This window comes from Vanessa atalanta, chromosome 20 (assembly GCF_905147765.1).
Source record: "Vanessa atalanta chromosome 20, ilVanAtal1.2, whole genome shotgun sequence".
Taxonomy (NCBI): Eukaryota; Metazoa; Arthropoda; class Insecta; order Lepidoptera; family Nymphalidae; genus Vanessa; species Vanessa atalanta.
In genome coordinates, this window is record NC_061890.1 from 256,181 (window position 1) to 1,409,613 (window position 1,153,433).

The 1,153,433-nt window shown below is 33.8% G+C and overlaps 55 protein-coding genes, 2 long non-coding RNA genes and 2 other non-coding genes across 87 annotated transcripts; 31 read left to right on the forward strand and 28 right to left on the reverse strand.

Annotated features, from left to right (window-relative positions):
• Positions 1-457: 457 nt before the first annotated feature.
• On the forward strand, positions 458-7,498 carry LOC125071664 (phenoloxidase subunit 1). 2 transcript variants are annotated; one of them, XM_047681980.1, is made up of 14 exons: positions 458-543; positions 1,309-1,426; positions 2,460-2,652; positions 3,121-3,223; positions 3,514-3,634; positions 3,933-4,138; positions 4,261-4,389; positions 4,528-4,651; positions 4,728-4,892; positions 5,129-5,257; positions 5,442-5,629; positions 5,906-6,051; positions 6,260-6,495; positions 6,671-7,498. In XM_047681980.1, exons 2-14 carry the CDS (start codon positions 1,316-1,318, stop codon positions 6,881-6,883), a joined length of 2,064 nt encoding a protein of 687 aa, XP_047537936.1. In that variant the 5' UTR covers positions 458-543; positions 1,309-1,315; the 3' UTR covers positions 6,884-7,498. The 2 variants fall into 2 exon arrangements, with proteins under 2 accessions (XP_047537936.1, XP_047537938.1); XM_047681982.1 differs by having other exon boundaries at positions 458-540; positions 1,307-1,426.
• Positions 7,499-10,195: 2,697 nt separating this feature from the next.
• LOC125072042 (protein ABHD11-like) lies at positions 10,196-13,019 on the reverse strand. The gene is made up of 3 exons (XM_047682519.1): positions 12,642-13,019; positions 12,023-12,390; positions 10,196-10,337 (listed from the first exon to the last, which is right to left on the reverse strand). Exons 1-3 carry the CDS (start codon positions 13,017-13,019, stop codon positions 10,196-10,198), a joined length of 888 nt encoding a protein of 295 aa, XP_047538475.1.
• Positions 13,020-13,561: 542 nt separating this feature from the next.
• On the forward strand, positions 13,562-29,916 carry LOC125071718 (elongation of very long chain fatty acids protein AAEL008004-like). 2 transcript variants are annotated; one of them, XM_047682068.1, is made up of 7 exons: positions 13,562-13,655; positions 18,897-18,971; positions 19,888-20,078; positions 21,997-22,137; positions 26,368-26,473; positions 29,067-29,200; positions 29,732-29,916. In XM_047682068.1, the coding sequence occupies exons 2-7, from the start codon at positions 18,911-18,913 to the stop codon at positions 29,894-29,896; spliced, it is 798 nt and encodes a 265-aa protein (XP_047538024.1). In that variant the 5' UTR covers positions 13,562-13,655; positions 18,897-18,910; the 3' UTR covers positions 29,897-29,916. The 2 variants fall into 2 exon arrangements, with proteins under 2 accessions (XP_047538024.1, XP_047538025.1); XM_047682069.1 differs by lacking the exon at positions 13,562-13,655 and adding an exon at positions 17,806-17,827.
• On the reverse strand, positions 21,475-55,890 carry LOC125071717. Of its 2 annotated transcripts, XR_007119936.1 has the most exons (7): positions 55,755-55,890; positions 52,753-52,873; positions 49,247-49,453; positions 48,129-48,365; positions 40,578-40,864; positions 36,016-36,988; positions 21,475-21,486 (listed from the first exon to the last, which is right to left on the reverse strand). XR_007119936.1 is itself a non-coding variant. In XM_047682067.1 (6 exons), the coding sequence occupies exons 1-6, from the start codon at positions 55,765-55,767 to the stop codon at positions 36,585-36,587; spliced, it is 1,269 nt and encodes a 422-aa protein (XP_047538023.1). In that variant the 5' UTR covers positions 55,768-55,890; the 3' UTR covers positions 35,971-36,584. The 2 variants fall into 2 exon arrangements, 1 of the variants encoding a protein (XP_047538023.1); XM_047682067.1 differs by lacking the exon at positions 21,475-21,486 and having other exon boundaries at positions 35,971-36,988.
• Positions 31,607-34,289, forward strand: LOC125071716 (splicing factor ESS-2 homolog). 2 transcript variants are annotated; one of them, XM_047682064.1, is made up of 8 exons: positions 31,607-31,882; positions 31,992-32,145; positions 32,245-32,385; positions 32,676-32,869; positions 33,082-33,252; positions 33,440-33,633; positions 33,733-33,852; positions 33,929-34,289. In XM_047682064.1, the coding sequence occupies exons 1-8, from the start codon at positions 31,724-31,726 to the stop codon at positions 34,251-34,253; spliced, it is 1,458 nt and encodes a 485-aa protein (XP_047538020.1). In that variant the 5' UTR covers positions 31,607-31,723; the 3' UTR covers positions 34,254-34,289. The 2 variants fall into 2 exon arrangements, with proteins under 2 accessions (XP_047538020.1, XP_047538021.1); XM_047682065.1 differs by lacking the exon at positions 33,733-33,852.
• A 2,692-nt stretch (positions 55,891-58,582) lies between the features above and the next one.
• LOC125072043 lies at positions 58,583-62,841 on the forward strand. The gene is made up of 6 exons (XM_047682520.1): positions 58,583-58,595; positions 59,221-59,347; positions 60,067-60,273; positions 60,853-61,089; positions 61,436-61,722; positions 62,336-62,841. The coding sequence occupies exons 1-6, from the start codon at positions 58,583-58,585 to the stop codon at positions 62,737-62,739; spliced, it is 1,275 nt and encodes a 424-aa protein (XP_047538476.1). The 3' UTR covers positions 62,740-62,841.
• Positions 62,842-69,142: 6,301 nt separating this feature from the next.
• Positions 69,143-89,736, reverse strand: LOC125071872. Its single transcript, XM_047682291.1, has 6 exons — positions 89,561-89,736; positions 73,099-73,219; positions 72,434-72,640; positions 71,640-71,876; positions 71,093-71,379; positions 69,143-69,701 (listed from the first exon to the last, which is right to left on the reverse strand). The coding sequence occupies exons 1-6, from the start codon at positions 89,571-89,573 to the stop codon at positions 69,298-69,300; spliced, it is 1,269 nt and encodes a 422-aa protein (XP_047538247.1). The 5' UTR covers positions 89,574-89,736; the 3' UTR covers positions 69,143-69,297.
• Positions 89,737-91,325: 1,589 nt separating this feature from the next.
• LOC125071873 (zinc finger protein 28-like) lies at positions 91,326-95,428 on the forward strand. 2 transcript variants are annotated; one of them, XM_047682292.1, is made up of 5 exons: positions 91,326-91,650; positions 91,731-91,877; positions 91,966-92,103; positions 92,776-92,877; positions 93,622-95,428. In XM_047682292.1, the coding sequence occupies exons 1-5, from the start codon at positions 91,522-91,524 to the stop codon at positions 93,853-93,855; spliced, it is 750 nt and encodes a 249-aa protein (XP_047538248.1). In that variant the 5' UTR covers positions 91,326-91,521; the 3' UTR covers positions 93,856-95,428. The 2 variants fall into 2 exon arrangements, with proteins under 2 accessions (XP_047538248.1, XP_047538249.1); XM_047682293.1 differs by lacking the exon at positions 91,966-92,103.
• Positions 95,429-99,198: 3,770 nt separating this feature from the next.
• On the reverse strand, positions 99,199-103,171 carry LOC125071696 (Golgi SNAP receptor complex member 1). The gene is made up of 6 exons (XM_047682035.1): positions 103,011-103,171; positions 102,624-102,799; positions 101,476-101,565; positions 100,677-100,822; positions 100,355-100,471; positions 99,199-99,568 (listed from the first exon to the last, which is right to left on the reverse strand). The coding sequence occupies exons 1-6, from the start codon at positions 103,039-103,041 to the stop codon at positions 99,448-99,450; spliced, it is 681 nt and encodes a 226-aa protein (XP_047537991.1). The 5' UTR covers positions 103,042-103,171; the 3' UTR covers positions 99,199-99,447.
• Positions 103,172-110,542: 7,371 nt separating this feature from the next.
• Positions 110,543-124,595, forward strand: LOC125071885 (armadillo repeat-containing protein 2). Its single transcript, XM_047682304.1, has 19 exons — positions 110,543-110,651; positions 113,806-113,950; positions 114,369-114,504; positions 114,789-114,912; positions 115,478-115,622; positions 115,707-115,914; positions 116,257-116,359; positions 116,476-116,648; positions 117,087-117,319; positions 117,578-117,746; positions 118,186-118,300; positions 118,814-118,863; positions 119,151-119,282; positions 119,434-119,587; positions 120,095-120,238; positions 120,545-120,772; positions 122,910-122,995; positions 123,700-123,839; positions 124,433-124,595. Exons 1-19 carry the CDS (start codon positions 110,543-110,545, stop codon positions 124,593-124,595), a joined length of 2,757 nt encoding a protein of 918 aa, XP_047538260.1.
• On the forward strand, positions 122,047-122,118 carry Trnaw-cca. Its single transcript has one exon. It is a non-coding gene; the product is annotated as a tRNA-Trp (tRNA).
• A 771-nt stretch (positions 124,596-125,366) lies between the features above and the next one.
• Positions 125,367-126,491, forward strand: LOC125072025. The gene is made up of 3 exons (XR_007119948.1): positions 125,367-125,589; positions 125,682-125,805; positions 126,230-126,491. It is a non-coding gene; the product is annotated as an uncharacterized LOC125072025 (long non-coding RNA).
• Positions 126,492-132,017: 5,526 nt separating this feature from the next.
• Trnaw-cca lies at positions 132,018-132,089 on the forward strand. The gene has a single exon. It is a non-coding gene; the product is annotated as a tRNA-Trp (tRNA).
• An 11,840-nt stretch (positions 132,090-143,929) lies between these two features.
• On the reverse strand, positions 143,930-152,965 carry LOC125071763 (farnesol dehydrogenase-like). The gene is made up of 7 exons (XM_047682126.1): positions 152,856-152,965; positions 148,195-148,328; positions 147,076-147,241; positions 146,463-146,604; positions 145,088-145,217; positions 144,552-144,677; positions 143,930-144,183 (listed from the first exon to the last, which is right to left on the reverse strand). Exons 2-7 carry the CDS (start codon positions 148,324-148,326, stop codon positions 144,139-144,141), a joined length of 741 nt encoding a protein of 246 aa, XP_047538082.1. The 5' UTR covers positions 148,327-148,328; positions 152,856-152,965; the 3' UTR covers positions 143,930-144,138.
• A 527-nt stretch (positions 152,966-153,492) lies between these two features.
• LOC125071649 (glutamate receptor ionotropic, kainate 2-like) lies at positions 153,493-184,901 on the forward strand. 2 transcript variants are annotated; one of them, XM_047681955.1, is made up of 18 exons: positions 153,493-153,508; positions 153,582-153,588; positions 174,754-174,794; positions 175,700-175,795; positions 176,259-176,402; positions 176,626-176,735; positions 177,654-177,810; positions 178,040-178,248; positions 178,983-179,168; positions 179,640-179,792; positions 180,071-180,508; positions 180,902-181,125; positions 181,220-181,357; positions 181,513-181,711; positions 182,335-182,566; positions 182,828-182,940; positions 183,695-183,853; positions 184,393-184,901. In XM_047681955.1, the coding sequence occupies exons 3-18, from the start codon at positions 174,788-174,790 to the stop codon at positions 184,573-184,575; spliced, it is 2,748 nt and encodes a 915-aa protein (XP_047537911.1). In that variant the 5' UTR covers positions 153,493-153,508; positions 153,582-153,588; positions 174,754-174,787; the 3' UTR covers positions 184,576-184,901. The 2 variants fall into 2 exon arrangements, with proteins under 2 accessions (XP_047537911.1, XP_047537910.1); XM_047681954.1 differs by lacking the exons at positions 153,493-153,508; positions 153,582-153,588 and having other exon boundaries at positions 174,612-174,794.
• Positions 161,104-170,862, forward strand: LOC125071651 (apolipoprotein D-like). The gene is made up of 6 exons (XM_047681956.1): positions 161,104-161,307; positions 165,307-165,461; positions 166,201-166,268; positions 166,984-167,135; positions 169,932-170,109; positions 170,570-170,862. Exons 1-6 carry the CDS (start codon positions 161,191-161,193, stop codon positions 170,701-170,703), a joined length of 804 nt encoding a protein of 267 aa, XP_047537912.1. The 5' UTR covers positions 161,104-161,190; the 3' UTR covers positions 170,704-170,862.
• A 335-nt stretch (positions 184,902-185,236) lies between the features above and the next one.
• Positions 185,237-194,118, reverse strand: LOC125071859 (lysosomal acid glucosylceramidase-like). Of its 2 annotated transcripts, XM_047682273.1 has the most exons (14): positions 194,033-194,118; positions 192,992-193,116; positions 192,330-192,393; positions 192,127-192,262; positions 191,421-191,577; positions 190,716-190,876; positions 190,023-190,143; positions 189,361-189,474; positions 188,726-188,870; positions 188,557-188,636; positions 188,024-188,256; positions 186,857-186,946; positions 185,753-185,880; positions 185,237-185,665 (listed from the first exon to the last, which is right to left on the reverse strand). In XM_047682273.1, exons 1-13 carry the CDS (start codon positions 194,091-194,093, stop codon positions 185,784-185,786), a joined length of 1,584 nt encoding a protein of 527 aa, XP_047538229.1. In that variant the 5' UTR covers positions 194,094-194,118; the 3' UTR covers positions 185,237-185,665; positions 185,753-185,783. The 2 variants fall into 2 exon arrangements, with proteins under 2 accessions (XP_047538229.1, XP_047538228.1); XM_047682272.1 differs by having other exon boundaries at positions 185,237-185,880.
• A 2,793-nt stretch (positions 194,119-196,911) lies between these two features.
• LOC125071937 (asparagine--tRNA ligase, cytoplasmic) lies at positions 196,912-202,074 on the reverse strand. Its single transcript, XM_047682381.1, has 10 exons — positions 201,937-202,074; positions 201,510-201,857; positions 200,655-200,875; positions 200,209-200,327; positions 199,655-199,828; positions 199,449-199,577; positions 199,068-199,212; positions 198,714-198,818; positions 197,986-198,196; positions 196,912-197,794 (listed from the first exon to the last, which is right to left on the reverse strand). The coding sequence occupies exons 1-10, from the start codon at positions 201,962-201,964 to the stop codon at positions 197,610-197,612; spliced, it is 1,665 nt and encodes a 554-aa protein (XP_047538337.1). The 5' UTR covers positions 201,965-202,074; the 3' UTR covers positions 196,912-197,609.
• Positions 202,075-204,566: 2,492 nt separating this feature from the next.
• Positions 204,567-213,133, reverse strand: LOC125071920 (luciferin 4-monooxygenase-like). The gene is made up of 12 exons (XM_047682351.1): positions 212,970-213,133; positions 212,424-212,575; positions 210,844-211,051; positions 209,915-210,116; positions 208,666-208,788; positions 207,899-208,073; positions 207,303-207,443; positions 206,420-206,545; positions 206,046-206,129; positions 205,503-205,649; positions 204,863-205,028; positions 204,567-204,736 (listed from the first exon to the last, which is right to left on the reverse strand). The coding sequence occupies exons 2-12, from the start codon at positions 212,571-212,573 to the stop codon at positions 204,609-204,611; spliced, it is 1,650 nt and encodes a 549-aa protein (XP_047538307.1). The 5' UTR covers positions 212,574-212,575; positions 212,970-213,133; the 3' UTR covers positions 204,567-204,608.
• Positions 213,134-215,496: 2,363 nt separating this feature from the next.
• Positions 215,497-225,983, reverse strand: LOC125071752 (luciferin 4-monooxygenase-like). 2 transcript variants are annotated; one of them, XM_047682113.1, is made up of 13 exons: positions 225,947-225,983; positions 224,959-225,138; positions 224,206-224,413; positions 221,374-221,572; positions 221,045-221,167; positions 220,612-220,786; positions 220,120-220,260; positions 219,740-219,865; positions 219,175-219,258; positions 218,699-218,845; positions 216,259-216,424; positions 215,582-215,756; positions 215,497-215,515 (listed from the first exon to the last, which is right to left on the reverse strand). In XM_047682113.1, exons 1-12 carry the CDS (start codon positions 225,950-225,952, stop codon positions 215,629-215,631), a joined length of 1,683 nt encoding a protein of 560 aa, XP_047538069.1. In that variant the 5' UTR covers positions 225,953-225,983; the 3' UTR covers positions 215,497-215,515; positions 215,582-215,628. The 2 variants fall into 2 exon arrangements, with proteins under 2 accessions (XP_047538069.1, XP_047538070.1); XM_047682114.1 differs by lacking the exons at positions 215,497-215,515; positions 216,259-216,424 and having other exon boundaries at positions 215,589-215,756.
• A 7,212-nt stretch (positions 225,984-233,195) lies between these two features.
• On the forward strand, positions 233,196-244,924 carry LOC125072044 (luciferin 4-monooxygenase-like). The gene is made up of 12 exons (XM_047682521.1): positions 233,196-233,222; positions 234,446-234,601; positions 234,692-234,899; positions 236,834-237,032; positions 237,462-237,584; positions 238,301-238,475; positions 238,981-239,118; positions 239,705-239,830; positions 242,229-242,312; positions 243,022-243,168; positions 243,750-243,915; positions 244,797-244,924. Exons 2-12 carry the CDS (start codon positions 234,446-234,448, stop codon positions 244,922-244,924), a joined length of 1,650 nt encoding a protein of 549 aa, XP_047538477.1. The 5' UTR covers positions 233,196-233,222.
• Positions 244,925-250,526: 5,602 nt separating this feature from the next.
• On the forward strand, positions 250,527-263,427 carry LOC125072008 (luciferin 4-monooxygenase-like). Its single transcript, XM_047682473.1, has 11 exons — positions 250,527-250,718; positions 252,094-252,301; positions 252,695-252,890; positions 253,319-253,465; positions 254,106-254,256; positions 254,787-254,921; positions 255,593-255,724; positions 258,222-258,302; positions 261,201-261,347; positions 262,050-262,215; positions 262,790-263,427. Exons 1-11 carry the CDS (start codon positions 250,641-250,643, stop codon positions 262,915-262,917), a joined length of 1,569 nt encoding a protein of 522 aa, XP_047538429.1. The 5' UTR covers positions 250,527-250,640; the 3' UTR covers positions 262,918-263,427.
• A 1,961-nt stretch (positions 263,428-265,388) lies between these two features.
• LOC125071723 (luciferin 4-monooxygenase-like) lies at positions 265,389-279,508 on the reverse strand. The gene is made up of 11 exons (XM_047682073.1): positions 279,200-279,508; positions 277,718-277,925; positions 276,840-277,032; positions 274,541-274,687; positions 273,731-273,881; positions 272,100-272,234; positions 271,317-271,451; positions 270,255-270,335; positions 269,482-269,628; positions 268,735-268,900; positions 265,389-265,742 (listed from the first exon to the last, which is right to left on the reverse strand). The coding sequence occupies exons 1-11, from the start codon at positions 279,293-279,295 to the stop codon at positions 265,615-265,617; spliced, it is 1,587 nt and encodes a 528-aa protein (XP_047538029.1). The 5' UTR covers positions 279,296-279,508; the 3' UTR covers positions 265,389-265,614.
• Positions 279,509-284,775: 5,267 nt separating this feature from the next.
• LOC125071913 lies at positions 284,776-285,553 on the reverse strand. Its single transcript, XM_047682342.1, has one exon. It carries the CDS (start codon positions 285,508-285,510, stop codon positions 284,776-284,778), a length of 735 nt encoding a protein of 244 aa, XP_047538298.1. The 5' UTR covers positions 285,511-285,553.
• An 8,076-nt stretch (positions 285,554-293,629) lies between these two features.
• On the reverse strand, positions 293,630-299,824 carry LOC125071816 (protein nessun dorma). The gene is made up of 10 exons (XM_047682209.1): positions 299,711-299,824; positions 299,085-299,265; positions 298,617-298,830; positions 298,086-298,315; positions 297,330-297,490; positions 295,894-296,104; positions 295,482-295,654; positions 295,291-295,398; positions 294,767-294,924; positions 293,630-294,210 (listed from the first exon to the last, which is right to left on the reverse strand). Exons 2-10 carry the CDS (start codon positions 299,263-299,265, stop codon positions 294,114-294,116), a joined length of 1,533 nt encoding a protein of 510 aa, XP_047538165.1. The 5' UTR covers positions 299,711-299,824; the 3' UTR covers positions 293,630-294,113.
• A 2,961-nt stretch (positions 299,825-302,785) lies between these two features.
• LOC125071691 (cytochrome P450 4V2-like) lies at positions 302,786-316,452 on the forward strand. Its single transcript, XM_047682030.1, has 11 exons — positions 302,786-302,881; positions 304,074-304,253; positions 307,536-307,642; positions 307,918-308,005; positions 308,371-308,556; positions 311,073-311,148; positions 311,602-311,863; positions 312,230-312,298; positions 313,265-313,439; positions 314,862-315,041; positions 316,229-316,452. Exons 2-11 carry the CDS (start codon positions 304,079-304,081, stop codon positions 316,417-316,419), a joined length of 1,509 nt encoding a protein of 502 aa, XP_047537986.1. The 5' UTR covers positions 302,786-302,881; positions 304,074-304,078; the 3' UTR covers positions 316,420-316,452.
• Positions 316,453-321,775: 5,323 nt separating this feature from the next.
• LOC125071692 (cytochrome P450 4C1-like) lies at positions 321,776-332,529 on the forward strand. The gene is made up of 11 exons (XM_047682031.1): positions 321,776-321,920; positions 325,336-325,496; positions 326,586-326,692; positions 327,613-327,703; positions 328,167-328,352; positions 329,355-329,430; positions 329,502-329,802; positions 330,403-330,471; positions 330,936-331,104; positions 331,211-331,390; positions 331,952-332,529. Exons 2-11 carry the CDS (start codon positions 325,340-325,342, stop codon positions 332,113-332,115), a joined length of 1,500 nt encoding a protein of 499 aa, XP_047537987.1. The 5' UTR covers positions 321,776-321,920; positions 325,336-325,339; the 3' UTR covers positions 332,116-332,529.
• A 323-nt stretch (positions 332,530-332,852) lies between these two features.
• LOC125071902 (serine/threonine-protein phosphatase Pgam5, mitochondrial) lies at positions 332,853-339,365 on the forward strand. Of its 2 annotated transcripts, none has more exons than XM_047682331.1 (6): positions 332,853-333,160; positions 333,433-333,611; positions 333,943-334,160; positions 335,254-335,387; positions 336,657-336,803; positions 338,940-339,365. In XM_047682331.1, the coding sequence occupies exons 1-6, from the start codon at positions 332,994-332,996 to the stop codon at positions 338,986-338,988; spliced, it is 894 nt and encodes a 297-aa protein (XP_047538287.1). In that variant the 5' UTR covers positions 332,853-332,993; the 3' UTR covers positions 338,989-339,365. The 2 variants fall into 2 exon arrangements, with proteins under 2 accessions (XP_047538287.1, XP_047538288.1); XM_047682332.1 differs by having other exon boundaries at positions 335,257-335,387.
• Positions 339,366-345,541: 6,176 nt separating this feature from the next.
• On the reverse strand, positions 345,542-346,291 carry LOC125072045. The gene has a single exon (XM_047682523.1). The coding sequence runs from the start codon at positions 346,289-346,291 to the stop codon at positions 345,542-345,544; it is 750 nt and encodes a 249-aa protein (XP_047538479.1).
• Positions 346,292-348,428: 2,137 nt separating this feature from the next.
• On the reverse strand, positions 348,429-363,691 carry LOC125071772 (neo-calmodulin). The gene is made up of 8 exons (XM_047682136.1): positions 363,601-363,691; positions 360,461-360,584; positions 359,594-359,691; positions 354,032-354,165; positions 352,103-352,246; positions 351,293-351,502; positions 350,621-350,677; positions 348,429-349,690 (listed from the first exon to the last, which is right to left on the reverse strand). Exons 2-8 carry the CDS (start codon positions 360,461-360,463, stop codon positions 349,581-349,583), a joined length of 756 nt encoding a protein of 251 aa, XP_047538092.1. The 5' UTR covers positions 360,464-360,584; positions 363,601-363,691; the 3' UTR covers positions 348,429-349,580.
• A 4,777-nt stretch (positions 363,692-368,468) lies between these two features.
• Positions 368,469-387,178, forward strand: LOC125071941 (sodium/calcium exchanger regulatory protein 1-like). The gene is made up of 4 exons (XM_047682384.1): positions 368,469-368,625; positions 382,892-383,058; positions 385,944-386,054; positions 386,863-387,178. The coding sequence occupies exons 1-4, from the start codon at positions 368,556-368,558 to the stop codon at positions 386,911-386,913; spliced, it is 399 nt and encodes a 132-aa protein (XP_047538340.1). The 5' UTR covers positions 368,469-368,555; the 3' UTR covers positions 386,914-387,178.
• Positions 387,179-389,375: 2,197 nt separating this feature from the next.
• On the reverse strand, positions 389,376-393,650 carry LOC125071938. Its single transcript, XM_047682382.1, has 2 exons — positions 393,276-393,650; positions 389,376-390,120 (listed from the first exon to the last, which is right to left on the reverse strand). The coding sequence occupies exons 1-2, from the start codon at positions 393,621-393,623 to the stop codon at positions 389,497-389,499; spliced, it is 972 nt and encodes a 323-aa protein (XP_047538338.1). The 5' UTR covers positions 393,624-393,650; the 3' UTR covers positions 389,376-389,496.
• Positions 393,651-394,852: 1,202 nt separating this feature from the next.
• On the forward strand, positions 394,853-614,420 carry LOC125071702 (unconventional myosin-XVIIIa). Of its 3 annotated transcripts, XM_047682047.1 has the most exons (38): positions 394,853-395,243; positions 417,231-417,410; positions 422,020-423,240; positions 424,042-424,179; positions 475,560-475,742; positions 476,887-477,066; positions 477,749-477,873; positions 480,925-481,062; positions 481,349-481,492; positions 482,168-482,397; positions 482,650-482,800; positions 483,123-483,233; positions 483,305-483,434; positions 483,634-483,730; positions 483,822-483,945; positions 484,190-484,337; positions 484,615-484,715; positions 484,997-485,100; positions 485,236-485,289; positions 485,927-486,096; positions 486,179-486,264; positions 486,947-487,085; positions 571,750-571,898; positions 572,267-572,390; positions 589,883-589,972; positions 606,484-606,627; positions 606,846-607,079; positions 609,283-609,399; positions 609,746-609,907; positions 610,236-610,412; positions 610,496-610,625; positions 610,824-610,971; positions 611,197-611,500; positions 611,668-611,877; positions 612,038-612,204; positions 612,294-612,503; positions 612,594-612,701; positions 612,778-614,420. In XM_047682047.1, the coding sequence occupies exons 2-38, from the start codon at positions 417,243-417,245 to the stop codon at positions 612,863-612,865; spliced, it is 6,504 nt and encodes a 2,167-aa protein (XP_047538003.1). In that variant the 5' UTR covers positions 394,853-395,243; positions 417,231-417,242; the 3' UTR covers positions 612,866-614,420. The 3 variants fall into 3 exon arrangements, with proteins under 3 accessions (XP_047538003.1, XP_047538004.1, XP_047538005.1); XM_047682048.1 differs by lacking the exon at positions 485,236-485,289 and having other exon boundaries at positions 394,854-395,243; XM_047682049.1 differs by lacking the exons at positions 394,853-395,243; positions 417,231-417,410; positions 422,020-423,240; positions 424,042-424,179; positions 485,236-485,289 and adding exons at positions 436,893-437,068; positions 452,607-453,648.
• Positions 431,015-434,659, reverse strand: LOC125071703. The gene is made up of 3 exons (XM_047682050.1): positions 434,426-434,659; positions 433,829-434,091; positions 431,015-433,689 (listed from the first exon to the last, which is right to left on the reverse strand). The coding sequence occupies exons 1-3, from the start codon at positions 434,586-434,588 to the stop codon at positions 433,234-433,236; spliced, it is 882 nt and encodes a 293-aa protein (XP_047538006.1). The 5' UTR covers positions 434,589-434,659; the 3' UTR covers positions 431,015-433,233.
• Positions 614,421-615,742: 1,322 nt separating the features above from the next.
• Positions 615,743-623,856, forward strand: LOC125072022 (AP-1 complex subunit beta-1). The gene is made up of 18 exons (XM_047682492.1): positions 615,743-615,860; positions 615,944-616,116; positions 616,202-616,372; positions 617,807-618,004; positions 618,090-618,207; positions 618,464-618,654; positions 618,758-618,940; positions 619,241-619,423; positions 619,782-619,976; positions 620,218-620,310; positions 620,737-620,858; positions 621,210-621,400; positions 621,639-621,730; positions 622,046-622,159; positions 622,428-622,569; positions 622,698-622,815; positions 622,893-623,019; positions 623,192-623,856. The coding sequence occupies exons 2-18, from the start codon at positions 616,009-616,011 to the stop codon at positions 623,591-623,593; spliced, it is 2,748 nt and encodes a 915-aa protein (XP_047538448.1). The 5' UTR covers positions 615,743-615,860; positions 615,944-616,008; the 3' UTR covers positions 623,594-623,856.
• LOC125072020 (PAX-interacting protein 1) lies at positions 616,137-640,369 on the reverse strand. 3 transcript variants are annotated; one of them, XM_047682489.1, is made up of 16 exons: positions 640,173-640,369; positions 637,583-640,084; positions 637,277-637,453; positions 636,661-636,765; positions 635,807-635,885; positions 633,762-633,889; positions 632,909-632,996; positions 632,443-632,566; positions 631,921-632,017; positions 631,445-631,573; positions 630,983-631,129; positions 630,700-630,912; positions 630,472-630,624; positions 626,011-626,089; positions 625,643-625,868; positions 624,649-625,546 (listed from the first exon to the last, which is right to left on the reverse strand). In XM_047682489.1, exons 1-16 carry the CDS (start codon positions 640,266-640,268, stop codon positions 624,982-624,984), a joined length of 4,908 nt encoding a protein of 1,635 aa, XP_047538445.1. In that variant the 5' UTR covers positions 640,269-640,369; the 3' UTR covers positions 624,649-624,981. The 3 variants fall into 3 exon arrangements, with proteins under 3 accessions (XP_047538447.1, XP_047538445.1, XP_047538446.1); XM_047682490.1 differs by having other exon boundaries at positions 624,650-625,546; positions 637,277-637,444; XM_047682491.1 differs by lacking the exons at positions 624,649-625,546; positions 625,643-625,868; positions 626,011-626,089 and adding an exon at positions 616,137-616,165 and having other exon boundaries at positions 630,564-630,624.
• An 8,681-nt stretch (positions 640,370-649,050) lies between these two features.
• On the forward strand, positions 649,051-673,744 carry LOC125071940 (serine protease gd-like). The gene is made up of 9 exons (XM_047682383.1): positions 649,051-649,353; positions 667,977-668,142; positions 668,545-668,748; positions 669,348-669,441; positions 670,280-670,497; positions 671,443-671,604; positions 672,358-672,473; positions 672,916-673,060; positions 673,489-673,744. Exons 1-9 carry the CDS (start codon positions 649,153-649,155, stop codon positions 673,701-673,703), a joined length of 1,521 nt encoding a protein of 506 aa, XP_047538339.1. The 5' UTR covers positions 649,051-649,152; the 3' UTR covers positions 673,704-673,744.
• A 989-nt stretch (positions 673,745-674,733) lies between these two features.
• On the forward strand, positions 674,734-679,653 carry LOC125071874 (N-glycosylase/DNA lyase). The gene is made up of 6 exons (XM_047682294.1): positions 674,734-674,951; positions 675,042-675,386; positions 675,460-675,571; positions 675,867-676,037; positions 677,303-677,497; positions 679,519-679,653. The coding sequence occupies exons 1-6, from the start codon at positions 674,875-674,877 to the stop codon at positions 679,606-679,608; spliced, it is 990 nt and encodes a 329-aa protein (XP_047538250.1). The 5' UTR covers positions 674,734-674,874; the 3' UTR covers positions 679,609-679,653.
• Positions 679,654-680,945: 1,292 nt separating this feature from the next.
• Positions 680,946-688,159, reverse strand: LOC125071854 (N-chimaerin). Its single transcript, XM_047682258.1, has 8 exons — positions 688,022-688,159; positions 687,751-687,952; positions 686,974-687,204; positions 686,243-686,478; positions 685,288-685,539; positions 683,234-683,365; positions 682,366-682,471; positions 680,946-681,218 (listed from the first exon to the last, which is right to left on the reverse strand). The coding sequence occupies exons 1-8, from the start codon at positions 688,053-688,055 to the stop codon at positions 681,050-681,052; spliced, it is 1,362 nt and encodes a 453-aa protein (XP_047538214.1). The 5' UTR covers positions 688,056-688,159; the 3' UTR covers positions 680,946-681,049.
• Positions 688,160-690,902: 2,743 nt separating this feature from the next.
• On the forward strand, positions 690,903-695,462 carry LOC125072060 (phospholipase A2-like). The gene is made up of 4 exons (XM_047682555.1): positions 690,903-691,089; positions 692,147-692,306; positions 694,700-694,852; positions 695,240-695,462. Exons 1-4 carry the CDS (start codon positions 690,903-690,905, stop codon positions 695,328-695,330), a joined length of 591 nt encoding a protein of 196 aa, XP_047538511.1. The 3' UTR covers positions 695,331-695,462.
• A 3,702-nt stretch (positions 695,463-699,164) lies between these two features.
• On the reverse strand, positions 699,165-726,588 carry LOC125071935 (RIMS-binding protein 2). Of its 6 annotated transcripts, none has more exons than XM_047682375.1 (20): positions 726,220-726,588; positions 711,497-711,697; positions 711,180-711,378; positions 710,210-711,106; positions 710,012-710,132; positions 709,766-709,943; positions 709,339-709,471; positions 708,596-708,786; positions 708,160-708,363; positions 707,878-708,072; positions 707,090-707,284; positions 706,663-706,914; positions 705,648-705,707; positions 703,679-703,891; positions 703,332-703,559; positions 703,004-703,234; positions 702,755-702,914; positions 702,368-702,532; positions 701,464-701,537; positions 699,165-700,402 (listed from the first exon to the last, which is right to left on the reverse strand). In XM_047682375.1, exons 2-20 carry the CDS (start codon positions 711,692-711,694, stop codon positions 700,058-700,060), a joined length of 4,239 nt encoding a protein of 1,412 aa, XP_047538331.1. In that variant the 5' UTR covers positions 711,695-711,697; positions 726,220-726,588; the 3' UTR covers positions 699,165-700,057. The 6 variants fall into 6 exon arrangements, with proteins under 6 accessions (XP_047538331.1, XP_047538330.1, XP_047538334.1 ...); XM_047682374.1 differs by having other exon boundaries at positions 703,679-703,894; XM_047682378.1 differs by lacking the exon at positions 707,090-707,284 and having other exon boundaries at positions 703,679-703,894.
• Positions 726,589-730,120: 3,532 nt separating this feature from the next.
• LOC125071825 lies at positions 730,121-748,887 on the reverse strand. The gene is made up of 5 exons (XM_047682219.1): positions 748,685-748,887; positions 735,503-735,614; positions 731,810-732,001; positions 731,005-731,257; positions 730,121-730,751 (listed from the first exon to the last, which is right to left on the reverse strand). The coding sequence occupies exons 2-5, from the start codon at positions 735,592-735,594 to the stop codon at positions 730,392-730,394; spliced, it is 897 nt and encodes a 298-aa protein (XP_047538175.1). The 5' UTR covers positions 735,595-735,614; positions 748,685-748,887; the 3' UTR covers positions 730,121-730,391.
• LOC125072093 lies at positions 748,861-759,023 on the forward strand. The gene is made up of 13 exons (XM_047682605.1): positions 748,861-748,895; positions 749,583-749,641; positions 749,965-750,242; positions 751,379-751,556; positions 753,696-753,892; positions 754,196-754,334; positions 754,399-754,526; positions 755,036-755,279; positions 755,800-756,216; positions 756,797-756,936; positions 757,128-757,269; positions 757,825-757,958; positions 758,865-759,023. The coding sequence occupies exons 1-13, from the start codon at positions 748,861-748,863 to the stop codon at positions 758,979-758,981; spliced, it is 2,208 nt and encodes a 735-aa protein (XP_047538561.1). The 3' UTR covers positions 758,982-759,023.
• Positions 759,024-760,755: 1,732 nt separating this feature from the next.
• On the forward strand, positions 760,756-762,077 carry LOC125071985 (endoplasmic reticulum resident protein 29). Its single transcript, XM_047682438.1, has 2 exons — positions 760,756-761,467; positions 761,584-762,077. Exons 1-2 carry the CDS (start codon positions 760,916-760,918, stop codon positions 761,788-761,790), a joined length of 759 nt encoding a protein of 252 aa, XP_047538394.1. The 5' UTR covers positions 760,756-760,915; the 3' UTR covers positions 761,791-762,077.
• Positions 762,078-762,083: 6 nt separating this feature from the next.
• On the reverse strand, positions 762,084-765,036 carry LOC125071986 (ran-specific GTPase-activating protein-like). Its single transcript, XM_047682439.1, has 4 exons — positions 764,885-765,036; positions 764,608-764,799; positions 764,012-764,246; positions 762,084-763,121 (listed from the first exon to the last, which is right to left on the reverse strand). The coding sequence occupies exons 1-4, from the start codon at positions 764,894-764,896 to the stop codon at positions 762,865-762,867; spliced, it is 696 nt and encodes a 231-aa protein (XP_047538395.1). The 5' UTR covers positions 764,897-765,036; the 3' UTR covers positions 762,084-762,864.
• A 1,136-nt stretch (positions 765,037-766,172) lies between these two features.
• LOC125071770 (leucine-zipper-like transcriptional regulator 1 homolog) lies at positions 766,173-779,841 on the forward strand. Its single transcript, XM_047682134.1, has 16 exons — positions 766,173-766,451; positions 766,596-766,794; positions 767,172-767,343; positions 767,788-767,924; positions 767,998-768,112; positions 768,436-768,599; positions 768,714-768,884; positions 769,369-769,510; positions 769,785-769,948; positions 770,343-770,515; positions 770,819-771,014; positions 771,430-771,581; positions 771,971-772,149; positions 772,231-772,357; positions 778,111-778,268; positions 778,928-779,841. Exons 2-16 carry the CDS (start codon positions 766,652-766,654, stop codon positions 779,111-779,113), a joined length of 2,379 nt encoding a protein of 792 aa, XP_047538090.1. The 5' UTR covers positions 766,173-766,451; positions 766,596-766,651; the 3' UTR covers positions 779,114-779,841.
• Positions 779,842-781,273: 1,432 nt separating this feature from the next.
• LOC125071781 (cytochrome b-c1 complex subunit 9) lies at positions 781,274-781,914 on the reverse strand. Its single transcript, XM_047682149.1, has 2 exons — positions 781,698-781,914; positions 781,274-781,387 (listed from the first exon to the last, which is right to left on the reverse strand). Exons 1-2 carry the CDS (start codon positions 781,836-781,838, stop codon positions 781,352-781,354), a joined length of 177 nt encoding a protein of 58 aa, XP_047538105.1. The 5' UTR covers positions 781,839-781,914; the 3' UTR covers positions 781,274-781,351.
• Positions 781,915-784,002: 2,088 nt separating this feature from the next.
• Positions 784,003-788,550, reverse strand: LOC125071919 (ras-related protein Rab-35). Its single transcript, XM_047682350.1, has 4 exons — positions 788,321-788,550; positions 787,938-788,237; positions 787,367-787,515; positions 784,003-785,917 (listed from the first exon to the last, which is right to left on the reverse strand). The coding sequence occupies exons 1-4, from the start codon at positions 788,370-788,372 to the stop codon at positions 785,816-785,818; spliced, it is 603 nt and encodes a 200-aa protein (XP_047538306.1). The 5' UTR covers positions 788,373-788,550; the 3' UTR covers positions 784,003-785,815.
• Positions 788,551-788,851: 301 nt separating this feature from the next.
• LOC125071953 (actin-related protein 2/3 complex subunit 4) lies at positions 788,852-789,749 on the forward strand. Its single transcript, XM_047682400.1, has one exon. The coding sequence runs from the start codon at positions 788,941-788,943 to the stop codon at positions 789,445-789,447; it is 507 nt and encodes a 168-aa protein (XP_047538356.1). The 5' UTR covers positions 788,852-788,940; the 3' UTR covers positions 789,448-789,749.
• A 395-nt stretch (positions 789,750-790,144) lies between these two features.
• On the reverse strand, positions 790,145-793,222 carry LOC125071952 (ubiquitin fusion degradation protein 1 homolog). The gene is made up of 7 exons (XM_047682398.1): positions 793,124-793,222; positions 792,933-793,053; positions 792,353-792,507; positions 792,011-792,140; positions 791,500-791,642; positions 790,796-791,014; positions 790,145-790,415 (listed from the first exon to the last, which is right to left on the reverse strand). Exons 1-7 carry the CDS (start codon positions 793,124-793,126, stop codon positions 790,254-790,256), a joined length of 933 nt encoding a protein of 310 aa, XP_047538354.1. The 5' UTR covers positions 793,127-793,222; the 3' UTR covers positions 790,145-790,253.
• A 739-nt stretch (positions 793,223-793,961) lies between these two features.
• Positions 793,962-817,423, forward strand: LOC125072014 (clathrin heavy chain). 2 transcript variants are annotated; one of them, XM_047682479.1, is made up of 29 exons: positions 793,962-794,086; positions 794,251-794,360; positions 796,099-796,324; positions 807,087-807,344; positions 807,726-807,914; positions 807,998-808,252; positions 808,370-808,566; positions 809,100-809,280; positions 809,492-809,685; positions 809,831-810,057; positions 810,175-810,346; positions 810,759-811,037; positions 811,276-811,494; positions 811,880-812,022; positions 812,170-812,304; positions 812,503-812,725; positions 812,981-813,155; positions 813,320-813,474; positions 813,585-813,809; positions 814,106-814,346; positions 814,580-814,737; positions 814,957-815,124; positions 815,233-815,382; positions 815,491-815,733; positions 816,000-816,114; positions 816,239-816,405; positions 816,677-816,763; positions 816,866-816,992; positions 817,220-817,423. In XM_047682479.1, exons 2-29 carry the CDS (start codon positions 794,319-794,321, stop codon positions 817,318-817,320), a joined length of 5,052 nt encoding a protein of 1,683 aa, XP_047538435.1. In that variant the 5' UTR covers positions 793,962-794,086; positions 794,251-794,318; the 3' UTR covers positions 817,321-817,423. The 2 variants fall into 2 exon arrangements, with proteins under 2 accessions (XP_047538435.1, XP_047538436.1); XM_047682480.1 differs by having other exon boundaries at positions 793,981-794,086; positions 807,090-807,344.
• A 3,415-nt stretch (positions 817,424-820,838) lies between these two features.
• LOC125071930 (zinc finger protein 593 homolog) lies at positions 820,839-821,402 on the forward strand. The gene is made up of 2 exons (XM_047682369.1): positions 820,839-820,994; positions 821,071-821,402. Exons 1-2 carry the CDS (start codon positions 820,883-820,885, stop codon positions 821,400-821,402), a joined length of 444 nt encoding a protein of 147 aa, XP_047538325.1. The 5' UTR covers positions 820,839-820,882.
• LOC125071928 (serine--tRNA synthetase-like protein Slimp) lies at positions 821,392-822,813 on the forward strand. Its single transcript, XM_047682367.1, has one exon. The coding sequence runs from the start codon at positions 821,392-821,394 to the stop codon at positions 822,736-822,738; it is 1,347 nt and encodes a 448-aa protein (XP_047538323.1). The 3' UTR covers positions 822,739-822,813.
• A 15-nt stretch (positions 822,814-822,828) lies between these two features.
• Positions 822,829-824,775, reverse strand: LOC125071929 (transport and Golgi organization protein 2). The gene is made up of 6 exons (XM_047682368.1): positions 824,541-824,775; positions 823,893-824,006; positions 823,684-823,804; positions 823,328-823,549; positions 823,122-823,220; positions 822,829-823,004 (listed from the first exon to the last, which is right to left on the reverse strand). Exons 1-6 carry the CDS (start codon positions 824,680-824,682, stop codon positions 822,881-822,883), a joined length of 822 nt encoding a protein of 273 aa, XP_047538324.1. The 5' UTR covers positions 824,683-824,775; the 3' UTR covers positions 822,829-822,880.
• A 550-nt stretch (positions 824,776-825,325) lies between these two features.
• On the forward strand, positions 825,326-832,096 carry LOC125071843 (zinc finger protein 624-like). Its single transcript, XM_047682242.1, has 11 exons — positions 825,326-825,484; positions 825,562-825,832; positions 826,091-826,253; positions 826,350-826,426; positions 826,539-826,669; positions 827,332-827,474; positions 827,650-828,593; positions 829,047-829,216; positions 829,761-829,870; positions 831,273-831,377; positions 832,034-832,096. The coding sequence occupies exons 1-11, from the start codon at positions 825,452-825,454 to the stop codon at positions 832,053-832,055; spliced, it is 2,169 nt and encodes a 722-aa protein (XP_047538198.1). The 5' UTR covers positions 825,326-825,451; the 3' UTR covers positions 832,056-832,096.
• Positions 832,097-832,120: 24 nt separating this feature from the next.
• Positions 832,121-908,582, reverse strand: LOC125071844 (Fanconi anemia group J protein homolog). Of its 3 annotated transcripts, none has more exons than XM_047682243.1 (19): positions 908,076-908,582; positions 907,318-907,429; positions 864,271-864,405; positions 850,360-850,446; positions 845,938-846,094; positions 842,780-843,029; positions 841,447-841,677; positions 840,639-840,758; positions 839,619-839,713; positions 838,806-838,933; positions 838,046-838,159; positions 837,484-837,596; positions 835,800-835,991; positions 835,129-835,295; positions 834,712-834,805; positions 833,396-833,506; positions 832,864-832,994; positions 832,484-832,610; positions 832,122-832,261 (listed from the first exon to the last, which is right to left on the reverse strand). In XM_047682243.1, exons 1-19 carry the CDS (start codon positions 908,391-908,393, stop codon positions 832,172-832,174), a joined length of 2,772 nt encoding a protein of 923 aa, XP_047538199.1. In that variant the 5' UTR covers positions 908,394-908,582; the 3' UTR covers positions 832,122-832,171. The 3 variants fall into 3 exon arrangements, with proteins under 3 accessions (XP_047538201.1, XP_047538199.1, XP_047538200.1); XM_047682244.1 differs by having other exon boundaries at positions 832,123-832,261; positions 842,780-842,969; XM_047682245.1 differs by lacking the exon at positions 850,360-850,446 and having other exon boundaries at positions 832,121-832,261.
• On the forward strand, positions 852,629-856,145 carry LOC125071846 (fatty acid-binding protein-like). The gene is made up of 4 exons (XM_047682246.1): positions 852,629-852,725; positions 853,614-853,783; positions 854,474-854,584; positions 855,997-856,145. The coding sequence occupies exons 1-4, from the start codon at positions 852,653-852,655 to the stop codon at positions 856,057-856,059; spliced, it is 417 nt and encodes a 138-aa protein (XP_047538202.1). The 5' UTR covers positions 852,629-852,652; the 3' UTR covers positions 856,060-856,145.
• A 536-nt stretch (positions 908,583-909,118) lies between the features above and the next one.
• LOC125071847 lies at positions 909,119-910,049 on the reverse strand. The gene is made up of 2 exons (XR_007119940.1): positions 909,855-910,049; positions 909,119-909,273 (listed from the first exon to the last, which is right to left on the reverse strand). It is a non-coding gene; the product is annotated as an uncharacterized LOC125071847 (long non-coding RNA).
• A 30,187-nt stretch (positions 910,050-940,236) lies between these two features.
• Positions 940,237-1,050,134, reverse strand: LOC125071998 (T-box transcription factor TBX3-like). Of its 8 annotated transcripts, none has more exons than XM_047682452.1 (8): positions 1,049,631-1,050,134; positions 1,014,028-1,014,141; positions 1,013,013-1,013,166; positions 972,834-972,929; positions 949,682-949,840; positions 948,901-948,977; positions 942,022-942,152; positions 940,237-941,851 (listed from the first exon to the last, which is right to left on the reverse strand). In XM_047682452.1, exons 1-8 carry the CDS (start codon positions 1,049,948-1,049,950, stop codon positions 941,277-941,279), a joined length of 1,626 nt encoding a protein of 541 aa, XP_047538408.1. In that variant the 5' UTR covers positions 1,049,951-1,050,134; the 3' UTR covers positions 940,237-941,276. The 8 variants fall into 8 exon arrangements, with proteins under 8 accessions (XP_047538408.1, XP_047538415.1, XP_047538410.1 ...); XM_047682454.1 differs by lacking the exon at positions 1,014,028-1,014,141 and adding an exon at positions 1,015,524-1,015,637 and having other exon boundaries at positions 940,238-941,851; positions 949,682-949,828; XM_047682455.1 differs by lacking the exon at positions 1,014,028-1,014,141 and adding an exon at positions 1,015,524-1,015,637 and having other exon boundaries at positions 940,238-941,851; positions 942,022-942,134.
• Between the last annotated feature and the right edge of the window lie 103,299 nt (positions 1,050,135-1,153,433).

The window sequence follows — 1,153,433 nt, forward strand, 5'->3', positions numbered from 1 at the left end:
TGATCCAATAAGATATTTTTATCGAGATTATCGAAATCTCTTTCGTTAATTTTACTTAAATATTTAATAATATCTCTCAAATTAAGTATTTGAGCAAATTGCTGATAAGTGTTCATTTTGTATGAAAAAAAAAATGGCCTGATGTTTCAGTTTATATATTTATTAATTGGTAGGGATTTGTGCAAGCCCGGTAGTAGCCATTAGGCAGGTACCGCACCGTGGGAACTCATCATAGAATATTTTGATCAAAATTTCTTCTTTATAAAGAATGGGAGCTGCTTTTGTAATGATAATTATCAGGTATGTATTTGCCTAACTTGTGTTATCAGTATAGCCGCGACCGAACATCCTCGTGATAAGCAACCACAGGTCAGTTGTTTACAGGATTGCACACGATCATAGCACAGAGTTTCGTGTGAAACTGTCATATATAAGGCATGAATCGCTTCAATTGGTCACAGTCAGCCGTGAGATTCACGGCTAACGGTATACCTATATTGACATTTAATTAGTTTGTTGTTTTTTTAATTCTATTAAAAAAAGGTAAGTGATTTTGAATTCTATTAAATTTGTATTTGCAAGCTTTTTGATTGCGTTCAGTGTCGTTTTCTCAACTGTTTGACAATCGATTTTCTCATCAAGAGTAGAAAAAAAGCCTTCAAAATATGCATGTACAAATGTTTTATCTTCAAATTTGCAATAGTTATCATGGTCGAATTTTGACGACTATGCGTACAGTAGGAGGAATGCTACACTAGTATTTTTATATTCTCCCTATAAATGATTTTTATACAGCATCATTATGTAATACAACACATAAAATAAAAATATTAACTAATGATTTCTTTTTATTATGAATAATTTATATTGTTTTTTATATTTATTGACACAATCAACCTGTACCCGGTAGCGTGCGAATACAATGTAATGTTTACAAATGACTATTTTCTGCGGTTTTCCTGAGTTAAGACAACATCGATCCACCGCGTACGCTGTACGTTAAATAAACACAAATATTTCGTGATATGTATTTAGTGTAAAACGAAGCTGCACAAGCACGCGTAATGCTCACCGGCACGGCTATAAGCTAATTTTTGTGTTCTTGTTTTAAATTACTTTGTTAAATATACCTATAATAAAATATATCTATTTGTTGTAGTATCGGTGGTAGCCTCACTTAATGTAGTTCGTAAAATGACTATTTAAAAGTGCTTGTAAAAGCCTATTCGAATAAAGTATATTTTGATTTGTACATCTATCATCAATCTTATACGCCATTGAGTTTAAATTAAATGTTGTTATTTTTAGTAACAAAATGTCGGACGCCAAGAAGAATCTCTTGCTGTTCTTCGACCGGCCGACGGAGCCCTGCTTCATGCAGAAGGGCGAAGAGAAGACATTCTTCCGGATGCCAACGAACTACTATGTAAGTATCAATTGTACGCGCAAGAGTTTATAAAAACAAGACTTCAAATTGAAACTGCCACCAATGAAAATGACAGCCAAATGTGTAAAAAAATAATATTTACTAGTTTTTTTTTTTATGGCATTTGTTGGCGGACGAGCATATGGGCCACCCGATGGCAAGTGGCCACCACCGCCCATAGACAAAGGCGCTGTAAGAAATATTAACCATTCCTTACACCACCTATGCGCCACCAACCTTGGGAACCAAGATGTTATGTCCCTTGTGCCTGTGATTACACTGGCTCACTCACCCTTCTAACCGGAACACAACAATACAGTGTACTGTTATTTGGCGGTAGAGTATCTGATGAGTGGGTGGTACCTACCCAGACGGGCTTGCACAAAACCCTACCACCATACCATCCTTATATTAAGAGTTTAGTCTCTATATATAGCCAGTAACTTATATATTGTGTCCATGTTTAATTTATTCATTAAAAATAGTAATAGAAGGAAAATTTAATAATATGAGGATAAAGTTACTCGCAGTTCTAGTTTTAATGTCTTATCCAATGTGTTTATTTGCCTTCGTTTCCTTTAGAAGTTCCATTTGTAAAAGTTCAATGACTACAGTCTTGCTGATGCCCACTCAGATGTTTATAAGGTTAACAATATTTTACTCTATTGTTATCGTCGTATATCGTCTATTATAAAAAACTTAATATTTTCTTATATAGAATAATAAGAATTAAAGTTTAAACAGAAAAAAATACGCTTTTGTCAGTGTAATATCCGATAGGTACGTCAGAAGCAGATTATAAAATATCATTGATAATTAAATAAATCAAAAGCGGACATAACAAGAAAATAGTTGCCAAGATTCGTGGCGCGTTAGCGATGTATGGGATGGTTTTTAAAATGCCAATATTTATGGGCGGTGGTGACTACCTAGATTTTATTCAGGCGATTTAAATTGTTTCCAGCTGTTTAATTAAAAACGCCTCGTGTGTGCGCAGTCCCGGTCCGTTTGTAATTTTTTGTCTCGTGCTCAGCCCGATAAGTACAAGGCGGCGAGCAATGTCCTCGAGAACAGATTCAGCGACGGCGCGTCTCGCACCATCGAAGTGCGGAACATCGCGCTGCCCAACCTGTCTCTCCCTATGGAGCTGCCCTACAACGACCAGTTCTCGCTGTTCGTGCCCAAGCACAGGCGGATGGCTGGCAAGCTGATCGACATTTTCATGAGTAATTATTATAACTTTCTTATTTACCAGATGCATTTTCAATATTATTCGCTCAGCGTCAGAAATGTTTTGCACCATAAGCTGATATAAAAGAAACATTTGAAAGATTTTGCTCTAGTTGTATTTATGTGTGCTCAAACATTTGGTTACTTTTATGATTCACATGTTGCGTTGAATGCAGACATTTCTGTAACAACGATGTTGCTCATTATTATAAGTCATCACTTATTATTACTACTTAAGTTACTACTTAAATTCGTAAAAAAACATAGTTTTTTACGAATTTTTCTCTCTGATCTCAGAGGTATTTATCAATTTTGTTTAACCTTTAATTAAGGTCATTGGGGCTTAAGGACTAAACTGTTACAGTTTGACATTTTGGTTAATTGATATAATAAAAAATGCCTTAACTTAAACCAAGTATATTTTTTCTGTTTTGCTCACGTATATTTGTCTTAATTTTTTAAAGATATGCGTGATTTGGAGGACCTGCAGTCCGTCTGCTCTTTCTGCCAGATGAGGATCAACCCGTACATGTTTAACTACTGTCTGTCCGTCGCTATATTACACAGGTGAGATCAACCGTTTTATAGATATAACTTACAGTATGCTCAAATTTTGTTAAATGTATTATTTTGTATGTGTAATGATTAATAATATACCCAAATGTGTCTGACACACGGTCAACACACAGTCTAATCTTAACAATATGTATCGTTTATTGATTCTGAGATGTACCGCTGCAGGAAAAAACCTTTCTTTCTAATAAATAAATCTTTCTTTCTTTTTAATAAATTGAATTTAAGTTCAATTTATTAAAAAGCGACTCATTGTGAATTAAAAAGTCATCGCTTAATTTCAGAGATGATACCAAGGGTCTGACCATCCCCACCTTCGCAGAGACCTTCCCCGACAAGTTCATGGACCCTAAGGTGTTCAGACGCGCTCGGGAAGTGAGCACTGTTCTGAATGCTGGAGATAGGGTACGTTGAGTGTTCATTATATACATAAATCCAGTGAGTGTGGGCTATTTTGTGAGAAATAGCTTTCAATACAAGTTAATTATTAGTATCGGAATATGATAGATATCATGCTGACCCCTTGTTATTATACTGTACCTGTTACGGTTTACACCATGGAGGCACTCGGATGTGATCATCTAAGATAGGAATACCTAGATAGAGCAGACGTTTGTTATTTTTAAAAAATCTGCAATGTTTTTGACATCTAGTGTAATATAGCACGTTCTCAAATAATTGTATATGACTCGTCCCCGCGCAGCTGCCGGTGCTGATCCCGCAGAACTACACGGCGGCGGAGTCGGAGCCCGAGCAGCGCGTGGCGTACTTCCGCGAGGACATCGGCATAAACCTGCACCACTGGCACTGGCATCTCGTCTACCCCTTCGACTCAGAGAACAGAGCCGTCGTCGACAAGGACCGGCGCGGAGAGCTCTTCTACTACATGCACCAGCAGATCATCGCCAGGTACTGTCGCCTCTGGTCGTGGCGGAGGATAGTACCCGCTTACTGTGCCTTACTTCTTTAAACACACGAAAATATTAAACTTTGTGAATCCAAATTAAATCAAGTTGTTATAATTGATACAGATACAGCGTAGAGCGAATGTGTAACGACTTGGGCCGCCCTCGTCGCTACAACGACTTCAGGCAGCCCATCGAGGAAGGATACTTCCCTAAACTGGACTCCCAAGTCGCCAGCAGAGCCTGGCCGCCCAGGTAATACATACATTGGATATTATTCTTCTTTTAAAAAAAGCACCATTTTATTTCGATGATATTTTCCTATTTAAATAAGTGTCTATTTAAATTTTGAAAAAGTTTTTAAGCAAAATGATGAACGATGAACCGTTTCAGGTTCGCGGGATCTACGATCCGTGACTTGGATCGACCTGTAGACGAGATTCGAAGTGATGTTTCCCAACTGGAGACCTGGAGGGACCGCTTTTTGGAGGCCATCGAGAACATGGCTATCATTCTGGTTGGTGCTTATTTTTGACATTCAATTCTTGTGATATCAGAACGAATCTTATATTTTCTCAATTTCCTCCCCTCAGCCGAACGGTCGCCAAATGCCGCTGACCGAAGAGACCGGCATCGACATACTCGGGAACTTGATGGAGTCGTCCATCATCAGTCGCAACCGCGGCCACTACGGAGACATGCACAACATGGGGCACGTCTTCATCTCCTACTCGCACGACCCCGACCACAGGAACTTGGTGAGTTTTCTGCCCAATTACTACGGACTTCCTGCTTCTTCTCGATAGGGAATTTCACATTTTACGAACAATAATGATTGTTTTTTAAAATTTTACTGTATGAAAATAAAGCGTCACGAAAATAAGCAAATAAAATTAGTACAAGAGTTAACAAAACTAATAATTATTTAAGAACATTACGGTGATAGACACCGGGACGAGAGGCAGAAAGTGAATTGTTGGAATCGATGTTGTAGGAACAATTCGGCGTCATGGGAGACTCCGCCACGGCCATGCGGGACCCGATCTTCTATCGCTGGCACGCCTACATCGACGACATATTCCAGCTCTACAAGGCCAAGTTGCCGCCCTACACACAGGAGAAGGTAGGATATTCTCGAAAATGATCTCGCCCGAAGCGTCTCAAACGATCGCGATGCTGCCCTTCGAAGAATCTCAATATAATTTCTATCGTGCTTCGAAAGTACGTAGACGTGTTTTCACAATGATCTCAGTCGACGTATCGGGTACCGGTCGTACATCGGTAATAGCGAGAGTCCCGCCCCGCAGCTGGACTTCCCCGGCATCCGCGTGTCGGGCGTGGGCGTGCAGGGCTCGGGCGGCGCGGGCGGCGCCAACGAGCTGCGCACGCAGTGGGAGCAGAGCACGGTGGAGCTCGGCCGCGGACTCGACTTCACGCCGCGCGGCAGCGTGCTCGCCACCTTCACGCATCTGCAGCACGACGACTTCACCTACGTGTGAGTGCCTTGTTATCGTATACGTAGCCGGGCGAGCAAATGAGTCACCTGATGGTAAGTGGTCATCACCACCCGTAGGAATAGAGTGCTTTTGCATTGTGCCACCAATACTATTGGTGTTTGGCGGTAGAATATATCGCCCAGACGGTCTCACGATGAGACCACCGATTCTCCTCGTGGCACGATGACGAAGGTGTCCGCTTACTTGTCGCATTAAAATCGAAGTAATATGTAAACATGTACGAATATGTCGTATAACGCGATGGTGTCGCGCAGCATCTCCGTGAACAACACGAGCGGCTCGGGCGTCATGGGCACGGTGCGGCTGTTCGTGGCGCCCGTGCTGGACGAGGGCGGCCGCCCGCTCGCCTTCGACGAGCAGCGCCGACTCATGATCGAGCTCGACAAGTTCACGCAAGCCAGTGAGTAACACGCCCCCTGTCTAAGCACAGCCACACGCGTTATAATTTGACTTACCGGAATTTAAACTTCGGGATAATGATCTTTCGATTCCGATTGAATATTTTTTAATACACAAATATACGTAACATAGATAATGTCCTCGAATATGACACCGTTAAATTAATACCAGACGGTGGTGCGTTAACTTGATCCGCTCCCATTTTACAGTCCCCGCTGGCACGAGCACTATCCGCCGCAATAGTTTGGACTCGTCGGTGACCATCCCCTACGAGAGAACCTTCCGCAACCAGAGCAACCGGCCCGGAGACCCGGGCTCCGCGGAGGCCGCTGAGTTCGACTTCTGCGGTTGCGGCTGGCCGCATCACATGCTCATACCTAAGGGCACGCAGCAGGGATACCCCATGGTGCTCTTCTGCATGATCTCCAACTGGAACGAAGATAGGGTATGTTTTGTCCATTTTGTTTCTCTAGCTCTAAGTACATCGGTGTTTTCGATTTTAATGGGTAAAGAAGTTTTTGTATTAACAGGGACATTGTAAGTAACGTCAGCTGGACTGGCAGTGCATTGACGAAAAAAACTGTTAATATTTTCTTTACAATATGGATTTTCGGGCGCAGGTGATGCAAGACCTGGTGGGCTCCTGCAACGACGCGGCGTCGTACTGCGGCATTCGCGACCGCAAGTACCCCGACCGCCGCCCCATGGGCTTCCCCTTCGACCGGCCCACCGCCGCCAACAGCCTGGCCGACTTCCTCACGTCCAACATGGCCGTCGCCGACTGCACCATCCGCTTCACCGACGCCACGCGCCAGCGCGCCGCGCGACGGTAAGCGCGCAGGGGTGGGGGAGATACTGGGGGGAGGACACTGAACTGACTGCGTTATAATCGAAGCTATGGAATTATTGATCTGTTTACTGTTCGTGTAATGAATCTGCATTGAACATCTTCTGCTTACGACCGAGTTCGACGATTAGTTTCGATTTGTTGATTTTAAAATATGAATCTCGTTTATAGTGTTATGCAAAGAATATTCTACGAGTCCCTCCCTAGTAGTCCCCTGTGTTTCCCAACAATAGTCCAGTAACGACAGTCAACAGCTGAGCTATTGAATTGTAGATCTAATGAAGGAAAGCGCGTCAAGCGATCCTGCGGGTGCTCGGACTATGGACCAGGAGACATTGATGCTCTCATTCGGAAACCATATTATTATATCAAATGCAATCACAAAAATCATATATTCTAGACCGAGCGGAACATTTGATAAGTCAAATAAACAGCTTATTCGTTTTGACAAATGTTTGTTGTTACTGGCAGACTTGGCAAGGAAAATGGATCTTGGATTGGTTTAGGTTTAAGTTTTGGGTCACTTATTATAGTTTGTTAGATCTAAGGTGTACAAATGTAAATACTTTTTAATTCATAAGACTGAATAAATTAGCCTTTCACCAACTTCTTTGTTTTATTTTTGAATATAAATGGTCAATTGAATTTGAATGAAAATATATATTCATACGAGTATATGATTTGAAGGATACAATGTCTATATAATATAGTTTAATTTGATTATAAAGCGACCATTTATTATTTTATATTTAAAAGAAAAAGGAAAAGGAAATCTTTTGTTTTCACGTTTAAATACATGATTACGTAATGGACAATGATAATTACAATTACTTAATTAGAAAACATAACGAATGAACCCAAGCATTAGTCATCTGTTAAGACAGAACTCAGTTATTACATTAGCTTGTGAAATACTGTAAATGTGTGGTCTAGTGATAGACACTGGCGTATCGCAAATACGCCACTGGTGATATCTTTTTTTATTATAGGTATATGTAGGCCAACGAGCAAATGGGTGACCTGATGGTAAGTGGTCACCCCAGCCCATAGACAATGGCGATGTAAGAAATACTACATTCCTTCCAATCCTTACATCGCCAATGCGCCACCAGCCTTGGGAACTAAGATGTTATGTCCCTTATGCCTGTAGTTACACTGGCTCACTCACCCATCAAACCAGAACAAAACAATACTGAGAACTACTGATTGGCGGTAGAATATCTGTTAGTGGTAACTACCCAGACGGGCTTGAACAAAGTACTCATATACTCACAAACAATTACATTGGAATAAGTTCCAAACCACCTCAAAGGGAGAGGAAGCCCTAGTCTAGCAGTGGGACACTCACGTGTATATTCACATCCACGCTCGTATCCAACATATACTTCCACTCAAACATACGCTTCATACAATCGTGCATATTTTTATGGACACTTGCACGTGGATATCTGTATAGTTCTATTATTGTCTAGACTTTAGTTACTAAATTGTAATTCACTTTTGGCCTTATTGACATGTCCGTCGGAAATCCAAATTAATTTGCCGTCTCAAGGCTAATAATTTTCAAATAAATAAAACGATGTAGTTTGTGTCTGCATCTTACTTCATATTGTAACAAAATTATTTTAAAAGAGAAGTTAATGGGATAATAATCTCGATTATTATTAACAAACGTTGTTTGAACCAAGTTTTTAATTAATAAACGTGGTATAAAGACAAATGTCATTTTATGGATAACTAGCCTACACTAAGACCCCCAGCTTCACACGGGAATAAGGATTCAGATGGAACTCTATGTTTATATCGAGGAATAAATATACGAAGAAAAACACCAGTGTTTTTGGACCAACCAAATTTTCATCATAATCGAATGAATGACTATGGAACGTCTAGAGGACAAACATACTGAGAAATATTTGTATTTATTAGGAAGAAGGTGGATAATTTAGCTATCAGCATCGCGTCGGAAGAAAGATCTGGGTAAGTGTGGCAGCGTGTACGCGGACTTTCCTCGAGGTTTTGCGCGTCAGCAATTACAGCCACTCAAATGATAACATTGATTTTCTGAGACATACTATTCTAGTTTTTACTTGATTCTATGAGACGAGGGCCGTGGTATGTCCAACAGTTCCGCGTATTGAGTGATGTCTCCGCTACTAAAATAATTTCGATATTTGATTGTTTAATGTATTTTTAGCACATTTTAATTAATCGTACGTTATCTAATGTTATTCGTAATCAACCAGATATTATAATGAAGGACCTATAACAAAAAACTGGTGAGTGTCTGACTTAACATTTATTATGTATAAGCAGTATACACACATGTATTTGAACTTCTCCAATACGAATTTATAATTCGAATATAGTTTTATTTCAACCGGACGAAGTCGAAATGGACACTGACATTATTCATGTAAATGTGTTTGGGCCCGAAGTATTTTTAAATTAGAAATAATAACATAACTATGAATTAATAGTACAAGTAACAAATAAAATCGTTACCTCTGTTACCCGACCACACGGAGTAAGTAATTAGTTTGTGGAACAATGTATAACAACAAGATTACACTTTTAAACAACAAGATCCCAAAAAAATTAAAGTTGCCATTAATTAAGTTTAAACCTTGCTGAACTTTATTATAAAAGTAATGACTACATAAACGATAACACGCCTTGGGAATCAAATAAACGCCTGCAGTCCGTTTGGTTTAATAAAAATAAATATTGTAACAAAAATCTAGCTAAAGAAATAAATAATACCACTGGATTATTTATTTCGCCAGTTCTTCTCAGGTCTGGGGTATTCATTTCCAAATAGGTGTTAGGTTTTAGGTAATCAATAAGAAAGTTATCTTATAAAAGCTTCTTTTTTCTCATAATTTTTAATTCACAATATAAAGCAGATTTGGGTCTATACCAGGCGACTCTGTAGTAATAATTCTTTGGTATATGGTGATAATAATTATACAAAACTATGAACGAGAAGAATATGAACGTTGCATATCAATCGGCTTCGTAGTTTTTTTAAGTCAGAGTTGTTTGTTTGATATAAATTAAACAAGAGGCGAGTTTACGTAAAGCACTTTATTAGTTTTCTGATAGATACACAATTAACAAAATAACATAATAATTATACCTATTTTATTTAATATACTAATCTAAATCAAGTTATCCAAGATCAATTCTGAGTCAAATCAAAGCTGCGGTTATTTCAAATTATACCTACACAGTACACATACAAAATACATCAGCGTTAAATTGCGACAGGCCTCCGACTCCTCGGAGATTCAACATTTTATTTATTGGTACGAAGAAACGATATTGTGAGTTCTAAGAAAGTTTTCGGATCTTCCACGTGTATATTGTGACCGACTTGTGGCACGTATGTGATGACGGCTCGCGGGAACATCTCGCGGATTCCGACCAGGTCGTCGGGGCTGAAAGAACACAGAAGGTCGCAATCTTAAAAGTATTCGAAACACAATAACGAGCACCAAGATTAGTTATATATTTATAGTTGAGTATATTGTTATCCATTTCACTTGTTGGTAGGGGGCACGTCTGGGTAGGTATTCGCTCATCATATGTTCTAATGCCAATAAGGAATATTTAGTTAGTTGTGTTCCAGTTTGATCAGTAAGAAAGTCGATCAAATGACTGGCATAAGTGACATAACATTTTAGTGCCCAAGGTTGGCGGCGCATTGACGATGTATGGGGTGATTAATATTTCTTGCAGCACCAATGTCTACAGGCCGTTGGTGACCAATTACAGATACTTGGTGATGGTTGGTGGCGGACTGGCTTAATTACTTTACAAAGAAAAGCCGATAAAGAAACGAGTCACATTGGCTCAGTGGTTAGAACGCGTGAATCTTAACCTATGATTCTGGAAGAAAAAGTGAAATCGTGCCAGCGTACTGCGGGTATTGAATAAAAGTATACCACGTGTATAACCACCGACCCACATTAGAACAGAATAGTGGAATAAGCGTCAGACGTCAGAAAAAAACAAATCATTTAAATAATTCTACAGGGTCACCACCACTGTATAAACATTAGTAATTAAATCAGAGTAAAACACTTGTACATACACAACAGAACCTATCACGGTTTTAAGAAGGCAGACCTTTACGCATGTACAATTGTGCATCCACACGAGTACGGCCACGCGCCAATTCAATCAAACAATTAATTAATCTATATTCTATACTAATATAATAAAGTTGAAGATTGTGTTTTTGTTCCAACGTGTTAGCCTCTGGAACGAAGAGCATTAAACTGGAACTAAGAAATAATCCTGTTCTATGAAACGGCGCCGTTTAATATGTCTAGAGCCTTCTGTTTTTGTCTTTGATATCGTGGTGTAATTTTTAATATTTATCATCATGCTAAGGCCCGCGGTGAACCGCGCGGAGCGGCTAGTGTTATATTAAAAAAAATATGCGAGAATTAGATTCAAACAAACGTAATTAATACGTAAAATATTTGTTAGCGCGTAACTGACCCCGTGACCTACGAACTAAAGAACAAGTTGAATGACTTTAACCACGTGAATTTCATCGTCAAAGTTACAATCTTTGAATTAATTACATTTATATTATAAAACTAACTGCATAACGTGGTTTGACTCGCGTTAAACGTTACTGCTACGATTCGAATGACAAGTAATGATGTTTTTCGGTAGAATTTGATGAGTGGGCTACCTATATACATGTGGTCTTACACAAAGCCTTACCTCCGAGTTAATATGTGCATAAGATATATTGGTGTGTATAAGTATCATAAACGTTCTTGAGTGATAATAAACAGTGGTCCGAGCGTGGTATAGGAGGATTATTTCAAAAAATCAAAGAAAGATTCCTCCTCAAGACCTTTAAATCCAGCTGTGGTAATATCAATATCTGTGTCAAAGCACATATTGTATGAAATATAAAGAAACTATTTGATGTGTATTTTTTACACGTATTCTAAAATACTAAATTATTTCTGGTATTATATGAGAGGGATTATGTACGATTCAATCAACTCGCAAGGTTGTAGCGAATTATTTGTAATTAGTATACTCACAACACCGTGATTACCGCGATACGAATTATTAAAAAATATAAATTATTCCTTACGGCAGATACTCCGACAACTGTCCACCCATAAAGAGAGTTGGGCCGTAATATCTTTTTTTCAACACGTTCTCCGGAAATGTGGTTATGTAGTTAAAGTGTTTGATTAATATGTCCACGTTGCAGGCCCAGCCGATCGTGTGGTCCGGTTTCATTTTGACGTTAGACAGCACGGCCCTCATCAAAATGTCGTCCTTGATGATATTTTCTAATTGTTTCTTAGCCTTTTGTTTAGCAGTACTGATTTTTTTCTGTTTCTTAAAATCCACTCCTCTCATCGCTTCTAGTACACGAGGATAGTAGTCTGTAAGCTGCGTCGAGTTCGATATCGGTGAGATGTCCACGACCAATAGACCAGCCACGGTCTCTGGCTGAAAATGTCAAGGAATATTTTGAAGCAAAAAAAAACAGTTACATTGGAATTCGAAAACAACGATTCGTTTAAACGGTTGAAGAAAATATGAGTGTAGAATATATGACGAGTGGATGGTGACTGGCTAGACGGAATTGTACAATGCTCTGGCACCAAGTAAACGTTAAAATTGTCTTTGGATAATCAGATCCATCGTTACAATACGGCACGTGGGTTGCAATATCCAGAGATACAACGTGACATACCTACCGCCATCAGCGAGACAGTCATTGCGGCTCTCCCACCCATACTGTGCCCTACGAAGCTTGCTCTGGTTATGGACAGCTTGTCCAATAGCTTCAATATATCTTCAGCTAGATCCTCATACTTGTGAGAGTTCGTGTGCGGGCTGTCGCCGTGGTTCCTCAAGTCCACAGAGACCACAGCCCTCTTTGTTACGTTTAATATTGTCTTTCCAATACTATCCCAATGTTTTTTAGAACTTAAAAGACCATGAAATAATAATACTGTCGGTTCGTCGGAATGCGCCTCTCCGTGTATCTTATATGATAAACTAGCAGCCGTTTTAAATGAAAATCTCGCAATCGTTTTAATATTTTCTTTTCGTCGGAGTTTCGTCGCGAACATTGATTCAATTTTAATAAATATAGCATTTTTGTAAAATTTATTTTTTAACATGTTTTGACATAATAGAACGTCATATTTTTTCAAAACGGTTGTCCGTAATATTATTTTATCTGTAATCAGTACATAAGTACAACATTCCAATTTATTACTGTGTCAGTAATAGTAACAATTATTCGCCCCCGATATGTTAATCTACCTAGAAATATTTTAATGACTTGGTACGAATCATTCCTGTCTACAGCTGCTAAATATAGCAACATGCAAGTTGCTTTAAATATCTAACAAATATATAAATATGACAAATAATATCATACGTAGGATTTTTTAATTTATTCCATTAAAGATTTATAAACGAATAAATACTATTTATTAAAACTCTTACGTAATATAATAAAAAAATATATGTATATCTAATTAATAGCATATTAGGTATATATTTTAAATAATTATGACTACAATTTAACAGATTCTCGTCTACTTTAAATATTCACCTCGTTTTTACGCTAATAACTTCAATATAAGGAGTGATGGATAAATTTGTTTACAATAAACACGGCGGTCTGCGGGTGCGCACGTAAAGAGCGCGAGTCGTTCAATCGTCAACGCTGAGCGGTCAACGACGAGTACGGGGTGCAGGTAATTTTTATTTTTTATTATCTTCATTTTATAAGTCTTAATATTTTATTTATATACATAATGTGATAGAAATGTAAATAGAAAACGGATCCGCGGTATATAAACAGCATTTAAATTTATTTCTTAGATTATCGTTTAGTTACTATTGATTACTAAAATTAATTTATATTCATACAAAAAAAAAATGAACTTTTGATCTGCGGTTGTAATTAAATTATTCAGATGTCCGGAAGTGAAGAAAAAATTAATTATAAAATTTCATTAAACTAATGCGTACGTAAACACAATAATTGTGTCGCGTCAATATTCAGCGTGTGAAAAGTTTTAAGTATATGAAAAAAAAAAAAAAAATTATAAATTATGTAAAACAATGTTTATATTTTTGTTCATTTGACACTATAATTTTAAATGTTATACGGGCTACGCATATTTTATTATTAATATAAAATAAATTATAACACTCACTGCACCCTTAAAACTTGATCAGTCGTCGTGAGATCGTGGTGCAAATACGAAAATTAAAAATACAAAATTAACGCCGCAACTCTTGCTGAAAGTAAATATGGGAATGCATTATTTATTTGATCATTTCTGATTTATCTCGCGTTCCTTCCTTCCGACTCACATGTGTCATTTACTTAATAAAATAGTAAATAAGTACTTTATTTTTAATCTGCGTAATTTTTTAATCATTTCTATTAATATTGAACTTTAATTATTATTTTATATTTATTTGATCTATACATATTATAATTATAATTTCATTTTAATTTATCTTACGCCGTTACCCACATATATTCACAATCTGTCACAGCTACAAAGGGCACCGTAAAAAACAGTTTTCACTTTTAGGAACAGAATTTAATTTAGAAATTGTTTAAAACTTATTTTTTTTAAAGTTACTTTTTTTCCCGCCTGCCTACCGATGCCATATAAAAAAAAGTGTTTAATAATATTAAAAAAAAAAACTTAGATAATTATGCAGCGTTAATTAATATATCGTTATATCTTATAAATAATTCACACACACATATATATATATATATATATATATATATATATATAATTTAATGAATTAAAATATATACGTATTAATCACCACGTAATCCATTATTTAAATTGTATATAGCAATTACTATTATTTAAATAAAAAATAGTCTTATGCTATCATTTCTAGACAAAGAGCTATTGTATTGTAATAAAAGATCAATTAAGAACAGGCTGTATGTAGCAATGCCTTTGCCTTTTCTACGAGGAATTAATTATTAAGAATAAAGTCATTGTCATAAATTTTAAATACATTAATAAATTAAAGACTCTAATCAATAGATGTATCGTGTAGGTCCGTTCTAAAGGGGACCAAACAAATAAAATGTGTTTTATTTTAAAAATATATTTTTAAATTTTCCGAATAAAAATTGCAATTTATCTCATCTGAGAAAATGATAATGACCTTATGAATCTATAGGACAAGTATTGTATAAATTGAAATAATCTTACGATTTACACAAGCACAGCTTATTATTATTATTAATTCTTTATCTACCAAATACATTTTATTAAAAAAAATGATTAAGGTAATAAATTATTTCGGGTGATATTCTATTGTCTCTACGTTGCTATTTCTTGACCCAAAAAGTTAGTTGAAATCGTGCGGTTCATTTAATTAAATATATATATTTAGTAGGGTGTTGGTTAGTGGTTAATCTTGCGACACTTTTGACGATGTAATGTAATTATTTTTTTCTTTCTATCTTTTTCTAACGGATTGAAAGTAAGAAGAAATAGATAAAATGATTATGTTAATTATTAATACAAATAAAATAAAAACTAAAGTAAAACTCCCACTGCCGGGCTAAGGTCTCCTCTCGTTTTTGAGATTTGAAGTTTATTTCGCCACACTGCTCTACGGCAGATTTGCATCCGACACATGCAGATTTCCTCACGAATTATTCCTTCACCGCCGAGCCTGAGATGGATTATATACACAAATTAAGCAAATGATAATTCAGTGGTACTCGTCCGGTTTTGAATTCGGAATCATCGGCTCAGATATTCCACCACGCTGTTCCATTGCGGGTTGGCGGAATACACATGTGGCAGAATTTCATTGAAATTAGACACATGCAGGTTTCCTCACGATGTTTTCCTTCACCGCCGATTGGTGCCTGCCTGGGTTTGAACCCGAAATCATCGGTTAAGATGCACGCGTTCTAACCACTGGGCCACCTCGTCTCGTTGTTGTTGATATGTTATAAAATATATTTATTTTATACTGGAATCAAAGTAATTTATAATAGAAAAAAGTATTTATTTAAATAAACTACATGTTAATTATAAAAACAACTTTGACCATGAATTACAATAGACATCGCTTCATGCAAATATCGTTTTGGATATCGGTGCAGTTGGAATTTAACAATTAACATTGAACTATATATATACAGTTACGTGTAATTTATTTATAATATGGTTAAATTCGTACATAATGTTTGTAATCAAATCAAATCAAATGAATATAATATAAAATTGTTATACAAAGTCATATTTAAAATAGTCTCTCCTGGTTCCCACCCGACGCAAAGCTGCCCATAATGCAGGCTGCATTTCCACGCTGTACGGCAATGGACAACCTCTGCGCCAGGTAGGACCCGGAGCGACTGTCAAATCCCCTCTCTCTAAGGCGATAGCCAATCTCCCTGATTAAAGCAAGGGCATCCGACCCCCAACATCCTGACGTCTCGAACGCTAGTGGCACAAATAAAAATCTTTTACACAAGGGGGCATATTTCTCCCGCTTTTTCGCTGCCGCACTCTCAGCAGCCGCCCCAGTCGTCCGTGTTGTATGAGCTAGGTGAGATACTGCAAAGGTATTGACACAGGTAGCATAGTAGTTACGTGTAATAGTTTTGTATGATGAAATATATGAACTTAAGGAGATTTCACTTAAAAATATACTAATTACATTAATTAGTTTATTATCTTGCGATAAATTATATTTACGCAGACGTATAAGCATGTATGTATTATTCTTAAAAAAACCGTCTACTACGATTGTCCTAAATGTTAGTTTCAATTAAAAACTTAACAATGCCCAACCTCAATGACATTAAGATAAAGCGTAAAGAATATTCAAAATGGGCTCATAAATAATAAATTACACATGGACCTAAACAAAAAAATATAAAGACGAATTCAGTGCTGCTTCCATTTTGTAGTCGAAATATAAAAAAGATAAAAAATAAATAGATAATTGTGTAGTTTTATAATCGTAAAGTCATCCATCGCAACACTCGGATGCGAGCGAATGTGAATATTGAATAGTTTAGAAACAAACTACGTTTAATGATTAAACTTTTGTAAAAATATTTAGTGGTTATTTTAGGAAAAAGGATGTAAAATAAATATTTGTCAACCCTGTAACAATATACCTAGAATATTACAAAATTAACTAACTATATGGGAAGGACGTCGTTCACAGGGTACAAGGCTTCCTAAGCTCTTAAGGGGAAATATTGTAGCTTATTCCACAAAGCAAGTTTTAACCCAAGGTAAAACAAGGACAAACGGTACTTTTTATACATACCTGTCACTGCATTCAATCTGGACGCAAAGTCACATAGAAACAAATGTTTTTTTTTTTTATGAGAACACAATGACGTATATATTCTAAAGCCATACAAATAAATTAAATTATGAATATTGAACGTATCAAAAATATTACATTTAAAAAAAAATCATACATATATTAAGACACATGTTCATTGTTATTGTAAAAACAAAGGACAATTAAGAAGAGAAAAAACTAATAATAGACAGATATAAATAAAACATTTACGAAACCGAATAAATAAAAATAAAAGAAACATGTTTCGTTACTAAATTAAATATATTTTTTAAATTCCTGCACGGAGCGGTGGCATGATGGCATACGAGATTATTATGCCGTTTGTCGTCACGGCATATGAGTTGGTCTTACCCCAGGACGCCCAGATACATGTATGCTATATATATAAGAGAAATAAATACTATGCGTTCCTAGTAAATTTCACATTTTACCTTCAAACTGTGTTCTGTGAATCCAATTAATTTGTAATACTTCCCTTTGTCGATATCGTGTTTGTGTTACACAACTGATTTCTATAACGCCGTCCATGCTACGCGATCAGCTGGCGTGTATTTGCCAATGTGAATGCTAAATACGTCCTCTAACAATAACACAACGAAGTCAAAACACGAAAATATCCATTTCTTTGAATTATTAAAAAAAATTAGACTGCCTTATTTCTAATTTTATGTGGAAAAAATGAAAAACGTAAAGAAAATTAAATTATATAAATAATTTTGGTCAAATTCCAATTCGAACGGAACTGATGTATTTGACATTACAAAATTCATTTAAATAAGTTTTCATAATTTTGGCGCCAAATGTAGATGAGCGACTTGCAGCTTAAAATGAAATGAAATCTGAATAAAACCAGTCATAGGTTTCGAAATTCCTAAAAAATCTTTTAAATAAACGCGAAGTTCCGCGGGAGACCCACTAGTTATTATTAATTAGAGCATCAACATTTTTTTTTTAATATTAGGATAGATAAAATAAGGGGAAGAACTTTCAATAATAATAAATTATTGCCAATTCCATACACAATATTCCCGTTTAAACAAAACCTGAGAGGAAAGGACAAAACAACGGACTGAAAAGGGAGAATTGGCTGAATTTGGAGCCCCCAAAGAAAGTGAAGACAAATCTATCTGTTCGTGGATCATGGCGCCAGTTTTTTGGGATGGGCGTGGGATCATTTTATTGATCTCCTTCAATAAGGAAACGATAAACGGCGAATATTATGCGAATTTATTGCAGTATTTAAGTTGTGTTGTTACACCAAGACAATGGATCAGGTCACACGTCTTTTATCGCGATGAGCAAAATCAATGAGATGAAGTTCGAATTTACTTAATGACCTAAGTTTCCATCGAATAAACATGAAAGGAGTTAACGACTCCATAATATTGTACTTCCACTATATATTTAAGATTGTATTGAAAAGAAAATGAGGTTTTGAGTATAAATCTAGAACAAAATTAAGTTGACGCTTAGTTTTATTGTCTAGTGGATAAATATTATCTATTTTTATGTTTAAAATTATTTCGAAACATCGAACATTATCGTTTTTAAACTTCACGTATACATTTAATATACTCTCTAAACAGACTAAATATAGTTTAGACTTTTTTCAGATAAAACAACCAATATGGGGACGATACTGAATAACGTGACACGTTACTACCACTACATAAATGATGACCTGGCCGGTAAGAATTCATTGAATAACAATAGTTTTAGCTCAACGATTACGTATTTCAGTTTTAATGTATTCAACACATATATGAATATGCGTTTTTCTCAGAGAAAAATAACGTTGAGAACATTTTTTTTATTTTTTAATAATTCCTAAAAAACTAATAATTATATTATGTATAATTTAAAAAATATATTATCTTCTGCTACTCAATGCGTGAGAACCTTTGGTGTTCGGACCTTGGGATCTGAAACTAATTTGATCGTCATGAATAAAATATTTTGTTTAGTATATTTATTTTGGCAATTGTGGCAATTAGAATATAAACGATAAAAAATACCTAATTAATTCTAAGATAGTTATCCTGTATGGTTTATGATATCCCTGAATACACCCATATACATGACACCAAAAAAGTTGACAATACTTGTGAGAAAAAAGGAATTTTTTTAATTACGTCTATACTCTATTCTCCGTGAGACTCACCAAGGGTTCCTTATTTTTTGAAAGGTTCTAATCACAAATATTGATCGCTCACGCTTGCATCACCTGCCATCGACCAATGACAATTTAGGTCGAAACCAGAGTTAAGCTGACTGTGATCAACGCTTGTGAATATGAAGACCAGATTTATACTATGTTTAAGAAAATTGAAAAATTAAAAAAAAGCAATGTGTGATAATAATCTTCTTAAATTGAGATTAGAAGATTCAAATAGAGAATTCGGTCTCCTGGTTGTAAACGCACTCCACCGCCGTTTTTACAGTATAAGAGTAACATAAGCCATGTATTAATTGATTTTTGACTTTTAAAGTTTTTATTCAAAGAATGCCTTCTTTTTTAAACTGTGTTTTTATTTTGAATACAAAATATTTTTTAATTTAAGTACCGCTTTTGTTGTTTGTTTTAATTTGATAATATGGTTCTAGATACACGAACGAACAGCTTCTGGTTGGTATCGAACCCGATACCAATATGTATAATAATGTTCCTGTACCACCGATTCGTTCACTCCTGGGGACCGCAGTTCATGGCGAATCGTCCGGCTTACAAGTTGAAAAATACAATCATAGTGTATAACATAGTCCAGATCTTCTTATCGGGACTCATAACCGTTAAGGTAAGTGATGAACATGTATCACTTATAATATGGGTATCACCAAAAAGCGTCAATAGTTTAACATTGTACGTGTAATGTGTAGCAATGTAAAAGTCGCAGAATCGATTCTGTTCATTGAAGACATTTGTAGGGTGCTTAAGAAACGGGGCCTTCGAGTTAACTGGAGAGAAAAGTGCTGAATCAGTATGGCTTTAAAACATATGTAACGTATAAATCAAAGTCATTGAGGCTATCACAAATCATACTAATTTCTCATTAAAATTTTCTTTTGAGTAAAGAATAAATAAAATTGACCCCCACCATACAATATAACATACAAATTAGTGCGTAGTAAAGAAAAGACCCCCAAATGTGAGACAGCAGATTTCATGGTATGGTGCTCGCAAATGTCACCATGCAGAATTCCATAAATTTGTCCCATGTTAAATGGGATGAAGCTCTATCTTTGTCATATAGTTCGGAGTGTGGGGTCCTTACCCAGGAGGTATGGCTGGCCTACACTCTTCAATCTTCATATTAACGAGCCCACTGATGTTCTCAGTAGCCCGCGTTTTGGAAGTCATGTTGATGAAGTTTGTTATTAATATCAGTTACCTCGATGATACGAATGTGCCTTAGTTTATGATCCTAAAAAATCTTAGGAATCTTTGTAAATGCCAAAGTATACGGAGTAGTAAACACTGTTAAAAAGCTGATCGTTTTGAGGTTGGTGTTAAATGCTTAACAACATAACTTTGGTAACAATTAATTATATATGTCTAACTCAAGTGTTTCAATTTAAATACCTTGGATAATTACTGACCACCAGCCCAAAGGTCGATGGTGACATTGAAAGAGAGGTAGGAGCTTTGTCTGCCCGCGGATTGGCGCGTTCGTTAAGGACTGCAAAGATCACATTATTCCGCGCTTTCTGAATGACGTTTTACTCATGTATGTAGTTTGTAGGTGGTTGGTATAATATTAATGTACAATATATTAAAATCCTACATAAATGAGTTCATCATCCTCCTGCCCTTATCCCAATTTTACTTGGGGTCGGCGCAGCATTTCTTCTTTACATAAATGAATTATTACACTAAATTATAAGTCTGGATGAATTTAACCCGTACGAAGTCGGGATGGACAACCAGTAATTAATATTCTCGATATGTTTGAAATTAAATGGTCACAGTAAGTAAATTAATTAAAATGTAATTCTTATTATACATTATATTTAAATATATAATTCGGAAACTATTTTAATTGTTATTTGATTGTACCTTGGCCTTTGATAAAAGCATCTTGAAACATTCCCTACCCACTGGATATGTATAGGGCTATCAATGGAATCTTAAATGAATGATATTACTAGTTTCCGCCCGTGGCTTACCTCGCATAAGAGGGGTGGAGTGTCAGATATGTAAAGTGACTTATCCGATAATCAAGGTCTAGTAAAAAGGCATACTTGAATTGGAATGACTCGCTGTGACTCGGGACGTTCGTGCAATGTTTACACGGAATTGTAAAAATGTACACTAGACGTATATATATTTTTAATATTTAATCTTGATATTAAATAAATATTTATATTTCAAAACATAATGCATTAATATTGTATAGTTTAAAATATGAGTCTTAATTATACAGATATTTCAACTAGGTTTTCTGATGTACCTAATCATTAGAGAAAATCTGCGAAAAATGGCGTAGGTAATATAACATACCTAACATTTAGATAAGTAATATACATGCTAGAGCTCATTGTTAACTATTTTTTTTCCCATTACACGTCATATGTAGTTGAAATATAAAAGGAGCGATATAACATTCTATTTTTCTTAATTTCATAGATTTTTATATGAAATCTTAATAATAAATTATATAAAAAAATTGTATTACATATTTTTGGAAGTAATTGATGTTATACTTTTGTCGACAGAGCATTACATGGCTGTACCTACCAGGCTACTACAATATTTGGTGTCAGAAAATAAACTACGAGGACAACGAAGTCGAGAGGATGGTCATTGATTACGTGTATCTGTACTACGTCATCAAGATCATCGACTTACTTGACACGGTGAGAATTACGCGAGACTTACTATTCGAATTAACAATAAAAACTTCGACGTTTGGTGGTCAGGTACGCATTAACAACGTCGGCGTCCCTTTCCTTTTTTCTAACATCCTTAATTATTGTAATTATTTCTACTTCAACGAAATTATATTCAGAATTACGACTATTAATATTTTTTACTATATAACGTATATAGGTTATCCAAGAAGGTTATCGGTTATGGTCAAATTTTGAAGAGCTCCGGTCGTAGATGCAGAAAAATAAATAGCAAAATATAAAGAGCGGTAAAAAATTACTGGCCGGGTAGAGAGCGGCGCCATGGCTGTATCAAAAAAGTAATATAAAACGTGCCAACAGACGTCGTCAGTTTAGAATGAAATTAAACGAAAATAAAACCTGACATAGTTCCCAGTTTCGAAATTCCTAAAAATCTGTTGAATAAACGCGAAGCGTCGCGGATGACCCACTTGTTCTAATAAGGTTTTAAAATCATCAATTTAATCAACAATGAATTACAATTTATGGGCTGTCTAGGGATCTATATTCGATGCAGCTCTAGTAGTCCATGGGAATGTTATATTGACTGAACATTTTCTAGAGGACGCAATTTTATTAATGGGGCATGTAGGGGGGTTCAATACAATACAATACATCATTTGTAGCAAATAGTGGCTACAATTATGTCAATGTGACTTTTTACCATAAACCCAAATCGCCAACTCCACTAATTTGGGGTTAAGGTTGTATTGACCCCCCTACATTTCCCACAAATAAAATCGCGTCCTCTAGAAAATGTTCAGTTTGGCCCTAAAATTGTAACGTTTCAATGGACTATAGGCCTATTAATGAATAATCCGACCCTGTCGTCTGTGGCTTTATCCGTGCGATTTATAAAACTTTATCGTTTCCTCTAAATCGGTTCAGCGGTTTAAGCGTGAAGAGGCAACAGACAGAGTTACTTTCGCAATTATAATAATAGTATAGCTTTATTAGCATGTATGAGTCACGTCATGTTATAAGTCACGCACACCCCCAGCGTTATTTTTCTTTCGAGAGATTGCTTTCTTACCGACACGACCGCCGCTTGTACAGTCAGAGTAAGAAAACCTTCGTCAGTTTTCAAATTAATTCCTTTATCAAGTCGTAAACTCTTAGTACATTTTGAAACTAAAGCATTAAACAGAAGACTACACATAAAATTAAACTAACATAGTATGGTAACTAGGTTCAAAATAGCGTACATTGCGACGCAATATGTCATACTCAATCGGTAAAGCAGATTATCACTCATACTGAGCACACGAAAATAGACCTTAAGGTGACGCACCTTTTCTTACCTCGACTGTACATCTATGTAAACTTCATTATTATAGTATTGTACGGTATTATATTTTGTATGGATTAAGTGGTAGTGGTCACACCGCACGGTTTTTTTTTCGAGGCTGCAAATTCGTCGCTGTGTTGTGGTTTGATGATAAGGACGTACTTTGAAATAACTCGAATTTATTTAAATAAATAATCACAGATAAAATTGTGTTTAATAAAATATATGCCTAAGTCTATATATAGAGAGCCGAGATGGCCCAGTGAGAGCCGAGATGGCCCAGTGGTTAGAACGCGTGCATCTTAACCGATGATTTCGGGTTCAAACCCAGGCAGGCACCACTGAAATTTCATGTGCTTAATTTGTGTTTATAATTCATCTCGTGCTCGGCGGTGAAGGAAAACATCGTGAGGAAACCTGCATGTGTCTAATTTCAACGAAATTCTGCCACATGTGTATTCCGCCAACCCGCATTGGAGCAGCGTGGTGGAATATGCTCCAAACCTTCTCCTCAAAGGGAGAGAAGGCCTTTATCCCAGCAGTGGGACATTTACGGGCTGCTAATGCTAATGCTAAGTCTATATTCTATTTTAAATGAAAGTATTTTCTTAATCTATTTATTTTAAACAATTAAGCAAACACACAGTTAAAATTTTCGGCGTTTTTAAAAATAGTTTTTTTTTTCATACAAATAATTAATTTCAATTAAATAATAATAATCTACTTATTCATGATCAAATAATAATAATTGTTATTATTTTGTCCCCACTACTATAATACTTACACATTTAAACCTTAATATAAACTTATAATAAAATTATTATTGTACAATAAGATAAGAGGTGAAGTTGTCTGTCTGTCTGTTTCGAGCGGCTTGACAGTTATTTGGCAGTAAGCGAGATACTTCATCGTGTAGTTTTAACGTCACAGAAGTATAACATCAAATGTATACTGACTAATACATACTATATGTTCCTAACCGCCTAATTAGTGGTAACACGTACATCTAGAATATGTGCCTTTGACATAATGTACCTTGCAATACTTCTTATATAAGCCAATTATTACCATTTGTACTATTTCCTCGCTTTGAAGATATTCCCGGCCAAACAGATAGACAGAGTCATTTTGGGTTTGGAATCTTTTAAATATGACATTATTAATGTTCCTTCACTTGGAAAAAAAGTTTGAAATCACAGACAGACATTTTAACATTATTTTACCTTCATAATTAATAATTTTTAAGTAGTAAATTATTTACCTAAAGGTGTTGAGGGCAATAGATTAATTTTCAAAATCTTGCAAGGAGCTAATAAAGGAAAATACCTAAACCTGCAAAAAATCTGCCACACATGTATCCACGAAACCGCATTTAAAATAATATTTAACATTAAACAACAGTCAGTGTGGGCCACGTCTTTGAAAAAGGACGACGAGCTCTAACTCCAGCGAAAATCTGCTGATATTTACTACCACGCACCTATCTAAAACTAAAAAGTTAAAAAGGATGTAACTTAAAAAAAACCCGCATCGGAATAGAGTGAAGGAATATGCTCTAAACCTTCTCGTCAATGGGCGAAGAGATCTTATAGGATATTTAAAGGTTAGGTTTCAGATACTTAAACGACTAAATGATTACGTTTTTGTTTCGAGAATTTTATTTAACAATTTGGTTATTAATAACAGTATTTAAAACAGGATATTTACCATGTTTTTTATTTTTATTTGGTGGAGCTCGATATTTCGACATTATCTACGAATGTCTTGTTCACGAGAACAAGACATCCGTAGATAATGTGATAATTCTGTTAGTAATCAAAATAAACATGTTAATTTAAAATTTGGTTATTTATTTGAAGTCTAAAGGGTATTTTAGATAGTGGCTTTTTGCTATTGTATCAGGTCATTATAGAATATTCAAAGGTTGTTGATGACATGACGTTACGGTAATGATGTCGTTTTAGTTAGGGCGGTTTCTCTTTTGTCCGTCTGTAACATATATTTTTTTCATTATTGGTTTTCAAATATCATCATGGTACATCTCTTTATAGACACATATTTTAATTCAACCCACAAATAAACACAGCGAGCCGTTGAACGAGCTCGGAAATGTTACTATGAAATATTCAATACCGGATATGGGTTCGAGGTTCACTTCATAGCTCATTAAAACCGTTGTAATATAATGTATTCAATGGTAATAAATCCAGTTGTTCTAAATATTTATTTGTTTTACAATAGCACATTTGTGACACCACTGGCCATTAACATAATGTATGATTATAATTTCATGCATAGAATTTATATTTAATTACTTATACTTTGAATTAAAAAAAGACATTGTCATTCGTACACATGTTAATATTTTTAGGTAAATTAATAATTTAATTAAAATTTTTGCTTAGGATAGAATGTGTCACGAGATTCGTGTCAAATATAAATGGTTATGGGTAGGAAGGCGATACAGCTGTAATTGTGTCATTGCTAGGTCTCCTCTTCTCTCGACGGTTAGGGTAGGTTAGGATAGAGTTACACTAGCATGAAGGAGCGTTTCCGTGACGTCCACTGAAGAGACGGCTGATTTTTAGTGGGCATTCCGGTGTTCACTAGGCCTAATAGGCAACGAGTCCCACGTACCTACGTTTCCCCCGCTCATGCAGGGAAAACGAGTAATCCGTTTTTCCAACTGGATAAAAAAAAATAGGATTGAGTTTCGAACCGTCCATATATACGTTTACACACATGATTACATTAAAATTTAATTAATGCATCAATAATATCAATGAACTTTTAATGACACCTTGTTAAAACTAAAAAAAGAATACGCAAATACATAGTAATTAATTATATAACTACATTATACTAAAAATCCATAAATGAATAGATCGATTTTTCTTGTATATTTGCAGGTATTTTTCGTGCTACGAAAGAAGTTTAATCAAGTAACGTTTCTCCACGTGTATCACCACTTGGGCATGTGTCTGCTGGGCTTCATTGGGACGAAATTTGTGCCGGGTGAGTATGGAAAACATAAACTTTTCTGAATTGAATTGTACCAAAACTCGACCCCTACAAACTTTCTTAGGGATGTACATAGTGGTCGGATGTAATGATGACATCTGATGGCAAGTGGCAATGGTAAGATCTAAGATGTTACATCCTCAACAATGCCTGTGGTTTCAACACTTTCTTACCCTGCAACCGGAACACAACACTTGCGGTACAATATGCGATGAGTGGGTGACACCTACCCAGACGGACTTGCACAAAGCCCTCCGTCAAGTAAAGGTTTAACCAAAAACAGAGTAGTTGTTGTGGCAGAATAAAACGCAATCATGAGCAACCAATTATTCGATTATTTGTTAATCAATCATCTGTAATCGTATATATACTTATAATTCAAAGTAATTGGTAATCGCATCAGGTTTCTCTGAAAGCCTTTCTGGGTGTTGGCCTCGAGATTTGCCTCTTTACCCGGTCACTTCCACAAAGGCAACGTGGGCCAGGTCACTCGATTTGATTCAAAGGTCAAGGTCAATAGGTTCAGTGATTGCGGTCATGGGCGGTTAAAGAGAGTTCAAAAACGGCGCCAGGCGTCCTTATAATTAATGAGGACCGATAACGTAAAAATTACGTTCATTTAATAAATAAAGTTTAACCTTGTTCCCAGATATATAAGGTCAAATAATAAATATACCGCAATAGTTGAACGCTTAAGGGCGCTTATAGGGATGTGAAATCGTAGGATTGAACCTGATTATCTTAGGGTTATTCAGGTACGCACTCTTGACTCGAGACTCACTCTGAACTGAAGGGGAAAAGACGGAACAAGGTACTATGTACACAATTTTTAAACGTTGACGAGTGGGTTCACCCAGGTTGTGAATGCTAAAAAATATATTTACAATCTAGGTATGCCTTTTAAGCCGCTTTAGGCCTCGACCTGTAAGGAAATCGGTCCTTGATATAACAGAAATAAAACTAGTAAGTCAAAGTTCGTAAACTTTTGCGAGTCATGGGCATTCCATAAATCGACCTTATACTTCATACGTTCTTGAACTCAGTTTAAATAATTATGACAATATTACCTTTTGCATAAAGTTTACCTAACAAGGAACGGATTATAGTTTTGCGATCATTGCCATACGTTATTTTAAAACTTCATTTGGTGGTAGGGTTTTGTGCACACCCGCCCGGGTTGCTCCGAACCACTCATTATATATTCTATCGTCAAAAAGCAATATTTAGTATTGTTGTGTTCCGGTGTTAAGGGTGAGTGAGCCAGTGTAACTACAGGCAAAAGGGGCATATGATCTTATTTCCACGCGTTGGCGGCGTATTGTTGATATTAGAAATGGTTAGTATTTCTTGTTGTCTGTGGGCAGTGATGATCACTTATTATCAGGTTTCACATTTGCCAGTCCGGCTGCCTAAACATGTTATAATATAAAAAAATCTGATTTTACAATTCGATAAATATATATTTAACTTAACTTTAAATTGAAGTCCCTTTAAATTTTGTATTTAAGAAAATTTACATTAGAAAGATTTTAAAAGCACGACAATTTTTTTTATTTTCAGTAAATACATATACCTAACTCCAGGATTACTGTCTGCTATTCCCGTTTAGAAGTTGTAATAGTTCAAGGATCAATGTTATATTTTTTTTATTATAATTTCGAGAAAAATATCCGATGAGTCAGGAGCTAAAGGCCAATAAATGAGACCTTTTGACCTGATCTTGTAACACGATCGTGCCCATGACACTTTGTTTTTATTGGGTTACTTTAAAATGATATGTCTATAACCATTTTTGGAAATGTTTTTTTTTTAAATACAGGTAGTATCTTAAACGACTTATCGATTACGTTTTTGTTTTGAGAATTTTCTTAAACAATTTGGTTTTTTACTATTAAGACAAGTTGGAAAGGAACTTTATTTATTTGGGAAACAAACAATTGTAATTACACTTAATAGTAAAAACCAAATACAAGAAAAACATAAATCAATCAAGTTTGTACTTAAAATTAATACAAACAAATGACTACTTACATTAAAAATATAAAAACAGAGAGTACAAAAAGCAATTAACAGTTAAAGTTTAATAATATGACGTAAATTAAATTTTAATTCAGTATTTTTTGAGTTAAATATCTCTAATCCTTTACAATGTACGTTATAATGTTTAGTAAATATGAGTTCAAATCCTCTTTATAGTTCATATCATGCTTTATAGTCATGTTTCCGATGACCCCCACGGATAAATCCAATAGGGTTCTTGTGACATCGTTCTTAACACAGTACAATATAAAATAAAATGTATATTTAATTAAATAAATTAAAAAAAATGAGTGATGCTCGTGCACAATATGTCTTAATGTGTAGATAACTAATGTAAGAATAAAAACAGTGAAAACAAAGTGGCAATAATGATCAACCTTACCTCCTTGCAATTTTAAAATAGTGAATGAAGCTTGCTCATGTTTCAATTTAAACAATAGTCATAAATGGAGCATCGCTGGAAAAATCTTTCTCATCATTGTCCTGAAAAAATCCTTACAGTATCACTTATGATTTAATTATTAATAATAATAATATTTATTTACAGGTGGTCACGGCATTATGCTGGGGTTCATTAATTCGATTGTTCATTCTGTAATGTATACCTACTACTTGATATCAATTGTCAGACGGGAATGGGTCAGGATATGGTGGAAGAAATACATAACTCAGCTGCAAATAGTAAGTTTTTGTAGAAGACTCTGGTCTAAATTTAAACAGAGAGAAAGACAATCAAAACCAAGTAACAAATCTCTATCGGGTTAAATTAATAATAATTAGTCAATCTAATCTTAAATCTGATGGATTGTTATTCCATGTTCACCATTGAAAATCTGTTTTCATACCATATTTAATGAATGTCGGATTGAAGAAGATTTTTTTTGTAAGAAATTTTAATATATATGTCTGTCAATTAATTACCTATCGTTCGATTTTGACTATAAATATAACTAATAAACTTAAAATATATCATAACATTATTTTAATGTAGACGATATGAGAATGGTGTTTATGTCATTTATTATAATCTTTTAATATTTACTGTCGCCATCTTGAATACTTGTATTGCGTAAATATTTAATGAACAAAGAATGCCAAGATGGCGCTTAGGCCATCTTTTGTCCCATTCAACTGCGATGAAGCTTCATTAATTAAATAAGTCAGGCATAGCATTATGTTTTTTAAGGTATATTTAAACGTTTTTTTTTACAGTTGCAATTCCTGCTGCTGATTCTGCACTTTGGCCATGTGATCTTCGAACCCTCCTGCGCGTACCCGAAGTGGGTGTCGTTTGTATTTTTACCCCACAATATATTTATATTGATTTTGTTCACGGACTTTTATATCAAAGAGTACATTTATAAAAAGAAAAAATAAGTGAATGTAATCATTAGTAATCCTATTTAGTTTGTAAAGCAATAAAGCAATTATTTATTACATTTTGTTATTATTACATTTTTTATTTACCTAATTAATCTAATGACGTTACTTAACCCACATGTCGAATTATAAATCGAATACTTTTCAAATTTTTGTCTCATGTTACGTTAATAAAGAAATTTAGAAAAAAAAGAAGTCTCATCCTAAAGAAAACTGAAAACGACAACGTGTTAACGCATTTATTAAACTTCTATGTAACATTTCAATATTTAAAAACAATAAATATTTTTCTATATAAACAAAATATATATTCAACCAAACAATTAAAATGAAGTTTATTTTTGTTGGGAATAGTTGAAGTTGGGTCGGTTACGTATCATTTAAAATCAGGAAGGTATATATGTATATATATGTAGGTATCATAACCCATATCCCTTATATGATAGTTGAATTGGCCCACCGAACGTCATAATTCTTTAAATTAGAGAACCTTAAACTGTCATATATATTTTACATTCTAATCTAAGCTAGTTTTTTTTTTAATAAAGGTAGTCACATATTGTCTTTTAATACATACGCCTGACATCTGTCATTATTCACTTTTTTTTAAATTGCCCTTAACGTTTGATCAAATGAGTCATCATTTTTCAACCTCCACTTAGGCTAAATTTACTCTCCTCCTTATGTTATATATTATTAAAGCAATTAGGCTCTTTTTGTACAAAATGTCATAGACCGTGTATTTAATTTTTAAAAAGGTATTTACTATAATTTTGACAATCGCCTTGAAGTTTATTGGAATCACCACTATTATCTCTATAGCAACCGAGCTAGAGGAGCAAGTGATAGCAAAGATATCTTTAAAAGTAAATGAGTAAATTTTGGTCTTATTTAACATATTGGTATTCATATTCATAATATTATGTTTCTTATGACTTTTTTTAAATTTTACAATTGTTTAAAAATACAGTTAGCTTAGCTTCACTTAATATATTTTGTTAAATGACGCTTTAAAAGTGCTTGTAAAAGCCTACTGGAATAAAGTATATTTTGATTATGATTCTTGCTACCATTCCTCGCGTTTAAGATTTATATAATAATTATTTTTAATTAATATTTGTTTATATTTAAGGACTTAATGTTAATAATTCATAATATAATAATAGATTGCATCCTATATTAATAATTTCGTGCAGTAAACTTATCCACGATTATTAATCGTTAAAAAATAATGTTTTTTAAACATATTTCCACAAAATTCGTATAATCGAGATAATTCGATATTAAACGGGCGGCCATGTTTGATGTTTACGGGTACATTCAGAAGGTGAGTTTTAAATAATATTTTCGTGCTTCTGTACGGTACTTAGTATATTTAATTATTTATATTTGTTTAGTTTTATTTATTTTAAACGAGCGAAGGTTGTTTTTCATCTAGTACAAAAAATATTGACCTTTAGTGCATCATTGTTAGTTTTTTTAGTATTTCCATGTTGTTGTTGTGGTAGATAAGTAACAGAAATCTTAACTATGTTAATTATAAACATTTGCAAAAAACACAAAATAATAAAACTTTAGAGCTGGCCTTATTCGAGAGACGCATTTGCGATGAGCAAGTGTCTATTACTATACAGCCTAACTAGCTGTAGTTTATAATCTGTATAAAATGACAACATTTAAACATGTCGATCTCATATGTGTCAATGTCATTATGTGTAGTAAAATACAGTGCATGTACCTTTGATTTGTTAAAAGTTATTATTATTACTACCTACTACTGTTATAATATTATGTGTAAGATCCATTAAATAGAATATAATAAAAATGACACAGGAAAATAGGACACCAAGACCGGGGGAAGCGGCGTTGCAAAATATGCAATTGCTTAAGAAAGAGAGTTCCGTTTTCAAAGTTCCCAAAGTGCCCCCCAAAAAGAAAACAACAAAACAGTCTAATATTTTAGACGAAGAAGTTTACGTTGAGGTAAATTAAATTCAGTGTATTTGTATTGACTTATTTTAGTAATACCAAAGTCTCGTAGACTTCGTTTTGTTTTATTATTTGTTATTGTGCAATGTGTGTTTTGTTTCAGGGCATAGCCAGGATAATTCAAAGAGACTTTTTCCCTGATTTAGAGAAATTAAAAGCACAGAATGATTATTTAGAGGCAACAGAAAATAAAGACTATGCCAGGCTCAGAGAAATAGCGCGCAAATACAGTGGAAGTAGACCTCCTACAGAACCATGTAAGCAGAATTGGAATACCAGTGACAAAATATTAAAGTTTTTAAATAAAGTATGCATGTCAAAATTTGTGTGTACAAATATTTTTTATTTATTTGTAGATAATACACCGGCAACATTTGACACACCAACTGTTGGCAGACCCTATTCACCGTCCAATACAGAGTCTCCAGCAGTTTCAACAAAGTCCACTGATAGTGATACAGAAAAACCAAAGGACTTATTAGAAAAATATTCTTTGGGTAAGACTACAACATTATACACAACAAACATAGACATTTACCAGTAGTCACATCAAAAAGTTTTTATTTGTATTCAAAAATGCTTATAAGAGCCTACTTAAATAAATATAATTTGAATTTTGACATTGAGTGGAATCCTTAATTTTTATCATTCCTCGGAGAAAGACAGCATTACAGTTAAGAGCAAGCTAATGATTGTTTTATTGCTAAATTTAATCCGTGGAATGCTTCTATTATACCATTTGTATGATATTTCAGGAACTGACAAATCAATTTTATTCTTCCTTTAGATTCATTTCTCGCAATGCACACCAGCGAAGACAATGCCAGCTACGATCGTGTAATTGCACTCGAAGATAAGAAACGCTCGTCAAAGTTCGCATCACAGATGGAGGCAGAAGTAACGTCAGCGGCTCTCGCAGACGCCGCGCTCACCCTGCCGTCTATAGAGCGGCAAGCCGACCAGAGCGAGCGGCCACAAGAGGTACTAGTGTGTTCATACGCTAACAATAACTAAAAATTTATATTCATACATTAGTTAAGTAATAATTTCCAAAGATACAATTATTATCTTAAATAAACAATCGTGCTCAATATGTACCATGGATCAAACTCAAAGAGAAAGTTTCCTGCAGACCCGTGCGGGCGGATGTCCCCTGTAGTAGCCATTCCACCGTTAATGAGTCGTGTGCGCAGCTGGACACGTGGCGGTACCGCGCCAAGAACTTCATAATGTACGTGCCGGACGGGCGCGCGGCGGGCGGGGCGCGCGCGGCCGCGCTGCAGCACCGCAACACGCGCCTGCACCGCCAGCCCTTCGACCCCGCGCGCGACAAGGAGGCCATCACCGCGCTGGCCAGGAGCCAGGTGAGCCCGCTCAACCTCGATCCTCGTGCATCCGCAAAATATGTATAGCAAAACAGGGAACGAAGGTGATAGTCCTGTGACAGCCCGACTACCTAATGCCACACGGAGTCAATTCACGAAAAATATAATTGCATTAATTTGTCTTTTTTTGCTTATAAAAGTGATCTATTAAATTTTTTGTTACCAGGATGCCACGGTCAAAGGGAAGATCGGAGTGGACGGCGTCAGCATAGTACAGGAGAAGCCCACGGCCGAGTACTCGTTCGTGGCGACCCCGTCGCCCCGCCCCGGCGACGGACCCGACCGGTCCCCCCTGATGACGTGGGGGGAGATCGAGGGGACCCCCTTCAGACTGGACGGCGGCGACACGCCTCTACCGGCGTGAGTGAATCAAATTTTTTTACTACATCTGACAGTCATGACGTATATATAAGAGAAAGCACTCTCCGATGTGGAGTAATAAAGAGGACGTCCCCGCAGAGCCGGCGCGGGCGCGGCGTACCGCATGCTGGAGTGCGGCGCGCGCGAGCGCCTGGCGCTGCAGCTGTCGGAGCGCGGCGCGCGCCGGCGCACGCCCTCGCCGCGCGCGCCGCCGCGCAGGTACGCGCCGCGACCTCACACGCCACACCCTCGCGACGTTCTGATTATTTCGGTCGTTAGAAACTGTTTTTTGTAGTTTCAGAAGCAACACCGAGAGACTGGCGAGCATGTCGCCGGCGGCCAGGAAGCTGGCCGCTAAACATTTGCTCTCCCCGCGTCTGAAGTTGACCCCCAATGATGTGGGGATTCTCTCGCACACCCCCAAGCGGAATCGGACCCCGAGGACGCCTCTCGTGACGACGCCGGGCGCATCGACTTCCTCTAAGAATGTCTCGGCCCCACCATCTACTTCCGGAAGTGACAGCACCGGCGTTACGACAGATAACAATATCACAGATAATCTTTTACAGATTAATGTAGCGAAGAGGACGAGATTAAAAGCTCAGGACTTCTTTAATTAAGTCTAGTTTACAAGAATTATAATAAGTGTGCATTAAGAGAGAGTTTTATTTCCCTGATTAGACGTCAATAATATGATATTACGATTATGTTTGAAAGATATACGGGCACAGATAATAACGAAATAATTATTATACTGGGAAATTAAATTGTTTAATTATTATTTATTAACTGCAGTGGTTGTAATATAATGGTTTTTTTTTATAGAGATTCATTTTAATTCGGTATTTACACATTGAAATAAAACTAGTTTTTAACGGATTTAATCGCGTATATTAATTATTTTAACATCCCGACGTTTCGAACACTTTGCAGTGTTCGTGGTCACGGGCAGACTGAATTTCGAAATATTCAGCATGGTGTGTCGTTGTCGGTCCCGTGTGTCTTTGTGTTTTTAAACAAATCAATTTTCTCCAAAACAAGTTTAATATCAAAGAAGCATCTTCATCACTTTTTGATATATTTAAACTTATTTTTCTTTTACCTTTAACGCCCTTATTACCCTATATAAAATTTAATTATATATATTACGACATATTCTTAACAAGTAATTTGTTAAGAATATGTCGAATTAAGTAATAAAAGTAGTTATTATCTATGGGATAATTTTACTATCTATGATTACATTTCTCTATATTCGACGGTACGCCAGGTGTGAGGGTGGTAGGGTCGATACCGAATGAATTTACATTAAAAACCTTTTATATAACACAGATAAACACTTAACCGAGACTTATGACAGTATAGAGTTTCAATTATTTACTTCCTGACGATTGCACTACTTTCAAACAATATCCTATCATCAGCCATATTGAAATTGACATTGATTTGTGACAGTTTGTTTTCAGGAATTTGTTAAAACAAATGAGTATTGTAATTTATCTTATTTTTTTTTTATAATATAAGCTTATTGTTTTATTTTATAAAATAAAAATGGTAAAAGGAGTAATTTAAAATTAAAACTTGATTATCTTTTTGTTTAAAATGTTTTATTTACATAAACTTTTATGCATTCTAAATACATACAACAATGTTCAATAATCATTTATAAAAAATATTTATTATTATTTTAACGTCATTGATTATTTTAGTAAACAATACAAAAAAGGTTTTTTTTTAAATATAAATCGACCAATAGTCTATTTAGCCATAGACTACATGCCATAGACTACTGCCTCACATTTAATGGGCTGATGAAATTCCAAATCCGATAGATTGTCCGTCAACTGTGATACAAAAAAAAACATTTAGATTGAACAATAATTCAAAAATATTTAATAATATTATATAAATTCAAGAAACGTTTCGTTGTGTCAGGTGGTAAATTTGCTTACTATTGTTATATATCAGACCAAGTTGAATATATAACAAGAAAAATATTATGTCCTCTTATCGAATTGTGCTTGGAAAGTCCTTGTCCTTTTCATTGCAAAATTTAACTTCAATTGACTTTTGACGTCGGAAACATACAATATTTGAACATCAAAATAATTGCTATTAACTACACACAATCGATGAGCATTTGGTAATTAAATGCAGCTCTAGTCGACATGAATGTTAGATTCAATATTATCCATATTGACATCGCACGTTATGTGACAATTTGAACAATGTACTTAAATAATTTATAAATAAAATCTGCCGCTGGCTTTTATTTAGAATTATTACAAGACAATTTTAGCTTATTACTATTATTATTATTTTATTTTAATTTTACCATTCGGGCGAATAAAGTGTGATGCGATTGTTAAGTTTTTTTCGCACGAATTGGATATTAGATATCGGATGTATATGGACGAATAAATGCACATTATTTGTGCTTATTGTCAATCTTGTAACATTACAATAATTAATTTCGTACGTTATATTGGTACACTGTCTGTATGAAGTAATAGACAAGATTATGAAGCCGATCAAACCTGCGTCTCTTAATCTATTACATATTGTCTAAGAATTTGTGTTATGTACTAATTTAATATATTATTGAATAAAAGTAATCGTCTCGGAGATAACGCTTACCGCACGCTATCGTGGTCAACATTCATCGTTAATCCGCACGTAATGCGTCAGACTGCTTGCTATCAGATTATATCTTGCATTTAAAAATATTCTTCACAATGTCATAATACATTTCGATTTAAATTAATATTTACAGTTTAAACTTACGCTAGTTATGTTAAAGCATTTTATATATCGTATTCGTTATATTATTGTATAAAAGTAACCTATTCATTTCTACCCGAAAATGGGAATGTTCGCGGTTAAAACCCGAATAAAATATATAAAGTGCAAATTTAATATGTAACAATAAATGCATTACATAAACATCGATATCACCAGAGCAACGACAACAGCTCTTTGTAGAGCGGTAGCGGCGGCCGCTCCTTGTAATATTCGGCATTGGGCTTGGGCTCCTCGTCGTCGGTCGGATCCTCGCTGAATATTCTGACATACGACGCCAGCACGCCGAATCTGAAGAAGGCCACGTACGGGAAATATTTCATCAGGAGCAAGCTGAATCTGAAGTTCAAGTTGAGGTAGAGGCGGCCGACGTACGAGCCGTAGAAGGCTGCGATGATGGCGTTGAGGGCCATCTTGTATCGGGCGGCGAGCGGCAGCTTTTTGTACTCGGGAATCGTGTCGATGCTGTCGTAGTCGCGCAGGTAGAGCAGGCGTGGTGGCGCTTTCGGTAGCTCGATCAGTGGCTCCGCTGTCATGAGTGACGTTGTTTCTACACCTGTGGAGTTGCCAGTCTAATTAATTTCACTTAATTTTATTTTCATTTACATATATAAAATATCAATATTTTTATATTGTAAAGTTAAGTTTTTTAATCTTTTTCGAAAAATGAATGACTGTCACTAAACTAATATAATCGTTAACTTAATTATTAACAATAATTCACACATTGCTTTGGCTTCGAAATATATATGTCCCAAAAGTCGACGTCAAGCCGAAATTTTCTGACAGGTAATGCCACACCAGTTATCAGAAAAATTAAAAAAAAAATTTAAGTCATGTATTTTTGAAGTTATGGAAATTTTACTTTTATTCCAGAAAATGTACACCATGTGACCGTTTTTTCATTCCTGTTGTTACAAATATTTACTTTTTGCCAATTTTTTTTCTCTTACGTCATCCTGAATAGTGCTTTATGTAACCTATGATCCTAAACCCTGTGCCGATCACTCCAACTTGTAGGAAAATGTCATTTTATACCGTACCAAGTTTTCAAAATTAATTTTTCGCTCTACTTCAACTGATCGTCCTGAAAAAAAAATGTACTACTGCAGTTTGGCAAGCAGCTTTAAAAGTTAGCGCATTTAATAAGGATTCTAACGTGGTATAACACTTACTCCTTTATTTCTTAGATCGGCCATAAAAATTTTTTTTGTTAAACAAAGTCTGTTTTCAACAATCTCTTTGAAATTACAAAAAACGATTCTAGTGCACTCAAAGCGTTCCTAATGACCACAGCGTGGTTTAAATAAGATGGAGAGAGGCATTCCATAAAGTGTGGGCGAGACAGATACACCATGCACTTGGTTTGGCAGTCGGCCCTCAGAGAACAGTAGACGGTGCACATTGGTAAAACTCTGTGATCCGGATAGCGATCTGCTAATAATTAACGAGGAATATCCAGACAGATGGATAGGGCGGGCTGGTACAATCTCATGGCCCGCCCACTCACCCGATTTAAATCCTCTAGTTTTTTTTTACTGGGGAGCAGTAAAGGAAAAAGTCTATTCCAAGTCGATTGAAAATGTAGAAGAGCTTAGACAGAGAATAGCGGAAGTAGTAGAATTTGTAATGGAAGATTTGCCCGCCTCATTTCACGATCTTTTTTAAGGAGATGTCGAGCTAGCATTGCTGCTGAAGGACGGCAATTTGAACATCTTTTATAAAAAAAAAAGTAATAAAAATCATAAAAAGAAACTGTCTATTTTACTCTAGTTTACTTATTTGCGTCCGTATGTCATAAGCGTCACTATCTATCTCGCTCACACTTTATGGAATGCCTCTCTCCATCTTATTTAAACCACGCTGTGGTCATTAGGAACGCTTTGAGTGCACTAGAATCGTTTTTTGTAATTTCAAAGAGATTGTTGAAAACAGACTTTGTTTAACAAAAAAAATTTTTATGGCCGATCTAAGAAATAAAGGAGTAAGTGTTATACAAAGTCAAAGTCAAAGTCAAAAATCTTTATTCAATATAGAAGTGTTTGCACTTGCTTATTGATTGTCAAAAATCTACCACCGGTTCGGAAATTAGCACCTCGGACCTGAGAAGAACCGGCGAAAGAAACTCAGCGGGATATATTTTTTTTCATTTTTTTTTAACCATTTTCCATGAAGGTACAATGATAAGTATATTTTAGTTGTTTGAAACAGCCTGGAGGCGATCATTTCATTCCCAAGGTGTGCAGTCAACTAAAAAGTCATTAGTGTTGTAATATCCTTTAGCACACAAACGCTCTTTAACGACTCTTTTGAATTTTATAATTGAATAATTTTGAACGTTTTCTGGGATCCTGTTGTAAAAACGTATACATTGCCCCAAAAAAGAGTTACTAACCCTGTGTAATCGGGTACTTGGAGTAACAAGTTTATTCTTGTTCCTAGTGATAATAGAATGTACGTCACAATTTCTGGGAAAATCATTTATGTTTTTGCGTACATACATAACATTATCAAAAACAAATTGAGAAGCAACAGTCATTATTTTAATTTCTTTAAATTTACCTCTTAACGAATCTTTTGGGACCAGGTTATAAATTGCACGAATAGCCCTCTTCTGCAGTACAAAAATAGTATTAATGTCAGCTGCATTACCCCAGAGTAGGATGCCATACGACATTATACTATGGAAATAACTGAAGTACACAAGGCGTGCCGTATCCACATCTGTCAAAAGTCTATTTTTTTTTACCGCATAGGCTGCAGAGCTAAGTCTATTCGCCAATTTATTTATATGGGGGCCCCATTGGAGCTTAGAGTCTATTGTCATACCAAGGAACTCTGTTGATTCTAAAACATCTAATGCTTCCCCGTTTAAACGTACACTCGTTTTGACACATCTTACATTGGGAGTAGTGAATTTAATACATTTAGTCTTTTTACTATTTAACATTAAATTATTAACACTAAACCAATTTACTATTTCAGAGAGAGTATTGTTCACATCGTCATATATTGAAAGACGTCTTTTCATTTTAAAAATTAAAGAAGTATCATCAGCAAACAATACTATCTCGAGTTTATCACCTAGGAGATGTGGCAGGTCATTTATATAAACAAGGAAGAGAAATGGTCCAAGAATTGATCCTCGAGGGACCCCCACAGTAACTGGAGAACCGGGAGATCTCTTTCCATTTACATCAACCCTCTGAATGCGATTGCTCAGATACGAAATCAGAAGACTGAGTGCAGTGTCCCTAATTCCATAATGACGTAGCTTCCTGACCAAAGTTTCGTGTTGCACACAATCAAAGGCCTTAGATAAATCACAAAATATCCCTAAGGCATCCTGTGACTCCTCCCAGGCCCTGTAAATATTTTTAACGAGCTCAACACCAGCGTCAGTTGTCGAGCGACCCCTTGTAAATCCAAATTGTTTCTTGTGTAGCAACTTGTTATTGTTAAAATGTACTAGCATTTGATTTAATAATAACTTTTAAATTTAATAATACCACGTTAGAATCCTTATTAAATGCGCTAACTTTTAAAGCTGCTTGCCAAACTGCAGTAGTACATTTTTTTTTCAGGACGATCAGTTGAAGTAGAGCGAAAAATTAATTTTGAAAACTTGGTACGGTATAAAATGACATTTTCCTACAAGTTGGAGTGATCGGCACAGGGTTTAGGATCATAGGTTACATAAAGCACTATTCAGGATGACGTAAGAGAAAAAAAATTGGCAAAAAGTAAATATTTGTAACAACAGGAATGAAAAAACGGTCACATGGTGTACATTTTCTGGAATAAAAGTAAAATTTCCATAACTTCAAAAATACATGACTTAAATTTTTTTTTTAATTTTTCTGATAACTGGTGTGGCATTACCTGTCAGGAAATTTCGGCTTGACGTCGACTTTTGGGACACCCTGTATATATAAGAGGGGCGTCAAGGGTATAAGGGGGTATGTCGATACTAATCAAAGAAGAATAGACAATGTTTGCCTTTTAAAATCGAAATACATATTATATCGACACGTATCGGGACGGTCACGGTACCATCACGCATCGCATCCTTCAACAATGCAAGCGAAACCGGGGTCGGGTAATGGGTTTCAGTATCCGTCCAGTACAATACCGACTCGACTCACCGATGTCGTCGGAGTTTCCGTTCAACTTCTCCCGGATTCTGCTCTGCAAGTGGATCCGGTCGGACTCCGTGTAGACGAAGCCCGGCACCTCGCACAGGTAGCGGGTCCAGTAGAGCATGGCGTCCACGTGCACGGTGGGGTTGACGCTCCACATGCCGTCCAGCATGACGCGCGCCATGTGCTCGAAGTACTCCGGCACGCGCTCCAGGCTCGGCGCGAACACGCGCTCCAGCAGCGCGCGGCACACGAGCCGCGTCTGCTCCGCGCGAGCGCGGCAGATGTTGTACCTGCGGAGATTCTTTGTTAAACGAGCAACATTCATTGTTTTTGTAGTTCTCATTGTAAATTAATTGTTTCATATTTTCTTATCGTAAATATTATTCTTCCTTTGAAATAAATAATTTAAATTCAAATAGTGTCGTAGTAATTAGGCATTTACTTTATTATTGTCTCGTGTAAATAATGGGAAATAAAAATAACAATAAGATTAAAAACCGTTCATATACATTATACGCCGAGCATATGAATGATATTAAGAGGTAAGAATATTTTACAAGTAAATATATATTTTTTTAATAAACTATAGATATTGGAAACGTCTATTAGAAAAGAATTCCATTAGTTCGCATAAAGTCAGGTTTTTCGATCCCTAATGAAACCCTTTCGATAGTGTTTGATAACAGTAAAGAAATCCATCGGATGCCAAGATTCGATCGTGCAGTATATTTTTTATTTAAAGTAGTCCATCCTCCTGCCCTTATCCCAATTTTACTTGGGGTCGGCGCAGCATGTCTTCTTCTTCCATTCTTCTCTGTCAGACGTCATCTCACAAGTAACATTCTTTCTAACTATATCGTCTTTCACACAATCCATCCATCGTTTCTTGGGTCGTCCGCTACCTCTATATCCATCCACATCCATTCTCAAAACCTTTCTCACAACATGGTCCTCATTCCTCCGCATAACATGCCCATACCAAGACAGCCGGTTTCCAGATAGCTTCTCGGTGCTGGTGCCACTTTCAAACTTCCTCTTATGTACTCATTCCTTACTCTGTCCATTCGCGTAACACCACACATTCCTCTCACCAATCTCATCTCCGCCTCATGCAATTATCTTTCAGTCATCCCTTTTATAGCCCAACACATTGATCTATGATTGTGAGCACGTCTGTACTTCTTGCACAATTGGCGGAGTGCAAAAATAGCGTCCACTGTCCCTCGACCTGACATAAACCCAAACTGATTTTGTGCAATTTCACTCTCTACTCGCAATCTTCTCTCTATTACCTTCTCCCATATTTTCATAGTATGTGACATGAGCTTTATCCCTCTATAGTTGTTGCAATCCTGTATATCCCCTTTATTTTTAAAGATGGGCACTAGCGAACTACTGCACCATTCTTGAGGGATGGTTTCTTCATGCAACAACTTATTGAAGAACAAAGTCAACCACATAGATCCGTCAGTCTTTAACACCTTCCATACTTCAACTGGTATGTCATCTGGACCCAAAGCCTTCCTATTTTTCATACTTTTGACTGCTGTCATTATCTCATCCATGCTTATTTCTCTTACTAATCCCTTATTTACTTGTGCCTCTTGGAGAATACCATTCCAGTCATTCTCTTCATTCATAAGCTTTTCAAAATAAATCTTCCATCGCTCTTTTATTTCCTCATCTCTACATAACACCTTACCAGCCTCATCTTTCATGCATTTGATATGTGTTATATCTCTCGATCGTTTTTCTCTCTCTTTCTTTTTATTTATTTATTTATTTATTTAATATGGAACTCTAACACAGGTACATATGTAATACAAAAAATACAAGTTTAGACAATAAAATATTAAATGTACCTCCAATTATAGGAGAACACAACATGCACTTATAAAGTATTGAACTCTAAAACAAAACTTAAGAAATAAAAATAAAAGAAAAAAAAGAAAAGCTAAAACTAATAATTACAAAACAATGAAATAAAATAATTTATCGAAAACTATTTAACAAATATAAACTAAACAAAATGAAAATAAGTTCAGGAACAAATTATAGAAACAAATTTACTTTGACTAACAATTTGCACAAAAGGCATAACATTTCTTTTTGAAAGTGCTAAAAGTGTCGAAACCCATGTCGATAGTTGGTATTGCGTTATATAAGCGTGTCATTCGGGCTAATGGTGAATTTTTCCCAAGATTGGTTCGATTCTTACTCATTTTGAACAGTGGACATGGGTTCCGAGGTGGTCTTCGTGGCACGTTTATATTAAGTTTTTCGAGCAAATAATTACTGTCCACTTTATTATGAAAAAGCTTATACAAAAAGGCTAAATCCAATAAGGATCTTCGCACACGAAGAGGTTGCATTTCGAAGTACTTAAGTCTATCGCTATAGCTTTTTACGTGTACCCTCATTTTGTAACACAAGTGTCTCAATAATCGTTTTTGCACCTTTTCAATACGATCATCATATACCTTATATAACGGTGACCATACTTGACAACAATACTCAAGTTTACTCCTAACATAACAATTATAAAGTCGAATCATGGTGGATGTCCTCCTGAAGTCTTTAGATTGTCTTATAATAAAACCCAGTGATTTCAATGCAGAAGTGACAATGACATCAACGTGAGCATCGAAGCGGAGATAACTGTCAAATATAACGCCTAAATCACGAACCGTTTTTGACTCCTTTAGATGTTTTTCGGAGATTGTATATGAACTAATTATTGGATTTCTTTTTCTTGTAAATCTAATGAAATAGCACTTCAGGGGATTCAAATACACTTTATTTTTCTGACACCAGATTACTAAATTATTTAGGTCCTCTTGAAGCTCCAAGACATCAGACTGTTGCTTAATAATCTTAGTGATTTTGAGATCGTCTGCAAACATATATACACGTGAGTGCTTCATTACCGTCATGAGATCATTTATGAACAATATAAAAAAGAGTGGACCCAAATTTGAGCCTTGAGGGACCCCGGAGTTGGCAATGTAGGGATATGATTCATAGCCATCGATGACGACTTTCGCTGGCCTATTACAAAGATAAGATTTACACCATGTCAATAAAGGATTGGAAATTCCGTGATGCGTCAGCTTAAGAAGCAATAGATCGTGGTCAACTTTGTCGAATGCCTTTGAAAAATCTGTATAGATAGAATCAATTTGCAAATTACTGTCCACTGCGTCTATAAGATCTGAAAGGTAGTTTAATAAATTTGTATTTGTGGACCGCATAGCAATGAATCCATGTTGATCGGGTGATAGAAGAGGTTTGACATGATGAAAAATAAACGGGTAAATAAGGGATTCAAAAACCTTCGACATTGCTGATAAGATCGATATTGGCCTGTAATTGCGTACACACTCCTTATTACCGTCCTTAAATATTGGTACTATTCTGGCCTCTTTCCACTTATCCGGGAATATTCCACTGTAAATAGAGGTATTATAGATAATTGCTAGTGGTAAAGATATAGAATCAGAACAGTTTTTCAAAAATATAGGTGGTATATTATCCGGTCCCGCAGTTTGATGCACATCAAGTCTTTTTAATTTAATTGCAACACTTTTTTGAGAAATAAATATATTTTCCATTTCGTTACAAGATGTCGATTTACTTAAGCTACAGCTCGAATGGCCAAGGTTTTCCTCAAATACGCTTGAGAAGTTAAGAGCAAAAAGATCGCATATGCCTTTTTTGTCTGTTGTTATACTTTCATTAAATGACATGATAGGTGGGTAGTTGGAACTATTCTTATGTTTATTCTTTATGTGTGTCCAGAAGTACCTTGGATTATTACTTATAGCGGACTCAATTGACATAATATAGTTATTATAACAGTGATGCATAAGTATTTCACAATCATCGCGAAGATATTGGAATTCAAGTAAATCTAGAGGATTTTTATATTTTTTATAACGAGTGTGATATTTATGTTTTTGCTTAATCAGATAAATTAAATTAGAATTAAACCAAGTTGGATACTTATTATTATATTTTTTACTTTTAGGAACATGCTGCTGGATTATTTCTCTTAATATACTATAGAATTTATCTATCATAAGATTGACATCGTCATAAATGAGGAGTTCCTCTAACCAAGATATTTTGTCCAAGGCTGATATAATTTTATCGTAATCTGCTTTACGAAAATTAAACCTTATACTCGTAGGATTCGCATTCGCATTTTCTTTACTCAATGGAAACGAAACAAATATCTCTAAAGGAGGGTGATGTGAGTCGACTTTACGTAGTGGTGGATCGCATTGTTTTATCTTAAGAAAATCCGAATCAAATAAAACTAAATCTAAAACTCGGTCATTCTCGTTAGTAATGCAGTTAAATTGCCGGATGTCGTTCAATTCCATAAAAGACATTATGTATGCCGCAACCAGAATTAAATTCAGGTACTAAGTTAAAACCAGATTCGCTTGAATTCCATGTAATATTATTGATATTAAAGTCACCTAGAATTAAGGTATATTTAGAAGAATTCTGCTCAAATAATTTGTTGGCTTCATCAAAAAAATTATTAAATGTTCTTAGGTTCATCGGAGGAGGAATATATACTATATTTATTTAAACTAGTATATATTAAATATATATGTCGGAGGAAGCTATGATTCGGGTCGATTGATATTTGCGTGCATAACACAGAATATTATTTGTTTAAATTTTAATATCTTTAAAATTAATGATTTAATTATATTTGATCTGTTACACTATTTTTAGAAGATAAAAACTATAATAATTTAATAATAGTTATGAATGCTGTATATCTTGTAACGGGCAATTAGAGCGTAACATTTGCCTCGAGCGGGGTCGACGCACCATCTGGTTGACAGAGATTCAGACAGTTTTGATGGATACATTTTGTTTGATAATTTTTTTTTGCATTTAGTACCAAATTATTTATTTCAAACCAACCAAGAACCCGCGACAGAGCACTGCTTACAACGTCATAGTTGTTTATTTATCTGTCGAGTTTAAAAACAAGGGATGTATCATCTGCAAACAGTACAATGTCGCAAGTCATTTTTACAAAATAAGGCAAATCATTTATATATATTAAGAACAGGAGAGGTCCTAAAATTGAACCCTGTGGTACATCCCTGTGTACCAGAGCGTCATTAGATTTTGCACCGTTAACAACAACCTTCAAAACTCTTTCATTAAGCTAGAAGGTAATGAATTTCAATGCATTCCCCTTGATTCCATAATATTTAAGTTTTTCTAGAATAATATTATGCCTAACGCAATCGATAGCTTTAGATAAGTCACAAAAAACTCCAATAGCATTTTGTTACTTCCACCACGCATCATAAATGTGCTCAATAAATGCCATACCCGCATCAGTAGTCGAGCGACCTCTAGTGAAACCGAACTGTTGGGAATGCAATAGCTTATTCGAGTTAAAGTATAACAACAATTGATTAAGCTGGATTTTTTCAAAAATGTTACTTAATACTGGCAAAATAGCGATTGGTCTATAACTGATTGGGTCATTTTATCACCGGCCTTGAATAATGGGATAACTTTACTTAATTTTAATAGATCTGGAAAAATACCAGACTATACACATTTATTAAAGATGACAGCTAAATAAGGAGCAAAGAAGTCGACAATTACGTTGTTAATAATTGTAACTAATAGATCCCATAGATCGCTGGTTTTTTTAAGATTTAATGTTTTAAAAATTTTTAATACAATGTACGGGGTGATACTCTCAAAAGAAAATTCTACCCCATTCTGGGAAACGTAACACTTAAGTAAGTCTAAGGCGTCATTGGGTGACGCATTAAGTCCTTTAGTAGTATTCACAGGAATATTAGAGAAATATTCTTCGAATTGATTGGCCACATCTAAATCTTCACCTACAATATTCCCTTTTATATTGAGGGATAATTGCCCTGCATCAAACTTCATTCTGCTCCGAACTTATAATATCCCAAGTAGTTTTCATTTTATTTTTAGTTTTTAAGATTCTATTTTTAATATGCAACGAACGTGCTGTTTGACAAATTTGTTTAAATAACTTGGATTTTTTTTAACAAAATTGAAAAATTTACAATTACGATTATATTTCTTAAGTTCATATAATTTATTTCGACTTATATAGCTACTGGTAGCGGCCCAGTCTGAGAACTGTATTTGATTGTTTTGATAAAAAGATTTGAACTTTGAATATTTAAAAAGTTGGGATCATTCGAGCTAAAATTCAATTTTGGAAGGTTACATTATAAAGCATTATTCAAGTTAATGAAGTTATTTATTCAAAACCTTAGTATTATACAATACGTCTGACGAAAATGTCATTATTGAAACATATAATGTTTCTTTTTATTAATCATCATCATCCTCCTGCCTTTATCCCAATTTTACTTGGAGTCGGTGCAGCATGTCTTCTTCTTCCATACTTCTCTGTCGGACGTCATCTCACAAGTAACATTCTTTCTAACCATATCGTCTTTCACACAATCCGTCCATCGTTTCTTGGGTCGTCCCCTACCTCTATATCCATCCACATCCATTCTCAATGTCTCTTTTTATTCATGAGGGAATAAAAATCTATTCATATAAATAAAATTGTGAGTTTGTTTCAATGACTTATCACTGAAAATAACTACCTCTTTATAAGTTAATAAGGCTATTTGCGAAATACCACGATCCAAATCAAAACTAACGACCTAATTTTTATTTAGGACTAAAAATGCTGCTACCTAAAAATTTGAATATGTACTTTACCTGCAATTAATAAAAAAAATATTTAAAAAATAACACAAAATTACGTCTGAAACCAATAAAATATATCGTTCCTTAGCATTCATTACCCATTCGAAACGATCTTCAGAAGAATTTCACAAAATAAAATCGTCGAATATCTGATCTACCACGGCTACTTCGAGCCGAGATGGCCCAGTGGTTAAAACGCGCGCATCTTAACCAATGATTTCGCTTTCAAACCCAGACAGGCACCACTGAATTATCATGTGCTTAATTTGTGTTTATAATTCATCTCGTGCTCGGCGGTGAAGGAAAACATCGTGAGAAAACCTGCATGTGTCTAATTTCAACGAAATTCTGCCACATGTGTATTCCGCCAACCCGCATTGGAGCAGCGTGGTGGAATATGCTTAAAACCTTCTCCTCAAAGGGAGAGGATGCCTTTAGCCCAACAGTGGGAAATTTACAGGCTGCTTATGTTACGGCTACTTCGAAGTAAATAAATTCTTCGTTACTTCTTAGATGACTGAATGATTATCTTGCTTCGTCGTCATCATCTCAAGAATGGTACAGATTGGTACAAAGAGGTAGGTGCTCGATAGAAGTGAATATGCGTATTAGTTCTCTTACGGTACCCACGTGTTGAGAACTTGAGATAAGGAGTCTTCTCTGCCGGGATCACGCGACACATAATTACGACGTTAGCATCGATTTTTAATAGTTTTTATATTTAATTACGATCAATAAATGATAATAATCCGATAACCACTACAGTAATCACATTCTAGAATCAGCAATGGCTCTACAACATACCTGTCTTCTATGCCGATGGCGTGTCCGATAACTCTCCAGAAATGATTGTAGGCTTCCCAGTCGCCATCCTCCATTTGTCTGATTCCAAATGAATCTGTTTTCAATAACGACAAGCCGATGAAACCGAACTGCGTAAGAGCCAAGTCGCGTTGAGAAACTATCCCCTGTCCTTTTACGTTGGCCGCTAAGCTGGCTCTTACGTGTCGGTTGCGGACTGCCAACAGTGACTTCCAGGAACTGAAAATAAATATTTCTATGAGAAATACATCCGTACTTAAGAAACGAATTTCTTCAGACATGAATGTTATAAATAGTAATAATAATAACGTCTCGCAAACATATTTTTAGACAGGGCTGTTATTTGAGTCAGAGATTTTATAGTAAAACATACTCCGATCGGCACTTTCTATCGCCTCCCTGTCGAAGTCCACTGAAACGGAAAATGCATTTGCAGAGTGAACAAGTCAACGGATTCACACGATTACCGACGAACGGGATCGTATTACTGTCAGTTTCCGGATCCATGATACTAGTGAGAATATCTTGACCAAAAACCCGATAACATATTTTGACTTATGAATTGCCTCAACTTTCATATAAGCACTGTTTTGACTATTGTCAATTTCAAAGACGGGGCGGTTCGATGGATTAATGTAACTACACTGTTTCAATAAATATTTCGTTTGTTTAGGAAATAAAACAATATAAAAGATATAAGATCCTTAACGGTTTCTGTTAAGTTATTTTATATATTAAGACAAGTTTATGTAATTATAATATATTATGAAAAATATTTTATAATATCATAAATGTATAATCTTAATTCCGAACATCTGTTAGTGAAAATAATTTTCTTTCTCTTCTATAATATGAGTTATTTCCGAGCCGATGGTAGATTTTTGATAATGAACATTTTTAATGCATTCGCATTAAATAAAGTTTTCAATTTGACTTTGACAATTGTATATAAAGTTATTTATGGACAGGATAAAGATTGTACAATCACTTTAAAATCCATTAACTAGATAAGATACTTAATATATGTTCTGAAAGTAGTCTTAAATGTCTGGAAAAAATGCAAGATAATAACAAATTTGTTGATAAATAATTATACTTACGTGCTGCCGGGTTTAAGTTCATTCTCGAACCAGGAGACTGTATGCAATAGGGTGGAGAGGTAGCGTTTGTACGCGGTGTAGGTGGAGGAGGACCGTCTGGAGCCGACGAGCACTCGCAATATTGAAGGTATCGCGAACACCGCGACGAGGCCCAAGAGCATCGATGCCGTGAATTGGAAGCAGTTGTCCCAGTAGAAGCGCCGTGCTCTAAAATGTTCATATTAAATTTATACATTAAAATGAATCTATTGAAGCGTTATATGGTTTTTTCTCATAGGCTGTTTGCAAGAGATTGCTGGACGCAATAAGACCGCCTATAAACACTTATTTTACTTTAAAATATTAAACTCATTTGATAGTAAGTATACCCCAATATTTTACAAGCTTTACAAGTTGCAATTTTAAGTGATTTCTTTAGGTTATACGTGAGGTATTAGAACTACTGTCACTTCCTACGGAGTCGAACATGCTGGGTCAGTTCCGATGACGATGAATTTTTTTGGTAACCATGATCCGACTACATCCAGGTTTGGTTTCAAACGAAAAAACTCCTCAACTGTCGACAGTATGGGCATGAAATTTTGTAAATAAAGGATTTTATTTAAAAGTCCTTATTAATTTAAAGTTATTCTATTCCAAAGTCAATATAGAAGAAAATCTGCGAAGTCTATTAAAACTTGGTTCCAACTCGATTCGACATCGAATAGGAACTCTGCGATTGAGATGACATAATAAAAATTCGGTAACGGTGTACATCAGACGGAGATAGTGGAACTCTTCGATGGTGACTATCCTTGCATTGGACTCTTCGATCTTCAACGGCTATAGTCTTGATTATAATTAGACATGACGTATATCTTAAAAATGATTAGAATATTTATTCTTCGAGAAATTGGTGAAATTTTAGGGATGGGTGATATTTCATAAAATGTCTGAGCCCATAAATCAGTCTGCGTGTAATTATGTACGCCACTGACTAGCTCTACTTTCTAGTCATAATTAAAATAGTTTTAATTTGCATTAATTAATTTATTTTGTCAATTTCTAATTTATTAATAATAAAATGATTATTATAACAAATGTAATTTAGTCTGTTCTCAACGCGACTGTAACGCACAAAATTAAACATTTTAAAACATGATGGTGTGAATATGTAACAATGTTCTTTCGATTTACTAACACTATTTAAATTAGTAGGAATATCCTGAGACTAATCTAATCTGCGTATGTGCATTTATTAATTACGTATTCATTTTAAAATATAATATATATATATATATATATATATATATATATATATGTGGGATTATTATGAGTGAAACGCTTTAAAAAATAATATTTCTTTAATAATTTTCGGTATTCAATTAACACGTCTTACATTCTCTTACATTCTCTGACAACTGTCCAGTATATCATCTTTATAAAAAATAAATCATCTAATAAGGAGATTTAACATTAAAATAATTAAATTAAATATCTTATTATACCACATATATGTATATTGGTCGTCATCCTTATTATATATTAAATCATGTTGAAAATAAAACAAGGCAATAGGTTGATATTCTATATTAAGTTTAAGGAAAAACCGGATAATATTTATAGAACCTTTATTGCTGTACCTGTTATGACAAAAATAATCATTTGAGATTATACAATACAATACAAGTCTACGAATATCGTCAGACAGACATCTTAAAACCAAAGGCTGCAGTAGATCTTTTTATTCATCTAAATATTACGTCCTCCGACTTCCTTCCTTATCAATACGCAATACGCTCTATTCTATCAACTCTCATCCGGTGGCAAGACCGACACGAGCGGAAAAAGTTTTGGCTTTTCGTGTTGAGAAGTATTTTTCAGTAGAATTTTTCAATAGAAAAAACCTAATATATTTTATTGGGCCGACCTGGAGTTTGACTCCAGGACGTCCGAGTCTAAGGCCTTTTATCTCGTCATAAGACCAACGAGGCAACTTTAATAAATATCTAAAACGTACGACGTCGTGTAGTCGCACATATCTTAGGATAAGAGAATACTCGTGTATGAATATGTTACATGTTTTAATAATAATGTTTAAAGTGTCAATAAAGTGTCAAGTCCTTCAAAATAGACTACTTGCACAGGGTATAACATATACTTTGTTTGTTTTTATTATTTTATTGTATGTTATGTATGTATTTTCATACAGTTAAAAAAATGTTTAATTACACAGAAGAAGTCGAACGTTTCACACGCGTACATAAAACAGTACATATTAATTATTTTTATAATACAGCCACTAGACCAAGGGACAAAAGAGCATGTGTTTAAACACATATACATTTCTTTTTTATTATATAGGTTGGCAGCCGCGCTAATGGGCCACCTGATGGTAAGTGGTCATTACCACCCATAGGCAAGGCGTCGTATGAAATATTAAGCATATTAGAACGCCAATGCGCCACTAACCTTGGGAACTAAGATGTGACCTTCGTGTCTGTAGTTACATTGGCTCACTTCGATAGTATCATCCAAATGTTGTTAAGATAGGCTCTTTTGGAATGGAGCACGGAAGCATCAGCAGAATTCAAAAGCCGGTAAGTACCGTTAGCAACGTTATCGAGGTTACGGTGATCGTTGAACGAAAATGTGTCTAGCAGTCGTGTTTGGGAAATGCTTATGAGACTAACATAATGTACCGTTACTATATAAAATAAAAACGTAATATTAAATCATAAAGTAAAAGAGCCTGTTGATGTCTCACCGATAGGCTTTCACTCCAATCTAAGTTTGGAGCTTACCAAGCAAGCACTAATGTATCTCCATGTGCCTTATTTGTGTTTATAATTTATCGTGCTCGATGGTAAAGAAAATCGAGACGAAACCTCGAATGGAAAATTGTCGCATACATAAAATCAACTCAAAATTTATTATTACATGTTAAATGTTTTGTTTATCTACAGATATAATAAAATTGAATATTAAAATAACCGTTTTTTACTAAATGCAAGTATACATGGAACATATACCAAAATGTGTTCTTTTTTTTAATTTATGTCGTCTCTCTGTTCCGGCTTATCTCTGGAGCGACTGGACCGATTTTAAGGGGATTTTCACTGGCAGATAGCTGATGTAATAACGAGGCTACAACAATTTTTTTTTTATTCAAACCGGTACGAAATTCCGGACTATTATGATAAAATTTTATGATATTAGCTCTTTGTTATACGAATCCATTGATCATCGCAAAGTAATAATCTGATTGTTGTTATCATATTCGGTGATTGTTTTAAATTGTGATAACAAATCAAAACAACATCCGTAATGTGTGTAAGAGTATTACACACATATACGTATGTTAGACAATATTTATATAAATAAATGACCATCGAAAGTGAAAAATAAAGTAGGGGAATGAAAGGCTCGTCGCAGATCGCACGAGAACAGTTATCGCAATAAAGTAAGCGGGTAAACGTAAGAGAATTTCGTGCGCAGACTGTAACAACTTGAATAAAAACACTCACTTATTAAACTGTTTTTCGTCAAACCACTCTGGTATTCTCATTTCCAGATCCTCGGGCTTCTTCGTGTCGGAGGGCTGCTCGAAAGCCTCCTTGGAGAACAGACCCTCGATGAAGTCGTCGACTGAAAGTAAAACATAACTAATAGTTTATATTCTTTATAATCATGGTGAAATTATAGTATTAAGTTTTTTTTGTTTGTCGTTTGTTTCGGGCGTAGACGGAAAATTGTCGGTTAGACTGACTAAAATTACTACATTAAATTCAATTACAGTATATTTATATCCAACCTTTACAGACGATGAGATTTATATTTAAAAAAAAGGGGAAAATATCGACCATTGTTGTTTTTACATAACAATACAAATAGACTACCCTACCAATAAAATTTACTTAGCTTTTATTTAATTGGATTGCGTCCCATTGTATTGTGAGTGATTTTGTTTTTGCAACACACCGTGAATAATAAAATCTTTAGCGCAGCTGTTGGCCATCTTTTGAATTAGCCCTGCGGCCGACTTAATCAAGTGTATGCGAACAATTTTGCACTTAGAAGTCTTAGAACTACGGTCCAATACAACTACGTTTGACATACAGTACCTACTACGTTTGACATATATGTCAAAATTAAATGAAAACGATGAGACACAACAATGATAATTTAGTCTACTCTTTTTATTTAAAATGTAAATTTCACAATGAACACAGGAACAATTATTTTTATTTATTTTCCGTCGAATTTAGAATAGATGTAATAAATAAATTCGGTTGAAATAAGTAATTTTTATTGCAAATATTCTCATAGTCAACGATCCTATAATATTTCAAGTATAATTGAATAAACTTTTTAATTGCTTAACTAATACAAGAAATGACAATTTAAATTACGTATAATATTTTACGGAGAGAATAGTCAGCTGAGTACAACTAATGAGAATGTGTTTTGACGCGCTCAATGAATATTAATGTAATTAGTAGTAAATAGCGGTAAATGATAATACATTGTATAATACCGTATAAGTATGTCTTGTTTTTTTTTTAAATTATAAGAAACTAAGTAAATCAATTTTTTTATTAAATTAAAAGTCAAAACAAATTTCCTTAAAATATTTGTGATTGTGGTTTCGGTATTATTTGCATGTAGCTTACCTTTAACAATAGGTCATTGACCCTTTCCCTTCCACTTTGAATGTTCGAGGTACTTGTTGACTTCCACGCAAGATATATTACATACATATATAATTGTATTTAACTAACATGACTTTTTATTTTTGTGAAATAATAAACTACCGAGTTTCTTGGCGATAGAATCGGCATTCCGAACCGGTGGTAGCTTCACTTAATATATTTTGTTAAATGACGATTCAAAAGTGCTCGTAAAAGCCTACTTGATTTGATACTCGACCAATATATTTTCATTATATACCATCAATTGATCTTGGTCTACTGTTGTACGTATTACCGTATTACTACAAGATTCCGATTCGATTTGTTCTCAAGTCCTGTCTCATTTACGAGAAAACTGGTAAGAATCAAGAGGATTTAAAGTTTTGTATACATGAGAGGAGTCTATTGAGATTCCCCTACGTACTTAGCATAGTGTTGTAAATTATTAGTTTATCTAATATTTCCTTCACAGCGAAATAAGATCTTATAAACAATTATAGACCCTTTTCTATTCTGTCGGTATCCAGCATACTTTTCGAATAACTTTTATGTCTAGAAGGCAATAGTAAAATGTCAGAAAGTGAAATGCAACGTTAAATATAATTATAATATTTAATGCAGACAAAATAGCGTATCACCGTGAATCGACTTACAACATTTCACGAGTGTTATACGAATTGAGTTCCAGAATAGCACTGCTGTCTGCTATTTCCGAATGCATATAAAACGGCTTCTGTTTCCGCAACAATATGCATCTGTAGCGGCCATAAAATCTTGATGGTTTTCAGTTATTTACATTAATAAAATCAGGTAGCAAGCTGTATAATATGTAATTGAATTTCGTTGCGTCGCAATTTTTAAACAGTATACAGCTTAACGATTAATTTAAGTCTTATTTAATGTGTGTTATGTAAGTGTATGTTTTGTGGTTTGTATTAAATAAATAAAGGATTAAATAACGGTTGAAAATTATAGGATTCGTCACTCGTTTCACTATGCCAACGGCAAGGCAGATCTAAGCATCACCGACTCCAAAAACTGGTTATCTATGTGTTATAATTATTAAAATAACAACAGTTAATTTAATAAATACTGTCTGTAGAAACTTATTCTCAGCGTAAATTATTATTTATGGTATTTTACTATTAATAATTAATAAAACTATGTATATATTATCTAGGTATTTTTTAACGTTATTTGTTTTCTTTCTCTTCTCTTTATTAGGAAAACGTGCTAAAATATTAAATATATATCGTGTCGTAGTGACGTATACTGTAAGTTTATTTATAATACCCTGCAATATCATTCAATAGTGTAGCTTTGACTTTAATAGCTTACTTTGTATATACGATGACCTTGTTACTCTATAGAATTTATATCTACTATTGGCCATAGATAACTTTAACATCAACACAATAGTATTCGTCTTCCAAAATTAAGTTTCTCTAAAGTTTATAACATAGTATTTCGTCTTATTATTAAGAAAACCTTCAGTACGGTTTATGTTAAAAAAAATATTTGAAACTAATGTTTCATTAATTTTCAAATAATATATATGCACTATATATTTTTTGTAAGTCTAATTTTATTCGAATTGTTCTAAATATAAATCGCAATGATTTAATTTGGCTATCTATATCTTTTAACATACCTACGCAGTGTGTAAAACAATATTCGTATAATTTAAAAACATCAACAACAAACGGTAAAAATGTTAACTAAGGTAGTTTAGGTACCGCAACCGCATTTTTGAGGACATGCGTTCGATTGCGAATAAAAAACAAATCGATATTCAAATTTCGAAGAAATAAAGTTATTTCAAACATGTATTAACTTACCGCTTAAATCCATATTAATTTGTTTTATTTACAACTGCATTGAATCTGATAATATATAGTAGATCGTAATTGGAACACTCAACGCAGTTCCGAGTACACCGTACGCGCGCTCGCTCGCACGTCGCGTTGATCTCACTATGCCATTTGGACAGTTCGCTACACACAGAAAATACAAGTTGTCGCACAGATAACAAAATCAGCGAATGTCAATGCTCTTTTTTATAACAGCTCATGGGCTTAGATTTTTTTATTCGTATTTATTTTTTGTATGATCTATATAATAAATAAATAGACATTATCATTTTAATTGTTTTAAAACACAAATCAATTCAGGAAACGTAATTATTGCGATGATCGATTATCGTTATTATATAATTTTGTCCATTTAAAAAAGCGTAACTTCTCAATTCTTCTGGTCGGTTCTTAAATAATGTGTTAAAGTAGTATTATCTATATTTCCCTGTCAAATAAACATTGTAAGGCTTAATTATACAATAGTTAAGCAATACTTTGTCTTTTCTTTCTCCTTCTAAAATCAACTTACTTTTATTTTATTAATTATTTATCGAAATACATAAAATATTAATAAATATAAAATATCACTATATTGAAATGAAACATTAACAATGTACTTATTACTTCGAATTATATACCAGTTATCGTACGAATTTTATATAAATTTATTCCTATATATGTTTACGCCATTATATTTCTTGGACTTACGCTAAAATGAATATAACATGTATTTATTTAGCTTTTCCAGCTGGTTCGGTTGGTGCAGGCCCTTAGTCGGAAATATTACATTATCATTCTAATGAATATTAACGTAACTTTAAATTAACGCTTGCAAAAGTCTCGCGGGTTTGTTAAAATAACCTGTTTATACCAGACTATCCCTTGGCTGACTGATAGACAAGATATAGACCTAATTTACATTACGTTTAGAGAGGTTGACATAACAGTGTTTGGATTTGTTGAATAGAGGCCCGTAATAAAGCGGTTGACGTCATTTATTTTTAAAAGCTTTTATTTAACTTGCAATGTATGTATATATGTATGTTCGGGTGGAATCTTGCTACTCAATATTGAAGTAGATATCTTTAACCGATTTGGCTGAAATTTTGTATACACGTTAAGTTTGGATGACAATAGACGATAAGCTGATAAGCTTGACGTCATTATAAGTCCAATATGGTGGAACATTCGAGATGGCAGAATAGTTATTTTTTTATGCATTTATGTATGGGTGTCAAATGAAAGAGGTTGTCAAGATTAAATTGAAAAATATTCTGACATCACTCTTAATCCAATATACCATCCGTCCGTATAGATTTCGGTAAAGACGGTGTTCACCTCATTCTGCCCAAGTCTGTGCAATTTCCAGCAATATAGTCACGGAACCGTGTAACGAAGAATGCTGCCACTTATATTATGCTGGGCTTGCACAGTACACAAAATGCAGGGTATTACTGTCGATTATGCCGTTGTTTATTTAGGCAAGAAGCTCTTTGCTTCTGGAAAAGCATACGTAGCCTTAAGTAGGGTAAAATCATTAGAAGGTCTTGTTATTGAAGATTTAGACTGTTCGAAATTAACCGGCAAACGACCTTGCAACAATGATGCATGAGATGAGATGAATAGACTCATTAACTTAGACAGTCATAACTAAAAAGAAAAAAATAAATTCAAAGTAAAAATATTAAAAAAAAAGCTTTTAAAAAGAATAAAATAAAATTTTCCTTTAAAATTTATAACCTCATTATACACAATTTCTTTAATAATAAAAGCTTGTTATTTACACATACATACAATATTATTATACACTTTTAACTTTTAGCGGCTACTGAAAACGAGCGTTATGGTATCCTCAATGTCTGAGTGGTAGTCAATTTGTTGAGTCACGTTGCATTGTATCGTTAAATCGTATTTAATTATTACTATCCACTTTTTGGTTTGGCAAACGTAATCGTTTTTGTACGCTTTTTCATGATCATAAATATTCCTATCTTCCTTTTTTAAATTACAATGTGATGTACAACGAAAAACCAATCCATTCAAAGTTTCTCATCCAACTTCTAAAACTTTGGTCAAATTCACTTTAACTCATATATTTTACCGCCTAATTGCATTACCTAGTAATATTGTGTTCTGGTTTGAATGTTAAGCGAGCTAGTGTAACTACAGTAACAAAGGACCGATCTTAGTTCCCTGTTGATTGAAGAGAATAGCGCATTAGTGTTGTAAGATATGGTTAATATCTCTTGAAAAAATGTAATGTCAATGTCAAATCTGAACGGTCATTGGTCACCTCTTGATTCGTCGGCTGACACCGACCAATAACCACTGAGATCAAAATCAAATCAGCTAATTGAACTTCGATTGAACAGAAACTGAAGGTCATTCTGTTTAACTCACCAAGAGCGAATTAATAAGAATGAATATATACACGAATATACATGTTTACATCTATATATAAAAGCGGAATACCACTCACTGATTAATCACGAAATCTCAGAAACTACACCTACAATCTTGAAATTTGGCAGGTAGGTAATAGGGTGTAGATATCCCCTAAGGGGGCAAACGGGAATTGGAATTTCTTAATAATAAATTTCCCGCGAGTATAATATATGACATTTTTTTTGTTTAAAAACGAATTACGGTAAAATACCTACCTGTCTGAAGTTACTCTATAAAAGTGACAGTCTGTTTTGCACTACCGCAAAGTTTACTATTATTCTAATCTAATCGAAAATATTATCTATTAAAAATTATTACTACAAGTCATTTGTAAAATTTATTTAATTGTACGATTTCAATAAAAAGATATGGACGTATCAGGTGAGTGAAGGTGATTTCAATTGTATATTAATAAAAATAAGTGTCCATTTATTAGGCGACTTCAAAAAGGAGGAGGTTATCAATTCTTCTGTATTTTTTTTTTATATTTCTTACCTCAGAACTTTTGACTGAGTGAACCGATTTTGGTGATTTTTTTTATTTTAAAGCTAGTGCTTCCCGTGTGGTCCCATTTTAATATATATATATTGTATTGAATATTTAAATCCCATTTAAATATTCTCGTATTATTTTCACTTAGTATATTGTAGTGTTTCCTGGGCTGTCACTGACTCCAAATCTAACAATAATTGTAACTACATTACATTATCGTAAATTAAGTTGTAGAAGAATTCGAAATTATTTTTTTACTTTTTAGTGCATATTAATTTGTTTTGGAATAGTCTTTAATTTGAAGTCGGTTTTTTATTTGCTAAAATGTATGTTTATTTAAAAGTGGTGACGAAGATTTTTGAAGAAAAAGATTCAGGAAGGTGGTTGAACATTGCCGTTTGGTAAAATGGCTAGGCTGTTATTAAAAAGACTAATTAAATTGGCCGATTGCGATATATATGATAGTGTTTTTATCGCAATTCTAGGCAACTAAATCCATAAAATCCGCTTCCAGTTGAGGAGTTCGTCGATAGACTACTAAGCGATGAAGCTTATCAGGAACCTTCAGATAGTGTTAAGGTCGAAGAGGTTGAAACGCAGATGAGATTGCCGGAATGGTTTGACGAAAAAAAGTACAATCAGTAAGTGAAACGGTATATTAAGAATTTATATTTAGGTTTGGCATCAGGAATTTCAGAGCAGAGACTCTCTCCGGTTTTATTTAGTAAAATAGGAATACTTACGGTAGTGCCGCGTTATATTTAACAACAACATTTCGTATATCCACAACAACATCAATGGTTTTAATAAAAACAGTATTTACGTTGTATAAACCGAGAAAAGTAAAGATAAACTCGTATCACTAAGCTTTCGACTTCGCAAAGTTAATATTTACTTCCCAGGTGTATTTGATTCTAAATACTGTAAAATATTTTACACTTGCCTATAAAGTAATTTTTAAATAATAAAAAAAAAACAAATAAGACTTTATAAACCTTTGATGGAAGAGCTTGGAGTTAGTATTCGTTGAGGTTCAAAGAGGATACTTAAATATAATTCTATATGATATTACAGGTACATTTTTTTTAAAAATAGGAACTGAGTTTTTTGCTTTTTCTTTTCGGCAGAATCAACATTCGGAGCCGGTGGTAGTTTTATTTTAAAATTATCTTTATTTAATGTAGATTCGAATGTGTTTGTGATTGCTTGAAAAAAATATATTTAGATTTTGATTTATTTGAGTAGCGCCTTCAGACGAATAGACAAACTCTTCACCTTTATAATCCTTATATCCTCGTAGATAATGTAATGTAATATTATCTATTGTTTTTAAACACAATTATAACGTTTGCACTTGCAGGGGAAGGCGTTTCTTTTGGGATTTTTGTTTTGGATTTTCGATGGTAAGTATGTTGGGTCTCATCGGGATCTACTCCGTTCCCACTATACTCGAGGTCCTAGTGGGCAGTCGCCGTTCCAACTCTCCGTACACGGCTTACAAAAGATATTCTTCAACGTTCATGCATTTTACCACTTGGCTAAAACACGAATTGAAACCTGGGACAGTGTAAGTATAAAAATATAATACATTCCATTTTTACCTTCAAAATATATTATTTCTACAGATTTTTCCCTAGACACGTGGTCTTTGCGAATGTACCGCAGAAAAGGAGGCCTTTGTATTTCTGTGATGTTTCATTCGCATTGGCAGTGAATGAAATAATTAATTATCCGTGACCACGAAACCTCAGTCTGATGAGTGGAAGGAAATATCTGTAATATGAGGACGTGTTTTTTTTATAAGCACATAATTGCGGTCGGATTTGAACTCTCAACAACCGCCAGGTCTTGGTCACCTGAGTGTGTTGAATGCTCGTCTGGGTTGTTACCAGCTATTCCACCACCTAATAACCACAAAAGCCACAAAATACTTAGCATAGGTGTGGTGTATTGTGTGTTGTAAATTTAATTGAAAGAGTGTACTTATGAGGACGCGGGTTGTTATTATTGATTTCGAGGTCGGTGGAACATTGACGGTTTAAGAAGTGGTTTATAATTATTGCAGTGTCAATGTGACTCCATACCATATAAACCATATGAATATCGGCATTTCTAAAAAATACATTTTGCATTGCTTCATTGGCAGAGCTTGGAAATCATTATACGCAGTCAGATGTCGCCATGTACAAGCTGGTCGAGCGGCCAGACTCAAGGGGAAAGGCACGGTTTCACAGAGGGATTTGGCCATCACGCTATTTACTAGTTTAGGATTTGCTGTTCTTAAACCCGACAAGTTCTCCATTCGCCAAATAGAAGAAGGTGATTGGGAAGCGGGTATTCACTTCTGGAGAGTCATTGGGTACATGATAGGCTTGCAAGATAGGTAATGGTTTTAAACATTTCCATCCTATAAGTTGATAAAGTTACACACCTTTGCTAGTTACAATTATTTTTTTTAAACTAAACAGACAAGAATTTTGGGATTTATTTTACTGTATTATTATTTATTATCTTAAAGTTAAATAAAATTAACCAAATATACTATAAATATATTTGGAACAAACCCTAAATATTAATCTCAAATAATAAATTACCGACTTTCTTTTCTAATTTCTCAAGATATTTGCAAATTTGCCTTTCTTTTTTCGAAGTCAAGTGAGCCTTTAATTTTAACCTCGGCTCTTTAATGTTAAAAGAAAACGCTCTATAATTTTTTTTAATATTTTCAGATACAACATTTGCCGGGAATCATTTGAGGAGACCCGTGGAATATTGCAAAGAATTGTAGATAGGGTATTCACCCCGTGTTTAGAGAACGTTCCAGAATATTTCGAGCATTTAAGTCACGTGACCGTCGATGGCTTGCAAGCCTTTAACAGTGGGTTAGAAAAAACTTCTCTTCTTTATTGGACGAGATATATAGCTGATGTTCCTGGGTACATTTACACGGAAAAAGAGCGGATTGCTTTACAAGATAAGTTGAGGTCCCATCTAAAGGGTCAGTCACCCGATACTGGTAAGATTTTTTAACCTCTTATTAATTGTTAGGTTAGTAAGGTTAATATAAGAATAAATCTATTCACTCATTAAGGCGCGCTCCTTCGCGTTAAATTATTATCGGCGTGCATTAGTGTGAGTAGGTGACGTTCGTGAGTAAAATATGTCTTAGTGTGCGTGAGACGACTAAGAGTAAAGACAGCAAAAAATACAAATTATATTACATTCGTTACTTTATTTTATTAAGAATTAATGGATTTAATGTGGATGGCGCCCCTTGGTGAGATAGATCTCACCAAGGGGCGCCATATTCGATTACATTAAGTGATTATAAATGTAAAATACCAAAAACACCAGTTAAGGATTTCGATGTTACTCAGTATGAGCAGGAATAAACTGACTAGAATTATATATATATATATATATAATTAAATCAATGAATATATGCACTACGGTTTTTGAATCGAGATTAAGATGATTCTGCAGATGGGAGCCCAATTTTTTGTTGGTTGTAGTAATTGTATTTAAGAACGAAGCAAAAAGTCTTTACTTAAGATAATGTATAGGAAGAGAAGAAAAAATTACAGATTTAATTGGCATTTCTGATTAATTATCAACATTTTCGATTTCAGGCGTGGAGTCAAGAGCGATTATAGAAAAAAGCGCTATAAATGGTCTGCCGGACATCCCCTCTCGAACTTTATATCTTCACGATTTCAACTCCTTGGAAACTGCGCCCGCGTACAAAGCACTTCCTTTAATCGGAAAATATAAACTGGCCATTATACACATCACGTTCGCCTTCTACTCAACGTGCATAGGACGAGTGTTACTAAACCTTCAGTACAGATGGACACTATTCATCGGTACATATTTACCATATGTTGCCATGTGGAGATACGGTGTGAAGAACGCTTTCATCAACATCTTTAAAGAAAGTCCGTTCGATAACACGACTCCTAAGCCTAATTCAGAATATTACAGAACACAACCTCCCGAGCCTTGGTACAAGTTTCTCCTTGCTCTATTCTGGTAACTGCAGTGGCTACCGTTTAAATCAAAAAATTATATATACAAATATACAAGAACTTTTCAATCGGCATTTTACAGAACTATTCTAAAAATATATATATAAAGGCGTACCGGCAAGGAATGTAGATTCTACCGAGAAGAATATAAAATATATCTTGCCTTAAAGTCAACAATTATTATTAGCTCCACGATTTTTTATCATCTATATCATCTTGTGTTGAACCTTTGCCTTATTTAATAATGTTTTTTTTAACAATCGATTTGAATTTATGAATCGACAAAGCAAACCGATATCATATTATAATGTGTAATATGGAACTATTGATTTGTCTGCAGTAGAGCTGTTCTGTAGGAACGAACTTGAACCTCACCGCGGAACACGATATTGAAATGTCATGTATTGCATTACATGCGACATTGACTGTTGTAATTATTACATTAAAGATACTACGTACTCGCGTCTAAATAGTGAGTCACGGTAAATCGGTTTTTATCGGTTATATTATAAGTTCTTTCAGAATAGCACTAATGACATTACATTACATGGAGAGCAAAGGCATTTTACTGCAAGCCTTTGACTGCATCTAACATTACCAAATAAAGAATTAACAGCTCTTTCGTATCTTTCGTGATATGTTCACTACCCTGTTTTCTTTAAACAAAGTAACTGGTAAATAAGATAGGGAAACGTTTGGAATGTTTTTTGAATACGTACATTCTGGCTGACATGACATCACTGAAGATTTTGTTTGTCCCGTTGGAAATCCAATGTCTCCCAAATTATTTTAAATTACGTTAGTTTTACTTATATAATCTAGGTCATTCGAATAATTATTATTAGGACAAAATATTTAATAATCGAAAGTCTATACTAATATTATAAATGCGAAAGTAACTCAGTCTGTCTGTACCTAACTTTTGACGACTAATCCCTGAAGGCGAGCGACGGCGCCGTCGCCAACTATTATACATAATATATCCAGTTCATTTGTGTGTAAACACAAGATTTTCGGCATTTCACATTTTGACCATCCATGTGGTGTATTAAGCTCCTTGCCTTTTTTATAATACGTAAAGGAACAGAGAATGTAGGCCCAGCCTTGGGACATACGATATATACTTTCTTCTTGTTACGCCTAACATCGGACCACCAACCCTTACAAAACCAGCGACACCGCTGGCGATTGGGACCGTAAGGCAGTAAGTTATAGACCGATCAAATATTTTTCTAAATTCGTTCCATGTCTTGGACCCAAAATTTGGCAGGTGGTAAAAAAAATAAAGACTTTCTTTTGTAAAATTAAAATAATACCACAGGACGTTTATGCAACGTATTATAAAGGTTTTACTGTTAGTAAGTATATAATGTCACTACGCAAGTAGCTTCGCTTTGCAAATTCGCATTTAAATTTTGATTTGACGGAACAAGCTTAAATGTTAAGTCTCTGTAGACTTGACTTGTGATAAACGTTTTTAATTTACTGTAATTATTAAAACTAAATAATATATAATAGACAAAAGATAATCACAACTTCGTGACATACAATCATTACTTTTATATTTTAATGCATATAGACAAGGTATTAATTGTATACTATTAAAAATCAAACTGGAGATAAACGTGAGAATAATTATTGTTATTTAAAAAGTACCATCGGAGTAACGAGATGTGTGAATGAAAGGTCTTTTTGTTTATACGTATTATGTAGTTTAATCTTATAAATATCTTGAAAACAATGGCTTAACTAAACTACTAGCATAAAAAGGTAATAAATATAACTACAATTTTAACTTATCTTACTATACATTATTAAAATTTTATCTTTATAATAAAAATATATAATAACATTAACATAACATAACAAAACGACAAAGAGACCAAAATGTTACATAAATACTTTTTTTTAAATATTTTACTTGTGCCAAGAGGACACAGATTATTTCGTGTAAAAACTATTTAATTATCTTAACCGACGAATGAAACCCGAGATCAATCAGAAAATAGAAACATCTGTCTGACCAAACACCGCGACGGTGTAATCTGAGTAAGGTAGCGTAGGCGGTAGGGTGCTATGTACACCGGTTTCCTAACAAATCGATACTTTATCGCAATCTATTTTTTTATTTTATGGTATTTATTGGCAGACATGCAAATGGGCCGCCTGATGATAAGTGGTCATCACCGTTCATAAAAAATGTGCCACCAACCTTGAGAACTAAGATGTTATGTCCTTTGTGTCTCTTACATTGGCTCATTCATCCTTCAAACCGGAACACAACAATATTGAGTACTGCTGTTTGGCGGTAGAATATCTGATGAGTGGGTCGTATCTAACTAGACGGGCTTGCATAAAGCCCTACCACCAAACATCAAATCGAAACGTAATCGTTGCCTTTTAGCCGTTTTCCTATTCTACTAAAGCAACGATCCAGTTGCGAAACTGCCAAAGTTAGATCGGAATATACTCGGTTATCACATAAGTAACTAGAATCGGTCCATAGTTACGATTGAGCTATTTCTAATTTTGTGAGGAATAGTCGAAGTTGAATCGAAATAGAATCGGAAACGTATAATTATCGTATTTAAGTAAGTAGAATTTGCCCCCATGTTGTGGTGATTGCAATTTACGGTCTATGTTAATATTATATTTTCAATCTGAATTGAAATTAATTTTTAATATCTGCCAATTGACCGGTCGATCTTCAATCTGCGTGCCAATAATGAACTGACACGTGACTAATCTATAGATATCTTTTAATCCTTTACACTTATCGTCTATAATTAATATTTTTAATTTTTATCAAATGATATTAACTGATCCTGATAACAATAAAAAAATAACAAAGATATTATTTAATTTAAATTTACAAATTAAAAAAGAGGTAGCATTCCTAAAACTTGATTTTAATAGTATATTTAAAATAAGATATTGAGATAGAAGACCGCCTCACTTACAAATATTTCTTTATACAGTCTATTCCAATCACGAAAGGACTAAAGTCAAATAAACAGCATTTGACAGCGAATTGACGCGATAACATTGGCCGAGAACTTTAATAATCTAATTTTCTGTTTCTATCTTTATTATTATACCCTGTTCAAGCTAGCATATATAACAGCCGATGGAACGATGTAATGCGTAATCCAAATTAGAATTCAAATATTTTTTCATTTATTTTTCTAAAAAGCGTTATACCAGCTAAAGAGACCCCATTCGAAAGGACCCCCCCCCCGTTCGTAACAATAACTGAACAATGATCTTTAATAAGGATTTTTGTAATGGACATTTGTAGCAGTTACTGCCTGTTATTCGCGTCCCTACCGTCCGACCGATGTAACATTGTACAAGCGTCTATTATTTTCAGTGTTTCTATTTAAATTTTACTTTGACGCAATAATATATAATAGAAAAAGTCTTAAATTTTTCGGATAACGCTTAAATCTTTAGGATATTTTGTATTATAATTATGTATTTTTTTTAAATATTTAAACAATTTTTAAAATAATTAAATTAAGAAAATAATATTATGTGCGTGCAATGTTTTTTTAACATTGCAAAGTTATGTCAGATCAGAAAAAAATACATCTGTCAAAGATGAAAAAAGATCAAGCCATCTTGTACAGGATGTAGTTCAACAATGCTGTCTTCATTCGTATGTCAAATCAACGATGACAGACAGAAAAAATGTGTTTAGCTAAACACCCACTAGACAACGACCATAAAGAATCGTTTATTAAGTAATTATAGTTGTTTTAACAACCTATACTTACATAATGAGATGTTGTCATTTAAGAATTGTATACCTGTATTATTTATAGCATGAGGTTAATTGCCTTGTTGAACTTGTAGTTAGCATGAATACTACTTAAAATCTCAGGTTAATAAAATTATTGGGTTAAGCCGTATAGCATTAACAGCCAGAATTTCCAAGTTGGCTGGGTTAACTCCCGTGTGTCATAATCCACTAAAGTCTGGATTGGCTCCTGAACTCCGTTGTCATCTGTACATCTGTACTTTTGAACTAAAGTTTTCAATATAATGTCTCAATATGTAATATAGTATCACAGTTCACTAGTCTTAGTTGAGAGTTAAGTGGTGTTAAAATGTTTAAATAAATCAATAAATATTTGTGTGTTAAGGAATGATGCGGATTTTGCGCTAGTTTTTATGTTCATATGGCCTTCGCTAAGGTTGTTTATAAATAAAATACAAAGATACGGAAAATTTATCGTTAATTGAACGATAAATAAATGTGATGTTTATCATAGAGTTTATCACAGATATAATATGAATCCACAACTCAGTCTGTTGTACCGATACCGGTAAACACATACCTCTCAAATATGTTATATGATTTCTTCCAAAAGTTTTACTGTCATATATAGTGACTCATTAAAAATGGGTGTTTTACTAAAAAAAATATGGAAAGGACAAGTAATTATTGCTTGGAGAATGGAACTTATTCCCAAGTAACAAATAATACTTCAAATTTTATTCTATTTCCTATAAACTTATGATGATTTCGTCCTCTCATGGGAGACCAGCCAACTAAGCAGCACGTGTAATAGTGCACGAGTGTGTCCGCAAACACAGGTGCACTCACTACCTTACTCTCGTAATCCGATGCGACGGCAAATCCGACCCGACCAGAAAGAGTTCAGTTACCAGACCAACGGCTTTCCGTGATTTCCGAGGCACGGGACTGTAGACGATTCCAGCTTCCAAGCTCCAGGCTGTTTCTGAGAATTTTTCGATGAAAAACCAAAATTTTTTTATCGGCCCGACATGGGATTCGAACTCAGAATTACGGGATATCGCCCTTATATCTAGCCATCAGACCAAAGAGGCAGTCAAATATAAATATATGAATTGGGAGAAGGGAAATGTAAATAAATGGTGTTATTACAGTGAGTTATTATATTTAATTGTTGAATATAATATTTATTTTTTCTTACATAAAGCAATCGCTACAGGAAAATACTTTTGGACATAAATAACTTGCTACGTACATTCGTATTTAATAAATTTAATTGGCCTTGAAAGCATAATTTTAATAATAGGACATTTTTACAAAATCATCTAATTATTGTGATTATACCTTTATTCATCTCTGTTCCATTCATCATTCCGTCATTCCATCCTTCCAAAAGGACACAAAAATTGAAATGAGGTATTTATATCTAGGATTAGCAAGCAGTTATAATTGAGTAGGAACAATTATAATATTTTAGTACGAAACTTTAAATTTGAAGATACCTTATGTATAATATATATTCTGCCACTTCATATAACATATCACAAAATGGCAGAATAGTTTATTGTTTACTTTTTAAATAGTTTCATAAATTTTATTTGTATTCTTATATTTATTATCGTGTAAAACCTACTAATACATTCAAAGGTACTGTTATAATATTGCATTATACGTCACGACCAATCAGAGTACAGGGAAGGTCTTCAGCGGGATCGAGGCGCCATCTTAACGTTTTGGCGGTAATAGGTTATTTGACTGGTTTTTAAAATCCATTTTATATTATTTAGTAGAGGTTAAGGAACTCAGTAAGAGTTGTGTTTTTTAAATCTATTACATATTTGCTGAAAAATATCAAATTAAAAATTCTATATTTAAATAGCGCGCGAAAACGCTGATTTGACAATATGGCGCTGCAATGGGGTCGGTGACGTCATTTGCCTTTATTGTAATCTGTGCCACATATAATCCAGATACAGTAGGCAAACGAGGTTGACAAGCAAGTGACGTCATCATAAACCCGAACAATCAGGAGCGTTTTATGTCACGTGACAAACGTTAAAAGAAAATAAAAATGCATTTTTATTAATTGGTTTTTGAATAAAATAATTATTATTTTCAACTTTCGTTAATAAATAACCATTTTTAAACTCATAATATATACTGATTACAATAATTTATACTTTATTTTTCGCATTGTCAATTAGCCTTTTACGGAGTGGTTATGTAGTCTGTGACGGGAATTGCAGGAATACGGAATTACGAATGGCGGACAACTGGATCGGGATGGATCATTGGAAGAGTTAAATAAATAATTATGACGTTGAGTGGAGTTAGATCGGTGTCGCGAACCCGATACTCGATTGGAACTCTTTGTGTTTTCTATTAATAACTGAAGTGATTAAACATTGAGAAACTTTAAAGAAATTATAAAAAAATAAACAGTTGATACGTTATTTTGTGCTCGCATTCAATCCTGATGTCGCCCACAAGGCCTGTAAGCAATTATGATTTCAAGGAGAATTATGTTGTTTTTCTACGACATATATATGTATAAGTTAAATGTAAATAAAAGTATGCTAAAAGAACTGGTTGTGCGTATCAGGTTACATAAAATAAAGACTTATTTTTATTTGTTTAATTTATTGAGTAATACAGGGTTACAATAACACACATAAGTATAAAAAACATTTCAAACGTTACATTATTCTGTTCACCATAATGATAACTACTTACGTCAATAGATTGATTTCATATTTACCTGACTACCGTCTACTTTATGTTTTGTGTATTCAAAGTTTGCAACGTATCACCAGATAAAATCAAATAGCACTTTGGTCCACGACTCTTGAGGCTTCGGTTTATAATACTCTGAATTAGGCTTGGGAATGGTGTCATCGACAGGGTCTTCCTTGAATATATTTATAAAAGCATTCTTAAAACCGAACTTTCGCATAGCGACATAAGGAAAGTATTTACAGATAAACATAACGATCTCGAAATAAAAGTTAAAAAACATTCGTCCGATATACGTCGAGTATAATGCGACGACAATAACATTAAATGCTAATTTGTACTTCGCTATAAGTGTAAGCGACCTGTAGGCCGGCGAGGTCTCTACGGTGTCGAAATCGTGAAAATACAATAGATTCGATGTCCTCTTCGGCAAACCGTCGACAGCGCATTTTTCCAACATATCAACTGCATCGACGCCTGCAATAATAAAATATGTTAATCAGAAATACAAATTATTCGCCTATTTTTATGTCATAGGTTAGCGGTCGAGCATATGGACCACTTGATGGTAAGTGGTCACCACTGCCCTTAGACAATGGCGCTGTAAGAAATATTAGCCATTCCTTACATCGCCAATGCGCCACGAACCTTGGGAACTAAGTTGTTATGTCCCTTGTGCTTGTAGTTACACTGGCTCACTCACCCTTCAAACCGGAACACGACAATACTGAGTACTGTTGTTTGGCGGTAGAATATCTGATGAGTGGGTGGTTCCAAGCCAGACGGACGAACTTGCACCAAGCCTTACCCTCAACTAATAGTTAATTTCACGACCTTAAAGATGTTTGAATACTTGCTACTGCTAGTTAAAATAGGTGTGAATCAATTGGATTTGTAATTACACTTAGAAAACTGTGCGAAAACATCGATTAAAGATTCCCAAGAAAAGTAGTCACGTTTATTGTAATTTATCAAAAAGGCTCTGACAGCTTAGTTGGACAATTTAAAAAAAAAAGTATTTCCGTAATAATTGTGTCTATTATAAAACACTTAATATTTAATAATAAGTAAATACTTCAAATAGAGACCACAACTGTAATCTTATATTATAAATACTTTTGATTACAAATAAATAATAACTTTTTTTTTAAATTAAAGAATTCTGAAAAAAACAATCAAAAGACAAAGTGGTTAAAAAAGTACACTTTTTATATAATGCAGTAAACAGTCTAACAATGCGTTATTGCGAATTGTCATTATGATTATACTGAAAGTATGAAGGTCTTTCCGTCTCTATGGTTTATGAGCTAACATCAAGCCATTAGTAATGTACTACTATTAGGTACAGGGGCACTTACTGACGGTTGTCTATTATTATTTATAAACGACGCGGTAACGACTAGCAATTTATTATCGTCATGATAAAATAGCCTCATCTGCCTAACGTAATTGAACCCTAACACACGTTAAGACGCTGACAGAGCCTAAATGGTGCCCCGTCCAAGTTTTATTTCATCCTAATATATTTCGCGACTCTTACTTAAGTGGTAGGTTTTGTGCAATCTATCTGAGCAGGTACTAACCCCTCATGTGATATCCTACCGCCAAACAGCAATATTTAGTATTGTGTTTCGGTTTGAAGGGTGACTGCAAGCGCAAGGGACATAACATCTTAGCTTGTAGCTATAATTATTAATATTTCTTACAGCGCCAATGTCTTTGCGCGATGGTTACCACTTACCATCAGGTTGGTAAATAAATAAATGAATATAATGCTTCTCTATTGAATATAGATTATGACTTAAACTCAAAGTAAATTTAACATCGAGTTTATTTCGTCGGAGACTTCGAAATAAATCAATACATACCTGTATCAGTTGATCGTCCTTTCAAGTGCTTTTTAATTGTTTCCTGTAGTTTCATTCTGTCATCTTCTGTGTACACGTATCCGGGCACGTCGGCTATATATTTGGTAGCGAAGAGCATGGACGTTGGCTCAATGGCCGATAACGCGGTGCTAGTACCCTGCGCCATGACATTCGCTGTGTGCTCGAAATATTCTGGAACATTCTCTAGGCAGGGCGTGAACACTCGTTTTAATATTACATGGCATATTTGGCGTGTTTCCTCAAAACTTTCTCGACATATATTGTATCTGTAACATATATATTTATTTATTTATTCTGTACTGTACTTCATCTGCGTTATGACAAAATAATTATTGCTGATTAAGTACAAAAATACTCTAAAAAACTTTGTTGTAATTTGTAGCCGTTATTCCACCACGCGGGTTGTTAGCAGAAATTTCTTCACTATTATTTCTTTCACGGGAGAGCATGGGATAAATTTTATAAATAAATGGAAACTTATCTCGCTTATCGCTACATTTCAATTATATCACTAACTGATAATTACCTGTCTTCCAATCCAATCATATATCCAATGGTTCTCCACGTGAAATTGTACGCCTCCCAATCTCCTCTCTGCAGTTGTGTGATAGCAAACTTTTCCGGTTTCAAGAACGAGAAACCAATGAAACCAAATAAGGTGAGTGCTACATCTCGTTGGGAAACTATTCCGTTGCCCTTCAACTCACTTGCACGACTAGCTTGGAGGTGCCTGCTTCTTACAGTGTAGAGTGATCGCCAGGACCTTGATCACAAAGTTACAAAGTGTTATCGCTATCAAATCGAGGAACATCGAGGAACGCTCGACATTTTTGGGGAAATTACGATTATGGCCTATCATCATGAACCTATCATATCACTTAGAAATCATTAGACGTCGTCACCGTGTGAACTGATTCTCTTTATTACATCTTTTATGCTATTTATTGGTAAGATACAATTGGAAATAAAAAAGAAAACATTTTATTTTAAAACTGTATGTATATTTTGGAATTGGAACTTTTCCTTTTTTGCTAAACTTATTCATAAATTGAGACTTAATAAGGTTTATAGACTCTTCAAGAAGGCTATTGGTGTTTTTATCTTGCTTGTAATCTCTTGATGAAAGTTGGTTGATAATATTTGTTTATTTTGTATTATATCATTGACCTAATAAAGCGAATATATCGAGTATTCCTCGAAAAGTAATGTATGAGAAATCAGCAGATTTTAAAATAACAATATTATGAACATACACGGTTCAATTTGTAGCAAAAGTATATTGATGTGCTTAACAGGATAAGTTAAGAAATATATTCTTACTCTGAGCCAGGCTTGAGTTCATTTCTAAACCACGACATTATATGCATGTAAGTTGATAAGTAACGCTTGTATGAGGTGTACACTGAATTTGATCGTCGAGTTCCAATGAGAACGTTCAGGATCGACGGAATCGCCAGCACTGCGACGAGACCGAGCAGCATCGTGGCTGTGAACATGAAGCAAAAGTCCGAGTAGAACCGTCGCCCTCTGGAAAGAAAGGATCTTTTGTCTTATCACGACAATGGAATACTATATTTATATATATGATAGTCATTACAGAAGGGAATCATGTAACAACTGCTAATTCCATGACATGAGTGGCTACGCCGCTTACATGCGGTGTTCATAAAATAATTCTCTTAATGGGTTCTTCTTACATCCCAGGTATAAAGAGGTGGTTGTATCTTAGTCTTCTTAATATAAAAATAAATGATCTTGATAATTTTATAATGATAAGCATCTGATAAATAAGATCTTCACCCGCAAACGCAGGAATAACAAGAAAACTATACAGTTCCATACGCGTTCAATACCTTGCTACCTCAGGTGCTAAGATGTCACCCGTGTGCCTATAACTGCAAGCCGAAACACAGAAATACGTAGTGTTGATGTTTTATAAAATAATGAGTGAGTTGTTGCTGTTACGAAAATGCATTAAAACTTACTGATTAAATTTCTCTTCGTCAAACCATTCTGGAAGTTTCATTTCTAGATCTTCGATGTTAACGTCATCGGAAGGTCGCTGATGTGCCTCATCGCTAAGCAACTCGTCCACGAACTTTTCAGCTGTAACAGATTGAATAATATAACAAACTCGATAACAATGATGTTCCTCTGACTGACTTCAGCCAAAGCTGCCAGTCTCAAACACTAGTTATTGGGAGTAACAACTTGTAAATATATTTTTTATGGACAAAAGCCTTTTTGGACATATTTTTTTTTACTGCTCTCGAAGAGAAGGAAGTCATAATATACTTAAAAGTGTATCAAAGTCAAAGTCAAAGTCAAAAATCTTTATTCAATATAGAAGTGTTTGCACTTGCTTATTGATTGTCAAAAATCTACCACCGGTTCGGAATTTAGCACCTCGGACCTGAGAAGAACCGGCGAAAGAAACTCAGCGGGATATATTTTTTTTAACCATTTTCCATGTAGGTACAATGATAAGTATATTTTAGTTGTTTGAAACAGCCCGGAGGCGATCATTTCATTCCCAAGGTGTGCAGTCAACTAACTATGTGCATACTCTTCGCTCCGATGTCCGACAGTCCGAGGGGTCAGCCGTCCGAAACTATCAGATAAATTAGTATAAAACGCAGGACCATCAGCTCTGCGTGTCCCTCACTTTACTCCTTATTTTCCTTTTTGTTACAAAACTCTGATAATAATAAGAATCGAATGCGTAATCAAAGTAAAGCTGATAGATAACTGCGTAAATATAATCTTAATTCCTTAACGACTCAGAATAATAATCGTTTTGTTACAAAAATTTGATACTTTTAGATTTGTACCAAATCAAATTTCAATTTTCAATCCAATTAAATTACTTTATTCAAGTATATGAGTGCGCACATACATACTATACTCACTTATTGATTGTAAAATTGAACTGATAATAACCGGTGAAATAAATCAATGAGCATTTTTTTTTCAATCTGGTATTGTTTACAAATAATAAACTAGCGATTCGTCCCGGCTTCGCACGGGTGCAAAACTGACACTACAGGATGTCTTACAACGTGTATGTCCTTGTTTTTTAAATCTATAATATCTTCGAAAATATTTATCTAGATTACATGCTGTAAAGAGCCATATTGATACCATCGCGGACTTTTTTGAAGATCTTTATGAGGTGTACAATACTGTAGATCTTTATTTTGATCTAGCTCGTAGGGTTCAGCCAGCGTTTGCACTGTAAGCGCAAAAATGTGTTTATTTACGACATCCTTTTTACAGAGGATCTGATTAGTTTTTTTGTCTATTCTTCTCTATATTCGAATATCAACTAAGGAAGTGCAACGCTTCAATAGAGAATAAGGATTTTTAAATTTGTAGAAATAATCATGATAATAGATATATATAATTAGTATCAATTTCTTTGATATTTCATTCCTATAATAAGACCGGATTTCTTAAACAAATTTATCAAAATCAACTTGAATATCTATAAACATTCCAAGGATAAGATTAATTAATTAGAAACAATGACAGAGCATTGTATGAACGGAAACAAAAAAAATGGAACGAGTTTTATAAGTGCCAATGACGTGTCACGTTTAACCTAATATTATTTATTAGACAGGGCACTGGGAAGAAAAATACCCAAAACACGTCGTGTCAGTTGCTTAAGAATGTGTACCTCTGAATTAACAAAAAAAAACAGCTGGTACAATCTAAAGCTGGTAGCCCTAAATACAACTCTAAAATAAAGATTAGTCATTATTGCATATTTTGATTTGATTTGTAAACATCATTAAATACCTTAATATATGTAGCCACTTTCAGTAGCTTGTGTGTTTATAAATCTTCATTAAAAAAAAATAGTAGTAGCGATGAGTCATGCATAGCATGATCGTCGATAAATCTGATAAACAAATAATCACAGATTAATTTTACTTTTTTATATTATATGTAAATGGTCATCTCTGCCCGTAGACATTGGTAATGTTAGAGATCATTAGATTTATATTGTACCCCATAGATCTATAATTACACTGGACTGATACTTAAGATTGAGAAACAGCAATACAGAGTAACGACAAAGTAAAAAATATAACGCCCCCTAGGCTTTCCATTTTGTTCTTTCCAGTGTAATAAAGATTCATCTCCATCGTGCCTTCTCCATCGCACGTGACATTGACGAAATAATCTGTGCCCTCTTGGCACAAATAAAAGCCAAAACAAAAGAAAAATTTAATAAAGATGTCAGATGCCTTAAATTAAAATATATATCATTCAAGTCGACTTTTACAAAGACATTTGGAACGTTATTTTTAGAAGATGATTTAGTACTTTTAAAAGAGGTACTAATGCCACTGTGAGTGTAGTAGCTTGGGACTTTAATTGTCTGAATTAAAACAATTTGTTGATCTTTACTGTTTATCGAAATGAAACACGGTCTAACAATATCGACATGCGTGCTAGCTTTGTTATTGTGTTAGATTGAACGTGTGCGCTCCTCCCCACTTCCTGCTAGAGTGGGTTTCATTTAATATTGCTGACAGTATCGAATGGTCACGTTGTCTATGTTTTCGCTTAATTTATAAATAAATATTATTTATTGTATTAAGTTATTTTTACTTATCTAAGTCCTAAGTTACCTATGTTTAAAGACTGAGAAGTACAAGGAATTCTATTATAAATACACCGCGAACCATGCGATCCAAAATATATTGTACCCCTTAGATCGATAATTACACTGGACTGATGCTTAAGTTTAAGAAGGGGTTTAAGAAGTTTATTTCCAAAAAGAACAAAGTTCGCTTACAAAGGAAATTTTAAAATTACAACTACAATTAATATATTACAAATAACAACAGTAGTGATATTAAACAAGATCAGTGAAATCCTCTAATATATGGGTTCTTAATCGTTTTTTAAATATATTTAGAGATTTCGAATTTACAACACTTAGAGGCAAAGAGTTATACAGCTGTGCTCCTTCAAATGAAATAGTTTTGATGCCGTACTTGGTTCGAGTTTTAGGTGTTTCTAGTTTATATCTGTTCCTTGTGTGGTAAGAATGGGTTTTGGGTTTAAAGATAATTTGAGAATGAGTAAGTTTTGTTAATATTTTTCGAATAAGTATACATAATTTATATTTATACATTTGTTTAATAGATAAAATTTTAGTTGTTTTATATAAATCTTTAGTAGGTGTATAATAATCCATATGAAATAAGACCTTGATAAGTTTATTTTGAGAAATCTGCAAATTTTTTATATGTGTTTTAGCCGCGTTGCCCCATATTTCTATAAGGTATTCTAATACTGGTTTTACTAAAGTATTGTTAATAATGTTTCGTACTCTTGGAGGAATACAACGTGCAGATTTACGTAAAGCTCCAGTAAGCGAAGTTATTTTGGAATGTATATAATCTATATGAGGTTTCCAAGTTAAATTTTTATCTAAAATTAGTCCCAAGTATTTTTCATTATTTGATTGTTTGATAGTTTGATTGTTAAGTATCAATTCATTATGGGAAGGAATAGATTTATTTTTGGCCGAAAAAATCATATATGAGGTTTTTGAGACGTTTAATGTAAGTAAATTGTACTGTAACCATTCGTTTAGGATATTTAAATCGTTTTGAGCTGTTTCAATAATACTGTGAATGGATTTTCCAAAATAAAATAAACAAGTATCGTCCGCGTACAACGATATTTCTCCACGCAGTGGCAATTGATCTATATCATTAATAAACATCAAAAAGAGTAAGGGCCCGAGTATGGAACCTTGTGGTATTCCACATGTGATTGGTGCTGGATTACTTTTGAAGTTGTCTATTTTTACAATTTGCTGACGATTGCTAAGATAAGATGAAATAGTTTCGTACGCGGTCCCAGCTATTCCAACTCTTCTAATTTTTTGCAATAATATAGAATGTGAAACCGTATCAAACGCTTTTTTTAAATCAATGAATACTCCTACTACAATATTTTTGCTATCAATGTTATTTTTCATTTTAGTGATGAGATCAATTGTAGCAGAAAGTGTTCCTGCTTTCGGACGAAAACCGTATTGCTTGTGATAGAAAAAGTTTATATCATTTAAATATTGACTTAAGCGATTATGAATGATTTTTTCAAATATTTTTGACAAAACGGGTAACACAGAAATAGGTCGATAGTTACCAGGGTCTGATTGTGTTCCCGATTTATATATTGGAGTTACTCGTGCAATTTTAAGATTATCTGGAAAAATTCCTTTACTTATGGATTTATTTATACAGTGACTTAAATTTTTACTTATTAGGTTTTTTATACATTTTATTGATTTTACTGTAACCCCATCAATCCCTGTACTTGTGTTAGAATCTAAACTATTAATTATATTTATTACCTCTTGTTCCGTACAAGGTTTGAGTAGCTCAAGTTTTTGTGTGTATTTATGTACAGATAAAGTTTCGCTATAAGTGTTGTAATTATGGTATTTAGTCGGGATTTGTTTCATTAACATCTTGCCTATAGATAAAAAGTAATGATTGAAACACTCACATATGTTAGTTCCTTCAGTAATAGTCTCATTATTTATAATTAATTTTGGAGGAGCACAGCTTTTATTTTTGATTTTATTTACTGCTATGGAGAAAGATTGAGAAACAGCAATACAGAGTAACGACAAAGTAAAACATATAACGCCCCCTAGGGTCTGGAATTACACTGGGTCACTCATCTTTAAGACTGAAAAATTGCAATACAGTGTAATTATAAATCTATATGTATAAAAGCAAAATACCTCTCACTGATTGATCACGAAATCAGAGAAACTATAATACCTACAAACTTGAAATTTGGTAGATATCCGCTAAGGGGGTCAACCGGGGGTTGAAAGTTTGTGCATTATAAATTTCGCGTGGGTAAAACCGCAGGTTCAGCTAGTTATCAATATTTAGGCAGTCGAAAAATGATAAGGGTCAGGACAAAATTGACACTTAAAATAATGAATCGTTAAACGAAAACTAAAAATATTAACGGTTACTAAAGCCACACACATTTGCTAGTTTAATTATTAAAAAAAGAATCTTTCTAATTCACTGAACAATAGTCTTTTATAACCACTTATCATCGATTTATAAACAAACGCCGAAATGCGCACTTCTTAATTCGCATTCGTAAACTCCGTTCGAGATCGCTGAACTGTTTCGTTAATCTGTGAAAAATGAATTCGTTTATTTTTCTATTAATGTTGGAAGTTGTCTACTGTGATTGGGTACGAAAACTATTTCAGATTATTTTCCTTACTCGTGTGCATTAATTGTACGACGCGTTTTTTGAACAATACGAGACTTAATACTTTATTGGTTTTGAGAATATGAATTTTGTGTATTTGATTCTGAGGCTGCATTTTCTCGAAAGGAAAATTGTTAATTTTTGTGTGGTCTAATGCGTTAATTTAATTTTTCAATAAATAAAACATACTTATACGTTTTATAGCTGTTGATGACTTTCTTTTGAAATTAAAAAAAAAATCAAACAAAGTAATTGCCAATTTGATATTAATATAAGCATAGTATCCGTATTAAACATACGCAATGGTTTCCAAAGAGCGTCCTTTTAATAGATAAAATATAAGTTTCTGACGTCAAATTACTAAACAATAATATGAAGGTATCTAGTTGGTCTGTATTCATTGCTACTCCTCGCCATGATATTCCCATTTGTGATCGCTTGAAAACAATTTGTTTAATAAAGCGGTCATTCCTCTTCCTTTATTGTTTCTTTGGGCTCTTCACTTTAGAAAGATAATTTATTTATTTAACTAACTAACAATTTATAACAATACATTTAATCTATCTCTAATATATAAATGTAGTTAATCAATATTAAAAAATAAAACATTAACAGTCTGTAAATCTCCCATTGCTGGGCTAAGGCCTCCTCTCCCTTTGGGGAGAATGTTTTGGAGCTTATTTCACAACGCTACTCCAATGCGGTTGGGTTGATACACATATTATGTGGCAGAAATTTATTGGAAATAGACACATGCTGGTTTCCTTGAGGTGTTTTCATTCACCGCCGAGAGTTAAAAACAAGAATTAAGTATATGAAAATTAAGTGGTATTTGCTTGGGTTTGAAGTTATTATCGGTTAAGAGGCATCGTTATAACCACTGGGCGATCTCGGCTCGATCAATATATATGATTAATAAATAAATATATCTTTATATATGATAAAATGTGGTTAATCTTATATATGATTAACGACATTTTAATGATAGTTAATTACAGCGCGCAATAAATACTAGCTAGTATTAGCGGCATTAAATAGTATAGACTTAAGTAAAGAAGATATTATTGATGGTAAAATAAATATAAAAACTAATGAAATCAATGAGTAAAATTCAATTAATATCAGAAACATCATTTGGTATAAAGCTCAAGCCTTACTTACTACATCGCAACCTTTTGATTAAAAATTCTCAATAATATTTTGAAGAATCACTGGCCCAGTGACTCGGACATGTAAATCTTGACCTCAAACTGCTGGTTCAACAACAAGCACCGCTGAGTTTTCGTGTGTTATATTTGTTTTTACAGTAATGCTATTTTCTCCTTTATATTTCTTCCTAAATATAGATTCGATTGTAATAAAACTATGGTGTGGCATTCAAAGTACACACTACTGTACTGATGAGTGCGCCCAAAAATAGTTAACAATGAACAATAGTTTGTTCTCCTACAATATAAACGTTGACGATTATTACACGTGCATATAACGGGAATTTGTTGTATTAGGAAATCGTTTTCTAATTTATTTATTTTTTTCACAAGGTATCCGATTGGCTGACTCCTGTTCAATATCAATAGTAAGTATATGTTGAGAGTCATTTAAGTTAAGAAATTGTTTCGTATATAAAATACTAGTTGTAGCCCGCGGCTTCGGACTCGTTTTAGGGGTTCGTCGTCAGGTTTTAGGAAAAGTAGCTTATGTCCTTCTTCGGAGTTAAAGCTTGCTTCAAATTTTTATAAAATACGATGAAAGAGCAACAGACAGACAGAGTATCTTTCGCAACTACAATGTTACTATTAATTTAATCTCTCAATGGTCGAGTAATTCTGGTGTAACTGTGATGATTATAGATCATGAGGTCCAAGATTCAAGTAGTCAGATAAAAGGCCAATGTTAAGTGTTTTTTTCATCGAGGCATTTTGAGAGTATTTTGGAAGTTATTTTACTATAATTCCTACGTAATTGGTTAGCCTCAGTTAATGTCTGCCGTGACCGAAACATACATTCATTATTATTCATTTCATAAAGGTAGTTGCAAAATAGCAAAAATATGTCAAATCTCTGTAGACTAGACCATAGCGTACACTAGAAATAAATTAAGGTAACCTATCTTGACGTAAATGTAGTTCAGTCTAGTCTATTTTAAGAGGCGTTCCTAAGGATATAAGAAGAGTAATTGCTCAAATGTTGCCATCAGACCTTAATGTTGGTTTAGAGACGAATGTTAAACGAAATGAATGTTAAAGAATGTTAAACGATTGACGAGTGTAAATTGATACATGTATGTGAATCACTCAATAAATGCTAGTGGTCAGGATGTTTCTTTCCACCATCGAAAACGATTTTATGAACACAAGTTAAACGCAGAAGAACTCTGTGTTACTTGAGCTTGGCCGATTAAAATAGTCAGTAAACTGTTCTTATGATATCTGTTCTATAAAATAAATTCCAGTAAAGAAATACAAGCTCAGAATAATACAAATGCAGAGACCAGGGAACTACCCATAGATTTAACGACAATATCAGACAAATATAAAGGCATCGAATTCCCTGCGACTAACGAAGCCAGCTCCCCCGTGTCGTTGAAGATGAAATTGGAAGAAATATTAAGAACAGCAACAGTATTGACGAACGCTTTAAAGGTGGAAATTAAGACTGTGGAGGACCAAGAGCGTGCCTTGAAGGATGCTATAGCGAACGGCAGGTATTTCACAGGAGTTTGTAAAATTGTTTATTGCATAATGTTTGTTATCATTCCAAGGACAAAGGATGACACGAGGTCAGCTTTAATAATTATAATATACTAGCTGCACGTCCCGACTTCGTCCAGATGACACAATCATTTAATTTGAAAAAAAAAACTCATTGAAATTGGTCCAACCTAGAAAGAATTAATTTACATGCATACCAAATGTAGATTTATATATAAATATATAAAGATATTGCCAAAAAACCTCCCCAAATAATATTTATTTGACATTTTTGACAAGTACATTTTCAAATAATTGCCTGAAATGTTCCACGTTTAAGCTCGTGTGGTGTTTATTGCACGAAGCTGTGCATTACGGTCGGTGAATCCACATGTGACCAATTTCCATTCGACACGTGCAAGTTTCCTCACGACATGTTTGCCTTGTAATAATTATGAATTATGTGGTGTAAATAATAATAAGCTTTTTGTCGGTTCTTCTTGATATAATATATAACTAAACGGCAACTTTGATTACTTACATGACGTTTTTAAATTGATGTTTTTAGGGGTCTATTTAAATAAAGTGCATTTTAATTGTTTCTTATAGTCAATCTGGCTTCCTGGTAAACTTTTTGTGAGCAAGCATTATAACACCAGGCGACATTAATTGTATGTGTATGTTTCTAGATCTGGTATCACGACCCTCACTGTGACTACGATCGATAGACCGCTTCGTACGTATTTCATTCGCAACGGAATCTGGACACTTTGCAACGGTGTAGTTCAGTATCCGGCTGTAAATCAACCCTACAATGTTTTTACCGAACTATTTTCGGTTCCGAGATGTATCGGACAAGAGGTGAGGACTATTAAATATCAGTAAATTGCAATAGGTATCTCTATATATATCATAAATTAATTGATTGCCTGCTGGTACAGTCGCTATTATAAGGCTGCAGATCCTGAAGCCTTGGATTTGAACCGCGGCTGGGAGCAATAAAAAGTTATACGGTTTGTCTGTCAAGAACTCAGTAAGAGGTTGGTTTGCGTCTGAACTCCTTCCCGGCGTGTCTGATTTGTTTCTCATCTAATTGTGAGGGAATAGAGGGTGCACATTTTTATATCATAGATGGCAAAGGAGCAGGAGGATCACCTGATGGAAAGTGACTACCACCGCCCATGGACATATGCAACACCGGGGGGCTTGCAGATGCGTTGCCGGCCTTTAAACCTGTGTTTTAATAATTTGTTTCCGCGATAAGTTTATATTAAGAATATCATGTTGCCAAAATCGGTCAGAATATTGTTTTCATCGTTATAAAGCTGCAGGTTTTTTCGCCGTCCAATTTGTAAGCACATTTTTTTAAGAGGCAAACATTGGCGTAGAACGTGATCGAGGCTACGCGGAGAAGCTGGTTGTTTTCGAACATGTCCTTACATAATAATAATATGTTATGTAATCATATACTTATATGTATGTACTTATATATATGTAATCATATACTTTATATATAATTTAATCTTAATATATTTTAAATATAAATTCTGCAACAATGTATAATAATGATATTGAATTATAAATGACGCACGACGCAAGTTTTTATTGATTAACTGATTATACATGATTATATTATTGTGATTAAAATTACGTTTTAATTATTAAATATTAAGCATTCTATGAAATGTTTAAATTACTTATATTCAAAATTAATACGATATTATTAACATAAGTCATTGCATATTATATATTTTAACCAGTGGCGTAGCTAGGTGGACAAGGGTGCGGTGCATAGAAAAAGAAACGGGCCCTCACCCCCTCTTTAACTAATATTGCGCTTCAAAATTATAGATAGGAATAAAAATAGCATAAAGGATACATTGAGACGAACATTAGTAGGCTAAAGCCATATGTCATATCTATTCAAAGCTTAGGTTAGAGGGCCCCCTGAGCTCCGGGGCCCTGGTGCATTGCATCACCTGGCCCTACGATAGCTACGCCACTGATTTTAACAATATTGGTTTTCCTGTTTTCTGGTTTTTGATTGGCCAAAATTATGAAATTAATTTTCCTCGTCGTCTGCTTTTCATGTGCGTGTGCGTATTAATAAAATTCAAATTTAATAAACTCAAACTCAAATTCCTTTATTCAATATAGAAGTATTACACTTTCTTATTGATTGTCAAGTTAAACACTACCACCGGTTCGGAAAAAGAAAACACCCTGACCTGAGAAGAACCGGCGAAAGAAACTCAGCGGGACTTTTTTTTTTTTTTTTACGTCAAATTAATTATATACATAATTATATATGAGTAGAAACAGCCAGGAGGCGATCGTTTCATTCCCAAGGTGTGCTATCAAACATAAACTCACTAATTGTATAGTAACCTTTCGCACACAAGCGTTCCTTAACAATTTTTTTAAATTTCGCAACAGAAGCATTTTGAACGCTTTCTGGGATCCTGTTGTAGAAGCGTATACATTGCCCCACAAAAGAGTTACTGACTCTATGCAGTCGAGTAACAGGAGTAACAAGATTGTGTTTGTTCCTTGTACCAACGTTATGAGAATCACATTTTCTCATAAAAACATTAATATTTTTCCGTACATACAAAACATTACAGAATATATATTGAGAAGCAACAGTCAATATCTTAATTTCTTTAAATTTATACCTCAAAGATTCCTTGTCTCCCAGGTTATAGATTGCGCGAATAGCCCCCTTCTGCAGCACAAATATAGTATGGATAGCGGCTGCGTTACCCCAAAGCATAATACCGTACGACATTATACTGTGAAAGTAACTGAAATAAACTAGGCGAGCCGTATCAACATCGGTAAATAATCTAATTTTTTTGACCGCAAATGCCGCAGAACTCAGTCTACCCGCCAATCCGTTTATATGGGGGAGCCACTGTAATTTGGCATCAAGAGTAAGGCCAAGAAATTCAGTTGTTTCAACTGGATCCATCGATTCCCCATTGATAAGTACATAGGGTTTTACATTTTGCACGTTTGGTGTGCTAAATTTTACAATTTTAGTTTTTTTATTATTCAGCCTAAGATTATTTACGCTAAACCAGTGTACTATATCAGACATAGCATTGTTTACATCGTCATACTGTACCTGTTTCCTATTAATTTTAAAAACCAAAGAGGTATCATCAGCAAACAATACTATATCATGTTTGTTCCCAACAAGAAAGGGCAAGTCATTAATATATATGAGGAATAGAAAAGGTCCAAGAATTATAAATATATTTTATTCTATCACAAATAACTTTGTTTTCGATTTGTTTTCTATTAAATGTACGCTCCGTTATGAATGAATTGGTTCGAACGTGTGAATCTTAATCTAAAATCGAGAGTTCAGCTGCGGTCAAGTGCAAATGAGTTTGCATAGTTTATCTCGAGCTTCGTGTTGTTGTTCGTATCGTTGGGAATCAAGTTTCGGTTGATATTCTGCCACTTGTGAATTCACCGACTCACATCGGAGCGGCGTGGTGAATAGGTTCCGATCTTCCTACTTAAGAGATAGCTTAAGTTGCCTTAGTCCTATTGGGCGTAACCGATAAATTCTCCCCCCGAAAACTACGGATTTAGAACATCCAGATAGAGAAAACGAATACAAATTATCGAAAGCGCAATACGACGTGTCTTTGTGTTAATACGTCAAAAGTGTTGTCACTTTTAATATTAATTAATGACTTATCAGCAAATTGTTAATTATTACGGACACTGCAGGCTTTAGAAGTTATATTCGCTTTTGTTGCTTCACTATAATGTTTCACGCGTTCCAACTGCCCCTTATTACGAGTATCGTATTTATCTAACAAGTTTTCCGTTCTAATCCGACAGGTGTCTTCAAAACGCGATCCATGTGTATTTAATTCAGTCATTAAATACGAAACTGTACCGGTTACACGAAGATCCTTTTACGTAGAAGACGACTACCTATGCCTTAAAACGACCTTCAACAATACCCTTCAAACGTACATGACTGTGCCGAGACGAGTAGTCGACGATACTTGCAAGAATGGTAAGGTAACTGATTATCAAATTGAGATTTATGTACGAATATCATGTAAATACATTCGTAAGAAGCCTCTTTTTTACGAACAGTCCTTGTAGTAGCGGTCATAGATCATGTGTCATTTGAATGCGCGTTTGTTTACTACATTCTTCGTGTGTTCCAAGTGCAGTCTAAGACAAGAAAATAAATTTACAAAATAGATACAAATAATAAATGAATAATGTCATATTAGTTTAGCTTCTTAAATTGGCGCCCTTGCTTTGGATGGCCCCAAAAATTATAATGGATTATGATCCCAGTGTCATTGTTTTTATTGTAAATAAATTATAGTACATTTTTTTTGGTTCAATAACGCGTTTGTATTATTCGAATAAATCATTAATAAGTCGACGGAGGCGTTGCATCACAAAAATCGTTAAAGAATATTATGAAAAAAATAAAGTAAAAGTAAGGCGAAGGTTCCCTTGGCGTTGTACTATTCAATCTACTGATGTTGATATAAACATTTTTCATTTTCATTTTTCATTTTTCAAACATCTCGTGGTGCATAGTTCGGGACCAATAAGCGAATCATTGCGTAAACAAACGACTTTACTTAATTTTTTCTTAAGAGGTAATGCTGTAAATGTTGTAAATTAACACATGTATGTTTTACAGATTCTTAGATAACCAATAATAATAACAGGCTGGTTATAAAAGTATAAATTTTTGTTTCAATACACAGCATAAAGTTTCACCTTTTGAATTATTTTTCGGCAAAAAAATTAATTTAAAGGTTATCCAAGTTAACGGCAAAGTCAACTTGCTTGCTTTGTGTAAAGGTCAATAAGATTATCAGTGATTACAATCTAACCCGAAATATAATACTTTATTCAAGTAGGTTCTTAACTTCTTACATTAAACCATTGACTTAGATATATACTCCAATAAGCCAATGTATTACATGGTTAAATTAAGTGTAATACGAACCAGCAAGAAATGGATTTTTCGTTGAAATTACACACATACAGGATTTCCTCGCGATGTGATCCTTCAACGTCGAGCACAAGATGAATTATAAACACGAAATAATCACATGAAAATACAGTGGTACTGGCCTGGGTTTGAGCCCGCAATCATTCTAACCACTGGGCCATCTCGGCACATAATAATAACACTCGCAGACTTGTAATTAGTTTTAGTTACTGTTTTACTAACCTTAACCGATGATTTCGGGTTCAAACCCAGGCAGGCACCACTGAAATTTCATGTGCTTAATTTGTGTTTATAATTCATCTTGTGCTCGGCGGTGAAGGAAAACATCGTGAGGAAACCTGCATGTGTCTAATTTCAACGAAATTCAGCCACATGTGTATTCCGCCAACCCGCATTGGAGCAGCGTGGTGGAATATGCTCCAAACCTTCTCCTCAAAGGGAGAGGAGGCCTTTATCCCAGCAGTGGGACATTTACGGGCTGCTTATGTTATGTTTTATGTATACCGTTATATGAGATGACTTTAACTTTGAAAATAATACACACACATCATTTAGTAAAAATATGTTATCAGTTTTTATACATTATTGTTAATAATAATATAAAAATAAATGTAAACTTTAATTTCGTACCGTATTATTGGACTGGAAATTATATTCACCATCGTGGTCACCACCGTTAGTAGGTATTAGCACTGTAATAAATACTAATCATCCTTTACGTCGCTAATGGGCTGACGACTTTGGAAGTTAAGATGCTTTGTCCTTTGTGATCGTTACACAGGCTCATTAAACCTCCAATCAAATGCATTTTATTTAACTAAAGCTCACAATGAAGCGTTTTTGAATCGTCAATATTTACACACGACCACCGTTTCGGAAACCAGCCTCTAACAAGAAGAAACTCGCACAGTTGTTCTTTTCAAAGAAACAGATTAACAATGCTGTGTTATTCACAATTATTGTTCAATCAGTCCTGTGATGGAACCGGAGCCTAAATCCAGGATCTTTTTTAAGTCTTAAGTTTTGTTCGAACATGAATTTCCACCAGCGTCCTTTGTGGTCATTTTATTCCTAGTTATTATACATTTTTGGAGAGCTAAGAAAACGGTTTTTAAAATGTTTCATAACGATTTTTATTGTTTATTTTTGTGGGAAAAAAATAAAAAAAAAATATTGAAATAATATCGTTTTCCGTCTCGCATTTTTACATTTGGACCGATAATTATTGTTTTAATATTGCCAAATAACCAGTGTTAGAAGAATAAAGTAGATTTTAATTGATAATTTTTTTTTTTAATTTTAGCTTATTTTACAAAAAAATCTAAAAAACGTGATAACTCAAAAATGGTTCACTTTTGCATCATGCATATGGGGGTTAATATTATTGTAAATAGTCACCCCTATCACCTCCTAATGGGAATACGACGAATTACTAATAACCCTGTATGCAATAAAATATTGAAATTGTAACAATAATACAATTTATTTATTTATTCTGAATGCCATCAACTTTAAAACACCAGAAGACAGGTTTACTAAAAAAACGCTTGGTTAATGTTAATGATTTAGGCTATTAACACAGAGGCCATTTGTGAATAAGTCCTAAGTGAAGCCAGAGCGCAACGCGCTCGTCGTGAATTCGTAGTGACGACACGCGCGGATTCACGACGTTCACCTGGCTAGCTATCCGCGTTTTGGAAATTAAATAACACAATGGATGCCAAAGAAGAAAAACTTCTATTAGAATTATTATTTCGAAGACACAAAAAACGAAAATAGAAATAATGACGAATTCGGGAGTAGCCGTTATTGACAAATAGACCGGGAGTAAGCTCCTACAATATATAGTTTTGCATACGAATAAAAGACAATACTAAAAAAAATCATATTATCATAAAAATGCATTGCATGAACTAATAAACACTGCGAAATAAGTAAATGTTTATGAAAATGTAAGCAAAACTAGTCAGGACACCAGCGCATGAAGGTGACCGAATGTGTCCCAACTTAACCGAAACCAGTGATCGGCGTGATGAAAGAATAGTCGGCCGATTACTTTAAAAAAAAAATCAAAATATACTTGATTCAAGTAGGCTTTTACAAGCACTTTCGAATCATCATTTAACTAACTATTTAAAGTAAAGCTACCACCGGTTCGGAATGTAGATTCTATTGAGAATAACTGGCAAGAAACTCAGTAGTTACTCTTTTTCAACATCCAAAAATACAGTCATGTTAGTTAAATACAATTAAATATGTATGTTATGTTACTTTAGTCGGCTATCTAATAAATATTAAATACTGTTTGGTTTGAGTTCCAAAGTCACGAATAAATTAATTGCCAGCTCTTCCCAAGCTTATTTTTTATATTACGACTACCGTATATTATATCTTCTACTCAATAGAAGCCCAAACGCCGATATCCATATTATGGGTCGAATTTCTATACAAACTTTCAACGGGAGGACTGTCGTACGCGTATGTGCAAAATAACATCGGTAGTGGTATTCGGGGTTAACTGTGCGTTCGCTGTGAACTTGCTAGAACGCTGCGATTATACTTCGCTTTGAACTCACTCGCAAATTGCCAGTGTGATAACCGCCTTGTTTGGTATGGCTCACCTTGAATGTGTATTCGTTGATTTCGCGAATTGAATATACAGGTTTGTATAATGCGCAATTTAAATTTAGTTAGTGTTTATAAATTTTTTTAGGTATAATAGGATAACTTGTTAATTATTTTGGGTTTGGCAATTTAATGTATCTGTTAAAAAACTGTGAATATGTATTTTTATATATATATTTTTTAAATATCGCCACCTACCAAACCTAGCACTTGATTTTAATTCGTTAAACATTTGCGATACGACGCAAATGCAAGTTAAGAATTATTCGGTATTTAATGTAACAAATGTTTGTCTAATATTCAGATATGTTTTTATTGTTCCAGGTACCGTAACGAGCTTAACAAATAATATATTGAGCTGTGGACTCAGGGTCTTATCCGAGTACTCATATTACCCCTATAAGAATGAAGTATCGTTCACAATGCCCTTAGAATATTGCACCGAAAAAGATGGCTCCTGCAAGCTTCTGGTCGGATGGCACATATCTAACAAGACCATAGAGAATTTTGAATTTTTTAATCACGATCCAAATTTTAGGAAGTTTTTTATAAAAACAAAAGATTTTCTTGAACCTTTTTTATAATTTTAAAGTTATTTTTTAAGTTTTAATAATATTCATTGAATACTAAAATATTTTAACACATTTTTATTCTTAAATCTTTTTAACCTAATTGCCTGATTACAGAAAATACTAGCTAATAACAGTCATGTTATGTTGTCTGTGGTGGAAATTAGTTTACTTTTTAGTATGCATTTCTGTTGCACCAGTATTTTTGTATAATTATTGTATTATTTTTCCAAGTTCATCATGTTAGAAAAAGAATCTTTGAATGTATAATTATTTTACTTACCTTTTAAATCCATATTTTTCCTCTAACTGAACCTCACTAATATTAACTATATCACATCAAAAATCAAAAATCACATAAGAAAATACGATAAAAACACAACACATACGTCAAAGATATAACCTCATTCTTTTTGAAGTCGGTTAAAGAGAACTGGCGGATAGCGCGACCTCACGCGCTCGGCCACCGTTTAGTACAGTTTGAGTTTAAAAAATACTTTCAAGCTGAAAGTTTATGTGTGGCGCACTTATCATTTTTGACGCAAAGTGATAAACGATATAAGACTAGAAATAATTACTAATGATAATTTTTATTAGTAAATTTTTCGAATCACGGCTCTACCTCGAAAGTAGTCCTAATCTTTTTCTATCGTTCTTTACCAGTAGTATGTATCCATATCCATCGCATGACTTTGTAAAACGTTGTCGTCGATTCTTTTAAAAACCAAAAAAAAAACCGGATGATATTCGATCCTGGCCAGTCGTTTTTGTACCGGGCGCCGAAATTGGAGTTTGTATTCCGTCGGGTATTCTTAAAACAGCCTCACCCGTTTAAGCTCAGTTTTGCTATCTGTGTTGATCCGTTCTAAGAATAAAGTAATTTTATAATAACATATTTCAAAATATCGGCGGAAGGTAGAAATATTCGGTTGCGGTTTATTTTTGATTGTGTTTCGGTCAATATGTATACAATGTATGATTGTATGTATGATCTCTCTCCAAACTGGTTGTCCGTTGTTTGTTTGTTGTTGTTATATCACATTATTTACAATTGTAAAGTTATTTTAATGTGCCTGCATTTTATTGGCAGGCAGTATCACCGTTTGAAGTAAACTAGTGTAAATATTTATCTCGCACTATCATACAAAAAGAAAATCGTTGCGCATGTGACAAGATATATTATTAGCACTAAGTAGGTAATGCAGATCGCTCCGCCTGATACCGATTACCGATTGATTGATTGCAATTATAGATTTTCGTTAATGTCTTTATCATTTAGTTGCAATGCAATACATTATCATAATCCTAACGACACTATGTCGTCGATATTAAATTACATTTTATTTATTATTCAATAATATCGACTCCATTGGTTTACATATTACTGAATTTGTTTTAATTACATATGGATAATAAAATAATAATAATACAATCAGTTCATGCTTCTTCCATATATATTTTACAGCTCCACGTTCTTCGCATCTTACAATATTTTGTAATATTGCAATATCGCTAAAACTACTGGTCCAAATTTCAAAGATAGAATAAGTAGGTAGACATGCGAATGGTCCACCTAATGGTAAGTGGTCACTAACGCCCATAAATTATAAATATTTGTTTTGTAAGAAATATTAACCATCCCTTACATCGCTAATACACCACGAACCTTGAAAAATAGGATGTTGTGTCCTATGTACTTGTTACACTGTCTCACTCACCCTTCAAATTGGAATACAGCAATATTGAGAATACCTACCCAGACGAGATTGCATAAAGCCCTACCACCAAGTGCAGTACCAAGGCGTAAACGCCTATTTCTATTAAAAGAAAATGTTTAAAATTATTGTATAAATTTAGTATTACGATATTTATTCTATTTACATAAGTATATTTAATTATTCCATATTTTAACATATTGTAACACTGTACAAAGATATTGCGGTTGCTTGTATCTATTATCAATGCTGACTAACTGACAGTGACAGCTGTCAACACCACGTCAACAATCATGTACATAAGTACATGTATTTTGTATTTTTTTACGAAAACAAAGTTTAGATAATAATTAAGTACTAAGATAAAACTATTTGAAACATAGATTTTCAATATTCAAAATAATCAGCATTCAAATTACTTTGTTTGAACATAGGATTTAAAAATTAGGTTATTCACATTTATTAACATTTAAAAACCATATAGAAAGGCTGTTTCGTCTTGTCACAAATAGTACTCAATACAAGAATTATGGAGCAACAAAAGACGAGTACAAAATTCTACGAAATATGTAGATTATGCTTGGATGAAAATGGCCACTGTGATATATTTGACAGAAACGAATTACAAGATAACATTTACCGATGTATCGGAGTAAAAGTATTTATTGATATGATTAGAATTATTTATAATCAGGCGATGCAATGCTTAGATTTTTACAATACATTTAATATTTTTAGGTGTCACTAGTTGATAGTTTGCCGCAGAAGATCTGTGCTAAGTGCTTAGAGATCATAGATAGAGCGACTGAATTACGTATCATAGCTAAAAAGAATGACATACATTTAAAATCACTTTTCTGTTGTGTAGAAGGTGATACTTCTAAGGTTTGTATTAACAAACTTTATTAAACTTGTCTTATAATTGTCTCATACATTTGATATTGGTTTAATGTTTTATAATTTATCCATCAAGGCTTGCCCAGAGGATTCGGTTAAAACTGTTGAAAGCACTCATTTCGAAAGAGACAAAAGTTTAAGCCCAGAGCGGAACCTTGTCATTGAGAAATTTATATCCGTTCGGAAAGATTTATTTGAATCTTCAGTCACTGAGGTATACTTTACACATGTATCATGTGAATGTCTTTTTTCCTATATTGTATTACAAGGTGGCAAATGGGCCATTTTTTATTTAATATAGGTAGTCACCACAGGCATTAGCAGCTTAAGAAATATCAATCATCCCTTACATTGTCAATGTTCCACCTATCTTGGAAACTAAGATGTTAGGTCCCTTGTGTCTGTAGTTACTGACAATCACCGTACAAAACAGAACACTACAATACAAAGTATTGTCTTTGAATGGCAGAGTATGTAGACAGCAATGAGTTACCTGATGGATAGGAGTCACTATTGCTCATACAATATAATATCAAATTACTGATTCCTTCTAGATTAATCAACAGAAAAGTACATAGATGTTTCATTAAATTTTTTATAGAAGAATTATCATATTTTACCAAAATATTTATATTATATTTATAAATATTATCTGAGAGACTATTTTTCTGATTGTTTTTTGTTTGTCTAATATCTAAGTAAATAAATTAGAAAACTAGGCCCATTTTCCATTTTTAATTGTTTTTTTTTAAAGCTATAAAGTATTATAGCTTTCTTACTTTTATCCAAACTTTTAATGTGCAAACCAAGGTACCTTAATGGACCTCACATGCGGATGAGGCTGCAAATACTAATTAATTTTTTTTTTCAATAATTATATTTTTAGGAATCAATAACGAAGACTGAACAACAGGCTGACAGCTCTCAGAATCGAGTTAGTATAAAGGATTTTAAATGTGAAGATGGCAACAGAGAGTATAAATGTAATGTAAGTTAATTGAATACTTTAATTTTTTTTTTCTTTCTGTAAGCACTGAATTAAATAAACGGTTAATTTTTTAAGGCCTTCATAACAATGTCGTAAATTTAATATACCTAAAATGTATAATCCTTAATATAACAGTTGTAGAACAATGACCATTGAAATAAAATAACATTTAATTGCGGGTAGTAAGTTGTATTTGTAAAGTCTGGTAGAAATATCTATCTACGACATTACGACGTAAAGGAAGGATCATTTACGCGTCGTACATTTATAAAAATTTTACCTATGTTTTTAAAATATGTAATGAAATATTTAATATTTAATATGAAATATTTATTTATTTATGCTTTATTGCACCAATACGTAATGCTAGGCCGGCCTTTTCGCTGAAACAGTGCTCTCTTCCAGGTAACCTTTGGACAGAGAACTGGTTGTAAAAAACTAATTTGGGAAGGGGTACAATAACTTTGTTAAATCATTTATTGCATATAAAATATAATAATACACATATAACTATAAAACAAGTAACACACATACAACTGAACATATAAATAAATAAATACATACCGATAAAATATAATATAAAAATTTACTAAAATTAAGAATAATAAGAATCTTCAGCTCGACATGAATAAACACGAAATTAGCATATTCATTTCCTTCGGAAATCGGAATTCATTGGCAGGCGGTGGAATCGGTTTTTTGGACCTGCACCCAAAATTAAAATAATTCGTTGTGTCTTTTCAGATATGTTCAAAAAAATTTAACAAATGGAAAAAGCTCTACTTACACAATCGCCTTCACAATAAAAATTACGCATGTCCTCTGAACTTGTGTACTAAAAAATTTGCTACGAAAGGTGACTTGGAGAAACATATTCGAACTCACACCGGAGAGAAGCCGTACCAGTGTGATAAGTGTGACAAGAGTTTTGCTCAGCGAGGAACGTTAAAAACTCATAAGGAAACTGTGCATACCTAATAATCCTTAGAGGGAAGTTTTTTGCTCTGTAGTCTATTTCAATGGCAGGAACAGTTGAGATAAATAAACATCTTTGACCTTGAATTGACACATGTTTTAATCTGTAGTATTTAATGGATGAAACATGGCGTTTTGTTGGCGAAGTTGCTATAGGAATTGGAAGTGAAATTAAGTGTGATAGTGTTGTAACGATAAATAAATATATGTATATTAATCAAGAACACTTTGAAAGTGAATAACATAGCACCGCTATTAGCGAATCGCATGGAATATATACATCCAAGGTTTGTTTATCTTCACTCCTCCTGCTGTTGGAATATAAATGACGTCTCATTAAAGTTAATTTAGGAACTATTGTTAAGTGAAATGTGTGACTGTTGATGTATCTAGCGTAATAAAACGGATCTCCTGCATGTTATTTTCAGGCTACATCTTTATTACGATTTGCCCAAACAATACGATATTCGTACTTTTGTAAAATATTTTCAATGAGTTATGTAACACACCTCGCACTATTCATCGGACTAACGCCGTGTTAAACGAATCGTTAGTTGTTATTTTTCGATTATAAATACTCCAATGTACACCAGAATTACTTAGTACAGAAATATGCTAGAAAAGAACCAGCGTAAGCTCCTAAAGCCGTCACCTTAAGGGGGTCTGATGAATCACTTGCTCCTTAATAGGTAAGCCACTGTTCAATTCATGTCAAGGAGTTCTTATACCTAACAAGGCATTCTTCAAAAATTATAATATAAAAACATATATTTGATTGCCAGAATATTTGTACGAACAAAATAGATCTCATTAAAAAATTAAATAGTGTGCGAAGATATGTCGATAATGATAAAACAAAATATTCTAATTCGAGTTACCATTTAATACGAAACTATGCGAAGTATTCTAGTTTCCACTGGTAGTGTATTGTATATGTATTATTGGTTTCTAAGGGCAGATGTATTCCTCTCCGAACCGGAGGTAACTGAATCAAGTATTATTTATAAAATAGGACTGTCGTTGGAGGCGCGAGGGCCGCGCGCGGTGCTGGACCTTAATTGGACATGACGACATGCAGCGTGACTTTATTGTTATATTGACGGACACAAAAATTGTAAAAAATGTTATTATGGTATACCATGTCATTTAGTCAAAAGCGGTTATTTATTACAAACATAAACTCCAATATTATTATATGTATAGATTTAACGTTCTTGCTGTCACTGTAAAATATTGTTATCTATTTTGAATATAAAATTAAAACTAAGATACGGATTTGACGGATGTATATAAGTTCACGCTGTAATTATTAATGGATGTCGCGCGTTAATTTTTTTTTTTTTTAATATTAAATAATGGCAGCATTATCTCTGTTTCTATGTGTTATTTTAAATAAGTATTTATTGTGTTACCACTTTTAATAAATCAAGGAATCGTTGCTTCATAAATATTTTTGTTTCAATTTGACTTCGTATCTGCAAAATGTCTTTGTTCTTTTATATTTTTAGTATTTATATAAAATACTCACTTCGACTGAATATTTATTATAATTTTCTTTTAATTTGTTTAAAGGCAACGCCACCCATGCATGTTTACGTAATTTTATGCGTATAATAAAAGGTGTTTTGTCGGTGCTCGGTACACGGAGGGAAAAAGCATATATATATATGTGTGTGTTTTTATATAACTGGCTTAATAAAATGCACAGCGAATTAAATATTTTTATTACCTTTCTCATTCTCACAGTTTTCGTAAGATCTACCTTTTTAAACTTCCATTATGCCAAATGTCCCTGCACTGTTACTTATAGGCATATACTCTGCTTGCTATTATTGTTAACTAAAAAGTTATTTGATGATGTTGATTTATTAACTTAAGCTTACAATTTTCATTGATTTTCTTTTCGATTCGAGAATATTATTGTCGTTTATTCAATACACGTTTCTACGCACGTGTTATCGCAGCGCTTTGGAACCGTTGGTTATATTGCCGACCGAGACGGGAGTATGTTCGGTGTACTACGTCCAATACTGTAGGTTCGCGTGTATGTCAAATTGCATAATTCACTAATTTATTTAGAATTTAGGGATAACTTATTTTTTATGATTTCGATAGGCGGACGATCAAATAGGTCACCTGATGGTAAGTGGTCACTATCGCCCATAGACAATGGCGCTGTAAGAAATATTAACCATTCCTTACATCACCAATGCGCCACCTTGGGAACTAAGATGTTACGTCCCTTATGCCTGTAGTTACACTGGCTCACTCACCCTTCAAACCGGAACACAACAATACCGAGTACGCGGTAGAATATCTGATGAGTGGGTGGTACCTACCCAGACGGGCTTGCACAAAGCCCTACCACTAAAAATCTCAATAAACTATGTAGGCACTGCTGGTGAGTGTATATGCATGTTTTTCTGCATCACCGAATTACAAACGAACATCGGAAACTCAATGGTATTTGCAATTAGCTACCTGGTTCAGGTCCACATGTTTTGCTTATAAGGCCATTTAAAAAGTCCACGAAGCGAGCTCCCAAAGAGAGCTTGTGCGTCCATTGGTTAACGCACGTGACATTCCTGCGCCCTCATTGGTTTACATTGCAGCTTTGTCTTATGCCTATGGGCGCATCGACCAATGAGGTGCGAGAATTTTGTTCGACTAGTGGAATGGTCTACAAAAAACAACAAAATAATGTAAAATAATTTATTTTTATACACGGGTAAAATAGTAATATTTACAATATTTCTTAAAACAACGCGTTACAGATAACTACTTATTGACTCCTGGATACTCAGATTATATAACAAAAGTTAATGGGAGCGCGGGGAACATTTTAGTGAAGTAACATAATCGGATACACAATCAAAGCGAAATTTCTGGTACTTCGAAACGAGTGATTTATGAATACGTTAAAAGTATTAATTTGTATTTGCTTTTATCGCTTCACTATAGTCAACCCTTTGGGTATAATCTGAGCCAAGAGACGATATTATTTATTATAAAATATGACAATTGAAATTGTTAAGCTACATGTACATTTAAAAGTCATAATTTTAAAATAAAACGCTTGCGTATGTTTGTTTTCCAAAAGATAATTTACTCTACAACAATTAACTTTACAATTAAATTAACATACCGCAAATAATCATACTGTAATCATTGTTATAAGACATTCCGGCCTCACTTAGATAACGTTTTTGATTTACATAAATTAACCCTTAACACATGAAATTTCCAAATGAAAATTACAATATATTAAATAATAAATAAACGATGAATTGATATTAATTCACAAGACTCTGAATTTGGCGTTTTATATTATTGCTCCATTTATATTTGTAGAAAACGGCAATAATTAATTTAAACTAAGAATTAATTGGGAGTACTCTTTAACTTCGATATGATTGTCTCGGAATTAGTAACAGCCTGGGTGTATCCCACTGCTTTGCAACGGCCTCGTCTGATTAGTTGTGTAGCATATTTCATTACGCTCCTCCAATGTCGGTGTATTTCCTTCACCGAGTATTTTTATTTATATTATATGATGTAAAGTGGTCAACACTGCTCAAAGACATAGATAACCAATCCTTACATCGACAATGCGCAACCAACCTTGGGCACTAAGATGTAATTTCCGTAGTTGTACTGGCTCACTTAGTCTTAAAATCGGATCACGACAAAATTATTGCTCATGCTAAGTCAGCAAGATAGAATATCTGATGAGTGGTTAATAGCCTGGGTAGGTACCGAGGTGTACGACGCACATACGATATTATAAATATGTACAACTTAAACGAATGAAAATTCAGCGGCACTTGTTTCCATTTGGCTCCAAGAACTGGTCTAGTTTAATTTCAAAATATACGTGGAAAAAATTCGCATTAAAAAAAAAAAAAACTAGTGAGCCAAGATGAGTGAAAACATCCGAAATAAATAAGGTAAACTCTAAAGGAAGACAACAATATTTTTCCATCTCGTTCAAAATCGAAAAGATTCTCGATGACTGTACTAACTAGATATACAGTCATCGGCAACGTTGTGTGAGTGTGCGCCCTTGTGAGTGTGTGCTGTGTTTTTGTCATAATTAAAAAAAAAGAGATTTATACGAGAAACGAGCAATGAATAAGGCCGTCTTATAGAAAGCTGACAGTGATCTTTGCTGCTATCACGGTTAGAGCGTAGCACGTTGTTATCAAATATTTGTTGCGGATTGATGAATGTTGCAGTATTATGCTACTGCATACGTCCATAATATGACTTTTTTTTATGGCATTGGTTGGCGGCCGAGCATATGGGCCACCTGATGGTAAGTGGTCACCACCGCCCATAGACAAAGGCGCTGTAAGAAATATTAACCATTCCTTACATCACCTATGCGCCACCAACCTTAGGAACTAAGATGTTATGTCCCTTGTGCCTGTGATTATACTGGCTCACTCACCCTTCTAACCGGAACACAACCATATTATACTGAGTACTGCTGTTTGGCGGTAGAATATCTGATGAGTGGGTGGTACCTACCCAGAGGGGTTTGCACAAAGCCCTACCACCAAGTGGTAGGTAGGTAGGGCTTTGTGTTTTCTTGTTTTGATATCAATCCGCAATAAATATGTGACAGCACCACTGTACAATCATACAAACTGTTTTTTTCCAACTTTATGATGGCAGTCAGATTATGAAACTAACATTGGAATCGTTAAAGTGTCAATTTATAAAGACAAATAGGTCAGGGAAGTTTAGTTCGTTGTTTCGATAGCGTCACATCTGCCATCGCGGTTCAAACCCGAATAAAATACACAAGGGATAATATTATATCGTGAAAATTTTATGAGTACAACGTGAGGATTTTAAAGACTTCAACAATATACAAAAATGTTTATCTTAGATTCAGTGAAAATATAAGTATGTTTCGAAACTATATATGTAGCAGCAGATAGGTTTGAAATCGAAATCCAAATCTATCATACGGGCATGGAACTAGATCTCAATTTTTCTACGAATCCATAATAAATACCATAGATAATTCACAATGATATTGCGTTAATGAAATGTCAAAGTAGCTTATTTCCATCTCGTATGGTTGGGCGCGCCTCCCCACGCGTGCGAGCGAGACGCCGCACGGCGCGCCGGCGCTCGTGTCGAGCCGTGACCTTGAAATACGTAAAACTCAACGTTTACGATATTTTACGTCATAATATATATCATACGCGACAGACATCCGGTTTACGCGAATACAATTGATCCGTGTTTTTCGTGTGTTTTTGGCATTTGGAAAGTAAGTTTTGCCTTTTTTATGGAACGTAAATTGTAAAAATGCAAATCATTAATTTATTTATAAATACAGTGCTGTGTTTAAAATAAAATAAATAGGTTGATGCAACGATCGAGATCACGATAGATATTTTCTTGCCGCCTCTGTTAAATACTAAACTCTGTGTCAGCAGGAGTACCGTAGTACGGACTTATTTCGGTCAGACGGGTCCATACAACATCCCTATCGAGTTCGGACTAGCGGGACTTGGGGATAGAAAACGTTAGAGAGTGATACTTATATTTCCACAAAATATGTTATGTGTGTATGTATATTCAATGGAATGCATACAGAAGTAGGAGGAAGGTACAAACGGCGACCACGATACCGATGATGAGCGAGTCTCGTCGCTTGCGGGCGTTTATTCTGTATATGAGGCTGTTCAACATCGGGAACCTGGAACACACGTGCGCTGTATTAACGACTTGTTTCTTATCATTTCATGTTGGACGATCATCATCCTCCTGCCCTTATCCCAATTTTACTTGGGGTTGCGCCGACCCGACATGTCTTCTTCTTCCATACTTCTCTGTCGGACGTCATCTCACAAACTGTAACATTATTTCTAACCATATCGTCTTTCACACAATCCATCCATCGTTTCTTGGGTCGTCCGCTACCTCTATATCCATCGACATCCATTCTCAAAGCCTTTCTCACAACATGGTCCTCATTCCTCCGCATAACATGCCCATACCAAGACAGCCGGTTTCCAGATAGCTTCTCGGTGCCGGTGCCACTTTCAAACTTCCTCTTATGTACTCATTCCTTACTCTGTCCATTCGCGTAACACCACACATTCCTCTCACCATTCTCATCTCCGCCTCATGCAATTGTCTTTCAGTCATCAACTCGACGATACTCGGCCAAATAGACCTGAATCATCCGCCTAAGGACATTCTTCCTATTCGCCACAAGCCCTGGAAACTAAAAAATGTTATGTCCCTTGTGCCAATAGATACACAGGCTTAGCTTTCAAATCGGAACACAATAATACTAAGTATTCCTGTGTAGTGGTAGATGAGTGGCTACCTACCAAAATATTTACACGAAGCCCTACCACCAATTAAATATCAATAATACAACACCACCGCCTACAATAAAAAGGAACACACATCCTATTAATATATATGTTTAAGTAACAATTCGGCGCCATTGGTGTTGAGATACAATATTACGTACCTATTTGTGATGTCGTTAAACCTCGTCTGCATCCTCTTGAACGCCTGTCGCTGCGACGTGAGGTGTTCGCGCGCCTCCATCGCTATGTTGATTTGCTCGTCCACCAGAATGTGCGAACTGAAAGGAACAAAGTCGGTACGTCATTCACCAGGCGAAATTATTTAAATCAGCCAATGAAATTATAGCTTCAGCAAGGAATACAGGTAAAGATTATCTTAAAAAAAAAACATTGATAAATACGGCTCGCTGCAAAATACATAAAATGAACGCGGAGCGTGGAGTTACATAGGGGACTCAATAGCGTGAGGAGTCCCGGGAGTACCTGTGCAGATGGGCGGCCTCCTTGGAGTACTGGTCGCGGCGGCTGAGGCCGTGGGCGGGCGGCGGGCTGGCGCCGCGCAGCAGCTCCTCGCGCTCGCGCCGCGCCGACACGCGCACCGACGTCTTCTCGAACTCTTGCTGGTAGTCCTGGCGTGGTGTTCAAGGACGTTTCAAATCGTTCGTCGGTGTCTTTCGAAGTCACAGGCCGAGGTAAAATGTTCACTCTTTGATGGGTCATGCTCTGATATGATCCCTTTTTTATACAAGTTTTGGAAAAGTCACAGAAATCTATTTTCGTATTTTGCTATTGGTCTAAAGCTAAACTCTAAAGCATCTGGTTGTGTAGAACAAGAAACATTATGATGTTAAAATGTTCCGCTGTTAAAGATAAAGTTTGTTCAAGACCAAACATAATGCTAGCACAGGTTACTAAGAATGGTACACAGAATACAAACACATTTAAAATTTAATACTGTGTTAAAATAGGAGCCGAGATGGCCCAGTGGTTAGAACGCGTGCATCTTAACGGATGATGTCGGGTTCAAGCCCAGGCAAGCACCACTGAATTTTCATATGCTAAATTTGTGTTTATAATTCATCTCGTGCTCGACGGTGAAGGAAAACATCGTAAGGAAACCTGCATGTATCTAATTTCAAAGAAATTCTGCCACATGTGTATTCCACCAAACCGCATTGGAGCAGCGTGGTGGATTATGCTCCAAACCTTTTCCTCAGAGGAAGACGAGGCCTTAGCCCAGCAGTGGGAAATTTACAGGCTGCTTATGTTACTGTGTTAATACCATAAGAATTTCTCTGTGTCTCTTGATAGTGTGTAATGTAGCTGTTCCACTCGGGGCCAAGTCTGCCATTCTGTCGTTTATACTTGATAACTGAAATTAAAAATATATGTAATGACAATATGGAGGTTGTTTTGATTCTAATGCTATTACTAGTTAAGACTATGGTTCCTGTCATCAAATATATCTTATTTTGTTCAAGACAATGTTTTGTGTTTTTAAACATTGTTAAACTTTTTCTGTATTGTGGTGTGCTAAATATTTTTTTATTTATTACATTGCTTGATAATCGCTTTGTGTTGATAAAAACCATCTTTTGAAACAAGCAAAGCTGATGGTATTGAGCTACCGTTACACTGCTAACGGTGCATTGGCCAAACCAACTTTGGCAACTAAGATATTATAGTTTTTGTGCCTGTAAATACACTGCGGGATCACTTGCCCTTCAAACAGAACACATACTATGTATTGCTGTCTGTATTATATTATGTTTTATGTGGGGAATAGTTATGTAGACCCAATAGAGGTACAATAAAAAATGAGGTAGGTCAGTTATTGTACCAGTAAGTAGATATTAAAGAGGAAAGAGCAAGACAGCTAATGTTAGATTATATGCTTTTTCTCACATTGATGGTGTAACAATGTCCACAGATGTAATATAATTTAATCAAACAAAAGTATAGAGCAAAAATTTTAAATCCTAATAAGAGTTTAGGATTTTAAAATATCATATAAAAATTAAGCACTTATAGATGATTATGCTAATAGCTCATTGCACAACTTTAAATCATCTGTGGCTAAAGAACTAAGTTGAAAAAAGTAATTTGAGTTTGTGCAGTGGAAGTGCACTTATATTTAAATAAGATATGTAATTTAATAATTGCACTTGCTTGTATCATTTAAATGTATGTTATATCAACACTTCTACTTTAGATTTTAGAAAAGGTAGCATTATTCTTTTCTAAAGACCAAAGATTGTATCACGATTTTTATCATTTTTTTCTTACAAGATTTATAACTAGAATTGTATTAAGATTCTATATTTTTTCTTTAAAAATTCCTTGACATATGTCATACACATAGATTTTGTCTCAGGTTCAACATAGGTGCCTAATCTTATAGTTATAATTTTTTTAACTATGCTATAATACCTTATTCAAAAGCTGCTGCAGTTCCATGGACATGGTATCGAACATATCATCACTGTTAATAAGCGGAGCAGTCTCAGGACTAAGGCTGGAAGATGTTGAACTCATTCCAAGTTTACTAAACGCCACTAACTTAACATCTATATCGTTTTCTAGCAAGCGAGCTTGTTTCCTCACATCTAAAACAAGAGTTAAGTTACTAATAACAAATAGAATCTTAAGATTTATAACTTATTTGTATTATTCATAGTATAAATATATTGTATTTTATTTATTGATATTACGACTTCTAGCATAATTGATAACAAGTTTATGGGATAAAATGCAACGTCACAAATTAGGTTTACAGATCGGACTTTCTAGCCGGCGTAAAATTAAGATATTAGTCACCTTCCCATGTCGAGCCTGCCATAGTAGCCATTTTTCAATGTAAATATATATTAAAACGATTATTTACTGTTGTTTTTGATTTAGCTAACGAGGTATTGATACCTTGTTTACAATTATTCACAAAGAACTAAATAGATAATAAGCGTAAGTCAAAGAACGGCTCAAAGTAATGTCCTGAAAGTACTTTGACATTGTCAAAGTGACGTTATCACATTAGAAAAGACAGTGACAACTAGTCAGAGTTGCCATTACGCTGATCTTTGCTAATTAACTGAATTATTAAACATTTCGATTAATAAAAAAACATCCTACGCGATAAGGTACACAAAATTATGCAGATTAATTCTATTTTTTATTAATTTAAAGTTATTTGTTTATCAATACTGCTATAGACATATTTAAAATGTTGAAAGCTGACTTTGTTAGATTTAGCAGTTAATAATTATCTTTAAAATAAATTTACGAGGGAAGCAACTATATACTAAAATTAAATTGTTATTGGATCAAATAAGTCACTGGATTGATAAATCATTTGTACAGCCATTTTGATAAATAACAAAATTAACTTATAATATTATGGCCAATCAAATAGCATTATGTGGAATAATCTTAACATTATAGTTAGAATAAGACCACCACACTTATATTCTGGAATCTAGGTTATCGTGAGGGTAACCGAATAATATAAATATCTGAGAAAACGGTTCAGTAATAGCAGCAAAGTCTCTTGATTAACAGCTTGAGAAAGATCTATATCCAGCAATGCAGGACGATTGGCCGACGACGACGACGACGCAAAAAAAACAGATAAATATGAAACTCTATTGATTTTTGTGAAATAATGCTAAAAAAGTAAGTTTTTGAAGGTACATCAAGCAAGATAAATTGAATATTAGAAGTCTATACGTTTAAGACGATGGAGATTTCAACGGAAGTCACTGTTGTTAGGTCAGTGTAGTAACTAACGAAATATCTGGTTATAACTTGATGATTATAAAGAAAATCTATCAACATACTCATTCCCAAGGGTTTCTAAAAGTTGAAAGCTTTTTCGAAGTGTAAAAAGCGGTGTATTTTGTTTGAGAAAGGTTTCATATTTTAGCATTAGAATTTATATTAATAATTCTTTAATTTGGTTTCATATTAAAGAATAATATTTTTTAACTAAATTTAGAAATTAACTGAGTTTGTTATCTACACACATTGAAATCTTCAATGTCGAAGCTGCGGGTTTGAATGTTTATTTACACATATTACGTTAACATCGACATGCTTGCAAAATAACGTTTTTTTTTTTTAAATCGATATTTATTAATGCTTGAGTCAATATAATTTATACTGTTTAATTAGTAATGCTTTGTTTAATTTTATAAATATTTTTTATTATTATTATGTTACTTAATCGATATTCTCACTATTCACTCTCACTAAATAGTATTATTTTAATAAAGATACTTACACTAAACTTAGAAAGTTTTTGGACTGTGTGGTGTGTTTTTTTGACGCGGGGAAAAGTAAACAACATAAATATAAGAAGTCTTTTTTATTTCTGACATACATAATACAAATTAATTATATCACTAAAATTAATATTAACCTTGTGGATGCTGCTGGATAGAATATGTTAATTAATACGTTAGAGGAAAATCGAGAGCTTAAAGCTATTGAAATATAAGTTTAGTTATCTGTATAGTTTGTCTTGTTCTCATCGGTGTAGGAAAACCTCACGAGGCGCGGAAACAGTGTGCCCCAAGTATTATCCTTTAAGATAAGAGAACTTTTTACAAACTGATTTTGAATAATATAATTTGTTAGACCAATATAAATATTGCATACATACCTCTCTAAGTAAAAGTTACGTAACAGTTTAAACGCCCGCATACTAAACTCGTATTTAAACATTATAACATATTTATAGTGAATAATTCGTTTAATTTATTTTTAGAAATGGTAGGCAACATTTAAATTATTTATTTATTTTAAAAAAATGTCTTTAATATAATTTCGTTTCTTGTTTGTATTAAATCAAATCAAAATATACTTTAAATTCATCATTTTACAACACAATATTAAGTGAAGTTGCCACCGGTTTGGAATGTAGATTCTACCGAGAAGAACCGGCAAGAAACTCAGTACTAGTACAGTTACTCTTTTCCAACATTTAAAAAATAGAAAATTATGTTTGTTACAGCTACTGTAAAGTCGTTCCCTGAACAAACAAACAAACCACAGTACAAAATCGTGCAATATTTAAATATATACGACATTGGTTTGACTTGAGTGACATTTTAACCCCGTCTGAGTAAATATTACCCATATTAAATATACTACCGAATGGCTTTATATACAACGTTCTCAACTTTTTCAGTCAGTTCAGGGCCATATTGATATATTGGATAAGGATTAATGCTGTATTGCTTAAAATGGCGTCGTAAATAAGCCTTTATTTCTCATAAAAAGTAAAGGATATGAAATGGTCATTGTGGACTATCCCTAAGAGATAGACATAAACCATCGCGGACTTTTTTGTAGATCTTTTTAAGTGTACAGTATTGTAGTACATTATTTTGATTATCTCCTAGAATTCAGCCAGTGTTTGGAAATGAGCGCAAAAAAGTGTGTTTACGACATCACATTAGAAACTTTTAAAATTATCAGTGTTTCTCTACTTTATTGTGCATGTATTATACATATAAACCTTCCCCTTGAATTTCTCTTATCAATTACAAATAAACGGCATCAAAATCCGTTTCGTAGTGTTAAAGATCTAAGTATACATAGAGACAGACAGACAGTGGGAAGCGACTTTGATGTAGTGATATCAACTGAAAAACCGCATTATGTATTAATGCTCTGTTTCGCTTAAAAGGGTGAGTCTGTAACTACGGGCACTTGGGATACAATATCTCAGTACCCATGGTTGATGGCGCGTTGAATATGTAAGGAGTGGTTAATATTTCTTACAGTGTCAGCTTATGTGGGGATGGTGACCACCATCAGGTGGCCCATTTGTGTGTCTGTATTCCTTTTTTATCAAATATACAAATAATAAATAACATCTAAAGGTTACATACAAAATAGCGTATTATTGTTATACTAACTTCCTACCTCCTTCATGAAAGCTCTGCTTGATAAGATTCTCAGTTTCAGGCACCGAAAGATAAACAATACTAGGTAATAAACTTAATGACTCACAGGAAAATAGTAAAACACAATACTCCAATTTTATATAAAAAAAGTAAACTAACCACCATATTTAGATGTTTTTTAACAATTTTTAAATATTTAATTTTATTAAAATTCCGAATGAATTAATAATAAAATTACTATTGCTATAATTTTTAATAATTATTTGAAAAAAAAAAATATAAAAACTTTTTAGTTGATTTAAAATAGTAAGTGCTCTTTTGTTACACTTAAACTTTTTAAATTATTATACATTTGTCAAGATGATGATTTCTTGTTATTGAACACGAGTACCTGCTTTACAACAATATAAAGCTTTACAGCGATATAACTATTAACAATTCGTAGAAGCGTTAGTAAGTTTCTTTTTAGTTATGAAAACGCACGTGTCAACGGTGAGTCGAAAAAATTAATTTATTCTTTCTTTTTCAAAATGTTTTTAAACGAATTTATAACGTGTAATGATTAAGGTATTTTCTGTTGGAGAATAATGATGATAATATTATAAAATTGTTAAGTGCACATCGTGAGTAGATTCTGTTATATATGTATATTAACGTAGTTTTGCCAGACACTGTGTTTAGGATTTTGTAGTCAAGGCGACAAATGCCAATCGATAAGTGGAAGGTACTCCGCAAATTATAATCGCCACATGCTGGGCCAGATTTAAGGATCCGAAGGCTCAGGGGCGACAAAGGAGGGGAGGGCCTTAATTAACGAGCAATTTGTTTCAGTCGCGAGTCTCAATAATTGAATTGGGGGCATTTTTGTTACAAATATAATTATATAGATATATTGGTATATATAATAATTCTGAAGTAAATACTCATTCGTCTCCTATACGCGTGTTGGTCGCGGCCCTCTCTAAAAACGTAGTCTTGGCCAAAGTATATGGTTAGCAGCCCGTAAATGTCCCACTGCTGGGATAAAGGCCTCCTCTCCCTTTGAGGAGAAAGTTTGGAGCATATTCCACCACGCTGCTCCAATGCGGGTTGGCGGAATACACATGTGGCAGAATTTCGTTGAAATTAGACACATGCAGGTTTCCTCACGATGTTTTCCTTCACCGCCGAGCACAAGATGAATTAGGAACACAAATTAAGCACATTAATTTTCAGTGGTGCCTGCCTGGGTTTGAACCCGAAATCATCGATTAAGATGCACGCGTTCTAACCACTGGGCCATCTCGGCTCAAATCTCGGCTCATCTCGGCTGGGCAAAGTATATGATTAAGATCATAAATTTTTAGAGCATATTCCATCACGCTACTCCAATGATTGATGGATACGCAGATGGTATATTTTGTGGTTTCGTTCAATGCTGGATACGAGATAAATTATTATAAATACAAATTAAGCACATGGAATTTTGTGATACTCTATTGTACGCTGAGAGATAATTATTAATTTTTTTTCTCGATATTTTTGGGGCACAAGTACAAAACCGCAGCATTTTAAAATATATTTTAGTAAAAAGGTAGACATCCAAATTAATGTTATATAAAGCGGCCATACCTAAACTTAGGCACTGAGGAATATCAACAATTATCTGCTTCGCTAAAGCGACGTCAGAATAGGGGTCTAAAATATCTCACTTTAACCTCCCTCACAAATTCTGAATTTTAGTGAGTCAGTCACAGTACATACAACGCTGTTTAACAGCAGAAAATCTAATAAGTTGGACCGTACCAAAAAATCTTGTATAGAATTCTACTATGAGCCTGACTTTAATTACAGTTCACCCTCGTGGAGTCACAATGTATCAATCAGTAACGGACCGCCCGAGCAGGTTAACGGCCGCCGCTACACGTAGCCGTAACAGAAAATTTTATTACGATACAAACGGTAAAAATATTAGATCCGATACAATATATTAATAACTATTTTAAATTATTATTCATTCAACTAATTTTAGTTTATAAATGTTTATTAAATAGTTTTATATATAATTTTTAGAAGTGATTTAATACTTAAATATTTGTTATCTATTTTTTATAATCTTAATTAGTGTAGTTTCGATTTCTCAAACAGTGTCAACCGTGATTCCGAAGTAAATTCCTTCGAATGCAAATACAGTTTAAAAATAAAAAAGTACATAATTCGAATTAATCGTAGATTACTGAATGTTGCCATCAATGCGATACGATTGATAGAATTCCGTGTAATACGATACCGATGCCTTATCTATGAATATTTTTAACAATATTAAGTACTCCAAGCTTTCTACCAAATTATAATATTGTACGTAAAAATATGCCTCAATTATTATTATTTTTTTAATATGAGCTTTAAATATATTTATTGGAACCGTAGTGGCCTTCAATGGCTATAATAATATTATCCAATTGTAATATATAATTATATACACATAATTATATCGAAGAGCGCTGTAAATTTCATATTTATTATAGTTTTGGCAGTATAGACTAGGCTGCCAAGTGTTTCGTGTGTTAAGTATTCGTGTATATCGACAGCCACTGCGTATAAGGCGATATGTTATCTAAAACTTGGAATTTAAGGTATAAATAAAGATAAATAAAATTCTGATCAACTTTATATTTATAATATATTTTTAATTCAATATTTAATTGCGAGAGCTTCTGAGGTGATTACTTTTTTTATTATTATTTTTTTCATAGATAAATCTTCGAGTTAATTCTGACACGACTGGTTGTACGAGATGTTAGATCTAATATGTATTTAGACGTAAATAGACCACGTTTTTTTATACATATTCGCATTGACGACACATATTTTCTAAATGTAAATATATTTATCATTTAAAATAATTGATACTTGATAAACGTATTGATTGAGTACAACAGCAGTGTATGTTTGATTTTATCTTGCTTATTTCGACGTGTCGCTTTATACGAAGGGTCGATGTATGTAGAAGTGAAGTAAACGCCTGAAAATGTAAATTGTAGGCGCTTCCCTTGATAAGAATATGTCATCACTCTCCTGTAATGCGGGTTGGTGGATGTCAATGGCAGAATTTCGTTTGAAACAAGCATACATAACGATGTTTTCCTTAGCGTTGCATATTAATAGTCCACTATTGATAGACTATCGATAGTTAAGGTGATAGCGATAGTATCGATAATACTATCGATATCCTGAATTGTTTTCGAGGTCAACTATCGATACTCAAACTATCGATAGTTCTGCAACGCTGGTTTTCCTCACCGGCGAGCACGAGACGCATTTACAAGGAAAACAAGAAAATGAAAACTTGTTGTGATTGGCTAGATTTAAAAACAAAAACATGAAAACACATTGTGATTGGCTAAATTTGTCATTCAAACACTAGCATCTCGGTTCGCCTATGTCGCAGATTGAATAGCTTTATTTTCCATTAAAATTAACAACCTAGCTAGTACTAGCACTAAACTTATTTGGAATCTCTTGTAAATAGATAGACATAAGTACTACAAATATATGTTAAAAACATAATTCAACCAAATAATGTTCTAAGTTTCTAAACTAAGAAATATATTTTTTTATTTTCACGAGAGTAATAAAATCAAATTCCTTATTGACTATTTTATGAACGGAAGATGTATTGGCTGTATGTTTTTCAGGCCGCTAGTTGAACGGCGTCGTTTAGTAAAATGACTAGGCTAAATAAACTAGTTGGCTGCTACATAAATATTAAACCAAAATGAATTTATTATTTGTCATAAAACAACTGGCTTAAAAAGTAGATTCTAACGAGATGAAACGGCAGGAAACTCATTTGTTACACATACTATATTTTAACACGAATGTATTGTAAACTTTTATATCTCTTATAAAATGTAGTGTTGTTATTATATCTGTATATCAGTCGATGATAGTTACATTATCTATATCGATTTAACATCGATTATAATAACGTAACGTAACTTGTGAAGTAGGTTGATGGTCCCATTCAAAGTATGTGACATAAATGTGTTATGAATTATAAATTCGATTGATAAGTGTGTTGTATTTTTTTAAAAACTAGATTTACTTTTATTTTATTTTTATTAACTTATTATTATCGACCTCCGTGGTCAGGTAGTGTGTACACTGGTTTTCATGGGTATGCCACTCCGAGGTCCCGGGTTCGATTCCCCAAAGCCGAGTCGATGTAGAAAAAGCTCATTAGTTTTCTATGTTGTCTCGGGTCTGAGTGTTTGTGGTACCGTCATTACTTCTGATTTTCCATAACACCAGTGCTTTAGCTAATTAATTTGGAATCAGAGTAATGTATGTGATATTGTCCAATATTTATTATTATTATATTTAATTAGATATTAGATATTTATGCTTACATATATGTATCATAATTTAAATTGTTTGTGTCTGTAGATATAAAAAGGATAAATGGGTGAGAAAGCCGCCCGGCGCGGCGCTGGCGCTCCGTTCTACGCGCCGCCTCGTCGTAAAACATCCGCGGAGATCATCAGCGAGGCTCGCGCTGCTATCACTGCAGGTCAGACCTAACCCTTAGCTTAGAATAGTCTAAGTGTGTAAGTCAATTTGGACAATTTGGACACTTGCATAAATGTAGCAAATAGCAATAAATGTGCACGATGTTTTCCTTTACCGCCGAGCACGAGATAAATTATAACCACAAATTAAGCACATGAAAATTCAGTGGTGCTTGCCTGGGTTTGAACCCGAAATCATCGGTTAAGATGCATGCGGTCTAACTACTGGGCCATCTCGGCTCACTCTCAATTAAAAGATTAATTAACTATTTCGTGTTTTCTTTATGTATACTTAGGAAATTATTACCCCACCATCGAAACTTGAAATATTACGATACAATTGATAATTTCATCTATCGGAACAATCAAACACACGAATAAATAGCAAGTTGCAAAGTAATGATTCGAAAAGCGACATAACCATCCTTTATATATTTGTCGCGATAAATTGTGAACGCTGGCACGTGGCTGTCACGCGATAAGAGCGAATTTCTTTGTTCTTTTCTAAATTACGTCATCATAACATAAACACGAAAGCAATCATAAGATTTTCGATAAAGTTCTATACATATGTATAGTATTGCCACTTAAAGTGAAGGCGGCACGTTTTACATTAAGTTAGGTACCCCCACTCATCACTATTCTATCACAGTAATGCTTTGTAAAGAGCCGAGATGGCCCAGTGGTTAGAATACGTGCATCTTAACCGATAATTTCGGGTTCAAACCCAGGCAAGCACCACTGAATTTCATGTGCTTAATTTGTGTTTATAATTCATCTCGTGCTCGGCGGTGAAGGAAAACATCGTGAGGAAACCTGCATGTGTCTAATTTCAACATAATTCTGCCACGTGTATTCCACCAACACGCATTGGAGCGGCATGGTGGACCTCCAAACTTTCTCCTCAAAGGGAGAGGAGCCCTTAGCCCAGCTGTGGGAAATTTACAGGCTGCTAATGTAATAATGCCTTGTATTGCTCAGTTCGGCTGAACGTAAATATCCGTCAAGATTTTCAACGTTAAACTAACAGTTAGTTCAAATAAACGGAATAATATAATCGAATAATTAAGATGAGCTTTGAAGATTGTGATGAACACTGACTGATTCATTGCCCATTATGAAATGCAATCTTTCAATGAAGGTACAATACATTTCCATAAGACTTCGTTTATTTTAAACCCCAAGTTATGAGAAATAAGATCTAAGATTCATTAATTGTATTCATACATTTCTTTACATTTATCGCCAAACTTATAAAATTGCTTTATGTTCTTTATTATTATAAAGTATCACTTCTTCACGTCAAAATCAAAATCAAAATAAACTTTATTTAAGTAGGCTTTTACAAGCACTTTTGAATCGTCATTCAACAAACTATTTCAAGTGAAGCTATCACCGGTTCGGAATATAGATTCTACCGAGAAGAACCGGCAAGAAACTCAGTAGTTACTCTTTTTCAATATCTAATAATTTTACTAGTCTAAAATACTGAACGATGATTGGTCGTTTATTCATTTATGTGTTATGTATATAATTACAAGTTAATCCGACTTTGAATTGAGTTTCAGAGAGTTAAATTGTTGGCATACACTACTCGACCCCGTTCAGTAATCACATAAGTTACAAAGACATATTTGAAGCGACATACCGATCAAGAAAAGTAGGGTATTAGGGTTAATTGAACTCGGCTAACCTTTGGTAGCTAAGTTGTTGGTTCTGTAGCTAAGGCGTTGCCATGGTTACCGTTGTAGTTTCACAACTGAAACTGATTTAACGTAGTTATAATTATATACATTCAATAGCTGTTTGAATAAAATCTTTGAAATATGAAGGTGTAAAGTAAACTAATGGCTTATCTATGTATAATTAATCAGATTGAGTTTTGATTTCGTACTGTTATTGACACTTGTGTGAAGGTGGAGTTTTTTATAGGTTTGGTTAGCGGACAGGCAAATGAGCCTCCTGATGGTAAGTGGTCACCACTGCTCATAGACATTGGCGACATAAGAAATTTTAACCAGTCCTTATATCGCGAATGATGGCTCAGTGGTTAGAACGCGTGCATCTTAACCGATTATTTCGGGTTCAAACCCAAGCACCACTAAATTTTCATGTGATTAACTTGTGTTTATAATTCATCTCGTGCTCGGCGGCGAAGGAAAACATCGTGAGGAAACCTGCATATGTCTAATTTCAACGAAATTCTGCCACATGTGTATTCCACCAACCCGCATTGGAGCAGCGTAAATTGGAATATGCTCCAAACTTTCTCCTCAAATGGAGAGGAGGCCTTAGCCCAGCAGTGGGAAATTTACAGGCTGCTAATGTAAAAATATCGCCAATGCATCACCAAGCATGGGTGTTATGCCTCGTACCTGTAGTTACACTGACGCAATGACCCTCCAAACTTGAACATAAAAATAATAAGTATGGCCGTTTAGTAAAATATATGATGAGTGGCCGGTACCTGCCCAGACGGGCTCGCATAAAGCCCAACTATGTATCCAGCAAATAGGATATATTTTTACAAATAATCAAAAGCGTATCTGTATCTGTAACTGAAGTACATCGTATACAAATAATTTTGCGTTAGTTAATTTTTTAGTCACTAGATGGAATTGTACTGATTATTTTTTTTAAGCTATTGATGATTGATGTTCATAAAAAAAATAATTATAACAAGTGCATTAATATGTTAACCTTGAATCATACTAATGTTGTTCTGTTTCGCGATTATTACACATTGAAATAAAACTAGTTTTTTAACGGATTTAATCGCGTATATTAATTATTTTATTTTAACATCCCGACGTTTCGAGCACTTTGCAGTGTTTGTCAGTCTGCCCGTGACCACGAACACTGTAAAGTGCTCGAAACGTCGGGAAGTTAAAATAAAATAATTAATATACGCGATTAAATCCGTTAAAAAACTAGTTTTATTTCTTGAATCATACTGTTTGAATGTATTGTAACTTTTGTAGGTGACTCAAAAAAATAAAATGCATTTATGAATCTTACTAATAACAATTGATTATTTTTTGTGATAAAGTTAAAATCGAAAAATTGCGGTACCATATTTTTGTGAGCGACTCATAAAAGAGAAGATTTTTCAAAATTATTTGGAAGGTTTTAATTATGCAATGTTTCGTTGCCTAGAAATGAACAATATTACGAGCGGGTCAGGGCTGAGCGCTCTCCGCCCGCTGCGTACGCGCCGCCCGTTCACACCGCGCGACCCGCAACGCACACTCTTCACTGAACGCACGCGCAAGAAGGACACCCGGCCCCCTAGCGCGTTTGAGTAACCAAATTTCTATAATACTAGTAAGATTAGATAAGAATATAATATACTTAAAAATCGCATTGATTTGATTTTTAGAATAAACTCTTCCGTTATGTATATGCAGCTTTAAATAATTTCTTATTCTGTCACTCATATATGCTTGTGCTACTCATGGTGCTATATTTTACCAATTGTCAATAAGGTAAAGCTTATACTCAAACTCAAACTCGAAATTCCTTTATTCAACATAGAAGCGTTACACTTACTTATTGATGGTCAAATTAAACACTATCGCCGGTTCGGAAAAAGGAACACCCTGCCTGAAAATATCATACGATAATATAGCCTTATTAAATAATTTCAAACTTAAATATAATATGTTAAAATAGCTTTGATGTTTAAATGATTTTCAATAGATATTTATCAATATTTATAGCCTCAAATACCTTACTCTGGATGAGAGCAACGAAGAAGCTTTCATTTCGTCCAGCGTACATCATGGTAGTCTAGATGAAGATGACGCTGGAGACGATCTTTTTGCTGAAAATCAACCGAGTGTTAAAAAGAAAGCAGTGAGTAACTACGAATATATCGAAACTTTTTGCTTAACGATAGATAATTGGAAATTGAAGAACTATGCTGCAAACTGCAATTGCTTATAGATTTCAAGATACCATAAATTCATGAATCATAGAGTAACTCTATAATTTTCTATTTAGTTAAAAAAAAGGAATGTTAATCTTTTTATCCAAGTTTGCTAGTAATTTAAATACTTAATATAAGCAAAAGTATTTAAATTAGTACTCGTAATTTAAAATCCATAGAATAAAGATAATAGAAAATAATTCAACATCAGGTACGAACTCGACCAACACAAGATCGATCAGGTGACGGATGGAGCGGATTTCCCAAGCTGCCTCACCTTAGCGGTAGAAGTAAACCCTTACATAGAAGAAACACAGCAGGACAATCAGGCGATGGTACGAACTCGATTTTTAGAATAATTATTACGTTAAATTACGACCTCATGATGTTGCTTGACCACTACTGTCAAAAAAGTAAAATCCGTACCACATTGAATGGATATACGAGCTAATTATTAGAAGGTATCATCAATTCTAGCTCCAATAAATCCTAATATGTTGGCGGATACTATCAAACACATTCTCAATGCGGAGTGACATCAGTCAGCCAATTTAAAATTTGCTGTTAATAGTTTATCTTACATTGTCGTTATATAATATGGAAAAGAAATAACTATGCTTTCGTACATTGAGTCTTGTTTATTTTATAACGCACAAGTGATCTTACATGGTTATGAAAATAATAAATATTTTCAGCCTCTAATGCAAACTTGGATTTAGCTCAATCAATTTGTGTATCGAGGCCATTAGAATCTCGTGATGTATTGATCGACGAAAAATCAAGCGTCGATTTGACAAAAATATGTAAGAAAATAATGTAAATTATAAGTACTTAGATATTAATAAAGCTATGGTAGATATTTGTTAGTGAATAACTTAGTTGAGCCGCTTTATGTTTCAGCATCCAGTCCTGATATTACTATTAAAAGAAGCCAAATTTTGTCTTCAAAATCATTGTCGTGTGATTTAGATACTGGTCTTGGAGAGGTCACTGTTAAGCATCTAGCAGTACAATTACCAAATCCTTCAAATGATGACTACGATAAGTAAGATTCGAAACCGTTAGATGTTTTTATATATCTTTCGAATATTAGATAAGCTTACGACATATACTGAAATGATTATTTCAGCATGACAGTGTTGGAGTTAGCTGAAGCGCTCTCGAGTAAAAGTCGGAATTCGGAACATATTCTAGTTCTGATGCAAGCTCTTCAGAGTAATATTGCAAAACATTCACCAGGCAACAGTCTTCGAGAACTAGTACTTCATTCTTTATATAAGCATATAGACAGCGAAGACGAAAGGGTATTGGTGGCTATAGCCAGGGCGATGCTTACGGTAAGTGTATTTTTGGAATAAAGTTTTTTTTATGCGATAGAGAACGTGCACAAATCTTTAATTAGTTAGTTTTCTAGTTTTTATAAAATTATTTCAACTTATATCTTGTTATTGTTTCATTCACGCGGGAATTTTAATGTCAATTTTGTCATTGTCATTAAATTATTCTCAGTTGTTAATTTGTTTTTTTTGTTTTTCAATCCATATGCCATGGTTAGTCATCCATAGGGTTTATGATGTTGTGTTGTTATCGTGATTCTATAAATTGTGACGTAAAATGATTATTAATAGCTATGATGATCAATTGTGTTTGTTTGTTTGTTTCGGTTCCAAATTATAAAGATGCGTGTTACTGGAGTACATTTGGCGGCAGCCTGCAAGTTGATATTTAAAATTTCAAGAAACGACAAGAACGATCATTTCTTCAGGAATAGTGATCTTCTCGGTAAGATATTTTTAATTTCAACTTTATATTCGTTGATTATTACGTCATTATTACATCATTTTCGCAACTTTGAAATTGTTTATGAGAGCTTATTTTAATATTTATTTTTCAAATAGACTTAGTAGTAGAAGGCTGCGGTCGAATAGATCCAGTTACTGAAAGCGAGTGCTGCGTGTACGCGGCGGGGGCGTTGCGTTTTCTGGCGCTGGAGCCGCGACTGTGTGCGTTAGCGCACCGCGCCGGGGCACTGCACCTAACTGCGCTACATCTTAAGATTCTAAACAATGCGGTAAGTTGTGAGGCTATTTTTTAACTTGGCTTATTAAATATTTTAAAAAAAGCATAGATACATGAGGCATGTTACTCAATACATGATTATATTAAAGATAAAAAGCGCAGACTTTGTATTTATTGACTTCTAGGCAGGATATATAAAAAGTAATTGTTCTTTTCTGAAATACTCTGTTAGTTAAAATGGTGGATAAGAGTTGTTTGCCGGTTCGTCTCGGTAGAATCTATTTTCCGGAATCAGTTGTAGCTTTAAATTGAATTCAACACTGTAACATGACGATTGTGACGAAAAGTGCTTTTAATGAGCCTACTTGAAAACTAACATTTTGCAAAATCATTTTTTTTTAAATTTTATGTGCATCAAGAGATGTTTTTATTTTATTTATGTACAGCTTAGATAAAATAATGTTTTGTTGTTTTTTTTCCTAAATCGTAGAAAGCGGAGAGACCCCGCCAAGTATCGGAGCAGGCAACTCACGCTCTGTATCAAGTGACGGGCGCGCTGCGTAACCTGGCGGGGAGCGGGGAGGGTGCGGACGGCGGGGCGGGCGGGGAGCGCGGGGAGTGGGGTCGCGCGTTCGCGGCGTGCGGCGCGCTCAGCGAGCTGCTCGCCGCGCTCACGCTGCACACTGACAGAGACGTCCTCACCAACGTTGCGAGGTGCCTTAGGTACGTGTAACCTGCAACTTTTTGTTTATATAATACCATGACATCTGTTATAATTAATTTTTCATTTTATAAAATCAATAATTCATTTGCGCATATTTTAATAAAATTTACTAATTTCTTTTTTTATATAATTATGAGATTGGTCGGTGGGGACAGTTCACTGTATATTCAGTCAAATAATAAAAAAAAAGACTTACGTTGAATGTACTTAAACTAGCATATGTACCTAAAATATTGATTCAAACTGTTTTGTTGTAGTGTCCTGTCAGCAGACGAAACATGCTGCGCGTGGTTGTGCGCCTCGCCCGCGAGCGCGCGCGCGCTGCTGACGGCGCTGGCGGCGTGCGCGTCGCGGGCGCCGCTCGCGGTGCGGCTGGCCTACACACTCGGGAACATGGCCGCCGCGGACGAACAGGCCAGGATCAATGTGAGAGCACACCAACTGTCGCTATGAAAAGTAGTTTTTATTTTATAAAACTAATGCGTTCTCCGTTCGTTGCTTTTCTTGTATTTCCTAAACGCAAACCACGAATATATAGTTCCTTAGGTATATTCGTGGAATGCCATTAAGATAAAGTTTTATGAAGTTTTTTGTTGCTAACTGTACAAGTTTGTTTAAATCTGGTGATGCCAAGAGAACTGTCTTCAATATAAGATAATTAAGGAATAAGTAATTAGTATTCTTTGGCTGTAGAATAGATGGTGCCTTTGCTTATTTCCAGGCTCCCCCCAGACTTACGAACCGAGGCCGAAATAACTATAAGACATTCTAATATTGTTACCATTACTATTTACAGCTGCAATTGGTGCAATATTTTTTTTTAAATTAGAACATTAATATCTTCTTATGTATCTGTCTTTATCAGATCTACAATGAAGAAGGCGGTGTAGATGTTCTTCTCACGATACTGGAGTCGTACACGCAGAGAAACGAAAATGAAACGAGAGAATCCGATTCTGATCCTGATCGACATTTAGTTGGTAAGTTATCAGATGCTTTTAGCAGATATTGTTTCTTTAAAGACATTTTAAATTAAACAAAAGATATTTTTTCTTAAGTCGAAAATAAAATAACAGAATGTCTTCCATGAGTCAGGCTTGTGTCACTATTTTAAGTGATTCTTTGTGGTTGAGCAGAGCAATGAGAAAGTATCATTACTTTTTCGTGGTCATACCACGGTACACCATCGTAATATTTTAAAAATGAAAATGAGGTCGGAAAATGAGTTAGCATGACTTAACCGCTCAACCGAACATAGTGAAAGCATACAAGATGTCAAAGGGACATAATGCATCTAGCTCTGCCTACTGTCACACGCGTTCAAAGGTGTAGGGGGTAGCTAGTTTGTTTATAAACGGTAGTTCAAAAGATGAAAGATATGAAAAAAAAAAAACATAAGGATATTTTTTAAAGTACCCTACTGACACTTCGTACATTCCGTTCGTAGTTGAGAATTCTTAAAACTGTTATTTATGAATAATTTTACTTTTAAGGCTCCGACCTCGGTGGATCCGACGGCTCTAATGAGGATGTTCTTATTAAAGTAAGCGTAGTTATAAGTTATTTTATTAATGTTGTGCGTGTACTGTTTGCCTTACCAAATGCAATATTTCAAGTTAACTTTAAACAATAGTGATCTTAATGTAACTGCTACTACTACATACTACAGTTCTAGGAATCACTTTAGTACCAAAATTTCTGGAATCCCCCATTAGTCGTCTGTAACAGGGAGAGAAAAGTTAGACAACTAAATGACGGTTACTTTATAGTACCTATTACGTCTTTTGCTTTGCTTCTTTTATATGTGTTGTTTTTTAAATTGTTCTGTAGACAGTACGGATAATGGCGAATTTGTGTCTCGCTGAACTCGCTGGAAGAGGCTTGGCAGCTAACCATGCTGAAAGAACAGTGCGGGCTCTTCTGTCATGTCTCGACTTAGCTGAGAAACCATCGGACAGTAAGGTGATCAGGCCGTCTTTCGGGTTGAGTGACCATTCATTAGTGCTTGTAAAAGTTGATTAGTAAGTTAAGATAATAACAGAGAAATGTCAATAGACCAATTGTTGTAAATTTCTTGTTTGATTTTCTAAAATTTATCAATTTGTTTCATCAGATAAACGATTTGTCAGAAAAAGAACGCAATGCTTGGTTAGAAAGACGTGAAGAACTAGCAATGGCAGTATTGGCGACGCTTAACAACATCACTTTCTATCTCGAACCTTCTGCTGCGAGTCAACAAAACCATACCCTAGAACTTATGTGTAAAGGTAGGCTAGATAATTTCCGTTTTGATATTGTAATGAGCGAAAGTGTCATGGTGGTTGTAGAGGGTACGTGTGATTCTTATCGGGAGATTTCTAGTTCAGACTCGGGCTAGCGTCAATAAATTTTCAGGTCACTAATTTGTGTTTATCATTAATTTCCTGCTCAGCGGTGAATGAAAACATTGTGAGAAAACTTCGGGTTGGATAAAATTCATGTGTATCAACTTGCTTTATAGCAGCGTGGTGAAATATGCTCTAGTAATTTGCAAGAGAAGAATATATTTTAGGCAACATGCTGTTAATAAGAAGCGATGTACCTACCTGACTGCTGACCCTGCACGTGTCTTACGTGTGATGGTTAATAGTAAAAGAATTAATCTCATTTTAAAATTATTTGGTACTTTAACAAAAATCTCACTAGTTTTCGATTTACAATACTTTTTTCCTTAGTATATAAATATTGTTAAAATGCTAAATTAACAGGCTTAGTAATTTGAGACCCTATTGCAGCAACGTGTCGTTGGATACGTGGCAGCGGAGCGGCCGCCTGCGAGGCGGTCCGCGCGCTCGGGAACCTCTCCCGCTCCGCGCACGCCGCGCAGCTCATCGTGCTAGAGGGCGCTCTCACTGCTCTCCCACCGTTCCAGCAACACGGTACGTGTATCTTGGATACTATGGTGATTAGGTTAGCTCAATAAAAACAAAGAGAGAAGGTTATTAACGATTCGGGTAAAGATTTTAATGTCAATTCGGCTTTATTAAAATTTCAGCACTACAGTTTAAGATCGACTTGGGAGAAATAGGGATGCAAAAGAATCATGATCGGATTATATATTAAAAATCGTCGTACAACGAAATAAATGTTCGTTAAAGCAGTCAACAATACTTTATCAAAAATATTATAAAAGTTAATAGTGTATAGTAAATAGTAATTATAACGACGGAATTTGTGACGCGCAGAGGATTCGAGCGTGCGGTGCGCGGCGGCGGGCGTGCTCGTGAACGTGTGCGGGGCGGGCGGCGCGGGCGGCGCGGGGGAGGCGGCGCGCGCGTTGTGCTCGGCGGCGCACGCGCGCGACGTGCCGGCCGCCGCGCTGCTCGCGCGCGCGCTGTGGAACGCGCACGCGCACCGCCCGCTCGAGCCGGGGCCCGCGCATCAGGTGGCCGCGGCTCTCGCCTTGTTTATTGGTGAGTTGCGACCGAGACTAATAATTGTATTCCGTAAGCTTTATGATGATAACGAATCCCTAAGCATCGGTAGTGAGTGTGCTCATTAGTACTCCACTTAAACAAAAAGTAACAATTGGATTAAAAACGTTTGTATACATATAAAAATAAACCCAGATAGCATTGTCAATAGAACGTGTACGGTTCAAGTGCTCAATTGTGTTAATGCTTCATATTGTTTTGAATGAGGAATTCAAACGTGGCACCTGATGAGCATAGACGTTTTTTTCTGCTTCGTTCTGTCCATTTTCCGAACAAAAATTAAACTTCTATCGAGAGATTCCAGTTCCTGAACTATGGATCTTATTTAGTTAAAAGAGCGCCTACGTCTTTACTATGCAGCAGAACAATACTATGGACGATTTGCATTGTTTAAAAATAAAAACAAATGATAATTAATGTATGTGTTTGCAACAAGCAACTCGTTTAGTTGTTTTTGAAAAGTGGAGAAACACACAGATATGCTTTTGTATTTATAATATTACCCATAGTATAAATAGTAGGTAGTACAAATTTCTGTGTACGCATGAGCGGGCTATCAATCGATCGGTCTTCCTAGCCCTTTGCTACCATTACCCTTGTAATTCCTCGTAGTAGATTTGATATATAAGTATAAACAATTTAATTTTGACATATCTCAATAAAAAGTTTCTTTGTTTCTTGTATTATTAAAAATTACATTCGTCCATCAAAAATCCATCATTCATTCCAATGTTGATGTTACGGAAAGAGATTTTTTACATGACTGCTCAATAAAATAGTGTAATGTTTTCAGGGTTCATGTATGTATTGTATGTCTTCTTCTGACTGGCATTATTAATTATTATTTACCAGCTTCTGCCAGGGTCTGCCATGTGTGTATTGTATGTGCGTTTTTATTCTTTAACAGATTTGACAAGGCCGTGTTTTTTAATAATATTTATGTCATTTTTTTTAGGATGAAATGTAATATATTAGATATATAGATATTAAAAAACATATAATTATTTTTATCTTTTAATAAGATTGCCTGATTGAGTGGTAAACCATTTAAGTACAGCTGTAATTAGCAACACTCTCGAAATGTTTAATTACGTCACTTTGATTTATAGTAATCTTTTAAAATTAATAAAATAATATGTTGTAACATATGTCTGACTATATTTCAGATAAAGAAAAATATACAATTAAAATGTTATTGCAATTAGATAACGTTTTTGCAATTGATAACAATAATTTCATACCCTGAATCGTATGACTCCGTGGCGCAACGGTAGCGCGTCTGACTCCAGATCAGAAGGTTGCGTGTTCAAATCACGTCGGGGTCAAACCTATTTTTATAGCTGAAAGCTATTTTTTTTCTTACTTAAAGATTATTGGAAGAAATCAATGTCTCGTATTAAGAATAAGGCATAGATTTAGTTTTTAACCATTTAATTTATGCTAATTCTGAGGTACGATATATTTATCTGGTTTTATTGACTAAGCTTTGGCATTTTAGTAATACACTTATTTTTATTGTACATGGAAATAAAATTTGCTCTTGACACTTCGATCATCTTAAGAGCGGTGGGGATATGGTGTATCGGATGGTAAATGTTCGCCACCGCCCATAGCCATCGACGCTTAATAAATACCGATGTAAGGATTAGCGATCTAATGCGCCACCAAAATGGGGAACTAGGATGTCATGTCCCTTGTGCCTGTAGTTACACTGCCTCACTCACCCTTTAACCGGGACACAACAATATTAAGTACTAATGTTTGGCGGTAGAATATCGGATGAGTTGGCGGTACCCAGTCAGGCTTGCACAAAGCTCTACCCCCAAGAGTTAAACTGCGACGCTCAGATTTTTCCTTCTGTTATAACATTGTTTTGCCATATTAGCCACCATTATGATTTTAGGATTAATAAATTGAGTCTATTGCATATTGTTGTTAATGGTTATTGATGTTTTTATTTTATATCTTTTCTGTTTGACTTGGAGTGGACTTACAGAGATTGACCTTTGCCAGTATCAAGACTCATGAATCTAACTTCGTATATAGTTTGATTATAAATAAATAAGTTGGAGTGTTTATATATTACTAAAGTATTTAAATTACGAATTAATTTCAGACGACGAATCAGTCTTCACAGCGTGTGAAGCGTCGAAACTCGGCGATAGACGCGCAAGCGATCCACAGATTTCGAAACACCATCAGGCAAGTTATCTCAAAAGAATTCCCATCGTTTTATAGCGTCGTGATTGCTTCTTTATTCCACGCTAGCACTAAAGCCTCATATCCGTTAGTTCTTGATTTAAATTCTGGGTCAGGCCGAACACTCACGTTCCAAAACGCGAAGTTATATCAGGAACCAAACGATACTTTGATTCGAAAAACAGTTTTTCCGTACATAAATTTGTTATATTGGTTTACGGTTTAAGACATGGCAAAAAATGTTAAACACTTCCGTCCCAAGAATAGGATGTTATGTCGTTCGATTTCGGATGTAGAGGTATTCTGTAAAAAGAAACTCGAAATGCAACGCAGAACAAGATCATTAAACTTGAGACATTGCAGCATTGACTATCATTAGAATTATACAATTTGTAGCATACACGTATCAAAATAATGTTGCTACAATTTCACGAGTGAGATACGAGGTGAATTCTTACAGAATCGCGGTGCAAATGTAGCTTTGGTCCGACTCGTAGATATAAAAACGAATAGAGACTCTACCTTTGTTCGTGCATCTCTACACAATTTTTAAGCAATCTATTGATTTTGTAGAGTCGGACACTTGGTGTGATAAGTTTGCCCTTATTTCTCGTGTTTAAACAATCTTTATCAGTGTTTCTATTGAAATATTAAGCATGTTTATGATGATAAAATATTATATTTCATAAATGTATTCAATGATACAGGTGAAGTTCGAGCTGGATAATAATAATCATCAATCAAACAAGCCTTTCGAGCTCGACGTGCCGAAGCCTCTAACAGCTAAAGCGTTCAGCGTTGAAGAGGATTTGCATTTGGATCAAGATTACGACGATGAAGGCGAACGGTATTATTCTTCAAACTTTAATACAATAAAGGGTTTTATGTTTTAAATATAGATCAAAATATGGGTATTTGATATTAATAGATATTGTAGGTGTATTCATTTTTTACTTTATTGAAGATTGATTAGCAAAGGTAAAGGCTTCTAAGACTTTTCTTTCCTGGACTGGGAAACTTTACTTGCAAATTAATTAAATTAATAACGTAGTATTCAACCAAACAATTTTTCGATCTTTATAATATAATGTTACGAGACTAGCCCTAGCCTCCAATACGGTGCTACGTCATAGGATATCATAATTAATAATATCATTAATAATGTCACATTATTATTATTATTACATATTATTACAATTATTATTGGAATTAATTGATCAATAATTTGTACAACTTTAGTTGATATTATTTTATAAAATTTAAAACTGGTATGTAAAACTATTTCTTATTTTAAAAGTGATTGAGCTGTCATAAGGAAAACAATTCGATGATTAGGGCATTGTAAAAATATAGAGAGAGATTGAAACATCATGGTACAACATAATTTTATTTTGCCATCCCGAACTACTGAAATTACAATAATAATATATTTTTTGGCAGACATTCAGGAGAAGATTTAGGTTTCGAAGAAGGGGAGATAGAAGAATGTGATTGTGGCCCATGTCGCAGACTGGCCGCGTGGGAAGAGCTAGTAGGGGTCGCTATACCGCTCTTAGAGAAACTGCGCCCCCCCAGAGCCGACGCGTCCGTAGGCACAGATTAAAACTTGAAATAAAGTTATGTACCTGAATTGTTGTTTTATTAATCTAAAAAATAGCAATTGAATTAGTGAAATAAAAAAAAAGAACAGCCTGTAAATATACCACTGCTGAGCTAAGGCCTCCTCCTTTTTTAAGGAAAAGGTTGTGATCTTCTCCCACCACGCTCCAATGCTAGTTGGTTACACTTGTGGCTGAATGTCATTGAAATTCATACATAGGTGAAAGTAGACGCAGGTTTCTTAACTGCCGTTTGGTTCACGGTTTCGGCCTCTCATGTTTTCCTTCGCTGTCAGGCACGAGATGAATTATAAAAATAAATTAAGGATATGAAAATTAAGAAATAAGAATAAGAAATAAGAAATGTTTATTTGGACACGGTACACAGTAAAAAGGATAAAAAAGTATAAAAATTTAAAACAAAAAATAATAAAAAAAAATGATATTAACTAATTATAACTACTAACTTAATTACAAAAAAAAAACAAAAACAATACAAAACAACACAATGATACTTAACGTGTCCTAAGGGTTACCATTCAGCTTCCAAGTTGGGTTCCAAGAACCCAACGCTGATTTTCAATGGTACCCTGTGTGGTTGTGACGGGCTGTGACAATATATTATAAAAATAATAAATAAAAAAAAAAAACTACAATATTAATATACACATAATAACAATATATAATTTTAAATATATAAATACATACATCATTTATGACCCCATAGGAAATGGCAATTTTGTACCATTAGCTAATAATTAATCGGTCGGGGGGAGACGGGGGAAGGAATGCAAGGTGTCGGTTAATGGTGTAAGTTTTATCAGTGAGGCGCGCGCGCCGGCAGTGGATCGACGCTGTCACGCAACCTTCAAATTTCGAATTACTTTCAACTATTTACTGTTTACCTTAATGAAATGTATACAGATACAAAATAAAACAAAAAACTATATAATATAAAAGTTAATAAGCTTAATCCGGAAGTTGTAAATTGTTAAGACGGTAAGTTGATTATCTAATCATTATACATCTAATCATTACGTAACTCAACTGTATGCTTTAATATATTATTACCTGTCATTCAAACCATACAGCACAATATGTACAATATGTACAACCACGAAGAAGTCGAACCAAAAGAGAAAACGAACAGCAGCCTTTGCAGCAGCGCATAGCTAGACCAATCTGAGCCATAAGCTACGGAGCCATACCATTAAGGTAAGAGATAAATAATAATTATAATAAATGTTAAATTAAATTATATATACACATGTACACACATATATAAATGTTAAATTACAAATGTTAATGTTTAGGCAAGTAGTACCAGTAGATAGATAAGTTGTTTATAAAGTATCTGTATATACCACTACTTGTATTGTAATAATAAAAAAAAAAATATACATATAACGAAAAAAAATTAAATAAAATAAAAAAAAATATTTATATATATACATATAAAACCAACTTGGTCTACACATATGTCATTTTGATATATGAATACTGCAATTATATGTAATATTTATTGTATACTAGTTAAACTAAATTAAATAAATAAATAATAAAAAACAAATTATGACTGAAGCTGTAGATTACGTAAATATGATTTGTATCTAAAGCGAAATATATTAATGGTTTCCAGGATCCGAAGGGGAGGCGGCAGGTTGTTCCAGCACTTCGTCGCTGCATAGCGGAAACTACCACGAAAGGCTGCTGATCGATGAAGAGGCACGCTAAGCATATAAGACGACGCTCTCGTGGGATATGTTTTGTTACTTTCTTTTGCCCAACTCAACTTACTATACAGATATAAAGGTGCTTTATTTTGAATAACACCAAATAGGAGGGTAGCAAGATGTAATTGCCTTCGGTATTCCATCTTAATCATCCGTGCGGTATTAAGGTATGGGGATAAATGTGCGCGAGGCGGGATTTGGAAGCAGTACCTGAGAGATGCATTTTGTACTCTTTGTATTAGGTTTTTTGAGCGAGCGTGCAGTCTAGGTCCTATAACCGCATCAGCATAATTAAGTTTAGACAATACCAGGCTATCACAAAGTTTAATTCGCATGTCTTTACTAAGAACGTCTCTTATCCTATACAATACTTTTAATCTGTAAAAACAATTACGAACTGTATTAATGGTGTGTTTTTCGAATCTCAATTCCTCATCAATCAACAAACCCAAGTTTCGCACTTCTTTAACGCGCTCGATATTCTTACCTTTAATTTGTATGATAGGGTTTAAGCTACCAATTAGGTTGATTTGTTTCTTCGTTCCTAATATGATATACTTAGTTTTGTCGGGATTTAGTACGAGATTATGAGATTCTGACCATTGCGTAATATAACTCAAATCATCATTCAATTTTTGAATAGCCACGCTAGCTTCAGATGGCTTAAACGAGATATAAATTTGTATATCATCAGCGTAAATGTGGTATTTGCAGTGCTTAATGCTGTTAACAATGTCGGCACAATATAGCGCAAAGATAATTGGTCCTAGTATAGAGCCTTGTGGAACGCCTGTATTAACCGTGCTACAGTCTGAAAGCACCCGGGAACCGTTTCCATTAACTACCTCAACCATTTGTTCACGATTACTCAAATAACTTGCAAACCATTTAATTGTTAGAAAACTGAATCCGTAATATTTTAGTTTGGACAAGAACAGAGCTCTATCAATGGTATCAAAAGCACGAGAAAAATCTAATAAAACAAGAATCGTTCCCTCGCCTACGTCCATACCGCATAGTACATTATCTGTAACATCCAGTAGCGCAGTTGTAGTGCTGTGATGTTTACGAAATCCAGATTGCATAAGTGGTAATACATTGTTATTCTCTAAGAATCGTGTCAATTGGTTACATACGATTCTTTCCAATATTTTGGATATGCATGGTAAAATGCTAATAGGTCGTAGATCCTTAAGTTCACAAACACTCTCCTTCTTGGGAATGGGTTTAACTATCGCGGTCTGCCAAAGATTCGGAAATGTGCCTGTTTCGATTGATGCATTTAAGATTTTAATTATAACTGGTAAAATACGTGGTAACGACAATAAAAGCATGTCTAACGATATTCCGTCCACACCTATGGCCTTAGACTTCAACGAGCGGAGTATTTGTAAAATTTCGACTTCGTTAGTCGGCAATAATGAAAAAACAGATGTGCCAAACTTGTTACATTCATAAAAATTCATTGTTTCTATTGAAACGTGATCCCTACTACTTGGCACATTAAGGAAGAAGTTATTTATCATTGTTGGGTCATTAAGATGTTCTGGTATATTTTGGTCGTGTTTCTGTTTTATATGTATAATTTTATTTAAGTGTTTCCAAAGTACAATTGAGTTTTTAATATTGGAATTAATATGAAAATTAAAATATGCAGATTTCTCCCTATGTATTGCCTGTACTACTTGTCGTTTTAGGTCTTTATAGTAATTTAAACGCAAATCTGTTTTAGACAACCTTGCCTGAGTTTGAGCTTCATCTCGACGTCTCATAAACAATTTAATGTTATATGTAATCCAAGGGTAGTGAGTCTCTTTGATGGTAACCATCTTAATAGGGGCGATAGCATCAAATACCCATAGCAAGTAACCAGTGAACTGGCTTACCATCTCATTAATGTCCTCAATTTTGCATATGTCCTGCCAATTAACTAAATTAAGTGTATCTGTGAGACATTCTGTGTTAATATCTTTTAGCGGTCTGAACATTATGATCTTTGATGGACTTTTATTTCTCTTAATATTTATTTCACATGATACAAATGCATGGCCGCTAAGCTCTGCAATATGTTCTACTACAATATTGTCAACTCTTGTATTAGAGCAAATGAGATCTATTAAAGTTTCACTGTTAGTCGTAAAATGTGTAGGATTCGTAACATGTTGTGTCAAACCGTGAGTCAATAAAAATGTGTCCAGGATTTGTTTCTGATATTCATGAGTTCTAAGATAATCGATGTTGAAATCTCCTAATAAATATAAGCAATCGTAATAAGGCAGTGCACTTATAGTTTCTGACAATGCATCAAAAAAAACAGAAGTATTCAACCAGGGGGGGCGATAAGCCGTTCCAACAACTATAGTCTTGCCGTTCAATTTTACGAGTATCCACATTTGTTCAACCAAATGAACAACAGGATGCACAAGTGTACGCGCAGATATACCACATTTTATATAAAAGCCAACACCACCACCTCTTGATCGTATCTCCATAGGTCGCGGTATATGACGTAATCGATAACCTGGGACATGAGGTGCTCTGCCGTCTTCTCCCGGACGCAACCAAGTTTCATTAATGGCTATCACATCGGCTTCATGACGCTCCATTAATACTATGAATTCCTCATGATGTGACCCAAGCGAGCCCGGGTTGAATAAACCAAATTTAAGATTGCTCATATTAACCATTTGATAATATATATAGATAAATGAGAATAAATAAAATGTATTATTACGAATATGAGTAAAATAATGAATTTTATAGTATTAATAATTAGAGAGTAATTATACAGCACAACCCCCGCTTCATACGCGTTAATAAAATGATAATTGTTATAAAAATAAATAAATAAAATAATACATAGCTTATCTATAATATATCTTAGTATACAGAACAAGGCCACGACACTGTTGCTATCATTGTACATACCACCACATCTCCCAAAACTTAATATTATTGTGAAATGATAAAATTGAAATAAAGTCTTGAAAACATCATTAATTACAGAGACATAAAAAATACAAATAATCATAATAAAATAAAAAAGTCGTTTACAATACATAAACAATAAGTCTACCAAAAGAAAACATAACAACGGAATGTACGAATTTAATTTTTGCCAAAAATTTTGCAGATATCGTTTTCTGAACGTACCCGTTGAACTGCTGCATCCGTCTCGCGCCGCATGAATATTCTCCCGTCGCGACTCCATATGTAACGCCAACCATGACGTTTTCCCTCTTCTCTGGCCTTATAAAAGAGGAGGCGGTTAGCTCGTGTAAGATGTTCGTTTATATAGACTCGGGAGGGGTTGCCGTCAATGATGCCAGACGTATCAATTCCGCGTCGCACCCGCGCCGACTTTATTAAATCGTCGCGCAAAGACCGCCGCGCAAATCGCACCACGACAAGTCGCGGTCGTCGATCTTCGTTTGGCGACAATTGGTGTCGAAGTCCGACACGTTCGGCACTGACGATGTCGCGAGGGTCGAGTGTCATGCCCAGTTTCCTGAAGATGGCTTGAGTTAGGTGCACCACATTTTCACCCTTCTGTTCTGGAACTCCTGATATTTGAACGTCATTCAGCAATGTACTCTGTTCTCTATCATTAATCTCTGCTTTCAATGACGCTATTGTTTCATTAATTTGTGAATTACTACCCTCTTCATTTATTTTAAGGCATTTTTCCTCTAAGGACGTCATACGGTCTTCAACCTTGTCCACCCTTTTGTTGAACTCAGCCATATTTTCGTTTAGCCTTCCTAACTCCAGCCTGAAAGAAGTCATCTCCCGCGTAACTGTGATGAGCTCTATTCTTAGCAGCCTGATTTCCTCGGCCAATGATCCTGCAGAGCTTTTATCTACCGCATTGGCGTCTATAAATAGCTCTTCAGTAGGCGATTCAGCAGAAGGCTTGTTTTTGGTATCAAGTCCACGGCAGAGACGACACATCCACCGCGCAGGGAGGCGAGAGTCGGGGCTTATATTGACACACGAACGATGGAATACCGAACTGCATTTATTGCATTTAGCGCCATCTGTTGTTGAGAGGAACTTGCCGCATTGATTACATTTGTTAGCCATTATTTAAATATATCGTAGTACTTTGAATATCCGATAGATGGCACAATGAGATGAGTAACAATTGTTAATCAATTAAGTGGTATTAATTTAATAAGATTCAATTAAAGTGTATGAGTGATGTGAATATATACGAATAATGCACGAATCGTTAGATGTATAAGTTGTGTTTTTGGCTTTGTTTGTTTGTTTTTTCTTTTTTGTGGGGGTACCTGCGCATTCGCTATTTGAACAGCTGATTGTTGTATCCGTTAAGAGACACTTAAGAGACACTTATATCACAAGCTATACACTTGTATCAGTCTTATAATATTTCACTCACTTTGTCAAACTCACGTAAATGTTTAAATAAACTTTTTAGAACAATATCCAACTCTTTTTATTTTATTTGTTTGAAAATATACAGAGAGACTATTGTCACCGCCAAACGTCAACGTCGATATTACGATACGAAACGAATAACAAGAACAATTACTATCTTATATATTGTTACGAGACTAGCCCTAGCCTCCAATACGGTGCTACGTCATAGGATATCATAATTAATTATACAATCAATAATATCACATTATTATTATTACATATTATAAAACTTTAGTTAATATTATTTTATATAGAATAACATTTAATACAATAATACAAACCTTAAACTATTGTCTATAGTTGTCTTCCGGTTTGAAAGGTGAGTGAACCATCGTTGACGTTTGTTGACGTTGATACATACGTCATTCTTTCTAAAGCTAACAATGAATCTCGCAGTTTATTTGCACCACGACCAAGGATGTTCGTAAAATGAACGATGAACGAACGAACTTTTAATATATTTGTATATTATATATTAAACAATTATATTTGTATATCATATCACATAGTAACGCTATTTTTTATTGTATTTTCTCATTAATTTGAAGTTTTATTTAATCCCAAAATAATAAGTAAATTAAAATGAATGGACATTCATACTGAAATTTTAATAATTTTGTAAGCAAAAGAAATATTTCAAAATGAGTTCATGTTACAATCAAATTAAATCGAAAAAGCCTTTATGTAATATAGAAGTTTTATACTTTTATTGATAGTAAAACCAAAACTATAAATGGTTAAAAAAAACTACTATCTGAAAGAACCGACGTAAGAAATTTAGCGTGTTTTCATTTTTTTTTAATTCAGATGTTATTATTCTTAAAATTTTCAGTATAATAAAGAAATAGTGGGCCTATTTCTAACTTAACTTAATGGCAAAATTATATATTTATCTTTTTACCTTCGATTGACATACACTTCACCGATTTTGTAGCAGATTATGACGAGAGATAAGCCAAAGCCATATGTTAAGTATTTTATCCGAATTAAAGCAAGAGACCGTGCAACCACAAAATACTTCACTACCAAGAGCTTACGGTAGGTCCACTTTTTTGGACTGCGAAAGAAATTTGCTTAATTGGTTATAGAGATGGGGCTACAATCTCCGGAGAAGCAAAAAACTGTTTTTGCTTCTCCGGAGATTGTAGCGGTTTCAGACTCACTGGAGTCTGAAATAAATCGTAGGAAAAAAAATCAGAAAAATTAAAGTGTCGATGGTTGAACACGTTGATTTCTATCGAGTGTTCATAGGACTCCGTGGCGCAACGGTAGCGCGTCTGACTCCAGATCAGAAGGTTGCGTGTTCAAATCACGTCGGGGTCAAATTTCCTTTTATACCTCACAATCGTTTTTTTATTTCTTATATAATATTATATTGTATCACATACTTTTAATATAAATAAAAAATAGATTCCGTTTTCGACAATAAGATTTCTGGAATTTCTCAGTTATCGTATCAGTTCGATGACAGATAAGAGGCCTTCGGTTTCGAACCGCTGGTCAGGTTAATAATAGGTATTTCGCAAATAGTACCATCTCTACCATAAGTGCACATATATATATAATGGCAAACAAAATAGGTATAGATAGGTATTCCTTAGAGCTCCATATTCTTCCAAATTGTGTGGGCGGCTAGGGCGGCACTATTTGCACATCAAATTACCCGTTCAGAGTAAAGTTAAGATAGCAAGAGATATAAATCACATATAAATCTATATGTTCGCCTGTTAGCTTTTATGTAGTCAATATTTAATTTACCCAAAAAAGGAAATCAGGAGAAGCTAGTTGAATTGATGTCGTTTACAAACGACAATTTACTGAAGAAGAACTTCTTTTATTTTGAAACCAACGTATAAAATAGTTATTAGTCTGCTGTGCACCTTGTCACATTATCTGTAAGTTGAAGGTAATTACATAATACAGGAAAAATCGTTTTGTTTTTTCATTAAATTAAATTCCTCCATTCCGTTGACTTTTGGACTTCACGTCGAATTTCCATGAGACGACCATTACATTTTAAGAATTTATTAATGTTTAAAAAGGTCGGTTTATTTAAGCATAACATTGCTCAATTAAAAAAAAAAAAAGAAATAGTGTAGTACGTACGCAGTAGTACGGTTTTCTAAATCCAAGTATATAATAAAGTAAAAAAGCAACTTCTCTCGCCACAAGAACGTAAATCAATTTGTACATACTTAATTAGTAGTAAGAGATAAAAAAAAAACTTTGGATAGCCGGGAACTAGGAAAACTGGAACCTCATAATCTGCCATCTTAAACTGTAAAGATTAACGAGACCCAAGAGCAATGATTAAATTAAACCTATTATAACTTCCGAATCCTTCGTCAAAACAATTTGTGAGTTATTTAAATTAGTTCCACCTTCGTAATACGCATTATAATTGCTTGAAATTAAAATAATAGTAATATATTACGTAAGATAAACTTCATTTAAACTCGCTCTGGACCTTGAGGTCCGAGTGACCGCAGTAAAGCCTCAATTACTTTCGTGTTATTCGTAAGTTTATACGGTCGTGGTGTTGCATAATATACAGGGCAAATATTTAATAAGTCATTTTTTAAACACGAATAATTTTTAAACAAGGAACTGTAAGTAGATATTTTTTGTTTTTTTTTTTTTTTTTTAAATCCTTATTACGCCATTCGAAGTGTTGTTCTCTTTGTGTATAAAAAATTAAAAAAGTATTTTAGTTCGTAATTATATGTTATAGAATATGTATATTTAAAACTGTTTTGTTTTTCGACCTCGATTCGATTTTAAGTGATTTAATAAATAATAATAGGCTTGTTTCCACTAATAATAAATCGGATGGCTTTGAGTTTCTAATGATTAACCATGATAATTAGTAAATAAAAAAACAACTTTTCTACAAAAATAATAAAAGATTAATTATATTTTTGGAAAATAAAATCGACAAAATGAGGCATTTAATCACGTGACATTAAACACCAATCAGAGTTGCGTGACGTCACACCTCGCGAAACAAGCGCGGAACGCTACGTTGTTGCTATCAATTATCATTATGGCAGATAAACTGGGGGTACTACTTGGTTCTGGATCTTTCAAACACTCTGCGATTATTGACAAACTTTGTTTTTTCAACATATATCTTCTTGGCATTCGAACTTCGTTGGTATACAACCTGGTTTCATGCGCACTTGTGTCTTTACCCATAATATGATACTCTGTATAATTAGTCATATCATTTGGCAACTAAAAACATAAGAAGAGTTTGAATTATTACATTTTATAAAACGAAAATAATATTTTAACTCAAACAAATTATAAAGTCCTATTCTAGTCCTAACATTTTATAGGTTATGTGTAATATATTATATTTGCTAAATTCATTTCTTTTACGATACATTTATAACTAGATATATAAAGTTGTATTTAATACTTAAATCGAAATGATCTTCACAGAAATAAATTGTGGAATTAGTTGACAAAATAAGAGCATCTTGCCTCCATGCCATTTTTAAGCACTTTATTCGTATTTATTTATTGTTTGGTACGTATATGAATAATTTGTCTGGCGTTTTTATCATTGTACTTTCACATTGGGGCACCATACAGTATTTATAATACGAGGAATTCATTATTTATTAAAAAACACAATTGACTGTCATACACAAACACGGCTGTTTCGCGAGGTGTGACGTCATTCAAGACGCCATGACAGTCTTGGCCTTTTTCGCGGTCAATTTCAAGTTCATTTCTAAAAACTCAAAATACTAACATAAAAAACCTATTTTTCTTAAAATAGTATATTTTTGGGGTGAAATAGATGCTAAGCTATAGTTTTAAACTAATTTCCAAATTTTGTCAACTAGCCTATTATGAGTTCCTATTTGTAACTGTTACCTTTTACAAGTTGTAGTAATGATTCTAAATTAAGAATAAATTAAAACAGCACTTGTACTATTTCAGATATCTAATCTGAGATTATTTTACTTTTAAGAAACTCATTTCGTTACCACGATTATTCAAGCCATCGCAAGTTTCTTATGATAGTGGATGCCTTTATAACTCGAAAAGGGAAGCATTTAAGGCTAGAAGGTATTTTATTTTAATAGTAAAAAAAATACATACCTTCCTGATTTTGGAAATCACTTGTTAAAGTTCAAGCACAGAACCGTAGGCAGTAGGGAGTGTAAAGTTTGCCAAACTTAGGGCTGAGTGCTACTGTCAATTGCTCAACGGATAAACCCGATCTCGTTTTATTGACTGTATGTTTTTTACGCGAGTCAGTAGCCGCTAACCAGGTAACATTGTCGAAACGTTAATCAATATGAAAATGTACGATCGTTCATACTTATTTACGAAATAAAAAATTGAATGATACACACACATCCCCAAAGTTTTTTGTTTCTTACTGAAATTTATTATAATATATATAGTTGTTCTAGCGTGATTATGTAACAAAATAAAAACACACAAACTTTAGGATTTGTAATATTGTTAAGATATAAGTGTCTACACATTCGACTGCTTCGTTTATTTGGTTTGGATGTCTCGTTTAATAATTCTACTTATATACAATCAATACGTCATAGGTCGGTAATCTATGTATCTTTATATTTATAATTCTAAAAGGCTGGATCGATTTTGATGATTTTCAATCTCAAAATCATTCACACATCATTCTTCTTTATTTTATATAGAAAGAATATTCGTTAAGGATGTGACGTAAGTATATTTTTATATAATAATAATAATAATGGTTGGGTAACAATAATGTTATATATGACTAATGACAATAACGCAATTATATATGCATTTATTTGATTTAAACAAGATTTTTCTCGTTTATTTATAATAATTTACCTCGTGCTCGGCTGCAAAAACAACAAAGAAAACATCGTGAGGAAACCTGGATGTTCAAATGTACTTAACAAGGCAGGTTTTTGCCCAGTAGTGGGACATTAGGCGGGCTGTTATTAATATTTGAACAATTTGCCTCTTTATTAATATTTGAACAATGATATCAAATTTTCGTAATACAAACAGAGGAACCGGATGGTCAATAAATAGGGATGTTCATTGATAATTTGTATGGTAACAAGCGACAAATGGTGAGTGGCAGGTCGTGGCGCAACACTTAACTTACGTGTGTCGATATTCCGGGACCTTCGTACGAAGCAACGCCTATATATACAGGCTGTTATAATATGTACAATTTGTTTTTTAATTAACAACCTTCGATCACCGAAGTTATGATTTATTAAAGAATCATGTATAGAATTATTATACGTTTAAGATAAAAGCGTAAGAACGCTTCTTGAATTTAAAAATAAACTGTATAGTGCGTCCCTGTAATAAGATTTTACCGATCGGTTTTCTGACTAATTTGACGACTTTTTATAATTATTATGTTATAATCCAGTCAATAGAAAAGGTTTTATTAACTTGCAATGCCTGGAGAACAAGACCAATAAGAAGGTACTAATTTTGTCCCCACTCACTTAAATTAAACTCCTCCATTCCATTGACTTTTGAAGTTCACGTCAAATATCCATGTGAGTGGTCATATTACGCTTCGTAATTTTAAAAGGTTCGCTTTATTTAAGCATAACATTATTTTATTAAAAAAATCATTGAAACAGTGTAGTACGTACGCAGTAGTACGGATGTCTAAATCCAAGTATATAATAAAGTAAAAAAAGCAACTTCTCTTACATAAATTGGTGCTGTGATAAATATGAACCATTTCTTATATCGCTGAAGCGCCATCAGCCATTGGGAACTAAAGTATTACGTCCCTTGTGTAGATTACGTGGAAGTGTGTGGTACCTACCCAGATGAGTTTACAAGCTCTAACACCAAGTAAACATTAAAAAGATCAGTCGATCAAGAACAAAAAAAAAAGTTAAATAACTTTTGCGATGACTTTTAAAACATGCTGTATACGTGACAGGAACCAAGTTTTATTATAAGAGAGTCCTTGCGATTTATAACGTACCAATATTCGTGTAGGATTTGTTACGTAAACATCTTTTAATGAAAATAATAATAATAATATATAAATATAAATAAAATTATTATTAAAATAACGAGTGGAGCACAGTAACGTTATATAACTAGTGACGATAACGCAATTATATATGCATTTATTTGGCAAACAAAACCAGTGACAATCACATAAAATAAATAGCAATTTTTTAATACATAGAGATCCGTTATACATAAAAGTTTTAAGGTAAGAAAATAATATATACTTTTAACTTATAAATCTTTTGTGTCGTATTTTATCCGTATAAACCGCAATTATATAACCTTTTTGATTATCAAGATCGTTTCGTTACACACGTAGTGGTCACAGCTGACGGTATAGAAAAAAAAACAAATAAGGATCGCTACTAGAATCCTATATGGGTTAATCTATCCTATATATATAGGTAAACGAAATATCACTAGTTGACTAATCTCGGAAACTATATGTCCAATTGGGCTGAAATTTAACGTGACTTTCTCAATGAGAAAGGGCTTTTCAAATATCAACGGATGTCCTACTTTTAACTTTATATATATTTACCCGTATAAAGTCGGAACGGACAACTAGTAACATAATATCAAATGTTAAAGATAATTTAAAATTAAAAAAAAAAGAAACATAAGGAATTTGTATTAGACAGAACGTACATACTCGCTTACTCTTGCCATATTTATTTGTGATCACCACATCGATGATCTCCAATCATATCCTCAGTATCCATCACACAAAAACCCGAAAGAGCTCCAGTGAGTTTCCATTGACTTTTTTTGATTGACATCGTGAGGAAACCTACACGAGTCGGCTGTAATTCTGCCATATGTGTATCCAATTCGCATATGAGCAGCGTAGTGGACTACGATTTAAACTCATCACTTACGGGCTGTTCATCTGTTTCATTGGAAATAACTTTAATTAATTAAATAATATATATTTAAAAGTATATGAGTACATGGGGTACTCCTATACCTAATACCTTATAATAGGATGTAATAAGGATACCTAATAATAGCAGACGTATTTAAAATTATAGGAATATCATGTCTATGTTACATCATTATAAAGATGATTAGCTATGATTAGATTAGTTAATTATTAATAAGAAGAATTATGTTAACAAGTGTAATGATTTAATGATTATTAACAAAACTGGAATCCATTAGAAAATTAATCATTAACCGTGTTATATATATTATATTCCAATTCGTTGATTTCAGCATTCAATGTTTGGGTAGTGACAATCATGGGTCGTAGACGCAGCTTGTGTATGTTCCTGGCTTTGTCCGTGTTGGCCAACGCATTTTGCCTGCCATCTAGTTTAACGCGGTCGAAGAGGCAGTCTTCTAGTCCACCGGTAAGTTATACATTTTATAATTAGATTTATAAAACATGCATACACTTAGAGTCTTTCCTATTGGTATGTATTTTTGGACATTTGGTTCAATTTGAAGTTTATTTATTGTGTATAGTATCTTTTATGACTATTCCATTGGCTTAGTAGTTATAAGGTCGTAGTTCTTAAGATAGTTCAAATTCTGAACCAGGATAATGAAATATAATCGCGTTTTATTGCCGAGAAAATATTGTAGCTTGAAAATTTGTGTGTGTTTTTACTCAGACAGCCAGTAAAGTCGTTAGTCCAGTGTCCAAACTCTTGACCGTCGATTCGGATTTGCCCGTTCCATCAGATTATGAGACATAAGTAAAGAGCGCATCTATATTTACGCTATTCAAACCACTTCACTGGCAACTTTGAAAAATTCAGACTTCGGGCCGCGACATTAAAAAAACCGTGATAGATATACTCAATATCATTCTACTGGTCCGACCCACGGCTTGAACCTAAAGCCTCTATGGTCTTAAGCTGGCCGTTACACCGAAGAGGCTGTAGTGCAATATTCAACGTGCAAATAAAACCAATTTATACCGTGAACACATTGAGAAATCAGAATAATGGATAATGAGGAAGTTAGACGCATCAAAATATGCTGCGCATGGCGGAATTCCTTATAATTACTAACTTTCATAAATTAAATTTATAAAGTAAACGAGTTAACATTATATTTATATTTTGATAAAAGTCCACGGAGTCCAAAACTTAGAAGATATAGAACGTATGTTACGAATATAGGATGCCAGTAACCGTCTTTTAGGCTTCGCTTAGTGGGGTAAAAATTTTGTGACGCTTTCAAGTCTTCGTTTCAGTTAGATTAGTATAATTTAATGATTAGTTAATCGACAACTAAATATACATACATGTACTTAATTTGGTGGATGGCCCTGTCAGTCTGTTTGTATAATAATTATCACAAAATCTACTAGTACTAGTATTATATCATATTGCTATGTTTCTGTCTGGAGGGCGAATGAATATTTATACGAGACATTGCCAGCCTTGTATGATTCTAATATGAGTTTTATGTATAGTGGTTTAGTTGTTTAATTAGTTAGGGAGCACAAAGAAAACGCCATCGTAATCATCTACTTAGATATTCTTAAATGGTTGTTGATCACACGCGGAACTAGCGAACTGAACAAGTGTCCTTCGTTTTAAATTTATTAACGAAAAATGACGATTCAAAATTACGTACTTTTAGTCTACTTGATAATGATTATAGTATGATTAACTTCTCATACGTCTCGTCGAACAGCTAACTCGCGTGGGACGTTGCAGCTCCGCCCACTTAGTTCGGAGTGTCATATTGTAGATTCAGAGTGAGTATGTCTGTTAGTGTACAATACGCGATAAAATGGTCGTAGGTACCCAAACTATTTATAACATCTTTACCAATAGACCGGCTATATAATGCAAATAAAAACAGTTCTAGTGGAGATTGGTATTTACAAGGAAACAATCTCCTCAAATCTAAAACATTAGCAAAGGTAAAAATTTAATATAATAATTATACAAAGGTGAATTTAATATTATTAAATACAAAAAAATATATGTACAATACAAACGGTGCTTAATATAATTTAAATATAGACGTTAGCCCAGCAGTGCGACATGTTCTAGTTGTGTGTACTTTACTATAAACACAAGAACATGACGCTTCAAAAGTCTAAATTTAAAGTGAGTGAAACTGGGAAGCGTTGCTACTAACATAATAATATGTGACACTAAAACCTTCTTCCCAACGAACTGCATCTTCTGATACAAGATTTATTGCTATCTGCTATATACATAGGCATTTCATAAACGTCTCGATATTTTGTATCATGGATTGTGTCATGAGAGGTAATATTGAAAAACCATTACTTAACCGCGATATAATATGAAAACGTTGTATGTTTGTCACTTCAATATTCTAGTTTTCACAATAATATCTGAAAACAATACATCATATCTCACTCTGAGTGATTTCATTGTGTCAGGCGTTTTCAAGGTGGTTTTGTGGTATTTGTCTCACGTGTAATGGCCGTGTTGTAATGTTTTTGTCTCTGTCTGCTATTTTTTAATACACTTGTTTAGTTTTAATGACCTGTGTTCTCGTACTTGATGGGCGTTGACTGTTGCAAAAGTGCTATTAATTCTCGCCGTGACTTATCGTGCATGTGCGTGCAAACAATTTTATATGGGGCCCCGCCAAGGCATGCCCTTAGGAAGGGTAAAGATATCGCGCAAAGTTAAAAAAAAATACTTATTTGTCATTATTATGGTAACTTTTTCCAAAATTTTGGGGACTTTTAAGAAATTGCTTTTCATGTCATTTAATAAAAAAAAAATGGGAAGTTTTTATTAATTTTTGCCTACGCATGTTGGGATCCATCGTGTCCCGGGGGCCCCGTATAATTGATACGGCAGATATGGCGGTAGCTACGACCCTGTTTACACGGCTCCCTGCTTAATAATAAACGTAATGCTTTATTTAATTTGTAGAAATAAAGTGCTCAATAGATACAAATACATTAAAATGGCGCTTCAATTAGTCCTTAACAGATCATTGCTAAAATTCTTACAAAAGTAATTTAATAATTTTTTAGTTTGAAAGTTAATAATTCACAATCAATAATAGGTATATCGTATTAGTTCACATTCAGAATTAATTAAATTGTTATTTATACAAACGAGAAAAATACACGGGCTTAGGTGATTCCTTGTGGGACTCAGGACTCAGTAAGAATGCCAACTCTGAATCTAAAACCTAAAATCGCATTTAACCTGACCGACCTTCAATTAGATCGTTCCGTCAAAGCGGTCTCGACTTCTTTTTTTTATTGCATTCACTACACAAAAACATAATAAAAAATATGGTTATTTTGACCATTCAACCTATATACCTACATATTATTTATACGTGAATGGATTTATCATTTTAAACAGACACCTGAAACTATTTTTGACATAGTATTGGTGTTGTTCGATTAAAATATTTTTACGAAAGACAAAGATTTGATAAGTTCAGTTCGGTTCATAGTGTTGATAATTATACACGCTCTTTGAAAACAATTTAAACTATTTCATAATATAGAGGCAAAGATTTGTCATCGTCCAAAGTTTTCGTTCATAAATCAAGATCGGGACATTTTCATCACATAAGTTAATAAAGTAATATTTATTTTCAGAACGAAATATCAACATCAGATAGCGAAACAACCATGCCTGATTCAAGTTTAAACACTGTTAATTACGATTTACCACCGTCCGTGCCTTATAATGACGACGACGATGACGATGATGATTTCGACACACCCACAACATATCCATCTGATGGCGGCGGCAGTAACATCTTCAGCTTACTCAAATTAGTAACCGCCTTTCTTCCTGGATCAAGTACTTCAAGCGTAAGTATTAACTTATGCACAGTCTACATACTTTCAACATTTTATTTAATTATTATATTTTCTTGATTGCACTGCAAAAGCTAAAACGTATGAGTACATATGGATTTACAAAAGTTGCATGAGATGCAACATTATATTGTTCACGGGCACTTCTAGTTTCTAGGATTTTTTATTATGCATGTGATTGTTTAAGGTTTTTAATAATATTAATTTTTTTACTTCAAAATATATTGGGCATAGAAGTAATTATGCTGCCTTGACGATTCTAAATTTGAATTATATATTTTGAAATTTAATCAAAGGTACATAATTATATACCCATGATATTTTTTATGTAATACACATACACTGAAACTAATAATAACAGATCTTATTATGTGCTATTTTTTATATTTTTATATATTATCTTTACACCATATATTTAAAGTATTTATGAAAACAATTTAGTTTTCTGTGTGTATATATCAAATGCACTGTTTAATCCTCTTAAACACGGTTTTCTCGCAATATAAAATACAACTCGTGTGAAATCTATCTGCACTTATCTGGAGTGGTCACGTTTTTTTGCACAATTGCTTCGTGAAAAGGTAAGTCACTTTTCAATATAAAATATTTGATTATTTAATAAATAAATACGATAATAAATGATCGTGACTAAACCTTACAGAACATATTGCTGAAGCTTGTCAAGGAAATCGTGAAACGTAATATGCCAAAAATCATTATCCGTAGACAAGGAGTGGCTGATAATGAGATCGACATTGATTACTTAGCTGATTTGAAACCCCCTACTTTCGAAAAGCAGGAATATGATAACAATGATTCTAATAGTGATTCTGAGCAAGAAAATGAAATTGATGAAGACGACGCAGCCGAACAGAGTTTAGAGGATGATAGAAATAATTCAGAACAAGATTCGGACTCAAATTTAGATGAAGGTGATGAAGGTGATGATGACGATGATTACGATGAACCACCAGGAGGTGGGGATGGTGAGGGAGGTGGGATTTTAGGTCTACTGGCGGGGCTCAGTGGAGGTGTAAGTATAATGTAGTCATATCAAAATAATAAATAATAATATGAGTTTTGTGACGTTTATTTTCTATATTTTTATTTATTTACAGGAGGATGGTCAGTCAGATTTAGGATCCCTTCTTGCGACTATCAGTGGAATTATAGCTAATTTAAGCGTAGGTTGTGTTGTATTAATTAAAAATATTAAATTAAGCTTGATTTAGATATACATTATGATTTACGTTTTAAATTTCACATTTTATTTATAGGGTGATGGTATCGACCTTAATGCTCTTATTGCATCTGGTATAGGACTGTTCGTTGGATTATTGGTACGTGTCTGATCGAGATTTTTAGTTATAAGGATTCAATACTTGGGTTTTAAATAATATTATTAATAAATATATCTTTCAGTCTGAAGGCGAAGAGAATCCAGGAGCTATAATAGCCAGTTATCTTCTTACGTCATTGGATACAATCACCGGCGGTGGAGCAGTACGAATTTTACGTTTTGTGATATTGTGTTATTTATCCAAATTCAGGAAATGTTTTAACAACTTGTTTTTCCACAGAAAAATAATGGAGCATTCTTTGGAAAATTCTTATCGAAATTGGTTAAAGGTACTAGCGCTGTAAGTAACATCACCTGTTTTGTTTATTAACAATTTCTTAATGAATTTGCTTTCATTTCAAACGCTTATATGAGCTTAACTTACTTTATTATTTATTTTTAATATATATATATATATATATTAGCTTTAAACATAAATATTTGATGTACTTAAAATATTTTAATAAAAGAGTTTCTTACAGGCAGGAGATCCAGATGCAAGTTCTGAAGAAGAAGACAATGGAAACAAAATGATTATGGCGGACTCTGCTGGATTTTTCCTAAGCTTCATAACGTCTCTCTTAGGAGATATGTCTAAGAGCAGCTCTAGCTCCCACCCATGGAGAAGATATTTTAAAGAAACCTGATTATTGAGACTGTTTTATTTTAGTGAATAAGTTAAAATACATGTTACTCATTTTTTCCGTTTTTCAGTTTACCTCGAAACCAGTTAGATATTTATTGTAAAATTTATTCCTATTTTAATTATTGCTACTGTGTATAGATTTTCAGCAACTGGAGTACTATTCAGTGACAAGTCATATCTCTTTGTAACTGTCTTATTGTGATATGATATTTGATACGTCATATATCACTTTGACATCACATCATTTGTTTGCCGAAACCATGCATTGTCATGATCATCGAGTTTGCTCTAACGGAAAAGCTCTACAGATCCTCTCCCATTTCCCTGAAACCTCCTTCGATAAACCTGTTTTAAAAATAAAAGTCATATTTTAAAATTAGTCATTTACTATTTTCATTGTTTATTTTTACAGAGTAGTCCAGATACTAATGATGAACATGCACCGTCACCACTGTGGACACTGAAGCTAGATATCTTACGGGCGATATTACAGTTCGGAACATCAATACTGGGAGTGGCATCATCTGCAGTTTTTTCCTCGTCTTCCGGTTAAATGTTAATTTTTATGCCGTACATTACAAATTCACAGTCTTCTTTCTAATGTTGGCTCAATCGTCAATTCCGTTATCTATAATGCAGACATTGACAAGATTTAATATTCGTAATATACCATACTATGTGTACATAATATATTAATGTAGTTAGAAATGAAATACTGTACATATTATTAATACATTAATAAAAAAAATTTAAATATTCATAATACTTTTTATTTAAACATTAGCAACGAATTACGTTTTTAAAAAGTCATGTAAATCTGGGAAAACTTCATTACGTATTCTTTAAAATTTGTATTGAAACAACTGAAAAATTCTGTGACGTCTGATTGACCAATTAGCACTGTGAAGACTTGTAGCAAAAGCTCCTAGAAAAGGATACCCCTGCTTGGAGAGACGTATGACAGTAGCTAGGCAGCTAAAGGTATATAATACTCACATTTACAGTGGGGGGTGTGGAGAGAATATAAAGTATAGCATCAGCCACAGCCTCGGGTTCCAGAATCGGCATGTCGTCTTTGAATTCGGTGACCATATCTGTTTTTACTAGTCCAGGTGATACACTCTGAAAAATAGAATCGTGGAATTTACATTCTGAACCGTTAAATAATTTAATCTCGTAAAATAAAATAAAACAAAGAGCTCAAGAGAGTATATTTCGATTTTAAATTCGATAGAATATTTTGTGTTCTATAAAACCAATAAAATGTAATTGAGTATAATTACTAATTTATACTATTTATTAATAATTATCTTTTTAGGCCCATTTTAGATTTTGTAAATACAATAAATAAATATTCACTAAAAAAAAATATACAAAATTTTAAAGACCGTGTCAAACAAGACAAAGCACAAAGTCAAAGGCTCACGGAGAGCTATCGATACTATCGATAGTATTATCGATATCCTGAATAGTTTTCGAGATCAATTATCGATAGCTCTGCAACGCTGTGTGTAATTGTTATGATTCCTTACCGCAACTTTGATTTGACAGTTGAACTCGGCCAGCTCCGTGTTAAGAGCTGTCGTGAACGCAGTGACAGCGTGCTTGGTGCTCGGGTACACGTTCAAGCTCGATTTGAACGGCACGTAGTGTCCCGCTATACTGAAATTTATAATAAAATGCTATTTCATAAAATATATAAAGCAATGTTGAGCCGAGACGGCCCAGTGGTTAGAGCGCGTGCATCTTAACCGATGATTTCGGGTTCCAACCCAGGCAAGCACCACCGAATTTCATGTGTTTATAATTCATCTCGTGCACGGCGATGAATAAAAACATCGTGAGGAAACCTTCATGTATCTAATTTCAACGAAATTCTGCCACATGTGTATTCCACCAACCCGCATTGGAGCAGTGTGGTGGAATATGCTCCAAACTTTCTCCTCAAAGGGAGAAGAGCCCTTAGCTCAGCAGTTAAAAATTACAGGCTGCTAATTTAATGTAATGTACCTAAATACCTGCAAGGGCAAATCACACAGTATTTTATAATTTTTTTTTTAAATAAGTGTTTTGTTTCTCTTTCATATAAATAAATAAATAATATAAACAAAATATGCCATGAAACGGAACTTTAAACTAAAATTAAACAAATGAATATCTAGTGCAGCTTGTTCCGTAGAACTCGTAATTCCGTAGATTCACATGTTTTAACCACAGGGTCAGCTCGCTAATGTATATAAAAAATATATTAAATTTTGAATAGTTTGCATTGAGTCTCGAAACGCTGATAAAAGTCAGAATTCGTTTATTTATATTACTGAAATAATAAACGCTCATTGGTTACCCATTGCGTCAATTGCAGCTATCGACCAATGAACATTTAGCTAACAGTCAAACTTGTTATTCTGAGATTAATCATCACTTCAAAAATTGCAGGTAGTAGTCTATTTGGTTTGTAGCCGTTACACAAGTGTGCACAATTTCAGTTCTATCGATCAAGTGGTGCTTATATAAATTTATATATTAACACAAATATGTAAACAGAAACACGATACGTTGTGTTACATAGATTTTTTTATTTTTTATTATTTCGTAATATATTGTTTTCATAAAGATATATTAGTACATAATTTAAGCTGAGAGTTTGAATTTTAAAAGTCATTAATAATACTAAAATTATTTAGTATTGATAATTGATAGACATTTGAAAAAAATTATTATCTAACTGTAATATACATCTTATATTGAAGGGACAATATAACGCGACTTAGTCTGAGAGTTGAAGATCATACCTCTATTACAGTCAATAAATAATTTTTCAAATAATATTTTTGGTGACTCTACCGACTGTTTCTGACGTCACAATGAAGTGTACTATTACGACTTATAAAAAAATCGTTGCGTTACCTGTTAACATTTACAATATGTCCGTTGAAATTTCTTTTCCTCATGGAGGAAACGGCCTTCCTCGTGCACATGATCATTCCTTTAAGGTTAACATCGAGTGTAGACAAAACGGCGTCGTCGCTCAGTGGATTGTCGCCAGCATCTGCAAAAATACATTTATAATTATTTGATGGATGTTTTCATAGCTGTCTATAGTGTTAAGTGATTCGAGTCCAGGTGAATCTGGAGAACCTGAGTTAAAATATCGGCTCGGGTCACCAGTCTTAGTATTAGGGTCTTGCCACAGAGCCTTGAAAGGCTGATATATTCGTATTTTCTATAGTCACCTTGTTACTGTACGTAGTTAATATTATACGATATTTTTGTCGTTATCAATTACTGTTTAAAAAATTCTTAAAATACTAAGCAAAAAAACACGGTCAAAAGTCTGTTTTTGGGCCTATATCCTCACTAGTGCACTAAGGCCCCAAATTGAGGTAAGACAGCCCTTTGGAACATTCAAAGGTTATTTTCAGTAGCAATCAAAGGTTATTTTCAGGCCACTGCCTGACATTGTTCACTCCGGAACCTCTGAAAGCACGTAAAACTGTTGATAGTGTATATATTCAAATACCTGTGATACTGCCTGTTTTTAAGAAACCAGCATTGTTAACGAGCACGTGCGGTCCTCCTATTTTCTGCTCCACCCATTGAAATGCCGCGTCTATATCCTCAGGCTTTGAAATGTCACAACTTTTTGCGACGATACGGCCGTCTCCCGTCACTTTAGAAGCAAGTTCCTAAAATAAATAAGGTGACATATTATACCTGTATTTTATCATAACGGGTCAATTGATAAGTTTAATTATTCGTGATAAGTTACTGAATATGTCCAACAATAAAATAAAAACGTATTAATGTCTACTAAAAACGTCAATAAAACTAACTACTCATAACAATTTGAGCTTTACATTTTGTTAGATATTAATTATTTCAGTGCTATTTCGTCTGGACATTGTTTTCATCTGTTGTTGAAAAATATCTATGGAATAGACAACACATTCGACTAGAGTAAATCATAAATACATGAAAATATTAGTATATTGAATTTATGTAACATTATTAAATTTAAATTTAAAGCTATTACCAAACCGATAATGAATTCAGTAATTAGTCTTTCACGGATTGATTTATATAGTTATGTATGTTAATTAAATACAAATAAACTGTTAATAATTCTACGCGTTCTTATATCGCTAATGTTATGTTAAATAACAAAAAAAATAAACCTCTTGAAATGCGTTGATCATTGCAACTTAGATCAATTGACAATAGGCGAACGCAATGTTTAATTTATTATAAATAGTTAAGGTCAAAGTTTTATTGCTACTGACCCGCATTGCGCATTGGAAAACGACATCTCGTAACGGATAGTTGACTATGAAAATGAACTTGTAATCCCAAAATTAAAGTCAATAAAACAGAAGCAGTACACTTACTTATTGATTGTTTAGTACAAAACTACCACTTCAGAAAAAAACACCTCAGACTAGAGAAGAACAGGCGAAAGAAACTCTGCGGGTCTTTGATTTTTTTTTTATAGATATTTTTTAACAATCGTTTTTACAATACAACTTTGTTTTTGGAGGTGGAGTCGATCGTTTCATTCCCAAAGTGTATTATCAGCTAAGAAGGCATAAGTTTTATAATATCCTTTAACAAACAAACGTTCCATAAAACTATATATACATACATCAATAAGATGAGTCCTGCGAGCTAATCCCACGACCGTCAGCCCATGGTTGGCGAGACGTAAGCTAAGGGCCGCACCGATGCCGGAGCTGGCGCCAGTGACAATCGCTACTTTGCCCGACCAACGCTCCATAACTGTAAAATTTATTTATAATACAACATATATTAGATACTTCGGATAAATCATTATTAGTATTAGAGCCGTGCTCAGTGGTTAGAAGATGTGAATCTTAACTTATGATTCTGAGTTTAAACCCGGGCAAACACTTTTTAAATACTTAATGCTCGACGTTGAAGGAAAATACCGTAAGGAAACCGGTATGTGGCGGATGAGATTCACGTGTACCTACCAACCTGCATTGGAGCAGCTTGGAGTAAGTTCCACCTACTCCATGAAAAGGAGAGGAGAGCTTAGCCCAGCAGTAAGACATACGTATATAGGCTTTTATTTCACTTTATTTTTAGATACTTTCGGTTTGGAGATATATGTTATGTTTTCCCAAACTGAAAAAAAACTACTATACCAATATACATAAAACTTATATAAAAAAATGGAACGTGTTACGGATAATGTTTTGGTATATAATAGACGCCAGAAAAAGGTTGGCGATGGTTTTGCATGTATTGTTAAAAGTGTTATTTAATTTTCGGGATTCATGAAAAAACGACTGAACTTTTTTGTTTGATATCAGAAATATATATTTTAATTGTGTAGTTCAGTGGATGGCCTAACGTGTCACCTGTTGACATGGTTACCACTGCCCGGAGATATTAGCACTGTAAAAAATACATAAAAATACACCTTGGGAGCAAAGTGTTTTGTAGATATAGTTTTAAAGAGCTGACATAACTCTCCAGTATACAACAATCGGATAGAGAGAGACAGATCGTCTAATTCTGTAATTAAGTATTTTAGTGTAGAAGATTTGTAGTAATACGTTTTTTTTTTAATGCGTGCGTCCTTGAAGTTTCAAAATAATTAGTATAGTCAAAGTCGCTTATGACTTTCTGACATTTAACGATCGTGTACACTCCATACAGAAAAACCTTTACTGATGTCCAATTTTCAGCAATCAGTCGTGAATCGTCATTTTAAAAGTTAATTTCTACTCACCGGAAATTACCTCTTGTCTTTCTTATAATAATGCAAAAATATATTATTTAGTTGTATATGATTAAGTATTAATAAGAAGAATTACATTGTTTTGTATTTAAGTAGTTATTAAATAAACTATTATCTTAAAGTGATTTTATAATTGGGCTGGAAAATTGTTTTGCTGGTTCCGGTTTGAGTGTGTGCGTAATCAGAGGCACATGGAAAATTACATGGTACGTAACATGACGTTGGCGACGTAAGGGATGGTTAATGTGTCTAACAGTACCAATGCCAGTTTAAGTCCTGGTTTTGCCAATTAAAGTTATTAGCATTTGTAAAGTCAAAGTCAAAAATCTTTATTAAATATAGAAGTGTTTACACTTGCTTGACTATCAAAGTCAAAAATCTACCACCGGTTCGGAATTTAACACCTCGGACCAGAGAAGAACCGGCGAAAGAAACTGAGCGGGATATTTTTTTTTATTTTTTCCATTTTACATGTACAATAATAATTATATTTTAGTTATTTGAAACAGCCTGGAAGCGATGATTTCATTCCCAAGGTGTGCAGTCAACTAAAAACTCATTAGTTATAATATCTATATAATAATATGTAAAGGGCGTAGAACCTCTAGGTTAGCACCAAATGCATTCCTGCCGCGACAGATTGGAATCACACCTGACTATCAAAGTCTGGCAATGATGAAGGCGTCTGTGATGGTCTACACGTTAATTGTTCATTAAATTTCCCGCGCAGATGGCTAATTAATTATTGATATTTTTTAATTATTATAATAACATTCATTGTCTTATATGAGCAAAACTCAAACGATTATATTTGTGTTAAAAAAAGACATTTACAACAACATACAGGTAAGCTATAAAATAAACACGTAACGAAAATATTTTGTTGAGATGCAATATAACTCGCTCTTGACTATTCAATGTCTGATTCACAAATGCGTGCCAATGGTCGGTATTGACGACCATTCATAGATTGTCAGTTTAACACATTCGCGTAATATTGACGACCTCCGTGGTCGAGTGGCGATGGGTACGCCACTCCGAGGTCCCGAGTTCGATTCCCGGTCGAGTCGATGTAGAAAAAATTCATTAGTTTTCTATGTTGTCTTGGGTCTGGGTATTTGTGGTACCGTCGTTACTTCTGATTTTCCATAACACAAGTGCTTTAGCTACTTAGATTGGGATCAGAGTAATGTATGTGATGTTGCCTAATATTCGTTTATATATTTAGCGAGGTATAATTTCGTATCCGTTAGAAAAGCATTTCCTTAGTCTATATAACTTTGAAATGCTGCATAAAAATGTGAAAGTGCCGCACGCCTATTATTACGATAATGCTCAGTTTCCGTTTCCGTTTACGAAGTAGAATTTACAATGGTCAAAATACCCAAAAGTTTTGGCGAACAAATCGCTTGTAAGAGACGTGACTGTTTCTTGTGATAAACATATTTTTGTTTATCTTTTGGCTCAATATTTAACTTACGTAATGAATTCAATTGACTTCCTCATTGGTGCAGTAGGTAAATATAAGGCCACCGATTCTGAGATTCACGGTTCAAGTCGGTAAAATGTTATTGGACTTTTCTGTCACAAAATTCTCATTAACAGATTGGTGTTTTGAATTTGGTGCAGAATTGTGTGCATTCCGATTCCTCAGGAAGTAAAGTTATTGGTCCTGTTCCTGAACCCTTTCTGGTCGTGTCGGAGTTTGAGACTGAAGGAATAAAGAGTGCACCTGTATTCGCGCAAACATTTATGTAAATCGGTCAGGTCGACATGATCATCAATGAGTTACATCCGTATTCGAGCAAATCCCAAGATCTTGGTGATATCAAGATGATTTCAAGAACTCGTCGTCTATGGTTTCAGCGCCTATTATTCAGTTGGGATTAGATTTTACATAACAAATACTGCTACTGCACGCCGCACAAATGTTTAATTCCTCATTCAAAATTAAATTCATGACGTAATGAGACATGGATCGTTTTGTATTTAAGGGTCAACTATTGTAAAATTAAGTTACTTTTAAGTTACTTGTGTACCAGTACAAATAAAGTTTGTTTTCTAAGTTATTCGACTGGTCTCTCACTTAAGTAATGTGATGTAAAATTAAATTACATTAGTAGCCTGTAAATTTCCCACTGCTGGGCTAAGGCATCCTCTCCCTTTGCGGGCAAGGTTTGGAGTATATTCCACCACGCTGCTCTAATGCGAGTTGGAGGAATACACATGTGGTAGAATTTCGTTGAAATTAGACACATGCAGATTTCCTCACGATGTTTTCCTTCCCGTCAAGTACGAGATGAATTATAAACACAAATTAGGCACATGAAAATTCGAACCCGAAATCATCGGTTAAGATGCACGCGTTCTAACCACTGGGCTAAATAATACAAATAAGTTATTACATATTTGCAGATAGTTTAGTACATCTTTTTTTTTTTTTTTTATGTCATAAGGTGGCAAACGAGCAGGAGGCTCACCTGATGGAAAGTGACTACCACCGCCCATGGACATCTGCAACACCGGGGGGCTTGCAGGTGCGTTGCCGGCCTTTCAGGAAAGAGTACGCTCTTTTCTTGAAGGTTCCCAAGTCAAATCTTGTTGAGTTCCAATCATAAGAATAGACTCGACACCCTTTACATAATAAATAATAGTCCAAGATACGGCATAGAATATTGAACCGGAATTATGCAGTTTTAAATGTTTCTCTTTTGCAACTGTTCGTTATGCGAATAATAATGTCGTTTAATTGAATTGTTAACACAATTATGATAATTTTTAATTCAAGGTTATTAATGGATTTATTAATAATTGTAATCAAGCTTGTCTTATATATAATGGTATTGTTTATTGACAACATTACAAATGAATACTGAAATAACAACATTCAACGCCCCAATGCTCATCTTCTAAGAAGATTTAGGGTTTATTCGAATAGGCGGTTCTAATACGGGTTGTCGTGAAGGTTTCCTCACTGTCAACATATTTATTTAATACATGAGATATAACATTTTCGTGAAGATAAAAGGAGAGTTTATACTTTACATAGGCAATGCGCCACCAACCTTGGGTACTAAGATTTTATGTACCTTGTACCTATAGTTACCCTAACATATTCTTCCTTTTAACTGGAACACCATAATAAGTATTGTAACTTGAATAATATAGAATAAATTATGATTGAGTGATACTTATCCAGATGGGCTTGAACGAAGACCATACCACCAATGTAGTTGTTATTTTTAAGTGACTTTTAGGAGTAGCTATGTTGTTATTAATTTCTTTGGATATCTGTTATCTCTTAGCTCGATGGATACGATATAGATAGCAAAATTTATTTTGCAAATTCATGTAATTTTCACCATTAGAATGGAAACCAACATTATTGAAATCATACTCTTCAATTAATCATGTTTTAATGTGTCGAGAATCACTCAACTGGAACGTTGCATTATATCACTGATTTATAAATGAAAAATTTTCTAAATTAATCTAAATTCTCTTTCACTTATATAAGTACGAATAGAAAAATTACTTACTTGCAATAATCACGTTCACTATCACTTCGGTTCGAACACGCGGAAACTCCGACACCAGCTGGTTCTAAAGACCGAGTGAGTTACGAAACTGCAAGTGCACTCATTTTATATTGCATCAAAAGCATAAACGCAAAGCGACGACTTATTATAGCTTAGGCTTTATTCAAACCTATTTCATGCAATGTAAGGTTCCCTGAAGTTTCAATTTAATTGACATTTATAATAGAGATAATTCCTGCTAATGTCTTAATAGACATGTCTCTTGTAATATAAAATTCAAAATGTTCTTGATATTGATATTTTACTTGGAAGGGCTTTGTGCTAGACTGGCTGCTTACCGCTCTCTTGCCAAATATTCTGGCACTAAACAACAATGCTTAGTATTTTTGTGTTCCGATTTGAAAGGCGAGTTTAGCAGGTCAGATGGTGCACTGACGGTGTACCTATATACATATTCTTAGTTCTAATATTTCTTGCCGGTTCTTCTCGGTCGAATCTACATTCCGAACCTAAATTATACGTATACTAATACTAATATTACGAATCTAAATTCCGGTGGTAGCTTTACTTGAAATAGTTTGTTAAATGACGATTCAAAAGTTTTTGTAAAAGCCTACTTGAATAAAGTATATTGTGATTTTGATTTTTAATGTCTCGTTGTATATACATATTCTTAGTTCTATCATGTCATATCTTTGGCTGGTGTGAACCAATTACAAGTAGATGTGATAAAAGAATATCTACTCTATCTACTAGTAAACTATTTCATAAAGCTATTATTAATATTTTCACTAAATTTCATACGTTAAACAATAGTAAGGAACATCTTCATACTGATCATGTTGCTGAGATGATGATATTCTGAAGAGTTTGTGGAGCGACTCAACTGTTAAATTTGCCATTCAATGAAACGCCTAGCCACAATGGCCTGTAAGTGTAAGCTATCCAATTTATATTCCAATGTTGAGGATGTTTCCAATTATTATCAATTCTCTTAATTCTCTTGATTGATACAGGCCACTGTGGCTAGGCGTTTCATTGAATGGCAAATTCAACAGTTGACTCCGACATACCACGTAATCTAAAAAAAATAGATAGTTACGCTCTGTGTATCTGAACCAATCAAATACATTTCAATATCGTAAATACAAATAAAACATAAGATACACAAAAGGCTCGGACGAAACGTCCGTAGACATCATTATTATATAAAGAAAAAGAAACACCCGCGCTTACAAAATGTAATGAACTATTTTATTCAACACTAGGCATTCAACCGGGCTTTGTGCGAGTAGGCAAACGTCTACAATGTTTGCCGTAACACCTTTAACTCTACTGGGTTACGCGGCGCCAGTTGTCGACTGGAATGATTATTTCCAGCATCTTCAAATTTTAAACAAGTTACACGTTACCGTAATGAATTATACAACTGAAATTTTCTTATGAATAAGTCCGTCCGTTGGTGAAAACCGTATGAAAATCCGTTCGGTAGTTTTTGAGTCTGACAGGCAAACAGACGCGGCGGGTTTACTGGTTTTTTATAATATTTCGTGAAAATTTTCTATAACAACTTTGCGCATATCTTAGGTGTTCAATCTTTGTTTTTTATCTAACTGTAAACTAATTAATATATAATTATAAATGTGAAAATAACTCTGTCTGTCTGTTAAATGTATTTTATTAAATTAAACTTCACAATGAAGCGTTTTTGAATCGTCGATATTTAAACACTACCACCGTTTCGGTAAGCAGCCACAGCAAGAAACGACAAGAAACTCGCATAGTTACTCTTAAAATAAACAATTAGAGTTCAACCAGTCCTGTGATGGAATCCGAGTTTAATTCCAGGCGTTGTTTTTGTTGTTGTAAAAAGTTTTCTTTTAATGAATAATAAGATTTATTGATTAATGTTGTCGTAGCTTTACTTAAAATTGTTTCTTAAATGACGATTCAAAAGTGCTTGTAAAAGCCTACTTAGATAAAATGTATTTTGATTGTATTGTAATTGATCATATAACATTGCATAACTCAATTTTATACTTTTTTTTTATTAATCTTTTTCGTTTCCAAAGTCTCAAACGTTTCTAATCATTCAATTTGTTTCAGTGAAAAGTAGTGTCGTATTCGCACGCAACATATTATGTACAAACCGTTAGTTTCCCCAGCGGCTTCGCTGCGTTGTTTATGAGCAATAGATAGACATCGTTTTTATTTTAGATGCCAATGTAAGTAGCTAAAGCACTTGTGTTATGGAAAGACGTAATGACGGTACCACAAACACCCAGACCCAAGACGACATAGAAAACTAAGGAACTTTTTCTACATCGACTTGGCCGGCCATCAAACCCGGGACCTCGGAGTGGCGTACCCATGAAAACCTGTGTACACACTACTCGGCCTCGGAGGTCGTCGTAATATACATAGTTACTTTCGCATTTATTATAATAATATTTATTTTTAAAGATTCTTGTTTCCTTTCATTTTAAGCAGGTAGGCAGACTGGCGAATAGGTCGTTAACATTCACTGCCACCGTCTTAGGAACTAACTAAGCAGTTATATCCCTTGTTCCCGTAGAGATACTGACTCAATTACCATTCAAACCGAAACATCAAGGATTCCTGTTCGGCATTTACGATGAGTAGACGTATCAACCATGATCGGCTTGCTTTAAGCCCACCACCAAATAAATTTTGTAGCTGAATAACTAGAGTTTAAAGTTTAATTAATCAGCGTAGAGTGATTATTGGTCCAATAAGATGATAGAGATACCCAATGCGGGTTCGAAAACCTGGGCACCTTTGAATTTCCAGATGCTTAAGTAATTTGTGTTATTTGGCGGCGGCGGTGGAGGAAATCATCGCGTAAGCCAGCAAGAGTCAAATAAAAAACTGCTATATGTCCTGTCGTGTAATTTCACTATCCATCAACCCGCATTGAAGCAATGTGGTGGCATGAGCTCGGAATCTTTTCTTTACAAGGAAAGTAGGTTTCAGGTTAGAAGTGAGACACTTACAGACTTAATACTTCTATTGCTATTATTTTTCCCTTTCCCTTAACCGACCGAATTAACTCCACTGTCATCATTTTAAAAAAAATATTATTTTATATTTCTATAAATTATTTTAGTATTTATAATAACTTTGTAAAAGCTACACGAAATTTAATAAATACACAAAAATAGATTTTATGTATATAGTAACGCCATCTATTAGGTAAGTGCAGAACTAAGAAGCCAAAAAGAGTGTTAACTTGTATTATTCTTTACCCTTTTGAGGTTCTAATAGTTTTAGATAGATGGCTTTAAAATATATTAAAGTATTGTTGTTTTTAACAAATTAAATATTTCTTTAAAATTGAATTGCATTGGATTGATACGATTAAACTAAAAAAGTAATTTCTGAATTATTTTTTGGATCGTAGTACCGTAGCCTTTTCGATAAAATCTATATTCAGAGCCGTTGGTAGTTTTACATTTTATATAATGAAGCATTTTATAAGTAAAATATTGTCTAACTACAATGTTATCGTATTTTTGTTTTCAGTAATTTATTCTAAACAGAGTTACGGTCAGTAGGGGTTACTGACTTTTATAAAGGTTCCAACTATACTTGTACTATTCTTTGTGGACTGGCTTCCTATACTACATATGGAATGTTGAAAACCGAGTCACTGCTACCATTAATAAGTACAATTTATTGTGTCTCCTTAAGATTTTATTATTATAGTCAACGTCACGGACCACTTTCTAATATTTAAAGAGCGTGTTCTGTGGTGAGGTTCGAGTTTATTTACAGATAGCTCTGCTAGATATTATTCTGTATCTACTCGAATAAGAATACTTAAAATATTTTTTAAATAGCAAATAGTATTGAGTCTATAATATTAGATTTAAAAAAATATCATCACGAAATGTGTCATTTATTCTGAAATGTAGCTAAATATTTAGTACCAATGCTTTAAATATTATAGAAAATATGTAGAAGTATAAATAAGGCTTTATTATTATTTTATACTGAATGATGGAATGTTGCTATTAAAATAAACATTTATTTTTTCGATACGTCAATGCGTCTCTATTGTCTATCGAATTAAATTTGACATAGTATGACGAATACGAAAACGATAACGTTTTTAAGATATGTTCAAAGGTCACAACTTGCTGTAAAGGTAAGGTCACACTGAAAGCAAATTCACTGAAGATGGAACTCAACGGCGACAAATGTAATTAAACTGCAATGGAACTTTAAATCTTTCCTCTGAGCACTTGGAATCTATCTTTGGTTGGAAATGACATGGATGTCATTTTTGATATACGTCTCATATTGATTTGGCTTTCCTTAAAATGTCCCATACGCTGTATGATGTCATACAGTGCATTTGTAAAAAAAGGACGGAAGTGTAACAAGAAGCCGGGGAAGCGCGCGATACTTGATTTGACCAATGAGCGCGCGCTGCTAGAGTTTATCGTCAGATGGTGCTAAACCGATTCCGAGAGGAGTCTTACTCGTGAACGAAAAATCTGAAGAATCTACAGAAGAAGAAGAATCTAAGAAGTTGCATGCTACTGGTGATCCCGTTGTCTCACCACTCGGTGGCGTGGTGGAAACCCGAGGATGGTTTTAGTGGGTAGGACAGGCCATTAGTGTGCCCTGGCACGGGGCACTAGGCCCCGGTTGAGTCCCACATACCCGACCCGGTACCCCGACCGCGTGGCATGCATAAATGCACTTCCTCCTCGTAATACAAAAAAAGGGCTGAAAGTGTAACTGCCTTTAGTAGGGCTCATTTGACTTTCGGTCTGAACGCTCGCTAACAGTAAGATGACTCGCTCCGCCGCAGTGTGGTCTTGTCTTTACCGTGTGAGTCATAGACTGCTGTTATTTTGTAGTCAGCGTTTTGTGTCATTGTGATTCACTTTCCTGGTACGTAACAAAATACTGTAAACTCATCAAAACATGTAAAACGCGTCTTAGTCAACCTGGTTTTTAACGCTAATTGTAAACAAGCTAATGTAATTCAGTTTACAGTATAATTTTTAACAAAAAAACATAATGTAACTGTCACAACAACATATTTGTTCGATTTTGTTTATTTAGGTACAGTCCTTTACACGTAATATTTTATAGTTCTAAGCTGAAAATAATTGAAAAGTAAACATTTCCAAATATCCTTTTTAGGTCAAAATTTCAACGAATAGTTTCAGAGATATCGCGATGAGCGATAAGCATTATAATGTAATACATGCATAAATAAAATTATTATTATATTAATACTTAATTATAGTGTAACATAATAATTACTTCGAAGTACTCCTCGTAAACAAATATAAATTAAATACTGAACAAGAGATGTATAAATATAAAATAATCACATAGTATTTAACAACTGAGAGCCGAGATGGCCCAGTGATTAGAACGCGTGCATCTTCAAACCCAGGCAAGCAATAATGAATTTCCATGTGTTAATTTTGTATTTTAATTCATTTCGCGATCGACGGTGATGGAATATATCTCGAAGAAACCAGTATGTTATCTATTTTAATGAAATGCTATCACGCGTGTATTCAACAACTCGCATTGGAGCAGCGTGGTGGAATGAGCCCCTAACTTTCTCCTCAAAGGGAGAGCAGGCCCAGCTATGGGACACTTTCAAACTGTTACTTTACTTCGTTCATTAAATTCAATGTTGCATTTTAAAATAATTACTCATATTTATTTATAGCCTTAAGATAAAACATACATTTAAATGTAGATATACAAACAGTTATATATATGTGGTCACAATATGAATCACGATTTAAGAAAGCATTCACTTACCTAAAGGAAGGAAATGTCAAGTTATCATAGCTGTATGAATCATCAAACTGTCTCGTACAACTACATATAGTTTATATACGGACTTCACAAGATTTCTGCATCTGCATTGCATTCCACATTTCCGATCACGTGAGCGTTTTTTGGGCCTGTTTTTTTAGATTCCTTTACTTGAACGATAATATTATTTTATTAGACGAATTTGTGGAATCAGTGAAACACAGCGGCATTTACTGTCGTTTTGCAATGGTTTACAAATATTCAATATAACAAAAAACAGGTATCATCCATACCCAGCCATCACTTATGGCATTAAAATCCATTATTAAGTCGACTGTCTCTTTGCCACAGGGCTGTGCCTCTAGACTATTAATTGCTACCCAGTTCATTTCAATGGATGTTCAACGAGAAACGACATTATAATTTAAAAATAAACTCTTTGAGTAGGTACCTCCCATTCCCTTATGTAACACAGATGCTACTAAATAAAGAGCCTAAAAGCCATGCTTATAAATAATAGATTTTACCGAGCACACCCAAAAGGTAATTATTTATTCAAGAAAGTTATTCTAGTACAAACAAGAAAATAATGCCAGTGAATTAAGAGGTTGTGTCAACATTCTACCGTTAAACAGTGACGTTCTTATTGTATATTGCCAGAAATGTAAGTACACCGACCACCGGGTACGCTATTGTGCCTTACTAAATATAATAATGTAAAGAATGATAATGAACTGAACGCTTACTGTGAAACTTAGGAGAATTCTATTATCAAATCTACGAAAACTAACATCACACTTATATGTATATATTATATACAGGGTGTCTCAGAAATATATATGTATATCTTTTAATGTATTAAGTAGGCGAACAGGCAAATGGGCCAACTGATGGTAGATGGTAACATGCCCATGAATACCATTCCTTTCATCACACCAATGTTCAACCAACTTTGGAAGCGTAAACGTTTATTATGTCCTTTGTGCCAAACCGGAACTCAACAATACTAAGTACTACTGTTTGACGGTAGAATATGTTTTGATGAAGATGGTACCCACCCAAACGGGCTCGCACAAATCCTACCACCAAGAAGTAAGCCTACATAATTATACAATAAGATGTTATTATATATATTGCAAAAACATTCAAGGTCAATTTATGTTAATTAATAAAAGATAATTAATTAATTATCATTTCATAAAAACACTAAATTGAATAAAAAAAACTACGAAACGCCGACACCGAAAACTAGTTTCGAGCTATTAACGAGGTCATTTCGTTGTTTGGTCTTTCTAAAGAGCATTCATTATAGTAATGAACAGTATCATTCTCAGAATCTTACTCATTTAAGCCTCGTTTGTATATAAAGCCTAACTTCCAGTGATATTGTTATGCGGTAAACCATTAATAGCTACGAGTGTAATGCTTCTGTGATTAATAAAACAAAAAGATAATGAGTCATTTTAAAAAAATGATCACTAAATAAGTCAAGTTATCTTTTATGACTAAGGAATTTAAGTAAATATTCATAGCATTACCGTTAGGTGTACCAAACGGTGCTGTGATAGGACTGAATACCTTTTTTCATTAAATGGGGGGTATGTGGGACTCGCCGGTGCCCAGAACGCCTAGTGCACCCTCGTACACCGGAATACCCACTAAAAAACTAGCGGTAACCTCTCCGTCTTCTCAGCCGGCGCCACAGGATCGCTTTCGAATACTACCATGACGCCCATGTGAGTGACTAGGTACTCACTAATCACTTTTACCACCCAAAAGCCACCTAATATGTCACTGTCTTGAGAATGTGGAATGAGCCTTTTTATTTGCAAGCACAAAAGGTTCCCGAGCTCCAGAGGTTAGGAGGACGGTGTTTGGAATGTTTAATATTTTCTTAGAAGTAATATCTATATCATATCTAATGTCATGATTAATTATATCCTATTTACCTCTTTTTGTTATAAAATAAAAAAACCGACGGGCCAATGGGCTACCTGATGTTAAGCGGTTATCACAGCCCAAAGACATTCCTACATTGCCAATGCGCCGTCAACCTTGGGAACTAAGATGTTATGTAGTGACTAGGTACATTAGCTAACTCACTCTTGAAACCGGAAAACAACAATAATGTTGATTGATTTGATTTGGCGGTGGTAAATGATGATTGGATGGTACCCAGGTGGGATTATAAGGCTCTACCACAAAGAGGGTCCTCTATTGCAATTAAAATAAAATCGTCATCTTCAAACCTCTGTTGGAACGTATACAATTATTAATTTAATTGAATTATTCATATAAATTCATATATCAAAACATATTCTACAGGAAAGTCAATTTATATCTGATATGTGTCTATTTTAGTCCATTTATAGTTATAATAGCGCACCATCGCCGGTGGTATCTCCGATCAAACGAATAAAATTGTCCTCAAGTCGTCCAACAGGTCAGTTCAGTCTGTTAAAGCGCCCGTGTCGCACGTCAGAGACGAAGTTTCCTTACTGAATAAGTTTATATAGTGAATATGTTTAAACTAACTGTTTTAGTGTTATTGGCGTTTAGTGATAATGTATTATCCCATACGTATCACTTGGGAGCCTGTCCAGCGGTTGAACCGATGCCTGGATTTGACATGAACCAGGTGATCTTGTTTTTTATCTCAGAATAGTACTGTACTGTAATAAGTAATTATTTACTATTAAGATAGTGTGGAGCTACTTTTTAATAGTTAAATTAATAATGTATAATTTGTATATAATTTTATGAATGTTATTAAATGATTACCACAAGTATTAGATTCAGATCATTGTTAAGTTCATATAATCTGGTAAATCTGTTCTTAGAACCAACTAGAATAACAGATTCCACAGCAACTTGCATAGATAACATATTTGCAACCCATATTCCACAAAATAAAATTATAATTAATAAACTAAATTCAGATCATTGTGGACAACAAGCTTTATTTAACTTCCATGTTAAAAAAATAAGCAATTCCGAAAAAATAATGTTTGTTCCTTTGACCACTAGTCGTATTGAGAAGTTTAGAAGTAATATTTTGGCTAATCTACCACACTTATCTTTTAGTGATAACCCCAATGCTTTGTATAATAATCTATTTAAATTAATTAGAAACAAGTTTGATGCAATATTCACTTCTAAAACAGTTAATACAAAAAACTTTTTAAAATTCAATGATTGGGCTACTATTGGAATTCATAAAAGTAGGCAACGAATGTACGAGCTTTACAATGAAAGGACGTACAATCACAGTGCCACTTTTGCCAACTATGTAAGTAACTATTCAAAATTATTTAGAAAAGTGTGCTTTTTGGCAAAGTCTTTAACTATAAAAAATAGAATTAAGAATGCACATGACAAAATAAAAATGACTTGGAAAATTATTAATTGTGAAACTGGTAGAGGTGGCAGTCGCAGCTCCGAATTGAACTTAAATTATAATAATAAAGTCATAAATAGTGAACGGGAAGTTGCTTCAGTTTTTGAACAATTTTTTGCTGACATACCAGTTTCTACAACTAAGTTACTTATTTCTTCTCCAGCAGTTGCCGAATCATTAATGAAAGAAAATGTACGTGAATGCAAATCAAAATTTAATTTTACCCCTGTAAACACCAATGACATAATTTGTACATTTAGGTCATTAGACATTAAGAAAACTGCTGATCTATGGGGTATTTCTGTAAAGGTGATTAATTCAATTATTGATCTAATTGCACCTTATCTTGCGATAATATTCAATGATTGTGTTCAACGTGGTGTATTTCCTGACCTGATGAAACATAGTAAAGTCATTCCAATATTTAAATCTGGTAGCTCTTCAGATCCTAACAATTATAGGCCAATCTCGATACTACCAACCCTCAGCAAAATATTTGAAAAAATTATTTTAAATCAATTATTAGCATATTTCAATAGATACAATCTGCTTCATAGAAAACAATTTGGATTTACGAGGGGTCGCTCGACTACCGACGCAGGTATCGAACTAATAAGAAATATCTATGAAGCCTGGGAGAGGTCGCAGGATGCCTTAGGGATTTTCTGCGACTTATCCAAAGCCTTTGATTGTGTTCAACATGAAACTCTGGTCAGGAAACTATATCACTATGGAATTAGAGAATGTGCACTCGACCTTCTGACTTCTTATCTTAACAATAGAATTCAGAGGGTTGACGTTAAAGGGACAAGGTCTCCTGGGGTCTTAGTTGGTATGGGGGTCCCACAAGGATCAATTCTTGGACCTTTTCTATTCCTCATATATATTAATGACTTGCCCTTTCTTGTTGGGAACAAACATGATATAGTATTGTTTGCTGATGATACCTCTTTGGTTTTTAAAATTAATAGGAAACAGGTACAGTATGACGATGTAAACAATGCTATGTCTGATATAGTACACTGGTTTAGCGTAAATAATCTTAGGCTGAATAATAAAAAAACTAAAATTGTAAAATTTAGCACACCAAACGTGCAAAATGTAAAACCCGATGTACTTATCAATGGGGAATCGATGGATCCAGTTGAAACAACTGAATTTCTTGGCCTTACTCTTGATGCCAAATTACAGTGGCTCCCCCATATAAACGGATTGGCGGGTAGACTGAGTTCTGCGGCATTTGCGGTCAAAAAAATTAGATTATTTACCGATGTTGATACGGCTCGCCTAGTTTATTTCAGTTACTTTCACAGTATAATGTCGTACGGTATTATGCTTTGGGGTAACGCAGCCGCTATCCATACTATATTTGTGCTGCAGAAGAGGGCTATTCGCGCAATCTATAACCTGGGAGCCAAGGAATCTTTGAGGTATAAATTTAAAGAAATTAAGATATTGACTGTTGCTTCTCAATATATATTCTGTAATGTTTTGTATGTACGGAAAAATATTAATGTTTTTATGAGAAAATGTGATTCTCATAACGTTGGTACAAGGAACAAACACAATCTTGTTACTCCTGTTACTCGACTGCATAGAGTCAGTAACTCTTTTGTGGGGCAATGTATACGCTTCTACAACAGGATCCCAGAAAGCGTTCAAAATGCTTCTGTTGCGAAATTTAAAAAAATTGTTAAGGAACGCTTGTGTGCGAAAGGTTACTATACAATTAGTGAGTTTATGTTTGATAGCACACCTTGGGAATGAAACGATCGCCTCCTGGCTGTTTCTACTCATATATAATTATGTATATAATTAATTTGACGTAAAAAAAAAAAAAAAGTCCCGCTGAGTTTCTTTCGCCGGTTCTTCTCAGGTCAGGGTGTTTTCTTTTCCGAACCGGTGGTAGTGTTTAACTTGACAATCAATAAGAAAGTGTAATACTTCTATATTGAATAAAGGAATTTGAGTTTGAGTTTGAGTTTGAGTTTGATTTATTAACTATTAAGGTACTTTGAACAATTAAAATACTATAGAAATTATATTGAGTATCGGTAGTTCTTTCGGACCTTGCACAAATATTTCGATGTAAATATTTTTGTACTTGGAAAGAATTAAAGTTCTTACAATCAAATCCAAGACGTTTTTAATATTTATAAAATAACATATATATTATTTAAATATTTTAAAACGTAGCAGTTTATCTAGATGATATTGAAATTTGTTATTTTGAGAAATAGGGAAAATAATTACACTTATTATCAAAGTACCTAATCGTAGTATGTTTATGAGTTATTATAGAACAATATTATTTCATCGTATAAAGAAGAAGCGATAAGAAAATTGTTTAACATACTTAACAACATATAAGTAACATATATATTTACAATAAAGGAACTCGACCCGCAGTGTCATGGCATTGATAAAAACAGTTTATTCGAATATGATCTTTATTACAATATTGTTTAAAAACAATCTTAGATGTCAATGGGAGCTTGGAATGTATATATACTCTATTCCAACCATAACAGGAAAAAAGCCAAATAAACAACATTTGACAGCAAATTAACGCTATATCATTGGTTGAGAGCTTGATTTATACATGATATTCACGATGGATTTGTGTAAAAATGGCGTTTTAAACGACGACGAAATTGTTATCGGAATTTTGGAAGTAAAATTAAAGTGGGAATAAGTGTTTAAGTGTTATAGTGTTGTATTATAATTAAAGATATATTAATCATAAACTCTTGGTAGTGCACAACATAGCGGAGTTATTAGTAAATGGCATGAAATGAAGGAAAACATCGTGAGGTAATCTTCACGTGTTGAATGAAAAGAGGACCACAAGAAGAAGCTCTAACCCAACAGTGGGCATAAACAGACCTTTACATTATTTTTTTGATGATGATGGTATGCCTGACCAATTGCCGCTACGGCAGCTGTTCTCGAAGGAAAAAAAACAGATCTTAATCTCTTAAACAAAGTATTTCAATCCTGATTCAAAAATTAATTGGAATCCTGACCTACTAACTAAGAAACCTACAAATGATTTCGTGAACGAGTGAACTCACTTTTAAATGCATATTTTTCTGGATCCGATGAAGAGCTTCGAAGGTAGACCATGGAAGCAGTTTAGTTAACTCGTTTTTTCGAAATGTTTATTAATAAATAAAGAAGGTAAATTATGTTAATTAGAAAATAAAGATACAATCTAGCTTCAATTTACTCGATTTACAGATGCTGGGTCTGTGGTATGTGATTCAAAAGACGTCGACAGCATCGCACTGCATCACCTACAACTTCACGAAGACCGACGAACCTGGAACTTATCAACTGGAACAGTTATCTCAGCACTTCATTTTGGGATTGACGCCTCTTAAGCATGATTACAGGTATTGTTAAAGATTGACAAAAGGTAGACAGTGAGCTTAACATTTAATTTAATTTTCGTATCATGACCATCCAAAAGAGCTTTTATGATGTTACTTGAATATTTTAATCACTTGAAATTTATTCTCGAATAATGATTTAATGCAATAAGCATTTCAATTAATTTTTTTCATAAATCACTAAAGCTCATCAAGGTTTTAAAAGACGTTAGATTGAGGGTTTCAAATGTTAACGAAGCAAGAAGAAAAAATTAACTCTGTCCGTCTGTATATTACGCACAAACAACTTAAACAATCAACAAAAAATTTGCAACACATATGAATCGAATACATGGTGGTACGGCTTTGTGCAAGTCCATTTGGGTAGGTACCACCCACTCATCAGATATTCTAACGCCAAACAGCAGTAATCAGTATTGTTGTGTTCCGGTTTGAAGGGTGAGTGAGCCAGAGTAACTACAGGCACAAGGGGCGTAACTTCTTAGTTCCCAAGGTTGGTGGCGCATTAGTAAGGAATTGTTAATATTTCTTCGTCCTGTCCATTTACCCTAGTAAAATACAATTAGACAACAGTCAGTACTGTTGTTTCAAGGAATAGAAAAAAACAATTAGTTAAGGACAAAATCTAATAAAAGTATTATTAAATAAGGAAGTATAAGCGTATGAAAGCGCTTTAGTGTGTGACCAGTTTAGTTGCAGCGGCTGTACTTTGCATTATTTATTGTTTAAATTTTGTCTGTAGGTATACCGGTATATTAACGGTCCCTGATAAAGCAGTGCCCGCACGAATGAAAGTACAATTTCCACTGAGTGAGTATTTGTTGTTTACTTAACATTCATATTCTTCATTATCATCATCCAAATGTACCAAAAATACTTTGGTTAAGGTACAGAGCTGTGTATTTAGGAGCAAGACAGATGCAAATGCAACCGTTAAAAGCCGAGATGGTCCTGTGGAGGAAACTTAGATCTCAGCTGATATCCGGTTCAAATATAGTTCGGTTCAGTAAGATTTCCACATGTCCCAAAATACTGAAACCATATTGGATACACCGTGACACCAAATGCTCCAAATTAGTCTCCATATCAGGTCCAGCAGTGGGTTATACGGCCTACGGATATGATACTTAATGAGTTGTTTAACTTAATTCCGCAGTACCATTCTTTAAGAATTCACTTCGTATCTCACTCATAAAATATTAGCACCAAGTATCGATACTTAACAATGGACGAGCAATAGAATTAAAAGTGTATTAGATAGGCCAGATCTACCACCACTACGAACCACGAGTAGTTGGATGTGTTATATTGGCACGAACCCGTAGCCTCTCCGGTCTGAGTTGAAGACTATCTTAGTGGTTTTAGTGGTAAGGAATCTCACATAACGTGACCCATCCGAGACCCGGGTACCTTCTGAAGGTTTCTACTGTGGAAAAAGTCAAAAGATATACTACCACTAATGATGAACTAATAACAGATACAGCTTATACAAATATTTATATATTTATATGATTGTGCGTGTCAGGTGTTGCGGGCTCCGCGAGCTACACTGTGATGGCGGCCGACTACACGACATACGCCGCAATATTCACCTGTCAGAAGCTAGCGTTCGCTAACCGTCATTCCGCGACGATTCTCTCACGAACTAAGGAACTGGATAAGATATTTGTTGACAAGGTGAGTGATTTATTCATATTTTGAGTCCCAGAGAAGGACATAAGCTACTTTTTTTATTTACTCCTCTAGGGGGTAAAAAGGGGCGTGATGGTTTGTGAGCAGTAAGTAAAGTTTTATAAATTTCTTCCGGATAAAGTCGCAGGACCAACTGGTCTTTTTTATATTATACTGGTTGGGTTGTCTGTAAATGCGTCTTGTTAGTGTTCCTGTAACTTTTAAACGGATTGACCTTATTAAGGTCATTCACATGATATATTTGTTTCATAGACAATCGTTCATATCTATGTTAGGATATGGTTGTAGTTAAATGATTAAGAACATTTTTGGACGAAAATTAATTCTATTTAGAATATATATATCATGTAAATGGCCTTCTTCATGTTCCCGGCGTGATTTTACCCCTCTTATTGGTTGTAGCCTGATAACTATTTAAATAAATAGACTATTTAACAAAAAAATATGTTTATAAATTTGACTTTTTGATAATAAACAAATTTTCAGCTTGATATAACACCAGCTGAACCTGGAGCTTTACCCACGCAAAATTTATAAAACACAAACTTCCGATCCCCGTTAACCCCTTAGGTGTGGACTTTTATAAAATCCGTCTTAGCTGTAGTCTCAGTGTAATCTTAGCGGATGTCTACACCCTATAAGATATCTGCCAAATTTTAAGTTTGTAGGTGTAATAATTTCTGAGATTTCGTGATTAATCAGAGTGGTATTTCGCTTATATAATAATAATATATATATATATATAGATTAGTTTATGTGATGCCTTCGTCACCGATTTTGGTGTTGGCCAAATCTCAAGGGCAGTCAATTAACAACTGTGTGCGCAAATACAGGTGCACTCTCTATTTCCTCACTCATAATCTGATGGGATAATAAATCCGAGACCGAAAAGTGTTTAGGCGACGGCTTTAAGTGGATTTCCGAGGTACAGAGTGTATACACTTCCAACTTCCAGATTCGGGTTGCGGTCGAACCCCGGAACCTGTGACTTTATATCTAGCCACTAGACCAACGAGGCAGTCGAGCATTTATAATGACTTATCAAAATAATGTAAAAGTTCAATTACCAATTTTTTATTTGTAATTAACGATAATTTGATTTATTTAAATGAGTCATATCGAACCTTTGATGTTGACGTCGTATCAGTAAGTAATATATATGTATATAGGTATATATAATAATGATAGGTATTTCACGATCGTGTTGGCAGCTATATTCTGTAAGAACATAATTGAAAGTCCAATTATGTTCTTACAGAATATAGCTCTACTGTAGGCAAAAAAATCATATCGAGTCCTTTGTTGAAGTGAAAAGGATAAACTTCCAAACACCCTATCCTTTTTAAATAGACCTAGTTAGGTCGTCTTAATAGTTTATTAATATTCCTATTTTATCCTTCAACAAATCAATGTTTTGATATTGGCGTTGTAAGAAATACTAACCATTTTACATCACTATGGCCTTTAACTTTGGGAAAATAAATTATGTCCCTTGTGCCTGTTATAAATTTGGTTTTGAATACAACAATTATAAGAAGAGCTGATTTCTGGTCGAATCAGTCAACACGTGATTGCACAAAGCCAACCAACTAAAACAACCATATACCTAAATAGTGTTTTAGACTTAAGAGCATACCATTCATGAGTCTATTTTATAATAACGGTCTTGGTCTCAAAAATTAGTTTGTTTAATAATACTTGTGTCTTTCTTACATCCGGCGCGATGTCTGTGGGTACAGCTCCCACTTTTATTAGATAAGAGGGTATATCCTGTAGTGACCAGTTAATCTTTATAACTAGTTCTGTCAGGGTTATACCAATTAAGCCTGTAATTGCTTTTTTTCTTATCCAATGTTTATCAATAATGACAATAAGAATAATGTAACTATTAAGCTTCTTGCCGGTTCTTCTCGTATCTATTTTCCGGACCGGTGGTAGCTTCGCTTAATATAGTTTTTAAAATGACGATTCAAAAGTTCTTGTAAAAGCCTTCTTGTATAAAGTATATTTTGATTATTTTATTGGATTTTCTTTGTCTATATCAGTCGGTTATCTTAATAGATCAAAGTGTTGACTGTAATGAAGCTTTGACGAGCTGTTCTTCGTACTCGAGAAGATTCCTGGCCCAATCAACAAGATTTAATCATTGCACTTGTCGTTTTATCTAGACTATTATTATACACCTGCAAAGATAACTTAAAAAATATATTTAATTACGTTATAATGAGACGTTAGTTTGAAAAACATTAGTGAAGTTAACAACATGACGGTTCAAAGTGCTTTTATGAGCCTACTTGAGTAAAGAATGTTTTGGTTAAAAAATTCATCAAAATACATTTTTTTGCTAAATGTTATTAGGTATAAAAGTAACGATTTTATAGATGGTTAGTTACCGCCCGTTACTATGCTCGTGTTTCAGGAGTTCGTTCGTGTAAGGCATAAAAAGTAGACAATAGCCTTTCATGAAGTACCAGCTCGCTTCATACCAAATCTTATTCATTTCAGTTGTTCAGTCTTGCAAGCGTAACAGACATATAGTCATATAGACACACATTTACAATAATAGTGGGAACTACAATACACTTTGGGAGTAAAAGGAGCGTCTCTAAGTAAATTTAAATTGCGTTGGTATTCTTAGTTCGGTGTTTCTTTCCGAATAGATTCAAAACATACAATAACCAAGCGTAATCGAATTTAGTTCAGACTCTCAGAGTTATTAGGGTTGCGTTCACTAACAGCACTTGACATGGTCTGTAATAACGTTTGTTTAATTTTTTGCAGACGCGTTCAAAGCTGGCATCTTTCGGCGTGGACCCGTACGACTTGTCCATCATATCGCAGACGGATTGCCCGAAGCACCCCGACGGTAGCACGGAGGGAGTCAACATAAACATCGACCCGAATACGTTTTCTTCCCACAATATCGGCGAAGCAGTTAGAAAAACTGGTGGAGTCATTGGTAATTATATAATTTATTTGCATGAAGAATTACAAATTATAACTAAATAATAGCTTTGTATGTATATAAAATTTCTCATGACTTAATGAAAAGGTAGCACGAAATGCAGCTGTGTTTCTTTCCTACAAAAATTATTGTCTCTTTTTTTTCTCTTTATTAATATGGAAATGAAATAGTGCCCATAGACATCCACTTTTTTTTGTTAAAGTATCGCCATAGACATCTTTTCCGTGCCTATGGTGCATCTTATCTTAATAATTAATTTTTATTTTATTTTAGTATGTTCGAATATTATAGATTTATAGATACGATACTAAGTCTTTACATGATTAACGCTTTGCAAATAATTTAGATAATAATTAACGTAATTCGTTTTGTAACAGAATAATAGCAAGTATTATAAACGAATATTTTACTGGTCGATTGCTCGTAAGTTTACTTGAGTTTATTTTGATTTCAGCTGACGGTGTCGAATATGTAGTGGAAGCTGGTAAAAAAGTCTACAAAAAAGTAGCCAGTAGCAAAGAGGACCTAACCGAGCCGCCGACTCAGCCCTTGCGCTCATTGGACGCAGACGCCGAATGGCTACCATAAAACTATCAATTCACAATTGTCATCAACATTTAAAACTTTTTTTTACGTTTGTGTGTGTTATGCATTCGTTGATGTCCTTGCATTTAAATACTCTGTTGTGCCAAATAAAATTAATTAAGATAATTTTAACTAACGAAGATTACTAAAATGTAATGTCATAACATATTAAAATCATTAAATAATTATTTCTTTTATTTATTAGTTCAACATACACTATATAATAAACACAAATAAAGTTCAAATTATTATTATTATATCTTAACAAATATCTACCAAATGCGATCTGAGTGTTCGTCTCAAGAGAATCGTGCACATTAATCAAATTAAACCTACATTACTACTTTATACTTTATTGTACACCACAAAGAGAAAATAAATAAATAAAACATGACAACAACAATAAAACATACAGCCTAAATAAAAGAAACTTACAATTTTGGCGACCAGGCAACCTACATCAGTCATGATATTCAAATTAAGGCCTTAATTATACAAAATCAAAATAGTTACTGTACAAATCATGATCGCGTGAAATGGCGGCAAGAATGCTACCAGCATTTCTCCGTTTAGTCGCAATTCCGATCCTCCTCTAGGCGAAAAGTGATCCAGCTTTGTCATCAGCTGAGGAAAATAAGGCGATGTGTTATACTTTTAATAAAGGTATTTGCACTACTACTCCAAGTGTTTCAACAGTAAACAGAACAAAGACATAATATGGAATTAGAGATGAATATCACCGACTGTTCGTTTTTAATTTTCCTGCGGCGTAACCGGCTCTTTGTACAAATTCGTTTATATAATAAGTACCTACCAATAAAACTTATTGGAAATGAATTTCTTGCGGGTTTTTCCAGAAAGCGTTTTTGGATTAGAACGTACATTTTACAATTCATTTATAGCTATTTATTAATATTTTATATGAAATTAATTTCTAACTATTATTGTCTGGCTATTCTCGAGTTATAGTTATAGTTTATAACGAACAGCATTTTATTTATAAGGATGTTATTTACTATTATTATTTGCTAAACTAGGTTCATGAGTTTGAGCTCTTTCTTAAATTTGTATGCAGGAAAAACAAATCAGGAATCTGAGGTAACTTCCCGTACATGTCCCACTGAACAATGTATTTTCAGACGAAGATTTTGAGCTTATTCCACCACGTTCTTCTGATGTGGCTTAGTGTATACAGATATGGAATCAATTCAGCCGGGACATGCATGTTTCCTTGACCTTTCCTTGTCGACCGCAAGATGAATTATATTACATTATATGTATACTCAAATTAATGAAATAGAAACTCATAGAAGCTCACTCGGACTCAAATCCGTAATCTGCGACTCTTGTTCGTCTGTCCGATACAAATTTTGAATACGATTTTAAATTAACTTCCGAATGAATTCAATTGTTACTAAGGAACTCTTGTTAAAAAAATCAAGTGTAACGACCGTAAAAAAAGGCGTATGTTTGTATCAGTATACAGAAGCTGATTGAAGGAACTCCCATCATAATATGCCATTTATTTCATAATGAAATTCTTAATGTTGATTTTTATAAACACCGTCGTTCCTAATTCTACGACAAATAAATTTTATAGGAATTTTATTAGTAAAACATTGCCTTCCTTTTGCACCACAAAAATATATAAACCACTTACCATTAGGTGGACTAATTGCCCGTCTGAATAACTATTTTACATAAAAAAATTAAGCTAGAAAACTCATTGGTGAAATCAATCCAAATTTCACCGTTTAGATTTAAACATCGACACAAAGAACATTAGGCTTGTCTTTTATAGCTTATTCTTCGGAGAGTGTAAACACAAGTCATTAAGTCGGTGGTAGGGTTTTGTGCAATCCCTGTCTGGGACTATCAACACCACCACCACCCACTCATCAGATATTCTGCCGCCAACCAGCAATACTTGGTATTATTGTGTTCCGGTTTGAAGGGTGAGTGAGCCAGTAACAACAGACACAAGGGACATAACATATTAGTTCCCGAGGTTAGTGGCGCATTACAGACACAAAAATATCGCAATATTTATCCAATAGTAGCATTAATGTTATATAAACCAGGGAAAGTTACTTGTAGCGTGTATGTTTAACTACTAATAATAACTGCACTTCTTGCACTTCTGGAGCGCGGCCAACTAGTCCAATGACCATGGCTCACTCGGCTCACCTGCTCGCTCTACTAAACTTTAATGACATCTTGTTTGGGTCTACATTAAGGGAATATTTATGAAAGGAAAGGACTTCGATTTTCGAATAAGTGTTTTTTTTAATCGCTAATCATTGATATGACTTTTATATATGGAATATAATACCTCAGTTAATATATGTCAGTAGAAATGCAAAATATAGTATTATTAGATATTTTTTTAAAGAGTAATCAACCTATCATAAAATTATCGGAAAAGGGCGACTACTGCAATTATTTTGCCGGTTCTTCTAAAGTATATTTTGATTTTTCCGTCCGATAAGGTTCAACTTCTGTGCCAAGCCATTTGATTATCAAAATCACATGATTTTTTACTCTTTTGGTTATTGCTATTTCCAGTACTCGAATTAGCTGAACGCTGAACTGGACGGCAAAATAGGAGTAATTCCTTGAAAATTGAATTGTTGGCATTAGATGTTGGTTTTGAAGCTGCTTTGTCTAAATGACTTTTAAATATACTTTCTTTTACACAGTATGCAGGCGAGTCATTTAGAATTGTTTTGTGTAAATTAAATTGTATGAATTGTATGACAAAGTTTTATATGAAATTTTGTACAATTATATGCCATGAAACCAGACCATAGCTGAATGTTAACTGATATACGTTGGCTTACGCTCGGACCAGAACTGCTGTTTTTATTTATATAATAGTTCATCCCGTGTTCGGTGGTGAAGGATATTATCGCCACAAAACCTGTCGGAACAGCATCTGCCACATATACCACGCATTGGAGGAGTGGAAAACATCTGAGTCCAGCAGTAAGACAATTACTGGCCATTACTTAGGACTATAACTTAAAGTATGTTTTTAACGTTTAAATATTTATTGATTTCGTTGATTGAATTCAAAAGAACTTCTCTAATTTTTAAGAAAAAATATTAGAAGATTTGTTTATTTGGAGAAAACAAAAGAGCTGTACGTATCACATACGATTAGTGAAATCCAGTAGAAGAACTGTCTGTTGTGTACCAATTATCATTGAACGGTATAGAAGTTGAAGGTCTCCAGAGCATCATTCAGTGTTACAGCAAAATGGACACTATAAAAACTTTCTCCATATATATATATATATATATATATATATACATAGGTGATGTGAGTGTAATAATAGTTGATATATATTAATCTCGAACATATATAGCTACACCACCAACTACCACATTTATGTACATACGTATGAAACGGAGTAGTGTGTACACCGGTTTTCATGGTACGCCACTCCGAGGTCCCGGGTTCGATTCCCGGCCTAGTCGATGTAGAAAAAGTTCATTAGTTTTCTATGTTGTCTTGGATCTGGGTGTTTATGGTAACGTCGTTAATTCTGATTTGCCATAACACAAGTGCTTTAGCTACTTACATTGGGATCAGAGTAATGTATGTGATGTTGTCCAATATTTATATTTATTTATTTATTCAATTTACAATAAAACACAAAACATTTCGACAGTTCTCTCGTAGATTAAATTAGTGTTAATAATTTAACTGAAATGGGCCTGTTATATTAAAAACAGTACGCACCGTCGTAATTTATTACAAACTGACGGCTGTTACAATTAGCCGGTAATATATTTGAGATATATATATATATATATATATGTATATATTTATAGTTCAATATTAATAGGTGATAAACCGTTGGCTAAGCGATAATGTGTGTGTCAAACGTATGAGACAGTTTGGCTAGGATCGCTGGCTGGGTGTCAGTTCTTTAGCCCAGTCGTTGTAACGATCAAGATCTAGTTTAAAATAAAAATTACAAATGGAAAACTTTATAAGTTTAATTATTATTAGTTATTAAGTTAACCTTGTGCTTATGTGAAGTGGTGATCTTTGATGTTGGTGTAGTTCAGGTTGAACATAATGCAGGGTAATGAGTATTTATGTTAGTTTTGATTAGATTTCAGATATGTTTTGTGTTATATCATCAGCTATGTATAATTTAGATTCGAGTTTTACGTGTTCGATTATTTAACTGTGTATCATGGAGTTTGACCAGATCAGATCCGGTTAGCTCATGACCACGATCCACGACTCAGATAAAACTGCTCGTAAAATAATATATGGAACCAAAATGGTTTTTATTTCATAAATATAATGTAAAAAATTACATAAAATTGGCTATTTTTGATGATTTGATGTAACTATGTTAGAAAATCCATATTTTTATTAATAAAATAATAAAACGAATTCTACATTTTAAATAATGTGTTTGAATTTAAATAATGGACTTTATATTTAAACTAACTTAAATAATATATAACCAAATTTAATAATATAAGAACCGAGATGGCCCATTGGTAAGAACGTGTGTATCTTAACCGATGACTTCGGGTTGAAACCCAAGCACCACAGAATTTTTATGTGCTTAATTTGTGTTTATAATTCATCTCATGCTCGGCGGTGAAGGAAAACATTATGCGGAAACCAGTACGTGTCTAATTTCAAGAAAATTCTGCTATGTGTATTCCACCAATCCGCATTGGACCAGCGTGGTGGAATATGCTCCAAACCTCCTCCTCAAAGGGAGAGGAGGCCTTAGCCTAGTAGTAGGAAATTTACAGGCTGCAAATGTAATAAAAAAATGTCATGTAACTTAAATAACTTTGATTTACATTAAAGTGGAAAGAGTTAATTATTATAGTAATAAGCTCCTACCCGTATTTTTTTTAAGGAGGATGCTCACTTGAACAATGCTAAGTAATTTTAATAAGTAAACATGTATAAATTTTATACGTTTAAACCATTTGACGGACCATTGAATGTATATTTCAGGTCTTCGTTTCATATTCGTGTTATTTCTCTTGGTGTTTGGGAAGATTAAATGTGCGTTCCGGAATTTCGAAACCCTAAAAACCACCATTAACATCGGTAAGAATGGATACAGATGTAATTTTATTATTTTATCTTTAACATATAATCATAAATTAATTCATTTTTAATCGACGTGAGGTTTAAATTGAGGAAAAAATATAAGTACTCTTTTTCTCAATTCAAATCATATACTTTATTCCAATGGCAGAAGGAGTAATGAACAATCCTAAGACTTACTTCTTTTTAAATATTAAGTTCTTTTAATTTTTTATTTCAGGCGTTTAACTATTAGCCTTCCTATAGCATGCACTAAAACATTAATATGCTTCTTATATCTTTACTTATAATACAACATCATTTCACTTACCTACTTTACTTTAAATTTACTTCCAAATTTCCGTAAACACTTGATGACATTTGCTGCTGACTGCTGTTCGCCCTTTTTTCAAGAATCCGTAAAGGAAACCATTGATTATTTAAATCTCATTTGGGTATTAATTAATTTTGTATTATTCCGTAGGTGTAATATTGCCACCAAATACTGTTACTGAAATTGCCTTTGCGTCTGCTCTCGCCCGAGCGTCGATAGAAAGTGAACATTACAATTTCGTTATGAAAATTATTTACACTCCCTTCGGTGACAGCTTTGCGGCATCGAAAGCCTGTAAGTAATCGAACCTTTGATCGAATATTATGGAAAGCGATTTAAATTCAGATTTAATTATTTGACCTTATTCTGAATGATCATTGGTCGATAACAGCAAAGGACGACCTAAGCGACCAATGAGCTTTCAGTATTGTTACCTTGGTAAGTGTTTCGGAAATTGGATTGGTCTCTGGTAATTCTAAATTAAATTAAGTTAATTTTGGTATCACTGTTTTGACAGCTTGTAAGCTGCTAGCGTCTGGTGTTGTTGCCATCTTCGGACCGACTGATCCCACATCCGCTGATGCTGTGGAAGCGCATTGTCGAGCAGCTAATGTACCTCATATTCAAGTGAGAATAATTTATCACGCTCGAAGAATATTTTTTATCTCTATATATAAAAAAAAATGTTTGTTTCTTTGTTTGCCTCGTGTAAAGATGCCTATACCAAAACGTTGTGAATACTTCTGTGAGTGGTTTTTTTATGCGTATCATTTTTCCTCTCGCTTTCGTGAAAACGGACGAAAGATGCCGGAGAAGCGCGCTTCTTGATTTGATTAATGAGCGCGCGCGAGTTCAAGAGTTAGCTGTCTGGTCTTGAAAATGGCTTGGTATCGTATCAACCCATTTTCCAAGAGGAAACAATGATTTACGATTGCGATTACTGTAGAGATTGCTCGTTTTGGTATCATTAACGTAGAATTATTATATAAATTACTTGGTGGTAGGGCTTTGTGCAAGCCCGTCTGGGCCTACCCAGGTGGTACCTATACCACCTAATCATCAGATATTCTACCTCCAAATAACATTACACTGTATTGCTGTGTTCCAGTTAGAAGGGTGAGTAAGGCAGTGTAATCACAGGTACCAGGGACATAACATCTTAGTACCCAAGCTTGGTGGCGCATAGGTGATGTAAGGAATGGTTAATATTTCTTACAGCGCCTTTGTCTTTGGGCGGTGGTGACCACTTACCATCAGGTTGCCCATTTGCTCAAAAAAAGAATTTGTTCAAAGATATAAAAACAGAGCGGTGATCTCTATCGTCTCTCGCTCTAGAATTATATTATTAACATTCATACAACATTTCGTTTGCTAAGGATTGATAAAATAGTGTAGACAGATTAAAGTTTTTCTGACTAACGTAGATAGCTAATTTCCCTTTGAAGAAATCCGCGCTGGCCAAAACCGGCATCGTAATGACTTGAGCTGTTGTATTTTTTAATAGTCACATCGAACACACTAAATAGACCGTTAAAAATATTCTAGGCAGTATGGCGGCCAACTCCGGTAAGGGGCTTGGAACGTCCTTCTCCACCAGGCATTAACTTGTATCCCGAGGCCGTCGCCCTGTCGAAAGCGGTCGCACTTTTTATAAAGGACAACGATTGGAAAAGATATACTCTACTGTACGATGATGATCAAGGTACTTAATCCATTTTTCATATCAGCTATTTTGTAACATACAAAAATCTAATATTATTTTCTACTGCCGTTAGAAAGCTATATCACGAATTGAAAAAATATTTACAAGAAATAAAGGCTTAAATATTTCTAAATAATTAAAAACGCTTCTCTACGGATAATATCTTGTTATAGTAGCAACAATATCAGTTACATATTCACGTTGAATCGCAGTCCAATATATTTTGCAGGACTCATGAGATTACAAGAAATTTTCAAACACGCTGAACCTGACCATAAGTGGTTGGTGCGTAGGTTAAAACCCGGTGAAGATAATCGCCAACTCTTGAAGTCCTTGAAGGCATATGGAGTGACCAGGGTAGTTATTGATTGCCCATCCGACAGGATCTTGGAATATTTGAGACAAGCATTCGAAGTTAAGTTCTTTGAAGATTACATGGTGAGATAATATTTAACTACAATATAACAGAAATGCGCCTGCGACGCATTGTTAGAAGTGAAACTTCTTAAAATCTGTCGCTCTCTTTCTCTTGCTCTCTATGGCATATCTTTCTTCTCTATCATGTTACGCCCAATAATTAACGTATCGCCGACTAAGAAGTTTCTGTTAAATCTAGAGGAGTTAAATGAGCTTTTGAACAAAGGACTTGAGGAACAACAGTTGTAGAGAATAATTTTACTAGATAATATATAGAGCTGAGTTGTTCACTGGTTAGAACCTGAATCTTAACCGATTGTTGCGGTTTCAAAAAGGGCAAGGTCCACTAAAATCCTGTGCTTTGTGTTAATAATTCATCCCGTGCTTGGTGGCGGAGCAAAACATCTTGAGGAAACATTCATTGTCAATTGATAATCTGCCAAATGTGTAACCAGCAAGCTGCATTGAAGCAGCATGGTGGGCTTAGAAGACTCTCAGCCTCTAGCCTCTATAGGGCATTCGTTACTTTTCAAGATTATTATTGATTCATTATTTTATGATTTTTTTTAAAATATTATTACTATATTTTTTTTATTTACTGATACGCCGCTGCTAGAGCCTACATAAATATTTAATTTACATTTAAAAAACAATGTATTAATTATCCTAAAGCGCAAAATTTCGTAAAAAATAACTAATCTTTGATTTTTTGTTTGTTTAAAAGTACTAATTATTAAAAAAATGTAATAATCCAGAGTTACATACTTATGTCACTGGATGCGCACACGTTAGATCTGCAAGAATTAAGACACGGACTGTCAAACGTCACTTGTTTGAGGATATTTGACCATTCAGATTCGAGGACAAGATCATATCTCGCTGATTGGAAGGCGAGGACATCTTCTGATGTTAAAATTCCGAGACAAACACATGAAATTACTGTAAGTTTCTTTTAAAACTGATTAATTGTCCAAGTATATTACAGTCTCGTTTCGTAGAATAAAACGTAAACAGTTATTATATTATATACAGTCGACATTGACCAAAGTTATAACGACAAATACGAGTAGAGTAGTTTATTGGTTGGTATTGCTTCCAGATAGCCCTTCCATGTACCTGTTACATATTCTGCCGCTAAATAGCAATACTAAATATTGTGGTGTTCCGGTCAAGAATGCAAGTGAGGCAATGTAACACAGGCACAAGTGTTAATGTCCCCTAGCTTGATAATGCACTGCCGATGTAAAGCATATTTTTTACAGTACCACTGTCGCTGGGAAACAGTGACCACTTACCACCAGGTGGCAAATTTTTTCAGTCTACCTACCTTCAAAATAATAAACTATAATATAAGTACGAGAGAAGTATTTTTACAAAATCGCAAGTTTTTCTGAAAAGCTACAAATTTTTAGGTCGAAGCAGCTTTGGCTAGTGATGCAGCAAGGCTTCTAACTGATGCTATAGAAAGTGCACCGGATGGATTCAAAATAGAGGCACAAGGGATTGAGTGCAACTCGGATACGAAGTGGGAAGTGGGAGAGGAATTCCATAACCACTTGCTTACGGTAATATAATCTATACAATATAAGCTTGTAACATACAGACAATCATTGCCTTGAAATTATGAGAAAAACTGCATTTCTATATACAATAGAGGCAGATTATACAAAATTTGTTAGTTAGTTTACACTAAAAATGAAATAGCTATATTTTTTTCAGTGCTAATAGTGTATTAATAGTCTAAATTATGTGAAATAGGTAGAAAAGAAACGGAATATAATATGTCGAAGAAGAGTTCTTGTTCTTTCCCTTAAATTTCAAATTTATTTTTATTTGATTTTAGAATCCAATAACAGGCATCACTGGTTTCATAACTATAGACAACACGACGGGCGAAAGAACCAATTTCAATGTTGAAATAATGGAACTATCCAATAGTGGTTTTAATAGTATTGCAAAATGGACGGCCGAGTCTGGGTTCGTTCCGTTTAGAACTGCAAACGAAGTGTCAGATCTTTTAGCTGAAAAATGGCAGAATAAAACATTCCGAGTTGTATCGCGTATTGGAGCTCCATATTTAGTTGAAAAGGTACCAGAGGAGGGAGAAGTTTTAACTGGAAATGATCGATACGAAGGATACTCAAAAGATCTCATACACGAAATTTTAAAAGAAACCTTGCATTTAAATTACGAATTTGAAATTGTACCGGGAAACTTGTACGGCTCGTATAATAAAGATACCAGAAAATGGGACGGTCTGATTGGTCATCTTTTGGAAAGGGTTTGTAATATTAATTTAAAAACACGCTAAACGCACGCACCACATCATATAGTGATGAACATTTACTTTTCATTATCATCTATTTGAATATCTCACGCCGATATTTGTTTTTGATTGACCAATCCACCACGTTCATCATGTTCATTGTCTCGCTCTTCAATTATTTGTTATAATTATGTGCTTCTTTATTTTTCCTTTCTTATTTTTGTTTTTCCTTCATCCTTACCTAACCGCCATTTTTTTTTCATTATTACCCATTTCATATTTAATCAACTCTCGTTCGAAATAGTCTCATCTCATATTAATGACAGAGTGGCCCAACACTGAATCACAGAAGTTAAGCACAAAAAACGTTTTATATTTTTCAATAGCTACATAAATTATTATTTCTAGAAAGCAGATTTAGCAATTTGTGATCTGACTATAACATATGAACGAAGAGCCGCAGTGGACTTTACAACACCGTTCATGACTCTGGGAATCAGTATCTTGTATTCGAAGCCCACGCCTCCAGAGCCGGAATTGTTTTCTTTTCTTAAGCCGTTTTCTGTCGATGTCTGGATTTACATGGCTGCAGCATACCTGATGGTGTCACTTTTATTACACATTTTAGCCAGGTATCAAGGTTATTTAATAAATTTTACTAATACTTATTTTGTTTTCAATATCATCTTTGATATATAAATGATAAGTTTGCCATTTAAATATCAGGCTTGCTCCAAATGATTGGGAGAATCCTCATCCATGCGACAAATCACCCGAGGAGTTGGAAAATATTTGGCATATCAAAAATTCCTGCTGGCTGACTGTTGGATCTATTATGACACAAGGCTCTGACATTTTGCCGAAGTAAGGGTAATCAGTTAATAAAATTTTTAATATTGATTAGTATAACTCTTAATGGAATATCATGAAAAAGTTTTTAAATAAAAAAAATAATAATAGTAATTTAATTGCACCTCAATATTGTATTTTTATAATTATTAATTTTTGATTGATCTTAGGGGTTATTCGACACGTTGGGTCTGTGGAATGTGGTGGTTTTTCGCTCTTATCATGTGTTCATCTTATACGGCCAACCTTGCTGCTTTCCTTACGAATGCAGCTATGGATGACTCCATCAAGAGCGCGGAGGACTTAGCGATGCAAACTAAGATCAAGTACGGGACCTTGAAAGGAGGTTCCACCTCTTCATTTTTTAAGGTATGTAGTTTAATTTCCATCGTCAGATAATATAAGACATTGGTGCCGTGGAAATATCAGACTCGTTTAATAAGCTTGAAGATATATCATGCTTTTAAATATAATTATAATATATAAGCTGTCTAGTTGCTTATATAGCACGTGTATTATCAAGGCCCGGCTCGATAAGCTATTGAGCTTACTATCTGGTACATCTCAGTAACGCCCTTGTTATGAATTTGACATTGTTACATTCATACACTACCATTAGATTTAGGTTATGCAAAGTACTTCTCTGTGTTTGCGCACATTTATGAAACCATAATAGCTGTCGAATAATATAGTTTGCTATCTTCAAAAAATACAGTTGTGATTTTAATTTAACATGATTATTTTTATTACTAACAGTATTTAAAACGGGATATTTACGGGTCTTGTTCACGAGACAATCTCAGTCTCGTGAACAAGACATTCGTAGATAATGTCGAAATATCGAACTCCAACAAATAAAAATAAAAAACATGGTAAATATCCCGTTTTAAATACTGTTAATAATACAGTTGTGGCCGATATTCGGTGAAGAAAATTTTTGTTATTTTTTTACTTTTTAAATTAGTATTGTTTATTTTTCATTATATTCGTAGCGTTCAAATGTCTCTATATACCAAAGAATGTGGGCGGCTATGGAGTCGGCACGACCATCGGTCTTCGTTAAAAATAATGATGAAGGAGTAGATAGGGTGTTGAAGAGTAAGCGATCGTACGCATACTTGATGGAGTCCACGGCCATTGAATACCAGCTGGAAAGACATTGCGACCTGATGCAAGTCGGAGGTCTGCTCGACTCTAAAGGATATGGCATCGCCATGCCATTCTGTAAGTTATTTTTAAATACATTTCCAATTACAAAGAATCTTTATTCGTAACTTAACTCCTTAATTCAAAACAAGCGTCTGATTGTTTCATTGTTTGATCCAACCAAAAGAAATTTAAAAATTATTGGCAAAAAGGGTATGTTTTTATTTCAATGTAAATTAATTGGAATCTTGAAGTAATCAATAAACAGGTATGTATTTTTTAATATTTTTATATGTCGGTTATGAGTAATTGAATAACATACTTTGTGTTATATTTTAGTCGCTTCATATCGTACAGCAGTGGACAATGCAGTGTTGAAACTGGCAGAGAGTGGGAAGTTAGTAGAACTGAAAAACCGTTGGTGGAAACTTACAGACGAAGAAGCTTGTGCTGTAAATATAAACAATGCAATATTTTTTATTGTACACGACATTATAAAAAAAAACTGTTATAACTAAAATAAGGAAAGATTTATAAGGTCTATAAAGCGATCTCTTCCAAACAATCTTTAGGTATAGGACTCGACGAAGTAACAGTGGTTTGGAAGTTTACGTCTATATAATCGAACCCGGGACCTCCGTGGTCGAGTAGTGTGTACACTGGTTTTCATGGGTACTCTCTCTGGTTTCCCGGATTCGATTCACGGTCGACTCGATGTAGAAAAAGTTCATTAGTTTTTTATGTTGTCTTAGGTCTGGGTGTTTGTGGTATCGTCGCTACGTCTGATTTTCCATAACACAATTGCTTTAGCTTCTTACATTGGAATCAGAGTAATGTGATGTTGTCCAATAATTATTTATTATATAATATATCTATGTAGATTAATAGGATAATGGACGTACATAAATACTATATAAATATATCATAGACCACGATTTGATATCGACTTATAAATCCATCGCATATCACGTTTCAAACTACAAGGTAGTTGTAAATATGGAATAGAATTTTCTTATTGTACAGCTACAAATAACAATGAAATTAAAGGCATCTTCATAGAAGTAAATCTATAATCTAAGAGATCGATCTCTTATCGGAATCTTATCTTTCCGATAAGAGATCGATCTCTTACAGACAAATTTGTAAAAGACATGATATTGATTAAGCAGCGAAGAAGGTAAATATAAATGAGTCTTTTTTTTTTAGTCTGAAGAAGCCAGTGAAGAGGGAACGAGTGCGGGCGAATTGGGAGTCGATAACGTTGGCGGAGTTTTCGTTGTCTTGGGAATAGGTTGCGGGATGGCAGCTGCAATGGGAGGTTTCGAATTCCTTTGGCATATCAGGGACGTCGCCGTGGAGCAGAAGGTTATGAGATCATCATTATGTTATTTTATGTTGTGAAACAAAAAATATTCCTTATGTTTTTGGACAGAAAAGATTCAATAACGTTACACTAAAGGATTTAATTTTATATTGTTTAATAAACTTCTTACTTTTGTCCTATTTGAAAGTATAAAAATCAAGTTAAATAAAAAGCAAAGTGTATGCGTGCTCCCCTGATTTATGATAAACTGCCGAAACACAGTCGAACTACATCGGAACTTGATACTTTCAAACGAAAACTTTAAGCCTTATTGATTGATAAATGATACTCATCCGTCAAGGAATTCCTGGATACCCCAGCATGAAAGTAATTGTAGTTTTTCTAGCTGATGGGTAGTCTGATAGTGGTTTGATTTATTCATTCAATAACATAGTACTACTAAACCATTAGTGCTATTACTATATATTTTACATACATTTACGCATTTGTAAAGTAGGCCATTAGCAATCTGTAAATTATACTGCCACCTTTTTGTAAGTTATGTCCTTAAAAAATCTTTGACCCTGACTTATCATTACAGATGACACCATCAGAAGCGTTCTGGGCGGAGTTAGCCTTCGCCTTAAGTTTTTGGGAGACGGAAAAGCCTGTCCAGCACTCTAGGTCATCGTCCACTGCCTCCGGCTCGAACATCGCTTCAAGAGCGTCATCAGTACTCCGTTCAGCTGTCGATTTGTTCCACCTCGAAGTGTTTAATAAATAGGATGCTAAATGTTTAAGCCAAAAACTAAATACTCCTAATTTAACATATTAACGTATATTGTGTAAGTATTTGAATTAGTTTTATTTTAACAATAAGGAGTTTATAACCAGATTGTAGTGTTTTGTGCAGTCTCGTCTGTTTGGGTATTTAACAATAATACAATGTTATCACGCGTTAGGGATATGGCCGGTTCGTATGCTGTGATCGCTGTCGTCACAATCTGTTTACTTGTACCGTTATCTGTTTCGTTATTACTATGTGTAATTGTGAGTGCAGCAAAATTGTATTTATTTCTTTAATTAAATTCTACGTTTTTATTTATTTTATCCCATTTTTTTTTCAGTTTATCTTTCAATTTACAAAAAGGTGTCACATTTTTATAACAAAATATTGTTATCATACTTGATATTTTAGTATTTACACTTTAACGCTCGTAACGTTTAAACCATCGACTTTATCAGTTATTATTATGGAACTTCTTTGACGATAAAATTTACCTTTAAGTTGTTATTCATTTTAGGCGTATATTTGGGTTATTATTTCAACCAATTCCAAAATTCAAATTTAATTGTTATTTAATTAATATAATTTTAAAAGGTAATTAATAACACATTACACTATACGCATAATATATATTTGTTAGAGGCAAAATAAATTATTATGTATGTTGGGGTACGTTTTACTACGGAAAGTCTATGCTGGACTCCAAGATCGAACGGGATACCTTAATCGAAGTCGTCTTAACTTTTTAAGCATGCGCTTGTTATTCATGAAAGCCAAGTCGAAGTTATGATTGGAGTTCCACTTTGGGCAATGGCTGCTTCAACGCGGATTGGATACAAATATATCTGCGTTTCAGACACATGCATTTACGCATTATATCTTCCTTTCGCGAGAAGATGACATCGTAGTGAATTATGGTGGTTAAGAGTCAGTGTTCTACTCACTTTAAAAATTCGGTTGAAAATTGGTATATTTTTGTAAAAGATAAAGTGCTTCCTTTAACAAGTTATTCTAATAAGCGGTGTCAGTTGTAATTTAGTAGAATTGTTCTCAATTCAAAATGGCGTTCTTGAATGTTGCCAGTAATCTAAAATATTAATAAGCTTAAGATTTCATTTAAATAAATCCTTGAACCCATATCTCCCCAACATACTATACATTAAAATATACATACAATTGATAACAATTTACAGAGATCAATCTAATTATGCAACTTCAATTGTTGTGACGGACTCAGCATCCAGCTTGACGAAGAATTCTTGCTGCCCAACGCGAATATTAGCTGATTTCGTTTTTGCTGCCCTGTGTAGAAAATAAATCTATGTTTAACAAAAACTACCAAATGTGTTAGGTAATAAAACGCTGCAATGGTATTTGCTGTTATTTTTTATGTCCTTTAGGTAGGCGAACTGGCAAGTGAGTCACCACGGCCTAGCAAACATTAGTGATGTAAGAAATCTAATAATTGTTCCAATAACCAACGTACCACCAACCTTGGGTATGCTATGTCCACTGTGCCTGTAGTTACTCAAGTTCACTTAACTTTCAAACTGGAACACAATAATACTAAGTATTACTGCTTGGCGGTAGAATTAATAATGAGTAACCTACCCCGACGGGCTTGCACAACGCCCAACCACGAATTTTCAGATTTAAGTCTAAAAATTGTACCATAGTGAGGTAATTGTGGAATGAACCATTACTTTTGACAAAAACGACGCTGTCAGTTACGCCTTTGAATTGTTTAGTTATCGTAAGAAAACCTTACTAATTAAAATCATATACAATACGAGTACCTATAATTTATTAATTTAATTATACATGGATTGTTACGGTTGTTTTATTGTATTTTTCTTTTAATCGGTTTTCTTTGATGTGTACAGGGCTAAGGGCTCGGTGTAAGATAAGGGCTTACTGAGACTTCGAATAACATCTGTACAATCTAGACACGCGGTAGCGTGTCAGCCAAGGACAAGTAACAGAAGGCGAGCAGCACCATGTGTAATATTACATAATACTAATAATCCATGACATCGCTCGAGGGTTAGACGAGTAAACGTCTTCGTTCGATCGTCAGATGACATCTGAAGAATCGTTTACAAATTGATTGACAGTCATACCTTTTTATAGACATATTAAAAAATTTTGAAAACGATATAACGTGGATTACATTACCCAATATTTTTTATTAGCCCCACTCGACTGAACCCTGAACCTTGGGGTCTGCAGGCTTATAAACTAACCACTAGATTAACTAGTCGCGCCTTATATAACTTACTCGTTGTGGATGACAACAACGATTGTGTTGGTTGGTGTCAGGAAGGCAACAGAATCGTAGTAGCTTTGTTCCAACGCTTGGAGTTCTTGCCTGTAAAATAATTATTATTTGAAAAGTCATTCTGTAAGATTAACCCCGAAAAGCAACTATGTTTCTATTTTTCACTGAGTGGATCTCCTTTTGGCTAAATTACACTGCTGCACACAATTTATTGTTTTATATTATTTTAATTATTAATTTTTTACTCTTAAAACTTGTTCTGTTGTAGTTGTATTTTTAGTTATTATTATTATTATTATTTTTTGTTTGATGTATTTTAGGATAAGTGATATTTTGTTATGTTTCGTTGTTTATGTTGTGTGAAAGTAGTGTAATTTGCTCAATAAATGTTCATTATTATTATTATTATTATTATTAAATTCAACATTGTGATTTGCGACACTGACTATAACGGAGTTCCAACCTAAGCTTTATCCAACCATCACAGGAATAAAGCGAAATAAAAAACATTTGATAGCAAATGGACATGATATCATTGGTCGAGAGCTTGATTAATCCGTGATATTCACTATGGATTTGCGAAAAATTGGCGTTTTGAACGTCGACGAACTGTTGTAGGAATTTTGGAAGTAAAATTCAAGTAAATATAGATAGTTAAGTGTAATAGTGTATTATAAATAAATATATACTCATTATAAACTCTCAGTAGTGCACAACATAGCTGAGTTATTAGCAAATCGCATAAAATACGTAAATCTAAAGTTTGTTTATCTTTTTTCCTACTTCCATTGGATTAGGCTGTTAAGATTATTTCCATGACAAAGTTAGGAACGCTTTGAAAAAGTAGTCAACAGTTGGCCAATAGGTACACGCACGCTAGTAAAATAGTGTGTCGCTTAAAGAGTTTCAAGCTCAGCTGTCAGGCCCATCAAGTTAGCGCGGTTGTTTTAAATATTTTGTAGTTCGACACTATCTAGATATAATATTAATAACAAATCAAAGAGGCAAGCAGGTGGGAAAAGTGCCACCTATCACCACCCCAAATAAGATCTTACATCCCTTGTACCCGTAGTACAAGTAGAGTAACACTCTCATTTTAACCGGAACACAAGCAAGTATTGCTGGTTGGCCGTACTATATTTGATAATACGAGTTAAATTTACTTACACGTCCAATTCCTCTGTCGGGATTATTTTCGAAACTTCTATTCTTCTAGAACCTCTCGGTATAAATTTGGAGAAATGACCCATCGCATAGAAGGTCGGCTGTTTAAGGAACTCCTCGTTCTGGGCGTCCACTATGATGGGGGAGTCGACGAAATTCTTCACCCACGTCGGGCCACCCTCCTTGTTGAGACACATATTCCAATCTATCCACCCTATTATATTGTAGTTCAGGTTCTGAAAAATAATTCCTAAGATATCATCATAACATGTACTGACTTATCCATGACTTTCAATTCGGTATAATTGAAAGTCAGAGCTGATGCAAACAAACTTTTGTTCCTCGAATATTACAACACATAACCTTTCTAAAATATATAAGATCCCGTTTTCTGTCTCGACTGATTTGAGGATTAAATGCCTCATTGATCCAGCGACCTTACAAAGGTTTAAAGATCTCACAAATGTATGACAGTAGCCATAACTTCTAGTCTGAAAGTAGTAAGAGTAAGGCAATTATTATAAATGCGTAATTACCTCAAGGATGTCCTTGATGTATACTTTGGCTCTTTTCCACGACCCCAAGTCTACTTTAGGAGTATCAGTCGGTTTGAATCCTAGAAATATTAGAGGTCCGTGTATTAAAAATATTGGATTCTTGCTTAAATTCGAGAAATGAAATGTAAAAAATATAAGATATCAATACCTACGCATGCTTCGGTGGATAGGATAAATTTGTCCGGATAATTCTTACTGATTCTTGCTAGTACAGCAGGAGGTGTACTTTCATCGAAATAGTAATGGACTGCTATCCCATCAATGTACTTCAGAATTTCGTCATCTTCTACTATCTGAAACATTTGTACAACAACGCACCAGGAATATAACACCTTAATTGCAGTGTGTGCAGCGTGCATTGTCATTGGCCAGTTTGACTCTCTTAATACCATCTATTTGATTATTTAAACTAGCTGTGATATTGGTCACCCTGGGGGTCATAGAGTGATTTTATAAAGACCTTATTCAATTAATAAACTATCTAAAGGCGGTTCCTTGTCGGGTCTATTCCATTGCGTAGTTCAGATTCGAGCATTACAAAAGTGTGTGACAGGAACTTATCATTACCGTCCGTAACCTGTCATGATATTGTCGCAACAAATGACTCGACTGCAGGCGACTGCTCAAAATCGAACCTTAGGCTGTTACATTGCAGGCAAATGTTTCCGGTAAGGGATCGCGCTAATGCAAAAAAAAATCATATTGATCCGGTACACTCTGGATTTAATTAGTTCAAACAAACTCTTCCGCTCTATATAATAGTATAGATATTGATGTACTTACAGATTCAAAAAAAGGGACTAGAGTGAATCTTTGATCATCTACAGCCATTATCCGGATGTCTTGCACTGAACAGTTTCTAATTGTAGGCCCTAAATTGTTTTTTAAAAATTTCGCCTGAAAAATCAACAGTTACAATTTAATCGTTTGATTCGTCAGCAAAATTATATACCCCAATAAGAAACATAAATCTTTATATAAGACTACAGATTAAAATCCGCACTACTGAATTTTATATGTTTTTATATTTAATTTCAAGCTCGGAAAAATATTACTTTGTAATAAGGGAAGTTACCGACCGACTCATGAGATATTCTTCTATAGACCAGCATTGTTGTGTACCAGTTTAAGGGTGAGTCCGTGTTACTACGAGCACAAGGGACATGACATATTAGTTATCAATGGTTCATTGGTGTTTTGAAGAATTTCTTTCGCCACCAATATATATGGAAGATGGTGACGACTTACCATCAGATGGCAGATTTTATTTTCTTTACAGAAGATATACACATGACAATGAATTCGCATTGGATTAGCGAAGCGGAATAAAGTCCAAATCTTTTCCTTAAGAGCGCAAGCGGTAAAATAATAATTACTTGATGCTACTTAAGTTTGTATATTTAAGTCTATCTATAACTTTTATTGAAATCGACAGACGTTGGTACCATTTGATTTTTAGTCCATATTTGGGTTTCTTTGACTTCGAATAAAAAGGGAAGCAGTGGTTCATTTGCAGCTGACAGTCCCCATATTTTTATACCTTGTTCGTTGTAAAGCTCGGCGAATCTAAAATAAAAATAGTGAAAATTCAAACATCTTCATTAATTATAATTATATACAATTTCGTCTTTATTGTCAATCGAAAAATACTATCAGGAAATAAAATAATCAGCTTATTAACTATTAACTGACTGATTGTATAATACACATTACGCAAAAACCTTAATTTTCATTTTTTAATATTTTGGCAACACTGATCTATAAAAATTGTCTACCTATCAATTATTTCCTTGGTAATTTAGTGACCTAATTGTGCCCGAATCTGATTGGAAATAAACGCGTTTTGTGACCTTGTGCCGAGAACTCGCCTTTATTTTCGTTAAAATAAACATCACTGTCTTGATATAATATTTAATAACTTAAGTTTTTCAATAAGTCTCTATGATAGGATGGTATCAATACGTTGAACTCTATACTAAACATCTCCAAGGCAAATATTAATTGCTTGAGGAAAACTTCGCGAAATAAATAAATAATCAATAGATTTTATTGAATTATATTTAATACTATAATATATAAAAAGAAGTTATACCAAAGCTTCGTCTACGTTATTACAAAAAAATCTTGTAAGTACTTACTTGCACTGGTAGTCAGCGTATGCCTGATAATAATCTTCATTAACATATTGGAACCCTGAATTCTGTTCCTTTATTACCATCCAACTAGGAGGTGACCAAGACGCTGTAACGACTTCCACATCGACTTTTGCTGCTTTCATACAAGCATGGATCATGGGGACCTTGAGGGAAATTTTCTGATGAATTTACCGTTACCAGCAGTACGGCAGACTTAATATCTGAATCTATTATACGTATCATATCAAAAGTCGCACTTATAATTATTAAAATGGGCACATTATTCTATGAAAGGTAGATAAAGAGATTTATTCATAGATGATGGAAAAGGGAAATAAAGGCGTTACTTTTAAGTTCTTCTAAACAAAACACAATTAAAAGTACATACCTCAGTATGGTAATAAAATACACTTTAATTTATCTAAAACCAATTCACTTTAACACCCGTTATTATAATCTTAAATAAAACTGATTTTCATCTACGGCTTCGCTTGCCTGATATGGTTGGGCCTTAGGTTTTAGGTATATATAATAGCCTATATCCTTTCTTGGGGTTCAGGTCAAATTCGGTTCAGTAGTTTGCCCGTGAAAGCGTAGCAGACAGAGCTTCTTTCGCACTTAAAATATTGGGATATATCCATATCTCTATATGGATTTTTAAGATAACATTTATATTTATTAATTGGAATTTTAAAATAATGTAATTACCTTGTATAAGACGTCTTCCGGGGCTAAAGTGAAGTTGGTTAATTTTGTGTCGTTAATTGGGTATTCATTGTAAGCGTATGGGCGCGTCGAAAAATCCGACGAAGTATTAGGGACGCGAATCATTGAATATTCCAGTCCGTCTTCACTGCAATACGAGCTTAGGGCAAAAAAATGGAAACATTTTGGCAATTATTTAAATAATTATATAAACATTGTATCTTTCTTGTCCCCCGGAGTCGTTCACGATATTATTGGTATACAAAATCCATGACTGTGCAGAGTGCACATTTCTATGTATAATCTCACAGTTTGTTGGGGTGGTTTAACTCTGGGTTCATGGGTGCCAGAAGTCTGGTGATGATGGTCAGTTCTTAGATAATCGATGAACGATCCAGTAGGTCTCTTAAAATTTTTTTTTGGGAGTAGAGTATATCGCCAGTACAATTGTCATTTAAGCTAACCAAGCTAACTACAGCAATTATTATTGGATATTTAAATGGTTAATTGTGATATGGTAACGGTAATTTTTACACACTAGTCGATTTGAATCGATCAACTGCAAAACGAAACGAGTTTTAATCGACTGAACAGATTCATCAAACAAAACATAACTGTAAATTTGATTGAACTTTTCTTAATTCATGATTTTTTCATAATGTTAGAGCAACAAATGTTGGTCAAACAAAATCGACCATGTTCCATTTACTTGATTAGATGCTCTTGTGCCGCAGGAGGTAAGCTTTTCCAATTTATTCCTGCAGAATCCGTCACCGCCCCGCCGAAACCTTCAATTGTCTGATACATTATTTCTGGTTGGATGTCCAGGACCAAATCGAAGGATTCTATAAAATTAATTTCACGATTACTGTAAGATCAATTAGAAATAAAATATTTCACAGTTATATTCACCATTGTCACTCGTATACGATTGTTCTTGCGTGAAACCATAGCTTTTACTGAACCTTTTACCCGACTGAAACAAAAGAGTAAACCTATTATTAGTTAAAATAAACCTAACCTTGTAATAATGTTCAGGATTACAGGAGTACAGGATACGTTTCTTTATGTTGAAAACGTCAAAAATATCGTGCACTTAGATCATCGATAACAAGTATTATCCACTGATAATAAAACATAACAGTAAAATTAATAATAAAAAAGGCTGACGGCACGATATTCAATGAATTAGTATTTATTAGAGAAAATGAGTTGTACACCTTTTAAAACGATATTCTCAAAATTTCAAACACCAAGACCAATAAATTGTGGATCGCAAATAAAAAAAGAAATCGAATTTATAGTTCTTCCATATGTGAAAATATGTTTAAAAAAATATCCTAAACGTGATTGATATTAAAAAAAAATATTTATTTTGTCTCACAAATATTTATATTGTTTTGATAAGTTATATGAATGTATTCAAATAATATTATGCATTTTAAAATAAACACTGTAATTACTCTTCTAATTAATTTTTGTATTAACTAATGATTATAAAATTATTTTTTTAATAGACGAGAAAATTGGCCTGATGATATGACCACCGCTAATACATAAATAAAAACGCTTACCTTAGATGACGTGTACATTATATAGTTTCCATCGTCCGGAATTTCTCTAGTGACTGTATCACAGTAGGTAGTGTTGCAGACGCATACTACTGACTCCTCGAATTGTCTGGGTGCGCAAGGAAGATCTATTCATATTATAATTAAAAAAATCAATATAGTTGTTAAAAAAAAAATATTTAGTTTTCTGTGACTCGATATTCAAGGACTTCGGGCTCTTAAGTCTTTGCAGGCACTTTGAAGTACTTGTATGGTCATTACAATCAAGGCCCCCATCCTGAGAGGGCCTTGAAGAACCAAAAATTTGTTTCACTCGTTTATACATTGAGTGCTATACATTATATTTTCGAAATTGTCATATTTGTAAGAAATAACTAACATATTTATCAATAGGCAAACATAGTTACGATAGTCGATATTAAAAGTTGAAAGCCATAGACGTGCTCTTCGTGATAGAAAGAGATATACTATAGCCATAAGATTGTACAACCAATCAGATTCCTACGAATTTACGAAAAGTACCTCATCATTTATTTGAAACTATACTTAAGGCCTGGCAATAAGCAAATTATGTGTACATGGAAGTAAATATCTACCAATAGGGCCCCAAATTCATGAGTGCCTAAGGGCCTCAGTATAGCTTGAGACGGCTCTGTGTATGGTCATATTAAATATCTGCGGAATCTTCTTAGTCAGAAACTTTCGTATAATAAGTTTACATTTATTCATTTTTATACACTGATGTCGCCGATTCTATTATAATTATCTATATAATCTATTTTATATACAGGGACTTTTTTCTATTTATATCTATAAAAAGATAGATGTTTTTTTGTATGCGAGCTCAAAATCCACTAAGAAATTTTGACATGAAATTCAAACCAAGAAGGTTTTTCACAAAACATTATCACACAACAATATTCTAGCTTTAAATATATTATTTCTTAATTAAAAAACAATAAACGTCTCAATAATAATTAATTATTAACGTTAATAATTCAGAACGTTAAAATTTTTTATTACTTAAGATAAAGTAATACTTACCAGCATGCACTGATAATACAAATAATGATAAAAGGATTTTTAACTTCCGGAAATGTTTCATCGTGGTCAACGATGATGAGCTACAATTCAACCGTGCCAATGTTAACTCAGAAGTAAATTATAGAAATTGTGTATGTTATAGATATACAGATGAATAAATACCTATAATTTTATGTACAGGGTGTATAAATGTATTATTTTTATTAAATTCGACTTTTAATATATTTACTTTTATTAATAGTGCTAGCTGTTCCCACTGTATCGAACCAAGTGATCTCTCCACCCGTAAAAGTAATGACCGTGAGACGTCCCAACACTGGGCAAACGGTACCATTTATTATTGAGGAGTTTCCATTTATGAAATGTCTCAGATTTCCCTTCAGAACCTTCAATAAAATATCTACTTTGAGAACGTTAAAAAGGTTTTATGCCGACCTTATATCGATCATGTCATATTCTTGGGGCGAAGCCATTAAATACAGATATAGATCGGGTTTGGCATAGACCTTCCAAAATTCTTTGATATAACAAATATTAATTTAAAAAAATGTATAAATATAAATTATTATTTTATCTTTTTAATCAAAACCCTAAGGTAGTAAGTATAGTGTAATTTTATATTTATTTAATATCCAATGCTAAACTTTTTATCAAATCAACTTCAAACGGAATTAATTTTGTTGTTGGTGAATGTCAGTCCGCTAGAGAATATTCCACCACGTTGCTCCAATGGTGGAATACACAAGTGGCAGAATTTCGTTGAAATTAGACACATGCAGTGTTCCTCACGATGTTTTCTTTCACCGCCGAGCACGAGATGAATTATAAACACAAATTAAGCACATGAAAGTTCAGTGGTGCTTGCCTGGGTTTGAACCCAAAATCATCGGTTAAGATGCACGTGTTCTAACCACTGGGCCATCTCGGCTCATCTATGCAGCCTGCGGATAATGACTGCGTCGTCGATGTTTGTGTCGGTGTCTGTGAATTAACCTGGGAATCATTTTGCTAACCGTGTCTTTCCTGGGTAGGCTTTTTGCAGCGGTAACCGATATCCAAGCAGTCGGAGCCGCGGGCGACCGCTATTAAACATATAAAAATATAATAAGCTTTGAATTTTCAAAAAATATTCAATGTACACCTACAGATTCGGTGAATTTACTCCTTAATTATATGTATAGAAAAAAATTGTAGGTAAATAAGTTTACAAAATCAAAAATCAAGTCATAATATAACTATTTACATCACACCCAATATCTGTATAGACGAAGTTTTCATAATTTTCGCAAAGTTTAAAAAAATCATTTTCTTACTCCTATTTATTTAAAAAATATATATTTTGTATCTTTATGGGTTATTTTGATTTCCGTTTGAGATACGCAATCCTGTCACAAATCCGAAATCTACGCGGACGAAGTCGCGGGCAGAAGCTAGTTTATATATATTAATTAAGAAAAACTCTTCAAAGTAGGATTTATATAATACGCAACAAATATGAAATAAATAAATTGTTTAATTCTATTGAGTTACACCTGTATCCACAGCATGGAAACTTCAAGGTCATGCAATATTTACAATTAGCATAATTATTTATGTTCAGGTAAAAATGAACATGAAAAATATTTAAATTTTTATATAAATATTTTATAAAAAAAAAAGTTGAGAGGTATCAAGGGACACCCGGATGGAACGAAGTTTATATTATTATAAGAAATTATTATTATTATTTTTTATTATTTATTATGTACAAAAAATCTGTATACACTCAACAAAAATAATCGTCGCGACACCACACTGTTCAATGCGAAATAGAAATGAAAATATCTGGCTTGCTTTCTATAAGAGAGAGAGAGAGAGAGACACGTCGCACAGACACGCCGCACAACTTACAGTAGCAAAAAGTGTCGTTACAACTTTTCGAGAGAATTATTTCCGTCTAGCCCCCTGTCACAACGCGCGATAAGGAACTTCGTTTCAATAACTAATATTTACGATTAAAAAACCAGCCACAACCAATCATTGAACAACTGTTAATATTTGATTAAATAATTATGACGTTTTAAATATGCTTCCACGAGAAATACTACCGCGGAGATATGCGTATCTATATAAATATGTGTTTGTATGTTGTTTCTCTATGGTTTTTCTACGACATTCATCCGATTCTGATAAAACTGTGACGATTTCACTCAAAACACAGGAGATTCGAACTTCAAAACGAGTAATTTATCAATTTTCCGAATTACAAAAATACAGTAATTTTAAAAATGGAAGACTTGTTCATTTATTTCATTGTTTCATTCAGTTATTCAATTGAGTTGAAACATCTTTGTTGACTCGGACAAGGTTGACATAACTTTCTGGTGAAATTTTACCAAAGTACAATTATAGTAATTTCATGAGCCGTAGCGGACACTTTATTACAAAATATGAAGGTTAAGCGTCGAATTGAGAACCTCCTTTGTTATTGTCGGTTCAAACATTAGCCAGTCTTCTTTTCCCTGCCCGTGACGCAATCTATTCGGGGTCGGCGGCGTGTGTTTTCCTTCCATTCTCCTCAATTCACATCAACCTCCTCATACACTCCATCCATGTCTTCTTCGGTAGTTTTATCCCCCTCCCTCTACGTTCATGCTTTACCAACTCAAACAATAACCTTTAAATTATTCTGTTATTGACGCTACTTTCAGACTTCCTCTTATGTACTCCATTTTTTTGTCACTCCGAACATCCTCATCTCTACTACATATAATTTCTTTTCATCCTTCTTTAGCACGGCCAGACATTCCTATCCATGCATGACGACGGGTCTAATAACGGACTTCTATTTGATCGAAAACATTAGCCAGTATAAAATAAAAAAAAAAACAACATTTTTCTCGAAGCTTTATTTTCACTTATTAACAAAACTTGCATTAACGATCAATCGCAAAACGATTACATTCTTATACAACTTGACATGTACGCTGCGTTTTATTTGAAAGCAGTATGGAAATGTTTGTAGAATTTAATTACTTTCAAAATACATGCATTTCTTTTAAAAGATATATACTTTAATAAAATATATATATGTACAAACTCAAAGTAAATGCAATCGTAAGACTAAAATATGAAACATTTCGATAACATTCACTGGAATAATAAAAAAATGCATTACAAATCAGTATAGAAAAAAAAAACTTCAAACTAAAATTTAACTCAATAAAACTTTGACTGTAAGATTCAACTCTCTCTACTCAATAGAAATATTTATATAACTTTTACCAGTAAGTGGAATTACAGTCCAATTTAATAAATATTATACATACTGTTCCCTAAGACTCATATATGCCCAGAATTTTTAGTGGCAACGATGACCACGGGCGAGGGTTATAGTATATTTTCCTATTTTGCATAATATGCATGGATAAATTATATCCTTAATCACTTCAATGGTTTAGTATTTATAATGTAACAGACAGGCAGGCAGATTTAAATTTTAACTAAGAGTTTGATGGTAAGATATATGGAATCAAGTTAATATTTAACAGAATTAAATGATAATTACTTATGATGGTTAACGAAAAAATGATGGCGTTTAAGGCGTGCATCTCTCCAAGAAACGTGGATAGAGGCACGTTTCTCGGATGTGGTATCTGTTGAGCAGCCAGCACAGGAAGCGCTCCAGGCCGAGCCCGTAGCCGCCGTGGGGGACGGAGCCGAATTTGCGCTGGTCGGTGTACCAGTAGTAGGGGGTCGGGTCGATACCTTCGCGCTTGTAACCTGAAACGTAATTTATATCAGAACATCATATTTATATTTTTAATGTGACAAAAATATGGCTGATACTATCAGCCATATTGCCATAGCCATGCAATAAATATCAAAATCAAAATACACATTATTCAAGTAAGTAGCCCCAATGAGTTCCCTACTAAATATTTCTTTGATAGTATTTAGTCCACACTACACACCTTCCATCAGTTCCTCGTGATCCCACATCCTCATGGACCCCCCGACTATTTCCCCAACACCCGGCATCAGAAGATCAACAGATTCAGTTAGACGCTTGTCATCTTCACAACGGAGCATGTAGAAAGATTTGATCTCTGCTGGAAACTTGCAGAGAAGTATGGGCTCCCCGATGGCATCAGTCATCTTCCGTTCAGGACCTTCTGGAATGTCCTGTGGAAATTAAATGATACTTTAGTTTATCAATGACAATTGTTGAGACTTTTTTTATTTGTGTAAGCTGAAATGTTGTAATAGGTTTAGGGTCTAGCTTATAAAGCTGCAGAGTTTATTTTTAATTCTTTGTCATGTATCGCCAGAGCTGTCTGTGCCTTTGCTATATCATGTCTAAAACTTGATTTGAGTTATTTTAATGTATCTGCAATCTGCATACTTTAATGACAGGTTGTTTATTGCAATTTGATGACAATATAGTACACATTCTAAAGTAATAATAATAATGTATGTATAAGTGTGTAATAAGCTCTAACACAAAGTATTCTTTGACAGACTGACTCGGTAGCTGATGGAAAGGTATCAAACCTCGGGATGCCTTGAATAAAAATCTAATAGTTTAATTATTTAAAACACTAAAGCATTTAACAATAAGAGAAAAAATCTTTTGTTGTATTGAAGATCACACATTAGGGATAAGCGCAGTTATGTATTATAACTGTATTCGCACACTTACTTCTCCAAATTCATAGAAAGTTTGGTCGTCTTTAGTAATGTTGTTGGCACGTAGATATTCGATAGCTTCCACATACGTCATACGTTTAAACGGCTTTTCGGGTTTCTGAAAATAAAGAAAAACATATTTATTATGATATCCAATGTATTGGTCGTTTTTCCCATTGTGACAGGGGGGGGGGGGAGACAAACCTTAGATTTACATATTCGATAGGATTTGCTAATAACTTTGCTATACTATCATACATTAAAAACAGTTCTGGATTACTATCTTTAAACGGTATTCGAACCACTTTAATTCTTTGACGAATCCATAATTAATACGACATATATATATTTGAATATCAGAAATTACCTTGAAATTGGGGTTAAGTTCGTACACCAAATGTCCTTCAGGCGATGCCAGAACTCTATCGACAACATCGACGACGAGATCCTCGATCCTATCCAGCAAATCGTTAAAGTTGATGAAGGGACATTCCGCTTCTACGTGACTGTACCTGTGATAAAAAGTGGAATATAATCAGTCAGTCGATCAATCTTGACGATACTCCAGCTGGTCTGCACGCATCCTCAGTTTGGTTTCTGATAATGATTTTCTGGGCCCGGGATAGAAAGTCACCGGAAACTCTGAGTCGTCATTTTCCAAGATTAAATGTCAAGTTACCACCGGTTTTTGGAGTAGATTCTACCGAGAACCGGGTCTGCGGTAGGGCGCACGTGTGGAGCGACTCACTCGGCCAGATGGCGCCTCGTGCGCGACAGCTCGGCGCGGTAGGACTGCGCCACGCAGTACACGTCGCCCAGCGCCGCCAGGCACGTCTCCAGGTACAGCTGCGAGCTCTGCGTCAGGTACGCCTGCTCGCTGCGGACCACACCGACACCGTTATCGAGCGCCCAGGCCGTCGGAGCGCAGTCGTCGGAGCGCAGTCGCGGCCGTACCCGAAGTAGTCGAACTTGAAGAGCGTGGAGCCGCCCTCGCACTGCGTCTGCACGAGCGTGGGCGGCGTGACCTCGGTGTAGAGGCGGCTGGCGAAGTGCTCGCGGAAGGCGCGCGTCACCTGCGCGCGCGCGCGCAGCACCTTCGTCGTGTTCTCGCCGCGGATCATTATGTGCCTGCGGGGACACCGAGCTCAGCGTTAGATTTATTGTATCTTTACTCAGTATAACCCATGAACGCTATGTTATATTTTTAAAGAATGTAATTTGAAGAACATAAAATAAATTTAATTATTCGACTTGTATCATACAAGTCCAATAATTATTAATTACAGATCTGTGCACTGTCTGATGCTCTCACATAAAATATATTGTAGTGTTTATTAGCTCACTATCTACACTAATCATAGTTATATGTATATAACATATACATAATTATACACATAAAAATATTACAAAATGTAATTTAATAACTTTGAGAATTGCTCAAATCATGATCAAGAAGACAAATTATAAAATTCAATTATAACAATTAAAACATTCACACAAATATTTACCTGTTATCGAGCTGGACGTCAGGCAGAGCATCTTCATTCAATATAGCATCAGCACCACCAGGTGGAGCCAGACCGATGAGCTCCCAGTAATCTACTGTCAGCTCATGACCTCCCGGTGCCTTGTGAAAGAATATTAAATACATAACTCAGATATCCATACCATACTCTAATGGTAGGAGAAAGCATGAGTTATATTATAGTCATATTATATTATGAAGACAGGTTTAGCGAGATTCAGAGGAAAAGCAAAATAAAGTGAAGTGTTTACACATTTCTCCTTACTAAGAGTAAAAAAACTTATAAATTTTCAATTATAATGAAAAACTTCTTGTTCCAGTTTTAGCCCACATAGAGAACGAAAGATGAGTTAATTTTGACCTAAACCTGAATGTAATAGTATTTTTTAAACTTAATAATTTAATAATTATGATCTTTCTTTCACTCACAGACTTTCCTTCAGGTACAACTTCTAGTTTCCCATACAGAATGACCGATGACTCAGTGGACAGAACTAAAGCATTATATGTCTGACAGAGATTGCCATGTAAGACACATTGCATGTATCCAGTGCCATCACGCAATGTAAGAAAAGCTAACGATTTGCCTTGACGACGTAGACGATGGACCCAACCACGTACACATATTCTTTCACCACGATGTTCAGCCGCTGAAAAGAGATAAAATATTTCAATGTATGGTAATTTTTTTTTAAGGAGGACACTACTGCGTAAATGCCTTGCTCGACATGTTTGTGAAAACCCATTTAGTAGAATTTCATGTTTGTTTGTCATGATGTAAGTTTTTTAACAATGTTTTCCTTCGGTAAGAAATCTTTGTGGTACTTTCCAGAAGTCTACTATCTTCATTAAAAATATACAACTGTTCAACCTACTATATACTTATTAGTATCTCTAGTCATTAAAGTCAATATTATACTTATGAAGCTAATTTTAAATTTTCCTTAGTCAAGCTGGCTTCATAGATAATTTAAAAAAAAAACAGTATTTAGGCTGTAAAAGCTAAACAGACAGACAGGCAGTTACTTCTGCATTTATAATATTAGTACAGACATCATGCTTTTGTATGAATTAATTTAATTAAAAATGTCATTTATAACATATTTCTTTACAAATATGTCAAGTATTAATATTACTGATACATAAAAAAATAAACATACTTCGCATCCAGCAGATGATGCAACATGGCAAGAATATTATATATGAGTACTATTTTTATTCAATAATTTTTATGCAGTATTTCATGACTTTATAAATCACAGATAATACAAAAATGCATATTACCATGAAGTATTTTCACAGTCGTGGCTTTTGGCAGCGAAGGATCCTCTTTCAAGATGATTTTCTTAGCTTCGTCCAAATTTTGCTGTCTCTTCTCAACATTATCATCTTCCGCCTTTGCTTTTTCAACAGCCTTGTAGCATTCCCGACTCCATATCTTAGTGATTTTCTTTAACTGCGATTTTGCAGCTACGTCGTACTGTTTTCCATCGTCTTTGGAGTCCACGTATATAGTCGGAAACGGTTCCTTGCCAGCGTGACGCATGGCTTGTAAGATTGTTTTAAATGGATTTTCAGCTGAACCATCTCCAGTACTATCGCTGCCAGTCTTCTCGGAAGTATAGATTTCTCCTATAAAACGTATTTTAATAGTATGTCACTAGCATATGTTATTGTTCTTAGGTTATTTCAAAGAAAATCATGTACTCACCGATCGTTAATTTTTCTATGTCTGCCATGATTTTAAACTTAAATTTACTAATTAATTTAAGCAAGAAGTAACTACTTGGTAGTAAATTTCAGAGAATATAAAATATGATAGCCATTAAATTAACCACTACGTTTTGAGTTTTGACTTTGACAGTTTGACATAAAACGCATTGCAGTGTTGTCGACACGAATGATAGTGTTGAACGATAATTCGATTAAACGATACTTAGTACACACTGAGTGCGAATCACGAAATCTTCGCGATACATCAGCTACTTTCGATGTTAGTCATCAGTCTTTTACTTTTTAAACACAAATAAAAACCACAAAAAGCTACATTATTCCTGAGTGCTGTAGGGTATAAATTATATTTATATCATACAATTTTCTTTATTAATAAACTGCAACCGTGACTCCGAAAGCCAAAAGCCAGAAAAGATCTTTGGATAATTCAACTATTACAAGTGTAATATTATTTTATAGGTATACTATAAGGAGTATATGAGAGGAATAACTTTGTATGTATGTTTTGCATTACCTATACAAAGTCGGAATGGAAACTAACTGTAGTTTAGTGTCATACACATCACATCATCAGCCCATATTTGTCCACGGCTGGACATAGGCCTCTCCAAATGCACGCCACTTTGGTCTTTTTTCGGCAACTCGCATCCAGCTCCTGGCAGCCGTCTTGCGCAAATCGTCACTCCGCCGTGTAGTTTAGTGTATAACTGCATTATATCAAGTTTTTAAGATCAATCTATGATATGCTTTATCTATAGAACGATTAGGATAATAACGCAGTGTTGCTTTACAAATTATTGTGAAAAAAATATCTTGAAAACGTCACGTTTATAACGTATAGAGAACAACATTAAAATGAATTCCTTTAATAATAATTCGCAGGTTCAACACAAAAGTATAAATAGGGACCTAATAAACGAAAATATATAGCACAAAGAAAAAACATTTAAAATAAATACTGAATCAATTATGAGGACAAGTTCTGTTTCTAAGAATTTGTTTTGACAGAGAAAATTAAGAGCCCAAAAGAAGAATATTTCGTTGATGGTACAATGGCGTCGATTTTACGAGTGTGGCGGCTATATGGTACCGTGCCACTTCGTTTTAAATCAAACTCTGAAGGTACCTACGTCAAGGTCAATTTACTACTTGAACATTACAAATCACAAATAAAATACTTTTTGAACTGTAGATTATGGGTCTTTTAAGTGATCTTTTTTGGCGTAAATCTTCTGGATATAGTATTTCATGGTCAAATTTAAGTAACGAAAATTACTGACACATGGCAATGTTTACAGTATTCAGTTGAATTTTTTCAAGCATCGTTAACATGCATGAGATGCATTCGTAAAAAATGGCTTATGATGAATTTAAATATGTGACTTGCAAAGTTGTCCGAAATTTAGAAATAAAATTAAAGTGTCATTCTGCGTTATAAATAAAGAAATAGGTGTCAATCTACAGCCGTTTGTAGTTAATAATAATATAGGAGAACTATTAGAAAATCGCCGATAGGTAAATTCAAGGTTTGCTTATCTATCTCTTCCTCCCATTGAAACATATTATAGCTATTCCATTTTAAAAAAGAACAACTACAAAGTTTCCGGTGGTAGTTTTAAAGTAAATTTAAACTAGTAGAATGGTGAGCACTTTTGTATTGTAAACGAGCACACTTGAATGAAGTACATTTTGATTTATATTGTTTACTGGATACTTGAAGTTTCTTATCTTGCATTGACTGAATGACCTTAGCATGCATCACGAGGGCATTCAATTCATTCAACAATAATTACTCTTTTTATCCCTACTAATATTATAAATGCGAAAGTAGCTCTTTGTTATCTCTTCACAAATAAACTCCTGAACTGATTTAGATGAAATTTCGTATGGAGATTTTGAGAGTTTGAGTCCCGGAAAAGGAAAGAGGCTACTTTTTTTATTTGTATCACTTGATGAGGTAAAATAGGGCTGAAGGTCTGAATTTCCCCATATGGGACTTTTTTGGATAAGTTTTTGACTAACTTGGCGAATAGAAATTAAAATCCGCTGCGATCTGTAGTACATTTAAATGTGGTGTTTGTTTAACTTGTGTGTAATTGTATTGTTATATAAAGGGACAAACATGCTAGCATGCGTAATTTTATCTACGTAATATTTCAGGTTACATTATTAAAATTTGAATAAAAATTATATATTATATAGAATCTTCTTATAATGCCAAAGCCTTTCTGCATGTGACATGTGTCTCCTCTATGTCTCGAAATAGTTCTAAGTTCGATCTTTACAACGATATTAGAACAAAATGACTCTGCAAGCTACCACCTGCTTATTAGATTCGATAACAATTAAAAAATAGTTTTTGACACATGAGGTCGATTTTAAGATATGAATCTGCACGAGTTAACTAAAGGTAATTTCTTAGACCTTATCTGATCTGTAATGATTTCTATGTCTAAAATAGACAACAGTTCCACACATATACTTAACTTTAAACTGTTCCTATAATTTAGTCACTAATATAAACTTATGTTATGACATGAGATCTTGTTTTGTAAGGAAAAATAAATAGATTTATTTCATTATTTATTTACTATAAAATGTATGTTAAACTATTAGAATTAAACTAATTTAGAATGATTAAAAGTCCATTCATTCTCTGTTGAAGCTGAGCGCCATTTTTTTCAATTTAGTCCGGTCAATTTTTGATGTTGACGTTGTCGGCATTTCGGGTAGAAAGATCACCCCTCCCCTTAGTTGCTTTGGATCTGATAGCGAAGCTGGAAGTTTAATCAAAATGTAGACAAATAAATAAAACTTGTATTCATTTTTATTTTACATTAAAGAACTCCTACCTAGGATACTTGAGTCCATTTAAATTTTTTGTAAATAGTATTTTTACAAACCTTTGACCAAATCTTTGATTTCCTGTGCTGTAACAGTGTACCCTTTAATAGGTACAACAAATGCGACTACCAGATCGCCGAGTTCATCATCAGGTATACCAGTGACCGCTACGTCCAGTACACCTGGATGTTCGATGATGACGCTTTCTATTTCAGTTGGGGACACCTAAAAATTACCAAGGAAATCTAATTATTATTAATAATTATTGAAGTATTTAGGGTTAGGGCACTTTCAATTTCGTTTGATTTTCCAGCTTATTCGAGACGGCGAGGACATTAAGGAGGATTAAAGGAATATAGATAACTTCTACATTGAATTGATGCAAGATAATTTGGTTGAGATTTTAAGTAATCAATGATACTAATTATGATTTAGTGAAAATTTGTCAATCCACTTCAGCTTGGCAATTCTTCAGGCTATATCGGTTATTTAAGTTAGCCAGTGGATTTCGACATCGCGGGGAATCTCCGCATATAGCCCCCTCCCTTTGAGTGACTTTGAGTCTTCTTATGAGGCGCTTAGTAAACGACCACGTCTCTATTCCATAAGTCATCACTTGAGGGCAGTGATGCCCCCTTAGTCCCTTTGCCAGTCCACCTACTAATGTCATAAAAACGCCTTTGCTAATTTTGTACGTACCTGGTAACTTTTGTATTTTAATAGTAATTTGTGGCGATCAACGAAATAGTAATTGAAATTTTCATCTCTGTAGTGAATGTCTCCTGTCTTTAACCATCCGTCTTCGTCGAAGGCTGCAGCGGTCATTTGCGCGTCATTATAATAACCCTGTTTATTTGAAAAACTAGAAATCGTGTTGAGTGTTATATTTTATTTTTACTAGCAAAGTAATTTTCTTCGGTGGTAGGGCTTTGTGAGCGCCCGTCTGGGTATTTAATACTCAGGACATAATCTAGCAAGAGGGCGAGTGAAAATATTTTTGGTAGCTGTGTACCGATTTGCGAGTGTAATTTCAGAAAAAAACTGACATAACTTAATTAATCCCATAGTTTGTAGTACATCGACAATATTAGAAGTTGTTTTTAACTGATATCGTGCCTGACCATTGTCTACGGCTGAATGTGACTGATTTCTATTTCAATATGTTTTTTTTTAAATGAAGCGGTATTTGGAAGACTGTCCGTCTAACCTAACCCTTCTTAGCTTAGTTAGCTGTGAAATTACCATGAAAACTGCGGGTCCTTTTATTCTTAATTCTCCCGACACATTTGGCTCATTGATTACTTCATCAGTGTTCACGTCTACTAGCTGTAACAAATTAGTTAAATAAATCGCATATTTTTAGAAAAAAATAACGTTTCTGGCGGGAGTTTTAAATTTTTTCATTGTATAGATTTTTTTAAAGGAATCTAGCAATACCCCAAATACAAAAACACACACATATATATATATAACACACATACACACACACATATATATATATAAACAGTAATTTATTTAATAAAACCCAGATTTGAATTTTTCATATATAAAGTATATAAATAATTTTCAAATATTTTTTATTTATATTTAAATATTTAAAAAATAAAAATACTTACTTTAAACTGCACACTGCTTAGCGGTGTACCTATTGAACCAAAGGGTGAGTACGATGGATTACACACCAAGCCCGAAGACTCTGTCAATCCGTAGCCAATTTGTAAATGACAATTTGGTATCACTTCCTGAAATCACAAATTTAATTTTTAAACGAACCATTATTTTCTGTTAACTGATTATTAAAATATACATAGATATTCCCTGCTTCCTCTCTTTACGGCTTTATTCAACATAAAGTCCTCTTCCCAAAGGAGTGTGTCAAATCAAAAAAACTAGTATTTTTTTTATTTGTAAATCTTAGTGTTTTTAATTGGTAATCTATAAGTATCTATAATATTCAAAACTACGCCAGAAGGCTATATTTGAGGACAAAAGATTGATCTATAAAAAAAAATATAATTATTAATCTACGATAAGACTCATCAAAATCTAAATACGGTATAAGAATGGTGGAATATTTCGATGTCAGGTATAATTCGAGGAATTTTGTTACGTCTTGCACGAATCAATCAAATAGAGTTTGATAACCAAAACGCGTTTTACATTTATACACGTATTTGATTATATTCTCTCATATAAAATATATCCATATTTCAATTGTATTGTACTGTATAAGGTTCTGTAGTGTAAAGTTCATTTTAAAGTTTGATGATTTTTACAGTAAAAGTCCGTGTCCGGCTGCAGGGTGGTAGAAGTTTGTTATCGTCACTACAACTGCATCTTAGTTCCCAAGATCATTGGTATAACAATTCTGGTCAGTGCCAATGTCTATGAGAATAGTTGATCACTTACCATCAGGTAGACTTCCTGATCTTACTACTGAAAATTAGTTTAATGGGAACCAAAATTATTCCTTAAAACCTCAAAGGAAAATATTCTTACCTTGACTTCTTCGAGCAGTTGTTTAGAAACGGCGCTACCACCGACTAGTATAAACTTAAGGGAGCTGAAATCGCATCTATCCCTGTCACCCCCTTTAAATACAGTCGTCATAAACGTTGGGCTCATAATGGTAAACTCAGGCTGTAATATTAATAAATCACATTAATTTGCATAGACACACACACAGACTCTGTAGCTAATTGTTCAATTTTCTTGGTATTCCTCTTATCCCGTTAAAATTCTGTAACGCTGTTAATTATAAGTAAATCGTAAAACATTGCATATATGCATAATTTATCCTGTTTATTGAATAAAATTTGAGCAAAGGTTATCAGGAAGTCGGCATTTCTACGAAAGTAAGTACAAATACAGCGATTTTGATAAAATATTACGTGATTTTGCTCAAATTTATTTTAATATAAAGCTAAAATACCTATTCGGTTGTTGTCTTAAAAATCGGTTGTTGTCACGTTACAAAGATCAAACAAAATCCATACAAAGTATAGAAATGCTTTTTTCCGATCTTCTGTAAAACTCTAACTTCGTTAAACATCACTTAAAAGTTTGTAATGAAAATCTGATTCGCTGAATCTAACCTTGTATTTGTTTATAAGTGAGTAGACGTGGTCGGCCGTTAGCGTCGAAGATGTTTGCAGTCGAGTGTATCGCACAATAGGTGACATAATAAATTGTAATGTCGCTGAAATCCACTGAATTGGTGACAGAACCATAACTTTGTCAAACGGTGATGGAAATTCAGTATTGAAAACCCTGTAAGAAAATTAGATATTTTGTGTGGCAATTTTGAATTGAAGAGCCAAGATGGCCCAGTGGTTAGAACACGTGAATCTTAACCGACGTTTGCGGGTTCAAACCCAGGCAAATACCACTGAATTTCCATGTGCTTAATTTGTGTTTATAATTCATCTCGTGCTCGGCGATGAAGGAAAACATACGTAAGGAAACCTGCATGTGTCTAATTTCAACGAAATTCTGCCACATGTGTATTCCACCAATCCGCGTTGAAGCAGCGTGGTGGAATATGGCCTTAAACCCAGCAGTGCGAACTTTACAGGCTGCTTATGTGTGTGGCCAACAACTTTATATGTATGGACAACATGGAGCCAAAATGCATGATATTTCAGGTAACAATAGAAAAAACACACATACTTCACCGTAAACATAAACTAGTGCCTTTCATTATATTTGCTCTGAACCAGAATATTTAGTGTGAAAAAAACTGAGAAATAGGTGGTATCAACCAAGACAGGCTTGCAAAAAGCATTTCCACCATTAATGTAAGGTTTTGGATGAAGTTAGGTCACAAATTTAAGTATATACGAATTAAAAAAAAAAAAGTTACAGGATACAGGGAAATCCATAGAAAACATTCTTATGTGTTAGTGCAGCGGTTTTTGGTGTTCCCGTCGATCCACTTGTTGCGACTAATATAGCGATCGTCAGCGTTGGGTCGAAGTCAGCGGGCCTGGGATAAAAACAAAGTTAAAGATAGTATCTAACGCTCTGAAATTATAAACTGTACCAAGTTCGCTTTTCCAAAAATATATCACAAACAAATATTGACAAGACAAGAAAATCCTGTTCCACGAGTTAAAGCCCTACTCATTAGTAGTACGAAATCACGAGAATTGAAATTCACTTTAAAAAAAATACTTTAATTAAAAGTAAATTAATTAATGGATTACACACATTGAAATAAAAGTAGGACAACCGCTATTTTCAAGATATGAAATTAGATAGACAGGAGGGATATGCTTTATGTTTATGCAGTATTTACCCCTAGTATGCTAACAGCAGGAAGAGTGACAAATATATTATTTAAAATGCATGATGATACTTATAACGTCTTTGGATCATTGGCTGTTGAAACAATTGGACAAAAAAATACATAACAGGAAGACTGTTATGTTTTTCATCCATAAACTGCTGATAACTTTCTATTAACACTACCTTCGTTTATGATTTGTATAACGTTCACCTGACGGAAAGTGGTTACTAATCCTCATAGAAATTAGTCCTATGAAAAAAATTAATCATACCTCTCATCACCAATGCCCATAACAGCCTTGGGAACTGAGACGATATGTCCCTTTTGCCTGAAGTCATACTGGCTCATTAATTTTTCGAACCACGATAAAAAAAAACTAAATTTTGCTGTTTCGCGGTAGAATATTTGTAATAATAAAGTGATTTTAAACCGTAATATTTGGTCAGTACATGGTATTTACCCAAACGGGGTAAACCTACCAACAAATGATTTAGACCAGTAGTTTTATATTGATCTTTAGATATTTAAGAAGTCCATATTTGATAGATATAATTAATAATAAATGTATATACATGACAAGCGATTGTTTGTTCAGTGTTATCAATCAATTACACGTATTATCATTACACGTAACATCATCATACACGTAGTTTACTAATAAAATCATAGCAAAATATACTTTATTCAATTAGGCTTTTATGACCACTTTTGAATAAATTACGAAATCAAATCAAATTTAAAGTTACCACCAGTTTGGAATGTAGATTCTATATAGTATAAGCGTCAAGAAAATACATTGGTAAAAATAATTAGTAACACATACTTGAATTGTTCAACTGTAGTGTCGCCAGCATATCTGTCCAGTATTTCTATAAAGGACAGATTGTCGTCCTGTTTTTTACCAAATGTCACAATTCGAGTCGTTATGTTTAACGCTTTCAACGCTTCTTTAATGGTTGGGACGTTTGAGTTCTCGCAAAATATTATTTTTGGTTTAGTACATTTTAGTGTATCTCGGAGCTCGTCTGTAATCGAGAAACCGTCTAAGTACATCATATAAATTGTTTAAGTTATAGCTTCTTATGGGAGGATAAACCGCGCCAATCTGACTTCCCTTTCTCTTACGAATACGGCAACAGTAGGCAGGCTCCGCCTCTCTCACTGTAACCCCAGGCACCAGGTCTAAATTTACATGAAAGCTTTAAAATAGAAAGTCTTTATATGGAATTTGAAGAGTTTTTTAAATGACATCTCAATAATTAATTAATTACCTACCAGAAAACAAAAGTGCGCTCCTTATTTCTTTACGATCCCGGAGAATTCTGGTGCTTGTGTTATGTGTCAATACTTATTCAATAAAAATTAAAATATTCACTGAATAAAAAAATATCCGAGCCGAGATGGCCCAGTGGTTAGAACTTGTGCATCTTAACCGATGATTTCGGGTTCAAACCTAGGCAGGCACCACTGAAATTTCATGTGCTTAATTTTTTGTTTATAATTCATCTCGTGCTCGGCGGTGAAGGAAAACATCGCGAGGAAACCTGCATGTGTCTAATTTCAACGAAATTCTGCCACATGTGTATTCCGCCAACCCGCATTGGAGCAGCGTGGTGGAATATGCTCCAAACCTTCTCCTCAAAGGGAGAGGAGGCCTTTATCCCAGCAGTGGGACATTTACGGGCTGCTAATGCTTAGTTTTGTACGCGATTTTAATACTATTTGAAAACCAGAAGGTAACTGTTTACTTACTCACTCCTAAGCCCACGTCAACCCCTGCAACAATGATGCCAAGATAGAGGGCAGCGTACATCGGTATAACCAAGTCAAGATGGTTCGGCGCCATGATAATTATGACGTCCTGATATTGGAGACCGATATTCTTGAATGCAGAAGCACATCTCACTGAGCGCTCTAAGGCAGATTTACTCGTCTCTTTATCATCCGTGGATCCATCTATCTGTTGTAACGATCATCAAATGATAGCAATTATGTTTTTAAACTTTTGTTGTGAATGTTGTTGTTGTTTGATAACCTTTTAATTAATCTGAGCTTTAAATAGACACTAGTTTGTCACCCGCGAAACTTCGATTTTTTAGGACTTTTGTACCTTTTTTCCTCTCCATAAATTTACTTCTTTGTTAATTTGTAATTATTGAGTTAATTACAATCGAGAATCTTCTTTAATTTTCTGAACATCTGCGGCTGAAGCTTATCACAATTAGACCATAACCGATTTTTTATGTGCAGCTATCGTCCCATGTGCTCCTATGTTCAGAAGCAGTTTTAGGGGTTGGTCTACAGATTAGGTATTAAAAAGTTGCCATGACCTTAGTTGGGGTTCAAGCATGTTTTATAACAAATTTGATCAATGGTTTCGCCGTGAATGCGTGCCAGTCAGAGCTACTTTCAAAATTATAGTATTCAAAATTATTGGAATGTCATTTTAAATGGGCTGTTAGCCCATAATCTAACAGTAAAGCTTTGGAGCTGCTTTTATTATGACAATGGCGATCCAAACTCAATGGTGCTTGCCGGGGTTTAAACCCTCCACCGTTTACCAAGATATATGTGTCATCAACTGCGCTATCTCTAACACGACGACCGTTATAAAAAAAATCCATTACCCGACGTGCACAAATGTAACTTACTTGTTGGTATTTATTCATGCAATATGCACAATAGTTGCATACCTTGACATGCATTTATGAGGTTAGGTCATGTACTTAACTAAAGATTTTTTCAAGCTTATAAATGTTTTATATATTTTTGTAACCACAAACATGGTTCAAATATATTTTTAGAATCATTCAGAAAACTAAATAAATTGGTGCTTGGTGGAAGAATATTTGATCAGTGAATAGTGGCTAGACGGATAAAGCCCTACCACCAAGTAAATTAAAATGCTTTTTAACACACGCAACGCCACCATATTTTGAACATGGGACTATTCTGTTTGACGTTAGAATATGTGATGAGTGGGTGGTACCAGACGTACCAAAACAGACGCTTTACCCCAGTGGCGTAGCTAGGTGGGTAAGGGCCCCCGTGCATAGAAAAAGAATCGGGCTTTCGCCCCCTCTTTAACGTATATTGGCATTCAAAATTATAGATAGTAATAAGAATGGGATACAGGATACAGTGAGTTGAACGTATCATTAGTAAGTTAAATCCATGCTTCATCTCTATTCAAAGCTCTTTTCATAGCTTAGGTTAGAGGGCCCCCAGAGCTCAGGGGCCCTGGTGCACTGCACCATCTGGCCCTACGATAGTTACGCCACTGCTTTACCCCCACTTCAATGATCTAAATTGATTGATTATTTGTGTTATACCTGCAATATATATTCCGGAGAATTCTTTAAGCTGTGCAGTATAATTTTACCAACATGAAATCTGTCAATAGCTATGCCAGACTCGGCGACCACCTGCGATCCTAGTTCGTGAAGGTACCACCAAATCGCATCGGATGTTTGTTTATACATATCTGTAAAAACAAAAACTAAATTACTAAAAATAGAATCTTGAATACTATTTAAGAGAGTACGAGCATATGGACCCCCTGATGATAAGTGGTCACCACCGCACATAGACAATGGCGCAGTGAGAAATATTAATCATTCCTCACATCGCCAATGCGCTACCAACCATGAGAGCTAAGATGTATGTCCTTAGCCTGTAGTGACACTGGTTCACTCACCCTTCAACACACACCGGAACACAGTAATACTAAGTACGGTTGTTTAGCGGTAATACTATATACGATTCGTATAATGTCTTCCTATAATACCGATCATGAGATAAATTATTAACACATATTATAAACACAGTTAATCTCAGTAGAATATGAAAATTCAAGTACATTATATGCAAATACTTGCCTTTATTTAAAACTGTATATTATCAGCTTGGAAATCTATTTTGTAAATACAAATCACAAAATAACACTATTTTTAGGAGAGTGTACTTTCTAATTAAAATAATGCAAATATTACAGTTATTTACTGAACCTTTGAGTGCGTCTTAAACAAACCAATGTCGTATAAGTACTGACTTCTACGCAGATAAAATGACGAACTTAATTATGTTTACAAAAGCCCTTGATCAACTATATTTGTTTTACAAATAATTACATTGCTATGGAGGCGTTAATAAATATAAGATTAGTTTTAGTATATTCTCAATTACATACCTCTGATCTCAAACCTCTTTCTCATTTCGGTTTGATTTTTTTTTATTAATGAAATGTTAATGGTATTAATAATTCAATTACTAATACCCATAATAAAGATTTTTAAGGGAAAGGCGAAGGTAGGCGTACCAAATATCGCTCTTATATATATCTTTTTTTATTCAAGATGAACTGCTACACAATAATCGACCTTATCTTGAAATAATGAGAAGTAACCATTTTTTTAAAAAAAGGAAACCTGGCAATGCCCCAAATTAATTAAGAAATTACTAATATTCCAATATTCCTATTTACCATTCCTTTTAAGCTTATCACTTGTGTTAGGAGTGGGTACGACAATAGCCCAAGGGGTGGGGATCGATCCTGCGACTTTTACATCGGTAGGCGGCCCGTAAATCATTGCGCTATTGACGCTTAGAAATGAAATAAAAACTTTGATGAAAATTTTAATGTAACCCTCTCAAACCAAATGTATTTTATTCAAGTAAACTTTACAATAAATCGTATTTGAATCTTCTACATTTCAACTCTATTACCGCTTACGAAAGTAGACTCCAAAAAGAAACGGCAACGGACTCGTAAAGCTTATCTTTTCAAATAACCAGATTTACAATATGTTAGTGTTCCCAATCACTGTCCAATCAGTCCTGTGAAGTATTCCATTAATTTATAATAAGATGTTTTTGATTAATATAGTATCTTAATCTTGGTATCTTAATATACAACATATGCGTATACAATTGCCAAAAACGTTCTCAACATTTGCAAGCGAAAAGCTATGTTTCCTGTATTAATAGTATGTATCTCACCTTTTGTGGAATATTTGTATATTTTTTCCGAATAAATATTACATTTTCATAAATATGTTATCAAGCAGTCGTTGATACATACATCCTAAAACTAATATTATTAATAATTCCTTTTTATAGCAACAACTGTTGAAATTGCAAAATTGCTTGGTAGCTCCAATCACAAATCAGGGCTGTTAATTTTAAGAAACATGTTTTCGTCACGTTCGTTTGCTGAAAAATCAATCTTTTTCGTCATTTATTTTGTTTTATATCAGATAGGAGCCCCTTCAAATGTGTTGCAGTTGTTCGTGCTGGTTTTGTACAGATAAGTTTTCAATCTCATTATGTGCACTTTAAAGTTGTATTTGAAGTTATTGTATCGTATTTTTTAATTCTATGAACTCGTCCAAATGTATTGTAGAGCTGTCGGGCAGGTTGTGTTCTGATATATCATTATCAAAAAAGCCATTTTTACTACTTACTGTAGGAAGATCTATATGAGGTATTACTTTTGTTCAGAATCTTATATTATAACCTCCATAGTAATTAAATAAACACAGAGAAAGTCAGAGCCGCAAATGATATTAAGAATAGAACGGAAAATAAATAATAAATAAAAGCGGTGGGTAGTACCATTGAGCTTCGCTCGGCTTATCTTTGTGGGGGCTAGTGCCCCCAGGTCACTTGTAGCGTCAAATAAATCATTTAATAATGAATGTATAAAATGTTATTTAGTTAAAGTAATAAGTTCCCGAACGCTATTTTGACATCTACACTAGAAATCTCTGATGGCACGTTATTACGTTTCAGCCAGTTGATACGACGCCAAGGGTGGGACAATTAAAATTTTCTCCTCTACCAACTGTATTAAGTGAAACTACCACAGGTTCGGAATGTAGAGTCTTCCGAGAAGAACTGGCAAGAAACTCAGTAGTTACTCTTTTTCAACAACACAAAATACAAAGTTATGTTAGCCAAATACAATTATATATCCTGCCTTGAAGTCAACAAGCTCCACGCATTTCTATCATATACAGGGTTATTCATTTTTGACTTATTTTTAAAAAATCTAAAATACGTGATAACTCAAAAATGGTTCACTTTTGCATTATGCATAAGGAAGTTAAAATTATCGCAAATTATCGCAAAGTCACCCTAGTAGCCCTTACCTAATGGAAGTCCGTCGAATTAGCAATAACCCTGTATTAATCCTCTATTGAATAATATGGTTTTTTATTAAATTTTGTTTACAGCGGTCTTATACTCAAAACGACATTGAACATTATAATATATGTATACTGCGTACCTCATTAAATTAACCCGATCTGTCTACTCAACATCAGATGAAGACTTTTATTTATCGAGGCACACTAATGAACTGAACGAATTTTATACACAAAAAAGTGAAACAACAAACGATTATCAATAAACATCACGTATAATTTTGGATTCAAATATAATATAACAACACTATAAGTAAATTAATTAAAATTTATTTGAGATAAAAAATTGCACAATCATATCTTAAATTATATCTAAAAAAATACAAAAAGAAAATTATTCTCTTTCCATAGACCGAGCTAAAACGGCAAGTTTTGGTCGATCAATTTTCGAAGTTGAAGTCAGTGGTAACTCTTTCAGGAACAAAACTCCTCCTCTCAATTGCTTCGAGTCACTGAGTGAGTCTGAAATGAAAATTGAGAAGATAATTAGACTTTTCGATGTATTTATTTAACACGTCAGTTATCGTTTATCTAAAGTAAGTATCGATTATCTATTTTTGTTCTTAAATGTCTATTGGCGCCTCTTGGAAGTAAGACCGTGACGGCAAACGGCATGACTCTCTCTTCTGTCGCCATGATCTCTTTCCACTCTCTTATGTAAGCCCTGTACATAAATACTATATACTTCGTTACTAATACTAAGTTATATATAAATTTAATTTTAGTGACAAAACTCCTTTTTAATTATTTTACTCCATATCTATATTGCAATTCTTTAACTATTCTTTACGGTACTTAACATCTGCCGGGTCACTTGTGATGGGCCACATTGTCTCTAAAATATATGAGCATTAATTTTTTAGAGATAATAGAGAACAATGTCCTGTCTAAACAGTAGACCATAGTTAAACAATATGTTCCAGAGTCGTATTTGATTCCAAGAGAACTAAATCATTACTGTTACCTTTTACTAAGTCTTTGATTTCTTGAGCAGTTATTTTGTATCCTTCATGAGGTACGATACAGGCAGCTGGCAGATCTCCGTATTCTTCGTGAGGAATACCAGTAACGGCTACTTCAAATACTCCTGGATGTTTGGCAATTACATTTTCTATTTCTAGGGGAGATATCTGTGCCAAACAAACATAAAATTTTTTTGGTTGTGTGTGCGTGAAATTTTATAGTAAACAAGTGCACCCTCTGTTCCCTCAGTTGTAATGGCCATCCCATTACAAGTACAATACAAAATGATCGGAACTTTTTAATGAAAAATTCTTGACAGAAATACTGGACTCGGTGTTAGAAACATGGACCCACAAATTCTGTAGTACTACAGTATTCCAAGCTATAGCCGTTATATAAAGTCATTTCATCATCCTCCTGCCCTTATCCCAATTTTACTTGGGGTCGGCGCAGCATGTCTTCCATACTTCTCTATCAGACGTCATCTCACAAGTAACATTCTTTCTAACTGTATCGTTTTTCACACAATCCATCCATCGTTTCTTGGGTCGTCCCCTACCTCTATATCCATCCACATCCATTCTCAAAATCTTTCTCACAACATAGTCCTCATTCCTCCGCATAACATGCCCATACCAAGATAGCCGGTTTCCAGATAGCTTCTCGGTTACCGGTGCCATTTTCAAACTTCCTCTTATGTACTCATTCCTTACTACATCCATTCACGTAACACCACACATTCCTCTCAGCATTCTCATCTCCGCCACATGCACTCTGGTTCATATAGAACAGCAGGTCTGACCATCGTCTTATAGATCTTCCCCTTAAGTCTAAGGGGAATAAGGGGGTCACAAATTGTTCCCGTAACCTACCGCCATTTCATCCACCCTGTGTTAATCCTGTGCTTCACCGTTCGATCTATTTCACCATCGCCTTGAATGAGTGAACCGAGATACCGGAAGTCGGAGCAGACTGGAAGGGCCACGCCATCAAGCGCTAGCTTCAGGACCGGAGAGACCGCCGAAATCGCAGAACATGTATTCAGTCTTCGTTCTACTGATTTTCAAGTCAACATTCTCCAGTTTCTGTTGCTAATCCTCCAATCTGCTCTGGATCTCAGGTCCATCTTCACCAGCCAGTGTTTGGCTGTTTTTGGGGGAGACACTTAATTTAACCTCTTTTACACTTTACAGTTTTTGACTCAGCATAGACTCCTCCGCCTCACTAAGAAGTAGTATATCTGTGTCGCGTGGTGGCCACTCCTGTTGGTTATTAGCCAGGTCGAAGGCACAGGCAGCTTGTAAAAGTGCCTCGCCGTCAGCGTTCCGATTTCCTAATCCCCACCCACCATGCACTCTCTCATATCTATCACCCTCTCTTCCTACATGGCCATTAAAGTCACCACCCACGTAGACTTCCTCGCCATCCTGTAAATTCATCAGCAAGCAATCAAAGTCCTCCCAAAACTTTTCTTTCATGCTCTCCCCACATTCTGACTGTGGTGCATACACACTTATTAAATTCAGTGTCATGCCGTCCACAATCAGCTTAATCGCTATCAGTCTATCATTCATTCTTTTTATATCCACCACACATTCTTTCAACCTACTATCTAAAACAATATCCACACCATTTCTCTTGCCACTTCTACATTAGAATAATTTTTATCCTTTTCCGATTTCCCTAGCCCTTGCACCCTTCCACTTTGTCTCTGGCAGGCTCGCTGCATTTATCCGTCACCTTTTCAAAACATCTGCTAGCTCTCTACCTCTTCCAGATATCGTTCCTACATTCCAACTTGTACACCTCAATCTTAACTCGCACACTTCGAGCTCGCTTCTTACGTCCCACCCGCCCGTTTCGGTGCAACAACCCTTGTCCATTTCCCACAGGAGCCGGGTGCTGCCCCTGCGCGTCGCCTGTGGGGTACGTTCTAGCCCTATTACCCGTATGGTTTTTACTGTCCATGCTGCTAAGGGTTTTGGCTTAAATTTTATGGTCGGCCGCCTGCCTGACACCAACCCTCCTTGGGAATGCTGTCGTGGTGGTTTACCCGCCATCGTGCAGGTGCAGCCCAAAGTGCAGGTAGAGTTGGGGTGGTCCTATTCTAATCCAGACCATCACGGATAAAATATCAACTAGAATATATGTGTAAACGTCTACCTAGTGCATACTTAAGACAAGTTGAAGCTAAAAGCTTACCAGGTTTTTTTTGAAGATTTTCTGACTGCACGTTTTTGCGATTATTGCGAATATAATGCATACACAGCTGTTAGTACGAAGTATTTATCCATTGTTTTACTTATTATCGCATAAACATGACAGGAAATTTCTGCCTTTACGGCTAAAATTTGTAGCCCGTGTAAATTCGGCCGATCTCATCCCAACGAGATATCTTTATTGATACTGAGTATTGTATGAGGTTTATACGAAATTTTTACCTGGTGAGTTCGATACTTTAATAAAAGTTTCATTCGCTCTACGAAGTAGAAGTTCGACTTGTCGTCTCTGTACATAATGTCTCCAGTTCTCAACCAGCCTCCTTTCATTATTACTTGCGATGTTATTTCTGGGTTGTTGTAGTATCCCTAGAAAATATAATAAGTACATTTTTGGCGTCGAGGTCTTTACAAAACGGCTCTGAAGCTTTTTACATGAAAATTATAGTTAAATAAATATATATCTGTTTTTATTGATAAGAATAAGTCTTATGGATCAACTAACTTTTACTAAATATTTATGAAGGTAAGGGGTAGTTCAGGTGTTAGTTATGTTTTTAAGGGAAAATGTAACCTATGTTACCATTCCTATATCTATCTTTGTGCTAAACTGGCGTGATTGAGTAACAAACATACACCATAAGTTTAACATTTATAATATTAGTAGTTGTAACCTACAATCGCAAATATGCTCTTACCTTGAATACCCCTGGTCCTTTCACCCACAGTTCTCCGGGGGCATTGGGTTCCGTTATGTCTTTTTCTGTTACAGGGTTTACTAACTGAAATAGTAACAAAAATATTAATTATGATGATTTGAATTATTGGTATGACATGATTGGTATGATATGAATTTATGGTATTTACTGGCCCGACACCATCTCAAACTTAGAGCTGTTGGAGAAATGCCATGAGAGACCAATCGACAGTCAAATCAAGCGTCGTAAGTGGAGATGGATTGGACACACGCTCCGAAGGGACCCGACCATATTCCCAAGCAAGCTTTGGACTGGAATCCCCAAGGGAAAAGAAAGCGTGGCCGTCCCCGTCAAACCTGGCGACGCTCCGTTTTGGCAGAGGCGGCGAGCATCGTAATGACGTGGCCTTCACCTCACGGTGAAGGCTGAAGCCCAAGACCGATCTCGATGGAGGACATCTGTGGACGCCCTCTGCCCCATCTAGGGGACATAGGACATTCATCATCATCATCATGATGATTTGAATGTAAACTTTTGATTTTTTTTTAAACCACGGGATACTTACTCTATGTTCTAAGTTCTGCATGGGCTTTCCGAGTGAATTTGGTATTGTTTCATCGAAGTTGAATGCTATTCCTGACATTTCGCTCATGCCGTATACAACAATCACATTTGTGTTCGGAGAAACTGTCTGAAGCATTGAAAAAATTAGTCAAACCATTTTAATATTTCTCATTGGAAGTTAAACTTTTATTGGAATTAATTCAAGCAAATATTGGAAATCGATTTCACTGTTATTGGATAAAAATATATTTCCGTATTGACTGACTGTATACAGAGTTTTATATTAATTAAAATTCTCTTTTAAATATAGAAATTCCAAGATTCCGTATTTGAAAGAGAGTTGAAGATGATTGATTAAAGTAAAAGGTTCTTTGTCCTAACCTTTATATCCTCAATGAGACTGGTATGAACTGAGCTCCCTCCGATTTGAATAGTTTCAAAGCACGTGAAATCACATTTGTTACGATCGCCGATTTTCAAAAATAACGCCAACATAGTTGGGCTCGTCATTGTAAAACTTGGCTGTAAAAAAGTCAATGTTCGATGTTATTACAAACAAAATATTTTTAGTTTTGGTGGATTTTTCATTTTAAACAGGCAGGTGGACTGATAAATAAATGAGCATCATGGTAATTGGTGGTGACCACGGCACATATACATTGGCACTGTAAGAAATCAATCTGACGATGTCATGTCTGTTGTGCCTGCTATTACAATGGCTCATTCTCTCATTAAGTCAGAATACAAGAGTACTAACGATTGCTACTTAATAGCAGAATATGTAATGATGTCTGTGACACAGGACACATAAGATCTTACTCAAGGACCAAGCAAACCAATCAGTTGTGCATCAAGTAAATGAAATATACGTACTCTGTATTTATTAATGAGATAGTAAGCGTGTTCTTGTGTCATCTGTGCCGATGATTGTAACCTTGTATGCCTTATGATTGGTGAGAAGATAAATTGGAATAAAGCTGAATACCACTGTATTGGGGAAAACACCACTGTCAGACGCGTAGGCGCGGGGAACTTGGAATATGTTAACCTGCAAAAAAATATCTAGAAGTTTATTATTTTTCAAGTTTATGATTGTAACGGTTTAAAATGAAGAAGGAGGAATTTTAAGAACATTAAGAAGATGCATGTACGTGTCGGATGAAAGACTACTACATTGTACCCCAACCCACATTCAGCGTATCGGAACTTTAAATCTTCTCAAGAATAGAGAAGCATAATAATTTGGTAGAAATACTAGTAATATCGTAGTGTAATAAAATGTCTAAGAGTCTTTTGAACTAGTTACCACATATACGGGACGTTAACTGCCATATTTTTGTGGGTAATAGCGGCCGATTTCGGTAGACCAGTTGTTCCGCTGGTCGCTATTAACAATGATATTGTGTTGGCTGTATCAAAATCTGCGACCCTGAAATTTATAAATTTATAATAATGTATATAAATAACGTTGCATTTGCGGATTAAAATCCAAAAGTATATGCCATTGTTATAGGCACAAATTCTTTAAAAGTTTGGAAATTCCTAAAAATATTTTGAATAAACTGAGATAATATATTGAGGACCTCTTCCAGATTTTTTAAGTCATTTAAAAATGTTTTACATACGACAACTTACTTAAAATCCTTAACAGATACATCACTTGCATGCTTCTCCAGAAGTTCAGAGAAGTTCCCACATTGTTCAGCTTTATCAAAAGTAATGATATGTGTATCGAATTTTAATTCTTTTATGACAGAGCGGACGTCATTCACTTTCTCGCTCTGACAAATTATCATCTTTGGTTCATTACATTTAAATGTATCTCGGAGTTCATCTAAAACAAAGAGATAATGTAATATTTACACGCGCATAATTTTTAAACCAAAACCCTACCCCCAAGTAAACGTGTTTACTTGGGGGTAGGGTTTTGTGGAAGCCCATCCGAGCAGGTAACACCCACTCATCATTTATTCGACCCCCAAGCAGCATATTTAGTATTGTTGTGTTCTAGAGCCCAGATGGCCCAGTGGTTAGAAAGTGTGCATCTTAACCGATGATTGCGGGTTCAAACCCAGGCAGGCACGACTGAATTTTTATGTGCTTAATTTGTGTTTATAATTCATCTCGTGCTAACGTCATATCATATCATATCTCATATTTCTCGGGAAAACGTCGAAGAAAACTGGAACAAACTTGTGTCTGAAATCGAGTCTTCGTTAAACGAAGTCTCGAACTGGGGCCGGCTAAACCTAGTCCATTTCAACCCCAAAAAGACGCAAGTTTGCGCGTTAACCGCCAAAAAATCACTATTCGTCGTATCTCCACGATTCGAGAACATTCCGTTAGCCGCCACAGCTAGTATCGGAATACTTGGCGTTGATATTTCGAGCCTCGTTCAGTTCCGCGGTCAACTGGAAGGCAAAGCCAATTGTATGCAATACAGTATTTCACGTCGGCCCATCGCCTAAGACTATACAAGGCGCAAATTCGGCCTCACATGGAGTACTGCTCTCACCTCTGGGCGGGTGCTCCCCAGTACCAGCTCCTTCCATTTGACCGTATCCAACGTAGAGCAGCTCGAATTATCGACGATCAAGCCCTTTCTGATCTGCTCGATCCTTTGGCTTTGCGTAGAGATGTTGGATCACTCTGCATCTTCTACCGAATTTTCCACGGGGAGTGTTCCGAGGAATTGTTTGGATTAATCCCGGCAGCTGAATTTCACCTTCGGACATCTCGTCAAAATTCTAAATTTCACCCGCACCACTCAGATGTCCGTAAATCCACAACAGCGCGATTTTTAAGGCATTTTCTGTCTCGCACAACCACTCTGTGGAACCAGCCGGAGGTTTTTCTGAACCGATACGACTTGGGAACCTTCAAGAAAAGAGCGTACTTATTTCTTAAAGGCCGGCAACGCACTTGTAACCCCCCTGGTGTTGCAGATGTCCATGGGCGGTGGTAATCACTTTCCATCAGGTGAGCCTCCTGCTCGTTTGCCCCCTAAAACATAAAAAACGTGAGGAAGCCTGCATGTGTCTAAATTAATCGATAAATATACAACATGTTCATATGACACTAATTGATTAACAAGTTTTATTTTATAATAAGAAAACTTAACTAAAATAAACTCTTATAGAGTTGTAAAGAATATTGCCTTGGTCTATCTTTCTTGTTATTCATTTTATCTGATGCAAATAACATATTATTATCTAGTTACTTTGAACTAACTAATATAGCTAAGTAAACATTTATTCGGTTTTCCCCGGATTTAATATTGATTTATTTATATTTTTATATATATTTTTACTGCCGTACCTTCCCACCATCATATAGAAATAATTACTACAATGAACATCATATCCCCGAGTTCGTCCACAGCTGAACAAAGGGATTGCCATTTAGCCCCATATTCGTTTTAATTTTATCCATTCCAGGATTCCCACATCCAAGATTTAAGGTAAAAAATTGGTTATTCTGATGTACTAAATTGTTTACTGATTTTACAATTGTAAAACTATTTTATTAATAGTATTTTGAATGTTTTATTTAGTGCCCTATTCATAAAGGAATAAATCTCTATGAAATCTCTTTAATATACTCGTATCTATTAATCTCAAGAATAAATTAAAAGGGAACATAAATGATGGAAAATGCCTAATCCTACGATTTTAGATATTACATTAACTATGTTTTAAATGTATCTTGTACGATACGATCCATTGTAGGGAGTTGTGGGAAATATTAATAATAAAAATATATGAACATATTTATTTTAAGATAAAACCGACATATCTAAGACTTATGGATTGTTTTGAATTTAAAAGATAATGGAAATGCCGGATGCGATATAAATAAAGATCTGCATAAACAAATAATATAAAAAGTGACTTTGGCGAAATAATCTTTGCCTTATTGGCAACAAATAAAAGCAAAAAAAAGAAATATTTTTTTATTAAGAGCAATAATGACTTCATTAGTTCGTCGCTAATTATCTTAATTAGTAACGTAAAAAAATCATTCGATAACATATGATGCAATTTCTGTATTCGTATCCAAACGAACGACATTTTAGGGGGCTTGAATATATTTTATTTCTATCTCTTTATGTGATATATATATCATACACAGTACTTTCCATAGTATTAACTGCATACACATACCGATTATATTTTAGCGTAATCAGGGCTTTGAACAGGTGTTAGTGGGATCTTAGTGGAATCCTCTGAATTACAGTTTAAAGTACTTCCAAATAGCAATAATTTGCACGATATTTCGGTTTATAGGATGAAAGCCAGTGTAATTCCAACAACAGAAAAATAATATCTCGACAGTGCATCGATTGGTTTTAATTTCTTACGTTATCGGTGTTTTATGGTGGTGGAAAGTGACCACCATATTGTCGGTCCAATTTTTATTTATATATTTGTTCTATACGTTCTCTATTATTTAACAATAAATACTCACTGACTTTTAACGTCATATCAATTCCGGCGACACTTATCCCGAGATAAAATGCAGCATACATGGGTATACTGAGATGGATGTGGTTCGGTGCCATCAAAACGACGACATCTCCTTGTTTAAGACCTAAATTCCTGAACATTGTCGCACATTGAACTGATCGCTTTAAGACAGACCCGAATGTTTCTGTTTCGCCTGTAGCACCGTCTATCTGAAATGAAAAAAGCAAGGAGTTAATCCTTGTTGACTTCCAGGCAGGAGACATAACATACATATATAATTGCATTTAACTAACATGACGGTATTTTTAGATGTTTTAAAAGTGTAACTACTGAGTTTCTTGCCGGCTCTTCTCGGTAGAATCTACATTCCGAACCGGTGGTAGCTTTACTTTAAATACCTAGTTTGTTAAATTACGATTCAAAAGTGCTTGTAAAAGCCTACTTGAATAAAGTATATTTTGGTTTGATTTGATTTGAACGAGTATATTTATGGATGATGATGATGGCCTCCAAACCAGTGGTCGCCACGGCGTCTATTCTATTATCGATTGGCCAACTTTGCTCTACATACGCATTTTCCAACTTCCTATCTTTAGATTGTTTCTAAAAGAAACTCCTACTAGAAAACACACAACAACTCGGCCCTCAAAATCTGCAGCCTTACAAACTATTTCAATGTCAACGAGGTAAATGACGTCAATTATTTCATCAAAGACACTTAAATTGCTTGATGTATATTATGCGGTCGGGATACCTGTAAAACATAGTCCGGAGCATCCTTGAGACCCTGGAGAGTCAGTTTTCCTAAATGGTGCCGATCGCTTGGTATACCACTCTCCGCCACCACACGCGAGCTCAGCTCCTGTATGTACCAGTGTATTGCATCGCTTCTGTGTTGCCACTGCGCCATTTTGATAGTCCTCGTCAGTGGTACCTGAAATAAGGCGTTATATTAGTCAACTAAATTTTTATTAGAATTTTAGTGATATCAACAGCAAGTACTTTGTACTCGAATTTCTTTGTAAAATTATGAAGCATTAGGTATTCTACTAAAACCTATAATATAATATTATTTATATTTCTAGTAACAGCCGAAACGGACCGTTCTACGCGTGAATCGTAAGTGAAAACTTAGGGTTCAAGCCCGGGCAGAATGAACGAAAGATACATATGTCGACAGAATTTAATTTAAGCCCCTGGTTGAACGGCGCCTTCTTGTCGTAGAATGGCTTAGCTGGTAATTAAAAGGGTGATGGAACTAGTTGGCTGCGACATTCATCTCGTATTTGAAGGTGAAGGAAAATGTCGTGAGGAAATCTACATATGTACCAAATCTTCTCTCAAGTGGATAAGAAGTTTGTACCCAGCAGCAGGACTATGTGCAATCTGTCTGGATGTATATCATGTACTTATTAGACATTTTTCCATCAAATAAATACTAAGTATTGCACTTAGTATTTTCCTGTTCCAGTTTTCCAGTATTGTTATTTACTCATTTCCGCCCGGGGCTGTCACGTGAGTCGAAGGGATCAGTTGTTAGATACCGTTTTTCCTTTTATGTAGCCCTGACAACGCATTTGCTAAATTTCATATTGACCGAACCCAGGCAAGCACGACTGAATTTTCATGTGCTTAATTTGTGTTTATAATTCATCTCGTGCTCAGCGGTGAAGGAAAACATCTTGAGGAAACCTGCATGTGTCTAATTTCAACGAGGTTTTGCCACGTGTGTATCCACCAACCCGCATTGGAGCAGCGTGGTCCACCACTATGCACCGAACCTTCTCCTCAAAGGGGAGGAGGCCTAAGCCCAGCAGTTGGAAATTTACAGGCTGTTATTTTCGTTGTTGTTGTATGATTAATACTGATAAACTTCAGTTCATTAATTAAATTGATTAAGACGTTAACCTCTGACCACTGATACTTTACTAAAATGACACAAATATTTATTTTTACGTCATAACGTGCGTGCTACGTACGTCATTTGCGAGATCAAGCCTCGTCGTTCCGCAAGTCTCGTCGACATTATTATATAATGCAGATAAACAAAATTAGGAATAAACAGATGATTATATGATACTAGCAACCAGTTCCGACTTCACGCGCGTAGAATAAGGATCTAAATAAACTCTATTGATCGGCATATTCACTTCAACAATCTTTATCGTAATATTTCAACCAATTTACACGAAATATTAATGAATTATACACCTATACCTTCTTAACGAATAACTTTGTCACCACCGCACATGAACAATGGCGCTGCAAGAAATATAAATCAAATTAATCATATTATCGCCAATGCGCCACAAACCTTGAGAACTAAGATGTCCTTAGCCTGTAGTGACACTGGTTCACTCACCCTTCAACACACACCGGAACACAGTAATACTAGTACGGTTGTTTAGCGGTAATACTATGTACGATTCGTATAGTCTTCCTATAATACCGATCACAAGATAAATTATTAACACATATTATAAACACAGTTAATCTCAGTAGAATATGAAAATCCAAGTACTGTCTTATATGCAAATACTTGCCTTTATTTAAAACTGTATATTATCAGCTTGGAAATCTATTTTGTAAATACAAATTACAAAATAACACTAATTTTAGGAGAGTGTACTTTCTAATTAAAATAATGCAAATATTTCAGTTATTTACTGAACCTTTGAGTGCGTCTTAAACAAACCAATGTCGTATAAGTACTGACTTCTCGCAGATAAAATGACGAACTTAATAATGTTTACAACAGCCCTTGAACCATTTTATTTGTTTTACATATCATCACATTGCTATGGAGGCGTTAATAAATAAAAGATAAGTTTTAGTATATTCTCAATTTCATACCTCTGATCTCATACCTCTTTCTCAATTCGGCTTGAATTTTTTTTATTAATGAATGGTAATGCTATTAATAATTCAATTACTAATACCCATAATAAAGATTTTTAAGGGAAAGGCTAAGGTAGGCGTACGAAATATCGCTCTTATAGACTTGTTTTTTCTAAGTCTCTCTTCTTTTAAGTCTTTTTTTTATTTCAGAAGAACTGCTACACAATAATCGACCCTATTTTGAAACAATGAGATGTGTTAGGGGTGGGTACGACAATAACCCAAGGGGTCGATTCTGCTACTTTTACATCGATAGGCGTAAAACCCTCTTAAACCAAATGTATTTTATTCAAGTAAACTTTACAATAAATCGTATTTGAATCTTTTACATTTCAACTCTATTACCGCTTACGAAAGTAGACTCCAAAAAGAAACGGCAACGGACTCGTAAAGCTTATCTTTTCAAATAACCAGATTTACAATATGTTAGTGTTCCTAATTATTGTCCAATCAGTCCTGTGAAGTATTCCATTAATGTATAATAAGATGTTTTTGATTAATATAGTATCTTAATCTTGGTATCTTAATATACAACATATGCGTATACAATTGCCAAAAACGTTCTCAACATTTGCAAGCGAAAAGCTGTGTTTCCTGTATTAATAGTATGTATCTCACCTTTTGTGGAATATTTGTATATTTTTTCCGAATAAATATTACATTTTCATAAATATGTTATCAAGCAGTCGTTGATACATATGTCCTAAAACTAATATTATTAATAATTCCTTTTTATAGCAACAACTGTTGAAATTGCAAAATTGCTTGGTAGCTCCAATCACAAATCAGGGCTGTTAATTTTAAGAAACATGTTTTCGTCACGTTCGTTTGCTGAAAAATCAATCTTTTTCGTCATTTATTTTGTTTTATATCAGATAGGAGCCCCTTCAAATGTGTTGCAGTTGTTCGTGCTGGTTTTGTACAGATAAGTTTTCAATCTCATTATGTGCACTTTAAGTTGTATTTGAAGTTATTGTATCGTATTTTTAAATTCTATGAACTCGTCCAAATGTATTGTAGAGCTGTCGGGCAGGTTGTGTTCTGATATATCATTATCAAAAAAGCCATTTTTACTACTTACTGTAAGAAGATCTATATGAGGTGTTACTTTTGTTCAGAATCTTATATTATAACCTCCATAGTAATTATATAAACACAGAGAAAGTCAGAGCCGCAACAGGTATTAAGAATAGAACGGAAACTAAATAATAAACAAAAGCGGTAGGTACTGCCATTGCGCTTCGCTTGGCTTATCTTTGTGAGGGCTAGTGCCCCCAGACCACTTGTAGCGTCAAATATTATCAAGTAGCGTTAAAGTAATAAGTTCCCGAACGCCTTGTTTGACATCTACACTAGAAATCTGCGATGGCACGTTTTTACGTTTACTGCCTAGAAGAACCGGCAAGAAACTCAGTAGTTACTCTTCTTTAACGTTTAAAATACAGAGTTATGTTAGCCAAATACAATTATATATGTATACAGATGACTGGTGAAATACTATCAATATTTAAGGAGAATACTCGGTACATGATTCTCATTCGAATCTCATTCGAATTCGTGCTTCATTTTTGATCAAATTTCCAAAAAAATTCATTTAAATAAATGAAGTGTGAACATTGACAGCGGCGCGTGAGGCGTGGTGTTGTACTGTGCCGCTTGCGGATAGTAAAACCGAAACGCCTTTTTTATTCATGTAGTTTAAAGGATTTTTTACAACGGTCTTATACTTAAAACGACATTAAATATTATAATATACATATAGGTATATACTGTGTACATCTAACTTGTTTAATGCGGTCTGTGTGCTCTACTCAACATCGGATGAAGACTGTTATTTAATCGAGGCACACTATTGAACTAAACGAATTTTATTACACAAAAAATTTATATTTTTGAACTGTATTTATATTATTGAACTCTAAAACAAAACTTAAAAAATAAAAATAAAAGAAAAAAAGAAAAGCTAAAACTAATAATTACAAAACAATGAAATAAAATAATTTATCGAAAACTATTTAACAAATCTAAACTAAAAAAAATGAAAATAAGTTCAGGAACAAATTATAGAAACAAATTTACTTTGACTAACAATTTGCACAAAAGGCATAACATTTCTTTTTGAAAGTGCTAAAAGTGTCGAAACCCATGTCGATAGTTGGTATTGCGTTATATAAGCGTGTCATTCGGGCTAATGGTGAATTTTTCCCAAGATTGGTTCGATTCTTACTCATTTTGAACAGTGGACATGGGTTCCGAGGTGGTCTTCGTGGCACGTTTATATTAAGTTTTTCGAGCAAATAATTACTGTCCACTTTATTATGAAAAAGCTTATACAAAAAGGCTAAATCCAATAAGGAACTTCGCACACGAAGAGGTTGCATTTCGAAGTACTTAAGTCTATCGCTATAGCTTTTTACGTGTACCCTCATTTTGTAACACAAGTGTCTCAATAATCGTTTTTGCACCTTTTCAATACGATCATCATATACCTTATATAACGGTGACCATACTTGACAACAATACTCAAGTTTACTCCTAACATATCAATTATAAAGTCGAATCATGGTGGATGTCCTCTTGAAGTCTTTAGATTGTCTTATAATAAAACCCAGTGATTTCAACGCAGAAGTGACAATGACATCAACGTGAGCATCGAAGCGGAGATTACTGTCAAATATAACGCCTAAATCACGAACCGTTTTTGACTCCTTTAGATGTTTTTCGGAGATTGTATATGAACTAATTATTGGATTTCTTTTTCGTTTGAAATTAGACACATGCAGGTTTCCTCACGATGTTTTCTTCACCGCCGAGCACGAGATGAATTATAAACACAAATTAAGCACATGAAATTTCAGTGGTGCCTGCCTGGGTTTGAACCCGAAATCATCGGTTAAGATGCACGCGTTCTAACCACTGGGCCATCTTGGCTCTCTGGGTTTTTTTTCTAATTGGATATATTCATAAAAAATAAGGTGTTCTTGAAAATAAGATCTTGGTGGTAGGGTTTTATGCAAGCAATGGGTAGGTCAACTCATTCATCAGATATATTACCGCCAAGCAGCAATACTTAGAATTACTGAATCCCGGTTTGAAGGGTGAGTGAGCCAGTGTAACTACAGACACAGTGGACCTGTCAAGCTATATTAAAAAAAAAAAACAACATTTATTACAATTTTTTAAACAAGCAGAAGATCCACTTGATGGTACGAGTTCGCCGTCGCACATGGACTCCTGCAAAATAAGTTAAGTAAGTAAGTGAGTGAGTGAGTGAGTAACTGATAGGTTGCTCGCCTTGAAGGAACCTATACTCTTGAAGTTATAAAAATATCATATTATAAATATGCACTGCATAATTCTCCCTTACATTTGTAATATTTTTTTGCCAGAAAAGTACATCGATGATAAAGCAAAAGTAACTCGATTTGTTAAATATATCTGAGTCTAAATAACAGAGCGATTTTAAGGTTATTGTCAGCTTACTTACCGCAAAACTTAACGCCAACCTTATTATAACTTAGTATGAGTTTTCTTAGTGTTCTAGTAATTCGTATAATTAGTTAATAAGATTTAGAAAGGCGTTCTTATATTTGTCTAGATCGTAAACATGACAAAATGTGTTAGTAAGTTCTTCGCTGACGTTCAATAACCTTGATTAAATGGCGTGCAGGTTATCTATACGATGTTTGTTTGTTATTTCCGTGGTTTGTCTTTTTTATTTTATCTAGAATGCTGATAAGATGTTATTATTTTAATTTATTGCGTTCAGGATCGTATACGTCGTTGACCTTGCTCGATTGGGCGTTACCGATAAGTAAGCCGGAGAAACGGAGACCTCACACAGACTGTGTGGCCCGTATTTGCGGAGAAAAATGTTGAAAGTCCATCCCGCGCGGAGGGCTTGCTTCGTGGTTGGTAAAAAAATACATATAAATATATATATACAATATATAATCTGTAGGTTCTCTTGGTATTGTGTTACTTAATATTACAATGTAATAAAATATGCTTGGTAATAAAAACTAATAATAACATATTCAAAGGATACTTTGGCCACATGACATTTGGGACTCATGGCCGAGCGTCAAACAGCTTAAACTAAGGTTTAAAGGTAAAGTTTAAAATCAGGCTCATAATATTTTTTTTAAATACTTTATTGACCACCATAAAGTAAATGGAACAAAACGCAGACTTAATGCCTAAAGGCATTCTCTGCCAGTCAACCTTTAGGCCAAACAGAAAACCATGAAGGCGGTATTCAATAATTGACAATACATAACAATATACATACTTATATATAAAACATCTTTGTTTCCAAGGTTGGTGGTGCACAAATAAAAATTAAGAAAACATATTCTAAATTCCAAGGGATCCCCTGATCCCTCCCAGGGGATCGTTAAACCCTAAGCTGTAATAGCCCGGCTTGTCTGTTCAGGGTTCCTCTGCCGTAAGTTTGGCACAATGCCAAGTGCCTTAGCCCTCACTTGATTTATTGATATGCCTAGGAAAATATATATCTCTCGTCAATCGATGATTTCACCCGTGCTCATTAGTGTTCATAAGAGTACTCCTAAAAGCCTACTTGAAAGTTCATTTTCATTTGACTTGGCTATTTGTGTCACCACTGTGCAGAGTATTAATGTTGCCATTTGCAGCCACAGCTTTGTTTTAGTTAACTTATGAATGGACACATAGACAGAATATGATTCGTATTTCTTTATAAATACACAATTTCGACGATGAACTTTGCTATCCATCTGCCGTCGATATAAATTTATGTAATATAATGTCATAGTATGTGAAGTTATAAGTCACATAAATAAATAATTCAGATCAGTTCGTCTAAGGTCACTTAATGTAGGGTTCCCTTGACATTCAAATTATTTTAATCAAGTGTTTAATAAGTTTTCATCTTAAACAGTTGTCCTTTAAATTGTTAGACTTCAAATATAAGTTGGATGCAATCACAGTTCATGAATCTTCCATTTTCGAGGTTGATTTTCGATAGTTTTTACATAGGTTTAGACCTATTCACTTACGAAGGTGCACTTTAAACTTTTTTTTTTTTAAAACAGCTTTCAAGAGTTAACCTATCAATTAGATACTAAACTATGTCATTTAAAGCTTACCGAGTAAATTGAATAAATAACAAATAACTAAAATATAATTATTATTGTACATGCAAAATGAAAAAAAAAATACAAAAAAAAATTATATATATCCCGCTGAGTTTCTTTCGCCGGTTATTCTCAGGTCCGAGGTGTTAAATTCCGAACCGGTGGTAGATTTTTGACAATCAATAAGCAAGTGTAAACACTTCTATATTGAGTAATGATTTTTGACTTTGAAGTTTTCATTATTATCTATTATCCAGTTTTTCAAAACAATTCATGACGTATGACGTATGTAAATCTTAAAAAAGAATCATTATACATAGTAGTTGATAAATCTTCCGCAACATGAACTTGCTGTTTAACAGTAATTACTTCATGGTAAGTTTATTTGAAATAAAATTAGATATAGAACTTATAACAATTGTCTGGAGTTTTTGTTGACAATCCAAATTGCCGTCGTTTTTTTTTTATGACGGAAGCTGTCATTTTGTGACACAACAATGTATAAGGCACCACCTCGAATGAACACACAAATAAAATCATCAAAATTGTTTCATTAGTATATACTTCAAAGTCGTATATTTAAAAACTTTAGCTAAAAAAAGGCCAGTTAAAAAAAAAACACTAATTTTCAGCCAGTGATAGTTTAAAACTTTGACTATCAATAAAAATAATTGTTTATTTTGAGTAAATAAATATTTAAATAGGAATAAATTTGGATTTGCTTATTGTGTAATCCAAATAATCACAACTTGAGGTACTTCATTATTTTTTAGAGATATATTGAAATTTTAAGGTGACGGTTAGGTTACGAGTAGGTTAGTAAGCCATTTGGTACAATTGTACAAATGGCTTGTATTAAAGAGTCCGTTTTCAAAACCATGTATCCGTTTGCAGAAACTCAAAATGGCTTGGACGGTGAAGAGCCACAGTGGAGAAAATGGGACTGGACTGGGCCTGAACGAGGATATGGATATACAAACGCCTGTAATAATTAAAAAATAAGGTTTGTTTATAGAAAGCAAGCAGCCAATTACATATTATCTCGAAAATTTTCAATTCATTTACCTACGGAACCAATTGTGATTGGAAACCTAAACGACGCATAAATTATTGAAGTACACATTACCTTTTCACGAAACACTGTTATTTCCTTGGCTTTGAAGACGTAGTCCTTGGACGAGGTAGTAATTTGTGTGCAGAGTATAGCGATGATTAACGTTAATAATGTAGTATATCATTACTCGCCAAACGACATACAATCGCAATTTACGTTAAGACGTCTGTACACTTAACAATATCCAGGACCTATGAATAATCTATAATAATGGGAATTCATCACGTTGAAGTAGCTTGTGTGAACCCCAAGGAAGAACATAGGATACTTTTTATACCTACGACCAACCACTGCCGGCGAAAACGAGTACTAGTATTTTTGGCGGGGATTGGAAATTTTTGAGTTGAGCGTTATATTATTTTAAGCTCTAAGTTAACACAATTTACAAGCGCTCCCTCGAGTAGTAGTTAAAATTGTCTCGAAATGTTTTTAGTTTGCATTTATAACAAATAAAACTGTTTTTTTTTTTATTTATTTTGGACTAGGCAACACTTTTGCTATTAAGACTAAAAATCAATCGCATATAAAAGAATGCATCCCGTGCAAAACACTTTTACAAACTCATATAACATTGATAAAATATCAAGAATTAAGTATTTTTAAAATAAACTACTTGATCTTCAAGCGATAAGTTACAAGAAATTTAACGCAGTCACCGAAATTACACGAGCAACTAGTATGATATGCTAACTTAATAATTATCGTTGTTATAAATAAAAAAGTACTATGTTGAAATAATACAATTATCATTCTTAATAGATACGATGATAAGCGTCTTGCATTTGTATTTCAAGATGCAACATTCGATAGATAAAGCATATGAATCGACGTCTTTATACGCCGTTGGACGGCATAATTTGTACTGTCCATTGTCACAAGGGTACAGATCTCCATAAGAATAACACGATACAATACATATGGCAAGTATATATTCTTAACTAGAAATATTGAAATGTTATTAATAACACCCCAATTAAATAGATTTTGTCGTTATAATTATATATTATATAAATTATATTTACCATGTTGTATTATAACATATGACGTTTCGCCTGACGTTTTTTTAGTCAACCAGACAACGGCTGACTGATTTAATTTATTCATTGCTTCAGATGACGACAGAAAAGCGAGTGAACGATGCTGTTCATTGGTTTATGGCAGAACTAACTTCACGAGTTGTCGCCGAAACTGGTATACCGAGCGATAGATTCCATCTCGGTAAAATTATCCTACGTAGTCTCAAGGATTATCCTGACGCTGTGATGCAGGTCTTGTTGCATTTGTTTATAAGCACTTGGAGTATTTAGTAGAAGATCAACTGGAACAGAAACGTAATTTTAGACAAATTTTTGTCGTAGATTGATGGATCGACTGGTGAATCTGATACCAACGCCAATATATTAGGGAAATCAGTTAAATGCGCTAAATGCTTTCGTAATTTTGGACTGGAACCGGGAGATGTCATAGTGCTAATGGCTCCGAACCACGGAAGTCTATGTGTACCGTTCTATGCAGCTCTGTACACGGGAGTTATTATCGCGGCTGTTGATATGACGTTAGGAGTCAGTGAGTATTTAATATTTCAGAGCGTTGAATCGATGTGTATAGTCGATTCTGGTTTTATTCAAGTAAGTAGGTCAAATTTTGTTTTATCGAATGAACATTGGAATCGATTAATCTATTTATTGGTATCTGTCGTGAACTTTACAATAAGAATAACGTAAAAAACACTATTAATGATTTTAATCATACTATGGTGGAGAAGTGGTAATATTAAAATCGCTAAGATGTCTTCGAGATAATGTTAAGGGCAAAGGACAGATTAAATATAAACGTAAAAATAATACTTTAAGTATCAGTGGAATCTCCATTAGCTTCGGTAGCTTCACGTTTCATACAATTGAATGCTAGTAAGAATATTTGAATTAAATTCATTTTCATTCCAAATCGCTTAAGTTAAGCAATAATTTATTAATACATTCATAATACATACATATATATATTCATAAAAAAGCATATTATTCAATAGGGGATATTATATACAGGGTTATTGGTAATTCGACTTATTCCCGTTAGGAGGTGATAGGGGTGACTACTTGCGATAATTTTAACCCCCATATGCATGATGCAAAAGTGAACCATTTTTGAGCTATCGTTTTTTGTTAACTATTACTAACGGTTTAAAAAAAAAATGCTAATTACTAACGTTTTTTAGATTTTTTTCAAAATAAGTCATATGATAAGAGTAGATAGATATATATATATATCTAGACGATAACTAGACGCTAGCGTTAGTAATTATTAATATAATAATAATTATTAAGATAGTAATTATATATTTGATAATTACCTCTCTGCCGAGGAAGACGTAAAGTTAATCGTGCAAATAGCAAGGGAGAGAGAGAATCGTGATAATGATACGTAGACACTAAGATTACTTTCAGAACACGTGTACGTGTGAGTACTACACACCCACCTACATAAAGTACGTCTTAATTTTGTACAATGCAACTTATATATCGATAAAGTCACAACGACGCGTGACTAAGTCGGAGAGTTCAATGACGTTAAGTCTCTGTTGCCAGTAACAATAATATTAATAAAATAATTTGATATTGATATATGACTTGATAGGTTTCTGACAACACGCGATATGCTTAACGACTGATAATGAACTAACTTATACAATCTAATTATTTTTTTAAATATTGGAATAATTGTAGACGAGGTTCATAAATTTGCAATGTGTGATTGTACCAATACGTATCGCTACATTCAAAATCAAAATATACTTTATTCAAGTAAGCTTTTACAAGCACTTTTGAATCGTCATTTAACAAACTATTTAAAGTAAAGTTACCACCTGTACGGAATGTAGATTCTACCGAGAAGAACCGGCAAGAAACTCAGTAGTTACTCTTTTTCAATATCTAAAAATACAGTCATGTTAGTTAAATACAATTATATAAGTACATTACATTATAACACAAATTTCTCCCCCGTGTCTGTCTGCCTGTCCCTTTATGTAACTAACTTGCTTGCTAACTAACCGAGTGGATTTTCACACGGTTTTCTCCAACGGACAGTAGTTTATTTATTGTATTATTGGGAAAAAGAGCCGAGATGGCCCAGTGGTTAGAACGCGTGCATCTTAACCGATGATTTCGGGTTCAAACCCAAGCAGGCACCACTCAATTTTCATGTGCTTAATTTGTGTTTATAATTCATCTCGTGCTCGGCGGTGAAGGAAAACATCGTGAGGAAACCTTTTTTTTTTTCAAGCAACATGGTGGAATATGCTCCAAATCTTCTCCTCAAAGGCAGAGGAGGCCTTAGCCCAGCAATGGGAAATTTACAGGCTGCTAATGTAATGTAATATTAGGAAATTTTTACGGTCTTGAATAAATTGCCCATAGTAGGCCCATGTATACACGGGCGAAGTTAGGGCGAGAAGCTAAGTAAACAAAAAGAGTAAATAAAAAAATGTGTTTTCATTTTAGAGGAACTACAAGGCACTTTCAGTGTTAATCAACCAAAACTAATATTTTGTCAAAGCGAAAAGGCTCCAGACATACAAGTGGCTCTCAACGAAATTGACCTAAACGCTACTATTGTTACTTTCGACAAAGGAGATTATCTTTGCAGCCTGAAGGAATTCGTAGATAGATATGCAGATGACGCACCTATTGAAGAATTTAAGTAAGTTTTTTAAATCTTTTGACCAAATTTTTCCTACTGAACTTTTTTTACTCAAACAAAAGAATTAGTTTTTATGACATTTGTGCAATTCTGTGAAAAGAGCACTGTTTTGCTTACTTTCAGTAGACTTTACATTTTAAGTGTTAATAGCACAAAATAGCTTACAGGCCGCCTAGCAATGAAAAATGGGGCAGGTTCGATCCTGACCTCTTGGACTGTTGTAATCCGCAAGTTTAAATTCAGGAAATTAAGACACTAATATTACTCTGCTGGTAAGATTCATTAGGAAACCTAAAGCGACAGCCTTATTTGCAGTAAGTAGTTCGTTTATGGTCTAGTGCTACCCTTAGGTAGGTTTTCGAGGATGTTGTTTTATTATTAACAATAGATATGGATAGTTATTTTCAACCTTATTGCTATGTGTTTTAGAGCGACGGATTTCGATGCGGAAAATGCAGCTGCTTTCCTGATATCCACCAGCGGTACAACTGGCTTGCCCAAAGCTGCTGAAGTTTTGCATAAAAATTTCATTATATCTGTATCGACGATATGGTAATGTGAAGCCTATGAATATCTTACTGTTGGACTAAGATTTCCTATTTTTTTGTGTAGAATTTTTGGCGCTTATCCCACTATCTGTTGCCCGCAGCATTGCTTGCGTGGATTTTGAATATATTTACAGATTAACTTAAAATATTACGTTAAGACCTCTTTGTATACCACATTGGTGTGTATTTCAACCTTTAGAGGTAGAATATCCAAAAACGCGTAAATAGGTATCTACTCATCTTTGATCAGTAGCCCAAAAATAAAGTTACATGCTTCGAACTTCAAAAATGACGGACTTCCATACAAACATACAACACTTATTTCACAAACCCTTAGGGGTAGAATATCCAGAATTCCTTAGTGGGTGTCTACTCAATAAAACGAACCTACTCACAAAATTTTACGGACCTAATTTTATTAGTTTACGCTCGGCGATGATGAATAGATTAGGTATATAAATATATAAAATATAAGAACTAAATAAGCGGCGAATAAATATACATATATCATATCATAAAACATATTAAATTATTTTGTTCTTAAGTTAAATTTATTTGTTTCGGAAAATTGTATGATCAATACAGAGTTAGAACATTTGGGAATGTAACTGATTCCAATGGTCCATGTTTTAAGATACCTCTCTGAGCTACACATCTGACAGGTCAACGTTTTGTATATTTATTTTGAAAATTTATTCAATAGTATTGGCATCTTACCAGGTCTCGCTTCGATAAATTTCCACGTCCAACGGAAATGGCTCTGGTCGGATCTCCTCTACAATGGCTGACGGCAATTATACACTTTCTAGGATCTCCGATATTCAACTATACGAGGTTGCAATCGTCGATGCCTCTTACGCAAGAACACGCACACTATCTTATTAATACTTACAAGGTCAGTCTTTAACATTAAATCTTTTTCAAGATTTAATTTAAAAAGTCTTTGAGAAGGAATTTCAGGGCGACAATCTATCTCCATAACATGTTATTGAGAGATTATTTGTTCTTAGGATCGAATTTCGAGGAAGGTACCTATTAGAGGGCGATAATCTCTATACTATTGTTGCTACATATTATATCATTAAACTTTTTTATTTATTTTCATAAGAATAATGTAAGTCATAAGTAAGACAAATAATAACGGTAGCACGGTACTGTACCCGTTCTTTTTGACATAGGAAAAGAGATCAACTCTTTTCCTCACTATCCCTCCCACTCCCCCTTACCAGCAAAATGATACGTGAAACATTGGTTACACCTTCTTCTTTTCTAAATAGTAGCATAAACAAAATAAACGTCTTAGTAGCGATCGGTGCTACGAAATTCTGTCAGGCGGATATTATAGTAATTATTTACTTATGTAAAACCTATGTATAAATACATATATCAATATGTTTCAGCCAACATATACTATAATGAGTCCAACGTTGATTACGACGTTAATAAAAGAAGTGAATGGAAAATGTGACTTTTCCTGCTTCGAGACAATATTTTTGGGAGGCAGTGCAGTTCCTTTAGCACTCATAGATGATATTAAGGTACAGTTATGCTGAAGAGTATGTTTGCATGCGCTAATATCAAGAACAAGTCCACTACGGTTATTATTCCATTAAATAACCTGTTTATCAATATAGTTATCTAAAGAATAGACAACCCATACCTTTACTATACTACGCTAAGCTACGGTTTACTTAATATAATAGCAAAATATGCAACACTAAGAGGTTTCCTTACTATATATATTATCTTATATATTTTTACCACGGACACATATTGTGAATTACAAACGCAAACTCTGCATGAATACTGTAAATGATTTACCGTAAGCCACCGTGTTAAAAGGTCCAAGGGTCCATGTTAGGTTTGACTTATTTCTACTGTGACAAAATGGACTCGAAAATTCATAAATTACGTGTCTAACTAATTAAATCGAATCGAAATAAAGATATTTTATTTATTCAACAAAGCTCATTTAATCACGTTGGGATCGTTTTACAGGATTTCTTAAATCATTGAATCTCAGTATTTAATTTATATAATGCTGAATTTTAAAATTCTCGAAATGTAGCACTTATATATACTCGCATTCAAATGATAATTTGCCTTATTTTTATGTAATTGTAGAAAATTTCGCCCAACACTGAGGTACTGAACATTTTTGGCATGAGCGAAATAGCAGGCGCAGCGTTTCATGGGGATCCAGCATACCCAGCCGCCTGCGGGAAACCTATGACGTGCTTCCAATACCGTGTAAGTTGCTCAATAAAATTGTATATTATAGTCTTCAATAGTATATGCCTGGACTTCTGTTAGTCTAGCTCTTGGGTTCAAGTAAATAAGCCAGAAATTCTCACTAACATCCCAGAGTTTGAAGGTTGCCAGTGTTTGGCACTCTTATGCTCTGAAAAATATGTGAAGTAGTTCTTGCTCTCTTGAACTCTTTCCGGTCAAGTCAGATTTGTCGACTCATCGGATCGCACCGGCTCCTACACTTTGCACGCAGTTTGCTAGTCTTCCTTGAAAAACTGCGTTTACTAAATTGGTCGTTTTCATCATGATAAATATTGACAATTTAAATAAATCGATCAAATAAGTTGTCAATAGTTGGTAAACGGTGCTGGGAGAATGGTACTGTACGAAATATTAACTTTTTCTCATATTGCCAATACGCTACCAGCCTTAGAAACTAAGATGTATCTTGTGCCTGTAGTTACACTGGCTCACACACCCTTTAAATCAGAATCGCTGGTAACTACCCAAACGGGCTTGCACAAATCTCTACTACCTGTCAAGTCATTTCGATTCTATAAAACACCATTTATAAATATTACGGCTGTAAACTGGTAGAAAAATCGCAATGCAGATAAAATTTTTGAGTTGCGTTATGCAAGCGATGGTTGGTAAGGCAGAAGAAATTAAAACTTAAATACAATTCCTACTTTTAGAAAAAAAAAATCTTTAAAATTTTGGTTATTAATAGGACTTTAGTTAAATAAATCCAAATTATATTTAAACAAATTAAAATGATAAATATCTTCAAAGCCATTGTTGCCTTTCTTCCAGTATAATGTTAGTTTTTGGTGAGATGGCCCAGTGGCTAGAACGCGTGCATCTTAACCGATGATTTCGGGTTCAAACCCAGGCAGGCACCACTGAAATTTCATGTGCTTAATTTGTGTTTATAATTCATCTCGTGCTCGGCGGTGAAGGAAAACATCGTGAGGAAACCTGCATGTGTCTAATTTCAACGAAATTCTGCCACATGTGTATTCCGCCAACCCGCATTGGAGCAGCGTGGTGGAATATGCTCCAAAACCTTCTCCTCAATGGGAGAGGAGGCCTTTATCCCAGCAGTGGGACATTTACGGGCTGCTAATGTAAAAAAAAAAAAAATTATATTTATAGAACTCTAATAATGATATCAACTTCCTTGTTATTATGCTATCTGCATTTTGCAGTTAAACATAATCAAAGAATACATTTTTATCATGCTAAATTACAAATTTAACAAGATTAAAACTATTGAAATGCTTATGAAATCGAACTGATATTTATTTATTTAAAATTTCACACAGCGAATCGAAATTTTAAATATTTCATGTTTATATAACAAAGGGCCCTTCCCGATTTTGCGCTAGTTAAAAAAGTTAAATTATAAATGGATTCCATGATGCTTTTAAGTAAGCAGGTAAAAACATTAAATTCAATAATACTGTTTGAATAAACACGCCTGCGTTAAGGCTCGGGTTCCAACACAGGACTCATTAAACAATACTTGTGAATTCTAACATCGATGCAAATCTGGTTGTTTACATTTATTTTTATTTTATTTACAAAACAAACAGTACAAAGCGACATATTTAAACAAAATACAAAGACAAAACATTGACCAATACAGTTTCCAAGAGTAAACAACACATAATAATGCGAGCAAATGGAAAAAGGCGTATTAATTACAAATCTAAATAAAAAAATGAGTGACACTTAAACTACAATACCAACAGCGAGTAGAAAAATTATATATTTGGGCGTAGATTAGTAGGGACGGCAACGAAATTACGAAGCGTCAGTAGCGCATTGGTTTACGGGCCTAGCCTAGCGATGTAAAAAGACGCAGGATCGATCCCTTGGGCTATTGTTGTCCCCACTCCTAACACAAGTGATAAGCTTAAAAGGAGGGGTAAATAGGTATATCAGTAATTCGTTAATTAATTTGGGACATTGCTATTATTCATTTAAAAAAATAAGTATATAAGTTCAAATTTTTAGATGAAGTAAAAGCAAGCCAACCAAGCACGAGCAAACCTTTGCCCAGCTGTGGGAAATTTTCATACAGGCTGTTACTACTTACTAGACGGAGCTACTTTTGCATTTATGATATTAGTATAGACTACATAAATTTATTTATTTATTGGAAAAGTTACACCATCAACTTATCACTAAGCACTTTAAATTAATATCTGACTTGGGTAACATACAAAGTGATACGTCTTTAAAGGTGTAAACAACATTGATACATCATTAAATAAACTATCTCGTAAACGTTTGTTTTAAATCAAATAGGGCATTACATAGGGCCCATAATTATGGCAACCAGTAATGGTGAAAACAAGGTTAGTAACTATTTAAAAGTTCATTCATATTTCAGCTAATTGATATTACTACGCAAGACGATATCTACGAGCCCAATGTCCCAGGAGAACTCTGGATTAAAGGACCAAGCATTTTTAAGGTACGTTTTTTTTACATTACATTAACAGCCTGTAAATTTTCTACTGCTGGGCTAAGGCCTCTTCTCCCTTTGAGGAGAAGGTTTGGAGCATATTCCTCCACGCTGCTCCAATGCGGGTTGGTGGTGTGTGTGGCAGAATTAGCCACATGCAGCACGAGATGAATTAGAAACACAAATTAAGCACATGAAAACTCAGTGGTGCTTGCCTGGGTTTGAACCCGCAATCACTGGTTAAGATGCACTTGTTCTAACCACTGGGCCATCTCGGCTCATTTAATGTACGTAAATTTAAGAAATTGAAAACCAATATGCGATGGTAATAACAACCCCAACTGATTACACCATGGTGTTCTAATGTGGTAGAATTTCATTATACATATGCAGACGTTTTTACGATATTTTCTTCCAAATCTTTTAGCACTAATGACTGCTTTCGGCTTCGCATGGGTGCTTTTTATTAATAAAGATAATAATGTGATATATACATACATACAATTTATACCTTATCGTACTCAGGAATAAGGTAGATTTCTAACAATTTTCATTTTGCTAAAATAGATCATTAGTTCCGAACATTCCGGACATATTCCGGCAGGGGACATACAAACAAACAAACTTTACCTCTTTATATATTCATAATATTAGATGAAAATTAATCGGTGCTTGCCCTTTAAAGTAAACCCTTTTCAATATTTTATTTTAATTCCAGGGTTATTACCACAACAGTGCAGCAACAGAAGAGGCGTTCGCTGAAGGTGGATGGCTTAGAACAGGCGATTTGTTCTATAGAGATGAAAACTGGAACTTCTATTTCTTAGAACGGATAAAATTGCTTTTAAAATATAAGAGCTATCAGGTAATTGGGTCCTGGCATTTATTCAAAACATATGGCTAATTGTCTTTCAACAATTATTGTCAAATTTATGGTACAAACTCTTAGTGTCAATTTTCAATAAACTGCTGATTCGTAAAATAATTCATTTTTTAAATATTTGCAACAAGACAATTTCTCATCACCTTTTATGAAATATAATTTTACAAACACTTGATACTACACAATTGATTTAATTACTATTTTGCTTAGGTCAGCTTATACATAAAAAATAAAGCTTTAATGAATATTGTCAAAAAAAAAAACATTGCGATTGACGTTCTTCAAGAGATGTTTCGAAATATGATTAAGTTCACAGAATATTTTTGTTATCTGAATAATTTCTGTAATGATGGTGATTTCTGAAGTAAAACTTAAGAAGAAATTTAAATTTACAAATAAGCAACAATAATTGTAGTAAAATTGTGTGCCTGTGACCATTTTTTTATTCTCTCTTTTATTTCCCTTAACGATCTGTTTCCACTTCACAATTATTACTTCTGCCTCGACACTCATCTCAAACTAAATATGTACAATTTAAATTAGTCTCCAGTTTTTCACCACAGATATCACCAGTAGAAGTTGAGAACGTAATTAGACAACACCCAGGGATCCTGGACGTCGCCGTGACCGGCATCCCGGACCCTGAATGTGGGGATTTACCCGTTGCTTGTATCGTTCCAAGAGAAGGCTTCGACGTTACAGCAGAAGAGATTAAGGAATTAGTCAAAGGTACACTTCCTATATTACATTTATTTTATTTTCTTAAGGTAAACGCTTAAATAAGCCTCTGATGGTAAGTGTTCACCATGGCTAATAGGCATTGGAGCTCTAAGAAATATTATCTATCAACCAACCACCAAAGAGCCACCAACCAACTTAGGGAACTAAATTGTTATGTTCCTTGTGCCTATAGTTAATTTCGCTCACTCACCCTTCAAACTGAAATCAGAGTGGGCGGTCCCAAACGGACTTGCACAAAGCCAATCAAGTGAATTAAGAGTTCCTTATGTACTTAAAGAATTTCAGAACCCATGTCAAATATGATATGACAACTCAAATTATGGTAGAGAGCACGAAACAGTGACCATTGATAAAAACTTTGTAGGCAAGTGACAAGACAATGAACTTACTCGAATAAACAAATAATAATGAGGAAAGAAATAATTAAAAAAAAAGTATATCTTAATAATATCGATTCGTAAACAACAAAGTAATAAGCAATGGTCACGACTCTATCGTCTATTGTCATTGACCGGCGAGAGCTTCTCACGGACCAGTCTGTTTGGGTAACACCTTGGGTAACCCAACATGGACATCGATTATTATAATGTCAGAGAAAAGACTATAAAAGCTCAAGTAGTTTTTTTAAGCTGTGGTAGTTCTTTGTAATTCTATGATCAAAGTTCAGAGAGTCTAACTAAGCTGTTCCACGTTTTCTTTCACAGCCGACGAGATGATATGAACACAAATTGAGCATATAGTAATTATGCGAGTCTTTTTAGATTTTAAACCGCAGGTCTTCGGCTAAGATTTTAACTATTTTACCAACTCCGCTCTTGTTATGTTTTCCAAATTATATATAATGAAAAACTATGGCTTTTAATTTCCAGATTCCCTCTCCGATTCTAAGCAGCTTCGAGGTGGAGTTATCTTCATGAGCAGCATCCCAATGACAGCCTCGACTAAGGTCCATCGAAGAAAATTAAAAGAAATAGTTCAAAATTTAGAAAGACATTAATATAGTTTTAACTAAATTAAATATTAATTGTCTCATTGATTAAATTATTTTTATTGAAATCTTTGTATATAATTTTATTGATATATTTACATGTAATTAATATTGATTCTTTATATATAATTATTTATTTAAAATAATCAATATTGGTAACATCAATGTAACAATAAATCACAATACAAGATTATATATACATAGGTGATAAAATCAAGGTTAATAAATAATTATTCTTTTATTTTCATAGAAGGCTTTTAATTAATTGTATGTACCTTTGTATTCTTAATAGGTAATAAGAAAAATAATGATTGCCTACTGGATTTTATATGCTTCTGATTCGATATATTCCGAGCTGATGGTTTTATATATTTATTTTAATATAAATATGTACATATATAAAAGGGAAATGCCGCTCACTGATTAATCTTGAAATCTCTAAAACTATAACGCCTACAAACTTGAAATTTGGCACGTAGGTTCCTTATAGGGCTTAGACATCCACTAAGAAATTAAGGGGGTAAACCGGGGGTTGGTAGTTTGTATGAAAGTATGTTTTTTGGATATACTATACTATACTCTATAGATGGTGTGGAGGTGTAATAGATATATATCTGTTAATAAGATATAGATACATATAGGTTTATAATAGATAGTTCCCAAGTCGTATCGGTTTTTCCGAACCTATACGACTTGGGAACCTTCCAGAAAAGAGCGTACTCTTTCCTGAAAGGCCGGCAACGCACCTGCAAGCCCCCCGGTGTTGCAGATGTCCATGGGCGGTGGTAGTCACTTTCCATCAGGTGAGCCTCCTGCTCGTTTGCCACCTTTTGACATAAAAAAAAAAAAGATAAAATCTGAATTTGTTGAACCGACTATCCAGCAATAACATTCTATTTTATTTTAAGCTGAAATAACTAACCGCGGGCACAGCTAGTCTTGTATTTTGTCTTCTCAACAGTGTTTGTGAGCACTTTTTTTTAATGATTTATTTTCATTTATAAAATATAAATACATATTATGTAAAGTTAATTACAATCATTAGTTGTATATGTAAGTTATATACAAAAAAAAAACTTCTGTACGTTGCATTTCAGGCATTTTAAAAAAGGTGGTAGAGAAATGGAAAGAAGAAGTTTCCGCCACGGTTTTCTTAATGATACAATACAAAGGGCTCTTAGCATTGACATTCCTGCTGCTATAGCCCTGTGGAATTAGGCGTGATGATGGGAGACCTGATGGACTGAATTGATTCATGCTCATAGACCTTGGAATAAGTGCAAAAAGCTTCATTAAAAGTATAATACTTCGCCTTATTGCCTCTACTGGTGACAGAAGGGATAGTTTTTTGCCCAGAGAAATGCCGCTCACATTCTTGCCACCATTACGCGTGGTCATGATTTATAAAGTAACTATTTTTAATTAATATTTGTAAAAAAATTTTTTTTTTTTTATGGCATTGGTTGGTGGACGAGCATATGGGCCACCTGATGTTAAGTGATCACCACCGCCCATAGACAATGGCGCTGTAAGAAATATTAACCATTCCTTACATCACCAATGCGCCACCAACCTTGGGAACTTAGATGTTATGTCTGTTGTGCCTTTAGTTACACTGGCTCACTCACCCTTCAAACCGGAACACAACAATACTGAGTACTGCTGTTTGGCGATAGAATATCTGATGAGTGGGTGGTACCTAGCCAGACGGGCTTGCACAAAACCCTGCCACCGAGTAAAATTAATAACTTAATGTCAATAATTCTTATGTAAATAAAGGTTTCTATTACATATAAAAATTAATAAATAAATTAAATATAAGCATCAATCTTCGTGTTTGTATTATAAATCACAATGATAATTAAATAAGGTTTTTATTCATTAAACTTTGATTAATTATGTTATAAAGTGATTAGGATTAAAAATAGAATTATATTATGTTTACTCATAGCAATCTTTTTTCTGAACGCCGTAATTCCTGGCAACATTATATGTGTATATAAAAAAATAGAGCGCGCGATCTCCTGTCACTGAAGCTTGGGTTCAATTTTAACACGATGTTTGCTTCGGACATTTCGTTTTAGTTCATTTATGTTATTAGTTATTATTGATTTAAATTATTTAATTTTATTGTTATTTGTTTATTTCAAAATCGAAAATCTTTTTTTAAAAGAACTTTTCCTTTAAATATTTAAAGTGGTTATGCAATGTTACGTGAACATAAGGAAAATGTTTACAGATAGCCCTTGGGTTTAATATCCGGTCTGTACGTGTCATCAGAACAACTAATGTGTGTCAAGTTTCAACAGAACCGGTTCATAGGCAAAAAATCAATTATTTCTCTCTGAGTTTTCTTTTTCTTCTTTATTTTAACTACGACTTTTGATGAGTAGTAATTTAAATAAAAAAATCCACGTGTAGTGTATAAAATCAATAATTCCTTATTTTCTTACCTTATACATTATATATATAGTTTTTTTTTATGATATAGTTAGGCAGACGTACAAATGTGCCACCTGATGGTAAGTGGTCACCACCATCCATAGATAATGGTACTGTAAGAAACGTTAAACATTCCTTACATCGCCAATGTGCCACTAACCTTGGAAACTAAGATGTTAAGTCTCTTGTGCCTGTTGTTACACGGGCTTACTCACCCTTCAATCTAACGATAATGGGTAGTGCTGTTTGGCGGTAGAACATCTGATGAGTGGATGGTACTTAACCCTACCACTAAATAAAGTATTTAAAGTGGTTTTACAATTTTATCCAAAATTGGTGGACTTCGACGATTAAAACATGTTCAGCTCCTGAGATTAGCTCTAAAAATAGATATACAGGTGGAAAATTTCCTTAAGTCCCTTTATAGGTAGGTAACCTATACGATGACCAGCATATTACAGTAGATTATAATACCGCGAAAATAGATGAGTTCTCATTATGACGCACGAATTTCATTACAAATAATGCATATCATTACACATAATTACATTACATTCTTAATTGTGAATTACATTGATTATATTTTTTTTCACACAGAGTTAGACGCGGAAAATATAAACGACCTGTGTTTATTGATACCTTCGCTTGCATTATTACTGAAGTGAAAAACTAGTTGCAGACTGATGAATAATGACTGAGGATCATTGGAAAGATAATGAATGATAAAGCTGTTGATAGTAATGAATTATCCTTGCATTAGCAGCCCGTAAATGTCCCACTGCTGGGATAAAGGCCTCCTCTCCCTTTGAGGAGAAGGTTTGGAGCATATTCCACCATGCTGCTCCAATGCGGGTTGGCGGAATTCACATGTGGGAGAATTTCGTTGAAATTAGACACATGCAGGTTTCCTCACGATGTTTTCCTCACCGCCGAGCACGAGATGAATTATAAACACAAATTAAGCACATGAAAATTCAGTGGTGCCTGCCTGGGTTTGAACACGAAATCATCGGTTAAGATGCACGCGTTCTAATCACGGGGCCATCTCGGCTCCTTTAATTATCCTTGATCTGCACAATAAATGGGCGCTCCACGAGAGTAACATTTCAACGAAGTGAAGGCGAGTTAAAAATATGTAGGTTTGCATATTTTTCCCTTTAAAATTTTAACGATTAGAGAAAAAAGGTATCAAATTAACGGAATATGTTCCATGATTCCACGATGTTTTTTACGAGATGATTCATAAACGTAAATCATTCTAGATACCCGAAAAACCACAACAGCGCGGTTTTAAGGCATTTTCTCTGTAGGACCAGCATTCGCCCGCGGTTTCTCGGAACCGATACGAATTGGAAACAAATTCAAGAAAAGATATACATAAGTGCATATACATTTCTTAAGGATCGGAAACGGACCTGCAAGCCCGCCGGTATTACAGATGTCCAGGGGTGGCGGCAGTCGCTTTCTGTCAGATGAGCCTTTGGCTAGTTTGCCAAATATATAATTATATTTTTTATTTTTTTTTAATTCTTATGACATTTCAGTATGATTTCACAGGGTCTAAACTCCCAAACTTAATTTAGGTTAGCCACCAACCAAATTATTATTCGTAATTTTTAATGGACTGGGTGATATCGGATTTAAATTGTGTTATTTTAATAATGTTTGAGTGTACTCACACGTAGTTGAAGTTGAAATAATAGCTAAATTTTAGAGTTCCGTACCCAAAGGGCAAAAACGGGACCCTATTACTAAGACTTCGGTGTCTGTACAAATGATGTGTGCCTGTTACCGCTATAACAACAAATATTAAAAACAAAAAAAATATATAATTTTTTTTTTTTTTCTACTATACAACAAACGTGATTTTTTGCTAGCTTGGTAGGCCCTTGAATAATTTCACAAAATACTTAGTTGTATTTTTACTTTAATAGAAAATAATAAAATTATTTTCTTTTTTTCTAAGAATGCAATAAATATTTAAAAGGGCCTCCGATACAAAAAACGCCATTTTCTGCCTATTTTTCTAACAATAAATGATAACAGGTGCCTACCTGTTATCTTTACTTGAAATATTCACAAAACTTTTACCTTCTGCTGTTTACCTAGTCAATGGTACAGAACCCTTCGTGCGCTAGTCCGACTCGCACTTCCCGTTTTTTATTAATTGCTCTGCGTGTAATGAAAAGTAATTATATGATTTGATTCTCGGAATTCAAATTTAAACTCTCTATATAAAAAGGTATACACTCCACATATATTGTAAAAAATGTTTAAGAGAAACATCTTCTAAAGAGCGTATGACCATTTGAAGTCGGTATTCAATATTGAACAGTAATATTCATAGACGCGAAAAGAATTGCACTGCAGGTACACTTAGTAGTAATATACGTTATAATTTGAAATATGTTTTGATTACATTGCTATTTGGTTTAAAATAGTATGCGAGTACACTTATTAAAAATAAAGAAATAGTTAAACTTGAACTTAATATATACGCTTTATGTGTTGAGTGTTCTCTCTCTTTCTGTGTGAGTGTTTGTGTATGTGCGTGTAAGAATTTTACTCGGTGGCAGGGTTTTGTGCAAGCCCGTCTGGGTAGGTACCACCCACACATCAGATATTGTATCGCCAAACAGCAGTACTGAGTATTGTTGTGTTCCGGTTTGAAGTGTGAGTGAGCCAGTGTAACTAAAGGCACAAGGGACATAACATCTAAGTTCCCAAGATTGGTAGCGCATTGGTGATGTAAGGAATCGTTAATATTACTTACAGCGCCTTTGTCTATGGGCGGTGGTGACCACTGACCATCAGGTGGCCCATTTGCTTGTCCGCCTACCGATAACATAAAAAAAAACCTAGAAAAACTAGTTTAATGACATCATTAGCAAATTATAATTAATAATAGAGTACAATGAGGGATTGGACTCTTAATTCAATTTATGAGTTAATTATGACGGACGTAATGTCTGTATAAGCCTATCCAGCGTTACAACCAGCTTAAAGGTGATAGTCATTTCCGGAGATATAATAAACTGTTTCGGGATTTTACGTGGTTGTAGAAACTTAGTAGCTTAACGTGTATCAAAGGATATTTTTCCTTAAGTGCAAAATTTACCTACATATTTATTACCCGTATACATCGTATTCTTCACAAACACGAGTCGACTTCTTCGCAGGGAAGTTGTTCCGTTCTTTTAACAGTATTGTTATTATTCGCGGTAATTAAGAATAGTGTAACGAGTTTTATGAACACGAGTACTTGCTTCAAATAAATATCAAAATGGATTCCAATACCGATACGAGTATCGGTCAATTGTTGTTCGAGAAGATGAAGACACACGACAATGTTATATGCCAGGTATGTATTTAAAAGTATTTACGTCGCGTTAAAGTTTTCATAATTTAATCGATATTCACTTTGATAAGTCATAATGTACGGAAAAATTATGCGTTAAATTTTAAGCATTATATTACAGGTAACTAAATTCTTTGGTAAAATATACACTTTATTAGATCTTATTATAAAAACAAATAAACAAAATACAGCTGTGTTTCTGTCTAGTCATATTAAAGAACTTTAAACGAGCAATATCTTGATTTTATATTTTGTGTATTTACAGAAAATGCACAAAATATAACTACATTTTGGAAGTCTTTTTTTTCTAGTTTATAATGAATGAGAACGTTAGACAATCTTGTTACACTATCAAAATTATTGTTAGATATAAGTTAGCTTATTAATTAATTTTATATACATAAAAAAAACAAACACAATATACTTTTTTCAATTAAGTTTAAACTACCTTTCGCCACCCGTTCAGAATGTAAATCCTACCGAGAAGAACCGGCAAGAAATTCAGTAGTTACTCTTTTCCATCTGAGATACAAAGATTTGTTGGCAAGAGAAATTATACAGCTGTTTGTTATTTAGAACCGAGTATGGTCTATTCTTTACAGTGTACTAAACTCTTTAGAGGACCACGTGTTTTCGTCTACGTTTTTAGTAAAACGCCTTGTAATATTATTAATATAAAGACTTATACACAAATATGAATATATTAATGTATAATCAGCTTCAATCAAACAGGCGATTTTATTTATCGTACGCCTCACGTCTTGTCATGTCACGTCACGTCATGTAAACATCTCAAATATATTCGTAAGTACCTACTAGTCTATATTGTAAATTGAATCGATATATTTTCTAAGCAATACTTTTTTATAAGTCAATAGATAATATTTTACTTACTTTGATAAAGTTAACAGAGAGTCTGCTACTATTATGCCTTCAAAATTAAATTAAGCCTGTAATCTCGACCGTACCGTTCAATCTCCACCGCGTCTTCTCCATCGTACGAAAATTCCTTTGATAAGGATTAATAGAGTGGCAACTATGTTTAATTAAAAAACTAAGAGTCGATATCAATTAATAAACAAATGTCGCGTTTAAGGGGATGGTCGTCAGGTATTCGGTTTAAAAAAGTACCTTATGCTTCTCCTTGAGATTCAAGCTTGCTTTCAATTGGTTTAGTATAACTAGACAGACCGACAAAGTTACATTCGCATTCATAATATTAGTATAGATTTAACAAATAATATGATTCAAAGGATTTTTAAAAGTATATTTAATTTCGCTTGGATACGTTTTAGTATTTATTTCTTGTAACGAATATAAGTCCATTCGAATGTAGAATGTTTTAAATTGTAATTGAATAAAACATTTGATTTCATAGATTGACGCCGCAACAGGAGAGGAGGAATCCTATGCATCGGTTTTATCTCGATCTATTAAGATGGCCAGGGCTTTGAGAGCGTTCGGTCTGAAGCCTGGTGACGTACTTGCCCTAGGAGGCAGGAACCATGTGAATCTACATATTCCGTTTTACGCAGCTCTCTTCAACGGTTTGCCGATCGTCGGTATTGATCCGTTTTTTAAATATGGTAAGTTTTCTATCTGAACTATAAGAACGCGCTTCAAATCAATCGTGAAAGGTTGGAAATCGATATATGGTGATACGCTATTTTGGTACTCGTGAGCCGAGATGGCCCCGTGGTTAGATCTAATACAACCTTATTGCACTTAACTAGTTAGTTTTAATTTTACATTAAAATTCTAAAAACCTTCATCGTTATTAAAACTTTCCGTAAATGAAATGAGTACCATAGTGTTGTAGATCTCGGCCAATGATTACGCGTCAAAATGTTTGTTTGTCCTTACAGATCCTTTGATTAGAATAGGATTTCGATTCCATCATTAGGCCCAGAAAAACTGTTGCCGGTGCAAAGCCAGCGACGTTTGCCAACTGTAATTTTAATAAGTAACATTTATTTCAGACGAAGTTCGCACACTCTTCAAGCTGACTGAACCTAAAATAGCATTTTGCCAAAGTGAGTCCTACAATACATACTCCGAAGTGGCTAAGGACCTGGGGCTGAATACGAAGATAGTAAGCTTCGATGAAGGGGAACACTGTTCATTCACGGAATTCATTGATACTTTTGATAACAATGAACCCGAGGAAAAATTTAAGTAAGTTTCTCATTCCTGTATCTAACAATTCGAAAGACGACCAAGACATTTACTTGTTTAATTAAATTCCTTTTAGTGAGATGAAAGTTAAAATTTCAAGGTCAAATTTGAGTGCAACGTTAATATGTGTTGTGTCTGGGGAACGTTTCTGACAAATTTTTTTCAAAATTTCTAAAAAAATTCAATTTTTTTAACTACCCAGTGTTCGAAGTTGTTTTGTAGAATATTCGTTCATATTTGTGTTTACGTAAACTTGTTTAAGTTAATCTATGTAAATTGATCTGCCCAAATTCTTAAATTCTTCTATAGAGCTTTCTCTCCATAAACAAAATGGCCGCCTCGCTTCCATAGACAGAATGCTTCGCTAGATTACTACTAACGACACGCTTTTCAAAGATATGCCTACAAAATGTGATATTTAATCGTAGGATTGCAGACTTCGATGTTGACAAAATATACGCGTTCTTGGTCAGTACGAGCGGCACCACCGGAAAGGTAAAGATAGTCGCATTCAACCACAAGCCCTTCCTGTTGAAAATAGTGTGGCTGCTGCGTCAGTACAACTACGACAAACAGTAAGTATGACAAATTACTATTATTAATTGAACGTATGTATATATTCTATGTATATTTTCCTTAATTAACGTAATATTGATTTTATAAAGTCACAAGATCAAAGCCTCTTAACTTTTATAATGTTATCTTGCAATCCGTATCGAGCTTTGAAGTCAGACAAAAAACCCCCATTAAACACTACGAAAAGTTTCCATTTCATTGAGAAAGAAATTATATCTAATTTAATAATTATCAAGACGAGATGTCCCAGTGGTTAGGATACGTTGAATTTAACAGAAGATTCAAGAAGTTCAAGTGTATTGTGTTAATATTTCATTTCGTGCTCGACGATGAAGGAAAACAGAGAAAAGAAACTTAAAATATGTTAGATGACATTACATGTGTTTCGATGAAGACACGTTGGAGCCGCGTTGTGGATTAAGCCACAAGCCTCATAATCAGAAGGCCTTTTACGTATTAAGTCATTTACAAACTGTTACCTTAATGTTACCAATATTTTTTAAACTTCTTGCTTGAGATTAAGTTCCATTTAAAGGTCAAATTTGAGAGCAACAGTTTGTAGGACAAGATTCTGATCCGATTCTGTTAGCTAATACTGTTAATAAAATGTAGTACATTTGTGTTTTTTTTTCTAAATAGCCCGAAAAAAATTGTCCTGAATCTATCACCCGTGAATTGGATATCGAATTATTTTATGTCCGTGGGCAACGTGATTATTGGGGACACAAAGCTACAGACCTCAATACCCGATAGCTATGAGCACATTATTGATATCATCAACAAATATAGGGTAAGTAATATATTATACTTTAACCTAAGCCGCGTAAAATATTTTATGATGAGGAAAAAAGTTTATTACTCCCATCTTGATGTTCTATCATTGTAAATGTCTTTCATAGTAACATCTTTGTATAGTTTTGTTATCAGTGTGGATTTATTGTGATAATCTGCGTAAATATGTCTGACTTAGTATGATCCCTCAAACGTCAACCGGTATTTACGTATTAACGCCACCGTAACAAAAATTCTGCGAATGCACCAAAATGAGTTAGGGTACTACCTACCTTTTTTACAAAATAGGTTAGGGTTATGGTTAAATTCGCCGTTCCTGAGTTATTAGCTAAAATAAATATTGTAATTCTAACCTTAAAATTATATATAACTATTAATATAAACATAAGAGATAGTATGTTTGTGGTATACCACAAGGAACGTGTATACGTCAAGAATGATCTCCTTAAGAAATAAGATAATCATGAAATGTTGATAAAAACATTTATTTTATTTACTAATTATTTAAAACCTTTAATAATATTACAGCCTGTCCAAGGATTGTTCAGTCCACCGTTCGTTACGTACCTCGTTAGCCAGAAAGACAAAGTCGATCTCACCTGCTTCAAAAATATTGGCATAGCTGGCTCGAAAATTTACCCAGGAATTATGGTCCAGTTCAAGGTAATTTATATAATAATAAACAATACAAAACAAAAATAGCCTGTATGTCTGTCTGGGCTAAGGGCTGAGGCTGGCCTTCACCAATTTTAATTGTCTTTGGAGAAGGTTTGACCCTTATTTCACCACGCTGCTCCAATGAGTATCTTAGTAGTTCAAACGTTCAAGACACTGGGCTCTCGGCTCTAAAATGATTCACTGAGGATAAAGTTACAGTCATTATGTACAATCAGATTATTCAAACCGCATATCAAGGTTAATTTTACAAGCCCATTAGCTTTACTTGTATTACAAAGCCGGTAAACAAACGGCAAATTGTTCAATCGATGTCAATTTTAAATTACATCTTCCATGCTTGCATTTAGACCATCACGTTTTTCAAATCGGGGCATTTTGTCCGCTGCATCCTGCTCGCAATTCATTGCTATTCTGTAAGATTTCTTCTGTAATGTAATGAGTTAATATTAAATATAACACTTCCAATGATATTATCATTTCACGATCGTGCTCTGCGGTGAGATTCAAGTTTGATTTTAGTAAATATCTCCGCAGATCTGGACGGATAGGAAGAAATCTTTTTAATACATTTATAACATATTTAAAAAATACCAAGATACATTAATAGAGCAAGTATTAGTTGATAAGAAAATTTTGTAAATGATTAATGATTCCAGGAATTGCTAGCCAAAGATGCAATTTGCTTGGAGGCTTACGGTCAGACAGAAATGATGGGATCCGTCTTAGCCCCCAATCCTACAGGACCAAGTGAGAGCTGCGGAAGACCCCTACCGATATACGCAATCAAGGTAATTAGGTCATATTAAAAGTAATAATATGAGGATCAAGGTAGCTTGGTAATTAAAATAGATATCGAGTGCTTTAAAGGAAAATAATGAAGAAATCATGAAGGCACATGTACAAATGGGTTGCTGGATAATGAGATCTTATGATCTTCCCCCAAAGATAATAACACCAGTCGGTGCTACAAGAACTATAATGACTCGAATGATGTTGATAACTGAAATGTCATATCCCCCGTAATCACAATCAATTATGGTCGACGGTCCGAGGTGCCGGGCTCGATTCCCGGCCGAGTCGATGTAGAAAAAGTTCATTCGTTTTCTATGTTGTCTTGGATCTGGGTGTTTGTGGTACCGTCGTTAGTTCTGATTTTCCATAACATAGTGCTTTAGCTACTTACATTTACAGAGTATGATGTTGTCCAATATTTATTTATTCATTTATTATAGTCAATTTAAAAACTACCAAATGATGATCTAGGCGGGTCTCATCGAAGCTTGCCAGTATTTTGTGTTTCTAATTCACCATTCCATTCACAAACATAAGTGCAATCTCTTATCTCCTCTTCATAATCCGATGGGATGGAAATTCTCGACAAAAAAACCGCAATAACATTTAATTTGTCCGAGTTTTAAACCTCGGACCTTGATAACCCTGTAAAAGCCACTAGACTAAGGGGGAACGTAATTATAACGATAAAACGAATCACAGGAAGTATTACCGAGACACGTGGCACATAATAACATCCCACCTGAGCGCAAATCGAGTTACATATAAACAAGACGAGGAAAACCTCAAAATGATTCATCACAATAAAATGTGATCTGACAAAATATCGGCCCGGTGTGACTTGCACTTTAGCAGGAATTCCGTGTGAAAATATTTAAGTCATTAAACGTATCCGTCATTATAGTCAATTAATAGGAATTAGTGATCGGTCATTGGTCAAAATTAGACCGCTATAAATTGTTTCGAAAGGTAGGAAAAATGAAGTTAATGGACCTTCTTATTGTTGCAATAAAAAACCCGAGAATCAATTAAATTCTTAGTTAAATGGCTCTTAGCTATGCCGACAGGGCACAGATTATTTCACCAATGTCACGTAGGATGGAGAAAACACGAAAGAGATTGATCGGTACGGTGGAGGAAATAAACTCAATTAAATTTTGAAGACTAGCATAGTAGTGGCATTTTCCTTGTTAATCCTTAACCTACAACAACACAGACATTAAGGGTTGATAATAAGGTAAATTAAAAATAATTGTTAGTACTTTAAACTATATAAACTAAATTATAACACTAAATTGGACTATTCAAAACTTAATTTTATTATTTAATATATTTACATAAAAAAAGAACAAAATGGACTAAACACAAACATCAAGAAACATTCAACATTTATAGGGCGAGGGACTTTAGGAGGGAGAATGTCGTAAATGGGATGAAGAAGTTTAGGGCAAAGGAAAAAAGAGAATCATTGCTTTTAACTCTTACGTGACGTGTGTTGCCATCGGCAGTATAAACTAATACTTTAAAAATGTTTCAAATTCTTATATAATTCTGTTTGTTGTTGTTGTTGTGGGTCAAATGTATAACGAATATTATAAAAAAAAATAAAAATCTGCACTCCATACCTAAAAACTAAGTGTACTAAATTTCACAATCCTCCTTCCGCATAATTAAAATAAAATGTTTTGCTTGTATATATTAAGATAAATCATTGAGGTAAAGGTCTCTTTGGTAATTCGAACGAATATTTTTGTTTTTCCTTAACGTTTAGAACATTATTTTATACTCATATTATTAAAAAATCAAAAGGCAGATCGCATTAAACGTTATTGTGAAACAAGAAAAGCAAATTCAAATTACCGGTAGTGCGAAATGACGCATCGTTGTGTTAACGCGTTTAAATTGCTGCCACTTTTATTGGAAACATAAAAAAAAATACTGCACGCTACCGGGAATTTGCATTCTTTTTTCATTTTGTATACGATTTAGTGAAAAAGAGTAATTCGAGCTTTTGTCCGGTTCTTACCGTTAGAATCAAAACGTGCTTATATGAGCCAACTTAAATAAAGAATATTTATTCAAGCAGGCACTTTACACATAAAAGCACTTTTTAACAGTCATGTTACAGTGTGTTGAAACGCAGTAACTATTCTTTTCCACTATTTACTTACAGAGTATACCATTAAAGTACAATTAAATCTTAATAGCGAATTAAGTTAGTTTTGTTTCACTGAGCACACTCATTATAGATAATCCAAATTAATTTAATAGTGTCAACCCTAATGTGTTGTGTCACGCGTTTCATTGGTCTATTATTTGACAGTGAATGTAATTAGTTCAGTTTTAAGTGACATATGTCAAAATGACAGTACCCGATGATATTATGGAATAATCAAATACTACCTTAATCGTATTCACGAGTCAAGGCTACGCTACGCAAACTGAAACTAATTAAATAAATTAATAATTATTATTGATTTGTTGCATTTTTAGCTGATCGACCCAAAGACTGGCTTGGAAGTGAAAGAGCCGTACATTACAGCTGAATTATGGGCAAAAGGACCGAGATTTACGGTATGTTAATTTAAAAAATCAAATAAAGCTTGTTAAATTACTTACTTAAAATATATAAATTCAAATTTCTTTATTCATCATAGATGCATGACATTTTTTTTTTTGATTGGAAGAAACAGACTTAGGTTGAAATTCAGCGGTTTTGTCAGAAACGTGTGTTTTTTAACGTCCTGTTCGTTTCGATCTATCGTTTCATTCCAAAAAAGTGCTATCATCTAAGAAGTCCTTAATCTTATAATAAACTTTAGCGCACGAACGTTCTTTAAAAGATTTTTTTAACCAACATTTTTACAATAGAAACATTTTAAACTTGGTACTGTTTAAAGGGATATGTTGTAAATCCGTGTATATTTCCCCACTAAAGAATTACGAACCCTGTGTATTCGGGTCACAGGAGTAACAAGATTATGTCTGTCTCTTGTATTGAAAACATGCACAACACAATTTCTAGAAAATATATATTTTTCGAACACTTAAATACAGATACATATTATATTTGATTGCGTTTACGTAATTGTTTTAATAACATAATAATGTATATTATATAAAATACTAGCGACCCGACCCGGCTTCGCACGGTATCAATGCTCATATTAAACATACTACAGAATGTCTTTATGTACAGCGTTCACAGTTTTTTTGTCATTAGACAATACAAAACAGCTATGTCCCTTTATTTTAAAACTGTAATATCTTCGAAAATATTCTTGTTAATTACCTGCTGTAAAGGGCCGTATTGATATATATTAAATGGACAATGTATTTAAGGTACTTAATTGGATACGGATTAATGCTGTTTTGGTTAAAATCGCTCCGTAAAAAGTAAAGGATAAAAAATGGTTATTGTGGGTTGTTTCTAAGAGACATATTATACCATCCCGGACTTTTTTGTAGACTGTTTTAAGGTGTATAATACGGTAGTATATTATTTTGATCTATTTCGTAGGGTTTAGCAAGCGTTTGCAGCGAAAGCGCAAAAAATGTGTTTATTTACGACATCACATTAGAAATCTCTAAAATTATCCGTGTGGTTCTACTATATTATGCATGTATTATACATATAATCATTCCATCTATTAAAAACCGCATCCAAATCCGTTGCGTAGTTTTAAAGATCTAAGCATACATAGGGACCGACGGACAGTGGGAAGCGTTTTTGTTATACTATGTAATGATTTTCAATTAAAGTACATTTTAATTGACACTATAATTTAGCACGAGCATTATCTCCTTTTCCTTATAACATATAAATGACCTATTATCTTTTATCCCGCTATATGTGATATTCACGATATCTTCTATATAATCTTGTTCGCTTATATAAGTGATTTTTGGTCTGTATTTTCCTGTAATGAGGACTGGAGTGTGTCACACAACGTGTGTTGTTCTTAAATTCTTGTTTGCTGAGATTGTACTGCTAATAATCACAAAAAGTTATTCCCATGTATGATATACTAGTTGCCATCTGCGGCTTCGCTTGTTTTAGGAGTTAGTCGTCAGGTTTTAGGCGTAAAAAGTATATCTTTTTTTTGAGCTTTCTTCATGTCGAATTACAATAAATTCGGTTCAGTGGTTCGGTTGTGAAAAAGCAACAAACAGACCGACCCACTGACACACAAAATTAGTTTCGAATTTATAATACTTGTCTAAGTGATGAGTAGGTACCTACTTATAACATATTTTATATACATTTACATGAACTAAACCACGCTACCCGAGTGCGGGTTGGTGGATTAGTATTATTGGACTTAGTATTATTGTGGTCCAGTTCGAAGCGCGAATGAACCAGTGTGGCGCAATGGAAATTACATATTAGCTAAGGTTAATGGCGAATGAATAATATTTCTTACAGTAAAAATTATATGGGCTGTTGTCTATTTTCTCGTCCGCCCACCATTATTATAATAACTTTTTACAACAAGTCTTGTCCTATCTACCGTCATCACAGATTTTCATCAGGAAACGGAGCGTACACTCTTATACGATATAATAATAATAATAGCGTCATTGGTTAAGAGGACATCATCTCGTACTGCGGTACTTGTTGTTCTCACTTGTTCAATCTCTCCTAGACCATCCTAGACTAGACGGCATTAACAAAATCTAATTATGGGTGTTTATAGACAGATTAATTTCTCTTCCATAATATTTTCCATTTCTTATGCATATATTTATTAACTGTCTGAATATATTCTGTAATGTTGTTTTTACGGAAAAATGTTAATGATTTTGTGAGAGACTGATCACCATACTCGTACCATTCGTACAAGGAACAAACATAAACTGTGCATATAGTCAGTTACCCCTTTTTTGGGGCAATATATACGGTTTTCAAAATATCCCAGAAAAGGTTCAAAATGGCTCTGTTTCCAAATGTAAAAAAATATGTTTAAGAACGTTTGTGTGCAAAGGGTTATTATACAATTAGTCAATTAGTGAGTTAATAGTTGATACCACTTTGTAAATGCAACGATCGCCTCCTGGCTATTTCTCTGTGATGTTGGAGATACGGAAATTATCACAAATTGACGAAAAATAACTGCTGACTTTTTTTTCGCGGGTTCTTCTCAGGTCGGAGTACTTTCTGCTCCAAAAGGAGTAAGTGTGATGCTTCTATATTGGATAAAGGAATTTTATATGATTTCTTTTGACATAAAAATTATTATCATGCTTCCACCTAGTTTCTTAAATATGTACATATATCCATATATTGTATTCCTTCTTTGCTTAAAGAAAAAGGCAGACAATCGGGCCTGACAATCAAATACCGTGAAGTTAGGAATGGAATATTTGTGTGTATAAATTAACATTGTAATTAAAAGATTAAAACTATAATTCAGTAAAATTATCAGTTAAATTAAATCAAAACAGTGACTGACGTGACCATTTTACTTTTAGGAATATTACAATGATCCCGAGGAAACTGCGAAGGCGTTCACGGAAGACGGCTATTTCAAAACGGGCGATTTATTATACAAAGATGAAAATGACAATTACTTCTACGTGGACCGGCTTAAAGCGCTTATTAAATACAGGAACTCTCATGTGAGTAACTATTTAATTTCTAGTATGTACCAATAAAGAGAGAGGACGTTATACGGTATATATCACGGCCATTGGTTTGGATATATTATGTACGTGACATAACAAAATTTTAGTATCGTTGCTTCCTTTTTTCACAGTAAGCGTCACAAGAAAAAAATTATAAATCTTATATGTTAAACTACCTAACAATGCTCTTCGTTTCAAAATAAATAAAAGATACCGTTTAATTTTTTATTTTTTTATGTCGAAATATTAAATGACGCAATACTTATCTTAATATATTTTTGAATATTTTTTATCGACATTTTTACGTAATTGATACGCAAATCACGAACGCCTTGGTCGCCTTATAAATTAGTCCAGGACGAGACTTTGTGCTGAACGAACCTGTGAACTGAACTGAAACTTTTCTCCGCAATAGACACGGGTAGGTTTCCGCGCAGCATATTCATATTCATTCACTCCCTTTCGAACAAGGTCAATGACACAGATCTACCTCTTTCTATAATAATATGGGTGACCTTTTGATAAGTAGCGACCACCGCCCGTAGTTATACTGACTCGCTTACCTTACAAACCGGAACTTGCTGTTTGACATCTGTGACCTTTTAAGGGTCTACCTTTGGAAGTGTAAACCCTTAAAAGGGAAAATAGGAATATTAGTAATTCGCTAAAAATCTATAAAATGTATTTTGTGTACAGGTAATACCGATAGAACTGGAAGAACTAATAAGTACGCATCCTGGAGTGAAGCACGTCTGCGTAATTGGTATTAGCGATCCCCTCGACGGCGAGAGACCAGTCGCTTGTGTGGTGAAAGAAAATGGTAACAAAGTCAGCGCTCAGGAAATAAAGGATCTTGTTGCAAGTGAGCGACCTTACTACCCGCTTATAACTTACTACCCGCTCTGAGGAAAGTCTACTGCCTCCTGAGTCAGTCCAAAAGCGATTGAGGTCTGTCACATGTCACCATAAGATATTAACAACGCAATAAACCTTTAACAAAATTGTAATTATAGAAATTTATTTAATTGGTTTTCCAATTGAATAAGTTAGAATAATTTATGAATTAATAACATCAATGACAACTCTGATAGTTCTTTTACCTGTAAAAGTCAGACAGAGTCAGATAATATAACTATATATATATATATATTACCTTTGTACCCAAAGGAGTCACAAATCTAATTTTCCTGAAACGCTTGTCAAAGTCAGATTTACTAATGTTACTAAACTCTGAACGCTCATTGGTCGTCTTTCGCGTCATCGGCCGCCATCGACCAATTAGAATTGAGAGTAAAGTTAATCTGACATTGAGCTACGGTTCAAAAATTGAAGGTGCATAAATAATATTCAAGCATATGGACACGTTGCTTCTGTATATTAAGCCTTCACAAAAATTTCTTTTCCTTCTTAGTAATTATTATTTTTTATTTTTTCAGGTAAGCTGTCAAAAAATAAACAATTGCGCGGCGGAGTTGTTTTCCTCGAGAGTTTACCATTTACGTCATCACAAAAAGTTGCCAGAAACAAACTACAGCAGATGGTTAAAAATATGACAAGAGAATAATAATCCTCGTGGAACAGCAGGAGGCAGGAGTGTATTAAATTTTAAGAATCTAAATATAGTGGCCGCTATCTTGATATCGTATATCAACTAAGTAAAATGTAAGCCACCTTCGAATCATGTTAGGTAACATGTCATAGCTTAACGGCCGAAATAATAAAATCTAACTGAGGTTTGCAGTGCGATTCAGAACCCTTTTATAGTGGTACGCGTATCCTAAATAAATTTCATAATTATTGTGGTCAGTCGTACATCACAATCTGACATTTAAAACCCGCGTTTGTTCGTGAGTTGCGAGTTTCTTGTTACAGAATAGCCTTTCTGCAGAATTCGCTTCGTATCTCACTCGTGAAATATACCATACCATATTCTGAAGTATCTCGCTCATGTTCTGTAATATATGTTCGTATTACGATTCATAGCTTCTCACCCCCAGACTAGACTCTAATTATGTTCTTGTTAAATACGATTAAGTAAGTAATTACATTTATGTCGTTGTTTTTTTGTTTAATTTAATATTTTGTTTAATAAAAACAACTTTTAATTTCAATTAAGTATTTTTTTTCCATATTAATTGAAAATGTTTTTTTTACCAAGTTCCCCTAACATATTATATATAATACAAAGAAGGATAAATGTTGATATATATAAATAATTAGTCTTATTAATAAATATAACAATATAACGTATTTTCCCCTATATATAAGGAAGTTTCCAATTACATTCAAATGATATCTATATTATATGATATTGAGAGAGATGGCCCAGTGGTTAGAACGCGTGCATCTCAACCGATGATTTCGGGTTCAAACCCAGGCAAGCACCACTGAATTTCATGTGCTGAATTTGTGTTTTTAATTCGTCTCGTGCTCGGCGGTGAAGGAAAACATCGTGAGGAAACCTGCATGTGTCTAATTTCAACGAAATTCTGCCACATGTTATTCCACCAACCCGCATTGGAGCAGCGTAGTGGAATATGCTCCAAATCCTTCTCCTCAAAGGGAGAGGAGGGCTTAGCCCAGCAGGGGGAAATTTACAGGCTGTTAATGATATCTATATATAACAAAGGAGTATTTATATCATAAAGGAAAACCTTACATTTGTAACATACACCTTATTTGAAAAAATAAAAGATCTGGTTTTATTTGTTATACCTACTTATCAGTTACTCTGTACTGTTGTGTTCCGCGGACTGGTGGACCACCTGATGGTAAGTGGTTAATACGACATTAGCGATGTAAGAATGATTTTAGCCATTCATTACATCGCAATGCGCCGACTGACGGTGATACGTGTATATTATAAACTAGCTGTGTTCGCGACTTCGTGCGCGTTTGAATTTAATAAAAAATCGTGACTTTATTATTATTTTACATATAATTCTAAAATAAAGTAGCCTAAGTTACTCCTTATTGCATCTCCAGTGAGTCCCGTCAAAATCGGTCCAGCCGTTCCAGAGATTGGCCGGAACAAACAGACAGACAGACAGACAAAAATTGTAAAATATGTTTATTAGGTATATGTACCGTGTATACATATGCATTTAGTAAAACACGGTTATTTTAATATTACAAACAGACACTCCAATTGTATTACAGTCATCGTCGCATATTTCATTCTGTAATTTCACGCTCGTGATATGCGGTAAGTTTCGAGTTTATTCGGTGAGAACATTCTAGTGATATAATAATTATTATTCCAACGCTATAAACCTCCAAAAGAACTTCCTTAAGTAGAACGGGTACGAACGACTATTGATAAAGGATCTTCAAGGGCAGGAGACGCTGGAAACAAGGAGAAACTAGAGAACGTACGAGGTCCATCGTCCGTTTAATTAATTCATTATCATTTTTAAAGTTATGTTTCCGTTTGTAGAGTTAGTGAGCCAGTGTAACTGCACGCACGAGGGACATGGCATCTTAGCTCCCAAGGTTGTTGGCATTGGTGTGATGTAAGGAATGGAAATATTTTCTTATAGCACCAATGTCTATTTGCGGTTGTGACTTACTAGAAGGTGGTTTATTTGATCGTAAGTCAAACATAAAAAAAAAACAAATAAGATTGGAGTCTTTATTTTAGATAATAAATATCACAAACAACATGTAATAACAATATTATATAAATAAAAAAATATATTATGTAATTCTTAAATTTATCTTATTTATTAATAGGTGTGTATACTGTATATCGTATATAAAAGTATAGACGAAAAAAATTTTTTTTTACATAAATAATAAATATATTAGATAACATCACATACATTACTCTGATCCCAATGTAAGTAGCCAAAGCACTTGTGTTATGGAAAATCAGAAGTAACGACGGTACCACAAATACCCAGACCCGAGACAACATAGAAAACTACTGAACTTTTTCTACGTCGACTCGGGAGGGAATCGAATTCGGGACCTCGGAGTAGCGTACCTATGAAAACCGGTGTACACACTACTCGACCACGGAGGTCGTCATAAAATTAGAATTGAAAATACAAGCGTAAGCAAAAATAATATTTTAACTCATTATATCTTAAAATACAAAACTGTAACTCGTTTATCAAACACGATTAAGAGTTAAGACTTTTCCTGCTTAAATGATACAGAACAGAAGAATATGAATCCTCACAATTATATAATAAAGAAAATCAAGCTGAAATGATAAATTTTCTTTTTAAACTCGGCTCATAATATTGAACCTTTTTGGTTATTTTCCGTTGCGATTTTCGATCAGCTGTTTGAGTTTCCCTCTAGCGATCTTCGCGGTGGACGTGTACGGCAAACTTTCTAAAAAAACGACGCCACCTCGTAACTCTTTGTTTTTCGATAATTTATCTGAAAAAAAAAAAATCATTTCCAAATATAAATTTAATTACGACAGATTAAAATATTTTTGCTTAAATAAACCTTTTATGGTACAACATTTTAAATTGTAAAATGTTAGAAGCCCTAAAAGAAAAAGTAGATTTTAAAACTGCTCCACTTTTTCATTACTCAAAGGACCTTTATCATAATAGCATTAGCAGCCCGTAAATGTCCCACTGCTGAAATAAAGGCCTCCTCTCCCTTTGAGGAGAAGGTTTGGAGCATATTCCACCACCTTGCTCCAATGCGGGTTGGCGGAATACACATGTGGCAGAATTTCGTTGAAATTAGACACATGCAGGTTTCCTCAAGATGTTTTCCTTCACCGCCGAGCACGAGATGAATTATAAACACAAATTAAGCACATGAAAATTCAGTGGTGCCTGCCTGGGTTTGAACCTGAAATCATCGGTTAAGATGCACGCGTTCTAACCACTGGGCCATCTCGGCTCTATCATAATATTTATATCATAATATATAATTAAATTAATATATCCTACATGGAGGTCAACGAACATTAATTACACGATTTTTTATCATCTAAGCAGCTCTGCGCAGTTTCTCGTGAATTGTAGACATTATGCAGTCTAGAGCTTTACTCAATAATCTAACGCATATTTTTTTCTAATAGGACTGATCAAATAGGAATCCCGATATAATATTAATTTAGAGATATCATCTCATCTCATATCTCAGCCTAAGGAATGAAAAGGAAACTGCTGAACAAAGGTCTCCCCCAAAAATCGCCACAATGACCGGTCTTGTGCAGCCCGCAACCAGCGTCTTCCCGCGACCTTCACCAGGTCGGCGGACCGCTTTGTGGGGGCTTACCCACGCTGCGTCTCCCGGTCCATGGTCACCACTGGAGAACTCGTCGGCTCCATCGGCCAACGGTTCTTCGAGCAATGTGCTCCGCCCACTGCCACTTAAGTGTGGCAATTCTTCGAGCTATGTCTATATGTACATAGACATAATCTATCGGTACAAGGGACAACATAGTTCCTACGATTGGTGGCGCATTGAAGATGTCAGGTAATGCTAACATTTCCTACGGCACCATTGGAGTAAAATAAAATCATTTAAAAAACAATTACTATGGCGAGTGGTAGAGCGGCAAATAGCTCGTCATGAGAAATGACATACGCGTCCATGACAATCGGTAAATCATTGAAATAAAACTAGTTTTTTTAACGGATTTAATCGCGTATATTAATTATTATATTTTAACATCCCGACGTTTCGAGCACTTTGCAGTGTTCGTGGTCACGGGCAGACTAAGGTGACATTTGTCTATTCGAATTAAAAAGAAATATTATTTACAACTACCGCCAACGATTTCTTAATTGGTATCTTGAGTAGCGTTCCGGTTGCACGCAGAAGGCACTAACTGTATCTTTAGGTCTTGCAGTCTGTTGGATTTGGGATTTTAAATTTTTAATAAGTGGATCCCAAGTGTTAGAAAGTCTCCAACCATCTTCTCTATTGAAGTTCGGATGTTTTTGAATTTCAATAGCCTCGCGTATCATTCTAGGAATGAATCTGTGTTCTCTAGCGAGGATCTGTGGTTTATCAAATCGAATAAAATGGTTGGGTTTATCCAGAGCATGTTCACAGACTGCAGACTTTGAAGAACGCCTATTTTTGACATCTCCTATATGTTCCTTGACCCTAGTACCGATGCTTCTCTTTGTTTGACCTATGTAAGATAAACCACACTCACATTCGAGTTTATATACTCCCGCAGTTTGTAAAGGGATATTACTCTTGATAGGTCTCAAGAACTGGCTCACTTTCTTATGAGGCTTGTAAATGGTTTTAATCGAAGCTCGCTTCAAGATATTGCCAATCCTGTCTGTAACTCCCTTCACATATGGTAGAAATGCAGGTTGTCGCTCAACTGTGGGTGGCTTGATACGGCTTCTGCGATGCTGGCGAGGCACGGGCAGCTTGTTCTGGTGGAGTGCAAGCTTGACCTGAAGTAGCTCGTCCTCTAGGTGTTCAGCATCGCAGAGATGGTGGGCTCTCTGAAACAAAGATTTGCCAACGGTAGCTAACTGACTAGGGTGGTGGTGCGAGTCACCATTGAGGTATTTATTGGTGTGTACACACCAATAAATGCCAGTTCTTGAGACCTATCAAGAGTAATATCCCTTTACAAACTGCGGGAGTATATAAACTCGAATGTGAGTGTGGTTTATCTTACATAGGTCAAACAAAGAGAAGCATCGGTACTAGGGTCAAGGAACATATAGGAGATGTCAAAAATAGGCGTTCTTCAAAGTCTGCAGTCTGTGAACATGCTCTGGATAAACCCAACCATTTTATTCGATTTGATAAACCACAGATCCTCGCTAGAGAACACAGATTCATTCCTAGAATGATACGCGAGGCTATTGAAATTCAAAAACATCCGAACTTCAATAGAGAAGATGGTTGGAGACTTTCTAACACTTGGGATCCACTTATTAAAAATTTAAAATCCCAAATCCAACAGACTGCAAGACCTAAAGATACAGTTAGTGCCTTCTGCGTGCAACCGGAACGCTACTCAAGATACCAATTAAGAAATCGTTGGCGGTAGTTGTAAATAATATTTCTTTTTAATTCGAATAGACAAATGTCACCTTAGTCTGCCCGTGACCACGAACACTGCAAAGTGCTCGAAACGTCGGGATGTTAAAATATAATAATTAATATACGCGATTAAATCCGTTAAAAAAACTAGTTTTATTTCAATGTGTAATAATCGCGAAAATCTAAGACAACATTATCGGTAAATCAGTGTCGCGACCTTTTAATTTCAAACAGATAGACCAACGGATTTATTGGTCAGGCGCCTGCCCTCATAAATATTAATGCTCATAGTTTTTTCGTAATGCGTCAAAAGGAGTACAACTTCAAAAAGATTATACATATATTGACGTCGAGTGCGAACAGATACCATAGCACGGAGAGAGCTTACCGGTCACGAGGTCGCAGATCTCCTGCGCGGTGACGGCGCTGCCCGGCGCGCGCACCACGCCCGCGGCCGCGTGCTCGCCGTCCGTCACGTCGCGCAGCCCGACCACGCAAACGTCTGCCACTCCCGGATGTGAGCGTATCACTTGCTCTATCTCCGACGGCAACACCTGCGACTCCCGCTTATTAGTTGAGGGTATATACTCCAACAATCGTATAAGCATATTTGAATAAGATTTGTGCGTAAAAAAAGTCAGTAAAATATCCGTCAAAGTAAATTTTGTATAATGTAATATCTTTAGAAAATGATGTTTAGTTCTGTTTACAAATTTACGTTATGAAACTTTTGTTAATATGATTAAAGTGAAGATTTTAACGTTCACTTTAAAAAAAACAATAGCGCAGTAACTCCATCATGAAAGAACAATGTCGAAACTCACCACAGACGCTTGTGAAATATCAGAAAGGCATATGCGACATTGACAGGCATCAAAACATCGTACCCTTCGGTTTTCACGATTGAGTTACGAAATTAATTCTTACATAAATAATTTTCACTTGAACCTTGGAGTAATAGTGCAAAACCTGTATTGAAAGTATAAACCTCGTCTTATTGCCTCGATGGGTGACAGGACTGTTTAATTTTATGCCCATAGGATCAGAATTGCGAATCAACGGGGAAAAGCTTCTAGCATTCTTGCCGCCGCAAACTATTTTCAATTATTTTTTTTGTATAATAATTACGGCTTACGTGATAATTCCTATACTTGATCAGGCTTTTAATACGTTCAACGAAGAAGTAGTTATCATTCGCATCTCGGTACAACAGGTCCCCAGTTTTGAAATATCCGTCCTCCGTAAAGGCCAGCGCAGTTTCCTCAGGGTCATTGTAATATTCCTGAAAAATAATGAAATAAAACGTTACCGCATCAGAAATAAGTCTGATGCTTCATAAAAGCTAAACCCATTTTGCACCAAACAGCAACACTAGGGTGAGTAAGTCTTTAACTACAGGCATAAGGTACATAACCACCACCAACCTTGGGAACTAATATGTAATATCCCTTGTGCCTGTAGTTATACTGGCTCACTCACCCTTCAAACCGGAACACAACAATACTGAGTACTGCTGATACCTACCCAGACGGAATTGCATAAAGCCCTACCTCCAAGTGAATCAGAAACAGATTCTCTGGGAGAACAGTGAGCCTACATAACGTTAGCTAACTATTGACGACCTCCGTGGTGGACGGGCTCCATTCCCGGCCGAGTCGATGTAGAAAAAGTTCATTAGTTTTCTATGTTGTCTTGAGTATGGGTGTTTTGTGATACCGTCGTGACTTCTGATTTTCCATAACACAAGTGCATTTTACATTACTACTTACATTGGGATCAGAGTAAACTATGTGATGTTGTCCAATATTACTTTATTTATATTTATTTATTTATTGAATTCCAAGTTAATAAAAACAAAATAACATCTCACCACAGAGCCCCAATAAATGTCTGTACGAAAACACTCACCGTAAATCTTAATCCCTTGGCCAACAATTCACCCGTCACGTTCGGCTCTTTTATTTCTTCTCGACTATCGACATCGACTAACTATAAAAAAAAAATAACGACACTCATTACTAACTCTATAACTTGTAAAAAGAATCACGTCAACATAAATTTTATGACATACTAATGCTTTTATAATCGAGTGCACAAGGACTTCGATATTATCTTATAACATTTCAAAATAACTAAATTATTAATCTTAGTCACCTTAATAAGCGATTAGGACCATTTACTATTGTAAATGGCCCTAACTACACGCTCCTGCTTCGCTCGGTTGAAAAAAATAAAAATAAACAAAAACGGTTTATACTTTACTATTTATATAATATATAACTTTTTCTTAATATATAATTTATTGCAGGTAAGTTTCCATCGAGTCTACCATATTCCTGTACGTAATTCTTATTATACCCTGTTGAAGTTAGCTTGATCTTTTTGACAAACGGGCTAGTGATGAAGCAGAAATTATAACATACATAACAGTCGATGGGACGATGTAATGCGTAATTCAAATTAGAGTTCTATTTTTTTTAACTTATTTTTCTAAAAAGAGCTATACCAGCCAAAGAGACCCCAACCGAAAGGACCCCCGTTCGTAAAAATAACTTAACAATGATCTTTAATAAGGATTTTTCTAATCGAATTCGCGTCCCTACCGTCCAACCGATGTAACATTGTACAAGCGTCTATTATTTTCAGTGTTTTTATTTAAATTTTACTTAAAAGCCTTAAATTTTTCGGATAACGCTTAGGATCTTTGTATTATATGTATTTTTTTAAAATATTTTTACAATTTTTTAAATCATTAAAATAAGAAAATAATATGTTCGTTATTGCAAGGTTATGTCGATAAAAAAAAATTACATCTGTCAAAAAGATCAAGCTATCTTGTACAAGGTATAACACACTTTCTAAACACGCCCGTAAACGTCAAACATGGCCGCTCGTTGGAATTAAAATGTCCTCACTAGAGGCTACTTGTATAAGGTAGTTTCTGATTCGATATAGATTTTTATAAATTACCTTAACACTGTAGCCTGGTATGGGTCCAGTTCCACAATTTCCATTCGGTCCCGCAGGGTTTGGTAGGAGAACAGGCCCTATCATCTCAGTCTGCCCATACGCCTCTACAGCAACCATATCGTTGGATAAAAGTTTCTAAAAATATTTCCTTTGGTCAGTACATAAATAGAAATGATTAAACATTTATACTTTTGATAAATAAAATACGAAAAAAACTTAAATTAAGACAAAACTATATCCGGACGGAACGAAGTTGCATTCGTTGTAATAAATTTACATTTACATAAATTAATAGTTTGAGAATAATTGAACGACAAGAAATAAAATTTATTTCAAAACTCCTGTGTGTATTAAAAATAATGTATTATTACGTTATACGTTTTAATAATAATAAAAACGTATATAACAGAAAGAGACAGAGATAAAGAATAAGAGAGGACAAGATACTATTGCCAGTAGTGCTGGCCTATGAATGACATTTTCATGCAGATATAATCTATATGATATCATATAATCTATAGTTTGCACATAAAAATTTTACTTATGGATTTATCGTTTGTGTCTTATATAATAATAAATAAATAGAAATTGTGTTTTTAGCAATTACAGTATCATCTTAAAGAACCAAAATGGCGCTGTGCACAAATAAAATGATTTAAACTTCAGGTTGAATATTGATGGCGGAATAGCCTTGCACAAAGCCCTTAGAACCGGATCAAATGAATGCAAAGAATCTTTCTATTTCTAATAAATTTGAACACTTTCGCCAGTTAAAATAATTACCTTAAAACTCAAAAGAACATCTGGATAGATTTTGGATCCAGTGAGACTAATACTTCGAAAGCACGTCAGATCCACATCATCCTTTCGACTCACCAAATATGACATATGGGTTGGGCTGAACAGAGCTGATTCAGGCTAAAAAAAATATATTTAAAAATGGAACGTAATTCGATATTTTAACACGTGTATATTTAGAATAGAATATTAAAGACCGAACTTAGATTTGTAAACATATCAAAAATACAGGAAAAACAAAAATAATAATATTAACTAGCGACTCGCCCGGCTTCGCAGGCTTTATTGATACAGAAAATGGAAATCTGCTTTACAAGAAGATATGAGTTAAGTGTGTGTACCTATTTATTTATATAATTAATATGAATTGGAATGAAATAAATTGAAGGAGTCATTTTTTGACATCTTATCAAGACTTAAGAATTTATCAGGTTAACTCGTCAAGGTAGCCCACGAAAGCGATAGGATCGGAGAGGGTACCGCTGGGGTTTAAGTGGGTATTCCGTTGTCCTAGGGCGCTAGAAGTCTACCAGGCGATACCACTTCATCTGGGGGTAACATAAATGTAACGTGTTTTTCGAGGGAGAAAATAAGGGTAAAGTTAGGTGATATCTTCTAGATCATTCAAACGTTTATGTGTAAAATTAAACTTGAATCTATATTAAATGCCCAATGTAACTAACATGTTTATCTGAATAAGGATTAATAGTGTATTGGAGTAAATTGCTTCGCAAATAAGTTACTGGGTTTGAATGTTAAGCTACCACCGGTTCGGTGATAAGTATGTCAGCTTTGACAGTCTATCTAGGGATTTAAATAATCAAAGACTAAAACCTACTCTGAAACGTGCTGCATCATGTTGTATAAGTTGTTTATATATTGGGTTAGTAGTTTATTTCAGTTGGATATTACAAAAAAAAGTCTTCTTATTAATTAGTATAAATGTGTCCAATTAATCTTATGGCCCAGTGGTTAGAACGCGTGCATCTTAACCGATGATTTCGGGTTCAAGCCCAGACAGGCACCACAGAATTTTCATGTGCTTAATTTGTGTTAATAATTCATCTCGTGCTCGACGGTGAAGGAAAACATCGTGAGGAAAGCTGCATGTGTCTAATTTTAAAGAAATTCTGCCACATGTGTATTCTACCAACCCGCATTGGAGCAGCGTGGTGGAATATGCTCCAAAACTTCTCCTCAAAGGGAGAGGAGGCCTTAGCCTAGCCGTGGGAAATTTACAGGTTATTAATGTAAAATGTAATGTAATTTCAGTAGTTTAAGATGACAAAATAAAATCACGTTTTATAATAATTCTCCAATAAAATTTTTTTTTCAATAACTTCCAATCATCCCATTATTTCCCGTGTCAGTTCTTTTTAAAAAAAGAAGTACGTACGAGTATATGTATTTGTGCCAGTGTTCAATATTGTGCCAAATAAAATAGTATTAATTAAAGTTTAACAAATTATTAAACAACTAATTACAACAATCATTTTATAAGTAAATAATAATGTAAAATAATTTCGATTATAATAATTATAATCTGATATAATTAATTTTGACACCCTATGACGTAACGCCGTATTGGAGGCTAAGAGTTACTCGCTAACACTTACTTTGTATTTGTTGATAATATCAACCAGGTGGTCAGCGTTATCCGGCTTCGACGTTTGAACCATCGTGCTGCCCGTAAGAGGCGTGAAGCTAGTCGAAAAGAATCTTGACACCCAATGCACAGGAGACAAGTATAATGACCGTTCACCTTTCCTATAAAATACAAATTATTTGCAATCTTGTTAGCCCAAGGAAATTATTGTTCGGACTGCGAGGACTGTGCCTTGGGAGTGTTATTTGATCTTATTATTTAAATGTGCCTGGATCGTAGATTATTAAACAGAACAGTGAACAGTAGACAGTAACGAACAATTTGAAAATACGTCAATAATTAATAATTAATTAATGTCCCAGAAATTTTGCGATATGATCAAGAAGAGGCGTATTTTCTTACTACCGGGATATTATATTCGCTTCTACAAGACAGCAATACGATCAAAATATCAGAATTCAAATATATATATAAAAATATATATGTTTTAACATGAAACCTGTGAAAAAAACAGGAAAAAAGCCTTTCTCTACGTCCATTAGAATAGGCAATATATATATATATATATATATTATACACTTACAAACTAATATATAAGAAAAGCAAAAACGACGGCCTTGCAAGCCATACTAAGATATTTTTAATAAAATTTCCAAGCTATTAAAAAATCAGCTCGAGCCAAATGACAAAATAAAACGACAACTATCACACAGACAACACAATCACGATTATTATCTATCAAATTGATAAAAATAACGACAATTCTTTCTTTCTTTATTTCTTTCAATTTTATTTTAACATTGCGTAATTTGCTACTCACAGATTTTTTTGATTGTGTACTCTCAAAATTGCCAATATTTTTGTCATGTAGGGCTTGTGTTTGAACGCTGCTGCCTTGACATTGCCCGTGGTACCACTTGTAGTGACCAAAAATACATATATTTTGTCAATATCGAACTCCGCTACTCTGAAAACAAAGACTTTTATTTATTTCTTGGTAAGGGCACACTTTAATTTACATATTTTACACTGAGTCGAGATGTCCCAGTGGTTAGAACGAGTGAATTATTACCGATGATTGCGGGATCAAGCCCAGAAGAACACCACTGAATTTTCGTTTGCTTAACTTGTGTTTCAAATTTATCTATTATTTATCTTGTTTGTCGTTGAAGAAGAATATCACGAATATCACAACAATTGTCCACCAATCCGCATTGGAGCAGCGTGGTGGAATAAGCAAAAAGCAGTAGCGTTACTCCAAATAATCATAAAGCAGTAGCGTTTTTACTCGTTACTATTACACCTCTTAGGGGGAGAATATCCAGAAATGCTTTAATACGTATCTTCTCATTTTCAATCAGTATTCCAAAAATAAAGTTTCATGTTTCTAACTTAAAAAATGACGGACTTTCATACTTTCAACCCCTATTTCACCCCCTTAGGGGTAGAATTTTCCAAAATTTCTTTCTTAGTGGGTGTTTACTCAATAAAACGATCCTACCCACCAAATTGCATGGCCCTAACTTTAATATTTTACGCTCGGCGATGATGAATCAGTCAGTCAGCAAATTCTATTTTTTATATTTAAACAAAGTTCAATAACACTTGCGATGAAGACATTTCAAAGACTCATGATGACATTAAGTACTCGTATATATACGTTAGTTAGTTCAACTGTTTACACCTCTCGCTTAACCTAATAAAACGCAAGGACAATACCAAGGTGACAATATAGGCGAATACTTGGAAATTTTCGCACCAAAAGTCAGTTGTAAGATCATATTGGGCTTATCCAAGTAGGTTTCCAAGACTTTTCGATGACAGGAGCCCGCAGAACGTTCAAAAATATCCATTACTTATATTTAAAAGGATCGTGAAGGAACGCATATGTTTAAAGTAAAGGATTTTACATTAAATAAGCAAAGAACCGGATTCGGAGGTCTGGAGGCCCTGGGGCCACAAAGGAGTTGAGGCCTGAATAACAGACGATTGGAAGCCACTGAATATTATTTTATAAATTAATTTGAACAATTTAATTTATATCAGTGGCTTTTAAAACAGTTATTAGTGATATTATTGTAGTTTGACTATATCCAGATATCTAAAAATATATTTAATTAAAATTCTTAACTCGTCAGAACATCTATTGCCCAAAGACAGTTGTTCCGGTTCCCCCAAATCCGGCCCTGAATTAACTAGGTTACCGATTCTATTATGAACAAACACTGACTTTGAATAGTAATATCAGTCTTATCAATGGTATTATTATTTACTTCGTACAATGCTTGATAGTATCAATAGATACCGGCAATAATCGAATAATATTCGCTTATCAATTGCAGGCTAATGCACTTATCAACAACCGCATTACTAATATGCGGTTACTAGGTAAAAAGATAGGTTCTTAATCTTTATTTACGGATACATTTTGACGATGCTATTGATAATGCCTGTATTAACATTATAGCTTATTATCTTCTTCTAGAAGAACTATTCTATGTCTTGTGGATCTCATAGCTTGATTACTTGATTCAGATTCGGATGCATAAAATTCATTTAAATTTTTAGTTACATACACTTCTTTAAACTTCCAGTCATTTAGTAACGTCAAAACCAACTAAAATATTTGCCTTGTTTATTTTTGGAACATTTTATGCAAAACCAAAGTAAATTCAACTTTATAATTATACGTAAGTTAATTAATTAATCTTGAATTCATTGTCATCAAGAAGAGGAAAGAATAATTAATCAATAAAGGAATAATCGACTGTATAGAATAAGTACCTGTTTAAAGAGGCAATATACGGCTTAACAACTTACAAAAGGTTCCAAACAGAGCTATCAAATTGCCTCTGTTGATAAATTTAATGATACTAAGGAACGTTTGTTTGCATAAAACATTATAAAACTAGTGAGATCATTGCACGCCTTGGGAATGAAACGATAACCTTCGATTTCTTTGTCATATTGAAAATAGTGTCCGAACGTGTAGAGTTTCTTTCGCAGGTCCTTTTCAAGCGTATTTTCTGTTCTGAACCGGAGGTAGGGTTTACTTTTATTATCGAATAAGTAAAGTCTACATTGAATTTGAGTTTTTAGTCAATACTTGTTTTACTTACTGAAAGTCTTGTTCCGGATGCCCAGTGTCATATTTCTGCACAAACTCTGTTAACGTAGACTCCTCCCCATCGAATGCAATCAATTTTATGTCCAATCCAAGAGCGTTTGCAGCTTTTGCGTATATGTCGATGGATTCAGCCTGGCAAAATGCTATTGTCGGCTTCACCCTTTTGAACAGTGTATAGATTTCCTCTAAAATCAATAATTTTACAAATTAAAACAGTCGTCATGATTTTATAAGTAATATTACCATTGCTGGGCAAAGTTCTTTCCTCTTGAGAAATATTCGAGCCTTAATACCATTTTTGTATTTAATTTGATTTAATTAACTTTATCCAGCAGTATATTCATCATAATTATTATTAAGAGTGAGGCATCAGATATCTTTGATTCAGTCCAATTTATTTTACTTTTGTGTTGTTAAATTGTATTGTAAACGTTATAAATAAGCCTACATTTTTGGATGTATATTTGGCCATTTTTTTTTATAATATAGGTAGACGCATGAGCAAATGAGTCACCTAGTGGTAATTGATCGCCTCGGCCCATAGTCATTGCCGTTGTAAGAAATATTAACCATTCCTTACATCGCCAATGCGCTCCTAACCTTGGGAGCTAAAGTGTTATCTCTCTTGAGCCTATAGTTACCCCAACTTATTCATCCTTCAAACCGGAACACAACAATACTAAGAATTGCTGTTCGACGGTTGAATATGTGATGAGTACCCCTAGTAGATACCTCTACCCAGACGGGCTGCACAAAGCCCTAACCTGTATATCTACCAACCCACAGCGTCCCCTTAAACGAAGATTACACTTAGCCAACAACGGTACCATTACAGTCTGTGATGTAACCAGAATTTATTTCTCCACTTACCGTATTTGAAATACGGATCGACGCCCACAATCGGTAAGCCATTAAAGAGAGCCGCGTAAAACGGAATATGAATATTTAAGTGGTTTCTTCCGCCAATAGCTAATACGTTTCCCGGTTTCAAACCAATAGATCTGAGAGATCTCGCGAGACGAATAGATCTAGATAATACTGACGCATATGTTTCCTCTCCGCCAGTTGCAGCATCTATCTGAGAACAGAAAATTAAAAACAACGTGAAAACATTGTATATAACTATGGTAGGCACTTTTACTTTTTTACGAGGATTTATGACTTTGACCTTCGCCATAAACAATGTATAGTATTTATCTGTGCTTAAATAAAATGTCGTTAGCATATAAGATTTTAGTTGGATTGTATTTTTTTTTAATTAAGTGAATATTGTCTCTCTAGATAAGATAACGTGATTTTAAAAAAAAACTAACCTGTCTTATCATCAGAGCTATTTAATTGTGTAATTTATTAGATGTCATAAAAATAAAAAAAACTAATACTATAAAAATATATAAAAAACGGCTCGCTTATCCAACAACAACATTGAGTTTTTTTTTTATTCTGTGCATATTTTATCACGTTATGTATCCTGTTAAAACAAAACTCTTTGCTTAAGTCCGTAATTTAAAAAGTATATAAATATTTGACATTACTTCCCGCAACATTCTCAAGCTAACATTGTCAAATATAGGTCTTCAAAAATGTTTGCGCTAGAGACACTTCCAAAGTGGTAAAATGTGTCTCCCCCCTTCCCTGTACCTTCTAAAGTAAGAGAATGATAAAACTAAAAAAAAAGATTTGGTACCATGCAAATTTCCACCCAAAATTTGTTTAAACGAGATCTAGTAAGTAGTTTTTTTAATATGTTATAAATCGAAAACCGCAATTTACCCTTCATTCAATCAACTCAAATATAAAAAAAACATTAAATTTCATAAACATAAACCTTATTACTTGCTGCTTCGGAACCCTTCCTGAATTTTGAATATAGGTCCTACACTGAAAGACCTATCCGTACAAATATCACCTACCTAGCTATCTCTTCTCTATACATAAGCAGCCCGTAAATGTCCCACTGCTGGGATAAAGGCCTCCTCTCCCTTTGAGGAGAAGGTTTGGAGCATATTCCACCACGCTGCTCCAATGCGGGTTGGCGGAATACACATGTGGCTGAATTTCGTTGAAATTAGACACATGCAGGTTTCCTCACGATGTTTTCCTTCACCGCCGAGCACGAGATGAATTATAAACACAAATTAAGCACATGAAATTTCAGTGGTGCCTGCCTGGGTTTGAACCCGAAATCATCGGTTAAGATGCACGCGTTCTAGCCACTGGGCCATCTCTTCTCTATAGTGATCGTGATTATCTGATGAATTGCAAACATAAAAACAAAATATTTACCAACGGTTTCTGAGGTCGCTCACCTCAGACTCAATCTTAATTTAGATAGGTATAAATATAACTAACCTGAAGAACGACGTCCGGGTGTCGTTTCAAATGTTCAAAAACCAAATGACCGATATGATAGTCCGGTCCGATATGATAGTCCGGACCGATATCCATGGTGACACCGAACTATATAAATAACACAGAAAAATATCACGACGTACAATTGCAGGATTTTATTTATTTTTAATATTTTCGTTGCGTGCAATTATTTCCAACTCGATTTTAAATTTTTGTCAAATTTCCAAGGTAAATATATCTTAGAGCGACTTGTGGTTCGTCTCAACTACGAGTGACTTTAATTGACGGATAACACGTCTGCTCGTCATCGCAGAGATGCAAACAGTAAACACATATAATACGTGCAATATTATATATATGTAGATATATTTGTATATCAAAGATAATTCATTGTAGTGGAAATATATGATAAACAGATTATTCATACGGTTTGTCTGTGCCTTCGCATTTATTACGATTTTAAATGGTATTTGTTTATAATTTTAAAAATTACTAGTGTTCGCCCGCGGCTTAGTCCTTGGTGGGAAAGGGGTCGTAGGTTATCCTGTATAAAAACGTAGCCGATGTTCTTTTTTGGGGTTCAAGCTTGCTTCATAAAAAATGTTATCAAAATTAGTTTAATGGTTTAACCGTGAACTCGTCACAGACAAACAGAATATATTTTGTATTAGAATACTTACATACTTTTTGTTGAGTTATGATGTTATGTGAGAGAAATATGTCGTGTAGTATTTGCGTGTATTCATTACCGTCTTAACCATACACGGGACTCGTGCCCAGGGCCCCAAACCTGAGAGGGCCCCGAAGAACCAACAATTTGTTTTACACGTTTATGCTCACGTCGACTGCTATTCATTATATTTTCGAAATTATCATATTTGTAAGAAATAACTAACATATTCGAATACATACATAGTCGATATTTAAAGTAGAAAGCTATAGACGTGCTCTTCATGATAGAAATATCGCACGTTTAATTAAATACCGTCACTATCATAAAAAAGCAAATTTTACAGGAGAGCTATTTAAAGATTTTAAGAAAACTGTATCTGATATAAAAAATTTAATATTTACTTTATTCGAACAAAAATATTTTTAATTTGTAACGACTATTATTCTTAATGAAGGGGGGTACAAATATTTTTTGTATTTTTATTTAATCGTTAGTTATTAATTTTTTTAAATTATAGTGACACTTTACTGTTTTAAAATTAATTCTATATTAATTAAAGTGTCATTTTATTCTCATAAGTGTATGGAAATACATAAATAATAATCATTCATATTTTTCACCTAGCCGATCAATCATTCTTTGGTTTAGTTGAATTGCGAAAATAAAGTAGCGAAAACGAAAAATAAACGAAAACAACAATACTTCTAGTGGCAAGTGGTCACCGATAATATCTGCTTGGTTTACTACTTACAAAATACATATAAATTATTCAGAATTCAAACTGTAAATATATAAATATAATTATAAATTTTGTAAATTATAATAAAATTGTTTTAGTGCACTTACAAAACTCGTTACCATAAAAGAATGGGATTAAAGATAAATAAGATAAGATAAATATACTTTATTGTACACCGAAACAAAAAAATACAAGAAGCAACACAACAAAATAGAAAACACTGTACAAAAGGCGGTCTTATCGCTAAAAGAGCGATCTCTTCCAGACAACCTTTGGATAGAGGACATTGAATACTGTAAGAAAGGGGTTCGGAGGTGTACACCTTTTAAATCATATATACACAAACATAAAGTATCTACATAACATACATACATACGATTAATACATGTTATATATAATATATAAATACGTGTATAAACAAAATAATACATATGTTTTATAAATAAATTCAAATACATAAAAATACAATATATATATATAAAGTATTATTATATTTCATAAATAAAAGTACAACGATTTACAATGACAAATAATAGCGTTTTACAAGCCTCTTAAAAGCAGCAACGGATTGTGCACGTCTTGTATTTATGGGCAAGGAGTTCCACAAGCGTACTGCTTGGACAGAGAAGGATTTAGTAAAAAAGGAAGAAGTATGGGAAGGAGTTTTAAGAGTAAGGTTTTGTTCGGAGCGAAGACTGCGGAAATGGGAATCACTAAGGAATTGGAAGGACTGTTTTAGATAAATAGGGGCATTGGGGTTGAAAAGTATACAGTAGAGAAGAGAGAGAATGTGTGTATTCCTGCGAAGGCGGATCGGGAGCCACTCGAGCTTTTTGCGAAAATCGGAAATGTGGTCATACTTGCGAAGCCCAAATATGAACCTGATGCAAAGATTTTGAATGCGCTCAAGTTTGTTCAATTGATCTTCTCTAAGATCAAGATAACAGCAATCTGCATAATCAAGAATTGGTAAAAGGATAGATTGTGCTAACGCAATTTTGGTGGGAATCGGTAAAAGGTTACGTAATCTACGTAGGGAACCAACAGCAACAAACATTTTTCTGCTTACCTCACTCATTTGTGGATTCCAAGAAAGGGTTTTATCGAATATTATACCCAGATTTTTAATTTTATCACTGTATGGAATTATGGCATTGTCAAATAATATAGGGGATAAAAGAGAAAAATCTATTCGTGAGATTAATATTGGACTGCCAATAATAATAGATTGACACTTAAGTGGATTTATTTTGAGACCGAATGAATTGCTCCAACTTAAGATCTTTTTTAAGTCTGAGTTAATTGTCTGTATTGTCAGTGGTAAATCTATTAACTTAGAGTGACAGTAAATCTGAAAATCGTCGGCATACAGGTGGTAGAGAGAAGATATATTGTGAGTTATGGAATTAATAAAAATCGAAAATAGCAGAGGTGAAAGCACTCCGCCTTGGGGCACACCGGCATTTAAAATTGACCAATCAGAATAAGAGTCCTGAACTCGGATTCTTTGTCTGCGGCCATGTAGATAACAACGAAACCAGTCAATTACAGTAGGACATATATTAAGAGAACTTAAAATAGCCAGTAATATGTCAAAATCAACAGTATTGAAGGCATTACTGAAATCCAGTAATGTCAAAACTGTAACTTCCTGGTTATCCATAGCTAATCTGATGTCATCGGTGATCTTAACTAAAGCAGTAGCCGTACTATGACAAGTTCGGAAACCCGACTGAAGTGGGTTAAATAGGTTATTTTTGGTTAGGAATAAATTAAGTTGTTGGTAAACAAGGCGCTCCAGGACTTTTGAGAGAAAAGGAAGTATGGATATAGGGCGGAAATCACTATAGGACGATGGATTAACTTTTTTCGGTAATGGGACAATTTGAGCGTCTTTCCAGGAGGAAGGATAAATACCAGTATTAATGGAATTATTAAGGATACATGTGATGACAGGAATAAGGTAATCAATGATAGGAATTATCATTTTACGGCTAATGCAGTCAGAGCCGACAGCATCAGAATTTATAGCTAAAATATTCTTCTTAATATCACTTTCCGTTAATTGACTAAAACTAAAAGATGGGAATGCTGGAGTGGATGAAGCAGAAAGATTATTTATTGTTTTTGATTTGACAGTGCCATCGATAGCAACTGCTGACGCGAAATGATTATTGAGCTGATTAAGATCGACATTATTGAAGTTTGTATCCGACTGAGCTTTCCCAACTCCAAGAGATTTCAGAAATTTCCAAACTTTAGAGGTATCGCCCTCCTCAACTACAGCTTTGTGAATATGCCGTCGATGTGTGTCTCTACACAGCCTGTTGCAACGATTTCGATACTTTATATATTTTTCTTTATTTGTGTCTGTCGGATTCGATTTATATTTGGCTTTAGCTAAATTTTTCTTTTCTTGGAGACGTTTTATATCTGAGGTAAGCCATGGTGCCGGTAAATGTTTGATACGAATACGCCGAACAGGTGCATGTGTATCATAAAGTTTAGTTAAAAGCGAATTGAATACACCAACCTGTTCATTAACAGTATTTCCATTTAACGCCACCGACCAATCAATCTTAGCAGCATCAGCTTGCAGACGCTCTAAATCCATCCCAGCAAAATTGCGTTGCAGAAGAATTCTTGATTTTGCCTTCGGGGGTTTGATTTTGTAGGATAGATATAAAAGATCATGGTAAGAAAAGGCATGCGCATCACATTGACCATGTTTTTCAACATGGTCAATAGATGACACAATGATTAAATCAAGAAGAGAAGGAACAGAATGAGGAAAACAGTGCGTAGCAGAAAGTGGCAAGACTGTCATGTTCACCCCGTTGACAAGCGATGTCAGACGAGATGACCGACAATCATTTTTAAGCAGACATGTATTGAAGTCACCCATGACCACCGTATGACTGTACGAAGGTACGAATGACTCCAACAGATTTTCAAAACTTAAAAAATAATCCACATTCTGCGACGGACTATAATAGACACCTAAAAGAAGTTTAGTGTGTGAAAGTGTAACATCAATGAAAAGGTGTTCTGCCTCTCCACTGGTGTGAGACTGAGAGTAACTAACAATCGAGTATGCAATATGAGATCTGAGATATATGGCAACACCCCCGCCCGTTCGCCCTAAACGATCATTTCGGATCAGATGGAAACCAGGGAGTGAATACGTTGTAGACGGCAAACAGGGTTTAAGCCATGACTCAGATATCAATATTGCATGAAGATTTTTATTCTGGAAAGAGGATAATAAGTCTGGATAATGTGCAGGAATACTTTGCGCATTAATATGAACTATATTAAAATTTTTTTCAACATCAGAGAAATAAGTATCAAGGGACTCGTTGACGGAATGTATACTATGGAAACTACTGTCACTGTTCGAACCATTTGAGGATAAAGAAAAAAAAGATTCACTATCAGAGCTGTCATTAAAAGCCATTGTAACTACAACTGTAAGTAAAGTATAAATAATAATAAATATGTATATAAATTATTTTAAATATATAATTATATATATTTCAATATTATAAAATGTCTATAGCTGCTAAAAAAATATAATAAATTTAGTATAATGTCCATTTATCCGCCAGCTGTAAGGAAAACAAAGCACATTTATTACACTCAAAAACAAAAATCAATATAAGATTAACAAAGCAGGATTCATGCATCATACATGTAACCCAAAAACATAAACAAAAAAAAAAAAAAAAAAAATCATAGTAATAAAAAAACCAAATAATGTAATAAAAAAGCAAATAATAATAATAAAAGAAAAACCAAAATAACTAAAAAAAAAAAAAAAAAAATAAAATAAAAGAACCATAACAACACTGACAATAAAATAAAAAAAAAAAAAAAAAAAAATAAAAGACATCCATAACACCAAGATCCCAATGCCAAGTCCATATTTAAATATCTATGTACATAATACGAAAATTAATCCTGCATTCTGTGACAGAATATTTTAGTCTGTGACAGATGATAGATAATTATTAAATAAGACATTGACACTTCGGACATTTGACAGTTTGACATACACAATGATAAAATAATTAGAGTAGGTAACCGTAAGAGAAATTATTAGATGTAAATAAAGTTAACAAGTGGGTACTAAGCTAGTAAAGTCGAGAAAGTAAACATTAGAAATTACTTTTTTATCAGTCTCTTAGTACGTGTAACAATTACCTTGTCAACACCTTTGGAGTCACAAGACTTTGTTTGAACCGGCGACTTCGTAGTAGACGCAGTGGGTATGCTGTTGAGGTCCGACAGGCTTTCAACTCGATGACGAGCACCATCCGACGCTATTACGTATATGAAACCGTCCCGCGTCCAGCACTTATTTATGCCAAAGCGTCTTCTGGCTTCGAGGAAAACATCGTGCCTGCTTTTCGTCAAGAACTCCGACTCTGTTAAGCCCGTGCCTTTAAATTTGGTTTTTGCGAACCAAACTTTATCGCGGATGCTAACATCAGTGAATTTTACCACAATAGGCCTGGGTTTCTTATCTGACCGTTGGCCTAAGCGGTATGAGTGCTTAATGCTGGCGCTTGAAAAGTTTGGAAGCAAGAGATGATCCGCTACAAGGCCCGTGACGCGAGCCGACGTGTCTTCAGTCTTCTCCTCTGGGACACCATGAAGAAGAAGCATCTTCCGTCTATGCCGCATCTCCTGACGGTCAAGCTCTCTCCCAAGAAATTCTACTTGGCACTGAAGAGTGTTTAAAGCAGATATTACAAAGGATTTAAATGTAATAAAATCTGATGCCAAAGAAGTTGTAGATCCGGGAGAGGAGGTTTTATTTAGATCGTGCTGGAACTCTTGCATCCTGTTATTAAACAACTCTGTCATGGCTGCCAGTGATTGCTTGATAGAGTCCATATTGAGTGTTTAAGTTGGTGGTAATTGTTTAGAGTGAACTTTATTAAAGGAAAACACTTGCTGACGGTAAATGTAAGCTACATATATTAATTTTTCATAACACTGTATATAAAATATGAATATGTATATTTAATTTAAATAAAAAGTTCAAGAGCAAAATTTTGTGCTGTGCATTAATTCACTCCTACCCGCCGAATTATTATTAGGATTGAATTATTATCAATGAGAGATTTTAAATATCTTTTCTTCCGAGCATTCAACTAAACTCTAGACCTTATATAACTTTTGAAGGTTAAAATTATGCCTGCTTCTGGAACGCCCGTAGGCGTGATGATCATTCTGGACAAAACAGCTAATAATCGTTTATAACATAAGAGTTTTTGTAATAGACGTTAAGTTCGTCGTCAAGTTCTTTGTCAAAGTTTATTGTCTTTATGTCAGATAATCAAACTGTGCACTTTCTTTATTTTTATTCAATTTACCACTGCTACTAGACTCTGGCCAAACCTCGCAGTTTGTATAAGGGTCATGTATTATTCAGGTATAGATCGGCGAGGTCTTCGAGAATTTTTAAACTTATTTTATGACCGAGTTGTCATTATAGTTTTAATTTTGAGGATGCCCATTTATTAAAAACTAATGAGTTTTACTCTTAATATGAATGTCACTGACAGTATGCATAGACTCGTACATCAAAAATATGTATTGATTTTTCTGCTGACCAAAACAGTTGTCAGAATAAACTACTACTTCTAGGTTTTGTACATCGTGTATAGATTTCGATTTATTTTCCAAATACAATTTAATATATGAGCCTATATAATTCGCTCCTCGAAGTCCGTCGATTTCACTCCAAACGAAACATTAACAATGATCTCTTGCGCGATTACAAGCTGTGAAGAAGTACACATTCAACTTGGCCTTGTAATAGATTACTACATAAGTTTCGCACATAGGGAGAGGCAAAACCAAAGTTAAAGAAATCAAAGTTAATTATAAATTTCATAATTTGGGAAAAATCATAACGTCATTAAACATAATGAAACATTCATTGCAGATAATTTTATAACACAAAATGTTTGTAATAATTTGAAAAACGTCATAAAACAAACAGTGACACTTTTGGAATCGCTGTATACAAACAATATTTAACTAATGGTAACAGAAAAGACTGACCTTAAACAAAAAATGTCGTTTTATTAATTATGTCGATCCTAAGATTCCCGAAGCATGAGAGTCGAAAGCTGACAGTAAACATAAAATGACGGTTTAACTCTCAAAATAAGTGTATTTTATAAACAACGACACGTACTTATCCGTTTACAGTCGTTGTAGGAATAGGCGGAGGAGAGGAGTTCGTTTAGTGTCGATCCGCAACTACTGCTTTCTTGATCAACGGCTGCGAATTAAGACACAAGAATCGAAGCAAAGTGTAAATTCCGCTCTCAGCAATATAATATAAATATAAATTTTCTTAAATTTCGTTTAGTGACGGTATATATAATATATATATATATAGCCTTAAGACTCTACAACTAATCAGATTTCTACCGACCCGTTTATTTGAAATTATACTTAAGGTCTGGCTATAAGCAAATTATTTGTACATGGTAGTAAATATCTACCAAAAGGGCCCCAAATTCATGGGATGACCAAGGGCCCCAGCTTGAGACGGCACTGCGTGTGTTGTATATACCGCTGATACGCAAAGAGCTCCTGTCGTTATTAGCATAGTGTTGGACCTTATGTCAATATGGTAACTCAGTGCCGATTGGTCGATAAAAATAAGTTAGAATTATATAACCGACACATGTAAGGTGTATATTTTGTATAAACTACTAGCGATCCAACGCGGCTTCACGCTGCAATTTATTATTACAGAAACTACTATGGTATAAATTTATAGTCACCCTAATTATAGCATTCAATAATAATGTCGCTCTCGATAGTTGAAAACTTTTTAGAATAGGCTATTTGACAATGCTAAAAATAAAGTGTATATTATTGTAATCAGTATATATTATGAGTTTAAAAATGATTATTTAGTAACGAAAGTTGAAAATAATAATTAATTTATTCAAAAATACATAAATAAAAATGCATTTTTTTAAACATTTGTCACGTGCCACGAAACGCTCCTGATTGGTCGGATTTATGATGACGTAACTTGTTTGTGAACCTCGTTTGCCTACTGTATGTGGATTATATGTGCCACAGATTACAATACAGGCAAATGACGTCACCGACCTCATTGCAGCGCCATATTGTCAAAGTACCGTTTTCGCGCGCTATTTAAATATGATAATGAATTAATTGTTAATTTGATATTTTTTAGCAAATATGTACTAGAATTAAAAAAACAACTTTCACTGGATTCCTTAACCTCTACTAAATAATATAAAATGGATTTTAAAAACCAGTCAAATAGCCTATTGAATAGCTAAAAATAGCTCCTAACTTATACTTCTTAATCTACATTATTCCTAATCTATAATTATTAGCACAGCTGATAGTGGTAAACGCACTTGCACAATTCAATTTTCTTACACGAGTAACCTTGGTTTTATTCATAAACAATATCCATTTTTTGTAATTTTTAAATTTGTCATTTATTTTTCATTGTTATTCTAATTTTTAAATTTGTCATTTTGAAAAGAAAGACGTTTCTTTTGGAGTATTTATTATTTTAAGTCGTACCTACTATTGTTGACTACTACTACGACGTACTACTATTGTTATATTGAGAACTAGCATTACTAGCATTTGACGGATGCGCAATTACTTTAAACCGTCCGACATCTGGCAATCGCTATCCTCGTCTGACTAGTGGTGTTACGAACTAGCTCTCTTTCACTCTACATTTAATATTTTCTAACTTTAACAACCAGCAACCCTTATTTGCGGCCAGATTCAATTAGGCAACCATATATCATAATGTATATTCTGAATGTACGTTGTGACTGTTTTTGTTGTTTGTTTTTCACTTTTCGACCCGTGTTTCTTTGGGAAAGTTGTTTACTTTTATGGTCTGAACCACATATTCAAATTTGGCGGGAGGTCCTAAAATAACCCTGTAATATTAAATGGGTACTTATTATGAATATTGACCTACCGTCGCTTATCTATCTAACATTTTATAGGTCTAGTGCTATAAAGAATTTCACACATAATATACCCACACCATCTCGTCACAGTTATAAGTATTTTAAAACGTTATTTTTTGGACTACTAGATATTTTCTGTTTCCCATCACTAGCCAGTCTGTAAAAAGATCAAGCTAACTTTTACAGGGTATAATGTTATTTTGTCTGTTGCTCTTTCTCAACCAAACCACTGAACATAATTTAATGAATTATGGTATGAAGAAAGATTGAAGTCCTACTTCTACTATTTAAAATTATTTGATGATATTTATTTATGTTATTCTGAATCAGAGATGGTAACACTGTTGCATCGTGATTGGCTGGTTAAAAAAGCGGCCAATCACGATCGAGTTCGACTGACATTTGGGATGAGCGGTCCGCTTATGCAATAGGTTATTTTGATGTGACGGGAGGTAGTTGGTAAAAAGGGGGGTAGACTGGTGTCAAAATCGGAGCTAAACGGGGTTATCTTGTGCCGATTAAATATAGTGTTAAAATAAAAGTATTTTAATCTAATTGAAATGTGTTTGAATTTATTAAACTTATACCCCTAATACCTAAAGACCAAACCCTAAAACGCGAGCGTAACCGCGGGCGACAACTCCCAAGATCTGAACAAGCAAAGACAAAGTAGATCAAAGACCTTTTTTCCCTCTGCTCGTCAACCTATTTGCTTTTGTTTTGTGATTATCTATTGATAAGCTTCAATAAAAAAAATTAAATAAGAAAATAAAATGTGTGTTTATTGATAATTATAATGTTTTAATCAAATATTCAACAAGTACGCGACCACTGGGCAAACAGAGTTCTCTCAATATTTTTAAAATAGTGATAACTGTATGAGAGTTAACTGGCTCACTGATCTAATCAAATCAAATCTCATCCTTATTACATCAGCTATCTCCTAGTAGAGCCGAGATGGCCCAGTGGTTAGAACGCGTGCATCTTAACCGATGATTTCGGGTTCAAGCCCAGGCAGGCACCACTGAAATTTCATGTGCTTAATTTGTGTTTATAATTCATCTCGTGTTCGGCGGTGAAGGAAAACATCGTGAGGAAACCTGCATGTGTCTAATTTCAACGAAATTCAGCCACATGTGTATTCCGCCAACCCGCATTGGAGCAGCGTGGTGGAATATGCTCCAAACCTTCTCCTCAAAGGGAGAGGAGGCCTTTATCCCAGCAGTGGGACATTTACGGGCTGTTTATGTATGTATGTTATCTCCTAGTGAAAGTCCTGTCGAAATCGGTCCAGCAGTTCGAGAGATTAGCTGGAACAGGCAGACAGACAGAGAGACAGACAAAAATTGTTAAATATATTTATGTATATACATAATTACATTTAGCAAAAAGCTGTTTTTTTAATAGTACAAACAGACACTCCAATTTTATTATATGTATAGATATAAAAAATATTTTTCAATGCCATGTCGGGGCCGCAAGGTCAAGCACGTCTTGGGGCCATTTCTATATTTCTATATATATATTTTTTTTCTTTACGTAATTTTATTAATAATAACAATTAATTTTACTACATTAGTTAGGTATGTCGTCACCATATTTAAATAAAGTTGTTTTTTTTTGGTTTGAAGGGTGAGTGAGCCAGTGTAACTACAGGCACAAGGGATATAACATCTTAGTTCCCAAGGCTGGTGACGCATTGGAGATGTAAGGAATGGTTCATATTTCTTACAGCGCCATTGTGTATGGGCGGTGGTGACCACTTATCATGAGGTGGCCCTTTTGCTTGTCCGCCTACCGATACCATAAAAAAAGTATTTTAACGTTGTAATTTAAAGTACTCATACTTACTACCTGTTTTGCTTATTTAAATATTTCATATACTGAATATTTATGATAGAATAATTATATTATGGAAAGTAAATATTACTGTGAACTATGTGTCTTTTGCATCAGTTCTTATGAGGTACTAACTGTGACCGCGACGTCGTGCGCATTTGAATTTAAAAAAAAAAGTTATTGTTGTAGCCTGAGACACTCCTTATTACATCAGCTATCATCGCTATCCATTTTTAAAACTTTATTTCCTAATTTATGGCCTCTATATCCCTTCCCTTCCGCCAAAGATCCTATCTCGAACGTAGCCGTCAAATATTATATACCTAGCTAGTCAAAGAAACTGAGACTTAGACATAGAAAAATTTACTACGTTGATAATCTTTCGTCGAACACAGAAAGACAACAATATTTATTGGTATATCTCCCATAGATACACTATTACTATATTTATATTGATACAAAAATAGTTAACTTGTGTCAATATTTGATATTTAATCATATTTGGATAATTAATCAATAAATATAAATATTTTTTTATGTTGCTGCCAGCTGTACAAATTTTTCCATTCAATGAAACGCCCGGTCAATTACGAAACGACGCCCTTTAACCAACCGATTAAATGTCAATCTATTGTACCTATAATACATCCTACGTTCATTTACTTTGTTCACAATGTATATATAAAAAGAAATAAATAAGATAATATGAAAATAATAAATTTTCATTTCTGGCCCGTCTGGTAGGTAGTAGGTAGGACGTAGAGCCTCCAGTCTCATCCGACATGCTGGTCGAAGACCTTGTCAATCTGTATGGAGAACACATATTAATCAAATTTATCAACTGCAGCTAAGATTGTTAAAAACAATTGTACCAAAAAAAATTAAAGACTTATATAAAACTAATTATCACAACTTATTTATTTATTGCAAGGTAATGCCAGTTAATATTAAAATTGAGTTCATGCTACTAACAGACCAATATTTTAATTTTAATGTAAATCAAACAATAAATACTAATAATTATAACATGCAATTAAGAAATGTCAGTAATCAAAAATTAAATATTCCTAAATACAATAATAACTACGGCAAGCGAGTATTGGAATATGTTATTCCTACTTTAATTAATAAAATCCCTAATGATATAAAAAAACAATTAAACATAAAAAATTATAAAAACAAATTAAAAAAATTCTATGTGGAACATGCTGTATAGTGTAGCTATTCAAATTGTAAAATCCTGGAACTAGTTCAGTGCGCGAGCGTCGACCATTATTACAAAGCTATTATTTTAGTTCTACCCTCAATTTTGTATTTCTGTTACACTTATTATTTTTACTCATACTCATTGTTAATTCGTTATCATTTTAATATGTTGTTATCGTCTTTTGAATCCGCGGTGCGCAGGAAAACCGTCTGTGGTTTTTGTTGTACCGTTTTGTGTATTATTAATGTATTGTTCTTTTGGTTTTTTTTATCAGTTTTTAGTATATATGTATATTTATACCATCTTCAACTTTTGCTGCTATTGAGTTTATTTGTTTTTTTTTTTGTTAGGTACTTACTGTACCTACTACAGTATTCCAAAAATTTATTTCTTTTCGTTTATTCTTTAATTATGTTACTGATTGTATGCGTGTTTATTATAGTATTTATCTGTCTTTCTGTGTCGTATCTTGATATTTTATATTTTGGGCATTCTGTTAATAAGTGCAGTAACGACTCTGGAGTTTTGTCATCACATGTGTAGGTCGGGCTGTCTTTGCATTTAAAACGATGGAGATATTGTCCATATCCACCGTGACCTGTCATAACATTACAAATTATACTTTATTCCAATCGAAGAAGGAATAAAGATAAACAAACATTAGATTTACGTATGTCATGAGATTGGCTAATAGCTCAACTATATTGTACACTAGGTACTGACAGTTGTCTTTATTTATTCCTCTTAACTACTTTAATTTTACTAGCAAAGTAACACCTTTATAACATAATAACTCGATACAGGAAGGTACTTGATACACTCGAGGTTGAAAAACCCATAGTGAATATCATAAATTATTCAAGCTCTCGACCATTGATATCCCTCCAATCCGATACCAAATGTTGTTTATTTGGATTTGGATCAGATATATCCTACGCCAAAGGTTTAAGACCACCTTTTTTAAAGCAGGAAAATAAAGTAATACTCCAATAAAATATTAAATGTTTAATTAACCTCTTTAACTATCTAATAAAACACTAATTGACAAACGATATACTTTAAAAGCATAAATAAATATCAAAAGAACATGCTAAAGAAGGCTACAGTTAGCTAAACCGATTTTTAATCAAAAAATCCCTCTTTACATTGTATGACTTTTTTCACAAGTCTCTGTATACGAGCAATCGATTTGTTGATGGTGTCTTTTGATACATTGCTCCAACTTTCGCATAAAGCATTCCACATTTTTGCTTCCGAGGTTGGGCCACGATTACGGACGTTCCTGTCAAGCGCTTTTCACAAAAGTCATATCATCATTTCACAAACATCATTATCATGATGATGAAATAAAACGCAATCATATTAAATTAATTTAGTTTTAATTCCTGAAACTATAAATACAAAAAGAACATCTCGAATCAGACTTAGCTCTAACAACATAAAAATAATATCATATTTCAATTAATAAAATGGCTTTCATACAGCAGCGAACTAAAATAAATTAAAGCTCTCAAATAAAATGGTAAAATGGACATTATATTCTATTCTATAAAGTCAGAAATCCCTTGAATTAAAACACTAAATATATTTTACATGTAAAATTATTCTTAAGCTTTGTGGTCTGAATTTAGTCATCTCACGCACACTGAGGCGTCTTGTACACACGAGTGTCACTCATACTGATACACGCCGATATTTAAACTAGTGTTGCATATCGATAGTCCACTATCGATAGACTATCGATAGTTAAGGTGTAAGCGATACTATCTATAGTCTATCGATAGTATTGTCACGTGTCAATACTATCGATAGTATCGATAGTTTCCCATGAGCAATACTATTGATACTATCGATATCGATAGTATCGATAGTATTGGCACTATCGATAGTATTGCTCACGGAGAGCTATCGATACTATCGATAGTATTGATCAATACGATACTATCGATAGTACTATCGATATCCTGCAGTTTTCGAGGTCAACTATCGATAGTTCTGCAACGCTGATTTAAACGTTAAAACACTAAGTGAGCCAGTGTAATTACAGGTACAAGAGTCATACTCCCGTTGCTCAGTTGGCTGACGGCGCATGTCACCAACTAGTTTGTACTCATTACAGTTCCGATATCTGTGTTACCAGTTAACATTAGGTACAGCTATGAAAAAAAAATTGGTTCCCTAGAAATAATAATAAAGAAATGAACACGCATATTCTGCGTTTAGATTTACGTATATCGATTATCGTGTGTCTGACTTCAGACCGGCAAACTTATAGTGCTCCTATAGTAAAACTTGAAAAACAAATTAATATTAAACATTTTTATTTATTTAAAATATAATTAACGCCCAGCGAAACAAGCGCTAGTTAGAACATTGCCTTGTTTAATATAACGAATAACTAAACAACATACTTTAATAACAAATTTTCTACGCAATAATAATGAGAAATATATCTAAGCTAAGTTTACATCTTGCTGTACGATCAGAACCTCCTCCTCCAAGTTACCGGATCCAATTTTGCAATTTGATGTTATTTGCAGACCATCCATACTGAAAACAAAGATATATTAACACATTAATAATAAATTTATATGTTGAATTGAAGACATATATCATATGAATCCGCAGAGATGAGAGAGCCGGGATTGCCCAGTGGTTAGTAAGCGTGCATCTTAACCGACGATTTCGGGTTCAAGCCCGGGCAGGCACCACTGAATTTTCATGTGCTTAATTTGTATTTATAATTCATCTCGTGCTCGGCGGTGAAGGAAAACATCGTGAGGAAACCTGCATGTGTCTAATTTCAACGAAATTCTGCCACATGTGTATTCCACCAACCCAAATTGGAGCAGCGTGGTGGAATACACTCCAAACCTCCTCGAAGGGAAAGGAGGCCTTAGCTTAGCAGTGGGAAATTTACAGGCTGCTAAGGTAATGTAATATATGAATCTTATTCAAAGTTAAACTTTACAAATTTCGAGACTTCCCTTCTTAGCGAATGCTCATGTGGTGTAATGAATATTTTATAAGTAAAGATATCGACAAGTCCGAGACTCTCTCTCTCTGTGTGTCTCCCCCTAGCCCCGAGCACAGGCGACACACTCACAGCGCGCCCCCCCCGGCGGTCGCGGTCGCGTCGCGCTCGCAGCGCACGCAGCGCTCGGCGCAGTCGCGCAGCGCGGTGCCGTCGAGGCGCACGCGCGCGCCGGAGTACATCTGGATGCCGACGCCGCACTTCCTTATCAAGCAGTTGCGGAGCTCCACCTGCGGGATGAAAAACTCCATTCACTTTCTCACCCAAACGAGTCAACGGAATATAGTGCGTATGCACGCAAACTCAGGTGCTTTCTTTCTTTTATGAGATGAGGTTACACTGGCTCACTCGGCTCTCAAATAACACAACAATACAAGGTATTGCCGTTTGACGATAGAACATAATACGATGAGTGGGTGATAGCTACCCGGACAGACTCGCACGAGGAGTAGGGTAGCAGGATCAGATCCGATCAGACGCCAAATCAGACAAGACCGGTAATAGTTGAGATTTGGGACAGCTTTACGTGCTTTTTGAGGCACGGGAGTGTATACATTGCCAGACAGTTTGCAAAGATGACTTAAAAATAAACAAACCTTAGCTCCTTTATGTACAACGATTCCAGAATAGAAATTTTCAAATGTACAATCTTCTAAAACTATATCAGCTCCGGACATTGCAACGATGCCCTGCGCAAAATCGCTCTGAAAAGAAAATAAAATTTATAAAATACCAGTCATTTGTCACATGCGGGCTATTAGTATAGCATTTGAAATATATAAATTACCTGAAAACTCTTCGAATCGTCGATTAACATGCAATTCTTGACATGCAGCGTCCCAGATCTCATGACTATAACAGTGTTGACAAGTGCACAGTGTAACGTTAAGTCTCGTATCCTACAATCTTCGCTTAACATGAGTAAACAGGATCGCATGTCCGTTGCTTTGAGTGTTGCTCCTGGAACATATTAAATAAAACATCAAAACAAATGTATTTAATCAATTAAACTAAACAACAAAATAAAAAAATTATCGACTATATTTCAATTCAACTTATTTGATTTATGTAATGAACAGATTTATCATTATTCAAAGACTTTCTCAAGTATGTAATTTTAATTGTGTATAAACATTGAACACAAATGAATATAATTGATAAATAACCATGGGAACTACGTCCCATGTGCCTGTACGTACCATTAAAGCTACAAAATGATATTTGAGACAATGGCATTTCTGGGATTTCATATTCTTTATCACATATTACAACTTCTTCTGGTTCCAGCGACAATCCTTCCTCCGCAGACACCATTATAGAGAGGGTGTGGTCGTTTGTAAGTTGAGAGTAAAGAAATTTTGATATGTTTTCAAAGTCTGCTTTATTACCTCCGTGCCATAAAGCTACAACCTGTATAAATATTTAACACTGAAATTTACTATATAACTCCATAATTACTTATATTATCAAAGAGGTTGTTTGATTAGTTTATTTTAAAGTCTAATAATAAGGCAGATTGGCAAATGTGCCACCTGATGGTGAGTGGTCACCACAGCCCAGATAAAGGCAATGTAAGAAAAAATAACCATTTCAAATATCACAAAGGCACCACCTCCCTCAGGAACGAATATGAAATGTTCCTTGTACCTTTAGTTGCGCTGGCACACCGAAACATAACAGTACTAAGTATTTCTATGTGGCGATAAATTTATAATTTGTGGGTGGTACATACCCTGACTGGGCTTGCACAAAACCCTACCACTAAATAACTACCTATCAGATACTAGCTAAAATTACTATTCCAATTTGTCTGGAAATTTCATATCATAATAGTTTGTAGTTTCTAGGTGGACAAAGTTGTACAATATTTGTTGATTACATGATTACATACCTCAAATTTCTCACATATACATTTATATTAACAAAGCAAAGGTCGGAGGTATAATTATATTCCAGACACTTTTTTTAAATATTGCAAATTGTTAATTTATTTTGTCTGCAATGAGGTTTTTACTGCAGGAAACATATCATACTTCAGAACAGACTTTATAAAGACTAAATGGTATTCATAATATTTAGCTAGTTTGATAACATTCCTGTGAAAACTGACAAAAATTAAGGCTAATTTTGTTTCGGTACCTCGTCACAGGCAGATATTGTGAAATGACAATGAATGAATGATGAATTCAAAAACGCTTCGTTGTGAAGTTTACTTGAATAAAATTGATTTGATTTGACACAGATACCTTTATCTATTTATTTATCCACATAGATAACTGTTCGACCAAATAACGTGGGATAATAATAATAATAAAATATTCTTTATTGTACACCAAGATAAGTATAACACACAGGAAATAAATATAACAAAATAAAGCATGGCACAAAAGGCGGCCTTATCGCTGAAGAGCGATCTCTTCCAGGCAACCTTGGGGCAGAGGAAATGGTCTATTAACGGCATAGGTATACAATTTTTTTAAATGGAATATTCAATATACATACATACGAGTATATTTGTGCATACAAATATACATATCTAATAAATAAATATATAAATAATATATAAACTAATCGATAAATACATATAAAGAAATATTTATATATTACAAAGTTACAGTATATATAAGTTACTTACATTCCTTTTACTCTTGTGTTTTTGCCATTTACTTCTTGCTTTTGCAAGATACTGTTCCCTTATTAATGGATTCTCATACAGAGTCCATTTAGACATAAGTCCATCTAATCTTGCATTCATCTCTGCACACAGAGAAATGTAATTTGGTGGCAGAAGGGAGTCTGAAAATTTAATAAAATTTTCAAATCAGATACACAACCAACAAGTACAGTTTATACATACCTATATGTTGATATATAGGTATACATACTATACACACTACTGTCCATATATAAATTTCGAGTAGTTGTATATTCTAGTAGCTATATATTTCAGACTATTGATTTGACTGCCTCATTGGTATTATTGGCTAGGTATAAGGGCACAAATCCTGGGGTAAAAACCTCAGGTTCAACTCATAGAAGGTTTTTACAGACCAGAGTCTGGGGGTTGGACGTGTGTTCACTACCATGCTTCGGATTTAGGTTCCGTATTCCATACCATCAGATCATGAGAGTCAGGGATTAGAGAGTGCACCTGTGTCAACACACACACCTGTCCACTATAATCTCTCATGGTTGATTAACCAACATAGTTACGTAGTCTCTGGGAAGATTGGCTACCAAGCTGACACTGTTATATTAAGTCTCTCTAACTTGATTGAATCCCTCAATTTTAATGAATTCTATTAAAAATTACCAATCGCCAATTTTATTGTTCTATATACCAGTATAAATCTTTAATAAGATAACGTAAGTAATTAATATGTCAATTTACCATCTTCATCAGCAATATCTCCATCACATAATGAAGAATCCAGTTCTCTTAATTTCTCATGAGCGTTGATAGCACTATTACGTAACAGCGTTATTGAACGAGATATACAGTTTGGTATAGACCCATTGTGCAGTTCCATCCATAGATTCATCCTGTCTTCTATTGTATTTGGAAGTAGGACTTTATCATCCTGATCGTCCCATGGCATCCAAATGTTTTGATAATAAAATCTGAAACATTGGAATTTTATTTTTATTTAAAAAAAAATTATATATCATTTTTTTTATAAGTTAGTTGCAGTAGCACTAGAAGCAGAAGTCCAGTAGAACAAACACCAGTCTCAACAGTTGGTATAGGCTGATACCGAGGCATGTCACACTGAAGAATATGGTATAATGATATTAAAAATACTATCATATTAGTAATTAATGTTAAAACTTGGTATACCTATTTATTATAAGCAACAAATCAAACGTAGATTCCATGCTTATCTAAGAAATCTTGTATATATTTTACTGTGATTTAACCTACCTCATCAAATCTATAAATTCAGCTGTGCTAGAAGCATTCACACATTGCTCACGCTGTTTCACAGTTGGCCAGAGTTCTGTGAGGGGGACGTCCACAATGTTTTCGGGTAAAGACACTGCCTCATGCTGGACACTCAACACATCCACTTGAGCAGAGAGCTCCTCAAAGTCAACCGAAGTTACCGTAACACATGCTATGCATGGAAATCTTACCTCTAAAAATAAAATTATAAATTTTCTTAAATTTTTATTCATATAAATATATATATTTATATTTATAATGAATAGTAAATTAAATATAAAGTATTTACACTGTATTTAAAAAAATACAGCTAAAAAATTGTTAATCTCACATTCATACATATAAATTGAATTATTTTCTGTATTTAAGAATTTATAGTGCAAATAAATATCAGTCCATGGCTAAAATTTATCTTTAAAATAAAATAAACACACTATTTTAACTTACCAAATTTTTTGCAAAATTCTTTAGACAATTTCCACAAAGCATCCCAGCCAACAGGTTCCACAAGAACTTCCGCTTGTAAAGTCCATTGTTCCTTTGCAGTACCTCTTCCTGAACTGAACACTCGAAGGAGTTCCTGTAGGATATCATTATCACTGCGGCTGAAGGTATATACTGTCGGCATCTGAAGTAAAAGTTTACATGTTATATGATTTCCAAACGATTTTTATGAAATGTTTAACAGTGCAACGAGATATAATTTTGAAGAATAATTTATAAATTTAAAATTCTTTATTTAAAATATTGATAAAACCCTACCATAACTGAGTTTCTGATATCAAAGAGTACTTAAAATTTTATTATTATAATAAACAAAATAGCTCCTCACTAGGACGTATACCGTTCTAGAGTAATGTGCAACATAATGAAAACTATATAGTCTGATAAATAGCTTAATAATTGCATCCTTATTACATATTTAGGTTACATTTACGAATGCTTTAGAAAACGGCCGGTAATAAAACGATGAGCGTTAAATATGAGTCATTAGCACAAACTTTAAGCAAGTATGTTTTATTTAATTTTATTGCTATTTGTATTGTTTGTTTTGGTTTTATTAGGAAACTTACTTTTAAAAGAATATTACTTGCGTTAACTTTATACTTTTATAAAATAAGAAAATATTAATTATCAAAAACAAATAACGCCGTTCGTTTGAACTTGAAGTTTAAACTTGAATTTTTGTTGTTATGACGTATAACTTCAGAGTTGCCACTTTTATGTATTATAAACATTTTATAAAATTAAATCTAATCTTTAAAAAATGAACATACAAAAGAGTATTACTATCTTTAGTGACTATATACTCATACTATAAAGAGAGAGTGAATTTTGTGATTTTGTACTATGTTAAATAATTTTGATTAAAAATTAATTTCGTACACTGGCTCACTCAACCTTCAAACCGAAATACGAGAATACTGAGTCTTGCTGCTTGGCGGTGAATCTAAAGTATAAAAATAAGTTTAAGAATATCTGCTACATGGTCAGAAAACAGAAAGTTTCATATAAGATTCTTAGTAGTCAAGAACCGTGATTTTCTTAAGACTAAAACCATCAATTATTTCTATTGAGTTCTTAGTCTTGTTTGGTTATTATTAGGAGTATTACATCAGAGTCCTCCGGCATTAAACTTACTGTTACATAGCGTAGCTTTCTGGGATGAAACTGAGAGAAAACATTTTGAGGAATTCTGCATGTGTCAAATTTAATTTCGTCAATAATGCTCAAACCTTCTCATCAAAAAGTTGGAGGAGGAGGAGGCTTTTACTTTGATTACGTTACATAATCTATCTCTATTCAATATAAACATTTTAAAATATGAAGTATGACTTCCATTAACAACGAATAAGACGAGACTTGTAGAATTAAAATATGTAAATAACGTTATCGGCCATTTAATTTGCGTAGGAAAATGAATAAAGCTCGAGTGAAATCATTATTGTTTTTATTCTTAAGATAATATGCAACAATGAAGTGCTTTAAAGCGAACGCGCCGCGAAGCACAAGAGTTGAAGCGGTGGCGGATATAGAATACGACGACTATGATCAGGTGCTCCACACAGGCCCCCAAAATATTTTTCCAATCAATAAATAATGTCGAATTGTCTTATAACGTACAATTTGTTATTAAAAACGTGTTTATAAAAACTAGATCAAATAAATATGTTTAACATTGCATTTAATGATAGCCCAAGTCTTGACTATTCCACAATACGTAATTACGTAAATATAGTATTAAAACACAGCTGAAGCAAGTAACCTAGAAAATTTACTTAAGCCACGTAACTGGTCCGAGGACATCTTGTAAATAACAATGACAATCATAATATCTACAAAAAACGTTAAGAGACTACCAAATGAAATTTATAATATCCATCTGTTACACCATATGACAAAAATCGCCCAGAAAGATATCGAATTAAATTTTTTTTTTTTACGTAATGTACTCGTATACATTTTCTGACCGTATTCAGGTAGGTACTGACGTGGAGAGTTCCCTAGGGGTTCAAGCTTGGTTCATACCAAATGTCTTTAAATTCAGTTCAGTGTTTTAGCCATGAAAGCATATCAGAAAGGTTTATAATATTAGTATAGACTGGTAGGTATATCTACCCTACGTGCAGGTAGAATAAGGGTCTAAATAAAACATTTATATCGCATTTTATATTTAATTTTACGCACCGCGCTTGCAAAACCAGTCGGCATGATTTTTTTCAACATCTTCAGCAAACATTGTCATATTTCAGTCAATTTACAGAAAACATTAATAAATTATACACCTAAACTTTGCTTATAAATGAAAATAGATTCAGCAGGCTATGAATTTGTCACGTTCTTACCCACAGATGCGGCGTCATGTAAAGATTATCTTTAACACACTTTATGTTAGATATTAATTACTACAAAGCAGGGCCGGATCTACCATATGGCTTTTTGGGCTTCAGCCCAGGGCCTCGTGGATTTAAGGGGGCCCCAGCTAAGTCAAGTCAAACTTAAAAATAGAAATAATGCGAAAGATTCCATAACTTAATTCAATTAAACAGATCATATGGTTTGCAGTCGAGCAATTAAAGTATTGTTGTTAATTTGTTATGTAGTGTTACTAGAACCCTAATTATTTCGTTTATTATATAAAATCGTCATTACTGAATATCAACACATAGTCTAAACTAAACTAAAATTTATTTTATTATGCTTCGGTTTTCCTGAGAAAGGACTTTTATTCATTTTAACTTTAAAGGAGGAAAATGAGTTAATTTTATCCACACGAAGCCGAAGTCGAAACAAGCGCTAATTGTGTGTAAAATCAATAAATATCAGACGAACTTCTTAGCACAAAACAAACATAAAAATATAAATATTTTTAATGTTTCAAAATGACCTGCCAACTAATTAAAATAGTAATTTATAAATATCCAGTTGTCAGTTAGAATCCCAGATCTGATAATTTTTTTTTTCTTTTTTCTTCATGTAATCGATTTTTCAGTGGAAGACCGGAGCTCCTGCCAAGATGTCGGATTGTCGTCCTATCCGAGTCCAAAAGTAAAGGAATAAAGAGTGATCCAATATCTTCTGCGCAGATGAAACTAACCTCTTCTATATGCTGCTGTTGAATTTCGGTCAGGAGATATTTAAATCACTCTCCTTCCGTACTATATATCCGTCCTTGAAGCTGATTATAAATATTGTATAATAATAAATAGCGTTATCTTTGTTAGCTTTATTGCACACACAGATCGACATACATGAAGCAGTGGAAGCCCGTTAATGTCCTTCTGGTTCTGCTGGAATAGCTTTATTGAAGAGAAGATTAGGACCTCATTCCACTGGGACCGCTCAGTGGAATGAGGTCCTAATCGGTGTATGATGGGTAAGGTGCGGATTACTTGATAAATATTTGGCTGACTTTTATTCAACTATTATCCCGATGAACGAGCACAAATTAAGCATAGAAAACAGTTTTGTATAATCATTTATATTTGTCTAGATTTTAACCCGCGATCTTTGTTTAAGATGTTCTTTCCACCGCACTCTCTCGGCTCGTTTGTATTTACGTAGCCTCTAAAATATATCATTTGAATGGTAACTAAACCATTACCTACCTCGTCTAACAGTTACTTCTTACCTCTCTCATTGTAAAACGGACGCGGTGACTGACGCACAGATTCTGTTTATTCAAGTTTAAAAATAAAGTGCCGGTTCAAGATTTACGAAACAACGTCATCTTTAAGTATAAGGTAGGAACTATATGTAGTAGTTACATTAACTAAGTTTAATACATTTTTTAATTTAAGTCATGTATTAACCAAATTGTCTAACAGACGATATATTCTTTAAGTTAAATATTTAGAAATTGGATTTTTTTTTCATACGGATTAAGTTGCTTTTTTTATATACCTATTTGTTTACTTTTTATTGTTAAAAAAGCGTGGACTTGGCATTTATTGATTTTTAGGCAGAATAAATAAAAATTTAGTCGATCTTTACATACTTCTTTCATTCTTCACGGTAGAAATTATTTTCCGAACCAGTGGTAGCTTGGTAGTAGTAACTTGATGATTTTTAATTTACGATTTGGCAACTGCACTTTAAGGATATTTTCGTTTTTTTTTTTTAATTATCGAATCCATTTAATCCTGTTATTCTATACCAACAAAATTGGTGAAATACCAAAAATCGAAGTCGTAATGGTCCAGTGTGTTTATAAAGTACTACGAAGTATTTAATTGATATAATTTAAATTAATTATACAATCTATATCATATGAATATTATAATATTATTAAAAACGTAAACAATAATCATATAGTTATCCTCGTAATAATATAATACGCTTAGTCTTGTAATAATATAATATGGGTACACCAAGTGTTAAGTTAGTTTATGTAGGTCAGTAAATTATTAAAGACGTATACAATATAATATGTATATATGTATATGTTGTAAATAGATTATTATAATAGGATGTAAATTCATATATCAAAAGGTACATAATTTTTTTTTAAATTGGTCTGTCTCCATACATATATATGTGGTACACGTATGGTATATCACCCAAACATCTCATCTGAGAGCAACATTGAGACATGTTCCATTTTTTGTATTTGCACATGGAGATTTCAATAGGGGGTTTTCCAATAAGTCAATAAGTAAACGGAATAGAAAATATCCTGGTGTAACACTCCATTGACTTTTCATTATATTTCTGTTAAACACTGGGATATCTGAGTTATGCGTGTTTTGGAGATGTCCACCTGTTGCTCTGAGGTAACGATATGATATGAAGGTGATATGTGGTGATTTGGCCATAGACCCATGGAATATACCCCATAAAATCTCTATTCCCTTGTAGCAATCAAGTTAAACTTGGAGATGTATTTGCCGATTCGAAGATTATGTTTGAAATAATAATAAAACTAACTTCTTTTAGTGAACATGGAAATGTTTGAAGTTTTGAAGCTCAGTGCGACTGTGTCGTTACCGATATTATTGTACTGGATTTATTGGAGGTGGAGACATCGTCGGATGCTGGAACTAGCGGCGTTAGTGCCTGGACCGCCCGCGTTACCTATTTTAGGTAACGCTTTAATGTTCATGGCACATCCAGAAGGTAAGACAATCAATCGACTAAACATAATAAATAGCCTATTACAGGTATACGCTGGATTTCCTCTTTTAAATTGTTTGAATTTGAATTGTCGGTAAAGATGTTCATGCACTGGTGGCATTTTACGGTGAGTTATATATACGTACGTTTATTAAACGAAAACCAAAGAAAACCTTCTGCTTAAAAATGTCCCATACTTAATACGATTTTAGTATTAATTAGTTAATTTCCATTTCCATTGCAACATCTGTAGAGATATTCTGTAAGAAAAATCTCGAAGCATAAGAAATTATGATAATTACAAAGCTTAAAAGATACACGTAACGAAATGTATCAACATTTCATGACTGCGAAGTGAATTCTTACAGAATCACACTACTGCACACGAAGGAATGAGAACTTTACAAATAAAAGAGTAACGATTTTCAATGTAAATACAGTTGACAGAATCCGTCTTTTATTTTAAAAAAGATGATGGAAGTGACGCTTGTCATGTCAATATTCGCAATTTGAAAGGGGTGCAACTGCTATTAGAGCGGCTACACTATTTACCTTAGTTATAGTACCTAACACCTTGGGAATGAGATGATCCCCTCCAGACTGTTACAAATGTTGAAAATTTATTTATTATGATTTATTATTATGACAGGTAGTACATGAAATCAACAGCTGTAAAAAATGACATTTAAAAAAAAATCTCGCTTAGTTTCTTTCGCCGTATCTTCTCAGGTCCGAGACATTAATTTCCGAACCGGTAGTAGATTTTTGACTATCAATAAGCAAGTGTAACCTTCTATTTAATTCAATTCAGTTCTTAGTTAAATGGCTTTTAGTTGTGCCGACAGGGCACAGATTATTCCGCCAATGTCACGTAGGATGGAGAAGACGAATGAGATTGATCGGTACGGTTGAGATAACAAACTCAATCAAATTTTGAAGACAAGTATAGTAGTAGCAATTTCCTTGTGAATCCTTAACCTTGGACAACACAAACATTAAGGTAACCCTTCTATATTGAATAAAGATTTTTGAATTTGACTTTGACTAAAACCACGCATCTTCAGGTATGAGAGTGATGAGCATTGGCTTGCGATTAGTCGATAGAGTCTCCTCATTTAGTTATCTAAGTATATAGAATGTAATCAACAGAGATCGGGTAAAATATTATTTTTAGGTGGGTAATATTTTAGTAGGTACGTCTACCGTTTCTCTGAGTTTACGCAAAATAATTGTCATAATCTATATTTTTTAGTGAGTTCAAGAATCTGGATCTATCTATCGGTCACGTTCGAAAAAAATCTTTGCTTGAGCTATTTCATTTATTAAAAACATTTATAGGCTGTTTAATTTATGCAATTACACATAGTAACCAAGCAGTAACGTTTAACGCGAGTGTAAACTCAGCATTAGCTAGTATTGATATAATTATATTGTGTTTAAGGAAACTAAGACATAACATTTGAATAAAACACCTTTGCTTAATTCATTTCACGTATCCAGCTATATGCAAGGACATTTGAAAGTTGAAGGTTTGTTGTGTATATATTGGCGGATTTTCCCATTTTCCAAGTATAATGGTTATAATTTTTGCCACCATTATATCTACAAATATCAGTGCTTGAGTGCCTATTTTTGTAATTCCCTATTATAAAAATAGGCACTCATCAAAAGCACAAATTGTATGGATCTTCTTAAAACAAAAAGGATTTAGGAAAAATCAACGAAATACGTCTTAATGAATTATTTCTGCAATACATCAAATAGATCTTATATATTTTTTTATACTTATGCTGTCTTAGTAACTAAAAACCTAATATATAATATAATAATAATATTTGTAGCAGAACTTTGTGGAAGTTCGCCTGGGTAGGTACCACCCATTCATTCGACTCGCGCCAAGCACCAGTACTCAGTACTATTGTGTTCCGGTTTGAAGGGTGAGTGAGCCAGTATAATAGGCACAAGGGACATAACATCTCAGTTCCCAAGGTTGGTGGTGCATTGGCGATGTAACGCATGGTTAATATTTCTTATTGTCATTTGTCTATTGGCTGTGGTGACCATTTACCATCAGGTATCCCATTTGCTCGTTTGCCTGTGTATATCATAAAAAAATCATACTATATGTATATTTTGTAAGAAACAATTTTCTTATCCTGGTGTTAGTAGAATAAATAAGATTCATTTTATATAAGGAAACTTTATTTACAATCACTGTTGCGTCACTCCGTTAGATATTGCAAAATATAATTTACAGTGATTGATATACAATAAGTCAATTCAATAAAAATAGCGTGGTGGTAGATCTGCCACTGATTATATACTAGTCGTATTATGTACAAAAATCTTCTACAAAACCCTTCTAGTATGTTTTATGAATATGGCTTAGTAGTTATTCCGTTTGAAATTTTAAAAAAACTTGTTCTTATTTATTGGTATAGATTTAAAATTCCACGAGACTAATTATATATATTTATATTAAAATTTTATTTACTCAAATAAATATTCTATAGTATTATAGCAAAGTTCAAAAATATTTTGAAGATTTTTTGAAAGGTTAGTATACAAATAAAGACACATTATAGGCTTTACCGTCTTTACGATAGGGCACACGGGGCACGTGCCCGGGGCTCCTTTCCCCATCCTGAGAGGGCCCCGAACACACAGATAATACATTATATTTTCGAAATTGTCATATTTGTAAGAAATAACTAACATATTTATCAAAAGGCTAGTGACGATAGTCGATATTAAAAGTTGAAAGCTATAGACGTGCTCTTCATGATAGAAAGAGATATACTATAGCCATAAGATTGTACAACCGATCAGATTCCTACGAATTAACGAAAAGTACCGCATAGTTTAATTACAATTATATTTAAGGCCTGGCTCTAAGCGAATTATTTGTACATGGTAGCAAATATCTACCAAAATTCATGGGTACCCAAGGGCCCCAGCATAGCTTGAGACGGCTCTGATTATAGGACACCTTAGAAATAAAGCGAAGTCTTCCAGGCCTGAATTCCGAGGTCTGATGACTCTCAGGCATTTTTTTCCCAACTGTGTAGAATTTTTACGGTAACAAGTTAATCGTTAACATTGGATTTTTGAAAAAACGGCTCTAATTTTTACTGTCTCCAATGGTGACAGGCTGTTTACTTTATTCGTCCAAAGAATCTGAATCGATTTAGCGCGGAAATGTCTATTCTGTCGGATAACATGTTAAAGTCTTCAATTGAATACATTATAATATATACGGTAAATTAATTATTTTTTAATTTTTAGAACAACTGCTTAAAATAGAAGAATTATTAAACAATTATGGGCAGTATGTGAAGTTTTGGCTGGGCTCAGATTTGAATATATGTGTGAAAAACCCGGCAGATATAAAGGTATGTATGAGTTGACAAAATGAGTTTATTTCACGTAAAACAAATAAGTATAACAAAAACGCCAAACTTTTAAACGTTGCGCAGCTGTACTGTCCAACTGTATTTTTTTTTGCAAATGGAAAAGGTAGAATCGTTAGCTGGTGTTATTTTTTTTTTTCTCTAATTAGAATCGGAAATAAAACTCCTTGATTTTATTTTGTGTGATTTCGCACACATACACATAAACATGTAATTTATTTTATAATCTCAAAAGTGAAATTTAATTCTTCCTTTAGTATCTGCTGACAAGCAATAAAGTAAATCAGAAGGGGCCCCTTTACGACTTCATGACAACTTTTATTGGACGTGGAATTCTGACAGGAGGTGAGGATTGTGTATAGTATTTAAAGTTCAAACTAGGTACCCACCCTGCTTCATACGGGTTCGGAAAATAACAATACTACTCTACCCTATAGCACTAAGAAATAACATAGCTTTATATCGATGAAAACATTTTTCGAATTGGATCATTAGTTCCTGAGATTACACCCTACACACAAACAAATAAATTTTACCTCTTTATAATATTATACACTTTAAAATGTTATTTTGGTATATGTACCTTGTATACATACATATGCATTTAGTAAAAAGCGGTTATATATAATAATATCATCTAAATAGTATTTATATCATGGAGTAGAAAATTTCAAATTTCAAATTCATTAATTCAGACATTTACACCGTAGGACCGACATGGCGCTTATACAGAAAAATAGCCACCCCATCATACAACAAGAAATCCGTTAAAGTATTCAGTGAAATATTCAATCAAGAAGCGGCTTGTCTATCTAAAGTCTTAAGTAACAAGGACCCAGAGATGACGTTTGATGTTTACTACGATGTAGTCGTTTGCACCACTCAATGTGTATGCCGTGAGTATAATAATATAAGTTTTATCGTATCAGAAAATTACCTAAGATTACATGCATTTCAATGCAATTTGTTACATTTGCTGCAAAAGATAATGTATAATTTTATAATTAAATATAATACATTGCCATCACGCATTCGTTTATTAACATAAAAATTGTGATATTCGGTACTAACATCTCGTTTCATATCTCACTTGCAAAATGTTGAAAATCATCTTACGGTGATAGGTAATTTTGATATGTGTAGCCCAAAAATGTTATGATTACCATAGTCTTAATTTATAAGTCTAAATAAAGTGACGCACTGATTTCGTCTTGATATCGATCTCGTCTGTCACGGCGGCGGATCTCAAAGGAGACCGGCCAACTTCTTAGTATACAAAAATGTGTACGTATACCTAACTCTCATAATCGCAAAACCGATACGACCGGAAAGTTCAGGCGCAGGAACAACGGCTTTACTTGCTGCTTTCCGGGACACGGGCGTTTCCGAGCCACATAATTCCAACTTCCAGCTTCGGTCTGTTACTGAGATTTTTTGACAAAAAACCCAATATTTTCTGGACCTAGGATCTGTCCTAGACTTAGAACTAGGCCTTATATTTTCCACAATTACCACTCGCGAAATTTCATTCTCCTTAGTGTGCGTGATTAGTGTCTAAGAGTCGGCCACTATTATTTTCGACGCATTCACAGTTACGACAGTCTCTCTAGACATATTATTAATAAGCTTGAAGAATTTTTTATTTAAATTTTAAATAAGATTATAGTCAATGTCCTATATCACTTTCTGACATATCACATGTTTTGGTTTACTGCGACTGAAAACCAAATGTTTCGTCTTAACTATTTAAACACGCAGTTCATTTAGCAAAACAGAATATAGTTATTTTTATGAATGCAGCTTAGATGCCAGTTCAATACAAGAATATGTAGATGATAAAAAAGCGTGGAACTACTTGTTGACTTCCAGGCGGGATATGTAAATGTATATTTAAATAACATAAATTTGTATTTTAAATTTTAGGAAAGAGTAACGACCGAGTTTCTTTCCGGTTCTTCTCGGTAGAATCCACATTCTGAACCGGTAGTTGTTTGATACAGTTTTGTAAAATGAGGAATCAAAAGTTCGAAATCAAACTTGTTGTAGAGCTTGTAAAAGCCTTGATTTTGATTTAACATTAAAACGGTATCCGTATAGAAACTTCCCACTTCGCTCGCGTCGTAAATCTAATAATATTATAATATTTCATTATAATTTATCATCATTGCATCACCCAATCATAAAAAGACAAAATACATTACATCAACACAAATATTAAAAATTCCAAAGTATGCCCGACCCTTGAACCGAATTTGATGAAACTTGGTATTTACCAAGGTAACTCCAAACTCCAACTCCAAAGAAGACCATAGGCTTAACATTTATTACGCCTAACACCTGACGGCTGAGATGGCCCAGTGGTTAGAACGCATGCATCATAGCCGATGATTTCCGGTTCAAACCCAGGCAAGCATCACTGAATTTTATGTGCTTAATTGCCTCGTGCTCAGCGGTAAAGGAAAACATCTTGAGGAAACCTGCATGTGTATTATTTTAACGAAATTCTGCCACATCTGTATTCCACTGACCCGCATTGGAGCAGAGTGGTGGAATGTGCTCCAAAACTTCTCCTCAAAGGGAGAAGAGGCCTTTGCCCAGCAGTGGAAAAGTTACAGGCTGTTAATGTAAAAAAAATAAAAAACACCCGACGGCTAGCCCAAACGCGAGCGAAATCGCAGGTTCATATAATTACATTCGACATCAAAAATAGCTGAGCTACTTGCAAATTTCTTGGAATACCTGGAATACGTAAAGTATTGGTCGTTTATATGAATTCCTTTTCCGATTGGAATACACTATATATATAATTTTATCACAAATACAAAGATCAACACATAGAAAAGTATAAATTGGACATACAACCCCTAATTATAAGTTTACACTCCATCTATGAAATAATGGACAAATATATTGCAAGAAATAAATTTAAATTATTGTATTTATTATTTTATTTAACATGAAGCATGTTGTTGTTTTAAATATCTCGTGTTGGTTTGCATTATTTCTGCTCATGTTAATTATAATATATATTAAGCCGAACAGATTGTTTGTTTGCTTGGACGGTAAACAAAACTATTTTTTCATTAAATAGATTTTATATTGAGAATCTTCTTCTTTTTCTTCTTCATGCTGAGATCCTCAGGGTCTCACGAGGAGCGTTTCACAAGTTTCAAAGTTGGCAACCGTTTAATCTCCTTTTTTTTTATTATTAAACATGACATTGGCAGATTAAAACACATACTATGTGATTATGCCATTCAATAGTGTCACTAATAAGAATTCTTAGAAGTAATCACATAGCTAAGTGTGGCCATTTTAAGGAAAATATATGTATGTGATATTAATGTAAACATACATACATGGATTTTGCTAATTTATTATGTCTTGTGTCACAAAAGAATGTTGTTTTCAGAAACGCTGATGGGTCTGTCGAAGGAAGAATCAGAAAACATTAAAAATCTTGATGAAGTCATCGCTAAAACGCAAAGGTGAACACATTAGAAATTAATAAGATTTTTACCATATTATATGTTGATGTACATTTCGGTGAATAATTAATGTTGTACGTCACACTAGCTTTACTTAAATCTAACAGACAGTGTTAACACACTGTGAACTCCACACGGGCATACTCCATTACACACTGCTGTAATCCGAAGGGACGGACCGACGAATTTATGTGATTTACTTTTTATATTACTTTTAATAAGTGTTATTTTATCGCTGTATTAGTCTGTTCATTATTCAATTCTGTCTGTAAAATATCCATCCATACGGACTATTAACAGGTAGAGTGTGCTACTCCGTATTTGCAGTAATTATGTCCGCTGAAGTGGATTAGCCTTTGAAAAAAGCTGATCAATTTACATGCATTTCCATTTTCAAAAAGGTGTAATGGGGTATTTTAACTATTGAAATAGTTTTATAATTTTTGTTTGCAGTATGTATTCGTTAATATTTTCAAAAATGACCCATTGGTGGCTACAAATACCACTAATTTACTGGCTCACGGGGAACAAGACAAAGGAGAAATACTTTGTGAAGATTGTCGATGAAATGACGTCGGATATCTTGCAAAAGAGACGTAGTGCTTTGCAACGCGAGACGGACACAGACGACGCTCTGGGAGTCGTTGATAGATTTATCTTAAATGGACTTCCTGACGAAGAAATAAAGTTGGAAACTTTCAGCTTATTTACGACGGTCTGTATACAGTGTTCATTGATTGAGAAGCTTCAATCAAAATTAAAACAAATTTTATCCATTTAGGGCCTTCAGAAGTACTTCAGAAATGACATTTTAAGAGATTCACTTACCATTTTTCATCGATTAGAAAACATTAAAAAATTTAAAAAGGGAAATTAGGAATGTAGCTATAATATTAGTAGCCGCAAGGCGGTTTTAATTTTTGTTGTGACCGGATAATTTTGTTTGAGTTTGACCAACATAAAGTTGTGTCGGGGAAAAGTAGTACCACAAACAAATATATTTTTTTTTTAATTCCAACCACATAATATATTATTACGCTTACAATTTTCTATTGATTATTTTGTTCCTCTTATATTTCAGAGTCAAGAAGCATCGGCGAAAATAGCTTCCGCAGTTCTATTATTTTTGGCTTATTTACCAGAATGGCAGGTGAATATCATGTTTTATTCATTTTAAAGACACGAGAAAAAGTGTTTCTATCACACTTATAAGAGAAGACGGCTACAGACTTAGACACTGTAAGAAATCTAAGCCACTTACTGACCATCAATGTGCCACCAAACATTGGATCCAAGATTGGTCCCTTTGACCTAAATATACTAGTGCACTCACCATCACCAAAACGGGACACTACCAAGTATTGTTGGTTGGTCGTAGGGTTGTAAGTGATGAATGATTGATGCCATCGGGCCTGCAAAACCGTTCAGCTTTTAATAATTACAATTCTTATAAGATTAATTATAATATAAAGTATAAGTATAGATAAGCTTAATACTTGTTTTTAGTATCTTCTCTATATAGTATAAAACAAATTCAATTCCTGTCTGTCTGTACGCTCAAATCTTTTGAACTACGAAACGAATTTCAATAGTCAGAATAAACAAGAATATTTCTTTTTATGTTTCTCATTCAATGTAAAAGTTGTATATTATAGAACGCGTGCAGCCGGGACAGAGACGGGTTGCCAACTAACATATTGTACCTTAATTTTAATGATCAGAAATATAAAAAAACTACTTTTCGCGGAAGTACTATAAATGTAGAAATATGTCCATGTTAGATATTTAATAGTTATCAATTTCATAAGCAAAATAACGGTCGATTGGAGATAAATACAATAGGCAAATAGTCGTTAAATACTGATATTAAGCTCTTTATTGAACTATTAAATGCATTGAATAATTCTAGCCTTATTATCCTTTAAGCATAATCTATTAAAGCGATTAAACAAAAGGCAATCCTTGCCGTCCACTAAAAGCGGTCGCCTGCTTTATTATTGTGTTATTATCACTAATGAATCTAAATTCATTCAGAAGAATGACTGAAATTATTCTTTAAATTAAAATTTCATGGAGTACTTCCAAACGACACATGCATTTTATTTAAAAATTCCAGGGAAAAGTACACAAGGAAATCATTGAAGTCGTCGGTCCCCATGACGAGCACATCACAGAAGAACAATTGAAGAAGCTCAATAATTTAGACATGGTTTACAAAGAAGTGCTGCGGTATATGTCCATTGGGGCTATGATACAGCGGACGGTTGAAGAGGAGATCACCATTAATGATGGTAATATGTTAATATAATACTATTAGTACAAAAGCTCTTCTATTCTAATTAATTAAGTCAGAAATTGCAACGCGATTCGGAGGAGGTTTTAGTATATCATTTATAATAATTTGAGTTTGAGTTTATAGTAATAATTTCGTGCAGGTCTATAATTATAGATTTGTTTTTTCCTAAATTCCGGGGAAATTTTGCAATTAGATCACCAGCTATTTGGCAGATCGGAGCATCAAGGTCGTATATGACGGTGCATGCTCTGACTTAAAATTCTTTAATTCTAGTGTTCCACAAGGCTGCGTACTATTACCCACTCTGTTTCTTCTGCATATTAATGACTTATTGCATGTCAGGAACATTCACTTCCTTATAGACGACAGTGCCGTACAAGTTTGCTTGTAAACCGCTACAAATCACCATTTGTCGTATATCCACGACAAATGGTGATTCCCCATTGCCGCCTCAGCTAACAGCAGATATTATCGGAATACTTGGCGTTGATGTTTCGAGCCACGTTCAGTTCCGCAGTTAATTGGAAGGCAAAGCTAAATTGGCATCAAAAAAGCTCGATGTGCTCAGCAAAGCAAGACGGTATATCACGTCAGCCCATCGCCTAAAAATATAAAAGCTCTCTATATGTATGTATAAGTATTGTCCACCTTAAAAAAGTTTACAAAAAAGTCGCGATGATTCTTAGGGATGATCTCTTAGGGACAACCCACGATAATCTATTGTTGTCCTTTACTTTTTCGAGAAATAATGGCTTATTTACGAAACGATTCTAAGCAATAAAGCATTAATACTTATCCAATTGAAATACCTTAAATAGCTTGTGCATTTAATATATGACTCTGAACAGATTAAAAAAGGTGTGAACGTTGTATATAAAGACAGTTTTTTTTATAAAGAAGCTGACAATGCATTCGCAATCCTTCTTCTTCTTTATATCTTCTTCTTTCTTATGTTGCAAACATATCTTTGTTTTATTTTTATATTACCTGTTAGGAGGCAAATCACCGGAACCATTGATGTGTTCCGGTTTTAAGGGTGTGTGAACTACAGGCACAAGGGACATTTAGTTCCCAAAGTTGTTGGTGCATTGGTGGTGTAAAGAATGTTTAATATTTCTTACAGCGGTGGCTCATTTGTCCGTCCGCCTAACTATATCATAGAAAAAACTGCATGCGGTTGCAAGCGCTCATTGAGTCTCATTCGTAGTCTAGTAGTTTTATTTACCTATATAACAGAAACAACATTATTTGCGTTGCTGATTAATTTGTGTAGTATATGATTAATAACTTCGTCTATGTATTTGAATGTTTTAAAGCTTATTTTGTAATCTCTACGGAAAATACCAACTATTGTGATAGATTTCTTACGAATTTTACTAATTTCGTAAAAACTAATCATTTTTACCTTATATTACAGGTAAAATTACTTTACCGGCTGGCACCTCTCTTGTCATTCCAATCCATGAATTACATCGTGACGCTCGGTATTGGGATGAGCCTTATAAAGTCAAACCAGAAAGATTCCTGCCTGAAAACATCAAGAACCGAGATCCTAATGCCTTCATTCCATTTAGTTTAGGGGCTATGGATTGCTTAGGTTTGTATTTATATATTAAATTCTGGGCAGAAAGATGGATTATTGATTTCAATTATGTATATAGAATATGAATATATTAACAAATTAACTTAAAATATTACATTAATTAAAAGACCTCTTTGTGAACCACATTGGTGTGTATTACAGCCCTTAGGGTAGAATATTCAAAATCGTTTAAATAGGTATCAATTCATTTTTAATCGGTAGCCCAAAAACAAAGTTTCATGTTTTTAACTTAAAAAATTACGGACTTTCAAAAATTTTTCAACCCTTATTTCATCCACGTAGTAGTAGAATATCAAAAAACACTAAAATTCATATTAACTCGTTTTTAATCAGTATCCCAAAAATAACGTTTCGTGTTTTAACTTAAAAAATGACTGACTCCGATAAAATCTTTCAAACCTTATTTCACCCCCTCAGTGATAGATTATCTAGAAATGCTTAAATATGTATTTAGTCATTTTTAATTAGTATCCCAAAAATAAAGTTTCATGTTTCTAACTTAAAAATGACGGACTTTTAAACAAACTTTCTACCCTTCTTTCACCCCCGTAGGGGTAGAATATACAGAAATACTTAAATAAGTATCTACTCCTTTAATCAGTATCCCAAAAATAAAGTTTTATCTTTCTAACTTAAAAAACAATTTACTTCCATACCAGTTCAACCCCTATTTCACCCCTTTAGGGGTAGAATTTCCAAAATTCGCTCCTTAGTGGGTGTCGTGATATGTTAGTTTATAAGTGTACATATAAGTTTTATGCTTCTTATTCTAAAAATAACAATACTAGTATATTAGATGCAGGAGAGATTTAATCGTACTATTCTATTCTTTATATATCGAAAAACTTACTTCATATATAACTAGTTGAATATTGGAAAACAACTAAAGGTGATACGTTATTTTGATGCGTGCCCCTAAAATGTTATCATGATCGTGTTCTGTACGAGATCCACGTTTGTTCTTACAGAATAGCTGAACAGATTTGTCTTAAAGACGGTAATTTCAAACACCTTCATGGTGCCTCATGATACGTATTAAAATTGTGAAAATATGAAGCAGTTCATTAAAAGTTAGTTTGGTGTATGCCCTTGTTAGAACCTTGTTAAGTAATATGCAATATTACAAGATAACTTCGCTCAAAAATCCTGTAATAATAACTAACATTTCTATATTTTAACAGGGCGAATATATGCAACAACATTAATCAAAACACTGATTGTGAAGGTGATAAGAAGAGTGCAACTAGAAGCAGATGGACGTTTAGAAGATCTGGAACTACACATAGCTATATCTGTGAAATTTGCAAACGGGTACAACTTGAGGGCCAGAAAACGAAGACCGATTAATGGAATCACGTTACAACATGGCTAAAATGATTAACACTGTAAAATGTTTTGAAAATATTGAGCGTTTTTTACTGAAATATTCCTTTTTAATTTACTTTATACAATAACTAGTACTATACTATTGTAATAAGGAAAAATTTTAAGCGTAGACTATAATACTACTAATACTAATTTGGCCGTGATTCCAGTTTAGGGGTTTATAACAAAAAAACTAATTTTATGTTAATTGTTATGTTAAACAAATAATATATCTAACTATAATTCCTAGTAGTAGTAGTAGAGAACATGTTGACACATGTTGACATGTTCCGACTTGTATTGATAATGGACTCACTTCACATAGCTTTTGTAGACACCAACTTCTGGATTGAGAAGCTTTCTAATTATGAAATAATTATTGCAAACAGTTCATTAGTTACAGAATCAATAGATACAAAAAAAATATATCTATCATTTCCATACTATTTTTTTTTTATTTACTTAAGATTTGATAACTTTAAGTGCTTAAATATATATACAAATACGAATTAATAAATTAATAATAGTTACTGTATAAATCTTGACCGCGTGGATTGGTGGCAAGAATGCTAGCAGAATTTCCCCGTTGAATCGCAATTCCGATCCTCTGGGCTAAAAACGAACCAGCCCTCCTGTCACCAGTGGAGGCAATAAGGCGAGGTGTTATACGTTTGATGAAGCTTTTTGCACGATTACATCAAGGGCCAAGTGTTTCGACATCAAATGGGACAAAAAGTAATTTGACATTAGATCTTTTTTTTGCTTCAGCTTCTTCCGCAGCGGCACCGGCTCTTAACATTATGTCTCGGATATGAGACGGGGCCAACGTGTCAACGCATGTAGCGTCCTACACAAGAGCCCGTCCTCGTTCCCAGGGTACTAATTATTGGTACAAATCTATTCATTTGTACAAATTGTAATTTCATTTATTAATTATTAATGTTAAATTATAGCATTTCACTAAAGTAGATAATTATTTTTCAACATACGGGAATTGTTTAACAGCAGGTAACATTATTTTACATAACTGTCATGGCAACTACCAAACGGAACTACAGGACCTTTACTAGCTTTTTCCTTTTCACAAAATTCACACACAGCTAGCACGATCTTTCTTCCATTACTTCGAATTATTTTTGGCATGATTAAATGTAATTAATCGCTGAATTTATCATATAACTCGAGGAGCTCTCAACAATTAGACAGTCAGTATTGCCAACCTAACGCGCAGCCGTTTGATAAACGTCAGAGGTAAAATAACTGTGAACGGACTGTAGATTTATTATATATTTTAACTAGCTGTTGCCCGCAGCTTTGCTCGCGTGGAAATTGATTATATTACTAAATAATAAAAAAAAACTACGTTAATTTAAGATCTCTTTGTATACCACATTTGTGATTTGACTTTTGGGGGTTAGATCCACCAGACTACTCGAAGAGGTCACTCATGAACAAGCTATTTAGAACTGCCCATGTGAAAAACAGTCTTCTCCTAGGCCATTTTAAAGATTTTACGTTGTGCTTTATTAATTGTCATGGCGAAGAAGACTTTAAGCGCGAACTGTACTCTCTTGTACGTGAAGGGGTATTCTGATGGTATCAAAGACATTCGTGGAATATACACTGTTTCCCCTTTAGCACATGCAGTGATAACTGTTGCCTCTATGAAATTCCGATGAGTGGCCGTTACTATTAGTCTGGTGCGTGGCATAATTTTGCATGTCGTAAATTCCTCAGTAACAATATTGGCTTTTAACTTAAAAAATGACGAACGACTAACCTATATATGAAATTTCAACCCCTATTTCACCCCTAAGGGCTAAAATATCCAGAAACGCTTAAATACGTATCCACTCATTTTTAACCAGTATCCCAAAAATAAAGTTTGATGTTTCTAACATAAAAAATGACGGACTTCCATACAAACTTTCAACCATTATTTCACTTCTTAAGGGGTAGAATTTCCAATATTCCTTCATTAGTGGCTGTCCACTCAATAAAACGACGACGCATTGATGATCGTAGAACATCTTGATGAAATTGAATTGATATTCGTAGAAAATCTTTGTTAACTCCAGGTCTCACGCATGTATCACCTTGAAGGACTAAGTGTTTGCAAGCTTGTTTCCGTATAACAAAGATAACGAATCTTAATCATGTTTCTGAAGTGAATACAGAAAGCCTCATTAACACGTTGGCAGCGGAACTATTTTTTTATTTTTTCCATATCTGCGGCACGAGATGTTTAAGATCTCGTATGAAAACTATCATAATGCCGGTACGGGGCTTATTAGACCCCATAACGTCTTAGAAACTATAACTTTTGTTATTGGCTAAATCTAAAAAAATATATATTTTTTTGGTATTATTAACTATTTTTAACTATGAATTTTTTGACCTAAGCCTTAAAGCGTACATACATCCTAGGGTTGGTGTATTCAGAATCTGTAGGTAAAAGAAAATTAGGGGTCCTATGAACCTTGTACCGCACTCAATAAGGGGTTTTTTACATAGATTTAATTGATAGGAAACAAAAATATCGGTAGTTGTTTTTTTGTTTATTTTAATTTTACTTATTACTAATGTTCCTCTTTAAAACAATTTAAATATAAAAATGTTTGACATAACTTTTTTCCGCCTCACGGCTAGACAATTCGTTACGCAATTTGGCGTAACATACAGCACATTCTGCCCTCTTCGAACATCTTCTGAGATGACATTATCATATAGTTTTCATCAAAAGATGGGGTGATTCGAGGGTTCACATTGGGTACTGACGCAGTTTGCGGTACGAGGTCGGCGGGGTACGAGATCTTCTAGAAAACCTATATTTAAGTAGCCTTCTGGTTTCATGGCATAATTATCTCTTTCCTACAATATATCAAACAGATGTTACGGTTATGTTTTTCTTACCCGAACCGCAAGGGAGACACATATGCCCAAAACAGGAGTGTAATAATTCAGGCTTCATATATATGATCCTCTTTATTCCACGATAGCTTACATATCTGAACAGATTTTTAGAGTAGGAATCCTTAACTCAACCATAATGACATTGGTTATAAATTAATTCATGCTTTTGCGTTTTTTTTTTTAATTATAAAAAATATATATTGTAAAGAACAGGTCTTAGACAAAGCTAGAAAGAATAGTAAGCATCTACCAATTACCCACTGCCCTTTCGACCTGCCTACCCGTGTAATACATAAATTATATCCATTACAATTGTCTTTACGAACCGCGTAACAAAAATTACCCGTAATCTTATTCCTAACTCATGTACGTGTAATGTGTGCCCTCTAATTAAGGCTAAGTCTTACTTTGCACTGCTGTATAATTAAAGTTAATATTATCACAAAGATATCGCCTCGTGTACATTTAAATGTATAGAAGTCATGAATTAATTTACTGCATTCTTGAAGATTTTATTCTCGCTTCCACTATTTTCCCTCATTCCTTAAATAATTATTTTCTTGGTGGTAAGGCTTTGTGCTGGCCAGCCTGGGTAGATACCACCCACATATATTTTACGACCAAACCTCTCAGTATTGTTATGCTCCGGCTTGAAGGGTAAATGAGCCAGGGTCACTGTAGGCACAAGGGACATAATATATCAGGAATGACCGCTCACCACTAGTTGACTCATTTGCTCGAGGGCCTAAATTTATCATTAAAAAAAACACTGTAGAAGAAGATGAAATAATAATTATGATGATCTTCCATCAGACACACACACACATTACAACCTCATATATATTATATATATTTTTGACATTTAGATTCACATAAATAAAATAAAAAACGAAGTCACAAGTTCATGTCTGTATAGTTGTTACCTACCTCTCGTTGACTAAAAATATTTAGTTCTGATGCACGAGACACAAATCCATAGAATAAGACTTAAGAAGAAGAATTATATTTAAGAATCGGAATTTTCATAATACATCCAAAAACATTTTCACAATATATATGTATTTGAATGTCGACTGTATGCCTTATGCCAATGTGTACTAGCTCTATAATTTATGACGATGATCTCCATCCCAGATTTCACCGACCGACCGACCGACCGAAAAGAGATTAATTTAACATTGCTTACTTCAACACTTAGTCTTAACCAAAACCAAAAAAAAAAGACAAGTCCAACTAAGTAGTTTGAATCTAGGATTTCCAAGTCTACGGCCTAATAAACTTGCCACTTAACTAAAGAGGCAGTCAGCAAAAATAAAATGGTTCGTGCTTTTGTGAATAGGAAAAGAGAAGAGTAAGCGACTGGTTAACAATGCTGCTCAACCAATGTTAATAGCTGGCAACATTGTGTTACAACACAACTATTAAAATGAATCTCACGTTTTAACCTCTCATGTTCGCGGAGTCAACGAAATTATATCTAAAACAAATGCCACTGACGTCCGTTGACAAACAAATCTTTTATTTTTTTTATCTCATTATTACCTACTATGTAAGATATTCTATAGAAATGAAAATTTAGTTTTTAATATTTGTGGACTTTTTTATTGAAGCGTCTGTTTGTAACAACGTAATGCTTGCAGGTGTATTTCTAGCTTTTAGGAAATTCTAAGTCCTTTTCTTGAAGGTTTCTAAGTTGTATCGGTTTAAGTAGTTCAAGTATAAGCCGAGATGGCGTTTAGGTTAGAACGCGTGTATCTTAACCGATGATTTCGGGTTCAAAACCAGGCAGGCACCACTGAATTTTCATGTGCTTAATTAGTGTTTATAATTCATCTCGTGCTCGGCGGTGAAGGAAAACATCATGAGGAAACCTGTATGTGTCTAATTTCAGCGTAATTCTGTCACATGTGTATCCACCAACCCGCATAGCAGCAGCGTGGTGAAATATGCTACAAACCTTCTCCTCAAGGGAGAGGAAGCCTTAACCCAGCAGTGGGAAATTTACAGGCTGCTAAAAAGTAGTTCAAGACAGTGATGGAATGTTGTATACTAACCCATGTCAAATACCTAGAGAAATTCAGCGTATACAATCCAGTCATTAGACTAGAGAATTCTGATTGCTACGACGTTACGCTTCAAAAATCCAATATGATAAAAGGTTAATTGAGTTAGCGTTAAAACATAATAATACTGAAACAAAAAAACACCAAAAATGCATCCTATGTATGCAGCCAGAACACAATTATACTAATTTTTGATGTTTTGACGTATGTACATACCCAGAAAAGCATGCAAAAAATCTATCACCAAGCGTAATAAATAAATAAACAAATAAGCCAGTTTGCTTACAGATTGTTTTGACGGACGTCATGTTGCTATCCTCGGAATAGTACTTAAGCGATCGTCACAAAAATAAAAAGTTAGTTTCGTAAAATTATATAAACCTTGGCTGTGGCAATATACAGTCCACATTCCTTGTGACGCTCTAAACTTATGAATCAGAAGGCTCCGTTTATTTCACATACGACTAACGATTTAAATATAGTACGCCGTGACAGTGACAAGTGAATTGTTATAAAACAAACGTATTCTAAGGTGAGTCCACTTCTCTTATTTAATGCTAATATCTCAAAATTGTTGCAAATAATCGTAGCGGTTACATTTTAAATAAATTATAGTTGAAATATGTTCTGGTTTATTTCCAATAATATTTTAAATATTTTATAAATATTTAGGAGCTTATTAAGATTTTTTTTTAATTTTGAATTAAGTTTTTTTTTTTTCTATAATAATTGAAAAATATTTCATATTTCGTATCATTGCTAAAATATTATTTACATAACATACAAATTCGAAAAGTCTACAATTTACATTCACATAATATTGATTAAAAATTGTCGGTATAATATTCTAAAGCTGAAGATTCTGTTAATCTTTTTATTTGAACGCGCTAATCTCTGGAACAAAGAGTTGAATTAGAAAAAATATTTTCGCATTTAATAGCCCAATTCCCTAGAAGCAAAAGCTGTATAACATCACGCCACTGCCCAAAAGGGCGGATCAGATAAATTAATCTATGAAAACTGAAATCACCATCATTCCTAATATAGCTTCGGCCGTTTATCTGTCCTTACAACATCGGTAGACCAACTACAAAAGCAATATCACGTTAATATACCAATACTGTACAAATTCCTAGTCACGCTTAAATGTTATGGAGCTTATTATTGTTGACGAAATACACACGTGAAAAAAATTATCCAACAGGCAGGCAACTACACGCACGCATGAGATGAATTTTAAATGCAAATTAAATGTTTAAAACCCAAATTTGACAATGTGCTTTAGCATTCTGAAGATAGTTCCTCCAAAGATGTTACTTTTACAGAATTACATCATTGCTTTTAATTTCATTCTATTTATCATAAAATAATTTTAGGAACTGCGTCTGATATAGGTGATCATAACATAAATAGTTTAGCTGGCCTGCTAGCTGACATTTCTATCCTAGATATATTTTTTTTTTATGTATAAAGAATTGATTCTAGTTTATCATGCTATTGCTGATATAATATATTATGTATCAGCTATCACATCCACCTAGAGACGTATAAACCCCACCTTTATAAATATCCGCTTCGTGAAAACCACCTGTCTTAATTACGTAGCTAACAGCATAAAGACAGACAGTCCAAAACGTTCACAAAACCTACTGCAATAATACATTTATTACAAGATATTAAATTTCGTAATAGACGTAGGACGACAAAATTTAGATGACAAATCTGGGTCAAAATCTTAAAAAAAAATACCAATTTAATTATTATAGATAAAAAATGTCATGAAAATTTTCATGCTCTACAGGGGGTAGAAAACGGCAATCTTTCATCGGGATATTTATTGTATTAAATCCGGTCCTGCAACTTATTCTAAATTAATAATTTACTTATTTAATAATGATGTTGGGGCTGCCCCGAACTAACGTCAACATTATTAATAATATACTTCTTATGTCTATAAATATATCGTAAATCTTAAAAGTAAAGGCAACAATATATAATAGAATAAAACAACTAATATCTAATTACACAAACATAAATTACATACAACCATAAAATAACAAGACTGTTTATTTCTTCCTGTTAACAGATCATTTAAATCTTATAGTATACAGTGTACCTAATTATCTGGAAAATTAATAATTACATTTTAGTTGACTGACTTTGTACTGTTATTATTATTTTGCGTGAAAACACCAACTCTTTTAATGTTATTATTATTAATTTTAGTGTGTAACAGCGCCTTGACCTAATTGTTATCAGGTACGTCTTCGGGTGTGATGGGTAACACCTGTAAAGCTTTATATTAACTTAAATACTTCATTAAATAATAGTGGCATGCGAAACTTCTCGTACATTCAACAGATTTTTACAAATTTCGAAAACTATGACAGGTTTTATTTTGATTTAATTTCATTCTAAGTTGACTTTGTCTGTTTGCACGTTATTTTTATACAGCCATAACGCCGCTCTCTAAAATTAATTATTTGTTAATTTACTAAATTGCAATCAAGAATCTTTTTTAATTTTCGGCACATCTAAGGCTGGAGTTCTTCAAAATAAGACCATAACCGATCTTTTATGAGCAGCTATCGTCCCATAGTCATTGGAACAACACGCCCTACGCTATTAATGTATAAGATTTGATACTTTGATTAACATCTTCGAAACAAACGAAAATATATATTAAGTTGATTTTTTTGTAGTAGCAATACAGAATTGATCTCAGATTAATGAATGTTTTTTTTAAGAGATTATTTTCAAATAAAGATAGAAGACTTAACTTCGGGTATTTTATATATCTCATTCATTATTGTTTCATAATATAGTTATGTAATTACTCAGAACATCCAACAGAAGCAACAATCTTATCATATATAAAAAAAACATGACAAATTTATTTTGTCTTGTTTTTTATACAAGTATTATAAGATTGTTACACAAGTTAATTGCACTTCTAATTGCTATTATATGAGGGCTTCATAAAAATAATTTGCTACGGTAGCCAGAAGAATGTCGGTTTATTAAATGTTAAAATAAAAAAGTTTAAATAAAATTTATTGTTATATATGTCGGAGGAGCAGGATGCCGAACAGTTGGGTTCGGGGACATTTGGAAGACAATGGAGATATTCACAAAATAAAACGTATTTAATATCGTCTAATCACTGTATTAATTGATTCAATAATCGTACACCACAATAATATCAAAGGATTACAACAATTCATCTCGATTAAGAGCAAAATGGATTTGCAAGCAACCATCGCATTCGAATCGCTTGTCAAAACATAACGACTCGCGTTGGCATGACACTTACAACTCTATTCGGGGTGACCCGCTCTTAAAAGTAAATAAGCCATAAAACATTATTGCCAACTACTCGATTACTTAATTATCCAAATCAACAACCAAACTAACCACTCTCCGTTATATATAATAAATAAATTTGGATAATTAATAATATTAATAATAAATTTGGATAATTAATAAAAGCGTAATATATATTTATTTATTGAATTATGAGCGATTTCTAAATTTTTGATTTTATAATTACATTGTAGGCTCGAGCTAATCTGTTTAATGACGCATATTTTCCTAAGTTCGTTCTAATTTTTTTTTGTTTTTAAAAAATAAAGCTATATTGTTTTTATTCCGAAAGCTAAATACCTATATATATAATAGTTCTGAATTGATGTAGTTTCTAAAAAAAAAATCAACCAATATGGTACAATAAATGCAAACAAAGTCAATTGTTTCTTTTAAATAAGTTAGCGGTCTCCAAGGCATCTTAAAGTTAAGTAGGCACCGCAGAACTTTTCCTTACACCGCCAATGCGCTGGTGGCCTTTGACAAGCACAACTTTTAACAAGATATGAATTGAAGATGTTTCGTTAAAATTATCAGAGAGTATACTGTGACCATTATTTAAAGACTTATATTATCTGTTACAGGAAAATGTGGCGAGTATTATTATTCATAGGTTTGCTCTTAGGGATTTGGTTGCGATGGAGGTACAAGAATCGGCGAATTCTGAAGATGACCAAGAAAATACCCGGTCCACCAACAATTCCCTTATTCGGAAACGCTTTGACATTTATGTGCCAGCCAGAAGGTAAATAAATTAAGTAGCATTCAATTAATATTTTAGAAAACATATAGGTATTAATTTTTTAATTTATTATGTTTTACTATAACTAAATTATATATCCTAAGCTTGTAAGTGGCTATCCCGTCCTTGTAGATTAGTTTTTTTTAGATCCCTTTGATTGCATACTACTAAAAACAATCATAAACTTGTGGAGTGTGTTTTGGAGGAACTTTAAATGGAAATAAAACACATTCAGCCACACGCCCGAAAGCATATTCAAACATACATGAAATAAAATAAATATCGATTCAAATCAAAATACTCATTGTGTACACCAATAAACAGATATATGTATCAAATTTAAGAAAGACGCTTGAGACGGCCTCAGAACATTAGTATCTCCCAGGCAATTTATTATTCCATTACAATTTTCTTCTCGGTGTGTAATGGGCCGGATAGCTTGTTAAATAATTATTTACTCAACCTTAACAAATAAGCTTAACGTTATTCAAAATCTATTTCAATTTAATTGCAATGCCGTAATTATCATGCAAATCATTGGATTATTAAATGCCTGACCCGTAATAGGTCAAAAGTATATCAAGTATTCTAAATTACAGGATAAAATAAAGAAAATAAAATTATGTAAATAAAATTATCATTCATTTGTAATTTCAACCGTTTTATTACTTTGTAATAATAAAACTTAAGGAAATATAAAATAATAAATTATAGTACTGTAGGTACTCAAGCTCTACCTAGATTATATAAAATCATTGTTTATTTTTATATCGGCAAAGATAATGAATTTAAAAAGAACTTTCTTGTCCTATCGTACGTTTTGTAAGGGGTGCGATCAATTTTCGCTCTCTACGGAGACCTCCGACAACCCTCGGTCTGGTCGCTAAGGTTTTATATCGAAATGATCCCGATGCCTTTCAGATCCGAAAGTCCCACATGACTTAGTTTCCGACTACAATTCAGATAGACCAGCGTAAAAAGGAATTACTTTATAATTGACCTTTCCTATAGGAACCACACAGATAATGTAATCTGTTAAGGAATTAATATTTATTAATGAAATATTATATTATTTTTTTTGTTTTATTACAGAATTCATAAAAATTATAAAAGATCTTATGATCGAATACGGTGGCGTTTTCAAATTGTGGATCGGACCAGACTTGAATATCGTTGTTAGTAATCCGGACGATATAAAGGTTAGTGAATGACTTGTACATCCATTTTTACATTTCTACATCTAATTCAAACTTGGACCCTGTGCTACTCTTCCAAGAATCTGTAGAATATAATACACTTTCCAAACAATACACAGAATTATTTTTAAATATATATATACATATATAACTCAGAATCCAAAAAATTACTTTAGTAGACTTTCCGGATAACTCTCCGAAGGTAAGACTTGACAATCACCGGCGAGCTTATAAGTCGATTTTCCATATTTCGTGAGATACGATGTGAGATCGTAAATACTACTGTATATAGTTATTATTTTTGTAGTCAAGTAATGTATTGTGACACATTTAGAAATATAAAATAAAAGTAATAAATTAGTAGGACTTATTTTAATAGACATTTCGTTTTGAAACTGGCCCCAGAGACATTCCCTCTCTTTTATATAATATAAGTAGGCGGACAGGCAAATGGGGTGGCTGATGGTAGGTGATCACCACCGCACGTAGACTTGGCAAGAAGACTATAAGAAATATTAACTATTCCTTATATCACCAATGCGTCACCAACCTTGCAAGCTGAAAATGTTAAGTATTTATTGCTCCTTGGCGAAAGAATATCTTAGATACCAAGGTCAGTGGCGCATTGGTAATGTAAGGAATGATTTAATTTTTTTTACGCCGCCAATGTCTATGGGCAGTCTTCCGTCTTCCTATGCCATAAAAAAAATATATGTTCAGTGGATGGTACCAAGACGAGCTTTCACAAAGCTCCACTAGCAAGATAATAGATTACTTTCTAACCTAGCTAAAATACAGTAGTGCAGTAGCCTCGACCCGATAGTGTTTCAGTACTATTTAGGTACCATGAATGTTAGTGGAATTTAAGTTCAGAATATTTTATGAAATAAAGTGATTATTACAATTTTAATATGAAATTTCAGCTTCTCCTAACAAATAATAAGACAAGTATTAAGGGACCGCAATATAAATACATGGCGGATGTACTCGGCGGTGGAATTCTAAGTGGATCAGGTAGAGTAGATCAAACAAACAAAAATAATATGAATATAGACTAACATTTAGTCTTCGTATTTTCTTCTCGTCTCTTCTTCGTCTTAATAATTCTGACTCAATATGGTCTTGTCGGTCTTACCCCTAGAGTGTTTTTAATCAACCGAATCTTCGAAGGATTTGCCGCACATCCCATAGCGCCGAAGGTTAGAATTATAATATTTATTTTTGCTAATATCTTAGGAAAGGAAAATTTTTGGTTAGCGGTCAGATCGAGAAGACCAAATAGAGTTAGAGTTTTAAACAATTTTAAGAAGAGTAGAGTCTACAACAAGTTACCCTATTCTCTGAAATAAAGATGAATTGGCTGAGTGTAATTCAGGCCGCTGATTAAACTGCACCATTTAGTAAAGTGTCTAGGCTAGCGGATGGCTGATTAAGACTATTTCCCTGCGATATATATATAGTTATAGGGACATTTCAGGTATTCATTGGCGGAAACATCGTAAAATCGCTACACCAAACTACGGTAAGCGAGCAATTGTAAGTTACACCGATGTTTTCAATCAAGAAGTGGACTTGCTGCTGAATAGATTTAAAAGTTTACCCAAAGGGCAAGAAACAGATATATACAAATATATAGTGCAATGTACCAGTTACACTGTGTGCCGTGAGTACCTTTATAATTAAATAGCTTTTACCCGCGGCTTAGCTCGCGTAGAATATGAATATATTAACAAATTAACTTAAAATATTACGTTAATGTAAGACCTCTTTGTGAACCACATTGGTGTGTATTACAGCCCTTAGGGTAGAATAATCAGAATCGTTTAAATAGGTATCAACTCATTTTTAATCGGTAGCCCAAAAACAAAGTTTCATGTTTTTAACTTAAAAAATTACGGACTACCATAAAATTTTTCAACCCTTATTTCATCCACTTAGTGGTAGAATATCAAAAAACACTAAAATTCGTATTTACTCGTTTTTAATCAGTATCCCAAAAATAAAGTTTCGTGTTTTTAACTTAAAAAATGACTGACTCCGATAAAATCTTTCAACCCTTATTGTGTACCAAATTTCATTAAAATCGGTCCTGTAGTTTTGGCGTGAAAGCGAGACAGACAGACAGACAGACAGACAGAGTTACTTTGGCATTTATAATATTAAATAATATGGATTAACGTGAAACTGAATTGTTGCGTTGATTTTTCTTATCATCAGTCCCCAAAATTTATCCGTATTTTTTTAACTACGTCCTCTATTTAAGACATTTTAGTATGATTATGACAAAAACCTTACTAAACTTACCAAAATAGCGTTAGTCCTACCCATATTTTACAAAGTATGGTGGTATCCTTTAAAGCATATAATTAAAAGTTACATGCTCATTTGTCCTTTTCAACTTTAAAACTTACCTTTAATGTCAATAATATCGTAGGATTAATCTAATTAAAGATACGTCTGAGTAACTTCGAGTACTACTTTTCAGGGTTACTCCGTACCAAATTTCATCAAAATCCTTCCAGTAGTTGAGCTGTGCTAAGCGTAACCGACAGACGGATTTACATTATAGTATTAATTAGAATTAATAATTAATACTAATATTATGGATGAATTATGGATTACCCTTAAAACTATATTTTATCGATTTTGTTTTGCTTTATTTCAGAAACTCTTATGGGACTGTCGAAAGAAGAGACGATGGAACTTCCACATTTGCAGTACCTGATAGACATGAGTCCGAAGTAACATAAAAAATACATAATTAAATTACATAATTATTAATTGCATTTAACATAAATGGTAATTTTTTCAGACTTTACGACATCGTATTCGATAGAATGACGAAATGGTACCTCCAAATAGATCCAGTTTTCTGGTTAACAGAATCATACACACAACAGAAACAATTCAAAGAAAAGCTTCGTGAATTAAGCTCCGCCATAATTAAACATCGATTAAAAGTATTATCTAACTCAGACGATATATTATACCTATTGAATTCAGAAGAAGACTCTTCAAAGAATACACAGTTAAGTGTAATAGATAGATTCATATTATCAGATGAATTCAATTCAAAGGATCTGATGGAAGAAACGTTTACAATTTTTACATCCGTAAGTTTGTTTTTGTATAAGCTTGAAATAATGCTTGTAGTTTTTTTTTTAGTTCAGGGCTTTTATAATTTTATTTTAAGAATTAACGAATGTCACCTTTGTCTATAGAGAATGGCATTAGTGATATTAATAATTCCTTAATACCGTCAAAGTACTGTGAGAAGAGACACACAAACTAAGATACTATACTTCGTTCCCTTGATTTGAAATTCTGCCACATGTGTATTCCACCAAACCGCATTGGAGCGGCGTAGTGGAATATGCTCCAAACCTTTTCCTCAAAAGGAGAGGAGGCCTTTAGCCCAGAAGTGGGAAATTTACAGGCTGCTAATGTAATGTAATAATTGATAAGTATATACCTAGATGTTATCCACCCGGTTGTCCGTGCACACAGACTTACAACCATAAAAATATTATTGTTTCTTGGTCAGGATATATAACAACTTAACAGCTTGTTGGATTATGAATTATATTAGAACTGCTTTAAAACTTCTATCAAAATTGTATTATGAATAAGCCCCAAACTATTGTTAAAATATTATGTCATATTATTATTGTTTGTTACATTGTTAAAAGTAATATCATCCGATATATCTGCAGAGTCAAGAAGCGTCAGCTAAAATTGCGTCCTTTTTTCTGATGATGATGGCATTTCATCCAGCGTGTCAAGTAAGTTCTTTACTAATATTATAAATGCGATGGTAACTCTCTTAATAGACTAAACCACTGAATCAAATTTAATGAAATTAGATTCTTCCTTCCTTGGCTTGGCATATTCTACTTCTTTTACCTAAAACTCCTCTTCCTCTAAGGCAAATTAGTCTGAGTAGGAAAACTAGTCTGAGTATAGATTGGTGAAGACAGTTAAAAGTTTTAAGTAGGTGCCTTTTCCTCCTCTGTTTATCATGTCACCCCATTTCGTCTTTTTCGTTTTTATATGTTAGGTATAGACTAGCTTTACAATTAAAATGTTGAAATAATATTGGAAAGAAAAAAATGAAAATTTAAAAAAAAAATTTTCGATTTTTTAATAATGATCAGGGTTAAATTTCAACAATTGGACAAACACTGGTAAACATAAAAATACCCACAAATTGTTAAATACCGATTGCTTTCAAATTTTTTTTTTCCAGGAAAAGCTTTATACCGAAATAATTAACGTCACCGGAAAAGACGACAAACCAGTTACAGACGATGATCTAAAGAAAATGCCGTATCTTGAAATGGCGTTTAAAGAAGTTCTCAGGTTATTTCCAATAGGAGGAATGTTGCAGAGAACTATTAATGAGGATATTTCTATCAGTGAGCTTGAATATTGTACTATTACTACTTAAGACTGCACATTCTATTAAGATATTTTAGTTTTTATTGAATAATTATGAATAACAAAAGGAACTTTCATTTCCAGGTTCATATACACTTCCAGCTGGATCTGCACTGGTCATTCCCATATATCACATTCAACGTGATCCTAAACTATGGAGTGATCCAGAATCATTTGAACCTGAAAGATTTACCCCCAAAAATACTAAAGGGCGTCCCCCATATTGTTACATTCCCTTTAGTTTGGGTAATATGGATTGCTTAGGTAAATCACATACTTGGCATCTTAAAACAGTGATTTAATAGTATAAATAAGTACAAGAATAAATAGATGATAATAGTGAAGGTCAATGAGATTGGTTTCAGGCTATCCTAAACCTAAGTAATATTTTCCATGCCCTGTGACAACAAAAATGAATATCCCATTAGATTTGGGCAATCAAATGAAGTATAGCAGTGGTAATGTCGTCCTGATCGATCGATCAAGGCCGCCGCCAATCTCATGGGACTCCAGGCGCACAAAAATATTTTCGAGCAGAAGTGTGGGCAAACACAGGTGTACTCTCTATTACCCTTACTCTCATAATCCGATAGGATGGCAAATCCGACATAACTGAATATGGTTCAGGCGCAGTGTACACACTTCCAACCGAAGTCTGGAACTCCGGGCTGTTACTGAGAATTTTTCGACAGCTGCAGAAGTTTTAATCGGTTCGGTTCGGTTGAACACAAAACCTCTGTATGTGTGACCTAATATCTACACTAGACGTCCTAGTCTAGCAGTATAAAACATAGATAAACTTAAATGGTAATGTTTGGTTTACAGGAAGATACTTCGGAGCCAAATTGATAAAGACAATCGTCATCAGAGTCTTGCGAAAATTTAAATTAAATTCATTAAATAATTTTAAAAATCTCCGGACTATTATTGCGATATCGACAACTTCATTAGACGGATTTAAAGTCGTTTTAGGTTCAAGGGAGGAATAATCGTATTATAAATTGATTTATTCATTGCCCCATTTTGTTTATTAAAATACAAATCCTATAGCTTCTTAATGATTGATTGTACCAAATTTATTATACATGCTTTGCTAACTCATTATGATCAGAATCGTGTCATGTAAAATTCGTTCTTTATTCATAAGAGTTGGTTATTAGATAAGTGTTTAAAAAATTAAATATCACAGTTACGTGTCGTCACAGCGTATTATAAAGTACGTAACCCGCCGCGTCTATCTGTCTGTCTACCTGAACGCGGTAAATACAAAAACTACCAAAATGATTTTCATATAGTTTTCACCAATAGACCTGTTCATTCGCAAAGAAGTATATAATTTATTAAGGTTTTTTTTGTAAATTGATGGTATTATAAGGATGATTGTTGATCAATAAAAAGGTACTCGTAAATTAATTGTCTATTTATTTTTCATTATATTTGTACCGTCCAATTTATTAATAACATAATTTCCACTTGATACTGTTTTAATCGATTATTTCAAACAGTTGTACTATTTTTTACTCATGCATGTTATATTTACCTATAAATGAGAAAAATATTTATTAAACTTAAAACGCTATTAGTGTAAGAGTTCATGTATGCGTTGGACATTCTAAATTAATTTATAAACAATTCATGACTACATCACTATAATATCTTTATTTTTGCTGTCAAGCCACAAATGTCAAATAATTATCAATTGAAAGTTGTCAGACTGTCAGTTTGAACTATCATCGTTTGTTGTATTTTTAGGTTAAGCCTACTTACTTGGCCTAGTTTCACCGTTAATAACAATTTTAAATATAAATTAAAGCATATCGTCCACTTTGATGAGTTTCAAGTGCTAATCAGATCAACTGATTTTTAAATGGCATCGTTTTCTAGACTGAATAAAATTGCTTTGTTAGGCTTAGGCGCTGTAGGTGGTACCTTAGCTTATTATCAAATCGGTAAATCTGAGAAAAAATTCCACGTTCAAAATTCATGGACGACGAATTTCACGCCAAGTGTGAAATGGGAAAAAAATTGGGACCAGTAAGTGATAATTCGAATGTCTTCTTATAAATTTTCATACAAGAAATTATTTTTAAAAATTTGAACTATGTTGTACGTTCATAGTTTTAGCAGAAGCTGTAGACATATGTATACAATAATTATAATTATATTAACTAATTAAATATGTCTCAATCTTTATTTATTTAACAAACATATAGATATAAATAATGTTATTTAATCAAACGAATAATTTAAATAAAATTATCGTATTTACACTTAATTCAAGCTTAGTAATATCATTGTTTTTTTAGTCGCGAACCTGAATCAATAGTCAAACCAGTCCAATCAAATAAGCCAGAAGATGAAAACCGATACAATGAGCAGATTGAAAAGTCTAAAAGCAAAGCTGTGAGGCATTTGTTTTTAATACGTCACGGACAGTATAACATAGATGGAGCAACTGACAAGGAGAGAATCTTAACAGAATTGGGTATGATTTTCTCAAATATATTGAACATGAAAATTCTGAACAATACAGTACATCTCTCCATATGAACCTCTTTTTTTATGTAATAATATGGACAAACCTCATGACAATATAAAAATATATATAATTATGAGCTGCCTATCAACTTCCTCTGGATGTAATAAACACTTTATTTACTTTCTTATTGCAGTGCCATCTATTGGGCCAATTCTAAACTCAATTATCAAAAAAAAATTATCCAATTGTTCGAAATAGGCTCAACTGTTCGGTTACATAGAGTTATTGTTGTATCATAACAACAATACATATGAAATATTTCCTTTATAATTTTTAGGCAGACAACAAGCAGATCTAACTGGTAAACGGCTAGCCGATTTAGATATAAAATGGGATCTACTGGTTCGATCAACAATGACCAGAGCTCAAGAGACAGCTACCATTATAGCAAAACATCTACCCAAAGATCTAGAAGTTAAAGACTGCCAACTGATCGAGGAAGGTGCTCCCATTCCACCAGAGCCCCCTGTGGGGCACTGGAGACCAGAACCCAAAGTAAGCTTAATAAATATAGATATTATTATTATATATAATATTAGATAATTAAGAAATATTCATCGATCATTCATTTACATTAAATCATCAAATATATAAAAAACTTAATTATTACCATCATTGAAATTTAATTCTTTATTTACTTATTCATTTTTTATTAATACATTTATTTAGATTGGTGCATTATGATGAAAGAAAATGAGATTGTTAGACTAATGACCTTCGTGGTGCTAACTTTCCCAGGGAATGATTTTACTGGTGGTTTGGTTTCTCACAACTACATGGTTGTTGTAATTGCTAGTGGTATTAATTGATGTGCTTTAGACATAAAAACATACTCAAGTATGTTTTTATGTTTTTAAAATTACCCCTGGGAAAGTTAGCACCATGAAGGTCATAAGTCTAACAATGTAATTTTCTTTCATCATTATGCACCAATCTAAAAAGTCAACTTTTACAATAGACACTGGTTGAAATGAGTAACCACACCAGACTAATACAATAATTACAGTATATCCATGATCATTATAATTAATCTGCTCGCGATCAGAATGGCATGAGATCTTTTGGAATCAAGAACCTCTTGGTTGGTCCGTCATAGTACCGTCGGCAAACGCACGTCGAAGCTCATGAGACATTACTTGTTCATTATTGTAGATTTTCTTGATTTGTATTGTTTTAGAGTTTTATGATTGTATAAGATTATTTAAGTAACAATTTAATATTGATTAGAAGTCAAATAATTATTATTGTTGAGATTTTTTTTGCCAACGCTCTCTTGTTCTAAAACTGTAATTTTCGATATACTTTAATTCCATCCCATTCTGGTGGTTTAAGCATGTAATAGTTTCAAATGTCTAAATATCATTATTGTTTAATCATTAGTAATGTTTGAATGATCGGTGTAAAGTAGTCTAGTGGTTTGTTTACTGACCAGTTTTGCTGTCGCTCCTCACTAACTCTAGTTTCACTCCGCGTCCCACTATCATGAGAATACTCCGACGAAGTCTCACACCACCATTAGAATAGTCGGCAATAACTTATCGTCGGCGGCAAGCGGTCGGTATACTAACGCAGCGCGGTGCACGTGTAGCAGTTCTTCCAGGACGGCGCGCGCATCGAGGCGGCGTTCCGGCGCTACTTCCACCGCGCGCCGCCCGAGCAGCCGCGGGACTCCTACACGCTGCTCGTGTGCCACGCCAACGTCATCCGCTTCTTCGTCTGCAAGTGAGTGCCCGCCCCCCTCCCGCCGCCCTCCCGCCGCCCTCCCGCCGCCCTGCTGGTATCTTTTGGGCGGGGGTTTTTTACGCTAATTTTATACCGATATTTATACTAATATAATAAAGAGCTAAATTTTTGTCCTGTATATGCACAGAAAGCTTTTGGAGTATTCTGTGATTTGTCTAAAGCATTCGATTGTGTAGAACACGAAATGCTTCTTTATAAGTTCAAATACTAAAAGGTAAAGCTCTTGATCTCATTGCTTAATATTTAAGTCAAAGAGTCCAGCAAGTTTTCATTAATGGCATAAAGTCTTCTGGATCTACGTCAAAAATGGGTGTTCCACAAGGATCAATTTTGGGTTCCTTTCTTTCTAGTATATATAAATGATTTTCATTTGTATGTTAAAGGTATTTGTGATATAGTGTTGTTTGCTGATGATAGTTCACTGATTTTTAAATTCGACAGGAAAAAAACTGACTATGACGATGTGAACGGTGTATCAAGAATACACGATTGGTTTACAGTTAATAATTTAGTTTTGAATGGTCAAAAAACAAAATGTGTAGTTTTTACCCTACCCAATGCTTGAAAGCAAAATTATTATATATCTTTAAACGGTGGCCGTCTTGATGTAGCCGATACTACGGTGATTTTAGGAATAGCATTGGATTCTAAGCTTCAGTGGAGTCCTCATTTATCATCCCTGACAGGAAGACTCAGCTTCGCAGCATACGCGGTTAGAAAAGTTAGACAACTAACTGATATTGATGACTGAGAGAAGGCAAATTATTCGATACAAGATTATATAGATGATAAAATCATACATATATAATTAAAAACATACATGTATATTGAACTAATATAATGTATATCAAATGTTGGAAAAGAGCAACTACTGAGCTTCCTGTCGGTTCTTCTCGGTAGAATCTACATTCCGAACCGGTGGTAGCTTGACTTAATAAAGTTGGTTAAATGACGATTCAAAAGTGTTTGTAAAACCCTAATTGAATAAAGTATATTTTGATTTGGTTTGATTTGATATGGCTGTGTAAGATGTAACCTCTGAAACTACAAATGCAATTCTATAGAGTAGTGCAGTGCTATAGAGCTTAAATTACATTTATATCATCACTTTATTAATTAAATGTACCCATGCGAAGCCGAGCCGAGTCACTAGTGTTATATTTTCTTTACTATGTCATAAATTCATATGTTCGCATGTAACTGAAATGTTCGAACTATTGACTCCATCGTACTGCATAACACCTCCAGGGCGCTGCAGTTCCCGCCGGAGGGCTGGCTGCGGATATCGCTGAACCACGGCTCCATAACGTGGCTGTCCATCCTGCCCAACGGCAACGTGGTGCTGCGCGCCCTCAGCGACACGGGACACATGCAGCCGCACTGCATCACCAGCCGGTAAATAGCAGCTGCTCTGCTGGATACTACTGTATTCCTGTATCGCATCGCGTATGACGTCCGACTGTTGTCTGTAGTTTTAGCTCCACTAGGAAAATATTGTTAAATGTATTCGAGTCCAATAAGAAACGTTGTATCGTAAGGCTGCGGTCACACAATGCGAATGTTTCCGTGCGACCTTGACGCGTCCGTTAACGGCACGCGTACGTTCAGTGTATTTTATTTATATCGTAGCTGGATGGTCTACGGTATCTTTAACTGTAATCTTTAAATACGAGTCTATATCGTTTTCCAATCGAATATGGAGTAAAGATAAACAAACATTAAATTGTCATACTCCATGCGATTTGCTAAGAGCAGTTCTTGATAATTATATCATAATTTATAATAAAACACTATTCCATTCAACAGAGTATATCTATTTTAAATTTCCTTCCAAAGTCCCGATATCAACTTCGCCGAAATTAAAAACTCCTTTTGCGGAACCATAATGAATAGGTACCATAGATTATTCAAGATCTCGACCAATGAGGTCGCGTCAATCGAATACCAATTTTGTTTGTCTTTGCTCCTGAAGTTAGAATAGACTACGTTTAATATTGTCACATATCACTACTACTAACTAATGGTTGTCTATATTGAATCGTTAGCGATTAAAACTAAGTCAATTTGTGTGCCACTAATTTATAATAAAATATTTCCCTATCCTTCAATCGTATAAAATTCAAAGTTATAATTTAAATATCGTGTTATTTGAGGAAACTGTTAAAACAGTTGAAGTAAATCTATGTTACCGTCTACGAGATACTCGGCAGTTATATGTGCCTCATTGTTGTAATGGTTAGCTTATAAGGATGCGAATTCCGAGGCCCAAATATATTATCAGAAACTATTTACCCCCTCCCCCTTTCAGTCCGTATTTAGTAAGTTTAGGTTCTTGTTCTTGATGTCTTGTTCTTGATCAATTTCCGAGAGCTGCTTGCCGTCCCGTCCCGTCCCATGGAGACATGTTTGCTACACCACACCACAAACATACTACAGGACTGAGAATAATGAGAGGGAACAGTCTGTTTTTCAACACACATGGCTTCGGCTCCTTCGCAGATCTAAAATTAGCTTTCATATACATGTCTCTTTCATGCATATTATTAATTCCGTAATAGCAGTTAATATATCTGTCTCGTTCTCGCATAATAAATGAACAAAATATAATAATGCCACCTTTGATGTAGGATATAGAAAATTAATTGTATTATTTTTTAAATATTTAATTGCAGCTCTTTAAAATTTAAGTAATGTTTTATTTATCTGACGATATTTCGGAATGTTTATATCGAAATAAATTTTGACTTAATTTGTTATTATGACAGGTCTACTTATATGCATTTATTTAAAAAAAAACTACGACATTTCAATTTTTTTTTATATTCAATATTATTAACAATGCATTTATATAATAAACTTTTGTTTACGTCATTTTGATTAATGTGAATTTTAAATATAATGTTAATCTCGGTTAATCTAGTGTTGCACTTTTATCTACATGTCGACAAAGTAGTAATGGTATATCGTGAGTATTATCGCAAAGTGAAGTTTTCTTTATAAAACATGATCATATACCATATATTTTATTCATAGCAATAGCTCAGTGCTCAAATATACTATAGTAATATTAATTAAAAATTATTTCTTATCCAAAGTGATTTAAATTTACTATTTTAATGTCTAATGACTTTTGTATGGATGAAGAGACATCCCTATATCCCAAGATAGCCAAAACTCCGAATATTGGGTATAGTTAAGCTAGAGAAGAACTTGGGACCTTTACGGGTTACACTTCGGTGCCTCAAAGAGTACAAAAAATCTTTGTTGAACTTTCCGGTCGCGTCGGACCATACCACTTTTTTACGTACGTTAGACGATAAGTGTCAATAAAATAAAATCATTAAAAGTAACTCCTAAATTCCTCGTGTTAATCATTGACTGCAGTGGTCGAAATTCGGTCTGTAAGATTTAATTAATTTTGTAAGCTGGTAACATTATACGAAGACCAATTAGCACGGCAACACTAGATTAACCTATGTTCATAAATTTCAGTTTCGAACGTTTAATTTTGTTATAAACGATGTTTAACAGGAATACCAACGGCCAAAGAAATGAAAATGTCAAAGAGAGCTGTCGATAATGGAAGACTTTATAAATCAAAAATCATAAACAAAAGTAGACTGATTTCGTTTGTAAGAGCAATTGGATTACGGTAATTTTGTTTTCAATTACGTATTGCGAGACTTCGAATTTGATCGATGACGTAACTGAATATTAAATACGTATTTTTTAAATTTAACTATGATTTAATTTTAACTTATTTTGTCTATGGTCCAATTCGAAAAGTTTTTGTGCATCTTTCAGACAAGTTTAATTCTTCTCAAATTACTTAAATATAATAAATACTACAAAAAGTACGCCACACTTTAGAATATCGCTAAGAATTTAATGATAATTAAAAAATTGAGTAACATTTCTTTTTTCAAATATCACTATTAAAAAAAGAAACATTTAAAAAAGAAATTTCAAAACTGAACTAGAGAATGCATTTAATTTATATTATCTGTGACGAAATATCAGATGATCTGCATAATACGGCTTGCGTTAATCTCAGCAGAGAGTATATACGTGTATAGTAATTCAGAATAGATATTGTGCATCAGTCGTATTCTACGTAAAATCGGTCGAAGAAATTATTTGTTCCTAAAAACTGTTGCAATTTTAACTGCATCGCAAACAAATAAGTTTCAATGACGTTTTTAAGAACGGCAATAGTTGTAAGAATGGTCAGCGGGGCAGCAAATGGCACTAGGTTTCTGGTTCTGAAATTGTCCAGAGCTGATATAACCCATATTCAAGATTAAAATATATTATTATTTCGAATCAGTCCTAAATGTGGTAATAACAACTCTATATTATAAGGCGTATCGATGATCGGTCATGTTCATAAATTATATGTATGTAGTCGATGCAAAATATTCATTTTGAATTGCTGAAGCTTCAACGACCACTCATACACTTCTGCCTCCAATTCTAAACCTCTCACATTCAAATGTCATTTGTTTTTAATTCCAGCTTTTATTTGTGCCAAGAGGGCACAGATTATTTCGCCAACGTCACGTGCTAATGTCAATTTGTAACTCACCAACTATTTTGACGTTTCTACACTGACGTCTGTCAATCGACAATGCTCTATGGCTAGCCGAAGAAGTAAAGATAAATACACCTTAAATTTACATATTTCATACGAATAGCTCTGCTGTATTGCTTACAAACATGTCTTGATTAATTTATCATTATTTATGATACAACTTTAATTCTCTTAACAACTAATGTATACTTTATCCAAAGTTCCGATAACATCGTCGACATTTAAAAGGAATTTTTTTTTAGCAAATCCGTAATGAATGGATTATTCAAGATGTAGATCCATTATAGCACGTCAAACAATGTTAGAGTTTTTTATTAACTTTACTCCTTCGATAGAAATCGGCTATACGTACATATTCTCCTCCAATTCCATCCGAGTGTAACCCTTCTGTTATCTGCAACAAGTTTGTAAGAATCTAGGGAATTATTAATTAATGACCAATATCCTCTCAAACTGCCAATATTTGTCAATAATTTACATTACATATGTAATATAGGATATATGATAATATTCTTCCGATTTGTTATCTGTATTTTAAACAATAAAAAAAAAGTTATGTTATGAAATATTTTAGTTTTACATTTGGATATTTAAAAATTAATAAGTTGCAAAAACAATAATATTAATATCAAAAATGTGTTACTATGTCTGGTACTAAAGGTTAGTATTTTAAGAAACTGTTCGTTTTGCTTACGGATAGTACAATTGCCTACGAGGCGTAATTTAAACGTTATTGGAGGACATGTAATGATGAAATATGTAAACGTCTCGTAGACAAATGAATTATCAGTAAGCAGAACGGATTGTTTTTTGCGTATAGTTACCAAGCTTAACAGTTTTGTTCCCAAACGTATTACGAGTTAAGTCGAGCGCATCCCGATATCAAATATTAGTAAATAAAATTGTTAAAAGATGTTTACCAATGTATCCTCAGCTATGTATATATATATATATATAAGTGTAAATATTTTGATATGTTAATAAAAATATTTCTAATAAGGTATTTTATTTTACTTGAACAGTATTTTTTTTATGTACTAAGTGATTCTTGCAATAAATAAATAATTATTTATTGCACACCAATACTAAATTTAACATTTGGAGCCGAGATGGCCCAGTGGTTAGAACGCGTGCATCTTAACCGATGATTTCGGGTTCAAACCCAGGCAGGCACCACTGAAATTTCATGTGCTTAATTTGTGTTTATAATTCATCTCGTGCTCGGCGGTGAAGGAAAACATCGTGAGGAAACTGAAAATGAAAATGTGTATTCCGCCAACCCGCATTGGAGCAGCGTGGTGGAATATGCTCCAAACCTTCTCCTCAAAAAGGAGAGGAGGCCTTTATCCCAGCAGTTGGACATTTACGGGCTGCTAATGTAATGTAATGTTATTATACAAAAGTTGTATGAGTTGCAACAGGCGGCCAGCGAACAGCGATCTCTTCCAGACAACCTTTCGGCAGAGATCTGATTGTAAAATAATAATATATCTCCACTTGGTGGTAGGGCTTTGTTCCGTCTGGGGGGGTAGATAGATAGATAGATAAAAACTTTATTGCACTCAATATCATAAAAAAAAAAAAAAATAACAGTACATGGTAAAATGGTTAATTAAGGAAAGTTGAAGGCAAGGGCGGCCTTATCACTAAAAGCGATCTCTTACAGGCAACCCAACAGATGAGGACAATATATAACGTAAAGAGGGTAGTGCATATTATATTATGATGCATACATATACAATGGATTTAATATAAAATTACATATAGAGAAAACGTAAAATAAACATACATGCAAATACCTGTACATACATACACGTATATATATACATATATACACACATACATATATATCTACATAAATACATATATACATACATACCTACCTACATGCACACATATAAATATAAAAAAGGAGTAGTTACGAAGACATATAATGATGTTTGACTCGACTTTTAAATATATTTAAGGACTGTGACATCCTAATGTCATGTGGGAGCGCATTCCATAATTTAATCGATTTGACAGTAAAAGAATCATTATAACAGTGTGAGTGGCTAAGAGGCAGCTGTAGTTTGTTGTCCGATAGAGAACGAAGATTGAGATGAAGAGAAGAATTAGAGCCAAGAAAGGAAAAGCGTTCTTTGAGGTAAGTTGGAGTTTGGGGAAAGAAAAGAATAGTGTAAAGGAGAGAAAGGGCGTGCAAATTACGTCTTTGTCTGACTGTAAGCCATCCAAGTCGGGTACGATATTCGGAGATGTGGTCGAACTTTTTCAATCCAAAAATGAACCGTATGCACATGTTTTGCAACCTTTCAAGCTTGTCAAGTAGCTCCTCGGATAGACCTAAGTAGCATACATCTGCGTAGTCTAGGATGGGAAGAAGAAGTGCATTCGAAAGAGAAATTTTAGTTTTGATTGGCAACAACTTCTTCCACCTTCTTAACGAGCCGAAAACTGCAAACATTTTCCGACTTAGATTTGACACTTGCGCTGCCCAAGAAAATTTATCATCTATTATAAGACCTAAGTTAGTAACAATGTTATTGTTGATCAAAGTTGTACCGTCAAACACTACGGGAGGAACATTAACTTGATTAAGTTTCGCAAGCTGTTTTGGATTGCCAACTATAGCTAACTGTGATTTACTGGCATTTAACAATAATCCATATGACTTGCTCCACTCACTAATCGATTTAAGGTTATTATTCATAAGATCGATAGCATTAGCGATGTTCTCAACGGGAGTCGTTAAATAAACCTGCAAATCATCAGCATAGAGGTGAAAAGAAACAGAAAGATGTTTAGTGACAGAATTTATAAAGATAGAGAAAAGGAGAGGGGACAGAACACCACCTTGAGGGACACCCGCTTTAAGATAGCAACAGGAGGAAAACTTACCGTCAACAATAACACGCTGTTGACGATTTGAAAGATAAGACTGAAACCAAGAAACAGCACTGGAAGAGAAATTTAAAGAATCAAGAATAGCTAAGAGAATGTCATGGTCAACAGTATTAAAGGCATTGGAAAAATCAAGAAGAGCTATAATAGTAATTTCTTTCTTATCAATCCCAAAGCGAATGTCATCACAGACTTTGATCAAAGCTGTTGTGGTGCTATGCCCCGGGCGAAATCCCGATTGAAATGGGCTTAAAATATTATTTAGTGAGAGAAAGTTGGAAAGCTGTCCATGGACAATGCGTTCGAGAACCTTAGAAAGGAAAGGAAGGATAGATATAGGACGGTAGTGAGCTAACAAAGTAGGATTAGAGATTTTGGGAATGGGTAGGATATGAGCTATTTGCCAACTATAGGGAAAAATACCTGAATTTAAAGAGAAATTATATAGGTGGCATAGAACAGGAAGAATGGTATCTAAAGACAGGAGTATCATTTTGCGACTGATACCGTCACATCCAGCGGCGTCTGATTGAATACCAAGAATACTCTTTCTGATATCCTCAGAAGTCACTAGAGTAAAAGAGAAAGGAGAAAAATTAGGCTTAGGACGTGTGGTTATGGAATTCAAGGTGTGGCATTTATTCGCATTGTCCATGGTAGCCGCCGTGAAGTGCTTATTTAGCGCTTCAGCGTCAACATTTCTTACATCTAGTGACTGACGGCCAATACCCATCGCAAACAAAAAACGCCATACCTTGCCGGTGTTCTTGATGCTAACAGAATTGTGTATATAATTTCGTTGAGCGTCCCTACAGACTTTGCTGCAATGATTACGCAGCCGTTTATATTTAAGGAGATTGTTGTCTGTCGGTCTCCGTTTATATCTCGACTTAGCAGCATTACGTCTTGCCATGATAACTTTGATATCTGGTGTTAACCATGGTGCTGGAAGGTGCTTTAACTTAATCGGTCTTAATGGAGCATGAATATCAAAAAGATCTGAGAGGAGAGAGTTAAATAATTCAAGTTTATCATCCATAGATGGAGCATTGAATACAGCATCCCAATCAATCCGATCAAGGTCACACAAAAATTTATTGTTGTCAAAGTTCTTGAAGCTTCGTCTCATGACAATGGTAGGTTTTGATTTAGGCGGACGGACTTTATATGACAGATACAAAAGGTCATGGTATGAAAACGCTTCAGCGGGGTATTGGCCATACAGCATAGCATGATCAGATGAGGAAACAATTATTAAATCTAATAAAGAAGGAGAGCAGTTTGGGAAAAAGTGAGTAGAATTAGAAGGAAGTATATTTAAATTAGAGCTATTCACAATATTACGAAGGCGTTGAGCACGTGAGTCATTTTTATTTAAGCACGTGTTAAAATCACCCATAATAATGGTGTGATCAACAGCAGTAACATATTTCTCAAGTAACTGCTCAAAACATTGAAAATAATTAATGTGAAGAGAAGGGCTATAAAATACCCCTAAGAGGACTTTTAAAGGACCAAATAAGAGTTCAAGAATAATGTGCTCGGAAGATTCGGAATATTGCGATGGGGATTTATCTAAAATGGAAAAAGGAATATGACTACGTAGGTAAATTGCCACACCGCCACCGCCTTTTCCCGTCCTGTCATTTCGTATTAGATGAAATCCTGGCAAGGAGAAAGAGGTAGAAGGAAGGCAAGGCTTAAGGAATGTTTCAGATATCAAGATAGCATGCACATTTTTAAGATCAAGTGATGTTAACAAATCCGTATAATGCGCGGGAATGCTTTGTGCGTTGAGATGGACAACGTTAAAATTTTTAGGAACCGTATGAAAAGTAGAATCCAAATGAGTATGTAATGACAAAGGTATACTATGAAAGCTATCGCTTGATGAGACAGGTATAAAGTCATCGTCAGAACAAATATAATCATCAGAGTCACTCATATTGTAAGTAAATAATAAATATAAATAATAATAAAAAATAAAATAATTGCTAATAAATACAAAATATACAAATAAATATATAAAATATTTATATATAAATAATAATAATAATAATAATATAAATAATATCTAATAGTATCTAGTAACAATAAAATAATTATTAAATTTATAGCATTCAATAAATCTATCAGCTGTTACTGCTGTAAGTTATCGCTTAGATATAAACAGTATCCAGAATACTATTTTTTAAAAACACAACATGAAATTAGGAAAACAAAAAATTAACGAAACAAAAAAAAAAAGAAATATATATATATATATGTCTATAAAAAAAAAAAAAAATCTAGATTAACACATGAAACGAAACGTCAGCAGCGGAATGTAACATCAATTTAATTGACAGCTATCACTCACATTGACAGTGTCTTGTACACACATTGCATTTGACGTTTACATATTATTTAAATAATATTAGCAAATAGTAGGTAAACTATAACATTACAAGTGAATAACAGTGTACCCAAATAAAGAGTTATAAATAACTACCTACAAAGAGAAGAAAAAAAAAAAAACACAAATAGTTATTAATGTACTGAAAAACATTGATTACCTGAAGGACCCGTATGAGAGACAACAAACAAGACACAGTTTTTAATGAAACACCGGTTATAATAAATAGAAAAATATAAGAAATAGTTACTTCTTTAAGTTCCTTTTCGGCCGGACTCCCTGCGAATTTTTGTTCTCTTGGGTATTGATGTTGGATGAGGTTGCAGTCCTAGCTGAAACTTGTTGAGGCACCGTAGCAGTGGAATACGTATTCAGCTCCGCCATAGACGTAATTTGGTGACGCTTACCATCTGGACCAATAATAACTATGTTGCCATCTCTAGTCCAACATTTGTTGATACCAAGACGCTGTCTGGCAGCCACGAAGACGTCATGACGTTCCTTTGTTAGGAACTCAGACAGTGTAACCCCAGTGTTCCTCAGACTGGTTTTCGCATACCACACTTTGTTACGCATGATTGGATCTTGGAACTTAATAAGGATGACCCTTGGTTTCTCAGTAACCGAAGAACCCAAACGATGGCAGCGACTGATAGAATCCGCTGATAACTCTGGCAACTTGAGATGTTTAGACAGCAGCTGACTGACAGTAGCCGATAAATTTTCTTTGCTGGCTTCCGGAACCCCATGCACCAGGAGCATTTTCCGTCTACTTCTCATTTCAATTTGGTCACACTTTTTCGAAAGGAGCTCGACTTGCAGCTGAAGTCCTTCCAGAGCAGTTAAGACAAAACTCCGGAAAGCATTAAACTGGGAGACTATGTTGGAAGTTGGACTGGCGGCTGGCATATTAGAATTCAAATTTTGCTGGAATTCAGCCATTTTAGAGTTGAAATGTTCTGTTAGTTGTGCAATCGAGTGTTTAATAGAGTCCATTATTAATCTGATCTTCGGTAAAGACAATAGTGATTGTGGGAGTTAATTGAACTTTAGTTGTCTGTTGTTTAATATGTGTTTTTTACTTGGATTAGATAAAGGAGTCACAGCTGATAGGTATGATGAATGCTTAGCACATTTTACCAGGTGTTAATTATTTATTTATTAAATATTTGCAGAGAGCAAAAGAAAACACGTCTACTTAATTATGCACCTACCGCCCAAAAAAAAAAAAAACCACACCTGTGGTTTTTTTTTTTTTTGGGCGGTACCACCTACTCATCAGATTATATTATACAGGTATTCCCACAGCAGTACCCAGTATTGTTGTGTTCCGGTTTGAAGAGTGAGTGAGCCAGTAAAGCATCTGAGTTCCTCGGCTGCATCTAGGCTGTTGGCGCATTGGCGATATGAGTGATGTTCATTAGTCTGGGCGGCAGTGACCACACATTATCAAGTCTCATTTGCCACACAAAAACAAATATAAATAAGGCATATTAATTAATACAAGATTATATTAAAGATAAAAAAGCGTGGACTTTGTATTTATTGATTTCTATCCAGGATATATAAAAAAAAAATTGTTCTTTACCGATATAATCTGTAATTAAAATGGTGGAAAAGAGTAGGTAACTACTGAGTTTCTTGCCAGTTCTCGGTAGAATCTACTTTCCAAACCGGCGGTAGCTTTACATTTAATTCAACACTCTAACACGACAATTCAAAATTGTTTTTATGAGTCTACATGAATAAATAATACTTCGGGTTTGATAAATAATACACATTAGTTACGATATTCATAAAGCTGTATTTTTATTGGTCTTTTTGCTAATAGGTTGAAATAGATATAAGAATGTCAAAAACTACACGTAATATTTTTTTAATTTAAATGTTCGTTACAGAATTTTAAATTATTATGTTACGTTCCAAATACTGTTACCATAGAAATGACGATTTGATAGAATGGATCTCTGTATCGCGTCATAGTAGCGGTACCGTTAGCAACGCTATACGCATTATTATTTTTTTCATGTTTATATGAAATGATGTCCAATTAGTGCTGGAAGACGATTATTAATTGTGGAATTAAGTGGGTATTATATATATATGGTGGGTTATATAAGCTAGAAAATCGTATTTATATTGTAGTACTTATACCTAAAAAATAGGTTTACAGGTGATTTTATTAAATTGATATGTTATTCTGACGCTACACAAAATACAAACACTGTTATCGTTGTAACAAATGGTTTTATCGTAACAGCTTTTGAAACATACTTTAATAATAAAAATATTTTAAATATATTATTAAATTGGTGTTGTAGAGATATTTTTTTAGTAAACCAATTTACATTAAACGTTCAATAAGATACGTGATATAGCAAGAGCCATACATTGTTTTATCACCAGCCATTAAATTCTATACACGCAAAATATTTTATTTACGGAAACAACTAACTTTAAGTTTTTATTAAAATGACATCGAACCAAATCAGTGCATTCGTTCCGTCCTTAAAATTATTGTTATTTTGGCATGGCAACACTTTGGTGTTATTTTCCACTTAATAGATTTTATCTGTGTCATTGGCACCATATATATGGCACAACGTCGCAAGGGGTGGATTTAAACTATGACACGTTGAGCTACTACCCAAGGTGTCAAAATTAGGACAAGAAAAAAATGTCTTCGCGTTATCGAAAATGCTTGTCTTATCTTCCGATATATAATTAATTTTCTACTGTGAGTCATTTTATTTACTTAATTAATTGTGTATCGATACTTTATCATTTTTTGCAAGATATCGATAATGAGGCGACATAGCTGAGCGTCGCAGACGAAACCTGCATAATGCCTCGTTACGTATAACATTGTCTCCGGGCGCTTGCTACATCACGACCTTATGTAATGTTTTGAACATTAAGCTATAATTATAAATAAGAAAGAATGATATAATGATGATTAGTTCGATGCAAGCTTAATGAGGTACTTATCAAAAGTTATTTCATGAAAAAGGATATGTTCGAATTTATTTAATTATTAAGTGAGTGAGAATATTTAGAAAATATTTAGAAAATACATAAATATAGATAATAGAGTAAGATTTTATTATATTTTATATTATTAGAGAGCATCAATTTATAGTGAAATTTTAAATTACAAGAAATGATTCTCATCTATCAATAATTAGTTTGTCACACATTTGACATTTGTTGATTCATTCCTGCCATAATTCTTCGAAGTGTATTCGCCTGCTCCTGTGGTCATAATAGTTACTTTTTTAAATAGTCACTACTGAACCAGTGGTTAGAACGAGTGAATCTTAACCTATGATTGCTGGTAAAAACCCAGGCAAGAACCTCTGACTTTTGTGCGTGAAGTAAAACATCGTGAAACCGGTATGTCTAATTTCAATGATATTCTGCCACACTAGTATCCAAACTTCCAACGGGCATTGGAGCAGCGTGGTGGAAACTCCAAGCCTTTTCCTCAAAAGAAGAGACGTTAGCCCAGCAATGGAACATTTAGAAGCTGTTAATTTACCTGTTACTTACTTTAGTCATTACTGTCAATTACATTGCTAGTGATGCACATAAAAAAGAAACCAGAACTAGTTCATATTAAGCCGGGCCGAGACATCTGTCGTATTGACAAAAATAGCGAATTATTGTTCTCTTCACTATTCTTAATTGTAGTACCCGATTAATACGCTGATGTTTAATTGCTTACATAATACAATGTAACCTCATTAGTGGAATCCGACAAAAATATCCACCAAGACACATTTAGCGAACGTTCTACTGTGATTTTAAATTAAAGGATCGGATATTATTTGGATAGAGATGACAACAGCTCTGTAACGAACCACCCTGGAACGTTTAGATACAATACAGAGAATTATAGCATACACAGTAGGATAATTCTACTAAAATATTTGGTTATGATACGATTCCGAACCAACTTCGACCGAACCGCGAACGGCTCGTTGTGTTAGGAGAATAGGAAAACTGAACTGAAACTGATCGGCAACGATTATGTTTCGATTCGATTGCGATAAAGCTATAACTTGTTTGTAGAATTGAGAACAGACCAGAAGATTGGCGTTCAGTTTATATATGTAAAAAAGTTTAAGTTTTAAAACAAATGTATTCCATAGCAGACATGTTGTTCGTTCGCGGCCTAAGGTTGTTGTCACAACCATGTCACAACTAACGTTGCCATTATTTTCGTATTAATACCAACAGTTGTTAATTAATCTAATCATAAGCTTAGGACAAAATAGGATATGAATTAATTAGCAGCCACCGGTCTCGCGAGGAGTATGTCCGTTCCTTCGTTGAGATCCTCGTCATCTTCGTCATCACATGCGTCTTCTGGCTCACCGAGTGCTCGAACGAATTCTGTAATTAATACAATGATATTATATTTTCGAATATTCCAAAATCTCAATGAAAATAATTTCTAAAACATTCTTTGTATGATTCTTATTATAAGTGTATTTAAACCAAAATAATGTCGACGTATCTTTGTAGCTCCATTACAAAAGATAGTATGCAATTGAGAACAATCATGTTTTAGCCAAATATTAGGTCCTTACGAATGAATTTGGCATTTTGTCGTGCTGACCACTTGATCTAAAATATCTGCTCTTTGGTTAAGAATTCCAAATTCAAATTTAAAAATTCATTTAGCTGGTACATATGAGTTTTGAAAACAGTCATTCATTTGTTTTTTCCTCATTATTTTTTTTTTGGCGTCGCTTATTATAGCACAATGGAAAACATGAATTATATTGTTATATTTACGAGTACGAGTTCTATCATATCGTATCGAAGGATTAATGATGTGTACGGCGCTAGTGTCGTAAAAGAAAACACGGTACATTTTTGGTTTCAACATTTTCGTTCTGGAAATTTCAACCTTCAGAACCTATTAGTGTGCCCTCAATTATACGGGCATATTCTTAACAATAAGGAAATAACACAAGATTTCGTATTTACTTGTAGAAAAACTAATAAATGTTTGGTAGTCATCTAGAATTCGATTAATTAGACCAAGTATTGCTGTTAGGAAGTAAAAAACTGTTAGGAGATTTCGTATTACAACCAGTACCGTCTTAAAGATAACAAGCGCCTGGGTGCTGGCAGTGTTATAGCGATCTCCTCTCCCCCAAAAATATTTTTAAGGAACTTTCTGAAGCGCCTCACCGCCAGTCAAGAATTGACCATATCGGCGAGACGCTCCAACACGCACCAATCCCTGCACCCTGGGTTAAGACGGGCCTGATTACAACAGACATACCTACCGTTTGATTATTCTTTTTAACATACCCAAAAAATCAATGCGCCCGTCACCATCAGAATCTACTTCCTTTATCATATCTTCAACTGAAAGATAAAAGTAATTTAAGCACTTTGTCAAATTACTGATGACTTTTGTGATGATTTTATCTTAAGTACGTGTAAAAGATACATGAATATTGTTGTAAATTTCTGATAATCAATAATAACTATTAATAGGTCACCTTCGCCCGCGGATATTTTACTAAAAATAAAGTAAATATAACTCCGTATAACCCGCATGTACCGTCAACAATAACCGAAGATGTTATGTTCATTTTGTGTTTACCTCCATCAAAATTCGAACACAACAGTGTTTAGATATTTCATTTTCGAAAACTATTAAAAGAGTGACGGTTTCAGAGAGAGCGCTTAACTAATACAATCTACTAAAACACATAAATGAAAGAAATGATAGTAGGCGTTAGAAAAAAACACTGAAATTTTACAATGACAATTCAAGTCATATTATAATGTAGTTATTTTATTCGAAGGATATGTGGTATTTCTCTCACGATTTAATTTAAGTTTGTATTGTTTTATATGATTCTTTGACTAAATGAGCTTAATATAATATATTTAAAAAAACGTATGGATGGAACACTGATAAGGGTTAGAAATCTATCAATTAATAAATATATCTAAATGAATAGAACTTCTTACTTTCTTCCTCTGACAGGTCTTCTCCGAGACATTGCAACACAGCTCTAAGATCGGAAGCACAAATGTACCCTCGGTTATGTTTATCGAATACCCTGAAGGCGTCTCGCAGCTCCCTCTCCTCCTGCTCAGCAGAGCTGCTCCCTCCACCGGCTCCAGACATTGACTTAGAGAGGATATTGACGAATTCCTCGAAACTTACATTTCCATCACCTGATCAATAAATGTTTTGATTTATGTATTACATACATAAAAGCTAAGCAAATATTTCTGCCAACAATTGGCATCTGAATATACTTTGTTCAAGTAGGCTTTGTGCGTGTTACTTGGTGGTAGGGCTATGTGCGAGCCCGTCTGGGTAGGTACCACCCACTCATCAGATATTCTACCGCCAAATAACAGTACACTGTATTGTTGTGTTCCGGTTAGAAGGGTGAGTGAGCCAGTGTAATCACAGGCACAAGGGACATAACATCTTAGTTCCCAAGGTTGGTGGCGCATAGGTGATGTAAGGAATGGTTAATAATTCTTACAGCGCCTTTGTCTATGGGCGATGGTGACCACTTACCATCAGGTGGCCCATATGCTCGTCCGCCAACCAATGCCATAAAAAAGGCTCTTTCTCGAATGAACTTAGATATAAAATAAAACATGTACTATTCACATCGTCCGCGCTTCTTTAAAATAAACTTGTGTATTATTTAAAAGTTAGAAGCGTGGAACAATATGCTTCATCTGGTTGTGATAAATAATTTCTCAACAATCAGTAAATTAACACCAAACGTTTGACTAATAAAGTTTCTTTGCCCTCACCATCGCTATCGACTTCTTGCAGCATGTCATGTAACTCCTCAACCCTCGCGAACTGACCGAGACTGCGCATAACGCGCCCCAGTTCTTCCTTAGTGATGGTACCGTCACCATCTTTATCGAAGAGACGGAATGCTTCACGGAATTCTGGCAATAAATTACAAATAAATTTTATATTTCAATTTACATAAAAAATATAACTAAAACTTAAAAATAAAACTTATGACTAAAACGCGTTGTATACGCTAACTATACACGTGAGCAAAATGCACGAATTAGCGAACTTCGTCAACTCGGATACAACACGTTAACGCTAAGAATAGAAACAAAAACGAGCAATTATTTTTATATATTAGGATAATATTATAATTAGCGTAACAATAATTTATCTTAGAGAATGTTACCTTGTCGAATATATTGTCATATACCTAAATACCACCTAGACGGGTGGTTCAGTGAGCGGATACTCCGTTTTCTGCCACCAAACAACAATACTTTATAATAACGTTTTCCAGTTTGAACGTTGACCGAGCCAATGTTAATAATGTCGTAAGGGACGTAACCTCTTAGGTCTTGGTGGTTTTTGATGATGATTTGAAATTATATATATATTTTTTATCTGTGGCTTTAATTGTTGCCAAGAGGGCACAGATTATTTCACCATTGTCACGTGCTATGGAGAAGACACGGTGGAGATTGAAGATTCTTATAAGTTTCAGTCCATCGGCAAAGTTGGACACTGTCAGGTAGTCTATTCAACGTCTGACTTAAATAAATAATATACAAACGTATATATTAATTAAATATAAGCTTACTTTAGAAAATTGTTTCAGTGTATTTTTGATGCGTCCTTCGCAAACGTAACAACGGCTCGAAGTGATATTTTTTATAGAAATAATTTATTTAATTTGTTGGCGGGGTGGTCAATCCTCACCGAATAAAGATTAGTGTTAATTTATAATTACATTTAAGTAATATCAACAGCATTTATTTGATGAGAGAACTTTCTGGGAGGTACCATATGCCAGTCATTAATTAAAAATTAAATACGCAAATGCTTCTTCTTGCAAAAAATATTTTACGAGAGTATTTAAAAATTAAAAATGTTGCGTAATTTAAAGCGCGCAGAAGTTAAATAGCAATTTATTTCAGTAAAATAAGTTAGTGTAAACTTGGTTGTAGGGCTTTACCATCCCCTCCTAATAGCAAAGCATTTCAAATTAATATATAACATATAGCCTAGATTAATAAATGTAATGGTAAATCTCCGAACACGCAATCCAGCTAATGGACGTCACGCTTCGCATAGGATTCGTATTAAGCATTTATAATGCTTTGCGGTAATTGAAGCGGTGTGCAATAAAAAAAGATCTATTTTACCGTAAAATTTAACAGATAACCAACAGATAGCTAGCAACTGTAATTTTTATTTCCGGTTAAGATTTTCTCAATAAAATGTATATGTGAAAATATCCTTTATTAATAACTGTTTTCAATCGAAATAATAATACCAATATGGTAATAGGTGCGGTACCGATATTGAGAGCGGCATCTCCGCCTTGGTTATTGTTCATGGTTTCTGCTGTACATGAAAAGCTATCAATAGGACATTAAATTATTCAATAGTGGTTAACAGTAACAACAGTACACTGAAAGTCTAAAGATAATTTCATATCAACGTAGGTAGTATCTTACGTCGTTTATAAATATGTCTGATGTCGTATCGGAGCTACAGTCAAACAATCATTGATTTGAATATTTGTATCTTTATAAGGAACAAATAAAAGTATGTTATATAGTAAGTATGTTAATATATAGTACATTAAGTGTATCAGTATTTATGTAAATTAAAATAATTTAAGAGTCGTAATAGTATAGTCGGGTAATTATGTTATTTAAACTTTTATCGTTCTAAGATTTAACCAATGTTACCTTTCATTTGCGTGCGAGTGATGCCGGTATTCTCATCGACTAACGAAGCCTTCCTGTCGAGCGCGGTGTTGGCAGCCGGCTTCAGGAAGGCGACCTGTCGCTGTGTCGGGGTGATGGAACGCTCAGATAACTGGCTGGAATTAAATTAACTGAAATTCAAGCTAAAACTTTATCAACGCAATCTAAATGTGCTAAAGTTGCCTTTAAATAAGCATGCTACTACTCTTGTATAATCGAGTAATTGTTACTTAGGAAAAATGTTAAACAATAGAATATTTTAGCAAGGAATTTAATACTAATTATGATAAAGATAAAATCAATAAAGCTTCTTTTAAATCATTAGTCTTTAAGAAAACGACCGATGTGATTGATATACTCAATTAGTACAAAGGACTAGCATAAACCATCTGTTACCTGATTCACCCGATTCAGTAACTCTTGTATTGGGATGTCAGAAAATTAAAATTACAAAATTTTAAAAAATAACGACTTTTTAAATGACGACACACCTTGGGTAAAACATTTTCCACACTTCGTCATTTCATATTCAAAAATATATAAATATAATTATTGTAAGGCTTAAGGTTCGATTTAATAATAATCGCTAAAGGTCGCGCATAAGGGAAATTCAAACGTCATATCAAGAAAAATGATAAGTACATATTCGAAGGGTAGTTAAAATGAGGCTCAGCTGATAGCTTGTTATCATTACAATAAAAAATCCAAATGCCGTAAAAGCGTAATCGATTATTCTCTGACATGGCGTGTTTTGACATTGGCAGTGTGAACGTAAACTGTGAATGTTTCTTATGAGATATGTATAGTCTGTGAATGCAAATGGGGAATAAAGATAAACAAAGCTTAGATTTACGTATTTCATGCGATTTGCTATTAACGCATCTATATCTTCTACTACTAACAGTTCTTGATTAATCTGCTTGTTTCACTTAACTACCGACCTCGACGTTTAATATGGTATTTTTTCGTAAAATCATAATGAATGTCATGGATTATTCAAGCTCGACCAATGATAGAAATATTATGAATGGAATAGGCTAATTGTTTAAATGTCGTGTTAAGCGCATGATACTAGGTTTAATCATTTCTTTTAATTATTTTAATCTAATTGCAATGCAGTTTATTTTAAAATATTAACTTTCTGCACTCCTTATAATATTCTCCGTATAAATGAAACTGTGCCAAACTTCATACACCTCCATCCGGTTAATTTTTGCAAAAAAGTTTTCTCTTCACATATTAATATATATATACATCAAAGCGAATTATAACAAAATGTAAAATATATGAAAGAAAAATTATCTATGCAGTACTTTAAACGTAACCCAACGAACTGTGAAATTTACTCATTTCCGCGCTACAGGCGTTCAATCAACGACCGAGTAGGTGCTGCTTAGAAGCCGGAGATAGTCTGGATTATTTCAATCTTCTATAAAGACTGAGCCGAGACGGATCAGCGATTACAACGTGTAAATCCTTAGCGAAGATAGCGGATTAAATGAGCTTACAATCATCTTTACTTCTAAATATACTGCCACATAATGAACCACGCAATAATTTGTACTTATAAAATCGTTGGTCCTGATATTTTCAAATTAAAGCGAAAACTACTGAGCCTGGAAAGCTGGAATGTGGAGCATAGGTTCATTTTATAAAGCAAGCATCATCTCACTACTTGGTGGTAGGGCTCTGGGCAAACCCATCAGCAGCAGTGCTTAGTATTGCTGTGTTCCAGTTTGAAGGATTAATGAACCAGTATAGCTACAGAGACAATAGACGTAACATATCAGTCTTCAACGTTGATGGCTCCTTGGTTATGTAAGGAATTGTTGAATTTTCATACGGTGCTAATGTTTATGGGTTATGACGACCTCTTGGTTCTTAATATCAGGTGGTGTATTTGTCAGTCCACATAACGACACAATAAAAAATAAAGAAAAGGAGAGAAGGATCATAAGATCGGTCTAAATTCTTTAATGTTATTTTTGTTAACAAACATTTTCATTACTAAATAGTATTTACTGTTTTCAGTTTCGACAAATATTAACTCAAGGAAATATGATGCGAAACCTCTAAAGTTAACATTTATACTTCAAACCCTTGGTTATACTTAGATTACATTCGGAACGGAAAACTGAAAAATAATTAATTAATCTCTAAACCAGCTGAATTTGATTTATGTATGAATTTATTTATTTAATTTTATTTTAAATATTGAACTGGCAAATAATGAATGGGCTGGTCATTATTAGACCGACTAATTAGTAAGAATTATTAAACATCCTCTATATCGTCAATGAGGCACCCATCTTGTGTCTTGGGATCTAAGATGTTATGTCCGTTGTGTCTGTAGTAACAAGGTGCTCTTAAAATATACGGCAATGGCCACAGCTAACTGTATTTATGCACTATATATATTCGTTTGTATTTTTATTTTTTGCATTTATTAAAAGTTTATTTACAAGACAAGGTCTGCAAAACTTATGAAGTTGTTCAAAGTAAAATGTTTAACCGTTTGAAAAAGAAAGATTAACTTATGTTTTGTACTCTCATTATATACAATAATTAAATAAACGATTAATAAACCCTTTGCAATTCAAGTAGTTTAACTGTATCATCGTATCTTGGACAATTGTATTTTTCCAGCGCTTTAAGCAAACATTGTCAGCGCCATTTGAAGAGTCATTTGTCTAATAGAGCGTGAAGTTAATTGCGATTTACCGGCACCGTTTATTTACAGATTAGAAAGATAACATACTCCAAATAACCAGAGAGTTCAGAAACGCCGGTGTTACACGTACCGTGGCCAACAGAGACCAAGAATAATCATGTAAGATATACTTTAAAAAGCAATGACGGTTTTCTATGTACTTTATTTTTCGTGTTAATTAGTAACAAACAATTTTCTTATGGAAAAGCAAGCAAGCATTAAATACCCGTATTCAACGATAATGTATCTGTCTATCCGAAAAATAAACAATTGATAATCCCGATACATTATTAAAGAAGGAATATAGTTGCCGTATTTGAACATATGGTCTTAGTTTAACGTGGCTTTTATCACAGGAGCATATCGGCTAAAGAGTACAAATCACCCACCCCATAAATCCTTTTATTGTCAAAACACGAACGAACAAACACTGGCATAAGGACATAGAATCACTTTAATTTTTACTTTATCGCAGTAAAAGGTTTAAGCAAATTAGAATTCCGTCGTCGCACGACTAACGGTATGTGTATCCCCCGATCCAATTTCTTTTATGGCACAAACTTCGCATAAATAAAATGTCACAAACATCAAAGAGGATTTCTCTCGTGTGTCACTGGGGTATCGTTTTTTTTATTTGACGACAGAATAAATTGTCTATAGTAGTTACGCAACATTATAAAATGAACTAGAACCTATTTCTTTTAATAAATGGTATGTAGCACCCTATATATCCCACTGCGAGGCTAAGAACTCCTTTCTTGACGCAGATTTGAGTTTTATTCGTCGCTGCTCCAATTCGTTTCACAATTCACACACTAGACAGATTTTCTTCCCGAACGTGCATGTTTCCTCACTATGTTTTCCTTTACCGCGCCAAGCGACATTATAAACATAAAAAATAAAATAGATATGTTAAAAATTGTTAAGTGTCATACATATAATAAAATTGGAGTGTCTGTTTGTTCCGGCTAATCTCTAGAACGGCTGAACCGATTTCGACGGGACTTTCACTGGCAGATAGCGGATGTAATAAGGAGTAACTTAGTCTACTTTTATTTTAGAATTATATATAGAATAAAAATAAAATCAAATCCAAATATCCAAATAACTTAAATTCAAACAACGCGCAAGAAGTCGCGGGCACAGCTAGTTTTAAATATATCTACACAATTGTTAAAAAACAAATCCGTTGTTTTTATCCCCTTTATCTAGAAGCATCTTGGTAGTAAGGAAGGTAATATTATAAATGTGATAACACGTCTGTTTGTTACCACTTACCACTTCACTATTAAACCTCTAAAAGGATTTAGAAGAAATTTTATATGTTTATTTTATATGTATATGACCCATATAGTTTATACCAACAGTTCTACTTTTTATCTTTCGCGATGTATATGATCCATTTTACACAATCTAGGGTTTAACCTGTCTTGCGATAATACAGGTTAAACGCGAATTTTTGTTTTACCTGACACACTTTTTTTTCAAGCGTTGTAACGCGACGACTCTAAATCAACGGAATAAAGACAAGCGAATGATGACGATGATGAGTTCCATCTGTGTTGAACTAATTATATTGGCAGTAATAATTTTCTAACACCAATCGCATATAAGCCAACCGATGTTATTTAAATTGTAAGTTAATATAATTTATACAAAAGGCACAACGCTTTCCTACAAGCACTTCTGAACCGTAATGACGATTTCAAATGTTACAGGATTATATTAAATGTAGAGCTACCGACTACCTCCCATTCTCGATGTGTATGTTCTATTAAAAATAAACGGCAGGTATCTTAATAGTTACTCTTTCTTAGTATCGATTGGCAAATTGCATGCTTTTTCGATTTAAATAGATTATACTAGGTTTTTATTAACGATTCTTACGTCAGTCTCGATAGAATTGCATGCATGTTGCATAACGCAATCCTTGCGAGCGCTGTGTGCTTTGTTAGAACACATCCGTTCGCGACGGGGATACAATAATCCCCTCTTGGGGATTTTATTATGCGTGATCGCGAAGCAAGCCTCTGTTCCGGTGGGTATTGATCGTCATTCATTCAGTTTTATATAAAAATATATGCATGGATTTATTATTAACCAACTTCAAAAAAAAAGGAGGTTATCAGTCCGACATGTATGTATGTAATACTGTTAAAACTGAATTATATTTGAGTATGATGATCTATATAGGCTTCCAAGCACTTATGCTTAATTTTGTAAGTGTAAAGTTTGTATAAATGTACGTTTGCCCACGAATTTTTCAAAAACTAAAAGTCGTATTGATATGATCATATTTAATTTAAGTTAGGTACACTTCAACTTAGGGAAAAGTGTAAGTTTATTTTTTTTATGTACGTGTAGGATTTGTGATTATGAACCAATTTAGATTATTAATTTTGGATTAATTTCAGGTAATCTCCAAACTGGTCCCACCCAAAATTTATCGGTATTAGAAATTGCTTAGAATTAAAAGGGTACGTTTAGACATGCAATTTTTTTGTATTATTTTTGTGTTATTTTTTTATAGCTTCACGTAATATAATTTTTTAAATGACGATTCATAAATACGTGTGCAAATAAAATTGAATAAACTATATGTAGATTTTGCATTTATGTATTTTTTAAATTCCTTATTTCGTATTATTATTCTTTGTGGTTTGTGATTTTATTATTGTCTAATTTGTTCATAAAACGATGTCATACCTTTCATGTACTACTTACTTACATACTTAAATAAACCTGTTTGGTTTCTATTTTGTATTGATAATCAGTTATTATTAGCATCAAATTAATAATAAAACGTGTTGTAAGGTTTTTCAAAGATGACTTACCTCTCAGAAGGGCTAAGAGCGAAGTTGACTGATGGGGTCCCCCTATTGTCTGCCCGGCTTTCGTCCGGCGGGCCGGGCTCGTTGCTCGTTTGTCGAGTCTACGAGCATAACACACAATATAAAAAGAATCTTTTGTATTGTTATAAAGGAGGCCATTTTCTTTGAAATATTTTATAATAAACTTGAATGTTGCAATACACTTTAAAATATTAAAATAATAAATTTAATTAAATTAAGTAGTAAATAATAAATATTTTTTATTTTTTTTACGGCTGTGTTGGAATCATTTGGAATCAGTCATTTATTGCATAACCTAACTATTTTATATAATTTTCATACAGGTATACTTTGAATTCTTTAAACTATGTTTTTAATTAAGAGATCTGTAACTGCTTTAATTGTCAGTGGGACAAAAACGAAACCGAAATGAAGAAGGATTCAGAAAATATAATTTAACTTTACAGTCTGTGCACCTTACAATACAGGCCCCAGTGCTGCCAAGGTTAATAGCGATTTTTATGATATTTACAGTCAAACAACCTGTATAAACATCAGAATTCTTAATTGAAATTATTTTTCTAATGTAAATATATCAAACTCTTAATTAAATTTATCAAAGGATCCTACAAACGTTTTCGTGGCTCGACTTAAGGGGTTTTTATCTCAGGATTATAAGCTAGCCACCAGTGACGTAGCCATACCAATGAAACCAATGCAGTTTAAACTATATTATTTTTTGGAGGACAACCAGAAATATGATCGTAAGTATGTTCTAATAGACATTAGGGCCCGATAAGGCTTGTCACGCCACTGTTAGCCAGTAGACCAACGACAAAGTCAGCTAAACAAAATACATAAGACTCTTACCATGATGCCCTTCAACTGATTCACCAATGGTGAATCAGCAAAGAAGTTGTTCACCGCGGAGAATATTTTTGTGTGTTGACGTGCCGTGTTGCAGCAGGCGTCTCGACGCCCGCGTAACAGTTACCTGAGCCGGAGTTAAACCATTAAATTCATCGATACATATTTCAAAATATAACAGATTTTTTATTAAACTACGACGATAGATAAAATTTTACATAACTTAACTAAATTTAAATGATTAATCAAATTTGTTTGAAACATATAGCAGTAATAATTATTTCTATTAGACAATATTTTATGAACCCCCACTGGAATGAATACGTTAGCGCTTAATGTGCTCTGTATAGGCTCTCCCACGCTTATTACGCTAGACTTTAACAACTCTCGCGCAACAATAGAATAACCGATACATTAGTATTATAATTGACGGTATAGGGGCGTATTCATCAACTGAATAAGCCGAGATTTTGCGTTCCGTGATTAAGTCATTTGACACAATTGAATGGAACAATTTCATGTTGGAAGTTTATATGGGTACGGGCCGAGAGCACCAAGTAGAAAGAGCACGGGTATCCGACCGACGATTGCGAGTCCGGCCCGGCCAAGAACCACGGAGATTTTATGTGTTTCTATGTGTTTTGCGAAACGAAGGCGTCTTTCATTTGTTCTATGTATGAATTATTCTCGAAGCTTAAGTCGTGAGTTTCTAAGCTGTACTAAATTTTATGTTATCTCCTCTTAATAATAAAATTAATAATCGATGTAATTTATATTACTGTAATTTTTTTATGATAAATAAATAACGTTTTTAGATATATTATTTAAAATTGCAAATGCTGAAGCGAAACTACACATCTAAACTATGTAAAAAAACAAATTCGGTAAATGTCTCGGACACATGTCTGGAGATACAATCTATACCAATATTATTAATGCAAAAGTAACTTTGTCCGTCTGTCTGTCTGTCCGTACGCTTGCCAAACCACTGAACCGAATTTGATAAAATTTGGTTTGACACGAGCTTAAACCTCAAATAAGGACATAGACTTTTTACACCTAACACCTAGCGACCAACACAAAAAAACGCAAGCAAAGCAAGGCACGACACTAGTAATAAAAAATATTTAAATTAATAGTAACTCAATATTGAGCCTACAGTAACTTTTTCTTTTATATCCTTACGAATTAACTTTACTGTCACTGGGAAAAACCATCCTCCCCTAATATAGACTACACATGACTATATACCTTTACATTATATAATAAAATATATAATATTGTGAAAAAATAACATATAACGGAATGCTTTATCGTCGTATCTTTTGTCGTATATATATACATATATGTCACTTTACGATAAAGACTAGCATTTCCTCACGATGTTTTCCTTCACCGCCGAGCACGAGATGAATTATAAACACAAATTAAGCACATGAAAATTCAGTGGTGCCTGCCTGGGTTTGAACCCGAACTCATCGGTTAAGATGCACGCGTTCTAACCACTGGGCAATCTCGGCCATCCATAAAGACTAAGTATAAACCATTTTATAGATGATACCTTTATAAATTGATCGCGTAAATAATAAAATAAAATGTATAATTTTATTTAATGTAATTATCAAAATGATCACTCACTTTTTAAAATGTTTCTGAATAATTTTAATCCGAACGAAATATTACATTGTTAATTCTATAAAGACGTTTACCACGAGTTATTATTAAACTTCGCTTTTCAACGTGTGGCTTGCAAGTTGCAATATAATTTGAAACCAGCTTCACATAAAGGATTAACTTGCAAATTTTACACATATTTTGTCGGTTCATATATAATGTATCAGTGGAAGAGGTAGAGGGGGATTAAGGGGGTCAAGGTTCAAATATTGAAGTGAACTTGATAATAATTAGTAATATTCTAATTAATTATGTGAGCTTTTTTAGCGTTTCCTTTGCTCAAACCGACCCCCCAGAGGGGTCAAGCCCCCAAACAACAATCCTGAATCTACTGCAATTAGCTATATTAAATTTAATTCGCTATTAAACGTAATTATATTAACGTAAATTAAATAAAAGTATATTATTGACGTAAAATATCGCTTATGGTCGGAACTGGGGGAAACACTCGTATGTCGGCTCGCAAACAGCATGACGCTGTCTTAAGCCTAATATTCTCCCTCCGCCTCTCTCTCTTTATCCTTTGTGCCGTGTCGAGTATAGTATGTACTCCGTTTTTGATATTATTTAATGTAAATTATTTTAATAACTATTAATTTCAATCTTCCACACCTGGCGGACGTCAATTTTTTTTTTCTAATAAATTATTACATAACCTCTTCTATTTAGTTAGTTAACTTCCGGTCACAAAGGTTGACTAGGAAGATCGCTATAGCGATAAGGCCGCCTGTACACGCTTCAACTTGTACTATAATAAATTATTGTATGATGCTGTATGTGCAATAAAGTTTTTAAATAAATAGTAATATATTTTAAAGATACTCAACAAAAAATAATATTCCGATTTGTTTTTTAATTCAGTTAAAAATCGTTTACTTTTTTTTAACACATTTTGTTAAAGGAATGCTTTTTATTAATCTTATTATTGCATCTCACAGATGTGCCTTACTTGTCGTTGTTTTATCTTATTTATAGTTTTTAATAATGTTATTTTAATGTGCTTCCATGTTTCAACCATTAGAAATCAAACAGTAACTAAAAACTTTAACCTAAATAAAGTACATTTCGATAAGGGGAAATATAATTAATATTGGCACATGAAACAGCAGGACTCAGCTAGTTCAATTATTTAAATAATTATGCATTGTCCTACATATAAGTATTATTTATTTGCCTTTTATTGTTTAATTTCTTTGTTATTGGAATTAAACTAAGTACAAATGTTTACAAATTATATATTATTGTACTTTTATGAGAAGACGTAAAAAACATTTAAGAAAAATAAATTCGATTTTCCATCTTGAGACGCTTCAGTCTTTATCAAGTGCAATAAATTTTAATGAACAATTAGGTACACTGGCTCCGTATTAATATAAATCCCTACCATACACATACGAAGTGTGTATATAATCTCGCTTAACGGAAACAAAACGTAATACAATTAACAACTTAGCTTACTTTTTATTTACCTTAATGTTATTGTATTAGAGCACTATGTTGATTAACCAGTTACGGAGATAACGCACGCACAGGTGATTAATCGAAAGCTACAAAGGGACTGAAAGAAGCTGGGTCCAGAACACGATGTCAAAATATTCGCGCATGCGTATTTAAATGGGTGGCTTAAAGCGGTATTTCGTTGTGGCGTTTTCTTTGACTTAAAATATATAGTAATATAACTTACGCGATAGGTGGGACCGAGCGCTATCCGTGTAAGTCGAATTCGCGTAAGTCGGGGTACAATTTCGGGACCAGTGACTAAATAAAACAATAATTTAGGAAATAAATGTAGTAAATAATTGTAGATAATATGACAAATTATATTATTATAAACTGTATAAACACAATACGGACTTATTTTAAATTCCAAGTTTCACCCGCACCACTTAGATGTCTGAAAATCCAAAACAGCGCGATTTTTAAGACATTTTCTGCCACGTAACCTTCGTGAAAAGAGCGTACTCCTCCCTTAAAGGCTGGCGACGCACCTGCAAGCCCCCCGTCTTGCAGATATCCAACTTTCTATCAAGTTAGCCTCCTGCTCGTTTGCCAACTATCATTAAAAAAATAGATGTTTCATAAAATCTAACACAGTCATTTGACGAGTCAATGATTATTTCTTCTCCCGTAATATCTCCTCGTAGCTAGTAATTTTTTATTACTTGTTTTGTAACAGAAATGCGATCTTCGTTGGAGTCGATGCTTTCCAAAATTGTTAAAACTTTTTCAATTGAACTGAGGGCTTCTGTCAAGTTTCCAACTGTCATTTGAACTGGGTCTAAGGAATCAAGATTCTCAATGTCTTCCTCTTGTTCACGCATTTTTATGAGATCATCAATTGTAAGCTCCCGATTGTGTGAATCCAGCAGTTCTTGAAAGTCATCACTGAGCACTTTTAAATTTATTTGTCTACCAAGTTCGACAACGTTTTTGATCACATTACCAATTTTATCAGGCCCTGGCACTGATTCCGCCTGAGTCTCAGCGGACAAAAAAAGTGGATAAGAAGTGGATTTTTTTCCGTAAGACATATAACTAGAAAATATAAATAAAATTTTATTTTAGTAGAATAAGGAATCATAAATTTGGTGGTCGGACTATCTGCAAGCCGATATGGGTAGGTACTCATAATATTCTACCGCCAAACAGCAATAATCAGTATTTCTGTGTTCTAATTGAGTATAAGTGAGCCACCGTAACTACAGGCACAAGGGTATAACATCTTAGTCCCCAAGGTTGTTGACGAATTTGCGATGAATGGTTACATTTCTTATCACGACTCAGCTCAACTCAGCGGCTCGTTGGCACGTCAGCCAACCTATATTATAAAGTAGAGATATACTATGTATGTGGGGTCCTATAAGTGGTTTGGAATCGTAATCATACAATGATTAAATAAATAATATCCCATAAGCTATGGACAACAGCCGACAAGTAACTATGGATTTACGTTATTTTTCTTAGTCTTTAAGAGACGCATTAACGAAATCGAACCTTAAAAAAATCTAACAAAACAGTGTAAGTATAGCTAATGGAAGGGTTATTCAGTCAAGAGGCCATTCCTGCTTCGATTTGTACAACTTTATTTCATTTCAATTTCTGGGCCAAAAGAAAAAAAAACATTTTAAAGTTTTCACTTTGATAACGCTTCAATATAACCACTTGGTGGAATCCACTCGCCGCACTGGTGGCTTTACATTTAATTCGATACTGTAACTCGTCGATTCGAAGATCTAAAGATTTAGTAATGATTTTCATGAAAATTTAGGTAGCCTTTTTTCTTTCATCGGTAGGTGGACGAACAATTGAGCCACCTGATGGCAAGTGGTCACCACTGCCCACAGACATTGTACCGTAAGAAATTTAACTATTTCTAGCATAACCAATGCGCCTGGCACCTCGAGGAATGAAATGTTCCTTGTGCCTGTCCATACACTGGCTCATTCACCCATCAAACTGGAACACAACAATACTAAGTATGCTTCTTGGCAGTAGAATATATGAAAAACCTGCATCCATCATTCACTAATCTTCATCTCTTTCTCCTTTGACATTATGTTTGGTGGTATATCTTTACATTTAACATAATAATAACAACATATAATAAATAAATATTCAGAGTTTGAATAACACCTATATGGTAAAGATCTCTCTCTCTCTCGCTTTCTCTCTCTCTCTTTCTCTCTCTTTTCTTGATCTAACTTAATCCGTGGATATCGTTTGAGATATTTTGCGTTCGGCACACGACACACCCATCGCTACCCATACGTGGTTCAAACGAATGGGTTTAAAGGCGATGAATGACAGCGAGGATACGCACACGAACGAATGTTATGCATATCCTTTGTAACTGTTACTTGGCGTCTGAGCACACTGACTAACTGACTCCATTAAAACCAGAATACAGCAATATAGTACTTTGTAATGTCTGAATTCGAGTCAGACAATCTTGCATCCTTATGTTATGCTCACACTCAAACCCTTCCTTTTGACAGATTCTAATTAGTTAATTTTAAATGCAATCATAAATATATTTATACATAAAATAATTATTCGTCATTATTACCTAAATATAATTATTTTATGCATGGACTTTGTTTGTCTTTGATAAATATTTTACTGTTATTATTATTATTCTCACAGGTTACTGTCGCAAGGCCCACGTGGAATTTAGTTTAACATCTACAATATAACGCCCTTTGAAGGGTAAACCAGTACAGTAAAGTTCAAGCCTACTACAAACATACAGAGCTACTTTCTTATTTATAATATTAGTAGAGATTCGATTAAACCAAAAAAAAAGGAATAATAAATGGTGACAGAAATTGGGTTTTAGCAATAAATCTATCTTTTTGTACAGCTCTAGAGATTGCGTATTTTATTGTATTTGGTGTAGCCATTACTTTTATTATTAAGTCTATCTGGTACCCCTTCACGGCCAAACCACTTAAAATTGGTATGAAACATGCTTGAACCCCAAGGACATAGGCTATATTTTTAGGGCAACACCTGACGACGAATCCCTTAAACGCGAGCAAAGCTGCGGATGCGACTAGTACTCTATAAGACCTACTTAATTATTCAAGGAGATTGTCTCTTCTTCGACATTATTATAAAGATCCCATTTTAAATTATTAACGGCCCGTTTTTGTATTTATTTTATAATTTAAATATAGAAGTAACGTTATGTATAATTATTCTATTAATAACCAATAGATTATATTTTTTATACGCTATAATATAATTGTACTTACAATCTTTTGCACTAACAGTATTGAATGTCAAACACAGATAAAGAAAATAAAAATACATAACCTTGTAATTCCGGTATGGCTATCGTCGTGCTGGAAGAAAAGTCCTTTTGATTTTTGCAACGTTTAACCGCTTGTAACCACGCTTATCTTAAGCCCTAATCAATGGATGCCCATAGCGCACTGAAGATAACGAGATGTACCTACCGGTGTGCATGACATCAGACATTTGACAGGCTGGCAACTAAATATGACATTTATAACAACAACAAAAAATAGCCGTCAATTTTACCCGCGTATTTTTAACGCAACTCATTGCGAAATTAAATTTTCTTACGCTCTTAGATGTTAAATGCTTGTATAAATTAAAACAGAATATTTTTTATGTTTTAAAAGTAAATATAATTGAAAAATCCATTATAATATTTTATATATATAAAAGCGAAATACCACTCACTGACTAATCACGAAATCCCAGAAACTGTAACACCTACAAACTTGAAATTTAGCAGGTAGGTTCCTTATAGGGCGTAGACATCCGCTTAGAACGGATTTAACGGAAGTATGAGTTTTATAAATTTCGTGCGGGTTAAGCCGCACGTTCAGCTAGTCAATAATAAATACATTTGAAATTGAAGGTCAGAAATCACATTTAATATGCTTACCTACTTATAGTTTCTTTATAAAAAGAAGATTTGAATATAATGAAAACTTATTATTACTAATAAATGATTTATTAATAGGTTAGTGTTTATAATATTATTGTTGTATATTCGGGTTTGATCGTGTCTTCATAAATCCGACGACAGTAATTTTCACGAAGAACATTTAATAATAATAAAGATACAAACATAGGCTGGGTTCACTTCACTTTGGACAGCAATGATAATGGTTTCATTACCATTGCCAAAAGGAACCCTTTCATTTACTCCGATAAGAACAATTTCATAAAAATGTCGACTGAAAATGTACCTAACAAGCCACGAATAAACGTTTGATAAAAATTCTTTCGGTAGTAACACAAACATATTTAATTATAGAATGCTAATCCGTCCATCCATCAATTTTATTACATATATATCTAAGTATGTATAATTAAAAAAAGAACATGCAATTTTTGTTTTTTTTTTATTGTCTTCGAAATACACTAAACTTGTTTCGGCGTATTTTAATTCCTTTATGTATAAATTATGATTACTATCACGGCTTTATTATTTAGTATCTAAGTCAAATATAAATGACATTCATTCGCATTTTGACTTTCATGATAATTATTTTATACGTATTAAACGAAATGATAGAACGACCTCATAGTGACAGGTACAAATCATGTACGAACTACCTAGCTACTTGTTGAATTTTTCGCATTCGCCAAACGAAATGATAAGATGATATAATCATTAAGTTCGCGTTCACGAAACCTGTATTATGTATACATAACTATTATCGCAGACGCCGTCTTTATCTCACTTGAGCTATCTTTTATTAGTTCATTCGCCTCGTTCGGTCGTTCGGTCGGTCGGTCGTTCGATCGCGTTCCATTCGTTCAATACGCATGCTCATGAAACGAATCCAACCGACCGACGCTGAGAGTATTCGACATTCTAGTTTTAGCCGGTAAAGCGTGAGCACGTTCGTTTTCTCTCTACAAATTAAATTAACACTTTAAAAAAATGGAGTTCGTTGGCAAGAAATACAAAATGGTCTCCTCGGAGAACTTCGACGAGTTCATGAAGGCTATCGGTGAGTTTTATTCTGTAACTAAGTGTATATTACGAAAATATTTCTTAGCAGAAATCGATGCCGGCCGGCTTTCGCTCGTCGGCCACACCAGTTATTTTTTTGCGGTCTCTTCGGTATACCCCCACACTTGAATAGTTCTTCTTACCTTCTTTAATTACTCATTTATATTGTATTATAATGTTTGCATTCTGTAATCAGGTCAAGTAGTATCACCTTTTCACCTAGAATTAATGGGTGGTACCCACTGATCGATAGTTTGCAAAATTTATGAATTTTAAACCACAAGTTGGTTCAAATTTACTTTAATAAAAGTAAACAACCCTATTTTTTAGCATTTGAGGTAAAAATATAAAATAATAGGAAACTTGAATAGGAACAATATGGAAGGGATTTTTTCTAACATATCTCTGTTATCGACTGTATTTTGCAGTGTGTTTTTATTAACGAATAAAAACAGGAACGTATTTATTAAATACGATCACGATATTACTAATATAGTTATTGAACAGGTGCACGAACTACGATATAATATTTGAATTACCTACTTTTATTTGTAGAATATTATTTTCAAGTACCAACATCGTCGTTGCAAGAAATATTTGTGACAAATTATCTGCAAGATACAATATGCATTTTGCACTGCACTTTTATTGCTAATAAATTACTAAATAAAAAAAAATCGATAACAATAACTTGAGTAGTTCCTAATTTTAAAGATGGTGTTGTGTGAAACACAAACTACCTTTTACAACACTTGTAGAAATTCTGCAATTTAGATGTTTTCCGGACAATCTGGGCGTTTTTTTTTTCTTCCAATGTGATATTGTTCACGTTGATGATATTAATAAAAAGGCAACTATCTAAAGTTATTAATATAGATTAATACTAATCCAAGTGGAGTTATGACTTTCTGTTTTCAATTCGAATTAGTTATATGAAGTCGCTTATCAATGGAATTATAATATTTTAAATTAGAAGAAATCTGTTCCTATTTTTCTGATTTCTTTGAAGGTTTTTGGAAACATGGAAAAAAAAAATTATTTCTCTGTGGTATTGCTTTGTGAAATCTCGTATGGGTAGGTACCACCCACTTAGTATATATTCAACTGCCTAGCAGCAATACTTAGTATTATTAGAAGGGTGAGTGAATGAACTAGTTTATAGGACAGGAACACTACTACAGGCACTAAGGATAAGAAGGTTGGCGGTGCAATTTTGATGTTTGGAATGATTACTATTTCCTATAGCATAATGTCTATGGGCGGTGGTGCCCACTTACCATCACGTGACTCATTTTCCCGCTTACTTATTATGTAGATTGAAATGAAATGTAGATTGTAGGCACACGTAGTTCGGGCGTTGAAAAAAAAGAATTCAATATACTTAACATAATTTGTACATGTGTTTGTAGGACGCGTTGGTTGTATAGTCAAATAGCTTTCCTTATCATTAGCATAATGTTAGTTATCGTAGTTTAACACATGCATTGTAATATACTTGATCACTGTTATAGCGACTCATTGCTTAGAACCTACGATAATCTACTGATTTTTGTTCAATTTTAAATTCAAAATTTATGTTGAGAATTTTAAAGACTTGTCAAATCGAGCATAAATTTTAACTTTAAATTACCCACCATATTAGTTATGAAATAAAAATACATCTTTGAAAACCTTAAGCCTTAAGTTAACTTTAAATAAATACAAGTTTGTAAAAAGAATTTCAAATGTGTAGTTCTGTATGGACTTTAGTAAGGTCTTTGAACTCGCGACACCAAATTATGTAAACATGGAAATTGTAACACATTGACAAAATAATGTACAATTGTTACATAACATATTTGTCAAGCTGATCTTGATATCTTTACCTTGTATATTTTCCCACGCGTATGGTTTTGTTTTTTTCAATTTTATTGGCAGGGTGACAAGCTTATCGTTTACTATTAACACGCAGCAAGCATGAGATCGAAGATGTGATAATCTCGTGTAATAATTTCACTGGCACCCTCATCTCAAAATACGAAACAAGGTAGATGGTGATACAAAGCTAAGTCTAAGCACCGGTCGATACTCATTGCTCGTTGCGTGTCACTGACGAGTAAGTCAAAGGTTATTGTTATATAAAAATACTAGGCTTGAAACATTGTAAGGTTTGAAGGTGATTGATCGATTACTATAGATCAAAGATAAGAAACATTGCTATAATTCCCGTTTGGCTACCACTAAAGTCACGTGATATAGGAAGACTTCTCATAAATGCAACTATTTTAACATTCATTTCATGGTAAATTCTTTGGGTAATAAAAAACTTGTCATAGTAATAAACATATGTCTAAATTTATTTCATCTAAAAAAAACTTTTTAACAGTCGATACGTTCAACTATATAAATCATCACTTACGAAAAATAAATAAGTTATTATTAGGAAAAAAGTGGAAAAGTATTAACAACAATTTCGATTAGCTACATTTTAATTGTATGTAATTTATGTAAGAAATAATAAAAAGCCATTGATACAGTACAAAGGTTAGTTTGTGATGTTGATGAATCATAAATACGTATCTTTATCGGTAATAGTCTTGCATGGACCGATCTATAGGCGTCTTTGTCTTATTTCGTATGAATAATTCAATAATAATTCAACGATTACAGGTAAAAAATGATGTAATTATTTTTTTAATTATAATTGATTAAAAATATCTTTCAATTTAAACACTATCTTATGAATCGTAGTATATTCTAAAAGCTTAACATTTTAAATTGAAGATAATCAGCAAATAAATCACGTCATTTTTAACTAGGTCTTGACTAGATTTTTCCATCTTTACATGTGACGTTTAACTTGCACCTTCAAGCTAGAATTCCATTTCCTTGTTACTTTAATGCTGAAGTTTAAAAAATCTACTGAATCAAATTGTCGAATCAATTACATAAAGTACCTACTCCTTTAACTATTACAATGAATTTTTTTGAAGTTGGTATCCTCATTTTTGAATGTAAAAAGAAACGCGTACACGAAAAAGTCGAACAAAAGTCCTTTGAATGTTAGGAACTTTAAACTGCAAACACTGTCATCAAAATGTGAAATTAAAAAGCAACTTAACAGCATAGGATATGTACATAAAACTTACTTAATAAATTGTATTGCGTGAATTGGAAAGTACGAATACATTGTCCTTAAAAAATAAAAATCCTGGTCCACGTACATACATAAACGTTGGATCTTGTTTTTTTTTCCCTAAAACTGATGTAATTTTGTTCATACCGACATTGTGATTGAAGTAACAAAATATGTACAAGAAGTGTATTCACACGAGTGTGACGGATACAAAAAAAGCTATTTCATGGAGATCGTTAGCTTCCTCTCAGACACTACAAAAAGTTAATTTTTTGTCTACAATTATCATGACTCATATATCATTACGTTACAAAGCGTTGGGTGTCTGTCTATTTGTTTTATTTTACTTTTTTGTAGTTATTTCATTAAATAAAAAACTATTAACACTCAACCTAAGCTTCTTTCGAGGTTCAAATAAATAATAAAGAGGGAATTATTTTTTGTTTTAGGGGGTAATATAAATAACTAATTATCAAATTCAGAAAAAAAAAATGTCACTAGCAGAAAGCTACATTATTCCTGAGTGCTCTCACTCCTAAATTGCACCCATGCGAAGCTGGGATGTGTGGCTAGTGTAATATTTTTTGTGTTTAGAACTTAAAGTAAAAAAAAAATTACGGAAATGACAGGGAAATATGTAGTCCGCTGAGACTTCAGAATCGATTATATAATAATATATTTGTAAAATGATTGAATATATAAAGCTACAACTGAATTTTTCGTGGTTAAATTCTTCTATTTTACAAAATATCGGATTCTCCCAATTCCAGCCTTTTTTACTTATTGTGTGTGACCTAAAAACAGAAATACCGACTGTCCCAGGGGATATAGAATACATGGTAACCCTGAGTCAATGTAGACACTAAAAATAATAAACTCGTTTCTGCTCTTAAGCCGGATGAAAAGTTATTTGAATAATTATGTCCATAAGAAATATTGAATTTACTAAATTATTAACAATTTATTATTAAAATACTTATTATTAATGTATTGTGGTTTCCGGCGAAATAAAATAGTGGCACGCCATCCGCTTGAATCGACTTAGGGCTTTGAATAAATCGCGTTCAATACCATCAGTAGTTTATTTTTACAATGGCATTAGTGACCCCGACCCGTAAATAAATAAAAAGTATTTCCAGGGTCCGTCAGCTTGCTTTTTTATTTTCAGTAATAAACTTACCTGTTCCCAACAAAACGGGTTAAGATTAATGATAATCATTTAGATTTCGTAAATATTAATCCACGTTTGCTTGTGAAATGCTAACAAATACCGAATATCTAATCAGTTTCACCTTGGGGGCATCGTGCGGTGTGCAATATGATACGAGCGAATATCTCTAAACTTGATCTAGATAATATCAAATACATCTCGCATGCAGATTATAGATTAAACTGCATAGCCGTAATTCGACCTTCTTCGTGTGACAACAATGAATCACGAGTGACGCTGGCTTGTTAGGTTTTTTTTTTTTTAAAAACATATCTATTGGGCGCGATTCTAGCAAAATTTTCTAATGTGAAATTTATTATTTTCTGTACGCGTCTCCTTTTTTTGTATTCAGTTTCTTTTTTATTTTATCAGTACGATGATATTTTAAATTGTTTAATTTAATATGTACGCGTTGAAATGTATAATTCGGAAAATTATTATCAGTTTTAAATTTTTCACGTTAACCGTACCTACAGTTACAGTTCCACGAATAGAACTTAATCACCTCAATAATCGCAATTTTACTTCACGATATAACACTTATATTAATCACTATTATTCTGTTTGGAAATCATTCTGTACAAAATATTAGACTTTTTTTTATAAAATTTAGATAGGCGGATGGGCAAATGAGCTACACGATGGTAAGTGGTCACCACCATTGACATTGACATGATGGTAAGTGGTCACCAGCATAGACATTGGAGCTGTAAGAAATATTACATCGCCAATGCACCACCAAGTAAAAACTAAAATGTAACTTATAGTTACACCGGCTCACTCACCGTTCACTCCAGAACACAACAATATAAAGTATGCTGTTTAGCGGTAGATTATATAATGATTGTGTGGTACCTACCTAAACGGGCCTTAACAAAGCCCTACCACCAAGTAAAAGAACTAAAAGATTAATAAACGATACCGTGCTGAACTATTAATTTAAATTAAAATTTAAAATACATGTAATACGCAATTATGCAATGTTAATACTTTGGACTATAGACTTGGAATTTCGTTATTTATAGTTTAACAGCGAGGCGACGCATCACGTTTTCAAATAACGTCAAATAAATAACAATTCGAAATATAACCTGTAAAACTATTTGTTTTCGGATCATTTATAATTTATTATAATTGAAGTTTATAAGTATTTTTTAATCGATTTTATTTTCTTTTGTAGTTATGACTGCAATGTCATGCCAACAGTCTTTAATTATCTGTATATGTTCCACTATTCTGCTGATTGTTTCACCACGCTGCTCCAAAGTGAGTCAGTGGGTACACCTGACACATAATGTCAACTAACAAACGCAGCCAAGTTTAAGATGTGTTAATTATTTACAATAATTATGTTTTTTTTTTTATATGAAAATATTTGTGTGGGAATGGGCCACCTGATGGTAAGTGGTCACCACCGCCACGGAACTTAGATGTTAAGACTCATGCCTTCAAACCCAGACAATCTTGCACAAGACCTACCACCAAGTGAACCATAAGAGTATTCAGTGGCTAATAACTTCTCGTATATACCATGAGGTCTACAGAAGGTGAACTGTTTAAGGCATGATATGTGTTTGAGAGTAAATTTATATAATACAAAATAGATGTCTGATGACACACTACGTTGCCTACAAAAAAATTGGATATAATTACGACAAGATTAGCAAGCAAAAGATAAATAACCTAATTACCATTTAACTGTATCGGTAAAGGATTACATATGGCTATACAAAAAATCCGAGCCGAGATGGCCCAGTGGAGCCGAGATGGCCCAGTGGTTAGAACTCGTGCATCTTAACCGATGATTTCGGGTTCAAACCCAGGCAGGCACCACTGAATTTTCATGTGCTTAATTTGTGTTTATAATTCATCTCGTGCTCGGCGGTAAAGGAAAACATCGTGAGGAAACCTGCATGTGTCTAATTTCAACGAAATTCTGCCACATGTGTATTCCGCCAACCCGCATTGGAGCAGCGTGGTGGAATATGCTCCAAAACCTTCTCCTCAAAGGGAGAGGAGGCCTTTATCCCAGCAGTGGGACATTTACGGGCTGCTAATGCAAAAATACAAAAAATATCCTAATCTGTCCAAGTCAGACCGGAATTACATAAAACAAGAAAAACCTGATAACATTTTTAAAAAAAATGTGGAATACAATAAACTGTGAAAAAATGGCTAAAAATTACTATATATATAAATATAGTTATATAACTCTAAGTAGTGCAAATAAAAAAGTTTTTGGGGTTTTCTATTAAAAAATTGTCATTCTGTATTCACGTTAAAAATCGATTCTTACAATAGTCCATAAGCGTAAAATGTCATGTCTGGATACTCGTGATTTGCAGCTTTAACTATAATAATTATACAATGGATAGGATACATATACACGTATCAAAATAGCGTAATATCGTAAGTCGGTTGCCAACATTTCACGGGTGAGAAACGAACTGAATTCTTACAGAAACCCACCGCTGCGCCTGAACTCATATCGGTCGTACGTACTTTGTACCTTTAAATTTTAAAATTCACATAGCAACGTAATTTTTTCATATAATAAACCGATGCATATTATGAAAGTTATCGCTTAACATATTATTTTTAAATGTCCATCCATGTCCATAAAGGTATACGCCAGTGCTGATAAGGGTATCATTTTTAGGTACTGATAAGATCAATTATATAGCTGCTGATAATGAAAGCTTAGCACCGTGACATACGAAACCGATATAATTTGTTGATATATTATATGATATAGCAATATTGGAAACTTCAAATCCAAACACACACATTCAAACTTTACCGAAACATGCGCGCGTTTCGGAGTTTCTTGTATACAATATATGGCAGACTTCTGCCGATGGTTTTGATTGTAAAACAATATATTATGGTTAATTTCCGAAGTATTGTTTAAAAAGTCTAAGTCGTAGTTAGAACACGTCAATCAAATTGAAAATTACTGTTTCAATTCCGGGCAAACAACACTGAACTTTCATGTGCTTAATTTGGGTTCATCATTCGACTCGTGCTCGGCCGTGAAGGAAAACATCGTGAGGAAACAAAACTCATTAGAGTGTCAAGCTCTACGCCCAGCAGTTGTTTGAGGCTGCTATTTATACCTGCAATGCATTGATCCAGAGTCGTCAACTGTTAGCATATTTAGAATGTTATAAATATGAAATTGAATAAAATCAACCTCTTTTTTGACATACCTTAAATTATTAATAGAATAAAAAAAATGTTGTCATCAGTTGTCTCCAGCGTTTTAAATATAACCCATGAAAGAATTACGCCTAAAATAGTTACTTTTCAATCTAAATGACATATTGAATGTTAAAAATTATAATTTTATTGCATGCTGTTGCATTGGTATATATTTTATTGTTTATGATAAAGTGGCTTTTTTGTTAAATTTAGTAACGTTGGAAAGGTAAATTTGTTCCTGGTAAAAACATACCATATTAAAGTTTAACCATATGATACCCAGCGACAGTTTATTAAGTTTACAGAGTAGTTCTCGGTGGTCACATTGCGTCTGCTGGTTAGAGGTATTAATCGAATTAACTACCGCCTTACTAAGATACACGGTATGTATTATAAGTAATAAAAATACAGGATGATTTTTAATGATCTTGTATTAATTATTTTTAATTTATTGTTTTTCTCTAATTTTAATGAGCTTAGAATTCATTTACTTTTTATTATTTTGATTGACAATTTGTAATTGCTAATCATTTTCAAGATTCGAACAGTGGCTATCTCAGAGATTAGCCATCTGCGCAGAATATATTGTGGTGCACTCTACATTATTTCCTCTCGTAGTTACATGGAACTGCCATCTGATATCACCGGAATGACATTAGACGCGAGATATATAGGAAAGAGTATGTATATGCTTTCCGACACATCGAAAACATTAATTCCTTGACAAAAATAACTATTTTTTGTCCAACCCGGGGATTTGAAACTGGGATCTTCAGCTTTAACTAACTCACTAGACCAAAGATGGTTTAACTGGGCATACCTAGATAAGGTGACCTTTGCTTTCAAATGCGTCAATCTTAAATCGGCCGCGACTTGTAACTGCTCCGTCAATAACCAACGAGAATATAATAAGTTAATTCGCGAATAATAGCGAATCATTAGAATAGCTTTATCGGAAGCTTTAAATAGTTAACAAAACCAATACGTCGTACGATCCTATCAAGCAATTATGTTCGCATGAGAATATCCCGGCATACTTGTGTGATTTCCTCCTATTGGTTCACGACAATTGCCGGCAAATGGACAGCAATCAACTTCAATTCAGTCAATAAGATCCGAGACGGTCCAGATGACCCCTTGTCCGGTGTCTGACTCACTTGCATACGAAAATGTATGCGGTTCTAATCATTAATTTTATCCATTTGTGATCGCTACTAGTTTTGTATGCATACATAAACATTTATAAATTTAATTTGTTTGTGATTTTTTAAATTTGCAACAGCTTTAAGGACCGTTATCATGAAGAATTAACTTTATAGAAATGTTTAATTTATTTCATTAAAAAAATATATAAGTTTTCTTATGCTCTGTTGATGGTTCTTAGAGCAAAAAAGTAAAATGCATAGAAAATTGAAACTTAAGAGAGTTATATATATATATATATAAGACATTATTTCTTATTATTTTTGTATTACCAATTTATACGGGTTTCTAATAGGACCTGCGAGCTAACTATTTATCAATGACAATAACTTATTAATAGGAGCTAATAAAAAAAAATCATATATATTTTTTAATATTCATAGTTGAGACATTACATTTATCGGTTCATTAGTATTCGTATAGAATCAATATATTGTAAAATTTGACGCAAATTTTACACATTAAGTAATTCTTCAATCTTCTATCTGAAAAAAAACACAAATTTTTTTAAGTACTTATTTATTTTTGGAAAGCTAAGCCAAGAATTTGATTTATTTTTCTTTATTACACTTTTTCTTACTAATTTTATCACAGAAGTAATTCGACGTTCTCATAATAAATTGTCATTTCAAATATAGAACATGGACCATCGATAGACAAACAATCATTAAATTTAAGCTGTTATGTCCCTTTTCCTTGCTGAATTATACTGAGTCACTACTAACCAACCTTTTAAACCGGAACCAAGCTGTACAAAGTACTGATGTTTAGCGATAGGATTAATTATAAATGGGTGGTAACAACAGACTGAATTCTAGAAGGCCTTACCTGGTAATTTGGCTACACATTTAGATCAAGTATAATATTATACAGCCTTTATATTTAGATTGAAATTCAAGAAGGTTTTAGTGGTTTTCCATGTGGCTTACTCTGGATGAGACGTGGTATAATGAAAGTGTCATATTGTTTAATGCGTGGACTAAAACATGGTTATAACACTAAGATAACCCAGTAGTTGGATTATGTGGATCTTAATCGAGGATTGCCTGAATTTGTATGGGCTTCATTTATGTTTTTAATTCATCTCTTGGTTGAAATTCTGCCGGTGTATTGAAAGGCTAACTCGCCAATTACAACACCGTCAAATAAGCTCCAAGCCTGTTCCTCAAAAGGAAAGCAGGTATTAGCTGGACTGTGGGACACGGGCTGTTGTTCTTTATTACCATACCTATGTAGAAGCTGGCCTACCCACGCAAATTATTCAAGAAAATTGATGTTATTTACAATAATAGCTACAATTTCCCTATTAAAATTACAGTGGATAATATATCAATACTCATATATTTCTAGAAATAAACTCATAAAAATGACGTTTATTTTAAACGTTTCAATAAATGTTATTTATTGGAAACATAAAATAAAACTACTGTTATTACTCGTACAGAAGCTTTAGGTACATAAAATACGTGATAAATTAATAATATTTTGATTATGTAATAAATATATTTATAAATAAGTGAGTAATTTGTTAGCGTACATGTATTTATAAATAAATGGGTAATAAATAATATAGATTATAAATATAACAATGTGATAAGCGACGAACGTTCGTGTAAATACTTTTTTTTTTTTTGATTTACCTACCTTTTCCTTATCATACAGCCAGTTTTAGCGTAAAACCGATATTATAAAAAGAAACTTAGAAGTAGGTTATTGAAACATTTAAAAAAATAAATTACTTTATAAAAGTAATGTAATGTTTTAGTATTACTAAATGAATGATTCTTAAATAAGATGTAGGATCAATGTCCACTGTACTTTGTCAACTGTGTGATGTGTCGTTGGTGAACGCGCCAGCAAGTATAAATAGACTTCATAATATGATTTATTTACCTTATTATTAATACCGGTAATATGTACTAATTATATGTAAAATAATCTGGTTTCTTTGATAAATATAATAGCAAATAAATTTCAGTATTTTTTTAATTATAAGTCTCTTATTATTTGTGTTCAGTGCATTTTTTTTTATTTACGTAATGACATGATTTTGTCTTCTTAAACGTTAAAAATTAGTTTTTTTTCTATATTGTATTATTAAATGAAAGTTATCTTTGAACGTAGTTATCTTAAACTATCTTGTTTAACAATCTTATCAATGGAAAGATTAATCATGGTTTGCAGTTTGCACCTAACCTATAACTACAAACTTTCCGTGAAACTGAACTATTGTAATTGAAATTTTCTTAGTATAGTTTTGTGTGGAGATACCATGAAGATAAAAAAATAATAATATACTTCATCCATTTCGTAAATTAATAAATAAAGAAGAGACTCTGAACAATTCAGACTTTAACAAAATTAACATACATACTAAAAAGCAGTCTTATAATATCGTAAATAAATAAATGAAACATGAAACGGCATATAGAAACCGATATTTTTAGACACTCGATCTCTATAGATATAACTCGTGAATCATGACAAAAACTTCAAAATAAATGGATTTTCAATTGACAAATTACTCCAATTTAAAGGTCGTTGTCCTTGACGTTATATGGGGCCATGTCGTAACAGCCAATCAGAGCGCACCGCGCCCACTAACCGACCACTGAAATACGGGCGTATCATATCGATTCATCTATGCGCTGTTGTGATAAGTGATTACAATACAGTCAACAATTCTGTCTAATGCTTGATGCGTTGAATTGTCACCGACCATTATGAATCTAATTTTCTGCTGTAGCAACTAATGTTATGCAAATTAACTTGGACTAAGCCGTGGTTTATTTAAACAACTTGTAACATTTGCTTATAAATAATACTGTGATACAACGGATGTTATTGCTCGAAATATTATCTAACCAACGGTACAGGAAAACGTTGTAAAAAATATAAATACGTATATGTACATCCAAAATATTATGTAGCTTATACAAATATACACATTATTTCAGATTATATATTTTTAACTTATTTATCACTAGTTAAAATATTGATTTGAAAAAAGGGTTGTTTAACATTGTCGATTTTTAGTTATGGCAGTGTTCAACTGGTTGCAAGCCACAAGTATTTGTTTTTGTCGTGACGGGAATGACTTCCAAAAATTTTCAGCCAATCAAAGAAAGAAGCTGTATGTCAATGAATAATAATACCTTTGTTGGAAAGGTAATATGATTTTTATTTAACGTATTTAAATAAAAATCAATAAAATTTTGATCGTGGTTGAAAATATTCATCTAAACACTAAATTTGTAAGCGATATTGGTTAAAATACATTTGAAATATAGATGTCTGTTAACATTATCTGGGTAGTTTTATTTGTACAACGCGTAAACTATCAGACCCTAAATACTGGTTTTCTTATTAGGTGCCGAGGTTTTAAGCATTATTTTTTTTAATGTAACCGTACATATGACCTAATTTCGGCATTTTTAATTTCAACCCGATCACATTTAAGACATTTTTTTACGGAACCCGGAGTGCGCAAATCTGACTCACAGGAAATTATATCTATTATCATGTGTAGGTGAGATTTATGTATGCGATTGTGTAAAAGTCTATTGTTATGCTTCTACGAAAATTATAATATTATCCTTCGCATTCTTAGTAATTTATAACGTAAATAGTTTATTACACCACATAGTTCTAAGCTATATCGCAGCTGTCTTAGTAGACACCCTTTTTTACAATTTTTGGCAAAAATCGATTCTGGCTAATTATTTAGAAAAAACCGGTAAAAATATCTAAAATTTAATACGACTTAAACATTAAACTAGAAATAGAATTTCTAAATTTGAACTCCCTAATCTAGTAGCTTAAGTTGTGCGGTGATAATCCTGACTGATTATAGTCTTCTCAGGATGCTAAGCTAGACTGGATAATAATAATCCAACATGCCTGTAAATTTTCCACTGCTGGGCTAAGGCCTCTTCTGCTTTTGAAGAGAAAGTTTGGAGCATATTCCACCATGCTGCTCCAATGCGGGTTGGTGAAATACACATGTGACACAATTTCGTTGAAATTAGACACATGCAGGTTTCCTCACGTAGTTTTCCTACACCGCCGAGCACGAAATGAATTATAAACACTAATTAAGCACATGCAATTTCAGTGTTCATTGCCTAGGTTTGAACCCGAAATCATCGGTTAAGATGCTTGCGGTCTAACCACTGGGTCATCTCGGCGCTAATAATCCGTTAACCTTCTATACTCGTATGTGTAGATAAATGAAGGATGTGTGTGAATATATTATTAGGTATATCTCTATAAAACATAAAACTAGTACTAGTACTACTAATCTCTTCACATAAAACCATGTATAATTAAGATATTTCTCTTTGGAGATATCTCCAAAGATTTATTTTTAAAAATATACGTGACCGCTTTCCTTTTCCATAATTGAAAAGTTGCATTTTGTATTATTTATGTTCTAACACACATATATTTAAAAAATATATATATTAATTGCATACGAGGCTGTAATAAAACCTTTTTTGTGTGGTTCTCTTTATATTCCCGATATAATCCGACACATAGCAAAAGAATGCGGTAGTGCGGATAAGCCACTTGGGACTCGTTAGTGGTTATTTACTTCTAAGAAATATCAATGATGGATGGATACATTATTTCATTGAGATGCACTTCGTAGGAAGCTGTGTTGCATTGCAACCTATTTAGATTATTATTTATATGCGTTTAGATCGTATTATTCAGATAAAATAAGAACTATCAACTTTAGAACGTCAAAATAAATACTTCAAAATAATAATTAGTAACATAGTAAAGTTTAAAAAAAAGTGTTGTAAATGCCGTCGTCTCGCTCTTTTATAATTATTAAAATTAGGTGTAATTTTACAAAGCTGTATGTTATCATTGCTAGTTATGTAGTTGTGCGTATAAACTTGCGTTTTTTTTTTCTTGGAAAATTACTACCTTTTACAGTAGGTGTTCCTTTATTGATAAATTATCAGATGTGACTGAACGTTATTAAATCTTTTTGCACAAACCTCTTTTATACGGACGTTATTAATTGTCTACTATCCTTTTTCTAGTCTCTTAATTAGAATTTATAATCTGTAGTATATCTAGCTCTATGATACATTCTTGTGATCATTGTTATGTCTCTGAAGTGATGATCGCATCAAAACCTGTAATAAAAACAGGAAAGATTCTCATTATTGAGTAAAATGTTCAATTATAACGGGAAAAAGTACAAGCTTGTTTATTCTAAGAACTTCGATGAATTTATGAAACAAATTGGTACATAAAGTAATTGTTGCAAAATTTATATAAGAATGACAATAAAAAGATTTGTTTAAATAGATATATTTTGTTCGGGTTTTAAAAGCATTTTTATTTTGTCGGATGTTTCGACCTGGCGTTACCGAGAATGACTCAAGTCAAAAACATCGCGAAGGTTTACAGCTCAAAAGGCTGTTTCGATTAAATTACAATATTGTACTTTTAAAATAGTTTATATTGTAAATATTGGTTTTAAATGTATGTATTTTCAAATAAAAATAATGTTTTCAGGCGTCGGCCTCATCACCCGTAAGGCCGCTAACGCTGTAACACCAACAGTGGAGCTGCGTCAAGATGGCGATACCTTCGTCCTGGTTACGTCATCCACCTTCAAGACCACCGAGATGAAGTTCAAGCCCGGCGAAGAGTTCGATGAGGAGCGTGCTGATGGCGCTAAGGTGAACTTTTTACCCTTTATAACGCATAGTTTTAATTTTTATGTTTATTTGACCAAAGTACTTCTATGCAAACTTATCTGTCTAAGCCACTTTGATACTGAATACTGGATTCGACATTATTGTTATAAAAATCTAAAGTCGAGTTCTAGTTTAGTACATTACTTTTTAGTGTGTTTACTTAGTGGTAGGGCTTTGTGCGAACTCGTCTGGGTAGATACCACCCACTCATCAAATATTCTACCTGTATAATAATATATAGCAGTACTCAGTATTGTTGTATTCGGGTTTGAAGGGTGAGTGAGCCATGTACCTATGGGCACAAGGGGCATAACATCTTAGTTCCTAAGGTTGGTGGCGCATAGGTGATGTAAGGAATGGTTAATATTTCTTACAACGCCATTGTCTATGGGCGATGGTGACCTCTGACTATCAGGTGGCCCATTTGCTAGTCCGGCAACGTATATCATAAAATAAACAAAATAAAATACATAGCGAGTGTTACCGGCTAGGTACACCACTCAGATTATTTCCCCATTGACTCTGCTTTTAAATACTAACTAAGCAGATTATACTAGATTTTAAATGTCATTTTATCTTAAAATTGAGATAGGTGTTGTTTCCGCTCTGTCATTTCAGTTGTCTGTCTTTAACTGTCAGCGCTTAAGAAATGCAAGTCATCGCTATCTTTAGCGATTTCAATTATCCCATTTATATTATCTTTCGGATAAACAGTACTTATACGGCTGCAGAAGTCGAATACATAATATGATTAACATAAGAATGTCTTATCTCTTATATTTGTATTATTCATAGACTACCTGGGTACCGCGGTTTCATCTGTTTTAAATATACATACCGATACATAAATTTGCAGACGCTAATGGTTACTGCTACACTCCTTAGGGTCATATCGAGAAAGTTATTTAAACTACAATATATTTCATTAGAGTTGTTATTTAAAGCAACTTTTTTTTTTCAAATCGGACGGTAGTATCTCTAATTCTCCAGCTTTTTAATATTAACCAGCTGCTCCGCAGTTTTACCCTGGTGGAACGTAAACGTAACGTAACTCGTCGCGTGATTTTATAAGTTTCCCATGATGACGTAATTGACTACCTAAAGTAATAAATTTATTCACATCGGTCTGTTAGGTCCTGGGATGAGCGCATTCAAACAAACAAACTCGACGAATTTAAATAGTAGTATCGATACATAGGTATCAAGCAGCGAGTCGGTTAACAATTTCGTAATAAGTATAAAAGGGTTATAAACGAACGAAGGCTATATTCTTAATGTTTTTTTTTGTAAACCGGTAGGATCTTCGTGGAATGTTATTACCTGACCGAAGTCCTAATGAAAAAGGAAAAAGTTTAGGAACGCCAAAACTTTTATAAACGTAATTTTATTTCAGTTGCTACAGTATTTTATTTTCTTGAACATTTACTGTCAATTATACATGATATTAGTTGAAAAAATATAATGAAATCTAATAATGAACTTCAATTGCCACACACTGAAGAAATACTAACAATTTCAGTTTCACATATAATGCTGTGAGGCATAGGATGCCAGCTCAGTATAGCTCATTCGAAACTAAGTTTTCCAGCTGGTCGAAGCTGGGCACCCATGAATTTGGGGCCCTTTTGGTAGATATTTACTACCATGTACAAATAATTTGCTTATAGGCCTTAAGTATAGTTTCAAATAAACGGTGAAGTACTTTTCGTAAATCCGTAAGAATTTCATTGGTTGTACAATCTTATGGCTATAGTATATCTCTTTCTATCATGAAGAGCACGGCTATAGCTTTCAACTTTTAATATCGACTAGCGTCACTAAATAATTTTTTGATAAATATGTTAGTTATTTCTTACAAATATGACAATTTCGAAAATATAAGGTATAGCAGTCAACGTGAGCATAAACGTGTGAATCAAATTGGGCCCTCTAAGGATGGGGCCACGTGCCCCGTGTGCCATTTGGTAAATACGGTAATGAGTACCATCATTCGATGTCTAACGGTTTGCTATTGACGAATGTCACATTGTCAAAATCAGACGATGCGCGTATCTTTAGACATTTCAATTGAATCCGTGACGTAACTATAGTTTCGATTCTGGTAAATTGCCAGAATGTGATAAGAACACTTGCGTTCGAGTATTACTACCGCCTTATCTATACAGCGTCCAAATACGAGGAACTACCGGTACGATTTGAAAAGTAGAATGGTTATGTTACCGATTGTTATTAAGGAAGGTTATGTATAGGGCCGTATAATTTCATGCAAATACGATTAAGAACTTTAACCGTATAAGCAATTCACATATTATTTTTCGAAAAATTACGATGCGCAAACTATTACAAGAAATGAACTATAACGTGAAATAAACAAACTGAAGACGTCTTCTACCGAGAAGGTTTATTTGTTAGTAATGAACTTCTCGTTTTTCCTAATAACTTGACGATTGTAGTTTATTTATACAGTAGTACAATCATTAGTACAAGTATATAAAACGGGATATTTACCATGTTTTTTTTTTATTTTTATTTAGTGGAGCTCGATATTTCGACATTAGCTACGAATGTCTTGTTCACGAGACTGAACCAAAAATAAAAATAACCATGTTAATTTAACATCTTATACAATAAGGATTATAATATAAATTTAATGCAGTGAAACTTAATACCATTATATAGGCCTCCAAAAGTGTGCCCGCATCTAGTCGGATTACATCTTCTTCAGATTATCGTTCCACCTGGCTAAGCTAAGCTAGCCTGACTAAAAAACACTCAAATGCTGTGTCTGTTCCATATTCTTTGCCAACTAACCCTCGTTTGAAGTACAATCACTTTCGTCTAAGACAATGTTAATTGTACAATTACAGGTGAAGTCAGTGTGCACTTTCGAAGGCTCCAGCTTGAAGCACGTGCAAACGGGAAGCGACGGTGTTATAGTCACCCTCATCAGGGAGTTCGGCCCCGAAGAAATGAAGGCCGTAAGTATATCTGCACATATAAGAAAGAATAAAGCGACAATAGATAGTTACAAGTTACTTGTAGGTAGGCCTTTGTGCAAGGCTTAATGAGGGAGAGAGTCAGTGTGATTATACGCAGAGGGACATCCTATAGGTGCATTGGCGATGTAAGGAATGGTTAATATCTCTTAAAGCACCAATATCTATGGACAGTGACGGTTCATAGGCCCGTCCGCCAGCCTATAAAATAAAACCACAGCCTCATGTGCAGCCAAGCCAATAGTTCCGAGTTTAAGTATCAGACCGCAAGTATCATTACAGCCTCAAGGATATTGACATATTATTCCCATGTATAATGTGAAAATTTAGTTTATATTTTTATGGCCGCGACTTGGACAATGATATATCGTAGCGATTCGAGCTTGCAGAATTATCAATGTTTTCCACACGCTTCTTATATCTGCGTTGATCCTCATTCACTGCCAAAACTCGTGCGAGAAATTTGTGATCGTAAAAAACTGAAGATGACGAATTCATTCAAAACCTCGTGAGGCGAATGTTTGGACATTGTGGTGGAGACCACACTGCTTCAATGCTGGATGGTGGCCATATGCAAGTTCACTCAAGATGGTTTCCTTTACCACCAGGATGAATTATTATGGACACAAATTAAAAACATGCAAATTCAGTGGTGCTTACCCGGGTTGAACTCAGCACCATCGGTTAATCGATTCACGTGATCTAACCACTGTGGCATCACGGCCTAATATTCAATTAAGACAAAATATTATATTAGGACCATCATATTTAATTAATTGTTTGTTTTCAGACTATGACCGCAAAGGACGTCACCTGCACCAGAGTGTACAAAGTACAATAAAAAAAAATCACTTCAAAAGACTGCGGGGCAGCGCCCTCTAGCTATTTCCTATATTATTTTATATATACCCATTAGCACAACTATTTTCATATTATAATTTAGGTTTATCGAAACGATTGTGGACTGTAAGCTAACAACGTAAGGATCGCTACGAGCTGCTCGTATGTTGCCAAAGTTAAGATAGAAGTGGGTTCTCTAAAGATACAGCTGTTGTATAAGTTTTTCAGTGCATGTTTAAATAAAGATTTTTTTTTAATATTACAAATTATTGTTTTATTTTATAACCACTAATCATGTTTTAGTAACTTTAAATTTAATATTAGGTGTGCATAAAGTTCATTTGTTTGATTTTATTTGTGTACAAGTTTTGTTACAAGTAGGTACTTTTGAATTGCCAATTTAAAAGATTTAATTGAATGTAAATCTGTCACTAGTTCGGTTTTGAATTCCTGTACATTAGAACCTTTATTTCTGTTAATTGCAAAGGTTTTCCAAATTATTGCTAAAATACTATCTTTGTATAAACTTTAATGTTGCAATCATTATTGCAAGAAAGTGTTTATAATAATATTTATATTTATTTGAAATAATATTAGGTAAAGTTAAGAATTAATCAGGTTTAACAAATAAAAAACAAATAACGGTTAAGGATATTCTTACTCTAAAATATAATACATATTTCCGATGTTATCTATTTCATCCGTTGTTATGGTTTAGCGCTGGAGATGCTCGTCTACCTGACGCGGAAGTCTACATCAATATTATAAATGCGAAAGTAACCTCTTCACGCTTAAACCGCTGAACTGATTTGAACGAAATTTGGTATGTAAATATTTTGAGTCCCGAGGAGAGGGTATAGGCTATTTAATTTACCTCCCAAGGGGGTAAATTAAATAGCGACTGTCTGTGTGCTGGAGGTAAAGCTTTACAAATTTCGCGTGAGTAAAGTCGCCGGTTCAGCTAGTCTATCGTATTAGTAAAGAGTAGTAAAATTGTCTATGTCTCGATCTCATTGTCGTTGATATACCTACTTATAATATCATGTCGAAGGGCTCAGAAGTAATAATCAGTATAGTGAACCTAAACAGTAATCCAACAATTACTAAGACTGACTAAGAATTCAATAGTGATATACTATAATAATTTATTAATAATAAATACTTATCCAATGAATGAATCCGAACAAAATCGAAATCTACTTTATTCAAGTAGGTTTTTATAAGCAATGAATCGTCATTTTTACAGAACTGTACCTAACATACGTACCACCAGTTCGGAATGTATTTTACTAAGAAGAACCGGCAAGAAATCAGTGGTTACTCTTTTCCAATACATATTTGAAATACAAAATTATGTCAGTTGCGTAATATAATGTTGTATATCCTGCCTGAATTTGAGTTTATGAATCGACAAAGTTAAACATATTTACGGAGTTTTATTATAGAGTATTCAATTTTGGATTGAAGGATTAATTGATATCTCGTGTTCGTACAATGGTTATTACTGATTCTATGATGAGAGATCAACGTTACAGAGAATATACGTAACATTTTTGTAGATATATTGACGCATCTGTAAGTATTTCTACTTTGTTAAAATCATCTCTAGCTCCAAGATTATAAATGGACCGTACAACTCTATTTTGCAATCTCTAATATCCTCTCCTGGCGTCCTATTTATAAGGAAACACGAAACAAAAGAAATAAGAAAAGGCAGTACTATATAAAAAAGGAGTGTAGTAAATGAAATTAGTTGATATCGATTTGAAATAATTACTGCTAAAATGACTAGACGGTAGGGCTATGTACAAGGCCGTCTGGGTAGGTAGCATTCATTGATGTAAATTCTACCGCCAAACAGTAATACTTACTATTTTTATAGAGTTGGAAGGGAACTATTGTTACAACACGGCAAGGGACAACAACTTCCCAAGGTTGACGGCGAATTGGGGAATTAAAAAGGGTGAATTTTTTTAAGCGCAATGTCAATGTGCTTACTCCACTTACAACTTAGCCGTTGCCCTAATTTAATAAAAAAAAATTCAAATTATAAGAAATAGAATTCATTATTTAAGTCGAAATTTGATCTAATGAGTAGTTTAAGGGCTGGATATCTGATATTCTGGATTCAACCCGGATTGTCTCGATGAAAAGTTATTGGATCAAATAATTTTCAGTAGTGCACCGAGTTTGATAGTTGAGACTTACGTCGTACAATGGAAAGCCCGTAAAAGTTGTTTCCGTGCTTGAACTCTTTCGGGTCATACCGGACTTGCCGTCCCAACAGATTAAAAGATGGAGGGAAAAGAACTTGCATTTATGTTAGTTTTTTGCGAAGTTGGCCCGTCTCAATTCAGTAGGGCTGTTATGACTGCCAATCGTTTAGCAGAACAGTCATCATCGTCAAATTTATTTTTAAAAAGGGAAGTTGAAATAAAATATATGTTGTTTATAGTAATTTGTTTCATTTGTTTATTTAATAGTTAGATTTTTACCCTAAATACAAATATAATTAAATAACAAATTCAGATTTTCCGAAGTTAAACAACACTTACGGTTACTAGTTAAATAATTCCATTAATTCTTAAAGCTGTTCGAGTGGCATAACATTTTCTTCTATTTTTATAAAAGAAACAATTTCCGTCGTGTCTTGAGTCTTTAGCGAATGAGCTGATTGATCATAAATCGGAGTGTTGCAGTTGGAAGACGACGGTGATGGTGTGTTGGACCCCATTAACGATAGTCGAGCTGCGGATAAAGTATTCTGTATGTTGCTTTGGGTCTCTATTGCTATCGGCAAAGGCAGATTCCTTAATTGTGCTGCAACGCTTAGAGCGAAGAAATAAAATTCGTCTTGCGTATGTGATGCCAGTTGTTGTTGTGTTGTATTTAAACCTTTAGATATATTTTCTAAGCGCTGTAGAGTAGAAGAAATGTAATCGTTCTCTCGTTTTGTTTTCTGACGAAGACTTTCTTTTGTAGAAATGGGAGTGTGTTTTAAACTTTTATGTGTTGATCGTGAATGCAAAGGCTTCCTTTGTAATGTTTCTTCGCTTGTACTTTGTGTTTGTACGTTTAAGCCATTGTATGTTGATGCTGAATTGTTAAGTCTTGATCGTGGATCTAACGGCTGTTGTGTCAATGTTTTTTCCTTCGTTACGTTGACCGACTGTTCAAATTTGCTATCACCTGATGATACTTGTAGTACCTGTAAATAAATTATTGTCGTATTAAATTAAATATTGCGTTTGGATGCGATTGGAAATTAATTGAAAAGGAATTTCGAACGAAAATAACTTCTTCAAGTTATTTCAGGCTCTGATGAAAAATCAAAATAACAACTTTTGATTACGTCAGACTATATTAGTTTTATAGGAAACTTTAGTGTTGGTTGTACTTAAACAATGGGCCATAACTTGTAAAATGAAAAGGCTAATAATGATATAGGCACGAAATAAAATTACGACTAATAAATCAATACAAAAAATATCTGTGAATGGCCAGATAACTTCATTTTGTCCATATTGTACAACTGAAAGTACTTTAACCAAATGAGAAGGTGATAATATATTAACAATAACTTAAATATTTAGTCCAAAAATATGAACGCAAGACAATTAATAGTCTTGAAGGTATATATAATTGACATTCTCAATACTTTAATATTTCAGTTGAACAGAATAAACTAAGAGAACAAGGTCTTCATCATCAGCATCAAGAACTGTGGGTCTGCCCTACCCTTAGTGTGCCTATTTACTTCTCCCCGCATTTTTATTATCAATCCTTAGTTTTAACAAAAAACTATTTATTTTATCAAAACATATATATATTTCGTTGCTATCATAATTTAAAACGTATGCAAAGTTCGTTCGTTAACCAGCAAACCTGATCATCAAACCGATCTCTTTATAGATATATACACCATTAAAACAAATAAAAAAAAAATCTCAAGTTTACAAGCTTGTATAATAAATAAAAAAATAAAACAAAAAAGGTTTTGGTATGAAAAAAAAACAGAAGTTTTATATACTGTAAAGAAAAGAAAGGTTGAATATTCCGGCCACATAATGTGAAACTGTAAATACCAGCTACTACAACTCCTCATACAGGGCAAGATACATGGAAGACGTGTGTGGGTCGAAGAAGAACATCTTGGTTAGATAAACCTACACCAGTGGTATGGAAAAAGCACCCATTCATTATTCAAAGCACAAGATGACACTTTTAAAAAACATCTCTCGCAAATGTGTAATTAAAATGAATATTATGCCACATGTCATACATATTTATTTAAAAGACAATGAAAAATTAATCAGTTTAGTTTTATCTTCAGCTAATCACGCTAATAATCGAAGTGAAATCTCGCGATGACGTCCAAGCGAACATAAACCAATTTCTCGCCCATTTCGGTACAAATGATTTTTTCATAACGAGCAATTCGGTTTTACGAGAATGGACAACTTATGTGAGATTGGCACTTATCAAACATATTTCCAATACATGGGAAATATCGCAGATTTCTATTGGAGTATTCTGCGATTTGTCTACAGCATTTGATTGTGAACAACACGTTCTCTCACTCAAAAACGTTCTCTGTACCGTATGCAAACGAAAACTAGGGGCTTTTATGGAATATTTATGTATCTTCTTCTGTATAAACATTATATTATCATAAATATAATACACTAGTTTCCCTGCTAGGGCATACAAATGCTCTACTAAAGTTTTGAGTCAAGTCCCAGAAAGACCGTCGACTCAACAAACTAAAGTTATTCAAATTTGAAGAGTGTAATATAAGCTTCAAATTAAATTCTGTAAGTGTAAAGGATATTTTATTTTATTTTTAGTAAGACAACCAACAGAAGACACAATATCACATAAAAAAAAATTACAGTTCAAAATGATCTAGGCTAATGTTCTACTATTTACAAGAAGTCTCACCATGCACTATCACATTACACAATATGTATTAAAATATAAATTAAACATAATCAATGATTAGAGATGAGAATGAGAATTATAATACATTTTTAACTGTTACATATATTAAATTATTAATATTATTAAATTATAATCAATAAAACCTTACTACTACAATTTTTTTTTATGTCAGAGGTGGTATACGAGCAGGAGGCTCACCTGATGGAAAGTGACTACCACCGCCCATGGACATCTGCAACAACGGGGGGCTTGCAGGTGCGTTGCCGGCCTTTCAGGAAAGAGTACGCTCTTTTCTTGAAGGTTCCCAAGTCGTATCGGTTCGGAAAAACCGCCGGCGAAAGTTCCACAGAGTGTTTGTGCGAGGCAGAAAATGTCTTAAAAATCGCGCTGTTGTGGATTTTCGGACATCTAGGTGGTGCGGGTGATATTTGGTCAAAATTAGAAATCAGCAAACATAAAATTCTTTATTTTTCGATAGAAGGGGGATTGAAGTGGGGGCTATCGTGACATACTCGTATGTCGATAATATTTTACTTGATTACTAAAGGTAATACGATTACATAATACGTTCTTACAAATCATTAGATATTAAGAAAACAGACAATCTGTGGGAGATCTCTATTAAGGTAGCTAATGAGCTACGCCATTGCGAGATTAGAGACACTGCTCTCAGCTTCCGATTTCGTATCTGAGCAATCGGATTCAGAGGGTTGATGTTAACGGTAAGAGATCTCGGGGGGCTCCAGGTACTGTGAGGGAGCATTAATTCTTGGTCCATTTCTCTTCTTCGTTTATATAAATGGCTAATGTTGACAAGGCTCGCCTGGTGTATTTTTGTTATTCCCAAAGTATAATATCTTTTGGCATACTACTATGGGGATATTAATCAGCCGATATTAATAACTTTTTTGTATTACAGAAGAGGGCTATTCGTGATATCTGTAACCTGGGGCCAAAAGATTCGTTAATATGTACCTGTTCTTTGTCAAAAAGTATAGTATCCGTTGATGTCTCACCGGCCGCAAGTAATTCTAGCGACTTCGAAGTCGAGGAACCAAGAGCGAATCCTTAAAAATTATATATTAAAACAGCTGAAATCCTCGAGAAATGAGTCAAAAATATCTTTTTAAACTTTGTATATTTTAAATTATTTTCAAGATAAATTATGTTAGGTCTTAATAACAACATTTAATAATAATAGACTATTAACTTTCGGGATTATAATAGTGTCAACACAAAAGTCAAAATTGTGGGTAGTATTTTGAGACATTAAAACATGAATATGTTATAAAAAAAACATTGCGTCTTGTAAAGCGATTTGCTAATATGATCTCAAAATGTAATAAATAGCAAGTATGATGATAATGATATTTAGTTAAGTTAATCAATAAAAGAAAGAGTTAAGTTTAATTAAGTACTTACTTTTTCATTGCTTATGGTCTCACGATATTCTGCGGAGTCTCTAAGAAAGGAATGTATTTCGTCAAACCAAGATAAACTAGGCTTATAAACTAAACCGTCGCCCTCAAAACGTTCGGAATATTTCACTTTTTTAAGTTCGGTGTGATAAATGGATCTTAAGTTTTTAATTTTTGTTTTAACACTTTTCAAGCTCAAATTATCGTCGTTCAACGATTCTAATAAACTTCGGTACGCGTTTTCCCTCGAAATTTTATTTTTATAATATGGTGAACGAACATTCCACAAACACTCGTGATTGCGGTATTGATGTATAAAATTTAAAGTTTTTTCATCGCCCCATCGAGCCATCGTAGTATCAAAACATATGTTGAATAAGCATGCTCACAAATAAAATAACACGCTCATACTAATAAGACTTGCTTGCGTTTGAGGTTTGAGCACTCCCTTCCCCTCAACCCGCCCCTCAAGCAGTATGCTAGCCGCTAGGTAGCAGACAGTATAGCCAAATATCAAGGTTTGCCTGAATTAGGTGTACGAAATAGTTATGGGACTATTTTTGGAAAACACATTGTTTAAGCACGCATTGCAAAATGCACTCGTTTAAATTTATTTTTTTTGCCTTCTTAATTTTTTATTGTACGATTTATCGTGATGCATTTTTACAATTGTTAGAAATAACTTGCTTATTGTACCCTATACTTTTATAAGTCTAAATGCTTTATTTCTATTTACGTCTATAAACGCTCAAACGTTACATAGATCTTCGACTTTGTTTGTTTCTTATAAACAATTAGTTTGATAAATAATGTTGAATTGTAAACCAGTTCAACTTAACCATTTGATTTTAAGTTTAGAATAGTTTGTGCTTTTAGCAATACCATTTACCTATTAAACTACAATTAGAACTCGTTAAATGAAATTTTCTGTAATAAATATTGTAAAAACACTTTACTGTGCATAAAAATATCAAGTGTAGGCAACACTGAGTACAAAAAATAGACCTTCTACGTCACCGGAATGCAATGAAACTTAAAGTAGCGTGCTTTTTTTCACTAGCACACTCTTTTCTTTATAGAATTCTCTTTTCTTCATTTGTATGCTGCTATGTACAAATTAGTCTAGTATAAATTAGCCTACTTTTGTTGGTATATTCTTTGTTTCAATTGAAAATAGGTATAACATTTTCATTGATAACATCAATTTATTACACAAAACTACCATAAAATAATAACATTTCTATAATATTGACATCTGTTTGTAAATAATTGAACTACTTCGCAAAGTCAATTTATCTTTTATGACACATATTCAACAATCAATTTTAGTTAGTACTACTCGCCGCTAGATGGCAATGTTAAAAAAATATATATTATTCTATCTTATATGTATTTAATTTTAAGCACTATATTTATTGATATTAAACTTTATAATTTTAGTAAAATTTATTTTGACTTACAGTAGTAACAAAAAAAAAATCATAAAAATTATTCTGAACGCAGCGAGAGATATCAAATTTGTAGCTATGGTACAAAAACGAAAATACTTCCTACTACTGAAACTTGGTCAGCGATGCCTGGCTTTTACATTATGTTGGGTTAAAGAGCTGTTTTACTTTACGTTTGCGGCGGTCTATCGCGTCGTTGAGCTTAGTTTATTCGATGCGTGTCAATACTGAGAACGTTTTGACTACGCCTTCGGAACGCGATTTACGACATCTGTCAAAGTAAACTAGTGATCTTAGTAGTTGAAATTCCAGATTTTAGTGTAAACTTCTGTAGTGCGGTTTGTGACGAATGATATAATTTATGATGCCAGTGGGTACTTGTATTCAGTTTTTCATGTGATGTTAAACGAACATTGTGTATAATGACAGGAATTTGTAGTGTTATTATGTTTTGTGAATAAGTGGTTGCTGTGCCTGGTACTCGACTAGGTACACTCGCCTCTGTGGATTAAAAATAAGTATAAGTAAGTAAATATTTACATTAGTCTTTGGTCGTGTTTAAAATAAATATACTCTTCGTATTTATAGCAATCTTTCTAACATATATTTTTCGTGGTGAATGTTATGTTTGTTAACGATGTTTTCATAAAATATCCTAATAAACACAAATCACATAACACGATTCTTTAATATTTATTTTTATGGTTAGAATATATTTATTTGAAATAACAGTTAATCTGTATGCTGTAGCAATGTAATACAGTCCAAAATGATATAATATTATGATAATAAAATTATTTATTACTTAAATTATACTTTATTTAAAATAACTTTATTTTAAATAAACCTTTAACTCCAAGTTTAATATATTAATTTTCACAAAAAACATTGATTTATAAATTCAAAGAATAATTTTAATAGAAAGAAATTGAGAATTTTTACATATTCTATTTATTTATATATGTAATTAAATTGTATGTAGAAATATATCAGCATAGCATCTTTTATAAAACATATATATATCTTTCTTTTTTCTAGAAGGAGAGACAAACAATTAATTATATTTACACTGAAAATACAATTCATTACTTAAGATTCATTGTTGCTTCCAGACTAATTAGTTTTTTAAGTAGTTTATTATATTTATGTAGTATTAATACAGTAATAATGTGTCATAGACTTTAAATATTTGGATATATGATACAAAATTAATAATAGAATTATTTTCTGTGTATGTTTTTAATAACATACAAGGCAAAAGTTTGATTGTTTGCTAATAAAATATTTTTCGAACTTGATATGGGATTTTTCTTAATTTAATTTATATATTTTGAAAAATTCACTTCTAATATAGGACCAACAAATACCATTAGATTTATAAGATAAAAAAATTATAAAAAAATGTTTTGCAAGTACAGTTTACTAGTAATATTGTCTCATGTTTGAAATTGTCTCAGATACAAATCAAAATTTAAATATATCTATAATATATCTAAAAGTCTAATATAAAATAAATAAAAAAACTTAAATGAGTTAAAAAATTTAGTAGACAATACATAAGTGGCAAGCTTACCTTCCTCTCTTGATAAAATATATCATTCATAAAAATTATACAAGCTTTTATAGTTAAATCTGTGTAAAAAAAAAAGTTTCTTTGTCGATGTTGATGGTTGTTTGTGGAAAATTTGAATAGGGCTTTCAATGCATGCCAGGCTTTATTAATTAGTATATAAAATTGTGTATTAGTGATTATTGTTTTATATGCCACAATATATTACCAAAATGTACCGAATTTGTCCATTGTCAGTCATTACTGATCTGTCATTACCAGTATTTGTATCCTGTGGATTTTTCCGGGATTATGTGTAATACTACTAATACTTTACGTCTGAATGCTAATAAAATATGTGTTGTAATTAAAGACAAAAGTAACTATTTCTCTTATAAAGTCTATCAGTGCTTACCATATTTTCTTTAGATAAACCAATAAGTATGCTGATAACACCGTTTTGGCTTGTAGTGTTTGTTGTTACTTTATGTATATACCAACATACTGCCGTGGTATAACAAAAATGCCGTTAACTGACATCTGATCGAATTTCAACTTTTGATGGCATATTAATAAGAAAAAAATTCTCTATCGACATATATATGCGGTTTTTAGATATCTTGATTAGTTTTGAAAATAATTTTAATAACAACGCCGTTACATGCCTTTTTTCTCGTGTGTTATTAAGCATAAAAGTCGTTAAGTAACTTTTGGAGTCAATATAGCTGCTAAAGTTCCTTAACTTATATTTTGTTATAATTTTTTCCTATGATTGCTTAACTAGATGGCCGTTATATGGTCTTTCGCACATTATAAAGTGGTTAAAAGACATTAACTGTTTTATTGTTATTCTTTTTTAATACAGAGGATTACGTTTGTTCACCTATAACGCCGTCAACTGAAATTGTTAGACTTAAATGTGGTTAACAAAACTTAACGGCATTATAGATTAACATTTGTTATAAGTATATATTGAGTTAAGGAACGTAATGAGCCAGTAACGGTATTTCTAAAATAAATCGAAAAAATAATAGTCCTTAAATATTAGATTAAGTGTCGTTATCTCACAATAATACGCTATAGTGCCGTTAAATAATCTCGCCGGCCGGGAGCGGCGAGGTAACGATCCTAGTGTCGCGGTCAGGAGTCAGGGCTCGCCGTGAAGGACGTGTCACTCCATGTCTGTTACCGCAATTTTGCAACTATGGAGGATCGAAACTACAGGTAAGTTGTTTTTATTCAACTTTTCCTGTTTCTTGTCGTTTTTATTTGGGTGAAATTTTCTAACAGAAATTTGAAGTTGTTAATGCTTCTTTTGCATACTATTATATCACATAATTATTTACTACATTATTATATTATATAGCTGGATGACGAAGTCAGGAGTTATTTAAAGTAATGCTTATGCTTTTTCCTACGTAAACTGAAATTCACGCGAGCGAAGCGGTGGGTAGAAACTAGTAAATATATCTATTTTCTGTATAAAATAATAAATAATACCCTGCTGAGGATGAAAACTTTTTTATGGCATTTGTAATTGCTAAAAAACAGGATTGATATAATTTTGATCACGTAATACTTTATTATTTTTGTTTGTTTATTGCATACATTTTTTTTTTAGTTACAGAAGGTCTGATTACAGAAACCAAGCTAGAGCTGTTAGAGCTAAAACTATTTTCAGTATGATTAAAGACAAACCAGAGAGTCCCGTGACAATATTAACGCCAAACCAAAATATAAAGAAGAAAAATAATAGTATTCCTGCTTATATTGACTATATATACAAGACATTATTTGATGATCAGCAGTATCTTTGACACATTTTGTGAGACAAAATCAACCTACAACTCGTATCATTTGGCAAATTTACATACAAATAAGTTGAAAGAAGCTTTATTGACTAAAAGTACCGTCCATCGTTTTGTTACCAAGCCTCATTATATTGTGAACCCACGCATCGAAGTAAGTTTAACGTGCAACGAATTAATGCCTCCAGATTCTCCTCTTGATTTAGAAGTCGAACTAAATACAAAATAATGTAGCTTTTGAAAATAGCCCACATGATTTTGATTCAGATGATTCTGTTCTTGACAAATATTACTGTCCATCTAATTCCTCAGGAAGCAACATGTCAGATGAATCTGAGAAGATAATTCAAAAAAATATAGACCACAAACTAATTTGTCAAGTGATTTTATCAAGAGTTTTACTTTTGACAATAAACAAATTTTGAAGCGAGAACGTAAACACTCGGTTGATACTGCTTGTTGCGAGAATTCTATGCCTGAGCGACTATTCCTCCATAAGCGTAGCCAAACCGTTGATCGTAATTACTGTTACATATTACCCTTAGATTATGAAGTTAAGAATCATGTTAATTTTAGCAAAAAAAATGCTTGGAACAACTTCGTAGAAATTCAATTGGATCTATTAGTAAAGCGAAAACTTCGCTTGAGGGATGATTCCTGCGAAAGCGTTGCACTTCTGTTGATGGCAATTATTGTTCTACATTACCTGAATCCACGTTCAATGAAATTTGAATTCAGAACTTAACCAAAATGTATCGAACCTCGAAAAAAAGCTGATACACTTGAAAAACTATCAAGCATAATTCCCCCTCACAAATTGTTATTCTGGAAAAAGATGCCAATTAAAGAAAATGAACATGCCGGGACAAGTTGTTAAAGTTATTTTGATAAAGGTTTTTTTTTTGGATTAATTAATGTTAATTATAATACTGTGTTAAGTTTTTATATATATACCTAAGTATTAAGAATATTTTGAAAAAAGTTTTGTTTGTGAAAAAAATATTTTTTTTTATTGAATACTTTATGAGCCGAGATGGCCCAGTGGTTAGAACGCGCGCATCTTAACCGATGATTTCGGGTTCAAACCCAGGCAGGCACCACTGAATTTTCATGTGCTTAATTTGTGTTTATAATTCATCTCGTGCTCGGCGGTGAAGGAAAACATCGTGAGGAAACCTGCATGTGTCTAATTTAAACGAGATTCTGCCACATGTGTATTTCGCCAACCCGCATTGGAGCAGCGTGGTGGAATATGCTCCAAACCTTCTCCTCAAAGGGAGAGGAGGCCTTTAGCCCAGCAGTGGGAAAATTTACAGGCTGCTAATGCGAATACTTTATTATTTAAAATATATATATTTTTTAATAAATAATTTTAAGTTCATAAAATGTGATTTTGTAATATTTTAGTTTTATATACATACAAAGACTTTTATTGATCTCTCTTGGTTAATTAATAATTGTTATCGTCATTAAAACCATAAGTGCCTATTACCTACTTAGTTAATGTGATATTTGTATTAGTAAAGAACTGAAAGTTCCTAACAAATCTAGTTATAAGTGATGTTTTGTCAAACAAAATACGATGCTTAATAATATAACTTACTCATATATTCAATAAATATTCTTATTTGCGAAATAATGGTATATAATTATTTAATAATTATCTTTATTTAGTTTCACTGGTTGAATAAATTTATTCAAATATTTTTGCAATTGTTTCGCTATGATGCCGTTAACGTAAAGGGTTCCCGTTTTAACTACGTTTTAGAGTAACAATGAATCAAATTATTTATCGAAACTAATTAAAATTTGTAATTTACCGGACTTAAAAGCGGTAAAATACCAATAATGCCACTAAAGTCTAACATGATTCAGTTCTGTGTCTCCCAATGTTAAGCTAAAACAGGGTTATGTGCTATAACATCGTTTTAGCTAAATATCTATAAGATTATTTTTAGTTCTTTAAAAGTCTATACTATTATTTTAAATAGAAACACTAAAAGGCCGTTAAGGTATACTTAAAGGCATTTTAGTGAATTCTTCACGAGACATTAGAAACATCGATAATTAACAAGAACGAAAAAAGCGTTTTTCATTATAATTAAGTCATATTTATAATATGACAGAAGAGTAATTGGAAAGTATATTACTTGACGATTTTTTTGGTGCTTTTAGGTTTCAAATTGGTGTTATAATCGATAAGTTACATAGATTTAAATTTTTACCGCGTTTTTTGCTCATAACTCAAAATTAAGTTTAGGTAGATAACGGCATTATAGATATACCACGGCAGCATAATACTATGCCTACTCGTAATATCTAGGTATTATATAAAAACAAAGATGTGCATCTAATAATCAAATGTCTAATAAAAACGTCACAAGTTAAATTTGATCCAAACAAAAAATATAGTGGATTTTCTATAGTAAAATTCAATTGCTCTTGCAAATTCTTGAATCAAGGCAGCCTGAACTTACAATGGAATCTTTTTTTTTTGATAAAAATTCAAGACAGGATTTATACTATGTGTAAAATCAATTTTAAAAGAATGTTTGATTTTTTTTTAATTGTGTCAAATATATTGGTAATGTCATACACAAATAATGGTTCAAGGAAGACAATTTTAATAATGAAAACGTACAGGGTTTGTTTAATATACCATGAACACTTAATTAACATGCCATACTCGTTTTAAATTTTTAATTTCGCGTCTGGAACTCTACTACTTTCGGTACTCTGTATGTAGTCTCGCGGGCTGAGGCGAGCGGCGTCGGAATCGATATTACGCTCGGGCCTCGGGCTGGCTCCGTCAGCTGAGATCCTCTTACTACGTTATGTTACAAGTAACCTAAGTTTTACCCAATTTACTTCTATTTCTAACTAATAAAATTAGCTTTTTTTTTCTTATACAATTAAAAATAAGATCTGTTCTGAATTCTAAGAGTTGCCAGTAATTTCGGCTACGTTGTAAAAAGTTGTAGATTTCACGTTTTTGTTTGTTATAGCTTGTTGTTTTTCTATAATAGTAAGGTGTACACCAATCTGAAAAATATAATTATAAAAAATGTTTTATGTTTGTTGCAGCTAGCAAAACACCGAAGGTTTTTTTCTGTTATAAGTCATCATAATATATAAACCTACCTATAAATTACGACTAGTAATCGATGTGTTTGCTCGAAATGTCTCGATCGATAGGTTGCTAACACTGCTAGATTTTAAGTACCATAAACAGTAATTTAATCATTAAGTAACGTTATATATAAAGATAATTTTTTATTTATATATATGTATATATTACAAGAAGTGAATGAATATGAATATATGGGCATATATATATACATCTAATAACAGGAGGGATAAAGGATGAAAAAATATACCCAACGGCCCCAAACAAATGGGGTAAGGTAGACAATAAGAGTAATCTTACAATATACATATACGACATAACAGAAACACGTATGTTTGAATTTTGAACGCCATACAACATTTATTTATTCTAAAATGTTTAAGTTGTAAATATTATTGAAAAACTATTTAAAAAAAAAACATTTTAAAACTATCTATGTTATATATTTTTACAAATTAAAGTATGTTTTTAATGATTACTAGTTGATTATTTTTCTAATTGGGTGTAAATTAAAAAATCATTTATAACTACCTACTTAAAAAATGTTGTCATGATTTCATTATTAGGTAGTTTTTGTGTAACGTATAGCAAATTGAATTTCCCTTATTCTACATAGATTGTATACTTAACTGACTATAGTCCGAGAAAAAACTACCAACTGGTTCGGAAAAGAAAACATCTAGATTCTAGACCTAAAAGAAACTCAGCGGGTATTTTTTAATTTTTTTTTGTAGTAGGGAATTTAAATGTACGTCTTTCTACATTTATTTATTGATAATTTTCATCGATTATATCATAACTAGAGCCGGGACCAGTGGTTATAACGCGTGCAACTTAACCGATGACTGCGGGTTCAAACCCAGACAAGCACCACTGATTTTCATGTGCTTAATTTGTGCTTATAATTCATCTCGTGCTCGGCGGTGAAGGAAAACATCGCGAGGAAACCTGCATGTGTCTAATTTCAACGAAATTCTGCCACATGTGTATCCACCAACCCGCATTAGAGCAGCGTGGTGGAATATGCTCCAAACCTTCCCCTCAAAAAGGAGAGGAGGCCTTAGCTATAACTTGCAATTCTTGGCATTCGTTTTCGAATAATATTTGAAGTAAGAAAAAATATATTATCTATTTTAGTTACTTTGGTATGAAATTATTTTTGAGAATTTAATTGTTATCTTAATTATTGTAGCGATTAAAATGTTAATGTTAATTAAAATTTTCACGAACGATGTCGTGTTGTAACTCGTATATTATTCTAAATTATAATCGACAACATAAAATATTTTATGACTTATTTTTAATTATGTTCATAAAATTAGTAATTTAATAAGTCATTTCTTAATATTGTGGGTCTGTCGGGTCACATAGAAACTGGGTTAGAATAGCTTATAAATAATCATCATTCTATAAAATTAAAGATTCTGTAGAGAACAGTTATCGACACGGGTTGTTTATTAAATTTTTAATATAGTAATATTATACGACCAAATCATTGAATCGAATTAGATGTAATTTAGTTTGAAGCAAGCTTGAAGTCCAAGGAACGACATAAGATTTTTTGATGCCTAACTCCTGTCAATTATCGCCTAAAACACGAGCGAAGTCTCGGAAGCCAACTAGTTAATTTATAATCAAGGATAATATTTAACGGAAACATTTTTTATCTATATTCTATGTATTATAATAATTAATGATACATACATATTTAATGGCTGATTAAGTCACGGTCTTTGTGCACTTTCTAACAATGTTCTTGAGATTGTTGTAAAATATTAAAGTGCAGTGCATTCATTCCGACCCCTTTTGCTTAAGGCTATATAAAAGTCCGCTCCAACATGTTTTATTGGGAGACTGCAATTCGTGACGACATCTTAACATATGGCTTGCATTAAAATTTATCGATTTATTATATATACGTGATTTTAGTAAATTGTTATGGAATAAAATGTAATGATTGTTGTAATTTATGACTGCACGTGATGTTCATTTTAAATTGATATTAATTCGAACGTTTTGCAGGGCAGTGTTGGACTATCGAAACTTTCGGGTTATAGAGTACCCTACTGCCTAAGAGTAAGAGCCCCACAGTACGAATTTGTTTACAAAAGTCTACATTGTAAATGACATGACAAATTACATATCCAATGATAAGATTCTATATGGTATACTTTAAAGTATAAAGGAGTGATAGCTTTCATATCACATGTAGTAAAATTGAAAACAAAACACGCGTCGAGCACAATAGTGGTGGCGCACAGGTTGTATACTGCTCAATCATGTGTATCTACATAAGCGAAGATTATCGAAAAAAATATTCAATAATAATAGACATGTCGGATTACAGGGAGTGCCGGATTAGCCAAGGGCCGGATTACCGGGAGTCGACTGTCATTTATTTTACAGATGTAGTGACGAAGGTAGTGTGATATAACAAATACATATTAAAGCAATATCCTAAGCAATATTATAAATACGAAAGTGTGTTTGTTTGTTACGCTTTCACGTGTTAACTACTCGACTGACCATCATGAAATTTTGCATACACGTTACCAGAGTTGCCGTATAAAACATCGAATTATACCGTTATCTATTTTTTTATTTTATGAAGTTTTAGTGCAACGTTTGAGCATAATATTTCTGACAACTGACGGGGCTTAATATTATTAGTATTCCGTCTAATTATACGAATTCAACTGCGGTATTAATTTATATAACAAAAGTTTTAAACCCCTTAATTACTAACTAAAGTCTAAAGCTACAACACGTGCCCCGCACTTGCACACCAAATTGACGTCATACATGCGCAATGCAGCATTTCATTCAATGTGAACACATCTTTAAAAATCCCTTTATTTATAAAACGTTTCCGGTTTTACAAAGGTTGTTAAGCGGATGTTACTTTGAATAATTATTACTTACTGTCACCATTGACTGGACTTTCGAAAAAAAAAGTTACCAACTCAGTTAAAAACTCAGTTACCTAACAAATCACAGCGTGTACTTATTATACGTAAAGTTGTTAAAGTATTAACCTGTGTTAGATGAAAAGCCATTAGGTCACTGTTAATGTTCGGATGGCTTAATCTGACCAGTTACTGTAGTGTAGTAATTGCAATATAATTGTAAAACACCAAAATTTAAACCTTACAAAAAAATTTATAGTAATTTTTCGACTTGACCAGACTGAGTCTCTTGAAACCTCTTTTTGCATCGGCTCATTAGTCATCGATAGTCATAAAGCTAGCTAGCTTGAGATTTGTGGCATAAAATTTAGACAAAAGCCTTCGTTTCGTAATGTACATTTATTACTATTTTATTTATTTTAAGTATAATTCTATAAGTCAACAGTTATCAAATTCTCTACATTGACTCAATTTAAATAATTTCATTTGTTTTCTTGAGCTAAATGTAATGAATTTTGGATAATAATAGTTGCACTGAAAAGCGGACGAAGTTGCGATGGCAAGTGCTTTTACTTCATCGAAAGCTTTCTAATGGTATGATAATATTATATATATATATATATTATGTATCTAAGTACATACATTAAAACTGGAGCACTGCAGATAGGTGTACAGGAAATCAGATAGTGTAGGCTAGCGATAGAACCAGGCTTCGCTTGAGTGTTTTATAATGGTTAGTTCGTGTTTAGTTGCTTTAACACAAATAATAAATATGGGTAGTTAATACTTCTTCAAATATACCTATTACATCAATACTGTCAACAATATCTTATGAAATAAGTTTTGTTATCCCTTTTCTTTTGTATGACTTAGAAAAGGATGGTACTAACCATTCTATTTCTTTAAGTAACATCTACCATACAATATAGTTACAACATAATCAATAGTATCGTAATTATATATCATAGTTTCCAACTCTGCAATTTCAATACATCCTTCCTATGTCATGATATTAGTCTGTTTCGTGTCTATTATGAAAAAAAAACGTATATTAACATCGTTGCCTACTAATAAATTTAAATCTGATATTACATAAAGCCATAAGCTCCATAGAAGCCGTGGATTTAGTATTCGTTGATTTTAATGCGGGATAAATAAACGCGTAATTAGTATTTATTTAAAATGTCGAAGAATTTTTAATTTGGAGAAAATAATACCTTTGTTTTTAGCCGTTTCTATTTCGTTCAATATATATTCTGAAACATTTTAATCTTGACAATGATCAAGTTATCTTACTAAATTTACTTAGTGATAAGGCTTTGTGCAAGCGCGTCTACCCAGACCAGGGTATAATCTATCACCAAACAGCAATTTTATGTATTGCCCTGTTAAGGTTTGAAGGGTGAATGAGCCAGCGTAACTGCAGGTATATTAATGTAGCATTGGCGAAGCAAATAATGCTTCATATATCTTACAGCGGTAAATGTCGAAGATTGTGGTCACTTACTATGGTGGCCTAATGGCCACACCTTACTACAACAACAAAAAAAAAAAATTTATAAGTTATTATAAGTGTTAGGGCCTATTTTAATATTTAGGTTAAGTACTTTTTTTTTAATGACTTTACAAATTTTATTTAATGATATCGTTCTCAACTAGATGTTTTATAAATGTTGGTCACGATACGTTGGTGAAACTCGGTCGAAATATAAAGGTGAATAAAAATAGGTATGATCGTGGTTATAACCCTTAATAAACATAGCATGATTTAAAAGAGTACGTTCAACAAATGTTACATAATACTAACTCGCGCTCCGCGTATTCTTCGTTGGTGGTACTATGCCAGAAGCCTCCACGCATGTGCCAACAACTGTCCGAAGCATGAACTCAATAGGATGAGTATGAGTAATACGCTATATGTATTTATATATGTTTTTAACATATAAAACAAAAGAAAATGAAATTCACAATTGTCTCGTCGATAATATATTAAAAGAAGATGCGAAGTGCAATTACTTATATATTAACTAATTTTTGTTATGGGGGAAGGGGGGGGGGGTAGTCGTAGGTTTTAGGCCTACGTGCTAGAAATGTAGCCTACGTGCTACATCCTTGAGGTTCGGGCTTGTTTCATACCAAGTTACATCAATATCGGTTCAGCGGTTTAACGTGACAGCGTAACAGATAGACAGAGTTACTTTCACATTTATAATATTAGTATAGATTAAACCGTCTGCGAAGCGCTATACCTTGTGGTATAAATTTTACGTATATTGATTTAGTTCTTCATCTCAAAGATTGTATAAATGCTGAAATTAATGATGGTGACTGATAATTGCTTTGTTGTTTTGAAAACGTTATGTGAAAAACATACGTGCTATAAATAAGACTCAGGATCTGCTTTGTACTAACATTTATCTGCAGGAGCGAGAAGATGATGTAACGTTTATTCAGACACTTACATTGTCTTGTGATGACAACACTATCGAAAGTAACCGTTGTTTGATGAAACTTTCAATCTGATTATTTCAATCTGTGACTGCGGCCGTGTGCTTAATATATTTTTTTAATTTGATCGCAGTAATTATGATGTGTGTAGTAGGAACCTAATAGCTATTGAGGATATATAAAGCGAATGAACAGACATTTTATTGACATATATTTAAAGTTTTGAGACATTGAAAACAAAAGCAAAACTAGCTGATATGAAAATAAAAGTATTCTCTTTGGGCCAGTGATTCTCGCATAGTTAAAATCTTTATAGAAATACATTTTGAGGATTTTTATTATAATAATATTATTTTAACATTTATGACTGTCGTCTGGACAGCAGTATGCGGGCATCAACGTCCGGGGAAAACAAACTGTAAACGCCTGAAACGAAATCACTTCTAGTCTCTGAAGTGCTAATCGATGTCAGTTTTACTAATCTGATTAAATGCTGGTCGCTCATTGGTCGTTTCATCAGTTGCCATCGACTAATGATCAATCGGATTTGAGTAAAAATTATTAATTTTAATTTGAAGGTTTAGGAACGAGAGTTTGTTTTATTTTATAAATTACGTTCATGTAAGATGTTAAAGTTTGCTTACTGATCAAGTGCCGCAAGTAACTTGCGTCTTAATTTACAGAGCGTTTGAATATAACATATCGTTCCCGATCTAATGTACTCGTAATACAATATTATGTTAGAGAAAATATAGTAGTCAATATCATATGGAATTTATTTTTACTTTTCCAAGATTAGCATTGTTATAATAATGAACACGTGATTCACGAGAGCTAGTTTGTGAACGGGGCCGTCATGTTTACGATCACAATTAAATCGAGCATATGTGTGGCCGTCAACCGCAGACATTGACCTTCTAGACTCTAAATAGAATCGCCAACTTTCGCATTGCGTTCGTTTTGTTTGTTTATGGAATTCGGTCGGCTTTTGTCAGTTACAGAGATTTTCACAGGTGATAAGAATTAGGATTATGTACTCGGTACCGAAATTGTATGGCTTTAAATACAATTTCACTTTTAAAATTAACGACTTCAACGATGTAGTTAAGAACTATGTAGCCTTTATTAATACTGTGAAATGGGTCAGTGGTTCTGATTTCCCTCGTGTGACTCGCAATGAGAAAGGATTTATGGACTTCGTAAAGAATTTTAATGAAATTATTTCTGATTATGAACGTTCATAAATTATTTTAAGATTTACGAGAAATTTCATTTGAGTTGTGTCTCATCTCACTATAAATATTTCTCCAATGCTGTGATGCTAATTTTATAAATGTTTACGTCACTGTTATACAATAAAAAGTTATTTTATTCGAGCCTTCGTGTTCTACTAAACAGTAACACACCAATTTCCTTTCTTCCGCAACGCACAGTACATTGACCCGTACTCCGGATGCGCAGATATCTAACGGGGCTGGTCCGACGGCCAGCGAGTACGGAGCATCCTCAACAAATTTAGTCGTCATTTCGAACATGGAATATAAACGCCGTTCTTAATGGTAAAACATTTTATGCAAAACGTGTATCTGATGACGAATAGCGTGATTGTTAAATCACAGGAAGCTTTAAATTGTAAAGCTTACAATAAGTTAGAGATAGCAAAAAATCGCTACGAAGAATCAATACAGATAGCTAATCATGTCTATTGTATATATCTAATAAATTAAATGATTTGACTCCATGTGTAATGACTAATATTCTGTACGTTTAAAAATAATAATAAATAAATATTGGACAACATCACATACATTACTCTGATTCCAATCTAAGTAGCTAAAACACTTGTGTTATGGAATATCAGAATTGACGACGGTACCACAAACACCCAGACCCAAGGCAACATAGAAAACTAATGAACTTTTTCTATATCGACACGTTTAAAAATATTTTAAAGATTGTCGTGTTTTTCTAAGCATATGCGCAATGTTGGATTTAAATATTTCTTAAATGTGACGTCATATAGATAATGACAAGCCTCCCTCAACGACGAGTATAATAAAACGAATTTGTCAAATATGCTAATTATCTTATGTATGTTTGGTTGATAGGACACTTTGGTTATGAAACAATCGCCGCGTGGCTATTCCTTTTTTGATATTGAATTTAAGTAATAATGACAAATTGTCAAAAAATACCCGCTGAGTTTCTTTCGTCGGTTCTTCGTAGGCATTTTCTTTTCCGAACTGGTAGTGTTTAATTTGAAATAAAACTAGTTTTTAACGGATTTAATCGCGTATATTACGTATACGCGATTAAATCATACGCGTGGTCATGGGCAGACCACGAACACTGCAAAGTGCTCGAAACGTCGGGATGTTAAAATAATTAATATACGCGATTAAATCCGTTAAAAACTAGTTTTATTTCAATGTGTAATAATCGCGAAAATCTAAGACAACATAGTGTTTAATTTGTCAATCAGTAAGTAAGCGTAATTATTCGATTTTGAATAAGGGAATTTGTTTTGATTTGTATTGACTTAACTGTTAAAATCATAACCGTCGGCTTTGAATTTAGTACGATGCAATTTCTGATAAAAAGTGCATCGTACTAAAAAACTTTCTATTGTCTTATGTTTAAATCATCAAAAAGTCGCCATTCGATGAGCTGAAAGCACTCGAGAGTGAAGAGCCACTTGATTCAAACTAAGTGATATTGTTAGACCATTCAATGATCGAGTTGAGCGATATGCCTCCCATATTTATTTACACTTTTATCTTTTGGACATATTTCGCCTTAAAATTATCAAATAGGTCCTTCTCTAATACTATATATTTATGTCAAGATGGACCAATTATTATATTATGAAAAAAAGCGTCTCGGTTTTCATGATATATGCTATTTGTATAAATATTGTAATCTAGAATAGGTATTATATTTTATCACACGATAGTTTTATAATGTATGAAGAAGAAGAAAACGAGTCCGACTTTTTCCTAACAATACATTTTATAATTATACATTAGTTTCGTATGTTTATAATCTAGCATCGCTTTTGGTCCAAATTGAGATATTTTCGATCAACTTCGACCTTTTTTGGCACGTCTAATAGGTACATATATAAATATTAATCCACTATTTCGATAACATTTATAAAAATGTAACAATACGAATTTAATATTTATATACTTATATATTAATATAATGAACCGACAGGTAGCGACTGACACGGAAGAAATTCTTAGATAATGTTAGGTATACTTCCTGCTTAGAACGTCGTTATAGAATTATTGATAAGGTGATCTTGCTTTGATCTTTCATGCTACGTGATGTTTTTATCATTAGCTATAACAGCGTTAAGGTCAATAGAAGGTAGTACAATATATCTACTCTTTATAAATACTTACAAGATAGTTAGAAGCGAGCCCAATCAAGAACCATGCAGCATACATAAAAATATAATACTATTATATTTAATGTTCATGAAGTGTGAAACGTAAAACAATGTACTGCTACTAGCAACGAATAATTTAAACAGCGGTAAATTTAATTTATTCCATATTAAATTATCTTAAGAAAAAATATCTCGGTAATTTTTTTCTTAAGATAATTTACGTCATTTTAGAATTCGTGTATAAGAAAATAATTCGTCACCCTAACTCGAGATATGTACATTTTGTTATTGTATGAATTGACCCAGAAAAAAGGCATATCCAGCGATATATATGAACAATGACGAAAACGTGTGCGATATAGACAATAAAAAAATTCAATGAACTGTTTGATTGTTTCAATATGATACTTTCAGGCTTTACATTAAGTAATTTGCGTGTGTTAACTATCAATTACGGTGCTCTCATTATTCTGCAGTAGGCCAATAGTGGATGAAAGCTCGGCTCAGAGGTATTGCGTAATCAGGTGATTGAACTCGGCACGTTGCGTATTCATAGTACAGTTTGCGTGCGAATCGAATTGTTGTTGCTTTATAGCTAACGCTTCGGACTGTTTTATCGTGGGGCCTATGTTGCCTATTTAGAGCACAATGTTTGAGTATGTGAGTGGGATCCCGTTTCCGTATATTATTTCCAAATATCGGTCGAAATTGATGTTGAATATTCAAAATATTTTTGACTCAAGTAGGCTTAATGTAACGATACCACCGGTCCGGAATATAGATTTATTTCCACAGTAAAAAATGTTACATAGTATTAACGCCACTCAATTAAAATAAATCTTTTAAAGTACAAAGTTTTTTGTATTCTATGATAATTCCTTAAAATGATTCCGAATTCCGCGCGATCAACATTTAATCGTAAATTTTAGTTAATTTGTTATGCAATAAATTTAAACAGTCATAAATGATTACAATAAAAGCTTAAACAAATAAATTGAACGGATATAAAGTGGATACAAATGATAACGCTTAAGAAGCAAGAAACGAAGAAGATAATAAACTGTCGAACACAAACTATGATGACTTGGAATATGAGCACGCGCCGTCGAATGCAACAATAGCGTGGAATGCGGCGCGACGACATGAGCCGTCTTAATTACTGTGCTTGATGCGTGCTGTGAGTAATGTTACGAGCAGCTTCGGCTATGACGATAACAACCTCAATAAGGGCAATAACATATAAGGCGTCATCTATCATAAACCGGTCGCAGTCACCGGCGTCGTGCGCATCAATCATAATTATAAACATTTCTTTATTTTTCATTGAGTTGTCTTCGGCTAATAGCGATTCGTTCGTCAGTCATGGTGAAACAGATTTTTTTTTTTTATATATTTCTCAGGATTATTTATCTATTTATTAATATAATAAAGTATGTACTGACAGTTCTTATCACGTAGGTCTGTGCTAAGGACCTTTTTTGGAATGGATATAAATAATTGCTATATATTTAAAAAAAAAGTTTATTTTGAGATGAAAAAATATATATAATAGTTAACAAATATATAAAAAAAAATGTCCTAATATTTAAAAAAAACCTGGACTAAAGCTAGGATAATTAAGATTACTTATTTAAGTCATTTTAGTCGTAAAATGTTTTCTATATTAGGGTGACTATGACTCCATGAGATGTAGGTTAAGTTCCGAGGTTAAGGTCTGATTAAATATAAACACCCGATAAATGTAATTGGTATGAAACTTCACATAACGATAGGATTTTAATTGCATAGTAAATTAAACTAATTGAAGTTACATTTAAACGATATCTCTAGTGGAGAATAACACATTGTAAATAAGGAAATTAAGTTTTATATTTAAAGCAATTAATGATTAATCATAAGTTTAGAAACAAGCACCATATATATATACAATAATATAACGATTCAACGGGGAAATGGTGCTAGCATTTATGATACTTGTCACCCACCTTATATATTTTTGATCTTAATGTATTTAGTTTAGATAATATTCAAATTATGTTGTTATAATTGTAACATATCTGAATTTCTTTGGTGGTTCGGTACGCTAATTCGTTTCACTGAGGCCCTCGCAAGGTGAACAAAGGTAAATTTTATTTGAGGGTCATTCAAATCACGTTTTTTCCATGGATTGCAGTTCAGCCAGTCTATTACAGTACTATGCTAAATGTTATTGTTGTTAATGATTAATGCCGTACATCATTTATAATATGTTGTTACTTTTTTTATATTAACATGACAAACGAATTAATGGACCAATAATTAGTAAGTTCGTTGCTTTTGTTTTCTTTTTCTAATAAACTGAAGGCCCATTTTGGCAATCTTCCGTCAACTGTGTCTTATTTCATGTATCACTAACAATGTCTTTTAAAAAAGAAATACAAACTTATTCCTTTACCTTAACTTCAAAATGTCGCGATGGGTTCTTTGATCGATCTGACGATGAAAACGACGGTGACTTCAGTAATAAATAATTGAATTTAATAGTGTCTGTGAATTGTTGTCGAAAATCCGTCGTCAAATACAAATGCGAATAGAAATTTGATTAAAAATACATGAAACAACTACTAATTATACAACTGTTACTAAAACAATCTTACCCAGCAGAAACTTTTAAATTTATCACGCTAACGAATCCTAGTGAAAGTGAGGAGCGGTGAATTAGTCCTACGCAAATATGATGTTCACAGTTTTCTTCCAGTGAATCTTATTATCATGTAGATGAATTGAATGCCACACGACTAAGATGTCACAGTCCAGTGACCCTGGACAAAAATGTTGCTAGACAGTTGAATTTAATTAATTGAATTTGATGTTTTTCTATAACAATATCATTATCATTCGTTTTGATTTTTCACAATCAGTTTAAAAATCAATTCAAAACAGAACTAGTCTGATGCTTTTAAATTTAAACGCAGATGTGTAATTAAAAACTCTTTACATGTGTAACAGCGTCTTATTTTTATCGACGGAGCTATTAGTTACGTTTGTAACGTAAACAATATTTGAAACCGTTACTCGTACTATTTTTAACAAACATCATGCAAAGTAAAGTCTTTTTGTATACCGTTTGTGAATAATTATGTGTTCACAAAATCTTTACTGTTTGTATGTATGTCATTTTTGTTTACTACGAGGATTTCAATTTGGAAAATACATTTTATTTTTGTGCTCAAGTATTCATTTATTGAATCTCCGCTGGAATAAGTGTGTGTGACTTGTTAGTTTAAGAGCTATTTATTTAAAATAAATTTACTTTATTGCTCAAAACTATCCATCTATATTGCAAGCATTAATTACTATTTTACTTGGTTCTAGTCAATTTAGGTATGTACCATTCCCACATCAGATATTCTACTGCCAAACAGCAATACTTAGTATTTTTTTGCAGCGCCAAAAATCCAATAAATTTCGCTGCTCAAATTCGGTCTTTCGCTGATGTATTTTACGATTATAAGATTTAAAACGATGTTTCCGTTGGGGTGTTTGATAGAAAAAATTTTTGCTTTGAGAGGGTTTGTTCGTGTATATTGGTATATATATAGGCGTATTTATCATGAAACTGCTTTATCTTTAGAATTTGATTTTCGATATAAAAAGTAACAACCTCTAAAGCATTGATATCAAGGTCGTTCGTTTAATCGGTTAATTTGAACAGTTGGAAGGTTTGGCCATGAATATACCGATCAGTGTTGCTTTTGCTTTGGCAATTGCCAGCTCATAATTCGGACAGAAATAATAAAAATCATCGACCTGAATACAGTAGTAAATTCAACAGCCAGCTTAGTTATCTGTAAATAGGATACTTAAGTAACTGTTCAAGTATACCTTTCGAAAAATATTTGTATTTATTTGGTGAAGTGGTTTTTTTAAATTTAAATTTTTTTTCTATAACACGGGCTTTCGAAAAGTATGATAACAAAGATCATTATAACTAAAATAACTGAAATAACACTTTTGTAATTTAGTTAGATTGCTCATACAAAATCATTACAAGGGTGCATATTGATGTTTCCGGAAGGTTGTTGTCAAATGTTTGGTTACAGATCATAGTTGTTGAGGCTGATAGTCACTGCAGCATAAGTTCTTCTTTTAAAAACTAAAGAATAAAAAGTATTTGAGTTAATCGTTATAAATCGATCATTATTTAAAATTATTTTCTGAAGACTCTCAATATATTCTGTAACTCATTTGGTATTTCACTCGTGAAGGGATAACGTTCATAGTTTTTCGATACTTTTATGAATGTAAAAAAAATGTTTGATAATTCTAAAGATCATCAATACGCCAACCAAACGAAAAAATAAAAAAGTCGCTTGACTCACAGGGGAGAAAATGGCTTAATTATTATAGTCAATATAGTTTATCTCTTTCTCACATTTCACGATCGTGCACTGCAGACTGCAGTGAGTTTTGAGTTTTCTTACGGAATAGCTTTCCACGTGCATATGTATAAAGAATAATCTTATTATTTTATTGATTGTTTGAATAACTTGTTAACGTCTGCTTCATTTGTGTAAATACATCGCTGAATGACTTTGTCACGAAAGTGTCAAATAGCCATATGAGAGACTTCACGATTTATGTATTTATGATTATGACTAATTAGTAGGTAAATTACAATAATATAATGAACTAGTCATTACTAGTAGTTTCCTATAATTTACTTGTTAATATTGTTTTGTAAAATAAAAGACTATCCCAATAAAAATACGGACGTGTGGTCACTCCTATATCATATATGGGTCGACTCAAAATGTAATTGACCATTTAGTTAATCGACAGACTTGTAAACTGATACGATACATCTATGTTGAACTATGATATGGCCGAGTTTCAATAATCAAATCAAAATAAACTTTCGAGAGATTCAGAAGTGTTATTAAGAGGGACCCGTCATGCTTACGAACAAGCTTGAAATCATCAGTTCGTAAAACTACCGAGATGAATTTGCAATCAACTCAAGTTACTGTTATTTCAATTAAACTAAATTATTTGAGTATCTGTGTCAGTAAACTGGGAATCACTCGGCAATTTCTAGGAAGTTGGGCGTCAGTGAGGCAGAAAAGTCAGTCGAATTTATTTTTCGATGCATTGCACACTCAACCCTAGCTCCAAATATATGTGACTAACGACACTTCTCACGGACTAATAAAGAAAATTAAATGATGTACATATAATTTACACCCAGGAATAATACAGCTTTATAGTGTTTTTTTTTTTAAATTTGTTCATTAGTTAGAGATTACTATATTTATAACAAAATATATATTATCAGTATAGAAGTATAGATAAGATCAAGATGACTCTTGTGATTGTAAATAATTCTTAAAGATGAAATTTATCTTCTCCATTACAAATGTCTTAATGACTTCTGTAACGAAGGAGTTTATATTCCCTACGAGTGATTAGAATCAAGGTCCTCGTGTATCGTGGCTCATCAAATGCGTTCGGCGTCGTAGAGTCTGGAACGTGCGCTATCCAGGTCGATGCCCACTGACCGTAATATGCCACACGATTATCATACAAGACACGTACATTTATGAAACTATTTATCCACTTCCTTTAAAGGTATTTTAAAGATCTATTACGTCCTCTAAAGAACATATTTCTTATCAGCTGCTGGTAAGTCGTTATGTCGTTTTAAAATTAACTTAATTGATATGTAGATTATTATATACGTATTCATCATATAACCGAGATGGCCCAATGGTTTGAAAACCTTAATTTTTAATCGTTGATTACGGTTTGAAACTTTGACAAGTACTACTGATTTTTCATGTGTTTAGTTTGAGATTAAAATTAAATTTTTTGTTCGAAAGGAAACATCGTTAGGAAACCTGTAGGATGTAGGATTTAAAAATTGCCAAATGTATATTCAGAAATTCGAATTAGAGTAACGTCGTGGAACAAGCTCCTAAACATTCTCCACTAAAACAGAAATGGGACATTTGTGTCCTACAAATTTACTTCTTATATTCATCACTCCAAAAATTTACTCACAAGCGTATGTACATGTTTTAAACTGCAGAAGAAACAATAAGTTTGAAAGCCTGCCAATACCAGAAACCCACAGCTCGTCAAGCCATTCATCTACGGAAAATATGCACTTGCGTCAGAAGAAAGGATTACAAAAAAAGGAACACTCGACATAGGGAACTACTAAACATTCTTTTGTTTGCAATAATATATTTTAAGGACGAGCTGTACATGTTATATTTGCTTGCATGTACTCCGTCGATGATGTCAAATGTTACGCGGACTTATATGATTGTAATGCTACGTATTGGTCATTTGCATTCAAGTTTGTTCGTTCAATTCAAAGCACATTGCTTTGTAGAATGTGAGGACAGTTAGTTAAGTTGGAATTGAATATCGTTTCCAAGTAATAACGGTAACATCTATTGTGACAGATTTTAAACGCGGATTATTTATACATTTATTTTTTTAAAAGCTCTGTTAGTTTTTATTAGTCTGTGGTTTTATTTGCGTTATTTTTTTATTGTTATAAATTAAGTAAATATATATAAATGTATATAATTTTTAAGTAATATATCTATATAGATAGACAAATTCTATTTTTGATCCTTGAAATCAATTTAATAAGCAAAATTTCCATTATTATTATTATCCATAAAATTAAAAGTATATTATACTTAAAGAAAACCAAATTCCATCGTGTATGAATTGTCGTGCATATTATCTTTCTGTACCTGTATGTTTTTGATCGATATTTCACGAACAGATAATTAAAATCGAAACCATAAAAATACACCGGAGTCTTACAAAGGGTACATTGTTATTCTAGAGCGAGAGTAAAAAATATTTCGGTAAAATAAAGGCAATTGCATAAATTGTTCAGACTGCAATGATTTTAGACCACTGAACATTTCAACTTGTCGTTGTTTCTTAATATTATTAGTTGTTCAACATTGCACACCGTTGCTTTCCTCGCTTCACAATATGTTCACGAAACCAAATCAACTGCACATTTGCAAACAAAATTAATCAGTAATGTTTCAAATAGCTGATCACCTTGAACTTTTTGATACAGGTTTAAAGCGATTGCCATTTGGTCTTCGACATTCTTGTCCCGTTTTATAGCACATCTAAGACTTAGAACGTGACTCAGTGTTCTAGTAATTAATATTAATTGAATTTCTTCTATCTCGATTTAAACGAGAATACGACTGAACAGTTTGAATTGTTTTAATTTTTATTTTAAACTATATTTTTGTTTCAGTTCGAAACCACCATGTTTAACTTCATGAAAAAATCTACCGTCCTGACGGGCGATTCAGGTGGTTATGAAGAAAGAGATGGAGAAAAGGAGAGGAGGAAAAAAGAGAAGAAGGAGAGGAAAGAGAGAGAGAAAAGGGAACGCATAGCGGCTGGTCTCGAGGAACCACTGAGACTAGAAGAGGTAAATGTAGCAATATTATTAAACAAACCCAATCAATTGTAACGAAGGGCAAATGTTTTAAATAAACAATGTTTAACAACAATTGTTTCGTCCACTGTAATGCAATGACGAATCTATATTATGACTTAAATATTAACAATAGGAACACGAGCCATTACTTTATAAGAACATCCTTATTTATGGTAACCCTTTTACTCCCGTATATTTTTATCCCGGACCTATTTGAAAAGTTGCAGTGTTGAATATTTTGATGTAATTCGTCTTCGTCCAGTTCCAAAGTTCACACTCATTTATTCGCGTACATAAGTTGTAATTTGCCATTGACTTTGTCGATGAAGCCCTTTCTTACTACGCGCTGTCTTTATTGCTTTGGGATTAACAATACCGAAACCTTATAAGATACGTTCCTTCATTAGAACGGTCCAAAGAATTCGCATAAATCTATTAGTTTTAAATTTTTGTGACTGTAAATATAGTTAAATACGTCGATATGGCGAGATAAATCATTTATATATAATAACACGTTTAGATTTAATGAGATAAATTGATGTTTTAAATTATGTCGCGACTCTAATAACTGGAATTTAAGATACTTTGCAATTTTACAGTTACCAGTGGTTATGGGCAAACCAGTTTTCTAATTATTTTCCAAGGTGTTCCACGACTATTTTTTTGCGGTTACACGATAACTGTATTTTATAAAAATCCACAACAGTCACAGATAGACTTTCAAGGTTTTACGGAAAAATGTACCGGCGTGGTGCTATGTGATGCGACGTATTCTGTGTTTGGAAGTAGATAACTATGTAGGGTTAACATATATTATATTATGATAAAAGCGATTGTAATATGAGGATGATAAGACATCTAGTCATACTTCAGTTGAAATGCAGCTATAGAATGCACGCACTTTTATCTTTGCTCGACAAACATCTCGTAGACAAGTATAATCGTTCTTATCTTCGTAAATCTTCGTCACTTTGTCTTAACATATCGTTTAGCCTAATGACCATCTTTTAAAATCATTTGGTACACTCGATTCTTTTTAAATTTATTTTCAAAACAGGAGCACGTTCTCTATTTGGATGTTTATATATACAGAGATACATATCTATGTATCTCTGTATATAAATATCTCTATATATAAAGATATTTTATGTATGTATAACACAACTCCGTCATATATGGATTTGCAAAATTATTATTTGCAAAAAATTTTGGGAACAAAATTCCTAAAAGGTTTATTCAGAAATGCTCTCATTTAAATTTGGTAACGACCTAAATCTAAAGAAAATTTCCCGCGGAAGCCTTTTTGTCTTTATTAACTTTGACTATCAAATATATTTAATAAATAAATTTGAACTTATCATTAATATTCTTAATTATATGTCCTTTACATAATATTGGTTTTATTAATATATCATCACAGATAAAAACAAACTTAAACAAAACAATAAATGCAGATAATATCAAACTTAGTATCGTAGCGTTGCAACACGCATAGGTCATTTCATACGGTTGCAAAATACCATCTACTGGCATTCAAATGTTTGTTTAAGAATGTTGATTCAAGAATCGTATTGTTCTTGTAAAGCTTTTTAGGCTATTACCAAATAACGTTTTAACTTATTTATCTTACACACATTGGGAATATAGATAATATAACTTATTTTTCTTAAAATAATGATTTTTTTGTTGCTTTCGTAGTCAAGTGTTGGTTGTTGTAAACTTTTTACAAACTTGACCATTAATAGGATCCCCCTTTCCTTTTTTTCTACAGATTTTGTAACTTCAATATTATAATTATGTGATGCATAAAACCTTAATGCATTTTATTCAAGTAGGCTTATAAAAGCACCATTGAATAGTCAAAGTTACAGTGGTGAATTAAATGTAAACCTTCCACCGGAAGAACCGGCGGGAAATTCAGTAGTTACTATTTTCCAACATTTTAATAACAGAGTATGTCACTAAAGCACAATTTTATTACCGTTAATATAATCTTTTATTTAGTAATATGCCTCATTTATCAATGTTTTTTTTTACATGAGCTTTAAACTTTTTAATAGGCCAAGGTAAAAATAACCGTGGAATTTTATTCTAGAAACCAATACCGTGCCTAAGGAAGGATGTATTAACTTTGCGAAATTGGAATCTAGGTGTTATTAGTTTACCTTTCCTCCTCGTGATCTATATTTTTACATAAGAACACTCTCTGTATTAAACGATTTCCATAAAATATTATGTATAATTCTTCCGCATAGTTAGACTCGAATTGCGAAATTGTTTGTTGATTTTACTGAGAAGTCAAATTTAGATTTAAATTTTCAACATATTGATTTGTATTAAATATAGATATTATCACTGCGATTTATTTACATTCGTTATCTGTATTGCCAATCGATAAATAATAATCGAGTGATAAATTTAATTGATCGTTGATGCAAGGACAGATTACTTTTGAGATAAGCTTTCAAATTTAGTCGTCAAATTGAAAGCTTTGAATTTGATAAAATAATTACATAAATGTTTTTGCAGTTTTTTTATTTTTAAAGTGGCTATTGGGGTCAACTGACTCATGAATATTTTAAGAGGGCCTGTGGCAGGAACCTACCTCTATATTTATATTTCTCTCTTTTTCGTTTATTGTTATTTTTAATTTTCTTTATTTGGTCACAATGAGTATTACTTTATTTAATACGTTAGTTTCACTCCGTGGGTTCGCCCATGTCTGAGAGAAGACTAGGGTTTCGATGTTGACAGATTTAAGGTATAGGTTTGAGTAGTTAAAACATATTTATAATATTATTAAGGATGCCTATGTGATATGTTTCCGATAAGAAACTCACGTTTACAGATACCATACGTATATTTTTACTTCTAACTTCGATCCTCGTAATAAATGAGCCTTATTATTGGGACTGGTTGAACTGCAACGTGCGAAAGCATGTTTATTTTTGATGCAGCGCCGTCACTTCCTGCCTTTTAATTATTCTAGCTCATTGATACAGTGTACGGTTTCACCGGATGTGTTGTGAACTCATCAACATTTGGGTCGGCTAGGACCTAGGTGAAATGTTTTAATACAAAGGATAGAATTGGTCATGTAAGTTTTCTTTGTCATTCGTTAAATACCAAAGCGACGTGCGTTTGTAATATCTAGATCATTTCCACCCTGTCTACTAATCTTGTTTGTTGTGTTAGAGGATTTGATTTATTTGATTATGATAGTTGAGACCTGTTTTATTTAACCTGACGAAATTTATAACTTAATTTTGTTTTAATGTTTCAATAATTTTAGTTCTTACTATTAATATTACTAGATTAGGGAAAATTCCATTGAAATTGTTCATACGTGTTATTATACGTTTGGTTGCTCAGTGGATAGAGTTAATTATCGTTAATTACTATTGGTAATTAACACTTATATGTCGTATTGGCTAAATATATAACACGTATCTTCGATAAGTATGTTAAATCCTACATATATAAACATATGTATATGATTTTAGATCTTACGAAAGTATCAGACCTTCACAAGACATAAACTCAACGAAGTGATCCTATATTGAAATTAAACGGTTATTCTTTATCCGTTTCATTGTTTGTTCTTTTAGTAAATATATCGAGAAAATGTTTCAAGCCAAACGACATGAACTGGAATCAATTACTGGTAATTTTTAATGAGTTTTGAGCTTTTGTAATAAAATTTCGTCTCCACCTGCACTAAATGAATTGATTCTATAAAATAGGTAATCAAAAGATAATGTGATGCGCAATGAAAGTAAGTAAACACGTGTGTTGATGACACTATGTCGCTAATATATTATTTATACATGTAAATTGTGAGATGGCCAACAGTTAATCAAAACGTTTCAGTATGATCAGAGAAACCGGTTCGAAATTGTTTTATATACACTTTCATTACCAATGAATTTGCTGTTAGTTTGCACATCTTTTGGAATGTCGCTTTTTGCAACGATGGCAGCTTGACGAGTTTCATCACGTTTCTTATAGCGTTATCTACCTCGACGGAATATCTGAGATCGAGAGTAAAAAAGACACTAAAATATATTTGAAATGGTCTAAGTTACATATATATATATATATACGAGTGTATATATATATTAATCGTTATAAGTAAACTATATTTTGAATTTTGCCTCTGCCTCTTTGAACTAGATAGCTTACAAAACTACAGATCCTACGGTCCTGGGCGCGTAAACAACAAATAGTAAGGACTTTTTGGCAAATTAACAGTAGCAGCCTGAAGGTAGTATTTAAAATCTCGTGCCTCTGAAAAAATGAACAATCGTTGATCGTCCGCCATAACTATGATCTCGCCAGATAGCAATGTTCGGATTATGAGAATGAGAGTAGAGATTACGTCTAGTGTGTTCAAAAATTAGCATTATATTAGCGCAATTCTCCTATGAGAATGGACGCTTTGTCCGAAATCAGTCAGGAGCACATCATCATATAATACATGCGGACAAATGCAAGCATATATTGGATGTGTTAGAGCATGGCAGTCGAATTTGTAAATGTTAATTTATTGTTATAGTCAATTTGTATTTATACTTAATCTAATTAGAGATTTTTTCCACAGGTTCGAAGATCTCTAAAGTTGCGAGGGAGACGCAAAGAAAAAGAAAAGCTGCCCTCGGGTATCACAGCAGACTATACCGCTTCACTTTTCGCTCATCTTGAACAGGATTCCAATTATTCCAACTATCCACTTATATCTACCTCGGGATCTAATTCTAATCTTAGCGATGAAAATAACCATTTATCGCCAGGATATCCATCTCACGGTTGGACTAAGAAAGAGGGTGTATTACAATCTGACAGCTCGGAGACATCTCTCAACTCTTTAAACAATCCGAACAATATAAATAGTAGTCCTCGCCAAGCACCAAATCTACCTCCTATACCACCGCGTCCACCAAAACGTGGAATCCTTAAAGGTACTCGTTTAAGTAATACTAGCTCTAATTCCCAAGAAAGCAATGTCCAAAGTTCTGATACTGTCGATTTTGTCAATGGTCAAGACCCAAATTTACTAGCTCGTAATACTCAGCAAAACGAAGTCATTTCTTATGGAATCCCACCTTCGAAGAGTACTTCATCGAGTGATGATATGCAGCACGTACAAAACTTTACCAAAAAAGTTATTCATAGCCCCGTGGAAAATCAGTACAAAAATTATAAAAATAACACAAATTCTTCGATTAAAACACAAGACATTGACGAGACACCAAAGACGAATGGCAATAGTTACTTGGGCGTGACCTCGACGTCGCCTAGTGCCGATTCTTTAACAGATACTACCACTAATTCTTCATTCGCTACGCCTCCGTTTTCCACGTCGCCTGTCGGAGAGTCTCAAGGTTTCCATAGATGGTCTAGAACTAGCACTTTTGACGACGTGTACTTACCGTTACCTTCCTTAATGCCTCTTCATCTTCCGAAGCCCAGAGTCTTAACCATTCAGCGTCAAAAAGCTCCTAGAAATGACTTTGGATTTAGTCTCCGCAGAGCTATGATACAAGAAAGAGTTTTCATTGGTGATATGAAGGAATTGACTGGATACGAAGAAAATGGAATTACAAATGGTGATAACAAATACGTTGGCAACAATGTTATTATTAGTAAATTGACACACAAAGCTGTGATACTAGCTGAGCCCGGCTCGTACCCTGGTGCTAGTGAGACTGGTCTGTTACCAGGAGATAGACTTCTTGAAGTCAATGGAGTTAATGTGGAAGGGAAAAGTAGAGAAGAAGTTATCGATCTCATCAAGAGTAGTCAGGACTATGTGACTGTTAAGGTCAGTATTTTAATATCGCATATACAAATATAATGATGTCATACACGAATACTTTTAAAATACATTAAAAATATTATATTTGAGTTGATTTTGCTTTGTGTAAGCCAGTCTTAATAAGAACAACAACAAATTAATCCGCCAAGCATCAATAGTAGTAGTAAAGTATTGTTGTGTTCCGGGTAGAATGGTTAGTGAGCCAGTATAATTACAGGCTACAACAAGGTCGGCGGTGCATTGGCCATGTAAGGGATACTTAATTCATAGTTACAGTGCCAATGTCTAAGGGTGTGCCAATATCTATACATAGTAGAAAACAAAGTAGCTTTCCGTCGTCTGTACGCTTAGATCTTTTAAACTACTTAACGGATTTAAATGCAGTTTTCATAAATAAACAAATTGTTTCAAGATGAAGGTTTATATGTATACATATACATACATATATATTATATCAAAGAAAAGCCGAAAGTATCAACTTTCCAAGTCGGAAATAGAAATAAGATTTAAACTATTGTATATATATTATATTATATATTTGAACATTAATCTATAAGTTGTACACTTATTATACCTGTGTGAAGTGGGGTCAGGTAAGCACAGGGGTAGATAGCTTATTAAAAATAAAGAAAAAAACATTTAAACACACATTTAGTATACGATAAAAATTGGATGATCTTTGTACACAAAATTTTATGACGTGTGAAATAGAACTATTTCCTCAGAAGCCGGAAACAGTTGTGATGAAGATTGTCAAACACGTTGAATAAGCTTAATGATAGACATTGTTTTTTATATTACTGACAGGTGCAACCAATAGCTGAGCTGTGCGAATTGTCACGGCGACGTGCCGCGGACGGAGGAGTCGAAGTGGAACTATCGGATAGTAACGTGAGAGGGGGGACGCTGAGCCGGTCGGGGAGCAGGCGATTCACTAATACCCAGGTATGTAACTATGATTAACATCTTCTGCTCTATAGTTGTAGCAACGGCAGCTGTGTTATTGATTCTGTCAGTAATGTTGAATATGTTTTACTTGTAATGATAAACAAGCGTGGTAGGTATTTAATTTCATAAAAAGTACTGTGTTTCTTATCGGTTCTTCTCGGTAGAATCTTTTTCGAATCGGTGGTAGGCTTTATCATGCAAAATGGCGATTCAAAAGTGTTCGCTTACTGGAATAAAAAATTTTTATTTTTTAATATATTTCTATGATTATGTGGGAGAAGATAATGATGCGACCGTGATGTTCAAATTTATGTACCAGCCTACAGCTTTATTCGTGTATGATGAATTCGGGAATGTTAGGTAGTCTAGTAATTTCATCCAAATCCTTTCAGTCGTTTTTGTATGACTGAATAGCAAACATATTTCATTTCTAATTAGTCAGATAGTATCCTAATATAATTATTGTTTTTTATGTTATGTTTTAATTATTATTATTTAATAATAAGTAATGAATAATTTAATTAATAATAATATAAATAAACACAATGCACTTGAACTTGTAAGCATACTTAAGAAATGTTGTTTGTAATTAACCGAGTAAAGTGATCAAAACTGCCAAAGCAGTTGGAGAAAGCTTTCTCTTTCATTGTCTTTTATTATATGTCTTAGTGCTGCTGTTTGGTGGTAGAATCGGTGGTAGAATATCTGATGAGTGGATTGTACCTACCCAGACCCCTACCACCAAGTAACCCGACTCTTTTCCTATGCAAAATGGACTATTCCTCAGCTTAATCGTAATTGAGGACTAATTCTTCTTATTTGTATCGGATGCGATACGATCCCGAGAATATTTCGATCTAACTCCGATCGAATCGCAGCAGGATTTTTGTTTTAGTGGAATAGGAAAACGGCTCAACGAGAACGTTTACGTTTTAATTGCCATAAAGTGAATCAGAAATAGATTCTGCTATATGTGAATACAGACCCGTGTCTCCACAAAGATAGAAGAGCGCTTAGCCCAGCTGTGGGATGTTAACAGGCTGTAACATTAAACATCAATCACGTCCGATCTATGATCTCATGAGTCAGTAATAAATCGTTATAAAATACGCCCACTTATCGAATTGCATCGTTATGCCTAACACATATTGTTCTGCACTAACATTAAGGTAATTATTATGTTTTTGCATATTAACAATTATGACTGAACATTATTATGTATTACGTTTTATATTGCTTGTTATTTTACTCATGTATTTTTGGTAAATAGTTTAAAATAAAACCTTCAGCGTATGTTATTTTCTTATGAAGAATAATTATTCTACAATTTTATTTATTTAACTTTTTTAACTTTAAAAGTTTCGTCACAAAATGTTGGATAGGAATGCTTTTGCAGAGGTTTTTTCGCCGATTATTTTCAGGTCTGAAGTGTTTCCAAACCGGTGGTAGGATTTTGACGATCAATATGAAAGTAACGCTTCTAAGTTGTATAAAAACATTAGAATTTGAATGATTAGAGGACACCTTTTTTTAAAAATATCATAGGATTTTTTTTTTGTATTTAGAAGAAGTACACTACTCTATAACGTTAAAAAGAATTGAGATAGTCCAGTGGACAGACTACGTTAACCAAAATAGTGTCTTCAAATTCGAGCATTTCTTTTCATGTAGGTATTTGATTTGATTGTCCATTCGGTTCATAGTCAGAGGTAAAGCTAAACTAACACTGGATTAAAGTCTGCCACGACTTCTTCAAACTTACTCCTTACACAATAAACAATAATAAAGTTTTTCTTATAAGAACAAGAAAAACATTATTGTTTTTACAATTTACTTCGGTATGCCACTGCCGGCGATACAACGCGTAACTGCTATACTTACTGACCAGTATCGGTTATCGCGTTGCATCAATTACGTCAAAACAATTGCGGATAACGTCGCTTGATGTCTACCGCAAGAACACGGCTGACCGGTATAATGCGAATGGCAGAACTATCCGAGTTTCCGTTCGATAATGTTCGTAACAGCGGTGCACCGCATACCGTTGCATTACGAACACTAAGTTTTTTTGGGGTCGAGTAACTGGCCCGACTGCATACTATCATGCGTTAAAATGTTAAATAAAAACTGGACAACTTCATTCTCATAAACAGATTAATGTATGACGTTCTGTCAACACTTATGATTCCATCTGTCTATTATAATGCTTATAGTGTTTTCCTGGCAGACTTCTTCTCATGCTTACTTGGTGGCAGGGCTTTGTGCGAGCCCATCTGGGTTGGTACCACCAGATATTCTACCACCAAACAGTAGTATTAAGTATTGTTGTGTTCCAATTTGAAGGGTGAGTGAGCCAGTGTAATTACAGGCATAAAGGACATAACATCTTAGTTCCCAAGGTTGGTGGCGCATTGGTGATGTAAGGAATGGTTAATATTTCTTACAGCGCCATTGTCTATGGCGGTGGTGACCACTTAACCAGCTGTTAGTCCGCCTACCGATAACATTAAAAATATGCTAGCCATTACCAAGACTAGAAAACTATGTAGGGTGTATGATAATGCACAGTTGTGCACTAGATACACTATCTATTCCCTCACTTTCTCAATCCAATGACCGGACCGCAAATACGACACAATCAGAAAAAAATTAGGAACAGGACCAACGGCTTCACGTGCTCTCCGAGGGAGTTTAAACATTGTCCATTTTTGGAATAAATATCTTAATGGTTTTAAATCGAGACCGCGGAATCTTTATATCTTTAATCTTACAAACTAGTTACAAGTCCAACGATGCAATCAATCTATATCTATACTTTATGTCGTAGGTAAAATGATTGAAGAATTAACATATAAAAGTGATCAAAGATGCAAGTATCAGTTATTATTCGTCCCATATAACTGGAAATGTAACCGCATGCCCTGTAAGTTAATCTATTCTCAGGCCGTCGTGTGTGACGATATGATTAAATATCAGATTCATGTTTACATTTTGTCATATTGATTACAAGCACTGACTATTTTATAATTAAAAAAAAAGGATTCAACGAAAAATTTGTCAACGTACTCTTGGACGTTTTCTGATGGACGAAATTAAGTTGGGTGGAGCGTTTATCGAATTTTGAAAAAGATTTGATTGTCTTGAGCTGTAAGTTGGTTTCAAAGTTTGACCTCTGTCTCGAATATCTAATTTGTACTTGCTTATAGTCAGTCATTACTAGATATGTGTTAGTTAAAAAAACTCGAAACAGATTCAAAATGTGGAATAAGAGGCAAATTCCCATAATAGAAGTAAAGTAATCTATGCTCGCATGATATTTAAGGGCTACTAGCAGCGGGACATTAATGGTCTTTGGTAGGTACAGAATACCAATCATATAAGACAATTGAACCTTGAGTCATAATTGTGATCTCGACTGCGATATAACTGCCAGATAGATATAATCTTCTTGTATATTAAAATCTTCTTAAACAGTTTTTCGTCTGCTGTTAATTTCAAGAGTTTACTCAGTTTTATTCTTAGATATTATTGAATGTCTTGTGTTCAAATATAATATTTGCTTTATGATGAAGCAAGGCGAAGCGTTAATCTGAGATAACATTGTGACAATGTTATTCTTGGGTACTATTTATTTATGTATGTACATTGTACATATGAATATATTGTATAAAATACTTTTGTAGATAAAAATATTTAATTTCGCCAAGATTATACTGCGTCTGAATAAGATATGTTTCATTCATCTTTTCTGATATCTGTATTATTTTTTGTTTGGGCAAAATATTTTTGTTTAAAGACAAATATTTACATGTATGACAGACGGCGTTCTTTAGACCTATTTCGGTAAAGCGAAAGAAACCAGTCAACTGCGCGTGTCGTGTTGTCGGTCTCTCCTATACGATGGCAGGCACAGGACCAATGATTTTACGAACTTTCTGAAACATGGGAGTACAAACACCTGCCTGCTGCTAAGAAAAACCCGATTGTATTAAATACAGGACCTCGGGACGTACAGCCTTTTACGCTAGTCACTAGACCGACGCAGTTAAACTTTAGGCATACTTTTATATAGATAACGTCTCCATAAAATCTTTGTATTCTCTACATGTATCCCGGCAAAATTCTCTGTTCCACCGCCGAGTGCCTTGTTAGCTACGACACTAGAAATTCTGCATGCGTAAGGTTCTATTCAATCCCGCCATTCGGTAGGGTTGGAACACTCAATACCCTCGTGTATTGTGAATCATAAGCCTTACACACAACCTGCGATACAGCCGAGTTGGGTTTAGGCTGTTTTAAACCAATGCTCGCATCATTTAAAGTCGCTTATTCATTGTGCAGTTCCGACGCGGTTTCAAGGCGGTTATTCTTCAGGGTTTCTTTTGAAGCAGTTCTTAGTTTATCGTTTGGGTTGTTGTGTTGTTAAATATTTTTTCGTTTACCAATGAATGACTTTAAAGCCCAAAAACATTAATAAATATATTTTATAGTCTCCAAGATTGTATAGACAATTGAAGAACTTGCTAATCGTCTTTCTCATACGAGATACATACATGAATATAACTGTATATGATTATTACATGTAATTGAAGAAAAGGAAGTAACCATTGAGATTTTTTGCCGGTCCTCTCGGTAGAATCTTCGTTACCGGTGGACTCTTTACATTTTTAATTATAAGTAATAATATTGCTTTGATTAAATCATAACCTAAATGTTTTAAATATTTAGGCGTAAATGTGAAGAAACTCATAAACTAGGTAATATTAAAATGCCTAAAAAATAGTCTCTTTATTGAAATTAAACCGGTTCGTTAGTCAAAGCAATGCGGCCGACCCGTTAGGTTCTTTTTTTGCCGTGAAATGCTAAAAATATTTTTTCTAACTCGTATAGCAAATATGTATCTAGTTATATCTTATTATACTTATAAAATTATTTATTTTTATTTTATTTTAAATACTTTATTGCACAACACATTAAATTAATTGTATTCGATAAAGGTTCTCTTTTAAGTATAGTGAAAATTGAGACCTTGATATATTTTAATTTATTTTTAATATTGAATTACATCAATCTATATTGAAAATTATGTAATAATAAAATATTTAATTATTTATTACTAGTCGAGCTTCCGGCAATATCTCCGCGAAGTTAAACTAAAACATTAAACAGCACACAAACCGTTACCCCAAGAAGTGAATTAAAAAATGTCTTGCCACCGGACTCAAACTATCCCCACGGCGAATTTCATCTAAATCGGTTCAGCGGTTTAACCTTGAGCAGACAACAGTTTGTTTCGCATTTATAATATTAGTATAGATTAAGGAACACCGACAGAAGTATGCACTTTTATGTAGGAAAAATATACGAGCCTAATAGATATTTTAAATGTATTACTGGAGAGTATATTATTATTAAATTTAAATTATACTTACGATATCCTGGATTAAATGAAGCTCTTGCGAACACTGTGATTTGAATTTTAAATATTTCTCGCTGGTTCTTCTCGGTAGAATCTACATTCCGAACCGGTGGTTGCCTTAAATTTAATATGATGTACAATGACGGTTTCAATTTTTTAAATATACATTGAAATATAAAGTAATATCTAAATCCGTAAATCTCATTGGTGGCAATCTACATTATATCAGATATTAATTTTTCAGCCAAGAAAGCAAAATGAAGTAACTGACTACTCATTAAAATCTAAGACTAAAAAAAATGTTGAAAATCGACTTATGCTATTTTGGTGATTTAAACATTATCACTTTCCGATACTCACGATCGTGTTCCGCGTTTAGTCCTAAGTAAATTCTTACAGAATAGCTCTACAGGATATTATTATTACTTTATTGATTGTTTGAATAACTCGTTAGCGTCTGCATCATTTGTGTAAATACACCGTTGAATGATTTTGTCACGAAAGTGTCACATAGCTATATGAAAGACTTCAAATGTATCCATTTATGATTACGACTAATTAGTAGGAGTTATGTAGATGCACGAGTAACTATCTTTATAAGTGTATATAGAAAACTCATAGCAAAAATAAATGTTATATCCAATATTCCCTAATATATAATAGCACAGAGTGAAATTAGGTTAGGGCAATTAATTGTAATAGAAATCAAAAATATTTTCAAATTAGCGATTCGAAGGTCGTCCAATATCTATCCAAGGTAAATTGCAGGCAATCGGCCATCGAACCTTACGTGGGAGCTGATAGGCTGTCTAGACGCCACGCCTCCTAAATGAACATCCCTATTGACCTATGCTATTTCGGTGCATTTACGTCGGGAACGTAATTTTTTCGCCAAATACATGGCGTATTTGGCGAAAAAATTACGTTGCAGTCCTATTGCTTGACCATTGAATTAGGATGTCATCACCGAACAATAGGTATTTCGAAGTAACTTATTAACTAATTAGTTTCCTTTTGTCTCTTAGCTCTATTCAAACAGATTTTTACGAATATGAATTCTTAGTTAATAAGATTACATAAATTCCAAAGGAAGATTCTTCGAGAAAATATTGGCAAGACACTCATTTTAATAACTGAACTCATTATTTTAATGCCTGAATAAATTGTTCTATTTAACAGTATTTTTAGTAGGTAGGGGTTCCATATAATGTAAGGTTTGCCGCAATATTGAAAAAAATAATAATCTATCGAATGTAGTGTGTTGATAGACTTAATTACTTGCATTAGAAAAAGTCAATTTGTTAAAAAACTGGGAGATATTAATCCACATTCATTTATTTTTATTGTCTCAAGATTTCTGTATATTATGTTAGTTGTGTAATAAAGTATATAAACAATAAAATATACAATTTTGAACCAAGAAAACAAAGACAGTTTTAAATTTTCTTTATTAACAGTTCTTCAGTTTAATTGTGAATCGAATTTTACGCTGCATTGTCCCCTTGAAGTCGTGTCACATTCAATGTGCCCTGTAATATAGCAAAAGTTCATTCCTGAGGGGTGACCAATGGAATCTTAATTAATATTGATGTTTGCTCCCCCAAGGCCACGATAAATTCTTATTTTCTATACAGTTTCTACAGTTGTCTACATTGAACTAAAGTATGTTTGTTATCTGTATTTTTGAACCATAGGAATACCTACGAAATACATAAACAACTTTGACATTGAATTGCCGCGATCTCATTGGTCGAGAGCTTGTATAGTCTATTTCAATCGAAGGAATGAAGATAAACGAACCTTAGATTTACGTATTTCATGCGATTCGCTAATAAGTCGGCTATATTGTGCACTTAATGGTCCTCCATAAGTATCTTCTATATTTATTTAAGATCTATTATCTTTATTTATAATACCACTATTAATCCTCTTAACTTATGTACACTTTAATTTTACTTCCAAAGTTCAGCTTCGTCGTTAACAACGCCATATTTGTCTTCTTGTGGTTGGAAAATCCTCTAAGGGATATATGGATATCAAATAATGCTAACTCTTTGTGAAGACCCTATGCCTTATTTATTATGTTTTTTAACAAAAGCTATAAATTAATTAATATTAATAATTTAATTTTAGAATCGAATAGTTTATAGGCCATTCCAACTGCAAGTGGAATAAAGGCAAATAATCGAAAATCGACGGCTTATTGAGCTTGAATAATGTATGATATTAATTATTCGCAAAACAATGCCATTTCGAATTATTGGTGAATTCGATATCGGAAATTTGGAAGTAAAATTAAAGTGGATATACGTATTCGAGTGGAATAGTGTTGTGCTATAAATAAAGATATATTAATGAAGAACTAAATCGCATGAGATATCCAAATCTAAAGTTTGTTCGACTTACTTTCATACTGATTCTTACAACTGTTACTTTAAATAAATATTCTATTATTGTTGCAAAAGGGATTTATATTTAAACGATAACTGTTACAAAAACATATATATTATTCTAATTGCTCTATTTCATGACCAGCTTTATTATACAAAATAATACATTTAATTTGTCTTCCTTCCTTGTTTTGTGAATCATGGCTTAAACATTTAGAGTAAGTATGAAGCGTCAATAGCGCAATGGTTTACGGGCCGCCTAGCGATGTAAAATGTAGCAGGATCGATCCTGAAACCTTGGGCTATTGTCGTCCCCACTCCTAACACAAGTGATAAGCTTAAAATGAGCGGTAAACAGGAATATTAGTAAAGTAATTCCTTAATTAAATTGGGTCATCGCTATTCTTTCTTTATTTAAAAAAGTAAATGGTGCCACACTGCTGATTGCGTAGTGGTTCTCAATTTAGCTTTTATAATACATATTGACTCTCTTTTCGTAATTAATAGCATTAACGGTTGCTATTAATAGCTGTAAAGATCTATCCAATCAAGAAGGCATACCCTTTACGTTAAATTAATTATTTTTTAACAAAATTGTGTCTGAGTCGTCTCGGGCACCTTAAGAAATTTTATAAGCACGAATTTAACATAGACGCGCGCGTCTGTTAGTGAACAGATCAACATACATATATAAATAATATTAAAGTAAAATAAAATTATAACTTACTGGTAAACTTTAAATTTTTATTACTTTTCAAGCTTACGAACATTTAAATGAAAATATATGTAATGGTAGCTACACATTCTTTGATCAGTTTGTGTGTCAACTGCTTAAGGCTGAAGAATATGTATCATACAATTATTCAAATTTAGAATGTGTTATTAACAACTTTGTATCAACATTATTAAAAAAAAAAAACAACTGGAATTCTTTATAAAATCTTCTGTTTAAATTTAGAATGACTACAATTTAGTATTTGTTATAAATGTATAATATGTACTATATACCGAAACATCAAATCGCAGTAACAAGTCACATCAATTGTAACTTTTAAAAATGGCAGTGCATAATAATTTCTTTTATCTTTGGTTGATATTTTAATCAATAAAGAATATCATTTATTACTATAGATATAATCAATAATCTATTTTATTTACATACTTTGTATGATAAACATATCACATAATAACTAAATGACAAAATTTTATTTTTTTTTAATTAATATACTAGAAGTTTAGATTTTAAAGATTTTGTACGTTCTTGTCGAAGCTTTGCATTTCATATTTAGCAATTACATTGCATACTTCCATTTTTACCTTAGGAATTAAATTAGGTTGTAATTTTTTAACACTAGCGGCCATACTCCGAAAGAATACATCAATCTCATTAGTGTTTTCTTTTAATACTTTTTCGATTAACTTGTCTATGATTTGCGATCTCTGCTCTGAAGTCTTTGTATCGTCTATGCATTTTATAATTCTAGGTTCGCTCATTACTATAGGTTTAGGTAATATTTTTATGGGTGGTATATTCCTCGGCATTGGTACAGATTTTTTTCTTCCTGCATTCTTTCTGCCAATTTTTTTCGGAGGAGCTTCTTCTAATTGACTGCTTTCGAGTTTAATCTTCTTTGGTACAATTTTTATTATTTGTGGTTTCATATCAGTCTCTTGGTGCGGGCCATCAACAAGAGTAATCTGAAATTGATCCATGTAAATTTTAGTTAAGAAATTCTATTATAAATGAGTTTATTATAATATCAGATATGGAAAATAATTTTCATATATACCTATAATAAATTAATTTTAATAATATGAATACATTGTGTATACATACTTCATAATACTCCTGGTTATCGGTTATAACATTATTCTGTTCAGTGATAACCTGTTCCTCAAGTATTTGATCTTCCGTCTCAAGCATGTCATTTTTGTCTTGTCCTGTACAGTCCACTTCTAGTGGTATAGTGTCCAATGGCATGCTGTCCAGAAATTGCAGTTTTTCAAATATCGGCACCTTGGATTTGTGTATAGCACCCATCCTTTTATTTCTTGTGTACCCATCTCGAAGACCTCGCCATCGTTTCTTACATTCTTCAACTGGAATCGATAGTAAAAGTGATTTTAATTTTATTTAAAGTATTATATTACTGAATATTTTTTATCTTGTTGCTGATTAGCAGTAATTATGTCAGCAAACAAATCAGCTGATTTATAAGCCTTAAACAGATTATGTTATACATTTTTCCTAGATTTGACACGTCTTAATAACTTGCAAAGTTCTTTAGATTTTTTATAAAAAATATATTATATTTTTGAAGATTTCCATAATATAATTTTACTATAATGTCTCTTTTTGTTTTGTGTCTAATCTGAAACTCTGCAGTGGCGTTGTGCAGCACAATGTTAACCAATACACAAGCGCAAACCTTACCTGGTTTAAATAATTCTTTCGCTATTTCTTGCCAGGTTCTTTCTCTTGTTAAGATATTCTTCCGTGATGGATCCAGCCAACAATATAAATGTCCATGTGGTTGCACTAATTCAATAAGTTTTTCATCCTCTTCGGTTGTCCACCCTGCAGCGTTTAATGGCATTTTCAAGTTTCAATTACAGCTTGCGTCACAAAATCAAAACAAAATGTCGACTGCCTATCACGAACGAAAATAGTCGCGCTGCGCAGCACGACGTCATAAACTACGGCAGGTTATTGCTATGGTTTCTTACGTTTTAGCGTACCGTTCTCTGATTGGGTGATAGTCATATTGATGCAGTGAATGCTTGCGATACTAAGGCCATCTACAGGAATATCTGTATAGTTGCGGATAATTCTGCCATCTAGGAGCGAGTGGGTGTAACAATTTACTCGTGTAACTTTAATTTTTTTTCAATGTAGTGACACTACTTGACGCTAGGTGTCGCTGTTCTCTTTTTTTAAATGCGTGCGTTCTATTTAAAAACTTTTATTTTTGTTTATCGGTCGTAAAAAGAAAATAAAATAAACTTATTTATCTAAAATAACTAACATAATATAATATAAGAAGAAAAGTGCCATGTATTTTGAACGACAAGATTGATGTATCGGAATTTATCTTTGAAGATCAAAGGTAGTTTTAATAGATGCAATAAATATTTAATCTTAAACAATGATTATGCCTTGTTTGGATGGCTGTTGTATTTATTTTGGACTTCAAAGATAAAGATGTATAAAGTACATTAATTTTGAACCATGCTATGGTTCTTCATTAATCTTAATGTGAATCTAATTGTAACGGTTTTGTTATTAGAGTTAAAAAAAAATAGAAACGATTATTTGTATTTTTTTTGAGTATATTTTGATTTTTTTTATTATATCTGAGGCGGTAGTACAAATGTGTAACCTTATGGTAAGTTCTCATCATCGCCCATAGACATTGGCACTGTTAGTTATATTAACCATTCCTTCACCAATGCGCCATCAACCTTGGGAACTTGTCATGTGTCTGTAGTTACACTGGCTCACTCTCCTTTTGAACCGGAAATCAGTAACACTGAGTATTGCTGTTTGGCGGTAGAACATCCGTGACATTCAATTTTGAGTGGAGTTCCGTGATATATATCTAGCACCTAACTAGGTAGTTTCTATTGTAGCGCCGTAAATATTATTATGGATACTATTTGAATGATTGCATGGTTATTATCATGAATATTTGAGGTACCTTTGACATAAGGAGGAAAATATTTTAGATCGCGTGGTTGATGGTGTAAGAAGTGATATTTACGTCTCTTGCAGTCCCATAATTACAATTATAAACGGTAATTTGTAGATATATGTTTTTTTTTTATAATTATAATAATTTACTTGCCAATAAATCATAATGACTAACAAAAAATATATGAATTCATATGTCGAAGTAGAATGGTACTTGGTAGTGATGTTTTGTCTATGACCAGAACCAAAAAACGAGATCTGCAAAACGTTTTTTTTGCTTATGGTCAAAGATTAAAGAGGTCCTTCCAATGAAAAATCCTGTCAATTTTTATTCGTTTTTGTTATATTTTGAAATAATGTTTGGTATCATAATTGTAATCTTGGTATCGGGTTGCCTTTAAAATATAGTTTGAATAGTTTAGATAAAAATATTTTTTAACGAAACCTTCTTGGTCGGTTTGATTGGGCTTATGACTTGTTTTACTTGTAAAAATGTACTGTCTACTATAAAAGTTATTTAAACGATCATAGATTAAAATAAATTTTATACATATAATGTTGCAAGATCGAAAATTCTTTGCAAGCTTTAATATGTATTTAAACCAGCAACACAAATATTTGCATAGAATTAACAGTATTCTCAAGCGCAAATTCTAAATCGACAAAGCAATTTATATCGGCTGTACCGACATGGGAGCTGACAGATTAATCGGCGTTACCGTCGCTACTACAATTGTTTCAATTTGACCACCATTATTTTACAAGCAGTTTGACTTCTTGATATATTTATGTATTTACAATGCAACTATAATGTGAATGCCCGGCTGTTTAACTGTATTCGAATCCCTAACCATTATATATTTATACACTTATATATCTATGTATTTTGTTATATAAAAATAATGATAATAATCGTGAAATTTATACGTAAAATATACTAGCTAATTAGGTTACGTTTGTTAATTCGAGTTTATGAAATGATAGAAGTTTGTTTATGTTTTCTAATAATATCACATTAAGGATTTTCAAATAACGAATCGATTGATTGATTTATTTAATTATGCACTAACATAAATTACCATCTATTAAATACATAAGGAAGTACCGTTGTAAGGTACTGGATACTTAATAAATCTAAGATCAAACGAAAACAGAATAAAATCTCAGACGCAGTAAACACAAGACTGTGCAGTTCAAAATCGTACCGCGTTCTGTGCGCACGCGCTCGCTCACGTCTCGTTCCCGCGCTATATCGAATTAAGAATATCAACTTCGAATCGAAAATCGAACAAAGTGTCTGTGAAGTGTTGTACGAATATTGTGTATGTTATTTGGAATTTTTGTGCAAATCGATGTGGAAACTGTTTTGACAGTGTCTATTCATGTGTTAGTTATGTTAGTTGCTATGAGTTTTCAATTGTAACGGTAAAAAAAAAGCAATATTTATTTATATGTCAACTTGTGTATACTTATTTGTAGATCAATAGTATTGATTTTGTTTTACAAAACCTTTAAAGTAATTTCGAAGGACTAAAGGATTAACTATTATTTTCAACCCTATAAACTAAACTAAGTTTATTATTGTCAATTTATTGAAGGATGGTGTGCAATAGCCTTTGGACTTAAGTGTATTATTCTATTATCTTAGTTTAATAAAAAACCTAGTAAAAAAAATTTACCCCTTTAAAAAAAGGTAACAAATTGTCAGTATAGTAGTTAGCCTGTAATAGAAAAATTATGTAATTCAAACAAAGATAAGTTATCGGTTTTCGTGAATGTCAAGACGTTTCGGTCGCAGTATTTTCACGTCACAAACAAACAAAAGCCAATTAATCCATTGGAACATTCAATGTTAGAATGTTCAGGACGTAACTTTGTTTCTATATAAGGCACTGAAGTTATCCGCCGCGACTTGTGACTATTTTAGTATCGCTTGTGGGGTAGAGATGGGACGCTTCGTGTTCCGGTGCAAGTCGATTTGCGGAATGATCGATATTCGATTTCAAATTCGAATAGAGTTCGAATCTAGTAGTTCAGAAAATGTCAACTCGAGTCATCGCAATAATTATATATAATATGTAAGGATGACAAAGTATTGAGGACTTTCGATTTATACCTATTTTTTAACTTCAGCGGTCACGTGGTCAAAAGCTATGATCACTGTTAAATCGTGACTAAACTATATGAAATTAATATAATAACTTCACGAAAGTTTTAGCTATAAGTAGAGTTCTCTTATTAAAATTTTATCAATTTTATAAAACATATCCAGATTTATTTCAGTAATTAACATTCTGTAACTATGTCTATGAAAAAAATATTAATGATTTTGAAATGGTATTCTAGTCGTCCGCAAATAAGTTTATCTCCATTAAATGTAGTCGATTACTCACAGTAGGGCCTTATCGACTTTACCTCGACCGTTACGTTAAAATCGCCCATCTCTAACGAACGGTAGGCAAATGTGACGTGTCTGGATGAACGCGCTACATTAATGATGGAATTATCGAGTGTCCTGCATTCCGTTTTAATTTAGTCTGACTTTACGTTCCGTATTTAAATAATTTACGTTGATTTGAAACTAAGATAACCATATAGTGACTTCTGCCATGTTCTTCACGGTAGAATTTACATTCTGAAACGGAATACTTTTTGCCATTAAACCTTCTAAAAGTTACACTTTTATATATATATTTTTTTTTAGGCTAGTCATGCAATCTGTTGTCATATGTGCATCATTTACTGTTATGTATCTTTCTATTTCGTAGTAACTTAAATGATATGTGGTGATAAAAGAAGCAACAACATAACGTAGGTACCACTGCTAGAGAAAGACTTTTCTGAATTTGGCTTGAAAGTGTTTCACAGCGCTCTTCAAATGAGGGTTGGTAGATGTTTTGTTTTTAAACCTACATTTACCACCATATTGAATTATAACACAAAACCTGATTAAATTTCAATAAATTCAAATCACTATTAATCAAAATCATTAACACCTCAGTACCGACATAATATTGCCTATCAAAAATATTTTTTTTTATGTGAGGTGGTTCTCTACTAAAGCTATATACGTATTATCGAGTATTTAAAAGTGACTTTAGTCATATATTGTCAAAGGTCAGAGGTAGTTGAATGTTTTATATGAGAAATAGTTACGATGTCGATTTTATGTTTGTTTAAAATTTCACCGCACTCGAGCGCCGCCCACGCCGCCGCGGACTCGTATTGCGTGCGTAACTTATTTTAACTGAGCTGTCTTTGTTATTGATTTGTTGCCGATTATAATATACTGTTGAAAATAACTACTTTCTATAATTAATATTTAAATGTCGCTCGTTCGGTTTAATTAAACGTCATTTGTTTTAGTTAAATTAACATAAAGGCGATATAGTAACGTATGTATTTAGTAAATGCCTGTTCTTTCGCGGCTCGATGTTCTTGTATCTCGTTAAAGATAACTTTGGGAGGATATACTAAACTAAGATGTAATGTTCCTTGTGCCTAGAAAATGCCTCACTTACCTTCCAAACTGAAATAGCAGTACAATGTATAGTTTTTTGTAGTATTTATGAGTTTTTACTTTCCCTTACAGATCTATGTAAGAAATATATGGGTTAAAGGTGACCCATTTCTGGTTTTAGAATTTTGTATACGGCATATGTATTTTTACTCACGATTTATGTTTGTCTAGGTTCGAACACGTGTCTCTCGAGTTAATATCCAATTTCTCTAACCACTGCACATTCTCGTTTTATACATATATTGTGTCTCATCACCAAACTCTAGATTTTATGCAAAACAATTGAATGGTCAATGAACCCGCAATTTTGGGCTGGAGATTCAGCATAGTAGTTACCTAGGGAGATACAACTGTATCTGCACTGTACTCCACTCGTGGCTCGACGTAGCTCTCCTACGTGCCTGTGTATGGACCAATAGTTAAAATTCCAAACCTCATCAAGAGCCTTGCAATACCTTAAACCAGAAATCCGACTTGCACAATTATAAAATAGACATAAAAAAATAACGTGATTTGGTATTATTAAACGAATAGTTTGCAAATAGCTTGTCTAATCCGTAAATATATAAGTGAAATCGTCAGTCGACACTGGAGTGTAAACGTCGCCGTATCAATGAAATAACCGCGTATCGTGTAATTTAGGCACCGCCGAGGCGAGTGGGAGAGGAGACGACTTTGTTTTCACTTTCCTTAGTTTGATGTGTTCATTTCATTGATAAAAAATGTACTTCCGGCTGTTTATTGAATTTACACGAGATTGGTTTAGTTTGATATAAACTACTGCGTGTTTGTTTTATATCGAGAATTTAAACCACGTAATATGTCTTCTCATATATTAAAAGTGTTTAGCCGAGTTTTGTCCCAGTGTATATGGGACGGTGGGTGCGTATAAAAAAATATGTTATGGCCTCATTTTGAAGAGCTGCAGCCGTAGATGTGTACCTAATTAAAGAGGGTTCCTAATTGCATTTTACTAAATTGTTACGATTTCACAAATAATTTTAGAGAGAGGAAAGTTCCCGCACAGATTTGCGGGAGCACTAGTGTCAATAAATAAACAGACGTGATATTGTAATACCCAACTGATATAACTACTACAACGATACAATATTATTAGGTATATAAGTAGTCACGCTCCGCAGTTTCAGCCGCTTTTGACGCGACAAGCGTGAATTTAATGTTCTTGTTTTGAATAATTTATTTAATCAGTATATAATAAATAACCTCCAACACTGTGGAGTACGTGACAAGAGCTCTAAACGTACCTAAAATTGGAGAAGACGCATTTGTCCAGCAGTGAGATATTTTAAGGAATTTTCTTTACCGCCATCTCCAAGATTAATATATATATATATATATTTAAACATTTTACGATCTTAACATTTATGTTTTTTAATGATATACATAGCTAAGCGGATGAGCAAAAGAGGCACCTGATGGTAAGTAGTCACCACCGCCCATAGACAATGGCGCTGTAAGAAATATTAACCATTCCTTACATCGCCAATGCGCCACCAACCTTGGGAGCTAAGATGTTATGTCCCTTGTGCCTGTAGTTACACTGGCTAGCAAAACTGAGTACTGCTGTATGGCGATAGATTATTATCTGATGAGTGGGTGGTAGCACAAAGCCGTACCACCAAGGAAAGTCAAGTTATGTCATGCTGATATTTAATTACAACATCAAATTGACGATAGTAAAGATATTTAAGCATTCATAATAAAATTAATAATTACTTTAAATGTCCTTATGTAATTGTATGTGTAAAAGCTAGTTTCTGTTTATCTTAAAACATTAAAGTGTTTTAATAAGCAATTAATCGATCGTAAAAAATCAAATGAAAAAGTTAAGAAATATGGCAGCACTGTATTTTATTGACATTATGAAGTTTATTAAAATATTTGTATTAAGGTTCGATTACACCAATCAATGTGTGTCTTTCGTGTCTTCTCCGTCCTACGTGACATTGGCGGAATAATCTGTGCCCTGTCGGCACAACTAAAAGCCATTAAACTAAGAATTTAATTGAATTAAGCTTCGATTAGTAGTAGTACGATGTGTTGTTAAAATAAATGCCGTGACACACAGACGTATATATATTAATTGGTTGGGAAGACTTTATGTTCGTCACATATTGTACCAAACAGTATTGTTTTGTTTCGGTTTGTAGGATGAGCGCGCCAGCCAGTTCAAGGTTGGTCGCAATGGCAATGTATTATTTTTAGTGTTATCAGAATTAATCACACATAGAACAGCTCATTTGCTCTTCTAAACTAGAATACAAAGGAGAGAGATGGAGAAGTAGGAAGTTTAGTGTAAGCAGATCCTCGCGAATTATGTATTGTCATTTTTGTCGAGCTCCGTGGTCGAGTGTGTACACCGGTTTTCATGGGTACGCCAATCTGAGGTCCCGGGTTCGTTTCCCGGCCGAGTCGACGTAGGAAAAGTTCATTAGTTTTCTATGTTGCCTTGGGTCTGGGTGTTTGTGGTACCGTCGTTACTTTTTGATATTCCATAACCCAAGTGCTTTAGCTACTTACATTGGGATCAGAGAATGTTGTCCAATTAAATAAAAAAAATTAAAATTAAAATTTCTGATTTCATTGTACCAAAAAAAATGTAACGTTATCGATTTCCTTGGTATTGATTTAATTCTAATGTATAGTGTAGCTGTGCACGAAGTGGATCAGTTATGATGTAAATCGTTGGTAACATTGAGAACTATTATCCGCGTCTCGTGGAGGTGTTCTCATATTGTCCGCGGTATCACGAGCCCGTGACTAGTTGGAATACTAATTGGCGCCATTTATCTGTCGCTCTTAACCGGTGACTATTGTTTCTGAGAAACGTACACGTGAATGTATGTATGTATGTATCTATGTGATTTTGTTTTCCTTTCTAAAGTATTATAATTCTTTTGAAATAAAAAAGATCTTGTGGTTTTAATAGCTTATTATGAGCTAGATGTACATTATTTATGGCAAATAAGTAAACGGACTTGCAAATTGGCCACCTGATGGAAAGATATTGTAAGAAATATTTTCTCATATATAACCAAAGTGCCATCAACTGGGAACTATGATGTTATGCCCCTCGTGACTGTAGTTACACTGGCTCATCCTTCAAACCGCAACATAAATATACTGTCATCATCATCATCCTCCTGCCCTTATCCCAATTTTACTTGGGGTCGGCGCAGCATGTCTTCTTCTTCCATACTTCTCTGTCAGACGTCATCTCACAAGTAACATTCTTTCTAACCATATCGTCTTTCACACAATCCATTCATCGTTTCTTGGGTCGTCCCCTTCCTCTATATCTATTCACATCCATACTCAAAACCTTTCTCACAACATGGTCCTCATTCCTCCGCATAACATGCCCATACCAAGACAGCCGGTTTCCAGATAGCTTCTCGTGAACATAAATATACTGATCATTACTATTTGGCGGTAGAATGTGATGGGATCTATCGGGATGCAACTCAGCCTCCCAAACGAAATTAAATAAATTCAGATCCTTTTTTTTTTTTAAAGTCGGTTGTAAATAATTGATGATGTAGGGGGAACTGGAGAGGGCTCCAGTAATCAAAAGTTGTACAAAATTTTATAATGATACGTAATTAATACTTACGAAGTTTCATAATTGTACAGCACGGTGCATTCGACACGCATTGCTAACGAGTCGTTCATTACATATGCAAATATATCGAATATATCTGCAAACATATACTATGCGAACTTGAACAGCTGTCACGGTTTAAATTAGCGTGTTTTGAATACAAAACGAACGAACAGAATGAATTGTGTCATTTAGACGATTGTAATGGACTAATTGAGTTTGGAATTATATATTATTATCAAAGATTTTATATGTTTAATTTATGTAAAGATATACAATCGTTATAGATTTTATTTAAATTAATTTGAATATATATTTTTTTTATATAAGTATTAACGAGGCTAAAATCAATCTGAATGAGATTAAATAATGAATAATTTGTTTAAATTAAAAATAGTCTCTAATGGGCTAAGATTTTTCCCTTTTGTGAAGAGAGTTATTGGGAAGTTTATCCCACTACGCTGCTCTCATGCGGGCTGGTGGAACTTGTGGAAGATTTTCATCCGATTTCTTCAAGATAGTTCTTTTCGTCTCCGTATTTATTCGTTCGTTTTAATGTAATTTTTATTTTTTATTTCATCATTGTAACTGTCAGATTATTAAGACGGCGTGTGTTCACTAATAAACTTGGAAAACAGAGTGTGTTTAAATCAAGGGTTAGTCGGTAGAATGTCTTTGTATAAATCCGTCTAAGTAGGTAGCATCAACGTCACGTATTCAATTAATTAGGTTGTGATATTTTTACAATTATATTTAGTATACGGTGATTTTCATAAAGGGTATTTAAATTGAAAAATTCCAAAGAATTATTAACGATATCTTGTAGATATTTCTCGAACATTTCTTCATTGTGAACCGGTGTTTAAATTTAAATTTATCTTTTAAGCTGATCTAACCTTATTAAAGTATATTTTTGATTTTGTATAGCTGGATCATGTCTTTTCGTAAATTAATTTAGTCGGATAAAACGTTATGCTCTATCAGCAATATCCACTTCATTCGATATTAAAACACTTTTATAGTGTGAACGGGTATTAAAACCGATGCTCGCAATACTGTTGAGTGCTAACAAGTTAATATTGGACTGAGTGCATTCGTTTCGGGGTTCAGTTTTATGAGTGTTCGTAATGTATTAATGGTTTCAGCTGTACGACGCGCGATTGAATGATTTTCATAGTGGCTCTTAAGTCTTATGTGCGTGGTTGTACCGTCAATATGAGACACAGAATCGTTAAGATATTGGGATCTTGCTTTAGAATTGATCACTAAGCTTTCTCATCTCAACCCTTATTAAATAAATATCAAAATATACTTTATTCAAGTAGGTTTACAAGGAATTTTGAATCGTCGTTTTATAGAACTTAAGTTAAGTAGAGCTACCACCGGTTCGGAATGTAGGTTCTACCGAGAAGAACCGACAAGAAACTCAAAAGTTACTCACTAGTTACTTTCCAACATTTGATATACATTATGTTAGTTCAATACAATTATGTATATAATATTAAGATGAATGAATGTAATAATGATGGTTAAACGAAAGAAAAAAGGATATAATAAAGATTGTCTCGCATATTAAATGACGTTTGTGGAGTAAGTTTCGACGTAATATCCACTTGTCGGCTGTCATTTAAAATTGTTTAAAAAATATCGCACTTTCAAAGCAAAACCGTTACTAAACAAAATTATAAAATTTGAGAGGTGAACCGATATTAGAAAAAAGTCCCTGTTTTTTATTATTATGTTTGATTACAAGGTTTAATGTGATGCTATGATAGATCTCTGTTTACGTTATGGCATGCGACTTAAAAAAGTTATATTTTTTTATTTATTTCTATGTGTTTTAGATAGATGGCATTGATAACTCAATTTATGAAAGTTTTCGTTTAGGTTTTACTTTGAAGGTGCGAAATGAATTAATGTTTTTACCGTTTGAATTTGATTTTAGTTAAATGTACACTCTTACACTGCAATGGCAAACGCCATTCTTAAAATAGTTGTTTTTTTCCTAAAGTGTTCAAATATCTTGTTCGTATTACTATATGCTTAATTTATCTACAGTTCTTAAAATATCTTTTTTATTGTATTTATTATACAATAAAAAAGATAAAAGTCAAACACAAACGTCCAGAAAATTTCGATCGTATCACACGTAGCCATCAATAATTTCATAACAAACGTCCGCCCCAGAGGAAGACTCTCTTAAGAATGATTTACAACATACGGACATTCGTCCCTGGTTTCCGAGTATCCTACAAAGTGACATCGTGCCTTATAAATCGCGTCGACAAGTTATTTATTATGACTCCCTGCTTGACTCGTTAATTGAGTCGTGTTTGCTTATTTTTGAGCTATTTATATCGCGACGTGACGACTACGACGCGAGACCACGTGATACGTTTAGTCGTTACGTGAATTAATTTGTGTTAATAATAAATTAATTATTTACGTGACGAGTGAATAAAGTGAAATAATAGCATTTAAAAAAAATTATCCTCGCTTTTATTATTTATGTAAAATAAACACAATTACGTAGCCTGTAAAGTGTAAATCAAAACACGTAATATCGTGCACTCTCCGTAGTAAGGAGGGTCCAAGTTGTAAATGGGACCTTCGCAGTATAACTTATTCTAAAAAGGAATCAAAATATATTCACAATCGCGCAGAAAAAAATCAACAAGCCGATTTGATTGCCTCTTTCTTAGTCGGTAAGAAAAGGCAACGTGTACGGAGAATTAAAGGATATCGTTTTGCGTTTGGGGTTTTACGCCACGTATGAAACTAATAAATAGTTTGCCTACAATCTTTGTGAATAATTTAGTTCCTTATTTTGCACAAACTGCTCACCCGTAAGTCTTAGTGTAATGTTTTATCGTATAAAATATAAAACCTATCTCAATAATGCATTTTTTTTTATCCAATAATACTAAGTATTTCTGTTTGGCGGTAAAATATATGATCATTGGCTGGTACATACTCAGACGGGCTTAAAAATAAAAATAAACTCTAATTATTCTTACAAGCACTTTAACAAGATTTTGTAATCGATGCCGCGGTTTTGTTGCAGTTCCCGAAATAAATAACAATGTGTGTTATTACTAGTCAATTACAGCCAGCGCGAGGTTGGCGGCGCACTGGCAAAGTAAGGAATGGTTAATATTTCTTACAGCGCCATTGTCTTTGGGCGGTGGTCACTAACCATGACGTGACCCATCTGTCCGCCTACAAATACACGCAGTTGAGTAGGTTTGTTAAATACTTTCTCTGGTAAATCAGTTTTATAGTTATACAGAGGAAGGAAGTGTCCTGTGACACCAGATACACTTTTACCAGAATATTTTGAAGTTTTATTATAAAAGATAAACTACACCGGCGAAAGATCAAAGTAAAATAAAATGTGCTTTATGTTTCGATAATGTTTCCTACTTAAATTTTACACATAGAGAAGATATAAATACTAGTTATCGCTCACGACCTCGCTCGCAATAAGTAGCCTATGTCCTACCTTGGAGATCAATCATGCTTCATACTAACTTTCATCAAATTGGTTTCAGTGTTTTGGTCATGAAAGAGCTACAGACAGACAGACCGAGTTACTTTCGCATTTATAATATTAGTACATATAAATATAACTAGATATCCCAAGTTGTAGAGCAATTGTTTTGTATATGAAATAAATATTGTATAGATATATTGATTATCTGTTGTAAGTACTGTCCGATTATGGTCTGGTCATTAATCAAAGTTGCTACAAAATTACTCTCAGAGAAGGTCACCTTGTTCTTGTAGACTTAGTAAACAAGATAAGTTCAAAAGTAAAAAAAGACGAACGAGCCCATATGTTTCTAAATTGATTTCATCTCAGATAGTATTTACGATTTTATAATATGAGATCTAACATATGAACCGAGCCTTAAACCTGACATAAAAAAATTGAGGCCTTAGTCCTGCAGTTATCTACAGGCCTTTTTAAACTTTTATAATGATAATACAATATTTAGCAACAAAATTGTTACAGCAAATAATGTATTTGGAAAACAATAAAATCTGCCAATTGAATTTTTATGCGTATTATATTTTTTACCCTAAGTAAAATTGGGATAAGGGCAGGATGATGATGATGATGGTGATGATGGTGATGATGATGATATGGTGATGATGGTGATGATGATGATGGTGATGATGGTGATGGTGATGATATGGTGATGATGGTGATGATGATGATGGTGATGATGGTGATGATGATGATATGGTGATGATGGTGATGATGATGGTGATGATGGTGATGGTGATGATGGTGATGATGGTGATGATGATAATGGTGATGGTGATGATATGGTGATGATGATGATGGTGATGATGGTGATGGTGATGATATGGTGATGATGGTGATGATGATGATGGTGATGATGGTGATGGTGATGATGGTGATGATGGTGATGATGGTGATGGTGATGATGGTGATGATGATGGTGATGGTGATGATGATGATTTAAAATGAGGAAAAGAAGTGTGGACTAAAAAACGAAAAAGTGTTGGTTAGTTTCCACAATACTGTCTCAAAATTATCTAATTAAAAATAAAATTGCTCAATGAATGGGGGACTACATTGTAATAATAAGTACTCAAATTGTAATTAATTTTGATTTCCCAGTATCTTATATTAACGTATATTCTTAAAAGAAAAAGATCCTTCCGATTCAGCGCGCACTTAAAAATTACAATGATAATGATAATAATTGAGATTTAGTTAAGAAAAATTTAATACAAATATTTAGTGGCATCCTAATCACTAAGGTGCCGATGAAATTAATTTAGATACTCACGCAGACGTCCACGTGTGCGCACTCCCACACACAAACAGACACAGAGGCAGATTCTTCCAAATAATGAAACCACCTGGAAAATTCAAAGTTAATTGGCCCTTCAAAAGTTTAAATGGAAATTTTAAAAAATGTTATACAAACATCGAACTGTTACATTTGAATCAATTATGTATTCGTAAGTGATGAACCGTTTACAAAATTTTAAACCCGTTCCGATTAACTACGAAGTGACGCAAAGTAAACAGGTTGAAATATTGTTAAGACTCGGTATACTAATGGGAAGAATTAAAAAAAATTCATAACACGAACTGACCTTCGTTTTTAAATAATTTGTGGATAAAGTGGAAACTTTAATCTTGTAACAAGTCAATTGTCTATTGACCAATTAATCTGTGGTCAAGAGTCATGAGAGTTCTTACTCGTTTTGATCAGAATCGTTGTCCTATTACAGCATTGCTTAAGTTTTAAATCGACATTCAACATAGTTGTCAGAATTAACATTATATTTAAAATTAGCTGTGCCCGCGACTTCGTGCGCGTTTGAATTTAATAAAAAAGCGTGACTTTATTATTATTTTACGTATAATTCTAAAATAAAAGTAGCCTACGTTACTCTTTATTACATCAGCTATCTGCCAGTGATTTATGTATATGTACCGTGTATACATAAATATGCATTTAGTAAAACGCAGTTATTTTAATATTACAAACAGAAAATTTTATATGTATAGATATTTGAAACTATTTTTATGTATAACAACTTCGATTGCGTTTTAGGTTGGTCGTCATTTGATAGACTTTTTAAACAAACACCCAAAGACTGGGTCTTGTTTTAGAGTTCTAAAATTCAAATTATATTCACTGGTTTGGCTGTGAAAGAGCAACAGAGAGAGAGAGAGACAGACAGACAGTTACTTTCGCATTTATAATATTAGTATAGAAAGTGAGTAAGGTGGTAAAAGCCTACAAATAAAAGCCTTCCCAGTTAAATATTATGATTATGTCCAGGCTTTAAATGTCTTGCCCGTAAAATCCAATAACCTGTATTAAATTGGCTCGGTATTTGAACCTAAGACTGGCGAACTGCAGCCTTGAAAGTTTAAAGTTCGACCGAAAGAAGATTTAACTATTTACATACATAAATAGTAAATATATCTTAGTAGTAGTCGCAGTGCCATTCAGTCGAGAATTAATTTAAAAATTATGTCATTGTGTCGTTGATAGTCATAATTCTACCACCGGACCTGAATTAATCAAAAGCGTTATCAAGTTCTTTGTTATTTCGAAACAGTGGACAGGATAATATCGGAAGATTAGTGCACGTCAAACTCGAGTCACGAATGATTAGTACCAACAGTGGATAGACTAGTGACGGTAGGACCGTTTCTTGCAAAACACTTAAATATCATTTCGAATCGATCTAACTTTAGTTTAGTTGAAACAATCACGATGTGGGGATATTATTCAGAATAGTGTTCGCCCCGTGGTCGAAATTCGATTCATAATTTGAGGAAAAAAATATATTTAACTAGAATGTTGCGTAATTTTTTCCTGTTTCTTTTTTTACTAACGCTCGTCAATAGTATCTTCTAAACGTTAAAACGGTAACGCATTATATATAACCAGACAAATTAACAACGTTCACAAATTTTTATTTATTAATTGATACTAAGTTATTTTGGAATAAAGTAAGTTTTTCTAAATTACGACCTATAATTTGGAATTTTGAACCTTTTTTATCTGTTTTAATGTGTGTATTACCTTTTAATCCATATTTAGGATCTGTAAACACATTAGCTATTAGTGAAGTGAAGACACGACAAGATACTGTGAAATTTGAAAAAAAGCATTTAATAGATTTTGGTCACACACCTACAGTAATGTCAATTGCAATCAGATAAGATCTGTGATTTATAAATCCAGTCACAATTTCTTATGAAAACGAAAGGTACATTGGAGATGGATTACGCAACGACAATTTCAATATTATCGAATAGGTGGGATCTGTGTCGCTAGACCAATTTGCATGCGATGTTGACCAATGTTCGTGTATTTAGGCTATATTTACACATACGTACTCTAGCTTCAATACCCGAAGAGTCTGATCGATTGAATTTTAACCGTATTACGTCACATGAAAGTACATTTTGAATTGACAATTAAAAACGTGGTGAAGCATTTCATGATGATTATCTTCTATTGCTTTTCTTATACTTAAAAAGTTTATTGCTGCGACAGAAAAAAAAAGGCGTTCGATGTTAACGATTCTTTGTTGTTGACTTTTGGGTGTGTTTAAATATTTGATTTTTCTAATGCTAGATTAAGTTACAGTGCGTATTTAGTTTCGATAATTGAAATATTCTCGTAACTAATTTCTATTTTGGTAGAAACTTGTATTAGTATAGATTTGTTTACGGATAAAGGCGCACTCCAACACGATGAATGAGTGAATAGTATTTAGTTTGTATTTTTTTGCCGTCTTTATTCTTACATTAGTCATCTTACGCACACAATGTCTTGTAAGCACAATTCTCGTACAGATGCACGGCGATTAATTTGAGTGGAGGGGCGCGCATTCGTGAGTGAATAGATCTTAAATGTACAATAGTGATAAGGTTATTTTAGCCAAAGGCCAAAACTCACTACTGCAGTTTTTCGATTCGAAATCGACTGCTCTGAAATTCTTGTATACACTTTTGATAATTGTGATAGTTTTAAGTATATTTACATTTGATTCATAGTAGTTTATACAATAAACAAAAATGAAAAAATCATGTAAATATTTTTTAACGAATTTTGATTTTGCTATCGCAGCACTTAAAATATTATAATTTGAGATGTTTTTTGTTAAATCTAAACTACAAACCATCTTAGAGATAGTAGAGCCTCATTCCCACGATCAGGTGTGAGTGAGTGCTGATAACGATAGTCTAAATATTTATACAGTGATAACTGAATTAACAGAGACTTGGCTACGTAGGCGTGCACATTTAGAAAGTATATTAGTAGCAATGGAATTAAAAGTTATATGTATGTGTATGTATTTCGTCATTATAATACCATTTTTGGCTATCTTCGAACAAACGATGATCAATCCAATGTAGAAAAAGAGATAATGGTCCAAGATTTTTTAATTTTAAACCGAATTTGATTGTCGGCTCAAATCTTATGCAATGTCCTACGGTACTTTACGATACAAAACTAAACGCAGGACGGTTTGACTGCGGAGGTAGACGCTTTGTCACCGTAATCCGACGTTGACACAATTTATACCATGAATATTTAATTTCGATTTGATATCAGCGTGCCTAGACAGAGTCACGGCGATTGTCGACTTCGTTTCGAGAAAACGCCGAAATGTATGGAAATGATATATGTATTCGATTTATTACGTAGATAACCAACAATTCTGTTATTGATATTATAGACGAAAAAAAAATTAAAATCACTTGGACCATTTTCATTCTTTGGTGTTTAAACCACAAAAAGCGTTTCCAATAAAGTCAACACGGATAAATAAAAGGTTTCACAAATTTATATGAAAAACAAGAAGAGATAAACAATAATAGGTTAATCCAAATAATCCACTTGGTGGTAGGGCTTTGTGAAAGCCCGTCTGGGTAGGTACCACCCACTCATCAGATATTCTACCGCCAAATAACAGTACACTGTATTGTTGTGTTCCGGTTAGAAGGGTGAGTGAGCCAGTGCAATCACAGCCACAAGGGACATAACATCTTAGTTCTCAAGGTTGGTGGCGCATAGGTGATTTAAGGAATGGTTAATATTTCTTACAGCGCCTTTGTCTATGGGTGGTGGTGACCACTTGCCATAAAAAAAATGACAATAAAACGAAGTTAAATTGTTGTTGACGTTACGATATTACATTCGTTTAGGTATATACCTAATAATATTTACGTCAGTGTTCCCAATCTACCTACTTTTGAAATGATATCTACCTCCGAGGCTAAGTTCGGATAGGTAACACGGATTTGCGTTATAAAGTGTCTTCACATCTGTAACCTGAAGAGAGATGATGACGTCAAACACGTAAGATTAGAAAAACGATTACATTTAGTTTGCTCAAAATTGTTTGATGACGTGATAATTTTCATAATATTCATGTATATATTCAAATGAGTGATATTCATTTTAGGTAAATTATACGGATTTTTCGGTACTTATGTCGTTACTGAATTCTCTCTATGTTTTCACGAAAACTCTCATAAACTCCCTCTTGTTTATCTCGTATGAGTTTCAATAAAGTTAAATCAGTCCACATGCCTAATTTTCTCAAATAGTACACTCAGAAAAAAATACGTTTTTTTACTACTATGCCGTTGACGGAATAAGACATGTCATATAAAAAATATTTAAAAAAAAACCATTACAGTCTATAACTGCTGCCGGCTTAGTATGTTTATTATTGTTAAATGTAAGTTATTTTAACTGGCCCTTGACTGTGTCATTAACTACACTGATAGATAGAAAACATTGATGTTCATAAAGAGCGTCAAATATAACAATAGAGCATAAAATTTAATTACACTTTATAAATTAACAACATATAACTACATAATAAATAAACAACAAAAGTATTGCAACGGGTTGACATATATACAATGTACAGTCAGAGTAAGAAAACCTTCGTCAGTTTTCAAATTCATTCCTTTATCAAGTCGTAAACTCTTAGTACATTTTGAAACTAAAGAATTAAACAGACAACTGCACGTAAAATTAAACTAACATAGTATGGTAACTAGGTTCAAAATAGTGTACATTGCTACAGCTAAAGCAGATTATCGCGCATACTGAGCACACGAAAATAGACCTTTAGGTGACGAACCTTTTCTTACCCCGACTGTACATACCGTACGAATGGTTTATTTTTTTAAGAATGCTATTGGCTATGATATAATTAGTCATTTAATCGATTTGTACAAATTTATTTTTCTAAAGTTGCAGTGAATCATAAAAACTGAACATGTGAGTGCTTCTAACCGATTTAATGATATGATAATATATTAGTGTTAAAAAGTGTAAAATGTTTCACATCCAAGGACCGTTCGAACAGTCTCTCAGATGTGGGGACGAATTGTCACCCAGTGGTACCAAAACTCTAGCGGCTCTCGCTAAGATCCACAAACATTGTACCGGTAAAGCGCACGCGCATGGCTGTGTTGACTCCAAACATAATCCCTTAGATAAATCTGACTCCAACACGAGCTTGCAATCGAAAAAGTACTTTCGAAGCGATTGCTTCATAGAGATAAAGGAAGACGTTAAAAATGACGGTCAATTCACGAAAAATAACGGATCTATCGCAAAGAGTTTTAGTAACAGCACCAGCTCGTATGAAGGACACAGTGACACCGATTCCGAAACATTTAAATGCCGTACAGACCTAAAGCTGACAGATCCTTGTGAAAGATTGTTCTCTCAGAATACTAAAGCTTCGTTAATGAAAACAGCACGCATGCGATACGCTGACGAAAGCATTCTATCCAATCAAGACGAAGTAGACGGTGACCGGTTCAAGAATACGTTTTCGAGAACATCTTCGAGAGGCAGCTTTAGAGACAGAAAGTCAAGTGTTGTGACGATTGAAGAAGTAAAATCCGAGGGGATCAAGAATACCGATGACTTGAATAACTCTGATCTGATAGAGGACAAGAAAAAGTCTCAGGTACAAAATAAAAATACAATATTGCGCAAGGGTGTAACGGTGAACGTCTATGGTAAAAATGGCACTAACGGTACGAAGCCCCCCTGGCGCGGTGCTAGCAAAAACGGAACATTAAATGAGCCGTTCGTTCGATCGCCATCGCTGCGAGGGAGTATTAGGAAAAAGAAGAACGATGGTGTACCGTGGCGAAGATTGTATGAACTTTCACTTTGGAGAAAATGTGGAGTTAATTTCGCCTCAAATGGTTCGGATTCGGAACGTGCCCTCCTAAGGCCCTGGAGCGAGCTGTCTTCTCAATCGCTGCCACCGTACGAGGTAAGTCTGTCATCAATTAGGCGAACCCGCGAGCGATATTCGCGATTCGATATTATTGTGTACGTATTTGGTAACATTTGATTAGCCTTCCTATCGACACAGGGCGCACGATTTTGTATATCATTGCGGGGAGAGGCAGTCACGCTGTCGATACAGACTTCATAAAGTTAATTGTATTTTATTGTTACTCTGTACGGACATTAGAAGATAAAAGCTCTTGATTACGTTCAAAGAGACGGTTTTGAAATAGTTCTTCTAATCTTATCTCACCACCCATAGCGATAACACACCTCTATTTGCTTCGGCTATCTGTAGATAATCAGAAGTAACCTTTACTATAATTTGTCCTAACTAACAGAATACGTAAATGTTAAACATAGGAAATATTTACTATAGTGTTTCGGATTAAAATAGTTACTCTTCTATTTTATGACTTTAATGCTAATATAATCGATTTTCATTATTCATTACAGCCGATTGTTCGCACAACAATATCTTAGATCTTAGGCTTTTAACGTGACTAGTTTAGAACTAGACTAGACAGGTGTAAATTATTAAAGATTTTTTTTTTAATTTTATGCTACTTGTCTCAGTAGTATTAAGTATGACCTAAACCAATGTTCCTGCACTCAGGAATTCTTACTACTCTCAAAACTTATTGAGATAAGAGAGCCAAAGAATAAGGTTTTGAGTCATAAACAAAGTAGAAAGAAAGCGTAAGATTATATTAATTTCCTGTTACCAGTATATGACTAAAATAGTAGGTTTAAAGAAAATAGTGTTATATTTTGAAACTTGAAGTAACAAGTACGAAAAAATAATCTATTTAAACATTGATCAAAACTTTATTCTTCGTGTATTTCTTTTTTTTTAAGTATAGTTTTTGTGAATTCAATTACCATTTAAAATAACTCGTAGTCATTATAGATAGCTTTATTGTTGTATATTTTCAAGAGACATGTCATCTTGGTTGCCATGGTTGGTGGCACGTTAGCGAAGTAAGGAATTTTTAAAATATCTTACGACACCTACCAAAGCTTAAAAAAAAATGTCCTGAATAATGGCTCGCCAAGATGTGATCATAATATTATTGCTAGCGATTGTTACATTATGATACACAATCTCACTAAAAGTAAATAATCAAATTACCAGAATATACATAAGTTAAGGCTAAATTTGAATACCGAGACGTGAAATTAATATATAGTACTTACCTAAGTTACAAGATGAAGGTAACTAGAACCATAACACATTAAATATGTAAATTGTTTTGAGTAAACGCCAACACGACACACGACACAAGAGAAGCAGATCTTAACTAGAAGTACCTAAAATAAAACAAATATGAGAAAATCACACTTACCCACTTGATACAAAAAATTGCCCGATACAATCGAAATGACTAAACTTTATTTCAGTTTCGAAAAAATATTTTAATAAAAATACAATATTTGGTGCCACTAGTGTACAAGATTACCTTGTTAGTTTGTGTACTTGAGATTTGTGCAAGCCAGTCTGGGTAGGTACCACCTACTCATCGTATGTTCTGCCGCCAATCAGCAATATTTAGTATTGTTGTGTTCCGGTTTGGAGGGCGAGTAAGCTATGTATATGCACTACCAAAGTTGGTGGCGCATTGGTAGAATGGTTAAAAAATTTTAGCCAATGTCTATGGGCGTCCACTAACCATCAGGTGGCCCATTCGCTCGTACGCCTTTTTGCTATTACATACATATGTATAAAAAAATAAAAAGATACTTAATTTGTTTTAGATATTGTACCAATATATATTACCGAAAATCCTACATTTCTTACTCACACAGTCACCTGTTTATTTGAATGTCTTGTAATATCGCGAAAACTCCCGTGCAAAGCGCCGATTGCGATAAAATGATTTTAATTTTGTATGAAACGCGACAAATTTTATTGTTATAAATATATTTTGACGAGGAATAATTTTGTGTGACAAAGAATCTCAATTCAATTCTTAGTAATGGGCTTTACAAAGAATCTCAATTTAAGTTTTAGATTTTCTGTCTTAATTTAAAATTAAACTCATGAAGTTCTACAATATAAAAATTCTATATCGATCCAATGAACTTTTATATCTGTGAATCCAGAATGACCTGAAGATTAAAATGTTAGTTTAACAGAGGATTCTAAAACTGAAGTTGACACGTCTAGCGTCTGTCGTGTAAATGTATTAGAATCGTGTACATTAGTAAATCGCGCCAATGTCACAGCTCTGTAACAAGGCGTTCTTACATAACCGGTGTTGGAGACACGAATACAAATGAACTGCAGACGAAACACGCTCCTGGCGATGAGAAAACTATGCGTGGGCTCGCGACTCGATTGTGAGCTTGACTCACGCAGGGAATTTGTAGCCATTAGCCATTTAGCTATTCCGAATTACCGTATACGGTCGTCGAATGGTTTTTGAGTTTGATTTCTTAGATTTTTTTTTGTATGTTTCATGTATTGTAGTCTCTATTTATATACGCTGAAAGAACAAAATTGAAACACATCGAGAAAACGATCGTGTAATTAATAGAATATTGTTACAATACAATATTGTTTGTAATAATAACATTTATAGTATACGCGCAACAATAGCGTATAACAACAGTACAACAGTAACGGCCTGTAAATTTCCCACTGCTGGGCTAAGGCCACCTTTCCTGTGAAGTGAAGTGTGACGTGTTAGTAGAATATTCCACCACGCTGCTCCAATGCGGGTTGGTGGATTCACATGTGGCAGAATTTTGTTGAAATTAGACACATGCAGGTTTCCTCAAGTTTTCCTTCACCGCCCAGCACGAGATGGAATATAAACACAAATTAAGCACATGAAATCCATTGGTGTTTGCTTGGCTTTAAACCTGCAATCATTCATCAATCATTGCCAGCCAGAGTCGACTTATATATATGTATATATAATATTCAATAATTTTCAATAGTAATCGGGTGAGATCACGGCACATTCCAGTGCCCTAGGGCACACGAGTACATTGGGCTCTGAACAGTATAGAAATCGTGGATAACATTTTTTCCGAGTCCCATTTCTTTTAAAACAGCACTTAATCTAAAATATAAATAAAATTTACAATATAACCGAATATATTGGCCTTTCGGATCTCACTACTTGAATGGGAGCGCTTTCCGCAGGCTTCGTGTGCTCGATAAAGACAGTACTGGGTGAGATACGAAATGAGTTCCTACACAATATCACTGCAGTACTGATTATATTCTACGCAATTTCTAAACTAAACTATACTTATAGGACTAAATACTACACTAGATTAAACCCACAGATAAGAAAAAGGAAGCAATGTTTTATGATATTCTTAATTTATAGATTCATAAAAAAATTAAATATAGATAAATGTTTATGGTGATCTAATTGAATTGTATCAATTACGATCTAGTTAATAGAATATGCATGATGTTCAATCACAAGATGAATATGTGAGGTAGAGGTCCGCGCGGTGGCAGTGTCTTGTAATTGAATTGCTTAGCGACATCAGCAAACAATGCTATGTCGTAACGTCACCGCTATGCTAATCTTGCGTATAATATGTCTCCTACACCGAATACTATTGCGAAATTTAAGATATTTACATTGGTGCTTTGAGTGTTTGTAAGCGTATACCTAATTCTATATTAATAATTTTCGTTTGTTTCGAGGATGATGTTCCACTGAGAGATTTTGTTGACATTCTCTAATGTGAATAGATTCACTTTAATCTTTACTTAGTTGGGGATCCGTTTAACGCATTTTTTTTTTAATTTTAAATTTATAACCTTTAGTTATGTCATGGTACTAACCGTTCCCGAATTCGATGATTGATTTCGGCCACGACGTCTCATCTCAAGGGAAAATATCTGTAAATGTGTGCCCAAACGCAGATATTATTAATATGTATGGCAATCTGACACGAGAACAATACGGAAAGGTTCAGACGAACGTCGTCGTTCAGCTTGACGTGCCTTGTGTGACACTGGAATGTTATGCCAGCATATGGAGATCCCTATAGTGCTAATCTGCTAGCCGCTAGGCCGACGAGATAGTCAAGGTCGTTTTGATAACAACAAATGTTACATCGCTATGATAATTTACATTGACACAGTAACATATTATGACATAATGTAACATTATTATTTTTATATCAATGAAACTTTTTATAGCAGATATTAATTTGCAATACACGCATTTTGTTTAAAACAACTAGTATCGGCCTACGACTTTGTCTGTGATTTGGGAAAGGGTGCCAGTGGCCGTTTCTGTACCTTTTTAATAACGTGTATGAAAAAATTACGATGAACGGTGATTGGTTTAAAACGTGAAAGCGTAACAAATAATAAAATTTTCGCATTTAATTAAACTTATCTGTACGGTGTTTATGTACTGAACTCCTACTAATTTGATTTACTGATTTTGAGGAAATTTTTGAGTGCGTCCATCGCTGGCTTAGATTGTACATGGTAGGCGGCGCTGGGATCTGGTCCAGATGTTTAGGAAATTATATTATTAAATGTATTTCTTATTTTACCCATACGAATTTCGCCAACTAGAATTCTATATAATCTTGTATTTAGTATTATTCTTGATTTGTTAACTAGTTACCGCCCGCGGCGAACCCCTTGTGTAAAGAGGTTGCAGGTATTAAAGTAACCTACGTGCTATTCCAGACATTACCATGTCTGTGCCAAATAAATAATATTAGTAAGATTTTTTAATTATTTATTTTATATCAAACTACTTAGAGTATTACGTACAGTGGAATGTAATTATGTGTATTTATGAGAAGATTCTTTGAGTTCAACAGATGTCGAGAATAATTAGAAGGGCGTCATTTACTCTATTCTAAGGTCAGAATTAATGTCATGAATAATTTATCTCCTACACGTTAAATACATTTGTTGTTGCCAAACAAATATATTATTTTGTAGTTTAATTTCTGACATAATTGTACATGTTTTGCATTATTGATGTTGAATAAAAAAAATCTTATTTATATATTATTTGTTACAGGTAATCTTCTGATGTTTATTTACGATCAATCAAATCAAAAGCAACGTCGGTAAGTAAGCATGTAATGCGATCCTGCTGTGATCATTATCATGAATGCTTAATAGACTTCGATATCGTTTGTCCGAAAAGTTGCCAGATACGTGTATGTAATTTTTCAAGGAAGAAGGTTTTAATATTATTGATTTAGACAGCGGCGTAGCGAGGCGGATTAAGACAAAGGTACGGTATTGCATTAAAAAAAAGGACGTAATATTTTTATATTATTTGCGTTTTATGATATGTCGTTAAGAGTTGCGGCTCAACAGTGTAGAAATTAAAGATGGTTTTAGAGCTGAGATATGATTGGGACGGATGCATCTATACCGATGATTGCGGGTTCAAATCCAGGCAGGCACCGTTGAATTTTCACGTGCTTAATGTGTGTTAATAATTCACCTCGGCAAGTGAAGTGAAGGAGAACATCGCGGGGAGATCTGCATGAGTCTAATTTCAATCCTGTTCCTCTAAGCGAGAGGAAGCCTTAGCCCAGTTTTGAGACATTTACATGCTTTGTTTCTTACTTGTATTTTGCTGCTACTGCAGCATCGCGCCGCAATGCACATGCACTTAGTTAAATCGCCGTTAAGAAAATAAATCACAAACATATAAAGTGAACTTAAAGATGTCGATATATGTATGTACTTATTTGACTTCAACCGATCGCCACGACTGTTGATGTTCACACAGGCATGAGAATGTCTGCGAATTTATAGTCTTTTTTGTATTATAAATATTAGAGGTAATTTTTATCCGTATTCCGTACATTTACCTGTCGTTTTAAGTTTTAACCAAATTTGATACGGAGAAGGACTGTTGTCTAATGTATTATATTGTACGCGCGAGAGAAAAGTGGACTGTATTTTTGGTATAAAAGGGGTTGTTACCTATAAACTCTGGGTTTTGAATTGTGAAGACACGTTCTTCTTGGGAGTGCTCCCTTGGTCTTCATACACTCGAAGAACGCAGCCAAAGGGATGGGTGAACACAAGCTAATTTTTAAAAGCGCGGCGCACTCACACAAACACACGTTACCGCGGCTCACACCAGAAGGGAAGAGAAAAGGAAGTACGTCATACGTCAAATCATTCCATAGACAAAACATAGACGTTTCAACGTACGCATACACCTAAATACGCTACATATATATTGTCTATGGCAGAATAAAGCACATTTTGATTTCGTATAGATTTGTATAGTAATAGTTCTGTTCAGCTGATACATGAGACGAAGACTGAACTGGTTTAGCTTTAGCTGTGATTACATCACGTGTCGATAAATATGCCACAAGTGCAGTGCATCTCGGACACTATCTAATCAGTTCAGCATCATCTGAAACTAACGTCTAATTAAAATCAATGAATTCGTAATCATTCCGCCTTACAATTAGAGCTGCAGTCGCATCCGAACGATCCCGTTGCATTCCTGTCAAGGTGTTTATAACTGGTTGTAATGATAGGGATCAGTTGGAACCATTGAGTAACGCTAAATACCGCTCGATGTACGGGAAAAAACTACGCAGATGTCCCGCGTAATTGGATGTTCGCTAGTTTAGAATGAGAGACAGGATTGGTAGCGACTGGGACTAGGATATGTGACTTTAAAAAACTAATTCCTTTATTCAAAATAAAAGCATTAGACTTACTTATTTATTTTCAAACGAAACACTACGACGCGTTCGGAAAAGAATATACCTTGACCTGAGAAGAACTGGCGAAAGAACTGGCGATTTTTTTTCTCAATTGGCGCTATTTAAAACATAATTTATTCAAGAATCAATGGTGTAACGCTTTTTCAAGGTCAGAGTTGTTCGTTCATATTTAATCCTCTTGCCATTGAAATCAGCTTTACAGACAGATACGCAACAATTGATTCGATCGTTCGATCGAGTTGGAACTTCGTACGGTTTTCCTTTTTTTTCGTAAAGGTTTTAGATATTATACCAGATATTATTATAGAAACAAATTTCGAGACATTGCTTGATACGCATGTTAGTTATAATAAATTTTAAAATTATATATATTAAATATTTAGTAGCAAGGTATTAGTAATCCATCGACACGCCTACACAATGACTTTTGAAATTGCAACTCGCTCCTAATGTAGCAATCAAATAGTCGATACCCTTACATCTATTGTGTTATATTATGTATTTAATTTTAAAGATGTCTGCATTTAGAACTGGTTTTGACCAGAAATACCGTTGAAAGTACTTTTTAAAAATATAATTTATATTTTGACGACCTCCGTGGTCGAGTAGTGTGTACACCGGTTTTTATGGGTAAGCCACTCTGAGGTCCCGGGTTTGATTCCCGGCCGAGTCGATGTAGAAAAATTTCATTAGTTTTCTACGTTGTCTTGGGTCTGGGTGTTTGTGGTACCGTCGTTACTTCTGATTTCCATACCACAAGTGCTTTAGCTACTTACATTGGGATCAGAGTAATGTATGTGATGTTGTCCAATATAACGATAGGGATATTTTACTGATTTCGTCGGTTACCAAAGTAAATCAGTAAAGGAGTTTTGACGGAACAATTTATTTATATGAAAGTTTTCTTCAAATCCTGCCGCATATGTGAACGAAGTCGTGGTCGCAATCTAGTGATTTATAAATTCTACATGACATTTTGCTATTTATGAGATCTATTGTCCTTCAATGTCACAATTCGCTTCGCAGTTCTTCGTGGAAGTATCGTCCATTGTTGACGTGTTTTGTTTTCAATATAACGCTTGATTTTGAATCCTTGAACGTTAACATAAGCGACGGGTACGTGGACGATTTAATATGTTTCTGACGTAATTACAGGTAAATCTAAATAAAAGATAAATTGTTCTTAAGTAACAAATTTGAATAATTAGTCTATTTAATATAAATGTATAGTTGCAACTAAACATACATTTCAATCTTAAAAGGTATTAAAAGCTGTTTGGTTTGTAATAGGACTTTGTACTCTGTCGATCACTCATCACTTGTTCTACCTTCGAAAAGCAGGCTCTTCTTCGAATTAAAAAGTAAGCAAATAGTTTCATGACGAAAAAAAGGTCACCTTCAAATTGTCTTTACATGGCTTATTATTTAAGGTGTGCTTTGATGAGTCACTAATGATAACCTATTTTGAATCATAATGAATACCAAAAAATAGTTTAGATATCGATAAATTATCACATATCAATTCAAGGTCAAAGTGTTTTATTTGTCCTTACGCCTCCTGCCATTGAAATCGACTCTAGGCACTTATTACCAGCAAATATTTAGTGTCGAAAGACAGATTTGCCTTTCATTATTTCGTGCACTTTGGTGACCGAACAAGACACCCCCCTCAAGTCAACATACAAAATGTTACATGTTATATCACTTATCATATCATTAATTGTAGACCTAATCCCAAATCAATCTTATTTTCCAAGATTTCGCTTTGGTCATGGGAGACTATGGATCTATGGGAGAAGTTGACCATTGAACATCAGGTGGCCCATTTGCCGGTCGGTCTACCTATTACATCAAAAATAATACTAAAAAGGTCGATCCATATTCTCGTGTTCCTTGGAAATGAAATAACCCTGCCTACTCCTCATGTAATGTAGGTACTATCTTCGTCTATCTCATTATATAAATAATGGAAATGTATTAAGCATTCAATCTGCGAGTTAAATCGATCGCAATGAACGAGATTGATACCGTGAGATGAGTGGCTAAGATTTGAGTGAGTCAGTCTATTAGCTTCAGTGTATTTTGAGTGTTCGTATTGCATTATCTAGACGCTTCCTTAGAATGCAATATTGATGGGCTTCTGTTTATTTTGGATTCGAGTGGTTGTTGTTGTTTCGTAGATGTTTATTGAAATTAAACACGTCTTGATTGTTTTGTTTGATGTTGAAAATGTATTTAATTTTTTCTTATCTATTTTGTACTATATTGATTTTTAACATATAAATGTGACTTAATCCTATTTAATGTTTGGTTGTTTAAACTATCGGCGGTGACCATAAATGGGCGAGGAATTATATCATTTGAAACGAAATTATTGTTTTAGCATTTAGTAATTTCCATGTTGCAACTCGCGATAGTTCAAATTAAGTCATAAAATTACTTGCGCCGAAAACCAGTTGCACTGGCTCGTGAGTGAGGTGTCGAGTAATGAGGTATTGTCAATATGTCAGCAGTTCCGCGTCAGTTGACACATAACTTTGCAGAGTCCGTTTCGAATTAGAACTCGCGAGATCATATTAGATATGACCTTAAGCTTATCGGGCAGTTCTTACTTAGCGTCAGTAACGCTTTATTTTAATCGTTTACATTCATTCATTGCACCTAAATGAATTTTATTTTTATAATTAGATATATTTTGAACTAAAACGTCTCTGATTTCTACGAAGCGTATTTAAATGTTTCTTTGTCGATCTGTGCACCGCTGCGGGTCACCAGCTCGTTTACGGAAGATGCACGGAACGGATAGAGGAAATGAGGGTTGCATACTGCGATGCAGAATACAAATCCATGCGGTTATAACGTTACCGAACGCACCGTGGGCACGTAGCGGATCGCTTCCTATTATATAAAAAAGTTCATTAATGATTCACTTCACATGGTCGATTTGAAATCTCTATCAGGATTAGGTAAATATATACCTTTTTTTATTTATTTCATTTGTGTGTTTTACCTCAAAATCTTAACGAATTAAAATCTATTTTTATATTTTCATCAGATATTGTAAAATTTTTAGTACGGGAAATAAAAGTACTGAAAATAGATAACAGGAACTGAGGGTTACTTTTATACGTTTGTATAGCAAAAATTTTTGTTATGTTGTAAAATGTTATGTGACGATAAAGTTTTAACGGGATGCGGTTATTCAATAAAACAAGTGATATAAGACAGTCGTTTATGATGTTAGTTAAACTATTTAATATGTATTTAATAGTCAGGCAAAAAGTACTTAAATTCATGTAACATATACTCATCTAACCAATTTATGGGTAGTGAACAACAATCAAAACATTTGATTAAAACCCAAGAGAGTAAAATGGTCTGTCTAATATTTAAGACTAAATTTAAAGTAATCTCGACAGTTTAAAAACATCAGACAAAAATAAATGTTAATTTTAAATGTGTGTGATTCTAAAAACGGCCGCGCCATAGTTTATTGCGTTGGAATGCTCACGCGTCCCCGCTTCCTGCCTTAAACTAATAAGTATTCTATAGGCGATAAGTCCGTGCCGGGATTAGCTATGCACAAATAATAATGAACAGTTTATGTACTCTGCGTTTGAAACGACCTGTAGGTGTCAAAGTTAAACGATTATAATAACATTTGGTTACTCAATTAACTTAAATTAAACGACGAAGAGTGCAACTCGGTACTTATGATGTACTAACCGATTCAGGTTTCGGCGGCCAATCTCAAGGGAGACAAGCCAGCAGGACAAAAGCACCTTCTATTCCCTTACTCTCATGGAAAGATTTCAGGCGCAGGACCGACCGCTATAAGTGCTTGCTGAGGCACTAACTTCCCACTTTCAGACGCCGTGCCGTTAATGAGATTATTTGACAGAAAAACGCAATAACTTTTTAACGGCCCTATTCAGGGTTTGAACCAAGATCCTCGTGATCTTTTGCCTATCCACTAAACTGACGAGGCAATCAGTGCTTAAAAAATAAATCGTGCACAGCGTATTTACAAGCTTGCAATGTTTTAAAGTTTGTTTTTCATATGAAGGAACTCCTCAATAGATTTATTTTATAAATAAAACATTTAAAACTTAAATAATAACATAAATAAAATTATAAAAGTAACGCAAATTATATATTGTACGTCTTTCTCGAAAGAAACTTTATCGTGTTTTCTTTGATACTATCTACCGAAAACCGCTTCATAACTTAAGTTACAACTATTGCCTTTTTTATGAACTTAAAAACCACCTCAACCTTATTTTGCATAAGAATCACCAACGAGAGATCCGTATCGAGTTATTAAATATCAAAAGTAATGGTTCGGAGATGTGTAATAAATACAAACTGTTGGTTTCTAAGATGCCCGCGGTTTCGCGTGTTAGGGGGGAGGGGGGAGGGGGGAATTTTATGATGATCGGTTAAATAATTAACTCGTGAAAGTTAAACAGTCTTTCGCATTTATTATATTCGTTAGGATAGTTAAACAGACTGTTCTATATCAAAGAGAATAATCTCGGTATGTGGATGCGGTTCGAAGAGACCATGCAATTATATTTTTTATAAATCTTCGTATTAATTGTACAGTCTTAGTATTTCGTTTGAATGTTTGATTTTTTTTTTATGATATAGGTAGGCGGACGAGCAAATGGGCCACATAAAATGGGCCCATAGACAATGGCGCTGTGAGAAATATTATCCATTCCTTACATCATCAATGCGCCACCAACCTTGGGAACTACGATTTTATGTGCCTGTAGGCTGTAGTTACCCTGGCTCACTCACCCTTCAAATCGGAGACCAATAATATTAAATACTGCTGTTTGGCGGTGGAATATCTGATAAGTGGGTGGTACCTACCTAGACAGGCTTGCGCAAAGCCTACCACTAGGTTAGACATTAAGGACACTCTCAAATTAGACGGCTTATGGCGGACTGCTAATTGTGTTTGCTGTCCAGGGGCAGCAATATGAATAATCCGTACCTCGATTAAGAATCTGAAGGCGAGTGTAAGTGAAAATCACTAAAATACAGTCGGACTGCACCCGTATAGCCATACAAGTTAGAGTTAGACGGTTTATGCCTTCGTTCTACCCTCCTGCTGCAGTACGATGCTCGCGCATAAATCAAGTGGCTCGACCGTTCCGCAAATTAGAAAACGTCCTAATGTAAAAGAGTGTGCAATTGTGTTTGCTCATTCTAATACCCGCTACGCTGGTGGCTAGCCCTTGAAATAAGCTTCCTCTCTGAATCTTGGTTCGTTGGATGTGGTTGTCAGGGTTTTTCGCAAGCCCTTCTGGGTAGGTACCGATCAATCGTCATATATCCTAGATCAAATATAAATATATATTACAATGTGATGTTACCCAGACGGGCTTGCACAAAGTAAATAAGAAATATTTTTTCCCACAACGTCTCGTATCGTCCAATGTCAAGACATCTCTACGCGGTGGTTTAATCACACCTTTCATCTCGATTTAGAACAATTAAGTCATAATTGAATACTGGTCGAGTTAATGATTGCCATAGCGGGTAACTAGTGGCCATATTTATATGGTCACCATGCGTCTGATTTCTAATGTCTTAACGACCTTGCCGTGACAAGAGAAATTTTATATTCCCTCTATATAACAAAAAGTTACATGTAATAAGGATATGTTTTTATACATGTTATTTTTTTTAAATGTCTGATTATAATTGTTCTGTATAAATACATAAATTGTAGCATTTGAAAAAACTAGGTATTTTTTTATTAGTTTAAGAACTGGTTGCCTAGATTATATCAATTTAGTTAAGTAATAGCTTGAATGTTCAGCTAGTGAATTGAAAAGACAATAGCTGGAGTTTATTTCGCTACGGTGCTTCAAAGTGAGCTGTGTATATGCTAATATTGTAACTGTGAGTGTTACTCTGTCTGTCTGTGTATCTTTCACAGTCAAACCTCTGAACCGAATTTGATGAAATTTGGTGCGAAGCAATCTTGTACTCCTAGGAAATCCATATATTATTTTATGCATAACGCCTTACGAAACCCTACAACGCGAGACGACAACCAGTATCATTTAAAATAAAGAATCATAAATTTAAAGTGCCATATCGGACAGTTCCGAAGTTTTAATGTTAATCCAGAACAAATAAAATAAGCTAGTTTTAATATTAGTACGATTAGGTGAGTCCGTGTCAACAATTACCCAGATTAGTGACGTCACGGAGGCGGCCGGGACGTCAGTAGATTCTACGTTTAATTTCAAGTGTTCACACCCCACCGACTACGTTCTGAGCCGAGGTGCGATCTCATAGGAGACACCCTCAGGACGAATGTCACTCTCGAGCCCAAACGGGTTCACCTTAAGGCAGAGTTTTAACACTCGCCCCAACGTTCGGTGACGCTGTAAAGGCCAGTACATGATACAATCCTTGTCAACAGTTACGATGAGGCAACCGACATGAGGCCGCACTGAGCGCCGCCAGAGGACTTGGCACCTTTCTCCTAATGATACATCTCGTAAAGAATATCAATAACGTCACATATCGCCTCTCCGTTTACAATTGTCGAAGTGAAATAAAAATAACTTCAAATTCACATTTTAGTGCTAATTTATTTAATTCTCTCTGTGAATTGAATACGTTTTGTAATATCTATGGCACAGTAAACGTATATTCAATGATTGTATTATGATATTGCTTCTGTAGGAGGAGCTGTTATGTGATTAGCGTTGTATTAAATTTGTGATGGTATCGTTTCTTCTCGATATTTCTGTCACTCTCTGTTCCAATGCCGGTCAGAGGGCTCTCGATGTTTTGAAATTGCGTAGGTACTCGTATAATACTTTAGACCTTCTCGTCTTTCATAGTTCACGTGGATTTTATAATTATAACGAACTTTTGTTTGGTATTGCTTTTTAAATAGTGTCTTGATAAGGATACGTAATGACATTTTTTGTGACAATTATATTTGATTTGGTATCGTGTAATACAAAATAATGTTGCTATCGTTGTTGATAAATAATTAACTACTGTATTATATCTGTCCAATTTAGTGTTGCCACGAAGATAATATCTTTTGACGTTATGTCTGTCTACCTTTGTATAATTTGCGCAAATAAATATATAAAGTTGTTTATTTTAATTTTATTTGTTAGACTTGTTACTTGGTGGTAGGGCTGTGTGTCTGGGTAGGTACCACCCACTCATGAGCCAATGTAACTACAGCCTATGCACAAGGGACATAACATCGTAGTTTCCAAGGTTGGTGGCGCATTGGTGATGTAAGGAATAGTTAATATTTCTTAAAGCGCCATTGTCTATGGGCGGTGGTGACCACTTACCATCAGGTGGCCTATTTGCTCGTCCGCCTACCGATAACTTAAAATAAAAAATGCTTGGACATATAAATGTGAGGTAGTGCTTAAGTTACATGCGTCACTAGATTCATCGCATGTTACCATATATATATTATGTATATATATGTTTGATCATTGCGTGGTATGTACATTCATATGGACGAACGAACCCACTCACTCGTGTATCGATTAAAGATATTGACCTTTCTATTGGGTTTTGCTGCAGTTATGTAAAACGGTCAACGAAACGAGATGTTTAGTAATAGTTTCAGATTTACTTTTTTATTTGTTTATGATTTTAAGAACGGAGATCGACTGAGGCCATTTTATGGTATAGGTGAGCGGATGAACAACTGGGCCACCGATGGTAAGTGGTAACCACCATATACAGAAAAGAACGCTGTAAGAAATATTAACCAACCAAACCAACATCCTCAATGCGTCACCAACGTTGCCTATAGTTACACTGGCTCTGCTATTTGTCGGTACCGAAGAGCTAGCACAAAGCCGTACCACCAAGACAACTGGCTGTTTGTTGAGGTTAATCTGACTTTATGATTCATATCTTGCTTTATTCTTTAGAAAAACATCGTTAAGAAACCAGCTAGCTAGCCACCTATACCAACTGGCATTTCGAAACCTACATATAAGGATAGGACTCTTTGCCCAACATTGGGATATTAACGGTACACATTACAATTGTAAATAAATAATACAAAATTCTATTTAGACCATTGAAAGCGTTGATAGTGTTCCGATAACGTTGTACGTGCTTAAATATTCTCCTAACCTTAATAAATAAGGCCCGTTTCAGTGTCCAGATTCCTGATAGGTGCAAGAACAGAAATCCGGTTGTTATTTAGTACTTGTGTCAACGTTGTTGACTGTCAGCGTTTTGTATCCATTGTTGAAATGTTAAACTGGGCCACAAGTTGACAACGCCGTAATAAATGTAGTATTCGATAAATGCTGAAACACGCCTGTGAAATGTCTCGTACTAGGGCGATATCTTATTTAGTTATTGTTACGTTTGTATTTAAAACAATTCATTATGGTTTAGACAATACGGCTAAAGACAATTGCGTGTTGATTGGATTTGATTTTGATATATTTGTGAAGATATCTTGGAATTTCGTTATTGTGGTTTGATTCATAAATTCAAATCATTTGTAAAAAATACATCGGTAAAGAAGGCATATTATTCAAAACAAGATTATATAGATGATAAAAAAGCGTGGAGCTAATACTTGTTGACTTCCAGGCAGGTTATATTACGTAGATATATTATTGTATTTAACTAACATTTCACTTTGTATTTTTAAATGTTGAAAAAGAGTAACTACTGATTTTCTTGCCGGTTCTTCTCGGTAGAATCTGCATTCCGAGCCGGTGGTAGCTTCACTTAATATAGTTTGTTAAATGACGATTCAAAAGTGCTTGTAAAAGCCAACTTGAATAAAGTATATTTTGATTCAAAATCAAAATTAGACGAGAAATCCTATTCGACCGGAAAGAGGTCGGTGTACATTACCTTCCAAACTGTTAGTTAGAATTTGTCGGCAGAAAAACCTTATACTAATGATAAGTATGACACTGGATTTGCGGTCTGATAAGCTAGTTACCATACCAACGATACAGTCAGTATTATAGACATATATTTCTGTATACATCATTATTGTTAGGTCAGTTTTTTATCACGGCAAGAAATAGGATCTGGTTGAACTATTGGGTAGACTTTTAAGTACCGTTTTGGGTCCTGCCAACACGCTTTGATCGAAACGATAGTGCTTATTGTACTATTGAGTGCGATTAACACGATAAAACTCGGTTATTACGACACCTTCGGGTCACAATGGGGTGGTTGTATTGTGCCGGAAACAACATATAATGTACGTTATTGTGTGTGTTTATTCATATATGAATTTTACGAGCTTATTATGTAAATTTTGATTGAAAGTGACATCTTGGGCAGGCAGAGGTCGGGGTTAGACGAGAACCGTTGTATTCGACACAGTTCGTTTGATATGTACCTTTTTCGTCGTAACGCCGACATGACACGGCCTGGTTAGGTCGTAGCTCATGAACTTTGTATGGAAAGAACATAGCGAAAGAAAGTTAATTAACTATAAAATTTAACGAATGCGTGCTGCGTTGGTGCAGTGGATTTTAATCGTTAATAAATAAGACCACAGATCTTCTTCGTGCTGTATACGAAGGCAGACTGGCAAGGCCGTCTGATGGTAAGTGGTCACCACTGTCTATATACATCGGAAAGAAATAATAGTCATTCCTCATATCACCAATGCCTGTAATTACACTGATTCTCTTACCCTTTAAACTGTAACTGTAGAATATATGACGAATGGGTGGTAATTAACTAGACGAACCTGCATATAAACCTACCACCAATTGAAGCTCGATCTCTACCAGGCAAACTTTGGCCAGTATTTATATAGAGCCATCAAAAACATTATCATTTGAAACTGAATACAAGTCAACTACAATATTATTGTCACGTATAAAAACATTTAATGTCAATGAGTTAAGCATTCCTGTAACAATGTTAACAGTTTAAAGAGAATACATTTTAGGGCGAGAAGATTAACGACTTCGTTTAACTACACTTAGCAGGTGTTTTAGACCAACGGCTGTGAATATTTGACCTACTAAACACACTTGTTGAGTCTTATCGTAAAGGGACAACGTTAGTTTCATATTTAAAAATTGAGCAACAATCGAGTTTCAAATGAAATACATTTTTAAACATACATTAGCAGTCTGTAAATTTCCCGCTGCTTGCCTAAGGCTCCTCCAGGCTCCAAATCTTCTCCTCTCCTTTTGAGGAGAAGATTTGGAGCATATTCCACCACGCTGCTCCAATCCAGAATTTCGTTGAAATTAGACACACGGAGGTTTCCTCACGATGTTTTCCTTCACCGCCGAGCACGAGATGAATTATAAACACAAATTAAGCACATGAAAATTCAGTGGTGCTTGCCTGGGCTTGAACCCGAAATCATCGGCTAAGATGCACGCGTTCTAACCACTATGCCATCTAAAAAATATCTAAAAAAATTATGGTATAAAAATAAATCTAGACGAACGTCCTGCGCGAGTAACTGTTAAAGGTTGTCCAGGTGTTGCAAACTGTTCACATTACTCCAAATAATATATGTCTTACTTTTGACTTAGTACTATGTATTATAGTTACACTGACAATAGCGTCTTGTAAAACCCAGTTTTATTTATTTATTATTATATTTTATTATATTTATATTAGGTTATAATAAATATATAGTTAAGTGTATTTAATATTAAAGAGTATCAAGATCAATGAAAGACTACCGTCCTGAGTCAGCTCGCACGCTTGTCTAGTGAAATTAAATTAATAATTAAAATATATGCCGAGATTAAAACGACAGATTAAAAAAAACTCGAAGAAAAAAATAACGAGAGTACATAACGTGTCATCTACTGTCGGATAAATAGTATTATACCGTAAACATATAATTGAGTTTAATGAGATTTACTCCATGTAGGTACGCGTAGGTTTTCAATAGGCGATATGTTAAAAACGTTTCCTGGTGCGCATGCGCGGCCCGTGTGGGTGATATATACCAGTTACAAGCACTGCGCAACGAATACAAGTAATAATAAATATTGTTTGAATAAATAATGTCTATAATCGCAATATTAACGAGAATCCTTGGTTGGCTGAAGATGCTGTACCTGAGATTAATATGGAGAATTGTCGTTTACGTGACGGCTTCCAATGGAGTGCCAATTGAACCAAAGATTCGAGAACATTCCATGGGCGGAAATGATTCGCGCCAAAATGTATTGTTCTCTGTACAAAAGACTTTTGAAGGAAAATCCTTGGTGAAAAAGGCAGGTATGCTTTAGGATTTCTTTAATTTTATTATCTGTGAGATGCAAGTTGATGTAAGAGATGGAATACACTGATCGGTATTTGAATATTTAATTTCCGAACAAGCGTATTTTTTTTATTGGTTAAATATTTACTTGACGGTATTGGGAAGGTTATTCCGAATCTCTAAACTATAGCTATTTAGCAATGAGTATGATAATTTACTGTAGACCAGCGGTTCTTAAATTGAATTCTGAGGAACTCGAGTTTCATGTTGATCGCGATAGTTTTTATAAATAACAGAATTTAATTTTATTGATTATGGTATAAATTTCTATTAAAACTTTTTACATACATACATAAGCAGCCTGTAAATTTCCCACTGCTGGGCTAAGGCCTCCTCTCCCTCTGAGGAGAAGGTTTTTAACAGGTTAATAGTTAAATTAATTAATATAGTATTCAAAAATACATTCATTATCTCATGATCCTAATAACTAAGGAACCGCTGTTATAGAGATGAATAGATTTAAAGCAAACATCGTAATATTGAATTTTTAATAGATTAGATTGGTTGGCTAAGCCGTGTGCTTCTGGCAGTGTGGAATAGAGCCACCGCATTTCAACCCGAGCCGAGATGGCCCAGTGGCTAGAACGCGTGCATCAAAACCGACGATTGCGGGTTCAATCCCAGGCAAGCACCACTGAATTTTCATGTGCTTAATTTGTGTTATAATTCATCTCGTGCTCGGCGGTGAAGGAAAACATCGTGAGGAAACCTGCATGTGTCTAATTTCAACGAAATTCTGCCGCATCTGTATTCCACCAGCCCGCATTGGAACAGCGTGGTGGAATATGCTCCAAACCTTCTCCTCAAAGGGAGAAGTGGCCTTAGCCCAGCAGTGGGAAATTTACAGGCTGGTAATGTATGTTTACGTATTTCAACCCGTGTTGTGAGGTCCTACTTTGTAATTGTTCTTTAATTCATCAATCGGACTCCTTTGCCGTATGAAGTGTATACGTGTTAATTGTTGTCGGCGCCAAATACATGGGATACGGACAAGCGATTGGTGATATTTACGAATAAATTTATGTTTTTAGATTCAATAAACGATATTTTTATAATAGAACCGGAACATGTTACTAAGAATCAAGGATTTACTTTTAAAGGTCATTGTCAAACCCTCATAGGTCGACTATAATAAATAGTCAACAAAAAAATGTACAACACTATGATCAAAGTTGAAACTACTTTTGAATATATGATAAATGAATGAAGAGTATCTGTAAATTTAGCCGCAACCAAGATATTTTCAATTAAAACCTACACCTACATACATAAACGTTCAATTTCAAAGAAGTATACATAAACGTATGTATATAATTGTTTCGTTGCTCTGGTTGCGGACTGCAATTCGGTTGGTGGTAAGTGGTCACCACCACTAAATAGGCATGTTATTGGCATTGTAAGAAATATTAAGCAATCCTCACATCGCCAATGCGCCCCTAACATTACTTTAGAAGTTAATAAGTACGTTAACTCTTGTGCCTGTAATCACACTGACTCACTCGAACTTCAAAGCTGAACATAATAGTATCAAGTACTTCATACGCTATGTTTTCCACTGCCGCGATTCGTGTACATTATCTACAATTAAAAAACCTTTTACATATATCATACTAATTAAGTAATTATATTTCCTCATTACTCAAAACTCATTTAAATATCCTGATTTACTCGCTATGGTATAATTTATATGATATTAAATGTCACCATTAATGGTTGTGTTGTTTCGCTACACGTATTGCCTTCTTTTTTTTTAATTAATGGTGAATTTATGTTTGTAAACCTACGAATATATTTATACCTGCGGCTTCGGGAGTTTGGAATTCAGTTGGTGAATTAATGGCTTTAAGAATAGTATAATATAACCCTTTATCTCCAACGTGATGCGAGAAGGTGAAAAAGTGGCTAATGTCCTTATGGTTAAACATTGCTTTGTACAAAATTTCGATCGATCGATTAGTTGTTTAGCCGCGAAAGCGTAACAACCAGACAGTTAGTTTTATATTAGTATAGATTGTTTCTTAAGAAATATTGAATTTTTTAAATTTAAATTAAATGTTCATTTTAATGTTGTTTGCATATTATCAATTTATCAATAATAAGGTATGAGACCTCACAGGTTGTATTAGTAACAGTACCCATGTCTATGGACAATGACGGTCACCATTTACCACTTAAACATAATTTCGTTGTTTTAAAGTTGGAATACAACCAGTGACCTAATTACCGTTAGCCAGTAATGTATCGAGTATACGACTCAGAATTTCGATTTTTTATAACGTTTATTGGTCGTAGGGCTTCCAGCATGTCCGCCTGGGTAGTTACCATCAACTCATCAGTTGTTCTTTCGACAAACAGCAATATTTACTATTTCTGTGTTCCGGATTGCACAAGGGACATAACTCTCAGTTCCCAAGGTCGGTGATGAATTTAAAAGTCCTCTGATCTTGGGTAGTATCATGGGGTAGATCGTGGGGTTGGAGCTTCGGTTAAAGATCACGTGTTTTGATCACATTTTCTATATTTAAAATTTTGCTCTCTACAAAACCACGTGTGTACTGAAGCGGTCTCGTGTCTGTTTTATTGACGGACTAACATGATTAGTTATTGTTTACATTCCATAAAAAAAATATAAGTAAATTTGTAGCTATCTTTAGTTTATTTTAAAACATTTCTTTGCACTGTTGTGGTCTGGTTGAAAGAATGAATAAGCCAGTTACAGGCACAAGAGATAGCACCTTCAATGTTACCGTTGTTGGCAGCGCAATGACCGTTAGGATTGATTTATACTCCTTACGATGCCAGTGACTCTGGGCGAAGCTCCGGGTTCGGGGCATCAGGATCTTTATCATCAAACTGATCTGTCCGCCAAATACTTTTTTTTTGTAGAATATAATTTAAATATAGTGACTGTAACGAGCGCAAGTTAGATTACATAATATATTGTTAATTTTTATTTAATAGTTCGCGTTAAAATTTTTGACATACCTCCATAAATTATACATAAATTCGCGCATATTGAACAAGGTCGTCGAAACCAGTATGTCGCACGCAGACGCATACTACTTCAACGCGTCTGTACTGTTGTAAATCAATGTGAAATCAAATAAGGCTTATAAATGTAACCGAATGAAATATAAAGAGATTTCTCATTCATTTTTGCTTATAGCTTAGTATTTTTATCTCAGATTTGCAAAACAAAATGTAGATTTAGCGCGCCGAATATTATAATGAAGCAACAAAAGCGAATACAGAATCGTGCTCCATCTGCCTTTTGTTTATTAGCTGAGATTTTTGGAAAGAAGATCTGTTACGCAACTTACAGTAGAGTGATCTAGCAGAATATCGTAAGGAATTCTTCCTTACGATTATGGTCCAAGTGACCTATCTCTTTCTCCGTGTCTCTGTCTTTTGTTTTCGTTTTAATTCATATGGAACTGTTATTGTTTTTTTATAGTATCGGTAGGCAGACGAGCATATGGACCACCTGATGGTAAGTGGTCACCACCGCCCATAGACGATGGAGCTGTAAGAAATATTAACCATTCCTTACATCACCAATGCGCCACCAACCTTGGGAACTAAGATGTCCCTTGTGCCTGTAGTTACACGTGTTATTTACTGATAAATAACTTTTTCATAATATGCTTTATCCTTTATTAAAAACATTAATAAACTTAAGTTTTTTTTATAGCGTTTCCTTTGGAATTCGCAGAGATTCATCTATTTACCTTAGACACGAGGTCCTAAATTCAGTAAATAATACACCTAAAATCGACATGAGAGCCTGTCCCTATTTAATTTGAACTTTTTAATGCTCACATCTTTTACTGAGATAAATTAATATTGAAAATAGATAATAATTGTTTATTAACTTCCAATGTTTTTCTTTCCAGGCAAAGTCAGAGGAGCTACTAGCATGCGAAAAGGAATGGCTGCAAGCCGGTCATATGTGGTTAGCTCATCGTGGTGGTTTCACTGCGGTGGTCAGAGAAGGCGACGCGGACGCGGGCAGGGCCAAGGTCAGGGTTCTGCAGACTGGGGAAGTGATCACCGTTGATGAGGATGACCTTGAAAAGGTAATTCGAGTAATTAAAGATATATAGACATAAAAATGTAAATATGTATTTTATCCAATATATATGTTTTATTAAATAATATTGTTAGTATTAGAATCATTAATGATTGAGAAAAAAAAATATGATGCCTTAAATAGTTCGGCATAAATGTACATATTGGCCCTCTTAGTACCAGGCCACAGATTTTATAATCTATATTTTACATCAAACATTTATGAAAAAAACCGTCATTGTTAGTACAAAAAAAAAACAACTAAAAAGGTTGGACGCAAAAGTTTGTTGAAAATGAAAGAAATATAAAAAAATATCACACATGCGTATACGGACTGAAGACGGTTAACTGTTGCCTATTAATATGTTAAATATTATTTTTATATTTTTATAACTTTAAAGAACATGCAGGTAACTACTGAGGTTCTCATCGATTCGTATCGTATTCGTAAAAAATCTGCTTATTTTAGGCGAGTATTGTAAAATGACGATTCAAATGTGCTCGTAAAAGCCTACGTGAATCAATTTTATTTTTTATTTAAATATTAATACATTTTATTATTTAAATATGGATGGGACAGAAATTCTCTTTGCCTAGAAATTATTAACTTATAAATGATTTAAAATTTTATAATGACCTTCGAGGTCGTATTAAAACTAGTAACGTAAAAATAATTTTAGCTAAATATTGAATTGTTAAATACGACCTCACTATCATTATATGTCAAAGTAAATCAATTATTTTATGCTCTTTATGTTTTTTGTTTATGGGTGTATTTGATGTACATTCCAAATAAAAAAATATAATGTGTTAGTGGTATACGTGGACTTGATACTTGCTGTTTAGCGGCAGAGTAGCTGATGATAAAATCAATTCTTAGCGGGTGTCTACACCCTACAGTACTATAAGGAACTATAAAGTTACATAGGAAACCGACCTGCAAAATTTCAAGTTTGCTGATGTTACAGTTTCTAAGATTTCGTGATTATTCAGTATTTCGCTTTTATTTATATAGACTCAAGTTAGTTATTTATATATACAGTTATTTTTATTCTTAACACACACTTATGTTGATGGAGTTTTGGAATTAACCCCTTAAGAGCTGTCGCGATGCTTAGAATAATATCTATTTGCAAATTTTCATTTCCAAAGGCTAACCCTCCTCAACTAGAACGATGTGAAGATATCGCCTCATTGCGCTGTTTAAACGAGTGCGGCGCTCTTCACGTACTGAGGTCGCGTTACGCCGCCGCCTTACCTCACGTCCGCGCTGGTCATGCTCTCCTGGTACTTGGACCGCCGAGGCGTACCACGCCAGTCTATACGGAGAAGGTAAGTTATGTTATGTTAATGAACTTTTTATTTCGATTGTATCAGTTCGTATCCCACGTGATGGCTCGCGAGTAATTGGGCCAAAAAATTTCCGGAAAGCCAGCCAACAACAATTTGGTTCATTATACTCGTAAATGATCCATTTAGATGGAGGTACACTGACTTCATTGTTTTTTAACTGGTTCATAAACCTAGTAACAATCTTTAAGGATAAAAAACTATTTACGAATGTCGTATATAGATCTGTTCGCTCTCGAAGGCGCGCGTCTCCACGTTAAATTATAGGCGTGTATTAGTATGAGTGAGTGATACTCGTGCGTACAAGATTTCTTAGTGTGTGTGTGACTCAGAGTAAAGACAGCAAAAAAATACAATTTATATTATATTTGTGATTAGCGCGCTCAAATACATTGTTGAGTTTAGTAATATGAGTATAAATTACCCGTGCCCTGAAGCCTCGTTAAGTTTTTATTGAATTTTATGAATCTCAGTAGGAAATATACAATGTAACTAAATGACAAAGTACCAGTAAAATTCGCCAGATTGGTTGGCATCCATGATTATCGTTCCTCAGAGCGTGAAATGATCACCTGAGATGGACTTGCTAGAATATACATTAAATATATGTCCAGAATTGATAGCCATTCATGGTCAGATATAATTTAAGCATTTTATATTTCAGGTGGCGGCCATGTTCCGAGGTTGTCGCATGGATGACATGCCGCCGCACGTGTTCGCCGCGGCCCAATCAGCTCACCGATCCATGCTGGCCTCCAGACGTGATCGCGCTGTTGTGTTCCTAGGGAGGTGAGTGTGGTTTTCGTGAGATTTCAATAAAGAGAGTCACTGAACTCCATTGCGTCTTACCTCTAAAATAATCTCGTTGTCCAAGCTGTGGTGATGGACATAGTCAAAGGCAAGAGGTCCTGGAAGGGATTGCGCAGTGTTTAAATTCTCAGGCAGGATAAGTAGGAATGATGTAAAAGCTGGGCTGATTCGCCGTAAGCGACAATTGTAGAGGCGCGATTTTATTAGCTGTCAAATAAGGGTTCATTTTAGAGAACTCTCAAGCTTTTATAGCGACTTTTAGACTAGTTAAATGGTCATTTTTTGTTAGTAGTTTTAAGTATAGCAGACGAGGATTTTTACATAGAGGCCACGCGTTATCACTGGCGAATGTGTAAGGGTATTTGGTGGTAGGGCTTGTCCCTGTATGGGTTGGTAAACACTCAACCACTCATCAGATGTTCTACTGCTAATCTTTGTAACGTCGTGTTCCGGCTTGAAGAGTGTGCCAGCAACCTACAGGCACAAGGGATATGACATCTTAGTTCTCAAGTTTGGTGGCGCATGTCTATAGGCGATGGTGACCACCACCATTAGGTGGCCCATTCCACCGTCCGCTTACTTACATCATAAAAAAAGTTAATCAAAAATTAAGAACCTCAACAATAAAACAATTTATTTAAAAAAATACATATATAATTTGAAGACAAAGACAAGTACTTAGAGTACTTACGGTATAACAAGTGTACTTATTTAATAGTAACATTCTATCACCTAAGCGTTTTGCAATTCAAGGCGCCTCGCGTAATCAAGGAGAATAAGGAATTGTTTAATTATAAATAGATTAAGACGCGATTTATACAAGTTGTAATGCTCTATAAATAACTTCCAACCTTTCGAATCGATTGTAAAACAAACAAAGTTACTCTGTTAATTTGAATAGCATGCAACCAGTGTTGCAATATGATAAAAAATATTCGTTTTTATGATCCAAATCTAATGACAAATACTGTCAGGAATTATATAACCAATTGTCAATCAGGGGCTGAGAGTTTTTGGTTTGTTTACTTTTTGGCGCGAATTTTGGGTGCTCGTTTTCTTTTTGTATTTAATTTAAATTATGAAAACGAATATAATATAATCTATAAATGAATTCATACGAATAAGCCGTTTGCTATGGAAGTAAAAACTTTTTCACAAGCGATCTTTATGAGTAATATGATGACTTTTTAAACATTACTACTCGCTCACCCTTCACGGAGAAGTCAGCATGAAATACATTAATCTTTTATATTTTAACGGTAAATTACAATTCATATTTTTTTTATTAATTAAACCTTATTTTTATTTTAATATTATTTTATGAAGTAAGTTTTTTTTCTCTTTATATTTCGGTGTAAGTGATTGTTAGTAAACCAAAATAAATATAAAATAAACTTTGGTTTTAAAATCTATATTATACATGCCGACTGACTAATGTAATTAATTTAATAGACTCAATTACTATGTCAGTTGTATGGGATATACAGGATGTATATTGATAAAATGAATGTTCAAAATATTGCCAATTGGTGCGTATATAATAAAATTAAAATAAAATAAAGTAGCCTTTAATGCTGCTTCTTCTTACAATAAATTGATACATGCCTACTTGTTAAAAGCTAAATATATATTCTAATTCTAATTTGTATTAAAGTGATCGGCAACTGGTTGCTTTAGTTGAACAGCTTGTTTGTCGACAAAAGCCTCCTCTAAAGAGTTCCACGTATTCCTGTCTCTTACTAATCGGCTTCATATTGGGCCAGTTATTTTCTCAAGTCATCTTCCCATCTTTTGTTTTGTCTGCCTCTACATCTTTTTCCATCCCTTGGATACCATTCTGTTACTATCCTACTCCATTTTTCTATATTTTCTCTCGACACATGCCCCGTCCAACGCCATTTGAGTTGTCTGTAGGCTGTTTTAAATTTGGCATTTTTAAATTTGGTCTTTTCCTTAATTATTTGTAGTTTTACTCTATCCCTCCTTTTTACCCAAGATGCTTCTTTCCATCGAATTTTGGCAGACTTTTAATTTATTTTCTTGTAAGTCTGTTAATAATGCGTGCGTATATAATAATATGTTAATGTCTTGTAACAAACTAGATTTTTTTTTTATGTTTATTGTTAACAAAATAGAATGTGAATACGAATTCATGAATAAATTATAAGTTTATTACTATTGTCTGGCTAACTAGTTTCTTCAAAACGCAATAAAGGTTAATTGTATAAAACTTTTTGATGTTTTCAAGGATGTGTCGTTGAGTTCAATTCCAAATTCAAAAAATATGATATTAAAAATTCGATATTGGTATTTCTGCTTCGATTGCTTTAAATTAGATTTTTTAAATAGATGAGGCATACGTCCTAAATAAACATCTCAGTTAGTACGGTGTAAGATAAGATTATACTCTGCATCGCGAATTCTTATGCTAAGGAGCACAGTTGGCTCCAATTCTATGCCGCCCCATACGAGCGTATCGCGATATGAACTTTGCGCCTTCAAATATAGATTTAAATTTATTTTTTTAAATATTATTTATATACTTTAATTTCCTTTACAGTATCTAAATGCGATTTGATGCGGCGCGTTTGATGACAATTGTAATTTATTTGTACTGTGGCTGGCATATTGTACTCTCTACTTTCTTGAAATAAATAAAGATGAACTATTAAAGTTTTCAAAACAATATGCCATTTAAAATAAATTACTAATAACCCCTTTTTCCGCTAGACTGTACGAAAACGTTCCAAGAAATGACGATACGATGATACGATCTCTTTGTATCACTAGGCGGAACATATACTCGAAAGTTGAACTCGAGTCGTCAATTACAATGATCTGATAATTTATAATAGTTGACCAACCAAAGAGACCGTTTTAAAAAGTTAGCCATCGATTCGTCATTGACAAATGCTTAATTGGGCGTGGGCGAATCGTAATTGCCCTCAGGAAGATAACATTTTTTTAATTGGTTCGAGTTTGTTTAATGTCTTGTCAACCGTACACTAATCGTAATAATTGTTGTCTCAGGTCTGGCTCCGGTAAAACCTCGGCTATGCGGCACTGCGTGTGGTACTTGGCGAGTGCGTACCCGGCTCAAGGCTCCAAGTTGACTCCTGAACGTTTAGACGCAGCGTTCGACGTGTTGCACGCTTTTGGATCAAGTCGGTGAGTATATGTGCGGTAGATAATTGAAAATTATTAAAAAAAAATACTCTTTCCTAATAATGTCGTTATGTTAAAAAATATATTTTTAATTGTGACGATACAAATATAAAGTTATATTTAATAATCACAAAAATGAATTCGGCCTTTACAATATAACAATTTTTTGGTTATAGTAAGAAAAAAAACATTCAGTATTATAATGCTATTAAAATAATATTATAAACTCTAATGAAATAATACTTTGAAATTTCTGACTAATACTTAATATATTTCTTTGGTTTTTCAGGACGGGTTCGAACCCGCACGCGTCTCGCTTCGTGTCGCTGACGTCGCTGGACTTCGACGGCGGCGGCGCGCTGGTGTCGGCGTCGGTGCAGGTGCTGCTGCCCGACCTCAAGCCCGACCAGGCCGCGCTCAGAGCGCTGCACACGTAAGGGCCTCACTCGTACTAAATACTACTTTGAATTATAATGTTATTGTGCTTTATTGTCTTATGTATCTATACGATTCATTGAAGTTGATTAAGCGACGAGCAAAGCTATAGTAAAAATTCTTCTCCACAAAAAGGGGAAAAGAACGTGCAGTTGGACATCTACTACATAGCATTAAGGTCACGTGTCTGCTTTGTTAGCTAAAAACCTACAATTGGATGAAAACGTTCAATATAAACTAATACGTCCTCTACGTATTGTTAGATTACATTACATTAACAGCCTGTAAATTTCCTACTGCTGCGCTAAAGCTTCCTCTCCCTTTGAGGAGACGGTTTGGATCATATTCTACCACACTGTTCCAATTCGGGTTGGTAATACAGACGTGGCAGAATTTTGTTGAAATTAGCACATGCATGCCTGGGCTTGAACCCGAAATCATCTATTCAGACGCGTTCTAACCACTGGGCCATCTCGGCTCTTTACTATTCATTTGATAAGCGCGAATTTCACGTTCTTGTGTTCTATGTACATTTTTGGTTGGGTCATATTATTTCAGGTATTTTTCATCCGGCAAAATTTTCTGTTGCTTGTTATTGAATATAATAATGTAATCGGTATTAAACATTTTTATTAATTTATAATAAATTAATCATCAATATTTATCCGTCTAGTCTCTTCCACGGATGCGATGGTCGCCTGCGTCGAGAGCTACTCCTGGACCAGGCCCCCGTTAGCGCCCCCAACCCTTACGTCAGCTCCAACGAGAAAGCGGACGCGCCGGCCGAGTTCTCGGCTCTGAAGGAGGCCATGCAATTCTTGGGTCTCACCGAACAGGAACAGATGGCCATATGGAAGATCCTGGCGGCCGTCTGTCATTTGGGATGGGCTGGAGTCGTGCGAGGTAGCGCGGCGGTTTCGTCTTATAATTTCCATGTACCTTATCATTCGAAGTTCGCTTTAAGAATTGCCTATTTATTTTTAAATTATATTAATTGTTTATTGTTAAATTTTTTTGGATATTGCGTTGAACGTGAACGAAGAGAGAGAGGTTTCGATTCGAATGTCGATGATGTCGAAAAATGAAGCAACCGTTGATAATCGTCGATGCGATTATCGATGGCATATATATTTTTTCCATTACGCTTGCGTGCAGCGAACGCGGGCTCGGGGCTGAAGTACCAGTTCGCGAGCACCGGCGCCGCCAGCCGCGCCGCGCGCCTGCTGGCCGTCGACAAGGACGAGCTGGCGCGCGCCGTGCTGGGAGCCGCGCACGCCGCGCTCGACGCGCCGCCCGCCGCGCTCAGGTGAGTGTCCGCCGCCCCGCGCGCCGCGCCCTCCGCCCGCCGCGCTCAGGTGAGTGTCCGCCGCCCCGCGCCCCGCGCCCGCCGCCCGCCGCCCGCCGCGCTCAGGTGAGTGTCCGCCGCCCCGCGCCCGCCGCTCGCCGCCCGCCGCCCGCCGCGCTCAGGTCAGCTCAGGACTCTCCGAGGCACGGAAGAGTGACACTACTGACTTTCGAACTAAATAAAAAGTATGAGGTGTTAACCTCGTGTATGTAATCAGACCCTGAAACTAGATATTTAAATAATTTACTTCAACGAGTACTCTAATGTGTCTCCTCCCCGCCAGAACTCCGTCGCCGTCGAACGAGAAGGAGGCGCCGGGGTCGGACGCGCTGGACGCCTTCGTCGCGGGGCTGTACGGCGAGGCGTTCAACGTCGTGTGCGGGCTCGTGAACAGGTAGGTGTGTCCGGCGCCGCCGGCCGGCCGGCCGGTCCGGGCGGCGGCGCTGACCGGCCGCGTGTCCGCAGGGCGCTGGCGACGAGCGCGCGCGTGGCGGCGTCGCTGCTGCTGCTGGACTCCCCGGGCGCCGACAACCCCATGTGCGCCGGCCAGCAGAGCGGCGCCCCGCTGTCCAAGCTGCTGTCCAACTATCTGCAGGCGAGTCGATGCCGTCCCTCCTGTCCCCAGTAGTATTGCTGATGCGATTCTTTACTACTTTTTTAGCAATGGAGTTTAGACGATTTTTATTTTATATGTATTTATAAATTATAAAAAAAAAATAGCAGTACAACATTTATCTTGCTTTATTTGTAATTATATAATATAAAAGTTATCTAAATAAACCTGTTCCCTGAAGGAGCGCCTCCAAGCCGTGTTCCACGAAGCCATGCTGGTGGCTCCCCGGGAGCGATACGCTCAGGAGGGTATCACGCTCGACGACGGTTCCGAAGAAGGTGATTTAATTATTCTAAATATATTACTCGTTTTGTCAAATCATAATAAAAAAAGTAGACAGAATGATTACTAGTTATAACTTGTTTACAGACTGGCTATCAGAGACAGTCAATCCGGGGCCAATGGTAGACCTGCTAGACAAGTCGCCGCAGAATACGATCGTGCGCAGTTCGCAGGCCGACTTACGTGATTGCGATCGCCGAGGTCTCTTATGGTAATAAGCTATTATTACTATTGACAAAATTAATTAATTTTATAATATTCTCTTTTCTTTGCAGTTTTCTACCTGATATAAGTTACGTCAATTTATATTTATTGATTTTGTTAATGACCGTAATTCGACTTATTAATATATTAATAAATCCCTTAGCTAATAAAAGAGGAAGTGTTAAAAAAAGAATAGAAATACCTATAAAATGGCACAGACTAAATTTAATGATGTACGTTTGGTTGCGAAGGCTCCTGGACGAGGAGTCCATGTACCCCGGCTCGTCGGACGACACGTTCCTGGAGCGCGTGATGGCGCACTACGGCGCTCCGCACCAAACGCACTACCTCATCAAGAAAGCTCCGCACAACCGACAGTTTATTCTCCAACATTTACAGGTATGAAACGGGTACACTTTGTTTTATTTAAATATTTTGTTTTATGTTTGCTTGGATCATTTTAGTGGATATCGACCGTTGTCGCTTATTTTGGGGTTTACTGTCAACCCGTTTACAAGTATTATTAAATGTAGATAACATTTAATGTATAAGACTTATTTACCAAAAACCTATATATAAATAATATGCTTCGATTAGTTCTGAGAATGGGCGGCTTGGTCTCATTTACTATTAGGTGATCAATTGGGTACCGTTTTCAACACTGTGCTTCTTGCAGGGAACGAATCCTGTACTATACGATGTCACCGGGTGGGTGAAGGCGAGTCGGGAAAATCCCGTTATAAAGAAAGCTCACACGCTCCTCCAGGAAAGTCAGAAGTATGTGCTTTTAATCTTCCAATGACACTTAGTCATATATACATATATGAACCTATAATATGTTAGAGATATAAAATAATTGGGAATTTTAACGAATGATCATGATTTTGTATTGCCACCGGCCGTAAAAGTGTCGCTATGAAAATTTCGCACTTTGGGAATTTTTGAGACTATGTAGTTAAGAAGCCGTCTCTAAGGCAAGGACAAAATATTATTTCTTGGTGAGCTAGAAAAGTTACCGTCTCGATCTGTTGTCAATTCATAACGCCCCCCCCCCCCAGCGAGGAGCTGTGCCGCGCGTGCGCGTGGGCGCGCGGCGGCGCGGGCGCGGCCGAGGGCGCCACGCTGCGCCGCGCCTCCTCCATCCGCCGCACGCTCACCTCGGGTAACTATCGCAGCCCCCTTAGTGCCTTAGGCGCGATAGTCGAGTCCCAGGGCCATCACTGAAACGATCGACTACGAGAATCGTCCTCACATTCGTTCGAGAGGAATATAGAGTTTATGTTATTTTTAATTATAGGCGAGATCTCACCATTCTGTCGGCAGTCAGTAATCCGGCGGTCCCTCAACTCCGGTAAGAGAGTCTGACCCACTGAAGAGTTCGATACTCTTATATAGCACCCGTGTATGTTCGAATCATTCATCATCGGTCACTGTTTCATTAATTTTTAAGCTACTTCGATTCGAACCGCACTAAACAACTTAAAACAGTTAAGTAGCAACACATTTTCAATGACACGTTGTAATTTGGTGCTAGTTTTATGTACAATTTTGTAGTATTCAGTAGGAATATGGAAAGATATATGACGTAGTTTAAATTCTATTTGTGAAGCGAAGTAGAGTTCATTGTTTGTGATGTTAGCGAGTGTATATTTAGAAGGAGTTTGTAGTTTCAACGACCGTAATTATTTTAGAAATTTTGTCTTAAACCGTGCTTAGTTTCTTGTCGGTTCTTCTGGGTAGAAACTACACCCCTACTACTTAAAAGCCTACTTTCATAAAGTATATTTTGATTGTAATTATTTATATTTAAATGTATTTTCGGATGTGTTAAATGATCAGCACATTACTAGCAGGTAACCGTTGCATTGATCAATCAAAATTTTGATTTGGGATCCTGGGATCAGCTTTTATAGATTGTAAGATTTTTTCTGTTAAAGCACGGAACTCGAAAGTAAACTTGGAACTATCAGTCGTGTGCTCGTCCGCAGGCACGGCGGGCATGAAGCGGCGCTCGACGGCGCTGCAGGCCAAGTTCGTGGCGGACGGGCTGGTGGACTCGCTGCGGCGCTGCGGCGCGGGCGGCGTGCAGTTCGTGTGCTGCGTGCTGGCCGCGCCGCCCGACGCCGACGACGTCAACGTGCCGCTGCTGCGCTCGCAGGTCGGCCTCTCGTCCCGGGTGTCGGTTGTAGTATTTATTCGGTGGTTAGCCGACACCTAAGTAAATAATCTTTTGTTTTCAGTTCCGTGGGTTCCAGTTGCTCGACTCGGCGAGATTGTATAAACAAGGATTCCCCGAACATATGCCACTTTCGGAATTCGCTAGAAGGTAAAGTTTATTGTTCTGTTTTTTTTAAAAAATATTAAATAATTATTGAAAAATCTTAAATATATATATAATTATTTAACAAAAAATGCTAGCTATTTATTATAATATACATATTTCACTCGAGTGAGTGCTAAGTTAATGCTATATAGAAGTTCAAGAAGTCAGAACCATAGCACCTACTTTCACATTGCTAGCCGGCCTTTAATCTTTACGACACGGCGTTTAGCTAGTCTGCGGACATTTTAACGTTTAAATATACATTAAACTAGAAGATGATATAGATAATAAACAAGCGTTAGTATTTGTTGATTTCAATTTGGCTTTAGTATGTCTTACGTCTCAAAATTGGTGACGCATTGATGATGTAAGGGTAACATTTCGTTATATCTTGCCTTACCTTGTGGTGTGGTGGTCGATTTGTCGGTCCACAAACCAATACCTTCTCGGCACTATATTTCGATTAGATGGTAGTTTTATATGTATTATAATATTGTAAACTGATTCAAAAGCCTTATGAGAGCTAACTGAACATAGTATGATTTGAAGATTGTACCTGTTTGTACTGAAATGTGTCCTTTAATAAAACAATAAAACATTCCTATATAACAAAAACACGAATGAGTGAATTTTATTAAAGTTGGTCCTTCGAGCCTGATCTTTTACAATATGTACGTTTAAACAGATATCGCTTGTTGGCGACATCGGAAAGTGATAACGCGGACACCCAACAAACAGCGGCTCTGTCGGACCGCCAGGTCGTGGACGACATGCTCCTCGCGCTGGACCTGGACGTCACGAGCTACCGGCTCGGCCTGACTCAAGTAAGTAGAACTTTTCAGGTTACGAGTATTGCTGTTTTGAAGAGACTATTTTTACTGAAAATGAAATTTGAAGCCAGACAGACAGGCGCCGTAACGCGTTACGTAACGAAGCGGTTTACCCTCCCATAAGAAGTTATCACTTTAAAAACAAAACCAAAAAATATTTACGATATAAATACTATATATATAACCATTGGTTCTACGCTCGAATCCCGTCGGACTGAGTGTTTGGGCCTACGAGTATGCGGGAATAGTCACTGTCTCGGTACTTAAGCGAAGACTAGTTAGTTAGCTAGTCTAACTTGCCTCTAATAAGGCCACTGTCGCCGTAATTGTGTAATTATATTAATTAACACGTTTTAATTGTACATTTTATTAATGTGAATTAAGGCTCGTCCATACGACCTCCTTACATTAATCACAGCTTAAATACTTGTCTTTATTATTTCTGAGATAAAAGGAATTAAATTTCACGAAAGATTTACGACGCCATTAAGCTCGGGATAGTAAAACTTGTCATTAAAATTATTGCGAACTACCGAATGAAGGAGTTGTTTATACATCGTTTATCAAAGAATATTCATAAATATAATATTTCGTATAATTGGGGTTGAGTGTTCCTTTATTAAAGGTATAATTATTTTCGTTTTAATTAACGTGAAAATTAATAGCAAAATCGTTGTTTTACTTCAATAATCACGTATATTTACGTAGATTTATGAAGCTGGAAGAGAAGTTTGAAGTAACGATTTTGTTATTGTTTTTCTACCTTTCTGCCCTCAGCCAAATCTAAACTTTTCCTTATGAATATATGAAAATAATGAAATATATGAAAAAGATATCTATGAAAATAAAATAATGTCTATCGTAGACATTATTTTATTTTTGTAGAAAGTTCTAGTGAACTAAGTACATATAATTACTTGGTGGTAGGGCTTTGTGCAAGCTCTTCTGGGTAGGTATTGTACCACTCATCAGATATTCTACCGCCAAACAGCAGCACTCAGTATTGTTGTGTTTCTGTTTGAAGGGCGAGGGAGCCAGTGTAACTACAGGCAGAATAGACATAACATCTTAGTTCCCAAGGTTGATGGCGCATTGGTCATGTAAGGAATGGCTAATATTTCTAACAGCGCCATTGTCTGTGGGCTGTGGTGGCCACCACTTACCATCAGACGGCCCATTTTCTCTTCCGCCGACCGATAACATAAAAAAGCATAAAAAATAATCTATGCTACATTATATCTGAAAGTAACTCTGTCTGTCTGTCTGCCTGTTGCACTTTCACGGGCAAATTACTGAACCAGATATGATAAAATTTGTCATGAAACAAGCTTGAACTCTTTTAATTTTACGCCCAACACCTGACGCCGAATCCCTAAAAAGCGATCGAAGCCGCGGGCGACAACTAGTCACGAATAAACACTTCGTAATGAATTTATAAGTAATGTAATAAAAACTTAAGTTGATAGTTGAAGCTATTCAACATGAATGGTTATTTTCCTTGATGTGTGACACGATTGCGTCGGAAAAAGTTCCAAAAGTAATTTTGATACTTACATATGAAATTACTCCTATTATATCGTTACGGCTGTTTAATGAAAATTGTGGTTCAATTTTGTATAACTTTCTCGACCCATGGACGCGGTAGCTCTGTTTCGCTGCTATGATTTGTTATGAGCGTTGTTTTTTTGGGGGCACTTCGCTCGGCGTAGCGTGTTTGCGAATGTCTATCAATTATCCGAACACAACAATACTTATTTGTTTATATTGGACGTTGCCATCCAATTGTAGGTTTTTAGCTATCAAAGCAGACATGTGACAAAAATGTCCAGTAGATGTCCAAATGAACGGTATTTTCTCCTCTATGTGGAGAAGATTATAGATTATTTCCCAATGTTGGTCCAATTCGGTTCGGTAGACTTGAGACACACTTTCATCGCCTAAGTTGTACCAGTAACAAAAAGGTTTATGAGTCGATAATAGAACCTCCTTTCTAGAATTCGATGAAAATTGACAATCTAATTGTATGACTGGTAATCGTTTTATGCACTAGATGTTTATAGTTTAAGAAAAACGAATAGTTTGGTTAGAAAGTGGTCGTGATGCAACGGTGTGATGTATGTGCTTACGCGACCGGCTAAAATTACATATTATATTTTAGAATGGTGTCTTACGGAAACGTGCTAATAACGATCTTATTATCAATTGGTAAATAGAAAATATATTATATTTACATTGAATCTCGACCTGTGAAAATATTATATAGTAAAACACACGCACACACACACAACCATTTAACACATTTAATGTAGTATGTATGTGGATATAGTAAAACGCAAGTATAGTTCTTGTTTTTTTTTATCATGGTATGTGCATGTTATGCGGAGGAATGAGGACCGTGTTGTGAGAAAGGCTTTGAGAACGGATGTGGATGGATATAGAGGTCGGGGACTACTAAAGAAACGATGGATGGATTGTGTAAAAGACGATATGGTTAGAAAGAATGCTACTTGTGAGATGACGTCCGACAGAGAAGTATGGAAGATGAAGACATGCTGCGCCGACCCCAAGTAAAATTGGGATAAGGGCAGGAAGATGATGATGATTTCTTGTTTTTTAATATATTTATGTGTATTTATTAAAATGTTTTATTTAAAAATAATAATAATATTATAGTGAAGCAAAAAAAGCGGATACGAATCCCGTTAAAACATCAATAATAAGAGTGACAGCACTTTTGTCGTATTAACGAAAAGACGCGTCGCGACGCGTCGCTACTACCAGTAATTTGTATTCGCTTTTGTTGCTTCCGTTCGTCGCGCACCATCGGCCTTTTGCTTAACATCTGCGATTGTATCATTTCAAACAATCGTCCAGCGGTCGATATTCCAACGTAATCAATAATATTTTTTTAGGTAAACGTATAAAATATTCGTATAATATATGTATATAATAATAAACGTATACGTAAAAAAAAGATAAATTCGCTTGGTAAACAGTGTTATAAAATAATGAACTATTATGTCCATATATATATATAAACATACAAAGATACTGTTAATGAAATCTCTATTATTATAATAATGATGTATTTTACGTATAATTGGTAGAGAAAATACACTTTTGTACATTTAAAATGTCCAGAGAGCATCCTTTTGTTAAAATCGAATTTATGTTAAATGAAAGTACCTATGGATTCGTTTTATTTCATATGGATTACGTAAAAACTACGTTTTACTGCTAGTATCTAATCAAAACAGCGCGGCTAACCGACTCGTAATAGCGCAGCCTCACGCGGCGCGGGAGACGGCTTACGTAACTGTTACGTCACTGTAGTACTTACTACGTCCGAACACGACGACTGCCTTTTATTTTTCTGTTATAGTTTGTATTTAAACTAGTTGTTACCTACGACTGCATCCGTGACATATTTATTTTAAAATCTAAATATTTCTTTGATCTCTATTGAACCGTAACGATATAGTTTATTATGTCATCTCATATTCCCGTCAATTGCGACTGTTTAGTAGTGATGAGGTAACAAATAAACGAACATACTTACTAATAATAAAGCAGTATAGAGATGGTTTATAATATAAATAGTAGCGACTTTTCTCTCTATGCAAGGTTACATATAACTAAATATTTAAATATAGGTACATGTGTTACATAAAGTTTGTTAGGTGACTCAGAGAGTCGCCGTTGGTGATGAAGATATGGAAATTATTAAGTTACTGGCAACCACGGAAATCAAACAGCGGAAGTCGGTGTATTCTTTTAAATTAAAATAATATATGTTTAAAATTATTCGTTTTGTTAGATGTTGTTTTGATGAGCTGTTATTTATACTTTTATAGCTTTTTAATACCAATAATGCAAAGTTGTGCGACATATTGAACTTAAATATTATGATAGAACATATCAAAGGGCGAATATAGACTATGTTGTATGTGTAAATCTAGTCGCAGATTTCGAGTCGGGGTCGTGACTTTGTATGAATGTTACCCGTACGAAATCGGGAGGTGCATTTTTTTTAAATATATTGTAGGTCAAAGGTAAACGATTTGTAGGTCGTCGTTTGTTTTTAATACCACTCATCTCAATTCGGCACGCGTTGACGTAACGCATTATGTCACAGCGTCATTTCCGAACCTGCTTTCACGTTCTTAACAATGTGAAGTTATCGAATCTTGACCTCTTTTTTTGAAGTGTTATTACATGTGCATGAAAACGTTATTTTGTTTAATGGACCACCTTATGGTAAGTGGTCACCATGCATCGCTAATGCACCACCAACCCTGGGGACTATGGTGTTATGTCCCTTGTGTCTCTACACGGGCTCACTCACCATTCAATCCGCAGTAAAACAATATTATGTACTGCTGTCCCTTCAAGAGTCCCTTCCATTCCGAGTCAAAGAAGACGTCGCCAGGAACCAATACCAGAAGAAAAAAAACTATTTAAACGTATATTGGTATGATGCATCTTAATATAAACACACACACACACACACAATAACCAACACAAATCAAAGAGAAAATGCATCAAAGGCATGGATATGCCTCTAGAGATGTATAGCTGTTTGCCGGTAGTGTGTCTGATAAGTAACCTGTGCTGCTGTAACGGTTATATGCTATAAACAAATATAAAATATTTGTTGTGGATTGATGTCGAATCAAATCAAATCAAATAAAATTATGAATCATATTATGCTCTGACCGCAATAGCCCCCCCCCCTCATTTATTTTTGTGACGTCACAGCGTCCGATTTTACTTTTGCGTTTCACATGAATTTCAGAAATGTGGACATATTCAAAATTTAAAAAGTTTATTAAGACTAAATTAATAAATAAATCTTATTATTCATTAAACGGATACTTTTTAGAACAAAACTCCTGGATAGGTTCGGGTTCCGTCACAGGACTGTAATTATTGTAAAAAACAGCATTGTAAATCTGTTTATTTGAAAAGAACAACTATGCGAGTTTCTTGCCGTTTCGACTCGCTGGAAGCTCCTTTCCGAAACGGTGTAACGAAATATCGACGATTCAAAAACGCTTCATTGTGAAGTTTACTTAAATAAAATTGATTTGATTTCATTTGATTTTAATATAATATCATGACTTCTCCTTGCAATCACAGCTAACGAATCAAAATATATGTACATTATTCAAGTAGGCTCTTACAAGCAACTTCGTGTGGTCATATCACAAGTTAAACGTCCTGCGTGATTTAATGGAATACACCGAGCGCACATCGAATACCTCAGGAGTAATAAAATTTTAAGTGTTAAAAGATAATATTTATATTGATATAAGCGAATAAGGACTTCTTGACCGAATTTTGGCGTCGTCGGACAATCTAAACTGCACTGTTTGCGCAGGAAATATTACAGTGTACGAGTATGTTTGCGTGAGTGTGTATGAGACGGTAATACGCGACTGAAGAGATCAGACTCCGAGCTTTTAAGTGTTTTTAGAGACGTAAGATTAAATCTAGAGAGAGGTCTAGGTTTATAGTGCCATTATAAATTCTATCGAGTCAAGACTTCAACTCCCATGGTCGGCAGCTAGCAACTAAGCCAACGAGGAAACCAGTTAGGCTTTTACCAGTATAATCGTGGTGTCTGTATTATTTAGTGTGCCTAATAACATTGATAGGATTTACGTATCGAAATGTCGTATCAACGTAAGTCACTTCAACATTTCACGAGTGCGATACGAAGTTAATTCTTACAGAATCGCAGTACACTTCTCAGCTACTCGGTGTACTGAATCATAGTTTGACATGACGACTTACAAGTGCTTGTAAGCCTCCTTAAATAAAGTATATTTTGATTTTGAATCTGTGGTTTTGTATTTTTTGTGCTGTGGTAATAGATCACTCCTTATTTTACATTAGCAGTATATATTTATCCACTAGCTTATAACAGTAAATAGAATACAACTTATTATTGTAACATTATATATCGAGTCAAGCGGTTCACGTGGATATGTGAAAGTCGCAGGTTCGATTCTTACCACTTATTTAATGGGCTATTGTCATTTCCTTCCAACACGAGGTTTACGCTTAACTGGAGGGGAAAATCATAAAATTAGTAATTCTTTGAAATCAAGAATTGGTGGTAGCAGTCTTGATTCAATTCTGTAAACGTACTATATTAGTTCGGCTTATTTTTTTGTACTTGTTTTGTTTTTGTTTTCGCGAATGTGTTTTATTGTAAAACAAATTTATTGATTATTCTGTCATTAGAGTAATTATATTATAGCCCCGCTAGCCCTCCCTAATTATGAGCATGTAATTATGTAACTTTAAATTTAATAGTATGATGGTAGTAGTGACAATGGTAAGGGTTTTCATCCCTTGTTGTGTGTATATTAATCGATTGGAAGAAAACTCGTTTCTATAATTTAAATTACATTAACTATGTTCTTTTAAATCTCACTTAAACGTTTTTGCATCAATACATGAATTAGTACATATATCTTTGTGATAAGTTATAATACAAGCCATTTTTATTTTTCTCCAATTTCATCTGTATAAATAAAATTATTATTGTTTTGAAATATAAATTTATTACTAATTAATAATCAAAATCATAATATTATCATTTGCTTACACGATATTTGGCTTCTGATAAATTTATTTTATGAATATATATTTATTGAATAAATTTATCTTTCAGGGTAATCCCATGAATTAAAGAACATCGGTACACCCTAAGCTTGTGAAACTAAATGATTCATCACTCATCCCTGTAACCTTTCCTTTGACTTCCAAACTTCGTAACAAATTCGGCGCTATTGAAGACTTCTTTTGATACGCTCGTACGATAAAAAGTTATGTGCATTTTATAATTAATCATTTAACAGTTAACAAAGCTCACAACACACACATTTAAAACTATGCCTACAGTTTTAGAACACTAAAATCAGTCTTAACCAAGTGGAAATAAAGGTTACTTTTTATATTGCGTCACTTAGGTCATTTAATATGTCTCACTTTTATGTACTCTATGTGAGACGTAAGACATTAATGATCTACAGTGTTATATAAAATTAAACAAATAACTAATTGGTAATGATAATGGTTTATCTATTTATCAAAACATTCAATGATTTTATCTTCACGAGTTAAATATCTAATGTTAGCTTAATACAATGTCGAACATAACATACATAAGCAGCCCGTAAATGTCCCACTGCTGGGATAAAGGCCTCCTCTCCCTTTGAGGAGAAGGTTTGGAGCATATTCCACCACGCTGCTCCAATGCGGGTTGGCGGAATACACATGTGGCTGAATTTCGTTGAAATTAGACACATGCAGGTTTCCTCACGATGTTTTCCTTCACCGCCGAGCACGAGATGAATTATAAACACAAATTAAGCACATGAAATTTCAGTGGTGCCTGCCTGGGTTTGAACCCGAAATCATCGGTTAAGATGCACGCGTTCTAACCACTGGGCCATCTCGGCTCTCTTTCTCTTCATAAGAAATCATCTTCGACAATGTCGAAGATGATTTCTTATGTTTTATTTTTCGATTATGGACGCTTTTAAATTAATAATTCCGCGCTGCGCAAAGAGATGCTTGCAATTTATATGATGGGATCACTATCATAGTCCGGTGATAACGAAGCACTCATGAAGGTAAATAATGTGCAGGTGTAGGATCACTCCTGTAGGCACAAGAGACTAAACAGTCCTAGCTTGGGACACCAGTGTCTTAGTAGCGTCCCAGGATGCTACTAAGAATGTCTCGATTGAAAAACTACTATTTACTGACTCGGTTCAGAATTTAAGAGCAAGCCTTTTAAATCCAACAGAATTAGCGAGAGGGTAAACATTTTTTAATATATAATCATGTTAGTCATAATCTTTATAGTCTATTTTTTCATGCTTATGGTATATACTTGCATAAAAATGTTGAGAGAAAATCAACAAGATATAGTAGACAGATCGCCAAAGGTATGAAAATCTCAAGCAAAACCGAGAGCGAAAACTCACAAGGACTGGATTAACTGGTAGAGATTAGAAATTTTACGAAGACCGTGAGAACTTGAGACGTACTTGTTATCAAGCGATTTAGTGGATTTTATAAGCTAAGCGGCTAAGGATAACTTTCCACTTGCAGTACATATATGATTCAAAATAATTTGTATTGTTGTAGGATTCAAATTATAGTGCTATTTTTTTTTTATGAAAGATTAAGGAAATATTCAAAAATCTGCCTAAAATCGATGAACTCTGGGTTAGAGATCTTCTGAAAAAGAGTGGAGACTTTTGTTCAGGAGTAGGGAATCACACGGGGTTAGGCTGTTACTTCTATATGAGATGCTGTACAGTCATTCAACTTTAATCTAAACTGCTTGAAGTATATAACGTAAAACACGCGTATTACATAACAAACTTGTTAGTAGGGCTTTACGCAGGCCTGTCCACCCATTAAACATCATCAGTATCACGTATACTACCGCCAAATAACAATACCTTACCATTACCTTACCAGGCAAGGGGGGGATGACTCAGTTCTGAAGATTAGTGGCACATTGGCATACCTTACAGGTATAGTTGATATTTCTCACAGCGCCAATGTCCAAGGGCAATCGTGACTTGCTGTCTGCCCGTTTAGATGTTCGCCTACATATCTAAAAAAGGTAGCATTTCTTTCATGTGTTCTGGTGGACACGGACCTCATATCCTATTGATGGAGCTTGACTAATTCCTGCAGAATTGTATCAAATACATGCAGCATGTTATCTCGGCTTGAACCCGTAAAACCCCCCGTTAAAATTCACGCGGTCCAAGTTCTAGCCGCTGGGCTTTTTTTTGCTCTCTCGGTGTTATTGTATTGCTATCAATGAAAAACGTATTCCGTCGGCCGACACAAATGCATATTACATTAATTTAAACGTACTAATAATTGACATTCGCTCATCGACGACGCCTCCGTGTTTTGATTACACTTTGATTAGTGTACTCGTTGTAAGTACTTATCTTTTGTATCAACTATGGTATTCCGTTGAATGTAATCATTCGTTCGTTGAATAAATTTCGTTCAGTGAAAGCGATCATGTTACGTTTCGATTGTTGTGTACCTTTAATTAAAAAACGTTTTCGTTCGAATGTAATCTTTTTCGATTTATTCACTTAATCTTTTTCTGATTTAGGTTACGGTGTGTTTTCTGTTTTTTTTTTTTTTAATGAAATCATGGTTTCTAAAGAAGTCATTGCTTTTGAAAATATCTGTGTTGTTATGTTGTTGTTGCTTATTACAACTTTAATTAGCGATGTTATATTTTGCGATTTTCTTTTTTTTTTTACTTTCTAATATGGTTTTATTTTAAGTTTGAATTTGACCGTGTGTGAATGTACTAACCCTCTGATACACTAATATATATATATACAATATATGTAGGTGTACGCGCGAGAGATGAGTAAACTGTATTATGATGAGAAAAAAGGGGAGTTGTTACCTCGAAGTCCGGCCTCTTACTTTAGAAGACACTTTGTTCTTGGGAGCGCTCCCTTGGTCTTCACACACTCGAAGAACACAGCCACGGTTTGGGTGATGTTATAGGAGAAGGATAATAGTCCGTTACACTAGCTAACTTTGAAGTGCGGCGCACTTACGATGCACACGTTAACGCGGCCCACACAAGAAGAAAGTACGTCATACGTCAAAATCATACCATGGACAAAATTATTGACGTTTCAATATATGCATAAAACCTAAATACGCTACAGTAGGTTATTTTCAAGACATTAAGTTGAATTAGTGGGTTACAGTCACTAACAGTAGGTCACAATATTCTTTATTCAAGAAGGCTTACAAGCACTTTTTAATCTTCATGTTATAAATCTAATTTTAATATTATGCTTCCACTGGTTTACATACGTATTGATTTCTCTCACCGAAGAAACTCAGTAGTTACCCTTTTTCAATAAAATCAATTTACATGTAATAATCATATACAATTATTTACGTATCCTCTACGAGTTTCAACGAACATTAACACCAAGATGTTGTATCATATATATAGTTTGTTCAGTATGACATGCCTTAAGTAAAGAAAATCTAAATCTTTAGACTAAAGCTAAATGTAAAGAGTATACAACTCTTCAATTCTGTAGTATTTCTATGAGCTAGAACATTTCTGAACTGTGTATTGTAAAATCCCTCACCGGATGTTGTCCCGAGCGGCAGCCAAACTCAAAGGAGATTAGACAAATACGCAGGACAGGTTATAGTGCACAGGCGTGTATGCAAACCCAAGTGCTCTCTCTATTCCCTCACTCTCGTAATCCGATGGAAAGGCAACGCCACTACCGAAAACACCAACGACTCCAACTTTTATAATCCTGAGATTTTTCGATGGAAAACCCCAATAACTTATTATCAGCTCGACCTGGGGCTCGAAACCCTTGTTCTGTGGCCTTATGTCTACCCACTACATTCGACTATACCTACCAGTACTATAAAGCTAGTTTCACTGAACGCGATAGTCAAAAGATATGCAAATCTGAATTTAATAATTACCTTTGTGTTAAACAACCCGTTTATTGAGAAAGGTAATAAGCTATGTAACTTTTCGTTACGTTACGACCTATGGAGCCTGATCAGTAATCATAAACGATATGGCTAAGTCTATGGAACGTGTTTGTATAATCACAAATAAACGTCGGGCTGAGCTAATCCTAACTTATATTATTGTATAGGCGAAAGTTCGTATGCGTAAGATTTTTTGCTTTTACCTTTTAACTTTTTTTATGATTTAGGTAGGTAGACTGGAGAATGAGTCACCACATGGTTATTGGTCGCAACCGCCCGTAAACATTGGCTGTAAATAGTAAGCATTCCTTACATCGCCAATGCACGACCAACCTTGGAACCTAAGATGTTATGTCCCTTGTACCTGTAGTTACACCGACTCACTCACCCTTTGAAGCGGAACACGACAATACTAAGTACTAAGAGCGCTAAGCCGTATCAACAAAATACGCAATCAATTATCATGAAATTTCGCATACAAGTTGTCAGGGGAAAAGCATATAGAGTACCTAACCCATGCTTCTCCATCACCTCACACCCGGTCGAAAACTACTTACTAAATATAACAGCAATTACAAACATTATTTCGATTATATCAAATATATAATACCTTTATAGCTTCCTGCCGTACTCAATTTTATGACCATTATATACCTGGTAATTAAGACAACCTTAGTCAATAAATTAACTTTCACGATGACAACGAATATAAATATTATGAGGAAAATGTGCTATGGTAAAAATACTACTGGTACTGGTACTTATTCTATATTGGGGAGTTAACGAATGTGAGTTTTCTATTAAATCACGTTAAAGAGTTTAATTTTAATATTCTCTCATTTTTGAGAATTTGCTCATTAACTGCATTAACATTCAAAAATAAATTGGGAAATTATGATTTTCTTCTCGTTTTTCGTATCGTTGTTTTAAGGTTGTAAGAAGCCATTCCGAATAGGTATTTTCTAGTTAACGTCCAGACGTGTCTATCTGTAAATATTGTTGTGTCGCACGATATTTCGTGTTATCGACGTAGATCTGTTTAGATTTTGGTTCAATCGATAGTGTCGCTCCGAAAATATTCGATTCGAATATTCTCACTAAACATTTTCTTTACGTTGCGCCGGAAAACTATAGAAATCATTTCCACATTAAAAAAAAAGTATCGTTTATTAGTATTTATAATAATACCTTAGGAAAGAAAAATAAAATATATATATGGATTTTTTTTTTATTATTTTAATAAGTGTTGTCATAGCAATCTAAAGAAGGGCAAGTGTAAATTAAATTACAAAGGAAACGGTCTTTAAAAATGATATTTAATTATCTTCCGAGGTAATGTTTTCTTTTTGAAACGAAAAAAATGACCGTAATATCCAAGGAGGAGGAGAATGTGAATAAAAATGTTAAAATGAAAGTTTAGTATTCGTGGATACAGTTACCGGCGTGCTTAGGGTTTTTTTTTTTTTAATATTCGCTTTAATATCATCGCTAGCGTTGAAATGGTTTTAATTAGCGCAAATATCATTCTTTAACGACGGCTTAATGTGATTTTTTTTTATCATTATTTACATGTTGCATATTGCAATTATGCAAATGTTTGTAGGATTTATTTAATTTATAATTTATTTTATTATTAATATACATATATGAATAATTTTATCGTTCAAAATAAAATTTTGTGAATTACTTAGATGTAAATAAATAAACGATAAACAAATAAGCCTTTTTATTTTCTCATTTTCCATGTAATTACCATAATTTAAATTTAATTTCAGATCTATATAATATAGTATAGTTTGTTTTGTTTTTTTTTTTTACAATATTTGTTTGTATGTTTTATTTTAATTGTTGCGTTTCGAATAAATATATACGGTTATTGGTAATTCGACGTATTCCCGTTAGGAGGTAATAGGGATGACTATTTGCGGTAATTTTACCCCCCATATGCATGATGCAAAAGTGAACCATTTTTGAGTTATCACGTTTTTTAGATTTTTTCAAAATAAGTCAAATGTGCAACTTCAAAATTTTATTTCAAAAAAAAAGAGTTCAATTAAAAACTTTATATTTGTCAATAAAAACAATAATTGTCGGTCTAAATTTAAAAATGCGACACGGAAAACGATATTATTTAAAAAAAAAATCGTTATGAAACTGTCCTGCGGATTTTTTTAAAAACATAACCGTAGCTTGGCTTAGCTCTCCATGTCTAACAACTAGTTCAAAACAACCGAAATAAAATAACCACAAAGGACGCTGCCACATATATATATATCGATCTGCCTTATTGCTAAAATTAAAAAAAACTTAAAATTAAGTCAGTATCTGCGTAATTTCTTTTCACATGTAGAGCTATTCTGAAACAATGAACTAGATATATAACGCGGATTACGATCGTGTAATATCAGAAAGTTAAAAAAATACAACTGTAATATCATAACATTAAAAAACACGCATCGTTAACTATTCTGATCGTAAGTCGATTTTTTAACATTTCGCGAGAGCGAGATAAGAATCATTCGTTCAGGTAATTAGTTATTTAATTGTTTTCCTTTAACGTTTACAGTTTAATCATCTTTCCCACGTTTTGAGGTCGAATTTTCGATTCTGGATTATTTTAAAACGATGTCTCCGAGTAATCTTCGTACGTATATATATTCATTCATGTTTTTTTTTGGTATTGTTTGTCTTTGTAAATCTGATAATGAACTTCGTCTGAAACGTAATCCAGTTTTACCTCTCTTTAATATAACGAGTTAAAAATTGTTTGTTTGTGTGTAGGGGGTAATATCCGGAACTAATGGTCAAATTCTAAAAACACTTTAACTGTTCGAAAGCTACATTATTTCTGAGTGTTATAGGTCCTAAGTTTTATTTATATCATATCATTTTCGTTATTAATTAATTGCACCCGCGCGACGTTGGGGCGAGTCGCTAGTAATCAAATAAATACTGGATTCAGTTGGCTTCGATTAATCTCTTAAGTACGGTTTTGTTCTATGTAGTAGACATAGAACAAAAACCGACCGTGAACAAAACCGATAAAGTTTAAACACTAAATAAACTTTAGATTCTTGATAGATGCATATAATTTCGTCGTCAAAGGGACGACAGATTTAGATATAATCTGGAGACCCATGTAGTAGAAGGCCCATTATAAATAAAACACTTAAATAAGGTTAAATTTTGAGCGAATTAAATTGTAGTAGTAGAGAGTTGAGGCCAAAATACCTTAAATTTTTATAAATTGACGCTTTATAAATTTAAGGTATTTCTGGCCTCAACTCTCTACTACTACAATTCTAAAAATCTCCTTTCATTTAATTTGATGCTTAGGCTGCGTCTACACAAAAGAAAATTATAACTTTTATGTTTGCTTAATGGCACTGGTACATTAGTATAAACTACTCCTTAAGTGGTCTATGGCTGCCTCGGTATCTAAGATGCAATGTTCCCCGTGTTTGTAATTAACTCAATACTTTTGGTGTTTTTGTATTTTCAACATTGCAAATACTAATACCTAACACGCAAATTGCTGTAACAATCGCTGTTTATATTCAAATATATATTTACTTAGATCATGAAAAACGCGTGGAAGCTATTTATAATGAAACATAACATTTTAATTTAATTTATTTTTTTGTTATATAAAGGGAGGAATTTCTCTGCAAATCCGAATTAACATTACTAAATTTTCTGGTACATTAACATCGTGTTAAAACCTGAACTTATGGGATGAATTTCTACCAAATTTATCCATACCCACCCACTAGCAGTAACGCGCATGGTAGAACGAACTTTGACACATTTGCTTCAAAGAAAAGCAGAAGCACTATCGTATCAAACAGATTTGTGTAACTGTTCCATTGTGTTGTACAACTCGATTTCCAAAGATTTTCTTCCACGAATCAATTATTAAGACAAAATCGTAAAGGTCGAAGTTCGGGGATTTTTCCGAGAAGATGTGTCAAAGTCTAAATGTCGAATTAAATATCCGAGAGCGTGTTTCGGCTGCTCTCATCCAGCATAACTTCTTCATTAAATATTAACGATTAAACCTTATAAGATACCGAGTAGACATTTTAACGATATATCGGATTCGTTTATGAGCAGAAATGAATGCTAATGAGTTAATATTAAGCGTTCTTAGAAATATTTAAATATACTATAAGGGTTGAATGTTATGCTACTAAATAAAAGAGTCGATCTTGGTGAGGATTTATATGTAAAGATAAAATCGTGTCGTCGCGATTACGTGTCTGTGATTTTTTGGGTCAATTTTATTTGATAAATCTTGATGTCAGCGTTATTTACGTATATGTGTATGACTCTTATGTATGATTCCTTTGGGCCGTTGATTTTACAAAACTCTATGATATTCTAGATGTTTAATGTATTTGTTATTTTTACTATTTTTAACTCAAAAGCAATAAAATTACTAAATATATAAAAAATACCTAAGTGTTCTTAACAATCTCAAAAAGAGACAACGCACGCACACAAACCAAACCTATTACCGGTTTACCTGTTATTGTATATTTTTTTATTTTTACCAAAATCGTGTAATCTTTGGCAATATTTGAATTGTTAATCCCTACTGTGTACGTGTAATTGTAAATGTTATCGATAAAAAATAAATTAATGAATAAAATAAAGTATTTGTTTAAATCTTTATCTAATAAAACACTGAAACGAACACATCAAAGTGCAGGATCCTCAAGCGGGTTAAAATCGTATAGAATTTTTATTTCTGACGGAAGTGTAATTATATGTGTTAAAAATAGATTTAAACGAATTAAAGTAACAAAATATTTTAACAAATAATACAAGTTGTTTAATTTAGCGTAAAAATAATTAATTTAAAGCATGCTTTTATTTCTTCTATATACAAAGCGAATTAAATCTGGTTAAGTATTATATATTATTTAATATAAATACTTATATTAAACTCTACATTTATGAATAAGCTTTAAACGGTGGCGCTCCGGCCGAAAACTCGATTTTAATCAAACGCTGTCTTTCTAATATTCGAGTGATAGTTTCAAAGAAATAAGCGCATTAAAAAACACACAAAGTAACTCTTCTGTTTTATTATATTATTGTACATAAGAATAGCCGAGCCGAGATGGCAAAGTGGTTAGAACGCGTGCATCTTAACCGATGATTTCGGGTTCAAACCCAGGCATGCACCACTGAATTTTCATGTGCTTAATTTGTGTTTCTAATTCATCTCGTGCTCGGCGGTGAAGGAAAACATCGTGGAATGTGCTCCAAACCCTCTCCTCAAAGAGAGAGGAGGCCCAGCAGTGGGAAATTTACAGGCTGCTGATGATGATGATGACATAAATATAAGGAGCGACAACGATATCGACTAACGAGACTTATGATTTATTTAAATATATATTATTAAAGGGGTTTTGTAACATGGCTTTCGAAACAACTGACCAAAACCTTTGTTTTGTGTTCCATATACAATAACATGTAAAATTATTTGTCAAGAACATCGGCGCTCTTGAGGTCCGAATGCTTAATATATTACGAATTTCGTCATCGGGTCATTAGTATGCATATGTTTACCACGGGCCCTATAGTGTCACACATAAAGAAAGCTATTTGCATTTAAATGTGAATATTGGATAATAATTATGTATTATATATTTGGAGGTCAGTGCGATTTATCTATACGCTAATTGAATAACTTAGTTACGTGATCGAGTTGCCTGCGCCTGCGCCGACGACGCCAGTCTCCGACCGTATCGCGACTCGCGCGCACTTTCGCTATCAAACACCGCGTACTTCCGCTCTTCCTTTGTAGCGATCTTTCTTACGTGAACAATCGAAAAATTATAATATTTTTTTTATATATTGTTTTATAGAAAATTATTTTTGTGACTTGAAATATATATAGAATTTTGTTATTTCTATTTTAATGCAATGAAAGGAAAATTATAAATTATTATTTTTTTTTATATCTGAAAGGTTTTTGACTGTATTTTTTAAAAAAAACTTTTTTTTATTAATTATCATAGAATGATTAATTTAAACTATTAGTTATTAAATATAAATAACGATATTAATACAATAGCGTATCGAAACAAAATATAGATACGTATTGACCGTAAACTCGAGTGACACATTTTAAATAAATTATACGTGTTGTCAAATAGTTGAAGGTTTTATTCTGAACAAAAAACAAACATATATCGTGCAATTGTATAGTGGTGAAGTGAAAAGTGACATAGGATTATGTTGGTGATCCTTGCGTTCATCGGCGTACGATTCGCCCTCCATGTGTCAAGGCAGAGCGGGCGCGCACTGGCCGATGAGTGCTACACACGGAAGTAAATATAACCTTAAACTAATCCTTTAATACTTGATTACATTTATAATGTAATAAGAAATGATCAGTTCTCAATGAATTTTGAACCTAATGTTATATCAATTAGAGTTTTTTTTTTCTATGCTCTATATTTGTTTGTGTGATTTTTGTTTCGATGTAGGCGTTTCTAATGTTGCAATTGAATTGTGTCATTTCGCCTCTCGGTGTTCTTTTACGAGTGCTACAAATCAATATGGTTTTTACTGGTATTTTGTAAAGCGTTACATGTCGCTGTTGCACGTTGCGTAACCATTTTTTTTTACGAATATTGAAATGAAAGGATATACTTTTGTATCAGTCTTGAGTCGTAGCGACCGGTAACAAAAAATATACACGTACAAACGAAAGATATTGTATTTTAAATAGTTGTCGTAATCTCTATGTATATGAGAATATATCTTTTAAATCAGTTGAAAATTCAAATACATTAAATATACAATCGGAACGGTAATATTATTATTAAAAATTTACTTAATTTGTATATGGAAATTGCTTGTATAATTCTGAGTAGTTATTCGGTCAAAATTAAGTTGAACAGAGTATGTAACGATAATAATATCAAACAAAATTAATAATAATTTCATCTTCAAATGAAATAATTAACAATTGACATTCTACACAGAGTCTAATATAATTACGGCTTATGTGATTACGAATTTGTTACAACTAGCGGAAAAATTGTCTATACACGCCACGCTCCTCGATCACCTCTATGTCTGGAATCAACAACAGCGCGATTTTTAAGCCATTTTCTACCACAGACAAAAGCTTTCGCCGGCGGTTTTTTCGAACCGATACGACTTGGGAACCTTCAAGTAAAGTGCTTACTCATTTCTTAATGGCTGACACCGACAAGTCCTTCGGTGTTATAGATGTTGGTGCTATCACCAACGCTACGCTCATCTGATGTTAAGTAACTATTCACTTAACATCAGATGGCGTACTATGCGTTTGCCGCCTAAGACGTAAAAAGACAAACAAAACAAATTAATTTCGAAAATGTTCGAAATTCGAAAATATAATTAAACGAGGAAATAAATTATATACACAGAGATCGTTTAATTCACGAGCGTGAGAAAAAATATTAAAAACTTGTACCTACTCACTTAAATTACTTTTAAGTGACAGTTTTGTGCGTCGATGGATAGTCTTCCATTAAATATAATAAATTTAATTTTAAATTATACCTAAACTTATGACCTCCATGGTCGAGTAGTGTGTACACCGGTTTTCATGAATACGCCACTCCCGAGGTCCCGGTTTCGATTCCCGGCCAAGTCGATGTAGAAAAATTTCATTTGTTTTCTTTATTGTCTTGGGTCTGGGTGTTTGAGGTACCGTCGTTACTTCTGATTTTCCATAACACAAGTGCTTTAGCTACTTGCATTCGGATCCGAGTAATGTATGTGATGTTGTCCAATATTTATTTATTATTATTCTAAATATTCATCGTGCGTATCTGTTCAAAATCATAATATTCTTTATTGAAATAGACTCATAAAAGAACTTTTGAATCGTCATGTTAGAGTGTTAAATTAATGTAAAGCTACCACCGGTTCGGAAAGTAGATGCTACCGAGAAGAACCAGCAAGAAACTCATTAGTTACTCTTTTCCACGATTACTTTTCATTACAGAGTATGTCATCATAGTACAAATAAATTGATATATAAAAATTTAATATGCCTATAAATCAATAAATACAAAGGCCACCCCTTTTTATATTTAATATAAACTTGTTTTAAGTAATATGCCTTATTAGGTTTTAGATGTTAACTGTCAGAGGCTTTAAGGCTGTATGAAATATGAGTTTAATGTTTTCGAGGTTCATGCTATCGTAGATGTTTGTGAGTTATTTTATTCCAACGACTATTAAATGCTCGAAACACGTTTTATGTATGGGGTATCTATACAATTATTAAAACGTACGTTTATTTATCTATACATATAATAAAATTGGAGTGTCTGTTTGTAATATTAAAATAACCCATTTATACTAAATGCATATGTATGTATACACGGTACATATACCGAAATAACATTTTTACAATTTTTGTCTTTCTCTCTGTCTGTCTGTTTGTTCCGGGTAATCTCTGGAACGGCTGAACCGATTTCGACGGGACTTTCACTGGCAGATAGGGGATGTAATAAGGAGTAACTTAGGCTACTTTTATTTTAGAATTATATATAGAATAAAAATAAAATCAAGCTACAATATACAAATAACTTAAATTCAAACAACGCGCACGAAGTCGCGGGCACAGGTAGTTTGAAATACAAAGCGTTGCGACAGTATGTCTTCATTTTTTCTTATATACATGTTTATGTGCCACGCAATTTCAGTAAATAAAGTTTGCATACACGAATGAAATGGAAAGATTTGATAAGAATTATTCCGATAATGACGAGACAATAACATCGTTGGTGTGGCGTGCGCTGTCGGCCTTCGCACCCCGGCTAATGCCATATTCGTGATAACACTCATCGTTAAAATCATGGCACAAATCGTAGCTTAATAGTTTTATTGTTCTCCAGTTATTTAATTACGCAAATTCGAAGCAAAATAATATTAAATTAAACTTCGTAGTTCATTTATCTGAAATAATAAATCTCGAACGTGCTATATACATATGTAAGGAGGCTGCATTTAAAACGCAATAATAAAATATTGCTAGTTTAAAAAAACATATTCTTTTTTTTTTAACATAAATAAAACAGAAAATATTAGACATATACCAATATATATTATTTAATATACATATATTTATGATGCAATTATGTACTAGAATATTTAAGCAGCATTTCCCCGTTGAATCCGAATTCCGTCATCTTGGCAAAAAATGAACCAGCACTCCTCTCAATTAAAGCAATAAGGTGTTATACTTTAAAAAATAACTTCACGTATTAACAATTGCTTCAGTTATTTCAGACTTGTATTTTAAATATTGATGATGAGCTTGTATTATAAATATATAAAGATAAACAAATACCACCAATATGATTGAATTTTTTATTCAAAATCGAAAATCAAAATATACTTTATTCAAGTAGGCTTTTGCAAGCACTTTTGAATCGTCATTTAACAAACTACATTAAGTAAAGATACCGCTTCGGAATGTAGATTCTACCGAGAAGAACCGGCAAGAAACTCAGTAGTTACTCTTTTTGAACATCTGAAAATAATATATGTTAATTAAATACAATTATATATGTATATTATGTCTCTTGCCTGGAAGTCAACAAGCATTAACTCCACGCATTTATATCATCAATATAATCTTGTATCGAATAAGATGCCTTCTTTACCAACGTATTTTTTACAAATGACTTGAATCTATGAAACGGCAAAATAACGCCCCGATAATAAGGAACCGTTGACCAATATGTAAATTGTATGAAAAAGCTCGTATAATAGCTGCGAACATAAGGCGGGCGAAACTGCGGGTCACAGGTAGAGATGAAACAGCGCTCGTACTTTTTTATGGTATCGTCAAATGGGCTTGCTAATGGGCCATCTGATTGTAAGTGGTCACAGCCCGTAGACCAATGCGCCATCCACCTCGATATCTGAGATGTTATGTTCTTGTGCCTGTGGTAATACCAGCTGACTTACCCTTCAAACCGGAACAAAACAAAACTAAAAATTACTGCTTGGCAGGAGCATATATCAGAAGTGGTGTGAAGTACACTGGAGATACACAGTTAATATGTATTAAAAAAAAACTTTTTAACAAGCTTTCATTTCATCTCTGTTTTGGAATTATAAATTCCGATTCATAAATATGTGCACAAAAATTTGGTCGACGAGATACGATGTTTTTATTTTAATTAGGGCTGTATTATTCGATACTCATACTTAGTCGCAGTAAAAGTAAACCGTTTTGTATGTAAACCTGAATTGTAAATAAATAATTTTAAGTGAAGTGAAAGTAATAACAATGATTCGAATTAAATGAGATGTGGATTTTAAACGAAGCATACAGATTAAATATATCAGACTTCTTGGTAGGGCTTTGTGTAGCACGTCTAGGTATAACTACAGGCACATGATATAACATTTTAGATGCCAAGGTTGGTAGTACATTGGCGCGATGTTGGTCATTATTTCCTACAGTACCAATGACTATGGGCAGTGGTTACCACTTATCCTCAGATGACCCATTTGACAATACGCCAAGTGTTTAACCAAAAAAAAAAATGCCTATCAATAAGCTTTTATACTGTTAGTTTGTTTATATTTAATTTCGCACTCGGCTATAAACTTTTATAAGTGCTTTAAATGGAATAATATCGTAAACCGATCTCAATGTTTCGAATGAAATTCCAGTAAATGTGTCCGATACTCCAACGTGCTGTGAAGTCGCGTGGGGGAATTATATCCAAACTGTTTTATTTAGAGGTAGTCTGAAGTTTCCGACTGTAACTTCGCAACGGATTTTAATGCGGTTTTCATCAATAAATAATTCGAGAGGAAGGTTTGTTTGTATAATACATGCATATTATAGAGAAAAGCCGAGAGTTCAACTTTCTTAGTCGGACAAAACGAGAATTTTTATTTTTAAGAATGATTTACAATCGAAAAGTTAAGTATAGTATATGTATAGTATATGAGCCGAGATGGCCCAGTGGTTAGAACGCGTACATCTTAACCGATGATTTCGGGTTCAAACCCAGGCAGGCACCACTGAATTTTCATGTGCTTAATTTGTGTTTCTAATTCATCTCGTGCTCGGCGGTAAAGAAAACATCGTGATGAAACCTGCATGTGTCTAATTTCAACAAAATTCTGACACATCTGTATTCCGCGAACCCGCATTGGAGCAGCGTGCTGGAATATGCTCCAAACCTTCTCCTCAAAGGGAGAGGAGGCCTTTAGTCCAGCAGTGGGAAATTTACAGGCTGCAAATGATAAAAAAAAAATATGTACATAGATACAAGTTTAAAATTAAAGAACTTTAATTGCACACATTAGAAGCAGGGACTAAACCAAGCTATTCGATACATGAATTAAACAAAAATATATAAAAAAATTCTAATGATAAATAATAGAACCATAATAACTACAGTAATAACATAATGACAATAATAATTAAGCATGTTTTTGCTACGTTTTCCGTCTGCTAAATAAATAGTTCTCTTGTTGTAATGTTCGAGACGTTAAATACGATCAGTCAAATTATATACTAGTTTAGCTTGTTCTTATAAATTACCAAAAACGCCATAAAGAGAACGTTGAAGTTTTGCAATCTGCTACCAGTAGGTCAAGGTAAGTACATACATAGATGTAAATACGTTTAATAATATATGCGTTTAATTAATTAATAGTTCTTTATAATTGAGAGTTCTTTGACATTACGTCGGATTGGCCGTTTAGTCGTGTCTTTATGGTCACAGTATATGTTTTGCCTATATATATATCGGAGCGTGGTTACTTTGGTTGTTGATTTGGATAATTAATGAATCGAGTAGTTGGCAATAATGTTTGATGGCTGATTTACTTTTAAGAGCGGGTCACCCCGAATGGAGTTGTAAGTGTCATGGCTACGCGAGTCGTTATGTTTTGACAGGCGATTCGAATGCGATGGTTGCTTGCAAACCCATTTGCTCTTAATCGAGATGAATTATTGTAATCCTTTGATATTATTGTGGTGTACGATTATTGAATCAATTAATACAGTGATTAGACGATATCAAATACGTTTTATTTTGTGAATATCTCCATTGCACGCCCACATAGTCTTACAAATGTCGGATCAATCCCCGAACCCAACTGTTCGGCATCCTGCTCCTCCGACATAAACAAATATATTCGTATATCAAGTTCACAATATTAGACTGTATGATAATAACATCGCAAAGATAAATTGTGCAATCAAGTGAACGTCAAAATCTTTATGGAATAGCTTTATAGATTGTTAAAAATCTACCACCGACTTTGAATGAAATATCTCAGAACCGGCGAAATAAACTCATCAAGATTTATCTTAGGCTTAATGATAAAATCTGGTAACTCTGTCCGTCGTAGTCGATGGTTTTAAATAATTAAAATACATACCTTTTAAAAATATGTCGAGCCGATATAATATGAACCGACTCTTATATGAATTAGCTAAGAGTTCAGCCGTATTCAATATAACTGTTATGTAATTATAGTCTGACGGGTTACAGTCTTACAGTTGAAACAATTTATTCGTCAGTACAGGTGAAAAATGAAGATATAAACTATCGATTCTTATACGGAAAGAATAATATAATTGAAGTTCTGTAACACATTATATATTATTTATTTTTTAAACGGCATGATTAGTACAGCGTAATAATGTAGCAAACGATTACGTTTTTGTGAAAATAAGGAACCATTTCGGCTGGAGTAATCATCTGAATTGTCAATATTAGCAAAAAAAACCTTTTTGTACAAAAACAATCGTCTGACCTTGACTATTGTTTTGTTGTTGCTACCGGATACATACTGTATGAAAAACATAAAATGATTGACGGCCAAATTTCTTGATTTTGAATTGTATGCATCAGTTTGAATTTAAGACAGACTGAGACAATCGAATTCCATAATTCAAATCAATTATAGTTAACAGTGATATATTTATTAATCGATTTTTGATTGGACATTCGTGTAGATAGTTCGCTTGCGTTTGACAAAATCGCCTGATGTGAACGCAGTATTAGATTAAGAAAGGTCAAGCTTTACTCCGTGATCAATCAAATGAAACTTTTTTTGCAAACAACCGAACTACAAAGATCGATGTTTCCTTTCAATACATGTTTCTTGTTAAGTCAGCCTTGATGTAAATACCTAACTTGGACTAACGTCTAAAAAACGGTCGGCAATCACACCGTACTATTATTAAAAGTAACTAAAAGTTTAAGTCGCAGGATCGATCCTGACCCCTTAGTCTATTGTCGACGCTTTGAACTTAAATGGAGAGGTAAATAGGTAAATTAGTAATTCTTTATAATTGTGCATTTATACTATTCTTTAGAAAAAAAAGGTTTCATGTTATTTAATTTTAAAGCACAAACTCAACAATTTGGACCAATTTTTATAAATAGAAATAATTTAAGATGTTTTTTAAACGTCTGAGACAAAATTATATAGGATAAACGAGTAATGTAGTGTTTGTTGCTATATATACATATAAATATAATTGTCTGTCTGTGTTTTTAAAATATATAAATACCTTTTTTTAAAGTTGATGTGGCTATTTGCAAATTGTTGAAAAAGAGCATCATTTTTATTTCTGTTTTTAAGTGTAAAGTTTTTAAGTAAATTTCTTGCTGATAAACAACCTAAGCTAATTCAAATAATATCAGGATATAAAACCTTAACTTTACGCGTGCGAAGCATATACATATATATACATATCCTGCTAGTCTTTAATAATCTAATCGATATCAAAGAGACGACAAGAATCGCAAGCGTTCAATGAAATATGCGATGATATTTTCACGCATGACGGGAAGTCAGAAACGCTTCGCAGTCCTCTCAGCGTCGAATGATTTAAACGTGTATTTTAAGTCGCACGGACGCACGATCATGCGCGTGATCTCGGCGTTAAACGTATCAGATAGTTATGTTAATATCAAATATACTTTATTTATAAAGTAATATCTTTGTAGCCACTAACTACATATACATTACAAGGGGAAATTTCTACTGACAATTTGTCGCTTTATAGTCGTTTTCCTATTCGACTAACACAACGATTCGGTCTATCAAAATTTGTTTGGAATATTATCGGGTTGACCGATATAAATCGGGAATTAGTTTTTCAGTTCGATGTTGGATCGGAATAGACTTGAAAATGTATTGTAGCCGTTACTTGATAGTATAATTGACCCTGGTCCCCCTCTCGAGACTGGCTTGAATATCCGGATTTTAGTATAAAACTTATTGATATTGTCAAGAATCATATTACATTGTTGGTCAAGCGCTTGGTCTCCTTCAGGATCAGATCGGATTGGCTTCATATGCGATTATTGGGAATTTATCACACATGTTTGTGCATTTTTATTTTTATAGAATACAATAATATCCTCTCCGCTCTATCTCTGAAGTATGATCGAGGATTATACAACATATACAAGCAAACTAGTTTTATTTATCTATATCATAAAGATTATAGGTATTTTTACCTTGTAGTATTTTTTTAAGGAATTAAGGAGGTATTTTATGGTTTTATCAAATTGTGCCAACGATTCCTAAGTTGGAGCCCGCCCCGAGTTTACTTAAGCTCTATTGTTAAATTTAAATTTTAAATTTGAAACAGACAAAAATAGTATTGCTTTGGAATTTTAATAAAGTCATGTTGCCAACTTAATATGATTAGATATTAACAAACAAATATTCAGCCGGTCACAGCGAAAGCTGAAATGTGTATGCAAAATAATAAACTTTATTAGGGCGTCGAAGTGTTATATAGGAATAATTATATAATAATAATAATAAATGATTGTCAGTATAGAATATAACTTTTTAAGTGCCAATATGGCAAAAAAGGGCTTGTTTTTTTTATGAAAACTATTTTTAATTTTAGTTTGATTTTGTTTGTGTTATGTAATTTTATACAAATCAAATTAATGTATTTTTCATTTAACGGTTTTCAATTTAAACAACAAAATCGCAGTAAATCTATTTGTTTTTAAACAACAACAAATTAAAACTGAAAGAAAGCAATACAGTACGAATTTACAGAGAGTATTGTTGACTAATGATTTCTTGGAATTCGTAGACAGTTACATCTATGTTGTGGTGAAACCGGACGGTTTTTTTTTCATTGAATACTTTTCACGTCGTCGGAATCTTGACCGAACAAACGACGCGCTTCGAACGTTTTTGTTTCATAAGTAGTATAGCATTGATGTTCTTTTTTTTTGTTATTGGCTCTAAGGCTAAGGCCGCACAAGTTAATTCTGTGTGATTTTAGATTTCACGGTTTAAACCACAGATTCATTTCACGCGCACATTTGAGTATAAGGCCTTATATGTACGTCTAGCTGATCAATAATACATAAAAAAAGAATCGCTTCAAATTTGTGTAAGAAATACTATAATTAACAAATCCTACAGCCATGAAATAAGACGCGGGTTGGTCGAACGTGAAGTTAAAGCCTAAGGAAGGAAACACGCCACTAATAACAAAAATTGGTGTAATTTCGGTTCCGTAAACTGCGATTCGGTCCGAGGACTTTAGTCGACATAATAGTGGGTTCATTGAAGCCGCACAATGGCTCATAAATAAAAAAATCTTATGAAAAACGAGTTAATTCGTCTTCGTTCAGTCAATTTGCGCAAAATCTTAAACAATTAATGAATTATAATTGTTAACTTAAGCGTTTCAAAATTAAAATCAATATATACTTTATTCAAGTAGCACTTTCGAATTTTAGCCATTTAACAGAACCGTATTAAAAGTTAAGCTACCACCGGTTTGGTAGATTCTACCGAGATGAACCGGCCAGGAATGCTTCATGGATCTCCGCTCATTGAAGACCGTATGTAAATGCGTTCAGTAGTGTTTGAGTTTATCGCGTTCAGACAAAACGCAGAGCAGAAAATTGTTTTATAATACGTAGTGATATTAAAACACTTAAAAAGTTAAAAAATACTAACTGTAAAATAATTATGGACTCTATTGTCGGCTTTATTTACGTAAACTTTGAACGTGCATAAAACAATCAGATAAAACAATACAATTTTCCGAGATAAAATACTTTTGTTGAACGTATATTTAAATAAAACATATCCGAGCTTTATCAATTATGCACGGACAGACTGTTCTGATATGTTTAAAGATTATACTTTTTAGGGTTCATGAACCGTGTTAGTTTGACAGTTGAAATGTTTACATTAATGTATTTCTGTTGCTGTTATAACAACAAATTCTAAAAAACAGAATAAAATAATATTTGATATAAAACTATTTGTCCCATACAACAGATATGTTTTTTTGCCGTTTTTATACATAATGGTATAGAGCCCTTCGTTTGTGAGTCCGACTCGCACCTGGCCGGTTGTATTATGCCAGTTTATCTTTAATTATTCCTTTTGTTAAAAGATTTGTCGTTTTTGAGGTTGATTTTTTATTGTCATTACTGATATAAATACGACTATACCTTCTTGAAACTATTTTGTTTGTCTATAGTATCTTATAACAAAACAACTACCCAGATGCGACGTTCAAACCAGGCCGAGAAAGGTACGGGAGTTTATCTTGTCAATAAATTTTCAGTAGTCTGCACTCTGCAGTTAGAAAGTAGGCAGTCTCGGTGCGCATGTAAATTCACTAGAATTATCAAACTCCGGTCGTTCCCTATTCACCTGTACAGTTATCTAGTAAATGATACATAGTCCTGCGTTAAGTGCGTGTGTAAGTTTTATTATATGATTGTACAACTTCTCGAATGAATACTACGAATGTCCTCCATATCGGTGGTACTCTCCACTGACTAAAAAAAACCGAAATCATGATATTATCCTGCTCGCCGTATGCGTTATTGCGACCTTCGCCGAAGCCATCACATTTTCTGTATACCATGCTTATATGTTTATTTAGACATTATGTCATAACAATCCCAGGAAACGCGCAAGAAACAGTTATATTTCGTAAATAAACTTATAAATTAAGATGTTCATGAACGGATATTATATAAAAACAAAGACTCGTTCGAGGAACTGTATAGACCGAGCGAGGCAACTTTTAACACTATCTCCCTTTACGCAACCGTCGTTGATCAACCCATGTCGGTGCCACAAAGATGGAAACGTTTATTACTAACTACCTGAACCTGCGGCTTTTCAACCCCCGTTTTACCCTCTTAGAGGTGGAATTTCGCAAACCGTCCGTTCTTAGCGGATGTCTACACCCTATAAGGAATCTACCTGCCAAATTTCAATCAGCTGAGCTGTTCCAGTGGTTGAATCACATATTAACCGAAAATATCCTAGAGGCGTAGTAAATTTTTGTTTATTATTATCTCATGTTGTACGGTATAGGAAACTATCGTAAGGATACCGACGCGTGTCGGACTATATTCCCACAAGAGTAATCAACCCGCATTGCAGCAACGCGGTGAAATTAGCTCCAATTCTTCTGCGTGAGAGAAAAGAAATCAAACGTACAATGAAAAAAGTTAAAAAAATGAAAGCAACGTGACAGTCGCAAGAGATTACAAAAACATACATTACACGGACACACTGAACTCGAATATGAAAGACGTTTTAAAATTTTGACATCTTGATAAACGGACCAGTTTGAAATTCTTTCGACTTGGATCACGTCTAAGGAACGATCTTTATCGTCCAAGAGAAACTCATATTAAGTGCGTGTCTAAATATGTACTTAAAAAGAATATGGAATTTTATGTAGGATATCAATTGTACACTTATCTTAAGATTCGTGATCCTGACAAGAATCTTTAAGATTTCATATGCGTAATTTCTGTTTAAAATTCGTATAAAAATTGAACATTTTGTTCCTTTGTATTGTGACTTTGAAGGAATTGAGTATTGTTATAATAAAAGGAAACTGCGTGTTAATAAATACGTTAAAGGGTTTTATTAATAACGATAAATAAACATGAAATAATAAATATATTATGTCTTAAGAAATTTTAATTATCTGTGACGATATATTTTCAAAGAATCAGTTAATAAAGTTCTCTTCGGAATAATTAATACTCTCATAAAATAAATGTTTGATTCAAGTGTAATTTCTGATGTTGTTGTTAACGAACAAAATACAAGCGAATATCTCATAGGCTATTCCTAACCCGACTATTGTTTCATTGGTGACGGTTGACTTGGTTAGTTAGTTTAGTTTTGTATACAATATACAAAACTATTTGTCGCTCGCGGCTTTGTTCGTGTTTAAGGGGTTTATCGTCAGGTGCCATGATAGGTGATTTCAAGTTTGCTACATACAAAATTTAGTTAAATTTCGTTCATTGGTTTGACCGTGAAAGGGCAACAGACAGACAAACAGACAAGAGTTACTTTCGCATATATAATATTGGTATTGATAATGGCATATTGTCCGATAGCCGTGAATGGTTTGAAACAAGAAAGGAATAAAACGTCATAAACACAGGGCATAGAAATAAATGTACGTGCTGTAAAAGCAGACGTTTCGTGAATATAAAACTTAATACAGTTATAAACGTGAAAGCTCGTGCTGCGGCACTGACACATCCCATTACCCGAAGAGGAGGAAAGACCGATAGGTCATAAGTTGCTGCTGGCTCGGTCGTGGAGCTAATTCAATCAAAATATACTTTATTCAAGTAGGCCTTTACAAGCACTTTTGAATAGTCCTTTAACAAACTATTTAAAATAAAGCTACCACCGGTTCGTAATGAAGATTCTACCGAGAAGAACCGGCAAGATACTCATTAGTTCTCTTTTTCAACATCTGAAAATACAGCCATGTTAGTTAAATACAATTATATATGTATGTTATATATCCTGTTTGGAAGTCAACAAGCATTAACTCCACGCTGATTATCATCTATTTAATCTTCTATCGAATTGTTCTGCCCATTCTATTTAACGTTCTTCTTCTGTCATCACTTATCATATAGTTCGGATTTGGAAAGCTACCACCCACACACCATATATTCTACCACCAAATAGGAATACTTAATTCCGTCATGGTCTGATTTGAATGGTCAGTTAATGGAGGCTTAACTTGTGGCGTATTGGCGATTTAAGGAATAGTTAAAATCTTACGGCCGTAATGTCGATGGGCTGTGTTGACCACTTTCATCAGGTAGCCCATTACATCCGCCTACCAATACCATAAAAAATAATACCCAATCTACGATACGTATATATTAATAACAATGTATTGTATCAAGTGTATCATAACTTGTAGTGATAAAAAAGAATCATGTTAATTATGTTTACAACAATAGAACCAATTAAAAGTCAATGATAGGACAACTTTTACGCATACAATTACTCAGCGTTTGTTGATAAGATTATTGTTGTAATAGTATGTTGTTGTGTTCTTATTGTTGTTTAATGATACTTTAAATTTAAATGATAAAAAATATGAATGCAGAGCATGTCAAACGTTCAGAGTTAATAAAAATAAATAAGGAGGACTTGTACATTGCGTTCTTTTATAGTTCTATGTGTAATGATCTAATTAGTCTACTTTAATGTTTATTTAATACGGCCTAGTGATTAGGATGCGTGGATTTTACAAAAGGTTGCGACTTCATCTGCGGGTGTAAGTTTTCATTTGTTTATGTATGGGTACGTACCCCACACACGTTCTTTGTACCACCGCCAAGCATCTGCTGTTGTGTTCTGGTTTGAAGGTTTAGTCAGTTAACTCCAGGCACAAGTGTGATAACGTGTTAATCGATGGTGATATTTTAACGGTGGTGACCACTTATATCAGGTAAGATATTACACAGCCTGCCTTCCTAAATAAGTAAATTGTATTCGTTTTTTAGTTATTTCATTTAAATTGTTGCTCCGCGTGGTTTCGTTTCGAGTCTCAGTTCCACTCTCGTAAGTCGTGTTATGGTACAAGTTATTCAATATTTCTCAATAAATGGAGATTGGCGTGACAATATAAACAAGCTCTTAGGTTTTATATAATCTTACACATATCTTATATATTAATAGCGTAAACCGATTTTTGTCCCAAAGATCATGGCACGATAGCTGCATATGAAAAATCGGCTATGGTCTCATTTTGAAGAGCTCCAGCCGTAGGTGTGCAGAAAAAAAGAGGATTCTTGATTGCAATTGACTAAATTGTTCCGATTTAACAAAGAATTATTTTTAGAGAGCGGAAAAAAGTTACTAACCGGTAGAGAGCAGAACTGTGTATACGTATATGACAGTATAAGAAAACAACTTAAAGAAAATTAACGTAAATAGTTTTCAACAAACTCCAATTCTATCTAAACTAATTTTTACTATTTGATGTTAAAAATTCCATTTAAAAGAGGTTTCATCCTTTTGGCGCTAAATATAGATAAGTGACTTGCAGTTTACAATCAAAACAAAACCAAAGATTCCGAAATTCCTATAAAATCTTTTGAATAAACGCGAAGTTTCGAGGGAGATCCACTAGTTGCACTTTATAGACATACTCTGCATGTCTGTGGAAAAAATTAAAGACGAATTGTTACTAGTTTCTCTCGATAGTATCTAATTGGTGCTAGCTCTACATTTGATTACAACAACACTGTATCATAACGATCCAAAATTGCTTTTATGAGCCTTCTTGAAAATTAAAATATTCTTTATTTTGATTTTTATAAAAACATGTATAATTTTCGCAGCAAACGAACGGTTATAAGAACCTACACCCGACTGCGTATTCATGACAACCGACAGCGCAACAATGAGTGATAATATGTATATCGTTAAAGCGAAGTAACCACTTGATGGTCATTATTTATTAACAATAGTCGGTAGCGGTTCGTTTTATTTTTGCTAACTTTCCTATGCTCGCGCTCAAAGTTCGCAGACAGAATGAAAAATATATAATTTGAAAAATCCAATACTCCACACAAAAAAATATAATATATACTCAGTGCAGCTCAAATTAAAACCAATGTATATACAATACAAGTGCTCTGGTTTTTATTAAATACTAGACTAACACTGAGTAAGCCTACAATTTCTGAAAATTGGTACAAGGTTTTACACTCGGTTGCGCAAAGTCCCTCGCCGCGTCTGTTTGAACTGAAAGACTAGTAATCGGATTTTCATACGCTCTTTACCAATGGTCAGAGTGATTCTTTAGGAAGGTTCAGGTGTTTAGTTCATTAAGGTTTGGTCTGAAATACCTAAAATATGAAGGCGATTGTTACTCATCCTCTCCTTCATTATACATGCCGACTGGGCGCTTTAATGGCCAGATACAGTTATAATATTCTTTACAGAATACTTGTTTAGTGCAGCCCCGTTTTTTACTGGAGCCGGAACGAGCTAGTTAGAAATAAAATCTGAATCGTTCATAATCAAAACATAATGAGGTGTTCGTTGCATAATTATGAAATTTATAAGTTTTAGAATTCGTATACGTTATAGTTTTTTCATGAATAAATTACTTTACGAACACTCAAAATTTATATTGTTTGCGTTGAATGATAGATGATATATGTAATATCTTAACATAAAACATTAACTTAACTTAAAATTGTATTGGAAAAAAACAAGTTTTCTAAATATTCAACGATCAATTTTATACAAATGTCAGTCATCGTCTTAGACCGTCATCCGTCAGTCATACCAGTATGCGTGTCTTTTGACAGCGAAACCTTTCGTCTATTTGACGCCTAATTTTCTGCTAATTTTGTCTTATAATTTTAAAGATTGCTTTCTAGATTTAAATTTATGAGTTATAACTTTCGTCGTGTGAGTGAGCGGTTATTACAATAGAGTGCCTCGAGGAAGTCCATTCAATGAAGCCTTTTAGTATTATGAAGATGGAAGAACGCTTTATGTATATTTTTGACAATGATTTAAAATATAAAATTGCATGTTGGAAAAAAGCTTATAGATCCTTTTATTATGTTTTGAATTGTAAGTTCGACGCGCAATAGATGCTGCAAGAAATTCTGTCGTGATTTTTTTCACCAAAGTACATGTAATTAAAGACATGTATTTAGTGTATAATATCAAGAGATCTCCGTAACTATAGGTCCGCTTGACGATTTAAATTTAGTTTAGTTACTTATTTCTCGATGTGGACGCTAACTGAGAAAGGTTTTGTACATGGAATGGAATTTAAACTTCAAGGGGATAAATGGGGAAGTCGGGATAGACCGCTAGTATAGTCGTATCACCATCGTACAGTAACCCGTATCACCTCGTGTGAAATTTTCACGTTTAACGCTTCCCTTGGCGTCATTAGCACCTAGCTTACGATGGCGGCGGAAAATAAACTACCAGTAACAAAAGCATTCCCAAAGAAGTTAAGTTGCCTTTATATACAATATGCATATATGTATAAATATACATATAATTTAACTAATATGACTGTATTTTTAGATGTTGTGAGATGTAGAGTTACTACTGAGTTTCATGCCGGTTCTTCTCGGTAGAATCTACATTCCGAACCGGTGGTAGCTCTACTTAATATAGTTTGTTAAATGACGATTCAAAAGGGATTGTAATATCCTACTTGAAGTATATATTGATTGTATATAAAGGCGAATTTAGGAGCTCCTCTACTTTTAAAGTAGTTAAATAAATTCTATCGATTCTAATAGGCCTTTTGTTTTTGACACTCGCCGAATATAATTTTAATTACAGCATCGCTTTCGCTGAATTAAGCTTTCCGTTCCCCCGAGAGGCTGTAGCGAATTCTTTCAATTAGCCAATTTTTATCGATTAACTTTTATTGTTAAAAAAAAAAATTGTTTTTTCCGCTCACGTTTATTGGTCGTGGAAAATATGTTTTATTGAGTTTTGGTACATTAATGCGTGATTTGATTTCTATTTTGATGGTTGATGATTTGTGTATGGCTATGTCACGTGAGGGTGTTTTTTAACATTTAACATTCATTGATTATATTTAATTGGTCGAAATTACAGATTATTCGCGGAAAAATAAGCGCTTGTCGGCGTAATTTTCTAATAGTGAACTATTGGGTACGTTGGTTAATTGAGAAATCATACGCATGTCCTTATAATAAATTTAATTCGAAAAGACATACATATGAAATCTTTAATCGCTATAGGGATTTTGTTTGTGACCGTTGTTTTTGTATGTCGGGGACATACGAACATAGAGCGACTATCACCTCAATAGCTATTGCGATCGTTCTATATATTTATAATGTAGAAAATAAATGGGTCTTCAGATATATGTAAAATAAAACAGGTCATGTTTTGTTAATATAAATAAATTATATGAATTAGTTATTAACACAATGGTCGTGCTATAAATACAAAATGGGGACAGTTCATTGTTCTAATGTAGGTGCGAGAATGTAAGCAGGGCGAGTCGAATACATTTCAAGTAAATAATGCCAATGGTCAAAGAAGTGTATAAATTTTGAATAAAATGTACGCAAGGGTCCTATATACAACATAATATAGTCATGTATAATGTATATATGAAAAAATGCTTAATCTTTCATTTAAATATTAAATCCACATATTTTGGTCATTGGACTATCGCTTGCTTAACACGACGACCTCCGTGGTCGAGTAATGTGTACACCGATTTTCATGGGAACGCTACTCTGAAAACGCGTTCGATTCCCGGCCGAGTCGATGTAGAAAAAGTTCATTAGTTTTCTATGTTGTTTTGAGTCTAGGTGTTTGTGGTACCTTCGGTACTTCTGATTTTTCATAACACACATGCTTTAGCTACTCACATTGAGATCAGAGTAATATATGTGATGTTGTCCAATATTTATTTATTATTTATTATTATTAAACAGTCAGATTTTATCTTAAACCTAAATTAATTACAGATTCCAATTAGCTACCGCAGCTTTCTTAATCAATTATTTTAAACAATCACGACAGTTATGTTTAACTACTAAAACTAAATTACTAACGAACAAATTACACTTTAACTCTGCGTGGTGTTTAGTACTCATTTCATTGATATAATATGTATAGAATATCAACTATAATTAGTATATATCTTATTATTTTCCACGGTTATTTTTCTTGATATAGACAGGCGGACGATCAAATGGGACAATTAAATTAATTAAAATTAAATAGGACAACATCACATACATTACTCTGATCCCAATGTAAGTAGCTAAAGCAGTTGTGTTATGGAAATCAGAAATAACGACGGTACCACAAACACCCAGACCCAAGAAAACATAGAAAACTAATGAACTTTTTCTACATCGACTCGGCCGGGAATCGAACCCGGGACCTCGGAGTGGCGTACCCATGAAAACCGGTGTACACACTACTCGACCACGGAGGTCGTCAATGGCGCAGAAATATTACCATTTCTTACATTACCAATGCGCCCCCAAACTTGGTAACTAACGATGTTATGTCCCTTGTGCCTGTAGTTAAACTAACTCATTCACCTTGAACCGGAACACAAAAATACTGAGTACGGCCGTTTGGCGGTAGAGTATCTGATGAGTGGATCGTACCTACCCAGACGAGCTAGCACAAAGTCCTACCACCAAGTGTTAGGTGAGGTTGGATTGTAAAAATATTTCAATAGAGAGCGGTGGATCGAGGAATTTTATCTTCACAAAACGTAATAAACGCATCCGGATAAAATACTTGAAAGCAAGGTTGTGAATTTGTCATTGAAGTATTCTGTTTATTTTATAATGTGTATAGTTTTCAATGTTTTTTTTATATAGACATGTTGAGAATCAATTATCGGTCACGAGGCACTGACTGAACTGCACGATAGCGTATCCTACAAAGTTGTAAAGGCGAAATGTTTGCCTGTTTCTATGTAGATTAGTAATCTCCGGAACTGACGAAATCTTTAATATAAAGCTACATAATATATATTTATATCATGTAATTTTTTATTCAAGTAATACTTTTACTCTAGTTTTACTTGGTGGTAGGGCTTTGTGCATGCCCGTCTGGGTAAGTACCACCCACTCATCAGTTATTCTACCGCCAAATAGCAGTACTCAGTACTGTTGTGTGCCAGATTGAAGGGTGAGTGAGCCAGTGTAACTACAGGCACATGGGACGTAACATCTTGGTTCCCAAGATTGGTGGCGCATTGGTGATGTAAGGAATGGTTAATATTTCTTATAACGCCATTGTCTATGGGCAGTGATGATCACTAACCATCAGGTGGCCCATTTTCTCGTCCGCCTACCGATATCATAAAAAAAAAGATAATGGTTCATAATATCAAAATGACACTAGAGCAACAGAGATAGAAATTATTGAACTGAGTGAACACAAGGGTAGCTTTGTTTAATTAATCTTACTTCGCGTAAATCTGACGAATATAATGAATAATGAAAGGTAAAAAAGTATTCAATGTATATTAATATTCGTAGACTGTGCATTTTCATACACATCATATATTAGATTAAAAAACTTAATTTACGGAGCGAAACGACCGTCGAAGAATGCCACGGACGCACAAGTCTGTGTAGATACAGTTATTAATAATAAAAAATATGTTTTATTGTTACGTTGTTGGTGTATGTGCATACGAGTATATATGACGTGTTTTTTCGCTTATAGCTAACTGAGTCGTTTAATCTGTGTTAATAAACAAATTACATTAATTGATGACACATACATTTGCTTTTATTTTAGCTGTGAAAGAGCAACAGACAGACTGATAGAGTTATTTTCGCGTTTATAATATTAGTATATATATATATATATGATAATAAGATAGTATAGATAAACAATCAATCTTGTGAAACCCGCGTTTTGACAATAAACAAATTGCTAACTATTTTGAACTTTATGGGTTTAAATAAGAAGGAAAATACTCAATGTCGCGCGGTATCTTGAATGCTGTAAGATAAAAAAATGTTGCCTGATGAAAAAAAAATGCCTGTAGAATGTATTGTATAGGAGTGTTAGACTCAAGTTCAATTAATATATGTGTGTTCATCGTTTGCCACGCAAGCAATGCGTTAAAACTATGTTATAAAATAAAAGTATACTTACTTAACCTTAAGGTTCACCAGCCGTAGGTCACAGAGTGTAGCAATAGCGACCTTCATATAAGAATTTTTATTGATTGCCTAATAGACATATGATCACGTCACATCATTAATAAATTTAACATATGGAGTTTTATAAAAAAATATAATTCGAGTAATGCGAAGACGAACAGAGTAAAAGTGCGGTTATATTTTTGTGTACTATGTGACTAGAGTTTGAGAGACAAGAGACACTCTACGAGTCGAAGTCGCAAATCTTCCTGGGATTATGACTCGTAGACATGAACACAACTTCACAGGATGCTAAAGGAAACCTGCATGTATCGGATGTGTAACCACAAAGCCGCATGGGAACAGCGTTGTGGAAAGAGCTCCAATCTTCATCTCAAAAGTACTAAAGGTCTTAGTCCAGCCGTGCGATATTACCCATTTGTTAATTCTTTTTTAATTAAAGCCTATTCCATACTGTTATTTCTCAGATACATGTATATAATCAAATTATTAAACATTAAAACCTCTACAAGATGATCAATTCACGTGTAAATATCATTTGAATCTTGAATGTACAAGGAAAAGTATACAATTAATAAATAACATATTTAATATGTGGTTTATATGTTACAACCACTTATTATATTATATATGTGTATGATATAACCTTCGTGAATACACATAATTATTATCTAGAAGATTATTATGTTTATACAAATTATTTGTAAGTCGACAAAGTTTATTATTTAATTTTACAGATTATAAATAATAAATTCACTTGGCGGTAGGGCTAGCCCATCAGGGTAGGTAAGTCAATGAGTGCATCGATCATGTATTCTGCCAAGTAGCAATACTTGGTATTGTTATGTTGCGGTGTAAGGGTGAGGGAACTAGTGTAACTACAGGCACCAGGGACATCTTAGCCTCCTGTGATGGTTGCGAACTGATATTGTGAGGATTGATGACTAATTATTGTAAAAAACATTATTGTAAATCTGTTTGAAAAGAACAACTATGCAAGTTGCTTGCCGTTTCTTCTCGCTGGAAGCTGCTTTCCGAAATGGTAGTATTTAAATATGGACGATTCAAAAACGCTTCACTGTGAAGTTTACTTGAATAAAATTGATCTGATTTGATTGATTATATTTTTAACAGTTATATTGTCTGTGGGTAGTGGAGACCTCTTACCGTCAGATGGCCTATTTGTCACTGCCTAGCTATGACATAGAAAAATATAATGAGAAGCGACGCATGAACCGTAGATTCGTCACGACTATCAGTTTGAATTGGATATTCGATTTGTACGTATAACAAAACTTATACGAAATCATTGAAACAAAACCTAAACGGTTCTTCGTAATTCATAAGGTTTCGTATATAATTAAGTATCTAACTGATACATTTTAATTAAAAGTCTGGTCTTAAGTTCAAGCTAAGTTTTATTTTCGTTAAATCACGAATCGATTGCATGTGTGCTAGGGCTTTGTGTAAGTCCGTCTGTGATTCCTACATCAAGCAATAATATTTTACATTACTGTGTTACAATGAAAAGTGAGTGAGCCGGTGTAATTACAGACACGAGAAATATTAATGCTATAGCTTGTAGGTCTTTGTCCGTACAAAATTCGTTAGTACTTTTGGTCGCATGCATTCTTTTTTCAAATAATCAGTTGGAAAGTCGCTGTCTGATACGTTAAGTAGGCACAATTACCCTTACAAATTGGCAAGAAATTTTAACTATCCCTTATATAGCCAATGACTTAAAACCTTGGAAACTAATGTGGTATGTATCTGGCTCATTGGTACTAATCCTCGAATCGAAATACAACAATAGTAGAATGAAAGAAAAATTGCCTGTAATTAGCCTACTTAAATAGACGAGTATATTTTTATGACGTGTGTACACTCAGATAAAGCATCGTTGTGTCGTTCGCTCGGATCGTTCATATTAAATAGAACTTACAATATATAACGCTCATTTTGTATTATTAATGTCTGTATGTCAAACCATTACAAAATATTCGTCAATTAAGAACCATTAATTAAACATCATATTAAATAGATGTTACCATTTAAAAAGAAGGGAACAGTGATAAATTAATCTTTTTTCAAGCATAACAGTTCAACTCACGCATCATTAATATTGACTACGAGTACATGGAACAAACATTCGTCTTTTTCCATAGAAAAGGGACTTCATACAGTTTTCTTTTATTCGGAACAAGTAACTTGAATCGAAAAAAACTCCACGACCTCTTCCGCTCGTTTTATTTTTAAATTACTTAGTGTTAATAAGTATCCTAATAAATCATACCTAGTATTATAAAAGAGATATTCTGTTTTGACAAGTACAGTTAAGGTCCCTTCAAAGCGGGACCTTAATTGTACCTTTTAGGAATGAAGTCCCACCTGTGCCATAAACTTATCCGAGCTATATTAGAGTTTGAAAATTTAAAGATTACCCGGATTGAACCCGCAACATTTAAGATTTACGTGTTGTAACCACTGGGCAACTGGAAACAAACAAAAACAAATTGGAATTTGAATTAGCATTTCTGCAAAAATACACCATTAATACTTGGTGTCGTATTTTAACTATGTAATTTAATATGCAAATTTATTTTTTTAAGTTTAAGACGTATACTGTTTCCCCAAATTCGCTAAACTTATGACGGCTTATATACTTGTCACGTGTTTTTCTAAATCAACATCTCATAGATTATCATTATGGAGACAGTCGCGCCCAATCGTAATTTGAAATCTTTGACAAATTATTTTATTATTAAACGACTTCGAGAAAGGAAGGAGGTGTTCAATTAGGCTTCGGTTCATTTAATATAGCTACTTACCGCTCAGTCCCATGTAATAAAGAAAAAATACCACCCGTGAAAAAATACGGGTGACATTTTTTATGGGCACGAATTTTATTTATCATTTATTTTCTGTGAGTTATTGTTTGAAGTCAGTTTTTTTTAGAAAAAAATTCTAAGCTGTGTAATTTATATTTTGAATTCGAAATTCTAAACCACCATCGTTCAATTCTAAACCACCAAATTACAAAGAAATATTTTTAAAGGTTTCTTCTGTATAGAAGAAGTCTTAGAGCTTATTCCACAACGCTGCTCCAGTGCCTTTTGATCGATACGCATACACAGTACTAATTGAGCTTATGGAATTTCAGCAGTGTTTGCCGGAATAGATCTCGCGATCATCAATAAAGGTCCACGTTAGACCACTGTGCTGACTCGTCTCCTGTGTAACATAACATCTGAACTGACAAAAAAAGTAAGTTCATTTTTCCTCTCTCAAAGGAAAAGTCCATACGAGGTCTCGTCCCGCCACGTTTAATTTTTATTAACTTAATAAAGCCACTTTCTACACGTTAGGCGTCTCTCAATGATGTGAACTTATTTTTTTTTCATTGTCGACATTTTACCATTGTAAATAGCCGACAATGTCAAGTTTATATACGATGAACATACTCGGACCTGACGTTATACAAAGATAAATTCCATTTTTTTTTTTTTTGGATTAATGTCTTTGCATTGCAAAGGTAAGCCATACCTAGAACACTTCGCCAGAGCGTCGTCATAATCGGATGAATAGTTTACAGACGCATAGAGGACCGACATATACATACATTTTTGTTTACCTAAGTCTAACACGAGAATAAATAGGTATTCGTGATTGGTGTTTGTGGTTTTCGATAGCGAACCGTCACGTGATTGGCTCTTGTCGGTAAGTGGTTGTCTGACAGATGTCAGGTTAAACCGTTGAATTAACTTTCTTTTAACTTGTATACATTGTTCCTGAGCCGTATTCAATTCAGCTAATATAAGCATTTTAATCGAAATTTAAATGATTTAATTAAATATTAAGGAAACGGGTACGAAATTCCGATTTACCAGCGAAAAACTTGTATCTCAAATGTTGAAAAAGAGTAACTACCGAGTTTCGTGCGGTTCTTCTTGAGTCTTCATTCCGAACCGGTAATAGCTCCATGTTTAGCACAATTCTGTAAAATGATGAATCAAAAGTCTACTTGAATAAAGTATATTTTGATTTTGACTTAAATTTAAATACATAAATTTAAATTAAAAAATAGAAATAAACGAACTATTAATGTTTTTATCAACATCATGTTTAAGTTAATTACAAATAAAAAACTTACTAAATATAAAATTATGTGGAATTGGTTGGTTTTCTTTTATGAACACGAAAACGAGTGAGAATCACGAAGAATATTCAAAGTACAATGAAATATAAGAAAGCGGTTCACATTCATTTGCGTATATCGTCTGGTTGCCATTGCAGCGGTAGGTTTTTATCAAGCAAATGGCAATTAATGAACTTTCAACCTAAGACACCAAGAATTAGGGTTTCCTTCGTTGGATATAAAAAATTCTGCACTACTAGAAAAGCAAGAACAGACGAGGAATATGTATATTTTATAGTTAAAAGAAAACAGGGAAATATAAATAAATTATATATAAAAATGTTAATTTAAAAGTTTAATTATTTAAATTATCCCCGCTTTCTTGATTTCAACTGCGAAAGAATTCTTGGAAAAAGTTAAGCAAACACCCTGTATGCTAATTCATAAATCTTTGTTGACTTAATTTCAAGTCGGATAACCAAAATGAACATATTTACTTGGAAAATAGAATCCATTCATACATACTTTATTTGAACGACTAAGTATTTGAAATTCTACACTTGACCCTAATAAGTGAATTTTAAAAATACATTTTATTATGAGTTTAAACCTTATGCTTTCAGTAATAGATATGTTTATTGCAATAACGAAATATCTATGTGTTTTGAAAATGTGTTTGAATATTTAAATTAATTTCTATCACAAATATGTACCTATATAAGTGTACTAAATATACATATATTTATGATTTTAGAATATGTTTTGTTTGTTGTAAGGCTTATGTCGAATTTTTATAAATATAATAAATATATATATTTTTTAAATTAAGTTATTGACCCTTTGTTTTTTATGGTAAATTACGCCCTACGTACGTATAGATAGTGTCCGATAACTGCAGTTTTTGTTACAATAATTTACCTATGTGCCGAAAACATAATGAATATTATAAATACTAGACTTTAATCACGTTTGTTAGTTTGTGTTATAAATATAATCTCGTGCTAAGGAAAATCAGATCGCCTGCATTCAATTTCATGTGCCTCTACAAAATTCAGGTCTTATTTCCTCTTAATGTTTCTTTGACTTTCCCTAAAGCGAAATGAAACAGGGAAATAAAAGATCTTCACATTTTATTAGTTTTTAAATAAAAGTGACGTTCATAATAAAAACCCACTCAAAAGTTGGTCTGAACGTAGGCATGACCTGTCCAACATCCATGATTGGCTCCAAACGAAGGAACTCCTCAAGGGCCAAGAACCGATTACGCAGAGGCGTTTCTAGATTAAGTTTCTAGAAGAAGAAGCCAATTCATGGATATTAAAAGTTCCGCTGATCACGTGTAACAACCGTAGTACTGTAGTGGAGCAGCGTTGTGGAACAAACACCATAAGCCGGTGTTTGCCCAACAGTGGAACATCTATTGGTTGATTTTCACTTTACTGTTACTTCTAGAATATTATTTTCTTTGCTCGCGTCGATAACTAAACTGGTTCTATAATATAATTAATTATCTAACACATAAACGCAAAGTTATGTTTTTGGTTCGACAAATATTTGAACGTGATCGACTGAAGTCGTTCGTAGGCTCGTTGACCTCATTCGATTTTCTTTCTAAGGTTCATATTAAATACAGTTAGTTCAATAACAAATCGACTACTAAATATATATATATAAAGAAGGGAACGTGGGGGAATGTGGGCGATCTTCGTCCCTCAGCTCGTCGTCCATCGTATTTTCAGGAAATAAGACTCGGAATACAATCGATAGGTTTTAATCGAATTAATGGTTTTACTTTACCATCTAATATGCACGTCCGCTTATATTAACATTAATTACATTGACTGTCAGCTGTCAACCCCAGTGCTGCCCACCATCGTATCCGAATACGCCCAAATTAATTAGGATTTGACGTTCCGCTTTCCAATATCCGACATATATATATATATATATATATATATCTATATATTAAATAGGAAATATCGTATCGTGGGTATTATATGCGTTCTCGTGTTATTCGTCCGATTAAATTGGATTTTATTTACGGTTCTGGCTACATGCGAAGATTATTGATACGGTACCATTAGTCGTAAAACAGGTTGTACTTGGTGGTAGGGCTTTGTGTAATCCTGTCTGGGTAGGTACAACTCAGTCACCAGATACTCTACTGCCAAACATCAATACTTAGTATTGCTGTGTGAAGGGTGAGTGAGCCAGTATAACTGCAGGCACATCTCAGTTCCCGAGGTTGGCAGCGTATTGAGGATTAAGGAAAAAATAATCTTTCAATCAATCAATCAATCAATGTCTATAGGCGGCGGTGATCAATTACCATCAGGCTGTGTCTGAAGTAAATAAATATATATCTGTAATTTAGGCAATTCAAATAATTAATAATAATAATGTATTAAACATGTTGGTTCATTCGGTGGTATAAGTATATTTTAAATATTTAGATGTATCTCGACGTAGTGTATAACAAAGTCGCTTCCCGCCGTCTTTACGGTTAGATCTTTTAAGCTACGAGTACGCAACGGATTTTAATGCGGCTTTCATCAATATACAATTGATGAATGTGTGTATGACTGATCCGAGGGGAAAAAATAAGTTTTTTTCTTCGATCTAAAGGTTGTATATCATTGTACCCGTGTGAAGCTTTGACAGTTAGATAGAATAAAAAAAAAAAAATACATTTCAAAGTTTATTATCATATTTTCAAACTTTCTTAAATCTGAATTTATACCTTACACTTGACCCCTTTGTTAGTTCCCGTTGATCGATCCATGAAATTTCAAAAACATTTTTTAAATACTATGTCGTTTCAATATACTCGATTACCAATATAATTTGGTTGCGCTTAATACTCCGTTTGCGTTCTAACGCAGCTCAACATATATTTTACTTTTACATATTAATGATTACTCGATCCAACATAATCAATTATGTTTTGCGGTTTGACGACTGACATGTTGAACTGACCTATCGTAATAATAGTTATGAGTTATGTGTGGCAGCACATTGTTACTAAAAAACTTTCATAAAAACCTTTGTGGAAGTCAATTTATAAATCGAACCCTTTCCAAAACTTCGTACTTCATCATTATTCGCTTGCTATTGGTCCGTGTATTTGGGGCCCTTGGAGGCATTCGCTGGTTGGTTAACTTCTCGGAACAATACGATTTAGGCTCATGAGTGTCATTATGATCGGTGCTTAAAATTATTTGCATAATTGACCGTTACAATACCTACATATTCCTCTCTATCGAAGCTACCAACACTTTATATTTATAACAAATAAAGTAAAGTTAACATTTTAGGCTTTAAGTAGTCAATTCTCTCTTTTTAATTATTTTCGGGGGAATTAGGCCGGGACATATATCGAACATTTTTTCCTTTACAATCGGAATACGGAACCCGATTTATCCGTAATTATTCGGTTTTTATTATTTCCGCTTGATATACAGTGATATTCAGTGATAGTTTAAAAACATGACTCTCGTCAAACCGTAAATAATATGATATTATGTTGCGTTACCTTTTATATGCTTGAGATTATATGGTAAATGATTATATAGAGAGTTCCGTCGTGAATTAATAATCGTGAGAGATTTTTTTATCTCATATATGTATGTCAAGAGCTCCACTAGATCGTAAATTGTCATCACTGACTGAAATATTAATCATTCCTCAACCAAAAAAAAAAAAAAATTCTGTTATTTAGGCTTAGTCTAATTTAAATTTTATCTTATTTATTTTTTATTTCAATTGTATGTTTTTTATATTTTCTTAAGTTTATTTTAGTGTGATTAGTTAGCTGTAATTTTCGTTAGAATTTGTGTTTAATTTATGTTTGTTTTCATTTTTGTCAAAATATTGTCTCACATTTTTTTTTTTTTTTATTTGATATTATTATTGTAGCAAGTGCCGTACACGCCTGTAATGGTGTACCACACAGAATAAGTCTGATGTTCTTTTATTAACTACTATTTTATTGTGTATATGCCGATGGTGTGTCTTTTAAATAAATAAATAAATAATAAATAAATAAACAACCTTTCCTTTGTGGCTTTAATTACACTGGTTAACACCGGTTCGAACCAGAATACAGCAGTACTAAGTATTACTGTTTGGTCTTAGAAAATATTATGACATAAAGTTATATAGGACAAGAGAACCATTTCAATAATAAATGAAAATACACGAAGCGTTCATAATTGTAGTTAGAATATCATAACTAACACCGATGTGTTAATAACTTTTACTTCGAGAGGGACTATTGTGGTCGGAACTTCATGACTTACCTACTTGGATATTAACAACTACTATGTTCAATGTTCTTGCAAGTTTATTTTTTAGCATTAGCAGCCTGTAATTTTTCCCACTGCTGGGCTAAAGGCCTCCTCTCCCTTTGAGGAGAAGGATTGGAGCATATTCCACCACGCTGCTCCAATGCGGGTTGGCGGAATACACATTTGGCAGAATTTCGTTGAAATTAGACACATGCAGGTTTCCTCACGATGTTTTCTTTCACCGCCGAGCATGAGATGAATTAGAAACACAAATTAAGCACATGAAAATTCAGTGGTGCCTGCCTGGGTTTGAACCCGAAATCATCGGTTAAGATGCACGCGTTCTTACCACTGAGCCATCTGGGCTCTTATCCTGCAAGTACTCTTAAGTTATCATACAACTCAGCCATCATACAAGACTAACTAAACGTAAAATCACCTGTGATTGTGACAATTATGTTGTTAAACGATAAAATAATTACCCCACTTTATGGTACGGCGTATGGTTAGATACCACCCACTCATTAGATACTACGAACAGTATTGTTGTGTTCCAGTTTGAAGGGTGAGCCGGTGTAAATACAGGGACTTAACATCTGAGCTCCCCGGTTTGGGGCATACAGCGCCATTGTATATGGACGATTGAGACTACTTACCATCAGGTAGCCAATTTGCTCATCCGCCTTTCCATATCATCAGAAAAATTGATGGAAGACCTACGACTTGTATGGATAAGAAAAATCTCTAATCTTTTATCAGAAGAATTAGTTAATTAAGTAATTAGTTTTTCATGTTAATTGATTTATTGTTGTGATAGAATCTAAAAAGCAATTAAAAATGGCCCTAAATTAATTTGATAGCAATGACGTAATGTTCTCCTTATTATATGTTATTTAAAATATAAAGTTATAAAATATTATAGCACTTTCAAACAGTCATGCGTAATTTATCATATGAAATATGTGTATGATTTAAATATTGTTTAAAAAATATGAATAAATGAGGAATATTACTCAATACAAGATTACTTACATGATTAATTACCGCCTGCGGCGTTTGGGGGGGGGGCGTTGTTTTGACGGGTTAGATGGTAGGAAACCTTTGCGCTTTTCTTTCTAGTTCGGCTTTTATAATATTAGTTAGACTATGTGGTTAAATAGAAAACTACTGATTCATAAAGATTTTATTTCATTTAGCTTTATCTTTTATTATTATTATTCCAACACAATTAACTTCAACCGTGATGCCTTTGAGCTTACATTAACTGTAACAAATGAATATCTTTACTTACGCAATAAACTAAACGGTTCTTTATGCAAACGCGAAAAAAGCTAACAGTGCAACCAAAAAAAACAATATAGCATCAACAATATAGCATAACATCTGAGAGCGAACCGAATACAGTCCGATTCATTACTCTGTTATAAAAAATAATAATATTGCGTTAAATTTTTTACGTAATCCTTAACAAGTTAGGAACCTAAACCTAGTAAGTGACTAGTAAGGACTAGCACTTGTATCAGGTGGATATAACGTTCAAATAGATCTCGTTCAGTCGGTCAAAATTTTTCTCGAATCACGGAGATAATTGATTTCGTTATCGTCTCTGTAACGACCGCTTGCGTAACAATTACGTTCGATGAAAGTGAACGTTCTATTTTTAAATTTCGGATTCGTTATGAAATCGTGAAAAGTCGTCGTAATTTTGACGTTTGTATTATTTTTGGAATGTTTTTTTTTACGCGGTTTTCAATAGAGTGTACTGGAAGCGATCTACATGTAAAGAAAAAACGTTATGTCCCATCCAGTTGTCTTTTTCTCTATATCTTTGTTTCTTTCTATTATATGCGGTTTAATATGATATTTTTAACAAGAATTTTATTTACAAATATATAGCGATAGCAACTTCGTTGCAACCGACACATTTGCTTTTTTTATAGTTAGTAACCCAATTACTGCCACATGATAAGTGATCGAGATGCCGGTCTTGCCGGTCGAGTATCTTTCTCTCATCCCTAGTGTCCATGCCGTTGTCAATCCGTTACCGTGAACTACATATTTAAATTTTCTCTTTGCATCTCTTTAATGCGATGGGCAATTTAAAGTTAAACACTGTAAATAAATTAGCCATTCCTTACCAATGTCATAAAATAAACTCATTAATTTTTTATTTTTGTACGAATAATAAATGAATAATAAACTTAACCTTAATTTGACGAGTTTATAAAGCTCTGAGTATCAATCTTTTCAATTATTAACAACGGCTACCAACATTTTCTTGGTCGGCCTGTAAACTTTACGAGAGATGGTGCGGCGCCTGCCTTATGCCAGCATCTTACGGGTGCTAAATTCTTAGCCTCGCCCCTAATATACTTTGCTGTGACATGTGGTTCTAGCAGTATCTGACTATATGAGTATATGACATTGCTATGTTAAGTTACCATCATTCGGTCAAAATAAACACGACTTTAAAAATTTCCAATCAAACAAACGTCTAAAGAAAACTAATCGTAAAATTGAATCATCGTGCTCAAGCGATCATTACGGAAATATTGATTTTTGGCGTCAAACAAAAAAATATTTCGTAAAATATCGTCTGTTCCTATTCACGTGCTGGAAACCGCTCTTAATGCTCTCGAAATAGAATCTATTTTCAAATAACATACACTGGTACTTAAAATAAATAAAAACATTAGTAAGAAAGCGCCGTATTTCGATGTTTGGAGAGAACATTGAATTTCAAGGTGTTTAATTGTGACGAAATATTTCACGTGCAAATAAAAGCACGTGTATGAATCTATTAAAATGGTAATCATTGTTTGTATTAATATTTTGTATCCGCTTGTTGATGGTCTTTAACGTAAGTAAGTCGTTGATTTAATTTTATCTTATTTTAATACATACGAGTCCAGATGGCCCAGTGGTTAGAACGAGTGCATCTTAACCGTTGATTTCGGCTTCAAACCTAGGCAAGCACCACTGAATTTTCATGTGTTTATAATTCATCTCGTGCTGGGCGTTGAAGGAAAACATCGTGAGGAAATCTGCACGTGTCTAATTTCAACGAAATTCTGCCACATGTGTATTCCACCAATCCGCATTGGAGAGCGTGATGGGGTATGCTCCAAATCTTCTCCTCAAATGGAGAGGAGGCCTTAGCCCAGCAGTGGGAAATTCACAGGTTGTTAATGTAATGTAATATAAAGTTTAAGCGTCAATAGCGCGATGGCTTAAAGGCCGCCTAGGGATGTAAAGACTCGCAGGACTGATCCTGACCCTTTGAGCTGTGGTCGCTCTATCTCCTAACACAAGGTTTAAGCTTAAATGGAGGGGTAAATAGGAATATGAGGAACTATCCTTATAATGTGGCATTACTAAAAATAAAGTCCGTCTAAATCAGTGGGTTCTCATTAATCACCGAACTAAAAGGTATTTATTTAATTTAAAGATATAAAATGCTACAAAACTACAATTTAAAAACATACTTGAATAAAGTATATTTTGATTTTGGAAGCAGTGGTTATATAAATATATATATATGTTACTTTCCTTTGCCTGATTAAATTAATTTAAAAAAAAAAACAAGCATACTCTCATTGCTTGTTGTTTTAATGCCAAAATGAACAAGGAACGTAACATAAATGTATATAATGAGTAATAAATATTATTTATCTAACTATGTATCGCGTTCTTGTTTTATTAGAGAAAGGAAACAATGTCATAAAACTATGCGCTCACTTGTATAGAACCTTATCTGCGTATATAGCCCCCTCATACAACCGACTACTTTGTATACAATATAAGTACATAGTATCGTTCCAGTAGCTAGTTTATATGGCCGGAGCGAAATTCCGTTTTCGATTCTAATCGGGTTAATTTCCTTGTTAGGACTTTCTGCAGGCCCGTCTATGTAGGTACTTACTACCTACTCATAGTATGTATGTTCTACAGTCAAACGTCGATACTTTGTATTGTTGTGTTGCGGCTTGAAGCGTGAGTACGCGAAAAATTAGAAGAAATTGATGTATTAACTTCTGCTGAATAATATATTTATGATAATGTAATGTTTATACAGAAGAATATACAAAAATATTACATAAAAGATGATATACATACAAGAAATAAGAATAAACTTGTAACGCCTACTTTCCGTTTGCATACGGTACAGAGAACGTTTTTGGGTTTTTGGGCAGCGGTATACGCATATATAATAAGATACCGGGAAATATAATCAATCATTTACTAAATTAAAAAAAACTACTGGATTTAGGCTCGTGTTCCATCACAGAACACTAATTATTGTGAAAAAAAGCTACTCTGTGCTGCAGGTCATCTCGGATTGACGTCCAACATATTTGTGCAATATATACCCTGTGCTTTTGGTTTGTCTTTGTATTTGGCCGTGATGGCCGTATGACAATTCATTCTGTAAAGATATTCTGTAAGAACGAACTCGAGACTCACTTTGGAACATTTTCGTGTTATGTCATAAAGTGATATGCGACATTGAGTATTATAATTATAATATTTAAAGGATACTACTGGGTGGCCCGCGAAACATCGCGTTTATTTAAAAGATTTTTTAGGAATTTCGAAATCTATGACAGGTTTTGTTTTGATTTTATTTCATTGTAAACTGCAAGGCACTCATTTACATTTGGCGCCAAAACGAAATGTTATTTAAGTGAAATTTTTAATGTCAAATAGTAGATATACATTCGTTCAGGTAGAATTGGTGTTTGTCGATAAAAAATTACTTAAATTTTGTTTAAGTTTTTAATATTTTTTTCGCATACGGTCAGGTACTTTTTGCGCTCTCTAAAATTAATTCTTTATTACATTGAAACAATTTAGTAAATTGCAATTTTCTGCACATCTACTGGAGCTTTTTGAAATGAGACCATGACCGATTTTATATGTGCAGCTATCGTCCCATAACTACTGGGACAAAAATCGACTTATTAATATATAATATAAGCATAAAAAAAAACGAATCAACGCGAGTGTTCAACAATTCAAGAGTTGTATACGAAGTCAGTTTTTACAGGAAGATTTTATCTAGAAAAAAATGCACTGGTCTTAAGTACGAGTTAAATGATTCGCATGGCAAAACCTGCTTGTGTTTACTAACAGGTGCTGAAGATCGACACTAATGATTCGAAATATTGACAACCGACCGAAGATGATACGTCGTTTTGATACGTGTTTCCTATAATTTTTATAATTATTATAGTCGATAGTATTTCTCATTCTGAGATTACACGTTCGAGATCAGCCGCGAGCTTCGTTTTCGTTTCTCCTTAAATAATACCTGTGTTGACGACGTTTTCAAGTTAAACTTTTTAGGTACATACGGGACATTTTCAGGGTCGAAAATATATACAGCTTTTATAGATTTAACGTTTTTAAACGTTATTGACGCAAAATACTTTTATATATTTTAATTTTTCATATTTTCCTGTTACATATGAAATGAGTTCATCAAGATCGCAGATTATAAAAACTACAAAAGTGACGATGCAGTTAGACGTGAATAGGAAATAATAAACATGACCGCCTTTACCGGAAGGAGTTATGTAACAGTAGCAATCATTGCATCGGAGAATGTATCTCCCCACTTCTAGAGCTGTATACAGGCTGATGTTTTAAGAACCGCTTTCGGTGATACGCGACTAAGTTTGGAAGACCATATAATTTTTTACACTTTTAATATTGAATAAAAATAAAAATCGGTTAATTTTATTTTCTAATTGAAAGTAAAGATATTTTCGCCGATTAGAATCCAGTAAACATTTATAAACAGATCAGTATTAAATTATACCGCTGGTTTTCTTACCGGTTCTTTTTAAGTTTAAAGAATTTCCTTTTCGAACCGAGAGTATATTAAAAAAAATGAATTGTAGTAAGTACTCTAATATTATATTCAACTTGACTTTCATTTTGATATTTCTAAATATAACGCAAAAATGCAACAACGACATGCAAGGCAATAGTAGCACTCGTCGACGAACACGCCGCCAATGAACACCAATTACACAGATGCACAACTGCGGCCGTGGAGCTCGCGGTACCGGAGTGGATGCACTACCTCGCCGCCGTACTGTTCCTGCTTTGGATCGTACTCGGTCGCCGAAGAAGCCACGTCGATACTTCTCTGTCAACATGATGATGTATGTAGTTAAGGCACATTAATTATTTCTTTTTAACTCTAAACCCTGACTCTTTTAAATAACATTTACGTACAATAAAATTATTTATACGTCAAGTAAAAGACAAAATGTAAGACAGTCTCGTGATTGATTCTCATAATTTAACTAAGTGTATTATACGTCGCGTTGCTTGTTAATCGTTAATTGAAAGTCGCCTATATTGTAAATAAAATCTCACGCTATTTACTAAAAGAATAATCGTGAGAAAGCATCTTAATATGAATCAATCATAAATTATATTAAAAAAAAACGATGTTAATAGTTATAAGCGACTTACTATAGCAAAGACTTAATCTACATTCAACAAGTTGTATATTAATATAAACTTTTTATAAAGATGATTTACAAAATAAATAATGGTATGCCAATATTAAGTAAAAGAGATTTTTTTATACTTAAGATGTTTAAACATATAACACAATTTTATCTCGCATTAGGGCAATGAATTATAACCTAAAAAATGTGGTAACCTCCTTAACATAGTCGGATTACACAAACTGTACAAGATTTTCGAACGCGCTGTATAAACGTTGATTGACAAGCGGGCGACCGCGAGTCTCTGCATAGAGAGGTTATTTAAATTTTAACTCAGTCGCATCACGACCGCCCGCGCGGTATGACTTACCTAGAGAATAAAATGATTTATATTTCTGCATGCTTCAGTATAACGTATTATTAATTATTTATAAAAAAAAATACCTTGGATTTTTAATAGCAATTTGATATTTTTCGCGATAAAATTCCACGAAATGTGACAAAAAAATTAAAATATAATTTAGTATTAAAATAATATTTTATAAGAGATTAAAAATTGTAATTATATTTAAGCATAATTTTTAAGAGTCATTCCTAACTATAACTTACTTAGTTGTTGAAAGAAAACCAATAGGTTATACATTTTGTAAAAAACAAAGTTTGTGGCTGAAATACTGCCAGTATATTCAAAAATATTTTTATTTAACAACTTTGTCATTGAAATTAGATGTAAATTGAATTAAATTTATTGTGATAGCTAATATATCTATCAAACATAAACTAAGATAAAACAAACGAAAACATGTACCTTACGGTTTATAGCAGGCAAATAAATATAACTGTACATTTCTTATCGAACGTACCTTATACATAAGTAATGTTATGCACGAGCCGGTACAAATTTATTAATGCTTAACAGGTATTCTAAGAGGAATTCGTATAATCTATTACCTTACAATGAACATCAATTCATGCCTTATACAGCTTTTTAAAGTTTACATGATAATATTTAAACTTGGAACTCCATAGCGCCATCTAGTTTTGGGTGCTGAAATTAAAATTTTGTATAGTGTGTCGTGTTTTTGATAGATGGCGCTAGCAGTACGACTTGAAGATCGATAATGTTTATCTGTACTAATATCATATAATTTGTTTGTATGTAGGGTCTAACTGTGGAACTAATAATCCAATTAAAAAAAAAAAAACACTGTTGGAAATATACAATATTCCTGTGTGCAATAAATAAAAAAATATACTTAGTATGTACTTTCTTTACATAAAAATTACACTCGTGCGAAGCCGGGGCGGGTTGCTAGTTTCTATATATATGGCTGTGGTTTTAGTCAATAGATGTTTCGCTAGTTACAAATTCAAGTATTAAGCACAAAAAGTATAAAGTCTGATATAGTTCATATATAAATTAATATCATGCAGGCACTAGATCTACTAATTTTGAGATATATGTACAATGTACAATGTACATATATCTCAAAATTAATAGTGAATTTTTAAATCGGGCGTTTAGCCTTTTTTTTTAAACCACGTTTATACTTTTATTGTACACCACACAGAGAAAATAAATAAATACAACATAGATCCAGCCTTAATAAATGAGGCGGACAATTTTGGCGACCTTATCGCTACGCTACATAGATAGAGATCTCTTCCAGGCAACCGACGGTGTGGGTTAGGTTAGCTCATAGGATACGAGCTGGGTGGTGCTGTAATAATGATAAAATAACATTAATCTATTACTTAAACTAATAAATAGATGTAAATATATAATAAAAAATTATATATCAATAAATAAATTCTATTATCAATACGTATAAAATACAGCTACAGCAAGCCGAGATGGCCCAGTGGTTAGCACGCGTGCATCTTAACCGATGATTTCGGGTTCAACCCAGGCAGGCACCACTGAATTTTCATGTGCTTAATTTGTATTAATAATTCATCTCGTGCTCGGCGGTAAAGGAAAACATCGTGAAGAAACCTGCATGTCTCTAATTTCAACGAAATTCTGCCACATGTGTATTCCGCCAACTCGCATTGGAGCAGCGTGGTGGAATATGCTCCAAACCTTCTCCTCAAAGGGAGAGGAGGCCTTTAGCCCAGCAGTGGGAATATTTTTTTTTTTAGCATTAGCAGCCCGTAAATGCCCGTAGTGGGAATATTTACAGGCTGCTAATACTAAAAAAAAATGCTAATAAAATACATATATGCTTAGGTACCTACAACTTTTGGAGTAGCTTATTAAGTAAATAAATACTCGATCAATTATATCGAATAGTTGCGAGTAAAACTTTGATTGATATTAATTTAATTCCAAGTCTATATCCTTATTAAATTAAATTAATAATTCATCAACGCTCTTCGCAGTATTTATGCTTTCTTAAAACATATATAAACGATAACATAGGACCGCGGTTATGTTTTTTACATATTGTCGTGCGATATACAAGCAACCTAATGTTTCCCGTACCGCATACATATCACGTAGAAAGCAATCACCGATGAGACTTCCGTTTTTATATATTACGACTAGCTGTGCCCGCGACTTCGTGCACGTTTAAATTTAATAAAAATGTTATCGCTGTAGCTAAGTTACTCCGTATTACATCGGCTATCTGCCAGCCGACCAAATCGGTCCTGCCGTTCCAGAGATTAGCCGGAACAAACAGACCGACAAAAATTGAAAAAAATGGTGCGTGTATACATACATTTACATTTAGTAAAAAGCGGTTATTTTAGTATTACAAATAGAAACTCCAATTTTATCATATGTGCATAGATAGAAATTAGTAGTTCCTTCTATAACACCGTCTTCAGCGCGTCATGGTTTCAAATCTGCCGTGAAAGGCTATGAATAATCGGGATGGTATTTCCTTTCGGCACACACAAATTATACACAGATACGAGTGTGAGTCTTATGTGTTACGATATAAAGACCGTTTCCCTTTATAGTACCTACTCATCTCTGGTCACAGGGAGCGGCCCTCGTATCTCGTACATCTATTTACAAGCTCTTAGAAAGTTTCTTTATGGAAATTTTGCGGTTGTGATGTGACCAGGTGTTTGTTAGGATTTGCAAAATGTATGGAAATATTTCAATTTATCTCTCCGTTACTCTTGAATTGTTGAAATCAACTTTTAATTATGAAGTTATAATGGACGATGGTAGTAAAATTTACGTTTTAGAAATCGAAGCGATTTGTTTTTCGTTAATTTTTTCTTTTGTGTTTTTATTTATTCACGCTTCAATTAAATAACTGCTTATGCCTAATATAAGACAGCAATCGTTGTACATAAACATACAGAGCGCATGAATATTACCGTAATAATCACACGGGAAAAGCGAGACGCCGTTACGGTGAAAACGAGTGTGCAATTCCGCGCGATTCACGAATGCTCTCACCGGGAATCGAATCCCGCATAAATCATACCGCCTGTCAACTAACTCGCTTACAAATTGGCCTCGCACTCCCAAGAGTTGAACACATTAAAATGAAATACGTAGCTAGAAACTGTCGGTGTACTGTCTTTGTGTATCAATAAATATCTAATAGAAAACGCCGGTGAACAGAAGGACCGCACGTTTAGCTACCTATATTAGGACTCGATCAAACATTTATTAATAAAGTTTAACTAAAAACTGAGTATTTTATTTTAGTAATTAATAATAGTAGTTTACACAAGTTTGGGCAATGTCATCTCACATTTTTAAATGTAAGTTTACTCAAATTCGTCATAAGTATAAACTAATTTTGGGAATACATTTATCGGATCTCGTTCTGGTACTATTAAAAAAAAAAAAAAAAACTTCCCGCCAAGTTTTCTTCAACGGTTCATATTAGTCAGTACTTAGTATGTTATTTAAACTATTCTACATTTGTTTTATGAATAAATTTAATGAAGCTAATTTTTTAAATGCAAAACTTATTCTGTGTGTCTGTTTTATTACATAATTACGACTGTCTAACTAAACCGTCGTAATATTGTTTTATATATGGCATATAAATTTGTCGCAACAAATGTCAGTAAAATATAAGATTTTTATTTATAATCTGTTAAAATCGTTACAATAATTACGAATTATCGATTGTTATTTAAAAACAACATAGAAATCGTCGATATAAATAATTCAACGCGATAATAAAACAATAATCAAACTGAACATGGAATGTTTACGAATACAAGTTTTCGCATAGCGAGGCGTGTAACAGCCGAGACCGTATGCGCCAAAGCAATTGTGACAGATGACAGCGTCAAGTCTGAATGTTAATAACTTGGCCAAGATCGTTGAACTGTCCGCTTCGTGCATGATTATACATCAACTGATCCGAGATGATACTCGTTAACGCTAGTCACTAATGCTATTACGTCAGTTACAGTTGCTTTCTCATTATGACATAAATATTTGTTTTTTTTTTTCGTATTGAACGCTAGCGCTTTTTTTATCAGCGAATATTCTATTTTCGAAAATTTCGAAAAAAGAAAGAGTTTGTATGTTGCGTTTTTATATATGAATACTTCAGTCGAAAACGGCTTGATTGATTTAGAGTATTTAACTAGTGGTTGATTTTTCAAATTAGTTTTTATCCATTGCACTCTAGCTCGTCCAAAGCTACCGGACAAAAAAACGAAAATCGATTTACAAACGGAACAATAAGTAACAAAACTATTTTGTTTTTGATTATTCATACATAGATTATATCAAGGTAGGCCCCAAGAATACCTTCTTTTTTCTCGCTGGGAAAACGTATTACGCGTTTCCCCATAGTATGTGGGACTCACCGATGCCCAAGACGCCTAGTGCGTCCTAGTACATCGGAATACCCACTAAAAACTAGCGCTAACCTCTCCGTCTTTTCGGCGGGCGCCACAGGACCGCTTTCGCATGTTACCGTGACGTCCCAACAATACCTACGAAATCAATCATCCGATACGACTTTAATGGTAATCCAATAAAACTTTACGCGAGTTTATATCAATAGGGTCAATATATTATTATTAAAGTTATGGTATTAATATCACGAAGGTCTAAAATCTCAGTGTGCACACAACCTTAGCTTCTACTTGCAACAATTAGGAGCGTTGAATATGAAACGTCCGCGTGTAAATGTTACTTAAAATACCTACTGGAGTATTCCAAATATGCGCATAAGTAATTTATTATTGTTTCTCGTTACTGTTTCGTGTCATTTTGTAATGTTCATAAATAATCTATTGATACGAGCATGTCGCGTTTGAATACATAACGGTTGTTCGAGATAATACGTAAAGAATTATAAAACTTACGATGACTGTAGTAAACTTCTTTGGTTTCAAATTTAGATTATATTCAGAAGAACCGGCATGACTCAGTAATCATTCTTTTTACAAATGAAATTATATGATTTTTTTTTTATAAACATATAATATAAACGGATGTTGGTTACGTACGTTTATCTGTAACTTAATCATATTTTTCGGTCGATCACTATAAAAGGTAGAATTCGTTGTTTCATGGAGAATACTAACAGTATTTAAAACGGGATATTTACCATGTTTTTTATTTTTATTTGTTGGAGCTCGATATTTCGACATTATCTACGAATGTTTTGTTCTCGTGAACTTAACTTAAATACTGTTAGTAATAAAAATAACCATGTTAATTTAAAATTCATGGAGAATATTTTTATATTTGACAGATTCGCAGGTCATCATCTATGCCGTGTTGACATATCGCCTTAACAATAGTTATAAACACAGACTAGCGACGGTGTAGAGATATCATGGGTTCGGAAAGTCGATTCAACCGAAAAAAACCGACAAGAAACTCAGTACGCTTTTTAAAAGATAAAAGAAATAAATATACAATAAAATCTACAAACAGAAGAGATTAAGGTACCGTTTTGCCTTTGCCCACATATATATATATATACATATATATTATAGAAACTATATGCAATAATTATATAACTACTATTCCAAGCGACTCAACTCATCGGTGCGGCGCGTGCGTCGCATAAATCTTCGTCAGACGCATCACTCTTCCTGTTTCACTACAAAATTAGTGGACGTTTTGAAATGCAAACTTTTGAATCTATTATGGACGAGGCGTAGTTATATTTAGGGTTCCGTACCTTTAAAGGACAAAAGTAACTCTTATAGGATCACTTCGATGTCTGTATCTCCGGCGAGACCCTTTTTCTCAGGAACGCGTGGAGGTATAAATTTAAAGTACGAAATATTGACGTCTACATTCTTTCGGAGCCGAAATAAAATCAAACATGAATGTCTACGCAATTAAAAGATATAACCGTTTCCGTCGAATCCAAACCTTGCGTATTGAAAATAGTGTACTTCCCGTTGACCTGCAATTATGAAATTGGACAAGAATCAATATTTTTTAGCAAGTATTGTGTGGCGGTACAGAACCCTCAGTACGCGAGGCTGACTCGCAGTTGCCCGGCTTTTACAATATACTAGTTGCCGGTCGCGACTTCGTATGGGCAAAATTCATTTAAAGTTACCGTCTCTTATCTCCCTCTTAAACTTACCATTACTTACCATTTGAAAGTTTATGATCGTTGTTATCCCATTTATTGAACACGAAAAATATTATGAGCCAACTTAACTAAACAAGAATCTTAAAGTGTAATTAAACTTATCCCATCAACATCTTCCAGATAAGCTTTGCGGTACTGAGTGAAGATTATTTGTAAACAAACTAAGCAAACATATCCTTATTCGAAGACCGAATTCGAAGAAGCTTTTCTAGGGTTATAACTTATTTTACCCGGACGTAGTCGAATGAGCACCTAGTATACTTTTGTTTGTGTTAACTATCCGCCAGCCAACACTATTGAGTGTAGAAAGCTGAAATTTGGTACATAGGAATTTAATGACTTAAGAATATAAATGGCGATGGCCCAGTGGTTAGAACACGTGCATCTTAACCGATGATTTCGGGTTCAAACCCAGGAGAGCACCACTGAATTTTCATGTGCTTAATTTGTGTTTATAATTCATCTCGTGCTCAGCGGTGACAAAAACATCGTGAGGAAACTTGCATGTGTCTAATTTCAACGAAATTCTGCCACATAAATATTCTTATTATGAAATATTCCACCAATCCGCATTGGAGCAGCGTGGTTGAATATGCTCCATACCTTCTCCTCGTAGGGAGAGGAGGCCTTAGCCCAGCAGTGGGAAATTTACAGGCTGCTAATGTAATGTAAGAATATAAAATTTCAAATTCATACATATGTTAATTTTACCCGAACAAATACGGAACGAGCAACTAGTATTATATAAAAATGATAAACCATCTTTAATTAAATTATAATTTATATTACAATATAGAGCAGAGGAATTAATTTGTTTGATTGAACGCTCTAATCTCAGAATCAATCTTATTATTTAAACGAAGCGGGAGTTACGCGGTTTAAAAAAAATAAATCCCATCGTACAATTACGCATCAAACGAATCTGATTTGAAACGTATAATATTATTATAATCACAATTATTTCTCAAGTTATGAGAGGTGAACGAAATGTTCCCATATACATACATGACTAGTGTTACTTTATCAAATCAATTGTATTTAATTCAAAAAAAAAATTAACAATAGACCTTTTTTTAATCGTCAATATTTAAACACTACCACCGTTTCGGTAAACAGCCTCTAGAGAAGAAACTCGAATAGTTGCTCTTTATAAAGAAACAGATTCACAATGCTGTGTTATTCACAATTATTGTTCAATCAGTTCTGTGATGGACCCCAACCTAAATCCAGGCGTTGTTTTTAAATATTATTCTTTTAATTAATAATAAGATTTATTGATTAATTTAATTGTCTAATTATTATCTTAACAAATATTGTCTACGATTCTAATATAATGATAGGAAATTAAAATGGTTCGGTTTTAATAAGTTTTGAAATTGAAAAACTATCGTTAAAATCTTTATCTATTAATAATACAGCATCAATTCGTAAGTGGGCGTTTGGAAACAATCGCTTTCGCTTGTGAATCTTAAACTACAGATTGCCGGATGTAGAATAATCTGGAGCAATCCTAATTGGGAAATACGTGCCTGTTAGACGCCCACGAGTACATTCAAAGCGACATTACGATAAATAATCTGCTATTCGATACTTTTTACATTTTAGATAATACTACTAATATACTTATTTTTTTTATAGAATACTTACCTACTGCTCGTCTTGACTTCGTCTGAAATAATATATTTTTTTACTTCATGATCGTAGCGCCATCTACCGGGTTCAATCTAAACCATCAAGATACTTAATTACATCCAAAAAAATCATCAAAATCGGTTCAACCGTTTCAAATTCAGTCGTAATCAAAGTCAACACATAAAATATTTATTTAAGTTGGCCATTTAGCACTTTGGAGTCTTGTTACACGATTAAATGGTATGTTAAGCTACCACACCACCACCGCAGTGGCTGCTCTTAGAGATTTCCATTCATTAAATTCGGGTCCGTCACCGCCGCGCCGTCGAGCACATCTTTAATTCAAACGATACAATATGAGGCTTAGCACGGAATTTATTAATGAATAAAAAAGTATTCTTATATAAAAATAATTTATATTTTAGCGTTCAGAAGACAGAAACATAGCTTTGGACCATGCGTTTTTGTTTAGTAAAGGATCATTAGTTTCGGAGATCACCTACTACAAACAAACAAACAAACACATTTGACCCTTTTATAATATGAATATAGATATATTATAAATGTGAAACTGAAGAGGTATTCTTTAAGCAGAAACGAGCGTGTAATTTTAAAATGTGATACGCGATATTGACTAAAATAGTTAAAAAAATAAATAAATGATACGCCTATCAAAATGGCGTATCACTAGCTAGTCAACGTTTCACGAAGTGATATCTTACTGAATCCCTGCAGGCCGTAAAGCGGAATGTCTTTATAAACGTGCAGTCGTTTATGTCAAACGGGATAATTTAATCCATGAAGTTGTATGTTTAAGCTCTGGGAACGCCATTGTTAACATCATTACAGACGAACGTGAACTACATAGTCGACTAGCTATTCTGAATGTTTCGTTCCACGCAGAAAGGGTTGATATACTCGTACATAGATATAACGAACTTTAAATAAACATTCGTACAGTTTGTATATAAGAACCGTTGATATATTGTAGAGTAATAAGAGTTAAAATTTCTTTAAAAATATATCTGGAATGCATTGTGTATTTAATAAGAGTAGTAATATAGTTCGCATGTGTGTGTGCAAACACAGGTTAAGTCTCTATTTCCTCACTCTCATAACCCCCTGGGAAGACAAATCCGACACGAGCGATAACAGCTCAGGCGCAGGACCAAGGCCTTACGTATTTTTTACACACTCCTAACTGTTTCCGGTACTCTGATTGCTACTGAGAATATTTCCTGAGGCTTGAACCTAGGACCTCGGGATCTAAAGCTAAAGCTATATCTAAGCTCTAGACCAAAAAGGCATGGGCTATAAAGCAAAGGAATAGCCTATAAGCAAGTACAGGATAGTCTTGGAATTTGTAATTTATTTCAGTTATTGTTTATATTAAAGAGACCGGATCGCCTAAAAATGTATAAAGTTAATTTATATTCAAAATGTCATCATCGTCCATTAATGCAACGTGCACTGACTTACAAACGAAACTTTCTGCGGCATTCACATTCGTTGAACTGTCATTTTATACATAATGGTCGTCATTCATTTGTAAACCACAAATGCCATAGAGCTCTTTTTTCTGCAATAAAATCACATCACATAATTTTTTTAATTCAATTTTTTGATTATCACAGTTTCTCTGGCCAGAAGCCTGCCTGATGCTTGTTGATGATGTCTATTTAGGAACCCTTATGGTGGTGAATTAGCCTCTGATAATTAAATCGCTTATATGATCGATCGGTAGAATTTATGCCATTGTACTCAAATAATCGACTTTTTAATTTCGTAATGGTCAGATACAGCATTAAATACAGGTAAACTAAGAAACTCAATTTAAAACCAGAAAAAAACGTTCGAACAGAAAACAGTCGCTAGAGCGAAAAAAATATGACACGTATCCGACTTGCGTGCTTTAACATTGACAGGTTTTAATATAAGTAATCTTCTATGTAACGTATTCTATAGATGTCTCGAATATTCTCGAACGTTCTCGAAGATTCCAGAAGTAACATGTTAATTGTTTGGCAACGATTGAAAAGGTCTTCCATGGAATATCAACGCGTGATCACTTTCGTTGAGAGAAATGCGTGAGAACTCTTTGTTCAAACTAATAAAAAGCCTCGCAATGATACCTCACATCAACCTAACAGTAATTGCTACTTGATAACTACGACAAATTACTAACTAACTAATGAACGGCTGCCAGTTCCTATGTAATGAGCGGAGAGGTCTACTAAAGACGTGTAATATGTTAAACATACAAGGATATATGGTTCGACTTATTACGTATGATCAATTAATATACTTTTTTAAATAATATATATATATATTTTTAATGAATGTGTAATATAATCTATTTTAATACAAAATAATAATACGTATATATAAATGCGAAAGTAACTGTGTCTGTATGTTGGTTTCATGGTTTAACCAATGAACAATACAAATTGACATAGCTTCTTTTTTACTTTTTTAACTTGAAGTTGTAGACTATGGGTTGTATAGAAGTTCTTGAAGGATATTCGTAAAAGCTTAAAATATACAGTACTTAATTATATAATAAAAAAGATAAAATACTAAACATGTATCTATGAATAAAAAAATCCGTTCAAAAGATTTTTGTCCGGCATTGTACTAAGGACTCGGGTGTTATATTTTCAGAAATGTGAAATGTGAACTCGCTCGTCGATTATTCTAGAACTTAGAAAAATACGGTTGTATCTTTACAATGGTACCATTGATTTAAAAATAAAAAATGGTGTAATAAAGTCAATTAACACAAAATATATTTTAAACGTTTTTTGCAAAACAGTGTGCGAACGACGTGCCTTTTACAAGTTATCTTTTGATCGATGTTTGATCGTATCCAAACATTATTTAATGCAATTTAAACTTTATTGTTATAGCAATAAAGATCTCTCGACCATTGCTAACCGTCTTACGCCTATTGTCCCGATTACGCAGTTGTTCAATTTGTTGAAACGAATTCGCCACGCGCGAGTTTGATTCGAATTTATCCAATTAAGTCATCAGACGAGCAATTTATCTTATTACTGCAAAGGTCATTGGACACTGGTTTGTTTTTAATTATTTTATTAGTAACAGATTTTTTTTTAAATCGTAGTAGACTTACTGGCATATGGACCATCTGATGATAAGTCACCGCCGAATATTGGTGCTGTGAGATATAATAACCGTTCCTTATCAACCCGGAATAAAACTACTAAGTATTGTTGTCTGACGGCAGAATATGTGATGATCGGGTGGTACCTCAGCAGATGATATTGCATAGAGCCCTACCACCAAATCAATATATTGTTAAAGATGTCTCTTACCTTTACTTTGCAAATTTATGTTATAATATTTTATATCGAATAGAACTGGTTCGAAATTCAAAATTTTCTATTTTATACGTGAGCCATATTGTATTATTTATTTACAAATAAAATAAAATCTTGCGTATATTAACGTCTCACGTGCTACTTTTTATTATCTGTATAATATTTTATTGGCTATTTCTTGTTTAATAAAAATATTCTTTATTAGATTTATACGGAATAAGTGGCAATAAAGAATAAGTATATAGTAGGAGTCTGGCTGATTACAATTCACTTATGTAAATTCATAATTTAAAAATGTGTTATTTAAATATAAGTGTACTAGCTGTCGCTAGTGGTTTCGCTCGCATTTAAGGTCTATGTTCAGTGGCTTGGCCGCGAAAGAGCAACAGACAGACAGAGTTACTTTCGCATTTACAATATTAGTACAGATATATTTTTAAATTATATCTGTAACGTTTAATAATAATACGTTTAAGGCGCTTGTAGGAGTTTTAGCTGTCTTACGTGTACTGATTTCCATGCGATTTAAAAAGAGAGAACCTTAAAGAAAAGATCACACACATTCCTTAAAGTAATGGACTGGCAAGAACTTCGGTGCTGAAGATGTCAATGGGCAATGGAATCACTTTCCATCAGGTGAACCTCCTGCTAGTTTGACAACTATTCTAACGAGGGGTGAAGGTGACTCGCCTGCCTTTCAACAACGTCTGCTTTTCACAATGTGTTTCATCAGTGAAACATAAATAAAATAAACATTCCTCAATTAAGTGCAGCTCGTAATGATTCAATTGGCACGGTTTCACGCCTAATTTAGTTGATATGCTCAGACGGACTTTATGTAATTAGTTGTCACGAAGGATCGCGCAATTGGCGGTCTGCGGACGATTATTTTCTCGAACACGCTGATAAATAAGGTGGAGTTGAGTTTTATGTACACAGATTATATGTATTGTTGTGCTGACTGTATTATGTTTGTACGAGTTTTGCTGTCTGTACCTATTATATCTGAAGTGTCAAATTGATGTGTCATTTTATTTCACGTTGTGAGGATTTTCCCTCGAGATACAAAATTTGGATCTTGTACCGAGTTCGATTTTAATTGAACAAGATTTATTCCTCAAATTGAAATAGTCATGTTAAATATGTTTTAGTTGACGGTTTAATTAAACTTGATTCAGTTTTGGTGAGCGAGATGATGGAAAGTAAAAAATTCGTAATGGCATCAGTCCACTTTCTTTTTTCTGTAATGTAATACACACAACAATAACACATCAATCAAACGTTCGCTGATCACGTGTTTGCTGGCGCAGGCTTTGATAAATAACTGAATTGGAATATCTTCGAAACTTTTCTCGCTTTAAATTCGTTGAAAATCGTTATAACCAATTGAAATTGCTTTCGATTTTGCAGTTGATCTACAATGATACAGATAGAGTTTACTGAAGAAATATGATAAACAAAAGTTAAAGATATAATATTTAAAACACACGTCGTTTTAATTCATACTCTTATTGTAACACATTGACATAGAAAATCATCGAAGCATATTGGATATTATTCAAAGTGAGTTTTGAAAATTTCTCAACACTAACATTACGCTGAGCAGTTAGTGTTTAATCTTTAGTGTAACCGCGTCGGGTTTTATGAACAGGCTTGGCGATATGTGTGTGTTTTTGTTATGAAGAAGTCAGTGTAATAGTCGTGCTCGAGAACTATCTTAATAAAGGTAGGTAAAGTTTTTTAAAATGCGTAATTATCGATCGATTCTAATCAAAGTGTTGACTATGATCTGATTATGTATGTCGTTTTTCAAACTAAAGTAAACTAAGATAGTATAAAGTATTTTTTACGATGTAGCTTATTTATTATTTTTACTTTAACTTCTATAAGAGCTGGTATTTAAAAGATGTATGTATTTTTGACATATACGTATATGTTTCGTTAAATAATATTGTTATTGAATTAGCTGTACTGCTTCTTGAAGGGGTAAAATTAAAGGATTAGAGGTCTCTATTTTAAATAACTAGTGATATAAGAATCATAATATCGACCCAAAAAAAAAAAAATTATCAATTAACTACAACTTGAACTTCATTTAAGAATAATATGTACTTATTCTCTAATATAATAATAATATATTATACTCGTTGATAAAACCTGTGTAAAAAAACAAACCAATCAAAATTGACCATTAATGTTATCTCAACTTATTAATTTATGTTAACAATTTTTGCGTCAACGCCCTGTTGATTAAACTTTAAACCCTTTCGCTAAAAGAAAAAAGGCCTTTCCCTCGCCCAAAGAAGGTTTGAAGCTCTGCTCAGTGCCTGATAGTGGTTATAATTTAATTCAAAACATGCAGGTCACTTTACGACATTTTCCTTCACCGCCGAGCACGAGATGAATTATAAATACCGAGCATATGAAATCTCAGTGGTGCTTACTCGAATATAATCTCGTGATAATCGGTTAAAATCCACGCTCTATACCACGCACCATGTTTTACATGTATGACATGACAAAATTACATACATGCGTCTTATAAATTAATTACAAGTGAAAAAATAAGTATCATATTACAAATGTCCTAAACGAACGACGGCCGCGTCACCCGTCAGTCTGTAACAGGATAACCGGGATTTTAAAACGATTTAAAAATTAGGTTGCAATGGCATTTAAATTCTCGGTAACGTTCTGAATGTTTATTTAACCCTATTCCTACTTTACGATACAACTGACACGGTTCGGTTCCGATGGTTTAATCGATCGACTTTATTTCGATTCGTTAATAGATTGTACGCGACGGGTTCTTAAACAACTTTATTACATCACATAAAAGTTAACCGCAACTTTCCACCATGATGTCGTTTTGACAGCGATTATGTCAGATCCGTACACCGCAGGGGAACCTGCCGCATTTACAGGTTACGGACTGCTCGTCGCGTATAGTTAACCGCCTAAGGTGACATTGACTTTCTTATTGACGCGGGGCTGATAGCGCAGCGGCGGACGGTTGCGCCCGCGCACATGCACGCCGTACGCCGTCACGCGCGCGCGCATCCGAGCTCCGCGATCGCGACCGCCCGCGCGTCGGGCCCGCGACATGCCCGCAGTGAAAGTATTCAATATATTCGGTGGGCAGAAGCCGACCGAGAAGCAACCGACGTCGCCCCCCGCTCATGGGGCTACTCAAAAGTTCTACAGGACTTTTTCAGTCGCTCCCGAAAACTCAACGGAGCTCAAAGGCGGCAAGGTGACCGCGATTGCCGCTTGTCTCGAGAAAAGGATCAGTGAACCTGCAAAACTCGGTGATAACGTGCAGAAGTTTTGTAATAAAGTAAACACTATCGAGACTGTGAATATTACGCCGGAAAACTTAAACGGACAAAATCACGTTTACGAAAACGTTAAAATTGTGTGCGCAGATAGACCGCTTAAAAATAATTTATTAGAAGAGACTAAAGGATATTCGTCTATTTATGAAAACGTTGCGATTGTCGGTAAACTGAACAACAGTGAAAAAAACACAGACCACGCGAATTCTGAATCGAAATTAAACAAGGCATTAGAATCATTTGACAAAATTTTAACTGAATTTTCTGCGAACGTTTCGCTAAATTCTAATATAAACGCAAGTAAAAATAATTTTATTATTCCTAAATTGCAAAAATCAAAAACTTGTAGCATAATAGAGTCACGGTGTATATTAAAAAAGACTATATCGGATCCAGAGACTGATCGGAGATCGCGTAACAAAGTCGTTCGTAACAATTCCATTGACAAAACTACGAGTTTATGGAATCTGGACGATATGAAAGGAAAGGAACTAACTAGCCCACTCAAGCCACTGGCTCCTATACCCAACGACAAGATGAATCCCGACAAGTATGCTACATATAAAATATCTTCAAAGAATTCATCGCGCACTACTTGTATCAAAACGGACGAATTAAAAAAGTTAGACGTCAAAACACGAATATTAAAAAAGACATTGTCAAATCCTCCGTCAACACCCGTCCCGGTCGTGTCTAAGACGAAACCCTTGACGAAAAAGTTTGATAAAAAAGTCATTGATATTAAAAAAACCAAACCGAGAGTGAATTCGGATGCGAGGAGTGTTTTCGAAAATGTTCCTAAGTCACAGATGCAAAAAGCGAAGAGCGTTTGGGAAATTGGCAACGAAGCTATGATAACACCCAGCCTAGAGAGAACAAAATCGAGTACTTCTATCGCGGGCTCTCCTAGCAAGATCCCGGTGATCAGGAGTCAAATGTCACAGAATAAGTTCAGCAGTACACGAGCACTTTTTTCTCCCACTCCGGTTGATCTAAATAATATAGACCAGGCCAGAGAGTGTGCTCAGAAAAAGAAGCCCACTGCGTCACGAAAAATTGGAGAGAAATCGGATCAAACGAAACAAATAAAACAAAAGTCTCAACTTAATTTAAAGTCCGATTCGAAGCGACAAATTGACAAAGCCAAGAAAGACGCCGCCGATAAAAAGCTATTGTCATCTTCTAAAACGACACTACGAGATTATTCCGACGAAATTAACGCAGTACGCGCTAAACTCCAACAGAGGAAACTCAATAATAAAAAAGATGTCGGTGTGGTAACACCCGAGCCTCCACAAAACGAGATAGACCCGGAAGCAATCGATTCCGTGCTGTCACCCGTCAAGTACATCGTAAAAAAGTTGGAATTTAAAACTGCCATGGAGTCGAAAGCGGAGCCCGCTCAATTCGTTAATTGTAAAGTAATACCACCCGTCTACAAAGAGCTATGTGTGGCGAACACCACGTACCACAATCACCTGAGCACACTCGTAGGCCGCCAAATCAAATACACCGAACCGAGAGACGACACCAAAACATGTTCTCAAGCTGAGAAGCTCGATTTACTCAAACATTCCGACGAGAAGATATCGGACGCGCACTCGGATTGCAGCGACGACTCTGGTCACGTCTCGAACGACGCGGCCATCGATAACGATGCCGTATTCGACAACGTGCACGACCATAGCTCGACACACAGCAGCGTGGACGAGATCGATTGTAAAGTGTTCAATGGACCGAAACAGTTCAGGATGGACTTGCCCGGGAATGCGAAAAGCGTATGTCCAGTGCGGCCGGCCCGCCGCGGCGAGCGCGCCAACGAGGTCGCTAGCGGTACCCGCGCCGCCGGCACCGACGCTCCGAAAGTGGACGGGCAGGTACGACGCTTAACATATTGATAACAACAAATTACAGGTGCCATTAACTTGGCATGGTCTAAGTGCTCGCGATTATGATTACAAACGTTTAGATCGTAGTATAAGTATCCAATCACGGGATGGCGAATGGTTAAGTGTACTGACACATCGTTATCTACTCGATTTATAAAATCGATACTTGAATTGTTTGTTTACTTTTGGTCCGACTTTTAAACCGTATCTAATACTATTATGACAGTCGATTGCTTGAGCGCACATTTTAACATTTTTCTTTTAATTATCGTCTACAAAGGATATGCAAATTATAAGTTGTTTTAAACAATCGCGTGCTTCCTTGCCGTTCTTCGAAACATAACGATGCAATTTGCATAATTCAAATTCCGAATATCTTATCGTTGATCGTTTATCAAAATTAAAGAAATTCCAATAACGTTATATAATATCCTATCGACATTCCTCTGTCTTAATTGTTTGATTTGTAAGAAAGTCTCTATTACGTAAAGATGTTTAAGAATGCGCTTGTATTTATCTCGAGCCCGCACGTAATACTTGTGTAATACATGAGATCTACTTGTCCGAAAAACGCTTGGCGTTTCATGAAGTATTCTAAAGCGAATTTAAAGAAAGAGAGAGAAGTAATCTTTCGTTAAGAGTTACAACAACGATTACAAACAAACAATACACATTAAAGGAAGTATAAAATGTTAAAGCGCTTAAAATAACTTCACGACTATTCGAGATTTGATCCTTTAAATATGTTTACTCAGTATATGTCGCGTCTTCATAATATATTACGGAAGGGTGTTCTTTTAATATAAAACTAAGAAAGTCCATACACAAAAATTTCCATCAATAATTATATTAATTTCTTATTTTTATATTATAATGAAAACCGCTATCAACGCCAGAGTGTTAATTAATTTACTCGTCAAATTACATTGATTATAACGCAACACATATGACTATAAAGCAACAAATTATCAGCGTTTGAAAATTGAATAATTATGTTTGTAATATACGACTAAGTAAAGGGCTTAAAATATTTTACATTTATTAAGGATTAGTAGTCGCCGTAAGGTTCGCTTACGTTTTAGGAGCCTTTGTATATGTAGCCTATACCTACCTTGGGGATAAAGTTTGATTCATACCAAATGTCATTTAATTTGTTTCATTGGTTTGGCTGAGAAATCGTAATAGACAGACAGAGTTACGTAGGCATTAATAGTATTACTATGATTAAAAAACGTAGCGTTGTCAAAAAAAAAATAACAATTATATTAAAAACAAATACGGTTTTTATTCGTAAAAAAGTTATTCAGTACATGTGACAATCGAAAATATCAAATACGTCGTGTAGTTTTAATTTTAATAATAAATTCGATTAGTAATAGAAAATTTACAACTTGAAAGCTTTCATTCGCTATTATTGTAATGAATTACTGTTCAAGTAAGGGTGCGGTTGCAGCAGCCTTAACGCTTTTAAAATCGATAAAGCCGTGTCCATATTGCTTTCAGTGTAATTATATTCACGACAAGTGCACTGTGGGGGTCAGCAATGAAAAGTGATTTATATACGCTTTTACTTTCACTGAGCCGCGAGACGCCGAATAATTGTTCTCCTCTTGCGTACTGTGACGTAAGACCAGCCCATAATAAGTGTTATATTTGCCATAGAAATTTTCACAAATCGTTTAGAAATTAGTCATGCGTTGATGAAATTCTTATTGCGAAATGTTTTCGCATTTGAAATGCAGATCAACCCTCCAAATGCGTTTTCGCAAGCGCTCGCCGCTTTCTTCGGTTGCTTTCTTTAATACTACGTGCTCCAAATAAATATAATCCTATATATATATATATGTGTATTTTGATCGTCCGGATAGTAAGTCAGTCCTCATATATATTGGCACTGTAACATATACTTATTCTTAATATGCCCTCAATGCGCCCAAGTAACCACAAATCCATGACTGTACAGAGTATTGATGTCTAGTAATGTAATAAATAATTAATAGGTTAGTTCTATTACTACCCCCTAAAGTAACTTCATTGCGTTGTTCAAAATACTCTGTAAAAGTACCACCGTTGGGCTGAGGCCTCTCCCTTTTTGGTAGAGTTTTTGTAGATACACACATGAGAGAATTTCATTTGGCAAATGCGAGTAATCTCACGATGTTTTCCTTCAATGCCGAGCACGATATCTATACTAATAATATAAATGCGTAAGTAACGTTATCGGTCTGTCTGCTGCTCTTTCGCGATAAAACCACTGAAACTAAGCTCGAATCACAGGCTACTTTTTATTCATACTACCAGGGACGAACCCCTAAAACGCAAAGCCGCGTGCTACAACTAGTATGTTATAAACGGAATTTAATCATATCAAAATTCAGTGATTCTTGCCCGGATACGATCCTGAAATATCCGATTAGTTTTCACGTGTTTCAACATATCGCACTGAAACAGTTCCCGGTCATAAAGTAACAAGAAAGTTAATAATTTTTATTAAAAATGGTAACACGACTTTCTACTCGGAACCGTTGCACTCGTCAGACGAATAATAAATACGTAATAATTTAAACGTCACTCTTAAACAATTAAGATTCAATTAATCATAATTCGAAAAACAAAGATACGAACTGATTTAATTTTTCTAAAACAATTATATATAATAATCGTTTAGCGGTTATGTAAACGTTAAAATGTACGCAAGAGATATGGTTCAGTGATTAAGAATACGTGGATGTTTACCCTTTATCGTGGGTTGAAATCTAGGTAATCACTTAGTCTATGTGTACTTGGATATTGGTACTGACATTGTTACGTATATATGTATGTGTTTATGTGTTTATCTTTCTAAGAAAATCCAAACCTTATACCCTAAAGACATTTAGAACTTATAACTGTGTGACGAAGACAATCAAAATAATTCTCCGATTATATTCCATCTTAATATTACGGTAACAATTGTTCCACAGATAGATAATTGAAATTCTCTATCCTAAGTTCGTTCAATTTGCTCAGTCACGTGTTTCGGTATTGAATTGCTTTCGTACATTGTAATCCGTTCTCAGCGTCTAGCACATGCTCATCACGTCCAGCTTTCCCCGCGCACGCGCAGAAAGCAATGTCCTTTCTTTTGCCAACGTAACATTACTATGAATTCCTTTTCGTTCATTCATCACATTCCATTCGATTATCACGTCTGTGTAAAAATATTATACTGCTGATTGGAAGATGAACGTTACATTTTTAAGATAGCGAGATGTTAGGACTTGTTCAAATCTAACTAATATTAAAAATTAGTATGCTAGTTTTATTTACATTTTGCATATATTATATTGGGTGTACAAAAACTACAGGGCATCTAACCTTGGGAATGAAACGATCGCCTCCTGGCTATTTCTATTTTGATATTGAATTTATATATAAATGATCGCAAATTGAGCCGAGATGGCCCAGTGGTTAGAACGCGTGCATCTTAACCGATGATTTCGGGTTCAAACCCAGGCAGGCACCACTGAATTTTCATGTGCTTAATTTGTGTTTATAATTCATCTCGTGCTCGGCGGTGAAGGAAAACATCGTGAGGAAACCTGCATGTGTCTAATTTCAACGAAATTCTGCCACATGTGTATTCCACCAATCCGCATTGGAGCAGCGTGGTGGAATATGCTCCAAACCTTCTCCTCAAGGGAGAGGAGGCCTTAACCCAGCAGTGTGAAATTTACAGGCTGCTAATGTAATGTAATGTATGATCACGAATTGATAAAAAGCTATGTTTATTTCGCTGGATATTTTATTTCCGAACCGGTGGTAGTGTTTCATTTGACAATCAATAAGTAAGTGTAATGCTTCTATATTGAATAAAGGATTTGATTCAATTTAAAATCTCCTCACCCCTCACTCGTGGGCGAAGCCGCGAGCGGAAAGTTGTATATTAACGAGTTGTAATAAATAAGCGTAAAACTGTAATCGCCGTTATAATTATATAATACGATATTTAAATTGTTTGTAAACAATGACGACTCGTAGATGGTAGTTTTTGAGGTAATCGTGTTGACAGACAGACAGACAGACAGACGCGGTGGACGTAGTTATTAGTACAGATGTTTATATATTAGTATAGATAGTATGCATGCATGTTTATACGAGTGACAAGAAGTGTGTTAATCTTTTTATTAATGTATTTTAAATAAATTATTTCACGAAAAAAATCTTAATTACAACTCATACATACTCGATGTCAGAGTAGGTCAGTAATATGAAACGGATAGTTTCTATTATAAATCAGGTTCGGACTTCTCGTTGAATCGTTAAATAATGTTTGGTTTGAAAAAAGAACAAAGACAGCATTTTGACAGTGGTAGTTTTTTTTTTCTAACTCGCAATCGTGACCTACACAACAACATGGAATGCCTTATCGTTGTTTTTTTTATTCTTCTTTATCATCGTGTACCTATTAATAATGTTGAATGAAATAATGAAAAAAAACTCTGCTTTATACGGGCCTTTGTAATCGACACCGTTTCACTTTTCCGTACGAAGTAATTATGAAAATAAAAAACGTAAAACATGCCAATCCATATTCGGTTTGATGTTTTTCTTTTTATCCGTAACAGTGCGAGGGATTTTATTCGTTATGTCTTGACCATAGAGGTTATACTGCTTTTATTTTTATCGTCCGTGTGTCCACTACGATACAAGTAATTAATCGGATATAATAACAAAATATACATATTGTTGAATTGTCTGTCCGCCTGTAGAGCGAAAGTCGTGTACAATAGCCGTGGTAGTAACGACTGACCCGTTTAATATATTATTTGTATAGACTAGCAAAATTACTAACATAAAACTTTTAAGAGTACACAATAATTTTGCGTAAGTGCGTGCGTTTCACTGTAATACTTTAGCGTAAAGGTCCGTGAGCTTGCGTATGTAGACGTTTTATACACGTACCAACGGTTATTATGTATCAACGGACAATGCTTTTTTAGTTAACCTTTTCGAACCTTTGCACTCACCAGTCCTTTGTGGGTGGGTCCAGGTATTATAGCTCCAAAAATAATAATATACTGGTGTGATTCTAGACACAAGACTTATAACACCTTAAATCTTGCTTATGACACCACATTGAATGAAAAAATTGTCAAATTGCTCGTTTATAATAAAATTTGAGTATTTTAAAATTAGCTCTCATCAATGAGGGTTTAATTATTCTTTATTAATTATAAAAAACAACATGAAAATCACGTGAACATGTGTAATAACTAACTGAACTCGCCCGATTTGCTGGGCTGAACGGACCCCTACTTTTGAAGGATCAACGGGAATTAAAAAACTAATATCTATGGATGATTTCCCATAGTCTCATACAGATACGTTCAATAGTTTTGAAGTAATTGACGCATAAATAAAATTTTATATGATAAAACGTTCTCCAAAATACGCTGCATATTTTGGGTAGAAGTTTATGTATATTAGTTTAGTCGTTTTTTTTTCAGTTGAGTAATACATTTAACTTATTTATCAGTAAGTATAGATACTCAATCGATTATACAAATTTATTTAAAAACAAAACAATTATGAACGCTGTGAAAATAAATGACTCGGATAATTTGCGACTGGGCGCGAATGTCGGCGTAAAGAACACGGAAAGGGTTGGCACCTCGCTCATTTGCTTTATTTTTTTTCTGTAATATATATATTTAAATGTTCGGAAAGTTAAATGTTGCCGCGTTTTATCGTTTTTTCATAATATATCTTTAGTCGGCTAAATATAGTTCTAAACGTTAATATATATTTATATATTTTGTACGTCTATTGAAGTCACGTTCATTAATATATTAACAGACAAAAGTAAAACAGTTCAGATTTTTTTTTCTTTTTATTTGTCAATAATTTTCCTATTGTTTATTATCGATGAAAAATAGTATCAAAAATAATAGCGAAACATGAAAATTCATATAAAGGTTAACTCAAATTTTCAATTATGGTTTTGATCGACCACTGGGCGAACACTACTTAATGGAACTATATCAACTTTCATCAATATCAATTAATAATAAAATTAACACAGAAAATCTCCTATATATATTGTTTGACTTATATTTTTTCCTTAAAACTATTTGTACAAGTATCAAAACTAATCGTTTTAACTAAAAAACGACTAGAATAATAGCTTGGATTGTAATAAGGAAAAATATGAAGTGTATACTTACGGTATTTCTTTGAGAGCTGATGAGTATTATTTTTAAATATCATAGTCCGTTAACCTACTTGGAATAAATGTATTTATCTTACGATAGTGACAACCATGATATTGTCTTCTCGCGCTGAGGCGCAGGTGTACGGCGACTGACCCACAATCTCGCATCGCTCGCAATAACCGATAGATAATGAACTATCATGATACCGAAGCTTTCCCTACTTATGAGGCGAATTCTTGTTGCCGTTTTAAATTCTCTGAGAGAACGGGCCGTTTCTTGTACGATTTCTCATAGTCGATTGATTAACGGACTACTCACTTGGTGGTAAGGCTTTGTTCAGACCCGTCTGGGTAGGTATTCTACCGCCAAACAACAGTACTCAGTATTGTTGTGTTCCGGTTTGAAGGGTGAGTGAGCCAGTGTGACTACACGCACAAGGAACATAAAATCTCATTTCCCAAGGTTAGTGGCGCATTGACGATCTAAGGAATGTTCAATATTTCTAACAGTGCTATTGTCTACGGGTGGTTGTGACCACTTACCATCAGGTAATCCATATGCACGTCCGCCAAACTATACTATAAAAAATGACCATGTGTTTATTGAACAGAGACGTCTTCTTGTGGTAGAGAATGCGGAGTACAACGGAACATATTCCACTGCGCTACGCAACTGCAGGTTGATGACTATATATTCATATTCTCAGAATTTTATATAACGTATTACCTATATAGGCTTTTAATTTATTTAGGGAGAAGAAGTTCTGTATGGGTATTAAATACATAATCAAAGTCAAAACATTCTTTATTCGTGCTCTTAAGAGCACTTAGAATCGACAATTTACAGTGTTGAATTAAATGTAAAGCAACCGATTCGGAAAGTACGTTCTGCCGAGAAGAACCGGTAAGACACTTAATAGTTTCTCATTTCAACTGATTTAATTGTAGAGTATGTCATTATAAACATATCTTGAAATGAACAAATAATGAGCCCACGTCTTTTCGTCATTAATATATATGTAGGTACATATCACACAAATATTAATACTAATTTGGCCGTGATTCCATTAGAGGGTTATTTTACCAAAAAACTAACTTTATGTTAATTGTTATATTAAACAAAGAGTATATTCAAATATAATTCCAACGTCAGAAACTCAACATCCTCGGTAACGAAGTAAGTTAAACTTGTTTTGGTAAATACACATTTATTTCCCTCGAAAATACAATGAAAATTACCATATTTAGAATCTGCAGTACACGCCCGATGGCGATGACCCTGAATGTATGTCCACGTGTGAAACTGTTACTGGAATATATGTGTAGGATTAGTAAGAACTGTTGTTCATATTAATACGTAATAGGCGTCTCCAGTCGAGTATTAAGGGGAATTAATGTGGCGGTCTACTGTTACGAGAATTAAACGGGATTTACGGCTTGTGGAAAATAATAAGAGTTTGGAAGAGTATTATTATACGTTTTTTTACCACAACATACCAACACTTCATATTATTGTCATCGAAAGGGCTGGTAAGTTGGGTGGTGCATACAAGATCTCGTGCTTAATGGCGTCTATGAGAGGCGGTGACCACCTACCATCGGATAGCTCATTTGATTGTATGACTTCCTATAATAAAACTTTAATTGAACAGTTTTTATTTTTAAGTCGCACCAACGTATTGTCTTTTTTGCTATAATTATTTAAAATTGTTTATCCACCTTAACTACGAGCAGCAAAAACATGTAATAATATATAATGTATCTCTTATTCGCAGAAATTGTCCTTTCAAGCTATTCTGTAAAAACACTCAAAACTCAAAGCAAAACTCGATCGTGTGATGTCGGAAAATGATATGCGAAATTAGCTTTAATATTTAATAGATACAAGTATCAAATTGAGTTGTTACTATCGCTCCGGTTCATAATACTCTTGTAAAATCAAATATCTTAGCTCCTTAAACACTCGGATGTCTCAAATATCAGAAAATTGCTTTGGTTCGTGTCGTGTTTTTTTGTCGGCTATCAAATGAATACGACCATTGTTTCAGCAACGGGAGAACATGTTGACATGGGGATACGTTCGCAAAGCGGATGTTCCGACTTGTATTGATAATGGACTCACATCACATAGCTTTTGTAAACACCATCTTCTGGATTGAGTAGCTTTCTAATGATGAAATAATTATTGCAAACCGTTCATTAGTTACAGAACCAAACAGATATAACTATCATCTTTATACTATTAGAATAGATATATGTATAACACTCGCTAGTCCTTCTGAAGGTATAAACTGTTTTATACCTTCAGAAGGACTAGCGAAATTAACTCAGTATAGCGGCCGACGGATATACGGATACGGGAACCTTGAAGAAAAGAGCCTAAATTTCTTATATGCCAACACTGCACCTACAAGTCCCTCGGTGTTGCTCTTGTGATATGTCCGTGGGAGGAGGTAGACACTTTACATCTGGTGAGCCTCCTGCTCGTTTGCCATCTATACATAAAAAAAATCAAAATAAGTCACAAGTTGAGATAGATAGATGCGATTTTAAATAATCAATCGACATCGAAAGGATTGACGAACCTAAATGATATTTAGCACAGAAATAGATTACAGTTTAGAATTGCACATAGGGTACTTTTTTTAACAACAAATAAATCAAACGATTAATTTATTTGTTGAATTAATTTACAATTTATTTATTTTATACATGTGCTGGGCAAAATCCTCTTTTCCCAATTGAACCATGATAATGATACGGTGACACATGACATCGAACTATATGTAAGGCGCTATTTAACATTTCACGATCGAAATACAAAGTGTAATCTTACAGAATAGCACTACAGATAATATTAAAATTAAAAAGTCTAGTCTACATTATAAGTATGAAGCGGTACTCGCAGTGCGGTCGGAAGGTAATATTTGAAGCAACTGGAGCGCGCTGCAACGCAGTTCTGTACTAGATTATATCTAAAGCTAAGCGGAGTTCACATTAGCGGAATGCAACAATAAATACATGCTTTCGAAACGTCTATAATAATATTTTATATGCGAAATTAATTACGCTTGTCTGTTACTTTATAACGACTAAACATGACGTTCATTCATTAAATTCACATTATTTTATATAGAGTCGCGAACGGGGTCGTGGGGGACACCTAGTATATTTATAGTTTTATTTATTTATTTATTTATTTATTAAGATACACCATCGACTTATCATAATAACTTACACAATATTATAATGCACTAAATTTACAATCCAGTATGATTTGCCTTTACAGGTGTATACAACATTGTTGGCATTTGTTTGTGTGCGATTGCATGATGCTATTAAATATCGACTAAACAGTATAAAACTAAAACAAAACAAAATAAAAGCTAGGTGTAAATAGAGTTAAAATTTTGAATTAAACTAATAACAATATTAATCTACTTGATCTAGGTAAGATAGAGAAATAAAGTGCTACAAATAATTATTAGCTATTACTACAAACATTCTTCGTCATAATAACATCTAAACACTTTCCAACAAATTTGGCACAATCTTGAGGGTGAAAGATATCGATATCACCCTTAGACGAAAATTCGTTATATGTTGCCATGAGTCTGTTCAAAGGTGAATATTTCCCTACGTTGGTCCTGGAACTTTTCAGATTAAAAATAGTTCTTAACAGTAGTAACATAAACTTATTGCAGGTAATTTTTATCAAGATTACGTTTTTGTTATTTTACTTTAGAAAAGTAGATCAACTAAATGTTTAATGTAAATCACTGTATGAAAACTCTTCCTACAACGTCGATGCACCACGAACAAGAAGATCAAAAACGTCATGTATGTTTTGCCTCTTACTCTACTGGCATATTCGCTATTCTAATATACGAAGTTTTACTGTGTGTGTAAAATAACACTAACAACATAAAACAATATCCGGTATTGTCTACACACAGACGATTTCCAATACTGAGCTGATCAACCAGACACCCAGACAGATACAGCCAGTCAACCGACAGCTCTATCAATAGTAATCAAAATTAATTTTTTTCATTAATGTCCCGAGTTATTTATTAATTTATTTTGAAAAATTTACATTGAATAAAATAAAAGTTAATCAAAAATACTTGCCGATGAAGCATCAATGTAAATCATAAAGTAAAGAATACTCAACAAAGTGAAGTTATATTCAAAGTCAAATAAAAGAAAGACAAAGAGGATATTAAATTATAATAAATTTACTAAAAATATTTTGTATAAAAGTAGTTGTCGCACACAACTTCGCTTGCTTTGACGGGGTTTATAGTAGTTTTTTTTTTTTTTGTATAAAAAATAGCCTTGTGTCAGGTTCAAGCTTGTTTTGTATCAAATTTCATCAAATTAGGTTAAGTAAGGCAGAGTTACTTTCGCTTACTACTTTTCGCTTCTTACTAGAGTTGAGTAAAAAAATGAAAAATAAAATCAATCAAGTATCTTATCTTCCTCCTTTCAAATCGATTCGATTGTTTAATTTGCGTTTTAATTGCGACGCGAGTGTACGTATTACGCATACATTCGCGAATGTCACGTAAACTTCAGATGACACGAAAGAGATTAGACGCGTCGGTACAGATTTACTATAAATTCTAATGTATCAGAAATGTAAGAATTTCATGTAATTATAACATTCTTTATCAACTTATTTTTATTATTAATAATCAAACTTTGGATAGAATTAATCTTTTAGACATAATTATCATCATCATCCTCCTTGCCTTTATACCAATTTTACTTGGGGTCGGCGCAGCATGTCTTCTTCCATACTTCCTTGTCGGACGTCATCTCACAAGCAACATTCTTTCTAACCATATCGTCTTTCACAGAATCCATCCACCGTTTTTTGGTCATCCCCTACCTCTTAGACATAAATAATGATTTGTCAATTTTTTTTTAGTTTATATTAAATAGTATGCGAACTTTTTATACATACAACATAAAAAGATTGATTGATTCTTCGTACACCCTTAATAATCTAAGTGTAAATGCAGTTCTGTCAAATTTGTAACCCGCACATGCACACACATAATCACTAGCCAGTATGCCTGTATAAACTGCTGTAAAAAACTCCACCTTTTTAACAAAAGGAACACACCACAGCCGAGTAAAAACCCCTCGTCTATACCCAGTGGTGATTTACTTTATGTTACAATTCAAAGACATAAATACAAATAAGTCATCAGTTAACTAATATAACAATATTTAAATACCTAATAAACATTTCGATTACAAGTATACATATCACCTTAATTTTTCAATAAGAACAATCTTACAAATTAAAAAAATAAAGATAATTCTAAATTAATGTTTTTTTTTATAATAGAAATCAGAAATAAGACTATTCACTCATTTTATAATAATTGAATAACTTATTTCTAAAAATTCAGCGATAAAAATGTCAATGCCAGAAATAGATTTAAGGTTGTTGTTATATCTACATATGTTTAAATAGTAAAATAACAGCCTCTGTCAAATAAATGTCCCACTACTGGGATATGACCACCTCTCCCTTTGAGTATAAGGTTTGGACCCTATTCCACTATTCATGTGGCAAAATTTCATTGAAATTAGACACATGCAAGTTTCCTTAACCGCCGAGCACGAGATTAATAATAAACACAAATTCAGCACAAGAAAATTCAGTGGTGCTTCCCTGGATTTGAATCAATGATTAATATGTACGCTTATAACCGCTGGGCCATGTCGGACCGGATGTGGTATATCTAGTCTATTTTACAATATGCTATAATTTCTAAATATTTTACTATGACATCGTACACTTTCGCGTTGTATATTATTAATTTTTTTTCGTTCGAACTTCAATCGTGATCATGTTTCGTTTATTTTCGCTTGTCGTTTCGACAATAGCATCTACTGTGGTCACCGTGTGATCTGCCGTATAATGGAACGGATTGACCGAGTCGTTGTTATTATACAAGTCGCTTATGAAACAACCTAAGTAAATAAGAAATATCAGAGTGATAGGATTAAAATGATGAGGTAAAGGTACCTTCTTAAACGGGCTGCATGTTCTTATATCAAGCAAAATAATTTATTTGTTTATTTATCATATTTCGGAGGAACAATATCTGCAATCATACCACCAGTTTCTGAAACGCTGATCAAAGTCAAATCAATAAAGCTATCAATAGTTTATATATTATAATGTATAAAAATCTGTTCCCTGTTTTGTTCTTTGTTCGTCCAGTATGCGATCATGTACATATGTCCAGTGTACCATGAATATTCGATAGAAGGCGCGCTTGTCGTATCAGATAATTGGACTTCGATCACAGAAATATTTTTGTATACATATATATCTTCAGCACGTCTTTGTAACTGAACTCTTAAACGGTTGGACAAATTTGTTTAATTATTTGTGTGTATTTTAGTCATGGAGAGTTCACTCTATTGGAAAGTAACTGTTATTCTTATTTCACCCGGACGAAGTCGCGAGAGGCAATTTGTATAATACCAATATCGATTTTTTTTTTTAATATAAAATCTGTTTAATATTGAAGTTTATGAATTTTGTGTCGTAATTACGCAGTTAAAATAAAAAAGTGTCTACTAGTCAAATCACGCGTGTTCGATATTTCGTTATATAATGTAATAACATTATTTCTAATTGAACTATCGCCGCGCAATGCGCCTCCAGACGTGCGCTTATCAACTGTCATTGTTTCATGTACTTTGTTTGATGTTAATATGTTTATTACTATATATTAATTATGATAATTATTTACGAAGGAATTTTAACCAACAAATGGTATTTCCATAATATTATTATCAAACGTTCCTTTTTTTAATTAATTGATATAGACCTTTTTTTTTTTGTTCTTGGGTTCGCTTTTGTTGCTTCACTATAATGTTCCGCACACTCCATCTGCCTGCGCCCTCTACCTTGCAAAAATGATGTTATGTCCCTAGTCCAAAAAAAAAAAACAAACAAAAAAACAGTCCTAGCTCATTCTACAAGGCAAACTTACTATTATATATTATCATCTATCTATATATATAAGCGAAATATCACTCAAAGATAAATCACGAAATCTCAAGAACTATAACACCTACAAACTTGAAATTTGGCAGGTAGCTTCCTTATCGGGTGTAGACATTATACGAAACTCTATCCCTGAGGGGCTAAAACGGGGCTTGGAAGTTTGTATGAAAGTACTATGTTTTTGAAGTAGGAAGCGGATAAATCCGCGGGCACAGATATGTATAAGAGTATATTTCAATTTCTCGATACTTCCATTGCACTAATGTACCGGGAGACTTATGTAAAATATTAGTTAATGCTTAGGACATATTCCTAGTGATTCATATACACGAGTATGTATTAATCAAAACCGACAACGTGTTGTTAAGGCGACGCGCTGTCACGTCCTATTAGAGACGCGGTCGAGCCGTTCTAATGGAAATAATAAACAATCATCGAGGTATCTGCTCGCCAGTCAGGTGTCATTATATTCCTACCGCTAACTAGACAAACTAGGTCAGCTGTTAACTGAAAGTCGGTTTTTGTAACCGTGAAACCGCTGTTTCCGTATAGTGTTATTATATCACTTCAAGACTTATTTTTATCCGTCTCTTGATTCGTTCGCCCACCCTCCTCCAAAGTTTCTTTTAAAAATTCCTTGTTTTTTTCCGCCTTTATAATATATATTTATAAAATAGAATAATTAAACATTCTTTATGTTTGAGTCGTGATTTATTAGAATAAAAATTACCGGAACTGAGCAATAAAGGTTTGGGAAACACTGGTCTTTCCTATTCGTACGGTGAGTCCCGGCCCAATCGTAATAGCTACACGGTAAGATTAAAATGATTATGAGTGACAAAATATTAATAGATTTCAATGCAACCTTCGCGTTGAAATGTAAACGAGATCTCGCAACAAAAGTAGAGATGTCGTTTGTTGTGAAAATGGAGTGGGTCACTGTCGTTAATGTTTACACTGCGCGTGACAACAGTTAAACTCTAAAGTAACGAGCCTCCTTCAAACAACTACATTTTTCTATTAGGCCGTTTACATAAATGCTAGGCATTACTATTTCGACAACTTTCATATTCTTTGTTTTCTTTTAGTTTTGTCATAGTATCCGTAGAGAGATATTTAACGTTTGAATAAGTTTATCTTAATCTTAATATTCTTTATTCGAGTAGGCTCATAACAGCAATTATGTATCTTGTATCATCTATGTTACAGGGTTGGATTAAATGTAAAGATACCGCTGGTTCGGAAAGTAGTTTCTACCGAAAAGAACCGTCAAGCAACTCGGTAGTTATTATTTTCCACCATTTTAATTAAATTTATATATATACATATATCCCGCCTAGATATACCTAGATATTATATTTCTATCTAGTTCATAAGTATCGTTTGATAAACTTCATTATTAAAGCTGAAAAGACGTATCGAATGAGTAAATAAAACAAATCGCGTTTAAAGTCGCAATTAAAAAACATTAACAGGCTTAATTTATATAAAAAGAAATTTCTATTTACCATTTCCATTTAAGCTAATTACTTGTGTTAGGAGTGGGGACGACAATAGCCCAAGGGCACAGGATAGCCTGTGACTTTTTACATCTCTAGGCGGCCCGTAAAAGTATTGCGCTATTGACTCTTCTACAAAATAATATACTAAAAAAAAATCTAAAATTTAAATATACTTTATTCAAATAGGCTATTCGAGCACATTTGATCGTCATTTCATAGAAATGTATTAAGTAAAGCAACTAATGAAAAGAACCGGCAAGAAACTCAATTGTTATAAACGATTACTTATGTTAAAGTTGAGTAATACTTTTTTATTAAAAAGTTTTCTATTCCATTTTTAATAATTTTCAAAATATTTCTGAATTAGTGGTCCATTATAGCTGATCATCGTCTTCAAAATATTGGAGTCGAAAATCGAAACTAAGTAGTGATCTACCTCTCTCTTTGCTGATATAACGTTATTGATATTCAATTACCGCAACCGACCATTACGCAATTTGTGATAATACATTTTAATTAAAGTAAAAGTTACAGTCTGTAAAATCTAAGGCCATCTCTCGATTTGAGGAGGTTAGGAGCGTATCCACCATGTTTGTCCAATGCGGAATCGTGGACACACATATTTTTATCAGGTATATACAGGTAGACTAAAGATGTTTTCCTTCACAACCAAGAATGAATTACCTAAACATAAATTAAGCATATGAAAATTACAATATATAATAATAATAAATATTGGACAACATCACATCCATTACTCTGATCCCAATGTAAGTAAGTGAAGTAGCTAAAGCACTTGAGATATGGAAAATCAGAAGTAACGACGGCACCACAAACACCTAGACCCAAGACAATATAGAAAAAGAATGAACTTTTTCTATATCTATTCGGCCAGGAATCGAATCCGGGAAAACCCGAAACTTGAGAGTAGCGTACCCATGAAAACCGGTGTACACGCTACTCGACCACGGAGGTCATCATAAATTCTGTGTTGTTGTGTTGTGATCTGAATGAATCCACAATCGAAAGTTAAGATTCAGGTGTTTTAACGACTTGTACATCGTAGCTTTAGGATAATTTTAAATCGAGAATAATTTCATCGAAATGAAAGTCAACGACCGCACGATACGAAGAATTCGTTAACTTATATACGGCAATTGTATGTTACAAAATAAATACATAAGTTGTAATCGCGTTTCGTTGTATAATTGTTTATTTTAAGGTTGTGCGTGTCTGAGAAGAAATTATAAAAAATCGTGTTACGTTCGCTATGGTTACGTTGAGGTAATACGGTTGTGCGTTTCTATTGAGTAATTTGATGATAACCAACATTACAAATAATAAAAATATATACACAACATTCATTTCGTTTAAAACAAGATTGTCTCTTAAGTTAAAATTATTTACCTATACTTTTAATTAGGAAATGATATGACTGGAGGTGAATTGTTTATGCTTTAGTTCAGATAAACTCTAATGTCTGCTACATATAAGACCATTCCCTCACCACAGACGCTGTGTCTAACGCCCAAAGGTTGTCTGGAAAAGATCAGTTTTTAGCGATGAGACTGCCTTTGTAAATTTTCTACTTAAGTTTTGCTCTATAATTAATGAACTGACTTTTTGCCTCTGTGTCCGATCTCAAGGATGCACATGAGATGTTTTCTCATTCATAAAATGTTTATATATGATCATATATTTATAGTTTCTCTATTGTTCTAGATCATGTTTCGAGGTGGGGTGGTGGGCGAGCTGGATGCGCGTCGGGACGCCGCGCTTGCTCGCGTGCTCGTGCGTCTCCAAGCGAGAGCGCGTGGTCTCCTCGCCCGTCGGCGCGCGCAGAGATTGCGCACACAACATACAGCTGCCAGGTATGCGAACACAAGACATCAAACACCAAATTTAAACTTATATCTAAAGTCCAAACATAAAATTATCCTAAAACCACATCGGTTCATTTTTTTATATAAGCTCATTTTAAGTGAGAATGATAGTAGCCTAAACGAGTACTGTTGAACCTGCAGCTTTTATAGACGGCCCATTGATCACGAAGCTTTTGTGGTATCAAAGACGACAACGACGATAAGAAGGTATAAGACCCTAAGGGTATCAGACAGTAAGCTAACATGTGATTATAAGATACAGACCTTCGATGTTTATCTATTATAGTTATTTAATGCTATCACCCCATCTATTGGGTAACGCTTTATCAGTCTATATCGTGAGGTGTGTAACGCAGATGCGTGCAACGCAACGTGCGTGCGTTTCTCGCGGTGCGTGATTGGCCGTGGTGGCGTCTGCTCGTTCGTGTCACGCCGCTTCTCGCCGTGCATCGCACTGAGCACCGTCTTAAGCAAGCACAGGTAAAATATTCAATTACACATTATTTCAAACTTAGCTACGTGATTTTCGATACTGGATTTATTTACTACATCTCAACACTGATGTCGTAAGATCCAACTAAGGGGTTTTTATGTATTATAGTTTAAAACAAACCTAACCAAAATAAGCATACCCAAAGTTGGCTCCAAGTTTGTGGGCGTAAGTCTATTCGTTCCGTTTTTGCAGTGTTATAGATAACACACGCAGCGCTTTCCAAATAGGTAGGATATTAGCAAGCCAATAATTAAACATCCTTATTATTATTTTATATATCGTAAATTTACAACCCCTAAATTTCCAAAATAAGTAAAAATCAAATTTGAGGTCACGTTTAAATTAAAATAAATTTAAGTAACTATTTTAAATTACAAAATGTATGATGTAACTAAAAACTAATTCGTATAACAATGGTTCTTACTAGGATCAGGAATAAAAACTAATTCCATTTACTTATATATACTCAAACCAACCTACCACAAACTGACCATGTGACTTTAGGAACTGTATAAACATTAAATAATCTCGTGAGAGTCGCACCGATCTAGACACGTCATTTTGATCTACCACAGACAATGATATTTTTTGTTTGTTCTTTCGTATTCCATATGTGATGCCGGCAATGTTTGATTCAAATTTCCTTGATCGGCAGCTCAAACTTCAACATAAGAATTGTGGCAGTTTACCTGAGTTGCGACAAAAAGTGACTATAATTTTTGTGCAATCGAAAAACGTTTGGGCAAAATATGTACACCTATAAATTGCACTCAAGATCGACGTAGAAATTTAACCAAATAAGTTTAACTTCAAAAATAATATCATTAAAAGTAAAATATTAGTAAAATGTAATTCAAATTTAAATAATTCATCAACTGGTACTGAAGAAGCGTGGGGGAAAATTCCCTTCTCGAGAGAAGAGGAACTCTTTGCTTTGCAGATTGACGTTATAGTGATATACAGTGATAGTGACCAACAGTTAACCACTGAGTACATGCAAATTTTTGCGAGTGTCAAACGTAACTACGCACACCAACATAATTCGGAGATCAGAGATTCGGCTCGTTTGTTTTAGTACTTTTGTAGTTCAACACTCTATATCTAGATATATATATATATAAATAATATAAGTTACGAGGCAATTAATATGACAAAAAAAGACCCGCTGAGTTTCTTTTGCCGGTTCTTCTCAGGCCAGGGTGTTTCCTTTTTCGAACCGGCGATAGTGTTTGATTTGACTATGAATAAATAAGTGTAATGCTTCTATATTGAATAAAGGAATTTGAGTTTGAGTTTAGTTACGATTATATACGACCTTTGCATTTTTGCAGTTACAATAATCATAATCACAATTTTAAGTTTAAGTAAAATCTTAGTAGCATCGAAACAAGCCGCGCAGTCAACACGAAACCAGCAACGCCCCAAGCACTCAATGCAACGTACCAAGTATAAAACCCAAAATGTATTCATAAATAAAGATACGATGAATCAGATGTTTTTTTGCGGAATTTTTAATTTTTAATGTCACTTCGGCTTGCTCGCTTGATTGGTTTTAATATAAGCGTTCCCCGCTGAGTCGTTGCAACGGTCGCGCACCTTGTAATGTTAACTTAAATCAAATCAAGATATCTTTACTCGCTGATGTCCGGTACGCGTTGCAATGACTCTTAATTTGCTTGAAAAGTGTGACACGACTTGCGCTTAAATATTCTAAGCATTCAAAGTATATGTCATGGCGAAGGCTTGAAAACGAGATAATTATTTTTAGGCTATATTTCGAAGAGTATAATTCCAAAGTACATCTTGTAACATCTTAAAAACTAATTTATAATGACCAATTGCTTCGGGAAATCGTTTTTGAGATATCGAAAGATAAACATTCCTTAAATGGAATATACAATACGATGTTTGTTGGAAAATGTCAATCCACGTGAGCCATATTTAATGTAGAGTTTTCATGATATCAGATGTATCAAGAGGTGTTTACATATCCGAGTGTAAGTGTGAGTACTTAACATACGACAAATCTTCATTATCCATCATTTAAAAAATGTGTTTAAAAATTTCAAGCATTTTTGAATCGTCATTATATAAATATCAAAACTAAATGATTTTTATGTAACTTGTCCAAATGTCCGAATTATTACATCATTGTATTTACAGTCTTGTAATTAATAAATTTTATGCTGTCTGGTTATCACGAAAATCGCTCTTGCATAAGAAACTAATAAACCCCCTTTAAATGCACCTGTAATGAGCTTACACGTTCGATAGACTCTGTTACGTAATTATGTAAAATAATTTAAAAACCGTTTCTCAAACTTTTACCGGCGACCTCCTCATTACTATTTGATTATTTTTTATTACTACACCTTGATATGGGAAGTAATCATAACTGGTAATTGGGATCGTTGGAAATATCGATATTATATTTTCTTGTTTGTAGGAGTTTCCAGAATTCTAATCATTTAAAACTTCATCAGAATTGGTATATTAAAACCGTTACAAACTCAATATATTTGATGCTCGTCATAGTACCTGACATTTAAAAGAAATCACAAAGCTTTATTAAAAGTCAGAATCTTTATTTAATATAATAAATACCTATTGACTGGAAAAGATTCTGAGAAGAAACGGCAAAAAGAACTCTCCATCAGTAGGACTTTATTTTTTATCAATTGATTGTATAATATTTATAAGATTTATTTATATTTGAAACGGTCTGGAAGCAATCGCTTTATTCCCATATAGATTGCATACATTGTAACACTTCATCACGTTTTTCCATAGTCTTTATAAATATTTACAAGACTAACTGAAACGAAAATTCCTTGTATTGAGGGATATTATTCAATGCGTTCACGCATCGTTCCTCGGATTGAGCTCAAGCTTTGTATTGAAGTAGTGTTTCTGGTAGATTCTAAGGATTTGTGGTATAGACCTCAAATAATTTCGTGCGAGATGTTAATTTTTGTTTATTTGTTCTTTATAAAAAAGGCTGTGTTCAAAACATTTTTTAGTCATATAGGAATTTTGGCGGACTGGCAAATGGGCCACCTGATAGTAAATGGTCACAACAGACATTATTAATAAAAAAATATTAATTATTCCTTATATAACTTATGCGCCACCAACATTGGAACTAATATGTTAAGTCCCTTGTGCCTGAAATTACACCGTCTCACTCCTCTTGTAAACCAGAACTACCAATACTAAGTATTATTGCTGGTAAAATATAGGATGACTAAGTGGTACCTTCCCAGACGGGCTTGCACAGAGCCCCGCTATTAACTCCACATTAGTTATTACAAACAGAATCAAATAAATAAATGAATAAAAATAAATACATATTAACAAGAATTGAAAAGTTTTATCGACCCACCGTATGCGTATAAAATCGAGTGTCTATTGACTATTTAAACAAAATATACGTTATGAAAATAACAATTATAAGTCATACTTTCATAAAACTCTAATTAATGTAAAGCTGCTACTACCTACTGACTAGGAATGTTAATTCCGTCGTAAATGTCAGCCAATAAAAACTAAGTGATCTTTTTTGCTAAAGTAATAAATGTGTAAATATTTACAATTAAATATTTTATAACGTATGTATTTATAATCACATTTATATTTGGAACATATTTTTTGTGTCATAAAAATTTTACAGATTCAATCATAGTATTAACTCCATCGGAATTTTAATAGCGAAAGTTGGACATGTTATAAATTGCCAAAAATAACTGGGTCATCGATCTTATTCGTAAAAAAATGACATACTTTTATGAATTAGTTATTTAATTACGTAACATTATTTACTCTCTAAGTTTTATTATGTATTTAATTAATTAGCTGGGCGGGAAAACTGTCCCTCCAGTTTGAGGAGCTGTGACCTAATTTCATCATTGCTCCACCGCGTATTAGTGGAATATTTATTGGTAGAATTTCTTAGTAGTATTCGTAAAGCATTCGCTTAATTTATAAACTTTCTTTTTTATTTATATTTAATTTTTTTATGGCATATGTTGGCTGACGAGTATATGGGCCACCTGATGGTAAGTGGCCACCACCGTCCAGAGACAATGGGGCTGTTAGAAATATTAACCATTCCTTACATCGCCAATGCGCCAACAACTTTGGGAACTAAGATTGATATCCCTTGTGCCTGTAGTTACACTGACTCACCCTTCAAACCGGAACACAATAATAGTACTTTTGTTTGGCGGTAGAATAGCTGATGAGTGGGTGGTACCTACCCAGACGGGCTTGCACAAAGCCCTACCACTAAAATATATTCTGTATTCGCGTAATTTAAATATAATAAATTAATGGAATATATCATTTTTTCATTTTACAATTATGAGGCCGGAATAAATCGAATTCACAAAAATCTGATATTAATAACAGTGACAGCAATCCAATTTCTAATTAAACGCGGGAATATGTGTTTTTTTTTAATTCCAAAGAAATACGATTAACTTTCTGAAATCGATTATAAAGATTTTTAATAAATTGGATACAATAACAAAATATATTATTAGAATATATTTTTAATATTAATGTAATTATAGTTTTCTCAAGTAATATAACAAAATGGCACCTCTCAATGATAATAAAAACCGGAAAGCGTCAACTGTAATAAGATATTTGATCCTTTAATTATTTATATGAGTCAAATCTGAGAACGCAACGAAAAAATAGTGCGTCATACGGTATACTAAGCACACGCACACTAGTAAAACAGTATGACGTTTGGCGAGTATCGAGCGTGACGCACACAAACATAATTAATTTGGATTGTTTGTTTTAGTTATATTTGAGTGGGATACTCTATCTAGATATATAGAGAATAATCCTTATTCAGTAACAATTAATGTATGTCACACTATATATCGGTGTGCGTTAAACACACGCACGTGTGAACGTATCCCGTTTCCATTCAAAAAGCGAACCGAAGTTTTCTTCGAATGTAATTGTAAACGAAATCGCTAGTACCTACACAACAACACTTAAGTTACAACACGCACCTATAGCTTATAATCCTGTACTCACAAAAACGAAACACGTGGGTTGAGATCTGCGTAGCTCACGGTACCGATACCCAATAATGATTACGCTAATACTTTCTCCACGAGTTTTTTTTTTTTCTTTAGCAAGCGAACCAGTCGGCGCGGGTAGACGGAATGTTACTCGTTACGCGGACGTAGTCTTAAATCAACAACGTAAAATTACATAATGTACTTCACTACCGTAATGGATAGACGGGTAGTCTATTACGGTACTTGTCGCCGCTTCGTCCTCGGAAAATAAGAAATGAAATATGGACCTAGTGGGTGTTTAGAGCGATGCCATAAGTAATCCTTTTTTCTTATTCGAACCGATTCGTCTATTTGTCTTGTTGTGCTTGAAACAAGTCAATAAATAAATCATATAATATATGTTTAAAATTCAATTGTTTTTAAAAATGAGTACATTTAGTATGGCTTTTATAATAATTATTATTTTCACGTATAAACTTTATTTTATATGTATGTGGAAAAAGGATAAATAATATATTAAAGCCTGATTGAAATTCTGAGAAAACTATAAGAATTAAAAAACAGCACAAGCAAAGCACAGCAAAAAAATTTTTAGATTTTTTTAAATTATAGTAAAGAAGACTGTTAATGACCGATCCCACGTTCATCAAATATTTTCTCTTTACTTTAAACGTAACGCCCTTATTAATAGAATGATGTTAGAAATTCATATTGATTATAGATGTCGAAATGAATACGCTCCCAAGTTCCATACTTATCCGGAGGTTATCTCATGACCGAGTTTCATTCATACAACATGTTTACTTCCTGCATCTAGAAAAGATTTCAACAACAGGTCGATGACCTTTGATCAAAGCGCAATCGACATGATCAAGTCTGTTATAGAGGAAGAGACGATTTGAATGCAGCCTCCGTAATGAGTCATTGTCTTCAAATCCTAAGAAGCGAGTTAAAATAAAAACTCGTAAAATGATTAACGTCATCCGAAGTTATTATAAGTGATGATAAATACTTTAATTGTATGCCGTGGGAACGCTTCGAATAACGTCTTTTAAAAAACTGTTAATTGTTAAACTTATATAATTAAATTTGATTAATTAAAGCTGCTATTAGACACTAGCAAAACGTCGCACGTCTACTTTAAATATTTTATAGTAGATGAAACATCGACTTCGCTCGGGTAAAATAAATAAAACTAACTACCGTACCCTGCAGGAAATTATTATTTGGAACACACTTTCTGAACGCACCCTATAACGTCAAACATGGCCGCCCGTTGAACTGTCACGTCATTGAATTTCATGGATTTTATTCAACTAAAACTTATTTTTTAACGATCTATGATTGAGGATAGTTTTCAATCGGATCTATCGTAGACCTGCAGGAAATTATAAGTATGGATACCTGTCTCATAATCTTCGTGAGTCAAAGGAAAACCAACAGATGGTTCGGAAAAGAAAATACTTCGATTGGAAGAGAACCGATGTCATTGGCGCTGTAAATATTAACCATTCCTTAAACCGCCAATGCGCCACCTAGGAAGCTAAGATGTTAAGTAATTTGCCTTTAGTAACACTGGCTCACTCGCCCTTCACACACAGACACACACAACAGTACTAAGTATTTTTTTGTCGGTAGAGTATATGATGTTGAGGAGATACCTACACGGGCGGGTTTGTTTTTGCTCAAAGCCCTACCAAGTCATGTAAAATTATCGAAGTATTATTGTAATGAAATATAATCAATTATAAGTTGACAGTTGCCCACGGTAAGCGGTGAGGTCTAACTGCAACTAATAAACAGGTAGACATCAGCGGCTCACAGCTCGTTTCCTGCTTAACGAGCTTATAAGAACAAATCGAACGTCGAATTGATTACGGAATGCATTACTTACTTTGATGTTCGTTTTTTTTTTTTTTTTTTTTCAAAAATACCATTTGTTACCATTACTTTAGCATTGGCAGGTTATATATTTTTTTTATTTAGAATAGAATTTCAAAAAAGGTTTTTTTTTAAACTGAAATTATTCATAGCTGTGAAACTTAATAAATAATAGTTTTCATTTTCTTACTTTTTTAATTGTAAACATTGACGACAGACTAAAAATATTGAATTTATATTTGAAAATTAAAAAAAATCCTCCTCAACCTCAACACATTAAGTAATAATAAAACAGTTGTCAATCACTAATAACAACGTATGTGTTGCATTGTTTGAGCGTATCACACACACACACACACACCCAACAATCATTATACCATCGATGTAACACAATACAGACATACTTAATATTATTGTGTTCCAGTTTGAATTGTGGATGAGCCAGTGTAATTACAAGCACAATGAATAAAGCATATTGAAGGAGTTGTTTTTCCTGCAGTAGTATGTCTGGGCGAATGTCTGTACTCAACTTTTGAAAACAAAACAACATAATTCCTAAGTTCCTAGACTTGTTACAAATGAATAATTTTACTCGTAGCGAACAATGACTACTTTTTATCCCAATGGAACAAGTAGGTTGAATGGTATGCGATCGAAATTATTTTATTGATTTATGTATTTGAAAAAAACATAGGTTACAATTGAATTTAAGCCCCTGGGACCTGAGCTTGGTATAGCTTGCGTTTATGAAAACATGCTTATCAACTAACGACTCGCCCCGGCTTCCCCGGCAATTCTGATACTAAATATACTACAGAATGTCTTACAACGTTCAAAGTTTTCAGTCATTAGACAATACAAACCGCTATGTACCTACGTTTTAAATCTGTAATATCTTCGAGAATATTCATTTGCTCTTCGGTGAAGAAAATCATCGTGATGAAACCTGTATGTGTCTAATTTCAACGAAATTCTGCAACATGTGTATTCCACCAACCCGCATTGCGGCAGCGTGATGGAATATGCTTCAAACCTTCTCCTCAAAGGGAGAGGAGGCCTAAGCCCAGCAGTGGCAAATTTACAGGCTGCTAATGTCTATGGGCAGGGGAGCACTTGCCAATCTACCTAGATATGTCAATTAAAAGTACATATATATGTTACATATTATTTAACAATAATAATAAACTGGTGAAGTAGAGTAATATATTAATACGACTATTAATATTTCGTTTATAAGCTGACAGGTTGTAACTCACACATGCTTGTTTATGAGATAACCGTTACAAGAACTTACATAACGTAATTCTGTTATGACACGTTATGTTCTATGTAAAAAATATTCTTGGAGTATCACGCTTGATTTGTACGTTTAAAATATCAATGCATATTAATTAGTAAGATTTCTCGTTGGCCTAGTGGGTAATGTGTCAGTCGGGCTGCAGTACTGAGTTCGAATCTAGAGTTGTATTAATGAAAATGGGTCCGTGAAGATAATTTCTCAAATTTCCTTATTACCACAAATGCAATTAGACACTCAAATGAAAAAAATAGAAGATACGTGATAGATAAAACTTTTAGATAGAAGAATAAACGTAAAAATTAAAATTCTTGATTTTTTTTGTCGGCTGGGAACGTTGAAATTCTCCGCTTTTCTCTTCTTTAAAAACGTTTGTATTATACATGTAAACCTTCTTCTTGAATCACTCTGTTGATGAAAACCGCATTTAAATCCGTTGCGTGGTTCTAATGATCTGAGCGGGAGGACAGCGCGGATCGAACTTCTTTCATAGTATGTAGAAATTAACATTATAGCTAACAATGATTTAATCGCAATAAGCTTAGTAAACTGTTGTCGGCGTTTCATAGACTTACAGCTTATTTCTGCTCTCTATGTGAGATAAACAGATTACGCGGTCTTCCTTTGCGAGTTTTTTTTTAAATTGAATTAGAAAGCTCATGGTAATTGGTCACTTCCACCCTTAGGTATTGACACTGTTAGACTATTACACTGGCTCACTTACCACTCAGCCGCCATATATCAAATTATTATTGACGTTTAAAGGTAGGAATTGGGTTGCATTCCAGTAAAATGTATGTTTTAAACAAAAATAATTCACTATATGTGATGATAGCTCAAACGATCTTGACGGGTGTGAGAATAGACGTATTATAAGCGATACATAGATTATTTAATAAATTAATAATATTAATAAATAAATATTGTCTTGATTGTTAATTAATTATTTAATAGCTTAATAATAATAACAATAAATAATAATAATATTTTTTATTTATAACATACACTAATTGCACATAAAATAAATTTAAGCTTGAGACGCCTCAATAAGTGTGAAAGGTTTTTTATCAGAGGCTTTAATAATAGGTACAGTGAGGCCAAACTTTTTGTGAATTTTCACTCGCCTATGTTTACTACACCGATTAAACTCCATTCAGTCAGTCAGTCGCTTATCAGTGATCATTTTACAAGTTAAGCTACCGGTTCGAAATAAATATTTTTTCCAAGAATCGACGAAAATATTAGTACATTTTCATCTCCAACAATTAAATTACGAAAAGCGAAAATAAACGAATTCTATCTTCAAGCTTTCTTCATTGTATTTATTGTTAATACTCTTCGTTCAATTACAAATCACCTAGGAGCTGGTGTAGGTCGTTATGCCGCGCTTCTTACACTCGCGATCACATAATGGTTTGAAAATTTCATATCATCGTAATTGATGCGGCGTCACGTACAATTACGGTGAAATCATCGGTGTATTGTGACTACTGTTTTTATTGCCGGTTATTTTTAGTAGAATCTACATTCTGAACCGGCGGTAGTTTTGCGTTAAGTGCAATTCGATAAAATGACTATTCAGAATATAATAAATATAGATATACAATGAGCCGAGATGGCCCAGTGGTTAGAACGCGTGCATCTTAACCGATGATTTCGGGTTCAAACCCAGGCAGGCACCACTGAATTTTCATGTGCTTAATTTGTGTTTATAATTCATCTCGTGCTCGGCGGTGAAGGAAAACATCGTGAGGAAACCTGCATGTGTCAAATTTCAACGAAATTCTGCCACATGTGTATTCCGCCAACCCGCATTGGAGCAGCGTGGTGGAATATGCTCCAAACCTTCTCCTCAAAGGGAGAGGAGGCCTTTATCCCAGCAGTGGGAAAATTTACAGTCTGCTAATGATATACAATAAATAGTTCCCGATTCTAATCTATACACAACTATTGTAGATTCGATTTCGATAAAGTTAAAGACGATTAGAGAAAAGAAACGCCAATCTGATCTGAAATTGATGTTATTAACAAAATTATCGAATTCGCTTGAAGAAATTGTGAATGCTTAAAATGTTTAAATGGCCGTCGGTCAAGTTTCATATTAACACTGAAGATATATTCGTCTCTTCCCTCTCTTAGCGAAAAGTTAATCCGTTGAAAGTTGATTGTCTAATTAACGGACGCTCGTCAGGCGACGTTGTCGATTGTCACACGTCACACTGATGACGACAAAAAACGTTTGAGCCGCGAGACGTAGGACGTGTTTCTTGTGAGATTTTTCAAGCCGTATATTAATTATCGAACTTCTCTGCCCAGCTGTGGGAAACTAACTTTGATTATCATGAAACACTTTTTTATTATTTTATTCTCGTTGCTATTTCGATTACCTTGCTATATAAATAGAAATGTATGTTTGTTTGTTCGTCCGCTGTACGTTTCTGAAACATTGGCCCGTGATTATCTCGTCAACAGTTTGTGAAACTGAGAAGCACAGCTTCTTATATAACGAATAAGATAAACCGAAACGCGATGCATGTTCTGGTACAAGTTTTATCTATATAATATTATTTCATATACAATTTACAAATAATTTATTAGTATGGATATATTTTTAAATTCGAGTGATATAATCCAAATTCCAATTTTGAAAAACTAACAAGGATTTCTTGTTCATATAATGTTTTCTAAATTAATTAATATATCATCATATCATATAATCTGTTTTAAATAATTTCCAAATGTCAATTCGAATTTAGAATGTTATTAAAAATAAGAATTTGCAGAAAAATAGAGTCTATGCAAATGCAAGCCACAGATTAAACTATGTTTATTACTTAAATGTCAAAATAAGTGATGCAGATAATAAACTAATTAATTTATGGGCAGTGAAACCGCAGCTACTATCGTTTCACTTTTGTGTAAATATCTAGAGATATTTGAATAATTAAGGATCGACTAAGTTTATTCAATTTCTTACTTGAAATGTTTTTAAAGATGGCACAAACATCGTGCAAAATTTGCTACAATGCGTTTTTTTTAAATGTATCTAAAGTATTTATATATTTAAAGACCTCCGTGGTCGAGTAGATTGTACACCGGTTTTCATGGATACGTCACTCCGAGGTCCCGGGTTCGATTCCCGGCCGAGTCGATGTAGAAAGAGTTCATTAATTTTCTATATAGTCTTGGGACCTTGTTTGTGGTACCGTCGTTACTTTTGATTTTCCATAACACAAGTGCTTTAGATACTTACATCGGGATCAGAGTGTGATGTTGTCCAATATATATATTTATTTATCATTTAGTATTTCGCCATCCTTTAATCGCAGCATCAAATAAGAGAGATTCAACATCCGCTCAATAAACCATAGCTAAAAAAAACCACACATCGATCTGTTGCTGTTCCGGTCATTAAACTATCTCAAAATAAAAACATACATCGGTCTGTTGCCGCGAGAAAGAAACACAAACTATCAAGATAAGAAAAAAAAAATACATTTAAATTATCATTAATTAAAATGTATTATTTTTATACAGGCCGTAATAACATACAGCTTACAAAAAAAAAAACAAAGAGTTTAAACATTGCTAAACCACTAACCTACCCACGCTCCGACTACCTTGCCATAGTTAGAAATAGTCAAGTCCTTATAAACTCGAATGCAAGGCAACCTGTTATAATAACAATTAACATTGTAGCCAGTCGACTGTGAACAACGTAAGAAACATACCGTTCGCCTTCTCCATAATGAGAGAGAATCGAATCAGTTAATTAGATCGGGGTTGGAAATAACTGTTTACGGTATAAAAAACGACGACGCATCAATGCAATCGATAATATAAAATACGTAACGGACGCGTTCCCACGTCGAAGAGCTTCGCGGAATAAGGACGCAGCGCAAAAAACTATTGTATTACAAATATGGATGAACACAAACTAGTATTGTCGTTTATACTCTTCTTTGATTTTTATGTTGGTTCTAATTTAATAACTACGTCTCGACTTGTTAGAGGGCCTATTCTAAAGCACAATCTCGAAACTCACCTAGAACTCTGCTTGATATGACTATTATATTGATAACAATTATTAGCGTATTACTAGTAAGTCGAATTTCTAAATTTCACGTGTGATATTCGAATTACAGAATATTGATATGAATATTGATGTCCGTATCGAGTTGAACACGTCGTTTGACGAAATTTTGTTTGTAGGAAACAATCAGAAATATAATATTCGCGAACTTATTGATTACACAATTATTCAAATAATATCCTAAGCTAAAGCCCCACGTACATATCATAACACAAACATAGATGTATGTGTGTATATACAGATAAACAACAATGAGGCTTAAATAATTTATTTCTCATAGAAACATAAAGTTCACTTACAATGAGATACAATCAATATTCTATAATGGGACGTGACAATATTTATACCTCTCGAACGCTTAATGTAGACATCTGTCAACAACGCTTCATTAAAACTTTGATTAAATTGTATATACGTATACTTTTACGTTTTGATTTAAAAACATTCATGCTGTCCGCACCTTTAATATGATTAGGTAAGTTATTATACGGCTGCACTCCCTCAAACAGTATGGTTTTTTTTACCCGACTCTGTACGTACACCAGTTAGCCTTAATTTATCCCTATTTCTTAAATTGTGTTTAGTTATTATTTTATCAATTTTGGTGTTAGAGTTATTATTAGATAATACTACCACACCATAGAAATCAATTTATCTTGTGAGAAAAACAAACTGGTGGTGGGGTTTAGGGGGCCGCCAGAAGGTATTCTACCGCCAAACGGTATCAATTGAATCAAGTAGATGTAATATCGTATGTCGTACTGCTGGTATTGTATTTCTTAAATCGTCTTTGAGGGGGGGTGGGGGTGACCATTTACTATCAGGTAGACTATTTTCTCGTCTGCCTTCCACACATAAATTAATAAAAAAAATACATATTCATAAGCGTTTAAATAATGTGAAACTAAACTTGACTAAATTGTCATTAAATAATATTTATGGTATACGTGTAGTGCTAAATGGCAAAACTAGTTCTTCGACACAGTGGGGGGTGCCATAAGTTAGGCAAACATGTAAGGCCAAGACAATGATTATTCTAAAAATCAGGCAATATTGAAATTTAGACAATATTCGTTCACGAACACAATAATTATGAATTAGAGTGCCTGCTGTCCGGAAAATCGGATTCCGGACGAGATTAAAATTAGTATTAGTTCAAATATAGTTTCGTACTGTTGGTCCCATCCTAAATCGTATGTATATTATGTGATCCGGTCGTATTCAGTTCGGTTTAACAGGACTCTACTATACTTTTGACCATTTTGTAAAAGCTGACTGACTATAACGAAAATAATAACAAAACAATTTATACATGATTAAATCTATTGGTTATACAGATCTGTATTGTTCGTAATGCATCCGATTATGATATTTAACGTTCACGTGATAAGGACTATTTTAAAGCAAACGAAAGGTATAGGAAGGCGCGTAATAAGTGCCTCGTTGTGGGCAGGTAACCGCAATACCATCATTTATATAACGCCGCGTACGATGGTAGTGTCATGTTACAAAGTGGGCATCGAAAAGGAAATAGTTCTTGTTCAGGTTTTCTCTTTAATGGCTACTATTAAGTTTAGAATTTAAACGCGCTTTCCACTCGATTTTCTCTTCCCGGAAAAGTCTTAGTACAATGTTTAGTCCATATGTTACGAGCGTTTCTTGTCACGACTGACATGCCTTGACGTTATACAATAATAAACTTTTATATTTATATGCTTAATTTTTTTTAAATGTGTTTGTTAAAGTTCGATTTAAGGTTTTTTTAAAACGAACCTTTTTAACCTACTACTACAAATCGTAGAGATTTTTTATTTACTAGCTGTGGTCTGTAAAACATGTTACTATAGTTCGTTGTTTGGCAGTAACACAAAGCCCTACCCAAATGTGGTTTGTTAAAATATATTTATTTATTTTCGGGACACAAACAGTACAATAGAACAGTAATATGAAAAAACAATAAAATAATGCATAAACCAATCAAGTTTCTAATGAAATCTATTACAAATTAGAAGCAGGAAGTATAAGGATAAGGACTAGAATAGTTATTTAAAGAATTAAAAAAAAAAATTACAAAAACAAAAATCAATTAATATTAGTAATAAAAAAATTAAAACATTAAAAAAATAAATAAACATTAATTACATAACATTAATTAATACAAGACAAAATTAACATTCATATATATATATATATATTAGATGTACATATATATATGTACATTTAATACTTTATAACACTAACAAATACATGTTTATTTTTCTCTATTTATAATCACGATTATTATGAATATTATCAACAGTGTCATTGTTCATGGGTTATAATGTTTGAGTGATTTCGTCATGTCTGTAGTTCGCCTTATGCTGTTGTATGTTATTGTCAACACAGAGACGTACGTGATCGCTGCGTACTGTCGCGTCGCGGTCTATTTCCCTGCAGTTTCACTAATTTGCATTAAATAACCGATTCAACGAGATGCGTGTGATTTAGAGATCATTATTACATTAATACATCATACCGACTGACAAGTTTATCGACTAACACTTGTTATAATAAGTCGAAATGTTTTTATATTATTGTTATATATGTACTTTTATATTCTTATTAGGCTTTGTCGTTCTTGTGTCGGTCTCTTCGTTTCGTTCGTTTAATTAAATATATTATATAAATTTGACTTCGAAACTAACGAAACAAACCACTCCGAACGTAATCAATTCTCCTAGTAAGGACTATTTATTTTTTTGACGTTTGGTTGTTGCTCAATTTATTGACTCAATACTATTAAATTTTATATAAATCTATATTAGATTTATTTATATAAATAATAAATCAGTGCTTTCTAAACTTGAATATATTATAACATTATAAACAAACATTTTCTATTAATCTCGAGACGTAGAGATAAACTCAAACGTAGACACAGTTACAGATGATATCCTATTCGTTTAATTACATTGACTGGCAAGCAATATAAATAACAGTCTCCCTTATAAATAACGCTGCGATCTAGGAAATAATCAATATTTATTTACATAAGGATTGTAAGACTGCTTTTGCCCAGCACTGGGATGTTTACGTATACTTCTTTACTCTCCATAGAGTAGTTCAAGTACCGTTCCTATAGTAAAAAGATCATTCTTGTAATTTGTTTATAGTGTAGTAGGACTTTATTTACCTTAGAATTATTTATATAGGCTTTAAATCTATACTGATATTATAAGTATCAAAGTAACTCTTGTTTGTTACCCTTTCACGACCAAACCACTGAGCAGATTTACTGTAGTAAGCTTGAGACCCAATGAAGGACATAGGCTACATACCTACTACCCGATAACCGACCTCTAAAACGAGCAAAGCTACGGGCGAAAAATAGTTATTACATATCAAAATATACTTTATTCAAGTAGGCTTTTACAAGCACTTTTGAATCGTCATTTAACATACTATTTAAAGTAAAGCTACCACCTGTTCGGAATGTAGATTCTACCGAGAAGAACCGACGAGAAACTCAGTAGTTACTCTTTTTCAATATCTAAAAATACAGTCATGTTTGTTAAATACAATTATATATGTATGTTATGTCTCCTGCCTGGAAGTCAACAAGCATTAACTCCACGCTTTTTTATCATCGATATAATCTTGTAACGCCTTCTTTACCAATGTATTTACATATTGACACAAATCATGACCACTTAACGTAGAAATGGTAACATCAATTACTCGTTAAATTGCCTCTGGGCGAAAAATGAGCCCGCCTATATATCTATATAAATATTACTTATCCATACATCGATTTATTGCGTTGGTTATAATTATATCGTTATATTACATGCACCATTATTTGTATATATGATACGTAATATAGTTCTAATTTTTAATGATTTATTATGAAAATTAATCAGTATCGGAAATAATGTCCATTTGAATTTTGCATTTGAATTTAAATATTGTATATATCTTTTATGTTTGACGTAATATGTCCAATGAACTCGCGATCAGGTTGAATCATGTTCGAATATCCGGAAATGCAAATGAGTGTGCGGTAATGTGGAAATGTTAAGTGATGTATCGGAGCCTTAAGTGTAAGTTCGGCTTTTTTTAGCAGTTGTCAAGATTATGTTCGAAATATGAGTTTTTTTTTTTTTTTTTGGAACAAATGTAATTAACAGAATGATGGATGTTTAACAAAAAGGTTTTAGTTCAAATAAATAACATATGTGTCTCAATAAAAGCATGAGTGTCCATAAAGTACTTTAAAAGTCAAAATGTTGCAATCTAAATTAATCAAAATAAATGTATTATTTTATAATGTAACGGGTAAGAATAAGTGCATTTGACCTGGAAATACAAGGACTCGAGCGGAACAAAGATATATTTTTTAAAATTTGCATAACGTCATATGTACCAGTCATTTCATTTTTTGCGTTTATGTAATATTACTAATGTTCCGTCTTTTGGACTCTGTGACAAACTACATCCTCTGCTTGTATGATGTACTTTTGAATAACTGATTGTATGAGCCAAAATGTCTTGGTGATGGGATAAAGACTCGGACGAGGACAATTTTCGATTGCTCCAAACCTCTATCATCAGATCGGAGACAGGTACAGCTTGTCCCAATTACGATTTTTTTTAAACGGCAAAGGTAAATTAAATGAGATACCGTATATTATTCCGTATATTAGTACTTGTTGTCGTTGCAATGTTCTCTAAATGATGAGAGATCTTACATAGCAGTGGACTGATGCGGATAGCACGCGATTGGTTTCATCGACCGCCGCCATTTAAAGAATCACCAACATCACAGGCTGAACATTTTCATAATAAATCACTTCTGTTGGTACAAAAGTTCGAAATCAAAACAATTTTTTTTCAAGTGATATCTTACAAATAAATTCTCCAATAAATACTCCTTGTGTGATTCTTTTCGAATTCAATTTCATCATTGTCATCATTCATAGCCTTTTATGCTTTTTTTTTCGGTTTTGTAACACCGTTTGCCCGAGTAGTCTTCCTTGGGAATGCTTAGCCTGGTTATTTTTTGCGACTACAGCACGTACGGATTATTGAGCCGCAACGCGCCCCCGGTACAGATGAATGACTTATTATGTTACTTAACATAGTATTTACTTATTTGAGTTTAAAATAAAAACGTGTCGCTTATGTTTACAGGAGGAGTTGGAGACACTGCGGGCTAAACTAGAAAAAGTTGAAAGCGAACGGACGCATTACAAGAACGAGACGGAAAAATTCGAAAATAAGGTAAGATTAGTGATATCCGTATTTTTAAAAGGTCTTATACGAGTTAACGGGTACTGTGGATAGTGCTAATTTGAACTGCATGAGACTAGACCTCGTCTCGATAAGAATGTCATATAATTTTTCCTCATTAATGTACCTTTTCCATTTTACTACGTAATAATGTTGTAAATCTCATTATAACACACAATTGATCTTACAAGGAGATATGTCTTAACTAAATGAAGAAATGTACAAGTCGGGCTTATCCCAAGAGAGTTCTTTGAGGTACTTAGAGTAGATTAAAGTCGGTGAATAGTATTAAACCTCCAAAAATATCCTCCACTCCTCTAGAGAAGGTTTGGAGATTAGTTCGCTTTGCCAAAGCCAATGGCTGCATATACATGTGACATAATTTCATAATTTTCATACACATGCATGTTTTCTTCACCACCGAGCATGAAATTATATTATAAACACATATTAGGCAAAAAATTCAGAGTTTGAACACATTATCTTCAGTTGACATTCACGTGCTATAACCACTGAGCTATATCGGCTATTTACTTTCATCCAACTAGACTCACCACGTAGGTGATCAACGAGGGACAGATAACAGATAAGGCACGCCAGATATGCGTTTTATACGATTACCGGTTAAACGTAACCAAGGAAATTAATTAATATTTACCGTTGCTGAATAGCTATTACTTGGACTTATCTTATGGTGCGTTTCCACTGAAATCATTTGCAATTTCCGTATTTGCAGTTCCTAAAAAAGTCAGTGACGATTACGTAACCATTATGTTGTAGTTTAAAATTATCACAGTAACTTTTGTGATCATTGCGTGTTGAATACATAAATATTGACAATTTTATTTTTGTAATGCAGCTATGTATATGGTTCTTTATCTAGATACCTATATAATATGCTCAATTTTATGATGCATATCGAAAACAAAGTAATATTCGTAATTAAATACCTACTTGAATATTTAAAACAGAACCGGTAAACCTTGACTCAGGTCAATAACTTCGTTATCAAAAATATTATGTGAATTCCTTTAAATATATAAGCACAATCGAAATTTGTAACTTGTCAAAATTTGCCAAATTTAAAGAGATATTTTGCCAGTGATTGCCACGTCTACCGGAGATGTGAAACACCTAAATGTATTATTAATAATCTATTAAATAAAAACATAAGATTATATTTTACTAATAAATTTTGTAGCATACAAAAGATTACGTAACATCTGCAACAGAATGTGCAGGGACGCAAAACGTCGCTACATTCACTCAACAATCAAAAATCTCTGTCAAACCCAAGTTTGGAGTTTTTTAAGGTCAATGGGTGTGGACAAAACTCCTGTAGCCTGCCACAGTTCCGTTGACCTTAAAGCACTAAATTCTTTCTTCACTAGCCCTCCCACTACTGTAGATCCTATAACGAAATCAGATACTCTTTCTTATTTATCTTCTCTTGAACCACCAAACTGTCCCTCTTTCTTTTTCCAGTTGGTTTCTGAAGATGTTATCAAGAAGTGTGTCCGTTCTATTTCCACCAAAGCCATTGGTAGCGATAGCCTCAGCCTTAATATGATACTACCAGTGTTGGATGACATTGCACCAGTGATCACCCACATTATAAATTATTCACTTTCATGCAATGTCTTCCCAACACTCTGGAAGAAGGCTATCGTTATACCTCTTCCCAAAACCAGCAATCCTACTTCTATGTCCCAATATCGTCCTATATCTATCCTCCCTATCCTCTCTAAGGTAATTGAGTCCATTGTACACGAACAACTTTATTCCTTTCTTACAACTTACAACCTGTTATGTCCTTTCCAATCTGGCTTTCGTCCATCCCACAGCACTGTTGGTGCCTTGCTGAAGATAACGGAGGATGTGCGGTGGGCTATGGATAACACCAAGCTCACTGCAATTGCTCTGTTGGATTTTAGCAGCGCCTTCAACTCCGTTGACTTTGACATACTTCTTGGTTCTCTTCGTGCAGTCAACGTCTCTCCTCTTGTTATTAACTGGTTTCATTCATACCTCTTCGGACGCCAGCAATGTGTAAAAACCGACGATTCCTCGTCAGATTGGTTAGAGCTCACGGCTGGTGTCCCTCAAGGCGGCGTACTTTCACCATTACTGTTTTCTGTTTTTATTAATAACATTTCCCGATTTATTACTTCTCCCTTCCATCTGTATGCAGATGATCTACAGCTTTATCGACATTTTAGTTTGGCTGAGCTACCCAGGGCTGTTGATTTACTGAATATGGACCTGTCTGCTATTCAGTCGTGGGCTATATCTTTTGGCCTTCTTGTGAATCCCAAAAAATCACAAGCTATAATTGTAGGCAGTAGCAGGCTTAGAAGCAAGCTAGACTGGGGGCTAGTCCCCAAACTACTTTATGACGGGATTCCAATTTCTTACTGCGATTCAGTAAGGAACTTGGGTCTTATTATTGACTGCAATATGTCCTGGGTAGCCCAAGTCAATGATGTTAGCAAGCGGATACACTACACTTACCACTCTCTTAAACGTCTCCAATACTTTCTCCCTTTCAGCACAAAAATTATGCTAGCGCAATCTCTTCTTCTACCAATCCTCGACTACGCTGATGTGTGCTATTTGGATGTGACTGAGGAGCTACTTAATAAATTAGAGCGTCTTCAAAACCTGGCTATTCGGTTCATTTACGGTCTACGTAAATATGACCATATATCTGCATTTCGTAATCAACTTAAATGGCTCCCTATCCGCCTTCGCCGTGATATGCACATCCTGTCAGTCCTTTTTAATATTCTTAATGATCCAAATTCTCCTGCTTACCTTCGCTCCCGTTTCAACCTTCTTCCTCCTCCAACACGTTCCAGACGTTCCTGTATTACTTCAGAGTTAGTAGTGCCTAGAGGTAATACAAAGTTTCTGCTTAACTCCTTCACGGTACGTGCAGCAAATCTCTGGAACAGTCTCCCAAAACACATTCAAAAGAGTCCAAACATCAACCTCTTTAAAAAAAGAGTAAAAGAGCACTTTCTCTCACTACTTTCATAAATTTTGACAAATTTACTATTATCTTTTAGTTTATTTTTTATTTTTACAGTAGATATATTTATAATATTTGTGTATTTAGATGTAGTATAAGTATAATAATTTAGTATATATGTATTTATTATATTATAGATATTTATATAAACGTAATACATATTATATTAAAATTATTTTATATTATATATATTATATTATATTAAAATTGTTTCTTTTATATATTATTAGTAAGAGTATCTAATGTTGCACTACTTATACCTGCTACATAACACTATCTCTTACAGCTGTGGGTTGGCTGGAAGAAATTTCTTTTAGAAATAAGCCCGCCATTGTGAACAATAATCTCATGAGTAAAATTACCATGTAAAAAATTTCTCAGTGCAATAAAGAGTATTATATATAAATATCAACAGTCCTAATTACGTTTGCATCCGTGTAGATCTTAATTTTTTTTTTGCACTTACTCGCACAGGAATGTCGCGTTACGTTAAATACATATAAAGATACTTTACTACGTAAATCGAATCCTCCAAAACCTCAATCCAAAAACATGTTACTGGTAGTCTTGAAGAAGTATTCTTACAACAGCATAATGTCTGCGGAATGTAAAAATACTTTTAACTACATTAGTTATTGAATAATCATTGTGGAATTTTTAAATTACGATCCACAATTAAACTATATTTAATTAGTGTCATGAGATCAAGAATGGATTTCATATTGTAATAATTTGTTCACGTAATGTTTATATTGTATGACTTAATTTAGTATGTATGTAAAGAAATATTAAAAACTGCGTCTCTACAAGTCATGAGCTCGTGGAAAATGCTAGCCACGTTGAATTTTCAACTGTAAAGATCCCATTTTAATGTTCGGCCACCTCCACCGATTTAAACTGAGAAGAACCGGCAAAGTTATTACTTATTAATATATTTAATAAAACAGTTTGAATAATTAATTTTAACACTATTTTTTGCGTAGGGTTATAGACCAGAATATCTAGTAATTGTATACGGTACCGGTTCTGATATATATATATATCCGGTCCGGTATATATATATATATATGTATATATTTTAATAACTTGTCCAAGACAAGCTCTGGTCGTCCAAGGTGTCATTACAGTAATGACCTAAGCAATGCGGGACAAGTGGTTTGATCTTGGTAATACGTGTTTTTTGGTTGGTTAACTTCACTTCACTAGTTATTGCATTTTACTCCTTAATGGCTCGTGATATTCAATAAAAACTTTAATTGCATTAATGAACTCAAGATTTAATTTAACCTTTTTTTTATTTTCAACGTTTAGTTTAGTTAATTATATTAAAATTATAACATATTAAATTAAACGCTAAAACTGTATCGACCCCACATGAATCGAGCGATAATAAATAAATACTTAAACAGGCAAAATTCAGTATCTCTTTATCCTGTTTCTCGAGGACCTGCAAACCTCCTCAAAAATTAGTGAAATCCTTAGCCCAACAGTGGGACGTTAAAGGGCTGTACTTTTATTAAGTAATTATATTGGAATGTAATTTAAATACTGTAGTACTTAAAATACTATACCATAATAAATTTTGAACGTTTATTATCAACAACGCCATCTATCGGATAGATCTTGTACTATCTATAAAGATATAATTACAACGTATTTACTGCAATAACCGCACACGACTTCAAGTACTATATATAAACCTTTCAGCATACCTATTATCCATCTGTAACACTAGATGATGTTGATAAATAAATTAAAACATAATTATGTTTAGAATAATATGTATATGTATTTTTATGTAGAACCTTTCACGAATTGATTTTTGAATTATTTAATACATAAAAATAAATTTATAATTTGGTCCTTTGCCTCTCGAAAAAAAAAGTTTTATAAATATATATTGAAAATAAAAAAGAAAAAAAAAACATTTAAAAACTACAAAGAATTTAATGTTCCTATTACGGAGTTTGTCAGAATCCGTACCTTCAACCTTCGATTAAGACGTCCGCTCTGCTGGACCATTTCGTCTCGGGTTTAAAATCTAGGATTCAATTGGGCATAAATATAGAAATGTACAGCTAGCGACCGTCGCAATTGAAAACAATAGGATTTGATTATTATTAACCTGCGTTCAGTGATGCGAAACGCTTTAACAAGTACAATCAGATACAAAATTATTTCATACATTAAATGAGGCTTACTAACCTAACTTTAAAGTTTAAACCTCATTTACCAAAAGAACCTTTGGTGTTTAAGACTTTATTCCTTCCCGATGACGAAGTGTATGTGTATGTATGTAATGTGTGTAATTTTTTGGAAAGTCTTCAATCCATTTATATATTTTACGTTTATTATTATTTATATTTTTTATTGTTACTGAACCGATTTTGATGATATTTTTTTCGTTGGGTTGAGTAATTTATTATTTATAGTGTTTCATCGGTGCTGACATTGTTCAGTTTAATGAAGCGAATTTCCGCAATCGTTTTGATTTACACTATTTACGTGCGTGTTTTGCTTAATAAAATTCTAATTTATTATTATATATAACAATACTATCGGCACTAATAAATTCGTATCGCTATCGAACATCCTAGTGAAACTTGTCAAACTATACGGTCCAGTTTTTTTTTTTTAATATACAATACCCTCCATATGGAATCTTCATTTACGGGTTTCGCAGGTGACTGTACGAAGCCGCTCTCCTTGGTGGAATTAAGTCTCATGTCAACATCTTAGTTACTATTATATTTTGTGTTCGTGTTTTCAAAGCGAACGCTAAATCGACAGTTGTATCGAACGCGATAAAATTCGTTAAAATATTATCGATTTGATTTGAAATTCTTTGAAAATTTCGTAATAATATTTTAAACGAGTTTTGAAGACAATCGGGTCATAATAATAATTAATCATTAATTTTAAATTAAAATCGTATTAAATCGATAATCGTTTTAAAACCACATCGTTTAAGTGTAGTTAGTTTAAGTTAAGTATTAATTAAAGCGAGTCGTTCATTGATTCGTTATTGCTTCATGGATCAACATCACAAATGCATGTAAGTAGTATCTTAATAATATTTAAAAAAGTAAGTCGAAAGTGATTTCGCGGGTTCCTATTTTGTAGTTCATAATTTGATTTGATGTTTGGAGTTCGTTTTGTGATCGTTAGAGCAAAGACGGTGTGTCTTGTTGTCGAGTGATTTTTCTTTTACCTTTATGACGAACACATTGTAACCGATATGCCTGTGAGTAACTTTTTATATAGTTTAATTTATAAATTATTCGTAAGCTATTTTGAAGAGTCCTATTTCGTAGTTCATATTTTTGATTTTGCGTTTGGAGTTTTTTTATTAATTTCTATTGAGGAAAGTCTGTGGTTTTTGATGTAATCGTAAAAGTATAGTTTATTAAGTGTAGCTAATTTCCATGGGAGGTGCGATACGTATCAATTTGATTAAAAAAAGCTGATTCGACGCAATCAGTCCTGGTGTCCGTTGACAGTACCATGCCAGAACTAAACATAAGTGCAAACAAGTTCACCTATGGGTAACCATATACAGTATAAACTCAATACGATGAACAATACGTATAATGTTAGTAAGTATTGATTGATTGTTTTTTTTTTTTTAAATTAAGACAATCCTTCATATATCAGACTTAACTGCAGTTTATATAAAATTGCGCACATATTTTTAACTTTGCCGATTCATAAATTTAAATCATTTGTAATAAATACATTAATAAAAAAAAGCATTTGATTCTAAACAAGATTACAAAGATGATAATAAAGCGTGGAGCTAATAATCGTTGACTTCCAAGCGGGATATATAATATACATATATAATTAATTGTATTTAACTAAAATAGTTTTGTATTTTAAATGTTGAAAAAGTGTCACTACTTAGTTTCTTGTCGGTTCTTTTCAGTATAATCTACATTACGAGCGGGTGTAGCATCATTTACAGTTTTCGTAAAAGCCTTCTTGAATAAAGTATATTTTGCTCTTAAGAAAACATAATATCCTGTCGAAAGTTTTAATTCGCGCTCTGTCGTGCCAACGATTACAAATGAAAAACACCTACCTCTACCTTGACTCACGAATTCTTGTGGAAAGTTTATAGAATTAGTTTCATACGTCGATGTTTTTTTTTTTTTCTAATTGTATTTATATCGTCTCGGTCAAGGAAACGTGTATACATACATTGGCTATGATGTTTATTTGTGTATTTTTATTTTGAGAATAATTGTGTTGGAGCGTGGGTGACGGTGTTGGTATGCCACTTAAAAAAATTGTAATGAAATATTTTTTTTTTAAATTGGTATGATAATTTAATCAGAGAATTGAGCATGTGGATTTCAACCGACTATCTAGAAGATCTAGATTCAAATCCGGGAAGTTTTCGTGCCCCAAATTTGTGTTTGTATTTGATCTCGTGATCGGATGCGAAGGAAATCTGCATGTGGCGGATGGACTTCTATACCATAAATATAATATTGGAGCATGAGTAACATATATATAAAATGATCGAGTATATATTAGTTTTCGGCCGAAGCTTCCCACACGTGTGAGGGTGGAGGTGAAGAATATAAATTTTGAAGGTGTAAAGTAAATTATTCCGGGATATAAAGTGCCAAATTTTATTTGTATTGGTAATGAACACAAAATAGGCACAGAGTGGTGCTTGCCCGGTTTTGAACCCGGAATCATCGGTTCAGATTCACGTGCTCTAACCACTGAGCCGTGATGGCTCTACCTATACGCGCGATGCGTCGCGAAACTAAATCGTATACCTATATATATGCAAGTCGTCGAACTCACAGAATTATAACATAATTAGATTGTTTCAATATTCCAGACTGAAATAAAAATGTTTAAAATTCAGGTCAAACGAGTCATGCATAAAATTACTTCGTAAAAACATTTTTTTAAAGCGTACCGTGCTAGCTTGCAGCCTCTGTCAAAATTTGCTGTAAAACAAACGAACGCAATTCGTTTATTATACCTAATAGTTGTATGACGTACGTGCGTCAATATATACGGATTGCCTTACTAATATCGGTAAGCCGATCGTTACGTAAGTGAATACGTAAGGATGGACAGGGCGATGCACACAGACGTAATGTTCCAACTTCGAAAACTGTAGTATTGAGTACGGACAGATCTCGTCTGCTGATCTTTCGATTGCTCATATTTTTATGTAATTTATGTAGACGGACTAATGCTTTACTGCCGGCCGCAGATCCGGACGTCCTAAGTTCACACTGAGCTCATATAATTCGTCTGCCCATGAACTTTTTCTATTGGTTAGCAGAGCAACTATACGCGTTTCTTGCCGTATTTTCTCGCTAGAAGCTGCTTCCCGAAACGGTGGTAGTGTTTAAAATTGACGTTTCAAAAACGTTGTATTGTAAAGTTTACTTGTATAAAATATATTCGATTTGGTATGTTTACAAGTAGTAACATTATACGATAATGTCATGGCGAGTGAGAGACCCCTGTCTGTTACGTTTGTATGAGCTTAGCATTAGGTTGAAACTTGTCCAATTCCCGATGATTTATTTTACTGAAAATAACCCAACGTTAGAGAAAATTATAAATTTAATGCTGTTTATTGCTAATTATTATCAAGAAATGGCAAATAAAATTTTACTTCTGGAAATTTCGGTTGCCTCGATATAAATATATGAGATGTGTCTCGTTGGCGTATTTTCGGTTGATCTCATAGCTTTTGTTAAAATAACTCAAGGATTTAAGATACGAAACTCAACATCAACCATACATCTTGTGTCACAATTGTGACTTTCTGACAACTTCATTTTGATTTTGTGAAAACGAATAATTTATTCATAAATTGTTATTTATTTAGCAATAAACCCGTGCAGTATAACTCTATTTATTGTTATTATATTTATTTTTATTACTAACAAATGTTCGGGATCGTTGACAAATCAAATCAAAATATACATTCTTCAAGTAGGCTTTTGAATCGTCATTTAACAAACTGTTTAAAGTACCACCGGTTCGGAATGTAGATTCTACCGAGAAGAACCGGCAAGAAACTCAGTAGTTACTCTTTTTCAACATCTAAAAATACAGTCATGTTAGTTAAATACAATTATATATGTATGTTATGTCTCCTGCCTGGAAGTAAACAAGCATTAACTCCACGCTTTTTATCATAATAATATATAAACATGTAGGTGTACACATTGATATATCTCTATTTTTAACAAGCCTCAGAGCTTATTCCACCACGCTGTACAATGCCGATCGCTCAGCTCCACAAATAATAATTAATCAAAATTAAAATATTTTCTAATTAAATAATTACATAATTCTTATAAGCTTTGATTAATCGCTTTTTATAACTTATGTAATTTTAGTAAATTATTAATCACAGTGAAATGTTTCATTGAAATGAATTTAATAATTTTGATTACGACTAATGGTAGTGATTATAGTGTTACATAAAACAACATATAATTACATATTATATAAGTTCATTAAACGGTTATAAAATGTTTATAAACAAATCACATAACTATGATGTTTTGGCATTGAATGGAACGACTGAATCCTATCCTTACTCGCAAATGTGTGTGTGTGTGTGTGCTTAGTACCGAATAAAAGCAGAAACACATTATCCCTAAACACCAAACTTTATTCAAATAACGTCTCCAAGTTTTAAAACCAACGGTTCGGAATGTAGACCTTTATTATCATTCGTTAAACTTTATATTAGGTTTAAGAGTGTATAACTTTTGCTTTTGTTTTTTTATTATTTTTATTAGTCGTCTCTATAATATCGTTTCAATCAACAAGACATTCGATTTACATAAACCATTTTAAACTAATATTATATACACAAACAAGAGAATTTCTGTAACTATATAACGCGAAGGCATCTGAGATATATCAATGTTCATTTATATCGAAACGTCCTTAAGCGTAACCTAAAGTCATATATTATATGTACTTTAAAATTAAACTATCTATCTGACGCAAATTCATTCATTTCCATTCATTCGGATCGAATCGGAGTAAGAACTGGGACTGACTGACTGACTGACTTCATAACATAAATATTGATCTAGATTGAATTACATTATGTATTGCATACATAACACGTAGACTTGGGTCTGACTTCAATTAATACAATTAAATATAATAATAGTTTGACTATATAGAGTTTGAAACAAATTGTCTTATTAGGGTATTTGCTAATACCTGTTTAGTTTGATAAGGTACTTGTAGGTTTAAAATTTGAACACTTTTATAAATATTCTCTACATCAAAAAAGTTTAAAGAATGAAGTTCATACTATTGTAATTCTTTCGTATTCGCAAAGTGGTGATATGCGTAGCATAGAATATTTTTCCGACTAATTAACGTTGTCGAAGCTCAACGACTTAGTTACATGCGTAGGATTGCGTAATTATTTCAAATATATGACGGATGTCGAAGCATTGGCGTGCATCGGGTTTTGGCGAGTGTTGTTATTCTATCATTCAACCCGCCATAGCCAGCCCACGAGCTCTACAAATCTATATCGACACGCTTTTATCAAAGTTTAACTCATATACAACTATACAAAGTTTATTTTTGTTTTAATTAATAATAAATACAAAAAAGGAACCATAACAGTTGGTTGTTAAGCCACTGAACCCAATTTAATGAGAATCTGGTATAGAGAATCAACTGTAACAAAAGTAATTAAATTAATTCGGCGCGATATAATTAATTACAGTGTTATGTGATTAGGTTTTAAATGAGCTTCGTCCAAATATATAGAATTCGCAAAATAATAACAAGAATATGTCCAATTCCAACGAACCCGTTTGCGATACGAATTACTCGAAATTCTTATTTACGTGTAAAATATCTAAATTTATACTAAATTAGTATTCTATTAAAACTTTACGAAACCAGTCACATTTTTTGGTTTACTATCGTTACAACGAATTCTTGGCAAAACCAAAATTGTTATTTGCCAAAAATAGAATATTTTTATAAAATTTCTTGCGCGTAAATATATTGTTATTGCGTATTTTCATTTTGCCAAGAGATTATTGAGATTTAAAAAGCGAACCAAAACAACTCTATACTGTAAACAAACGACTGTCGTCGTGTCGTCACAGGACATTCCAATATGGATCATAAATGCAAAATGCTTGAAATCTATTAATTAAATAAATATTTAACTGAAATGTTTTTGCATGTACAAAACACTGGTTTTATAAAAGTAACTAAAACAGTACCATATGTACGGATCGTTTGGATGGCCTGCAAGTAGTAACGCTGCAAGAAAAATAATTCCGATAGACTTGACCCCGGACTTGGAGGCCGGGCGACAACCACCCTGGGAAAACTTTTACTGGTGGCTCGATCCTCGTTGCAACTGTGGGTACGAATCCCCATCTAGACTCCCATTCATCACCATCTACAATGACATCAATTATCAACGTTCATACTTGAAATAAACTTAATTTTAACAATAAATATATGATGAGAGTAATTAAATTATATTAATAGACCAATATTTAAAATAAACTGTGTTTAGACTTTCTAGTATAATTATAGTTAAATATCTAAAATTTGTTTAGTAAATGCGCTTGCGCAGTCGATACGCAAGGTCGGATTCGTGCGTAAGTAAACACTTCTATGAAGGACTAGTATATTTTGAAGGTTTAACGGGCGTCATTCTGAGTTGCACTTCGACATCTACATAAACTAAAATAGTCGAGCGGCCACGACTGCCCGGCGACCGAGTTAGCCGGCGCAGTGCGTTCGCGAAGCCCTCTCGCGACGGTTCTATTTCCAACCGATGTCCCGACGCACATCGCGCCGTTCGCGACACTAATACTGCACGGTGAAATGGCACTGGACTTTCACCACGGGAAACACTTCCGCTTATGTAGGAAACGAAAATAATACGCGTGAACCAAGATGCCTAACGTAAGCTCGGATATTAAAACTCCGAAAGGAATGAATACCAAACCGCTCAGTATCCAGATACCGGAAACAAAGATAAATGGCACATCAGCTTCGACCAATGGGATACTGTCGCCGAATTCCGAAGGGCTCCTATCGCCTCCCATATTGGATTCGACTCCTAAGAAACCGCCTAAGGCGCCGTTCGCAAGAGCTATTCTGCCTGTAAAGAAATCTAAAACTTTACCAATACAATTCGAAGAGAAAGTTCCATCTCAATTTTGTACCGGTCTCCTAAATGGTAAAAAATTATTTGTCACTAAGCCTTTGAAAGAGGTCCGTACGATCCCTCAGTCAGCACCTGAGAATGGAAATTATTTAACAACTCGTTCGCCTAGTCCATCATACAAAAGGACTATGTCGCTTTCGGTAGAAACAGGTTCCATAGCGGAACTCGCTAAGCGACACGGTTCAAACAGCAACCTACTCATCTCACGGTCACCAAGTCCTTTGTCATATAGCAGTGTGAGAAGTTCTGCTAGCCAATACTCAACGTGCAGTAGCAATGGCACATATGTACCGTTATCTCGCTCCTCCAGCATGAATTCGACACTTTACAATAGAAGTCCAACTCCTCGTCGGATGTTTCCACAGACCTGCGACCGTTCAGAAGCAGTTGACCTAAAGGAATTGAAATCCAAGGAACAGGCTCCCGTTGTTTTTGACGCAAATCTATCATTTGTTCTTGGTTGTAAAAAACAACCTGTGAGACAGAGGTTTAAACCAATCGCAGCTCATTTGGAGGAGGGGACATCGTCAAACTATTTGAGCTCAAAGATCGACAACTTTCTGAAAAGAACCGATCATGTTATGGATGAATGGAGAAGATTAGGTCACAAAGGTGAACCTGATCTGGACGTGTATTATGACGGCAAAAGAAGGAAAATTGGAAGATCTAAATCGGCCACCAATATCATGATCAAGGGTTTTACTCTATTCAGTCGCAGCGGAAGTAGAGCTAGTAGCGTCTGTCGATCTTCCAGAGGAATCTCTGAGGATAGGACAACCGTTTCTGAAATGGACGAGGTCAGTAAATAACGTAGTTAACATTATTAATGCTATTAATATCGCACTCGTGAGATGTGTAAATGTAAAGAAAATTGTTAATATGTGTTAATGAATAATAATCGTTGGCTATTAGACAGCTTCACGCGCTGGTGATGGCGCTTAAGAATCGGCCGCTATTACCGCACGGACGCGACGTTTGCCAAAAGCTTTATTTTTTCATTGTTGACTTCATACGCTAGCTTTTACAAATGCGTAAGATTTTTGGCTGCCAATCATCTCGAGTGTGCGTTGTCAGTTATAGAAACGGGAAGTTTATATTATCTATTATAATTTTGAAATTCAATAATAATGATTTGATGGGTGTACGGATTTAAACCGATGGGAAATTCCGAATGCGCTTGGCAAGCGACGATGCGTTGTGGCAAATGCAGATCCATCAAATAGTTGTTACAGTTAGACCTCCCACTCTCTGCTAACGTGTTCCAATTTTAAACTGTTCTCTGAATTATCACCGAGTCGTTAGTGTCCATTCATCATTATAATATACGTAATCATTTTGTTGTATAAACAATCAAAATGAAATTGTATAAATAACTATTTTTTTTTATCCCACACATTAAAAATCTATGGACAAGACCAATATATATTCGATAATTTTATAATTAATTTTTGTCTTTGTTTTCTTCAGCGATTGCGACACATCGACACTCGATCGAACGAATTGGTACAAAGATTTCTCATTGGTCTAAATAGTTTCTGTATAGACAAATTCACTCACGAAAGCTTCTATTCATAACAAACGTAATTAAACATAAATGATGAGTAATATATAAATTATATATATTGTTTTTAATCACGTCAATGTTAGCCTTAAACTGCGGTTTCAAACCGGGGACTGAAGCACCGATTTTTCATGTGCCTACATTGTATTAAAGTATACTTTTAATCTCTAACTATATCACATAAATATACATTATTAGTCTGATAAAATAAAATTCCACCCTATTCTTCCACCCAGACCCTATTCTACCAACCCGCATTGGATTGCTGATACACACCAAAATGTCATCCTTAAGAGGAGATGTTGCTATTGTTTAATGTGCCTTTTCTCATTGTAATATTTGTAACAGAATGTTGCAATAATAACATACCGTAACGAACCCTGAATCAAAATTATTGACAGCTTACCTCGCTCTAGATTATATATGCGATGTTTAATGTCTTTCCTACGCTACGAAATGTAATAAACGACTTTAATACTTGTAACAGTGTCGACACAATTTGTTTAAAACGATTACAGAATCATTATACACTATTCCAAGTGTTATTAGATATTTGTTTACACTAGTATAAATACAATGTTACTTTAGGTAATAAATTACTGCTATTCAAGTTAGTTAGGCCTTTTTTATAATTAACTGGTGTGTAGGTACCACCATAATGATGTGTTCTGTGTGATCGTCCGTCTGAACGGGACGCCAATACAAACATAAAGGTCCCTCTTGGCAAGTCTTAATTCTCGTAGTCAGCAGCGAATTGACAGTGTAAGGAATGATTAATAATTATTCCAAGGTCTGTATGGTAAGGTGTTGATCACTTACCATGAGGTGGTCCAATACATTAATAATAATAGATGAGCCAGTTTAGCTAAGACACAAGGGACGTAACATCTTAGTTCCCAATGTCAGTACGAATGGTTACCATTTCGCAGTGCCAATGACATTGACGGTAACAACGTACCATCAGAGAGCCCATTTGCCCGTATAACTATTCATAAAAAATATATCGACTTCAAAATCAATTCAATAAAATTAATATCGAATAATATCCATGCCACTAGTGAAGTCTACTTTTTGAAATTATTACTGGACTACCCTCTAATTTAAAGTAATGAGAATTGTAAAATCAGTGTACAATAGACGAAGTTATCGAACAATAAGTGACGATTAGTTTTCCACTCTTAATCTTCTTTAAGAGGTGGATTATTTAATTAAGGAGATATAACCGATCGAAGAAAAATCTGTTAACAATTGGCGCAAGAATAGAAGGAAATTCTTAAAAAATAGTAATTTATGAGCTTATTATAAAAACGGTTATTAAAAGAGCCATGTCTGGTAAGAGTCCAAATGTCTGGTCTATTAGTTTTTCTTGAAAAATATTTTCGTTATCGATATTATATGTACACGTAGATACAACAGAGTGCATGTTCGTTCTCGAAATATAACTATATACCATTCAAGCAAATGACGTCTTTGAAAGGCAATTCGTCAGTAAACAGCGTGACTGTGATTTATACCTAATTACAAAGAGGATAGACCCGGTGTAGTATAGAGTAGTCGAGCCCAGCTAATGCAACATTTAATTTACGTTTATGTTCAGCTTAGGTTGCAGTTTAAATTCAGCTAGTGAAACCTCATTCAATTTTTGTGTACTCAATTTGTGCCTATAATTAATTCATCGCGAGCTCGACTGACTTAGGAAACATATCTTGGCCCAGTTGTGGGAAATTTATTGGCTGTTACTTCTCACTATTTTATTTTTTTAAAAGTTTGAATATATTATTGACTAGTAGTTGCCCGCGGCTTTTAAGGAGTTGGTCGTCAAGTGTGAGGCATAAATAATAGAATTTGAACTCGCTTTACAAAAAAAAACCATCAAATTCGTGATTTGAAAGATAGACAACGGACAGACAGAGTTACTTTTTAGCATTTATTAGTATAGATTAATTACAACCGATGTATTCGAGGATTCACTAGACAGAAACAACGAAAACATCGTCGTCGCACTAAATAAATAACTTGTATAAATTCTTAACCAAGTACCCACTGAACCTGCGCCAAAATATTTCATCGCTAATGATTAATTTAGTATCGAACTGAAAGATCGTCGAATAGCATTTGTTTAAATATTTGTAAATACGCCAAAGATATAACGAAGCGTTACTTTTTAAACGCTCCCGTCAAAATATATGTTAAAGTTATCTATTTATGTTTAGTTATCATTATTATATAACAATTTAACCAGTCCCCGTATATTTGCAGTGAGATTTTCTAAATTTGGTTCTGAGTTTTTTGAATACTTATATATGTATATACAGCGCTGGAGAAAAAATATTTTCTTCACATTAACAAAAATTATTGTCATCCAAAAAATGTATAATATAGTCATTCTTTTAAATTGTGTTTCGAAATTTTCCACAAAGTTTTGATATAAAATGGGGTATCATTTTTTTACACTGCACAGGGATAGTGCTAAGGTTGAATCCGTGACACATGTGTATCGAATATACGGAGCTTGCGATGTTTAAAATTTAATAAACTCCGTGTAAAATAATCTGCTTTCGTTGGAAAACATTCACGTCACGTCAAAGTCATGCGGTTCACTATTTCAATTTGTTTAAATTTAAATTGCAAAAAATACGAAGGCCATTGTTGACGTTGTATTAAGTCATATGTTTTCTTATTGTTCTCAGCTATCAGAAGTCGGTGGTGAATTAGGGGAGGAAAGGGCAGCAGCGGCTTTGGCCACGGAGAGGGCGGACGCTGAAGCTGCAGAGAGACTGCGCGTCGAGAGGGACAATAGAGAACTGCTGGCCAACAATCAGAGACTCCAACAGGTTTGTGACATTGGGCAGATTGGCCAAAAGAATAGTTATTTAAAAAAAAAAAAACAAGTTATAAACATATATATATATATATATATATATATATATATAATATAAGGTTCCTTTATTTAAAATCTTGTCATGAGCTCATTGCATATCATTAAAAGATAATATTTAATGTATTTAAATTCAAAATTAACATCGTTTCTGATGAATTTGATGACTTCTAGGCATCAGAACGCTTGGAGTTGGAGCTGTTGCACTGGCGTTCCGCTGAGAACGGTGGTGCAGAACCTTCAGACTCTGAAGGATCAGAGGCCGAAGTGGGGGGCAACAGCGACAAGTACAAGAGGCGGTTTGAGCGAGCGCACCGCGAATTGCAACTGTTGCGCGCGCAGCTACGTCGACAACACGAGGATGACCTTGAACAACTGGTCACCGTCAAGAAGCAACTTGAGAAGAAGGTAAGCGAAACTTAACTCAATGCAGAAACATTTTCGAACTCATATCCTTAAAAAGTGGCTGTGGTAGTAAATCTACCTTCGTAAATTTACCTGATGTCTAGTCTAATACGATCTAGTTTAAAAGGACTTTAATAAAATAAAGAGTCCGAATGACGTAGATTATACCCAAGCAAGGAAAACTAACGTTCTATGTGGAGTAGCAATGAAGGAAGACAATAGTGATTGAATACGATCCAAGCCTTCTCCTTGAGAGGACAGGATGATTTTTGCCCAACAGATCTGAAAGTTTTATCTTATAGGTAACGACTATGTACTACGAATCGGTACCAATAATGAGAGCAGTTAACCTAAAATTAAAACCGATATATCTATACTATGTCGAGACTGACGCATGTTCAATTGTAGATTTAACCCAACTCCGAAAACTAAAAACTAGATCCAGATCTAAATCATGTCAGCTACGTAAAAGATAAAATAAATCTTCATAAACGCGATTTTTCCATGCAATGACTAAAACTAGGACACATTAAAATATTACTTTTTCCCAAAAAAACAAAACGCACAATCAATTTAAATAAAGATATTTAATCAACGTCTGATTTAAATGTGAGCGAAATTGAAACTTAAAATTTAGGCCGCGATACGATTTGTTATTTTATCTCGATCCGCCGCCCCAGTTATCTCCGATCATCCTTGATGGCGCACTGATGCTGATAGTGCCATAAACGCCGATAGTACAAGAATTTTAGACTGCCGTCGTACCGTCCGAGAATTAAATGTTATTAAAAACAGTGTAAATGTTCGCGTAATGGAAGACGGGAACGATGAGGTCAGTGCCCTTACCAAAGGACAATTCTTGGTTTTTTTTTTTATATATAAATTGTGAAACGCATCAATAAAACGATTTGGCGATGTTCCAAATCAAGCGGTCCGACCGATGGCGAGCCTTTTTATACTAGTACTAATCCACGCGGTTTCGTAATCGTAAATATAATTGCTATTGTGTAACGTGACATTATCTTTCTAATGTGATATTAGTATAAATTGTGTATTCTTAATGTTTATTGTAAACCACATACATGTGTTCTAATGTTTTGTCAAATAGTTTTTTTATTTTAATATCATTTAAGAGATAGTTAGTGTTTCTTTTGCGTGTCGTCGTTATCAATATAATGGCAACTACTACAATAATCAAAATATTCTTTCAAGTAGGCTCATAAAAGCACGTTTGAATCATTATGTTACATCGGTACGGAAAGTAGATTCTAAGAAGAACCGGCAAGAATTTACCATATTAACTCAATACTTGTTAGACCTATACACTGTGATTCTTTTAATTAATGATTACTGTTATACTTTATATTTAGGACTACCAACATGACAAAATGATTGTACTATTTGTAATGTTGTTAATTAAATAAATATTGATAAACTTATGTACGTGGTTTACTATGGACGTATATTACTACCAAAAAGGAGGATTACATTAATATTAGAGCAGGTGTTTGATTAAATAGAAGAATCTAGAACAGACTGATCAGATACTATTCGTTTGGCACTTCTTACGTCGATTTCCTCATGCCTGAGGGTCGTGACCTACACTTAGCTTGACGTTGGTTTGCCATCTGGACCTATCTTTGGCTACATCCAGGACATCGTAGACATAGTCCCAATTACTAATAACGTATTTGCTCTCAAAGAATTCAACCAGATTGCAACCAACCCGACACGGCTTATTTCAAAATTCAAGGGCATTAATAAACACTTAATATCTTAATACCTGAGTCCGTGTATTTCAAAAATACTTTTTACAATTTGGAGTTCAATAATTCTCTATGAATTCAACAAATATCATCCTTACACTGTACTTAGTTAAATATTTTAATTAATTTTGTAACAAGGTAACGCTCGTATCTAACGGAAAACTGGTGTATGTTTATGATAAGACAAACTCAGTCACCGTTTACTTTTATCGTTTTAATACAATAAACACTGTCGCTCATAGTTGACCAAAGGATACTAGTTATCAGACCACAGTTCTGCTCGAAAGGGAGCCAAACATTGTTGACGAAACGAGTTCTCATTTTGTAATTTTATCCAACGAATTTTAAAACGGCAAATATATATCATATTATTTTAGTTGGTTTTTGTGAATAGATCGATACAGTTTATTAATAATATATTCATGTTTTATCCTGAAAAGGTTCAAGATGCCTACGAGGAAGTGGAGGAACAGCGTGCGGTCGCTGCGCAGTGGAAACGGAAACTGCAGAAGCTCACAAACGACATGGCAGACCTACGCTCGCTCCTCGACGAACAAGTCAGTATTTCTTTACGAGTTTTTAAAGCCATAGAAATCCATTTGTTAATAGCTTGTATAACAAAAAAAAGAGGTGCTGTGGGTTACCCAGTTGAAATGAAGACTTTTCTTTTTTTAATTATATATCCCATGTGAATTAAAACAAAAAATTAATAACCGTATATCATAGATAGAGAGAGGATAGGATGTCCCTAAGTGACTATATCTGCTTGTTCACTCTACAACTATTTGATCTGACTGTGTCTGTATTGTAAAATTTTTGTATAACGTTATTATTATGGAACATTTTACAATTGATTTCGTAATGCGAACTTGTAATGGTTTAATAATGAACCCTATCCCGCAGACATGCCGTAACAATCTGTTGGAGAAACGACAACGTAAGTTCGACGCGGAGCTGCACAGTGCGCAGGAAGAGCTGAAGAGGGAACGCACGGCCAAGGAAAGGCTCTCGCGCGAGCGGGACCAGGCGCACGCTGAGAAATATGCGCTGGAGCAGAGCCTCTCTGTGAGTGTTGCACCTTAAACATTATTGATAAATGTACGATAAATACACGATTCTACATCTCAGCGACTTTTATATAGGGATACCGTTCTGTCTCGAACAAAAGTACAAATTTTACAACTATTAGTAAAAAATATTGGAGATTGTAGCGGAGTATTTGCATGACTCTTCGGACCATAAAAACTGCCTCTACACATACATTCATATCCATCTTTCAAGAAAATGTAATTTATATTCACAATTTAAATTATTAATAACGACCGAGGAACTTAATTGTCTGTCGGGGACGAACGCATCGTTCAAAGTGTCTCATATAGAGAGTGACCCACAGGAAGCTCGCATGGAGCTCGAGCTGAAGGAGGAGCGGCTGTCGGCGGCGGCGCGCGAGCTGGAGGAGCGCGGCGGCGGCGGCGACGAGCTGGCCGCGCTGCGCCGCGCGCGCGCCGAGCTGGAGCGCCGACTGCGCGACCAGGAGGAGGAGCTGGACGAGCTGGCCGGCCAGATACAGGTGAGCGCAGCGCCGCCCGCACGGGCCCCGCACGGCCCCCGCCCGCCCGCAGCGCCCCCTCTGACCGTGCGTGTCTCCCGCAGCTGCTGGAGAGTTCGAAGCTCCGGCTCGAGATGCTGCTCGAGCAGCAGCGTAAGGAGGCGCGTCTGGAGGCGGCCGCTCGGGATGACGAGATGGAGGAGACGCGCGCAAACGCCTCCAAAAAACTCAAGAGTGAGTACCATTATTTCACTACTGACCTACCTCGATAGTCTACTGGCTTGTAGCTGGCTGTCGAGCTGATTAAAGTTGTTGACGTTTGACGCCATCGGTCCTACGTGAAATCTTACTGGTTGTGTACAATACTACTACAATAATGTGATAAAATTGCACAGTAATCATATATTACTGAGTCTCTCGCTTGGCCCTTAGTGCTGGAGAGTCAGTTGGAGAGCGAGCACGCCGAGCGCAGTCTGCTGCTGCGCGAGAGACACGAGCTGGAGCGAAGACTCGCCTCGCTAGAGGAGACCGCGCGAGCAGAGAACATGGAGCAGGCGCAGCTCGTGCAGCGACTTAAGCGGTGAGGCGATTGCATTCATTAATTGACAGCTCCAGACCTGTAAAAACACATGGTAACATAGCGAAACTCATGTGAAACTTATCAAATTATCTATTTTAATAATTCTTAAATAAATGAAGGTTGTAAACGTATCGGTAGTAATTCGTGAAAAACTAATAATAATTTTAGGCACTCACTCGGCATGGTACTCCAACGTATACTCACTAGCTAATCGTCACTCCGCAGAGATCTCAAGAGATACCGCGCCCTGCTGCGCGACGCGCAAACGATGCTCGAGCAGAAGGAAAAGGAGGGCGGCGGCAAAGCGCAGATCCGCCAACTCAAGAACCAGGTGGAGGACCTCGAGCTGGCCCTCCGCGCCGCCAACAAGGCGCGCACCACGGCGGAGGCCGAGGCCGCCGAGGCCGTGGCGGCGCTGGACGAGGCCTCGCGCGCCAAGACCGAGGCCGCCGAGCGCGCGCACGGCGCCGCGCGGGACGCCGCCGCCGCGCGCGCCGCCCTCGACGACGCCGAGGAGGAGGCCGCCGAGGTTAGTCCCCCCCACTTCGTTACTAGGTAGCCAAGTAGTCGATCTATGCAAACTCGATCCATACGGTGATGTGTCAAGGACGAGATGCGTTCGAGTGATTGAACATTTGCTATTCAGCGTCGATTGTAGTGATGTGAATTTAATGAAGAAACATATAATGATTTCAGCTTCTGAAAAAGTACCGCGCGAGCACCAGCTCGCTCTGCGCGGCGCAGGCGGAGGCGCGCGAGGCGGACAGTCGCGCAGAGGCCGCGGCGGAGGAGGCCCGGCAGGCTCGCGAGCGCCTCGCCGAGATCAGCGCCCGCCTCGCTCACGCGGAAGCCGGTCACTCGCACGAGCACCACGAGGCCGAGCGCCGTCTCGAGCTACGCAATAAGGTAACGACATTATAGACTCATAATAATATAATTTCTTGCGTGACTCGGGGCGACGTATGAATAACGTTGAAGATTTTGTAAAATTTTAAAGTTGAAATATTCGAATCAAATCTCGTCACGGTCAAATCGAACGTCATTCAATAAGAACATCATAATACAGGAATTAGAGTCCAGTCTCGAGCTGGAGGCGACCTCGCGCGCCAGGCTGGAGGGCCAGCTGGCGCGCCTGCGGGACGCGCACGAGCAGCTCGCCGGCGAGCTCGCCACCGCCCGCGCCAAGGAGCACCACGCCGCCGAGGAGATGCGCAAGCTCGCCAGGCAACTCAGGTACCGCCGGGCTTCCGTTCGCGCGAAACTCGAATCGCGAACCCACCGACCGCGGCCGCCGCACTACACGCTACGACGTCCGCCCGCAGGGAGCTGAAGGAGGAGAACTCGTCGCTGAACGCGAAGCTGAGCGAGGCGTGCCGCGCGCGCAGCACGGCCGAGGCGGGCGCCGCCGCCGCCGCCGCCGACGCCGCCGCCGCGCGGGACGAGGCGCGCCTCGCCGCGCGCCGCGCCGCCGCGCTGCAGGAGGCCATCGCCGGGGACCTGTCCAGCCCCGCCGACTCGCGCGACACCGACAGGTGCGCCCCCCCCCCCCCCCACTCCGCACTCCCGCCGCCCGCCAGCCCGCCCGGCGCCTCGCGTCTGATCGATTGTGTTCTTCCTTGCAGTGAAAACGACAGCTACAGCTCGGACGAATCCATCGGGACGTTCCTGGCGAACCACAAGCTGAGTCCGTCGGCGCCATCGCGCGGCAGCATGCAGCAGGAGTCCCAGAAGTGAGCGCCTCGATTTTCGAGATGATCCTCGGTGACTGCGGGATCTATATTAATGATGTCTTTCCTCCGTGAGCAGATCTCACAGCCCCGAGGGTCGGCAGAGCCGCACGAGCGTCGGCTCCAACTCGAAGCCGCTGAGCCCGACCAAGGAGTCGTTCGCATAACAGCCGGCCACGGCGGGCGGGCTGCTCGCGAGCGCCCTGCCGCTGCTCTGCACGGCGCTCTGCTCTCGACCGCGCACGCACTCCACGCACCTCGTCATCGAGTGACCGAGCGGGCCCGTGTGACGTCACGCAGAGTGACGAGTGTCGTGCTATGTTGACTAATTACGTGTATAGTGTATGTTGTGACTGACTAATTTTAAAATGCTGTTCAAGAATGTTGATTCCGTATTCAATCTCCATGTCTACAGTTGATTGTCAGTGTTATTGGGTCAAAGTTGATTAACAACTCGCAGAGATCCGACGTCCCGTATTCAAACAAAGAGATACTAAATCCACTGATGTGCCAACCCTACGTGATACAGTTCACAACCATGTAATAATGATCAGTAACGAGCAATGAATTACAAAAATAAATGTATTCGCCTCACAATATTAAAATATAATTATGTATAGAAGAAAATTTAATCTGAAGTAGGATGCTTTAAACTATTTAAAAAAAAAACACTTTTATACACTTTTTAACACAACATAATCAAGTATAAACATACATAAAAAACTATGTAATTTTTGTCACAGTTCTTAAATATGTACCGGCGATATTGTACTGCTCAATATTAGAATATCAATATCTACGAGGCTAAATAGAATACCATTAAGGTGACACGTGCTTATAATATTTCGATAAATGTATTTTACACGTTCGCTTAAACGGTAATTCCCCGATAATAACTCGGCCGCGGCTCATAACGAGCTAATTTAGTGAAAAATAACATATGCATTCCAGATTATAATTTCTCATTCGATTCATACGATCTGTTCTCATACAACTATGCATATTACATGGCTTGACGTAATTTATTTATATTAGATTTTCGTAGGAAATAATAAATCGATTTTTAGGTATAATTGCGCTGTGTTTTTTAACCAGCCAGTCAGTATTTAGATTATATAGATGGAACAGTTTAAAGTTAAGTTGATTGTTATTTAGTTAATTAATAATTGTAAATAACTAGATTGCAAATACATTTTTTATTATTTAATTTGTAATATTCGTGTGATCAGACTGTTATTATATGATTTATTTGTTACAAATGATTTGTTGCTTTATAGTAGACGAACAAACATATCTGTTAAATAATAGATTTTTTATAATTCCCACATTGACTGGTTTGTTCTTAATATCGTAAAGAATTAGCGTGCATAGACAATTTTCACTTTTTTATTGACATCGACAATGGTATGAATTGAAATGCCGGGGAAGTGAGTTGAATTTAATAATTTTATAGAAGTAATTTATTAACCAAAAACACTAACTTTTTTGTGTATATTCGTAATTGTTAGTAAAAAAGTGATCTTGTATTAGTCTGCTTGTAGTGTACCGTTCTATTAACAATGTATTTACTTCTAAATCATTCTATGTATACCATTTAGATATGTGTCTGTAACCGCAAGTATATTATCTATAATGTATGAGTAATGTATGATATGTGATGAAATGTTACTGCGTTCATATTGGTTGTAAAATGAAATATTTAATAAAGTAACTTACAATCTTTTTTGAGTTTTTTTTTTAATATTTAAAGATGAAGATTTATAGAAGAAAAAATTATAAAAATGTGACTTCAAACATTGTTTCTCTGATATGAGACGGGGCCAGCGTGTCAACATTGTATAATTAAGAGAACTCTAGCGTAAAAGCCTAACTGAACTCCTTGAACCAGAAACACCATGTAAACGAGTCCGCCTTATTTCCACTCGAACATCTGTGCTCAAAGCACAACTGTATTCTTAGTCGGAGACCTATTGGTATGCGGAAACATTCATTGTCTAAAAGCGTCCCAAAATTTTTAGAGGGTAATGTATGCAACCGGAGAACTGACTCTTTAGTTGATAAAGCTAGAAGCCTGGCACAGTTTTTGGCACTGTTTCTGGGGAAAATAGCGAACCTCAAGGTTTTCTTATGGTATAGGTGGCAAATGAGGATGAGGCTTATCTGATGGAAAGCGACTAACACCGACCATGAACATCTGCAAAAACGGAGGCTTGCTGGTTATCACTTCAAAATACATTCCTTTAGGTTGGAAGCTTCAAAAGAAGCTAGAAGCTGTCGATATTGTCCACAAAAAAATATTATATTTTTTTCATTTGCAATGCTTTCATCAAAACGTGGTGCACCAAGGAGGCAAAGTGTATCTTTATGAATAATTTTAATGCTAAGTGCAATTTTACCGAACTATTATCTGTTATAATAATATACCTGAAGAAAATAATACTTTTGCGTCTCGGGACATCTGAAAGAAGTGATAACTTAAAATAATCAAAGTTGAACAATAAAATCTTTTATTGATTATAAAATTTATTTTATTGTTAGTTACAATTCTTCTAGCGTACCGCTGCCGTATGCGTAAGAGAAAGGGAAGCCAAACAGCTGGCGCCGTAACGCGTTACGTAACGAAGCTGTTTACAGACCCATAAGAAGTTATCACTTCAAAATACATTTTGAAAATTCAATTTAAGGTCAAAATTTTCAAATCGTTCTTTAATTTTAGTCAAATCTTCCATACATCATCTTTTTTATCTCCTATTGTTCCGTCATCTAGGTACCATACGTTTAACTTAGACTTTAAATTTGAATTTGAGAAAAACTATACTATTATATTTAAATTAGCTTAAATCGATAAGTGTTAACATAATTTATGTACATAATTACTATTTAAAATACTTTAATATATTTTATATCAACATGCATGCAAATGGTCCACATTTAAAGAAAGTTCGATTAAAGCAACTCTAAGGGAACACGTCAACTACATATTATTTGTATCTGTTAATTCCAACTGTACTTGCACAGAATAAAAATAACAACATTCAATAATACGATTACGCCCCTTCAAGTCTGTCAAAATTTGCTTGTATAGCATATTAATTTTACTGATCGATGGGTTAAAACTTACTGCATTTCTAGAGAAAATTCCTACGTTAAGTTACTTCTTGTGTTAGTTATCTAATTTTAATATCACTGAACATAATATTTATAAATCAATAGGTACAATTGCTCTAGGTATTGATTTTTCATAGGTCACGGTAAATAATATTGAGAAAACGAAAAAAGTTACATATATTAATCGTTATAAAACTACAAAATGACTGATTCAAAGTATTTTACAACAACAAAGAAGGGTGAGATATTTGAGCTTAAATCTGAGCTGAATAGTGATAAAAAAGAAAAGAAAAAGGAGGCGGTCAAAAAGGTAACTTATGCAGCATTCCGTCCGATCTAGATTTTCACATTGAAGATTTGTGTTTAATTGCAAAAACATACTCTTAATTTTTTAGGTGATAGCTTCTATGACTGTAGGCAAAGATGTCTCAGCTTTATTCCCAGATGTTGTAAACTGTATGCAAACCGACAATTTAGAACTCAAGAAATTAGTTTACTTGTACCTCATGAACTACGCCAAGTCCCAGCCGGATATGGCCATTATGGCTGTTAATACATTCGTCAAGGTATGTACTACTTTTATATAAAATTAAAAAAATAAATAAGTCTAATTCTATGTAAGGGTTTGGTTTTTTGCTTTTTTATTAGCAGTATGCATGCTGTGAAAGTTGATAGAATAAAATACAGCATCTTATGATTTATGGAAATTATGATAATAAAATTTAATATAATGCAAACAGGAGCAAGCAAGTAGGACTCGTCTTAATATATTTCAATGATACAATCTATCAAACTTTATAGGATAACTCTATTTATTAAATACGAAAATGTGCTTCATTCTGAACATTTGCCTTCGTAACTTTATAAAAAAAAACAACATAGCTAAACATGTAAAATGCTTCTTTATGATTTAATTTCCTATGATGCAAACTTTTGGATATAGTTATTTGGTAACAATTATATAACTGATGTAAAGTATTTATTTTTTATGACAACTGATGTTTAAAAAATTAAGAACTGATTATATTTTATTGAAACAATCCTAAATATCAGTCATTAGATACCTAAGATATCAGATATAATTAATAAAGAAGTAGTTTAGCTATCTGTGTGTGTGTGACGTGTCTTTTTTATCGTTTTAATGTCTACTGTACCATATTATGATGGGTGGAAGGATCTACCAACATACCAGCTTGTTAAGGTAAACAAATGATCCAAAGAAATCAACTCATCTCTCTGTAGATTTACACATTTAATAAATAGTCATTAGATATAAATTAGACTGTATGTACCCTATTATTTTGAGATATTTTTGAATGCATGCAATTAACCCAGTGTGCATGGCATATGATAGCGAGCACAGATGTGTAAATCTACATTTTATACTAGAAAACGATAATGGAACAGAAAGATGTCTTAAAATTATCCATGCCTCATCAATAGAAGCACATTGGCTATTGTTTATGTCATATTTTTTGTATCGTAGAACCTTGCTAATCATTTATGCGGTTAAGTTCAGATCATTGTTGTTTCAGGCTTTTGTACTATCATTGCTAATTATATCATCAATAGCTCTTATACTTATCTTATTTTGCTTAGTAATAGATTTATAGTATGTAATTCATCAGCTTAATAGTCAATACTTTTCATGTTATATTGATTTAAGTGTTCATGGCAATGTGTTAACATTTCATCCATACTTATATTACACAAGTATATAATTAGGCACCATGCCAAACCTTGAACATAGTTGCTCTGAAGATTTTAATCATGATATTACATAATCCATGGTAAAAATTGTATCGCTTAAATAATTCACCATAATGTTGAAAATGTAGATATTTGCATCATTTTTTTTGTCTAGATTTTTCCACAAATGCTGCAAAATGAATAGCAAGTTTCTACAGTTTTTGCTTATAGTCAAATTGCTTCAGTAACATTGATGTTGCTTATGATTCTGCTGCATTGTACTGAGTAATAGTCAACATATATTTCTACAGGATTGTGAAGATTCCAACCCTTTGATTCGGGCGCTGGCTGTACGGACCATGGGTTGCATTCGAGTAGACAAGATAACGGAGTATTTATGTGAACCCCTCCGCAAGTGTCTGAAGGATGAGGATCCATATGTTCGCAAGACGGCAGCCGTATGTGTTGCTAAGCTTTATGATATATCACCCAGTATGGTCGAGGATCAGGTAAAATAATATATCATAAACGTTAAAGCTTAATGAGATTTTAATGACAAATATTTAATTTTTAATTAATTTATTAATTCAACAGGGCTTTCTCGATCAGCTGAAGGACTTATTAAGTGATTCCAACCCTATGGTAGTCGCGAATGCTGTAGCAGCTCTCTCGGAGATCAACGAAGCGAGTGTTTCTGGACATCCACTAGTTGGTATGAATTTCAAAGCCCTTGTAAAAAGTAGATAAAACAGATCACAAGGCTAACAAAATAAGCATTTCTATCAAAAACATTGAAGGTCTGGTTAGCTGATTGAGTAAAAGTAATATACTAGCATAGTACACATTGTTACATCTGAATAAATAGAACGGGTAACGATAATATCATCAATAAAGATGGTAATAGTACTGGTCCGAGGTACCAGGGGATACCCAGAATCAGCCAAATAACATTTGAGCATGTTCCACAGAGATGAACGCGCCCACCATCAACAAGCTGCTGACGGCGCTGAACGAGTGCACGGAGTGGGGGCAGGTGTTCATCCTGGACGCGCTGTCCAACTACTCCCCGCGGGACTCCCGCGAGGCGCACTCCATCTGCGAGCGCATCACGCCGCGCCTCGCGCACGCCAACGCCGCCGTCGTGCTCTCCGCCGTCAAGGTATGCACAGCCTGCCAGACGCCCAACCCCCCCCCCCACACACCCCCCCGGCCCGGCGAGCCGTTAGGCGGAGGCTATATAATATAATACTGTTTCATATCAGGTCCTCATGAAGCTGATGGAGATGCTCTCCGACGAGACGGAGCTGGTGGGGACGCTGTCCCGGAAGCTGGCTCCGCCGCTGGTCACGTTGCTCAGTGCGGAGCCGGAGGTGCAGTATGTAGCTCTCAGGAACATCAACCTCGTAGTGCAGAAGCGACCGGATATCCTGAAACATGAAATGAAGGTGACCATTTCACTAAATTGTTCATAGTCAGAAATAAAACCTATTTGTTTCAATTTGTTGAAGTTCGATTTTACCAAACTGAATTATTTTTCGAACTGGACATTATGGAATATATTTTATGTGGTTTTTATAAATAAATGTCAAATGTTTAAGTATTTTTTTTGAATCCTTTAAAAAACTGGCCCTTTAACTTTCGTACAAATTTTCATCCAGTGCTTCGGAAGGAGGGAAGTTCGACAAAACGTGGAAGTACCGCTGTATTTTTGGTCTATATTTGAATATATGTTTTTTGGTTTACAGGTATTCTTTGTGAAATACAACGACCCAATTTACGTAAAGCTTGAGAAGTTGGACATCATGATCAGATTGGCATCGCAAGCGAACATCGCGCAAGTCTTGGGCGAGTTGAAGGAGTACGCGACCGAGGTCGACGTGGACTTCGTGAGGAAGGCCGTGAGGGCCATCGGAAGATGCGCTATCAAGGCATGTAACTACAATTAATTATTTCATTTTATCAGTTTCGGTTGGTGTCGAATGAACATAATTTCTCTATTTCACCCCATGGATGTCGTGGACCTACTTAGAGAATTGTTGTTAATATCATTAAATCAAATACATAAATAAACTTTGATATTTTCAAAATTTTGGCTATGGTGAACCAAACCACTAGAAAAGCATTCTCAGAGGTGACCGACCATAGGATTTGAAGGAATCATGTCTTTTACTTGTTCAAAACAAAACTAGAAAATATTTTAGTAGGCAAATTAAAAATGAGTCTAAGTTTTAGATAAGATTAAACACTTTAAACTATGAAATATAAAATAAATATACTCATTGTCAGGTGGAGCCGTCAGCCGAGCGCTGTGTGTCAACGCTGCTGGAGCTCATACAAACGAAAGTAAACTACGTCGTTCAAGAAGCGATTGTTGTCATCAAAGATATATTCCGCAAATACCCCAACAAGTATGAGAGCATCATCAGTACACTGTGTGAGAATTTGGACACGCTGGATGAACCTGAAGCCAGGGCTTCTATGGTCAGTATAAACAAACTTGACTCGTAAGTCTCGTAGCTAGCTTATATGACTATACATCCTGGGTTTGACCATACCATAAGTAAATACTTCCATCATACGCGCATACAGCTCTTGGTCCAATGCCTTTTAATAGATACAAAAATATGCTAGATTTCTAACGAGACTTTACTCATAAACATAAAAATATATTTATAGAATAAATGTCATAATATAAATGATTATAAATTACACTTTCCAACAGGTATGGATTGTCGGCGAATATGCAGAACGTATAGACAATGCAGACGAACTGCTAGACTCGTTCTTAGAAGGCTTTCACGATGAGAACGCACAGGTACAGGCTTTAGTCTAATAATTATATATTTTTAAATGTCACAGTTCAGCGAAATGAATTGCTCCTGTCAATTAAAACCTATTTATTTTGCTGCTCAGCGATAATGAAACTAATTATTTTATAATATTATTAAATAAAGTTCTCATTTATTTAGCCTCTAACGAGCATTTGAATATTTGAATAAAAAAAATAATGTAAAGCTTCTAGTTGAGAACGGAAAGATTATCAATAAGAACCAACACAAGACATAATAGTATTGCATGAATTAATATAAATCACTATATATAATAAATTTAATATTTTAATATGAAAAATAAATGTAAAAATATTAGAATAAGAAGATTTATAAAAAGTTATAGTTAGGAAATCAGGTTTTATATGAAGATATTCCAGTATTGAGACTAATGTTATTGTAAATATTTCCAGGTTCAGTTGCAGCTGTTGACGGCGGTGGTTAAGCTGTTCCTGAAGCGGCCGGCTGACACGCAGGAGCTGGTGCAGCACGTACTCAGTCTAGCCACGCAGGACTCGGACAATCCCGACTTGCGGTAATACTACCATTACATTTCCATTATATATTTTTCGACGATGATATATATATATATATATATATATATATATATAGTATTGTAGTCAATATTTATATACTTGGTGAAAAGGTTTTATGCAAACCCATCTGTGTTAGTATCACCAACTCATATACAGTCAACCGCCAAATGGCAACACTGAGTTTTGTTTCGATCCAGTTTGAAGGTTGAGTGAGCCAGTGTAATTACAGGCACATGTGACATAACATCTTTTTCCCAAGTACTTCGAGATCAGCAGCTAGGCCAATCTAATGGCTAGCTATGCAGAGGCAATTATAATATTAATTATTAGTAATATAATAATGTAATTAGTGACCGAGGCTTCATCTACTGGCGGCTGCTGTCGACGGACCCTGCCGCGGCCAAGGAGGTGGTACTGGCCGACAAGCCCCTCATCAGCGAAGAGACGGACCTGCTAGAGCCCACGCTGCTGGACGAGCTCATCTGCCACATCAGCTCGCTCGCCTCCGTCTACCACAAGCCGCCTACCGCCTTCGTCGAAGGTGATCATACCAATTATTTAATCACCAAAGGGTCATTAAGGTCTTACGCGCTTTACTTGAATTGCAACTAACAAAGCCAAGACTAGTAATCGATTTTAAAGAAGTTCTAATTGTCGTATTGATTTGTTTGTGATCGTTAGGCATTTGTACACCACGACTGCGTGTGTTTATTCGTTAAAATGTATATTATAAATAAATTATTTTACTTCAATATTAATTGTAACGTATTAATTTCCAGGTCGTGGTGCCGGGGTGCGCAAGTCTCTCCCTGCCCGGGGTACTGTTTCTGAAGACACGCAGCCTCAATTACAAACAGTCATACCCAATCAGGTTGTTTATCAGTTCGATTTTAATATTCGATTATTCTATAATAATATATTCGTTTGTTTATTTTATGATATAGTCATTACACGTCAGAAGTTTTTCACTCGGATAATTACTATGCATTTCCATGGCGGGAGTAAAAATAAACAAACCTTATATAATATTCGATATGTTTCACTTTGTTATATTAGCATACAAAATAATTTATTAACCTTAACAGCTCCTACTTAACCATTTTAATCGCCTATATACTAATACCAAGCTCTAGTTTTATTTTACGAGTACAATTGTAAAATGTAATGTACGGTGAATGTTTCTCAGGAATCTCTCATCGGCGACTTGTTGTCGATGGATATCGGCGGGCCCCCCGCGCCCGCCGCCCCCGCCGCGCCCGCCTCCAACCTCGACCTGCTCGCGGGGGGACTCGACGTGCTCGTATGTAGTTCGATAAAAGCTATAATATCTGTTTGTAAATCTAGGATAAATCATTTAAGTAATACGTATCTATTTCTATCTCTCTCTCCCTGTCTCAGTAATTTGACATTCAAAAGAAGAAGACTAAATATAACGTAAATAAGGGGATAATAAAATATGTTGTAAACTTATACTACAATTTAGAAATAATATTATTTCGTCCGATTATTACAACAATCTTATTTTTTTGGTTGTTTCATCGTATAATTCTAAAATATAATTGTTCCAGCTGGGCGGACCTGAACCAGCAGCGACCGCGGCTACGGCTACCGGCAGCGCGACCGGATTACTCGGAGATATCTTCGGTGCAGTTCCACCAGCCTCCTACGTACCTCCCAAACAGTGTTGGCTTCCGGCAGACAAAGGAAAAGGTAAAAAACTAACACATTCGTCACATGCTCTTCCTCGAGCAAAATATAATATCTAATAAACAATTGCCATTTCTGTCGATACGACTCGCTGTCACTTTTATCAGTTTAATGTATTTCTGTCCGCTAAGGTTTGGAGATTTGGGGAACTTTTACCCGACAAAACGGCCAGATGCGGATGGAGATGACGTTCACCAACAAAGCCATGCAGGCCATGAGCGGGTTCGCCATACAGCTCAACAAGAACAGGTGAGTGGCGGCATTTCGTGCTGCAGGTGTGTGTGTGGCCCGACCCGCAGTGACCGTGCGTGTCCGCCTGTCCGCAGCTTCGGCGTGTTCCCGGGCGGCGCGCTGGCGGTGGGCGCGCTGGCGCCGGGCGCCTCCGCCGACGCGCCGCTGGCGCTGGCCGCCGCCGGGCCCGTGCAGCGCATGGACCCGCTCAACAACCTGCAGGTGAACGACCCCCCGCTTCCCGAATTTGATAATTGTGTCGCATCTGTATTGGAAATATTAAAACACTAAAATTTACATATTTATTTTTATAAAACATATTTACATTCATAAAATTGATTTGTTTCCATGAAGTTCCAGCTTATATAATATAAATTCATTTTCAATGTTTCAGGTTGCGGTGAAAAACAATATCGACGTGTTCTATTTCGCCTGTCTCATTCCGGCTCACATACTCTTCACCGAGGACGGTCAGCTCGATAAGCGCGTCTTCCTGACCACGTGGAAGGAGATCCCCGCGGCTAATGAAGTCCAGCATACGATTTCCAACGTGCTCGGCACCGCGGACTCTATCGCTCAGAAGATGACACTCAACAACATCTTCACAATCGCAAAGAGGAACGTCGAGGGACAGGATATGTTGTATCAGTCGCTTAAACTCACGAACAACATATGGGTTCTTCTAGAGTTGAAATTGCAACCCGGCAACCCAGAAGCCACTCTCAGCCTCAAGTCCCGCACGGTAGAGGTCGCCACATGCATATTCCAAGCGTACGAAGCTATCATTAAATCGTAATCTCTCTTGTGTAGCGCTGCTTTTATATGTATATGTTGGTCGAAGATCATGTTACTACTGATTAAGAAGTTACTCATCATGAAGTATTCTTTTGTAAGGTATTATGAAAGACTTTATATGACTGTAAATTCCGCTAGTTGTATAAATGTTTATTTAAAACTTAGATATGTATCGTAGATCCTTGGAGTTTTATTTGATAGCTCCGGACTTTAAACACTATTATTAAGAATTAAAATATTTTAAATAAATTTATGTTAATATTCCCCTGGTTTTTCATTAATTTTATCCTTTAAATATTGTGAAAACGTTTACCGCATCGGATGACTCTGGTGCTTATCGATGATATGATATGTGAAATTAAATATTATGAGTTCCATATAAGTACCTTAACGCTATATGATTGCACCGTTACATCAAAATAATTTTCAGTAATCGCAAAAATGTGACAAGTGATTATATTCGACAAGTCAGTATCTGTCAGAGAAGTATTCGTATTTTATACCTGATATTTATTTATCAGCCTCGTAGTGTTTAGGGACTAGCTTGTATAATATTTTATAATATATCGGAGATGCTTTTGAGAAGTTAGGATTTTGCTTTATTATTTAACGTAAAGTAGTTATTTTTATAACATTTAATACACTCGTGAAAGCTAAGAGAATGTAGTAGCGTTATCTCCACCTTCCGTACAGTACAGTTTCGTGTTGTATATAGATAAATAAGGCATGTCACCTCGTTAGATTGTTATCGTCATGCATGTATGAGTGAGTGACGCTCATCCTAACAACAAGTCTTGGTGCGCAAAACGTCTAACAGTAAAGACAGCAAAACATACAACTTAGATATTTGTTAAGTTTATTTTATTAAGACGTTTATTTTTTTAATAGATCAATAATTGCTAAAATTGACAGATGAGGCTTTTATCATAAAAACAACAAATGTTTAATATAAATTCATTTATTACTTTTTACAATAGGTTAAAACCAGTCTTAGGTTCTACTTCATTTTGTCTATAGAATAATATAAAAATTCGAATTTGTTTTACATAAAAATATATCTTTGTCCTTATCCTATTCAATAATTATACAAAAAACATTTATGAATGTAATAAATATTTATTTATTATGAAAGAAATCTAGAGATTCCAAATAAAAGAAATAAATGTAAGGCACAATAAATTCTTACAATACTTTAGAAATGCATCAAATATTTATAATAATTACACGCTAACACATCTATTGCCACAGATACTGGTAAAATATATTACACGACATTCAAACTACACACCAGACTTTGCATTTCATATAATATTCAATAACATATTTACTGAGAGATTTATCTTTGATACCGAAACATGAAAACATCGAATAAATGTTACGAATGAACATTTAGTCTATTTTGACGAGAAACTGTTCTATTTCTAACTTCTGTCGCATGATCGCGGACAGAACGACTTCCGTGCTGCACACCACATTCAACGTCTTCTCCGATTGCAGAAGATAGTAAACTAAATGCAAATCATTGGGCACTGTCAGCACTAAGTAACTGTACGGCTTCTGATTATGCATCTCCTGAATGGAGACATACGATCTACGGTTCTTCTCGACTTTTCCACCACACAACTCTATCATTTCAGTCAATCCCGCTTTGGAAGGCTTAACGCAGGGCGTCAAGAAGAACGTCATACCCTCGAATAACTTTTTCCTCTGCTCGCCGCATAGCAATACTTCGTCGATGTCGCAGTTGAACGTCTCGTTGAACGCCTCGTCTCGCAAGCCGTGCTCGGCCTCGTCGGCGAACTTGTTCAGGCGCTGGCTCTCCAGCACCCACTCCGGGGCGAGCAAGTGCTTGACAGTGATGAGGCAGCTCACCAGCTTGCACGTCCGAACGAGCTTCTCCATTACGAGATGGGTCGCCTCCGAGGCCGACGTGACGACTAGACCGCCGAGTTGGCTGCAAAAGATCCAAATCATCATATATATATATATATATGAGTAGAAAACTTTAAACGCGTCACAGTCGAGCGAGGGCGGGGTGGCGTCGACTCACCGGACGACGGCCGCGAGGCGCGCGAGGTCGGCGGGCGGCAGCGCGGAGAACAGCACGCGCGGCGCGAGGTGCAGCGGCGGCGGCGCGTGCGGCGGCAGCGCGGGCGGCGGCGGCGGCGCGGGCTCCAGGCGCGGCCGCTTGGCGCGCCGCCCGCTGGCCGCCGCCGCGCTGCGCTTGGCGCGCTCGTGCGACTCCTGCGTGATGTTGATGGGCATCTTCCACGCGTCTGGGGGCCGGACGTTACTATTGAGAGCTCGAAAACTTGGAGTGTGCTCGGAACATTTATTTCACAATATCAGTTTAGACGGAGAGCAGCTAATTTACGATGTTAATAATTTTAGGCTGTGCCCGAGGGGCATTCGACTCACTCATCAGATGTGAAACCAAGCTGTAGTCCATGCGGAAGGGACTGGCCAGGTTGAATTGCTGATATTTAGCATTTTCGATCTGAAATTAGAGTAAAATAGTGCTTAAAATACAGAGACTATAGAGATACTAATAATCATAATATATATCAGTGTTCGGCGCGCGCGCTCGGCGTACGGTCACGTGAAATATTTTTTATATTTTTAATTGGAATATTGGAGTGTGCGTAATAAAAGTAAACGAAAATGGTTCAATGTAAAAAATGTAAACTCTTTGTGTCTGTGTCTAAAGACGATACAGTAAAATGTAAAGGTGCTTGTGAGGCGGTTTATCATAAAAAATGTGTAAATAAGCAATTTTTGCAAAATCAATATTGTGATGGATGCCAGCAAAGTGGGTCGCTATCTCCGGAAGAGAACCTCAGGATAAAAGTAAATGAAGTATCAGGCGAAAAAGTTTTACAAGAAATAAACAAGAAACTGGAGGTACTTTATAAAGTTGAAAAAAAAATAGAAGATATGACAAATACTATCGAATTTTACGCTGATATGTACCAAACATTGATACAATTTAAAGAGGAATCACAAAAGAAAATAAAAACGCTGGAAGAAAAGAACATATACTTAAATAAATGTAACAAGGCATTAGAAGAGAGGGTGCAGGAGCTGGAGATGGCAGAAAAAGAAAAAAATATTGAAATACATGGATTGGAGATGCGTAGTAATAATGAAAGTACATTAGCTGTAGTGCAAGAATTGGCAAAAAAGCTGGACTTAAATCCAAATGATATTGAAGATGCTAGGAGGGTAGGACAAGATAAACCAGACGTTACAAAACCGAAAACCATATTAGTTACACTTCGGACCAAAACTGCTCGTAAAGACTGGATGGCAGCAAAGAAGGGTAACATGATTACTAATAATAAAGTATACGGCAATGGTAATGATAAAAAAGTGTACATAAATGAAGATCTACCGAAATACAAGCGCCAACTCCTGTGGACTGTGAGAAACAAACTAAAACCAAAAGGATTTCAATATATTTGGGTTCAAAATTGTAATATTCTTGTTAAAAAAAACAATGAAGATAAAAAAATATATAACATACGGTCGGAAGAAGATTTAAAAAACTTCGACGACAACAAATAAATTCCGCAAATAAGGCAAGGGGTACACACTAGATGACTTATTAATATTAACATTCGATAATACGGATAACTTGTATAATGATTATAAGTTTAAAAGATATTATAGTATAGTTGAATTGGGTACTGATTTAAATAAAAATATTGGTTATACGAACATTTTTCACTTAAATATAAGATCACTTAGAAAACACTTCAACGAGTTACTAGTGTTATTAAATAAAAACGTGGATAAAATAGACATATTGATATTAACTGAAATAAATATTACAAAAGATGAAATGCAGTTTTACAAAATACCAGAATATAAGACATTTATACATACAAGAGAAATAACTAGAGGAGGAGGAATATTGATATACTCGAAGGAAAAAATAAATTTCGATGCCCAAAAACTTAATACTAAAACTGTAGAAACGATACATGGTCGACTCAGTGTCGAAAATAGTATGACACATATAATTGCCATATACAGACCACCTAGCACTAATACATTATTGTTTATTCAACAATTGGAAACTATCATAAGATCGATACCGTCACGCGACAACGTCGTCGTAATTGGCGACACGAATATAAACATCTTAAATAATGCGGTAAACCCAACAATCAACAAATACAAAAACAATATGTGTGCACTCGGCCTACAGTGTATAATACCGAGTACGGAAACAACGCGCGAAGCGATCGTGGACGGTCGGCTAGAGACGTCGTGCCTGGATCACGTGTGGGTGCGAGCGGGACAGGGCGAGAGCGGCTCGGCGGCGTTCGTCCTTGAGACACACATTTCCGATCACCATGCAGTAGGGCTATCCTTGAACTTACGTGCGAATAAAAAAGACACAAAAATTATTAAATGCAATAGTGTACGTATAAGTGAAAAAAGTGTAAAACAGAAATTAGATGAATATGAATGGATTCAACTACTTAAAATTAAATGTCCTTTAGTTTTATATCAAACACTGTGTGCGGTGTTTGATGGGATCTATAAAGATAGTACTATAACTGTTACACTACATGACAAAAGAACAAAACAACCATGGATAGATGTACATTTATATTCACTGATAATGCGTAAGGATCATTTATTCAGAATTTGGAAAGCGGAGCCAAAAAATATGTGTAAGAGATTAGAATATACAAAATTTAGAAATAGGTTAACTAAATTGTTAAATATTGCTAAAAATAGATATCGACAGACGGAAATTAAAAAATGTAACGGTGATTTCAGAAAGATATGGGAAAATATTAATTTATGGTTGGGGCGGAATAAAGTTAGTCTAGATGATATTATACTAAAATACTTAGGTAAAAAAGATAGTATTAACCAAATTTGTACAAATTTCTCTAATATATTTACAAAAGAAATACAGGCTATTAAACATGTATGTAATGTAAACTTTTTAGATAGGAAGCAATATGTGAATCCATGTGATATTAGTTTTAAATTTATTAAAGTAAGTGCAGTGGACGTAGAAAAAATAATTAATATGTTGTCGTGTGACAAATCGCCCGGTGTAGATGGAATACGGGTGCAGGACGTTAAGTATTTATGTAAACAGTTAAGTCCTATTATAGCTAATTTTATAAATATGTCTATGTCCGAGAGTATATATCCACATAAGTTAAAATGTGCAATAATACGTCCTATATATAAGTCTGGTAGTCACTCTGATTACATTAATTATAGGCCTATAGCAATACTGTCTGTTATTGATAAAATTGTCGAAAAAATTATTATCGGGCAGGTTAGTAAATTCCTAGAACGCTATAACGTGTTGTCTAATAATCAACACGGATTTAGGAAAGGGCGCAACACTGTATCTGCCTTAACAGAATTTGCAGAATACACCAACGAATCCTTAGACTCGGGTAAACAATTAATAGCACTCTTTATTGATTATAAAAAGGCGTTTGACACTCTGGACCATGACATGCTGTTGAAGTCGATGGAAGAGTGTGGTATTCGTGGGCCGACTAATGACTGGCTCAAAAACTACTTAACCGATAGGAAAATTCGCACGGTAATCGCGGGATTCTCGGGTGAGGAAGCATCTGTTGAACTAGGCGTTCCAACCGGCTCGGTGTTCGGGCCGGTTGGCTATATCATGCATGTTAACAGTGTGTCGAATGTAGTCGGTAAATGTCGGATGTTTATATATGCAGACGATATGTGTTTAATTTATGCGTCAAAAGAAATAACGGAGGTACAAAAATATATACAAGAAGATTTCGAAAATATTTGTAAATGGGCGCATGACAATGGGATTATATTGAACATAGAAAAAACAAAATGTATGCATATATACTCGCCATATAACCAGAAAGCTAAGCACGTTGAAACACAACATCTCGATATAATAGGGCACACCTATGAATGCTTGCATAATAATAAATCAAACTGCAACTGTCTTAAAATAGAATATGTACATAAATTTAAGTATTTAGGCCTAAATATCGATAAACATTTAAACTGGAAGATACATGTAAATTATATTTGTAATAGTTTAAGAGCAGTGTTAAGTAAATTTTATCATTTAAAACCAATACTAAATAAACACATGTTAAGAATAGTGTACTTCGCACTCGCCGATTCGCTTATAAATTACGGACTTATAGTATACGGACGAACGTTTAAAACATATTTAAAATATATAAGAAAAATACAAATAAGACTGATCAAGTTCCTAGTTAGTAAAAATGTTAAGAAAAGATGTAATAGAGACTATGATAGGCTATTTCATATATGCAAAATATTACCAGTTGACAAAAAGGTAGAATATTTATTAGGATTAGAATATTATTACAAGGACAAATATAAAATATTATTAAATAATAAATATAATACGAGAAGAGTTACCGACAAAAAGTTATATCAGCCAAAAATAAATAATTACTATGGGGAAAGAACAAATAAATATATGGTACCAAAATTATTCAATAGAAATGTTATGCTAAGACAAAAAAATGAAATAAGCAGAAAACTGTTAAAGATTAAGTTAAGGGATTTGTTTCTCGATGAAGAAAAAATGTCGCCATTGTGATATTTAAACAAATGTATATGGGAAGTGAATACTGTATTATTATTATTTTTTTTCTGTAATAACGAACGAACGAAAAAAAAAAAATATAGATATTAGGGCAGTGAAATACTCTAAAAGATTAATTTGGTCGACTTTTACAGTCCTGGAGTTTATTTCTTACTAGCATAAAAAATTCATCGATCATATAGTGATCGTTTTTAGCGTGTCATTTTATTGATATAATGAATCGCGAATGTACAAGTAACTAGCGACGACTGTCGCCGTCGACGGCGCACCTGAGCGAGCGCGGTCATGTTCCCGAGCAGCAGGTCGGTGAGCCAGGCGGCGCTGACGACGGGGATGCCCCAGTCGCGCGCGCGGCGGTACTTGTTGCCCTCGGCGCGCTTGCATATCAACACCGTGTTGTCCCGGCTCATGTACGGCGTGAGCTGCAAACGCAAGGGCGGCTGAGTGAACGGCTCGAGGCGAGCGGGGGGCGGCGGCGGCGACGGCGCGGGGCTCACCTTGGCGCCCACCTGGCGCAGGCAGCAGGCGAGGCGGCGGCGCTCGTCGCGGCGCCAGCCCGCCAGCGCGGCGCGGTGGTGCGCGGCGGGGCGCTCGGCGCGCGCGTGCAGCGCCGGCAGATGCAGCGCGTGCCACGGCGGCGCCACGCAGCGCCGCTCCAGCGTGTCGGCCACCCAGTACGCCGTCACGCAGCGCTTGGCGTCCCGCAGCGCCTGCCGGGAGGGATCGGATGTACTCCGCGCGGTCTCCTGCGGCCCGGGGCTCGGTCGGCCGGTGCCGTACCTGCATGACGACGCCGTGCCGCTGCGTCTCGCACAGCACGTGCGTGACGCGCGCGCAGTACCCCCCCTCGACCTCGCCCCCCCGCCGCGCCAGCGCCTCGGCCCAGCGCGCCACGCGGTCCGCGCCCGCAGACTGCTGGTACTCCACCTGGCGGCGATCGTATGTTAATCCATGCGTTCGGAAACGAATAGTTTAATCATCAAAAGTGACCGAATAGAAACTACACGAATCTACTAAATATTTTTTACCATTATTTTTTTTATACAATTTTATTTTTATTAAATCTCCATTAGTCTATGTAGCTTTATAAAATGCATATCAACGTATTATCACTGTATACTTTTTGCATAATATTTGATAGGCAAGTGGACCACCAGCTGTGGAATCCCAAAATTTTTTTTTACCCGTACGGGTTCACAAACAAAGAAAAGTAACAGTAGGCGTAGAAACGAGCAGGCTCACGATGTGGAAGACGCAGCCCAGCAGGAAGAGGTCCGGCGGCAGCTTGAGGTTGGGGTTGTGTCCGTAGAACTGCGCGCGGGGGGGCGCGGCGCGCACGGCGCCCGCGTACACCTTGCTGCCCGCCGCGCTCTGCGGACACGGGGAAGGAGTTCTTGGGTTTCCCAATCGAAAAATCTCAAGCCCGGAGTCTAGGAGCCGTTGGTCCTGCGCCTGAACTCTTCTCGGTCGTGTGGGATTTGCCGTCTCATCGGATTACAAAAGTCAGGGATATGAATAGAGAGTAAACTTGAGATTGGCCGTCGTCACAAATCGGTCAGATCGACAAATTATTATGCAGTAAAACTACGCCACCATTGGCCGAGACTTTAATATGCCTGGGGACAATCGTGAACCACTCTTAAGACAATTAAAAATAGTTATTCCCTGACATAGCGTTATCGCGTTATCTACGACAGGTGAATATGTGGTAATCTTACCGGCGCAGGCCCCTGGTGTGGATGGTGTGCGGGGCCCAAAAGTAGGCGTGCGGGGGCCCTCACCGCCCCACCTGCCGCATGTGCGGCCGTCATTAGCCTGCGGGACAGACGCATGGTATTAACATATAGTACAATACATAACTATCCCTCTTGAACAGAACTGGTCTTAAAAGGCTGATTATGGGATTAAAAAACCATTCCCGAGAAAGTATCACCTGCAATAAACTTTGTCAACCTTTATGAGACCAAGGCAAGCTATTGATAATGGAGCGTCAATGATCATCAGGTGTGAGTTATAAAAAATGTTTTATACCCTTTTATATTGCCTACCTTGCCTGCCCTATAGCTACCAAATCTCATCAAATTCGGTTCAGCAGTTTGACCGTGAAAGAGCGACAGACAGACAGACATAGTTACTTTCGCATTAATAATATTACTAAAGATGAGGCGTAGAAGTTTTCAAATGTTCAAGTAGAGGGATCGCTCATGCAAGCTGTAGTATGGGACACACGCGCTACTCACCGCAGCGTGCCGGCGGCGGAGGGCTCGTGCTCGGGCGGCGGCGCGGCGCCCTGCAGGCGGATGGACAGCATGTTGGCGAGCGCCGTCTTGGTCTTCGGGTTCACGAGCAGCGCGCCCGCGCCGCCTGCACGCGGGACGGTAAGTGAGCAAAGGGTAAGGGGAACGTTATTTAAGCAACCGTGTGACGTCACGGTGTGCGTCACGCATCACGTTACTTTTAAGTCGCGACATGATCACGTAATATATTGTCATTTTTAGAGATTTCTTAATTAGTTACAGACTATAATTTCAAAAAATGTGTGAATTGTAGTTTAGAGGATGACATTTACGACTGCCGCTCGTGAGGACCTAGGTTCGAATCCCAAATAGAGCTGCGAGTTCGGAAGTTGTGAGTGTAGTAAGGTGAGATCGAATTGTCTATCCATTGTACTGCATGCGAGGGAGAAAATAGAGGATGAGCCTTTACCTTGCTGTTCAGGCGTGGTCGGTGTCAACAGCGCGTCCACTTGCTGTTCTTGCAAGGGGGTTACTACATGTTGTGTGACAGGAGCGACCTTAATAGGGAATACGGTAAAAACATTATACCTACTAATTTTTTTTGCTATATAGTATGACTGAAAAAGCGTTCACACTAACGTAAAGTCAGTCGCCGACTATCCGTTTATTGCTTTTCAATAGATATTAAGCTTTTCTTTCACGCCGAACGGAAAACACAATATAACGCCTTACGTAGTCCTTGACGGTCGGTGGCGCTGATTAGCCAATCAGTAACCACTCGTCAGTCAGCCTCTCAGCTTACGTAACTCTCGACCAATGAAGTCTCAGCAGTTTGCTTTAAAATATTGTTTATTTGGCTTTTCTTCTCTAATGATTGGAATAGAGTATACCTTCACAATTCAGTCGAAAGTGAGCCTACTTAACGTCGGCTAACTTTACGTCAGTGTGAACGCTCGCTAAGGGAGACTACGACAACATGACGAAAATCTCCTTGCTTTCTTTGTTCCAGAAGTAATCTTTGTTCTAATTGTTACGATTATAACTTGACCAATATGAATTTTGGCAAAATATACAAGTAATTTTAGATTTAAATTTCGATAACAGGAATTTAGTTTACTGAATTTAAAAGTCAAATTACGAAGCGTGTCGCGATGCCGTAACTATTTTCTATATTTAAAAATCTAATTAAAATTTATAACAGTAATTTTAATTCGATTTTTAAATTTGCCACGTGTCATAAAGCGATTTTTTTTTTTTTTTGTTATACTGGACGACCAGCGATGAAACCAGCAACGCGTGGCAACGGCCAGCGAGCGAGTCACCTGCTTGGCGGCGGCGTGGTGGTGCGCGGCGTGGTCCCGCTGCGCCTGCAGCTGCTGCAAGCGCTGGTACTGCTGCTGGCGCTGCAGCTGCTGCAGGGACGACTCCACCGCGCCCGCCCCCGCGCCCGCTGCACACACCGACACTCCCTACACTCCACGTTCACACACGCATCGACAGAATACAGATCGCTAAGCGGTGCCGAAAGTCACGAGTTCGGTTCCGACCGACAGATTGGATGCTGACGTAGGTTTAAGAAGTAGGCATATCCCATACCTCAAAAACTAATTTTTTTAAAGCAGAGTCCTCGAAACTTTCGAAATTCAAATTTTGTCGTTGAAATTAATCTCATCAGCCAGTACCAGCAAATACATATAAGGAGAATCTTATTCAGAAAGTTATTAAAATTACTAAACATATTAATCAAGATTATTATGTTAATCCTGTCACATACTCCTGCGTTTATATACTATGTCAACAATTTAAAAGTATTAATTTCAAAAGTAGTTACTTACATTCTGATTCGGGTGAATCCATCAGAATTCAAACTTTGATATAAACTATAGATATACAAATAATGAAAAACTAACTACAAGAAATCCACTTTCAACATTAAAGTTTTTATTAATAAATTAAATACTGAATCACTTTTACACAAAACGGTTTGAAAGCTTCGCTTGAATATGAAATATTTTATATGGCGATTGTATTTAACGAGATCGCAACGGATTCAACGACAACCCTCGACAAACTACAATATATTCATCGAGGTATTAGAACATGAGGTATCGTTTGATATTAGAATTTCCGATCGGCAGTCGGCCATCACTATGTATGAACCATTATTTGAATACCAAAACTTCTAACCCGACGCATTCTTCCACACATTTGCTTGGATGTTCTTTCACATACCTAAAAATATATCTATGAGTAAGTGCGAGCGAGACAACAACACCAACGAGCTTGTACGTGCCCCTCGTCATATTCTATCACACTTTTTAAATATCGAATAACATTTTAAATTTAAACGTACTTTTTTGTTTGCTTTTTTTTTTTTTTTTTAATATTTGGCTACAACAGCGTTAAGGAATTCCAACCGATCGTATTCGTGCGTTTCAAAGAGAAACTTGAGAATATTATTATTATTAAATGATTCGGTTTCACTTAAAGCCTCTGATGCACAACGAGCGTCCCGGTGTAAACTTTCGTCCCCAAAAAGATTCAAGACATGACCTACCTCACCGATGGTCCATGACTTGACCATCATCAGCGAGACGATCGAGTACTGCTCAACGTGTTTTGGGAATACTTCGGATCATAAAGTCGAACCACCATAGATAAATGATTAACTGATTGATTTAGGCCCCGGCAGCGACTATCAAGACTGATCAGCACGTATTATAGTGCACGATTGTATGACGTCAGTGCACAACACGAGTGCACTCTTGTTTAGCACGCTTTAAACGCTCCATTAGTAAGAGTTCAGGTGGAGAAACCATGGCTAAACATGCTATCCTAAGCATGGGATTGGAAAGGCTACCAACTTCCAGAGTCCTGATCTGGATCTCTTATCGTGGGTAGGTAATCCGATATGACCTTTGATTTTCTTTTTATACTAGTGTGCTGGGTGTACTGTGTGAAATAAATAGATTTAGAAAAACATCAAGAGCCACACTCCGGGTTGCTACTAAAAAAATATTTAATAAGGCCTGTAGCAGGTTTGTGGCCTCATCGATGAGCCAACTGCTCCCACCTCGATAAATATTATAAATGAAACCAGAATATTTAATAATTATAATATTCTGTCAAACTACTGCAAAGTAAAGTAAAATTTCTTGTTAATAAAGCAGTTTTAGCAAGAAAAAAGTGTGAAAGAAGATAGTGTGATATTGAATCAAAAATGATTTTTTTATTCGTTGCATGATATTTAATTATTATAAGCATGAGAAATAAAATTAATATTAAGAATAAATAATACAATAGTTAAAATGAGCAAGCAGATAAGAAACAAAAGAATCAAACGGGAATTAATGAATGAATGACTGACCAGGTGACGGTGGCGGCTGAGCTGGTTGCGCTGCCGGTATGGTGGCCGTCCTGGCGCCTTGCTGCTGCAGCCATTGCACCTGAACAATTATATAAAGATAAATAATTTTACATGTGTATTTAGTACGGAGGTTTTATTGTATCATAAGTTTTGTGTGTGTGTTGTACTTTAATTCAAGATATTGTATAACTTTCTCTGTCTGCAGGTTGAATCTTGCAATTGAATTTTAAATCAGCTTCACTAAGCCGATTGTGCTGAAATGTTGTACACAGTTTGGATGCTCGGGACAATTCAGAGTAGTGTACTGAATATATCCTCCCATTTAAGTATGGATTAAAAAAAAAAAATTTTTTTGAAGCACTTGTTTGAACATAAAAGTTGATGCCCTTCACTTTAACCGTCAGTATGTACAGAAATCCAGTACATTAAATTTTACTTATTAATAGTCATATAAATTTCAAACTTTGCAAGTATATGTTATCTCTGTATGTTCGTTTATCACAGGTCTATCTCAAAAGAGGTAATATTACAAATGTAAACGTTACTAGAGACAATATTCCAAGATAACTTTGTTCTATTATAAAATAGATTATTTTTCGAAAATTATATAAACTTAATGCTTAGTAACTTCAGACACAAGGCACGTAACAACATGTAATGGTTAACCACTGGTGGATGAGTGGTGTTGACCACTAACCATCACGTGACCCATTTGCCAGTCCACCGACCTACTTCATACAAGAAAAAAAGGGACAAGAAAAGCCACATCGCACAGCTAGGTTTTTACTAAGAAAATTAAATATGATAATTAATTTAAAATAAATTAGCATTCTATAAAACTTTTTTATGTGTACCTGTTGCTGTTGAGATAGTCCGGGTGGTAATTGGCTTCTTATGAAAGTAACGCTCTGTGGTGCAGGCGAGGGAGCACCCGGGGAACCAGTCACTACACCCGTTTGCTATAATATAATTACAATAATTAATAATAAGCTAATTCTTAACATAATCTGTATTTCAGAAACATTGCATTTATAAATCAAAGCCGAGATGACCCAGTGGATAGAACACGTGCATCTTGACCGATGATTGCGGGTTCAAACCCCGGGCAAGCACCACTAGAATTTTCATGTGCTTAATTTGTGTTTATAATTCATCTCGTGCTCGGGGGTGAAGGAAAACATTGGAAGAAACCTGCATGTGTCTAATTTCAAGGAAATTCTGTCGCATGTGTATCCACCAAACCGCATTGGAGCAGCTTGGTGGAATATTTGCTACAAAAACTTTCTCGTCAAAGGGAGAGAAGGCCTTAGTCCAACAGTGAGAAATTTACAGGCTGTTAATGTTTAGTTAATGTAGAAAGTCATAAAGTAACATTCCACAGAATAATTAGTTCAGGTAATTACTGTGAATTTTAATATATATATTTTTTGTATATATGTATGTAGTAATTGATGAATATATAGCGCTCACCTGCTGCTGAGCCAAGGCCGCCGTCCGCTGTATGTGCAGCTGCCGGCGCTTCTGCAGCTGCGCGACGAACATGGCGCGCTGCTGCGGGTCCATCTGCTGCAGCTGCGCGTGCGTCTGCGCGTCCAGGTGGATGAGCTGCCGGCCGCCGCCGCCCGCCGTCCACGACACCTGTAAAACCTTGACATTGAGGAAGAGTAAAGATATAGAATGAGTTTTGGTTAGGTGTCAGTATTTTATATGTATTAGATATATATATTATAACAGTAAGTTCATTGAAATATTTGACTAGGTTACAAATATGCTTACCCGCGGTCCGACGGCTCCGGGTTGGCCGATCTGTTGTCTCTGTTGCAAATACTGCTGCTGTTGCCAGGCGACGTTCTGTCCGCCTTGTACTATTTGCTGGCCCCCTGGTGATACGATCTGTTGATTGCCGCTGTGGGTGATTATCTGCTGAATGCCACCACCCGGTTGCGGGGACTGAGGCACTTGTGTTAGCACTTGCTGCGCCTGGCCTACGGCCTGTCCGATTATCTGCTGGCCGGACTGTGTAACTATTTGTTGAGAGGACTGCGCAATAACCACTTGATGCTGCTGACCTTGCTGAGTGATCACATGCTGACCACCTTGGGATAAAACTTGCTGTCCACCCTGGGTAATTATTTGTTGACCCCCTTGATTCACTATCTGGCCTCCTTGGTGGACGATTTGACTTTGTGAGACTAATTGTTGACCACCTTGTAGAGTAACTTGCTGGTTCCCGTGGACCAAAATCTGTTGTTGTCCTGTGTGCTGATTAATTAAGACCTGCTGTGGGCCTTGGACTATCTGTTGCTGTCCAGATCCATTCAGTAATTGTTGCTTTTGCACCAAAATCTGATGATGAGTCTGGCTCATAGCCTGCCCTTGATTACCGATTGACTGTTGAAGAATTTGTTGTGGAGATTGTTGAATCGTATGCTGAGGGCTGAGTTGAGACTGTTGATTATTGATTAATGCTTGTTGTTGTGTTTGCATAATTTGTTGTTGCAAAATAACTTGGTTTTGAGGGTTACGGGATTGAACTAGAGGACTTCGGATTATTTGGTGCTGTCCTTGGATCATCTGAATGTTCTGTTGCCTCCAAGGTCCTTGCACTGTGTTCCCTTGCTGGTTTTGTATATTTTGCTGGACACTTTGAATTTGTTGGTTTGTGTTATTGACAAGTTGATTGAGTTGACCACCCTGCCCCGTTTGAGCTTGAGATGATGTGACCATCCCTTGTTGATTAACAACACCCATATTCATGTTCTGTTGTTGATTTGTTAGCGACTGCACCGTTTGCTGCTGAATTATACCCTGATTCTGTGCAGACATTTGCTGTCCAGAGTTTATAAGCTGCTGTTGATTTAACACCTGTCCTTGACCTAAATTTTGGTTCAGTTTCGCGTTTTGCAGACTCTGTTGCAGATTTTGAGTAGACTGTGCTAGCTGCTGGGCAATATTTTGCACAGCACTCTGCTGGCTTAATGTTAAACCTGGTTTCATGACCATATTCTGTTGGCTGAGTTGTGCTTGCTGTAAATTATTAGCACTTTGGCTCAACATTTGACTGATATTCTCAATCTGTTGCTGTGCAGAGCTCATTGAGTTATTAGAATTTTGGTTTATGTTCTGAGTTTGTTGTAAATGATGTTGTTGATTTTGATTTTGAATATGTTGTTGTAACTGATTGGATATATTTTGAGTAATTTGAGATGCTGAAACATTAGATTGAGTGAATCCTTGTTGGTTCTGTTGATTACCAATTTTATGTTGCAACATTTGCATCCGTAATTGGTGTTGTTGCAACAACTTTTGTTGTTGAATCTGTATAGCTGAAAGTCCATGAGGCTGTTGCGAAGTCTGTTGAGCTTGATTATAACTCTGTTGCTGTAAATTGACCTGCTGACTTTGGACATTCATTCCTGGCTGAGACACTACAGAGTTTTGTGCCATTTTCTGAATGAACTGAGTATTTGCTTGACTTCCTTGTATTTGTACATTCTGCGTGACAATTCCCTGAGGTATAGATTTGTTAATAATGTTTGATGTGGACATGGCCGTTGTGTAGCCCATTGAGTTTACATTTGATGTTATAGTCCCAGATGAGTTTGCAGTCGATGGCGGGTGATTCCAAGGCATCCTTTGCTTAAGTTTATCTAGTAACGCTTGTGTACTTTCATCTTTATTCTCTGCCATGTTTTGAGTCGGTACCTCATTCTTTGCAATCCCTTCCTCAAAATCGAATCCTGTAATGGCACTGATTCGATCCATTGGCTTCGATGGTGGCTGTGGTACTACCAGTAGTTTAGGATGAAACACCTCAGTCACTGCTTGTATCCTTGCCCGTACACTTTCTAATACCCAATCAGGAGTAACAATCTTAACTTTGGACGAAAGTGTGAGTGCAGCACTGTACTTCTTGCCCAAGGCAAAACCACAAATTAAATGAGTGCACTGAGAATCGAGATTCAATTTCACTTTTCCACCATGATATGTGATAATAGCGAATAACAATTTCGCATCAGCGGGAGTCACTTTAGACACACATGCCGTGACGTTTGAGAATATCTTGTTCTTGCTAGGAAAGTAAGGCTTCGGATTGGCAAGTTTCTTCAATCGTGCACACGCAAGAACCCAATTTTCAGTCACTGCGGGTATCTGATAGATATCCTGGGCGTCATCGAGGTCCGTATCAGCGGCATTGTTACCACAAATTAAATGAGTGACATAATCAGAAAAATATTTAGTGTTTTCCGCTCCTCCTGACTGAAGCAACTGCATAATCTGCAATTACAATAAAACAAGGGACCAGTTATACTACAATTCGAAGCGTAAATAAAAATAAAAACAAGTATACATGTCAAAAACAAACCCTTTCCGAGACATCGCCAGAGAGGTAGTACTTGACATCCTTGAAAACTGGCTCTTGCAAAGTTAATGAATCTAAATCGTCAACAATCGTTACCATTTTCTATTTCAGCAAAATAATAAAAACTTTATTTTAAACAAACATTGTAAGTAAACTTTTGTTCGAGCGCCGAAAAGTAAAAACTCAAGCAAGAACGTCCATCATGAAAAAATGTTACCATTAGAGAAAAATCGTTTTATCTAAAATACAGCGAAACCTAATCGATAATTTTGTAAGTTAATTTTCATAGGATTAAGATATGAAAAGGAAAGAATTATAGTTTTATATGTATAAAAAAATATTTTTTTCATATTAATATGCCCTTATACTAAAAATAATCTTTAGAGGTATTTTGTAATAATATATTATCGACGAACAATGATGTTCTAGTAAATATCATTGCCGACGACGTTGTTATATAGTGTTGTTGCAATCTTATAAGGAGCTTATTTAATATTTTATTATTATGATTTAAGTCGTTCCTTCCCTTGATTATAGAATATATAATTATATGTAATAATATATATTAATATCCAGCTTAAATTGTTGTGTCATAGTTCATATCAAACGTGTAATGACAGTTCCTACCTTTAAGAGCGCGATTTTTAAAACTTAACCTCTTCTTCGTTCTGACGTTCTCCATTAATGGCTCTAATAGTATAGTCCTAAAATATTATTTAAATTTATATTTTTTAATTTCAATAGTGCTACATGGATATTAAGATCGGTAGAAACATTTAAGAGGGAATAAAATAAAAATAAATGTAAATGACTTTTAAGTTGTAAACAAAAGTGTTTTATAGTGTCTGAGTAAATCAAATTTTTAAATAATTAATACTTTGGTGAATTTATAACGTTTACATTTTTTAAGTCATAATATTAATCTATAGAACAAATCTTTTAAATGTTATTAATTTATAATATAAACTTCAATAGGTTATATTTTTCTCCTGGTTTGCTGTAGGTTTTTTTTTATTTTTTTATTTATTTTAAACGTTAGGTCGGTGGTCGTTGGATATAAAAAACCAAATTTATCAAAAAAATCTCTTTACGTAACTGGTCCACACTTTTGATGACCTAAAAATTAAAAGCTAATCTTCACTTCTTTAATTAAGAGTCACAGTGTAACAGTTCAAAGCGGAAACAGCGCCGGCGTACAATTCCACAGGGAAATCTTTTGGACGGCGTGTATATGACGATGTATATCTGAGTAGCTGTGTTTTTTTTGTTCAACCTTTTTTTTTGTTGTATAATTATAATCCACTTTTTATGTTTTCCTCATTTTTAACCTATTATTTAATTTATAATAATTATATAGTAAAAATAAAGGTATATACCTATATTTTTTGTAATATTTCTTTAGCGTGGTCTGCTTATTTGGAAACTTTTTGGAACGAAGTTCTTTTACGCTGCTTACAGTTTAGTGGACTGGCAGAAATCGTCACGTTAGAAAAAAGCGTTATGCCTTTCCCTCTCTATTTCTTTTCTGTCTATTGTAGGTATATATAATATTTAAATAAAATTATTAATTATTAAATAAAATTATATTTGTTGTTGTTGTATAATAATCAATTGTAATCAACACGGGATGATTAATAAGAATATTGTCATTTTCATTTATCGAATTATTTTCAAACATTGTTAGCTTATTTTATTTTATTTGTCTGTTATTTAATACAGATTATATAGCGAAAGCAACTGCGTTCCAACCGAGTGTCCCTTGACACATCAGATTTTTTTTTATGGTATTTTTTAACTGAATATTATTCCATTATTTATTGACACATACAGAGCCGGACCGTAAGCTTAGGTGGCCCTGGGCTAAAACTACTTAGAGGCCCACCTAAGACATATCTGAAGCACTCGGAATTAAATTGAATTAAATTAATTGAATGGGTTTGATTAATTGCAGGATTCGCAGGGCTGCAAACCATGCGATCAGTTTAATTTTATACAGTTGGCTGGCTGGCAGCTGGATTCTTTCGCATTATTGTCTATTTTTGACTTTTACTTGACTTAGTTGAGGCCCTCTTGAATCCACGGGACCTTGGGCTGAAACCCAATAAGCCGTATGGTCGATCCGGCCCTGGACACATACAAAGGCAAAGATGTAACAGTTCTCTTCCTTCATCGGATTTTCTTATGCTAGTAAGCTTAAGTGTTATAGTGAAACAAAAAATGTATATAACAGTAGAAAAAAATAAGTTTTAGTTGTCTAGTCTAAGGAAAACTTTAATTTTTCAAATTTTTTTTACACCCCTTCAAGGACTGAATCCGAGTCAATAAATATGTCGTTAGGATTAAAAATATTATTGCTAAATCTTAAATGATGATGATGTCTTGTAATAATAATAAAGTAGGAATAAGTTAATATATATAATGTTATAAATATCCTACAGTAACATTGATCACTGATAAAATCAGTGATAATCACTGTATGAACACTTGACGTAAGTTTATAACGCCAAGTTTCCAACTCTGTAAAGCCAATAAATCCTTCTTGGGGCTGGTGTTCGTTCCTATAACAAACATCCACGTATATTTTTAACTTTGAAATGAAATTTATAAATTAATAAATAAATTATTACAATAATTTATGTTTAATTTATAAATTCAAATAATTTATTTAAAAAAAATAAAAATAAATAAAGCATATGATTATTCAATACAAGATTATATACATGAATAAAAAGCGTGGGGCAAATATTAGTTGATTTTTAGGCAGGATATATTATGTATATATATAACTACGTTTATTTAACATAATGTATCATTAATTTTGGAAAAAAGAAACTAGGTACTGAGATTGTCGGTTCTTCTCGGTATACCGAGATACTTGAATAAGTAGATTGAGATTTAGATTTTATATAAATATATGAAATAAAATAAATCATTCGTAGTTCACGTTAATATTCATATTGCCAATAACAACGCACGTCCTGTCAAACTTATACATATAAATCAAGGCGTTTTTTGTGTCGTAGTAATGATAAGGTATCGTCCATCTGAGCCTCATTTTGCCCAACCGGATCCGGATTGCCGGATCAATGTATTTTATTAACAATGAATTACGGTCGAATTTAGAGCAACGGGCAGCCGCTAGTCATATTGATAAAAACCGTTTTTAATTATATTTTGATTAATGATTAATGAAAAGCAAATATGAAATCTTAACAAAAAATAAGAGTAAGTACCTACATTTAATTTATTACGCTCCCGCGAACGAACGTCTTTGAAAAAACTGGTATGCCGGAACATGTTTAGTTTTCCTGTTATTTATAAAGTTAATAATACTATAATGTCGTGGCTGAATGAGATATAGTCATCGTGTATTTTACAATAACGTAATTTAAAAAATATATCAATATTAAGAATGGTGGATTGATGGAATTAGTTCGTCATTTGCCTAGAGAATCAAAATTGCTTTTTTACGGGGTTGTACTCATAGACACTTGTTAACTTGCCATTATTTGTATAGTACCTACTTTTACATTTCATTTATATATTGTTTTTTGTAAAATCTCAATATAATAAAAAATATATGTGTAATTAATGTAATTATCTTAAAGAAAGAAAGAAAATATTCTATCATACGGACTATAATTTTTGTTTTACAGGTTTATTAAGATTAGTGTATCTATATATACAACCAACCGGTTAGGAATGTCAATCTTTCGAGAAAGCTTATTCAGCCCCAAGCTGTTAAAATAAGCGTGTAACTGTCTCTCATACGTCACATAAACGAGATATGTTATTAAAAAAACCAGACGTTCCCATAAGAATTACATTAATATAAATATATTAGTTAATTTTAATATATTGAAGCTAGGTTTAAACATAGAACTATAATGCCAATTTATAAATATGAAAGTTTAGATAAAATTAAATAATTGATATCCAATTAAAAACAACATTTTATCTATAATGAATCAAGCGTGAATCGTATCAAAGCACAGGTAGGGTGTGTCTGTGCTTGGTTACAGCAGGATGCAGCACATCCTTCGCGCCTTCTGTTTCTTAAAAAACACTCTAGGGGTAAGACCAAAAAGACCATATTGAGTCAGAATGAACAGAGTCGATTTTGAGCTAACTTTGCACAATCTGAATCTGAGTCTTTTAGCAAAATGATCAAAATAAACCGCAAAAAACATATTCCTGTAATTAGGGACCGAATCCTAAGCCCAATCCTTTTTTGGTGCGGTGGCGTTAATACGTTAATACGTAAATACCAAGAGCACATAGTTATTATGTCAAAATCTTTTTAAAAAATCTGTCTCAATATAGGATATATATTTTAAATTTTTTGAATTTAACCAAATAAATATGTCCTAACCTAAATATTTTTATCAATATAAATATTTTTATTTACATGAGAGTCCCTATGAATGGAAGATGTATTGGCTGGTGGCATTCTGTTAGTTAAGGCTGTTAATTAAATGGTTAATTTAAAAGTTGTTTATTGTGATTCAATCAATGACGCAGAGTAACTACTCAAATTTATTGCAAGTTCTTCTCAGTAGAATCTATGCTCGGAACTGGTTGCTTTATTTATTATGCTATTGTAAATAAAGTCTAATAAGGTCCAACTAGAAAAATATTTTTATTTTTTATGGAATAGGTGACAAACGTCCAGGAAGCTAACCTGATGGAAAGTGACTACCACTGCTCATCGATATTTGCAGCACGGTGGGCTTGCAGGTACGTTGCCGGTCATTAACAAATGTGTACGCTCTTTTCTTGAAGGTTCCATAGTCGTATTTCGGAAAAACTGCCGTTAAAAGTTGGTTCCACAGTGGTTGTACGAGGCATAAAATACTTCCAAAATAGCGCTGTTTTGGATTTTCGGCACTGTAGTTGGTGCGGATGAAACTTAGAATTCTGATGCTATGTCCGAAGGTGAAATTAAGTGGCCGGGATAAATTCAAACAATTCCTCGGACGTTCCTCGTGGAAATTCCGATAGAAAATTGATCATTACAAAGTAATCAAACATCTCTATGCAAAGATGATCGTCTATAATAATTCGAGCCACTCTGCTTTGAACCCGGACAAATGTAAGAAGCAGATACTGGGGAGCTCTCGCCCAAAGGCTGTATTTGCGCCATCGATAGTTTGAAGTGATAGGACGACGTGAATGATCTTGCCTTACTGAGCACACCAAGCTTTTTATATGCCAATTTGGCATTACCTTCCAACTGACCGGGGAATTGAACAAGGCTCAAACAACAACGCCAAGTATTTCCAGCTGTGATAATAATGGGAATATTCTCAAATTGTTGCCTGGAAGATACGACAAATAGTGACTTTTTAGCGGTAAATGCGTACTTCTATCTTTTTGGGGTTGAATTGGACTAGTCCGAGTTTTAGTTTAACAAAGATTCGATATCATGTAGTAGTCTTTGTTATTTTGGGTTTATTAAATATAATAACTATTAAAAAGTTTTGCTGTGTTTTTAGAATATAATAATTATTCAAAATTTACGTTCATTTTATCGTTTCCATTTTTTTTTTCATTTTTATTTGATTCTTGATTAAATCGTTGAAATAATTACAAGATTATATAAGTATTTATTAATTATTTTAATGTAGTAACAGCTTGTGTCGTTTAATATCCAATATAGTCCTGATCTCGATTTCTGCTAAAACAGTCACCGCAGTAAGACAACATATTAAAGTAATTGATAGTTTAAAGCTCAGACTGAAACAGGATGACAAAAAAAGCTTAAGAAATCTTTAAAGTTACCAAAATCATGGTGCGATATAAAGGTTCTACTTAAATTATACGTATCTAAATTTGTTTATGTAAAAGATAGTCACTAAATAACAAGAGTATAAAAATAGAGCTGACTGAAGTTAATGGAATAAGGAAAAATGAACGATGATGATGACCTACCCATTATCAATAATTATTACTAAATATTTATAATTGATTATATAGGCATCACAAAAGCAATATCTTTTATTTTTAAGCTTTTATTTCACCTGTAACGTTTGTTACTTGGTTAGTTCTTCCTGACCTATACAATTGAAATTTTAAATTTCACTTCGATTTTAATGACAATGTATTTTTATAGTAACATGATATGATTCTACACCAAGGAATGTCTCTAAACGAAGGATCTCATCATACCTCAACCTTCAACGACATAGGCACAAAATTATGTATACAAAAACTTGTTTAATTACTTACAAAATCTTCGTTAGGTAAATCGTTTCCATCTTCATGGTTTATAAGATTTTCTGGTTGTGATATCCGGTTTTTAATCAAGTTAATTGCTTACGTCTTGCGAATCATCGCTATCAATTAATTTCAATAATTTTTGAGCGTGTTTATTTAAACAAAATATTGGTTTCGTGTATTTTATTACTATCAAACGGTTTAAGGGTTTCGTAAATGTAAGTTTGAACTAATAAACAGTAGCATGCGCAAGCGATTCCGTCGTCCCAATGATAAAAAAAAAAATTATGTTTTTTAAATACCAATGCCAAGATATCTGCCATTCAGCCACTCTGACAGAAGGTCCATATCCTCTCGCTAATGTTTAATGGTGTAGTTGGAAAATATTTTACACTGTACAACTATACAGTTTAAAAAGTTAATTTATACAACATTACCAAATTAGGCTTTTTAGTTTTTATTCGTAAGTATTTTTAGTTATCGACACAGCATCTAATTGTGTGACGGAGGCGTAGTTAAGATTTACTAGTAACTTTTGGGAGCATTATTGGTTATTAATTTTGGTACAAAAAATCGTACTTAAGATACTTTTTATTCATATTTTTTTTTGTTTATTACATTTAGACTTTAATGTAGCAACTAAATTAAAGCCGTCAATTAGAGCGTCAATAATACGCAGCAAAGTTTTCAATGATATTGAATAAAGTGTTCGATATGCAGTAAATATTTTCACGATTTATCAATATTGATTTTATGATCTTGTACCAATTAATTAAACACATATATTTCACAGTAGTAATAACAGAACAATTGAATGATCAACCCAGGTTAAAGGTGAATCATATCGTACGTGGCAAGTAACTCCACTAATTCTTGAATGAATTGCAGATTGCAATAAGTTTTGACACGACGGCTTTAAGCGAACTTACATCTGTCATTATATTTATTTTTTATGTTGTATGACCGTATCCAATACATTCACATTGGTTACGCATCACGGAATAAGTTCGTTTCTCGTATCAAGGCCCACGACCGGTCTTGTCCCTTGTGGGAACGCGAATAAGAGTATGACTTTCGGCTTTTATTGTTATCTTCGTATAATGTTATTTTAGTATTACGTGGTATCACTTCATTTAAAGTTTAATGTAAGGCTCGCGTTCCACCATCAAGCCAATAAAGAAAGAAATATTAACGTCACAGTTATAACTGTACAAAGTTACAACTTAAACGTATGGACGATGGCATATAATATAATATAGAATCAAGTACTATTTTATAACGATCGGTTAAGCAATCCGGTAAAATCCACAATTAATATACTTCCACATTAGTCATAGAATACATCAAATAAGGATGATACTCGTAAAGTGACGTAGAATGACGTATGAGAGGAGACTGAATTCAACTCCAATGATATAGTATAGTTCGCTTTGGGGTTGTGAATGAAAGCTGAAAGATTTATTGTGTTGAAAATATGTAGGCAGACTAACAAAAGGGTCACCTGATGGTATGTGATCACTACTGTGCATACACATTCTACCTACTCTAAGAAATAATCATAAATATTCTTCATATCACCAATGCGCCACCAAATTTGGTAACTGAGATGTTATGCCCCTTGTGACAAGTAGTTCACTTGTTCTTCAAACACCTCCTCACAGACTTTTAAAATCGGAACCAATACAGTACACCAATAATTCATTCATTCATTCACAAAAAAGTGTGTGAGGGCTATTTACAATCTCAGACTTGGAGACTTCCTTCGGGACGTTTTTCACAAATTTGGTATACTAATACATAAATAATAAATCTTACCTGAGGCAAGGTATTCGTTTCTATAATAAAATTCCGCAGACTTTGCCGATTCATAAATTGAAATCGTTTGTTAGCAAAAAATAAAACATTTATTAAAAAGGGACAAAAATCAACAAAAGGGTGGCGCTGATAGGTACTAATTGACTTTCAGGCAGGATTTATTATATAAATTTATTTGTATTTCAATGATATAACTCTGTATTTTAATTATTGGAAAAGCGAAACTACGTACTAAGTTTCTTGACGGTTTTTCTCTGTATAATTTACATTCCGAACCGGTAGCTGTACGTTTAATATTCTGTAAGATGACTATTCAAAAGTGCTTATAAAAGCCTTATGTAACAAAGTATATTTTGATTTTTGAATTTCTAAACTGCCATGATATATCGACACCGATCGAAGTCCTATGCAGTGTTGCAATCGGGAAACCTCAGGTATGATCCTCCTAACTCCTCGCTGGTTGATACGTTAGCGTGCTTTTCATTTGTTGTCCTCCTCATGAACGTTATTAACGTCATCAAATCGTTAGTAACGTCTTTTTTTTTAAATTGCAAATGTAATTTTCGCACTAACATGGACCAGTTCGCTTCCGCAATGTGTATTAACATATTAAAATCAATTCATACGTTGTCTACGTTGTAGTAAAAAACCTCTACGTAGACATTAAATTATATCTTGTCATATTAATATGAATACAAGTATGTAATAAAAAAATACATAAAATAACCAAACTGGTTCTTTTTGGTATTTCGGAAAGGTCATATTTAAGATGGTTACGTTTGGATCGGTGTCCATTAGCTGGTAGTATACCACTCACAGGTCTGAAGGATGCGAGGTCGGACAAAGACACTTTGTTAGTATATCTCGTACTCTTGACTTGAGAACACGTTTATGTTCTGTATTAAAATGCGTCGTATTTTATATTTAATCGGCGAAAAATAATAAAAGAACTATGTATCGTGTCTTCTTTAGTTTCGTGTGTGTTGGATTTTTGAGTGTGTGTGGGCAGAATGTAAAATCACCCTGTCCACAGTATTTTGAGTATAGAAGTGATGGTACAGGATTGCATGGGGTGATTAATTTGCAATCACTCGGCTTTGTGCCCTCTTTGTTGGTCAGAGCTAATTTCACAATAGCCGCAAGATTGCCATCAGTAAGTATTTATCTTTTTTTTTTTTAATGGACGTTTGTCTTAGAATTTTATGCATAAAAAATATTCTGCCACAAAATATATTATATTTCAAAAACTTATTTAAATGAGGAATAAAACTTATTGTAATAATCATGCATATGTATATATATATATATATATATATATAGCATTATCACTTAGATCGATAAACAAATAGTTGATCATTATTAATACTTATAAGTTATAACGCACGCGTTATAAGTATTAATAATATATTATTTGGTTGTTTTGATAAACAAGTTACATGTTTAATAAATTAGTTGATCGTATGTTTAATATTTCTATTGTAACTTAAAAATGGTTTTATTTTTTAATATTTGTTTCTTATGAACATATTTATAAATGATCGCTGAATGCTTGGAGTTGTGGACTTAATTACTCCTTTTTTTTTCAAGATTTTAAAATGTGCGGAATATATCTTGAAACAGAATTTCATTTTCAATGTGAAATTGAACTCAATTCTAATTAACTATTTGAGTTGAATATTTTCCTGTTTGATCATATTATGTAATAAATTTATTCTTGTCTTTTAATTATTGCAGAGATTGAATTAAAACTCGTTTTTTTAATGTATTTTGACAGTGTAGTTGATAGCTGTTAATCATTTTACTTTATTAATATATATATATTTTTTAATCGGGATGATGTTATTCTGGGTTTCTTCACACCGCGTCAGAATAGTCCTTAAAGTCTCACAATATGTAATATTTATTATCATATTTGTATAAATATAAGAATTATTATTAGAAATTTATTTATAACATAGGTATTATTAATTCTAATAATAACTTATGAAATAATAATAAGAAATTTAAAAAAAAAACTAATACAGCAGACTGACACAAGTCGCACTGTTCAATGCCGGATTATTTAAATGAAAACAAATCAAAATATACTTTATTCAAGTAGGCTTTTACAAGCACTTTTGAATCGTCATTTAACAATGAAAAGTTTTCGATAATAATTCATTTCACTGATACAGAAACAACAAAGAGTTCATATTATTATTTATATAATTATAATATGTATAAATAATAATAATTTACATTATTAATTCTTTAACTCTTCTTCAATATTTCGGTTTTTTGTTTATGTTAACACGTGATTAGCTTTTAATTGGTTATTATTAACTTTAGTACAAAAACTTGTATTGCGTGTTGAAATACAATTTGACTGGGAATTTATATAAAAAAAAATCCGTGTACAGTTTTTTCCTTCCTCTAAAAAATATTAAATCATAAAAAAAGTTAACAATTTAAACGATACAACATAATTACATCATTTCATGTAATTAAGTAACGGCTAATTAGAATATATATTGACATTTTCCTTATTTATACTAACATCCAAAAGAAGTAGTACATGTCTGATAATTTACTAGAGTTTTCCCTGTTATGTTTGTGATAACCCCAAACTGAGCTTAGAAATTATATTTTTAATCTGTGTTAATATTCAAAATGTCTGAGTAACTGTATTAGTCTGTTTTTTACTTCACGTTCACGTCTAAAGCACGATCGCAATTATAAAGAGGATAATAGTTGGTGACTAAGGTCGTGTGTAAGCCCGTCTGGGTTGATATCTGGGTGATATCTCTCATCATATATTCTACTCCCATGCAATACTTATAGTATATTTCAACCATAACAAAGTAAAGCCAGATAAACAACATTTAACATAGAATTGACGCAATATCATTCGATCGACAGCTTGAATAGTCTATGATATTAATTAATGATTTATGGATTTTCGAAAACATGGCTTTTTAAACGTTGACGAAACTTCTAACGGAACTGGAAGTAAAATTATAGTGAATATAAGTAGTTTAGTGGAATAGTGTGGTAATGCAGATAAAGATATATTAGTTCGGAACTGTTAATAGGGCACGATATAGAACCGCTATTAACGAATCGCCCGGCATACGTAAATGATTTTTTTTTTTTTTATCTTTATTCCTTATTCGATTGGAATACAGTATAGTCTTACATTTATTGTTAAGCGCACCAGTGTGACAAGGGACAGACCAGCTCAGTTCTGATACACCGTCTAATAAAATAGAAAAAAAAAATTTTAGTTCTCAAAACCGCATGGGCGATATAAGGGCTGGTTTATGTTTGTTACAGTACTAATGTCTTAGGGCGGTGAAGACTACTTATCGTCGGATGCTTATTAAAAAACAAAAATATTTGTCATAAATAAATAGATGAAGATTAAAAGATTAATTATGAAGATAAAGTAAAATTGTCTTCGAATTTTTCGAAAATTTATAAGAAAAAATAATGACAGACAATTTATGTAACTAAACGATATTTCTACACAACGCGAATAATAATTTGCGTTTTATAAATAAGCCGAGATGGCCCAGTGGTTAGAACGCGTGCATCTTGACCGATGATTTCGGGTTCAAACCCAGCCAGGCACCACTGAAATTTCATGTGCTTAATTTGTGTTTATAATTCATCTCGTGCTCGGCGGTGAAGGAAAACATCGTGAGGAAACCTGCATGTGTCTAATTTCAACGAAATTCTGCCACATGTGTATTCCGCCAACCCGCATTGGAGCAGCGTGGTGGAATATGCTCCAAACCTTCTCCTCAGAGGGAGAGGAGGCCTTTATCTCAGCAGTGGGACATTTACGGGCTGCTAATGTTTTATAAATAAACTGGAACGCGAAAGGACAAGACGCTGGTAGTCTGTTGACTTAAGTTTTTTTTTTTAATTCCAGTTTATCGCCAATATTGTTTGTTATAAAATGAAACTTTTTCTGACAATATTAGAAGACTTCATACAAACTATGATTAATATGTTCCACCATTGCAAATTAACTACGTTTTAATAACTATGAATCTATGAATTATACGACGCACCTAATTGAACTTCAATTACATACATAGTTCTTAGGAAGTGAGCGATAAATACACAAGTTTATATTGCATCTAAATATAATATTATTATACAAGTGACGTAGCTCTAAGTAGATAAACAAAGCGTCTCAAAATTTTCCTTGGAATTGTTGAGAGGAAGTTCAATTCAACAAGTCATTTCATATAAAATTTCACGATTTACTCGGATTTATTTATTATTATTTATTAACTCAAATATTCAAAATACTCATCAATTATTTGGGACTAGCTGCCACTCCTGAGTTGTTCCGGGTTTTATTTTCTTTTCGATCGCAACGTCAGCTACTGGGTCTCTAATCTAGCTATCCAGAGACGCTCTATAATACACGAAGAAACCGGTACCACAATTGAGGACTCAACGGTATCAAACCAGCGGTACCCAATCCGTTTTTTCGGAAAGCGTTACAGGTTCGCTGTTACTGGCGACTTTACTTGTGAATGTGCACAGCCCCGGTATTCTAAAAAAGGAATAGTTCCGGTGAATTTCTTAGACTTCACTTCTTTATCGCTACCGAAATGTAATTGTTGTCGTTTAACCGTTTTCTTAGTGTAAATGGCATTGGAATAGAATCGCGAACGTATCGCAACTTTTATAAATAAATAGATTTTAAGGTGTACAGAAAGTATTTAGTTGAAAATAGATTTCACTTTTTCTCTTCTCTGATTTGATACTCGCAAAAAGTAACAATGTTCATTAAACTTTTAATAAACAACATTTGTAGAGGTAAAGTCGTTATAGTCTGTTGAGCCATGGTGACTACAAAAAGTTGTTGGATTAAATAACGTCATATGTGTGTAAGTATGAAATATTTTTTGTTATTTTTATTTTTAAGACCGGAATGTGGAATTTGTGACGTAAAAACTGAGTATTTAAATTTAGGTAATCAACTTGGAAAACACATTAATTTTTCTGTGTAAACTTGATTTCTGCTGGCATTTAAAGGTAACTCATCTTCAAATTTTTATGACTGTTCGATGTAAATGAACAAAATTCTCGAATACATAATCTGCATGCGTTTTAAATCTGTAATATCTTCGAAAATATTCATTTAAATTACTTGATGTAAAGGGCCATATTGATCTATATTAAATTCACAATGTAATTAAGGTACTTAATTGGGTAGGGATTAATGCTGTATTGCTTAAAATCGCTTTTTATATTTCTCGTAAAAAGTAAAGGATAAAAATGGTTATCGCCGGTTATTCCTAAGAGATAAACACATACTATCGCGGACTTTTTTGAAGACCCTTATAAGGTGGTGTGTGTAAGGTGGCAGCGTTTGCAATGTTAACCCAAAAAATATATTTATTTACGACATCCCTTCAGAAACCTTTAAAATTATCAGTGTTTCTCTACTATATTGTGCATGTATTATACATATAAACCTTCCTCTTGAATCAATCTACCTATTCTATTAAAAAAACCGCATCAAAATCCGTTGTGTAATTTTAAAGATCTAAGCATACATAGGGACAGACAGCGGTAAGCGACTTTGTCTTATACTATGTAATGATAATTAAATACAAGCATAATACACATTATAAATAAGCAAATGATATTATAAATTATATATAAGCAAAAAATGTGAGAAAAACAACTTTCTCAGTTCAAAAAACAAGTTTTTTTTTTCTAAAAGTTCTTTATTTACCCTTGTTGTACCCGTGTGAAGCCGAGACGCGTTGCTATGGTATAAAGAGGTACTGAACTGTTTTGTTTTTCCCTATATATACTCATCTTAATTACAAACGATATAAACTGTAAAGCTTACTATATATGTTATTAGCTGATAAAGGGTTATTATTTCTTTCTCGGTAAAGTTTACATTCGGAACTGTAGATGTACTTGTGTATGTACAGTCAAATCAATCATGTAGCATGTCCACTGGAATAAGGATTATTTGGAATCAATTTAACAATAAAACAGAAATAAAATAGTTGTATCAGAATTACATTTTGTAACAAATCATTTTAAAGCAAATACTCATCTGAGTTATACAAAATTAATTTAACTTTGATCTTGAAATATATTTGACGAACATTTCAAGACCACTTGTTGGCGCGTCGTTTGCACCCAAGTTATGGTTCAGTGATTTCTTGTTGTATACAAAAAAATATAAGAGTCAAAACCGGCGTGTGTTTTTATTGTAATTTGTTCAATTTAGGGCAGTGCAAATTATGAGATACCTTTACTTTTCGAGATACTTTTTATCTGATAAATATCATTGATTTTTAAAAGACGACAAAAGTTTTCAGTCAATTTTATGTTCTCTATTTCCCTTTTTTTGGCAATAATATTCGGTTGAATTAATCATAAATATATACGTAAAAATATATTAAATTTAATATTACTAAATCACTGTCGGTATTTTTTATTGGGTATTTTCAACTTTCTACTTTGGACGTAGAGAAACCGGGCAAAACCCAACTATAGCTATATATAATACGTCAGAATCTAAGTAAATTAATGGGTTGATTAAAACAATTGGGTTTCTCTACCTCGTTGGTCTATTTGCATCTAGCAAATCAGATAGCTGATACCGAGATCGTTGGTTATATTCCTAGCCGATTCGATAAAAAGTTGTTTTTCTGACGAAAGATTCTCAGTAGCAGCCCAAAGTCTAGAATTTGGAGTGCGTATAGGTACTCCCGTGTCTCAGAAAGTTTGTAAAAGCTATTGGTCGTGTCGGATTTGATATCCGATCGGATTATGAGGGCGAGGGATTGGAGAGTGCACCTATTTTTGTGTATACACTTGTACACTATAATCTCCTGCGCTTTGCTGACTGAAATCGGTCAAGAGGACATCATCAATATCTTGTCAATTTTAAATTAGATTGACAAAAAAAAATGACCCGCTGAGTTTCTTTTGCGGGTTCTTTTCAGGTCAAGGTGTTTCCTTTTCCGAACCGGTGGTAGTGTTTAATTTGACTATCAATAAGTAAGTATAATGCTTCTGTATTGAATTAAGGAATTTTAGTTTGAGTTTGAAAAAATACGGGATGATAGGACGCGTGCAATTTAAACATAAATAACTTAAATTTAAACACGGAAGTTAAACGAGAATTATATCAATGCCAAGGTGGCCCAATAGATGTAATAATATAAAATATAATCGAGATCGCGTGACTAAAACAATCGGGAAAGCGCCTTTTAGTTATAAGTGTTTAATTGGTGCGTATAATTTGTCTCGTGCTAGGAGGAAAATGTCGTGACAAGTAATGCTATTGATTAGTTTTAAAATGTTAAAACAGAATATGTACATGTATTAAGTTAGGTTATGTTAGGATTTTTTAATTTTATTTTCTCTATACACATCTTATAAGGGCATCCGGCATAGCATACTCACATTGTAGCACTCTGACGTTTAGACATTTCAAACTGGGGAACGGATTTTAAGGTTTTCATCAATGAACAGTGATTCAACAGTTTATATGTACAATACATGCATATTATAGTAAGGAAAAGCAGAGAATTTAAACTTTCCTAGTCGGAAAAAACAAGATTTTTTAAAATGTTTGTTATTCAATCTAAAGGTTTAATATAGACCCTTATTGTGGCCGTGTGAAGAAGACGGGTAGCTAGTATTAAGTTAAATAAATTATATGTATTAAATATTATTATTTAAGTATTATGTATTAAATCTTATAGATAATCAATATGTTTATTAATTGGTGACAGTAGTTACTTCTATAATAAAATTCTTTAAAGCCTTTTTTATAAATAAATTTCATGAAATTGTTATAAATATATGTAGAATCATATTAAGCAATAAATAAAGAAAGTATTCATATTGAACTTCACTATATCAACGGTAAATGGGTTGTAAAAGTAGAAGTTACATCCTGAACTAATCCGCTAATATCCTAACACAAGATTAAACAATGAAACAGACACGTCAACTGTTAGTGTTCTTTAAAAAAATATGCATCTAAAACCTCTGGGGAAACTGGCAAAATGAAATTTTGTTAACCCTTTTCCTGTCCTGCCTGTTCCGTGTATTACGTATGATTCATTATTATTGTTTAAATATTGTTTCGGCTGTTTGGACAGTGAACCAGGGTAATTCTACTAACAAATTGTCACTCTATCACAATCCAATCGAAACGTAATTGTACGTCGCATTCGTTATCCTTTTTTATTTCCTATTCTACTAACACAAATTTGCGGTTCGGTCGAAGTTGATCAGAATAATCAGTATCGTATTATAGACAATATAAGTTATTATTAAATAAGTACAATTATCCTCGGTTACGATTAAGCTGAGGTTTATTGTTGTGAGGAATCTTCAAATCAAATCAAATCAATTTTATTCAAGTAAACATCATTGAATTGAATCGTATATATAATAATAATTCAATAGGACACGATATTTCCCATTTAGTTTTTTTTTTTTTATTTTTCTCTACCGCTGAGCTAGAAATGAATTATAATATTGATTGAAAGTCAAGCGTTTGTGGAGTGAATAAGCAATTTAAAATGTAACTGTTTATTATAGGTATTTAAAATATATTTTCCTCAATCGGTATATCAATGTATGTGTGTTAGCTACCTGTGGTAAGTATACTACAAGTAAAAATCACACACATAAAGAATATCGTATCAACGAATATTAATGATCGTAAAACTTCGTTTTATACAAGCTCGTATTTAACTTTATACGTTAGTAGGTATAAAAACTCTCAAGTTAAACACGTTCCTGAGAAACGATATACGTATCTATACTAAGATTCCACATTTTCATCTTTACGTATTAATAAATTTATATCTCATGTAAAAAAAAAACAATGATTAATTAATATGTTAATGATAAAAAAGCGTGTAAGCGATATTTAAAAATCGTATTTGATTGACATAAACTCTGAAATCAAAATGGTGGAAAAGAGTAACTATTGCGTTTCTTGCCGGAATCTACGTTTCGATCCGGTGGTAGTTTTCCATTTAATTAAATATTGTAAGATGTTGATTTAAAAGTGTTTTATGAGTCTACTTGAATAAATAATGTTTTGATCTTTATTTAATATATTATATGTAAAAATATAAATATACAGTGAACATAAGAAGGGAGGTGGTCACCGCATACCTTTAAAAAAAATACGGTACATTATTCGACTGGGTTGCTAGTGATAATCATGGATACGTACGTATATGTAACGTAACTATGATATTTTTTTTTAAATAATGACATTTGGTTTCTTATTTGTAGAATTGTTTTTATATCTTTGTAGAAAAGCGTTTTCAGAAAAGGTTTTATACCTCGTTTTTGTACATCGTATATCTTAATCAAAATATACTTTATTAGAGTTGGCTCTTCGTTTTTTTTTTAATCGTTGTTTTAAATTTATATTATTATTTATTAATGATCCCTGAATGATCTGAATTACGGTATATCATTCCTTACTTCCTGAGCGATTCCTACCCAGGACAGATTGTAATGTACGCATGTGTTCAAGCACAAATAGCTCCTAATCCATGAGACAACAGATTTGTTGCCTGTTGGATGTTGGATTCAACATGAACGCAAAAGACCTAGGCGCTGGATCTGTTTTTGCTTTTTTAGGACTCTTAGTGTTTGGAAGTTGACAGTTAGAATTCTGTTTGTCTGTTAGATTTCTGTCTACTACTTAAAATTCCTGATTTTTTTTCAATAAAATAATGCAATAATTGTAAGCTGTTTTTAACTGGCCCCTAAAATGTTTAGAAGTGTATATTACACTTTAAAAGTGAATTATGTTGGGAAAGAAGTGAGCAAATATGATCCAAATGAACAAATTGTTTAAGAGACACGACCCTTACTCGATATAAATAAGTAACAATCATTTTACTGTCATCATCTCATCTCAACTCTCAGCCGAAGGAAGTCTACTGCTGGACAAAGGCCTCCCCCAAAGATCGGCACGCTGCGCTGCTGCCATGGTCGCTACTCGAGAACTCGTCGGCCCTAACGGCCATCAGTATTTTGCTGTAAACAATTACGAACCCCGTGTAACAGGAGTAACATGTTTATGTTTGTTCCATGTATAAATAGCGCGCACATCACAATCTCTAGTAAATTCATTCATATTTTTTCGAAAACACATTACATTATCAAGTCTGTATTGAGAAGCGACAGTCAACACTTTTTTTATTTTAATTTACTGCTTAGTAAATGCTGCTTTAAAGTGTAAATTATAAATTGCGGGACTAGCCCTTTTCTGCAGGACAAAGTTTGTATCTATATCGGCTGCATTGCTCAAAAGTAAAAAGCTATAAGGCATTACACTGTGAAAAATACCAGTCGCGCTACATCCACACCTGTTAAATTAAATTGTAACCTATATTTGTTTCGTTAACTCCATAGAATACTTCGCTGCTATCGTAGTATCATATCCTTTTGTATTCTGGAAAGAACCATTAAAATTTTTTGAACAAAAACGATAAATGTTTTAATGAAAATATTAGTCGAAAAATTGGTTTTAGTTGGTTTATTGAAAAAAATGTTTTTACAATAAAAAGTCCAAGCACAGATTTTTTTCTTTTAAGAGGGGTTTCGCCTTCACGTAACCTTATTACAGATTCTAATCAGTTCCGCATACATCTCAATAGGGTTATTAATTGGTCTTGCGGAATATTAGTCCATTCTTGTGAAGTCGCTGTTCTTAATACTGCTGTTACACTGTTGTGGGCACAGGACTTTTCACATATACAGCTTTTTTTAAACTGTCCCAAACACGTTTAATGGGATTAAGATCCGGGCTGCGTGAAAGTAGAAGAAGAAGTATCCCAATGTCTTCGCAATATTGTCGAACTTGTGCAGCAGAGCGGTATCAAGTATGCATCTTGCATTACAGTAAATTTTACGCCTGTTAATCCCATGTAAGATATCACGTGAGCTTCAAAGCCTCTTTTATATAAAGTTATGCCGTCAAACCACCTCTACCACCATTTTGACGAACCATGTCGATGAATACAAGTTACGATCGCCCCTATATCATCATCATATGTATCATCGAAATGAAACCCCGCACATCAATACAGCTTTAAGCATATATCTATATATAGCAATACAATCTCATGTTTGTCTCTGAACAGACATGGCAAATCATTAATGTAAAAGAGGAAGAGAACAGGACCAACAACGGATCCCTGAAGGACCCCTGAAGTACATTGACTGGAACCTCGGGAGAAGATATGTTACTATTTACATCAAACATTATATATATCGGTAACTTTTAACTGTAGTATAGTTTATAATAAGTCTATCGTAACGAATTTATGCAGATTTTGTGTAAATTATAAAACAAGAACAATAATTTTATGCGCGGGTTTCGTTAATGTTGTGTTTTTTTACACATGTATCAACTAAAATTATTTTACTGTATAAGTATTTCACGATAATCGGCCGGTTTAATAATATAATTTTTAAGTTGTCACGGAGACATCTAATCAGTCTTATAAGGAAATCGTGCTAAATAAATTATGATTCAAAACATTGTTGTCGTATGTAGTCAGTTATATATATGTCTTTGGCTATAAAAATAAATTCCTGATTACGCAATAGTATTTGCCATATATTCATGGCCAAAAAAAAAAGATTTATTATTTTTAAACAAAATACATTTTTGTTATTTGTGATATGTCAATTTGTACTCACAAGTTAAACAAAGACCTGTAGAAGGATATTGTGATTCAAAATTAGTAGAAGCCATAGGAATTAAATCATATAAATCATATGTAAGTAAATCAGAATAAATTATTACATTTTGTTTGAAGAAATATGCCTATATTTTATCTTATTAAGAAAATTAAACCTCTTTATTGAAAACCCAAATCAATTTAAATATTCTTCAGCATATGTAATCGGATGCGTTAAATTAATTACGAAATGATGATGGCTTATTAATGAGATTGATTTTGTTTGAATTTTTGCGAAATAATTTAGTTTTAAGACTCACTTGTCACGTGTCTAGCTCTAAGATATTTACACACTGACGCGCCGGCGCCGTGACGGTGACAAATTCAGTAGGGCTGTCACTGTTGGAACTCGCAAGTAATAATAATTTCAAAAAGTTACGTAATCCGGTTCTGTTTTTTACGATATATGTCGGACGAATGGGCCGCCTAATGGTTAGTGGTCAGCCCTGCCCTGTCCTTCCAAAGGGCTGTCAAAGACATTGGCGCCGTGGCTTTCTTTGCATCGTCCATGCGCTACTAACATGATACCTGATATGTTATATTCCTCGTACCTACTACCTATAGTTACACTGACTGACTCGCCCTTCAAACTGGATTACAGCAGTACTAAGTATTGCTTGACCGTAGTATATATTGTCCCACCGAGCAACTTTGGGTCTGACAGATGAATGGACTATATAGTTTATCGAGTTATTGAGATCATACTAATATTAAATTTATACAACAATTGCTAAGTATGTTTTCAATGCAACAATTTTCCTCGTCATATTAATCATCCGATGATTAATATACGAGTTCGTTTGTTGTTAATATAAAGAAATTAATTGGTAAAGTAATTAGAATGGGTAATTTTCTCGTGATAGCTGGCAACGATGTACAGAAGCAGAAACGGAAATACCTTCGTATGGTTGGATTGAAGCAGTCTTAGAAAAGCAAATCATATCACAGGAATACCATATTACGATATCGATTTTATATAATGTAAAAAAAAAAAATACACAGTATCTATATAATTAAAAAATATCTGAATGACAATTGAAAAATTTGAAAAAGGAATAATACTTTTCTTATACTTTACACAAATTTAAGAAATTACTATTAATTCATGTCATGTCATTTATTTTATTTTAATTGGTGATACTATGATTTATGTACTTTTGTTCTTTTCTTTTCAATTGAACAGTTAGGGTTCTGTAACTGTTTACATTTATAATTCATCTCGCTCGGAGTTGTAGGATAGTTGAATATGAAACTGCTAAATGTCCACTTACTCGTACTGAAGCAGCTTTGAGGAATAAACTCCAAGCGCCCCTGAAGAAGAGATGGAGAAATGAGGCTTTTGCTCACAATTATTAATTATTGCTTTATAACTCTTTGCCTCTAAGTGTTGTAAATTCAAAATCTCTAAATATATTTAAAAAACGAAACCCATATATTAGAGGATTTCACTGATCTTGTTTAATATCACTACTGTTTATTATTTGTAATATCCTAATTGTAGTTATAATTTTAAAATTTCCTTTGTAAGCGAACTTTGTTCTTTTTGGAAATAAACTTCTTTAAACCTAAACCTAATTATAGTACGCATGGATAAAATTTAAATAGTTATTATAAGTGCGATTGAAATGAATAGCCTTTAAAGTATATTATTAATATGTAAATATATCTTTAGCGACAAAGGAGAAACGGTAAAGCGCCATAACTGCACTTTTGGGAAATGAGGTTGACTAACATACGTTTTAACCTCATTTCCCAAAGGCATAATTTTGGCACTTTAGCTTTTCTTCCTTTCAACTGATGATAAGTTTATTTATGTTTTAAAATGTATACAAAATCATATTGTATAAAGTAGAAAGTAACAGTCAGCATGTATATCGTTGCTGGAAAAATACCTTAAAAATCCTTTGATTGATATTTGGAGTTAACTCCACCACGTTACTCCAACGCGTGTTGGTTACACATAAAGGGATCTTAGAACAGTTGAATTAAACACTGTAATTACTTTCAATAATTGTAATATATTATTTCACTTTGGAGCTATGTCTTTGATGATCGCTCAAAGCCAGAGCGCCCGTCGTTATCCCGCCGTGCTCAACGATGATTCAGTAGTCGATGTGATTGGCCAACGCTTCTGATTGGCTATCGCAGATTTAGTCAAATTAACATCCAATAATCGAAACATTAATTGATAGGGTAAAAATTAACTTAATTTATTGATAAGCATTTCTAAATATTTTAATAATCTGCAACGTTTTATACGTTATGCGGAATATAAAGTAATTTTAACAAATACATCTATTAAAACCTTAAACACATTTGACAGATTTTTATACAACTAATGGAGATTCTATATTTGAAACACCGAAATTAATGATTATTATTGTTAGTATTTATCATTAAAGAAAATCAATAAATTAAAACGAAGTACGTACTTAAAATAAAGAGAAATATAGAGTCAATGTTAATAACATGAATTAAACAAATATGTTTATACGCCACGTACCTACATACCAGGATTGCAATTCTATAAGATTTCACCGAAGTGAAAACATATTTCCCGAGTAAGATATTCGAATCTTACTCGGGAAATGTGGACAGCTCACGAATTACAGTGATACGCCATTTTAATACATGCATCCTGATCAATATCATTCTTTGACATTCACGCGAATGTCATTTGTTTCGAGTTTTTTCTTACAGAACGTCTTATAATCTATTGTTTATTCCAACCACAAGAGAACAAAACACAAATCAACATTTCACGCGACATCATTGGTCGAAAATATCGAGATTTCTAGAAGAATCTACGAATTTATATAATCGACAAGCGAACTTACCCGGCTTCGCACGAGTGAAATTTTGAAAATTAAAATAAAACAGATTATCTTTATATACAACGTTCATAGATTTGCATTTTAAATCTGTAATATCTTCGAAAATATTCATTTAAATTACATGCCGTAAAAGGCCTTATTGATCTATATTAAATGCACAATGTATTTAATTGGATTAGGATTAATTCTGTATTACTTAAAATCGCTTCGTAAATAAGCCATTTATTGTGAGTTATGCCTAAGAGATACAAATATACTATTGCGGACTTTTTGTAGACCTTTTTAAGGCGTACGATACTGTAGTACTATATTTTGATCTATCCCGTAAGGTTCAGCCAGCATTTGCAATGTACGCGCAAAAACTGAGTTTATTTACGAAATCACATCAGAAGAAACATCTAAATTTATCAGTGTTTCTCTACCATATTATACATATATTACACATAAATCTTACTATTGAATCGCACCATCTATTAAAGAAAACGGCTTCAAAATCCATTGCGTAGTTTTAAAGATCTAAGCTTACATAGAGACAGACAGACAGCGGGAAGCGACTTTGGTTTATACTATGTAGTGATTTGCGAAAAACTAGCGTTTTGGACGTCGACGAAGCTGTTATCGTAACTTTGGAAGTAAATAAACCAATTCGAATTCGCTTAGTACCTAAAAATTCATTGGTGAATTTGGTGTTGCCAACTTCATGTACCTTTTAAATACAATTAAAAGTAGGTTTACATTAAATTTGATCCGGTAACATGACGATAAAGAGTAATTATTTAAGACAGCTACTAGAATAAAGAGTATTAATAGTCATATCATTTTCAAGTTGTTGTTGTACCTACTCAAAACATGTGTTAGCGATATATATAGTACTACTTATATTAATAATATGATTATATTATGAATATGGTAATATCATTGTCTGTTAAACCTTAAACTAATACTCTTGTCGTTTTGCAAAACCGGTTTAAGCCCTATATCACAGTAAACTTTAGCGAGTATTTCGTTCGGCGATTTGTATTAGAGTCATGAACCCTGCATCTTGGTTGTATCTTTATCTCTATATGTAAAAAATCGTAAGATAATGTATCACCTTAGTAATATCCGCCGAAAACCTTGTGAGCCTCAAAATATACATATAAAGTTTTATTATTCGCTAAAAACTAAACTTGCGCCGCGTGACATAGCTCGATAGTTTATTTGTGCTGTACCTCAAAGCTGGTAAGTTTTATTTTGTTATTTAAGTTAGAGGGCCATTAGCCAATGGGCTATCTGGTGATAAATGGTCATCACAGCTCATAGACATTGGCACTATAAAATAATGTTAACAAGCCCTTACAACACCAACGCGCCACCAAGGTGTAATCTGTAGTTACACTGACGCACCCATGCAACTGGAACACAGCAATAAAATTATTGCTGTTTGGCGTTACAATATGTGATGAGTGAGCTCGTACAAGACAAGAAGCCGAATGTAAATAAAGTTTGCGGTTACTTGAACCGGTTATAAGTATTCTTGACATATAAACACAATATAATTATCACTGTTTCATATATTCAAACAGAACTTAATGTTTTTCTAAAGACTTATATTAGTTTTATAATTCCACATTCTAAAGTTTTGGTGTATCAATAATACATCATTGATGTGCGTTATAGTTTTAGCCGAAGCGTATCCTTCTCTCGGAATATCTTGATGTCATTAGTTTTATAAAATATGAATTGGCCAATGTTCGCTACGAAATTTAGGCAAAATTTGCCTCAAAGTATGTTAATTTATTTAAGTTATGTTTTTTTCCAGTTTTATCCTCAAATGCACCCGGATCTGTGTGTGATATTATTATACATATATGTATATATATATCAAATATTTTAAATACTTTTAGTTTATCAATGGAACCTTTAAATCAATAATTAATAAAGGATATTGACTGTGTACTTATACCATGATATTCTTGTACTTTTTCGTTTAATTATAATTACCTATATATTTTTGTAAAATACGATATTTAAAAAAAGACTAAGTATAACTGGGGATATCATTCGCGTAGTTTAACTTGTTAATGGCGTTAAGTGTTCGCATCAGTATGCAAAACATATAATCAGTGAATAACTTGATTACAGTTCGTATTTTCCTCGTAGGGACTGGCCCGCTGTGTTAAACGCGACAGACTCAGAGACGTGACGTATCTGATAAATTACTACCTCTGTACCTATGTTTATTTACTTCATGGGTTATTGCACTTATTTAAAATGAAAGTATGTTATCGTTGAATAGATGCTTGGCTAATAATATATCTTATTACTCTAAATCACAGACTTCCTCCGCAGCATACGCGGTTAGAAAAGTTTGACAAGTTTTTTTTTATTAGCAGCCCGTAAATGTCCCACTGCTGGGATAAATGCCTCCTCTCCCTTTGAGAAGAAGGTTTTGGAGCATATTCCACCACACTGCTCCAATGCGGGTTGGCGGAATACACATGTGGCAGAATTTCGTTGAAATTAGACACATGCAGGTTTCCTCACGATGTTTTCCTTCACCGCCGAGCACGAGATGAATTATAAACACAAATTAAGCACATGAAATTTCAGTGGTGCCTGCCTGGCTTTGAACCCGAAATCATCGGTTAAGATGCACGCGTTCTAGCAAAGTTTGACAAGTAACTGATGTTAAAACTGATCGATCAGTATAGTTTGGTTACGTTCGTAATATTATGTCTTACGGCGCTTTGCTTTGGGGTAATGCTGCGGATATTGCAACTGTTTTCGAACAGCAAAAAAGAGCTGTTAGGTCTATTTATAATCTTGGAACTCGAGACTTCCTTCTGGATGTTTTTCTTAACATGTGTTTTTGTAAGAACAATAAATGTACAGCCAAGAGGAAAAGTAAACCAATAAAACCTAGTTTCCGACTTAGCAATGTTAATACATCCTTCCTGGGACACAGTAATCGTTTCTATAATAAGATTCCATGGTTATTATTAACTTGATCTAAAGAAAATTAAGCTTATAACAAAATAAAACATTGATAAAGCGTATTACTCACTACAAGATTAAATTAAAGATAAAATAAAGCGTAGATTTAGTATTTGTTGATATATTACAGCCAAAGTAATAATTCCGAATATTCTTTATATTATCTAGCCATTATTTATAATTTCTACTCAATTCAGATAAATTGATAATTGACACAGAATTTATCACATTAACTAGTAATTTTATATAATATCTTCGAATACTTGGATGGATGGATGTAATAAAACAACTAGGTATCGGTAAAGACTATAAAATATTATATCAATTTGCCTTAAACATACCTAGATATATGTGTAGTAATATTATACTGCTATTTGAAAAGTAACAATTATAATTTTTATTTTAATAATTAAAATTACATTGTCATAAATGTTAATTAACATTGTTATAAAGTTATTTAAGTTAATTAATTTATAAAGTAAATTAGACCATATTTATTACTTTGGCTAAGGTGGACCCGCTATTATGAATTATATCCGGATAAAGTGATTAATTTATCACATTGTCTAGTCAATTTTGATATTATGTATAATTACCAGTCATTATGTATAATAGCTATTTAATCACTATGACTGTAAAATACATACTCTGTAATTGGAGATTGACGGTTTTTGTCGATATATCTATATCCTAACTAGTTTTCCATTTAATTCAACACTGTAATACGACGATTCAAAAGTATTTTCATGAGCCTACTTGAATAAAGATTATTTTGAATTTAATTTTATTACATACCTAAATACAAAATAATCATTAACAGCTAACCTTAATCGATTTTCTTATAAACGCTGTATAGTACCGAATGCGTCTACGACCTACCAGTCGCCATGTGTGGATGATGCCTAACCAGGGGGCTAATTCTACTTATTTTTATCGGTTACGATAAGATCGCGATTTTATTCCGATTCAAAAAACGAAAGGTAATAGGATCGTTGTGTTAGTAGAATAGGAAAAAGGCTGAATGACAACGATTCTATTGCGATTCAGTGATCATTTGTCAGTAGAATTCGAGCCCAGTGTAGCGTAGCCGTAACAATAAACGCTACCTCATTAGATGAGTAATAGAAAATACTGCAGATTTGCAGAAACTAAGCAAATAATAGAGGAGTAATAACGTACTCAGAATAAACAATTATAAACATAATGTAATTGACACTAATATTTATTATTCTTTAAAAACAACTTGAAGAATTTTAGTAATATTATAAATACGAAAGTTTGGACGAATGAATGTTTGTTACTCAATCACGCCAGAACGGCTGAACGGATCTGAATGAAATTTGTCATAGAGATAGATTATAGACTTGAATAGCACATAGCTTAACAATTAAAACCATCCACTCAAACACTGCCGAAGACGCGCGTGGAAACTAGTCACGTGGTGTATGTAGGTCTTGTTTAACTATTAATTCACTATATATAAATAAAGAATAATCATTATAGAGGTGTCCGACATAGCTTTCTTGGTGGTAGGGCTTTGTGCAAGCCCGTCTGGGTATGTACCACCCATCAAATATTCTACAGCCAAACAACAGTACTATTGTTATGTTCTGGATTGGAAGGTGAATAAGCCAGTGTAACTACAGGCACATAACATCTTAGTTTCCAAGGTGTTGGCGCATTGGCGATATAAGGAGTGTTTAATATTTCTTATAGCGCCATTGTCTGTGCGCGGTGGTGACCACTTAATATCAGGTGACCCATATGCTCGTCCGCCAACCTATACCATAAAAAAATCTTACTCATACATGGCTTTCTGGCACCATAGATTTAAATACTGATTAAGATTTTCCCACCGAAAATTTACTAGCTACTACCACTTTGCTGGTTTGACATATAGTCTAGTGGGATATGACAAGTGATGCTAGGCATCAGGGTCTTACCTGCGAGTTTCACATCGTAAAGCGACACATGTATCGTTGAACTGTTGAGGCTTTATAAGTTTTTATCAACAAGATTAACGATTGGTTAGATTAATATGGCCGCTTGCCTAAAGAGTACCCCTCTCTCCTTTGATATAAATTGAAAAACGTTTTTAATACGAGCAAAACATCTCGAGACTCTTTTGAATTTAATGGAAATCAGTCAAGCTATGTTTATAAATCCCTTTTGTTTTTATTAATTATATTTCTTGCGTTTTACAGACATTTCCTGGTAGCGTACAGCCAATAGGCTCCGAGATCACCCTACTTCAAGATTTCAACCGAGGAGTGCCCTTGCAGTACAGAGTCAATTTCCCCGTCACTTCTCCCCTGCCAAAGCTGACTGCACTCACAGTTAATGAGAATGTAGTGTGTTACGCAACTGGAGGTAAAACAAACATACCAAAATATGAAATCTTTAGACTGTATTGGTACAATTTCCAAAAGCGCAAAGATCCGTCGTGAGTTCACGCGGCAAAATGTCATTTGAAACATTTATGCAAATTTCTTAACAATATTTTACCCCCAAGCACAAGATTAAGCCAGCAATCAGACACGACCTTATAGACTTCAAATTCTGATAGGACCAATGGCCAATGGCTTTACGTGCTATTTAAGTCGCAGAAATGTAAAATCTACTCATCTCCAAGCTTAGTCACTGACCATTCGGCCGACCCTTGATACCAATTATCGAACCTTAGACAGCGTTTATAATTTAGTCTTTTAGCTTACATTAGACAGTCAAGTTCATTCAGAAAAAATAGTTAATTATTTTAATGTATAATTACAGATACTCCAGGGGGTGCAGCTTACGTCACAACGATAAGTCTACAGCACATGTTGTTCTTTAAATCGGGAACTAATGGACTGTATGCAATGATTAATCCTCCTACACAAGCACCGCCTCCTGAAATACAGTACGTGCAAAGTCCACCATCACAGACAATAAATAATAACGTTAATAATCAATCCCCATTGCGACCAAACGAGGAGGGTGAGTTTTGTTTTAAATATGTAAAGCTTGTTATACCTACCGCCTAAAGCTTCAATACCTTGTAGCGTAATATATTTAAAAAAAGAACGCGCGCTTGTCACCGAGGCTTGGGTTTATTTTTTGGCGGGAAGTTTGGGTTCTTCGAGCATATTATTTCTGAGACATAGACAATTTGTCATTTTAGTAGTTTTATGTTTTAATTAAGTAATTTATGTTTTTTTATTGTTATTTGTTATTATAATCAGATAGTAATAAGTCGGTACTTTTTAAAAACTATTTTGTTTTTGCCTCCGTTCTACAAAACTTGATTATTCGTTTGCCCTTAAATAATTTAAGTTAAGGATTTTCAAACGTGTGATTTTATTGTTATTTCTATCTACCTTACATTTATTTCAGACGACTGTAGTGCTATTTATTTATTGTATAGTAAATTCTGTAACGTAATCGTATATGTTTATTATCTTGCTTTGCTTTGCTTACTTGTTTTTTGAGTTTTTATTATTATATGCAATATAAATGTCAGTCTATAATAAATAAATAAAAAAAGTAACGAAAAAAAAAATGGTAGCTATTATAAGTCGTTTTGTTTTCTATTTTAGAAGATCCAACGCGAACCACAGAAAGATTCCATGCGACCACGCGTAAACCAACAAGGCTGACTACTAAAAGAACTTGGCCAATAAAACAATCTGAGTAAGAATAAAAATCTTTATCGTTTTAGAATACTAGTTTTATACATGCTTCGGTTTAAATTAAAAGTAAAACAAGCAGGAAATATAACTGTTATATTATTATATCATTCATTTTCTATCCTACCAAAACGTCTCTCAGTGGCAAAAATGTGAAATGACACATGTTTATATTTTAATTGGACTCATTTTGTCACACCTTGGTGGCTACAACCCTACCCGTGTCTTATAGTCTTGGGGGCAATTCTACTAACGTATAAAGGTAATGATACGATCCCGATTCTATTCGATTTTAATCGTAATTATTTATATCGGTTACGATACGATCCCATCCAATTATATTAATATTATCCGATCCAACTGTAAGCGAATCGCAACAGGATCGTTGCGATTGAACGGCAACGATTATATTTCGATTCGATTGCGATAAACTGTCAATTTTTTAGAATTGAGGCTCCGGTTATCCTAGTTACTATTAAGAATGCGAAAGTTTGTTTGTTCACTTGTTTTTTAAGCTATCTCGTCTTTATAATAGATCTATTCACTCATGGAGGTACGCCCATGAGTGAATAGATCCACTCCACTTAAAAATTAATTAAACTTAATAAAATAAACTTTACAAATTTAATCTAATTTGTATTTTTTGACGTCTATACTCTTAATCGTGTCACGCATAAGACATCTTTTAAGCCCGATCAGCACTCAAGACCCTGCCCCTCCTTTCCTAAAAACGTGGTTGAAGCCGCGGGAATAGACTAGCTTACAATTAATAACGAATGTTGTGTTTTATATACTTGAACAATTACAAAGTATTGTATGTGTATTGATTTTATTTCTCACAGAAAAGGACAAAACTCTCAACAACCTGGTGGCTCATTAAATGCCTTAGAATGCGGGATTAGCGGAGATGGCGCTCGTGATTATGTTCCATTGGTTTATAATGGATTAAGTTACGACAGAGGAGAATGGCCATGGCTGGTTGCGCTTTATAAACGAAAGTTTAGCAGTTTGAGTTATATCTGTGCAGGAACGTTAATATCTGAAAAGCACGTGGTCACAGGTTGGTGGAACTGATCGTATATATTTTTTTGCTTATCGTTGAAGTCTTAGAAAGTTTAGGCCACTGGTCTGGAAGTCCTGGATTCAAACCCCAGATCGAGCCGATGAAACTTCATCGAGTTTTTCTGTTGGTAAATTTTCATTCACAATCCGGAGTGAGGAAGTTGGAAGTATGTACACTTCCGTGTCTTGGAAAGCCCTAAAACTATTGGCCTTATGCCTGAATCTGAATTCTTTACGGTCATCCCATCACCCCATCGGTTATGAGCTTAAACACAAACTCAAACCCAAATTCCTTTATTCAATATAGAAGCATTACACTTATTGATAGTCAACTGAAACACTACCACCGGTTCGGAAAAGAAAATACTCTGACCTGAGAAGAACCGGCGAAAGAAACTCAGCGGGTCTTTTTTTTGTAAATTTTATTTTTTACATATAAAGAATATGAATAGAAATAGTCTGCTTGATGAGAGCGAGGAAGTCTTCCTTAGTTGCCTGGTCTTACTTGAGATTGGTCACTATGGACGTAATCGGTCAGGATGACGTCATCGTTTATTAAAAAACTGGATTTGAGAATTTAAAAGTATTATTTTCATATATCAATCCAATTGTCTAGAATCTTAATGTAAAGTAACATCATCTAAATATCCTACGATGTTCTAACGCCCCCTCTTTTTTCTGGGAGTAACTATTTAGTTGAGCGTATTTCACCTACTGCTTTAATACAACCTGTGTTAGAGCAGTAGTAATAGAAGGGTTTACTTACGGATTCTCTCTACCGCTGAACACGAGAATTTCAAACACAAGTTTAGAACATCAAAACTTAATTTTCATGGTACCTTTGGTTAAAGGTTCAGGGTACCTCTGGTTAAACCGTCTAGCTGTACCATTTATACTTCCACGTGATAAAATGACGGTATCATTAAAGACATTTCTTCGACAGCCGCCCACTGCATGCAACGGAAGAGCTCTTACACGTCCATAAAGAACATAGTCGTCAAGGCTGGCGTGTACAACTTAGAGGACTGGAGCGATGACATCACCGTCACCCGCACGCTGACGGGCGCCTCCATACACAACGCCTACAACGCCTCCACCCTCGCAAGTAAGCTCCATGTGCTAGTCTCACCTCTCGCTTTGATGAGCAGGTTTGAGTTGTTTTCACCATACAGACAAAACTCTGACGTTTATTTCTAACCTCACACCACCCAGAATTTAACAATGGTAAGTATTGAAAAAACGTCCTACTGCTGAGAAAAGGCCTCGCTCTGTTGGCTCAAAGCGGGTGGGTTAGGATACTGCGTGCAGTTTTTCTCGCAATGTTTTACTTCAATGCCGATTACTAGATGAAATATAAACACAAATCAGGCATGTCAAATTTTCGAGATTTTTCCAAAGAGAACGCTTGCTCGGAATGCAGTTTAGCTCATAATATTCCGCTAGTATTAATATATTGATGCTTTTTCTCTTAATATTCCGTTATGATTAAATTGAGTGAATGGAACATCATCAAAATAAAATACGATTATGCATCTGGGACGCGATAAAATAATTATCGAATATCAAGAATAACATTGTGTAATAATCAATTAATATTCAATCGTAATTATAAATTTTTAAACTGGAGTTACACGTTTCGGAACTATATTTTAAAAATCATTATTTTTCTAAATTCGAAATTAACTCTGCCTGTCTGTCTATCGTGGCCGAACTAAAGAACAGAATTTGATAAAATTATGATAACCTAAGCTAACACAACCAACAACACGCAAGCGGAGCTATATTATTAGCAAGCGACGCCTAGTTAAATTTCCTCTTGCTTATACAATTACTTAATGGGAAATCAAATCTTTTTCAGACGATTTACTGGTGTTGACGCTTGATAAGGATATTCCCCTGAGTAACTTCATCAAGCCGGCTTGTCTGTGGAGCGGCAGTACAGATCTCAACCGAATTGTCGGAAAATCGGGAGTGGTAAGTTACTTTTTGCATATCTATATACTTTAATTAACAGCCTACTCTATGCAACATATGTCTTGAATGATATATTAATAAAAAAATGGCGTAGTAAAAATAGCTTCATTAAACATTGATTGTTGATATAAAATAAATTTAAAACAAAAACTACATTTGATAGTGTAACTGTCTGTTTCTATCTTTGTAATTATTACATAAGAAAATGCATATAATTTGCCTTTTTTTAAATAATACTAGTAATGCCCCAAATGAATTAAGGAATTACTAATATTATTTATTATTTAATAATAATTCCTATTTACCCCCTACTTTTAAGCTGATCACTTGTCTTAGGACTCTGAACAAAAATAGGCCAAGGGATCAGGACCGATCCTGCGACTTTTTACATTACATTGCGCTATTGAAGCTATTTAAATACTAATAATTGTTTATTTTTCAGGTGGCAGGGTGGGGAGCGAACGAGATGGGCCCCGGAGGCAAGGGCGAGCCGCGCATGGTCCAGATGCCCATCGTCAGCACCGCCACGTGTAGGGCCAGCAAGCCCGAGTTCCACAAGCTGACCTCCACGAAGACCCTGTGCGCGGGTCAGTTGTATTTGGTGTATAATCGCCAATTTATGTAACAACATTTAGTGTCGTAATAAACCACGTACAGGCCCCTAGGCCTCGAGGCCTCGCTATCCTTATACTGGCTGGTGGGTCTTTCGATAGCTCCGAGTAGTATTTAATGATATAAAAAGTACGAAGTTGTTTATCCTTTAAAGAAACCTAAACCATTTGTCAGACTAAAACCAAAATATTGGTAGCTTTGTCATGCCTGGATTATAAAGGATTTATACTAAGGACACGTTATCTTTAACACTATGAACAATATATTTAACCAAGCGATGCACATGTGTACGAACTATATTTTCGAGACTATAGATTCGAGAAGTTTTTTTTTTTAAATATATCCAATAACTCTGCCCACTGGGATATTTTTGTATGCCTAATACATATTGTTTTAATTGCAGGAGATCACAGCGGGTCCGGGCCGTGTTTAGGTGACTCTGGAGGTGGTCTCTACATCCTGGACAATGGCCGATGGAGACTCCGGGGCGTAGTTTCGCTGTCGCTGTGGACGGAAAATGGTGAAAGCACCTGTAATCTCGACGATTACGTCGTCTTCACAGACACCGCCCAATATTTACCATGGATTAATGAAGTCATGTCTAATTCCGTCCTTTAATTATAGAACAATAGTTTTAATAAAATTTAAAGTACTATTTATTTAACTGTGTTGTTAATTTACCTTATCCATTTACGCCACTTATTAAGTAATTTAATTGTAACATTGATTATATGTAATCAACTGATGGAGTCCAGAACGAATGCATCCACTTAAATACCTTTTACTAATTTCTTCAATAAGCCGAAACAGCAGCCGAAATTTTATTTGGACTGATGCCTTACAATTTTGTTTTAAGTGTAGACATCATAGACATTGATTCTCAAAAGTAAATTAAAAAACTCAAGAAATTGTTATTTAAAAAAAATATTTTTTTTTTAATTTATTTTATGTGGTTTAGAGTGTGTTAGAAATTGGATAAGAATACACTAAAACAACTACAAATCAGGTCTAAAAATCTATGGATCCGGCTGATATTCGTTCAAATTTAGGTCGCCAATTTCTCATTGGAAAAGGAAAATCTACATGGGGAACCGACGTATCTTTGGATTTAAAATAATCATTGTTAGTTTACTAAAAAAATTAATAGATCATTTATAGACAATCTTTAATAACCAATAAATTGAGTATAATATTTTAGCTGCGAAATGGAAAAATATAAATTATCACAGGATTCTAAATCGTCCTTTCATAGTACAAATACGGAAACCATCATTTGCGGATAAAAAAAAATAAATGAGCGGTGACTTTTAATCATATTTTAATAAAAATCTCCACATATAAACATTTTTATAAAATCTATAATAAAAAAAATGAAATGTATACATTTTGAAGTGCACTGAGATTTAATATATTTTGTTATATCATTACCAAAATAAAACGATGTCGATTATCTGTACAGATTTTTACAGAATAAACTAATTTACAAAGGAACTGTATAAATATACTATAACCTTATAAACAGCAGATATATCTTTGTTATATTTATTATTATTGATAGAAGTTTTGTAGTATTACAAACCGAAAATAAAGCTTTCAAAGTCAATATGACATTTGCTATTGCTAGTGTCTCTTGAACTTTGAAGTTTGAAGTACTAGGTGACAGCCGACAGGTGTAAACAATTTCCCGGCAAACAATATTATATACGGTATTAAAAATAAACAAAAGTTTTAACTTAGATATCTTTAATCTATAAAAGTTTGTTCTTCATCATTGAAAAAAATTGGAAAAATGACTTGGAATAAAATAAAATGTAACCGAAGAGAACTCCAATTGGTAGGCACATTAAACGGAGGTCAAAGTTTTAGGTAAAATACGAATTTGTATGCATCTAAATGAATTAAACTTCGTGTGCTTATTTTTAATAAATACATAGTAATAATGTTCAACAATTACAGGTGGGAATATAATAAAGAAATAGACGAATGGATAGGGGTGTTCTCCAAAACAGTTTGGAAATTGCGCCAAGACGATGAACATTTACAGTACAAAGTTATTGGAACATTACTAAATAAAACTTCTAAAACGACAAAACAAAGTTGCGATGGTGAAATCTTCAAGAATTTACTAGAAAAATATTTCCGATTGAACTTTAAATTGAGTGATTATTATAAAGAGTGGTCCGAGAAAGATAGTTTGTTTCAATCAGCTTGTAAACAATTTTACGGTATAAGAATGCTTGATCAAGAGCCGGTGGAGAATCTATTTTCATTTATTTGTAGTCAGAATAATCACATCTCTAGGTAAGAAATTTATTTAAAAAAATAATTTAAAAATATGTGATTTTAATAGTGTGTACAATCCTTATATTTCCAGGATATCAACTATGGTTGAGAAAATGTGTAAACATTATGGAGACAAGATATGTGATCATGAAGGTAGAACATATTATGCTTTTCCAGATGTTGAAAAATTATCAAGTCCACAGGTAAACTTTATGTACCTAAATATTCTTTAGATAAACCTGAAAACATTTCTTTTTGTCATCAAGGAATTAAGCCTATAAATCAAATGATAACAAAGTCATAATAATATTTATTTGTATGCTTTTAAACTTTTCAATTGCCAAGTCTTCTATTGAAAAGGGCTTGATACACTGTGCACCAAACTATTTCAGTGGTACAAACCAATGCAGAATTTGACTATGTCTAGATGGTTTGACCTTTAAAATAATGTCTGAAATTGTTTACTAAGTGTTTAATAAAAATGTAATAATGTTTTAGATTGAAGCGGAATTAAGAGATTTAGGTTTTGGCTATAGAGCTAAGTTCATTCAAAAATCAGCATCACAGATAGTAGAGTGGGGAGGCGAACAGTGGTTTAAGAGTTTACAAGAAATGAAATATAAAGATGCTAGGCTGGAACTGATGAAACTCTGCGGGATAGGACCAAAGGTATGAATAAATAAATACTTAAAGGCCGATTTATTACTAAACTAGCTACCCATCCTAGCTTTATATGGATACAGTATCTGTGTGATCAAAGGTGTCATCCATTCTTTTTTTTCAGCTAGGAAACCTGAAATTCTAGGCTTTTCTCTACTATAACATGCATTTATTATACATATAAACCTTCTTATTGACAAAATCCTCATTGAAGTATTAAGGCATTCGAGGCATGAAGCATATTTGTGTTATACTATATAGAGAAATGATAATTTCTACAAATTAAATTACTAATGATTCATTTGATTGGCTGTTGGCATTTGTTTTATTCTCACTATACAGTTACTGTCTTGTTTAACTTGTAATAACACTATATAGTATTCATTGTAACAGTCCTCAGGTATAGACAGTAATCAAAATAATATCTATAAATATATATATTTATTCCTAAAAGTATTATGTGGGGAAAGTATTGGTCAGAGGCTAAGTATGTTTCTCTGGATGTCCATCTTAAATTGTTAAATACAAATTATGATGTAAAAAGCTATAAATGTCACATGTAATATGTAATATGTGAGTGTTCAGAGCCGAATAAATAAATATTTTAGACTAAGTGATTTTTGTGTTAGCATTTTGAATTCTCTCTCTTATTATGAAGTCTCATCAATATCTGAAACTTATTTATATAACTATACTAAATGTATGTCTGTCTTGCTATAACAGCTAAACCATTGTACCAATTTTGATAAAATTTGATATGAAGAAGACTTGAATTTCAAGGACAGGGCAGAAAGGACATAAGTCACTTTTTCTTAATTCAATCAGTTAAGTTGTGATTGATTTCTTGTATTTGCAAATTTAAATTGAATATGTATGAGTGGGGTATGTAGACCACATACAATAGTCTAATTTATTTTTTACCAGGCCCAGTGGTTAGAATGTGTGCTTCTTAAACATTGACTGTGGGTCCAAACCCAGGCAAGCACCACTGAATTTTCATGTGCTTAATTTGTATTTATAATTCATCTCGTGCGTGAAGGAAAACATTGTGAACTTGCATGTGTTTAATTTCAACGAAATTCTGCCACATGTGTATCCACCAACCCCCTTTGCAGCAGCGTGGTGGAATATGCTCCAAAACTTCTCCTCAAAAAAAAAGGAGAGGAGGCCTTAGCCCAGCAGTGGGAAATTTACAGGCTGTTAGTGCAAAAAAATGAATACAAAATTACTCTTATTAACACAATACATTAACACATACCAACGATTATTTATAGGTGTCAGATTGTATATGTTTGATGTCTCTAAACCACCTGGAGGCGCTGCCAGTTGATACACACGTGTACCAGATAGCAGCTCAGAACTACCTGCCACACTTGAAGGGAAAGAAGAGTGTTAGCGAGAAGATGTACTCGGAAATAGGAGATCATTTCAGAATGTTGTACGGTGACATGGCGGGATGGGCTCACACTGTAAGTTGATTCATTTTACTAGTTGGTTTCTAGAAACAATTTAAAAATGGGCGTAGACTTACAGAATTATATTAAAATCAGGACTATTGCAGTGATACTTAGCATTGTTGTATTCTGGTTGAAAATGTTTGAAGGCAGTAGGCATGGGCGATATTCGATTTTTGTGACGTCGGTTGTGTAACGGATATTTGGATTAAATATCGGTGTTGGTATCCGATTTCAGATGTCGCCCTGTCTTTGTTTAACTTAACATTGTACGATATGTGGGAAAGAGATGAAACTATAGTGATATCGAAATCGGCTTAACATTCGCTTCATCTCTTTCTCACAGATGAGTTATTGTAAAGTTAAAGAGAGATAGGGCGAATATTTCATGAGTTTCATGTTATCGTACTTTGAATGCTTTGACGTACCAAAACGACATCCATACTTTTTTAGATGAAAACGGTGAAAACGGTTACTAGTCATCATCAAATCGATGATATCTGATGTTCCGACGACATCCGATTTTAGATAAGTTTCGATATATAGGAAGGCAAGTGTAATTACAGGCACACGGGACATAACATCTCTGTTCCCAAGGTTGTTGGCGTATTGGCGATGCAAGGAGTTGATAAAGATTCATTGGTCAATCCAATGGGCGGTTATGACCACTTACCATCAGGTGCTTCAGTTGCCCGTGCGTGCGATAAAAAAGAATGTGAAGCTAAATGTTGGTAGAGCTCATTTCTTGAATGTGTCATTTTAGCGCGTCAGCTTTGCTTCCTTTCGTTTGCCGGTACACTTTTTTTACCTCTTGTCTTAGTCTCCTGTAATCACGAGTTTACCAAACAAACGCGTGACCATTACAAATGCAATTCTGTTGACAACTGCAAGTTCATCGTCTCAAATATGAATGTAAAACACATAAACAAATAAAACACATCACGCGACAGAATTAACCCATTTTTTTTACTTTGTCATTTGTTTTTTTAAATATTTAAAAAAAACCTTACAGACTGTTTTCCTAACTAGTTGATCCGAGTCATGTAACTTTACCGCTCTGAAGTTGGCAATAACAGTCAATTTTACGATCCAACAACCACAGTGCATGCGCGGGGATTTATACTATGTATAGTTCTCATTATACATTGTATGTATCCATTGTCCTCACGATTTCGGCGGGTGAGCGTATGTACCAAAACAGGAACACTCTTTTCTCTATCACTGTCATAATACGATGGGACTGAAATCCCGTACGGAAAGAGCTTTATCAAGTCAGCTCCCTACTTCTTCTCATATCATGACCGTATTATGAACATATCAGGTCAGCACCGATATTCCCTTCGACCCACGATGTTGTCGGTCGGAACAATCCATTGGACGGGTTACTTCTCAGTTGAAAGAATACTTTTCCCCTGACACGTACCTAGCGCGGTCATGGCATGAGACAGTGTGGTGCCCACCACAGGCTGCCCAGCCTTAATACGTACTTTCCTAATCAGATGAGTTTTGGAGTATCTCCTGAAAATTTCTTGACAGAAGGACCCAATAGCTTGTTATCCGTACGAACCTATAACCTCGATATTTGCAACCTCTTCTTTTGTTTAATAATATTGATAGGCGCACTAATATATGGACCACCTGATGGTAAGTAGATATTCTACCGCCAAATAACAGTACACTGTATTGTTGTGTTCCGGTTAGAAGGGTGAGTGAGCCAGTGTAATCACAGGCACAAGGGACATAACATCTTAGTTCCCAAGGTTGGTGGTGCATAGGTGATGTAAGGAATGGTTAATATTTCTTACAGCGCCTTTGTCTATGGGCGGTGGTGACCACTTACCATCAATGCCATAAAAAAAAAAGTGGGCACCACAAAATATATATTGATGCCGTTAGATATATTAAGCATTCTATCTGTTTTCATCGTCCTTTGACGATCACGTTTTTAAAAGTTTTAAATGTATGTTTAGTTATATAAAAACATTTATAAAAAAATTGTCTTTTAATCTAATATATTTTTAATATTTATTTTATAGGTATTATTCTGTGCCGATCTAAAGAAATTCCAGCAAGACGAGAATTCGGTACCCACCGAAGAAAAACCTAGGAAAAGAAAGAAGAAATGATTTATACATAGAGAGAGAACTTGTAAATAAAAGTTTTGAAAATTTTCAAATAATTTATTTCTAATATCTTACACGAAAGTACGAATACAATATAAAATCGGGATACAAAACACAACCTGGAATGGTCTATACGAATCTTTTACAAAGATAATATTCAATCAATCCAATATCACAATACTAAATAATAATTTACTATATATATATATTGCACTAATACATTATAATTATTATGTTTACGGTTATAACTATGTTTATATGATAATACAATAACATACATCCACAAAATAATTTAGTTATAGTACATAGGTGAGCGACATTTTTTTTTCATTTTATAATAAAGGAAGGCACCTAATAAAGGTTATTGGTTACCAGTTAGACACTATATCAACCGTTCCTTACATTGCGCCAACGACCTTGGAAACTAAATTGTTGTCTCTGTAGTCCTATTCTGTAACAAGAAACTCGAATCGCACTGCTGGTGTATTTTACACTGGCTAACTCACACTCCAAAGTTCAAACCGGTACATACTAAGTATTGCTGTTTGGCGTTAGATTACAAGATGAGTAGGTTGACCCTTTTAAATAGTATAAGTATTAGCAAAATACCAATTCTCTCCTGTTAAATAGATATAGAAAAGTGTAAGTAATCATCCCATAAACACCATAGGTAACACCATTAATCACCACCTTTTGTTTATTTTTAATTGACAGTATGTGTGGATCAACTCTTTTAACTGAATTTTAAACAAATTCCACACAATCGATAGAACCTTATTGCACACTTAAGGTATTCTAAATTGTATGTGTTTTATTTACTTAGATTAAATATAAATATTTTTTAATTATTACACAATAATCAGTACATTATGGTTAAATTATTTTCTTAGAGATTCTATAAAACATAGTTTACAATTTGAAAAAATAAGTGTCATTGGACACTCTTTTTTATATAGCGGTATATATTATACATATACAATAAATTAACAATGTTTGCAGATAATGAAATGAAAAGAAATAAAACTGTTATTAACAATCCAATGTGAATTATAATAATAACAAAAAAAAAGCTTAATTAATAATGTTATATTAAATAAATGTATATAGTAATGGTGTATTAAACCGTATATAATAGAAATCGTAAAGATTTTTTTCTCACGTGACGATTTCACCCATTTCACCGTTAGCCGCACAAAAGTTAAAAAAAAAAATTAAAATAAATATATATTTTGTTACGATATGGTAACACAAACAGATGAGATCTTACACTATCGGTGTTGCTAGTTGTTCTTATTTTGACGGTTAATAAAACGAACGTAAAAGTGCATTCAAAAATATGATTTCATGATATTCAGTATTTACGCCATCGTCATCAAAGCCGCCGTTCTCGGCCTGAATACAAAATGATGTCGAGTACAAGCGGAGGACGAACAAGGAGCAAGGTTCAGTGGCGGGCGTAGTATACGAGCGGGCAGTGGTCGACGAGCGCCTGCAGCGCGCGGATCTCGGGCGCGAGGTCCGTGAGCGCGGCGGGCGTGGCCACGAGCGTCGGCGCGAACACCGTGCTCAGGTTGTGGGCCGACATTTTGTTTACGGCCGCGTGTTGGGCGACCCTGAAAAATATACGTTTGCGTCGAGAATTTTCTATTGCGTACATATTTTTAAGTCTATATATTTTGTGTGAATTTACTTATTGCTTTTCACTTCATGCCGCTAAGGTTTCGGCCTGAGTTATGCGCTCCTTGGGAATAAAGCGTGACGGTTGACCATGGACGTGGGTGGATATAGAGGAAGGGGACGACCAACGGATGGATGGATTGTGTGAGGGACGATATGGCTGGAATGAATGTAACTTGGGAGATGACGTCAGACAGTGAAGTATATGAAATTGGGATAAGGGCAGGAGGATGATGATTGCTCATTGCTTTTGTTTTACTTATATTTCCTGTTCGATTACAAGCTTGGCTGGAAGATAATCTCTGGTGACATAACATTTCATAAATTACGTAAACAAAAATAAAATGTACATAAACCCTTTTTTTATTTTTTGTATATAAAATATTTGAAAATACTAGACAGCTATACTTATAGCTTTAGGCAACATAGGCACTAGAAGAAGTGTAATCCATATAAAGAAAGAAAGAAGGAAAGAAAGAACACTTTTATTTGGGACCGTACAAAAATTATAAAAAAAGTTACTTCAAAATTTCAAAAAAAAAAGTTAACCAAAGAAAAAAAAGCGACTTAAATTACTATTAACATTTACACAAAAGACCATAAAAAAAAACCTATATTACAATAAACATATATGACGTGTCCCAAATAGGTGTACTATTCAGCAATTAATAGGCGTGGACACCTAATGCTGGTTTTCAATGGTACCCTCTTTGATAACTACTGACGGGCGGTGACCAAGTTATAATACGAATACTTAGATTAATATAAATATATATAGAATAGACAATAGACATTAAATATATAATATATTCATTAAATAAATCTGCACACATTAAATAGTAATTTTTCAATATAGGTATCTATTATTTTGTAAAAAAAAAACAAAACCAGTTACAAAAAACAAAAACAGTTATGCCGTCAAAGCGAAGATAACCATGGTATCTATGACGTCACCCGTGATGTTAATTACACCGGCTAACTCATCGTTTGGTGGTAGAATAATGAGCTCGCTGTTTGCTTTAGATATTATCCTTTTTTCATGTTAATAGATTTGTAAGAACATTTCTGTGTCTTCACACAAACCTGTGCAAGTGCTGCACCATATACTGCAGGCAGTTGAAGTGCGCCGGCGGCAGCGAGTCGAGCGCCTCTCGCAGCATCGTCACCTGGAGCGCTGTGGTTTTCGTCTCTAAAAACAAGTCATGTTTACAATAGCAACCGTTTTTTATATGAAATAGGTAGGCGGACCCGAAAAAAGGCCGCGCGGTGGTATGTGGTCACCTCTGGTCGGTCGTACCCTCGCCGGGTGGGAACTTAGACGATGCGTCCCCTATGTGCTGGAGTTACAATGGCTCACTCTTCGAAACAGAATATTGCTGTTTGGTGATAGAATGTGAGGAGTGTGTGATATCTACGCAGACGGTATCGCACAAAGGCCTACCACCACGTAAATATAAATAGGTACTATAGGTGAGTACTTTATGAGCACTTTGTATAAAAAATATAACACTTTTTTATATAAAGTATTTCTCTCGTGCTCCTTTACGTATTCATACTCACCTATACTACCCACTAGTAGGTAGTATAGAAAATTTAAGTTTAGAACAATTAAAATATTTTTATGTGTTTTCTAAATATCTATCTAGCTAATGTCCCGCATAAGTAAATGAATAACGGCTTGTAAATATCCCACAGCTGGGCTTAGGCTACCTCTACTTCGTGGAGAGGGTTTGGAAACTATTCCACGACGCTTCCCCAATACGGGCCGATGGAAACAAACATAATTATAAACACAACTTAAGCACAAGAAAATTCAAGTGGACTTTGTAATTGCTTCATACCCGGATTTGAACCCACATTCCTGGGTTGGGTTAAGATTCACATGTTCTAACCACTGGGGCATTTCGGCTTAAATATAAATAAATAATAGGTATAATATTAATGTACTTACGGATAGCGTTCACTAGTTTAGGATGCACCTCGTAAGTGATCAGCGGCACCGGCAGGAGTCGCAGGTAAAGCTTAAGTGTTCCGGCGATTACGTTAATATTGCTGTAGACGCTAAGATCTGTGGCTTCACCGTCTATGAAAAGAGCAAGAGTTTATATCAATTATATATAATACTAGTTGTCGGCTTCGAATTCGCCCGAGTTTTAGGGGTTGGGCGTCTAGGTCCTTCCTTGGGATTCAAACTAGCTTTATAGCAAATTTAATGAAATTTGTTTCTGTGATTTGGCCGCGAAAGCACAACAGATAAACAAATAAGAGTTACTTTCGCATATATCATATTAGTATAGATGTCAAATAACCGTGTCTGATAGATAGGTTACTGGCGTCGCTGCGATCGAGGAATACCCAGACGATGAAGATGACGACAGTCTCGTGTGCGTATCACACGTGTATTGGAACCCTAGTCCAACAATCTTATTCATACATTGTTTTATATTTCTTGTAAAATCCTTTTATTTATGGGAAATACATATATTATGTTTTTTGCATTAGCAGCCTGTAAATTTTCCCACTGCTGGGCTAAAGGCCTCCTCTCCCTTGGAGGAGAAGGTTTGGAGCATATTCCAGCACGCTGCTCCAATGCGGGTTGGCGGAATACACATGTGGCAGAATTTCGTTGAAATTAGACACATGCAGGTTTCCTCACGATGTTTTCCTTCACCGCCGAGTACGAGATGTATTATAAACACAAATTAAGCACATGAAAATTCAGTGGTGCCTGCCTAGGTTTGAACCCGAAATCAGGGCTCTAGCCCAGCGAGCCCTGATCGCCCGATGGCAGGAGGATCTGGGGTCACCCACGGCGGGCCTGGCGACAGTGGAGGCGATCCGGCCCCACTTGAGTCGCTGGGTCGAGAGGAAGAAGGGCACACTCACCTTCAGGATGACGCAGGTACTTACCGGGCACGGATGCTTCGGTAAGTACCTGCACGGGATAGCGCGGCGGGAGGTGTCACCCTCCTGCCACGAGTGTGGTGCGCCAGTCGACACGGCGCACCACACCCTGAGTGAGTGTGCTGCGTGGGGGCCCCAGAGGCACACCCTTGCGGCGACTATGGGCGGAGACCTCTCGCTGCCGAGCATCGTCAACGCAATGCTCGGTAGTGAGACGTGTTGGTCGGAGATGCGCTCCTTCTGCGAAAACGTGATGTCGCAGAAGGAAGCCGCGGAGCGGGAGCGGGAAGAGGATGCCGCTGCAGACCCGCTCCGCCGAAGACGACCGGGGAGGAGGAAGAAGCGCTACGCGCACCTTCTCCCCCCGCCTCAATAGGCGTCGCGGGGACTAGGGGGGGTCTCAGTACCCAGAGAACCCCCCCTAGGTGTTGGAGGCCCGCATAGGCGGGCCGACCGTCAGGGCGTCACGGTAGCATGCGCAAGCGATCCCGTGGCGCCCGCCGAAAGACGGAGAGGGTACCGCTGGTTTTTTAGTGGGTAAACCCGGCGTACCTGGGCGCACTCGGCGTCCAGGGCTCCGGGGAGTCCCACACCCCCCCCCACCTTCCATCACGTGGGGGAAGCGCGTAACGCGTTTTTCCAGCGAGAAAAAAAAAAAAAAAAGGTTTGAACCCGAAATCATCGGTTAAGATGCACGCGTTCAAACCACTGGGCCATCACGGCTCTTATATTATATATAGCGATAATATAAGTTTTGTATGATGTATCGATAGCAACTCCATCTGGATAGATTCAACAGTGCAGTCACTCCCTGCTATTGGATGGAATTACACTTGCTAAACATGTATGTATAACCGTAAGGAATATAGAGTTCAAATGTAACAGTTTTTTATACATAAGTATATAGTTTCATCTATTTTCAATTGAAGTTTTCTGTATTTGCAAATTTAAATTTATCAATACAAAAAACATGGCAACACTTTCACAATTATAAAATCAAGAAAAAATCTTTATGATAAATAATAAAATTGTTTCCAATGTTATATATTAGTAAAAAGGAAAAAGGTCTAAAACCTATCTAGGTCTTTGATTAGTACTTACCTTTATCAAAAGCCATTTTTAAAGCCTCAATTTCATCAGCAAATCCCGACACCCTGTATATACCCTCCGAGTCCAGGCCTCTGGTTTCTATTTCGTTGACGCACTTCCTCACCACAAAGGGTAGGGTACTGGAATGGGCATTGAGCAAGGTCGTCAGGTCGATACCGAACACGCCCCTCAGTTTTTTCAAATCAGGCACACAGTGGTTTGGTACGCGTTCGGAACATTTTGAATGAGCAATGAAGCCACAGTCTGGAATATTGATAACATTAGATTTATTTTTCAAAGACAAACCATTTTTTTAATTGCTTATGTTGAAAGAAAATATCGTAACCTTTGGGTATATGCACCATACCTCCTTATCAAAACGGTTAGGAGGTTCTAGCCTAGAAGTAGGGCACACATATAGTTACTATTAGAACTAGCCCTTTCACAAATATGTTTTGTTTTATAAAATAGCATTTATATTGAGAGAGGTACATTATTATCAAAACTACTAGGGATACGCTTCGGCCTCGCAGTCAATTTATTAATAAAGAAAATGAAATAAATTAAACGTAATTTACCCCCATAGCACTCAGGAATAATGTATCTTTGTACCAGTTTTTTTAGGATGGAATTCACATTTTATTACAATTAGGTAATTGGATACACACTGACTAACACATCAAAACATTTCCGAAACCCCGATTGACATGAAATGTATAACTTTTTCATGGCTAATTTGAAATTTGTTCTTTTATTAAATGCACGAATTTTAAGCGTACTAAGTTCGAATTGGAATTTTAATATGTATATAAAGAAATATAGTATGACAATAAGAAGAATGTAATGGAGCCATACAAGACAAATGTGTGATACAAAAGTGAAACTCAAAACAGCCGATCCCCGGAACTGAGGAAAAAGTACTAAGTATATAAAAAAAACAGATATAGAAAATAAATACAAATATTACCTTCGCATTTAACACCTTGAGCGGTGAAACCCCACAAGAAGTTAGCACACAGTTCACACCAGTTTAATCCCTTAAATGTATGAACTTTGAATGAATGATATTTTGTATATTTGTACAAAAGGGGACTATCTTCTATAGTGGGTGTTATATCAAAATTAATTTTTTGTATATCAGATTCAATTTCTATTATTTTCCCCTCTTTTTTGTTAGTGATTGGACTCGATCTGTTCGAAGCCCTGATGAATGAAATGAATGGTTAGTCAAAGAATGTTATATTTATCTTAAAGATATATTGACAGAATTTAGGAACGAAGAATATAAATATTTAATATGCTATCCTTTACAAATAAATGATGTTTAGTGTGTGATTAGTAGATCAATGATAAAGGAAAAAAAAATCAGTGATTCACTAACCACCTACTAAGCAAAGTTTATGAGTAAGGCCAGACTTATTGATAGGGTAGGTACCACCGAGTCATCATTGTTGTGTTCCACTGTAACTACAGGCACAAGGGACATAACATCTTAGTTTTCTACGATCAGGGGCACATTTGCAGTGTATGGTAAGATAAATTTCTTTGGTTTGAATGTCTATGGGCAGTGATGATGACTCACCATTAAGTGGCCCATTTAAATGTCCATCCACCTATGTTTTAACAACAATTTAGGCAAAATTTTAGAAATGTTATGTTTGAATAACTGTTGCAGTAAAGTAGAATAACTATACTCACTGATGTATTTTGGTAAGCGTGTTTATCTTCCTTCGATTGAGTGTAACATATGGGCTGTCTGTATAATTTGCCCGTGAATTAATCATTTCCATTATATGGCTAGCCTTGAGCTCCATGTGGCATGTTATTAGACCGTCTGCTACTAGGTCATATATACTATCGTATCTTTTGTCTTTAATGTAATGAGTGCCGTCGTAATATAATTTATAGTGATGTACTTTGTTATTGAACCTGAATTAAAGCATTATAATCATTAAATGTTTTATATGATTGTAAACTGACATTAACATGTCTTATTAAACAAATTACTGCATTGGAAGCTAATTTACAGCCATGGGTTTACATGCTCAATGAGGCGAAGATTTATAACACTTCCGAATTACTAACTATGGTCTGCTAACATCGAATGGAAGTATTAATACTTTTAATATATGAAAAAATAAATTGATGTGCACTTGTAATTATAGGACTTTACAATGTGATAAAAGTAGTTTGCTAAAGATAGAAAAAATCCAGTTGATATAAATCTAAAAGAACTTTAAAATAATTTCTTATGTTAACAAAAAGACCTTATAACTATTTGATGAACCAATTCAAGGTTTTAATCTTTATTCTTTAGACATTGGAATCGACTTAATAATTGACCATTGAGGCAGTTCAATATGAAATTTTTTAGTATAATTAAAAATTATTTCGCTAATCCGAGTGACATTATGGTATCAGAGTTAAGGTCATATTAAACTACGATAAACCGTTAATTAAAAAGAAGGGCAATACCTCCAAGTTAATGTGTAGAAATCATTGTACTCATTTCCTTTCCTTATCAGAAACGCACCATTGGGTTCGTCCTCTAACAACAAACTAGCTTCCTTATGCCCCATGATTCCATGGTATTCCTTTCCATAGAACAGAGGCCTATCTTGGCAGTCCTCACATGTTAAACGCTTTGGTACAGGAGCCTCTAGCTGAATACGATAAACTAAAAAAAGATTCTAGTTACTCAAAAAAGATATAAAAACAAATTGAATAATATATTTTAGTAACTAACGTTCTGGTTTCCAAATATTTTTAATATTCTCCATTTTTGTAATGGTTTATTTACGTTTTGTGCTAATCTAAAATACGGAAACGAATAACTATTAGAAAATAAATAACGAAATCGAAACGTAAACAAAACAAATGTCAAGATGACCGTAAAGATACAGATAAAATGCCTGTATCATAGTTACATAGATAATAAATTGTTGAATAGTTCAAACATTATGTGGGTAATTTTAATTTTCATTGTCATTGAATTTTTCTATTACAATAATTTTATAAGATTCGTATCAAATTTGTTAAGAAGTATTTGATATTGTTCAACATATTTTGTGGTTTGAACTTTTTAAATTGTTGTATCTTAGCTACAATATAAATACACCTACACCATGTATGTTAAATAATCAAAATCTTCACATATATTCTTACAGCTAAAGATGAGAAATTCCTGAACTCGAATTTAAAAATCTATTACTGGTTATTTTTAAATAAAAATATTCACATTTTATCGTGCATGATGACGGATGATTTATTACACACGCGTCACGATCCGTTATTATCAGTATGACAAATTATCCATGTCGCCTCACTTAATGAAGTCATTGAGGAGTCGAGGTTTGTATGCGCACGCGAGAAATGATAGTCGAGGATATATAGACAAGGCAAAAACTTAGATCCAAAGCGAATCGCTTAACATCATCGCTATATTGCCAAATTCCAATTTTGGAATTATTTGTTCGTAAAGGAGTTCCTGTTCCTAATACGAACTACTCAAATACGTTGCAGCTACAAAACCACCCCAAGTAGTTGTCAATAAGTAAATTAATTAAGGGATTGTATAGACGGATGAATTTACTGTAGACAAATACCTAAATTTGGGAATACGTATTAGATATTACAAGATAAGAAGATAGAACACTAACTTGAAATATTTCTATGGTATAAGTAAAGTAAAAACTAAAGTAACATCCTGTTAATGTCCCATTGCCAGGCTAAGGCCTCCTCTCCCTTTGAGGAGTAGATTTCTATCATATTAAATATAAAATAATTGTTTTTCTAAATATATTTGATTGCTCCTAAATAAAGATACATGAAGAACAATGATAAAAATCAAAACATTTCCAAATGAGGATCAATTGGTACAAATATTGGTATAGGTTGAATTATGAATAGCCCAGTTTTAGGCGCAACAAGCGCAGGGCATAAGCAGGAGAAAAGGCATCCGATATATATACCCAAAAATATATATTCTAAGAGACCTTCCGGGACCGATGATCCAAAACTTGGCCATCATCGGCAAAGCGCTCCTAAAGCCCGGGCTTTTTGCACTCCCGCGACCTGGATTAAGACGGACCAGGTAATCGCAGCAAAATAACTACCAAATAATCGCTTATTTCATCCTAGCTTATAGTATAAATGCCGAAGTGAATTGATTCATTTCAATCATTCACTCATTTCATTCAATCATCATGAAATTTTGCATACACGTTGTGCAAAAAAGGACATAGGTTACCTGACTCATGCTCTCCCCCTCCACTCACAAGTTCGGAAAGCAACGACCGAAAACTAGTTAAAAAACGGTCAATTGAATGAGTAACACAGCGGGATATTCAAGATATGCTTTCTTTACTTATTGACATACTGTAACAATTGATAAAAAAACACAAACTTTTTGGAATACCCGTCGCTTTGAAATGTGTTTTGTGTACTGCATTTGCTTATCGAAGAACCCCCTCTGGGTAGATTTTATTAACGTACTTATCTACATTTGTTTACTGTTAATTTATCTAATATATTATATTCAATATTAATCAAGAATAATTATATCTTAGATTAAATTGCTAGTTTTAAAATAATTATATTCAGTTTTGCTAGTCGAACCAAAAAAAACTTATGCATACAATACAATATAAAGTGTCTTTCAGATTTCGTAAGTCCTGGTTAAAATGCTTAGAAAATATTATCACATATATGACAAACATATTTAACTCAAATATTTTACAAGCCAATACAATTATTATCAGCAGAGAAACACAATGCAATAACACCTGTTCGTATTCGAGTAAACTATTAGAAAAAAAATATATATATACAAAATGTAGTTTATACCGTTGAGTGTTGACTGTTGAGTCGAGCCTTCATATGGATTGGTTGTAAAATCAAGTCATAATTATAAAATACCATAAAAAAATAGTTCCCATAGGAACCAACAAATATCGCAAGTTAAAACAATGCTTGTAAGTTGTGAATTTGGTAATAATTATCACAATATGATAAATCTTTCAAAAATACAATTATGATTCATTTATTATAATTAGTCATTTAATATCTATATCTATAAAAATATTATGAAGCAAGAGTTTGTTTGCATGAACACGATAGTCTATAGCCTATCAATCTAGATATAAATCAATTTGAGCAAGTATTTTTGCGCTAGATAGCCCGTTTATTGAGGAAGGTTATAGGCTAAAGAACCAATCAGTAACATTTCAATTTTAACCCTTTTCGGCCCAGTGTCCAGTATAGCTCAAATATAAGGGGATGAAACCACGGGCTAAAACTAGTTAATTCATTATAATATATAACGAATTATTTAACACCTAAAATAAATATCCTAGACATTAAAGATAATAGTTATTAAAGCTGTTAATTTCCGCTTCGAGAACATTTACAATATTAATATACCGAAAAGAATTGAGGTCGTATGGATTTACGTGTTTACTAAAAACAACGTGAATAGATAATATAAGAATAAGAATTTAGATAAAAACGCTTCATCGTCCGCTCCATAAAGGGCACAACCTTAAAGGACGAACAACGCGTATATAAAGAAAGTATCACGCCTGAAAAACATAGTTCACATTGTTAGGAAACTCGATTCAACATTTAAAATGGTAATGAAGCCCGCTCTTTTGTTTTTCGCTCTCAATTTAATTGACAATAGTCACAGCTGGATATTTAATAATATTGATTACAAATTGTTGGAAAATAATATCCTTGAAGATAAACATCGAGATATTGGTAATGAATTGTCTGCGGAGGATTTAATGAACCTAAGGTTCAATCTTATATATCCAGGTTCGTAAGTTTTTTTTTTTTATCTGTATATATTTCGGCCGTTGTTAGACCGCATTATTTATAATTGTTATGTTATTTTAATATGTCTTTATTTTATTGCCAGACAGCATCACAATCTGAATTGCAATTAATATTTTATATATTCAACGGTTTAGTATAGGTTTTCGAAAATACTTACAAGACATGTTTTCAGATATTATAATACAATTTAATTATTTTTAACACCATACGATAATTGAAAATATGTTATGTTGAATATGTTTTTTTGTTTTGTTTGATAAGATTAGTAGCCGGTTTATAATTGTGTAGACGACAGTTTCGACAGTAAGGGCTTAAAAAATTGCATAAATGATTCCGGTTGAATAATGACAATAATCATTAGTATAATTTTTTATGTACGTTTGAAGTAGGTTACAAAAAAAAACGTCATTTAACATGTAAAGTTGTGTAGAGTAGAGCTACGTTCTGAACCGGTGGTTCCCCGTTAGACGTAGGGAACCGTAGAGTCTACCGAGAATAGGGGGAAAGGAACTGAGTACTTTCTAATTGAAATTAAAATGACCACTAATTTAAAAACAATATTTTTTTACTCAATTATTATTATTTATAGGACTCGTTGAGCTTAATCGAGCATTACGCTGGCACTTATTTAAAATCTTAATAAGGTGCGGATCAATCGAGAGCTCTTAAAAAATATGCGTAAGGAATCTCAGAAGAAATTATTAGACATCTATAATTGTTCTATTACACGCAACGACTTACTTGCGTATGTTACTCGAGCCGTAATTTGAAACAGTTAAGATGATACGTAGCGGTATCTCCACGATTTGCTCACATTGCATACCGACTGGGGCTAAAGTTCAGATCAATGCGAATCGATTTGGTTCCGTCAATTATAATAATTATTAATTCGACATCATTTCGTTTGTGCGTTAAAGGAATTCAAATTTGTTGTAAAACGTTTCATATCTCCAAACTATAATAATATATATTTTAACGCATTTATGATTAAATCAAAGACGCAACGAACGAACTCGTTTAATTTCTACTTCATCAGGTACGAAGTGGTGCGGACCTGGAAACATAGCAGATGATTACGACGATCTGGGAACATCCCAGGAGACCGATATCTGCTGCAGGGACCACGATAATTGCCCCGACACCATACCAGCGGGGGAGACTAAACATAACTTGACCAACGAAGCGTATTATACAAAGTTAGTACATATCTGGTCGTATTTCTTTATGAAGCAATATTTGACCCAACTTATTCTATGTCCAATCCTATATATTATTTGTCCCAGTGATTATGGGACGATAGCTGCTGATAAAAAATTGGTTATGGTCTCATTTTGAAGAGCTCCAGCCGTAGATGTGTATGTGATTACTGGCCGGGTAGAGAGCGGCGCTATGGCTTTATATAATATATATATATATATATATATAATGTAAAACGTGTGAACAGACGTCGTCAGAATGAAATTGATTCAAATCAAAACCTGTCATAGGTTTCGAAAATTCGTAAAAATCTGTTGAATAAACGCGAAGTTTTTTCTATAGTTCACTAGTGTTTTGTTTAATATTTTTAACTTGATTTATGGGATATTTCTTACAAAGTCTTCAGTGTAATTTCTCCACAATGTCTTCAATCTACATTACAAATAAAAAAAAACTGCACTATAATTTAACCATAACTTATCGTTGTACGTAGTTCGGTTGCCAACGAATTTGTTTGTTTCACGTTAATTAATTTCAATAATATTTTCTATTAAGTTCTAATTAATTCATAAAATGAATCATTAACATCTACTACAGTTTCTATTATTTAATTGTTTTTTTTTTTATAATTGTGTTAGAATTGATTGTTGAATTAAATGCGGGTTAATAAATAAGAATTAAAAGTACACCATGCTGATAGATTTGATATTTAACCAAGGTTTTTTTACGTAACACTATTAGGCTGCGTTTACACAAAATGTGATATTTTATTCAAATTTCGAATATTTCAGCGGAAATGCACTATAAGAATGTAATACTACAGTCACATTTAAACCATTGAACCACAGATAATAAAGCTCATTAAGAGGTTCCAATAAATACCGGCCAACTGCGAATCGGACCAGCGCATGAAGGGCTCCGTACCATTATCTATAAAAACGGCAAAATAAGATTACGTTTGTTGTATGGGAGCCCCCTTAAATGTTTAGGTATTATATTCTGTTTGTTATTAATTGTTGTTATAGTGGCCACAGAAATACATCATCTATGAAAATGTCAACTGTTTAACACGGATCATTCATTAGATACAACCTATTGACGAACGGATAGCGGAGTGTTAGTAATAGGGTCTGGATTTACCCTAAAAAGTTGTTCTCTAAGCGACCCGTCGACCGACTCGAAAACTACTAATTTTTAAATTATAGTCGTTTATTTCTCCACAGAATTATGCATATGCACCTTTTTGAGTTTCTTTTTTCTATTATACTAACTAATCATCCCGGTATCGCACGGGTAGATAAGAGTATACTTACGATGAACATTTTTATCGCAATACAAGTAACTGTCGGTTCTTCGCGGCGATTGCCAGTAAAACTTCAGTTGACATGATTTTTTTTTTTCATGATTTCATCTTTACGAATAATATTCATATTTCAGGCAACTCACATAGTAACTTATTGTAGCTTGTAGTAATTATTTAAATTTATTGCATTCAGACAGACGCGGCGGATAGACTTTGTTTTATAATATGTAGTGATACATATTTATCTTGAATGGTTTCGTTAAGTATTTTTTATTAATGAAATTAATTACACATATAATTAATTTTATAAAATATCTTACTTTGACAGTACAGGTTATTTGAGCTTACTTAGTAATGGTACAATTATGGGTGTGACTGTTTTGAACCTATATAAAAGTCAACATTATCATAGATTTCGGAGTCGAGCACGGTCAACTGAATTTTCACTTGCTTAATTAATATTTTCAACACGTCACGTCACGTGTAAGGATACTTATATATTGTATCGGATTAAATTGAAAGCCTTCGCAACTACAAGCTCATATTGGAGCAGCATTAGGTGTATTATTATCAATATTAAGTTACTCCTCTCTTTAACTATTTATTAATTACTAGCGGAACCCGCGGCTTTAGCCAGGCGAATTTTTAAACTACCCTATGTCTTCTTAAACTATCTCCATACCATTTAATTTAAATCGGTTCGGCGCATTATACATGAAAAGGTAACAGACAGGGTAACTTTCGCAATTTTTAATATTAGTATAGATTTAAGTAATTATTATAACAGAGTTATTCGGTACATACCCAACTTCAGTTGCTCTGGCATATCTACTGTCAAATATAATAGATATCAACTAATCAACGACAATAAGATTTAGATATATGACAATTTTACTACTTTTTTGTTGGTTTGACACATTCCTAACATGAGATTAAAAGGTTCTCCTCTGATGGAGAGTATATCTCAACCCAGCTATGGGACATTTGGCCGTTTTTCGATTTTGCTGAAACTTTTTTAAGCAGATGAAAATACAATATAAAAAATTGCCGCCAAAAACCGCAGGGTCTATATATTTTTTTAATTCACAGATTGAGCTGCGATTGTGACGAGAAATTCCGACAATGTTTACGAAGTGGTAACACGAAATCAACGACTACAGTCGGCTTGATGTACTTCAACATTATCGGGACTCAATGCTTTAGAAGCGATTATCTTGTTACGGGATGCGTTAAGCAAGGAGGGTAAGATATTTTAAAGTAATTTCCTTAAACATATATTTTCATTAAACTGTAATATTTTAAACGAAATCGAATGATGTTATTTAAAAAATATATAGGTAAGTGGATTTACGTAAACCGAAGCACTAAGACGTTTAAGCCTTATAAACAATAAAAAAAAAGTATCGCAACATCAACAAAATCAAATTATTTGTTTATATTAAGTCACTAAAATATAGTCGCGTCTTTTTGAATAGATTCTATTCTATGGTACTCCAAATTACGACATTAAGATTTATTAATATATAAATTTAAATTGTTGTCGCTCATCTAGCGGTAAATTATGAAAAAAAAAATACATTAATGATTTTCCTTCAACGTAATAATACTTTCATGTAAAACTTTTTTCAGGTGGCTAAACACGAAGTGCGTTGAATATTCATACGACACGACCAGTGAGATGACGTACCAGTGGTTTGACGTGCCCAACTATGAGTACTAAGCACATTTTGAACATATGTCTAGAGCTCAAAAAACAATAGAAATACGGCTATGTTTTTGGAACACCAGTTTAACTTGACACGTAAACAGCGTGCCACCGCATCCTCTTGTATTAAATGTATTTTAATCTGTGTAAGCACACGTATTACGTTTGTAGTTTTTAAATATTGATGTCGTCTTATTATTATGTGAACTGTAAGCATTTATTATATAATTAATTATAGTTATAGCATACAATATCATAGAAACCAGTCTTTCTGAAAAAAGTATAGAATTTATCGATAACGTTAATACCAAAGTACATAATAAAGAGGTGTCTTCTTCTTATATTAGTTCAAAAACTTTGTCCATCTTTGTTATTTACGTTATCAACTCGAGTTCGAAGCACTAATGAGTAATGCAAGGTATTAAGTAGTTGTTTCTATCAAGGAATTGTCACTAGTAGTGTAGTTAGAAAGTTGATAGTGTGTAACTCCCTTATTTTGACAAGCACGTTAATCCTTCCTGAGCTGGATCTCTCTCCAGTCTCCAAAACAGTCTGGTCTCGTCACGCATTCCATAGATCTTCTTTTTTTAAATATATACATTTTTTTTTAATTTTTCGCAGTTATTTTTGATTTACTACTAAGACAATCCATTCGGCAAATCATTACTACATTATAAAAAAAAAACAAGACTGAATATAATTACCAAATATTTTTTTAAATTTAAGTGATTTCCTTTATTAATTATTGTCAATCGTTACATTGTCATCTTGTTAAAACTTCCAATATGGTCGATAATTACCCGCCACAGTATCTATTGTTGTGTTATATTATTTTGTTATGTTAGTATTACAACCGTTTAAATTAAAACAATTTAAAAGTATGATTAAGATGAGTTTTATTTATGTTTGTCTATTCAGTTAAATATTTACATATAAGAAATATCATAAAAAAAGTCAAATAAGAAAAGACCTTTTTAAAGAATTTGGTTATTTAAAAAAAATTGAAATAGCTATCGAACCTTCGACACTTGCGATATTCAATAGTTCGACCTTTATAAAATTATCGAATATAAGTTTTTTAAAGAATATAAAGTGCCCTAAAGGTAAACCAGACAAAACAGGTCTATTAGTGTTTTTATTTGTATATGTTTATTTGTTAGGTAAATGTTGGGTATTTTTCACACCACCCGCAAATTACCTCAGTGTACAGACGTTTCAAATCTCTCGGAATATTTTCGACATCATATTGAATTCATTCATAACAAGATAGACAATCCGAATAAAAAAAAAACATTTTTTTTAATAACCTCTTACAAGTACTTTCGAAAAAATTAAAGGAATTTTACAAAAAAAGAAAAAATATAAAAGCTAAAATTCTTTCGTTACTCTTTTTTCTCTTGTTGTTTCTGTGTTGTTAACACGTCATTTGACTTTTTTTTTTATTATTTCACATTTAATTGTGAAAGACCAATTTTTATATCCATTATAAAATAGTAATGAAAAAAAAAACGTCTAAACGAATAGTTAGATTTTTTTTCTCTGTGTTTTATAATGATAAACAATTAATAAAAGACTTTCATTGATATCAATTAATAGTCTTTTTTATTATAACGTGAGATACGCAACGTGGATGTTTTTATGAATTATTTTTTATTGTCGAAGTACCCAAAAGTTTTTTATTGCCGATGAAGGTATAATATAAATAAATACAATAAATAAAGAAGCGGCATTTGTATCATTTAATATGTCGCAGCGTATTTGGTACATTGTTTAGAGTTTTATTTATTATAGATTGTCATAATTCATCATTAATTATAATTAATATACAACTTTTCATAATCAATTATGCTTTTCATGATTTCACGATTAATATACAATAATTATATTATATTATATCGTATAAATAACCATACACGTAGGTACATGGAATATAGATATGGGTACAGTATTATAACAATGTATAAACAAGTGAACAACTTTGAACGCTGTTAGACGTAACACTAGAATAATTATAAATAGAAAAACCTCAAGTAACATCAGGTCATACATTTATAGGTAGATATGTAGCCTGGAGGCTGGAGCTTAGCTAATGTATTTGTCACTCGCACGATTATTTACAACCGTCGTAACATACACGAATGCGGCGGTTTCGATATGCAACGATTTAAATATCGAACTACAATTTTATTATTATTATTATTATCATAGTATTTTATAAACGAATATAAACGTTTTAATAAGAATAATCAAAGTTTCCATTAAAAGAGAGATACTTACGTCATTCAACTAGGTTTTTTTTTTTTTAAATTCTATATTCGAAAATTAAGAACAATTATAAAATGTTCTGAAATGTAAAATTTATTATCTGTTATTTTATAGAAAATTGTCGCATTCCGTGACATTTACATAATGCACAGCGAAACCGCCTTTATAATATTGTGGAGTAAACAGCACGGCTTAAACATGTTAATATAATATAAATGGTTAATCTAAGAATCGCAAGCTAACTCTGGATTTATACGTGAAAAGATTTAAGTACTCGATAATGTCATTGGTTAAATACAAAGCGATTATAAGGACTTAATAGAGAATCCCTTGTACGAAGTGAGCATCGAAATAGCCTACAGTTCAAGCAACCTTATCGAACAATATGTACAACAACGATTTATATAGATTTGTCTTTAATGATCGTGATTTGAGACATGTGAAGGATTAAAAAAAAGTACTTTGTCACAAACATCCATTGTGAAAAAAATTTAAAGTCCATAGACACTGAAACTGTTTGTTTGGTGTAAAATAGATTGTTGCATTTCTACAAACCTTTACTCAATAGGAAAAAAATTAGATATATAACATGTTCAACCATCAACAAGAACCGATCATATAATATAAGTTTATATAATGAGCATATTAAAAAAAATGTCGAGTCATAAATTTCTTGTATCGAAAAAAAGTATTTATTTCAATGGCAATCAATCATTGTTGATTGTTATAAATAAATGTAAGTATTTATACGAGACATAACTGATTTGTTATTGATTATTCCGTAATTTAAATTACATTTACAAAATTAAAACCATCATAAAAGTATACAATACAGTGGCTCGATATACGAGTATTAGACCTTTGTCTATGTATAATCGATGTGAAAATTAAAAAAAAAAACATCTAAATCTAAGCTAATTCATTCAAAAACATTTGAATGTGGTTTGCTATTACATGAATATTATTATTTTTAGACACAATTTGAATTTTAAATGGTTTCAAAAAAATAAAAGAATTTTATTTTGATAATTATTAGATAATTTAGATAGTCTTTTTTTTTGTATTCATCATTAATTGGCTTTATAAAACCATTTCGATAACAGAAATGTAAAAACCCTAATTAAAAAAAAAAAAAGTGGTGAATTTGTATTATTTATTTCCATCATTTTGCAAATATGTGTGTTTTTCCACTCCACCTAAGCTTTCTTTCTTCCTGTTTGGCAAACTCCGATCAACAGATCAAAGTGAAAAACATTGAAAACAGGCTTCGAAATTCGAATGTGATAAAATGACGCAATTATTTTAATTACATATTAATGGAAAGATGGTATCACGTCTACTATCACAGAATATTAATTTTTTGGAGTGGGAATTTGAATGTAGCGTTTTATTTTAATTATTGAACTTACAGAAAAATCTTATTATTAATTAAACGGCTGTTGAACTGTAAATTTTAACATACCTATATTATATTCAAATGTACATACAATGACAATTATTTTAAGTAACACAACTTACAGTATGTGAACATTGAATATAGAGTAATATTAATGTTATTTTAAATTTTAAAATATATTTAAAATTTGTGATTCAATATATAACATTATCATAAACATTTGGAACAGTTAATATTATTCACGTGCGCGTGTCCATTATTCCCAAGTCACAACTGATGATCGGTTTCATCGATTCTGCAAGGACGGTTGCAGCTTCGAATTCGTACCACAAGATACGGTTTTATCGACATTTATTACCTTGGTATAAATGTCGTTTATTAAGTTACTGACGTGTGCTTACGCAAATGTGTAAGGCAAAGAATTGTTTAATTTAGTTAATAAGACAACTCTAGCGATTGGTAACTTAATACAGAAGGAAATATTTGCAGTCTAACCAATTTGAAGTAAGGAATATCAGTTAGACAACATTTCGTTAAACAAGATATATCGTATTTGAATGCGAAATAAAATACTGTTATGTGGAGGATCATTTTAGGAATATGAGCAGCGGCGACACTTAACACCTTGTTATATGCTAGTAACATCTTGGTGTTACTTAATTTTATAGAAAAGGTACATTGTATGCCATGCCTGAATAAAATGTATCCTCCACAACATACTAAATATACCTAAAACTAAGCTAACAGACGGGAACAGATCAGATAGATAGAAAACATTACATGTAACTATAATTCCAGGTGTTTAATTTTCAACCGTGCGTACTATCGAGACCACTAAATATTTGAACATTCACTAAACTGTGCGTTTATTGAATTTTAATTTTTAATTATTTACAACATTCCTTATATTAGATCGGGTTAGGGGAAAACCGAATGGCCTAAAGTAGAAAAATTCGATATACAATGCGGCCTTGATAAATTTTAGCCGGGCAGACAGCAGTAGAACCCCCTTTAGAGGTGATACATAAATAAAAGAGTCGAATTCACGTACAAGAAGGCCCTAGAGGCCGTAACGCCGACATTATTTGCCGCCGAGACCGAACTTCATGAAGATGAGTTCCTTCCCCTTACTGAGGATATCCCCGCCGGGTGCGGTCATCTCCGAAAACTTCTGCATGAGGTTGGGTTGAGATGTTGGTGGTTGAGCTTGAGAAGTGGGTTGCGCGGTCGGTGCCGGGACTACAGCCGGGCCGCCGCGGCGCGCAGGCGAAGTGCTGACCGCCGTGGTGGTGCCTATAGGGGGCATGGCCGTTAAAGCGCCCGTGGACCCCGGGGATTGAGCGGTCGGCGTGCTCACGTTACCAGCGCTCGTTCGCGCGATCGTGGTCGCCTGCGGAGCGCTCACCACGCCTCTCCCCCTCGCCTGCTGCACTCACACATATAAAAGTTCATGAAAAAAAAAATGTCATCGCGAGAGCCAAACTCTCCTCGTTAGGCTCGGAATAGTTGTTAATGAAACTAGCATCGTAAAGTTAATTGTAATTAATGCATTTTTATGATATCTAGCGAATATGAACTATTCGCTTCTATTTAACTACTGATTAATGTGAATGCAAATGTCTGATAAATTATCAAGTCTGTTGTTTAGAAACTGGATATCTATTCTAAGGAAGATATTTTTTGGTAAATTTTGAATATTATTGAAAGTAATTTTCATTGGGTAAATATTTATTAAAAAAATCATGCATTAAACTATAATACTGACAAAGTACGATGTACAAATATTAATGCATGCAAACACGAAAGCGAATTATTAAATAATAATATAAAAATAATTTGCTCAAATTTTAAAACTTTAATAATACAAAACCTTTTTGATTCTATAGCGTATAGCGAAGTGAAATCATATGCAAGTTTATAAAACACCATGCATTGGATAAATAATAGAAAGAAAAATAGATTGATTCGCCAGACGATTACTTTCACGACATTCCTTGTCTTTCCTCGTATTTATATTAAACAACAAATATGGTTCCAGTTATATTTGAAGATCAACATTTGGCATCATAAGTGTAGTCGTCTAGTCGTGGACCACATTCACAGGCTTTCGAGAATCAGTCAACATTAAGGTAAATGGGTAATGGTATATATATGATGTACGTGAAGTATACGCCAGTGTAGTATTGTTCCAGTTCTGTATGATATGGTCCAGTATGAGGTGATATAAAGTGTACATAAACCTCAACGATTAGTCCATAAGTTTTGATCAATATTATCTCCGGACGGTTCGCCCTTTAAGCTATACACTGGGCGTAGGTGAAACGCAACAAAATAATAAAATAGAAGAAAATAACATAATTAAATGAAAACAGTGAAAATCTAAAAGTATGAAGTGGTAGTCGAACTAAAGAAAATGACTAGCATCATTGCGTTATCTGAAAGTATTGTTGTGGGGTCAATAAACTGTATAAACGGTAATATTTTTACCTGAGAATTCGCCTGTTCTGGATTACTGGCGCATGTGTTGTGGTCTAACTGAGAAGGGGGGAGAGGGCAGGCATCTAGCGAACAGACAATACACACAACATATAAGTGACCACAGACAACCACTCGAATCTTGGATCACACATCACGCACATCGTGGGCTCTGTGCAATACTATGTTGCGTGTATTTGACCAGCCTACCTTGCGTGAGCTAACGTGACAGCTATTTTGATAAAACAACAGGGAAGTTGTGATAAAATAAAAACAGAATAGATAGTTAGAAAGAGAATGCGAAATAAAATTAAGTTGCCCTGAAGGTATTGCTGAAAATATAAACGAAGTTTAGTTTTCTATATTTCGTGTTTCGCTGTATCTTCAGGTTTTCGCGTGTATAACTTCGATGTCTGTGACTGTGTAATCCAAGATAGTGTTTTTCAGCAAAGTGTACACCAAGAGTCTTTGTGCTCCGTGGATTGCAACCGGACTCGCGTTAGAGATATTTATTTGCACTTGACGCTGTAAAAGTGTTAGATTATTTCACAGAGTAAGTTTTCATTTACTTTTTCAAATTCCATAGTGTTATTTATAGATTAGGAATATATTTATTTCGGCAAGCAACAACTCGCAATGCGAGTCCTGTGGCAATCGTTAAACCGTGTACAGAGAAGATGATAGAAGTTTCCAGAGCGAAATAGCGAGCGTCTTTCAGTAGTCACACAGCAAGTCCAAGGTGCAAACATGAAACACTCAAAGCTCTTAGTGATCAGAATTAACCCTGATCATCAGCTGGACTTACCTAATCGATCTTATTTTTTTATCTAACAGGGAGAGTAACTATAACAGCGAATATTGAAAAGCCGTTCGCGGCTCTACACAATACATTACGCAAAAGTGTGGTAAACCATACCTGTTCTTCGCTGATGGTTCCTTTGTGCAGGGGCAACGTTTTCCCGTGGTGGAGGGGGAGGGCCTCGTGCTCCGGGACCCGTCGGGACACCACGCCCACGTCCTTGACCTCCCCCAGGAACACTTGATCCTGCGACTGCTGTTCTACCACCAGCCGCTCCAGCACCTATATTATGTTTAAATATTGTGGTAAAGGTTCCTTTTCATTAAGAGATTTTCGTCGCCGACCAGGAGATGATTTTTAACATAAATTTGGTGTGAAAACTCAATCTAGAGATAAGTCTTGTTTCGGAACCATGAACCCTGATATATATTCTTTTTTTATCAATTGTTATTCGCATGTATACATACGATGTATACATATACCGTACATAAAAAAAAATCAAACCTTGACCGGCCTGTCCCTGTCCATATTGGTCTGTGGCTTCCGTCAAGAAGTTACTGGGCACTAAGCCTCTCAAGCCATCGATCTCTGCCATAAAGAAACCATCGTCGTCCATTTCGCCATATACGAGAATGATCTGACCCGTTTGAAAGCTCAATTCCGCCTTAAATATTAAACACAAACAATTATACAACGGAATATGTATTTAAAAAGGGATTTATTAAAACATATATAATAAAAACAAGTACTCACATCAGCATCGACATTTGGACTTAGTTCCTGAGGATCGTAGTCGTAAAGGGCAACCATCCGTCGGACGGGTTGTTGGGTGTACGCATCCGACCATCTGTCCCGAGGCTTTGCGGCAGCTTGTCCAGTGGCTTCCTGTTCTGAGACTTCCACGACCATATTATGGGGAACATAACCACGACGACCGCGGCACTCTCCCCAATAGAAGCCATCAGCATCTTTATCACCCCAAACCTGTTATAAACAAACATTATGAAGACATATTAAATATTTGAGAGGGAGTTCTGATTTTAGACGGTTATTATTACATATTTTCCATAAAAAAAAATACCTTTATTGTGTCTCCATCGCTGAAAGGTAACTCTTCATCACAACTTTCTGGATTAGGACTCATAGTCACTGGATCGTAGTCAAACAAAGCAACGAAGTAACGACATCTCTTTGATTGTTGGTGACTTTGAGGTTGACGCTGCCCCGGCGGTGGACCTCTAGGGCCTATTGGTGGACCAGGACGTGGGCCATATTGCTGTACTTGGCCTTGTTGGGTTTGTTGAACTTGCTGTGGTGCAAACAAATCATTATTATAGTAACAATATTGGAAAGTTTGTCATAATGTATTGTTATATACATAATGTACATTTTGTAATAGAATTGATAGCAATGATACAAAAGATTAACCTGGTGAGGATTGGGAGGACGCCCTCGTTCGTGGTGATTCCTGGGCGGAGGGTTCTGATACTGCTGTGGCTGCCCAGTGAATTGGTTCTGTTGGTTACTTTGAAACTGGCCGCCCTGTTGATAGGGGGGTTGCTGCGTGCCATGGTAGGCTTGTGTATTCTGGTACTGCTGACCCGAAGGCTGCTGCGACGCTTGTGCAGGTTGGGACGGCTGCTGCTGACGTCCGTACGTACCAAGACATTAATAAGGTTAGATTTTCCATATCAAAGCCCACAGCAATTTATCAAGCTTTACAGCCATATAAATTTGGCGTATGCGATCAAAAGCAACAAATACTTTACCTTTCGTTTACATAACATTCCGCTGAAACTCTATTGAATCCCCATGCACAACGAAAGCTAGCGTGCAGCACTTACATTTGAAACCATATATCATCCACAGCACAAAATTTCCGAAAGTATACAGTAGTAATGCACGTAAACAAAATTTGATATATTTTTCAATTCAAGATGTTTATTTACGAGTATATTGTTCTTAATCCTTGTTTCAACTGAGTAAAGTAAAGAGTCGATGAAAGGAGTACTGAGAACGAGTCGAAGCCAAGACAGCATGCAGGAACAGTCATACATACACGCTGCGCATGCTCAGATGGTATGATTCTGTATCGAGTGCTCTGTGGGGAATCTGTCTTCTACCTATCTGGGCGGTAAAATTACGTGTAACAAGACCTGGATAGTGTCGGCCGTGAACCTGTGTAGTGTGTAGAACATCGAGGACGTGAAGATAACAACACAGAACAAGGAAAAGTGAAAACATGTGTCTCGGAAGTTCCGCATAAAATTGAAAGAGAAGAGAGCAAAGTGAATAGTGCTAGCACATGGAGAGCACATCGATGACAGCTAGGAGAGATCGCAGACCTGCGGGCGGCGACGCGACGCCTCCTCGTCCTCGCTACCGGCCTCCACTGCTCCCTCTTTAGTGATTTCGATGGCCGGTATCCCCGATTGCTAATAGGTACCACACGGTCATTCAACATATCATTGATAACAATAAATGATCATGATTATGGTTGTGATCGAGAGTGATCGGATGATTATATTAATTCTGTAACATTAACCGCTGAAGCAAGAACTAATCAGTTAAGCGGGCGAGGATATAAGAATAAGTAAGAAGGATATACAAACACAGTTCAGTATATGAAGGCGATATAAATAGAGCAAGTGAGGCCGCGTTTTGAAGCCGAAGTGAAAATAAAAGGCAGAAGTGAAAGCGTGCCCTTGCTTTCAATCTGTCATAATACAGGCGCATGAATATTGAATTTCGTATCTTCATATGTAACGTATGATCTATAAATGATGTGTAAATGGTTTTATTAGACTTATACCTAATGATAATCGTATCTGAGTTGTGTTATGTTAACGATATAACTATCTGGTATGTTTTTCAGTACGATGTTGCTTTCCCTCGTTCATATTTAATGTCTATAGAAAAAAATAATAAAAAATATTATAAATATTTATTTCAAAGACCAATTCCATAAGGTTTTAGACTATTTAGTTTTTTTAATCTCTAATCAGTTTCCAAATCTAATTAGCTATGATATATTTAAACGACTAAACGTATGAACCTTTTAAATTTATTCAATAAATGAATATGCATATAGTTAGCTAACGAGTACTCTTCCTCTACGGTTATATATTGTATTTGTCTACTTTGATATGTACAAAAGCATACTTAAAAAATATTGTCATATGTATGGATTATAAATTGTCTACGTAAGTAAATACGCATATTACGATGCTATTAAAATACGAGCACACTGTGTAAAAATAATAATAAATAAAACTAATAAATGAAATAAAAAACACTCCCAAAATGAAAAAAAAAATCGTAAAATTCTAAACAAAACGTGTCAAGATTTCGAAATAAATAAAAATATATATATAAAAGACGTGTTAAAATTCCTTACCGAAGGGGTTATTTTGTCGAATATACTCTTTAGGAGGCCTGTGCCGAATCCGCTCGTGGGCTACGGAAAGGTGTATAATAGTTATGTGAGAGAATGAGGTAATTACTCTGCACGTTAATTTAATGAGCTCGATGAGAGAAACTGTGTCACAAAGTACAAGCTCTTTATTTGTCTAAGTATATAGGTATCTGTAGGGTGTCGTGCGCTGTTAGGTATCGGCCAATAGCACTAGAGTCTACAGATCTAGTCGCAAGCAAGAAACATTTAATTTTGAACGCTCCAGCCGAGTGCATAGCTATAGGTAATCGATGACGCGCGTGGTTGTGTTTGTATCGTTTGGCAAAGAACTACTCGACATTTAGAAGATGCCAGCGACAGAACCACAGGAGAGAGTATGTATAAAGAGTGCAGTTTGCAACACCGATATTACGCGAAAGGCTATTCATTAATGTATCATTAGACAAATACTTTTTAATTCTGATTAAACGGTTTTTAGTTCTAGTTCAGTGGACTGTACATGACACTTTTACAAATAGCTTTTCCCGTACGTAGAGAGCATATGACATTGATTTTCATAAAACAACTAAGAAGACACAAATGGAAAGACCGGAAATGAAAATAAATAAAATACGAAGCTCCTTATACACATTATAAATACATTAAATAATGTATAAATACTGGCCAAATGATTATCGAATTTACACACAATATATTATACGACACTGATTTGCGAACTAAATATACACAAAGTGCTGTGCCAACATTATACAATTCAATGATAAAATAGTACGTAACATAAAAATCACCATTCTGTTAATAAAATTAAAAAAAAAATCGATAAACAAAGCGTTATAATTTATTAAGGAAATATATTATTAAAAGCTGAAACTTTAATTTAATTAAAATGTTAGGATATTACTTTGTTATACATTTATTTATTATAAAATTCAAATATTCCAAAAAATGTATGTACATAGTAACATTAAACGAATAAAAAATTTAGATTAATTTTCACCTGAGTCGTTTGCGGATCGTGACGATTGGTCGTTGGGAATATTTCTTTATCCGATAGATTTTCATCGTGTTCTATCACTTGCTGGTGTTGTTGGTAAGGCTGTGGGCGTTGGCCTCGATAACCAGGCGTCGGCTGCGTGACGCCAGGTCCCGGTCCACGGGGGACTCTTGAGGCGACCCCTCGGAGTACAGCAGGTGGTATAGGAGTTGGGGCACTATCACTCGACTGGCTGTCCCGTGATTTGGTTCGCACCTGTAACCCATAACAGCTAAATACCTAAGTCTTTCCCTTTGCACACTTTGTTCGTGAAATAAAAACATAATTTTATATATTAGCACACAACGCCTTGTGCCGTTGACGAAAATAATATGTGCGTATATCAACAACACAGCGCTCAAGTAGCCAGTCTAAGCCTTACAGTACTCACAGTGACGCATTTCGGATTGAGGCCGATCAATTTGCCAATGTCGATGAGAGCATGATCACCAGTCGGCGAATCGACATCAGTCACCTTCTTCCCGTCGGCATACACCGCGTATCCCGTAACAGGCCCAGAAGCGGGAGGCCGAAGCACCGGCTGCCACGTCACAAGCAGTGTGCCATCCTGAGGTCCAGCTTCCACCTGCGACACCGCACCAATCACCACCAACAATCCAGCTATTTTCGTAAGGCCAATTGGTTTATGACAATGTATTCATATATACTATTAAGCCACATCGAGGGAGGATCGACAAAACAAAGGGAATACTAAGCTACCAACAACGTGAGCGAAGTCAATAAAAATTTGTCCTGGCGCTGGATTAATGGTTGCGATTGACGCGACTTCCTCGAAATTTTCCATTGTGCCGCGTGCTTTGAGGTCGTGATATAGTACTCGAAAGGGGCGGGGTTGTGTATGACTTGTGGAATCGTTAATGTTAGGACTTAACCACACACTTGGTGAGCGTTGGAAAGCATTCTTTAAGTGCGTGTGCTAAAACGCGGTTCGGTTATATTTTGAGAAGCAGTTTTGTAATTTATTATTATTTACATAACTGTTTCCTTTTAAGGTATTAAAATCCAGATTATAAAAAATAAATATGAGCTAAATAGTCATAATAGGTAAGGTAATATTTTCATATAATGGCGAGCAGGATGTGAGTGTGAAGTGTAAAAAATTGACGAAAGCATGCTTAAGTCATTTCATGCTGAATTGATAAAATAATATTTATGTACCATTATTTCATTAGGTGGATCAGGTAGGCCTTTGGGTAAGGTTCTGAAGTCAGTATAAGCGCCAGGGGCCTCTTCAATAGGAACCCCAGGAAGGCCCGCCCTTAAATGCTTAGCTCTGACTGTCACTCGATACTGTGTACTTGGTGAGAGGCCTGTTATCGTGTGCCGGTAAACACCTGGCTTTACAGTTCGAACCTAAAAGATATGCCTCGGTTAAATCTTTTAAACTATAAATCGAAATTCTAGAACCCTAAGTTTATTTTTAGAATATAATTATCTTACTTCGACATTATTAACACAGACGACGTGTTGATGGTTAGAATTTGCTGGCAACCATGATATTACAGCTTGAGAGCAGGTAACTCCACTAGCCCTTACGCAGGTAGGGCCCATGTTCCCCGTGTCTCTTCCTATTACCATGGTGCAGGCAGCGTCCCTTGATGTACGCCGTGTAGCTGTTACTGAACGGACGCTAATTCGATGTGGCTTTGGAAACATAAAACATTCAGTCAATGTAGTAATAAATACGTATAAATAAAATAGTAAAACAATTTTCGTCAATTTCGAAAAAGTAATTAAGAAAAATATGAAATAAAAATTTGATGAAACTAAATATGATTTTACTAAATAAATAAAAGTAAAAAATATAAACAATACCTATTATATCAAGAATAATTACATAAATTAATAATCAATTATTCTAAAAATAATGACTCACTCGATTAGCGTCTACGCCTTCGACCAAAGCACGTGTGCGCTCCGTTGCCTTGACAGTAGTTTTCAGGACGCCATCGACGTATACGTGGTAGCTTTCGATATTCGCTTGCTGGACTCCTTCAGGCGCCGTCCAACCAATCAGCACAGACTTGTTGAGTTGTCTCTCGAGGGTGAGCTGGCGTGGTGCAGGCACTAGCGACGAGAAAAACAGCTTGGCTGTTCAGGTCCGAGGGTTGATCGCGAGTAGGAGTTAGCCAAGCAGGCGAAGTGCGAGTGATATGCCAAGAAGCGTGCAGCGAAATCCGATGTAATAGGATGAGGCAATTAGGAAAGGATAAAGGTTTAACTATAGATTTCTATGGCTACATTATAAATAATAATTTAAATTGATTTAAAATCCTGCTATACATTGCTTGCTATCTTTCGTTCGGCATTCACTATCGCTAAAGTTTAACTTCATTAGTCATCAAACAATCTTGTGAGTGCATTTTATAATGTGTGTGAATTATCATGCGATTGGATTATATTGAGAGTTAACTAATATAAATAAATAAATAATGAAAAATAAATACTACCAAAAATTTGAGTAGGATTTTACTGTAAATACCTAAAATGTCTAGGTACTTACTACTGTGGAATTTAGTGGTGTCTGTGTGTTAGGAAACTAAACTTATTTAACATACTCTAAAAATTTAATTAATGAAAAATCAAATGCTCGTTGATTTAATGGAAACACTATCTTACCATTATCATCGTCTTCAGGCCCTTCGCTAATGTCTGCCATCTCACTAAGGCGTGCCACATCTCTACTAAGGGATAAATCACTTATAGCTGTGGTTGCAGTCTCATCAGCATCACGTAAAGTAGCTACGACGGCCTAATGATGCAATAAATATGAAATAAGATCTCGTATCTTACAATTTCGAAATTGAACTCTGCATGTATAAATTACGGATTGAAGTCGAAATAAGACAGCACTAATCTTATCGAAATTAAATGCAAATCCAAATTTGATATGGAAAATTCAATGTTACATTAGAGTGAATCTTTTTGCTAATTTTTAATAGGATATTTTATTTTCCTGAAAATTCATTCGTAGATTTGTTTTTGTTTTCTTCGACTTTTAGCCGTAATTATACATGTAATATGTCATGTATGTATGTTTTATTACCTGATGAAATTCCAATAAATCATCACCGACCAAACGTTGAACAAAATTTGCAGGAACTAGACCACGTCGTCCGTCTAACAATTCAGCATCAAGCATAGTTGCGTTTGGATCAGGCGGACCCCAAACAAGCAAATAATCTCCAGCGCAGATAGATAATTCTCCTTCGGTATTTTCGACACTAAAAAAATTACTGTCATTTATATGAATATTAATCTTATATTTATCTCAAATGGACAAATAACCTACTCAGGTGGTTCGTATGAAAACCTCGCGATGTAAACGCAGCAACGGCCTTTCCCTGGTATGTCCAACATATCAACTTGTGGTTCAGATGACGCACCACCGTTCATATAATGGGTATTTCGTACTGAAATTTAGGAATAATAATTATTATTTAGGAATAATAATAACTTTGTATTTCCATATCATTCGGAAGCGACATACCATCTACGTCCAATATATTATTTGGTAAAAGTCTTATAGCTCTCGGACCTCGGTCATGAAGAAATGTGTCTAAATTTCCTATTCTATCAGTTCCAAATTGGCTATCTAATCCTAAATTCCAAGTCGGTTGGTGCGGTGTAACAGGCGTAGCAGCTCTAACTATTGGTGGATTGTTTGCCCCGTATCTGCTTAAGCCAAGATCAATTTCGTCTATAGGTTTAAGTTTAATATTCATAGTATTTGTTCCCAAGCCACTCGATAAGAGAGGATTCGTATATGTTCCAGGTCCAGTTCCATATGCATTGGTTCCTGTTAAACTCGTATTGAGACCTCCAATTTGTGTTCCTCCCGTTAAATTAGATAGAGCATTTCCAAGGGCACTAGGTAAATGACTTTGTATTCCAGCAAGCGTACTCGTTAGACCTCCAGATAAACTTGTTGGTGGATTATTTAAACAGCTCGAAAGTCCGGTTCCAGCCATAGTTCCGGTCATAGAAGGGCCACCTAACGTTGATCCCAAACTCATAGCGGAAACATTTCCTGTTATATTTTGAAGATTTGACTGTAAACCAGCCAGAGTACTGGAAATTTGACTGATATTATTTACGAGTGGAGCAGTAACAGGGTTTGTAAAAGTAACTTGGTGGGTATTGGACAAACCAAAAGAGGCAGATACGGGGTTTGAGTAGGAAGGGTTGTGCGCACTCATAGAGTAGGCTACAGAGTTGGAGCTAGGGGCAGTGAACTGTGAGGTGGCATGGAGTGAAGACAAAGTTGGCATTGTGTTGCTCTGACATAGAACTACATGTCCTGAGCTCGTATACGAATGAGGCAATGGTGACGGCGTTGGTGAATGAAACTCTCCCAGCGCCTGATTAGATCCACTTTGTTGAATACCTATACAAAAAACATATATAATAATATATCTTTATTTAATAATTAAAAACACAACAAACAACAAAGTAATTACCGTGTGTCGTTGATCTAGAATGTTCTAATTCAGCTAAGATGCGGTTGTCTTGTTCGATCTTTGCCATGATACGTTCTATCTCAGAAGCGGGCTGAGCCACTGACGTCGTCCAAGTGGCAGTCGTTGAAGTGCCACGAGCCCGCATCGCCGATGACAATTCTAACTGTAGCTCCTCACAACGAACTGTTTCCAATGCAGCCTTTCATACAAAAATATAAATGTATTATGTGCGAATGATATATAGTAGGCTCTACATTGTAAAAAGTTGGCACCATTTATACCCTTTTAAATGTATATCTTTAAATCTTTATAAATACCTTTTTCTCTAGCTCGCGTACTCTCGATTGCAATTGCTCGACGTTATGCGAGTCGTGCGGCGATCGCTGCGCATTTCGGAGTTGGGCGAGCGCATCCGCGTGTGCGCGCTCCGCGTCAGTGCGAGCTCTTTCAGCTTCGCGAAGCCGCCGCGATAGGACGTCCGTTTCGCCACCACTTGACATGTTGTAACTGCTCATTGTCTGTATTCACAAAGTAGGATTATCAGATAGAATTAGTTGAACTATGTACACAACCTAACAAACAACATATGAAACTTGGTATTGCAAATTGCTCATGAGATATTTCGCTCATCAACCATTATAACTCCATTATGGTTGTTAGATATTTACGTTTATGTTTTGTTTTTTTTTTTTTAATGTTTAAGCTACTGTCCAAATCACGAACGCGTGGGACTGTGACAAAAATTCTATCAGCTTTGTCAGCGGTCATCTGTACTCGAAGGAAAACTATGTTCTTAATCGTTTAGAGGTTTAATTTTAATCTTTTATTTGGAAGGTGATTCGTTATGTATTGCATCTTCCTCTTTCGATCGTCAAATCTATGGTGAACGAAAGGGAGACAGCTCTTTTTATCTAAACATCCGCTTAACAACATTTATGGGTAAAGACTGTATACTTCGTTACTTACTCATCGCTCGTTTGGTTCTATTTAAATTACCATTCCTAAGTTAGCTTGAAGTTTATTTATAACTTTTTTTTCAGTGTTATTGGTGTTAATCAGTTTTTTTGACACAAGGATTCTAGCTTAGTGGAAAATATTAGCACGTCTCTATAAGAAAGTTTAATGTCCTTTATTAATTTAATATGTATTTTTTGAATTGAGAACTATTTAAATTTTATTGTCTTCTTCTAAGGAGTATGTCTATCAGGCATGTGCTATGTTCAAAACTTTATATTATATCGTTGAAAATATTATACAAATAAGTAAACAAATGAAATTTATTTAAAAAAATCCATTGATTTTCATTCCCATGCCCATTAACATCATAAAAAAAACAACAAATATTTTAAATAATGATGATAATGAAAAGTTATGTTAAGCCCTTGTTACAGTCAAGTGTGCTAAACGAGGCCGCGTTACTGGTGTATGAATAATTTATCGATTTTCTGTTAAAATTTACTCGAACAGGTACATATTTGTCCTTCAACGGTTGACGTCATCGATAAAACCGATATGAACTAAGTAACCCATAAAACATCATGGAACCATGGGGAGTTGAGAGGTTAACACCGTACTAATGGCCATTACTTGCAGTTTGAGAATTCGACGACAATTTCAAAACGATAGATTGTTTGACACCTATTCTAACATCTACTCATTTATTTAGGATTACCAACATGACAAACAGTTATTTGTTTAAGAATACCAACTTAAAAAACAAATATTTAAAAATTGGGTAACACTTGACAAACTCATAGCGCACTTATAGTAACCATTACTTGTAAAATAGTCACTAAACATCTGAAAAATATTGTAATACAGTAAATTTAAATCGTTTACAATAATAATTAAGAAAATATAATAGTCCGACAATATAAAATACGTAGAATTTTATGAAATAATTGCAAAATTTAAATTAATTTAGTCATAACGAATTTACTTAATAACAAATAATAATCATTCTAATCAGTCCATCATTGAATTATTAAAATATCATAACGCATAATGTATATGATGGTACATACAAACATACAATTTTTATTAGCTATCTTCTTAACAGAGAAGGCGTTTTTCCACTATTGGAACATTAACATTAAATATTAAATAAAAAAAATCATAATAATAAATTCAAATCGATAGAAAGCGTACAACGAACTCAACGCAGCCAAATATCGCTATTATCCGCCGCCGTCTCGTCTCGACTCGAGCTAAGAAAAAGTGCGGTGACCTGCTCCCTCGGAGCTCCTTACAAAGGAGGGGAGGCCCCACAAAGCTTGGCAGACACTCCGGCGGCGGGAATTGGGAAAGCAGCCAGCGACTACGCAATATGGCGCGCCTGAACAAATGTCTTTCATGCTTAAAGAAAGATATATTACGTCCCGTTTGGGCAGTACGGCAAAGAAACATTTGAAGCCAGCATAATTATACCCACATGCAAATTTAATTAGAATCATGAATGGGTGTTTATTAAGGTTATAAAATAACGTTTAAGCGCTTAATGTATTTTCGTTTTGCATAAGTTTTATATTTGAGTATAGGCTTTTCTTGTAACTTTTATATAATTTTCTTTTATTGATAATAACTTGTTTTTTTTTATGGTAAACCTTCCTATACCTACCTAAGACGGACGAACAATTAGACCAATTTAAAAATTATGTTTATTAAACTGTAATTCATTTAGTACCATTAGGTTTTTTTTTAATATGTTTATTGCTAATGTGGAAGTAATTCTGTCTGTCTGTTACCTCATCACAACTTAAACAGTGAATCGTAAACTAATTTGCCAACTTTGCTACGAGTATATATGCTTCCTGCATACGGTATTTACGGGAAAACAAATTGGCATAGATAGAATCATGAGAATCAAATGGTAATATTATAATTTATAAAAATAGCCGACTGACGTGTGAACCAATTGTCATTATATATTTTTTTATTTATTTTTTAGTCGATTTAGCTCATCGCCGAGCGTAAACTATTAAAGTTAGGACCATGAAATTTGGTGAGGATCCACTAAGGCAGGAATTTTGGATATTCTACCCCTAAGGGAGCGTAATAAAGGTTAAAAGTTTGAAAATGAAAGTCCGTCATTTTTTAAGTTAGAAGCATGAAACTTTATTTTTGTGCTACGGATAAAAAATGAGTAGATACTTATTATTATTTACATCTAAGGGGGGATACATACACCAATGTGGAATACAAAGAGGTCTTAAATTAACGTAATATTTTAAGTTAATCTGTAAATATATTCAACTTCCATACAAGCAAAGTCGCGGGCAACAGCGTATATAACAATGTGTATATAATATATCTTGTCTGGAAGTTAACAGTACTGAGCTTTATTAAGTGTAATAAAATGGCTTTCGACGGTACACTGAAAGTGTTTTGGGTAGTAAATACGACCACCCTAGTATAGAGACTTAATGTAAACGAAGTATTAGATGTCACGGTTAACATTGACTAGCCGTATGACCATTGCGTAACTGAATAATTAAACACGCATTACTCTTAACCCAGACCGCGTTCCATATAGTTCAGGTCAGGTTCCAGGGTTGGTTCTTATTGTATATGATAAAATAAACCCGATGAGTTTATTTCGCCGGTTCTTCTCAGGTCAGGGCATTTTCTTTTCGAACCGGTGGTAGTGTTTCATTTGACAATCAATAAGTATGTGTAATGCTTCTATATTAGATATAGGAATTGGATTTGTTTTGATGTTGGGAAAGAAAATAAAAACTGAGTGCAAGTTGGACTCACGTACGAAGGGTTATTATTTAAAGATAATGGTGAGACCATTATCTTTAAATAATATATCGGTAAAAATGTCAAGTGTCTAACTATCACGGCGATTCATGAGATACAGCCTGGAGACAGACAGACAGACAAACGGACGGACGAACAAACAGTAGAGTCTTAGTAATAGGGTCCGCTTTACTCTTTGGGTACCGAACCCTAAAAAGACAGATGGTGTGAGAAAAATATTGAAAGAATGGTCGTACATGTGGTGACGGCTGACTTAGAAGAATTGGAAGATGTCATACTTCGGATGATGCAATGGAATGATGATGGTATTTAAGTAATTAGACATGTACTAAGTAATTATCTATAAACGATATCACAACCCCCCCCCCCCCCCTATGTCAATAGTTTAAAAAAGCGTAACATTGAAAATATTAACTCACAATTACAATTATAATAACTAACCATCGCAAGATAACATACTAACAGTCGTTCTTTAAACTGAACTGGTGTTGAATAATAAATAAATATTATAAGACACAATTCTTTTAAATACATGTTGAGGCGAGTGACTTTAATTACATCAGAAAATGCCCTAAATAGATACACAACCATTTTTTATAAATCTTTTAACATAATTTAAAGCACATATTCGAGGCTAAGGAATGAAAGCAAGTCTTCCAAACTTCAAATTGGAACATTTTAAACTACAATTAAAAGTAAAAACATAAAACTTGATACAATAAAGGATTTCAATTTCGTCCTAACAGTGGAGTTGCGCCACAAGAAACGCGCGGGATTTCGCAATCCGTTTACCGTTTATTTCGGTAGAAAAGTCCGCAATACTCCTCAAACTTTTCCTGGTTGCGACCCTCGGTACAGTCAAAGCCAAAGAACAAACTCATTCGAAACACTATGTTGCTTCAGGTTAGTTAAAGTATGTATTTTTTAATTCAAATATATCAACATTGAAAAGTCATTTACATCCATACATAAATATATATAAAGGAATGTCATCGCTGAATTTTTGTCCTGATAAAGTTTTGGGGCGACCAAACAATGTTTTCACCGACCCATAAAAAATACGTACATTATTTTGTCGCTTATTCTGAACGTTTGTAGTTTTTATTCATGTTAAAGAAATAAAGCACTGTTTATGCTTTAGGGTGCAGTGCTCAAACAACGCTCGAATAATTGCAACGAGGGAAACCTATTATTGTGAACCCATTAAAAAGTACGGTGTGCCACATTTGTTCAATATATGCAATCTAAACTAGTCCTTATTCCAGAAGCCGGAAGAAAGAGTTTGTTATCCAACGCAACCTCTTTCATTTATCGGACAAAAGCCATAGCACTTTAGCGTTGTTAATTTGAAGAGCCCCATACTTACTAGTCAAGTTGAAAATTTATGGTATGGTTCAAATCAAACCGCCAGTTGTATATTGAAAAATTATGTTAATAACGTTACGTATTAAACTTAGTTAATTACCTGAATAAACTTTTGATAGTTAGATAATTCTTGTTAAAAGCAATTAATATATACTATACTACCAACTCCACCCGGCTTCACATGGGCGCAATGCTGATACACCTTTTTAAGGTGTACAATAGTGTAGTACATTATTTTGTTCAGGGTTCAGCCAGCGTTTGCAAAGGAAGTGCAAAATAATTTGTTTATTTACGACATCACATTAGAAACCTCTAAAATTATCAGTATTTTTATACTATATTATATATATAAACCTTCCTCTTATATCACTCAATCCATTTAAAAAAACCGCATCAAAATCAGTTGCGTAGTTTTAAAGATCTAAGCATACTTAGGGACAGACAGCGGGGAACGACTTTGTTTTATACTATGAATTATATTATAATAATAAATAGAAAAATATGTTTAGTTAATTAACGAAACTCAATGTTCTTATTAGTTTTACTTCAATTTTTATTGATCGGCATTCCTCTTCTTGGTTTCATATGCCGGTCCATGTTGACTACATTATTTTTATGAATTTCCTTAATTCTTGATAGATAATAAAAACACCAAAAAGTCTAAAGACCTTCGAAGCGGAAACGACTTAATTACTAAGTTACCAAGCTCCGAACTACGTTTTAATCGTCTTACATTATATGATACGAAGTATTAAAACATCAATTTCGTTAAGCTGGTAAGTTTTTACAGGCAGACGATACGAGCGAGTGCGGTAAGTTTGGTAATATAAGTTCAACTGGGTGGCATATGTTGTTCACTTATTACCGATTTTCGTTTCTTGCACACTTTGTCCATACATTGAGATCATTCTAGAATAATTTCCTATCATATATAAGAAGAATTTTCAAATATTTTAAAGAATTAGAAAATGTACAACTATACAACAATACAATAAGTATTCTCAGAACAATATAAAAGATCTGCTTCCATGGTTCTATTTTATTTTAATATGTTTAATTAGCTTTAGTAATGTTGTTCTTTAATCATACAGGTTACATATAACCAGTACCCAATATTACCAACCAGTACGCCAGCATTCGCGTTTAGGTTGACGCATTGAGATTTTAATGAATTTTGTAAATTTTATGAAGGGTGAGTTAAGTGTAACTACAAGCACAGGACAAAAGATCTTAGCTCCCAAAGCTCGTGATACATTGAAGATGTTTAATATTTTTTTATGATCAATATTCATGGGCAGTAGTGACCAATTATCAAGTAACCCATTTACAAGTCTACCAACAAATTTTAAATTTACACAAAGTATTGAATGCGTTTAGAAGTTCTCATCGACACAGACGATACTTTGACAATGGTTTGTAACTTAATCCTCGATTCACAGTTATGTCACTAATGAAATTAAAATATTTATGAATCTAAACTTAAAAAGAACCTTGTATGATATATATTATGAACCTCAATAATATACATCAAACAAACTTTTTTAAATACAACTTGCAAAAAAAATCTTCTGATTTAAAAACCTATAACGATCTATTTCATGGACAAATGTTATCATTTGAATGCTAAACTCTAGTATTGAAAACGAGAAGTGTTCTTTTAATATTCCTAACGCTTACTTTTGTCGTTGATGTGAATCAATCATCCTTTCAATTGGAATGGAAAGCCTTTGATGTATTCTTAAATATTAAAGGTCATTTATACGACCGTTGAACGTCCACAGACTTAATCTTTTTTATAACTGTAATTTGGTTGTGAAGTGGTGAAGTGGGTAGAACACGTGGATTTTAAACAAATCCGCGTTCAGAAACTGGTAACTCTTCATGTTTTTTTTTTTCTTTTTATCTTATTTATTTAGGTACGACTGGGATACCTGATCAGTGATCACTACCCATAATTGGCACATACTGGCAATATTATTAATGTGCCACCTACATTGAGAACGCTCATTATTCAAAACAGAACACAACATCATTACAATATAAAAAAGAAAAAAGAGGGATAAGTTCCAAGTCTTCTCTTCTAAGGGCAGAAGAATCCTTTGCCAGCAGTAGGACTTCTATGCTCCGTTTTTATCACTATTTATTATTATTTATTATTATTTAATACAATCTATATTGTATTTATAAACAAAACAGTTTTATACAAATATTTGATTTGTATCTTCTGTTAATCCTTGATTGGATTATATTACTCCTTGATATAAGGATTATAGTTTATAAGATACACTAGTACTTCCTTTGTATAAACCTATGTAGGTATGAAGTCCCAAGATATTAGAATGTAAAGCGACAAGAAAAGCCGGGATGGGCCAGTGATTATAAGACGTGAATCGTAGCCGATGATTCTAATTTCAAACCCGGGGTAAACACTACTGAATTTATGTGTTTTTTTGAATTTATAATTCATCTCATGCTCGGTGATATACGTAAACATTGTAAGGAAACCTGCACGTGGTGGATGATAGTCTGCCACGTGTATCCACCAAGCCGCATTGGAGCAGTTAGAGTAAGCACCATTACAGAAGCTATGGAGCTCAATAGGAGGCCTTTGCCTAACAGTGTAACATTATCAAACTATTACTTTACTATTTAGTTTTAATGTGACAATACTTACCATTGTTGCTTTCTGGGTTTTAAAATAATTCAATTAGTATTTATTTAGTTAGTAATAACTTACAGTAGTATCCCCGTGATTGACGCACAAAAAAAATGCTCTACATATGAGCTGTATTGCTTAAAAACTACATTTTGGATACAGTTATTTTAAAATCACAATACATTTGCATAGATAGAACAAAAATACAGATTAACAAAACTGAGTACATGAAAACTCAAAAGTACTTGTCCGTATTTGAGGCCACGATCTTTCGTTAAGATTGACGTGTTCTGTCTACTGGGTCACTCGTCTCTTAAAGAAAATGTCTTTAAAATGCAAAATAAAATGATTCAATTAATTTATTCATTATGTTCTCGCTATTCTACGATAAAATCTAAAATTACACTTTACTGTCCATGAAATTCGTCTACCAACATTTCTGAGTAATATAATATCTTCAGTACGCCCCCTCTTTATTTCTAGAATAGATTTAAGTAGTTCTAGTAAATATATTATTTATATAACAAACTAGTTGCTCCGGCTTAACCCACGTTAACCTTTACTGCTCCGCGTCCGTGGGCCGTAGCTTTTTTACACAATACGGTGGTCGAGCAAAAGCGCTATCTGATGGTAAGCGGTCACACCATTGCCCATAGCCATTGAGGCTGTAAGAGACATAACTCTTCCTTACATCGCAACAATACTATTGCTGTTTGGAGGTAGAAAATGTCGTGAATAGATTTTATTAACCTAACCTACCCAGACAGGCTTGCACTAAGCCCTACCACGAAAAATAAATGGGGTTTCTTACGCAAAAAGATATTTTTCAAGTTTTACTCTATATCATGGGACAGACGATGAAAGAAAAAAGCTTTGTCTATACAAATTTTATTTGATAATCTACCTAATAATAGACCTGTCCCTATTACGTCCCTTTTTAATTTTGCCACAAATACTGGATTAAAGTTGAAACATTCACATTTAATGGCGACCTGTATGTTAATCAGTGTTTCTACAAATAGAGCGTTACATAACAATAATTTTAACTAACCACAAGTGAAAATATTAGTTTACTTATACAAGAAGAAAAATAATCTCCTGAACTAAATCCACTGCGCGTGCCTTGTTTGAAGCAGAACTTGAACTATGGTATTTCCGATAAATAATAATTCACCGATGTTCATCTATTGATGTTTCTCAATCCTAATTTGAGTTCTGCATAGCAACATAATTTTCAACTTCAAGTGATATTTTTGGGTTATTCTGTCAAGAATCTTCAGTGGAGCTTCATACCCTTGATGGCACGTAAACCCGTTCTTCGTCCGATCACATTCTGAGCGATTTCATCTTAATTCTCTATGAAAGCAATGAAGTAGAGACCGCACTTCTACTTTCGAGCATAGATATACATTACAATATCTCCAACGTTGTTAGGCAACCCTTGACATTTGCTGCCAATATTCAATTAGAAAGTTCAAACACGTGATTCAAATTCGAAAAAATCATCCATTCAATGAAACTCTTGGATAGTCTTGAACAGTAAGAAAAATCTACAACCCTGAACAAACTTTGATGTATTTTTAGAACTTGCCAAAGGGATGGTCGCAGAGAATAATAATATTAAAACTTATTTAGCATTTTAAGAAAAATAAAATCGGTATTCTGATACTCGCCATTGTCATAATCATCACTATGATGTTTTGTTTAGATCAGAACACAATCATATTCACATTATATAGCGTTTTGAGATACGATAGCAACATTCGTCTTCTTTCAATAATTTACTGACATATATACTCCTCGGAGTAACCTCGCGTTCCCTCTTACCGGATGGTTCATCTCTGAGTGAAGGATCATCGTTACATTACATCAATCATATCAGACGCGAACGAGTTAAAAGCGATAACATTTTACCGAGCTTTCAGAGCTATATTTATAGACTTCCTATAAATACAATCGATTACATAACAAGTTCGGTGCTTACTTCAAACGATATCATATGAAATTTTACTATTATATTTTTAATAATATTATTTAATCACAATTACTAGTAGCAAAACAAATACAGATTAAACAAGATGTTTATGAGATCCTCTACTTATTTATTGCTTCTGTTTCAATCTTTTTAAAACTTTAATCGTATTTGGAAGACTAATGGTAAATGATCTCTTAATATATCGTCTTCTGTTTATTATTGAATTATTTTAGGAAGACAGGCGAGCCTATAGATCACTAGATGCTACGTGGTTTCACCCCAATGACAATGCAAGAAGTATCAACCACTTCTCACACTCACTCTTGTGCAAAACAGCACTGCCATCATTATATAAAATAAAGAGCCGCAGCAATTGAATCATTTAAGCAAATGGACCTATTGTTGGGAGATGTATTCATGAAAACTCAACAACTAGCTGTCTATTATGTAAATACAGTACTCAAAATTTACTGTTAACTATCCAAAGCCCCACTGCGGTCGAGTTTGGCAGCGACATCGCGTGCGTGCAACTGTATTGAATATTTCACTACCGAGCTAAGAGTACAACGACCGTTTTTATTTGTCTAGTTTTTGTGTAGCCAATACATACAACTTTTTTTGTTATTCTGCTTGCTCTATTGCTGTGAAAATTGCGCCTTTTTTTCAATGTTCTCGTTGAAACAAATGAAATATTTCTTGATTGCAATGCGTAAGCTGACAGCGCAAATGTTCACAAAATATTTGTAGACTAGAATTATTGTCTTTTGATTTAGAATAATTGTATTTATTCATTACATTTTTATATTTGATGATATTAGTTGTCTCAGTAACATAAATGTATTTTAATAGATTTTAATAATTGCTTATTAGTTAAGAGATGTTGCCTAGTGGACACGACGTGTGGATTGCAGAAGTTTTCATATGCAGATTTGGATTAAAAAAAGATCTTTAGAGAACCTGCATAATTTTATCAGATTAAATTCTTTCATTTACTAATTAGAGGCGCGTGGGTTTTTTTATAGTATAGGTAGGCGGATGGGCTAATGGGCCACCTGACCGCAAGTAACCACCGCCCATAGCCATTGACGCAGTAGGAAATATTAACCATTCTCTACATTGCCAATGCACCACCAACCTTTGGAGCTAAGATGTTATGTTATGTACCTTGTGCGCTTAGTTACTCACTTCCCTATAAGCCGAGACACATAAATACTAAGTATCGTTATTTGGCGATAGAACATCTGATGAGTGGGAGGGAGGCTATCACCTCAGACGGGCTTGCACAAAGTCATACAAATAAATGTATATGATATAATATTTATTAATAATTTACTGGTGATTAAAATTCTCAACAGTTGCGTAATTATAGTAATAAAAATGCCTAAGAAATGTAAAGGAAACTTAAAAGAGACAATATAGGTACAATACAAAAAAAAAAGAAACTATAAAAGGCACAGACGCAGAAAATAAAATTAATAAAAAAACAAAAACGAATCAGCGTCCAGTCTGAGATTAAGTTGTAAATAACTGATGGCGTTGAATGCTTTTGGGTCGTCGTTTTAAACTATAGCAATTTGAAATAAAAAAAAAACTACAACATGGTTGTGCTTTATAAAACAAATTATTTCGACCATAATTTAATCCACTCGTCTATTTAGCGGTTACGTGGCAGGGTTTTATAAGCAGTTTCGTGAACCGTTTCAATTTAATAGGTATAATATGATGAACAATTTTATTCAAATTCTAGTATTGGATATATTAAGTGACGTTAAATAATCCCGCTCAAATCAATCATTATTAACTGGAACTACACTATAATCATGTATTTCACAATGATCCTTTGACAATAATGCGAATCTTTGATATTATGATGATAGAGGTGAAAGTGTCCTCCTGACATATTTCGACTCATTCTCAAGAGGGTACAGAAGATATTAAGGTCCACAAATTTGTACTACAACTTCTCTTACCCTCTCAACAGAGTATACAGATACTTTTACATGTTTTCCGAGTCGCGAAAAAGCTGCTGAAAATATCTTGAGACTGTTAACTTCCGATCCGAGGCTTGTGTTGTGGACCTCAAGAGAGACCATACGGTGAATGCAACCAACCTACTGTATACCACAAAACACAACCAATCAACAGTACGATTCACAGACAATGTACGAATATGTTCCAAAGGAATAGCAGACATAATAAATGAGGTCGGATCATTTTTCTGACAAAAAACGTTATCATGCACATTACCCGTTTCCGAGTATATCGACTAAGTTATAAGTAGATCAGATTATATAGATACCAACGTCAGCCGGTACGTGAACCAATTATTAAATGTACGACCGCTTTCATGACGGCAAATCAGATAGGAGTTTTTCCAAGTGGTTATTCATATTTTAATAAAAAAAGTAATATTTCAACATTTATATTATTTGAAAGAGGTATTCGGTAACATTTATATATATATCGGTAAGTTCGCAATCAAGCAAAGTCTGGAAATGTCCTGGCTATGGTTAGTCTCTTCCATTACACCAATCCAATGTAGATTGGTAGAGAGTCATGTGGTGGATACACATTTCCATGGTGGTAGAACGTTGTGCAGGCCCGTCTAATTAGATACCACCTACTTATCAGAAATTCTAATGACAAACAGCAGTACTCATTATTGTTGTGTGTCCTATTTAAAAGGTGAGTGAGCCAGTGTAAATACAGGCATAAGGGAAATAACATCTTAGTCCCCAAGATTGCACTGTCGATGTAAGGTATGGTTAATATTTCTTACAGCGCCTTTGTCTATGGACGGTGGTGACCAATTACCATGAGTTTGCCCATTTGCTCGGCTAACTATATCAGAAAAAAAATTACGACACATGCTGGATTTGAGATAATTACAATCACCGCTGAGGCACACGATCATAAATACAAATTAATTATATAAAATTTTGGCTTGCAATCTTGGTTAAGATACCAATTTCCAGCTACAAAGCCATCTCTCCTCGTAAAGCTAATTGTGATATTTTAAGAGTCATCTCTAAATATAATTTCGATATAATTTTTACTCTTCTCGAGGTTTCTTTAAGAAATACTTAATCCGCGCTCTTAAAGACAGACTCTGTGATAAAGTACTAAAGACAGTTCCTTTATAATTAGGTAGACACTTGGATTGGAAAAAAAACGTCGTATCAGGCACGCATATCTGTGTTCAGCTTACTTCAGTGTACACAAATAATTATAAGTAATTATATCGCTTGTGTCCATCTTATTCAGTAATAAAATATCGGTTAGAAATCGCACAAGTTTTTTTGCACCAAACTTCATTGCGCACCTCTATGGCAGAAAGTTACAATGCAATGTTTTATTTAGTTTTCCTCTCCCTATATAAAAAAATCTTGGTATAAAATTATAAATGTAAATTCGTATATGTATGTTTGGATGATTGTTACGATTATGCAATAACGGACAGACGGATCTAGATGATATTTGGAACAGAGATAGTATATCCGACTCAGCATATAGGCTATCACCTGACCCCCCCCCCCTTACAAACGGATGATTCCGCGGATGAATACTAGTGCTAAAATAAACAAATAAATTATTAATATTAGATATTCAGGTTTTTCATACATAGACATAAACAATATAATGAAAAGCATTTAAACATTTAAATATGAACATAATATCCAATATGGCGACCGATAAAGTTAAGCCCTACACTTAATTTTTAATTAATATTATTTCAGTGTGGAATAACGCGGAATAATAAAATGTACATTACGCAATAAATGTATATTGATATTGGTTTTAATTTGGGTATATAATTAAATTAAGATAATACAATAAATCTATAATAGTTTTTTTTTGTTTCAAATTAAAATCTAGTCTCCTAAAGGTTACTGTTATTCAACATTAATAATTTATATTCTTAAAACAACAGTGAAAAATAATACTTTATAAACTAAATTAATTTTATCGTTGTTCATTGATACGTTTTTCAAATCAAAAGGTTAACATTTTAGCAATAATTAGTTCTATTATTAAGACGCCTACTCAAACTTGATGTTTATCATGACTCGATCTTTTCTTTTTTTTTTTAAACAAAAGGCAACGATCCTATTTTGAAAATACGTCAGTAATTGAGTTTCTTGTGTCAGTAATTACTCAACTTACCCTGCACGCTAAAAGGTATTTAAAATAACCCCTTCGTATATGTTATGTAGTGAACATAAAGTTAACTCTATCGACAAATGCAATAACTGACGTAAGTAGGTACTTAAAGTCGCCACGAAAAAAATGTTAAGTCCCGCTTATGAGTAATAAGAACTTAGTACAATGAAAGTATAAAATATATCAATACTTATTAATCTTATTACTTTAACATTCGAGTCTTATGAAGATTGTGATGTTGTGAGACGTTTATCGTCATACTTAGAAGGAGTCAAGTTATGCATACTAAAAATTAACTTAAGTTAGTATTTGATAGGGTTTATATAATTTGTTATTTTTAATTGAGTATATGACGGAATCATTTGAGCAAATAGATACATGTCACCAATGTTAAATAAATAAATTCGGTAATGTACTTTTTTATATTATTGCGTGCAAATAAAAACGCATTGCGCTATTAATATTTCATTTTATTTTAAGTAAACGTTGGACATGTTTTAATAGAACTTTAATTCCTAAAAACTCCGGAGTAATATGAGTGTAAAATATCTACTGAATTATTTTTTTCGATTTGCAGGTATTATAGTAAAAAAATAACTACTACACTTTTTGCTATTAGCACTAAGCGTTTTCTTAGAACTGAACCAGTATAAAATAGGTCATGAATCAATGTAAGTGGGGTAAGAAGAGAGAAAGTAACCGTTTAAATTAAATCAATATTTAATATTGAATATGACAAACATAACGACGACCTTCACTTGTGTAAGACACAAATGTCAAACCCATTAAATATTTAGGAGACTTTCTAAAACAATAAGCTGCGTGATCAATAAGCCTTGCTCACATGGAAAGGCTCAAACGGGACCAACAGCTCACTGTTGATAGGCGCGAAGCTACTCATTATTCGCCATATTTTGTTAAAATAGCCCAAACACACCCCTCAACTTCATTACAATGATACTCAATAAAAGCGCTTAATTTCAGAAGCTACAGATAACGATTCGATCGATAAAACCTAACTCGTATGCATTTCGAACGTTTTTATTCCATGTCGAGAAGGTGGAATATCGAGAAACAATTGATTTTACGCCCCCACAGTGGGTGCGTATAAACGTACTCACGTTAGCGGCAGTCCTCGAGTGCGTTACATGGGCTCCAAGGTTCACTGCACCGACGACGTTACTGGTCGTAACGGATGCACCTTCTCGCAGCCACCGTCCCGAACTTGCGTAACATTTATATAACGAGGCACATAGCGACCGTGATCAAAACCGTTCGGTCAGAGGCGGGCTCGCGCACAGCTCAGAAGACCGCTCTGTCCTGCCATTTTGGATTCGACAGAAGCGTCTGGAGCGTGTCGCGCGGCAGGGACTCCTCGCGCGCGGGTTTCGACTTTGGCGTTGAATTTCGAGCGTGCTTTTCTGTTAAAATCGGGATGTCACGGAGCTACGTTCGGAGGGAAAATAAAAAAGTGTGTATCGGTCGGGCGGAGCGGTCGGCCGGCTGCGAGTGGCACATGCCGCTCGATACACGGGCGCGTGCGCGAGGCGCGGCGCCGCGTGACGTCACGCGTCGCGCGCCGCCGCGCTGTCGCCGTCGTCTCCTCAATGGACCACCGCTACCGCTCTACCACTCCACGCTTGACGCGCACACCATTATTATTTAACTGACACTACTACTCTACCATATCGCACTAGTTAACGACCCTGTAAAGTGGCCGTTTGTTGAGATTAATCAAATATACCTTAAGAAAACCAATATTTTTAGTATCTTGTAACGAGTATTTGTAATTTAATTATTAAACGGTATCTATTTCATAACTTAATAAATACCCATTATATAGGTTAACGCTTTCCGCTTACATTGAAAATGGGTAGGTACGTGAAACGATTTTGCAGCAACGTAAAATCTCAGTACGCAAATGCATGCTCTTCTAATAAGAGAGGTTGGAGCCCCCATTGCTGTACCACTTGACATCGCTAGAGTTCACCAACCTATACAGATCGGAGAAAATTCTACATACTCTACAAAATTCTATCTTGATAGTATCGAAAAAATATCATAAGAATTTTAAAGTCCATTCATTGAATTATCAAAGTTAAAAGATATTTTCGAAACGCCAATAAGAAAAAATCGTTCAAAACAAAAATATTTTAGATAAATATTTAAGTCGATCTAAAATTTCCAAAAAACCGTTAAAAGAACTTCAATAACTCTTAATTAGTTTCGTGCCTTATAATCATCGTTCTTTGATTCGTTTAAAACTGATTTTAAATAAAAAAATTACCTTACCTCATCATCGTGAATATAACGATCACATTGTTCCTCGTCGCCATTGATGGTACCACTCTCAACATCATTAGAACAATTTTCAACATAATTTTCCACAGCATCCGGTGCTTTTAAATTGTTATCAACATTATTTAAGTCCTCTGTTTGAACGGAAACATTTTTGGTAAGAAATTCGGTTTTCACTTTTTCAGTTTTTACATCGATAATTGTATTCGTAACATTTTTACAATTATAGATCTTTCCAGAAATAAAACAGGGTATATATTGTGTCATTAAATCTGCACACGTTTTTCGATTGATGCAACAAAATAATTTCATTGCTATTATATTTGGGATTAGTACAGGGTTGGCGGTTGATGAAGTAAATTACGTGACAAGTGACAGTTTCAATTTTGGTTTATCAATTGCCCTAAATCATATCCAATGATAAAAAATCCAATAAACTAGTAAATATTACTATTTGGTAGATATTGATAAATTATTAATAAGAATCATTTTCATTGATTTTAGGGTTCCGTAATTAAAATTAAAATAGTAAACATCATAATTGATTACTAAAAGTAAATTTTATTTAAAGACAAGCAATAAGTAAATACAGTTTTTTTTAATAAAATAAATAAACCAGTGATTCGAATTTCGGTCACCCCGGCGCTAACTAATCATTTATTTAAAATATTCAATTAGATTAAAAGTACCCATTGTATTTTATTTGAAGGTTTTTAAACAAAAACACGATACTATAATTATATGTTTATTATATATTTACAAAAATACATGTAATTTATATTTATGGTTATAAAATTTTCAAAATTGTGTCAAAATATTAACAAAAAAAAAAAAAAACAAGAAAACGCTTTTAAATACTAAGCAGTCACAGTAGAAAATTAAAAATCTTCTTTAAATGTGGTAACATTACATAAAATAAATATATTTTTAAAAACCAATAGGTACCCTGGACACCATTAAACAATGTAGGTAATATATTATTAAATCTAAAATTAAATGTCTATGTCTATACTTGCTAAATTTCAAGCGATGTAAATTTTATTAAAGCTATATATTTAGTTAACCTTTCTCATAAAAGTTAAAAAAACAATCATATTATTTAAAAAAAATATATAAGGCAAGTATGTGATTATCGGTCTGTAACACTGTAAAATAATTTAAGCCGTTGCCTAAAGTTGTATGTAAAAAAAAAAGACTTATTTTTATTGTCAAGGATTCCAACAAAATAAATACTAGCGAATTTATTACATATAACTTTGTCGTATGTATTTCAAAGACATCGCTTGCCAAATTTCTCTTCGACCCTGCCAAATTGCCTGCAGGCCTAATACACACGTACAACACTTAAATTTTTCGTTAACTTTGATATTCGATAAGAATTTAATATAAGAAAAATATTTTGAATTTTTATGGTTTCGTCTAAAACAACAAATTACACAAAATAGTTGAAAGAAGGTCATAATATTTTAATATGTTTTTTATTTTATTAAAAATATTTAGAAATCCAAGAAAATTCCAAAATTTACACCAACACCGATACTGGAATAACACATCTTAAAAATATCTAAGCTCAATATCAAATTTTACACAAGTTACTTGCTGAAAAATTCGTCAATAGAAATCGAAGCGGATGCCTTATTACACCGTGCCAGCGTTTAACCACGCGTTGTTCACCCGACTCTATTAAACTTCGAGTTCTAATTGGGAAAATCTACTCAATTTTTTTACACAAATTTCAAATTTAAATCCCTACGCGTGAATTGACAAAACAGTTATATATGTACAAAGCCATCTTGACGTATTTTATTGCCAATTTCTTGGAAAGTTTAAAGTTATTATTTTATTTTAATACGAAGTGCGCACAACTTATTGACTAATATTTTAGGTCGATAAAAATATTCGTATACTGTTTGGCTACGGCTGATAGTCCACAAAACAAGGTCTGTCTATTTGTGGGAGGATTGCTTAAAAACCGCATCACACCATGTCAACCGCACAACGATTACGAAACGCCCAAGCGATTCGATTATCGAAACATCCCTGCGGTTTACGTTCGAGACGTAAGTTAGATCAAAGTATTTAAATCTTACAAGCAAATCTAAGCCCTAAATTTAAAAGATATAGTACATATTTGGTTGTATACATATCATGGAACACGCAAAAAACCTTTTTTTCCTTCTCCTTAACATACGAGGCCAATGGCCAGCAGTGGCACATTTTAGCGCTTTTCCGTAAGATTTTTAGGAACACTTTTAGGGCATTTACGAGCAGATGTTCCATGTTATGGTAACTTAACAGCTTTACATACTTACACATTGGTACTACCGGTAGTATTCTGCTTTAAGCGAGTCTCTACATTCATCAAAAGTAAAAAAACTAAAGATTCCAAATCAGAAGCTTCACTTTCTAAGGAAGCGCGGTGTCAAGATAAAGTACACGTCAATTAACAGACTGTTATTAAAGAAAAACATCGACGTTAGTATCACTCCTCTATCTAGTTGAGTTTACGAGATATCGTCGTTTGAAAACAAAACAAAAATCACTTAAGAAAATTTATTTCTTGACATTTTTATTACTTTTAATGTATTGGCCATTTTTGTTTTCCTATCCTTAAAAAAGATAATGATTGAATATTAAAAAAAAAAACAACAACAATCACAAGAACACTCGTTACAAGAGTAACCAGTCTAAATAATAATATTTACAGATATATTATTTACATCATCATATATTAATTGAGCAAGTGCATTTACTAAAATCTATAATTGAATAACAATTGGCACTTAACGAAAGCAAAATAAACACTATTATTATGAATAAATCCTCTATATCAGTGGAATATCAAACTCAAAAATCCGAAACATTTAAAATAAATTCACAAACAGTTTATGGTGATATAATTCCTCCTTAAATAAAAACTCTTTAAATGAACCTGAAGCATGAAACAAGGCATGACCATGCAATAGAGATGTGTAAAATAGGATTTATTATTGGATCAGTCGATGTCGAGGCTCTTAAAACTACTGGTAAAGCTCGCAAACATACCTTTACTTGGCTTTTTAATACGCTTTTTTTCATCAACCTTGAATATCTCCGATTCAATCAGCCAGTCCCTGTAATTAGACTCCATATTCTTCCGTTGTTCATCGTGTAGTTGTTTAACGCATGTTTGTGGACCGCCGTAGTCTTCTGGGAGGTATTCAACATCGACCACAGATTCTGGACCTTCTGATGAAAAGTTGAGAAGATTCAGCAGGTTCGAATGTATGAGCGGTTTTACGAGGCACATGACCTGGTTGATGAATGAGACGGTGTGTACTACGTGGATCTTCTTTAGACGACACGGGTGGGCGTTCTGAAAACAATTTTGGTCATATATATTTTTTAAATCCATTGTTTTGGATTCATTATTAGATTTATAGCAAAAAAAAATATGAATCCGTATAGTAAGCACCTCGGGAATACATGATATTTTAAATTTGAAACGTGTAATTTAAGTACGAAAAACTAACTATTAATAAACTACTTTATTATAACGATATACAAAACATTTTCTCTTAGTTTCGGGTCTAATTTTATTAAATATCATCAAATCAATCAAAACAAACCTGTATATAATGCATGAACGCCCTCAACGCGGGCAAAGTCACCCTGGTCAAATGTCCGAGGCTGCATCCTTTCATATCGAAGATGACAATATAGCCCTCAGACAGGCGATCTTCGGAGAGTTTGATATCATTAAACATGCAGAACACGCGCACTGCATCCGCAAAGTTTAGTTTGCTGTAGTCGGTGTCTGCGAGGCGGTAAAGTAGAATGTGGTAGCCCTCCGGCGATAGCTTGGGGAAGGCTATCATATGCCTGGAACGTAAAATAGGACTTCTTTGTTGATGGAAACTTTATTTTGCTCGCGTAAGGCACGGAGTTTTAAGAAATATATAGGAGGCGCATGCTTTCTTTAGTTTATTTTCAGTACGACGTAAAAACTTCAAGCATAAATTACGTGAAAGTTTTGTAATTGGACGAATAATTATTACTAGTATCGCGTGTGTTTGAAATTCGTTCATTTGTTTTATTACAACGAAATTCAATCATGTTTTTTTGTGAACTATATAATATGTTACTTTGACACAGTTCGGTGGGTGGGGGAGACAGATGGTAGGTACCCAATGTTCTTTACTGAAATTCTGATAACAAGACATTTGTCAAGACGTGTTAGCGTTACAAACAAACAAACTCACTTACAAATTTATTATATTAGTTACAATGTATATCGTCTTAATTAAGGCATACTTTATAAATAAAATATTTATGTCTTCTAGCCTTATACGTATGAGAATTGAATAAGTAAGCTTATTTAAATGAGGAAATTATTCCTATAAAAGTAATAAAATTAAGACCAAATGTACTCACGTGATGTCCAATATGGTTTTGTTCTTCGGCAACAGTGGATCACGATTAGTGAATAGATCAGGGGAGTTGTTCCTCAAGGTGAAATAGCATTCTATGGTATCTTTTGTCTCTTTCACCTTATAGTAATTTGAATGTAAGAACAGAAACACGTACTCATCGGATATGTACGGCAAATGAGGTTGACTTTTCATCCTGTAAAAAAAAAAATCAAATGAAAATATACTTCATTCCGATTGGCCTTTCGTATGGCACGTTTAAGAATAAAATTAAACGTAAATAAGCAACAAGTTACTTTTTTTTCAAATGAAATTTAATTAACGTGTACATTTTTATATGAATTACAATAATTTACATAAACAGCGAATACTAAGTACTTTTTTATCGTCTACATAATCTTATATTTGGTAATATGCTTTATATCTTGATGTTTTCTTTTTTTTTAATATGATTTAATTTTATTAAATGGCAAAGATAGAATTACGTCTATCGTTTTATCACAGAAACAAATGAATCAAATCGGGAATGATTTACAGACTATCCTCAGTCGGATACTTAGTTGTTGTATACTTAGATGTACTAAATAAGTACATAGTTTATCTTGTCATCTTGTGTTTATGTATGTCTGTCGCTGATTCTATGTTATATAAAAACTATCTTTATTTTATTTTATTTCTGATTTATAGTGAAATGGATGAGTAAATAGGCCACGTATACGTAACGATTGTATTTTACTCTGCCAAAAATCTATAAACCGTAAAACCTAATTTTCTACCTATTGGTGCGATATGTACCAAATTCTTATGTTTATATATAATAATTCCGTCTTCATATTGCACACAATACATGAAGTCTGTTGAATAACGGTGTCTGGGCGCCAATAACGGTATATTATATCGTGAAATGAGATCTTAATTAGCCTCCAATTAAATTTTTAACTGATAAGTTAATTTTTTTTCTAATTAACAACAATAATCCTTAAATAAATTACAATGTCAAGGGTATGTACTTGACCCGTCGACTTGAAATTTAAAAACATCAAACGAAATAACCTTAAAGAACCAAGTCGTCAGATTTAACCGTGGGTGTATTAAAATACAAGTACCAAATAAAACTAGCAATTTAAATTGTGGTTCGTCCATTCAAAGAACCTCTATACTCCAGAAAAATGGGCATATTCGCTGTAAAGAAGCTGTAGAAAATCATGCTCCGATTCATTTTAAAATCTCTTCATATTTTTTTTAATAATATCTTCATTGACTAAGTTTAATGCCAGACCCATCCAATTAAACTATTGCGTTTTATATCAACACAATATATGTACATACAAAATAATTTGACCCGTAGACATCACACTCCCTTTGAGGTCACACACTCACCACACTGGTGCAAATTTGCACTTCGACTTTTCAAACCTCTGTATTTCTTCAATGAATACATGAAATTAATCTTGGAACCATACTTTTTAGGGGTAACATATCCTAAGTAATCGATTGCAATAATTTTGGAAATTCAAAATTAAAATTTTACTGTCGAAAAATGACCAAATTGAAGAAAGGAATTTTGAAAACCATTTTTTTTTTTTGATTAAATGCTGTTTGAACTTTAATTAATAAACTTAATATAAACAAAAAATTAAATAAAAAATGTATCCGAATTTTTTTCAGAGTTATAGGTCCAAAAAACTGTTACAGTAGACTCGTTTTATCTGGAAGTAGTCGCGAAGTACGAGTGGTTCAAATTGTCAAGCTTCGTTGGAAACTGAGATTTGGTAGTAAAATTACAATATAACAATAGGCATGTTCTAAATATAAAAATAAATTTTACGACTCATTACAATTATTTCTCGATTATGTGGCGATAAATTATTCTCACATGTATTAACGTTTGGTGCGAAGCCTTATTTAATGTCATATAGGTATAGCGGGCTCCCAATTGAGCCACCTATGGCAATTGGTCACCACTAGCCACAGATTTGTACTTTAAGAAATAATAAACATTTCTCAATAAAATAAGTTACACCAGTTTAAGAACTTTATTCTCATTACGACAATGATTACCATTCAAACCGGAATAAAACAACACTAAGCGTTTCTGTTTGGCGGATTTACATTATCCAGATTTTCTCAAAGCCCTACCTCCAAGTGATTTAACACTTTTGTATTTATATATGTTTGGCGTATATATAATTAAACATATTATACCATCGATATTGGACTGTTGGTAATTGAAACAATGTACAAAAGAGTAACAAAAAACATTTCTAACAGACTCACTCACTGCGCCTCGGATTATAAAACAATAGGAAGGGACGGAATATTAAAGTGTACTAACTAAAGCGAATACAATTTTGCTGTAGTGCGAAACTTTTTGATAAAACGTCAAAAGTGCTGCCACTTTATAATTAATAATGTTTATAAGTAAATAATTAAAGTTGCTTAACTTTAATGTTCCGTGGGTACTTTTCGTTTAATAATCTAAATACGCGTGGTAAACTTAAAAATAAGTGCCTTCTCGGATAGAACACAATTATCTTTATAACAGGAAACATCGCGAGGACATCTACATGCTTCGTTTGATATTTTGGCATTTACAAAAACTCGCATTTAAGCAGGTTGCTGGACTAGCTCCGTCTTGAAAATAACAAACACCTGAGTGCAGATAGTTCATAGACATACGATTTCCCCCCTCAAAAAAGTATCTCCAATGGTTTAAGACTTGACGACCAAGGCATCGGATATTTTGCACCCCCTGCGCCAAGAATTAAAATGGATAAACGAGAGGAAAACCCAAATGTGGGATGCACAAAAAGTTATTTTATATACTATGTACTTATAAATACTTGTAACTAATGATTATATAAAATATGCTTATGTTGTAAACCATTGTGTAATATCTGGCTTTCCAACTTCTAAGTCCATTTTAAGCGGAGAAAGTAACTGTTCGTATGAATTTACACAATTTCGACGATTATTTACACAACGTACAGTACAAACAATCATAAAATAATAAAACAGTTAAGTGTTCTATTTTTAAAAAGACCAGATAAATGTCTATGAAATCACAGATGACCAGATAAATCTATGTATAGCCAATGTATATTCCAATGGAATTAGACAAGAAGTTAAACAAAACATATTACGTATTTACGTATTTCATGCGATTTGCTAATAACTCAGCTTTATTGTGCACTCCTGAGCGTTTATGATTAATATATATTTATTTATAATACAGTGTTATATTACACTTAACTACTTATTTCGACTTTAACTTTACTCCCCGATAATAGTTTCGTCGACATTCTAAACGCTATTTTTTTACAATTTGCTGTCAAATGTTGTTTATTTGGCCTTTTTTCCTCTAGTGGTTGGAAAAGAGAATAGGGATATGGGGTCTTCCCCTTATGAATCTCATATGAATTTCGACCCGAAAAAGTGTTTACCGAAATTTTAAAAATTATTGCGAATATGTACCAAAGATATTTTCTAACATTAATATTATTGCGTTTCTGAATTGAGATTTATAAATTTAATAAACAGTATATTTTGAAAATAGCGCATTGTAAAAATAGATGTGTAGCTCTAAATTTCATCAAATTTTAGGGTCATTTTTTTTACACGAAGATCGTAACTCTTACACTATGGAGTGCCAATGAATTGATGCACAGAAAAAAAATTCTAAATACTTCTAACTGACCATTCTCTTATTTGCTGTAATTCTTCATCATAGCCTTCTGGAAGCGGCTTTAAACCGTTCAGGAATGGGTGGGAATACTTCGTCGCTGACATGACGCCGGTAACTTCTCTACCTGAAAATAAAACAAAAATGTAATTTATAATCTGTTAGTTTATATAATGTGAGGTTCTTTTACTCGTATTATCCACTGCTACGTTGTTTTAGCAGCTAGTACATTCAGGTTCAATTCCCGGGTCGGGCTAGTAAAATTATGTTGGGTTTTTTCTTAAGCAAATTACCCTATTTTATGAACCAGGCCATAGTTGAACGACGTCGCGTATTAAAAAGGCTAGGCTGTTAATTGAATAGCAAATTAAGCTAGTCACCTGTGACAAAGTTACGAGTAAAACCTTTTGTATAGGTGCTAAAACAGTTTACAAGCGAAAGCATCAGTAGCTAGAAAGTCATATTAATAACGCAGTTGGTACTACACATAACCTAATTCATTGATTACTATAATACGAAATTAATCTGTCAGTTGCGTTTAAAAATTGCTTGAAGTTTAAAAAAAAAATTTACAGCGTATATTATTTTTAGTTTAACTTTTTTTATTGAATAGATTAGGGCTGAATGGTAAATGAACCCGTAATGATAAGTGGTATGTGATTAGTAGTTGTAATAAACTACATACGAAATCTAAAAGATTATTATACAGTATCGAAATTGTATGCGTTTTGTTCTCAATAGAATAAATACTATGTTCAATATAAAGTAATTCCACACTGTTACATGACGATTCAAAAGTTCTTTCATGACCCTACACGAATAAAGAATATTTTGATCGATTGACTGTCTAAGCGAAGCAGAGCCGAGATGGCCCAGTGGTTAGAACGCGTGCATCTTAACCGATGATTTCGTGTTCAAACCCAGGCAGGCACCACTGAATTTTCATGTGCTTAATTTGTGTTTTTAATTCATCTCGTGCTCGGCGGTAAAGGAAAACATCGTGAGGAAACCTGCATGTGTCTAATTTCAACGAAATTCTGCCACATGTGTATTCCACCAACCCGCATTCGAGCAGCGTTGTGGAATATGCTCCAAACCTTCTCCTCAATGGTAGAGGAGGCCTATAGCCCAACACTAAAATGCTAATGACTGTCTAAGCATAAACTACAAAAGTAAATAAGGTAAGTAATCTTAATATTAAACCAAAAACCTAACCACCATTTTCTATGCTTTCAAATGTTTGACCTAATGCTAAGTGGTCATAGACATCTGTACTGTAAGAAATATTCAGCTATACATCGCAAATGCGCCACCAACCTTGGGAGCTAACAATAAAATAATATCACGACTCTTGTGCAGTAACACTAGCTCACAACATAATTATTTTGAAATAAAAAACCGATATAAAAAAAGTTTTAATTTCACTTGACCTATTTTATTTAAAAGTAGAAAATAATTACAGTCTGAGGTCGAGAATTGATAGAGCAAGGTTGGAGACATTAATATTTTCACGACGAGGATAAAATATTCGTTTTCGAAAACATGTGAACCATGTTAAAAGGTTAAGGAAACTTACATGTTGCGAAATAATTGGAGGTAGAATTGGAATCGCACCAAGCCCTACCACCAACTTAATACCTACTTTTACTTCGTATGTACTCGTAAAATTATAGTCGTAATACATACAGGTTTTCACTGTCATGAGCTTGACCCGTCAGAAAATGTCATTACCTCTTTATAGGTAAAATCAAAGTTATAAGATTTCATAGAAGTTAAAGTAATGATTTGTTTTATTTAATTATAATTTTTAAAATATAATGTTGGGGTTATATGTCGCCGTTTTTATATGGTTTTAGTATTATTAATTGACTTTATACGTTAAACTTTAAGAAAAGACATAATATTCTGTCGACCTATAAATATATAGTTAAACTAACAGTATTGTAAAGTTTCCCTGTAATCTCATGAATTAAGAATTTACGAGTTATTCAATAACGCATTTAAATTGGAAGCACAAACAGAAAATTATAATCAAGGACAGCACTCACAAACTTCGTTGCACTTTTATAAAAAAATATGTGCGTTAACTTATAAACGCGCGTAAAAATCTACAGTGTAATTAAAAATAGCTTTTAATTGCATGTAAATAGTTAATTACAATAAAATAATATTAATCTACTTATTAATAATAAGTTTATTATTATTATTTCGATAAATGTAATTTATTCTTTTTTCAAAACTACTTCAACACTAACTAATAAATTTAAACATTATAAGTTAAATTTATAGTAAAATAAGATAAGATGTAAAGTTGTCTATTTCGAATGACTTGACACTTAATTGGCAGCTTAGCGAGAGTCTTCAGCATATAGTTTTCATGTCACCCTGTGCGTGCGCCTCATAATAATGTCACTGTCATTATTTTTTCATAACGCGCCAAAAGAAGTATAACTTTAGGGGACCTAGGGCTACCGGGATAACTGCCCTGACCAGGACCGGACCGTAAGTTTAAGGGGCCCTGGGCTAACACTACTTAGGGGCCTACCTAAGACATAATATCTGAACGTAGACTGGAATTAAATTAATTGAATGGGTTTAATTGCAGTACTCGCAGGACTGCAAACCATACAATCTGACTAATTTAATAAAGTTGTGGATCTTTGACTTGACTTAGCTGGGGCCCCCTTGAATCCATGGGGCCCTGGGTTGAAGCCCGAAAAGCCATATGGTAGATCCGGCCCTGGCCCTGGGGCCTTGGAGCCTCCACATGAGAGGTTCCGACGAGATAAGTATTTTAATGTATCATTATGTTTAGATATTATATATATATAGTCAAATTATAGTAATAGGTAGTAATATCATAGTATTGCTGTTTTAAAAGTTACAGATACAAAAAGTAAATAAATTATAAACAAACCTTACTGACAGAAAGGAAATTCTTAAAATTAATTTATATAAAATAACGATGATCCTTGTGACCCATAGTTTTTTTTACTTATCTGTTGCCCCAAGGCCGCCAGACTTCCAAATCCAGTTCTGATAACTTCAAACACATTTACTATAAAGACTCCTTTATATATATTATAAAGACTTCAATTAATTTAATAATTATCATATGCACTATCATAATCTTAAAACGTAAAGAACATTGAACATATGAAACACAAAAACAAGTTGATTTTACGATAATGTTATTTCGTTAAAATTAGGTCAGTTTGACAGTTCTCAATTTCAACAATTTAATTCGATCGTAAGTTTTTTTTTTTTTTAAATCATTATGAATCGTTCAAATACACTTCACAGTTCACACGCATCATAATTTCGTGCAATTAACAAGTTATTAGCAAAGAAAGTGTTCCGTGCGTTATGAACGAATGCATTTTCGCATCGTTGGCTGTGCTGTAACAGACGTTTGCCCGAATTTGATGAGCAATGCAATAACGTGTTTTTGCTATTACGAGCTAAACTTGCACGAATCGTATACGAACTATCGTTTTTATTACACAATGAAATATTGAAGTATACCTATATAATGAGTTTAAATTAAAATATATTTTATTTATTAATAGGTCTACAGCTTACATTTATAATAACGCTTAAAAAAACTACCAGATTCAACGTTGATTACACGCGTAGAAATTAAAGTTACGTACTTACGTATAGTATTATTTAAGAGTTATAATTCATTCTGAAATCTAGTTTATATTAATGTTTCCAGTCATATAGTGAAAATAACTGTATCGATATATCACAATTAAAATATCATATTTAAATATTGTCGGTAAAAAAACACATGTCATTATTAAAGGCAAAATATTAGTACTTGAGCCTTCAAGTGTCGTACAAAATAGTCTGCCAAATAGCCTGCCTGCGCCTGAGCCTGAAATCAATGTAGGTTACGAAATAATGGTAAAACTGCGTGCACGCATCGTACTTATTTACAAGAAAAAACTTTGTAAAGTTGTTTTTAAGGCACGTTTCACATTAAATGCACCGGATCGAATCACGCCGGCACATTTTACTTGAAGTAAAGGAACTTATAATGTCTGCACATTATTAAAAGTCTAAATTTGCGTGCAACGCGTATACCAAGGAACGCTGGCATTCGGCGTAATACGATTGCAGTGCTACTATGATCCTATATACTATAGAGAAGTATAGTAATATCCTTACTAATTTTAAATTGTAATATATAACTCTTTTTGCCGATTCTTCTTGGTAGAATCTTCCGAACCGGTGTTAACAATATATTCAAATATATTCTCATCAAATTTAATAATCAAAAGGACTTATAAGCCTACTTTAAGTATACAGATATTTATGTTCATGTTACAATGGGTCTACTAATATACGTTAGAGTTGTGGTCAGCGTTAATACTTTACTCATTCGCTTCGGTCAGCGTTATAAATTCTTTTGATGCTGATGATGATAATGTCCTCCTGACCTATTTCGGCAACGGCGACCATTTCAAAAACCTATAAAATATCATTGTGCAACCATTTCTGTGTAAACACGGGTGCATTTTCCCTAACTCTCCTACAAACCTATGAGATGATAAATTCTACACGACCGGTAAGGGTTCAGGCGCAGGAGCAAGGGATTTACGTGATTTTCGAAGCTCGGGAGTGAACACATTCCAACTTCAAGACTCCTGGTTGGTACTGAGAATCTTCAGACAGAACAACCCAATAAAGCCATATAATCGGACATTCCTAGGATTTCAACCGAGAACATCGTGATCTGTGGCCTTATATCCAACCATTAGACCTACGAAGCTTATTATACAATAGAAACAGTAAGAATTATTTTCTTTTATATAATATTTATTTCCTTGTTATAGATGCATGATTATTTTCAAATATCAATATGGCATAACACCATCCAGGCAGACTTTAAATTAAGAACCATTTTAGGCCAATTAGTCCATATTAAAGTCAGTAGGTTAGAGTTAATAGATGACGAACTCGTATAAGATATACATACAATTTATATAAAGACATTTACGTACGCAGAGGAGTGAAATAAATATCAATATAGAAATTGAAATTAAAAATAGTTACTGGTCAAATCGTGACCGCGTGGAATGCTGGCGAGAATACTAGCAGTACGTATTTCCCGTTGAATCGCAGTTCCGATTGTAGGCATTATTTGTCTCTTCTATCATTGAGAGCAATAAGATTATATATTCGTAGTAATTTAAAATTTGTTAAAAATCATATATTTTTTGTGCTTAAAATCTACAAGTCTAAAGACTAAGCTTGAACTATGTAGTTCCGTTAAAATAAAATACAGCCATCCAAAACCAATAAGAATGAAATTTCATATTTGATCGGCCTTTCTTTAGAGCCGACCGTTAACGATGCTGATAATTATACATATATATTTTTTTTTTTATTAAGCTCATTTGGAATATAAATTTATGTATTGAAACAGTAATGTATTAGTTTGATAAACATAATAAATTGTGTTTTCTATTAAAATGGTAAAAAAAAAACAGTTTCTAAGATTGATTGTATGAAACTGTTCATTATTATTTGCACTATGTCAGCCCAACGATATCTCAATTGACAACTTGACAAATTTTAATAGGTACTCGTAGTCCACAATCGGCCTTCAAAAAGTAATTCTTTAGTATTTAGTAATACTACATTTCTTTGTTTTTTTTTTTTTATTTAGTGTCATTGGAATTGTTGACTTGACTCGATCTGAACGTGTGATTTTTCAAGGTTTCGTGTACCCAGGTACCCAGTATTATTAATAGTCTTGTTTTAATATAAATAATTTTGTTTTTCATTTAGTTAATTATTTCAGTTTCATATGTTTTAGTATTGTTTACATAATGTGTTTATTTATTAATTAAAATTAATCATAACATTTAGCTATTTTTTTTCTCTTTATGTTTTCATGTGATTGTTAGAAAACAAAATTAGTATCTACATAGTATAAAATAAAACCGCTTCCCACCGTCTTTGATCTTTTAAACTTTGCAACAGATTTTAATGCGGTTTTTATCTAAAAATAGAGTAGTTAAAGAGAAAAGCCTACACTATCAATACTGTCCACGCTTTTTTATCATGAATATAATTTTATATTGATTAATATGCTTTATTTATCAATATTTCTTGGCATGCTATTTAAATTTTTTAATAGGCCAAGTTAAAAATATAATTATGAAATATATTATAATTAGGAGAGCGAGGGAATTGGGAGTGTGCCTATTTGTGCACGCACACACACACACCTGATGATGATAGCTTAAATTAGTTGGAAGGTAATCTTTCACCGTCTTTTCTTTAATAAGGAAGAATATACAATAATTAAATGATACATAAACTAAGTTCATATAAACTATTAAATCACAAATAATCGTTATATTATTTGTCGTTATATAATTTGAAAATAATAATAGAACGTGTAGTTTTGTGTTAATATTTTTCATCGTAAGCCAATATGCTCTTTGCCCCGCGCACTCTTTTAAATATATGTACATATAAATTAACGAATATATAATTAAATTAGCTAAACTTTTCTACTATATATTAGCCCTAAAATGTTGCCGTGTAATGGCCTGTTTTGTCATGGGGAAAGGTTAGAGACTATACTAGCACTGCCGGATTGTGATCACTGATCAGATAGACACACGAAGCATATCTTCACACTGCTTACTTTGTTGAGTTTTATGTTTAATTTAAAGGCGAACAAGTAAAGGAACTGCCTAATAATGAATATGAACTACTTCTTACAATGAGATGTTGACTCTCATGCTTGAAATTACACAGGATCACTCACCAGTCAAACCAGGATATGTAGGATGTTTTACGCAATGTACCATTTACTGCGCAGTTTGCAATTATCCGCTGAGAATTGTCGCCGTCTTAGATCTTATAATATAAAAGTTCTGACCATAACCTGCTTTAGATAAGTCATGTATTAATATATTTTTTTAAACTAAGTATATGAATAAAAAGTATATACAGACATAATAAACGATCTTTGAAAGTACATAAAACAATCACGTAAAGTATACATGTGTGTATTGGATCTGGGAGATCGCGAATCGCGGATGTGTACGTGCGAATAGATCACTTAACAAGAGATAACTATGATTTGTTGTAGTATTTGTGCAAAGGTATTTTAAGTGCCTCGTTTGTCTAGTTGCTAGCTTATTTAGCTGCAAACCCTGGAATCCTGGGTTCTTGGATATTTATAAGTCGTTGAGTTTTACTGCCAAAAAATTCTTCAGTGACAACTTAACCTTTAGGTTTAGCACCTGATCTCTTTCCGACCTTGTTGATTGTCAAGTAATAACAGTATAAGTGGACCTATGTTCCGTATACTGGCACACAAATACAAATATAATAATAACCAGAACTGCTGCAATTCGGTAATAACAAACTCGAAAAACACCGAACAAATGTAATGTCAGAAAATGTTATGCAACATCAGTAACTATTATAAAACAAAGTCCGTCTGTCTGAACGTTATAAACTACCTAACGGATTTTTATTCGGTTCTCACCAATGGACGGAGTGATTTATGATATTTAGGTGTATAATTCGTAACAGGCTTTTGTGAAAATCCACTGGAATATGACGATTTTTGAAGATATCGGAAAAAACAATACTGGGAGCTTTACTTGTGATGATGGAAATTAGTAACTACTTTGTTTCTTGCCGATTCTTCTCGGTAGAATATGCTTTACGAACCGATGGTAGATGTTTAAATCAACAATGTAACATGACAATTCAAAAATGCTTTTGTGCCTACTAAACATAGATTATATGAATACTACTAAGCATAGATTATATGAATTAAATGTAAACATATTATATCTAATATCCTTATTCTAGTTAAATATAAGGATTATAAAATTTAAAGGATACACATTAGGATATAAAAAAAACATTGTGACCGTAGTCGACCAGCCATCAACGAAGTGACTTCTTACTGAATAACGCTGCAGCTCAAATGCGTAATCATTTGCATTGTGCCTGGACATATTTTCTTTGTATCATATGTACTAATATTATAAATGAGACTAAATCTGTCTGTTACGCTTCCTCAGCTAAATCACTGAATCGATTTTGATAAAATTTGCTACGAAGTTTTTTTTCTTCCTATAAATGTTAATACTGGATATAAAGGTATATATCCAGGTTTTGAAGGATTTTCCTCATCAGCTGAATTCTACGCGAACGAACGAAACGTGTCCAGATAGTTGAAATATATGCATTTTTTTAAACCTTCAACCTTTTCATGATACCAGCAGAGGAAGGGCGTTGCAGTGATAACGCTATCAGTGAGGAAAGATTACTCTGAATTCAATACAAGTTTAATTTTATTTGCTCCGTTTTCAGGTCAGTCTTTTTCAAACAGACATAAATAAATATCTATATATTCACTTCAGAGGTAAATGACTGACGATCGTGCATACAAAATATCTTAGTGTGCGTCAGTCGACTACAAAAAAAGACAGCAAATCACATTAAATACGTGCTTTCGTGTTACAAACTATTAAAAAAAATTTTAGTGTTGTCAATCGAAAAAAAATGTATTTTCTTAAATGATCGGGAGATGCATATATGTTTACGTCACATTATGAATAATAATAATTATGGTCGAATTAAAATTAAAATTAATTATTAATTAAAGGGTGGAAATGATGTAACTGATAGTAATAGATATAAGATTAACACTAATAAAACATGTTCTATATTTAACAATTAAAATAATATGATTTGACTCATTATTTTTCAAAGGCTCAAAATTAAAATTCAATAAAACCGATCTCACACGTCAGTTGCCTATAAAATGAAATAAGTGCATTCTCATCTTTAGTTCTCTATTCCACTAGCCGAGTAGCCGTGAGTTGCGATCGCCGTCACGTAACCAACTTGAACAGGTACTAAGACGGCCAACACGCTTCTAGTTTTAAGCCGATTTATATTTCCGTGATTACAATTCACGCTGAATACAACGCGTGTATTTATTGGAATATATAACTTTGGTTTAATTTTCAGTATTTAGAAAGTATAACTAATTACTATAATACTTTTGTTAGCTTATAGTAATGTTTTCCATTAAAATTTAATTTATTATTGATATTTATATTAACGCTTATGAAACTTGTATGATTTCAAAGTTATAGAATTGCACTAAACAAAAGTAGCGGAATTCCATGCCAAAACTGCGGATTTCAACCAAACGCGACATTAATATTCTAACAGTATTTTTAACGTGTAAAATAATTAATATTTTTTTGTTATGATTTTTATCTACAGTTAATAATCATTGGAAACTTATATAATATTAAATCGAGGCTGCTACGATGTTACTAATTGATTTTTAATGTGTTGTAGTTCAAAACATCCAATAATCTTCGTAAAGCTAAATTACTTTTTACTTTATTGATAGGATGAGACAGAATTGATTTTTCTATATATTGATATGTAGGATAATTGTGAAATTCAAATAGATTTCTTGTGCAGACACACACACACACAGGTACAGTATCAATTACCTCACTCTCACAGTCCGATGGGACATTATTAGCGGCAAGACTACAAGCCTAAGGAAAACGCTTTACTTTTTTATTTGCCTTAGAGGCAGTGGCGTAGCTATCGTAGGGCCAGGTGGTTCAGTGCACCAGGACCCCGGAGTTCAAGCGGCAACCTAACCTAAGCTTTGAAAAGAGCGGGTCAGCCAACTCGCCAGACTCCTGAAGCTAAATAACATCGACCATGACAACAAGATATTTTTTTCTTGTCTATTATTTTGAAAGCAATATAAGTTAAAGAGGAGATGGAAAGATGGGCTGAGGGCCCGATTATTTTCCTATGTGCCGGGGCCCTCGCCCGCCTAGCCACGCCACTGCTTAGAGGTAAGCGAACTGGCATAAGGACCTAATAGTAAATGGTTAGGATTGCCCATAGACTTTTGGTAGTGTAAGATATATTAATATTATTCCTCGTATCACCATTGCGCCACCAACCTTGGGAGCTAAGGTGTTATGTCCCTATGCCCCTAGTTACACGGCTTTACTCACCCTTCAAACCGGAAAACTACAACACAAAGTGTTGTTGAGTATTGTGGCAGTAAAATATATGAGGAATGATAACTACTCAGACAGACTTACCCAAAGCTCAACCACCAAGACAAAATATATTTTTTGGCACGGAACTGTAAACATAGCTAACTCGAAAACTCTGGATTACTACTGAGTATTTCTTGACAGAAAAACTCAAACACTTTTTAATTTTATTGGCCTGTCCCTAGATTTAAATCTTTCGATCTAATTTAAAAGCCAGACATAAAAACAACCTATTATATTGACATCCTTTTAAAAACAACTGGAGACAGAAGAGTAGCGTGGAGTAAAGTTTAGAGCTCCTGATTAAGAAGGGGAGACATTACCTGCTGTTACATTTTATCGTATGAAAACAAATAATTTCAATAACTTAAGGGGAGATCTGTCATTAATCAGACGTCCCGATCAACTGAACGGAATATGGGACCTCTGGAATATCTCAGTTTGAGTCCATATTATAAGTTTTCTATTTTTGTTTTCTTTGTTATTTTAGCGACCAAATAAAACTGACATCTAACTGGTGTAATAAATATTTTGTACGATGATATATTATTCAATGAATTGTTCTTATTCTGAAAATCTAATGATTATTAAGAATGTAACATTTCCTAAAAAATCGTAAGCTAGTTAATGTTCTGTATTATAATATATAACAAACATTGAAACTATTTCTAAAATGCAAATAAAAGTAATCTAAGACTATTACACATCAAGAATAACTGCTTTAGCGTTTGTTTATACATAAAACCAAATGTTTTATAATCTGCCGCTTAGTATGTATACGATTTACATTTTTAATAATTCAACATTTTTTTTTTGTAAATAAATAAATTGCTTAAAAATATTGTATGTTGTGTTCATCAGATTAGCATAGCTTCAAAATACGTTGTATAAATATATATCTATTTAATAATTATATATGTAATTGTCTTTTATGCTAATAAAGAAGGATAAATAGAAAAGATAACTAATCGAATATACGTAAACTTTATACCAGGAGATACAGTGCGTTTTGGAAATGGTTGTAGAATATAAAATTATTACATTATTACGGTAGTAGTGCTTTGTGCAAGCCCATCTGGTTATCTGGTTAGGTACCACCCACCCCTCATATAGTCTACCGCCAAACAGCAATACTCATTACTGTTGTGTTCTGGTTTGAAGGTTGAGTGGTCCGGTATAACTACAGACACAAGGGACATTAGCTAGACATTGGTGGAAATTTGATCGATTGATAATGATGATTGAGTTATTTTTTTTATTTTGTTATTACTGACCATTTGTACTGTTTGTTGGCCGAAAATTAAATAAAAAAAAAAAAAACAAAACAAAAAAAAACATTTTAGTTCCTGAGGTTGGTGGCGCATTGGCGATGTGAGATAATGTTTAATATTTCTTACAGCTCATAAGAGCTAGACATAAGTCTATAGGCAATAGTGATCACTTACCATAAGTTGGCCCATTTCGCCTACCAATATACTAAATATATATCATTACCCAGTTGGTCAATGATAACAAAAAAAAAAAAATTGGTTATAACGCAAAACCTAAAGAATTTAATGTTGAAATTGATTACAATTTCGCGCACTTGTTATTTATCATCGATTCATTATGTTACATGATATGTTACATATCACATCGCATATACTCGTAATTTGATGAACAGTTACAATTCAAGAATCGCTGTAATTAAATGTAATCTTCTCAGCAGCACTCAGTACTTATTTTATGGTCGTGTAATATTATGCCTAAGTCTATAATATATAATTAAAAAAAAAATCAGTCAAAGTTCGCAGTATAAAAACAACAAATTATGTCAAATATAATATAGTAACAAAAATAGTCGTATAAAAACGTCTTAATTTTTTTTTTTTTATTGCATTCAGAACAAGTAGACTCACGCTATTTTTATTATCGTATTACAATAAATTAAATGTAAATGTACCATTAGTTCGAAATGTAGATTCTATCAATCAAAAACCGACAAGAAAATCCTGAAAAATTACTCTGTAGTAATATATAGAATATGTATTATATTATCATTGGGATTATTATGTATAATACAGATTAAATTATTGTTTTATTTTCACACAACTCATAAATGTTCATATTGAATTTATTTCGAACCGGTAAATTGTCCGGTAGAGATCGCTACTTAGCAAAAAGTCTTTTGTGCAACTTACAGAGTTTAATTAAATTTTGTTTTGTCAAATTTTTACCTTTTTTATTTTAGTCTTTCAAATTATAGAATTTTCCATTTTTTTTTTCATTAATCTGCATGAACAACGAAATACTAATATATTAAGTGAGTTTTTAATTTATTAATTTAAACCTTAAACTTTTCGAGTAAAAATATATATTTATAATTTATCAATGAAATAAAAATAAAGGCATACATAAATAATAAAAAAAATAACATTAAATAACACACAGTACTATATTATAACGCAGACGTATATGATAAGTTACATATAATAACTTTAATAACATGTAAGAAACAAAACATTAATTTTCCTTGTTTTTACGGAATCACAAAAAAAAACAATACTCCAGTAGAACTTACAAATTTTGTTTTTATTATAAAACCAGGCTGTATTTTTTTTGTTCGCTCTACGTAAATAGGCTTATTTTTTATGTAGATTATGTCAACCTTGAGCGAAAATTGTCGAGCGCGCGCTTTTCAAAAGGACGCTGTCAAAACTATAAATAACTTTCTACAACTTTTAAATGTAACGTCAGAACGAATAGTTATACATAATAATACCTATGCATTAAGTACATTACAAATTAGTATTTTACCAACAAAAACCTTCAAAGTACTTAGTACTACTACTAGTACTTATAGGCTAAAATTTATCAGTTTCTTCTTAAATGAAATTACTACTGAATTTCAAAAATAAAAATTATAAAAGAAAAGTGATGTATGCAAATATCATTATCGTATAAGTATACGCAAATAGTGTATGTAGGTACATGTAGTTATGGTCATTTTATACTTCCATCTTATGTTCAAACCATGCGTGAGCGATCATTTTAAATCATCGACAAAGTTTTCAATTTATTTAAAAGGAAATATACAAGAATATATTTTAAAATAATATTTACTTACACTCAATAAATCCGTTCGGCCAACAAACGAGTTCACTAACGGGACTTAACTTTACTTGTAGGCGGTATAGTTGACGTGCGCGTCCACTGGCACACCGAGCACGACTAACTAGCAACCAACCTTGTAAAAATTAAATACCGGAATAAAAAGTTTACTTTCTAAATTCGAACTCGCGAATGACCAGCACCGCGGGCGTGACGGAACTGCGGACGTCTTCGTGTATACAACAATAGAGGTTGCAAGTTCAAAACCTTCGAACTCATAATTGATTCGTCCGTTGACTCATTGATTTTTATAATGATTTTGATAATTTGTTGCGATGTGTAGACATACATACATATATATAAATACATACATACACATATATAGAGACTTAACAATCGCTACAAAATATTCTATTCACATAAATTATTTAAAAATGTAAATTAAACTAATTTTATTAAATAAATAACAAAATCATCATTTAAAACTTAAATGGTTTTTTTTTAACAAGTACATATGAAGCCTTATTTTAAGGATATACTGCCTTTATTCTAATAATACTCTGCTTCTAATAATACTAACAATAATAATAAAATTACAAATGAATCGTGTCTGATCAAACCTTTACCTTCGGCTTCGGCTTCGATCGACTTCGGCCAAATTTCGGCTTCGAAAAATATGTGCCAAAATAAATGTCTCGTTGAAAAAAGCAACAATTCCAATGATCTTGCATATTTCAGCTGTAAAATGCTTTTGCTTTATGTAACAATAAATGATAATAAATTTTATGTGATTGCAATAAAATAAACAGAACTTTAAATCTTTACGTGAAATTGAATTCTAAATTTACATTTTGTAGTTAAATATTTGTTTCATAATATACAACTTCGATGGATTTAAAAATAACCATTTTGACATACACTTTTTGTTTTTTATTTGTTAAATGTATAATTCCATCTTTAAGTGTCCGAAAACGTGAGTAGTCCATTAAATAGTGATTAAATTATAATTTTAAGATAAGTTCCGATTGTAATTATTATTTTAAGAATAAAATATAAGTTATTATATATGTATATATATATATATGATTATTATAATTTCTTGTTAAAAAATATATCCGGGAACCGTATCGCAGAACCAGTTCTAATCTCAAAATCACAGAATCAAATTTATCAAAATCGGTCCAGACGTTAAGAATGAGATCAGTGACAGTGTATACCCTGTATGTAATTGTATATGAGAATGACACACAAAGATCAATATATATTTTATTATATTATTATATTTTAACTTATTAGTGGATGACAAAATTATTGAAAGAAAACGGCAGGATACTTTAGAAATATGTCGTATTTTCAATGAAGAAAACAAGGGTAGCTTAATTACCAATAATACGAATAACAAATACAAGAGAACTAAGAGAGACGTAGACAATAATGAAATCAGTAATACCGTAAAACAAGAGGATGCAGTAAAAGTGGAGAAAATCGTAGACAAATTGTACGATGACTTGGACCCGAGCGGTAAAGCAGTAAAATATCGAAGAAGAAATGTAACTGACATGTCCAAAACAAAGGTAATTGTGGGAATTTCCCACGAGTTACATTTTTAATTTTGGAAGGGACTTCTTAAGATGAAATTGGTTGTTGGGCTATCACGTTGGTAATAAATCTATTAACTTATATGTATATTATATATCATAAACTTGAAGGACTTACATCGCCAATGCACCAACAACCTGGAGATCTAAGAATGATCTATAATTGGTCCACTCACCGATTAATCCGGAAAATCACTACATTTTGTATTTATATTTAATTGCTTACATTATCAACAAGATCAATGCTTTAATACGTAAATTTCACGTGAATATATCTATACATAAACAAAGAGAAAACATTACAGTATCTGTTTCTACTGCGTCAACCGAAATTATTATTTTTTAACCATTGACGAGTGTAATCAATCTACATGATATCAATCCTAAGCGAATTCTCTCAATCCCAATCACATTCTTTTAATTGATTATTTTTTTAAAACTAAGTAACAATTTGCTTTAATCATTAACAGAAGCATAATGACTTCCATAATAACATTCATCCCCAAGGGATGACCCTTATGGTAATTAAAAACTTCTTAACGTGACTCTTCTATCTTTTACTCATCAGCAGGAGCCCAAACACTGATTGCTCTATTTCTAACATCAAAAATGACGAAATTCCATACAAATTGTCATCTCTTATTTAAACTATTTGAAAAATGTCTTTCACTCATAAGCCTAATTTATTTTACCAAAATGAAATTCATATTTCTGACTTGCAAAAGTGACGTAATTATACAAATACTCTCATCCTGAATTTCGCCCACTTCGGAGATAAATTTTGAAAAATCCTTCCATGTTTCTTACCTACGTTCCTCCTTTTTTCCTTTACTCCAGTGCATAATTTTATTTATTTCTGACCCATCAGTTTAGACTGTCCGTTATATATCGTCAGTAATTTCAAAATTTTATAAAGTAAATGATCATGGCTACTGAGTTTCTTGACAGTTATTTTTAGTAGAATCTACATTTTGAAACGGCGGTATCTTTACTGTAAATATAGTTCTTTGATATAACGATTCAAAGTGATTGTAAATAAAACATATATTTCGATTTTGGTCGAATTACGACCCATTACTTATAATTTAATTCGATTATTTAACTGTTTATAGAATAAAACTGAAAATGTATATAGAAGATTCAACTTTGCACCGGCACAACTGCTTGGACCTTCGCCTTTAGAAGAAGAAAAAATCACTAAACCATTAAAATCACCTTCTCCTCAAATACCATGGATTAAGAAATGGAAATATGGCATCGTGCCGTTTTTTATTGACCCAAACACGTATGGTAGGTTACAATACAATGATTGTATTGTATTGAAGAACGTGACAATTAAAACGTCTCTTTTATATTATTTTATTGGAGGACAAGAAGAGAAGCTTAAGTGCCAAAATGTTAGTATCGAAAAATGAGCTTAAGCGCTTTTACTTTAAATATCATTTTCTAAAAGTATCATTTTGGCGGTTTTGCATTTCTTTCTTTCCACTGGCGATTTGTTTATTATGAAGCTGTAAGAAACGAAATGGCTTAATGGCTAGAACATGGTTCTTAACGAAAGATTGCGTATTCAGTATCGTAATCGGTGTATAAGAACACTATCGTGAGATAACCTGCACGTTTCAGATGAAAATACACCACATGTGTATCCTATAATCATGTTAAACTAAAGACTCCTTGGACCAAATGTGGCTGTTACTTTAAGATGTTAATACATTGGTTTTTATACAAGTATAGATATGCATTAGAATCGCGACGTATTTTCACACACATACTTAGATCGTATACTGATAGTAAAAAAGCTTAAAATAATTATTTAATAATAAAATTCAAATTGACTTAACCAAAGTGTTTATACCTTGTAGTAAATTACTACACGATTAAAAGAAAAATATATGTATTTTCGTAATACAAAGCATTAATTTAAAATTATATAAATAAATTAATACTAAATGGAAATGAATGCTAGCAACTTTTTCTGGCATCGTTACATACCAACACAACCAATTTATATTTCCGGCTGTAAACAAAACATTGCATGTATGTGTGTGTGTATAGGCACAACTCTTGTGCCGCTATTTATTCATCATTTCTCTTTTAACCTAAATCATTTTACGGCATTAAGCATACGCACCTTATTATAACGTACATTGCGGTTGTAAGTTGCAAAAAAAATATCCCTTTTGTTATTTAGCAGAATTGTAATAATAACAAAAAATTAAATCGTCACAGGGCGCCCGATTGTTGAGAAACATCTAATTTGTTCGTTAATGAAAGAGCTTATATATAACATAACATAACATTAGCAGCCTGTAAATTTCTCAGTGCTGGGCTAAGAACTCGTCTCCCTTTGATGAGACGGTTTGGAGCATATTCCACCACGCTGTTCGAATGCGGGTTGGTGGAATACACATGTGGCAGAATTTTGTTGAAATTAGCACATGCATGCCTGTGTTTTAACCCGAAATCTTCGGTTAAGATGCACGCGTTCTAGCCACTGGGCCATCTCGGCTTTTTATATATAAATTAACGAAACCCTATAAGTTGGCTAGTAACCCAGTTCATAAATATATTATTTATAATTCATTAAAATAACAATACAAAGCAACGATGTGTATTATATACTTGTATTTAATCAATTTACCTTTACATACCTTTATTCGACTACCGAAAGCTGCAACACTGAACACGTGAAGAATCGTACGATTAATGATATCATTCAAAGATCATATTACATAACGCCGACTGACATCCTAACTAATATTATTTTATATGCGTTTTTTATTTGTTGTTAATTCGTTTATTTGTTACGCGTTTATATCTTTACTACCCAAGGAACCATTAAAAAAAAATTGCATCCGTGTTGTCAAAAGTACAGAAAAGGACTTGGGGTAAATTGTACATTAATATAGTTCCCATTTACGTGTACAGCTCCTATTTACCATATACGATGCATAAGTGCCCCATAGTCAAGGTGCGAAAAGCTTATACTGTAAATTATTTTTGTAATGTTACTGGCAGTGCAGCGTGAATTAAGGCCGTGATGTGAGAGTAGGGGGGAGGGGGGTGGCAAACAATTATATACGACAAAATCATTGTCTTAAAATGGAAAATAAAGGTAGTCGAGATAAAGGCAATAGTTGGTTCACCAGGGTCTCATGTTTCCGCGCGCTTTAGGGACTTGGAATGATATAAGACAGCCTAGACTATCGCCTGAAATTCAGACGCGTGCGCAACTGCGGGCCGTAATTAATGTAATATTAAAATTAAGATCATTTGCTAATCGGTGATATTTGCTGACTTTCCACAAAAATATTATTATATGCTAAATGATTTTTAACCAAATCTACAGCTAGAGTTAGTCTTAAACAATATCTAGTTATTTACAATAATGTCTATAAGTATAAACTATTGGCTTACGTTTTTCAGATTCATTTTTAGCTGAAACTATTCTTAAAGCTTTTGATTATATTGAAAAGGCAACATGCATCCGTCTCCAGCGTCTCAGGGAGAGACCAACAGACAAGCGATCCATGCAAAGTGTGGAATGGCTCTACATTACAAACCCCTCTGGTATACGGCAATGTGTTCATACCAATGAACGTAAACCAAACACAGGTGTTCAGGTAGTATCTAGTACGAGACATTTTTAATAAAATGACAAAAAAATTAATAAAATAAAAGTTACCGTTTTCCAACACACGGTTCACGGTTTTCTATAGATGTTATCCTTCATCTTTAAAGGCGAGTATAATTGTAACTCAAATATTTCAGACCTCAGTATTTTCCGCCTCGGTCTATCCAGCTATCTTTGGTTAAGTTTCACGTGCTGGAGGCCCTGGGCTATCTCGGCTCTCACTTTTTCACAATATAATAATTAAGAATGATGTGTCGTTTCAACGAATTGTAATAAAACTTCACTATTTTAGATGGTCGTATTCGGTTATGATTGCTTATCGCAAGGTGAAATAGCTCACGAAGTGATGCATATTTTAGGATTTTCCCACGAACATACACGTCCCGATAGAGATAACCACGTAACAATCATATATGAAAACATTAAGCCCGGTATGTTTTATTTTATCCCACTTTTTATGTTTTAAATACGCATTGCTAATCATTTATTTTTTAGGTTATAAAAAATATTTTGAGGTTAGGGACGAAGATCCATTATCCAACCTCCCTTATGATTATGCGAGCGTCCTCCACTATCCACCTAGAGCCTTCTCTAAAAATGGACAAATAACTATAAACACTAATGTAAGTCTATCTAATTAACTGAATTTGTTTTGACGAAATAGAGTAACTACTGATGTTCTGGCCCGTTCTTCTCTGTTAAATCTGTAGATTTCAATTTGATTCGAACGATGAATAGATACATTAAAAGAACTTGTTAAACATTAATTTCACGAAAAGTTAACTCACATATTTGATAAAGATAGAATATAGATTAAAATATCGAATTATCATGCTAAGACTTTTTATATATTTTTATGACCAAGTCCTCCTGACTGATTTCGACTACGGTGGCTCGACGGAGACTATAGTACATATATGTACACAACTGCAGTGTATTTCCTCGCTATAAAAGCCCTACGGCCTACAATCTGACACGTGCTTTCTGAGACACGGGGATGTAAGCACTGGCAACTATAAAATAGCCAATATTTACCTCTAAATTAGTAACAAGACCAAAGCCGATTCAATAAATATTTGTAGTGATATTAATGAATTAACATAACATATTTTTCCGTATTGTATATTATCAGTCAGGTACCAAGATCGGTCAACGAGACGCTTTCAGCGAACAGGACGTAGAAAAAATCGGAATGATATACGGGCTTGAATGCGTCGAACGTAACAAAGACTACTTACTCAAGACATGCCCGAGTGTTGGAAAAGTTAGCACTGAGACCAAAGAGGTGCTGGAAGAGGATATCAATAAATATTTTAAAGATAGAGTGTGGCCTTATGGAATTATAAATTATAAGATTAAAGACGCATTAGAATTTAGTAAGTTCTATATTTTAATACACTTTTAATCATCGTAATTATCAGAATTTTCTGCTAATTTTCTAACGCAATCTATCGACTTTGCATACACAAAGTAATAGTTAAAGTAACAGGGCGTAAAGGTACTGAAAAAAAACCTTTTTTGAGGATATCGTGTCCTTAATTTGGGAATATCATCTTTGTACTGAAGTAAAACATCGCAATCGCAACCTAGTAAAATTCTTATAATTCCATCCTTTCTCGCACAAAATAATAAAAACCCTTGATCCGTCTCCATTGTAGCGGATAATAGGTAATGCTCAGCAAAATTTTAGTTTTTTGACTATTACTTACCATAAAAATTACTTGTTAGGGCTTTGTGCAAACAGCAATACAAAGTATTGTTGTGTTCCGGTTTGTAGGGTGAATATGCCAATATTTACCGTGGTGGGTGGTTGTGGTGACCACTTACTATCAGTTGGCCCATAAAAACGCTTATCTACATGATTCTTTTAAATTATTTAATTCATTTCCATTTTAGCGGCTGAGGAAAGAGAAAACATAAAGGCCGTACTTAATCACATTGAGAAGGAAACTTGTATTGAATTTAGAGACATCACTGATGAAGATAAACGTGATAATAAAAATGAAAACGATAACACCAATGAATCTCCAGAAAATACTGCACTGTCGATAATGAAAACAGAAGATAATCAGACTAGAGAAACATCGTCAGAAACAATCATTACCACATCTGTTGATGTCGTTACTCCCAATCCTAACGAATATAAACTAACACTGACCATAACTAACATTAGCTTAATTGAACCCGTATCTGAGGAGAGTGATACAAATAATGACACCACTGGTATAAAGGTCTTAAGACATAATTTAAAGGCTAAAAAACTGAAAGCTCAAGGACGTTCTAAGATTAAGCAAGTAAATAAATCAAGGAAAGGTAAGTTGTTCCGGCGAAGTAAAATTATTCTCCCCTTACTCTTGCATGAAATTATCAATTAGATAAAGAACAGTCATTTTATTAGGGCTTACAAAAATGAATTTGTGCAAGCCCGTCTGGGTAGGTACCACCCACTCATCAGATATTATACCGCCAATCAAACTGTTGTATGGCGGTAGAATGCATGCATTTAATATAGATCAATATGACCCTTTACAGCATGTAATTAAAATGAATATTTTTGGAGATATTACAGATTTAAAATGCAGGGACATGGCGGTTTCTAATGACAAAAAAAACTGCGAACGTTGTATATAAACACATTCTGTAGTTTATTTAATATCAGCACCCGTGCGAAGCCGGGGCGAGTCGCTAGTTTAACATAATTTGAATATCTGTCTTGTGTATTTTGTTATCTTTTTTAATTATATAACTAAGTCTTTTATACACCTTAATAATAAAATATTATCATTTATTATTGAAGATAATTTTACTGTTAATTATATTAAATACCTTTGTGTGTATGTTACATTATAATATTAATTAAATTGAGTAATCATCAATATATTTGAATTCACAGGAACTGTAAAAGATGGAAGTAAGAAGATTAGGATACCGATTTCACCTCATAGACGTCATGCGGTTAACGTGATCGTGTTAACACGTTCTTCAGAGCCTGGGTGTAAATGTCCACCAGCAGGAAAACCAAACGGAAACAAAGTATTGGAATATTTAAAAAAAACAAAATAAGATAAACCTTTTTTTTTTCATTGAATCATCATTTCAAATCACTTATGCAATATTTTTTAATTAATTATCCAAACCAAATCCAATAAATAATTTAAAAAAAATAGAAAATGTTGATCTAAACACACTGACGTCGCGTTTATAATCTTAGCAAAATCTTGCAGGTTTTAATAATACACTCGGATTGTTTCAACTCCGTGAATGACTTACTCCATGTGTTTGTCCACGTGCTGGGACTGGATCACCAGCACAGCATGCACGATCGGGATACATACTTGCATATCTTGTGGGATAATCTTACTCCAGGTAATAAAACTAATTTTATTTAATATAACTTAACTTACTAGAATATCTTAATGCTAGTGCTTACTTGAGGAAGTTTATAAATAAGAACTATTATACAAATTGGTCTGTCGTATCAGTTTAAAGGTATTGTATGATTTAATTGTGTATAAATGATAAATAATCGTCACATAAATTGTGCAACATGATGATAATTAATATTTATTATAAAATTAAAACTATTATTTTATAAATAAATAAAATTGTTCAATTAATTTGTTGATTGTTAAAATTCGTTCTCACGCATTTAATTACGGCATTAAACGATACGAAAAAATCCAAAAAAAGAATTAAATTAAGTGGTTTATTTTAAAAATATCTCATATAGGTATCTTTCGTTCATCACTTCAATACTTGAAATAATATAAACGAATCATTCTTGAATTTCGTCTTTGTATGATTAACAATTAATTTACAAGTAATAACGCATGATGGTTCTACTTGGAATAATGCAGGCAAAAAAAAAGTTGTGACATAAGTAGTGTTGTGAATGTAATTTTTCTTTTTATTTGCAAAAAGAAATAAAGAAAGAGATGGAAGAAAAGCTGCCTCCCGCCGCGTCCGCAGGCTTCGCTTACGACTACCAAAGCGTCATGCATTACCCGTGGCTTCAAATAAAAGATGGCGTCACTAACATAATGTATCCAATTTGGGTTAGTTCTATTTATTTACAGAAAACAATAATATTAAATTCTCCTTTTTCACGACAATAGTCGAAATGAAAACTGCAAAACGTAGCTATTTCTATGATAAAATTTTCTTTGACACGCGCAGTATCTTCTAGTATAAGTTTTAAGGTTTAGTCGTTTGTTCAGTTAGACATTACAAAAAGGACGTCCTTCTTTCATCAGTATAGAATGTTACGAACATGAGTACCGAGTGTCATAAATCGCTTCGTTGTCACTAAACTCAGCGACAAGTTTAACCTCCTACACACACACAGTACTAGGAAACTCACCGCGCTATACTCGTATACAATGAAACATCAAAAACACATGATTACCTAAACCTATTTATGTTGATTTAATAAATCTATTTGAAATAAATATGTGTCTGCATCTCGGGGAAAGTTTTCATTTGATGTTACGTTAATTTAAAACTCGAAACATCTCACCGAACACGATCGTGATATGTGATATATGTCAGAAAGTAACTTTTTAAATTTAAAGGACACGCGTCAACAGGGCCGGATCTACCATATGGCTTTTTGGGCTTCATCTCCCTCAAAATAACGTACCACCGTCAGTCGATCAAATCAGAGGAAATACGACAGTTTTTTAGAGTAGTAGATACTTTTACTTAGTCAGTCTCTGCGTTTCTTTCCACTTATTCTCCGTATAATATATATACCGAACCAGTGGTAGCTTCGCTTTTAATACAGTACTGTACATGACTTCGAGTTATATGATTCAAAAGACCTTTTATGAACCTTTTATTTAGATTTTATCGAAAGAGTTTAATTAGTCAATGTTCCCAAAAAATATATTTACTGTACTATCATATGTATGAAAGCGCTCATTACTCAAGAAATTTTTATTAAATTTGATATTATTATTCAGAACGACGGTTGGGCCATGGGGCACTGGCAGGGTCTTAGCTGGACAGACGTACAGAAGCTAGATGTTATTTATAAAAAACAATGCGAAAACCGAAGACGTGAGATGCGAAACGAGTGAAAATTGTTCACAACGTGTTCAAAAATAAATAAAACCATATTATAATTTGTATTTATTTTAAAACAAGGTTCTCATATTACGTATGAATGAGTTACGAATAATTACTATCAACTATACCTGTTAATGTTGTTGTTGTCTCGTTCTTTCAATTAATTAATTTTCTTCAAAATTAATTAATTTAGATTTTCGAATTAATAGAAATTGCGTTATGAGCTAAACACTAGCTAATCAACGTTTAATAATTAATGAAGAATGAATAATTAAGAAAATTAATAATTCTTAGCAAGTATTTTTATTATATACTAATTACCGCACGCAGCTATGCTTGTATATGAGGTACAGGTGTTAGGTACGTTGTTCGGGATAATTATTAAACTATTTCCCTTCCAGACTTTGTCCTATCTCCAAATTTTATTCAGATCCGATCAATCGTTCTATAGTGATCGGTAACGAACATCCATCCACCCAAACTTTTCCATTTATATATTAGTAAGATTAATAAAGGGCAACTGTGTTATTTATCTAAAAAGTAGTTTTCCATTAAAACACCTCACCCATCAAAGACTACCACGTGTGGTTGAAAATTAGTTTGAAACTATATAAAATAATAAAATGATACCGAATTTTTGTTTTTTATTTATTGTTTTTTCCTAACAGTTTTTTATAGAATCTCCTTGCATTATTTATATATTTTTTCTGCTATTATCACTGCTACTTCCTTCTCTTTCTAAACTTCCATCTTCATTTTCCATTACACTTAATTTTTCACCTTTCCCCGTACCTAAACTCGCTTTGCACGTATTCAATAAATCGCTAACTATTCTATTATTGCATTCGTGGCTGAAGTATAATTTTATTGTAATCGCATTCGATCCAGCTAGGATAAGATGTGCGAGGGGGAAATCGTTAATCCAGGTTCCTGTAATACGATATCAAATCAACGAGCCACAAATACTTAGTCGCCGAGGCTGTGCTCACTTTGATCCAGCTTAGAGCAACGCATGCTGGATTGCAATAGACCAAATATGGTAGCCAAAATCATCAGTAAAGTGCTAAATCATTGGTCGAGAGCTTGATTAATCAATGATATTTACTATGGATTTGCGAAAAAAATGGCCTTTTGAACGTTGACGAAGCTGTTATCGGAATTTTGGAAGTAAAATTAAAGTGGATATAAGTAAATTAAGTATAAGAGTTTTGAATTATAAATAAAGATATATTAATCATAAACTCTTAGTAGTGCACAATATAGCCGAACATATTTTATTACCTATGCATTAGCAAATCGTATAAAATACGTAAATCTAAGGTTTTTTTATCTTTATTCCTACTTCAATTGGAATAGGCTATACAAACTTGGATTTTTTACTGGACATTTAAATTTGCAATAATTTATCAAATAATATAACATTTTGTAAGCGAAAACAATTTCATTAGTACTGTTTGTAATTTACATTGCATTTCAACCAATCCCTGTAGCCCACGGCAGTCAAAACATCAATCATTCTTAATCATTATTTATTGTGTAACAGTCAATAAATATGTACGCTCTTTTTACGCAATTTATGTGATTTTGAAATCGCGTTATACACCACACAATGTTATTTACTATTAGACTCGGATAATAATATAACACATAAAATTGTTTTAAGAAATTTTATTAAACTATATCAATTTATATATAAAACCAAACATAATATAACCGTGAACCGTGATACATTTCATTATTTTCACAGTGAAACGGAATTCTTTGTCGAAGTAATTTTTTGTGTAATCAAGAACAAACTTCAGTCGGCTGTCAAGCAGAAAAGTCAATAAAAAGTGTCGGCAAAATTAAATTGCTGATAATATAAAGCTTAGTATTAGTAGTAATAGTATTACCCAAGTAGTAAACATCCCAGCCGTAATACAGTATTTTTATATTTAGATAAAAAATGCGGCGGTTAATAATATTCGTGTGTGTCATATTTACCGTTCCATCCTCATACTTAGCATCAACAAGTATTAGCGGTTCGATTGAATTGGACGAATTTACTTTTGACAAAATAATAAATAAATTTGAAGCAACTGTAGTAAAATTTGATGTCGCCTTTCCATACGGTGATAAGCATGATGCTTTCGTGGCGCTCGCTAAAGAATCGAAGGACATCGAAGATTTACTTTTCGCTGAAGTAGGAGTTAAGGACTATGGCGACAAAGATAATGAAGCTCTAGCAAATAAATATGGCGCTTCAAAAGATAATTTTCCATTGGTAAAATTATTTTTAAAAGGTAAAAGCGAACCGATTACCTTCGATGATAGTAAAGGCTTTACTAGTGACCAGTTGCGACGGTTTATTCGCGACAAAAGTGAGATATACTTAAGCTTACCAGGGTGCATTAAAGATCTTGATTTGCTTGCTATCAAATTCAAAAACTCTGACCAAGATAGTCGTAAAAATGTCCTCAAAGAAGCTGAGAATGTTCTAGAAAAACTAGGTAGCAAGGTATGTATTATGCATTCAATTTACTAATAATTTACTAATTTTTTATATTATTATCCTAATTAAAAGGTATCATTATTCAGCAAATGTAATATCAAAATTTGTATATTATGTTCCAGGCAACCCCCACTGGGAAAATCTATAAAACTATAATGGAGAAGGTTCTAGAAAAGGGTGATGAATTTATTAAAACCGAAATAGCAAGAGTTAAAAAAATATTAGATGATAAAATTTCAGATAAAAAGAGGAATGAACTTAGCGGCAGATTGAACATTCTTCAGTCTTTTACATTTCCTCAAAAACAAACTAAAAATGAAGAATTGTAATTGTCTTGAATATTTCCCATCAGATAGTCATCAATGTACTATACATTAGTTTTAACTATTAATAATAAATTTTCTTTTGTAAATATTTTATTGTAAATTATAAGTATGAATATCATTATTTTAAAATATTGAGCTCTCAAATATACTGAATATTTTATTCAGTTCATGCATTCCATTATTAAGTAAATAAAAAATATTCAGTCTGATTTGAATTTGTATGTAAATGTGGTCTTTGGGAATAAATGATGCACGCATTTGTGTTCACGCAATAAAGGTTTAAAAGCAAACAGCTGTTTTTATTAGAAGTTGTTCCTTCGAAAATCTATATTTATTATAATTTTCATCAAATCTAGACAACAGCATTCAAGTGCCAGTTTATAGTCCAAAAATATTTGTTTAAAACTACATGAATAGTAAAAACATCCAATTTTCTTATGTGAAAAATTTTGATATAAAATGGATACAGTAGTTCATTTTAAATACAAACAAATTATAAAATGATATGTAATGTATTACAAAAATGTTGAATGCATGAAATCTTAAACTATAAAAAATAACTATTCGAGAATTATCTCATCAAATCCAATGATCACAAAATTCAAATGTAAATTGTTACATTTTAAAATTCAATTACTAGAGACGTTTCAATACATAAGTTTAATAATATAAACTATTTTTCTAGTATTAAAAAAATCATAAGTAAAATATGTACTAATAGTATTTTATTATAATGAAATAAAACATACTACTCTAAAAAAATATGATCCATACAAATGAGTGAATAATCTTATTGCATTACTTCAATAGACGTCTGAATAGAAAAATGTATTAATTACAATACAAGTTAGTAAGCATGCACGTCTTGCCATATATTTTACAAAACATTTTTGTGTTTACTCATAGATGTAAATTTTTATTACTCACAAATTTTAAATGGATCCAGTTTCATCTAAAAAATTACCTCTAACTACTAAGTTGTTTTCCACTTTATAACAAATGCAAAATTCCTTCAATGACATTGAAGATAAAATTAACCTTTTTACAAAAACAAATGGAATTTATGTAGTAAATGCATTACTCTGACTTTTCACTGTCCACTTTTAGTTCTTTAAGTTGTAATATGACACCATCAGATTCTACGTTTTCACCTTTTTCTTTCTTTGCTTCTTCGTCCACTGTTTTTTCAGAACTTTTCGGTTCTGGAGTGTCTGTATCTTCACTCCTTGTAATACTACTCTCGTCATCTGAAGACTGATCTTGAGTGTAAAGACTGCACTTAGTTCTGACAATTTCTTGGGCTTCAGCAAATTTCGTTTTCCATAGTTCTGCATCTGAAGAGATAAATCTTTGGAATATACACATATAATGCTCAGTTCATGCACATTTCCAACCAATGGATGCCTTGACCAATTCATACTTATAATGTGAAATTAATGGTGCATGTGAAAGTCAACTCAGTCCAATTAAAAATAGCATCACTAAATACAATCAATAGATTTATATCAAATGTAAAATATATAATAATATAAGGTTAAAACAAGCTCTATAAAATTCATTTAATACAACAAAAAAAACTTATCATCTAAGCTTAAGATTGCCCTCCTAGCACATAGGTGTTAACTATGTATTCACTATTATCACGTAAATACTAACTTAACATGACTGTAAAAACTACATTTTTGACATTGCTTAAATATGCGTGATGTGCAAAAAAAATCAATTTCAAAATTAATTGTTATGAATCTAAATCAAGGATAATTAGGCTGATTAAAGATCTGCTACTTTGATAGAATTTTTATTTAACAAACGGCATGACATTTTTTTTATAAGAATCATAGTCTGTTTTAGATTTTGCATAAATATTAACACAATATATATCTTTGAAAATAAAAAACATCTTTTATATGCAGTTTTGTAGTTACTTTTTGCTTATATTTATGATATTTTTTCTAGTTGTGTTTATCTTAAAAACATTGTCTATCTAAACTTTCAGCAAGAGATTGGCAGAATGAGACATTATAAAAAAATATACATCATAAAAATTTCAACTATCAACCAGTCTTGATCTTATTCACATTTTTGATCCCCCTGTTAAACTGCTCATTTGTTTAAAGCTTATATATTATATGCTCATATTAAGTTATGAAGCCCTCAGTATAATTAACAAATTGTAAAAATTTATGTATATATTTTTTTTAATTTATTTAAATGAATTACTTACTTTGTGGATTACCAAATTTTATAGCAAGCAACTCCTGCTTGCAGGTTTCATCTGCGTAATCAGCAAAAACAGACCAATTGAAGGCTTTGTCAGACCCGCAATGGACATTCATACGAATATCCGGAGTAATGAAGTGATTGGCGCAAACCTTTAATGTTTTGTCACGTCTCATTACTACTCGTACTGAATTATTTGCTTTATGACGTAACAATTTTATATCACCAGTGCCTCTCTCCTAGAATATATATTTTTAATTATGAATAACTATAAATATTAATGATTATGATTATCAGTGTAAGCTTATTATTATGCATAGAATCAATTTGTTTCAAACATTCATTAATAATCTATACAAAATTGTATTTATTAAATTAGAAGAAAACCGTCATATGCATACTCATTCTGGAAGTTGAGAATAATTTTTCATAAATGAAAAATAATAATAATATATTTTCACAGAAACAAAAATACTGAAATATTTCTAGTGCTAACATACTTTATTACCTTCTCTTTGGTCAGATTATTTAGAAAATATAACCTTTAATTTTTTGTTAAGTTTTTTTTTTATTAAAAAGAGTTTTATATGTTTGACTAACCTTCCACTCGTGATCGTGAGTGTCATATCTGTAGAGCCTCGCTCGTATCTTGCAGAGCTCTTCCTCTTCCTCCTCATTGGTTTGTATATCAACGAGTGGCAAAGATACAATAGGCTCATAATGTGGATCGTGCTCTGGTGTCTCCACTTCTCCGCCTTCGCTTTCACTGTTACGCCTCACGCTCTCCTCCGTCTAAATAAAGTACCGAATAAAATAAGTAAAACCACACGAAAACGACTTTTATGAGAAGTTCAATAAATATATATTCAACCATTACCGGCGAAGACATTTCTTTAAAAAGTAGCTTTTATTAACTTTTGTCAACACAATTATGTTAGAATATTGTATTTTATTTAGTATTTAATATTTTTAAAATATAATAACAATCTAACCAAAATACAAAAGAAACAAACTTGATTAGCTGTTACTGGTTCGTCCACAGATTAATAAAAGTTGATAATTTTCTATTTGATAAGTTTTAAATACTTTATAATGGCAATACACTACTTATTTTAAATGTTATGTGATTGATTTTATGTTTAAAGTTTAAATGATTACATGATCATTATCTTCTTGCCCTTATCCCATTTTATTTGGGGTTGTCGCAGCATATCTTTTTCTTCCAGACTTCTCTGTCTAACGTCATCTCACAAGTAACATTCTTACCAGCTATATCGGTTTTTACACAAGCTATCCATCGATTCTTTAGTCATCCCCTTCCCCTATATCCATCCACGTCCATGCTCAAGACCTTCCTCGCAACATGAAACTCATTCCTCCGCATAACATGCCATAACAGCCGGTTTCCACTAAGATTCTCGGTTTCCGGTGCCATTTTCAAACTTCCTTTTATGTACTTATTCCTTACTCTATCCATTCGCGTAATACCACACATTCCTCTTAACATTCTCATCAGCGCTACATGCATTATTTATACATTCTTTCATTTGTGTCCCAACTCTCTGATCCATATGGGACAGCAGATCTGATCATGGTCTTACAGATATTTATGAATAAGGGGAATACGAGTCACAAATTGTTCGTCTAACCTGCCACCATTTCATCGAATGTGTGTGTTAATCTTGTGCATCAGTGTTCAATCTGTATTTCGCCATCGCATTAAATGAGTAAACCGAGATACCGAAAATCGGAGCAGACTAAATTTGTTTGAAACACTCGACAAAGGCCTATTATATTAGCATCGATTTTATTAATAAATCGGAAATTAAAAAGATTTCAAAATTAATGTAAATTCTACCGTTTTATTTTACAAATATAACTTCGAATAACTAAGAATTTACATTAATTTTGAAATAGAAATTCAGTAGGAGATTTTAAGTAATTTTATTATAAACAATTAAAAATATAAAAGTATATTATATTAATATTGGAATAATATTCAGTTGTTCAAATATTTTTTCTCACGATAAAATCATTTTTATAATCTGGTATGATATTAACTTTTAATGTTACCCCTTCCCTGTACAATGTTATACCTACCTACCTATAGTACATACGACAAAATCAATAACAAGAATAAAACTCATAACTTCATAAGTGTCAAACTCAGAAAGCTTAAACAAGTGTATTGTCGGCCTTCTTGGGTTTATAGAGCTTAAAAATAACAATCAGAATTGTTCAATGTGTAAAGTATAATAAAAAAAATTAATTTAAATTAAATATTCAGTGTTACTACTAGAAACGGAACGGAAGTCAATAAACTCCATATCCAAAACAGTCGACCTATATATCGCACATAGTTTATTTCGAGGTTTCTTATATTTCAACAGTGTCCTGGATTAATATTCTACTTTACTTGTGTTGTCCTAAATTAAGACTACTAGGTAAGTACTATTTAAGATTTTAGAAACAAGAATCTTTTTCTTTTTCTAATAAGTATAGCAGGTATTAATATTTACTTTATTTTAACGTTTAAAAGAAACACAATTTAACAATGAAATACTATAATTAAAACTTATTTATTATAGATCATAGTTACAAGTCAACTGTCGTAAAAAAAACAAACATTCCTGCTGATATAAAGATGCAAAATATAGCGAAGTTGATAACGGAGCAACTTCGCAACCCAAACGAGCTTGATATTAGCTTAAGGATGGAGTTTGGACCATTTGAAACTGTTCACAAATGGAAACGAATGTCTGAATGCTATGAGTTTGTGGGAGCAAGGTAGGTGTTATATTCTTTATTTTAATAATTTGACTTAATACAAATCTCTTTTAACTCTGTGGGGATAATAGAATACTCATTCTGTAAAAATAATAATATGTGTGTGGAGATCAGTTATAATAAAACAAAATAAAAATCCTATTTACGGATCATTTGTCTGATCTGCCTTATTATTAACTATTCTAAAAATGTATATAAACTTTTTATAGATAAAGCGGTGACTTAAATTAATTTATAATATTAATAAAATATATTTTATCAAATCTTTTACTATAATAGTTTACAATGAATATTATATAATCTTATGATATATTTACATACAAGTATGTTATACATATGATTGTTAGTGCAGTCAATTTAAAATTAAATAATTTTAGACGAAGTAAACACACTGCAGTTGCATACAAAGACGCAATATATGTGTTTGGTGGTGACAATGGCAAGTCTATGCTCAATGATCTTATAAGATTTGATATAAGAGAAAAATCATGGACAAAGACAGGATGTATGGGCACTCCTCCAGCCCCGAGATATCATCATTCTGCTGTGGTAAGTTTCAGATAGCAGTTTGTTTTGCCTGTAGTTATACTGGCACACTCATATTTCAAACTGGAATTTCATAAAATCATTATAGTATCTGATATGATGTGTGAGCGGTACCTACGTAGACGGGCTTATACAAAGCCCTATACCAATATAATGATATCATCATCATTTTCCAAAAATTTTATTTTTGCCTCTGTATTGTATGTTTACATATATATACTCAAATCAATTGTCTTAATAGCTTATGAATATATTCAATGAATTATGAATGAATTTAATTTAAATGACATTATGAATGAATGAATATATTCAATGAAATTAAAATATTACTAACGATGAACGAAACAAATTTATTATGTAAATATTAAAAATACAAGTAATCTGAAGTCATAATAATTGTAAATGGAATTAATTAGGAATATTGATAAGAATTTTAAAATTTATTAGGTACACAGATCTTCAATGTTTGTATTTGGTGGATACACTGGTAATATTTTGGCAAATTCGAATCTGACCAATAAAAATGATCTATTCGAATACAAGTTCCAAAGCGCTCAGTGGGTACAATGGAAATTTACTGGCCAGTAAGTAAACAATTTTTGTAAAAAATATATTTAAAAAAGAAAAATACGAAGAAATAACACAATTTTTTTTCAGAGAGCCAGTTCCACGATCGGCTCACGGCGCTGCCGTGTACGACGATAAGCTGTGGATATTCGCTGGCTATGATGGAAACGCCCGCCTGAATGACATGTGGACGATTAACTTAGTGGTAAGTACTCCGACTTCAGAAGCTGCTCCTACCCCATTTACGATTTGGTAGTTACAAGTCATCGGTGACTCTTTATGCGCGTATTTAGTATAGAATTATATCTCTAAATAATAAAGTATTTTTATTTTGAGGTAGTTTTAAGTAAATGTGTAATATACATAATGTTTCGATGAAGTCAATTATCAAAAAATAGAAATGAACATTTCTATTTTATACAACAGTTGGTAACTTGTTTGTATATGAAATAAAGATTTTTATTTTAATAAATATATTCCATTCGATACTGTGAGTCGGAGTTTCACTCGGAGGGATGTCCCTCGCAGGGCGAGAACCATCAATGGGAGAGCGTGGAGCAGAAGGGCGACTGTCCGCCGACGTGCTGCAACTTCCCGGTGGCCGTCGCGCGCGGGAAGATGTTCGTGTTCAGCGGCCAGAGCGGAGCCAAGATCACCAACGCTCTCTTCCAGTTCGACTTCGAGACGCACACGTAAGAGAACGCACGCTCGATAAAGCAGACAGATATATTTTTTTAATACTACTGCTCGCGAGTATAGTAACGTAACTCACAATGTAACACCCAACACGGCCGGCCGCGCCGCAGCTGGAGCCGCGTGTGCACGGAGCACCTGCTGCGCAGCGCGGGCCCGGCGCCGGCGCGGCGCTACGGGCACGTCATGCTGCAGCACGACCGCCACCTCTACGTGTTCGGCGGCGCCGCCGACAGCACGCTGCCCTCCGACCTGCACTGCTACGACCTGGACACGCTCGAGTGGTACTGCTGCTGCTTTCCCTCGAGAGGAGACGATTATACTATTGAGACATTTGCATACTGTGACTTTTTTTTCTAATTGGTGGCGATTTGTTAGCTTATTAGTTGTTCCGCCAGAACGTACCAAACAGACAGAGGGTTGCTTTCGCATTTATAATATCAGTAAAGATAAATTACACCTTAAAGTCGCAGTCAATATAGAGTTTATAGGTGTCAATTATTATTACAATCTGATCTCAGAAAAAGCAGATAAGAAAAAAATTGTAGATTGAATTGTGGTGATGGAAATAATTAATAAATATTAATAATTAATTACAAGTGAAATGGAAATAAATTTATTTGAAACAAGTTAAAATTTTTGTAACTAACTAAATAATAATAATAATTGATGCTTTTTATATGGATATAACAAAAAACACCTCACATATTCCATGTGGTCAGTGTATGTAACGAAGTAGTGGTGAGTAACGGCGGTGGGGGGGCGCAGGTCGGTGGTGCACCCGGCGCCGGAGTCGCAGATCCCGTCGGGGCGGCTGTTCCACGCGGGCGCCGTGGTGGGCGACGCCATGTACATCTTCGGCGGGACCGTCGACAACAACGTGCGCAGTGGGGACCTCTATCGCTTCCAGGTACATTATTTTTGAATCAAATATAAATAAATAAACTTAACAAATGTAATCTGCCCATAGACGTTAGCGCACTTTTTAACTATTTCTTACCTCAACCAATGTGGGACCAAACAAACTTTGGGGACTGGAATGCTATGCCCCGGTTGCCTGTTACGCTGACTCACTCACCCGGAATACAACAATTCTAAGTATTGCTGTATGGCGGAAGAATACCTGCTAAGTAGAATACCTGCTGCAAATATTTTTAATAAAAGATGTAACATAATTTTTATAGCTTTCAAACTACCCTCGATGCACACTACACGACGACTTCGGGCGCATCCTGAAATCGCAGCAGTTCTGCGACGTGACTCTTCTGGTGGGAGCTGAACAGACGGAAGTGTTCGCTCATCAAGCCATGCTGGCTGCGAGATCGCAGTATCTAAGAGCTAAAATTAAGTAAGAAATTTTACAAGAATACATTACATTTTATACCTGCCTTACATTTAATACACTAACACACGATCTATATAAATAACCCTTCTGGTAATAAGAAAAGGAACAAGGGACCGCTGATCTCAGTATTCGGTATTAATTTCAACTTTGTACCTCAACGCGTTCTGACGAGATAGACCGACGGACAGACGGACGGTGTACACCGGTTTTCATGGGTACGCCACTCCGAGGTCCTGGGTGCGATCCCCGGCCGAGTCCATGAAGAAAAAATTCATTAGTTTTCTATGTTGTCTTAAGTTTGGGTGTTTGTGGTACCGTCCTTACTTACTTGCTACTGCAGCTAGCTATATTATCTCTTATGTCTTTGACCTAAAATGTTTATAATATAAATCTCTAGAGAAGCGAAATTGGCTCTCGCTAAACGCATTGCGGCGGGCGAGGAGAAGGCGGAAGAGTGCTCGTACAAGTCCCGCCCCCAACTCACCGTCATCCTGCACGAGGCGACGCCCGAGGCCTTCAACATGGTCCTCAACTATATTTACACGGACAGAATCGATCCCACTGAAAAAGGTAACGATTTCTTTTTTACTAGCAACTCCATGTGGTATCACTTATGGCCTATTCCAACGGAAGCAGGAAAAATGATAAACAAACCTTAGATTTACGTATTTCTTGCGATTTGATAATAACTCAGTTATATTGTGCACTACTAAGAGAATTATTCATTATCATTATTTATAAAAACACACTTTTAAGCTTAACTACTTGTTTCCACTTTAATCTTACTTCTAAAATTTCCATAATAACTTCGCCAACACATCAACATATCGACTAATTTATTTTTCTTTAACGTCACGTCGTGTCCGCTGGCAGACGAGGACCCCGAGTCGCCGGCCACCATCCTGCTGGTGATGGAGGTGCTGCGCCTGGCGCTGCGGCTCAACGTGCCGCGCCTGCGCGGCCTGTGCGCGCGCTACCTGCGCGCCAACCTGTGCTACGGCAACGTGCTGCCCGCGCTGCACGCCGCGCACCGCGCGCAGCTCGCCTGCATCAAGGAGTACTGTCTGAGGTGCGTCCGTCCCCCCCCCCCCCCGTGCTACGGCAACGTGGCAGTGTCGACGGTACCGAACGAGGCCTAACTCCTGTCGTGTCAATTGTCTCAAATTAAAAAGTGTGGGGCTGCGAAGGGCAGCTACTTGTATCATACTATTATACGCTTAAATCATTTTCGGAAAGCACTTCATCTTTAAAAATAACTTTTATGTATATGTATTGTTTTAGTAGTTAGATATAACAAAAAACAATGTCTCACTATTATATTTATTACTATATTTTGTACTATTTTTATTATGTTGTACATAACTTTATCGTAACTCTTTTATTTCTAACAGACCTATTGTAAGATACAAATAATTATAACTAAAAAAAAAACTCATGTGAGACTCGTCTCATTCGTCCCCTTTTTTTATCTTTTTATTACACAGGTTCGTCGTAAAAGATTACAACTTTACGGCCATCGTGATGTCACCCGAGTTCGAGCAAATGGACCAGCGATTAATGGTGGAGGTGATCCGTCGCCGGCAACAGCCCTCGAGCAAGGTGGCCGCCCACAACGAACAGGAGGAGGAGATCCTCGGTACGTTCAGATAGCGCCTTGAGAATGACTCTTTAGTTAACAATTATGAATAATAATGATCACTTTAGTTTGAGGTATGTATGAACTTTGCTAATGGAGCAATTATCCCAATAGAGTATCTTTAAATACTACTTGGGAAAATAGGTGCTCATACAGAATGTCTCAAAAAAATTTTTATGAATCGATAAAATAAAAAATAATATGACTATTTATATTTCTAAAAAATGTCATGTCCATGGGGGTCAATTAGGGACTGCGCGTAGGCCAGCTATGTCGTCCCTACTCGAGATCAAGTTGTCTTATATTCTCTGTAATATTTGCTCATTGTTGAAAGAGACGCGCGACGTCTCCACGTAACGGTCTGTATATAACTGGGCGCGCGTCGGCAGGCACGACGCTGGAGCAGGACATGTGCGTGTTCGCGGGCGGCGGCGGCGCCGAGCTGGCGGACGTGAAGCTGCGCGTGGGCGGCGCGGCGCGGCCGGCGCACCGCTCCATCCTGGCCGCGCGCGCCGCCTACTTCGAGGCCATGTTCCGCTCCTTCTCGCCGCTCGACAACGTCGTCAACGTGAGCGCCCGCCCGCCGCTCTGCCCTCAACGTGAGCGTCTGCGCGCCGGCCCGCGACTAGCTTCGTCTCTCTGTTTGCAGATTCAGATCTGCGACACGGTGCCCTCGGAGGAGGCCTTCGACTCCCTGCTGCGGTACATTTACTACGGCGACACCAACATGCCCACCGAGGACTCGTTGTACCTGTTCCAGGCGCCCATATACTATGGTGACTATGTGCTCCACTTCCACGGTTCGCGAGGTCGTCGTGACCTCGGGCTTCGTAGCCTTGTGCGATAAGGACAAAAGATATTTGTGTATTTGAGAGAGAAAGAGAACGCACATAAACAAAAAAATACGATTTTATATTTATTTAATATTGTAAAGTTTTCACAGGTAATTAAGATATGATGAAAAAACTTTAACAGCGGTAACAAAAATCGAATTAATATAAGTTTATACTTCTTAAAGTAAGTTATTGTGATAGAAAACTTGATCTCTTATCAAGTAAACTAAATTTAGATCAGAGCAGAATTGGGACAGTTATATTCACACGACATCTAAACGACAGACTTTGGTCAATTTTGACTCCAAATTAATTATAAATACGGTAAACAAATTAAATCGGTCTATTTTGTATATATATACATACAAATAGTAGGTGTAAATATAAAAAACTACATATTACATATGATTTACAAAAAGTTCTGCTATATTATGCACTACGAACTGTTTAACACTATATCTAGAATAATATTTATGTATGAGAACATCATTCATGTTGACATCGTCGTCAATGGTTACGGGCTTAGTGGGCGTCATTAGGATAAAGAACAAGCACAAAACACAACTATCACGTAAATACAGTATTTTAATTAATATAAAGTCAACAAATTAACACTTTAGCGAGTAACAACGCCGAGCAGCGTGTTCAGGGCACCGATCTGACCTTTTATAGGCAGTCTTCTATACTTTTCAAGATCCATCTCAATCTGTCCGTTTTCTAATCAGACAAAATGTATCCGTCAAAACTGTCTCAACCTCTGTCAACCGGATGGAGCCTCGACCCCGCTCGAGGCAAATGCCTCGCTCTGATTGGTCGTTACAAGAAATACAATATTCATAAATTTTATAAAATTAATATGGTTTATAACTTCTTAAAAAAAAGTAACAAATCAAATATAATTAACTCAATAAAAATAATATTGTGTGTTATACACATTATAAAACAAATCAAAATTTTAAAATGATAAAAATTAAGATTCAGCCAATTAAAAGTTTTACAATAAAGTTGAAAATATTTTGGAAATTAGATAACAAATTAAATATTCCATTTTTCAACCAATGACGATTTCGTATCGATATAAGAGCGCGAGAGAGAGGGTGAGCGCCATGTGCGCTTGCTCGTTCTCGTTCACTTACTCGGAGCGCGACTCTGAACGTCGACGGTCGTTTGATATTATAATGTAAATCCTACAAAATCATGAAGGAACATCAAACTGTACTATTTCCATTTCTTTATTTTCTCGATGACAGCTTTTGAAACTTTGAACTTTTACATTATTTTACACAGGTTTACGCACATACAAGGATAACCTTTTCTGGTATAGACCCGAGTCGGAGAAACTGATAGGGATGGAGCTATATCGACAAACTTAACACGATAACAAATCCATATTTTTGTTACAAAATGTAAGAAACTAAACTACTGCCGGATACTTTTGTACAAATTTATTAACTACTATTACATTTCATTACAAGATGTTAAACGTATTAATTCTTGATTGATGCCAACTTCTTTAATATTTTAGAAACTGTTGAAAAACAGGTAGGTAACTAGGTACTCGACAATGAAACGAAATAATTATAACGACGGCTAATCAAAAAAAAAAAAATATTTGAATGGTTTTGTTGTATTTGTCTTTGTTCAAAATCAAAAAGCCGAGAATACAATACACCCTTGGCATTATGCTTCATTGATTACGCTAAAGCTTTCGACTGCATGAACTGGTCTCAAGTGCTACGTGTTATGGACGAGATGGGTATACCCGAACAGCTAAGATTCCTGGTTCAGAACTTATACTTTCATTGGCAGTCAAAAGTAACTTTAGATAACACCGTCTCTGAGCCTTTTAAACTAAGACGAGGAGTCCGCTAGGGTTGGGTACTCTCCCCGGTACTTTTTAATCTTAATGGGAATATTATATATATTGAGAACTGGAAAGGCGGGGTAAAGATAGGAGGTTACCGCATAAGTAACCTACGCTTCGCCGACGATAGTTAGCGGAAATGTTGAAAGCACTGGAGAAAATCAGCTTAGAATACGGCCTGAAGATTAACAGTGGCAAGACTAAATTGATGTTCGTAGACAGGTACAACACCAATCCTCGCACGTTTGAACTCCGAGATTTGGATGCAGTCGAGGATTTCAATTACTTTGGGTTCTTTGATACGCTCCAACTGCGACTGCGAGAAAGGTCAGATGGCAAAAGCGGCGGTCAAAAGAATCTAGAAGATATGGAATAACCGCGAGATTAGTTTGAAGACCAAGTTAACTTGATGCGGACTTTAATCTTTTCCATCTTTTTATATGCCTCTAAAACTTGGACCCCAAAGGCAAGAACAAGAGAACGGATTGACGCGTTCGAAATGTGGTGCTGGCGGAAAATGCTGGGTATCAAGTGGACAACTCGCCGCACAAACGAATCAATCCTGAACCAGCTAACGATTAAGACACGTCTCTCCACCATTACCACTCAACGCGTAACTTCGTTTCTTTAGCCATGTGGCTAGGCAGGAGGACAGCCTAGAAAAACTTATAATGGTTGGCCGCGTGGAGGAGAAGAGAGAAAGAGAGGTAGAGGAAATGCGCCGTCCCGGTGGATAGACACAGTAAAGGCGTCTACAGGATCCAGTGCCCAGGCTTGCCTACGAATTGCACAGAATAGGAATGCCTGAAGAAAGGTGATGCGAAGTGTACAGGAGAGCCACACGCATGGTGGTCACGACCCTCAATAATGAGGAAACAACTAGGAAGAAGACATACTAACAAAAGCTATAAGTAATAATGGCGGTTAAGCCAACAAAATGTAACAAATTTTACAGTCCAATTAAAATTGCATACACACATCAGTAATCCTTTAATTTCGACATAATGATTGGATATAATGACATGCAGGAACAGAAAAAAAAAAAAAAAACGAGAGGTTTCATGGGACACCCGGTTGGAAAGAAGTTGCTATCGCTGTATTAAAGTGCACAATGAAATAAATTAACGTTTAAGAGTAAATAAATGACAAAATTATTATTAAAATTTTGAAATATAAACTATATTCCAAATATATATATAAATAATATGATTTCAATCAAAAGATTGAAATAATATTATATAAAATAGAAAAAGACAAAGAAAAAGAGGGAAAATCACCTGAAGCCTCGCCTTTCATAACGGTATCTGTCATTTTAGTGTAAGCCTCCTTAAAAAGCTTCGTTCGAAAAACAATGAAACAGATACACTAACGGACTGAACATATTTCTGTGAAGATATGTTAAAAAATCTTTTAATAAAGGATGAATTCATCCGTCGTTTTGGAGGGTTTCCATGTGGTCTGAATGTCAGACTAGCACTGAAACTCAAAATCACTAGATAAATAGCATTTTGGAAAACAATTATTTAAAAATCCGCGCGCTTTCACGTAGCGGCTGCGGGCGGCGGGCGGCGGGAGCGGGCGGCGTGATCGATACCACACGCTTCGCTTTCTGATTAGCCTGCGTTGACTGATACGTAGATTTCAAGTGCGTTGCTAATACAAAAAAATATTTTGCTATTGAATTTTGAACGAATAATCGAAAGAATATTGGTTCAAGGTCTCTATTGACATCAAATTCGAACAGGTAAGTTGATTTATATCATTTCGTTTGTGTTATTCGTATTTACCAAAGCATATCTATTATCCACAGAATTGAATTGAGCGACGACGACAGATATTGATTTTAGAATTTTCATTTACCTATATTGTTTTCCTTGTTGAAAATTGCTTTTTTTATCGTCTTTTAAACATTTATGTTATTGTTATGAGGTATTTTTTTTAATTAACGGCAACGTTCATTCTCATTTATATTTCTTCTTATTATTATTTCATAAAAAAGTTATAATAATTATATAAAAAATGGATTTACTATAAACAATCTTTATTTAAAAAATAATTAATAATGTTATTTAATTTTTAATTTAATGGTATTTGTGAAGGAATAATGAATATTTTTTAATTTCCTAAAGATTTATTTACTCTTTTTGATACGCACTGCCTTTTTAGATATTTTATTCGACATGGCTTGGTATTTATCATGCTTTGGTGCTGTTTTTAATAGTTGCGGTGGCGGCTGCTTTTGTTTTAGATAATGTCGGCATCTGAACCCTCTGAAGAGAATCAAGTCAAGGACGCAGAACCTGGGCCATCTAAGAAAAAAAGGTTTGGTAATAACGCAGCATGTCATCCTTACCTCTCCAAAGGGATGAACAAAAAAGATGAGTATACTGCTGTTGCAAATTATGACAAACTGCTATTTTAATAAACACAACACACAAACGGACATAAAAACACGGTAAACTAAAAGGGTAGTATCACTGAAAATATGAGGTCATGTTACAAAAAAATCTTAGAACTCAAACGCTGAACTGATGAGTTTATTTCACAGAGCAACTCATGGTATAACTTATAAATCTCGACTGCCATCTGTAACTAGCCCACGATTTGTAATCTGATGGCAAAAAGCTTGTGGAGACACAAAAGTTGCAGCAAAATATCGTTATGTGCACAGAAATGAGCTTTATTGCCGACGTGCGAAAATATTTACTTTTAAGAAGAAGATTAATGTCGAAAGGTGATTTGGGAAAAATCAAAAGTCTAAGCTATCGGTGAAGTAGTCGACGAATGCAAAAAATAAGGGAATTTTAGAAAAGTATATGCCTTGTAAACAACCTTATGGTGGAGTTTCCAGAGGAAATTTTTGCATTGAAAAGTAATACATACGTTGTCATAGAAAAAAACAGTGTAATGAACAAATGAATGACCTCACAAAAATTTTGGATGAATACTCTTTGGTAGAAATAGAAGATTAAGAAACGAATGTTTTTCATAATGGGGGAATCATTTTTGGCGTCGGAATACAACAGCTTAAAATATATTTAATATTTGCTATGCTATGATTTTCCTGAGAACTATTTATATAAGAAATTCGCTTATTGTCTCTAAAAAGTGCAATTTGTTAACATAGGTAGATACTATTTGCCACACGTAATAAATATTTCAAATTATATTAATCAAGGTGCCTGATATACCAATTATTATTGTGGTCTTTGAAAAAAATTTACTATCTTCAAAAATACAAGGACAGAACAACATTTGGTCATATTAAAAAAAATGCCATCAAAACAACCTGAACAACGAACAAATTATCGTTGAATTTGTCGATTCTCGTAACCTTCAAATCAAGACTGAAATGATTATTTCTTGCAATAAATTAATATTTTTTATATGAAAGAGAGAAAACGTATTTCCTTTCATTATATAATGATTACTCTCTACTTTAATGTAAATTGTTTGAATTTTAAATAACTTCTGAATGTTATTAAAGGATCCATGCAAGAAAACTAAAAATTAAGTGTACTTAAATTAGTTATGAGTCAATCTTATGTCTTTTTGTAGCCTACTATTTTGAAAAACAAACTTCTCTTTTCCATTTTTATTTCTCCCAACATCAAGTAAAAATCCCGACATTATGATTTTTTATCCAGACAATTAATCTGACGATTGACGACATCCAGATCTCCGTTACCCAAAAAAAAATCTCTATCCCAAAATAAAATCCCAAATACCGCAAACGGTATGAAACTTCAGCAAATTCATGGACATACATACATACCAAAAAATAATATGGTTATTTAGACGATTCCTTACGAAAATTGATTAATGTATACAGGTTTCACAAACAATCGGCTCCAAGTGTTCTGCAAACATAACCTCCAAAGCAATGTCTCTCCGGAGAATGTACTCGCCATCTTACAAGCCGCGGACCGTATGAGGGCCACTGATATTAAGGAGTACGCTCTTAAGATGATCGTCCATCATTTTGATCAGGTAAGCGGTTTTCTACATATTCCTAACAAAACTCAGCAGTTTTGTTCTGTCCGTACTGGTATACAAATTATCACGTCGATTAGTTGAAAACAAAATGGACGATACAAATACTTTCTTTATTAATAAAATACATATGTAATTATCCTGGTAATTGGTTCAACGGTCAAAATATATGTTATATCAGCAGTTTTGAATGGTCATATTCTAGAACTTTATTAATAAAATCTAACACCGGTTCGGAATATACATAGATTCTACCGAGAAGAGATCCTTCTCGTCGAGTTGAAATCACTTCAGAACACTACCAGTGCTTCACTGATTGAACGGTGCCGTTTAGTAAAATATCTAGACTAATAATAACACTAATTCTCTATGAAATATAATTTTATTCGAACGGACGTATTTTAATCTCACTATGTTGATATAACCTTGTATCTGAATTAAATTAATATGCAACGTATAAACATACTATAAAGATCCGTTCTGTAACAAAATAATTATGATAGTCCCATTTAAATTGGTTTATTATTTCTTGCTTGAATCTGCAAGAATCAAACTAACTACTAAACTTACCTTTATAATATAAATAGGATTACTTGTAGATTTAAATTGTATTTGTTTATTACTATATGATTTTAATAGCATAGTTTTTATCTCAGGTGGCCCGCCAAGACGCTATCAAGAATCTCGCGCAACCTCTACTAGTCGACATCATATGGGCACTCGCCGAAGAGCCACGCGTCGACACACCCCTCCCCCTCCAACCGCGCTCCCTCCCGCCGTCGACATCAGCCGACACACTCGCAGAGGACCCAGAATACAAACGCCACAGAACGGGAAACTAATGAAAATGGTGCCTAAATATTGGTATCATGTTCAATAAGAGATGTCAAGATTGTCGCACTATAAAGTATTTAGGGGAAAACTGTAATCTCTTTATGTTTAATGAAAGGGTTTATCATAAATGATATGGAACAAACCCATTCCACAGATCTTGGTATATTAAATATGCAAGATTCTTTGCACAAATCTATATCCATCCAACAGAAGGTGGTTTGTTAATTAATTTATTACTCTGTTTAATATGTGGTGTGATGGAAATGTCAATTTGGGACTTTGTCGCGTGTATTATATAACCAAAGTTAACAGATACGTTTAAAGTCTAATTTAAACATCTAGCAGTATTATTTTTTTAGAAGAATAAATGATACATCCGATCAAATGACTAGATATGCTGATACAGTAGAGCCTAGTTCATTGGCACTAATTTAATGAAAAAAATATTGAATTGTTTTGTTAACAGTAAGTTTGTATGTTAAAAACTTCTGTCATTAAAAATGTGTAATGAAACTTAAAGGAAGGTAATGTATTTAAATGGAAAATAATATATAATAGCATTTCACAGAAAAAATCCTATAATCTAAGCATTCGGTTATCTGGATTCAGATTCGGGACTGTGTATTTTTCTAATGGTGAAATGTGAATAGTAGGAAAATAAGACATGCCGAAGTGATGGCTTTATTTTCTAAATAGTTTGGAAATTGAATTATATTAAATTATAGATCTTTATATTACGCACAAGCTATATGATATTTTAATATGGAATATATTTAATTTATAAAATAAATTAAATAAATTTATTTTTATCATGCAGGAATCTTTATGTATAACCTTTTTTATATCTAATATAGGTGTATACAATAAATGTTTTACTCTAAAGTAATAAAAAAAATTAAATGTATTATAAATACTAGTAAAATGTTGCCAGTTAATAAATATATTTGTTTCTTTGTCTTCAGTAATTTGACACTAACAAACACTGTAACCAGACAACATTTATTAGTAAGGTGTATAGACATTAGGCATGGGCGATATCCGATTTTTGTGACATCGGTTGCGTAACGATATTAAGTATCGGTGCTGCCATCCGATTTTAGATGTCGCTCTATCTTTGTTTAACTTGACATTGTACGATATGTGAGAAAGAGATGAAACAGATGTTATATCGAAATCGGTTTAACATTCGCTTCATCTCTTTCTAACAGATGGGTTACTGTAAAGTTAAAGAGAGATAGGGCGAATATTTCATGAGTTTAATGTTATCATACTTTGAATGCTTTGACGTACCAAAACGACATTCATAATTTTTTAGATTCGTTGAAAACAGTTACTCTTCATCAAATCGATGATATCTGATGTTCCGACGTCATCCGGTTTTAGATTACTTTTGGTAGATCAGACACATGCCTAATAGGCATTAAATAATACTAATAACTGCTGTCATTCTGTAGATTATAATTAATATAAATGCATTTAAAGATCACCTAAATAATCACTCAATTTTATAATAATACAAAAATGCAAAACGTTTTTTTGCTAAGAAACTAAGTTTGATGCAGTTTTTTGTTATTGAGGAAAAATTAATAAAATAGATTACACAGATATGTTCGATCAGTATTCAATATGCATTGAATGAAATTGACTCCAAGAAGATTTCATAATTTTAATAATATAAGACTTACAATATCCATAAAGGATAATTAATATAATATTAATATACTTTATCCATTTGAGTACCATAAATATGGGAATATATTATAATAAAAATTATTTAGATGACTTGAGTGGTTTGACCACAAATATAATACCGTGGCTTAGAGTTAAAAGAGCGATTATCATTACTTTTAGTAGTCAAAATAGAAAAATGTCTTTTAGTTGGTTGCTTTATATAACATGTACCTGATGTACCTTCTTTAAGTAATATTATTGGTATGAGCACATGGTGTTTAAGCACAAATAAAATATTATTTAAATGATTTCGAAAATAGAAAATGTACATTTTACTGAAAAATGTACATTGGCCCTTTAAGCACTAAGCCACAAAAATATGATCAAAACTATTGCTGTAGTATTCTGTGTTAACCTATGATAAATTACTCCTGTTATTCTCAAGAATATTGGTAGTTCTAGTCTATATTAAAACATATATGAAATAAAACATACTCTATGTAAATTAATATAATTTAATCATGTTAACAATATAACTAAGAAATTAATTCAGTGGTGTTTCATTTTCTGACACATTACTCGTACTTGTGTTTGATGTCTTTCCACAGTTTCTGAAAATGAAAATTGAATAGTAATTTTAATATCAATTTTTTTTAATTTACATTCTTACTAAAATATTCTTAGAATCTAGCTTGTCTTCATCATAAAAATATTATTTAATTTATTTTATAATATATACAGCTTTTGTTTCTGTTTAATAGTTTAGACCAAATAAATATTTACAAATTAAAAAATAAAAGTAGAGGTTATAATATACTCATTAACAATGATAATATTTCATGAATTTCATTATTTCAGTTAGAAAGGGCAATTCGTTAAAAAAAAATGAACTGGAATAGAAATTACATAACAAATACTTACTCCCTTATTTATACTTTCAAAAATGGTAACTGATATAACTTCGAAGGTTCTTTCGAAGAAAAACGTTCCACCTGCTACAGCGACAGCAAAAGTTGATGTTCTTTTGAACACATTTCGATTCAGGGTTGACCACAGCGACATTTTCGAGTATTGAATTTTCTGAGCCTTTTCGTTTCGACTGCACTCAACTTCTCACGTCAATAATGACATTTGACTAGTTAACAAAGTGACATATGACCATAACAGCTTGTTAGTCTACAAAGAATATCATAGACGTTTAAAGACAAATTGAAAAAAATAAATAATGAAGTAGTTAAATAAATGTTGTCTCTCGCACAAATTATGTTGTTGAACAAATATTGTAATATGCGAGTCACCATTTGAAACTTATTATTTTTTTCAATAAAACCTTTTTTTTATCAAAGGCGAATTTTGTCTGAATGCGATACAGTGCCGTGCGATATTACAAATATAAACTATAAGAAATAAAAATATTTGTTAGCCATCGAGTATATAGATACACGATGGATAACAAATATAATGTCGCAGACAAGGACAACAAAACAAGGACAGCTTAAATGGTCAATTGGTCATGTCATTAACATCATAGCCATTTTACAAAGCGGCGTCATTCAAACAGTGGCCGTTAAAATAGAGTTAAAATTTCTATGAACGGGAGATGTAAGGATTGAATGAAAACTCTCCTACCGATAAATCGGTAAAAATGAAAGATTCGGCTGAATATGAGTCGATCTTTGGTTCAATTTCGCCGCATTTTTACGAGATGGACTTGTTAATTAAATAATTGCTAGATACTTATTTCATTAAGCCAAAAGATTAATTTTAAGAATGGTAAACTAAGTCATCGTCATCATAATCGTCCTCAGGCACGGTGGAGTGACGATTTGCGCAAGACGGTTGGCAGGAGCTGAATGCGAATTGCCGAAGAAAGACCACAGTGGCGTGCATTTGGAGAGGCCTATGTTCAGCAGTGGGCGAAAGCGGGCTGATGATGATGATGATGATGATGATGATGGTGGTGAAACTAAGAATAACAAATTTAATTTTGTTTTTATCGTATGCCAGTTAAGGTTTATAACATATTCCTAGTTAACATAAATGAATATAATTATATAAAAGACTTATTTTATTTAAAAACATTTAATTTTATAATTTCAGTCAAGATAGTGCATGTGTCATTTAAACCGAATTTCGGCCGAATGCCTATTCGGCTCAACCTACCGAAATTCATTAAAGCGATTTCTAAAACGTATTTCGGTTCATCTCTAGTATTAACTAATATTCATGTATTATTTTCAGGTGAAACTAAAGCAATTTACCTTAATTCTATAAAAGCTACATATATTTTGTGGCACCGTTTATGAAAAGAGCTGGACTGTCTATTAACTAATACTAATTTAACGAGTTGGCTGCGATATCTATGTAATAAGTAGCGGCGGCCTTACCCATTGCGAGGCTCCGGGCGGTAGGTCTTTGCGTAGTTTGCCTTGTTATGTTTGACGAGAGATGGTAAAGTTATACAAATAAATAAAATTTGTGTACTGTAAAAATATTTGACATTGAAAGAATTACAAAATTAACAAATAAAGAAATTATAATTTTTTAAACTGGTGTTTTTGGCGTCTTCCTTAGACCAAAATCTTTAATTAAAGCATGGGGCGAGAACTATGCGATGAAAAAACTGATCTTCAAATGTTTTGAGGTGCGATATATTATATTCTGAATAAATGAATTAGTTAACTAACTTTATGTTAATTTACTGTTATTTTATAACCTTAATAAATAATTAGGGATCAAAAACAAAAGTCTTAAATAAAAAATCTATTTCAATTTTGCATGGATTTTTGCGCGAGGCCCTGGGCGATTGCCCTGTTCGCCACCCTCTAAGGCCGCCGTTGGTAATAAGTATATAACAGCATATACTAACGTCAAGTATATTATGTTTATAATAAATACACACACCGACTTCATTACTATTATTAATAATGACGTATATACTCAATGGACTTTAGTCAGAAATTTTCAAATGCCAGATCTATGTTCTGTATAATGTTACGAGCACTCGACTTTAACACTTTATTTTAAATAAAGGTTAAGATTAAAAACAGTTCAAGTAGAGACTTATCTCTCGTTCGTATATGGACATGCTATTTATCTCGTGTTATTTCCTTTATTTCTTATATAAAATATGTAGAATAGGTACATGTTGTTAGAATGATTTATTTGTAATCCGAAAATTATAAATTACCTAGATAGGAATAATAATTAAAACACTTGGTTAATTATGGGCAAAATATATCTATTTACACTTTTAAAATGCTGGTATGAACATATACATAACTTAAAAATAATACAAGTACCAATTCAAAATAAAGCAAAATGCTGCAAACTATTAGACTGGCAACTTCTAATACCTCAAAGCTCATTTTTTATTTAAGACGATTAATATTCACTATGTTCGTCTTGTAAAGAGTATTCAATCAATTTTCTTTGGCCAGCCTAATAATAAAGTACAAAATTGTACGGAATGAATATTATTAATAAAACTAAATTTATTATTTCTTACATTCTTGGTGATAAGTTAAGCATTTCAAGTAATTTTTTAATTTAAATAAATCTATAAGAAATCTAAAATATTTTTATTGATATTTACAAAATGTTTTGGTATTTAATAATTTCATACTACAAATTATATGTTTTCAAGTTTTATTAAACCTACTCGCCGTATTCCTGATGCATACATTACTTATGATCCCAAAATTTATTTTGCACTATGGTCCAGTAAAAAACCTTAATTGAGTGTTAACATAGCAGTGTAAAATTTCACTTTAATACTTTACTATTTTGGTATAATACATACAACTCAATAGGACAAAATTAACAATTTTTAAACTGCATTTACAGTTAACAAAAACAATTAGGCCATTATAATGTCACTTTCACTCTAGATATTTAGAAAAATTAAGAGATTGTCTATTACAGATTATCGAAAAAAAAATCCAACAAAAATTAACTTTCAATGGTCCATAAATTTAATCATGAGTGAAAACTCATTTCACTCTTGATAAATTATATCAAGTGTGACCTGTGCAAAAAATATTTACATTGATTGAGTGGTTAGCATTTGTGTTAAGTTAAATAATATCGCATTACATATTTATTACCTATCCAGATACACATTTAGATTATACTTTGCCAATATTAATTTAAAAAAATATAAATATGATCTCACTTTTTAAATTCCTAACTGGATCCAACAATATTTAAGTTACAAACATTTAATGAGAAATTACACATTAGGCAATTGTGTTTGAAATTCATTAATAATATGATACTGGCTTCGATTATATTGTACACAATCTCTATTTTACATATAACATATATAAACTATTATAATTGAAAGTCTTGCAATCCCTCAATACATGAAAGAGGCTATATCAAATTATTTCGTTTCCGAGATTGTCTACAACAAATTCAGCTCAAATATTATAATAAATGTTAAATAATAAAACATAATACTTTAATTTAAACACATTCAAGTTTTAATACTAACACTGTCATTAGAATCAATGTGATGATCCATTGCAAGACAAATTCACCATTATTCAAACCAACTTCATATCATACATAGCACTCCATCACATAAATTTTGATTATGAGAGTACAATTATACACATTAACTATGCATTCATAATATTCCTAATGTAATTTTTGGAGTAAATTATTCATAATGCTCATTAGAATGAGATCGTTCAACCCAGCACAGACTGCCTGGTGTAAACTTAAGGGAGGATGAACAGATAGCATCAAACAGTGATGACCTTGATAATAGTAACACTGCCATGATAATATTCAATAGAGATCAACTTACACAACAAGGTACAAAAATCCACTAGTTCCATAAAACTAACTGTATATAATGTTGATGTCGAAATACACTTTATTTGTACCTTACATCAACACAGGAAGGTTCTATTTCATTGGTAAACATTATATGGCCGAGGTCCCATAGTGTCCTGCTAGGGTTGTGCAACTATCTCTCAATATTTGAGCATTTTATAAGTGACACCCCTGGATTGTGCCATAGTGGATGGTCACTAGCAACATTTCTTTTTCGTTTTGTGGCTCCTCTTTAAATTTACTGTGTCGTTTGCTGTTACATTCTGTCGCTCTTTCATTTCCAATTTAGACCTTAAGACCTGAAATATTAATTAATAACATTTATTATTATTCATATATACTGCTAATGAAACATTGGCTGAGCTAATTTAGTAATAATTTGATTTATTATTGTATATTAATTAAAAAATCATGGGCTCCCGCCCACAACCACAGTGGATATGCACAATTTTTTATATCTAATCTTGTTATGTAATACTCTACTCATTTTTAGTATTTTGATAAAATATGTTGAGATAAGCCTGTTATTTACTATGAAGAGAATAGAAACAAATAAATACAAAAAATTATATAATAACTATGATACGGACAAACAATGGTGTCCTTTGCCACAATATTATAAATTTATTGAATGTGTATGTATGATGTGTATGTATGTAGGGCAGTATTGCTCTTATAATAATAATATGCAAAGATAAAATAATATATACTCTATTTCAACCAACATAAATAGTCGAGAGCTTGATTAATCTATGATATTTGTGAAAAAAATGTGTTTTGTATGTCGACGAAACTGTTATCAGAATTTTGGTAGTAAAATTAAAGTTGATATAATTAGTAAAGTATCATAGCATTCTATTATAAATAAAGATATATTAATTGTTAACTCTTAATAATGCCCGAAATAGCTGACTTATTAGCAAATTGCATGAAATACGTAAAATCCTACTGGCTACTTCCTGGCTATAGGTGCTTTTTATATGCTTCTATAATTAGTATAACCAAAAATTTAAATTTAAAGAATGTATTATTAATTTTAAAGTAGAATTTTATTTCTATATATGACCACATCATAAAAATATAATATACATATATATTTTTGTAACATTCCTGTACTATTTTTCCTTACAACTTAAACAATATGCTAAATTGAGTGATAACAAAGTATGTTATTAAACTGAGGGAATATGGTGATTATCTATATTGAGTTTATGAATAACATTACACATACTCATACCAATTTGTATATTTTAATGAATATATTTAATATACTAAATGATTGATGTGTTGTATTCATTAAAACATTGGATATTTTAAGGATTTTATGAAATTCTGTATATACAACTATTATTAATTAACATATTTTGTCATTATTCAAATTATATCATTGATAATTTTACCATAACTACTAATATGAAATATTTTTTATTAATTTTATGTATAATTACACATTACAAGCAGAGCAATAAACATAAATATCAAATATTCAGGTAAACTGTATATTAATACACACGATAAAGTTTCACTCTTTATGTAGTATCAAACCACATGTAACTAAAATAATAATATTTAATTATAGTCATACTTGATTTCTAACCTCATATATAAGGTTCTTTTAGTAACATTTGCTTATTGCATCAATAAATTTTTAAAAATTATATAACTGCATGAAAGAGACATGAATACTAAAAATAGAATGAAGTAAACCACAGGAAGTACTCTATTTAATAATTATATTAAATATTTACCATTTTTGTTATTGTAAGAAACATTTCTTCAACATTGATGTTCTCCTTTGCACTGGTTTCAAACAATGGTATATTCATTTGACTGGCAAACCTCTGAGCATCCTCGGTAACAACTACTTTTCGTGAAGGGCAGTCATTCTTATTGCCAACTAGAATTATAAATATATTGTTATTGTACACATTAATTAATATACGTTATTTATAAGCTTTAGTATATATATATTTATATTTTAAATAAAACATAATGTTAAACTACTATCTTTCAAATTTATTAATAGGCACAGATAAAAAAGTTATTTATAACAAAACTAAAGGCAAATACTGACAGTGCTGTTTATTTCATAACAAATCATACTTTCAACATCCTACTGCCTAATTGTTACTAATAATATAAATGTGAAAGTTTGTTTTAGAATATTTATTACTTAATCACATTTAAATAAATGAATTCTAATGAACTTATACCTTTTTATATTTATTTTAAATTTCGAAATACGAATGGTTTAATTTACACCAGAAGCTAATAGTTAACAGCTACTTTTAATATGTGAATTAGAACTTATCTCCTTACCTAAAACTTTGTTAACGACATCGCAGTTCTGTTCAATCTCATGTAACCACCTCTTGACATTAGCAAAGGACTCCCCATTAGTGACGTCGTATACAACGATTACACCGTGAGTTCCTCTGTAATAAGTGCTCGTAATTGTCCTGAATCTTTCCTGACCGGCCGTATCCCATATCTGCAGTTTAACCCGTTCACCGTTTATCTCTAAAGTTCTTATTTTGAAATCTACACCTATCGTCGTAATGTAACTACCGGAGAATGTATTATCGGCAAACCGCAGTAGAAGACAGCTCTTACCAACACCTGGAACAGAAGATTCTACTGATTGACTGTACGAGGAAAGCAGCTCCTAGCATCACTCGCGAACTCAGGCCTCGCCCACTCACCACTGTCACCGATAATCAGCAGTTTGAAGAGGTGATCAAACTCGCGAGCCATTGCTTGTTAGATATATGTTCAATCCCTTAATTGGTCATGTGTTTATTGATAAAAATAGTAATTGATCAACAACTTCTAGAGGCGAAAAATTAAATAAACGCATGCCGTAGAACGTTAGCTTGCGTCACTTTACAAAACGTCCGCCATTGTCTCTTAGTTGTCTTGTCGTTCCGTTGCATGATCACTTTAGTCAAAACAGATAAAATAATTATATTGCCATACGCATATTTTAGTTTTTTTTAAGTTTCGAGTGCTTTATATTCGGTACATTTAATATAAAATATTTTTTATTATTAAAAACTATAACTCTTATTGTTAATAAGTCATATTTTGTGGCGTAAATTTAATTGAGACTTACAAAAAACAAATACATTTCATTTTCGTAGCATGTGCTGCGTCCTGGTTAACATAACATTGCCACTTGGCAAATTATAATATAGCAGGTGATTCATGAGCATAAGATAATAATGTCATATTTGTCATCCTTCAGTTAACTGTCATTTTTAGAGATAAAGTTTTACTTTAGGTGTGGTAAAAGGAAAGCGATTATTTTAATAAAACACCAATAATGTCGGCAACGTTAAAGCCCTATTTAACAGCTGTACGCCATACGCTCACTTCAGCTATGTGCTTAGAACATTTTTCCTCCCAAGTCGTCGAACGATATAATAAACCGGAGGTTGAAGTGGGAACAAGCAAAGAATTGTTATTGAATCCTGTAATCATTTCGCGTAACGCGAACGAGAAAGTACTGATTGAATCGTCCATAAACTCGATTAGAATAAGTATTATGATAAAACAAGCCGATGAGATTGAGAAGATTTTGTGTAAAAAGTTTATGCGTTTCATGATGATGCGGGCGGAAAACTTTATCGTGCTCCGACGGAAACCCGTGGACGGATATCATATCAGCTTCCTGATTACAAATTTCCACACCGAACAAATGTATAAACACAAATTGGTCGACTTCGTAATTTACTTTATGGAAGAGATTGACAAGGAGATAAGTGAAATGAAACTGGCCGTAAACGCGCGTGCAAGAATTTGCTCTGAAGAATTTTTGAAAAGATTTTAAAGTTTAATTGTAGTTTAGTGACTTCTTTGTATTATAAATTCAGTATGTTTGAAATTCTAAGATTATTATCGGTGTATGCTGTGGACTTAAAAAACTTTATTTTCTGTTAAGTGGTATCATCATATTAATATATCAAAACAAACTGCATTTACTGAGAACTGTTCTTAAGATTCAGTATTTTTAGAACTAAATCAATTGTTTAATGCTTCAATTTCCATTCAATTTTTTTAGCAATAAAAATGACAATGTTTATAAGGCATTACTTATTTATATAGGAAAAATAATAAATTCTTTTTATACTATTATTTTTGTATTCTTTAATTGATTATTTTAAAATTCAACTATCATTATAAGATTGAAAATTACACCATTAAATCACCGGATCAAAGGGCCATTGTAGCCTTTGACAAATTTAAGTTAATTTAGATGCACAATGTAACAATAGTTGATAAATTCAGTGAACCAAACATATTCTTAAATTGAATTTTATTTTCTATAGTAATCTTACACAACAATGTCTTACATTAAAATTTTTAATTATATATATGTTAACTAAACAATTTTTGAATGATGATGATGATCTAGAGTGAACAAGTAGAACACAGTTACTGAACTGATAGACAAAGTCAGATTTCCTAACATGACGAAATACTGAATGTTTATTGGTCATCTAGTGCGACACTTTTTGCTTTCGACCAATAACAATTCTGGTTAGAGTCAAAATATTTCTGATTAAAATCTGCCCTCGTTGAATGTTTTAGAAACTTAAATACATAAAAATTTAAATTAGATACAATCCCAATTAATCAATTCTTAGACTTGGCAGTACGAAGAGTGAAGCCCTCTCCCTTAAATGCCTCAAATGGTTCTGACTGAATCTCTTCTTTGGCACTAGCTGGCCTTGAATTCCTTATAAATCTTAGTGTGCCAATTTTATAATCATAGTCTGGTATTCCGCGAACATATGGCTGTAAACAAAATATTCATACATACTGAGTTATCAAATTGTAATAAATAATATTGTTTCAAAAACACAGAAAAGAATAATTACTAAAGTACTTAGTTAAACAAATTATTTTTAAAACAATAGACATTTAAATTTAGCATCACAATTAACACTGGTTTTATAAAAACCCATAAAAAGGAAGCTCTAAAACAATGCAACTTAACAAATCTATGTATTAAGACTTAAATGTTATTGTTTTAAAAAGTGTTAAAAGATTATATACAAAATTAAACATACATTGTTATTTAAAGGAATATATGTTATAAATATGTTATATATTCCTTCAAATAATAATGAAGAAAGAAACATTAAATGCAGATAGTTTATGAAAGTCATTGGCACCTGTCTTGAATTTGACGTCTGAGGCTCTGAATCACTTTCGCTAATTAATTTCTTCTTTTTGCCATCTAATCTGTTACCTTCCCCGCGGAATGCTATAAAGCCACTTGGTTCTGGCATCATAGTTGCGGGATCTTCTTCCATTCCAGTCACATCTGAGTTAGAACCTCTTCTCGATATATGGTCTTCTTCTTTATAACCCACTGGTGGTGCGAATTCAACCTGTTAAGATGTTAACAAAAGAGATTAAATCAATAAAAAATTATCATACATCAATAGTGTTTTTAAATTATAGTTATTTAATATTGGTATTACATATACAAACTGTATATCCTTTAATTTTTTTCTAACTTTTTATGGCAAAGAAGTCAATTACAATTATGATAAGTATTTATGCAATTTTGATATCTTTATTCAATTAAGACGCACTTGCTTATTGAATTCCAAAAATGTATTTGCTTTAAAAAGACACATCACAGACCAGAACAGAAACAGTGGTTTATGGATTTATGGTCAGGGTTATTCTTGTCAAAGTATATAATTATTAACCCTCTATAGACAGGTAATAAAAATAAAAATTGTTGAAGAAATTAAAGTTATATCACTACACAAATATAATAAGTGCCGTTGTTTGGATGTGTTGTTCTTCAAATATGTATTACCACAAAGTTATTAACAAACTTGTACATAATATTAATAATCCTTACATTCATATCACATTCTATAATAATGACTGCATTCCCTGGTTTAGTCTCTAGCACACACAACTCATATACTTTAGAATTGTATTTGATTGCTATAACATCTCCTGTTGTGAGACATGAAAAGTTTCTTAAGCAATTTTCTAACACTGAAAGAAACAAAAGTATTACTATTATTTAAAAATATATTAGATATTAAGAGACAATTGCTAGACAAATCTTATAACTAATTTTATGTTAAGAATGGTCTAGCAATTAAATGAAATCATCTATATGAACAAGAAAGCATATTTTTATTGCAGGCTTGGTATTTTAAATAAATATAAGTATGTGTGTAAAGAAATTCTGGTTTCAAAATACTAGATTGAAATAAAAATGTTATTAGGCTTTTTGGTTAAATTATATATAAATTATTCTCATTATTATTATTAGATTGGCCGCTGACACTTGGCTGTTAGCAAGATATTATTAGTTTTTTTTTAGTATTAGTTTTAAAGATAAAAGCTTTATAAGTTACCTGCTTTTGGGTTAGTGATATCAAGAAAATCTTCCGACAGCGGTTGGAATTTTGAGAATGTTGCAACTGGTAATGATACACTCTCAATCTGAAGTAAAGTTCCCTCTTCTAATACAAGATTCGCCATCATCTGAAACATAGAAATAATATTTTGAAAATTTCGCACTGTAGACAAGATATTTATAGCTTCCCCTTCAAGCTTAAATATAATTCCAAGAAAAAAAAAGTTGTTGAAGGAATGAAAGATCACATTAACATTAAATTTGAATTTACATTATTTGTTGAGTCCTAGTGTGTGGAAAATAAGACTTTTATTATTAATTTTATCAATGAAATACAAACCCAGTGTGGTAAGTACACTTTCCCTTCATCAGCAACAAACTCAAGCACTCCACAGTGGGTTATTCTCTTTGTTTTCTTATTTGTCAACTTAAATATCATCGGATATTCAATATTTAATCTTGTCAGTTGTTCTAATGCTGATGGTGGCATAATTACTGTAAATAGAAAATTAGTATAAGAATATCTTATTTACTTACATTGCTAAAAAATTGTATGCAGTATCTACTTAGATAGGGCTAATAATATACTAACTCTCTCTATAAAATGAACCAACTTAGTATCTTTAATACAGTTCTTATAGAACTAGAAACGAGGAATATGAATATTATGCATGCATGTTTATGAAAATTGGAAAATAGTACAAAAACTTCTGCAGTATATTTGTTTTGGACTAATTAAAAATTGGGTAAACATAGAACAAATTGAGGGATCTAGCACTGATAAGTAATATGGTATTGCATTATGAACTGTCTTTGTTTATCATTAAAATTATACTAATCTAACTTTAGCAGTAGAATTTCAAATAGAATACTATTTTAGTAGGGTAGGACTAATTGCAAAGAAAAAATCAGTTTCTTACTTTTCCCCCCTCTTTCAACATCTTGTCGCTCGTTGCCAGGTAACATTGAGACGGAGTAGCAACGATAAGTCATGCTAAATGGTCTCGTAATTTCATGAAACATGTTGAATCCGAACTGAAACTGAACATATTTTATTAGTAGTATAAACTTAATAAATAACTGGTACATTTCAATTTGATTATATTATTACCATTTTGAAATATTTTTATTAAACAATCGAAAGTGCATAAGAATAACTGCAAATCATCTGATATTGTCAAAACAATATTATGTCACTGTCAAGTGTCACCCGACATGTATAAAGAAATAAACTATTCGCCATAGAATAAAAAAAGAGAAAGCACTCTATAATATTATTTTCACCTGCAATCAATTAGAAATAATAATATGATATAAACAAGCCGTTGATCTCTTATTCAGGTTTATATAAAAGCTAGACAGAATCCTTTTAGATGTCAAAAACAGCAATGAAGCTCTCTTAACTCTTAAAGAAAGTAATATGTATTAGAAAATCTTTTTTGTCGAAATGATTTTACAAGAACTTTAATGGTGATCATTCGTTTCGTTTGGAAGTATGCTAACAGTTGTGTGTTTAGTACGTGCTGCAATAAAAACCAGGGAACCCAAACCATTGACTATTGTATAAACATTAGTCTGCAAGTATTTTTGCATCTTGTCTACTCGCAGAAAGAAACATTGCAATGTTTTAATTAGTGTTTTAAATGTAGTCGCAGTAATAAAGTAACATTGTTTCGGATAAATTACATTATTAATGCGTTTGGTTTTTACAGCGTAACATAAAACTTTAAAAGAAAACCGATGAAAATAAATTTCTTTAAAAATAGGTAATGTAAATTAATAAAATATATCGAACTTGGAAGTCTATAGAAATTTAATATTCGCTAAGTGCAATGAACACATTTAAATTTTATATACAACAATAAATATCTTGGTGCACTTATCCCCACACATTACGGATTGGACAACGATTAATGTACCTATCCCTCTCTTTCTCGGAATCGTTCATAGTTCATTTCATTTCATTCATTTGTGTATGTGGCAGCCGCGGGTGCATTGTTCGTCATTTCTCTATACAAATAAAAGAGTTATTATATTCATCTAGTTTTTCTTCATGTAGAATCAAATTGGAATAGTGAGTAGATAAAGTAGTCAATATGAAAATTTAAAACTACAACTAGTGTTCCGGTCGTTGTTCTTTCTCCTTCAAACATGAATGAACGCCATGTTGATTGTCAAAGGTGTTATTCGTATCGGATGAGACGGCAGTGAATTGAAATATCTGTGTTGAATTTTCAGACACCGCGATATTAGAAGATCGCTCGTAGGCCGTTTCGGTTTAGATAGAGCAAAGAACCGTAGCAACCATGGCTCAAGTTTTGCCGATACGCTTTCAGGAGCATTTACAGGTGAGTACGCCCATCGAATTTTATTAGATTTGCTGATATCGCGTACATAGGGACCATGTAATCAAGTACATATATGTCTGAACGAGAACTTTGTAATTAGCTTTGTTATGAAAAAGTGGGAGGTGATAGTAGAAATGACATTGCGCAATTACGTGCGTTGACAGATACCACCCCCTAGTTCGTGCACGGAAGAGTGCCGGTATTGATTTGTTCCACATTCCCTCTGGATCATATGATTTGTGAACCCAATTAATTATTTGGCAACCTTTCTACTGATCTACAACATTTCACTGTTAATACTACGAATCGCAAACAATTTTATATAAAATGTTTTTAATGTTTAACTACAATTATTATTATCAAAATAAATATCATTGACGACATCCATAAAGATTATGTATAATTTTAAAAAATCTTATTAGAATTACCAGTTTGAATTTTACGAAAATTTATTATTCCTTTAGAGTAAGATTGAAATGTTAATTAAAAATATATATTAACAATAAAAAGATTCACCATTTCTTATTTATAATTTCTATCAAGTTATTTATCATAAGCTTAGCCTTATAAACAGTATAAAAAGCTATTTCTTACAAATATAAAACACTTGAAAATATGAATAGAGCTTTGAAGGCCTACTTATTACGGGCATTTTGCCAAGTTTGGTATAAGTTATTACCTTTGACATTAAATTCACTTTTATTGGTACAGATTATAACAATGACTATTATCATACGAAGCTTTATGCAAAATTTAAAACAATGAATAAAAAGAGTGTATAGTGCAATTCTCATATCTTTGCCAAGAGGAATGAAAAATACAACATGGAATTATCGTACACCCTCTTTTTTTATATTAATCAAAATAAAATTTATATTAAATTTAAATAAAGTAATTAGATATATCTTAAAAGGAAACATGATATAGCTTTTCAATTATAGTTTAAAACACTATGTGTTAAATATAATTTTGTAATATTACATTAGAAAGAATTGTAATAAGATACAATTATGACATATTTTTTTTTTTTTAAAGTAAATAAAACAGAGAAGGACCTCTTATCTAAATCCAACTCTAATACTTATATTGTTAAAATTATTTTAATAAATTTTCATAGACTGATAAGCAATAGAACTTATGTACAAAATATTTTTTAATAATATACTTACCTATTGATGGTCCTAATGACTTTAGTTACTAAATATTGGAATATGATTTTATTGTTAACAAGATATATGTGTTTTTTTCTATTTAAAAGACATACATTTTTAATCACATTATTGGATATTAAATATAAAAATGTCTTATTGATTTCATTATAAGTTGGATTAAAGACAATATCTGGAAATAATATATAATCTTTAAGTAGTTTTTCCATATTTTATATTGTAAATTCAAATTTATAGTATTACATAATTGATGGTAACTTTTAATTATGTACAGTGAATTAAAACAAATATTTCCTCTAGTTTTAAATAAGTATCTATCTCTCATAGTAAATGAGACATATATGTTGTAATGCCTACATAGAAAAACTATTTAACCAATATAGATACATTTTTTATATTATATAAGTGGCTGTCCTGTGCAGGTTCACTTGCTTTAGACTATTAATATGTAATGTTCGAATTTAGTTTTCTATTATAAATAAACACTACATTTATTTTACAAATAATAGTTTAACTTTTCTTGCAAGATTTGTAATGAATATTATGATAAATAAAAACCTCTCCCGCAGCTCACAAACATTGGGATAAATCCGGCTTCGATATCCTTCAACACACTCACCATGGAGTCGGACAAGTTCATCTGTGTCAGAGAGAAGGTGGGTGATACGTCAGAGGTGGTAATCATCGACATGGCTGACCCCACCAATCCCATCAGGAGACCGATCAGCGCAGATTCTGCTATCATGAACCCAGCGAGCAAGGTCATTGCATTAAAAGGAAAGGCTGGAGTAGAAGGTGAGACATCATTGAATAATCCTTAAATAATAATAATTAATGGCTGTTATCTTCAAATACACCATTAAAAAATTTATTGGCTTTGAGAAGGATTCATTTAACTTTACTTCTTGGTATATGTGTCAAATTTTGCGACTAAAATTTAAGCCATACCGTCATTTATACTGATAACCAATTAAGTTGCAAATTTGTCGAAAATTTGAGTGTTGCCAACAACAAAGTATTGAACTATGTTTTTTGTTGCCAACACTAAAATTTGATACTTGATGACATTTCATCATCACTTCATGATAGTTTCACTAATAGGCCTTTTAAATGGCACACCATTGCGCTCGAAATGCTTCCCCAGTCTAAAAAATGTATTATAACCATTTTGCATGTTCAAGACATAGATATAGATAGATCTCGCAAAAAAAAATCTAACCCCTTTTTTCAAAATGGCGGATTAAGCTCAGGAAATCTTGGCACGCAAACATCATATTTGAAATAAGCCTCTCAGTTTACTTGGATTTGTGTCTCATTTTTTCCAAAATAAAGATTAATACATTAAATTAAAGCTTACTTTTGATACACAACTTAATAACAAACATCATCAGAATTTAATTATTTGGCTTATATTTAGCTAAGAGATTATTTCGCCAACAATAAAACAGTGGAGATGTGGAAGTTATGTTAATGTTTAACCGAAAACGTTAATAACTTGGTGGCGAAAGTAGAATTTCGATTCTGACTCGTGGGATATTGTCCTCCCCCCACTACCAAACACAGAGGTTTACGCTTAACTGGAGCGCAAAATAGAAATATTAGTGATTACTTGTAAACAGGTATTGTAAGTAAATTCACAACCCGTGAATGTCCCAATGTTAGGGCAATTGCTTCCTCTTTTAATGAGTAGATTTGGGGCTGAGATTGAAATCCATTAATAACACAGTCAGTGAATTTATAATAATTAATAGCATAGATTAAACGTAGATACAAGATAGCATAGATTATACTAAGGTTCAAGATTAATGACGTCTTATAATCTCCAACTATTACGCAATTGCTAGTATTTAAAAAAAAATAGTTAAGACAAAGATCGAAGTATGTAGAGCCCAAACTTAGCATATTTTGTGTTCTATAATTTTAACACGTAATTATAATCGATGTGACAAGTACTGCCCTATTTTTTTATGAATAGCGGTAAAGCTAACGTCTTATAATGCCATTTGCGTAGGCGTGTCTAAAGGTGGAATATGTAGACGATAGCAGACGACTTATAGCTTTTTAATAAGCTTTTAGTTACTTTACATTCGTCGGTGGAATTGAAAAAAAAATGGAATCTGTTGCATTCGACTAAAAAGCTGAAAATTTGAGCATTTTTTTTATTGGTAAATTGATATTACTACAGTTATTACATAAAAATTAATCGGGCAAAAAAAAAAGGTATGAGCGTCGCGAAAACCGAAAACCGTAAAATATAAATAAAATGCATAATATAGATCACGAATTTTTTTAACTATACGCCTTACAATTTTGAAACGAGCGAATAAATTTTGCCAAAATGTTTTTCCCTTTAACAGTTTAAGTTCAATTGAGTTGTACACTAAGTTTTCTAGAGGGTTATAGATTATTTGGAAGTGTGTATTCTTGAGAAATTTTCTCGTTTGCGTTTAAGAAAAGGTTCCGGAAATAGTAAAAATATCCAAAATATTTTGACAAGAATGAATATATGATACGTACAAGCCCGTCTGGGTAGGTACCACTCACTCATCTTATATTCTAGCGCTAAGCATTACTTAGTATTGTTCCGCTTTGAAGGGTGAGTGAGTCAGTATAACTAGAGGCACCAGGGACATACATCTCAGTTCCCAAGGTTGATGGCACATTGGTTATTATAAAAGCTTAAAATTTTCACTGAACACTTTACCATGAGATTGCCCATTTAACTAGCTCATAATAATAATTAAACAAAAATTAAAAAAATATTATTTACTAATTAAGGTAATAATGCATGCTCCCGGCATGGCATCGCATCATAAGATGCAGCGAGTTTTAGAACTTGTACTTTAAACATGGGACCACGTCTGCGGACAATTTTGCTTGTTATTTGTTGCTCCGTGTTCAAGGGACTATATAGGTATCTTTTTAATGAACTTTTTGAGCGTTTGAGTCAATACCACGTATTTATCTGATATTTTACCTCCGAATAAAAAATAATCACTGATGTCCATCAGGTGAGTCTCCTTCTTGTTTGCCAGCTATGCCATTAAAAATAGTGAGCCGGTGTAATAATAGGTATAACGGGCGTAACGTCTTACGCCCTATGGAATGATTAATATTTCTTATCGTAGGAGGTTAACACTCGTACCCCCCAACTCGTCCGACCCACCCATTATAAATATGGTATAATTAACCTTATTTCGTTCAGAAAAACTCATAAAATAATCGTTATTGAAAACGCAGTGCCAATGCAAACTTTATTAAGATGCTGTGAATTTCTGGTGAAACTATCAAAAAGTAGAACGTCGGCAAAACGCCAAGCTAAGTGAGTAGCCGGTAGCGTCAGTGCGGTGTGGTCATTGATCGTGTATTTGATGCGGCATATTTTTTCTTCCATCGTCATGAAAAATGTCAAAAACGGAGAGTTATTGTATTTTTCATATATTTTAGATGCTTTTCACTTTATTCGGTTATTTTAAATTGTTCTTTAGATATTCATGTATGGATGACCTATATTTTTATTACTTAATGTTTTGGCAGTATGTCGTATTTCGTATGCGTCATAAGCTTAATTCTAACTTGTAAAAAATATTGTTTTCCCGTCGACTTCTTTTCGCCTTCTTAGATCTGAAGTGTTTATGGACCGGTGGTATATGTGTAATAATCAATAAGCTTAGTGTATATTTCTTTGAATACGACTACCTATGCTGCCTGTTTTCTATGCGGGTATCCTTAGACTGTCCTTTTAAATTATTCAATGATCGGCGTTGCAATTAAATTATTGTTTGGAACATTGGACTTTAGTTGCTGCTTATTACAGTAAGCTATATTAACATTGTACGATATTTTAGTTGCCTTTCGGTGTTATTTTAAAAACTTTGACCAAATTATTGTAGTTTATATACTACAATAGTGTACGTTCATTATTTTCAGCGAATTCAAAGAAAGATAGGGTGTGTTGTCATTTGACCTTTTATCTGGGTTAGAAAGTCTGAAGTCGGTATAATAGACGCGTTAACGTTCCCAGCCTCGCTCTCCAGTCTGTGCAACCAACTGCTCCGCAGCAGCCTTAATATGTGATAACGAACATCATTTTGCTCGTTTTTGATTAAATCTATTAATCCATACTTTTAAATGAAGATTGTTTCAACGTGTTAGTCTCATTGTCCTACCTGTTCATTAAAAAAAAAAACTTTTTTTATTAAATATAGGTCATCTATTGAGCAATGAATTACACAATAGCTTATTCAAATTAAAGAAAAAATAAAGTTCAACAAGCCCTAGATTTACTATCTAATTTTACTTCCGAAGTTCCGACAACAGCTTAGCCGACATTCAAAATGGCATTTTTTTTGCATATGTCTAACGAACGTAATAGATTATCGAAGACCAATGATATCGCTTTAATTCCATGTCAAATATTGTTTGTTTTTGGCCTCTTGTGGTTCGAATATGACCTATAACCCTATAATTCCATTACCGTACATGAGAGGGACAGCATCGTTTAACGCATCGTGAGATGCCTGATTGATTTTTTGTCCTTAATTTTTTTAAGTTATTGATGATTACTTTTTGGTTTGGGTTCAGGATAGCTATACGGTTTTTCGCGTCGATTTAACTCGTAATAAACATGTACGTTTAGTTTTTACCTAAAACGGATATCCGGATATTTTATTAGAGTCTAATCAAATAAAAATGCGTAGTATTCTATAAACAATTCGCTGTTTTTATCGTTGACGCATCACGTAAAATCCGCTGAATATTTTGACTCGAATGTTATTCGTACCATTATATTCAGGGTGTTTCAGAGACGGTTTTTGGCTAAACATGATCAATAATATACGTCAACGTATAAGGTAGTCACAGCAACGCGTGGTCTGCTAGTAATTCATAAATCGATTTTTATTTACCGGTTTTTTTTTTATAATAATCACGGTAGACACTGTTTATAACGAGTAAATGTTTAATATTGTTTGTATTATACGGTTCTATTCCAGACGTTATACTGTAAACAAGTGATTATCAGTCGTATGACTAAGAGTCGATTTTAATGTCAATAATGTATAAAATATTAATTAATGCTGTCCGATAATCAATTCGTGATATATACTGGTTATGTTTACGTCTTATAATAATTACGCACACATATATGAACGCACGCACACTTACGGATATCTTTTCTTATTCGACGTTCATTAAAATTCGACAGGATTTGTAAATGCATTTTCAAAACTGCAACTTTATGTTAAATATATAATGTATCATAATTGTATGATGACGTCACTGTCCACGTTGAACGTTGTCGTCGGTGAGTCACCGCTGACTTTTATTATCGAAACTCGACATTAAAAGGCGCGTAACTACGGAAATTATAACGACGAATAGCGTCATGTCAACGCCCCCACATATTTTATTTCGTTATAACGCGAAATGAAAAAAAAAATTGTCAGCACAGAAAAAAACCTAAACAAATACTAATTATTTTGATGTACTATACGAATTTATAAGCTGAATAATTTAAATTGGTAAAAGATTTTAAGTCATTGAAAATATATCTAATAGTTTCGACGTGATACGTCGTATTACGACCTGTTACGTATGCTCCATGATGATGGGAAGTAGGAAACGTAATCTTTCCGCAACACAACGAGCACACGTACTTTATTTATTTTGTACCCTCCTCGGGTACCCCAGGTCGGGCTGAGAAAAAGTTATTGGAGTTTTCTGTGGAATAATTGTCAATAACAGCTGGGGGCGTCTGGTAATAGGAAGTGTGAGGCGTAGGGACTGTTCCCTTTGCCTCGGGAAGCACGTAAAGCCGTCGGCTCTGCGAACTCTTGCCGGTCGTGTCGAATTTGCCATCGGATTATGAGAGTGAAGAAGAGTATCCTAGTCTCTCTCGAGATTACCCTGGAATACCTGTGCTGAATGTCATGACAAAATTCGATATCCGCTATTCGAAAGTTTATCCAAATCTTTAATTTTCCTTACGGATTGTCTAATTGCCTTTTAAATGTTTTTATTGAAACACTAGTATGACATCTGTTACTTTTAAACATTTATTCTTTACTATTATATTTCAACCAGATCACAACATAAGACAGCAAATTGACGCGATATCATTGGTTGAGAGCTTGATTAATCTATGATATTCACTATGGATTATAGAAATAATGGCGTTTTGAACGTCGACGAAACTGTTATCGAAATTTTGGAAGTAAAAATAAAGTGAACATAAGTGTTTAAGTGCAATACTGTTGTATTATAAATAAAGATATATTCATCATAAACTTATAATAGTGCACAATAAATCATAGTTATTATAATTTATTGCAAATCGCATGAAATACGTAAATCTAAGGTTTGTTTATCTTTTTTCTACTAACTATCCGCTAATCGTAACCTCCTAATCTGTAATTAAAATAAATAAATCCATTGATTAAGTACGTACCGAATTCGAATGTATTCACAAGTTAGACACGTTATTATTAAACAAATACAAAATAAAAATGAATCTCTAATCATTAAAAAAACATGGCTACTTCTAAATATTCTACTCTCCGAGCATTAGTAACTTTAAACACGTTTGACGTTCGATAATTGGCGTTTAGTATTGGAGTGCAAATGCATAAACAGAGAGACCCCCACCCGGCCAGAAATGCACAAAATATACATGCATATAGAAGCACCTTGAGATAGTTATTTAACTTTAAACGATACTGGGAGAACGTGTTTTGTTTGTCTGTGATGTGTCACTTTCATTTTCAATATGCGATAAAATCTTATCGTTCACATAAACAGTATCTAAATTACTGATACTAGCATATATTTGTGTATATATAAATAATCGTGATAAGTTTGTTAATCGTGGTCTCTTAGCTGATATGTTGACTAGTAGATTTTAATATTATTTGCGAAAACCATAGAGAGAGGACGAGAATGGAGCTATATACGAGAATAGGCTTTATATCACACCGGTGACGTCAGAGAAGCTTCGGTGTTTAATTTAATTTATTATAATATCACTGAATTAAACACTATTATTATCTGTAAAATTAACTTTAAATATAAACTTTCAATTGAAATTCAATTTAAAATTTATAAGCGTACAGTTATAATGATGTTAACTCGTCGAGCGCGTTGTTCAATTTAGGCGTATCCATCAATACTACTAGTACTTATTGCCTGAAGTAATATGAGAAACAAACCTAGAAGCAAAGCATTATGAGCTTGGTTAGGTGCAGGCGACTAATTCTAAAAATCTGCGAACTTGTGAATAAGGATGGGGATGTTACATTTTTTGAGTAAACGATCTTTTCTCTGGGTTCATCGATTCAAAATCGATTTCATTAAATATTTTGCCTTCTGGTATTGAGAAACGTATCAGGAAACTATATGGCATCACGCTACGACCAACGGGACGCTGTGACGTTTTGCGCAGGCCATACCGCACGGAGCATCTAGTATACTATGATTATATAGATTAGACAAAATTTTCACATTAAAAACTAGCCTATGTCTTTCTTTGGAGTTCAAGCTTGCTTCTTCAAATTTCATCAAATTCGTTTCAGCGGACATACAGACAGACATAGCTACTTTCGGATTTATGATATTAGTATAGATCGTTACATTGAGATGAATAATCATATTTCGTTCAACAATTCTGTCACTCACTCTGTAAATTTTTAATATTTCTTTTAAAAGAAACCTACGCTGACTAAAAATAGGTCAGACTATGAAAGAACCGGAGGATACGTACACTTTTTATACTTTATAAAGACTAACTGAACTATGTGCAGTATTTTTCCTACAAAATGTCGTACGTATTATAAAATAAACTTTAGAAATTATGTCTGTATCGGTGATGTAAGTATTACAACATTACAAGGTCCGTGGAGTTTAACACTGGCAGATTTGACCTTATGACATACACCTAACAAGTATATACTAATATAATCAATAAAATTCATAAAAGATTAGCAGCTTCTAAATGTTTCTCGGGGGGAACTTGGAGCTTATTCCACCACGCTGTTTGAATGTGGAGCGAGGGGTCTTAGTTTAAATAGTAACAATCACAATGTTGTTTAACTATTATTTGGTCTAGCACGTTAATTTTGTATTCAATATTTGTGCTTTTTATGAGGCCGATTTTCCTAATGAAGGCTCTTCCCGTTCAACGATCGTTTTCGTTATTTTGTTCTAACCTTCATATGCACTAATAACTTGTAATGATTACGAGCTAATAACTTTGTAAAATTACTATTGTACTATAAAAATTGTATACTTTTAACAACCCGTATTATAACTGACCCTGACATTTAATAGACTTGAGGCAATGACCTACAGCTATGGTATCGAGCTTGGATTGGAAAACGTAATTTTTCTATTTACGTAACTTGGAGCGATAACTGGCAAGTATACGTCTCCTAACATTGCGGTACAGGAGTGTAATGTATGGAGACGATAGTTTTTCACCAATTCTTATCTGCTATGTGTCATGACACATAATATATCTAACTAGGTAATTGTTTATGGGAAAATCTTAATGTATTTAGTTAGTAACTATATAATTTGCGAGTATGTCAGAATGCAGACAGCCTTGCTTACCGAAATATGATCTGGTTGAAAATATTAATGCCGGTTGGCAAAATCAGCTGACTGAACTGACAGTGGGCTAGTTACGTTCTCGAAGGACCGTTGGCCGATAGAGTTTGGACGTTACAAACGCAGCGTTAGGCCCTCCTGCCAGATGGACCGAGAACCCTACGGAGGTAGGGCGACTAGACTCGATCTAGAAGTCGGAGAACTGATATATTGTACTTCTTGATAAGGAGCGATTTTCTAATACTTCTCTAAATGCCACAGTTCGAATGTTTTTTAAGATAAAATTTTTATTAATTTACATTTTAAAATATATTTCTTATGAAACATATGAATAAGTGAATTGTAAGCATTTTATATTTAAATAAAAAATGATTCACGATGAGTCAGTCATCACAATTATTATTTGTGTCTGTGTCTAGTTAAATTTAATTATAATATACAAACATAAAATGTTCATACTCCGTGAAATTAAAGTTGTATTTTTGCGTGTTTCAATGAAATTATCAATGGACCCTGTTACTATTACCTAACTAAATGGATTAACCAGAATTGAATTTAGTTTGTTGCGTGACATTGTGATGTCATTCATGTTAATTTTTAATGGGCAATGGAATTATTATCGGAATTTCTTGGCAACACATTAGAAATTGTAAATATCGTCCATTTTTTTTTTCTACTTTACATTACATTAGCAGCCTGTCACTTGGCCTTAGCCCAGCAGTTGGAGAAAGTTTGGAGCATATTCCACCACGCTGCTGCAATGCGGGAACTATAAACACAAATTAAGCACATGAAATTCAGTGGTGCTTGCCTGGGTTTAAACCCGAAATCATCGGTTAAGATGCACGCGTTCAGTGGTTAGAATGTTAAAATGTTTGTTATTGTTAAAAAAAAAACCTATAAAAATATTATTAACAGAGAGGAGGATAAGGTTTTTCTTTGCTAATTTATAAATAGATTTTCAAGTACCTTGCTAACCTTATATTAACATCCTAACACGTTGTCCTCCATATAGAACTTGAGGTTCTAAAATCAAAATAATGTCGACCGCTTGAGCTTTTTTTTTTATTAATAACACAAATATTAACATTACGTTCCTTTTTACGCGTTCGATTTCTGCATATTTCCCAACATATAAACATTTCTCGCATATGAAATAGGCTAATATTATTAGAAAACGGCATAGCTTAGTACGCACGACTGAATTTAAGCTGTTTCATGCAACAGTATGTAAGAATCGATCACATATTTCCACTAATTATAAGATCAGTATTTCGTTGGTACGGTGGCCAACTTATACGGCTGCAGAACTCAAAGTCGCGGTTTCGATTACCGTTTTGTAGCAAGAAGTCATTTGAATTTTTTATCACATCATTTTCAGAAACAATAAACAATCCAATAATAATATAATAAATTACGCTGTGAACAATAATTTAACCTTACTAGTTCGTAAACTGACTCCCGATTATTTTGTATAAAGAAGGTAGGACGCGCCAAAGGAGCACATTCGGTTGTTTTAATAATTCCTGACACAACGTTACGCTGTCTGAATATTAATAATTGAAGTGTACCAAGTGTAATTATTGGACTGTGTTTTATTTTCATAAAACCCAGAAAACCCACAAGTGTTAACATCTAAGATACGATTCCGATTCTATTTCTTACAAAAATAAACTTCAGCACAATGATATCTAAGGCCCATCTGTACTAATTATAACGATTACGATACGATCCCTATTCTACTCCGATCGAACGCAACTGGATCCGAAACGACAACTAATAGTTGTAACTAACATTTCGATTCGATTGCGAAAAAGTGTCAATTTGTTAGTAGAATTGTGCTGGTGTCTCTCAGGTCTCGATTTTTCATTTACATACTCGAATTTTTATTACCGTGTTTGCTCACACGCTAAAGCAAATTTCTGAGCCCCAGAAATGATATTATTGGCATCGAAATTACGTGAAATCTTAACGCACAAGACGAATGTTGGTGTCTTATGTATAGTATGTTAAACAGTAGTAGTCTTCATGGTGCACTTTGCGTTTAATGACTGATTTCAATCAATGAGTCGTAATCACGAACGGTGCAATAATTGCCTAACGCTTATAAATAGTTCAGACTATTGTTCCGAATACAATTTAATGTATTTAATAAGTAATTCCACTTTAACAGACATTCTATATGCGTGCCTTTAACCGTGAAATTATTTAGTCACGAAGTTCCATGAAAATGCATATAAGTAACTCAATTTCCTAAAATTGATTACACCTGTGTCCATTAACCCCGTCCACTTTAATAGTATAAGGCTTCATTCACCTGTACATCCATAATTAGAATTAACAAGAACAATTAATAGTGTATTAGATATTAATTTTATATGCACAAAAACAATTTAAACTGGTATAGAAAAGTAAAAATGATTTTATCTATTTCTCGCTCATGTAGGTATACGGGATCACGCGTATTTGTGTGCGTGCTTGCGTGCACGCGTATGCGTGGGGTTCGTCCGCGTCAGTTGAATATAAATTATGTTCATTAATAATATATCTATAGATAGTTTGACCTTAGTATTTATATTATAATGAGCTTAGTGTAACGTAGCCATTGTAAGGTCGCCGCCCCTATCTGACCAGATGCATTTCTTGTAATTGAATTGAACAATTGTTTTTATAATATTGTTAACGCTCTCATTGTAATCTTAACGATATACTTATAATATGCTCACATTTTTATATTTAAAATAATTAATTAGGTTTTTAACATCAATCAGTTTAAGGGTTAACTTGTTGAGACTATAGATTTATAAATTAAAAAAAAAAAGTTATTATTATTATATTATTTCAATATTATGTAATATGCTATATACCCTAAAAGGGAAGGTGTTACTTTAGCTTAATGTAGGAATACTATTTATGTTAAAGACTATCCCATATTAATTTACATCTCCCGTCCCAGCAGCGCAAAAGACCCTCCAAATATTCAACATTGAAATGAAATCGAAGATGAAGGCACACACCATGACCGAGGACGTTGTGTTCTGGAAATGGATCTCACCGAACACCCTCGCCTTAGTCACGAAGATGTCAGTCTATCACTGGTCCATGGAAGGCGACTCCACTCCTGTCAAGATGTTCGACCGACACTCGTCGCTTGCTGAGTGCCAAATCATAAACTACAGGACAGACCCGAAACAACAATGGCTGTTGCTTGTTGGTAAGTTTTGTTAAGCTATTTTTTTAAGTTCTACATTAAGCATATTTTACTGTTATCTTTACGAAACCGAACAAAAAACTAAAGTTACAAACCATTTCTCTAAATAACTGTCTACTTACTTTAATAAAACTGGTCATGTCTGAGTGGTTTTGTGTGGAGAGGTAGAGGAGAGTAGAGGTTAAGGAAGACCTTAAGGTCCTCTTGTAGAATGTGACTAAGGTTCCAGGTATCGTATTTGTGACAACAGTTTAAGTCCAGTAGTTTCATATATTGAGCTGGTATATTTCTTTATTAATTTTTGTAAACGAAATATTTTTTTTTTCATGGTTTAGTTAACAATAAATTGGACTTTTCATAACTAACATTTGTATATCCTTCCAGGCATATCAGCTCAACAGAACCGCGTGGTGGGAGCAATGCAATTGTACTCAGTGGAGCGCAAGTGCTCGCAGCCCATAGAGGGCCACGCAGCTTCCTTCGCAACGTTCAAGGCGGAGGGAAACGCTGAACCGTCCACTCTCTTCTGTTTCGCCGTGAGGACTCCTCAGGGTGGAAAACTGCATATTATTGGTAAACTCATCATAATTGTATTATTTAATATTAAATTGCTTTTATGTAGATTCATAGTTTTAATTATTTTTTTATATTTACAGAGGTGGGTCAAACCCCAGCTGGCAACCAGCCGTTCCCTAAAAAAGCGGTAGATGTTTTCTTTCCCGCCGAGGCCCAGAGCGACTTCCCCGTGGCCATGCAGGTGTCGCCGAAGTATGACGTCATCTACCTAATCACAAAGTACGGCTACATACACATGTACGACATCGAGACCGGCACCTGTATCTACATGAACCGTATCTCATCGGATACTATATTCGTGACGGCGCCCCACGAGTCCACCGGCGGAATAATTGGTAACAATTCATATATATTTTTATATTAAAACGTAAAATAGCGAACATATTTTAATACAGTAAAAAACAAATATATAATATTTTATATAATAAAAATTGTTATGTTAAATTGTACAGGTGTCAATCGTAAAGGCCAAGTCCTCTCAGTGACAGTAGAAGAAGACTCAATAGTTCCGTACATTAACACGGTGCTGCAGAACCCTGAACTAGCGCTCCGCCTCGCCGTGAGGAACAACCTTGCCGGTGCGGAGGAGCTGTTTGTGAGGAAGTTTAACATGCTGTTCACTAACGGCCAATATGGAGAAGCAGCTAAAGTAAGTATTAGAGTCATAGTATGTAATTATAATAACTATTTACTCATTGGTCGACATCTAAAATATGGTATTATACAGCCGAGGTGACCCAGTGGATAGAACGCGCGCATCTTACCAGTTATGGGTTCAAACCCAGACAAGTACAGCTGATTTTCCATATGCTTAATTTGTATTTATAATCCATCTTGTATTTGTCTAATTTCAATGAAATTCGGTCTCATGTGTATCCACCAACTCCGATAGAGGAGGCTATAGCCCAGCAGTAGGACATGTACAGGCTGATATAGTATTCATTATAAATTTGTTAAAATTTAGTGTTTTGACGCAGTTTTTATCGGCAATTCGAAATAAAACTAAAGTAATGAATGACACGTAGTGAAGTGCAATAGTGTTTATATTATTCAAGAAAAGTTTCTAGAGCGTTATAATACTATATAGAGTTAAAAACGGTCTATCTAGCCCTTGGAATATAGATAATTAACAATTAAGCAAGTGAAATATTGATTATTTAAAAACCCATTGTAATATTTTAGGTAGCAGCCATGGCACCCCGTGGTATCCTCCGAACACCGCAAACTATACAGCGGTTCCAGCAGGTGCCTACTCAGCCAGGACAGACTTCCCCACTGTTACAGTACTTCGGGATATTGCTAGACCAGGCGCAGCTGAACAAGTTCGAATCCCTTGAATTATGTCGCCCTGTATTGTTGCAAGGTGAGTGGTTAAGTTAAAAATAAAAAATAAATTCGAAATTAATGTGCTATTAAATTTAAAACAGAAAATTGCGGATTTAAATCCAACATTTTTTTGTATATTCCATTTGGGTTTATAAACAAAAACCTTAACTCCAGAGGATATGAGGTATTTGCCCAACGGCACCTATTTTAGACATAATCTCTAATCAAAAACTCATTTATGTTTCCAGGACGCAAACAGCTGCTAGAAAAATGGTTAAAAGAAGAGAAGTTAGAGTGTTCTGAAGAGCTTGGAGATCTTGTGAAGCAGGTTGACCCCACTCTTGCGTTATCAGTGTACCTGAGGGCCAATGTTGCAAGCAAAGTTATTCAATGTTTTGCTGAGACTGGCCAATTCCAGAAAATTGTTCTTTATGCTAAGAAGGTATGAATCAAATGTGTTACTTTATACTACTACCATTTGCCATAACACTATATATTAATTAAAGAAATATATCAGTGCTGCTATCTAAGGAATCCATAAATTCAAATGGTATTAGTCTTCATATAAAAATATTCATTACTTTCAGGTTGGATACACTCCGGACTATATTTACCTTCTCCGCTCCGTTATGCGCACCAATCCTGAACAAGGTGCCGGGTTTGCTGGCATGCTGGTTGCCGAAGATCCTCCATTAGCAGACATTCAGCAGATTGTCGATGTTTTCATGGAGCAGAATATGGTGCAACAATGCACTGCCTTCCTACTCGACGCTTTGAAGAATAACAGACCCGAGGAGGGGCCCTTGCAAACCAGGTGAGAATGAGGACTATGTAACACGATAGAACTACCAGTTATTTCTATAATTGTTAAAAGAAATATTTCAACTCGTATATTGAATTATCGTTAATTCGAACACACTACTCCTCGCAGGCTGCTGGAGATGAACCTGATGTCGGCGCCGCAGGTGGCGGACGCCATCCTGGGCAACGGCATGTTCACGCACTACGACCGCGCACACGTGGCGCAGCTCTGCGAGAAGGCGGGTCTGCTGCAGCGCGCGCTGGAGCACTACACCGACCTCTACGACATCAAGCGCGCCGTGGTGAGTGCCCGACGACTCCAACATAGAATCATTCGAACCTAGGTCTCATGTTGGATGAAATGCGGACATGAACCGGTCCACATAAGATACAGTGGGCCAAAATAATTAAAACTCTCTTTAAGAGAAGTGAAAATTAACAAGCTGTTGGTGTACGAAAAAGAGTGTGTGTGAAAAAAGAAATCTACATCATACTTATATAAAATTTCAATAACTGTGTTGACGTAATACATCTGTTGTAATTTTTTTTTTTTAATTTGTTTTCCGAATTTAAGAATTGCATTCAAATATCAATAGTTTAAAGTAAACATGATTTTTTTTGAAATAGAATAATAGCCTTTATTCTGTTTAATTTTTATGGAAAATATTTATTATTATTTATAATTTTTAATCATAAATTATTATTGTCTTTTAGGTTCACACCCACCTGCTATCAGCTGACTGGTTGGTCAGCTACTTCGGGACATTATCTGTTGAAGATTCGCTTGAATGTCTCAAGGCTATGCTCCAAGCGAATATCCGTCAGAACTTACAAATCTGCGTACAAATAGCGACCAAGTATCACGAGCAGTTAACGACGAAGGCACTGATTGAATTATTTGAAAGTTTCAAAACTTATGAAGGACTCTTCTACTTCCTCGGATCTATTGTTAACTTCAGCCAGGATTCAGAAGTTCATTTCAAATATATTCAGGTGAGATCTTTGCACTAATCTGTTATATGAACAAATATATTTCGATTTTAATTGTTAAATATTTATTAACAAATATTATATTTTGATTCTTTTGCTTATGGTTGTAATTAGGTCAATGTTTTTACATTTACCATTTTTTGCACATTTGTGTAGAATTTTTCGAATGATATATAGAAAATACGACAAAGTTTTATGCTTATCTATAGGTGTATAATACAATTCTATAATTGTTTTTCAGGCTGCCTGCAAAACGGGACAAATCAAAGAAGTTGAGCGTATTTGTCGTGAATCGAACTGCTACAACGCTGAGAGAGTCAAGAACTTCCTGAAAGAAGCCAAACTGCCTGATCAACTGCCTCTTATCATCGTTTGCGATCGTTTTGACTTCGTGCATGACTTAGTACTCTATCTGTACAGAAACAGCCTGCAGAAATACATTGAAATATACGTGCAAAAGGTTAGTGAGAAGTTACATACTTAGTTTTTACTATAAATTCGTATGTCCAATCCTAGATACTTAAGAAAGCGCTAAGTGCTACAAAGCAATAACTCTTTATTGTACATCACATTATAAAATCTATTTCTCTTTTTTAAATTCATATCAAAGGTAATTTTATACAATGAAATTTCACATTTTAAATGTTGCTTTTCCATTAAAATAATGATTTAACCGTACTTGAATAATGTGTGTTTTATTAAAAAAATATATACATATATTCTGATGCTGTTTGGTAAAAAAAAAATACAAACTAAAAATAAAGATACACCAAAGGCACGGACGTTTCTGTGGAACTATAACAATGAACAAAATCCTGATTATATTTTAATTATCTTTTTTGTAGGTTAACCCGTCTCGCTTACCCGTAGTTGTCGGCGGTCTTTTAGACGTAGATTGTGCAGAGGATATCATCAAAAACTTGATTCTCGTTGTACGCGGACAATTCTCCACCGACGAACTTGTCGCTGAAGTCGAAAAGAGGAACAGGTAATTTATTAATATATATTTTGAAAGATTGAAAGATCCCCAAAAACAAAACGGTTTCGTGTACAAATATTAATAAAATTAATAAAATAGTAGTTCAAAAATTATACTGAAGATTTGCAATGTAGCTAATGATTATGACAATTTTAGATTGAAGTTGCTCCTGCCTTGGTTAGAGACTCGCGTGCACGAAGGTTGCAACGAGCCCGCCACACACAATGCCCTCGCCAAGATCTACATTGATTCTAATAATAACCCTGAGAGGTTCCTCAAGGAAAATCAATGGTGAGTGATACTTCTTTATTTTTGGAAATATATAATGTTCAACAACTAAATAAACGCTACAGAAAGACAATGGTACGTTAGTCGTCACCTCCGATTTTTTCTTTTCATTAAAAGAAAAAAGAATCGGAAGAGTCAGTATTTAAAAAAGTTAATTTGACCATATAATGAAGCTTACATATGTTTGCTCCGTGTCGCCAGGTATGACTCGCGCGTGGTGGGGCGCTACTGCGAGAAGCGCGACCCGCACCTGGCGTGCGTGGCGTACGAGCGCGGCCAGTGCGACCGCGAGCTGATCGCCGTCTGCAACGACAACTCGCTGTTCAAGACGCAGGCGCGCTACCTCGTGCGGCGCCGCGACCAGGACCTCTGGCTCGAGGTGCTCGCCGAGTCCAACCCCTTCAAGAGGCAGCTCATCGATCAGGTATATTCGTGTAGATACTACTCTTACACGTCACAACATTTCGTGCAGACGCGTTTCGTTGTATACCACAAAGTAATCAATGAAGTTTTATATAAATATCTAAAAAAAAAGTAGCCACATGTCAATGTCAATATAAACTAAATAAATTTACATCAAGAAGTGTTTTCGAAATACTATAGAAAAATTGTAATAAAATAATTATTCAGATAGTTTCCCTTGGACACTAAATCAATCATTTACATTGTATCATTCAAGGTGGTGCAAACAGCACTCTCAGAAACCCAAGATCCAGAAGATATATCTGTGACTGTAAAGGCGTTCATGACAGCTGACCTGCCCAATGAACTAATTGAGTTGCTTGAGAAGATTGTTCTAGATAATTCCGTTTTCTCAGATCACAGAAACCTACAGAACTTGCTGATATTGACAGGTTTGATAATATTATATTTAATTATATTATGAGTTAAATAGTCTCATCAATACAGACTCCTATATTTTAATGTCAATATTAGGATAATCTAATGAAGTAGATATTTCTAATCATGTCTATATATAAATAAATCTATTGCCTAATTAAAATAATTTATACTTCAGCTATCAAGGCGGACCGCACTCGCGTTATGGAATACATCAACCGCTTGGACAACTATGACGCTCCCGACATCGCAAACATCGCTATCAACAACGAACTGTATGAAGAGGCTTTTGCAATCTTTAAGAAATTCGACGTCAACACCTCAGCCATACAAGTGCGTATTAAAAATAATAAAAGTTTTACTGCATAATGTACTGTAAATTAACAAATAAACTAAAATTGACCTAAGTTATATGAATAATAAAAGCAATATACGATTTTTAGGTGCTGATAGATCAAGTGAAAGACCTTAAACGCGCTTATGAATTCGCTGAACGTTGCAACGAGCCCGGAGTCTGGTCTCAGCTTGCTAAGGCGCAACTACAACAGGGGCTGGTGAAAGAAGCCATCGACTCGTATATCAAGGCTGACGACCCATCCGCCTACATGGACGTTGTGGCAACCGCCACTAAGCAGCAATCGTGGGAGGATCTCGTGCGCTATTTGCAGGTTAGAATAACTACAATTTTGCGAAAAGTAACGTAGATTGTAGAAGTAGGTACGTAATGTATAGAACTTTATGTACCTATTAATTTTATTAAGGGTCACTAATGTATCGCACAATTGCTATGTATGAGCTACATACGAATTGCACGTTGACTGCCTAGTGTCTATTGGGCCAATGTTCTGAGCTCAATTCTGGGGTTCTTATCAATCCTGCGACTTTAAATACTTATTCTCAAAATTAGCCCGCTGTCTGGAAACACCCGTACATCGGAAATTCTAAGTTCTAAAGTTATTCACAGATGGCACGCAAGAAAGCCCGCGAGTCGTACATCGAATCCGAACTTATCTACGCATACGCTCGCACCGCACGTCTGGCTGATCTCGAAGAATTCATTTCGGGACCAAACCATGCGGACATTCAAAAGATTGGTGATCGTTGCTTCGATGATAAAATGTACAATGCGGCTAAGTTGTTGTACAATAACGTCAGCAACTTTGCTCGCTTAGCCATTACATTGGTGCATCTTAAGGAATTCCAAGGTAATTGTTAATTTTATAATGTGTATGTTGATGCAATGTTTATTTTTTTTTATTCGTTACCACAGTTTACATAGCATATTTATGTTTATAACAAGTCTAAACCCGTAAAAGTAATCCATTATATTCTATAGCACTATGTTACGTAACACCATATATTTATTATATCCTTCCCGTAATAAAACCGTTTCCTGGGGTGACGTTGAAGTAGTCTAATACTATTATCCGTATCATAGGTGCGGTGGACAGCGCTCGCAAAGCGAACTCGACGCGCACTTGGAAGGAGGTGTGCTTCGCGTGCGTAGACGCGGGCGAGTTCCGACTGGCGCAGATGTGCGGCCTGCATATCGTTGTGCACGCAGACGAGCTCGAGGACCTCATTAATTACTACCAGGTAACATAACGCTGACATACTTGACTAATTCAGCACTGGCGATCTATTTTATTAATAAAGGAATGTATATTCCAGAGATAAAAATAAACATTAACAGTTCAGCAGTGTTACGGCACGAATGCCGTTTTTTCAATTCACTCGAGAATAATATATATTAAAAGTCATTATACATGTTTTATATATAATAATCAGGAATTTTAATTTTATTTCATTCTACAGGATCGAGGCCACTTCGATGAGCTGATCAGCTTGCTGGAAGCAGCTTTAGGCTTGGAAAGAGCCCACATGGGAATGTTCACAGAACTCGCCATTCTTTATTCAAAGTTCAAGCCTGGCAAGATGCGCGAACATTTGGAGCTGTTTTGGTCACGAGTCAACATACCGAAGGTAAAAAACAAAAAAACATTTTATGAAATACTACAACTTAAGAGATATATTTCCATTTTTATAATAAATAATGTTTGTTCTTAATTTTTTACATGATATATTTTATAGGTTCTACGTGCAGCAGAGCAGGCGCATCTGTGGTCCGAACTTGTATTCCTTTACGACAAATACGAAGAATACGATAACGCGGCGCTTACTATGATGCAGCACCCAACTGAGGCTTGGCGCGAGGGTCACTTCAAAGACATTATCACTAAGGTATTTTTATTATCACTTTGCTACATACTATTTCTGACAAAAAAATATTTACAATATTTCCTTTACCTATTATTTACCTATTTGTTAATCCCGTTATAATATACACAGGTTGCCAACATGGAGCTCTACTACAAAGCTATTCAGTTCTATCTCGACTACAAGCCCCTCCTGCTGAACGACCTCCTCCTAGTACTGGCGCCGCGTATGGACCACACGCGCGCCGTCGCGTTCTTCACCAAGGCTGGACACTTGCAACTCGTTAAAGCCTACCTGAGATCTGTCCAAAGTCTCAACAATAAGGCGGTCAACGAAGCTCTCAACTCTTTACTTATTGATGAGGAAGATTACCAGGTATGTGTGGAAAATGTTAAGACACTTTTAGTAAGGCCTTACCCAGACAGGTACCACCCTCTCAGTAGTTGTTCTACTGCCAAATAGGAATACTTTATGCATTTCTTGTCTTCAGAATCATATGGTGTTGCCTTGACTAAGCACTCACACCATTTAATGGCATGTGGGCGTATTTGTGGTCATTTATTTTAATTGATTTAAAAAAAAGGTTTGCATAGTGGTATTGGTTATAGTAACTCGATATTTATTTTTATAAACTTTTTCAGGGTCTGCGAACATCGATAGATGCTTTCGACAATTTCGACACTATTGCGCTGGCGCAGCAACTAGAGAAACACGAACTCACCGAATTTAGACGAATCGCTGCTTACTTATACAAAGGTAATAATAAAAAAACCTTTTGAAACACAACTACTTAAAATAATATAAAGACTCATATTATTAAAACTACAAATCATTATAATTATTTTATAATAAACTTTTTAAGTTGCAACTCTGTTAACAGGCAACAACCGGTGGAAGCAGAGCGTGGAATTGTGCAAGAAGGATGCTTTATACGCGGACGCTATGGAGTACGCGTCTGAATCTCGCCAGCCGGAAGTGGCGGAGGAACTGCTCGACTGGTTCTTGGAAAGAAATAACTTTGAGTGCTTCTCTGCTTGTCTTTATCAGGTAAAATCAACGTAATTTGTAATTAAATATTATTAAAGTCATGCAAATATATAAATTCATATATATTAATCATTAATAATAGAAAGGTCCATTGCATTAAGCCATTAATGTTGTTGAACATCATATAAATTCATATGTCATAACATAAAAAAAGGTTAGATCTATTAATAGTACTACTTACTTACGATTATTCTATGTTAAAGTTTTTTTGTTCTGTACATAGGTTAAAGAGATTTTTTAAATTACATTTAATATTTTTTGTTCATTCCAGTGCTATGACCTCCTGAAACCTGACGTCGTAATCGAACTCGCGTGGAGGCACAATATCATGGACTTCGCCATGCCATACCTTATTCAGGTAAAATATAAATACAAAATGGAATGATTTCAATATTTGAGAAATTAGTTTTATTACCAAACTTTATGAATTTACCATCTTGGGAAATAAACCATTTTTTAGACGGTACGCGAATTAACGACAAAAGTAGAAAAGTTAGAAGAAGCAGACGCCAAACGCAGTACAGAGAGTGCTGAACAAGAAGCCAAGCCCGCTATGATCATGGAACCTCAGCTTATGCTCACAGCTGGTAAGGAATTTACCGCCATATAATCATGATTGCTAAAAATATTAATGTTATGAATAAGAGTTTTGTAAGAAATGAATGTTTAAATATATCGTTTTTTTTTGTATAAAGTAATTCGAGCAAATTTGGATTGCGCAAGATTTGAGTTGTACCATGTGGAGTGGCCACATTACGCGTCCATCCGTTGAGCCGTACCCTTAAGTTAGTAAAATGTGCCCATACGTCCACAGGTCCGTCCATGCCGTACCCGGGCGTGCCGGCGCAGGCGTCCCCCTACGCGTACGCGGCGCAGGCCCCGTCGCCCGCGCCCTACCACGGCTACGGCATGTAGGGAACCGCCGCCCCGACCTGGGGAGCGTACGCGCGCTTCTGAGCGCCCGCACTCGCCGACACCGGGGACCGCCGACATTACCGACACGCCGACGCTGAACTCAGTACCTTCGACGATCTTATGGCAATGTGGAATAATTTAATCGATTATAGAAAACGAGAATATACTTAATGTTATTACACTCTGAAATTCTGCGGAGCTATTTTCGTTTCAAAATACTAGCTCCCACCTGATTGGCTGGTGAAATGTTTAACCGACACAGCTGTTACAATACTAGTATTTGTAAGCTTGAAATGAAAAAAAAAACGCGTAGTAAAATAATTGTTTTTTTTTTGTAGACATCCAGTATTAAATTGTGAGTGGTCGTCGGTATGTCGTTGATAATTAATTTGGTTTTACGTAACAAGATTCTCTAAGCATTTTCGATTGTAACTCATTTTAACCAAAATGAGGCGGAACTTATGGAATAGTTTAGATTTTCTACAAAACGGGTTTACTTTCGTAAGCGGCATGGCCTAATTGAGTTTTTTTTTTATCCTTTACAAGTATTCAAGTTATCGGAAATGCCCAGAGATCTGTGGTAAGAAATTAGACCTATATTTAAAAGTGTGAAAAGATCGGTCTGTACAAAAATGGTATTAAAATTTATATATTTCTCGAACATATAATATGTTTTCCACAATAGAGAGTTACTTGACAATATTCACTCTTGTTCATTGGATTTCAATCACTTTATTTAAATCTTAATATCTTTAATATGACTGCATCGTTCCCACTGATGCGTTGATAGTAAATTGATTGAATATCTATTTCAAATTTATTAACTTTAATTCTCTTCGATAATATCGCTCATCAAAATATCTCAGAACCATGCTAAACTAGTATAAAATGCATCACACACATATTGAACGACCCCCTGTTACTAAATGAAGCAAACTGCTTATGATCAATTTCAATGTCTATTTAAGGAGTGTATATGAATTACGTAAGGCAGAATATGTAGGTAAAATTTGTGTTTTTGCGACTGTTTTTCAAGCAGCTATAACCAAATTATAGATTTGTCTGAGCTTAGATGTGCCACTAGGTGCATAGATAAATAATAAATGTTTATGTACATAGTGGATATTTACACGACGTCGTCGGAAACGTAACCTGTTTAGCTATTTAAATTAATGAAAATATAAACGAAAATTATTCGAAAATATTAAAGGAAAAATTTGGTTTCATATAGCTGTTATTCGATAGTTGACACTTTGTTTAAATCGTGATTTAATATTGTTAAACATTTATTCAATAGAAATGGCTTAATGAAATTCGGTAGTTATGTTATTAGAAGATTAAATATTCGATTAAATATTAAGCTGTATTCAAATGTTTGTCACGCAAAAGCTGAATCCATATTATTTAATGTACAAAAATTGAAATGTTCGTCTCTAAATGATTATTGTTATGTGTATATAATGCTTTCAAAATAAATAATGTTGACATTCGGGCAGACACAGTAAAGGAAATAAAACATCATGTATAACTTGGAAAATATTACGGTAATAAGTGAACGATAGGTATGATTAGGTTTAATTTAGAGAGATGTAGCGGTACGATGTTATTTTTATTTTATTATATTATTTTGGTATAATATTATGTTTGCGAGCGTGTGTGGGTTTGTATCTGTCACGCGTGTTGCTTGCGTTGCGTCATAATCACACCTTGGTATGCCTTCACTAGATACTACTTAAGGTTATTAAATATAGTTAAAACCAGCGGCCGTCTTGAGCCATTGTTATTTTATGTCTATCATTAATATTTAATCGAGATTAAATATATAATATTATTTTTTAATGTTATCTTCGAACACGCTGTTAAATAACTCCCCATAATGTTATGTTATATTGTAACGCTACGATCGCGAGTATCGTAAAATCATTGATTATTAAATTTATCATCAGAATCATTCCCGTCATTAAATTAATAAAATTAATGTTTATTTTTCTTAATAGAGAAAATATTAACGATATAAGACAGATAGAAATTGTTTAATTAATACATTATTAGTATTGTATTTATTCGTGTATGATACGATTTCCCTGAATTGGATTATAGTAAGATTATATAATATGAATAAATTAACTAGTTTTTTATTGTAAGTTTGTACTTACATTTAGTTCTAGTATAAAAATCTCCAAAGCATCCAGATATATTGACCCAATATAAATTTAAATTGTGCAATGAGTAGATTCTATGTAATAAAATTCTCTCGATTCTTGTTTGGACATATGAATAAATTAATTATAAATAAGTAACTGTTAACAAATTAAACGTGTGACTGCTGCATATTTACATTCATAAGAAATAAAGTTTGAATAATTTGCAAATACCTACCGACATAGAATAAGGCTACCCCATCTTCTCTAGTGATAATCGTAGAAGGCGACTAGGGGATTTTGGGGACGTCTGCTGATCCTGACCTACGCTCTCCAGTGCGTTTGGGGTAAACCAAAATATGCAAAGGAGGGTTGAGTATTAGGCAGGTGCCAAATCCTTTAGTATGATCAGTAGTAAGAACGGACTAATAGTTCGGGACAAGGGTAGGGAAAAGAAGAAGACTTATATAACTAATCTCATTTTGTTTGTTATTATAATCCGAGCCTCAATCTGATTTTAATTAAATTATTATAAAATGTTTTCAAATCTTAGACCTTAATTTTATTATAGATAATGTTTGTGATAAATTAGCTTCCTCTATTCCCATAAGCACCTATTGCCATAAATAAAAGGAACCTCTAGTTCTGCTCGATTGTTTTATGTAGGACCGGTCACTGGACTACAAGCAATCGGACTTCTACTACTAGGACTAGCTCCTAGTAACTTTACTTAATATAGTTCTGTAAAATAACGATTCAAAAGTGCTTATAAAAGCACAGTACTTGAATAAAGTTTATTGTGTTTTTATTTTATTTTTTTATTAAATGATAATGGTAACAATAATTTTAGGAACTTTAATAAATTATATAAAAACAGTATTATCAACATCAAATGAAAACATATTGAGTTATCACTACTATCATGCTACAGTAATTGAAATGTATTAACAAAATGATTATATCAATATAAATACAATTATTAGAAATACAATTTCCTAATGATTCCTACGTTTTTTCTCTTTTAAACGAAAAAATATTTGACCTCATAAATTATTAAGGATATCGATAGTACTATCGATAGTATCGACAGTTCTCCGTGCGCAATGCTATTGATTACGGCAATACTATCGATAATATCGCTAGCTCTCTGTAAGCAATACTAGTAGCAGCGATACTATTGATACTATCGATATTATCGATAGTTTTGGACTATCGATAGTTAAGGTTAAAAGTACAAGTTTTCTCAATACTATCGATGGACTATCAATACTACCGCATACCACCTTAACTATCGATAGTCTATCGAAAGTGGACTATCGATATGCAACACTACTGCCAACTTAGCTTTTGTCAATTGTCATTTTATTAATACTGTCAACAAGACTGTATAAACGTCTGGAAATTGATGTAAATATAATATTATGCCATACAAGCGTAAAAAGTATCATGTGGGTGATACTCATTTGAAAAAACGTTGGAGAGTAAGGAATAGGAAAAAGGACCTCGATCAAATTGATGTAGATCTACAGGAAGGTTTGTATAATTTTGAAATCGTCACATGGTTTTGTTTTGTAGGTTATTTCAAAATCGATTTTTGTTTTTTGTATAGATAATGCTGAGAAGTTACTCAATCAAGAAGTAGATCTTGATCGTCCGGGTGCCGCTCAACATTATTGTCTTCATTGCGCGCGTTACTTCATAAATAATCATGCTCTTTTGGAACATTTCAAAACAAAAGTTCATAAAAGAAGATTAAAAGCATTAGAACTCGAACCATACAGCATAGAGGATTCCGAACGAGCTGCTGGATACGGAAATTTTAAACTTCCGAGTAAACGAAAAATTGTTACTCAAAATTCAGAAAACACAGATATTACTGAACTAGAGGTCGACGAAGAAAGTCCTAATAAAAAGAAAAAAGTTGAAGAAAATGCTACATAAACTATATACAAAAGTTCTAAACAAAAAAATATGTGATTATAAAATAATATCAAAGAGATGTTCTGCACTGTTTATTAATGGTCCGAAGGCAACTGATAGTTTTGTTTATATTACACCTTACATAGATTACAATGAGCGTATGAAAGAAAAAGATTTAGTCAAAGCTGAAATAGAGAAACGTAAAATACAATTTGATTTATTGAAACTTGAGAATCTGTGGTCTGTGTATGAAGAGTTGAAAACAAGAAAATTGGAGTATGATAGCAGAAAGCAAGATGTATCTAAAGAATTGGAACAATTTCTGAAGAGTAAACAGGAGGGTGACAATGTTGAGAAATTAAAAATACAAGTGCATTTGTTAAAGGAAAATATAAGAAAATTGAAAGAACCTCTATGGTCGGCAGAGGAGGCAGCTATAACAGAAGCATTAAAACTGCCTAATAAACTACACAATTTGACACCTGATGTAGATAAAATCATATATGAACATGGTTCAAAACCTAACAACGACAAAGATCATCTTAAAATTGGTAAAGATAAAAATTTATTACATTTTACAAAAAATGAGAACTATTATCTTAAAGGTGATGCAGCTTTATTTGAATTGGGAGCTAAATTTTACTTTAGTAAAATTTTAAAAGAAAACAATTACACCCAGTTCTCTAATCCAGACTTTTCTAAAAGTTTAATAATAGAAGGCTGCGGAGAAGATCATACAAATTCTGATTCTACTTTCATATTACACCACAATGAGGACAATAAAGTCAATATTGATAGCCGATTGCACTTGACGGGAGGTGGTTCACTATATTCCTTCTTTGCGTACCATGCAAAAAATGTCTTGTATGCTAAAGTGTTACCATTAACATATTTCAGCATGGGTCGACAGTATAAACCATCACCTACGGAGGAGGACAACTTACATCATGTAAGCCAAAGTTCTGTTGTTCAAATATTCAATGCTACAAGAAATGCAACAGAACTTGATGGAATGCTAAATAATATTATTGATTTAATAAAAAATATATATAATCCACTTGGCTACCACTACAGACTAAATTATGTTGCTGCAAATAAATTGAATGCATGGGAATCATTGAGATTATTAATAGAAATGTATTCCAGTTCTCAGAAAAGTTATATGGAAGTCGGAAATATTTCTCTAAGTGGAGATTTTATAAGCAAGAGACTTATGTTCACATATACTGAAGAAAAACAAAGTAAGTTCCCCCATATCTTATCTGGTACAATATTAAATGTACCAAAACTCTTAGCTTGCGCTTTGGAGCAAGATGGTGAATTCATTCTACCCAAACAGTTTGCTATTGAAAATTAATGTATCATTAGTACAGTGGAATATTTCTCTTAAATAAAACCTCTTTGTTAATTATAAATGTTTATTCATTTAATGATTTGTAAATAATAAAGATTAAGAAATAATCAACAGTTTTTATAATTCTAATATTTTAACATCATTATTAAATAATAAATTGAAACTCATTTCTCTCCCATTCTGCATTTTCTATATTAATGGGAGATTTCAAACTTAGTTCAATTAAATCAACTTGTCCTGATTTAGTCACAAGAACTATAGTGTGAGCCCTGAAAAAGAATTAAAAATAGTTCATCAACAAGTTCCTATTTTGATCTTCTATAATTTCAATACCAATTTATTAATTAGTAATAATATAACATTTTAGTTATACTACTTAAAATTACCTTGTCCCATATCTTGCTTTTGGGATATCAACAAAAATTGAACTAAGTTCTTTATAAATATTTGGTTGTCTTTCTTCTAACTGGGGATCAGGCAAATTTCTGAAAAAAAAAAATAGTTTCATAAATTTTGGAGGGAAACAATAAAGATGATGATTAACAGATAATTTATTTGAAATAAGTATTTATGTTTTTTTGTAATGACTAACCTTTCTTGATTTTTTAATAAACTAATTAATTCATTCAATAATTCAGGTTTTGTGTTAAGCTTGTTTAGTTTAGTACATATATTTTTCAACAATTTTTTGCCATATTGCACCTTTTTTAAAGGTTTGTCAGGGAGACTATTGCCAAACCCAAGATATGTGTCAGACCATTTATTGATTTTATTTGTAGCATTGGTGTAGGTTTTTACTTCTGGTAATGAATTTCTGTAACAAAAAAAAAATTGTTAAGTTTTTTATCATCTATTAGTTTTATGATAAACATCAAGAATCAGCTACTTATTATTTTATATTATTCAAATTATGATTTCACAAAATTATAAAAATAATTTCAAACATACCCTAACTCAACAGACACAAAAATAAATTCATTACAATTATTTGTATAATTTTTAATTGATTCAATATAATCTAACAGCTTCAAATTAGATTTTACATAATCAGCTACTACAGTGCCTCTACCTGAGAAAAAATAAATATTTAATTTTTTTTAAATAAAAAGAAGAAAAAAGTATAATTATTGAATGTGGCGTAATAATTATATACATACTTTTTGCATTTTCTTTTTTTACTCCAGGCAAATTTAAAAGCAAACCAATTTTCTTATATTTTGAGCTAACAGCTAGCCATGTTCCTTTCTCACAACCAGTTTCTAAATCTCTACCTATAGAAAAGGAAGGTACTATAATAATTTTACCATGATAACCATTATCCATACAAATAATTATAAATTCCTGCTAATTTATCAACATTTTCAATTGTGGTTTTGCTTATAATGTATACATTTAATAAAGGGAATTTGAACATTTTTTTTTACTTTGGGTGGTAAGTGGAACCCCCCCCTGAAAAGGGGATGCTACTGATATATGTTAAATCCAATTCCTGTCTACAATGGGAAATGAGAGAAATAATGTTTTTCGTAAAGCTTTTGAATTGTGTAGCTATTTTTAGTGGGGCACACCCCTGATGTGTTGTAATATCAAGAATAACTTCCAAAAATAGTATAGGTGAATCCCGGGCAAGGCCGTATACTTAGAGATAGGGCGATTTTTTTTTAAGTTATGGTGACGGCTTTTGTTATATAGTTTTTATAAATTTTACGCTGGTAAAGCCAAGTTTAGCATTTATTATATAATTGGATACGCTTCACTGTTTTAGATCGGTTAAGTATTTTTTGTAAAAAAATACATATACATACCTCCATAAACACACGGGTCTTCGCTCCAGGGAGCCATACATTGCGCGGGACGGTCATAATTCTCATCTCTATTGGATATAAGGATAAGGCTAAAATCGCTTTCAATATCATTGGCTCCATTATAAACAAACAAAATACACATTTCAAAAATTTGAATAGTGTTGAGGCTTATTATTTTGACACAACTATTTGAGCTTGACTTTGAAAGATAATGTAATAAAAACAATTATAAACTGGAAAATATATTATTTTTAACATTTTTAATTGTTTGTTTTTTGAAGATTACCATTATCTTATCGTTTGGTGTTATCACAATCAAGAATCCACTATCAAGTAATAATTTAAAACAAAATACAGGCTCATATATATATATATGGTATATTACGTGTTTTACCTTTTGGTAAGATATTTTTCAAGGCTAAATAATTATGTATATTTGTAAATGATTTTACTTTTAATTGTTTTATTTAATTATTTAGAAGGTTAGTCACTCTCGTCTATGTTGTTTTGGTTAGGGTTTTAAAAATAATAATATAAAAAAAATAATACGGCTAAGCTTTACTATTTGCCGATTCATTATTTTGTAAGCCTCAATAATAAAAATATTCATTTGAATGCATGAATGCATCTTCATTTTGAACATAATAATTTATTCTTATGCCACATTATGGGGGGTTGTCGTTGCAACGTAATGTACCATGATTGTATTTCATTAAAAATATATGAAGGCAACACTTTGTCATCTGATAGTTGTCAAATTACAATTTATTGTGTATTGTGAAATGTCAAAGACCTTTGTATTTGTAATGTTGTATTGAAATGATTTACAAAATGTTATTTATTGTTAATGAAAACTTGAATCAAAATTGTTAAAGTTTGTGATTTCTAAATAAAACTATAGGAGACTTAAAATGGAGCCCAACATGTCATTCTTCAGTCTACCAGTAGGTTTAAGCACTTTATATCTTCAAATAATCGATATTTGGGTTTAACTTACGTATTACAATTTTGTACTTTACAGTTCGTTGATTCAGAGACATCGGATTTAGTGTTTCATAGAAAAGTGCCGGAATGCGATTATGACTTTCAAAACGAACTCCCTTCGCAAAGTGCTCTTTTGGCTGCGGACGATGTCCTTGCGCAATTTTTATCTTCTGATGGTCCTTTAGAAGAACCTGATTTAAATGGGCCTACAACCTTACACTGTGAAATATGTCAGAAGAGATTTGATAATGCAAAAAAGTATTATGGACATTTAAGAGTACATTCCAAGGATAATCTATGGATTTGTGGTATGGTGACTTTGTTATTAATATACTTTTTTAATCATTAACATTCGATGAATTCCAACCCACCACTCATTATGACAACTAACAATACATAACATTTCTCAATAGTACAACATTGTACATAACTATGTAAAATCTATTTACTCTTGAAGGCACTCCTTCGTTTTAGATTGTATTTATTAAGTTTATTTTAAATAAAAAAATAATAATTATATAGTTTAAAAACTTCATATTTTAATAACAATTGCCTAAATTTTATAGAAAAGTGTCCAAATCAGAAATTTGCCACAAAACAGCATCTTATGAAGCACAGTCTGACGCATAAACCTCTTGCTCGTGTCTGGAAGTGCCCACAGTGTTCCATGTCCTTTGAAGCTCTCTGGCGCTTACAACAACATCTGTTTGCTAAACATTTAGACTACAGGTATTCTATTTGCATATAAAAATAAATACTTTAATAGTAAATTGCAGCTATTTATTTTATAATAACTAAGCATAACCAAATTTTATTAATTAACAGACCACACAAATGTGACGAGTGTGAGAAATCATTCCAGAAGCCCTCCGATTTAAAGAAACATAAAGATTTACACAACAGTAAGAAATGTTCCTTGATAAATTATTGTAGTTGTATTTTTAAAATCTTTTTTCTAATTTCTAAAATGATATGTTAAATTAATATTCAATGAATTATTATTATACATTACAGATGTTAAACCACATGCTTGTCTGTGTTGTGATAAGAAATTTAATCACAAATCGAATTTAAATCGACACATGTTGTTGCACAGTAAGGACAAACCCTTCAGTTGTTCTGGTTGTCACAATAGGTTCACGCAGGTTGGACTATTTCTATAATTTTTTTATTTTTTGATATTACTTTTAAAGATTATTGTTGTCGAAGTAAACTATTTTAAATTATCTCATGAAGTTAGTAATAGTTGGTTTGCCTGTCTTGTTACTCTGATGTAGTGGCTGGGCTTGAGGTTCAAATCCCAGGGCTTTACCAATGAAGGTGATTGGTTATTTTTCTGTGCAAATGGGTCACCTGTTATTTAGCCGCTCATAGACATTGTCGCCGAATATAAACATGGGCATCGCCTATAGTTATTGACTCTATAATAAATATTAACTATTCCTTACATCATCAATGTCCCACCAACCTTGGGAACTAACATGTTATGTCCCTTATGGTTGAATATGCTAATAATGCTGTCTCTATTTGGTGGTAGAACATCTGATGACTGAGTGGTACCTAACCAAAGCTGCACAAAGCCCTACCATCAATTCAAAGTTCCTCTAAGAACTTCTTAATAGCAGCTTGAAATAGAAAAATTGCTGTGCCAGATCTTGGTCTGGTCATGTTGGATTTCCATCCCATCTACACCTATGCCAGTGAATAGGGACGGCATCTGTGTTTGTGCATTCACTTGTGTACAATCATATTACAATCTAGGCAAGTTACGATATGAGTTTGTAACATTTATTAATTCTAATTTCAGGTAGCCTCGTTAAAGCGTCATCAAAAAAACTGCGCCTACTACAGTAACGAAAATGTTAACAGTGAAAATATAAGGAAGAACTATTGCCGAATATGTGGAGCGACATTTCAATATAAAAATGCTTTACTGGATCATTGTGTGAGGTAAATAAAAGTTATGCATCAAACTTCGTATCGGTGAAACTAACAAAAGATTATCATTGAAGTTCAGTTGGGCCTTAACTTGTTCGTTTACGTTCGTTCACAATAGTGCCCAATAGCGCACTTTTGTTCTGCCACGTATCCATAACAGTATACTATTTTAATAATATTCTTACAGGCAACACACGAATCCAAGACAAGACACAGATAGCGATGTCAAAACGAGCCAAGTGAATATAGATACAAATAGAACAGAAGACAACATTGTCGACGATATACTGTCAGCTGAAGATGACTACATGACGATGAATCAACAGGAAGTACACAACTATAACAACCATCAAAGCCTTTCCGACGTAAACACATACGACAATCTGATGCAAATAGAATTTTTTAAAGAAATGAATCAATTGCACGTATTGGACGACGAACTCCTGTACAACGATCTAGACTTTGACAGTTTTCATAACAATCACACATTCAATGTCAACGACATAGATTATGTTAACGATAAAAACGGTGAAATATTATTCGATTTCACCGATGGGGGCAAAAGTGTGGATCAAGACATAATGAACGCGCTATACCACGTCAAGGCTGAACATTTACCGGATGAACTCCTAAACGTGAACGATGTAAACACGAAAACGACTGAGGTTAATCAAAATCCAGCAGTCGCTGTCGATGAATGTGCAACTATATTCGAAAGTGACGTGGATTTAGAAGCGAGTACTAATTTAGCTGCGAATTTAAATCAATTGATCGGTGAAAATAGTGTACAGTATATATCGACCGAAGACGACGATATGTTTATAATTAGTTTAAATAGTGAAATTGATGCCGTACAGTTAACTGACATGTTAAATATAGGTATTGATGTTGTCAATACGAAGAGTGAAGAAAAAGTCGAGACTGAAACGGAAGCGCCCGGTACTGATAAAAACTATGATAACAACACACATCCCATAATTATTAAAATTGAGGAAACTAACGAGATGAAGAATGAAATGAGTGACAAGGAAAATAACAGAGCGAAACCGAAGACAAAGAAGCAGGTTATTTACGTCTGCTCGACGTGTGAAAAGATATTCAAAAAGAAAGATAACTACAAATCTCATATAGGTAATACGATCGAAAATTTATCTCTTACATACGCTATGTTTCAACAGTAGAAGCTATTGGAACATAGTGTATGTAACATAGTGTTCCTTCTTTTGGAAAGTTAAACAAACCTTAGATTTATAATACTACGAGTTATCGTCCGCGGCTTTGTTCGCGTTTTAGGGGTCGGTTATACTTAGACAAAAGAGGAGGCTACATTCTTCCTTGGAGTTCAAGTTTGCTTCATACCAAATTTCATCAAATTCGAACCGACAGACAGATTGAGTTACTTTCACATTTATAATATTAGTATAAATTCCACTCAGTTACATATATTTTTCAACTTCGCTTCCAAAGTTCCATCATCAACCTCGCTTAGAAATCCATATACGAAACCGATATAACAAAAAATGTCCTCGATATACGCACCCTGTCAACACCGTCACTACAAAGCGTCACCTCCCCCCCCCGTAGCGACGCACGAGGCGGGGCTGCGGCGCCACGCGTGCGCGCAGTGCGGCGCGCGGTTCAGCTACCGCTCGACGCTCAACAAGCACCGGCGGCGCGCGCACGAGCCGCGCCCGCGCGCCCGCGCCGCGCACGCGTGTGCCCGCTGCGCGCGCGCCTTCGCCGCCGCCTGGATGGTGAGTCGCACTCGAGCTCCTTGCGGCTTCGCACGGTAGCTGTCACTATCAGAGTTACTGACTCTGTGCAGTCGAGCAACAGGAGAAACAAGTTTATGTGTGTTCCTTGTATTATTATATTACATTACAGAATATATATCGAAAAACAACTGTCAATATCTTGATTTCTTAAAATTTATATCTCTATGATTGGTATTAAATCAAATAAAAAAAAAAAATCAATATTACAGACCTATGCGGACGCATAATACCCATTATACTGATTTATCGACTGCAACATTCATCAATCCGCAACAAATATTTGATAGAATCAGTTGCTACGCTCTAATCGTAATAACCAAATACCAGTAGTGGAGAGACTACTATGTTTAATTTATTCCGTTGAATCTACATTCCGACCACACTGTAGATTTTTTTCTAATTATACGTAGTCTTACATAATGTCCACTCGTAGTTTTTGAATAAAATGACTTTGAAAGAATGAAAAAAGAAATCTCATTACTAAATGAAATAGTTCACAATAAAGTTCCGTTCCGTTTCGCAGCTCAAAAACCACATCGAACGTGATCACGAACGTCTGACGCCGTACGCGTGCGACGCGAAAGGTTGCGACAGGAAATTCTACAAGAAATGTGACCTGGTCGTCCATAAAAGGTATTCCCTCCCATTTTAATAAGTGTTTTACGGTAGCATTTATTTATAATGTGCAAGTACCACCGGCCGTTGAGAATAGCACTCGACCAATATTTACATCGTTAATATGGGATCTAAATGATGTTTATCGTTCGATTAGTATACTTTGGTCACTTCCATAGTCCATATGGTTCATTCTGTCTTACGGTATATTGCTTTGGGTGAGGATATTAATACTGTTTTCATGCTCCATAAGAGATGTGCGGTCTATTTATAATCTTGGAGGTCGAGACTTCCTTCGGGATGTTTTTATTAACGTGGGTATACTTATAATTGCCTCACAATATTATGTATATTCACAATAATTATAATATATGTACAATATAGTAGAGATAGAGCGGAAGACGATGACACAAAATACTAGGTCATATGTACCAGTATGGCGGTTCTTCAGGGGTCTAATTACGTAAAGGCAAAAAGGAAAATGATGGTCATAGCGCTCGCACCGGCGGCCCAATCGCGTGGATTTGTTCCACAAAATTGCTTGTATTTTTAGATAGTCGAAAGAAAAAGAAGTAGGCGGTAGCGTAATGCCATACTTCTCAGGTTTGACTTACAGCCCGCCATACCGACGCGAATACATTAATTTAAATAAAACAATTCAACTATTTGTACCAGGCTAATTTTTAGCTAATCATCGTCGAGTAGCCATTCACGAAAATCACCTTGCTATACTTTTCCGACAGTTCCCAATGGCCGACATACCACAGCACATACTAATACAAGACTATATTTAAAAAATACATAAAAATGCGTGGACTTAGTATTTGTAGATTTCTAAACAGGGAATTTATCATTTAATTGTACTCTTACTGAGTTTCTTGCCGGTTCTTCTCGGTAGAATCTACTTTGTGAACCGGTAGTAGCTATACATTTACTTCAAAATGACGATACAAAAATGGTTTATATTTTATTGTTATATTTTTGATTTGATTTGATTTGGTTTTGATGATGTCGGTCGTGCTTGTAAATGGCTGGCTCACTCAACTTACACTCTGCTTACAGTTCTGCCAAAAGCCCCTTCGTCACGTATTAATAATAAAAAAATATGCACTAAATGTTATCTTTAGGAGACTTTGCCCAGCGTTGGAACACTTAATAATAAGGCTGTTTGATTATTTAATATTAACGTTATCGTCTTTTTTAAGATTTTCTAGCAATGAAACTATTGGAAATGTACATTTACAAATGGTAACATCAAATAAGCAACCTAGTGTTATCAGTAGCTTATAATCTATGGTTACTTTATTGTAGATATATTTTCATTCATATAAAGTTAGTTCGTTATCATATTTCACAGAAATACGTTGCTTAATTAGAAACGATGTTCTTTTGTTATATATTGTAATATATCCTCCGACAGATACCACACGGGCGAGCGACCGTTCTCGTGTCAGAAGTGCAAACAGGCTTTCCCGCACATCTCACACCTCAAGCGACACGAACGTTATGTCGACTGCAAGCAAAGGTATGCAATGAATGTATACTATCATATTTATGAATTTCAATTCTATTACAACCATATTATGTACCAAAATTGAAAAATGAGGAACTAGTGCATATAATTTTGTAACCAAATCCTCGTTGGTTACGTATTATCATGAACGCTTTAACTTATAAGCAGAAGCCCGAACATTGATTTATCTATCTAATGAAAGGAGTTTTAATACATTTTCTTACTGGGTGATTGGGTCTTGTGCAAGCCCGTCTATGTAGGTAACGCACGTCATATATTCTACCGCCAAACAGGAATATTAAGTATTGTGTTCGATTTGAAGGGTGGTAACCCAGTATACAGGCTCAAGGTGACATCTTAGTTCCCAAGGTTGGGGGCGCATTGGCGATGTAAGGAATGGACAATATTCTTAAAGTCCCATTGTCTATGGACAGTGGTGACCTCTTATCATCATGACATAAAGAAAACACTTTCATTACCAATTGAATCCTTTTAGATAAAGTATTAGGTATAAATTATACCGAATTCCATATTTCTAGCTATAAAATTATGTTACAGTACATATATGGGGCTATGTTTTAAACATATGTCATTATTTCCAAGCACAAAGTGCTGGCAACGACGCCGATCTGTATTGCCATTTTATTAAACAACTCTCTTTGTTTCAGGACTCGACGACAAGAGCCGTAGCATATAATAAATATAATTATATAATAAATAAAATAAATACAAACAAATATGGATTTTACTTTTTTTTATTTAAAAAAATTAATAAAATGCCCGCGATACGTTTTCAAACTTTCTTTTTAAGTAGTTTTTGTGTCGTCTCGATTCATTTTATCCATAAACGATTTTAAATCTTCAAGAATCTCGAAAGAATGGTCGTTAGTTTTGAACTGAAAAAATAAAAGTGACATATTATATTTGATTTGAAAACAAAATGGCGGTTGCAAACTAAAATTATTACGATGGTAATTTATTGCGTTAATAAAGATTTAGTATGACTTTGTTTAGGGTTCAGAGATTTAAGATTGTGTTTGTGCGTGCGTGCGCGTGTCTATGAATATATTTGTATATGTGTGAGTGTGTATGTTTTTTGTTTTATTCTGAATACTCACTAAGCTTTTCACCCAAGAGGACAGATGTTCCCTGTTATATGGATTTCCAAAGCGAGAATCTATCAGCAGTAGGGCGCCCCAGTCGTCTTTGTGCCGCACGCAGCGCCCTAAGGCTTGGTTTAGTGCCCTAAAATCAATGAGTAGCTGAAGTCGTTAAATAAGTAGATAATATATTATTTTTTCTTAACTAAGTTCTAGCATAGCAGCTGAATGTCTGTATTATATTTGAACGAATCGCTTGACTAGGGAATGATTAAAGTGAAAATTATTGAAAAAAAGATGAATGTCTTAATCTACTAAAATAATTAATCAAATCAAAGACAACAAGATGTAATCATAGACAATGACTTTTGAGCTCGTTAGACATACTGCTAGCTTACCTGTAGGCGTGCACGCGGTACCACTCGCTGCCTCCGAGGAGCGAGCCGTTGCTGTTTCTTGAATACTTGTCATTGTATTTTTTTTTCTCCATCACAGCTATACTTTTCGTGTTGGAATACGGTATACCGATCTGAAGACAGAACATATACATAATTATAACTTAAAGTAACAACAAATTTTATATTTCTTATTTCTACATTATCTGTATGTAAACAAATCCTAGGTGGTGGGGCTCTGTGCAAGTCCGTCTGGGTAGGTACCACAGAGTCATCAGGTATTCAGCCATCATCAGCAATACTTATTTTTATTGTATTTCGGTTTGAAGAGTCAGTGAGCTAGTGTAACAAGGTTAGTGGCGCATTGACAACGTATGTAATAGTTAATATTTCGGACAGCGCCAATGTCTATGGGCGGTGGTGACCACTTACCAACACCAACCAATGCGTACCATGTGTACCAAAAAATGCTATACAAATCCAGCGGTTTCTGTGAGACAAACTATTTATAAAATGACACTAGTGGCGCGCTCACCGCGATGACGGCCCGCGCCTGCCGGTCGCGGAAGTCCATGCCCTCGGCCACCTTCCCGCGGTACACGCTGAGCAGCAGCGCGCCGCGGGCCTCCACGCTCTCGACGTACTCCTGCAACCGCGGGCCACTTTGAGAGACTCCGGACGAATGACTCTCGATTAAATATACATTTTATCTGCGCGTCGTGACTTACGAATATTGAGCGGTTATAATTTGGGAGTTTGATGTAACTTCGTAAGTCGAGTCCCACGCTATTCATGTCTTATAAATGTGTGTAGAGTTTATATTTATTTATTTTTGAACGAAGATCCTTTACGCGTTTTGCAGTAGCGTGAAATGGCAGAAATCGCCGTGGAAAAAGCGTTAAAGAAGAAAAAAGCGCACCAAGCGCTATTTGCCTCTCTTTCAGTTTTCACCGTCTCTTTCTATTATATACGGTGTTATATAATATTATAAAAACTTATTTTTTTGTTTGGGGTGACTCTTAAGTGTGAGGTATAATAACTGAGATTGTAGATTTACCCTCGAGTGTAATTATTATTATATACAATACCCAATACCGGACCGTAAGTTTAGGGGGCCCTGGGCTAACACTACTTAGCCGCACCACCGAAGACATATCTGAACGTAGACTTGAATTATATTAATTAAAGGGGTTTGATTACTAGTACTCGTAGGGCTGCAAACCATACGAACTGTTTAATTTAATAAAGTTATGAATTCTTTCGCATTATCGTCTATTTTTGACTTTGACTTGACTTAGCTGGAGCCCCCTTGAATCCACGAGGCCCTGGGCCCAAAAAGCCATACGGTAGACCCGGCCCTGATAATACCAACACAAGAATGTGTGCTCCAGACTGTATTGTGTATGTTATGAGTAAAACAAGACCTCTCCTCTTACGGACACTGACAAATGGCAGAAGTTTAACCTAAACGCAGAGGCTTTTATTTATTAAAAATAAGAAAAAGAAGGAGAGAAAAGAATGAGAGGGAAAGGGCGCCCTGAAACGGCATAACGCTATATCCTTCAATGATTTCTGCCAGTTCAGGCTACTGTAAGCCGCGTAAAAGAATTTCGTTCCAAAATTTAAATCAAAATAGAATCTACACACATTTATGAAACGTGCGGTTAGAATAAATGACAGTATGACATAGGACACTTTTGTATTTTTGTCTTGAACAATTTCATGAATGTTCTAAGCAATTACGCAAATGTCAAAACATACTGCTGTTCATTAAGCACATACATTGGACGTTCGTATACACGTCATCATTTAAACTCAGATAAATACATAACACGTGATCGTTTACTTTACCTGCATCATGGTTTCGTGTTCCTTTGCATCGGTATTTTCGATGAATACGTCTTTCAATTCTTCGAGTTCGCCCCACAGGCCGGTGTCCTGCCATCTAGCAATGTATTGATAACATTATACTCATTAGCATCAAATATACACGCATACGCAGACGCTCACCGACACGCTCACGTACACACACACAAGAGCTTATTTTTATTACAATGGATGAATTCGCTAATGTGACGTTTAGGTTCAGTCAAATTATTCTGCTATCCCTCTCCAGTTGCGTCGAGTTCGAATCCAGACAGTCACCACTGGATTTTCACGTGCATCTGTGTTTATAATTGACCTCGTGCTCGGCGGGGAAGGAAAACCTTTCCCGATGGGGATAGGAGGCTTCCGGATATCAGCTATACCGCTAGCGTCGGCACCGACCTGGCGCGGAGCAAGCGGATGATGTCGTAGGAGGGCGCGAAGCAGAGCACGCCGTGCGGCGTGGCGGCGCACACGGCGCGCACGGCGCGGCCCAGCGCGTCCTGCGCGTGCGCCGCCCGCAGCGCCGCGTGCGTGCAGCTCGCCGCGCCCAGCGACCCCACCCACACCTGCGCACACATTTCGACTCTTTTCGTGTTATATACGTACAGAGATGCAGTAGTATCTCGCTGGTTGTATAAAATATATAACTTTTTAGGGGCGAAAGGCAGGTCGAGCAGTTGGTTCTGCGCCTGAATCCCTTCCGGTCGTGTCGGATTTGCCATCCCATCGGGCTATGAGAGTTGAGAGTGCACCTGGAGTTGCGCACACACTTGTGCGATACAATATGTTAGTTGGCTGGATCGCCCCGAGATTGGGCGTCGTGACCGAAATCGATCAGGACTGCGTCATCAGAGTTTTTATTCGAAATGAGAAGCACGAGACGACGAGATCGTAATGATGATGATGATTTGAGAAATAAGGTAACTCGCGAAACTCTTTTGATTATTATTCCTTAAAGTTATGGATTTGGCCATTCTAATATGAGTCCGTTATATTGTATCTTCATGATATGCGATTTAAAGTCATGACCCCGTCGCTAGTTTTGAGAAATAATTCGAAAAATCACTAACCCTATCAGTGGAAATCGCGTGCTTGGGGCTGATCGTGTGGGAGAAGTTAGTGTCGAGCTCTGCCTTCAAGGCGTCCATTGGTGTGAGAGTTCCCGAGGCCAGGATGACGGTCCTCGCTGAGTGCAGTCCCGCGAAGATCAGAGCCGGATTCAAGCAAATGAGGCGAAGAATGTATTGTTCGTTCTTCACTGACTGAAATCGTAGAAACAAAGGGTAAATAATAATAAGCGTGTCATGTTATCTTTGTTATATTAACGAGATTATAACTAAAATCGAGGATAAATTCGGAGGAATGAGGATCATGTTGTGAGGAAGGTCTTGAGCATAGACGTGGATGGATATATTGGAAGGGGACGACCAAAGAAACGATAAACGGATTGTGTGAAAAACGATATGTCTAGAAAGAATATTACTTGTGAGATGACGTCAGACAGAGAAGTATGGAACAAGAAGACATGCTGCGCCGACCCCAAGTAAAATTGGGATGACGGCAGGATGAATGAAATAAAATCGTTAATCGCTTCGTGCATGTAAGTAACCATTTAAAGTGTATTACACCACTAGACCCATTTCTAGTACAGGTGATGTTCTCGTTTTCTAAAATGTATTCGTTATAGAATGTAATTTCTTTATGTTTTATTTATAACTGTCTGTTTGTAATATTAAAATAACCGCGTTTTACTAAATGCATATTTATGTATACACGGTATATATACCAAAATAACATTTTTACAATTTTTGTCTGTCTGTCTGTTTGTTCTGGCTAATTTCTCTGGAACGGCTGGACTGATTTTGAAAGGACTGGCAGATAGCTGATGTAATAAGGAGTAACTTAGGCTTTTATTTTAGAAATATACATAAATTAATAAAAAAGTCACGCTACAATGTCCAAATAACTTAAATTCAAACGCGCATGAAGTCGCGGGCACAGCTTGTTTATAATAAGCAGATAGACTCACAAATGGGCTACATGATGGTGAGTAGTCACTATGACCCATAGATATTAGCGCTGTCAGAAATATTAACAAATTACATCGCCAATGTGCCATCAATTTCGGGAACTAAGATGTCGTGTCCATTATACTGGATTTTACACGTAATCTTCCTAACTAAACTGATATTTATAATCGTTTAAACTTTAAATTGATAAGAATATATAGATAACTCTTAATCGTTTAGATAGTAAGTACTGTAACGGGTTACCTTTGATTTTCCGTTGTCATTCTTCGCCGCATGCAAGATATATATATTTTTATCTTAAAAATAATTATCTATAAATGTCCTACCACTGGGCTAAGGCTTTATCTCCTTTTGAAAAGGATTTTTGGAGCTTATTCAGATTGCTCATGTCAGATTTCCATGCAATTTTATCGCGATGTTTTCACGAGCACGAGATGATTGCAGCACATTCAGTGGTACTGTTTCGCTTTTAAATCCACAAAATTGCGTACAAAACTTATAATTTATATATAGATATATAACTGAGAAGAGATTTTCTAGGAAATAAAAGTTAAATTCGGGCCAACACCATGTTGTTTTGATTTGTTAAATTTATGTTTTTAATACCCAATTTGATCATTGACCGAAAGAAGGTGCTCCCAAAGTGTGCCAAAACTTTGGCGCAGATTCATCTTGTACTCTCATGTATATAAGTTATTAATGATGTTCACCAAGAATAAATTACCTTTTCAAATTGCGAATTCCGCCATGACCTGTTCCCGTTCGCAAACTCTACTTTCCGAACGAACACCGGTATAAAGTGTTTCATATTCTTGCACGAGTCACGGAATAGGTAACCTGAAAATCGAGACGTATATTTATTCAGAAATTTTGATTTTATGAAGTTTAAGTTTTGTTCTGATTTCATGGCAAAGTTTTAGAAAACCTATGATTTTCGAAAATAATAAAATGTTCAGGATTTAAGTAGCCGTATCTGTTTGTTACTTTTGTCATACTGTTGTTATTCATTACAACATATTATTATGTATGTTGTACGAGTATATCCTAAAGTACCCGACGAAATCGGGGATATAGTCCAAGTATTAATGCCATCATATGGACATCAAAAATTTTTGACTTTTTTAATATTAGATTTAAGACGATAAAGTCAAAACGTATGAACTGCACAAAAAATATTGGCCGGATTTCGATTCGAAAAATTCACATGATGTTTAAAAACTACTGTTAATTTGAAATGTAATAACCAAAATCCCAGAGAGAAACAAAGACAAAAAATGTATATTTACCTAGCACAGTTTCAAGTGACTCCAGCAAGGAGCCCGTACTTTGCGTCACTCCTAGTAACGATCGAGGATCCTCACGCAATTTCTTACAAAACACCAAGACGTTTTTACTAAACCCTGCCAAAAATATTTAACCAAAATAAAAATATATAAGAAACCTATAAATAAATACTTACTCCAGTAAGAGTAAGAGAAGTTGAAACGTCGTTGTGTTTCGTTGATAAAATAAATAGAGTTTTCTTAATATTATTGTAATATATACCATTCAGCACACACAAGGGAGTAGAGAATAGCGCCATCATACACGGCATTGTTTTTTATTATATAGGTAGGTAGGGGGTAAATGGGCCTTCTGATAGTAAGTCGTCACATTGGTGCTGTAAGAAACATTGACCATTCCTTATATCACCAATATGCCACCAACTTTGGGAACTATGTCTTAGTTCCCAAAGTTGGTGGTCCATATGTCCCTTTTGCCTATAGTTCCCTCAGCCTTCAAAGCGAAACAAAACGATATCGTTTTGCTGTTTGGCTGGAGAATCTCGAGCTAGTTTCTCGCCAGATCGACCTTTATTTATCATAGTTATGTTTTCATAACAAATCACTTCTAAATCTTAACTAGAGAAGATACTTTATTTTCTTGTAACGCGTTCACGTCTTAACATACATGTTGACACTAAAGGATATAGGATACGTAAGCCCCCCCTTCTCCTTTACACGCGGGCGAAGTTTTGGCGCAAACTGTTAAGTTCCTGTCATTTACCGTTGTACCGATCCATTCCAATGTTGTATTCGTTCAGAGTGTTCACAAACTCTTCCATCTCAAAGAGCTTCGTGGCTTCCGAATTGTTTATTACTACTTCTTTTATCAGAGGGATTTGGTTTTCAAACCTGTAACAATAATTTATATTATCGGGCAACACTCTTGGAGTAATAATTCTTCAATCTCAAAAAATGTCAGACCGAAGTTAGTTGCGAACGATAGCAAAGTATATCCTTTTAAGTACAAATCCGAAAGTAACTGTTCTTAATGTAACTGTCAAAGTCCTTTTGAGAAGTTAAAAATAAAACTCACACTACGACGTGTAAGAGTCTTCGGTCGTATCGGGTTTGGTGTACCATCGGAGGTGCCTTCTATATTACCTAAACCTCATATGGTTTAGATAATATAGAGTGCACAAACTTGCATTATAACATACATTGCGTAGTTTGCTCGTCTCTTTGAGTTCTATGAGCCGAGATGGCCCATTGGTTAGAACGCGTGCATCTTAACCGATCATTTTCGGGTTCAAACCCAGGAAGGCACCACTGAATTTTCATGTGCTTAATTTGTGTTTATAATTCTCATTCTAATTTCAACGAAATTCTGCCACATGTGTATTCCACCAACCTGCATGGAGCAGTGTGGTGGAATATGCTCCAAACCTTCTCCTCAAAGGCAGAGGAGGCCTTAGCCTAACAGTGGGAAATTTACAGGTCGCTAATGTATGTAAATGTATGCTAGGCTCTTTAAAGATTCGCCACCATGAAAGCGGTCGGGAGGACGTTATTATCACTAATCCCAAAATATACGCACCACTGTTCCCATTTCTTTAAAACGTTCAGCAAAAAGTCGATGTGCGATATCATGTGCTGGCTGCCGCAGCGCAATGACGCTACAGCTGTCATTTCCTAAAAGAAGATAAACATTAGCATCTGTAACTTCAGAACCGACTGTTAATCGTTTCATAATCGTCCAGGATCGTTTCGGTATGCGATTTCCCATTCGACGATCTACATATTAGTTTTTTTTGGGAGACTGGCTAAGTTTCATCTGTTGGCAGTTAGTCACCACCAGACATAGACAAATGACGCTAAGTATGTAATGTTTCTCGTTCACGTTAATCATTTTTCGAACCAGAATACAACGATACTAAGTTTTCCCTTTTGCTGTAGAATTTGTGACGTGTGGGTGGTATTTGCTCAGACGGTTTGTACCAGGCTCGCAAAGTCCTATCACCAAGTTAAATTAAATTAGCTTATTTATAATACATATTAAAAACGTTACATTAGCTTGTACGGTGGAGCATTCTAAGCTCCTATGTTAGAGTAAAAATTGGGTCGGTAAAATATAATTTTGTTGATGTTTTTTTTTGCTGTTTTGTAATTCAATTATATATTAGTGTAGTTGTGTTGTTTTTAGTTCGATCTGTGCGGTCTTCTTGAAATTCCGTTACGGCGTAAAGCGTGAGGTGTGTTCACGTATACACTCGCGAATTCCAATATTAATGTTCATTGGGTACCTTGAGCCGAGATGGCCCAGTGGTTAGAACGCGTGCATCTTAGCCGATGATTTCGGGTTCAAATCCAGGCAAGCACTACTGAATTTTCATGTGCTTAATTTGTGTTTATAAATCATCTCGTGCTCGGCGGTGTAGGAAAACATCGTGAGGAAACCTGCATGTGTCCAATTTCGGCCACATGTGTATTTCACCAACCCGTTTTGGAGCAGCGTGGAGGAATATGCTCCAAAACCTTCTCCTCAAAGGGACCTGAACCTGGCCTTAGCCCAGCAGTGAGAAATTTACAGACTGTTAATGTTAAATGTAATGGGTACCTTGATTGCGCTTCGGAGGTGATCCAGTTTGAAGTCGAAAGATGCTGTGTCACGACAAATATCCTCAATGTTGTGTCCCTCGTCAATGATCACTATATTATCTTGTAAATTAATTTGCATCTGAAAGTTTATTACTGTTAGAACTTCTATAGGCGAGTTGAGCGATTATTGAAATTCCGACTCTCACACAGTATCTAATTCGCCTTACGGTGTCTATGTCCATTGTTGTGTTTGTGTGTGTTATACATACATATATTCTCTCACGATCACGCGCCTTTTCACATTATTTATATATATATATATATGTGTAGTTGCTGTCTCTACTTTCGCATTAATCATCTCACGCACACCAAGAAATCTTGTAAGCACGAACGTCACTCATACTAATACACGCTGATAATTTAAGGCGGCGGACCTTCGTCAGTGAATAGATATACAAACAGTATTATAGTAAATATCGCATGTCACTTGGTGACATTTCACGATCGTGTTTTACGGTGAGTTACAAAATAGATTAATTGAATTATATTTTTATACTAGAAATTTCACTACATACAGCAAAAAATTGTAAAAAAAGGAATAACTTGAATATGGGCGATTATAATTAATCTTATTTTAAGGTAGTTAAATTTAATTAAATTAAATTATAATAATATGATTTTATTTTTAATTTCATGGTTATGTTATAAAAGAAGTTTTCTCAAATAGAATATGATATTTTTGAAGTCGGCTACAAAACGTTTAGGATTTCAAAAGTTATAAATAATTTTATATATTTTTCCAATTTAATTAAATGTCTTTAACTTACACTGTTCCGAATGCCAGGGTCGACTAGATAGTTGTAAGGGCACAAGACTATGTTGGCACCAGATGCCATGTCTCTGGCAGCGTAAAATGGACATGCCTTTAATCTTTCCCCGGCTTCGATAAGATCTGTCAGATCGAAAGCAGGCGGAAGTGTCTTGTGATTCAGTGCTTTGCGGTTGTCGAAGAACTGGCAATTGCTACCCTGGTTGGAGGACTTGTCCGCTTGAAATGTCTGTAAAGTATTTTTTTGAGAGTATATCGTCGTACGTTTGATGATTAAGGTTCTTCAGACCGATTTCTCGGCCATTCTCAAGGGAGATCTGTCAGCCCAGGATATTTATTATAAAGATCACATTGTGGCATTATTGTATTTAATAAAAAACATATATGAACCGCGCATATTGTTTAAAATATAAGGTTGTGTTTAATTATAAACACAGTGCGTTTTCATTGCACACTGAATGATCACAAATTTTCGACTGTTATTCTGGGTTCATCACAAATAAATTACGTTTGAATTTTCTAGCAAGTCATTGTATGAACATTAATGGTTTTTTTATATAATAGGTGGGCGGACAGGCAAAGGAGCCACCTGATAAGTGATCACCATCGTCCAAAGACATTGGCGCTGTAAGAACTATTATAAAACACTGTATAACCATTCCTAGTATAAGTTTTGTATACTTATGAGCCACCTTGGCAATAAAGATGTTAGGTCTCTAGCGCTTATAGTTACGCTGGCTCACTCACCCTTAAAACCAGAATATAGCAAAACTGAGTATTGCTGTTTGGCGGTAGAATATGTGATAAGCGGATAGTACCCAGCCAGACGGACTCCTACCACCAAGTGTTAAATACTGTGCAATACGAGTATCTAAACTCCTCTATATGTAAAGCTGACTAAATTTGAACGGGAACTACCACTACACTACAATTTGAATAAATATTTATTAGGAAAGTACATAGGCTTAATTTTTTTTTTATGTCTTTGGTTGGCGGACGATCATATGGGTCACCTGATGGTAAGTGGTCACCACCGCCCATAGACAAAGGCGCTGTAAGAAATATTCACCATTCCATACATCACCTATGCGCCACCAACCTTGGGAACTAAGATGTTATGCCCCTTGTGCCTGTGATTACACTGGAACACAACAATACAGTGTACTGTTATTTGGCGGTAGAATATCTGATAAGTGGGTGGTACCTACCCAGACGGGCTTGCACAAACCCCTACCACCAAGTGTTAAATGCTAGACAGTCTTAATTCATTCCGAGGTCCTAGGGCACTCGATAACACAGCAGACCAAATGTATACTAAAGTTAGGACCAACCTTGGTGCAGCCCCTACACATGTCGTTCTTCGAAGGCCATTGTTTACTATCGTACTCCCGTAAACAGGTGTTCTCCCTGCTGGATAGTATCGTCATAGACGCGTTCCCGCAGTACACAGTTCTCCTGAACTCCTTGACGACTTGCTGCAGCTGTTTATGTGTTCGCGCCCCGTAGTAAATGACGGGTAGGCTGCAATTAACAAATATGGACGTCCTACAGCGAAGGCTCTCGACCAAGTTGTATAATTCTCTGAAACCAATTCCATATACCATCACCCCATGCTCGACCACACAATATTACTAACTAATCTAATCTACAGAACGTAACGGCACTAATCTAAAACGTTTCTCAAATTTCATATTTAATTTCATATGATAAGTATTTTTTTAAAGATCTATCCCTCTTATTTATAATAATTATCATTATATTCAAGATACCATACAATTTACAAATTCTAAAAGACGTAATTCAAGTCACTCCTACGAAGAACTCTTCGTGAGACTTTTTTATCGCTAGTGTATTATTTCACACCCACTACCGATACGACTTTCATCAGTCAGAAACGAGCTGTCACCGATGTTTTGATATTGATTGATATAGGTTGATGATTTGTTTAATATAGGAATTGAGCGAAAGCGGTGTGCTTATGATGTTAGTTTGACAACACTGTCAACTTAAAACGTGAATTTTGAGAAACATTGCCATGCTTATTTAATATTTAACAATATACATTATTAAATAATCTAATGAAATTTAGTACCAACATACTATTTAAATCAATGAAATACATATATATCTACATATAACTAATCATGCTTTTTAAATATAAAGTACTACTAATAATGATTACAAGGAACAAGCACGCTACAGAACCCACCATTGGAGACTTACCGAATAAATAAACAGGATCTTTCATTTTAATATTAGTTTCCAAATTTACTGACGAGACAGAATCAGAATAATAACAATGAATTTAACGATCACGGAATATATACGAATATATGATATGAGAAAAATTAGCTAAAAAAAATTTGATGATTTAAGTCCACAGGTTAGCGTAGAGGAGAATAAATATTTTGCTTGGTGGTATAGGGCCGGATTAAACACTGAGGTTTCTAGGAGAAGCTAATGTCCTCGAGAAAAAGAAATTATGATGCGTGGCCAAAAGCCCTTGCATGGCTCCTAGTAGGCTAACTCGGTCAATAGATATTCGGCCATAAGAGGTAGGGCTTTGTGTAAGTCTGGGTAGGACCACCCACTCATCAGATATTGTACCATTATACAATACTCAGTATTGTTGTGTTCCGGTTTGAAGGTTGAGTGAGCCAGTATAATTAACAACAGGTGCAAGGGACAAAATATCATAGTCCCATGGTGGGTGGTGCATTGGCGATATAAGTAATGGTGAATATTCCCCACAGCGCCAATATCAATGTGTGGTAGTGACCATTTAACAACAGATGGTCAATTTATACGTCCGTTGTATTATATATATAAAAATATAAAAATAAATTCGTGTATAAAAAGTACTGGAAAAATTTCGTCCTTAGTGGTAGCATATGATATATTTATAGATGTAATGATAAAAATAATCTTCAGATCGAAACGGATTCTGGATACATTACATTAAATTTCCCACTGCTGGACTAAGGCCTCCTCTCCCTTTTGAGGAGAAGGTTTGGAGCATATTCCAACACGCTACTCCAGTGCGGTTTGGTGGAATACACATGTGGCAGAATTTCGTTGAAATTAAATACATGCCACGCGATGTTTTCCTTCACCGCCGAGCACGAGATGAATTATAAACACAAATTAAGCACATGAAAATTCAGTGGTGCCTGCCTGGGTTTGAACCCGAAATCATCGGTTAAGATTCACGCGTTCGAACCATTAGGCCATCTCGGCTCTGGATAGTTGAAAGCATATCAAGCGTTTGTCTGTAAACACAAGCCGGGAATACACATGCCAGTATCTCGTACGTGCCAGCTACCATACTATGATGTGTGTACTTATGATAATAGCACGCATATAGACGGTGACACACATGAATGTAAAACAGAACAGATGTTTGCATGTTAGTTAACGGCACGAGCAAGTAACTGGCACACTCTGGATATATTTGGTAATCTAATTGCATTACATTTTCTCGCAATCAAACTAACATGACAGTACGAGTCAAAACACGCTAAAGGTCCTACGATGTCTAGTTATTTGAAGTAAAACAAATAATGTCGTATTGCTACAACCATTGAAAGTGTCGCTAAATTAATGACAGGGGATAGACATTGTCTGTACAAACGAATAAACTGTATAGTCTTGTCATCTCCCCATCGTGACATGCCAGTGAAAACCAAAAGCGACCGAATGTAAGGAAAATCTTGCACCAACGACGACAACTAGTCAGCGACTGGCATGCCTCTTGATGTCGCATACGTTCAAATGTGCCGGTTCTTTCATATTGCATGCCAGTAAATCAAATATTTTTAGTTGCGTAATATATATATCTGGGCTTAATACAGGCATGTAATTGTGCAAGCTTCAGATCACATATATAAATTGTATTCCTGTATATATTAGTTAAGTATATCGCACAATATTTTTAAATTTCTTGGCAAGCAATGTGTGGCATAAAAAGCTGGGGAACCGAACACCGCTGGCCAAAAAGCATACATGTAATATATTTATTATCATAATCGCGGTTCGTGTAAGCCAGTAACACGCCAGATGCCACGAAACAAGTTGCAATTGTATTAAAGATGTATCCTCAGTTGGCAAAATATAGGCATTTCGCTATACCAGCTCCTTACCGACTTAATTTTATGCATATGACTTTTTTTAAATCTATTAAACAATCTCAATGGAGACCAGCCAACTACGCAGGACATAATATAGTGCACAAGTGTGTTTGCAAACACAGATACACTTACTATTTCTTCACTAGATGACACAATCCGGCGAAAAGGCAAATCCAAGGCAAGAGAGTATACACACTTCTGGATTCTAAGAATATTTCGGTAGAAAACCCCAATAACATTTTATAACCCGACATGGGATTTGAACCCAGAACCTCAGAGTATGCGGACTCATATCGAGCCACCAGAGAAACAAGGAAGTATGTTAAACATATATGTACGTTTTATAAACGTATGTAACTTACCTAACTTTTTCCGGTGTATTTTCATCTTGCTGTAAAGGTTGTTTCGTGGGAGTAACTAATCCAGGGCTAGCTTCAACATTTGAGTTAGGTTTGAGTGAGTCAGTGGAGTTCTTTCGTAACTTCTTGTGTATCGTTACGAAGCCATCTTCGCGAGCCTCTGGAAAATATCGAAAGTCAAATTTAGTACGTGTTTTTTTTGTATTTATAGTAGGAAGACAGATGAGTAACTGGCGACTACTTATTGGAAAGTGGCTTTCTAAAAATATTTCAGTTTTTGACTTTGAAGGAAGCATGTAAGCCATTTTTTAGATTGCCAATGCGCTGACAACGGTTAATTTCCAACCGTTACTAATTACTTATGATACTCTAACAAATATCCAGTGGGACCAAATCTCGAAAACCTATAATTATCTTAATGTTTAACTACTAACATAATGTGGACCAAAAATATTTGTCAAGTTTTAATGTCTTTATCTTTAAATAAATTCTATCACAATAGAATCGCGAAGATCACTTTTAATTTACCAAAATTCTGATACCAACTTCGCCGACATTCAAAACTCTTTTTTTCGCGAATCCATAACGAATATCATAGATTTTATATAAGACCTTGCCCAATGACATTGCGTCAATTCAATGACAAAGTTATTTATTTATCTCTAATTCCTCGTATAATTGGAAAAGGTTATATATAGGCTTTCTTTATATAATATAGGCAGGCGGACGAGCAAATGGGCCACCTGACGGTAAGTGATCACCACTACCCATATATTTTGGTGCCAAAAGAAATTTTAAAATTCCTTACATCGCCAACTGAGATGTTATGTCCCTTATGGCTTTTAGGTGGTACCCAGACGGGCTTGCACGAAGCCCTACAATTTATTTGTTTTGAAAACTACTTTCTGTGTATTAGAGGCCATTAATACTGGCCATTAAGTAATATTCAAAATTATTATAACGAGAGGCTGTGGAAAACAAGTTACTTGTAATTAAAGTCAATTATGATTTACAACAGTGACGGATATTTATATTTGATAAAGAAATAGCTTCATTAGGTACTTGGTAGCAAATTATAACAAAGTTTTAAACACAGTTGAACATATTTATAATGCTAATTTGTTAATAAATACAAAGATTGTAAAAATAATTTATAAAAAACTTAAAACGACTTCAAAATTAAGAAACAGCGAGTGAACTAAAAATTTAAAAAATATTTTTATGACTTAATGAAAGCAAACAAAAAACAGCCATTGGTGCTGTTAGAAATATTAACCGGGGTTGGTTACTTCGCCAATGCGCCACCAATCTTGGGAACTAAGATGTTATGTCCTTTGTGCCTTTAGTTACACTGGCTCAATCACCCTTCAAACCGGAACACAACAATACCAAGTATTGGTGCTTAGCGGCAGAATATCTGATGAGTGGATTGTACCTACCCAGACGGGTAAAGTCTATAGATAACCGTCCACCATCAGAACTCTTAACGGTCGATTCGGATCCGTCCCTTCGGATTAATAGATTTTTCTTCTGATTATTTATTTATTCTGACATAATATTATATGTCTTGCACATTTCTTTAATATCCCTTGAGTGAAACTATCACAGATTAAACACTTTGGAAAAAGGACGCGACATTAAATGCATATTATTAAATTTCATAAAAATGCAAATTACGATATAAATTCCTTTCAAATAAAAATAATCTTTTTTTTTGAGGAGATTGCGTAGATAAACGTTGGCGTTTATACTTACTGCGTAATGTTTAATAGAAGAAAAAAAAAAACTTGATTTTGTTTTAATTTTATTTTAATTAGGTTACAACCTCCTTCTTTGAATCACTATATGTTTTAAAACATAGTCACGTCTTTTTGACAGTCTCTCTGTATTTATTTGCACACAGCTTACCAATGGACTGTATGATATATGAGGAAGGTTTGTGTGTATTTTTTTCTAGGTTTTGTTGAAGATTTATTTGAGAGTATAAGAATGATTGTATTAACGCTTCGAGCAGATTTTTATTCTACCCGTGCGAAGCTGCGACGGGTAGAATAAATTGCTATGAATAAATCTTTTTCGGGTGTCCAACATCCAAAAGAGGCCACAGATTAAACAATAGTCTTTATAACGGCACTTTTTAATTCATAGTCTTTGCTTTATTTAAATGGCAATTCTTTATAAAAATATATATATAGCCCTGTGTGAAAGGGGTCGATTTCAATACTTTCATTAGGGCGCACGCCTGTACCGTAATCTCAGTAATGGCGTCATTGTCATTACAGTCGCCATTTTGGAATAATATACCCGATGTCAGACCTTGTACGCGGTTTTTGGAAATATTTTTTTTTTACCTTTAAATTATATTTTGTATTATTGTTTTGTGTTGTCAAAAACCACTCAAAACAGGATCACCGAAATTAAATTGACTTGAAATGTATCATAGTTACTCACGAATCAGACGTTCACTATTAAAGGATTTTTGAAATGTTTTATCCGTACGCAAGTCGGGACGAACAGTTAGTATTTAATGTACCAATAACAATGAATTCATTCACTTTTCTTATCTGTTCGGTTTACCGGTTAAATTATGAGAGAAATTTATTAATTACAACTTTTATTCTAAACACAAAAGAAAACATTCCAGAAAATTCTAGAACGGTCGTTATATTTAAATTATCTGTCTGCTAATTGATATACCGTCAGGTAGTTAAGGGGTCCCCCTGCCCGTACGAATTGATTAAAACAATTAAAACTCTTCCTTGAATTCAGGAGCAATTGATGGGATCAAAGTTATGCAAACTGTACACTGGCTCACTGACCAATCAAATTGGAACAGCGAGACATATTCATAATATTTATACATTTTTATGTTTATTTATTGCAAACATTGCAATATGTAACTCATGATTCATTATAATGACAAATATCTTAAAAGAATCCACTAATAACTAATAAAATAAAAGTATTGACATATTATCAAAATCAATTTTTTTATTCAAGTATGTTCAAAAAGCACTGAATCGTTATGTTACAGTGTTGAATTAAATGTAAAGATCTCTTTTTCATAATTTTAATTACAGATTATATTAGTATATACTCGATAATGTAATGTACGTTCGTACAAATACAAATTGATTTTCTTGAAATTGTGGTATGCAAGATTTTTATATATGGAAATTTTTGTTAATCCTGTTACCCGATTACACAGAGTTAGTAATTTGCGGGAAAATGTATACCCATGGATCCCAAAAAACGTTCATAAATGTTCTATTCTACGGTTAAGAAAAAATCATCAAAGAACGTCTGTGCGCTAAAGGTTATTATAAATTTAACGACCTTATAAATAATACGCACGTTTTAGGACATAAATCGAATATATCGCATCTTAGCCATTTAATATATATAACGGGGCGCGGTTACTTTGGTTGTTGATTTGGATAATTAATGAATCGAGTAGTTGGCGATAATGTTTGATGGCTGATTTACTTTTAGGAGCGGGTCACCCCGAATGGAGTTGTAAGTGTCATGGCAATGCGAGTCGTTATGTTTTGACAAGCGCCTCGAATACGATGGTTGCTTGCAAACCCATTTGCTCTTAATCGAGATGAATTATTGTAATCCTTTGATATTATTATGATTCTTCAAAATGTCGGATCAATCCCCGAACCCAACTGTTCGGCACCCTACTACAAATATATATATTTGTAAAAAAAATGAATGAAAAAGAAAAACCCGCTGGTTAGTTTTCGCCAGTTCTTCTCAGGTCTTTTTAATATCATTTAGGTAGGCGGATTGGCAAATAGGTCACCTAATGGTGAGCGATCACCGCTGCCCATATAAATTGGTGCTGTAAAAAATATCAATCATTCCTCATGCTATCAATAAACCAGCAACATTGGGAACAAAGATGTTGTGTGTCTTGTGCCTGTAGTTACGTTGGCTCATCCTTCAAGCCGGAACACAACAATAATATGTTTTGCGGTTTGAGGGTAGAATATATAATGGTGATGGTCCAGACGAACTTGCACAAACCCACCGACCACCGAGTAAAGTAAATGTCAATAAGGAAGTAATACTTCGAAGTTGAAATCAAAATTTTGTTTTTTTTTTTTTTAAGTTTATATGTATTAATAAAATCTATCATCATATAGTTTGGTGTCATATGATGATATTTCTGAGTTTCTTTCGCGGGTTCTTCTCGGGTCCGAGGTGTTAAATTCCGAATCGGTGGTAGATTTTCGACTATTAATAAGCAAGTGTAAACACTTCGATATTGAATAAATATTTTTGACTTTGACTTTGACTTCGACATAAATATAATTTGATACGTTTAAATATTTCAATAACGAGACACATAGCTGCTTGATCGTTTCTTTGTTCGTTCGTTCGTACGTATAAATAGTTTTTATATCAAAGATAGGTTACCATTTGCGCTGTTGTTGCCACGTTTTTCGACTTTGGATTGATTTGCTGAGTGTTCATCCGTCTGCACATCGTAAATACTCTTCTCTCCTGTAATAAAATATATATCGTTTATATATTATATTTTCATACATAACAAAAACGTTGAAATATCAAACAATAGACGCGCGATTCGAAAATATTATTCGAGTTTTTAATAATTAAATTGAAAATCATTTTATTTAATTTTTATAAATACCACGTCGAGTTCCAAGGCTGGGCAAATAATAATATAATTTATATATATATTAATAAATGATGACTATGAAATTTTACGAAATGCGTTAATTTTTTTTATAAGCGAATGAATTATTCATAAAATAAAATGTTTACGCAAAAACATATTTAGGGTTACTTGCGTAATACTATACAAATTATTTAGTATTAACCCGGTTACCGTAAACATACTTAGACATAAGCAGTGGCCCTAACTTGTATGCTGTGACGTCATGACGTTCTTTTATGTGCCATGGTGGAGAAGCCATCGCCGGTCTATAGTGGTACTTATATCTATCTTTGCTATATAGAAAATAATATCCCTTTAAGGACCTCTCGTTGAGGAGTAAGGTTGGCCATAATTTCACCAAGCTGCTCCTGCTGCTGCTGCATGAGTTGGTGGATACACATGTGGCAGAATTTCAATGAAGCAAGGCAAGTCTCCTCACAAACATCTGAGCACGAGATGAATTATAAACCCAAATAACCACATGGAAATTGAGTGGTGTTTGTCTGCGTTTGAAACCGCACTATCTGTTAACCACTGTGCTGTCTCTGTTAATATTCTACACTAGCTGTGCCCGCGACTTCGTCCGCGTTACAATGTAACAAAAAAGCTATTTTTCAGTTTGCAGATTTTACTAAAACGGTTTTATTAAATCGGTATGTATTAGCTTTTGTGATATTAAATCGTTGGCAGGAGGCACCCGACGTGACGGCTGAGTGGTGGTATGCGCGAGTGCAGAGCAACTGTTCAATATTTGGACATTGCAGCGTGACTTTATTATTACTTTAATATAATTAAGTAACCTAAGCTACTCCTTTGTACATCACCTATCTGCCAGTGAAAGTCCCGACAAAATTGGTCCAGCCATTTCAGAGATTAGCCGGAACAAACGAACAGATAGACAAAAATTGTAAAAAATGTTATTTTGGTATATGTACCGTGTACACAACATACATATATAATTGTATTTAACTAACATGACTGTATTTTTAGATGTTGAAAAAGAGTAACTACTGAGTTTCTTGCCGGTTCTTCTCGGTAGAATCTGCATTCCGAACCGGTGGTAGCTTTACTTTAAATAGTTTGTTAATTGACGATTCAAAAGTGCTTGCAAAAGCCTACTTGAATAAAGTATATTTTGATTTGATTTGATTAGTATACGTTTAGTAAAAAGCGGTTATTTTAATATTACATACAGACACACCAATTTTATTATATGTAAGTACATATATATAGATAAACGAAACTATGTTTTATAATTTTAATCCATATTTATTTACTAGTCTCCTTTAATTATAAATTTCGATGTTTCATAATATCATGATCATGATTTCAATTTTTTTATTTTTCACGTCACAATATAGTTTAGTATTCAAAGGTTGTTTCTACGAAACCTATGGTAGTTTTATTGTATTGGCCTTCGTGACGGCCTTATATTTTTTACTGTAAATGACTACTTGTACAATTCTTAAATTATATTTTGTTGATATAATGCGTCTTTTTGTCGATAATTTGTTTTTTTTGTGGAAAAGACATTAACCACGGATGGCTTACGTTTTTATTATAAAAATATTACGTACAGGTAGTTTCCCCAATAAAAAAAAAATAAAAAAAAATTGTTACATTACCGAATATTATTGCGTATATAATATACAATACTTATATTAAAAATCGAAAGTAACTTTGTCTGTCTGTTGCCCATTCACGCTCATATTGAATCTTACTCATTTTTCTCAGATGAAAGGACATAATCGAATTTGATGAAACTTGTCTATTAAGCAAGCCTAAACATCAAGAAAGGTCTACTTTTTGATCCCTAACACTTGATCACCAAAACTTAAAACGAACGAAGCCGCGGTCTGCAACTAGTTAATATGAAATTAAAAAAAAATAATTGAGATGGTTATAATATTTCCGAATAAACATTAAAACGCATGGTTATACGTTATCTTAAGATAACGTTGTAATATCTCGTTTTAGTTTCGTTGATAAGTTAGTAAGTTGGTATGTACAATAGTGGATGGACGTTGCAATATGGAAGATTTCCTAAACAAAGAATACGTGCTGCAGTCCTCCGAGAACTTCGAGGATTATTTGGAGTTTATGGGTACGTTATCGACTGTTTGAATACTAATTGAGTTTTATCGAATTTATTACTGTTACGTGTTTAATTACGTGCGTTTAAAGATATTGTATTATATGATTATACGAACAAATTTAATATTAATCATTTATAAGGTAAAACTGCCTCGTACGTTTAGTTGATAGATGTAAGGCCGAATATCCCAAGGTGTCAATTCCCAGGTAGAGTCGATTAAAAGTTTTTGAATTTGGAAGCGTGAGTGAAAGGGTAGGTTTCTGTGTCTGGGCCACCACGTAAAGCCGTTAGTCCTGCGTCTGAACTCTTTCTGATTGTGTCGAATTTACCTTCCCGTCGGATTATGAGTTCTCAATTGTAGAGGAGGCCTTAGGTGAACCGTGGAATATTTACAGGCCTTTTTACTTTTATTGTACTTTTATTAATGAAACGGTAACATCGTCGCTTATGAATGGTGACATTTATAAGTATAATAATATATTCAAGTAATTTTATTGTTACATACTTTTTGTTAAGCATTATTAAAAACTCATTTAACAACAATTTTATTCAAGGTAGTTAAATCATAAAAAACTTTATATTATATTTATACTTTATAGATAGATTATTGTTAAATTAAAAACCCACACTTCGTGGTGGAGCTTTGTCCCAAAGCACCTGGGTAGGTTATCATTCATCAGATATTTTCACACCAAACAGCAATGCTTATAATTGCGTTCCAGTTGAGAGTTCCAGAGTGAGTGAGAAAGTGTACAGGCACAAGGGACATTGGCTTTTTAAGAGATCTTTTATATTTATCACAGAGCAGTCTTTAGGCAGCGGTGAACACTCACCAATTGGTAAGTCTGCCTATCTATATTAAAATATATATATTTTGTAAATACTTATAAATTCCAGGCATTAATTACTTTAATCGAAAAATTGCATCCACTTTGAAGATGGTTCAATGTCTGGAACGGAATGAGGACGGGACTTATACATTCCATTTTAAATCGAAGTTGGCCAGTTCTCAAACAAAATTCATACCTGGCGAGGAGTTTGAGGAAACGAAAGCGGACGGTGTTAAGGTATGAATAACACAATCATTAATCTACGACAGAAATTAGGAGGACGAGATAATTAAGAAATCAGAAAATATTAGCTGATAAAGAAATCGGCTTAATTCTAATTCTAAAATGTCCATTTACTGGCCCAAAATCTCCTTTCCTGTTGAGTAGATCATTGGGTTAGTGGGAAAATACCATCAGACACATGAATTCCTCACAATGTTTCTCTTCACTGCCGAACACTAAATAATTTTCACATAACTTTTCTAGATGTGACTTAACAATTATAGTTACAAATTTTCGGATAAGATGCATGTCGTTTACCCTCTGGGTCATATCTATTTTTTCTATTTAGTATATATCTTTGAATTAATATTTTTACAGAATTCATTGATTCAGCTGCAAATGATCACGACTCCACTGATCCTGAAGTCTGGTCACTAGAAATTATTTGTCCTCTCGGCTACCTACCGATGCTATCATAGATCATAATTTTGGAATAATGTCGTATGAAATTCAAAGAAATCTTTACGTTTAATTAGAGAATATTAGTACCTTACTACTTGCTTATTAGGTTCACGTGTTTTCGTTATGTTTATCTAAGCCAACATTGTTTCTCTTGTGCTGAACCTAACATTTTTATTTTATATCGTGTCGCGTTCATTTTATTATATTCACATAAATAAAATTGATAAATGACGTTGGTTGCAGGTCAAGGCATTAATCACATTTGAAGGTAATGAGATGACACACATACAGATCGAATCGAACGGCCGCACCTCGAAACACGTGCGAAAATTCTACCACGATAAACTTATTATCGTATGTACCAATGTTTTTTTCGGGACTTTTTTTTACGTCATATTGGTTGGTGGCTTGGCAAAATGGGCTCCTGATGGTCCACCGTCTAGATAGACATTGGCGCTGAGAGAAATATTGTCCATTTCTTACATCGCCAATGCGCCACCAACCTTGGGGACTAAGATGTCACCTTGAGCCTGTATACTGGGTTACCACCCTTCAAATCGAACACAATACTTAATATTCCTGTTTGGCGGTAGAATATATGACGTGCGTTACCTACGCAGACGGGCTTGCACAAGACCCAATCACCCAGTAAGAAAATGTATTAAAACTCCTTTCATTAGATAGATAAATCAATGTTCGGGCTTCTAAGATTGTTGGTTGGTTGGGTGGTTTTTGGTTGTTTTTTTTTTATTAAATGAGTTTAATTTTGTATATATTTTATATTAATGGTAAATGGGTCACTATGTGGTAAATGGTCACCATCACCCTTAAATTAAGATTACGTCCCTTGTCCTTGAAGTTACACTTGTTTACTCACCCATCCAACCGGAATACAACACAACAACTTTGGCAGAATATGCGATGTGTGGGTGGTGCCTATTCAGATGGGTTTGAACAAAACCCTACCACCAAACTACCACCGAGTTATTGTTTTACTTGTGAAACTCAATCGAAAGTAGAACCGACCATTTATAGGAAAACAGAATTAGGTTCGAACGAAACTAACAACTACGTTTTAACATCTAATTTAATCAATCCAATATAAATGACTTAGTTCTCTTCGTAAGTTTTCGGCACAAAAAAGCAGCCTATGTTATTCCTTGGAACTGAAGCTTGCTTCTTAGCTTGTCATCAATTTCGATCCAGTGGGTGGTTCGAGCCGTAAATGCATACCAGACAGACAGAAAAAGTTACTTTTGCATATATAATATTAGTTTAGATTTTTATTATATGTAGGCGGACGAGCAAATGGGCCACCCGATGGTAAGTGGTCACCATCGCCCATAAACAATGGGGCTGTTCGAAATATCAGCCACTCCATAAATCATCAATGCGCCACCAACCTAAGTTGTTATGTCCCTTGTAGTTATATTGGCTCACTCATCTTCACAACGATACTGAGTACTGCTGTCTGGCGGTAGAATATCTGAAGAGTGGGTGGTACCTACCCTGACGGGCTTGCAATAAGTCCAACCACCAAGTGATTAAAACAACAACTAGAAATCAAACTTGATACATAAGTTATCGGCTGATCATTATCTTCATTATAAACTAAGTACGAACGCTTATATTCCCGTTAGGCTTATTTTTTATTGCATCCCCATTCGGCGCTCAGTCTCCTCAGTTCCAATCAATTTTCGATAACAATTCATCTCGTTTTCGATACGCTTTGATCTCTCTTGTTTAGTTTCGTGTTTGTGTTTCAGACGACCACGGCTGTGGGATTTGATAAAACCGTTACGAGAGTTTACGGATTGCTAATTAAATAAATGACGTCACGCTTTGGTACGGATGGAAAATATTGTGATTACATTTAATAAGTGTCATAAATTATTATGATTCGAGAGTTTTCTACTTAGTAAATAGTTTAAGTTTAGTCAGTAATAATTTTTTTATGTGGTTGTGTATTATAAATATATTATTTATTGTTGTATATAAGAAATGAAGTTTATTTTGATTTGCGAGATAAATACAGAAGATACCTGATGAAGATGCAGAAATATTTTAATTGTATTATTTAATCTAAGATCTTTATTAGTACATATTATAAAGTACTCCCGCCGCGTCCTTACGCGATAAACTCAAAAACTAACAGAAGGATTTTTATATGGCCTTCACTAATGGACGGAGATTCACAAGGACGGTTTACGGGTCTAATTTATTAAGATGCCTGCTTATATGTTGTTTGGCTGAAATATGATAATGATTGTTGAAGGTGTCCGAAAAATATGTGCTGACCAATGGAGATGAGAGGGAGATAGAGATGTACATCATGGTATTAACGTGTTATGTAGACCCTTATTTTACCACTGTAAGGTGAGGTCTGGTAGTCAGTAAATTATATAATAATGATACAGTATCGTTGTGAACATCGATGTGTATGAGTATGTAGATTAAAAAAAGCTATGATTCCATAACCTAAGAAAAGCGTAATAATGTTGCCTGTTGTTTTTGAATATAGTTGCCGAAAACAGGCGAAATATTTTTGTCCATCGTAAAGCATAGAGAGTCGTTTCTAAAGAAAAAAAAAACCAAATACGTAACAACAATGACGTATGTAACTGTAGAGAACAATGTTCACAAGAATCTGACTATAAACAACATTATAAAGGCAAACTAAATTTCATTTTGAAGTAGGTACATCTTGCATCTTCGACTTAGTCCGATTATCTCGAAATGTCTTTTTTTTAAGCAAACTACAGCAATTAAATATTGTTATAAACGTACGTAGAGACTATTACTTTTGTCCGTTTAACTAAATATGTAATATAAAACTTAAATTCGTTAGCAATGCCGTAACGATGTTCGCGGATTAATAGAAGTTTATTGTGTCACGTAAATATTACAAAATGAAAGAGCTCAAAGATCAGTTGACATTCTATTTTCAAATAACCAAATGCTTCCTAAATTAAAAAAAACCGTAAATGAAACAATCTATTTACGTAGTCAATAATTTGAAAAGGTCAAATTGGTTCAGTTGTTCTCGAATAGCGTTTTACAAAACGCAATACCGCACCGAGCTAAAAGAGCTATTACTTGAACGTTTGAATAATCAAATTTCCAACCTAATCCCCTATCGACTTTCACTTAACATGGCAGGGTAGGCTAACAGCCGAGATTCTCCGGGGCACTTTCCAAAACACGATTCCCTATTCCATTAGACCCTCTCGAAGTTATCTCGCGTTATTTACATCGCCTGACCGTACCGTCTTATGTAATGTGCCCTTATGTGTGGGGTGGTATATAAGTGAGCAATCGTGGGCCGTGTGTCGTTGTTTATAAGGGTGGTTTCGGTTGAGCGCTGGGTGGGGCGGGTGGTGTCGCGGTGTCGTTGCTATGGCGACGCGGCGCCCGGACGCCGGCTCCCGACGCCGGCGGTGTCGGCCGCCGCGCCCGCGCCCCGCCGCACAAGTGACACGCGCTGCGAAAAAGCACAACCACCCTGTGCGTACGCGGACTACGATTTTGCATTTTTGCGGATATACATGAATAAACGATATTTTTTTAAGCTTAATAACAATTTATATGCTACTAAACTAGCTAAAGTCTTAGTTAACTAAAAGTAACATATTATATTATAATATATATAGTACGTTATTATCTGGTTAATTTTAATTTAGTTTGAGTTTATTTATGAATATAATTATATCTTAATTTTATTACTGCTTAGTTGGCGAAAAATCTTGTCTCCTTGTTGTTCGTGTATCAATAAGAGTTCAATATTAGTAAAATATTTCTAAAATCTAATATATATCTTATAGATTTACGAGTCGATGTAAATACGATATCGTTTAACATATATATGTTATATATATATTTTGTTGATTTTTCAATATATTTCATCACCTTCTTTAGTCTTAAATAAAAAATGTAACTACGATACCGTGGTCACCTCACAACCACCCCTCAGGTCGGGTCGATGTGGCCGAGGGTGGGGGCTAGCACCTTTTGTTTAGGACCCCTCCCCTAGCTCATTTACTCGCGTACCACTCTCAATGTTGTTTGCAAAAGGTTTAGGTGCCTAAATGTAGAGGGAAATGTCACGATTTCACTTTTAAAGAAACCCTTGTAATGAAATATTGCCAGCGATACTCAGCACTTTATTTTAATAGTCACCACCCCAAGTATTGTCGGAATGAACATGCAATTACAAAAGCAATCCCGTTACAAATACACGTGATATATATGTATATATTTATTTATACTTTATTTATTGTGTACCAGTAGAAAATAGTACAGGACCTACTTGGACCTGATTAATATTTATTATGGTGGACGGTTTATGGCAAATATATTATGTTTATTTTGTATGATATTGAGGAAATTATGTATTTCAGGATATTGATTATGATAATTGAATGATCATCAGGGTTTACACTTAAATTATATGTTTGTTGTTCAAAACGATTTCACGTGTTCGTAATGCGTATTAATTGTTTCTTTTAAACTCCTATCAAAATACGTTTTATTATTATTTTATTATTATTCGAGAAGGTTCTTTGGATCACTTTTGAATCGTCATATTAAAAGGATAATTTTAAGCTTCCGACCATACAATATTTCGGAGTTTTCTTCTAAAGTTCCATTATACATTACTTTCTTACTTATAACTTTGTCGACGTACTCGGTATGGAAGTTCTTAGGCGTACGAGATGTATTCCGACTTAAATAATAAATATCATAGCAATGTTTGCGAAGTTGAAATAACAATCATAAATTATATATAATTCACATTTCTTGTGAATCAATCGGTCTATTGATGACGTCATTTAAATATGTATATTTATACAATATAGAGTAGGTAGGATTTGTCAGTATTTGTATGTAGTAGCTAGTTGGATAGTGCCACATCGTATGGGTAGTAACCGCTCACTTTTCCAAAATTCTACCGGCAAACATGCATACTTAGTATTGTTGTGTTCCAGTTTGAAGGTTTTGTGAGCCAATGTAACTACAGACACAAAGAACATAGCATTGCTTTTCGAAGGTAAGTAACGATTGACGATGTATGGCACAGTTCATATTTTTAATAATGAAAAATATACATATATCAATAGATATAGATATATCTTAATCATGGATTTAGTACACAGCAGTTTTCATCAATCGCGAACGCTCATTACCACCACTACCACCGGCTCGGAATGTAGATTTTACAGAGAAGAACCGGCAAGAAACTCTGTATACTAACTAATTATAAAATTTACGAGTAGTATAGACGCAATTAATTCGTAAAGCGATTTCGATGTATTTTTTGCTGAAAATTTTATTTTAATTCCCAGTAATAGACATCGTGATTAATATTACAAATTCGAAGCGATTATTTATTTCTTTGTTACGTTTTAATCCCTTAACTGATTGCAATGAAATTCGGCATACACAGGGGGCACAAGGATCTATCTAGCACTTACCCCTCCCCCTCACAAACGGGCATAGCCTCGGGCAGCAACTAGTTTCTATAATAAAACTGTTAGAGTGATGTTTTCTTTGATTTAAGTGGAACAACATATCATCCTATGTAAACAATTCGAATATTATTTACTTAACTTTGTATATAATATAAACAATAAATTAAGTAAATAATACAATACTATGAAAATATAGTAGTACTGCTCATTATTTTGATTCTTCTAATTTGGAGAGCCGAAACACGTAAACCGTTACCGAAGATTGTTAATTTGATCGATTAATAATGTTGTTTACACCTTTAAAGACGTATCACTTTGTATGTTACCCAAGTCAGATATTAATTTTAAGTGCTTAGTGATAAGTTGATGGTGTAACTTTTCCAATAAATAAATTAATTAATAATTTTTACCCAACTTGGAACAGCATTAATATGTAAGTATAAGTAGGCTTGGAGCATCCAAGCCTACTTATAAAGAGAATAGGTTTTAGCCTAGACATCAAGAGACTCTAAATCACTTTAAACTGTTAACTTACTATTAACTTACTTTGATTGTTTATTCTAAATCCAAAAATATCTACTTCTACAATATAAATATAATATCGTATATATGACGGAAGATTCTAGAAAATGAATTGATAAGGTTGAACAAAAAACGTGGATGGAAATATAGTACATAGTAATATGGTCCACCTAATTGTAGGTCACCGCCGCCCATAGACAATGGCGCTGTAAGAAATATTAACCACTGACATCGCCAATTCACGACCAACCTTGGGAACTGACTGTATTATGTCCTTTGTGTCTGAAGTTACGCTGGTTTACTCACCCTTCAAACCGGAACACAAAACTACTGATTACGGCGGTTTGGCGGTAGAATATATGATAAGTTGGTGGTACCCAGACTAAATTGCAAAAAGCAATATAATATAATATTGTATATATCAACATCAACCTTGCTGAAAACATGTTCACGTTGGTGTAACGGCAAGATAGTGAAGAGTTCCAAATTCCAAGTGAATACAATACAAGTTAATCAGTATATTCGACATTCTTAAAGCAAGTAATGAGAATTTGGTACACACTCTCGTATACGCAGTGGTCTATCGTCTGATCACTGGGCATGATCACCCATCATTTGAGCCAGCCTTTGAGATAGAGGGAATACAATGTTATCCTGTGATTGCGTTCGTGCAAACTAAGCTGACCTGTTTAAGGCTCACCTACAACACTCCACTCGAAGGAGCAAAGGTAAACCAAGATTTAGATTTATTTGCTCAACTTTATTATGTACTATAGACAGCCCTTAATTAAAAATTCTTTAGATAGAATACAAAACCATTCCACTTCAATACTTATATCAACTTTTATTTTACTTTCAAAGTTCCGGTAGCAACTTCGCCGATATTCGAATGTCATTTTTGCGCGTAATAATGAAATCATAGAGTATTCAAGATTTCGAATATTGCGTCAATTCAATATCACAGTTGTTGCTTTACGATTGTGATTGAATTATTACACGTTCGTATTTGTAATACTAAAAAAAAACAGACTGTCTGTAGTTACGCTTTTATCAATCCGTGTTGTAACAAAAAATATATGTAATATGCTACAACAAATTGTTGCCAACAATTTTAAAATTTTAGCTCAACCGTTTCAGTGGAACTGGTGTTATGTGATTTATTTTCAATTAAACAAAGCAATTCAATTGAACCACAATAATTCTAATTTGAGTACATATATTTAAGCTCAATGTATTCTTAATTGACTTTTAAAAATAAATTTCGTATTTCTATATACTACAACCCTTGATATTTATTTAATATTGAATGACTGTATTATTGAAAGCAGTGTTGCCAGATATGGCTGTATGTAGTACCTATATCTGGGCAATATATAAATAAACAAATTGTAAATAGTTTAATTTCAATAACAGACCGTGTTATATATAATAAAGACTATGTGTTTTGTTTAAGCGTAACTAATTTAAATAAGTTACTTTTTATGCATTACAAATAAAAGAAGAGCAAAGCGTATCTATGCCGTATTTGTCAACTATACAAACATTATATATATGTATAGAAAAGTGTGTCCTTCTCTAATCGATCGTGTGGTTGACGCAGCGGGTGTATGGCCCCGCCCACATTTCACACGAGAGGTGATGATTGGCCGAGCTCGGGACGCACACAAGCACATTGCTCAAGACGGTAATTATTTTTTCAGATATTTTCCTTATTTTTTTTTCTTATTATCTGATACTTGTCGCTCCTAATGGGGGAAATCTAAGTGTATACATATGACATGCGTCACATATAGATATATACGATTCCAATATACCGTAAAAATAAACAAATACATATGTATTTATATTAAAAAATATATGTTGAATTGCTTTGGTTATCAGAAAAATTGCAAGCAATGACGAACAGTTTATAAATGCCACTAAGCACTTAAATAACAGCAATATGATGATAATGAGGTCCTAAGCGATTTCAGCCTCGACGGTCATGCTTAAGAGAGACCAGCCAACTGTGCTGGAAATATTATACTGCATACGTGTGTGCGCACAAGTGTGTGTGTCTGCAAATGCTCTTTATATTTGCACTGTCATAATCTGAGAGGAAAGTTCGACACGACCGGAAATAGTTCAAGCGAAGGACCTAGGCTTTAAGGGCTTTCGCAAACAGGAGAGTGTTAACATAACATCATTATTTTTTCGAGGAATTGCCGTGTTGCAGCCATACTTGTAAGCTACTAGTCTAACGAAGCGTTTATACACACACACACACACACACACACACACACACGTCTGTTATTTTATTGGCTAATTATTTTGTTTATCTGTATTTCGATAAAGTAAATATGTATATAATATATAATGTATGTAATAGGTGGGCTAGCTTAACTAAATTTCCCCAATAGGACCCTAACTTAGAAATACATGAATAGAAATGACAACATGAGTTTTATGCGATATATTTAAAAATGTTTACAAACAAAAAACAAATGACTTGCTTTAAAAGTTGACATTTATAAAAAAAGTAAAACCGATTTCAAAAATCGAGAAAACAGAGAATCTACTAAACATTGAAAGTAACCATTTTTTTTTAATAAAAGGTTTATTTAAGTACTGACTGACTGACTTAAGCCGATTTTTTTTTTAACGTTTACATCATCATCGTCATAATATATGCACACGAAAGTACTAGTCCAAAGAGTAATGCTAAACTTTATCTCAGGAAAATCTTAACAATTCAAACGTTATTAATTTTGATAAGAATTAATAAATAATTTGTCTCAAATAATTTCAAAGCGGACGAAAGCGAGAAAGCCGCACGCGTTACTGTTTAACTATGAAACCGCTTAGGCTTAGTAATATCTCCGTTGCGTTAACTAAGGGGTTTGATTCTTCTACAGTTCCGATGAACCGCAGAACTTAGAATTTGGTATCAATAAGACAGACATATGGACAGAGGTATTACGAAGTGATCTCATAAGGTTCCATATTTAAGAATATAGGTACGGAATCCCGAAAATAATATAGCTTCCTTTTTTTGAAGTCGGTTAAATATAAAATATGAATAGGAAGATACCGTATACCACACCAGCTCCCCCGTTAACACCGACAAACAAAAAAAAACACACACTCGAAATCTAATTCCGATTCCATACAATCGAACGGCAGATGCGTGTGCGCATTGAACAAAGGACGCTTGTAAGCATTCGTAATACATCTAATTTTACGGCGCAGACCTTTGTATTACGATTGTTGCGTTTTGTTCGCGCCCTGATCGACAGATCTGATAATTTGAATATGGAAAGGCATCCAAGCGTGCCATGCTCCCGCGCAGGCAACGAAATGTTTGAATGGATTACGCATGCGCCCTGTAACTCAGAATATATTTTTATTATCCCCTACTTATTTTGTATTATAAGATTTGAAACGATATTTCAATTTTAGATTAGATCGCCGAGCGGACCGAAAGTGGATCTCAAGGATGGAACTCGTAAATCTGAGAACGCAAGACATGGACATTTTGTAGTGTAGTGTGTTTTGTTGGGTGAAAAAAATAACACAATCTTAGTTATATAGAATATAAGTAGCCGCAAATTGATTTCTTTTATATAATAATAATAATGTTAATGATTCTCCGAGTATATTGATTTTATAAAGGTTAAGAGTTTATTTGTTCGAACGCGATTAATATATTTTTGCGTTAGCCCGTTCATTGAGTTATAGATGGAGCATAGAGTAATAAATGCAGATAACAGAGCATAGTTATAGGCAGAGCAATGACGTTTAACACAGCTTAAATTTTAATATGGTAGAGCAGTTTAAAAAAAATATGTAGAGACGAAGATTTGTTTCAGATTTATTATACACAATGTACTATTCCTGTAAAGTACAAAAACTCTATGTTGACTGGATTAAATGTCACCCATCTAGGAAACAGACAAAAGTTAAAAAGATTTAAGTGTATTTTTTACGATGCTTGCAATTTGTTCCTTCGTTTGCACTTTGTGACGCACGCACGCAAAAATAATATATGTTTTTCAAATACATATCACTTACCGAAACTTTTCCTCGAGAAAAAATTTTCAGGGAATGGTACTTCTTTCTTGAGCGGACTCGTGATGTAGTCGACTGCGCCGACCACTTCCGGATGTTTACCGATTATTTCCTTCGCCTGACTTTCAGATATCTGATCTGGAACATGGAAATTTAAAACTTTAAACATTTACTATAAATTCATATCAAATCCTATAAATATATTATATTAAAATTAATTTATTTTTACTTTATTAGGGAAACAAACAGTACAAGTCATTCTTAAAGCTATAGCATAACAATTAGCACATATACCAGTAAAGTTTCCACTTATAACTAAAAACATAATAAGAGCAGAACAAAATTAATTATAATATCTAATATAATAATAATAATAAGAAAAAACAAACCTATGAAAAAAGGGCAAATTTGAAAAAAAAAACAAATAAAAGATCTAGGCTTTATGGTTCTAACACAAATTTCCTGAAGTTAGCAACTGATTCTGTAAATATATCAATACTGGAAAATTTAGTGTTATATTCATTACAGACTCTATATATAAAAGAGTTTCGTGCATAATTTGACTTTAATAAGGGCAAACTAAACAAAGCCTTATTCCGTGTTCGTATATTAGGACACCTGAATCTTAAGCAATTTAGAAGGTAGGGTGAATCTATGTTATTCCTTATTAATTTAAACAAAAATAATTGATCTTTACTAAGCACTGTTTTAGTTAAAGTTGCCTCGAAGGACTTCAGAGACTTGTTCCTGTCTACTGGTTAGACAATAATTATTATTATTATTGAAAATTTGCGAAAATATATGATTCGAATACTTGTTCAATATTTTTACTTTCATTATTTTTTATCTATAACACTAAGGTTAATAGCAACTAAATAAATAAATCGGTTAAAGGATAGAGAAGAGAATCTCTAGTAACAGCTTTGCACTTAGTTTTGAATATGAAATGTTATCAAAATTTGTAGGCGGGAGAATTTAAGAAAACTACCAAAAATGCATCAGAAAATAAAAAAAATGTATGACATTTAAAAAGACAGAAAAAAAAATTTATGAAGTAAAATCAAGTACACTAAGAAAACGAATATTAGATGATCACGATTCCATATTAGCTAATGTTATAGATTTTATTATTATAATCTTGTTACATAATATAATATACATACGATAAAAAATCTTAGAGATCCAATTCGTTGATTTCCGTATCGGTATGTATATTGAATTGTAGTACATATGTATTTGATGTTAACATCAAACCGTGTCTTTTCAGTAGAATCTACATTCTGAACCGATAAGGTAATATCAACTTGCAAAACTCGATTCCAAAATACTTGTTACTCTTATACTCTTGGTGGTAGGGCTTTGTGCAAGCCCGTCTGGGTAGGTACCACCCACTCATCAGATATTTTACCGCCAAATAACAGTACACTGTATTGTTGTGTTCCGGTTAGAAGGGTGAGTGAGCCAGTGTAATCACAGGCACAAGGGACATAACATCTTGGTTCCCAAGGAATGGTTAATATTTCTTACAGCGCCTTTGTCTATGGGCGGTGGTGACCACTTACCATCAGGTAACCTATCTGCTCGTCCGCCAACCAATGCCATAAAAAAAAACTTAGTTTGAATAAAATATATGTTTATGTATGAATGAATGCATAGGACTAGTAGACATATGCTAAAGTATTGATGCCGATATTTAAATTTGCGTATCTTGATTAAGCTCGGAGTTTCAAAAAAAAAAACAGGATATTTCGGACTTTGCTTTGAAGTGTGTTTCAGAGGAGGACGATTGTCTGCGCAAGCATAAAGCTTTGAATGAAAATATTGTGTCAACAGCTCCGATCCTTCAACTGAGAAAAAATCCCAAATAAAACTAGTCGACTAATTGCTTTTTGGACCAGAACATCGAACATTGAATTGAAACCAAAAATTTCATATTCCCTAACAGCCGACGGAAATCGTCAACCCCTCCCCTTTCTCGACACAAAGAGCTGTAAAATCCGTGCAATTTGTACCCTCTGCTCTTAACGTACGTATATACTTATCGATTTATCGCAAACACAAGTTCGTGTTTTAAAAAGTCAAGTTAGCTAAAGATGTTCGGCTTTCCATTTTATCATCAGAGTATTAAAGTCGATATTCCGTTGGATCTGAGTTGGTATATAGGATTCTTCGGGTCGGCGGTTGTGTGTAAAAATGCCGTCTTGTAGGCACGCCGCCCCTCTCCGGGCGACATTTTTACAAGTGGGCGAGGGGGAAGCCTCCCGGACGCTCTCGTCATTTCGTTGTCATCCAGAGGCTCCTTTTTGCGCGGTCACGGCGCGAGCGTCGGCGTCGACAATACTGTTCAGTATTTTTATTCTTTTCGAGAAGAAAATGCGAAAAAAAAAACTCGTAGAAAATCATGAACAATGCCGCCCTTGGGCGAGATTACCGCCATCAGAAAATGAATGCTTTGTTAGATCCGTCCACCGGGATGTTTTCAGTTGTTACATTAGACTTGTCATTTCCATTAGAGGGCTGAGCGGGCGCGGGATGTCGCCGAACCAGCCCACGTCTTTATTTGCGTTCCAATTACGAAAGTGGTTCGCAACAATTACTTTTATAAAAATATCATAATATTGCCACTTATGAAAATTAATTTAAAAAAAAAATAACACATAATATTTTCTAACGACTAAAGACATTTTTTACACAGTTGATACTTATTACATATCGTAACATCTGCAGCACTTAAAGAGAAAATACGTGACTGTTTTTAAATACCTACTGAGATATGCTTTGACGGATTTCAGCTTTTGTTAATCGGGTCTCATCAATATAATCAACATTAATTTGCTAGTTTAGCGACTAAAGTCGAATTAAAGTTTACTGACCATAACAAAAAATCATGCAAACACTCCCAATGTATGATCACGTCAAACTTAACCATTGCGGGTTTATTTAGTTCCTGATTGAATACCACAATAAATCATTTATTTGATACGAATTCCGAAGCCTTTGTATTTAACCGCAATTAATTAAAAGATATCTTACAAAAAAATCGATCAATGTTTAGTTCTTCTAATAATTTCGAACTAAAGGCAGTCAGTTAAAATGAAAAGAGGCGAATTCTAAAGGGTAAGACAATCCTCCATTCGAGCTGTTCGTTTAAAAGAGGTCGTAATCAAAAAAGGACACAGCGGCTAACCTCAAAGAGGGCTATCGACGTGTGCGAATAAACGCGGTGTAACGCGACGCCCTTACAAATCGGCGGCGAGCAAAGCTTTGTCTTCAGCCGCGCATCACTACCAATCATGTCAATTTTGGATGAAAAGGCGTTCGTGTTGCTTGTCTTAGAAAACTGGTCAGAATTAAAAAAAAAAAAACAAGTGAACCCGTTTTATATACTTCACATATTAAAACAAAATAAAATTTAGTATAGTTTATATTGCTTGTAATGTCACTAAAAAGTGTGAACAAAATTCAGCATGTGTCGTTTAAAATAAAGTTGTAAGATTTCATCCACACATGGTGCTTAATAAAATAAATATAATATATTTACTGGCATATATAATAGTATATAAAAATATTAACTGGCAATCAATGTAAAAAATAACGTTTCGAAAATAGAACCTTTTTTTATATAAAAGAGTAATATTCATTTGGTCAAGAATTTAGAAGCTATTTGGATTTTGAAACATTGTCATGAAGACAAACTAAAAATATTCTTGCCACTTCATTAAAGTCATGCTAATTAATCACAATCATACTAAATCTTATTAATAATGAGTGAAAAATTTTATAAAAAAATCGCCATTTAATATAAATCCATCGCTTATAAATATAAAAAAAAAATTACGTTTAGTCGTTTAGCTATTGTTAATAAGAATGACATTTGACAGTCATAATCAATTTTGTGTGTCATACCGTGTGTGTGAAAGTCGATTTTGAGTACAATTGTTCTATCTAGTTATTAATATCAAACAACTAAATGATATTCCCCTAATTATTTAGCCCGGGATTCAGAATTGTGATTCAACCGGAAAAGGAAACCAGCATGATTGCCACCATTCAACGTCGTAATTCATACAGTTGATATTTCTAATTATGCATTTGAATTTGATAATATAATCCCTCAATGTATATAAATATAAAAAATGAAATGAACATTGTCTTAAAAAGCATCAAAGTTACACCGAAATCAATTTGATATTTCGTTTTCAACTAAAACAATATCGCGGGTAGCTCATCGTAAATTAGTAAGTCAAAAATATAACCCAGAATACCATGTCAGGATTGTTAAAAATTATAACATTGTAAACAGTGACAAACGACGCATAAAACAGTAGAAAGATTTACGTTTACAGACGAGCGTTTGTTCTTCGCGACACGCGAATTATATTTTTTATAGAACCTCTTAACGTGCGTTTCCATTGTATTAGAGCAATCATGTACGCTACTAAAATGTCTCGTTGGTTTCGGCTTGTTAAATAGTTCTGCTCTAGGGTTGAACAAAAAAACTAATTTATTTTGTTGGGTAACATTATCAGGAAAGTAAGGGAGTTGTGTTTCTTGTATCTAATTTTGTATTTAGCTAATAGAAAGTGCAGTATAATCTCTCTTACGCAGTGTATTACCATTGCGAATCATTGCTGTGACCAAATTAGGCCATTATCATATTTCATCGATGTTACGTTTTTACATACATACATTAGCAGTCTGTAAGTTTCCCACTGCTGGGCTAAGGCTTCCTCTCCCTTTAAGGAGAAGGTTTGGAGCATATTCCACCAAGCTGATCCAATGCGGGTTGGTGGAATACACAAGTGGCAGAATTTCGTCGAAATTAGACACATGCAGGTTTCCTCACGATTTTTCCTTCACCGCCGAGCACGAGATGAATTATAAACATAAATTTAGCACATGAAAATTCAGTGGTGGTTGAACCTGGTTGAACCCGAAATCATCGGTTAAGATGCACGCGTTCTAACCACTGGGCCATCTCGGCTCTTATCGAAGTATTAAAAACAAATACATAAAATACAAGTGTGGCTGGTATGTTTGTCTTTCACGATTTCACAACTTTAGTGAATGTATTAAAATTAATTTCATTTCACTTGGTATGAGTTCCTCTGGTTAATATTTCTTACTGCGTCGATTTCTCTAGGCGGTTATGTCCACTTACCATTAGGTGGTCCATATGTTATTTTATAAGAAAATAAAAAGATTTATCAAACATTGGACAAGCTAGATTTAAAGATTGACAACGTACCGTTTGCTATTGGTTATGACGATGCCTCGAATAAATATAATTATTCTTAACCGGTGTCACGATAATGTGATTTAGACGCGTATGAACACATACTTAATTTAGCAGTACAAAAATTGAATCATAATTAATATAGATTTAATTGATGTTTAGAGTACACTTTTCAACTATATTATAATTTGTGCTTTTTTATTTTGTATTTTTTTTAATTAATTATAAAAACTGACGGTAGTCGTCAGTTTTATTTTCCCGCAGTTGACAATGGAAATACATTCTAATTTCCGTGCTTAATAAACGTTATCGGTAAACGTAGCGATCCGTTTCGTATCGTGTCGACTACGATAACCCTTTATCAGATTGGGGAAGCGAGTGATGTCGCCGTACGGTGGTACTCCGCATTTCATTACCACATATTTTTTTTTAAATAATTTATAAGCTGGTTATGGCTAAGAACATTTGATTTAATGCCACATTTAGATTTAACCTAAGAACATGACATTTACAGAGATTGTTATGATTGTTATTGTAAGAAGGTTTTATATGTTTAATTATTATGTTGTATTGTCTTTTTATTTCAGTGGGGTTAACACGAAATAAAAAAAATAATAATATTTAATTGATACGAACTATTACTTCTTATCTTATCTATATATCCGAGTGCATGAATGTGTGTGTGTTCGTAAGTGTGTATTATAAATATATATGCTGTTTTGTTCTTAGGTTATAATATATAATAATAATTATTATTATTTTGTACTGTCGTGCTGGAGTAATATTGGAATCAAATTAGAATTTCACTAAGGTTTGTGTTATTACATCATATTTTTGGGTATGCCAAATTTCATGATAAACAAACTCATTTTCGCGGTGGTAGGGCTTTGTGCAAATCCGTCTGGGATCCTACCATCTACTCATCATATATGATATTGCCAAGCGGCAATACTTAGTAGTTGTGTTCCGGTTTGAAGCACAAGATTCATAACATCTTAGCTCCCAAGGTTGGTGGTGCATTGGTGATGTTGGGATTTGATAATTAATATTTCTTAAAACACTCATATCTATAGGTGGTGGTGACCACTTACCACAGGTGACCCATTTGCTGTCGCTTACCAATAACATAAAAAATATATTTAAATATTAGTTAGGATTTTGTATAATTTAATTTGTACAAAGTCCACTTACACAGAACGTTGTTTACCTCGTGAAATCAGAATTAATTACTCTCCATCGCGAATTGATCTAATTAATTTTATCAATAGTTAAGTGAACGAAACATGAATGGAAGTATATTATGTGTATAGTGTAGTATCGATTTAATAGATTTCACAACAACAACACGATAGATCAATACGTATATATTAATTTTTTTTTAATTTTCATTTGCACAAACTACGCAAAGGTTGACAGACATGAATCAAAGCTGAATTAACTTTTAAATTGAACACAAAATATATAGTATATGTTTTAAAAAACAACTATAAGTAATACATAGGTACACACACACACAAAACTATAGTATTTATATAAACATATATATTTAATAATTTTAAATATGAACATTGAAAATCATACTCGACTAATTTATCCCTTTACAAGCGTTCCAGAGACTTATTAAATATTTGTTTTTCAAGTCGATTCGATCGCAAAGAGATCATAATACCAACGACAACTTGGTATTCGACGCACGGGAGCTTACACACGATTTCAAGACTCCCAGCTGATACTGTGATTTTTTTCGATAGAGAAATCAAAAACTCTTTTATGTTTGCCAAAGGATTTAGTACTTCATAACAATCAAGTACTACAATGTAAAGCATTAATTTAATCCCTCAACATTGTAAATAATTCACACATGAGCAGACAAACCGTTCCGTTTCGTCATTAATTAAATTTAACATTACTTAAAAAAAATATCAAAAATTATTGTTACTGAATTTGACATTTAATTCGAAAAATGCTTCGTATTTTAAAGCTGTTTTAATTGTTTAGATTTCGAGAAACAACAAATAAGAAAGAGTTTTATAGGCTTGTGTTAGCGTTTGGACATGTATATGTTACCGTAAATGTAGGAAATCTAGGAAATGTATGTAATTCCTAAAATCGCAAGGAGTTGTATAAAATAAATTATATTAGAGATATATAACATTTGAGATATCAATGGGTACGCGGGGATAGCGGGGCAAGGGGATGGTTTTGTTAACGAAAGTTTGACTTTATAAGAATAATATAAGTCGATTTTGTGATAAATACCTACATTTTAAAAGTTACGAGATAGTTTATTTTCGAAGCTTTAATTAGTAAGATAATATGAAGATTATTATATTTTACGATATGATTGTTAGTTATCTGAACGTTGTTGTCCCAACGAGTGGTTTAATACAAATTATTATTTCAACAACGTTTTTTATTACAGAAAGCATTATTTTCATTTATTTCAATCAATACGATAATGGAATTATATATAATTCCTAGGATTTATACACATATCCTAGGACATTTATGTATTAATTAGTTTTTGAAACATTATTTTATAGATTTCCTAAATAGCTTCGGAATCGTATACATTTTCTAGAAATTGTATACAATTCCTAGATTTCATACATTTCCGGTAACACATACATACATAATCACTTATATATAACCTCCTTTCTGCCTCACTTTCTTGTAGAGATATCTCATTACGCTAATTTCATTTGACGCGTTTTAAATTAATCCTTCAAGCCATGTATTTGTATGTGTTGTTGGTATAAACATATTCTACTGGCAAACAGCAATACTTAGTACTTTTGGGTTCCAGTTTGAAGGACAAGTAAGCCAGTGGAACTAAAGGCACAAAGGACATACCATCTTAGTTCGTATCTGTTGTGTGAAATAGTTAATATTTCTTACAGCCATTGTCTATGGGCGGTGAGGACCACTTACCATCAGGTGGTCAATTTGACCGTCCACCTACTTTTGTCATATATAAATGTACTTTGATTTTATCTTATATAGAACCTCCTTTCTGCCTCACATTCTTGTGGCGATGATTACTTTTCTGAAGCGGACTGTAGAAGTCATCCTAAATATTTTTCGAGCAAGACGAGCAATCTCAGAGGCCAAATAGACCTTAGTGTGCAAATATTGTTTTTTTATCGCATTTTAAAATTATTTATATAATTAATATGATATAACGAAAACATAACTTATATTATATTTTTAAAGCACATCGAATATACATAACATAATATAAACCATACAAATAATACAATAAGCAAGTAAATTAATAACCAATAATTATTTAAGAAGGATATAATGGCGTGTAATCGTGTACAGCACAAAGCCGTGTCTATCGAAAATATTTCACAAAGGTAAGGAAATAGCCGGTTCAGGCTCACAAAGCGAATAATGTTAGGCGACCACAATGGCGTTTGAGCCGAGAGCGAGTAAAAAACGGATGTGTCAATAATTAACCGTGTGATGCGGGAGCTGACGCCGGCGGCCATCGATTGCGGGCCTGGTTTTTTTAATAACGTACACGTATTGTCGTTTCGACAAAAGGGGCGAACTCGTCGTGTTTTCATAGCGCATGTCGGGGCGAAAAATATTACACCCCCGGGCGACTATGTGAGAACGGACGGACTGAATGGCATGTGCTGCAGAATGCCTGTGGCCTGAACGAAAATTCTCGTAGATATTACCATCAAATTTACATTTTTGATTCGCTCCGAGCGTTCTAAGACGGATGGGAATGACCTTTTTTAATGTAATTACGGTTTTATATTTTTTATAAAACTTACAACGGTATCATTTATGACGAATTTATAGTTATAGTTAATAAAAAATACATATATTTTTAATATTAAAACGATTGACAAACTTTTTAAATAATAATAGTCGATCGAGAATATAAATACTACTTAATTCAATACGAGATTATTTATAAAATAAATATTTAAACACCCTGTATTTTATACATAACAGGCAATGAGTCTGCACAATCGCGACGCAATCGCTGCAAATCCGCACCAATGATCCCCCACGCACAATTTGAACCCCTGGAGGATCAGGAAATTCATCTCGCTAATCCACCGACCCGCTGTGAATAGTAAAAGTGATGGCTCTATTCATTCCGAGGGGGCCTCCCCTTTTAGGCGAGGCAGAGAGGGGGGGGGGGGGCGAGGAGGGAGATGGAAAGCGCTAAAATTTAATAAAGCCGGGCTCGTCGGGACTATGGACAGCCCTTGCGATTAATTACGCACAAGAAGCTAGTAATGATACCTACGCAGTTACGCCAGTAGGGGCGGAGGGTAGTTTGTCGCGCATCTATTATTCAGCGAATAATCTCCGTAGTGTTTATGATGCTTTTTAATTTCACGTGAATAATTGAGGCCGGCAATTAGCCCGGTATGTGCTATTATCTAGTTTGTTCGTTGAGCTATTTTAAAGCCACAACCATGTTAATTATTTGTTGTTTTTTTTTATTAGCTTTGAAAATTTTGGACTTTACACTTTAATTATACATTACACTAGCTGGCGAACGAAGTGTTCGGCAGAAATAAGATTTTTATTTACTTTCCGATCGCAGCGCCAGTGGGTCCAATACCACCCGAGGACCTCAAATACACAAAATAAAACATCGCAATCTCTTAGGGTGTCAATTACATAGACACTAACAGAAGATTAATATACCTACATACATATGTATATACATATAAAGATAATAAAATCTATATCCATATTTATATGTTAAAATATGTTATAATATAGATAGATTACATATTAGGCAAAAGTGTAGTTTATTCAGATAAATGTAAGGTTTAAGAGGCTAGTTAGATAGTGCGTGCCAGAATTTGTACCTAACTACGAATTTTGTATGCGAATGGAGCAATGTTATAGCCTATACATGGTTTTGATATTATACCTCAATTGTAGTAATTTTTTTCATACATGTCAATGACTATAATTATTTTTAGGTTTATTCCCAAAAAGACATAAGTCGCTTACATGAGAATACACATACATGTAAAGAGATATAACATTCGCGTACGTCTTAAATAATAATAATAGCTATATTAAAAGCTACACATTCAAAGCATTGTCTTATTATTGTTATTACGATTTTTTCTTTCTCTTTTTTTCTCCCTTTTAAAGGGGTAATAAAACCGATGCACGAGCCTAAGCCTGCCTAAGTGTATCAGCCTTTTTAGAGTGAAACATATGATGATGACAGGAATTTACGTGTGAGACGGCAAGTGTTGAGAGAACTGCTTTCTGAATAAGTGTATGTGTGTGATGAGGGCATTTGCAGTGCGTTTAGGTTAGTCGAAAGGGTTTTTGGGACAACGCCCGTTGTAGATATTACAATGGGCAAGATTTTTATATTATCTACTTGCCATTGCCTTTTGATTTCGGTAGCCAGTTCTACGTATTTTAAAAATCTTTCCGGTGTGTGTATTAAGAAGATTATGTGTGTTGCATACTGCTATGTCTATAATAAATACTATGTTTTTATTTTATGTTTTAAAGTGAATGTACTTTTATGTTATTTTATTTAGCCAGTTTGGTCTTAAATGCGTTTAATGAGTTTACATTTTTTTTTATTTTAGCAGGTATTTTATTACAAAGTTGCTCTCCTTCATAAAAGTAACCTTCATGTAACGGTTTTTTTACCATATCTTGTTTTTTAGGGAGATTACTTACGTTTATATAATAGTTGTTTTGTTTTCATATTTATGTCAAAACAATAAAGTCGCCCGTGGCTACGCTTGCAATTTAGGGGTTGATCATCAGGTGTTCGTTTATAAAAGGAGCCTAAATTTCATCAAATTCGGTTCAGTGGTATATCCGTGAAAGAGTAACAGACAGAGTTAATTTCGCATTTATAATAATGTCAATACAGATAGCTGTTCGTTGTCATGTGGATTTCAAAACTGACAATAAATTAATATGTTACAAAGTTAAGAAGGTATTTTAATTCAATATAATGCAATGGGTTAAAAAATATCTTAAATTATACATAACTAACTAAAATTGATAACAGAAATATAAAAAAAACTAAAAGGTATAAGTGCCTTTGATGTTTTATTGTAACGAAATCTAAATAAACTTTATTCAAGTACTATTACTGGTATTTTTGAATCACTTTCGAAGATTGAATTCAACGTAAGGCAGTGTAACTACAGGCACAAGGGATATAACTCTTAGCTCCAAAGATTGCGCAGAAGCGATGTTACGTTCCGTTAGTTTGTTAATATTACTTGTCTATAGGTGGTGACCAATTACCATCAGGTGGTCCTTTGCCACATATATATATATGTATTATAAAAGATGTAGTCAGAACCTTTTAGAATTTAAATTCTACTGAGACTTGCTGGAAACCCTTATAACGCTGAGTTTCTTTCGCCGGTTCTTCTCAGGTCAGGGTGTTTCCTTTTCCGAACCGGTGCCGCGGCGGTAGTGCTTAATTTGACTATCAATAAGTAAGTATAATTCTTCTATATTGAATAAAGGAATTAGAGTTTGAATAAAATTGAATTTATACATTTATATATCTCGTATTTAAGCAAATTCACGAACACGACCACCTCACATAGTCTGTATAACATTGTATACAATAACGCGACTTATTTATAAATATCTTAACATAAGATTTGAAATTATTAATTGGCAAAGTTAAATTTTCGATGTAGTTACTATCTTTTATAAAATATACACAGAGAGCTGAAGTATCCGATCTCATGTATACGGATGCATGCTCACCCTATGTTTGCAGTTCCTCAAGTGGTACATGGGCGCATTCTGTGCGGGTTGGTAACGACATCTTTTGTTGGGTACGACTGAAGCGCGCCTCGTAATCCGCGCTCGAGTATTTCGAGTGTTTCACATTCGCTCGCTCGCCATTCGTCGCGAAAGCGTCACACTTCAAATCGGATGCGGGCCTTTGTGATAAGCGTGGGCGAAATTTAATTAATTTATTTATAAACACGCACACATGCATAAGCTTACTCATTTTATAATTCATGTCTTAGTGTATCTTATATGTAAATTTAATTTACGTTATCTCAATGTGCCGTTATGTTTATATGGCTTAGTAGCCACACAATCTCAATGAGTACCGACAAAGGTTACAATGATCACCTTTGTACATTTAACTTTATTGCATTTTAACTAAAAGGTAGTTACGTCATGCATTATTATTTAAAAGGTTGAATAAAAATATTTCATAAATTTACTAAAATTGAATAAGACGTTAACCAAATTTTAATATTACAATGATTGCTTTACAGGAAAGTATCAATCTGTTTCTTAACAAAAACCGCAATATCATCCGTTGCGTAGTTTCAAAGATCTAAGCGTACAGAAGGCGGGACGCGACTTTGCTTATATACTATGTAGAGATGACAATTAAAATAAAGTAAAGCTCTTCTAACATATTCAAAAACCTATTCGTTTGCTGTTGTAATATATTCGAATGGACGATGAAATATTTTGAAACAGTAGTATCTGTAATTTTTAAACATTTGATCTACTATCCGTTATTCGGTTTGATCTACAAGTAAAGTGCCAATTGTAGCTTCTTAATTACGCCTCGTAGATAAGTCTTACAATCGTAATTATAATTATTTCTTCAATGTAGTATACGGGCATGAAAATTTAATAAGGAGAAAGGGCATCATTTAATTTGACTTGTAAAATTATCTTTCCGTTTCCGTAAAATCAATTGAACCTTCTATGTAAAAAGTGTTATTTAGATAAGATACCTATTAGATACCTACCTATTCCACAAAAACTTTAAATTAAACAATAGATTAATTAAAATTACTTGTATAAAAATACACGATTAAATAAGAAGTCGTTACTGTTCGGTTAATTGAATGAAACCTTTTAGAATAAAAATAAAAATTAAACCTTTAAAATTTCTTAGCGCATATTTAGTTTTATACATCTATTTATTCCATATCTCTGTTCGTCAACCAGGCTTTTGATGTAGGACCATAATATGTAATAAACAATGTAAAAAAATATATATCTATAATATACTAGAAATTATAATGAATTCCAGTATATATAAAGTAGTTACCGCTTGTGATTTGAAGTATATAATGCGTCTTATTTAAAATACCCAAATTGTAGGTAATTTTTCTATACAGAATTGAGGCAAATTCTGGAAGATTCAGAGATACATACGGATTTTATATATCTACATCGTATAAATTACAAGTATAAAAAATTTCGTCTCATCATATTTTTCTCAGGTATTAATATAATTTTAAGCTTAGTTTTTTTTTTATTTAAGTGAATTCTACTGCACGTAATTTTAAAAAGATTATTTTTTGAGTTTCCTCTTTGTATTGTATGTACTGATATTTAAAGGATCCTTTATATATAAAGTCTTATATTATATTAAAGACTAAAATAGGTTTATTTTTTTTTAAATACATATTCGAATTTCAAACTTCTATAGCGAATACGTAGAGAAAGTACGTATTTATTTTGATCTAAAATACTTGTATAATTGAATCTTTTATTTGTTAAACAAATGAATACTGATCGTAAGAGAATGTTTTAGTACATTTATAATTTATGTAAGTTATAAATGTACATATTAAATACTTAAATATGTGTAATTTTGTTTAATAATTATTATCATAATGAAAACAAACAAAGCGTATCTTTTCTACAATTTATATAAGTACAATAAACATTAATCATGATTCCGGGAAACTACATGAAATGTTAAAGTTACTTTAAATGAAATATAATAAATAATTTGCGTTTTAAGTACTCGAATCCTCATCCAGAATCGAGCAAGTGCAACACTCGAAGTGTTTCATGAACTTAAATTTTATCAATTACTTGTGTTTTAATTACGTCTTTTCAATTTTAGTCATTTAGTGCATTTTCAAAACCGCTTAAGCGTATCCTTACTTCGTAGCATTGCTCGGAGCATATTCGTCACTGGCGTATCTCGTAATTGGCGCTCGAGTGGCAATTAGGAGGCACTCGCTGTGTCACCGCTCGACCCGCGCTCAGCCCTGCGCTACCTTACCTCTTAGCCGCTGCTTTAACAAATATACCCATAAATACCACATTAGTGCCATTCTTCAATTTTAAAGTTTCTCTCGTAATTTCTGGTAGCTAACTAAAAAATACTTAAAAAATAAAACGTTTGATAACTGAAATAAAGTTTTACTAGAGCACTCGGGTATTAAATGTACCGTTAACATGTTCCCAGCGAGCATTACGTAGGTACCTACTTATTTGTTGAAGATGTTTCAAGTTATTCTTTTAGGTAGTTTCATATTTATAGTATTGTGATGTGTATTCATAAAAAAAAATTAATATAGAATAAATTTATCACTGGGACAAAAGGTATGTGATTAATGACTTTCATTGTATCTATGTAATGTAAATGTGTTTATATGTATAAGTCACACACACAGGGATGAAAACCATGTTGAACTGTGCGTCAGTGTCCGTCAGTGTCGTCAGTGGTATCCTGGATTAAGTTTTTAAAATAATTGTATATCAAGTTACTAATTTAAAAAAAAAAACTCACAGAGTTTTATTCTCAGGTCCGAGCTGTTTCTTTCCGAACCCGTGGAAAAGAATTTTGACAATCAATGCTTCTATGTTGAATGGAGTTAATTAAATTTGAATAGCTCTTTATCATGTAATAGCAATAATATATACTTTTCTATAAGTGTAAAACAATTTTAGGCTCCTTAGTAATATTTAAAATCACAAACACATAATATCTGAGGACCGTCGGCAAAACAAACGCTAACAAGAAATAATTTATGAAACAAATATTTCATTCAAAGAGGTTGTTTAAAAAAAAACTAAAGTAAAATTTCGTAAATGTCCCACATCAAGGCAACGGTGTGTTATCTTAAGATTGAAGCTTATTCCAACTCGCTGATTGAGCGGTTTAGTAGGTACAAAGCAGAATTTCTTCCAAAAGGTGCAGATTTTCTGACAACATTTTCCTACCGACGCGGCATAAATTAAACAAAATAAACGCATGACGACTCATCGATGCTTGCCCATATTTAAATACACGTCTGTCTTTCAGTGCACATGCAATTGATTAGCGAGTCAAATTAACAATTTTAAGCGTATAAATTGACAAAGCACGCACCATTACGAGTTTACGGGGAAAATTAGCTCACTAATAGGGTTATCCTACCAACTGTGAAACATGACTAGACTATATTTATTATTCATGACGTCTATTTACGCAGATCGTTTGCACGAAGTTCAGTCAGCGGTATCAATAATTGAATTTTGGGATTGGGGGATCACTTTGGAGTTTCCTAAACCGTCCATTAATTGCTAGAATTAATTCGTCCCCTAGATATGTAAGGATGAACGGATAAAGATATTATCGAATACGTTTACACGATGATGAAATATTTACAACGATCCGGATTTCATGTGAACGCTTGCGACTTTTACGCACTTGTGACAGAAGAGCTGAAAGAACACAGATTATCAGATAGATATAATGATTTATGGCAAGTATGAAGGCTGTAAGACAAAAGGAGGACAGAATCAAGGATTTATGGATTGAGAAAAAGAGAAACTGAGTATATGACTAGAGATAGAGATAGCCCCATTGATGCCTACATCACAGACGATCACAGTGATGACGCATATATATATATATATATATATAAACCGTTCAATTAACCCGAGTATTCTGTAAAGATATAGACACTCTTTGGATTTTTGTAATTTTTATACTTAGCTTATACTAATATTTTTCAAATTAAATAGAGATAATCTGATATGAGAATATTTTCGTTTTGTAATTTTAATAAAATATTTTCGCAATGTTTTATTGAAATAAATATATTACAGTCATCTTGTAGCGCAGTGAACGGCGCTCCTTATTTCGACCCTCGAAGGGTGGTAAGGAGGGTCTAATCGCAATCGATACCGGTCCCTGATGATGCTGACTCGATACCTCGCATCTAACACGGCTTTTAATAAATAAAAAGCGTTTTAATGACGTTCATTGTTAAGAAGTAATAAAATACTTTATATTTATTAAATATTATACATAATAAGTATCTAGCTGATCTGATGTTTATTCGATTTGGAAATTCAACATAAAAATGTCGGATAGGTCGAAAGGAAACTCAGTTTGTAAAAATACTATTAACGAAACTATCGCACTTTGAACTTGCTATCACTTTCAGTATCACGTTGCATATCCATTTCACATACGCTATTGCGTCGCACGGTCGTGACACGGACACCCCTAACCCACACCCCGTGTCAGCCACACACACCCCAACCAAGGAAACGGTGCGCTCGACGAACTTCATCGTTCTGCGAATTTATGTCTTACGACGGCGTGTTAGGGTTGTCGACATTATAAAATTTTATTTTTATATAAGTATCGTTGCGTGGTCATTGTGTACATAGAGGGCGCGCCCCTCGCTGTCGCCGAACAAACATGGCGGCTAACGAGGTTTTTGCGAGCGGCTCTCGTGAGCGATTTCGCGCCTAATTTGGACGTACGATACGCCGAGAAGTGTTTTATTTTATTTAGATTTTCACGTGAAGCTGTGTCGAGTATTTCAGTTTGTAGTTACTCGTTCAATGTTTACATTCATGCAAAGTTTATTAGGTTGTTTCAATGCTCATTCGCTATGGATATTTGGCTTTTGATGTTAAGGCTTTTGACCTATATCTATCGGCGCAGGTGATAGGATTAGCTTTAATTATATGGACATGAGACATGATACGCTGATGTTGAAGTAGTAGAAATTTATGAGCGTATTACCACATGTCGGGTATCTTTTAGAAGAGGAAATTGAAGAAAAAGGTTTAAGGGATCGGCAATTTAATAATATCGAACAGGTTTTAGCTCCGAATAGATATATATTTACTCGATTACATTTACGATAAGTATTCTGTATGGTTAGATCACAGGATAAATTAAAGGTATCACCGGATCGCGAAGTAGATTTTACCGTGAAGACCGGCCAATAATTACTGAAGTTACCCTTTTTTTTACAAAGCAATTTTTTTTCAATCATCATCATCAATCATCAATGACTACGAATTCCGTGCTTTTTTCAACAAGAATATGATATCATCGCTTATCACGTAAATAAACTAAATTAAAGACAGGAAAACCTGCTATTGTATAAGAATATTATATATTAAGTACCTTCGAAATCGTGTTTTATGAATATTATTAAGAAGTTCTCGGTTAGACATTACAAAGAAAACATCTCATTAGTTATTATTATAAATAAGGTGAGAAGCAAACGACACCCGTATAATCTCGACATAGTATAAAAATACATTTCCCGCCATGTAGTTGATTTTCTACCGCTAAACAGTAGAACCTAGTATTGTTGTGTTCCGGTTTGAAGGGTGAGCCAGTGTAACTACAGGCACAGGGAACATAACATCTTTGCTCCTAAGGTTGTTGGCGCATGGCAATGTAAGGAATGGTTAATAATTCTTACAGCGTCATTGTCTATGGGCGGTGGTGAGTACTTAGCATCAGGTGGCCTATTTGCTCGTCCGCCTACCTAATTCATAAAAAAAAATCTTTTATACTATGCTCTAATTTAAATGCGGTTATCATCAATTAACAGAGGGATTCAAGAGGAAGACTTTTGTGCATGGTACATGTATGTGATAGTCGAGAAAAGCCGAGAATTACAACTTTCCTAGCCGGAAAAAGCAATTTTTCTTTTTATGTTTGTTCTCCAATATAGGTAAGAGGTATATAACGCACTTATTGTACCCGTGTGAAGTCGCGACGCGTAGATATTATATATTCTTTGGAATCGGGTAATTAAAGTAACAAGTTTACGCTTGTTCCTAGTATTAATAGAACGAGCGTCAAAAAATTCTGGTAAAATCGTTTATGTTTTAGCATACATACATAACATTATCAAGAGCAAATTGAAAAGCGACAGTCATTATTTATTTTATTAATATATTATTTATTTGTATTGTCGATTCAAAAATATATTTTTTTTAATATGCTGTTCAACTTACAACTTAACTTTCGACGATTCTTTTTAACACAACAAACCCTAGAGCGCTCGTCTGTTCAGAGAGCTGAGGTCCGGATAGCCTTCGGCGCCAATATTCGTCCTCAAACTTATATAACAGGTAGATTGAAATTTGTTTTATTTTATCTGAACATGTAGAAAATTCAGTAGTAGGAGTTAAAAGTGAGTAGGTACATGACCGATTTCTGTTACGGCGAACATCCTGACTTGAAACAGTAATAGCTGAATGAACGAATACTTTTAATATTTATAAACATCATAAAATTCATTCCCATAATAATTAATTGTTATTTATGGAGATTTTAAAGGCTCCCAGAAAACGTTCAATGTACTAAATTGCAAAATTTATAAAAAAAACCGTTATGGAAATTTCGTGTGTTAATATTGATAGACAGACCTTGGGAATGAAACGATCAACGATCGAAGTGGTGACCACTTGCCTTTAGATGAGTTATTTGCGCGCCTTCATTCCTATTTTAAATAAATAAAAAAAAACCATCCAAGTGCGAGTCGGACTCGCGCACGAAGGGTTCCGTACCTATAAAAACGTCAAAAAAAATTATGTCTGTTTTATGGAAGTCCTACTTATTTTTTATTGTCTTTAGTATTTGTTATAGCGGCAACAGAATATGTTGAAATAAAATAATATCTTAAAAGATTTTATCTACTCGTATAATTGTATATATATATATATATATATATATATATATATAAAAGCGAAATACCACTCACTGATTAATCACGAAATCTCAGAAACTGTAACCTACAGAATTTAAATTTGGCAGGTAGGTTCCTTATAAGGTGTACATATCTGCTATGCATTTTAATTTCGACGGATTACGAAAATCGACCCCAAAGGGGGTAAATCTGGGGTTGGAAGTTGGTGTTTTATAAATTACGCACGAGTAAAGCCGCAGTTTCAGCTAGTAATATTATAAATCAATACTTAAGACGTTAATGCAACCGAACTCTGCACAATTACCCGAAGATTTTAATAACAAAAGCCAACTTATCAAACTGGAGCCATTGAGGTGGCCAATTTATAAAGAGCTTACGACCCTTGATAATTCATAGTTAATATTGTTGAAAGGTATTGAATGAAAAAACCCGAGGAGTTCAACGGAATTTGGCTTAACTTATAAATAAGACCTTCGTTAAAAAGAGCATTCGCTCTAACAAAACGTTATTAAATCTCATCGGGTAGGAAATAAAGAAATTTCAAGTTCTGTATCGCCCATTGTGTGCGTTGGCGCCTTTTCATTGAATAGCATCCATTTTCAATTGATATAATATAATAATAATCATGATAATATTATAACAAGCATGCTTTTGTACTACTTAGAATATGTAACCGTCTGTTAATTTGTCAGACATGTAAATGTTGGGGGAAGGCGTCTTTTCCCCTTGAGGGGAACGCTTGGGACTTATTCAACCACGCTGCTTCAATGTGGGTTGGTGGATGTACACGTGGCGCAACCATCTGGATAAAAGTTTGAAAGCAAAAGAAATTGTGGTAGAACTTTAGGCAAGCCCGTCTTGGTGAGTACCCCCCACTCATCATATATTGTACCACCAAAACGCAATACTTAGTACTTTCTAAAATTGTGATCCTAGAAAGGGTGACGCATTGCCACTGTAAAGTTTGATTTATATTTCTTACAGCACCAATGTCTATGGGCCGCGGTGAATCCCCATATGGTGACACATTGAACAGTCCGCCTACCTAAATCATAAAAAAATCTCACTGATTCTTTCCTGTGTTTGATCATTGATTAAAAATTAACTAACCACTGGACCATATTAGTTTTAATTTGAATGTGGATAGCTTTTTTTTTAAGTTTACAAAGCTAGTGTTAAAGGGTTTCGCTAATAAGATAAGTTAATATGGACATTGCGAACTGAAAAAGGTGACAATGTATCAGCAACTGTTTGAAGTTTGGCAGAAAGTGTAGAACATTTTATATATCATCATTACAGAAACTTTTGTCACAAAATCTTCTCGATAATATGTTGCTCGTTTATTTTTAAATAGATAACGTTAGTTATTAATTCTCTTCAAAACACTCATATTTATTGCATCAAATAATATTTTAAATAATAAAATCATCTCCGTTTCTAGCGTGATCTAGTAAAGGGCCCACCTTGAGGCGAACTGACGACAAAACAACCCACGCATTAATTTCAAATCTATTGATATACTTTACGAACGATTAGCCGCCGGCAATACGGCCGAAAAGGATGAAAATGTCAAAATACAATCTCGGCTGACAATCTAAGACCATTGTCAAAAAAAAAATTGACAATCCAAAACGGCATACGTGAATGGACTTAAAAGATCAACTATCCTTCCGAATTTAAAATGCTTTTTTTTTATTACAATTGGATTTATCACAAGTAACACTAGAACATGTTCGTGTAATCGTTTTGCTTGTGACAATGTTTTGTATTGAGTTTTTTTGACGTTTCTGTAAGCGTTTTGCTTTGGGCAATTTGCTTTATTATGTAATAGTTGTGCCCGCGGTATCGCTATACATAAAATAATAAATCATCTTAAAACCAATCAATAATAAAATGGACAAAATCATTATTTTTTAAACTTTCGTGATGAAACACAAAAAAAATCTAAAATTTGTTTTTAGTATTTTTTTAACTTGACTATCAGTCAATGTAAAACTAGTTTAAATTGTAGATTCTATCGAGAAGAATCGATAGGACTAGACTACTCATTCTCATTCAATTAAATTAAATATGATACTTAAATACAATAATATTTTATCCGCTTATATTCTCTACGAGTGCACATTTTTGATTAAACTATTAAGTTTTCATAACTTTTGCTTGAATATATATAAAATAAACTAAACGGTACCTTGTATACCTAAAATAATGAAATTATTTAAATGTAATAAGCATTCGACATGTTAATTTTAAAAGGCTCAATATTCTAATGTCATGTACACAATTCGACTATTTAAAAAGATTAAAAAAAAAAACTTTTATAAAAAACTTTTTTATTCTGCAAATGAAACGATGTTCAAGAGTTTTAGTTTCGAAACGAACAAAGATATTTTTTATATCGCTACATTAAAAGGCTTAACATTTTCGAATAAGAGCATGTCAGTCACAGATAAATAAATAATTTGTCCCCAAAATACACTTGCCTCAGGCGATTTACGGATTAAACTCGATCATATTTGGCAAAAAATGTTTAACCGTTGTCGGAGCGTATCGCGCACGACAGATGGTTTATTTGCGCGCACGATAGTGATGGAGACGAATTAAAAAAAAACATTTTTTCTCATTTACCTTAACCTAATTAATATTCTAAATGAGAAAATGAGCTGGATCGTTTGTTCCGCATACACACCTTAACTACTCAGCCGATCATCAACTTTACATGTTGTCAGAAAAGGAAATAGGGTAGCTAACATACCCCCCCCCCCCCATTTTCCCCAAACGCGGGTGATGCCGCGGGCGGAAGCTAGTATGATAATAAGTAATTTGTAATTCAAATTTCAAAGTTGTGGTTTGTACATTATTTAATAGTTATTATGATTATTATATAATGGAATCAATAAGCCACTAAAACCTCCTTAGTTATAAATACAGTGAGCTAGAATATTAAACAAGAGTTACACATTAAAAAAAACAAATAGTAGTAAAACTTGTTTCCTAAAGAAACATCCTCGGTAAAATGGAAAATTTCAGCATTTTTTTTTGATATTTACTTTTGATTGAACGTTAAATCTATTGTGAGTTTACTCGTCTTATCAGAAAATATTTATACGCCTGAAGCCTTTATTTTTTGTCAACGTAAAGAAAGAAAGTTGTGTTAAAAATATATACGTAACCTTATATGTAAAGCTTTGCTTTTATAACAAAGAAACGTTTGATAACAACATCTGATACAGGTATAATTTTTAAATATTTTCAACTTGACCTTTAATTTAAATATCTGTTAAAATAACATTAATAATTAAAGCTTATTCTTAATTATTATAATCGCTGTATATTATAAAACCAATTCCCCAAGCTGCGTCCATCTATCAGTCTGTCTGTCTGAGCGCGATGAACTCAAAAACTACGGCTATAAACTTGCGCAAATATAAACTCTCGTTAGTGTTAACTTATTAAGAATTTGTTAATACATCAATCATGAATAATTTAAGTGACAACACTGTCGTATCTACGAAAAAATATTCGCTTTCATTTTGTATTCACTTTAGTTGCTTTACTTTAATGTACCGCGTACTCCATCTGCCTTCATTTTATAATCTGTGGATATTGTATTGTATTAATAAAAAAAAACACTTATTTACTGTAAAATAAATCGTATTATATATTTTACATAAAGCTAAGAGCATCTTAAAGTCAACCGTACAGGAAATTGAATACTCTACACGTCAGTCACACTTGAAAGGGACCCAGGGCCCTCGGAATTGTTGTAAGTGAGCTACTGAATGAAGGAGGAAGCAATCAGTATGTTTTATTGTTACTAGTGGTTTAAAAAGATCATGTTTTTTTTTTATTAATTGGCCGTTTTTTATTATTTTTCTTTAGCGGATGTGATTACTGCTCTATGTTTAGACATTTAATTTTGCATGCATAAATTCGAAAAGGTCTTAATGAAATATATTTTATATGTTAATTACAACCCTTTTGCTACAATAACAAACACTGAATATATCAAACAAAATAATTTCATGATTTTTTCCTATTATATTTATTTTAAGATATTCGCTTTACATTAAGCATTTTACGTATCTATCTTGTCTCATTTTTTCCACTGGTGACAGGAGAGCTGGTTCATTTTTTGCCCAGAGGATCGGTATTACGGTTCAACGGGGAAATGCTGCTAGCATTCTTGAAATCACGCGATTTTCGAATCGGATTCCACGCGGTCATGATTTGTATAGTAACTACTTTTAATTTAATTTTTTATATAATACAGGCCTTCGCGTTAATAATATAAAAACACTAATTTAAATAAAGTATATTTTGATAGTAATTGTAACTGATATACGTTTACAATGACTATATTATGTGCGACGTAACTGTTATCATTTAAATCTCTAAGATATCGATAATGTGTGACCGGTATATGATTATCTAACGTGTACATTTAGTGCAAATCAACTGACAGTCGATCTAGATTGTGTTGCCAGACTAAATCTACGTCACACATTAGTATACAATAACATATACATATACTGAATTATCCTCACCTGATATATTTGCATAAGATTATTCACTCAGTAATCGATTCTCCCATCTTGCTCTCGCAGATCAAACAATACAAAATAAAAGAAAATATACTTCATTCAAGTAAGCTTTTACATGCACTTTTAAATCGTCATTTAACAAACTATATTAAGTGAAGCTACCATTGGTTCGGAATGTAGATTCTACCGAAGATAACCCGCAAGAAACTCAGTAGTTAATATTTTTCAACATCTAAAACTACAAGTTAGTTAAATACAATTATATATGTATGTTATATATCCTGTTATTATATCCTGTCCTAATTATTAATTATAATTTCTGATTAAGAAATCCTAAGCCCTTTGTCCTTAGTATATACCAAAATAACACGTCCTCTTACAATTATGTCGTTCGTAAGTGCCGTTTGTGATCTTATTCTTATTGACCGTAATATTCACGTATTCAACAGTAAATTACAAATATTACGTAAACAGATTAAAATTGTATTGTTTGATTGTCATTAAAATCGATTTGTAAGATTTTTATTTTTAAAGTATGTGTATATTTAATTGGTTAAATATTTACAGTTAAAACCGAGATTTTAACTGTAAATTATTAAAAAGGAATATAAAGACAGGGGAGCACACATACTAATTGGAAGGTATTTTTCTAAAGATCTGAACAAAAATTGCGGCTATTAATAAATAAGTTTCCTAATAAAAAAGGTTTTAATACGCTTTTTTCATGTTTCGAAGGAAACTGATTTCGAAGAAATTTGTCTTTTACGCACTGATGCTCTAGATGTCATAAAAAAAATGTATAAAATACACTTTATCAATTGCAAATTTCGATAAACTGTCAATTAAAAAAAATCTTTTAATTAACGCCTTTTTCAATGTACATTACTTAAAGGTACTTTTAAATATATTTAATTAAACGACGCGGTCCTCTCTCATGTCACTATGTACTCGGAGTCGGTTCACAAAGTACGCCCCAAACAAAAACATGGGCGCCATTTGTCCCGTAAATAAACCCATCCAAACATTTTACATGAAACTTCAAAGACATGAGGTTGACACTAAGCGCTCGTGTGACATTCCCCTCTTGTGTCGCTTTTATTATATCTTAATTCACACCCCTAGCGTTACAGCATCCACACGCCAAATAAGACTTTAACACTAAAAGCATACAATCGAAATTGCTACGACGACGAAAACAACAGTAGCTGTTTTCATATGCAAATTTAGTGTTAATCGTTAAACAATTTTGAACTGTATGTGATATAATTAAGGTCGATAACGATTTATGTTTAAAATGTGATTTCAAGGGGTGTGTAGAGTTATAGCGGTAATAAGTACGTAGTATTGTCGGTGTTCTTTGTAATTAATACATAGGCAGTAGAATTGATATGCCAAATTGCCGTTGCTCCGACAAAGGTTTTTTCTCTGAGGGCATTTTCAACAATTGCAACGAATTAATTCGGATAAGCATCCTTTTATGGGAGTAGCTCGTCACATGTCAACAGAGGTTTGCGTGAAGCGAATTGCATGGAAATTATTGTGCAATCATATAACTCTACGATATGTATTTATTTAAGTTTCTGTTTTACACGTTACATCGTTTTTTTATGATATATGTAGGCGGACGAGCTAATGGGCCATTTGATGGTAAGTGGTCACCACCGCTCATTCCTTACATCGTTGTTGTGCCACCAGCTTTGGGAACTAAGATATTGTCCCTTGTGCCTGAAGTTACATTGGCACACTCACCCTTCAAACCGGAACACAACAATACTGGGTACTGCTGTTTGACGGTAGAATATCTGATGAGTGGGTGGTACCTACCCAGGCCGGCACAAAGCCATACCACCAAGTATACATAGATTAAAAATAAGCATGATAAGGATAATGTAATTACACAACACGGGCGGAGTTATTTTTTACCTTATTGTTTTCTCCCTGGCAACTTTGTTTAGGATATCTGAAAATTGAGTTCAGGTGTGGGTGATGCGTAAACACACAAGATTTCGAATCTGGATATGGACACGGTTATAAATGAATAATATTTTACCGGTTTTAGATACGGTTACGAAATTATATGGTATTATCCGATTGCTTCGGTAAGTTTCACTAACGAATTATTTAGAAATTTTAATAATTACACGGTAACAATTTGACCTTATTTGTAGGGTCTTATTTGGTATTAGGTATTATCACAGAAAAAAATCAAACAGCCTTAAAATACAATTAGTCAGTCTCTTTTATAATAACAGTTTACTAAAACAAAATTATTCGAAAACTTTTTCGGATAGACGGTTAGTTCGGATAACATATATTTTCGGTTACATAATATCCTTGGTGACAACTACAAATGAACATACATACATAAACACTACACATATTATATTATAGTAAAACAAAATACGGAATAATGTATTTAAATTAATAACATTTTAAAATCACTGACTAAACAGTGGATTAACTATAGAATTATGAACAGGGATTCCTTATGGAATAAGAACTAGCAAAGATTCTTCAAGAATATCATTCTATGGGGTAATTCATTACTCACTTAACATTGTAATTTTGAAAATGTTTTAGCTTACGATAATGAATAAAAGACAGGTGATAACACTTTTTTTCTAAAATATCTCCTACAGAACGTGAAATTAGGTATGAAAATTTGTAGGGAAGATCGAGAATTTTAATGTTAGAAATAGGGAAATTCGTTTTTAGTCTTCTGTTTATCAGTAAAATATGGTGTTTATAATTAATTTGAAAATTCACCTCCCAAGAGAGAAATATTGGGGATGAAAGTTTTTAAGAAAGTTTGTCTCCTTTGAAGTTAGAAATAGACAAATCGGTCTTTGGTTTTCGGCTTATAAGTAAAAGTCAGCTATTAGAGCGTTTTTTAATCATCTCAAAGGGACAAAATTTTGTACATTACTAACAGTTCATGATTAATGTATCTTTATTTATGGTAGGTACAACACTATTCTCATATCAATAACCAGTTATATCGACCAATTCGATGTCAAATATTGTTTTGTTTTGTTTATTGTTTTTTGACTTGTTATGTTTGGATTAGAATTACGTTTGCGACAGACAGAGGCGTTAAAAAAACCGAAATGATTTTTAAATTAACTTCAATTTTCTTCAAACTTATTACAAATTAATCCTACGAACGGTGATTCCACTTCAAAGTGGGAACATGGAATGATCCTTCTCACAATTTTATTATTAAAAATGACTTTGTAAAATGTTAACATAATTGCTGCATTGACAATTTAAAATATATCAAATATAATTCAATAGAAATATAACGTCGGCGTTCTTCATTTGATAGTTATATGGAATATAAACAGGATTATTTAAAAAAATAATTATGTCGTCTCAGATAAATTAATAGACTCTATCCGATATTTTTGAACAATCGTTTGGATAAGATTGTTAATATTTAGGGGTTAACATTCCACTTTGATCGCCTCTACTTTGAAGGATTATTGATTGTTTGTAAGTTAGTGTGTATGACTGTGTCTCGGAGAGTTTAAAGCCTTTGGTTTTGCCGTTTTATCGGATTATGAAAGCGAGCCATTTTACGAAATCGCAAATAAAGACATCGTTAACATAATCATCCCTATTGCGATACACTTTAAATATTTATTTACGTAAATTAAACAAAACACTTTGAATATATATTTTTTTCAATTAAACTTAATCTATACTAATATTATAAATGCTAAAGTAACACCGTCTGTCTGTCTGCTTTTTAATGGCGAAACTACTGAACCGAATTTGATGAAATTTGTTATGAAACAAGCATGAACTCCAAGGAAGAGCATACGCTTTTTTATGCCTAAGACCTGGTCGTCACATTATACGAATCGATTTTATCAACCATCACCCATTGGAGGTAAAAATTTTGACCTTTTAAATCAACGTTAGGTGAAAAATTTGTGACCTAAATTGTAGAGCGGAAAAAAAATCATCGAAAAAGTATCTCTATTTTCGACTTAGAGCAGAGATAAAGCAGAAGAAAAAAAATTTAATATTTTTAATTTACCCCCCTCTTCTTCCTTGGATATTGTGGGTCTAAAAATCTGCCTTTCGATTCTCTATATGACATGTTTTCCTATACTTTGAAATATTTGACCCACAGAGTATTGTTATAGTTATATTTTGTAATGTTTGTAATCTTCTTAAAAAGTTAAGCGTCTTTTATGTTATAGGCACATACACAAGGACACAACGGAGTATTGTCGAGTATTCTTTATATTTTATATTAAGCCTGTTCTAGTTTTCTTATTCCACCGCTGTAATATATTATGTATGTGATGCGATAGCAGTCCCTTTTTCTATTGACTCGAAGTGAAGGTTTACAAAGTTCAATGATGTCGTAGGTTTTACTAAGGTGGAAACCAATCGGGCATGCAAATTTCAGACTTTATTAGTAAATATCTGGAAGGATTTAGCAAAAACATTTGTTATTTTATTTAAGAAACCGTTCACTCATCAATAACTAGAAAAAAAAAAAACAAATAAAATTAAAAAGAACGAATAATACGATACCCAAGATAACCAAACTAAAAAGTTCCAACAATATTCAAGAGATGGCGTTACACATAAGGTGTAAGCTGTCCGATGAGTTGGTATAGTAGTTTTACAATCCGCACATAGATGGCGCTTAACAGATATATTTAATTTTAATTTCAAAAGTTTGATTATTTTGCATATATTTCCCGTGCTTAATATACAAAATAAGAAGTGTTCAACATTGTTTTGATGATATTTAGCGTCATTAATATCGATACAAGAAGAATTATACAGGATTCATGGATCGCAGATGAAATAAATGGTAAATAAAAAGTAGGTATAATGAAAACAAATACATAATTCATTGCTCTCTATGATACCGATTATAAATGTCTACATTTTAAACGATTCCACAACGATTCCACAACGATTCCACAACGATTCCATTAATTCAACAATACGACAAATTGATCTCGACAATACGTTCCACGATACAATTCTAAACTGAAAAGAATTCAGCGAAATTTTCCACCATAAATCAACAATCAGTGCATAGCGTACCCCGTAGCCAACTGCCAACCCATTTACATTTACGACCGAGAAACGATACAATTTAAAAAAATATATTAAAAGACAAATACTAATTCGAAAATGAAGGTTTCCGATCGAGTCACGAAACGTACGGTAAACGCCCATCATATTAACAGAGTGACGTGCTTAAAACTGTAAAATTACCATTTGGAATAAGATTCAGGAATAAAAAAACCTTTAAAAATAGCTTCGATTAGGGGGTAGAAATGATGCGCACGAAGCACGTGCCGTCGAAACGGGTTTAACGGTTCGGAAAATATGGACAATAATATTTTATGTTAAGGGTCTCGTAAGTGGATTAAATAATTGATGTTAATTTAATTTATAATATTTTACTAAGTTACTATATAAACGTCGTATGTACTGTACTCCCATATGTGGGTAATTCGACTGTCTCGTTTGTAGTGAAGCTAATTAGGTTGCAGTTCCTGTTGTCATGAGTTCCACGCCGAATTGGTTTGATAAAAGTTTAAGAGTAAACCGAAATTAAGAAATTCTGAACGGCGGACTGAAGTTTGGAAGATAGCAGTGATAGGTAAAATTCCAATGTTTCAGAAAACACGTAGATTCTGAAATCTTACTGTGTCTGTGAAGTGGACTTATTTTTGCGCACACAATTTTACACAATAAGAATATTATGTCCTGTGTAGTTGGCAAGTGGCAGCTTTAATATCATCATTATTTACAAATGAATAATTTGAAAGCTTATCACGTTATAAATATATCAATAACTAAGACATAATACTATTATGTACAAAATCATTATAGCTTGGAGTTAGTATTCGTTGATTTTCATAGAACATATATTTTAATTGTATATGATTCACGAAAAAGAGTAACTTGTTTATTTCCTGCAGTTTCTCGGTAGAATTCGAAATAGGTGTTAGTTTTTTATTAAATTAATCTTGTGAATTAATGGCGTTAATTGCACGCAAGAGAAATTATATTTGAATAAAGAATACTTCTTGAACAATTTTGAGTTTGCGACATTTAAAAATATATCATTAAAATAAATTTATAGTTTAAAGTTAACATTCATTTGTAAAATATATAAAATAGTTTGGACCTATTGAAACATTTGTATGTTTGTTTTTTTTTTATAGAATTTTAACTCAATATAAATCTCAATCAAACATTAATTGGGATTCGCCCCACTTTGATTGTTCGTACGTTATCGTGAATCGGAAAAAATGGTCTAAGCCGTTTTGAAATAACAACAATAAACGCGTTCATTGTATTCCATAGTAACAATATTATCGGTCGACGTCAATGATGACGTCACACACGTCCTGCTGTTCGCGTCCAATTGAATACCTACTGATGAATATTAATGAATATTTATACTAGTTAACGCAACATAGCGAAAAAAAATATGTTTAAAATAAATAATAAACTACACTAATGCGACTAGTTCGTCCCCAATAACGGTTTGACCAATTTTGACATATTTTATATATTGGACCACCTGGATTCTTGTTAGCTATACTTGGACCCGGTAGGTTTCTTGTATTCTCATTTATAAAAAAACACGTTATCCTTAATTTTCAGCTTTTATTACAATTCGTTTTTTTTTTAATCGGTTTGGAAACTTAAAACGTCACCTCTTTTCGAAACGTACGAAGTAGATATGGGTAGCTAGCTATTTTTACTGTTTACCTATTGCTCATTAATATTCAAAGCTAAAAGTATACTTATTGTATACCTAATAATAAAAATGCATTAACATTAGTATAAAAGCAGTGAAGCTAAAATTTGTCAAACGTGTTACTTGGAATTGAGACTTTTATTACGGTGACTTAGAAAAAAAAAAATTCCTTGCATCGGTTGTAGTCGTACAAAGTTAGAGCACGCGATGTCATTTCTGTTCCGTGAAGGACGAATGAAACTTTGTCGTATTTGCCTATTTTTTAATCTGTTTAGTGTCACATTTTAATATTTTTAGTTGATGATTGCGGTTTTAATTTCCGTTCAATCGAATGATCCCTTCATAATTGTCCTATGAACAGACTTCGTTCTAAGCATAATAACATGTGTTCTAAAATTGTGAATCTTGATATTTTTCTGATGCCTTGTCAAAATTTAAGAAAAAAAAAATCCGTACAATTCATAGTTTAAATTTTTATGAATATTTATTGGTAGTTTCTTTATTTTTTTTTTATTGTTATTTTAGATTCTAAAATATCGTATTCGTTTAAAAAGATAGACAATAAGTTTTTAAGCAAATTATGTGTACCTAAGTAAGTATATCTATAATTGTCACTCATATCAAAGAAGAAATTGTTTTTAAGTGTTACATAGTTGTAAGCCTACCTATAAATAACTAAATAAATCTCTCATCCTCTACAGTATTGTCTGTACTTATTATTATTTATAGAACCGTCTCATTGTAGTCTTAGTGGCTTCTAAGCCTGTGGAATCTTCATGTCTTTGGTTCAAATTAGGTATCACAAAAAATTATTGAATATACATTCAAGGAATTACCAATAGCAGTCGACTTTTAAAGATAGCAGTGTTTAGACTTCCGAGTTTTGAGGAATACATAAAGCTGTTTTTCCTGAGATAGAATTCAGATATTAGCGGTGACAGATTTACCTACTTATGGATCACGAGAGTGAGAAAAGATAAAGTACACTTTTGTTCTCCTTGTCTGAAGAATAATAAAATTGACTTGGTCAGCGAGGTACCCCAACGCGTGCCTTCGGATTTTTAGCACTGTGAATATTTTAAACCCGATTTTGGTTTCACCAAAGAGGTTCTGTCCGCGCCGTTGTTGAATCCGATTTATAATTTGATTGATGTTATTTGCACCCTGGATTAAGTCTTAATCTTGTTTTTGAGCACACATTTGTCCACTAAACTATATCCTGCCCACTTGATCACTTTCTGATGACTGCTGGGCTAAAGCCTTCGCTCCCTTTGAGGAGAAGGTTTGGAGCATTTTCCACTACGCTGCTCCAATGCGGGTTAGTGGATGCGGGTGGACACATGTGGCACAATTTCGTTGAAATTAGACACATGCAGATTTCCTCGCGATGTTTTCCTTCACCGCCGAGCACGAGATGAATTATAAACACAAAATAAGCACATGAAAATTCAGTGTTGCTTGCCTGGGTTTGAATCCGAAAACATCGGTTAAGATGCACGCATTTTAACCGCTGGGCCATCTCGGCTCTTCAATGGAAAACATTTGATTATATTCTATAAACAAAACGTTCAGCAGACACACGTTGACAATAATTTCAGAATTTTAAGTACAAAATACCCAGATACAAATTTTGGATAATTTATAACGGAAGCCGAACGAAATCAGATTAAATCGGGCAATAATGGTATTTATTTTACTGTTACATGTTACCCTTTGGAAGTCACGAAATGATCGCGTTCTATGCACTAGCTTTTAATTTCCATACTAGTTGGATAGTTTGTTTTGAATAAATGTACTAACATTTAAGTTTATTATTTAGAATTGATATAATTTTCTATGTCTTTGTATTTATCTCTCTCATGGATAAGCGTGCTTTTTTATTTAATTATTTTTGTAATTTATTTCATTTGATGTATATATTGTTATGGTATACTATAAGTGTTAAATAAAACGCAATATCTACATAGTATAAAACAAAGTCGCTACCCGCCGTCTGTACGCTTAGATATTTTGAACTAGGCAAGGGATTTTAATGCGGCTTATATCATAAAAAGGTCGATTCATATTATAGTGGAGAAAAGCCAAGAATTTTATTTTTTCTTGCATTTGTTTGTTCTATTTAAAAGTCGTATATACACGTGTATAGCCGGGACGGATAGTAACAGTAAAAAGTTTATCAAAATCGGTCGTCGGTAACCGTCTATGATATTTAGAACTTTGGTTTTTATATAAATTATACAATCCAAAGCGTCATTTGTTAAAACACTTGATAAATCGAATGATGAGATGAAACACTTGATAATTATATCTTGTATACACGTGTATATACCCGGTGGCTTGATGCAAGCCCGTCTGGGTAGGTACCACTAACCCACCACCCACTCATCACATATTTTCTACCACACAGCAATATTTAATAATGTTGTGTGCTAGTTTGAAGAACGAGTAAGCCAGTGTAGCTGCAGGAACAATGGACGTATCTTCTTATTTTCGAAGGTTGATGGCGCATTAATGAAGTAAGAGATTGATAATATTGAAATCCACGATTGACAGACAGAGGACAATGGTATTGAACTGTTTTGTTTTGCCTATACATATTTTCTTAGCGCCTAATGCATTAATACCTTGTAGCGTTATAATTTAAAAAAAAAAAAACAAGCGCGCGATAGCCTGTCACAGAAGTTTGGGTTTACTTTTTGGCGCGAAGTTTGGGTGTTTCGAAAATACAATTTATAAATCACAGAAAATTAGTCGTTCTAATTGGGTTTTGTTATTAATTATTGTTCATTTAAAGAAATTAAAGTCATAGTTGACTGTTATTTGTTATCATAAAATCATATTGTTATAAGTCAATTATTTTCACAAATGTATAGGACAGTAAGTTGCTCATTGAAAATTATTAAAAATGTCGGAGAATTAGATCAAGAGTCGTATGATCCAGGATAAAAGTTTTTAAGACATTTATGATAGTAAGGATTTGCGAATTGGTTGATACACAGTCAGCACATGTTTTCGGAGTATCGTGATATAGCTAAAATAATTATGTAAATTTTTCCACGACTCCCGGTATCGTAGTTTAATTTTTGGAAATCCGTCCCCATAGATGAAGCACGGAAGCTAAAAGTCGGAGGTTATGATCACTATGGCATAAATTTGTATGCAAATGAGTGGAAGAGCGAGCTCGCGGCAATAATCGGCCGGCGGCATCATAAATAACGTTTACGATTCGACGACATCGGCGGCAACCCTTGCTGGGAAATTAACGCAACGCGGGAGGTACCTCGTCTTGATATAGTAAGCCGTACTTAAGCACTGTTTGTTCACAATGCTAATATCAAAACGTCTAAAACCTCATTCTAATTGGATCGATATGCATAATACACTTACACACACACACACATACATATGCGTAACGTACTTGCCTTCCTATTTCTTCTTTGGCATAGAAATGAAGAAGATATTAGACAGATTTATTTTGTGTGGACAGAGCGCAGACTTCTAGCTTAGGTTGATTCTTTGTATTGAGAGAGGACGTTTTTTATATGTATTATTTACTACATACAGTTATATAGATTGTCTTTGTATTTACAATCACACGAACGCAGTGGTCATAGCAATTGGAGTCGTTTCGCTGGTGACATATACTTCATTAAATTTAATAAATCGTTATTCCCCTGACAAGAACAGCTGAAGTGCTAAAATGGTGATTCTGGGTAATGAAGTTTAAAGTAAACATATTAAACCTCATTTCCCAAAAGCAAAAAGTCCCGACCATTTTCACGGTATAGCGATTTCATTTTTGAATTGACGATATGTTTATGTCCATGTATGTATGGATAGTGATGGGGGTATGTTTGTGTTTGAGCAATGAGCATTAAAAAATATTTATTTTTTGCATTTAATGTCATATAATTTATCTAGCAGTGCTCGTACTCTTTTTATCAATACATTATTTTAAATTTGCCACAACTATCTAACTTCTAAATTTAGATAATATGCTTTGAATACAAATTTCCTGTACCGTATCAATTTCTATCTCAAATTTTATGTTCGTCCACTTTTATTCAAATCGCTGGAGCCAATTTCATGAAAATTTAATCAAGATTCCAATATTTCGAAGACTATATTGTATAACGTCACACAATCACAAATTCTTAAATGCTGCCTGTTGTTAAATCCAAAAATTTCAAGAAGTTGATAAATTTGTACATTTCGCAGTATCCTCTAAAGTTTTAAACGAAAACGTCAGTTCGGAAACAAGAGAATATTCTAAATAGAGACATTCTAATTCAATTTAGCAAAAGGGTTGTCAGCTACGCGGAATGGGAAAAAAGCGGTGAAAGTAAAGGGAGACTGGATGAGGGAAGCTCAAAGACATGTTAGGGCGGCGACGTGTCGTACCCGTGCGGTTCGGGCTCCCGAGTAATTGATGCGTTCAAAATTATAAGGTAGCTTTAAATATCGTTTGGGACTTAAAAGAGTACGTTAAACTGCACGTAATACGGTAATGACTGTGAGTCGACATTTGAAACCGTCGAATAGAACCCGTTTTAATGCATCATTGTATTCAGCGGAGATAGAGTTGTGGTCAGACGACGTAAAACTTAATCGAAGGTCGCAGTTTAAGACCGGGCAAGCGCCAGTGATTTTTCGTTGGCCTAATTTGTATTTAGATTAAATTTCGTGCTTGACCTGAAAGGACAGCCGTGGGATAACTACTGTTGTTAACGTGCCACCATACATATATATTGTAATAACGTATGTATTTGCCTACGTAGCTCTACGCAAGTCTCAGTGTAACTCCATTGTGAGTTTACCGTCTTTGTTATGACTTTCATTAGTAAGGAATGGGGATACACATAATATAATTGATTGACTGAATCTTTTGTCAAGATGGCCTAGTGGTTAGAACGCGTGCATCTTAACCGATGATTGCGGTTTCAAACCCAGGCAAGAACCACTGAATTTCCATGTGCTTAATTTGTGTTTATAATTCATCTCGTGCTCGGCGGTGAAGGAAAACATCGTGAGGAAACCGGCCTGTGTCTAATTTCAACGAAATTCTGCCACATGTGTATCCACCAACCCGCATTGGTGCAGTGTTGTGGAATATGCTTCGAACCTTCTCCTTAAAGGGAGAGGAGGCCTTAGCCCAGCAGTGGGAAATTTACAAGCTGTTAATGTAAATTTAATGTAAAAAATGAATCTTAAAAAAACAATCATACAATAGGCATATTGGACGTGACATTTAAAACGTTCCCAAAGTTGGAATTGCATAGGCAATGGTGACCACTTACCATCAGGTGACCCGTCCACTTAACCATTATATATATCAAGGTTCTGTGTCAATCAGCAGCCAGTTTATCAACTTTGTTGGAGACCGTAGTATCATACATATAATTAAAGGTTTTACTTTAAAGGCTTCGTTAAGTTTTTTCAATCTTCAATTTCAACCAATAGAAATCAAGACAAATGCTAGAAAGCCTCTTCGTGACGCATACGTAAAATAAACATATATCAATTGCATCTATTATGTTTTCTGATACTGATCGTTATCTGTAGTATAATTTTAAATTCGTGTGTCGTGAAATCAAACCGCGAATGTTTCGTGACGAAGTAAAAACTTTAAAAAATAACCGTCCAGATCTTGTAGGGGAACACGATTGAGACGTCAAGACATTTGACACAAGAAAATTGGCGAAAGAATATCGTGACCAAGAATTTTAGGGGCTTCGTTTGACACGTGCCACAACCAAATGGTTCGGAGACTATTTTTCTCACTAATTCAGGAGACAAGTCACCTTAAAATTGACGTTGACTTTAATTAGAAAAAGTATTTTTCACTGAAGCCGTTAGGGACACGATTGCACTGGATAAAATTTAAACCATTTCTACAAGTACCAAATCCTTTCACATACAGACTTATTATACAATAATAATAATCCTCATGCCTAAATGGCAAGCATCATAATAATTATTTTTTACAGACATAAGGCCGACTGCCGATCAATATGTAAAATAAAAATATCCGAGCAAACGCGAACACATTAAGACTTGGAATGCATTTCTTATATTTCTGCAGTGTTTAGCATGTACAGTTTTTGTTTTCGATATTTTGCTTTCATTGAGTCCAAAAAACACAAATGAGTCCTCAATGGACATTACTTTAATTTTTGCAACAACTTATAACTTAGCTTGTAAATATGAAATCATAAGTTAGCTTCTATTAATTCAATTCTAAAACGTCAATAATACAACAGAGTCGAAGTTTTGCTCTTTAATTTATTAAAAAAACTATCACACCTACAATCGCCCGCTCCTGAACTTTGAAGGTTGCCTCCTAGAATGTTTTCCGCATAAGTCTGCCGCTTGTGCAATAAATATTTTGTGTTGTGCGATATTAAAATTAAGAGTATACAATCCTTCCAGACCGACGATTTGATGTATCGATATATACTTGCCAAGAACTGTGGGTGGGGAGCGCAGTAATTTCAACGTATTGCTTTGCACAGTCAAAATATAACTAAAACTAGAAAATAAAGCGCGTGTTGTAAATTTGAACAAATGTTTGTAATGGATTATTACATTTTAGAATTTAAATTCGGCCAATGGCCAATTATACCAAATGGTACGGCTTTGTGCAACCCAGACAGGTTCCTTAATTTGTCAATAATGATTATGGGTCTATTAAATATAATAGTCCATAGTAAATATCATATTAAAAAAAACGTAATAAGTTTTACACTATCCTTACGTTGATTTTATTATATGTGTAGGAAGACGCTAAAATGAGCTACATTATGGTAAGTGGTCACCCCTAACTAGACATGGGCGATGTAAGACATTATAGTAACCTTTCTTTTTATAAGTAGGCGGACGAGCAAATGGGCCACCTGATGGTAAGTGATCACCACCGCCTATAAACAACGGCACTGTAAGAAATATTAACCATTACTTACATCACCAATGCGCCACCAACCTTGGGAACTAAGATATTATGTCCCTTGTGCCTCAAGTTACCCTGACTCACTCACCTTTTAAACCGGAACACAACAATACTGACTACTGCTGTTTGGCGGTAGAATATCTGATGAGTGCGTGGGTACGTAATCAGATGAGCTTGCACAAAGCCCTACCACATATCAAAATCCTTACATACACACATCGCCACAAACATTGGGAACTAAGATGTGTGTATTTAAGCTTTTTGGTGTCAAAATAAGTGATTAATTTTTAACATTTCACGAGTGAGATACGAAGCGACTTCTTATAAAACTAACTCTGTTTTTTTGGACTTATTATTAAAGTACGTTTCAAGAGAATCTCCACGGAACTAAGCAAAGGAAAATTATGATTTTACTTTAGTACAAAGTTATAAGCTCTAAGTTATAAGTTATAAGCTCTTTAAATTTAATTGCTAAACATCGTTTTAAATTGAATTTATAGCAGAGAAAACCTGCCGTAAACGTTTCGTTTGAAATTGCCTACAAATATACTAGATTGAGGTACAAGTTTCGACTTTTATTAAGCATTATTCCTCGTGCCGTGTATCAGTGTAATTCAATGTATCTTCGATACGATCATTGATGTCTCGATGTTGAAAAGTTTGATATTTTCCGATTTCCGAAGTCGTAATGACATTACTTATAAATGTATCGACACTTGAAAGTTATCGTTCGCGTGAAATGTTTATAACCGTTTGGAACTTCGGGGTTGGAACTGTTGGCAGTGTGATCGAGTTTAAGAGTCGTTCAAAATACAAAATCAGAAAACAGTTGTATATGAAAATTCATAATCATTGAGAACAACTTTCCGTGCAATCATTTTATTAATATGAAAACATTTATTACCTATCATTTAAGTGGGCTGGTGCTAAAAGGGCTTAACTGCATTCTTTAGTAAAAATGCAAAATCCTGTGCTGCTATTTGCCGAATCATTTAAAAATTATATATTTTTGCCTAAGCATCATAAGTAAATACAATAAATAGTAGTTTTGACATTGGTCCTTTTAGCACGAGGCCACGGAAATTAAATAGCATAAATATACAACATGAAAATTATGCATATATATATAAAATACATTCAAGCTTATATTTAGAGATGATAAGACAACGTTTTATAATGTAAAGTGCAGTCATACAATTTAATATGGACGATACACTTATTTCAAAACCGATATTATTGCATTAAACTGAAGTGTTTGTTATAATATATAACGAACTATTTGTCCCGACTTCGTATGTATGAGAAATAAAAACACGATATATTTTTTTTAATTTGTATATCCTAGAAACCAGATTTTGTAGCGCCATCGGGTCCAATATAAAACAATCATCTAATTCGAAACCAAGCGTTTTTTATCAAAATCGGGACAGCCGTTTTGAAGAAGTTCAGTGACATACACTCTAACTGTTACCTCTTCAAGCTTAAACTACTAAACTGATTTAAACTAAGATGAATTTTGGTATGGAGATAGTTTGAGTCCCGGGAAAAGACATTTTTTTTCAGTTCAATCTAATATCAAATTCGCTTCAGTGGTTTGGCTGTGAAAGAACAATAGAATATAGACAGACAGACATATTTTCGAAATAATAATATTATTATAGACCACGTACCATTGGATTTTTTTAGTATTGTATCAATAGTTCCGAAGATCAAACATACAAACAAACAAATTTTAGATCTTTATAATATTAGTATAGACTAGTATAATGAAATTATCGTTACTCGTGTGTAACTTCGAGAAAGCCAAGTAAACAGTCTTATTAAAGAATTGTTAGGATCACTTATAATACCTCACATTTCCATCATAGTATCGATGACACAAAAATCATCGTCCACCAGCAGTGCAATTCTGTAAGAATTCACTTCGCATCTCACTCGCGATATGTTGACAATCGACTGACGGTGATACGCCGATTTATTACGTGTAAATGAATGGAATGATTAAACCCAATGTGGTATCACATTCTGATTTCAAACATTTAACTCTCGTGTTCTGCGGTGAGTTTCGAGTTTACCACCGATTAATAAACATATATTCATGTTGAAAATCACAAGCGATCGGATAATGCACATTACGCGATGCAATTGTCAAAATGAATGGGCCAATCAGGTAACAATAAAAAACATGAAAAATATCAGCTACGCCCTTATCCGATGCAAATGGTTCGCATGCTACAAATGCATTCGGTCGTACTGCAATTTTCGTGTTAGGCTGTTCACGATGTCGTGTGACAGTATTTTTGATTTATAAGTCAGTTTGTTCGTTACGCCGAACTGCGCACGCGAGCACTTGTGATCAATTGACGCTTCTCATAACTTAACCGTTTGTGGTACGAATTCGTTGTTCTGTTGATATAACATTGATGTACTTTCGAAATTAGGTACATCTGTAGGTATTCATATATACAGCTGCTAATATTATGGACTAGGAAACGAAGCACGACCGGGGAGTATAGGGGCAGGACCCAAAGGCTTTAAAGCTTTCCGAGTTATTTTCAGGTGGGATAGGAGTGTCAACCCTTGCAAGTTTCAAACTCAGAGCTGTCACTGAGAATTTCTTGGCAGAAAAAAAATCAATCATAATGGATATTATTTTAAATACAAGTACAAATCAGCTCTAACAAACACACGGGATAGCTTCAGAGGAAAAATATCAGTGAAAATTTGAGGCACGCCCACTGTAGTTCTCTTGTACTAAAGGCATTTCTATTTCTACATGGGACCGTGTTCCCGTAGCAGATTAAGCCGAGCCATCTTTTTTTGTGCATTAATTAAATTTAGATGTTACTAATTATTCGATAAGAATTTTATTGTTATTATATTGTCTATTGGCATACTTCGAGGTTTGAATCCAGGATATTAGGATCTGCAGCCTTTTAAGATAGCCACCGGACCAATGTGGAATTTGAATTGTTATATCATATAATTTAAATGTTTATTATCTAACATGAATTATGAATTACAATTGTTTATTCAATTTCATAATTATTTTTATCTCTTTATCTATATAGACACTTATATTATGGAAGTGATTTAATAATGATTAAACCGATGTGGACTTATATGATAGATTGATAGTCTATATAAAGAAATATATACACTTGTGTACAATAATATACTCTGCTTTGGCTAGTTTTTCTAGATGAATCGCTGTGGCTGAATTCGGCAACGTGGACATCGTTTTCAAATAATGGAAAAATCGAATATATTTTTAAGTTTATTTGGTAGTAGAGCTCTGTACATGCCCATCTAGGTAGGTTCCACTTACTCATCACGTATTCTGCCAAGCGAAAATATTCAGTATTATTGTATTTTCGGAAGTACGAGTGACCTTATGGACCATATTTATATTTCTTATCGTGTCTATGTCTATGGGCAGTGGTGACCAATCCCTGTGACCCATTTAGCAGTCTACCTTTATAAAAAACCGCTACTCTATGCTCGTTTGAATTTAACAAAAAAGTTATTGTTGCCTAAGTTACTCCTTATTACATCAGCTTTCTGCCAATGAAAGTACGGTCAAAATCGGTCCAGCTGTCCGGAGATATTCCGGAACAAAAAGACAGACAATAATTGAAAAAAAGGTTAATTTGGTATATGTACCTTTTTTTTTTGTTGACGCAGGGTAAATCTTAATAGATACCCGACTCCTGGGGGGGGAAGTCGGGTTATTTGGCCGCAATTTATTTTAGTATATGTACCTATGCATTTAATAAAAAGCTTTTATTTCAATATTACAAACAAACACTCCAATTTTATAAATAATAATAAAATAGTTTTTCAAAACATATATGATAAGGTTGTTCTCAAGATCGATAACGACCTCGGCAGTCGTATTCAACAAAGACTAACTAACTTGGAAGGTGTTAAAGTTCTAAAGTAAACGCGACCTACGTTCATCACTCACTGTATCCTCATTATTTTTGTTTGGTGAAAAAGGAATGCTATACAAGATATATCAGGCGCAGGATCCAAAGGCTTTAGGCGTGGATTTGTTGCCACACTGTCAAATTTAACAACAATAGGTTTTTAAAATCAATTTTATATTATTTAGTAGAGGTTAAGGAACTCAGTGAAAGTTGTTTTGCGGAGTTTTTAACGACGTATTTGTATATTTTTGAACTGCACATAATTTGTAAGTAATTTTGTTACATAAATCACCGTTAAATTCTAAATCCAATCGCACTTTCGTTTTTTGTTTGCAACAAATGTTTATGGATTATATGTGCCACTGATTGAGTAGATACAGGCAAGTGACGTCACCGACCCCATTGCAGGGCCATATCGTCAAAAAAGCGTTTTCGTTAAAATTTTCGTGTGACGAAGTGACGTCATCATAACCCCGATCAATCAGGGGCGTTTTAAGTCACGTGACAAACTTTTAAAAAATGCATTTTTATTTACGGATTTTTAAATAAATAAATTGTTATTTTCCACTTATGTTAATAAATAACCATTCTTAAACTCATAATATATACTGATTACAGTAATTGACACTTTATTTTTCATATTTTCAAATAGCCTTTTTGTATTAATATTAATGCCTACTATGAATTATTTTAATCCTTACTAATATGTATTATAAGGGCGAAAGTTTGAATGGATGGATGTTTGTTACTGTTTCACGTAAAAACTACTGAATTAATATTAATTAAGCTTAACAATAATATAGCTTATGCTAAAATATATAATGTAAGTAAGGAACTATGAAATATTTGGTATGAAGCAAAACTTGAACTTCAAGGAAGGACATGGGATACCTTTTATGTCTAATACCTGACAACTTACCTCTCAAATGCGAGCCAAGCCGCGTGCGTAAACTAGTAAGTATCACAGTTTTCACAACAAAACCATTCGAAAAAAAAATTAAGTTCCGAATACAATTAACAAATAAGTACCTACAATTTATATATCATATATGTATGTTTATTTAAACAAATGATCTAATCTCATAGCCTATTTGTCTGTGCCTATAGTGTATCCTTCCTATTAATTTAATTTATGTTGTTTTTTTACTATAGGTTCATTACATTGTAATATCAACGTTGTTCAGTATTTTTAGAAAAGTATTAGTGGATATATAAGTTTGCAGCGATACTGATGTCTCTAATCATTATATCTTATATTAGTTTATATCTCAAAATATATCGTGGTCACTAATTTAATTAAATACGAAGGTTGGGGAACCTTTTTTCTATACATAAATACTAGCTAATGCTAAGCATCGCTTAGCAATGCTTTGTAAAATCTAAATATGTTAGTGTAGTATCATTGGCTCATATTTCCCATACAAATATAATAATAATAAGTCAATCCCTAGATTAAAAGTTTAAAACATAAAAACATTATATAATATAGAAGGTATTGAATATAAAATAGTATATGTTTAATACTAATCTATGCAGATTATAATATTAAATTGTTAATTAATAATTTATTTATAATTTTTGCTAAGACTTTTCTGTATAGTTCGCATTTCAAAACAGTGATAGATTCACTTGTAAGATATTTATAAAATGACAAGTTCTTTTTGAAAAAAGTTGATTTTGTTTTGTTTTTTTTTTATTTTTATTAATAACACAATAAATCAACATGATCACATTATTTGTTTTAAGAAGTTTTGTTTTGTATTGTTTCAATTGAAGTGGAATTTTATTTTTATTAAGCATATTGAACAAATTTAATGTTATGTTTTAAATACAAAATAAAAAAGAATACAAACAATGAACTGTATTTTTTTTAAATTAAATAACAAAATGTTTTTTTTTTTTTTAAATTTGTGTAACAATATTTGGACTCACCCTGGAACTTCTTCTGCCACGCTAAAGTTGCACAGAGAAGTGCTAGAGTTTTGCCAGTGCCCGTGGGACTTTCCACCATACAATTTTCTTTCCTATTGAGAGCACATATAACCTAAAAGAAAATAAAAGACTAGTTTTAAAACCTGGATTTTTATTTTTTTATATAATAAATATGGATGAGCTAATATTGATAAACAGAGTCCATTTTTTACTTTGACTTAATATATACAAACTATATAAATTTTCAGGAATATAATTAAATACATATCTTTAGTGTTTAGTTCTAATAAAGTTATTATGGTAAGTAAAGTTTTAAGGGAATGTAGAAACAGACTGCTAATTTGTCTGTTTAATGAGGTTGTTTTTGGAGCTAATGTCACTGTGCTGCTATAGTGTAGGTTTAATACTTGTGATTGCTGTTTTAATTATATGTGATTGAATATCATCTCACACACTCAGGTTTCCAGAGTGTTTTCTTTATCATTGAGCATGAATTGTATTATATAAATGATGTAAGAGTAAAATTTGTGGTTCTTGCCCGGAGTTGAACCGGAAATTTTCAATTAGAATTTTACAATAAATAAAATTTTTTATCTACAAAATCAAAATATACTTTATTCAAATAAGCTTTTACAAGCAATTTTGAATCGTCATTTAACAAACTATTTAAAATAAAGCTACCACCACCACAAAAGTTAGTTTCAAATTAAACCAGGATGTAAACCGTCTTATTCAATAATTAAATAATAACTAATTACTTTGGACATTACAGCCTTTTGACAGCTATATGGTTCCACTGGAAGGGTAACTTTAACACCTTCCATAGTAATGTCATGTTGTGGTTTATTTTGCAATGTCTTTGCTTCAATTTGAGTAAAATCTCCATTCACTTTCGAAGTTGTAGGAAAAAGATTCTTTATTATACCCTGCCTGGTCATTTTTACGTCAGATTGTGAAGGTAGTGCGTCCTCGTCGTCGGACAAAACAATCGTATTACTTATACTAGGAACCTCTACAAGGGAAGGTGCTACATCGAAACTATCATCATCGTCAGATATAGATATTGGCGAAGACATAGTGAAGGCCAACAAGTAACAAACTTTACAGCAATATTGAACTTAAATAGTTTAACTTAAACTGAGGTCACTACAATACATTTACTGAAGTAGCCCTAGGTGTTTTAGGCTAGTAATTTCATTTTAAGGCACTTATACGTATATTTTAACGAATGATAACAATGTACGCTAAGATGAATCAACTTGTAAATTGTATTATTTTGAATTTTTTGACATTGACAGTTTGATAAGGGACTGACATTACTGGTTGTGTTCGAAAATATTATAAAGATGTAAAAATTAATACTGTTTTAAGTTACTTTTAAGAAAAAAATAATTCATAAATATTTTTTACAATACCTTAATCAAGCTATTTTCTAAATCCAACTTCTAAATATTGTATATTTTTTATTAAATGTATTGAAATAAAATTTAATGTCCGTTACAATTCAAATTTTAATGTAATCATTTCCCATGTTTCTTGTTTATTATTATTATTAGCAATAATATATTTTGCTGTCTAACAAAACATATATTTTTAAATGATTTAATATGCAATGAAAATAAATAAAAACAACAAAACAAGATTATTTCCTTAAATAAAATGACTTAACAAAGATGTTAACAAATTTTATTATGTATGTATTATGAATCTTTTTGACGCAAAAAAGACATATAAAATGAAATAAAGCATGAGACTTAAGAACTCGCAAAGCAAAAAATAAATTACATAAGTAAAAAACGCGTTTTACAATTTTTTTAACAATTTAATAGTAAATTTCTTCGACGGAACATTTATTTGTCTTTGAACGTGAACATAGTTTTGGATTAGGCTGGATCAAAGCTAATTTCAGTCAGCATCTTATCCACTGTTGCAGCCTGACTGCCTGAATCGTATAAGCTGTAACGTAATAATTAAGCTAAGAAAGCTACTTTTTTTGAATATTTTAATATTTTTATCGTGTAGTTAGGTATATTTACATTGGTGTAATGTAATTTGAATGTTAGCTCAATGTAATCAATAAATTAAATTGTAGCTCACTAAACTGCTACAACATTATGTATGTACCTAAAAATACTGATCAAGCCCAAAAATGAGAAGCATTTTTTTATAACTGTTTAATTTTAATGTTTAAAAACAGAATTTAAAACCTTCAGAAAATGGTATCGTAAAGAAATGACGAAGATGTGCTGTTTATTTTGAAAAAATGGTCAAAGTAAGAAAAAACTAATGATCGAGGATATAACTAAAAACTAGTTTGTTTTTTTTTTTGTAAACAAACTGGATTCACAATGATGGTGATAATTAATTTTTCTTAGAAATTCATAAAAGTGAATAATTTTAATAAGTGAAATTTATAATATCCATAAATAAATGGCTATGATTATTTATTACAAACAGTATCTGAACACAACAAGCATTTCGTATATCAACGGAGTAATAATAATAAAATAAAATTATGTTAGCTATTTTTTACTTACGTATACTTCATGTAAAGGAACAGGATTATAATGTATCCATACCAAAAGTAAGATACATTGTCTTATATTAACAATATAATTTTTTTTTTAATGCTTAGGAGGAGGAGCTATAAACATATATGAAAGTAAAGACAAAGCAACAGCCCAACCTAACCAACACATTTTAGAAAAATAATATTAAAATTTTGAAGGCCAACTAAAAATAATTAATCGTCACGTTCGTTTTAAATATTTTTAAATGTTGTGACTGCGTCATATTGTCAAATGTCATATTTCCATCGGTGATATTTAAAGACTACAAAAAAGCAATTATCATAATAAATTGTAATTAATATTATGATCTATCATCAAAATTTATATTTAAAAAAAAAAATCGGCATTATTTATTGATTATATTTATCAATTTTAAAATGAGAAAAAAAAAATTTAATACCGCATTAGCACAGGAAAGCATAAAAAATACATAAATGCAGTTTATCGTTTTACCCACCATTAACGATTTGGCATCATGTAGTTAATATGTCTGGCTGTTTAGAGTGTTGCTGTTGCAGCGTCAATTTCCCGCCGAAATACGGCGCCATTATACGAGTGAGTTGTCAACAGAGGTTATGGTGCGTTATAATTTGGTTTATAACCCAACACCACGTCGTTTAGCTAACGCAATTAATGTAAGAGTGACTGTATCGATCTTTTTAAGAATTATGTAGTATTGAGGGTACTCAAATTGGATTGATCTTATTTGTTGTATATTCTTATATAAATACAGAGAAAATATATATAAAAAAAAATTTTAATAAGTAAATTTTTTTTACAAGTCGTCATCTGGGGGTAATTGGTCAACATCGCCCATAGATATTTGCGCTCTAAGAAATACTAACCATTCCTTACACCGCCAATGCTAATCGAACCTTGGAAACTAAACTGTAATGTCGCGAGTGCCTTTAGTTACACAGGATCACTAACCCTAAACCGAAACAACAATGAGCAATTAGTTTGGTGGTAGAATATCTTACCATTCTAGATAGGATTTTACAAAGTCCTACTTCAAAGTCCTATCTTAAAAACTGTATTGTGAAAATTCATATTCCTAAAGTTGGTAAAATTTTGTAATTGACATCAACTTTATTCACAGTATTATTTTTTTATTTGTTGCAAGAAAATAAACAACAGAGTCTTAAGTCAAACTAGTTGAGATAAATAGAAAAGTATAACTAAATTAAGTATGACACAACACCCCACTTTTCGGTCCATTCAACAGTTTACGTCCGCCTTTAATACGACGCCAACAAATTGGTGTTCGTCATAAATTACACTGAAGACATTGCCCTTGCTCCCCTACCCGTTCCGTCTGTTAATGTTACAGATAGATAAATTATTTTGATATATCCGAATCAAACATACGTTTCTATGACACCTAATTTTTATGTCCAATTAATCAATTAATGATTATTATCCAAAATTAATATTTATTCTATATTTCTACTGCAAAGTAAAGATCTGCTATCTTAACCAACGTTTAGATATTTGCAATTTCGTTTTTATGATCTATAAAATAAAGGAACACTACAAATACTTGTAACTGTATATAATTATAGAACTAGTCTGAACACTCAAACGCGTCCTCAGCAATTATGAAGGTGCTTTATTACTTTTGCTCTATTTTATCAGCGTATGTCGCTACTATTACACTTATCATTTCTATCTATTATATACCTTATTCCATTCTAATAAGGCAGACAAGTTGATTCTATTTTGGTAGGGCGATATTTGATTTTCTAGTTAATTTGATGGGAAAAGTTGTCGTATCGAACTCATTTATATAGTAACATTATCAGTAGGGGTTCGCGCGGATTCCGGACGGTCAATGCGTCTAAGATTGATATCGCGAGAAGTAAAATGTGTTTGTTATTGTAGCGAAACATTTTATTGAGACAATCGATGATCCCTAGAGAAATTGTTAATTTGTTTTATCTGACGTTCAAAGAAAGCGCGGTTAAATTGTAATAAAAGTTGGAAGATAACCGAACGATATACTGTTAAGATTTATCGTTTAAATTAGATTAATGCGTTATTTTAGTGTGTGTTGTATTGAGATAATTGTCCCGAACTCATCTCATTTTCTTTCGTATTAACGTACAAATAAAAAAGTCATGTAATTCACCCTGAATTACATGACTTTTTTATTTGAGCTTGAGATTTCATGGCTTGAATGAAATCATCTTTCAAATGCAAATCAGTGCAGTTTTGTTATTTATAGATTTATTAAATTAGGTCAGTCTGCGCTGCAGTAGACTCAATGGACCCATCTAATAGAATACGCCCGGAAATCTACTAGTGCAAATCAACAGCATTGTGACTAACAGGCAACACCCTTTTATTTGAAGATGAGACGCGGTCGGACACAATGAACCAATTCAGTTTGAGCGTTCGAGCGATAAAACACGGTTGATTCTACACATGTCCCTCGGATTTCAGCGGCCCTCAATTTTGTAAAACAGTTTTAATAAGAAGTATTTCAAATAGGTACAAAACCAAAAACAGTATTTTCGTGCGAAGTTCTGAATCGCACGATACTCTCGAGTAAAAGACTCGAAACATAAGGCTGACATCAATGTAACTGTTAAATCGTTGCGACACCTTTCCTAGAGTATGTATGTTTGTTTTTACAGGCGTCTGTGTATGTTACTGCAGTATATATAAGTATTCCATATTTATAATACATATATTTTATGATATAGGCAGACAGGCAAATGTGTCACCTAATGATAAGTGGTCACCACCGCCGATAGAAATTCACGCTATTAGAAATATAACCAATCCTCACATTTCCAATGCGTCACGTTTAGGAACTAAGATGCCATGTCCTTTGTACTTACACAGGGTCTAAGTATTGCTGTTTGAAGGATTAATGGATGGGTACCTAACCAGGTGGGCTTATTTAAATGTGTCGTTTTTGTGTTTTTTAATTATTATTATTATTGATGGTGATACAGATTAAAAATATGAATGATTAAATAGAGTTTCAGTTATAGCTATCATAAAAAATAATACATATTTCTGCACAACAAAAAATGCAATTTAATTAGAAGAACGATTAAAAGCAAGTCAATTGTATTTCTTATGGCAACATTTACAGCTTTGTCTCCAACAAAGCGTGAATCCCCTTCGATACTGTTGCGAACGACATATGTCGCTAACATTGGTAGAACCGTTTAAGCATTGAGCAGAGACCGTATGTTCAGTGGTTATCACTTCGAGATTTTTTTTTAAATAAAGCTTATATTTTTTGTAACTTCAATATTGTAATAATTTGAGTTGCTTATATTTATAACATACTAGCTGTCTGTCGTTTCTTCGTACGGGTGAAATAAAAAATATATATATATAGGATTGCGAAAATCGCATCGCAATCGGATCGCAGTGCACTTGCAGTACCTACTGGGTTAAATCTGGCCCACTCAAAACTCAATCAATCAAACATAAATAAAAGTCACAAAAATCAGTTCATCATTTGATTACTATAACTAATTATCTATTGATTTGTTTTTAAAAAGTAGATAATATTGTCTATTCTATAAATATCACTTACAAACACACATCTTAAAACAAAACTTCAATACATATCACAAACCAAGGCTCGTCTCTAACACCTACACTAACATCATTCTTCCCATGCCTCGAAAGTATCGCAAGAAATTAATTTTTATAAATGGTATCACTTTTAATTTTTAAAATGACGACGTGTAACATTTAACGACAAAAAGCGGTCCATGAAACAGGAATCCCGTACCTATAGTTCCTGGTAGCGTTAATGCTATGAAGAAATGTCTACTGAGGCTCAAAATATGCTGTACCGGACATATTTATGGAAAGCCGGCCGGTATTCTACACCTGCCAACGCCCCTGTAGGTCGGCCGGCAGATAGTTATCGAATAGGTAAAATTCGAAAAATTGTTATCTTTATTTGGTATGGCCATTATACGCATGATTGGCACTTTATCTTTCACCGCGTGTGCTGTTTTCTTATTTAAACATGTTTTATTTTAATCAAACGTGTCGCTCGGAGCCTTAACGTAATTAGACCGGCGAAGAATGGTCGGATTATGTGCGTTGTGTTAAATATCAAGGAATGTTTATACTGACAGTTACAACGAGGAATGTTTCTTTTATGTAGGTAATATATTGTCTTGCATTTAATGAACTTGTATGAACCTTTTTAAATAAAATAAGTTTAGTATCATTTTTAACTTTTAGGGAATCCGTTCGTTAACCAATGAACCATTACGGCAGTTCAATAAAATAAACCTTCCATAAACATAACAAAAAACTGATCTATTCATAAAGGCACCCCCCTCCACGTTATTTATTGGGATTTTAATAAAAAATAAATATTGTATATAACTATTTGTATTGTTTTGCTGTCCTTACTTTTAGTCGTCTCACGCACACTAAGGCATCTTGTGAGCACGAGCGTCACACACTCATACTAATGCAAGCCGATATTAATTTAACGTAGAAGGGCGCGCCTTCGTGTGTGGATAGAACTATACTCTTGGTTGGAATTTCTATCGTTTGAGAACGATGTCATGAAATCGAGTACTAAGTTTTGATATTGTTTACAATAATTATTAGAAATTGTGTACGTTCTACAAAACAAATAGACGTGTTTTGATCTTTCTTTGCAGTATATAACCTGATGAAGCTGTTTGACGATAAAAATATTAGAAATTATCAATATAATTACATTTTTTAAGCGTATTGGTTACCTGAATATATTTTAAACTGAATATTTATCAAACAACCTAAAACACTGTACATATTGAGAGTTCATTCATAGTTCGAATATAAACAAGGAGAGAACGCTAACGTAACAAATAAAAAGCTGCTGGTAAATTTCAGTGAAGTTTAAATAGAAATCGGTACACTATAAATGTGTTAATATAAATATTGAATCGGAGTCCCGCCCGCATCCGCGAAGTTAGCGCGAACTATGAAGCGGAGTGTTTGCTCCACACTTTCCCTCTCGAATGTTCCAGAATACTATCTCTTACAACTTTCATATTGCTTTCATTTTACCAGTTAGGTGAAGTTCTGTACTGAAAAACTTATCTTAAAAATAGTTTGTTAAAAAACTAACCATTTGTAGTAGCACAAGTAATTTTATTTTATCATTTATAAATATGTTTGAGAATAAGCAGTTAATTTTTTTTATTACTTAGATGACACGTCATATGATTAAAAGCTTTTGCATGATGACGCTTATCATCGTCTGAATATTTCAAGTGATATCATAAAGGGAACGACAATTTTGTAAACGCCTACGACGTATCATTTTATTAATCTGATTTAGGCGTTTCGACCAAATCAAATTGATAATACCTATAATAATAAATACCCTTTGCCACAGTCAAGCAAGGTTTAAAATTTTAATTTTACTTTTACAAATGTGATGGGGCTGATCTATTTTAATTGACATAACTCAATGAAAATAGGGAACATATCAATTTATAAAGTAGACGTGAATGGTCCAAGTGCCAAATGAAATAAATCTAAAAGTACATTTTGTAATTCAGCTAAATTTAATGTGGTACGCGCCCCTTAGACAAAAGCGTGAGGTTGCCGTGACCCAACACAATAACCATATGATCGAACCTGTCACCTTAATGGGTTTCCGATTGCGCTAACGCCACTGTCTCTGGTGCTGGGGTGACTTGAAATACGGTACGTATCAGTTATTGATACGTATTATGACGATAGGAGGCAAAATGTCCGAATATATATTACTGTGATTGTATATATACGTTTTAAATTAAATACATGTTATCTTGTGGTCGGTGTGTCGTGAGCTTGCTTGTTTGGACAAAAAACCTTAGATATGTGTTTACGTTAATCTTCAGCGCCGAGTAAAGGCTTTGTTTTATTCCCTTTTTTCTCGGCTTAGGTATTTACGAGCTGATACAATCTATATAATAATAATTGAAAGCTATTTTATCCTGTGTAAGATCTATATAACCGTAGAGTAGATACTTCGGTTTCGCAAAGTGAAGTAATATTTCTTGGGTTATGTCAATAAATCTATTGTTTACTATAATAAAACTCCGCAGATGTTAAATAATCATTTATAAATAGAGCCTATTACTAATACATGTCTTTAGCCTATTCCAATGGAAATAGGAAAAAAAGATAAACAAACTTTAGATTTACGTATTTCATACGATTTGCTAATAACTCAGCTGTATTGGGAACTACTAAGAGTTTATGATTAATATATATTTATTTTTAATACAACACTATTACACTTAACCACATGTTTCCACTTTAATGTTACCTCAACCAAAAAATACGATAACGTTTTCGTCGACAAAAACAATACAATAACGTTTTTCGCAAATCCATAGTGAATATCATAAATAATTATAAGCTCTCGATCAATGATATCGAGTCAATTTGTTATATGAATAGAATATCTATGGATGATAAAAAAGCGGTGTTAGTTTTTTTTTTGTTTCAGCCAGTATAATTTAATTGTATTTCTTTAAAATAACAATTTAATAGTTATAATAGACCATCCACTGGTTTTCTTAATAGTTCATATCAATGGAATGTACATTGTATTGCATTGTAAATTCCGTGCCAGTGGTAGTTTTATAGATATACATTTTACATCTTTATATGTATAAATATTCTGAACGTGTAAGTACATGTAATTGAACTTCTCTTAAACGGTTGGAACGATTTCGATGATATTTTTATGTGGCATTGCCATAAAAAAAGCCAATATATAATATTCTTATTTCATCCGGACAAAGTCGGAGCAGTAGTAAACTTGTTAATTATCTAGAAAAATCTCAAAATTAAAAAATAAAAATAAATGTATAAAGCAGTTTAACTTAAACCGCCTCTATAAAAGTCGACATCTTTAGTAAGATCTAAATATATAATAAATAAACTTATTCCGTCGATTGATTGATTTGCATCATTAAGATAATCAATTCTTATAATAATTCGATTAAAAGCAACACATAAACATCCGTCCCTTTGTTGTCCGTACGAACCAAACAATAGAGACAGACGCACACAAGCGATTATCCGAGCCTGGTGATTAACACGAGATTTATGAGAGTGAGCTGTCGCTTTTGTAAACGATTATCTATTACGAAACTATAAGTTTACTAGTCTACTTCAAACTTTAATTCATCAAACCTAGAAAACAGAAGAGAAAATTAACAAAAACTTCTCGTTTCATTGCTCGGCTAAGGTCTTTTCTCCGATAGATCTGAAGACGCTTCTTCCTCGCAATGCCTGTTGTAATATAATATTTCTGGTTTAAGAATATTTATTCTCATAAAGAAACAAAGAAAGTTGCCTTCAAGAAAATAATATTGACTTAAAAATTTATAAATTGATTATTACATCCGTGTCGTTCTCTTTAATTGTCCATAGACTATACAACAAATTATTTACAATTAGTTTAAATAAATAAATATTGGACAAAATCACATACATTACTCTGATTCCAATGTAAATAGCTAAAGCACTTGTGTTATGGAAAATCAGAAGTAACGACGGTACCACAAACACCCAGACCCAAGACAACATAGAAAACTAGTGAACTTTTTCTACATCGACTCGGCGTAGAAAAAGTTTATTAGTTTTCTCGACATATAAAACCGGTGTACACACTACTCGACCACGGAGGTCGTCAATGTTGTCAATGAGGTCTTAGTAGTGATAAATCCCATTTCGGTGTACAGATACATTTTTTTTTGCGTCAACTTAATGAAACTTAGCATACAACGTTGCACTCAAGTACCTATATAATCAGAGAATGGAAGATTAAAATAAACAAAAGTCGCGTTTTGTATCAAACGGAAAGAACGAAACGAAAGTGAAAAACTTCGTCAATCAAAATAACAAATTGCCTCTATTTGCAGTGATAAACACATACAGACACAACAAGATATATTACAGCAGCGTTGATGACATGAAAATTGACAAAAAGACAGAAATCGCGTGCACCGCCACGCTTTGTTTAATGAGATTGCGAGTATTTTTTTTTTGTATATTTCCCTCGAAAAAATGACGGCAATCATTCAAAAAGGGGAGAGATGGTGAATCGTGTATCGTGCTGTCGTTTTATTTTGAGCGATGCGTGTCGAACTTTTTTCTAAATTATGTGATAATGGCGCAGTTATCGTGTTTAAAGATAAACATAAAAAAAATAATAGATTGAGATAGATTTGTTATTTTAGGGGATGAGGGTACACACAGGTTTAAGATGTTAAGGATAATTATAATAAGTGGGGTAGATATGACATAAAGATATTAGGAGTAGAATCATTCAAAGAACCTTACTGGAAATTGTGCCACCTGATGCTTACCAGAAATAAAAATATACAATATTAATTTTGAAGGAATCAGCAAGTTTACTGGAACATCACGGCAGGTCTGGTTCCCAGAGATTCCTTCGTTGGGAGAAACTGTATACTGCGCAACAAAACTAACTACCCAGAGAGGCTTGCACAAAGCGTCACCACGTGTTTAAGATTTTTTTAAATCTAATAGCAAAACATTTGAAATTCGAATGAAATCATTTACTATGTTCTTTATTAAATTTAGTATTTCACGCGACATCGCGAACAGTCTTCAAGAAAATAATTATCATTTAATTTTTCAGGTTAAATGTTTATAATTAATCTGTGAAATCTAACGTCTATAAAAATATTTAGAACAATAGAATTATCTGACTTAGAAATATTTTTCCTTTGTATCAGGTGTTGATGGCGATGTTAACACGCTATTACTGTGAGTATAAATTTAATCACTAGCGACTAGTTTACATGGTGTAAAAAATAAACAAATTATATACGCGCTTTGTAACCGATTCGAATTCGAATTCGATATTCGAATAAATTTGAAAACAAACATTTTGTACCGATGAGTGATGTGATTTGATACAATGCAATTTGTATTTTTTTGTTTCCTATTTATAAGAAAACGCTACAAATTTAAAGAATATATTTGTAATGAACATTAAAATAAAAAAACAATGAATAACATGTACAGGTAATCCGAATGAAGAAGTCTTGAAATTGAAGAGTTCTCCTAAAGTGCTGTGACCTGCTGAACAGTATGCGCTGGACGGCAATGTAACTTTCACAAGAGTTAGTCGTATAAATATATAATCTGAATGTAAATTTTTCAGTAATCGATGTGGTTTGACTGTTACGAGTAAAATTCAAACCTACAAAATGTATTTCTTAAAATCGAATTTATTTAGTCGTTAATAATTTTAATATATTTAAAAACACTAGTAAATATGATTATATCTTAAAAGTAGTGTAATAATATGTAATAATTAAATTTGATGTCCATGTAAACCTTGCCGCGGGCCAGTGTCACCGGCGACCAGGTGTTGTAATGCTATTAATATCAATTGAACATCGCCCGTCTGCTCGACGACCACCATACTTTGACCCTGGCACCCCTCTAACACATATATTTAAACACGACAAACTCGCAATTGTCCAGTAGGACATAGGTCAAGATAATTCGGAAACGAAATATTTTATGAGTCGATTTCCGTTTTACGAAGTGTAATGCGATTTTACGACTAATTCCCTACCGTATGATGGCGGCAGCTTTTTTTTTAAATTGACAAAATTTATCGTTGTCATTCGTATCGTGCTTAGGCTTCTACAACACACATTTCATTTCCTTTACCCAAAAAGAAGAATATATTTATATTAATAAAACGTACGACCTAGCCCATACATTAATAATTCTAGCGAATATATCAGTAGCTTAAGGAAAAATAAACCGACGTTATTTAATGACTGAGGATGAATAACCCAAATCTTTGCCTCGTTTATTATGACTAGTTTAATTAAAAAATAAAAATCTGTTCTAAACAACGAAATGAATTTGTAAACAATCCTATATATCCGCTTCTTTGAATGACATAATGTTTAATTATCTCGAGCTGGAAGTGAACGATTTCAGTTGTCACTACCATTCACCATTCATTCGATCAGTCGCAGGCGCCCCAAGATTTCTCGCATGAAGCATCCGACCGAGAGAGTCAATAAGGGCGGCGAATGAAGGGATGTTTGCGGATCGAACGCTGAGACGCAATTATATTAAGATTACATATTTATCTCCCGAAACGGACACATTTCTTATAGGTCTAACTGGGGGCTGGAATTTACGAGAGGTGCTAACACCATTATTTAATTTCCTTAATATAATAAGGCAATTATAAATAATCTTGCATTTAGTCTTTACATGAGTTTATATTATGGGTTCATAACGATTCCTTAAGCCAAAGACACTTAAATTGGCATCCAGTGAATGACACACAAGGCTGTTGTCGTGAGAAGAATGCTGGTGACATAAAGATGATACACAGATGATGAAGAAGCAATTCATTTGACACAAGAATGTGTAAATCATTCATAACAGTTACAATTGTTATCTCAGTAGTATTGTCGCTTACACATAGTCATGTAACTATATGTAATATGCTAACTCTGAATACAAAACCAGTAAAATAGCATCAAATGGGTATACACCCAGTAGTGGGCTCAAATATCGCCCTAACGAGGGGCGTCGAAGACCAGTCTCCTAAATTACCCACCTCGTGGGCCCTCATAATTGATCATGATGTTATTATTATTCTATGGTCTTAAAGTTATTACTTGCAATGATCTTATTAAATCATTTGTTAAAATATACCCACATAAAGTACTAACATCTCTCTAGTTATCCACCCCTTGGACATTCGCCTGATACCCAATATTGATTCCGGGATCAGTGGCGGACTGCCGACGATCTTATCATTATTTTAAATGCTCCTTTCTATGCCGATGTGGGTTCTGTTTGGTTGTAAATTTGTTTTATTATTATTCTACCTTTATATTAAACATACATAATAGTAAAATGACGAGATAGTGATATCATTTTGAAGTATTTTACTTGGTTAGTGGTTGGTTGGTACCACCCACTCATCAGATATTCTACCGCCAAACAGCAGTTCTCAATATTGTTGTGTCCCGGTTTGAAGGGTGCCAGTGTAACTACAGGCTCAAGGTACATAGTATCTTCGTTCCCAAGGTTGGTGTAATCGTTAATATTTCTTACAGCGCCATTGTCTATGGGCGGTAGTGACCGCTTAGCATAGGTGGCCCATTTGCTCGTCCGTTTTACCTACATAATCAAAAAATAAAGAATATAATTTATTCATTTAACTGCGGAATAAAACTTACTTCTTGGTGCTTCTGTGTATTTGTAAATACTTATTATACAATAATTGTATAATAAGTATTAACTATTTTTATTTAACTCACAAATTATTGGTAAGTTCATAAATGATACGACATCTTGGAAATGAAACGATTTTCTCCTGGCTATTTGTTTTGTGACATTATTAGGCAAAAATACGTAGAGTTTCATTTGTCGGTTCTTCTCGGTAATTTTTACTTGCATCAATAAATGTTATATTTGTATAAAAATATGAGTGAGTTTCATTATGAATTTTACTTTTTGTAAATTATGTTCCCAACATTAAAGCATATTCGAATGGAAGTAGGAAAAAAATTAAACAAACCTTACATTTACGTATTTCATACGATTCGCTAATAACTCAGCTGTATTTCATACGATTCGCTAATAACTCAGCCATATTGGGCACTAATAAGAGTTTATCTATACTTCCACTTCAATTTCGCTTCTAAAATTAGAGCTTCGTTGACGTTCGAAACGCTATTTTTTTCGCAAATCCATAGTGAATCTCATAGATTACTATATATAAGCTCTCGACCAATGATATCACGTCAACTTGCTGTCAAATGTTGTTTATTTGGCTTTTCTCCTTTTCTGGTTGGATCAGAGTAAAGGCACTTAATTTTTATGCACAAGGTTATTTTAAATCGAATTTATGTTAAATAAGTCATGTAAAACGTTATATCTGTCTCTTAGTTACAAAGCTATGATCTATAACAGTTAGTAAAATATTGTTCCGTTGCTCCCCGTTGTCTCACCTGATTGCGCGCGCGCAGCCGTGAAATAGCGCCACTGTGCCGCACCCGTACAATGCCACATGTCATGGGAATCGATTACATTAGCGGATACATTTAAATCATTATCATATCGATATATATCATTTGATTGTGTATGAGACAAAGGGTTCCATTCAGTCGTACGTATGATTTATGATCAGAATAATACGTTGACATGGAATTGAATATATAATTTTTATACTCTGAGAATCTTATATTTAAAATAAAAAATAGATCAGTCCGTATATATGTATCTTCATTTTTATCAGGGTTTTGAGTAATATATTTCGAGGTAGGTACACCAGTTTTTTAATTTTAGGTTGTTTTTGGGAATTTCTTCTCAGAAAAACCGTGACCAACATAGATCATAAGCTCTCAATACACGATAAGAAATCAGTCAGGAGGACAGATTTATTGTTAAAAAAGCCTGAAGAAATTCAGTACGAGTTTATCTGGGTTATCATCAGCTCATCAGAAGGTCATTGGCAGAATATTTTCCTAATTTTCGCTAATAGAATTAAATTACATTTGTTTATTTATTTTTATTTTATTTGTACATACATCTCTCATCTTTGATTTTAGTAAATACCTATATCGTTTAAAATATGCATCATGAAAACTCTTTTCATTTTAAGTTAATTTTACAAACTTTTGTTAAAGTTAGGAATAATGAGCGCTCCTCTAATTTGTAGTACTTATACAATGTACCTAGATAAGATCGAAAATAAATAAATATATGAGGTCCTTTTTCTATTGAAATACTCTACACTTGAATACCTTATTAGTGAAACAATAATATCGCATCACAATAGAGTGAGTCAGTAACGTCATATACGCATTAAGAAATTATATGCTACTGATACACAAATTGCAGGTTGTCAAGTAAACGAGGTATTTGTAGCTGGTATCGCCAGCCAGTGTGACGGAGGTGTTGTACAACGTGCGATAGTCGGTGATTTAGTCAATTATACAATTACGCTTAGCGAAAGGAAGTGTTGGGTCATTGCACTCTAGGAATTGGACCGTAAGGGATATTATATGTATATAGTTACAGACGTATCTAACTATTCGTATTTTATTCGTTTTTACCGATAGTTACTTCTCATACACTATATTTTAAATGCATGGATGTTCTGTCAAATTTGAAATTGGAAAGTAAAGAGTTTCAGGGATAAAAAGTTTTTATATGTCGTCCAATATATTCGAATCGATTTTAAACGAAACTTGCTGATTTATAAAACAATATGTTTATAAATACGTCCAAAGTAGGAAAGTAGACTGTCACGTATAACATTTCGTCCATATTTCTAAGCATAGGCACTGAATGAAATTAACAAAATTTTAAATAGCATATTAGATTTTTTCACCTAGCACCAATGCGATCTGGTTATTAGTATTGGTGTACCCACATGGGATAGTTTTTCATTAGATTTCACGACCATAATCTGCATGACTATAAAAACAAATCAGGCACAATTGCAGGGGTTGCCCAGTTTCATCAAGCTAATTTCGTTTAAGAGTTTTTTAACCACGGAGCCATCCCGGTTAATATTATTTAAATAAACTTAATAAAAATAACTACTCCTATACCCATCGTAAACTAAATAGTTTTTATGAGCTTTGATGGCAGAATATGAAAAAGTCGTGTGCAAACCGTTTTAAAAAAAAAAAAGCTGTTAGTAGACATATACTATTAGCGCGGCAACTTTTCTCTTTGATTTCAAACGTGACAATAGTCGGGTAAGTTCTCATGGGTATAATTAATAACAATTAACAAACAATCCGCGCACAGAACAGAAGAGTGTACCGAGACACGTTTTTGTGTAATCATGTGCTAATATCATTTTCTAGTAAGTGCATTGTTGTACTAAAATGGCAAATTGCGAAGCAAATCGGTCTCTTTCACATGATATTGTTATCTGATTTAATAAACATAGTAGGTGACGCATTAAATGTGAGTGTGTATAATAAAATAGGATACATATGTTTTGCCGCAAGGTGAAAGGAGTTTTAGAACTGCCAATAGTTTTGGACGAAAGAGTTCCTAATAGAACTAGTCATAAGGGGATTGCAGATACGAAAGTTAGCGTGGTTATAAGCTACAGTGAAGTGCGCCGATCCCTTCACATCACACGCAAAAGATATTAACAGTAGGTACTCTGTATTGTTGTGTTCCGGTTAGAAGGGTGAGTGAGCCAGTGTAATCACAGGCACAAGGGACATAGCATCTTAGTTCCCGAGGTTGGTGGCGCATAGGTGATGTAAGGAATGGTTAACTCGACCGCCAACCAAAAATGATAAATAAAAAATATGTGTATAATACTTGGTGTTATTTGTCTGACCAGATTTTAATTACGAGTGGCTGTGTTTAGTTTTTAGGCATTTTACTTTGCTGTATTGACAATAATTTTACAAAAATTGCAAATAAATTAAAATATTATAAAAATATATACCGTACCTCATCAACATTAAAGTAGTAATTAAATATTGCTAAAATAAATCCATGTTACTCGTAAATTAAAAAAAAAAAAGAACAGCGTGACCTTTACACAAGTAATAATTGATTGTCATATGCTCTATCTAAATCACCAACTATCGCATTTAAAATATTAATGGCAAGGTAAAATAATATGATTCTTATATTAATGAACACCAAGAAATTTCTGCTTTGCAAAAAACAAATTCTAATTATACGTTAAAGAGACCTTACTTATAAAGTTATGAGGATTTTTCTCTCTTTTCGTCACCGTTGATTTGACATTCGAAAAAAGAAGACACAAATTATTTGTAATTCCATGAGTAACTTTATAAGTAAACCCGATGTTAAGGTAAATCGCTAATGGAGCTTTTCATTAAAAATGATTTTATATCAATTCTCCGATTAAGATTTTAATTGAATTTTATTTTCTTCAATGATTTTTTGCTCAACTTCAATCCAAGGGGAAAGAAATACTCATATTATTAATTAAATAAGTTTCAATGGTCACTGCTGAAGTTAATTGTTCTTAAGGCCATTGCGTTTCGTTCACACATTTCAAAGTAATTTTTTATCGGAAAAGAAAGCTCGAGGAATCACTATAATTGCGTAAATGTACTGAATGCTAAAACTGGTGAGAAATATTTGGAATCACTTGGAATTACCTAATGCGGCTGGAATTGGGAGGCTTTAATTGAAAACAGCTTTTTATGGTTTCCGTGCTTTCCTTCTGATTTCGCCGGTTAATTTTATTTCGATTTCGAATCTACACTTTACTGGAGATCGCTGGCTGATTAAATAAACGGGTTATCTTAAGTATTTAACTTTAAATTAACAATTTTTTTTTGCTTATTACTTTAATAAACAATATAGACAAATATACGATTCGTCTCTATAACACTTCTGTTCATCACGCCCGTCGTAAATACTGTACAATTAGAGGTTATAAAACGTTCCCTGACGGGTGGCGTTAAATGGAGTTCGACAAAAAATAGGTGATGCGCGCGCGCTCACACCGACTGCTTTGGATAATTTATTTAATAACTTGCATTTACAAACTCTCGTGAACCTGTGTCTGTATCATACAGCCTAATCCCCATCGAATACGACATCAATATAATATACAGTACAACATAATTTCAATCAAAACATATTAAGTATATTTAATACATTATTTTGATAATTTACAACATTATACAATTTATATTAGTTTTGAGTTCCTTTTTATACAAATAATATATTATTATAAAAATTAAATATTATTTGAAAATAATGTAAGTGATATACTTTATATTAGACAGAGTTAAACATTTTATTCCATAATCTGATTGTATTTATACACAATAAAAGATTGTTTTCACGTCAATTACTGTTTCATTGTTAAAATTCGGTTTTGCATTGTTCACAAATAAATTATAGTGGCCAGTCCACACTCGTCCGTGGCGCGGCGACAGATCGCGCCAATTTGAATATTAATAGCGTCAGCCGCGCGTGAAAACTGACGCGGTGGATGCTTCAACTATTGTACTGGAACTGGCCCTGTTTATGCTTACGATTTTATACTGAAAGTTATTTTTTAAACTGTTTTGATCGGGATGAATATCATTTCTCTGTGACATGTATTTTTATTTAGTAAAACAACATGAATTTCAAATTTGACACGTCAATAGTCTAAATTTAAAGCGATGTCGTGATACTGAGAAGTACAGTCACTTATATAATAATACTACATATACTAAAACCTCCAAATCGCGCTGCATCTTCAGGTACACTTAAGTGTTATATATTTGCTTAGAACATTTTTCACTTGGCATTAAAAATAATCTTGTCATTTATCTATTAATACCAATGATAGTATGAGGCATATTATACTTACTTTACGTCTGCGGTAACTAGGTATAACAATGTTTATTTTAAATTAATTTTACAAAGCCTCTGTGTGTATTTTATCATATGTTTTCATGAAAGTCTCCGAATCTGTTTAAATAATATGTTACTACAAATTACTTGCTCATATATATCGGTGATATCGCAACCACTATATACATCAGTCGTAAAATTTTATTAAATACTAGCGACACGGCCTAGCTACGCACAGGTGCAATGTATTGAAGATTAAAGATAACATTATACATAAAGTTTTCCTATATCGCTCAGAAATAATGTGGCTTTCTAACAGTGAAAAAAAAAATGCAATTGTATCATTCGTTTCAGAGATGACCCCGTACATATAAGCAAACAAATTTGACCTCTTTATAATCAAATCTAATCAAAATATACTTTATTCAAGTAGGCTTTTACAAGCACTTTTGATCGTCATTTACCAAACTATATTAAGTGAAGCTACCACCGGTTCGGAATGTAGATTTTACCGAGAAGAACCGGCAAGAAACTCAGTAGTTACTCTTTTTCAAAATATAAAAATACAGTCATGTTAGTTAAATACAATTATATATGTATGTAAGTAATATAACCTGCCTGGAAGTCAACAAACATTATCTCCACGATTTTTTATCATCTATATAATCTTGTATCGAATAATATGCCTTCTTTACCAAAGTATTTTTTTTACAAATGATTTGAATTTATGAAATTTCAAGCTTAAAAATTTAAAATTAGTATAGAATCGCTAAACTATATCCTACAGCTGTGCATTGTTGCAGCACTATGACCCGTATTTTATAGATTATTGATACTATTATTCTTAAGCAGCTGTAGATATTGCTCAGCATGGGTTCCACGATCTGATCGTCACTCTTTAACTTCGATAAAGCGAAACAGTTGCCGCAGCATAGCATTGTTGTGTTAGACATGATGGGTTCCTTATGCTACAAATATGAAATCTAAGATAGTATGTCCCTTGTCATAGTTATTAGACTAGCTTATCACATGGTAACATTACAAATACGTTATTGTTAGAAGGTTTCTAATAAATAACTAGGTAAGTAAGTACAATGTTTATTTTTGTGCGTCCGTGCAACTTCGAGTTTCCTTTTTGTATTCTATAGTATTTTATCTTTATAAGTATCTATTAAATTATATGCGCCATTACATATTTATGTACTTCAAGTATTTGTTTTCTATTTTAATTAAAAAAATCAATACAACAACAACATTAACAGCCTGTAAATTTCCCACTGCTGGGCTAAGGCTCCTCTCCTTTTAAGGAGAGGGTTTGGGGCATATTCCAGCACGCTGCTCCAATGCGGGTTGGGTTGGATACACATGTGGTAGAATTTCGTTGAAATTAGACACCTGCAGGTTTCCTCACTATGTTTTCCTTCACCGCCGAGCACGAGATGAATTATAAACACAAATAAAAAAATCTAATTCAACTAAATTGCTGACTGATTACTTCTAAACATGTAATGTTTTCTTATAAATATCATCTATTTCTTTACTGGTTTGGAGTTTACTTCATTATATATGATATTTGATTTCATATATGATAATATAAGAAATTCCATTTTGTAGTTTAGGGTGATTGTGTTTATTAAATTACATTACGAATTAACCATATTTTGATATTTTTCATAGTGAAATATTTTTCTAGTTTTCAGTTTGGTTTTCTAGTTGAATGTCTCATCCAGTTACATTTATGAAACGTTAAAATCGTCGATGCGCAACGCGGCCATATGACCGCACCCTTAGCCATTGACAGCCGATGCATAAATCAGGCCAATAAATAAATATCGCTTCAAATCGCTTCCTGTCCCTAATGCAGTGTAATTTAAAAGGCCTATGCTCTTAAACCTGTCACCGTGGACAATCATTTTGACTGAATCCTCATGTAATATTCGGTGTTATTTAATATAATTTATGATGGGTATAATTATGTATGATATATCACTTAAATCTATATATCTGATATGTTATGTGATATTCGTTAGGAGTGAAATTCAGATCCGCTATTTCGATTTAAAAATTCTATTCCACACTTTTTGAGAAGGCTTTGATTATTATTAATATTTCTAGATAGACTGTTAAAGCGGAGAATGCGTTGGTTGGTATTTTTTTCGAAGTACACGCACACTAGTAAAGTAGTATGCCGTTTGGCGAGTGTCAGCGTGCCTAGCTGTCTCGCACACCAAGACAATAACGTTGACTCGTTTGCTTTAGTTTATTAGTGCGACACTATTTATATATACGTATAAATATAATCTAAGGTTTATATATTATCAGCGATGCAGCAATAACGTTTTATACAAGCAATAGTTACATAGACGAGTTCTCGAGTAGCGACCATGGATCGGAAGACGCAGCGTGGGTAGGCCACAAGGTGGTCCGACGACCTGGTGAAGTTCGCGGGAAGCCGCTGGTTGCGGGCTGCACAAGACCGGTCGTTGTGGCGATCTTTGGGGGAGGCCTATGTCCAGCAGTGGATTTCCTTCGGCTGAGAGAGAGAGAGAGAGAGAGAGAGAGAGAGAGAGTTACATAAAAAATAATATTTGTTCTTTATGTATTTCTAAATTATTCATTTGATTATGATGAAACTTTCGTAAAGAGTTCTACGTATGCTAGCTGCGTTCTGACCCAAAAACCATTTTTTTTTCTAAGTTATAGTTGTATGTTTTATAAACACTGATTCTATCCGTGTGAAGACGGGACGGATAGCTAGTATTGTATAAGATTTATACGTAGTTTTTCCGTTTTCAGAATGTAAAAACTAATAAAAAACTCAAGCCAATTAAAAAGGGCTTATTCATTGTAAAAGTAGAAGAACACGAATTACCTAGTGGAATGCGTGCACCTAAGCCAATGCTTATAGGTTCAAACCCATGCAAGTACCACTCCATTTTCCTATGCTTATATAATTTGTGTTTATAATTCATCTCGTACTTAGTGGTAAAGTAAAATATAGCAAGAAATCTCCGTCTGAAAAAATGCTTCAAAAAAATCACACGATATTCATAATTTTTCTTCAAACATATATGTAAAGTTTACAATTGTAATTTATTAATTTAATAAATAATATACAGTTACAAAAACGAGGGATCGCGTACACTATTTTCTTTTACAATTCATTTAATTTTTTTTTTATTTAATTGATGTCGTTAGGAGTTTCACTGAAAGTCAATTTTTTACACCTATCAGAGGAAAACCACCTAGAAAAAAACTCCAATTTAACCGCAGAATACGAGCGTGAAATCTCAGAATGTGGTATGCAATATTCACTATCATAATTAAAAAAATTATTAAAATGGCGCATCACCTTAAGTCGATTGTCAACATTTACTTAAACAAGACGGACAAAGCAATATGTCCAAATATATCGGAATTTTTAGAATTAACGGTTACAATAAACTTATTGGATTGATATATTCAAAAAATGGTAATGGATATGAATATATTTATTGATTTTTATGTATTGATGATATCGTCCTGACCAATTTCGACCACGGCATCGTCAAGAGAGACCAGCCTACGCAGGACATATTATAGAATCCACAAGTATAAGCGCCTCTCTATTCCCTCACTGAGTTCAGACGCAGGACCAACGGCTTAACGTGTTTTCCGACACAAGTATACACACTTCGAACTTCCAGACTTCGAGTTGTTCCTGAGAATTTTTCGATAGAAAAACCCAATATTTTTTTATCGATCCTATCTTTGGTTTGAACCCAGGACCTCAGAACATGAGGCATTATTTATACACTAGACCAACGAGACAATCAATCAGGTATTTACGTATTACAAAGCTATGTTTTGTGAGCTTGTGCTTGATTGCTGATTTATTTTTTAGACAATTCGCCTCCAACATAGGGGCTAAGCGTAACGTCCTTTGTACTTTTAATTAAGTTTAATATTAATATAACATTATACTTATAATTAAGCAAAAGAAAATGTCAAAGATTCAGATTTTGTAGCTTTCAATACGTATATTTTTCTATATATATTTCTAGTTGGATTGATATTATTGGCGCGGAAATAGGAGTCGTGGCGTCGTCCACGCTCAATGTCATCATCCTGCAACAGTGTTGTATTTACGAGCCATTAATATGACACCGTTAAGAGAATCGTAATATTAATATTTTATATCGCTAGCGATAACATCCTCAGGTTACATTTTATCATTTTAGTAATTATAACACATTTTCAATATTGTTTATTTATAATGAAGAATCAAGACGGGTTTGCACAATGTTCTGGCACCAAGTAGAGTTGTCTGTTTGGGCAGGTAGAAAGCCTTGAATATTGACACATATTCAAAACAGTAATACTTAGTATTATTGTGTTTTGGTTGTAAAAATAAATGAGGTAGTTTATCTAGGGGACATTACATCTTAGTTATCAAGTTTGGTGACGTTTTGGCGATGTTGGGAATAGTTAACATTTGTTGTAATCTTGCAATGTCAATGCCTCTTGCTAGTCGCAAACTATTATAATAAAAAAGCAATACTGACTGTTTAAGAACTCACATTAGGATCTCATTCGGGAGTTTTTGGAAATCGATTCACGCTTTTTTGTTTTTTATTTTATTTATTATTTCTGTTTTACAAAGACCATTAAGTTTTCAGAAACTTAAAGACAAATTTATAAAATTTTCATTTTGAGCTTACGCAACAAGACTTAAAGACTCAAGTTAATAAAAATAAAACATTGAAAATAGAATCATATGTGGGTAGTTTCGTATAGCAATATTTTTGGAACAGAATATATAAAGACGAAATAAGTTTATGTGTGTGTGCTATAAATGTTCCAATTATTGTAATAATTATTGTGCTCTTCTCATGTATTAATAAAATTAAATTCAATGTATTATTTATCTATGTATCTATTTATATTGTCTGTTCTATGTTTAATTTGATGTCTGCTATATCTTTGTTCGTAATTGAATTAAGATTTTTGTAATTATTAAGAGAGTTTTGAATATGTACAAGAGACAGCATCTTTCAGTTACCTCTTCTAGAAAAGTTTAAAGTAGAGAAAAGAAAAACCCCGTTATGTTCGCCGTACGGTAGTGTATTATTTTTTCTAGACTCTTTCGTTATCCCTAGGTACGAGTATACTATCTGCCTGGGACATTCTTAACAGTGGTCAGATAAAACAAATCTAAGCGTGTTTACAGGGAAGCAAAACAAATAGATAAACCATTCCTGGTTTGCACGAGTTCTCTCCCTACTGCAGATATTTAATTTTGATATGAAAACCGTGACAGAGCCCCAGCTCGCCAACCCAATATATTATCGTGTATCTACTGGCCAATATTACCGCAAAATATTAGCCGTTGCGAATCTAGTATTAAGGCCTGTCCACTTTACTAGAATTTTTATCAATTAATTTGCGATTATAGACCTAATATCGATAGACACAGAGCTCAATTTTGTATGTTCGCTGATAATGGTTCGACGAAATATGATAACGTGAATTATATCATAAGGCTACTGCATTTGAGTATCAAATGCGATCACGCGATTTTGACGTCTTAAGTATGTTGTATTTTCATAAATTTTGATGAAAAATCGACTTTATCTTGACGAGTTAAGACTTAGTATTATCTGACTCAGAACAGTGGCACTTGACCGATCTCTAGGGATACACTAGGGCCTTTAGTCACGGTTTTATTTGAATTCACCGAAATGCTTTGCGACAAATATTTGGACATTTATTGCGATTGCGACTGGTGTCGAATATTAAATGTTGATTTTATACGCTTGACGTTGATTCGTCGCGGTTGATTTCTGGATCTGCCAAACGACTTGGGCGAGCCGCAAAGGGAAAGATCGCTATCTGGCCGCGTTCTATATTAATGTCTAGATACGATCTCGGATATTGGTTGGGAATTTGTGTAACGGCAATATAAAGACGAGCGTCTTTGCCTATTCATATTGTTTAGGGGTGATTGGGTAATTATTGTTGTATTCTTTTTCTAACGAATGTCAAATCATTGATGACTGAAAGAGACCGTAGAAATATTTGGGCAACTTACGTCAATACGACTTGAACTGTTTATTTATATACATTTTTATATGAATTGTAGATGTGATTAATTATAATATAATATTAATATCATTTATTATTGAACGTTTCCGACTCCCCAACCACATACATAACCTCAATACTCATACTGTAATTATGTAGATATTTTTAACTTTGCCTTTTAATACATTTAAATGTTATATTAGAACAAAAATACATATAGGCTTATCAAGTTGACTATTGGTCGCCCGCGGTTTCCCTAGATTTCGAGATTGGTCAATCCTTCGATTTGGAGGTCGGTCGTCAGGCGTTAGGCTAAAAAAGTACCCTATATCCTTCTATAGAGTTTAATCTTGGTACATGTCCCACTTCATCAAATTCATTTCAGTGTTTTGCTCGTGAAATAGCAACAGACAAGCAGACAGAATTACTTTATTTATAATACGGCATATAATATGGCGTGACGTTAGTAGTCAGTTGACTATGTTTTTTTTAATGAAAAATAGAAATCACTGAGTTACTTGCCAGTTCTTCTGGGTAGTATTTTCGTGTCTAACCGGTGTTCGCTTCACATTCAATGCTATCCTGTAACATGATGATTCAAATGTGCTTATAAGAAGAGCATGTTTGATAAAGTTTGATTTCGTAGTACTCGTATTTATGTATCGAAGGTATTAGTTTTCGACGTGGACTCCGAAGTGCATTAGAGTGACAATTTTATCATTCGCACGCCAGCGTCGTCTGCACCTGCGCTGTCACCGCACGCCGGTACAAAAAAAAGAGCAAGCAAAACAGTGACAATTGGTGCATATCCCCGACGAATTATCCCTCTTCGGCGCCTTTGTCCAATTGAAGCTTCCTTTATTTCAGCTTTTTTGCCGTTTTTCCATTCTCATTTGGTTATTTATCTTCTCTTTTTTGGATCGGACAATGAGCGCGCCGCTCATTATATCGTCTCTGGTTTAGCACGCGACCCGCTACTAAATCTCCGCTGGAATTCTAGCGAATTATCCGACGAACAAGGCCCGTTTTTTCGGGTGATTGATTGGAGTAAAAATTACTTTCTGTTTTTTCTCGACACCGAAGTTTCCGTCTCATCGATTCACTTTATATCGTGGGGTGGAATCGGATGGATTGATTTTAGTCGGCGGTCGCGATAAGATAAATCTCAGTCGGTATTAACATACGCTGAAAGACATACATCGGGGCCGCGGGAGTCATTAATTTAGAGTATCGTGGCAGGTAATCTCTGCGCAGTTCGGTGGCTCGCCGTTTCTCGGTAGCTGTCGGAAATAGATCAGGCCACCCGTCAAGTGTTTTTGACTTGGGTGAATACTAAACCCTGAATGCACCAAAACGTGATTGCATTTGCAATCATTTGCACTGATGTCGAGGACTCTGTTAAACGGAATTGGATTTTATTTCGTTGGCAATAGGATATGTTTTTGTAAGATTGAAAAGTACAATCACTTGTTGAGCAATCCCTTACGGTTTTAAGAGTTGCACAATTTTAGACAATGTTCGCATAGTCATATTCCCAAAAACGGTAGCGGGATGCATAATGCATGCGGACTGCTATTGTCTCAGGCAGGATGGCTGTCTGTCTAAATTACCCGTCGATTAGTTTCTGGGTAAAATGATTTTGTATTCCTCAGCTGCTAACTTGCGAAAACATGCCTATAAAAAATAGGATGTAATCAATTAATGCAATATCTTGCTTACGATTGCAATTGCTAAAGGGAATTATTCATGAGTTTTATGTACGTCTTTATCTTTTATATCATATTTATAAAATAAAAACGAAAATACTCAGTGCGTGTTTAGACAGGATATCACTAGCATTGCTGGTAATGGTCAAAAACAAAAATAATATCGAAATACGTTTTTTATATAATTTATATTTTAATTAGTGCTAGGACTCAAAGTGGTCACTTCATTCGATGGTAAGCATTTTCGCGTTGGTACGGGCGGTACCACTTATTAATAATCCTACCGTTAAACAGCAATAGGTAAGTCGTATTGTTTTATTCTGTTTAAAACGGTGAGCTGGTGTTATTACAGGTACAAGACACGTAAAATATTCTTGAATATAGTTATCACATCGAAGGTTGAAGGAAATATGAATATTTCACACAGAGTGGCAGTGACCACATATAATCGGATAGCAAATTTGACGATCTCATACTTGAATAATAAAATGTAATAAATAATGGTTTACTTAGATGTTTGTTTTTGTTCTGTAAAATGAAAAACAAATGAAGTGATTCGTGATTCAAAATGACATCATAAGATTTAGGATACGGTAGAGATAGACCTCCAGCGTCACGCTGGCAGCTGTCGTGACGTTTCCATCGTGTTGTCGGCTGTATTTATAAAGAGATCTTGTGAGATCTTTTGTTTTGTAAAAATAATAAGATTATTTTTTGACATTAAATCTTCGTGTCTACGTGATATGTATGTCGTATAATGTGAATTTAACATTTTGCTCCTAAAAGCAATTCGGGCAATCTTTAATTTTACGAATCATTAGTTAGCTCGTCCGCAGGAGCCCTCGCCACCCCGGGATGACGACGACGTCAAACCGAGGGGTTTCCCTAATAAATATCTCTGAAATGATAAAAAGTCGACACGGACAGCGAAAGATGTCGTCAACGAACATTCGTTAAAATTCTGCGGCGCCTAACCGCGCCACCGGCGATGGAAATGTCCAAAAATTCATAATTTTTTGTCGGCCGCAATTCGTCGTCGCGAAAATGGCCGAATAAATGTCACTTTTTGTTCGGTAACAATTGCCGGCTTCGGTACAGGACGGAAAAAATTGTAACATACGAGAGCGCTCCCGATATATTCGACGGGAAACTTTTGTTACTTTACCTTTTACATTCCGATATTTTTTTCCCGTTTTCGCTTTCGGCAAATTGGTTCCGTACACTAAAAGGTAATCTCTGCATTTATAACCCGCTGCGCCAGTGTTCATTCGTTCAGCACTCAAGAACGTGGGATCGATTATTTGCAAAATAATGCTCAATGGATTTGGTACATCATAGCACAGTACCGCGGAACTAGTTCGATCATTCTAGACTCTTATAAAATACAGATAGTTATACGATTTTTTTGTTTGATAATATTGTCATTGTTGTTATGAATGAAACCGCTTAAATGGAAAAACGCTACGATTCCGTGGGTATATTTGCTATGTCGTTGATATTGATTACAAATAATGTTTGGAGCACAAAAAAAGTCACTAGCTTGCATTAATCTTTGTCCAAAAATCTTCTTCTCAAAAGGGACTCCTACCCTTACGTAACTGTGGGAAATTTACATGATTCTTACTTTAGTAAAAATGTCATTTGATTATTAAATATTCAATTTTAAAATTAATGCTGCTTGTTAACTTGCCACCATTTCACGTGGACGTGATTTGACCATTAACTTTTCTAATTTTATCTTCATTCTCAGTTGTATAAATTAAAAAAAAAAATCTTTTAAGTTGTTTTATAAGTAAATTATGACTTGATCTTTACGTTTCCGATTGTATCACTTCAACTATATTAGGATTTGTTCCTAAATCAGTTTTATCACGTCCTAAATAAACTCAGAATTTACCTCTAGATTGCCACTGCATCTGTCTGCATTGTCTCAAGTGATTTGTGACGACGTCCGTATCAACGAAAGAGATGATTATATAGGATTACCGTTTATCCGAGCGGGACAGAGTGGGGTTTAACAATTAATTATAATGGGGAATCGCCTATAGCTTGTTAGCGGCTTTTTTCAATTTTCATTCTCACGGTTCGAAATACTTCGAATAACTTTTCACGCCGGTTTCGAGTTGGACAACTAAGTTATTTCTCTGAATATTTTTTTTGTGATAAATTACAATTTTAATTAATGTGAATTCCTAAAATGTTGATTTATGGTGTAATTTCGTTAAGTTTAAGATCACGATTAACCATATACGACAGAACGGGCTTACTTATTTAATTATGAATTTCGCTAAGGCCGTGTTCTAGCAAATACATAATATAAATGCAAGTATCCCACATATATAATGCATGCCGAGCCTGAGCTTGGCTAGTTCTCATAAACAAGTTAATACATAAACTATAAGTAAATTAAGTGTAACTACATAACACTTAAGCTGAGGTGGCTCAGTGGTGGGAACTACACTACACTACTCTTGTTTCCAAGACAGATAAGCACTAGTGAATTTTCGTGTCTTTAATTTTTTTTTTATTAGTCACGTGCTCGGCAGTGTAATGAAATATCGTAAGGAATTTTACCACGTCTATCCACCAATCCTCATTGGAGAAGCGTGGCGGAATAAAAAATGTATTTCTTTAATATCAAGAGCGTTTGTCACGTGACACAAAACGCTATTGATTGGTCGGGTTTACGATGACGTCACTTGCTTGTTAACCTCGTTTGCCTACTTGTATATGGATTATATGTGTCACAGATTACAATACAGGCAAGTGATTTCACCGACCCCATTGCAGCGCCATATTGTCAAAGTATGGAACTTTTAATTTGATATTTTTCAGCAAATATGTACTAGAATTAAATAAAAAACTTTTACTGGGTTCCTTAACCTTAAATAATTAAAATGGATTTTAAAAATCAGTCAATTAGTCTATTCAAAGGCGCACGATGTTGCGGGCACATCTAGTTAATATATATATCTAATATATTTCGCATTTATAATATTAGTATCGACTTATATGGATGGATTTGTTAGAAATTTTTTAAATCGTAAATGTCACAAGCAATATCTTATCGTTGGATCGACTGGAAAAATGTTTATAGAAAGTAATCTATTGGCTATGCGGCGCGTGTTGCTGAGTTATCGGCGCGAAGTTTCCTTACAAGTTGAGACAAGTACACATCGGCGATCGTCACGTGACACGTGTCAAGTGTGATTTACGAGATTTTTATTTATTAACTCTTTTTTATACGAGGTTACTTCGAGCACGAGCAGTGTTCGGAAAAACTTTACTGTGATATCCGTTTTCTAGGACATTCGAGCAGTTGTACAGAATATCATTGTATGTTTCAATGGGAGGACGAGCAAAAATAAACAAATCTTAGATTTACATATTTGATGGCAATTTTCTAAGAGCTATGTTATGCACTGCAAACATCTCTTGGTCTTATAATATAATACTAATTCACTCAACTACTAATATCCACTTTAGTTTTACTTCCGACCCAGCGATAACGATTTTGGTTAAATTTGTTTAAATGTTGAAATTTAAAGAAAGTGTTTCATACATTTTTATAAATACCTACTGTAACTTATATAGGATCTCGACTGTGATTTCGTGTCAATTTAAAGTCAAAATCTTAAAATATTTATTTAAATTTACTGCAATTGTTATCACAATCGACTACAAGGTAACTCGACAGGGCTGAAACTATCGCTATCTCAGTCATGTTTGGTATTAAAGAAAAGGATAAATATTTGTTTACAATAAGTAAGACAATATACGACATATACATTACAGCATTTAATTACATTGTCATTCCTTTGCGTTTCGATAAAATACTTAATTATAACATCTGTTTATTGAGACAAGAATACGTGCTAATTAAAAAGGCCTGGTATTAAGTTGACTCTTCGAAACATTCGCACACAAACAGTAAATACTAAACGTACGTAGCTGATTAGACTATATACTTAATTGTATTCGCGTGTGAATATGTGTATTCGTGCTAGCTTAAGTTACCGCACGCGCTTCACGCTTTTGTTCTTAAAAACTATATCTGCGCAATCACTCGTGACTAATATCTGCCCGGTCGAGTTAGTTCACGCGTTTTGTAATTTCACAACGAATTCACAAGTGTATTCAATATCGTCTCAATGATAACGTTACACGGGTTTAATTGTGGAACCTGCAGGATATAGATGATAATCAACGTTACTCCTCATTACCCACCCAATTCTCGTGGAGCATGAATGGGCATAAACCAGAGCGCAATCTGCGCAGTTTATCACACCAACACGCAGATACGGCGACGGTACGTACTTTCGGTTATCATTCATCTGCTTCGCGTAGCACCTTATAAAACGTATCAAAGAAAAACTAGTTTAGCATACAAATACGCTAAGTGGGCGAATGGCGAGCTCCATCTGATACAGTACGCAATTACGCCAGTACGTGACACCTCGTCGGATTTTTATCAGATGCTATCTCCTACACTAAGCCTTAGACTTGGGAGCGTCTTCAATTATACTATGAAGCTTGTTATACAAGTTAGAAAAAAGTTTTTATGGCCGGCGAGTGTCACGGCTGCGATTAAAGATTGTGTTTTGTTTTTGATTATGTGCCTCGAGGTCTTCGTTCCTTCGTTTTTATTATAACAATGACGTGTACTGAGGTCTGTATTTGTTTGTCCAAGGCCTTCCAACTTTCTATGTTGCATCAGGATGCTTGCAACAGTGAGCTTTAGAGATGAGGACACAGAAAACAAATGATAGTGTTTTTTTTTTTAATTTTTACTCTAATAACGTTACGACAAAGGAATATGAGCATAAAGCCACTGTTGTGTATAAAATGTATATCGTTTGTAACAAGTCTTCACCTAAACAGAACGTTTTAACAGGTCCTGTCGGTTAAGGCACAAACTAAATGAAAGTAAAAAGTTTTGAATGTGAAATTATCCTTGGTGAATTAGGTTACGTGAAATTTACATCTACTAAAAGAAAATAGATCTACCCAATTTCAACCAGTAGACTTCGTAATATAGGATTAATATTTTTTTTATAACCGCATACGTCATCATCTGCTCATTGTAAACGCTGGAATCAGTAATCCCATTGGCGACAAGGAGTAAGACTTATGCTATGAAATCTTTTAAAGCAGTTGGATATCAAAGTACACTAAATATTTGAGATAAAAGTAGGCGAATTATGATGAGGTAGTTTTTAAGAGTAGTCGTTCTCCGACTGCTGTTAATCTATTTAGGAGGATCTTTAGGTAAATCTTTATATTACAATAGTGAACTATGAACTTTGCACGCTAAATGGCGTAACAAGATTATTTTCGTCATAAAGAATATATATTATATTTATAGTATTTAATGTTTAATTTTTAAATTAACACTAAATATTCGTAATTTTTTTGTTGTGATGATAAATATACTGACGGATACTTTTATCATTTGGTTTTCTCTTTTAGGGATAGATTTTTCTAAAATCCTTTCTAAGGAGGTGTTTATGTAACAAGAGGAAACACACTTTCTAAATTTAATACTCTGAGTATAAGTATCTTCGGCTCGGTGATGACACTTCAGTCAAAATTTTCTTTCTTAGTTTTTTTTTAATTGGCCTTAGATATCGTCGTTAGTTCCTACATTATATTGATAAAATAATGTGATGTTTGTTTTTTTAAATTAATTTTCTTTTATGTATTTCTTATACTAAGGGTTCAAAAGAAACAATATTCTTGATTTTGTCAATAGATTTATCTATATATTTTAATGAATAGTTTTCAATACAGGTGTCATATTTGTTACAGTCTCATTCAATTTCACCAAGCAATGTCTTTTTAATCTGTAGAAAAATGGCAAATCAAATACGTTAATGCGTCTTTTACTCAAATCGTTGGCTTGTTAATGGTGAAAAAAGAAAAAAGAAATTACATTTTTCACATATGTACCGTCTATTTCCAGTTAAACTTTAATGCGCTTATATTTAATGAATTCCATGGAAAATTATATTCATTTATAATTATATATTTTGTATTTTAACTAAATATTTATCAACTATATATTACAAAATTTAACTTACAGTTAGATTTTTATCAATCGTTTATTTTTTTCAGTTGCGTTTAGTTTTTACTTCTTGAAATAATATACAAATGGTAAGAAAATATAAAATTATTCTTGCATACATTTATACATTTAAAAAAAAATACAATTAGGGGCAATAAATACTCTATAGAATAGTTAATTTATTTTTTTATAATTTGTTCTTTTTTTTAATTTTGTAAATAAAAACTAAACGCACTCTTTTCACAGCACAATTGACAAAACATATTTTCAAAATATGTCGATTAGTAAACACGTAAATATACCTTACAAATTGTATTTACAAAATAAAGCAATATTATTTAATTAGGTATTTTATTCTATTAGAGTGGGAAAATGAAACATATTGAAAAATTTCGATGAAAGGGGCTCTCTAATGTCGATAAAATGAGGTTAGATCGTGTAGGAGAATGAAATAATAATGAAAAAGTCACAAAAACCTTAACTTATTCAATTTTTGTCTTCAAATATTCTTAATAAAAGGAGAAGTATAATATTCTACATTCCTTAGTGAATATCGTAAGCCCTTTTCATCGACAATTGTATTCCTATTGCTATTGCAGTGGAGAATCTAATGTGAAAACTATTGTGTTTCAAACTACGTGTTCGATGTGACGTCACTGTTGATTCGATTGCAACATTATCTGTTTTAATGTCACTTTGACAGTTCGGATATAAAACCTCTTTTAAATTTACGCACTGACGACAAATCAGTATTAGCATTGACTTAACTGACTTTGCAGTAGAATGAAAATGTTGCAATATACGAAATAGAGGGAAACTTTTATTATGACCATAGTTAGCTCGAAAATAATTATAATATAATATTTACCTATTTTTAGTTAACATTGACAAGTCACAGACGAACAAATGAAACAGTTTGTATCAAAAATATATCTTTACATAAAACAAAATGTAATTTAAAACTTGACAGATTATATTACTCTATGGTAAAAATAAAAGCATTCTGCAAACGAGTAATTCCCGTGGGATCGTCCATCGAACATTAATGACGACTAAACAACCATCTAGTGTAAGCTTAACTATTTACAAACATTACGATCGACCCGAATAGAACTCGACAGAAAAACAAAATAGGAACGATACAAAACGACGCCCCGGCGCGGGAGCTGATATAAATACACTCTATGTACACTCGAGTCAGTCCTGTGTCTCGACGTCGAGACCGTTGACCATGCGTTCGATGCTTTTGAGATCGGACGCAGGGGGGGTCGCGGCGCTCGTCGTAGACGTGGGAGCGTCGGGAGGAGGGTCAGCCGAGGCCGCTCGTGCCGGAGGGGAGCCTGCCCTCGGCCGCGCCGGAGATGAACTGAGGCTTCTCGCTCTCGGAGCTACTTGTTCGAAAGCAGATCCTAAGCCCGGCAGCGCGTAAGGTGCGAACCTATGCGTTTTGCTGAGTGACGGCGCCGGTGCAGGGGCCGGCGGCGCTGGCGGAGGTGGGAGAGAATATTGCTGGAGTAGGGGATGAAGATTGAAAAGGAGGCCTGGTGGCATTTGATGTGGAGGAAAGAATGGTGGTGGGTACAGTGAAGGAGGGTAAAGGTATGGTAAGAGAGGTGGCTGAACCGGAGGACCGAGTGAGACGTCTGGTGCCGGGGAGGGTCGCGAGGGACCCGCAGGAGGGGATTGTGCGCGTGCGCCGCCCGAACATGAAGAATCTGAACCAGCTTCATCAGCGCCGGAATCCGCTCCACCTCCGCTTGAACTAAACCATGCTGTAAAAGAGTTTGAGTCTTAGATACAAGTGATGATAAGAAATATACATTGAATGAAAATAATAAACATCCATTCTTCAAATTTAAAAGTTTAAGTTTATTCAAAGAAGACATCCATTGGTTTAGAACTAAGATAATAATACTATTTAAAAATAAAGGTATAAACTTACAGCTGGTAGTGTGCTGCGGCGGCGGCGGCGGCGGACTGGAAGGCCCTCCGACGTCGAGTGGTCTTTCGTCGTCATCTTCCCGTGTGTCTGACCGCGCCGTCAGCAGCGCCTGCCTGCGGTACACGGACAGACTGCTCGTGTTATCATTGTGAATTGTTTTTCAAATATTTTATTTTACAAGAATTACAATATATAATAAAATACTATCTCTTTCCAACAGTCTTAGTGTAACACTTCATAAAAAGTGTTGAAGGTAAAAAAGGTTCGACTTATAAATTGTAGTTGTTACTTATTATATTCTATCTTTAAACGATAATAATGTTATGTGTATTCGGCTAATGGTGAGTGAGTCAGTGTATTAACAGGTCTAATGGATATTACAACTTAAGCACAAATTTTATGGCTTATATTTTTTCCAACTTAATAGCCATTAAATAAATAAAAAAAGAAAAAATGACTTATTACATTTAATATTTTCACATATAATTTTTTTTTTTAATTTCCTCTTTGCTATTTTTCTAGCATAATAAAAAAATTAATCTATTTTAAATGGCAACTTTCAACGGGTGTCAAACGGTTGACATTTCGGCTAATGGCCCGCGACCCTCGACCGCCAAAGGTTAATCATCTCCTAATGATAGTGGCGAACGTCGCCCTTTTGCCGTCGAACGTGTCACGAATGTGCGTTAGTTTTTTAACAGTCTATAGCTTTATGTGGTTTCAATATAACATTTAGAATACATTTATATTATCTAAAATATACGAGGAAACTTATATGACCAAATTGATCCAAACTATCTGTATAACAACTATGGAAGTCAATAATAGCTTCTAATAATATTTATTTCTAGGCAGATATGTCATCAGAGATCGTTGCAGTTTGCCTTACTTCTAGGATAGTAATAAACTCTTCGTACTAAAGTTCTCAAGTAGGTGTAAAAAATATAACTACACCTATAAGATTTATGTACTTATTATTTTTTCATATAGGTAACCCTAATCTAACTGTGTCAACAGAAAAAAAAAACATAAATACGGTTACTTTTTCTAAATTTAAATCATGAACGTAATTTAAGTGATAGTCAGTTTTTAATTGTTCTATATTCAACTGTCATTGTCTCGTTCCGTTTATAGAACAAAAGCAAGGTTTTTTAAAATGTCCGCTAACCCTGCCGGCCAATTATTCGCCTTCTGCCGCAAAACAAACAAGTTTTTATCCGCATTGTCCCACTGATCCCTAAATACGTCGGTCGTCTTCATCCCGCAGACCGGGACCCCTGATTACCGGGGTTCCGTTCTAAATTTATTTTATTAACTCGTCTCATCGCCGACTGATAGAATTTAATTTGTGCCACCCCTTGTATCATAGGGCTGTCAAATATTAACTGAATTAATTCTTGTATTAAGTTTGATTTATAGGGATTACGGAGAGTTTATGTGGTATATAATTTATTATAACAAACAATTCAAATTAAATTTTTTTATATTAAAATTTTCGTATATGTAAAAACAAGTATCAAAAATTAATTAAATACATTCCTGATGGTTTAATACCTAAAGACTTGCAAGTATGTTATGTATCATTAAAATATATAATACTTATTATATATTCTCGAAATACATTCTTATAATCGATTATATATTATTAAAATGATTTTCTAATACCATTATAATAGTTAAAGATAATTGTTTATTAGACATAAACTTGTATATTAATCACTATAATAATTGTATATATGGTGTGGCATGCCATTAAAGTAAAATTAAACAAATACATAAAAATAAACTATTGTTTACTGATTGTTAAACGAGATGCTGATTTGATTTGTGAAACGTATACGGCTCTATTTGTCTATAATTTGATAAATTAAATTAACTAATATACAGTAAATGAAATAAAAAAATAATATAATTAATTTTGTACAACCCTAAGTTAAACTGCGCATTAGGGTGTTCGTGTTACAATGTAAACGCGGCAGGGGTGGCTCGCCTTGTAATTTTACCAAAAAAAAATTTATCCCACAAAAAAGCGGCACAGTTCAAAACCCTGAAGCTTTTATTGAAAACTCTCGGAAGAGTTTGTTAAAGTGCTCAAATGACTACTGGCAGAATTGTTTTAGCCGGAGGTGTGATTTTCAACTTGAAACGTCGAGCGTAATGTTTGAGGATTGAAGTTTCTTTTTTATTTTCCAATACTGACTTAGGTCTCACTTGCACGTAAGCTATGGAATAGAGAATAGACACATGGATCTCAACTAAAGCGTGTTCAAGCTGTACTGAGTCTAAGCTCAGCATATTTTAATAATTCGCCTCTTGCTTGGGCGCCAGCTAATTTTTATTTCCATATATACAGTTTAAATTCGTTCCTTGTTTATTTTCAGACGTTTTATTTATATTTTAAAGAGTGAGTTCACATTGCGTCTTTGTAACTCTTGCCTATAACTTAGTAAAAAATATTATTTTTTACACGGCTTGTTTCTACTATTGCGACATTTGATAAGTAGATATTAATAACAACTAAGTCGAATTAAAAAAACTTGTTAATCATCGGTTAAATATTTTTTTAAGCAGCTGAAGCGCATCTATTTATAGATTAAAATATTATTAAATTGCGGTTTAAACTAAAATTTACCGAACTAAATGATATCGATGTAATCTAATCAGGCAAGATGCACGCGGTCACGTGACGCAGTGTCACCAGTCGACTGTGCACACTACAAAGTATGCGACACAATTACAAAGTAATTAACTTGTTCGTTGCGAAGCTGACCTTGATAGCAGAATTATATAAAATTCCGCAACACAAAGCGAAACGAGAAACGATGAGGTATGCGCGCCATGTGTCCCCCGCGGCTTTACAAAACGTTTGTCAAAACGCTCACGTTTCCCGCGCTTCCGGTCAGCGGCCATTTTGAAAAGATGAGCTTCCGGCGTCCGGCGGCGTACGTCCTGTAATTCGGATGCTGCGGTGCAAAATGTTGTGTAAGCGAATTAAAGATGCTTTCCTGACCCTCTTTAAACAGTCATGTTACTTCCTATGCGAACAAAACGTCCTCGTGATATGTTTTCAACGGGTTTTTGGATTTTAATGAAATTGCATAATTTAGACAAATAATTTAAATTGTTTAAATATGACTCAAATATAAATATGCATATTTTAATATTTCTCATAAAATCAATGCGATTATAAGAAAAACGTCTGCATCCAAAACTTTACAAAAATATCTTTTAACATCTAAGAACGTACAGTTAAAGCGCGTAGATAACATCTACTTGATATTCTTAAACAGCAATAAATAGAATTACTCTAGCGTTCATATCTGCGCTAGTATCAAAATGCAGATCTCGATAAAGACGAACACTTACACATAATTCCTGCACTGTCTGTCCGTGTCTACTAATTGAGTTCTCTTTGAATTTCAAATAAGTAAGCGGAACCACAAGATATCCCTGCCGCGGTGAGTTCTATCAAATTATGCGGTGAAAAAAACTAAAGCTGATTTTATCGCGGAAATCCAATTTTCTCCCTTGCACGCTAAAGACGATGGAAAAAGCGCCAAGTCGTATGACTCCACCATTTTGAGCCGTTACCCGCCATGTTTAAACTCGGAACACGAATAAGGAGGCGCCAGATTGGTTTAATTTGAATTTCGAACGGCGCCGGGCGTCGGGTGCGTTCAGAAAAGCTCGCCCTAATTAATTTGGAGAGATAGCGGGCTAATTTCGTTAGCTGTTAACTTTACTTAAATAGTGAACTGTTTTTGCCGTCATTTATCTTACGCCTTTTGGGTGTTCGAATTGCCACCTACCTCGAGGGTACGTTTGAACTAGTTAGAGTTCACACTCAGCCGAAATATTTTTAAAATATTTAATACGAACGCTAATTTTTTTCACGTAGTTGCTTATAATTATTTTAGCATTTATTTTGCTATACCTTGTTCATTAAATATTTACACTTTTATTAAATAAGTATATTCTTAGTTTGTGTACGTAATGTTATGTAAATTTTAATTATTTGTAGTATTGCAATACAAGTTTATTAGTATAGTTGTTGTACTGACTTTTATAAATAAGTTGCGATGCTATAATTTTATAATGACGTAACTGCAATTTCGTTACAAGGACACAGATTAGCTAAAGGGAAAATTAATATTATAGAATGACTACTAGTGTTTTTTGTCCTTTTTTTGTTTACCTTATAATAAAATATTTATTTATTTTTTGATTGCTTAAGCCTTTATTATAAATTTATAATTATTGATTTGAATTATAGTCAAGTACTAGTCCTTACTAGGTTTTCGTTCCTAACCTTTTATAGTTTAAGTATTGTATGTAACACAATAAACAGTTTTTTTTTTTATAATTGTTAACTTATTATATTATTCGGTTAACGGTGCAGTTTTGTAGAAATAAAAATGGTATAGGAATAAATATATATACATATATATATATGTCTATTTTATATCAAATCTTTATATGAATGATGATATGTGAATTGTCGTCACGACCGTTTTAGGCCAAGGCGGTCAATCTTAAGGGCCAAGACCAGCCAACATAGAACCTATTGTAGTGCACAAGTGTGTGCAGAATTACAAAGGTTTTAGGGCAGTAGCGATGGCTTTACGTGCACTCCGGGGAATGGGAGTGTACACTTCCAACATCGAGCATCTGAGTTACTGATATTTTTTCTGTAGAAAAATCGAATGACTCTTGAATAACATGATCGGTCTTGGGGGAAGGTATCCATTTCTATAGTAAAATTCCGCAGACATTTTTAACTTTGCCGTTCATGATTTCAAATCATTTGTAAAGATTACATTGGTAATGAAGGCATATTATTCGATACAAGATTATATAGATGATAAAAAAGCGTGGAGTTAATGCTTGTTGACTTCCAGACAGGATATATTACATACATATATAATTGTAATCAACTAACATGACTGTATTTTTAGATGTTGAAAAAGAGTAACTACTGAGTTTCTTGCCGGTTCTTCTCGGTAGAATCTACATTCCGAACCGGTGGTAGCTTCACTTAATATAGTTTGTTAAATGACTATTCAACCTACCTGACCTACCAGACCATCAAACCTACTTGATAAAAGTATATTTTGATTTGATTTAAATCGACTTTTATAATTATTTGTTTTTATTTCGAACAGATTTTTATTTTATCGAGTGCACAAGGAAACACATAAACACGCAAACGTACGCGTCTATATTTATTTTTAGTGAGATAAGAAGAGCCAGTATTTTTTATATACAATCGTTGGGTATATCATAATTATTTTCATCAAAGTCATTGCTTCACTACAAGAAACACACTTTATAGTTACATACATACACACACAGCCTGTAAATTTCCCACTGCTGGGCTAAGGCCTCCTCTCCCTTTGACGAAAAGGTTTGGAGCGTATTCCACAATATGGAATATACATGTGGCAGAATTTCGTTGAAATTAGACAAAAATGGAGATTTCCTCACGATGTTTTCCTTCACCGCCGAGCACGAGATGAATTATAAACACTAATTAAGCACATGAAAATTCAGTGGTCCCCTGCCTGGGTTTGAACCCGAAATCATCGGTTGAGATGCACGCGTTCTAACCACTGGGCCATCTCGGCTCTCACTTTATAGTTATATAGCTTTTATTTAAAAAAATGTATTACACGCCGTGCGTGCAAAAATGATTAACGCTAATTATTTGCTTAGTTTTAAATTATAAAAGTAATTGTTATTAAAAAGAATTATTACGTCAATTATTGAACGTAATTTCTTGGAAACAAAACGATTTAGATAAACTAATTAGTTCACCTTACCTTCATCAATTATTGCAGGCTTTTAAATATAACTAAGTTGGTCAGTTAGTCTCTCAGTTGTCGAATTTCGATCATAAATACATTAATGAACCTTTTTCCACTCTAATTTATATATTTTTTTTTATTGGCAACACTAAAGATCGGCAATAGATATAGACCATAAAAATCAAACCGGTTAACAGGAAGAAAATGGTTCTGAACTGTTTTTGTCTTTTCGGGATAATTATATTTCTATTTATAGTAAATATATTCATATAAAAGAGATTTTTGTTTTTTTTTTTTATATTATCTTATGTATGTTCTAGCATTCTTGCGGTCGTGGTATTATTAATCTGTAGTTTATTTTTATTATTACTATATCTTGACGTAATTTAAAATAAGTTTTTTTTTTAATTTTGTGAGGTCGCATTGAAATGCGCCACCGGAGGACAAATTAGAGTGCTGTGTAAGTTGTTAACAATTCCTTACATCCCATACCACTTACAATGGGAATTTAGGCTTTTGTGACTGCAATTACACTGGCTCACTCACGTTTCATAGCCGATACTTATGGTGTAAGTTAATTGTCAAATGGGTGATATTCAGATGTGCTTAAAAAAAATCTACAACAGATACAAAATAATCATTTAATCGTTTGGTTTCTTTAATTTTTTAGCCAAAATTAAAAGGATCGTTGACAATTACATTTCATTTGAATCATTTAACGATCATTCGAATTAAGAACTGTTTTAAGATATCCTATCCGCAATTTAGAATAAGTTTTATTACCAACGTAGCGAATAAACTGCTATCTCTACACATAGCGTTATTATTTACTGTACAAAATGTGTGTATAGTAATTAGTAGGCACTAGGTCCGAAGTCATTCCAGAACGCGAAAGTGAAATGTCAGGGAGTGATTGTGACATAGTCGATAGAATTTTAATACTTTAGAGACATTATTTGAATGAGTATTCCGAGGACTGATAGTTTTTTTGGTGGTTGCATTGAGTTCGACGACTTATAAGATTTTTAAACGTATTTTGTAACGTGTGCGTGTGCGTCTAAATGTAAATACTTACTTTTTCTCTCTTTTCCCCGCTCCTGTATCTCTAAATCCTTTCGCAAAAGGATTGTTGTCAATCTTCAACTGCGTTATCTGATAAAAGAAATATTTAAATTTATTAATACTGATTTTATTATTGTAAATTATTTCTAAAAATAGTTGTCTGCACGTTGACTGTTGTAACTCGGCACTAGATGGCGCCGCAGTACATAAGTTCCAATGGCGTTCAATTAATAATAATAATAATAATAATAAACATTTATTGAGCAAATTACACTACTTCCACACAACATACACAACGAAACATAACAAAATATCACTTATCCTAAAATACATCAAACAAAAAAAAAAAAAGTAATAATAACTAAAAATACAACTACAACAGAACAAGTTTTAAGAGTAAAAAATTAATAATTAAAATAATATAAAACAATAAATAGTGTGCAGCAGTGTAATTTAGCCAAAAGGACATCCACTCAGTGAAAAATAGAAACATTGTTGCTTCTACACTGATTTTCAGTGGTCTCCTAATGCTATTGCGGAACTGACAGCGGTAACAATAAAAGAGCGATATTAAATCGATGCAATAAATAATTAAAGAGGAAAATTTTATATATATAATTAACATAATAATAAAGGCAGCATAAACATAAATATTACCTAGGTCAATTAATGACAATGTCGATTGGTACAATGCACAGACAGGACAAAGTCGGACAGATTTTGTTATTATATGTATATACTAGTAAAAATATTTTTAAATAATAACTTGTTAGGAATATATTAAGAAATCTTACTTTTTCATTCTGGTACGCGGTGACCGCTATGAACTCGGTCTCTTTGAACACGTAGGTCCTGAAGGTCGAGTAGGGCAGCTTGAGGATGTCGTTGGCCCGCACCAGGTGGAACCGGGGCTGGTACTTGTGCATTGAGTTCAGGATCGTCTGCGTAACACACTTTAGACAGCTTAGGAACTTGATCGAAATACTTCTTATTAGGGGTAACGGCTTAAAGACATAAAAATTAATTAAATTCACCCTGTATATAAAATAAGTGTTATAAAATTATAAACAACCGGCGAACTGACAACCTATTATTTACAAAAAGACAATTGAATAAAAAATTTAAGAACTATTGTGTTTTTGTTTGATCCCGATTTCATACATGTTTTAATACAATTCAGAGCTCATGTTACATTTGCTAGCATCGACTTGACAATTTCGTAATAAAAAGTTTTTATTCCGTTAGGCGAAGCGTGTGATTATCTAATAAGGCCACGAAGAGCTAGTTCTGTATTAACCTCATCCATAATAAACGGACTGCCATAAAAGTATGGCATGGGGACCGAGTTTTCAGTACGTCATTAAGGGTCATTATTGCAGCCGCTACTGAATGAAACATGAGGTGATCGCGATCTCGTTACTAGCGGGTTGTTAAAGAAAATCATTTCTTAGTTACAAGGATAATTGTAGTTTAGTAGTTATATTCTAGATAGCATTGTTTGTACCTTATATATTGTTTCGAAATTTCGTTTTTCATTATTTTAAAAAGTGTTTATTCATTTTTATTATCCAGCGATATTGTAATTTATAAAATGGCCGTCGTTTCGTTAGCGTGGGTTTAGTGTGATAGAAATATTTACACGGCTATCAATTGAATTGATGGCGCTTGATTGATTTCGGTGAAAGTGAATCAAATCTACAAATACACTATTATTACTGTTGAAGATTGGTAAGATAATTATGTTATTAGAAATAATTGTGTGACGCAAACACTGAAGAATTCAAGTTAAATTTCGAATTAAAAAAAAAAAGTATTAAGCTCTCCTTCGTAGACAAACTACTTTTGTTATTTTTTTTTTGTCACTTTAAATATTACGCAGGCTACGGTTCTACTCGGTCCTTTCATCATTGCGTAATAACAGTGGTGACCCCCACGTGTGGTTACTAAATTATGGGACATTATGCATGGTTGTCTCCCTCGGCCTTGCACGGTAATGAGTGGTGTGACGGTACATCCATTGTTTACGGTTTTTCTATGAGAATTCTAAATACGAATACACGAGGCTTTTTTTGTAACTGGCAATATATATAAATATTATAAGCTCAAATTTCAACAGATTAAAAAAGAAACAATTATTTCAGTATCGAACTTAAGTTAATAGCAGTTATATTAGGACTTGTATCGGAAGACAGCCCTCTTCTATAACACTTCATACAAAAAAAATATGAAAATATTCTATACATAGTAACTATTATGTATCCTTTAATTGTGCATGTGTGTGCGTTATATTCCTCTCTGTAGAACCTACTTTTAAAACCGATGAGCTTTATATTTATTTATTTATTTATTTACTTACAACAAGCACACTTACAACATACATATTGAACATTTACAGTTATAGTGACTATATTAAAACATCAGATATGTACGTCAATGACAAGTGTACATAACATTTACTAACTATAAACAGTGCACAATTAAAAAGTTTACATATTAATTTAAAGATAAAATAAAAATATTACGTAAAAACCACAAAATAAAAATAAAAAATACTACTATATAAACTTAGGAAAACTTTAACTTAGAGAAAAAAAAAATTGTCAATAATTTTTTGTTTAAATACATTCAATTTTATATTTACATTACAATCAATATTTAATTCAATACACATGATGACTTAAAGGTGCTTTTATGAGCCCACTGGAATAAAGAATATTTTGATTTTGATTATAAGGTTTTCTTAATTTGCCTCAAGTGCATGCATACAAGATGTATTCTTTGAGACTTAAGTTAAAAGCAATAGCTATAAATGGCTTTATAAATCCTTGCTTATTTATATTCGTTGTAATTTGAGAATAGAAAAAGTACTCTTACTTGCAGTCCCGAGGACGTTATTGAAAATTAATTCTTAACAATTTTTACCTACGAATTTTTTTTTTGGCTTTTGAATCGTTAATTTTCAGAAATTATGAAAACAATTTTGGATTGTAGATTCTACCGAGAACTGGCAATAAACTTAGTAGTTACTCTTTCCCAAAATTTGCGATTCCAAGTTAAATCAGTTAAATAAAATTAAATTTAAGTACCTATATAATATATCCTGCCTTAGAGTCACAAGTATTAGCTTCACGCTTTTTTGTCATCTTTATAATCTTGTGTTGAATATTGTATTTCATTTATTAATGTTTACATAACAGTTATATATTTATGAAATTATATGAAAGCACTTTAATTAAATAGTACCAAACGGCAGTATACGTCCGTCAAATAAAATATAAAAAAATAATAATATATGATGCGAAATTTTAGAGATAACTTGATACGCTTTTTATATTGATGTGAAATTACTTTAGCTATGCACGTTGGCCCCCGAGAGATTGAAAATGATCTGACTTCGGTGTCTTGTTTATCGATAGAGGGACCACCTCCCCGGCGTCTTAACAATACCATAAACGTTTTAGAAATACGAATTTAATTACACATCTGCTATATTTATGTTTAGATTCACGAGTTCTAACTACTAACATATTACAGCTAAGTATATACGAGAATACGTCAGAATCTTTAACGCATACATATTTATGTATGTTTGTATGTTATTTAGTATTTAAATTTAAAAGATTCCACGGAGTTGTAATCTAGATATGTGCATCTATTGTCGTAGATGCTTTGTATTGCGAAAATAATGTGTTTGTATGCTAAATATACATTGAAATTCCTCTCAAGATGTCGGACGCTGTGCGTTTTATAAATCAATATTCAAGGGCTCTCGTTTTGTTTTACTATTAATTCTATAGGGCCGGTCTTACGTGTAATTCACTCCTTTACGACTTCGTTATAGCCGACAATGATATATGTTAATGCGACCATTGTTTTAACTACACTGTCTCTTGTATATAAATTATATTCTAGATAATCTATGAAGTAAAACTCGACGGTATCTATTCTTTATTTAATGAAGTTACGCAAAAAAGGTTTCGCTCGCTTTGAGTGGTTTTCAAAAAAGTTTTTATATTTGTTGTCTGTGCTGTTATAGATGTGTTGTTTCGCGGATTTTTTCTGTCATTGTTGATTTGCTATTAGAAAGAAGAAGACAGCTTAATGTTTAACTACGTTCCCTCTTTCTTTTAGGTGGTAGTAGATCGTTTTGACGTTAACAGTTACAGTTGCGTTGTAATTGTGTATAAAAAAATATATATTTGATAGAATCATTATACAATTAAAAAAGTTTCTAATTCGAATATAAAATATGCGAAAAAAACTCTCTCAGCAGCCAGGTATTAAATTTAACACAGATACACAGAAAATATAGAATATAAATAAAAATTACATATATTGTATCACGAGAAACAGCTCTATATATACCTGTAATAAACTTGCGGCAGTTTTTTTTTTTAAATTAGTTGATGGACAAGGTCACTTACAACACAAGAACATAAAATAGATGTGTTAAAAAAAGCGTGGAATTCGTATTCGTTGATTTATATCATCCATAATAGACATAAATCTAACATTTGTATATTTATTTAATATGGATTTCATTTGAGATAATGATTGAACTGCTATGACTTGTCGAGTTCATTTCGGTATATTCTACATTCAAAATCAGTAGATTAACATTTACTGAATCCTGTACCATGAGCGAGTTACAGAACATCGTACTTGAATCATTTTAATTTAACGAAATTGAACTTCGAATTTTGTTTTTTTTTTTTTACAACTTTCAGCTAAAGTGCTCGAGTAAACATCTTAAGATCTTAAACGAAATAACTGTTGTACTGATAACTGTTTCAGTCAAAACCGTGAGACCGAAACTCGAATGCATTGGAACAAATAAATTTCATTGACTAATTGCTTCCCCCAGCGCCGCTCGTATTAGTTGAAATTGCTTTTAATTCGATTAAATCACTTGATGAGGCGGGCTTCCGCTGTTCTCGAGATTTAATGTGCAAGATTGAGTTGCGCGTAGGTTTTTTTTTCATAAAACAATTAAAAGAATAACATCGCTCAGTTTTCGAGCAGTTTAGCGGGAAAGGCTGTTTCGGTTCGGCCGTTTTTTTTTCTCTTTTAAGTGCTAGTGTTACAAGATCTGTTTTATTTAACTTGCTGAATTAGGTAAGCTTGTTAGCAATGGTTTGTAGCGTTATGGTTTCTAAGTAGCGTATTTTTTGTTATATGCCATAATAAGTAATACCTATATTAATAATTTTGGGTGGAATTTTGCTGCACGTTGCTACATTTTATATGAAACATTTGAACTTAACGTAACACAACTTTGCGGGTGCAAGTTTTCAAATGAGGGAATTTATTTTTTTAATTATTCTCGCGCTCAATAAAATCCATACTAATTAAACGTAAATTAAACTTGTATAATAACGATTCAAAATATCTTGTAATCGCCTACATCATAGAATATAGTGTTTTTTTTTATAAATAATATAGAGAGGTAAGTAGGTACCTTCTAATCGAACTAATCGATACACGTTCCAATGCCTTTATTATTTAAGAAAATTAATACCTACGATACGACTTATACGATACTTTGCCCGATAGGCATATTTTTGCAACCATATAGGCACAAATGGCACGTGAATCCATAGAATACGAACAAAAACAAACATAATTTATTAATTATAAGAAATTAAACGTTAAGAATCATATCAAATTAGGTATATTGTAAACTAGTGGAGCGGTACACTGAGACGAGACCATTCCGAAAACGATATCATTAAAATAAAATTATTAGTAGTTGTATCGTGAGCTTGCCTTCATTACGAGACTTTTATTTCTCCGTCCAATTTCTTTATTTTACGGCTGGACAACAAATTAATATGTAAATAAGGATGCCCGGTGGTCTGTCGATGATTTCACTTGTCGATTAAAAGTAATCGACAGTCCCGCTCGACTGATAACAGTGACCGCGGTGGACCACTTAAGCGGTGCACGAAGGAACTCAATTAACGATTAGGTTTTGAATTTCTTTATGTAGAATTTATTATTTAGTTTTCTTAATAACTACATTAAGAAAGGAAGGATAGTTTCTATTTATAAACAAAATTGGTACGAAAATACATTTATTTAAATATTGATTCAATATTGCAAAATCAAACCGACGTATATAGGTACTAAGTATATCCTTTGCAGAATCACATAAGCTCTTTATAAACTGTGACAACATAACATTCATAATTTTTTTTTGCCCTGGTCACAGTTGAACCTACATTGTTTTATTTATAGATACATAAAAAATGTTAAAATAAGTTATATAGAATGATTAATAAAAGTTTAATATGAAATAATTATAATATTTTTCCAAAGCATCCTGTAAAAGAGTTAGTTACCTTTTTAGTTATCGACATTCGACAATTTTTGGCCCTTCTCTAACGCGTATGGTTTCCCTAACGAGCGATAGATGGCGCCAGAGGTCGGCTCGCGTCTTTTGTTTCGATACGGACACAGGTAATAAAATAATAGTTGGACGTTTACAATAATAGAGACATTAGGTTAAACGGATTGCGCGTTAAATAATTTTCAATTCGTGACGTTGTACTCGATATCGACTATCGAGTGTTAAACGCACAATTAAAATTCTTTTTAATTACAAGGCCATGTAGGCACGTGTAAGCGTTTTCGTTCTTTGTCAGATTTCGTAATTCATATGTGTGGTGGGTGTACTACTAATCATTTTTGACTATACTTTCTTAAAGATAAAGTCAGGCTATAGGTATTATAATGTACAGCCTAGTCAATTTTAGTAAAATAGATTTATTATTACTATAGTTTATTACAAATCTAGGTAATATCGACAATTGGCAAATGTACGTTTTTATTATTTTTTTATAGCTAAGTTTTTTTTTGTTTTCAATATATTTTTTTATGACGAATGACAAGGCAAAGGCGTTTTACGTACATCCAATAAACTTATGTTATGAAAGTTGTTCTCAATAATAAATCATTTATATTACCTATATCGTTTTCTTTTATATTATATATAATTAAGTAAGTATATCTCTTTTCGTGTTGTTAAACAGCAATTTGGTGGCCGTTTGTTACTTATCCAGTGTAATTATTAAAAAAAAGTAACTGAGTACATAAGGGCACTAATTCGGATACTTATACAATAAATATTCAATGGTTTTAAAAATTAATAATAGGCGGTATTATTTCAATAACCTACATATCCGTAACTATTTGTCGATCATTCATAGAAGTTTATATTTGTATATACATAAAGCACGGCGATTTATATATTTGGCTTTGACTATTTATAAAAAAATATTGAATTAGGTTAGTTACCTACATATTTCAATAGATAAAATACGCGTAGCTTTACGGATTTTATTTAAAGTGACTCTTCATTCATAAGCCTATAATTACTTCGAATATATTAATTATAAATTAAATAAAAAAATGCATCAAAATATTTTTTTTTATAAAAACCGAAATTTCATTGTTATGTTGACGTAAATACCTACGCAAAAACCCCTCGACGTGCTAGCTATTCGCCTCTAGATGGCGCTACTGGCAAACATTTTTGATAACCCTCGCTTTTAACTTTATTTAATCCTTTATGTCTATAATTTTTCCCCGGGATATCCCATTAAAATTTCTTTACGTCTTTTTGATGAGGTTTTCAATGCACATATTTTAATTAACACTTAAAAAGCTAATTATGGGTTTTAAGGAGCCGTTCAATGTACGATTGAAGGTATAAATGGGAGTTTTATGCTAAAAATCTATAATTAATGGCATTCGATTGCAGTTGCACGTTTAGAACGCATCTCGGCTCCGAGCGCCGACGGGCGTCGCCCCACACGTTCGCGCCAAATGGCTAATTCGCGCGGTAAACATACGCGCCATAAGTCATATTAACTAACCGATACGGGCGGAGTCGACCGACCTGCGTCCGTCTCGCTCTAACGAACTAGAGAAACCCGCCGCGACTGTTTGTTTTTCCTTTTACTTCCTTTGAAATCTTATTTTGAATTTTATACCTATAGGGGCGTGGATGCGATGTTGCATATTACGTCGCCCGTTCCCTCTCGCGGAGCTCGCAGCCGTCTCTCTTTAACTTTTTGTGATTTTAATTCGCAGAACGGCATCGAGACGTGATTCGAGTCTATAGAACTTTTTTATTGCAAATGTTCGGAATTCGTTGGAAGTAAAGACGGGATTTCGGCAAAGTCGCACTTGTGCAGTATCGACTGAATTCAAATAACGATTTTATTCCGGTGTTCCGTCTTCGGGTCTCTGAATGTTTGTGAATGAACCGAACGCATTCAATAAGGGAGTTCAATCTTCGAGATAAACATATATTTGAATTGTGATAGGTACAGTCTAACAATCACCTACTTAAATAAATTATGTCGAGTATTTATTAAATAGATAAGTATCATGTAATTCATCTAGTTATATTTAAACATACTTATATATGTATTTTTTAATTTTAAATTCAAGAAGTGGAAGGATTTATACCTATGATACAATATTATCATAATCTTAAACGTTAATGTTTAATAGTACCTTTTAAATAAGACATCTAGGTAAACAATAAAATTTTAGTAGTAAGATTTTAACAATTTAAAGCAAAACAATTAAAACCTCAAACGATCTCTGGCCGGTAAATAAAAAAAAACATTAAACGCGTCGTTAAAGCTTCCCATGGAAGTCGATCCCTTAACCTACTTCATTTAGCTGCGAAGGAATGAAATTGAATGTTTTTTTCAAACCAGATTACGTTAGCCATAGAAGCCGCCGATGTATCAATATTTGTGCTCTTTGTTGACACGCAAACCGTCTTAACCGTGCAAACAAAAGGGTTCACTAATGCCCTTTTTACTACAAAAAGCTTGGACAAACATTGGGGCAAACACGAACCGACGTGCTGCGGAACAGGAATAAATGATCAGTCATAAATAATGAGGTCTTATATTTCCTGAAATTTATGTACTAGCGTATGCTATTAAATATTTGTTTATCATATAAAATATATGTGTATAATTAACTATAATTACAGTGAATCTAACTTCCAAAACATATTAAATTTTTCATATAGTATTTAATAGCATATAATAGTAAGTAATTTAAATCCATTATTACTTATTCCACAAAATACAAAATCATTAATCACCCACCACACGATCGGACTTAACACGATAAATTCAATCAACGTTTTTTTCAATCTATCCACCGTATATCTTTATAATCTGAGCTCTTAAAAACCATAGCTAATTGATTCAAAAAAAGAATGTTTACAATCAGGGTTTAATCGAAAGCGAATTCTAAATTTAAAACAATCGTTTCGCGATGCTCGAGGTGCGTGGACGCGGGAGCAAATCCATTAGCGATTAACGAGCGATCGGGCGGGCACTAAATTAAAATAAATATTTGCCGGCAGCGCCTGCGCACAAAGCGACGCCGCTTTCATGTGCGCCGACACAGGTGCCGCGGTCGCCGTACTGTCGCGCACATCGCACAATCCGGTATTATCTTACCTCTTATGTCCTATTCATTCTATCTGTACGATAATATATAAGAATCAAGTGCTATTTGCTTCAGATATTCTATAGATTTATTTCAATACTTATTGCTATTAATTTAAAGATATACCTACGCAGAAATAAAACTTAAAATTCTGTATTTAATTAGAATCATTTAAATACTTTAAAGTTGTCATGTTGCAGGTACACGTTTAAACTGTAAAAGCTACCACCGGTTCGAAATGTAGAACCGGAAAGAAATTCAGTAGTTAGGTAATCTCATTTCTCATGTTTATTGATTATATCTTTTGAAGAACACTTTTGTAAGAACGTGTACGGAACATAATTGCTCAGGTGAGTATCGATATCTTCGTATTAACGATTCACATGCGCCAATATGGCGGACGCATTACAATAAATCATATTACGTTTTACATCTGTCACTCAGATTTACGACGGCGCCATTTTTATTTTTTTTAATTACCAGGAGTTGCAAGCTTTAAAAAATAGTTTATGGTGATTACTTTATTATTTCAATTTTAATATTTTATACTACCTATATTGAATTTTTTTTTTTATTGAAAATATTTGTTTGTTTAAATGTTTGCCCATTGTATATCAATACTAGGCTATGAACAAAGACTATCAATAAAGTATTTTTTCTTGAATGGATTTCAATTAATGATCTTAATAATTATATCAAATTAAAAATGGCAGTAGGCATTTCCATAAAGTATCTACTTATGGAAATCTGACTCGTCTTTAGCAGTGTCTGCCAGATTGGAGAAGAATCGACGAAAGAAACTCCATCAGATTATGTTTATTCAATATATTTCAACAACGAGTAATTTAGGTTTTTCGTAAACGTTCCTTGTAACCACAAGGACTGTCGAGGGGTTCATTTCAATCCTAAGGTGGAATTGAGTGAGAGGTTCATATATATCATTCATTTTATAAAGTACGTACAATAATCAGCTGAACTTTGAACCGGAAATAACATAGTAAGACGTGGGATGAAATTATGACATCTGTGGTCTAATCCACCAACCTATATTGGAGCGGTGTGAAATAATGTGCAAACCTTAAGATTAGGCACTCACCCAGGAGGACATGTACAGGAGGTTACTTTTAACATGTAAAGAATATCACTACACATTATAGCGTCGCTTTTCTTAATTATCTGTTCTGAGTTTGCCGCCTTATCTATGTGATGCCACTGTCACTGTCAGTGGGTCGGTGTGATTTGAGAGGATGGAATTTATGTAAAGGTTAAGTTTAAAGAGCTTATTTCCTGTAAAAGAGATATCAATGCCTGAAATAAAGGCTTTCAATGTTGGTTTTTTGTCTTTACTGGTGAGTTATTAATTTGATATAAGTGAAAATACATTTTACACAATTTCGTCTTTGTTTCACTTGCAATATTATTATAAAACAATATTTTCTGCAAATATTTAAATAATTATCGAGAAGTTGAGGTTTGATTTGGCTGTGAAAGCTTTACTGGATGGAAAATCAAATACCTATTATTTGCATAACCTCAATAGGTACACCTACTGGACAAGTTCTACTTACACCTATTTTTTTTTTACTAATATATATTAGGTATACCTACTAGTACCATAGTACTTAAAATTGCTAAATAAATATAAAAGTCTATTATTATGTATGAGCTTATATCTATAGGCCATTGTTTTACGTAAATACCGATAGATAATCCGAAGCGACGGACAACAGGAAGCTTCAAGTAGTCACCGATACTCAACGTAATACGTGAGAGCAAATAGAGATAGAGCGACCATTAAAACCTCTTTTTTAAACATCACATCGACATCCGATATCTTAAGTCAGTATTATGATATATCTTACTCGGACGTATACAACCTGCTTGCAGGCGTATTTGAATACCACAGATAAATAAATCAATTGACGATGACGTAAATCTGTCATGGCGATATTAAAACGGCTACCGATATTACATTTATCGATATCTTCAGTTGTAAAGATTAAATAATATAGAAGGCGTTGTATTTGTAAATTATTTATATTTGAATTGTGCAATTACACGATAAGCGGGTCTGGACTAATTACATCTAATGGCGATTTGTCATTTAAGAGTAGAGAATAGGGCGGTTGTGAATTTATCTACAATCAACTAGATTTCTGTATTTTATTATCTTTAACTGTTTTAAATTATAATTATAACGCCTAACCAATTTTGGTTAGGTAGAAAATTAGGCGGATTTCCAACGAAGATTAGCCAACTATATTAGAGCTAAGGTAGGCACAAAAACACTTGCCATTTCTATTTCCTCATTCTCATAATTCAATGACACGAAAGTCCAAAAGGGCCAGAGAGAGTTCACGTGGAGGACAAACTGCTTCACGTGTATTTCGTTGCACCGGAGTGTTAATACTAGCAACTTTGAATTTAAATTCCAAATTTCAAGTTGCTACTAGAATTTCTCGCCTGAAAATGTCGATCGAATCTGTTAGGCAAATAGATATTCTATTGAACATATGACATCGACCCAGCATTTTAAGACAGCATTGGGAAATATCTATCTGAAACTATGAACTACAATAAAAAACAAAAAAAATTACAAGAGTGTATTGGAGTCGATGATGAGAGCGGGAAGAAATGAGTCACGATATCCAAATGGAGAAAGCATTCGTGTACTATATAATTTTGTTTCCATTTATCTGTGGACGCCGTTCCTCTTCCATTCATCTCACCAGTCACCTCCTTAAAATCCATCTCTCATTCTTTCATCCATAAACTACACACACACGCAAACTACACACATTACCAACACTCTTGAGTATACAGGAATATTTTTAGGAATTAATCGTTTTTTTTTATATAGAAATATGGCAAAGGTGCGATTTACTGATAGTATATTATGTTTCGCGTATAGACAATGGTACTATAGGATGTTAATTATATCTTAATCTCCCTTAAAATTTCAATAATATAGTATGTAATATATCAAGGAGTAATTACACTTTTCAAATAGTATTGACACGATATTTTAATTTTTTTTTATAGTTGTAATGGAATAAGCGTTTGTCTTCCATCTCACATTATAGTTAGTTGCTATGTAAGATGTAGTGCTGGTAATGTCAATAGATGGAGAATACTTTTACGTAAAAGGGATCCATTATCCATATCAAACGGCTTAAATAAATATAAATGTAAGGATCACTTAAAATTCTGTGTCTTCTTCTTTCAAATGTCGAAACAATGATGAAAGAGCGAGAAAAATCTTCAACTAAACGCGTCGCACAAACATTTATAAGTCAGACCGATATTATTCACGACCGAATTTGAAATGTTCAAGTGTTAAATGAATTTGTCATTAATCGTTACCGAACTAACTAATAGCTGTTAGCTTTGCTGGAATGTTATAATTATTTCACGGAATAATAACTTAAATTGTAGTCGATATTTCTGGAAATATCGTTGCCGCTTGTTTGTTGACTATGAAGGGTAATAAAGCGTTTGGTTCGAAATTTAAACTTCTCATCATAATGGTTCCACTGAACTTCCGTACGCGAATCTTCTTTCTCTACGGCTAAACACTAACATTGGCTATTGTCGTCCCCACTTCTAACACAGTGATAAGCTTAAAAGGAGGGGTAATAAGAATATTAGTAATTCCTTAACTAATTTGGGGCATAAATACATTTCTTTTTTTTTTAAATAAATATTATAATGGGGTTAGTCGTACTATAAGTAAAAAAGAAATAAAAGCTTAGCTATGGTAGTTGGCGCAACTGTGTTGTAAGGTGTGGGTTTTTAAAATTTTCAAGGGTGCAAGACCATATCAACTGATAATTCATATTTAACCTTCCTAAAGAAAATAATTAATTTAATTTAATTCCAAAAAGTTTGCGAGAAAAAAATAAATGTTTTGACTGTATGTATATTTTTAAGATTAAATTTTAAATAAACTAAACAACTATACGCTGATTCGAACCCCGTTTTTTACTTTTCTAAATTGATACAGGTGACACACACCAAGGAAATTCAATCGCTTTTAATTATTTATTTAGCTGGGTTTTAGTATGTTGTTGTACTATTGACCTTATTTTGCAACGATTATATTTTGAGTGTATATAATAAATTTGTAAATAAACATAAGATCATTTCAATAATCGATAGATTTCTTGAAATATTGTATAAATGAGAATAACAAGTCAATGTCACCTCTGCTCATAGACTTGTCAAGGGAATTAGACAATTTCTTTCAATATCATAGACAAATTTCATGTATTTTATATCGTTTGATTACTTTTTTAATTCAAATATTTTGACAAATTGATAAATGGATCGAGAGAGTTAAGTGATCATCATCGCCTATACAAATTCATCACCAGTGATCGGAACTAAGATGCAATGTCCCGTATGCCTGTAATAACTCATTTATTTTTCCATTTAGAAAATAAACAATACTAAGTTTTGTAAAACAAAACTATTAAATAATTAAATGCTGATACTAACTGTACTAATCTCGACCAATGAGGTTTTAAAATAGGTATTCAATACAATGATAACGTTAATGAGTGATAATCTCTCTGTTTGCTTTTTAAAAGAGGAATGCATTTCAGTATGACAAATGAAATTCTGAATTCGTGTGAAGCGAGCCTTTTAGTAGAACAGAAGTGTTAATGTTTGCTCGGGAGGCAAACACGCTGAGCAAACAGCCTTTGCGGCATGAAATTGATATGCCGACAGCAGTGAATTATTTTTTTATATCCTTTTAGTTTTCAATTTATGGTTTTTGTTTTAAATATATATATATTCGTTAGAGTTAACATTTTTATTAGTTCTTTTTAATCGGTATACAATGTTTTTAATTTTATACTTAGGTGATTAAATATTTATTTAGTTTTTTTATTTTGGACGTAGTTTTTTTGATTTTGCTATTTGAGTGCCAAGCTGAACCTTATTTTAGGATTTATGAAAGGAATTTATAAAGCCATGTAATTAAATTTTCAGGAAAGACTCTTTCTTTCTTTCCGTTTCTTCTCGATAGTCCGCTAACTTTAAATATAATTTAATCTTGTCAAATGTGCTTTTAGGAGCCTCCTTGAAAATATATTTTGTATTTTGATTGTTATCCGACTAATGTTTAAACAATAGTTCATAGTTTGCAACACAATCGATTAGTTAATTAGTGACGAGCATCTTCGAACGAGAGGAATGAAACGTACGTACCTTTGTATTAAGTAAATTGCGTTTTGGTTACCAAAACGCGCAAGGAAATTGCTACGTATAATATAAAATTAAGTTCCTAATAAGTTATTTATTACGTTGTTCTCGTAATTATCTTTGGTTTTGTTTTCGACGGCAGGTTTTACATTGATAGGTAAAATACTGGTATAGGTTAGTGCTATAGTAGTATAGTACTTCTAGAATTTTAACCGACTTTAAAAAAGGAGGTTCTCCTTTCGACCCGTGTTTATGTATGTTTGTATGTCCGCGATTTTCTCAAAAAGTTCTCATCTGATTTGAATGGGATTTTCCTTATTCAATGCATATGTTTTTCAGGGAAGTTTTAGTGTATACAATAAAGTTCTTTTAAACCAAACAGCAAAGACCCGTGATCGCTGTGATTGTGCCTATGTATTGTTTTAACCATTCCATAACACAAAAACAGTGTCTGTAATATTTAGTTAACTCGTATTTAATTTATTAAATAAACTTAGAAATTCAAATAATTGTTATTATCAATACATCGATGTAGATTATTGTTGAAAAAATTGACGATGTCCCAGTTCGTAAGAGACGTAAGTGTAAACATTTCATAATAATACATTTACGCGTTTCAGTTCTAAAGCACAGATATACATCTGTTTGAGGACTAGAAATACATTCGTGCCCACAAGTGTCGGAAACGGATTTCCACTTTGAAATCAGTTAAAAACAAATGTTCACATTTCATTTAAATTACACTTACAAAGCGACGTACTTAATACCCTTTCTACTTTGTATTAATACTGGGAAAAAAAGGGGCTAAGAGTCGCAACAAAAGTCTTTAAACTATTAAAACAAACTTACTCTCGAGTACAATTATAGAACATAGACAATCTGCTGACAGAGGCCGAACAATTTTTGCATAAAGCGTTTTACGCTTCCAATTTTCAATGCATTAAAACGCATTTAAATGTGGAACAGGAATTCATAAAGACGGTGGCGCCGCCATCCGCAATTAGGAGTAACATCAAACTATCGTAGACCAATTATACTGATCCCTCTTAAAGTACAAAGAGTTCCGTGTTAGGGGTCCTCGTGGATCTGTTATAATAATGTGCCGGTGATTTTATACTTGAGAGATGATGCTTTAAGCGGCCCCGGTAAAAGGCTTTTTATAGTTTTATACCTTCATTCAAGATACAGCCGCGGTATAGCTGTTAAGCTGTCTCTATTAATAAATGTTTGATGTGTCTCTACTAGTTTAATCGTCGAACCGGTTGGCAGGCCAGGAGATCGAAAGTTAGAACAGGCAACGTTTCATATTTTGTGAACAACTTCGTCTATTCTTTTAAGATTCTATTTTAAGGCAACTGCGTAACACGTACCTTTAACATATCGTTAAGTTTACTTTTTTTATAAGAATAATAGAAGTTTATAAATAATGCTATTGACTGTATTAATCTGTACGTCTATCCTCGGGAATTTGATAAGGAATAAATAATCCATACTTTGCTAACTTAATTGATATCTACATTGTGACCAACCACGCTGGAGGAACACGACAAGACTACGAAATAATACGTAGTCTCTAAGGCTCTACGTACTATCACACGAGATTATTCTTATATTCGTGAAAATAAGAACCGAGTTAGCCTAGAGGCTAGAGTAGCCGAATCCTAAACGAGGATAGCGCGAGCAAACCCAGGCAAGAAAGCTTAATCGCCTGCTTTAAGCACTTTTCTCGTGAGGAAGTTTGCATATGTCAAATGAAATTCTACCAAGTATTTATCTAACCATTGTATATACTGTGTAGTGTAAAAAAACCTTCGGTATTGTGCCCGGCACTGAGACACTAGCAGGCTGTTACCTTACTTGACCCAAAGCCAGTTACTACAAGCTACTGATGAACTGAACCGACGAATTTAATTCGAAATCACAATAGATCAGTTATAAGAACAGTTAATTCGAAATTAAATAATAGCTTAGACGAATAATTATTATACATAATGGACGGTCTCACGCAGACATCACAGATTGCAAGACACAAAATTATATGCTATGAATTCATAGCAAATAAAATTATACTGTGATCATATAGGTGGAACTACTCATAGGAAACATTCGTTTTAATTACCGCTCATTCTTGTATTTTCCATTCCATCACTGAATGCAAACAATCGAATGAATGCCATAAATAGATTTATTCAACGTCACACAGATAAATAACGGTTATTTATAAGAGAAACAATACAAAACTTTTTTGACAAATAAAATAGAACAGATTTTTTTTTTAATTTTATTTAGTGTTATATTGTAATACAACTCAACTTTCATGCCAACAAGGAAATATTATAAAAGTGTTTTAATTGTTATTATTTTTTGAATGATATATTATAGGTATGTTATACTACCGATTATCCTAACTTTATGTTTTATAATGAAAAGTATTGTAAAGTTCCTTCAAATTGGATTTACAAATAAAACTGTTGCGTTCATTAGAAATTTAATTAAAAAAATAACGCCAATACTTGAGATGACAAACGAGTTAATTACAAAAAAGTTTCTATATTCATTTCAAAGCAAAAAAACTGTTATCACCTAAGCAATTAAGAACATTAACTTAATAGAGTTCGTTAAATAGCATCACAATGACATTAAAGACGCGGTAAAAATACCTTGGAATCAAATATGAGCAAGAACTTGTACATTGAAAAAAAAAATATTGCGCCCGCCATAGTTGAATAACGTACTCGAACAACTTTTTACTAGTTCTCGGAATAGGATTTGCACTATCCTAAGATAGTAAATAATCTTTACTTCGTGGAACATTAATTGTTGAAAATATTTCGCAATTGTTTTTGTAAGACAGTATGTATAACATGAGGTTTTATAGAATAGTTTTAATACTAGTTTAACTTTCAGTAACCTACACGATGTGTTCCCGACTTTAGTTTTAGACCTGTAGAACTATCTTTATCAGCTCGAAATTGAACGCAAAACTCACATAATATTTATAATTGTAGCCTTTGATTATTTATATATATCGCACAACAAAAGAACTAAAACAAACGAGATAAATTTAATATCTTGGTATACTACTGTACTAGTTGCGTGAACTTAGTGACCTATGGGTGACCACAATTTTTTTGGACGCGTATTGAGCTCTGACCGCATAGACATAAATAATCAAAGATTTTTAGTGGTTACAAGATATAGGGATTAAAATTGCGTGTCAACGTAATTCGGTTATTAACATATCACGAGTGAGTAATAAACTTTTATTGGCTGTATGTCAATTCCCTTTTATGGAAATAAGGTAAGGTCCGTTCCAAAAAAAGTTGTTTAAATAATAAATACTTTTGAATACATTCTTTCAAAATTTTATAAATTGTTGATTTACATACGTAAGTGATCTTTAATACAGACATATGAAACACGAAGTCAGCTTAAGTTTAGTGAAATTCATTGAACAGCTGCTGCTAGAATCGTCGCCCAGTAAGTAAATTAATTATAGCTTTAATTAAAATATACACATTAATGGGACCACCGCGGGAGTTGAGCTGTTTAAAACTATGAAAAATATGTCCTTGTCTTCATTAAGTTTCTTCGTTTACACTGAATACATTAAAAAGAAATTAGCAATTTTCTGAAATGCATTATGTGATTATTGTATTATGTCGCTTCACACGAGAAAACTGAAGTGGCTCACTGATGATATCTCTGTTAAATAATCTACGCTGACGATTACAAGTGTAGTTAATCTCCTAACTCATTCTCATAGGCGTCAATTGCAAGATATAGCTTACAAGTGGTTGCGCAAACGCAGGTTTATTCTCGATCTCCCTCTGTTCTGATGAGACGGTAAATCGACACGTCAGGAAAGTTCAGACCTAATTACTTTTTTCGACAAAATGAACCAATATTTTTTCTCGGAAACTAGAGCCTTATTACCTGGAGACGAAAGTGAAGAGATATTTTACAGGAGACAGCTTAAAATATATTATTTACTATTTCATTATATTCTAAAATATATTAGCTTGACTTATGAAAAACTAGCAATGTTTAACTAACCATACCTTTATCAACATACACACCTTCCGACATCTTCCGTACAGAATTGATATACAATTAAGTACAATTAAACATTTAAAAAGGAAATAGAGTTGTAAAAGAAACGTTGGTCTAGATACTGGATCGTTGTCGAGATACATCGCTCGAACAATTTTCTATATGGATGTACCGCCCGTTCCAGAAATACCGCGCCATCTACCGTGTCAACGGAATGGAATCTCAGCTTTTCTTCCAAACATAACTAGCAACTGTAAGTATGCAGTGACAGCATTTCCGAGCTGTTACGGTAACCGCTCCGAGATATTTAATGTCTAATCATTGTAACAAGTTGATTTTTTTAATCGATTATGTAATACTCGAGAAGAATAATTAGGTCTTTATGTCATAGGAATTCTGTGAGATTAGCTGTCATATTTTAGTGATTCATCATTGATAGGTTTTTTGTAAGATATTGGTAGTTGAACTGAAAAATATATTAACCGTTATATCGTCAATGCTCCACCAACTTTGAGAATTAAGATTTTAAACACTCGTGCCTGTAGTTACACTGGCTCACCCTTCAAAAGCGGAAAACGATCATGCTAAGTATTGTTGTTTGACGGTATATCTGACGAGGGTGGTACCTACCCAGGCGCCAACGAGTGGAACTAAGATGTTATGTGTCTTGCGCCTGTTATCGTACTCATTCTTAATAACTCACCCAAACAATACAAATCATTATTACTGATTTTAGTAATAAAAGATGTACCCCATTAGTGATAGTAGGTACCACTAGGTTACCACCTGGTTTTCTATCCAGATAGCCTTGTACCAAGTCCTACCTATTTATATAAGGGAGTTTTTTAAAAACATGTCAGCTTCTATAAGTAACTCGTTTGATCAATGTGTAGAGAAATCGGGGCATCCCTTTAAGATACGACATCAAACGCGCCTCCCATGGGTCATGGGGAGGTAATTGATTGGCCGGTATCGATCGGATTAAATACGATATGAGGCTTATAGATACAAAAGTGATTGCAGATATTTATTTTTGACAAGATCAGGCACTTTACATTAGGACATTTGCATCAATATTTTTTGTAATAAAAAAAACAATTAAAAAAGGTTTTATATCAATTTAAAAATAAAGAAAACTATGTGGTTTGTTTGACGTAATTTCCTTGTAAGTCGAGTCTTTTAGAAGTAATTATATTGATATCTAATTCCAAATTATTAGTGGGTTTATTTGTTTGCAGTTAAAACAGTCTAGAATACATTTCTCTAATATTACACCCCTTTTATTACCTCTACTGATGATAGGAAGGTCATTTCGACCGGAGAATCGTAGTGACAATCCAACGGTGAAATGCTGCTAGCGGTACCGCTACGATTCCACGCAGACATGATTTGTATATATATTTTTATTTAATAGCATTTGAAATATAATATTGCGAAAAAATTTCAAATAAATAATAAAATAAGTATTTTAAATATATGCGAATATAAAATACAAAAAATCGAGTAAATTTTTAGTAATATCCCTTAAACGTCTGCTGGACAACGATCTCCTCTCGTACTTATTGACTAGAGGGTTTGGAGTAGATTCCAAAACGATCCAGTATCAGTTGGACCATGAGGTTTTCTCACGAGACATAGAATCGAATGAAAACTGCAAGTCTGATCAGAACTGTCACTTGACTGATTTGATCAGTGACCCGAACATTCGTTAGTGGTTATTAAGATCTAACGGATACCGCATTAGCTCAGTTTTATTTTCAAAAGTATCAAATTAACTTCGATTAAATATATTTACTGTGCGTCTATATTTTACTAACTAGTGACACTAATAACATTTGAATATAATGACTGTTGAAACCCTACTAGGTCATCGATTTATCCGTTCTTTCATTGAAAATACGTCACATTTAAAACTTTCATTCCATAATTTTTTTTTTATTTGTGACTCCGATGTAGATTTAGAAGAATAATTAAAAATTTTATTCGATTTTTTTATTTAAACAACAAAAACAACGTCAGTATGTAATAAATTATCATAAGACTTTAATTTATTTGTTGATATAAACATAATTAATATTCACATAGACTATATACCATAAACAACAAGGGGTTTGTTCGAATAATTACAGCCATATGCTTACAAATTAATACCTTTTTACAATTATAAAAACCAAAAAAACAAATTAGATGTTTGGGAATTACATTAGAAGTTGAAAATGGTGGCAATAAACAAACAGACGGAAACATCGACAGCTGCCTAACGACATATCATTATTTATAAGTATAATTATCTACCTTGTTAGTTTTGTCAAGAAACCCCCAATCATATCGTAATTAACTTCGTTTTTACGCCAATTTCCAGAGATTTTTTTCTAGACAACAATCAATTGAAAATCATCTTTGAATTTATTATTATTAGGGTCTTTTTTCGATTGTTTGGTATCAAAATATACGTGCGTTGTGTACCATATAATTAGTATACGGACACCTCTGAATGATGGCTGGCGCCTTCGGCTGTCTGAAGGTGGCCTAAGATGCTTTAATCGTACCATAAAATATACCAAGAATTCCGATGATACTATTGTGTGATGTATTGCGAGCTTAACGTTTTCCTTCAATTTTACATCTATAAAAATAATTTATGTGTTAAATATTACGCTATGATTGTAGAATATACAGCCTGTTTATTGGATTATTCATATGTCGTGTGGGTTTTTTTTTATTCATACCTAAAGGGCAGGCTTGCGAACAAAGCCGCTGGAAGAACTTGTAATAAAAAAGAAACCATAAACACAACGCTCAATAAAGCCTGCACTTTGACATTTACGTGCACAGATTAAAAATGCATCGATACAGATAAAGCGGCTATTGCTGTGATTTATAACTTATTTGTGCCTCTTAGTATAATAATGACATCGCTTATACCTTATTGGGTAAACATAAATCATTTGAAACTAAGCAATGAAAGATATGATCTCTTATTATGTTAATTAATTATTTACTTAGCAAATACTATTACCGTCGTTGTAATTTGCGTTTTTTTTTAAATATGCTTTTTTGTAGGTGTGTGTAAAAATTCAGATATTTGTTGTTGTTTATGAAGTTCAGACTAGTTCCACATTAGTTTGTGCTGAAATTTCGTTCACACTTTAAGTTAGATGACATGATCTAGCATACGAAATGAACTTTAAATATTTCCATTCAATTAAAAGTAATTTAAAACAGGATTTTTTTTTATATTTACGTTGTATGATACGTGGTGTCGATAATACAATTTACTATATTAAATATGGTTGTCATTTTTTCAAAATGGCCGCCATATAAAAATGTTTTAAAAAGTTATATCTTTTTAAATTTGGAATTTATTTACAAATCATCGACGAATCATTCTGACAGTTAAAAAAAATGTAGATTTTAGTGTTAATTTTGCATAGTGATTAAACATTCATGTTATGTCATTATTTACAAACAGTTACTGTGATTGGGTTTTATATAATGAATTCCAAAGATATATTTGTTTAATAATAATGTACGTATTACAGTTATTTGTGTACTACACGTATAATTATCTGTAAATGGTATAATTTACGGAAATATTAAGTTTTATATGGTTTGCACGTGTTTATTGATAATGTATGATTTCTTTTAGTTTAAGTACATAGTCGTAGTTGCGTCTGTATGTAAACCAATACATCTACTAGTCAGTCAAACGTTTGAACTAAACGATATTTTGTATAGCGATTCATTGTCTTGGACTTCCGTACGTGCTCTACTTCCAATGTGACAAAATCAATCTTCTTCGGCTCTTGAGAGAGATCTCTACCAGATATTAGGAAAATATTCAAAGCTACTATTTTTTAAAATTAGAACGTTATCGACAACATCGTAGGCTCGTTTTTTTTTTAGCATGAATTTAAATGGACCGTGCTATTCAAAAATGTTCCAAGCCACAGGCACTAATAAAAGTTATTAATATTTAAAAAAGAAAATTATCGTGAATTTTTTAAAGTAATTTTTACTGTTATCCATAATGCTACGGATATAATTTTGAAGACATTTAAAAAAAATTTAAGTTCACAGCATTTGTTCGCTCTTTAAAATGTACGTCTTAAGCCGTTTATTAGAAAATAAAACGCCAAAAAAATAATCCATGTTTTCTATCCCCTCGTAATATTATTAATCCATAATAATATTTGTTTATATATTTTAAACCGAAACGAAAACTACACGAGTGACTAATCTGTCGACGCGCCCACTTACCGGTAGGTAAGTAAAAAAGAAAAAGGATAATACAAGGTTCGATCATAAATAATAGAATCATTAACATCTGCCGCTATGATTTCGACCATAAACTTTTTTGGCAGCAAAAAAACTATGCTTTATTTAAAGCTGGTTGTATATTGGAAAATATTTTAGAATTATATATTGATTGATCAATTTAATTTATACTAACACTTTAAATGCGAAAGTAACCCTGTCTCTTATTGACACGGTCAAACTACTAAACCAAATTTGATGAAACTTGTTATGAACTCCAAGGCCAAATTGGCCTCCTTATGATGAGTGGTTAGCCTTGCTCATAGACATTGTCACTGTAGAAAATATTAACAAATCCTTGCAACTCTGGATTTTTCAACCTTTTAACCGGTATACAATCTTTAAGACATTATTAAGTATTACTGTTTGGCGGTATAATATGTGATGAGTGTAACCTACCCAAACAGATTCGCACAAAGTACTACCGTGTTAATTATTTTTAATATTTCTAGTTTATCGTGTAACGAATACTATGCTAATATTCAGTCATATAGTTTAAATATAAGTTACTTACCTTTTCCACTGTGTGATACTGTTTCTTCACAGTAATTAGTTATCGAGATATATTAAGCGATTATCGCTCAGCATCCAATGGATTATCAGCCTTCGAGGCTAGTTAGGGGCGTCGTTAGAAGACGTGTTATGACGGTTATTTTGTTGTTTTATTTTTTTTTAATTTTAAGGGTAGCTTTTTGTTTCTGTTTGATTAGGTTGATCACGTGATCTCTACCTTTAGTTTTAAAAAGATCCGATGTTTTAATTTAACTACCCATAGCTGGTAGAAGTAATTAATGTTGTCATTTACTGGCTAGTAAATTGCAATAGCAATAAAGGATTGACACGGAATTTTGTAATTAAAAAAAAAAAAATGAAATGTCTACTAACCAAATGATCTGAGTGGGGATCTCTGGGCGCACTAGGCGACGTATTGGGCCACAGCAACTTTGACAACATCCGTTGGCTTTGGCTATAGATGAGCTCCTACGAAGGAGAAAAACGAACTTTAGTATGATATGAATAAAGGCGAAATACGCCTGAGATCGGATGTAACTTGTCTGGGCTAAAGTCGAAAAGTCTAAAAGTATAGGAAAAAAATAATAATAGATTTATTGTGTCGTTTATACAATAAATACTATTTCTTTTTCTTAAACAGAAAAAAAAATATTTTCCAATAAAAAGCATATCGTATTAGAATATATGTATATATTATATACATTTAATATATATTATAGATTAATTAAGCTATGTATAAATAATAAATAAATGTTGCCACAGATAATAATAATTTAGTAATAAGGCTTATTTTATGTTAAATAGGGGGCTAATTCTACGAACAAATTGTGATTTTATTGTAATCGTAATATACCAGCTTTTTCTATTTTTCTAACACAGCGACCCAGTTGTGTTCGATCGGAATAGAATCGTGTGAGTATCGTAATCGTTTAAAGTTAGTAGAATTGCCCCCTGCGACCAGCGTACGCGATAAAATAATAAGTAAAGTTGATGGCAAATGTTAGCAAATTGACGCATACTTTATCGATGAATGAAAAGTGAGATTATTAGTGATAATAATACGTTTTACGAGCCCTGCGCCTGCGCCTCTGGCGGTTAAGACTTGATATTCATGACAGGGTTTGTCAACGTTGTTCAAATTTGATATGATTCGTAAAAAGATATTTAATATAAAATATATAAGACAAGTTACATGCTGGCTCGACTAGAATAACGGTCTATCAGCAATGAATAACGAATGATTTGATTTAGATACACAGTTGGTTTAATAGAGTGTGTTCATCGTTCACATAAATATTCTTCTATTCAATACGAGACTACTTAATTCACATGTCAAAGAGTGATGACGTCAGTGAACAATAACTCTTTAATTTTCTATTAAAAAAAAAACGAGCAAGCGTAATTCATTGTACATGATGTCCATTAAGTTTCATTCAGAGTCCGTTCTGAATCAGCTCAGTAACGCGAACAACTAGCTCGGTAAACAAAAGCGAAACAAAATCAGCGCCAAGCGTTGGCCACTCCTGGCTTAAAAAATAACGAGACGTAATAATAGGTTGAGTAAAGTTCTCGCCTGCAAAACAAACACAGACCGAGTAGGAACGGTCAGAGAGCGCTAAATTACTTTAATAAGCGCTCAAACATTTCTTCGCGATGATTTATTAACGTTTTAAACGACTTTAGAAAAAAAATACGCTTGTTCTTGGTTATATTTGTGTATCTCTTTGTTTTTTGCTTCGTTACTATTACGAGTTTGATTTTAAATTGTAGCGAAATGTTTTGATGGTTCGTTCGAATGGTTTTTGTTGTTTGTACACGTGGTCGTTATCGAGTTAGTTGTTCTTTAGATAGTCGTATATTTTATGATAAGTTCAACTATTTTTATCAGTGCTGTGATTTATATGCTTAATGTGCGTTCTAGCTTAGCAAAAAGTATGGTTAATATCGCAAAGGAAATATATATTGGGAGACAAGTAACAATTGCGTACACGGATATACACGGAAGAGAGCTTCTGTGAGGACGCTGAAACTTACCATAGAATACCATCGTGAACTGATAGAAATTGATATACTACATAGATAATAATAATCATAACATTGAATGATACACACACAAATATACCGCACCACACACGTTTTTTTTTAAAACGAACTCCACATGAGTGAGAGAAACGAACTCCACGTAGTGAGTTCTTGCAGACAAGCTCTAATCGAGATGGCTGTAGGTGGTAGATTACCAGAATAATACACCACTATTACAATTAATAATGTTAAAATATGTGTATTGGTTACTGTATGTAACCTACATGTAAATTAAATACGACTTATTTAAATACACAACAAAAAGGAACAGATTAAGTAAATATATACATAATTATATAAATTTAATATAAATAAATAATAGGCGATAAATTCCATTAAATATTTTGTTAGTGTTGATCGTTTTTTAATAAACATAATTCATGAGAAGGAAAGATAATGACCGGTTGTGCGGAGTTCTCGCCTGTTAAACAAACACGGACAGAGTAGGGACGGACAGACAAAACTGTATAATATTATTATTTTTATCTATATATTAATACGTAAACGTTAACAATGTTGTATATTTTTAATGAGTTTAATACAATTCGAAAGGCTTTTGTGGAAAAGTGGGCGAACTACAAACGCACGATTTTGTAAATTAAAAATTAAAGCGTTATGAAAAATCTGTATTTTAGAAAAAAATATTCTCAATTAATAATGCACGTAAACTCGCTATAACAATAAACCGGAACAATTAGGCTGTATAGCTACCAGATTTACTTCTTTTTTATTAAAAAAAAAAACCATAAATACATACAGTAACTTCATCGAACCAATTACTTTGACTCGCTGACCTTCCGCTGTTGGGATGTTCCGTTTATTTACTAACTACCACGCAACATTGCTCAATCGATCTTCGGATATTATATTTTAAAATCTCCCGGGAAACCTTAAAATATAACATTTATATTTAGGTACTTATATCTACCTAATATTATATGCTATATTTACCTATATATTATACTCCTTGCTTGAAGTATAGGTTCCAGTACGATGTACAAATAAAAAAATATACACAAACTTTATTGAAGTAGGTTCTTATATATTCTTTTAAATCGCCGTTTAATTAAACTCAGTAATAAGTAAGGTTTAACTGTACCTTTTGCTGTTGGTTGAAAAACAATGATATATTGCAAATGTTTTAGTAACATTTTCTGTCTCTCTCTCGTTTATTAAGTGATGTACTATGTATGACAGTGACAAATGATCCAGTGAAATACTGTTACGACTTTTCATCCTAAATTGTTTCTTTTTTTTAATTTAATTTATGGTTTTAAATAAAGCCCGTAGCTATGGTGCCAACATATAAAGTCAAAGAAGATTTGATTACAGTACTCGCGGCTTGGCTCCCATTTAAGAGGTTGGTTAAAGGTTTCCAGGTGTTTAGGTACAATCTTCCGGGATAAAGAGTAACCTGTACCGTTACAGACTGTAATCCATCTCTGTGCCATATTTCATTCAGTTTGCTCAACAAACACCCATGCAATGTTTTGCATTCATAATATAAGTAAGATATATAAATTTTATAAAAGCTAGGAGTCTGTCCGTTCGTTATCTATGTAACCTGGGGGTGTTGTTTGATGTAATTATAATCGATAGCTATCTGGAGCAGCTGTCCGGGCTGAGTAATATCATTGTTATACCGGTTTTATGTTTAATGCAAACTGTTAAGTTCTATATTATGTTGAAAGCCTGCTATCAAATGTGTATGTAATAGTTTTATTAAACAAAATTCAACAATATATAATCACTATGAAAAATAATCGTTGTTCATATTCTTGTCTGTTATATTATTCTATATTAAAGCTGCAAGTTTGAAATGAATGACCACAGGTTAAAAAAGAAGATTAAAAAGATAAAAAAATATATAATGGTCATTTACTGCGAATATTGTATAGGTATATATATATATATATATATATACATAAGATATTACTATGATTTATGGGGTGAAGTAATTTTAGTAAAAGACTATATTCTTTAAAATTAGTTGGTATTAAGGCTTTATGCAAGACAGTAAAATTAGCACCCAGTATTAGTATAGTATTGTTGTGTTTCGGTTTGAAGGGTGAGTGAGCCAGTGTATCTAACGGCAAAGGGGTATAACATTGACGATGTAAGGAATGATTAATTTTTTTTACAGTGCCATGCCATGACTATGGGCTGTGGTGACCACTTACCGTCATGTCTATCAGGCCTTACTTACTAAACCTTGCTAAAAGAAACTTACGTCTAGTCTTGTTTGAACTTGAACTTTTCAATTTTGTAACTGTGAATTTCGGTTACAGCTAAATTAATAATTAATTCTTATAAGATTATATAAATAGCCCTTTCTTATTAGCAGACATTTTATTATTAAATAAATACTAGCGACGTGCACCGATTTCGCACGTGTGCATATTATTAATAAAGAAAATGATATGATGTAAAAATAATACTACTAAGAGCTATACAAAAAATGAATTGGGTCATTAGTTCGGGAGGTTAACCCTTACACACAAACAAACAAATTTTACCTCTTTGTACTATTGCTAGAGATAAAAATGCTTAAAGGTAACTTCTAAAACTTCGATTCAGTTTTATTTAAAAAAAAAAAATAATCTTTAAATAAATTCCATACATTCAATTTAACATTAACACAAATGAATGTTACATTAAAGTACAATACTTGCATTATAACTTTTATCGTAATTTATATTATTTGAAATAAAGTAAAACTCATATCATTAAATAGATTTTGTCCATAAGGCAGCTTTCCATTTAAGCAACTTATACAAGGTCTTTGAATCGTCATTTAACAAATCCATCATGACAGTTCAACATGACGTGAACGCTCTAATCGCATCCCTCATTTGAGTAAAGGTTAACTCAACTTTGTATCGAGTAACTTCAATTTGTAACGTGCAATAATAGTCATTTATTTAATTAAATTTTAATATTATTCATAAATGTACATAAATCTCAGTGTTGTCGACTTTAATTCGCCGGGATACGTTACAGGTTAATGTACAAATCGACTGCTGAGATTAATTTAGTACTCGCTAAGTGGTATTTACAGAAAATTGCCAGCCGACGCGCCTACGATACCTAATACCAGCTTGCGGTTAACGGGTTAGACGGAATAGGCGCAGGCGCGCTCGTAAATTACGTAATTCCCCTGCTATCAGCACCGAATAAACACACGTTGACAAATTTTCGATCGCCTGAAACCATTGTGAGCGAGCCACGGACTAGCAATTACGAAGACGAAATAATATAATGTCAAGAACTTAATCAAGCCGATCGAGCCGAGTCGAGGGTGTAATTAGCGGGCAGTTGGACGAAATATGAACGAGGCGAGCGCGGCGCCCGCGCAGCGCGGCTGCCTCGTCGCCGGAGGGCGGACCGGACTACACCCATGAAATTGGACCACGACGCGGGTCATTTTCCTTATATGGAAACGCAAACGACGCGAAACTATGTATTTCGACCCTCCGACGAGTGGCTTACGCCTTTTTGTAAACGACGAAATCACGATTCCCAGCGTGACATCTAAGCCAAGCATCTATCTATCGGTTCCAGCTATCGACCGATAAAGGCCGACGTATATGGAACTCCGACGAGCCGACAGAGCGAAAGATCAACGCTAATTAAGCTCCATAAAACCGAATATCGAGTCGTAGGTCCGTCGTTACCTTTCACCGCGGCCGACAGCGCTCCGGCCGACGACGACGAAAAAACGAGAAATTACCTCACATACGCGAGCCCACCTTACGATCGTCGTAATAGATTAATGATATAGCCTGCGAGGTCTGTGTTTAAACGAGAACCCTGAAGAGGTCGCGGCGTGTCGAGGTGGCCGGTAATGACGCGGCGGGCGCCACCCGTGCGCGTGCGAGCGAGACGCCGCGCTACATTCGACAGAGACGCCCGAATAATCGATAGAGGCGCCACCGACTCGCCGCGGGGCGGCGCCCGCGTCGGCCCCACGCGCACACCACATCTTATTGAGAAATTCTTGAGATGATGCATAATTCTCCTTTTGGTTTCCTGTGTAGTTATTTTACTCCCTGTTAACAATATTACCATTTCGGTGACCGAGCTCGCAGACGCATATTTTATCGGCAACATCGTCCCTTTAGTGAGGACTGACTTGTATGCGCTTCGTTGAGTATTCGCCTGATTTATACATCGCGTAAACTCGATGCGGGCGCTGTTCGCTGAGAGTGGCATAAATTCTGCTCTTAACTTTATAGACTAATAATTCCTGCTTGATTTACTAATCACTCAATAGATTCTTTTTGTATTTGATTATTCATTTCGCTGGTCAGGGGCATGACGGTAAACAAAAAAATTACGTTAAAGTTTTGATTGAATCATATTTCAATCATCAACATAATTCTGATATAATTTCCAAATTCCGTCCGGTCGCTTGGACCTCGGCCGGCGTTTAGCTGTTAAAACAGCAATCACGTCTTATCGGACAGTTATGCTAATAAGACATGCTAATTCCCAAAACCAACAAGCGATGAACAAAAGGGACCATCGTACAAAAAGGTACAAAAGTGAGCTGAGCAGACGGGCGCCAAAGGCAATTATGGGCTCAGGCCGAAACTGGCGGGCCGAGGGATGACTGGAATGCGGTGCTTTCTACAAGCGATTTTTTAGTAGGTCTACATTTTTCGCATCGTTCTGAGAAAAAGAAAAGTCTAGATGTTGCAGAGATGTACCTACATCAACAGAATCTATTAATCTCGATCGATTTGTTTTTTATCATTCCATTTTGTGACATATATTTAACATTAGGTAATTTCAATAGATTTCTTAGGATCTGAAATTTTCATAAATATACATTTTTTTTGTATTTATATAGGGGAAGGTTGCTATCATTGGACCGGCTCTTTCATTGGACCGCCTAATTTTTTCCAAAACTATGCGTGTTACGACAAGTTAAATACGTTGCTAGGCAACAGTAGCGCACCCATTGCCCCCCCGCAAAACCTCAGTGCGCTTGCGACGCGTGGTAAGTAGCAATGCGTGCATCTGTGTCAGCGGCGACCGTGATATAAAAACCGAGCCACCAACAAACTGATGTAAGTAGCATTGTATTTATTAATGTTTGATGATTGTAATAGATCAGGATAGCAAATTTATCTGCTCTTACAGAGATGATGAAGTTTTTTACCTTATTTTACATATTTTTAAATACCCGCTTCAGTTCTGATGATATACCTAGTTGCCATCAATGGACCACTATGGTGACGCCATTATTGGACCGGTCCAATCAAAGAAACTTAGCGAATTACTTATTTTCACTTAGTAGAATTCTAAGAAATGTTTTTGTCTGTATGAATTTTTTTAAAGTCCCTACGTTTACCTTAACATCTTTTTCATAAAAATAAAATATCTAAATGGATACTCCAGCAATATTCAAAATGTAAAATCCAAGTTAATAAATAAAGATTTTTGTATTGAGTATTTTTGTATTTCACTACATTTTTGTTATAATTATATTTCATTAGTATATTCCAGAATGTCGGCAGGGAAAAAGAAAAGGAAATATTATTCTTGGAATGAAACTCGCTATAGAATCTTTAAGGAAAAATACTATTGGATTGAATGAAGCGAGTCGAATCTATGGTGTTCCAAAAGAAGATTGGACGGGAAAAACCAAAAAGCTGTCGAAGAAGTTCAGATAGTTGGCTCAGAAGGAGCTCTCCCTGAAGCTTTACAAATTTTAATTTTAATTTGATTATTATAAAAACTTTTGAATAAAAAAGTATTTCTTATTTTGTGTTTCATTTGAGTCACCTTTATTGGACCGTTAATACAAATGTTTCTAAGTCCATTGATGGCAACTTAGTGGTCCATTCAAGGTGACGGTGGTCCAAAGAAAGCAACTCCTCATTGAAGAGTTATTTTAGTATATTTTTAAAATCTCTCAACTTTCATTGCCAATAATTTATATATCATTAATTTACATAAATAGCATCACATTACAACATTTGGTTTTCGTTTGTCGATTATATTTCATGAGATATGATGTCATAAAGTTAAGTGGTCCAATCATAGCAACCTTCCCCTACGCTGATTAATTTTATTAATTATATACAAATTTATTAAATTATAGGTATACTGATTATAGAAAAAATAATTCATATTTTATTGCCCTTTATTTTTAATTTTCGAATTATATTAAAACTATCTGGTAATCGTAGTTAATTTTTTTAGTAATTCTAGTTTGTGATGTATTAATCTTTCTCGGTCTAAGTAGTTTCCTTAGAACCAATGAAATCAAGAGAAGGCTATGAATAGCCCTAATCTAACCACCGAACTAAATACCTATCCGGACGACGCCGGACATTGTAATCCGGTAATGTTGGCAAGGGCGTGACCAGCCCGTGACGTCATTCGAGCGAGCCAATCAGAGGCCTTGATTTATTGTCACCCCTGTATCAATACATTACAATAGTGACAAATAGGGATTTGACTATACAGTGTGATTTTTTATTTAAGATAAGCTAATTACAGTTGTCATTGAATAAAAAGTCTTATATAACCAGTTTTCGTTTGCTTATAAATTGTATGGGGTGTATAAAAATATAAAAAAAATGTTTGCATTGTATTTCGAGTGTGTATAGTATTATTAAGAGCTTTTATTAATATGTTACATTGGGCATTATAAAACCAGTCACTATCAAAAAATGTTTAAAAAAAAACACTGTCGCGAAAAGCGAATTTAACACATCAATACACGTAGCTACGGTCACAGCGCTAAGGTTGTTCAGAGCACTCGATATATTGAAATAGCGTGACTTAAATAAAAAAAACAACAACATACATCTCGTTAGTAAAAATCCAGAAGAGCACCGGAAAAATCTCTACTCACTAGTACTTATAATTTCCTAGATCAACGATACGAACCGATGTATTATTACATTTCTATCACCCTCATATCTGATACTCATTTGTTATTTTTGTCATGCCAATTTCAACTCTATGCAATTACAATAGAGGCGACCGTTATCGATAGGGTGATGAAACAAGGGTGACATCACAATGGGGTTAGGATTATTCGCAGCCAGTGTGCAAGGGGCTTAAGTTATTACGTCACGCGGTGCAATGGCGCCGTATCATTATTATTATCTAATAAATTGTATTAATATTCATTTAATGCTTTAAACAGCCGCTACGTCCCCCCATTGTTACCTTATGTATGTGTAACGGATTTCCTTCAATCTATATGGTGCTTTTTCAAATTCTTTTCTACACATACATCCCTGAAGCCATTTGTAGTTGTATGAATATAAGCGTTTTATTGAATGACGTCAATTTTACTAAGATGTAGAGTTTGTGAACGTGTTGGACAAAACGTCTTTGTTGCCAATTGTTGGCGCTTTGGCGATGTAAGCGTTGGTTAATATTACTTACAATGAAAATTAATCAATTGTCTGCCTGATTTAAATTAGATTTATTTAGTGTGGCTAAAATATTAAAACTAAGGTATACTCGTTTCATTAAAAATATTGGAATACATTACTTGGTAAATAATTTTACTGGATGATGGTGGATACAATGGTAGAACTGTGTCAAGTATAGCATATTATAAGCGTATATCTATCATCTATTAATATTATATGTTGGTCTTGTAATTGGAGACCAGTTCAAAACAACGGAGCTGGAGACAATTTGACCAAATTTTCTATAAATCTTAATTTATTGAGAATGATCACTAAAAAAACATATATCGTCATTATAATAAGTTTTAATTTATATTAAGCTTTATATATATTGTATTAAGTTCCAAAATAAGATAGCATGGTCGATATCTAACCGAAATTGCTCCAGATACTTATACCTACTAAAATTATAAAGGGGTAAAATTTGTTTGTCAGTGTGTACGGTTATATCCGGGACCAATGATCCAATTCTAAATTTTTTTCACCGGTAGGAAGCTACTAAATCATACTATTTTCTCTATTAATAAATAGCGTGCGAACGCGGGACGGATCGCTTGTAATTTATAAAAAACATCAAAATACGTTTACTTTTGTAAAATTGAAATAAGGACTTTAATTCAAACACAATTTATCAACTGTCTCCAAAAACATTAACGAAGAATTTCGACGTTTTCCTACACAATTTAAGTCCTAACCGATTTTCTTTCTTTCATATCTTTTATACGTGAAAACGGCAGTTACCTGTGTCAACAATGGTGACAGGTGTTTTCCAACTGCAACAAAACAAAGGAAGATCTTTGACACGGTGCCAAAATACTTGTATAGACAGCGACGTCCGTGGTTGCGCTGCATCGGGATTGCGGCCGTTATAATATTTCGAAATGCACGGAACAATACTTTATCATAATACAATTACTTTTTTAATATGAATCATAAACAAATAATCTAAAGGTACGTGAATTTGTTTACTTTAGCTATAAAGCCGGTGTTTCACCGTGTATCATAATATACATCGAGTGTCATTCTATAGAATGTAATATAATTTTCATTATATCAATGTATCGTGTTATGAATATAAAAACTAAAGTTTCAAACTATTTTGTTTAACTAGAACGACCAGTTATGGTAGGTTTAGTATTCTCCTGATGATACCACAAACTTTTTTACTTACACGTGACAGTAATGAAATATCTTTTTCTGTAACGTTTCACAAAAACATATGAAGGATGACAATATTTTACAAAAGGCCTCGTTTCCTCTTTGGCAGAATATTAGGAGGTTATTCTACTACGCTTCTGTAATGTATACATTAATGATGGTTTTCCCGCGATATTTCCTTTCACCTCTGTGCACGATATTATCAACATCTATAAAAAAGAATACACGAAAACTCTTAGTTAAGATTAAAGTTTCCTATCCAATGATACATGGAAATTAAATTAAATTCGACCTTGAAAATATACTCCGAACGCGTCCAAAGGTGTTTCAATTCAATAAATGATTTATACTAGAATTATATATGTGCCAATAAAATTTAAATTCGCTTTTTTAACATTTTTTTTTTTTTTAATTTTAGTAATAATATTTATTAAAATATTTTCACATTTTTAAATAAACAAAACGTAACATTGTATTATGAACTGTTCGTTTGTAAATCAATTACCTACATACATATTGTATTGTAATTTTTTGCGGCTTCATTTGTGTTCGTTTAGCTTAGCCATGGGGTCACTGACCTATATTAAATATGCTATAAATATATCTATAATTCAATTCTAAAAACCAAACAAAAAATTGGTTTTCATTCTTCTAAAAAATTTAAGTACTATATACCATCTATCTATTTACTACTGTCGTCAGATTAAATTTAATTTAAAACTACCATCGGCTCGGATTCTAGATTCTAGCAAGACGAACGGACAAGAAAATAAGTAGTCACTCTTTTTCGTGTAAATGTACAATCAACTTTATTTATCGTATGAAAATCCACGATAACTCCATGGTTTTCTATCATCTTGTATATTATAATAAGTCTAAGAGCTAAAATATTTTAACCAATCAATTATTATGTTTTCACAAAGTTTGAAACATTGAAACCAATAATATTATTAATCCAGGTTGGGGGGAAATCAGAAACGTCCAGATGGTAGTAAAGTCTTAGATCATTGTAAATAATTTTGAGAGGGCATGGAGGAACGGGCTTGTCGTGCTTAAGACGAGGCGGAATAACCTGAGACAATCGCCTTATAGTTGATGTTACGACTTGTGTGAAGTTTTCCGGCATAGTTCCGTCATCGTTTAATAGATGGCGTGCGAGTCGTTCGATTATTGTTTACGAAGACAGTTAATGAAGTATTTAATGGGAATAAGCTAGATAAAAACCTTTTGATTTGGTTCAAAAGCATAACACCTTTATTTATATAATATTCTGTTTATAAGAAATACTTTCTTCTGTGTATATAAGTTTAAGTTTGAAGATCTTTATTTCTCAAAAAGATTTACAAAGTATCACTTACATTAGAAACATATAAAAAAAAGTACAAAAATTGTTGGGACAAAACTGAAATAACCAAAACACTCACAAGATTACATTACATAAAACATTTAGTATTTAAATATTTGAAAGGTAAGGCGAAATAATATAGTTTTAAAACTATTGTGTGGGTAGAACTGAAATAATATAGTCTGACCAGCACGACTCATTCAACGTCTTCGCGGCCGTCGTATTTGTTACGATATAAAACCATAATTACATACACTGCTAATATATTATTCTTAAATTTTACATAATGTTTATAATCATAACTTTTTGTCAACGTATTCTTTTGAAATTTATAAGGTTTCTTTTGATTACACAAATAACTAATTACCATACGTTCAAATATAGTACGTATACAGTGACACGATATTTTTAGAAGCTCATATGTTATCGCGTGGTCGTAAATTCTCTATCAGCTAATCTCTCCAGCCTCAATTAACTTAAAACGTGTTTAAATTCCGACATTTATATCGATAACGCGCTCTATTGGTGGTCCGGCTTGCTTGCGAGGACAATAATTTGTCTCTCGGCATTGCGCTCCGAGTATGAGAAAAAAGTTGGCGGGTCGGTATCGTCCGACCAACGACGATTGAGTCTGGGTTTTATGATGTCCTATAGTTTAAATATTTGCATTTAATTAATTAGTTATTAACTCAACATGCCAATCAATGATATTTTGTTTATATTTTAATATAGATGTATATATTTTTGGGAATAAATCTTTATATAATATTAAAATATACATACCTTGTTCAAGTAGGCTCATAAAAACACGTTTGAATAGTAATTTTCAGTGTTGAATTAAATCTAAAGCTACTACCGATTTGGGAAGCCGATTATACCGAGAGGATGCAAAATACTCAGTAGTTACTCTTTTCCACCATTTTAAATTATTTTTTATAGAATATGTCAGTATAGTACAATTACATTTTTATATATCATGACTAGAAATCAATAAATACATAGTGCACGCCTTTTTAATTTTAATATAATATTGTACTGAGTAATATACTCGATTTATCAATGTTTTTGATATGAGCTTTAATTTTTTAAGCAATTAGACCGCCTGTGCATCTTGGCCTACATTTAGATCGAACACGCGCGCAATTCCTTCGTGCGCCTTCCTATTCAATTCTAAAGATTATTCAATCTGGAAATTCCACTGAGATGACCTTAAACTTCATTTTATCACCGTTGCTGAAAACTTCTATACGAGATTCCATTTTCAAAACGAATTTGTAAAAAAATAGCGATTAGATTAAAACAAGGATGAATTTGGACAAGCTATCAGTATCACTAAAGATAGGGCCTTTGATTGTTTCGAAGCTATAATAGAAGTACGCACTGACAACCTTCAAACTCATGCGGTCCCTCAGGCGTGAGTAAAACTAAGATGGCTGAGAGCATGCGGGCTGAGGTATCCACAATGATGCGGGTATTCGAAGTTTGAATGGGAAGTTTTGTGTATGGAATAGTCGCGTATTAAAGGCTTACATGAATATGTTACATGGCACATGGATATCGTTTGGAAGTCGCTGATTTTAGCGTGAATTTGTCAATATTTTGTGACAATAGGCGTATTTTAGTGGAGTATTTCGGTCAAGGTAGGTGATGATTGTTCTCTTTTAACGTGGGTATTGAAATGCTTGTAATGGATTCGTTTGTGGAATTTATTGTCCATCTAAGGAAGCGATCAAGGCGACTCGTCATCATTATCATCATTCACTTGCTCTTGTACTAGTTATTTTGATCTTGTGACTGGCTTGTTAGGCTGAAGGTTCTGAGGTCAAGCCCCGTTTTGAGATACTATAAATTTATTTGATTTTTCTATCAAAAATACTACACCAATTTTGGAAATTGGAATTAGGACTCTCGTTCTTCAAAAAGCGAGTGAGGCTGTTGCTTTAGCATATGAACGATTTCTGGTCGTATTGGATTGTCGACATTGGATTATGAAAAAGCGAAAAGAAGTTTTAACCCAACCTTACATCGCCAATGCGCCATCAATCATATGGACTGAGATGTTACGTCCCTCGTGCCTGTTTTTGTGCATGAAGTTACACTGTCAACAAAACTAAGTAGGTATTGCTGCTTGGTGGTAGGATATATGATAATTGGGTACCTACCCAGACAGTCTTGCACACCGTGGAATGATCCACCAATAATCTCCAAGTTCCTCTTTCATTAACCTCTTGTCAAATCTCACTGTCACATGTCATACTTTACTCGATCCATGCATGTTTTTCGGTCTTTATTCATACCTAACACCCTTCCTGTGATATGACAGTAATCTCTCCCTTTTTCATGTCCATACACATCACTAACACCCCTTGTTATATTACGTGTTCATACCATGATAATTATAAATACCACAAAAAATGCTCGTGGTTTTTTTTGTATGAATTTTGTACATAGAACTTCATAAGTAAGGTCAAGGAAAGGTTTTTTATACTAGATTAAATATTGACATGATAATGTCGTAAAAAGTAAAGTAACGCCTGTACCTAAATGTCTCACTTAGGTAAGGCCTCCTCTCCCTTGAGGTTTAATAATGTCATATCTATATATTCTTTTATATTGTAATTTGAAACCATATTAAAAGTAAAAACTGTTTTACTAATAAACATTGACTACGCATTTTATACTTTAATTTGCGTTTACTAGTTCTTACTACGACTTTGTTCGTTTTGGTAATTTTTAAACTATTCGCACGTAAAAAGGTTGTATTCATTCAGAAACATTATCTGTCATACACACATACATACATATACATTAACAAGTTAGGTTTTATGGCAATGTTAAAGTACAAATAATAATCCGATTAGTTTCTATCGTACAATTTTCTCCGATTGGAGGTATATGTTTTGGAATACTCCCAATAATAAATTGTAACGCTTCTATATTGAATAAAGGTTCCGACTTCGATACACGAACAAATATTTAAATTTATATATGTGAATTATACGCGTTAACATTGAGCTCGACTTAGACGAAAACAGAAGAAACTGATGTCACTTTTAATCTTATTGTTGCGGGCTTCGTGACTCGTCTGCGCACGCATTTCTATTTAAAGGATCGAAATACACACTTAATTCTATTTATTAGCTTAAAATTTAAATTGAAAGCAAAATGTACCAGTTACTTTAAACTAAATACTATTAAAAATGATTAAATTTTTGGACCAATAAAGTTGGTTTTCCTGACTGATCAAGACAGAGCCAATCCTAGTATCAAAGAAGAACTTAGCTTGTATAAGTTTTTGTTTTTTGTAGGTTTGAACATGATTTTTTCAATCTTGTTCTACCCGCATGAATGAATCAGTTTGTATATGTACAGTTCAAACACAGACAAAAAATTAAATCTCAAAAATAATCTTCTCTTCACGTTAAAATATATATATTCTAAATTCGAACGCAGATAATTTAGTACTTCAATAAAAATGCACACACGTGACACTCACACCGTACAATAAAAATTGTTATTAATTAGCAATTACTCGAAAATTCCCAAGGTTTAAATGTTTCACCTGTATCACTATACAATGACCGCGAAAACAACGAACGACGTATAAAATAACGCGAATTCGCGCGGCGCGTTTGTTCCTCTCAAAGGACGCCGATTTGTTTGGTATAAAGACCTCTTTAAAGGTCCTATAGGTCTATATTGCATGTGAATTTATTCGCCCGGTTATTATTGCAATTCAATTAATGAACAATGTTCGGTCAGGTTTCTTCGCTTTAGTGCAACTGACGGGTACTTTTGGTGAGATTTCGTTTATGCGATCGTAATTAAGAACCGTCCTTTTAGTTTCGAATTTTTAATCGTTAAAACGCCGGTTTTTTGATCGTCAGACTTCAACATGGAGATTAAACTTTTATTATTTTAGGGAGACACAATTCAACCGAGGGAAATCTATAAAAATAACGATAATATTACGAGTTTCATTTTTAATTTATATTAAGGCAATAAAAAAGGATAAAATATACACACCTACGTATTGTTAATCTGTGCGCAGGCGGTTAATTTTCCCGCTCAATGCGTGCGGTAATTTTGTATTATCTGTGATCGTTTACGCCAGGAGGCCTCTTTCGAAAAGGTTCTTTATCCTGTAAATTCGAGTTCAAATGGCTACCGGTGTTCAACTGTCAATAAACACCGTTATAATCTCTCCTTTACATATAAAAACACTCAAGCGGCACTTCGTTTTTATCTCTTCATCCATTGCCCATAGCGAGTTCATATTACTTCGACATTTTTTTTACAATGATCAGATATTAAAACTTCTTGCATTTTTTCGTTGAATAATTCAATCAAACTATGATCAAAGGTTATCGATTTGTAATTTAAGTAGTACTTATATGCAAATACAAAATATTAATTACTAAAATTTTAAAGAGAAAAAAGAAGTTAATTGTTAAAGGTTTAACTAAACGCGGTCCGTTAGTGTAAATCGAGGTGGCGTGTTTTGACTTAGTTCATTAGTGTTTACATTTTGGTGTACCTAATTGTTAATTATTCATACGTTTAAGTATTTTATTAGTTATTTTTTTTAATCGTATATATCAAAAGTCACGTTATAAGTTTTAATTAATGGGAATCACTTTACGCGAAGTGAAATTAACAGACTTATTAAAAGAATTTCGTGTTTCGTTTCGTTAATTTTAAATAAGAAATGTTTGTTTTTTTTTTAACGTGTGAGCAAAATGTTTCTGGTGCAAAAATGTGTCACGTGTATCACCTACTGCACTCAATTTGCTTCGATTGAAAATATATACACAGGTATGTATAATTTCGAATTGACAGTTAATAGTTACATTTGACGACCTCCGTGGTCGAGTAGTGCGACAGCGGTTTTCATAGGTAAGCTACTCAGAGGTTCGATTCTCGGCCGAGTCGATGTAGAAAAAGTTACTTAGTTTTCTATCTTGTTTTGGGGTCTGGGTGTTTGTGGTACCGTCAATATTTCTGATTTTCCATAACACAAGAGCTTTAGCTACTTATATTGGGATCAGAGTAATGTATGTGATGTTGTCCAATATTTATTTTATTTATTTATTTGCTTGAGCTTTGCAGCTTCGAAGATAATAGTGGTCGATCCTTGGCCACTAAGTACACGCACACTAGTAAAGTATGACGTTTAGCGAGTGTCGAGATTAGCTGTCACGCACACCGAGATGGTTCGTTTGTTTTAGTTTTTTTGTAGTGCAACACTCAAGTGCTTATTAACGATTGATTATTGCGAGATGCGTTGAAAATTAATATACATATATAACTAACAGAAATATGTAAGTAGATAATAACAGGAGTCGATCGTTTGTCTTTAGAAATAGTTCTATTTTTGAACAGTAATTTTAAAATTGACATTTCATTATCAATCAACGAGTCGTAACCACACATGTCAAATTGACAACATCAATGTGTTTTTTAAATGTGTTTATAGAAGCACTTTTGAATCGTCTTGATATCAGTAAGTTCTAAGTTTCCCACTAGGCTAAGGTCTCCTCTCACTTTGAAGAGATTTGGAGCTTATTCCGCCACGCTGCTCGAATGCGGATTGGTGGATACACTTATGGCAGAATTTCGTTGAAATTAGACACATGCAGGTTTCCTTCACCGCCGAGCACGACATTAATTATAAACACTAATAAATAACATAAAACATTGGTTATGGTGCACAAGTTCTGACCACTGGGCCTTCTCGCCTTGATTTAAAAGATTTATATAATTCAAACGAGCATCGATTCGGAATACACTAAAATAATATATAATTTCACTACGACATAGTGAGTCTAAGCTGTTCGTTTGGACGTATGTTCAGACATAAAGGCTTATCGTCAAAACAATTTTGTGATCAGAGGTCATAATGTCTGTGACGTCATTGAAATCTTGTTTAGCGGACGGTAGCCGTTATAACCAAACCTGTATTTACGAAAGTACGACGGATCGTTTATTTATGTATCAATCATGAATGAGTTCTAATTAAATAAATTTAAAAAATCAGATGTAATTCTAAGTTTAAATAATTTCACTTAGAAGTACGAGTCTGTCGAAAATTTCCATTACCTTACTTCTGACAGCTCAGGTTTATATAAAGCCAATTAAAAAGTACTAATCGTAAATTTAATTATAAATGGAATCTTTGAAACGTATTTATTATATTATAATTACTCCCAAAGTAAATATAAAAACTCTTTTTTACTATCAGTATTAAAAATATTAAATAAATAAAAATAAATTTAAAATAAATGATGTGTGGGCGTTATTTTCTTTGAATATACTTTTATTAATTACGGATATCATGAAAGCAAAAATGTGAATAATTATATTTATATAGTATTGTAAGCGGACGGGCAAATTTGATACTTGATGGTAAGTTGTCACTGAAGAAATATTAACCATTCCTTACATCATCAATGCGCCACCAACCTTGGTAATTAAGATGTCCCTTGTGCTTTTAATACTGACTCACTTACCCTTCCAATTATTATATAAGTATCATTTTTTTTTTATTTTGAAAATGAGTTCTAATACTATTTGGTAAAGATAATTTTATGACATTCTTTTGACTCATGCAAGACTATGTGTATAATTTTTTTATCGTTTTTTATCAATCGAAAACATAGTATTGACTAAACATTCATTTACCAACAATAAGATAATGACAGTTATAAAAAACTCACACTAAACATTTAATTAATAAAAAAAGCTTACATATACAAAAAAAAAGTATCCAATCAATTCGGAAAATGGAACATTCGAATTAATAATTTAAAGTTAATAAATATTTATTACAAATAAAGTAATTTGCCGCATCCATTGATTCTACATCGTGTACCTACATTAGTCGGTGGTCGGCGTGGTGACAAAACAAATGAGTGTTTTAACGCTATCTCGGTCCCTTTCATCCGCCGACGACGGTAGCTCCCTGATATCGTCTCAATACAATCTAAGGCATTCATAGGGTATTATTCTGTACGAAAGAGATAACGGACGGTTTATGGTGAGATAAAGTACCTTGAAAGATGGCCCTTTAAAAGGCTTGAATTGAAGTGTCTGTAATCTTTTTAATCGGTTTTTATATAATATGGCTATGATTACCTTAAATTATTTTTATTATTAACAATTATAAAAATAATTGTTAGAATAATTCGTGTGTCGTCTCCATGGTTTCACTGTTCCCGAGCGACCACCGTAACTGCGTTTAAATTTGACTTTTTATTATACGTTATCGTTACGTTAAAACTTAAGTTACACATTAAACTTTATAATTTCGCTCCGAACTTCTTTTAAGTTTAATTAAGTTTTATATGTAAAATAAGTTATATTAATTCGTCGTTTTCAAACACGTTTAGTGAAACTGTACCATAGAGCTGGTAAGTTTGTATGGTTGAACGCTTATCTCAAGAACTAATAGTCCTATTTGAATAAATATTTTTGCCTTCGATAATCTTTTAATTCTATACGTTAACAGATGTTATAACTTCACGCTACGGCCACGCTTAACTGTCATATGCATAGATCTTCGTCGTCTGTATATCATTATTGTATAATTAAAATCCTAATTAATATTATAAATGCAAAGCCGCGATCTATGATTAGTCTATTATGATACTACTAATTGACAAACCCTATACTTTATTTATAAATGTTGTTTTCAAAGTATTTATATTTTTATTAGTATATATACCGTCTCAAGGTATGCTAGGGCCCCTGTGCACCCATGTATTTGGGGCCCTTTTGGTAGATATTTACTACTATGTACAAATAATTTGCTTATGCCTTAGGTATAGTTTCAAATAAACGGTGCGGTAATTACCGCAATTCGTAAATTCGTAGGGATCTGATTGGTTGTCCAATCTTATGGCTATAGTATATCTCTTTCTATCATGAAGAGCACGTCTATAGCTTTCTACTTTTAATATCGACCATCGTCACTAGACTTTTGTTAAATATTTTAGTTTTTTCTTACAAATATGACAATTTCGAAAATATAGCATGTGAGCAAACGTCTGAAAGGAATTGTGGGTTCTTCGGGGAGATCTCAAGATGGGAGGCCCTGGGCAAGTGCCCCCTGTGGCCTATGGTAAAGACGGTTATGAGTATATGACGTTTCCAATGTCAAATTTATTATGACAGATAAACAGGGATGGTTTAGGGAAACAGCTTAAGAATGTTTTTAAGTAAGACCGATCGATAGCAGGTATTAATTGTATACGATTAAATTAAAAAAGTTTGAAAAATGTACGAGCATTAGAGGTTATCGTAGGGTTTCTTCGTTTCACAAAGGAACCCCGAAAAGTTTGTTCGGGAGTATACGGAAGTCACTGATAATTGTGTAAGAATTACTTAACAGTTGGAACTTTCTGTGGAAGTTTTAATGTTCTATAAATTGTTTGTTTTTTTTTTTTTTAATTCATAACTTTTTTCTAATTAACTGTAATAATGTATTTGTTTGGTTTATACTCTATAAGAGTATATTTACCGGTTTTTTTACCGACAATTTTTTTTACGTAAAGCTAATCACCGGTTTCTAAGTGATATTTGCAACTTAACGCATAGCGGCCGCTTTTTTAGACAGTATTTTTTCGTGATTGATTTCGTTTCTAAATCCTATTATGACAAAACGGTATTGTTTGTATAAAATTCAAATATTAAATGTCCCAACTCCCACTGCTGGACTAAGCTTCCATCTTTTTGTATGTATAGATATCAAAGTTTGGTCCTATGTGAAAATTCTGAGGTGAATGCGGGTTTGATATTCAAATAAGGTTTTAGCCAAAAAGTATTAAGTAAGTTTATGAGCCAATAAATTATAGACAAAAGAAGAGGCTGATTAAGGGTTTTATACTGCTTCGGGTAGGTTTCATCAAAGAAAACACTAAAAAGGCACTCAACATTTTATTTTGCTTGAGGTAGTGTCTTAGGCACAAGGGATAACATCCTAATTTCATTAGTTTGTTCATTGGTGGTGACACTAACCATCAGGTGGTTAGTATTATAAAAAAAAACTACTAGTATCTCGACCGTCGTCCAGTAAAAAGGACCACCGAGTCTCAATCGGCCTATCTTCACCGAGTACGTGTGCCGAAACACGGAATGTCACTCTTCGAAACCGGAGCCGTTAACGTTATTCGAGTTTTATCTTAACGGGATTAAAGAGCTACCTGTCTTTGGTAACGTTTTTATATATATATACATGTCGTTTTCGAGACTTTGTCCGTCTTGACGTTCGTAATTTTCTTTAATTATGTTTTTATGTCATGTAAGTATGACAGGTAGGTTCCACGCGATGACATCATTGCCTATAGACACTTTTATTGGAAAAAAAAAATCATTCCGTATATCACCATGGCGCCAACCTCGGGAACTAAGATGTAATGTCTCGTGTGCTTGTAGTTATATATTCAATGCGATCATCATTAAATTATCCGTACACGTTGTCTGAGACTTAGAAAAGGACGAACAGTACCTAACCCTTACCACTAATAACTCTAAACGATAGTTCTAGAACTCCTAGTTCACACACGCGGATTTAGCGCGGTAACAATTATATATATACCTATTAATATTACATAGAGAGCCGAGATGGCCCAGTGGTTAGAACGCGTGCATCTTAACAGATGATTTCGGGTTCAAGCCCAGGCAGGCACCACTGAATTTTCATGAGCTTAATTTGTGTTTATAATTCATCTCGTGCTCTGCGGTGAAGGAAAACGTCGCGGAAACCTGCATGTGTCTAATTTCAATGAAATTCTGCCACATGTGTATTCCGCCAACGCGCATTGGAGCAGCGTGGTGGAATATGCTCCAAACCTTCTCCTCAGAGGAGGCCTTTAGCCCAGCAGTGGGAAAATTTACAGGCTGCTAATGCTAAAGAGGTAAAATTTGTTTGTTTGTATGTAATGGTAATCTACATTATTCTGAGAGCTATAGGGTATGAGTTATATTAAAAGCACATTATTTTCTTTATTAATAAACAGCACCCGTGCGAAGCCGTGGCGGGTCTCTACTACAAATAAAATGTCTTCTAAAATTAGACATACAGATTAAAAATCTATCTTTTAAATAGATATGTACAATAAATGAATCCGTGGGAAATATTCGTTAATTGTATGCACGTGTTTGAAGGTAAAAGTGATTTGGTTTGAACGAAATGAAACCGACCGCTGTCTGTTGCTCGAATTAATCAACTCGTGAACACATCGAGAACAAGATGTATGTAATATGTTTAAAATTTAGTGTTAAGTAACGAAAACTATGTTTGTTTAACGCTTTTCCACCATTCCACTGACGACATTTTAATAGAAAGTTATTTTAGAATTAACACGAGCGTGCGTCCATTGATTAGAATACTTGATTCTTAACCGAAGCAGGTTCAAATACACGCGTCTGCACCATTTGACACTGTTACATTAGTGATGTAAAAAAATATTTAACCGATTCAAGTTTGGTTATTTCGAAATCGGTATATTATTGGACAATCAACACACGTCAAGGAAGTTTAGTTTGAACAGTGGTGGTATGTGGTGGTAAGCTCCAAATGTATTCATCACGAGATCGATACCTTTGCTCAGTCATGGGATTATACAGGCTTTTACAAAAAAAAAAAAAAACATCAAATAGATTAAAATCCACTCGTCCACTCATTAATAGTTAAATATATGTTCATAAATAAATTAAAACTAAAATCACATTTGTTTTAACGGGAAACGAACCCGTTACCCAATTAGTGGATAATCCAGTGATCATGCGGCTAAACATAGCGGTGTTAATATAAACTCCAGATTAACATGCTAAGTAACATTCGACTATTTAAGATTTTACGAAGTTATAAACTGTGTTTAGCGATTTAGTTAAGCACTGACTTCTCTTTCAGTCATCAATGATTTGACATTGGGAAACAAATCAAATCAAAATATTCTTTATCCAAGTAGGCTCGTAAAAGCACGTTTGAACCTATAAAAATATAGGTTATAAAATTTAATGTCATTAGTAAATTCAATCGGATATAATTTTTAAGCCTATCTGTAATTCATACTATAATTATTAAATTAATAAAAAAATAAAAACACACTCTATATAAAAAAAAAAAAACATTTAGCATACGTAATCGTTTCATCGGCAACAAAGTTTTCTGTTAAATCTTTGATTGACTCGAGTTTCGAGACTTGACCCACGTGTTCTAAACAGGAAAGATTAAATAAAAAATTTGTTAAAAAGTTGTATAAATTCGAACTCTAATTTCAAACTTAATTCGAAATTTAAGCATAACGTTTTACGTTGAAATTCGACTGCAATTATTATTGAAAATTTAACGAACACATAATATAAGAATCTGCATGTTTCTGAACCAACTAAGATAATAATAAAACGATTACATATCAATCAAATAAAAATATATAAGCCGAGGAGAAAATAGTATTGAAATTATTTGCCTGTGTCTGTTTATAAATATATTATTGTTACAAATTTGTTTGTTAGTTCAATTTCTACATAGTAAATAAAGTCGTTTCGCGCCATCTGTACGCTTAGATCTTCTATGGTATACAACGGTTTTTAAGGTTTATGTGTATAATACATGCATATTACAGTAGTAGAGAAGCCGATATTTTTCATAGCCGAAAAAAAATTATGTTTGTAAATTAAATTTATGTCTTAAAGTTATAGGCATATAACCGCCAATTGAACACGTGAAGCCGGGATGGACAGCTAGTGTCAACTGAATGGCGTAATAAAACTTATGTATCTAACCATAACAAGAAAAAAGTCAAATAAACAATATTTGACAGCAAATTGACGCGATATCATTGGAGAGCTTGATTAATCTATGATATTCACGATGGATTTGCGAAAAAAAAGGCGTTTTGAACGTCGACGAAATTGCTATCGGAATTTTGGAATTATAAATGGAAATAAGTGGTTAAGTGCAATAGTGTTGTATTATAAATAAAGATATATTAATCATAAACTTTAAATAGTGCACAAAATTGAGTTATTAGTAAATCGCATGAAATGCGTAAATCTGAGGTTTGTTTATATCTGTTTTCTTACTTTCATTGGAATCGGCTATGCGTACACATTATCGCCCGATTTATATTCAACGCTTGATATAATTAATGTGATTTTTATGATTTTATACAAGGCTGTGGTCAGTCGGTAATTGGATTAAACAAGGTAAAGCGATGTATCGCTGATCCAGCTGTCTCCTTCAACTTTAATTTAAAGCACCTGCTAGTCGCTGCTTTATCTAGTGACGTGTTATGTTCAGGAATTTTAAGTCTCGTTTTCATTGAAATACAGAATCCCTGTAATAAATGTATCTATATTAATACTAGTTGTCGCCCGCGGCTTCGCTCGCGTTTTAGTGGTCGGTTTTCATGTGTTAGGCAAAAATGTAGCCTATGTCCTTCCTTGGAGTTCAAGTTTGCTTCATACCGAATTTCGTCAAATTCGGTTCATTGGTTTGGTAGTGAAAGAGCGACAGACATACAGACAGAGTTACTTTCACATTTATATTATTATAGTATAGATTGTAAAGAGGTAAAATTTGTTTGTTCGTATGTAATATCCGGAATGATACAATTCTAAAAATTCACTGGTAGAAAGGTACATTATTACTGAGTGCTATAAGGTATAAATTCTTTTTATATCATATAATTTTCGTTATTTATGATTTTTCATCCGTGCGATGCCGGGACGGCTAGTATAGTTAGAATTATAAATATATATGTAGTTTTAAAATATATAAAAGTACTTAAAGGGACGTACAGGAGTATGCACGTACTTATAAAATTTAAGTTTTATAAAAACATTTTAGGAGTTTTTCTAATATGTATCAGCATATACAGAATATATTGATGACTTTCCTTACATACACTTACATACATTAAAAATAAAAAATTTGAAGACGGCCTTAGGTATTCTATTTTCATTACTTTACTTGGTGGTAGGGCTTTGTGCAAGCCCGTCTGGGTAGGTACCACCCACTCATCAGATATTCTACCGCCAAATAACAGTACTCTGTATTGTTGTGTTCCGGTTAGAAGGGTGAGTAAGCCAGTGCAATCACATGCACAAGGGATATAACATCTTAGTTCCCAAGGTTAGTGGCGCATAGGTGATGTAAGGAATGGTTAATATTTCTTACAACGTCTTTGTCTATGGGCAGTGGTGACCACTTCAATCAATCCATCAAAAAGTTTTACTGATAGTGAGACAGAGTGAGATAGAGTGTGTATCGCCACATCATAATATCGGTAACATTTGAGATGTTACCACGAGATGTCTAAGTATAGATGACGTACGTGAAACCTTTGAATACATCGGCAAAACCAATCGGCCGTGTCCGCCTACTCATGCGTTTTCGATATAATTCGTCAAAAGGGACGCGCTTCACCGTCCGCGTCTATGATGTTTAAGCAAATAGGAGATAGACCGTATTCTCCTACTGCTACCAGTTAATCTAACGCCGAACACTAGTACTTGTATTCACGTGTAAAGGTTCGATGTTTGATAAGTTGGCGGTAATACCGGTACAAGGAACATAAGCAATGAACATTCAAGTCAGCCCAATAGGCAAAGTGATAAAATACATTGTTTGTATTTATTCATTTTTATACAGAGTATTAAGGTCTATAACTAGTATAAACACAAATAAAAATCATTCCTCATATGAACAATGTGCCATCAACTTTGGAATCGCTTTACTCACTCATCAAAGCGGAACACAACAATTCTAAGTAGGTACTGCTTCTTGGCGGTAGAATATCTGAGTAGGTTGTATCTACCCGGATAGGTTTTCACAAAGTTCTATCACAAAGTGAAATGTATTTGATTGTATTGATGAAGAGGAACTTCTTTGATTCTTGCGGATGCATATCAGTACAATCTACATTTAGAACCGACGATATCTACTTTATAGACCATTATTTTGTAAAATATCGATTCAAATATGCTTGTACGTATAAGTGTTATTTAATTTTATATAAAAAAAATCAGATATTAGATATGAAATGTGTTCGTACAAATATCGAAGTATGTGAGTCGAAAACGAAAATATTTCTTTAATATAACTTTCTTTGACGCCCCTCGCATAAGAAAATATGTCTAACTGAACAGCCGGATATCAAAAACACTTGTATGCGGAAAATGTAAAATTGTCGTTTTCACGACTGAAAGAGCAGGTGTGAGGGATAACTGGCAATATAATAAAAATATTCGCGAAACAAAATGAATTCCTAGCGAGTTTGAAAACGAAGATACCGAGAAAAGTTGCTTTGAATAAAACAATGGAAGCAACGGATAACAGTCGATACGCGAGACGAGAAAACGCGCAAATCAATATTAATAAATAAAATTAAAGTCTATTTATTGTTATTTAATAAGTTTAAATAATATAATATTTTATTTTTATAATTGAACTAAATTACCCGTGGTAATAAAACGTAGTAGTACGCAAACCACAACCTTAAAGTTTTTTTTTTTATTCAGAACTAATGTCAAGGCCTCTTCAAACATTGCCATTTTCTTTTGGTTTACCTATATAGTATTTTGGTCTAACTTTGATACTTGAAATGCGTCCGGCCTATTTCTATTATAATTTCCGAGTATGGTTTTTTTGTCGTGGTTTAGTACATGTAGTGGATATTTTATTTGTGATTATTAATATTATTGAGAATAAAGAAACTAAAATAAATATAATATACAAATATATGTCATGTGTAAAAATGGCGGTTGGTTTTGTATGAACTATATGAACCCATGTAACGTTTATATGAAATTTACTTTTTGAGGTTTCTGAAAGTAACGTCATAAACGTACACATTATATAATAGCTAATTTATATGTAACATACAATTCGGTAACGTAACACTCTACAAAATCCTTATACCTATATAAAAACATTTAATAAATTTAAAAAAAAAAAAATACGAATTTAGTACCTACCATATGTTCTAAAAAAAGTATTCAATCGAATGTATGTATAATTGTATGTAATGTATAATTTAAAAAAAAAAACTATTCATGATACGAGGTTGTGTAACAATTATGTCTGACAAAAGGTAAAACCTTAACAGCGGCTCACGAGCCGAATGAATGAAATGAACAAAAACTTTGATTCGCGGTGTGGCCACGAATTTAATTGTAAATCTTTGTGACGTTTCAAATACAAACATACTTTGATTTTAAATCATAATAACACCTTATTGAACGTTGAATACGTTCAATACGTTTTTATACATTTTTTATAACATTTGTGACTGTAATTTCATAAGAGGAATAGTTTTGTTTGAGACGAGATAGTCAAGTTGAAGTTAAAAGAAGTCACGAAGGTCACGTAGTTTTCATTTATGTTTATTACTGATATTGTTGATTACTGTTATTCTTATACAAATTTCATACTGATAAGCGGATATGGAACACCGTGGTTAAAAAAGTTTGAGTTTTTAATTGAGATTCATATTCATAGTGGAGCATTTCTGAATCTTTTTTTTATGGCATTGGTTGGCGGACGAGCCACCTGATGGTAAGTGGTCACCACCGCCCATAGACAAAGGCGGTGTAAGAAATATTAACGAATCCTTGCATCACCTATGCGCCACCAACCTTGGGAACTAAGATGTTATGTCCCTTGTGCAAGTAACACTGACTCAGACACCCTGTAATATATTTTAGGTATCATTTTGATTATAAATGAATTATCTATGTGTTTTTGTTTCGATGTGTTGACGGTGTTGAGACCACGTGGGCCGAAAGGTTCTGCCAGAACGAAAAATTATATAATACATGAGAATCAATGGAAATCTGCAATGTACTACTGTGAAAAGTAATAAAGTCTTCAAAATCAGTCACTTCAAAGATTCAAGTATCGCAAAGCGTTTACACTTAGTAAACAACGTAAATCGCTTAAGAAATGATTACGAAAGTAAACAAATATAACATTTGCAAACGTCGAACGAACGTCACAAAGGACTGTGGTGTGTCAACGGTGACAGTTTTATGGTTTCCCCATGCAAATTGACCAACGAATTGATGGTCCAACGCCTCACGTCATATTTCAAACATCGAATTGACATAAGAATTGTTTTGCCTAAAAAATTGCCTTCGGGAATTTTCGTGCGACAACCGACGTTTGTTTTGTAAGGAACTTTATTTGGTAAACGACGCTCATCACTACTGTTGCATATATTATTGTCAGTGAAGGCATTAGCGATATTTTATAGAACGATTTCTGGAGCTGCTGTCAAATCGCTACACGCTAATCTATCATGTATTACGAATGCGTGAAGTTCAAGTCGCGTGTTCAACTTTGACTAATGGTTAAGCTTGGTGGTTTATTGTAGAACTTTAAAACATTACGTTTAGCTTCGTATTTACTAAAGAATTTAAATCTAATGATTTACTGTCAAAATAATAGACAAATCAGATTATATTTTTATCAACAGTTTGAAGACTCAAAACTTTGAAGAAAGTCATTCAACATGCTTCTAGCATTACACTTACTAATTGATTGTCAAATTAAACACTACCGCCGGTTCGGAAAATAAAATACCCTGACATGAGCAGAACCGGCGATAGAAACTCAGTCGTTTTTTCGTTATTTATTTACCTTTAATAATTACTTAATATAAGTATTTCATATGATGCATTCTGACATTTGAGAAGTAGAATGAACATCGTGAGATACCACGAATATGCACGTGAATGGCGTGAAGTTTGCCATTCCGATGGAAACATGCTTGTCAGAAATTTCCATGACTATCTGTCAGAACATCTCACGCTACGTGCAATCGCTTGTCAATAGCTAGCTTTTTATGACAAACGGAAGAGGAACATGGAGGTGCTACCTGATGGAACACCGTGTCACCATTTATTTCCAAACTTGTTTTTATTTCGCGTGTTCCTTCTTTTCATATATCGCAAATATAAAAACCGTTTTATTGCAGATGAACTGTACCTATATTTACAATATAATTAAACTGCGTCGTTTTTCAGTAAAAAGATAAAATTCACATCCCAGGACACAGGGTTCAAATCACGAATCGAGCAAAAAAGATAAAATAACTTTTCTATCGAGGAATAGAACTTCGATTTTTTTAGATTTTTTTTTGTTTTATTATGCCTTGCACAGCCTGAATCAGATGTCCTAAATTACCGCCCCATCGGATTTTAAGAGCGAATGCCTTCAAGAGTTCATATGTGTTTGGTCACTTTTTTTTTTCTATAATATTCCTTATATTATTATTTTTATTCATAAAGATGTCCATCATGACGACACTAAATTAACAAATTGAATTTTACAATCTCAATAGTCGTAATACATTTCTATTCACCCTTAGATGGGTCACCAAAATAAATCGGTTGACAAGAAATAATATTTTTTTAACAAATATGTGTGAACCGTAGCCTTCACACCTAAATTACACCGTCAAGCATTCAAACGGCACACATAAAAAGGAACAACACGAATCGTTAGTTTAGCACCCCCCTTAATAATAGGTGATTTTCCCCCTAACTCACATACGAAGATACCAGCATTAAGAGACCTCCAGCGTAATGATTGGATCGTAACATTTTATATGCACGGTAACGATTTCGTAAAGAGAAATGGGGGTCGTATCTATTTGGTCTAGAATGGATGCGTGTCTTCAAGCCATCCTGGTTTTACGTAGTTCCAGCCTAATGCCACTTGTATCGGACATTTTATAGTCACACGCTCGGGTCTCGGTGAATTGTGAACGTCGAATTTCGAAACTATGCTACCGGTGATGGTTTTATTGGCCCTAAAGCTAGAATATAACTTTGAGTGTTTCCAAATTTGCGGTGTTATTTCGTTATTTCCAAGTATTGTACAGTTTTATGAAAGTCGTGACTGATAATAAAAATTACAAGATCTTAAAAAATTTTCTATGCCGAAACTATTTTTTCGCGTGGAAGATTGTTTTTAACATGTGAATTATATAATTTTTTATTCGCATCTAAATAACTACATACATCCTTCATACATTTTAACAAAGTGCTGTTTATTTATTATTATGAATTACGAACATAATTTTTCAGGAACGAAGAACTTTATTTTACCGTTTGGATTTTTCGTCACGTCAATTCGTAAAATAAATGAAATACTTCACTCGATACAAAATTGTTTTTTTAATTCGTAAAAATTTAACTTATAACTTTCAAATGTTTCTCAAAAAAGTTGTTCCTTTTTTAAAAGACGTGACAAAACGTAATCGCGGTTTATTCAGCAGTTTGCATTAATTCATTCGTTTTAGAGCGGTGTGGAGTTCAAACAAGTGTCGTTTTCTCAATTTTCCCGCCAATTTTCGGTCGACAAAATGGCCGCTGCTCAGGCACGGTGTGACACGCACGTTTTGTTGCACGCAATCTACGTTATTTAAAGGACATGTTATCTAGAAAGTATGTTAATTATTTATGTCTATTGATATAAAAAATAAAATATTAGACGGATTTATAATTCACGAAAATAGTTTTTATTTCGAAGAATAAGCGTGAGTGAGTGGTTTGTAGCACTCAAATAAGTGCCAAGTGCGATTTGTAAATATTAACATTGTCACCGTGGTCAGAACAGCTCTTACCATGTAACTAAAGAAGGGTGATGGCAAATATACACGCAGACAAATATATTATAAGTGCTACTATTAGTTCACGATGTAATATTAAAAAAAAATACAAATTTATAAAAAAAAAAAACCGAATGACAATAACAAAACAAAAAGGTTTATATTTTCAAAAATGATTATTTAAATCTGTTTTCAAAGAGATAAATAATTTTCTGTATTTTCATATTGTAATTTAAAGTTTTTTTTTTATAATAGCTTTGTTTGCGCGGAATATCTTGTTGACTTTCGAGCAGGATATATTAAGAAAATTTAATTGTATTTAATTGACGTAACATTGTATTTAAAATTATGAAAAAGGGTAACTACTGAGTTTTAATACAATTATGTAAAATGACGTTTCAAAAGTTCTTGTAAAATACCTACTTGATGTTGTTTATGACGTTTTTTTGAAACAAGTTATTTTATATCACAAAATGCTTATTGATTCAAAGCGAGATAGCAAGTATGAGTATTTAATATTTTAAATAAATGATACTTACATTAAAATCTTTTTATATTATAAGAAGTCGTGTAATCATTAAAATATTACCAGTTTCTCGTTATATTCTCACTTTTCGAGTCTACTAATCTCTCGATAAAGCCATTCTTTGTTTCGACTCGTAGTAGTGGCTGATGTATAGTGCTACAAAAGTGCATTTGATCCGAACTCGCCTGCAAATATTTAACATCACATGGGAACATGTGCAACGCGGACTTTACTTGAATTTCCGATAGAGCGAGAAAGCAAGATGGGTGGAACGAGACACATGATTTAGTTATCAAAACGGAATAGAATATTATTACTGGATTCGAATGAACCACTGGTTCGGCATGTAAAATGTACCGAGAAGAACCGACAAGAAACTAACGAGTTACTATTTTTATTAGGAGATATACATACAGAGGTATGTCTATTCAATTGATATTATGTCTCCTGTATTGAATATTTTAGCATTTTTTTATCTTGTATTAAGTATTATTGAGAATACATAGATGTTAAAAGAAGCTTATGATATTATTTTTTTTATGAATAAGATTTAAATTCATTAATAAGCTTTAATGACGCATGATGCTGTATTTTTTATATAGGGTATATAGGAAATCATGGAACACATTGTACAATGTACCTATATATATATGTATGTATATATCTGTCCAAAATAATAATCATTATAAATATTAATAATTTTACTGACACTATACATCACAATTATAGGCAACTTCATGATGTAATTATACAGATCTAAATTAGCTCACTCTAATTTGATTTCATTTGATCTAAACCATTAAAAAAACAGAGATGGCCCAGAAAGAGCCGAGATGGCCCAGTGGTTAGAACGCGTGCATCTTAACCGATGATTTCGGGTTCAAACCCAGGCAGGCACCACTGAAATTTCATGTGCTTAATTTGTGTTTATAATTCATCTCGTGCTCGGCGGTGAAGGAAAACATCGTGAGGAAACCTGCATGTGTCTAATTTCAACGAAATTCTATCACATGTGTATTCCGCCAACCCGCATTGGAGCAGCGTGGTGGAATATGCTCCAAACCTTCTCCTCAAAGGGAGAGGAGGCCTTTATCCCAGCAGTGGGACATTTACGGGCTGCTTATGCTTATGCATTAAAAACAATGTGAAAAACTAAAATTAAACTAATTAGTTCATCTGCGTTTATCAGTAGTGATGATTATGCTGTACACAATCTTTAAGCTAAACTAATTTGAGAGCTAAAACACTTGTTATCCTTTTCAAATTCACGTGTGCGAACGAGATAGTACTATTTTATTAAAAGTGAAACAACAGCCTGTTACTCTACCTCTGCTGAGCAAGGACCTCTATCCTCGAGGAGTTGTATGTTGGAAAATTCCACCACACATGAAGGATTTCTTTTGATCTTTGCGTAACGTATTTATCTATACTAATATTATATATGCGAAAATAACTATGTCGATATGTGTGTTGCTATTTCAGAGCCACACCATTGCAACGAATTTTATATAATTTGTTCATAAAATTTCGCATAAAGCAAGCTTGTACTCCACGGAAGACGATAGACTATTTGTTTGCCTAACCAAAAATGCGAGCGCAACCGCGGGCGACAACAAGTTACATATAAATAGTATAAAGATTTAAAAGTGTTTTATTGAGATGGCATTACTTGACTTTTATAAGGTCGGATGAGCGGCTGGCGTAGCAGGTGATGATAATAATTAAATATGATACACACGCCATAATATCTAAAGACGATTGAAATTAGATAACGTGGAAATATGGAGTTAATTATATCATAATCATGTTAATTATTGTCAATAAATAATTTATATTAATATTTTTTATGTTTAATAATTAAGCTATTTCTATTTTAAGCAGCTCAAATTATTATTTGATAGCTCATAATATATAATTTTAATGCGGTTTAGATAGATTTTTTTAATTTTTAACTCTTGTTTTAAGCTTTGATGACTCTATCTCACTGTCTGTTCTTCCACTCTCAGCCTTATAGAGCAGCAATCAAAGGTTTTTACGTGCTAGACATGGCACAGGATTTATTGACAGGAGATTAAAAAACCTCATAGTTCTGGCCCGGGATTTGAACCCGAGTACCTACCGTGTACAGCAGTATGAGTTATGAGTTATGTGCTTAATATAATTTTAGTTGTGATGCGTTGAAATTTTAACTAGAATAAACATAGAAAATAAAGTTAAAGTACAATAGAGAACATACACCATAAGGGAGAACACGTCTGTGGGAAAAGGGTATGTAATAAAAAAGCTAGCTGCTTAACCGACGAGACAGTCAGGTAAACAATCTACCTCAGTACAAGCATCTCATGATATTCCAGTTGCATCAACTAGATTAGTTTACTAGCTTGCGTAAATAATCCTAACCTAAACTATGACTTAAACTAAACTACCTAACCTTGAACTGAAGCCTGACCCAACCTACGTCTATAGACATAGGCAAGTACCGCACTGATTTAGACGATCAAATTATTTTGCAAAGAAGGAATTTCGACTCTAATTTAGATATAAAATAATGTCGCAAATTGTTTACCACTTAAACATCTCTCAAAAAGATAATATTATTAAAATATGTATACGCGATCGACGTAACAACACGATTACTGGCGCCTACACGCAATCAAGATTTTAATGAAAAAAAAAAAAACGGCTTAAACCATCCTAGCAGTCAAGAATCCAAACAGGATTAAAATTTACACTTCGCCTGTCAACAAAGGACATTTGTATCCCGTACCTTGAGCTATGTTATTAAAAAAGATTTCTACTTATTATCCTTTGTCGAACAGAACGTTTTGCGCGCGCAAGAAACGATTCGAGATTCCAAATCGTGTAGTTAGTTTTTTTTACAAACGACGATTCCGTTATAAAACAAACAAATAATCGAACGTACCAAAAAGTCGCCGTTTAGTTTACAGTTTAACTTTTTTCAACGACTCGTATATCACGGTGTTTCGCAGCAGGTGGCTGAGCAGTTAGCAAAAAACAAAGCCGACCGCCGCCGCCACTACCTCAACATGTAAGACGTCAAATTCTCAAACAATACTTCACGTACGCGGCGCCCTATTCTGAAAACCGCGCGACCGCACCACTCGATAATTAATCCATTCCAACCCTATCGCCAATCGAACCGGTAAGACGGCGATAACCTCGCTCACCCACTTACGAGCGAGATTTTATCAGCCCCACTTAATAGAGAACAATTTGCGAGGGCTCACCGATCTGCTGGATGCCTCAATGCCTCCCAAAGGACATCACCTTTTGATCAATAACTGTATATAAATTACGGAGCATATGCCCTTTCTTGTTCGAGCGAGCGCACCGGTTTGCCGGCCTTTGTATCTCGTAGGTATTTATTTATCGGGAACCCGTGCAAAACTTCGTCCGTTACGCAAAAAAGTTTTTAAAGAAGAATTTGATTGGAATCGGAAACACTGCCCGAAGACTGGCAAGTTTTTCATTTCGCGGATTTCAAGGTGAGCGAAGTTTGTTTTTGAATTAATTGTAAACACCGATTGCGGGCCGCGCGGCGGATCAACAAACTCTTAACTCGCAAATTTTTCGATATTCAGTGCAGCTGTATTCACGGACGGGAAGACACCGCTTCGAGAGTACAATGCGCTCCTTGAAATGAATTAGACGCTCGAAAGACGCCGGTTGCGGATTAGCCCTTCACAATTAAAACTGGTAGACGGCGCTTTTCGTCATCTTTGACGTATAAGCCCCAGAATACACCCCCGGCGGCGAGCGACGTCATTGTGAACGCTCAAGATGTTTTGATTTGTAAAAACGGGTGCAGAAGGCTGCGATTAGCGAGATCGGAACGTTGAGGTTTTGTGCCTCTCTTTGTGACACAAGTTGTTCATTCGTGTAGTTATGGTGTAATTTCGTATGAGTTTTTATGGAGGCGCAAATTAACGGGGAAATAACATTGTGATAGGTACTATGTTAATATGATAATCACGCATCCTCGAATGTTACTAAGAATTTCTGTACCTTTTGGACGTGCCCATATATCTCTAGGTAAATAGGTAATTTGTATAATTACCTATTTATGTATTTGGTAAATAAAAAAAATCGAATGGTCGGGAAACATGTAAACATTTAAAAGATACGCCGTTAATGGTGCTATATGGTCTGGTCGGTAAGTGTTAGCCTCTTGGCCAGTGTCCAAGTATGACCGACTAAAAAAGTGTTCGTCATTTTGATCCGTCGGTTCTAAATCTATCACAGATTCTTTTTTTTAAACTAACAATACATACTTTTCATATTGTTTTAATTTCTCATACATCTTTTCTTATATGTACATTTTCATCAAATTTTTTTTATGTTTTTTAAATTTATTTCTGGTGAATAACTCAGTCAAGCTACCTTGTGGACCTACTATTAGCTCTTCGTATCGTTGGCCTGACGCCAAACATTCCTAAATGGTAGCCAAGTGACGGTGAAGCATAAAAACGTTGTATGAATAGGGCATATTATGTAAGGTATCTTAAAACTCGATATCTTATATATATAAATCTGTAGAATCTTCTAGAAGTACATAGGTGGCGCGAAATAAAGAATCACTCAAAAAAATAATTAAATAGATAAAACCAATGCACGCGCGCAATTAGCTATTTTATAATTGAATTAAATTTCACAATTTCAAATAAAACCTTTCTGTGAATTTCGCGAATAAAACTAATTATAGAATAGTTGATTTATTTAGGTTATTAAAACGTTTTAGTACCCAAACCTTGCCGTAAAATATATATGAATTCAATTTTCCAAATCATTAGTAGATAAGCGTGGCAACCCTAACACTTAGGGTCCGAACAGCCCAATAAAAGGCGGTCAGGCGCCATCCTTTAATCCAGCAATTATAAACGCTTTTGGCGACTGTTAAAGAGTTAAAAATGTCATTATAATTGACGACACGCCAATTTATATCTTAGCGTTGTAATAAAAACCAGTTCTAACTGAGAGCATTGTAAATAATCCTGATTGCCGACAATATATCTCCTTACGGACTTTGATTTGACAGTGCCGAGTCATTGACGGTCAAAGATCTATGTATATTTAGAAATGGCAAGATAGGAAAAAAGATACGTTGATTAGCCGAAAACATCTACACACTGATTTCGATTATAGAGTATCATTTATTGAAAGCGTTAAGATCGAAATCTTTAAGAAGTATTACGAGTTGAGCTTGAGAGATTAGGAATTTAATCGGTTAGTCACATTGGTCTAGTTGGTAAGGTTTGGCCTCTTAGCCCGTGGACAACATACCAGTTCTATTGTAATCGTTGGTCTAAGGGGCGAGAAATTTTCATCAAGAACTGTTTAGACGAAAGACCTTCAAAAACCTTTGTTAGTTGGTTGAAGATCAATTCGTAGTGAACCTTATACTAAGTTGAACACAAAAAATTAAAAAAAAAAATCTTAATATTTGAAAATAGAGGAAATACAAACATTAACCTACAACTATATTTTGTGTATAGTTTTTAATGTCTGATGCAAATAAGTTCATTTCATTTAGTACGTCATATGGCTGTTTAATAATATAAAGGCTTAGGCATATTGTAATAGACAATACTATCTTTGAATATCTTACAAGTATTATATTATATTATTTATAAAGATATACCTTTAATAGTTAATGAAATTTAATATGTTTGAAAAATATTCTTAAAAAATCCATTTCGAAATTCAAATTGCAAAAATAATTCGTATTCAAACTTCTTATCTTCATCCGAATTATAAATGGCCAAACGTATGTTAAAAAAAAACCCTAAAACCGATAAGACTTTTTTTCCATTAAAAAATACCATGCCATATAACAGTCAGCTGTTGTCAAAATTCTACGCATACCGCGTTGAGACCGTCGTTATTTCAATTACCCCTCGTCAAAGACAAAAGACCTGACACGAGAAAAAACTTCAAAAAAAAAAAAACGAAACAAACGCTCATCAGTGGAATTAAAAAAATCGTCTTATCTATGATTGGATCGCGGTCGTGTAAACGCATTCGTGTGTATTATGTTAGCCGGCTTTTCGGTAGCGTTTTTTTGAAATTGAAACTGGACAGTTTTTTTTTTCTAGAAGTTTCCGATGGGATATCCGAGTCTTCTTTAAAACTATGGTTGCGTAATGTACACTTGTTTAATCTGTGTTGTTCTATATTTGAAATAATAAAATTGAATTCGACTAAGACAATTTCAATAGCAGGAAATTCGTCTAGATATTTTTTCACGCTCATTATCACAATGCGTGTATTAAATTAAAAAATCAATCACCCCTCATAAAATATGTCCGGTAAGTGGAAATCGAGTTACCCCAGGTAATCGAGAAATTATTCAACTATGAACAATTATGGCGCGGCACTTGGGCAGAATGGCGAAAATCCAAGCCTCACTAGTCTTGCTTAATCTGTTGAAGTAGTGTTGTAACTACGCTAATCGATAAACGGTATCAAGGGAATGCGAGGCTAAAGGCCATTCAGCCAGACGGCGTATTTTTTTTTTATGAGCGAGCGTGACTTCGAATTTTAATAAAAAACATAGTAATAATTAACTTTACATGGTACATAACATATGTATATGTATAGTTGTTTTAATGTTTACGTTATATCTTTATTATTCGCATTAATAGCAGATGTCATTATTATCACATAGTAATATATCATGTCTTCATATAAGTCATAGTATTCAATCAATCATTGTGAATACTTTATTTAAAGCACACGAAACCAACGGCTGAACATGACAAGTTTCAAGTCAATAATTGTAATTTAATCGTTTTTAATACGAAGTAACTTTCTTAACGTAGGTGACTCAGTGTATGGCAGCCTTAAGTTCAATAGGTTTGTGGTACAACTGACGCTTATTGGCACTTGATAATCGATTGGCATTGGTGTCGAGGGAAAATACTGGAGGAAGCCATTAAAATAAGAACTCTGATATAGTTTTCATGCTCATAATATTATATCATAGTGGTCAAGGATGGTTAGCATTGCAAAGATAGGTACCGTCAACATAAAAAGTGTTACGTAATAATTTCGTTTATAGTAAAATTTAGGGTCATGAGCAATTTGAATTATTATTCACGCTTGACTTCATTCAAGTCTATTTATTCTAGATGAAAATAAAAACGAACAATAAATTAAGAAAAAGTCACTAATTGTGCAATTTAGCTATAAGTGATCGCTATGAAACGTTTTTGCGTCAATACCGTAGCATAAAAATTCAACTTCTGAACAACGGCTGTCACGATTACGTTTTTGAGTATTTATTAATTTCATGTATCAATAGATAATGATTATAATGGACATGTACACACAGATTATCCTCCAATAATATTACTATTCAAATCTAAGTTAAGGCAGGTGTACACAGTAGCCAAGTTAGTTAACTTACGAGGTATTTTATAATATACATAATTAAGCACTCTAATTAACGGTAACACATTTCTAGAAACTAAACGTGTTTTGTTAATTACGAACTAAACACTTCGTTATCTGTGGCCTAGAAGTTTTACAATTTAATAAGCATTAGTAAATGTGAATTAAATATGCATTGTTTTTAAAATACAAGCTTCAAGCTTTTCGACCATTAGCCTTTTGGGCTGTCACTAAACCTATTCTTTATTGGACGAACGTTGGCGCATTTGTTATAATAGGCTACACCATATTTTTTTATGATATCGGTAGGCGGACCATCAAATGGGCCACCTGGTGGTAAGTGGTCACCACCGCCTATAGACAATTGCGTTGTAAGAAATATTAACCATTTCTTACATTACCAATGCGCCACCAACCTTGGGAACTAAGATGTTGCGTCCCTTATGCCTGTAGTTACACTGGCTAACCCCTCACCCTTTAAACCGGAACACAACAATACTGAGTACTGCTGTTTGTCGGTAGCATATCTGATGAGTGGGTGGTACCTACCCAGACGGACTTGCACAAAGCCCTACCACCAAGGTAAGTTATTGGTAAATGGGCAGTGGTAACCAATGTATCAATGCACTGTATAGATAATCCCTTACATCGCGAATGAGCCACCAACCTAAACCTTCGGAATTATACTGTTAATTCCCTTGTGCCTGTCACACTGGCTCAGTCACCGTTTAAACCGCAACATAATAATACTAAGCATTGTTGTTTGACGGTGAAATATATTGAGTGGGGGGGTTACTTACCGAATAACGTCACTTTTAATTTAGTATTAAGATTTAATAAATAAACTAATTAATACTTAATTATATTCGTGAATAAAAATGGACGCTCTACAGTTTTTTCTATATTTTTAAGAATAATTAAATATTTTGCCTTCCAATTATATGTGTTGGGGGACGACAATAGTCCAAGGTCACGATCGAACTTGCGACTTTCACATTGCAATTTTTATTGTGCTAATAAGGTATTACTAATCTTGGCTTTACTTTTAGTCGGATTAATGAAATTCGTCAACAACTTTACTTGTTTTTTCATCGTCGTATTTATAAATAATATTAGAACATAATTCTATATTACTTAGGAATACGGGCCCCATACATGTCTCCTGGTTTGGGCTCCAACGATATTTTTTTTTTAGTTATCTGGCAAATTACTAAAACAATAATGCAAATAGTTTATTTTTCTTAACAAAAGTAATAAAATTCTCTCATAAATTATAAGGCATTGCTAGAAATCAAATGAAGATCAAGATTGAACAAACATACATCATACTTAAGATAAGTTAAATCGCGAAATAAAAAAAGAAATGATAAAAAAGGTTCTATATTTAAAAAAAAAAAAAAAACGAAATAATTGCAGTAACAACCCTAAAAAGACCGGTGTGCACATAATCTATTGAACTACAGAATGTAACCAAAGTAAATACCCTAATAACCGTGACCGACACAATGGTACCCCGCTGCCCGACGACAGATCAAGCCCAACCTTTTTAATTATAATATCACTCGCATTATAAACTTTTTGCTTCGACAAAAAAAGGCTACTTTTGGGGTCTCGAGTGGGCTTCAAATATTTGTACTATTGACAGGGGATCGTTTACGGCTTTGGAGCACATCCTATTCAATTTATGAAGAATTTAGGTAAAATATTTATAATACATAACATTTATAGCTAACAAACGACGTCACAGATACTAATAATAGATGGATACTTAAAATCGATGGTTTTTTAGCTTGTTTGAATACAGAACGAGACATTTTTTGTAATTATGATATAAATCTCAGAACATATGAACGTAATACAGATATATACTTTATTTAAATGCTGTGCCATTTTGAACACCTATTCATTGTTAATACAGTTTTGTTATAAAAATCCATCGAATTAAAGCAGTCTAAAGAAGCAGGTACTCACGAATCCGTGTTTGTCGCTGATGTTATTCGTCAACTTCAGCTTGTGGAAGGAAACAACCTTCTGCATCCATTGCTCGCCCGTTGAAGGAGAGTCAGGGTGGATGTACATCCTCTTGGGCATCTCAGGGTCCGCCTTACCGGCTACCATCCACCGACTTAGAGAACAAAAGCACACATTACATTCCATTACAAACCTTAATCCAAAATCGTAATAAGTCTAAACTTCGAAAGACTCGAAACGACCAAGGTTAAAACATCATCAATAGCAAAAACTAATTAAAAATCTACTAATGAAAGTGAAATATTTTTTTTTTTAATTAAAATGAACACGCGGCTCCGGAGACAGGTGGCCGCATAAATTATAAACATTATGACGTTATAAACAATGTATTTTTGACACAACATCGAAACTTACCGAGGCGTGTAAATATTCATTCAGTTAAAAATCTTGCCTCTTAAAACTTGTCAAACTGCATGCAAACGAAATCAGTGTAAGGTGTCAATGTCAAATAATGATGATGGTTACATGCGCATGATACGGGATCCAAAAGCACTATAGAGTAATTACAATTAGTCAGCTGTGGGTTATAAGCAATGCGAATTGAAGAGGTCTGCGTAGAGTGGAACAAAATTGGAGGTAAATCTGCGGCAAGCGTACGACCATTTCGATTCAAAAATGGCCTAACCATACGTGATGAGATTTGTAATTAGACCAGTCCGCGTTCAGAGACGATCATTCGCTCTGTAGAATATCCGGTTCGTTAACAAAACGGTAAAACGTCGAAGGCGTTGTGGAAAAACGAAATATTTAACCAATTTGGCTGTAAAGACATATATTTTTAACCACGCAGATCCCTATCCTTCACATAAAAACGCATGCTTCTTGCCTTATTGTTCTTTTAAAATAACGAATTACATTAAAATAAGATCGACCTACTCGGCGTCCGAAACGGAGCCGTCATAATCGCTACAATACTCTTATTTTAATTTAATTCCTCCGTCACTTCTGTATATACCTGTTGTGGAATTTGTATCTGCAATCGTCGGCAGCTACGATGTCCATTAGCAAAATGTATTTTGCTTTTTTATCAAGACCAGAAACGCGAACTTTGTAGGCAGGAAACATACGTCTGCAAGCAATACGAGAGAAAAACATGGATTGGGACTCGTTCTTTGCGACAACGATTTGACATCACGTCGATTGTGAGACATGCCGCTAGACTAGTTTCACTTTTTGTGCTAGTTCGATCTCAACCGCTGTGTTAGCTTGTGATGTGCCGCACTCATTACATGTATTTACATTTAACATATAACACATTTCGAAGAAGTTATCACGTTTACTGTTCATCCGAATTATGATTTTACGCCGCGTTAACTTTAGTGAAGCGTTACAAAGTATTTTTAAAGACAAAAAGTGTATCGCCTAAAACTAACCAAAAACCGTAAGTCGCCCGTTTAGGCGTTTTGCGATGTCGCGAAACGTGACCGACGCACGTGACCGTATTTAATCCAAAAATGAGACCCGAATAATACAAAAGTTTTCTCAAATGAAGTAATATTTTACTGATTGAGTAATACCTATGTGAATAATGATTTGTAATAATTAATTATCATATTAACGGCGCTAGACGGCCGGTTCTTTTGTCGGCGACGATATCGGTTTATAGCTGAGTCACACACGAATTTTCGACCGGAATGCTTGGGTCGTATTAATTAACGGATATTAAATCGAAGTTTATCGATCGCATCTCGATGTTGCCAAACCTGCGCGTCGGCGGTTTTGATACTTGCCTTCGATCGGCGGCTGGACATAAAATTGTAAGACGGACCTTATCGCGTCATGTCATCGAGAATTAAACAATGTACACGATCAAATACGATGATTATTGAATTCGGATGAGGCTAATGATTTAGTTGCAAGGTTGGTGAGCCGAGTTCGTTTCAACAGCAATCAGCGTAAAATTCCATTTAGTTGATTTAGTAAGTAAGATACTCCGTACTTCTCACCTCTGATATCGTTTAGTCGGTTTTTTCGATTACCGCTGCGGCGTTTGAGACAAAGATATTTTAATGATATTACCCATTGGATGCGCGTTGAATCCTTAATCGTTGGATGATTCCAGGCGATGTTCGCTTCCCGTAATGTCGTTGCCCTTAAATTGAGCGTAGTTACGAATTGTTTACAGACAATTAAGAGCGTATCGGAATTAAATTGGTGGGAACTAGTGCAATGTGTGGGCAGAATCACAAGCTTAATGAAGAAGCGTGTAACGGTACTCGATATAGCTGCAGTATCTCCGATCGACGGTCAGTCAATTACATTGTTACTGACAGATTTCACGAGAAAATGTGACAAATAATTTGCGACATTTTCTGCGATATCTGTTACATTGGACCAGCAATTTAGAGAATGATCTCTAAACTCTTGGTTACGCAATCGTGGGAAGGGAAGGAGCTATATGAAGAAGGCTTTTGATGATGAAGGTCCCAGCGTGATGACGAAGAGTTCTACCTGTTATGAAACTTATATCGGTAGTCGTCGGCTGCAACGATGTCCAGTAGGAGGATGTATTTCGCTTTCGCGTCCAATCCGGACACGCGGAACTTCATTTGTGGAAACATTTGTCTGGAAATGAATGATCGTTTATCTCCACCGATCTTAAGATAGGAGGTCATCTGGTTACATTTAAATAAAACATTTTATATAAGAAACGTAAATATTTGAATTGAATACAAAAATAATAGTGCGAAATCGTTTTTCGTTTCTGATATAAAATCATTACATCTTACAAATAACATCTTAACGCTAACATGGGCTTCAACACCGCGGTCGCTCTTTAAATACCCATATAAACTTTCAATATCTTAATTCTGACCGAGTGCTACAAGCATTTTCTTCGTGCCAACTCCGTAACTGTTGGTAGTTTACACGATATAATTCAAGTGGTCAGTGGTCAGTGTGAACGCAGTTTACCGCTCATTAGACCCTGATTTATCGTCGTTACGTGATGACCACGGAGTGTTTGCCGACAGGCTGATTGATGTCGTGCCGTGAGCAGATTCGTTTAGAATAACAAGTATTAAGTTTAACATTTTATTAAGCGAACAAAATCCGTCTCGTGACTTATGTTTTAGGAACAGATGGAATCGTTGCCTGTTTTCTTACGAAACACTTTGAATTAATTTGAGCGTTGCTTTTATACATGGTGCTCTATTCGATTTTAAGTTTATCGAAATCTGTCTACGTGGATGCATTTTCGCCTTCACTTCAAATTCCAATTGAAGACATTTTGTGCTGTTTATTCATTGCCTTACTTAGCATATATCGAGTATTATGCAATGTATGTATACTTATTGCGTAATACCCGCAGTAGCTAAAAACAAACAATCTGCAACCGCACAGTGTCGTCGCTAAGTAATCCAATACATTAAACGTTTAAACGCCCATCATAACCTGGCCTCCTGTACAACAAACATTTCATATAATGTCGCCTGTTTATGTATGTAGGTAGCTGCAACCAAAAGATCATCACACTGGTTGAAATCCGTGTCAAGTTTTACAAGATATCTGATTTCGCTACACCACAATGCTAACTATGGATCTTTTTATATTGGTTATTTTTACTTAAAGTCATACGAGTACAATGATTCGATTGTAAATAATTATTTATTCTGAAGATTGTTTTATAAGACTGTGATAAACAACTGAGAAAAACATTCTTATTTCAAATCCAAATTATCGCGTTCACATAACAACAGTCGATTATTCGAGCACAGATAACTAAAGGTTCTAATAACGCCTCTTTCATTAAAACTCCTTAAGCATTTATATAAATAATTCTGACAAGGATACGTTTGTGGATAATTAATTAGAGAGTAATTAATACATCTTATCGCGTTCGTTGCGATTGTACATGCATTCATTAAAAATCTGTATCGTGAATGGTCGCCATGTTTACTGAATTAATAATTTGTTGTGTGAAACCAATTAATTAATTATAAGCAGTATTTCTACTGTGCAAACATTTGTAAGGTGTTTGCTACATTTTAAGATAAGATAAAAAAATATCGAAGTTTTTTTTTTTTAATACAGACTATGACAACGATTTTCTTTATACAGATTAACAATAACAATGTACGAATATTTTTAATCTGTTGTATACGTGATATCGAGCTATAGCTGTATCAAACAGAGAAGTTTTTACGTCTTTTGTTTTTGTAAATATTTTATATCCATTAAAGTGAAAGGTCGTCAACAAGTTTTAAAATATCACAATGTTTTTTTAAAAAACGAACTGTTCAAATATTTTTTTTTTACAAAACTGACATTTAGAACAAAAAAAAAAATTCACTTCGTGTCAAGACATCAACTAAAACATTTTACTTATACATATTCAATTATTCAACTAGAAAAACCGGTAATATAACAACATTTGTTGACCTAGGTCCTAATTCTTCACATTTCAAACTCAACGTTGAACTTATTAAAAATTCAACCTTATTACTATAACTATAGAATTTTTTTTGGCATGAACGTGGGAAATAGCTGAGTTCGCCTCGTACAATGGGCTCGCTAAGTATGGCGTAGGACTCTTATAAGGTGCCGCGCTACGGTGACAATTTTCCTTCAAACATTGACGTACATGGTCGTGGTTTTAATGTAGTCCGTTGCCTTTCAACCGACTAAGCTGCAAACAACGAATTATGTGTTTACGATGTTTGTTTTTAAATAAATTGTTATTTTATGTTGTCATTGAAAACTAAAATTTCGAAGTGGCCCATTGGTTAGAACTAACGTATCTTAATCAAGGAATTTGGGTTCAAAACCGGACAATATTGAATTTTGTAGTGCGTGTTAGGCGGTGAAGGAAAACATTGTGGCAAAATCTAAATCACAATACAACAGTAGAAATCAATAAAATTTAAATATACTTTATTCAAGTACACTTTTACAAGCACTAAAGGTTTCCGGTTCGGAATGTAGACTCTACCGAGAAGAACCGGCAAGAAAGTCAGTAGATACTCTTTTCCAAAATTTAAAATACAAAGTGATGTTAGTTAAATACAATTATATTTGTATAATAACATATTTAGACAGTTTCTTTATTGTTTATTAAATTTAAAGTAGACGCACTTTATACAACTGTTACCATTTAACAGACAGACAGATTTTATATAGCGGGCGATATCTCTTTTGAAATTGGAATAAAGACTAATTTGATTATAATGAATGTATCCGTTTTTCTGTTCGCATGTATCACCTTTACTTAAACGCAGTCATTATGAAAAATGAATACGTCATACATGTACTCAACATATATTAAGGGCATGTGTACATTAACATTATTGTATATTAAAGGTTATGTGTACGCGCTTAAACAGTCATACTTCAGGCATTTATTTATGAGTTATTGTTAACTTTTGTAATTTATCGGTCCATTATCATTTCTAAAACAAGGTTTTAATTAATTATTTATGACTAGAGGAAAAAGAGCGGGGACGGTTACAAAAAAATTTGCGTCTGTAGTTTAAACCGTCTGTCAATTAAAACCAGACGTCACAGATAAACGAAAAATGAATAGTTTTTTTTTTTAATTCATTTTATTAATTTTTATTCGCTGAGGTGGAAATGGAACGCGACATCATTGATCAGTGGTGTATAGATTTGCAATAAGGAATTATCTGTCACTAACTGTCCCGACTTCGTTCGGGTAAAATTCATACAAAGTGAAAACCTCCCCTTAAATTGATTTTTCAAAAAAAAACCTTTCTAATATTATACATTCCAAATTTAAACATTTAGTTTTAATAGTGTATTTTTTATTTCGATTCGATATGGCATAGTAGATAGAATAGGTGACTTTTAAAGTGAGCTGGCGGGTTCAAAAGGCGAGTATTTTTTGAAATTGAGCTTGATTTGCTTGTGGAATTCATCTAATGTTTGACGGTTACACATAATGTCGTCAGGAACCAGTATTGAATTAAATTCAGTCATGCATGTTCAGCCGCACTGAAGCAACGTGCTGAAGTACTTAAGCACCAATCCTTGTCAACAGGAGAGGGCTCCTTTCCTCCACAATAGTATATTTACTTCATGTTACTGATCTAACTTAATGTGGTCTATTCAAGAAATTTGATTTCGTGTCAAAAAAGCACAGATAAATAGTTCATATTACTTAATACAAGTTTATATTAATGAAAAAATAGCGTGGATATAATATTTCTTGATTTCCAGGCAAGATATATATAAATGTAATTGTACTTTATTGACATACTCTTTGATTAAAATGGGGAAAAACAGTTTCTACTGATTTTCATCTATGTAGATGAAAATCATAGTACTTACCGAACCGGTAAAAAAAAAATTAAAATTGTAACATGATTCAAAAGTGCTTTTATGAGTCTACATGAATTAAGACTATTTTGATTATTATAAGAAAGATGTTTTTCACAAATACAGGCTCTTGTCTGACTATCATAGTTCGATGGTGACAAAATAAATTTCAACCATCCCTGACATCGCCAAAGCGCCACCTTGGGAACTAAGATGGTACGTCTCTAGTACCTGCAGCTTTACTGGCTCACTCATCCTTCAAACCGGAACACATAAATACTAAAAATTATTGTTCAGAGGTAGAATAATGATAAGTAGGTTATACATACCACGAAGGGCTTGCACAAGGCCCTACTAAAACTGAGAATTTCTCATCAAAATCCTAATTTCACTAGCCCGGAATTTTAACCCTGGAGCTAGGGACTGCAGTTGTATAAATCTGCCACTGTGCCAACGAGGCATTTCTCTCTCGTTATATCATATGTATTAGATATAGCATCGATCACCATACGTAAGGCTAATTATAAAGAACGGTTATTAGATCGACAAGTGTTGGGGGTTGATGCCTCAATGCGTCGCGTCGCTCTGAATGCGATATTAGCACACTCCACGATCCTACGATTGATATATATACAAACATACCTATTTATATATATATATATATGTGTGATTTGTTTTGAATATATTTAACTTTTAAGCGTCTTTTAATTCCGAAATTGTTTTTTTTTCCACGTGAGAAAGTTGAAAACTTATTTTTTTTATAAAGATGATTTTTATAATGACAGTTCTTGTTTAAACCCAGCTCGTAAGACCGGCTGCTCTCAAAAAATCATCACTTGTCAAAGTTTGATTTGAAAACGACAAGTTTTTTATACAATATTATATTAATAAAATAATTATTAAGATTTATTTATCTGTTTAGAAATATTACAAAATGAAATATAATAAACATAACCTCTATCATATTTTTTTATAATTAGTTTTCCGAAAACAATTGAGGTACAAACGCACACATACACAGATTAATTAAAATATATATAATACATAATTTTATAAATTTTTCAACTTATTTTTGATTCTGAACGCAAATGCACTTCGAAAATGCACTAAAAATTTCTATACTAAACAATTCTTATCAAGCTATTATTTTTTTGGCGAAAGTAGTTAATTTATATTAATAATTTTAAGTTGATATATGTACATATATGTATTTCTACTATATTTTATACCAATTTTTTTAAACGATTCAGTTCAAATGAAGTCACAATCAAATACGTCTGTATACGTTCAAGCAATTCGCCCGATCTAAGCGTGAAGTCATGAAACTCGTCGCTAAGCTCAAATAGAATTTCCCGTTCAAAAACCAAGCTAAAATCTATGCGTACCGCAGAATAATGAACGTGCGAAAAAAAGACAGTGCGAGCGAAATGCGTAGCTGTATATGTCCTAGTAAGGCGAGAACATTATCCTAATTAAGACCCTCGCGCAGAACCCAAGGGACGCAACTACAAACATTCCCGCAGGCAATAATGACGTGTAACACCATAACAATACGTTCGAATACGTCTTGTGACGTCTTTAGTGTACGATTTTTATTTCCACATATCTAAAATTATAACATTTTCGAGACAAATAGGTGTATATTTCTAGGAGATGCATCCCTCGCATCAATTAACGTCAGTAATTGGGGGGTCATCGTGGAAATTCGCTTTAAAAAGGAAGGGGGGATGAAGGTGGTGTTCGGAGGGGGAGGTGCATCTGCTCACACGTTGACGCATTCTTGTGGCTTCGACCGAGCACGGCCCGGGAACAACGACGTCTTAATCTCCGTTTTAGTCTCATAAAGACTTTATCTGCTCTTTTGATTACAGGGTAAATTAATTTAACAAGTTCATCATCAAATAAAATTGTAAATATAATTTAAAACATATTGTTTAATTATGTAAATTTCACGTAATTAATTAAACTGTTATTAATTAGTTTCGAAGACGTAAAAGTTGTTTGTTGATTTATAAACTTTTTCATAATAAAAAAAATAAAAAAATAATCCGTATTTAAATGGAGATTAATGTACAGTGTCACTGGGCGTCATCGACTCACCTTTCACAAGAATCAGCAGACAGCAAGCTATACGTGACTAGCTATACGTGTAGGACAAATCGATTGTCAGTCACGAAAATTGTTATAAATATGGACTTATAAGGTGCGGTTTTTATTAAAAATTCATGAAGTATCGCCTCATTAGTTTTTATGTTACTAATTGTTGGAAGTGGCGCGAATTATGATGTTTTTTTTTTATCTATGTGTGCGTATTCTGTTGTTCACGGCAGATGTGTGGTAATATTAATTTTATCGTTGTATAATTAGTTTCAAAGTTTACCGCTTGGAATGTCATTGTTATTGTTGTTATTTTCAGTTGTTTTTTTTTATTGTTGATTTAATATACAATTTGTTGTTTTAAATAATATAATTTAGTGTGACTTTTTCTAGTGTTTATTCAATAGAGGTTAATTTTATATTACATAATTCTTATTGTTCGTGAAAATATTTCAACTTTAGTATAATGATAATACAAATATTATTCAGCTCGAATGTCGAGGTGGCTCAGTGGGTTGGAACACTTGAATCTTAGTCGAAGATTACGGCATAAGACCCACGCAAACACAACTTAGTTTTCATGAGCTTTTATCTCGGCGGTGAAGAAAAACATCGACTGGAAATCTGCCTGTGGCGAATTTTACCAAAATTCTGTCACATGTTCATCCATCAACCCACATTGGAACAGCTTGGTTGATTAAGTCTCAAATCTTCGCAAACGGAGATGAGGCTGAGAAGTGGGAAATAGACAGGCAACATTATAGCAGAATATGTATCCAAAATATCAGAAAATTCAGTGTTTGCCCGGTTTCGAGCCCGCAATCTTCGTTAAATGTTACCTGAACTGCACTACATTAAAATACGAGGACGAATTCATATTGGACGTGTACCGACAGCATGTGGGCCGCGCTCTTGGAGTTAAGAGCCCGGGAAACGGCCGCGTGGGCCGTAACGGTCCATTTTATGCATTGATAAAATTTCCAATGACTAATTCCTTGTTTATAAAAACGACGCGTAAACGATTGCAGATTTAATGGGCGCATCGGTCGTTCATTTGTGACAAATGTTTTAATTCAATTCTTGAATTTATATTATATATACTCTGTGGTGGTGCTTTATGAAAGTCCGTCTGGGTACGTAACAACAAATCATCTATTCTACTGCCAAGCAGCAATACTTTGTAGTAACTGCAGACATAAGAAATAAGTATAACGGCTCAGTTCTTAAGGTTGATGACGTATTATTTAACCATTTGGTTCGTGATGAGATGCATTAAAGCAGAGACAGACATTAACTTAGTTTTCACAAGCTCTTGTTTAAGTTAATTTATTACTATGTGTGGGTCAAGTGAATGGGGATACCATGTGAATTTTATACCACTTTCATTCAACCGAATGAGCCTTAATTGAGCTGGTGCTGTGACAAAACAATCAAGTATATTAACTTTCAGTTGTCGAAAATTACTGCCAAAAATTGTTTATAGTTCCATGATTATAGATGTACCTACCAATAGGGGAAAGGGGGTGTTAGGTCCCCTATGTCCTTTTCCACACCCTTGATAACATCTATTCATGATAGGTTAAATAGTTAAGATGTTAAGGCGTAACTCGCAAAACGAATCACTTTCGTATTCATTTTTCTTAGGAAGGTAAGATTTCCTTACTTTTTTAATGTTAAAATTTAATGATAATAAATTTACGACACATCTAGTGTCCTATATCAAGAGACGGTTGCCTCGCCCTGTTATATAGTATCGAGATCACCTATAAAGATAAGTGAATTCCACTACTGAACACCATCCTAGTAATTAATATGACAATAATTAAAGAATTCCCCAGTAATACGATAGATTGACAAATTGTGGAACTTAATAGATTTTGGAAAGATATTTCATATACCTGTAATTAATTTTGATAGATAGCCGAGATGGCCATCTAGCCAGTGGCTAGAACGCGTGCATCTTAACCGATGATTTCGGGTTCAAACCCAGGCAGGCACCACTGAAATTTCATGTGCTTAATTTGTTTTTTTTAAATTAATCTCGTGCTCGGCGGTGAAGGAAAACATCGTGAGGAAACCTGCATGTGTCTAATTTCAACGAAATTCTGCCACATGTGTATTCCGTCAACCCGCATTGGAGCAGGGTGGTGGAATATGATCCAAACCTTCTCCTCAAAGGGAGAGGAGGCCTTTATCCCAGCAGTGGGAGACATTTACGGGCTGCTAATGTATGCTAATGTAATGCTTGTTTTAATTTTAAAATAGACTAGCTAAACATTATTATTTATTTACCCTATTTAATACTGGCAATAAATCGCAAGTGAAATATTTTAAAACAAGCAATTCCTATCAATAAAGTATACACCTACATCGAATCGATTTTAACTCGATACCGCGAACACATTAAGACACAAAATATAAGTTAAAAATAAAAAATCGTGTTAAAAATAAAACAGGAAAAATGAGATGTTTTGTTTTATTTAATTCCGAGTTGAAATGATCTTAATGATTTTTTTATGAATTGTTAATAGCTTCGAGCGTCGTTAAACTCTACAAGGGTTAAGTTTTTGTACGACTGTATTTTTCTTAAGTTATATGTTTAGGATGAAAGATCGGGAGTAAAACAGCGGGGAGCGGTCAGATTTTGGAGATTATTTAATGCGGACATACTATTATTTAAAACTATTTGTATGTTACCTTCAATTTCTAAATTAAGTAAGTGATATTTTTGTTTTTTTTCGTTTGATATTATGGCGAGTTTTTTATTTTTTATCTGTTTTAAAATAAGTAATTATCGTTACTACCTTATTGAATTACTGGTTCTCAAATTAAACGAAAATATGTTTTGTATTTATATTTCGAAATTGACTCAAACGGAAATACGAACATACTCGTTATGACATAAATCGAAAATGTATTAGCCTGTCAGATTAAATATGACACCGGAACAGCTTAAAGTGGCAATGTTAAAGTGTCTTTTAACTTGTTCGCGTAACATATTTAACGTTAAATAGCATGCAATGTCGCTGTTACGTTTTTTAACGAAAGCAATACTTTCAAATGTTGTAAAAAACGTTATTTAAAATAATATTATAGTACACAATGAAATAAATGCTCGTTTTCTATTAACAGTATTGAAGGATATCGATAATTTTGAAAATAAACGACTTAACAAAATGAACAAATAACGTTGCTCTAAGAAAATTTAAAAAAATAAAAATAAATTATTGATTTGAAATCATTATGTCACAGACAAAGTCACGGTCAAAATGTATTCAAAACTGAATTCCCTAAAAATTGATATATGTACGACCGCACCTATAAAAAGCCGACGCAATAATTAATGTCCTTCCCCCAGTTTACAACCTATTACAAGGACGATCACCTATACAACCTTTTTTGAACGTTCCTAAAAATTAAAAAAAAAAGGCCGAGCTCGTTTAGGGCGATGTGATTTAAGACAAAAGTCGGCGCGTTGGAAGAGATGGAAATAAAAAAGCTATAAATAACGATTAACAAAAAGCAGTGTCATCTCGTTTCTGTTATCGAAGGACCGGGCACCGGCTGACGGTAGCTGGACTAATCGACGTCGAAAACTATAGAGTAGCTATTGTTATTAAAATTTTTTGACGTTAACATTTATAAACCTGTTAATAGTACATTTGCTGAGATAATTTTAAAATGTATTTTTTTTTATTTTGATGTGAAATTGTATCTATCTGTAACATGTATTTTAATTTATTAATCTATAAGTAAATTTTAATAATTGATAATTTTTTAATAATCGATCATACATGAATGAATATTAAGAATGATTAAGGAAAACGACTCTTTATAATTTTGATAAGATTATTATAACATAACTTAAGTGGTGATCCTTGATGGATACTCACATAATTACACGCGTTTTTATTATATATAAGTACTTTCTATTGTAGAAGTAGGTATTATGAATAGACTTGGTGAGTGGCCGAGTCAGCTCTTACATGTGTATTTGTGTACCTAACTATTTAGAGCTTAACGCATGAAACGAATTAATTATCGATTATTTTACAAATAATGAGTCATTCAATTTATTTTAGACATAAGTTGAATGACGTCTAAATTACCTGACTACGTAGTTTAAAAAGAAAATTAATAATTAAGGTGCTTTTTACTTTTTGAAATGTCATTATCAATGTCACTGTCATGAAATTTAAAGGCTTAAAGTGAATAAAATTTCAAAGTCAAATGTCGATGCAACGTATTAGTGTAACGTTTGAGAGAAACGTCTCCGATGCATCAAGTTTTTATTTCCTTTTTCACTCCCTACTCACTTTTTTAACACGTACCGTTATATTTTATTTTCCTTTAATTATTGTAAAAATATTTTAAATTGTTCCGCAATTAATGTAAGTTTGGCGCGACGTCATGTATATAAACTAAATATTACATAACTTTTAACAAATTATATGCGTCGTCTATTGATGATTTATATTTTTATTTGTCATTTTCGACTCTATCGCTTGCCCTGTGAGATAGAGATAAGAGAGACGTGGTGTAACCTTGCCGGCGCCTTGGGGTGGGCTGCTCGTTACGGTACTACCCGTTTCAACTATTCGCGTTTCTGTTACGATTGATTGACAACTTAAATATTTAATCAATTAAAAATAATTAAATATTCGTTTTTCAAAAATTTTTAAATAACATATAATTTATATTTTATCAAAAAAAAAAAATATCAACTATATTATTTATTATTATAATTATAATTTATAGTTTTAGGCGGTTTTGTTAAAGACTAGAATCGGCCATGTTCGATTTTCGATGACGTCACACAGTCTATGACTTTCGAGACGTTTCTAGAAAACCAATGACACTTCATTTATGAATCTCTTATGTTCTTTAGGCTCTATACACACATGGCATGATTTCAGAATATAGGTAGGTTCAACACTATTCACTTTTTGATATATTTCGAACCTACCGTGAACTAAAAAAATAGTATTGCAGTAATGCGAAGTATAACCTCTATTACGGATTGAATTCCAAGCCATAAAAATAAGTTTATAATCCTACTATTCCAACTAGTATTATAATTATGAAAGATTGTATGTTTGAATGTTTGTTACTCGATCACGTAAAAACGACTGGTCAGGTTTGGATGAAATTTTGAATAAAGATAATTTATACCTTGACTGAACACAAAGGCTACCAAATACCTGCTCCGCCCTCCCACGTGAGGATGAACATTCGTTTTAATATAACTCAAAGAGATACAACCAACAAAATATTATTTGAAAACAGTCTCTCCAATTCTGATTCGATAATTTGTATAATTAAAATGTTTCAATGTATCAAATAATTAATTCTAATTAAAAAACGTAAATATTTACACAGTTCATTATTTCCTTCACAAACACAATCCATAACAGACCTTTGTCATCCTTCATCACGCGTAAAAAATAAAATAAAAAAAACAAAACCAAAGCGGGACGTTTGATCGGTCGGTGGCATCGACATGTCTACAAGTGTCGATTAGTCGCGAGAAAAAGTCGACAGAAACATGCAGTCGCTGTCATGTCGCATGTCGCTTGACCGACGTATTCAGAAATAGATCTTACGATAACGAATGAATAATTATTCAAATGGTTCAACTCGTTACGTTAAACGGAAAAAGTGGAGGAATTTAAGGATGCAGAGCTTCGTAGCGTTAGGGCTATGCCCACATCAACGGTATGTGAAGAATTCTCTCGAAGTTTCTCAACGTTTCATTTAATGGTATTAATTAGATTAATTACGAATAGAAAGCAAACAATTAGCCAAAATACGGTGATACACATTCGAGTGTCGCTCCGAATACGTGAGTCGTATTCTTATAAGGTTAGTGATGTGAACGTCCCGAAACGTGACCTATAAATGTCTTACCGAGTAGTTAATCGACTTAGTTGGTTTTATCGATACCCATACTAATGAATGCTACTGCACTACACTATAAAATTTTATAGCAAACATTTTATGTGAATCAATTAGTTCTATTTTTAAATTTTAAATTTTCAGTAAACTTTATTTGTAATTTAACAAAAAGCGTTTACAGTAATCAAATAAATTTAATATAAATAGAAAAATATTAGAGACGCAAAATAAGTCGCGCGCCAAAAAAAGGAAAAAGATGGCGGCGTATACAAAATGCCGGGAATGTATCCACGTGGAGTGGCCCCACGAATTCAGGGTCTTAAGGCTTTTTATTTTGGATGTCTCCCATTTGTTATACATTATACATATAGGCTGCCTATCGCGGCATCGGACAGGGAATTTACAGACGGCGCCACCGACCGAAGTTGTGTATACAGGAGGATTGTATTTAAAATTATGACTGTCAAAAAGTTTTTTTCATCTTCTTTCACATACGCCGAGTTTTAGAAGATGATTCGATGTAGTTAGTGAACTAATATTAATGTATATGGCTAAAAGGTTCTTTTTTAAACAATGTATTTATATATTAAAAAGATAATCAAACCTTTATTCCTTAATATAACAGCAGTTTAAGACTAAAATATGAACTCGATTACGAATACTTGACAAATATTTTTAATTCAAAATTAAACGAGGATAACTAGGAACAGCCTGTATATATCAAATTCGGGATTCGAACCGAACACAGAGGAATGCGTCGCGACATGAACTTATGAGTTACAGATCTCAGTTTTTTAGTCGCGGTGAAATGGCGGCGCGGAAAATTTAAGAACGATTGCGTTCCAAACAACCAAGTTTTTAATTAAACCTTTTTTTAACTGTTAATATATTTTATTAGATAATTATCATTAAGCTGAACGCTGAAATGCCGATGCTTATTATATTTTTAAAAAGTATTTCACGTTAAATTTACGTATTGTTCCAAATTCAAACACACTGATATATTCATTCTTCTTTGGTTAATCTAGGTTATAGTCGGACATTTTATAATGCTATTCGGTTTTCGCAGATAAGTTTATTTATTTATTTTTTAAATAGGTAGTCAGACAAGCAATTGGACCGCCCGATGATAAGTGGTCATCATAGCTCATATACGTGAAACTGTAGGCAAAATAAGCTACTTCTTACGTCGCCAATACACCCTAAATTTCGAAAAGACATTATACATTATGCCTGAAGGTACATTTATTCAATACAATGTTTGAAAATTACTTTTAAGCTGATGTTAAAAGCTTAGATACTTAACAAATGTCATTACATAAAAAAATTTACTCTATTAATAATTAATTGAGTTTTGCAAATATAGTGTTCTTGTATATGTAATAACGATTCGTGTTACAGATTAAATATGGTACGTTGTCTCGGCAGCCGGTTTCGACAAATGCGTGTTAAATTCAACACAAAGAAATTAGCGCTATTTAATTTATAATTGCACGTTGCGTTTGTTCTAATTATACTTATAACAAGTAATATTTACTAAACTAAAAGTATATTTAATAATACCATAAGTCATTCTATTGTGTATTATATTTTGCTACTTTAAATATTTTCGTAATAGGAAGAGAAGTATTTTTCCAGCACGAGCAAAGAAAAACATTTTAACACATAGAAGACAACACGTATATATTTTGTGTATGTAAGTGTGAGTGCATTTTTTTTCGTACACGTGCAAACGGTCTGTCCTACAATGCCCAAAAATTGGCTGGTAAAGATTTCTTTTAGCAATAAACCCTCATTTCTTTTGAATAAATGTATGGTATTTTTGTGTTGCATTTCAGTATTAAATAAAGAAATATATCTCAATCTGTAGTGTTTTTACTCATATTCATTATATCTTTTGTATGTAAATATTGTTAGTAAAACTGTGCTATTAAACGTTCCAACAAATAGTATTACTCGTCGTATGTTCGAGTACACGGAAGTGAGACGGCAATAAATAACGGCAAAACAAAAGCAAATCTATTTGCGCTCATTGCAAGAAACGGTCCTTGAGACGTATTTACAGCTAATTTGACAAAAACCCCGGTTGATATTCTCGAAATTCGGTCACTAATCATTCCACGTAGGAAGCTGAGATGTTACTGACGCTGAATGACAATCAGTGTGAGAAATACCAGTAAAAAAACCTAATAGTTTGCGCGTCACGCAAGACACGGCAACGGTAGTGAAAATTAACGATTATTAGTGTTGCCATATAAAAAAAAACATGTTGACACTACTCAGTATCATTTAATTACAAAAAATAACATTCACAATGAATTCCTACGTTATTTTTTTTTAATGTGACGTAAATATAATATGTAATGTTGTCATTACAATAAATTCACAAGTTCGTGAACAACAAATGCACAACATTATTGAATAAGTCGTCAACAGAACAAACAGATATTGAACATTGAATTGGCACTTGCAAATGTCGGCTATTATTTTTATTTGTGACCGTTTAAATGCACGCGATATAAATGATTCGTTTTCCCGCCAACTTTGTTTAAACAAAAAAACAAATTGACCGACAATCGTACATATTTTTTTTTTATCTTCACGCTCGATTGAGCGTTATTATTTAAGTAATTGGATGAAATTATAAGTAATTGGATGTGTTAGGAAACATGTCATATTATTACTTGCTGCAATTTTATAATGTGCTAAGAATTAAAACGATGTAATATAAAAAAATACACATATGGTACATTGTGCTACTAGTCTTATAATGACAGATTATATAAGACCACAGATGAATTATATATACTAGGCTTAATGTAAATATCGGAGCACTTTAAATTATTTAAAAAAAAATAGAGTTTTAAATAAAGAATTAATAATTATATTTTGTATAGGCGTGTGATATTTTAGTTAATTCTGCACAATTTAATAAAGTTTTTTATTCATTGATTCATTTTAAGTTAAAGTATTACGACGTTTTAATATAACATACTAATATGTTCATGATAAAAAACAAAAAACACAATAATATGGAAACATTTGTTTAAATCTTTACCAAAACCGATTGAATATATGCACTTTTATGTGGTTACGCAACATAACGTCAAACATTATAATTATCCTCTTCGTTTTCATAATATACGTACAATAAACACGTATTACAAACGCTGGTGTTGAAGTCCTTGATTTCAATTCGTCGAGTGACGTTCATAATGCGTTTCGAGCATATTTATTGATAAATTACACCTATTTAACCCCCAAATGTTGCAAATCAACGAGTCGCCGCAGCGCGAATTCGAGCGATACGACGCGCGACGCTCTGCGTACATCTACCTATTATTTTAATAAACTTATTTGAATTTGGTATCTACGAGTATGAGAGACGAAATGTTATAATACTATGAACGTGTTGATCTTAACTGATGATTCTGGGAATGAAGTCCATTAATCCTAATGAATTATATTAAGAAGAATCATTTCGTGTTCGGCGGTGAAAACGTGAGGAAATATATATGTTTCGGTTGAGAATTTGCGACCGTATCCATATGTATCCACCAACCTGTATTTGAGCGTGGCGTTATAGCCCCCTAACTTTCTCCACTAAAGTAAAGTTATAGCCTTTTATTTGTATTTAGTACAAAATACATTTGAAAAACGTTACATAAAACTCGATGCGTAATGTAAATTCGCATCGATCTGTGATTACATAATACATTGCTCGTCATTTCCAGTAATTCTACGATTTTTATGGCTCAATTCATGTCCGGGTCGGCGTTATTGTTCTCCGAATTATTCTGCCCACGCTTCGCGTCTGTTCGTTCAATCGACGCCTCTCCGAGCCATCACTCAGAAGATTTCGGCCGAACACTAAACTGTATCGAACGATTGGTACGCAACTCGAATGCACATCACTCATTATCGTCGTTATATTTGTTTCCTTTTTAATTTGCAATTGTTATTAGTTCTAGGAGTCAGCGAGTCTGCTCTCTCGGTTTTGGGTAAACAAGGACGTTAGGGTTCAGTGAGAACGAATGTATTTTATTTACGTACGTTTTTATTTACATTATAGAGAGGGGAATAATGTTAAGCATGTAAAGGGTATTGTTAAACAATTATTCATTGTAAACGTCTTAACGTAATGTGAAATTGTATTTGTTTATGCGATAAAAAAAAACACATACACACATTATAATGACATGATAATTTGCCATTATTGAAACGATAGAATAATAATTCTATCACAAAGAACGATGTAAACTTAACGAACGTATTTATTATTCACAATTATGATTATTCTTTTATTTCAAGAATGGAACCATTGAATAGAAAAATAATAAGAAATGGTCTACATGGTTGCGTTGTCACACAGAGCACGTAGGGTCACACACGGCTGCACTAAATATACCTAGGCGTTATTCTAGATGTGTACCCGACGTGTCTGAGGCTATCGAGATGTACGGAACGATATATGTATCTGTTTGTAAGATGACAGATTATAAAATGCATTTAGTTTACACTTAAGCTTGTATTGATATACTTAGATAATGCTAAGAAGTACATTGTGCATTATAAGATGTGATTAGGTATTAAGTATACGGGTCAGCGCACGGCTACCAAAACTCAACGCAAACGCAGAGTTAGCTTACGCAAACATGCAAACCAGCGTGTATACTCGAGAAAAATCGAAGCGCGACTCTGCGTATTGATTTATCCGTAGAAGTTACGTTTACGCTCGCGCAGATGCCTTCTTGCGTTAGTTTTTGCGTCTCTATTTTGGTTTGATACTCATGAGGAACAATCGATCTTTTTTTTGAATTGGCTTCAATATTATAAATTTCTTAGGAAGGTAAATAGTTCTGCCATAATATTTAGTATTACATTTACGTTGTATATGAATTGAATTAACACTGGCATTTGACCATATTTTCACAAGAACCAAGGTTAAAAGAGATCGCCTTTATCGATGAGGCCATCTTTAGTACCATTAGTTTCACTGTACTCGTTACTTCTTATTGAACAATGAGCGTATTACTGCCAACTATTTAGGTGTTTAAGAAAACTCCTTTGAATACTTTTATTTATTTTAATGAGTAAATAAAAAGTCAAAGTCATCAATTTATGGATTGTATTTGCGATTACACATGCCATTTTAATTTTTTTTCCAATCTTATCCCTTTTCAAAAGCCCGCCAAAACTACTTATAATTTTTCCACAGAAAATAAAATTTTAGGATAGGTCATAAGTCGATTAACAAAATTAACTTTCGATTCCAGTGGGCATTGATTATTATGGGTTCGAAATGTAAAGTAATTAACAATTTATCTGAACTACTATCATTTGCTTACACGTGTTAGGTAATCTGTGTCCTTTGTTTCCTGAAATCGTATGTGCATAATGTTTTTTTTAATGAGACACCTTCGCATTTATAAAGTGAGTTACGATTTAAATTTACGTATAAGATATGTATTAATAGTATATATGAATAAATATATCTTATATATAGCAGTGCAGATAATGAAGGTGATCCTTGTCACCAATGAAATCTACATGCTAACGAAAAGAGGTTTGATATAAATTTTGATAAGATCGAAACAAATTTAATATGAAATAGTAAACAACAGATAAATAATACTTAAAAAGACACCGACATAATGAAAGCCTATGAAAATAAGCTATATTATGGATAGGACCGTGATGAAGATCGACTTATCATAGTCATAAATCATAATGTTTTAGAGGTTTTTAAGTGGACACTATCTAACTGATTAGGCACAAAGATTCTTAGTGGCGCTTCCATGAAAGGATTTCTTTATTTTCGACCCTAGGGTCAGAAGATAGGCTTAATAGAGCTGATAATATTAAAAATATGGTCGTGAGACTAACCGAGATAATATGATTATCATCGCTGTAAATAGTTCTCCTTGATACGTTAACCTTTACTTGACGGTCGGGCTTCGTGCAACAGTAGGTAGGTACCGTAGACTTTACATTACATTACATTAACAGCCTGTAAATTTCCCACTGCTGGGATAAGGCCTCCTATCCCTTTGAGGAGAAGGTTTGGAGCATATTCCACCACGCTGCTCCAATGCGGCTTGGTGGAATACACATGTGGCAGAATTTCGTTTAAATTAGACACATGCAGGTTTCCTCACGATGTTTTCAACGTAACGTAATGCAAATAAACACAAATAAGCACAAATTAAGCACATGAAAATTTAGTGGTGCATGCCTGGGTTTGAAGTCGAAATCATCGGCTAACCTAATCACTGGGCCATCTCGTCTCACCGTAGACTTAGCTACTGCTAAAGAGCAATAATTTGTGTCCTGTGTTCAGGTTTGCATGATGATTGAACAGCTAGTCTAATTAAAGGCACAAAGTAAAATCTAGTCGTCATGATTAATGGCGTTTTGTTATTGTATGGAATATATTTAACACATCCATTGTCTATGACCCGTGGTATGGTGCTATTGTCTATGACCTTTCCATCATCGATGGTATCATTAAATATAAGTTTTTTTATTACTTTTGATAATATTTTATGTCTGTTTATCTTTATGTTCGTTTTGACTTAATGAGTTACATTCCTGAAGCGCTTTAAGTTATAAAAATCGATGATTATCAACTCATGAATAATAAATATTCTTACATACATACAACTATGTATATATTTATGTAACGCGCTATCATATATTATGAATCAATCTATAGGACTATATAAAAAAAAATTGAATATTATTAAGTATTGCATTTTTTTTTAGCTATCTGTTGTTAGTTAAGAAACCGACGACAGTAAACTCGTTGGTTTTTGAAAATTAAAAAAAAAACAAACTTTGGTTTATGGAGACGAGTCGCCGTGTCGCTAATTAGAGCTCTCATAAAACCTGAGGGTCCGTCGTCAATCAATGTTTAAGGGCACTGAGTTATTGGTGCAAGCGAGGTGCGAAGGGTGAAGTTGTAAAGATGGATATGGTAATTATTTAAAAAAAAAAAAAAAAACAATTAATTAAATATATTTTTTATTTTATCACTTAGATATTTATTTTGCGATCTTATTTTGTACGAAATATACAAAAAAATACTATTATATTATTATAATATATCTAAATTATTAACGAATTCGTTGTTTACTCGATACTTTAAATAAATCATAGCATTTATACTAATTTTATTATTTCTACGAGTAATTAATACCGCATATATCATTTCTAACATCCACGTCCGAAGTCCTTAACTGAATCGGTAACGCAATTGGTACCCAGCCTTATCTTTGTCGTGTGTGTAGCGAGCCTAACGTGATGTCATCGAACCAAGCGAAGGTTGAACAGATTGACAAGATTTTTATATTAGTACAAAAGAGCATTCGTGGAGAAAGCTAGCATTAAAAATGTTTTTAATCTGCCATCGTGTAAAAAACGGTGTCTTCCGCTGATTCCTCTTTCGAACCTGTTGTAGTTTATACTTTAATTATAAAAATCTAAGTCAATATATAATTGAATAATTTGAATTTGTAGAAAATGTAATTTACTTTTATACTTTGGTTTTGTTAACGAAAACAATTTATTATTATATATGTACGTACCTACATATGTTTATTTAATTCAATCCGCAGCCATGTTCCAGCGTTAAGTCCTTCCTACACAAAGGTAAAAAAATATTTGTTCCTTTTTTAAATATCAAAGTTTGTTTTTTAAATGTGTATTGTATAAATACCATAAAAATATATCAAAACCTTTTTTAAACTGTTGCATGCATTATATCCATTATATTGGCTGAATACTATTAGACTATGAAAATTTGTAATTTTGTTATAAAAAAAATATTTATGCATAAATAAAAAATATATGTAACTGAATCTACTCCTTAACGGTTTTACTAATTTTAATGATTTCTCTAAATAAATAAATTCTCGTTTAACTTTGTCGAAGTCGGGACAGGCAACTAGTATTATACCTATACATCGTTTCCATACATAAAACCTTAATTGAAAAGAGTTCTTATATAGCATGGATTAAAGTTCAAATTAGTAAAAATACTTTTCCAATTGAGGCAACATATACGAAATCAGTGAAGCAATTCTATATTTGTAATATAATTCAAGGTATTTTTTAATATAGGAGTTGGTACAAAAAATTAAATATTAATTACTTAAATAGGTGTAATTCAATATTATACATTACAAATTAGTATAATCTACGATCAAATTATATATATATAATTATATTTATCGTTGCATTTTAACTATTTGTTTAAACTAAAAAAGTTCCTTTATCTGTGGGACCATTCTGTGGGAACTAACTCGAAATTCGAAAATTATAAGAATTAAAAACTATAAAACACCCCTTTTTATGATATAGGTTGGCGGACAAGCAAATAGACCACCAACCATAGACAATGGCGCTATAATTCCTTACATCGCCAATTCGCCACCGACCTTAGGAACTACGACGTTATGTCCCTTCTGCCTGTTAGTTACACTTACCATAAGATGACATCTTTGCCTGTTATACATTTAAAAGAAGAGGTATTATATAGTGACATATAACATCAGGGCCCGACCTAACATATGGCTTTTTGGGCTTCAGCCCAGGGCCCCGTGGATTCAAGGGGGCCCCAGCTAAGTCGAGTCAAAGTCAAAAATAGACGATAATGCGAAAGAATCCATAACTTTATTAAATTAAACAGATCGTATGGTTTGCAGCCCTGCGAGTCCTGCAATTAATCAAACCCATTTAATTAAATTAATTCAAGTCTACATTCAGATATGTCTTAGCCCCTGAGTAGTGTTAGCCCAGGGCCCCTAAACTTACGGTCCGGTCCTGTATAACATAGAATAATTTTGTATTTTAGTAAAAATATTTCTATTATTTCAACTGAGCATAGTAACCATACTTGCTGTTCGAGAACATATTAAAGTATAAGCCATTTCTGTTAATATTTTATTCTATGTCAAATTATCCGTGAATTTGTTCATTGCGATTGTATTCCCCCCGTCTAATTCGAGGTTCCGTAACACTCTACAGGGATTTGGAGATACGTAATTGAAACACCGATAAGTAGGTAAGTAAGTTGATTATATAAAAAGCGTATGTTTGAAAATATTTATAATCTGTGATGTTTTGAATAATCGAAGATTTTTTTAAATAATTTTAATTTTTGAAGAATTTTATAACAAGAACATGAATGTCACGTTTATAATCTAAATTTAAAGCTGATGAAACGGCGACGCGAAACTTCACATATAATCATACTATATGCTAAAACTTTTTCCGAAACGCGTTGCTTCTACTGGTATCAGTTATATATGTACCTATATATTTAGATAGCTATTTAAAAAAATCGTCTCATCATTAGGAGTATTAACCATCCCTTCGATCACCAACACGTCATCTATCTTGAAAATTTACACTGGCTCAATCACGCTTAAAACCGGAACACAACATTACAAAATCTTGCTGCTTGGTGGTAGAATATGTGATGTGGGTGTGGTACTAAGGCTTGCACAAAGCCCTACCACCATGTAAATGTTTTTAAGTATATTATGTTGTAGTTATAAAATTATGTGGTATTGTTTCTAATAGATGGTTTATGTGTCACGCGCTTCCATTATTTCATAGCTAAACGCCTCGACCACACAAGAGGACAATGGAGACGACTGTATTTAATAACTATAGGCATATTTTGATTGTGTTTCGTAAACCTAGTGTTTTCTAACATTTTTAATTGTTGTTCTAACGTTATAATTTCGATATGTCTACTCCACAGTTTTTAAATTGTTATTGTTTTGTTTAATTTTACATTTTGATAAATATCGTATTCTCCTAAAGTGCTGTCAGTTAAAGTTTGTCAAACTTTGTAGGTTACATCTCAATACCTAAGGTAAATGCATTCCTTCGAAAGCCTTACGAATACCTTTTTTTAAATTAATTATCTGTAGGTTATGACTCCAAACTACAAGATCGTATTTAGAACGCAAGTTTTCTAGAACGTTTCTGCGATGTTTAACGCTTCGTTATCGTCGATTTAAATAAAATTATTAAACTAAAATTGAAAATTAAATATACACAATAAAGTGAAAAATTCATGAATATTCAATATGTATTTATTTATTCATAGGTTTATTGATATTCTCTTTCAACAACATCACCACGAAAACCTAACGTCTACCCTACACGCTCATTTTTATAAAAAAACATCACTAGCAACGAAATAAAACCGTGCGTAATAAAACAATCTCAATAAGGTGTATGAATATGTTATTTTTTCACAATTTAAAATGTAAATTTAATTAACATTCTATATACGTTTTTTATCTGATAAAAGTCATTTTTATAATAAATGTATTTAATCTTTATTCGATTCAACTGTTGGTGAAGTAAATATGGTTGTATTGAAATAATTTTACACATGAAACGAGCTAAACGAAGCACCTTTATGAAGTCAATAGCCGTGAAAGTATTGATGGAAACAATAAGGCTATAAATCTAAGCGAGATTGATCTCTGGACGGCTCGTCTAAACAGCGAGTCTAAATAGCATAGTTACAAAATTATAGAAAAAATCCTTTCCAAATTTAAAGTGGCTCAAAATACCGCCTTCCTTTCCTTATTTAAATTTAAAATAAAAAAAACTATACGAGGGTAAACAATAAAACGAAAAACTCATGATTTGCATAGGTACATTAACAACTTTCCACACTTTTACGCGTTTATGATAATTCGTAATGATTATAAGCAAGCTCCTGTTGAAATGCATCACCATATCGTTCGCGTGTTACCAGCAAAAGGAATAAATAATATTTCTTTGAAACTAAGCAAAAAGTTTTTAATAATCACGGTCCAATAGACCGACGGAGTAATTTTATAACACGTCATAAATTCTGCAATGACGAGGAAACGGCTGTACGTGTATTGTAATAAGGGTGAGAATCTTCTGGACGTGTTAATCTTCACGCATAGAGAAACTAATACTAATAATTATCCGCAGGAGGTGTTTAATTATATCTATTTATCGGTTATTAGTCCATTTGGCATATCTCGTTAGAGATATCGCGGTGCAGGGCCGTCAGAAACGGTTTTTGTTACTTTTAGCAACTTACGCGAAAATTTCATACTTATTAAATTCTTGAATTATGTCAAAAGTGTGAGTTTTTTAATGTTGCATACGTCTTTTTATATTATCAATGTGTTGTAATTATTTAGCAAATTATTGATATGTGAGACTTGTCGCCTGTTTCTGAAATACAGAGAATTCAGATTTAATAATCTGGATTAATGTTGAACGCTCATTGATCGAAGATTGCATCATCGGCTGCCATCAGCCAATGAGCAGTGGAGGTAAAATTAAGTAACAAACACGGTTAATTTAATAATTAAGGTAATATTATCTAAGTAGTCCTCTCCAATCCAGTCGATAAGACTCTCGACAGTGTAGGTACCTATCTCTGTCATAGTTTGATGGGAGGCATTCCGACAAATCTGACGAGCGCTCAGTCGGTAGTTTTTGAATCCCGGGAATCGAATCCTAGACCAATGTAACCGCATTAGCTAGTAAGTAGCTACTAACAATACAGTAGAAGATTTTGTTTTTCAATAAAACAATTTTAATTACAAAGTTTGTACAGCCACAGATTTCATGACCTAAGAATGTTCTAGATGTGTATCTATATCAGTAATTACATCAATTTGTAAGATGATGGCATGTTGAGAAGTAATTAATTAATCGCAGACACGTTACGCATTCTGTTTTGCTCTTTACACTTCTTAGATTTTATCTTTATGACAGAAAATCTGACGTAAGTAAAGTAAAGCTGATTATTAATTGAGATAGTTTTGAAACTGGCTGTTCGGGACGTTTCCAATGCCATTAAAATACAAAAAAGTTTCAATATTAAAAAAAAGTTTAATTTTATAATACTGTTCCTTTCATTTTTTTAAATATATAAACATCTATTACGTATTTTTTATTCAGAAAAAAAAATTGTTCTTAATCTGTATTTCGTGTATGTGCCTATATTTTTTTTTAATAAGATCTTTGAATAAATCCTCCTTTTGACAGATTATTTTAGACAGCAGCTGTCACATTACTTTACTATATACGTTGTGTTCACTCATTACAGAACATACAAATCTGCGAACTTAATATCATATAGGTAACATATATCACACGTTATCAAGTGAGTATTCAATATGGACATTGTTAGCGTAATAAATATATTAATATAAATGACAATTAATAATGGAGACGATAGATACAATAATGACAATTAAATTAAGGACTTCTGATGTAGTTCTAACTATTATTAAGAAGTTGCTCTTGTAGCTGATTATTTTCTCCAGTTAGATAGATAAGAAACATAATTAAAACACCTATTCGTTTAATAATGACATATTTCGAAATAATGAAAAAAAATCACAGGTTTTGTTCCCGATTTAATTACGCAGTTTTCTATTACAGAATACCGCTACATACAACGCTTCTTAATAATTTAACTTGTCTAAGTTAAAACAAATCCAAGATAATTTGAAGGTAGGTATATCTAACGATACCTCTACCGAAACCGACCAGAACTTCACTAGTTGGGTATTATTTATCTAGAAAAAGTTATATATTTTATGTGTAGATAATATCAAATATGTAGATAGAGTAGATAGATCTTTATAAAATACCTTCAAATTAATTTTGAATATAGGTACCCGACTGGATTGGAGAGGATTGCTTAGATACTATTACCTTAATTATTAAATTAACCGTGTTTGTTACTTAATTTTACCTCCACTGCTCATTGGCTGATGGCAGCCGATGACGTAATCTTCGACCAATGAGCATTTAATGTTAATCCAGATTATTAAATCTGAATTCTCAGGATTTCAGTAACAGGCGACTAGTCTCACGTCTCAATAAATTGTATGTAAGGGAACAAAGTTAGTTACGTATATGCAAGCAAGATTCTGGAATGTCATTAATTAAACGCCTCGAACAGTCTTGGACATTTTGCGGGAACGTAAGTATTCTCGCTTTGTTCTTCTGCAAGTCTAACTTAATACAAGTCGGTAGCTATCTCGGCGCGGGAAGGATTTGTAATTAGTCTTAGTCTAAGAATATCAGCGTGCACTGAATTGGTGACGAGACGTTTAATGTAGTAAGATTAGATACTTTAACTAGAGTTGGGTAAAGTTACGGTTCAATGTGCTACAGGAGAAAAGGCGTTTACTCTTGAGAAGATTCGGAACTGAGGTTACGCTGTTGTTGGTACGCGTAGAAGAATTACCGATGTATACTGATGATGATGAAGTAGACAAGTGTGTGCGCTAACACAGATTTACTCTATTCGTTAACACTGACAGTAAATCCGACACGACCGGAAAGAATTAAGTCGCAGGACTAACTAACGGTTATACGTTATTTTCAACACAAGCATACCTCACTGATGACGTTTATTCAAATTTAGAAAAGTGATCTCCTGATACTTGCTTCTTCTAATTTTTTTGCTGTTTTCCACTGATTAGAGGAATATTGTTTGACGGTAGAAAAGCTGGTAATTAATAAATAATCAACCTAACATTTACATCCTACCATCTGGTAATGTTTGCAACGAAAACATTCGCAATAACAATTCATTTTTTTTTTAAATAAACAATTAATTATCGTCATTTGTCTGTTCGCTGATCTCTAATCGACACAAATTGAAAAGTTTCAAATCGATCTATATTAACGATGCACTGAAGTTTGTTTACAGATCGCCTTACAGGCCGCGCCCACAAGATGGCCGTCGTGTGGCCGGTCGAAATTACTTCTGCCTGAGTGGAACTAAGCAGAATGAGACAGAACGTTTTGGCGTAACAATACTAGTGAAGAATTATAAAAAAAAATAATCCTGAAATTAAAAAAAAAGTACATTTTTATTCTTTTAAAACTTTCAACTGTTGGAGAGCTATTCTGTGCTTAGTTAAACCGAACGTGCAGTTTCATAAATTAAGAACCGCTGGTAATACAAATATTTTTAACACAATTCCAATTAGATTATCGTTAAGCTTAAGTCAAAATAACCTTTGCCTAACAGTCATTATTAAAAACGTTACTTATTCAAATATTGGAATACAAAATTCCAATAAGATTCGAAAATTCAATGTAAAAGTGAAACTCATCGTAAACAAAGTACATCACTAGGTTAATTAAACAGCTCTATCAAATTACCGTTAATCGCTCATGAATCCAATTTAAAAATCGATTAAATGATCGATGTTGGCAGTCCGTTTCTCTATAAACGCGATTCTAGCCCCCAATAAACGATTACTTTAATAGCGTAATTTTATTGGCATATTGCATGAAATAATTTCTGCCCTGTAATTTTCTGCACATAGCCCTATAGGTTCCAACGTTGTCTTTAATTTAAGGCACTCGATAAACTTGTTTAGTTAACCTCGTGTGTAAATATTTTCCATAGTTTTGATGTAAATCGTTTTACAATTATACATCAGGTGCATATAATATGGATCAAAGGAAAATTATTTTGATTGCTTCATTTTTATTTGTATCGGAAATTTGTTACAAAACAATATATACCTGTGATGAATTCCGAAGTGACTCAGTGGATCGATGCGTCAAACTTAGTGAAGATCGCTCCCAAGCAACGTGTTCTCGTGTGTTTATATCTCAACTCAGCAGCGTTATAAACAAAGAAATTCTAGGAAACCTGCGTGTTTCGCAAATTACAGGTGTATCAATCCACACTAAACAACGTACCTACTGCTCCAATACTTCTCCTTAAGGAGAGATCTTGGAGTGTTCCTGAAAAGTTAATTTAAAAATGGAATCTGATTGTGCTATTTACAGCCATTGAGCTTATAAATGAGGTTTCAATGTAAGAGAAACCTTTTATTGTCTGTCTCGGTAGATTTGACCTTTCGAAATAGAGCTTTACGTTTAATTAAAATGGTAACTATTGAAACTGCTTGTAAGATGTTGCATAAATAGGCACTTGAATATTAATCAGTTTCTTAGACATAATGTTCGATTTTTTTTTTGTTAGATAATATTTTTCTTTTCTTTTAGAAAGTAGTTTTAAATTTTTGTATAGAAAGACAAAGTTTTTTTTTTTTAATAAAAGTATTAACAAACAACATCAATTTTAATGATGTACACGTCTATAACAGCCACGATACAAAATTGAATAAATTCTTTTAATCTTTTCATAGACACTATTGTGGAATTTATTGCAATAAAATTAACCAAAAAAGGCTGCAATTTTAAATGAAAAAAAAAAAACGTATAAAGAAGAACGCTAATTTTACAACCGTTTCCTTCGAAGCATTTATTAAACTCGAGGCGGTTTTGGTAATAAAAAACTCCATCGTTCTTAATACGAATAAACGTCAATGTCATTCTGACGCGCCATTTTGTCATCAATTAGACACAATATTAAATATTTGCTCGCTGTCCATTATAAAGCGTGACATGATATCATTAATGCATACTTTACGGCCCTTATCAGAATTGTTAGTTATTAATAAAACAGACGTTACAATACAGAATAAGTGTTAGGTATCTTTGTAAAATACATACAAGGTAAACAAACTATTATTAAAGCGGTTTACGATTTGAAAACAAATAAAGAATAATATTTTCACTCTATGTTTCTTTATATGGTAAGTTAAATGGAAAAAATAATCTCATTTATTGTCAAGCTAATATTATTTATTTTTTAAATTCTTTTTTTTTTATTTATAAAGTAGACAAGGATGTTAAATTACTATTTTTTAAATGATGTCATATGTATTTGTTATGACGACGATAGGTACTAGAACCGATATTTAAATTAAATTGATGAATTGATAAACCGTTAGATATACATTTGAATAATTCAATTAAAACTTTACTACTAACTATATATCTACTAGATCTATAAACATATACATATATTATATATAGAGCAAACCAATTTAATTGAGCCCTTAAATCCATATTCTTGAATCCAATTTTAAAGTGTCGTATGACGCTGTATTTTTTTTACATCTAATGATTTACCGTTGAAACAGGAATTATAATATGAACAGTTTACTAAGAACATTAAGATATAATCGGTCTATGCTATTGTTTTTAAAGTATACCATTTATAACTACAGCTTTAAACAAGGTGTACCGACATTTTGTTTAATTTTTAAATCAACCCTTGCACCCAGTTTTTGTTAGATTATAATATTTTTATATATTATATAATAATTAATTCTCTGTCACGTTTTCAATGCAAAACCAAAAGAAATTTGGTGAATTTCTTTTTGACATTTGATTAGGATTTCTGATGTAGTACCTTTAACTGGTAACACTAGTGACGTAAAAAAAATATGAGAAAATTTAATAACTAGTTTTGAAGGAAATAAAATTATGGATTAATAGTATTATTAATACTTTGTCCGATTGTTACCTGTTCTCGTAATAGTGGTCGAAATTATCTATATATATAAACATATATTTAATATGGATATAATAATATACATGTATTTGCATTTTTCGATCATTTTTTTAACCTATCTATAAATAACATCAAAGCCTATCTATAAACAACATTATGATAAGTTAATTTGGCGTTTTTTAATAGCCATATGGCATATAATATACATATATAATCTCAGATAGGAATAGGTTCATTGACATATAAATAAGTTTAAAAGAAGATAAGTTGAATTTAAATTATTTACATGTACTTATAAACTTAATATAATCAGCGGGTATTGATTAAAGCGAGTTTAAAGTCCTAATTGATTATCGTTTAAGTTACCGAAGGTTTGTAGAGCTGATAAACCTGATCACTCAGTACTTAATTGTAGTGTAACAACGCAGGTCAGTCTATAATTTGATATACAGTCAGACCCGTCGGGTTCTAGTTAAAATTACACCACAAAACTGGAATGCTATTGTATTCTGGTTTATTGGGTAAATCAGTGTAATCATTACATATTATAAAATAAAGTGATACGCGTGATAAACCCAAAATTAATAAACGGATTTTTATACGGTTTTTACTTATAGACGGAGTGATTCGTGAAGGTATATAATTGATATATGTATGTAATAAGGTGTGTGTGTGTAATATATATGTGTATAATTCATTCAAGTTTTAGGCTGATGGATGATAAATGTATATCTATGTAAATACAGATGTATGTGTCCGAAAAAATTATGCCGACTATAAATACATAGGCTGTATACGACATACATAGGATGTATGACAAAATATGCCGACTATTAGAGATATGTATTATGATATTAATGCTTTATGTATCCTTATTCTAGGCGTGTGCTAGTTAAAGATACAATGAAAATAATCTGAGCTCTCATGATAAGGCTTATCTTTTTTTTGGTTTACTTATTGCCAGTATTTACGGGTAAAAATTTAAGGTACAAATTACACAGGTCACAATAAATTAAAAAATATATATAACTTGTGTAGAGAACACAGCTTAGAGAGTAATCACTAAAAATTTTACTTTTAATTGTAAAGACATGATTGTCCTGATTTTGATAAAACAAATTAGTTCATTATTTGTTAAAACAAAACGAAAATTAAAAAGGGATTTATATTTGTTTGAATTAAAGTTTATATAGCGAATATAGAATTGATATAGTCCAGTGATAAAATTAGAAAACTAACGAATAGTCTAATATCTGATACTAATTCGGACTCAAACTGAATTTTATTGTTAATGTGTTTTATACAATACATACCGTGTAGCCCTTAAATAATACATGCTTGTGGAAGTTAAATATATAAGATACATGTTTATCTTAATTCCAAAGAGCGGTTGTGTGAGCCATTTTCTATTTTTTGTTACAACCATATCTCAGTCAATAGTTTTGACGGGACACTACCATGATACAAACAGCCATAACTAATTTGACCACTTGAGGTAATGTAATTGTATAATTGTTAAGTTATGTTTCCCAGAGCCATTAAGATATATTCATAATTTTATTTTTTAACATATTTTAGGTACATTTACATAGAGAGCAGCCATTTTTGTAATATTATTTAGGTTATTAATTGTCAAAGCTAATATTATATTTATCATAAAACAATACTTATTATTTTTTTTTTATTCCGACGGATATATATTTATATTTTTCATTATTCTGTGATCGTACATTCTATGTCTACTGTATAAATAGTTGAAGTAACAATTTTAAACTTTAATAATTATAACATATTACCTGCAGAATTTCGAACGTAGAGATACTTTTAAATATTCGAACATTTAAATAATAACCGTTATAGGTTCAAAATTTAAAATATTACGAAAAAAAAAATATCTGTAATATTCATCTATGAATCTATAGAAACAAAATTTTAATAGTCATTATTTTTATTAAAACATCTTTTAAAAAAAATTATCACACGATTAAGTTTTTTTTTTAAACTTAGTAGGTACCTATACGATAAATGAGTGAACGAATGACAAGTCACTCACTGATTTCGGTAATGATAACAATCAAAACAAAATCTATTAAAATTAATTGAACGTAAGATATTTCATTCATTCTTTAAAGCAATCTAAGAAGATGTAACTTCAATGAATATTATGTCTTTACATGATTCTGTATCGAATTTTACATGTAGGTATTCCTATTCGTTACAGAAAGTTTGGGAAATGGACACGTTGGTAATACATGACCACAAATAAGTAACTAAGATGGCGTGTACTTTGTGCCTGTAATTACACTGGCTCACTCATCCAAAATACTGGAACAAAGTAACAGTAGATCACTGTTAAGAATTAGGCTAATGTCAGCAGTTTATAGGTACCATTTGTCAAATTAATTTAACCGAACTATTACGAGTTCATAAGAGGTATTTTTTATCAAGATTATCCAGTTATTTTTTAGACCACCTGATGGTAAGTGATGGCCACCGCCCAATGGTCTTTTGTGTGGTAAGAAATATTAACCATTCCTTACAGTGCCCTGAGATGTTATGTTCCTTGTGCCTGTACACTGGCTCACTCACATACCAAACCAAGACACAACAATACTAAGAATTACTGATTCGCGGTAGAATATATGACTAGTGGATGTTACCTACCCAGACGGGCTTGTAAAAAGCCTTACCAAAAGTAAATTTTTTGAAAATGGAAATAAATCCTAATGAAAGTTGCCAGTACCAAATTGTTTTCTTGGTCAAGATACAAATATAATTAAAAAAAGTAATTTGTATTAATATTTCTTACATAAGTACATGCGTTAGTAGTTTGCAGAGCGTGAGAGCTAAGATCCTCATCTCTGCCAATCAGATCCACTCACTCTTCACACCGGAATACATCAATACAAAGTATCATTGCTTGTTCATTCATTCATAACTGCACTGTCGAGGACAGTTCAATTTCAAAGTATTAAACCATTACCTACGGCGAAACAAAGTGGTATGATCGTCTGTCCATTTGTTCTTCGCTCAATGTAACAAATATACTCATTTAATTATTAGTTTTTTGATATGGTAACATTTAATAATATCTTTAATAATATGATGTAGATAAAAATATATATCATAAACAATATTTAAGTTATCCAATTAACCGGTACGAAATTATTTTATAATAATAATTTAGCATTGTTCATTATAATCATTTTTTACACTTATTTATTTTTAACTTGGTTTTTAACTTAGTTTTGCATGGCCAGTATCATTATTTACATATATATTCTTAAATTTGAAATTCATATTTACAAAGTAGGTTTGTTTTAATATTTAATAAAAATAAAAGTTGTAGGTACTACTGTGACTTTCTATTAATTAATTTACAGTAAAATTGTCTATAAAGTTCAATAATGTTAAATCACTTAAGTACATTAAAATACTATACTTCTAATTTAAAAATTAGTCAATGACGGCAATTAAAAGAAAATATTTAAACCAAAGGCACAATGCAAGAAACATTCGAGGAGGTAAGTTTTGAAAAAGTTTTTAAAAGGGTTTGGCGGGAAAAAACTGGCACATCACAAAGGAGTTCCGATTACGTTGAACAGTTTTTCTTTTTTCAAAATTTCACGCGCTTTGATGTTCGTCACCCTCGAAATTTCTGGCGCCCCTCGCTCGGATACTTTAATAAAATATTGTTTAAATGTGATTCTACTTAATAATTATAATTACTTAGTCTTTTGTAATGACGCTTAAGCACCTTTTCTTAAGACGAGTGTCTATGCTACGGTTCAATTTATTTTTTTATTATTACTTGTGTCTATAACACGTGTGGTAACAATTTTTTATATGGGAGTACTTCGAACTTTTTTCTATGCACGTGTAAGTTTCATTTACTTTTTTTCTACAATAAATATCAAAATATGGACATTTTATTTTTATATAAGCAAATATCGAAAATACTAAACGCAACCTACTTATCATATTATTTGAAAAAGTTGTAATCGTTGAAAATTGAAATTGTCTTTGAGCATCATAATTATGTTAACCGTGGTTTAATTTGTTTTTACTACAATAATCAACGGATCGAAATGATGAATGGATACTTTTAGACACAATAATTTTGCCTATAAATGGGTAATTATTAAATGAAAATTTAATAAAAAAATATCTAGTAACAAAAAAAAATCATAACGTTTTTTTTTTTTCTATGATTTTAAAATTATTGTAGCAATGACCTTAGACTTGTAACAGCTTTGAATATTGTGATAACATTTAATCAATTAGGCCTAGTTCTAGAAACATGTTTATAAAAGGTACGATGCAAGAATAGTTCATAACAAAATAATATATTTACTTGTTAGTTATAAGTATGTGACAGTTATTTTATATATTTATTACGTGATAGACGTTTTATCGTTTGTCTTAAATTTGAAATTGTTTTATGAAAGTAAAGAAAGATTCTGTTCTGTCAAATGAGTTACAGTAAATTTTTAAGTGACTATTCTGTATTAAAAAAAAAAAACATTCAATAATTACCTATATTGATTTTTAAAAGTCAAACAACTTTATGAAAGATAATTAATTATCTAAATGACAAATTTTACTACAATTATCAAATAGTTTTGACACATTAGTCGTGATACAGGTTCAATCGTAGGTAAATTAATTTAAGAAATATACATTTTAGGATCATTAAAAATACTCAGTTACCTATTTACATGTTGTTCGACGAGTTCTTTTTTTTTTTTTAATTACTATGACTGCGAATTTAAAATTAATGATCTAGTCGTCTGATGCAAAAAAAGTTTTACACCGTGTAGGCTTGATATCTTTTTTAACAAATAAATTTTAATCGTTAAAATTAAGATATTTCATTTTGCAACGTCTTTTTACAATTTAATTATTTTTAGTTCGAGTTGTAACTTAGAGGTTTTGAACTAAGAACACTGTTAACGAAACAAACTATTGAAATCTTTTAATAATACTTATATTATATAACTTATCAAAAGTATAATTATATCATTATTTCTTTGTGTGTTCATTTAGAATAAATGAATCGATATCTCAGTTTTGTGACGAGGGATTTAGTTTTCGTAATAAACTAGTTCGTCGTAATTAATCGTTCCGTCGGGTGCAGTTTTAGCGAAAAAATGCGCCTATTACGCACAGGCTGCACTACAACCCACTACTAAAAATAAACGGATATATTTACGCCTACTCCATAAATAATATCATTTGATTAACACTTTTCCTATATTTTATAAAATTGTGATTATAATTTGAATGTAGTTATCGATATATTTCTCGTGTATAAACTTAATAGGTTATAATATTCGTTCCTACAGATTTTTCTTAGTTTAAAAATTAGAATAATTTCTACCTAATAAGGGCTCTCTCTAATCAAGCGGGTTATTTTTAAGTATAGTTTTTTAAACCTGCTCTTATGTTTATTTTTATTTATAAGCCTTATAAGTCTCTGTTTTTATGTACTTAATTATTGTTGAAAACATCAAACACAATACATATATTAAAATATTTAGTGGACGCGTCTAGCAGGTTTTCAACATTAAACCGGATTGGACCGTGTCTATATTAATTAATGCCATTGTCATATAAATACAGCAATCGATTAATTATATTTTGGTAGAGTTGTTTTATAAACAACTCTGCACGCTGTCACGAGAAACACTTCATGTTTACAAATGTGAAGGCCTAGTACTGTTTACTTACCTAGTTTTATACGGACTACGTGAATTATGGGCAAATATGATGGTCACACACAACACTCAGAGCACGAATAACGGAATGAGGACCGACAGTGGGCACGATCACAGGGCGACGAGCGACGGCGGTGCTTGTGGCCGCGGGGCCGTACTGACCTGCCACTCTTGGTGATCACCATCTCGGTGCCGAGCTTGTGAAACTTCTCCCATAGGTCCTTCCCCTCGAGGGTGACTTTAGGGTCATCGACGACTCCGTCGTCGTCGGGAGGTAGCGGCGCATACGGCGGCGGCGGCGGCTTGAGCAGCGGACAGGGCGCGGACAGCGCGGCGGCAGCGGCCAGCGCGGCCGGCAGGTAAGGCGGCGGCGGCAGTGCCCCCGCCGTCAGCAGCGCCGACACCGAGAAGTCGCTCGGCCGCGGCGCCAGCAGCGGGTGGAAGGCGACGGCGTCGCGCCGCTCCGCGCCCTCGAAGCGCATGCCCGCGCCGCCCGGAATCCACGGCGTGCGCTCCACGACCGGCGTGCCCGTCGGCTCCAGCGGTCGCACTCGCGCCCGCTCATACAAGGTCCATGACGCGCCGGCGGCGGCTCGCGGTCACGCGGTGACACTCGCGCTGCGACGGCGACACTCGTTCGCTCCGTGACGACACCCGCTCGCGCGGCAGGCGTCAAACGACTGGCCGGCGGCGGCGCCGGCTCCGACACCCCTCCCGCCGCGGCCAATGGCGCGGCGCGGCCCGCCCCCGGTGCGGGGCGCGGGCGGGGCGCGGCGCCGCGAGCCTTGTTTTTTCGTCGCGGCGAGGTGTCCGCGCTCCGCCGCCGCCACACCTCGCCGCGCGGCGCGGGCGCGGGCTCGCGGCCGCTAATCTGGTTAATGCGGCGCGCGGCCGCGCGGGGGCGACGCTCGCGCCCGCCGCCGCCGCCTCCTTCTAATTGGACACGTTTCCGTTCGTTCATCAATTGAGCTCGTTACGACGATATCTTTTGTACGCCGCTCTCCACGACCTCCCGCCGCCGCTCCGCGACGCCACTCTACCACTTCCGAGCTTCTCGCCACGACGACGGTTACGGTTCCACTACGGCGCGGTCTCACCATCTCAACGAAACTTTTAACTAAGTTCAGATACACCGGAGAACTGTTCAGTAGCGATTCACTCTCACTACTTAGGTATTAGCTTGTAACGACTTCCTCTGAGCTCCTTAAATATTTTATTTATTTAGATTAACGTAGAGCACTCGAGTCGTATATAAATTCGTAAGTCGTAGCCGATAAACATAATCGTGTGTAGGTATTATATATAGAAGACTAATTCTTCTGAATTAAGATCTCATAGTGACCTAAAAATTCATTCAATTTAAAGAAAAAAAAAATACAATTCAATCATCACAAAATGCGTAGAAAGATGAAATAAAAGACAGCGACGTTAACCTTAAAACATCATTCGACGCCACCTCAATTAATTATATCTCGAATGGGCGCTGCGTCCTTACTATACTTTATTAATTTATTTTCTTTAAAGTTCTATATACTTAATATATATTTATTAAGAACCTCGTTTATGCTTTAGGAATTGCCAAGTTTGTATAATTATTTGTCATTTTGATGTTAACAATATCTGCTCTACCAAAAAAATAAAACCTAATAGTTACAAAAATTGTCGCTAGGTGGGAACTAGCTGTAAATATTGGACGAGTAGAATTATTATTTATAAAATGACATAGTTATTTCCCCCTACATAATAATTTAATAGACCCGAAGCGGCTCACAGGTTGGAACACGCGAATATTAACCAAAGACTCCAGGTTCAAATAGCGCGTCCTCACCGCGTTTTATTTTACATGCAAGCGTGTATCGGATCAAATTCAATCATATGTGTATCCACCACCCCGCGTTGGGGCAACGTGGTGGAATAAGCTCCAAAATATCTCCCCAAGAGGAAGCTTTAGACCCAAACGTGGGGCATTTGCGGTCTGTTTATTCGTTTATATATATATAATTGTGAAACAGCAAAAAATAAATGGTTATCGGTTTAAGTCAGTAGGTAGGTATTATATTTTGTAAGAACTCACTTCGTAAGTCATTCGTGTAATATTGTAAACGCTATTTTCGTAAGTATATAGTATACATTTTAACGTCATAATTGATATATAACCATTATAAAATATTTACTTTGACACAACACTATCGACCAGTATCACTATGACCAGTATCACTTCACCGGGCCCTCAACCTGCCTAAGTACCGAAATTATTAAAATTTATTTACTTAATACCAAAGCTTATATATATATATATATATATATATATAAGCTTTGGATAGAGATGTAGAGATATATAATATCTTGAATCAAATAGATATATTTTCTGTGGCGAGTTAACAATGTCATTACAGAAAAACTTTGATTATATTACCTACATAGCACATTGAAAATTATCTTTTGACGTCGCTAAGTCACGAGGGGTTCTAAGAAGTTTCCCAAGCTCGGCACCGAGATGGTGATCGCCAAGAGTGGCAGTACGGCCCCGCGGCCACAAGAACCACCGTTGCTCGTCGCCCTGTGATCGTGCCCACTGTCGGTCCTTATCCGTTATTCGTGCGGAGTGTTGTGTTTGACCATAATTCACGTAGTCCTTATTTGACATATTTTCAAAAATCTTGCTATTTATTAACACACGTGTATTTACTTCTAGTATAGTGATCAATCAGTGTCAATATTCGTTAGAGGTTACACATAAATATAAATGATTATATTATATGTAAATTGTGACTACTGAGTTTCTTGCCGGTTGTTCTCGGTATATCGACATTCCCAACAAGTTAAAAAGCTTGATAAATTGCTTGTAAGAGCCTCCTTGAATGAAGTATATTTTGATTTTAGTTTAATTCATAATAATCAATAGAGATATTTTTCGTCAAAAGAGGTCGTTCGTTTTTTTTTTTTTAATGTAAACATCTTACAAAATAACTGCAAAGGCGTTTCATTGTGAGGCATGTAAATTAAATTAGGTTATTATAATATGATCTAGACTCTACTTTATTCAACTGCACGAAATATTTGAAATAGAGTTACTAGTGAATGAGTTTTCTAACTCTGATGTAGAGTCTACATTCGGAACCGTTGGTAACTCTACGTACAATTTATTCCTACATTTAACGTAGTTACTTATGAGCAGATTTGAACTTGGTGGTAGAGTTTTGTGCAAGTCTGTGTAGGTACCACCCACTCATCCGATAATCTACAGCGTCCACCCACTATACCATTACATCCACTGATCCGTCAGGGATACATCAGAAAATAAAAGTGAAAAAGAAACTTACTAATCATTTCTTACTGAGGAGTTTATTAATTTATTGAAATAGTTACACTAACTAATCACGAAATACTTAAAACTAACTAATTATTAATTAGTTTTTAAAGGTGTTAACAATACCATGAGTAAATATGAATAAAACCGACCAAGTTCGAGTCGAACTAGCACATGAAGGATTCCGTACGTCCGTCCGTATTATCTATAGATGTGGCAAAAAATCACGTTTATATTAATATTTGTTGTTATAGCGGCAACAGAAATACATTATCTGTGAAAATTTCAACTGTCTTACTATCACGGTTCATGAGATACAGCCTGGTGACGGACAGAGAGACGGACGGACAGCGGAGTCTTAGTAACAGGGTACCGTTTTACCCTTTGGGTACGGAATCCTAATAAAAAGAGCATGAGTTCAATTTGTGTAGGTATATTTTACCATCTAAACGTACTGCCTTATTAACAAAAAATAATACGTACATTTGATATGAATCTTATAAATAATGAAGTGTTAGTCTGACATATCGTTACGCGATAATACATGAACTTGCATAAGAATTAAATTACAAGATAAATTACCTACTTGCTAAAGTTTATAAATACATTTATAATTGACTGATTACCGATATGGTCCAGCGGATACGGCTGATGGATCTTAAGCGAATGGTTGTGGGTTCAAATCAAACATTTAAATAAGGTTTCGGTACCTAAATCTGTGAAGTTATATTTTTGTTGCTTTTGAATGATATATGTCGGATTCTCTTAATCTTCAAACCTTCCCAAACATATTCCACAAAGAAACTAATTCTTGATATAGTTTCTCTAATATATAAGATAGAACCGTTTACATACATCATCTGATATACATATATATCTACCTACGTTAATTTTTTTTTTAAATATAAAAATGAATTATAAATTAAATAACTTAAAAAACATAACCACTAGGGTTGACAACGCACTGACATATTTTCGTCAAGGTGGGCAAACTCAAGGGAGATCAGCCAATACAAGACATTACTGTGCACAAGTATGTTCCCACACACAGATGCACTCTCACACAGAACCTCGTGTCTGTGACCTGATAGCCACTAGACTGACGAAACAGTCGAACATGCATGTTTATTTAGCAAGGTACGAGTAAGTTTTGCTTGTGGACTTGTTAAGTGACAACCGTATTTAGTTAAGCTAAGTTGAGTTAAGTGGCTGCAGTCCTTACGCTATGACGTAAACTCTGTGGAACCAGCTTTCGCCGGCGGTTTTACAAAACCGATACGACTTGAGAACCTTCAAGAAAAGAGCGAACACATTTCGTAAGGACGGCAAGGCACCTACGGTGTTGCAGTCTATGCGTCTGTGGTCACTTTCCATCAGATGAACCTCCTGGTCCTTTTGCCACCAATATCATAAGAAAAAAACACGTAACATTGGTTACAAGTGTATCTATGTGGCTGACGAAAAATGTCGCCCCGTAACTGATTACATAGTATGCTTCAAAGTTCGTTTTATTCGATAATTCAGCGATACTCTACATTTATCCTTTAAAACACAGACAGACAATTTCATGAAATCAATTTAACATTAGTTAGTAAAGGCTTAAACCTAAGGGACTCAGGATTCCGAGGCTTGTGTTGACTAGAAGCATCTACGTATAGGTAGTCTATTTGCCTACGAAAGCATTACAGGCTCTATAGACAGTATGTACTTATGTAGATAACTTAATGATTTAATTTTATTTTTAATTGATTAATATATACCTGTGTAAACATGGTTCAGTGGTTTGAACACGTACATTTATATCCAATAGTGTAAATTCAAACCCGGGTAAGCATTGCTGAATTTTCATGAGCTTTTATTAATTTAATCTTGTTAAAGTGAGTGACCAAATTTGTATCCACTGACCAGTATTGGAATAGCGTGGTGTAGTAATCTCTAAATCTTTTTCAAATTAAACGGCCTAAGCTCCGTATCTAACGAAACATTTACAAGGGAAAAAAATTATGAAGCCGTTCCAGCGCACGCAATATCCAGTCCTACAATAAAAAATGTAACCAGGTTTCCTGCACAAGTTTAATTTTTTAAACTTAGAACGTCTAATAATTATAGATGAAATTAAATTAATTATATTAATAAGCTTGAACAGATATCTGAACTAGAAATAGTTTATAATTACTGTTTAAATCCTGTCGGTTAGTGGTGGTTTTTTATTTGCGGCTATAGCATAAATAATATGTACCTTTAATTACTGCGAGGTACGACTTTGACATTTTATTCCATCGTATTTTATTTTTCTATTTTTAAATTATTCTATCGACGTCAACTGCCAGTATTTTCTTTATTATTCTAAGGAGATCTTATGTAAAATTAATGCACCTTTTTCTTTCATCCTCTCTATTAATAAAATAAATAATTTACTACGTGAAATTATAATCTTATTAATCTCATATCGCTTATTAGCATTTCGTTTTATGTATAAATCGTAATTAAAGAAATAATATGTACTGACATTGCATTTTAATTCTCAAAAATTAGTTATTTTTAAATTAGTCCGATATCAGCGCCATCTCTGGATGAGTAGTATACAACTTTCGTGGAACTAAAACTAGAGTACAAATGAACAGTCGTCTATCAAGAATGAACTATTTATAAAAAACGGTTTATTGCCAATGTTTATAATAATCTCATTATATTGAGGATTTTGTTAAATTAATCACTTCATTATAGTGATCATGTTTGTTAAGTAAAATTGACATAATAATGGCCGGACCAAATACTCACCAGTCAATGTGTTTTCGTTCGTGAGACCGTTATTAAGTCCCCGACGTTCGGGTGGGTGTAATTACACTGACTCACTCATAGCGATACAAGGCTTTGGTGGCAATGCGTTATACAGAGCATGGGTCATGGATATATACAATAAAGAGATATGTCTAGTATGTTTGTTTGATATATTTTTTATACATAGGTATAAAACATTAAAATTCTCATACACAAAAAACATTATGTGATTTTTAGATGGAATTATTCTCTTATAGATATAACTTTCAGTCAACCTTAGAGAACTGATTTTTTTATAACAAAGTGTTAGCTGGCAAATGGGACGCCTGATGGTAAGTGATCACCACCACCCATAGACAGTGGTAGCTTAAGAAATATTAACCATTCCTTACATCGATAATGCACCAATCTTGAAAAATAACTAACTTACTGACTCAGTCACCCTTTGAACCGGAACGCAACAATACCACGCATTTTATTTTTATTTTTACTAAATTTTATTACATTCGTCCTTAGTAGTGCGTTTTAGTCAAATTAGTAAGAATATTTAAAAAAATTGTTAAGTAATTAGTGTAGATATAAGCGACTTGGTGTAAATACTGTAATGCTTATATTTTTCAAATAAAGATTATTATTACTAACAGTATTTAAAACGGGATATTTACCATGTTTTTTATTTTTATTTGTTGGAGATCGATATTTCGACATTATCTACGAATGTCTTGTTCACGAGACTCGTATTACACGAGACATTCGTAGATAATGTCGAAATATCGAGCTCCAACAAATAAAAATAAAAAACATTTTAAATATCCCGTTTTAAATACTGTTAGTAATAAAAATAACCATGTTAATTTAAAAAGATTATTATTACTATTAATGCTTTTTGGTGTTACAATATCTGGTGAGCGAGTCAACCCAGACCACCAAGTAAAACTTTAAATATACTTTATCTAATAGAATTGTTTTATTTTCATTATATTCCTCTCAACAATTATTATTTATATTTTTTTATTATTGCAATCCTGTGTTGTATAAGTTAAGACTAGACGGAGGACTTAATTTATGTAACACTGTTGGATATAAATAAAATATTATAAATAACATCAATGTAAGGTACTACAAACACTGAAATAAGGCCTCCTCTCATTATGAGAAGAAGAAGTCTATCTATGATAGATATTGTCATTGGGAAAGAAAAGCTTAAGCGCCAAGATACTTTTGGGAAATTAGCTTTAAAGTTAAGTTAGTAACACATCATTTTCCGAAAGTACTATTTTGGCGCTGACGATATTTTAAATACGATTAATTTTCTTTCACATATACAACAACATCGTCAGAAACCCTGTATGTGTGGAATAAGCTCCAATCCTTCTCCTCGAAGGAGAGGAGTCAGCCCAGCAGTGGGATCTTTACAGGCAGTCACTTTTAACTTTAATATAAGTTTTATATTTGTGTGGGATTTCAGGGCACTCTAAGTTCCCTTTCTTTTATAGTCCGAAGGGACTACAAACAAATACGACCGGATAGAGAGTACAACACAAATATTACACAACACAATTATTGTCCGCCGAGGTGCTACTGAGGAATTAATAACTGAAAAACTTCATAATCTTTAATAGCGCGAGATACGAATCCGGGACCACACTACTAAAAAATCTGTAACACTAACCGTAACTTAAACCAAATGAAAACTTTATAGATAAATAAGATTTTTAAATACTGTTTATAGATAAATAATAACGAAATCACTGTATACAAAAGTAATCACATCTGCGAAACCGCAAAATAAGTCACTGCTTTAATGTTTATAATTAAAAAAAATAAACAAAGCGAACGTTCAAAGAAATAAAACTCCGATACAATTACTTAAATATTTATTTAGATTTTCGTCAATAACACTCGACGTTACCAAAGTGAAAAGCCCACAATTTAAATTCGTAACACTCCAATTCAGACACCTTCCCTCCATCCCCTAACCGAATTTTCCTGATCATACTCCTCTGAGCACCTATTATCCTATCTTCCGGACCCTTATTTTAAATTTACACCTCTGTCGCTGTAATCTCACGTTTGAGAAATTCGTTTCGTTCTCGATACGATTCAATTCGACAAGGTTGCTTTCGATCCGTGTTTAAGAGTTTTGTTACTTATTGAATGATAACTCGACGCTTTCGAGACGCGATTGTCGGATTTTTCTTTTTCCTGACGAATATTTTGAACTGCTATCGATTTGACGTTGATCATCTGATTATGTTTCTTTCTTTGGTTACGGTGGGGGTTACACTTCGAGATCGATTTTTCATTGTGATGTCTCCAAACGTTTGAATGAAACGCACATGATTCGAAATGGGTTAATAATGTCATTAGCATTTTTTTAATTAGCATTAGCAGCCCGTAAATGTCCCACTGCTGGGATAAAGGCCTCCTCTCCCTTTGAGGAGAAGGTTTGGAGCATATTCCACCACGCTGCTCCAATGCGGGTTGGCGGAATACACATGTGGCAGAATTTCGTTGAAATTAGACACATGCAGGTTTCCTCACGATGTTTTCCTTCACCGCCGAGCACGAGATGAATTATAAACACAAATTAAGCACATGAAATTTCAGTGGTGCCTGCCTGGGTTTGAACCCGAAATCATCGGTTAAGATGCACGCGTTCTAGCCACTGGGCCATCTCGGCTATGTCAAGTGTGTCGTTATTGTTTTTTGGTTAATATGTCACCTTTACCTTACAAACACACACCACATTAACTACACCACTACACCTTTAAATCATTTTTTTAATCGCCGATCATCAAATGACTTATAAACACAAATTAAATAGACCTTCGTGTAAATTAAATAGTGTTCTCTCAAGATCAACGTAAAACCACCAAAAGCACAACCACTCAGTGGAACCAGCTTTTACCAGCAGTTTTTCCGAACCGATACGACTTGGGAACCTTCAAGAAAAGAGCGTACTCCTTCCTTAAAGCCAACTGCAAACCCCCCCGGCGTTATAGTCACTTTCGATCAGGTGAGCCTTCTGCTCTTTTGCCACATAAAAAAAGAGTTCTCTTCAAAACCCTTGACTTATGTAAACGATACTTCTATTACATAACAAACTAATTTCCGCCAACGAGGGGTGTTATCATGTCTTAGGTTCTCTATGTTCAATTCTGTATCTTTTACAACCTGTATTCATAATCTTCGGTTGATTAGTTAACACGTAAAATCGTAACAAATCAACTTTCGCATTTATAAAATTAATTCGAATATAAATATTTATAAAACATTGTGACATTAGGGCAAAAGATATTTAGTCTGTGGTAATTGAATAATTTTTAAATATAACTAAACGAACCTCTTTTTATTTCGTTTTCGTAGCACTTGATCATAAAAAAAAATAAAAAAAAAAACAGTATAATCTGTTAGCGTATTATTAATGGTACAATATGCGAGATCTAAGTAGCCGGTCAGATATTAGTCACGAGTCGCTGCGCAGATACAGTCTTTAGAAAGAAACGCGTCGAGCGCAGCCGGTAAGTCGGACTAAAGGAATATTCATATATAACGCGATTACAATTACGTAAATGCTTGCTCATTGCTTTTTTTACACGCAAGAAGGTCTCGGAGAATAGGTAAACCAAAGATATGTATAATAAAGTTTCAAACCTTTTATAGCAATCGCATTATGGACATACCAGCGACCCGCCACAGCTTCGCACGGATGCTGTTTATTATAAAAGTAATTATATATTATAAATTAAATTTACCTTATAACACAGAATACTTAGAAATAATATGGCTTTATATAACTAAAAAAAATATTAGAATTCGACCATATCTTCTAGAGATTACCCCCTATAATCTCTTTATAGTATAATCGTAGTATTAAATGTAATGACTTCTGTCTCCTCTAAGATTCTGTTCTCGATTGTGTAGCACGTCACATTTGTCAATGCAAGGCTAGATGCTTTTTATGACATCAGCTGGATTCGTTAGACCAATGGAATTCTAAAATATATTATTTTTTTGTATTATTACGAGCAAATGGGCCACCTGATGGTGAGAGAACACCATCGCCCATAGACAATGGCGCTGTAAGAAATATTAACCATTTCTTACATCGCCAATGCGCCACCAACCTTAGGAACTAACGTGTGCCTTGTGTCTAGTTACACTGGCTCATTCACCCTTCAAACTGGAACACAACAATACTAAGTATTGTTGTTTGGAGGTAGACTATATGTCTTTTGGACAATACATACCAAGACGGGCTTGCTCAAAGAAGTGTCTATCTGTGTCTATCTATAATTTGTCGAATATATTAAACACATGGTATATTTTACACAATATAAACATAAAGTAAATATATTAATACATTTATATAATTTTAAATTATATATATACCGAGGTAATTAAAAGTAAGATTCTTTTTCATTGATGGCTTCCTATTTTATGTCGGCTGTAAATTGGTTCTATGCTTAATGCTTCGGAGATGTATTCGAAGAATTTCTTAATATTTATGATATTATAAATCTACTGAATTGAACTCAACTTGTGAATCGTTACAAGAATACATTAAATATAAAGCTGGCGGCTGAGAATGTAGATTCCAATGCGAAGCCGGCAAAGAACTCAGTAGTTTTTCATGAATTAAATTGTATAATACATTAATTGTATTCAATTAAATTTATTTATTCGGCATGGGAATAAGTAATTGATAGATACTAGTCCTACGTTTGTTTTTATCATCCGTATTGCATTGAATAATAATCATGAATCCTAAAAAAGCATGATATTTAAAGTATTTATTCCTCACACGACCATTCTCTGGAACCAATACGACCTTTTGCGAACCGATTCGACAGGAAAAGTTTCTTAAAGGTCACGCGCCCGCAAGGCCCGTGGTGTTGCAGATGTCCATGAGCGGTGGTAGTAAATCCTCTTGGCTGTTTGCCAATTCAACCGTAAAAAAAATATCTTATTTTTTTATTAAAGGTATAAATTTATTATTTGGTAAATGGTCGAGAATAATAATAATAATTATAATAACAATCATTATTATGAAATAAGCAACATGCACATATATTTATATAGAATGACTTATAGTACAATAATATACCTTAGCAGACCTTATAGTACAATAATATAATTGCTTAAATTGATGACTTCTAATTAATTTTAGGAATAAACGATAAAATTAAATAGTAAGGCAACGCTTGTAGACACTGGTACTGCAAAAAGTATACCATTCTTTGTCGGGTTTTATAGCCGATGTCCATCTCTGTGGTACAAGCTTGCTTCAAACCATATTTCATCGAATACGGTTCAGTTTGACCGTAACAGCGTTAAAAACGTACAGACAAACATAGTTACTTTCGCATCTGTAATATTAATAAAGATAAGATTCTACAGTTATTTTTAACTTGATTTATTAGTAAATTTATATCTTATGCCAAAAATAAATGGTTTAATAAGTCATACATGTTAAAAAAGCGTGGGCTTAGAGTTTGTTGACGTAAATATATTGTGGAGACGAGTAACTACTTCGCTTGTTGGTATTTATTTTCAGAATAATCATTCGTTCGGAGGTTTCCCGGTGGTCGGTTTACATTTAATTAAAATCTGTAACATTACCATACAAAATTGCTTTCATAAGTCCAACTTAAATAAAGAATATTTAGATTTGATTTGATTTGATATCTAGCTAAGTTGTGATATACCCTCAACCGTGGATATTCACTGTGCACTTTTAACATAATGAGTTATGTTTGAGTGATATACAGGTACGTACTCGAAGACAGACGCTGTCGGTTTTAAACCACACAGTCCCACGCCTGATGAGCCGATATTTTTTTTTATGATATCGGTAGGCGGACGAGCAAATGGGCTACCTGATGGTATGTGGTCACCACCGCCCATAGACAAAGGCGTTTTATGTAATATTAACCATTCCTTACATCACCAATGCGCCACCAACCTTGGGAACTAAGTTGTTACGTCCCTTGTGCCTGTAGTTACACTGGCTCACTGATTATTTTTAACGTTAATCCCATTTTGGAAGCATTGCATCACAGCTATTATCTACTTGCTTCTATAGAATGTTTTGGTCTGAAATTTCGCCCGCGAGACTATAGACAGATGCCCGCACTCATCTGCCAACGCTTCTGTCGATACGCCATGGCATCTAAGATATCATGTCCCATGTGTATTTATTAACTTACTCACTTTTTAAACACGTACATAGTAATATTATGAAAATTACTATTTAGCGGGAGAATCAATGTTAAGTGAGTTACTCAGACGGTATTTTATGAATTATTTCTATCTGTAAAATTACAAAGCTGGATATAAATTCTAATGAATGAACTAAACTACCCCGTTGGTCTAGTAGGTCCTTGGTTTAACCCCGGGTCGGAATATAAAAAAATATTGTTATCGTCTGCCAAGAATAACCATTATCATGTGCTTAGCACATGAAAATTCAGTGGTGCTTGTCTGGGTTTGAACATGAAATCATGGTTTAACGCGTGCAGCGTTCTAACCACTGGGCTATCTCGGCTCATCATCTGAATAATCTTTAATTGTTTTCATCTCTACAGGATATTTCTTGGATCCCAGAGAAATGTGAGTTAGTTATTATATATCAGCAACAGAACTCGTGTAACATAATTTCTTTTAGGCTTGGAATGATCTTAACTGTACTGAATGAACTTCGAAGGTTTAACTGTTGTTGAATCCGGTAACAAAACACTAAACACCATTATCATATAACTGTGTACTATCACAAAACACGAACTACATCAATAATAATCAAGTCTAATTAGGTTAAATGGTGACTTCGAAACTTTCGAACAACGAGTAATTTTTACGGCGCATTTTCGAAGAAAATCACAGTGGGTGGGCGCATGTGGACCTCTCGCTGCGATCGCATTTAGAACCTTAAAACCGAGCAATAAAATACACTTCCGTTTGACGAGGTGTTTTTATAGGGTGGTTTAATTCGTATTTAGTTTAGAATTGTTAGCGTTTTATTGATAAAATAAAGTTTTTTTTTTTTTTTTACATTATATCGTGAAGGAAGTTTTTATTGATCTATGTTTGTCGGCGCGTCCAGCTCGCATGGGAACATCTCGCCCTGATATAGCGTTGATAACGCTAATTCGTCGGCAAAGATCAATCATAGTACTTGTGACATTCATACCCATTTCGACGGCAATAGTTACCGCTGTAAAATATATAGCCGGCTGTTTGAGAGGCTGGGAATTAGGCTTCCGTTTTGAGTGTATTATACGACGCGGAAATTTGTTAGGTTAGCTTTTAAATGTCCCAGTGTAGAGCTAAGGTCACTTAACCTTTCGGGGAGGTGTTTCACGATGTTAGACCGAGCATCAGGATAGATATACACAAATTATACTCTTGACACGCCTGTGTTTGAACCCGTATTCTTCGGTTTTAATTTTTGAGTTCCAACCGCTGGGCTATCTCGGTCCCTAGTTATACAGATAGGTACAATAATAAGCTTATCTGTCCTGCTGAGGAGCCTTAATTAAGCTAAAGGTTATTGCATCACGGTCCAATGCGACCTACATACATTTGGCAAAATACGATGACGGGTGACGTCACATGCAGTTTCGTCATGATATTTTCCGCGGTATTTACCCGGATTTGAACTCAAATCGGTGGTAAGGCATGGTTAATATTTCTTACAGCACCAATATCTATATAGGGCATTGACCACTTTTCATCTGGTGGCCACCACTTGTTCACCTACATTATAAAAAGAGAACTCATAATCTTCAAATTTGTTTCAATCAAATTTCTTTCTTTATAAATTGAATAATTAAAAAAAAAAAGAATCTTATTTAAAATATTTTTCATCGATACAATTATCACATCAGTCTCAACCATATAAAGACGAGAAACTATTTCACAATTCTAAGAATTCCCGAGGAGTACCGGAGTTTCCTTGTTATGTTAAAACGCACACATGCACAACCGTACTTATTATTATTCCTTAAAATTAATCATTTGAATATCAATGAATCAATACTACAGACTACTTTTTGGAATGAACTACTAAGATAAGATTTTTTTTTAATCTATGCTCCACACATTCACATCTAGAAACACAGTCACGCATCGCTACCCATGTGAAGACCTCTCGAGACCTAGGGGACCTAGAGGGGACCTAACTTCTAAGTGAAAGGATATACATACACCTACCTATTTTAGGTTCTTATGTAAGTCCTAAAGTAGTTACCGAGTGCTTCAAACCCTTATATCACAAAAATAGTCTTAACTTCTTAAAAGCCTAAATAATAACGATTAATTTTCACTTTTCCGTTGAGAAAACTATTTATTCAATCTGTAAGCGTTCAAAAATGTTTTAATTAATCTGTGACTACTCTTATGTTTAGAGTTTACCTCATACAACTAAAAAAAATATATATTTTTTAGCCTGATGAAATAACGCGGATCTTTGTCTGAAATAATTAAAAAAATAAACTTCAAGGAATGTTCAAACGAATGGTATTCATGTTTAAGATTTTGAAATCAGAACAAGAAGACTGAATTGTGTTGAAGACGTGTTTTTTTTTTTAAATAATTGTTATTTTTTTAAGGCAAAAGGTAAAAAGTATTCGTAATAGCTGAATGTAAAACTAATACTTGATAAGCATTATTACAATGAAAATGACGTATATATAAAAAATACTCTCTGCATAATAAAAATAAAAGTACTATTTATAAGCTTTGGGCGAAATCATCGTAAGAAGCGGATGGTTTTAATCACATATCCATAATATGGAGTTTAACTTGGTTTTAAAATAGTGTCAGTGATTATAAAAAAGGTAAACTTGCTTACTGATTTTAAATAATTTATTTTACGCACACCTAGGAAACTGTTAAAACCATTTCAAATGAATTCGTTATTTAAAAATATAACCTTAAATATCACTCTTTTAGAACTTTTTAATATCAATAATAGCTATAAGTATATTTCTGTTTTATTTTTTTAAAACTATGGCAGTCATGCGTCGTAAAGAAAATACATAAAAGTTACCCCTTATTTTACTCCCTTGAATTTGAAATTACCAAAAATCTGTTCACAGTGGGCGTTTATATCGCGTAAGGAGTTACTATGTAAAATTCCAAGTCAATCGGAGTATAGTTTTAAGATCTCGTGATATTTCGCTTTCGCTGTATTTTATTGTAGCTGTAGTGGTATCTCGCTAGCAACCCGTCCCGGCTTCACTTGGTATAAGGTTTTATATACAGGTTTTATAATTATACAATTTTTAGATTGAAGAATGACTATGACATTCTTTTTTTTTATTTAAATTTTGTTAGGAAGTTTGACGAGCAAAGGTTTTACTTTTTGGTAAGTCACCCTTGCCCATAGACATTAGCAGCCTGTAAATTTCCCACTGCTGGGCTAAGGCCTCCTCTCCCTTGAGGAGAAGGTTTGGAGCATATTCCACCACGCTGCTCCAATGCGGGTTTGTGGAATACACTTGTGGCAGAATTTCGTTGAAATTAGCTACATGCAGGTTTCCTCACGATGTTTTCCTTGACCGCCGAGCACGAGATGAATTATAAACACAAATTAAGCACATGAAAATTCAGTGGTGCCTGCCTGGGCTTGAACCCGAAATCATCGGTTAAGATGCACGCGTTCTAACCACTGGGCCATCTCGGATCTTAGACACTGCTATTCTAACAATGATATTATTAATCTCACATACATAAAAATTCGCTACCAACAAGGGGTCTGGAGTTACATCCTTTGTGCCTACCTAATATAACTGTGTTATTTAAGTGAAAAGAGTAACTATTAATTTTCTTCACAGTAAAATCTACATTTCGAACCGGTGGTACATACCATTGAATAAAATTTAATACTGAAGGTAATAATGACAATTTCAAATTAAAATTGACATAAGTTCTGTAATTAGAATGAACAGACTAACAAATGAGTTTCTAGTCGGTTCTACTCGGTAGAATCTACTTTCTGAACCGGTAGTAACTTTACATTTATCTAATTCAACACTGTGACATGATTCAAAAACTTTTATGAGTGTACTTGAGTAAAGAATATTTTGATATTTATTGACTTTAATATGTTTTGATGAACAGATGTACAGAACACAGGGAAAAAGTATTTATCAATACGTCTAATATATATATATAAAATAACTATTATCAGTTTTAAGGTTAGATCCCCTCCCTTAGAAGTCTACACAACTTAGCCGTAAACTTATTGAACTCTTTAACCAATCTTTAACTAAAAACTTAATACTAAAAATAAAACTAACTTAATCTTTAACGAAAAATCTTTTACTAAAAACTAGCACTTATTTAAAAAAAAAAACTTAACACATAACGAATCCTTTTCAAACATATCTTACCTATTTTAAAGGTACCTAAGACAACTTAACATAATATATAATAGTACCTACTATTTTTTTTAAGGTTCTATTAAATAAACTAATCAATTTATAAAATAAAATAATTTGGCATAGATAAATAAATATTAAAATTTCATAGATCGACTCTACTAAATCATCCGTGTTGAAACGCCATCTACCGGAGAGTGGCGCTGATTGTTTCAAATTGATATTTTTGTAATATCACCTAACCGTAACCAATAAGTTCTAACTCATGATGCAGTTACTTTTACGTCGGTAATATTTTGGATTAAAAGATTTATTTTTTAAAAATTTAAATATATTTTCCTCAAAGAAGTATTTATGAATAAATAACTCATTAAACGTCGTTTAATCATTATATAATTGAAAATAATTCAGCAATAATCAATAACAAAAAATGGGTCTTTGCTATATAAACCGTATCTAATAACCTATATAAATAAATTAATATTTACCTTTTAATATAGTTAGTAGATCTCAAATTCATTACAATTAAGTATGACGTACGTAATTTCTTTTTTTTATGACTTATGTAACTGAGGCTACAGCCCAAAATCATTCCACCGTGTCAATGATATTAATACCTACAAAGATAAAACTTTGATAAAAAAAATCCGTCACAAACATAAATGACATGCGTTCGAAATCGATAACCTTAAACAAATCGATGATCAAACTCGATACAACGAAACGAGTACCAACGTTTAAGAAACTCCCGTTAATAACCAACAAACGCCGAAATGAAGACGGACAAGAAAATAAAATATCATAAAAAGTTTACCGCTAAAAAGAGTTTCGACGCCTTTCAAGTTCGCCGACGCCGACTTACTTTCAAATTAGACATCTAAAACTCCGAATAAAAAACGATCTATTCGATACAAATATTGCACACGAAGACAGCGGCGGGGACAAGTAAAAATAAAATCGACTGACATTCTATTTTTCTCTGGAAGCAGCCTGCGCGAGCATTGTGACTCCGCTGCGCGTGCGCACAAAACGAACAAGACCCGATGACGCGGCTGGCGTGCGAGCGAGACGGTAATATAAAGAAAGACTCGTAAAACAGAAAGAGATGGTTGCTTTATGGGCGTTCCGTGATCGATTTTTGCGTCCAATTAATGTTCAGTGGGCTTCCACGTAGGCGGGGCACGTTCGATCCAAACTAATAGCGATCGAGCTGAAATGATCTATAGATCTTTGCGCCGTCGCAATGCACGCTGTATTGTTATCGTTAAATATCGTGGATTATTTTATTTTATATTTACGTTTGATGGCTGAATAAATATCCCACTGAGGATGTTGTGGATTTATAAATATTTTTTCGAATTTCGAATTATCTTTTAGGGATGGGCAAAAAAAAAGACAATCAAATACAAAATAATATTTGTCTCTTTCAGTCATCCTTGATTTGATATTCGAAAGAAGAAGATACAACATTGTATAACTAATCAGGCGATGAACAACATTTATAGATAAAGGTGTGGGAAATTAAAATTTGCCCAAAGTATGAAAACTTGACTAATTTACACTTCAAGGAGTATTTGTTGTTTGATAAAGTAAGCCAGTCAGATACTATGCCTCAAGTATGTTTTGTAATATATGTATGTAGGTACCTACCTGTCTATAGTGATCCAAATTGTATATTAGATAGACACAGAAATTTATATGTTAAAAAGACACATTATTGAATAGAACTCTATTAGATACTTTGATAATTATATATATTAGCTGAAATGTTATTACTTGTTTTATAATGTTTAAAAATAGAATCACAGTCCGATTCCCACTCTCCTTTGCGGTAGAGTTCGGAGCTGATATCACCACGCTGCATCGCGATTGGAAACACATGTGTCAGAATTTCACCTGACACATGCAGCGACTGAAGTACAACAAGCACCAGGTTGCAAAACATTCATAAGAGGCATCATAGGGCACCTCAACTGTGGTTACGTAACTATTGAATTTCTTACTTTTTCTTCTCAGTAGAATCTACATTCTAAACCGGTGGAAGTTGTACCTTTACCTAAAACAGTTCTGTGAAATTCTCTCTTCTCTGATTAAAATTGTGGTTATACTTAATTTCAAACATCTTCTTGGAAAATAATTAAAATTGATTATATCTAGGTTTTAACTTAACAATTCAAATGAAAGATTACGTAACCTCTTTGAAAAAAAAAGAAGGACCTACAAATAATACTAATTTGGTTTTAAGGTTTATTTATATTAAGCTCATCGATTAGGTATTGATCTTCAACCAAAGTAAGGATCGAACTTACGACTTTCAGTCCGAGAAATGAGAAATTAATTTATCTCCTATGTAGATACTTATCGTATCAAGTAGAGACTCGCCCAGGTAACCCTGTCAAGGATAGTAGTGTGTAGAACATCATTTATTCTTTACATTCGCTGAACTATTGCAATTGGAACCATTATACGTAGATCTGTTTGCCCGCGATCTAACGTGCACCCCTACACGTAGGTACACCATCGTCGTGCATTAGTAGAGTGACGTTCGTGCTTACAAGATATTTTGCCTATTCTTGGTGGAAGAGCGTTGTGGAAGTCCGTCTGGGTAAGTGCCACACATCAGATATTCTACCGCCAAACAGCCAGTATTGGTGTGTTCCGGTTTAAAGGGTGAGTGAAGTGTGATTACAGACACAAGGGACATAACATCTTAGTTCCCAAGGAATGGTTAATATTTCCTATAACGCCAATGTCTATGGGTGGTGACCATTTACCATCCAGTGGCCCATTTGCCATCACGTCCATGTCATAATTTTGGTTTTTGCGTGAGACTAAGAGCAAATTCAAAATTAACCTTTTTCAATTATATTTGTAAAGTTTATTTTAAATAAGTTTTTAGGTTTATAATAACTTGGTGTTATTCATCGTAAAATGAATTTTTAATTTAAGAAATGGATTGACATTTATTTGTTTAAATATTTCCTATTGCTTTTGTTAAAAAAAATACTATTTTTATTAACAGAGCATATTAGATTTATGTGTGTTAACTAACTGAAATGATTACTAGGGACTTCGCCCATATATACCGGCGCTTTAACAAATATTAAACGCGCACTGGTCGCTGATAATCATATCTAAAATTTTAATATATCCCATCGTCATTTTATTTACACCGTAAATATAAAAATCACCAACGCGTGTTGATAACACAAAGTTGCTCAATTCGCCGAGCCGAGATGGCCCAGTGGTTAGAACGCGTGTGTTAGATTTTTTTATAGAGACTTAATACATTATATCAGGATATTTTAAGATAATTTCTATTTATTTAGTACTTTACTATAATTATATTATAAGACAATAAAAGATTATATGAATATCAATACAAACATTTATTTAACCATTATAGCATCTGCAGAATTAGTAAAATATTATATTATTTATTATTTACATAAAAACACAATTAATATATATTTATCAATAATTTAACAATCAATAACAACAGTTATAATTATAATATTTCACCAAATTATATCGTACCTTACTCGCTGGTCTAACGGAAGAAGAATGCCCCATTAGGAGCTTCCATAACTCATATAAACCTCACTACAAATCACGTGATTCACAATAATGAACCAAAAAAGTCAAAGTACACTCTTATTGAATGTCAATGTTATCAATACAATTTAAAAATTATTTAAATCTAATTATTATTATTATTACATAATTAATTAAAACATACAATAAATAATGTAAGCCTTATTATAATCATCTAACTATATAATAATCTCTTACTTAATCTGTCACGTGCATCTTAACAAATAATTTCGGGTTCAAACCCAGGCAGGCACCACTGAATTTTCATGTACTTAATTTGTGCTTATAATACATCTCGTGCTCGGCGGTGAAGGAAAACATCGCGAGGAAACCTGCATGTGTCTAATTTCAACGATATTCTGCCACAAGGGTATTCTACCAACCCGCATTGGAGCAGCGTGGTGGAATATGCTCCAAACCTTCTCCTCAAAGGGAGAAGAGGCCTGAGCCCAGCGGTGGGAAATTTACAGGCTGCTAATGTAATGTAATGTAAATGCTTAAGGACACAACTAAAAAAGTTAGTAGTTAATAGTTAATACCTTCGCTAGTCTACAATACGAGAATTACGTAATTTAAAAAAAAAAACACCAAGTTACATAGCATTCGTATGCCCGTATGTCGTGCAAGAAAGTGCCCGTTTTAATATAAAATGGAATGCTATCAAGATTGTCGCCTAAATTATTTGCGTCTTTCGTGTTAATCTTGTTATGTTTCTTGTTATTTCTCCTTTTTAAATTGTATTTTCTTTACCTTTGATTTTAATATAACCGTCTCATGTTTCATTGGTGAGAGTTAATCGTTTATTGCCTACCTATTAGTTGGTTTAATTACATAGATTAATAGTACTTAGTTGAATTAAGTTTAAAGCAACGATATTAAAAAATAAAAGGTTAAAAATAAAAAATAAAAAACTCTTTGATAACAAAATACCTTAGCAATGCTCCAAATTGATTTAAGGAATTATTAATATTCGTATTTATCCCTCGTTTTAAGCTAATCACTTTTGTTGGGAGTGGGGACGACAATAGCCTCAGAGGTTAGAATTTGTCCTGCGACTTTTCACATCGCTAGGCGGTCAATAAACCATTGTACTGTTGTCGCTTTATATTCATATGACACTCGACACTTCAATTTAAATAAGATTGTGGAATGTCCTAGCCTCCGCCCGCGGCATGGTCCGCGTGTGAGTTAGGGGCAGACGTCGGTAGTACCTACATGTGCTAAAGCATAATTTATCTGTATTCCAAATTCCATTCAAATTTTCTTATAGCGTGACACTCATTTCTCTTCTTTCAATACACGAACTTTTCAGTTTCTCGTTCTCATTTCCTCTTACTCGTTTAAAACAAAGAGTGATGCACAAACAATAAAATCGGATACAAAAAAAATATCAAAGTAGAAAGATATTTTTTTTTTTATATTATTTTAGGCAGACAAACGAAGAGCTGTTAGTAAGTGATGCTGAAGAAAAGCAAACAACTTCTTATACCTACTAACGTGCTAACCACAATCTAAGCCTATTATTATATCCCTTGAGCTTATAATTAGGTACACTGGCTCACTTACCCTTTAAACTTCAAGACTACCGTTTATATATCATGTAGGCGGGCTGGCAAATGCGATACCTGGTGGAAACTATATTCATTCCTTATATTAGCAACTCGTCACCACCCTTCTGTGAAACCGGAACAGGACAATATTAATAACACATCACTGCTAGGCGGTAGAATATATGATGCTTGAGGGCTACATAACTAGACGGGCTTTCACAAAGTCCCACAGTAACAACAGTCCTGCACAAATAACACCGTACTCTACCATATTTAACGCTATTCAAAAAAGCCAAAAATAACTCAGTAAATGCAATACTACAACTATGGTACTAGTACGATGTATTTTTTGGTAATTCCCAGTTAAATTCTATTCTATATTAAAATGTAATAAGGGTGTTTGAACGCATATATAGCGAACGTCATTTTAAGATGGAGATAAAACTAGGGACCTCCTTTGATGCTGTTGATTTAAGAAAATCAATTTAATTTTGTATTCCCTCTGTAGATTATATAAGGACCAAACTGGTGGTATGTGTACATCTGTTAGTTTAAATATAAACGAATTACAGTTCTAATTTTGAATACTTAATAAGAAAATTAATTATGGAATCAGTGCACCCGCGATTTTCACATAGATTTTATGTTTGGTTGACGTTTGTGTACGTATCATATGGTCAGTCGGCTTAACAGCATACGACTCAGACAACTTAAAGGAATTAAATCAATCGAGTTAGTTTTGAGTTAGTAAAGAAATTGACTCATAATGTCAATTTTGTACTGCATACAGACATACCCGTCATGTTATAAGGTCCAGGGGGTACAAAAAACGCTGATGATGGTCGAGTGTCTTTAACTATTCTGTCAGAAATTAATAATCTCCTCAGCGTTGGCCCAAGACTTGATCATCATCATCCAGCCCACCAATGCGTAGCACTCGAGTTCTTTTTGCCTCGCCGATGATGGTCAAGTCTTGGACTATAGGCGAGACGGACCTGAAGGTCTTTTAAAAATATTTTTTGAGGGGAGGACACCTCGAGCACATTGCTTCCACCCGGGCGTCGTTATGGGCAGTTACGGGCAGGGATGATCCAGTGGTTAGAACTCGTGAAGTCTTTTCGGCTAGTCTAAGTCTTACGAACAATCAAATAAAGGTAACCATAATAATTCTGGACTCAAGCCCCAGGTCGAGCTGACAAAAAGTTATTAGGATTTTCTATTGCAAAATCCCATTAACAGCCCGAAGTATGGAAGTTGGAGGTGTGTACATTCTCGTGCCTCGGAAGCCGTTGGCCGGTGGTTGGTCAACTTACGACAGTGACAGAATACAGAGTACACCTGTGTTGGGGCAAACTTGTGCGTATTAAAACATCCTGCTAATAGTTTGTTGGTCTCTATGAAATTTGCCGCCGTAACAGAAATCGACATAAACGACATCAGAATTCAATTGTTAGTTTAATGTATTTTACGTTCTGTGGACATCACCACAACAATGACATAGGTCATTATGAAACTAACAGAAAATTAAATTTGACAAAACCGACACTCGAACATTGTCATAGACGAGTAAGAATCCAATTATAGCAGACTAAAACGCTATATTATAACTAGATACGTCTGTCTGTATCTCAATCATTACCTGTATTGAATGGCACTCGATGAACCGCGCCCGCATTGTCGAGCACACTTCCTCTTACTAATTGTCTGTAACTCTATATTTGATGATTCAATAACGTGGGATCCGTTATACGAATCGTTGTAAATATATTTATTTAAAAAATATAAAAAATAACTACGTAAAATAACGTTATTTTCATTGTTACTTTTTTTTATAAGTTATTTAATCGTAACGTTATGCAAATTATGAAAAAAAAAAAATATATTTATTTGTAATTTATTTCGCGTCTGGTAACATTTCATTGCACTGTCAATTTAAATGAAAGAAAACATAACCTTCTCGAATGGAATTCTAAATATGATTTGATTCGACCTTGTTTAATACAATCGTAAATAATAATTTGTATTAATTCAAAAAATATAATAAGCAATAAGTTAAAACCGCTCTGCCATGTTAGACAGTGTCAAGTTACCACTTATTATAAATAATCATTTTATGAGGGACTAAATGAATGTCGGCGTCCTTTAGTTCAATAGAAAATTCATAATTGAAAGAACAACCAACAGTTCATTAAAATAAAAAAACAAAACTTTAAAATATGTCGGTCGTTTCGTATGTTCGATTTTTTTTAAATAGTAACACTTAGTAATGTTAAGTTTACTATTTTTAATTTAATTATGTTTTAATGGCTATATTAGAGACCTTAAAAATAAACCTTTAAAATAAAAATGCTTCTCAAAGTCTAACCAACCTTCAGAATCCAAATATTGACAATTTCTAATTAAAAAAAAAAAAACTAATACATTATTTAGACAACATATATGTACATGTTGTCTGCATATGTATGTATTCTCAGATACATTATATAGACAGCTGAAAACATGAATAAAAAAGAAATTCTATCCAATCTTTTTCATCCTTGTGTATAAACCCTAATCTAACGCTTGAAGACCGAGCCTTCAAATAATAAAAAAAAAAACAAACCATATCGATTACCTCTTACAACCACTTTTTTCACTGGCAACAATGATTTTCAAATTTCGAATGTCGACATCTGCCGTCACTCAATAGCCGAGTATTGTCACCGTGGCTTTTTTTTAATTTCCAATCGACAATAGGTTCGGAAATCGAGGGTGCTTAACCGAAAGTGGATTCGAATGTAAACCTTATTCGTGTATTGGTATTAATTATCTGTGTTCCATGGAAATACGGTTTTGACTATTAAAATTTCTATAAGGTTTTGCGTTCGACATTACTTGTACCCACTTAGATTACTTTGCGTAATTAATGTTTATTGTTAAAATTAAATTATGTATTAAAATTGTTTTTTTTTTTTATTCTATTTGTAAATCACATTTACTTGGCCCAAGTAATTATATATTATGCCCACAAACTCTTCGTAATTATATTCTACTATTTAAGATAATACTTATTTGTTGACTTCTGGATTGAAGGGTAAGAAAGCCAGTGCCAATTCCTAAAGTTAGTTAGGGACATGGTTAGATTTCTTACTTTGTAGTTGTCACTCGGCGGTGGTGACCACATATCATATGGACCATCTGATAATTTATTTATTAACACCTTTGGTACATTATTATATTTAATGAAACTACTTCCGTACGGATCTAAATATAAAGTTTATTATTATTATTATTAACATACGTATAGACGACTTATAATTGTTTTGTATAAGTTCCCTATTTTGCGGCGCGGCGCACGTAGTAGTGTTGGATTTCTTACCCGAAGTGATGAAGGCGGTTGATTTTCGAACGTATCGTGTGTCGTTCGTTTTTTTTAAAACTTAACTATAAATTTAAAACAAAATGCTTGACTTTAGTTGTTACCTTATTTGATGCGATAAAATATTAAAATAGATTATTCTTAATCAAAAAAGCTACTGCGTTCTTGCTATGTCTTAGGTGTCTTCAAAACGGATCGTCGGCAGTTATAATTTCAAATAATTTTTGACATTAAAATTTCTCACAAAACTCGATTTTCCTAAAGTTATGAAATTAGTCATATACACTCATCTGTAATATTAATTTCGTAATTCAATAATACTTAATAGTTATCTACTCTTAAATAGTTAACATATTCGTTTTTGATTTATCACATTTTTGAACACGCTGTATTTGACCCACACATATGAGACTTAAATAATGATTGCGGATTCAAACCACAGACTTTACATGTGTTTAAATTGTTTTTTTTTTATAATTCAATTTCGTAGTCAACGCTTAAGGAAAATATTGTCGTGATACCGAATGTAATTTCACATGTGTAATCTCAACCCATCATGATAAAATGTCTCCATGCACTGTTTGAGAGATCTTTGCCAAGAAGGCTGAGTTCAGATTATAACTCAAAAAAAAAAAAACACAAAAAAAGCATTATAAACTTTTTGGACGAATGAATTCGAGACATCGAAATCTATTCTTACCATTCGTGTAAAACCAGCTGTAAGTGCGTTCAATTTTGAAATATTCATCCGTCACAAAAACACACTATTGTTCCCGTATATATTTATTAAAGAAATATGTTAAGCGTTACTTAATTAATATTGAATTGAGCAATCAACTCTTGCGCAGACTTCTTCGAACTCAAGCGAAGGCTGAAATTTTAAAATGAATTGTAATATGAGCTTCGATGTGTAATGTATTTTAGTCCTTATAGTTTGCTGAAAGAGTCTAATTTCGAGTGTGACAATTAATTGAAAAACCTTTAATGAAATTTATGTATTTAATATATAATTGATTCAGGTTAAACGGTCTTAATTGCTTTTATCAAGCGATTTAACTGTTTAACGTTCTAGTAACAAACTATACTGGTAACGACTTCCCTCATTGTTAGTTTTTACCCGATAATAGCAGACAAGTAGGTTAATGCTTTCACCGAGTGTTGCCATTTACGAATTTATATAAACATATTTATAATTTCGCTAAGAGGTGATCTGATTGTCATTTGTTATCTGTGTAAAATTTTTTTTTTTTTTTGTGATATTGCTAGGTAGAAATTTATGACTTTGGAGCTGTAAGAAATATTAACCATTCCTTACATCGCCAGGATCAACCTTGTGAGCTGAGGTGTTACGTCCCTTGTGCCTGTTACACTGGTTTCAAGCCGAAACATAGCAATATTAAGTAACATAATATCTGATGGGTAATTATACCCTACACAGAGTGACTTGCTCAAAGGCCACGTTTTTATAAATACAATTCAACATTGATTAGCAAGCTTTAATTTTTATTGAAAGCTGCCTTCTTCTCTAAAGGAGACCTTTAATAAATTAGTATTTTATTAACATGTCTATATAAATCTATTGAATAAAATAACTACTGGGTTAATTAGGATTAGGTAATGGCTTTAAATTTAATTCAATAATGTAACACAACAAATCAAAAGTGTTATATCAGAATGGAGGATATGAAATAAAGACATCATAATAAAAAAATCTTTAGCTGAATGAATTTTTTCATTTAATTTGTTCAACCACGTGTATACTTAGTCGAGTTAAAATTTTATCAATCTTAAGGTTAACTATATACAATACACATCGGTTATTATAAAAAAAAACAACTCACACGGAAGCCAAAAAACAATTTCACAGACGTAAAAACGTTTCAAACGTCAAAACTAAAAACCGCAACTGTCAAATTCGTATTCTAATCGATTAAATTAGACTCACAAAAATATCGAAGGAAATTTGTTAAGAAAAAAAAAACGAACAATAGGGAAGGAAGTGTAACCGCAAGACGTCGAAATTATTCGGGCACATCCCTAATTATACGAGTTTGGTGTAATTTTGCGGCGGTCCGCTTCCGAGGGGCATACGGAATCACCACCTATATTGTGATGGTGGGTAATAGCAAATCAAACAATATTAACAGTACTTAAGCCTTTTGTCCGGGGCTCGTTAAAAAACGGCCATTTTAAAATTGGAAGCAAATTAAAAACGTAATAAATTATCGGGGAACTGAATACTTGTGGTCGGATGACCATTTGTGGCGTGCAGATGGCTTAGAGTATAGACTTTAAGGAGATGGCATAAACTGTTTATCGTATAGAAATGGTTAACTACCTAAATGGCGTAATAGCTTGCTTATAATGTTGCAGCTCTCGAGGTTTTGAATTCAAAACCATTTAATGGGTTTTTGCTGTCGAGAAGTTCTGAATTAGCCCAAAGTGTGGATTAAGCTTAAAAGGCATCGTTCGTAACTGTAAGTCCCAAAGGGTAACGAGTCATAGGAAATATAGAGAGTATTTCCTGTGGCTGTAGATTTGGCCAAAATCGGCCAAGAAAAGTCATCGTCACCTGATAAATTCTGTAGAAAATTTTATATTTGTAATATTAGGTACAACTTTATTGCAATAATATATATAATTGTAGTATTAAATGCAATTGCGTCACATCTATGACCGTTTACAATGTCAGAAAAATAAATGAACTATGCATTGCCTATGTTTTTGTGGTATTTATTATTGATTCGTGAAGGAAAGGCTCTTTGGATGTCTGCGAAGTTTATATCAGAACTTTGGAAGTGTTATTCAAGCTAACATAAATATATAAACATATATGAGTCAATGACAGTTTCTAGTGCATAATATAGCAGAACTATTAGCAAATGAAATAATTTATTATCCTTTATTTGTTTTATTTTTTTACATATCTCGCCATTGTAACGTACATACGCCATTTTCAGCATACTCCCTGTTCAGTATCACATGAATAAATGTAGTGCACACAAGTTAGATTTAAGATAAGTGACTATTTAAGGCCTCAATACTTTCAAGACTTAAGGCTCATTGAGATGATTTCTTTTTTTTTTAATTTTACGAGCTTAATTTGCGATTATGCCACGAGATAAGACGAAGGAATCCGTGTAAGAAAGGAACTGTCGACATTGAATGAGACATTTATTTTGTGATTATAATTATTTACACTTGCAACCCTAAGACATGAATGAGCATTAACAAAACGTTTTTTGACATTTTAAATTACTTATAATTATTCTTTACTTAGTCAGAGGTGCAAAGACACTTACAAATTATGATATTAGATAAATCTTTACTTTTCTTCGTAATGCCCAAAGCCACCAATCATTGTCTTTGTAGGATTTATTCGTATAAGACGTCATACCAAGTGCTTTAATAACTGATCTATCTCAGCTCTCAAATAAGATATAATTAATTCGTAATTAAGAACGTATTCAAAGCTAATAACAATTACAAGATGAGTAATTATATATATAAATGAAGGAAATTAAAATTAAGTTTAATTACTAAGTTAAACTAAGAATATAGATTTGAAGTGATTAAACCATCCATCCAGACAATCACCACTGAATTCTCATGTGAATATTTTGTCTCTACAAATCTGAATGTGTCTAAATAAAAAAAAAAAAACTGCCACATGTGTATCCATCAAATCAAATCTGAGCAGCGTCGTGGAAGTAGCTCCAAATCTTCTAAGCCCAGGCGCTTACTTTTATACTTTTATTCGGTTTAGTATTTACTAGACTATCTTAAGACAAAACTATCAGACGTCAATTCGAATGACATAATCCTTGATAATATAGATTTCATGCTTTACTAAAATGTAACGTGTTTATAACAAGGTACTTAGTCATTATTGTCATAAACTCTATCTCGATACCTCAAAAATCGATACGAAATGGTTTATTAAGTAGAGCCGGGTGCTGCGTTGAGTTAGTCGATCGTCAATTAATATTAACTTGGAATCTGTGGGATTCCGCGCCGCTGTCCGAATTTTATAGTGGCGGGCGCCACCCAAGCCGCGGGACGAGGTCGGCCGTGGAGTTGATATTGTTAGTTTTTCGTTTTAAAACTTTCTAACTTACAATTAAAATTTTGTAAAAATAACATAAAGTTTTAAATTAAGTCCTAAATACTTAAATAAAAATCTTATACATACAATAAGACATACAGACGAATATTTGGAGGACATCTTTGTTTTGTAATGTAATAAAATAATATCGTGAAATGATTATATTAAAGAAGGCCCCACAGATCTCTATATTCAATCTAATCCAATAAACCCATTCAACGTGTTATATTTTCAGCTCAGCAAGGCGAATAAATATTTCCATATGTACGTACCTACTTCTTATTACTTTTCACTAATTATATAATATTATTTATGTGAAATCTTATAACAGAAAAATAATAATATGAAATAAATTACCGAAATTATATTCTTGAAAATTATCTGAATTAAATATGATAATAACTTAGTACGAATGATTTTAACAATCAGGATATTTGCTATAAAAAAGTGACTAATATTTTTAAAGTCGCTTTTAATAAATAATAGTATAAAAAGCAATGAATTCAAGATAGATTTAAAATCAAATTGTTTACATTGAAGTATAATACGTCTCCACGGGTCTCCAGTGCCAGCGCGGCGCCTAGGCCACAGCGAGCGGCGCGTTGTGCCGGCGTGCTCCATTATTTATACGCGACCATAACATAACATAACATAAACGCGCACAGACACAGAACAAACGCGCCGGCCTCGGTGTTGCCGCGCATTGCGAGATGTTAGTATGAAATGCGTATTACCTATCCCCTCTCCGAACCTAGGTCGATTTTCTTTTATGGTAACCCAACTCTGCCTGAGTGAATTTGTTAATTACAAAGTTGTCATTAATGAAAATTATAAAAAAAGTACTTACTACGAAAGCATTACCTACTGAGTTCAACAATGAAGAACCGTAGATACTTATTACCCACCTATATTTTTATTAAAAATTATTGTAAAACAGTTATCATGCTACACCCGGATGGAACGAAGTTGCTTTTTATATATAATATGTAAAAAATAACAGATACAATAAAATAAATTAGCCACGTTTGAAAATAATTAAATAACATTGACAATTGAAATAAAACTAGTTTTTAACGGATTTAATCGCGTATATTAATTATTTTAACATCCCGACGTTTCGAGCACTTTGCAGTGTTCGTGGTCACGGGCAGTCTGCCCGTGACCACATGTGACGTAAGTTTTATTTCAATGTGTAATAATCGCGAAAATCTAAGACAACATAACATTGACAATTGTAGTTATAACGCTTTTGTCTTACCTACGTGACGATTTATGTCAGTTCAATCTACCTTGAGCCCTTGGATAGGTAAAATGCGTAAGAAATAGGAATAGGAATGTCAATGACCTCGAATGACCTCGATCTGTCAAGTTCTGTCATTTGAAGAGAACGAGATTCAAACAAAATAAAAGATTCCATTTTTAATATTTAAAAACTTTTTTTATATCATATGAACAAGGAGTTTGAACCAATTCTATGAATTTTAAAAATAATTGAAAACAGCTATGACGTCACAAGATGGCGAGACGTCAGCTCTGTTATCGAATGGTGGATAATTCAAAATCTATTGCAATTAGTTAAATGTGCTTAGAAGATGAAATTAAATTAACTAGGCCTAGTGACACAGAGACTGGGTAGGTGTAATGTTGATTCTAACGCTACGTATAAAATGTTCAACTCAAAAATTACTTTCTCAGGTAGATACGTAATTATATTGTTTAAATAACTAGAATTAAATATACCTATAGATGTGTCTAAATTTGCTATTATGAAAAAATTATCAATTTTAGGTAATATATTTTAAGTACCTGGGTATAATAAACTAATAAAAACTGTCAGGAGCTATTCTGTCTGTATCTACCTATAGGTATATCTAGGTAGCAATTGGCATGGCGATCGAATAGTATAGAAGTAAATGTGCTGTAACGCCATCTAGTGGTGAGTTACAATAAAGTAGGTAGGATAATATTTTTTCCATAAAATATAACAATTTTCATGCAAATTTCTCAAACAGATACCTTTTTAGGTTACTCAATACAGGTATAACGAATGTAGGGTACCTACGTCCTGCAGGGTTCTCGACAGGAGCTCACATCACCCCTTTTGAGGGTAATGACCTCTATTAATAATAAATCTTTGTAGTTTTTTTTAAATTTAGTTTATAACAAGGCTAGTTATAAAATAATCTCTACATTCACTTCGAACTTTTTCTATGTATGTAATACATTCCATTTTGTATTGCCTATATTCAAAATTAAACTGCATTTATAATCCGAGGTTTATAAGACCACCTGTCGTGGTCAGTGTCGTCGGCTCGTGACCACAACAGGTGTAATATTAAAAATAAAAGTAGATTTAATATCGGTTTTATTCCGAATATTATATATAAAATGAATACTTATAAGTTATACCTAATATCGGTAAAAAATAAAAATACTCACACAGATTTAGGTAGGTAGTACACATACCTATATAAACATAAATTATTTATTAATGTTTTTTATACTTTACATAAATTTCAAATAAATAATTAATTACAACGATAAAAAAAAAATTGTTTGTGTTGCCAGTAATAAAATTATTCATGATCAATTTTAATTCATTTCTTTCCACAACGTGTCGTCGTTATCATTCGTTTGCCTTTATCCTATTTATTTTGGGGGGATGGTGGAATTAATTTTCGTTATCATCCTCTATTTAGTTCATCCAAATTTTTCAGCGTTTGATTGACAAAAAAAAAATATAAGAGATTTTTTTTATTGATGTTTAATGATTAAATAGTAATTTAAATCTTACCACTAACTAGAACTGCGGTTCTCACTCACGTAATGAATCAGGTTGCTCATTTACCAATAACAGGTTACCTACTTTTGATAATTTTGTTTGGAATCATAATTCCAAGTACAGAATCGGTAACAGTTATCGCTGGAGAAAGTAAGTAAGGAACTAAGCTTTTTTGTACATAGTTTATATTCCAATGATACCCGGTCTCTGGAATAACCGGGCGAGTGGAATCCTTGCTTCCAATTCGGCGTTTGGCATTAGACTATCCTCGTCACTCAGAAAAACATGGAAACGAGATTGATTTTAGCCCTCTCTTCCAGCTCATTGAGTAAGGCAGCGCACAGCTCCCGGCTACTGTTCTCGTAGTACAGTAAAAAAATTGCAATAACTTATAACAGACAGTAATTACACTGGCTTATAAAAAAACTGAGCAAGTGTAGCCATTAAGGTAAAAAAAATATGTAAATTTAATAATTATTAACGCCTGTACGCATGCTGGCTACCGACTGCGGCTTATCGAGTTACCTAATCAGATGTGAAGTAAAAATGTTACTGTGAATACCGACAAATTTTATCTAACAATAAGGATACTGGCTCAATGATAGCCGTGTCTACCTGAAGTTATTTTATTTTGTCACTAGTAAAAAAAAAAAGAATCTATCGATGTTGTCCACTAATAAAAAACATTTGGGTAAAATAAAAATAAAAAGTATTTTACCCAAACACGGACATGATATTTATTTAAATTGAAAAAAAAAAAACAGAAACAAGAAAGTCTATAAAAAATAGCAATTTCTCCATGTCTTGTTCTTCCCTACTGTCAAGTTAACTCTAACTAGATTCCTTTAAAAGATTCACCGACAAACCCGTGCTCAAATCACAACGTATCAACTAAAGTTTTTGAGATAGTTTTCAATTCAAACCTACAACCGATCAAGATACAAAACCAGTGAAACCGATAGCTAATGAAGTTTCCGTGTAAAGTTAAGCCGATTAAAAAAAACCGTCATAGATCCCATGTCACAAGCATGTTTTCTAACCGAAACATTGTAACTTGATATCGGACACGAATGAGGTTGGATAGAAAAATTAAAAAGTTACAAGTTCATCCGGCCGTGCGACAGCCCCGTCGGTGAAAAAGAAAGGGAGCTAATTAAAAAAGTAACATTCCAAATTTAAATGTCTATCAATAATCAGAATCGATAAGTTTTAGAATGTTTATATTAAGTACCTACCTATGTATTTTATTTATTCATTAATTATACAACCGTTCCATTTTTAAAATTAAATAGATATTTTAAATTATGAATATTAAATACAAATATAAAATTAAATAAAAAAAAAACGAAATAATTATAAATTAGGTCACAGATGTAAAATGGTTCAAGTCGGTTCCACTAATAATGGTTGCGGTATCATTTTATAAGGTTGTCATATATAAACTGAACTATAAGCTGCGTAGTTTAATGATAGCACTTTCTTAACATAAAGGTATGTTTTGATGCTCGTTAAATAGTTCGACTTAAAACCAAGATAAAGTGATTATGGCCTAAAAAAAGTTACGTTAGAATTTAATTTTTTGGTTCCGTAGATACTAGTGTATATCCTTGAAAGGTTCTTGTTTATGATTTAAAAGAGCACGTCCACGAAATGCAGTTCTTTGTCGAAGCGTAGTTTAAAAAAAAAAAAACATATTTTGAAATTACCATTCGAATTTCGAACACTACCAATAGTATCCCGCCAGCAATGACGAACTATCAAAATACGATTCCAGTATAATCCCACATCAACCAATAGTAACAGTGCGCACAAAGAACAGAAACTAGGTGTTAAATTTAACACCAGTATCTACATTTAAAAACCAACCTACATCTAAATAAATAAGATACAGTTTTGATAAACACGGGCCGCACAATGGAATTAAATGAGCGAGCAAGAAGAAGTCCTATTCCGTTGTAATACAGTCGATTGATCTTTTCCAGCCTTATGAATAGCAATACGGTTATAGGCGTCAGTTTTCACACCTCATTCGATCAACGTGATTTCAACTTTATCACGTTTAAATACGGTCTAATATTGATTTTAATTGATAGTTATTTTATGATGTTTTTGATATTTAAGTTTAAAGGTGTCGTATTTCTCGCCTCTGGTGTGAAGGGTCGGATTCCTGGTTTCTGATTGGCGGATTAACCCTGGTTCAGGCTAGGTGTTGATTAATAGATATTGTATATCTATACATATTTTCATCCTACATATTGTATTAAAGGCGAAAGGCAAAAATCAGAAATCACTGTTTCGAATTAAGTATTTTTTTTTAATCACAATTTGATATCCAAAAAAAGAAACGATTCAATTCAATTATGTATACACATTTCGTATATATGTGTGTTTGTAATTATAAAACGGAAATATGTTACGTTACCAGACTATTCCGACACAACTGTCCTATGTCTCTATATGTAGAGTTGTAACAAACATACCGTCGAAATTAAATATCACGAACTATTAGCGACATTGTCTACAATAAGTACAACGTATTAGGTACCTACTTTATTTACAATCTTAATAGTTCTGTTCCATATAACGAGCGGATTTCATTACGTCTAATTTACCACTTCCAGACAACCCATGCATATTAAAATAATTCTAGATACCTATTCATTAAAGGTATACCTACTATCAATAGTACTTAAATATAATCAAACTCAAACTCAAATTCCTTTATTCAATATAGAAGCATTACACTTACTTATTGTTAGTCAAATAACTACCATCGGTTCGGAAAAGAAAATATCTAATATGAGAAGAACTGGTGAAGGAAACTCAGCCAGTGGCGTAGCTAGGTGGGTAAGGGCCCCCGTGCATAGATAAAGAATCGGGCCCTTGCCCCCTCTTTAACGTATATTGGCATTCAAAATTATAGATAGTAATAAGAATGGGATACAGGATACAGTGAGTTGAACGTATCATTAGTATGTTAAATCCATACTTTATCTCTATTCAAAGCTCTTTTCATAGCTTAGGTTAGAGGGCCCCCAGAGCTCAGGGGCCCTGGTACACTGCACCACCTGGCCCTACGATAGCTACGCCACTGAACTCAGCGGGTCGTTTTTTGTCAATTTAATTATTTACACAATCGAATATGAACAGAAACAGCCAGGAGGCGATCGTTTTATTCCCAAGGTGTGGTATCAATATATATAATGTAAGAAACACCTACTTACACTAAATATATCTATTGTCAAACTTTAAACACAACAGAAACTATTAAATTCTAATTTACAGCATCGTATTACTTAGTTTGTACTTGTCTTAAAGATAATTAATTCGTAGTTATATTATTAAATAATTATTTCACTTAAAAAAGAACCAACGAGAACATTAATCTCATTATACTTCAGGCGTAGTGTAGCAACTTAATGTACACTTCAAAGACAGTAGTAACAGGCGTTTAATGTCTGTTGTCGCCCTGCAGGTGACGCCATCTTGAAACTGAACGTTGGTCGTTGAACAAACGAACAGAGTAGTATTATTAACTGCATTTTGTTGCTAATTTATTAAAATAGATACATAGAATAGTGGGAGGTACCGGATTGTTCGGAAAGTTTTATTAATTTAAAGAAAAAGGTCATGCAATTGACATTGTCATCGTTTGGCAGAAGTAACAATTTTGCGTCAATGCCCGCTGAACTAAAATACTTTTTTAGTTAATATCTATTTCTGATTTTGAATACATTTTAAGTTAATATCTAATGGTTATTGAATCAGCGGTAATAACAATCTTCTTATTAATTGTCCAAAATTGGCCATAATACGAAATAAATACAGCACTTATATCGTTGTTTTTTTTTAATTTGAATAAAAACTTTTTCACTAAACCTATTTCAAACCTATGTCTTATGTCAACGAATAAATACTAATAATAAAAAGAAAAACTTAAATCCTAGCAAAAGTCAAAGGTTCCCAAACGTAAACCATAGTCCATAAGATATACACACATACACAGTTACCAGGAGTATTTTCTTAAATTCCTTTAGATCCCTGCCGTAAGTCAGGATGAAGGGCGGCGCAGAGGGATCAATTCAGGGGGGTGTAATCGCCTTACAGGACATTATACTGCGGCTACTCGGGACGTACGAGCAAAATTAGAATGTTTTGTCCAGGGTAAGACTTACCGTGGTAGATGTTCTTTGTAAATATCTAGTCAATTTAGTTATGCTAGTTAAAAGTAGGTATATAGGTAATCGGGTTTACTCTTAGTTTAATTTAAAATGATTTAGACAATTTACTAAAGGTGTTATATCCTATGAATATATAAGCTCATTGAAGAAGTGTACCTACTCCTGATTTATTGTCTTCCTTTAAAAAGTATTTTATAAATTTATAAATATTAACGTCAATTAATTACATTTAGTTAAACTTGAAACATTACAATTATGATACTAAGTGGTAGAGCTCCACAAATATTCTACCACAGAACAGCAATACTAGTATTAAAGGTATATCTGGTTCAAACCGGAATTAACCGGGTGATAGAGCTACTATTATTACAGGCATAATGGACGTAACATTACACATTAGTAGATTACAAGGTGACTCTTTGACGAATCCCTTACAATTGATAATATTACAGTAGGTACTTTATGAGGCGAACTTAGTTCAAAACTTAGGGCTAATATATTGACATTTGTAAATCAAGTTTTTAGTATTTATTAACTATATTTTCAAATGAAATAATGAACTCAACCGACTGGAGATCAATTTAACTTTACCTTTTGTGTGTCTAAATCTTAGGCTTAGTTATAAAAATCCTTAAAAATATTACATTCCTAAGTTACACATAAAAGCGGATATCGTAAAATTCACTCGGAAGCCGTTTGTAATGGCGCAATAATAAATAAATTCTAGACTCGCTCTGAGGGTACGAGGTTCGGATGAACCATCCGCATTGCGCCGACACTACACAGAGTATATGTATGTAGGTACTTCTTTGTCATATTCTAGCAGCTTAACGGTACTTGTCTAACATTGTCTGATACAATTGCGTTCGTATCCGCTTTGTTTAACACTTGTACATTTCCGTACGAAACTGTTTGATACGGTACAGTTGTGGTCAAAAGTGTGTCTCTAATAAAGGTAAGTTAAAGCTTGAAGCTATGTTAATATTAGTCTGTTTATAGGTACAGTTATGCTCAAATGCGGCTTGGAATTCTTTAGTACAATGATGTTCAACGTGATTTCATTTGATGCCAGCTTTTAATTAAAATTTTCATTATTTTTCTATCATTTTTTTCTATCTCTTATGTCTTATCCATTTAGATAAAACTTTATTGACAAGGTGCTATATTTTTTGGATGTTATGTATTTTCAAATTTGTAAAAAGCCTAGGATGATCGGAGCTAGATTTTCGGTCTCGTTCAAAGACATTTCAATCGACTTAGCTAGTCAACAGGAGCACTGAGAGCCGGCAGCTATCTCGGCCAACGTCTGAACCTTACAAAGGGGTAATGTTACTAAGATTTTGGATACGATATATATTATTTATACTGTAAATATTTAGTTAATAATATAAATATATTATAACGTTTTATAATTTATCTCTTTCACTCTTCTTCGATTTGAAATTGGAAAGAAAGAGATACAGGATTGTGTAACTAATTACCAAATAATATCTGGTAAGAAGGTAATGTTACTATTTTTAGTACCTTTAGTAACATTTTATAAGCTTTAAAAAGTGTGATACTTTAATTCAATAAGGACGATATATTTTAATGGAATCATAAAGGAATATCGAGTTTGGGTGATTTATTCAACTATTGTGTTCCGTCATACTGAATGAGCGTCATCTGCCTAATAATGAATTTGAACACAGACGTTTTATATAAAACGTCGCAAAACCATTTCTTAGCCTGCAAGGGACAGTCGGGTACATAATACCGAACGTTGCCTTTAATTCAGGACCAACACGTTTATATGTAGGTACAATAATCCGCACAAGTGTTTGCAAATACAAAAAAGATGGCGACCGTTTGAAATATATTTAAAAAACGAATTAGCATTCCATTTTTGAAATGTTCTTATTTGTATGTAGACGAGTACGCATTTTTGTATTTAGAAGATATTTGAATCCGAATATTCCATTTGGTTAATGTTTGAATGTCCACAAGCAACTTTGGTCGCTACGTGTACAATCGCGTACAAACCACAAACGTGCGGTGGAATGTGGGGAGACTCACCCTCTGTGACGTCCTGTCACTGACAAATGGCCCGGAGGAGAGCTCGACCCGAACACCCTCTTGAAGCTCGCGGTGTGGTTACATGTCTTGCTTAGATATTTATTCTTCTATTAACATTTTTAATACTCATTTCTGAGTCTGTGTATACCTACATTATTATAATCTATATGTAGACATCTATATCTACCTACATTATAATAATTAAAGAAATAATGACACACTGAAAACATGAATTGATGAATGGTGTAGGGTTTTGTGCACGCTCGTCTGGGTTGTTTATACACCAGATATTCAAAACATCAAGTATTATTGTGTTCCGGCTTGAAGGTTAAGTGAGCCAGTGTAACTATAGGCATGAAGGATATAAAATCCTAGCTACAAAGGTTGGTGGTGCATTGGCGATGTAAATTACGATTTGAGCAAACGGGTGTTCACAAAGTCCACCAAGTAAATAGCGTTACTTGAAAGTTTTCTAAAAAAATATCCCCATAATACGAAAACAAGACTATTTCAATCGAACAAGACTGTGAGCCAAGTCAGGAGGGTGCTATAATTTCATAGGACGGGCGTCGGTCGTCGCTTATCTCGGGCGCTGGCTGCAGGCGCCGCGAACATCGCCTCTAACTCCCCCCCACCACCCACGACCCACCGCACCGCCATGGATATTGGAAATTTCGATATAGACCACATACTTTAGCATCGGATCTATCTATGTTTTTTATTACTAGTAATATTTAAGTCGAATTCTTTTGGGTGATTTTATTGAATTAATTTTATTTTTAAAACTGCCTTACTAATATGTATGTATAAAATGTTGACTTTGAATAAAATCAATCGTAAAATATTTCGTGTGTGATCTAAATTTAATTTTTTTTTAACTATATCTGTACTACAATAAGAAAACTAACGACTCGCCCCGGCTTCGCACGGGTTGCATTTATACAGAACAGTTGTAACTCATAACACTCAGGCTGAATATGGCTTTCTACCAGTGATTTTATTTTATATAATTCTCCAGAGATTACCTCCTACGTACAAACTAACAAATTTTACCTCTTTTTTAATATCAGTATTGATTAAAAGTGTCCGACAATTTTTGAAGGTCACGCATACACAGACCCGGTCAATAAACGCAACTTCCATCATTAACAATTACATTCCAGACTTTAAATATGAGCGCAATGATTTAACCTTCAAATTCACCTCCTTGCCTTATATGTTGCTATAATACCTACTCTATTTTATCTTAACAGATTATAAAAAAATATATCAAAGATTATACAAAATTAAAATTCTTAATTTAAAATATTTTGGAAGGTAGGTACGCCTTGGTATTTAACTCAATCACTACATATACCTACACTGAGAAATACAGCACACAAATTCGTCATGTAATTTTATCAGTTTGTCTTAAAGAAGTCGTTTTTACAAAATTAATTACAAATTAGGTACTGTAAAAATTATAATTCAGTAAAAGTGTATGCAAAATAAAACTTTCAATATTTGACCCAAAGACAATAACAGGTGTCGAGTCTCCCGTAAAAAGCAATCGATACTTATTAAAGAAACTAGCTAATAAAAAATTAATGAGTTCTGTGCACGAGTGCCCTTACGCCCTGCGCGAGACATTGAATAATGTGACAACACATTACCGCGCAACACGGACATGCTTCACACTCACACACATAGAGAGCTCTAACATACTATTACGATAAAACAGGGGTACATTTTGTATGTACAAGCATATATATTAACGAAACGAAAATATTTAAGCTGAGTTACAGATTTCGTATTTCAAAAACTTTCAGAATGAAGTATGTAAAGACGGAATTCCAATTTCAAAATCGTCTAAAGATAAAAAATACAATTCGATCTGGGTCAAACATAAATAATTTCCAAATTCAAAAAGGCAAAAATAAATGAGTACCGAAGTCAAAATTGAAAATGATTCTGGTTTCAAAATCATATTAACACTAATTACCTACTTTTCATTCAACCTACCACAGATTCTTATGAATAAATCCCTTAAAAATGACAGGAATGTATGTTTTTAATTAAAATTCCAGGTTCTTTTTTTTTAATTTTTAGGAGATCTTGTTATTCAGAGAAATTTGGAGAAAAAGTATTACTACCTCAAATAAAAGAATCTTTACTGTAAGTCTATTCTGTAATAATAAACACGAAATTCATCATAGTGAAATGTCCAAAAGTGATGTCATGTGACGTTAATCACGATAATTAGAATATCTAAGGAATACATGCAAAAAAAATATCGTACCGTTAGTCGGTTTTCAATATGTCACGAATGGGATATAGATCTGCTCTCTCAAGCACGCGTTCCTTTTCGAAATTAAAAATAATTATTTTTTAATAAAATAAATTAAAAAAAATAATTTGATTTGTTTTTCTTTTTTTATCTTTAAACTTAGTCGTCTCACGCACACTAAGACATTTACTTGTAACCACGAGCATCACTCACTCCTACTAATGCACGCTAATGATAATTATTTAACGCCTTTGTGAATGTACGAGTATTGCTACTTAGAAAAACAAAAATTTGGTCGTAAAACTCTAGAAATAATAGGATTTTTTAAGTAGTATAAAAGTGAATTAGAATAGGACGATCGCTATGTAGCCTCCCTCTATCTAACAACGTGTCGCTTGTATGACTTGCACGTACCGCACACACAACACGCAAAGCCTTGCTTAGTTTCGTTTGGACAGCGGGATATCTACCCATCACGATTATGACCGCGGGTTAAAACTTATATAACTCAAATAAAAACAAGTGTCAAGATCTTAAGAAACATATTAAAATCTAAGTTTCTTAAGACTTCATGAAATCAATGTTCAATGTAAAGTGGAATTGAGGTGTTGCAGTGCCTTTAAATCACAAAACCCTTTATCACTCACTCACATTTACTTGGTGGTAGGGCTTTGTGCAAGCCCTTCTGGGTACGTACCACCCACTCACCAGATATTCCACCGCCAAACAGCAGTACCTACTCAGTGTTGTTGTGTTCCGGTTTGAAGGGTGAGTGAGCCAGTATAATTACTACAAGCACCAGGGACGTAACATCTTAGTTCCCGAGGTTGGTGATGCATTGGTGATGTAAGGAACAGTTAATATTACTTACAGCACCATTGTCTATGGGCAGTAATGACCACTTACCATCAGGTGACCTATTTGTACGTCCGCCTACCGATATCATAAAAAAAATTACAACTTATATTACGTGAGAAAATCAAAGTTATACTTGCTTACAATAAGTAAACAGTATAACATTAATCACAATTATTTAAAGTTCTATATGATTATTGCAGAATCTATTATCATATTGAAGTCTACAAATAACGCAATTTCATCATAATATTGTATATATATAATATGATCCGGATGTGTCTGTGTGATGATCCATATGTGTGCATTGTTTACTAAAACCTTCTTTCAAAGGTGCTGCATCTTCTCGTATAAGTTTTATGTATATTTAGAAGTGATTTCAGCTAGGCCTTAAAATAAAACGTAGCCTTAATTTTAATATTCGGTGCCCCATTGGTCGAAATTCATCTTTCGTATGATGTGAATAATGAGGCTCAGCTGGACCTTGCCATTATGACATTAAAGTATAATGTCAAAAACTGCGAAATTTATTGTTAAGCTTAACATGACGTAGGTATGTTGTCATTGGTAATTTGAACGTAAATTATGAATGTTTTATTTACATTACTGTCTTTACCATAAGGGCACATGGGCCACGTGCCCAGGACCTCCATCCCCTCCATCCTGAGGGGCCCCCGAAGAACCAACAATTTCTCTCACACGTTGACTGCCATGTATATTTTTTTACCACCAATCAGATTCCCAAGAATTTACGAAAAATCGTTTATTTGAAACTAATCTTAATGCCTGGCCATAAGCAAATTATTTCTAAATGGTAGATAAATTGTTTCATTGTTATTTTGTTATATATTTTCCTAGATATTTAATTTAAGTAAATATCTAGCAAAATCCCAAATTCATTGTGCCCAAGGGTCCTAGCAAAGCTTGAGATGACTCTGTTTATTTATTTGATATAAGGTATTATTTTTAATACATGTTATGTGTAATGTTCACACGTAAGGTCGGTTTACCAATTAGACTAAATAGATATTATATTAATTATAATATTATTAAATATCAGCTCGCTATGCACACACCCCTTCTTCGCCGCGTAAATAATATCTTATTTTCCCGCGCTTTCGCTTCGTGTGTCACTCGAGGTGACAGATGCATAAATACACAGATAATATATATTCATTTAAAATACAAATCGAATACTAAATTAATATGTTATTAGAGATCTTTGTAAACTACATTACTTACTAATACTTTTCCATGTTTACATGAATTGTTCCAAATCTTATGTTGAGTACTTACTGGCGATCCATAACAGAAACCTACGTGGTTCGCAAATGAAAGCGAAACGCGTGAAACGCAGCAAGCCATTCTATAAGCAAAAACTGTTTCACTCGTAGTCTAGAACCTTCTAGAGTCCTTCTAGAGTCTTTATCTAAGTTACAGTTACAGCTCGCTAATGAGTATTCGGCTTTTAAATTCTTGCGAGCAAACCGCTTAAAAAGTGGAACAACAATGACATATTAATAAATATGTTACTGAAAAAGCTCGAATTACGGTTAAACTTAAGGTTTTCCAGTAAAACCTAAGTTTTACCGATTATGAATGGTAAATGTCCATCATTCACTTGGTGAACCTTAGGATTTACATTTTATGTTAGGTTATGTTGGAATGGTAAAAGTCCGAATAAGTCGTCCCTTTATAATAAATACTTACATTTACCAAATCATGTCGGTAAATCTACGGTTTTACTGGAAAATCTTAAGATTTACCTTAGTTCGAGCTTTGACAGTAACATAAACATAGATTTATTAGCAATTAACCTATAGTATGACGTCACGACGTCACCGTCGTATGACGTCGTATAGTATGGATTTGAAGACTAACGTTAGAACCTTTTTGTAAGTAATACTTCTTTTGACGTGTTATGAACAGAATATGGTAGTCAGTATTAGTGATGCGCGCACAGGGTGACAAGAAACTACAAGATGAAGTTGCTCGCTATGCCCCCAATGAAGTCGCTCAAAATAGACAACTTCACAGCTTACCTTATTTAACAATATATATTTTCTTACACGTTTAAATGTTGATAGATCAAATTCGTGATTGATAGTAGCTAGCAGTTATAAAGGAAGAAATTACATTTATCATAATAATAATAATAATTAATTATTTTATTACTAATAAGCAGATCATTATTGATTTATTGTAATACGTCGAAGAAGTAGAACTTCTCACGTGTATAAGTAGATATACCCTTTTTTAATGTTTTTAATAATAATAACTTTTGATAAATGAAAATAAAATAATAAATGTTTAATTACTGTGAAACTATCATCATGAAAACGAGTGTTGTTTCTCATCTATGATTAATTATAAATCATTATATGTGACCTTTATCCCTTAGAGGCCAGAGGGTCATTGCCCGAGCTGTATAAAAGATTGTACGTACTATACAACTATAAATATATAATAATAATAATTATTATTATATATTTTATTCAAAAGTCTTCAATTGTTGTTTTATATGTTGATTTATTTATTTCAATAACCAGTATATTACATTTCATTTATTAAATAGATTTTAATATTTTAAATATTCGCGAGAACTAGGCCAAAACCCAATTTAAAAAAACATATTAAAAAAAAAGTAAGGAGAGTACTCTCTTCATGCCGAATTCATTTAACACATTATTTACCAAATTATTATACGTACCCAAAATATATACTGACAAGATATTAAAAGAAAACTAAGTAGGCATAGTATGTATAATGCAACAGCCTGCAAACCCTGAGCTTGTGCAGCCTTAAGGAAGATGTTTTTTGGAGCTGGTAGAGGGAAATCTGATGACAAAGTATGTTATTGTATATGTCAACCGAAGGTTCTACAGGATCAATCTTATATAATAATTGGGTCAATTTGTGGTAACTAACATAATGTATCTCAAATTAAACTACTGAGTTCACCTCTTTCTATCTGTTTCTTTCCTCTACCTTAAGGTTGCCTGGAAGAGATCGTTGTAGCGATAAGGCCGCCTCTTGTGCATCTTTCTTAAACGTGATTAAATTATGTGTTTACTGGTGTACAATAAAGAGTATTTTGATTTTGAGTTTCTTGCCGATTCTTCACCGTGGTGACTTCGTAGTTTTTTTTAATTCTGTGTAATGACGATTCAAAAGTGCTTGTAAAAGCCTACTTGAATAAAGTATATTTTGATTTTGAATAAAAGACAGTTCAGCTACAAACACAATCGAGGCGAGCCTCAGCTAACATCTTACATAAATATCGTTACTCGAGTGATATTTGTGTCGACATGGATATACCCATAACATCAGAAAACGCTGACCGTCCACGGACCTTCATAAAAACCCCGTGTCTAGTCGACGTTATAAAAATACATTGGATAAATAAAAATATAAAATGAAATATCATATGGAAGTGGCGCGGGACGCAACTCGCGATCCTTTCGTTTGTCTGTGCTGGGACAGGGGAAACAGTGGAGAGGCTTGCTTGGTTATATTTTTTGCAATTAATTTTTTTACTCAAGTAATAGATATATTTTGAATTTTTTAGTCTCTTGTTCAAAGAGAGTTTTACGTAATAGTACAAATATTTTAACTAGGTAGTATATAAAACGTGTATTTCGTTTATTAAATGTTTCTATACATAAATTTCAGACTACAGCATGCGTCTATTTTTTGGTAGAAAGTGGCGCCTTGACCTAAGATGGTGGGTTCAAATCCGAACTATTACCAAATTGTATGTTAATCTTATCTCGTAATTGGTAGTAAATAAATAATCAATGAATAAGCTGTTTGCGTTCGATTAAATTCAGCCATATTTTAATCTATATTCCAAAACGTACCAGACATCGTGTAAGCTCTAACTCCTTGTCTCAACGGCTGTTCCTATTGTCTTAATCTTTATTAACTACCATAAAAATATAAAATAGACCAACTTTTAATTATATTTTTTGAAAACAATTGAAGGCGATTATCATACCAATTACAGTAGTTAGATATAAATTATAAACATTTACGAGTTTAGCTTTGTATATTATTGAGGGAGTGATTTGTTAAGCAGCGCATGTCTTTCTCATTCGGAAAACGAGGAATCAGTGTTAAACTAAACAGCCGCTAAACATCGTGAGACTGTTGCGTCCAAATAATATAAATACATTAAAACGGATTAAAAAAAAAAGAAAAATTTGAAATAATATTTCAATACCAACTCCATGGTTTTCTATGTGAATTCTGAGTGTTTCTGCCCGTAACAATCCGAAGGCGCCACGGGTCAGCGAGCGGCTCCCGACACGTCTATGTGTGCACGCGCGAGGCAAAAATCTCCTTAACTCACGTATCTGCGTAACATATTCTTTGTCTACTTTATACACATAAGGCTGTTATACGATTGTGTGTGTCTATACTCTAGAGTAACTGCGAGGAATCTTAAAATCACGTTCAGTTAACGTGATATATAATAATTTATTTCAACTTTAGGTCTAAATAAATAAACAAAGTAAATCATTACATAAACATGATTCATAAACAGCCTGTAAATTTCCCACTACTGGGCTAAGGCCTCCCTCTCCCTTTGAGGAGAAGGTATGGAGCATATTCCACCACGCTGCTCCAATGCGGGTTGGTGGAATACACATGTGGCAGAATTTCGTTGAAATTAGACACATGCAGGTGTCCTCACGATGTTTTCCTTCACCGCCGAACACAAGATGAAAAAAAAATATATTCTAAATCAATGAACTAATAACATCGCCAACGTTGTCCATTGTATATCTTGTCATTTAAATTGTCGACAATTCTTTGTTACTTGAATAGTGAGGGAAGTGGGAGTTGTCAGGTGAAGTAACCCATGTTTTTCGTTTTCTATAAGCATACAAAACATATATTATTAATCTCTTGATGATACAGAAACATCTTGGTTACCGGTGCCGCATTGGCGATTTAAGGAAGGATTAATATTTTTTACGTTACCGATGTCTATGGACGGCGGTGATCAGCTAGTATTTGTAAGTCTGTCTATTTAAAAATGCCACTTGAGTCCCTGTATGTAGTAATTGGACAAATCTACTGTACAGAAGAAGATTCAAAGCCAATTGAAATACGTTAATCCATTCCAAATTTTGATGCGGTCCGGTACAGGGGAAATTCGCCGGTATTGTAACAGTTCAGATTCTAGCGTTACGTAAGTGAGTGAGAAGAACTGAGCATTACAGTGCGTAACCTGTAATGATGCAAATTGCAGGAGAATGCTCAAAGCCGAGTCTTAGATTTACATTAAAATTGCACCTGATGTAAGATCGCTCTAATATACTTAGAAGTTGGTAGCGAATTACAAAAGTAGATATTACAAAATTCTTGTCCATAAAAAATACATATAATATGTGTAGCATATGGCCGAGCCGAGCCGTAGCCGAGATGGCCCAGTGGTTAGAACGCGTGCATCTTAACCGATGATTTCGGGTTCAAACCCAGGCAGGCACCACTGAAATTTCATGTGCTTAATTTGTGTTTATAATTCATCTCGTGCTCGGCGGTGAAGGAAAACATCGTGAGGAAACCTGCATGTGTCTAATTTCAACGAAATTCAGCCACATGTGTATTCCGCCAACCCGCATTGGAGCAGCGTGGTGGAATATGCTCCAAACCTTCTCCTCAAAGGGAGAGGAGGCCTTTATCCCAGCAGTAGGACATTTACGGGCTGCTTATGTTATGTATGTTATATAATAAACCAATTTCATGAAAAATAACATATTATATGTAAAAAATTTCCATAGTGACCAGTCAAACAGTGTCGAAGTGTATCTATCATAACTTCAAGCTCATAGATCTGTTCACAAACAACGAGTCGCTCCACCTCGTTGATTTTATTATTGGCGTTATTTTTTATTTCGAATAGATAGTTTCACTAGATAAATATACGCCCATAGATTAATTAACTTGCCCCTGTAAGAATTATTAAATATCTCATCTCCAATGCGGTTGAAACACGTTACAACTTCGGAAACTAAAATGTTCTGTCCCTTGTACCTGCATTTACACAGGCACACTCACCCTTCAAACTGGAACACAACAATACTGATTGTTGTTTGTTGGTGCAATATATGATGAGTGGATTTTACCTACTCAGATGGGCTTGCACAATGCCAAACCACCAAGAAAAGATATCTTGTAACTACGAGCGTAACTCACACTAATGTACGATGATGATGTATATGTAGAGGTGCGCGTTACATCGCGCGCCTCTGCATATACTCTACATAGATCTACATATTTATATAGGTAGATGTATCTACCAATAATGTTCATTCCAAACCCAGTTCAGTTCAGCGAGTGCAACGAATTAATATCTGAACGTGATTGATTTGGAATTTATATTAATTTAGATAACGTCAATAGTTTTTATATTTTGTTTCTAGTTATTTTAAAATAAACTATTGCTTTTATTATATTTATGCATCTTGTGTCTGATCTTTGTAATATAACGTCGTGAAAGAATCCAAGGTGGTCGACGCCGAGACGAGTTGGAATGCACAACGTTGAATACAAGTACTTATGGAGATCATAGTAAATATTAATAAGCTACACACTAATTAAAATACATACCTTATGGGTGATAATTTGCCATACAGACTGATGATGACAATGATAATGAAATGATAGTTGCCTTATCCTATATATACATAGGTATAATAAAATTGGCGTGTCCGTTTGTAATATTAAAATAACTAGTTTTTACTAAATGCATATTTATACACAGTACACATACAGAAATTACATTTTTTACACTTTCGTATGTCTGTCTGTTTGTTTCGGATAATTTGCTGATGTTATAAGGAGTAACTTAGTCTGTAATTTTTATTTTAGAATTATATATACCTAAAATAATGTCAAAATCACACTGCAATGTCCAAATACTGTCCAGAACCGCGCGCAGCCTTCACATCGGGCCTACTTAATATAAAAAAAAGCTGCCAAATACACAATAACCTTTTTTTAATAAACGCGCACGAAGTCGCCAGCACACTTACTTATATATTCAAGCAAAACCGTCGGTAGATCCAATCCTGCTTGACTATTATATACTAAAACCTCCGAAACGTGCTTCATCTTCTGCTATAAGTTTTATTTATGGGTTTAATATTTTTTGGTTAAATTACGAAAAAACTTCTCATTTATTATTATAGATAGTTATTAAATGTTTTTAACTGACCAGATATAATCTAATGAAAAGGCTATCCTTTTTTCTAAGATAATAGACATTCCTATCATAGCTAATCACAGCAGTACCAATTGTAAGTACCATCCCTTTAACCTTTGCTATAGAACAATTGTAAAACATACATCATAAAGAAATGAATATTTCCTAATTTTTATATATCACTAAACCCTAAATCATCATTAATTTGAAATGGTCAACTGTTAATTTAAAAAGTTATTTGAATGTTGCCGCTCTAAAAAAGTTTTTTTTTTAGAATAAATGTTGCCAAACAGTCGAATACAAAGCAGAGAAACTCAGTAACCAAAACATTAACTCCTTAAGGAAGCGAGTAATTAAGAGGGGCGGCTAACAGCTTAACTGTTTCGGATAAATGTGGGTCATCCCCTACTCGCCCGGATTAAACGATTAACGACTTCATTAATAACATTATTCATGATTAAGATTCATGATAATGAGCAAGTAATCATCTGCACAAGACATTTTATAGCGCACAACTGTCTGTGTGTCACAATCCGATGAAATGACGAATCAGACACGGACGAAAAGAAAAGTTCTCATGCTCATTTTGCAGCTGTGAATTTTAACTTGAGAGAAAAAACCCAAATTATTTTTTGGATAAAACCAAGGATTCAATCCAGGTCTTCGATCCTTATAAGATCACGACTTAACGACTAGATCAACGGAGCAAGCAATACCGAGATCTTCGAAAACTGGAAAATTATATGTTTTCCTATAGTTGACAATACTGGCTACGTTCGAATTTCAATTTCGAATGTTATAAAAATATCAATTAATCGAATCGTCGAGTCATAAACATGCCAGTCGAATGGGTATTCCACCGGTATACAGGGCGATACTTAAAAACTTTCTCGGGCGGCCATTGAAGGGACAGGATTTGGGGTGAGATAATGACATTGAAAAGTTAAGTGATAACGCCGGTCGCAATTGAGACGGACCTGAGGGAAGCTGAGATTTTGAATTCATTTGTATATATAAATACGACAATGAGTTTGTTTATTTGTCTGTTACGCTTTACTACTCAACTGATCATCAAAAAATTTTGGAAGTAGGTAGTCAGGTTTATAAGAAACGACATGGGGTACCTCATCTGTCTTATTCAAACGGGGTGAAGCTACGGTTGGAAGCTAGTAGTAGTAGTGGTATGTACATATTATGTAAAATAAGTAATTATTAGTCCATAAATGTCTGTCTGTCTGTCACTGCTGGGTTAAACCTTCTCCTCTTGAGTATTAGGCTTGGAGCTTATTTCAAGTGCTCCAATGTAGAGGCTTTAAGCAAATCGAGTGTATGAAAAGTCAGTGGACTTCCTGGGACACTTTAATACCGAGTGACAATCATTGTATAGGCACGAGGAGGAAAGGTAACTTAATAACACCTAGTTTCCGACTTCGGAGTGTGAATACATCCTTCCTGAGGCGCAGTTTTCGTTTCTATAATAAGATTCCACAGGTGTTTCCAAAAAACATTTATTTTGTTAGCATTTATTGATTTCTAAGCTGGATATTTAATTGTTCTTTAATCTGTAATTAAAATAGTGGAAAAGAGTAACCACTGAGTTTCTTGCCAGGACTTCTCGGTAGAATCAACTTTGCGAACCGGTGAGCTTAACATTTGATTCAATGCTGTAAAATTTTGATTTGAACGTATCTACTTGAATAAATAATCTTTTGATTTTATTTGTTAACCATATCTTGTATAAATATACGTTAATTACTGTTTATTGTTTGAAAAAAAAAATCACATGTACAATAAACGTATTATATTGATATTTTGTACGAAAATTCGACCTTGACTTCTCTACTATCGCCCTCTTAAAGTTTAACGTTGAACACTTGAATAATATTTAAAAGGTTGTATTTCGAAGTGTTTCTGTAAATAAGCGTTTAACTTCAAGTGAAAAGTAAAGTCGGTAAGGGTCCGTGAATGTGCCACTTCGAGGACTCGTCTCGTCTTACGGAATGGAGCATATGCCACGAGGCTATTCCAGTGTTGTTTGGTGGCTATACATGGCATCTATATCCAATTTTTTGATCTCACGGTGGTTTCTTTTACCACAGAATACGAGATAAATTTATTAGATTTGAATCTGTAATCTTCGTTTAAGATTTACTTATTTTATGCACTGATCCACCTCGGCTTTTAGCTTACATGTGTAGAATAGTTGTATTGATACCATAAAGGTGTTTTATGTTAACTGAAAGTGCTAGTAGAGAGGCCACCTACCTTTTTCTCCTGCAGTAAACTTTGATTATTGCTAACTTTGTATGGATAGCATTTAAAGAATTAAATAATTATTTCTTTAATTTATCCCATTCAATGTAATTTATATTTTATAAATACATTTAACAATTGAGCTTTAAATGCTATCCTGATAAAGGATTTAGTATTTTTTTTAAATCGTTTCTATGAAGTTATAAAACAGATCTCTATTTAAAAAAGAACAGACTATTTGAAAAAAGTATAAAGTAATTTGTTAGTAAAAATACCTACTTAAAATTATAAAATTATTTTATTTTTATCCCAATGCGATCCATAGATTATAAACAAAACAGATCCAAGATAAAATCCAATGCAAATGAAGTCTTGGTCAAAGACAATTGAAAAAAAAAGTTGCTCATTCCACATCCATACCAAGTGATCATGTTTTTCCCGCATCCTTAACTATCGTCAGTTACGAGAAATTGCTTTATCTCTTCACCTTCACTTTACAGCCCCCCACGCCCCCACTCACCCTCCCACTCTATAAATCGTTTCGATTTCATTCTGCACTCTCAAATCTCGAAAAGAAAAAACTGAAGAAAGGAAAATTACTTACATTCAACCGTGCTTTCTAGACGTTTCTAATACTTATAATAATCGAAAAAGTGATGTTCATTCGCATTAGGTATATTCCAAATGGTATAATTTCGAATATAGAATATCAGTATTCTATATTCAAAATTTCTTCGTCCGGAGCAGATGTCGTCAGCGACAATAAGGAAAGCCTAATGACAATGAGTTGATAGCACTAAAGATACCTATTTTAATATTTTTTTTAATTCACTTCTAATTTTAGACACAACATCATACATCCTAAATGACAATAGCGAAATTTAAAATACCACCTGGTGGTAAGCGTGACCACCACTCATAGATTTTGCCACTAATAATCCACTTAATACATCACCAATGCACCAACAATGTTAGGCGCCAAGACGTTAGTGTGTGACTGTAGTTACATTGGCTACCCTTCACGGTTTGAAGGGTCGCTGATCGCGTACAACAAGTTTAATATAATGAATTACAGTTCAAAAATATGTCAATATAATAATATAAATAATAATGCCCTACATTATAAGATCAGATTCCCTATTAACTTCTCTGCAATGTATCTCCTGACATCTTTCCTCCGGACAGGGTGAGCGACATCGCACGGCTATTTTCCAAACAATTTCTCTCTCTCGCGGGTCAAGAGAGCGTGTTAAAGACGGCCTAAGCGTGTGTGCCTCTTTCCAAATGTGACGTCATGACTAACTATCATACAGAGTATATAAAAACAGATAGTTTGCTTACGTATTCATTTTGATATACAAAAAAAATATATTGGTAAAATTTGTTTTTAAATATATAAAACATTTGTGCTAGGTAACGTTTAAAAGATTATATTTTAAACTAATTGACTGACCGCTGATCTTGGATTAATTTAATGTATTATTATTTATAGAAGTTGGCTTAGAAAGAGAAAAATGTAGATAATCGAACGGACAATGTGAGAGGTAAAATCTTCAAGAAACAAGTAACTTATTAATATTTAGTTAACTATAAGTGAAATAGAAAAAACACGCAGTAATTTATAGATCATTCAAGTTTAATTAATATTTTTTTATAAAATAAACTTATTTTTTTCTCTCACTCACCGCTCACCGATAGCCAATTAACGGAATAGGCGCCCGCTCCTTGGTAAGTGAAAATACGAGTTAAATGATGTAGATACTAGTAAGCAGTATATGTAACCTCTGTTCTACAATATTCTGTACACAAAAGGAAGACAGCCTCCAGCCGTCTATTCGCATCAGTTAACCCAAATAAGTAGGAACGTTCTTAGCGACACGTAGGTACTTTTGTGCGAAACAAAGAAATATCCACAACTACACAAAAATGGATGCATGGCACTCTATGGAGCTTAACGTCTTAAATGAGAAGATTTTTAAAAATGGAACTTATGACTTTTTTTCTTATGGCATTTTTTTTCAAGTTGATCGATCTTGAAAAGCCATAGGACACTGAAATTATTAATGGAGTAAACGGTGATTTTATTGAATATAATTAATGTTAGCGATACTATTTTAATTTAAAATTAAGTTTATAAAATTAATTAATTTTATATTTTATGTTTTTGTACTAAATTATAATGTTAATGATAAGAAGCTATTTTGTTTTAAGATTCGTTAACGTGGAAAGAGGTCAGGATATATATTCGAATATGTTCTGGAAACTTCTGACTATCCCGGAAAAAAGAATGATATAATTTGAAAAAGTGAAACTGCTGTCAACTTATTAAATTTCATTCGAATCAATCTAATAGTGTGCGCCAGTTTATAAAATATATATTTATAAAAAATATATATGTTTAAACATGTTTTTATTAAAACAAACTCGAAACCCACCGAGAATATGCGACATTTACTACAATAATTATGATGTACTTTGTAAAATACATTGTGAGTTCTCACTGAACGACAGTGTCGTAGATATTCCTGGAAGGAATGTTTTTAAAAACAATTTTAACCACAAAAACTCTATGGTTATATGTTTTAATAATTATTTTATTTATCTTTATTACTAAGAAGCTATCATCTGTCTATCAAGAGGCATTTAAGGCGATACTCTTAACGTAACTATAATTAAGTTACGTTACACGTAATAGGTAGCTGTTTTTTTTTTAATTCGTACACACAACTGGTTTCCAAATGACAAATTAATTTATGGGAAGTTGGGTTCTTTTTTTGAATTAATTCTGACGCAACGAGCCGAAACAAATTCAAATGACGTCTCAGTAGTTCGACAAAGACATGACTACACGGAGGTTCTTTTCTTTTTTTTTTTCTTTTTAATTTACCCGATAAAGATTTTTTCTTTAAGTTTTATATACCTATGTAAAATAAGGTTATGTTCACTTGTTTTTATTATAAAGTTTTAATATGAATACTTGTTGCTTTGCTCAAAACATTATAGGTACACTATGGTGACAGATTTAAAAAATTACCGAACATGTTTCGTCGATAGCTAACGTGAAAATATAATAATCAAGGTGAAAATTAAAATTCAATCAAATATAAATGTACATTTGCATTTAGTATTTAATTTAGAATTATGTTTTTTTAGTTACCATTTTATTGATTTATTACAAATTGATGAAAGTTACGCCATTTTATTTTAAAGTACACTATATTCTGTGTGTGTTTTTTTTAACTTAGACCGAGAGTGTGTATTGTACTTTATTTTATTTATTAGGCAAAGCGTTTCGGCAATTACGAATAATTTGTATAACATTATGCTCTACAAATTGACAGTTGTAAACTTTGGAGAACGTTTGTTTGTATTTATTTATTATATGAGTATTATAAATATAAATTTATTTTTGTATATAGCTATGTTCAAATTTGGAAAACAAGTGACAGGTGATATTTAAAAAAAATATCGTATGTTTTTATAAAGAATAAAAAAAGTGACATTATTTTTTTTAAATTGGAATGCTGTGTTTCTTGTCGTTTAGTTTATGTCACACTATCGTTACGCCCCGGTTTCGCACGAGTGCAATTTATTAATAAAAAAAATGACATTATATAAATATAACTTATACCCTACAGATCTCAGGAATATTATAGTTTAAAAATTTTGTAATTTGATCATTAGTTCTTTGTATGTATGAGGTGATCACCTCATACATACAAACAAACAAATGTTATCTCTTTATAATATAAATATAGATAAGGCTGTCAATTGAAATCCCGATTTGGAGTAATAAAATTTATTTTTGTCTATTAAAAAATCCCAATATTAGTTCCGAGGGGTGGGTGACGTAACACCTTAGCTCCCAAGATTGATGGCTGGGTATGTAAAGAATGGTAATCATTTCGTATGGTGCCAATGTATATGGGTGATGGAGATCACTTACCATCAGGTAGCCAGTCCGCTACCTATAAAACAAAACAAAACAAAACCGACACTATAAAAAAAAGTCAGTGAATCCGATCCAGATATTATCAAGGAGGTATATATTCCTGAAGTGTATCTAATATAGTTATTAATTTAAAAAATATATTTTATAGAATATTTATAGTCTATGGAGTTAACACTGAATGACACTTAATTCCCTAATATTTGTTCTCATCTTGCCATTCTCTCTCCCTATCTGTGTTTTTATTTACGGTAGCTTTACACGTTTTTTTAATTTTCAAGCTCAATATCATCTTCAAAAGTAGAGGAAGCCTTTGCGCAACAGCGGGACGTTAAAAGAGATTTTCCTTTTTTTACTTTTGTCATATGTTTTTTTTTTTAAATCTCTCAAGCTCCAGACAACTCCTAACGAAAAACAGCAAATGTTCCTCGTGAAACTATAAAATGTGTAACTTACGATCGACTCGGAAAAACATAGGAAACTTACCTGGTTATTAAGTAATTGAATGCTTACTATTCATTATCAGAGCCGAGATGGCCCAGATGATAGAATTCGCGCATCTTAACCAAACCAAACCTTCAACCAGGCAAGCACCACTGAAGTTTCATGTGCTAAATTATAGTTACTTATAGTTCATCTTGTGCTCGGTGGTCAAGGAAAACATCGTGAGGAAGCCTGCATGTATCTAATTGCAATGAAATTCTGCCACGTGTGTATTTCACCAAACGTGGTGAAATATGCTCAAAGCCTTCTCCTCAAAGGGAGAGGAGGCCCTAGCCCAGCAGTGGGAAATTTGCAGGCTTTTAATGTAATGTAATGTAATTCATTATTACAGTGTGTGTGTACCTAATAATCAAACACATGTTTCTAGTACTGTAAATAATCTTACAACATTTGTACCTAACGGTAATTTAAGTTTTTTTTTACACTGTAAACGCTAACGCATGAAGAACTCGTACAAAGATTTAACGGAGACTAAAATTACTTTTTTTTTTAAATTAGTACATGTCGCAGGCAAAAAAAAGAAAGTCTTTACAGTCGAACAAACAAACATTTAAGAGACGTTTAGCGCAGATTGCCGCCGTCCAAATGTCGGGCTTAATTTTTTGCTAGGATTATACAAATCCAATTCTAGGAGAAAGAACTCTTACAAAACGGTTGCGTTCGGTTCCGTTTCACTAATTCTGCATTCTGTGACAAAATTCTAAACGCATTTAAAATTCTTTAAACGCAATAAGTGGCGCGGATTACAATTATACAGCCAGTTAACGTCGGATAAAAACTTTTTTTTCAAGAGCAACATTAAAGAGCGAAAATAAGTATGTTTATAAGTGATTAATGTTGTCCCTTTGAGATTATCTTTACATTTAACATATCTATTCGTAGAATTATTATCTAGTAGGTATACGGATTATTATATTAATCAAAGATTATTTAGCTTCGAGCATTATTGTTTATGAAAACTGGTAGTATTTTTTATACTGTAATAGTCTTTAATTAAACAAGAAAATAAAATAAAACGACTTTAAAAATAGAATACGAATATGAAACCATAAAATATTTATAAGATTTTTTAAATCTTTTTCAGGTATTTCTTAACATATCTAAAACATTTAAAAAGAAAAAGGCTAAGAATGCTACCAGACATTCAAATAAAGAACATCGTGGGCGCGTTGGCGCCAACGTTCCTTTACTTTTTTCAAATTTCGAAAGGACCACGATTCAATTTGCTTCATCAATCCATGATGGCGACCGCATTGTAGTCAAAACTTGACTATGTTTTTTTTTCAAAGCTATAGTTGCAATTAATTAAAGCGGGTTTTAAAATGAAAAACATTCTAAATCTTTACTAACAAGTTAAAATAAACATATGCAATTTTTTAAATTTAGTTTTTACTTCTCAATTAGGAAACGGAACTCTCAAAATAATTATTTCAGGTGTTTTGATTTTATCGTATTTTTATTTATAACTAACTTTTTTTTCTTTAAAAACTCAATATAAAATTATATTAATAATTTTGATGGGATATTTTTTACCGTGACAGGTTAGTTTGTGTAGTTCTCAGCGGGATGTGTTTGGACCACCCGCTCTTTATGGCGTATTGATAATCTATATTAAATATTATATAACAATATTAAATTTAATTTGTGCGTGTTAGTTATTTTTTAATTTATATTTGAGAATTATTATTTGTGACACTTACAAACAAGAAAGTTTTATAAGATGCGATACATATTTATCATGCAGATAGATAATATATTCGTTAATAAAAAAAATCTTCATCAATTTCATATAATATCATTTCATGATATAAATTATTATTATTTAATAATTAAGTTATTCTATTTTTTCCATTTTCTTTGAACATGTTTCTTTTTTATATAATTCAGGTAAAGGAACAAATAATTATGCCAAATATGATATTTTTAATAGAAATATAGAAGTGAAAAATCAAATAATGATGGTAAGTTAGTCTTAAGCGTATTATTTGCAGTTCGAAATTTAAACAAACAATTTAAATAATCATTCGATTGTGTTCCAAACACAACATAGAAAACATACATTAATACCATTCATCTAAACTAAAAATGTTTCCGAACGAAATTCTTTAAAATAATGAACATTCTTCGAAGATTTCTTGGTTCAAGCTAGACTAATAAAAGAAAACAAAATAATATAAATATACTCAAAACAATTCATAAAAACGAATTCGTCGTAAATCTCAAATGGTGCGTTCTGGTATTGAAGCGAGGAGATTTCGTGGTATGTGGTGGCGCTCTGTGCGTAGCTCGTGCGTTTGATAAGCCGACAAAGTGCCGCCGCGGCATGGGACCGCGTCGAGGTAACCAGGCGTGCTGGCAGGACGCGTCTCGACACGTGACTCCGTTGACAAGTCTTATTAATCGAATATAAATTAATATTTATAAAGGTAAACTAACATATTAAAGTTGATACAATTTATACAAGGTATTTCGTTCTTTTTTATTTATTGTAAAGATGATTTACAATCTTTGCGGAATAATGAAATATCGGTCGTGATGTCGGTCGAAGAGCCAGAACCATATTTATATATTGACGCATGTTTGATGGTATCGACTTGGTGGTAGGGTGGTGGCTAGCGCGTCTGTATAGAAACCACTCACTCATCAGATATTTGACCACCCAACAGTAAAACATAGCATTGTTGTGTTGCGGTTTAAAAGTTGAGTGAGCCAGTGAAACAACACAAGGAGCCAAACATCATAGTTCCTAAAGTTGGTGGCGTATTACCAACGTAAGGAATGATTGTAAGGATAGTTAAGAGGCCTGTTTCCCAGCCCGCCTAACTATATCTTATAAAAAAACAGGACGTGTGGTGATAGTACTTGTATATCTTGATGCTTGGACCACAGTGGATCGATTTAAATACGCCATTCTATTTTATGTATTGACACTTGTAATAAAAAATATCGAAGTATTCTTGAGCAGGTCAACATGTTTATCAACAATGGTTCCTCTTAATTTCTTAATACAATGCTCTGAAGGACGGAAATTAGTTTCGATAGTTTAATATCGTTATGTTATTTTATTGATGTCTAGACGGAAATTGAAAACTAAACTGTTCATTTGTGTTTATACGTATTCAACACAATGCTAGAGGTCTTACGGGAAAACATTTGAGAAAAAATCACGTGTCAAATGTAATTTTGCTTATTGGAGAACCGTTATCACGTACCGGTATGCTGGGATATATATTTTGTTTTTATTTAATTTACAACATCCACGAACTCACAGTTGCCCGTACCCTTTTTATATTTTACTTGTCAGGCTTGGTGGATAGTACCTCATTTTGAACAGATTTTCTCTGTCAATATAAGGCAACCGGTTGATATCTCCGACGAGGACGTCCTGGAATATTAGTTCAACAAACTATATTCATAAGATTAGAGGAGGCTTTTGTCCAGCAGCAGAACATTTAGTGTTAATCTCTTTTCCTGGCCGGATGTATCGTCGCATTATGTCTTTACATTAAAAAAAAAAACGTAGATCTTTTTATGAAATAAATGGAAAAATCTACACATACGGTAAATATATATTTAAAGAGTGTCTGTTAATAACTGCTCTATAGATAACATTTAAGATCGCTTTACACGCATTCTCTACACCGATGGAAGCTGATACGCACGTGTGGGGAGCACTAATTGAGCTTCGGCACGGTAAAGCTCATAGCTTATTATATTAATAAAAAAAAAACCGGCTCAACTTCTTACTTATTAATAAATAGAATGGATTATTGCTATTATGCGTACTTCAATTTAGTATCACGATAATATTTTAATTATTAGCGGTTCAATGGGGGAAATGTTGCTAGCATTCTTGCCACCATTCCAAACGGTCATGATTTGTGAGGTAACTATTTTTTATTTTTATTTGATTATAATTAAGGTCTTAATGTTAATAATTCTCATTATAATATGAAATATATCTCGTTTTAACAGGATAACCTATATGTTGTATGTTTGTATGCACGAAGATGTGATACAATCGATTGCTTTGGATATAATCTAAATAGTTTTAGTATCGCCCAACACAGCGTAAGTCCAGTCAAGTGGACCGATGTTTTAAAGAAGGTGCTAGAAGATGACAGGATGCGGAAGGCATACAAGCTTTGGTGCACCTTTGTCGAGTTAAAGCAGATAATGTCAGACTTATGGATATCAGGTAAGATGTTCAGCCTCAAATAGTTAACTGCGAAGAAGAACGTCTTTTATATGGTATAGGTTGGCGGACTAGCATATGGAACACCTGAAAGTAAATAGTCACCACCGCCCATAAACAATGGCGCTGTAAAAAATATTAACTATTCCTTAAATCGTCAATGCGTCACCAACCTTCGGAACTAAGATGTTATGTCCCTTGTGCCTGTAGTTACACTGGCTCACTCACCCTTCAAACGGGTACACAAAAATACTAAGTACTGTTGTTTGGCGGTAGAATATCTGATGAGTGGGTGTACCTACGGTTCCTCTTATAATAATGTATGTTTCGATCCAGTTCTAACTTTAAATACCTATAAATATATGACCAAAATCTTTGTAAGAATCTTCTTAAATAGGGTAGGTATATTTTAATATATATTTTTCATGTTGCGCGTTTAAAAATACTTGTATTTACAAGCAAAACTGATATATCATATAGACGACATCTTGTTTTTATATGTATATAGTCTCCGTACATGTAGATACGCTCTGAAATTAATGTCAATACAAATATGTCGTGAACTTATTAATCTTAACAAGAAGTAACGATTCGTTTTAACTATGTTCCTTATAAATATGCAAATTATACATAGGAATTGTTTTTTATTTATTTATAGGCGGACTGGTGGTTGGTAACCACGGCCAAAGGCATTGGCGCTGTTAGAAATATGAACTTTTTCTTGCATGACCAATGCACCAACCTTGGGGACCAAGATGTTATGTTCATTGTGCCTGTAGTTACACTGTACGCACACACCTCGAGCTGGAATACAACAATATTAAGTATTTATGTTGAGCGGTAGAATAAATGGTGGGCTACACAGAAGAACGACATATTTTTTTTATATAAATAAAATAAAATTATGTATAAAGACTTATTTGTAAGCACTTTTTTATCTATGTTGCTGGATGTGTTTGTTCAAAACGATTGTAGATGCTTAGTTAAATATTGATCGGTCTCTATCTGTCATTTGAATAGTTTTTTGATAATATACGTATATATAATTAAACTATAGGACCGATTTAGGCACTAGATGATAAAATTTAGATGTGACGTAGACGAAGGACTCACCAAGAAGTTATTTTTATCAATTTCAACTTTAAGGGAAGTGGTCGCGTGTCGTTGTGTGAATTTTATTCGCACGAAGTCTGGATGGACAACTTGTCATTTAGGTATATAATGCTAGCTAAACCTGCGTCTTTAGCCGCGCGAAATTTATAAAACTTTACCAATAGCGCACACACCGTCAAACCCTCATTTTATTTTACTTTATGTGAATAAAAAATTTGAATTTTTCGAATTTCATCTGCATCGGTTCAACGGTAAGGTAACAGACAGAGTCACTTTTCAATTTATAATGTTAGTACAGATTTACAATTAAAGCCGTAATTATTTAATAAATAAACTGTCTAGCAGTCACTGAAATTAACACATTTTATCAAAAATAATATAATTATTTATATACAGACGCATAATTATCAAATACACATCTGGTTTACAAATAATGACAATTTAATGAACAATTTAGAATAGTTTTATATGCAACAATAACCCAGATATTTTAATCCAATGTGCGATCAGATAGCACAATGGTACAGCTGCTGGGTAAAAGGATCACAGGATCGATTCCATCTCAGTCAAACATTTTTACAATCATATCAGTGAAAGCACGTACAGTTTTTCTTCTAGTTGAATCTTGAATTTGACATGAACCGAGTGTTAATAAGTCATATGACAGTTATAAATTTAACCGATTTCGAAGGGAGTGATGCTAGTTGGCTGTCGGTGAAATGAATAAATACATAAATAAGTTCAGACGAGGTACCACAGTATAAATAAATAACAGCTACTGGCGCCACGCTCGCCGCAGCCCTGCTCTTATTGTCCGACACGTGGACTTCGAAATGTAAAGAGTTGAATTTAAATATAAAAACTTTAAAAACGCTTTTGGGAATAATGGCTTTCTATCGTTGCCTATGCTATCGTGATGATTACATTTTTGCATTTAAATAAAATAAAAAAAAAAACATTAGTCTAGACGCTATTATTAATCAATGCCGATTCCTTAGCGATTTCAACCAGTGGTCTCCTTTAAATGGAACAAGAATGTTCCATAGCATAATCCTTGAACATAGCTTAAAGGGTTAAGATGGAATTCCATAGTTTTTGTAAGGAAATGAAATAAGATTGCGATGATAAAAACTTATTGAATTACTTATGTACGCGTCGGCATTTCAGTATAGACTGTATAACGTTATTATATCAGAATTATTGCAAATTCGTTATTTGATCTTACAATGTTATCCACTCCGCGCCAAAAACGACCTTGAAAGAAGAAAAATATATTTAAATACTTAATAGACTGATAAAAATTAATAATTACAATGTCGACTCTACGTAAACTGTTGTCGCCTTTAGGCTTATCCGATTTATAAACGCAATATTGTATTTGTATAAAAAGAAAACCCTTATTATTGGTTCCGAGTCGTGTAGACAGGATCGTTTTGGTTTATTTTCTTGAGTCAACACTCGCTAAAAACTACTTTTTGGACAATGAATGCATTCTTTAACCGATTCCGGCGAGAAAGTATTTCGTGTTTCATTTCTCTATTTTTGAATAAACATTTTTAATTTTTATTTATTCGTGAACTGTAGCTTAAAATTAATTTTCTTTATGAATAACTCTCGTCTGTCATTTAAGCCGAATTAAAATATAAGTTTTTTTTTTTATGGCATTGGTTGGCGGACGAGCATATGGGCCACCTGATGGTAAGTGGTCACCACCGCCCATAGACAAAGGCGCTGTAAGAAATATTAACCATTCCTTACATCACCTATGCGCCACCAACCTTGGGAACTCAGATGTTATGTCCCTTGTGCCTGTGATTACACTGGCTCACTCACCCTTCTAACCGGAACACAACAATACAGTGTACTGTTATTTAGCGGTAGAATATCTGATGAGTGGGTGGTACCTACCCAAACGGGCTTGCACAAAGCCCTACCACCAAGTAAGTTAAATAAAATAGTAACTTACCGAAATCCATGGACACAAGCGACCTTTCACTGTGTCAAAAATTTGTTGCGGATTGATATCGAATCGAATCAAAAAATTATAAATTAGTATTATGGATCTAAACAGTCGTATAATACTCCATGATAATGATTTATCGACTGCAACTTTTATCAATCCGCAACAAATATTTGATAGCAACAGTTGCTACGCTCTAACCGTAATAGCCCACTGGTCTTCCCTATCGGTTCATCTGCATGACGCCGATGCAATCCTCCACCTGCAATTTACTTTTCTAGAAACATGCAACGTACACAGCAACTATTAAACAATCGACCCACCCCTAAAGTTTTTCTCATGCGAATCCATATATATCTTCGAAATTATCAAGGTATAGGAAATTTAATTTAAAAAAATAATAATTACTATTATATCAAGGAGTTCTGTAGAGATTTCCATAGATACATTGGAAATCTTCAAATCTTACACGTTTCGTTTTTCAATATATCATTCGCTTGATTGTACATATAAATTTGTCTAATTAAAACATATAGTATAAACAAATCGTAATCTTTCTATGCAATGTGACACTCAAACCAATTTTGAATGGGTATTCACCAAGAACCGCTAAGAAACTCATGATGTAGGTACTTCAACTAAAACTAACAATACCTAAAATAGATGTACTCCTTTGTGTTTGCAAAGAAGAGCTAGTGCGTACGGGATACATCATCTTAGATCCCGTGGTTAGCGGTGCATTAACGACGTAAGAAGCTCGAATTAATAGTTAAACTGCTAATTTAAGTGGTCGAAGTGATCACTTAGAATTAGTAGGCATATATTACTACACGGTATAAAACAAAGTCACTTCCAGTCATTATTACGCTTAGATTTTTTTAAATACGTAACGGATTTTAATGCAGTCTCAATCAATTAACAGAGTGATTCAAGAGGAATGTCTACTTGTACAATACATGCATATTATAGCAGATAAAAGCCCAGAATTTCAACTTTCCAAGCGGAAAAATCTTAGAATTTTTCTATTTGTTCGTTTTTCAATCTTAAACTTGTATGTATACATCCCTTAGTGTATCCGTGTGAAGCCGGAATGGGTAGCTTGTTAAGCGTTATCCTGTAAATTACGAAAAGTATATGTAGGATTTTATTAAAGAATGGAATTCCTTACCCCAGGAAGGACAACCGTCAACCGTGCGGAGTCAGCGTCTTGGTGTTATAAATTTTATCTTCACTTTCGTATTTAGTTCTTTTCGTATTTTGTATTTAACCATTCCTTACATCGCCAATGCGCCACCAACTTTGGGAACTAAGATGTTATGTCCCTTGTGCCTGTAGTTACAGTGGCTCACTCACCCTACAAACCGGAATACAACAATACTGAGTACTGTTGCTTGGCGGTAGAATATCTGATGAGTGGGTGGTTACTACCCAGACGGGCTTGAACTAAGCCCTACCACCAAGTCAATTGTTCTGTATTCCTTGTCTGATATTATAATATAATTTCTAATCGACCGCCATAAACGAAGTCGCGTACGGGTCGTAATTAAACAAGTTCGACATATGACATAAACAATCTCGAAGACAACTCTAAAATTGAAATTATCGCAAATAAAACTGACTTCTATCATAAATACATAAGTGCTATTATCCCATGAACGTAAAATAAACGTTGCCAAGATTTCCTATGTAACGTCGCTTCGTAGTGGTCGCTGAAAGTTATTGGAACGCTATTCCTTATTGTGTCGATAAATACAAATCGAACAGACGCTGTGTGGTCATCATAGGAATGTGTATAATACATGCTATACTAGCTACTCGTCCCGGCTTCGCGCGGGTAAAGTTCTATATACATATAAAACCTTTATGTGTAGGTAACTTCACTAGTGCGTCTATAAAACTGCCAGTCGGCATAATTTTCCGACATACAATACCATAATGGATTTGATTGCATACCTTGGGAACGAACTAATCACCTCCAGGAAGTTTCAAGCAATGAAAATATATTCTTTGTCATTGTATGAATTTTCATGTGCTTAATTTGTGTTTATAATTCATCTCGTGCTCGGCGGTGAAGAAAAACATCGTGAGGAAACCTGCATGAGTCTAGTTCCAACGAAATACTGCCATATGTGTATTCCACCAACCCGCATTGGAGCAGCGTGATGGAATATGCTCCAAACCTTCTCCTCAAAGGGAGAGGAGGCCTTAGCCCAGCAGTGGGAAATTTACAGGCTGTTAATGTAATTTGAAATTTTACTGTAGTAAAACAATAATTGTAAAATATGATATTTAAAAGAAAAAAAACAAAACCCGCTGAGTTTCTTTGGTCGGTTCTTCTCAGGTCCGAGGCTCAGGCTTATATCCGATCTGGCAAATTATTGACAGCCAATAAACAAGTGTAACGGTTCTGTTTTGAATAGGGAGTTGTGACTTTGATTTTTCACTTTTGGTTAACCTGAAACTTCCTTAAATCGCTCTATCACTGAAAACCGTATGAAAATAATTCCCTTACTTTTACGTTTGTTACTTTCAAACGAACAGACGGAGCGTCGGACTTTTTTATAATATTTTACGATACGTTTAACGAGTGTGAGTTTAACGATATGTGTGTGTGTGTCTTGTAGAAGTTACATATGGAGATGCGTTATTATACGAAGAAAGAAAATAGTTGATATGTAGCAACATGTTGCACGGTACACGATCTTTTAAAGTATTTAGGAGTTTTTAATTGGATATAGTTAAATATATCTTTCTAAGATTGAAAAAATAAACTATGAAACTATTTAAAACTATATATAACCTTGCAAATATTTAAATTAAAATAAGATATACTTACGTACCTAATATAATAAAAAACTATGTTAAATGGTGCTCCTTTTTAATGTTTTTATGTAAGATATATATCGTACTCGATAAAATATTATATAGTTTAATTAGTAGAAAAGATTACATACTCGGTCTTGACAGTTCTTCTCGGTTGAATCTACATTCCGAACTAAATGATAAAGTACTTTATATTTGATTTATTTGGTCGAATTTTGTGTCATTGTGAAGCAATACTAAAAGTGAATACAGTGAAATCTAGATCTTAAATGGAGGATGGCCCAGTAGATAAATATAACGGATTTCGACTCAAGATTGCACGTTCGAATTCGAACAACACTATTTATAATTCGTGTTTACGATGGAGTGTTAAATAAATAGTTTAATTTTTGAATTCGTTCAATGAAAATTTTCTCCTTAAGAGACTTATCTAAGTGATGTCGTCCTAACTGATTATACCGGACAATCTCAAGTTGGACCAGCCAACTACGCAGGGTATATCATGTGAAGTGCGCAATCACAGATGCACTCCCTAATTCCTTAACTCTCATATTCAATGGCACGATAATCCTACACGACCAGAAAGATCAAGGGCAGCACCAACGGATTTACATATTCACCGAGTAAAGTACAGACCAATCTCGAAACTTCGGGTTCTTATTGAGAATTTTTCGACCTACATTGCTAGTAGGCCATTTAAACTGTTACTAACATGTTAAAGTCTCGATACTCAATATGTTTTGTAAAATAAGACGTTCCAAGCACATAGTTATAGTGAAGCTTATGAGCTACGAGGCTATCGTTATATTACATTCCAACAATATTTCGATACACTAAATTCCTAGGCAGGCACGCTCGCCATCACGAACCGGTCTTCGAATATCGGTTAAAGAATTTCTTACAAGAAATACTAGACATTTACGGCGTTACTTATAAACATCGTTGACCAGTCTCGTTAAGCACTGATTTGTTTTATCTCCTTCTTTCGTGATTTATTTCACATTTGAAAGAGGAAGACAAATAGCTTAAGTATCTTTTTTTATAAAATAGGCAAGCGTATATGTGTTTATGGACCTCATAATAAATAGTTACGTAAGTAGGTAACGCTAAGTAGTAAAGTACGTTAGTAATAGGCGCTGTTAAAAAATACTAACCATTCGATTGGCGATATAATCGCTAACGTGCCGCCAATATTGGTAACCAAGATGACATGTACCTGAGCCTGTAGTTATAATCGGTTACTCATCCTTCAAACCCGAATATAACGAAGTATTGATGTTTAGTGGTATTATATAGGAGTAGGTAGTGCTAGAACCGAGATGGCCCAGTGGTTAGAACGCGTGAATCTTAACCGATGATTTCGGGTTCAAACCCAGGCAGGCACTGAATTTTCATGAGCTTAATTTGTGTTTATAATTCATCTCGTGCTCGGCGGTGAAGGAATACATCGTTAGCAAACCTGCATGTGTCTAATTTCAAAGAAATTCTGCCACATGTGTATTCCACAATTGGAGCAGCGTGGTGGTTTGTTCCAAAACTTTCTCCTCAAAGGGAGAGGAGGCCTTAGCCCAGCAGTGGGAAATTTACAGGCTGCATAATGTAGGTGATGCTTACTCGGACAGGCTCACAAAAAGTCATAAGTCAAAGTCAAAAATCTTTATTCAATAGAAGTGTACATTTGCTTATTGATAGTAAAAAAACGATCACACAAGTAGGAACATCACTCATTAGGGTTTAGTTTTCGATGGAACTGCTGTAAGGGCTCGCAGTATCAATATTTACACCTATTAAAAACAATGATAATAATTACCATAAATTGTATAGTAATTTAAGAGTTATATAAGCGGACATTTTTAAACAAAGTAAACTCAGTTATAAAACGGTTACAATAGTTAGTGAGATTTTAGAAATAATCAAATTCTTGGATAGCTTAAACCTGCCATTTTACATCAATATTTAATGCACCCCGATGATCCCCGCTTTCTTGAACACTTAACCCTACCGCGACAACCCTTCATGTATAATTCTCAGTCCCTACGGGCGTTAATGTCACGCCTCCGCTACCTACTTAGAACAACAGTGCTCGCATTCATTAACGCGAACACACCAAAAAGAGACTCTATTTCAACACAATTAAAGCTCAAATTAAAACGACACACACTGAGAGTACATCGGGGTAATATTGCACACGCGTTTAAAGAATAAATCTTCAGGTGCAGCGCAGTTTTTGTGCTAAATATCGACCTTATTGCAACTGATTAAAGTTGAATTTTTATCATTGAAAATTAAAGAAAAAAATTGCCTAACCGTAGGTGACAATCGTGACGCCATGTTGGTTTAGTGGGGAAGGTGGGGTTGTGGGGTGTCTCATAAGAGGTTTATGCCAGTTTAATTGGCTTTAAACTAAAACTTAATACGGGGGATCGATATCGTGTTGTATTCTAGAAGCCAGGTTCGGTGTTCTTTAACAGTTCAGCGGACCGGGGTATAATTAGTGGCTCCGATGTGACTGTTAACTACAATTTTAGTTTGAAATCAAATATCGATTCATGTTTTATTCATAATTAACGTTTGGATTAAGATTTATAAAACGTTCTATATTCAAATGTTTGAAAATAAAAAAACGGGTTATTCATAAACGTACTTATGTCACTATAGAATCGATCTGTAATTTGATGGACTTTTTAGTTTATATTTATAATCTGTCGCTTGTGTTATGATTTTATAAAACATTCTATATTTGAATTTTTTAATAAAATAAAATTGTTCTCATTTTACCGTTATTGGTTATGATTTTTATCGATTTAAATTTCGATTAATAATAAATCTATGGTTCATGTTTTGATGAATGCGATTCGTTCTATATTTAAATATTTTAATAAAAAAATAAAATTGTACCGGTCTGGGATATTATGATAATTGTATTTTTTCTTCAAGTTAATTATACTTTCACTGATAATGTTAACAACTTATTTCAATGTATGTAGTAATATAACTAGTTTGGAGATATACATATATTTAATATAAGTAATTAATTTGCTGTCTTTTTTTTAATATAAGTTTTATGTATATTATTTTAGTATTTTCAGTTAGACATTACAAAAAATAGTATCCTCATATTTTCCTTTCTTTGATAACAAAAAAAAATATTCTTAATAATACTGTACCCTGTAATTACACTAACTAACTCACCCTACTTTGTATAGCTGTGTGACCCCACACAGCTATACAAAGTATTGTTGAAAAGTGTGAAACCGACCTAAATAGCTACACGAAGCCTTATAACCAATGATATGATAGACAACATACCTAAACCTGCGACTTTACCGCTCGAAACCACCTTCCACTTTATCACCTCAACAGCTAAATAAAAAAAAAATTGCCTTTATTTTTTCCTTGGACTCAAATTATCTCCAAAGCAAATTTCATCTAAATCGGTTCAACGTCGTAGCGTGAAGATATAACAGACAGAGTCAGTTTCGCATTTATAATATCAGTATTTTATCAATTATTTAATTGTATTAGCGGTAGTAATATAATTTTACGTTTATTTAAAAACTGAATTAAATGTAACATTTAACAATTATATTATCATCAATTTTCAGTCAGCGTGATTTTGACGCGTCATTTCGACGATGACGTTAACTGTACTTCACGAAAAATGTCAAGAATTACTGGTTGAATAACTTAAAATAATCCGAAAATAATAATAAAAGGCGTAAGAAAACCTTAATATTTATACTCTACATTGGAGCTAAAGGATGAAAAAAGCTTTAAACCTTCTCAAAAGGAGAGATTCCATAGGCTAAACTAATTTACTGTATAATTACACTGGCTCACCCAGTCTTGAAACTAAAACACAATAATGGTTGACTCACAGTGTCAAAGTTTCAGACCAATGGACATAATCCTAGATCATATGGTTGGATACTCATAGATAATGTTAAGACTTGATAATTGATTGTAGTACAAGCAGACACTTTTTAAGCACAACGCCCAAAGCAAACATCCGGTTGCAAAGTTCTGCTGATCTGTCAGCACCCGCCTCCGAATTTCGAAGGTCTTCAAAAAAACTTCAAAGGTCCAAAATTTGAACCAACACCACAACCTGGGATAAAACGGGACTGAGTAGATTCTATAAGGAAGAACAAAAGGTGAAAGTACTGGCTAATTTGCTTGACTGACTTCATATAAAAACGGTTAAATAGTCGATCTGTCTTCATGACTAGTTAAAATCATCAATATAATTAACAAGATAATTATCTATGCATATAATTTATATTCTCATCGAATAACCTAAAATGGCGTTTATGACTACATTTAAACCGTTTTAGAATTTATTACAAACATTTAAACATAATTCAAATGCGTTTTTTTATACGCCGTTGCCATATTAGAAATGCAAATAATGCTGCAAACATTACTTAAGTTTAATAAAAGGATAAATTTGCTATATTTGAATAAAACTATATGTTTATTAGGTACTATTATACTTTTATAGTATTTTTATTCACGTCCGAGCTGCGCTAGCGACTAAGTTCGTGGGTACATTTGTTTTTCCCCCTTTCCAGTACCAGCGTATACAGTTCTGACTGCTGGGCTTGGACCTTTTTATGCCACGCTGGATTGATGTCGGTTGGGTTTTCCTTCATCTCTGAACACGCTTATAAACAAAAATCAGCGCGCTATGCTTGCCCTTCAGCTCCATGGTCTACAGAACGTCAATATTTGGATAGCGATATTCCAGTTTGAAGGATGAATGAGCCAGTTTAATTACAGGCAAATATGACTTAGAATCTTAGAGCCTATGTGTGGCTGTCATTGTGTGCGTGGGTGGTTCCTTTTTCTTACAATGTCAGTGTCTATGTGTGTAACTGAACTTACCATCAGGTGCTCGTTCTTCAAAACAAAAAAATATAATGTATTTTATATATAACTACTATATACACAACTTTGTTAAATACATATTAAAGTCCCTTTCAACAAAGCAGGTAAGATAAGATCTTTCATAAAAAAATATCCCCGGTCTCGAGTGCTAATCAGAAGTTGGAGTTGGATACTTGAGGGTAATCGTGTAAAGGCTCTACATTAGTGTGTTACCTTCATCTTCCCCCTTTAGGCCTCCATAACACCTTGAATGTCCAGTTTGAATCGCTACTACGAGTTCTCGAACCTTCGAGATCAAAAAATTTGGAACGATATTGAATGTAACGTTCGTGATCTGTTTTTACAGGACTGAATAAAAATGAAGCGTTATGTATTTGGGGTTCATTTGTGTGTGTGAGTTTTTTGTTACACTCTAACCTATTAAATGTCTGACCAAATTTGGACGAATAAGGTACACCTATATCCGAGTGATACTGATTCGCTCTTATAATGGTTGGTCTCACCGGTCATAGTTTTACAAGTACCAAAAGAGGCGTAGGTATATGCGTTTTGTTTAGCATTTTTTTTACTATAATACAGTTAATTTATACATTCAGTGCAACCGTTACATAATAATATATTAATGACAGAACCAGACAGACGTCCTACATGTGATTATATAGAAATGGTCAAGGCTATCGGCCGAAGGGTATATAATTTGACGTGCTGCCATCTAGTGGCGAATTACAAGTAACAAAGTGTAGTATAAAACCTTACTTAATAAATGCATAATTTTATGTGCCAATATTCACGATGTTCTTATCAACATTGATGTTTTTCGAAGTCTATTATTCTCAAGCAGATACCGAATATATGAAATGTGTATTTAAATAATTGTTCTATATTAATTCGGGTTAATATTTGGTGAAATAATGTTTTTTTTAATCGCGGTGAATGATGCGCCATTTATTCTGGTTTAAAGTGTGCGCGGGTCAGTGTAATTACAAGGAACCTAACATCTTAGTTCCCTTGGTATCACGTTGACGTTGTATTAACTTTAGAAGCTGCCATCGGCTTGCTGGACAAAACGAAAGCCAAAGAAGAAAAAATATAATATACGACAAATGTATAAAGATGACGTTAATTAGACAAGTCTACCATTCGTATGTAAAACGAAACGTTTTTTGAATATATTATCATAGCGAATAACTAGAACTAATTATAAACGTTTATTATTTGATTTTTTACCAATAGTAGAGGTAATCCGAGAGGGTCAGCGCATTGGGGTAAGTGGGGGTGGGTGGGGGTAATGGAGTGCTCCGGACACTTGAGGGGTGAACTGTGACCCGAGCACCGGCTTTTGACAGTCCGCAATGCTGGAGTTACGGATTTTATTGGAATTGTATAGACTTACTGGGTAGCTTGCTGCCTTTAAGAATATCTGAGTCTTACAAATAAACGTAACTCTCATTTTTTAGTATTGATATTACTGACAGTAAGTATTAATAAATAATAATAAAGATAGATTTGAAAATCAATATGATGACTCCTTTGTTTAATTTTTTATTTAGTTTCATTGATATTTGGTTAGGTGAGCCGAGATGGCCCAGTGATTAGAACTCGTGCATCTTAACCGATGATTTCAGGTTCAAACCCAGGCAAGCACTACTGAATTTTCATGTGCTTAATTTCTGTTTATAATTCACCTCGTGCTCGGCGGTGTAGGAAAACATCGTGAGGAAACCTGCATGTGTCTAATTTATGCCACGTGTGTATTCCACCAACCCGCATTGGAGCAGCGTGGTGGAATATGCTCCAAATCTCTCAATGGGAGAGGAGGCGTTAGCTGAAATTTACAGACTGTTAATGTAAAAATATTAATGTTTGGTTAGGTATATTATAGTTTTGTTTTTAATAGCAAAATATAACCATTATGTTTATAGCTAAACTGTTATTGCTATCTACGGGGACGAATTTCTCTTTGATTTTTATTATAAGATACCTGTTACAATAGGCTTTCTTAAAAATAAATAATATATACATGAATATATAACCTTTTTGCAGAAAAAGTAAAACCATTGTAATTACATTGTAATTATATATATTATTTATTCTCATTTAAAGAACTGAGTGAATAAAACTGTTAAGTTCTCGTAAGGCTGCCTCATATGATACAAAAATGAAACTACGACTAACTTAGAACTACTGAATTATTCGTTTATTATTATTACGCACCATCTTATACATCCATTTGCTGCTGCGGAACATCCGCATATTGGTTTATCCAAAAGGATGTTTTAGACTCAACGGCTCGTGTATAACCTCACTCCGGACATACTCCATTAATATGTGAGGAATAGAATACGCATCTCTAATTCCTGGACGATCAGGTCAATTGGAAGAGTACTATTCTAAGTAAAAATGCAAATTGAAATGATAATAAAGTTCATTAAAGGCATTAAAATAAGAATTGATAACATTAAGTGCTTAAATATATACAAATATGAATTAATAATAGTTACTGTATAAATCTTGACCGCGTGGAATGGTGGCAAGAATGCTAGCAGCATTTCCCCGTTGAATCGCAATTCTGATCCTCTGGGCTAAAAACGAACCAGCCCTCCTGTCACCAGTGGAGTGAATAATTAAATTAAAGATCTTATCTTACCTGCTTTGTTGAAAGGGACTTTAATATGTATTTAACAAAGTTGTGTATATAGTAGTGATATATAAAATACATTATACTTTTTTGTTTTGAAGAAAGAACACCTGATGGTAAGTTTTAAGCTACACACATAGACACTGACATTGTAAGAACAAGGAACCACCCACGCACACAATGACAGCCACACATAGGCTCTAAGATTCTAAGTCATACTTGCCTGTAATTAAACTGGCTCATTCATTCTTCAAACTGGAATATTGCTATCCAAATATTGACGTTCTGTAGACCAAGGAGCTGAAGGTACCTAACCACAAGCTAAAATACGGGCAAGTATAGTGCGCTTATTTTTGTTTATAAACGTGTTCAGGGATGAAGGAAAACATTAACCCACATCAATTCAGCGTGGTGAAAAAAGGTCCAAGCCCAGCAGTCAGAACTGTACACGCTGTTACTGGAAAGGAAATTTGAAGGCTAGTTCAAAATCGGTCACATCAAAAATCAACGGATACAACGTTCTTAAAAACATGTAGATATTTTCGATCAATATAATTCACACAAAGCCATTTGACCCCGCTAATTGTGGCAGTCAACTAGTATCAAGAGGTCAATTGACATCGCTTCCTACTTAGCGGACCACCCACCATCCGCGATTATTACTTACGTCACAACCGCCGACCTCATCAAGACATGTCGTATTATTATTAGACTTGAATCGGAATTTGCGTTGTATTTAATTTATATGGTAACTGTCCAGAGGAAAACCCAATGGTTAGAACATTTGAATTGTCACATGTGTCATTATGTTTTGATGCGTTGAATTTGTGTGTATAGTTCATCTCGCTCTTAGCGGCGAAGGAAATCATCATGGCGAGACTAACTGCGTGTGTGGTGGAATTATCTCCAATCCTTTTCCTTATGAGAGAAGGTACCGGGTACTTTACCCAGCAGTGGGATATCTATTGTTAATTTACTCTTTACTATGAATGAACATTGACGTCGCAAGAAATTTTAATCATTCCTAACGTCGCGTTACACCACTAACCTTGGGAACAAAAATGTTATGTATGTCTCCTGTGCCTGTACTTACACTGGCTCACTCACCCTTCAAACGAAACACAACAATACTAAGTATTACTTTTTGAAGATACAATATCTGATGAGTGGGTGATACCTACCCAGGCGGGCTTGTATCAAGCCCTACCACCAAGTCAGTTGATATCATGTTATAATAACTGTACGTAAAGCTTAGTTAAACAATGCTGTCTTCTTCTTTCCAATGTCAAATCAATAAGAAGTGAAATAGAGCAGTTGAATTTTAACTAAACACGCTTCACAACGTTAATAAATAAGACTTTATTTATTAGTTATGTTATAATGAAAAACCTCTAAAAAAATACCACCTAAGTAATTCAGGATATCACAGATTTTGTTTTGTAAAGGATACATAATACGTAGATTAGAATACTAAAGCAGGCAATAAAAAAAGGAAAAAGTTTCTATAACACTGATTAAAAAAAAAAATGTTCTATTAATCAGAACAGTAACAAGACCGTAATATTAACTATATGTTAACAGATGATTCGTTAATCGGATAATCAACGCAGGACCGTGATTTATAGAGGCGCCCGCGCAGCCACATACAGCGTTTCTCAAACTAATCCGAATAATTCATTATTTTTGTTGAAAGTATTTAAAAATTTATATTATAATACTGTAATTATTTAAACTGAAGTAGTTACTGAAGTAGTTAGAAGTATTTTACTACAAATTTGTCTTGGTCTGTAGGCTTTGAAAAAAAAATTCTGGAAGGAAGATTCTGGAAGTTGCAAGTTGAAAGTCCTGCGTAGCTTGTTTAGTTTACCTTGAAATTCGCTGACTTGGCCAAAAATTAGGTCGAGAGATAGTCACTCTTTTAATTGGCACTATAACAGAAATACAGAAAACTTATTAAAAGGCGGCCCTCGTTTAAAAGCGATTTCATCCAGAGAACTTTCGAAAGGGTTAGAAATTTTCAATGAATGATATGAACAGGTGCAGTTATAAAATGTTCTTTTGTATAAATCTAATTGTGTGTACTTTTAAAAATATTGACATAATATACAATAACGTATATTGTATGATATGATGTAGACATTTCTAATGTTTTTTTTTTATATGTTAATTTAAAATAGAAATAAATCAATTATATCTATAATTTTAATGAAGTAATGTCTATACTTTATTAATTTTAAATAAACTGAATATTTTTTATATTATAAATCTACAATAAACAGTTTGAGAGCCACAGATAAGATCGAAGTCCGGAGATAGCAGCATCAATTTGGAGGATTTAAGTTTAAAAATAAAAACCAACCGAAAGATTCCGACAGAACTCCTAAATGTTGAACAAATTCATTAGCCGCATCCTATACGATTTGTCAGTGGAATATTTAAGAAAATGTCAAAAAATACCATAATTTAACTCGAAACGTTTAGAGATTCCACGAAGGAGGAATTTTTCAAGAAGGTTGAACAGTTTTTGTAAGCCGATCGTTCTTGGACTTACGGTTTGGATCTTTGTCAATTATTTAGTCTTTAGACTTTCAATAAAAACTCTTTATACTTAAATTAACTTTTTTTTTTTAAATTAAAAAACTAATATGACGTTATAATAAAAATTGCTACAGATTATGAGCACGACATAAAATGAGAACTAAATTGTAATAGGATAGTTTGCAATATCTACGATATCATTATAACGCAGGTGATTCAGCAGGAAATAGCATCAAAATCGATAAACCACCATTTATCTAAGCATCTGTACATACGAATCGATCGAACCATACTGACCGAGGCATCACGAAAAGGAGCAACTTTCATCACCGACTATAAACACTAACTCGATGAATGCGACAGATATACAATTCTCAATACGTTAGAGCGAGACAAAAAGACCTGTATCCGTTCAGACAAAAGCAGAGGGAGACAGATTTATGATTGTTTACATTTGTTTGAAAGAAAGGCATAACTCTTGGGTGGCCACCCCCCACGGTTGGTCGATGACCATAAAAATGAGTATAAAATTGAAACATCAATATAATAAGCAATCAACGTGGCCAGACCCGGCCTAATTATACAGGCGAGCATGCGTTATAAATTATACGAAGTATACAGATTGTTCAAAAATCGAATGCTTTCCATATTTAAATGGTTACAGCAAAGTCCTTCGTAAGCCCGTTGTCATTATCTGTGGTAATTACGCTGCGAATCGTGTTGGCTTAAAGTAATGTACTTTAATAAAATTGTCTCGTCTGTTTGTTGATTGTAAAAAAAATGAATTTATTTTAATGTATTCATAATTTTGATTATTATTTTTAATTAACGCTCTATTATTGAACGTGTAGGGGTTACCTTTACTAATATTTTATACAATTAGCGACGCGCATAATATTTTCATGTATTATTTTTTATCTGTCTAAGGTTATGTTATTTTTTTTCGTTTAATGAGAACGCAATTAGATTCCTATATCATAAAATGTCATAACTATTACGTGAATAACTCTAGCTGACATATATTTTAAAGCTGATTTTTTATGTCACTTTTTATAAAGGTTTTCATACTTTACAACGACGTATGGACGATTTCGTTTGTAGAAAACTATTGTTGTATTCCGGTTTGAAGTCACCCTTCAAGCCAGCATCTACAGGAGCAAGGGTCATAAAATCTATGATGTTATTCCCTTCTGTTTCCCAAGGTTGGTGGTGCATTAGGTTTAAGAGGTGGTCAATATTTCCTTCTGTACCTATGTTATATTTTTATTATTTTTTTATAGTATAAGTAAAAACAAATGGTCACTCGGGTGGTAAGTGGTCACCACTGCCCATTACATCGCCAATGCATAACCAACCTTGGGAGCTGAGATGTTAATGCTTTTTCTTGTAGTTACTTGTCTTTAAGCAGTGGTGACCACTTACCACCAGGTAACTTATCTGCCAGTGTACATGTTTAAAACATATATTTTTGAGTACAAATTCGCGTGAAGAACTTGTTATTTTGCAAAAACATAAGTGTATAAATTGAAATTAATTATGTAAGCCCTTTAAGCGCTTAAATTACACGATTACTCAGAAAGCAATTAGAATCATTTTGTAAATAGTTTATATATATATAAATTATGTACTTAAAGACAATTTAATTTATAGAAAAGAAAAATAACATTACTGTGGTAATTCGTCTTTTGAGATTACCCACATGGTTAAGTTAGCTTGTACGGTTTAAGTATTAAGGTCCTAAAGTCGAATATTCGTTAATATTATAATATATTGTCAGTTGGAAAGGAAGGAAGTTCATGAAGTAACATGGTGGACGAATGTTCATCTATACATATGTATATATCCGAAATACCACTCAACGTAAGATCACTCACTAAGGAACGATTTTTTGAAATTTTAACTTCAATTGGTTGACGTTTTTCTACAAATATTTTTGCCTTAAGGTCATACACGCTAAAGTTTACTTGACAGGTTTACCTGTACTGTTACACCCGTCAGGTAATCGTGAGTTTAGTGATATACACGTTGTGGTAAACCTGTGTAAGCTCAGTTGAAACCATAAACCCGTGACGCTTGATCTTGTCACAGGAGGGCTGATAGGCCTATTGTTTCTTTTAAGAAAGGAAAATGAATAGAAGTTACTGTGAAAATTGGTGCAATCACTTCTCGAAATAACTGGTTAAATAATACTGGTCCACTTTTTTTAGTTTCACTGGAAAAACTTATTTGGGGAGGGGCGCTATGTTGTATGTACCGACAAAAAGCAACGTTACCACTCCAACTTTTCGGGGAGCGTCACTGGATCGTTTGCGCCTACCACCTTGCCAGTAATTATCAAACCGGAAAACGAGAATGTTTGGCGGTAGAACATATGTTTGTTTGGCTACCTAGATGGGATTACATAAAGCCTTACCACCAAGGAATATAATATACAATACAATATTATTGTAATGAGTAGATTCCACATGATACAATTAAACCGAAATCTTCATATAGATAATTCTTCAGTACGTGAATTCACTGAACGCCTCATAAACGGAACTAAATCGATTTCAATGACATTTTGTTTATTTTGCGTCTGTGGATGATTTAAATTTGACCTAATAGATGGCACTGTGATCGGATTCCAGCTTTAAAAATCATGTCACCCATATGAAGTAGGAACTTGTCATTGGTAATTTATAAAATTTTGTTTGGGCTGTGATCTATTTGACACGTAATTTTGCACCTAACTTAAAACATCTTTTACACGATAAGCTTTCTTTAAACATTCTTTATGTATCCGTTTTTTGTCTGGTAAGTGTTATAGAGTGTTAAGTAAATTGTGTTTATTATTTACTAGCGGCCACCCCGGCTTCGTACGAGTGCAGTTTATTGATAAATTAAGTGATATGATATAAATATAATTTCCACCCTATAGTATCCAGGTATACATAGCTTCGACCAGTGAATTTGATCATTATTTGTGGAGATTACGTGAGATATATTTTACTTTAATTTCAAGTCATTTAATTTCACAGTAACCTTTGGACATATTAAAGATTGGCCAATATGGCATTTCAATTAAGTATATTATAATAATAAATACTCGTTTCAAATGCGTATTCGAAATATGAAAATGTTTATCGAATGGAGTTGCAACGTTGGACAATTTTATCTTTGTTAGCAGTTCGGAAAGATTTCTGCCATGGGATTATCAATGTAGGATACTTAATTTCAAACAAATTTTCTGAACGCAATCGCACGAAGGGATTCATAACTAAACCCTTTGAAAACTCATATTATTTACGTTAATTAATTTACAGCAAACAGAACCTAAAATAAAATAATCATCCAAAAACGATTGCTGTGTTCAATATTTTCATAAACAAATAATTGAAGTATACTCAGCTAACGCTCTCAAATCGTATGTATAATCGTATCGTATTTTTGAGAAATACATTTAAATTTAGTTGCTGCTCAAGTTATCTTGCGCTCATTTGAGTGTTTGATTTGAGAGACGTTTTAATTATTCGGCCGAAAACGGCTCAGCTGGTATACACACACACAAACATAGATTTCCATCGCCACGCACACACGGCATAAGAGAAGGTCACGCCGTTTGCCGTCACGGCATGCGAGTCGACCTTACCAAGGCGCGTTAATATATATACTAAAGTTTTATACCATGACTAAAAGCGGAAAAGATTAGCAAACAATGTCGATTTGATTCAATATCGTCACGTTGTTGTTCTATATTTGTTTTACTAGCTTTATTCTCATTAGAAGATTATTAATTAGTTTAATTATATTTCACTTTCATCATTCTTTCGACCTTTTGAAATTTAAAAAAGGAACGTACAAGTCTAGTAACATCTTACCTTTTTTAAAATTCTAGTCATGAAACGACACGTAGTTTTTCTAGAACTGTAAGTTATCTGCAAATCTAAAGTATAACGCATACTAATAATACGTAATAATGATGTAAAAAATCTTCCTTTAGGAAAAAATAATGAGGGTTTGTTTTTATGTCTGTGGAACGCACAATATGATATACATATTTATAAAATACATTTTGGTTTCGTGCAAGTTTGAGTCTGAGTGGCAGATATTAATCCATTCCATCAGTATACTCAGTCAATAGTTCCAGTTTTAAGGTTGAGTGACTCAGTGTAGTAATAAGACAAAATCGAAATTTCAGACGTAATGCAGTCATTTAATTTTCTTTAATGTCATGAAAATCCAGATATAACTGATTAAACAATATCCAAGACATCTATTTTCCGATCAAAATCCTCAAAGTTCTCAATCCTCTCAAGGTTAACTAGGCACATATTAAAACACACTATTTCACCAACGAGCGAACGAGCAATGAATTTCGAACGAAAATCGATCTCGCAAGAAACATCATTAAAGGCAGATGTTCACATTACACCATAATGTTCTCCGCGAGAATGTACGCTTACCTTAAACATCCTTAATTAGCGATGTCTCTTGAAAAACAATATTGATCACAATACATTAATCCAACGCCCGCAATTATCTCCTAAACGATTTTCGTTAAGATAAGCCTGTTTGAAGCTAATGGTTCTTACAAGGAGTCTGTTTACACTGAATGTTATAAATATTTAGTCGTAAAGTAATACGACTTTTTCTATGACAAACTGCTGTAATGAAGCAATAATTGAAGGTCTCCCTGGGATGTTTTTAAGACCTTTTTCGTTTAGACTCGTCGAGAACGACAGATAAAAAATGTATGATCTCTTCGTTCAGGAATTTATGAAGACAGGAATAGGGCGAGTCGTTCAAGTAACTCACTCGTTCGTAGGTACTTCACCAAAACTAGAAGCGTTTCTTTTTTAAATTGTAATTGCTAGCGACAATTTTGCGAGATGGATTTGAAGAGGTTTTTCACGGTAATAAAACGTATTTTTAGTAGAGTTACTATGTTTGGGCGAAACCTTGTCAAGGTTAAAGGTCTATTGATGATGATAATAACGTCCTAAGTGATTTTAGTATTGGTGACCACTACCTACAGAATCTTAATTCCATGCCATCGATAGTTAGATTTACAATGATGTTGCTGAACGTCACAATTTATTACGGCACTATATTTGTAGTGGTGTCTACTTACCTATGAAATTATCCCGAACGCCAACCTATTTTATTTAATATATTTATTATTATAGTTAATTACATAAAGATAATTTAATGAACAAAAATTAAACATCAACGTTCAAAAATATTTTATTTTTAATATATTTAAAACGTTATTTTTCTAAAACGTTTCGTTTAGGAACACGCTATGAAGTGCGGGCCAGTATTCATAACTGGGTATTAATAAGTATGATTAAAATTCCGCCTCGGGCAGTAGGTGATGTGTTGAATTTATTTAACTTTTTTTTTGCTCGCAGGAGGCAAAGGGTAATCCGTTGTGGATGTGATTATTGCTTTAAATTATTATATTTTGACTGACTTACAAAAGTTCTTCATTGTTTTAAAATGTATGTCTGTTTGTCACTTGTAAGAACCGCTTAATTAATTTTAATGATTATTTTGCGAATGCAATTTATTTGAATATTTAATACATTGACGTATGCATAAGACTTTTTACAAAGTTGCTTAAATTAAAACATGTGAAACACTAAATCGATTAAAAGTTTTTTTTTTTTAATTAATTAAATAATTAGGTGTGCATGTTTTTATTTGAAAAAGTATTTTATGTAGATATTTTTTAATATATAATTTAAGTAATTCCATTTCTTTGATTAAAATTGATGAATAAAAATGTTACAAAAAATTGACCTAAATAAATAATCAAGCCTTAATCTTCTTGTTAATTGTTTTATAATTGACTGTAGACAATTAATAATTCGGATAAAAAAAAAACTAAAATGTCAAGTGGATACCTCCCCGTGAGTTTAATTTAAGATAAACTCTTAAATTAAATTCACGAGGTCGTCTATGTACTGCACCTCTAAACGGCAGTCCGTATTCGTTTGACTTCCTTTGATAGTCGGGTTACAACAATAGTTGAACTAGAACGTCCAGCATCTGAACTCGCTCCCATAATTTACGATTTCGAGTGATAATTACGCGCTTCGCTCGTGGGTGGTACGACTATCGCTGGCATAATCAGCGATCTGAACCATTGTAGATGACTATCAAATTGCCAATTCGTGACTAAGCTTTCTAGATAATGTCTCTCTTTGTTGGCAAGTTTGTGCAACGGACATTGAGATGTGAAGCCAATAGTTTTGATTCTATTTTTGATTTATACTTTTTTTTTAAACAAACAGCCAAATATTTTTAATCAATAAATCGATGTATCAATTATATCTGTGTATTTAATATATCTATTTTTTTTACAAAAAGATAAACCTGAATACCAATTTAAATGTTCCTAACCTAAATTCTATACAATCGTTCATCCCAAATTTCACTCTCTTGGGTGATGAATTTTTAGAAACGCTTTAACAGCTGACTTTTAAACATCAACATAAGTCTAAATACCGATATACATTCTAACATCAGTAATGACAATATTTCCATACACACTTTCATCTTCCATTGGTTAAATCTTTAGGAGATGAATTCTGAAAAACCCTGTTATAGTGCTCGCCTACATTCCATAAGAAATTCCTGTGCGAAATTCCATTATAATAATACAAGTTTTGGCTGTGCGTTGTCAGTCAAGAAAAAATGTTAGTAAGTTTTATTTTCCACTATATTATTTTTTACTTTAAAACATTCAATGTGCAAAATTCGAAAACCTATAGTATTCCATGCTAAACAACACTGTTAACAGTTTGAACTTCAATCTAACCACTTTACTAGTAAAATTTAATTACAAAACACAAATTACGATGAACAAAATTACAACTCTATCACGGTCAAAACTATATTAGAACGCCAAATATTTTGTTCTAATTATTAGGTCAAAAGTATTATCTTCAAATAAAGTAGGCTACGACAGTTTTATTTCTACTAGATTCATCTGATTGTTCAAAGTGTATCCCTACAAAGAGTATCCCTAGAAATATCCATTCATAATTTAAATGCTTACAGTGTTGCCAGTCAAAAATAAATGAGTTTAAACTTTAATAAATACATTACATATCCTCTAAACAAGCTCAACTATTGATATACGATAAATATAAATTCATTCATTCGGACACTTTGAACGTAAATGCATTAAAGTTAAACAATAATGCATTGTAATGACTAATACCCGTGTAATTTGAACCTATAAATCAGAAATAGACACGTCGGCGTCGATAGGCCTGAAGCGGTGGCTGAGCGCTGGGTATTATCACCTTACGTGGAGAACAGGAAATGTATAGAGAAGACTTCAATAACGTATCAATCAAAAATATACATTAAAAAAACTTAACCAATTTTAATTTGTGTTGTGTTTCCCGAAATTAAAAAAGTACAATCTGCTCCGTATCCTCTAATTTAAAGTGAATAACCCGTTAAATAATATATTTATTTTATAAGATTTTACTTTAGTTACAGTAAAACAAAACTTATCAAATTATTTATTTTGTAAGAAAACGATCAACAAACTAAATCATTTAAATGCATTTTAAATTTTAATTCCATTCTTCTTTTATATTATTATATATTTATTAACATATATTTCATAATTCGAACACTACATTATATACATTGATAATATATTTATCATTCTTTTTTCAAAAAAAACGTCTAAAATAAGTTTATCTCGTTAGCAAAGCGCGTCTCCGCCTCTGTCCTCTGTACAAACTCGTTCGTGACTCCCATTCCATCTCATTATCGACTTTGGTCCGGTTAAAAAGTATAAATAATGCTCGGGACGCGGCAAATTGACGTATAATCATAATGTTATAGTGATTAGCCGTAAATATAGATATTACGTGTCTAACGCGCCGTGGGTGGCGGGTGGTGGCGGACACACGACTCAATAGCGACGATGACACACTCGGGACGCGAGGTTTTGTTGCTGGCTGATTGGAAGTTGAATGTTTTTTATACTTTTACATTATACAGTATTTTGTTAGGTCAGTTTTGATTTTAATTAATTATTGTACTGTATATTTATATTTTAGAACTGACTTATTAAGGTTTGGTTGAAAGTAAACAAAGTATTATTGGTTTTTTTAATCGCAGTTTTAATTATTAAAATCTTTTCTTGATTGAAATCTCAGTTACAGATCAGTGTATTAAGTTTTTCTATCGATAAATCCTTAGCAGGTTAAAGACTGGAAGTTGGAAGTGTGGACACTCCCGTGCCTCGGAAAGCACGTTGTTGGTGGTCTTGCACCTATCTTAGCACGTGTCAGATTGCCGTCCTATCGGACAATCAGTGAGGCTGAGTGTATATGCTTGTGATTGCGCCTACATTTCTGTAATATAATATCTATAAAGAACCCGCCTCACTTCGAAAGTGCGGCCGTTGCGAAATCGTGTGAGTCGTACCAATTAAAACAACAAATACGATACTAAAAACGACACGATTTTATGCTACCAAAAACTGTTTCGCCCCAAAATTGTTATTCAAAGGATTGTCAATATACATTTTTACGACTTTATTAAACACATCGTAGTTGATTATATACCGTTACTATTACTATATATAGGCACCTACTTATATACATATAAATATCGGTAGCTTTTTTGGTGGTATTCAGTGTTCGTGGTAGTTCTTCTTACCAATTTGAATGCTTCTTTTTTTATGTTATAGGGGGCAAACGAGCAGGAAGCTCACCTGATAGAAAGTGATTACCACCGCCCATGGACATCTGCAACACCGGGGGGCTTGGAATTTTGACGAGAGCTGACATTATTCTGAACAATTCCTCGGAACATTCCCCGTGAAAATTTCGGTAGAAGATGCAGAGCGATCCAACATCTCTGTCCAAAGCCAAAGGATCAAGCAGATCGGAAAGGGCTTGATCGTCGATAATACTAGCAGTGCCCGTCCAGTGCCAGCTCTTGCATAGTAAACGTGCAATAGAAGCCGCGCGAGTTGTATTGGACATTTTTTGTTATTTGCAGTGGCAACACAAGACGTGCCGCGCATTAGTTACTTTTACATTTTTTTAATTGACACGCTAACTTGATCCCGACATTTTTTATGTTTTTCGTGATATACATAGTACTAATAAAGTGTCAATCGCTAGTTTATTTACGATTATGACAATTGTAATATGATTTTTTCATCCTAAGTAATAAAAAATGAATATCAATTTTTATTTTTATCCCTTACATTGCTAACCATTCAATGGATTATGAGGAAATTTTGTTGAGTTCTTTTGCGTACGAATGCAATCTACGACAATTTTTTTATTGTTATTTGTTATTTCTTTATTAATATAAGCATTCTGTATAGAGCCTTAGTCCACCCGTGTGAAGTCGGAACGGGGAGCTAGGTTTAAGTGTAATCGGTATATGTACCTCTTATATAAGTGCAGGGATGTTTGTTTGAATGGCGTTGTTGATGTCGCCTCACATGATCGGGGGTGAAGGAATTGTTCGACCACGCACCGTGACCCGACCATTAGACGGCCACTATCTAAGTAGGTACCGTTCGCAGGAAACATGTTTTTATCAACATATTGTAACTGTTACGTTTGCTAATGCGTTAACCAACCATTCCTAGATTTAAACCATACTTCCAGATAATACTATCTATTTTTTATTTTTGTTATAGACAAATAAACTGTATTTTTAACAATATAAGTTAATTGTCAAGTTGTATGTCTATTGTTGTTAAAGTGTCCTGACAGAGTTTAATGTACCGTCAGTGCTATTAGCGATATCAAAGTAAATAAAACGTTATAAATATAAGCTGCACTTAAATTCGACCTTGAAACTCATCTCACCCACATACATTTTTATTTCGTCAATTCTTCTGTAAGTCTGCGATTTTTGTGTTAAAGACTAGCTGCCCGTCCCGACTTCATTCGGGTGAAATGAGAATTTTATTTACGATCACAGCGCCACCTACCGGGTCCAATCTAAACTGAAATAGAAAAACCGACAGAATATTTATCTTTATAAACATAATCACGCTACCACTGCACTATATATTATTTCTGTAAATAACTAAAATATTATTTTTCTAACCGTACAAGACAATCACCGCCTATTTTCACTTACATTAGTTTAGCGAAGGATAGCATAAATGAAATATGTTGTAGCTCGCGTGATGTCTCCATCCCTTTAGGGGGAGTCCCCCTACTTAGGTGATTGGATTTTTTTTTTTATAAACTCTACAAGATGCACGCTCAGCTTGCAAGTCCTTTGATGTCCAAAGGATACGTTAGGCTACCTTGACTTACAAAACTGGAATCGATGTTTAAGGTAGCATGAGTTTTTTATTGGTAACATCTGAAATAATATTAAAAAAGCGAAATTAACTCTGTATGTTGCTCTTTCACGACCAATAAGCGATTAGCAAATGAATAGAATGACTGCAGTAGTTAAATGCGTAAATAAAAGGCACCTTGGCCACCTGATGGTCACCACCACCCATAGACAAAGAAAATTTAATTATTTCTTACATCTCCAACGCACCATCGGCTAAGAGAACTAAGTGATTATGTATCTTGTATCGTAGTTATATTTTATAAGTTATTTTTTTTTCTTGTACAAGCTCGTGAACCTCCCAGTAATTTATAAAAATCTGTAGCAGGAGACCTAGCTCTTCTACGAATAACATCAGTTCTATATTGGACAAATATATATGAATCTAGCCGAAGAAGCTTTTGTAGCAGTTTATGGGCTAACTTATAATCATCGATTAACAATGTTTAATTGAACACTGATTTCTCCTTTCGTCATGTTTGAATTGACATTTGAAAGAAGAAGACAAAAGATTTAATTAATCCGTCCCTACTCGGTTGCCCATTCTATCATCTCTTATAGTAGGATAGGATGTTCGTGTAAGAAAAAATTGGAAATAAATTTGTATTTTATGAATTCTTTTTCCTAACACTTTGATCCATACTTAACTCTTCCCCTAAAATCTATTTAAATAAAATTTATTTCATGTCGTCCAAATATTTATTGTGCTTTACGTAACCTAGCGATCTCTGGAGGGCGACATGACACGTGCAAGTTGGTTTTAGGGTGATACAAAACAAAATTATCGTGACCCTCACCGCTCCCCTGATTCTTACTTCAAACGGTATTTGAAGGGTAATCAAAGGAAGCTGCAGGGCTCAAAATATATTGGACGCGTTATGGTAACAAAGGCTACGATTTAATACGTTTAAATTTTATTTGTTTGTAGGTCAAATTCGATTTCGAATATTGTGACTTGGTCTCTAATAATGGTATCCTTGATAAATTTATGACGCAATAATGGCGGGTGCCATTTTAACACGGAATAAAACAAATAGTTTAAAGAAATTGATGAAGTTTTTTTTATGTTAAAATGACTCTGACTTTTGAATTTCCGAGCCAATGAATAAGCAAGTTTGTTTTTATATTGAATAAAGATTTTGACTTTGACTTTTAAAATAAGCCAGATGTCATACTCATGATAAAGGATGATATTGTTTAGAAATCTCCATGAATCAGAAATCCTCCAACCAGCGACGCTAGTGCGGTGCAATAAATTCAAAGTCATTCTCACAACCAAGAGATTATGGAATTTATTTAACAGTGATCCATTGCTAGTTCCTTATTTAGTAACACTCGTCTTATAATGTATATACGAATAAGATTTATCAATGACCTCGACTATTTTATTAATTGATAAAATAATCTGTGTTCGTTAACGAAACTAAAACATACTATAACTACCAGTAAAAACATATACGGAGTATGGTGATATAATCTTGTAAAGTTAAGGAGGTCAATACACTACCCAACAACTAGGGTAATATTACAATTTAAAATCACAATTTCAATAAAAATGTAATCCATAATCATCCCTCAATTCACCAATCAAGAACTTGTAAATCCATTAAGATGAGATATTAAATTCCTTTATTGAATAAATATAAATCCCAAGGGTGCCACCCTACGCGTAGACAAATTATTTTTCATAACAGCACGATTACAAGTAGCCAGCCACGCGTAACCGAAACCTATTAAAGGGCGAATTTTAGATGTTTTTGCACGTCCTACTGAGACCATTGTCGGAGATCGACTGATACCGGAAGTAGTAAAGAAGTGATTTGTAACGCACGCGCCGCGACGCCTGACGCCACTTCCGCGCGCCGCCATAATGACATGCTATTTTCTCTATTCCGTACTTCGCTTCACCCTCCCTTTATTGTTAGTACCACCAAGCTTTTACGTTTATGCTCTGTTTACGTAAATTTCTCTCGTTCTATTAATGCGTTTCGAGAGCGTAATTTGGTATTTTTTTCTCACAGAGATGATCTTGTTTTTAGAGCAATATTTTAGTAAAGTTTTAATGAATCATATTTCAATAAATCATAGTTGATAAACTTTATTCAAGTAGACTTTTACAAGCACTTTTGAATCGTCATTTAACAAACCATCTTAAGTGAAGCTACCACCGGTTGGGAATGCAGATTCTACTTAGAAGAATCAGAAAGAAACTCGGTAGTTACTCTTTTTAAATATTAAAAAAAAAGTCATGTTAGTTAAATACAATTATACACATATGTATATAATACATCTTGCCTGGAAGTCAACAAGTATATGTAATTACAAAATGAACTTATCACCCTTATAGGATGTAAAACAAAACCAGTCACCTTTTTTAATTTTAATGCTAATTGTACAATGTCGTCGAATGCTAATTGTATAACGTCGTGACTTCTAAGGGAATAAGGGAAGAGCCAAGTGATATTACAAATAGTTTTCCCTAATTCTATATTCGAAAAGAAAAGTGAAAATCTTTCGCAATGATCCTGTTTACAGTGCATTAAAACAAGATAAATATCTTTAATAATGCCGCACTCGGAACAGTGAAAGTGTATTGCCCAATAAGAATAAAAAATATCTTTCACTTGGTGGTATGGTTTTGGGCAAAGGCTGGGTACCACTCATTTATTTACATATTCGACTGTCAAACATAAATATTCAGTTACCGTTTGAAGCATGATTGAACCAGTGTAACTACAATCACATGGGACTTAAAATCTCTGTTTCGGCGTTTGGCGGCTCCTTAATGTCGGTGACAAAAAATAGTGCTGTAATCGTGACACAAGGACTAAAAGTCGACAGATTTTATTTAATTAAACTAGTCAGTATGTGGAATTAATTATTATTATTTTTTATTAATTCGATAGGCGGACGAGCAAATGGACCACCTAATGGTAAGTGGTCACCACCGCCCATAGACAATGGCGAAGTAAAAAATATTAACCATTTCTTACATCCCCAATGCGCCACCAACCTTGGGTAACAAGATGTTACGTCCCTTGTGCCTGTAGTTTCCCTTCAAACCGGTACACAATAATACTGAGTACTGCTGCTTGGCGGTAGAATATCTGATCAGTGGGTGGTACCTACCCTATTTTTTTTAAACTATATTATACAATTCTTTTTTCAAATTTGAATTTAGAATAATTCTCGTGTAAAACAATTTTTGTCTATGGAATAGTTTAACAGTTTACAGTGGAGATATAAAAGTTCATCGTAAATGCACGCAAGTAATACTTATCATTGAAGTATGACGTTGGAACTTGCAGTCTCTTTAAGCCAGTGGTTCTCAAGCTGTAGTCCGAGGAGAACATTGGTGCTCCGTGAAGCCACTTAAACAACGTACTATAAAAACAATTTAAATAACGTTACAATTTTTTTAAATTATTAACATGTAATATTGTTGATACGATAGTAAATATAAGTTATTTTTAAAACACTTTAAACGTACCTTGCGAACGAATTAAGATATTTTTTTTTTGTTTTTACTTTTTACTTAAAAATACTTTTATCCCATTGCGTCGTTATAATAAAAAAAACGTGGACGATCCTTGTTTTGAACGCATAATATGTTAATCATGTAATTCTGGTGGAATGTTTTGGTGTGGCCACACTTCGAACAGTCTAAGAACCACTGCCTCAACCAATGCGAATCCATACAACTTTGTATGCAAAATCGATATATGGAGTAATCCGTCGGTCCCGAGTGCGTTTTATTTATGATCGCTACTGAGAAGGCGCATGCGCGGATAAAGTATAAAAAACGACGCAATTTATACGCTTTAAACACTGATTTATTTGCGATTGCAATAAATTGTATTTAATTGTTTATACAGTACGAATATATTTTTTATATATTGACGACCTCCGTGGTCGAGTAGTATGTACACCAGTTTTCGTGGGTACGCCACTCCGAGGTCCCGGTTTCGAGTCCCGGCCGTATCGACGTAGAAAAAGTTCATTAGTTTTCTATGTTGTCTTGGGTCTGGGTGTTTGTGGTACCGTCGTTACTTCTGATTTTCCATAACACAAGTGCTTCAGCTACTTACATTAGGATCAGAGCAATGTATGTGATGTTATCCAATATTTATTATTATAATATATGTTACTACTAGTTGTCGCCCGCAGCTTCGTTCGCGTTTTAGGTGTCCGCCCAGTGTTAGGCATAATAAAACATGTCCTTCCTTGAGATTCAAGCTTGTTTTATACCAAATTTTATCAAATTCGGTGCAGTGGTTTGACCGTGAGAGAGTATCCAAAAGAGAAAGAAGACAGAGAGACAGACAGACAGAGTTAAATTCGCATTTATAATATTAGTATAGCTGGCATACCATTGAGACTTATATATATATATTCAAATATACAATTTTATTGTTGACCACTTTTTTTACTCTTATGTCAATTTTTTTCTACATATCGCGTTATAAAGTACAAATAGATAAAATATAAACGACGTTAGTAATAGACCATAGTATTGACCTCACAATTGTTTTTCGGCTTATAATCTATGCGTACAGAGAAAAGAATAGCAGAATTTTGATTTTAGGAACGCTACGCTATCATCAATCGACGTCGCCATCATCACGACCGTCTCCTTCTCTCCATTCCTTAGCACAACAAGATAAATGAATACGATTATACCAGTTGAACCTGCGACTTCAACCGCGCCAAATTTATAAAACATACGTTTTGTGTGCCATATACTTATGTAACCCCTTGAGGAGCGAATTAAAAAAGTAGCTAATACCAAATTTCATCTAAATCATTTCAGCGGTTAAGTGTGAAGAGGTAACAGGGTTAATATAGAGATTATGTTAAAGAGATAGGCTGTTTCAAACAACTAATATATACTTATCATTGTACCTACATGGAAAATGGTTAAAAAAAATGAAAAAAAATATATCCCGCTGAGTTTCTTTCGCCGGTTCTTCTCAGGTCCGAGGTGCTAAATTCCGAACCGGTGGTAGATTTTTGACAATCAATAAGCAAGTGCAAACACTTCTATATTGAATAAAGATTTTTGACTTTGACTTTGAGATAAAACCAAACTATCGATCAGAAAACGTTTTTAAAATATTTTGTTTATAAATTTTTTTTTAAGTAGTTTTTAAGTTCGCGGAAGAGACATCTAATTTGTGCTGGTATTACAAAAACTTTAAAATACTTCATACCAGCTTATAAGGTTGCCAATCCCGATGTCCTGGGTGCAATCCTTGATGTGATAAAAAAATAATGAGTTTCTTAGACAAGTAATTCGCAATAAGTAACTCGCAGCTCGTATTTTGGAAGCTGGCAATGCTGTTCTCGGAATGCGGTCGATTGCTGTCCCACCAGATTGAGGAAATAGACAGAGCACCTGTGGTTGCGCAAACACTTGTGGATGATAATATCTTCTGTACAATTTTCTATCATAATCGGTAAAATACAATCAAAAATAAAATATTATTATCATCACTTCACCGGCAACTTCAAAACGAATTTACCCATTTACAAAGAGCTACTACCTAATTTAATTACCTTTATTTTATTTTTATTTATAATAATATTTAAATATACATAACCCTTACAATACTCTATGTAAATGTGGACTATATAAGCGGACGCAAGTTCAATGACTTCACTATGGAGCAGTTTAATCACACTCATTAATACAATTCAAAGATTCCTACTTACCTTACTGGGTGTCCATCAATCCATTACCAATTACGGTGATTTATAATAAGTTATTCAAATGTGCACCTTAACGCTATAGCAATAAGACGTTAATAGAACCAATTAAAATCTTGATTAGATTATTTAGTTAGAATTACGTTTTAAGTTGAGTATTGAATCAATTATTTATTGTACTGTATTGTTTGTTTGTTTTATTATTTATATAAAATTAGTAATATTCCTCATATTAGTTAGACGAGCGATTGGGCTATCGAATAAAATCAAATCAAATCAAAATATATTTTGTTCAAGTAGGCTTTTACAAGCACATTTCAGGACGTCATTTAACAAACTATTTAAAGTAAGGCTACCACCGGTTCGGAATGTAGATTCTACCGAGAAGAACCGGCAAGAAACTTAGTAGTTACTCTTTTTCAATATCTAAAAATACAGTCATGTTAGTTTAATACAATTATATGTGTATATTATGTTATGTGTTAATGGTTAATGGTGACCATGCGTCGCCAACCACTAAATCTACGACGCTATGAGACAAGCTATATATATTTTGCTTGAAATCATTACACTGGCTCACTCAAGAAATAAGAGTTATAACTTTATTAATAGAATGCGCAAAATCACGTGTCCAATGCAAACCACTGAAGATCTCAAGTACCCAATGTACATAAGTATTTAGGTTTAAAGAATTTGTTTCTTATAAAAAAAATTAGATATACATTTTTTAAATTAATTAACCTTTTCAATTTTGTATGAAATAGTCACGAAGCAACTATATATCCTGGAAGAAACTTAAGAACGTATCAGGTAATCCGTTTTAGATTTATTGGTTGACGATTTTCCTTGATATCCGAAACGGCTGTTGACCGAAATTGGAACGCTTATAGTTTTATTTGCAACAAAAAATAATATAATGGTTTAGAAAAAAGATAACATTGAATAAGAACGTTGTTCATAATAAACTCTACATTGGCATTTTTCTTAAAATTCGAGATGGGAGATGGCCCAGTGGTTTTCTAGAGTCCGAAATAACATCACGGTCGATATAAAGAGTTTACAATATGGAACCCTAAACGACTAGTAAGTTCTCGCGTGATTAACTTGATTCTCACTGGAGGAGAGAAACATTGGCAGGAACTTGCATACGTTGGATGATATTCTTTCACACGCGGTTCTGCCAACATGCACAGCAACAGTGTGGTGGAATGAGTACCAAAAACTTTAGGAGAACATTAACAGGCATTAACCTTACTTCATTTTTTAAATAGATAAACATTATTTATGACAAATTTACATTTGAAATAGGTAATAAAGCAAATGTGCCACATGATATTAAGTGGTCACTACTGGCCAAAGGTATTGGTCTGAAATCACCAATGCACCGCCAACATTGGGACAAAGATGTTATGTCCCTGACGGTAAAGGATTTTTATCCTAGAACCAAGTCGATCAAAAGTTAAACACTAAAAATCATTGCACATTTAAAGTAAAATTATTACACTTCAATAATTATAACAGAAAAGGCATTTACATGTTTAAGCGAAACTCAAAGTACTAATTATGTTCCCTCAACTATAAAGATGGAAGGTTCTAGAAGAACGTTCTAGGTTTTTCCTTTTTAAAAGAGAACTAGTTAGAAGCGAACGATTAGTGCCTCATGCGTAGCAAAGGACTGCTTTGAAAGGCGCAGAATTGCCACATTTTAATATGGGTAGATGATGACGACGACGAACACCGAGTGTTCGGAAAATTATTTCAAAAGTGAGTAAGCATGTATAGATGGAGTCATGATTCGCTTCTCTGTGCCTTACTTTAGAATCGTTTTGTTACATATAAAAACGTTGCATTCAAATTTGATTTTACAATGTTGGCCTTAGTCGGCTTAAATTAGCTACACATCAAAAACAGTCAAGTTAGTTGACCGAATGTAAAACATACTTTTTTTGTGTGTATGTACTACGAATAAAATTTTAATGACTATTTATTTTAAAAAGTTTGTATGTATTTCGAAGGGTAATTAGTAAAACTTGCATTTTATAATTTATATTTTAATTATTAACTAGCTACCCGCCCCGGCTTCACAGGGCTTCACAGAAATACAAACATTCATGTACTAAGTATACATATAAACCTTCCCCTTGAATCATTCTGTTGATTGATGTAGTTCATCAATTAAAATTCGATGCGTAGTTTAAAAAATCTATAATTACAGACGGCGGGAAGCGACATTATTTTACACTATATATTAAAGTAATTTCCTACAGTAATCTGTAAAAATTGTGGAATATGTCCAAATAACGATAGTATAATATATTTATTAAAACCATATTTACGTAACAGGTGTCGATGAACTATAAAAACAAAATAAATTGCCATTTTAAAAATACGGAAAATTATCTTATAATTTTCTACTATTTGTAAAGAAAAAAAGATTTGATTACTTATTTAGAATGACAAATTTATCATAATTACACGATTAAGCTTTGTCTGGTTTGTAAATGGTTTAGATACTCGAATCGAACTCAAATACGCGTCGAAATCAACAAATATAACCTCAAAATTAGCTTTCAACACAGTAATTAAAACTTCGCATGCCACAAATTGCAGCGTAAACAGAAGTACGTCAGGGTTGAACAAACATCGGGAGTATACCCCGAGCTGTCCGTTTCTGTTTGCATTGTTAGCGGTCAGACAAATAACAAAAATTTCTGTACGTAACGAACCGGTAATCCGATTCCGAGTGGTCAGTTGTAAAGTTTCGATCGGCAATCAACTGAACCAACAGATATGTTTCGTTGGCAAACAGCGCAACCCTAGTGGCTCCCATTGTTTGCGCTCTTCGTTACTTAAGATGGTACAAACGATACGGGTGAAATTATTTCTATTGATATAACGCAGTATCGGTTTGAAAATATTTGATATTGTAGAAGGAGAAACAAATAAATATGAAGGATATTATTTTTTATTACAATTCTTAGCCAAGTTCACATTCTCAGTATCCAAAAAACCTCAAACGAACGAGGTCTGTGAGGCAGATCTCCGAGACAAAACTTAAGAAATTTCAAGATTGAACTCCAATCAATACAGTTTCATGTTTTCCAGCTGCACCGCCTTTTCGGCCTTTTTACAGACATCAAACAGCTAAAATCCTAAAGCTATAAATCTCCATGTTAATATGTATGATATTGTCGTGACCAAAATAAAACGAAAAACCTATTTACATACTTCAAGCGATCATCAATACATTACAAACAGCACCGCAACAGCACTACGTGGGTACGTGGGAATGTACGGCTCACGATCGAATGATCGAAATCCGTTTCACCAAAAAACTTGACATACATTTGATTGCAAAATATATTAAACAAAGCGATCCCTATTAACTATTCATCGGAGCGGTATACCAAAGAGTCTCACGACGCAAAAAAACCAGCCAGGAGATTGATATATCCGCCTAATTTGCCTATACTTTAGGAAGAGCAATAAAATATGACATATCATGTGGCCCTTTGAGCCACCGTGCAACCGAGCCTAAAAACAGTCTTTTCAACGAATGACGTATATCCGGTTGGAATTCATCGGACAAAAAAAGAGGAAATTGTTCTTAAAAGATCCTTCCAATTAAATGAAGAGAAAGGCTTAAGTGATGGGGGCCTCGAGAGGTATAAATCAGTTTAGTAGATTTTAATTATGGTAATCAGGATGTCCTTTTATTTGGCATTTGTTCTTTATAGTCTAATTTGTGTGCAGTGAATATAGCGGCGATTGAAATGTTGTCTGTGTGTTCTTTTATTGGACGATTGATGTTATTGTGTGTACGTTTTATGATTCTTTTGTTATTTTTATTATGTTGACTAGTGTAATTGTATGAAGCACTTGAGTTGGTACGTGTAATTATTTTCTGTGAACGGTTAATTTCTGCTATGTAGGGTTGTAGCGTGTTGAATGACACGAATGAAAATTATCAACTCGGATCTGTCAGTTCAACGTCGAACTTTATTCTTTTTTAATTTGTTACATAATATACTTTTAAATCGAATCAACACCTGCTAACAATGAAAAAAAGGGTTTTTAATAAATTATTATATGATTTTATGATATTTTTAAGTTAGTAAGTAAGTAAGTTGTGTATAAAATATGACATGTTTTAATTTTACTATTTCCTTTTGAAAATAAATTACCGTCAGTGCAAATCGTCTTTATGTCAATACGTTAAAAGTTCATAATTATTAATTATTGCCGTATTTAAAAATTGCTAACCGGGAATTTGTATTTGCAGCCGAAATTGTATTAGCTTCTTTTTCTTCAGTTTATTGTTTCGTGCGCTCCATCTGACTTTTGTTCTATAACTTATAATCTTATTAGTTAAACAAAAAATAAACTATTTCAAAGATGTAAGCGTCGTATTGTTAATACCCCCTAAACACTATTTATAAATCATAATTAACCGTCAAACGAACACACTTAACTTAAAACAATAAAACTATGAAGTTCCTATTCACTTGCTAGAATTTAAATAAAATTGAAAATTAACGGCTCGGAACAAGCGAGTATTCAATCTCCACGTGCATATAATTATTGTCAATACAATTAAACGAAAGTCGTAATTAACATCGAGTTAGCACGAAGCGAAGCCATTAACTGATATTATAACACAATTAAACATAATTTTCTTAAGTCTCTCTAGCGGTAAATTACCTACTTTGTAGTCTGTGCTCTCGGACGGAACTAATATATTTACTCTGTGCACGGCGCTGACGTTTCGAAAGTATTTCTTTCCGCGATCGCCACAGATAATAAATAGATACGTTTTATTACAAAACCGTAAAAGACAAGCGGGTGACGTTCAATAGTTATTGCTTTACAGTGAATTTTAATGATATCGTAGTATTCCTTTATCGTTTTTTTTTTTTTGACGATATTTCGCAAGAAGTGCAGTATGTTTGATGAATTAATTTCGCCGTGTAAGGTAATTCTTCTCCGAAACGTGTTAAAATGGACTTTTAATTGGTCGATGGAAATGAGTTATGTGATAAATTTGCTATTTAGTACGCTCTAATGAATGTCTACTAGGAATAGTAGGTGCAGGTTATTTTTTTCATGTATGTTGAACTAATTAAAATTTCATTTAAAGTCAACTTTAAAACACGTCGACCGGAATATTTCATGTCTCGCTAAGATAATAAAGATGTAGATTAAATAAAAACTATAATTATAATAATTAATAGTTAGTTAACAATTACTTTACTGCGTTAATAATTTATAATTGTTTCTAAAGTACTGTTACGGATATTTTTTGACAGGTAAAAACAATATATATTTGTTGGCCGGAGCGTGAACTCAGGACCTTGAACAACTTTAGCTAACCACTAAGCCGAGGTAGTTGCATGCTGTGTATATCTTTATTCACCCGATGTACAAAGTTTATTAGTAGGCCATTATGAGGTACCTTATAAGGTACGAAATATGTACCTATACATTTTTTAAAGAAATAAAAATTTTTTTATAACAATACTTTTTTTTTTCATTTTTAGTAATTAATATTGACAAATAGATCATATATATTATTTTTTAATTTGTAGAATATGTTGTTGTCATACTTTAAAATTAATCAAATACGACTATATATATGAATATATATATTTTTAATTCCTAACTACAATGAAATAATCACGGAATTATATTATTTAATACAAAATTGCAATCGTACAAAACAAAATGCCAAAAAAAAAGTTTAACTATGTTTTCATTAAATTGACAAAGATACTATAACAGACAACCAAAAATTAGTAGGTACATTTGAATTAAAAAAAAAATGTTTTATTATTGATACTATTTTATGAACCGATTTTATCAATTAGTATGCTAGTAAATTTAATTTATACATTCCAACCGTTTTTATGCTAAGAAAAACAACGTCTCATTTTGTAATGTAAATATAAACTTTAAATATTTAAAGAATAAAGTTCCACAATAAATGCCAGTTGTTCCCGATACCGTCGGCATTGTGCCAGATAATCCTAGCAAATCACACAAAAACTTTGTCATATGCATTATGCAGTGTTCTGAATGCAACGCTTGCCAGGAACAAGGAACGAATGAATGAATGTGTTGAACATAAAACTCTGAGAATGCTATCAAAGCCTTTTTCTCGCCAAATCTCGTTGAATCTTTATTTTGAATTATAAAAAAATATATATGATAAATGCCCGTTCCGTTGGACGTTCATTAAAATTTATTGTCCTTTTGTTCTTTAAATAAATATAAAGAAAGCTATTTCATGTCATAATCTATTTATTTTTAATTTTTATTTCTATGTCAAACGTTTGGCGTTATATCTAATTTCAAAATGTAAACATAGATAATATTAGTAAGAATTTATCCGATTGGTACTTTGGCTGAATATGCAAATCCCTTAGTCCAAGAGTTTGGTCAACAGATAATATTAAGGACTCGAACTATGCGAATGGGTTAATTTAGAACGCAGTGTTCTCGCAGAACACTTGTGCAGAGTCATACATAATATATCTTCGCAAATAGCTAGTCTTTGATTAAATACAATATTTGACATCAGGGTCGAGATTTGACTTAGATAATATTATTAGTGAGTCAAATCAAATCAAATCAAATAAAAAATATAGTTTATTCATGCAGACCTCGCGAGCACTTCAGAAGCGCCTTTTTATATGATTTCATTAAATTTAAAACTACCACCGATTCGGATTGTAGATTAACTAACTAACGAGAAGAACCTAAAAGAAACTAAATAGTTACATAGATGATTTAATATAATTATTTAATCATTACCAATCCTGTTTAGAAATCAAGGAATACCAATAATAATCTACTTACTAAAAAGCAAATATTCATTATTCGACATACGGTTTTGTTTTAAAAATCCTTGGTTTAATATCTATAGATACATTTTTAATACACAGATAATAGACATACTTTTTAAAACATATCGGCTGTATATAATGAGGTCAAGTACAATAATGGATTGCTTCACTAATAGTATTATTGATTGATATAAGCAAAAAGTATGTTACAGTAACATCATATTGAGGACTTTTCAATAATGGAAAATTATTCAAATTTCGAACAAAGCATATCGTTCTAAAATGGTCTTTAAGAAAACAACACAACATTCAGCTGATTTAATTTAATCAGATATAATGTTTCAAGGTCAGATTTAGAATTTAAAAAAGGAACTTAAAAAAAAAAACAAAAGTATTCGATTCCACGATGTTTTCTATCATCATTTATGTAACTCCGTATCCGAGCTCTTACAAACGTTAATCTGTAAGCTATTAGTTTTCCGTGAGAAATCTTCTTACCAAACCATGACTATACAAATGCATACAATACACGTCCCCAGCCATAATTTATACGAGAAATCACCCTCAGCATCACCGGAAGTCCGCAGCCGCCATTTTGGAAGCACGCGGCAGGAAGCGAGCGCACGCGCAACGCAACGTCACTTCCGTTTCGGTTGTCACTATGACGCTTTAGAGAAAAATATTTTGTTAGATTTTCTAAATTGCAACGCTTCGTTTAGTGTTGAAATTTATTTCATTTTGAACTTAGGGTGATTTTGTTGACATACTTGTTCTATTTAGAGATAATTTTGAAGTATACTTGCAATACTTCGGGTTGATAATTATTAATTTAAAAAAACATAATACTAATTGATATATCAAATAAAACATAATACTTTAAGCTTTCCATTATATTGTCCTTTGACGATATTCATTTTATGTCAATGTACACATTATAAGAAAACAAAACACGCAAAGGAACTATACGTACTTCCAAAAAAAATTAAAAAAACGTTCGAAAATTAAAACTATACAGATAAGTTCCGTTATGATATTACTAACAATGCCTAATCATATAATCTCTGACTCAGCACAGATAACATATTCATGTTTATTCACGAGATAACTTAAGTATATCATTATGAAGATTGACGTGAATCTATGGGTAATAATATAGTGGTATATCCGATTACCCACTCGATTCTTCATTATTGTATGTGAATATATCATTAATGTAATGGAAATTGTATTGGGTTAGATATCATGTAATATAATGCATGCTATAGTTTAAAAATTATGACACAGATAATTTAATTAAGCAATAAACTTTTTGGAATATTTAAATTTATCTTTAGCTATAAAGAGAAAATTAGCATTAGCAGCCCGTAAATATCCCACTGCTGGGATAAAGGCCTCCTCTCCCTTTGAGGAGAAGGTTTGAGCATATTCCACCACGCTGCTCCAATGCGGGTTGGCGGAATACACATGTGGCAGAATTTCGTTGAAATTAGACACATGCAGGTTTCCTCACGATGTTCTCCTTCACCGCCGAGCACGAGATGAATTATAAACACAAATTAAGCACATGAAATTTCAGTGGTGCCTGCCTGGGTTTGAACCCGAAATCATCGGTTAAGATGCACGCGTTCTAACAACTGGGCCATCTCGGCTCGGAAAATTAAGTCAATAAATATATAATTTTGACACAAATAAAAACTCCGTGGAGTTGAAATCAGTCTGCTTAATTTTTGAAAATGGAATTAGAATCACATGGTGCGTTCCTTTGTAAATTGAATGTTTTATTTCACTGTGTAAATTAGTTTTTCTCAAACCTCTTTGGTTAAAGGCTTGTAAGAAATTCCGTCGCCTGTATGCAGCATTTTTTTTTCTTAATAGGCTAAAGTGTAACTAAATAAAATTCGGTAATATATATTAATTACTTCTAAACCAAATTATGTAAAGTATGAAGTAATTGAATAGAATTAGGTAATGATATCTATACATATAGTTATCCATACATTTAACTTTGCCGTTTCATAGATTCAAGTCATTCAGTGGCGTAGCTTTCGTAGGGCCAGATGGTGCAGTGCACCAGGGCCCCTGAGCTCTGGGGGCCCTCTAACCTAAGCTGTAATAAGAGTTTTGAATAGAGATGAAGTATGGATTTAACTTACTAATGATATGTTCAATTCACTGTATCCTGTATCCTATTCTTATTCCTATCTATAATTTTGAAGGCCAATATACGTTGAAGAGGGGGCAAGGGCACGATTCTTTTTCTATGCACCGGGGACCTTACCCACCTAGCTACGCCACTGAAGTCATTTGTAAAAAATACATTGGTAAAGAAGGCACATTATTTGATACAAGATTATATAGATGATAAAAAAGCGTGGAGTTAATGCTTGTTGACTTCCAGACAAGAGACATAACATACATATATAATTGTATTTAACTGACTATCTTTAGATGTCGAAAAAGAGTAACAACTGAGTTTCTTGCCGGTTCTTCTCGGTAGAATCTACATTCCGAACCGTTGGTAGCTTCACTTAATATAGTTTGTTAAATAGACGATTCAAAAGTCCTTGTAAAAGCTTTGAATAAAGTATAATTTGATTTGATCGACGAATATGAGAGTATATTTTAATTAATATATATGTGGAATAAAGAAATCGCCCCATCAACTATTGATTGATTCTTTATCATTAGTTTCATGTTTCGTGTGTCGCATGACAATGTTATCCTCTGGGGCTCGTCGAACTCTATCACGGTAATGCTAGTGTCATAAAAGTATAGTATAAAGGCACTAAGCTGAAATTACTAGCTTAGCAATATCTGCGATCAATTTTGAACGTTTAAAAATGAACGATATTAAATATTTTATATTTATATGTTGTACGAACTCCGTGGTCGAGTAGTGTGTACGCCGGTGTTCATGGGTACGCCACTCCGAGGTTCCGGGTTTAATTCCCGGCCGAGTCGCTGTAGAAAAGTTTCATTAGTTTTCTATGTTGTCTTGGGTCTGGGTGTTTGTGGTACCGTCGTTACTTCTGATTTTCCATAACACAAGTGCTTTAGCTACTTATATTGGGATCAGAGTAATGTATGTGTTGTTGTCCAATATATATTTATTTATTTAATGATTACTTTGATTTGATTTAAAATATAATTGATTTTTTGTTGTACATTGTACAGTAAAACTTATCATAAATCGTATATAGAATATGTAGACTCTGATTTGCGTGTTTTAAGCCCTAATGGGATTGTGTTGTGCACAGATTCCAACCTACAGAAACACTTATAAAAGTTACTGAGACTTAAAAGAGAAAGCCAATGATTTTTTTTGTCTTTAAAATAATTTGTAAGTACATAACATTGTTTAAAGGGGATAACTGATTTTATAAAAAATGTTTTCTTTTTAAACCTCGCTTTTAAAGCGTTCAAAATGCTTCTGTTGCGAAATTTAAAAAAAATGTTAAGTAACGCTTGTGTGCGAAAAGTTACTATACAATTAGTGAGTTTATGTTTGATAGCACACCTTGGGAACGAAACGATCGCCTCCTGGCTGTTTCTATTCATATACAATTATGTATATAATTAATTTGACGAAAAAAAAAAGACCCGGTGAGTTTCTTTCGCCGGTTCTTCTCAGGTCAGGTTGTTTCCTTTTTCGAACCAGTGGTAGTGTTTAATTTGACCATCAATAAGAAAGTGTAATGCTTCTATATTAGATAAAGGAATTTGAGTTTGAGTTTGAGTTTGAAAAACCTTAAAAACACTTTTAGGTTTGTTTCTGTGTGTTAAAACATTTCCGCACTGCACATGTTTTGGATATAGATGTGATGAAATTGAAAGCTACAGGTAGGTTCGGAATGTAAATGTTACTGAGGAGTACCGACAACACAAGATTAAGCAGATAAGCTGTCCCGCCAATCAAATAAATTGGTGCGATAATTATATAATCAATGGAAACAAAGCTTAAGCGCCAAAATACTACTTGGCGCTTCAGCCTTTCTTCCTTTCCACTGACGAATTATCATATTTTTTATATTATCATATTTTTTTTATAATTATATTCTTATAAAGTTTATACTTATATAAAATATGAAATGTTTATCTTATACAACATAGTTAATCTATACTTAATATGATAAATGTGAAAGTAACTCTGTCTTTCTGTCTGTCTGTCTCTTTCACTGCCATACCAATGAACCGAATTTGACGAAATTTGGTATGAAGCAAAATTGAACTCCGAGAAAGAACATAGGCTACTTCTTTCGCCTAACACATGACAACCAACCCCTAAAACGCGAGCGAAGCCGCGGGCGACAACTAGTTGGCCATTAATTTTCTTCGTATTTAAATGTTTGTTTAATAAAACGAAATAGCCCACGGGTTAGAACATGTGATCATAAACAATGATATTACTTGTTCGGACTTGAATCAACAAGATTCAAGTCCGAACAAGTAATAATAAATGTCCATTTCTCATAGTCACCGGTTAAAGACATATCTACTAGGTGGTAGAGCTTTGTGCAATCCCGTCTGGGTAGGTACCACCCACTCATCAGATATTCTACCGCCAAACAACAGTACTCAATATTATTGTGTTCCGGTTTGAAGGGTGAGTGAGCCTGTGTAACTATAGGCACAAAGGACATAACATCTTAATTCCCAAGGTTGGTGGTAGTACATTGGCGACGTGAGGAATAGTTAATATTTCTTACAGTGCCATTGTCTATGGGCTGTGGTGACCACTTACCATCAAGTGGCCCATATGCTCGTCCGCCAACATATACCATAAAAAAAAAGAAATTAGGTCGAGTCTGATATAAATTGGCTCCAAATGTAATCAGACCGTCCCTTCTCTTAATTCGAAATTTAAAAATATATACGAACTCCGTCTCACTTACAGACTGCTAATTACTTTCTATTGACATAAGAAACTATGAAATATATAGATGGATAAGAATCTAGAAAAATTATAACCTCACTCCCATACTTGATATGAACCATTCCATACGAATGTACGAGTACACAGACAGTTTATCACTGTATCTACTATCCACAAATTGCCACGCTATAGTTGGCTCTCCCGATATAAATCTCCTATTGAAACAGGACTACTCTAGACCATTCACGAGGATCTTTTCAACGCGGAAAAACAGACAGCCTGCACTGAACAAACACTCCTGCGGGCCAGAGATCAAAGCGCGATATGATACATACGCGGTTTAATTTGGCGCCAACTGAACTGACAGGACGCCATTTTGTAAGTTTTCGCGGTATTGAAATTTTTTCAACTGAAGCTACGGGAAAGATTGGTTTTTGATTTTTGTTTTACGATTTCCGATGTTTTTTTTGCTGTAAAATGCTACATTAATGTTATTAAAAAACATAACGAATTGTTTCTTGTTTACTGATAGTAAAACGGTGTTCATCAGATCCATGTAATAAGTTTTTTTTAATAAGTCGGATCCATCTCTCATTTTGAAAATTTAGTTAAATCAAATTATGAAATATAATAAAAAAAATAAGATGAATTTGATGTGCACAATTTAGATAAGAGCTAATCAAAATTGAAGTAACAACCTTCAATACTTAGATAAGTTTACTGATTGTCAAAAACCGAACAATGGCGAATGAAACTCAGTGGGGCTTTTTTGTCACATCGTTTTTCAAGACTAGAATAATTTTAATAATAAAGTACATTAATTATAAATATAAAAATAAATATCCAATAAAATTTACAATACTAGAAGTAGGTATATCTTGCGTCTGTCCTTAATAGGGACTATAATAGGAAGAAATATA

Bases quoted from the DNA above. Each gene is read 5' to 3' on its own strand.
- LOC125071717 (XM_047682067.1), bottom strand. The intron at 49,454-52,752 runs GTGAGTGTTTTT...TGAACATTTTAG, and splicing joins GACGAAAAACAGTTTAATAA to AGCACGGCGCTTCTACTGGG. The intron at 40,865-48,128 runs GTATGTTGTAGA...GAATCTCCGCAG, and splicing joins GCCATCGGCATAGAAGACAG to GTACAACATCTGCCGCGCTC.
- LOC125071929 (XM_047682368.1), bottom strand. From the start codon at position 824,682: ATGTGTATTTTGTTTGTTTATAATGGAGCCAATGATATTGAAAGCGAT. The intron at 824,007-824,540 runs GTATGTATATGT...CCTTTTCTATAG, and splicing joins AGACCCGTGTGTTTATGGAG to GTAGAGATTTAGAAACTGGT. The intron at 823,805-823,892 runs GTATGTATATAA...ATTTTTTCTCAG, and splicing joins AAAAAAAGAAAATGCAAAAA to GTAGAGGCACTGTAGTAGCT.
- LOC125071952 (XM_047682398.1), bottom strand. The intron at 792,508-792,932 runs GTAAGAAACTGA...TTCTATTTACAG, and splicing joins TGTTGAAAGAGGGGGGAAAA to TAATTATGCCACCATCAGCA. The intron at 790,416-790,795 runs GTGCCAATGACT...TTTTGTTTACAG, and splicing joins AGACGTCAAATTCAAGACAG to CCATATGTTCGCGGAATACC.
- LOC125071986 (XM_047682439.1), bottom strand. The intron at 764,247-764,607 runs GTTAGTCAAACA...TATATATTCTAG, and splicing joins CTCACGATCACGAGTGGAAG to GAGAGAGGCACTGGTGATAT. The intron at 763,122-764,011 runs GTAAGTAATTCA...TTATCTCTTCAG, and splicing joins AAAATTTGGTAATCCACAAA to ATGCAGAACTATGGAAAACG.
- LOC125071920 (XM_047682351.1), bottom strand. From the start codon at position 212,573: ATGTATAAACAAACATCCGATGCGATTTGGTGGTACCTTCACGAACTA. The intron at 211,052-212,423 runs GTATAACACAAA...TCGTTACAACAG, and splicing joins CTCCGGAATATATATTGCAG to ATAGATGGATCCACGGATGA. The intron at 208,074-208,665 runs GTAACTTTTTTT...ATTTTCTTACAG, and splicing joins TATGGATTTCCCTGTATCCT to GGTTTTCAATACTGAATTTC.
- LOC125071938 (XM_047682382.1), bottom strand. From the start codon at position 393,623: ATGGCTCGATGGGGCGATGAAAAAACTTTAAATTTTATACATCAATAC. The intron at 390,121-393,275 runs GTAAGTACTTAA...ATTTATTTACAG, and splicing joins AGACCATAAGCAATGAAAAA to GTACTACAAGTATCATCAGG.
- LOC125071692 (XM_047682031.1), top strand. From the start codon at position 325,340: ATGTGGCGAGTATTATTATTCATAGGTTTGCTCTTAGGGATTTGGTTG. The intron at 327,704-328,166 runs GTAGAGTAGATC...GGGACATTTCAG, and splicing joins TGGAATTCTAAGTGGATCAG to GTATTCATTGGCGGAAACAT. The intron at 328,353-329,354 runs GTGAGTACCTTT...GCTTTATTTCAG, and splicing joins TACCAGTTACACTGTGTGCC to AAACTCTTATGGGACTGTCG.
- LOC125071874 (XM_047682294.1), top strand. From the start codon at position 674,875: ATGACTTGGAATAAAATAAAATGTAACCGAAGAGAACTCCAATTGGTA. The intron at 675,572-675,866 runs GTAAACTTTATG...ATAATGTTTTAG, and splicing joins AAAAATTATCAAGTCCACAG to ATTGAAGCGGAATTAAGAGA. The intron at 677,498-679,518 runs GTAAGTTGATTC...TTTATTTTATAG, and splicing joins TGGCGGGATGGGCTCACACT to GTATTATTCTGTGCCGATCT.
- LOC125071651 (XM_047681956.1), top strand. From the start codon at position 161,191: ATGTTTAAACTAACTGTTTTAGTGTTATTGGCGTTTAGTGATAATGTA. The intron at 161,308-165,306 runs GTGATCTTGTTT...CTCGATTTACAG, and splicing joins CTGGATTTGACATGAACCAG to ATGCTGGGTCTGTGGTATGT. The intron at 170,110-170,569 runs GTAATTATATAA...TTTTGATTTCAG, and splicing joins AAAAACTGGTGGAGTCATTG to CTGACGGTGTCGAATATGTA.
- LOC125071691 (XM_047682030.1), top strand. From the start codon at position 304,079: ATGGAAATGTTTGAAGTTTTGAAGCTCAGTGCGACTGTGTCGTTACCG. The intron at 308,557-311,072 runs GTGAGTATAATA...TGTTGTTTTCAG, and splicing joins CACCACTCAATGTGTATGCC to AAACGCTGATGGGTCTGTCG. The intron at 312,299-313,264 runs GTGAATATCATG...TAAAAATTCCAG, and splicing joins CTTATTTACCAGAATGGCAG to GGAAAAGTACACAAGGAAAT.
- LOC125071718 (XM_047682068.1), top strand. From the start codon at position 18,911: ATGGGGACGATACTGAATAACGTGACACGTTACTACCACTACATAAAT. The intron at 26,474-29,066 runs GTGAGTATGGAA...ATTTATTTACAG, and splicing joins TGGGACGAAATTTGTGCCGG to GTGGTCACGGCATTATGCTG. The intron at 29,201-29,731 runs GTAAGTTTTTGT...TTTTTTTTACAG, and splicing joins ACATAACTCAGCTGCAAATA to TTGCAATTCCTGCTGCTGAT.
- LOC125072045 (XM_047682523.1), bottom strand. From the start codon at position 346,291: ATGGACTCTATTAAACACTCGATTGCACAACTAACAGAACATTTCAAC.
- LOC125071928 (XM_047682367.1), top strand. From the start codon at position 821,392: ATGCTACATAAACTATATACAAAAGTTCTAAACAAAAAAATATGTGAT.
- LOC125071885 (XM_047682304.1), top strand. From the start codon at position 110,543: ATGGGTGAGAAAGCCGCCCGGCGCGGCGCTGGCGCTCCGTTCTACGCG. The intron at 113,951-114,368 runs GTAACCAAATTT...CAATATTTATAG, and splicing joins CGGCCCCCTAGCGCGTTTGA to CCTCAAATACCTTACTCTGG. The intron at 118,864-119,150 runs GTAAGCGTAGTT...ATTGTTCTGTAG, and splicing joins ATGAGGATGTTCTTATTAAA to ACAGTACGGATAATGGCGAA.
- LOC125071844 (XM_047682243.1), bottom strand. From the start codon at position 908,393: ATGTCTTCGCCAATATCTATATCTGACGATGATGATAGTTTCGATGTA. The intron at 839,714-840,638 runs GTACCCATTACA...ATCTTCTTTTAG, and splicing joins ACCTCCGAAGCGCAATCAAG to GAAATGACAGCTGTAGCGTC. The intron at 832,995-833,395 runs GTGAGCGCGCCA...TTCTGTCTTCAG, and splicing joins AGGCGCGGGCCGTCATCGCG to ATCGGTATACCGTATTCCAA.
- LOC125071763 (XM_047682126.1), bottom strand. From the start codon at position 148,326: ATGGAGCGTTGGTCGGGCAAAGTAGCGATTGTCACTGGCGCCAGCTCC. The intron at 144,678-145,087 runs GTAAGGAATCAT...TCTATTTTTCAG, and splicing joins ACTGTCAAATCAAAGTTGCG to AGTGTATCACCTGGACTAGT. The intron at 144,184-144,551 runs GTGAGTATTATA...TCTGCATTATAG, and splicing joins CCACACCCCCCACTGTAAAT to ATAACGGAATTGACGATTGA.
- LOC125072044 (XM_047682521.1), top strand. From the start codon at position 234,446: ATGACGACAGAAAAGCGAGTGAACGATGCTGTTCATTGGTTTATGGCA. The intron at 234,900-236,833 runs GTGAGTATTTAA...TTTTCATTTTAG, and splicing joins TGATATGACGTTAGGAGTCA to AGGAACTACAAGGCACTTTC. The intron at 239,831-242,228 runs GTAAGTTGCTCA...TTCATATTTCAG, and splicing joins TGACGTGCTTCCAATACCGT to CTAATTGATATTACTACGCA.
- LOC125071953 (XM_047682400.1), top strand. From the start codon at position 788,941: ATGTCGGCAACGTTAAAGCCCTATTTAACAGCTGTACGCCATACGCTC.
- LOC125071696 (XM_047682035.1), bottom strand. From the start codon at position 103,041: ATGGCTACTATGGCAGGCTCGACATGGGAAG. The intron at 101,566-102,623 runs GTATTATAGCAT...TTTTAATTTCAG, and splicing joins TGCAGCAGCTTTTGAATAAG to TTATCAAGTATAAACGACAG. The intron at 100,472-100,676 runs GTACTCCCGGGA...TGTTCCTTTCAG, and splicing joins GAGGCCGCCCATCTGCACAG to TTCGCACATTCTGGTGGACG.
- LOC125071940 (XM_047682383.1), top strand. From the start codon at position 649,153: ATGTATCGTGTCTTCTTTAGTTTCGTGTGTGTTGGATTTTTGAGTGTG. The intron at 669,442-670,279 runs GTAAGAATAAAA...TATTTCTCACAG, and splicing joins TGGCCAATAAAACAATCTGA to AAAAGGACAAAACTCTCAAC. The intron at 671,605-672,357 runs GTAAGCTCCATG...AATCTTTTTCAG, and splicing joins CAACGCCTCCACCCTCGCAA to ACGATTTACTGGTGTTGACG.
- LOC125071649 (XM_047681955.1), top strand. The intron at 181,358-181,512 runs GTAAGGGTAATC...GATTGATCTTAG, and splicing joins GGCTCTGACATTTTGCCGAA to GGGTTATTCGACACGTTGGG. The intron at 181,712-182,334 runs GTATGTAGTTTA...TTATATTCGTAG, and splicing joins CCACCTCTTCATTTTTTAAG to CGTTCAAATGTCTCTATATA.
- LOC125071873 (XM_047682292.1), top strand. From the start codon at position 91,522: ATGGAGCAACAAAAGACGAGTACAAAATTCTACGAAATATGTAGATTA. The intron at 91,651-91,730 runs GTATTTATTGAT...TAATATTTTTAG, and splicing joins ACCGATGTATCGGAGTAAAA to GTGTCACTAGTTGATAGTTT. The intron at 91,878-91,965 runs GTTTGTATTAAC...TTATCCATCAAG, and splicing joins TAGAAGGTGATACTTCTAAG to GCTTGCCCAGAGGATTCGGT.
- LOC125072014 (XM_047682479.1), top strand. From the start codon at position 794,319: ATGGCTCAAGTTTTGCCGATACGCTTTCAGGAGCATTTACAG. The intron at 809,686-809,830 runs GTATGAATCAAA...CATTACTTTCAG, and splicing joins TTGTTCTTTATGCTAAGAAG to GTTGGATACACTCCGGACTA. The intron at 811,495-811,879 runs GTTAGTGAGAAG...TCTTTTTTGTAG, and splicing joins TTGAAATATACGTGCAAAAG to GTTAACCCGTCTCGCTTACC.
- LOC125071935 (XM_047682374.1), bottom strand. From the start codon at position 711,694: ATGAGCAGTTACAACATGTCAAGTGGTGGCGAAACGGACGTCCTATCG. The intron at 709,944-710,011 runs GTAGGTTATTTG...TAATTTTTTTAG, and splicing joins TTTTCATACGAACCACCTGA to TGTCGAAAATACCGAAGGAG. The intron at 708,787-709,338 runs GTAAGATAGTGT...TCTCGTCGCTAG, and splicing joins GCCTGAAGACGATGATAATG to TGCCTGCACCACGCCAGCTC.
- LOC125071941 (XM_047682384.1), top strand. From the start codon at position 368,556: ATGGAGTTCGTTGGCAAGAAATACAAAATGGTCTCCTCGGAGAACTTC. The intron at 383,059-385,943 runs GTGAACTTTTTA...GTACAATTACAG, and splicing joins AGCGTGCTGATGGCGCTAAG to GTGAAGTCAGTGTGCACTTT. The intron at 386,055-386,862 runs GTAAGTATATCT...GTTTGTTTTCAG, and splicing joins GCCCCGAAGAAATGAAGGCC to ACTATGACCGCAAAGGACGT.
- LOC125071998 (XM_047682452.1), bottom strand. From the start codon at position 1,049,950: ATGCGCTTCGAGGGCGCGGAGCGGCGCGACGCCGTCGCCTTCCACCCG. The intron at 949,841-972,833 runs GTTAGTAGACAT...AGCTGTCTAAAG, and splicing joins ATCCCCACTCAGATCATTTG to TGTGTTACGCAGACGATCCT. The intron at 948,978-949,681 runs GTAAGATTTCTT...TTCTTTTATCAG, and splicing joins CCGCGTACCAGAATGAAAAA to ATAACGCAGTTGAAGATTGA.
- LOC125072060 (XM_047682555.1), top strand. From the start codon at position 690,903: ATGGTAATGAAGCCCGCTCTTTTGTTTTTCGCTCTCAATTTAATTGAC. The intron at 691,090-692,146 runs GTTCGTAAGTTT...CTACTTCATCAG, and splicing joins GTTCAATCTTATATATCCAG to GTACGAAGTGGTGCGGACCT. The intron at 694,853-695,239 runs GTAAGATATTTT...AACTTTTTTCAG, and splicing joins GGATGCGTTAAGCAAGGAGG to GTGGCTAAACACGAAGTGCG.
- LOC125071781 (XM_047682149.1), bottom strand. From the start codon at position 781,838: ATGTCGCTGTGGTCAACCCTGAATCGAAATGTGTTCAAAAGAACATCA. The intron at 781,388-781,697 runs GTAAGTATTTGT...TTTCATTTTCAG, and splicing joins TTGAAAGTATAAATAAGGGA to AAACTGTGGAAAGACATCAA.
- LOC125072020 (XM_047682489.1), bottom strand. From the start codon at position 640,268: ATGGTAACGATTGTTGACGATTTAGATTCATTAACTTTGCAAGAGCCA. The intron at 626,090-630,471 runs GTGCGCCGTCGA...CTCTAATTTCAG, and splicing joins ACATGACCGCGCTCGCTCAG to ATCGAAAATGCTAAATATCA. The intron at 625,869-626,010 runs GTGAGTCGAATG...TCCGGCCCCCAG, and splicing joins CTTGGTTTCACATCTGATGA to ACGCGTGGAAGATGCCCATC.
- LOC125071703 (XM_047682050.1), bottom strand. From the start codon at position 434,588: ATGCCATTAAACGCTGCAGGGTGGACAACCGAAGAGGATGAAAAACTT. The intron at 434,092-434,425 runs GTAAGGTTTGCG...TATCGATTCCAG, and splicing joins GAAAGAATTATTTAAACCAG to TTGAAGAATGTAAGAAACGA. The intron at 433,690-433,828 runs GTATGTATACAC...GATCAATTTCAG, and splicing joins ATAACCAGGAGTATTATGAA to ATTACTCTTGTTGATGGCCC.
- LOC125071872 (XM_047682291.1), bottom strand. The intron at 72,641-73,098 runs GTAAGTTTTAAT...CTTTCTTTCCAG, and splicing joins GACGAAGAGAAATTTAATCA to AGGGCGACGGTTCTACTCGG. The intron at 71,380-71,639 runs GTAATTATCAGT...TATATGTTACAG, and splicing joins ATGATTGGATTGGAAGACAG to ATACAATATATGTCGAGAAA.
- LOC125071770 (XM_047682134.1), top strand. From the start codon at position 766,652: ATGCAAAATATAGCGAAGTTGATAACGGAGCAACTTCGCAACCCAAAC. The intron at 767,344-767,787 runs GTAAGTTTCAGA...AAAATTTATTAG, and splicing joins GATATCATCATTCTGCTGTG to GTACACAGATCTTCAATGTT. The intron at 771,015-771,429 runs GTGCGTCCGTCC...TTTATTACACAG, and splicing joins ATCAAGGAGTACTGTCTGAG to GTTCGTCGTAAAAGATTACA.
- LOC125071859 (XM_047682273.1), bottom strand. From the start codon at position 194,093: ATGAAACATTTCCGGAAGTTAAAAATCCTTTTATCATTATTTGTATTA. The intron at 190,144-190,715 runs GTAAGTACTTAC...TTTTTATTTTAG, and splicing joins TACGCTGACTACCAGTGCAA to ATTCGCCGAGCTTTACAACG. The intron at 189,475-190,022 runs GTACCAACGTCT...TTGATTTTTCAG, and splicing joins TATGGACTAAAAATCAAATG to GCGAAATTTTTAAAAAACAA.
- LOC125071913 (XM_047682342.1), bottom strand. From the start codon at position 285,510: ATGGACTCTATCAAGCAATCACTGGCAGCCATGACAGAGTTGTTTAAT.
- LOC125072093 (XM_047682605.1), top strand. From the start codon at position 748,861: ATGACCAGCACCGCGGGCGTGACGGAACTGCGGAC. The intron at 748,896-749,582 runs GTCTTCGTGTAT...AACCATTTTGAC, and splicing joins GGCGTGACGGAACTGCGGAC to ATACACTTTTTGTTTTTTAT. The intron at 753,893-754,195 runs GTAGTATCTAGT...TCACTATTTTAG, and splicing joins AACCAAACACAGGTGTTCAG to ATGGTCGTATTCGGTTATGA.
- LOC125071664 (XM_047681980.1), top strand. From the start codon at position 1,316: ATGTCGGACGCCAAGAAGAATCTCTTGCTGTTCTTCGACCGGCCGACG. The intron at 2,653-3,120 runs GTAATTATTATA...AATTTTTTAAAG, and splicing joins GCTGATCGACATTTTCATGA to ATATGCGTGATTTGGAGGAC. The intron at 5,258-5,441 runs GTAGGATATTCT...CCCGCCCCGCAG, and splicing joins CGCCCTACACACAGGAGAAG to CTGGACTTCCCCGGCATCCG.
- LOC125071723 (XM_047682073.1), bottom strand. From the start codon at position 279,295: ATGGATATCGGTCCGGACTATCATATCGGACCGGACTATCATATCGGT. The intron at 277,926-279,199 runs GTTAGTTATATT...TTCTGTTCTCAG, and splicing joins ACCCGGACGTCGTTCTTCAG to ATAGATGCTGCAACTGGCGG. The intron at 270,336-271,316 runs GTAATTTATAAA...TTTTTTTTATAG, and splicing joins TACCAGGCTACAGTGTTAAG to TTAGTCGATGTCGATAGTCG.
- LOC125071825 (XM_047682219.1), bottom strand. From the start codon at position 735,594: ATGTCAGCGACGAAGTATTCCCACCCATTCCTGAACGGTTTAAAGCCG. The intron at 732,002-735,502 runs GTCAGTTAGAAG...TTTTTTTTACAG, and splicing joins TTACAGCAAATAAGAGAATG to GATGAAAAGTCAACCTCATT. The intron at 731,258-731,809 runs GTGAGTACATTT...TTTACGTTCCAG, and splicing joins AAAACCATATTGGACATCAC to GCATATGATAGCCTTCCCCA.
- LOC125071702 (XM_047682047.1), top strand. From the start codon at position 417,243: ATGTTTAACTTCATGAAAAAATCTACCGTCCTGACGGGCGATTCAGGT. The intron at 483,731-483,821 runs GTGATTTAATTA...ACTTGTTTACAG, and splicing joins CGACGACGGTTCCGAAGAAG to ACTGGCTATCAGAGACAGTC. The intron at 609,908-610,235 runs GTGAGTGTTGCA...AGTGACCCACAG, and splicing joins CGCTGGAGCAGAGCCTCTCT to GAAGCTCGCATGGAGCTCGA.
- LOC125072022 (XM_047682492.1), top strand. From the start codon at position 616,009: ATGACTGATTCAAAGTATTTTACAACAACAAAGAAGGGTGAGATATTT. The intron at 621,731-622,045 runs GTTGTTTATCAG...AATGTTTCTCAG, and splicing joins AAACAGTCATACCCAATCAG to GAATCTCTCATCGGCGACTT. The intron at 622,816-622,892 runs GTGAGTGGCGGC...GCCTGTCCGCAG, and splicing joins ATACAGCTCAACAAGAACAG to CTTCGGCGTGTTCCCGGGCG.
- LOC125071902 (XM_047682331.1), top strand. From the start codon at position 332,994: ATGGCATCGTTTTCTAGACTGAATAAAATTGCTTTGTTAGGCTTAGGC. The intron at 334,161-335,253 runs GTAAGCTTAATA...GTGCACGTGTAG, and splicing joins ACTGGAGACCAGAACCCAAA to CAGTTCTTCCAGGACGGCGC. The intron at 335,388-336,656 runs GTGAGTGCCCGC...TAACACCTCCAG, and splicing joins ATCCGCTTCTTCGTCTGCAA to GGCGCTGCAGTTCCCGCCGG.
- LOC125071843 (XM_047682242.1), top strand. From the start codon at position 825,452: ATGGAGCCCAACATGTCATTCTTCAGTCTACCA. The intron at 826,427-826,538 runs GTAAGAAATGTT...TATACATTACAG, and splicing joins ACATAAAGATTTACACAACA to ATGTTAAACCACATGCTTGT. The intron at 827,475-827,649 runs GTAAATAAAAGT...ATATTCTTACAG, and splicing joins TTACTGGATCATTGTGTGAG to GCAACACACGAATCCAAGAC.
- LOC125072043 (XM_047682520.1), top strand. The intron at 59,348-60,066 runs GTAAGTGAAACG...TTGCACTTGCAG, and splicing joins GACGAAAAAAAGTACAATCA to GGGAAGGCGTTTCTTTTGGG. The intron at 60,274-60,852 runs GTAAGTATAAAA...CTTCATTGGCAG, and splicing joins GAATTGAAACCTGGGACAGT to AGCTTGGAAATCATTATACG.
- LOC125072042 (XM_047682519.1), bottom strand. From the start codon at position 13,019: ATGTTCGCGACGAAACTCCGACGAAAAGAAAATATTAAAACGATTGCG. The intron at 12,391-12,641 runs GTAGGTATGTCA...TGACATTTTCAG, and splicing joins TGACTGTCTCGCTGATGGCG to CCAGAGACCGTGGCTGGTCT. The intron at 10,338-12,022 runs GTAAGGAATAAT...GTGTTCTTTCAG, and splicing joins CAGTTGTCGGAGTATCTGCC to CCCCGACGACCTGGTCGGAA.
- LOC125071937 (XM_047682381.1), bottom strand. From the start codon at position 201,964: ATGGCAGACATAGAAAAATTAACGATCG. The intron at 200,328-200,654 runs GTGAGTGAAAGA...TTCTTTCACAAG, and splicing joins TTGTACCTGAAGGAAAGTCT to GCACCGGGAGGTCATGAGCT. The intron at 199,829-200,208 runs GTAAATATTTGT...GTGTCCCCGCAG, and splicing joins GACGTCCAGCTCGATAACAG to GCACATAATGATCCGCGGCG.
- LOC125071846 (XM_047682246.1), top strand. From the start codon at position 852,653: ATGGAAGATTTCCTAAACAAAGAATACGTGCTGCAGTCCTCCGAGAAC. The intron at 852,726-853,613 runs GTACGTTATCGA...TATAAATTCCAG, and splicing joins GGATTATTTGGAGTTTATGG to GCATTAATTACTTTAATCGA. The intron at 853,784-854,473 runs GTATGAATAACA...CGTTGGTTGCAG, and splicing joins CGAAAGCGGACGGTGTTAAG to GTCAAGGCATTAATCACATT.
- LOC125071985 (XM_047682438.1), top strand. From the start codon at position 760,916: ATGCGGCGGTTAATAATATTCGTGTGTGTCATATTTACCGTTCCATCC. The intron at 761,468-761,583 runs GTATGTATTATG...ATTATGTTCCAG, and splicing joins TAGAAAAACTAGGTAGCAAG to GCAACCCCCACTGGGAAAAT.
- LOC125071919 (XM_047682350.1), bottom strand. From the start codon at position 788,372: ATGGCTCGCGAGTTTGATCACCTCTTCAAACTGCTGATTATCGGTGAC. The intron at 787,516-787,937 runs GTAAGGAGATAA...TTATAATTCTAG, and splicing joins TGTCGTTAACAAAGTTTTAG to TTGGCAATAAGAATGACTGC. The intron at 785,918-787,366 runs GTAAATATTTAA...TTAATATTTCAG, and splicing joins TTCTTACAATAACAAAAATG to GTCTTAAGGTCTAAATTGGA.
- LOC125071816 (XM_047682209.1), bottom strand. From the start codon at position 299,265: ATGCCGACAGTATATACCTTCAGCCGCAGTGATAATGATATCCTACAG. The intron at 295,655-295,893 runs GTACGTACAGGC...AATATGTTCCAG, and splicing joins ATCATTTTGTAGCTTTAATG to GAGCAACACTCAAAGCAACG. The intron at 295,399-295,481 runs GTAATTTATATA...TTTTCTTTTCAG, and splicing joins ACGATTCGAAGAGTTTTCAG to AGCGATTTTGCGCAGGGCAT.
- LOC125071752 (XM_047682113.1), bottom strand. The intron at 224,414-224,958 runs GTATCCCGACCG...TTTTCATTTCAG, and splicing joins CTCCGGACTATGTTTTACAG to ATAGACGGTGCTACAGGCGA. The intron at 216,425-218,698 runs GTAAAAATTTCG...TGTTTGGCACAG, and splicing joins TAAAGTATCGAACTCACCAG to ATATCTCCCCTAGAAATAGA.
- LOC125072008 (XM_047682473.1), top strand. From the start codon at position 250,641: ATGGATTCCAATACCGATACGAGTATCGGTCAATTGTTGTTCGAGAAG. The intron at 252,891-253,318 runs GTAAGTTTCTCA...ATTTAATCGTAG, and splicing joins GAACCCGAGGAAAAATTTAA to GATTGCAGACTTCGATGTTG. The intron at 261,348-262,049 runs GTGAGTAACTAT...TTTTGTGTACAG, and splicing joins TTAAATACAGGAACTCTCAT to GTAATACCGATAGAACTGGA.
- LOC125071854 (XM_047682258.1), bottom strand. From the start codon at position 688,055: ATGGAGAATATTAAAAATATTTGGAAACCAGAAC. The intron at 685,540-686,242 runs GTAATATTTGTA...TCAATATTCCAG, and splicing joins TCAAGGTGTTAAATGCGAAG to ACTGTGGCTTCATTGCTCAT. The intron at 681,219-682,365 runs GTTTGTGTGAAG...TATATTTTTCAG, and splicing joins ATGGTGCAGCACTTGCACAG to GGTCGCCCAACACGCGGCCG.
- LOC125071930 (XM_047682369.1), top strand. From the start codon at position 820,883: ATGCCATACAAGCGTAAAAAGTATCATGTGGGTGATACTCATTTGAAA. The intron at 820,995-821,070 runs GTTTGTATAATT...TTTTTTGTATAG, and splicing joins TGATGTAGATCTACAGGAAG to ATAATGCTGAGAAGTTACTC.
- LOC125071772 (XM_047682136.1), bottom strand. The intron at 354,166-359,593 runs GTAAGTCATCTT...ATTTAATTCCAG, and splicing joins GCTCTTAGCCCTTCTGAGAG to CCAGTTATCTGAGCGTTCCA. The intron at 351,503-352,102 runs GTGAGGGCAAAG...TTTATTGATCAG, and splicing joins GCAAGAAGTCGATAGCGATG to GTGATGGAAATGTAAGTTTC.
- LOC125071716 (XM_047682064.1), top strand. From the start codon at position 31,724: ATGACACAGGAAAATAGGACACCAAGACCGGGGGAAGCGGCGTTGCAA. The intron at 32,870-33,081 runs GTACTAGTGTGT...TCGTGTGCGCAG, and splicing joins AGAGCGAGCGGCCACAAGAG to CTGGACACGTGGCGGTACCG. The intron at 33,853-33,928 runs GTACGCGCCGCG...TGTTTTTTGTAG, and splicing joins CCGCGCGCGCCGCCGCGCAG to TTTCAGAAGCAACACCGAGA.